The sequence below is a fragment of the Thermobia domestica genome, chromosome 14 (assembly GCF_964235325.1).
Source record: "Thermobia domestica chromosome 14, izTheDome1.hap1.1, whole genome shotgun sequence".
Taxonomy (NCBI): Eukaryota; Metazoa; Arthropoda; class Insecta; order Zygentoma; family Lepismatidae; genus Thermobia; species Thermobia domestica.
The window spans coordinates 172,952,377-174,023,714 of NC_137467.1; the positions used below are offsets into that span (position 1 = coordinate 172,952,377).

General features: G+C 36.6%; 6 protein-coding genes, 2 long non-coding RNA genes, 19 other non-coding genes and 1 pseudogene across 30 annotated transcripts; 12 read left to right on the forward strand and 16 right to left on the reverse strand.

Moving 5' to 3' along the window:
- The first annotated feature begins 8,889 nt into the window (after positions 1 to 8,889).
- On the forward strand, positions 8,890 to 9,369 carry LOC145670112 (zinc finger MYM-type protein 1-like). Its single transcript, XM_081738481.1, has one exon. It carries the CDS (start codon positions 8,890 to 8,892, stop codon positions 9,367 to 9,369), a length of 480 nt encoding a protein of 159 aa, XP_081594607.1.
- A 31,761-nt stretch (positions 9,370 to 41,130) lies between these two features.
- Positions 41,131 to 91,876, forward strand: Top3beta (DNA topoisomerase 3-beta). The gene is made up of 15 exons (XM_081739198.1): positions 41,131 to 41,484; positions 46,417 to 46,559; positions 48,490 to 48,687; positions 50,738 to 50,905; positions 52,582 to 52,710; positions 58,092 to 58,210; positions 61,913 to 62,113; positions 69,930 to 70,134; positions 71,012 to 71,194; positions 77,434 to 77,643; positions 79,153 to 79,370; positions 82,045 to 82,269; positions 86,456 to 86,611; positions 88,283 to 88,385; positions 91,427 to 91,876. The coding sequence occupies exons 1-15, from the start codon at positions 41,394 to 41,396 to the stop codon at positions 91,649 to 91,651; spliced, it is 2,574 nt and encodes an 857-aa protein (XP_081595324.1). The 5' UTR covers positions 41,131 to 41,393; the 3' UTR covers positions 91,652 to 91,876.
- A 143,162-nt stretch (positions 91,877 to 235,038) lies between these two features.
- rk (G-protein coupled receptor rickets) lies at positions 235,039 to 839,097 on the forward strand. Its single transcript, XM_081739199.1, has 17 exons — positions 235,039 to 235,278; positions 708,238 to 708,309; positions 721,063 to 721,131; positions 742,790 to 742,861; positions 773,662 to 773,805; positions 779,588 to 779,659; positions 784,311 to 784,382; positions 786,320 to 786,388; positions 791,873 to 792,016; positions 794,764 to 794,904; positions 799,361 to 799,426; positions 804,732 to 804,875; positions 805,350 to 805,421; positions 808,635 to 808,933; positions 819,519 to 819,695; positions 830,069 to 830,263; positions 834,018 to 839,097. The coding sequence occupies exons 1-17, from the start codon at positions 235,106 to 235,108 to the stop codon at positions 835,559 to 835,561; spliced, it is 3,525 nt and encodes a 1,174-aa protein (XP_081595325.1). The 5' UTR covers positions 235,039 to 235,105; the 3' UTR covers positions 835,562 to 839,097.
- On the forward strand, positions 319,305 to 321,705 carry LOC145670744 (uncharacterized). The gene is made up of 2 exons (XM_081739515.1): positions 319,305 to 321,510; positions 321,612 to 321,705. The coding sequence occupies exon 1, from the start codon at positions 319,371 to 319,373 to the stop codon at positions 321,219 to 321,221; it is 1,851 nt and encodes a 616-aa protein (XP_081595641.1). The 5' UTR covers positions 319,305 to 319,370; the 3' UTR covers positions 321,222 to 321,510; positions 321,612 to 321,705.
- Positions 360,090 to 383,066, reverse strand: LOC145670745 (uncharacterized). The gene is made up of 3 exons (XR_014128408.1): positions 382,731 to 383,066; positions 367,496 to 367,631; positions 360,090 to 360,195 (listed from the first exon to the last, which is right to left on the reverse strand). It is a non-coding gene; the product is annotated as an uncharacterized LOC145670745 (long non-coding RNA).
- TRNAT-AGU (transfer RNA threonine (anticodon AGU)) lies at positions 447,107 to 447,180 on the reverse strand. Its single transcript has one exon. It is a non-coding gene; the product is annotated as a tRNA-Thr (tRNA).
- Positions 447,760 to 447,841, forward strand: TRNAS-GCU (transfer RNA serine (anticodon GCU)). The gene has a single exon. It is a non-coding gene; the product is annotated as a tRNA-Ser (tRNA).
- On the forward strand, positions 447,922 to 448,003 carry TRNAS-GCU (transfer RNA serine (anticodon GCU)). Its single transcript has one exon. It is a non-coding gene; the product is annotated as a tRNA-Ser (tRNA).
- On the forward strand, positions 448,084 to 448,165 carry TRNAS-GCU (transfer RNA serine (anticodon GCU)). The gene has a single exon. It is a non-coding gene; the product is annotated as a tRNA-Ser (tRNA).
- On the forward strand, positions 448,246 to 448,327 carry TRNAS-GCU (transfer RNA serine (anticodon GCU)). The gene has a single exon. It is a non-coding gene; the product is annotated as a tRNA-Ser (tRNA).
- TRNAS-GCU (transfer RNA serine (anticodon GCU)) lies at positions 448,408 to 448,489 on the forward strand. The gene has a single exon. It is a non-coding gene; the product is annotated as a tRNA-Ser (tRNA).
- Positions 448,570 to 448,651, forward strand: TRNAS-GCU (transfer RNA serine (anticodon GCU)). Its single transcript has one exon. It is a non-coding gene; the product is annotated as a tRNA-Ser (tRNA).
- TRNAS-GCU (transfer RNA serine (anticodon GCU)) lies at positions 555,972 to 556,053 on the forward strand. The gene has a single exon. It is a non-coding gene; the product is annotated as a tRNA-Ser (tRNA).
- Positions 558,845 to 558,926, reverse strand: TRNAS-GCU (transfer RNA serine (anticodon GCU)). Its single transcript has one exon. It is a non-coding gene; the product is annotated as a tRNA-Ser (tRNA).
- Positions 559,007 to 559,088, reverse strand: TRNAS-GCU (transfer RNA serine (anticodon GCU)). The gene has a single exon. It is a non-coding gene; the product is annotated as a tRNA-Ser (tRNA).
- TRNAS-GCU (transfer RNA serine (anticodon GCU)) lies at positions 559,169 to 559,250 on the reverse strand. The gene has a single exon. It is a non-coding gene; the product is annotated as a tRNA-Ser (tRNA).
- On the reverse strand, positions 595,554 to 595,635 carry TRNAS-GCU (transfer RNA serine (anticodon GCU)). The gene has a single exon. It is a non-coding gene; the product is annotated as a tRNA-Ser (tRNA).
- Positions 595,717 to 595,798, reverse strand: TRNAS-GCU (transfer RNA serine (anticodon GCU)). Its single transcript has one exon. It is a non-coding gene; the product is annotated as a tRNA-Ser (tRNA).
- Positions 689,280 to 689,361, reverse strand: TRNAS-GCU (transfer RNA serine (anticodon GCU)). Its single transcript has one exon. It is a non-coding gene; the product is annotated as a tRNA-Ser (tRNA).
- On the reverse strand, positions 689,443 to 689,524 carry TRNAR-CCU (transfer RNA arginine (anticodon CCU)). The gene has a single exon. It is a non-coding gene; the product is annotated as a tRNA-Arg (tRNA).
- TRNAS-GCU (transfer RNA serine (anticodon GCU)) lies at positions 689,609 to 689,690 on the reverse strand. Its single transcript has one exon. It is a non-coding gene; the product is annotated as a tRNA-Ser (tRNA).
- TRNAS-GCU (transfer RNA serine (anticodon GCU)) lies at positions 690,736 to 690,812 on the reverse strand. The gene has a single exon. It is a non-coding gene; the product is annotated as a tRNA-Ser (tRNA).
- LOC145670482 (cytosolic non-specific dipeptidase pseudogene) lies at positions 823,960 to 825,814 on the reverse strand (annotated as a pseudogene).
- An 8,329-nt stretch (positions 839,098 to 847,426) lies between the features above and the next one.
- LOC145670483 (uncharacterized) lies at positions 847,427 to 946,754 on the reverse strand. Of its 2 annotated transcripts, none has more exons than XM_081739202.1 (3): positions 945,885 to 946,101; positions 876,286 to 876,452; positions 847,427 to 848,127 (listed from the first exon to the last, which is right to left on the reverse strand). In XM_081739202.1, the coding sequence occupies exons 2-3, from the start codon at positions 876,433 to 876,435 to the stop codon at positions 847,891 to 847,893; spliced, it is 387 nt and encodes a 128-aa protein (XP_081595328.1). In that variant the 5' UTR covers positions 876,436 to 876,452; positions 945,885 to 946,101; the 3' UTR covers positions 847,427 to 847,890. The 2 variants fall into 2 exon arrangements, with proteins under 2 accessions (XP_081595328.1, XP_081595326.1); XM_081739200.1 differs by lacking the exon at positions 945,885 to 946,101 and adding an exon at positions 946,600 to 946,754 and having other exon boundaries at positions 847,429 to 848,127.
- On the reverse strand, positions 928,944 to 929,025 carry TRNAS-GCU (transfer RNA serine (anticodon GCU)). The gene has a single exon. It is a non-coding gene; the product is annotated as a tRNA-Ser (tRNA).
- Positions 929,105 to 929,187, reverse strand: TRNAS-GCU (transfer RNA serine (anticodon GCU)). The gene has a single exon. It is a non-coding gene; the product is annotated as a tRNA-Ser (tRNA).
- Positions 946,755 to 957,807: 11,053 nt separating the features above from the next.
- LOC145670747 (uncharacterized) lies at positions 957,808 to 968,407 on the reverse strand. Its single transcript, XR_014128409.1, has 3 exons — positions 968,090 to 968,407; positions 962,044 to 962,182; positions 957,808 to 957,902 (listed from the first exon to the last, which is right to left on the reverse strand). It is a non-coding gene; the product is annotated as an uncharacterized LOC145670747 (long non-coding RNA).
- A 36,732-nt stretch (positions 968,408 to 1,005,139) lies between these two features.
- Positions 1,005,140 to 1,068,710, forward strand: LOC145670484 (nucleosome assembly protein 1-like 1; the record flags this gene model as incomplete). 3 transcript variants are annotated; one of them, XM_081739205.1, is given in 7 exon segments in its annotated part: positions 1,005,140 to 1,005,292; positions 1,048,172 to 1,048,346; positions 1,053,247 to 1,053,390; positions 1,057,370 to 1,057,521; positions 1,061,728 to 1,061,884; positions 1,064,534 to 1,064,671; positions 1,068,563 to 1,068,710. In XM_081739205.1, coding segments are annotated over 6 exon segments (904 nt in total), but the record flags the coding sequence as incomplete, so codon positions are not given.
- Positions 1,068,711 to 1,071,338: the final 2,628 nt, after the last annotated feature.

Genomic DNA, 1,071,338 nt, shown 5'->3' on the forward strand with positions numbered 1-1,071,338 from the left:
GAATCTGAGTAGTAGTAACTAAGTTTGTAGGTTGACTGTATACTCACAGTGAGAACAGAGGTACTGTCCAGTTGAGCACTTAAGGTTGAATTAGCGATAACACACACTGCTCGTCTCCAATGATGAATCTTTATGAAATATCCGTGGTGGAAGGAATACCGTCCTTACGCCGTATGATGGAATTTCACAGTCACTGCCGACACAATAGCACAAGTCGGTGAGGGATGTAACAAAGTTTCTCCCGACCGAAGAACGGGCTATAACAAGAGTGTCAACGTTCCGGCGTAGTTCCAAGTTAGACTGTGGACGATAAGTCCATGTCTTGGAGTTTGATGGAACTTTACCCGAAGGAAGCAACAAGCTGGAGCTTGTGCCACTCCTAAAGGTGATCGGAATTCCCCCGAAGGGGGCCACAGGCGTGAGCCCGTGCCTCTTCGAAAAACTATGGAATAATCCCCCAATTGACGAATTGAATAATTATTATATCTAGAGAGATGTTCTCACTTTTTGTTCGACCTTATCATTTTCACACGGCACTAGGGTAGGGACGTGTGAAGGCAGGGGTAAGTCAGGGTTTTACCTGATTGGATTTCAAATTATTTATGAAACGAATTTAAGTTTCTGCGACTGCGTAAGCAGGCGGAGGGCGTATCCTAAAAGCTTCCTGTACATGGAAAAATTTATTGATACAAAAACCCTGATAACCTGAGAAGGTTAACATTTGACCTCATGTGTACAAAGAGTCAATTTTGGTTACAGATAGTACAATTTACTAAGACAATTTTAAGTACACCGTGACTCTCCAGACACATTATATTTTCAATAAAATTTCAAGAGTTCAAAAGTTCAAACTTTGCAAGTGTGCTTTAAAAATTAACGGCTTAGGTCTGTGACAATTTATATTACTAAAACGTCCAAAAACATAGTGAATAATCAAATTTATAATCGAACACTTGTGGTCGTATTACGGGAAGATGAGACTCTGTGTCATAGTTATTGAATATATGGTTGACTAACAAAATAACCTTTTTAACCTTTAAGTTAACTAAACGAATTTCAGATTAATTCTGTCGTTTCTATTTATTTAAGATTTTGATAACCAAAAAGTAGGAATCTATTACTTTCCTGTAGGAGAAAATATTATCTTCTCTAGACGAGAAAGGTTATAGTTTAACTGATTCTTGAGCAGACAGTCAGCTGGCTGGGAGGGATGAAGCAGACATAATATTTCATCCAACAAAAAAAATAAAGACAGCTGGAAGGAACTTGAATGCGCGAAGAGAATGACTAACATTTCCCTGTTCTCTCGTTCTTCCTTGTTTTAAGATTTAAGAAAAAAAATAAACTTGTCTACGCAATTAGAAAAATAATTGTCGTTAATTGTTTGAGTAATTGTGGAGTGTGGCAAAAATTTTGGCGCCAATTGAGATGGCGCGTGTGGCACACTACATATTATTATTATTATTATTATTATTAGTAGTAGTAGTAGTAGTAGTAGTAGTAGTAGTAGTAGTAGTAGTAGTAGTAGTGGTAGTAGTAGTAGTGTCAAACAAGTATGTCACGGAATGTCCTGGATGTTCACTAAAGTGTGTCGCCAGTCAAAAAAGATTGAGAACAACTGGACTAGAGAAACCGAGAAGAAACGAGAGAGTCTTTGCACAGACATTCGTAAGCCAGAAATAAGTTTGCTTATTCTTCTTGCTGGTCTAATGATTAAAGCGCGTACCTTTGATACACAATGTCCCAGCGATTACAGAGCATCAAAAATATTGCTACAGCCGGACCAACAGAATCTTTCATCCTATGCCAGGCAGGTGTAACACGGGGAAACGGCGTCCTGCCACCTCCAAAAAAATATGCAAGGCGTCCCGTCAGTTCCTAAAAAATTACAATGGGCAAAGATAGGCAGGGGGCGGTATGATGTTATGCCGCTACATACCATCCCCCTATCTTTTAAGATCCACTTTTACCCCTGATGCCAGGGTTTCTCAACCTATTTCATATTACGAACTCCTTTTACCAGTTCCTCTTGCCACACTTGATCCAGATTGGACGAATCGCCTTCTGGACGATAAATACGGAAATAATAATAATAATAAAAACATATTTAATAATAAACATGGAAATCAAAACATGTTTACCAAAACAAGAAATTCAAAATACATTTTTCCGCTCCTACATCCTAATTAAATTTATCTTTTCGACCTCCATTCCCAACCTCATATATTCTTCTTGCGACTACCCGAGCAGTCCCGACCTCCAAATTGAAAACTGTCACCAATGGCCTGCATATTACAAGGGTTGTAACAGTGGCGGATCAAGAAGATAAAAACTGGGGAGGCCAGCTAGAACCCATACTATGATAGGTATATCATGAATTTACTATAAACTTTCAAAAATGTTTAATTAATAATAGCTAAAATTATTTTTGGCGCTCAAAAAACTGAGGGGGGCTTAGGCCTCCCCAGCCCTGAGCTAGATCCGCCACTAGATTGTTCTGGTTTTATGCTTTAGATATCGGCCTATACAGTCTTGTTGTTCACAATTGGAGTAAACACGAATCAATCAAACAAAAAGAAGGAAGTTTATATTGGACTTTGATGAGAGACGGAAAGTTATGAGTGATTTTTTTTTTTCTTTTCTTTCGGGCAGTTTGCGAGATAATCTACTATTAAGCTAATACAATTTTTGTACTTATGCCTCTCTCTCACCAAAGTAAATAAATAAATAAAATAAACTTTCTTTTTGTTTGATATAAGCAACATGTATGCAAAGTTTGTGGTTTCCTCCAGGAACACGGAAAATCCTGTCTCATAATAAGATTATTTTTTGCGAAAGTGCATATGAAAGTGGGCTACAATACCTTGTTAATCAAAATAGTTGTCGTCTGCAACCACATATTTTTGTCATTGCTCACCTGATGATTTTATTCGATGGCGAACGTCTGCAGTCTGCAATGCATTGAAGTCTTCAACCAACCCTTTGCATCGCCCAATCATCAGAGAAGGACTCCCCGCCAAAAAAGAAGTGATCGAGATGCTGGAAGACATGGTAGTTAGTGAGAAATATATCAGGGAAATACGATAGGTGAGGAAGGATTCCGAGCTGAAACTGCATTGTCGTTTGCGCGTTATATGGGCGAGCATTGTCATCTAACCTGAAGACACCATTGACGATTGCTGGATACTTGAGGACACGTTTGGCGTACATTTCATGGAACCTACAACGATGATTTTATATATATATATATATATATATATATATATATATATATATATATATATATATATATATATATATATATATATATATATATATATATATATATATATATATATATATATATATATATATATATATATATATATATATATAAGAAGCGAATAAAATCAACACTAATCTGATAAGGAAAAGAGAAACTAAACATTGTTGAAAATATATGCATTCATCTTCAATTAAGAAAGTGTTGATAATGGTGAAATACTCTACAATAAAATATTTTAACCCTTAGTCGGTAATATCCGTCTCCCAGGCGGATGTACGATATTTTCTTCTTCACAGTTGGTACTCGTATTCGAGGTATGATCTGATACTTCACCTATGCTTCAATTGTGGGTTGACTGTGCTGTTTTCAGCAGGTGGTCGCGTGTCTAGCTCATTGTTGCAAACTTCGAAGTGTTTAAAGTTATTCCAACCCGTCTCGCAAGCGGATATTACTGTAAAGGAAGTATATGTTATCCGTCTAAGGGACGGATATTACTTTTTACTGACAACTATTAATTTTTGGTTTTCTTTCGTTTCAAAAATCTGAATATTTTAAGATGTCAAATAGCAAACGTATGCCACAAAGGAGTAGGGCTATACTACAAATGGCTATAGAACAGTTAGAGATGGCTATAGATCAGAAACTGATTATGATTACGGATACGATGACTCGTATGTTCCTGAACAAGATCATTTATCCAAAAGTTCATGAAAGCAATCCAGACATAGATTTTAATGATGCCAATAACACATCTGATAAGGGATACAGCAATCATCAGAAAAGTGATCAGAATAATACGAAAGTACAACAGAAACTGATAGTGTTTATTGCAAAAAAAAAAAAAAAAAAAAAAAAAACAGTAGTTCAATCAGATAGAGTTGCAAGAAGCCAAATTTGGGTACTAAAATATCTAAGAAAGACGTGATAAAAATTAAATTGTCATCATGGTTAGGACCCGCGAATTAGTTATAGGATTTTCCAAATACAGAGGACATCTGGAATTTATTCCGTACTGATGACACTTTGAATGAAACTGTGAGCTGCATTAGTGTACAATGGAAGTGATGAGAAGAAAGTTACATAACTCCTTCTCAAGTTATAAGAATACTGATTAAGACTAAAATCGGAGTGCTTATTGGTTTAATGACATTGTGATCCATTTTCAAGTCGGGGCGTGAGAGCTTAGTGTCACTTTTATCAATTGACTGCACTGGACTTCATGTTTTTCATGCAACCATGTCTCTCAAACGGTGTGAAGTTTTGCTGGCTGGTGTTAGGTTTAATTATTCATCTATTCGTCAACGAAGGAAAAGAAAGAATCCCACAGCAGCAGTGTTCAATGTTTTCAGTAAGTTCATTTCAAATTGCCAAACGGCATATTCTATTGAGGTGCATATATGTGTTGATAAAACTCTATAAGGTATATGTTTAGAAATTAATTTTTAGCGGTGAAGCATGTTGCATTGAACTCATGGGTACATTTACAAGTGAACTATGACGTGCTTCTTATTCAATTTATTAATTTCGTTACGTAGAATCAATTCTCTGGGTGTAACTAAACCTTATTGAAAACTGACTTACACCACTTTGGCTTCAAGCGTCTCAATTGTGCGTGCCCGTCTCTCAGGCGGATGTTACTGTTATAGCTTATTTTTTGGATGTTACCAACTAAGGGTTAAGGAAACCATCGCGAGTATTTGTTTACATACAGGTAATTATTATTACGAAACAATATCACTTAAGGGGATCTGATACCTCTTCGCTTAAGTTTCTAACTCTCCATTTGATAACATGCAAAGTTTAATATGGTAATTTCTAACAAAGTATTACAGGTAATGACTTGAAATTTTTAATACAAATACACAAGACCCATATAAATCCAACCACGGTCTCCAATTTACGTTATATACGTTAGATTAATTGCAATATATTCTGAGAGCCCTCTGAACCTCTAGCCCTACTAGTCTTCGCGACACGTGGTAGTGATTTATGAGCGCTTCAGGATAAAAACCAATGTCGCCTCTGTTCCTTTCCTTCTAATTTTCTTTCTTTTTTCCTTTTTTTTAAAAACTTGTTTTGGGCAGCTTTGCCCTTTTGTCGGCTGTCTATAGAAATAGCAGTCATACTCCCAAGAATTGTTGATTCTCGGTTGAAACAGTCACTTCCTCTCCGTCGTGAATCTCAATGTTAGATTCGACAAACGAAAATAAACTCGAAGACAGTAAATGTAAAAAGACAACAGCAGCAGTAGTTTGTATTAACAAATTGGAACGAACAAAAATATTGTATATAAATAACGTATTTGTGTTAAATGTACTTTATCATGATAAGAAGTTCTATATTCTTCTCGTATAAGATGCTATAAATACTCTACTTTGTAATAAAACTAAAAATAATGTATTTGAAAGATGGTATTAGACTTGGCAAAAATTGGTTTTGTGGGGTCAATGTAATATTTCATACATACAATATTTTTATTCAATTTTCAGAAATTAGTGTATTGGTAATATACAAAGTGTACAGTACATGTAATCAGTGTACAATATTAAGATATTTTATTGATAATTGTTTTTTGGATGAGTTAACTTCAGGCATATAATCATTCTATTCTTTTCTATAATGTAATTAATATAAACGTGTACACAGAGTATGAATGTTGTTTGACAATAGTAAGGTATTTAGTTGGAAAGAAATGCTTTTTGTTGGATCATTTTAATTTTAGATATATAGTCATTCTACCTGCTTTCATAAAGTAATTAATATAAATGTATCAACAGTATAAATGTCGTTAGTGTTAGAAATGTAGTGAAGTATTTCGTTGATAATTGTTTTTTGTAGAATCATTTGAATTTTAACCTTATAGTGATTCAATGGGGTTCCATAGTCTAGTGGTTAGAGCGTTCGACTCCTGATCGCCTGGTTCTAGGTTCGATTCCCTGCTAGAATACTCAAATTATTGGCGTCTGCCCATCGTCGTGAGGCAAGCTAGGTAGCCATGCGATTAAAAGACACGAAGTCTATATAATTAATATAAATATATACACAGTACAAATGTTGTTTGATAGTAGTGAGGTATTTCGTTGATAATTTCTCTTTGTAAGATGTATGTTATTTTTATAAGATAAAATGTGTGTATATACTATTTATAGGATGTAGACCTATACATTTCTTTGTATAGAACTTTATAATGTATAATGTATTTTTATAATCAAGAGCGAAAGTTTAAAAAACCTTAGAATGGGCGAATCTTGCCACTAAATGTACCCGTGGAAAGATTAATAATAATAATAATAATAATAATAATAATAATAATAATAATAATAATAATAATAATAATAATAATAATAATAATAATAATAATAATAATAATAATAATAAAGGAAGGAATGAAGACGTACTAAAGGAAGCTAGTGAAGGACGACAGATCATGAAGATAATAGGAAAGAGAAGAAACAGCATGCTTGCCTATCTTATTCGACACTCCGATCGGACCACCGCGGTGGTTGATAGAGGAAAAGGCAGAAGAAAAACCAGGAAGTGGAAGACCAAGGATAGAAAAATCTATAAGTTTTACGTCCCACAGTTATGCCTGGTAGGTTAAAGGAGCTAGTGATGTTGAGAAATGAAGGAAATGGTGGAATGCAGAAAGTGGAAGGAAACGGGAGAACCCCGAGAAAACCCACACACATGGTATTTGTCCTCCACTAAGTTCACTTGGTGCAAGCTGAGATTGAATTAAGGACGCCATGCATTAGAGGTGAACGCTCTACCACTGAGCCACCGCGGTCCGACCAAGGATAGATGCAGTTACGAAGAAGAGACCTTATCAAATTATAAAACAGCTCTCCCAGGGAAGAGAAAAGTTTTAAAATTTCCTTCTTGCGCATCAACCTATGATTGAAGTGAGGAAAATTATTATTATTATTATTATTATTATTATTATTATTATTATTATTATTATTATTATTATTATTATGATTATTATTATTATTATTATTATTATTATTTTATCGAGAATGTACTTCTGGGTTTCCTCCTAAAAAATACACACACTATTTCCAACTATAGTTATCCTATTTTTTACAAATTTGTCTAATTCAATATTGGTTTAAATAGTAGTAGTTTTCAAGCTACATATATGAGTTTTTTTGACTAACTGAATATTGCACGCCCCTTCTGGCTCACTCGCCACTATTTAACATTAAATTTCAGATGCCTCGATATATTTGCACAAGTTTATTATTTCTAAAATAAACACTACGTAAAAGGTCTATTCAAATTGATATCAAGGTTTTCTGACATTTGTATACAGGCCCGTAGCCAGGGAGGGGCTAGAGCGGGCAATGCCCGCTCTAAAATATTTTTTGCCCGCTGTAAAAGATTTTTCCGCTCTAAAATGGACGTTGTTCAAAAGTTTCAAATTGTTTCAGCAAATCCCAAATAGGAAAATCTTGTGATTTTATTTACTAAATAGAATTGAACTTAGCGCGCATTTACTACTACTAACAAATGAAATTGAACGTATCGTATAATTCTACGAAAAACAACAGTTATCTTATTGCTAGATATACTCAATAATCCCCCAATAATCTCCCATTCTGAGTGGCCCCGAACCATTTGTTTCACGATTTGTTTACAAATATACGGAATGAAGAGAACGTTAATTCCTTATATGCAAATAAAGACGGCAGCAGAACACCGAACCTATTATTTTAAAAAGATTTCGTCATACACCATTATAATTGCGCGCAATAATAAGTAGCAGAGTGCTTAGTGAATTTCCAGAAGGAAACAAAAACAGTAGAAAATGAACTACAGGCAAATGTACCTCGTCAGACGCTTCCAATTACTCTACTGACTATTATAACGCCATAAATAGGCGGCATCCAAATAAAGCAGGCATCCATCAAGTCATTTTTTGGTGCAAAAGTTATCGAAAATGAGACTAATTCAGAAGCAGGGTCATCTGTATCGCCAAGGTCAAGAAGAAACTAAACGTCAAACATCTGATTTCCACCATGTTGGTGTTGATTTCCACAATGTATCAAACCTTGGCGATACAAAACCGCATCTTGCAAATTTTCCAGATTCCGACATTTCTGGTTCAATTCGACAATTTCGTTCAATATGGTGCAAAACGTGGGATTGGCTCGAGCATTCTGTTATGTTAGATGCTGCCTTTTGCTTCCCATGCCGGAAATATCCGTCAAGAAACAGTGATCCCTTATTTGTGCAGAATGGTTTCAGAGACTGGAAGCATGCAACCGAGAAAAATAAGGGATTTTCTCGTCACGCCGAATCTGAAACTCATAGGCACGCTGTGGCTTGCTACTTGGAGCAACGGAAACGTGAGGACTCGGGCGAAACGGTCGTGAAGAAAGTGTGTAGTGATGTAATTATGAATAATAGGTACTATGTGAAAAGTGTGATGGAAGTTATTCAATTCTTGGCTGTGAATCAGTTGTCCTTTAGGGGAGATTCTGGGTGTGAGTAACTCGGAAAACAATCAAGTGGTTTGTTCTTAAATTTGTTTGAAAGATCCGAAATTAGCAGAAATTGCCAAAACTATCCCATCCAATGCAACATACATTAGTCCGGATATTCAGAATGAGATCATTCATTTCATGGCAGAATCTGTTAAAAGGAAAATAGTAAATAAAGCAAACAAAAGTACATTTTGTTCATTACTTGCAGATGAAACCAGATACAAGCAACGAATCGAAGATTTGTCTATCGCAATTAGATTTCTTGTGAATTTTAAAGTGCAAGAAAGCTGCGTAGCTATACTGAAGTTGGACAAACAAGGCGCTGCCAGCATTAAGAACGCCATTTTAGATTGTTTAAGAAAAGTAAAATTCAAAACCGACACGATAATAGCACAGTGCTACGATGGAGCACCTGTCATGAGTGGACAGAAAAATGGAGTGCAAGCTCTTTTGTCTGAGGATTTGAAGAGGAACATTTTGTTTGTTCACTGTTTCAATCACAAATTACATTTAGTTATTTGTAGAGCCATTGACACAATTCCTGAACTGAAAGAGTTCTTTGATATTTGTCAACAACTATATTCCTTTTTCAGCAAAGGACGCGTTGCAACAGATTAAGCAGGATGGAGTTTAAAGCGATTGTTGGAACAACGTTGGACTGGACATCTTGACACAGTGACTGTAATTCGTGACGACAGATTTCACATATTGAGTGTACTGATGGCAATTCAAACTTCCCGTGAAGAACACGCGTCAATGAAAGTTGAAGCAACCGGTTTACTATATCAGATCTCCACTAAGACTTTTTGTTTCCTTACTGAGCTCATGTTCAGAGTTCTTGGATATCTAAAACCGACAAACGCACTGCTACCAAGAAGAGATTTGGACATTGATGCCGCTGTGAAGTTAATAGGATCGGTAACGGACCAGTTTAGGTCTTGCCAGCAAGACGAAGGAATATTTGAAAATATCCTTCACGATGCAATGAAGGCATATGCCTTAATCACTTCGATTCAGCAACCATTGAAACGCAAACGCACACTCCCCAGTGGCTTAGCTGATTCGGTTGTTGATTTGGAAGGCATAAATTTGGAGAAGGGAAAGGAAGACGAGAAGGAGCTGAAAATATTATTCTGCGAAGTTCTCGATATCTCCGTCGAAGAAATTCGGAGCAGATTCAGTGAGACAGGGACAGCCGTGATTGGTGGCATTCACCACTTATTGAGCGAGAAAAGAAGTGAAGAAAATTTAAAACCTCTGTGTAATGTTGTAAAGTACAAAGACCTGCATTGGAAAGCGCTTCAGAATTTGAAGCAGGAAATAGATCTGGCAAATCGACTGATCAACAAGACATCATCTCTGGAAGACCTCACAAAACAAATTGGAAAATTTGGCGAGGCTTTCCCGGGCCTAAAGATGCTTACAGAAGCTGCTCTAATTATTCCGTCTTCTATGTCCACGGTCGAAAACTGCTTCTCACATCTGACAGCTCTCCTTCGACATCAACATCTGTCTATAGGACATGAAAGAAAATCGAACCTCGTTCTCCTGGCTTATAACAAAGATATTCTGCGTGCACTAGATCTAGACCAGTTTATAATTGAATTTGCGAAGTGCTCACGTAAACTCCTTTTGATGTAATTACTTACATAAGGACTGTAAAAAGTATTTATTTTACTTATGTCAGGGTTGTTTCTTAATTTTTATATATTCCATAAAATATTCCATAATCTACTTGTAATAAAAGTATTGTAGTTCCAAAATACTATAATTTAGATGACAGTTAATAAATGTTCCTAAAATAAATTATTATTTTTTTACTTTTAGTACTACTTAGTGTATTAAAATATATATTGAATTATACACCATCATTTTAATAAAAAATGTTAATGATGATATTTGATAGTCGTGGATTTGGATAGTTGTAATATTTAACAGCATAATAAAGTGTTTCAACTTTCTTATAGATTCCATAAATAATAAATAAATATATAAATGAACATAGACATTGACAACGACAAGAGCCTCAATTAACAAAAACTAACTAACTAACTAACTAACTAACTATATATATATATATTAGAGAGAAAGAGTTTTGTGTTCCTTGAAGTCGCTGCCATTGCCCCCTCAGTATCCATCATTGCCCGCCCTAAGCAATCAGGCTGGCTACGGGCCTGTTTGTATATTACACATATCTTTCTTAATTTGCATTACTCACATTACCCCAGAGAACGAACAAATTTTAGAGTTCTGGTTTGAACTTCTCTTACAATAATAAGCAAATATACGAGGAACAAATTTACCATTATTGACGATGCGGAGGGGAGATTTTCTGGACTAGGAAGGAATGTGTGCGGGTGCAGAGCAGAGGTCTGCACGGGTCGGAATTTTCAGCCCGGGCCCGGCCCGTTAATTTACAATGTGAGGCCCGACTCGAGTCCGAAATATGTCTTAGCATTTAGGCCCGAGCCCGGACTGAGCTGTGATAATCAAATGAACCCGAAATAAGCTCGAATTACAGAAACTTAATTATTAATGCAAAATTGTATTTTTATTTACAGCAATTCGAGGTTTGATTTTGCAGTTGTTTTTTAAAAGTCCTCCAGAAAGAACGGTGTAATTTGTATCGTTTTACACTATATTTACAAAGTTAGGCCCGAAAAAGTCCGAGAAATATGGTTGTATATTTTAAAATTCACAGCCCGAACCCAGGGGCGTCATTTAGGGGGCAGGGAGGGGCATTCGCCCCCCCTGAGTTTGAGATTTATATAGATTTTATCAATAGAATAGTAGTAAGTCAGTGAAAACGCGAAATTTTACATATATCAAGGGGTCTTGCCCCCCCAAGCCAAATCTGAAATGACGCTACTGCCCGAACCCCTCCCGGGCCCGAAGTGATACATGCTTTGTAGGCCCAAGGACGTGCAGACCTCTAGTGCAGAGGCGTTTCAAGTGGTGGGTGACTGCCCACAGCCTTGCATCTTTAGGGACCTCGCAAAGACCAACGAGCCTAAATCGATTCGGCACTCACTTTTGTCGATGCAACAATAGGAACAAGTATGAATTCGGACTTACAGAAAAACAATACATAAGGCTTCAAACTATTTTTTCATCTATTCGTATATATTAGATCGCTAGCATACGCGACAGACGGCGAGTTTATTTTAAGATTGCAATAATGAATGTGTATAAGTCTTTATCGTTGGGATGAATTGTTTTCGATAAATTTTATTATAATTACCAATTTATAAAAAGGGGGGGCAGAAAAAGGGGCAGGAAGGACTTGTAAACCTTACTCGCCTTACTGTGCAGATGGTAAGGTCAAAATCAATACTGGATAGTGAAAGTGTAAGTGTAAAGGCTAATATGGAACAGAGAAACAAAAGAGAACTTCTTCAGAAGGGAATTGGGAGGGGAGGGGAGGAGAGTACAATGCTGTGACACTTGAAATGCGTCTTGATCTGTATACTTCAACAAACTTTTCTTTGAGTTGAGTTGATTTTAGTTTAGCGTCCCTTTCAGCAGCGAGGCTATATGAGACGTGGACCTACTGATTAACGTGGAATCCGAACCACATGTGCTCCCGCCGGAACAAACTTTTCTTATAAGATTACGCAATTTCTAGTTTCTTACTCCGATTATTCAAAGTATTCAAATGTTCTCGGAGGGAGTGACCGCCCCTTCCTTTAATCCGTCCGTGGTGTCATTCAGTTTTGCTTTTTGCTACTTCCGAAACAAGTTGTCTTCTTGTGACTGCAGGGGGTGGAAGAAACAAACAAACCGTGAAAGGAAGAAAGAAGTGGTTTTGGGCTCTTCCAGTCTAGACCATTCTAACCACTGAGAAGTGAGAATCACATTAAAAGCAGCTAGAACAGATGGTCAGCCCTCTCCCCTCTGAAGCATACTTTTTATTCTCTGTTGCCAAACTTACTGAAAAATATATTGCAATTAATCTAACGCACGCAACGTAAATTGGAGACCGTGGTTGGATTTATATGGGTCTTGTGTATTTGTATTAAAAATTTCAAGTCATTACCTGTAATACTTTGTTAGAAATTACCATATTAAAATTTGCATGTTTTCAAATGGAGAGTTAGAAACCTAAGCGAAGAGGTATCAGATCCCCTTAATAGACTAACGTTCCATTTGTTGCGATGCTTTCCTTATAAGATTTTATTGTGGGTTATTTCACTATTACCAATATTTCCTTAATTGAAGATTAATTATATCCAAGGGTTGTTTCAAAACAACACCGACAACGTTTGGGAGATGATTCCTGACACCAAGGTAAGACAAAAAGTATAGACCAACCTGGGAAATGCTTCCTTTCGCTGCTATGACCATCCGAAAATTTGTCGGAAAAATGCAAAAACAGCACATAACTTTAGATAAAATGTCGGATCGAAGTTGGGCGAAGTGAAATGGCCGTTATTTTTAACCGTAGATTACATTGATGCACAATTAGATGTGGTGCTGGGGCGGCGCAAGGGTAACCCCAAATAAACTGAACAATTTCTGGGGTATTTTATTAAAAGTTAACTGAGGAAAAATAACTACAATAAAATGCAATATTTTAACAAACAAAGATTGTAGCACGTCGTCCAAGTTAGAAGAACATCGTTAGAATTCGAAAAAGGAGATATGCCTACACTTATTTGATTGATCTAGTTTGTCTCATCGTCAGTACAGAATTGGCTATCGGAGGAAGAATGAAATGATATGAAGTCCATCATGTTGAACATTTATGCCTTCTAGGCTAATGAAGATAGAGAAGGTCACTCATGAGTGTGTGGATAGCGTACGCGACTTTGACATAGGACTCTACGAAAACTATCAATACAACAACTGACATAGTTTTGAGCGTTTTAATTTTTTTTAAACTATTTTCTCGAAAATTACGTATGAGAATTTACCCTCAAACATGCATTTTGTTCAGTTTGATGTGATTTATTGATTGATGTATCGATTTTATTGGTTATTCTATAACAATAATGTAAAATTTACCGTACAAACTCTGTGTATTAAATGTTATATTTATAATATAACTAGCTTAACCTGTGCTTTCTACACAGCGCATCATTCACATACGAGCATGAATCTTGTTATTCCTCGCAACATCTGTACATGTCCCTTTACAGACACAAGTGAAAGACATCTTGATAAATTCGGCAAAGGATGCCACAAAGAGGAGATTTTTTCAATATCTCGCACCATTTGCAAGATTTGAGGCTGCTTCCTATTGGAGTTTCTAATTCATGTAAGATCAGTGTTTCCTTTCTTCTTGTATGCAGTATGTAATAAGCAAATACATTACACACACACAATTAACTATAATGTCAGTGATATATGGTGTTCATTGGGCAAAACACCCTAAACAATAAATATTGATCTTAGACTGGAGAAATGGATATCCTTCATTTTTATTATTTGCTATGAAATAAACGCCTGAGAAATATGCAACCCCTATATACAACCGTGTGGTGTTGAAATGTATAATGCGTAGGATATGATGCTTTAGTTTTTTTTTTTTAAATTTCAACGCTTCCAGTGTACCCTTAAAATGTAATAAAGAAATAACGGCCATGTTTTTATAAATATTCAATTACAGCTGGACAATCTACACAAAATTTCCAATCGATCAGTGAAAACTTCATCTTTCTAGAGCCTGTAGTTTCCGATGTCTCATTGTCGAAAGGATTGACCACAAAGATATAAACGTCCACAACATATAGTTTAAAAGAACTCGGAAGATGAAAGCACAATTTAAGTGCATTGATTTTAGAGAAGGCTTATTAAAATACAAAGGTTTTGAACAATAATTTTAAAACATAAACTTTATGAAAAAGATCTAGTTAACTAATTTATTTAAAGTACACATACTCAAAATGTTTGTTAAATGTGAAATCAACCGTAAATGAAAGATTTGAAAGCCAAAGTTATAGGTTGGAGCTCAGTCGCTTTTACTTGGTATTATAGCATTTTAAGAGTCTTCATCCCGGCAAAATTAAAATACCGCTAATTTTACAGTAATTATATGATATCTTCAAATAGATAAAATATAATTGAAATGTGGAACAAGAGCGCCCTAGACAATATTATTTTGCGTGAGGTACCGTTATCACAAGTCACCTAGTGACTTTATGTTTTCAGCCGTTTAGAAACGCGAAAATAAATGCCGATTTTCAAAATGGCTCGAAATCGAAAGCAGATAAGTGAGTCATGATAACGGTTTCTCATGTAAAATGATATTGTCTAGGGTGCTCTTGTTCCACATTTCGATTATCTTTTATCTATTTGAAGATATCACATAATTAATGTAAAATTAGCTGTATTTTAATTTCGCGGGGTGAAGACTCTTAATAGATAGATACTATAAATACCGTACATTATAAATATTTCATACATACAAGTACTATTTTGTACATAACGTTTCTGAATGTCAGAAAAGTTGTACTAAAGCCTCTAAATAGTAGAGGAAACTAATCTTGGAAACATTCAGAAAATCCGCCTTCAACACTGTATTGCTTTCTTTTTAATAGTAAACAACTATAGTTCGTACAGGAGAAATCTACAGCAGTTTTACATGTGCCACTGAATGAACAGAGACAAAACACGGTTAACGAAGTGAAACGAAGAATTCACGAAGCGCCTGACTTCCTGGGTTTTATGGAGAAATATGTACAGGAACCACGGATATCTTGTGATTTACCGTCGTGTTGAAAGTTTAATATCATAATTGGTGATGAAGGAGAATCTCCTACGAAAAATTGAATACATACAGGACAGTATGTAGATACTGCTTGCAAAGTATTAATTGTCTTATTACACCATATTTTTAAACAATATTGATTTCTTATCAAAGTGTATTAAAAATGGAGATAAAGATTCTCAAATAATATTTCACATTTTGTTAAAGTTGAATACATTTATTTTTGTAAAGGGAACATTAACCCTTAAACTACGGAGGTACAGACGTAATTTACCTTTAACCTTTATACTACATTTAAAGCGTTTTCGTAAGGGTTTACAAAGAAGTCCATTCATTTCTTCACTCCTATTTATCGAAGACACATGAAACAAAACATGTTACAAAAGTTATTGTACTACCATTTCGAAATCGAAATATACGAAGTTCTGATGATGTAAATTTAATAGGAGATGATAGGAGAACAATAGAAAGAAATGCAGAGATCTTATTAAACGATTGCAGGGACATGGGTTTAGAAGTAAATGCAAAGAAAACTAAATACATGGAAGTGCGTCGGGACCGGAATACAGCAAATTATGGATGCGTTAAAATACTAAATAATACTTTTGATAAAGTGGATACTTTCAAACATCTAGGATCAATATTAACAGAGGAAAATCATATTCACGGAGAAATTAAATGTCGACTAAAAGCAGGGAATTCGTGTTACTATTCGGTTCAAAATCTCTTTTCGTCGCGAATTCTGTCGAGGAATTTGAAACTTAAAATATACAAAACGATAATCATGCCTGTAGTTCTGTATGGCTGCGAAACATGGTCACTTACTCTGAGGGAAGAACATAGACTGAAAGTATTTGAAAACAAGATCCTGAGACGAATATTCGGACCCAAGAGGAATGGGAATGGGGAAGGCGGAAACTTCATAACGAGGAACTACATAATTTATATGGTTTACCCAACATTGTTAGGGTCGTCAAGTCTAGGAGGCTTAGATGGGCGGGTCATGTAGCTAGAATGGAAGAAAGTAGAGACGCTTTCAAAGTCTTGACTGAAAGACCAATCGGAAAACGACCATTAGGAAGACCTAGGCGTAGATGGGCGGACAATATTAAGATGGATCTCGCAGAGATTGGAATACAGAGTAGAAACTGGATGCAGTTAGCTAAGAATAGAAGTCAGTGGAGAGCTTTTGTGAACGCGGCATTGAACCTCCGGGTTCCATAGGCCATAGAGTTAGTTAGTAGTTAGTAATATACGAAGTTAAAACAAGAAACAGGATATTTTGAAAACAAAATATCCCGTAGTTTATAGGTTAAACCTACGATATCATGGGACTTAAATATACGAAAACCATTAATTTAATTTCCGGGTGGGGAAACTTGGGAATATAAACTTCAAAATAATTCTCATATCTTTTCAAGGTGTTCATTTTCATAGGAGTGGTTTTCTTCGGGCATATTTGCAATAGTCTTGTCAGTATGGTACCAGCAAGGTAACTTGTGGGGGGCAGGGGACACGGTGGTTCAGTAGTAGAGCATTTACCTCTGGTGCGTGGGGTCCTTGTTTCGACCCCCGGCCAAGTACAACATAATGTCTGTGGGTTTTCTCGGGGTACCCCCTTTCCTTTCACATTATCATTCCGTTGCCTTAATCTCCGTACCCCTTAGCCTAAAAAGTATAATCGTGGGACGTTAAACTCAAGGATTTTTGTGGGGGCAGAAAGCAATTCCCCTCCCATTTAAGCTCTGGAGGCTAACCGTTCGAGGAGGACTCACTTCAAAGTAAAACTTCCTTACTCCATTTTATACGTTACGAATTTGAATGTGTAAATGAAGCATGAAATAGGTTTAGGACATCCCAAAAACAACTTAAATAAAGCAAAAACGTGATCTGGGCCCATTTCATTAACATGTCTACTATTAGCTGCCCAAAAAGTAAGCTATATATTTCTTCAGGTTTTAAGTTGTATCAAATAATGCACCCTCAATTTAGGTCGTGAAGTATGGATTGGGCCAATCATACAATTTTGAAGAACTGAAAATAATTTAAAATGCCTCTGTTGGCCTGTCATCTGAGAAAAAACATTTTTCCCTAAGATGTAGCTATCTGGGACCTAGTGCAGTAGAACTCCATCTGGAAGCCTTAGAAGAAATAATAATGTTGATTACAGTGTAAAAAACAGGAGGAAGAGTTCATATTTCGTATTTTAATAGTGGTCCCAACTTCCGTGAAACTCCAACTGGGGCCTCTAGGAAGTAATAAAATTATTGATAACGGTTTTGAGTTCTAGGGGGAAGCTAAATTTCATATTTTAATAGAGAGCCTATATATTGATGATTGCTCTCTCAGGAAAATTTCTCCAAGTTATGGTGCTCATCAATAGTCTCTTCTGTGCTTAATTTCCCGAGGAGTGAACTAGGGGTTACATTATGCCGCCCCTTGCCCCCTTCTAGCGTAGTCATTGGTAACAAGTATGAATGTCTTGAAATAGACATATGAAATACAATAGTACAAGAAAATGTGTCCCCCAAACATGTATCTGTCCCTTCTCTTGCTCCAAACAAGAAATTGAAGCTGTCGTCGTCTCTGCTTCTCATTCCCCAATCAATTTGCGTACTCAACAAAGTAATTTGATTTGTACTTGTTGTAAGGCATAAAATGACGTACACACACTAGTCATTTTTTTTTTTTTTTTACTTTAAGAAGATATCTAATGGTCTGTACCAGTTATAGCGTACGCAGAATTCATCATGAGAGGGGGAAGTAGGGGTTCATATCGTTTCAGGATTTTTGTATATACATATGTTTAGAAATTACGTGATTAAACTCCAGGAGAGGATTTCTTACATCAGATGAAAGAAAAAAGTTCTAATAGAACATATGTTTCAAGAGTTGCCAAAGTTTTAAAAATCTGTAAATTCCCTTAAGTAAAGATAATTAGATAAGCATACAAGTAGCACGTGGGGCATCTTCGTCGTACCAGATTATTAATTACCCATATATGAACACACAACCAATTAGTAGCCCATGTTAGTTTGAAAAGCGTTCATACTTCTAGTACGGCTATATACAATTAGGTTTCTGCATGTAATTTTTTATTTCAGATTGTTTTCGTACATAGACGTCTTTTCTGGTTTCCTCTTTTGTATATTATTTTCATTTTTTGTTTTGAAGTGTTTAACTATTTTTTACTTAAGTAGTATATTCTTTTTTATGTGGTTCAACACTTTTCTTTTGTAATTGGTAATATATTTTTTTTTTTTTAAAGAATGTATGCACGTGGTTATGTGCTCGGACAAGGCTGCAGGGCCTTAACTTCTGCAGCCACGTAAAAGAAGTCATGAATAAATAAATAAATAGGTCGGAAGATGTTTCCTTTCATTTATAAATTTCGAAAGGAAGCATTTTTCGATCAATGTTAAATAAAACACTTTTCTTTAATTTATTATAAGAGTCATCTCTCGGAGTTTGGTAATCGAATTTCTAAAAAGTACTGTATATCTTAATATGGTAAGGGATTGCAATCTGCAACTTCTTTCCTTTTTGCGTGCGCTATTGATCTGTAGACGTGCTGGGAGCACGGTCCGGGGTGGCTCAGTGGTAGAGTGCTTACCCTCGGAGCGTGGAGTCCCCGGTTCGATCTCTGGCCAAACAAGTTTGTGGTGGACAACATCTTGTCCGTGGGTTTTCTCTAGGTACTTCCGTTTCCTCCCACATTCTCATTCTACTAATTATTTTATCATCATTCACTTGCCTTAATCATCCGTTTCCTCTAGCCTAAAGGCAGGGATGTAATGGGGCGTATACGGCGTATACCCACCTAAAACTTTTATGGTCCAGCGTATACTCACCTTAAATTTACGAAAGAATGAGCGTATATTAGGTGCGTATACGGCAAGTAGTCTTACGTATACGCTATACTTTTGAAAGCGATCAAGCGTATACCTACAAAAAATTCCAGCATTACACCACTGCATAAAGGGCAGAATAATGGGACGTTAAATTGAAAGATTTCACTTCTAGACGCGCTGACAATATTTTCCTGCATGTTCAGCGCAATAAAAAGCCTTACACCACTATAAAACAGTTTCACCAGCTTTGAGTTTTACAGTGTTTGGAAAATTTGGCAAAGGAATCCCTGACCCAATGTAAGTTTTCTTTTCTTTTCTTTTTTTCTTCTTCTTCTTCTTCGGTAAATGAGGTTTTATTTCAGCCAACTGGAAAACCTGAGCGAACGCAAAAAGTGATGTAAGACAAACTACGTGACTTTATACGCCTACTCTGAGCTCAGATGACGTAATGATTTGATTTTCATGATATACTATGTCATGCCACAAACACCGTCATTAGACATGAAAAAAGAAGAAGAAGAAGACTGATTTTCCAACAAGGGATTTGAAGGACATTGATGTTTACATGTTAAAAAAAAAGATTTAATAAGAATAAAGACCAATGAGTAAAATAATAATAATAATAATAATAATAATAATAATAATAATAATAATAATAATAATAATAATAATAATAAAGAAATGTCCAAAAGTGAAATATAGCTAATGGATAGATCCTATTAAGCTAAATAAAATGACATGCGGGAGATATCATGTGTAGTTATCGAGGGAATAGAATGTAATCTATATATATAAAAGAGAACGCACAAATCCTTTGTTACCTCATCACGCTAATACGGCTGAACCAATTTCTTTTATTTTTGGGGGGTTATTAGGATTTGGACCCTAGATGGTTTTTATCATATCACTTTAATTTTTAATTACCAGTGTCTTGAGATAATTGACCATTCAAGTGTCCATAACGTACAAATCCTTTGTTAGTTCATCATAGGTAAAAATAAACGTATTTATATGCAACCCGCATGACCGTGTAACTCGGCGGGTTAACATAAATGACAGGCGATATAATGTTAACATTTACTGCAATCTACTATGGTTTTTATCATATCACTTGAAAGCGAAAACTTCCGGGGTGACCGCAGCGAAGCGGGGCGGGTTAACATAAATGACAGGCGATATAATGTTAACATTTACTGCAATCTTCTATGGTTTTTATCATATCACTTGAAAGCGAAAAAGTAAAAATTATCTAAGTAACAAAGTTTATTGCGTTCCGGGGTGACCGCAGCGAAGCGGGGTGAACGCTGCTAGTTTGTTTATAAACATAAAAATTTATACTGTACGAGAAGTATGCCATTTCTTGAGATAAAACTGACACCGTCAACAAGCTTTCAGTTATGATACTAGCAGAGATGGAGTGGCTCAGTAGGTCGTGGGTCAAGAATCAAGATTTGTGAATGGGTCATGGGTCAACAGCATGTGACCAACTGACACCCACCACCAAGGGAGCCCATGTTGTGGTTTTCAGGGAGGGGCAAGTATAGAATATATAAGCGACATTTCAAATGTAGTCTCAAATTTTGCGGTAACTATTCTAAAAAAATCTATTGGGTTTTCTATCTTCCGAAGTACAATTTCCTCTAGAGGGGGGCGAATGCCCCACCTTGCCCCCTGATGGGCGCTCTTTCCCACCACCCACGATGATTCACCCTGACTGACCCACCCGCTCTGTTCAGTGCATTATAGACATCATCTTCTGAACACTGGTGAATTTGTCTACGTTTTACTTTCAACACCTCCATTTTTCTTCCTTTTTCATTTTTTTAAATTTACTTTCTGAGGACTATATCTAACAATTAACACTTCCCAAGTGTAGCACTCCGATTTTGATAAAATTTGGCGGGTAGATACTACACATGAAAGAAATGAATACGTGTTTCTTTTTATTTTCTGCGGAAAAACGGGTTTAGGGGGCAAAAGACCCCACTCAAAATTTTGAAAGTTGACGCCCGAAAGACAAAAACAAGTGAACCAAAGTCAACGAAATTGTACACACATATTTTAGACGTAAAATGAGGGAATACGTGTTTCGTATTTTCCGAAAAATAAAAAAAAAAAACGGTTAGGTGGGGCACGGACACCTAGAAAACTTTGATCACGAAGTATCAAAAGTGCTAAATATAGTATGTCAGATGTGTGTAAAGCACATGAAGAATTCGAGTTTTTTATTTTCTGCGGAAAAACGGTTTTAGAGGGCAAAAGCCCCCCACCCAAAATTTTGAAATTTGACGTCCGAAAAGAAAAAAAAAAAAAAACAAGTGGACAGAAGTGAACGAAATTGTTCACAGATATTGTAGATATAAAATGAAGGAATATGGGTTTTGTATTTTCCTAAAAAAAAAAAAAAAAAAAAAAAAAAAAAAAAAAAGTGAGGCACGGACCCCTCCAAACCTTTGATCATAAAATATCAAAAGTGCAAATAACAGTATGCCAGATGTGTATAAAGAACATGAAGAATTGCAACGAAACTTTGTGTAGGGACAGTACGCAAAAAATAAACGAATACGTTTTTTTTTTTTAATTTTCTGCGGAAAAACGGTTTTTGGGGGCAAAAGCAAAAGACATCCAAAATGTTGAAAGTTGAGTCCCGAAAGGCCAGAAGAAGCGAACCGAAGTGAATGAAATTGTGGACAGATATTGTAAACATAAAATGAGGGAATACAGGTTTCGTATTTTCCTGGGAAAAGCAGTTAGGTGGGACACGGACCCTTCCAAACCTTTGATCACGAAATACCAAAAGTCTTAATAACTTTGTCAGATGTGTGTAAAGGACAAGAAGAATTGCAACGAAACTTTATGCAGGGACAATACGCAAAAAATAAACGAATACGTTTTTTTTTTAATTTTCTGCGGAAAAACGGTTTTTGGGGGCAAAAGCAAAAGACATCCAAAATGTTGAAAGTTGAGTCCCGAAAGGCCAGAAGAAGCGAACCGAAGTGAATGAAATTGTGGACAGATATTGTAAACATAAAATGAGGGAATACAGGTTTCGTATTTTCCTGAAAAAAAGAAAACAACGTTTGGGTGGGACACAGACCCCTCCAAAACTTTGATCGTGAAATATCAAAAGTGCTAATAACAATGTCATAAGTGCTTAAATGACATGATGAGTTGGAACGACACATTGTGTAGGAACAATACGCAAAAAATAAAGGAATACGGTTTTTTTTTTTTATTTTCTGCCTAAAAACGGTTTTAGGGGGCAAAGCGTTTTGAAATTTGAGCCCCAAAAGGCAAGAAGAAGTGCACCGAATTGAATGAAATTATGCACAGATATTGTAGACGTAAAATAAGGTAATTGGGTTTGTAAAATAAGGTAAGGTAATAAGATAACCTGTTAAAAAGCGGTTAAGTGGGACACAGAGATTCTAAACCGTTGATTACGAAATATCAAAAGTGCAAATAAGTATACGTCAGAAGTTTCTAAAGAATATGGAGAATTGCAACGAAACTTCTTATAGGAACAATGTGAAAAACAATAAATGAAACATGCTTTTATTTGTGCGGAAAAAGTGTGTTGGGACCTAGGCCCCCTCCGAAAAAAAAAGTAAATATTACCGTAATAACGCAGGTAGGAGTGGACCCAAGCAAATGAAATTGTGTGTAGGTATTGTATAAACCCTATGTAAAATAAAGCCTTTCGTGTTTCTCAAGTGTCCCTATCCGTTTTGCTTCAAATTTGGCACATCAACAGCAAACAGGAAATTAATCGACACGTGTTTTTGTTTATGTGGAAAAACATTGTAAGGGTTAAAGGTGCCTCCAGAAATACTATAAAATACGCCACACTGCTTGTGCTTGTTGTTGCTCTGCCAAATTTGATGAAATCGGACGGAGACACTTGTGAAACAGGAAAGGCCTTATTTTACATATCCAATATCTATATACAATTTCATTCTCTTCTGTCCACTCCTTCCGCCACTCAACGCCTCAGTCCACTCAACGTTTTTTTTTTTCTTCAGGAAAATACGAAACACGTATTCCCTCACCTTACCTCTACAATATGTGCACAACTTCATTCACTTCGGTCCACTTCTTCTTGGCTTCGGGCGTCAACTTTCAAAATTTTGGCTCGAGTCTTTTGCCCCTAAAACCGTTTTTCCGCAGAAAATTAAAAAAAAAAGTATTCCTTTATTTTTTAACGCATTGTCCATACACAAAGCTTCGTTACAATTCTTCATGTCCTTTACACACATCTGACATACTGTTACTATTTTGCTGCCAAAATGTCTTGAGCCGTGGCAAAAATGCGAACTAAAGCTCACACCCCGACACACCCACGCACTGAGCCAATAAGGGTTCAGCAGCTGCTAAGCGAGAGACCATTAGCGAAAGGAAGTTGAATTCATTCAGCCGATAGCAGCGCCTGAAACGGAAGACTAGGTGTCAAGTCAATGTGGTATATTTATAGCACTTTTTTGATATTTCGTGATCAAAGGTTTGGAGAGGGCCGTGCCCCACCTAACCGTCTTTTCCAGGAAAATACGAAACATGTATTCCCTCATTTTACGTCTGCAATGTCTGTGCACAATTTCGTTCACTTTGGTCCACTTGCCTTTTGCCTTTCGGACGTCAACTTTCAAAATTTTGGGTGGGGGCTTTTACCCCCTAGAACCGTTTTTCCGCAGAAAAAAAATACGTGTTCGTTTATTTTATGTGTAGTATCTACCTGCCAAATTTTATCAAAATCGGAGTGTTACACTTGGGAAGTGAAAAAAGAACTTCAGGCACTTTTGGATATTGATATTTCTAATTGTAATAATAGCAATAGGACTTACTACTTGGCTTTCGAGACACAGTCGAATTTTACATATTTTCCCCCTTTACGTTGGCCTACTTTATCCTGATTTGAGACTTTCAGATTTCATCCTATTTTCCACTGAAAAGCATCTGTAATTCAACAAGGAATTAATTACGTATATATGATAATTACATTAAAATTAATCGTAATATGACCCATGACAAACTACCATTTTATATCGTAAAGGTTAGATCCACCTATATTGTAACAGCAGTGCTTGAGCGATATACCGTAGAAATTCAAACTCGTAGCGATATACCGTAGAAATTCAAACTCACAGCCTTGTTTTACTATAAGCGTAGAATCTTTAGTCAGTGGAGAGGAAAACATGGACCATGGGCCAGAGTTGATGACGATCGGCTTTGGTGGGTGGGTAAGTAGTGTATCACGGTGAGTCGAAGGTCATAATGGGTCACAATGAGTTGTGGATCATGGTGAATGGTGGGTCAATGACCCACGCCATCTCTGGAAACTAGCAGTACAACGGTACATAATACGACAATGAAAAATAACCCAAAATCATCGTTGTTTTAAATTTTAAATTTAAATTCTTGTTTAACTAAAATATTCTCCAAAGATAAGATATATTTCAGTCGTTAAATTGCATAAAAAAAAAAAAAAAAAAAAAAACACCTGCTCGAACATAAATTATCACGTAGTTTTCAAGAAAATCGAGAAACAACTTTTGTGGAGTGTTCAAATGAAAAGATACAAAATGATACTATGGGCATAATCGAAGTCTTCGTTCAAAAGTAATCACCAGAGAAGAGAACAAAACTATCCTACTGTTTCACTAGGCAAAGGATTTCCTGTTCCCGGAATTCCTATAGCTGTGACAGCAGCCAGCCCTCCACTGTGTCCTTCAATTCGCCGTTCAAATTGGATTCTTAGCTTTGAGACTTTTTTTAGTGGGCCAAACAGATGGAAGTTGCAGGGTGACATTTCCGGGGTGTAGGATGGATGTTCAAGCTGCTCCCACTTGAACTTGTCCAGTACACATTGTGTGACCTGGGAGACGTGTGGACGAGCGTTATCATAGAGCAGAGTCACTCCCTCCGTGAGTAGCCGAGGCCGTTTGCTCTCGGTGGACTTGTGTAGGGTACGTAGTGTCTCACAGTATACATCACTGTTAATGGGTTTTCCGTCCTCGAGGAATTCGATGAGTATCGGACCTCGGACGTCGAAAAAAAAAAAACAGTGAGTATTAATTGCTGAGGGCACAGCTGTCTCGTTTTGTCTCTGGCTCGAAGATATGGCACCAGCTCTTGTCGATGATCCTTTCCAGAAATACAAGGTATTCAAGATACCGGGGCAAGTGGCCCCATACGCAGTTCATTTTGCCGTTCGCTGAGCATCTTCGGAACCCACTGCGCGCACACCTTCCGGTAACCTAATCTGCCTTCTTAAGGGGTCCCGTTGCTAACTGACGAAATGATCAATTAATCTACTCGTTAATCAATGGTGATTTGTGATGCTTGTTTGATCACTTAGTTGTGTGCATGGCTGTACTTACTGACTTTCCACAATCTCAATAGTCATGTATGATTCAACTCCTGATTGCTCTTAAGTGTAACAGTTGTCGCAAATTATTCGACTAGCGGAGATACAGTAAAACTCAGTTCAAATGTTCAAATTCGGAATAGTATTATTGATCTCATTGCTATGAGGAAAAGACTGTTTATAGCATTTCTGGTGACATGAACAAACTTCAGCATCATGGATTTGGCATTCAAGATTGCAAACGACAAGTGTATGACAAGTACGCTACAATGGCAATCAATATTCTTGAGCTCATACTTTAATACGGAATGCAAATCCTATTGCCACATTCATTCACTGCAATAATCATTCCTTGAATATTGTTAGCATAGACGCTTCGCACGTTAATATTCTCATAATCACTTACTTTTAAACGACGACGGAATGTTTATGTTCTTCACTAGACCTACTCATCAGTGGAGTGTTCTTCAAAAGTATGAGAAGACTGATCTAAAACGCGAAAGTGATACTCGATGGAGTTCAAAAGGAGAAGCTGTATAGATGCTTTCTAATTACCTGTATCACGTTATTGAAACATTAGAACTACTGAGAACTCGACTCAAACATTTGATATCCCAGGAAGTGCAGGTCTTCATCTTACCAACTTTCATATATTTAATTTGATTGTCTTGCTTTGTTTCTGATCTGCAGTACTCCAGGTGTGGATCCAGGACGGATTCCTGTGGGAGGGGGGTGGTGGGTTGTAATATTGCTACTTACAGCTACTTTTAAGAGCTCCAAACTCTGGGCTAGGTTTTATTTATACATAAAATAAGAAAGGTTCTCACTCCCCTGTATCCGCCCCTGCAGTACTCTAATATATTGATTGGATCCAAAAATGTGTGCGATCTAAGGATATGAGACGCTTTTATTCAGAGAGACTCAGAGAGACAACCTGCTGAAGCATGTCATATATGCAGGAGAAGAAAACGGAGCATGGAAGTGACAGTGTGCTGTAGATGATGATATATGCCTGGAGAAAAAGCAAGTGTGTACCTTTCATTGCACAAGCCGAAATGAAGCACTCTATCAGTGAAGTTCTAGATGAAATTTGACAATAAATGTGTGGCCGTTTTTCTTAGATGCTAGAGCTAAGTGATATATTTGGATTCCTTTGTTTCGTTGCTGACTTAGTCCAAGAGCAATTAGATGTAAGTCAAGAAAGACTGAAAGCACGTTATCAGGGGCGGCGTAAGGGCGGGGCGAGCGGTGCCCCCGCCCCGGGCCCCACTTTGTGGGGGCCCCTGGACGGTAGATATAAAAATAATTACTAAAGAACCTTGTTAGCATGAGCCGTACAAGAACCGTCAAGGTTTATGATCCACACCTTCCCTAAAAGCAAATGAAATTGATTGTCAATCGATATTACACCAAATAAGAGATGAAATAACAGAAATATCCGTCTAAAAAATAAAATAAAATAATCAGTGCCGGATTTCCGAATAAGTTAAACAAGCTATAGCTTAGTGCCTCACTCTCTTGGGGACCCGCAAAGAGATTTAAAGAAAAAAACTGAATATAGATTAAAAATAAATAAAATGAAAGTTTCTTTATCTTGAGGGGGCCCAAAGAAATTTAAAAGAAATATGTATAGGGATTAAAATATGAATAAAATAAAAGTTTCACTTTGTTCAATAATCTCAGAGAAATTTAAAGGAAAAATCTGAGTGTAGATTAAAATATAATAAAAGGAAAATCAAAGTATATAGTGTTATTTACATTTTAAAGTCTTATGATGCAAGTAATGGGGCCTCGTCTGCTAGCCTGCTTGCTAAAAATGTTTATTTATTTATTTATTTATTTATCAGTTCAAGCGAAGGGCACAAAGAAGGAATCAAGGTACATAATGCTTCATTAGGGTACTAGAATTCTGGTGCTAAGTAGAAGCTCTTTGGTGCAGACGCTATAGTTCTCTGATTCCTTGTTTCCCTTCTCTTTTTTTTTTCTTTTGTCTTTTACAAGTCGAATTTTCAGAAAGCAAAGCCATTTTCCCTTTTTTGATCTTGCTTTTCGGCGTATAAATTTACACTTCAGCCCACTAATTTAGAAAATGTTCAATAAGAAAACAAGTATTCAAATATTTAAAGGAAAAAAAGTAATTTGCGTGAATTATATGTCATATTGATTCCTTCCATATTTAGATGGAAACAAAACGGAACTATTTTTTACGGGGCGTAATTTGTGTGGTGTGTCCCATAGTTTCTCGATAAGCTGGGTATACTATTGGGCAACTACATCATATGGATAGCTGATTACAATCGTGTCGCATGACCATTCTTGTGATTGTATACATGCAATATAGTAAACTCAATAATAAAAAAAACTGAATATCAGTGCTTTGTAATTACCAGCCTAGTAAACAGAACCTAGACGGTATTTTGTAAGGAGTCCATGTTAATGTCTTGACTAGTGTTGTAAAGGCCCGGAAAAAACCGGAAATTTTGGGTAAAAAAACAGTTTTTTACCGTTTTTCCCCGAGCGTGGAAAAAAACGGAAATATTGGGAAAAATTGAAATTTTCGAATATTTTACTACATTATGCTTTTAAAATGAAAACTATTTTGTATTTACTAGTTTACAGTTTAGATCATTGAGTAATTATGTTTCTTCTATTAGAATAGGCAAATTTTGTGGCAACAAATATATTTGTATTACTCCTTTAACGTTAGCATCGTGATAGTATGGAGTTATGACTACAAAAGATCCTAAACTATAATCCTAGCTAGATTAATTAATATAGACGCATTTAAATTATGTTAAGTAATGTTATAAAGTTACCGTTTTATGGCAGGAAAGTGTTAAATAACAGGACCAGAATCATTTTAGTTAATACCAATATGTTAAAATCAAATATAGTATATATTTTATGGAGATACGTATTGTCCTTGTGCTGTGTAAAATTTCCGGAAATTTTGAACCCATTAGAAAAAATCATTTGTTCGGAAATATTGAAAAAAAAAAAAAACGGAAAATATAATTTAAGAACTATTTCTTCGCCTGATACTAATCAATTGTGCTTTAACGTGTCTCCAGCACATATACAACGTATTTCGCAAGCAGAAAAAATACTTAAAGCAACAGGTTTTAATTTTACTTTTTAGTTTTCTGATTTCGGGCAAAAATCCCTCTTTATTATTTGTATATTTTTCGAACAACTCAAAAAGAGAGATATTATTTACATATACACACATACACCGCACAAGTGCGTAAGTTTGAGCAGCGACAAATATATTAAAAGATTTAACATGTGAAATTTCCGTTCGTTATTATTAAAGACTAACAGAATATCCGTTCTTCGTACGGGGAGAATACGTTTCATTCTGGGTATAAAAGGCACCAAAACTGTCACCAATGAACTTACGGACCCCAAAAACTATGAATTTGACACTAGTATCAGTCAGTTTTATTTACTTTTACATGTCACTTTCCCCTTTTAGGAGTAACTAATGGGGGCTGAATTTAGATTTAAACGGCATCGGAAAGTCACTGTTCATCTCAGCCACCCCAAAGACCATGGGTTCGACACTAATATCGGTCATTTTCGATCATATTTATATATCTCCTCGCCCCCAAAGTTGCGTGGATGAATTTGGATTTAAACAGAATAGGAAATGTTACTGTTCATCTCAGCGACACCGGAAACTATGGATTTGACACTAATATCGGCCATTTTCAGTCATTTCTATATATCTCTTCCTATCCAAGTTGCGGGCTTGCATTTGGATTTAAGGGGCATCAGAAGTGTCACTGTTCATCACAGCAACCCCAAAAGCTGTGAATTCGACCTACTATTGGTCATTTTCGATCATTCGTATATCTCCACTCCCCCCGCCCCTAGGTAACGGCTCTGAATTTGGACTTAAATGGCATTAGAAGTGTCACTGTTTTCTCAGCGACCCCGAAAATTTTGGATTCGACACTAATATCAGTCATTTTCGATCTTTTTTTTTCCCTATACATCAGCCCTTTCCCCGTTCCTAAAGTTTCGGCGTTGAATTTTGATTTAAACGGCATCGAAAGTGTCACTGTTCACCTCAGCAACCACGAAAACTATGAATTTGACACTAATATCGGTCATTTTTGATCATTTTATCTATCTCTCTCCTCTTCCTCCAAGTTGCTGTGCTGAATTTGAATTTAAGCTTCATCGGAAATAACACTGTTCATCTCAGCAACTCCGAAAACCATGAGTTTGACACTAAGATCAGTAATTTTCAATATATATCTACACTTCCTTCCTCCAAGTTGCACTTTCAGAGTGAAATGGTAAAATCTATCTCAGGCCCGACGCCCGAACCTCATGGTCTATGTTGAAAATTTTTATCGAGATCGGTCTGGTTGCTCAAGAGTTGTTAAGTTACAAATATAGTCACTTTCATTTTATATATGTAGATAGATTGTCGCATTAGGAAACAGGTATTTGTTTACATATAAAATTTTGTACATAAAGTTTATATTAAAGTCTGTATTTGAATATTAAATAATAGTAATTATTTGTCTTAATGGATGAGTATTAGTGAAATTTGCCTACTGCTCTTTCTTTTAAGAAGTAATTTGGTTGATATTAACAAAATTTAACTAGATCAAAGAGCACATTTAGAACTCAGTTTCATTCAAGAGCCCTATTTATTGCAACAGAAACGCTTCATGATAGTAGATGTGTATGCAATTGTAAAATTTCTGTAATTAATGTACAACCAGGAGTAAACGACTAAAAGGCACATAAAGGAAATGAGCGCAGACTATTAATTTTTGAAGAATAATGACAACTGTTTTATTTTTGAATGCTTCTTTTTTAAATATTCACAATATTGAAATTTCTCAATTTACATTTTTCACGCCTTCGAAAAAAAAAACGGTTCCATTACTAGTAAAACTAAGCTAATACAAAGATTTTTGTTTTTTCCCAATTTTTCCGTAAAGAAACCGGAAAAAAACTTTTTTACCAGCCGTTTCAAAATTTCTGGAAATTTTACACTAGTCTTGATTTCGACCTTACAGACAGCACTGGTACTTAAGTATAGTGAAACCTGTTTGTTTGTTTATTGTTTCTATTGTGATCATCATTCTGAAGAAGCTTGGGAGCGTGTAAGGATCCATGGATTTGAACCCACAACAACAACACCGCACGTTCGAGTAACAATACCCGTATCTGTCGCATCATGTGAAAGGTCTTTCATAAAAATAAAGCTGATAAAATCACACTTGCGCTCCACAATGAGTCAAGAAAGACTCACGAATCTGAACATTCTTTCTATCAAAAACGAAATAGCATCTACTTTGGATATAGTTGAGACTTTCGCACCTACCAAAGCAAGGAAAGAGAGCAATTTCTGAATGTTGCTGGAACACAGGCTAATAAGGTAGCGGAACTATAGTCGAAAGTAGTTTCATGTTTCAACTTAACTAACTAACTAACTCTATGGCCTATGGAACCCGGAGGTTCAGTGCCGCGTTCACAAAAGCTCTCCACTGACTTCTATCCTTAGCTAATTGCATCCAGTTTCTACTTTGTATTCCTATCTCTGCGAGATCCATCTTAATATTATCCTCCCATCTGCGCCTAGGTCTTCCTAATGGTCGTTTTCCTATGGGTCTACCAGTCAAGACTTTGAAAGCGTTTCTACTTTCTTCCATTCTAGCTACATGACCTGCCCACCTAAGCCTCCTAGACTTGACGACCCTAACAATGTTGGGTAAACCGTATAAACTATGTAGTTCCTCGTTATGAAGCTTCCGCCATTCCCCATTTTCGTTCCTCTTGGGTCCGAATATTCTTCTCAGGATCCTGTTCTCAAATACTTTCAGTCTATGTTCTTACCTCAGAGTAAGCGACCATGTTTCACAACCATACAGAACAATAGGCATGATTATCGTTTTATATATTTTAAGCTTCAAATTCCTCGACAGAATTCGCGACGACAAGAGATTTTGAACCGAATAGTAACACGAATTCCCTGCTTTTAGTCGACATTTAATTTCTTCGTGAATATGATTTTCGTCTGTTAATATTGATCCTAAATATTTGAAAGTATCTACTTTATCAAAAGCATTATTTAATATTTTAACGCCTCCACAATTTGCCGTATTACGGTCCCGACGCACTTCCATGTATTTAGTTTTCTCTGCATTTACTTCTAAATCCATGTCCCTGCAAGCGTTTAATAAGATCTCTGCATTTATTTCTACTGTTCTCCTATCATCCCCTATTAAATTTACATCATCAGCATATGCCATAACCTGGTGAATGCCGTTCAACTCTAGGCCCTGGTTGCTATCTTTGATTTTCCTTATGGCGTATTCCAGCACAAAGTTAAATAATAATGGCGACAACGCATCTCCTTGTTTCAGGCCATTTTCGACGTGGAAGCTCGTGGACAAAAATTTTCCTACCCGGACTTTACATGTTTCAACTTAAGACACTAAAAATACAAAAGTACCGAAAGAATAATTTAAAAAAAAAAATCAAGATCTCAATTGACTGGTGATTGGTAATGGAAAGTAGGATGGTAAAACCCGTAGTAAAATTCTGTGCTCATATATTTAATCTACGATATTGACCCAATTATTCAATATATTCAGGATTTTTTTTTGTTATAATTAGACTTCGGATTTTAAGGCAAATGCCTATTTTGTTCCCTTTATAGGAAGTAAAAAATACTTCGGATCTTTACGAATCATGAGGAATTAAGCCTATTAAAACACTTTATAAGTGCCCTAAAAATGCCTAAAATGGAGTTTAGCGCCTATTTTGGCCGTTTTGGCCTAAAAATGCCTAAAACTGCAAAAAATACAAAATTCCTGTATTTTTTAAATAAACTTTTTTTTTAGTGTTGAGTGAAATTTAATTGACAAATCTGAAGGCAGAGTGAGTGTGTTTGTCGAGGCTAATTTTAGTCTAACTCGTATGAAGAAGTGAAACGCAGAGGGTGGTTGTATGTAAAAAATTGTTTCTAAAAGTTGAGCTATTTCTGCTCAAGGTCAAGCCCATTTGTGAAAGACAAAGACAAACCATCCCTTTGCATCCTGCAGACACTGTACTGAAAGATCTCTATCTCTTTCTGTCTGTCTCTCTTTCCCCAGGGGCAAAACCAAAGCTATTGCTAAGTGCATATCGCAGTAACCAATATTCCCCTCCCTGCCGTTCTGCATTCTTGGAACTATTCCACCTTTTCTCTTCTGTAGCGGCTCACTTCAGCTCTTCTGTGATCCGTTCAGCTCTCTGGAATTTGGACAATAGTTTACACACACACATTCACAAATCAACACACAGCTCTATTGAAGCAAGAATCTCTTCGGGTCTTCGCTTTCAATATTTGGGAAAAACCAAAGTCCACGAACAGAAACGATTCATGAAGTGACGCGGTTCAGTTGACTGGAGTATCCATCCATGTATCATTTTCGGGTCAGTGCAGTGATTTATCTTAAACACGTAGTTCAAGAACGATACATCGTCTCTACAACGCATGAACAATTGGACTCAACGGCTTACAGCCCAGTCACAGATCTTGAGGATTCTTAAAAAGAAGTTTTGTATCATACGCAACAATGCCAAAGGAGAAGTCTTCAAAAAGTACCTTGATTCGCCAGTGGTTGCAAGAATTTCCAGATCTAACATACGATGGAAGAATAATCTTTTGTCCATTGTGCAGCAAGCAGGTAAGAAAAGCTATTTTTATTTACAGAATTTATAAATTTAATTAAATCAATTGTACACCCCCCCCCCTCCTTGTTTCTGTATAGCTAGCTAAAGTAAAACCTTTATCAATGGGAGGTTAACTATTTTAAGAGACAACGTTACTGAGCTGCTGAACTCGTGAAAATCTAATTTACATGGAATTTAGATCAGTTAAGAAAAAACATAAAAATAATCCTGTAACACAGGAAAATCTTTAAAATGTAAAGACTTCTAGCAGCCTGCTTAAATGAAATATATGAACGATGGTTTTGAAAGTGCTAATGGAAGAAAGTGTCTAGACTTACACATTCAACAGTTTTAGGGATTCTCGGGGATCTTGAGAAAAGCGGACATGGCATTCTCGGTTCTTTCCGAAGGACTCCCCCCCCCCCCGAAAAAAAGCGGTAAAGGTTAAAAACAATGTAAGTTAAAGTTGACATATTGTGTCAGTAACTCCAAAAGGGGTCCTCTTTTCGGAGAAAAATGTTTAATGCCAGCAATTACTCGACAGTTTCAGGAGCTTAAGAAAACATATTTTTGCTATCTCGTTTTTCAAAAGAAAAAAAAAAATACGAAAGAAGTTAAGAAAGGCGGGATTCAATTTTTTTTAAATGCCAACAGTTCCAAAAGTTTGAAAGAAGAAATGTGCAATGCCAATATTGATTATCTTTAAAAAGTTAAGGAAACTGGATATATCCTTTCATCCCGAAAATATCTAAAAACGAGGATTTCAGTTTGAAAGAAAAACTAGAAATGTCAATATCTTGAAAAGCATAAAAGATAGGAAAAATGTTTAAAGGCCATTTTTTTTTTTTTGTTATTTTTCTCGAAAAAGAAAGAAAAGATCTGTTAATAGTTAAATAACGGCGTTTGAGGTTCATAGATTGTCTCAGAACTTGTTTTACGAAGCAGAAACTTGTTTGTCTCTTTGTTTTTTTATTTATCAATTTTGCTCGAGGTGCTACTGTCTATTGTCTTAAGATGCTATTGATTTCCATCCATAGTTACAGACAAATAAATTCCACACAGGGGCAAGAAAAGAACAGTCTGACACTCGTCTAACAAGAATTACAATTGCGGATAATTTTATTTTAGGACAGATCTTAAGAAAGGAAGAATTTGTCTCTGATGTTCTCTCCCCAAAGCCAAAAAAAAAAAAAAAAGGAATTCTAATCGATTGCTCTCTCTCTCTCTCTCTCCTGATGAAGAATATCCATACACCTTTTGTCGCAGGGCCACAAGAGACAACTAATTTCCAAAAAAAAAAAAAAATTAAAAAACGCCAATTTTATTTATTGTATCATGCTGATGTTCACGCTCAACTAAGGCATTGCTAATACTTTATTTTCGTTCTAACTTTGGTTTCTGTCAGTTGATAGTTGCAAAAATTTTGAATTTTTGAAATTTTAAAACGGCCCTTATTTTAAATTTTTGACGTCACTGATTTTCACACTGAAACATTTTAATCATATTTTGGGGAAAATTTGGTTCAAATCAGTTAAAAATTTTGTAAATTACAGTTTTAAAGAAAATTTTAAAGGGACGATATTTTGAAATTTTTCATGCAATTATTTTGGCATCCAAATCTCAAACAAAATATTGCCAAATTATGTTTTAATTTTTGCCAAGTTGGAGTGTGTCAGCATTCGAAATTAAATAAAATATAGTGCTTAAAATTAAATTAGTTACAGTGCTTAAAATTAAATATTATTTCTCAGATATTGATATACAATTTTATTGCTTCTGTCTGTAAATTGGGGATTATTCTGAAGTAAAATGCTCATCGATTAGTCTTTTATTTGATCTGTTCTGATTCGAAATGGGACTGGGGTATATTGGTCTTTAACGAGGTAGACCAACAAGTTTGCCTTTTTGTCAACTTTAAATCAATAATGTAACGTTCACCGATTAAAAAAAAAAAAAAAAGCACATTACGACCAGAAAGGCAAGCAAACAGTGATGGTAGTTGTCGCAATTAGTGCTCTCAATCGGGTCAGTTCGGGTCGACTTTTGGTTGGACACCCTCGAGTAACGGGTCGGGTCAGGTCAGCCTAACTCGGGTCACGGGTCGGGTAGCGTTAGACCAACTCAGTTCACCGGTCGAGTCGGGTCACCCGAGATAGTTTGACCCGACCCGACTGGTGAACTGAGTTGGTCTAACGATACCAGACTCGTGACCCGAGTTAGGCTGACCTGACCCGACCCGTTACTGAGGGTGTCCAACAATAAGCTGACCCGAACTGACCCGTTTGAAAATACTAGTCGCAATGTACACGAAGAAAATTAGAGAATTTGAAACCGAAATTAAAGTTAAAACGCCCACCATCTTCACTAGTTTTGTAAGAAGCATTTGAAAATATATTTCTAAGCGTTTTTTTTTTTTTTTTTTAAGGTTTCTCAGGAAAAGAAGTGCCACTTAAAGCAACACATTGATGGTGCTGGACATCTTGCCAAATCTAAAGCGAAGAAACAACAGAAACAGACACAGTTAACTCAGCCTTCTGGATCTGGATCTGAATCTGGAACTGCGAACACATTTAATGCGGATCTTGCTAGAGCCCTTGTCGCTGCCAACATCCCATGGAACACACTTCAAAATGAAACATTCCGACAGTTTTTACAGAAGTGGTGCCAGCAATCGATACCGTGTGAGTCAACACTCAGGAAAACGTGTTTGGATTCTGAATACAACAATACACTTGATACAATCAGAAAGGATATTGGCGATTCCAGCATTTGGGTAGGCGTCGATGAGACTACTGATGCATGCAATAGATACATAGTGAATGTTGTTGTAGGAAAACTTGATGAAGATGGACCTTCAACTCCTCACTTGTTAAGTAGCAAGGAAATTAAGAAAGTGAGTGCCCAGACAATTGCTTACACCGTGAACAAAAGTTTGCAACTTCTGTATCCTAGTGGTGTGGATGATTCTAAAATTCTTCTTCTTTGCACAGATGCAGCTTCTTACATGATTGCTGCGTTTAAGAACCTAAAACCTTTCTACCCCAACCTCATCCATGTTACCTGTGTAGCACATGCTTTTCATAGAATTTCTGAAACAATCAGGAACGAATTTCCTCAAGTCAATGCCCTCATTTCTAACATGAAAAAAACTTTTTGCAAAGCCCCATCGAGAATCGCTGTCTTTAAAGAAAAACTGCCTGGCATTTCTCTTCCTCCACAACCTGTCCTAACGCGCTGGGGAACATGGCTTGAAGCAGCTTTGTATTACGCAGAGAACTTGGACGCTATTGCTGGTGTTGTTGGCGAACTTCCTGGTGTGGAAAACATTGCAAGTGTTTCAGTTTTGAAGGAACTTTTCAAAGATCCCATTCTCAAAAGAGATCTTGTATATATCAAGTCAAATTTTTCATTCTTACCTACGACGATCACTAAGTTGGAAGCTACGGGAAAGCCACTTAGTGAACAGGTGTCAGTAGTTAACGAAGCCGAAAAGAAAATCCAAAGTGCTACGGGGAAAGTTGGGGAAAAAGTGCAGTGTAAGTGGGAAAGTGTAGTGAAGAAGAATGAGGGATTTCTTGTGTTGGCTCGTATAGGGAAAGTTTTGATGGGAGAGGATGAAACCATCCCCGACGAAGTGGAAATGAAAAATGTATCGAAATTTAAGTATGCTCCTGTAACATCTGTCTCAGTGGAAAGATCGTTTTCGGCAGCAAAGATGATCCTTACAGACAAAAGAGAGAGATTGACAGTCGAAAACTTTGAGAAACTGTTGGTAATTTACTGTTTCCAAAATTACGAATGAGCAAGTTGTGTACTGAATGAATCACCTGATTCACTGAAAACAAAAGATGTTAATAAAAAGGGGTATGTAATAATTTATACTATTATTTTTAGAGCCTATTTTTAATTTTTAGCGCCTATTTTCCTATTTTTAGTACCTATTTTAGGCGCCTAAAATTAAACTTTTTGGTGCCTAAAATTCCGAAGTCTAGTTATAATATATTCTAATACTAAGTGTGTTAGTAAGTGGTAATGTAAACGGTCATAATGACAGAATATGAACATGACTGAATAATTATATATATATATATATATATATATATATATATATATATATATATATATATATATATATATATATATATATATATATATATAATCATAAAACATGTGAAATCTGGCAACAATAGAAAAAAATCAGGAAAGAAACATTTTAGTGCTTAACTATTCATTGATATTTCGGCAAAAACAGTGGGACTAAATAGATCGTATATTATCACTGGAAAGAATCCTAGTAAAAAAAATAAATATATGAAGAAGACACGCAGGAGAGAAATCTATTGTAGCCATTGTTTGGCAAAAAAAAAAGTTTAAGTATCGTGTATGATGACTGGAGAGAAACCGAATGTTAAAGTGAATGGGATTAATTGTAGGAAAAAAATATTGTCTAATAAATGTAACGTAAACTCAGACAGGTGAGAAATCATGAATAAACTTAACCATATGAGAAATTGCACAGGAGAAACACCAAAGGCGAGAACCGAACACGAAAATTCTACAGAACATGGAGCTTACATTTAGAAATTGCATCGAGTCTATTATTATTTACAGTTTTTTTCAATATCAGCTCATTGGTACATTTTGTACGTAAATGTATCTCTAAATATACTATTAGGAGCATTATTTCCACTATTCCATCTAATTACAGGTCGCGTTTAAACTAGGATAGTATAGGTGTAGGATAAATTCTGGACTCGTTATTACGTTTGGTTCGTTCTTAAGATTATGTTATTTCTGTCGTGGGTTGTAGTTTCCCTAATCCCTAATTCGTTTTCCATCGTGTCCTCTGTTTAAAAATGATTTTTTTAAAAAAGCAAATACGCAATGATAGCCCTGGTGCGGTTTTGTTTTTAGATACCAACCTGAAGGCAGTTCTGAGCATTAAAAAACATAGACAAGGATGCTGAATGTCACCCCCATTTATTTAATATATCCCAGATTAAGATGGTTTAATCACACACACCAACGGGAAAGGGGGGAGGAGTAAACAGGAACAATAATTATGCAAATGAATATCGAAAATAGCAGCGTTGTTCGAGAAGGGGCCCCGATCTACTTCACTGGCCCCGGGCCCCAGTTTGCCTTACGCCGCCACTGCACGTTATAATGATTTGGCATTGTTGAATCCCAATGACCTTGATGATGTGAAACTATACCAAAATTATAAAGATATCATTCGTTCACTGAGATGCGTAAAAGAAGCTAAAGAACAGCTGGATTTTCCCCACATGATGTACATATTTCTTCACATCTCGTATAGCCTAGCTGTTTAATAGGACTCTAAACTCTAAACCAAAACGAATCAAACCCTCATAGTATTCTGAAATATATATTTTCCATGGAACTTGAAGTTTATAAGAGCTTGGCAACTGCACTTAAAATTTTCATTACCTGCCTACATCTGTTTTATTTGTTAAGTTCCTTCAGTAAGGCGAAGCTGACAAAATCGTACTTGCGTTCCACTATGAACCAGGAGATTTGTAAATCTTTCTCTTCGTTCCCTCGAGCATAAAAGCCAACAACTTTAGATTTTGATGACATAATTTGAAACTTTCTCGGTAACTAAAACACGAAATGTTTCGTTTGAAATGTTAACGCACATCAGGCTTGTGAGACAGAAGTATAGTAGTTAGATATTTCATCTCATGTAACATTATTGAGATATATTTACTGCTAAACTATATCAAATATAAAAAGCTTAAAAATACACATAAAAAGAATTTCACACGCAAATCTGGCTACAACTCCTACATGCTAGTGAGTGGTACTAGACAATAGGGTTTCGGAAAATAATATTAGCGGTCTCTCAAATTGTTTTTGCAAGTTCATCTCGATCAAATTCACTTCTCCGAGTCCCAGTTGGGCTCACACCCACCTCTATACTAGAGTATATTTTTCTACAGCATGTAGAAAAGGCAATTAAAGCCCGATAATCACCTTCGTGTACGCCAGTAATTGTAGTAGCTAATAAATTCAACAATATCAAAAACCTTGAAAAATTCTTTTTAAGAAGGAAGAATGAAGAGAAAAAGAAACTGCTACACGTCATATAAACGTAACCCACTTTTACTCGGGTGCTATTTTCATCTGTCTTAATGCATTATTTTTCCCCTTTTTATTCCTTTGATGTATTTAAGAGTAATCATACATTTAATTTTACTGCTGTAGAGTACATGTTCTTATACAATTAAATTCAACATTTGAATGGAATTGCTGTCAACTGTTTTTACAAATCTGTTCAAGAATGTAGGAATTCTTGTTACTATTACTATTACTAACAATAATATCCTGTTATATCCTGACCAGCGAACGAGTGCGGGCGGCCGGTTTTGGAACTAAAATGCAAGCAGCAGTGTTTCTCACCGAGCTACTTGTAATGAATCTATCACAGTTATTTTTGTCCTGTTCGTAATAAACCACTTCACGCATATGCTCAAGTTAGGGGCAGATCCAGGGGGCGATCGGGGCGATTGCCCCCCCCAGAATAGGATATCTTTTATTTTAAAAATAAAACCTAAGAATTTTCACCTTTGTATTATAAATGTAAAATAAACCTAAAATAGCTAGGTCTTATTATTATTATTATTATTTTACGTTGCAGAAGTCAAATAATAAATTGCAAGAAATTACTTACATTGGCGTTCTTGCTTAAAAAAAATCCACCTTCGAAATCGCACGTGGCTATTTCTCTTCTAGAAATTGCAGACAATAGTTACTGCTTCTTTTCTAAAGTTGTTTTACTTTTTTTTTTTTTTTTTTGCAATACTTCTTACCTTGATTTGACTTTTAACGACCACCTCCCAAACATTCAGCCTGTATCCGCCCTTGGCTCAAGTTAAGACAGTTTCAAAAGTTATTGAAGTTATTTGCAGAATATCTTAAGTAACAAGCAAAAAACATCAAGAACAAAAAATATAACTCTATATTAACTTGCGAACAAACTAACGAGAGCAGCGTTTTACAGGTTTCTCCTGTTTTATAATGACATCGGATAAAACGTAATCAATTTTTATGCAATCTTTTTAATACACGGTAGAAGCTCACTGAATTGTCAATTGTGCTATGTTGTTCTTAAATTGGTAATTTCCATTCATATATCACTATTCACAATACATCTGCATTATTGCAGGAATGGTTCACTACAATCACATAACTTACGGCGTTCTTTATTACGCGGAAAGAGATTAGGCTATGCATAACATCTAAACTGCAACTTTTAAAAACCGTTGGATACACTGCAGAGTGGAACTCTCCGCTCCCCTGTCTTACCGCGCTTGCCAAGAAAATGATGTAAACACAACAGCAGCGCCATCCTCCCGAAACCGCACTGCTATCCTGGTCAGGTAATACTAAATAGTCTTCCTTCCTTGATTTGCTGGAGACCTGAAAGAATGCATAACGGCCTTACCAGTCTTCGCAAAATTTACGAAACGTAACGCAGGCAGAAACATGAAAAATTCAATTATACTTATTATCGCAAACTAAACGTGGAGTTTTCGTTTCATTCACGCAAACTGCTACAGAAAGTGGCCCACGTTGGCCTTTCCGTGAAAGATTTTAGCAGTAATTGTTAATATCTTCTGCCTGTTGAAATGTAATTAACTAACCTGAAAATTCAACTCCTCGGAACGGATCTAATGGATCATATTAAGTCCAATCAGAATTTGTTATTACTCGCAAGAGCATTTCATGCAGAAAAAGTTTCTTGTTGAATTGACTCATTGGCTTCAGTTGCTTTCCTTTGAGTCAAGAGTCAACTCTTACGACTTGAGACTTGATTCGTCGTCTTGAGATTTATTTATGTTCCGGCGGTCATATACCCGTGATGTGATTGAGAACATCTTATGTAGTACCGAAATTCAGACTAAAGAATTCTTTTCTAGCATTACAGTGGTTTTATAATAGAAACCAGCACGGTGCAGCGGTGTTCTAGTTTATTTTGTGAACTGTATTCGTATGTTGCATCGTTATTTTAATAATGAAAACGGCTCTTCTGGTGGCGGAAAAGCCTTCTCTTGCCGCATCGTTAGCAAGTATATTAAGCAACGGGAGAAATACAACAAGAAAAGGTGAGGAATTACACCAAAATATGAGATGGTACAATTAAAGTAAGAAAAATTAATTTGATTTCACATCTAAGTATAAATCATGTTGCTTGGTTGTCAAAGAGCAGACCGCTTGACAGCGGTAGTGGTAGATTTTTTTTTCTATGCACTAGACAGTAAGATGCAAATACTGTACACCTCCTCTGTTTAGATTAAGAATATTGAGGCCATTAATCAAATATATTTACATCGCGTTCCTTGGTGTGTAATTATATCCTAATGCTTTGAGATTTATTCAAGAAAGAAGGTCCTTTTGGTTATGGTTCCGTTGATGGCGGCCCATGATCGGAGAAGCATAAAATTGTTTTAAACGTTGTTTACATATCGTCGTGTTACTATATCTCACAATTGGGTATTATTTAGTTTCAGGTAACTTTCAAAACGTCTGCTTCAACTGGTATACTCACTCAGAAACAAGAAATTACACCCTATTAATTTTATGAAAATGGGTCAAAATTTCCCTAACCTTAAGCTAACCCGGGCTAAACTGCCACAGATATTGGCCCGGCTAAAACCCATATGAATCTGTTTTCAACGTTGTATTCCAACTAACTCGTTCCTACTTTCATATATTTTACCCATAATTACCCCTGTTGCATTTCTGGCGTTCACTGTTCACTATTAATCACAAATATTTTTTATTTCCATGCTTCTTTTGCTCCTTCCTACACCCGTATACATCAGTATAGTATTACTGCGCAAAATTAGTACCTTGGAACTGTTAAGCAGTGCGCAAAATTTCCAAGTCAGCCGCACTCGCCAATCCAAAACGATGGTCGCCAATATCTCACACATACAAATTATGATAGGCCCCTTCCCCTCGGCTTTTGGTTTGACAAAGAAAGAGATTACGTCAGGACATAAAATTCTAAAACCAGACAATTTGATTCAGGATAATGATTTTGAATTGGACAATTCACATACATGTTAAAAAAATATTACCTTAAGACTTCACATTCAATGTGTGTGGTGGACAAACACCGTGTGCGTGGTTTTTCTAGGGGTTCTCCCGTTTCCTCCCACTTTCTTCATTCCACCATTTCATTCGTTACTCATCATCATCTCCTTTAGCCTAGCCGGCATAAACTTGGGACGTAAAACTCAGATTTCATTTTTTTCACATTCAGTGACATTTATTTTCGTGCGAAACAGAACCGCGCAACCCTGTGAGTTTAGACAAAAACCATTCTTACTGAATACTGGTCGCCAGCTCTAAATTTGCAGTCGCCAATGGCAACCTGGCGACCGGAAATTTTGTGGCCTGTGTGAAGTGTTGCAAACTACACACTACTCATTAATGACTAAAACAATGCGCCCGATTAAATATCATGTCTTCCCAAAGGGCGAGGTTAAATTTATATGGAAGTCGCATAATCCGAGCGTTTTCCGTGGTCACTTTGTAGACTGCGTTCACATAGCACTTTATTATTTCTTCCATATGAAGTATTACGTTGTAAGGAGAACACTTTTAATTTCGTATTCTGTGAAACCTTCCGAAGATGGTGGTCCCGGATTAGACCCACATAAACCTATTTCAACACTGTATTATTATTTATTCGTTGTTATTTTAATATACCTCATTTAAAATTACTGCTTTTTCGTTTCCGTTGTTTACTCGTAACTTTTAGTCACAAATATTTCTTATTTTCATGCTTTCTTTGTTCTTCACTAGATACCTAGTCACCTGTATTGTATTACTGCGCAAAATTAGACCTCCTAACTGTTAAGTGTTACAAACTACGCACAAGTCTTTAGCTTCCCATATTTCCAACCAGCACTATAGACAACACACATCTTATTCGTATTCGATAGGGTTCTATAACAACGTTCCCCAATTCCATTGAGTTATAATAAAGAAAACAATCAACCTTGCTACTAACCCGTCTTCACTCCTAACGCTTACTTGGCATTATTATGTGCATCGAGTTGATAAAGAAAGAAAATCAACATAGCTACTAATCCATTTTCACCTGTGTGTGCGGACCAGCATTCGAGAGCCTTCCTACAGTATTATGTGAAAGAAACTTCGAAAGAGGGATTAGGGGCAGAACGCCGTATTAAATACATGTCCTGAGACATCAAAACTTACAAAACGCATTCAAAAAAAATTATAGGTTGCTACACAAGGACATACATACATTCATGAAATATGAATTTCTCTTAGCAGGAAATTCACACTTACTGCCTTGAAAAGTGTTTCGCAAGAAAAGAGTTGTATTAATGGGTGCAGACTAACCTAGTAGGGCTGAGTATAACTACAGCATCTGTATATATGGCATAATAACTGCTGTGCATAGAATACAAATTAACTTTAAAACACAAACCAACTTGTGCCATGTAGTCACTAAAAAGCATGAGTGCTGTCTAACCGACTCAGGGTAGAATGCAGTAGGGGGCCAGACGGTAGCATGTGATTGCACCTTTAGGGACCAGGCGCATCAGCGATGGTGAGTATATAAATAAACAAGGAAAAGTACTTTATATGACATAAAATACATACCTTGTGTGTGGCACAGCATTGCGACATATCTAACAGCATTTGTACATTGACTTCAGATAATACTACATTTTTTTTCGCATGGAGTACTACATGGTAAAAAGCACACTTTCCATTCATATTTCTACCTTACTATACATGTAGAAGGTGAGATACTGATTTTGAGTACGTAAAATTCTATTGTAAAGTCAAGCAATATATTTCTTTTGTTTATTTTACAAATTTGTGTGCTCATAAAATTGGATTGCACCCGGAATTTTGCCCCATTTCACCACATTTGGCTGAGATACAAATCCCCTCTTACCATTTTCCACACAGCATTCTGTGTGTTTCCCTCCATTAGTTCAGCCTACACATCCTAGGTTAGTTAATGAGGTATGGGTTTGAAACACAGCTCTATTGCCTGTTTACCTAATATCGGATTAATACCCGAATTCATATAGACCTAGTCCAGAATTTAACTTCATTTTTCTCCCTGAATAATCACCCTACACTGATGACCTTTATCACTTTTGTTTGTTCCACTCTCATGCTAACATTGTCTGATTCTGTTCATTTCACCGTAAATTTTGTATTTCGGGGTCACCATCTGCGGCGGTTTACCCCTTATTTCTACATAATTATACATGTGAGAGGAAAGATCCGGATATATTGTAGTTACCTATGCAATCCCATTGTGAAATCAATACCTATATTTCTTCCGCAGATTTTACAAATTCATACCCACTTAAAATAAGGTAGCGCCGCCCCCCTCCCCTCCCAAAGGGGCGATACGTTGTGGGACACTAGAGTGTTATAATCAATTGCCATTTTTGTCTCCTCTATTATATCATGCACTTTCTAGGTTAATTACTAAGACAGTCGGTTTGAAACTCTGAAACATTATGCTGTATTGTCAGTTTTCTTAATATGGCCTCACTACGTATCTTCATGTGGTTCAAGAGTATATCGATGACCTATATTATCTTTTTCGATTGTTTGTTGGTAGAATTTCGTATAATTCACTCTATTTACCCATGATTTTTTTTTTTTTTTTTTTTTGTTAGTTTTGTGGGAAACACCTGCAATCCTTTGTCGCAGAATAGGTCGAACATTTCAGCCTTAAGGGCGTTAAAATTGTGTCATATATAAAGAAATTCACTGTCAGTGTCTTAGAAAGTGTTTCTCAAAAAGGGATTTTCATTCCTTCGTGCAGATTCACTTTGGGAAAGTTTACCGTTTTGCATATAAATACTGCGTCGAGACCCATGCCATAAAATCTAGTTTAGAAAACTAACCAACCTGTGGCTGATGGTCCCACACGGAGGTGTGTCCGTAGGGAGCAGGCAAGATGGGAGACGGTGGTTGTCACAGGGTGCTTACCTCTGGTGTGTGGGGTTCCTGGTTCGATCCCCTGCCAAGTAAGTTTGTGGTGGGTGTTCTCAGGGTACTCCTATTTCCTCCCACTTTCTCATTCCACCAATTCCATTATCGTTCACTTGCATTAATCATCGTGCCCCTTAACCTAACAGGCAAAATAGTGGGACGTGAAACTGTAAGATTGTATATCATTTGAATTATCTGTAGGAGTAGGCGCATTAGTGACGGTGGGTGTCATAAATGAGACTGTCGCTTAAGAAGACTAGGTTAGGTTCGGCTAGTTGCTTTCACAATACATTCGCTGCAATTACCTAAACGATTTGTACAATTCCGACACTGCCTTAAAAAAAAAACTATGGAAGAATGAAAAATGAACCCTTGGCAGGAAAATAGAAATTTTAATTGTAAAGTGTGGTGTCAGAAGTTTGTTTATAAAGACAGCTGCAATGTAATTACTCTTAGCATTAATTCCCGGAATACATCTTAAGATGGTTTGTATGTGTGTTATAGTAGAATATAATGTATTCACGCAAAGACTAGTTGCTTGCATATTTTCAACAGTTTTTACTGACTTAGAATAGGACCTGTAGCACTCTAATCCTCTGCTATTTGCTTGCCTTCGCTTACGTCGGCTTCAGAATCCATTCCTTCAGAGAAGCTAAAGCCTAATGCAAGTTTTAGTAGTGAAAATATGAAGTTGCTAATAGAGTATGGGGCAGTCGGTGCCAAGAATAGAGTATTTATGCCAGGATACTTAACAGCTTTTTGTTTCATGGGCCAGCGACTCAGTGGCTGATAGCTCATCTGTGGTGCATTGGGTCTTTGGTTTGATTCCAGCTCGCACCAATTGTGTTGTGTGAATAAACACCATGTACGTGGGTTTACTCGGGGTTCTGTTTCATGCTACTTTCTTCATTCGGCCATTATTGTTGTCATCAACACCGCCTTCTTTAGCCTCCCTGCGGTATCGTCGGTCGTTAAACTTAAAAATATATAAATAATAAAACGGAAGTAATAATTTAATTGTTCTTTGTTTTAAGGGTTTAATGGAGCGTGCTCTGTCCACGAGTGGCCTGGTTCATTCAGAAATGAAAATATCCATTTTAAGATGACGTCAGTATGTGGTCATGTAATGACCTTGGATTTCACTGGAAAATACAACAACTGGGATCGAGTGGATCCCGTAAGTACCATCATATGTATAAACCTTTAAGTAACGATTTATAGTAAACTGAGTTAACTATAAACGAAGACAATCACAATAATAATAATAATAATAACAAATAAAAGTTAATCCAATCACAATGTGTCTCATCGTCGTTTTGGAATATTAAGACTTAATATGAAAATTTTCTTGAGTTTCTAGGATTAATAATCAAATTTCTAAGTTTTAATTTTTCAAAACAACGATAAAATACAGTGTGAATGGTTTAACGGGTTTTTCCTAGTGTTAGTGATTATCTTCGTTCATAGTGAGCGTACTCAGTTTACTATAAATCGTTACTTAAAGTTTTTTTTTTTTTTTAAGTTAATTTAATTTTATTTTTGACAGAAGATGTGTACGAGTGCTTCACAACTCCTGTTATTTCGTAATTTGTTTTCTAAGTAATGAAGTTGTCCTCTTCTCTCTTCTGGGGTAACCCTAAGTGAGAAATGCCACAATAGTTTTAGCGCAGCAGTTTAAGGGGTTACTGAAACTAGTGAAATAATTTAAAGAACGTTAAATTCTTACGGATACAGGGCTAGGAATATTTCATTAACAATTTCTGTTGTTTGTATATTAAATTGTTGTCGTTAAACTTATATATCTATATCTATCTATCTATATATATATATATATTTAGTGTTTAGTAATAATAAAAGTCTTTACACTAATCTCAACTGCTCAAAGTAAAATCCAATCGCAAACAGTTTCAGCGATAAATTTTCGCCATCATCAGTGTGTTTCATATTTTCAAGAATTGCATTGCTCGAAGGACTAGGTTAGGTTTTAGCTGAATCTACTTGTAGAGTTAACATTGGTTGGGTTTTTTGGATTTGCAGTTTTGCGTCTTTTTCAGCATCGAAGCTATATGAGACGTGGACCTACAGCTTAACGGGAGATTCGAACCATGTAGCCATAAGGGATGTTGATAAAGAATTTGACTGAGGTCTTCTTGTGGCTCCGGGTTCGATTCCCGTTGGAAAAACACAAAAAAATAATTTTACATTAATTCATTAATCATCCGTTTCTTTTAGACTAAAGGGTGGCTTAGTAGTAGAGCATTCGCCTCTGATGCATGAAGTCCTTGGTTCGTTCCCATCTCCCGACAAATGGATTTTATGGTGGACAAACAACGTGGGCGTTGGTTTTTTAGGGGTTTTCCCGTTTCCTCCCACTTTCTTCATTTCACCATTTCTTTCATTTCTCATCATCACCGTCTCATTTAGCCTAATCGGTATAAACGTGGGACTAAAATTTAAAGATTTTATTTGCTTTTTATTTCAATCATTCACCTCTATTAACTATCCGTTTCCATTAGATTAAAGACTATAATCATGGGACGTTAAACGAAAAAAAAAATCTTGTATTATAACCAGGATAGTGGGGCCGCGGTGGCTCAGTGGTAGAGCGTTCACCTCTGGTGCTTGGGGTCCCGGGTTCGATCCCAGCCCCCGCCAAGTGATGGACAAACACCGTGTGCGTGGGTTTTCTCAGGGTTCTCCCGTTTCCTCCCACTTTCTTCATTCCACCATTTCATTCATTACTCATTATCACCGTCTCCTTTAGCCTAACCGGCATAACCGTGGGACGTAAAACTCAAAGATTTCATTTCATTTCATTTTTTTTATAACCAGGATTGTCTTCCCATTACCAGTATCTAGACTTGAAGCAAATCAACATCTGAAGATCATAAAAAATCGCACTCATGATAGCAAATATTTATTGCTGGAACCGTTTACGATTGTAATTTACTTTGGATGCTTCAGGTGACCATCAGATTTTTGTTATTAGTATTTGGTGTGCATCCTGTTGTTTCATTAAGTAACTAATGCCTATAGTATTTCTTAAATGTGTGTAATGAAAATTGAATGTAGTTCCTTTCTGTATGTGTTACGATTCTTTTTTCCAGGCGGAGCTTTTCTACTGTACAACCGAGAAGAAGGAGGCAATGCCAAAGCTAAAGATGCCTCAGTTTTTAGCTCAAGAAGCCAAAGGTTGCGAATACTTGATCCTCTGGTTGGATTGTGACAAGGAAGGAGAGAACATCTGCTATGAAGTGATCAATGCTGTACAGAACAGCATGAGAAGAAATGTATATAGTAATGATGTAAGTTTAGTTCTATGAAGTACCGAGTAACCGAATTGTTATCGCGCGTATTTCCAGATTTATTATTCGTAGCTGGAGCACAAGGATCCATATGAGATAATTTGGGGGCTAGTTGAATTAAATAGAGGAATGGGTTAAGCAGGCTTGTATTTATGCATGGGGCATAGGAGCGGGGAAGGGGGGGGGGTCCAGAGCGGTATATGGAAAATTGAGATTGAAGTATGGTATGCGAAAAAGAAGAATCTGTCCACGAGAGAGAAATTTAGGGGAGATTATACTAAAAACAATGTTAGTGCTACAGCACGAACTAATTTTCTCGTTAAGGGGCCGTGGTGGCTCAGTGATGGAGCATTTACTTTCTGGTGTTTAGGGTCCCTGGTTCAATCCCAGCTCGCTTCAGGTGAACTTTCTGATGGACAAACACCGTGTGGGTGGATTTTCTCGGGGTTCTTCCGTTTTCTCCCATATTTTCATTCCACCATTTCATTCATTTCTAATCATCACCGTCTCCTTTAGAGTAGCCGGCATAACCGTGGAACGTAAAACTGAAAGATTTTCGTTCTCTTGTTACGATACTGTTAGCGCTAGAAGGAGTTGATATTGTTTATTGGTTGCCATCGTATTACGTGCATTTGGTTCTGTACGCCTCGCCCCGTTGTTAGTGACTCAATGTAAGCGGATTTGGAGCGGCCCCGTCTTCGATTCCCAATGGGACATCGGTCGAAAAAATATCAAAGCTTTCTCAGTTATCCTCAGTGAGGATTTCCTGAGTTTCCTTCATTCGCACCAAGCAAATGCCGGGATGGTACCTAACATACAGGCCACTTCTTTCCCTTTCCTCGGATAGTGTGATCGCCGACAGACGTCATCCCTCATACATGACGGGCTTACGTGGCCATAGATACCGAAAGCCCAGAAATCTAATTCCTAATCTCTTCTTAATCCTAGTAAGCGGATGTGGCGATATTGTCTAAGCCCACACAGAATATGAACAATTAAGTTGGAATGGGTGAGAGTTTTCTTGGGTTCAAGGGTATATAATACCTGAATACGGACCTATTTAAGAATGCCACAGCCAATAGTGATGGGAGTGGATCATCTGCTGACTGGAGCACATCATGGATGGAAAGAGTCGGTTGGTTTAGAAGTTTGTGTTTTCATTCCTTCTGTTACACCTTTATGAAGGACGCGGAGCCTCTATTAACATGGACTCTGAACCATGACTAATTGTTAAATCTGGTGCGGCTGGCGGGTACACAGACCATCATGCAAAAACTAGCCTTCATAATATAGGCCGTTTTCCCACTGCACTATATTGTCCCAAGTTGCTGGATTACAGGACCACACCATTGGCTCCGGTGTAAGTATACATAACATTTGGATCATTGATTTTGGAGTTCAACATCCTTTTTCAGCATCGAACGTATATAAGACAGGGAGCTCCCACCGAGAATCAAAACAGGATCTTCCGCGTCGAGGAGCTCTATCACTACTTTTCATTGAGAACTAATACGAATCAGGTAAATTCCAACCATTCTTCATCTGACTAATCTTGCCTTTCATGTCGAATGTGACTAGTTATTCCTTGGACCCCTACTTTTGTGGGTATGGGCTCTGAATGAAATATTTTCCTGAAATAAATACATTACCACTGTAAGGTTTAGTTACATGGTATGTTCTGAATCTTTATTTTATTCTCCATATAACGGATTTTATTACGTATGTCTTCAGAGGTATTTTCACCTGATCTACAATGACAGGAAAATACTATATAATTTTCTTAAAATGAGCGTGCTCTGCTGTGGACAACATTGTGTCGATAAATATGCTTGAAATTCTCACATTTCGTTCCACATTCTTAATTCTGCTATTTCCGTAATCGTTCGTGTACGTAAGTACATAAACGTAAGGGGGAAAAAAAGTAAAGATTTAGTTTTGTTTCATTTTGGAAACGAAAATAGGAATTCCAAAATCAAGAAATTAAACAAACCAACCAGTCATATGTGTAAGTTCTGTTCGTTGTCTTAATCCTGTTCTACTTCTTTCTCAGGTTGTGTATCGAGCTCATTTCTCGGCTATCACGGAGAAAGATGTGAAAGCAGCAATGGCCAATCTAGGAGTTCCAAATGAAAACGAGGCCAGAAGCGTAGATGCCCGTCAAGAGCTTGATCTAAGGATCGGTTGTGCATTTACTCGTTTCCAGACCAAGTATTTCCAGGTATGTGATTTTTGTGATGAGGAGATCGTGTCCTATATTCCTTTAGACATAATTTTTGTATGCAGAGCAATAAGATTAATGTACTTGACACATTTTAGAAGCACATTGTTAATATTTTGGCTATCGATGAAGTTTTAAAAGAATTTGGCTTACCAAACCTTCCGTATATATTTACCCAGTCTGTCCATCCGGGAGATACAGACGCATATTGTTAATATTGTTGCTATCCATGAAGATTTAAAGGAATTTGGCTTATTTTTATTTTCTTATATGTAACCAATTATTATCACCAGCCTCATAAGCTATCACAAACTAAATTGAGTGAAGTCTATCAGCCAATTGCGTAAAGACATATAATGAATCCATGTGACGAATGGAATAGCGGAGTGCAAAAGGCAAGATGTGATAAATAAATAAATAGTAAACTAACATTCTTCTAGCATGGCTTTAAATTTGATACTGTTAATCATTACCAACACACAACTACTAATGAAAAACAAAAAGCACAACTCGCGTGGAAATCAGATCAAGCGAAACATAGGGCAAAATTGTATTGCGGGCCAGCGATTACCCATCTTGCTCCAATTGATGATAAGGTATACGAATAACAAAAATTATAAACCAAGCCAGTAGAACATATAATATTAAGAATAATAATGTAAGCAATTTCTGAGTATATTACTAGATAATGAAGACATAAATTTAGAGATTTCTTTTCATTTTGTAAGACGACATATATTGAAATCTAGTGTTTTAGCCTTAAAAAAAGAAGTCAGGAATTTCATAGAATCTTAAATCTCCTGCTGAAAAAGTGAGAGAATACACAATCGGTCTTTTGATGTAGCAGAGCTAATGCTGAGTACATCATTATCATGCGAGCTTCGACAGCAATAAACTCGACAGACTTGGGCTTCGACAACTCGACAGATTGTTGAGTTTCGTTTCCGCTAGTTCAGGAGTAATTGTTGTTTTTGTGATGTTTAATGGAGTGGTGGTAAAACGTATTCAGGAGTTGAATGTTAGAAAATAAATTGTATAAAGTTTGATTATCACACTAGACATTAATCCTGTAACCAGTAATTAAATATAAAGCTGCTACAAAATGTCAATCAGTAACCGCCGCGATTTATATATAATTAAATCTACATCTAAGTCTCATGTAAAGATTACCGGTATGTTGATGATTGTCTTTGATTGGGATGACGACATCTACGAAAAATTTATTCTGAAAAGACAAATAAATAGATTCTAAAGACATAACGAAAAGACACCTGTATTTGACATGTTAGACCAGAAGCGATTGATTCTGACAACTGGTTATTTTTGTTCGACAGTGCACCGCATTACAGCGCGATCATCGTTAGAGAGTTTTTAACAAAGGAAAGTGTGATTGGTTTATCACCCTCCTTATTTGTCAGTCTTGGCACACACTAATTACGTTTTGTTTCCTACCCTTCAGGTTATTCTCGTGATCACATATATGTGTTATTCTTTCAGATACTTTAAAGAGCATTTCGGATATATGGAAGTAATGACTATGTAATTCGTATTAAATTGTAGTGTAGAATGAATGCATATGATTGGGAATTTATTTACTATGCATTTCAGTTAAGTAGAGATCCCTTTGATAAATCATGCCCTGCTTAATAATTGAAGAAATGATTGTTTCGTTACAGGGAAAATATGGTGATTTGGATGCGTCACTTATCTCTTACGGTCCATGTCAGACCCCAACTCTTGGTTTCTGTGTGCAAAGGCATGATGAAATCCAGACGTTTAAACCCGAGACCTATTGGGTGCTACAGGTACGTAATTAACCTTTAACTCTGAGTGGTGTAAAATGAATTACAGCAGTGGTAGATGATGCTACCAATTTATATGTCTGGATATATTTAGACAAATTATTACTTACTAGTGTCAGGTAGTTTAAAAAATGTTGAGCATTTTGCACAAAAGATTGTGTTAATGTTCCAAATATTAGGGTATATGAGTCGCAGCGGGTCAAGCGTAACGTCATTTGACAGCTGACAGTTGAAACTAGTACACAAAATGGAGAAAAGTGTTGAAATTCTTATAATTAGGGGTAAGGTATTGCGCCTTAAAGATGAGTGAATTTTCCGCAAAACTGTGTTACATTTTACAATTTTATTTCGATAAAGGCGAAAATGTTACGCAGGCCCATGAAGATATTTGTGCTGTTTATAGGGAAGATAGGTTAGCAACAGCCAAAAGATAGTTCAGTCGCTTTCCTTCTGGAAATTTCGATGTTCCTTGCAGTAGATGAAGTCAAGTACAGTCAAGTAAGCAGTGATGATATCACAATGACGTAAACATCCATCACCGAATAGTGTTAAACCATTTAGAGAAAGCAGGCTACAAAAGGAAGCTCGACGTTTGGGTGCTACACGATCTAACTAAAAAAAAGGTTAATTTCTATCTGCGAATTTCTACTGAAACGTAAAGAACTCGAGTCATTGCTAAAGTGGTTGATCACGAGTGATGAAAAGTGGATGGCCCACGACAACAGTGTGCGAAAACAATCGTGGTCGAAGCGAAGAGAAGCTCCACAGTAGATTGCAATGCCCAGTAAGGTTATGTTGTGCGTTTGGTGGGATTGGAAGGGTATCGTGCATCACCAGCTACTGCTGCTAGGCAGAACAATATACTTGTACTTATACTGTTGACAATTAGTACAAGTCAAATCAAGAGAAATAACCGGAGTTCGTCAGAAAAAGGGTGTCATATACCACCACACTGACAACGCGAGACAGCATACAACTTTAACGATCCGTCAAAAGTTCAGAAAACTTAACTGGGAGGTTTTAATGCATCCACCGTATAGTCCAGACCTGGCACCGTCACTGTCATTTGTCTCGATCTCTGCAGTACTCCGTGAATGGTGTTAAGCCTATTTCAAAATAGGCCTGTGGAAGCCGCTTATCACGATTTTTTGATCAAAAACCTCACAAGTTCTATAGCGACGGGATTGTAGTGGTGTCGGAAAAATGTCACAAGGTCATCGAACAAACTTAATTTTGACTTCCAAATGCTGCTCAATACTTTTTAGACAACCTGATTTTTAAATAGTAAAATTGTAGTTTATACCAGCCGGTATGGAATGGTTACACTACAAATAGATCTGATAGCTTGACTTTTTCCAACATTGTTCTGGTATTTGTTGATAATGGTAAATAGACAAAAATTAAATATTGATTATTCCATAATTACAGGACTAGAACTTGGAGTGGTGCTGTAATACTATAGATCTTTTGAAAGTTTGGTAGTTTGGTGATAAAGAAGCTGTTCTATGACATGTAATTTCTCCTACGATCTGTGGACTAGCGAACCTTGCCAGCTTCAACTCCTAGCTTCAGAGGTTACAAAACAAAATCAATCATTAATTCTAAGCATTTCCAATCAGAATGTCCACCTTTTGTATTGTCTTTACAAAACTACCAGCAGATAGCGGATCAATCGGGACTTTAGATATATATCATCAAAAACACAGAAAAGTGGCCGTGTTTCTCGTATCTCCACTTGAAAAGAGATGAAAATGAAAATGAAGTGAATTTTCTAGTTTCGCGTCCCATTCTTATGGCTTTTAGGCCAGGGGAGAGGCGTAATTAATGCAGAGGCAGATCCAGGAAGGACTTCGAGAGGTGTGGGGGATTGTAATACTGCTACTTACAGCTACTTTTAAGAGCTCCAAACTTTGGGATGGGTTTTATTTATATATAAAATAAGAAAGTTTCCTCTTGTGGGGCGGGATCCGCCCCTGAATTAATAAAATGGTTATTATGAAGGAATCGTTGGAATGAGAATGTAGGAGCAAAGAGGAGAACACCGAGAAAACCTGCTCACAATATTGTCGACCAAACACATGGATCGGACCAAGCAAGAACGCCTCGCACCAGAGGTTATCATTCAATCATTGAGCCTTCGTGCTCCCCTACTTTGGAATTTATGTTCCGATGAGCCAACCGAAACCGTGATTTTTTTTTGTTTTTTTTTTTACTCCAAGATATTATAGGAATGTTCTAAAAATGGCGCCCACGGACTACAAAACATTATTCTACAAGTGAAAATAAAGCGAAAAATGTATATAATTATATACCTTTCGGGTCCTCATCTGAAGACGCAAATTGCACTATGTGGCAACGTTGCAGATAAAGAACCTCAGAGAAGATCTACCAATCCATCAAATAGTTACATCGATTCTTTCCAGATGGCAGTTAAAGTCGATAGACATTGACGCTAGCATCATTTATTAGCGTAACAATCGGCGTAACTGCTTAATGGATTCGAGTAGCAATGCTAATGGTTCCAAGTTAATTTGCGACGTTGCCACATAGTGAAATTTTAATTCCCTATGCTGGCTGAAGGAGGCCCCGGAGGGTATATCATTATATAGCATTTTCGCTTTATTTTGACATGAATAGCAGTCTGTTGTCCGTGGGTGCCATTTTTAGAACACCTGATATATAGATATAGATATATACAGTAAAACCTGTCAACTTGGCCACCTCTCTAAGTTTGCTACCTGCTCATCTTGACCTGATTCGTCTTGAAGCTGCATTCTCCCATAAGACATTCGTTACTTATTACTCTGTAAGTTGGCCATCTATCTATCTTGGAAGTTGACCGCATTGAAGCAATGTTTACTCTATGATGATAAGGATAAATTTACCTGCCTAACCCGAGTTGGACTAGCGTTCTTTTGGCACACTGTGTCAGATTCGTTTTCCAGTGCTAGCACAGAATTTTATGCGTTGACCAATCATCGCGAGGCAAATGTACTGAAAAGTGGCTTAACAGTAGGGGCTACTTGAATTTATAAATGAAAGAAGTAAGTTGTCAACGTAGCAAAGAGCACAATTTCAGGGTGTCTACCAATCAGACAATGTCAGGGAATTTGCAGGGTCAGGGAAAGTCAGGGAATTTCATTGTGTGTCAGGAAAAAATCTTTCCCAGGCTGTGAGGGGTGAAGGAGTGCCACTAAAATAGTCATAAATTACAGGTAAATGAATTGGTTAGTTTGTACGTTTGTAGATATTGTATAAGCATATAAACAATGATGAAAACTTACAGTTCACTTTAAATATAAGTTATTTTTCATGAGCTATACTAAGAAAAAAAGAATGACAGAGTCAGGGAGAATTATAATTTTGTCAGGGAAAGTCAGGGAATTTGATTATGTTTGCTTGGTAGCAGGGTTGGCAAAAACCATGGTTTTTATTAAAAAAACCAAAAAACCGGTTTTTTTGGTTTAAACCAGGTTTTTTTGGTTTAAACCAGGTTTTTATGGTTTAAATGATTTGCTCTATATATTCATATCATATATGGACAGAAATAAGTTTGTTTCGCCTTAATGTTATTATGCAACAACCGAGTTATGCTGGAAGGGGTCACATAAGCTTAAAGCGGAATAAAAACCGCTTCTCGAGTTACATCCGAGAGAAATTGTCCTCCATTTGAACTCGGAATCAGGACTAATTGGCCACAAATGCGATACGTCTGCCGACTCACTCATGAATGAATCCTGATAAAAAACGTTGTACTGATCTTTACATGCTTCTTAATATAACTGTCAAGAGTCATTTCAGAAGGACAAAAAGATAAACAGTTGCACAAGTGAAACCATTACACAGAATTACATATGGACAATTTCAAAGGACTACGGAGTACAGAAGAACTAATTTAGTTCAAGTTAGTTAACAACGACTTTTATTGGTCCAAATTAAAGAAATACAACGACTTAATTTGCATATCAGTAAGGAAATTGAATAAAGATACGAATTATTTGAGTCCACTTTAGCTCAGACTCAGTTATACATAAATAGATACCAAAGATACTTATTTCACTAAATGCCTCTAGTGGGGTCTGTATGACCCCCCCCACACACACACAAAGTACGGCATTTTCGATGTATTTTATCAATAGTAAACATTGAAACGAAACAATATTTAGAATTTTTCTTCGATTGCAATTACATAACAATAATAACAACTACAAAAAAATCAAAATAAACATTTATAAACTTGTAAAAAAAAAAGTTGCTTTTGTAGTATAATCTTTTTGAGTAATGAATGGGGAATTTAGGTCTGAATATAATACGAATAATATACGGGAGTGAAACGTGATAACCCACATATGTGTGTTTATCAAGATTTTACAAACACTTACACTTTTACGAACATTTTTTTTGTTTTTTGGTTTAAACCAGTTGGTTTTTTTGAAAAAACCAGCTGGTTTAAACCTTGGTTTAAACCATGGTTTAAACCACCTTGGTTTAAACCAGCCAACCCTGCTTGGTAGACACCCTGAATTTAGCAACTATCAGAAATAAAGGACTGTGTAGAAAGAAAATTAGGAATAATAGTGTTGAGAATCGATGAGCTGATCAATTTTAGTGAATCGAACAGGCGTCACCTGACTGACCATAGTTATTCATGGGCGTAATGCCCCTTTTTATTTATTTATTTATTTATTTATTAGGTAACTAAGTATCTAGTCAACTACCTAACAGAGTTCAACTTCGTTGTGACGACTTGCATGGGCGTAATTATGGAATGAGTTTGGGTCGAAATATTCAGCTTTTAAGTATCCCATGAGTTGGTTAGAGTGATTCTGGGATCGATTCCTGTCCGGTTTTTTCGGTGTCCACCGAGCGTCGTGAGGCTAACTGGGGAGCCACGTGAATAAAAGATGTGACGACCACTAGGTCTAGAAAACTCCCGGTGCACCTGTTAGAAACAGGGCGACGCAGCACGCTGACCACGTATTCGACGCTAATATGGACTTAGCGCAGCCGGTCACTAACAGATGGCATTGGAGCGGCTAAGGCCCATAAGGGCTGTTATGCCAGTGGTTAGTTAGTTAGTTTTTATGAGTTTCATTGAGGAAATAGTTTTGATTTTTTGTTCTGCGTCCTTATACAACATCCGAGGTTATGAAGGACGGGACTCATTATTAACATGGCTTCGAACCGCTTGGAACCAAAACTGCCACTTGAACCCGGATCAATTGACCCTTTTCCACCATTCTATCTCGTCTTCAAGACAGTTGGATCACAAGATCACGCCATCGGCCCCGGGATTTAGAATAATTAATAGGCATTTCTGTTTTCGACAGGTAGAAAATCATCCAAGTGGAGGTATAAAATGTTTATATTATTCTTTTCCATAGGTGGTGGTTCAGACAACTGAAGGCCGTGAGGTGACCTTAGACTGGGATCGCGTCAGATGTTTTGATAAGGACATTGCCACCATGTTTCTACAACAAGTAAAAGAATGCAAAGAAGGCAGGTAATTAAAAAAAAAAAAAAAAAAAGATTCATGATCTTAAACTTGGAAGATATTGTAAGTTGTGTTTAGAAGAAAGTACAGGGTGTCCAATATACAACGCAACCCGGAGTATGGGATAGTAGAGCTTTTGAATCTGAAGTGATACACAAATAATGGTTATACCGAAATGAAGCCTTGTTCATGCATATATTTTTAAATTAGGAAGCAACGATTGAAGTACACTAGGAACCACACAGTGTTGCCAGATGTAACCGAAGGTGTAAATCTTTTTTTTTTTTCCAAAACATGTAAATTAACTCATACGTATGGATGTTCTGTCTTTAATTTTCAGTTTGTTTAATTGGAGTAGCTTGAAAACTATAGAGCAGAAAAAAGAATTTTTCATTTCCACCGATAACTAATCGGATGCTGGGAGTATCCTCTGTTTTGATTCAAACACTGGTTCACATGTTTCATCAGGTTGGCAGCAACTTTACGAAGATTAGAAGTGTTAATGTTCTAAATGGCACTGCGTTTGTTTTCTTTTTTTAAGCTTAACGTTCCCCGATTATGTACCGAGGCTAAGGGACACGAAAAAGTCTGTTATGGGTAATGTTGCTACTTGTAAGTTTTGTACTTGTAATTACTAAATGTTCCATTTTCAGTACTGAGCTCCCTCGTGGCTAAGCGGTTAGCGTACGCGCCTTTCACCTGAGAGACCTATGTTAGATTTCCAGCGGGAACTTATGTGGGTCGGATCGCGCGTTAAACTGTAGGTCCGCGTCTCATATAGCCTCGCTGCTGAAAGGGACCCTAAACTCAAAATCAAGTGAAGCCATTTTCAGTACTGAGGCCATGTGAACCTTTCTTATTGTTTAATGCATAACATTCGATCTCGCATCAGAGATTGCACCTGAAACCGTCATGTTAATCATACTAAGATTTAGGAGGCTGAAAGATAGCTTCAGATTGATTGATTTTTGAGTTTTACGTCCCGTTCAGCAGCGAGGTTATATGAGACGTGGAACTACTGATTAACGTGGAATCCAAACCACATGAGCTCCCGCCGGGAATCGAACCCGGGTCTCCCGCGCCAAAGGCGCGCATGGTAACCGCCTAGCCACGAAGGAGTTCAAGATAGCTTCAGATCTAGGTGTGGATGATAATTGTGAAAGAAAAGTCTTGATTAGTTCGTAATCACAACAAAGACATGTCAAATAGTACATTAAGGAGAAACAAGAGTTTTCCTTCTGATAGAGACAAAAATTTTCCGTATACTATAGAGTTTTGCAGAAGCCGAAACTTAAAAATCAACATATATATATATATATATATATATATATATATATATATATATATATATATATATATATATACACACATTCGAAGCTTTCTACATAAGGACTACAAATCGAAAGTCGAATATGGATAAAGGAAATTTTCTTCGTAGGTAGTTGAAAACTTCGACCAATGAAATATTTAGGTGTTATGAAAGACTCTTTGTTCTTTTAAGAAAGAATTATTGTGTGATTATGAGTTTACGAATTTATTAATACAACTTTTACCACTCAAAATAAGAAAGAACACGATTTTTGCCGTGAATTCGGGTAAATTAAAAGTTCTGTCAAACTGTTTCGATGTTCGTTAACATCTTTGGTCAATGACTTTTATTAGCTGCTAAATTGGAACATCTGAGTGTGTTCCTACTTTCCTGAGAATCTTTCTGAAAGAAGTAGTAAATGAAATAGTCGCTTCTGAAACTGTGATGAACTTGTAAAATAAATAATAATAATAAAGACACATTCCTTAACTTATTTGATTTTAGTGTCTATAATTCCAGTCTTTTATCTAATCTTTTTTTTTTTTTTTTTTTTTTTTTTTTTTTGTCTTCGCGAATTCTATCGAGGAATTTAAAACTTAAAATATATATAAAACGGTAATCATGCCTGTTGTGTTGTATGGTTGCGAAACATGGTCGCTTATTCTGAGGGAAGAATGCAGACTGAAAATATTTGAAAATAAAATCCTGAGGCGAATATTCAGACCGAAGGGGAATAGAAATGGGGAATGACGGTAATTTTATAACGAGAAACTGAATAATTTATACGGTTTACAATACATTGTTAGGGTCACCAAGTCTAGGAAGCGCAGATGGGCAAGTCATGTAGCCAGAATGGAAGAAAGTAGGAACGCTTTCAAAATTTTAACTGAATGCAATTGGAAAACGTCCATTAGGAAGACCTAGGCGCAGATGTGAGAATAATATTAAGCTGGATCTCGCAGAAATAGGAATACAAAGTAGAAACTGGATCCAGTTGGCTAAGGATAAAAGTCATTTGAGAGCTTTTGTGAACGCGGCATTGAACTGCGGGGTTCCATGGACCACAGTGTTAGTTAGTCTATAATTCCAACTTTCCACTGATATCTTGTTCGAAACGAATAAATCTTAAATTATTTATAGAGCTTCCGTCAATTTACATGTTAATATTGTGATTTCATCATCTAGGTGTAAAGTTAAACTTTTGTAAACACATCGTAAATGTTCTTGACTCTCACTAATGTATATTCATAGTTATGTACTTTCCTTCGAAGTCTACGTCGCCACGAATGTATAAATAGGGCAGTTGAATGTGTAAATAAATAAGCTAAGGTTCATGTTTTTTTCTTTCTTTCTTTTTTTTCGAAACAGCATAAAATATATAAAATAAAAACATTAACTTGTGTTGAACTTTGCTTCTTGAAGAAAGTACGTTGCTAACTTGATAGGCTTAACACTTCCTAAAGTTTATTTTCTTCTTGTTGGTTAAAAAAAGCTGGAACAAATTTTCTCATAACATAATTCACTATTCTTTCTAATTGAAAAGAAAACAATGAATTTAAAAACTCAAAAGCTTTGAAGAGTTTGCAGCTGACATGAATTTGTCTTTTCAATTACCATCAGTACGCTGGCGCAAAGTAAGTCTTCCCTTTCCTCCTGTTGTTTTATGATTACTTACATACCATCCATATTATTCATGGGACGTCAAACTAAAACTTGTTTTATTCCTGGTTATTGTATAAAATGTTTATTGAATTTTATTTTTTATTTCTAATAACATCTCAGAGAAACACATTTTCAACTCTGTATAGCGTTCTTTAAAACCTGAAATCGATCCGCAGATTGGGTTAATTCTATGTCCTTGAACTTTACTTGGTCTCATGCAAACTTTACCATGAAGTGTGAGCACACTAAAAGAAATCATCCTTCCAACGTGACATTTTAGGATTTAGATTTCTGGGCGTTCGGCATCTAAGGCCATTTAGCCGTCACGTTTGAGGGATGACGTCCCTTGGGGAGCACACTATCCGGGGAAAGGGAAGGAAGCGGCCTGGGACCTATAAATCAGGTACCGCCCCGGCATTTGCCTGGTGTGAATGAGGAAAACCTCATTTAAGGTGACTGACCTGAAAAAGCGTTTAAACTTTTTCGACCTAGTGCCTCCACCGGGAATCGAACACGGGACCGCTTGCATCGTCTACCATGACATTATTTGAGTCCTTCGAACCATAAACTAGTATTGGTGGTGGTGGTTGTAAACAATGGCATTGAACAGTGCGAGGAGGAAAAATGAAAAAAATAAAAGAATGTTGTTTATAATAAAATAATAAATGCACATTTGTTTATTGTCCTTTTCTCCTTCTGTGTGTGATCATGTAAGTAATTCATAAACTGTTTCTTTCTAGAGTGATAAGCGTGACAACTAAAGAGAAAGCGAAGTCTCGTCCGCTTGCATTGAACACAGTGGAATTGATGCGAGTAGCGAGCTCTGGCCTTGGAATGGGACCTCATCATGCAATGCAGATAGCAGAGAAACTCTATACCCAAGGATACATCAGTTACCCTCGAACGGAAACCACGCACTACCCGGAGAATTTTGATTTATTGTAAGTACATACTTCTCATAGTTGTGTTCTTTCTATTAATGCAACAGCGATTCGTGGCTGTATATTGTAATTGAAGTAAAACATATTTGGTGGCTGCATCGTAATTTTACTTTTCTTGGTCTCCACCTTTTTTCATGTTTGAACAGATATTTTTCATTTGCAAGTTATCATGGTGAATTGACGATCCCGAATAGTTCATAAATCGCTTACAAACAGAAGATCTCCTCTAATTCTTTTCTGATTGGTAAAGTTCCCAAAATAGCTGATGTATTTCCTTGTTGAAGCTATACTAATGCGCTGTATGAGAAATATTCTAGTTCGGGTATCTTCCGATTTTAGCGATATACGTTTTCCAACTTCATTGATAAAATTAAACTCCTCTTAGCCCCATGAACCACTTTACTATAGTAACAAACAAATATTTGTCCAATAGATTGATATATTTGTTCCTTTTTTCGACCTCTTTTCGAGCTGCTACGAGTCCTGCTCGAGTCGGCATGTCTGGTACATATGTTTGATTGATTGAGTTTGAGTTCAGCAGCGAGGCTATATGAGACGTGGACCTACTGATTAACGTGGAATCCGAGCCACATGAGCTCCCGCCGGGAATCGAACCCGGGTCTTCCACTGGTGCATTTGATGGAGCATAGGTATCTGCACGGTGAAGTCTCAAAGAAACGCCTTCCCTTTTTTCCATGGGACTATCGTCATTCCGTCAGGCCTTTTTTCGCCATTGCGGCTGCATCCACATTTGGTTCTCTCACTGATGGAACGCCTGCTGAAATGAGAGCTCTCGGAAATATAATTCCCACTGGCATGTCATGAAAGACTGCCAGTACTGTTTTTACACGATAAACCATGCAGTGCTTTCCTATCATCACATGTGGAGCAATGGTGTGGCTTGCAGATATCTTCCTAAACGTAAACGTTATTGAAAATTTGTAAATGATCGTTTATAGTTGGTTAGTCAGGCTGTGTTAATATCTCCTACGTTGGGAGTCGAAATTTCTCCTAGCTCTGAAATTTTCAGGTCCAATTCTTAAACATTTCGTGTTTAAACATTTAGAAATGCTCGGTTGTCAGTTAGTTTTCTAGTAATAACTCTCTTGATGAAAATGCCTTGGTCTCTATGTACATAACAATAATTAAAATAATCTTCCGTTGTGTATCCAAAAACAGAGGACTGTTTGTTTATAATTTCAACGTGCACTGGCATCTTCTTCAGAACCAGTTAATCATCGCTACAATAGTTGCATTGTTGGATCTGTCTTCCTGTTGAACCATCGCAGAAGGGTTATTAAAACATAAATAATCAGAAAATAGTTTTCACCGACATTGCATGAAAACTGATCGTCCCTTTCAATACAAGTCGCGAATTGAAGAAAAAAACATTAGGAATTTGTGTTAAATCTTAATTATGCCATTTAAGTGAAAGTATTGGGGTTGAGTTTTAAATTAATCCTCAATCGTTAACCTATTTCAATCCCAAACAATGTTTCTTAAGCAATGAGGAAAAAGTACATCAACTTTTATCAACATGACACTTTTCTCCACAAAAGTTGCTGATACTTGGCAGGGACATATTTTTAAAAAATTCGGAACTAGCTTGCGGCATGAAATACATATAAAATACATAAATTTCGCCTGTTATAAAATCTTAAAAAAAAAAAAAAAAAAAAAAAAAGTTTCGGAGGGGGAATCGAACCCCTCTAAATATGCTACTTTATCTGGGAATAAAGAAATGCGCTCACAAAAGAATTTTCGTTTTAAATGCCCATGGTGATTTTTTCGGAGGAGTAGTTTATGATTTAAAAGCCTTATGTTACGAAGAGAAGAAAGCAAGATTCCTCCGTTACCCGTTGAAAACGGGATTTTCCGTGATCATCCTCTGCATGACAGTCGTTTTCATATTGGCTGTACATACATTTGAATCTCAATATATTTGTAAATTATTCATTGTAGCTTTGGAAAATTCAAGATTACTAATAAGATTCCAACTGACCAAAGCAGTATATATATATATATATATATATATATATATATATATATATATATATATATATATATATAATCTAATATAAACAGAATAGAGAGCTTATTTGTTTGTTTCTCTGTCTGTCTGTCTGTGTGCGGCCTTTGGACCAGACGAGTGGACCGAGAGTTACTAAATTTTGGTCACGGGTACCTTGGCCCAGGCCCCAGATCAAGACGAAGCCCTTTTTTTTTTTCAAATTTCGAACCAGAGAGTCTCAATGGGGGCGTTTACCGGAACCGGCTTGGGAACCGGACAGATTGACCGAGAGTTACCAAATTTTAGTCACAAATACCTTGGTCCAGGCTCCAGACCAGAGTTAAACGTTTTTGTCAAAATTCGAACCAGGGGGTCTTAGGGGGGCGTTTACCGGGACATGTAAAAGTAGTAGAAAATGACCGATATTAGTGTCGAATTCAGTTTTCGCGGTCGCTGAAATCAGTGGTGAAACTCCGATCGCATTAACTTCCAAATTCACGCTATTCGGCTCCGAGCTGTGGGTCACCGGGGGGTGGGTCGATGGTGGTGGGGGGGTGAGATACCGAGACATATAAAAATAATCCAAAATGACCGATATTAATGTCAAATCCTGTCTATGGTCACCAGGGTTGGGTAATTACGCGCAAAAAAAGGTTTTCTACGTGACGCGTAATTTACGTAAAATACGTAAAGTACGTAAAAAATTAGAAACAGGTCTACAAATTAAAAGAAAACGTTCTACGCGCTGAGCTTTTAAAAAATCTTCCTAAAATTGTATGGAATGTAGCTGGATTTTGCAGAACTTAATCCGTAAGCATAAACTGGGAATTTTGTATCGGCTTTGTAAAGTAGCATTGTATAATACGGTTTGCACGCGTGACTGTTCAAAACCCATTTCATCATGTTTCATGTTTTAAATCTCTGTAATCGAGAAAAGTTTTATGTCAGATAAGCCGTGGAAGAAACTATTGTGCGATACAACAACAATGGTAAGCCTTCGTGGTCTCCATTTGTGACGACTTTCTGCAATGTCTGAGAAAAGCATCACGAACAAGTAGAGGAGTTTCTGTTGGAAAACCTCGGCCCTACAGGAATAACTAGCTACCAGCAATATCGGGGAAAATGTGGAAAATTTGAAGAACTTATGAAGAAGAGAATTACAACACCACGCACATTCTGGTATTTCGCTACTCGGCAACATAAGTTGTCGGAATTTGCTATGAAGTTACTGAACATCCTAGCATCTTCAGCGCAAATTGAAAGACTTTTCTCAAATTGGTCCTTTGTTAAGGAACCGGCTCAGCTTCGAACGTTCGAAGAAACTACTTCAAATATACTACACTCTCAAATTACAAGACCACTCAAGTTATGAATATTAGTGTGATTAAGAGTATTGTGTTCGAATTGTACTAAACTATAATGGAAATGGCTAAGTTTTAAATGAAATGACGTACTCATTGTTATTGGAACCAAGTAAAATATATTCAGTATTCGAACTAGGAAGAAAGACAAATTGTTTCTTTCCAAAAACAACGAAGAAACAAGTAATTCAATATTCTGTTGAGTATTTCCTTCAGTTTTGTCTACTTATTATGAGCATAAAAATTTCTACATTAAAAGTTCGAATGATAGTCAAGTGCTAAGGGAAGTAATATATTTAGTGTTGTTGTTAGACTTGGAAGAAAGGAGCAAAATAAATGAGTTCATTCCGAAAAATTTAGTATAATGTTCTGTTGGGTGTTTTTATATTTTTTCAGTTGTGTGTGTTTAAAATGAGAATCTAATAACTTTTACATCGAAAATTCATTATGTCCTAGTGCTAAGTGAAGTGGTATATATAGTATCGTTGGGACGTGGAAGAAAAACAAATAAGTTTATTCTATAATTACATTGTGCTCCTCCGTGGCTAAGCGGTTAGCGTACGCGCCTTTGGCGTGGGAGACCCGGGTTCGATTCCCGGCGGGAGCTCATGTGGTTCCGATTCCACGTTAATCAGTAGGTCCACGTCTCATATAGCCTCGCTGCTGAACGGGACGTTAAACTCAAAATCAACTCAACTCAACTCTATAATTTCATTATTTCAATATTCTGTTCAGTATTTTTCGTATCAGTTATGTGTGTGTTAGTGTGTAATATGAAGGTAAAATGAGCCCAACAGTCAATCTCTTTTTCTTTTCTAATAGAAGTTTCAAAGTATACTTCTATTAGAGAAGAAAAAGTGATTCCACCTATTAGCACAAAGTTTCTTGTGCTTGTGTGTGCGCTTATAGGTGGAAAGTAGTAGTGGGCCGGCGAGGGGCTATCCAAAATTATCTTTTATTACTATGATTTGGCATGAAATCATTACTTTTAAATATAATGTTTAGAAGATAATAATGTTTTAATACTTAAATAAGAAAACTAAGCTTACAATATAACCGACTATTCAAAATGATCTTAGTTTTAATGAAAGAAATATAGTTTTCTACGTCTGCGTAAAAATCTGTTTTTCTACATGACGTATATTACTAGTAAATTACGCGTAATTTATGTAAAATACGTAACAAATAAATTACCTTGCCAACCCTGATGGTGACACTTCCATTAGCGATGACTTGTAAATTTAGTTACAATTGCATGCGGGCCGGGAGTCAGGGGGGGTATACCGAGACATGTAAAAATAGCCCAAAATGACCGATATTAGTATCAAATCCATAGTTTTCGTGGTCGCTGAGATCAATGGTGATACTCCCGCAGGCATTGACTTCCAAATACAGCCCCCGTGCGAAGCATGGGTATATTCAACTAGTCTTAAAATATAAATATACTGCTTTGGACAGTTGGAGTTTTATTAGTAAACTCATTATATTATAATTATTATCTTCCATAATCGAAATAACAGAACATAAACTGGACTTTACTTATTTTCACTTTAAATTAATTTATTGCGGAATTTGATTTAAATCAACGATTTTTATTTAAAAAATCAAGTGATTTAAATCGTGATTTAAAACAGACTGATTTAATTCAATCCACCGTGATATTCACATAACCGTTGTTATTTCCCACACATGAAGAGAACATTTCCTTGAAAAAGTATCTGGAAACTAACGAACTTACACTGAGTTCGTACATTTTGCCTGGTAATATTACAGAATGCTCTTGAGATAATATAGAACTAAATTATATAAATGAAATGCGTAAACGAAATATTTTACTTAAATGTTACAATAAATATTAAGAAACATCAATGTTTTATTGTGCAAATGTTTTTCCTGTGTTATACAGTTGACAAGCGAGTACCGTACCAAACAATCTTTTATGATGCCGTAGTACATGCAAGGAAATATGAATAAAATTTTTAAAATATTTCGAAAGTCTGTATACAGCTTGTAGATAATATTTTAGTACTATTACTCGCGTACCTTTGATTCGCTTTTTCTTTTTCTTGATTTGATTCTCAGTTACGGTTCCAAAATTTTGAGTTTTCACAACGCCTTTAGGAAATTATCTGCCTGAATTAAAAGATAGCGGACTTTGGTCTAGAAAGCCAGAAACATACATTAGGTATCGAAGCGCTGAGCACTCAGTTGAAGTGCGTCATTTGACCGGCCATAACCCGTTGTAGGAGTGTAGTTCACTAATAAAGTTTAGCAGAGCTAACACTGCGTGGTTGGATTTCGACTATGCCTTTCAGTTTCGTTTCTGATTTATTAACCTTTATAGAAGGGCAGAAATTTGAACGAAATCGTAGATTCGCACGTTAGGGGCCCTGGTGACTTCTCCTAATTATTACAGGGTAATGATTGATACCTCGTTGGAAAGCTTGTGGACCCTGATTCCAATGAGGTAACACCTGTGCAAATTCCGCAATTCGTAGAAGAAGAAACAAAAATCCTTAAAAATACGAAAAAATAGAACTTGGGGAGCTCTTGCAACGTTTACAGTCACTCTACGCTGACAAAATGAAGCCAATGTGTAGGCAATACTCTTGTGACATTAATATAGAAAATGGTAGCCATTGCTGCAGTACAAAGCGAGATAAAAATTCAGAACAAAATTCCTATAAAAACGCTCTGTATATCATTTTCGAAGGGCTGTTGCGGACCTTCACAAACAATTCATTGAATTTGACATTTGCCCCGCCCTCCTCACCATAGTACCACGTTATATGCACACTATTTTTTCATTATTGCCCGTAGAAAATACAGAAAAAAGAATTATGCTTCTAGACCAATTCAGTGAAAAGATATCTTGCCTTATATGAAACCGTCCAGCAAATAAATGTAATTAATGTCAAGAAACTGAGACTCAAAAAACTTTGTCCGTCACCTACTCCCCCTATATAACCAACAAGTACTTTTGCAGGGTATTGGCGTGTAGTGAACTACTTCCTTGCGTGACATACCAATTTTTATGACTGTACCTCCAAGGGGAAAATAGGTTCCCAACAAAACCTGATGAAAAAAACTTTACCCTTTCCCTCAACGCCATGGTACCCTACATACATAAAATGCATATCGGCGGCAAGCTTCCTCCTCCAGGAACACATTGATATTAAAATTTATCTTCCTAGTTTAATTAGAAGCTGAGCTATTGATGTTTAAAGCCTTGACGCAACAGTTGCGTCCTTTGGCGTTTAAAAGTTAATGTTAATTTCTCATGTTTTCAAATCTCATAAATACCCCTGAGATTTCATCAGCAAATACCAACTCTCGACTATCCGGTCTAATATAGCAGAATGCCAGGCTGGATAACTAAAGGCTAAAAGGTATTTTAAAAAAATCTTTATAATACGTAGTAATTTTTTTTCTCAAAATTGAATATAGAAAATGATGTGCATCCTATACGATGGCAAATATAGTATATGAAATATTCAGGATATTAGTGAAAGCCATGAGTAGGGGTACGAGTTTTTCGCAATGCGCGATAAATCGAAATGCGTCAGAATTAAGTAATTTTCAATTTCTTGACGTTTTATGATATTCTATGTGTATTTTCATTGATTTCGGTTGCGCGATAAAACGCGAAATTGGCAGTTTTGCGCGAAATTTCTAACACGCGATATAACGAGAAATTTTAAAAATACGTTTTCATTACTTTAAAAACGCCAGTTTTCCGCCGATGGAACAGTAGAGATGGGCAGTTCCGAAGTGATAATTGTTTAAAGTTTGTTGTAAATGCACTTACATATGTGTGGCTTCCAACAAGCAATGCCAATTGTGAGAGAGATTTTTCTCCAAGTGCGAACTGATGATAAATGACAAATGTACAACAGTGAAGGAGGAAAATATGGAAACATGTAACATACTTATGTTTAATGCTAAAATGTAACTTGTGTCTATGTGTTTTCAGAAGACGGCAAAACTTTCCTACTCATAGTAAGTTTAGTTACTGATTTTCCTCAGTTTGATTTAAATAATAATAATAATAATAATAATTTTCTATAAGTGAAATTGACATTCTCAAGTGAAATATTCAGTATATTTTGTTTTTAGGTAATTAATGGTTTATTTTTGTAGTGATCTATGAATAAAAGGAACAATTGTAAAAATGTCAGGGAATTCTTTTCCACAAGAGCTACAAAATGCGAAACTTTATTTGGAAAATGCGACAAAACGCGAAATATGAAAAACTAAACGCGAAATTTTCAAATTCTTAGTGCAAAAAACTCGTGCCCTTAGCCATGAGTTATATGACCAAGTAATCACGTATTTCTATATTACGCTCTTCAAATTATCGAATGTTACAAAGGTGTTGCTAAACATTTTTGACAAACCTTGTGTATGTATTGTCTGTGTGTGTGACGAAGTGTAATGCTTTCAGGGGAGCATTGAAACTGCAGCAGCATAGCAGTGAATGGGGAGCTGAGGTGAGAGAGATCGTATCTCGTGGCATTAACCGACCGAGGAAAGGACACGACGCAGGCGACCATCCACCCATCACTCCTATGAAGCTGGCTAATAAGAATGATCTGGAAGGAGATGCTTGGAGGCTATACGATTATATCACTCGACATTTCATTGCTACGGTAAGTTTTGTAACAGCACTTCATTCTACGAATTTTATGTAATCAAGATTTTTGATAGAATAGTGTGCGTGCAAATTTTTTGAATGATTGATTATACAATAGACTGTCAGAATGTGGATTATTCAGGTTGCGAGTTATTCGCGCAGGGTATTTTTCTATTTCTGCGAGATCCATCTTAATATTGTCGTCCCATCTGGCCTAGGTCTTCCTAATGGCCGTCTTCCGATTGGATTTCCAGTGAAAACTTTGAAAGCATTCCTACTTTCTTCTATGGTAGCTACGTGACCTGCCCACCTGAGCCTCCTAGATTTGGTGACCCTAACAATGGTTGGTAAACGATACAAACTATGCACTTCCCCGTTAGGAATGAAGTTTCCGCTATTTCCCATTCTGGTTCCTCTTGTAAAAGTGTGTAAAAGACATTTTGTCTAAAACTAACTTCTGTATTAAGGGTCTTCACTATAGTGAAATTAAACTACCACTAATTTTAGAGTTCTGTAATATCTTCAAAACAAATAGAAATATTCAAAAAAGCAGAAACGTAGTGAACTAGACAATACGGTTTTGCATGTGATATCTTTCACGACAATTTACCTATCTCCTTTTAGGATGCCGCTATTTAAAGAACCCGTAAAAAATGCTAAATCTTCCCTACAGTTGCAAATCGAAAGCAGATAAATGAGTTGTGATACCGGTATCACATGCAAAATCATATTGTCTAGTTTACTACGTTTCTGTTTACGAATATTTTTATTTGTTTTGAAGATATTAGAGAAAAAACTCTAAAATTAGAGGTAGTTTAATGTCGCTATAGTGAAAACCCTTAATTGTTTGCTGCTGGCGCTTGTAGTGACGTTAATACTTGAAATTGTTTCAGGTGTCTCAAGACTGTAAATATTTGAGTACAACTGTAGTCATTCATTTTGGGAATGAGTCTTTCTCGTGCTCGGGAAAGAGTCTGTTGGATCCAGGCTATACAAATGTTATGCATTGGCAGGCTCTAAGCAAAAACGAAACTGTACCCAAATTTTCTACCGATGAGTACGTCACTCTGCAAGAGGTAAGTGGTAAAAATTCTATAGACATTTTAAATCCATTTGTTTTTAAATAAATTACTCTGTATGTATTATTAACATCCTCAAAACCAGTGGCTTTCATAAAATAAGTAAATAAAAATGTATGCACTTTAATTGTTAGAAAAGACAATTATAAAATTTATAAACGACATATTTTTACGTTTCTTACGAATACCTAGTAAAATGTCGGGTGCATATATATGAAAGTGACTATGTTTGTTATTTAATAACTGTTGAACCACCCGACCGATCTCGATCAAATTTTCAACATAGATAAGATTTGGGCCTGGGAAGGTTTTTATCATTTCACTTTGACAGTGCAATTTAGGGGAGGGGGAGGTATATAAACATGATCGAAAATGCCCATTATTAGTGTCGAGTCCATAGTTTTCGGGGTCGCTGAGACGACAGTGACACTTCCGATGCCGTTTAAATCAAAATTCAGTCTTTTTATGTCCAAAATGAAACGTATTCTCTTCGTGCGAAGAACGGACAATCTGCTAGTGTATTATTCCTGTTTTGTACACTGTGAGATATTTCAAGAGCTCCTGTTCTCTTTTCCTGATACAATATATGTTGAAGAAATTCGAGCTAAGATCTCATATCCATTTGTCCATATTAAGTTTACAGAGAATAATTATATCATCCCTGACACTTACAAGAAAACTCTTACATAACTGATTTGCTCAAATACTATATCACAAATACAGGACTATTAAAGTGATCTTCCCGATTACAAATTTTAATAACTCACGTTTCTAAACACGTACATTCATGAAAGTGATATCAAATGAAAGAGAAACTCAAAAAATTTTAGTATCTGGCAAAGCTGACGTATTAATTGCGCAGATTGCCGCTAGGACAACAGTAGTAACACAAGATGGTGGCAAATGAAGACAGGAAGGCTTTTTATGTGCTTAATTTTTATAGTAACTAGTTGGTTATTATTGTCGAAAGAAGTTTTAGAACAGGGTGTCTATCAGTCACGAAAGTCACGAATGTTACGAAAAAGTCACGAAATCAGAAAACGGTCATGAAAGCCACGAAATTTAGCTTTTGGGTCACGATTTTTTTTTTTTTTTTTTTTAACTGTGCAAATGTAAGTACAGATTGGAAAATTTTGTTTTATAAAACATCAAAATTCACCACCAAAAATGTCTATGGTCGGCTTTAGACGCTATCAAATCGCAAGCAAAGTACGTTTGTATCGCATGGATGAAAATTCGACCTAATTCGCACCCAAATTTGCTTCTGAAAATGTTAGGAAATTTTATGATTTGGTAAAGAAAAGGTCACGAAAAAGTCACGAAATTTCATTTTGGAATTTTAGTAGACACGCTGTAGAACTAAGTTTGGAGAAGAACTCCCTAGTGATTTTAAAGCAAGAGGATGCATCTGGAAGAAGAATTTGCCCGGCCTCCGATTGGCAAGTACGGAAATAGTGGAGCATGTTCTGGCTAGTTTCACTAAATGTCCATAGAAATCCACGGTGAAAGCACGCAGAGAATTGCAGATATCATCAGCCTACTGTGTGGAGGATCCGTACACGACTGAAATTTTATCCACGCTGGTTGACATTGTTGCAATCCTTGAGATTGGCTACTATGAAAATTTAGCACACAAATAGCTTTGCCATCTTGTGTCACTGTCATCCTAGCGACGAGCTGCGCAACTAATACATCAGATTTGCCAGATACTAAAACTTTCTGAGTTTCTCCTTCATTTGATATTACTTTCATGTATGTGCGTAGTAATAAACGTGAGTTATTAAAGATTATAATCAGGAAGATCATTTTGAATAGTCTGTATTTACTAGTTTATATACGTATGAAAAAACAAGCAATGATGAACAGTCATTGTCTGTTAATCAAAAGATGAAACTGAAGGCTTTCAGTTTTACGTCCCACAATTATGACCTGTAGGTTAAAGGAGACAGGATTAGTGAAAATGATTGGTGATTAAATTAATTGGTGGAATGAAAATATAGAAGGAAACGGGAGAACCCTCGGACAAGATGCGCATCACAAAGTCACATGATCTGAGATCGCACTAGGGACCACTTGCACTAGGGGTGAGCGCTGTACAACTGAGCCACCATGCATAGTATGAGTCCCGGTGCAGATAAAAAAAAGTTAGTTGTGGTTAATCGTAACTGTAATGTGGTATAATTTAACGTATGTTACAGTTTATTATTATTATTATTATTTTCAGTTGAAACTTTCAAGGGAAATTTCACTATAAATTTAGTTAGGATTCAGAGGATAGGCTTTAATGTTTGGGAACACATACTTACACAACGTATGGAACATTACTGGTAAATTCGTACCTGTCAACTGTTTCATCTTACCTCTAAACGAAGATGAATCAAAATATTCGTACACTTTCACTACTTAAAGTTGTGATTGGCTACTGATTTATCACTCTCATTCTTATATAGAGAGGAGAAAACTGTACACTTGTTATTTCACAATTCTGTGTCGTCGGAGAACTTGCAGGAATAAAAAAAAAATAAATAAATAAATAAAATAAAAAATAAAAAAATAAAAAAAAGTACCTCGAAAGGTTATTAAAAAAATAATATCTGTAGCAAGCAAGTTTTGCTCCTTGTAGCTGTAAATGTTTGGAAAATATAAGGTTAAAGGTCCATTTAAGGTAGGATGCAGACTATGTAAAAATGAATTTGACGTTTCAAATATTGCAGTTATCTCGTTGAAGTCTCATGAGAAAAGAAAAAGCACAAAATAACTGTTAATGTACAGTGTTTAAGTTCCATTATTTCACAATTTTCTTGTAGTGCTAGTACCAAATACTCTTCTACTACGAAACAGGTGGCTGGCACATTATCATTTGAACCTCTTGTTATGGAACAGAATGACAGTGTTACTAGCCTAACGAAACTAGTGGTGTGTTAAACAAGTACATAATTAAAGATCAAGTGATGAAAGCTGAAATAATTTGAACCTCAAATAATGTTACAACTCGTTCGTCTGCCAGAAGCCAAGGTAGTGCTATCGAAACGTTTCATTTAATATTTCCTAATTGTGAAATTGCTTTCTGCAGATTATGTTACCACTTTTGAATTGTGATCCGTATTTCCAGCAGACATTACTTCATGATGTACGCAAGAGGGACTATTCCGCAGTGTTTCTTGACGAAAGCCTGAACAGGATCTCTCAGATGGACATAGTATTTCATTTCTGAGACACTTAAATAAAACGTGAGATTTAACGTCAATATTCCTTGGCCATTCTGCTGCCGAAGATTTGCTGTATGCATTTTTAAACACTTTCAGCGAAAAAGGTCGTGATTATAACTTGCTACAAATTACTCTTGATGGCGCCAATGTTAATTTTAAATTTCTCAACAACTTGAAGACCTTTCTCAGTAGTGAGTGTGGTGATGGTTCACAACTTGAAAACATGTTCATTACGTACTATTAATGGGACTTGCAAGACTGTGCACACCAGAACTGGTTGAAGGTTTTTTGAGATCATCGTTCTACCATTTCAGCCTTAGGAACAAACGTTTCTTCTTAAGGGGGGCAGACTACTAAATATTTTTCAAAAGGTAACAATTTTTCTTTTACCAGTTTTTCGTACGTGAAAAGAGATAATGAAATGTAACTTACCTCAGTAATAGATAATGTTATTCTACACCCGAAAATACAAATCGGAAGAATTTTTAGTGTTGCCATCCATAGAAATAACAGTGTGACCAGAATTTAATTACCCAAAAATCTAGGTTATGGCAGCGACTGGAAAAATGAACTCAACGGCAATTGATGACTTATCATGCTGTCTGTGTTCCTTGTTAATTACTTTTTAAATAATATTTGTATTTTAATTTTACTGTTTATTAAGAATTATTTATTTTGTACTCTTTATTACAAAATAAATACAAATATTATTTAAAAAGTAGTTAACAAGGAACACAGACAGCACGATAAGTCATCAGTCGCCGTTGAGTTCATTTTTCTAGTCGCTACCATAACCTAGATTTTTGGGTAATTGAAATTGTGGTCACACTGCAATTTCTATGGATGGCAACACTGAAAATTCTTCCGATTTGTATTTTCGGGTGTAGAATTATCTATTATTGAGGTAAGTTACATTTCATTATCTCTTTTTCGTTTACGAAAATCTGGCAAAAGGAAAAGTGTTAGCTTTTGAAAAATATTTAGTAGTCTGCCCCCTTAAGTTTTACTCCATTAGGTGGTTGGAATATTCAAGAGTAATCAGTTGTACAATTCTTATGATTCATGCGTTAATTATTTATGTAAAAACAAAGCCACCTGAAACATCAAACTTAAGTACTGGCGTTAGTGACCTACTTTTACCTCCATTACTGGGATTTCTTTTATCTCAATGTATAAAGTTAGAAAAATTCCTATTAAAGTAGCATACAGACAGTCCATTGCTTCCGTTACGTCTACTGCCATTTCTCATTCAAGAAGAATATGCAATAACATGTACTCATATGAATAAACATATGCTTGGAATTTAAATTAAAATTTTAGAACTTTCTCATATAAAAAATGAAAAAAAAAAAAAGTTACAACTACCGATAGATATGAATCACATCACAGTCAATAGTGAGAGCACTGCTTCGCCTTGTTGGTTACCGTACATTTTTCTCAACTGGCTTTCTAGTAGGACTTATTAACAATAACTACTTTTTTTCGTTTTAAAAAGGTATAAAACCTGGAAAATGATATAAATAGACCTAAAAAACATGGAATTTAAAAACAAACATGTAGTAGACATCCTAATGTAATATTGCTGTTATTTTCTTAAAGTAAGTGTAAATCCTTTTCTCACTAATAGATGACAGCTTGTGCCTCCTATATTTCGAATATATTTTGTACTGAGCGACAATATTGCAAGGATTCGTGCACCCACATGTACCCATATGTTGTCACTATAAACACGTGTTTTTACGACTTATAAACAAACCGTGGCACACGACAGAAGGAAACTACACTTTTAGGAAGAAACGAAAAGAGGACACAGAGAACCAAGAAGTAATCCATCAACCCTTCCACAGGTTCTCCCTTCAAAGGGACGGTTATAAAAGTGAACGATGGGACCAAGAAATCATCAGTGCCAGTGCTGATCATTCACCTACAACACCTTCTCCCGAGGTTGCCATAGGCTATGGAGACTTATCCTTCAATGCCTATTCCCGAGGCCACCATGAGCTACGGAATATAACCCATCCTATCTGAGGCCACTGTGGGCTTAGACAGACTTCCTTTCTACCTCAGGAAACATCGTATGGGTGGCAAAGGGATTATTTATAACTTACATTTACTTAGAGTATTTAAAGACTTCGAGAAAGACTTATAGAAACTTTGTACAAAAATTACTTAAGACATTTTTATAATAAAAAGGGTGAAGGGTTAAAAGATTCCCATGTATACTCATGTCCAAAATTATTGTCGCATGTCTATAAATATATTATTGTAGGAATATAATTTGATAACGAATTCGTCCGATATTTCTTATAATGTTAACATGTGCATAATCGGCAAAGACACGTATGTGGCAAATTTCATGTCAAAAGAGCAGTAAATAAGAACAGTAAAACGAAAATAAAACTTTCTTGTTCATTTAGCAACATTTTGTTTTTCTCATTCCAATTTTCGTATATATAATTCTTTTCCTATAAAATTTACCACAGATATTCATTTCCCGATTATACACATAGTACCAGTGTTAAAAGTACCTCACAAAATGATAATCAAATTATATTCTTACAAGAAGACAGTTATAGATATGCGACAGTCATTTTGGACATGGCTGTACGTCATTTTCACTCTACCTACAGAATATTACAGTATTCAAAATAATTCAATGAAATCCAATAGACGAATATTCAGACTGTCCAAAGACAAGTTGAATAAATAATCAGAACGTTCCGTATATTTTTCTGATACTTTATTTCTTCCTTTGTTGAGAGTTTCATTATTAGGAGCATATTTTTGAAGAATAAAATTAAGTAGTTTCAACAAAGGAAGAAACAGTATCGAAAAACTACCCAATTTATTCTCTGATAATTTACCCAATGTTTCTTTGGATAAAGATAGTTTGAAAGAAAGGATTACGGTTATTGAAAATCGCGTCATGTCAGATTTAAAAAAAACAGAGAATATAGATTTCATTATTTCATTCTTCCTCAAAAACAATTACAGTTAATAGCGAAGGTAATTTTTGTTTGATTTCAGTCGAAGCTTGTTGAGTGTCAAACCTGTCCTCCAGACTACCTGACCGAAGCAGAATTGATCACGTTGATGGAGAAACATGGCATTGGGACGGATGCATCGATTCCTGTACACATTAACAACATTTGTCAAAGAAACTATGTAACGGTTGGTTCTGGACGAAGACTTATTCCAACCACGTTGGGGATTGTTTTAGTCCATGGATACCAAAAGGTAATTCGTTTTTTCCTTAGCAAATCATCTTAGTATCCACCTTTCATTTTTAGTACTCGTAGCTGTAAGTTATTTATGATATAAGAACCTATCGCTTGGGTTGCATCCAACTTCTTACTGCAAACGCAGTATCGAAATATTTCTTCTGTAGTAGATATTTATACAGACTTTCACTTCTTGCGTGAGATGAATCTAAATCTGGTCTTTGATTCCTTATATTTGCTTGTATGTACGACAATATCTATAACATGTAAATCAAAAGGGATCGTTTTTGAACCTTAAAGGGGAGCTTCTGGGCTTCCGCTCTTTTCAACCATTTGCATTGATGTAAATATTTCAAACTTAGGCTGATCTATAATATCCGTTTAGGTATGTTGCGTGTTAGATAAACTATTCTCGAGAAGTGTCTTAACAGAGTCGATCAGACAAGGCGTTATTATTGGCTATCGCAAGGTCTGTCTGTCGCAGGTTCAAAATTCGCTTAGGGTATGAGTATTACATATTTCTGTTTACCATCTACAGAGTGATCAAAAAGTCACGCAAATATTTAACCTTTGAATTGATCTGAGAAACATATAATGATTTTAGTGAAAGAGATATATCAGGCTTCGTACTGGTTAGGTAAAACTCAGGGAAAATGGCGCATTTCAGGGAAGCTCAGGGAAAAAGACTGGAAATCCGGGAAAGGCAGGGAAATTTTATAAAATTTATTTTTTCTAACATTAATTGTACACCAGTTTCAGCTTAAGATCACAGTATGGGACGCTGGGATTTTTATGGGAGGTAAGTGGAATGTACGTGTGAGCAATTGATTACTATTTGTCACTATAGAGTAAATATTCTAATATATAAATTTTCACCGTTATTTATTACTTATATGTCAACGTCATTCGACACCTGTCACGAAAGTCAGGGAATTCCCTGCCAAAGGTCAGGAAGAAGTCAGGGAAATAAATTTTTCCAAATCAGTAGAAACCCTGTATATAATTTCTTTGGTGTTTCATTACAACATTTACAAATCATTGTTGTAAATGTGCAAACAGATAAACATGAAATTGAATCTCATGCTTTCAGCTATTTCAGTTATGTACATATAGTGTATCAGTAATTTGTAGTATCATTGAAGGTAAATATACAAATAAGAACTAGACAGATTATATTTAAAGGTAATTTCATTTTATTACGAAGTGTGAAATCTAGCCTCGCTCCATTATATATCGTGTTCCGAACAACATGTGCTCCTGCTAAGATCAAACTTGAATCTTCCTTAAATAGCGAAAGAGCGAGAACACCAAAAGAAAGATTAATGAATAGGTCGTTGTTACGAAAGACAAATTCGACGATCAGGATTTAAGTATTGGAACATAATTTTATTTGCTTTATTTTCTATATAGAATTCATTGTTTAGTTAGAGAGGATAATTTACAAAAATGTATAGGAACTATGATATAAACTTGTGTTTGTTCTTGATATAAACTGTGATATGAACAACGATATAAACTATTACAGATAGACCAAGAACTAGTTCTTCCTACAATGAGATCTGCGGTGGAGGAGCAACTAAACCTGATCGCTCATGGCAAGGCCAATTTTAATGCTGTTCTCCAGCACACGCTGGAGATTTTCAAACAAAAGTTCCATTATTTTGTTAAAAATATTGATGGTATGGACCAGTTATTTGAAGTATCATTTTCGCCTCTTGCAACGTCGGGGAAAGCACTTTCCAGGTAAGTTTAACTGCTCATTGAAATACATAGTACTGTTTGTAATTAGGTAACACAAGAAATTCCTTAGCTGTAAGTAATTCAAGATGCCCACCCAACTGTGAAAACCATGCATAAGCCATGAATTTCGTTATTAAACCTTGAAAATCTACTAAATTTTGAAATTTCTAGAACATTGGACACCTTGGAATAACAAACACCTTGACAAGATATACTTCATTAAAAATAACTATAAAAGAAGAAAAAAATGAAAATGAAATCTCAGTTTAACGTCCCACGTTTATGTCTTGTAGGTTAAAGGGGGACGATAATTAAGGGAAGTGAATGATGATGGAAGAATTGGTGGAATGAGAAAGTGGAAGGAAACTGAAGTACCCCGAGAAAACCCACGCACACGATGTTGTCACCACAAACTTACTTGGTCGAGATCGAACCAGGGACCCCCATGCACAGTGGTTAGCACTGTACCATTGAGCCACCTTGCCCTCAATTATAAAAGAAGAGAAGACTTTAGAAAGTAATTCTAATGGATATGTTAAACATGAAGTATATCAGCCACTACTCGATGTTCATTTGTTTGCGGCGATATCCAAAGACGTGAGGTACAATATGGAGCTTACAAGTCATGTTTTTTTTTATTGACTTATAAGTATTATAATGAAAAGGAGAATTGTATTTTTTTTTTTAAGTTTCTGAAAGTTGCAACATGAAGGAGCAAATAGATATAAGATAAGTGAGGGAAGAAAGCTTATTTCCATGAAAATATAGTGAAACATACACCGGCCTATGCTTTCTTTAATTAGCGGGCGAATTTTAGTTAGTATTGTCCGTTTCAAAACAAAAGAGCCTTGTCTCAGACCACTACCAAAGAGCAACCTAACCTTTGTTAGAACGGCAGTTGCTGGTTGCTGCCAGATGTTCGATGTCATTATATGTAGAAGACAAAAGAAAGGAAAAACAAATAAGAAATAAAGACATAATGTTATTACTTTTCCTGATTGAGCTCCTTCGTGGCTAAGCGGTTAGCGTACGCGCCTGTGGCGTGGGAGACCCGGGTTCGTTTTCCGGAGGGAGCTCATGTAGTTCGGATTCCACGTTAATCAGTAGGTCCACGTCTCTTATAGCCTCGCTGCTGAACGGGACGTTAAACTCAAAATCAACTCAACTCAACTTTTCCTGATTAATTAAATAAAAGAAATCTGGAGAAAGGGGACGTTTGGCAACTTCTTGTGCTTTTTCTAACCGAGGGTCTCCTATTGTGTTCTTAGATTTATGGCCTGTTGACAAAGGACAGAGGCGTGTGGGTGTTCCGTCCATTTCCAAAAATTGAGATTCTCTTGCTCTGAAATTGCCTGTATCTTAGAAGACAATGAATAGTATCGAAAATTTAGGAAGTGAACCAAATAGTATCTTCAAAACGCTATTATATAAACTAACAATTAATTTCATGACATGTATAGTGTGTGAATTTTGGTGCCTAGTCACTATGACGTCATAAACTGCACACACAAATTTCTGGTTTCTAAGAAAAAAAGTTTGAAAACGTTTATTAACTTGACACATAGATTTTGAACAGAAAGGCGTTTCGATTTTAATGTATTTTGTTACTTAATTAAAATAATCATATATACTAATGAAAGGTGGAAACAACCGATTTTTTTATTTTATTTTACTCATTAAATTTTTTATAGGTGCCAATTCTAACGCAAAGGGTGAAAAAGTGACCGTCTGGACCGGGTCTTCCGGCATTCCATGCCGATGCGTTGACCATTACGATACCCAAATCCTGTATCCTTATACCGAGTCTAATCACATCAGGGGTCTGTGGTACAACCCACGTGTTCCGAAATAAGAGCTGCGACCTCGAGAGTGAAAGAGTTAGTGGCTGTTCTGGGAAGCGGACTGGGTATCGTAGTGGTTAACGCATCGGCACGGTATGCTGGAGGTGCCAGGTTCGAGTCTCAATCCAGTTGGTCATTTTTTCATTCTTTGCGTTGAAATAATTATTTAAGAACATTACAAGTGGTGATAATAATGTTGATGTTAACAACTCAACAATGAGATGCATGAACTCTTAAAGTAAAATCCTGAGAATATACTCGTACTGTTAAAGGAACCAATGTAACCTCTGAAACTTGTGAAAATAAGCTAGAAAATGTATTTAAATTATCAAAATAAACACAAAAAATGATAGAAATACGGTCAAGAAACACGAAGAAAACGGAGGCACCAGAATTTGCTTTATCACATCCATTGCTGCAGACGAAAACAAACCGGAATCCTGAATGGAAGAGATTACAGTGACATCTGCCGGAAATAAACAACTTCAACAGCACTATCTGGTGGAAGTATACAGAAATATAGGAAAGAGAGTATAATCGTTGTTTTAAAACATGTACAGGTAAACAGAAGTTAACACGAGTATACTCGGGATTTTATATTCTCGATAAAATTAAACATCCGAGTATTCTCACTCCTAGCTCACTTTCTGAACTTTTTATTATTCATTGTCTTTTAAGATATTAACTAAATCTATAAAAAGTGGAAGTAAATTTAGCGAAGAGTCTTGGTAATATGAGAAAATGATACTTGTCATTCATCTTGCGTCTTCAGAACCTATATTCGTTATACGTCGGGCTGTCTGTATGTATTTATATCAAATATTCTTCCTTTCCAGATGTGGGAAGTGTAGACGCTATATGAAGTATATTCAAGCAAAGCCCTGTCGACTGCATTGCTCTCATTGTGATGAAACGTATAATCTACCTCAGAACGGAAATATAAGAATTTATCGAGAGTTAAAATGTCCGTTGGATGACTTCGAACTGCTTTCTTTTTCTGCTGGCACTAAAGGCAAAAGCTATCCATTTTGCCCCTATTGTTATAACAGACCTCCTTTCAGGTAAGAAACATCATTTTTAACACATACTACTGACCTGTACGTGTTCCTGTGGTGACAATGATTAACGATTTTTAACTAATTACCTATGTTTCTGGCATGTTACTGGAAAGCCTTAATTGTATTTTTACTAAATGAGTGAACATTTAGGTCATACTGGTTGAAATGGTGGAATCCATTGATTCTTATAATTAAATTTTGTTACTAAAGCGCTATATCCTATAAAGTAAACAGCCAACACCTTCATAATTTACCTTAATTAAACATTTTGAGGAAAGGCATTCGAATAACATGTCAGAAATATAGATGAAAAGTTTAAAAAAATGTAGATCACCAATACCATAAAGGCCAATATCGTGTTAAATTTGAAATGTGTTCTGTATGTTCAATTAGTTTTTAAGAAGCATCATAATTAGTACATAAGTCTTCGTGTTAAATTTTTAGAAGGAATTAACCATTGTGTGCGGCAGCTGAATTGACGTTTTGCCACGAAAGCTTCGTTTACGTCCACCAATCCGCTTACAACAATATTGCGAGCAGAGAGATGTGGGAATTTGATTCTTCTGATGTGTCGTATGTTCCTTGTGATACGAGTCTTTTTAGGATGTTGCGATATCTACACACTGAAAAGCAACTTTTTCATCGCAGGTTTGGCAACATTGAGTCCTGAATTCATTGACTCATACCAAACGTCAGGTCGGCTGCCGTGTAATGGAATTTCGAAGTTCATTTAATGGTTTTTGGATTTCTCAGTTATCAGATGTATTCCGTAAATTTGATGTGTACGCTATTTGGTGAAAGAAATGAAATTTGCAGTTCAAAGCGTACGGGTTACAGATGGTTATCAAAATAATAGAAATACCTGAGAAAAGTACAACTTTCCAGATTAATATGGGGTTGGGATCACCTTTCACCTTGGGAACAGCTCTGATGAGACGTAAAATGGAGTTACAGAGGTCGTGAATGGTAGCAAGTGGGATATTACACCATTCCGCATGCTGTGCATCACTCAGTTCCGTAATAGAGAATGGAGGCGGAAATCTACCGGATTCATGGGTGGTGTTCCACTTAATTTCAGTGTTCCTCAAACCACCCTACAACAGCTCCAACTGTGTGAATGAGCGCATTATCATGCTGTAGTACAGTGTCCTTGTCCGGAAACATCTGGACCACAGGATGATTTCATGAAATAGCGAAATAATCACTGTCAGTGACGCGACCGAAAAGCGTCAGCACAGGACTCACAGCATTACAGAACCGCCGCCATGTTTCATAGTTGGACACATCGCAGATCATATCCATCTTTGAGCATCCGCCACAAATAATCACAGCCTGCGGTCTGAAATAAGGTAAATGATGATTCACTCGATCATATATGTTTGAGTCACCAGCGGTCCATGTTGCATGTTCGCGGCGCCGTGGTTGTCGTTTTAATGCATGATCATCCCTTACCAGCGGTTTCGCCTATGTAACCCAACTCGCTGCGAACTGTTAATTGTCGACACAGGCTTAGGAGGTGCTGGTTAAGTTCCTCCGTCACTTTTACCGCAGTTCGGTTGTAATAGACAATCTTCTTTTTAATGCTCGGTGAGACCTGTCCCTGAGGCTTTCTTCCGACCACTATTCCTCTTCGCCGATGTGGTTTTGCCATAAATTTTGTAGGCCCCCCTTCACCTTGGACACTGTCCCTCGCGACACATGCAACACTCTTGCAGTATTCACCCCTTTTCGCCACATAACAGAGCATCAACCTTTTCCCTCTTTGGAAATCAGAGGTCGCCCGTTTTACACGATCACCGTCTGCTCAGTTCAGTGCACAATGCCGTTCTACTGCTCGTCACGTAGTACAAAGTTCGCCCTAACACAACATTACCAATATCCCGGCGCTGCAGTCACTGCCTGACGGGTTTCCAATCCAGACATCTGACGTGTTCCCAACTCCACGCCTCCTATTATTTTGATAAACATATGTATATTCCTCACCCTCAAGGAGATAAATGCTGAATCCAATCAAATGATAAAGAATTAGCGAAATAAACAGAATATTTGATGAATCACCATCAATTTTGCTCATAGAGGACCAAAAGTTAAAAATCGAGTTCGGTGATGGAGGTGATGATCAAACCGGAAGTTGTAAAAACCTACCTTTCCGGTTTTTACGTTGATCACTAAAAAGCAAAAAGGGAGACAGCGAGAAGCAGTTTTCTGGAATAGATTTCGCATGCCAAAAGTACATATTTTTATCATCCTTAATTCTCTACTAAAACAGGAAGTGATAGCAGTCCACCACAACTTCCGGTTTCAGAATCTATCGGCCAAAAACGATGAGAGATAGCGAGAAGCGTTTTCTTTTCTGGAGTTGATTTAGCGTTCTAACAATAAGCACAACTTTCCTTAACTTTCCATTCGAACCGGAGATACACAAATCAACCACTTCCGCTTTAACGTTGATCGCTATAGAGTAGAAACGGGAATTGATAGCTAGAAGCTGTTTTCTGCAATCAATTAAGCGTCTCATAAATATATATTCTACTATTAATTAAACGTCCCAAGAATATATTTAATCTCGACTCTAATTTCTTTATTAAAACTTGAAGCAGTGGAAATCTAGTGGTCTACCGAAAGTGGTAAGATGATATTCTTCTACACTCACATGACTGATTTTAACCCTGATTCAAAGCCTCGAATCCAAGTGTCATCAGTAGCGATATTTAAAACTAATATGCTTCACTTTGAAGGTCAAATCATTTCAGTAACATTGCAATGTCTAGGTGCTTCCATTTCTGTTCAAGCGTCAAGCAGTGAAGGATCTAGTAGTGTAAGGGACCGTTTCAGCCGATCCGTTTACAGAATAATGTTTCAGAATAATTTTGTAATGTGCACTTTTATTTCAACTTTCAAATGTCGACTGATTTATGTTTATTTTATTGTTTGTTATTTGCCGACATTATGTCAATCTGTACTTGTTTATTTTCATTTATTATTTGTTAATTAACTTATGTTATGTGCAGTCAAGTTCATATTTCATTCCTATTAATGTCTCTGGTAATAGGATATGATATTCTTTATCTGCACCTAGGATACTGCACAATGGACTTTCTAGCAGATATAAATTACCTTTGAAAGTTTTGTAACCAGAAAAAAAAAATGTAGCATAATATACATTGTGTCGTCGTCGTAAAAGAAAAAGTAACAACAAATTACTTTGAAATTAAATTTGTTTGATTTGGCATAAGAGGTCTGTGAAAATGATGTATCTATAAAATAACATCCTTCTGGAATCCTAAAGATAACATTTGTTGTACAAAAATATATCGGATGTACTTCTTAAATTCATCATATATAGTTCAAGAAATGATTTCTGAAGACATGTGCGTTTGACCATCTAATATTTTGTCACCAGTCCATTATATCTTATCAATGTACTTATTCACTTATGTTGTAATTCAGATTTCTCCGTTGGCTAATATAAATGTTTCTGAAAAGAAGATTGAATATATTAATTAAGTATACGTGTGATTATTTAGTGGTATATTACTATAGTATTGCAACAATAAACAGAAGTAATTGTATTAGTATATATATATGTGAGGTTAAGTGGAGAGGATTAAGATTATATGAATTGCAACTGCGATGATATGTAAATATGTTTGTAATGCTCACATTGATATTATGGATGGTCCGTTCGTGCTACATATCTATAACAGTCTGTCAGTTGTTTACTATACTTACTTTAAATATTGTTATATATAACTTAACTTGTGTACAGTATACAACCGATTTATCGACTACATCCGATTATATCCATCTTCTTCCGAGGGCCACACCGTCGTGTTTCCGAACCTGTAACCTAGAAGGAGGGAGTACCACAGTAGCTACAAATTTTTCTTTTGTGCGTTAGGTTTAGTTGGTCAGGCAAGGAGGGGGCGCTAAGGTAAGTTCTTGCCCCGGACGACAACTAGCCTACTTGCGTCGTTGGACAAATCTCTCCCGAAAACGACTAGTCCACAGTCCACAGTCCACAGTCTGAACACAAACTTCATATTACGATGTAGTCACATGGCCCGAAATCGTACTGTGCACTCTTGTCATATTTTAAATACAAAGTTGAGTATAATTTTTCAGGTTTTTATTAGGATTTCATTGTTGTAACCATTTTAAAGATTACTATTATTTTTTCATATTACAGGGACATGAAGAAAGGAGATGGTTGTAATGCATGTACTCATCCTAGTTGTCCCCATGGACTAAATAGCAACGGAATTTCGTCTTGCGTAGAGTGTGATAATGGAGTTCTAGTTTTGGATCCAGCATCTGGTCCCAAATGGAAGCTTTGTTGTAATAGGTATGTACGTTGACGTGCATTTATAAATACCAACAAACCTGCTTTTCTGCCCTGTGTACTAAGACTGTACCACTATCATCAGTATCAAGATAAGGATTAGAAGTTATATTTCTTGACATTACTGGCGTCTATGAAATGAGTGGACTGTCATGTATGAAGGATGAGGCCCCTCGACGATCACACTACCCGAAGAAATGGGGAGGGTAAGGGAGAGAAATGGGGAAGGAAAAGAGCGGCGTGGAGCTTTTATGTTAAGTACTTCCCAGCATTTGGTTGCTGTAAATGAGGGAAGCCTAAGAAAAATCTCTCACAATGGCTGACCTGAAAGATTTTTATACCTCTTCAACCGAGTGACTCCACCGGAAATCGAACCCGAGACACTCGCACCAAAGGCAAGAGCGTTGACGACTACGCTCGAGCAATAGATAAGAATTGAGGGCTAATGAGTAGGGTGACCATAAAAATTTTTAGCTGAGAACGGGACAGGTTCCGACTCATCAAAAATTATAAGAAATAGGCCACTGCGTAAATTAGTTCCTGTTTACCCTAGCAATACCTAATACATTTATACTGTAATATAACATAATATGTATAAGCTATAAAATATAAACAGTATTTAACTTACAATCGAGTAACACATGATGCTGCCTGCATTTGCTCCTTTGCCCTAGCTGGAATCTATGATATTGTATGGAGTGAGAAGTTCACTCTTGAACTAAAGAATGCCAGAAGTAACTTATTTCCCAGAAGAACCCATCTTCCTGAGAATAGCTGTATTCTTTACTAGTCTTTTTGAAGTGTGTTAACAAACAGGCAACTGGTAAAATCTCTGCTGCCTTTCGAGCAGTACTACGAACTATAGATCATGTTTAATATAGGGAATTTTAGTTCAGTTCCTACCTCTTTGTTATTATTAATTACTTTTACAAGGAGTAAAGATACTGGGTTTGTTATTTACTTCTTTCGCTTGCATAAAACAGGGCAAATACTATTTTTCTCCATCTACTGACGGGACGGCTGGGACTGTCCTGGTCAAAATGGGACGTATAGTCGCTACAGAGAAATATTTATGAACATACGGGTTTCGTGTAGTGTTTTTATTTATTTATTTATTTATTATTATTAGTTTCATAGTATAAAGGGTAAACCTGATTTTTCTTCTGTTACTGATGTAAGTATTTGCGTGGTACTTACGTAATAAAGTTTCGAGGACAGGATTGATATCAAAAAGATTTCGAGAACCAAATAATTTCCTCTTCTAGAGTGGCTTGGTTCTGTTGGAACCATTTTAGTTAGGTTGTGCATTTTTCCATGGTAAGATGCTTTAAAATCCATTTCCTTGCACTTTCAGCAGCTTACTGCTCTAAATGATGCGTTATTTTACTCACGTCATTCGAACTTTTTGCTGACATTCATGAGATCCATCTTTAGTTTCCTTTTGCACAACCATATTAAAAGGGAAGAGAAAACACTCACTCATTTTCCGGAATTTCGATGTATACCCGTAGTTCTTTTTGACTCCTTTGTTTAAGTATCAAAACATACTACTCACGGATGAGAGTAGAATCTGTCTGAAGGTATTAGTTTTTCAACACGACTGTTCGTGTCCTTTTAAAACAGATCCTGTATATTTAATTTTTTTTGAGTGATTTCTTTTTTTCTTGTTAACAGGTGTGATGTGATTATCCATTTGTTTGAAGACGCCCAGAAGGTGACGGTAGATGAAAATGTGTGTGACTGTGGCTCACAGCTTGTGTGTGTGGAATATAAACAGGTATATATGTATATCTTGTATACATATTCTTTTATTTACTAATTAGTAATGTTTAATGTACTATTAACAGTGCTGTTTCGATGTTCGATGGCACCTTCCTCAGCAGATCAAGAAACCTACTTGCAGCCTATCTCTTCTCAGAAGTTAAACTTGCACTATTTTGTTTATATGAAAATGTAAACTTCCATATACTAGAATCCTTTTCTTAATTGATTATTGCAGTAAAAAATTTGCAGAATACTTTTTTTGAACACTTGTCTAATTTTGTGGTGATTTGTAGAAACTTTGTTTAGTTCCATCAAGTACTTCCTGAAGGTGCTATTATAATCTTAAATTTATATTCATCAGTGAATACCCTTCTTTAACCTGCTGTAATATTTAAAACATTGAAACGTTTACATTGTATAGTAAGTACTTGAACATGGACAGGAACATGGACATTTGTTATCCTTGACCGCCAGATTGCGCTCTCCGCGTTTTTAGTTTAATCAGTGTTTATCTTGACTCTCAGTTTTCATTTCAGTACAATCTTGCGTGTTTTCTAGTAAGTTATATATCACGTCTGCACAATATTACAACTGTATACACACAGTGTATTACACTGTTAAAATGTTCTCGAAATCTAGCATGAGGTCTTCAAGCGCTAATAAACTCAGAATGTGCGTGAATATGTAAAATACATCTGTCGGATTAAAGAGCACCTACTGTACTATCTGCTGCTTAACAGGATACATTCTCCATATACACAAGGCTTGAAAAATCTTGCAAGTACTAGCCAGTCAAAAAATCTACTAGGCAGAGCATTTTGTAGTCACAATGTTTATACGAGGCGTATCCGAAAAGTAAGTACCGTTTTGGAAAAAGAAAATATAGTAAGCATTTTTTTTTTAAAGTTATTGTCACAAGAAAGAGCATATCTTACACTACTTTTCCACGTCGTTTCGACCGTTGTTGAGGCACTTGTCGTAGCGGTGGATCACTTATCTAGTCCTTCCTCATAGAACGATGCCGTCAGTGATGAGAAACAATTTCGTGCAAAACTGTTCTAGAAATTTGCGGGAATTCGCCTGAAAGCGTTGTTATAGTGAAACGTCTGTTCTCACAGATTTTTTTCATTGATTTTCCTCACCAAGTCATCGTTGACAACAGAAGACCGACCACTCCGGGGCTCATCGTGGACATTAGTTCGACCCTCATTAAAAATTCTTACCCACTTTCTCACCATTCCATCAGTCATTGCGTTTTCACCATAAACATCCTTAATTTGACGATGAATTTCTGCCGGTTTCACATTCTTTGCGTTTAAAAATCGAATTAACCGAACGAATCTCACAGTCGGCGGGCTCGTCAATTGTCGTAGACATTTTAAACTTGCACTGTAAACAGACAACACTACGCAGAGCAACCAAAATGGCGTCAGTTGCGAGCAGATGAACAAGGACGACTAACGTGCATGCGCGGAACGCCGATCGCAGCGCAGCAGCGGCGGCAATGCGAAACGGTACTTTCTTTTCGGATACGCCTCGTACAAATAAACAAAAATCACTGTGACAAAGTAAACATACCAATACACTTTTTATTTTGTTCATTAGTATGTCTCTTGGAATAAGAAAAAGAATGACATCTGCTATTTATTCCTGAATTTCTTGCGGATATGTCAAGCTCTATGGCGGCCAGTACTTTTGAAATACCAGTGATCGATAGATTACTTTGGGTCAAATAGTTCAAGGGGAGGTCCATTTTTAATAAAATATATATTGTGGATCACAATTTTTGTGTTTCACGATGTATATGTCTATTTATTTATTTATTTATTTATTTATTTATTTCGTTTCATTCAAACGGGACAGCATAGACACTTAAAAGGGCAATGGCGTACGGGCGAGTATTCACCTGCGTGTAAGATTTTCATTCCAAATATGAAACACAGGTGGAACCACTTTTGCGTCGAAATCAAACTGCTGCAGCACTAACTCTACTCTTTGGCGGGAAATAATAACAAAATTGACAAAAGTACTTATCGATGTACAGAAATTGAGAGTCGAATGAAAGAGATCTTTCACGATGGTGGTGCATTGCAATATTACATTTTTTATTTGTTGTGTGGAATAAAACACGTTTTTGATTGATCGGTCTTTACTCGTCAAATGAAAAAAAAAAAAAAAAAAAAAGTACTCGCCACTGGCAAGCAGGCGAGTGGATTTTTCAAGTCCTGCATACACAGTAGATAAATAAACTAAAACTAAATAACTCTATGGCCTATGGAACCCGGGGGTTCAATGCCGCGTTCACAAAAGCTCTCCACTGACTTCTATCCTTACCCAATTGGATCCAGTTTCTACTTTCTATTCCTATTTCTGCGAGATCCATCTTAATATTGTTCTCCCATCTGTGCCTTGGTCTTCCTATTGGTCGTTTTCCGATTGGTCTTCCAGTCAAGACTTTGAAAGCGTTTCTACTTTCTTCCATTCTAGCTACATGGCCTGCCCACCTAAGCCTTCTAGACTTGACGACCCTAACAATGTTGGGTAAACCGTATAAATTATGTAGTTCCTCCGCCATTCCCCATTCCCGTTCCTCTTGGGTCCGAATATTCGTCTCAGGATCTTGTTCTCAAATACTTTTACTACGATAAATAAATCCAAATCCAGAAGAAAAAAAAAAATCAGATTGGAATTTACTCCCTGCCCCCTTCCCCCAAGCATGCCATTTTGTTCAGGCCGAGGTGGTCTATAGATTGATATGTCTTGTGTTTGGACAATATCGTAGTAAAACGAGAACTAAAATTTAAGAAATAATCATAATTGTTCATTGCATCATATTAACCATACTGTGAACTTTCGTTTTGCCGGTATTAGAATGGAAAGCTTAAGGAGGTTATAGTTCAGTACCAGTTTCATCTCACTAGATGGCGTGGTTATAATAGAGCACTAATTTTGTCTTTATACAGAATTCCATTTTTTCGAAAACGACGCATGAGGATTTCCTCACCCATTTAACCTCAATGATGTTATTGACTTGTATTTTGTCATTGTTTCTAGGACAAGAGTAAACTTCCGAAGGAAGCGACAGAGATGGTGGGTTGCATGTTTTGTTCGCCAGAGTTCACTGCGCTGGTGGAGAAACATAGAGCAGTTGCTCGACCCAACCGAATGGTGCCAGGAAGCAGAGCGCCTAGAGGACGCGGACGTGGGCGCAGCAATCGCGGACGAAGTAAACCCAAACCCAAGGACAAAATGGCACAGCTGGCCGCCTATTTTGTGTGAATATTTAATATATCTATAATAATAATAATGAGACAGTTTTCTACTGTAGAATTCAATTTGTGTTAATTGGTGTTGTGAATACGTGGCAATAAGTGGACATATGTAGAGAAAGAAAACTTCGTTATGTGTTTGTGAGAAAAATATAAATTATTTAAGAAAGAAAAAAATAAACTATTTATAGTTTTCATGAAAATAAAGCTAGATCCTTTTTTTTATGAACCTGTATGAACAGTGTTTTCTTTCTTTAGTATATAGTTTTATTGGCAGCTATAGTTTTATTAAAAAGACAGGATTTTGAACAAACTATTCTTGTGGTATAGTTTTTACATATATTTCTTTATCTCGAACTTCCTTCAGGGAACCTTAGATTGATTTGATTTTAGTTTAGCGTCTCTTTCAGCAGCGAGGCTGTATGAGACGTGGATCTACAGCTTAACGTGGAATCCGAACCACATGAGCTCCCGCCGGGAATCGAACCCAGGTCTCCTACGCCAAAGGCGCATACGTTAATCGCTTAGGCAGAAGGGAGCTCGAAGCTTAGATTGAATTCATGATACTAATCTTTACATATTTTGTGTGTTTCAAGCAGGGGCGGGTCCAGGGGGGCGATCGCCCCCCAGAAGAGGAAGCTTTCTTATTTTATATATATAAATAAAACCCATCCCAAAGTTTGGAGCCCTTAAAAGTAGCAATATGACAACTCACTGCTTCTCCCCCCCCCCCGGAAGTCGGTTCTGGATCCGCCCCTGGTTTCAAGTTACATGTTTCCGCAGAAACAAACCAACCTTTTCCCCTCAAGGTTGTAATAAACTTAGTTATGCATTATTTTTGGTATGCTCAGCTCAGACAATTTAATCCCTTTTATTTTAAAAGACTGCTACCTTTAAACAAATAGTGTAACTAATCGTTGTACGTTCTCGCAACGGATATCAGCAACCAGCAGAAGATAGCAGCCGACGGTCTTCACAGTCCTACCTGTGCTTACGTCACTTTGGTAGATGGGACTCACGTGAGCAGCGGGGACAAAGAGGAAACTGCGTGACGTAGCTGGCATTGGGCACCAGGACAATTTCTACGATAGGAAGCATTTCACACTCGCTGCGATAAAAGTTCATAAAGAAATGTAAAATTTAATATATCCGTTTATAATTTAGTAATCAAAGAACATCCACATATTCTGTTGTCCGAATATTACCTATCACTTGTAAAGATATGTAAGTATCATAATCAGTATCAAATATAAACTTTATTTATGCATATCATTAGCGTTATTCTGACCCAGACATTATCGCCTCGTGTTTACCATTTTGTTGTGCATGGTACAGAATATATATTAATGCTAGCAAATTATTGTTGTAAGTTGTTTTTCAGATTAAATGATGCTGAAGTTTTGTCCTACTCGTAAGTTTAAGGTTGTTAATTGAATTTTTGCCTGTGTATGGTTAGCGGTGAAAGAAGCTATTACTTTTGTGATAACTTGTTTCGTCGTTAACGCTCGGGTGAAAGATTCGATTAATGACTATCTAATGTAATGTTTGTTCCACTTGGATTAGCATCTTATCAAGTAAACATCACAAGGTCAAGATGTACAAATGACATTTATTTAAGGTCATAGGACGCCTTTCTTTTTGTGCCTCCTCTTGATAATGACAAATGGCTAAACCTTCATAACGGTGGCAAAATTTGACCCACTGACTCTCTACGCGTGCCCCTAATGCCCTTTGCGCAGTTTTAGTGCTGACAGGAAAAATTGGTTTAATTTGTAGTTCTACTATACAAACGTATTTATATCAATCTTTTAATGTTACCGTTCAAGTTACTTGTATATTCCCACTAAACATTTAAGTCAATCTTCAGTGTCATTCAACTTACATTTATAATAATCTGGTATAGTTATAATTTTGATATTCTAATACAAATACAAGGTCACCCAGAAAGACAGGAAGATTTTTATTTGACGTAAAATGCATTAATCATCAGAGGATAGAGTGCAGCTAATCATCGGCGCAAATCTGTCTTTAACATTGGGAGGAATGGGTAAGACCGTTCCCATTTTTTAAAGCGATATCCTTTACCATTGGGAGCCGGGAAGATTTGAGGCTTATTCTTGGGAGGCGGGAGGACATGAGACTCATATTACGGTAGATGAATCTGATTTCTGAGGTGAACCTGTTGTATATTATGTATCAGGCGATGTGCATGAAGTGGCAATCGGACACAAATCATCACATTCCTACCCCCCCAAAAAACACACTTCAAATCGGATTATTATTGGAGGGGGGACAACCCCCCGTTCCAAGATTGGGGGCATATAATCTCCTCCGGGATTTGCGGCAGTGCATCTGATGATTGAGATGCATGTAGAGAGTATGCCACGTCGAGTTGTCCTCATAGATTTGCTACAGAGAGAAATCGCACTGAATTCAGTGGATCTCGGAGACCATGGATTGTCACCGTTGTTATCAAATACTTTCACAGCGAACACACGTTCCGCACAACCTCAATGCTTCAATATTAATAAATGGCAAAGTCTTCTCAATGTTATCGGTCCCAAAGAAATGTCAGCCATGCAGTGTTGCTAATTCTAGATTCAAAACTTCCTTGTTTCCCTGCGCACTAGGGTGCATCGAATTTCCACTTTTTTTTAAATCATCTTACCCTTAGTGATTTTTTTTTTTGCGAAATGGTCTCTATATGTCATATAGAAAATCGCACGCCGATTAGTTAATTTCTTTAGGTGCCACTAACGGCCTAAAGTTTAAAAAAATTGTTAAAAAAAAAACATTTTTTAAAAACAAATTATACATATTTACTTTTACGAAAACATTTTATTCTTAGTAGTTATTTTTGGCAGAAATGTACATATTTTACGTGAAAAAAATTTCAGCCCGTTCCAGTAGACTGGGAACTCAACTTCACTGAGGATTCATTAAGCACGGATCAAAAATATTTGCTGAATATCTGCCAAGCGGTTTCTTCCGGAGAATGACCCGTTGGGTTAGCTCACATGATGCCTGGTAAAATTCATCAAGCCAGATGGCTAACTACAGCAAATAGAGTCTTACGTTTGTACGTAGGAACAAAAGAACGCACTAATGAACTTAAAACCATCGTCCCGTACATCATGATGGTCTACGCGCCACTCTGGTTTGCTGTGATCCGTAATCCATCGTGTGCAGAAGCAGCTCGTCGTTTGTGGCAACTTATCACGATTTCTCGACACATGAAAGCGAAATACAGGAAAATTCATTCAGTAATCCGTAGAAATGTGTGGTACGGCCATCCTGAGAACCTACTTCTATTAATGTTGACTGACCAAGATGCTAAAGTACGAAAGCTTGGCTGGAGGCGAGTCCTAAAAGCAAGACAAACGACCCAACCTGGTGATCGCGTACCGGTACGAGAATTCGTCGTCCCTGAAATCAACTTAGAAGCGACAAACTATGTTGATATGATTAATTGGTCAACATGCGCTGATGGAGCCACCACTGACAAAACACTTGAGCCTGCAGAAGCTAAGAGAAAATGTAAAGACGGCTCCAATGGCTGATGAATCTATTACATCCTTACCCTGTCACACTCGCGCTGTAGAAAGAATGGTGAAGTTGGTGACAGAAGCGGCATTAGCGGTATGTGGGCAAGAAGCACGACATAGATTTGTCATAGCAACACTACAATCAAGAAAAAACATACCAGAATTTAATACAAAAAAAATAATAATTTGAGGTAAAAGAGTAACGATAGCAGCACCATATGCAACATTAGTATATAAAGGTGGGCGAAACTCGAACTGCAGCCACCTCCTCATGGTTAGTTCTGGGTTATTTCCATCATTTATGTTTGGAAATAAGCAAAGAGCTGAAGATATAAAACAAAATCTTTCTTACCTAATTAACGATCCAGATGAATCACAAACAACGCAACTTAATTTTAATATATGAAAAACGTAGGGACACATTTGTCCATATTTTAAGCCACTGGTGGCACCTAAATGACTTGACTCATCAAGCTTAAATTTTTTACACGTAAAATATAGTCATTTTACAGAAACAAAACCACATAGGATAACCATTTTTCATAAAAGTACATGTTTTACATTTTTTAAATATTATAACATTTATTGTTTAACAAAATTTAAAAATTTTCGGTCGTTGGTGGCACCTAAAGATATTGACCAATAGACTTGCAATTTTTTACACGTTATATGGATCCCATTTCGCAAAAAAAATCACTAAGGGTAAGTTGATTTTAAAAAAAGTGAAAATTCGATGCACCCTACTGCGCACCCTGTACTTTGGATACACAATCAATGAAATTTCATTCTACTAACATGTACGATGGTAAGTCATTAAGTATGTGTACCTTTGTTATAGTCGTCTGTAGGTTGGGGCTACAGCTGTCTGCGTTCGTAAGGCAGTAAACGGCACCATTGTCTTTGTTTGTGGCAGGTTTCAGCATTATCACTTCAGTTCGTTTTCCACTGTAGTGAATAAAGATGGCTGCGCAACTAGAAAGGAAGATGGTAAATAAAATCGCATCCTAAGGTTGTAGCAGTTAACTGTTTTTCCTTCTGTTTCTTGGAACTGAAGAAAAACTTTTTAGATGTAATGAGCAAAAGGTTTTTCTCATTTCTCAAATGCTCCTTCGGTGAGTTCCTCGTGGCTAAGCGGTTAGCGTACGCGCCTTTGGCGTAGGAGACCCGGGATCGATTCCTGACGGGAGCTCATGTGGTTCGCATTCCACGTTAATCAGTAGGTCTACGTCTCATATAGCCTCGGGTCAATGTTCCCTTAAGGGGATCCAGTGTCTTTGACACCGCTTTTTTCTATTGATTTTCGTTTGATTTCATAATATAACGTTATATTAGGTTCTATTAGCTTAGGTTAGGTTAGCTTAAGGGGGTCCAGTGTAGTTTTGGACCCCCTTAACGGAACATGGACCTAGCGTCGTTGCTGAAAGGGACACTAATTTCAAAACCTAATCCAATTTTAAGGTGTTTGGTTTACCATGGGCTGTCTGTCCGGGAGACAAAAAATCAGAATTACCTGATGGATAATTATCAGTTTTTCCAGGATGAAGAGGGTCGAAAATTGGGAATCAGCTTCATTGATGAAAGTAATATTCAAACCGGAAGTGATGCACAGAAACCATTTCCGGTATAATGTTGATCATATGGGGCAAAAAACTGTCATAGATAGAGAGAAGCGGCTTTCTGCAATTGTTTAAGAATACATGTTTATTTTCCGTTATTTACTTTCTAAAACTGGAAGTGATTCATGCCAACTCCCGGTTTCAGTATTGATCTAGTAGAGCAAAAACGATAAGAAATAGCGAGAAGCGATTTTTTGGAAGGGATTTACCGTTCTAAGAATAGGCACCATCTTGAACTGTCGTGGCAGCACGCAACCACTTCCGGCTTTAACGTTAATTTCTGTAGAGTAAAAACGATAATAGATGAGGAGAGGCGATTTTAAATTTCAATTTATTAATGGCTTGTGGGTTGTCTTCCACTTGGTCTATTGCCAGTGTTTCTTCCAGACATGTTTTTCGGGGCTTTCTGGCCTCCTGGAGCTCTGAGAATGGTCCCCCCCCCCAGGAGACCAAAGTGATAAATCTATAAAATAATAATAAATCATACCAAAACCGTGTGAAAATATGTGCCCTTCCGAATATTAAGTGTGCCCCAGGATTTTTTCTGAAAGAAACACTGTTTATTGCATAGTTACATTGTCAACAACAACGAATAAAATAGAAAAGAAAAAAATACCAAGTATGGAAAGAACACATTTAAAAATACAAAATAAAAATATAATAATAGTAATGACCATAGGGTAGAATACACTATACCGAAATAAGTATTGATTCAGATGTGAATGCTGTCAGGAATACAACGTACATCCTACTCACAGTTGCACCAATCAAATCAAATGTAGATTTTGTACTGGGTCTCATCCTACGAAAAGCTGTCCGAATCTGCAACAAGCTCCAACTTGCAACACCCGTCATGAACACACATCCGACGTACAGCTACAAGTGTAAATCTCGACCTGCTACAGAAGAAGACAAGCCAGAACTTGTGGTACCGCTGCGAACTCATGATGCTCAAAATCAAACCGTCGAGACATCATCAGAGCCCGATCATTCTGTTTCCATTCGTCAATTATTAGCCTTTGTCACCCTCACTCTTCAAAACGTTCATCCCTTTGCACGCCCATTAATGTTACAACACGTACAGCACGCAGCTCGCAACATCTTTCACCTCGATTTTCACGCAATCTACAATGGCCCGTACGTGCACTTTCATCCCCACTCGCAACAACTGTTTAACTTCATCTTGCTATGGCACTTGCGTTTCTATTTCTCAATATCCGTCCACCCTTAACTCATAAACTTATCTTTGAACAACTCCTACATGAGGAACAGGTTAACACATTCCTTCTTAATGAAATCCATCTCACTCCCAAACTCAGTTGCAAACTTCCTGGCCATCAACTAATTAACACGATAACAATCTTCCTGCAAGACGAGCCAATGCTGGCATAGCAATACCTCTCACACACCGTACCGTCTCCATTCTCCATCCCTTGCTAACATACCAGAACATCTAATCATAACCCTTTATTACAAATCTTTGTGTCACAGTCGCAACCATCTATGTACGACCAGGTCATCCAATTCCTCTCTCATTCTTCCAATATATCTCTAATCATTTCCGACATTATCTGATCTTAGCTGATAGCCGCTCAGACCGAGATAAGGCAAGTTTTCACAATTTCATTACTACTTCCACTACAGGCTTCATCCACCCACTTCCAAAACCAACCCGTCCCAAATCTAATATTACCCCTGACATAGCGATCACATCTTCATCACTCTCCCACCGTATCATCATCGACATCCTAGATCCTCTTCGTGGTGACCATGTGCCCATTAAACACACTCTAAAAGTTTCCACTCCTATCTCTGACCCGCCCCCTCCACGACTGATACCTTTCTATGTTAAAGCGGACTGGTCCAACTACCGAACCTACTTAATCAATGACCTGTCAGTAATCACTCCCCCTTCTACTGAAGATGAATTATACTCCACACTGGCCTCTATCACCACTCATATACAACTTGCATCCGAGCAGTTCATCCCTCATACCACATATTCAGCCCATCGTTCTAAACTCCCTCTTCACTACCTTTCTCTGATTAAACGTTCCCATCAGTTTTATAAAGAATGCGTTCGCACTGGCAACTGCAAAGCTCTTCAGCATCATAGAGCCCTCCATCGCACAGTATGCAATTACCTTCGAGCATACAAATCACGACAGTGGTTCAAGGCTTGCAATTCACTCTCTGATACATCGCATCCTACAAAATATTGGAAGCGTTTCAACGCACTCACCGGAAAATACACCAGAACTTCCTATCCACTCATTCATCATGATCAAGCACTCCACTCAGACCAAGATAAAGCTAATGCCTTCGCTAACTTTTCACAAGATATCTTCACGCCTGTATCAGATATAAGCCATTTTCGTCATCATCCCACAGAGCACTCTAACTTCTGGTCTCCACATCTGCAACCTGATGGAAATCACACACTCTTCTCACAAAGCACTCACTGTCCCCATCACTCCTACCGAGATTACGAATGTAGTTACCCGCAAACGCAACACCGCTCCAGGCATCAATAACATCTCATATCGCCATGTGAAAGAAAGCCCAAACGTTCTTATACATATTCTTGCCCTGATCTATACTTTTATTCTTCGTACTGGCTATATACCCACTGCATGGAAAACATCTAAAATTCTTATGTTTCTTAAACCAGAGAAACCTCCCGACCAAGTATCCTTTTACCGTCCGATTCAGCTCACCCCGGTTTTCACTAAAATTCTGAAAAAAAAATCATAGTACAACGTCTTCATCTCCATCTTTCATGGTACAATCTTTTGCCACTACACCAAGCAGGATTTCGCCCACAATTCAGTATTAATGATAAGCTCATGCGTCTTCTAAACTACATCACTAATTAATACAATTCGGCTAAACCATCTTGCCTGATCCTTTTTGATCTGGAAAAGGCATTTGATAAAGTTTGGCATCAAGGACTTGTCTCTAAGTTACTCAATTTTCGCCTTCCCCTCGCATACCTACGATTCATTTATAATTTCTTATCTGAACACCTCGCACACGTTTTCATCAATCAGCAATCATCTCATCCTATCTTCCTACATTCCGGTGTACCACAGGGTTCTTCTCTCTCTCCTATATTCTACCTGCTGTATATCGCCGATATGCCTCCACTTCCTACCAACGTTCATCTATTTCAATACGCTGACGATACAGCCTTTCTTGCCGTAGGCCGCACTATTCACCAACTTAACACAGCATTACAAGAGGCGATAGACACATTTGTACTCTGGTGTGACAAATGGAGACTCAAGATCAATGCCACTACAGCATTCCTACCACCCAATAAACGCTCCAAAGTACACCGCAATCCATCTCTATTGAATCTCATCGTTAACGACACCCGTCTTCAACTTTCTAAAACAGTTAAATACCTTGGCCTTACCGTACCTGAAAAGCACACCTACAAGATGTGACAGCAAAAGCTTATCGACGACTTAACCTACTTAAACGACTAACGGGCACAACTTGGGGTCTTCATTCAGACCATCTTTTAAACACATATAAAGTATTCCTTCGCCCGGTGCTGACTTATGGCCCATCCTGCCCGGATTGCAGCTCCTCCTTCCTATCATCACAAAGTAAAAGTCCTAGAACAACATACCCTTCGTATCGCCTACCGCATCAAACTTCCCAGTCCAACTCAGATTCTGTACGATCGAATGTTTTTTCCCCACATCTTATTCCATCTTGGAAAGCTTCGCCTTAAATACTTTCAGACACGTCTCCATTTTCATCGCCCGTTCCTCCGAGATACTATTAACGCTCATACCAACTTCGATCTTCCACATCCCATTACACATTCTCCTTTTTCCCTCGTTTTCACATTGTATCATTACTCTCTACCACTCGACCACCCCGATCTTCCACTCACTCGTACTTTTCTCATCGACCATCCTCCACCTCATATTATACCGTCATATTCCGCACAGTAGACCTCTGTTACTAACAGGGCTTCCCATTGTCTCTCATCAATGCTTGGAGTAGCCCCCAAGCGAGAAGATTAACCTGCATCTGTCCTTTAACTCTCACCCTCATGTTGTGATGTCAAGAGCACCTCTCTCATCATTACCCCGCATATCTCTTTGTCTCCATAAAGAAAATAATGTCCAGTATTATAATGTACTAAAACAGAATTCACTGTACAATAATTAACCTTTCCCTATTTTTATGTTTGCTATCGCAAAGCTATACTGCGTCCAGTAAGAGAACGTCTCTGACAGCTCGCAGTGACATTTCACTACTCGCGTGTCAAGGCTTTTTTCGGTGCAACTGTAGTGGCAATTTAATTAATGGTATAAGACAGAGTGATCGTGGTTGGTAACACTGGCAGGGGTGGACTGGCCATAATCAAGTACCGGCCCGATGGCCGCTGCGCCCTCCTCATATCAGTGCCTTTTCGCCCTCCTCGGGAGGGTGTAAGACCCGTCTTAGCGTCGGGAAGGCGCACAGTTTCCTCTCTGAACACATTTAAAAAAGAAAAGCTAAATAATTATTTTATAAATTCGCTAGCCTTTGGCCAGCTCGGGCTCCACCCCAGACCCCGGCATTTGCTCGGCCTGCGGCCTCGCTCTTCCTGTTTTCGGCGTGGGAATGCTATTATAATGATCTTAGGGACGGTGAAATTTATAGATTTGACTCTAATATCGGTCATTTTGGATGATTTTTATATATATCAACCCTTCCACCTCCACTTCTCCGCCCCCAGATCCGGTCTTACTCCCTACGGCCTTCCCCTTTCTGTTTTAGGCTTTGGTGGTACCATTAATGATTTCAGCGACTTCGAAATATGTTGATTTGACTCTGATCTCGGTCATTTTGGATCATTTTTACGTCTCTCCCTCCCACTCCTGCCGTTAGAGGCGCTAGTGGCGTTACATAAAAACAAGACTCCGTTCAAGACTTACAGATGAACATCTGGAATCGTTGTTATTGATGAACTCAGAAAGAGACATTCTGACCAAAATAGACAACAATCTTATTATTGACAAAATGTGTGAAAAAAGCAAAGAGATGCGAAGGCTCCTTCAAGCATAAAGCAGTGACTTTACTTTCATTTTCCAGTTTTGTTTTTGAATTTCTTTTTTCGCTAGGTAGGTATATAATTCTAAATTTACTTTTGTTAATTTGTAGTAAATGTTTCAAGTATACTTTTTATTAACGGTTTTAAAAATAGATGAAAAATAATCAGGAGTTCACTGCCGTTTTCACATCGTCGTCATCATTGTAACGGTTGCCATTGAGGTGGAAAAACAGATGGTAATCGCTCGGCGCAAGATCAGGACTGTAGGGTGGGTGTTCTAAAACTTCCCAGCCAAAACTGTCCAACAAATCGCGGGTCTGACCTGCAGTGTGAGGTCTTGCATGGAGAAGAACAATGCCCTTTGTCAGCATGCCGTGTCGTTTGTTTTCAATCGCTCTGCGTAGCTTTCACAAGGTTTGGCAGTATGCTTCTGCATTGATAGTGGTTCCTCGTTGCATGAAGTCGACCAACAAAATACCATGCCTATCCCAAAACACTGACGCAATGATTTTGCGCTGGGACAAAGTCTGTTTGGCCTTCACCTTTACAGGCGAGTGTGTGTGTCTCCATTCCATGATCTGTTGCTTCGATTCGGGCGTGATATGCGAAACCCATGTTTTGTCTCCAGTTACGATCTGACTCAAGAAGCCGTCACCTTCTTCGTGATAACGAGTCAAAAACTTCATGGCACACTCAAATCTTTGGTTTTTGTGGTCCTCTTTAGGAGCTTCGGGACCCAACGGGAGCAGAGTTTCCTAAACTTTAGGTGTTCAGAAACAATTTTGTAAAGCACTGATCTCGACACGTCAAGAAATTCGTTTGAGAGACCTGTTATTGTGAAGCGCCTGTTCTGACGAACCCTCGCTTCAACTGAAGCCACCAAATCGTCTGTAATCGAAGAAGGGTGACCGGAGCGGTCCTCATCATGGACATTGTCACGGCCATTTTTGAATTCTCGTACCCACTTACGCACTTTGCTTGCACTCATAACCGTATCACCGTACACTTCGCAAATCTGTCGATGAATTTCTGCAACAGACAGGTTACTTGCTGACAAAAACAGTATCACTGAGCGAACCTCACACGCGGCTGGCGACTTCATAGTCTTAAACGTTGTGAAAGCACAGAACACTACCGTACAGGTCAGCTACAGAGCTGAAACTGAGCACAGTTGTTCCCGAGGCATGGCGGTACACGACGCACACGCTCGTTGCGGTATGCGCGCGAACTACTAATGTCCACAACAAAATGGACCTTACTTTAAAAACACGCCTCGTATTTAGTACTCAAAGTCTCTTTGTTTGTTTATGAAAATATTGAATTTGTATAATTCTATCGTGATTAACTGCCTTAGCTACTTAATCTTTTGTTGTTTTTTGTGTACTAATTTTCCGTGGGAAGCCCCCCGGCACTTTCTTTTATTAGGAGGGGGTATTCCATACCAGCGAAAGTTTCGGATGGACGGCGCCCTCCCAGAGTATGTGACCGCGCCCTTTTTACATAGCCAGTCCACCCCTGAACACTGGTATCAAAGTAGGGGCTGCAATGTCCCACCGCATGTGGTAAGAAACGTCAGAGACCATCTCTTGTTGGCCGTGCTATAGCAATATCCACATCTTGTCTACTACAGTATTAAAAACAAAGTTTTTAAATAAATAATGAAACATTCCTTTGACCCCCTCCCAGTTCTTTCCCTCTCAACACCCAAACTTCTCTTTCCCCATGGAGGGCGTAACCCTCGAGCGGGTAGCTAGCCTTGGCTAGCAAAAAAAAAAAAAAAAAAAAAAAAGCAAAAGAAAAAAAGCAAAAGCAAAAAGGATAATTTGTGCCTTTGCTTCAACGTTTCATTGTTTACGCAAAATAGTTACTGTACTGTATCATTTTGGGACTTGAGGTGTATATGATCGAACGATCAGTCGACTATTTGTCATATCGTTCCAACGAATCATTCATTTTGAGAGTGCGATATGCATGGAAAGTAAGGGTGCATAAATAAGGGCTGTAGGGCTACTGAAGCTTGAAGTTACCCACTGGAGATATGGGTTACTCCGTAACGTCACAGGCTCCTCAAATTCGATTTTTTTTTGTTAAATTAGATTTTTTTTTTTTAAAAAAAAAGAAAACCCTTGTAGGAATTATGTGTGGGCTTAAATGTGAGAGAGACAGAGTTACTGAAAAAATATTGTCGAGTTGCGGGTATTCTTTCTACTTGTAGCATTTTCTTTTTATTTTGATTCCGCGTATACTTTGATAGAAACAGCGTTTGAAATGAAATGAAATCTTGGTGACGCTAGTACCACAAAACGAGACACAATTTTCGACGCGTGATAGGATTTTCAAGAGGCGAGTCGAGACAACCTAAAATGTCATCTCGTGGCAACACTATTTTAAAATTCGTTTGCAGAAACGTTTAAGTAATTTATGTAAAATCGTATTGATAGATTGTAATAATCGTATTATGTCTGCCACCCGTACCAAAATTGCTATCCATCTTTCCTCTTCGATCTTGATTTGGTGCTCAACAGAGGCGGATCGAAAGTTAAGTTACACAACTAAAAATATGTTATCTTTGGAATGTAATGAAATAAAGGTTATCAAATGTTTTGATTGTTGTATATAATAATTACAGTATAATATTAGGAAAGTATTCTTCTTTTAGTTTCAAGCGAAAAATACTTCAATTTTTTACCGTGTGATTTCCCTCACGAGCCGACTCTGCGACGATCTTTATCTACCGTTCCGGATATCTGTCAAAGTTTCCCCTGCACCATTGACGTCATGTGAATACGTGACATTTCATGGCTGTATATTCGATCCAACAGATGTTTCCAATCGGGAACAAAAGGCTGATTCGTCACCCGTTTCATCTCTTCTTGTCAATAACATAAATTTTTTAAATATTTCTTTACATGTCACCCCTTGCCCCTCACCCCCTATCACCCTTCAGGCCGATAATGTGACCGTAGGCCAGTTATGTGTCAAAAGACATCAAATTTTGGCAGTTGTTTAGGGAGAGTTGGACATCAAAAATTCTTACATTTCATTTTTATTTTTACATGCTAGAAAATGACCACCTCTTTTCCCTTAAAATGGAGATTAAAAAAAGCACACATACTGGATACGTGGCCACGTATTTCTAATGAAAAGTTTATAGCTATATCGAGTTCCATCTTCCTAACTTGAAGAGCTCGTGTGATACACAATTTCTGGTATAAATTTAGTCTTTCTCCCTAGGATATAATTTTAATCAAAGTAACACGATAAAAATCTAGTTTGAGGTAGTTGATAAACATATCCAAATATTCATTTGAAACAGTTCAGCCATTTTCCCGTGATTCAATTACAAATCATTTTCTCTTTTGTACATTAGATATACTAGGCCTTATGCAGAGTCGTTCTGACTGTGATTAGTGCTATACTAGAGAGTTCCACCATCATATGTTTCTTGCAGTAATCACGCCTTTAATATGACGCTAATCATACATCAAAACGATTCTGCATAAGGCCTACTATGTTTTGCCAAAATCGAAATTTTTACGTATTATCTTATCTTGCAAAATTGTTTTGTACGTATATGTTTAAATATGAAACATGAGATGGTTTTGATCTCCCTTATTCTTCATGGACTGCAACATCAAACAATAAACATACAGTGATCGCGAGAAGTCGTGAAGCTTCACCTAGATCTACCAATTTGACCATCCAATAGAACGCGAGAATGTGTTTCGGTTGCCAATTCTCATGCATAAAATTTTACCAGTCTCGTGTCTCGCTCTTTACGAAGAACATCTCCTGAGGGTATATTGTTGTCGGATTGCCGCTAAGTTTCATTTTGTTTTTATTACTATTGTTGTTTTATATTTTTGCTATTATTATTATTGTTACCATTTAATTCTAGTAATTGTTAGCGTTCGTGTTATAGTTCTTTAAGTGCTATTTTCTTATCACTTGTTCGCCATGTCTTCTAAGTCAGGCAACATTGTTGGTGTACTTCTGTTGCTCATCTTTTCTCAAGTGTGCGTTCGGAAGGCAGCTCCACGAATCGTACTGAATTCTTCCGATGCATCATACGTGAGGTAAAGCAGTTTTATGATTCGTGTAAAACCCAGGCTTCATGAATCGTCGCGGTTACTACAGCTCGGAAGACTGAAGGAAAGTCGGCATATACCCAATTTCATTAAAATCGAATAAATCTTGCGAGAGTTATCATAGAACAGATAGATGGACAGATAGACACACATGTTCCGATCGATTTGAGTGGTGGAAGCTAGCTATGGTTGCTTCAATTATTATTAGTAGTTGTTTGTCCAGCCTTCGGCTCGTCTGCAAATTGCTTACACGCTAGCGACATCTAGCGACAACTATTAGTCTCATTGTTAACAATTAGGAGCGTGACTGTCAGTGTGACCACCGCTAGTACTTTCGTACTAGATTTAAACGGCGTAACAAACATCTTGGCATTTGAAGGCGGCGCTTCATGTTACCTTTAAATGCTGCTAGCAAATGAGAGGCCAGCGATGTTGCCACGTTTATTTTGTACACATCCACGGCTATCCACTGCCAGCTGATCGTGCTGTAGTTTGTCTGCTTAGCCATAGCCACACCCTTTACCACTTGGCAACGCCGCGCCAGAGCTTGCGTTTTATTCGTTTAGCTGAAATGCCAAGATGTTTGTCACAGGCTTTAGTATCTTCTATAATATTTTAGTGTTTTAGTACGAATCTAGTACTTTTCTCCCTCTCTTCTTTTCTCATAAATACATTTGGGAGAGAAAAGGAAATCCCCTGAAAATTTGGCAATGTACGAAAAATTCTGTTCTCTGGTACTTTTTTTGAATGTTTTTTTTTTCCAACAGTATTATTTACAAGAGCGGAATTAAAACTATTTTCTCAATAAGCACATTTTATGACATTTCTTGTTTTCTCCCGACACCCTCTATATTTGTCCCACTTGTGCTAGTGGTTTTACAGTGAGTTCTAATACTACAATTAAGCAGAGATTCCGCCAGGAGTTTTAGTTTGAAACTGAAAAGTCAAAATTGGGAGGATGTAAGCAAGGGCGCCGATTTCTCTGTAAATTTTGCGGGGTGAGGCTCATTCAGATGCAGAAAGTATATATATGATTATTTTAAGACAAATTGAATTCAAATTATGCCAAATATTGTATATTCATAAATACAATAGGAGGCCGTTGGGGGCCCGTGCCCCCGCTCCCCCCAAGATCGGCGACCTTGGCTGTAAGTGGTTTGCACAGTGTGTATTGAATTTTGATTGTAAAAAAATTAAAGTTGGGAGTTCCTTCAAGAATGTGGGGGTCATTCTCCCCACAGGGGAGGGGAAGCTGCCGTAAACCTTCTAATAAGATATTAATATCGTAAAATGTCATAAATAGAGTGAAAGGGTGCAGATAAAATTTTAGTACTTTTTCCCCAGATCTAGTACTTTTTTTTTCTGCATAAGTTAGTGCGAAATATTTTTGCTGGGTGGTCACACTGGTGACTGATGGTATCGCTAGAAACAAATCTGACCGCCTTTTCTAGATCCATATATTTTGTTCTTTCTCAAATTGAGCAAATCCAGTTCCAACGGCAAGCAGAAAGGGGGGCCATTTTATATCCGAAAGTCCTACCAATCACATGTCAAGCATTTTACCTTACAAGCAGAGTGGGATCGCCAAAAATTTGAGTGGCCTCATACCATCATCAGAATGTAATAAAACGATGCAATAAAATAATTCAACTCTACGATTGTTTGTTTGTTGGCTTGAGTTTTGTATATATATATATATATATATATATATATATATATATATATATATATATATAGGGGAAACCGGGGTATTCGCAAACACTGAGGTGATGCCGAACACCCAAGTTTACGCCCAAGGAAGCTTGTTAGAAAACAGACGATTTTGCTTCACGCTAACGGAGAGACCTGCAAGTGTAGCATAAATTTGGTGACAGTCAGTTGAGTGGATTGCTAGAAATAAGACGTTTTGTTGTTTTTGTCGATTCACTTAGAATATTGATTCAACAATCTGGACAAGGTACGTTGGCTCTTATCATATCTATTTTGTTGCAGATAAGGCTATATATTCCCCTATATTTGAATATTAGTTCTTTGTAATCTTACTACCCTGCATGCAGTCAACAATTAGTTTCAAGTTTAACAATAAAATGGTGTCTCATGGGGAAATGCCGGACAGAATGTTTGCCATTATCCCGGAGTGTTCTGAAGTACCCCATGGTGTGAAATAAATTATTTTAAAAAAATTAAATAGTTTCTTTTATTGAAAATTAAGAAAAATTAATGAAATTGGTTTCGGAAATAGATCATGTCTTGGTTATAAGCGTTATTAGATTTATTAATTTGAATACCAAGGTAGTTTGGTATATTTATTATTTTAGGCCATTAGTAGCTTACTTCATTATTCTTCTATCAGTAACCCTATTTTAGATATCTGATATTTCATCATAGGCTGCAATTTTTTCTCTATGATTCACAGAGTGTTTTACAAATTTATTTAGCCTACTAGTGTCCATTAGCAGTTAGCCAATTTTGTTCAGCCTATTAACAGCATTTGAACATTTAACTAATAAAGAACACTGTCCTTTGAAGGAAAACATTAATGTGTATATCTGTAATTTCTACAATTCCAAATAATGTTTTAATTTTAACGAATATTTTACTTAATACACTGTTATTTCTGAATTTATTTCATAAGAGTACATTTTGTTTAGCCTATTACCTATTAGCTTATATTTGTAATAGTTTCAAAGAACGAATTGTGGTCATGTTTCTCATTAACTTGAGTTATGTGTGTAATTATAATTCTTATTAAAGATTTAAAAACTAAATTACGGTATAATTTTAATGTACTTTAATGCATTTCCCTTCTTTTGTAAAAGAAAGTTTAAAGCAAACTGTATGTTCGGGATTTCCCCGACCACTGGGGCAATCCCGAATATGGGTATAGTTTTAAAACATCTCACTGATTTGTTGAAAAATGTTACTTTTGACTTTCCTCTGCACTTTAGTAAACAGGAAAAACTACAAGCTTTCTGTACACAAGAAATCTTAATTTTATCTCTAAAACCAAAAGAGTTATTTATAATCAAAGCCTAAGTGTTCGTGAATACCCCAGTGAATACCCCGTGAATACCCCAGGACTCTTTTTAATTCGAAGTGCAAGGGGAAACGAAAAAACTTCGAATTATCCAACAACATTCATTTTCACATATATAACAACAAACAAACCAAAGTACTGTGCATCAAAAACATATTCATATGGTGTAGACTTTATCTTTAAAGTAACTTACTATTTGCGTGATCGAATACCGCAAACTATCAAACGACATTGACTCCACATAATTCAAACTGCGTGTACAATGGAAAATATATTTACGTACAACACTACAACATACACTGAATAGCCCAAACAATTAAACACCAGTAATAATTTGAATATGCTGTTCTCACTTTTAAGAAATCGTGAACCTCATTTGCTTAAATTTGATTGTTTTTGTACGGTCAATAAATCTCGAATTTCATGTATTGCGTGGAATACGATATTAATAATATTTGGTTGACTTTATCAATAATTCATCTTAAATTTTCAACCAATTCTGAAACAAGATGAGATTCGCACACGTTCTCTATCTTTACTTCTTCCCCAACTCACATTCATCTTTATCATTACATAGATTTTCTATTTATCTTTTGTATTACTCTTCCCTATGGCTGCATCTGGATAACTGAAAACACGTTAAAACTGTATTTCTCTGTTTACATCTGTCCAACATTAAAAATTTTCAACTGTATTTACTTCGAATTATCCAAAACATAGATTCAAAGGTTCGATTTATTCACGATTTTTTACTATTGTTTTCAATACAGTTTTCAAGGGGAATGGACTTCTGTTCGAATTATCCAATATTTCGAATTATCCAAGTTCGAATTTACGAGACTCCACTGTAAATATATTACACTGTTTTTGTTTCTAACACCAATTTTCTCGATTCTCTCTCAATGATATGTGAAGGTGATGAAAGCAGGTGGCCCGGGACGGTGGAAAGACGAAAGAACGAAGACTCCGTGTGAGGTTGTTAAGTTGAAAATAGTTCTATTCTTGTGCAATAGATGGCATAAGCTGTTCTGCTCGAATTCTACTTGTACCGTACACAAGCATTTTTATTATTTTTTTTTTTAAAAAGTGCTTCACATTTTATACTTCGTGAGCGACTATTTGGAGAAAAAGGGATGGTAATAATAATTGTCAATTTTTCGTATGTTGCAGTGAAGAAGAAAAGAAGTAAAAAGAAACAAAAAATCTTGCGAAACTGTGTAATTTCTTTGTTTTATTTTCTTCTTCAGATACGAAATTATTGCTGGTTATGGTTGGCAGTGGCAGTTTTAGCGGGTAGGCGGGATAGGCACGGGTCTACTCAAAAATTTTGAAAAAATATATAAACGCTAAAAGATACAATAAAGAGTAAATATATTTTCCACTATTTATATTAATGGTAGATAATTATTTAACAAATAGCATCAACCGCTACTGTAAAAGTAAGGGGCAAGAACTCGCCTTAGCGTCCCCTTGACCAACCAAATCAAAACGTTCCCTCAAATATTTATCCAATGTTACGCCCTCCCAAATCGGTGACCGGGGCACAAGCCCCATTTGCCCGCCCCTCTAGTTACGTAACTGCTAGCTGTAAGCAACTTCGTTGCCTTGTCTTAATTCAGAATCTGGATAAAACGAGACGAAGAATAAATGTCCTTCAAGATTTTTTCCACAACAATTTCATTGCCCGGGTAGTCATCCTTTAGTGCTATGTGATTCCGCAAAACACAGAACTAATATGGATTACATACAGACGAGGCGTTCTAGAAATAACCCAGGAAGAAAGAATTTCCATAGCGTTTCACCCCACTCCTATCTTACCCGAGGATTTTTTTTTTTTTTTTTTTTTTTTAAGAAAAAGGCTTAGATTAGATCTTTCTAAGATTACATCTACGATACGATCATGAATGATTAGATCTTTCTAAGATTATATCAACGATACAGTTATTATAGGTGAAGCCGAAAAAAGATTACAGGAGATGACTGACAAAATATTTGACACTGGGGAACTACAGTGAAACCTCTCTAAAGCGGACAGCCGTGGGGAATCAAAAATTGTCCGCTGTAGAGAGGTGTTCGCCTTAAAGAGGTTCAATATTTGCTTACGTAAGTTAGTAAGGTAATGTGCAATTACTATATATATAATATCTTTGCATGAATCGTCCATTTACGAATATTACCAAAATATTACTGTACCTGCATTTTTCTCTGCCATTCAATACTCTATGTCTGAAGCACAACATGGAAATATGATGTTATACTTCTCTGCACTTTACACGTATCATTACTTACTACGTTTTCAGTATATCGTTTTAATTTGTGGGTTAATTGCAGTTTAGTAGTATCGTTTTTTGAGACAATATGCGTATCCGCGGGCAAAAGATACCAAACTTGTCTTCTGCTTGCTTAGAGCTTCCAACGGAACAGTAGCATAACATGTCATCCCAAACGGTGGGCAACTGTCAAATCACTTTTGTGTCTAAAACAGCTTGGGTGGCAGTGGGATGCAAGCAAAGGACATGAGTGTTGTTCAACAGAGACGCTTAGTCTGGGTTGCTGAGCAGAGAGTTGAGGAGGCAAAATGTTCTCACATTGCTTCCTTGGTGATACATAAATGAATTACTAGAAGTGTATTTTTACTATACTTTTCAACTTGTTTCTAGAGAAAGTGTCCGTAATATGGAGTAAATTATACCTATAAGCAGTGGCGTATTTACGATTTTGTTTCGGGAGGGGCTTTGCTAACTTTCGGGGGGGCTTTGCCTGAAAATATGAAAATTCTGCAAGATATTTCATATACTTTACTATAGTAAGTAAGATTTCGGGGGGGGGCTTAAGCCCGGAAGCCCCCCCCTAAATACGCCACTGCCTATAAGAGACAGAAAAGATTGTCCGTGTCCGTACTCGAGAGGGTCCGCTTTGGAGAGGTTTGCCAGTATGTTTTTTTTTTTTTTTTTTTAACAATAACGGCGTTTGGAGATTACAAAATGTGTCCGTTACGGGAGGTGTCAGCTTTATAGAGGTGTCCGTTAGTAGAGGTTTCACTGTATATGGAATTGAAATCAACATCGAAAAATCGAAAGTCATGAGAATATCCCTTGGAAATGCGCCCTTACGGGTCAGAGTAGAAAAACAAAACGAAATGTAATTTTTCAGTTTTTAACATTCTACAATTATGCCCTTTACGCTAAGGGAGATGAATGATTAAGGCAAGTGGATGATGGTAGATAAATTGGTGGAATGAGAAAGTGGGAGGAAACGGGAAAACCCCGTTAAAATCCACGGACATGATATTACCCACCAGAAAATTACTTGACCGGGGATCAAACCAGGGGCTCAACCCATCAAAGGTGACCGCTCTAACGCTGAGCCATTATGCCCCCCACGGGTCACAGTAGAACAAAGAGAACGTGAGGAGGTCAATCATTTCAAGTATGAGAAATATTTTGACGAGAAACGCTTATTGCACCAAAGAGATCAGGTCAAGAATTGCCATAGTCAAAGAAGCATTCAACAAGAAAACATAACTCTTAATTAGCAGGCTCAATATTGGACTTAAGAAGAAGTTGGTCAAGTGCTATATGTGGAGCATTGGAGTGTATGATTCAGAGGCTTGGACATTATGGAAGTTAGAGAAGAAATATTTAGAGAGTTTCGAAATGTGGTGTTGGAGGAAGATAGAAATGAAATGAAATCTTTGAGGTTTACGTCTCACGGTTATGTCGGTTAGGCTAAAGGAGACGGTGATAATGAGAAATGAATGAAATGGTGGAAGGAAGAAAGTGGGAGAAAACGGAAGAACCCCGAGAAAATCCACGCACACGGTGTTTGTCCACCACAAAGTTCACTCGGCGCGAGCTGGGATCGAACCAGGGACCTCATACACGAGAGGTGGAGGAAGATAGGGAAGATAAAATGGACAGAGAGAGAGAGAGAGAGAGAGTAAAAACGAATATGTTTTAAAACGAATAGAAGAGAAGAGCACGGTTTAAGCCAGCATTCTTCGTAGGAATAGGGTTGCCAACTCTGGAAAATAAAAAAAAACCGGCATCCCCTCAAAATTCCCTATGGTATAGGTCTGAGTGTGTGTGTGTACCTATGTTAGGACCAATCCATGGTAAGGAAATGTACTATCATGAACAAAAGTGCAATAGCATCTGTATTCTGCATATCCTTAGTGCAATCACTAATAAGCTTAATAGATACATTGTGCTATACGTAAATGAAAAACTGAAATCCGTATTGATCATTTTATTGTATTTACCAGTAACTACCACTTATTTATTCATCGAAACAGATGAACAAAAGTATATTAATCTTTAGTGACAATTTTGGATTTAGAAATTGAAATTTATTCTTTAAACATACTTCAACTACAGGAAATTGCTGTAAAAAACCCTTTTTCACTCTCAATAAACGCACAAACTTCAAATTCAAGCAAATTTCAAAATTTCCCAATACAGTCCCTGTCTTCTCTTTAAAATTATCTAAACAGATGAAAAAAATATATTAATTATTTATACATAGTGAAAGGTGGCAGTTTTGAATTTACATAATGAAAGTTACTTTTTAAATCTATACTTCGAACTAGAGGGCCTGCTTCGAACAAATTTGAAAAAAAAAAAACGGTCATAAGGGGGCTGGTAAGAAGTTTATACCGATCACCGGCTTTAATCAAAATAACAGCAATATTTTCGACCAGACCGGTCAAAAACCATCCAGTTGGCAACCCTACGTAGGAAGGCCAATTGGATTGGACGCATCTTGCGAAGAAATTGTCTTCTTCATACCGCTATGAAAGGAAAGATGGAAGGAAAACGTGGAATAGGAAGAAGAACAACTGATCGATGATTTGAGAGAAACAGAAGAAAATATTGGGAGTGAAAAGGGAAGCTGAATATCGGGAAACGTGGAAGAAACATTTCCAGGCCCAAATCTAAAATTAAAAAAAAGAAAAGAGAGAAAAAGAAAAGAAAAGAAACTCAATAGTTTCAGGACCTACAAACGGTCAGAATACTTATAATAATAATAATAATAATAATAATAATAATAATAATAATAATAATAATAATAATAATAATAATAATAATAATAATAAAATTTATCTGTATACCAAATTTCGTTCCTCTAAGTGACTTGATTCTATGCGAAAAGCTGTATTATTATTATTATTATTATTATTATTATTATTATTATTATTATTATTATTATTATTATTATTATTATTATTATTATTATTATTATTATTATTATTTGTAGTTAGTCTTTAGCACGTCCCTTATGAGTTGAACGTGTTTGTACCTTTTACTGTAAAGTACTCACAAGCTTCCTGCACCAGAGGCAAAATGATAAGTATTTGATTACAAATGTGCTCTAGAAATTTCTGCATAAAAGGTCAGCATAGTCAGTGAAGCAAATTATAATAGAAATTTTCCATTGCAGCTCTATATGCAATATTAATCCTAATAGAAATACGGAAACAGTTATATTAAGTTACGCAGCAACTAACGCATTAATCAGTTTAATGAGGAAGAGATATAGCAATGCAATTGTGGGTTCACTGGGTCCTCTGAAAGTACATTTCATTTAATCATAACATTATACCAAGCCAATGATGTTCTTTCAAAGGTAGGTTCAGATTACAATTCTTTCTTTAACAACAAGTCGTACCCAGGCGGCTTCTAGTTGGCTTCTTTTTTAAATAAATCGATGAGAATTCCACGTAGCAAGGGATTATGGTTTCGAAAACTTTATTTCTTCCTTTATTCGTATCTTTGTCAAATGGGTTTATGGCTCCATCCTCTGGAGATTAATCCTTAATTAGGTTGTGACGACGATACGATATGACGGATCTCTTTTATAATGAAATTCTCGTTTTCCGATAAACGAATGACAATAGTCTATTTCAAAAATGCGAGTCCATCTGTGCAAGATAAATTACATTATTTTCCTTCGGTAAACTCATGTTTCATTTTATGTTTTTATCGGTTAAATTAATAAAACCACTACCATGGCAGACCATAGGTTAAAAACACGTCCATTTAGACAGCCCCCCCACCTTGTCAAAATTAGACGAAAATGGTGTCAATCGTTTGTGCATCGTTTGTGCAGAAATGTGCAACACAAATTTTCGTTTGTGCAACAATGAACAATGAGCTAGAGCGAAAACAAAGTGGGGGGGCTGTCTAAACGGTAGCCCCCCCACCTTGTCAAAATTGGTCGAAAATGGTGTCAATCGTTTGTGCATCGTTTGTGCAGAAATGTGGAACACAAATTTTCGTTTGTGCAACAATGAACAATGAGCTAGAGCGAAAACAAAGTGGGGGGGCTGTCTAAATGGTAGCCCCCCACCTTGTCAGAATAAGTCGAAAATGGTGTCAATCGTTTGTGCATCGTTTGTGCAGAAATGTGCAACACAAATTTCCGTTTGTGCAACAATGAACAATGAGCTAGAGCGAAAACAAAGTGGCGCCTGTCTAAACAGTAGCCCCCCCACCTTGTCAAAATTGGTCGAAAATGGTGTCACACGTTTGTGCATCGTTTGTGCAGAAATGTGCAACACAAATTTTCGTTTGTGCAACAACGAACAATGAGCTAGAGCGAAAACAAAGTGGGGGCTGTCTAAACGGTAGCCCCCCACCTTGTCAGAATTAGTCGAAAATGGTGTCAATCCTTTGTGCAGAAATGTGCAACACAAATTTTCGTTTGTGCAACAATGAACAATGAGCTAAAGCGAAAACAAAGTGGGGGGCTGTCAAAACGGTAGCCCCCCCACCTTGTCAAAATTGGTCGAAAATGGTGTCAATCGTTTGTGCAGAAATGTGCAACAAAAGTTTCGTTTGTGCAACAATGAACAATGGGCAAGAGCAAAAACAAAATGGGGGGCTATCTAAACGGCAGCTTCTCCACATTCTCAAAATTGGTCGAAAATGGTGTCAATCGTTTGTGAAGAAATGTGCAACACAAATTTTCCTTTGTGCAACAATGAACAATGAGCTACAGCGAAAACAAAGTGGGGGTCTGTCTAAACGGTAGTCCCCCCACCTTGTCAAAATATGTCGAAAATGGTGTCAATCGTTTGTGCATCGTTTGTGCAGAAATGTGCAACACAAATTTTCGTTTGTGCAACAATGAACAATGAGCTAGAGCGAAAACAAAGTGGGGCTGTCTAAACGGTAGCCCACCACCTTGTCAGAATTAGTCGAAAATGGTGTCAATCGTTTGTGCATCGTTTGTGCAAAAATGTGGAACACAAATTTTCGTTTGGCAACAATGAACAATGAGCTAGAGCGAAAAAAAAGTGAGGCTGTCTAAACGGTAGCCCCCCCAACCTTGCCAAAATTGGTCGAAAATGGTGTCACACGTTTGTGCATCGTTTCTGCAGAAATGTGCAACACAAATTTTCGTTTCTGCAACAATGAACAATGAGCTAGAGCGAAAACAAAGTGGGGCTGTCTAAACGGTAGCCACCACCTTGTCAGAATTAGTCGAAAATGGTGTCAATCCTTTGTGCAGAAATGTACAACACAAATTTTCGTTTGTGCAACAATGAACAATGAGCTAGAGCGAAAACAAAGTGGGGTGCTGTCTAAACGGTAGCCCCCCCACCTTGTCAAAATTTGTCGAAAATGGTGTCAATCGTTTGTGCATCGTTTGTGCAGAAATGTGCAACACAAATTTCGTTTGTGCAACAATGAACAATGAGCTAGGGCGAAAAACAAGTGGGGGGCTGTCTAAACGGTAGCCCCCACCTTGTCAGAATAAGTCGAAAATGGTGTCAATCGTTTGTGCATCGTTTGTGCAGAAATGTGGAACACAAATTTTCGTTTGTGCAACAATGAACAATGAGCTAGAGCGAAAACAAAGTGGCGCCTGTCTAAACAGTAGCCCCCGCACCTTCTCAAAATTGGTCGAAAATGGTGTCAAACGTTTGTGCATCGTTTGTGCAGAAATGTGCAACACAAATTTTCGTTTGCGCAACAATGAAGAATGAGCTAGAGCAAAAAGAAAGTGGGGGCTGTCTAAACGGTATCCCCCCCACCTTGTCAAAATTGGTCGAAAATGGTGTCACACGTTTGTGCAGAAATGTGCAACACAAATTTTCGTTTGTGCAACAATAAACAATGAGCTAGAGCGAAAACAAAGTAAGGGCTGTCAAAACTGTAGCCCCAACCTTCTAAAAGTTGGTCGAAAATGGTGTCAATTGTTTGTGCAGAAATGTGCAACACAAATTTTCGTTTGTGCAACAATGAACAATGAGCTAGAGCGAAAACAAAATGGAAGCTGTCTAAACGGTAGCTCCTCCACCTTCTCAAAATTGGTCGAAAATGGTGTCAATCGTTTGTGAAGAAATGTGCAACACAAATTTTCGTTTGTACAACACTAAACAACGAGCTAGAGCGAAAAATAAGTGGGGGCGGACTAACGGGAGTCCCCCAACCTTGTCAAAATATGTCGAAAGTGGTGTCTATCCTTTGTGCAGAAATGTGCAACACAAATTTTCGTTTGTGCAACAATGAACAATGAGCTAGCGCGAAAACAAAGTGAGGGCTGTCTAATAGGTAGCCTCCAACCTTTTAAAAATTGATCGAAAATGGTGTAAATTGTTTGTGCATCTTTTGTGCAGAAATGTGGAACACAAATTTTCGTTTGTGCAACAATGAACAATCAGCTAGAGAGAAAACAAAGTGGGGGCTGTCTAAACGGTAGCCCCCTACCTTGTCAAAATTGGTCAAAAAGGTATCAATTGTTTGTGCATCGTTTGTGCAGACATGTGGAACACAAATTTTCATTTGTGCAACCATGAACAATGAGCTAGAGCGAAAACAAAGTGGGGGCCTGTATAAACGGTAGCCCCCCACCTTGTCAAAATTGGTCGAAAAAGGTGTCAATCGTTTGTGCATCGTTTGTGCAAAAATGTGCAACACAAATTTTCGTTTGTGCAACAATGAACAATGAGCTAGAGCGAAAACAATGAGGGGCTGTCTAAATGGTAGACCTTCCTTGTCAAAATTGGTCGAAAATGGTGTCAATCGTTTGTGCATCGTTTGTGCAGAAATGTGCAACAAAAGTTTCGTTTGTGCAACAATGAATAATGAGCTAGAGCGAAAACAAAATGCGGGGCTGTCTAAACGGTGGCTCCTCCACCTTCTCAAAATTGGTCGAAAATGGTGTCTATCGTTTGTGAAGAAATGTGCAACACAAATTTTCGTTTGTACAACACTAAACAAAGATCTAGAGCAAAAAATAATTGGGGGCGGTCTAAACGGTAGTCCCCCCACCTTGTCAAAATATGTCGAAAGTGGTGTCAATCCTTGGTGCAGAAATGTGCAACACAAATTTTCGTTTGTGCAACAATGAACAATGAGCTAAAGAGAAAACAAAGTGGGGGGCTGTCAAAACGGTAGCCCTCCCCACCTTGTCAAAAATGGTCGAAAATGGTGCCAATTGTTTGTGCATCGTTTGTGCAGAAATGTGCAACAAAAGTTTCGTTTGTGCAACAATGAACAATGGGCTAGAGCGAAAACAAAATGGGGGTCTGTCTAAACGGTAGCTCCTCCACATTCTCAAACTTGGTCGAAAATGGTGTCAATCGTTTGTGAAGAAATGTGCAACACAAATTTTCGTTTGTACAACATTAAACAAAGATCTAGAGCGAAAAATAATTGGGTGCGGTCTAAACGGTAGTACCCCCACCTTGTCAAAATATGTCGAAAGTGGTGTCAATCCTTGGTGCAGAAATGTGCAACACAAATTTTCGTTTGTGCAACAATGAACAATGAGCTAAAGAGAAAACAAAGTGGGGGGCTGTCAAAGCGGTAGCCCCCCACCTTGTCAAAATTGGTCGAAAATGGTGTCAATCGTTTGTGCATCGTTTGTGCAGAAATGTGCAACAAAAGTTTCGTGTGTGCAACAATGAACAATGGGCTAGAGCGAAAACAAAATGGGGGGCTGTCTAAACGGTAGCTCCTCCACATTCTCAAAATTGGTTGAAAATGGTGTCAATCGTTTTTGAAGAAATGTGCAACACAAATTTTCCTTTGTACAACACTAAACAATGAGCTAGGGCGAAAAATAAGTGGGGGCGGTCTAAACGGTAGTCCCCCCATCTTGTCAAAGTATGTCGAAAGTGGTGTCAATCGTTTGTGCAGAAATGTGCAACACAAATTTTCGTTTGTCTAACAATGAACAATGAGGTAGAGTGAAAACAAAGTAAGGGGCTGTCTAAACGGTAAACCCCCCCACCTTGTCAAAAATGGTCGAAAATGATGTCAATCGTTTGTGCATCGTTTGTGCAGAAATGTGCAACACAAATTTTCGTTTGTGCAACAATGAACAATGAGCTAGAGCGAAAAAAAGTGGGGGGATGTCTAAACGGTAGCTCCCCACCTTGTCAGAATTAGTCGAAAATGGTGTCAATGGTTTGTGCAGAAATGTGCAACACAAATTTTCATTTGTGCAACAATGAACAATGAGGTAGAACGAAAACAAAGTGGGGGCTGTCTAAACGGTATCCCCCACCTTGTCAAAATTTGTCGAAAATGGTGTCAAAAGTTTGTGCATCGTTTGTGCAGAAATGTGCAACACAAATTTTTGTTTGTGCAACAATGAACAATGAGCTAGAGCGAAAACAATGAGGGGATGTCTAAACGGTAGACCTCCCTTGTCAGAATTAGTCGAAAATGGTGTCAGTCGTTTGTGCATCGTTTGTGCAGAAATGTGCAACAAAAGTTTCGTTTGTGCAACAATGAATAATGAGCTAGAGCGAAAACAAAATGCGGGGCTGTCTAAACGGTAGCTCCTCCATCTTCTCAAAATTCGTCGAAAATGGTGTCTATCGTTTGTGCAGAAATGTGCAACACAAATCTTCGTTTGTACAACACTAAACAAAGATCTAGAGCGAAAAATAATTGGGGGCGGTCTAAACGGTAGTCCCCCCACCTTGTCAAAATTGGTCGAAAATCGTTTGAATTGTTTGTGAATTTTCTGTTCCTAAATGTGGAAGACAAATTTTCGTTTTTGCGACTATGTATAATGAGCTTGAGGAGAAATAAAGTGGGAGTTGTCTATGCGGTACCCCCCACCTTGTCAAAATCAATCCAAAATGATGTCGATCGTTTGTGCAGCAATATGCATTAGAAATTTTCGTTTGTGCAAGAATGAACAAAGAGAAAATGGGGCTGTCTAAACGGTAGGTTGCGCCTTTTCAAAATTGGTCGGAAATTATTTTAATCGTTTGTTCATCGTTTATGCAAAAATTTGCAACACAATTTTTTTGCAACATTGAACGATTACAAAAATAAACTTGTTGCTGTCTTATCTGGCTTTCCAATTTGCCCTAACCAGTTACGATGATTTCAGTTGTTTGAGCATTGTTGCGTTAATAATTATTGTCAAATTGTACAATAATAAGAATAATCTTGATTATAATTTTTTGTTTCATTGTTTAGTTAATTATTTATTTTAATTGAGCTTTGTTTGGAAATTAAATTTATTTTACGATGTTCTAATATTCTGAAATTATTTCTTGACTTCCCATCAACATTGGTAAAATGTGATACAACTGAAGTCTAGAATTGAACTTAGTAAACATAGAAATTAGAATTAAGAATAAATAATATTTATCGTAGTGTGTGATTGTGGGTTAAAATCTAACCCTGTCGTTCGTCAACTATCAAGAATATGTTATCGTATCAGAAAGTGTTTTAGTAATCTAAAAAAATGTTGTTCCAAGAAAGTTAACATATTCAAAGAAAATTATTTGCACAGAGGAAATTCTCTCTTTACACTATCGTAATATCTTCTTTACAAACGATTGACACGATTTTCGACGAATCTTGAGAAGGTGGGGGTCTACCGTTTAGACAGGCCCCTCACTGGGTTTTTGCTATAGCTGAGTGTTCATTGTTGCAGAAATGAACATTTGTGTTACACCTTTCTGCACAAACGATGCACAAGCGACTGGCACCATTTTCGACCAATTTTCACAAAGTGGGGGCTACGGTTTAGATAGGCATCACTTTGTTTTCGCCCTAGCTATTTGTTCATTGTTGAACAAACGAAAATTTGTGTTGCACATTTCTGCACAAATGATGCACATACGATTGACACCATTTTTGACAAATTTTGACAAGGTGGGGGGCTACCGTATAGACAGCCCCCCACTTTGTTTTCGCTCTAGCTCATTGTTCATCGTTGCACAAACGAAAATTTGTGTTGCACATTTCTGCACAAATGATGCACATACGATTGACACCATTTTTGACAAATTTTGACAAGGTGGGGGGCTACCGTTTAGACAGCACCCCACTTTGTTTTCGCTCTAGCTCATTGTTCATTGTTGCACAAAGGAAAATTTGTGTTGCACATTTCTGCACAAACGATGCACAAACGATTGACACCATTTTCGACCGATTTTGACAAGGTGGGGGGGCTACCGTTTAGACAGCCCCCCACTTTGTTTTCGCTCTAGCTCATTGTTCATTGTTGCACAAACGAAAATTTGTGTTGCACATTTCTGCACAAACGAAGCACAAACGATTGACACCATTTCGACCAATTTTGACAAGGTGGGGGGCTACCGTTTAGACAGCCCCCACTTTGTTTTCGCTCTAGCTCGTTGTTCATTGTTGCACAAACGAAAATTTGTGTTGCACATTTCTGCACAAAGCATTGACACCATTTTCGACCAATTTTGGCAAGGTTGGGGGGGCTACCGTTTAGACAGCCCCACTTTTTTTTCGCTCTAGCTCATTGTTCATTGTTGCCAAACGAAAATTTGTGTTCCACATTTTTGCACAAACGATGCACAAACGATTGACACCATTTTCGACTTATTCTGACAAGGTGGGGGGCTACCGTTTAGACAGCCCCCACTTTGTTTTCGCTCTAGCTCATTGTTCATCGTTGCACAAACGAAAATTTGTGTTGCACATTTCTGCACAAACGATGCACATACGATTGACACCATTTTTGACAAATTTTGACAAGGTGGGGGGGCTACCGTTTAGACAGCACCCCACTTTGTTTTCGCTCTAGCTCATTGTTCATTGTTGCACAAACGAAAATTTGTGTTGCACATTTCTTCACAAACGATTGACACCATTTTCGACCAATTTTGAGAATGTGGAGGAGCTACCGTTTAGACAGCCCCCCTTTTGTTTTCGCTCTAGCCCATTGTTCATTGTTGCACAAACGAACCTTTGTTGCACATTTCTGCACAAACGATGCAGACAGCGATTGACACCATTTTCGAACAATTTTGACAAGGTAAAGGGCTACCGTTTTGACAGCCCCCCACTTTGTTTTCGCTTTAGCTCATTGTTCATTGTTGCACAAACGAAAATTTGTGTTGCACATTTCTGCACCAAGGATTGACACCATTTTCGACTAATTCTGACAAGGTGGGGGGCTACCGTTTAGACAGCCCCCACTTTGTTTTCGCTCTAGCTCATTGTGCGTTGTTGCACAAACGAAAATTTGTGTTGCACATTTCTGCACAAACGATGCAAAAACGTGTGACACCATTTTCGACCAATTTTGGCAAGGTTGGGGGGGCTACCGTTTAGAGAGCCCCTAACTTGTTTTTCGCTCTAGCTCATTGTTCATTGTTGCACAAACGAAAATTTTTGTTGTACATTTCTGCACAAAGGATTGACACCATTTTCGACTAATTCTGACAAGTTGGGGGGGGGGGCTACCGTTTAGACAGCCCCACTTTGTTTTCGCTCTAGCTCATTGTTCATTGTTGCACAAACGAAAATTTGTGTTGCACATTTCTGCACAAACGATGTACAAACGATTGACACCATTTTCGACATATTTTGACAAGTTGGGGGCTACCGTTTAGACAGACCCCACTTTGTTTTCGCTCTAGTTCATTGTTCATTGTTGCACAAAGGAAAATTTGTGTTGCACATTTCTTCACAAACGATTGACACAATTTTCGACCAATTTTGAGAATGTGGAGGAGCTGCCGTTTAGATAGCCCCCATTTTGTTTTCGCTCTAGCCCATTGTTCATTGTTGCACAATCGAAACTTTTGTTGCACATTTCTGCACAAACGATGCACAAACGATTGACACCATTTTCGACTAATTCTGACAAGGTGGGGGGGCTACCGTTTAGACAGCCCCCACTTTGTTTTCGTTCTAGCTCATTGTTCGTTGTTGCACAAACGAAAATTTGTGTTGCACATTTCTGCACAAACAATGCAAAAACGTGTGACACCATTTTCGACCAATTTTGGCAAGGTTGGGGGGGCTACCGTTTAGAGAGCCCCTCACTTGTTTTTCGCTCTAGCTCATTGTTCATTGTTGCACAAACGAAAATTTCTGTTGTACATTTCTGCACAAAGGATTGACACCATTTTCGACTAATTCTGACAAGGTGGGGGGGCTACCGTTTAGACAGCCCCACTTTGTTTTCGCTCTAGCTCTTTGTCCATTGTTGCACAAACGAAAATTTGTGTTGCATATTTCTGCACAAACGATGCACAAACGTGTGACACCATTTTCGACCAATTTTGGCAAGGTTGGGGGGGGCTACCGTTTAGACAGCCCCAGTTCTTTTTCGCTCTAGCTCATTGTTCATTGTTGCCAAACGAAAATTTGTGTTCCACATTTTTGCACAAACGATGCACAAACGATTGACACCATTTTCGACTTATTCTAACAAGGTGGGGGCTACCGTTTAGACAGCCCCCCACTTTGTTTTCGCTCTAGCTCATTGTTCATTGTTGCACAAACGAAAATTTGTGTTGCACATTTCTGCACAAACGATGCAGAAACGATTGACACCATTTTTGACAAATTTTGACAAGGTGGGGGGGCTACCGTTTAGACAGCACCCCACTTTGTTTTCGCTCTAGCTCATTGTTCATTGTTGCACAAACGAAAATTTGTGTTGCACATTTCTTCACAAACGATTGACACCATTTTCGACCAATTTTGAGAATGTGGAGGAGCTACCGTTTAGACAGCCCCCCCTTTTGTTTTCGCTCTAGCCCATTGTTCATTGTTGCACAAACGAACCTTTGTTGCACATTTCTGCACAAACGATGCAGAAAACGATTGACACCATTTTCGAACAATTTTGAAAAGGTGGGGGGATACCGTTTTGACAGCCCCCCACTTTGTTTTCGCTTTAGCTCATTGTTCATTGTTGCACAAACGAAAATTTGTGTTGCACATTTCTGCACCAAGGATTGACACCATTTTCGACTAATTCTGACAAGGTGGGAGGCTACCGTTTAGACAGCCCCCACTTTGTTTTCGCTATAGCTCATTAGTCGTTGTTGCACAAAAGAAAATTTGTGTTGCACATTTCTGCACAAACGATGCACAAACGTGTGACATCATTTTCGACCAATTTTGACAAGGTGGGGGCTACCGTTTAGACAGCCCTCCACTTTGTTTTCGCTCTAGCTCATTGTTCATTGTTGCACAAATGAAAATTTTTGTTGCACATTTCTGCACAAACGATGCACAAACGATTGATACCATTTCCGACTAATTTTGACAAGGTGTGGGGGCTACCGTTTAGAGAGGCCCTCGCTTCTTTTTCGCTCTAGCTTATTGTTCATTGTTGCACAAACGAAAATTTGTGTTGCACATTTCTGCACAAACGATGCACAAACGTGTGACACCATTTTCGACCAATTTTGACAAGGTGGGGGGCTACTGTTTAGACAGGCGCCATTTTGTTTTCGCTCTAGCTCATTGTTCATTGTTGCACAAACGAATATTTGTGTTGCACATTTCTGCACAAACGATGCACAAACGATTGACACCATTTTCGACTTATTCTGACAAGGTGAGGGGGCTACCATTTAGACAGCCCCCCCACATTGTTTTCGCTCTAGCTCATTGTTCATTGTTGCACAAACGAAAATTTGTGTTGCACATTTCTGCATAAACGATGCACAAACGTGTGACACCATTTTCGACATATTTTGACAAGGTGGGGGCTACTGTTTAGACCGCCCCCACTTATTTTTCTCTCTAGCCCATTGTTTAGTGTTGTACAAACGAAAATTTGTGTTGCACATTTCTGCACAAACGATAGACACCATTTTCGACGAATTTTGAGAAGGTGGAGGAGCTACCGTTTAGACAGCCCCCCCTTTTGTTTTCGCTCTAACTCATTATTCATTGTTGCACAAACGAAACTTTTGTTGCACATTTCTGCACAAACGATGCACAAACGATTGACACCATTTTCGACTAATTCTGACAAGGGAGGTCTACCGTTTAGACCGCCCCCAATTATTTTTCGCTCTAGATCATTGTTTAGTGTTGTACAAACGAAGATTTGTGTTGCACATTTCTGCACAAACGATAGACACCATTTTCGACGAATTTTGACAAGGTGGGGGGTACCGCATAGACAGCTCCCACTTTATTTCTCCTCAAGCTCATTATACATAGTCGCAAAAACGAAAATTTGTCTTCCACATTTAGGAACAGAAAATTCACAAACAATTCAAACGATTTTCGACCAATTTTGACAAGGTTCGGGGGGCTACCGTTTAGAGAGCCCCTCACTTGTTTTTCGCTCTAACTCATCGTTCATTGTTGCACAAACGAAAATTTGTGTTGTACATTTCTGCACAAAGGATTGATACCATTTTCGACTAATTCTGACAAGGTGGGGGCTACCGTTTAGACAGCCCCACTTTGTCTTCGCTCTAGCTCATTGTTCATTGTTGCACAAACGAAAATTTGTGTTGCACATTTCTGCAGAAACGATGCAGAAAACGATTGACACCACTTTCGAACAATTTTGACAAGGTGGGGGGCTACCGTTTTGACAGCCCCCACTTTGTTTTCGCTTTAGCTCATTGTTCATTGTTGCACAAACGAAAATTTGTGTTGCACATTTCTGCACCAAGGATTGACACCATTTTCGACTAATTCTGACAAGGTGGGGGGCTACCGTTTAGACAGCCCCACTTTGTTTTCGCTCTAGCTCATTGTTCGTTGTTGCACAAACGAAAATTTGTGTTGCACATTTCTGCACAAACGATGCAAAAACGTGTGACACCATTTTCGACCAATTTTGGCAAGGTTGGGGGGGCTACCGTTTAGAGAGCCCCTCACTTGTTTTTCGCTCTAGCTCATTGTTCATTGTTGCACAAACGAAAATTTGTGTTGTACATTTCTGCACAAAGGATTGACACCATTTTCGACTAATTGTGACAAGGTGGGGGGGCTACCGTTTAGACAGACCCACTTTGTTTTCGCTCTAGCTCATTGTTCATTGTTGCACAAACGAAAATTTGTGTTGCATATTTCTGCACAAACGATGCAGAAACGTGTGACACCATTTTCGACTTATTCTGACAAGGTGAAGGGGCTATCATTTAGACAGCCCCCCCACATTGTTTTCGCTCTAGCTCATTGTTCATTGTTGCACAAACGAAAATTTGTGTTGCACATTTCTGCATAAACGATGCACAAACGTTTGACACCATTTTCGACATATTTTGACAAGGTGGGGGGCTACTGTTTAGACCGCCCCCACTTATTTTTCTCTCTAGCTCATTGTTTAGTGTTGTACAAACGAAAATTTGTGTTGCACATTTCTGCACAAACGATAGACACCATTTTCGACGAATTTTGAGAAGGTGGAGGAGCTACCGTTTTGACAGCCTCCCCACTTTGTTTTCGCTTTAGCTCATTGTTCATTGTTTCACAAACGAAAATTTGTGTTGCACATTTCTGCACAAAGGATTGACACCATTTTCGACTAATTCTGACAAGGTGGGGGGATACCGTTTAGACAGCCCCCACTTTGTTTTCGCTGTAGCTCAGTGTTCGTTGATGCACAAACGAAAATTTGTGTTGCACATTTCTGCACAAACGATGCACAAACGTGTGACACCATTTTCGACCAATTTTGACAAGGTGGGGGGGCTACCGTTTAGACAGCCCCCCACTTTGTTTTCGCTCTAGCTCATTGTTCATTGTTGCACAAATGAAAAATTTTGTTGCACATTTCTGCGCAAACGATGCACAAACGATTGATACCATTTTCGACTAATTTTGACAAGGGGTGGGGTCTACTGTTTAGAGAGGCCCTCGCTTGTTTTTCGCTCTAGCTTATTGTTCATTGTTGCACAAACGAAAATTTGTGTTGCACATTTCTGCACAAACGATGCAAAAACGTGTGACACCATTTTCGACCAATTTTGACAAGGTGGGGGGGCTACTGTTTAGACAGGCGCCACTTTGTTTTCGCTCTAGCTCATTGTTCATTGTTGCACAAACGAAAATTTGTGTTGCACATTTCTGCACAAACGATGCACAAACGATTGACACCATTTTCGACTAATTCTGACAAGGTGGGGGGGCTACCGTTTAGACAGCCCCACTTTGTTTTCGCTCTACCTCATTGTTCATTGTTGCACAAACGAAAATTTGTGTTGCACATTTGTGCACAAACGATGCAAAAACGTGTGACACCATTTTCGACCAATTTTGGCAAGGTTGGTGGGGCTACCGTTTAGACAGCCCCACTTTTTTTTCGCTCTAGCTCATTGTTCATTGTTGCCAAACGAAAATTTGTGTTCCACATTTTTGCACAAACGATGCACAAACGATTGACACCATTTTCGACTTATTCTGACAAGGTGGAGGGCTACCGTTTAGACAGCCCCCCCACTTTGTTTTCGCTCTAGCTCATTGTTCATTGTTGCACAAACGAAAATTTGTATTGCACATTTCTGCACAAACGATGCACAAACGATTGACACCATTTTTGACAAATTTTGACAAGGTGGGGGGCTACCGTTTAGACATCACCCCACTTTGTTTTCGCTCTAGCTCATTGTTCATTGTTGCACAAACGAAAATTTGTGTTGTACATTTCTGCATAAAGGATTGACACCATTTTCGACTAATTCTGACAAGGTGGGGGGATACCGTTTAGACAGCCCCGCTTTGTTTTCGCTCTAGCTCTTTGTTCATTGTTGCACAAACGAAAATATGTGTTGCATATTTCTGCACAAACGATGCACAAACGTGTGACACCATTTTCGACCAATTTTGGCAAGGTTCGAGGGGCTACCGTTTAGAGAGCCCCTCACTTGTTTTTCGCTCTAGCTCATTGTTCATTGTTGCACAAACGAAAATTTGTGTTGTACATTTCTGCACAAAGGATTGACACCATTTTCGACTAATTGTGACAAGGTGGGGGGGCTACCGTTTAGGCAGCCCCACTTTGTTTTCGCTCTAGCTCATTGTTCATTGTTGCACAAACGAAAATTTGTGTTGCATATTTCTGCACAAACGATGCAGAAACGTGTGACACCATTTTCGACTTATTCTGACAAGGTGAAGGGGCTATCATTTAGACAGCCCCCCCACATTATTTTTCGCTCTAGCTCATTGTTCATTGTTGCACAAACGAAAATTTGTGTTGCACATTTCTGCATAAACGATGCACAAACGTTTGACACCATTTTCGACATATTTTGACAAGGTGGGGGGCTACTGTTTAGACCGCCCCCACTTATTTTTCTCTCTAGCTCATTGTTTAGTGTTGTACAAACGAAAATTTGTGTTGCACATTTCTGCACAAACGATAGACACCATTTTCGACGAATTTTGAGAAGGTGGAGGAGCTACCGTTTTGACAGCCTCCCCACTTTGTTTTCGCTTTAGCTCATTGTTCATTGTTTCACAAACGAAAATTTTTGTTGCACATTTCTGCACAAAGGATTGACACCATTTTCGACTAATTCTGACAAGGTGGGGGGATACCGTTTAGACAGCCCCCACTTTGTTTTCGCTGTAGCTCAGTGTTCGTTGATGCACAAACGAAAATTTGTGTTGCACATTTCTGCACAAACGATGCACAAACGTGTGACACCATTTTCGACCAATTTTGACAAGGTGGGGGGGCTACCGTTTAGACAGCCCCCCACTTTGTTTTCGCTCTAGCTCATTGTTCATTGTTGCACAAATGAAAAATTTTGTTGCACATTTCTGCGCAAACGATGCACAAACGATTGATACCATTTTCGACTAATTTTGACAAGGGGTGGGGTCTACCGTTTAGAGAGGCCCTCGCTTGTTTTTCGCTCTAGCTTATTGTTCATTGTTGCACAAACGAAAATTTGTGTTGCACATTTCTGCACAAACGATGCACAAACGTGTGACACCATTTTCGACCAATTTTGACAAGGTGGGGGGGCTACTGTTTAGACAGGCGCCACTTTGTTTTCGCTCTAGCTCATTGTTCATTGTTGCACAAACGAAAATTTGTGTTGCACATTTCTGCACAAACGATGCACAAACGATTGACACCATTTTCGACTTATTCTGACAAGGTGGGGGGGCTACCATTTAGACAGCCCCCCACATTGTTTTCGCTCTAGCTCATTGTTCATTGTTGCACAAACGAAAATTTGTGTTGCACATTTCTGCAGAAACGATGCACAAACGTGTGACACCATTTTCGACCAATTTTGGCAAGGTTGGGGGGCTACCGTTTAGACAGCCCCACTTTTTTTTCGTTCTAGCTCATTGTTCATTGTTGCCAAACGAAAATTTGTGTTCCACATTTTTGCACAAACGATGCACAAACGATTGACACGATTTTCGACTAATTCTGACAAGGTGGGGGGGCTACCGTTTAGACAGCCCCACTTTGTTTTCGCTCTACCTCATTGTTCATTGTTGCACAAACGAAAATTTGTGTTGCACATTTGTGCACAAACGATGCAAAAACGTGTGACACCATTTTCGACCAATTTTGGCAAGGTTGGGGGGGCTACCGTTTAGACAGCCCCACTTTTTTTCGCTCTAGCTCATTGTTCATTGTTGCCAAACGAAAATTTGTGTTCCACATTTTTGCACAAACGATGCACAAACGATTGACACCATTTTCGACTTATTCTGACAAGGTGGGGGGCTACCGTTTAGACAGCCCGCCACTTTGTTTTCGCTCTAGCTCATTGTTCATTGTTGCACAAACGAAAATTTGTATTGCACATTTCTGCACAAACGATGTACAAACGATTGACACCATTTTTGACAAATTTTGACAAGGTGGGGGGGGCTACCGTTTAGACTGCACCCCACTTTGTTTTCGCTCTAGCTCATTGTTCATTGTTGCACAAACGAAAATTTGTGTTGTACATTTCTGCATAAAGGATTGACACCATTTTCGACTAATTCTGACAAGGTGGGAGGCTACCGTTTAGACAGCCACCACTTTGTTTTCGCTCTAGCTCATTGTGCGTTGTTGCACAAACGAAAATTTGTGTTGCACATTTCTGCACAAACGATGCAAAAACGTGTGACACCATTTTCGACCAATTTTGGCAAGGTTGGGGGGGCTACCGTTTAGAGAGCCCCTAACTTGTTTTTCGCTCTAGCTCATTGTTAATTGTTGCACAAACGAAAATTTGTGTTGTACATTTCTGCACAAAGGATTGACACCATTTTCGACTAATTCTGACAAGTTGGGGGGGCTACCGTTTAGACAGCCCCACTTTGTTTTCGCTCTAGCTCATTGTTCATTGTTGCACAAACGAAAATTTGTGTTGCACATTTCTGCACAAACGATGTACAAACGATTGACACCATTTTCGACATATTTTGACAAGTTGGGGGCTACCGTTTAGACAGACCCCACTTTGTTTTCGCTCTAGCTCATTGTTCATTGTTGCACAAAGGAAAATTTGTGTTGCACTTTTCTTCACAAACGACTGACACAATTTTCGACCAATTTTGAGAATGTGGAGGAGCTGCCGTTTAGATAGCCCCCATTTTGTTTTCGCTCTAGCGCATTGTTCATTGTTGCACAAACGAAACTTTTGTTGCACATTTCTGTACAAACGATGCACAAACGATTGACACCATTTTCGACTAATTCTGACAAGGTGGGGGGGCTACCGTTTAGACAGCCCCCACTTTGTTTTCGTTCTAGCTCATTGTTCGTTGTTGCACAAACGAAAATTTGTGTTGCACATTTCTGCACATACAATGCAAAAACGTGTGACACCATTTTCGACCAATTTTGGCAAGGTTGAGGGGGCTACCGTTTAGAGAGCCCCTCACTTGTTTTTCGCTCTAGCTCATTGTTCATTGTTGCACAAACGAAAATTTGTGTTGTACATTTCTGCACAAAGGATTGACACCATTTTCGACTAATTGTGACAAGGTGGGGGGGCTACCGTTTAGACAGCCCCACTTTGTTTTCGCTCTAGCTCATTGTCCATTGTTGCACAAACGAAAATTTGTGTTGCATATTTCTGCACAAACGATGCACAAACGTGTGACACCATTTTCGACCAATTTTGGCAAGGTTGGGGGGGGGCTACCGTTTAGACAGCCCCAGTTCTTTTTCGCTCTAGCTCATTGTTCATTGTTGCCAAACGAAAATTTGTGTTCCACATCTTTGCACAAACGATGCACAAACGATTGACACCATTTTCGACTTATTCTGACAAGGTGGGGGCTACCTTTTAGACAGCCCCCCACTTTGTTTTCGCTCTAGCTCATTGTTCATTGTTGCACAAACGAAAATTTGTGTTGCACATTTCTGCACAAACGATGCAGAAACGATTGACACCATTTTTGACAAATTTTGACAAGGTGGGGGGGCTACCGTTTAGACAGCACCCCACTTTGTTTTCGCTCTAGCTCATTGTTCATTGTTGCACAAACGAAAATTTGTGTTGCACATTTCTTCACAAACGATTGACACCATTTTCGACCAATTTTGAGAATGTGGAGGAGCTACCGTTTAGACAGCCCCCCTTTTGTTTTCGCTCTAGCCCATTGTTCATTGTTGCACAAACGAACCTTTGTTGCACATTTCTGCACAAACGATGCAGAAAACGATTGACACCATTTTCGAACAATTTTGAAAAGGTGGGGGGCTACCGTTTTGACAGCCCCCCACTTTGTTTTCGCTTTAGCTCATTGTTCATTGTTGCACAAACGAAAATTTGTGTTGCACATTTCTGCACCAAGGATTGACACCATTTTCGACTAATTCTGACAAGGTGGGAGGCTACCGTTTAGACAGCCCCCACTTTGTTTTCGCTGTAGCTCATTGTTCGTTGTTGCACAAACGAAAATTTGTGTTGCACATTTCTGCACAAACGATGCACAAACGTGTGACATCATTTTCGACCAATTTTGACAAGGTGGAAGGCTACCGTTTAGACAGCCCCCCACTTTGTTTTCGCTCTAGCTCATTGTTCATTGTTGCACAAACGAAAATTTGTGTTGCATATTTCTGCACAAACGATGCACAAACGTGTGACACCATTTTCGACCAATTTTGGCAAGGTTGGGGGGGCTACCGTTTAGACAGCCCCACTTTTTTTTCGCTCTAGCTCATTGTTCATTGTTGCCAAACGAAAATTTGTGTACCACATTTTTGCACAAACGATGCACAAACGATTGACACCATTTTTGACTTATTCTGACAAGGTGGGGGCTACCGTTTAGACAGCCCCCACTTTGTTTTCGCTCTAGCTCATTGTTCATTGTTGCACAAACGAAAATTTGTATTGCACATTTCTGCACAAACGATGCACAAACGATTGACACCATTTTTGACAAATTTTGACAAAGTGGGGGGGCTACCGTTTAGACAGCACCCCACTTTGTTTTCGCTCTAGCTCATTGTTCATTGTTGCACAAACGAAAATTTGTGTTGCACATTTCTTCACAAACGATTGACACCATTTTCGACCAATTTTGAGAATGTGGAGGAACTACCGTTTAGACAGCCCCCCCTTTTGTTTTCGCTCTAGCCCATTGTTCATTGTTGCACAAACGAACCTTTGTTGCACATTTCTGCACAAACGATGCAGAAAACAATTGACACCATTTTCGAACAATTTTGACAAGGTGGGGGGCTACCGTTTTGACAGCCCCCACTTTGTTTTCGCTTTAGCTCATTGTTCATTGTTGCACAAACGAAAATTTGTGTTGCACATTTCTGCACCAAGGATTGACACCATTTTCGACTAATTCTGACAAGGTGGGGGGCTACCGTCTAGACAGCCCCCACTTTGTTTTCGCTCTAGCTCATTGTTCGTTGTTGCACAAACGAAAATTTGTGTTGCACATTTCTGCACAAACGATGCAAAAACGTGTGACACCATTTTCGACCAATTTTGGCAAGGTTGGGGGGGCTACCGTTTAGAGAGCCCCTCACTTGTTTTTCGCTCTAGCTCATTGTTCATTGTTGCACAAACGAAAATTTGTGTTGTACATTTCTGCACAAAGGATTGATACCATTTTCGACTAATTGTGACAAGGTGGGGGGGCTACCGTTTAGACAGCCCCACTTTTGTTTTCGCTCTAGCTCATTGTTCATTGTTGCACAAACAAAAATTTGTGTTGCATATTTCTGCACAAACGATGCAGAAACGTGTGACACCATTTTCGACTTATTCTGACAAGGTGAAGGGGCTATCATTTAGACAGCCCCCCCACATTGTTTTCGCTCTAGCTCATTGTTCATTGTTGCACAAACGAAAATTTGTGTTGCACATTTCTGCATAAACGATGCACAAACGTTTGACACCATTTTCGACATATTTTGACAAGGTGGGGGGGATACCATTTAGACAGCCCCCCACATTGTTTTCGCTCTAGCTCATTGTTCATTGTTGCACAAACGAAAATTTGTGTTGCACATTGTTGCAGAAACGATGCACAAACGTGTGACACCATTTTCGACCAATTTTGGCAAGGTTGGGGGGCTACCGTTTAGACAGACCCCACTTTGTTTTCGCTCTAGCTCATTGTTCATTGTTGCACAAAGGAAAATTTGTGTTGCACATTTCTTCACAAACGATTGACACAATTTTCGACCAATTTTGAGAATGTGGAGGAGCTGCCGTTTAGATAGCCCCCATTTTGTTTTCGCTCTAGCCCATTGTTCATTGTTGCACAATCGAAACTTTTGTTGCACATTTCTGCACAAACGATGCACAAACGATTGACACCATTTTCGACTAATTCTGACAAGGTGGGGGGGCTACCGTTTAGACAGCCCCCACTTTGTTTTCGTTCTAGCTCATTGTTCGTTGTTGCACAAACGAAAATTTGTGTTGCACATTTCTGCACAAACAATGCAAAAACGTGTGACACCATTTTCGACCAATTTTGGCAAGGTTGGGGGGGCTACCGTTTAGAGAGCCCCTCACTTGTTTTTCGCTCTAGCTCATTGTTCATTGTTGCACAAACGAAAATTTCTGTTGTACATTTCTGCACAAAGGATTGACACCATTTTCGACTAATTCTGACAAGGTGGGGGGGCTACCGTTTAGACAGCCCCACTTTGTTTTCGCTCTAGCTCTTTGTCCATTGTTGCACAAACGAAAATTTGTGTTGCATATTTCTGCACAAACGATGCACAAACGTGTGACACCATTTTCGACCAATTTTGGCAAGGTTGGGGGGGGCTACCGTTTAGACAGCCCCAGTTCTTTTTCGCTCTAGCTCATTGTTCATTGTTGCCAAACGAAAATTTGTGTTCCACATTTTTGCACAAACGATGCACAAACGATTGACACCATTTTCGACTTATTCTAACAAGGTGGGGGCTACCGTTTAGACAGCCCCCCACTTTGTTTTCGCTCTAGCTCATTGTTCATTGTTGCACAAACGAAAATTTGTGTTGCACATTTCTGCACAAACGATGCAGAAACGATTGACACCATTTTTGACAAATTTTGACAAGGTGGGGGGGCTACCGTTTAGACAGCACCCCACTTTGTTTTCGCTCTAGCTCATTGTTCATTGTTGCACAAACGAAAATTTGTGTTGCACATTTCTTCACAAACGATTGACACCATTTTCGACCAATTTTGAGAATGTGGAGGAGCTACCGTTTAGACAGCCCCCCCTTTTGTTTTCGCTCTAGCCCATTGTTCATTGTTGCACAAACGAAAATTTGTGTTGCACATTTGTGCACAAACGATGCAAAAACGTGTGACACCATTTTCGACCAATTTTGGCAAGGTTGGGGGGGCTACCGTTTAGACAGCCCCACTTTTTTTCGCTCTAGCTCATTGTTCATTGTTGCCAAACGAAAATTTGTGTTCCACATTTTTGCACAAACGATGCACAAACGATTGACACCATTTTCGACTTATTCTGACAAGGTGGGGGGGCTACCATTTAGACAGCCCCCCACATTGTTTTCGCTGTAGCTCAGTGTTCGTTGATGCACAAACGAAAATTTGTGTTGCACATTTCTGCACAAACGATGCACAAACGTGTGACACCATTTTCGACCAATTTTGACAAGGTGGGGGGGCTACCGTTTAGACAGCCCCCCACTTTGTTTTCGCTCTAGCTCATTGTTCATTGTTGCACAAATGAAAAATTTTGTTGCACATTTCTGCGCAAACGATGCACAAACGATTGATACCATTTTCGACTAATTTTGACAAGGGGTGGGGTCTACCGTTTAGAGAGGCCCTCGCTTGTTTTTCGCTCTAGCTTATTGTTCATTGTTGCACAAACGAAAATTTGTGTTGCACATTTCTGCACAAACGATGCACAAACGTGTGACACCATTTTCGACCAATTTTGACAAGGTGGGGGGGCTACTGTTTAGACAGGCGCCACTTTGTTTTCGCTCTAGCTCATTGTTCATTGTTGCACAAACGAAAATTTGTGTTGCACATTTCTGCACAAACGATGCACAAACGATTGACACCATTTTCGACTTATTCTGACAAGGTGGGGGGGCTACCATTTAGACAGCCCCCCACATTGTTTTCGCTCTAGCTCATTGTTCATTGTTGCACAAACGAAAATTTGTGTTGCACATTTCTGCAGAAACGATGCACAAACGTGTGACACCATTTTCGACCAATTTTGGCAAGGTTGGGGGGCTACCGTTTAGACAGCCCCACTTTTTTTTCGTTCTAGCTCATTGTTCATTGTTGCCAAACGAAAATTTGTGTTCCACATTTTTGCACAAACGATGCACAAACGATTGACACGATTTTCGACTAATTCTGACAAGGTGGGGGGGCTACCGTTTAGACAGCCCCACTTTGTTTTCGCTCTACCTCATTGTTCATTGTTGCACAAACGAAAATTTGTGTTGCACATTTGTGCACAAACGATGCAAAAACGTGTGACACCATTTTCGACCAATTTTGGCAAGGTTGGGGGGGCTACCGTTTAGACAGCCCCACTTTTTTTCGCTCTAGCTCATTGTTCATTGTTGCCAAACGAAAATTTGTGTTCCACATTTTTGCACAAACGATGCACAAACGATTGACACCATTTTCGACTTATTCTGAGAAGGTGGGGGGCTACCGTTTAGACAGCCCCCCACTTTGTTTTCGCTCTAGCTCATTGTTCATTGTTGCACAAACGAAAATTTGTATTGCACATTTCTGCACAAACGATGTACAAACGATTGACACCATTTTTGACAAATTTTGACAAGGTGGGGGGGGCTACCGTTTAGACTGCACCCCACTTTGTTTTCGCTCTAGCTCATTGTTCATTGTTGCACAAACGAAAATTTGTGTTGTACATTTCTGCATAAAGGATTGACACCATTTTCGACTAATTCTGACAAGGTGGGAGGCTACCGTTTAGACAGCCACCACTTTGTTTTCGCTCTAGCTCATTGTGCGTTGTTGCACAAACGAAAATTTGTGTTGCACATTTCTGCACAAACGATGCAAAAACGTGTGACACCATTTTCGACCAATTTTGGCAAGGTTGGGGGGGCTACCGTTTAGAGAGCCCCTAACTTGTTTTTCGCTCTAGCTCATTGTTAATTGTTGCACAAACGAAAATTTGTGTTGTACATTTCTGCACAAAGGATTGACACCATTTTCGACTAATTCTGACAAGTTGGGGGGGCTACCGTTTAGACAGCCCCACTTTGTTTTCGCTCTAGCTCATTGTTCATTGTTGCACAAACGAAAATTTGTGTTGCACATTTCTGCACAAACGATGTACAAACGATTGACACCATTTTCGACATATTTTGACAAGTTGGGGGCTACCGTTTAGACAGACCCCACTTTGTTTTCGCTCTAGCTCATTGTTCATTGTTGCACAAAGGAAAATTTGTGTTGCACATTTCTTCACAAACGACTGACACAATTTTCGACCAATTTTGAGAATGTGGAGGAGCTGCCGTTTAGATAGCCCCCATTTTGTTTTCGCTCTAGCCCATTGTTCATTGTTGCACAAACGAAACTTTTGTTGCACATTTCTGTACAAACGATGCACAAACGATTGACACCATTTTCGACTAATTCTGACAAGGTGGGGGGGCTACCGTTTAGACAGCCCCCACTTTGTTTTCGTTCTAGCTCATTGTTCGTTGTTGCACAAACGAAAATTTGTGTTGCACATTTCTGCACATACAATGCAAAAACGTGTGACACCATTTTCGACCAATTTTGGCAAGGTTGAGGGGGCTACCGTTTAGAGAGCCCCTCACTTGTTTTTCGCTCTAGCTCATTGTTCATTGTTGCACAAACGAAAATTTGTGTTGTACATTTCTGCACAAAGGATTGACACCATTTTCGACTAATTGTGACAAGGTGGGGGGGCTACCGTTTAGACAGCCCCACTTTGTTTTCGCTCTAGCTCATTGTCCATTGTTGCACAAACGAAAATTTGTGTTGCATATTTCTGCACAAACGATGCACAAACGTGTGACACCATTTTCGACCAATTTTGGCAAGGTTGGGGGGGGGGCTACCGTTTAGACAGCCCCAGTTCTTTTTCGCTCTAGCTCATTGTTCATTGTTGCCAAACGAAAATTTGTGTTCCACATCTTTGCACAAACGATGCACAAACGATTGACACCATTTTCGACTTATTCTGACAAGGTGGGGGCTACCTTTTAGACAGCCCCCCACTTTGTTTTCGCTCTAGCTCATTGTTCATTGTTGCACAAACGAAAATTTGTGTTGCACATTTCTGCACAAACGATGCAGAAACGATTGACACCATTTTTGACAAATTTTGACAAGGTGGGGGGGCTACCGTTTAGACAGCACCCCACTTTGTTTTCGCTCTAGCTCATTGTTCATTGTTGCACAAACGAAAATTTGTGTTGCACATTTCTTCACAAACGATTGACACCATTTTCGACCAATTTTGAGAATGTGGAGGAGCTACCGTTTAGACAGCCCCCCTTTTGTTTTCGCTCTAGCCCATTGTTCATTGTTGCACAAACGAACCTTTGTTGCACATTTCTGCACAAACGATGCAGAAAACGATTGACACCATTTTCGAACAATTTTGAAAAGGTGGGGGGCTACCGTTTTGACAGCCCCCCACTTTGTTTTCGCTTTAGCTCATTGTTCATTGTTGCACAAACGAAAATTTGTGTTGCACATTTCTGCACCAAGGATTGACACCATTTTCGACTAATTCTGACAAGGTGGGAGGCTACCGTTTAGACAGCCCCCACTTTGTTTTCGCTGTAGCTCATTGTTCGTTGTTGCACAAACGAAAATTTGTGTTGCACATTTCTGCACAAACGATGCACAAACGTGTGACATCATTTTCGACCAATTTTGACAAGGTGGAAGGCTACCGTTTAGACAGCCCCCCACTTTGTTTTCGCTCTAGCTCATTGTTCATTGTTGCACAAACGAAAATTTGTGTTGCATATTTCTGCACAAACGATGCACAAACGTGTGACACCATTTTCGACCAATTTTGGCAAGGTTGGGGGGGCTACCGTTTAGACAGCCCCACTTTTTTTTCGCTCTAGCTCATTGTTCATTGTTGCCAAACGAAAATTTGTGTACCACATTTTTGCACAAACGATGCACAAACGATTGACACCATTTTTGACTTATTCTGACAAGGTGGGGGCTACCGTTTAGACAGCCCCCACTTTGTTTTCGCTCTAGCTCATTGTTCATTGTTGCACAAACGAAAATTTGTATTGCACATTTCTGCACAAACGATGCACAAACGATTGACACCATTTTTGACAAATTTTGACAAAGTGGGGGGCTACCGTTTAGACAGCACCCCACTTTGTTTTCGCTCTAGCTCATTGTTCAATGTTGCACAAACGAAAATTTGTGTTGCACATTTCTTCACAAACGATTGACACCATTTTCGACCAATTTTGAGAATGTGGAGGAACTACCGTTTAGACAGCCCCCCCTTTTGTTTTCGCTCTAGCCCATTGTTCATTGTTGCACAAACGAACCTTTGTTGCACATTTCTGCACAAACGATGCAGAAAACAATTGACACCATTTTCGAACAATTTTGACAAGGTGGGGGGCTACCGTTTTGACAGCCCCCACTTTGTTTTCGCTTTAGCTCATTGTTCATTGTTGCACAAACGAAAATTTGTGTTGCACATTTCTGCACCAAGGATTGACACCATTTTCGACTAATTCTGACAAGGTGGGGGGCTACCGTCTAGACAGCCCCCACTTTGTTTTCGCTCTAGCTCATTGTTCGTTGTTGCACAAACGAAAATTTGTGTTGCACATTTCTGCACAAACGATGCAAAAACGTGTGACACCATTTTCGACCAATTTTGGCAAGGTTGGGGGGGCTACCGTTTAGAGAGCCCCTCACTTGTTTTTCGCTCTAGCTCATTGTTCATTGTTGCACAAACGAAAATTTGTGTTGTACATTTCTGCACAAAGGATTGATACCATTTTCGACTAATTGTGACAAGGTGGGGGGGCTACCGTTTAGACAGCCCCACTTTTGTTTTCGCTCTAGCTCATTGTTCATTGTTGCACAAACAAAAATTTGTGTTGCATATTTCTGCACAAACGATGCAGAAACGTGTGACACCATTTTCGACTTATTCTGACAAGGTGAAGGGGCTATCATTTAGACAGCCCCCCCACATTGTTTTCGCTCTAGCTCATTGTTCATTGTTGCACAAACGAAAATTTGTGTTGCACATTTCTGCATAAACGATGCACAAACGTTTGACACCATTTTCGACATATTTTGACAAGGTGGGGGGGATACCATTTAGACAGCCCCCCACATTGTTTTCGCTCTAGCTCATTGTTCATTGTTGCACAAACGAAAATTTGTGTTGCACATTTCTGCAGAAACGATGCACAAACGTGTGACACCATTTTCGACCAATTTTGGCAAGGTTGGGGGGCTACCGTTTAGACAGACCCCACTTTGTTTTCGCTCTAGCTCATTGTTCATTGTTGCACAAAGGAAAATTTGTGTTGCACATTTCTTCACAAACGATTGACACAATTTTCGACCAATTTTGAGAATGTGGAGGAGCTGCCGTTTAGATAGCCCCCATTTTGTTTTCGCTCTAGCCCATTGTTCATTGTTGCACAATCGAAACTTTTGTTGCACATTTCTGCACAAACGATGCACAAACGATTGACACCATTTTCGACTAATTCTGACAAGGTGGGGGGGCTACCGTTTAGACAGCCCCCACTTTGTTTTCGTTCTAGCTCATTGTTCGTTGTTGCACAAACGAAAATTTGTGTTGCACATTTCTGCACAAACAATGCATAAACGTGTGACACCATTTTCGACCAATTTTGGCAAGGTTGGGGGGGCTACCGTTTAGAGAGCCCCTCACTTGTTTTTCGCTCTAGCTCATTGTTCATTGTTGCACAAACGAAAATTTCTGTTGTACATTTCTGCACAAAGGATTGACACCATTTTCGACTAATTCTGACAAGGTGGGGGGGCTACCGTTTAGACAGCCCCACTTTGTTTTCGCTCTAGCTCTTTGTCCATTGTTGCACAAACGAAAATTTGTGTTGCATATTTCTGCACAAACGATGCACAAACGTGTGACACCATTTTCGACCAATTTTGGCAAGGTTGGGGGGGGCTACCGTTTAGACAGCCCCAGTTCTTTTTCGCTCTAGCTCATTGTTCATTGTTGCCAAACGAAAATTTGTGTTCCACATTTTTGCACAAACGATGCACAAACGATTGACACCATTTTCGACTTATTCTAACAAGGTGGGGGCTACCGTTTAGACAGCCCCCCACTTTGTTTTCGCTCTAGCTCATTGTTCATTGTTGCACAAACGAAATTTGTGTTGCACATTTCTGCACAAACGATGCAGAAACGATTGACACCATTTTTGACAATCTTTGACAAGGTGGGGGGGCTACCGTTTAGACAGCACCCCACTTTGTTTTCGCTCTAGCTCATTGTTCATTGTTGCACAAACGAAAATTTGTGTTGCACATTTCTTCACAAACGATTGACACCATTTTCGACCAATTTTGAGAATGTGGAGGAGCTACCGTTTAGACAGCCCCCCCTTTTGTTTTCGCTCTAGCCCATTGTTCATTGTTGCACAAACGAACCTTTGTTGCACATTTCTGCACAAACGATGCAGAAAACGATTGACACCATTTTCGAACAATTTTGAAAAGGTGGGGGGTTACCGTTTTGACAGCCCCCCACTTTGTTTTCGCTTTAGCTCATTGTTCATTGTTGCACAAACGAAAATTTGTGTTGCACATTTCTGCACCAAGGATTGACACCATTTTCGACTAATTCTGACAAGGTGGGAGGCTACCGTTTAGACAGCCCCCACTTTGTTTTCGCTATAGCTCATTAGTCGTTGTTGCACAAAAGAAAATTTGTGTTGCACATTTCTGCACAAACGATGCACAAACGTGTGACATCATTTTCGACCAATTTTGACAAGGTGGGGGCTACCGTTTAGACAGCCCTCCACTTTGTTTTCGCTCTAGCTCATTGTTCATTGTTGCACAAATGAAAATTTTTGTTGCACATTTCTGCACAAACGATGCACAAACGATTGATACCATTTCCGACTAATTTTGACAAGGTGTGGGGGCTACCGTTTAGAGAGGCCCTCGCTTCTTTTTCGCTCTAGCTTATTGTTCATTGTTGCACAAACGAAAATTTGTGTTGCACATTTCTGCACAAGCGATGCACAAACGTGTGACACCATTTTCGACCAATTTTGACAAGGTGGGGGGCTACTGTTTAGACAGGCGCCATTTTGTTTTCGCTCTAGCTCATTGTTCATTGTTGCACAAACGAATATTTGTGTTGCACATTTCTGCACAAACGATGCACAAACGATTGACACCATTTTCGACTTATTCTGACAAGGTGAGGGGGCTACCATTTAGACAGCCCCCCCACATTGTTTTCGCTCTAGCTCATTGTTCATTGTTGCACAAACGAAAATTTGTGTTGCACATTTCTGCATAAACGATGCACAAACGTGTGACACCATTTTCGACATATTTTGACAAGGTGGGGGCTACTGTTTAGACCGCCCCCACTTATTTTTCTCTCTAGCCCATTGTTTAGTGTTGTACAAACGAAAATTTGTGTTGCACATTTCTGCACAAACGATAGACACCATTTTCGACGAATTTTGAGAAGGTGGAGGAGCTACCGTTTAGACAGCCCCCCCTTTTGTTTTCGCTCTAACTCATTATTCATTGTTGCACAAACGAAACTTTTGTTGCACATTTCTGCACAAACGATGCACAAACGATTGACACCATTTTCGACTAATTCTGACAAGGGAGGTCTACCGTTTAGACCGCCCCCAATTATTTTTCGCTCTAGATCTTTGTTTAGTGTTGTACAAACGAAGATTTGTGTTGCACATTTCTGCACAAACGATAGACACCATTTTCGACGAATTTTGACAAGGTGGGGGGTACCGCATAGACAGCTCCCACTTTATTTCTCCTCAAGCTCATTATACATAGTCGCAAAAACGAAAATTTGTCTTCCACATTTAGGAACAGAAAATTCACAAACAATTCAAACGATTTTCGACCAATTTTGACAAGGTTCGGGGGGCTACCGTTTAGAGAGCCCCTCACTTGTTTTTCGCTCTAACTCATCGTTCATTGTTGCACAAACGAAAATTTGTGTTGTACATTTCTGCACAAAGGATTGATACCATTTTCGACTAATTCTGACAAGGTGGGGGCTACCGTTTAGACAGCCCCACTTTGTCTTCGCTCTAGCTCATTGTTCATTGTTGCACAAACGAAAATTTGTGTTGCACATTTCTGCAGAAACGATGCAGAAAACGATTGACACCACTTTCGAACAATTTTGACAAGGTGGGGGGCTACCGTTTTGACAGCCCCCACTTTGTTTTCGCTTTAGCTCATTGTTCATTGTTGCACAAACGAAAATTTGTGTTGCACATTTCTGCACCAAGGATTGACACCATTTTCGACTAATTCTGACAAGGTGGGGGGCTACCGTTTAGACAGCCCCACTTTGTTTTCGCTCTAGCTCATTGTTCGTTGTTGCACAAACGAAAATTTGTGTTGCACATTTCTGCACAAACGATGCAAAAACGTGTGACACCATTTTCGACCAATTTTGGCAAGGTTGGGGGGGCTACCGTTTAGAGAGCCCCTCACTTGTTTTTCGCTCTAGCTCATTGTTCATTGTTGCACAAACGAAAATTTGTGTTGTACATTTCTGCACAAAGGATTGACACCATTTTCGACTAATTGTGACAAGGTGGGGGGGCTACCGTTTAGACAGCCCCACTTTGTTTTCGCTCTAGCTCATTGTTCATTGTTGCACAAACGAAAATTTGTGTTGCATATTTCTGCACAAACGATGCAGAAACGTGTGACACCATTTTCGACTTATTCTGACAAGGTGAAGGGGCTATCATTTAGACAGCCCCCCCACATTGTTTTCGCTCTAGCTCATTGTTCATTGTTGCACAAACGAAAATTTGTGTTGCACATTTCTGCATAAACGATGCACAAACGTTTGACACCATTTTCGACATATTTTGACAAGGTGGGGGGCTACTGTTTAGACCGCCCCCACTTATTTTTCTCTCTAGCTCATTGTTTAGTGTTGTACAAACGAAAATTTGTGTTGCACATTTCTGCACAAACGATAGACACCATTTTCGACGAATTTTGAGAAGGTGGAGGAGCTACCGTTTTGACAGCCTCCCCACTTTGTTTTCGCTTTAGCTCATTGTTCATTGTTTCACAAACGAAAATTTGTGTTGCACATTTCTGCACAAAGGATTGACACCATTTTCGACTAATTCTGACAAGGTGGGGGGATACCGTTTAGACAGCCCCCACTTTGTTTTCGCTGTAGCTCAGTGTTCGTTGATGCACAAACGAAAATTTGTGTTGCACATTTCTGCACAAACGATGCACAAACGTGTGACACCATTTTCGACCAATTTTGACAAGGTGGGGGGGCTACCGTTTAGACAGCCCCCCACTTTGTTTTCGCTCTAGCTCATTGTTCATTGTTGCACAAATGAAAAATTTTGTTGCACATTTCTGCGCAAACGATGCACAAACGATTGATACCATTTTCGACTAATTTTGACAAGGGGTGGGGTCTACTGTTTAGAGAGGCCCTCGCTTGTTTTTCGCTCTAGCTTATTGTTCATTGTTGCACAAACGAAAATTTGTGTTGCACATTTCTGCACAAACGATGCAAAAACGTGTGACACCATTTTCGACCAATTTTGACAAGGTGGGGGGGCTACTGTTTAGACAGGCGCCACTTTGTTTTCGCTCTAGCTCATTGTTCATTGTTGCACAAACGAAAATTTGTGTTGCACATTTCTGCACAAACGATGCACAAACGATTGACACCATTTTCGACTAATTCTGACAAGGTGGGGGGGCTACCGTTTAGACAGCCCCACTTTGTTTTCGCTCTACCTCATTGTTCATTGTTGCACAAACGAAAATTTGTGTTGCACATTTGTGCACAAACGATGCAAAAACGTGTGACACCATTTTCGACCAATTTTGGCAAGGTTGGTGGGGCTACCGTTTAGACAGCCCCACTTTTTTTTCGCTCTAGCTCATTGTTCATTGTTGCCAAACGAAAATTTGTGTTCCACATTTTTGCACAAACGATGCACAAACGATTGACACCATTTTCGACTTATTCTGACAAGGTGGAGGGCTACCGTTTAGACAGCCCCCCCACTTTGTTTTCGCTCTAGCTCATTGTTCATTGTTGCACAAACGAAAATTTGTATTGCACATTTCTGCACAAACGATGCACAAACGATTGACACCATTTTTGACAAATTTTGACAAGGTGGGGGGCTACCGTTTAGACATCACCCCACTTTGTTTTCGCTCTAGCTCATTGTTCATTGTTGCACAAACGAAAATTTGTGTTGTACATTTCTGCATAAAGGATTGACACCATTTTCGACTAATTCTGACAAGGTGGGGGGATACCGTTTAGACAGCCCCGCTTTGTTTTCGCTCTAGCTCTTTGTTCATTGTTGCACAAACGAAAATATGTGTTGCATATTTCTGCACAAACGATGCACAAACGTGTGACACCATTTTCGACCAATTTTGGCAAGGTTCGAGGGGCTACCGTTTAGAGAGCCCCTCACTTGTTTTTCGCTCTAGCTCATTGTTCATTGTTGCACAAACGAAAATTTGTGTTGTACATTTCTGCACAAAGGATTGACACCATTTTCGACTAATTGTGACAAGGTGGGGGGGCTACCGTTTAGGCAGCCCCACTTTGTTTTCGCTCTAGCTCATTGTTCATTGTTGCACAAACGAAAATTTGTGTTGCATATTTCTGCACAAACGATGCAGAAACGTGTGACACCATTTTCGACTTATTCTGACAAGGTGAGGGGGCTACCATTTAGACAGCCCCCTTACATTGTTTTCGCTCTAGCTCATTGTTCATTGTTGCACAAACGAAAATTTGTGTTGCACATTTCTGCATAAACGATGCACAAACGTTTGACACCATTTTCGACATATTTTGACAAGGTGGGGGGCTACTGTTTAGACCGCCCCCACTTATTTTTCTCTCTAGCTCATTGTTTAGTGTTGTACAAACGAAAATTTGTGTTGCACATTTCTGCACAAACGATAGACACCATTTTCGACGAATTTTGAGAAGGTGGAGGAGCTACCGTTTTGACAGCCTCCCCACTTTGTTTTCGCTTTAGCTCATTGTTCATTGTTTCACAAACGAAAATTTTTGTTGCACATTTCTGCACAAAGGATTGACACCATTTTCGACTAATTCTGACAAGGTGGGGGGATACCGTTTAGACAGCCCCCACTTTGTTTTCGCTGTAGCTCAGTGTTCGTTGATGCACAAACGAAAATTTGTGTTGCACATTTCTGCACAAACGATGCACAAACGTGTGACACCATTTTCGACCAATTTTGACAAGGTGGGGGGCTACCGTTTAGACAGCCCCCCACTTTGTTTTCGCTCTAGCTCATTGTTCATTGTTGCACAAATGAAAAATTTTGTTGCACATTTCTGCGCAAACGATGCACAAACGATTGATACCATTTTCGACTAATTTTGACAAGGGGTGGGGTCTACCGTTTAGAGAGGCCCTCGCTTGTTTTTCGCTCTAGCTTATTGTTCATTGTTGCACAAACGAAAATTTGTGTTGCACATTTCTGCACAAACGATGCACAAACGTGTGACACCATTTTCGACCAATTTTGACAAGGTGGGGGGGCTACTGTTTAGACAGGCGCCACTTTGTTTTCGCTCTAGCTCATTGTTCATTGTTGCACAAACGAAAATTTGTGTTGCACATTTCTGCACAAACGATGCACAAACGATTGACACCATTTTCGACTTATTCTGACAAGGTGGGGGGGCTACCATTTAGACAGCCCCCCACATTGTTTTCGCTCTAGCTCATTGTTCATTGTTGCACAAACGAAAATTTGTGTTGCACATTTCTGCAGAAACGATGCACAAACGTGTGACACCATTTTCGACCAATTTTGGCAAGGTTGGGGGGCTACCGTTTAGACAGCCCCACTTTTTTTTCGTTCTAGCTCATTGTTCATTGTTGCCAAACGAAAATTTGTGTTCCACATTTTTGCACAAACGATGCACAAACGATTGACACGATTTTCGACTAATTCTGACAAGGTGGGGGGGCTACCGTTTAGACAGCCCCACTTTGTTTTCGCTCTACCTCATTGTTCATTGTTGCACAAACGAAAATTTGTGTTGCACATTTGTGCACAAACGATGCAAAAACGTGTGACACCATTTTCGACCAATTTTGGCAAGGTTGGGGGGGCTACCGTTTAGACAGCCCCACTTTTTTTCGCTCTAGCTCATTGTTCATTGTTGCCAAACGAAAATTTGTGTTCCACATTTTTGCACAAACGATGCACAAACGATTGACACCATTTTCGACTTATTCTGACAAGGTGGGGGGCTACCGTTTAGACAGCCCCCCACTTTGTTTTCGCTCTAGCTCATTGTTCATTGTTGCACAAACGAAAATTTGTATTGCACATTTCTGCACAAACGATGTACAAACGATTGACACCATTTTTGACAAATTTTGACAAGGTGGGGGGGGCTACCGTTTAGACTGCACCCCACTTTGTTTTCGCTCTAGCTCATTGTTCATTGTTGCACAAACGAAAATTTGTGTTGTACATTTCTGCATAAAGGATTGACACCATTTTCGACTAATTCTGACAAGGTGGGAGGCTACCGTTTAGACAGCCACCACTTTGTTTTCGCTCTAGCTCATTGTGCGTTGTTGCACAAACGAAAATTTGTGTTGCACATTTCTGCACAAACGATGCAAAAACGTGTGACACCATTTTCGACCAATTTTGGCAAGGTTGGGGGGCTACCGTTTAGAGAGCCCCTAACTTGTTTTTCGCTCTAGCTCATTGTTAATTGTTGCACAAACGAAAATTTGTGTTGTACATTTCTGCACAAAGGATTGACACCATTTTCGACTAATTCTGACAAGTTGGGGGGGCTACCGTTTAGACAGCCCCACTTTGTTTTCGCTCTAGCTCATTGTTCATTGTTGCACAAACGAAAATTTGTGTTGCACATTTCTGCACAAACGATGTACAAACGATTGACACCATTTTCGACATATTTTGACAAGTTGGGGGCTACCGTTTAGACAGACCCCACTTTGTTTTCGCTCTAGCTCATTGTTCATTGTTGCACAAAGGAAAATTTGTGTTGCACATTTCTTCACAAACGACTGACACAATTTTCGACCAATTTTGAGAATGTGGAGGAGCTGCCGTTTAGATAGCCCCCATTTTGTTTTCGCTCTAGCCCATTGTTCATTGTTGCACAAACGAAACTTTTGTTGCACATTTCTGTACAAACGATGCACAAACGATTGACACCATTTTCGACTAATTCTGACAAGGTGGGGGGGCTACCGTTTAGACAGCCCCCACTTTGTTTTCGTTCTAGCTCATTGTTCGTTGTTGCACAAACGAAAATTTGTGTTGCACATTTCTGCACATACAATGCAAAAACGTGTGACACCATTTTCGACCAATTTTGGCAAGGTTGAGGGGGCTACCGTTTAGAGAGCCCCTCACTTGTTTTTCGCTCTAGCTCATTGTTCATTGTTGCACAAACGAAAATTTGTGTTGTACATTTCTGCACAAAGGATTGACACCATTTTCGACTAATTGTGACAAGGTGGGGGGGCTACCGTTTAGACAGCCCCACTTTGTTTTCGCTCTAGCTCATTGTCCATTGTTGCACAAACGAAAATTTGTGTTGCATATTTCTGCACAAACGATGCACAAACGTGTGACACCATTTTCGACCAATTTTGGCAAGGTTGGGGGGGGGGCTACCGTTTAGACAGCCCCAGTTCTTTTTCGCTCTAGCTCATTGTTCATTGTTGCCAAACGAAAATTTGTGTTCCACATCTTTGCACAAACGATGCACAAACGATTGACACCATTTTCGACTTATTCTGACAAGGTGGGGGCTACCTTTTAGACAGCCCCCCACTTTGTTTTCGCTCTAGCTCATTGTTCATTGTTGCACAAACGAAAATTTGTGTTGCACATTTCTGCACAAACGATGCAGAAACGATTGACACCATTTTTGACAAATTTTGACAAGGTGGGGGGGCTACCGTTTAGACAGCACCCCACTTTGTTTTCGCTCTAGCTCATTGTTCATTGTTGCACAAACGAAAATTTGTGTTGCACATTTCTTCACAAACGATTGACACCATTTTCGACCAATTTTGAGAATGTGGAGGAGCTACCGTTTAGACAGCCCCCCTTTTGTTTTCGCTCTAGCCCATTGTTCATTGTTGCACAAACGAACCTTTGTTGCACATTTCTGCACAAACGATGCAGAAAACGATTGACACCATTTTCGAACAATTTTGAAAAGGTGGGGGGCTACCGTTTTGACAGCCCCCCACTTTGTTTTCGCTTTAGCTCATTGTTCATTGTTGCACAAACGAAAATTTGTGTTGCACATTTCTGCACCAAGGATTGACACCATTTTCGACTAATTCTGACAAGGTGGGAGGCTACCGTTTAGACAGCCCCCACTTTGTTTTCGCTGTAGCTCATTGTTCGTTGTTGCACAAACGAAAATTTGTGTTGCACATTTCTGCACAAACGATGCACAAACGTGTGACATCATTTTCGACCAATTTTGACAAGGTGGAAGGCTACCGTTTAGACAGCCCCCCACTTTGTTTTCGCTCTAGCTCATTGTTCATTGTTGCACAAACGAAAATTTGTGTTGCATATTTCTGCACAAACGATGCACAAACGTGTGACACCATTTTCGACCAATTTTGGCAAGGTTGGGGGGGCTACCGTTTAGACAGCCCCACTTTTTTTTCGCTCTAGCTCATTGTTCATTGTTGCCAAACGAAAATTTGTGTACCACATTTTTGCACAAACGATGCACAAACGATTGACACCATTTTTGACTTATTCTGACAAGGTGGGGGCTACCGTTTAGACAGCCCCCACTTTGTTTTCGCTCTAGCTCATTGTTCATTGTTGCACAAACGAAAATTTGTATTGCACATTTCTGCACAAACGATGCACAAACGATTGACACCATTTTTGACAAATTTTGACAAAGTGGGGGGGCTACCGTTTAGACAGCACCCCACTTTGTTTTCGCTCTAGCTCATTGTTCATTGTTGCACAAACGAAAATTTGTGTTGCACATTTCTTCACAAACGATTGACACCATTTTCGACCAATTTTGAGAATGTGGAGGAACTACCGTTTAGACAGCCCCCCCTTTTGTTTTCGCTCTAGCCCATTGTTCATTGTTGCACAAACGAACCTTTGTTGCACATTTCTGCACAAACGATGCAGAAAACAATTGACACCATTTTCGAACAATTTTGACAAGGTGGGGGGCTACCGTTTTGACAGCCCCCACTTTGTTTTCGCTTTAGCTCATTGTTCATTGTTGCACAAACGAAAATTTGTGTTGCACATTTCTGCACCAAGGATTGACACCATTTTCGACTAATTCTGACAAGGTGGGGGGCTACCGTCTAGACAGCCCCCACTTTGTTTTCGCTCTAGCTCATTGTTCGTTGTTGCACAAACGAAAATTTGTGTTGCACATTTCTGCACAAACGATGCAAAAACGTGTGACACCATTTTCGACCAATTTTGGCAAGGTTGGGGGGGCTACCGTTTAGAGAGCCCCTCACTTGTTTTTCGCTCTAGCTCATTGTTCATTGTTGCACAAACGAAAATTTGTGTTGTACATTTCTGCACAAAGGATTGATACCATTTTCGACTAATTGTGACAAGGTGGGGGGGCTACCGTTTAGACAGCCCCACTTTTGTTTTCGCTCTAGCTCATTGTTCATTGTTGCACAAACAAAAATTTGTGTTGCATATTTCTGCACAAACGATGCAGAAACGTGTGACACCATTTTCGACTTATTCTGACAAGGTGAAGGGGCTATCATTTAGACAGCCCCCCCACATTGTTTTCGCTCTAGCTCATTGTTCATTGTTGCACAAACGAAAATTTGTGTTGCACATTTCTGCATAAACGATGCACAAACGTTTGACACCATTTTCGACATATTTTGACAAGGTGGGGGGCTACTGTTTAGACCGCCCCCACTTATTTTTCTCTCTAGCTCATTGTTTAGTGTTGTACAAACGAAAATTTGTGTTGCACATTTCTGCACAAACGATAGACACCATTTTCGACGAATTTTGAGAAGGTGGAGGAGCTACCGTTTTGGCAGCCTCCCCACTTTGTTTTCGCTTTAGCTCATTGTTCATTGTTTCACAAACGAAAATTTGTGTTTCACATTTCTGCACAAAGGATTGACACCATTTTCGACTAATTCTGACAAGGTGGGGGGATACCGTTTAGACAGCCCCCACTTTGTTTTCGCTGTAGCTCAGTGTTCGTTGATGCACAAACGAAAATTTGTGTTGCACATTTCTGCACAAACGATGCACAAACGTGTGACACCATTTTCGACCAATTTTGACAAGGTGGGGGGGCTACCGTTTAGACAGCCCCCCACTTTGTTTTCGCTCTAGCTCATTGTTCATTGTTGCACAAATGAAAAATTTTGTTGCACATTTCTGCGCAAACGATGCACAAACGATTGATACCATTTTCGACTAATTTTGACAAGGGGTGGGGTCAACCGTTTAGAGAGGCCCTCGCTTGTTTTTCGCTCTAGCTTATTGTTCATTGTTGCACAAACGAAAATTTGTGTTGCACATTTCTGCACAAACGATGCACAAACGTGTGACACCATTTTCGACCAATTTTGACAAGGTGGGGGGGCTACTGTTTAGACAGGCGCCACTTTGTTTTCGCTCTAGCTCATTGTTCATTGTTGCACAAACGAAAATTTGTGTTGCACATTTCTGCACAAACGATGCACAAACGATTGACACCATTTTCGACTTATTCTGACAAGGTGGGGGGGATACCATTTAGACAGCCCCCCACATTGTTTTCGCTCTAGCTCATTGTTCATTGTTGCACAAACGAAAATTTGTGTTGCACATTTCTGCAGAAACGATGCACAAACGTGTGACACCATTTTCGACCAATTTTGGCAAGGTTGGGGGGCTACCGTTTAGACAGACCCCACTTTGTTTTCGCTCTAGCTCATTGTTCATTGTTGCACAAAGGAAAATTTGTGTTGCACATTTCTTCACAAACGATTGACACAATTTTCGACCAATTTTGAGAATGTGGAGGAGCTGCCGTTTAGATAGCCCCCATTTTGTTTTCGCTCTAGCCCATTGTTCATTGTTGCACACACGAAACTTTTGTTGCACATTTCTGCACAAACGATTGACACCATTTTCGACTAATTCTGACAAGGTGGGGGCGCTACCGTTTAGACAGCCCCCACTTTGTTTTCGTTCTAGCTCATTGTTCGTTGTTGCACAAACGAAAATTTGTGTTTCACATTTCTGCACATACAATGCAAAAACGTGTGACACCATTTTCGACCAATTTTGGCAAGGTTGAGGGGGCTACCGTTTAGAGAGCCCCTCACTTGTTTTTCGCTCTAGCTCATTGTTCATTGTTGCACAAACGAAAATTTCTGTTGTACATTTCAGCACAAAGGATTGACACCATTTTCGACTAATTCTGACAAGGTGGGGGGGCTACCGTTTAGACAGCCCCACTTTGTTTTCGCTCTAGCTCATTGTCCATTGTTGCACAAACGAAAATTTGTGTTGCATATTTCTGCACAAACGATGCACAAACGTGTGACACCATTTTCGACCAATTTTGGCAAGGTTGGGGGGGGGCTACCGTTTAGACAGCCCCAGTTCTTTTTCGCTCTAGCTCATTGTTCATTGTTGCCAAACGAAAATTTGTGTTCCACATCTTTGCACAAACGATGCACAAACGATTGACACCATTTTCGACTTATTCTGACAAGGTGGGGGCTACCGTTTAGACAGCCCCCCACTTTGTTTTCGCTCTAGCTCATTGTTCATTGTTGCACAAACGAAAATTTGTGTTGCACATTTCTGCACAAACGATGCAGAAACGATTGACACCATTTTTGACAAATTTTGACAAGGTGGGGGGGCTACCGTTTAGACAGCACCCCACTTTGTTTTCGCTCTAGCTCATTGTTCATTGTTGCACAAACGAAAATTTGTGTTGCACATTTCTTCACAAACGATTGACACCATTTTCGACCAATTTTGAGAATGTGGAGGAGCTACCGTTTAGACAGCCCCCCTTTTGTTTTCGCTCTAGCCCATTGTTCATTGTTGCACAAACGAACCTTTGTTGCACATTTCTGCACAAACGATACAGAAAACGATTGACACCATTTTCGAACAATTTTGAAAAGGTGGGGGCTACCGTTTTGACAGCCCCCCACTTTGTTTTCGCTTTAGCTCATTGTTCATTGTTGCACAAACGAAAATTTGTGTTGCACATTTCTGCACCAAGGATTGACACCATTTTCGACTAATTCTGACAAGGTGGGAGGCTACCGTTTAGACAGCCCCCACTTTGTTTTCGCTGTAGCTCATTGTTCGTTGTTGCACAAACGAAAATTTGTGTTGCACATTTCTGCACAAACGATGCACAAACGTGTGACATCATTTTCGACCAATTTTGACAAGGTGGGGGGCTACCGTTTAGACAGCCCCCCACTTTGTTTTCGCTCTAGCTCATTGTTCATTGTTGCACAAATGAAAATTTTTGTTGCACATTTCTGCACAAACGATGCACAAACGATTGATACCATTTTCGACTAATTTTGACAAGGTGTGGGGGCTACCGTTTAGAGAGGCCCTCGCTTGTTTTTCGCTCTAGCTTATTGTTCATTGTTGCACAAACGAAAATTTGTGTTGCACATTTCTGCACAAACGATGCACAAACGTGTGACACCATTTTCGACCAATTTTGACAAGGTGGGGGGCTACTGTTTAGACAGGCGCCACTTTGTTTTCGATCTAGCTCATTGTTCATTGTTGCACAAACGAATATTTGTGTTGCACATTTCTGCACAAACGATGCACAAACGATTGACACCATTTTCGACTTATTCTGACAAGGTGAGGGGGCTACCATTTAGACAGCCCCCCCACATTGTTTTCGCTCTAGCTCATTGTTCATTGTTGCACAAACGAAAATTTGTGTTGCACATTTCTGCATAAACGATGCACAATCGTTTGACACCATTTTCGACATATTTTGACAAGGTGGGGGGCTACTGTTTAGACCGCCCCCACTTATTTTTCTCTCTAGCTCATTGTTTAGTGTTGTACAAACGAAAATTTGTGTTGCACATTTCTGCACAAACGATAGACACCATTTTCGACGAATTTTGACAAGGTGGGGGGTACCGCATAGACAGCTCCCACTTTATTTCTCCTCAAGCTCATTATACATAGTCGCAAAAACGAATATTTGTCTTCCACATTTAGGAACAGAAAATTCACAAACAATTCAAACGATTTTCGACCAATTTTGACAAGGTTCGGGGGGCTACCGTTTAGAGAGCCCCTCACTTGTTTTTCGCTCTAACTCATCGTTCATTGTTGCACAAACGAAAATTTGTGTTGTACATTTCTGCACAAAGGATTGATACCATTTTCGACTAATTCTGACAAGGTGGGGGCTACCGTTTAGACAGCCCCACTTTGTCTTCGCTCTAGCTCATTGTTCATTGTTGCACAAACGAAAATTTGTGTTGCACATTTCTGCAGAAACGATGCACAAACGTGTGACACCATTTTCGACCAATTTTGGCAAGGTTGGGGGGCTACCGTTTAGACAGCCCCACTTTTTTTTCGCTCTAGCTCATTGTTCATTGTTGCCAAACGAAAATTTGTGTTCCACATTTTTGCACAAACGATGCACAAACGATTGACACTATTTTCGACTAATTCTGACAAGGTGGGGGGGCTACCGTTTAGACAGCCCCACTTTGTTTTCGCTCTAGCTCATTGTTCATTGTTGCACAAACGAAAATTTGTGTTGCACATTTGTGCACAAACGATGCAAAAACGTGTGACACCATTTTCGACCAATTTTGGCAAGGTTGGGGGGGCTACCGTTTAGAGAGCCCCTCACTTGTTTTTCGCTCTAGCTCATTGTTCATTGTTGCACAAACGAAAATTTGTGTTGTACATTTCTGCATAAAGGATTGACACCATTTTCGACTAATTCTGACAAGGTGGGGGGCTACCGTTTAGACAGCCCCACTTTGTTTTCGCTCTAGCTCATTGTTCATTGTTGCACAAACGAAAATTTGTGTTGCATATTTCTGCACAAACGATGCACAAACGTGTGACACCATTTTCGACCAATTTTGGCAAGGTTGGGGGGGCTACCGTTTAGACAGCCCCACTTTTTTTTCGCTCTAGCTCATTGTTCATTGTTGAAAACGAAAATTTGTGTTCCACATTTTTGCACAAACGATTGACACCATTTTCGACCAATTTTGAGAATGTGGAGGAACTACCGTTTAGACAGCCCCCCCTTTTGTTTTCGCTCTAGCCCATTGTTCATTGTTGCACAAACGAACCTTTGTTGCACATTTCTGCACAAACGATGCAGAAAACGATTGACACCATTTTCGAACAATTTTTACAAGGTGGGGGGCTACCGTTTTGACAGCCCCCACTTTGTTTTCGCTTTAGCTCATTGTTCATTGTTGCACAAACGAAAATTTGTGTTGCACATTTCTGCACCAAGGATTGACACCATTTTCGACTAATTCTGACAAGGTGGGGGGCTACCGTTTAGAGAGCCCCTCACTTGTTTTTCGCTCTAGCTCATTGTTCATTGTTGCACAAACGAAAATTTGTGTTGTACATTTCTGCATAAAGGATTGACACCATTTTCGACTAATTCTGACAAGGTGGGGGGCTACCGTTTAGACAGCCCCACTTTGCTTTCGCTCTAGCTCATTGTTCATTGTTGCACAAACGAAAATTTGTGTTGCATATTTCTGCACAAACGATGCACAAACGTGTGACACCATTTTCGACCAATTTTGGCAAGGTTGGGGGGGCTACCGTTTAGACAGCCCCACTTTTTTTTCGCTCTAGCTCATTGTTCATTGTTGCCAAACGAAAATTTGTGTTCCACATTTTTGCACAAACGATGCACAAACGATTGACACCATTTTCGACCAATTTTGAGAATGTGGAGGAACTACCGTTTAGACAGCCCCCCCTTTTGTTTTCGCTCTAGCCCATTGTTCATTGTTGCACAAACGAACCTTTGTTGCACATTTCTGCACAAACTATGCAGAAAACGATTGACACCATTTTCGAACAATTTTTACAAGGTGGGGGGCTACCGTTTTGACAGCCCCCACTTTGTTTTCGCTTTAGCTCATTGTTCATTGTTGCACAAACGAAAATTTGTGTTGCACATTTCTGCACCAAGGATTGACACCATTTTCGACTAATTCTGACAAGGTGGGGGGCTACCGTTTAGAGAGCCCCTCACTTGTTTTTCGCTCTAGCTCATTGTTCATTGTTGCCAAACGAAAATTTGTGTTCCACATTTTTGCACAAACGATGCACAAACGATTGACACCATTTTCGACCAATTTTGAGAATGTGGAGGAACTACCGTTTAGACAGCCCCCTTTTGTTTTCGCTCTAGCCCATTGTTCATTGTTGCACAAACGAACCTTTGTTGCACATTTCTGCACAAACGATGCAGAAAACGATTGACACCATTTTCGAACAATTTTTACAAGGTGGGGGGCTACCGTTTTGACAGCCCCCACTTTGTTTTCGCTCTAGCTCATTGTTCGTTGTTGCACAAACGAAAATTTGTGTTGCACATTTCTGCACAAACGATGCAAAAACGTGTGACACCATTTTCGACCAATTTTGGCAAGGTTGGGGGGGCTACCGTTTAGAGAGCCCCTCACTTGTTTTTCGCTCTAGCTCATTGTTCATTGTTGCACAAACGAAAATTTGTGTTGTACATTTATGCACAAAGGATTGACACCATTTTCGACTAATTGTGACAAGGTGGGGGGGCTACCGTTTAGACAGCCCCACTTTTTTTTCGCTCTAGCTCATTGTTCATTGTTGCCAAACGAAAATTTGTGTTCCACATTTTTGCACAAACGATGCACAAACGATTGACACCATTTTCGACTTATTCTGACAAGGTGGGAGGCTACCGTTTAGACAGCCCCCCACTTTGTTTTCGCTCTAGCTCATTGTTCATTGTTGCACAAACGAAAATTTGTATTGCACATTTCTGCACAAACGATGTACAAACGATTGACACCATTTTTGACAAATTTTGACAAGGTGGGCGGGCTACCGTTTAGACAGCACCCCACTTTGTTTTCGCTCTAGCTCATTGTTCATTGTTGCACAAACGAAAATTTGTGTTGTACATTTCTGCATAAAGGATTGACACCATTTTCGACTAATTCTGACAAGGTGGGGGGCTACCGTTTAGACAGCCCCCACTTTGTTTTCGCTCTAGCTCATTGTGCGTTGTTGCACAAACGAAAATTTGTGTTGCACATTTCTGCACAAACGATGCAAAAACGTGTGACACCATTTTCGACCAATTTTGGCAAGGTTGGGGGGGGGCTACCGTTTAGACAGCCCCAGTTCTTTTTCGCTCTAGCTCATTGTTCATTGTTGCCAAACGAAAATTTGTGTTCCACATCTTTGCACAAACGATGCACAAACGATTGACACCATTTTCGACTTATTCTGACAAGGTGGGGGCTACCGTTTAGACAGCCCCCCACTTTGTTTTCGCTCTAGCTCATTGTTCATTGTTGCACAAACGAAAATTTGTGTTGCACATTTCTGCACAAACGATGCAGAAACGATTGACACCATTTTTGACAAATTTTGACAAGGTGGGGGGGCTACCGTTTAGACAGCACCCCACTTTGTTTTCGCTCTAGCTCATTGTTCATTGTTGCACAAACGAAAATTTGTGTTGCACATTTCTTCACAAACGATTGACACCATTTTCGACCAATTTTGAGAATGTGGAGGAGCTACCGTTTAGACAGCCCCCCTTTTGTTTTCGCTCTAGCCCATTGTTCATTGTTGCACAAACGAACCTTTGTTGCACATTTCTGCACAAACGATGCAGAAAACGATTGACACCATTTTCGAACAATTTTGAAAAGGTGGGGGCTACCGTTTTGACAGCCCCCCACTTTGTTTTCGCTTTAGCTCATTGTTCATTGTTGCACAAACGAAAATTTGTGTTGCACATTTCTGCACCAAGGATTGACACCATTTTCGACTAATTCTGACAAGGTGGGAGGCTACCGTTTAGACAGCCCCCACTTTGTTTTCGCTGTAGCTCATTGTTCGTTGTTGCACAAACGAAAATTTGTGTTGCACATTTCTGCACAAACGATGCACAAACGTGTGACATCATTTTCGACCAATTTTGACAAGGTGGGGGGCTACCGTTTAGACAGCCCCCCACTTTGTTTTCGCTCTAGCTCATTGTTCATTGTTACACAAATGAAAATTTTTGTTGCACATTTCTGCACAAACGATGCACAAACGATTGATACCATTTTCGACTAATTTTGACAAGGTGTGGGGGCTACCGTTTAGAGAGGCCCTCGCTTGTTTTTCGCTCTAGCTTATTGTTCATTGTTGCACAAACGAAAATTTGTGTTGCACATTTCTGCACAAACGATGCACAAACGTGTGACACCATTTTCGACCAATTTTGACAAGGTGGGGGGCTACTGTTTAGACAGGCGCCACTTTGTTTTCGATCTAGCTCATTGTTCATTGTTGCACAAACGAATATTTGTGTTGCACATTTCTGCACAAACGATGCACAAACGATTGACACCATTTTCGACTTATTCTGACAAGGTGAGGGGGCTACCATTTAGACAGCCCCCCCACATTGTTTTCGCTCTAGCTCATTGTTCATTGTTGCACAAACGAAAATTTGTGTTGCACATTTCTGCATAAACGATGCACAAACGTTTGACACCATTTTCGATATATTTTGACAAGGTGGGGGGCTACTGTTTAGACCGCCCCCACTTATTTTTCTCTCTAGCTCATTGTTTAGTGTTGTACAAACGAAAATTTGTGTTGCACATTTCTGCACAAACGATAGACACCATTTTCGACGAATTTTGACAAGGTGGGGGGTACCGCATAGACAGCTCCCACTTTATTTCTCCTCAAGCTCATTATACATAGTCGCAAAAACGAAAATTTGTCTTCCACATTTAGGAACAGAAAATTCACAAACAATTCAAACGATTTTCGACCAATTTTGACAAGGTTCGGGGGGCTACCGTTTAGAGAGCCCCTCACTTGTTTTTCGCTCTAACTCATCGTTCATTGTTGCACAAACGAAAATTTGTGTTGTACATTTCTGCACAAAGGATTGATACCATTTTCGACTAATTCTGACAAGGTGGGGGCTACCGTTTAGACAGCCCCACTTTGTCTTCGCTCTAGCTCATTGTTCATTGTTGCACAAACGAAAATTTGTGTTGCACATTTCTGCAGAAACGATGCACAAACGTGTGACACCATTTTCGACCAATTTTGGCAAGGTTGGGGGGCTACCGTTTAGACAGCCCCACTTTTTTTTCGCTCTAGCTCATTGTTCATTGTTGCCAAACGAAAATTTGTGTTCCACATTTTTGCACAAACGATGCACAAACGATTGACACTATTTTCGACTAATTCTGACAAGGTGGGGGGGCTACCGTTTAGACAGCCCCACTTTGTTTTCGCTCTAGCTCATTGTTCATTGTTGCACAAACGAAAATTTGTGTTGCACATTTGTGCACAAACGATGCAAAAACGTGTGACACCATTTTCGACCAATTTTGGCAAGGTTGGGGGGGCTACCGTTTAGAGAGCCCCTCACTTGTTTTTCGCTCTAGCTCATTGTTCATTGTTGCACAAACGAAAATTTGTGTTGTACATTTCTGCATAAAGGATTGACACCATTTTCGACTAATTCTGACAAGGTGGGGGGCTACCGTTTAGACAGCCCCACTTTGTTTTCGCTCTAGCTCATTGTTCATTGTTGCACAAACGAAAATTTGTGTTGCATATTTCTGCACAAACGATGCACAAACGTGTGACACCATTTTCGACCAATTTTGGCAAGGTTGGGGGGGCTACCGTTTAGACAGCCCCACTTTTTTTTCGCTCTAGCTCATTGTTCATTGTTGCCAAACGAAAATTTGTGTTCCACATTTTTGCACAAACGATGCACAAACGATTGACACCATTTTCGACCAATTTTGAGAATGTGGAGGAACTACCGTTTAGACAGCCCCCCCTTTTGTTTTCGCTCTAGCCCATTGTTCATTGTTGCACAAACGAACCTTTGTTGCACATTTCTGCACAAACGATGCAGAAAACGATTGACACCATTTTCGAACAATTTTTACAAGGTGGGGGGCTACCGTTTTGACAGCCCCCACTTTGTTTTCGCTTTAGCTCATTGTTCATTGTTGCACAAACGAAAATTTGTGTTGCACATTTCTGCACCAAGGTTTGACACCATTTTCGAATAATTCTGACAAGGTGGGGGGCTACCGTTTAGAGAGCCCCTCACTTGTTTTTCGCTCTAGCTCATTGTTCATTGTTGCACAAACGAAAATTTGTGTTGTACATTTCTGCATAAAGGATTGACACCATTTTCGACTAATTCTGACAAGGTGGGGGGCTACCGTTTACACAGCCCCACTTTGTTTTCGCTCTAGCTCATTGTTCATTGTTGCACAAACGAAAATTTGTGTTGCATATTTCTGCACAAACGATGCACAAACGTGTGACACCATTTTCGACCAATTTTGGCAAGGTTGGGGGGGCTACCGTTTAGACAGCCCCACTTTTTTTTCGCTCTAGCTCATTGTTCATTGTTGCCAAACGAAAATTTGTGTTCCACATTTTTGCACAAACGATGCACAAACGATTGACACCATTTTCGACCAATTTTGAGAATGTGGAGGAACTACCGTTTAGACAGCCCCCCCTTTTGTTTTCGCTCTAGCCCATTGTTCATTGTTGCACAAACGAACCTTTGTTGCACATTTCTGCACAAACGATGCAGAAAACGATTGACACCATTTTCGAACAATTTTTACAAGGTGGGGGGCTACCGTTTTGACAGCCCCCACTTTGTTTTCGCTTTAGCTCATTGTTCATTGTTGCACAAACGAAAATTTGTGTTGCACATTTCTGCACCAAGGATTGACACCATTTTCGACTAATTCTGACAAGGTGGGGGGCTACCGTTTAGAGAGCCCCTCACTTGTTTTTCGCTCTAGCTCATTGTTCATTGTTGCCAAACGAAAATTTGTGTTCCACATTTTTGCACAAACGATGCACAAACGATTGACACCATTTTCGACCAATTTTGAGAATGTGGAGGAACTACCGTTTAGACAGCCTCCCCTTTTGTTTTCGCTCTAGCCCATTGTTCATTGTTGCACAAACGAACCTTTGTTGCACATTTCTGCACAAACGATGCAGAAAACGATTGACACCATTTTCGAACAATTTTTACAAGGTGGGGGGCTACCGTTTTGACAGCCCCCACTTTGTTTTCGCTCTAGCTCATTGTTCGTTGTTGCACAAACGAAAATTTGTGTTGCACATTTCTGCACAAACGATGCAAAAACGTGTGACACCATTTTCGACCAATTTTGGCAAGGTTGGGGGGGCTACCGTTTAGAGAGCCCCTCACTTGTTTTTCGCTCTAGCTCATTGTTCATTGTTGCACAAACGAAAATTTGTGTTGTACATTTATGCACAAAGGATTGACACCATTTTCGACTAATTGTGACAAGGTGGGGGGGCTACCGTTTAGACAGACCCACTTTGTTTTCGCTCTAGCTCATTGTTCATTGTTGCACAAACGAAAATTTGTGTTGCATATTTCTGCACAAACGATGCAGAAACGTGTGACACCATTTTCGACTTATTCTGACAAGGTGAAGGGGCTATCATTTAGACAGCCCCCCCACATTGTTTTCGCTCTAGCTCATTGTTCGTTGTTGCACAAACGAAAATTTGTGTTGCACATTTCTGCATAAACGATGCACAAACGTTTGACACCATTTTCGACATATTTTGACAAGGTGGGGGGCTACTGTTTAGACCGCCCCCACTTATTTTTCTCTCTAGCTCATTGTTTAGTGTTGTACAAACGAAAATTTGTGTTGCACATTTCTGCACAAACGATAGACACCATTTTCGACGAATTTTGAGAAGGTGGAGGAGCTACCGTTTTGACAGCCTCCCCACTTTGTTTTCGCTTTAGCTCATTGTTCATTGTTTCACAAACGAAAATTTGTGTTGCACATTTCTGCACAAAGGATTGACACCATTTTCGACTAATTCTGACAAGGTGGGGGGATACCGTTTAGACAGCACCCACTTTGTTTTCGCTGTAGCTCAGTGTTCGTTGATGCACAAACGAAAATTTGTGTTGCACATTTCTGCACAAACGATGCACAAACGTGTGACACCATTTTCGACCAATTTTGACAAGGTGGGGGGGCTACCGTTTAGACAGCCCCCCACTTTGTTTTCGCTCTAGCTCATTGTTCATTGTTGCACAAATGAAAAATTTTGTTGCACATTTCTGCGCAAACGATGCACAAACGATTGATACCATTTTCGACTAATTTTGACAAGGGGTGGGGTCTACCGTTTAGAGAGGCCCTCGCTTGTTTTTCGCTCTAGCTTATTGTTCATTGTTGCACAAACGAAAATTTGTGTTGCACATTTCTGCACAAACGATGCAAAAACGTGTGACACCATTTTCGACCAATTTTGACAAGGTGGGGGGGCTACTGTTCAGACAGGCGCCACTTTGTTTTCGCTCTAGCTCATTGTTCATTGTTGCACAAACGAAAATTTGTGTTGCACATTTCTGCACAAACGATGCACAAACGATTGACACCATTTTCGACTTATTCTGACAAGGTGGGGGGGCTACCATTTAGACAGCCCCCCTACATTGTTTTCGCTCTAGCTCATTGTTCATTGTTGCACAAACGAAAATTTGTGTTGCACATTTCTGCAGAAACGATGCACAAACGTGTGACACCATTTTCGACCAATTTTGGCAAGGTTGGGGGGCTACCGTTTAGACAGCCCCACTTTTTTTCGCTCTAGCTCATTGTTCATTGTTGCCAAACGAAAATTTGTGTTCCACATTTTTGCACAAACGATGCACAAACGATTGACACCATTTTCGACTAATTCTGACAAGGTGGAAGGGCTACCGTTTAGACAGCCCCATTTTGTTTTCGCTCTAGCTCATTGTTCATTGTTGCACAAACGAAAATTTGTGTTGCACATTTGTGCACAAACGATGCAAAAACGTGTGACACCATTTTCGACCAATTTTGGCAAGGTTGGGGGGGCTACCGTTTAGAGAGCCCCTCACTTGTTTTTCGCTCTAGCTCATTGTTCATTGTTGCACAAACGAAAATTTCTGTTGTACATTTCTGCATAAAGGATTGACACCATTTTCGACTAATTCTGACAAGGTGGGGGGCTACCGTTTAGACAGCCCCACTTTGTTTTCGCTCTAGCTCATTGTTCATTGTTGCACAAACGAAAATTTGTGTTGCATATTTCTGCACAAACGAAACACAAACGTGTGACACCATTTTCGACCAATTTTGGCAAGGTTGGGGGGGCTACCGTTTAGACAGCCCCACTTTTTTTTCGCTGTAGCTCATTGTTCATTGTTGCCAAACGAAAATTTGTGTACCACATTTTTGCACAAACGATGCACAAACGATTGACACCATTTTCGACTTATTCTGACAAGGTGGGGGGCTACCGTTTAGACAGCCCCCACTTTGTTTTCGCTCTAGCTCATTGTTCATTGTTGCACAAACGAAAATTTGTATTGCACATTTCTGCACAAACGATGCACAAACGATTGACACCATTTTTGACAAATTTTGACAAAGTGGGGGGGCTACCGTTTAGACAGCACCCCACTTTGTTTTCGCTCTAGCTCATTGTTCATTGTTGCACAAACGAAAATTTGTTGCACATTTCTGCACAAACGATGCAGAAAACGATTGACACCATTTTCGAACAATTTTGAAAAGGTGGGGGGCTACCGTTTTGACAGCCCCCCACTTTGTTTTCGCTTTAGCTCATTGTTCATTGTTGCACAAACGAAAATTTGTGTTGCACATTTCTGCACCAAGGATTGACACCATTTTCGACTAATTCTGACAAGGTGGGAGGCTACCGTTTAGACAGCCCCCACTTTGTTTTCGGTGTAGCTCATTGTTCGTTGTTGCACAAACGAAAATTTGTGTTGCACATTTCTGCACAAACGATGCACAAACGTGTGACATCATTTTCGACCAATTTTGACAAGGTGGGGGGCTACCGTTTAGACAGCCCCCACTTTGTTTTCGCTCTAGCTCATTGTTCATTGTTGCACAAATGAAAATTTTTGTTGCACATTTCTGCACAAACGATGCACAAACGATTGATACCATTTTCGACTAATTTTGACAAGGTGTGGGGGCTACCGTTTAGAGAGGCCCTCGCTTGTTTTTCGCTCTAGCTTATTGTTCATTGTTGCACAAACGAAAATTTGTGTTGCACATTTCTGCACAAACGATGCACAAACGTGTGACACCATTTTCGACCAATTTTGACAAGGTGGGGGGCTACTGTTTAGACAGGCGCCACTTTGTTTTCGCTCTAGCTCATTGTTCATTGTTGCACAAACGAATATTTGTGTTGCACATTTCTGCACAAACGATGCACAAACGATTGACACCATTTTCGACTTATTCTGACAAGGTGAGGGGGCTACCATTTAGACAGCCCCCCCACATTGTTTTCGCTCTAGCTCATTGTTCATTGTTGCACAAACGAAAATTTGTGTTGCACATTTCTGCATAAACGATGCACAAACGTTTGACACCATTTTCGACATATTTTGACAAGGTGGGGGGCTACTGTTTAGACCGCTCCCACTTATTTTTCTCTCTAGCTCATTGTTTAGTGTTGTACAAACGAAAATTTGTGTTGCACATTTCTGCACAAACGATAGACACCATTTTCGACGAATTTTGACAAGGTGGGGGGTACCGCATAGACAGCTCCCACTTTATTTCTCCTCAAGCTCATTATACATAGTCGCAAAAACGAAAATTTGTCTTCCACATTTAGGAACAGAAAATTCACAAACAATTCAAACGATTTTCGACCAATTTTGACAAGGTTCGGGGGGCTACCGTTTAGAGAGCCCCTCACTTGTTTTTCGCTCTAACTCATCGTTCATTGTTGCACAAACGAAAATTTGTGTTGTACATTTCTGCACAAAGGATTGATACCATTTTCGACTAATTCTGACAAGGTGGGGGCTACCGTTTAGACAGCCCCACTTTGTCTTCGCTCTAGCTCATTGTTCATTGTTGCACAAACGAAAATTTGTGTTGCACATTTCTGCAGAAACGATGCACAAACGTGTGACACCATTTTCGACCAATTTTGGCAAGGTTGGGTTGCTACCGTTTAGACAGCCCCACTTTTTTTTCGCTCTAGCTCATTGTTCATTGTTGCCAAACGAAAATTTGTGTTCCACATTTTTGCACAAACGATGCACAAACGATTGACACCATTTTCGACTAATTCTGACAAGGTGGGGGGGCTACCGTTTAGACAGCCCCACTTTGTTTTCGCTCTAGCTCATTGTTCATTGTTGCACAAACGAAAATTTGTGTTGCACATTTGTGCACAAACGATGCAAAAACGTGTGACACCATTTTCGACCAATTTTGGCAAGGTTGGGGGGGGGCTACCGTTTCGAGAGCTCCTCACTTGTTTTTCGCTCTAGCTCATTGTTCATTGTTGCACAAACGAAAATTTGTGTTGTACATTTCTGCATAAAGGATTGACACCATTTTCGACTAATTCTGACAAGGTGGGGGGCTACCGTTTAGACAGCCCCACTTTGTTTTCGCTCTAGCTCATTGTTCATTGTTGCACAAACGAAAATTTGTGTTGCATATTTCTGCACAAACGATGCCAAACGTGTGACACCATTTTGGACCAATTTTGGCAAGGTTGGGGGGGCTACCGTTTAGACAGCCCCACTTTTTTTTCGCTCTAGCTCATTGTTCATTGTTGCCAAACGAAAATTTGTGTACCACATTTTTGCACAAACGATGCACAAACGATTGACACCATTTTCGACTTATTCTGAAAAGGTGGGGGGCTACCGTTTAGACAGCCCCCACTTTGTTTTCGCTCTAGCTCATTGTTCATTGTTGCACAAACGAAAATTTGTATTGCACATTTCTGCACAAACGATGCACAAACGATTGACACCATTTTTGACAAATTTTGAGAAAGTGGGGGGGCTACCGTTTAGACAGCACCCCACTTTGTTTTCGCTCTAGCTCATTGTTCATTGTTGCACAAACGAAAATTTGTGTTGCACATTTCTTCACAAACGATTGACACCATTTTCGACCAATTTTGAGAATGTGGAGGAACTACCGTTTAGACAGCCCCCCCTTTTGTTTTCGCTCTAGCCCATTGTTCATTGTTGCACAAACGAACCTTTGTTGCACATTTCTGCACAAACGATGCAGAAAACGATTGACACCATTTTCGACTAATTCTGACAAGGTGGGGGGGCTACCGTTTAGACAGCCCCACTTTGTTTTCGCTCTAGCTCATTGTTCATTGTTGCACAAACGAAAATTTGTGTTGCACATTTGTGCACAAACGATGCAAAAACGTGTGACACCATTTTCGACCAATTTTGGCAAGGTTGGGGGGGGCTACCGTTTCGAGAGCTCCTCACTTGTTTTTCGCTCTAGCTCATTGTTCATTGTTGCACAAACGAAAATTTGTGTTGTACATTTCTGCATAAAGGATTGACACCATTTTCGACTAATTCTGACAAGGTGGGGGGCTACCGTTTAGACAGCCCCACTTTGTTTTCGCTCTAGCTCATTGTTCATTGTTGCACAAACGAAAATTTGTGTTGCATATTTCTGCACAAACGATGCCAAACGTGTGACACCATTTTGGACTAATTTTGGCAAGGTTGGGGGGGCTACCGTTTAGACAGCCCCACTTTTTTTTCGCTCTAGCTCATTGTTCATTGTTGCCAAACGAAAATTTGTGTACCACATTTTTGCACAAACGATGCACAAACGATTGACACCATTTTCGACTTATTCTGAAAAGGTGGGGGGCTACCGTTTAGACAGCCCCCACTTTGTTTTCGCTCTAGCTCATTGTTCATTGTTGCACAAACGAAAATTTGTATTGCACATTTCTGCACAAACGATGCACAAACGATTGACACCATTTTTGACAAATTTTGAGAAAGTGGGGGGGCTACAGTTTAGACAGCACCCCACTTTGTTTTCGCTCTAGCTCATTGTTCATTGTTGCACAAACGAAAATTTGTGTTGCACATTTCTGCACCAAGGATTGACACCATTTTCGACTAATTCTGACAAGGTGGGGGGCTACCGTTTTGACAGCCCCCACTTTGTTTTCGTACTAGCTCATTGTTCGTTGTTGCACAAACGAAAATTTGTGTTGCACATTTCTGCACAAACGATGCAAAAACGTGTGACACCATTTTCGACCAATTTTGGCAAGGTTGGGGGGGCTACCGTTTAGAGAGCCCCTCACTTGTTTTTCGTTCTAGCTCATTGTTCATTGTTGCACAAACGAAAATTTGTGTTGTACATTTCTGCACAAAGGATTGACACCATTTTCGACTAATTGTGACAAGGTGGGGGGGCTACCGTTTAGACAGCCCCACTTTGTTTTCGCTCTAGCTCATTGTTCATTGTTGCACAAACGAAAATTTGTGTTGCATATTTCTGCACAAACGATGCAGAAACGTGTGACACCATTTTCGCCTTATTCTGACAAGGTGAAGGGGCTATCATTTAGACAGCCCCCCCACATTGTTTTCGCTCTAGCTCATTGTTCATTGTTGCACAAACGAAAATTTGTGTTGCACATTTCTGCATAAACGATGCACAAACGTTTGACACCATTTTCGACATATTTTGACAAGGTGGGGGGCTACTGTTTAGACAGGCGCCACTTTGTTTTCGCTCTAGCTCATTGTTCATTGTTGCACAAACGAATATATGTGTTGCACATTTCTGCACAAACGATGCACAAACGATTGACACCATTTTCGACTTATTCTGACAAGGTGAGGGGGCTACCATTTAGACAGCCCCCCCACATTGTTTTCGCTCTAGCTCATTGTTCATTGTTGCACAAACGAAAATTTGTGTTGCACATTTCTGCATAAACGATGCACAAACGTTTGACACCATTTTCGACATATTTTGACAAGGTGGGGGGCTACCGTTTAGAGAGGCCCTCGCTTGTTTTTCACTCTAGCTTATTGTTCATTGTTGCACAAACGAAAATTTGTGTTGCACATTTCTGCACAAACGATGCACAAACGTGTGACACCATTTTCGACCAATTTTGACAAGGTGGGGGGCTACTGTTTAGACAGGCGCCACTTTGTTTTCGCTCTAGCTCATTGTTCATTGTTGCACAAACGAATATTTGTGTTGCACATTTCTGCACAAACGATGCACAAACGATTGACACCATTTTCGACTTATTCTGACAAGGTGAGGGGGCTACCATTTAGACAGCCCCCCCACATTGTTTTCGCTCTAGCTCATTGTTCATTGTTGCACAAACGAAAATTTGTGTTGCACATTTCTGCATAAACGATGCACAAACGTTTGACACCATTTTCGACATATTTTGACAAGGTGGGGGGCTACTGTTTAGACCGCCCCCACTTATTTTTCTCTCTAGCTCATTGTTTAGTGTTGTACAAACGAAAATTTGTGTTGCACATTTCTGCACAAACGATAGACACCATTTTCGACGAATTTTGACAAGGTGGGGGGTACCGCATAGACAGCTCCCACTTTATTTCTCCTCAAGCTCATTATACATAGTCGCAAAAACGAAAATTTGTCTTCCACATTTAGGAACAGAAAATTCACAAACAATTCAAACGATTTTCGACCAATTTTTACAAGGTTCGGGGGGCTACCGTTTAGAGAGCCCCTCACTTGTTTTTCGCTCTAACTCATCGTTCATTGTTGCACAAACGAAAATTTGTGTTGTACATTTCTGCACAAAGGATTGATACCATTTTCGACTAATTCTGACAAGGTGGGGGCTACCGTTTAGACAGCCCAACTTTGTCTTCGCTCTAGCTCATTGTTCATTGTTGCACAAACGAAAATTTGTGTTGCACATTTCTGCAGAAACGATGCACAAACGTGTGACACCATTTTCGACCAATTTTGGCAAGGTTGGGTTGCTACCGTTTAGACAGCCCCACTTTTTTTTCGCTCTAGCTCATTGTTCATTGTTGCCAAACGAAAATTTGTGTTCCACATTTTTGCACAAACGATGCACAAACGATTGACACCATTTTCGACTAATTCTGACAAGGTGGGGGGGCTACCGTTTAGACAGCCCCACTTTGTTTTCGCTCTAGCTCATTGTTCATTGTTGCACAAACGAAAATTTGTGTTGCACATTTGTGCACAAACGATGCAAAAACGTGTGACACCATTTTCGACCAATTTTGGCAAGGTTGGGGGGGGGCTACCGTTTCGAGAGCTCCTCACTTGTTTTTCGCTCTAGCTCATTGTTCATTGTTGCACAAACGAAAATTTGTGTTGTACATTTCTGCATAAAGGATTGACACCATTTTCGACTAATTCTGACAAGGTGGGGGGCTACCGTTTAGACAGCCCCACTTTGTTTTCGCTCTAGCTCATTGTTCATTGTTGCACAAACGAAAATTTGTGTTGCATATTTCTGCACAAACGATGCCAAACGTGTGACACCATTTTGGACCAATTTTGGCAAGGTTGGGGGGGCTACCGTTTAGACAGCCCCACTTTTTTTTCGCTCTAGCTCATTGTTCATTGTTGCCAAACGAAAATTTGTGTACCACATTTTTGCACAAACGATACACAAACGATTGACACCATTTTCGACTTATTCTGAAAAGGTGGGGGGCTACCGTTTAGACAGCCCCCACTTTGTTTTCGCTCTAGCTCATTGTTCATTGTTGCACAAACGAAAATTTGTATTGCACATTTCTGCACAAACGATGCACAAACGATTGAGACCATTTTTGACAAATTTTGAGAAAGTGGGGGGGCTACCGTTTAGACAGCACCCCACTTTGTTTTCGCTCTAGCTCATTGTTCATTGTTGCACAAACGAAAATTTGTGTTGCACATTTCTTCACAAACGATTGACACCATTTTCGACCAATTTTGAGAATGTGGAGGAACTACCGTTTAGACAGCCCCACCTTTTGTTTTCGCTCTAGCCCATTGTTCATTGTTGCACAAACGAACCTTTGTTGCACATTTCTGCACAAACGATGCAGAAAACGATTGACACCATTTTCGAACAATTTTGACAAGGTGGGGGGCTACCGTTTTGACAGCCCCCACTTTGTTTTCGCTTTAGCTCATTGTTCATTGTTGCACAAACGAAAATTTGTGTTGCACATTTCTGCACCAAGGATTGACACCATTTTCGACTAATTCTGACAAGGTGGGGGGCTACCGTTTTGACAGCCCCCACTTTGTTTTCGCTCTAGCTCATTGTTCGTTGTTGCACAAACGAAAATTTGTGTCGCACATTTCTGCACAAACGATGCAAAAACGTGTGACACCATTTTCGACCAATTTTGGCAAGGTTGGGGGGGCTACCGTTTAGAGAGCCCCTCACTTGTTTTTCGTTCTAGCTCATTGTTCATTGTTGCACAAACGAAAATTTGTGTTGTACATTTCTGCACAAAGGATTGACACCATTTTCGACTAATTGTGACAAGGTGGGGGGGCTACCGTTTAGACAGCCCCACTTTGTTTTCGCTCTAGCTCATTGTTCATTGTTGCACAAACGAAAATTTGTGTTGCATATTTCTGCACAAACGATGCAGAAACGTGTGACACCATTTTCGACTTATTCTGACAAGGTGAAGGGGCTATCATTTAGACAGCCCCCCCACATTGTTTTCGCTCTAGCTCATTGTTCATTGTTGCACAAACGAAAATTTGTGTTGCACATTTCTGCATAAACGATGCACAAACGTTTGACACCATTTTCGACATATTTTGACAAGGTGGGGGGCTACTGTTTAGACCGCCCCCACTTATTTTTCTCTCTAGCTCATTGTTTAGTGTTGTACAAACGAAAATTTGTGTTGCACATTTCTGCACAAACGATAGACACCATTTTCGACGAATTTTGAGAAGGTGGAGGAGCTACCGTTTTGACAGCCTCCCCACTTTGTTTTCGCTTTAGCTCATTGTTCATTGTTTCACAAACGAAAATTTGTGTTGCACATTTCTGCACAAAGGATTGACACCATTTTCGACTAATTCTGACAAGGTGGGGGGATACCGTTTAGACAGCCCCCACTTTGTTTTCGCTGTAGCTCAGTGTTCGTTGATGCACAAACGAAAATTTGTGTTGCACATTTCTGCACAAACGATGCACAAACGTGTGACACCATTTTCGACCAATTTTGACAAGGTGGGGGGGGCTACCGTTTAGACAGCCCCCCACTTTGTTTTCGCTCTAGCTCATTGTTCATTGTTGCACAAATGAAAAATTTTGTTGCACATTTCTGCGCAAACGATGCACAAACGATTGATACCATTTTCGACTAATTTTGACAAGGGGTGGGGTCTACCGTTTAGAGAGGCCCTCGCTTGTTTTTCGCTCTAGCTTATTGTTCATTGTTGCACAAACGAAAATTTGTGTTGCACATTTCTGCACAAACGATGCAAAAACGTGTGACACCATTTTCGACCAATTTTGACAAGGTGGGGGGGCTACTGTTTAGACAGGCGCCACTTTGTTTTCGCTCTAGCTCATTGTTCATTGTTGCACAAACGAAAATTTGTGTTGCACATTTCTGCACAAACGATGCACAAACGATTGACACCATTTTCGACTTATTCTGACAAGGTGGGGGGCTACCATTTAGACAGCCCCCCCACATTGTTTTCGCTCTAGCTCATTGTTCATTGTTGCACAAACGAAAATTTGTGTTGCACATTTCTGCAGAAACGATGCACAAACGTGTGACACCATTTTCGACCAATTTTGGCAAGGTTGGGGGGCTACCGTTTAGACAGCCCCACTTTTTTTTCGCTCTAGCTCATTGTTCATTGTTGCCAAACGAAAATTTGTGTACCACATTTTTGCACAAACGATGCACAAACGATTGACACCATTTTCGACTTATTCTGAAAAGGTGGGGGGCTACCGTTTAGACAGCCCCCACTTTGTTTTCGCTCTAGCTCATTGTTCATTGTTGCACAAACGAAAATTTGTATTGCACATTTCTGCACAAACGATGCACAAACGATTGACACCATTTTTGACAAATTTTGAGAAAGTGGGGGGGCTACCGTTTAGACAGCACCCCACTTTGTTTTCGCTCTAGCTCATTGTTCATTGTTGCACAAACGAAAATTTGTGTTGCACATTTCTGCACCAAGGATTGACACCATTTTCGACTAATTCTGACAAGGTGGGGGGCTACCGTTTTGACAGTCCCCACTTTGTTTTCGCTCTAGCTCATTGTTCGTTGTTGCACAAACGAAAATTTCTGTTGCACATTTCTGCACAAACGATGCACAAACGTGTGACACCATTTTCGACCAATTTTGGCAAGGTTGGGGGGGCTACCGTTTAGAGAGCCCCTCACTTGTTTTTCGTTCTAGCTCATTGTTCATTGTTGCACAAACGAAAATTTGTGTTGTACATTTCTGCACAAAGGATTGACACCATTTTCGACTAATTGTGACAAGGTGGGGGGGCTACCGTTTAGACAGCCCCACTTTGTTTTCGCTCTAGCTCATTGTTCATTGTTGCACAAACGAAAATTTGTGTTGCATATTTCTGCACAAACGATGCAGAAACGTGTGACACCATTTTCGACTTATTCTGACAAGGTGAAGGGGCTATCATTTAGACAGCCCCCCCACATTGTTTTCGCTCTAGCTCATTGTTCATTGTTGCACAAACGAAAATTTGTGTTGCACATTTCTGCATAAACGATGCACAAACGTTTGACACCATTTTCGACATATTTTGACAAGGTGGGGGGCTACTGTTTAGACAGGCGCCACTTTGTTTTCGCTCTAGCTCATTGTTCATTGTTGCACAAACGAATATTTGTGTTGCACATTTCTGCACAAACGATGCACAAACGATTGACACCATTTTCGACTTATTCTGACAAGGTGAGGGGGCTACCATTTAGACAGCCCCCCCACATTGTTTTCTCTCTAGCTCATTGTTCATTGTTGCACAAACGAAAATTTGTGTTGCACATTTCTGCATAAACGATGCACAAACGTTTGACACCATTTTCGACATATTTTGACAAGGTGGGGGGCTACCGTTTAGAGAGGCCCTCGCTTGTTTTTCGCTCTAGCTTATTGTTCATTGTTGCACAAACGAAAATTTGTGTTGCACATTTCTGCACAAACGATGCACAAACGTGTGACACCATTTTCGACCAATTTTGACAAGGTGGGGGGCTACTGTTTAGACAGGCGCCACTTTGTTTTCGCTCTAGCTCATTGTTCATTGTTGCACAAACGAATATTTGTGTTGCACATTTCTGCACAAACGATGCACAAACGATTGACACCATTTTCGACTTATTCTGACAAGGTGAGGGGGCTACCATTTAGACAGCCCCCCCACATTGTTTTCGCTCTAGCTCATTGTTCATTGTTGCACAAACGAAAATTTGTGTTGCACATTTCTGCATAAACGATGCACAAACGTTTGACACCATTTTCGACATATTTTGACAAGGTGGGGGGCTACTGTTTAGACCGCCCCCACTTATTTTTCTCTCTAGCTCATTGTTTAGTGTTGTACAAACGAAAATTTGTGTTGCACATTTCTGCACAAACGATAGACACCATTTTCGACGAATTTTGACAAGGTGGGGGGTACCGCATAGACAGCTCCCACTTTATTTCTCCTCAAGCTCATTATACATAGTCGCAAAAACGAAAATTTGTCTTCCACATTTAGGAACAGAAAATTCACAAACAATTCAAACGATTTTCGACCAATTTTTACAAGGTTCGGGGGGCTACCGTTTAGAGAGCCCCTCACTTGTTTTTCGCTCTAACTCATCGTTCATTGTTGCACAAACGAAAATTTGTGTTGTACATTTCTGCACAAAGGATTGATACCATTTTCGACTAATTCTGACAAGGTGGGGGCTACCGTTTAGACAGCCCCACTTTGTCTTCGCTCTAGCTCATTGTTCATTGTTGCACAAACGAAAATTTGTGTTGCACATTTCTGCAGAAACGATGCACAAACGTGTGACACCATTTTCGAGCAATTTTGGCAAGGTTGGGTTGCTACCGTTTAGACAGCCCCACTTTTTTTTCGCTCTAGCTCATTGTTCATTGTTGCCAAACGAAAATTTGTGTTCCACATTTTTGCACAAACGATGCACAAACGATTGACACCATTTTCGACTAATTCTGACAAGGTGGGGGGGCTACCGTTTAGACAGCCCCACTTTGTTTTCGCTCTAGCTCATTGTTCATTGTTGCACAAACGAAAATTTGTGTTGCACATTTGTGCACAAACGATGCAAAAACGTGTGACACCATTTTCGACCAATTTTGGCAAGGTTGGGGGGGGCTACCGTTTCGAGAGCTCCTCACTTGTTTTTCGCTCTAGCTCATTGTTCATTGTTGCACAAACGAAAATTTGTGTTGTACATTTCTGCATAAAGGATTGACACCATTTTCGACTAATTCTGACAAGGTGGGGGGCTACCGTTTAGACAGCCCCACTTTGTTTTCGCTCTAGCTCATTGTTCATTGTTGCACAAACGAAAATTTGTGTTGCATATTTCTGCACAAACGATGCCAAACGTGTGACACCATTTTGGACCAATTTTGGCAAGGTTGGGGGGGCTACCGTTTAGACAGCCCCACTTTTTTTTCGCTCTAGCTCATTGTTCATTGTTGCCAAACGAAAATTTGTGTACCACATTTTTGCACAAACGATGCACAAACGATTGACACCATTTTCGACTTATTCTGAAAAGGTGGGGGGCTACCGTTTAGACAGCCCCCACTTTGTTTTCGCTCTAGCTCATTGTTCATTGTTGCACAAACGAAAATTTGTATTGCACATTTCTGCACAAACGATGCACAAACGATTGACACCATTTTTGACAAATTTTGAGAAAGTGGGGGGGCTACCGTTTAGACAGCACCCCACTTTGTTTTCGCTCTAGCTCATTGTTCATTGTTGCACAAACGAAAATTTGTGTTGCACATTTCTTCACAAACGATTGACACCATTTTCGACCAATTTTGAGAATGTGGAGGAACTACCGTTTAGACAGCCCCCCCTTTTGTTTTCGCTCTAGCCCATTGTTCATTGTTGCACAAACGAACCTTTGTTGCACATTTCTGCACAAACGATGCAGAAAACGATTGACACCATTTTCGAACAATTTTGACAAGGTGGGGGGCTACCGTTTTGACAGCCCCCACTTTGTTTTCGCTTTAGCTCATTGTTCATTGTTGCACAAACGAAAATTTGTGTTGCACATTTCTGCACCAAGGATTGACACCATTTTCGACTAATTCTGACAAGGTGGGGGGCTACCGTTTTGACAGCCCCCACTTTGTTTTCGCTCTAGCTCATTGTTCGTTGTTGCACAAACGAAAATTTGTGTTGCACATTTCTGCACAAACGATGCAAAAACGTGTGACACCATTTTCGACCAATTTTGGCAAGGTTGGGGGGGCTACCGTTTAGAGAGCCCCTCACTTGTTTTTCGTTCTAGCTCATTGTTCATTGTTGCACAAACGAAAATTTGTGTTGTACATTTCTGCACAAAGGATTGACACCATTTTCGACTAATTGTGACAAGGTGGGGGGGCTACCGTTTAGACAGCCCCACTTTGTTTTCGCTCTAGCTCATTGTTCATTGTTGCACAAACGAAAATTTGTGTTGCATATTTCTGCACAAACGATGCAGAAACGTGTGACACCATTTTCGACTTATTCTGACAAGGTGAAGGGGCTATCATTTAGACAGCCCCCCCACATTATTTTTCGCTCTAGCTCATTGTTCATTGTTGCACAAACGAAAATTTGTGTTGCACATTTCTGCATAAACGATGCACAAACGTTTGACACCATTTTCGACATATTTTGACAAGGTGGGGGGCTACTGTTTAGACCGCCCCCACTTATTTTTCTCTCTAGCTCATTGTTTAGTGTTGTACAAACGAAAATTTGTGTTGCACATTTCTGCACAAACGATAGACACCATTTTCGACGAATTTTGAGAAGGTGGAGGAGCTACCGTTTTGACAGCCTCCCCACTTTGTTTTCGCTTTAGCTCATTGTTCATTGTTTCACAAACGAAAATTTGTGTTGCACATTTCTGCACAAAGGATTGACACCATTTTCGACTAATTCTGACAAGGTGGGGGGATACCGTTTAGACAGCCCCCACTTTGTTTTCGCTGTAGCTCAGTGTTCGTTGATGCACAAACGAAAATTTGTGTTGCACATTTCTGCACAAACGATGCACAAACGTGTGACACCATTTTCGACCAATTTTGACAAGGTGGGGGGGCTACCGTTTAGACAGCCCCCCACTTTGTTTTCGCTCTAGCTCATTGTTCATTGTTGCACAAATGAAAAATTTTGTTGCACATTTCTGCGCAAACGATGCACAAACGATTGATACCATTTTCGACTAATTTTGACAAGGGGTGGGGTCTACCGTTTAGAGAGGCCCTCGCTTGTTTTTCGCTCTAGCTTATTGTTCATTGTTGCACAAACGAAAATTTGTGTTGCACATTTCTGCACAAACGATGCAAAAACGTGTGACACCATTTTCGACCAATTTTGACAAGGTGGGGGGGCTACTGTTTAGACAGGCGCCACTTTGTTTTCGCTCTAGCTCATTGTTCATTGTTGCACAAACGAAAATTTGTGTTGCACATTTCTGCACAAACGATGCACAAACGATTGACACCATTTTCGACTTATTCTGACAAGGTGGGGGGCTACCATTTAGACAGCCCCCCCACATTGTTTTCGCTCTAGCTCATTGTTCCTTGTTGCACAAACGAAAATTTGTGTTGCACATTTCTGCAGAAACGATGCACAAACGTGTGACACCATTTTCGACCAATTTTGGCAAGGTTGGGGGGCTACCGTTTAGACAGCCCCACTTTTTTTTCGCTCTAGCTCATTGTTCATTGCTGCCAAACGAAAATTTGTGTTCCACATTTTTGCACAAACGATGCACAAACGATTGACACCATTTTCGACTAATTCTGACAAGGTGGAAGGGCTACCGTTTAGACAGCCCCACTTTGTTTTCGCTCTAGCTCATTGTTCATTGTTGCACAAACGAAAATTTGTGTTGCACATTTGTGCACAAACGATGCACAAACGATTGACACCATTTTCGACTAATTCTGACAAGGTGGAAGGGCTACCGTTTAGACAGCCCCACTTTGTTTTCGCTCTAGCTCATTGTTCATTGTTGCACAAACGAAAATTTGTGTTGCACATTTGTGCACAAACGATGCAAAAACGTGTGACACCATTTTCGACCAATTTTGGCAAGGTTGGGGGGGCTACCGTTTAGACAGCCCCACTTTTTTTTCGCTCTAGCTCATTGTTCATTGTTGCCAAACGAAAATTTGTGTTCCACATTTTTGCACAAACGATGCACAAATGATTGACACCATTTTCGACTTATTCTGACAAGGTGGGGGGCTACCGTTTAGACAGCCCCCCCACTTTGTTTTCGCTCTAGCTCATTGTTCATTGTTGCACAAACGAAAATTTGTATTGCACATTTCTGCACAAACGATGCACAAACGATTGACACCATTTTTGACAAATTTTGACAAGGTGGGGGGCTACCGTTTAGACAGCACCCCACTTTGTTTTCGCTCTAGCTCATTGTTCATTGTTGCACAAACGAAAATTTGTGTTGCATATTTCTGCACAAACGATGCACAAACGTGTGACACCATTTTCGACCAATTTTGGCAAGGTTGGAGGGGCTACCGTTTAGAGAGCCCCTCAGTTGTTTTTCGCTCTAGCTCATTGTTCATTGTTGCACAAACGAAAATTTGTGTTGTACATTTCTGCACAAAGGATTGACACCATTTTCGACTAATTGTGACAAGGTGGGGGGGCTACCGTTTAGGCAGCCCCACTTTGTTTTCGCTCTAGCTCATTGTTCATTGTTGCACAAACGAAAATTTGTGTTGCATATTTCTGCACAAACGATGCAGAAACGTGTGACACCATTTTCGACTTATTCTGACAAGGTGAGGGGGCTACCATTTAGACAGCCCCCCCACATTGTTTTCTCTCTAGCTCATTGTTCATTGTTGCACAAACGAAAATTTGTGTTGCACATTTCTGCATAAACGATGCACAAACGTTTGACACCATTTTCGACATATTTTGACAAGGTGGGGGGCTACTGTTTAGACCGCCCCCACTTATTTTTCTCTCTAGCTCATTGTTTAGTGTTGTACAAACGAAAATTTGTGTTGCACATTTCTGCACAAACGATAGACATCATTTTCGACGAATTTTGAGAAGGTGGAGGAGCTACCGTTTTGACAGCCTCCCCACTTTGTTTTCGCTTTAGCTCATTGTTCATTGTGTCACAAACGAAAATTTTTGTTGCACATTTCTGCACAAAGGATTGACACCATTTTCGACTAATTCTGACAAGGTGGGGGGATACCGTTTAGACAGCCCCCACTTTGTTTTCGCTGTAGCTCAGTGTTCGTTGATGCACAAACGAAAATTTGTGTTGCACATTTCTGCACAAACGATGCACAAACGTGTGACACCATTTTCGACCAATTTTGACAAGGTGGGGGGGCTACCGTTTAGACAGCCCCCCACTTTGTTTTCGCTCTAGCTCATTGTTCATTGTTGCACAAATGAAAAATTTTGTTGCACATTTCTGCGCAAACGATGCACAAACGATTGATACCATTTTCGACTAATTTTGACAAGGGGTGGGGTCTACCGTTTAGAGAGGCCCTCGCTTGTTTTTCGCTCTAGCTTATTGTTCATTGTTGCACAAACGAAAATTTGTGTTGCACATTTCTGCACAAACGATGCACAAACGTGTGACACCATTTTCGACCAATTTTGACAAGGTGGGGGGCTACTGTTTAGACAGGCGCCACTTTGTTTTCGCTCTAGCTCATTGTTCATTGTTGCACAAACGAAAATTTGTGTTGCACATTTCTGCACAAACGATGCAAAAACGTGTGACACCATTTTCGACCAATTTTGGCAAGGTTGGGGGGCTACCGTTTAGACAGCCCCACTTTTTTTTCGCTCTAGCTCATTGTTCATTGTTGCCAAACGAAAATTTGTGTTCCACATTTTTGCACAAACGATGCACAAACGATTGACACCATTTTCGACTTATTCTGACAAGGTGGGGGGCTACCGTTTAGACAGCCCCCCACTTTGTTTTCGCTCTAGCTCATTGTTCATTGTTGCACAAACGAAAATTTGTATTGCACATTTCTGCACAAACGATGTACAAACGATTGACACCATTTTTGACAAATTTTGACAAGGTGGGGGGCTACCGTTTAGACAGCACCCCACTTTGTTTTCGCTCTAGCTCATTGTTCATTGTTGCACAAACGAAAATTTGTGTTGTACATTTCTGCATAAAGGATTGACACCATTTTCGACTAATTCTGACAAGGTGGGGGGGCTACCGTTTAGACAGCCCCACTTTGTTTTCGCTCTAGCTCATTGTTCATTGTTGCACAAACGAAAATTTGTGTTGCATATTTCTGCACAAACGATGCACAAACGTGTGACACCATTTTCGACCAATTTTGGCAAGGTTGGGGGGGGCTACCGTTTAGACAGCCCCACTTTTTTTCGCTCTAGCTCATTGTTCATTGTTGCCAAACGAAAATTTGTGTTCCACATTTTTGCACAAACGATGCACAAACGATTGACACGATTTTCGATTTATTCTGACAAGGTGGGGGGCTACCGTTTAGACAGCCCCCCACTTTGTTTTCGCTCTAGCTCATTTTTCATTGTTGCACAAACGAAAATTTGTATTGCACATTTCTGCACAAACGATGCACAAACGATTGACATCATTTTTGACAAATTTTGACAAGGTGGGGGGGCTACCGTTTAGACAGCACCCCACTTTGTTTTCGCTCTAGCTCATTGTTCATTGTTGCACAAACGAAAATTTGTGTTGCACATTTCTTCACAAACGATTGACACCATTTTCGACCAATTTTGAGAATGTGGAGGAACTACCGTTTAGACAGCCCCCCCTTTTGTTTTCGCTCTAGCCCATTGTTCATTGTTGCACAAACGAACCTTTGTTGCACATTTCTGCACAAACGATGCAGAAAACGATTGACACCATTTTCGAACAATTTTGACAAGGTGGGGGGCTACCGTTTTGAGAGCCCCCACTTTGTTTTCGCTTTAGCTCATTGTTCATTGTTGCACAAACGAAAATTTGTGTTGCACATTTCTGCACCAAGGATTGACACCATTTTCGACTAATTCTGACAAGGTGGGGGGCTACCGTTTAGACAGCCCCCACTTTGTTTTCGCTCTAGCTCATTGTTCGTTGTTGCACAAACGAAAATTTGTGTTGCACATTTCTGCACAAACGATGCAAAAACGTGTGACACCATTTTCAACCAATTTTGGCAAGGTTGGGGGGGCTACCGTTTAGAGAGCCCCTCACTTGTTTTTCGCTCTAGCTCATTGTTCATTGTTGCACAAACGAAAATTTGTGTTGTACATTTCTGCACAAAGGATTGACACCATTTTCGACTAATTGTGACAAGGTGGGGGGGCTACCGTTTAGACAGCCCCACTTAGTTTTCGCTCTAGCTCATTGTTCATTGTTGCACAAACGAAAATTTGTGTTGCATATTTCTGCACAAACGATGCACAAACGTGTGACACCATTTTCGACCAATTTTGGCAAGGTTGGGGGGGCTACCGTTTAGACAGCCCCACTTTTTTTTCGCTCTAGCTCATTGTTCATTGTTGCCAAACGAAAATTTGTGTTCCACATTTTTGCACAAACGATGCACAAACGATTGACACCATTTTCGACTAATTCTGACAAGGTGGGGGGGCTACCGTTTAGACAGCCCCACTTTGTTTTCGCTCTAGCTCATTGTTCATTGTTGCACAAACGAAAATTTGTGTTGCACATTTCTGCACAAACGATGCGCAAACGATTGACACCATTTTCGACCAATTTTGACAAGGTGGGGGGGCTACCGTTTTGACAGCCTCCCCACTTTGTTTTCGCTTTAGCTCATTGTTCATTGTTGCACAAACGAAAATTTGTGTTGCACATTTCTGCACAAAGGATTGACACCATTTTCGACTAATTCTGACAAGGTGGGGGGCTACCGTTTAGACAGCCCCCACTTTGTTTTCGCTGTAGCTCATTGTTCGTTGTTGCACAAACGAAAATTTGTGTTGCACATTTCTGCACAAACGATGCACAAACGTGTGACACCATTTTCGACCAATTTTGACAAGGTGGGGGGGGGCTACCGTTTAGACAGCCCCCCACTTTGTTTTCGCTCTAGCTCATTGTTCATTGTTGCACAAATGAAAAATTTTGTTGCACATTTCTGCGCAAACGATGCACAAACGATTGATACCATTTTCGACTAATTTTGACAAGGGGTGGGGTCTACCGTTTAGAGAGGCCCTCGCTTGTTTTTCGCTCTAGCTTATTGTTCATTGTTGCACAAACGAAAATTTGTGTTGCACATTTCTGCACAAACGATGCACAAACGTGTGACACCATTTTCGACCAATTTTGACAAGGTGGGGGGGCTACTGTTTAGACAGGCGCCACTTTGTTTTCGCTCTAGCTCATTGTTCATTGTTGCACAAACGAAAATTTGTGTTGCACATTTCTGCACAAACGATGCACAAACGATTGACACGATTTTCGACTAATTCTGACAAGGTGGGGGGGCTACCGTTTAGACAGCCCCACTTTGTTTTCGCTCTAGCTCATTGTTCATTGTTGCACAAACGAAAATTTGTGTTGCACATTTCTGCACAAACGATGCGCAAACGATTGACACCATTTTCGACCAATTTTGACAAGGTGGGGGGGCTACCGTTTTGACAGCCTCCCCACTTTGTTTTCGCTTTAGCTCATTGTTCATTGTTGCACAAACGAAAATTTGTGTTGCACATTTCTGCACAAAGGATTGACACCATTTTCGACTTATTCTGACAAGGTGGGGGGGCTACCATTTAGACAGCCTCCCCACTTTGTTTTCGCTCTAGCTCATTGTTCATTGTTGCACAAACGAAAATTTGTGTTGCACATGTCTGCACAAACGATGCACAAACGATTGACACCATTTTCGACCAATTTTGACAAGGTGGGGGGCTGCCGTTTAGACAGCCCCCCCACTTTGTTTTCGGTCTAGCTCATTGTTCATTGTTGCACAAACGAAAATTTTTGTTGCACATTTCTGCACAAACGATTGACACCATTTTCGTCTAATTTTGACAAGGTGGGGGGCTGTCTAAATGGACGTGTTAAAAACTTATAGTTTTTCATTCCCAAAGTTGATTCTCACAAGGAGACTTACGGAAGTATCACTCAGCAATTTGAATGAAACTTTCCACACTTGGAGAACATCGAAAATTAATCGACACATATTTTCTTATTTTGGCAATGGTGCGGGTTTAAGAGCAGAAACCACCCTTCGAACGTTAGGGGTGGTCTCGAAGTATATAGGGGCCGCGGTGGCTCAGCGGTAGAGCGTTCACCTCTGTTGCTTGGGGTCCCGGGTTCGATCCCAGGCCCCGCCAAGTGAACTTTGTGGTGGACAAACACCACGTGCGTGAGTTTCCTCGGGGTTCTCCCGTTTCCTCCCACTTTCTTCTTTCCACCATTTCATTCATTGCTCATCATCACCGTCTCCTTTAGCCTAACCACCATAATCGTGGGACATAAAACTCAAATATTTCATTTCATTTTTTTCGAAGTATATACAGAAAATAATCGTTTAATGTAGATGAAAACATAATGCCAGAGTTTTTTTTAGAACAACTGATTCAAAATCTGACGTAAAATTTACAAAATACAAAATGGCGGATCCAATATGGCGATTACAATTGCAAAAAGTCTTTCTAGTTTGAAATGCTGTTCAGTTAGCCAAGAACAATTATAGTTGGCAGGGATTACTGCGACAAGGTTGCAGACTGATTTGAAACCCCTTTCTGTACTTATTTTAACATATTTGATTAAAGTGAGTCTCTGCACCTCTCACTATTCGGAGTGCTTATGTATAGTGAGTCCCCTTGCCTCTCACTATGTCAGCATTTTATAGTCTATCCTCAATTGTTATAATTATGAATTTATCGGGGAAAAGTTTTGCAGTAATGATATTCCGTTAAAAATAATAATAATAATTAAATAAAAACGTGTGATGCATAAACATTGTTTACACCACTCACACACACACTAACACACACACATACACATACACACACACACATACACACACACACACACACACACACACCTTATTACGGCAATAACTGTGCCCTAATCGCAAAATGCTGCACCGCTTTGAAACAAAATGTTGTGATTTTCAAAGTCAGGTGATTTTTCTTCCAAATAACCGCTTTTGTGCCACGCATCCCTAATGAGATTTGCAAATCTGGGAGAAGAATACTGATTATCAATCAGTGATTGCATCTTAGTTATATCATCACAGAGATTTAAATTAATCAAATAGAATAGATAACCAAATAATCAGTGTCTTGTGTTGTAGATGGAACATAACTCTACAATATTTAAAATATGTAACTTTTTATTGTGTAGTAGTTGAGGGAACGAGCTAAAATACGTACTGACTTCCGGGTGGTAATCCAGCTTAAGCACCCGGATAGTAAGATGAGAGGGGACTAACTTTAAATAAGCACCGCGAATTGTGAAAGGGGACTCACTTTAAATATGCACCCCAACTAGTGACTGAGGAGGGGAGTCATTTCCAATAAAAACCCCGAATAGTGGTAGGCAAGGGGACTCACTCTAAATACGCATCCCAAATAGTGAAGGTGCAGAGACGCACTTTAATCAAGTATCTCGTTAAAATAAGTACAGAAAGGCGTTTCAAATTGGGCTGCAACCTCCTCGCAATAATCTCTGCCAAGTAGGATTGTTCTTGGTTAAATGTACAGCATTTCAAACTAGAAGACTTTTTGTAATTGTAATCGCCATATTGGATCCACCATTTTGAACTTTGTAATTTTGACGTCAGATTCTGAATCAGCTGTCCTAAAACCCCCATGGTAATATATTTTCTTCTACATTAAATTATTGTTTTCTGTCTATGCTTCGATACCACCCCTAACGTTCAAAGGGTGGTTTCTACCCTTAAACCCGCACCATTGCCGAAATAAATAAAAAATACGTGTTGATTAATTTTCGATGTTCTACAAGTATGCAAAGTTTCATTCTAATTGATGAGTGACACTTCCGTAAGTCTTCTTGTCAGTGGGAGCTCTTGTAGATCGGATTCCACGTTAAGTTGTAGGTCCACACATCTCTGTTGGAAAGGACGCTACACTTCAACCCAATCATCAATCAATCAGAATGCACTATATATTCATCACCATAGGTATTCTGCGATTATTGGCAGGTCGCTTGCCGCAACTAAGAAGTTACACGTTCCACGAACTTCAGCTAACCTCTTCGTCTTCGCGTACGATTTATCTGTTCTAATATCGTACATTAATTGTAGTTTCCTTCGCCCCCTCCCTCTCTTTCCTGCCACCATATCCTCTAGCATAGCACGTCCCTCATGATAGTTCCCTCTTAGCCAATGTCCCAACCAGTTTCTCTTCTCCTTCTTAATATCTAAAATTATTCTTTTCTTCCCCACCATTTCTAACACCCTCTCGTTCGTTTTCCGCTCGATCTAGCTAATTTTCTTCATTCTTTTCTACATCCACATTTCGAATATTTCCATTCGCTTTTTGTCACACGCGTAACTGTTTTTTTTTTAAGAGTTCTTCACAAGAAGGGGTAGAGAGTTATGATAGATTTTACTAAAATACGAGCGGCAAATTAATTCGAGCAGACGGTCCTGTTCTTAGGCCAGCGTTTCTCAACCTTTTTGCTTTGCAGCACACCTAAGTACGTTCTAACTTTCGCGATATCCCTGCGAAAGTTTGGAAAAGAAAAAAGAACATAAAAATACATACATTTTAAAAATTAGTTGGAACGAATATGAGATACAAATGTCACAAGCCAATTACGTAAGACCCCTGAATAGAAACATATTAACATTAAAAAAAAAATAAAAATATATATATATAAAAAAAACATGACTCTTAAGCAGGAATATGAGAAAGAAATATTATCATCAGAAATATAAGAAGACATCAAACTTAAAACTAGCCCTTTGATCCTTCGGTAGAGCCGTGATCAAACTTCTTAAATATGAGCAATATTTAAATGAAGAACGATCGTGTTAATTGTAACTTATTCCATTTAACTTGTATGCATAAATTAAAGAATTATGCAGGATCGTAGTCGGTGTGAACGTGTTGATTGTTTAAAATTGTATAATTCTTGTGACTTTAATCGGGAAGAAAACATCAAGGGCCTTATGCAGAGTCGTGACTAGTGCCATACTAAAGAGTTCGACTAACATTTTTCTTGCAGTAGTCGTCGTCAAGTCTTTAGTATGACCTTAATCATACGTCAAAACGACTCTGTATAACACTACAAGAATCGTGTTATTGAAATTACTTTTCTGTGCTCTTTCTTTCAAAAAAAAAAAAAAAGCATTAAAACCAAACATTCCAGCTTTAAACTTGAAAGACTAGTGTGAAATAAATTCGATTGGCGATATATTTTTATTTTAAATTTTCTCCTTGAGATAATTTCTTTGCGGAAGATCTTAGAAGATATTAAAAATCTCGCGACACACCTGACATGTATTCGGACACACCACTGTGTCGCGACACAGCGGTTGAGAAACGTCTTAGGCAATACTTTGGCTCTGAAAACATTTTTCTCTCATGCAATAAAAACTCGGTATACACTATATCACGTACCACCCTTCTTTTCTTAAAGATTGAAGTTCTGCGGTGGGGAAAATGCGTATCTCAAACAAGAGAAATGTAGGGAACCGCTTGGGTAAACGAAAGGCCTGAGAGGCTGTTCTTTTTCTTCTATGTAAATAAATGAAACGCGTGCTCTGCCTCAACTCATCCACTCTTCGAAAGCAATCTTCCTTCTGCATATATGCGTTCGCGTGCCCACCCTCTTGACTCGGCTATGGCATAAAAAAAAAAAAAAAAACTCTTAGTATTTACTTACGGCTGATGTACTTCCAGTTATCGACGAGGTCTTGTATAGAAACTATGTTTGCTTTAAAGCTATCATTTCTAAATTCTATGGCACAAAAGTAAACACATATTGATACTGACACACGTACATACAGTTGCATTTCGCAACCTGTGGTCCGTAGCTGAATTCAATTACACTAAACCAGCGTTCTCAACTTCGAACCGCGAACCAAAACTGTTTTTCTAAGTTTGTTATTGTGGTCCTCTTCGATCGACCCAGTCAAGAAAAGTAAATTGCGTATTAGACACTCTAAATGAGAATCTGAAACAGCTATACATTACGTAAATAAAAGATTATACAAGTTATAAAATATATAATAACAAATGATGTTGTCTTATTATAAAGTATTCTTAATAGCCTTTATATATTATTTTGTAATTAATAATTTTAAATTAATATACATACATTACTTTAATATACATATACATATACTAATATACATATATGGTAAGTTGGTCTTAATTTCCCTTGATATCCCTAACCTTAGACCTCTATTACATTAGGCCACTGGTTGCGCCATCGTTGGTGACCGGTGGATGGAGGACTTGGTGGGACATTGAAGTATATAGAGCCTATTACACTAGGGCAACAGGTGGCTCCACCAAGATATCGGTGGATGGCAGGTGAACGAGCTGAGCAACTGCCCGGGCAACCATTGGTGGCGCGGGACACTCTTGGGCCATTGTTCTCAACGTAGGGTATTACACAAGGCCACTGGTGGCGTTACCACTAGTAGGTTCAAGAATTGTTTGATCATTGGCGCTCGCTCTGTGACTCATCTTATAGCAATATATTGCCGCTCTGTTTTGTGTTGGTTGTTTCTTTTGATTCGCGAGAAAATGACAAGTGACAATGAATGTAGTGGCGGAAATGCAGTGAAGAAAACCAGAGGAGAAGATAAAATGCAGGAATTAGGCAAACTCATAGACAAGAAATTGAACACTGATGATTTTATTTGTGCAATTGAAAAATATCGAAAAACACAGCTTTCTTACAAGGCTGGCTAGAATATTTATTATAAAAAATAAACTAGAAAAGTAACGGTTTCGGAAGTATAGCACTTCCTTCCTCAGACTACACTCTACAACTGACAGTTTTGCAAAATCGGAAAAGAACTCATCGAGAGCAGACACTTAGCATTTCCAAAGCAATTCCTCATTCACATCATATATGTCTAAAGACATTTTAAAAAACTCTATTTCAAATGTACTGGTATTTATTGGTGCACCCCCTCAGAGAATCCTGGATCCGGCCTGTATATATATATATATATATATATATATATATATATATATATATATATATATATATATATATTGCTCTCTCCCTGCTGGTCTAGTGGTTAGCGCATGCACCTGTGGTATACAGAGGTTGTTCAGTCTACATTTGGCCAATTTCGACTTATCTAAAAATTTAGAAGAATCCATGGCGCCAGGTCCGTAATGCTCGATGTGTTTCCCTTGGTTCTTAATAATAGCCCGACAGCGTAATTTCCACTGTAATAGGCTTCTCTGAAGAACTGGGAGGGGAATCTTGTCCCATTCCCTTTGCACAGCTTTCCAAAGTTCTTTCACAGCTGTCAAAAGCCGTTTTCCCAAAGCAAGCTTCAGCAATCCAAATCCACAATAGTCCGTAGAATTTGCATCTGGAGATTTAACAGGTACCTCATTGAAAGGTATCAACTATATAACACTTGCGGACGATCGTGAGGTATGTGATAAAGCTTTGTCCATGTGAATGCGCACCAGATTGGCGTCATTTCCGTACATTGTTGGAATCTGATTCTCGTAGATCGGCCGCATGATCTGCTCCTGAAAATACTGCGAATTTATTTTGCAGTTCTTCGCCAACCTACGAATCTTCAGTTTACCTCGGTAACAGTAGCCAGTAACGACCATGAATCCTTTTGGGAAGGATTCTTTACAGACACGGACCCACCTTCTAAAGTTCTTGGCGCCTTTCTCACGGCACATGATGGCTCTCGGTTTGCCGCAGTCGGAAAGGTAAATCCATGCTTCATCGAGCGTTACGACGTACATCCACCTTTGTTTTGCCACATGCCGTTCGTACAGCTTCCGGGCGTTACACTTTCGTTCCTTTTGGTGGGCATCCGTCCGAAGATGGCCGCGAGCTTCCATGACTTTTTCCAGCTTGAGTTGATGGTGTAACGTCCGGCTCACAGTCCCCAAAGACACGTCAAGACGATTAGCCATACACCTTTGTGTTGGCGGATTTTCTTGTATTGCCATTTTGCGAAGTTTCCTCTGCATGGAGGTGGCCTTGGTGCATTCCCGCTTCCTAGACAACTTCGTTGGTGATCAAAATGGTGGAGCTTCGTTGCCCTTGTACTTTTTAATAACATTTTATTATTCCACTTAAACTGATGTTGCAACCATTCTTCTTGCACTGTTTTCTAATGACAGAAACATTAAAGTGGGCGTCATAATGAACCGCAACATAGCCTTTCCAAAACCGGCTCAGTTTGGGCGGTATTTTGGTCACAGAGCGGAAACCCACACACTTGGAAACAAATTTAACACAATACTCAGAACAATGGTCCTGTTTTTTGCGTTATTATCGTCCGCACGGAAAAACAACTCTGTTCCCAGGAAGCCACTGCACAACACTGCAGGACGCCACGAGCCAGGTCGGGTGAGTCCATTCTGCCCGGGAGGGGGAAGGAACGAAATCGGCCAAACGTAGGCTGAACAACCTCTGTATATATTCTCAAGCTTGATTCCCAGTGGGAGAGCACACAAAATTTAATTTCATTATCATTCCCTTTCGTTAATCATCCATCTCCTAAGAACAAATCCTGGGATGTCAAATAATAATAATAAAAAAATAATAATTTTCATTTCATTTCAAAAGTTTAATATCGATTTTGCAGACAGAATGGATGGCAATCAAAATGTGCGCTTAAATAATACGTGGATGTTATTATACATATATATATATATATATATATATATATATATATATATATATATATATATATATATATATATATATATATATATATATATATAAGTACATTTCAAGTGACTGTGAAATGATTTATTTAAACAATTGATTTAGTTTAGTTAAGAAAAGACAAGACAAGACAAGAAGTGTTGATTCGTCCCCGCGAAATGATACCAGAACGTCTTGCCCTCAGGCTACTTTGTCCAGAGAGAAAATTGTTGAATGGTTTTGTTTTTGTCGATGAAGAAGACGTTTTTCCATCTGCAAACTGTTCGGATGAAAATGCTCACCCTGTTCATTGCTTACAGCAGCTAATTTTTCAGAGAAATAATTCAAATGAAAATGAAAAAAAAATCTTTGAGTTTTACGTCCCACGAGTATGCCGGTTAGGCTAAGGGAGACGGTGATGATGAAAATGAAATGAAATGAAATCTTTGAGTTTTACGTCCAACGTTTATGCCGGTTAGGCTAAGGGAGACGGTGATGATGAAAATGAAATGAAATGAAATCTTTGAGTTTTACGTCCAACGTTTATGCCGGTTAGGCTAAGGGAGACGGTGATGATGAAAATGAAATGAAATGAAATCTTTGAGTTTTACGTCCAACGTTTATGTCCGGTTAGGCTAAGGGAGACGGTGATGATGAAAATGAAATGAAATGAAATCTTTGAGTTTTACGTCCAACGTTTATGTCCGGTTAGGCTAAGGGAGACGGTGATGATGAAAATGAAATGAAATGAAATCTTTGAGTTTTACGTCCAACGTTTATGTCCGGTTAGGCTAAGGGAGACGGTGATGATGAAAATGAAATGAAATGAAATCTTTGAGTTTTACGTCCAACGTTTATGTCCGGTTAGGCTAAGGGAGACGGTGATGATGAAAATGAAATGAAATGAAATCTTTGAGTTTTACGTCCAACGTTTATGTCCGGTTAGGCTAAGGGAGACGGTGATGATGAAAATGAAATGAAATGAAATCTTTGAGTTTTACGTCCAACGTTTATGTCCGGTTAGGCTAAGGGAGACGGTGATGATGAAAATGAAATGAAATGAAATCTTTGAGTTTTACGTCCAACGTTTATGCCGGTTAGGCTAAGGGAGACGGTGATGATGAAAATGAAATGAAATGAAATCTTTGAGTTTTACGTCCAACGTTTATGTCCGGTTAGGCTAAGGGAGACGGTGATGATGAAAATGAAATGAAATGAAATCTTTGAGTTTTACGTCCAACGTTTATGTCCGGTTAGGCTAAGGGAGACGGTGATGATGAAAATGAAATGAAATGAAATCTTTGAGTTTTACGTCCAACGTTTATGTCCGGTTAGGCTAAGGGAGACGGTGATGATGAAAATGAAATGAAATGAAATCTTTGAGTTTTACGTCCAACGTTTATGCCGGTTAGGCTAAGGGAGACGGTGATGATGAAAATGAAATGAAATGAAATCTTTGAGTTTTACGTCCAACGTTTATGTCCGGTTAGGCTAAGGGAGACGGTGATGATGAAAATGAAATGAAATGAAATCTTTGAGTTTTACGTCCAACGTTTATGCCGGTTAGGCTAAGGGAGACGGTGATGATGAAAATGAAATGAAATGAAATCTTTGAGTTTTACGTCCAACGTTTATGCCGGTTAGGCTAAGGGAGACGGTGATGATGAAAATGAAATGAAATGAAATCTTTGAGTTTTACGTCCAACGTTTATGCCGGTTAGGCTAAGGGAGACGGTGATGATAAGTGATGAACGAAATGGTGGAATTAAGAAAGTGGGAGCAAAGGGAGAACCCCGAGAAAACCCATGCACACGGTATTTGTCCACCACAAAGTTCACTTGGCGGGGGCTGGGATCGAACCCGGGACCCCAAGCGGCAGAGGTGAACGCTCTACCACTGAGCCACCGCGGCCCAATTGGAAATGCAGACAGTGAATGAATTATAAAATTCATATTTCACCCTTGTGCCTCGCAAGTTCTCAAGAAAGTTCTGTATCAGTATTTCGTAGTTTTCTTCTCTTACAAGTAAACCTATACGATGTTGAAATCTAGTTTCTTGACCAAACTTGGCAGAGAAGTGTGCAATGTCAAGATAGGAGCGTTATCAAAAATTAGAGTGAATCCATCCATAAAGACGGCCGCAGTTGCCGGAAACCTGGTTGATCAGAGTAAGTCATAACAATGTGTTTCAAGATTGAAAATTTCATTTTATTTGTAAAACGAGTAAAGGAATGAAAAACAAAAACGCATTAACCGACACCAGGAGGAAGTATACTATTGGAGGTTACGCTTATCATGACCGCCATCTTGAAGTCGGCCATCTTGTATCTCGCTCGATTTGTTTTTAATAGGAAGGAGGTCATGTAATACGATCGAATTGGGTTAGAATTTTACGAGAAATACAATGGTGAAGTATATGTTTCCGTAAGTTTATATTTGTAAGACATAATGAAATGCACATTGATATGAATTCGTTGGTTCAAAGATTTCTTAACAGCTGTATCTTTTTGAAAAAAAAAAAAAAATCAAGTCAGCTAATGCACGCTGGTGAGTAGTGATGCATTGCTACAATTTTTGGTAGGTATACGCTGGACTGTTTTCGAAAATATAGCATGTACTTACCCCGTATATGCTTCTTCTCTTATAAATTTGAGGTGAGTATACACTGGACTATAAGATTATTAGGTGGGTATACTCCGTATACTCCCGTATACGCTCCATTACATCCCTGCTAGTGAGAAGTTCGTAGGTAGCTACTTATAAAAGGTATAATAAGTTTGAAATTGATATCGACTGCAGAGAAAATCAAATGGTAATGAGACGGTCGCAAACTTAAAGGAACTGGTGGAAGATAGCATATTTTCCATTGGATTATTTGAGTTATTGGATTCATAAGCAGCCACCTATTCAATACGCATTAGTAGCTATACATTCGATTTCCTGACGTGATTTTTAAAAAAAGAAAGGAAAAAAACGAGATTTTTCCACGAGATTTCGAGAGGCAGAGTTTGTCCTCTGGTTTTGTATTTTTAATATACCTATAATAAGAGAAAGGATATACTTGGAAGTCGCACTGAGGCTGATTTATTTGATACCATCTCGGTATCCACGGTACTATCACATGACATAATCAGTGAGAACACCAGGAACTTTTACTTAGTGCGGTGTTAAGGCGTGCACCCAGAATAATGATATAAATTTTTACACAAACTCAAAGGAAACAATATGTTTACGCCCAGAGGTGTGTATAAAGAAATTTGGGGAAGTGTTAGGTGTATTATGGTGTGCAGAATATTCCCTGGACATAATACAATATTTATTTTAACAACAGAAGTTGTAAACGTAAAAATAATAATAATAATAATAATAATAATAATAATAATAATAATAATAATAATAATAATAATAATAATAATAATAATAAAGAAACTACTGCAGCAATTAATTCAGAAAATATTTGCTTAAGCCTTAAACAAACTATTAATTTACAATACAAACTATTCATTTAGTTTTAGGGAGAGGTACTGCTCATATCCTTCCTTTGGACTCCATGGGTGCACCTGTATTGCAATATGTTCTTGTGTGTACTTGACAACCGAGAGTAGCAGAGCCATCTTAATGGAGCCATAGCTGCTTGGCCGGGGGTCCCGCAAGCATTGGGGGTCCCGCGAGCAAAATGGCATGTATTAGTTAGATATATTAGGAGCAAAATTTAGTCATAGGGAACACAACACACTTGTATGTTCTGGGTCTAATATGCTGTTAAAACGGCACTGGAGAGTAGAGTAAACTGGAGAGTAGTGTAGACTGCACTAGCGCGGGCGCCCTTAGGCGCGGTGCCCGAGGAGCAATCGGTCCAATCGGCTTTGCCGGGCCGGCCCTGCATGCTGTACCTGTTAAAAGAAGGATACATTCCCTACGTAGGAGATTTCATTAATACATTCGTCCTAGCTTTCTGACAGAAAAAAATCTGTGTTTGCTAGCCTTGTTCTTAAGATAGGAACCTGAAGTTTAATCTTATTCGTTAGTTCCGAACAACCTATCTCATTGTTAATGATTTTGAATAAAAATAATACATCAAGAATGTTTCTTCTTGAATGTTCGAAATGAAAATTTGCTGCTAGGGTGGCAGCTGAATCAAATTTAGGGTAGTGACCTGTCTGTTTGTAATCTGTGAATTTAGTCTAATTTTAGGGATATCATAAATTTTAATATAGTTTATCGTCATATTGAATTTTGAACTCCCTAAAAAGTTAGGACCCCTCCCGGAATAAATTCCTGTGTACATGCCTGGCACCGAGAATATGAAAAGTGGACCACTGATTATTCTAAAGGCGTCATATTCAACGAGTCCTCTACTACGTTATTTCCAACAACGGGTCGTGTTTATACATGGAGGATACTCAAACGCTTATGCTCTGAATTGTCTCCCATAAAACACCTTGGCCTGCCATGAAACATAGTGAGTCACCATTTTCTGGTATTCCATTTATTCTATTATTGCGCCGATAAGACGCATTACTGCCTGTGGCTATGCAGGCAATTTAGGTGGCGAGTTGTCCAGATCAAACACCTGGCCTCGGTTCTGCATCTCAGACTCCGGAGTAGATTTATTATCCTCCGTCCTACCTCACGGACCTGAGGGGCTGCACTGCATGAAGAAGTTAGATGTTCATGTTATGTAACTCACTCAGACTGTCACTGTTGCAATACCCTGTTCCCACTTTCACCAACTAATCGAGCATCGCACAATTTTGACACAGACGTTCCCATTTTGCATCAGGGCCGTCTATCCGCTTCAACACATGTCTCCGTACTATCCTACTGGACGTACTACAAACTATTACCTGACAGCACTAACGAGGAAACGGTCTTAAGTGTAAACAACCGATTTGGCTGGGGTCGGGATATGTGTTAGGGGAGACCAAAGTAGATGACACGTATTTTGGCGTTTGGGCCCATACGCAGAAATTTCCTAAATATGGGGCCCCAAAGTGGCCCTACATGCTATAACTAGGAACCGAATGACGTTACTTGTACACAACCGATTTGGCTGGGGTCCGGATATGTGCTACGGAAGATTAAAGTAGGAGACACGTATTTTGGCGTTTGGGCCCATACGCAGAAATTTCCGAAATACGGGGCCCCAAGGTAGCCCTACATGCTATAACTAGGAAGCGAATGACGTTACTTGTACACAACCGATTTGGCTGGGGTCCGGATATAGCTATTATAAGCCCAAGTCGAAGATAAACCTTATGTAGTTTTTCTTCCGACCAAACCTGACAGGGCGGCAAATTTACTTCCGCCACTGTGCCCGGTTTCCTGACAACACACGCCGTATCGATTAAATATTAATGTTTACGCTCTTGCACAAAAGTGTACCGCCCAGTTTCCCCACATCCTAGCCAGAGAAATTCAAGCGAAAAACGCAAGAATTCTTTCGCTCCGTTGACATCCTCGTGGTCAGCAGATCCTCCTCGACAACTCGTGCCAGCTGAACATCTGTTCAGAATTACATGGGTACCACATACGCCAACTTCATGGCCTCATTGAAAATCTAGCAATATCGGACCCTGTACATTCGACATTCTATTTTGTGGGACCTAACAACAAACCCAAGTCTCATACTTTTGGATATATTATAACATATTCCAACCCAAGCCAACCTTCTGTACCAGTAACGTCATTCGCTTCCTAGTTATGCCATGCAGGGCCACTTTGCGGCCCCGTATTTCGGAAATTTCTGCGTATGGTCCCAAACGCCAAATTACGTGTCTCCTACCTTGGTCTCCCTTAACACACATCCGGACCCCAGCCAAATCGGTTGGGTACAAGTAATGTCATTCGTTTCCTAGTTATGGCATGTAGAGCCCCTTTGGGGCCCCGTACTTCGGAAATTTCTGCGTATGGGCCCAAACGCCAAAATACGTGTCTCCTACCTTGGTCTCCCTTAACACACATCCGGACCTCAGCCAAATCGGTTGTGTACAAGTAACGTCATTCGCTTAACAGCTATAGCATGTTGGGCCACTTTGGGGCCCCGTATTTCGGTTATTTCTGCGTATGGTCCCAAACGCCAAATTACGTGTCTCCTACCTTGGTGTCCCGTAACACTCATCTGAACTCCAGCCAAATCGGCTGTGTACAAGTAACGTCATTCGCTTCCTAGTTATAGCATGTAGGGCCACATTGGGGCCCCGTATTTCGGAAATTTCTGCGTACGGGCCCAAACGCCAAAATACGTGTCTCCTACTTTCGTCTCCCGTATCACATATCCGGACCCCAGCCAAATCGGTTGTGTACAAGTAACGTCATTCGCTTCCTCATTATAGCATGTTGGGCCACTTTGGGGTCCCGTATTTCGTAAATTTCTGCGTATGGGCCCAAACGCCAAAATACGTGTCTTCTACTTTGGTCTCCCGTAACACATATCCGGACTCCAGCCAAATCGGTTGTTTACACTTAAGACCGTTTCCTCGTAAGAAGTAGGCGCTGCACACACCTCCTCATTGCTAGCGCATCGTCCACATTACACATTGCAAATTAAGAATGGTTTCATTATTGTGACAATTATAAGTGTACATGTGGGGAACATGCTCATTCTTAACTTTTAAGATATTGCGTTCTGGCTTATTTATGGGAGCTATCGGGTTCAAGTCCCCGAAATAAATTTGTCAGCTTTTCGCATTCCACGTACAACAATAATCTTTCTTACCATTTTTAAGAATTTCATTGACTTTCCATTGAATTGACTTCTTTGTTCAGAAATAATACTGTTTTTGTCAAATTTCATTCTATGTAAGAATTGCGTTTTTTTTCTTTCGTCTATTCTATTATTCTGTTTCTTTTTCTTAGTTGTTACTTTCTTTCGTTTCTCCTATCATACTCTCGACTGTTGTTAGTTGTGATTCAAGTCGGCTGTCGTCAGTAACACCAAAACTAAGAGAAGCTGATAAGCGAAACTGCTGTTCCACACCAACTTGCACCGATATCAACATAACGGGACTTTAGTTATTATAGCAAAGGAATATTTACATCGTTTAGTTATAAAGAAAGGTAAATGTTTGATTAAAGAAAATCAAGAGGGGGAATAACTAGCCCGGGAAATTAGGTAAGTCAAGAGAATGCTTTCTTTTTCTATGAATAGAATAAAAGGTTAGATTCACTGCTAAATTTTTGTATCATATCAAATAAGATTCACCAGTCTGCAATTCTTGCCGTTAAAACTGCAACATTTTCTTTCAGTAAAATCGTCCACAGATAAAACTGAATATTTCAATTATTTTTTTCTAAAATGAAATCAGTTCATTGTCCCTTCTTCCCACTGTTGTACATAGCCCCCTCCCGAAACAAAATCTTAAATACGCCACTGTTTGTTACTAATACATAATTTCGATTTTTATCAATATAACACATTTCAACGTTTGAGGGACGTTTAAAGTGCAATATGTATTCACAAAACAGGGATAATGGATAATTCCATTTTGATTTTCCTGGAAGTCATTATAGAATTGCGTTCTAGTGGATGGCAGCTGCATTATGTTGATACTATATGCAGTGTATAAATTTCCCCATTCTATGTGAAATTTTTCTCTTTCTCTCCCCTTCTGTTTTATGGCTCTAACCACGCTACACCCTTCTACTACTACCGTTCACCCTCTGCAGCGAGAAACCATTTCCAACCCGTTATTTTTGGAAAATGTAAGCTTATTTCCAAGAGCTCACATGAACAGGCGCCAAGGGTGGGCGAGGAGGGCGGCTAGTTGTCGCAAGAAAAATAAGATGTAGATATTATATCTAGTAAGAGTTTTCTCTATTATTAAGTACATTATAATCGTTCATTCAAGGAGTAATTAGAACTTATTTCATCTCAAACATTCTGTAGAGTAACGATATTTGACAGCAATTCCGAAAGCAAAAAATGATACGGCAACGGGCAGCATTTTCACCGATCCCAAACGTTTCAGTATTCGCACGTTACTCTAGCCAGCTGTTTTAAGTTGGTCTTGTAAAGTGTACAAAAAAGTTTGGGCAAGTCTTTAATTTGCCTATTTGATGTCGAGAACAGAACCCAACCAACCCCTGCAGGGCTTCTAACCCGTTTCTACTCCTTCTCCTCCTCCTATTACTACTACTACTTCTTTTACTATGGATCTGTATAGTAAAATTGCAACCTTATTTTTACAAAAAAAAGTATTATGAAAATTTAAAAAATAATCATTAAATCACTTTTTTGAGTATTATTTTCAATCTTATTTTAACGAAAGAAGTGTTATAAAAATTTTTTAAAAAATAAAAAAACTTCCCTTGGACCGGGTTTGAACCCGCACCAAAAACGACTTTCATTAATAGCATGTTGTGGTAGCACGCTCGGCTATTAGGGCCGACAGCATTTAGCGTTTGCTTTGTGCTATATGTATGTCATGACTCGTGATCTCCTATCTGTATCGGCCAATAAGATCAGATGATATCTGAAACGTTTGGGATCCGCAAAAAATGCCAACGGACATAGAGCTCTGTAGATCTTATACAACTCTTCTTTATTTGTAGCAGTGACGTCTGGTGCTGTTGCCGATCGGAGAATAGGTCATGACTAGTAATACACCCTTCGATTTTACCAACATAAGTAATACAATGGGACCTCTATAACTCGAAGCTGAAGGGAATACATACAATTCGAGTTTATCGAGTTTTCAAGTTATCAAGGTGACCACAGCAAATATCGAGATATTGAAGTTCTGCGTTCCTCATGAAAATTGTCTATACAACTTCTATAACTGGAAGTTTTATCCATTCAACCTCTATAACTCGAAGTTTTATCCATTCAACCTCTATATCTCGAAGTTTTAATCATTCAACCTCTATAACTCAAAGTTTTATCCATTCAACCTCTATAATTCGAAGTTTTATCCATTCAGCCTCTATAACTCAAAGTTTTATCCATTCAACCTCTATAATTCGAAGTTTTATCCATTCAACATCTATAACTCCAAGTTTTATCCATTCAACCTCTATAACTCGAAGTTTTATCCATTCAACCTCTATAACTCGAAGTTTTATCCATTCAACCCCTATAACTCGAAGTTGTGAAGCTTCCTTAAATTAAATAAGATGATTAATAAAAATGAAATACTAGACATGTCTAAAATACAATTACCGAACACATAAGCAACAATGACAATTACGTAAAAGCATAGAGCTATATCTTCGAATAATCGAGGTCACATCAAGAGAAATTCGACTTATAAAGGTAAACTTTGTGTCTAGCACCCTTGCCAATTTCAGATTCAGTGGTCAAAATTCCCTAAATTCTATTCAAACATTCTTCTGAATTGTTGATCTAAAATAAGTTTTGATGCTACATTCACTGAAATTCTGAAAAAAAGATCGAAAATCTGTGTCCAGTCTCCTTACTCCTAAAAAAGTAACTTGCATTGTGTTATTGCAGTAATTTATTTATTTATTTATTTATTGGGCATCTATTACAGGAAAAGAATATTCCCATTTACAATAGGCTTACATAATTACAAGCTTTATAAATATTGAAACACACAACAAAAAGAAAAAAAATAAAATAAACATGCAATTAACATCACGAACATGAGAAAACACAAGTAAGACATATATTTGTATTAATTCCTTCAATAAGAAATGCAAATATACAAATATAACCTAGTAAAGACTATCAAATCAGCCCTTCGTGACAAAAAAATGAAAGAAAAACAAACAGAACATAACAAAAATATAAATATCCAAAATATATCCATGTTGAAATAAGATTTCTGTCAAGAAGCAGAAATGTTTTCATTTAATAGAAACACTCTTTTAATTTCAAAATACCATAATCAATGTCAGGTTCGAATAGAAAGTCTCTCTTAATCAAAAATTATATTTAAGAGTTTTTACATAGACTGAATAAGGCATAGCAAAATCTAAGTCGACATTCTCCTGTATCAGCTTGTTGTATAATCGACAAACTCTCGTAATAGGTGAGTTTAAATGTGCCATAGTTTGAGGTCTGTTGCAGATAAAAGGTAATCGAGTTTTTAATTTTTTTGATTTTATATTAAAATTCAATAACTTTAGACGCTCTGAACTATCGACAATTCCGTTCACTAATTTGTAGAGGAAAATTAGCTGAGAGCGCTCATGTCTAGTCGCCAATGAACTACAACCAAAAATACTCAGAAGAGTTTTGTACGATACCTTTGCTTCATAAGAATTAATATTAAAAACCTTATAATACAGATATCTCAAAATTTATTTTGGATACGTTCAACCTTGTTAATATAGTTTTTGTAATAAGGATCCCAGATTATAGAAGCATAATCAAGTCTACCTTTAACAAGGGTATTAAATATAGTTATTAAAGCATGCACATTGTGAAAGTCTCTGGTGTTCTTCATTACAAATCCCAAAAGCTTAAAAGCCTCATTACATACTTTCTCAATATGTACATTAAAACACATCCTATTATTGGTAATAATTCCCAAATCATTTACCTCTTGGCATCTTTTGATATTTAAGTTATTAATCTTATAATCAAAATAACTTGGATTATTGTTTCTTTTAAAAGGTTATTGCAGTACATTTATTGATATTGAAATGCAGTTTGTTTTTAAGACTCCAGTTATAACAGCTATTTAAATCATCTTGAAGCTTCCAAACATCATTAGGTTCTCTTATTTGTCTATACAGTTTCATATCATCGGCGTACAATAAGCAATTTGAATTTTTGAGAACAGACGGCAAATCATTGATAAACAATACAAAAAATAAAGGTCCTAAGTTAGATCCTTGTGGTACACCTGAGTAAACATCAAATAAAGTAGATCTTTGATTATTGAACACCACATATTGTTTTCTGTCTTTTAGGTAAGATGAAATCAATAGAAGCAATTGTTCTGAAAATCCAAAACTAGACAACTTCATGATTAGTATATCGTGATACAATTTGTCGAAAGCTTTTGAAAAATCTGTATAAATTGTATCAACTGAATGATTATTATTGAGGGAATCTGATATATACTGAACGAAAGTAACAAAATTTGTAACTGTTGATCTCTTGGGATAAAAACCATGTTGATGAATTGATATATATGGTTTAACATGATTAAAAATTTTATTATAAAGGATGTGTTCAAAAACTTTAGCTGTTGTAGAAATTAATGAGATTGGTCTATAATTTTATATTGCTGTAGGATTTCCCTTCTTTAATATAGGACGGACTTTGCTAATTTTCCAAACATCAGGATAGAGAGAAGTTTTTAATATGAGATTATAGATGTGGTATCTTCAGAACTTTCCCACATTCTTTAACAATGTACGAAGGAATTAAGTCAGGACCAGAGGATTTAGACGATTTTAACTTTTTAATGGCATTCACATAATCTTGTTCAGTAATGGAATTGATCACAAGAGAGTTATTAACATTTAGGATGGGAGAATAATACCCATTATAATTTGGACGACATGAAGAGTAAACGCTTTTGAAATATTGAGCAAAATTATTGGCAATGGCAGAATCAGAAGTAAGTATTTGATTGTTATATACCATATGACTGGCTTCTAAATTATTACTCTTTTTGCTCTTAAGGTAATTCCAAAAGCATTTAGGGGTTTTCCTTAAGTCATTTTCTGATTTTCTTATATAAAGTTCGTAAGCCCTATTAATAAGAGTTTTAGCTTGTTTTCGTAGCTCCTTAAATTTATTCAAATTATAAACTGAAACATGCATATGTTTTCTGTAGTAATTTTTTTCTTTAAGTATACTAACAATTTCCTGTGTAAACCAGCAGGTGTGACGGTGTCTTTTGAATATTTTCTTCTTGGGCACATTACTATCTATAATAACATTTAAAATATAAAAGTAATTCATTGCTAAATTAACATCTTTTATAGCAAGTAATTCTGACCAGTTTTATTGCCTTAAAGAACTATATAAATTAAGGAAATTAGCTTTACTAAAATTATATACAATACTATTAATATGTTTGACACGCGAAATAGTGTTATTAAGGTACAGTTGACAATGTAATGAGGGATGATATTTATCTTCTTCTAATAAGGGATACATATTTCTAGATACGTTAACTTTCAATTCAACACTAGAGAGAACTAAGTCAAGAGTTTTACCATACGCATTCTTTACTGAGTTCATTGATCTTAACTTATGAAATGAGATAAAGTTTGCAAAGGACTTACAGATAACGTCACCATCTAACAAATCAAACGAGCAGTCTATAATTGAAGGAATATTAAAATCACCAACTACAACAATATTATGAAATCATATATATCATCTATTTGTTCAATTTTTTCAAAGAATTCAAGGTATTTTTCCACTTTAGTATTCGGTGGAAAGTATACAATGACATAAATATATTTAGTTGCTATTTTAACTTATACATAATGCTTCAACATAATTTATAGCAATTGGAACTTCAGTAACACTATAGTTCTTTAAAAATTGCTATAAGTGCACCTCCTCATCTTTGTGAATTCTATCATATCTAAATACATTATACCTTTCATCAATACATTCATTATTATTATTATGAATGTGTTATATTGATAAAACACATTCTTGTAATCATTGATGTTCTCTGTGAAACAAGAATTTTGGTGTTACATAAATATCGCAATGTGTTGCGGGCACTTAACAGACCTTGAATAGGTTATTCTCTAGCGCAGGACCCAATTGGGAGCAATCCATCCAATTGGCTTAAGACCATCTTTTGTCATTTAGAGGAAAGAACTATCCCATCAGAGATGTCATTTTACGTGTGATTGGGAGCTCTATCGTGAACATTAATGAAAACACGATTGCTACTGGTGTCCAGCCTTCCAATAGTGTAGCAGTGCGTCATAAATATGGGTGGGGATCAAGTGTACCCATTCCCCCCAAAAGTGTGAACACAACTCCCAAATGCACCATTATTCCCTCACAATTTACCATTCTGTCCCCCAAATTTATCATTTTTCCCCACAAATTTACCATTCTGTCCCCACAAATATACCATTCTGCTCCCCAGATATATCATTCTTATCCACAAATGTACCATTCTGTCTCCTCCCCCCCGCAAATTTTCTTCGCCCAATTTACCATTCTATAGTTCAATGAAAAATTGTCCCCTGAAGTAATATAAGGGACGGAATCTACGCTCTAAAACCGGCCTGTGGGCACTCCTACTGGAGATTACACTGAAATTACGTAAACTTTTATACATTCTACAATAAAATGGTTGTAGTTTATGCATCTGACATGAATTTCTTTCCAACTTTTGTATTTATGATTTTACATGTTACCACTCTACTAGAATGCTCTGCAACCATCTCTCACCAACTCCCAAATATTAAACAACAATCTGATTCATATTCATATAACGTATGCTACTTCACATGATAGGTTAATTAAATTGTTTATGGAATGTTACCTGACTGTGCATGTACAACTACAATTAAAAGAAGTAATAAATTTGTTTGTTTTTATTCATTTCTTTTCTCTCTTTTTTTTCTTTTAAATTGCCAATCAATTTTGCAAATCTTCAACATTTACGAACTGCTTTTAGTAATGCCAAGTCGGTTGGAAAAATTTACAACTTGCTGGAATGTCACAATGCTTTTTATTATTATTTTTATGTCTTTTTTTTTTTTTAAAAAAAAAGCTTTTTCTTCTTTTGAAACGAATGACAGAATGTTGTCACTGGAAGTTTGCCATGTCACCTAATTGACAGACGAAAGTGCTTTGAAGCGAAGACCACCAGCGACTGACATGGGAGGCCTTGAATTATGTCTCTCATTTTGGGAAAGGGGAGGGGTGGAGTCAACAGCATTGGGATGGGTCGTAGGCGGAGATCGAAAAGCAAAATAAACTCTTACATATATGCTCATGTAATAACTTTTAAACCTCCATGTTATTTTATTTTATTTTATTATATATATATATATATATATATATATATATATATATATATATATATATATATATATATATATATATTATTATACCTTCCTCCACAATTAAAAAGCATAGACCTATAGCATACTTTCAGAATAGTGGCATATCTGTAAAACGAACTAATTTTCTGTTTTTTCTTCTTCCTAGCCAGTGATAATTTTGGGGGTTGACAACCCACCCCGGGAACATATCCCCGATCGTGCTCAATGTGGATTCCCAGTATTTTTACAGTATAACTTCAATCCCAGTGTATTAAAGTGAAAATGATTCGGAACATATGCTGCATGTTTTCGTTCAGTTCCAGTGTAATAAAGTGGGATTGATTCGAAACACATGCTACATGTTCTCATTCAACCTCAGTGTATTAAAGTAGGAATGATTCGGAACACATGCTATATGTTCTTGTTCAACCCCAGTGTATCAAAGTGGGAATGATTCGTCACACATGCTACATGTTCTCTTTCAACCAAAGTGTGTTAAAGTAGGAATGATTCAGAACACATGCTATATATTCTTGTTCAACCCCAGTGTATTAAAGTAGGAATGATTCGGAACACATGCAACATGTTCTCTTTCAACCAAAGTGTATTAAACTAGGAATGATTCGGAACACATGCTAAATGTTTTCTCATTCAACCCCAGTGTATTAAAGTGGGAATGATTAATCCGAGACAGATGGAGAGGTTGCGGCGAGAGCACCCTGAGTGCATTGAGCATATGTCTCAATCAGAACATTGGAGACGCCTTCGTCTAGCGTCTGTTCGAGTGAATACGCAGTTCGAGGCTCCATATATTGGCATTGGTTATAGTACTGTACATCGGCTCGGCTGTCCTCTGGCCAATGTGTGCCCAGCTTTGTTTACGAACATAGAGAAAGAGAATCAGGGACATAGCCTTTTTTCAAAGAGCAAATTAGTATAGGTAGATATTAACAGTAGAAAAACACTTCAACTATAATATAATTGTTTGATTCCACATCAAAACTTAAACGAAATGTTGTATCTATCCGATTGTAACAATAAAACATAGTGCAGCAATTAGGAAACGAGAATGACCTTTTTGGTAATATGTCAGTTTTGGCACGGAAGATTTTTTTTTTTCATAGTGGTGAAGTTTGCATGTGTCTTTGGGAACATGCAGAAATTTCCAGCTCAGCCTGTCGCCGATGTGGGTGTTTGACGCGACTAGACTAGTGCTGGATACTTCGTCACCGTTTCAACAGTGGAACAAAGAGTTCTACTCAGTTCTGTGAGAGCTCAAGAAAAAATCCAACGAAACATTTAAAGCTGTTGAAAAAAGTTAATGGACACAATATTTCTCTCGTTGATGTATTTCTCAATAGCATAAGAGACTCAGTGTTGGCAAGGAGTCTGCAGAAGGTGATATGTACCCAAGTCCAAACAGATCTGTCAGAACAACTGAAATGATCGACAAAGTTTTGAATAACTGAAATACAAGTTTGAGGGTAATATTAGACCTCGCGGGAATGGATAAGGAGACTCTTCGCCAAATAATAACAGAGACTTCAAAGAAATGGAAGCTAACTGGACGTCTCATGCATAATTCCTTAACGGAGAAATGACAGTAATTATGCATGAAAAGTGTTTGTGTATTGGCCTAAAGTATTGGCCTAAAAAGTGTTTGTGTTACCACGCACTGCATACTTTTCAGATCTGTGCCCCTGCTGTTACTTTGATTTCTCCAAATTAAGAGCACCACTGAAGGGTTGCTTTTTGACAATGTCTCCATCACCTACAAAACAGTAACGACAATCTTCAAAATCATCACACTCCAGAACTTCCAGGAGTCACATCTTGACTTTCTGGATCGTGCAAAGATGTATGTGGATAGTATTTCGAATAAACCGAGATACGTTGATTCAAATTGTTTTCAATTTACTTTGTTGGATCAAAAGATCCAATATATTTGAATCAAAAATTTTCTTGTAGGCCTTGTATCTGGAAAACTACATACAGTGTAGCCAAACGCACACCATCACTTAACTCAGTATGATGTGCTTATTCCGTAGAAAGTACAAACACTCGATTTAGGAATCGTACAAATATTTTGTGGCCCCTAATTCAAACCCTAATTATTGGCCAAGATCGCAATCTTTTGATCCATTTTTTTATCATTCCCAAAATTCCTGTTATAAAGACTCAACCTTGTTTCTTATGCTGCAGTAGAGGTCTGCACGGGCCGGAATTTTTAGCCCGAGCACGGCCCGACCCCTTGAATTTACAATGTGGGGCCCGACCCGAGTCCGAAATATGTTTTAGCATTTAGACCCGAGCTCATGTGATAATCAAATGAGCCCGAGAAATAAGCCCGAATTACAGAAAATTAATAATTAACGCAAAATTGTATTTTTATTTACAGCAATTAGAGGTTTAATTATGCAGTTGTGCTTTAAAAGTTCTTCAGGAAGAGCGGCGCAATTTACAGTATACCGTTGTACAGTATATTTACAAAGTTAGGCCAGAAAAGGCCCGAGAAATATGGCTGTATATTTAAAAATTTACGGTCCGAACCCGGTCCAGGCCCGAAGTTATATATACTTTGTAGGTCCTAGGCTGGTCCGCGGGCTCGACCCGAGCCCGTGCAGACCTCTATGCCGCAGTATGAAAAGAATATAGTAACAACTAGCAATCCGTGTTTGAATTAAATAAAAAGATAAAATTTAGGGAAACTAATTAAAACGTATTCTCCAACATTAATCAAATCAATTCTTAGTTGACGATGATGCCTTAGTCTTAATATAACTTCTGATTTCTTTAGTTAATTAGCTTCTCAAAGACTTTATAAATAGCATTAAAAAAAAAGTTGCTTAGCGAGCTAATCAGGTACTCACAATGAATAAAGCATTAAGAATGTTGTTTACAAACTTTAAAATGGCTACGCATGCTGAAACTCAATTTGTAGTTGTTACTTTTTAATTGTTCATGTGATTGCTTATCTAGGTTAATAGACTTTTTTTTAATCTGGCAAATTATATTTCGTTGCATATCCGGTCTTTGTAAACTTGAAATTTGTGCGACATCGTTACGGTTCGGTGTCTTCATGTGTCAGTTAACTTGTCCCAAGGTTGATTTCTCTTTGCTGCTGAAAGAATAGTTCTGTTTTTCTTATAACACATATTACGTCCCAAGATAAGCTATGTTCATGAAAAGAAGAAAATGTTTAGTGTTAGTGTGAATATAATAAGGGTTTAGTTAAACCCTTTATTCTAAAAGAGCTTAATGAAAGTAAATGCTAGTTAACGTAAAAATTTAGTGATCTCCTTACGGGAATCGAACCCAGCACTACATACACCAAAGCCACTAGACCAGCAGGAAGGATCAGAACTATATTAACAGTGTTATACAAAGTCCCCATGTGTATGACGATGATTCGTCGTCTTTAGGTCTGTTCGGGATAATACTGGACCACGAGTCTGATAGTGGTTTCAGGTCAGAAATTCGTAACCAGTTTCATCACTGCTTCCCAATACCAAGTATAATACAACGCTTATTCCAATTTCAACGGTTGTCATCAGATACTTTTTTTTTTCTATAAATGAGTTCAATTCCCGGCGGGAGCTCATGTGGTTTTGATCCCACGTTAAGCTGTAGGTTCACGTTTCATATAGTCTCGCTGCTGAACGGGATGCTAAACTCAAATCAACTACAACAACTAATCACTATTCTAGAAAGGGCTCTGGAGACCATTTTCTAGAATAAGTGACTGTGTGAAGTCGTTCATACTGGTATAAACTGCTATAGTATTGGAGTGAATTAGCGTTTAACGTCCCTTTCAGCACCTAGGCTATATGGGACGTTGAACTACAATTTATCATAGGATACGAACTACATGAACTCCTGCCGGGAATCGAACCCACGTCTCCCACGTACGCTAACCAAGGAAGTCACGAAGGAGCCTAGCTTTTTAATAGTTTAACTTGACACTTTATTTCAGGATCTCTATTAGTAGTAAAATCAAGTAACTATCTGTCGCGGAGCTAACTTGGGACCGGAGAGGCCTAGAATCCCCAGTTTATTGAGTGACAAAAATAACTGAAGCTATTATATATATATATATATATATATATATATATATATATATATATATATATATATATATATATATATATATATATATATATATATATATATATATATATATATATTTGAGAATTTATAGTAAACTCATGATATGTTTATCATAATCTGGGTTCTGGCTGGGCCTCCAGTTTTCATCCGCCACTAGTAACGATGAATATTTTGTACTACAAAGTGTGTCTACTTCATTCACTCGTGGTAGATATTATACCCTGAAGCGAGACCAGCTCTTTTAGAGGAAAAGTCATTATTATTGCGAGGAAAAGCCACGAAATTTACGAAGCGGGAATCACTACGAGGTGAACGCTCTACCACTGAGCCACTGCACCCCCACTTTCATAAAATAGAAAGATTACAGGTGAAGCGTAAAATAAAATATTTAGCCTACATCAAACATTTCTCTTGAAGGGTCCGGAACCGGTGGAATACCGGAATACGCTCCTGATTTTGACTAATAATAGTTGTCCCCACTTGATAAAGTTGAGAAACTCTATACTAGATAAAATTAATAGATTTTGCACAATCATATTCCGTTTTATGTAAAAAGAAACATTTTGACGTCAAAAATTTAACTGTATTCCATCTTTAAAATTAAGTATTACTGAAGCTACTAGTTTCTAACTCCGTTCTAATTTTACATTTCTTAAACAAAAGAGAATCTAAACGATCTAAGTATATATATACTTAATCACAGCAAATTCCAAGTTACTTTGAGTAGCTAGGCAATAAACGTCTCTATGTCTCTTGAATTCTCCGTTTCTTGTGGCCACAACATGGGGGATATCAGCAAGACTTTCATTTGAAATTCACAGCATGATCTTCTCCATAAGCGTCCCCTTCCTTGGAAACCAGGCAAAACAGTTCCGAACGAAAGATGGCGTTAGTGTGAGGGAACAGTGACGCCCTCTCGCGCTTTGATATGAAAGAGAAAAGTTGCATCCTGTTGCTGTACTAAATCATCTCCACTTGGATTGCTTCCACCAGCATATTTCTTTTTATTTTTTTTATTTTTATCTTTCATTTACTTACTTGGCTGAAATCATTTACATAAATAATACAGTGTTTATGTAAACGACGGCATTTTTAAGATGAAAACACTAGATTCAGTTAGTTAAGTTCCTTGTAATTAAAGTGATTCGAGTGAAGTTTACACGCTAATCTAGGTAAAAATATAGACCTTTCACCTTAACCGTGTGTAAATATTGATAAATATTTATAAAAATCGTCATTCCACGTCACCGTTTGTTCCACGCCCAGGGCCGGATTTCCCAATAGGCCCGGTACGCCCGGGCCTATGGGCGCAAGCTCCCAGGGGGCGCACGGCCGAGAGAAAAAACATTAAAAAATATCTAGAAATAAAAATAAATAGCCATAACTTAATAAATTTTTTGAATTGATTTAAAAAAATCAAACTAATAAAGCATTCTTATTTTGAAGTTCATTGGAACAAATAATTGTTGGTAAATTTAAACTATTTTTCAACATTATACATCAACTTTGTTACAACATTGATTGTCCAACATTGATATGTATTTGCCCAAATGGCTAAATTGAACAAAACCAAAGTTATTCAACAATCTTTTGTTAATACATTAACGGTATTTTGTTAAGCCCAGAACCAAGTAAATTCCTCAAAAAAACTTGCAATGATAAAATTGCATCGTGGAGTGGTGCTTAAGCAATTAACATATAGGCCTGATATAATTTTTTATTAAAGGTTTTTAGGAAAGTAACTTTAACCAGACTAGGGGGGGGGGAGGAAAAATTATTGGGCCTAGGGGCACCAAAATGCTAAATTCGGCCCTGTCCACGCCATCTCTGGTTGTCTCTTACATTCAGTATAGTACTTTCGGTGTCCAACATTGAGAAGGGAATTTAACATGAGCAGCACTGGAATAGTCGCTCTGGCTCCTTGACACTATAGGTTAGTCCAGGGATTCAAATAACCACTAGTCCATTTGCCTGGGGAGAGTAGCTCATTGGTGAGGGCGAGTACTTAATATCATACCGAAGGTAAGTAAATGATTTCATTGGAGGAAGTGAGCTAGTAGCTTTTTTCTTGGGCTAGTAAAATGTTATTGCTTATTTGCATCCTTGGGTTAGGTCACTTACAACTGGGTGATGTGATGTATAAGGTTTTGTGATCGGAGAAAAAGATAGTGTGAAATAATTTGAGCAAAGGAAGGGAGGGGACGAAATACCTGTCACCACTGTCTTTTATCAACATTAGATTTCATGTCTACCTCTCGTTATCTCCGTGTTGTTTACTCAGAATACGGACAGGAAATTGTGACGTCTCAGGGCACTCAATTGGAAATGACTGCTATAATGGGACAAAATTCCAAGATAGTTACCTTTTCGTGGGCCAATTTTTTCTACAAGTGATGGAACGAAACCTTCTCCATGTTATCCAAAAGAAATGATTTCTGTACTGCAATTCTAATTTCTATGGTGAAAACGACTCATAACCAATGACAATATTGTTTCCCACTGGAGCAAATAAGAGCATACTACTTAGGTTCCCTTACGGGAACTCTTCTTCCCATTGTCCACGAAAGGGTTAAGTAATTAAGTCAAGAAGTAATATGCAGCGTCGTACTTTAATGCATGCAATTACGACTTGTTAGATTTTGTAGCTTTAATTGATTAAAAACAAAACTTAAGAGTTTTGGATTTGGAGCTGACAAGCATTTTAGGAATTTGTAAATTAAAATTGGTAGAGAGAAAGTAATGGAATTGGACCTCGGAGTGCTTTATGAATAAAACAGTACACATTAAAACAGAAAGCAGATTGTGATGTTACAGGGTATGAAATAGGTGATTGAAAGGAAGGATATGTTTAGGACGTTATTAATTTATTTGGGATTTGCCTGACGTTTTTAGTGTTCTTTTAGCGATGACCTTTTGATGGCTTGATGTTGTTTCATTGGTCCGTTATTTTTAGATAGTGATTAGAGAGCTTGAATCGAAGTTTGACATGGTATGTTTAGGTAGACTGGAGTTTTAGCGACGATAAATTTTATTGAAATATAAACGTTCTTTCAAGAGTTGAAACATTTTTTTGTTAAGATGTTCCACTAGGTGTTCCCAGTGCTATGCTAAATGCTGATTAAATAGTGTGGTATTGCCAGATAGTGTCAAGTGTTTACTGATGCCAGATAATACAAGAAGTAATATACTTGGATACTTACTAGATAAATTAGTTTTCTACCCTTACCGCAATTCCGCTTCTCGAACTGCAACACTAGAATCCTGGATTTTTTTTATTGTGACTACTACAGTAAACGTACAAATTTGGCAACAACGCACTATGACGTTCTGTGCAAGTTTCGTCTCAAAATCTATTTCCTTAAATATAAATTAATATTTAAATAAAATATGAAACATAACACGAAAAACGGTCAAACAATATATCTATTTCGTAATAAGATCGTTACTTTAAAATACTTTACACATACAAATAAACATTTCGTAAAACTAAGCACTTCTAGTAAGATCTTACAGCAAGTGTCATCTTGTGTGCACATTGTAAAATGAATCAAACATTTTCTTTTATTTGTTACATTTTTCGATTTCAGGAGACACAACCAAATGAATCAGTGTCTTGTGCTGCAGCTGAAACATTACTCTATCTTATAGTGTAGGCCTAATATTTATAATTATGTAACGTTTCATTGCGCAGTAGCAATGAGCTAAAATATGTACTGACTTCCGGATGGTGATCCACCTTAAATATTCAGTAATGTGTTTAATAAATAATATTTACTTTAGACGTAGATAAGATTTGGACTTTCAAACTTAACATCGTGAGCTGCGAGTACCGGTATTCATTGTTGTTGTGTTTATTTTTGGCTTTAACTTTTCTGTTTTAAAATTATTTTAATGGTTTTGTCAGGCGTTCCTGATTATTTATTTTAAGGTTTAATGGAATACTATGTGAATGATGAAAATGCAAGCTACATAGATTAATTTTTAAATAAGGTGATGTTGTAAAGTGAACAAAATGTTCTTATTAGTTGAGAAATATATACATAACAAGTCAACAGCAAAATAGAAATACTTTTGAGTCTGTAATGTAATTGAACTGTTAATGGACTAAAAAAAAAAAAAAATGGAATTTATAACATGACTTTGATATTAATCTGATAGTAAGTTTTCTGTTTATAATTTTAAATAAACAATGTTTATCATTTTTACAAAATTAAATATATGTTATATTTACAATTTGTAATTATTACTGTTATTATTATGCACAATTTGTATTAAAAACACAATACCTGCACGATAATGAAATTCATACACTTTGTATGGAAACATGCTAACTCTACAAAAGCTAGCCTAAAGGATACATGTTTCAGTGTATTTTCAGCCAACGAAAGAGAAGTCCACCTCTTATGTCACTTCTGTGGTTATAGCTATTACCGCAAAATCTCACCCTGAAGTTACAAATAATACTAAATATTCCGTGGAAAGAAAGAACCTATCGTTGGCGGTCGTTCACCCTAGAATAGGTTTCATTGAATGGCCAATTCACCAGTAGAGCGTTTAAATCCCCTCCTCCGAGAAGAATGAATCTCTTTCAGTTGGCTGTCAGCAGATGGCGGCGTGTTGTAATTGGGTTCGGTGGATGATTAATTCAGCCGCAGCGGGGATTTCGACCTGGAATTTGAGGAACAGTGTGCTAAGACCATGCCGAGAGTTCTTCCGTCTAATGGGATTAGGATTAACAGAGAGAAGGAAGAGAACGAGACCCAATGAAATAGAAAATACACACAGAGAACGAAAAAAGCTTATACGAGGTCAGGGCAGACTAGACACACTGCAGCCGGAGCAAATAAAAAGAAACTAACCATCGCGGTCGCAGACTTCGTTTTCGAGGAGATTACTGCTTATTTAAATAGTACCGGAGAGACAAATTCCGTATTTTTTAAATTCAAATAATTGAAGTCCAAGTTTATTTTGAGCTGAAGTAACAAACTATGATTTGAACATTTCATTTATTATTGCAGCTAAGTGTATTAAGAGTCTTTATCTCGCTCTCCGCCATGTTTTGTAATTCTAGTGAAAACTTAAAAGACGATAAAAAATTAGAAACTGTTAGTAAATTAAATAAGTAGCAGTGCCACGTGTACAGCACGTAAAGAAGTTCGGTTTGTATGGCGTTATATTTTCTCAATTTATATTCGAACCAGAAATGATAGTAGATTTCTACAACCTCCTGTTTTAATAGACAGATTAGAGTGAAGATGGGCCTATTTTCTTGGAATTGATTGTGGAAAACAGCTTGTGGATATCTATTACCGATTTCACTCTATAGTGATCAACGTTCCCTATTTCACCCTTCCCTTTATCCTTCATAGACCAATATGTTTATGCCGAGTTTAGAAATAATTTTTTCTCACTCAGAGGCAAACCAGGGTTGGCAGCATTCCAGCATTCCAAGATTTCTCTGCAGTCAAGCAGGAACAGCACATTTGCAGCAAGGAGAATACGTACAACCCTGTTTTCCATTAAAAACAATGTGTTTGTTTACTCCGTCTCGTTCAAGGAGGAAAAGGAAAAGATTTAATAGGAACATTTCGGTGTAATCGTACCCTAACAGAGAAGAAAAATAATAAGGTATTACAGTAATTTTGAACTGGTCGATGTGTGATTGACGTAGGAACGGACTTTTACGATCAGAGCCAAGACAGGTTGAGCAGAGGGTGCGAATGGAATGAAGCAAGTGCTGGCAGAGAATGTTTATTCATGAATCCACGAGCGAATCTGCAAAACCAATCAACCAACGGAATCTGCAAAATCAGTCAACTAGTCTGCAAAACCAATCAATCAACTACGCCTTGTGTACCTGTCTCCATTGTTTTCTGTCAACGCCAGGTTTTCTGCCATCTCCTTGTTCTCTCTTAGTGATTTACCGAGAATCTGATCAGCATAACGTGACGTCACAGAGCATTCATTTACAAATGGCTGTTCTATTGATTCTGATCCCATTTGAAGCCGTAGGATCACGTCTCATCCAATAAACCACCCAACCGATCTAGATGATATATTTTTACCCCTAAAGATTTATGCAACCCTTCAAATTTCTCATTAGAATGGGTTGCCTACCCTACAGAAGTTGAAAAGGGTAAAAGAGAAAAAACAAGACTACCGGATTCATCCTATTTGTTTGGTTCTTTCCGCTCACTGGCGTCACTAGGGAGTGCACCGTGGGCAAGTGCCCTCTGAGTTTCATACCTAAGACCTGAAATAGTAAGCAAGACCTAAAATCACGCTATTATCAGCGAATCAAAACATATAATATAGTTCTCGATGTTGACATATTGTAGTAAGTATTCTTATAAATTTGCGAACGAGAGAAACTCTCACAATCTTCACGTGGTGAATTGTATTTGTTCACGAAGTGTGTGCGCCTTACCTTTTTAAGAGAATAGTTTGTACTTTGTTTTGCTTCGTGTATTTTACGTCATTGTTTTTTTTTCAGAGTATGGTATGAGTTTTCCTCCCTTAAATAAGATTAGGATTAGGAATTAGATTTTTTGGCTTTCGACGCCTATGGCTATGTTAGCCACTCAGGTATAAGGGATGACGTCCCTCGGCAATTACACTATCGGAGGAAAGGGAAGGAAGGAAACTGTCTTGGACCTAATGTTCGGTACCATTCCGGCATTTGTCCGGTGGGGATGGGGAAAACTGAGAAAAACTTCTCTCAGGATGGCTGACCTGAAAAAGCTTTGAACACTTCTTCGACCAAATGCCGCCACCGGGAATCGAACACGGGACCACTCGCACCAAAGCCGAGAGCATTAGTAACTACGTTTTCCCCCCTTTTTCCTCCACTACCCTGCCTTTGCCAAATATTTTGGTTTTATCGGCAGACGCAACTGTCCATTCTGAATAATCTTTCTCCTATTTTTGCAGATCTTTCTCTCTTCCTGTTATTCTTCTCTATATAGATAGGGGTGGGCTTTTTGGACCTGAGTTCTGGCTAACTATCTCAGGTCTATTTTCTTCCTTTTTCTTTATTAATGATAACTGAAAGAAATAGAAATTATTAGTACATGACTACGCCTTCCGTAAATACCTGACTACTGTGTGTTTACTGTGCTAAAGAAGAGGCAATTATAGGATTATTTTCTTCTAAAAGATTATTTTAAAAAATGACTATGTATATAACACATTTCTACATACGAGCATCGGTAGTAGTTACTTCTAATTTAACCAGTGTCTACGGGATTGATGATAGTTTTAAAATGCCCACGTGTTATACGTACTCCAATTTTTCAGCGCACAAAATAAGTAGTTTGGCCGGCTAGACAAACGTTCTTACATTAAAGAGAAAATAAGAAAAAAGTAGAATCTCAACAGGATTGGTTTGATTTACAACCTCTGTTGACTCTTAAATGAAAGAATCGTAAAGATTAATTTTATAAACAACGACTGGATTCCTATTTCTAAAAATTGAATTTAAGAAATACAACTAAAGTTATAACTTTAGTATGAATAATTGCTCTCTCTATAAAAGAACACTCCTGAGTGGGTGACTGGTTGGTTCATTGACTGATCAATCCCTAAGTCAAACCGCTTAAGCGAGTTACCAGTACTTCTTTTAAGAACAAAAAATAAATAAACAAATAAATAAATAAAATAAAAAATAAAATTGTCATTGTTGCTAGCAGATCGTAGTAGCTTAAAGAAGGAACAATAACAGAAGTGAATTGAGATTTAAAGGAAATTAGATTTTACACAAAAGATATATATTTTTTAAAAAATATCTCTCCCTGTCAATATTAGCGACTTGTTTTCTCTTCAATGGCAAAGAGGTGAGGGTCAAGCAAGAGCGCCGATTCTGGGGGCCGGGGGCCCCCCAAAGCTCATGTGGCCCCCTAGTGTATTTATGAATATACAATATTTGGCATACTTTGAATGCAATTTGTCTTAACATTCTCATATATATACCTTTTGCGTCTGAGTGGGCCCCCCAAATTTATAGAGAAATCGGCGCCCTTGGGATCAAGTAAAATTTGTTTTGATTGCTTATCAGCTTACCTAGAAATAATAATGGTATGGATTAAGAACTTCGATTTACGAGGTGTGATCAGAAAGTAAGGTTACCAATCCTGCAGTGAAATGTCTATACAGTATATTATTTCATACAACCAATACAGCCAACAGATAATACATACATTAGGATACTTTTCGAGATAGTTCCACATAGGTTGAGGCACTTGTCGCATCGGGAGATGAGTTTCAAGATTCCCTACTGGAAAAGATCCTGTCCTTGCGTGTTCAGTTACGTTGCCACGAAGTGTTTCACCTCCTCGTCTGAAGCCAAGCAAAGGCTTCCGAGGTGCTCCCTCAAGTGCGGCAACAGACGAAAGTTGCTTGGAGCGAGATCCGGGCTGTAGGCAGGGTGGTCGATGAGTCATAAAAACTTTCAATCGTATCTGAAATCTTTTTTTTTTAAATAGCTCTATAGTTTCTTACAGATACATTAATATAGATTGATGATTCCTGCAATGGAGTTTTATGGAGAATTCTTATGGAGTTTTGCATTGAAGTTACAATTGATTACATTGTTAATTTATTTTGATTATTACTATAATAAATTGCAACTTTAATATGTCCCCATGATTCTTCCATTGGTACAATTACATTAACGTATCTGTCATTTACCTTAAACTATTGCGTCATTGTTTCCCAAAGAGCTTCAAAGACCCAATATATAAAGGATGTATCAGAATTGTAGAGTAATTCTGTTAAAAAAACGGAAAAAAAGAAAAGCTGTTGCAATTATGTGGTTTCCAATCTATGGGCTTCATACAGGTAAGACGTCCTATGTTAAACGAAATAGTAATGTTGGTTGTCAGGGGGTAATTCTGTGAACCCTCACAATACCAACAATACAATATGTTAGGAAATGAATTCGAGATGTTCTAGATTCTTTCACCGAACAGTATACCAGAGATTCATCGGTTAATGAAAAGTTGACCCACGACCCATCTGACCCACAGTCCATCATGACACACCACTCACCAAAACCAGTCGTCATTAACTCTAACCCATGATCCACGCCCTCCTCGGCACTGACTAAAGAATTTACACTTGTAATAAAACAGGACTGTGAAATTCTCACTAATCGGAGTTTGAATTTCAACGGTCAATCGCTCAAGCACCGCTCTGTTACAATACCGATGGACCTGACCTCTACGATATAAAATGGCAAAGTGTTTGTCGTACGATGAATTTCAATTTAATTATCATATATAATTTATTTTCTTGTGAATTACAGATACTTTTCAGTGGAAAATAGGATGAAATATGAGTCTCAATTGAAAGTGTAAATTTTTCCATATAATTAAGCATGCTCAACAAACCAGTCCAGCTTATAGGCTAGTACAAATTTTGTCTATTTTTCTCAGAATTTTATGGTTTAATTGCCTTATGCTCTGAAAGCTCCATATAATAAACACAAGCTTCAGAAATTATTATAATTGAAAGCAACGGATATAAAATACGAAGCACTGTAGTTTTTGTTTCTCAATGAATAATTGTTTCTCAATTTATTTCTTAACTAATGTCGATTGTTTTCGATTATTTTTTACATATCAACCCACTATCAACTCCCCATACATAGAAATATTCACCCCATTAAAAGGGAATTTTAAAAAAATTGTAAAGGACACTTTCTGTTGATTTTTAAGAGTTACTATACTAAATTTCAGCTCCCTAAGTTGAGAGCTCCTGAGATACTAAATTTTTCGCAAAATTTCGAACCCCCAGTCACCGCTTAGAATATGCATTATAATGAAAGCTATATGATAACATCCCAGTTGGGATTGGGACCTAAGTATATACCAAAAGTCATTTGATTTGACTTCGCCATTTCACCGTGATGATTATGCACACATAGTTGCATTCAATTTATTATATAATAATTGGTATATTACAGGTGATTCAAAAATATATTTATTTCAATAGTCAGCTCCTCTAAAAACGCCAGGTTGTGTCTCGAATACCAAGCAGTAAGCCCTACTGCTATTATTACAAGTACAAATATCAATATCCGAAGGTACCTGTAGTTTTTTTTTTTTTTTTACTTAGACATACTCAACTCGGATAAGTAAATAGAAACAAATGAAAAAGAAAAAATGGAGGTCATGAAAGCGAAACGTAGACAAATTTACCAGTGTTCAGCAGATGCTGTCTACAATGCACTAAGCAGAGTGGGTCGGTGGTAGGTCAGAGTGGGCGACGGTGTTTGTTGGATCGCAGTGGGTTACGTCCTACTGACCCACGACCCACTGCATCTCTGCATTATAAATTGCCCATGGCATTTTTGTGTCCTTACATTTTGTTTTGAACAATCTTCTAAATTTAAAACGTGGCAGTTTCATTTAATATAGGGCGCCTTTCCAGAATGGAGCCCAAACGGCTTGTGCGATTGGAAACATTCCACCATCTTAGATTGAAAACTATCTATTTCCAACAACTTTCCTTCCTTCCATTTTCTTTTGTACCGTTACGCACATTGGAGTCGACCTATGTGTGGCCCCGGACTTTTCACGATCTGTATAATAAAGCTGTTTATGGGCCACGTCAAATCAACGCTCTTAATTCGTACTAGTCCAATGTATCTTACAATATACTTCTCAGGAGGTTTCAGCTTTTGTCACTGGAGGATAGGTTTATTCAATGTGTATTGTACTTGAAAAACTTATTGATAACCAAGAGGATAATATGTCTTTCTTAGGTAAATTACCATTCTGTTGCCCACGTCAAAACCTGAGATTCAGACAAATGTTTTATATGCCCGACAACAAAACAAATTTAGCTAAAAACTCTCCGTTGTATAGGATATGTGATAGAGGCAATAAAATACATTCTATGGGTCTGGACATATTTCAATTAAAATGCTCAATATTTAAACAAAAATGTGTCCAAATGTTACTTAATAAAGTGTAAAGATTGTTATTATATCTGGTACTTATTGACTGTATGTGAACAAAACATGAGTAATGGTTAGTTGTTAGAATTACTTTACATGTAGCACATTCTGCACCATTATAAAATTAACAATTTGTACTTTGTATTTGCCTTCGGGTGTTAAGTACAAATAAATTATTATTATTATTATTATTATTATTATTATTATTATTATTATTATTATTATTATTATTATTATTATTATTATTATTATTATTATTATTATTATTATTATTATTATTATTATTATTAGCTCCCTCGTAAGGACTTAATTAACTTTTAGGGATTCATTTAACTAACATAAACACGTAGTTGAACAAGAAATTTAGTGTGATAGACCTATATCATCATGTTTTAACTTGTCATCATATTCAACTAGTGAAGAATGACTACATGTCCAATGTGTAGTAATGTTTCTGTATCAGTTTTAAAGATGTCTTGTTTTGAGAAGTGAAAGAAGTATTGACCAAAACTTTTCCCCTTGGTTGCGTGATGCTGCCAAGAAAAAAAAAAAAAAAACTCTGCTTATTCTAGGAATTTGCAGATATTGGCTCAAGTACGTGGAATCCTGTTCTTCTTCTTCGCTTACAATTTATAGGATTTCTTCCCTCTTGGTCGTAGTACGCTGTTTAAGTGTTAAGTTGCTCTGCCATAAGAACGCTCGAATGGCTTTTGTTTAGCATTTTGACGCCGTTTCTCTTCAAGCTTCTTCGTTCTTTTCTTTTCCTAATGGAAACTGTTGCTTTCCATTATCCACGCTCCTTCTTTTAATTTTATCATTCTTTCTCGAGTTCCTCTCGAGTTTTTCTTCAGCGAAAGGTCGTAGTTCTCAGTCGAGCACCCTTTATAAACATTTTCAGAATTACTTCCTTAGAATAGAATGTTACAATCAATGCTTACGGCAAGCTTCATTTGTTCCGTTTGTTTTTTAATCATATTACGAATGAAAACAAATATGTATATATACATATATAATAACATTTTCTAGTGAAAACTTAGAAAATGTGGACAATAACTTTTCCTAACAAACTAGGGATTGTATGCATATTAGTGGTGGGCACAAAAACCGGTTTTTCGGTTTTTAGAAAAACCGAAACCGGTTTTTGAAAATTAAAAAAAGTTTCGGTTTTCTTCAAAATCGATTCGGTTTTCTCCGAAACCGGTTATAGGTTTTCTCCAAAACCGATTCGGTTTTCACCTGATCCGGTTTAGGTTTTCTTCAAACCGATTTCGTTTTTTTACCAAAATTTGTTCTATTTCTGACCAGAATGGTGTTTCGTTGTTCTAGGAAACCGAATCCATTTCCACAGAAATAGTTTTATGTGTTTTCGAAAAGCTTTCATCGAAACCGGTTTCGGTGAAAAACCGAACCGGTTTTGGAGAAAACCGAAATGTCGGTTTTTCGGGTTTCGGTTTTATAGAAACCGGTTTTCGGTTTTTATAAAAACCGGTTTTGCCCATCCCTAATGCATATATGTATTATTACCATTGTCACTACTAATGTTGGGTGCTGTAGAAGTGAGTGATATTTTTCTCTTTGGTTAGGGGATTTTTGCTGAAACTACCACGACTGATTTTAAGTCAAGCTAAAGGAGCAATTCCTAAGGTCCAAAGGAAACGTACACCGCGTTTCACGAAAATATATCGTAAGATTATAACTAGTGATGCTACACGCATTGCAGCAGCGTAGGATGGTTTATTATTATTATTATTATTATTATTATTATTATTATTATTATTATTATTATTATTATTATTATTATTATTATTATTATTTAAAAAATTCAGCCCCATACCTTGGACCAATTTTAATCCAAGTAACATCAGTAATTCTCACTCATCCCTAGTGTAGTGACTATCGTCAGCGCCTTTGGAGCACATGGTCCCATGTTTTTAGTGATCGCACTGAGTAGTGAAGCTTCACCTAAATTTACCAACATCAGCATCCAATAGGACGCGACTGTGTATTTCGGTCGTCGACCCGCATCCATGAAATTTTGTCAGTGCCACTTCTCGCGCTATACGGAGAACACCTCTTGAGGGGCACAGTGTTGTCAGATTGCCACCAAGTTTCATTTTGTTTATTTTTGTTGTTGTTATATATTTTTGTTATTGTTATTGTTACTGTTTAATTCGAATAATTGCTAGTGTTGGCAACACTGTTTTTTTCACGTTTTCTCACGTGTGCGTTCGAAAGGCAGCTCCACAAATCGTGCCGAACTCTTCCGATGCAAAACACTTTTATGATTGGTGTAAAGCCCAGGCTTCACGAATCGTCGCGGTCACTATAATTCCTTATAGTAATTTATTGAAATTTGAATGCATTAGAGTGGTTACGATTCCAATTTAAACTGCAGACCTATGTCTCATATAGCCTCGGTGCTCAAAACAGATGCCTAACTTCAATATATAAACTAAACAAAACAACCATGTAATTGTTAATCTTGAAAATCATATTTTTATCATATATATAAGTCGGAAAGGATAAATTCAATTTCGCACGATTTGATTAATTTGAAACCCCAAACGCTGAGGGTTGTGCGAAAGCCTCAAGAAGTATGTGCAATTATTGTGTGCAAAGGAAATTATTTTTATGACTTGTCGTTTTTAAATTGTTGGGGTGGGTAAGGACGAGAAGAAGAAGAGTATGTAACGATCCCTGACGATTCATTACTTCATTATTTATGACTCAAGTATTATATAACAATCTTTGGTAATTTATTATCTCACTATATATAAGTCAAGTATCATATAACAATCTTTGGTATTTCACTATTTATGAATCAATTATCATATAACAATCTTTGGTAATTCATTGTTTATGAATAAATTATTATACAATAATAAATTAATCTCTGTAATTTATTATTTCAATATTTCTTAACCAATTATAATAGAACAATCTTTGGACAATCTTTGGTATTTCATTATTTATGACTCAAGTATCATATACCAATCTTTGGTAATTTATTATCTCACTATATATAAGTCAATTATCATAAAACAATATTTGTTATTTCATTATTTATGAAGTAATTATCATAGAACGATATTCGGTAATTAATTATTTATGAATCAAATATTATACAGTAATATTTGTAATTTATTATTTCATTATTTATGAACTAATCATAATAGAATAATTGTGGCAATTCATTATCTTATTTATAAGTGAATTATCATACAATCTTTACTGATTCATTGTTTCATTATTTATAAGTTAATCATTATATAACAATCTTTGATAATTATTTAATGAATCAATTATCCTACAACAATCTTTGTAATTTATTTCATTATTTATGAATCGATTGTCATACAACAATGTTTGTAATCATTTGTCCTTATTTATAAATCAATGAATAGAACAAACTTTAATAACTCGTAATCTCATATTTATGAATCAATTTATTATGTAAGAACTCTTGGTAATTAGTTACTTCATTATTTATGAATCAAATATTATACAACAATCTTTGGTAATTCATTGTTTCATTATTTATAAGTTAATTATTATATAACACTCTTTGATAATTCATTATTTATGAATCAATTATCCATTAACAATCGTTTTAATCTATTATTTCATTATTTATGAGTCAATTATCTTACAACAATCTTTGTAGTTTATTATTACATTATTTATGCATTAATTATTATAAAACAATCTTGTAATTAATATGTTCTTATTTATAAATCAATTACAGTAGAACAATCTTTAATAATTCGAAAGAAGTCAATTTTCATATTTTAAGTCAGTTGTCAGTCTTTGGCAATTCATTGTTTATAAAATAATTATCATATAATATTCTTTGGTAATTCATTATTTATAAGTTAATTATCAAATAACAATAGTTGGTAATGTATTATTTATGAATTAATTATCATATAACATTCTTTCGTAATTTATTGTTTATAAATCAATTATCATACAGCAATCTTTGGCAATTCATTATTTACGAACCAATTACCAGGCATGAATGGTTGTAAATTATTCTCTTCTTATTTATGTATTAATTATCTCAGAACAATTTTTGTTAATTCATTATCTTATTGTTTATAAATCAAATATCATGTAATATTTTTTGGTAATTTATTACCTCATTATTTATAAGTTAATTATCATATAACAGTCCTTGGTAATTCATTATTTATGAACCAATTATTATACAACAATGTTTGTAATTTATTATTTCATTATTATGAATCAATTATCATACAACAATATGTGTAATTCATTGTCCTTATTTATAAATGAATTATAAGAAACCAATCTCTAATAATTCGTAATTTCATTATTTATGAATCAAGTATCATATAAGAATACAGTGAAATCTGTCTATGTTGGCCACAATCGGTTCCGTTGAAAAGTGGTCAACTTAGACAGGTGGCCAACTTACAGAAAATAAGTGTGATTGGTATATTTTTAGAGTAGGATTTCTAGTATTACTTGATTGTATAATTTTAATAAGCAATGGCACAATGGCTACTTTTAAATAATGTATAGAGTAATCATAATACACAGTACTAGAAAATAATACTACAGTATATTTAATATATGTACCTTTCTCTTCCAGGAAACTAGTCTGGTACACTGAATTATTCAGATGAAAAACACAATAACACAAACAACCATAAAATCGAAACATAAGTACGGAGTTTATTGAAATTGATATTGTAGCACACTGAGTTATTCAGATTGAAAACAAGAAAAGCAAAATTATAAATTGAATAATTTATATCCAGTTTATATGATTTTTTCGGCAGTGACAAATCTTTTCTGTAGATACCTTTCGAAAAGTAGAAAATCAGTTATTAATAACAAAATTATTCATGGTGGTTCATTCTAGACATGTCTTTTATTCTTTTTGGCACATATGTACATTCTAATTTTGTAGTTAACTGCCTCTTGTTAATGAGCTACAAGTGTTTCCCTTGGAGCGAAAGATGTTTTGAGAAAATCTTAAGGGAATTCATATCTCAAAACCTCCGCTACCTTTCGACAAGCAGTCAGATGCCAATAGGTGCCAATTGAGATGGTTAGCTTTAACCTTGAGGATTTTCTGCAATTACTAAAGCTCCGCACTGATGAAAGGAATAGCTAATAGTTTTACCAAAACAGACAGGGTAAACAAATACGTACAACCATTTCCTGAATTCCTGTACGTGCTTTTTCTTATTAACATCTTCCTTCACCACCTCTTTTTTAGGGTAGTGTTCTGGTCATTGACCTCCGAGAACAAATCGTGGGAATCAATGCTTCTCTGTCTCCAGTAACAAATACAGAACATTTGGCTCTCATATGGGAATACGAAAGAGTTAAGAAAAATAAAACGTATTTCTTGTGGCCAAGATACGTAGGTAAATTTATCATTATCATCATAGGATAAGCATTGCTTCAATGCGGCCAACTTCCAAGATAGACAGGTGGCCAAGTTACACAGTAATAAGTAACGAATGTCTTATGGGAAAACGCAGTTTCAAGACGAACCAGGCCAAGATAAGCAGGTGGCCAACTTAGAGAGGTGGACAAGTTGACAGGTTTTACTGTATTTGGTAATTCATTTCTTATGAATCAATTATCATACAATAATCTTTGTAACTTAGTATTATACACATTATTTATGGATCAATAAGGAAAATCTTATATAATTAATTATCATCAATTATCATCCAATAATCGTCGATAATTCATCATGCCATTTTTAATGCATAATTCTCAACAAAATTCAACTTTGAAAAATGTTTTAGCATGAAAGTAGGAGTTTCTTATACGTTACTGAAAACCAACCTGAGATTAATTTTGCTTCTGCAGTCTACAGATAAGTAATAATACCATAATTAATATTAAGTTTAATTTTATGAATATATTATTATAAAAATTATCTTTAGTAATTCATTGTTTCATTATTTATGAATCAATTGTGGGAAAGCAATTTTTGATAATTTCATCGAGTTCTTATTTATGTATCAATTATCATAAAACAATCTTTAGTAATAAACTACGTTATGAATCAATTATCGTAAAATAACCTTTAGTAATTTATTATGTATTTATTCTATGTCATTGAATCATTATGTGTTTTAAATGTGTTTTCGTCGTTTCTAAATGTTTTCAGTTTTGATCCAGGATCGTGCAACAATGCGAAATCTACCTGAATTAAGATATAGAGTAATCAAGTCTAAAATAAAAAAAAAGTATAGTCTTTAATGAGCTAAGACAACCACACATTACGGAAGTGAGGATGCAGTTTCAAACCATCCATAATTCCTCGAAGGTTGATAACGTCAGGAAATGTATTACTTCTTCTTCTTCTTCTACTACTACTACTACTACCACAACAACAATTACTACTGCTAGTTCTACTAATAGTAGTACAGTAATAATAATAATAATAATAATAATAATAATAATAATAATAATAATAATAATAATAATAATAATAATAATAATAATAATAATAATAATAGTCTTAGTACAGTTGAATTTCCTATTGAACATAAACCTTATATGTATACTTTGGGAAATTCATCAGAACTACACTAAATACTGAACGAGGTAGTTCCATCTATCGAGTCCAATATATAATGAAAGGAAACCAACTGAATGAGCATTTGGCTTTCCCCACGCTAGGTCAAATGTGGGTTGTAGCAGAACTCAATTTTTAAAAGTTTTTTTTTTCTCTTTTTATTTTCCACTTTTTTTAAAAAAAAAGAGAGAGGAAAAAGAACCGTAGTGAAGGGAAATCTCTTGTCAACATAGATATCCTGTGAAATTCACGCGTTGTACCAAAGGGTATGGTTGTGCTCCCAAAAGATCTGGAAGCTGCCAACCCGGAAGTTTCAACTGTTGATATATATGCATTTAAAACCAACTTTTCTCAACGTAGAAATATTTGTGGAGCAACTCGATAATTCTTGATAAATTATATATGTGCGGCGTCTAATACTAGGTTATAATTAAGTGGTCAGATTTGCGCTTATTTAAATTTATAAGGGAAGATCTCCGGTACATATCTTCGTAGGCAAAACAAAACTCTGAGTCTTCAGATTCTATTGAAAACTTTTTTTTTAACTTTCAAACTATGGTATTAGTAAGTATGAATACATCGTGTCCGTGATTTTTTCAGGGTACTCCCGTTTCCTCCATCATTTTCATTCCACAGATTCTTCCATTATCATACATTTGCCTTAATAATCCGTCTCCCTTAGCCTAAAGGATATAATCGTAGGGCGTTAAACTGAAAGATTTCATTTTATAAAACTGAGAAATGTTATAGAACTGCTTTCTTCATCTGTCAACGGTTAACAGAGCAATGAAAGATACAAAATAACGAGAAGTTATATTTTGGGATCACGTGAGCGTCTCTAGAATCGCTTTTGATTCCATCCATATTACTCTATTCAAACTCTTTCACAAGTGATACAATGTTGTTCATCACAAACTTACATACGTTGAGACTGAAGTAGTGAGCAATGAAGTCAGATGTGGGAGCTCAGTCATTAAGGTCACTATTTCCCCCAAAAATTTTAAAATAAAGATTTTCAAACTCTATACTATTGTATGAAAATGCAAAAAATGATCCATCATCAATCCACTGGTCATGCTACTCTAGTCATCATTATTATCATCGTAGGTATTCTGCCATTATTGTAGAGGTCTGCACGGGCTCGGGTTGAGCCCGCGGCTCTAAGCTTGACCCGGCCCACAGGCCGGACTCGGGCCTACAAAATATATATCACTTCGAACGCGGGCTGGGTTCAGGCCGTAAATTTTCAAATATACAACCATAATTCTAGGGCTTTTTCGGGCCTAACTTTGTAAATATACTGAACAACGATAAATATTGGACCGTTCTTTCTGGAGAACTTTTAAAGCACAGCTGCAAAATTAAACCTCTAATTGCTGTAAATAAAAATACAATGTTGCATTAATTATTAAGTTTCTGTAATTCGGGCTTATTTCGGGCTCATTTGATTATCACACGAGCTCTGGTCGGACTCGGGTCCAAATGCTAAAACATATTTCGGACACGGGTCGGGCCTCACATTATAAATTCACGGGCCGGGCCGGGCTCGGGCTAAAAATTCCGGCCCGTGCAGACCTCTACATTATTGGCAGGTCACTTGCTGCAACTGAAAAGCTTCCATGCTCCTCGGTCTTACGTTAACCTCTTAGTCTTCACATACGATTTTCTGTTTCGATATCATCCATCCACTAGGGCCCCTGCTATTTGTCCTGTATATGGACGATCTCTACTCCCACCTATCAGTTAATCCTAGTAGCCTTTTGCTTTTTGCTGACGATTGCAAATTATATAGAGAAATATCATGTTTCCATGACACAATTGCCCTACAGGAAGACATAAATTATCTTGTAGACTGGTGTGCAATGTGGCAATTGAAACCTAACAGTAAGAAATGTGACGGTATTACAATTACTCTGAAAAAGTTTCCTGTTCCCTCCAAATACTATATTAACGATTCCCCCATAACATATTCTGCCAGTCATAATGATCTTGGTGTCATCTCTGATTCGAAACTCTCGTTCTCTGACCACATTTCCTCAATAGTTAAGAAATCAATGCGTATGCTGGGGCTTCTTTACCGATTCACTGAACTACGTACTGTGGCATCATTAACAACATTCTATAAAACTCTAATAGCATCCAAGATCGAATACTGCTCTCCCATATGGGCCATGGCTGCACCTACACATCTCTTTAGACTTGAGTCTGTTCTCAATTTCTTTATTGCATTAGTACGTTTTCGTGTTCCCGCACTTCGAATATTACCTACGGAGGAAGTTTTGCGATATCTTAATATCCAGACGCCGGAAGTACGCAGAAATAACTCTGATTTGAAGTTTCTTCATAAGATTGTAAATGGGAACCTAAGATCAGAAACCCTAATTCAACAACCATCCTTACACACTGTAAAAAATTTCGCCTTAAATTTACTGACCGATTACCGTCAACTCTCGCTACCATCCGATTACCCTAAATTTTACGGGTCACTGTTTTTTCATAAAAACGGCAGACCATATATTTAGAAGCAAAATAATATTGACCGTGTTTAGAAACAAATTTGGCACCGTATATTTTACGGTAATTTACCGTAATATTTAGGAGTCGTTTTTTTTTTAAAAAAAAAAGCACAGGCGAGTTATTACCGTAGAAGATTTACGGTAATTATCACACCGATCTAAAGGTCATTGCCGGTCCAGCATACCCTCTTGCTAGATCCAGTAAGAATTCTTGCTGGGCAATATAGGCATATATTGGCCCAATTTTCATCAAATTGCTGGAAACTGTATCAGTACACACACTGGCTAGCAATAATTTTTGCTGGATGGATGCAACTAGAGTGCACACTGGTCCACTGGTGTTAAAGACTACTTAACTAAAGAAAACACAAAAGTGAACGAAAGAAGCGTCGCACCTACGACGTGCATAATATCCATAAGAATAAAAGTTGAAATTAATTCTTAGTTTCTAATATCGAACCATTGTTCTGATATAATCTTGAACATACATTGCTTTTTTTTCTTTTTTTCAAAATTACCAATTTTCTCATGTATTGAACAGAATACCAGAAGAGGATTCGATATTACATACAAAAAAATGTATTTCTTAAATTTTATAGCTGTGCTTTCGCACGCTTTGAAGATGTAGTTGGAACAAACATCCATGTCCTTTTAAGATATTCATAAATTGATATTCTGTTGCAGTGTTAAGACTAGCTTTATTGCATGTATTTTCGCTATGAGCACCAGTAGACTAATAGACCTCAAATATTCTAATCAGCGATTCATTCGATTAGTCGCATTATTACGGTTTCAGGTGACCAAGCAGGCACCCGACAACATAGCTTAGAATGACCAGAAGTACGACTAAACAAGTGTAAAACCATATGACTTCTCACAACACTGCCTACAATATCCAGTATCCGCTATTCCAAATTAATAAAAAGGGATTTGCATAATTATGTAACAAAAGTGGCATCAATGCTTGAAAAAAAAAAGTCACCAAACTTCCAGAGTATCGAACTTTTGCATATTTATTAAAGGCTCAAATGTATTAACAAGATACCAGAACAGATTATAGGTACTCAGAACAAAATTAAAGATAAAAACAACATTTACAGGAATATTTTTCAAATCTAACAATTTATTTGTCCAGAAAAAATAGTGACAGCATGGGCGCCCGATGAAAATTTTCTAAGGGACTCATCTCCCTGGTTACTATATACCCTATTACATTTGGTATTTTTTTTATTTGTATTAAGAAATTTAATACATTTTCATTAGCTAGGGGAGCGAACCCCTGCCCCTCCTTCGGGCACACATGACTGACAGTATACTTTTATTTCTATAACATGAAAAATTCCAGTTGATGCAACACAATTTATGTAATGTTGTACTAAGTACGGTAAACTATGGAGCACTTTTCCTAAAAGTTTTTTTTTTTTTTTTTTTTTTTTACTATTTCAACATTGTGATTCTAATTCTAGCTTCACCACCACTGTACCACTGTAGTAGTTGGTTACATTATCATAAGAATTTTAGTTTATACATCCAGCAGCTTCTTGGTTTCGCATCGTTGCACTTTGGAGCGATCTGCTTGTCACGATAGACAGCTAAAGTTTTGTTTGTCACCGAACAAAGTTCAAATATTAACAAGGTGCTTTCCACACATTACCTTGCTTAATGTTGAATTTCCAGGATATCTTCAACACTAATACTGTATATATCACATCAGTAAACCACACACTAAACAAACAAACAAACAAACAAACAAAAGAAAGAACCAAACAAACAAAGCACAACACATCCGAATCTACGCGCCATCAATCCTTGCTTCGAGTTCGAACATGTGCTTTTTCTCTCCGATGCGCATGCCCGACACAAGTATCTGACAGGAAAACGGTCTCCTACCATTATTTAAGAAAAACGGTAAACCGTATATTTTTCATGGTAGGAGGTAGTTATTTTCAAGGTTATTGGTTACAGTGCATGTCCCTTCTCGCAAAACCCGGAATACCCACCTATTCCATCTTGCACGCCCTAGGTTGACAATTCTACAGAGGTCTCTTTTTCACTGAGTACCCAACTATTATAATAATCTAACAAGTGAGGTGGACATTTTTTTCGAGCTACCCAGTGTTTGAAAGAGCAATAAAACGCGTGCTGGCCAAATAATATTACTTGTGCACTCTTTGTTAATACTATTGATGTTACTGTTGTTGTTTATTTTTTTAATTCTTTTTCTTTTTTTCCCGCTTGTTGACATTTTTCTGTGTAAAATGGCACAATTATGCTGTATCTGGGAATTTGTTCAATAAATAAATAAATAAATAAATAAATTGTAGTCTCCTTCGCACTCTTCCTGTCTTTCCTGCAACCATACCTTCCAGCGCGTCCCTCATGACACAACTCTTTCTTCGCCAATGTCCCAGCCAGTTTCTCTTCTTCTTTTTAATAATATGCAAAATTGTTCTTTTCTCACCCACCATTTCTAACACTCTCTCATTCATTTTCCGCTTGACCCATCTAATTCTCTCCATTCTTCTCCACACATACATTTCCAAAGATTCCATTCGTTTTTCATCATTCTTGCCTAATGTCTATGTTTCTAACCCATACAGCACAATACTCCACACGAAGCATTTTATAAGTCTTTTTCTTAACTCTTTCTTCAAGGTCCCACAAAATAGCATTTTCTTTCTCCTAAAGGCTTCGTTCGCCATCCCTATTCTTGCTTTTATTTCACGTTCACACTTCATATCATCACTAATAATATTACCCAGGTATCGAAAACTAGTCACCTATTCTACTTTCCCCCCTTCTTATTTCTATATTTGACACCGACCGCTCATATTCCTCTCAGCGACAGACAGCATTCCACTCGAACTCCCCTTCCACTTGTACTCTCCTCTGTCATTTTCTCCCTTATTCTAACACTTACTTGTTGTTCATATGCAAGTTTCTTATGAGTCTTTGATCTTTCCATTCCAACCCAACCATCTTTAGAACTTCCAACAATTCCAAATTCACGCTGTCAAAAGCCTTTTCTAGATCAACAAATACCACATACAATAGTAGAAATGTAAAATTTGAACAGAACCCTCATTTCGTTAAAAAAAAAAGTCAGGGATATGAAGGGACTTTTTTAAATGTATATCCTAAAGGTGGTAAACGGGGTTCAAATGTTTTATTAAGAATAGAGTATCTTATAAATTCCTGAATTTCGTGAGATCTCTGTATAAATTTCATATCAAGAATAACTTAACGTGTGTTTCAATGTTCTCGAAAATTTCGTTCCCACATGGAGAAAACTATAATATTCACACTTTGTTACTGTATTTATTCAGGAAAACCTCAATGTGAGAATTTACTTATTCACTTAAGTTGGAGGTATAAAAAATTCGGAACATCAACTGTTAATCATTAAAAGTAAGGGACTACGTGCTGCAACATTTTCAAAAATTTCCCAGCCAAAGATGAAAATGGGGCAATTTCTACAATATTTAAGTTTTATGCTCATTAATTCTTATTCTTCCTCTGCAAAGAACTGGCACTTCTCTAAGCATTTATACAGTTTCTATATTCAACTAAGCAAAGAAACAAGTTTGTTACACTTTACGAGACCACGTGGTTTGCTTGTTTTATGTTGAGAGACAACGAGAGAGAGAAAGAAGGAAAGAAAGAAAGAAGGAAAGAAAGAAAGAAGGAAAGGAAGAAAGAGAGAGAAAAAAGAAAGAAGAAAGGAAAGGAAGAAAGAAGAAAAGAAAGACAGAGAGCGAAAGAAATAGAGAAAGAAACAAAGAGAGGAAGAGAAATAAAGAAAAAGAGAAAGAAAAGATAAAGAGAAAAAAATAGAGAAAGAAAGAAAGAAAGTGAGAAAGAGAAAGAAATAGACAGGCAGAAACAGAGATAAAGAAAGAAAGAAAAAGAACGAGAGAAAGAAAAAATAGAGAAAAAAGAAAGAAAGAGAAAAAATAGACAAAGACAGAAAGAGAGCTAAGAAGAGAGAGAGGAAGAAAGAAAGAGAAAGAAAGAAGGAAAGAAAGAAAGAAAGAAAGAAAGGAAGAAAGAAAGAAAGAAAGAAAGAAAGAAAGAAAGAAAGAAAGAAAGAAAGTACAGAGAGAAAGAGAACTAAATAGACAAACAGCAAGAGAAAGAAAGAATGAATGAGAGAAAGAAAGAATGTGAGAAAAAATAAAGAATGAGAAAAAGAAAGAGAGATAGAGAGAAAATTCTACGGAACAAAGTTTTGCCTGTCATAGGTTTCGAATCAGATCTAGATTTAAAACGGATAATTGCTCTAAAATAAATCCGTGTAAAAAAAATACCAGTAGTCCCTGTGTAAGCTATTGGTGTATGCTATTTGACATTTTCTATTTTTAATTTTTTAAATTTTTTTACTAGTTTCTGATAACCAATATTCGTTTGTGTAAGCGCATAAAAGTATATTGAATGTTGTTAAGACGGTGAGTAATTCTTGAAATTGAAACCGTTAAATTACCAGTACTTATAAGTTAGAGAATATGTTGCTAGTAATTGCGAGGTAAAATATATGAGTTCTGCAACGTTGTGTAATATATCACCTTCAAATTGGGAAATGGGTTAAGTATTATAGAGGAGACCGGTCCAACATTAAAAAAAAAGGAAAGAAACAGAACTGCTTATATCTACAGATTCTTTTCTCAAATTAGCTGTGATTAATCATAAAAAGCTAACTTCTAATCAAGTAACATTAGTAGTAAATATACAGTTTACGACCTCCAATCATTTTTAACGGATTTGATCGTGGTGTTTGCTTTTTATAATGTGTTTCTTTTTCTTTTCGTTTGTGATTTTTAATATTTCCTTCTTGTGAAGTAATTTACGTGGGCAAAAGCACGAATTGTGACCTTACTTCTGATCTTCTCTTCCCCTCCAGCAGGTCACGACTTCACGAATCTCACAGCACAAATGTAAGTTAATTTAATCAGTAATTTTGCTACAAGTTTATACACATTCCTTCAGTTACTTATACTAGCATCTTCCTTCCCGCTCACTCTGATCGGTATGTACTCTTGTATTTTACAGCATAGAATCTGGCCTCCAGTACCATAGGCGAATATATTAACCACTGAAACACTAGAAAGCCGATTATCATGTTATCACTTCTTATGGAGTGAGTTGACACTCTATAAACATTATTATTATTATTATTATTATTATTATTATTATTATTATTATTATTATTATTATTATTATTATTATTATTATTATTATTATTATTATATTTGTTATTATTATTATTTATATATTAAAATGCTAGGTTTATATATTTATGGTCGAGAAAAGTTTTTATCTGGTTCGGATTCCACGTTAATCAGTAGGTCCCGTGTCATATAGTCTCGCTGCTGAAAGGGACGTTAAATTCAAAATAAACTCAACTCAAGAAAAGTTTATATGTTTGTGGCCAATCCTTTCGACAGTGAGTTCTCGGGAAGACTCTAAAAAGATGCTGTTTTCACTGATCGAATGCAAATTTTGTGTAGATTGTTCAGTTTCAATTGAATATTTAAAAAAAAATGTCCGTTATTTCTTTATTACATTTTTAGGGGGCATACGGGAAGTCTTGAAATTTTAAAAAGTAAAGCATCATATTCTACTAGTTCCGCGGTAGCTCAGCGGTAGAGACTTCACCTCTGGTACATGATGTCCTTGGTTCGATCGCAGTTGCGCCAAGTGAACTTTGTGGTGGCTAAACATCGTGTGCGTGGGTTTTCTCGGGATTCTCCCGTTTCCTTCCACTTTCTTCATTCCAAAATTTCACTCATTTCGCATCATCACTGTCTCTTTTAGCCTAGGCGGCGTAATCGTGGGACGTAAAGAAACATATATACGGTGTATATATTCTACGAGTTATACATTCCAACAACACACAGTTGTATATGAGGGTAGTATATCTCTCAGACGTTTATTTCATAGCAAATGATGATGAAAAACGAAAGATAACCATTTTTCCAGTCTGAGATGAAGCTTTATTGTTAGGAGTGTTAAGTCCAATGAACACCATATATCACTGACCTTATAATTATTTGTGTGTGTAATGTATTAACACTGATCTTACATTAATTAGAAACTCTGAACAAAAGTAAGCTCAAATCCTGCAAGCGGTGCGAGATATTGAAAAAAATAATCGAAAAAATCTCCCCTCTATGGTACCCCTTGGCGATTTTTATCAAGACGTCTTTCACTTGTGTGTGTAAAGGGACATGTACAGATATTGTGAGGAGTGACAAGGAGATTCATGCTCATATGTGAATGATGCACTGTGTAGAGAGCGCAGGTTCAGCTAGTTTCATTCTATTTTCAAAGATTTTCGTACAAACAGGCCTAGTTTGCACCTGTAATTTGATCTCCCGTCTTTCACGGCCTATTTGGTGTTGTGACATAAGCCGAATGTTCCCAATAGTTTTTACTTTTGTGTTAGTAGCTTAAACCGTCAGAAATTCAAAACCGACGGTAGAGTTTAACCTACCGTAAAATTAAAGTTAATTTAAATTTACGATCGGATTTGGATTTTACTATTGTACTTCTGATACTTAATAATGGACACATAAATTCGTGTTGATATTAGTGTGAGTATGTCGGTGCGCGCGCGTGTGTGTATGTGTGTGTGTCGACAATGTGCTCCGACAACCAAATTAATGCATTTAGTAGGTATCATTCGTACAGGACCTACACGAAACCTAGGAAATTGTGGATGTGATTTGTTCACCACTTCCTGAATAGAAGTTCCTCCTGGTTAGAATATACTATATGGTTAATCAAACTTTCGAATACGATCCAATTTAAGAATTTTCCATTTGAAATTTTTATTTGACCTTTGCTCCCAGGATTCAGGCACTGATCCCGCACACTTCAAACAATGGGTCCTCACATGCAATACGTGTTAGCAGAAATCTTCAACTCCGAACTATTTTTGAGAAAATGGCCAGGGATCAGACTTTGTGGACACCCTGTATATATTAATTCTGCTTGTGCTAAGAGAATATTAGATTTAATGCTTGAACCTTACTCACATGAAATTCTGCATACGGCACTGATGAGAACGTATTCTTTAAAAGAAATTTCTGATCAAAATGCAATTTTTAATGACATTTACGCTGTTGTATCTTAATCCTCCAAAATATCGTATGCGCTTTGACAGTTTCAGGGAAGGAGGCATCACAAAGGTTGTAAGAAGCATAGATTAGATTTCTCCTTTGGACAAAACTTTAAAGAAATCAAGCGTATTACGTTCACATCTTTGATTAATTTCTATTGCCTTTCTTAGCTGCAGGTAAGACATTTTAGTAGGTTCGTATAGTCTTAAATTAATTAAACGAGGTCTATAAAATGAACAACATTGAATTTCTTAGAATCGGTCGAATCAAATGAACATTTACCATTCAAGTGTGAAAGATTCTTTTTGAAACTTGATGAAATTCGTATTTCAAAGAACACTTCAGATTTCTTAGAATTCGAAATAATATTTCTGGTTCACTTCTCCCTTTGAAATACGAAGAAAAAGACGTGAAAATGTCGTTTTCATTCTCGATTGATGCTTCCTGACAAAAAGCCGCCTTGACCAGCATGAAGATATTTATTGGTCTTTGGCAACTCTGTTGTTGACGAATCTATCCGAGCGTTACCGAATCAGTACGAGATCTGCGGGCGTGTTTTCTTCTCACTAGTGTCGAGTGAGTCGGTGCTACGAATGGGGACGACGAGTATCGTGTGCAAAATGGAGTGACATAAAGACGCGCGGCCAGTATGAGCCCGCAGCTCCTAATCCCAGCCGTGATGTTCATGTGCGTATGGCTCCGTGACACCTGGGCCTGCCCCCTCTCATGTAACTGTGAACAGGGCATTGGGGAAATTAACTGTAGGGCTGCTGGTCTCACCAGGGTTCCCATCTTCAACACAGATTTTCCAGTCTCCAAAATGTAAGTACCTTTCTTTTGAAAAAGTTTTTTTTTGTACCCATACAAAATTAACGAAATCCTGTTTTTTTCATTTATTTAATCGCGTTCGAAATTATCATATTGTCTACAGTGTACGTTCAATGGACTGTCACATTGAAATTAATCCGAGAAGAATGAATGAAAACACGTTATTAATTTTTTTTCTTTTTTATAACATGCTTATCTACTGTCATGGATTAAAAGCCTGAATAGTTGATACGTTAAATGTTCAGTGGGAGTCAGGTCTGGTTTTGGAGGCAAACACTTGCACAGACTATCGCCGTATGACGCAACTTGTAGAACTGGCAAAGCGGTCAGACTTTTTAAGAAGAGGTCAATGCTATTTGATCAGCATTCCGATTTACAGTGCCAGCGGCTGAAGTAGGCGGTATTATTGTATGCTACTTGCTGTAGTGTTGTCAATGACAGAATATTAGCAAATGGACTACTATATTAGTGGGCTTGTGTGAAATGAAAGTGTAAAGAAAAGGAGGGGGAAGGGGGGAACAAGTGTTGGTCGAGGAACACTTGAAGTGTTAGTTCTGCACCCTCAAGCAGATACACAAACAGCTCTCTTGCCCCTCGCACCCCGCACACAGCTGGAGCCGCTGTTACTTTCATCTGGAGCAGCCCGGATAAACGGGGCCTACGTCATCATGACGTCACGGATATCGACCCAGAGAGGGTGGCCGTCATCACAATAACATCTCCAGAGGGACAACAATCACAGCAACAATCCACGCCTTTTCAAAAATGAAAAATCAGTTATTCTCCTCATTGTTGACACATTAACAATTGAAACATGGTCCTTTCACGGAGGTATTTTGATATGCCAGGTCAACCTTCATACAGCTGGTGTTGGTGTGAATCTTAAAAAGATAATTACAGTACACAGACTGCTCTTCTTGCATTCCAGCGAAGAAGGCGAGACATTCTTTGCGGTTAGCGGTACCTTAGAGGCATCGTACATAAAATATGTTTACTATGCCACTCAGACAACCCATAAACTGTTTACAGTTGTTGCTGGTTGTTTTTAAACATTCTTTTCATCCAAAATAACATTTTCTTTTTGTGGGTTGCTTATTAATAGTGTTATTTCTTTTTCTTTCTTTTTTTTTAAATATCTATTTGTATTTTTTACGTTTATATTCGCGAATTAGCTTAATTTTAAAGTTTAGGGGTTATTGTTTATCTGTTATCTACACGGATAATACTAGTTGTGTTTTCTATCGCAGCGGCAACGTGTACAATTTTGTCCTGCTTCCTCCCAAACAAGGGAGTTGAGTCCCAGTGGCGACTCTATGGTTGGAAAAGTAGGTCTCGTCAATGTTCCACCATTGGAGGTAGATACAGAGATTGGGCGTTAGCAAGAATTAAATTCATAAATAAATGTTATTTTCAAAATAAATTTACGCACTGCTTCGTTTTGTTGGCACTCAGGCAAAGTTCCAGAATTACCAAATGTACTTTTCTGGATCAAAGGATCCAATATATTTCAATTAAAAATTTTCTTGTACGCATTATATCTGAAGAACTACATATAGTGTAGCTAAACCCAAACTATCACTTCACCCAGTATGATCTGCTTATTCAGCAGAAAATACGGAAACTCGGTTTAGGGGCCGTACAAAAATTTTGTGGCCCCTGATCCAAAAACTAATTATTGGCCCAGATCGCAATCTTTTGATCCATTTTGGATCATTTTTCTAAAATTCTTGTTACCTGGACATTTCTTCCTTTTTGGGCCTAAAATATTTTGTGCGGGGAGGATTTTTTTCTTTTCTTTTCTTTCTTTTAGGAAAATAAGGAAATTTCTTATATTTTGCGGTACAAATAACTACTTTAAGTTGAAAGTTCATAATATAGGCCTATAAGTTTCGCAATATATTTAATAATCAGTATTGTAAACGTTTAGTTGTGTAAATCATATTTTCTCGTCAGTGGTGTCATTGGGGGAGGACAGAGGGGCAATCGCCCGACTTTCAGATATATATTTCTTTATAATCAATAATATAGTGAGGAGAAATGTAATGACTTGTATCGGATTACCACAAAGGAAAGTATAATGAAATTGATGTCCCCCCCTGAATAAGCCTCAAATCTGCCTGCCTCCCAACGTTGAAGACAACTCTGCTCCCTTGATCCTCCACAACATTGTTTTTCAACTTCATAAATATTTTGAACGTCACTTAAAAAAAAAAAAAAAAAGATTATAGGAACGATTTTACCCCCCGCCCCCCAATGTTGAAAACAAATTTGCGCGGTTGTGTTTCGTTTACTTAGTTATCACAGTTTTGATACGAAAACTAGTCTTGTCTTTGTAAAAAGTAAGTTCCTTATCATTGAAGGTAGAAACAAGTCTTTAAAAAAAAAATAACAGGTTTACAAGGAAAATCAAGAAATAAAGATGGAATTACAAACTGATATATTGAGATTGAAGCTAGATATTGAATTCTATAAAAACGATTGCCATTTTTCCTCTGCAGGTGTGTTTGCTTTATCTTTCACTAACATAATAGATTATTAAAAAAAAAAAAAAAAAAAAAGTTAATTTATTTCTAGTGTTTAGGCCTTTCGGAGTGTGAGTGTATTTTCCCTGCGTATCAGCTGATTGTGGTTTCCAGATCAAGACATCTGAATTGAGATCTATGCTATAGATTACATTTATGGCTCTCCATTGTCTGTTTCTCAACTAAATATACACACAAAACGCAACTTTGCCTCCAAAGACGCGTTATTTGAGTAAAATGAATAAAATTACACTTCAAAAGATACATGAAAATCCACTGAAATAACCGTAAGACTGACAAATGCCAAATTGTCTCTCTCTACAGTATAAAATTCACTTAGCACAAATTAAAGCCGCGGGGTGCTTCAGGACTCACAAAAATCAATCTTACGTAATAGAAGGTTTCTCGGAGATTCTCAAATATACATTAACCTTAAATATGCACTCATATTGTCAGAATAAAAGGCACAGCTCTCCCGCACTAAACTTTCTTGATGTAATATCTTAGTGTGCTGCAGTTATTAATGCAACATTTTCTTCTGAAATACGAAGAAAATTTTAAGAGATTTTCGGAAAATTTCGCCCAAAAGAAAACATCCCTGAAAGTAGATTACCTTTTGTAGATTTTTCCATGCGAAAATGACTGATACAATGTGTTAGGGATATTGATAAAATATTTGTATACAGCAGTGGTGCTCCCCCCCCCTTATGTCCATGACGCACCCCCCAATTGTCTATCCATAGGTGTTCTTCCATGTAAAAAAAACTTTTCGATTAATTTTTACACCCTCTCAAATATATTTATATAGATTTTTACTCCCCCAAATATTTCAATGACACAGTTTGCGTCATAGTCCCCCTTGTGGGCACCCCTGGTATACAGGGTATTTCAAAACAACACCGACAACGTTTGGGAGGTGATTCCTGACACCAAGATAAGACAAAAAGTATAAACCAACCTGGATGCACAAGTGCTTCCATTGAGAGTTATAGGCTGCCGAAAACTTGAAAATGAATTTTAAAGGTCCATAGCTCAAATTATGGAGGGGACGCGGTGGCTCAGTGGTATGGAGGGGGCGCGGTGCATAACATCGTGTTCGTGGATTTGTTCGTGATTTTTCCGTTTCGTTCTGCATTCTCGTTCCACCAATTTCTTAAAACCTTTTATTTTCATTAACAATCCGTATCCTTTGTCCAAAAATTATGACCATGGGACTTTTTTTTTAAAAAAATAACTTTCGGAGTGCCACAGGGTTCTAATATTGACCCATCTTTATTTTACTATGTATTGTATAAACAATTTATCAAATGTTATAGAGAGATTTTTATAGAGAAATTTAAGGTTTATGTGATGCTTAAGTAGGAGCAGAAGAACTTCAGTAACTTTTTAAGAAATCAAAATTGTACATCTTTTTTTATTAGAATCTCGTGATCTACTCTATCAAATGCTTTTGCAATATCCATATATATACATCCACACCTCTATTTTCATCTAACTGATCGTAAATACATTTTACAAAACTTAATAAATTTGTTATTGTTGATCTTCCAGATACAAAACCATGTTGTAGCTGAGATATTCCCAATTTAATATGTTCATAAATTCTGCCATACAGTATATACTCAAATACTTTAGCTAATGAATTAATAATAGAAACCCGTCTGTAATTCGAAATTACGGATGAATTTCCTGATTTTAAAATAGGAGTAACAGTAGATACCTTCCATCTACTTGGGAACTCACGTGTTCTCAAAGCCAGATTAAAAATAAACGTTAATTGTGGAGTTATTACTTCAGCACAACCCTTAATAATATATGGCGAAATACCATCTGGATCAGCCGATCTTTTAGGCTTCAACTTTTTCTTAACAATACTTAGAACTTCTGCACTAGTTATTGACCCAATATTCAGAATATCAAAGTTCGAATCTTTATTTGTTTCAGAAAATTTAATTCCTTCGGCATTATATTTAAAATTAGATTTCACAAGAACTTAGGAAAAATAGTGAGCAAAACCACTAGTAGCTTCTGCATTTGAATATGAGAGATCTTCTGAAGTATAAAATGTTTGTAAGTTACGAGAAGTTTTCAAACTTTGAACACAATCCCAAAATTCCTTGATATCTTGTTTTATTCCATTTCTAAATTATTACGATAGGCGCAAAACGCTATTTGAGTACATCTTTTAATGTCTGACCGCAACTCTCTAAACCTCTTATCATGATATTCAGAATATTTACGCTTTCTCGCACATTTATCCTTTATTCTTATGTCTTTAATTAAATCTTTGGTAAACCATGCCGGATATTTTGACTTTGATACATATTTGCATTTTGGAATACATTGGTCGAAATAATTATACAGAGATCTATATAAATAATCCACAGCTTTATCTACATTATTGAACTTATATAGATGTTCCCAATCATAGTCTCGCATCAGTGTATAAAGTAAAAGGAAATCGGCTCTTTTATAATTGTAATATTCTTTTTTGAATTCTTCTTGTACTCTACATTCAGTGTTTAAGGATAACACAAGATTCAGACAAGGGTGGTGAATATCCTCAATAACCAAAGGAAAGCTATCTCTTTTAATTACCATCCTAATATTACTAAGTACTAAGTCTAATGTTCTATTGTTATCATTTGTCACATTATTGTATGATGTTAAATTTAGCAAACTTGCAAGATTAGTATTGAGCGACATGAAGTAGAGCCATTCATGAAATTATAATTTGTTCCATTTATTTCACTTAAATTAAAGTCACCTAAGATAATACGATATCTATATCACTTTCTAAATAATTGATATAATCTGTATAAATGGTTAAGGGACTGGAAGGAGTAATATAAACAACATTTTTAAATATAGCTCATGTTTGAGTGAACAATTTAATAATCAAAGTTTCACAATTTGATGAATTATAAATAGAGTGAAGTTGAACTCTATAACAAGTTTTTACAGCTATCAGTGTACCACCTCCTCTAACCTTATTTGTTAAAGAAAAATTCTATCGTTTCGGAATACTTTATATCGCTCATCAAATAATTCACCATCTTTATTTATGTCTTGCGACAATGATGTTTCTGTTAGTACTATGAGATCATGTGAACAACCCAGCAAATTCTGAAGAAAATCTGCGGTTTTGGTTCTAAGTCCATTTACATTTTAATAATATACACTTAATTCATTATTACATATGTTTGTCATTAATATTCTTACAATTTGTCAATATCTTGTTCACAGCTCAAAACAATTACAGGTGAATTTTCATTCTTCCTAAATTTTATGCGGCCCATTTTGTCAACCCATAGAAATTTATAATTCTTGTCACGTTGAATGACTTTAGCTTTGGCGAATATAATCCGTCTTGCTGCGGTCAGTGATTGGTTTGTGTATATTGGGTTATTTGCAGTCAAACCTAAATGAATGGTATAAAGATTTCTTTTAACACGCCTTCTTTGTAATGAAGACACTTTATCAGGACTGCGCACAAATTTGACTATTATACCCTGAGTTAGTCTATTAATTACTTTCGGTAATCTATGACATGCGTCAATCATACTCTCATTAATTTCAAAATCCAAAGCTTTGCCTACATCAATTACTTTTGTACCACATTCTCGTTTGGTGTTACTGGAACACCGTATATTTCTAACATATTAGACCTAGAATACTGTTCAATTTCGTCATTTTTCAAACTAAGTACACTAATTTCTTTCTTAAGTCGAGCATTTTCATTTATTAGGTAATCATTTTGAATTTGTTGGTTTTGCATGATCTGTTGTTGATTCAAAATCAATTTGTTATTGTCCGCGAGCTTTCCATGACAGTTTTCAAGAGATTTACCCAAATCATCTTCTATTTTCTTTAAACTTTTTACTATATCTTCCTTAAAATGATCAAGCAAGATTGTTAAGTCTTCTTTTGATAATTTATCCATCTTAGTCTTTTCAGTATTCACCTAGTTATCAGACGTTTCACGACTTGATCTACATTTTGACATACAAACATTGCACAACCACGGTTTTCCACTTTTATGCAACTTCACACAGCCAGTATGAAAGGATGTATGGCACTCTTTACAATTTATTTTATTTTTAGCAGTTCTTGAGATGGGGGAGGAACACTTTCCGAGAAGAGAAGGAAGATAAGATTTTATTCTCTTGGCTCAACTTTGGAGGTATCATATCGTTTCGATTCTGGAATAATTCTTTCAAATCTCGTCTCAGTTATTGCAAATCATGTTGTTCTCGTCTCGGAAATTTGTGCACATACTAGTTCCTAAGTGAAGTCTTGACTACGGTAGGTCCCATAGTTTTGGAGCTATGGGCTTTTAAAGTTCATTTTTTCATGTTTTCGGCAGCCTATAACTCCGAAAGGAAGCATTTGTGCAACCAGGTCTACATTTTTAGTCTTATTTTGGTGTCAGGAGTCATCTTCCAAGCGCTGTCGGTGTTGTTTTGAAACACCCTATATATATCGAGAGAGAAAGAGTAGATGGATAGATATAACTCTCTCAGGAAACAAACCGTACAAGGTAAGCAAAAGTAAATTTTTACTGGATAGCACAAGTGACAAATAGGGACCTGCACAGCCATCCTAATATAAAGTGGGGCGAAATTTGATAGCACTGCAAATATCTTGGAAACGAATTATCCAAGATAGATGGTTGTCAAAAGGTACTGGAAAGACCTTAATCCATAAATGGATCGACAATTGTTAATTCTGGTATGTATGCATTTCAAGTAGAAACCAGTTGAGAATGCTCCAAGAGCAATGCTAGAACGAACTTAGAAAGAATTAATTTTTCTTATTAACTTCTAGAGTCTTTATACCAATTGTTCTATGTAGGTATACTTTATTATTATACTCATTAAACGATTCTTCTAATATTTCTATTCATTTATATTTTACTTGAGTACTAAATTTTTTCCGCATGTTTTGTATAAGAGTTATGTTAAAACGTTCTATGATATGATGTTTTACGAAGACAACAAACATTACAAATGGATATAGCAGATATGCAAGATAATGCAAAATATAATAATAATTACAAATATATATTATGTTGTATTGATATTTTTCGCGATATGCATATTATGTTCCGTTAGAAGCAAAGAAGGTTCTGAAATTGTAAAAGCAATAACATTTTTTTTTTTAAATATTAAGTTGCCCACAGAGTTAGGTGGTGAATTTTATAATCAACATGTAAAACGACTGTTTAAAAAAATATGAAATTAATCTTTATAGTGCTCAAAATGGAAGGCTCAAAATTGAGAAATTCGCAAAATGTCATCTCTCTATGACTTACGGTTCCCTAGATATGGCTCCTTAAATCTAAAAAAATCCGAACTTTTTTGGCCAATATCTAGGGCACGGAAAGTCATAGAGAGTGTCATCAATACCTAAGAGGATGGTAAACATTTTGGTACCAATAACAACCGATGGCCACTGACCAAATCATTGGCCAGTTGGACAGTGCCATCGGTTACTACTTAGTACCAAAATTTTCACCATTCTGTTAGGTATTGATTAACACCAATATGATCTCTCTACGACTTACGGTTCCAGAGATGTGGCTCCTTAAATCTTCCAAAATCGGAACTTTTTTCGCCAATATCTCGGGAATGGTAAGAGTGATGCGAAAAATTCCATAACTTTCTCAGATATTTTTTGATGCTCTGTCGAATGGAGGGCTCAAAATAATCGCAAATAACAGACAGACAGACACACAGACACAAAGTATTCAGTAACAAACTTTTTAAGTTCGTTGTTAACCATCACCACTACACTCATGCTATTGCAGTTCTCCTTCTTTTCTATCTGAGGATTTGAGATTAAGAAATAAACGCTTATACCTTATTCTGTGAAATCATATGTTTAACCCCCGTACCAATAAGAATTAAAAACAAAAACAAAATCAGATAATTATACTAAAATTTACTGTTCCTTGGTATAACAGGGTAAAATTTACTGTTATGTCTGGGTATAACAAACGGTTCTGCGAACTCGAAATATTTTAACTACCGGTTCTCGCGAACCGATTCAAACCGACTGAATAGCACCACTGGACATACAATGGACTCTTTCTTTTAACTGCCTATCTTCCAAGAAATAAGTTATTTTCGTTCTCAGCTGTGCTCGGTGCTCCATAACAATTTCCCATACAACTTACTAACTAAACTAACTCTATGGCCTATGAAACCCGAAGGTTCAATGCCGCGTTCACAAAAGCTCTCCATGACTTTTATCCTTAGCCAACTGGATCCAGTTTCTACTTTGTATTCTTATTTCTGCGAGATCCATCTAAATATTATCCTCCCATCTGCGCCTAGCTCTTCCTAATGGTTGTTTTCTGATTGGTCTTCCAGTTAAAACTGAAAGCGTTCCTACTTTCTTTCATTCTGGCTACGTGACCTGCCTACCCAAGCCTCCTAGATTTGATGACCTCAACAATGTTTAGTAAACCGTACAAGTTAATTAGTTCCTCGTTATGAAGTTTCCGCCATTCCCCATTCCCGTTCCTCTTGAGCCCGAATATTCTTCTCAGGATCTTGTTCTCAAATACTTTCAGTCTACGTTCTTCCCTCAGAGTAAGCGACTATCTTTCTCGACCATACACAAGAACGCCCATGATTATCGTATCATATTTTAGGTTTCAAATTCCTCGACACAATTCGCGACGACAAGAGATTCTGAACTGAATAATAATACAAATTCCCTGCTTTTAGTCGACATGTAATTTCTTCGTGGATATGATTTTCCTCTGTTAATATTGATCCTAGTTATTTGAAACTATCCACTTTATCAAAAGTATTATTTAATATTTTAACGCATCTATAGTTTGCTGTATTACGATCCCGACGCACTTCCATATATTTAGTTTTCTCTGCATTTATTTCTAAACCCATGTCCCTGTGAGCGTTTAATAAGAGCTCTGTATTTCTTCGTATTGTTCTCGTATCATCCCCTATTAAATTTACATCATCAACATACGCCTTAACCTCGTTAATACCATTCAACTCCAGGCCCTGGTTGCTATCTTTGATTTCCCTTATAGCGGACTCCAGGACAAAGTTGAATAATAATGGCGACAACGCATCTCCTTGTTTCAGGCCATTCTTGACGTGAAAGCTCGTGGTCTCATTTCATCATCGCATACGTAAGATCGAATTCAGGAGATTTTAGAGGATAATTGGATGGATAATTTATCTTGAAATTGTCGTTCTATTGTGTTTATTGATAATTCCACTTTAAATTAGGTTCGTAGCCCGCATATGAAAGTTCGGGTGAAACAAACTTATTATCTGAACATACGCCTACACACATACATAAATAAATTATAATACACGTAACTAAATCATATTACTTATTTTCCAAAAAAGGTGTAATAACTAGCTCCTCTGCCCACACGGCTATTGAATACATGTCTGGTCTGCCGTCTCTCTCGCCAGCTAAGATCAAATAACTTGGATAAAAGCTACATACAATAAGAATATTAAAATGATCCCAAAAATGGATCAAAAGATTGTGATCTTGCCAAGAATTAGTTTTTGGATCAGGGGCCACAAAATTTTTGAACGGCTCCTAAATTGAGTTTTCATATCTTTTATGGAATAAGTACATCACACTGAGTTAAGAGTCTTCATCCCGGTGAAATTAAAATACCGCTAATTGTACAGTAATTATGTGATATCTTCAAATAGATAAAAGATAATCGAAATGTGGAACAAGAGCGCCCTAGACAATATCATTTTACATGAGATACCGTTATCATGACTCACTTATCTGCTTTCGATTTCGAGCCATTTTGAAAATCGGCATTTATTTTCGCGTTTCTAAACAGCTGAAAACGGAAAGCCACTAGGTGACTTGAGATAACGGTACCTCACGCAAAATAATATTGTCTAGGGCGCTCTTGTTCCATATTTCAATTATCTTTTATCTATTTGAAGATACCACATAATTACTATAAAATTAGCGGTATTTTAATTTCGCCGGGATGAAGACTCTTAAGTGATAGTTTGGGTTTGGCTACACTAGATGTAATTCTCCAGATATAAGGCCTACAAGAAAATTTTTGACTGAAATATAATGGATCTTTTGATTGAAAAAGAAAAGAAAGAAAGAAAAAGAATAAGAGTTCATAATTCAAGGATAAACAATAGTTAGGTTTATAATTAATCCTCTTTAATATCATCTTTCTATCTTCCCATAATGTTCATTAACTAATAAACTTTTAAAAATATATACTGTTGCTTTCATTGGCACCAAGACGTAGAAGATTAATTATGTTTAGATATTGTATTGAGGTCAAACTGCAAATTTCTTGTTTGCATGTGGAATAGCAACATAAAGAAAACAAAAATCACTTCAGATTCATTTTTTTCAGTAAAGACTAGAAAGAATAATTAATTCTTCCGCTTTTATAATGAATTAGAACACATTTAGTGTTGCCAGGTGCATAAATTCAACATATTTTAGACACAAATTTACATAAGTAAATCATGCTGTAGAAGTTCTTTTTATTTCTTTCCTGTTTGTCAGTTAACGTGTTCCTTGTATAACAACGAAAAGGTGTTATGTGCATGTCAGAAAAGTGTTTTTCGACTAAAATGAACGAACACTCTTTCGTGTTCGCCAGGACATTCATAAATAATGTGCATGAAAATTGCCACCTGACTCATCGCAGAAGAAATCATCAACAGAAGGAAACATGAATACAGAGATGCATAGATATACTTAATAGACACAAACTAGAGGATGTGTTCCGTTTGAAGTACGACCATTTAAAGCCCGTCTCTCTTGTTCACATCGACCATAGGTTGGTGGTCAAGATGGAAATTTTAAAACTTTTCTCGCCCTTGGAAGAGTTCTTTTATACTTGGATAGTGTCTCTTCTTCGTAACTGCATCTAGATATTCTATCCTCGGTCTTCCTCTTCCTGATTTTCCTTCTGCCTTTCCCTGTATCAACACGGTGATCCAATCAGAGTGCCGAATAAGATGGCCAAGCATGCTGTTTTTCTTTTCTTTTTTTCCTATTATCTTCATGATCTGTCGTCCTACATTTAGCTTCCTTTAGTACGTCTTCATTCCTTTTCCTTTCGGTCCATGATATGCGCAGCTTTCTGTGCCAACACCACATTTCAAATGCTTCCAGCTTCGATATTTCAGCTTTTCTCAATTTCCACGTCTTTGATCGGTAAAGCGCCACGCTCATACCAATATTCGAATACATATTGGACAACAATGTATTCGAATTCATATGTCTAACCTTTGGAGATACTGGACAACAATGTATTCGAATTCACATGTGTAACCTTTGGACATATTGGACAACAATGTATTCGAATTAACATTGTAACATTTGGACATATTGGACAACAATATATTCGAACTCACATGTGTAACCTTTGGACATATTGGACAACAATATATTTGAATTCATATTTCTAACCTTTGGACATATTGGAAAATAATATATTCGAATTCATATGTCTAAACTTTGGACATATTGGACAACAATATATTCTAATTCACATATCTAACCTTTGGAGATATTGGACAACAATATATTCGAATTCACATGTCTAACCTTTGGACATATTGGACAACAATATATTCGAATTCATATGTCTAACCTTTGGAGATATTGGACAAGAATATATTAGAATTCACATGTCTAATCTTTGGACATATTGGACAATGTATTCGAAAATTAAGGGTTAATCATAATATTAGTCTATATCTTGTTAACCAGGTTGTGGACTGTGGTATTCCTAGTCTCATAATAAAAAAAATTAAGGGGTATACATCATTATAAGTTTTATGTTAATAAATGGCATGGTTGTCGTACAGGATCATGTATTAGGTTTAAGTAACGAGTTTTTTTCCTCAATTTTCTCGAAAACGGCGCATGATAGTGTACGCTCATCGATATCGGCACACTATATGTGAATCAGCTTATGTGTTGACTTTTTATTTTGTTATATGCTAAGAATATAGTAGAACTTGTTTTGAAGTAAAAATAATACACTCTAAATATAAAAAGGAAGACAATTAAAACAGGTGTAACTTACGCTGAAATACCTGTCAATTAAGAAAGCCAGATTGCCTCCGTACATGACCAAGGAAAATGAAATGAAATCTTTCAGTTTTACGTCGCACGATTATGCCAGCTAGGCTAAAGGAGACGGTGATTATGAGAAATGAATGCAAGGGTGGAGTGAAAAAAGTGGAAGAAAACGGAGAACCTCGAGAAAACCCACGCACCCAGTGTTTGTCCACCACCACAAATTTAACTTGGCTTGAGCGGGAATCGATTTAGGATTTAGGTTTCTGGGCTCTCGGTATCTTATGGCCATTTAGATGGGATGACGTTTGAGGGATGACGTCTCTCGGCGAGCACACAATCTGGGAAAAGGGAGGGAATAAAGGATTGGGGAAGGAAGGAAGCGGCCTGGGATCTATAAGTTAGGTACTACCCCGGCATTTGCCTAGTGTGAATGAGGAAAACGCAGGAAAACCTCATTCAAGGTGGCTGGCCTGAAAAAGCTGTTACACTTTTTCGACCAAGTGCCCCCACCGGGAATCGAACCCGGAACCTCTCGCATGGAAGGCGAGAACGTTAGGACTAGGCTACGCGGGGCCACTGAGCGGGAAGCGAACCAGAGACCACACACACCACAGGTGAAGGCTTTAGTACTGAGCCACCGTGGTCCCATATGTTTCAAAGGGTTTTCTTCTCAAATTATATATTTTTTGAATGACGAGGATTTCAAATAATAATAATAATAATAATAATAATAATAATAATAATAATAATAATAATAATAATAATAATAATAATAATAATAATAATAATAATGTAGATGTTTGGGATCAGAAAACACTTTACACATGACTAATTTTGTTCCAATTAATGGAGTAATTGCTATAGAAGTATGATACTTCCGTACTCTAGTGGTTAGAGCATTGCACTCACGTCCGTGCGGTTCCGGATTCGATTCCCGGCCGGTGCTTCCAGCCGGTATGTTCACCAAGCGTCGTGAGGCAAACTGGGGAATCACGTGAATAATGTTAGAGACGGAGTGATCGTATGTTCGTAGCTAGGCTGGATGTAGTTCAGCTGGTTGCTAATAGATGGCGCTGGAGCGACTCAGGCGCACAAAGAGCTTTCACGTTAAGTGGTGGTGGATCTTAAAACAATAGCGATTTTTATGGTATGTGCTAACGGCGTAATAATTAATTTTACACAGTGTGCTTGTATAAAAGGTAGAAACTATGTAATACGTAGAAAGAACGTAAATTTCGGAAACGGACGCTATGATTCTTGAAAATCAGATACTTAGATCGATCTTAGGATACACCCTTCTTTCCTATTGGTTGGTGAAATAGCTGTTTTCAAGGTCATGTTTCAAGTTAACCCACAATAAGTATAGTAGACATGTTAAAAAGCTTTGCGCCTTGTTGTCTCCACCCGTCATGAACTTTAATTAATATTCAGTGTAAGTTTTGCTCAGAACTTGAGGTAAGGAATAGCCTGAATGCTATACGATTTGTTTTCTTATTTTAAACGCACTTCAGACTCCTTGGGCTCCCGTTTCAAATGTAGGTTGCAAGTTTCTTTTCTTTTTTTTAGGTTTTCTTCTGTTGTGATGAGCTGACAGATAGAAGGACCAATCTGTCCGTGAGAAGTATATATCAACTAGTGGTGGGCACAAAAACCGGTTTTTCGGTTATTTTAAAAAAACGAAACCGGTTTTTGAAAATTTTCGAAAAACCGGTTTCGGTTTTCTTCAAAACCGGTTTCGGTTTTTCACCGAAACCGGTTATCGGTTTTTTCCAAAACCGGTTCGGTTTTTACCTGGTCCGGTTTCGGTTTTCTTCAAAACCGATTCCATTTTTTCCCAAAATTTGTTCTATTTCTGACCAGAATGGTGTTTCGTTGTTCTCCGGAAACCGAATCCATTTCCACAGAAATAGTTTTATGTGTTTTCGAAAAGTTTTCACCGAAACCAGTTTCGGTGAAAACCGAACCGGTTTTGGAGAAAACCGAAATGTCGGTTTTTCGGGTTTCGGTTTTTATAAAAACCGGTTTTGCCCATCCCTAATATCAACACAGCACTTATATTTTATTGGGTCAAGATATTAGTTCCAATTCATAAACTTATGTGCTCACTAGAAGCACAAAATTGAATAATTCAGTTTCGTTCTTTGTTTTGATCCTAGAAGTTACCGAACAATACATTATTTTTATGTCAGGAAAGAATTTGCTGAATTGAAAACAGTTTTGCCCACGATAGACGAGACGGGAAATAAGGCTTTCTAGTCTCACCGCGTAAATTTTGCAGAAGTTTCGTCTCGTCTCGATTCTAAGATACCTTTTCCCAGTTCGTCTCAGCTTGTAAATTTATGTGCAAGATTTATGCCCTGATTATTTCTTAATTTCATCTAAAAGTCATCAGAGTCCTTCAGCATGACAAAAGGTCCACGAAGGAGATGGAGTGAGTCAGATGGGTCAAGATTTGTGAGTGGGTCAGTGGGTCAGCAGGACATGAGTCAATGCGATCCACTACCCATCATGACCCACTCTGACCCACCGACTCACTCTGCTTAGTGCATTGTAGACAGCATCTTCTGAATAATGATGAATTTGTCTACGTTTTACTTTCAAGTCTTTCATTTTTCTTCGTTTTTCATTTGTTTCTATTTACTTACCTGAGATGAGTATATCTAAGTGAAAAAAGTGCTTAAGGTACTTTTGAATATTAATATTTGTTATTGTAATAATAGCAATAGGATTTACTACTTGGCTTTCGAGACACAGTCGAATTATATCGTTTTTTTTCTTTTTTCCCTTATGTTGGCCTACTCTACTTTGATTTGAGACTTTCAAATTTCATCCCATTTTCCACTGAAAAGTATCTGTAACTCAACAAGGAAATAATTACATATGATAATTACGGTAAATTGAAATTTATCGTAATATGGATTATGACAGACACTTTACCCTTTCATATCGTAAAGATCAAATCCACCGGTATTGTAACAGAGCGATGCTTGAGCGGTTGACCATAGAAATCCAAACTCCGATTAGTGATAATTTCACAGCCTTGATTTTATTATAAGTGTAAACTCAATAAAGTCAGTGGAGAGAAGGGCGTGGGGTCAGAGTGGGTCTCGATGGATCGTGGGTTATGATGGTTGGTGGATCATGGGTTGAGTTGACCCCCGTCATTGACCCACGCCATCTCTGCTCGATTCCTCTCATTTCCGAAACGAGAAACTTATTGTCTCGTGAGCAGCATTAGAAACATTGTATGAGGAAGACTAAAATTGCTGGATAATGCTAGAATTGATGAGCAGAAACGTATAGGCTTACAGTTTAAACTGAGATCTCAATCAGTGTAGTACGTTCAATGTTCTCCTACTGGGATTCGAAATCGAAACCTTGTGCATTAGGGAAAGCACCCAAGCCATTAGACCAGCGAGGAAAGATGAGTAAATTATTCGAATAATGTTGAATCTCCAGCTTACAATTTTGTTCTGTATTTAAGCTAACTTTGAGTAAAAATAATATACAGTGGCTATCAGGGCTGGATTATCCCATCTGGAGACCCTAGGCCGGAAATAAAAATGTGGCCTCTGCTGACTTCGCCTAATGTATTTCTGTTAAAATTAGGGATGGGCAAAACCGGTCTTTATAAAAACCGAAACCCGAAAAACCGACATTTCGGTTTTCTACAAAACCGGTTCGGCTTTTCACCGAAACCAGTTTCTGTTTTCTCAAAAACCGGTTCGGTTTTCTCCAAAACGGGTTCGGTTTTCACCGAAACTGGTTTCGGTGAAAACTTTTCGAAAACACATAAAACTATTTCTGTGGAAATGGATTCGGTTTCCGGAGAACAACGAAACACCATTCTGGTCAGAAATAGAACAGATTTTGGTAAAAAACCGGAATCGGTTTTGAAGAAAACCGAAACCGAATTAGGTGAAAACCGAACCGATTTTGAAGAAAACCAATAACCGGTTTCGGAGAAAACCAAACCGGTTTTTAAGAAAACTGAAACCGGTTTTGGTGGAAAAAACGAAAATCGTTTTTTTGAAAATTTCAAAAACCGGTTTCGGTTTTTCTAAAAACCGAAAACCCCAAAACCGGTTTTTGTGCCCACCACTAGTGAAAATACAGTAGGAAAGTTAAGGGAATATGTTTCATATTTTTGGTCATATTCTATGATTATGATTGTATTTTTCATGATTTTTTTTAGATAGTCAGTTGACATTTTAATCAGAGTAGGAGGCCCGGGGCTATAGCACCCCCTTAATCCGGCCCTGATGGATATACTTTATGTAAACCTTTATTAAATTTATTATAATTTTAGTGCCAAAACAGTAATAATAATAATAATTTAATTTAATAATATTTAAAATGCTAAGAACAGCGTTAGTCAAGTATAGTACTGTACAAGGTAATTCAATATTTTGTGCATAATACAATTTAAAGACTTAAAATTCAATGTTAGTGTCATCTTAAAGTACAATTCTAATATTTCATAGTTTAAAACTGAGTCATATAAAGCAAAATACAACAAAGTAAAACCACAAAAATAGCCCTAATCTTATTGATTAGATTGTCTAGTAATGATATAAAAAAAATCATGTAAGAATTATTATTATAACAGGACATTACAAAAGTACTAAAAAAATTAATACAAGCCTGCTGTCCAAGATCCCTGTCTTCTGTTATTAAACATAGTAAATAAGGTACTTAAGGTACACAATAAGAGTTCTTTGTACCGATCTTACACAATAAATTTGTTCCCCTTACTCTGTGAATTACTCTGTATGAGATGTTATTTACAAAGTACTAACTGTATAATTTTTCTAGAATGGACCCTAAAAATCTTCACTTGTCCTCTTCTTTGTGATAAAAGGTCTAACTTAAAAACCTTCTATAATAATAATAATAATAATAATAATAATAATAATAATAATAATAATAATAATAATAATAATAATAATAATAATAATAATAATAATAATAATAATAATAATAATAAATACCTAATATATTATACGGTTAGTGTAAATTCCATGCTAAACAAGAGCGAACATGTATTTTTAAAGTAGCAAGTATTATTATTATTATTATTATTTAAAAATATAAACACACAAACGAACTAGTGTCAATGATACGTGAATGGTCCCAGAGAGAATTAGTACTTGTTCAGCTGGAAGCTGGAAACCGTGTTATTCATAAACGACCAGCAATAAATGCAATAAAAGGTAAAAAGTATGGGCCATAAATACTTTTAATATATGGTGGTCTCGTGCAGCGCAAAGTTGTTCTTAATTTAAATGGCAACAAGAACTAGTAGCTTCGTAATTGAAGGCTTTTTATTTTATTTTATTTCTTTTATGTTTTTATTGCATGTTTACGCGCATTGGGTCGTGTGCTTTTAAATGGCCAATAATTGTAATTGGTTTTTATATCTTATGGAGCAAGCAGGAAGTCTATTTTCTCATTTTCCTATTACCAATACAATATAAGTGAGGAAAATGGCCTCCTTAAATATCTGGAACTTGGTAGTTCGGGTTCAGTTACTGACCAGGATTTCGTCAAGAAAATTTTGTTTTGGGAGTGGGTCTTCACTGAAACACACTTGTTAAAGAACATGTCATGCATAGTAGTATGTAATAATCACAACTTTTTTTTTTCAATTGTTTTGGACGAACTAACAAAAAATATCCAAGAGTTAGCACCTTGGAATATGCTATTTGCGGATGACAACGTGTTGGGGAGGAGACCAAGCCAGCAAGAGAAAAGTAGATGTCTGGAGAGGAGCACTGAAGAGCAAAGAGCTTATAATTAGTAGAACTAAGACATAATATTTTCATTGTTCTCTCAGGAAAAATGTAATCGAGAATACAAGAATACAAGTGGACGAAAAAGAGGTGTTAATGACAAAGAAATTCAAGCACATACAGTACACGATTCGAACTAGTTAAAACCAAGATATGAAACCACAAACAAGAATATAATCACTGAAGTACGAAAATAAGGGACAAAGCACAGTGTCGAAGCAGTTTTGCCCAAGTGAAAACTCAGACAATGTTAAACACAAGACACAAAATTGAAATGATGCATGCGCTTGGATTGACAATTGATTAGCAGACTCACTTTTCTGATGCACGTAATATTGTATCACCTCACACATTATTGGTAGTCAGTTTCATAGGTCTATAGGAATTCATATAGACCTATGTTCAAATGTTGGCAACACTGTATATCAAGACTTCCCAGATATGGCTCTACTCATAATTAGCTTTGCTAGATGTTATAATTTGTGTTCCGTGCCATTTAACAAAACTTCATTTTGTGTTCCGTCGGCAACACTGCATTGTATATGATGTTATTGAGCGTGTCTGTAGGTACAATGTTTGTTTACTATACTGTTGTGTGTCATTTTGATTACTTTGATCATTTTGAAGTTCTTTCTGTGACAGTGTATCTTTTGCATTGCTATCTTTACATGATTCTAGATCCTTCTTTCCTCTGTATCTCCTGTGTTTCTGAGTGTCGGCGCGTAAAACTTTGGATTTCTCATTTTCCTTCACTCCTCTATCGATTGCACATTGTTTGATTTAGCAATGCTACTATCAATATAGGATGTTCCCTTGTTAGTTAGGTGCAGTGCAAGAGTATCAAATTAGCAATTAATCGTACTAAAGAACTATTATAAATTTGTATTTTTATTAGTACATTCATTGGTAACTTTCATAAAAGCATCTTGTTGTATTGTACCCGGATTCCTTGTTGACATCTGTCTACGTTGTTATCGAACATTAGGCTAAAATCATTTCTACAAATTAGCGGTCAAACACAAAACAAATGGAAAATTACACGATGGCAATGGATACACCACGCTTTCATTTACCACGTGCCATTAGATACGGTTATTTAAAAAAAAGTTCCACGTTGCTGACGTCGGTTTGACTAATTAGTTCCGTCGTGATATATTACTAATTGCCGAGTTTCCAGTTTCTCACGGAGTTTGCGGTCTGTATATATTTTTGTCCTGTGATTTCAGGTGTGTGGTTACAAATTTGCTCACTAGGTAGCAGGACGCGTGAACATGTCCGAGAAGTTAACGCGGGCTCTTCGAAAGAGTTTTGCGTTCACTAGCAGAGAGGATGGCTATTGTATGCGAGAGTAGTCACGCCCTTTAAAAGCACTACATTGGTTATAGCCAGATCCGAATCGTCCGTAGGGCTATAGGCAAAATAGGCAGCAGCCTAGGCAATTTTAAGAGTTGCGGAGTTTTGACATTAAGAATCTTCACTACAGCGAAATTAAGCTACCGCTAATTTTAGATTTTTTCTGTAATATCGTCAAAACAAATAAAAATATTAGAAAAGCAGAAACGTAGTGAACTAGACAATACGATTTTGCATGTGATATCGTTATCACAACTGATCTATCTGCTTTCGATTTGGAACTGTAGATATATTTAGCATTTTTGGCAGGTTCTGTAAATAGCGGCATACCAAAAGCAGATAGGTGAATTGCGATAAAGGTATCACATGCTAAATTATATTATCTAGTTCACTACCTTTTTGCTTTTCGAATATTTTTATTTGTTTTGAAGATATTACAGAAAAACTCTAAAATTAGCGGTAGTTTAATTTCGCTGTAATGAAGATCCTTAGGAGAGTAAACTGGGTAAAAGTACTAACGCAAGCTATCATATATGGTAGCATGCTTCACCGCATACTTGATCGAAATTGAAATGATATTATTAACTTATGTTCCAATCAGAAGGGCAATGGAGAGTATTGTTTGTTTAAGTAAAGGGGTGTCGGAATATTTTTCGCCTAGTGTGTCAAAATACCTGGAATTGTCACTGGTTATAGTTACAGCTAAATAAGTATACAGTGTAAGACAGGGGCGGATCCAGGGGGGAGATCGCCCCGCAAAGGAAACTTTCTTATTTTATCCATCCCAGAGTTTGGAGCTCTTAAAAGTAGCTCTAAGTAGCACTATTACAACCCACCGCTCACCCCAGAAGTTCATCTTGGATCCGCCCCTGGTGTAAGACAAAAGCTTTCTGTGTGTTAAAGAAAAGCATCAAGGCTGTGTTGAATCGCAACAAAACATTTAAAGGTTGGATTTTTAGTTCGTGAAAATGAAACGATTTTTTTAACATCCCACGTTATGCCCTTTAGGCTAAGGGGACGATCATTAAAGCAAATGAAGATGATAAAAGAATTGTGGAATGACAAAGTGGGAGGAAACAGAAGTACCCTTAGAAACCACGGACACGATCTTGTCTATCACAAACTTACTTAGCCGGGGATGGAACCAAAGACCCCACACACCAGTAAATAGTAATCTATCATTGAGCCTCCGTGACCCCGGCGTATTTCAAGTTGTTCGACTTCTGGGGCTTAGATTTCAGCGGGGGAAACACTATATTTTAATATACAAGTACATATATAAAGAGAACTATACAGAGTGTCTCAAAAATCCTGGCATAGGGTAACTGCTATTATTAGAAAAAATGAAATGAGTTTTACGTCCCACGGTTATTCCAGTTAGGCTAAAGGAGACGGTGATGATGAGTAATGAATGAATTGGTGGAATGAAGAAAGTGGGAGGAAACGGTAGAACCCCGAGTAAACCCACGCACACGGTGTTTATCCACCATAAAGTTCACTTGGCGGGGGCTGGAATCGAACTCGGGGCCCCAAGAACCAGAGGTGAACGCTCTACCACTGAGCCACCGCGGCCCCTTGTTATTATCAGAATTACAACAAAACATAAGAGGGGAAACCGTCTCCAAATATGATGTTTTCAATCTAAAGTGAAGGAACTTTTTAAATCGGACGAGCCGTTTGGGCTGTACACTCTTTAGGCGCCCAATGTTAAATGAAAATGCAACGATGCAATTTACCTGGGCCCACAACATAGGTGAATGAAGTTACTGTCTTTTACGCTAACGTGCTGATGGCCAGCCCCCCTTTCAAACATGCCCCCATTCACTTTGTGCTGTGGGTCCAGGTAAATGGCAACGTTGCATTTTCATTTAACATTAGGCACATAAAGAGTGTACAGCCCAAATGGTTCGTCCGATTTAAAAAAATCCTTAATTTTAGATTGAAAACATCATATTTGAAGACGGCTTCCCCCTCTTACATTTTCTTGTAACTCGAATGATAACAGTTACCCTATGTCAGGGGACTTTTGAGACATCCTGTATATTTCGCCAGTATTACAATGAGTTTCATTTTCATTTAACGTTATACTAGTGTGTGTGGAAATATACTCTACATATACGATGATTTTTAGATTAATTTGCTTCATTCATAACTCCCTGTAAACAAAAAAGACAGCCGTAGGGCACTGTAGCGTTGTTTTTATACCACGCGAAACATATGTATATTAGTACATGTGTCGGTTTGTGTGATAGCGTATAGCAGTTGGTTTACCTCAAGCAGTAATTTTAATCGCGTTTTAATTGAAATTGGATTACCCGTCAGCAAACAAAGTTGACGTAATTGCCTTTGAGACTCATAGAATTTTGTTTAGCACACTCTGTTTCTTTTTTCTTTAAAATATTTTTTTCCTGTGTTTTAACTTCTATCATTTTATCTCGACGCTTTATCAATGTATTTTTGAGTAAACATGTTCAACGAAAATCTGTTTCTCTTTTTCTTTCTTTCTTTTTTTTTCTTTTACGCTTTTACACTTTCAGTAGTTTTATTTTTGTCAATAAACGAAGTTAGAGGATGAGGTACACATTTGGAACTCATAACTAAAACCGTATAATTTAGGATTCTCAAAGGTTTATCAGTGAAGAAACAGACGCCATGTTAAGCCAATATCATCTAAATTATTTATTCCGAAATTATGTTTTATATAATCTTATCCTTCCACTTTCTTGGACTGCCCAAAGATTTTTCTTTTAATCAAAAGATCCAATATATCTCAATCAAAGAGAACTACATATAGTCTATAGCCAGTGGCGTAGCAGCTGCCCCCGCAACCCCCGCAGTGCAGGGGGCCCCGAGATATAGGGGGCCCCGAAGTCTTGCGATGAATAAAGATTTAAAGAAGTAGAGCTTCAATCCTACTTCTATGAATTTACACGTTTCATAGACCATGCATACCGAAAAAAGTCTTTAGACGCCTATCCTTCTGTCGTCTTGATGTACACTCATGTCCAAAATTATTGTCGCATGTCTATAAATATGTTGTTCTAAGAATGCAATTTGATAACGAATTCGCCCGGTATTTCTTGTAATGTTAGTATGTGTATAATTGACAAAGACATGTATGTGGCAAATATCATGTCAAAAGAGCAGTAAATAAGAACAGTAAAACGAAAATAAAATTTTCCTGTTCATTTAGCAACAATTAATTTTACTCATTATAATTTTCGTATTTATAATTCTTTTCCTATGAAATTTACCACAAATATACATATCCCGATTATACACATAGTATCAGTATTAAAAGTACTCTGCAAAATCATTATCAAATTATATTCTTAGAAGAAGACAGTTATAGATATGCGACAATAATTTTGGACATGAGTGTTCATGAAATTCTTTAGTTTCAACGAAAATTCAATCTTATTTTCTAAGTTAGTGCTATTCAGTCTGAGATAACGTGCCCCATAGGGTACGCGATGACTTCTTAAGAGGTATGTAAATAATGTAAGTAGCACATTATACGTTCGTACTAGAGTATAATATGTACTATGCTTACTGTCAGATAGTTTATTCAATTTATAACAAATTTATACTGGTTATAGTGAAACTGGGTTATTAATTAAAAGTAAAATTCTATAATTTATGTTTGACTGAAATACGCGTTCTTCGCGCTGAAAATCTGAATAGATTCTTATTTAATAGTTACTATGTGTTTGCTTTGTACTTAATTTAATGGTTATTTGTAACATCATTCGTAATAATTGTAATTCCGAATGTAGGCCCCTAGTTAATTTATGTCAGTAGCTTGAACTCCCTTTGATCGCTCTTCATGTTCCCCCAAGCTCAGAACCATTACTTGTAACCGGAAGTTGTAAATATACTATCGGTTTCTGTATTGCATTCACATAACTTGGAAGCATACTGTAGTTTCACACAGTGAAATGAAACTCACTTGTTAAAATCGCTTTACTACTTAAACTTTTTTTTTTAAAGAACGTTTTGGTCGTGTAAAATACAAATGGGCCCTTTGAACCCCGTTTATGCCTGCTTCTTCTAAAATGAAGCATCACGCCTTTGTGTAACCCCGCATCTTCGCCCCGCATGCTTCCATTTCTCTGTAGCTCGCCAAGAAACACAGCCCTCTCCTGTGTGGTTCCTTCTGTGAAAACTTCACAGGTTATGGTCACAGATATTTGACTAAGTGCCAAATTCTTACTTTCAAGAACTCTTTTTGCCGCGTGATATGTATATGTGTGCAAATGAGTTAAGGCCAGACCTGCCTTGCTTCACCTTAACGTACACAACATTACCAAGAATGTATCCATTCCCTGCTTTTAAGCCCATAATCATATTTCGAGTTAATAAAAATTCTTTTTTTCTTTTCTTTACTGTCACTTGGTGCAATGACATTTCCTATTGATTTTTATTTTTACATTTATGTACCACTGACTTGCATGCCAGTGACCTTTTTGCTTCGTTATATATATATATATATATATATATATATATATATATATATATATATATATATATATATAGCCTGGGATGGTTTTTATCATTTCACTTTGACGGTGCAACTTAGGGGAAGGGGAGATAAATAAGAATACTTAAAAATGAAAGTGACTACGTTTTTGAGTAATAACTTTTGAACCACAAGACCGATCTCGATCAAATTTTCAACATAGACGAGGTTCGGGCCTGGAAAGTTTTTCTTATTACTTCACTTGGACGGCATAAGTACACTTTACGGGAAGATACTTGACAATGACCGATATTAATGTCGAATCTATAGTTATCCGGGTCGCTGAGACGAACAGTTATACTTCTGATGGCGTTTAAATCCAAATTCATTCCTTTGTGTCCAAAAAGGAGGAATATATATTTGCGGAAATATATTCCAAATTTCTTAAAAGTTTTATGAACGGTCTAGAAAGCTAAGCACTGGCACAAGGGATAACCAGCTGCCTTGTGGCACTCATACCTTGTGGGTAATGTGTGGTCAGCATATTGGCTCTTCTCGCTTTCGGCGCGTTGTGAGTACTAACCATAAAGACTACAAATGAAAATAGTGTAACGTTCAGTGTTGCCAACTTACTAGAATAGAAATGTTGTGTATTTTAAAAGTCTAGTTCTTTATGGAACACCCTTTATAAGAGCAATGTATATAGGCCTAAGTTTGTATTTAGGTTGATTTAGCTTTAACAATGTACTATCCCACTTTCACTACTCTGTAGAAGGATATTACGATTTCTAGGTTTTATATATATGAGGTTTGTTGTATGGATGGAGACTCCCACAGTACAGAATACTACAATCTCTTCTTTCCATATCAGACATACATAGCAGGGATTGAGTATATAGCCCGCTCCCCCAGTGATTTTTAACGAATCATAGTGATTGTAACGATTCATATTAGTTCATAATGAATCGGAATTGTATGTTATAAAGATTTAAGATGTAAATCTTGTAGTAAGGAAGCTTTAGTATAAGTAGTAGTAGTAGTAGTTTTAGTAGTAGTAGTAGTAGTAGTAGCAGTAGTAGTAGTAGCAGCAGTAGTAGTATCAGTTGGAGTAATGGTAGTTAGTAGCAATAGTAGTAGTAGTGCGAGTAGTAGGAACGGGTTAGAAGCCCTGCAGGGGTTGGTTGGGTTCTGTTCTCGATATAAGTAGTAGTAGTAGTAGTAGTAGTAGTAGTAGTAGTAGTAGTAGTAGCAGTAGTAGTAGTAGTATTAGTAGCAGTAGTAGTAGTAGTACTACTACTACTACTACTAGTAGTAGTAGTAGTACTACTACTACTACTACTAGTAGTAGTAGTAGTACTACTACTACTAGTAGTAGTAGTACTAGTAGTAGTAGTAGTAGTAGTAGTAGTAGTAGTAGTAGTAGTAACTTCCAGTTCCGGTGACAAAGAACTGGGGGAGCGGGCTATACACAAGCCTATAGCAGTTTAACTTGGTGATGCATTTCCATTAGAAATAACGTATAAATATACATACATAGTTTAATTGAAGATTAATTCAATTATTCTTTTAACAGTCTCGTCATAAATTTATACATTATAATTAACATATACACATCACATATTCTTATATTACCGTATTTATGTCTGTATTACTAAAACCATATTTATTCCATTATACTTCGTAAAGGGCTGTTTAAAAAAAGAAAAAAAGAAAGGAACACTAGAATTATCTCCTCAATATACAGGGTGGTAGGTAACTCCACCGACAAACTTTGGGAGGTGATTCCTTATATGAAATGAAAGAAAAAAGTTCTAATAAACAAGGGACGAAAAACGTCTCCTTTCAGAGTTATGAGCCGCCGAAAATTCGAAAATTCACGTTTCGAAACGCTCTGCCTTAGAAACTACAGGACCTATCCCAAGCGGTTTAAGGGATTACAAATGAACTAGTATGAGCTCTATCTAAATATCTATGTTTTACCGTGGTCCGTTATCGGCGAAACGAACTGTAAAAAGGAAGTTGAGGTATAGAGATACTCCTTTAAGTACTAATGGCGCATTCGTTTCGCCGATAACGGAGGATGTTAAAACATGGATATTTAGATAGATCACATACTAGATCCTGTGTAATTCCTTAAACCGCTTGGGATAGGTCCTGTAGTTTCTAAGGCAGGGAGTTTCGAAACATGATTTTTCGAATTTTCGGCAGTTCATAACTCTGAAAGGAGACGTTTTTCGACCTATGTTTATCAGAACTTTTTTCTTTGATTTCACATAAAGAATCACCTCCCAAAGTTTGTCGGTGGAGTTACCTCCACCCTGTATATACATATAGACATCATCCAAAAATTTATGGATTACTCTTTTTCATGGAACTCCACTATATAATGCAAACTACGGTGTAGCTTCGATGTTCGATCCGAGGCTCACAAATTTTAAAGACACATATTTCCACAATCCATATTAACTAATTCACGAAATGTCTTCACTATAGAAATTATAACAGTTTGTTTATCCAATAACGATTCGAAAAATCTAATTTTGTTTAGATTGACAATTTTTTTAAATAATTTGGTACGGACCACTATCTCTTAAAACATTCTCAGGAACATTTTGTAATGCGTCGCTCAGCTATATAATAGTGGCGCATTACAACAAGATTAACTAATGAAGAATTATCTTATTTATAGCTTCACTTACGATGAGAACCTGCTACAACACTAAAAGAATTTTAACAGAACGTGGCAGAAACAGTCCTATCAGCAGTGGAGGCAGACAAAGTAGAGCGATCGGAATTTCCTGTTCTTGTTTCTAAAATTTCTAAGAACTGGGACTGCAACTATGAGGAACATCAAAGATCAAAGAAGAAATATACTCTACAGCATAAAATTGTCCTAATAAAATGAAATCTTTGAGTTTTACGTCCCACGATTATGCCGGTTAGGCTAAAGGAGACGGTGATGATGAGTGAAGAAAGTGGGAGGAAACGGGAGAATCCCAAGAAAACCCACGCACACGGTGTTTGTCCACCACAAAGTTCACTTGGCGGGGGCTGGGATCGAACGCGGGACCCCAAGCAGCAGAGGTGAACTCTCTACTACTGAGCCACCCCAATTATCCTAATAGAAGTACAGAGAAAAACGTAGAAGAGTCTTTAAATTATGTAAGAAGTGAGGAAGAGAAACAAACAAACAAACAAACAACAACAACAACAACAACAAAAACATATAAGAATGGTGGAAAAGTTACAATTGACAAGCCTAACTGAGAGTCAAGAAGGGAAAATTGAATAGCATGTGTTTGTTTGTTTGTTTGTTAATTAAAGATTAACATCTCTTCTCAGCACTAAGGCTATATGAGACTGACCTAAAGTTAAAGGTGAAATCCGAACTACTGTAAAACATTCAGTGCTCTTCTATCAGGAATCGAACCCGAAACTTTGAACACTAAAGACATGCGCCCTAACTACTCCATTTTTCTTTTATTTTCTTCTTTTTTCAATTTTACCTCAACGGTAGGGCGACCATACGTCCCGTTTTGATCGGGACAATCCCGTTTTCGGTGCGTATCCGGTCGTCCCGTCAGTAGTTGGGAAAATGTAGGATTTGTCCCGTTTTATGCAAGTGAAAGTAAATGACAAACTCAGTACCTCTAGTGCACGGCTATTCGATGCGTTCGCAACGCGTTTGTCTGGTTCATGCATACGCTTGAAATACCTGACCATGTATTTAAATGTGGATGGATAATCACAATGCAAACGCAAAAGCAATAAAAACTCTCAAAATACGTCAGCTCGAGCGTATTTGGTGCGTTTCGGAACAATAGACCTCGTGCTGTTTCGGAATCAGTAAAAGATGTCTAAAGGAAGGGAAAAAGAAAAGACGTGTTGCCAGGCAAGAGAATTTTAGGAAGAAACAGCTGCTTGGAAGATGCTTTGTGCAGAGTATAGGAACTCTGCTATTATAAAGTATGTGCGTGAATAGTAAAAGAAAATTCACAAAAATTCAAGGAAATTCCGAAAAATTAGCTAATCACAGAAAAATCTATGTAACACAATATGGTTGCATAGGAAAAAGACCTGAAAACCCTGACTGGCTCACGTATGATTTGTAACTCTGGCGAAAGTAAAATTACCGAGTAGCCACCTAGATCGCTTTCGCTGTAGGGGGTAACGCATCAGACGCGCAACTTGGAGTAGCCATAATCTTCGCAATATTGCTTGAATGGTAGAAATTTTAGCAGTTGCTTGTTAGTTGAACAGACTTCAATGTATCTTATCTTTTACATAAGTATCGAAATATCCGACCCCGCCCAGGGATTCATCCGCAGGAAATCAGTTCTTTCTACAATTCAATATTGATTTTCTTCATTTTGTACATTTTTTATTTTACAATTTCGATACTTTCTTTCGTTACTACACAAAAAAGATTAAAAATTCCAACACCAGTCATGATCTCGAAAATATCTACATAGAACAGGCTTAAATTTGTTTCAAGTAGCCTATCAGGTCTTTATCCTTCTTGGTTTAAAAGATATAGACAATCAAACTTTGGCGTGCGCAACTTTACGGACACACTGTATATTTTAAGTTAAATACTGTTTATATTTCCTAACTATTATATATATATATATATATATATATATATATATATATATATATATATATATATATATATCATGGGCGGCGATTAGGGGGGCAAAGGGGGGGCAGTTGCCCCCCACTTTTTTGAAGTAACCCATTAAGGTATATAGTTTCATTTGGGAATGTGAAGTTTTTGTATGTATTACTGGTTCATGGAAAAAATGGCGCCATATAATATTTACTGTATCATGAGTACGTATTAGTTGTCTTCCAATGGAGTTGAGAAAGCTATACAGGAATTGGATTTTAATTGCCACCGAAAATAACCCCAAAATTAAGCTATTGGAGCACAACAATTCCAGCATACTTTCACTTCTTCTTACAAGGGTTCGATATGTTAGTCAGCCTCTTTGAAACTAATTGAGAGAACATTTTGCAAAAGATATATTTTGCAAGTTATTCTTTAATTACACGAAAATTGACAGTTCGTAAAATGTCTTTTCTTCTTTCTAATAGTAAGGAATATTGATTAAAAAGGGAGAAATGTGAAACAACTTCTACTTTTTCCATTGCTTTGCAGTGCAATATACGAGTGAAGTGGTGTGTTTAGGAATGTACTAGTGTACGTATATATACAATTAATTTAGTGAATTCAACATAATTCTAGGTTTTAGGATTATTTTGTATAACTGGAGTGTGGAATGATTCTAAGTATTGTGCTTTGATGTGGTCCAAAAAAAGTGAAAACTGCTACGAACATGTTTCGGGAATCTGCAAAAGTAAATATTTCTTTAAATGTAGCATATATGCTTGTAGTATTCACTGTCTTTCATTTTCTAAGAGTAATAACACACATTTAATAGCATGTGTGGAATTAAAAATTAAGTTGTTCATTAACCCCAGTTTCAATGTAACTTCTACAAAACAAGCCTCATTATTCATTACTATGATTAATATTATCATTTCTATTTATTTGTTTTGCAAATTTGTTATTAAATAATCTGATCACACAATTTTCCAGACAGAGTTTTAAGATGTTCATGAGCAAGGAATCAAATTTCTTCTTACACTTCGTTGTTTGAGAGTACAAAGAACTAATACCTACTTCTGTTGCTCTCCCTTAAAATGATAAGGCGAGTCCATTGGACTCATCTCGGAAAATAAATCAATTTCAGTAGTTTACTATAAAGCATTATAGATGCCGCCTTCAATATATGATCCCTTTGTTTACTATCATCGACGAATAAACAAACAGCCCTGATGCACGTGGAAGATTTATTAGGTAAAAATATGCCTAAATTTCAAAATAGTGAAGAAAAACAAGTTGAGTCCAATGGACTCATCACATCTTTTTGTGTTACAAGAAAGGCTTATCATTTTAAGGGTTAATAAAATATGAAATACAATATACAGTATTTCAACTGAAAAATATAGTGTCCTATTAGTTATACAACCTTTCGTCAAACAAAGTGTTAGGAACAACCAGGGAAACTAAGATTTATACACAAATATTCAGATCATGTTTTGCCCCTCACTTTTAACGTCCAATCGCCGCCACTGATATATATATATATATATATATATATATATATATATATATATATATATATATATATATATATATATATATATATATATATATATATATATATTGTTAAGGTACCAACAGATACTCCAGCTTCTAGGAAAACAAGTTGCAAATCTATTGGATATTAAAGAGATGACGAGATAAACTATTGTTTTGGCGGGAAACAAAAAGCTTAATGTGAAAAATAATCACAGTGTATTAATTTCTTTTGACTTTTTTGCTTCTTCCATTCTGTCTCCAGTTTAGCTAAATTAAGACCCTTTTTCTTCTTTTTCTTTTTGTAAATAAAAATAAAAACATGCGGTGATCTATTTGAATACTTCTTGAGAAATGATATAAAAAATAATTTCTGAGAAGAGAAAAGAAACAAATAGCGCGAAGGAAGGAAAATAAGTGGTAGAAAACAAACCATGATATTAGCGTTAAGTTAAGTCTAACGACCAAATTATGTAGATTTGCAGGAAAAACTGGTATTGTTTGCTGGCGTAAGTGGTGTGAGAAAAAGAGCTTCTTACGGTTTCCTCCTTGAAAAGGGTTTGACGGGGAGGGGGTTAGAGATAGCTTATGACAGTTCGTTGCGCTCCTGATTCCTTCAGTCGTTTTCGTGTGTTGTTGATTCCCTCTCCCCTCCGCTGCCCACTTCTGCAGCCGAAAACCCTTGACAAGCTGCTCACCCGAAAGCCAAGTGGCATTTAAATTAAGTGTTGCAAACTGTAAATATTAAGATTACACTAAAAATCAATAAATTATTTCTGCAATGCGTATTTGAATACGCCTTTCCTTACTCCCCCCGATTCCTTCACCTTTCTGTTCTTAATAATACCCAGAAGCTAATGTGTTTGTAAAGTTAAGTTGGACAAACCTGAACCAGTTCTGTATATTTCAAGAATAATAAAATTGTTGCGTTATATTACTCTCATGATTGCATTCAGGTCATATGATGATCTCATCTGGCTATTTTGGCGAAAGCTTCTATCAACAGAGGCTATGCTTATGTTTATTTTAATGTTTTTTTTTTTTTAATTTAACTTCGTGAGTACGGTGATTTGCTTAGTTACTTTTGGATGGAGATTTGATTCTGAGCAAAGGTCCTTACCTCCTTCCTCCTCACCTCGTGATCCATAACACACATCTCGAAGGTCCTCTGATCTGTTCTTCCCCCATCCCCCGAAAAGATACTATATTTGTTTTTTTCTTAATTTGGTTAATGGTTTGAGTTTAAATACACTCCTGGATATGGTCGCGGGGTAAAACATGTTTTCTTGCATAATATCTACAATTGCAGTGTTTAGTGAGTATTCACTGAGATCGTTACACGGAACGATCACAGAACGTTATATGGAAGAACAAATGAAAAAAGTCGCGAAGGAATAATTCCAGTTCAGGAGAGGTAAGGGCACAAGGGATGCAATTAGATTATTAAGGATCAGTGAAAGCTTTATAGAAAAATGAGAAGAGGTGTATGCTGTATTTATTGATTTAGAAAAGGCTTTTGACCGTGTGAATTGGGAATTGTTGAGATTTGTAAAGAAGGTTCGGTTGGAATAAAATGATTGAAGACTCATAAGAAACTTTGATATGAACCAACAAGTAAGTGTTAGAATAGGAGAGGAAATGACACAGGAGAGTGCAATGGAAGGAGAATTCTACAAGGATGTTGTCTCTTGCCAACATTATTTAATATCTATCTAGAAGAGATAGCGAGAAAGAACCTACATAATCAAGAGTGTATTACGTTAGGATGTAGAATGATTAGGTGTATACGGTTTGCAGATGATGTGGCGCTTGTCGCAGAACCTGAAGAGAAAATCAATAAAATGATACAAAAATTGAGGAAGGACTGTGAAGAATATGAAAAGAAAATAAATGTTCGAAAGACAAAAGTCGTAGTGACTGGAACGAGGCGGTCGGTGTCAAATACAGAAGTAAGAGAAGGAAAATAGAGCAGGTGACTACCTTTCGATACGTAGATAGTATTATTAGTAATGATATGAAGTGTGAATGGGAAATAAAAGCAATAATAGGAATGGCGAAAGAAGCTTTTAGGAGAAAGAAAAGTCTGTTTTTGTGGGAATTTGAATAAAGAGTTGAGAAAAAGACTCATAAAATAATTCGTGTGGAGTATCGTACTGTATAGGGCAGAAACATGGCCATAACGTAAAAATAATGAAAAACGATTTGAAGCTTTCGAAATGTGAGTGTGGAGAAGGATAAAAAGAATTAATTGGATCGAGCGGAAAACTAATCAGAGGGTCTTAGAAATGGTGGGGGAGAAAAGAACAGTTTCAGATATTATTGAGAAGAGGAACACAAACTGGTTGGCTAAGAAGGAACTGTATAATGAGGTACGTGCTAGAGGGTATGGTGGCAGGAAAGAGAGGGAGGGAGCGAATGATGGCTACAATTGATGGGTGATATCAAAACAGAAAAAAATACGTGAAAACGAAGAAGTTAGCAGAAGATCGTGCAGTATGGAAGCTTGTCAGTTGCGGCAAGTGACATGGAAAAATTGCAGAATACAAATGATGATGATGATGATTCATCTTTCAATAATTAAAATAAGTTGAGAAAAAAAAAATAAAAGATATTGAAACTCTCTTCTCAGTACAGTAATGGATTTTACTTCTAAAGATTTCTAGTATACCGAACAATTTTTGGAGAGGAATTTGTCCTCTCTTTGGCCTCTACTATGACAATAATTGCCTTTGAGAATCTGAACGTAATTACTGTAATTAGTCAGAACTTCCTTTCCTTACTTTCAACTTGACATTGTATTCTGTGCTTAGGAAGACAGGTAGATTGGGGAGAAGGAAGGGAAGGGGGAGGAATGAAAATTGATGAAGGAACGTGTGGAAGGAGAGTTAAGCTAAGCATCGAGTGACGAGAGGAGCTAGGTTGGAAATGGTTGAATCATTTAGAGGAGATTCAGTTCGGAATCGTGACAGAGACACGGCTATATATATGTGAACTATAAATGAATACAAAAGAAAAGAGAAAAAGCGTAACAAGTTCGGAGTAAATTGTGCGTAGAAAAAGCGAAAGATAAAAAAAATATATAGAAAACCGTATGATTGAAGGAAAACGCGGTTGGAAAAAGAAGATTCAACTGGGTGTAAATTTTCGGCTAGATTTATCCAGCTTTATGATTTGAGGAAAAATCCAGTAGTTTCAGAAAAGAACAAAATTACCCGTTTCCTAACGATCTCTTTGTGCGTAACCATAGTAAATTGTTGTAGCTGTATTATCCTTGTCTTTAAGATGGCTTAAAGGGGAGAGTACTGTATAAATTTATAACGGTAACTGTTACACTTTTATTCTTTTTTAAACGGTTAGCGTGCGCACCTTTGGCGTGGGAGACCCGAGCTCGATTCCCGGCGGGAGTTCATGTGGTTTGGATTCCACGTTAAGCTCTAGGTCCCGTTTCATATAGCCTCGCGGCTGAAAGGGACGTTAAACTCAAAACGAACTCAAATTGATTATTTTTTCCTAATTTTCTAAAAAGGAAAATTCTACTATATATTTTGGATCAAAAGATTCTACAAAAGATTAAGATTGGATTTCAATCAAAAATTTTCTTGTACGACTTATATCTGGAGAACTACATACTAAAACTCAATTTAGGGACCGTTCAAAAATTTTGTGGTTTCTGATCCAAAAACTAATTATTGGCCAAGATCACAATCTTTTGATGCATTTTTTGGATCATTCCTAAAATTCTTTTTATAAAAGTATATCGTAATAGAAATAATAGTGGCACATGCATTCCACATAAAAAAAAAGTTTGGTTTGTATAACGTGATAGTTTCTTATTTAATTTTTGAAACCGGAAGTTGTTAATTTCTACCGCTTCTGAGTTTAGTAGAAAGGTTACAGTGGATATTAAATATATTCTTGGAATGCTTAAGTGGTTGCAGAAATGGGCTTCTCGCTAACTATTAGCGTTTTTACTCTGTAATGATGAACATTAAAACCGGAAGTGGTTGTTTCATGCCACTTCCGGGTTGAACAGAGGGTGAAGAGAGAAGATAGTGACTATTGTAATATTCGATAGAGCAACGTTACACGGGTATTCCCTCACCTTTTCTATTATGAAAGATGTTTATACAGTGTCTACTCAAGATTACACATTAATAAGTTTCTAAAAGTCTTTCCTCTACAATATGGACTTCCTGCCCGTTGCATTACGGAGGTTTTGTGGTTTGGTGGTTGAGAATGACCTTGTCTGTTGCAGCTTGGTGTAAAGGGAACCTTTGGCAATGTTATTATCTCCTGCTCGTTGTAGCTCGGAGATGGGTGAGGATACATCTTGCTCGTCGCAGCTCAGAGGTCGGGTTAGAGGAGTCTTTCTTGCCCGTTACAGCTCGGAGAGATAAGTTGGGTATGACCATTTAACAACTGATGTCTTCTGCCTCGAAGTGCCCGTTTTTATAGCCAGCTTTTAGATGCGGACCCTATGGAGGGATTGAAGGGGTCCTCTTCGTGTATCTTCGTGTTCTGTCGGCGACGGTATCCGTCGGCTGCTTGCAGGTGCTTGTGCCGAAGCATGTGGTTTTATTTATAATACTAATACGTGATGCGGGTGCACGGTGGCTCAGTGGTAGAGTGCTTACCACAGATGCGTGGGGTCCATGGTTCGATCCGAGCCAAGTAAGTTTGTGGTGAACAACATCGTGTTTGTAGGTTTTCTCGGAGTATTCCCGTTTCCTCCCACATAATCATACCACTAATTCTTCCATCATCATTGACTTGCTTTAATCATCGTCTCCCTTAGCCTTAAAAACTCAATTATGGAACGTTAAAGTGAAACATTATATTTCATTTTCATTCTACTAATAAGGGATGCTTTCAATATAAGGGGAGATTGCACTATTCTTAGAACACTAAAACGATTTTTTTTTTAAAAAAAGCTATTTTCACTATGTGTTAGCATTTGTCTTCTACGTAGACCAATATTGAAACCGGAAGTTGAAGTGGATTTCTATCACTTCCGGTTTTAGTAGAGTTAAGGGTGGAGAATAAATGTATTTTTAGGACGCTCGCTATCTATTACCGTTTCTATCATACTCTATAGTAGAGATGCGAAAAACCCGGCTTTTTTGAATCGATGGTTTTTTTCACATGAAAAGCCGGCTTTTTTGGGAAAAAACGAGAATTTTGGAAATTTTGGCTTTTTTCATTTTCATGATTTTTCTATCTAAATAGCTTTGTTATAGTATATTCTATAGTTAGATAAGAATTCCATGATCTAAATGCGATATTTCGCTCTGAAATTCACCATCAAGATGGATGGAGCACATGTTTTACGAATTAAAGCTAACATGAAGAATGTAGTATTTGAGGGCAATTTTAGAGGCTATTTAACTTTATTTTAACTTTTGAGTTATCGACATCTTTTTTCTTCTCTAGATCATTTTAGTTTGTCATCCGTGTTTCATTTCTAAGAGCTTTTAGTACTCTAGTTTCTAGCGCAAAAGTTAAACTTGCCCGTTTTTCTATTTATCCGTCAAAGCGTACGTTTTTCAATATATCCGTCAAACTGTACATCCACATTTCTGTTATCCTGTAGCTGTGAAGTGATTTAGCAATAATTTTCCGGACACAACCTTGAATACCAATTTATACAAATAATCAGTAGCGGATTTAGAAAAGTACTTTAGGAGGGTTTTTTCTGATTTTTTCGTTTCCTAAAATGTCCTAATTTTATTTGGGAGGTGCTTGAAGTTTATGAGTACAGGCATAACTAATATTTCGTTTCGTTTATATGTTTAGCAATAATCTTCCAGATACAACCTTGAAAATCATTTTATACTGAGAATCAGTGGCGGATTTAGAAAAGTATTTTGGGAAGGGTTTTTCTTACTAATGTTTAGTTTTTCTAAACATTCGTAATTTTTATTTGAGGGAGCTTAAAATTTATGAGTAAAGGCATAACTAATAGGTATTTCGTTTGTTGCAGACATTCCGTAACTTTGGGGAACGGGCTTCAGTCCGAAAGACCGCCCCCCTAACCTTCGCAAAACCGTCACTGCTGGTAATTAGTAATGATAACAATTTAAAAACAATAAGAAAGGAAGTCGGCCAACTCACAGTACACGCACTATTTCTACATTCGCAGATGGAATGAAGAAAAGCTTTGTCAGAATGGTCGAATGCTGGTTGAATCCCGGACTTACCGATAGAAGCGCAAAAGCTAATCACTCAGTCATGCTTATTGTGCAGTTGTATTTAGCTTAACTTAAATATATTCCGTAGTCCTTTTTTGGGGGGGGGGGGAGTTCCGTAATGATATGTTGAATCCCTCTTGTTAAAAATTCAGAAAACTTGAGGATTGGGTAAACCGTGATGGTGGTTATATAAAACTTAACTGTAGAATTTCAAGAATATACAGAACCAAAAGCTCTAGATGTGCAGCCTTTAAGTGTATCCATATAAATCTAAGTATTTCTCTTATGTTTAATTTTAATTTTATTTTGTTTCAAAAAGAGGGTATGGAATATTTTGAAGTAAAAATACTACATACTATTTTGCTAGTTATTTGTGTATTTTTTTAAAAAGAAGTGTTTACTTTTAGGGTTGGCTGGTTTACACCAACTTTTTTTTTTAATAACTGGTTTAAACCCCCCCCCAAAAAAATAATGAAAAATGCGAATCGTGTGAACTTCATGGTGACGTTTCCAGATATCAAACCACCTGCAATAGTTTTATTTCCCTTTCACCTTTTAATCAAGGTGTCCCATGTTCAATTCTCGGTCGAACCACAACCCTTCTTTCATGCGTAAACCAAGTAGCGGTTCGGATGTCAGTTTAAGCGAAAGTCTTCTCCTTGATAACCCCGGTATTTCGTAAGGATGTTAAGCCTAAACATACGAAACAAACCAAATTGTATATTTCTGCATGCCTAAATACCTGTTGTTTTATAAAGAAGCCAAGATTGCTTAAATATATTGATAGAATTGGCAAAATTTATCGATTGCCTACGTAGCTTCCAACATTAGCTTGGATTGGACTTTCAATGATATCTACGTACTAAATTTGTAATTTAATACCTCAGTTTTAGCGTACTGATTATGATACGTTGACCTTTAAATTTTACATGCAAAACAATAACAGGATTTTCCCGTTATTGTCTTATATTTCAAGTAATGATGGGATTTTCCCGATGGCTAGGGCGGGAGATTCTCAATTTAAAAAATTTACTGACCGGACTTCTTTAAGCTTATGAGAGTTCTTCCGGCATAACCTCGCTGTTGCATAATAACACCAAGGCGAAACAAACTTATTTCTGTGAATATGTAATATAAATACATAAACCAAAAAATCTAAATCAAGAAAGCCTGGTTTAAACCAAAAAAGCCTGGTTTAAACATCCCCAAAAAACGTGTTTTGGGCATTTTCAAAAACAAACAATGTTTCTTGCCAACTCTGCTTACTTTTGTATATAGGAGGTTAAAAAATTCTTATTATATACATTGCTTAATCCTGTTGAATTCATAATGTAAATATGTTGAAGAAAAATTGTTTGAAATATCTTTTCGAAATTCATAGTTTATTTTCGAGGTTTTATATTATTATCAGCATCAACCACTAATTAAATGTTTTTTTGTGTTATAGAGAAGCGAAACAAAGTCTGCTTTATCAATTTAAAGCAGAATTTTGAAAAAAGCCCAAAATTTCCCAAGCAAAAAAGCGAAGCAGAAAAAACCGAGTTTTTTTTTCAAAAAAGCCGTTTTTTTTCCGAGCCCTTGCATCTCTACTCTATAGTGATCAACGTTAAAATTGGAAATATTTTATTTCTACTACTTCCGGTGGATGGATCAGCTTCATCAAGAAACTAAATTCGTAAATTTTACCCTCTGTATACTGGTCAAAATGGATTGTAATTCGTCATTTAGTTCTTGAGATTTTTTTGTCTCCTGGACAAGCGGATGCACGTAGAGACATGGTTTTGTCTCTCGGACAGACGGATACACGGTGTAAAAAAATCTATATAAAAGAATTTTGGTTGTGCTAAACCAAATTCCTTAAAATGGATCCTATACGACAAGCACTCCGCGCTTTATCGTGAAACAGATGTTGAAATATCTCCTTATCATACATCATATTATGACACTACCAAGATGACACTAGACAGTAGGCTATGGTTAATTAATGAGATATGACACAAATTAAAAGATAAAATGAAGTATTTTAGTTTAACGTCCCACGATATGCTCTGTTAGGTTGATTGATTGAGTTGATTTTTGAGTTTAACGTCCCTTTTCAGCAGCGAGGCTATATGACATGTGGACCTACTGATTAACGTGGAATCCGAACCACATGAGCTCACGCCGGGAATCCAAACGGGGTCTCCCACGCCAAAGACGTGTACGCTAACCGCTTAGCCACGAAGGAGCTCGATATGCTCTTTTAGAGTAAGGGAGACGATGATTAAAGCAAGTAAATGATTATGGAAAAAATTATAAAATGATAATTTGGGAGGAAACGGGAGTATCCTTAGAAAAACCCGCGGACACGATATTTTCCACCACAAACTTGCCTGTCAGGGGATCGAACCAAAGATCCCACGCACCAGAGGTACGCGCTCTACTACTACCACTAAGCGCTCCACCACTGTCCCCTATGACACAAATTAAAACTTAATTTTTGATTTGACTGTAATATTGATCAAAGATAAGGCATAATATCAGTCAACAGAAGACAACATCGTGGAAAAATTTAAACACTTGAGAATAAATCCTCATGTGTAGTTTCCGAGAAAAACGAACTATTATGCCGCTCAAAAATAATTCTTCGTTGCCAGTTATAACTGAGTTCTTATTCTGCTGGTTTATTAGGATCACGTTAGTGGATCTTATAAGATTCGAATGTTATTAGGATCACACTAGTGGGTCTCATAAGATTGTAACGTTATTAGGATCACGCTAATGGACCTAATTAGATTCTGATGTTATCAGGGTCACGCTAGTGGGTCTTATAAGATTGTAATGTTATTAGGACTACGCTAGTGACCCTTACAAGATTATAATGTTATAAGGTCTTGCTACTATGCCTTATAAGACTGCTGTGTCTAAAAGGTTAAGATGGAAATTATAACTTTATTCCATGCGTATGAACAAAAGCGTTGCACGCGTAAATATATTGAATATATGTCATAAACGTTCTGTATTTCCGACAGAATAGTGATAAATGGGGACAAACTGATAAAATTAACTACAAGGAAAAAAAAGAAGAAGAATGATATAAAACAGGAAATGCAATTTTATTGCATATTTCCTTCTCTAAAAAGAAGGATACCTGTGACATAGTAGCTGTAATTCTTTCCATTTATTTTTTTTTAAATGCCAAGGAAAGACTTCGTAAATTGCAGGTGCATAAAAAAATCATTACTATTATTATTAAATATTCTGCCTTTCGGCAGGTCCTGGGACTAATGAGTTCTTTTTTTCAATTTTAGAGTTAGGCTTGGAAATGTTTCTTCCACATTTCTCATCTTCTGCTTTCTCTTTTAATTCCCAATATTTTCTTCTATTTTTCAAATTATCAATCAATTGTGTTCTTCCTATTCCTCGCTTCCCTTTCATCTTTCCTTCTATGACGGTATGAATAAGACAATTTCTTCGCAAGATGTGTCCAATCAAATTGACCTTTCTACGAAGGATGCTGGCTAGAAGTGCCCTCTTCTCTCCTATCCGTTTTAAAACATCTTCGTTTTTTGCTCTCTTTGTTCATTTTATCTTCTCCATCTTCCTCCAACACCACGTTTCGAAGCTCTCTAAATATTTCTCCTCTAGCTTCCGTAATGTCCAAGTCTGAACCATACAGTCCAATGCTCCATATACAGGGTGTAACAGAAAGGTACGGCAAAACTTCAGGAGTCGATTCCTTATGGGTAGACAAGCAAGAAAGTTTATATGACCATACGTCGGGAAAACAATCGTTACAGAATTACAGCCATTGAGCCGCCTGACTGTGTGAAAGAAATAGTCACATTCTGGTCGCTCCTTTATATGACTCAATTTAAACCTCAATAACTCAGATCCTAATTAACCTAGGAAGATTATTTTGGTATCAATGTGTTCTTAAAGGATGAAGTATATATAGCACCTGAACAACTTCTTCCTTAGATCAATATTAAGCCTGCTAGTTAAGAGTAATTTTTTGTTGTTGAATGCTTCTTTGGCTATGGCAATTCTTGACCTGATCTCTTTGGTGCAGTAAGCATCTTTTGTCAAAATACTTCCCAGATACATGAAATATCGATCTCTTCAAGTTCTTTTTGTTCTGATCTGACTCGTAAAATAATTTCCCCGAAACATATAATCAACATATGCTTATTCATTAAATTTTCCACATACAGAAACGTTTGATCTCAGGTGTAATAACTAGATAATAATGCTATTTGAAATGTTACGATAGGCTGAAAAAGTATGTCATCAATGCGCTTGGAAGGTACGCAAGCGATCCTCGCTGGCCTAATAGCTAACGCATGGACTTTCTTTGCTGCACGTGGTCTCGGATTTGGTTCCCGGTAAAATACCACTCAACGCATTATGGTATATTGGATTCACTTTAAACTGTAGGTCCACCTCTCATAGCCGTGGCGCTGAAAGGAATGCTAAAATCAAATCCAACAAACCAACAACACTGGTTTGCAATTTAACAACGATCATGATATCATAATTGGCAGTGGTGCTCCCTCATGGCTATAGAATATGCGCCTTCCGCGCGGGAGACCCAGATTCGGTTTCCTTTAAAGCTCAAGCGGTTGGACAGGCCCGCAACTAGGATTTGTGTCACAAGGGGCAAACACGAAATTTGACAAACCCCTCAATGTATACATATTGTCTTTTAAGACTATCCATCAACCATGCATCCAGGGCACGTGCTCCCACTTACTCCCCTTCAGCTACAGTTCTTTGTCGGATCTCATAAAGTTCAAGGTTCAAGTCTCATAATAGGCCCCATCACGGCGAAATTTAAAAAACCGCTAATTTTTACAGTAATTATGTGATATATTCAAATAGATAGAAGAGTATCGAAAAGTATAACAAGAGCTCACTAGACAATATTATTTTACATGAGATACCGTTATCAAGACTCACTTATCTGCTTTCGATTTCCAGCCATTTAGAAAATTGGCATTTATTTTCGCGTTTCTAAATTGCTGCAAACGAAAAGCTACTAAATGACTCGTGATAACGGTACCACATGCAAAATAATATTGTCTAGTTCACTCTTATTGCACATTTCGATTATCTTTTATCTGTTTTAAGATATCACATAATTGCTGTAAAATTAGCGATATTTTAATTTCGCAGTGATTAGGCCTCAATGGTTGAACGGAACTCAAAACCAGTTAACCATTCACAGTTACAAATTGTTAGTTCCCTGTAGTATAGCTGAACATTCGTAGAGCAAACTAAATTAAATATGTTGTGGAAAAGTAGCAAATCCAGTTATTACTTTAGCTTAGTTTAGCTCTTGACAAACACTTAATGCTATGTACTTCGTTAATTCACGTAAACAAAATAGATTTAGAAGGTAAACTTCGGCTGCTTATGTGTGACTCGCCAGCAGATGGAATCGAACGCGGGACCACACACATAAAATAAACGTATGTTAACTACTTACTGATATTTGTTTTCTGAATATAATGAATACTTTATCTCGAGACATTTTAATTTAAGATATATGTATTCATATATTTGTGTTGCGTAGGGGAGTCGTTGAATGGTGTGAAATATATCATGGAACTTGCTGGATTCGAAGTCGCGCAGTCAGAGAGGTAGTTTACGAGAGAAGATGTTTTTGATACAGACGAGTGATCACACCACCTGCTCGGGAAGCTCTCGAGATTTTGTCAGCTGGCTCATGTTTATGGAAGCGGCGGCGGATTTCCCTCCCCCAACCTTTCGTTTCAACCCGACTACTATCATCTCTCCAACTCTTAAAATAACCCGCAACAAAGCAACACAGAACAGTGGGGCAAACTGTAAAGAATAACCACTGTTATATATATATATTACGGTAACCAGACGTTCCCTTTTAAATGGGATTGTTCCCTTTTTGACAAGCCCATCCGGTGTCTTGAGGAAAATGTAAGCGGAGTGCAAAATGTCCCTTTTAAGAAAAGCGTCCCTTTTTGACTCGTACTTACGTTAAGCCACATTGCCACGTTAAATGAATCTTGTACCTGTCATAAAAAAAAAATCTTGCAACCCGATCTTTCTAATTACTCTTTACATGTTACTACTTCTTGAAAGCAAGAAAGGTTTCTCGACACATGCAGCATTGCACTCTAGTGGACAAACAGTGAATCTCCTCATTAAAAACGTGTATTTTGGCGCACTTCCCCTTCCTGTCCAAAAGATTCCGTTGTTTCGGAAGCGGCGAAACTAGTTTTTCTTTTATGTCAGCGGGAGGGCGATAGCAGGTACCAAGCAAGGCGTCCCAGAAACTTGCACACTGTTCAACTCCTTGCAAGATGAAAAAAAAAAATGTTTTATGACCCTTTCAAGACTATGTGTACATAGTGAAATATGGTAGGGTTTCAAGATTTTTTTAATGACAGTTCTTCTAACGTGACAGTGTGGCTTTATACTCAGTATAATCAAGAAGCGCCATTAAAATATACAGTGTAAGTCAAAATGATGGACCCGATTTCAGAAATTTATTGTGATTCATATGGTAAGAAAGTTAAATTGTCAAAATTTTTCTTCAAACATATCTCAGGTGTTCTGTTAGTATCTCGCGTAACATGGCACACATCAAGGCGATAGTCTGTCTTCTGCCAAACAGAAAGATCTCTGCGTTTCAGTCAACGACATTTTCCGTTAACTGCACGCTGCTGACTTTTAGTGGTAGAGAATGGAGTCACTGCGTGGAAAACTAAACTTTGAAAGTTCATCTTTCAAAGCGTGTGTGTCACAATAGCATATGTTTATTAGACTTCACAAAATAAAATTCTGAAATTGGGTCCACCATTTTGAATTACTCTGTATATAGGAGAGAGAGAGAGAGAGAGAGAGAGAGAGAGAGAGACGGATCCAAGGGGGGCTTATAGGGGCTATAGCCTCCTCTTGACGCTCAGGTATACGCTGGATAAAATGAGCATCAATCCTGCTTTGCACTGGATAAAACGGCAAACTATAGTATAGACCCTCCCATTATCATATCCTGGATCCGCCACTGTAGAACTCCGAAAGGAAGCATTTGTGCACCCAGGTTGGTCTATACTTTTTGTCTTATCTTGGTATCAGGAATCACCTCCCAAACGTTGTCGGTGTTGTTTTGAAACACCCTATATATATATATAAACTGCAATGCGATGCCGTTTTTTTTTTTTTTTTTTTTAATAACGGTATTGCATTGCAGTTTGCGACACAAAATCAGAGAAATGTGATACAAACGAATATTGCATTGCAAAACGCGATCTTTAATAATCATAATTTATTATCAAAGTGGGCTACTTTTGTTACAAGAGATACGAAAATAAAATAAAATGAAATATTTCAGGTTAACGTCCCTCGATTATGCCTTTTAGGCTAAGGCAGGATGATGAGTAAGGGAAACGAATGATGATGGAAGAATTGGTGGAATGAGAATGCGGGAGAAAAAGGAGTACTCCGAAAAAAAACACGGACACGATGTTGTCCACCACAAACTTAATTGGCCGGAGACCGAACCAGGAACCCCACGCAAGCGAGGGAAGCACTCTACCACTGAGATACCATGCCCCCTACAACAGATACAATAAGAATTAAAGTGTATCATTGTGCTTCCTTCCAGACAGAACGGTTCTCTTACGACGTAACATATCATATACTAGTATGCCACATTCACTGATAAATATTCCCCCGTTCGAAAAAAAAAAACCAGTGTATTTCTCAGTAATACAAACCAATTTCCTATGGACTACACACACACTACAGGAGACGGGTCTATAGAATTGACGACAGATACTAGGGATGGGCAAAACAGTTTTTTTTTTATATAAAAACCGGAAACCGGTTTCTAGAAAAACCGAAACCCGAAAAACCGACATTTCGGTTTTCTCCAAAATCGGTTCGGTTTTTCACCGAAACCGGTTTCAGTTTTCTCCAAAAGAGATAAATCTATTTGTGCGGAAACAAATTCGGTTTCCGGAGAACGAAACACTATTCTGCTCAGAAATAGAACAAATTGGAAAAAAACGGAACCGGTTTTGAAGAAAACCGAAACCGGTTACGGTGAAAAACCGAACTAATAATTGTTATAACTAATAATATGATTTTTTAAGTTCCATTTCCATTTGAACTAAAATGTAGCGAAGTACTAATTTACAAATGATGAAAAGGAATCACTTTGTAAATTAATGGAGAAATTATGTAGAAATAAAGATGAAGTACTATTAATACACCCCGAAGCACCTTTAGTAATATACGTCGGTCTACCTTCTGTCTCTGACTCGAATTTCTGAAGAGGTACTCGGACTTCTCTTACCTGTGAATTAACGCACGAAATTTCGAGAAATAGGTAGGAAGAAAGGTCGTGTGGCAATGTTACGTGCAAAATTATAAAGATAAGTCATTATCTTGCAAATATTGTGAACATAAATATGTATGCGCAAATGTTGATTAAATGGTGAGACATGTGTCTTCTGGCAGTTACCCAAACTAATTTGTTTATAAATTTAAAAATGTAGGGTAAAGTAAGGGTATCGTGATAAATCACTATAAAGTCGATATTTCTACTAAAAGTTAAAATCTAAGCAAAAAGTAAGGCTGCATATAGATAGTGCGTACATTGCTTTATACTGTTTCGCTGTATTGTTTATTCTGCATACAATCTGTAGTGTGTATCAAGTTAGTTTATAAAATGAATATATACATAGGTAATTTCGTGAGAGGTAAGGAAAGTTCGTGATAGTGGGTAGGTATATTCGTGATAACACTGTAATATATACAATATAATAATGCTGATTGAACATAGGAATGAAATATCAGCAAGAAAGAAGCGCCTTCCAGTTATAAAGCATTTACACAAAATACGCTAACTCTAATCGACAGGACTACCTAGAGCCTATCCACTATGATGTGGGTATATAAATATGCCTCATCAATTTTTAATAGCAAAATCACACATAGAAACAAGCACATAGATTAGATCCATCACAAACAAAAAACGAAGTTCGTGTAACAGTCAGTCCTCATCAGAACTTGAAGGAGTTGTGGCGCAAGAATCACACATAAACACATGAACACACCCGACCTGTCGTCCTGCTTTTGACAACGCACATGGTGTGGCACTAAACAGAAAGAACATTGGATCCACTTATCCTCTGTCTTATCATGCGCATTGTCTTCATAGCTTTCACCATACACATCACATTCCCAATCATCATCACGAATTTCCTGTTTCTGACGGATAGGATTAGCTTTATTGTCATAGGAAGATCGTGAACTCTAAGGTTGATCAGCAGAATTAATATTTTGCACGTTAGTAGGGTAAGAGACCGAGAGCTTTCTCAGTCGTCCAACTTGCTTTCTGTCAGTAGTAGTAGGACTAAGTTCGTTCAGATATTTTGCCTATGAATGTCTCTGCTTTTGTCTTTTGAACGGAACTCTCAGATTTAGTCCGTACCTTTTCTTGAACTCACCCCACCACCATTTATTTGCACATTCATTTTCAGTGTTAGTGAATTTTTTTTCTTCCTGCTGATTTAGCAATCTTGTATGCGAGACTCCTGATTTACTTTACCGTAGGGCTATAGCCGTATCCAAGCTTTATGCAATTATTTATCGTTGATGGAGTTTTCAATTGCGTGCGCGGTTAATTTAATATGTGAATACTGTGGACGAGGTATTTTTATTGTCATGAAGAACAGGTAATTTCTTTACACTAAGGTAATTTCGTGATAGCCTCTACACAAGAATCAGACTGATAATTACACGTGATATTTATTAGACTACTATCCTGTAACACGATAACTACGAAAATTTGACCTTCTTAGCAGAAATGAAGCTCTGATTTCAAGCTACTTGGCAAACTGTCCATAAATGCATATATACATTAAGAATTTTACGTGTGTTCTTAAGAGTCTAAAATGTTTAAAAAGCGACACACAGACACACTATTACCGCAGAAAATTAAATTAATATATCAGTTATGACACCAAACACCAATATTTACGTGCCTCATTTTGCTTTCGTTGTTATCTCATGAAAATAACAGACGTGACACAATCTTCCGCACAATGTAAACAATACTCCTTCCTCTGTCTTGTTTGTTTCCCTTCAAACCTATTTGTGCACATGGCCCAGCGGCGCCGGCCTACACATGAAACTGGATCCATGCTCGATCTTGTGGCAAGAAATGGAAATCTTACTGGGATAAGTTTCTTTGCTACAGTTGCTTAAAAAACTATCACGAAATTACTTATATCACGAACATACCTTACTTTACCCTATTATGTTTATAATATCAGTAGTAAAGTCAAGTTTAGAAAATCCACTTGCATATAAATTTAAACTGTTTAGCGGTGTAAAAGTATGTAAACTTACTATACCATCTTTTCCACGTATTTATTTGCATAGAACATATTGTAAGTAAATATACTTTTATGCGTACTCTCTAATTATAATAAAATATTAATAAAATAACATAATACCGTTCAGAATATACATTTTAAAGAATCCTCTGGAGACAACAGTAATAATATAGTGTGATAAAAACCGAATTTAACTTTGAAATAATAATATAGTAATAGAATGCAGTTTTCTTTGTGATTATACATAAACTTCCGGAAAACTCCCATTTTTGAGAATCTTCCCGGGAATTTGCCCATCACTACTCCAGCGGTAGCAATAATGCTCGGTACTACATACAGTCATTGTAAAAACTAATAGGTTTACTATTCTAATATATTATTATTATTATTATTATTATTATTATTATTATTATTATTATTATTATTATTATTATTATTATTATTATTATTATTATTAGGGTCTAGAAAGATGACGTTTTCACTGATTGATTGCAAATTTTGCGAAGATTGCCCAGTTCTAACTCAATATTTAAAAATCGTGGCCATTATTTCTTTATTACATTTTTACGGGTACACTGGAAGGGATTATGTTTAAAAAAGAAAGAAAACTAAGACATCATATCCTACACATTATACATTCCAACACCACATAATTGTATGCAGGGGTTGCATACCTCTCAGGCGTTTGTTTCATGACCAATAAAAAACGAAGGATAACCATTTCTCCACTCAAAGTTGAATCTTTATTGTTTGGAGTGGTTTGCCCAATGAACACCATATATCACTGACATAATTAATTGTGTGTGTAATGTATTTGCTTATTACATACTGCATGTAAAAAGAAGGAAAACACTGATCATACATGAATTAAAAACTCCAACCGGAAGTAGGCTCAAGTCTTGCAAACAGTGCGAGATTTGAAAAAGGAATCGAAAAAATCTCCCCTTTATGGTACTGCTTGCCGATTTTTATTAAGACGTATTTCACTTGTGTCTGTAAAGGGACATGTACAGATGTTGTAAGGAATAACAAGGAGATTCATGCTCATATGTGAATGATGCGCTGTGTAAAGATCGCAGGTACAGCTAGATTATATTAAAAATATCAAACAAGTGTTTCCTGACGTTCAGTTAAAGTGTGTCGTCAGTTGAAAAAGGTTGAGAACCACTGCAAAGCAACTGTTGGGATAGAATAATTGAAACAATTACACGAAAATGAAGTAGGTATTAAAAGATAAATAAATAAATAAATAGATAAAAGTATTTATGAGAGAAAAAAGTTTCTTTTGTGCTTGGGTGAAACTATGCATACGCGTAATGCTGCTTGTTTCTTTTTTTTTTTTTTTAATTCTAATTATCTGTTCTCTGTACGTGCCAAGCGTTTTGTGTAGAGCGCTTTACAAACGCGTTCATCGCAAGCTAAGGCAACGAACCATGGAGCATGTGAATTAGTTAACAACACTCCACTCTACACACTACAGACACACACGAGACGTCTTTTTCTCGTATTTCGTTTGTCATTTGTTTCTCTTTCATTCATGTAGTGCAACATTATACGAAATTTAGTGGTTTTTTTGTTTTTTTTTGTATATTTTTCAGTGGTTGTACTAGTAGCACAGTTCAAACTCCATACAAGACGTTCTTTGCAATCTACAATAAAAGGAACGCTGTGTTTAGAGTTTACGAGAAGAAACATTTATAATCTGATTTTTTTCTACAGGGTGTTACAAAAAATGTTTCACAATATTTTGGGTACAGATTCCTCAGATCAAAATAAGAAAAAATTTCTTAGTTGAGCAACTATGGAACCTATCGTAGTAGGTTCAAGACATCACTGAGGAACTGGTGTGTGAACTATTCAGATATCCATGTTTAAGAATGCTCGACAGTATTTGCTAGGGATGGCCAGAACCGGTTCCTGGTGGAACCGGTTTTCGGGTCTGAACGGATCTGGTTCTACAAGATCCGGTTCCGGAACCGGTTTTTCGGATCCAGTACTGGAACCGGTTCTTCGGATACAGGTCTGGAACCGGTTCCCGTTTTTTGATCCAGGTCTGGAACCGATTCTGAAAACCGGATCTTCAAGAACCGGTTTCTCGCGGAACCGGTTCCGCTGGAACCGAAACTTTGTGACTATCCCTACGCTAAACCCGAGCTGCTGGCAGGTTCTGGACAGTGTACTAGATGAAATGGAAGCGACAGGCAGGCGCCCGGGCGGCGGCCGCTTGTCTCATTTGGCTAAGTAAACTGGGTAACTGGCAAACTCATTGGCTAAACAGGCAAACTGACCAACTCATTTGGGTAAACACCCACTGGTGGATCAATTTTTTTTTCTGGGGGCACAAGCGTGTCTGGGCGGGGAGGGCACAAGCGCATGGTTCTCTTTGCAGTGTTTTGAAGGTGAACTTTGTGCCTCCTTTACGGATCTTTGGGGGCTTTCGGATCCAGATCTGGAATCGGTTCTTAAGATCCGCTTCTGGAACCGGGTTTTCGGATCCAGGTCTGTAACCGGTTCCTACGATCCGGTTCTGGAACCGGATTTTCGGATCCAGATCTGGAACCGGTTCTGAAAACCGGATCACCGAAAACCGGTTCCGCCGGAACCGGAACTTTGTGGCCATCCCTAGTAGATATTTGCACGCCAATTTTTAGAGAGGTAGGTAGAGACTGATCAAGTACTCCCATCAAATAATCTCTCTAAAAATGATTGTGCAAGTACCGGAGGTTCTGAAAGATGGATATTTGGATAGTTTACATTGTAGTTCCTCAGTGATGCCTTGACCCGACTACAATCTATCCTTAGTAGTGGAACTATGGACTTTTAAAGTCCATCCCGTTTTTTTACTTTTTCGGCACCCTGTAACTACGCAATTATGTCCCGACCATAGGTCCACGTGGACTTTCTTCTTATTTTGATGTAAGAAATCTATTCCCCAAAATATTGAGAGAAATTTTTGTGACACCCTGTACACAGAAATTCTGTAATAATTTTAACGTCTAACGAATAACAATCATCCAAAGATATTTGATTTTAAGTTTAGCGTCTTTGAGCAGCGAGACTACATACGACGTGGATCTATAGCTTAATGTGTGATCCGAACCACATGAACTCCCTCCTGGAATCGAACCAGGAACTTCGACGCGTCCACTAACTGGTTAGCCACGAGCAAAGATCAACTCCAAAAGACGAGAAATACCCGATAGGGAATCGGTAGATCACATTGACCTGGGCAAAATGATACGAGCGGCTGTAAATTCTCATGAGCAGTTCTTGAGAAATTTGAGAAAAATCATTTTTTAAATTAAAAATTGATATTGTATGATAGTTTTTGAGATGAAACTCATACTAAACCATGCCCTCTTCAAGCATTTAATTGTGACATTAGCAAGACGATGGTATACATCATTTATAATAATAATAAAAAAAAAAGCTTTTCTTTTATAAAAGTACTTCCCGATGCACAATGCCACGAGCAGTACACCAATAACACAATAAAACCTTTCTTTGGTGCAGTGCTGGTTTCAGCTGTTTTGAACCAATAGCGGCGCTAGGCTCGTGATAGGAGTGGGGCAAGAGGGGAGGCGAGACAACCACACTTGTTTTGCTTTAAATCTTATTATTACCGGTTGTACATATTATTATTATTTCCTAGATATTATTATTATTATTATTATTATTATTATTATTATAATTATTCACCGGTTGTATATAGAAAATGAGAGGGGCGAATGGGGCACGAGAAAAACTATTGGGGCGGCGGTCGCCCCTCCTAGCTCCCTTGTATCGCTGCCACTGTTTGTAACCGGTTCATGGGATGCCAATCAATGGTGACGGCGCTGTGGAGCTTCGTACAGGACCCACTTCTGATCACATGTCAACACCGTTTCCAGAAATGACTCCTTCCTCAGACGAGACAGCAAAGATACAGAGGTGTCTGCTCGCATTTCTTTCTGGGCCGGAGTCAAATCATGTGGGACCCATCGACCCAACTTGTAGTGCTTCCCAAGTTGAGGAAGGTGCTGCCGAATAAGTTCTCCACTCACACTGAATTCCCGTAGTCCCGTTTCCTCACATGTCTGGCCACTGTTCGCCTCAATTGCTGCCTGAACATCTTCATTTTATACGTGTGTTGGTCTCCCAACACGTAGTGCGTTTTCGAGTGTTTCGTTACTGTCCTTAAACTTGTTAAACCACCGCTGCACTGTCCGCGCAGTCACGACACCCGCATTAAAGGCATGGCATATCTTCCGCCCCGTTGTAGCGGCTTTTGACAACAGTTTCAACTCGTACAGCATACAGGCCCTTATGACGCTCTGTGGAGGTTCCATGTTCACTCCGTTCTAATGCAAGTTCACGGTGTAACTGAACTGCCACAACCAGACACGAAAAACTGATTTTCGCCTTATCCCCATTCGCATTCAACTCACGGTATGAGGGCCAATTTAACACAGACCTCCACAAAAAGCGACAAAACTTTCTTGGTTACTTTTATATATCACCGATGTTACTTGTCTCAAGACCCTCCAGGGCTGCATTTATCACCGGCCCCACTACGCCTAGGTCCAGGAACGCATTGTTCTTGAAAGCCCACGTTGGACGAAAATTTAATAAGCAAGACGAAAAAATTTGCAAACATTGAATAATAATAATAATAATAATAATAATAATAATAATAATAATAATAATAATAATAATAATAATAATAATAATAATAAGAAGAAGAAGAAGAAGAAGAAGAAGAAACATGATTAAAGTCAGTAAACGCTCTCCAAAATAATTAGTATGATGATGTGAAAGACGCCTTCGCTCGGGAAGAAAGCAAGGAGAAAAGCGTTTTACATTAATGCGAAATTGTTATGCGAACTAGTTTTTGGACAGTGAGAACAAATTATCTTATACTGCTTCATAATACCCTTTTCTCATGTTTCATTTAATATTATGATTCTAGTGTGAATAAAATAAGATAATATTTTTTTAAAAAAAGTGGTTTTATTTCTTGTAAACAAAATAATCATTTTGTATTATAGTAGAAACAAATTTTAAAGATCAAAACGAAACCAAAATAATAATTTTGTGTAGGGTTATTCAAAAAGCAACGTTTTTCAAATTTTTGTTTCTCGGTTACCAACATTGTTTTGTATTGTTCGTCTACGAACAAATATTCCGTTTGTCTCCTTAGTCTGAATTTCTCGTATTTTTTTTTTTTCAGCCTGTGTCTAGCCATGGAACAGTTTACTATAGCGCAACGTTTGCTAATTGTGAACTTTTTATCAGAACGGAGAAAGTTATGCAGCATCTGTCAGGCGACTTCGCGCAGTCCTAGGGCGAAATGAGGCACCGAATGAATCAACAATTCGCAGACTTATGAAAAAGTTCATTGAAACGGGTTCAACAATGAACATTAAAAGTCCTGGGCACCGTCGTAGTGGTCGTCCTGAGCAAAACATTGCGGTGGTTCGTGACAGTGTAGCTGTTAGTCCAATGAAATCGGTTCCTCGCCGTTCCCAAGAATTGGGCATAGGATGTTCTTCAGTAAAGATAATTAGCCAGTATGATCTCCATTACCTGATCGGAATATGTGATGAACACGTTTATGAATTTTGTTAGTGCGTTTTGAAAAAGTAAAGTATATAATTTGATTTAACAAAACTGGCGCGCTTTTTGAATAAGCCTATATTATAGTACAAACAAATTTCAACGATGAGAACGAAATTAAAATAATTATTTTGCACTACAATAGAAACAAATTTCAAGGGTCGAAACAAAATCAAAATAATCATTTTGTATTACAGTAAAAACAAATTTCAACTATCAAAATAAAATAAAAATCATTTTGTATTACAATAGAAACAAATTTCAACGATTTAAAGAAAATCAAAATAATCACTTTGTATGACAGTAGAAACATAAATTTCAACAATCAAAACAAAATAAAAATCACCACTTTGTATTATAGTAGAAACATAAATTTCAAACATCAAAACAAAATCAAAATAATCACTTTGTATTGCAGTAGAAACATAAATTTCAACGGTTAAAACAAAATCAAAACAAACATTTCGTATTACAGTAGAAACAAATTTCAACGATCAAAACGAAATAAAAAATAATCACTTTGTATTGCAATAGAAACATAAATTTCAACGGTTAAAACAAAATCGAAATGATCATTTCGTATTACAGTAGAAACATAAATTTCAACGATCAAAACGAAATCAAAATACTTTGTATTACAGTAGAAACATAAATTTCAACGGTTAAAACAAAACCAAAATAATCACTTTGTATTACAGTAGAAACATAAATTTCAACGATAAAAACGAAATCAAAATACTTTGTATTACAGTAGAAACATAAATTTCAACGGTTAAAACAAAACCAAAATAATCACTTTGTATTACAGTAGAAACATAAATTTCAACGATCACAACGAAATAAAAAAACTGTGTATTGCAATATAGAAGCATAAATTTCAACGGTTAAAACAAAATCAAAATGATCATTTCGTATTACAGTAGAAACATAAATTTCAACGATCAAAACGAAATCAAAATAATAATTTTGTATTACAGTAGAAACATAAATTACAGCGATCAAAACAATGATTCTGTTCGTTTTAGTGACACTTTTCTGTGAATATTCGCACTATTGGAGACGAAAATTTAAAATGAACCTCTTTTATTATTGCACTAGTGCATATTGTAAAAATAAAACATAATTTTCTCTCTCTTTATTTTTAAAAAAAGGGCAAAAAATAAGTTGGTAACAAGCCAAATCTTCATTTACAACACATTCAAAGTTAAAAATTCATTAAAATTTATGTAAAAATGTTGGAACAAAGGTGTATATAGCCCTATATTACAGGTGCAGGTGTAGTTTTGGCGGACCACATTTTGGAAGATTTACAGGGAAAATCCAGTACTTTGCATGGAAAGACATCTTTCTGAGGAACAAATTTCTGCAGACGACATAATTAAATCCAGCTGTATTTTAGGTTCCCAAATGTAGGGTTACTAGTCTAAAATGATTACAAATACTTTACGACAGATATAATAAGTGAGTGCATGTGAAAGGTGACTCTATTAGATCCTATTTTACACCGGCCGCATATTTCTGCACTTTGTATAGAACCTGTATTTTATGTTTACAAGTGGAGCGGTACTAGTATGAAGCCATGACAAATGCTATTGAAACTCGTATCATTGCCAAATACCACTTCTTTCCACTACCCTCGCTTGCGCATACCCACCATCGCTGACGCTCCTTTTCCCTTCGGACACACCCACATTACCAAGGGGGGCCACCAGGTTCGCCCTGCCCTGACTTGATTAGATAGAATTCTTGCTTTTTAGTGGCCACCTAGCACAGGTTGCGTTTTATTTTTGCATTGTAGTATCTATAGTACACCCGAAAACTGTATTTATACACAAATCATAAAAGAATTGTAAATTTTCAACAATTACCCCTTGAATTTTATCTGTGCCAAGTGAGATATTTTCATGTCGCCCAGCGGAAACCTTTTAGGGGACAGTAAGAAGGAAATTAGTGGAATAATTATAACTTTTCAACAATTGTTTCTAGTGGTGCACCAAAAGTAAACCTGTACGAAAATAAGTTTATTATTATTATTACTGCCAGTATTATTATTATTATTTAAAATTTTCTATTCTGCTAAAATTTGTACGTGCGAGTGAAGGGCGGTCTATCGGTCTAGGAGCGGCAGAAACATTAAATCCGGTCCTTCTAATCTTCCTTAGAAGACTACGTTTAATGAAATGATATGGATTGCAAGCAATGAAGAAAACATTGCATCATTTACTAAGTCTTCGTAGTTTTGTTTGCATCCTATTTGTGAGGCGATACGCAATGCAATTCATTGTTCTTCGGATCGTGTGTGTGTTTTTTTTCTTTTTCTTTTCGCTTGCTCTTGTTTTTTTTTTTGGTTCAACTTTCACTCCTATTCATCATTGCAATAGTCACCGCTAGGTGTGGACACCTAACATCAACGCTTGCGCAATTTATCGAACTGTATATATACTTTAAAATGTCTGCGTTTCTACTCCGTAATTTTGATCACAGCTCTGAAAATATATTACTAATCACAACGCAATAAAATTCCTTTTTATATCTCTTAGATTCATCAGATTTACCAGTCTTTTATTTTTACTATTATTGTTGTTATTTTTCTGTGTTTTGCAGCGAAGTAAATACAACCAATTATTTTGCAATAAAAAATATATTAAAAGGGTGAAAGTTGGTGAATGAAGGTCAGTATAGCCCTGGATAAATACATTTTTCGTTCTAAAGACATTATCTCGTTGCGTCTGTAGAAAATTATATTACATTTACAACCTATAAGGATCCCTTGATTAACAACCCGTTATTCAGCATTGTGCATTTAATTAACTATTTGTGCCGTTATTGTGAAACAAATTTACTTCGACGGCGAATTGAAGGACACGAAGCGAAAAAGGGTAATAGCTATAAAGATGTATAGAGTACATACCGTCGTGTGCATCCGCGAAGGTAATTTTTGACAGTAGTTTTTTTTACTGCTTTAAAATATAAATAGCAAACTACCAAGGGGACACGACGGCTGAATGAAAGAGCGTTCAACTCTGGTGCGAGGGATCTTTAGTTCGATTCCGGGCCATGCGAGTTTGTGGTGGACAGCATCGCAGCTGTAGGTTTCCTCGGGAATTTTTCTTTCCTCTCACGAACTCCTTCGTGGCTAAGCGGTTAGCGTGCGCGCCTTTGAATTCGATTTCCGGCAGGAGTTCATGTGCTTCGGATTCCACGTTAATCAGTACCCTAACACCACAAGATGTGCTAGGCATGTGCCATTTAGGTATCTCAGCTACTCTTTAGGTACCTGACACTTGGGACATACGATATTCATGTGCTAAGTATGTACTTCAGCTACCTACAGTTCTAGGTACTTGTTACACCTAATTTATATTTGCAACTGTAACACAAATATAGTATCTATATACCTGGCTCAGTTTCGCACTCTGACAGTAATTTGTTTATATGCCGTCACTTCGGATATATATCTGTCATGTTCTAGGTACGTCCCTTAGGTACATACTGTTTCAGATACCCTAACAACACAAGATGTGCTAGGCATGCGCCATTTAGGTGTTCTAAATTCATCTGCCACATTTGATGCACTTGTTGCTTCTTTTTCTAAGCGATTGTGTACTAGAAGCAACAAACGCATCAACTTTATTACATGGCGACTGTCGCCGATCATTTAAAAGTGAATTTGTGATAACCATGAAATAAAGTAAACAGATACTCGTCATTTTGTTATAAAATTACATTTTATAACAAGCAGATTTTTTCTGATTCCAAACGGTTATCGTCGAATATACGCGGTTAAAGGAGCACTCTGATCAGCCAAATTCAAAAGACCTCAACAATTTATCCTTCTACAAGCGACGTTTTCTTCATCGCCTCAGTGCCCAAGTTGGAAGAGCACACGGCTAGTAATCCAACGGTTGGTGGTTCGCGCCCACCCTGGGTTACATTTTTTTTCACTTCTTTAAAGTGTTTTTTTAGACTCACCTTAATGTAAACACATTACGTTTATAGGTGATTTAACATATTTTGGGGGAGTAATTTTTTGTTCATTGACGTTTACGGCACGGGGAACATACCTAGAACATACTAGACACATTCCCCAGGTACATGTCAGGCATGTGCCTAGGGGCGGACATAGACTGTGACTATCACTTGCCATCCATGTGATTTCTCTCTCAGAGGTACATAAGGCACATACTGGACACATTCCCATGTACCTGAGGGAACATGATAGGCATATGCCTGCTACGTAATTGTGTTGTTAGGGTAGGTTCCGTCTCATATAGCCTCACTGCTACGAGGAACTTTAAACTCAAAATCAACTCAACTCCTTTCCTCCCACATTATAATTTCAACATTTTTCATTCATTTAACATTCACATCTTTTAGCCTACAAGATATAGTCATGGGACTTAAAACTAAAAATATAATTATCGTTCATTTGTAAATGTTTTTACTTTTAAAAAAATGATACAATGACTTAACAATTTACAGTTTGTATACACTGTAAAAAATGAGATGTTGAAACAACAGAAAATTACTACCACTTAGCGTGTTACTTGTATGTTAATTCAGTATCAAGCACATCGCCTTCTGAGCATATCAGAAATAACTCGTTACTACCTGGGAGAATTTGCATTGATATTTATCGTTTAATATGAGCAAAGCTGTGCGAAATATATTTGGCACTTATGCCAAGTAACGCATAATATTCTATATTTTCTGTAATCGGTCACAATAATATTGTAAACCTGTGAATCGTCTGACAACAGTTACATAGGTAACAGTTCTGCCATCTTCTGTTCATACGAGCTAAGATACAAGAATAACAGATAAACAGAACAGGTGAAAGCACTGTTATCCGTGTAACTCAAGGATGTTATAAAATAGAGGATCTGCCCATATGTATTTTCACCCTATTAAGTCGGTGAAGCCAAAAAGCAACCTGCATCGGCACGTCTGATTGGCTACTCTCGTTTCTACCATCGTCTGATTGGCTACTTTCGTTTCCGCCATGATTGTTGGCTCAAAACATTGCGATCCTATTAGCCAGAGTGGGCAGAGTAGGGGTGGCGAAACTGTGACGTATGGCTTCAAGATTTTGTTGTAAGGGCAGATCCTCTATTTTATAAGATGCTTGGTGTAACTGTTGTTAGAGGATTCACAGGTTTACAAGAATATTATTATGCAGGGATGCCCACAGAGGGGGTGCTATGACGCAAACTGCGTCATTGAAATATTTGGGGGGGGGTTAAAATCTATATAAATATGTTTGAGGGAGTGTAAAAATTAATCGAAAAGATTTTTTCATGGAAGAACACCTACGGATAGACAATAGGGGGGTGCGTCATGGACATACGGGGGTGGTGGGCACCACTGTATTATGAGCGATTACAGAAAACATAAAATGTTATTAGTTACTTGCCATAAATGCGAAATATATTTCGCAAAGCTTTGTTCATACCAAACAATAATAATAATAATAAAAACAACGCAAATACTCATAGCCAGTAACGAGGTATTTCTGATATGCTCTGAAGGCGATGTGCTTGGTTTTGATTTGGCACACAAGTAACACGCCAAAGTGGTAGTCATTTTGGGTTGTTTCAACACCTCATTTTTTTGCTGTGTACTATGAATTATATAAGACTATAACAATCTTTGAAATCTAAGTCTTGAGTGAACCTGTCTACGATACTCATGGAATTTATCGAGTCGTCTCGTCCCAAGTTTAAAATGTACTTCTTGTTTCGTTTTCGAGACAAAACGAGAAATTTTCTGTCTCGTTGGCAACTCTTACTTAACAACACCAACAAAAATTTGTATGATAAAACTCGCAAGTTCAAATAACTTGTCTCTCAGTTACATATTGCTACCAGAAGAATATCCGTTCTTCGCACAAGAAGAATACTTTTTATCTTGGACGAAAAGGGCTGAATTTGGATTTAAACGGCATCGGAAGTGTCACTGTTCATCTCAGCGACCCCGGAAACTATGGATTCGACACTAATACTGGTCATTTTCGATCATTTATATAGATATATACAGGGTGTCTAATACGCAATGCAACCCGGAGTTTGGGATAGTAGACTTTTGATCCTGAAGCGATACACCAATAATAATTATAATTTTAAAAAATCGAAACCTTCTTAATGCATATGTTTTTAAACTAGGAAGCAATGATTGAAGTACACTAGGAACCACACAGTGTTGCTGGATGTAACCAAAGGTGTAAATCAATTTTTTGGCAAAACATGTAAATTGACTCATAACTCATACGTATGGATGCTTTGTTGTTAATTTTAAGTTTGCATAGTTGGAGTAGCTTGGAAACTATGAAGCGGGAAAAAGATATTTTTATTTCTACCGATAACCAATCGGATGAGGCCTCTGTAAGGGGTAACTAGGGAAATCGTAGTTTTCATGAATTAACATTCTGTATTGGCAACACTGCTGTTTCAGTGCATCAAAAGCTGTGTTAAGAATCTGTCTACATTATGCAATTCCTGAAAACAATGAAAAAGGAACTTTGAAATGACCATGATAAAATTCTTACTTATATGCATCCGGCAGAGTTGGCGAGGGTCAATGAAAACTTGACCCACGACCCACTGACTCACAACCCACCGTGGCATACTCTGACCCATGACCCACCATGACCCACTACCCACCGTGACCCACTCTGACCCACCACCCACCATGACCCCTCTGACCCACCGTGACCCACCACCCACCATGAACCACTCATCCACTGTGACCTACTCTGACTCACCAAAATCCATTGTCATCAACTCTGAACACGATCCACGGCCTCTTCTATACTGACTAAAGAGTTTACACTTGTAATAAAACAAGACTGTGAAATTGTCACTAATCGGAGTTTGAATTTCTAGTCAATCGCTCAAGCACCACTCTGTTACAATAACGGTGGATCTGACCTTTACGATATAAAATGGTAAAGTGTTTGTCAGTGAGGAAATTGAAACAAAGATAATTTCAAAGTTTCTTTTTTATTGTTTTCAAGAATTGCATAATGTAGACAGATTCTTAACACACCTTTTGATGCACTGAAACATCAGCAGTTTTACCAATTCAGAATGTTAATTTATGAAAATTACGATTTTCCTAGTTACCCTTACGGAGGCCTCATCCGATTGGTTATCGGTTGAAATTAAAAAAAAAAAAAAACTTTTTTTCGCTTTATAGTTCCCAAGCTACTCAAACTAAACAAACTGAAAATTAAAGACGAAACATCCATGAGTCAATTTATGTGATTTGCAGGGTTCATATGTTTAAAACAAAATGTTTAAAACAAGTGTTTAAAACATGTTTAAAACGGGGGCTGTTGTTTTATTCAGTTTGTTTTAAACGTTTTAAACAAATTGTTTTAAACGTGTTTTTTTTTTTCGATGCTGGTTGGACATGTTTAAAACAACTAAAATATCATATTTAAGAAGCTAATTTAATTTTCTAACAAACAACCCATCCTCCGCAGGATTTGTGCATGGAGTAAATTACAAGCAGAGTTATATTCTTATTATAACAGCAATTACTGAACGAAATTCTACACATCAGTGTGCGTATAACTAAACCAACAGAAATTCAAGTGAAGTATTTGAACATTTCTTAATTTCCAAGAATAACGGAGGTTAAACACACTATACACTATTCTAAGATCCAAATTCACAAATTCAAAACTTGGGTATTTTTTGATCACTATCATTTCCATAATAATAACAGTTCTCACGTCATAAGCCAGAAGAAATGCTCTGACAAATACAATACAACTCATAGGAAAGAGCAGTGACTAGCCTACAAGGAGCAAATGACATTTTAACTAAACAGTTTTCAAGATACATCTCTATCTGCAACATGGGTAGCTAATAATGATTAGTGTCTACGGCATAACAACACAATTAACTCTAGACACCCGCCAGGAATTTTAACAAAATGGTAGACTCTCACGTTCGGGGCTCTGGTGACCCCCCCCCCTAATTATCACAGAGTCATGAGTTATACACCATTGGAAAGCTTATAGACCACAAATTCCAACGAAGTAATATTCGTGAAATTCCCGCCGTATTCGTAGAAAAAGAACAGACATAAAAAAATCATTAAAAATATGAAAACATTGACTTTGCAGGGCCCTGGCAACCCTTGCAGCCACCCTACCTGACAAAATGATGCTAATGTGTAGGCCACATACTTGTGACAATAATATAAGAAATGGTAGCCATCGCTGCCATTGCGTAATGAATTCGTTTTATGTAGGAAATATTTTAAATATATATATATATATATATATATATATATATATATATATATATATATATATATATATATATATATATATATATATATATATATATATATATATATATATATATATATATGCGCAGAAAAACATTCATTGAATTAGACATTCTCTCTCCTCCCCCACTATAGTACCATGTCCATATGCAAATCATTTTTGCTGCACACATCACGTATACGAACAATAATTATGCTTCTAGACCACTTCAGTGAAATATATCTTGTGTTATATGGGACCGTCCCGAAAATAAATATAAATTAACCAAATTTGACCCTCTCTTCCTCTATAAACAAGTACACATACAGGTTACTATCATGTAGGGGACTACTTCATTGCTTCACATACCAATTTTTATGCATGTACCACAAAGGGGGGAGGAATACCCGCCAAAACCTGATGAAAAAAATTGATGAAAAAAAACTTCATCCTCCCTCTCTCGGCCGTACATACGTACCCCCTATATACATAAAATGCAACTGACAGAAAGCTTTATCCCTCGAAAATACTTTGGTACCAAATTATCTTTCTAGCTTAATTAAGGACTGAGCTATTGATGTTTGTTGTAAAAATAAATGTAATTTACGTCAAAAAACTTAAACTCCAAAAATTGGCTAACTTTGGCCCCTCCCTGCTCCCCCATATAAGCAAGAAGTACAAATACACGATATTACCATGTAGTGACCTACTCCATAGCTTCACGTAACATTTTTTATGAATCTATCCCCAAGAGGGGGAATGGCCCCCCAAAAACTGTTAAAAAAACAAAACAAAAAAGCACGATATTTACCCTCCGACCACATACATAAAATGCACACCAGCAAAGCTGCATCTTTCAGGAATAAATTGCTACCAAAACCATCTTCCAGGCTTAATTTGAGGTTTAAGACTCAGCCATTGAGGTTTAAAGCCCTGACACAGCAGTTGCGTCAATGGGAGTTTAAAGATTAAGAATGCAGACGACCAGTAGAACGTAACACAAAGAAACTAAACTACATATTCTGTGAACGGAGATCGGGAAAACCCCGATTTCTTTCTCCGGAATTGAAAATTTGGGCGGATCGAGATTAGGGAAGTTCCCGAAATTTGATCTAGCGGTTGAATATAGATGGCAAGCAGTACCTAAGAGTGTAAAAATGTGATATATATACCTATTTAGATTATTGTTTTAAACAAAATAAACATTTTAAACATGTTTTTTTAAACAAAGTACTTTGTTTTAAACGTTTAAAACGTTTTAAAAAAACATGTTTTAAACATAAAAAACGTTTTTTTGTTCTTTTTTAAAAGAACGTGTTTTTTTTCAACCCTGGTGATTTGCAAAAAGGTTGATTTATACCTTTGATTACATTCGGCAACACTGTGTGGTTCCTAGTGTACTTCCATCGTTGCTTCCTAGTCTGAAATTATATGCATGAACAAGGCTTAATTTTGGTATAACCATTATTTATGTACCGCTTCCGGTTCAAAAGTTCTATATCCCCAAACTCCGGATTGCATTGTATATTGGACACCCTATACACACACACACACACACACATATACATACATATATATATATATATATATATATATATATATATATATATATATATATATATATATATATATAACTTGCACTGTCAAAGCAAAATGGTAAAAACTATCCCAGGTTCGAACCTCATCTATGTTGAAAATTTAATGGAGATCAGTTGGGTTATTCAAGAGTTATGAAATCACAAACATAGTCATTTTCAATTTTATACGTATATTAAATAAATCCGTTTATGATTCCTGGTGGTATGTATTTTTTTGAAACATCCTGTACAGAGAGATCTTAGTACTTCTGAGATTTGAAATAGAAGTTTAGAATATTTCTTTTCTGCAGTCACTTCACTCCTATCTATAAATGGATATCTGTATATATGAAAATGCAAACACATTATTCTTGTGTGTTATTCAGATTTTCTTCTGCATATATAGTTATCTATCTCCAACTTCCAAAAGTCGTTGCAATATCAGTGTTGAAATATGAGGTGGATACAGAACATTTTAGTTTGGTTTCTAACTGGATACATGCACACATTTTTGACCACTATCTTTCGTCTTGTGGTGTCTGTAGGAAAAAGAAAAAAAAAAGAATTGAAGAGAGATATAGAAGTATTTTGTTTTATTGATCCTGTGGTGAACACAATTTGGGCGTATACATTAAAATCAAAAGCCATTGAATTGTATCCATTTTGCGGGGCCAACCATTGTCGTGTCAGCATTTGTGAATGGAACACTTTTCTTTTTCTTTTTGTTTTAAAAAGGATTGCTTGAAGCCAAGATAATTTCTTTTTCACCAAGTGTTTTGTCTTCCATCCGTTCGGAAGGATAAAAAAAAAGTGAGACGTTATTTCCCGTCGTAGTAGTGGTTTTGATAACCAACGCCAAGTTATGACCAAAGGAACTCGTTGCCAAAAATTCTCTGACGAAAACCACAGCGATTAAACAGACAGTGGCACTGAGCCATAACTATCGGCGTCTCCGCTTTCTATCTTATATATTCTTTCGTAGCTTTCAAATTCAAATTTTACGCTTTTCACTCATGCCACATAATCACTAACAAATGTTTCTTCGCGGTGATTTCGAAGGATGAGTATTCTTGTAAGGCCCAGTTCATACACAAGAGAAATTAACTAAGTATAGTTTTTAAGGCCCAGTTCATACATAAGAAAAATAACAAAGTGTCTCTTCTAAGGCCCAATTCATACAGAAGAAAAAAATAACTAAGTGCTTCTTCTAAGACCCATTTCATACATAATAGAAATTAACTGAGTTCCTCTTCTAAGGCCCAGTTCATACATAAGATAAATGAATTGTCTCTTCTAAGGCCCAGTTCATACACAAGAGAAATGAATTGTCTCTTCTAAGGCCCAGTTCATACAGAGTAGAGATTAATAGTGCCTTTTCTAAGGCTCAAATCATACACAAGGAGAAATCAACAAAATGCCGTAAAGAGATTTCGTAACCTTACTGATACTACTAAATTAAATGCTGATACTGGGAGAACGATATCTCGTACCCACTAAGAAAGCTGTTTCTGCTGTAACAGAAATTTTTGTTTTGAGGAAAAACAAAGTAAGTTTGAAACGAAAAAAAGCAACTTTTTCTCCCTGTCCTATTTCTTTCACATTTTCAACATATTGCTATCATCATCATCATCGTCATCATCATCATCATGGTATCTATTCTGCAGTTAATGACAGGTCACTTGGTGCAACTGAGAAACTTCCATGTTCCCCGCTCTTCCTCTCACGTACGATTTCTCTGTTTCGATATCGTCCATTAACTGTAGTCTCCTTCACCTCTCCCTCTCTTTCCTGCTAGTGTACCCTCTATACAGTTCCTACTACTATAAGTTCCTCTTTAGTCAATGTCTCAACCAGTTTCTCTTCCTCTTCTTAATAATATCTAAAATTGTTTTTTCTCCATTTCTAACACCCTCATTCGATTTTCGCTCGACCCAGCCAATTCTCTCCATTCTTCTCCAAACCCACATTTCGAAATAGTATCAGTCGTTACAAGAATATGTGCCACCGTTAGGAGAATGTGTGTCACCGTTAGAAGAATGTGCCACCGTTAAGAGAATGTGTGCCACCGTTAGAATATGTGCTACCGATAGGAGAATGTGTGCTACCGTTAGGAGAATGTATGCTACCGTTAGGAGAGTGTGTGCTACCGTTAGGAGAATGTATGCTACCGTTAGGAGAGTGTGTGCTACCGTTAGGAGAATGTGTGCTACCGTTAGGAGAGTGTCCCACGGTGAGAAAAATATGTGGCATCGTTAGGAGAATATGTGGCACCGACCGTTAGAAGACTATATGTTACTGTTAGGAGAATGTGTGCCACTATGTTCCACCGTGAGAAGAATATATGCTACCGTTAGGAGACTGTGTTCTACTGTGAGAATACGTGCCACCGTTAGAAGAACATGTGCTTCCGTTAGGTGAATGTGTGCCATTATTAGAAGACTGTTCCACCGTTAGAGGAATATGTGCTACCGTTAAGAGATGTGTGCCACAGTATAATGTGTGCCACCGTTAGAAGAATATATGCTACCGTTAGGAGACTCTTCTTCTGTGAGAATACGTGCCACCGTTAGAAGAATATGCGCTTCCGTTAGGGGAATGTGTGCCATCATTAGAAGACTGTTCCACCGGTAGAAAAATATATGCTACCGTTAGAGCCACTGTTAGGAGAATATGTGCGATTATAGAGGAATACGTGCCACTGTTAGAAGTATCTGCCACAATAGAACAATAAGTGCTACCGTTAGAAGAATATATGCCACCATTATGAGAATGTCGTCACCATTAGGAGAATGTGTCCCATGGCAATGATCGATATATATTCAATGCGCCATTAAAAAATTCCAAGATTTTCTCGAAAACTACAGCTGAGAATTTAACTTATCCAATGATTTTGATCAGCTCAATGAAAGCTATAGATTGCTGTAGAAAAAATACAATATTTAGAACAACAGCACCATGAAGAATCTATACTGGAAAATATTTCAATACGTTTTTTGTAATTAGTGCCTTCAAATCTTGAAGATTTGTACATTAAGTGTTTGATACCGTATGTGGAATATACATTACTTCTGTTGTAACTCTTTATTTTATTTATTAAACTTACAAACAGTTAAATACATGAGATAGTTTCTAGTTTGTAGCTCAGTAGAACTTAAAGTCTGAAGTACAAAATATTTACCATTAATGATATAGAATGTAACGGATGATATATTTTCCATTTTTGCACTTATTTTGAGTCATACACCAATAATGTTGAATAATATTATCTTTTCATTTCTCTAATATCTTGAAAGAAAGCGGGGCAAAATTTATAAGCACTTTTATTATATATATTTTATGAAAATAATCAATTAAGTATTTTCTTCTTAATCTTCTGTTGTTTACTTTGATAATACAGTATTTGTGTATTTGGTGTTTTATTTCGTTGTGCTTGTGACAGTCTTGTAGGGAGGACTAAGCACAAGAGAAAGTGCTTGGGCGGTTAACCAGATACATCCCACTCGTCACCCGTGTTGGTCGACCACCGGACGTAACTTATTGTCCATAAATTTACCTTCGTGTAGTCAGATCTTCGTATCTGAGGGTCATTTCTGCTATATTCTATACTGTATATTTAAGAAAAAAGTCTTTGTAGAAAATTTGCGTTTCTGTCACCATGTGCGAAATCTTCGTACTACCGTTATGCTATTTACATTTTATTTTCTTTCATTGGTTGGTCTCACAGAGCGAAGAACAATATTGTAAAAATCAAGAATGTTATAAAATAGAAAATCTGCCTATATGTATCTTCATCCTATTAAATTAATGAAGCCAAAAAACAACTGAGCATCGGCAAGTCTGATTGGCTACTCTCGCTTTTGCCATCGTCTGATTGGCTACTTTCGTTTCCGCCATGATTGTTGGCTCAAAACATTGCGATCTCTTTGGGCAGAGTGGGCAGAGTAGGGGTGGCAAAACTGTGACGTATGGTTTCAAGATTTTGTTGTAAGGGCAGATCCTCGGTAAAAATCATTATTACTAGCTGTGATATTTCATTTTCTTCTTTTTATTGTTGGAGCGGAGCTCTACTTTACTCAAGTTAGGCGTTCGTTTGTCCTGAACAATTCTTAACGATATTTGAAATGGTGACATGGGAGCGCACGCAGAGTATCGTAAGGGTTTGCACGTCTCGATGGAATATACCATTGAGGAATAGTCACCAAAAAACGGAATGCCCATACACATAACCTCAGATCCATAGGCAGCCCCAAAATGTAGGGGGACTGTTTGAAATAAGGGGTGGCGATCCAACTATATTATAGTTCATTTGCAAGCCTGCTGAAGAAACTTTTAGGGGGGACAGTAAAAATTTAGGTAGATTCGGGCCTGCTTAACCTTGACAAAGCATTTGGCGCGTAAATTCTCTTTGCAAACAATGGAAAATAGAATTTTCAGCATTAGAAATAGGACGAAAGACTTTTCGTTTTGGTCTGCGAACACAATTTTTCAAAGCCATTATGCTTCCCGTTGATATGTCAAATTCAACTATTTGCATGACGTGTTCGATTGCGAAAACAATCGACGCACTAAGAAAATCCATGAATAATAAATAAAGGTCGATCGCTTCGATCCAAATTTGCAATTATTTTGTACCTAGTTATAGTTTTCATACTACTTTTATAACAAGTAATATAAGCATAGGCGGAGTTAGAAATTGGTTGCTGGGGGGCAGACCTTTTGTCTGTTGGGGGGGGGGGGCACGGTTAATACAAATCAGAATTAAAGGATCTTATAAGTAGTATTTTTGTCTTTTTGTCAAAAAGTTGGGCGGCAATGCTCCGCCCATGAATATAAGCCCCCCATAGCTCCGCCCATGAATATAAGCCCACATATTCAGAAGATAGGCCTACATTGAGTGTAGCAGTGGTAAGTGGCAGTCCCTACGTTCTATCCCGATAACCCCGGAAAACATTAGACCCGTCATACAGCTGACCCGCAGGCTAAATGAGTTGGATAGGTCCAGTGCTTCACATGAAAGAAGAAGAACGTTTTAGAAGCAATAATAAAGTACTTTTGCTTTTTTATTTAAAAAAAAATTAAATATCAACTATGTAAGTGTATGTAAAGGGTACAATTTAACTACACTGTACAATAAAAGAAGATAAACTGATTTGACCTTCCTCGGCACATCCGGTTTCAATATTGATCTACATAGACGAAAACGAGAAAAGATAGCGACAGACGGTTTTCTGAATCGATTTAACGTTGTAAGAATGGGTAACATCTCCTCGCTTAACCCTCTATTAAAACAGGATATTGACAGAAATCAGCCACTTCCGGTTTTAACGTTCATCAGTATAGAGTGAGACGCTAAAAAATACAGAGAAGCGTTTTGTGCAGTTAATTAGATGTCCCAAGAATTGACTAAAACCATAAGTGATAGAGCTTTACTGTTCCGATTTCAATATTAATTGACAGAATAGCACACGGTACGGTCCAAATTCCTTTTACATTTTTATTTATAGTGCTTTCCTCATATCTAATCATGTTACTTGTTCCTGCATAGTCAGGTTAGTAGCGTAGTTCTCTAATCTAGTTCTCTTGAAAGCGAAGTAGTGTGCTAGGGAACGACTTTCAATCTGTGACACCCGTCAACTGTACTGCATTCAAGCTGCTGTTATGGATCGGAGTCCACATTAATACTAGGACCTGTCCTTCATAACCTAGCTGTTGCATGAAAACATAAACAAAATTAAAATTCAACCATTCTGCCTCAATTGATACTGCAAGTGTATCAAGTGATGCTAACTCCTTGTATTCTAGCATTGTTCAGAAGGATCGACTAATTCTGCCTGATGGTGCATGGGGTCCCGGGTTCAAACCCTGCTCCCGCCAAGTTAACTTTGTGGTGGACAAACACCGTGTCCGTGGGTTTTCTCGCGGTTCTCCCGTTTCCTCCCACTTTCTTCATTCCACCTTTTCATTCATTTCTCATAATCACCGTCTCCTTTAGCCTAACCTGCATAACCGTGGGACGTAAAACTCAAAGATTTAATTTCATTTATTTTGTTTAACTCTGCTTGAAGTTTTAGAATACACGGAGAATCTTTGATTATCATTTATCATTTTTGATGGATTTATTTTCCGGATCCATACCTAAATTCATTGCACATATACTTCTTTTTATGTAATCAACTCTGTGCAGATCCATTTTAGGAGGGCTTCGGTGTACGTATATGATAAAAACTCAGGAAAAACACTAACCAACTTGTGTTGCATGCCCAGTACAAAACACGAATGCTATCTAACCGAGTCAGGACAGGAGCACAGCAGGGAAGCCCAAACGGGGGCGAAGGGGTGCATCCGTAGGGAACAGATGCGTCAGCGACGGTCGGTATACACACAGCGCAAAACACTGTATGCAATAAAAACACATTACTTGTTGGACTATGTATTTCTACGTTACTAAAGACGTTAAAAGTAATATCCTGATATGTTCTTAATTGCTTGCACATTTGTGCTTCAAAGTAACGTAATATTACTAATGTAAATTTCACAAGTATGTGGATCCATTAACTAACGGATACTTCTATTTTTGCGCGTTATGAGTTAGCACACCTTCAGATATTTCATTTTAGTTTGTATACTGTGGCTAGTGGGTAGGTTATGAGCGAATCTGTGCTTAACAGTTGGAATTAATGTATTTCTACGTAGATACGCTTCGCACAGATAAGAACACAACACGTTTAGATTATTACACACTGATCTATAAAAATATTATTACAAAAATTTGTTCTGTAAATTTTGCAAATATTTGGATCCGTAAATCTGCACCTCAGTTTCATCAATTTTTACATTAATATTAATTTATTAAAGAACAGTAATTTGTAACAAAACTCAGTGATATAGGTGACTAGAACCTAGGTCTGTACCTGAAGATAAAAACTTCAAATGACGTTAAGAAAGAAAAATATTTGGATTCAAAATTGCATATAATTATTTTAATCACGCTCAACTGATAGGAGCTGAATGCATGGTTCTGATTGGTTGGAGTTATCTGTTTCTCGCCACGTAGCATACATATAGCAGATGCTCTCGCCTCTCGTAGCGGAGCGCATTTGCGCCGATCCCAAGAGTTTCAGCATTCGTGCGCTACCCTGTTTGAAATTGGTCATGTAAAATGCAGAAAAATTTGGGCAAGAGAACAGAACCCAACCAAGCCCTGCTGGGCTTCTAACCCGTTCCTACTATTACTACTACTAGTGCTATTATTATCATTACTACTACTACTAGTAGTACTTTTACTACTTTTACTATGGATCCGTACACAGTAAAAAATAGTTGTGTTAATTCAACTCAAGTTTAACACAGGGCAGTGGTTCCAGCTTGACTACCACGATGTTAGTTCAACACATACCCACGGTGTTGGCGTTTAACACAGGGTGTGTGTTACGTCTTTAACACACAACCAGTGTTGAGCCATGCCGTAAGCGTTAATAAACCACAAAATTACTCCCTCAAAATATGTTAAATCGCCTATATGCGTAATGTGTTTACATTATACTAAGACTAAAAAAGCACTTTAAACAAGTAAAAAAAAATTACTGCAGTGGCAGGGAGAGCACGAACCACCAACCTTTCAATTACTAGCCGCGTGCTCTTCCGACTTGGCCATGGAGCCGATGAAGGAAACGTCGCTTGTAGAGTAATATATTGTTGAGGTCTTTTGAATTTGGCTAATCAGAGTGCTCCTTTAAGCCGCGTATATTCGACGATAACCGTTCGGGATAAGATAAAATCTGCTCGCCTTGTAGGCCTAATTTTATAACAAAATGACGACTGTCTATTTACTTTATTTTATAGTTCTTCCATATTCACTTTCGAATGATCGGCGACAGTTGCCATCTAATAAAGGTGATGCGTTTGTTGACAATCGCTTAGAAAAGAAGCAATAAATGCATCAAATGTGGGAGATGAATTTAGAACACCTAAATGGCACATGCCTAACACACCTTGTGCTGTTAGGGTTTCTTCAGAAACATTATGTAAAACAATTGAAAACACATCGCGTGGTTTGCATTTTGAAATTTTGCGTATACCTGGATTTGTTTAAGTATTTCTTTCTACAGCGTTTGTCTGTAGCTTCAATTCATAAGCCTTTATAATTAGATGCCCAACATATTTGGCAATCACGCAGAAAACAACACCGAAGATTCTACACTTGTGTTAATTTAACACACAGGCTGTGTGTCATTTCAACTACCGGCATTTGACAAACAACTCCAAATGGAGAGTGAGTTGTTCTAACCACTTGTTTGTGTTATATTTCAACACAATCGTGTTAACACATAGGCATGTCGTTGAAATAACACAACGATTTTTTTTATAGTGTATAGTAAAAGTGTAAGCTTGTTTTAATGAAAAATGAGTTATGAAATTTTAAAAAAAATCAGTAAATAACTTTTGGAGTATTATTTTCAATCTCATTTTAATGTAAAAAGTGTTATGAAAATTTAAAAAATAAAAAAAAAACTTTCTGTGGGCCGGGTTTGAACCCACGTCAAAAGTGACTTTGATTACTAGCCCGCTAGGCTAAGAGGGCCGACAGCGTCTGGCGTGTACTTTATGCTATATGTATGTCATGACTCTTGATGTTCTATCTGTATCGGCCAATAAGATCAGAAGATACTTTAAACTCTTGGGATCTGCGAATATGCTAGCGAAGCGTGCTAGTGATGAAAGTCGCTTTTGGCCTGGGTTCAAACCCGGAACAAGATTTTTGTTTTAAATTTTCGTAACACTTTTATTATTAAAATAAGATGAAAATAACACTCATTTGCCCTTCTACGTAATATATAATGCATAAATTTTCTTTTTTCCAATATTTAACTTGAGATTTCTGATAGCCCTTATAAATAATGACGTTATAAACCAACAGGAGAGTAAGAGGAGCTCTCGCGAAGCGAGGGGTTATAGTGGTAGTGGGGAGTTATAGAAGGGGAGGTGCCGAAGGCAAGGGCGCCCATGTTGTAGTTTCCAAGGGCGGCAAGTATAAGCGACGTTTCAAAAATAGTTTCAAATTTTGCTGTAACTAATGTAAAAATTCTATTGGATTTTCGATATTCTGAAGTACAATTTCCTCTAGGGGGGCAAGCGCCCCACCTTGTCCCCCTGATGGGCGCCCTTGGCCGGAGGCACTAGGAAGTGGAAAATTAGACATACGCTTCTTGCCTTTCGCACACACAACTTTATTGATAAAAAGGTGATTAGTGATTTACTTACGTTACGAAATATAGCTGAGCAAACAAAGAGTGTTGGAAGCTCCACAGGGCTCGTTTTATTTCATCTATTCCCCATGATAATGCAATGTGACATTAAGTCACAGTCGGTTGGTGCAACTTTGGTGTAAATCTAACCTCACTCGCTTCCTTCTGACCAATTTAAAAACAGTTGGCTGGGGTCGGGTGTGAAAAAATATACGCTTCACAATTCCGTGTTCTATGTGTATCTGAGCCTGTGATTGAAACATAGCACACAGCACCGCTTTTACAAATCCAAATGTTCTAAATGAGTATCTAATAAACTAGTCCAATTTAGATTAAATCAGAAGAGCTAACTTTATGTGTTTGTCTTCCATCCGGAAAGGAATCAGAAATATATAACATTTTAACGGTCCTTTGTAGAGTGAAACCATCTGTAATAACCCTTTACGCCCATTTCTTTCTTTATCATTCATTCATTTTAAGGACAATTTAACTTTTGAAACATTTACGCAAATATATATATGAGACGAGTTTTTGCCACTTCGTTTCGTTATGCGCGGTGATTAGCTTTGGCTACATTCTGGTAGTGTTTCATCTCTTACCATGGCCAAAACTCTGTTGCCAGCTTGTGTTGAATTAAAAAAAAAAGCGCCCTCTGGTTTGTTTCCTCTTGCCATGTCTTTCGCTCCCGTTCTGTGTTGACAGGAAGTCGTAATTTGTCGCAGAGGCTATGCCGCAATCGAAATAATCATTATGTATCTTTACTCCATAGCATGAGTACTCATGTGAAACTGTATATAAGAAAGAAAAACATTTTTTTTTAAAAAAAAGAAAACTGTTTTGTACTCACTATATTACAACTTAACAATCAGGCAAAAATGCACATGAAACATTAAACAGTGTGTTTATCGAGACTGCTCTCAGTAGGGAAGATCGTTGAGTTCTAGCATGATTATTATTATTGTTGTTATTATCAAGTATTGTGCCTTTCGGCAAGTCATGGGACTAATGAGTTTTTTTTTTTTTTTTTTCAATTTTAGATTTGGTCCTGGAAATGTTTCTTCCACGCTTGTCGATCTTCAACTTCCACTTTTAACTCCCAATATTTTCTATTTTTCAAATCATCGATTAGTTGTGCTCTTGTTCTTCCTATTCGTCGTTTTACTTCCATCTTTCCTTCTATGACGGTATGAAGAAGACAATTTCTTTGCAAGATGTGTCCAATCAAATTGACCTTTCTACGAAGGATGCTAGCTAGAAGTGTCCTCTTCTTTCGTATTAGTTTTAAAACATTTTCATTTGTTGCTCTCTCTGTCCATTTTCTCTTCTCCACTTACCTCCAACACTACATTTCGAAACTCTCTAAATATTTCTTCTCTAACTTCCGTGATGTTCAAGTCTCTGAACTATACAGTCTAATGCTCCTCCATATATAGCACTTGACCAAGTTCTTCCTAAGTCCAATATTGAGCCTGATAGTTAAGAGTGATCTTTTCTTGTTGAATACTTCTTTCGCTATGGCTATTCTCGACCTAATCTCTTTGGTGCAGTAAGCCAGATACTTGAAATTATTGATCTCTTCAAGTTCACTGTGTTCTATTCTGACCCGTAAGGGCGCGTTTTCACGGGATATTCACACAGATTCTAAAGTTAAATTTTTGGGATTTGAACTTGATTCAAAATTAAACTGGTACAATCACATTGAAATCATGGCAGCTAATGTTAGCAAAGGGTATATACATGTTGAGAAAATTAAGAAGTTGCGTTAGTTTGAAAATCTTAAGAATTGTTTACTTTGCCCAAATCTAAAGCTTCGTAAAATATGGTACTATTCTTTGGGGTGGATCTAGTAACACTCATAAGCTTTTAGAGCTGCAAAAGAAAGCTGTCAGATTGTTATGTAGTCTTCCTTCTCGCAGTCACTGCAAACCTAGCTTTAAGCTACTCAAAATAATGACTCTTCCTGCTATTTTTGTTTTTTCAATGTTTAATGTATGTAAAAGAGAACAGAGATAACTACCCTGAACATTCCAGGTATCATTCATATAACAAGATACAAAGATAATATTATGACAAGTATTACAAGTATACCGAAACGCAAAAGAGTTTCATTGGCACGTCTAAAAAACTCTCTTCCTAAAGCACTGAGAGATGCCGAAGTGGGTACTTTTAAAAATAAACTCAAATCACTCTTATTAGATAATCCAATATATGATATAGAAGAGTTTTACGAAATTACAAAGCAGTTAAAGTGAAAAATAACATAGCATTGAAGAACTATGAGAAAAATCAATTGACATGTTTAGCAGTCATCTATTGTATTGTGTTGAAATCGTTATTCTTTGTATTGTATTGGAATTACAATCGAGAATTTATATATATATATATTAGGTTATGTATTGCAGTTATATCTTTATATATATATATTCTTTCTGTATTCATATCTCTAAATATTTCATATCCATTTTTTTTTTTTTTTTTTACCTTTTTGTAAACATTCTGTATGCATTTTAATCTGTAACTTTAAGATCTGACGATTGTGATGCTTTGGATGTGCTCTGAAGTTTCTGCAATAAAGACGATATGAATATGAATATGAAAATATGAATATTCTCATGACTTTCGACTTTTGGAGGTTGATTTCCATTCCATGTAGTTTTCCAGTGTCAACTATTTTGTCAATAATCTCCTGTAGATCTTGTTCGATTTTAGCTATAATAACCGTATTGTCTGCATACTTGATCTTGTTAATGATCTGTCCTCCAATCTTAGCAGGATTAGTGTGTATTGAAAGAACTTCGTTGTCTGTTGGGAGTTGAATATCTTCCCCTATATGAGATATGCTGCGCGCATGTTTTTTATCGAGAATCGAAACAGAGTCTCCTTCTACGCCAAAGAAATAATTTAGTCGACCTACAGTTAAATTTGCATACATAATAACAACCAAGTGAATTTCACTTCACATTCTATGTTACGATAGACAAATAAAAGGAATCCAGTATTGAAAGGTATTGGCGGTGTAAGGTAATGGTTACACAAATTGGTATTAAAAACTTTATGCAAACAAAATGTATTTTGTTGATTCATTTTGCCCTGCAATATTTCGAAACATGTCCTAATGTTTGAACCAATATCACATTAAATATTTGATTTAATATTATTTATTAGCAATGTGTAATAACATGATATATTAATTTGTCTTTAACACAATGATATTAATGTTAAATTTTTTGTTTTGTTTTCTAGGTAAGTAATGCTTCAAACGAAATAATGTAAAAGTGCACCTAATGAAGATGGACAACTATTTCTTTGACAGTAAATGATATGTACAGCGTAGATTGTAAGTATTGCAAGACTCCAAGTCTTAAATTGGGCTTTTTCCTATTTTTTTTTTTAAATGGCTTGGATTGAGTTTGGTGTGCCATCAGCGGCGAGGCTATATGAGACGTGGACCTACAGCTTAATGTGAGATCCGAACCTGTCAGGAATAGAACCTAGGTCTTCCACATCAAAGGCGCGTACGTTTTCGACATAGGCACCAGAGGATCTCTGTTGTTTTATTTACGTATTTTAATTTAAAACAAAAGCGTGCGGATCAAATAAATTCAAAAGACTACAAATACTATTTGGACTTACAAATACGAGAGATATATCCGTACAAAAATAACCGCAAACTTACTAAGATTTCTGCTTTGTTTACATAGGGGTTCTTTTCCTAGCTCACTTCTTGCATATTTTAACACACAAAACTCTTTTTTGCTTTATCTCCACTTTGTAGAGATACTAAACTTGTGTTGCCACCTGGAATATCCAATACAAATTTTGGCGAGTTTGCAGTTTTTCGTATATCTTTCATATTTGTATGTATAATTCTTTTGAAGATACATGCTTAGTATCTGGCCCGTATCCAGGGGGGTATAGGGGGGCCGGGCCCCCCTAAAATTTGGCTGGCCCCCTCTAAAATTTTCACGATAGGCTTGCAAATGAACTTTAATATGGCGAAGAACTATAATATGGTTGGATCGGGACCGCCCTAACTTTATCCACCACCAACCTACAATTTTGGGCTGGCTATCGGCCTGCCTAGTATTTTGAAAACGAATGTATCATTTATAGAAACCCTGCATTTGAAATTAGCACAGTTTTTGGGACTCTCTTGACTCTATTGAGAGATCTAATTCAGTGAACACTTTTGTTTAAAACTTAGCTACTGCCTACCTGTCTATACAAATCTCTGTAAAGCGGAAGTAAATCACAATCTTGTATCTTCATCGGCTGTTAAAAATTTTTCGTTCAAACCAAAAGATTTAGACCATTGAAGTTTTAGGTTTAGAAAATCGAACTATTGTCCTTGCTCGGTTACGTAATGTCATTAGCCTAATGGAGCTGATTTGTTTGTGCTGTTTGGAATAGAATTTCTTCCTCTTTTGACTTGAACTAAAAGTAGAAGATAAACTTTTCTGCAGAATTCAACAAGAATACAGAAACAAAGTTGTGCAGTGGACATCTCTCTCTGGATATCTACCGTCTACATCGAACAAACACAGGCACCACCGTACTTCATTGGTCACTGACATAAAATAAATTCATTGACCTGTGTGTCTTTGAAGTAAAAGAACTTTTCTCGAGCTTCTCGGAGTTCTGCTACAAAACTGCGGAAAAAGGAGAAAAGTAATATCTATGGATTTCGAACATTTTCGTGTTCTGTGTATGACACCAGGTTCATTTTTCATCGTGATCAATACAGAAAAGGAAAACCATCCCGTGCTGGTAGACTTTGCGAAGATTTTTTTTTTTTTTTTTATCGAAAGTTGATTTGAGAAGTTTTTAGTCACAGCAGCTAGGGAGCGTTGTGGTAGTAGTAGCTAGTGCACTGTCTACTATAAAGTGCCTTTGGGAGATTTTTCTCCCGCTTCCCCCTTGTCTGGCGAGTTTTTGAACAGCCACGCCTTCTGTGAAGAGATTCATAAATCATGCAAACTGAAAGTGGAAAGAAGAGGAGGAGGATTTTTTATAATGTAAAAAACAAAAGATGTGTACGAAAAGTTATCTGTTTTAAGTGGCAGGACATCATGCTTAAAGAAAGAAAGAAAGATATAAATAAATTTAAGATACAAAACAAAAATAGAAGGTACTGTTTCCGGTTATTAGGGAGAAAAAATGTGAAGAAAATAATATTACTTTGAAAGATTGAAATCACTGCCAGCTTCATTTTAGTGAATATTGAAATTAAGTTATTATTAGGTTAGATTAGGAAAGGGCAACTCAGTTTATGTTGTGCATGCTGTCTGTCCGGCAGAAAATGGAAGGTCGCGGGTAGTGATGGGCAGTTTGGTTCTTTTTTGCGGAATCGATTTCTTTCAATTCATTCCAAACAAGGTATTCGTTCCACCGGATCCAATTTCTTCGTTCCGGTAAGTTGTATTATTCCACCTTTTTCGGTTTTCCCGTTTGATACCTCCAAACAAGGATTTAATCCTTCCTTTGAATTGAATCATTTGGTTCCAATGAATTGAATGATTCCGTTTTTTCTTGATTTCTTGCTCTTGTTATGCAAACAAAGGATACAAAAACGAAGACGAAAGGTTTGGTTGTTTTAGGAAATCGCAGTAAATTCGTTATACGATTTTTCGTCATGCAATGTCTCCCTGTTCAGAAGTATTCCTGTTGTCCGTCTCCATCCATATTAATCCATCAACTGACTCCTCTCTTTTGTTGTTTCGTTCCGTGAATCGAATCCATTGACTCAATCTGTCAGCTACACTGAGTGAATCCATTTTTTCATTGCTCTAAGTGAAACCATCTTTTGATTCCGCTAAGTCAATCTGGTACCTTTCAGAGATTTGATTTCGTCATTCCACTGAAGAATTCGTTCTTTTTGAACGAACCGTTCCAAAATTACTTAACTTCCAGAATCGAGGAGCTTCAACTTTTCACAGCACTTAGTACCGGCACTTGTCTTCGGAAGTTTTCAAAAAATTGCCGTTTCTCTAGCAATTTTAAAAATATTTATTTATTATTTTTGTCATGGAAGTCTGGAAAAAGTTGTTCGGAAAGTATCTGCTGGAAGGAAACAATACTATTTTGGCTCCATATTAGTAGTAGGGGTCCCCGTTGGCGCGAATGACTCATCCTCACTCTCTTTTATGACCAGGATTTTTGAAATTCGTTCCCTTTTACGGCTAAGATGAATGCTTTGGTACCTCGATTCTGATTGGCTGAGAGAGGTCACGTGACGTTAGGTCCCGCCCACGCGGGAAATTCAAACTTTCCAGGTCACGTGGTATGACGTCATGAGTCACCTGCGGGGAAAATCCCTCACCCGGGATTTTTAATGTTCGTTTCCTTTTACGGGTAAGATGTGTGTTTCTGATTGGTTGATAGCTGTCACGTGATTTTAGACCCTACGATATTTGAAATTCGTTCCCTTTTACGGGTAAGATGAGTGTTTATGATTGGCTGATAGAGGTCACGTGATCTTAGACCATGCGATATTTGAAATTCGTTCCCTTTTTATGGGTAAGATGAATCCTTTGGTACCACGATGATAGAGGTCACGTGATCTTAAGCCCTGTGACTTTTGAAATTCGTTTCCTTTTTTACGAGTAAGATGAGTGCTTTGGTACCTCGATTCTGATTGGCCGACAGAGGTCACATGATCTTAGACCCACCACACACCCCATGAGTGAAATATAGAGCGATATGTCGGTGATCACCCTAGACCTGTATTTTAGAATTTTGTTCCCTTTTATGGTTATCCTTAAAGTTCCCATGAAGGGTTCAACCTCCTCCTTAAATAACCCTTTTTGGTATCATGATATTGTACTGAAGTTTACATTAAATATTATCGTTCTCTTTGACAGATAAGATGATTACCAGCTTTCTTACCTTGATGGAGATCATGTCCTTGAATTAGTTGCCTATGTCTCTGGAAGTAACAATGGTGAAAGAGGGGTGTCGCTTGTAGATTTCTTATAACACATTGTTGTGAGTTTAAGCGATTTATTGCTCAGTAAGCGCTTCATTAATGGAAACAGTGTTGCCAGATTTTTCTTACCGAAACTGCTCCGATTCTTTTCGAAACGGTTCCGCAGAGTACAAGAAATTTTAAACTAAAAAATTTTTCGAACTAAAAAAATTTCAAAACTAAAAAAATTTAAACAAAAATTTTCGAACTAAAAAATTTTGAAACAAAAAAGTTTCAAACAAAAAATTTTCGAACCCAAAAAAAATTTTCGAACTAAAAAAATTGAAACAAAATTTTGTCGAACTAAAACATTTTTAAAAACAAAAGTTTCGAACTAAAGATGTAAATCACATCTAAAAATTTTCAAATCAAACTTTTTATCGAACTAAACTTTTAAAATTTTCGAACTAGAAATTTAAACCAAGTTTAAGAAAAAATCCTAAGAAATGTTTTTTTCAGGAATCGAACTCAGGTCTTTCAAACCAAAGATGTGTATGCTAACCGCTTAAATGAATTCGGTTTTAATCGATCTTGGTGGGTTTCGAACCATGGTCCTTGAAAAGGATACACATATACTTTAAGAAAATAAATCTGACAGTGTAACGCTTCTCAAATCAAACTTTTTATCGAACTAAACTTTTAAAATTTTCGAACTAGAAATTGAAACCAAGTTTTAGAAAAATCCTAAGAAATGTTTCTCCAGGAATCAAACTCAGGTCTTTCAAACCAAAGATGTGTATCCTAACCGCTTAGCTATGAATGAATTCGGATTTAATCATGCTTGGTGGGTTTCGAACCATGGTCCTTGAAAAGGATACACTTATACTTTAAGAAAATAAATCTGACAGTGTAACGCTTCCGTTCGTGGATTAAAATAAAATGCTGATAGACTTCTTTGTGTGACGACATAGAAGCACATATGATTGAAAAAATGCAAACGTCAGCGGATCGCATTACTTTAGTTTTACTACGAACGTGTCAGCATGATTCATGAAAAAAGCAAACATTGACATTCTCGTATGGAATATGATGAAAATGAAATGTCGTCACAGTTACGACAGGTAGTGACATGATCCTGACAGAAAGCATTTGGGATCAGAACTGTGATACTAGATGTTGTAACTATTGAGAAACTTGAATGACGTCACGATCGATTGTTACACATCGTTTTCGTTCGTGATTCATGACAAAAGCAGCGAGCGTTTTGATTGGTTCGTTGTGATGTCATTTTATAAATTTCCTCGTTTCTGATTGGTTGATGATGACATCGTTTTCACAACGACCTAAATAAAAATCTAAATTTCATTTTTCAAATCCTACATCGCTCTCAACTGTGAAGTGAAGAAGATCTGCTTTTTTAGAAGTGTCTTCATTTAAGCTTTACTGCACCGACTTTTTGTTCATTGAATTTGAGGTAAGTTCAGTGAGATTTTATTTGTCACCCAAGATTCGAAAATCATTTTTATTTTATATTTGTGGGGGTGGATCACTCATACACTGTTTTACTTTTAGTACGAAATATTTAGACTATGAAGGAATTAGTGGAATGGGAAAGTGGGAGTACGAATCAGGAACCCCCACACATTAGAAGTAAGCACGATAAATGATATGGTTTAGCGTCCCTTCAGCTTAATGTTGAATGTGAACTCCCGTCGGGAATTGAGCCATGGCCAGAAAATGTGTGCGCTTAGTTTTGAAAAGAATGCATTACAGAATATTAAAAACTATGTCTGAGAATAATATGGTTCGATACCCTTTGAAACCATTATTTTATTTTAGTGTCCCCTTCAGCTTAACGTGATATTCGAGCAACCGCCCCGGGATTGAACCTGGGCCAGAGGTGTGTACGTCAACCATTTAACTTAGTTTTGAAAAGAATGTATGATAACGCATGAGAATATTAAATTTCAGAAAAGGCTTGACAGCGATCCGATGTGAAAAGCAAACCCACCGAGGATTGAACCAGGACCTTCCACATCCGAAGCATGTACGCTAACCACTTAGCCACGAGTGCATGAATATGTGGTTAAAAGATTTACGCTATACAGATTTTGTTTTGACAATTACGTATGTGTTACGTTAATGGTTGGTGAATCTCTTCAACTTGCAAACGCATCATTTAAAGGTCGTTGTGAGTGGAAAAAAATGCTTACGCGTACTTTCTAACATCTCAGTACTGTTGAAACATTCATTCATTCATGCATTCTTTTTTTATCACTATAGAATGGTAGGTCAGTTACATGCTGATGTAACGGTCTCGAGTTTGACAGCAATAAAATACACATTTCAGTAACATAATTATTTAAAAAAAAAAAAAAACTTTGATTTCTAGTACATGTGCTTTCATAATGAGATTCTGAACGCCCCGCCAGGGAATCAAACTCAGGACCTTTACATGAATTGCTTAGTTAAGAATTTATCATGAATGTTATGATTTCCTGGGCTAAGCGGTTAGCATACGTTCCTTTGGCGTGGGAGACCCGGGTTCGATTCCCGGCGGGAGCTCATGTGGTTCGGATTCCACGTTAATCAGTAGGTCCACGTCTCATATAGCCTCGCTGCTGAAAGGGACGCTAAACTAAAAATAAAAAAATCAACTCAAATTCACGCTGCTCAATTCCTTTTTTCCCATTACATATTTGTTTTACCGTACCTGTTTGTTTGTTTTCATTTTTTAATCATGGCCCAATCGGGTTTTACTGTTCGCAATGAAATCACTCGTCATTATAGACGATTTATGTACGTTTATGTATTATGAGGTGTACGTCAACCATTTAGCTTAGTTTTGAAAAGAATGTATGATAACGCGTGAGAATATTAAATTACAGAAAAGGCTTGACATGCCCCGACGTGGAAAGCAAACCCACCGAGGCTTGAACCAGGACCTTCCACGTCCGAACCATGTACGCTAACCGCTTAGTCACAATAATAATAAAAAAAATACGCTATACAGATTTTGTTTCGACAATTACGTATGTGTATCGTTAATGTTTGATGAATCTCTTCAACTTGCAAACGCATCATTTAAAGGTCGTTGTGAGTGGGGAAAAAAAATGCTGACGCGTACTTTCTAACATCTCAGTACTGATGAAACATTCATTCATTTCATGCATTCTTTTTATCACTATAGAATGATAGGTCAGTTACATGCTGATGTAATGGTCTCGAGTTTGACAACAATAAAACACTCATTTCAGTAACATAATTATTTTTTTAAAAAAAACTTTGATTTCTAGTACGTGTGCTTTCATAATGAGATTCTGAACGCCCCGCCAGGGAATCAAACTCAGGACCTTTACATGAATTGCTTAGTTAAGAATTTATCATGAATGTTATGATTTCCTGTTTATCAGGTGATTAAGATTTTTCTTTCTTCTTTTCTTTTGTAGTAAATTCACGCTGCATAATTCCTTTTTTCCCATTACATATTTGTTTTACCGTACCTGTTTGTTTGTTTTCTCCTTTTATTAACATGGCCGAATCGGGTTTTACTGTGCGCAATGAAATCACTCGTCATTATAGACGATTTAACATTGAGGGCAGAATGCTCGAAATTCAATTCAACGCACCGCCCGCAGGAACCGATATCATACAGTATGTACATAATAGTTTCCAAGCAATGCTAGACCATTTGTTAGCCAATGTCGACGATGAGGCGATGGTTGGTTTATCAGTAATATCACCACGGAATACCAATAAACCATTTTGGGTGAGTTTTCGCCAAGCACGAAACTTGACACTGGAAACGATGTGGGCCTCATTCGAAAGAGTGTTACAAAGTAACAATGCATTTCTCCTGCACGAGCCATTCACCGTTCATTTTCATCGTGTGGATATTCCACGTGGCTATGGCGGTTTGCGGCAAGGAGTACTTCAAAACGAAGAATTGTTACGTAGCAAGCGAGGGATTGTACGTGTAAAAAATCAAGATTCAAGGTGCCTGGCGTACGCCCTTGTTATTGCTATTGGCCTGAAGGCATACAAGAATGTAGATATGCAACGATATTGGCAATATCAACGTCAATCGAAATGTATTGTGGACGATGAAGTGAATGCGTTATGTGCAAATGCAGGAGTGAATTTGGATCATGGTGCCAGTGTAAATGAAATTCGACAATTCCAGGCATACCTCAAAGAATATAAAATTACAGTGTATACCAGTTTCACAGGTCATGACATCATGTACGAGGGGCCCAACGACGAAAATCGCACTCCCATAAATTTGATTTGTTTGGCTGGCCATTTTGACATCATCCAATCTTTAACTGCTTGTTTTGCAACCAAGTTCTACTGTGAAGCGTGCCATAAAAAGTATAGTGAACGTAACAGACATGTGAAAAATTGTCCTGTAACATGCTCCAAATGTCTACAGAGAGCTCTATGCGACAAGAACCAAACGCTGATATTATGCAACGACTGCAATCGTCAATTTTACGGCGAACAATGTTTTAACAATCATCGTAATATTGTATATCATCAAGGGGAACCTGTATGCAAAATGGTGAAGCAATGTACTAAATGCTACAGAGTATATTCTTTTGTACGAAGTGGACAACGACTTCATGATTGTAATGAGATCTTTTGCAATGTTTGTAAGAAGATTGTTCCAGGATCCCATCAATGTTTTATGCTTCCTGATCGACAATGCTTGAAACCTGGTGTTCCTTCACTCATGCACGCAAAGAAAGCCTTGTTGATATTCTATGATATAGAATCTATGCAGGACACGAATATTGGCGATAATACGTATGTACACATTCCAAATTTATTGGTTGCACAACAAGTATGTTATGCATGTGTTGAAAACGATAATATCCAGCAGTCTTGCAGTACGTGTGGTCAGCGCCAGCATATTTTCCAAGGAGACGATCCAGTTTATAATTTTCTCCAGTACTTGCGGGAACGTCGTCCCAATATAAATAGGATTTTTTGTGTTGCGCACAACGCTAAGGGATACGATGGACATTTCATCCTAAAGACCATGGTAGAACAATGCCAATGGAGACCTGACGTCATATTAAATGGGACCAAGATACTGAGTTTAACGTTGAATAATCTGACGTTCATTGACTCGTTGAACTTCCTACCTATGGCATTAAGTAAATTGTCAAAAGCGTTCAATTTACCCGCAACCAAAGGCTACTTCCCGCATTTCTTCAACACCAAGGAGAATCAATCGTATATTGGACCACTTCCAGAAACGAAGTATTATGGTGCAGATGAAATGGCCGTCGAAGACAGAAACAAGTTCATGCAGTGGTACAACGATCATCGTAATGACACGTTTGATTTTCAGAAAGAAATTCTCAAGTATTGTATTCAAGATGTCAATGTACTGCGACAAGCATGCGTTTCGTTTATGACGTCATTTGAAACAGAAACCAAAGTGAATCCCTTCTTGGAGACGATCACGATTGCCAGTGCTTCCAATTTAGTATTCCGCCGGAATTTCCTTAAACCCAACACCATAGGAATTCTACCGGCACATGGCTATCGATGGAGAAGTACCCAATCGATCGCTGCAATGCAATGGCTGGCCTACATTGAAAAAACCGAAGAAAAACAAATCTTACATGCGGCCCGACAAAAAGAAGTGTTTATTGCGGGATTCCATGTTGATGGTTACTACCAAGATCCTGAGACGTTAGAGGAGCACGTCTACGAGCATGCCGGCTGCTTTTACCACGGGTGTAAAGTATGTTTTACTACAGGCCGTAATCAGCCCATCTACAGCAATCCAGAAGACACTATGGAATTCCGTTATGAACGAACGCAACGCAAAAATGCAAGACTGCGTGAATTGGGGTACATTGTACATGAAATGTGGGAGTGCGAATTTAATCAGTTCTTAAAACAAAATCCTGCAATGGCGACGTATCTGAAGAATCACCCGTACATGAACCGCAGACCATTAAATCCAAGAGATAGCTTTTTTGGAGGAAGGACCAATTGCGTGAAATTGTACCACCAAGTCGACGAAAAAGCGGGGGAAGTAATAAAATATTTCGATATTGTCTCACTTTATCCTTACATCAATAAGTGTGCTAAATACCCTGTAGGCCATCCTAGAATTTATCTACAGGGTGATGAAAATATACCACCAATAAATAAAGTCAATGGTTTAATCAAAATGTCGATATTACCAAGTCGCCATCTTTATCATGGTCTCCTGCCTTACCGATGTAACAAGAAACTACTCTTTCCACTGTGTGCTGCGTGTGCCGAAGAAATGAACCCAGACCCTACAGCAACGTGTACACACAACGATCAGGAGCGATGCCTCACTGGAACATGGGTATCATATGAAATCCAGAAAGCAGTAGAATTAGGATATCAACCGGTGGAAATTTTTGAAATTTGGGATTATGACATTGAACAATATGATCCCATCACGAAAACAGGTGGCTTGTTCACGGAATATATCAATACATTTTTAAAATCAAAAATGGAAGCGTCTGGCTGGCCTAGTTCCTGTGTGACCGAAGAAGACAAATCAAAATTCATACAAACCGTCCTGGAGCGTGAAGGTATTGCATTGGATCCGTCCAAAATTGAAAATAATCCTGCACGAAGAAGTTTATCTAAGCTTTGTGGGAACTCTCTATGGGGAAAGCTTTGCCAAAGATCAAACTTTAGCCAGACCACAATTATTGATCGGCCGGAAGAATTTTATGAAAAACTCACTTCCCCCGACATTAAACTCCATCAAATTGTACCCATCAATGATACGATGTTGTATGCGTTCTGGGAGTACAATGAACATGTGCCTGTTCAAAACCGAAACACCAATGTCGTGTTAAGTGCATTTACAACATGTCAGGCACGTCTGGAACTGTACAAGTACCTGGAAATGTTGCAGGAACGTGTTTTATATTTCGACACGGATTCTGTAATATTTACGGAGAAGCCCGGGGAGCCAACCATTGAACCTTCAACGTACTTGGGATGCTTATCGAATGAGATGGAGTCTTACGGACCACGAGCATACATCAAGACATTTGTCAGTGGAGGACCAAAAAATTACAGCCTAGAAATATACAATCCGGATACCAACGTCACCAGTTACATATGCAAAATTAGAGGATTTACATTAAATTACAATGCAGGACAACAATTAAATTTCAACACGCTAAAAGAAATGATTACAAATCAATGCCGTGGACAAGTCACCATCACTATCCCCCATAAGATATGCAGGACCAAAGACCATACCATCGTCACACGCAAAGAAGAAAAAATGTACAGTATCCAGTACACAAAACGTCGATTTAAAGAATTCAATTCCTATGATACGGTTCCGTACGGGTACGTTAAAAAACAGAAGATGGAACTGGAAAAAGAAGAAGATGAAGAAAAAACTGTAAATACCCAATAAGGCCGCCATTTCTTTTTTCCTTTTCCTTTTCTTCTTTCCCTTCCTTAACCACAAAGCAGCAACACCAAGAAGAAAATGAAGTACCCACAAGAGTTCATAAATCACCACCAACACCATCAGTGGAAGAAATGCAGTCATCTCGTACCGAAGGAGGAACCTTGACCATAAAGGAGCAACACCAAGAAAAATGCAGTACCCAGAAGAGTTCATAAACATCCATCGGTGAAAAAAATGCAGTGATCCTGTACCCGAGGAGGAAGATGAACCTAAACAGATCCATCATTTACGAGTAAGTTTTATTTCTCTCTTATCAATATTGACTCATTTTTATTGTTTCAGAAAAAAAAGAAATTCTTAAAGTAATCCGTCGTTTCTTCTTTTTCTTTACAGGATACGGCTACAAGATTCGAAGATGATGACGCGTCCAACATATTCATTAACTAGATCCTGTATTTATTATGTTAATAAACATGTATGAGAAGACCACATACCTTTCGTTAAATACAACAAGTTGAAAAAAAATATGTTTTATTATTTCTTGAAACCCTGAACACTTGTTTTCAAATCATGGTAATCTTGAAAATTTAAGGTGAAAAATATATTCAAGATTTGGTTTACACGATTTTGTTCGAAAAATAATTAAAGAATTTTTAGTGTCCAAAATTTGATTTTTAATTTAGTTCGAAAAATTTTTAATTTGAAAATTTTCAAATGTGGTTTACATCTTTAGTTCGAAACTTGTTTTTAAAATTGGTTCGAAATTTTTTTAAAATTTTTAGTTCGAAAAATTTTGATTTGAAAATTTAGTTCGAAAGTTTTTAGTTTAAAAATGTTTTAGTTCGACAAAATTTTGTTTCAATTTTTTTAGTTCGAAAATTTTTTTGGGTTCGAAAATTTTTTGTTTGAAACTTTTTTGTTTCAAAATTTTTTAGTTCGAAAATTTTTGTTTAAATTTTTTTAGTTTTGAAATTTTTTCAGTTCGAAAAATTTTTTAGTTTAAAATTTCTTGTACTCTGCGGAACCGTTTCGAAAAGAATCGGAGCAGTTTCGGTAAGAAAAATCTGGCAACACTGTTTCCATTAATGAAGCGCTTACTGAGCAATAAATCGCTTAAACTCACAACAATGTGTTATAAGAAATCTACAAGCGACACCCCTCTTTCACCATTGTTACTTCCAGAGACATAGGCAACTAATTCAAGGACATGATCTCCATCAAGGTAAGAAAGCTGGTAATCATCTTATCTGTCAAAGAGAACGATAATATTTAATGTAAACTTCAGTACAATATCATGATACCAAAAAGGGTTATTTAAGGAGGAGGTTGAACCCTTCATGGGAACTTTAAGGATAACCATAAAAGGGAACAAAATTCTAAAATACAGGTCTAGGGTGATCACCGACATATCGCTCTATATTTCACTCATGGGGTGTGTGGTGGGTCTAAGATCATGTGACCTCTGTCGGCCAATCAGAATCGAGGTACCAAAGCACTCATCTTACTCGTAAAAAAGGAAACGAATTTCAAAAGTCACAGGGCTTAAGATCACGTGACCTCTATCATCGTGGTACCAAAGGATTCATCTTACCCATAAAAAGGGAACGAATTTCAAATATCGCATGGTCTAAGATCACGTGACCTCTATCAGCCAATCATAAACACTCATCTTACCCGTAAAAGGGAACGAATTTCAAATATCGTAGGGTCTAAAATCACGTGACAGCTATCAACCAATCAGAAACACACATCTTACCCGTAAAAGGAAACGAACATTAAAAATCCCGGGTGAGGGATTTTCCCCGCAGGTGACTCATGACGTCATACCACGTGACCTGGAAAGTTTGAATTTCCCGCGTGGGCGGGGCCTAACGTCACGTGACCTCTCTCAGCCAATCAGAATCGAGGTACCAAAGCATTCATCTTAGCCGTAAAAGGGAACGAATTTCAAAAATCCTGGTCATAAAAGAGAGTGAGGATGAGTCATTCGCGCCAACGGGGACCCCTACTACTATATTGTAAGACTTGAAGTATTGACGAAAAAAATCGTGGACTGAAATTTGACGAAATCGAAATTAAAAGTTTATTGCCCTTAAATGAAATAGAAGTAGTTGGTCGTTTCTATATTATCAAGGAAATAAAGCCCTGGACATGCTGTATCCTCTCAATGACAATTTGGGGTCAATTGCAATGAACTTAGGTAATTTCGTCACCGTAAATTTCGCCACCGGAATTTTCGTCACATTTAATTTTGTCACCAAAATATTAGCATGTAGGTTATTTCATCACCAGAGATTTTGACAAGAGTAATTTCGTCACCTGTAATTTTGTTACCAAAATATAAGGATGTTGAAAATTTTTTTCATGGACATTTTTTCACCTTTGTTGAACTAAGTAGACACAAAGTAAACGACTAAAACAGCTAACCTTGTCTTAATCAGACTTGGGAAACAATTCAATTGGTGTTCGACTCTGAAAATCGAAGTTTCGGATACTCGACGCAAGAACAAACAGCAGTAAAAGAACATAATGTCAGCTTCAGCAAATGTTAAAAGCACAGGTAAAATGGGCCGCTAATGGATTTATACAGGGTGTCCGAGAATTATACAACTTTACGACGTTATATTGAAAGACGTTAATGTGATATTTACATGCGGTTTTTTGCATTCAATACAGAAAGTCTTAAAGTTTTTTACCTGTTCAGTACACCTTTATGTGGGCACCATGTGTGATACGAAGCACATCCAGACGAAAATCAATTTCAGCCCACGTGCGCTGCAGCAAATCATCAGTTACTGTCTGAAAAGCAGCAAGGATACGCTGCTTTAGCTGTTCAAGGTTTGCTACCTTCGTAGCGAAGACGATGTCCTTAAGGTACCCCCACAGGAAGAAGTCCAGTGGGGTGAGATCCGGCGACCGCGGAGGCCATGATATCGGACCGTCGCGACCAATGCACCTATTGGGAAAAACCTCATCCAGGTATTCTCGAACTTCTAAAGACCAGTGTGGCCGAGCTCCATCGTGTTGAAACAGAATGTTTGGTTGCAGATCCTCCAACTGAGGAATCACATAAAGCTGGAGCAAATCCAGATAGACCTGACCTGTCATTGAATTTTCAGCGAAAAAGAAGGGTCCAATAATGCGATTATGCATTAACCCACACCAGACATTTACCTTAGGGCTATCGCGCTCCATCTCACGTGTTACATGAGGGTTCTCGGATCCCCATATGCGAACATTGTGCCTGTTCAATTCCCAGACACATGGAATGTTGCCCCGTCACTGAAACAAATCTTTTGCAAGAACTGGTTATCGTGCTTAATGCGGTTCAGCATGTAACAAGCAAAGTCAGTACGTCTGGGTTTGTCGGTTGGCAATAAGGCCTGAAGGAGTTGCACCTTGTAGGCGTGCAGCTTCAGCCGTTTATGAAGAACATCATGAAGCGTAGCCCTGGTCATATTCAATTCTCTCGCCGCTTTGCGAACAGATTTTGTTGAACTACGCACAAAGGCCTGTTTCACTCTTTCCACATCTTCCTGACTGGTACTTGGTCTTCCAGCTCCTTTCTGGTGCAGAACACTTCCCGTTTCCATGAATTGTTTATACCAAGCTTTAATTGTAGCTCTGGTTGGAGGATCAGATGCATACTTGGTCCTTACATTCCGCTGCACCTGAGTCTCCGACTTCGTTTCTATGTACCAGGCAACACACTGTGCTTTTTCTTGTGGTGTCCACATCTTCATTTATTGTTTGTTAACCTGTAAAAGACAAAAGAAGAAGCTGTAAGACTTTCTGCATTGAATGCACAAAACCGCCTGTAAAAGAAAAAAACTTTAAGACTTTCTGCATTGAATGCAACAAACCGCATGTAAATATCACCTTAACTTCTTTAAATATAACGTCGTAAAGTTGTATGGGTAATTCTCGGACACGGTGTATATCACCATTTACAAATATTAAGTTTTGCCAATATCAAAATTTCAGAACAGAAAATAGAAAACAAAATACAACTTGTTATAATGCAATAAGTGTTTTACATGTTAATTTTCTACCATTCATAACATTATAGGAAACAACAAGCAATTTTTTTTCAAACATTTAGTTCCAGTGTTATACGTTATGCACAAAGACTGGAGCCGTTTCTACAAAATCTGAAACACTCTTCTAGTTTTCTTTTATGGTGACTGACCCACAGCATCCTGATGTAGCACAGTTGAAACCGTGGCGTCAACTTGTTGAATTAAGTACTATCAAAATAATCCAGAAGTTCCAGCTCTTCCTCCGAAGCCTCTGGAATTCCTGATACACATCTTCTACGGGAAAAAAATGCCAATCAATTCATTTTCTCGCAAAATAGACGAAAATTTTCATTGCTCTTGTACCATTTAGTGCATCCAAGCTCTTTACCTTCCTCCACGTTGAGTGAGTCAAGTGAAAAAAAGCAACGCTGTACACGAGATGAGTTTTCAACAGTTGCTTTTACAGCCTGCATTTCCGCTATCTTGAAATCCATAACCACACTTACAGGGTCTGGATATTCACTAAATTCACTGCACTGATGCACTACCGCACGAAACAGTTCTCCATATGAACTTTGTGTCTTGCTCTGCATTAGGGCGTACACCTAGTAAAGGAAGTCTCACCTCAAATAACATATACGTGATTTTTTTTAGGAGCCATTGAAAATTTCCGTCCACCATTCATGTTTCACTTCTCAATAGCTCCATAAGGCTATATTTAAAGGAAATTTCCAGAAATATTTATATGTTTTTCTTCCTTTATATAAATTTGTTTTCTTCACATATATCCAATAACAATTTGCCAATGTTTACTCAGAGTTGAAATATAACATTCTTCTTTCAATAGCTCCTAAGAAAGATCACTCTTTTCACATGACTCAGTTAACGTGGAGGAAGGTCCAAGAGTTTCGGCTCACAGAACGGTACAAGAACGATGAAAATTTTCGTCTAGTTTGCGGGAAAATGAACGGATTGGCATATCTTCCCATATTTGTTTGCTATTTTCTGTTCTGAAATTTTGATATTGGTGAAACCTAATATTTGTAAATAGTGATAAAAAATTATATAAACCCATTAGTTCCTCATGTTGCCTATTGCTTTTAACATTTGGTGAAGCTGGCACTATTTTCTTCTACTGGTGCTTGCTCCTGCGTCGAGTACCCGAAACTTCAATTTTGCAGAGTTCAACACCAACCGAACTGTTTTCCAAGTTTGATTAAAATAACGTAAACTGTTTTGATCATTTGCTTTGCCTCTATTTAGTTCAAGAAAGGTGAAAAAATAACCGTGACAAAATTTCCTATATGTTAATATTTCTGTGATAGAATTACTGGAAACTTTTATCTCTTATCTCAAATACAATATCTAAAATATGCAACTCGTTATTTAATAATAATAATAATAATAATAATAATAATAATAATAATAATAATAATAATAATAATAATAATAATAATAATAATAATAATATATTTTGATTATGTCGCATAGTTTTGCTTTAGTTGAAGATTAAAGAAAGCAATTTCAACTTTTTCGAGTCCATTCATTGTACTTATATTGTGTTCTAAAATATACTTGTGATGAAATTATTGTGACAAAATTTTTGGTGATGAAATTACGTATATGGTAATATTTTGGTGACAAAATTACCGGTGAGGAAATTACCGTGACGAAGTTTCCGGTGGCAAAATTACCGCCGCACAATTGCAATATCTTTCAGCGAAAAAAGTTCCCGCATATGAATCATACAGTAGTTTCATGTAGACAGTGGCGTATTTAGGGGGGGCTTCCGGGCTTAAGCCCCCCCGAAATCTTACTTACTATAGTAAAGTATATGAAATATCTTGCAGAATTTTCACATTTTCAGGCAAAGCCCCCCCCCCCCCGAAACTTGGCAAAGCCCCTCCCGAAACAAAATCCTAAATACGCCACTGCATGTAGATCATCTCTATTGGTATACACAACCTGTGCTTCTCACACAGTTTTACCCGTGGAATCATAGTTGCTAGGAGGTTGTAATTTTGCAGTTGATACCAAAATGGTAAGAGATACCGACAAGTGGTTTTTTACTTCACAAAATTTCCATGAAAGTTAAGCCTTCCTTCAGCCGCCAAATTACAAATCCTATTGTTGCATCTTTAATCTAGAATAATGCTATACATGCGAAGTGTGATATGCATGCTATATTTGGCATGCAAATGTTTGTTGAACGATAGCTTTCATCAGAGAACTCATAAATAGTGCATTTTACTGAGGCTAAGCAATTAACATTGTAAATATGTCAAAGAACTATCTAACCTTATTTCAACGTGGCTTTACTAAGTAGTTTAACAATTGGCTGTTTATCTCGTATCTGTGCATGTACAGTATAGTATGTTGTTATTATCATTACGTTTAAGAAAAATTCAGCAGACAACACGTAATGTCTTATCGCACGTATAAAAGCTTGAATTTCACTGAATATATTTAGTGGTTGCTGATTTAGTCTAAACATGTGAAAATCATTCTGGCATTGGTTGTAGTTATTTTTTTCTAAGAAATCAGGGAAATCTCACTCATGTGAATTTACTTATGTGATAGTATCTTTATATACCATTAACTACTCAGATAACATTGTGCAAGAAGATGGTTGATTCTAATGTGAAGTTGAACTTCATATTACGTTTTCCAGTGTTCATAATTTACCTATATAAACTAAAAATTATGTATATTTCGTCTGCATACGACAAGCATCCAGAAACCAGCTTCTGGTGAACCAAACGTTAGAAGAAAATTCCTTTATTACTGTGGAGTTTGTAACACATAACCTTCTTTTCAAGATATGCGCCATCCTTATTGACGAATTTGTCGTAACGTTAAGACCAGCTTTGGTACGTTTGTGTCAAAGAATTCCGTCGAAAATAACTTGAACCAGGATGTCACAACCGTCTGCAACTCAGATGCGTTGTCGAAATGTTGGCCGGACAGAAATCGCTTCATTTGGAACTCGCTGGGCGCGAGGTCAGAGCTATAGGAGGGATAGTCAAAAAATCTGGAATCACCTCTTACATTAACCTTTTAAAACCAAGTTTTGTTTTTTTAGAAAAAAAGGAAACAAGAGAATTGTAGACTCTCACTCCGGGAATTCCTGCTTTCACACTAATTACCTTAGATTTATAATTCGTACCTCATTGTCTTCAGAACGAAGTGGGCTTTGAGTGATACAATACGCTCATGTGTCACGATCCATAAATTCAAGAAATTTTCCTGAAAAGGTTATTTTTAAAGAGTATGGTTTATGAAAAATCATTTATATATTTATCCCACCCGTCCGTCCAGGAGTCAAAAAATCTCAAAAATTGCTTTGATGGACCACCATTTAATTTGGCGAGGATGTGGATGTCTAAAACTTAGGAATCGCTCGTTCATTAAGGCAGAAGAAATAAACTATTTCCAGTTTTAGCGTTAATTACCATAGAGCAAGAATGATAATAGATATAGATAGAAAATCTTTGAGTTTTACGTCCCACGGTTATGCTGGCTAGGCTAAAGAAGACGGTGATGAAGAACAATGAATGAAATGGTGAAATAAAGAAAGTGGGAGGAAACGGAAGAACGTCGAGGAAACCCACGCATACGGTGTTAGTCCACGACAAAAATCACTTGGCGCGAGCTGGAACCGAACCAGGGACCCCATGCACCAGAGGTGAACGCTCTACCACTGAGCCACCGCGGCCCCACTGATAATAGATAGAGACAAGCGGTTTCTATTAATTGGTTAAGCGTCCCAAGAATACGTTTCATTTCCATCCTTAACTCTATACTAAAACCAGAAGTGATAGAAATCCAGTGTAGTTTCCGGTTTCAGTACTAATCTACATAGACCAAAACCAATAAATGAGAGCGAAAAGCATTTTTTAAATCGATTAACCGTTGTAAGAATATGTACCATCAACTACATCCGGTTTTTAACGTTGATCGCTATAAAGTAACATCTTAAATAGTTTTATGCAATCAATCATGCCATTTGAACGAAACATAAGGACAATGAAAACGACATGATGAATGTGTACATTGTTGTTTGAGGGAACTTAGAATACTTCAAATATGTTTTCCAATAATTCTATATTGTTGGTACGGTGAAGGCCCAAGCGAACAGCCCTGCTGAATTGGCAATGTTTACTTTTCCATTTAACATAGAGCGGAGTATCAGCGTGTAGCCCATACAGCTGGTGCGATTGGAAAAATTGCAATATTTTAGATTCAACGCCTTCTATTTTCTACAACTTCTGTCTATTTCCATGTTTTCGTATCTACTCATAATGGAGTCGACCAATGGCCCCGAACTTGTTTTATATCCGGTATACAAAGAGGACAGATGCGCTCATAGTCCCAAGTTCTTGTGCGCAGGCCTGGCATATAGAGGACAGAGATGCCCATCGTCCCAAGTCGTGCGCAGATCCGGTATATAAAGAGATCAGAGATGTCCATCGTCTCAACTCCTTGTGCGCAGATATCGTCCCAAGGAGGGAGAGGCACATATCGTCCCAAGTCATGCGCAGACCGGGCATATAAAGAGAGCAAAGGTGCCCACCATCCCAAGCCCTTGTATGCAGATCGGATATATAAAGAGTGCAGGGGTGCCCATTCTACCTAGTCCCCCGTCTCCTTTAGCCTAACCGGCATAAAAGTGGGACGTAAAACTCAAAACTTTCATTTTTCTACCTAGTCCCTATATAAAAAAGATGAAGTTCTGAGTAAGAGTAAGTGTCTGACGTCAGTGATGAACTGATCAACGACCAGACAGTGGAAAGGATTGACAGTGAGGTAATCAAATTTTATTTTTATTATTTCCTGTTTTGAACAAAATATTCATTCAAAAACTAATCATTCCTATAATCTAGTTGCAAAAGAATCATTCAAACACTATTTCAAGCAAAATAAAATTGAATTATTAGTGTATACATTTTATACATCTTCCGGATGTGACTGAAAAATTGTAATATTTCTTACCGTCCACGCGGAACCACGTTGTGGATCACTGGTTGTCCACGGACTACTTTTTTATTATTATTATTATTTAGAAATCAATACTGCTTAACCAACTGTCAGGAGAAGTTTTAAAACAATAGTTACGATTTACCACTACTACAACAATAATAATAATAATTACATTTGTTAACATCCTCTTTTTATTTCTACACCAATCTGGGCTCCCTTCTCTCCTTGAAATGAGCTTCCTCGTGGCAAAGCTGCTAGGATACCCGTCTTTGGCGTGGGAGACGCGGATTCTCCTCCCGACAGGAAGTCATGTAGTTCGGATCCCACGTTAAGCTGTAGGTCTACCTCTCATATAGTCTCAACTGCTGAAAAGGGATGCTAAACTTAAAACACAATCAACCAATCATCTCCTCCAAACATATCAATACTCACTGGAATCAAGGGTAAAAGTGGATCTGAAAATGTAGGGGGACGCGTGACGTCACTCCGTTCCCCTTGCCTATCTTTGCTCATTGCAATTTTTTAGGAAGTGAGGGACGCCATAGATATTTTGTTAAAAGGGGTAACGACGTCCTCCCGAGTTTCCCTCACTTTTACCCCTGACTGGAATGGTAAATTCAATAATGTCGGTTGACGTTAAATTTCTCAGAGCAACCTGTTAATGTTTCTCGACACATTAAACATCTAGGGCCTTCTGCCACGTGATTAGTGCCATACTAAAGAGTTCGACTACAGTACTCAGACTTTTAGTATGACGCTAATCATACGTCGAAACAACACTGCATAAGGCCCCTAATAATAACTAAATAAATATCTAACAAAAGGAAATCCTCCCAAGAGGAGGTTAATGAATTTGGGGGTGATTTGCGTTTTACATAAGCTGTCATTTCCACTCAAACAATTCGATATAGTGTCACACAGTGGCGGATCCAAGGGGGGCTATAGGGACTATAGTTCCCCCTTCACGCTCAGGTATACACTGGATAAAATGGGCTTCAATCCTGCTTTAAACTGGATAAAGTGGTAAACTATTGTTTAGCCCCTCCCTTTATCATATCCTGAATCCGCCACTGCTGTCACAAATATCGAAATGGGCTAGTTTGCTGTCCTTTTACTCATAACAACTTCTGACTGCTTGCATCAGGAAATCTACTCATCGGTTTTTGCGGCCGAACAAAATTCTAAAGGAGCATGCCTTATACACTTCACTCGCATCCAGAAATCGTTATTATTGGAACTAAAGTCTTCGAATGGGAGAAAAAAAATCAAGAAGAACCTGCATGTAGTTATGTAAAAAAAAAAAAAAAAAGCTTTGAAAGTAGATTAAGTAGAGAAATGCGACGTTTGTTTTCCGTGAGTAATATTGTATAATTTCTCCCCTATTTTACAATTGACGTTGAAGAATTACTCATTTGCGTGCGCGAAAGAAGCAAGTCGATTGTCTGCAATATCAGTTGTAAATTATTCTACAACAGAAAGGGAAAGGAGTATATCTTATAGTTCAGTGGGAAGCAGAGATGAAAGTAGGGCAAGAAAATACCTCAACTATTAATGCAGTATTCTTGTATATGTATATCAAATATGTAGACCGCCTATAACCTGATATCAGTATTTTTGAACAGTTTGAGGTCTCAAGGCGGCCCGAAGTGTCATTGATCTCTGTTTTAGCAGTGCAGAAATATGGTACGGTAGACGTCAATTCGTTCCATAGCGGTGTTTGCAAACCGAAATGTTCGTAAATCGAAACCGTTTTCACTTATTGAAATAAATAATTATATATATAGACCCCCTACATTGAAATATATATCGTAAATACAAGTAATCCGTTCTAGCCATAGGAACATGGTACTGCAGGTCAGTGGCGGCGATTGGAGGTTAAAAGTGGAGGGCAAGACACGAATATTTGTATATCAATGTTAGTTTTCCTGGTTGTTTCTAACACTTTATTTGACGAAAGGTTGTATAACAAATAGGATACTATCTTTTTCAGTTAAAATACCCTATAGTATATCGTATTTTATATTTTAGTAAGTAAATTAGAAAGAGCAACGCAAGTAGATACTAGCCCTTTGTACTCTTAAACAACGAAGGTGTAAGAAGAGATTTGATTCCTTGCTCATGAACATCTTAAAATTCTATCTGGAAAATTGTGTGATCAGATTAATAGGTCTAACAATTTGCAAAAGAAATAAATAGAAAAGATAATATTAATCATAGTAATGCATAATGAGGCCGGTTTTGTAAAATTATATTTAAACCAGGGATTAATGAACAACTTAAATCTTTAATTCCATACATTCTATTAAATGTATGTTATTTCTCTTGGAAAGACAGTAAATGATACAAGCATACGCTACGACATTTAAAGAAATATTTTTGCAGCTTCCCGAAACATGTTCGTTGCGATTAGGTGCAGTTTTCACTTTCTTGAAACACATCAAAACTTACCAAAACTTAGAAACACTCCACACTCCAGTTTTACAAAATAATCCTAAAACTTAGAATTATGTCGAATTCACTAAATTTAATTGTATACACACTTGTACACTTCTAAACGTGCCACTTCACTCGTATATTACACTGCAAAACAATGGAAAAGGTAGAAGTTGTTTCTTATTACTCTTTTTTTTTAATCATTTGGCCTGGGTTCGATTCCCGGTGGGAGCTCATGTGGTTTGGAGGTCCCGTTTCATAAAGCTTCGCTGCTGAAAGGGACCTTAAACTCAAAATCAACTCTCTTTGTAATGAATATTCCATATTCCATTCTATTAGAAAGAAGAAAAGACATTTTAGGAACTATCAATTTTTGTATAATTGAAGAATAACTTGTGAAAACTTTTTTTTTTTTTTTTTTTTTTTTTTTTGCGAAATGTTCTCTAAATTAGTTTAGAAGAACCTGCTTAACATATCGAACTTTTGTAAGAAGAAATGAAAGTACACTGGAATTGTTGGGCTCCAATAAGTTAATTTTTGGACCGTTTTCTGTGACAATTGAAACGCAATTCCTGTAGCTTTCTTAACTCCACGGGAAGACAACCAATACGAACTTACGCAACGGCAAATATTATATGGAGCTATTTTTTTCTATGAACCAGTAATACATACAAAAATTTTACATTTCCAAATGAAACTATATTCATTAGTAGGTCACTTCAAAAAAGTGGGGGGGCAACTGCCCCCCTTTGCCCCCCCTAATCGCCGCCCATGCTGCAGGTATTTATTTTCATTTTCTTTTTTCATCTTTGAGCTCCTTCGTGGCTAAGCGGTTAGCGTACTAGCCTTTGGCGTGGGGAACCGGAGTTCGATTCCCGGCGGAAGTTCATGTGGTTTGGATTCCACTTTTCAGTAGCGTCATTTCAGATTTTGCTTGGAGGGAGGCAAGACCCCTTGATATAAGTAAAAATTTTCACTGATTTACTACTATTTTATTGATAAACTCTATATATAAATCTCAAACTCAGGAGGGGCAATTACCCCTCCCTACCCCCCTAAATGACGCCCCTGATTCCACATTAATCTATAGGTCAAAGTCTCATATACATTTGCTGCAAAAAGGAACGCTGAGCTGAACTGAACAAAACTCAAAATTGTTTTTTAAAAACATTTTTAGTTATTTTCTGTTACGAAGAATATAGAATAAAACCAACACTTTCATTTTAACCCTTTTAGGTTTTTTGGTAACTTTTGTTACCATGGTGTAGTATCGTCTTTGGCCGCTTATTTAGGTTCTGTAACAAGTATTTAAGCTGAGTATTTTTTATTAGTCAAGTCAAGGATAGACCAAAGAACACCCCAGATGCGTTTTGGAACCGGATGGTCACCTTGGCGGCGCCAAGTGGAGGCGGAGAGGCGTGACTATTTTTATTTTTTCTTAAAGCAAATTTTTAAAAAAATCTTCACGCCTTTAGTTTCCACGATATCAGATTGGAATTTTGCACACCGATTGTGTGTATCTTTGGGTATTTCTTAAATTTTTCTGAGATCCCTACGTGAAACCGGGGCTGGGCGTGAGGGGCGCAAGTATTCCGATAGAGTGATTTTTTTTTAGAAAAAATTCCGTTTTTTCCCTATTTTTCGGTTCAAGTAGACCGTTGGAAAGGGCTTGCTATACTAACGAATACTGCGTTTGAACCATGACTCTAGGCCAAATGGCAATGACGCAGTGAATTCTTATATATATATATATATATATATATATATATATATATATATATATATATATATATATATATATATATATATATATATATATATATATATATATATATATATATATATATGTGTGTGTGTGTGTGTGTGTGTGTGTGTATACAGGGTGTTTCAAAACAACACCGACAAGGTTTGGGAGGTAATTCCTGACACATAGACCAACCTAGGTGCACAAATGCTTCCTTTCGAAAATATAGGCTGCCGAAAACATGAAGAAAATAAACTTTAATGGTCAACAGCTCCAAAACTATGGGAACTTCCATAGTCGGGTCAAGGCTTCACTTAGGAACTAGTATGTGTTCTATCCAAATATCCATGTTTCAGAATCATGCAATACTTCCGCCAGTGTCCAGTGTCCTTCATTCATACATACACTCATGCCACATTCATAGTTTAGAGAGAAATTAATCTCGAGCCAGTGACCTTCACTCATACATACACTCATGCCACATTCATGGCTTTCAAATTAATCTCGAGCTAGTGTCCTTCACTCACACATACCCTCATGCCACATTCATGGCTTACAAATTAATCTCAAGCCAGGGACCTTCATTCATACATACGCTCATCCCACATTCATGGTTTAGAGAGGAATTAATCTCGAGCCAGTGACCTTCACTCATACATACTCATGGCACATTCATGGCTTAGAGAGAAATTAATCTCGAGCCAGTGACCTTCAATCATACATACACTCATCCGACATTCATGGCTTAGAGAGAAATTAATCTCGAGCCAGTGACCTTCACTCATACATACTCATGGCACATTCATGGCTTAAAGAGAAATTAATCTCGAGCCAGTGACCTTCAACCATACATACACTCATCCCACATTCATGGCTTAGAGAGAAATTAATCTCGAGCTAGTGTCCTTCACTCACACATACACTCATGCCACATTCATGGCTTACAAATTAATCTCAAGCCAGTGACCTTCATTCATACATACGCTCATCCCACATTCATGGTTTAGAGAGAAATTAATCTCGAGCCAGTGACCTTCAACCATACATACACTCATCCCACATTCATGGTTTAGAGAGGAATTAATCTCGAGCCAGTGACTTTCACTCATACATACTCATGACACATTCATGGCTTAAAGAGAAATTAATCTCGAGCCAGTGACCTTCAATCATACATACACTCATCCGACATTCATGGCTTAGAGAGAAATTAATCTCGAGCCAGTGACCTTCACTCATACATACTCATGGCACATTCATGGCTTAAAGAGAAATTAATCTCGAGCCAGTGACCTTCAACCATACATACACTCATCCCACATTCATGGCTTAGAGAGAAATTAATCTCGAGCTAGTGTCCTTCACTCACACATACACTCATGCCACATTCATGGCTTACAAATTAATCTCAAGCCAGTGACCTTCATTCATACATACGCTCATCCCACATTCATGGTTTAGAGAGAAATTAATCTCGAGCCAGTGACCTTCATTCATACATACGCTCATCCCACATTCATGGTTTAGAGAGGAATTAATCTCGAGCCAGTGACCTTCACTCATACATACTCATGGCACATTCATGGCTTAGAGAGAAATTAATCTCGAGCCAGTGACCTTCAATCATACATACACTCATCCGACATTCATGGCTTAGAGAGAAATTAATCTCGAGCCAGTGACCTTCACTCATACATACTCATGGCACATTCATGGCTTAAAGAGAAATTAATCTCGAGCCAGTGACCTTCAACCATACATACACTCATCCCACATTCATGGTTTAGAGAGAAATTAATCTCGAGCCAGTGACCTTCACTCATACATACACTCATGCCACATTCATGGCTTTCAAATTAATCTCGAGCTAGTGTCCTTCACTCACACATACCCTCATGCCACATTCATGGCTTACAAATTAATCTCAAGCCAGGGACCTTCATTCATACATACGCTCATCCCACATTCATGGTTTAGAGAGGAATTAATCTCGAGCCAGTGACCTTCACTCATACATACTCATGGCACATTCATGGCTTAGAGAGAAATTAATCTCGAGCCAGTGACCTTCAATCATACATACACTCATCCGACATTCATGGCTTAGAGAGAAATTAATCTCGAGCCAGTGACCTTCAACCATACATACACTCATCCCACATTCATGGCTTAGAGAGAAATTAATCTCGAGCTAGTGTCCTTCACTCACACATACACTCATGCCACATTCATGGCTTACAAATTAATCTCAAGCCAGTGACCTTCATTCATACATACGCTCATCCCACATTCATGGTTTAGAGAGAAATTAATCTCGAGCCAGTGACCTTCAACCATACATACACTCATCCCACATTCATGGTTTAGAGAGGAATTAATCTCGAGCCAGTGACTTTCACTCATACATACTCATGACACATTCATGGCTTAAAGAGAAATTAATCTCGAGCCAGTGACCTTCAATCATACATACACTCATCCGACATTCATGGCTTAGAGAGAAATTAATCTCGAGCCAGTGACCTTCACTCATACATACTCATGGCACATTCATGGCTTAAAGAGAAATTAATCTCGAGCCAGTGACCTTCAACCATACATACACTCATCCCACATTCATGGCTTAGAGAGAAATTAATCTCGAGCTAGTGTCCTTCACTCACACATACACTCATGCCACATTCATGGCTTACAAATTAATCTCAAGCCAGTGACCTTCATTCATACATACGCTCATCCCACATTCATGGTTTAGAGAGAAATTAATCTCGAGCCAGTGACCTTCATTCATACATACGCTCATCCCACATTCATGGTTTAGAGAGGAATTAATCTCGAGCCAGTGACCTTCACTCATACATACTCATGGCACATTCATGGCTTAGAGAGAAATTAATCTCGAGCCAGTGACCTTCAATCATACATACACTCATCCGACATTCATGGCTTAGAGAGAAATTAATCTCGAGCCAGTGACCTTCACTCATACATACTCATGGCACATTCATGGCTTAAAGAGAAATTAATCTCGAGCCAGTGACCTTCAACCATACATACACTCATCCCACATTCATGGTTTAGAGAGGAATTAATCTCGAGCCAGTGACTTTCACTCATGCATACTCATGACACATTCATGGCTTAAAGAGAAATTAATCTCGAGCCAGTGACCTTCAACCATACATACACTCATCCCACATTCATGGCTTAGAGAGAAATTAATCTCGAGCTAGTGTCCTTCACTCACACATACACTCATGCCACATTCATGGCTTACAAATTAATCTCAAGCCAGTGACCTTCATTCATACATACGCTCATCCCACATTCATGGTTTAGAGAGAAATTAATCTCGAGCCAGTGACCTTCATTCATACATACGCTCATCCCACATTCATGGTTTAGAGAGGAATTAATCTCGAGCCAGTGACCTTCACTCATACATACTCATGGCACATTCATGGCTTAGAGAGAAATTAATCTCGAGCCAGTGACCTTCAATCATACATACACTCATCCGACATTCATGGCTTAGAGAGAAATTAATCTCGAGCCAGTGACCTTCACTCATACATACTCATGGCACATTCATGGCTTAAAGAGAAATTAATCTCGAGCCAGTGACCTTCAACCATACATACACTCATCCCACATTCATGGTTTAGAGAGGAATTAATCTCGAGCCAGTGACTTTCACTCATACATACTCATGACACATTCATGGCTTAAAGAGAAATTAATCTCAAGCCAGTGACCTTCAACCATACATACACTCATCCCACATTCATGGCTTAGAGAGAAATTAATCTCAAGCCAGTAACCTTCACTCATACATACACTCATTCCACATTCATGGTTTACAGAGAAATTAATCTCAAGCCAGTGGCCTTCACTCAAACATACACTCATGGCTTACAAATTAATCTCGAGCCAGTATCCTTCATTCATACATACACTCATGGCACATCCATGGCTTAGAAATTAATCTCGAGCCAGTGACCTCGAGTTATTTTTAAAGAACGAGAAAGCGGCAAGTACGGTAGAAAATGTGGACAAGTACGAATGCAATTTTGAATTGTTTAACATAGATATGTGTTAATCTTAGACATCAAGTCCTTGAAAACGGCCTATAGTTGATATCTTTGGCGTATATAGAATTTTATCAAAGAAGGGTTCAAGTTCCCAAGTGTATTATACAATAATGCTAAGGGAGACGGCGATAAAGGGAATGATCTTACTGGTAAATAAAGCAAGTGGAAAGAAACGGGAGAACCCAGTGAAAACTCACGGGGACACGTTGTTTGGCCACCACAAAGCTAACTTAACGGGAGATGGGATCGAATCAAGGATCCCACGGTTCAGAGGTGAGTACACTACCACAGATCCATCGTAGGTTCCTACGTTCATTTCGTTTCAGGAATTTTATACATATTTTAACATGGCAGATGTGTATTTTTTCGTAATAATTGTTAAAGGAGAAGGTTAAAACCTGGAAACCCTTCCTTTGCATACGCCATTGATTAGTGGGTCTATATATTATACAATGAGAACAATCATTACTAGGTATACAATTTGTATTGACTTGTAACATATGGTAGAAGTTTCAACTTTAGACGTTTCGTGATCTGAAGGGAAACTGCCCTGGGAAGATTTTCTTCTTCTTCTTCTTTGAAAAAGAAAAGAAAGAAAAATAGAAAATGAAGAAATTTGATCTATAACCACTCAATTTGTAGCTTAAACGGAAACTGCAAACGGCAGATAAGGCGGTAAAAGAGAGAAAAACAGAAAAGACAGTTGTTATGAAAAAGAATTCAGTTTCTTGTTAAAAACGGAAGGAATTTCATGACAAAAGTCATTTACACAAGTTTCTCCTCCTCGCCACTAGAGGGATACAAAAATGAATAAAATGTTACGGTTTTTTGGATGGATGGATCGACAGAATTGATGTGCGTAAAGCGAAGATTCGTGTGTAGGAAGATTTGCTAGAAATATAAGGGGAGGGCAACGGAGCAGGAGAGGTATCATTTGCAGCATGCAACATTTCATATACTCTATCATTATGTCTGATATTTTTCTCTCCCTTTCTTTTAGTTATTTTGCTGTCCACTTTTTTTTTTCATTACAGTTTTCCGTTGTGACGAATTTCAAAGAGAAATTTCCCTCAGGGCATAATACAAAACATTATATTGCAAAATTCTTTTTTGAGAGTACATTATATTTATATATAAATTTTATATATATAAAGAGTATATTAATATCATAGAAATGGTCGCACAAATGTGTTAGTCATTTACAGTCACGTAAAATGATCATTTTTGTAATTTTTTTTTTTTAAAAAAAGTAAGAAATTAACTTTGATGTGGTGGTCACATTAAGATGGGCGGATGTTATGTAATTGTTGCATTAGTGGGCAACTAGAAGGGATGAAGAAGCATTGTACTGTGGACCTGTTTCATCATCAGCGAATACCGAGGGGGGAAAACATAATGACAATCTCATTATTTGGAGAATGAACATTATATAGATCCAGGTTAGGATACTACATAATGAGTATGCTCAGACGAAAAGGGATGTTGTTTCTTTTGCAACAGTTTTGGAAGTGCGCTGAAAATTTCCCAGAGGGAGAAAATTGTAAGAATCTGTAATACATTAAGAGTAGCATGTTCTCTTCGTAAGGTTGGAATTATTAGGCATTATTAGGTTGGAATTTCAACTTAAATCCGTTCGAGTCCCGTTCGTGTTCAAAATCACTCGAATCTCAAGACAATCTCGAACCCCTTTAAAATGATAGAAACATGTTTAATACGTTCCTGGATCTCACGAACTCGAAATTTAAAAATAAATAAATAAATAAATAAAAATAAATTCAATGGATTTTAAGACAAAATGCTGTATTAACAAATAATAATAATAATTAGCCTAAATAAAAATATAAGGGTCTGGAGCCCACATAGTTACTAACACTAAGTCCCACCTGAATGATCCAAATGTATTTTCAACTTGTAGTAAATGCGTTTTTGGATCAAAAGGTCCAATACATTTCAGGCAAACATTTTCTTGTAGGTCTTATGTCTGCAGAACTACGTATAGTGTAGCCAAACTCAAACTATCACTTAATTCAGTATGATGTGCTTATTCTGTAACAAATATGAAAACTTGGATTTAGGGGACGTTCAAAACTTTTGTTGCCCCTAATCCCAAAATGCATCAAAAGATCCAATATACTTCAATCAAAAATGTTCTTGTACGCCTTATATCTGGAGAACTATGTATACTATAGCCAAACCCAAACTATCACTTAACTCATTATGATGTGCTTACTCTTAAAAAATACGAGAACTCGGTTTAGGGCTCATTCAAAAATTTTGTGGCCCCTGATCCAAAAACTAATTATAGGCGGAGATCGCAATCTTTTGATCCAGTTTTGAATCACTGCTAAAATTCTTGTTTTTTTAAAAAAATATATCAAGAATCGTTCCACTACTGTTAAAAAATCTTCCACTAATTGGGACCTCTTTTCCAGCTTATTTATCCCTAAAAAGCACAATTTTTTGCTAGAAGTAGCGAGAAATTTTACTCCAGTTGAGTTGAGAACGTACCTCAGTGATAGTAATATATCAGTAAGCATGACATATTCAATTGAAGCGTATTGCTACAGTATATCTGTAATTTACAGATTATCAGCAACTATTTATATGTTATTTGCAAAACAAATATTGAAAAATGCTGTAAAACTATAGAAAGAATTCAGTGTAAATTTTTAAAAATTATAAATCTATGGGAAAATAGATCTATATCCTTCATGTGTATCGTTCTATCTTTCAGTTTAATGTTCGACGATTATGCCCTTAAGGCTAAGAGACACGGAAGATTATGACAAGTGAATCCTAATGACAAGTGAATGATTATGACAAGAATGATAATGGAAGAATTGGTGCCATGAGCATGTGGGAGGAAATGGAAGTACTGCGAGACAACCCACGGACCCGATGTTGAGTACCACAAACGTACCTGGCCGGGAATCGAACCTGTATATGTATCATATAAAGAAGTAATAGATAATTTGAGTATGTTAACATTGAAGCAAAGAAGAAACCCCCATACCAGTATTTATTCATAAATAGTGAATAAGAATATCTGCTCCAATGAATTAAGTTCTAATATACTATTGCACAGTTACGTACGCATTTCCACCCGACTTAAACTATATATTATGTAAACATAAGCATTTACCATAATACAATATGTATTCAAACATCTCAAATTATATGAAGTTCCTATAACCAGCTTAATTGTAGAAATAAAAGTGAAAGAAATTAGCAAAACTGAATTCGAACCCCTCTGAATTACATATCCGGCGGTTAAACCGCTATGTTATGAGACATTTATTGAACCATTGCCAGAGATGGCGTGGGGTCAATGAAAATTTGATCCGTGACCACTAACCCACCATCCACTGAATCCAAGACCCATCACCCACCAAAACCCATCATCATCCACTCTGACTCATGATCCACGTCCTTCACTCCACTGACTAAAGAATTTATACTTGTAATAAAATAAAGGCTGTGAAATTATCACTAATATAAATGGAGTTGGGATTTCTACGGTCAATCGCTCAAACACTGCTCTGTTACAATTCCGGTGGATCTGACCTTTACGATTTAAAATAGTAAAGTATTTGCCATGGGCCATATTGCGATGAATTTTAATTTAATTATCATATGTAATTGTTGAATTACAGATGCTTTTCAGTGGAAAATAGGAGGAAATCTTAAAGTCTCAAATCAAAGTAAAGTAGGCCAACGTAAAAAGAAAAAAAAATAAATAAAATTCGACTGTCACTCGAAAGCCAAGTAGGAAGTTCTATTATTACAATTACAAATATCACTATCCAAAAGTGCCTGGAGTTGTTTTTTTACTTACGAGGAAACCTATCCAAGTGTAACTCTGACTTCGAGTCAAGACTATGGCCGTTGGATACCTTGTCCCAAAAGAACATAATACGAAAAGGGATACATCCTCGATCGCAACGGTTGTGGAGATATAAGCGTGAGAACTTAGAAATTGAGCTCCATACTATATATCACAAAGTCAGATTCCGGGTCAGATTTTTCGGAAACGGTCGAGTAAGGAAACTCAGCGAATACACATCAAATTAGTGTGGGAAGCACAGCACCTTTCGGATGAAAAAATTGTGTCCCCGGGGCACTCGCAGGGTCCCAGGCGGGGTCTAACTCAAAATTTGCAAATGGAACCGGCGGTCAAGTAGCATAATGTATGAAAGCTATTGTTAAATAAAAGAAGATAGAACAAATCTCAACTCTCTACAATAACCCTGTGCAAACGGGCAACTGGTCAAAATGTCAATGCAACCTACATCAGAAAATCTATGACCACGCTTCTAAATCCGTTAGGTTGCAACAGTAACAAAACAGAAAAAAACGTTTGAAAGTGCAAGGTATTGAAGTAAAGTAAATTGCTGCAAAGTCTCTCACAGAGTCGCACAACGGACCTTATCCAAGTATAAGTGTGACTTCGAATGACGAATGGACCATAGAATAACCATGATAATTGGATTTCGTGTCCTAGAAGAGAAAACATACATTGTCAATCACAATCGTCGTGGAGGGTGAAAAGGTCAAAAGGCAACGGTATATGCTTCGCGCATCGGGACCCCAAGATCACAGATTGCACTGTGAAATTTCTACCAGGGAATTTGCTGAATGAGAAACATGATGGTAAAGACGAAAAGGAGTAACCTTGAAACTGTGAGGCAACTTGGAGAGGAGTGGGGTTGGAGAAAACTGGAATACTGGTGCAGAAATAAAATATATCGGAAGGTGCTTTTGAGAGACAGACTCTGCAGCAATTTGCTTTACTTCAATACCTTGGACTTTTAAACATGTTTTTCTATTTTATTGTCGCAACTTAATGGATTTAGAAGCGTGGCCATAGATTTTCTGATGTAGATTGTATTGACATTTTGATCAGTTGCCCGTTTGCACAGGGTTATCGTAGAGAGTTGTGATTTGTTCTATCTTCTTTTATTTAACAATAGCTTTCATACAGTATGCTACTTGACCGCCGGTTCCATTTGCAAATTTTGAGTTAGACCCCGCCTGGGACCCTGCGAGTGCCCGGGGACACATTTTTTTCATCCGAAAGGTGCTGTGCTTCCCACACTAATTTGATGTGTATTCGCTGAGTTTCCTTACTTGACCGTTTCCGAAAAATCTGACCCGGAATCTGACTTTGTAATGTATAGTATGGAGCTCAATCTCTAACTTTTCACGCTTATATCTCCACAACGATTGCGATCCAGGATGTATCCCTTTTCGTGTTATGTTCTTTTGAGACAAGGTATCCAACGGCTATAGTCTCGACTCTAAGTCAGAGTTATACTTGGATAGGTTCCCTCGTTAGATATACTCATCTCAGATAAGTAAATAGAAACAAATGAAAAATAAAGAGATATGGAGACCTCGAAAGTAAAACGTAGACACATTCTCCAGTGTTTACGAAGATGTTGTCTATAAGGCACTGACCGTGAGCAGAGTGGGTCAGAGTGGGTCACGTTCTGTTGACTCACGGCCCATTGATCTACTCACAAATCTCGAGTCACTTGACCCACGACCCACTCCATCTCTGGCCATTGCAGGCTCACAAGTAAAGTAGTGCCAACTTCAATTTTATACTTTTTGATAGAATTTCTACCTCAATTTTCTTCACCTTTTGAGATCGAGGATTTGTCACTTCATAAGTGAATTTATCAATACAATAAAGATCATATTACTTTAATATGTTCAGTAATCAATCCAAATGAAACCTGCATATCCTTCGTTACATGCATTAGTTATATCAGGACCTGCTACGCTGTTTCCAGATTTTGTAGATACATTGTTGCCATCTCATCAAGGTGCTCATTAAGGGGAGTAAACCAATTAATTCCGTGAGTGTACATTATCATTTGTTACTTTCTAGTTTCTTGCATAGCGCCGCGACTAATATTTCAAGCATGTCTGAGCAATTAATTATCTATACAAGGGATTGAAGTTGCTTTTTATGTCAAAACACAAAAAGAGATATTTTATCTTGTTGCCATTTGATTCATGTATTATTTTTAACATCGAAAAATACGACTGTGCAATATTAAAATAAAATTACCTACTTGTTAGATTGTCTTCTTGTGGTCAGAGCAACAGTGAAACAACGAGAAAAGACGTAGCATTATTTTTTATTGTTCACATAGCCACAGGCTGCTGGAAGTCAGTCATATTTCATTGGTATCGGTGTTTCTACCCCATTTCACACCGACTCAAGATTGATTGGCTGCGAGGTACGCAGAGACAAGTTGAGCAGCAGGAAAGCACCCTGGAATCGTGCTCCACAGAATAATAACAAACTACAGACAGGATAGAGACAAAGAAACTGCAGTGGTACCAGATAGAGGAATATTTCCTAATGCGGGAGAAATCTGATTGAAATTATTGTGGAATTCCACGACGAGAAAATTAACAGAATTATTTCTGTAGCTTATTCCGCAGTTAAATGTTTGATTAGAATTGAACTGCTATGCTGATCAATTCTCTTACGATATTGTAACCATGGTCTAATCCAGTGGTTCTCAACCTGATTCCTATCACGACCCCCATTTTATCACATCCTCTTGCCAGCGACCCCCTTATAATTTCTGGTTTGTAATAAGGATTTTTAATATATCTATTGCAGAGATCTCACGATATCCATCTATTTCAATAATAGTAGAATCCATTTCTTGTATATAGTGGATACAGTAACTTCCCTAAAAGCGAATGGATTAAAACCAAATTTGGTCAGTTCATTCATATTACAAATATCGAATCCGATCCATCATACTGTTTCAAAATGGAGGCCGTTTGAAAATTTTAAAACTTCAGAAGTCAATTAACTTTGGATCATACATATGATAAAAAGTGATTTGTAATTTTGGTAAAAAGAAATTGGCCAGTTGTTAAAAAGGTTATTGAGTGTTTTAAATGACTTGAATGTCACGAAGATTGAACCGGACATTGCCGCACTAGTAAAATCACATCATGCTCAGGTATTTCATTAGCTCTAAATTTTAATTGTATTTCAATATGTAGATTTTATGCATTTGTATTTTTCTGGTATTTCAATATGCAGTTCTCATTAGTTTCATATCGTACCTCTTTCATTTAAATGGATTTTTAAACAACTCTGCACCTGTTCAATATGTTTCGTAGACCTATTTTTTGCTGTTCTTAACAATATGTATAAAAATAAAAATATGCCTATCAGAACAAAATTAAAAATAATATTTAAGAATATTTTCCGGTATTAGATTCTAATTATATTTATCTCCTCTGCTTATCTTCGCGACCCTCATGAAACCCTCTTGCGGCCCTCAGGTTGAAAAACGCTGGTCCAATCTAACATTGCATCTAGTAAACCAGTAGCATAAGAAATTTTGAACTTTACACCATTTCAAATTAAGAGAACATAATTTTCGTATTTTGTACTTATTGATACTCAATATGTATACGTTTCATCAGCGTTCGAAGATAAAAAAAGGAGACTCGGTACGCCTTATGCTGAGTCGTTCTGATGCGTGATTAGTGCCATACTAAAGAGGTGGACTAAAATATGTTGGCTACAGTAGTCAGGTCTTTAGTACGACGCTAATCATACGTCAAAACGGCTTGGTATGTTTTATTACGATTTTGTTTCGACATAAAGGCTATCTAAATGTTGAAATGCAGTGAGGGTGTGTTGCCTAAAACTTGCATTTCTATTTACATAATGACTGAAAACCATTGGAGAGCTTTGTAGTAACAAGGCGGGAGCAGACCCGTATCCAGGGGGGTCTAGGGGGCCGGGCCCTCCCTAAATTTTTGCGGGCCCCAATAAAATTTTCACGATAGGCTTGCAAATGAACTATAATATGGTTATGAACTATAATATGGTGATGAACTATAATATTTTTGGATCGCCCCTCCTCTAACTTCAGCCGGGCCCGCCTACATTTTTGGGCTGGCTACCGGCCTGGGCGGGAGGCATATGGAGAGACTGATCCCTCACTAACTTTCTGAAGAAAAAAATATCTCCTTGTGTTGCATTACAGAGAATTATACACGAAAATGCTCAAAACCCGAATGAGGATATTAACAATTTTCTGCGCGAAAACTTTAGGTCCCTCAGTCGACTGTGGGGCATTCCAAACCCCCGGACGTTCCGCCCCCACAGCAGACAACCTTAAATCCGCCCATACTCAAAACGTGTCATTTATGTGCATTAAGGTAAGAAGACACACACACACACACACACATACATGCATACATAACAAAGAAACAATTCAATATGGCACATCAAAATATAAACTAGATAAACTCCTTTGAAGACACCTCATTTTAAAAACTAAATGTAGGAAAAAAGTAACAAAAATGTCGGTGTTGCCAACCTAGAAATTATTTCTACATACGAAGTTTTTTTTTTTTTTTTTTTTTTTTACGGGCAAAGCTATTCGTCAATTTCTGTATATAAATTGAATTTATTAAAGGTAATTAGCATCTACTTTCCAGTGACGGTATGTTTTAATCATTGAAAAACCAGAGACGGTATGTCTTCATCACTGAAAAGCCAGAGCCGGTATGGCATACCACCGCATACCGTCTCACATCGACCACTGCATCTCATCATAAATTGTTGAAAAAAGTGTCATAACACAGGCTTGGTTAATATCATAATGGTATATCAAATTTATAAATAATTTCGTTTTTGAAAATGGGAAGAGGACGGTCATATCTCCGTCAAACAACCTGTAGAGAGGCTTGTCTTAATTCAGTTGAAAGGAATCAATGGAATTCATTCTGGCTACATGATCTGCTCATCTGAGCTTTCCACATTTGATAACCATAACAATGTTTGGTAAACCGTATAAATTATGTAGTTCCTCGTTATGAAGTTTCTCCTATTCCCGTTCCTCTTGGGTCCGAATATTCGTATCAGGATTTTATTCTCAAATACTTTCACTGTGCGTTCTTCCTTCAGAGTAAGCGATCATGTTTCGCAACCATACAGCACAACAGGCGTAATTATCGTTTTATATATTTTAAGCTTCAAATTCCTGGACAGCATTCGCGACGACAAAAGGTTTCGAACTGAATAATAACACGAATTCCCTGGTTTCAGTCGACATTTAATTTCTTCGTCGATATGATTGTAGCGTACGAAAAGGGTTTTCCGGCGAAAATAAACGTTTGTCATATTAAGGTATGTACCCAAACACTTGAAATTATAACTTCGGCGTTCGAAACCTTATGATGAAACTTTACACAAGCTATTGCGTAGCACAATGGTATCATTTAAATCTTGTATACCTACATTTTATTCTTTTTTCTGGAAATTCATATAAATTTCATGTAATATGATTAAGCAAGAGGAAGAAACTTCGTCACGTACTGCAGCAGGAATTATTTAAACTGTGTAGATACTAGTAATTGCTGCAAATCTACCACAATATAAGTTCGGCTTTGATTAATCGTAATATCAGACTATGAAAACATTGGTAAGCGTAAAATCAAAGACGAGAGATTTCACACTTTCTGTTTCTTTATTATTTTAAATAGAAATTGAAGTTACATGTATCTGCGTGTATTTGTGGGAATTATATGATGTGATATATTCAAACAGTTGATGCTAAATGGCCTGTCTAAACTGTCGTATAAAAAATTAGCATCAACTTAAAAAATAGCCAATTTCTGAGATTGCATTTTTAATTATGAACATTATAAATGATTCCTAAAAGAGAGTTTCATATAATTTACAGAAGCATAGCAAGCAGCAAGATAGAAAGGGTGTACATTTTTAACTCTCTTCAAATCTACTCAAGATATTTATAGGCTATATCAAGAATTGCCAGAATAAATTTTTATACTGGTTTAATTTAGAATCATGATGATGTAATCAATAAGGCTAGAGCCGGTTCTACTATATGTGCAACACGTACATTTGCACGGGATGGCAAAATCATTCACAACTGTATTTTTTAAAAATATTTCTTGTTGAAAACAGACTTCATGATGATGGTAGTTAAATTTACTAAGCTGACCTATTTGAATACTACATTCATAAATCATGTTAGGTTGCACTGTTTAAGGTCACATGGACAGTGCTAAAGCAAATTGTCAAACAAATCCCAGCATGAATTGCTTGATTGTTGTCAAATACTAGAACTCAATTCTTGAACAATAGCGAACACCTGTTCAATTTAGTTAGTTATCACAGTTTTGATATGAAAACTGGTCTGTCTTTTTCAAAACAAGTTCCTTATCATTGAAGGTGAAAACAAGTTCTTTTTTTAAAAAAAAAATAACAGATGTGGAAGGAAAATCGAGAAATAAAAATAAAAGAGCTAGTTGCGCTGGAATTGTAAACTAATATATTGAGATAGAAGTTCGATATTGAATTCTACAAAAAAAAAAAAAAAAAAAAAATTCTTTCCTATGCAGGTGTGTTTGCTTTATCTGTTACTAACATAATAGACTATTATTTGAAGAGAAAACGAACCCAACGAAATAGTATTTGTAGTGTTTATGTCATTCTGAGTGCGAGTGTTCTTTCCTCTTCATGATGGGGTGGCGTACGTAAAATCGTGAATTTTAAGATATTGTTCTCTCTGAAGAGAGGGAGGCGTCAAATGTTGTCATTCCACGGGGCGGCAAATTGTCTAGGGTCAGTCCGGGGTAAGGCACTCTACTAGAATATCAAATGATCATCCTGGGTTCGATTTATTGTTGAGTGAATTTTTTCTTGTACTCTTACTCCAATGAGGGTCGTATATATACACGTGGAAATACCTAAAATAAATTCAATTTTCTGGATTAATATGACGGATTAGCCTTTTAATTACGGAGCCTTTTTAAAAAATAAAGCCTGGGATACGGCGCCAATTTCTGCAGTTGCCTAGTATGTCTCCTGAATAAAACACATGCAAGTGCATATATGTGATACCCAGAAAGTTAAAAAACAATTAGGTTTAGTGGCAAGCTGCAAGGTATCTATAAATAGTTACATCGTATCCCAAGCCTTATTTTTAGGTAACTAAATATAGTTACTTTCGTGCCCTAAAGGTTAGTTTTCATCCTCAGAACGCCACTGATGCAACGTGAAATTGCGTCATAGAATTCGTGGAGGATAGCAAATGGAATATGTGTGCAGTGCATCACTGAGTTCCGGAAGAGAGGACGGATGAGTAAATCTGCGCGGGGTTCGTGTCTCCAAGACAGACCACAGATGTTCAATTATGTTCAGGTCCGGAGATTGCACGGGCGAGAGAAAGTGTTAAACTTTAACTCGATGTTCTTCAAACCATGCCACAATACTTCCAGCTGTGTGATTGATCGCATTATCATCCTGTAGTATGGCGTTTTTGTACAAATACAACATCTGAACCATAGCATGCATATGGCCCTCTAAAATGGCGACGTAATCACGCACAATGACGTGATCTAAAAGCATTAGCACAGGACCCATTCAAAACTAGGATGTTGCGGCCTACAGCATCACAGTCCCACTGTCACATTGCACAGTGTTATATGCTTAACTCTACCATCATACGGTACGTTGATAATATGTCGTTCCTCGAAGCCCTGTCACACCGCTATGCATCTGCAGCTACGTTACAGTTGGGCAAGGCATCGGATGGAAGACACAGGCAAGTAGATTGCATTGAGGTGATAAGAGTTTATATATGAGAAGAGATGAAGCAACGACTGGCAGTAATCGATGTTACTTGTTCAATATTGGAATATTTGAAGAAAGTCATATTTCAAAACCTTTAGGTATTTTTTACGCTGCAGGTTTACTTTTGACACACCACTCGAAATAATTGTTGCAAAAATTATAATTCTTTTACTAATTTCCTTCCTATTATTCTGCAAAAGATTTGCGCTGGTCGACATGACATTACCCCGTTTACCATAGAAAAAGCAAGGGGGCCACCAGAAGTAGTTTTTGAAAAATTACAAATCTTTTGCGATTTCTGTATAAATATGGTGTACGGATGTATTGCATAAAAACTACAGTTCAAAAATACAAACCAACCTGTGCTAGCGGCTACTAGAAAGCACGAATGGTATCTAATCGAGTAAGGACAGGACGAAGTTGATGTGTCTGTTAGCAGCAGGCACGTCAACGAAGGTGAGTATACGTATAAGCAAGGGTAGTGAAAACAACTGAGTTTTGACAATGGTACAGTTTCAATAGGGCTTGTTATTGCTTCACACTAGTAACGCTCCACATGTAAGCATAAAATACAGGTACCGTATACTGTACAGCTACTGTATGGAAATTGTATCTGATGCGGTTATCTTTCACATGCACTCACTTATTTTATCCGTAGTAAAGCACTTGTAATGATTTTAGTGGAGCATGTTTAGCAAAAGAGGTCCAGAAGTGCGTAAAACACAGCATTGGGTCTCACATCGCCTAAGCCGAATGGAGACGCCTTTGCATTTTACTAATTTAAGTTAATCATTTATCCCTTAGTGACGCATTGGCTTAAATCGTCAGTTGACCGTACTGTCAGGAGGACATTTAAAGTTTGTATCCTTAATTTCCATTTCCAAAGCATCCTATTTAAGATGAAAAAGAATCCGGTGCAAATATATTAAATAAGTAAGAAGTTATGCCATATCAAACATTGTACTTCAAAAGTGATAACATTGTAATGATATCGGAAGCATGTAAAGAAGAGAACACAAGTTGGAAGCATGTGAAGAAGTAGATGCCACTACCACACAGGCCAGTAGTTAAGCACAGCCCACAGTTTGAGAAATTTTTAGGAACGGGACATTAATAAAATCGGGATTGAGGTATGGTATATAGAAAAGTCTGTGCAGTAGAGAGAAGTTCAACAAAGATCTACGACCCGGTGGACCACCCCCGTCGGCACGCCCCTGAATGTTGCTACCACATCAGCGCGAATGAGTTACGACACTACTGGTGCTAGAAGGTGCTGAGCATATTCCGTACGTTTATTAGCGTACAACTAATATTTTTTTCCTTTGGTCAGTTTTATGATTGTTTTTGCTGACACATAACTGAATAAAAGAAGTACGAGGGGATTTTCTTCGGCTCAGGGTGATAAGTGGTGTCATTTTTTACTGACTCGAGACGGCAAAAATATAAATTGCGGGTCTGCATATGTCTAATATAACAATTTGTAGAAATTATTCTTCGTTTTAGTGAGATACTAAAAACAAATATTTGTAAGTTGATTGGAATTGAATACGTACTAACGTGCTAGGTATACTGAATGGTACAGCTAAAAGTGCCGTCAGCTTAAAAATCTATTCCTGAAAAGAAATCACTTTAGCAGAATGAAAAAAGAAGGTTAAGGGCTTTGTCTGGTACTTAACGATGTCCCCGACCTCTATTGGAAAAGAATAGTCTTGTTATGTCGAATATTTGCACAGGAGATGTTGCATAATGAAAGAGATCACATGGACAGTACGGAAAAGGACAAAAGCATGTCAACATTATTTCAGGTGAAGAGCTCACTTTCGTCTTTTACCCAACGCAAGATACAGAAGGTACTTTCTTTTCGGTTGTCTTGGCAATGCTGTCACTACCTATTTAGTACTAGATTTTATTGAACTCCTTAATGGCTATATACGGTACTTAGCTTAGTTGCCTTTACCCGGGTTCAATTCCCGGTGGAAGCTCGACCCACAAACATGGTATTTGTCCACCACAAAGCTCACTAGGCGGGAGCAGGGTTTGAATCCAGGACCCCATGCAGCGGAGGTGAACGCCCTACCACTGGGCATCCGCGCGTGTCCTTTTGGCTTTTGAATAACAATTGTGTATAAAATTACTTTTCGAAATCAAGTATGTAATTGTTCTATTCTATCTTCAATGGGTATTGTTTCTCTGATTCAGAACGATGTTTGTGCGTTGGAAAGACCTTATTAGTTTATTATTCTGTCTCTTTAAATGCAATAGATAAAGAAGTACTGGAATTTTAGAACACGTGTTTTTAATGTATATTGTGATTACCAAAGTCATGTGTGCATTTTAAGGGACAAATAACAAACTTATTAATAAAAAGGAATAGTTTTCTTATATATATATACATACTTAAATTAATAACGTTATCTATTCTTATACATAGAAATGAACAATACACATCTCATTTAAAGTATAAAATAATTTCGTACGCAATGTTAGCATTTTAGTTTATTGTTCTTTTTGAATAACATAATTTTCTTTAAATACAATAGATAAAAGAAGTACCTCAATTTTAGAATACATTTTTTCAATGTGTATTGTTCTTGTGATTACCAATATCATTTGTGCGTTTTTAAGGTGCAATAACAAACTTATTAATATAAAAAGGTATAGATGTCTTAAATATGTAAACGTTATTTAATCTTATACATAAATATGGACAATACATATCTGATGTAAAGTATAATAATTTCGTACACAATAGTAACATTTTGTTAATTATTCTGCCCGAATACTATGATTTTCTTTAAATACGCAGAAAGGAGCGGCACTAGTTGGGACACCACTCTTCCTCAACTGTTGCAGAGCATGGGCACCAATAAAGAGAATATCAAGAATATGGTTACAGTATTTGTTGCAGCTGGTATCTCTCTTTACGTTTTTACGAATGAATTGTTCAAAAATTGGATTCAATTAGTGTACTAATTCTATAACAATCCTTGTGAAAGTATATTGAGAAATTATGTATATAGTTGTGCTAGTGATGATCGGAATGAAAGAAAATCGAAGTGAGAAGAAATGGATGTTTCTGTGGTCGTTGACGAAACTATTGATAGTAAAAACCGTAAAGTTGTAAATGTTCTTGTTCATCCAATTAGTGAATCTACTGGATGTTTTCGTGTGGTCAGAACAAAAAAGTGCAACGGTGCAATAGATGTGATGGTAGACACTGTACTTGACCCATTAAGTGATATTGGTGGTAATAGAAGGCAGTTTGTAGTTCTAATATCTAATAATGTCCCATACATGAAAAGCACTGCTATGTGCTTAGCTGCAGTTGCGCCTAGATTAATGTATTCTACTTGCTGGGCAAATGCCCTCCACTTATGTGTGGAAAAGATTAGAAATAGTTTGAAAGTAACTGATTCTTTTATCGCATGAGTTAAATCAGCTTTGACTAAAATATCAACCAGACGGGAATAGGCTGTTGAGCTAGTTGTGGGAAGCAGAAAAGTTCACCAGTTTGGCTCCAGTGCCAGTGATTACCCGTTGGGGGACTTGGCTCGAGGCAGGAGAATTTCACAATGCTTATTACAGCACATTGCAGAAGTGGATAGAAGAGGAAGATAAAGGAAGTTGTGCTATGACAAATCTCAAGTAACTAATTGGAAATGTAAAAGAATGTCTTAAGTTCTAGCTTAATACCATAAGTAAAGTTACAGATGCGTCTGTAAGTAAATAAAAGTTTTAGAAGCTCATAGTGTGCATGCAAGTCAAGTGTGGCTTATTCTTTCATCAGTTCAAGTTGTTCTTGAAACTTATGGCGTGCAGTGCAAATAGCTTGCAAGTTATATGAGTGAATATCACGTTGTTAGCAAATTTTAGGAACATGGTCAGTGTCTGGATCCCACCCGAACAAATTCAAATACGTTTGTAGAAGGTCTATCGACAGAATTGAAGCTATTTTCTCAGGCAGATATACCTTTGGAAGAATTGGGCGTGTATCGCCCGTTTCTTCCTTTTCCTTTTGGAGGAAACGCCTGGACAAGATGCCAAATTTGAGTACCCTGGACATGAAAGCATTAACTGTTCCTCCTTCTAGTGCATCAGTTGCAGGAAGTTTCTCCAATCTAAACTGTTACAGAAGTTATTGCAAAATAAATAAGTTATTACAAAATAAATAAAAATATTATTTAAAAAGTAGTAAACAAGGAACCAAGACAACATTATTATTAATCAACCACCATTGAGTTCATTTTTATAGTCGCTGCCTTAACCTAGATTTTTGGGTAATTCAAATTTTGGACACTGTAATTTCTGTGGATGGCAACACTGATAATTCTTCCGATTCGTATTTTCGGATGTAGAATACCATTATCTATTATTGTGGTAAGTTACATTTCATTATCTCTTTTCACTTACGAAAAACGGGCAAAACAAAAATTTGTTAGTTTTCAAAAATATTTAGTAGTTTGCCCCCTTAAGTAATGACTAATCTTGAATTTATAACTTCAATATGTGATCTTAGCATAAATGTAATTTGTTCTCCTTGACAAAGTAGAAATTCCCAGGAAAATTATTTATTATTACCTGTGGCGCAATAAATTGAAGAATTTAATTGCTCTGTAGTTATGAAAAATATGTTCTAATCTGCAGAAAGAACTTTTGCTTGTGGCAATATTAAAATAAATATTACCGTATTTACTTTGATTTAGGAGAAACTTTTTAAACTCAAGACTGGAACTTTATATGACTTCTCACTTATCTGTTAATATAAACACTCTCAGTTCTTCACTCCATTGACTTCTGTTCATAGTCATTTTATAATTTCACTTGTGTCAAGAGGTTTTCTATTGACCAATATGATTCTATGTGGTCATTAGATTTTCTCTATTGCTTACGAATGGAAGATCTTAGGAAGGCATTATAGTAATTGTACGATTATGGTTCTCCACTACTTTGCTATTTTAAAACATTCTTTTCTACTAGATGATTGAGAGGTTCGAGTTAATGAGATCAATATTGTTATAATTGCTTTGTAAATAGAAAAAAATAATATATATTTTCAATTGTAACCATGTTGATAGCAGCAAATGCTGGAAAATGATTGTTGTATGTAGTCCCGAGTTGTTGCAATAAATTAAAATAATAATAATAATAATAACAGTAAATATATATTTTTAGATTAGATTCCCATATTCGAGACCAATGTTTCTTTCAGAAAGAATGGTTCGGGGGGGGGGGGAGCACACTTAGTATTTCGGGGTTGCACTGCTGACATTATTCTATTTATTATTATATTATAGACGTATTATTTTGGTCTCCTCCGGGGATAGTGCCCCCCCCAAAAAAAAAATCTGAAAGTAACATTGTTCGAGACTAAATTCTATTTATTATTATATAGATGTATTATTTTGATCTTTTCCGGGAGACATTTTCAGTGCTCCTTGGGCATTGCCCCCCCCCCAAAAAAAAACATGTCTGGAAGAAGCACACAGAGAAAACTCGGTACTCCGGACAGCGGTATATTTTACAAATATACGGTATCCTCTTGCTTACTATAGAAATCAGTACGAAGCATGTTATCCGTATACTACATAGGCCGTTGCAGGATGTCTGACATCTAATAGTTTTCCGTATATCACATGCATATGCTTATTTTACCTTCGTCAGCTATATGTTATATACGTCCATTTGTATGTGAGATCCTCATCCCTTATATTCTTTCATTCGGAAAGTACGTATAGATGGAACACTTATACAGAAAGTATTGTAAAACATGCGTTTTCAGTTATACAGCTGTTGTACGTTAAGTCCAAAAACTACAGGAATTACGCATGTAACCTATCTTTTTAAATACGCCACCTACATTTTTTCCTGAGTGCACTGCTTATACAAATCACAGTTTTTTAAAAATTATATTAAATCTTAATGAATTATGATTCTAAGTTTACAATTACAGTTACAATTTTATTTGCATTTAACAAAAAAGAAAAAAAGCAACATATATTAGTCGACGGATCTAATCAAGCTAAACAAAATTTAATGAACGTGAGTCCTCATGCGTATTTTTTGAGAAACGAATTTTATTGTAGCCTACACCTAAAATTGGATGGAATACGATCACCACGCCATCTGTTAAGATTAAGTTGGCGTTGGAGCATACTCACATTAACCCTACAATGCATATTGTATCATATTTGATACAAAATAAATTATGGCTAGTATTAGTGTTCAGGTCGTGAGCTGTATCACAAATACATATTGTATCATATCTGATATTTCTCCTAAGCACATAGTTCACCATATATCCGCTAGATGTCAGGAAAATGTTGCTTCAGTACAGAGAGAAAGAAGTCGTGCGCGTGCTTAGCGAAGGTGAGAATAGAAGAGTTTATGGGTCGTCTACTCTGAAGGACAAAGAATAGTTTCGAAGTTGCAAAAATTTCAAGTTCATGAAGTAAGTTTCCTAATTGTTTTTACGTATGCTATAATTTGATTTTGTACGAGAGAGGAACATGAAATGTTGATGCATAATGTATCATAAGTGATACAAAGTATTTTTATATTTTAGCACGAAAAATTACTTTAGGACATTTTTCTATTTGGATATTAATTAAAAGTGTCTTATCATATGCCTGTATATTATTTCACTTAAATACAAAATAATCATGCACTGTAGGTTTAAGCTTTTCATTAAACAGTATGCGCGAAACGCGGATTCCATGCTTGGTGGGATCTCATGTAGTTCGGACCCCACGTTATAGGCTATAGGCCCAAGTCTCATATAGCCTTGATGCTGAAAGGGACTCTAAAACTACAAATGAACCAACCAGTCTGGAGGGTCAGGGGCGAACCCATGCGGGAAGTCCACTGGTTCGTACCCCTAAAAAAATTCTTAACTCAATATACATTTGTACACTTTCGTAATAAAATTTTACTTGTTTAACAGGGAAATAATTGATGCAATATAAAGATCAGGGGCGGATCCAGGACGGACTTCTGGGGGGGTTGTAATACTGCTGCTTAGAGCTACTTTTAAGGGCTCCAAACTCTTGGATGGGTTTTATTTATATACGTATAAAATAAGAAAGTTTCCTCTTCTGGGAGGGAGGCGATCATTCTCCTGGATCCGCCCCTGATGAAAATATGATCTTATACTTCATCAGTAGGCCTACTCTTTCTCTTTTTATAAAAACAATCTTAGTTCTAGCCAAGGGCGCCGATTTCTCTGTAAATTTGAGGAGGGGGGCATTCAGATGCAGAAGGTATATATATCAGGATTTTAAGACAAATTACACTCAAATTATGCCAAATATTGTATATTCATAAACACAATAGGGCCCCACATGAGCTTTGAGGGGGCTGGGCCTTCTAGGATCGGCGCCCTTGGTTCTAGCATATTTCTTAGATTATAGGTGTAAATACTTTACAATTATTTATCCTCTTTTCTTATGCAAAATAATACCCATCCAATACTACTTAGTAGTGATGGGAAGTGGGAATATTCCCGGTAGGAAGGGAAATTTAAAAAATGGGAATATTCCCGGGTATTTCCCTGGCACATAAATTCCCGGGAAGGAATTTATTTCCATTTCTTTACTTTATCTTCCAAATTATAAGAACCTTATGACTAATTACTTTATTTTCATTTACTTCTAGGTTTTAAATAACTCGGAGATTAAAAAAGTTAAAATTCGTTGACTTTACTTTATATAACTAATAATATGACTTTTTAAGGTGGATCACTACCCGGCAGTCAGTACATATTATAGCTCATTTCCTTAACTACTGCTAATGAAATGTCACCTATTATAAATATTGTACTATAAGACAAAGCTACGTTTCACCTCCAATACAAGACACTGATTCATTTGGTTGTGTCTTCTGACATCGAAAAAGGTAACAAATAAAAGAAAATATTTAATTCGTTTCATAATGAGCACACAAGATGGCACTTGCTGTTAGATCTTACTAGAAGTGCTCTTTTATGAAATGTTTATTTGTATGTGTAAAGTATTTTAAAGTAATGATCTTATATATTGTTTGATCGTTTTTCGTGTTATGTTTCACATTTTATTTAAATATTAATTTAAATTTAAGGAAATAGATTTTGAGAAGAAACTTGTGTAGAACGACATTATGCATTTTTGCCAAATTTGTACGTTTACTGTGGTAGTCACAATAAGAAAATTCCTGTATTCTAGCGTTGCAGTTCGAGAAGTGGAACTTAACTGCCAATTGCGATAAGGTCGAAAACTAATTTCTCCAGTAAGTATCCAAGCAGAATTACATGATTACTTCATTTATTACCTGGCATCACTAAACACTCGACACTATCTGGCAACGCCGCACTATTCAAGCAGCGTTTAGCATAGCACCGTGAACATCTAGTGATCCACCTTAAGTTCCATTTCAATTTGCACTAAAAAGTAGCAAACAACTAATTTACAAATGATGAAAAGGAATCAGTTTGTAAAGTATTGTAGAAATTATGTAGAAATAGAGATGCAGTAATTACTACTAATACACCCTGAACCACCGTTAGTAACAGACGTCGGTCTGTCTCCTGTCTCTGACTCGAATTTCTCAAGAGGAACTCGGACTTCTCTTATATATGAACTAACGCATGATATTTCGAGAAATAGATAGGAAGAAAGGTCGTAAGGTCGTGTGGCAATGTTACATGCAAAATTATAAAGATAAGTCAGTATCTTTGCAAATATTGTGAACATGAAAATGTTGATAAAATGGTGAGACATGTGTCTTCTGGTAGTTACCCAAACTAATTTATTTATATCATTTAAAAATTTAATATGTTTATAATATCAGTAGTAGAATCAAGTTTAGAAAATCCACTTACATAGAAATTTAAACTGTTTAGCGGTGTAAAAATATGTGGACTTACTATACCATTATTCCCACATATTTACTTGCATAGAACATATTATAACTAAATATACATTTATGCGTGCTCTCTAAATATAATAAAATATTAATAAAATAACATAATATCGTTCAGAATATACATTTTAAAGAATCCTCTGGAGACAACAGTAATAATACACTGTGATAAAGAAACAAATTTAACTTTGAAATCATAATATAGTAATAAAATGCACTTTTTTGTGATTGCAAATAAATTCCCGGAATATTCCCATTTTGGAGAATTTTTACGAGAATGTTCCCGGGGATTTACCCATCACTATTACTTAGTCGCAGTGACTTGTAGTATTGGACATCCCGAAAGCTTGGACCCCCCCCCCGAACAAAAAAAATTGGGTACACGCTTGTGCCTACCCCACAGTATACCAACTATCATGGGGCCCTGTTGGTGCATTCGACAATTTTGGATGGGAAGGGATTCTATATAATACATCAATAAAAAGATCATATGGCACAGTGGCTTAGTAGTAGGAAGCTTACCTCTGGTACATGGGGTCCCTGGTTCGATACACGGAAAAGTAGGTTTGTGGTGAACAACTGCGTCTGTAGGTTTTCTTGGCGTATTCCCGTTTCCTCCCACTTTCTCATACGACCGATTCTTCCATCACCGTTTACTTGCTTTAATCATCTTCTCTCTTAACCTAAAGGCCATAATCGTTGGACGTTAAACTCACGGATTTCATTCCCCCCCCTTTTTTTTCAAACTGATTCGGGAAGGTTAGCTGCAGGTATCTTCCTGTAATATCGATAACTTTATTCGCACACTGCTCCTAATAGAGGTTCGCATACTATTCATAAAATAAACACGAAACACAATTTGCAGAATTGGATGTAATGCAGAATTATTTATTCCTTTATTTAGAAAATAATACAATACAATAAACAAAATATAGTTACAACATTTTCCCGGAAAGTGATTTAATAACACACAACACGCAACGTAACGTGAATAAGATGTTCTGTACAATACACTGTTCCCTCTGTTTGTTGTTATCTGTTTTATTTCCGTATCCATTATCCAGCTGTGAGAAATAACAGTACGTGTGTGTTCATCTCACTTTACACGGCGCAACAGGTGTTCATACAATTCATCTAACAATCAGCCATTCTTTGTGAGTTGTCACTGAAAAAAAATAGTAATTCTGTCTATTTGACACATGCAAATGAAGTTAATGTGAGTATTTCTCCATCCACCACCCGCCACCTCCCCCAATTGTCACTGTGTGTATCGGGGAACCAACCAGTGTGTAACAAATTATATTAGTCATCTCTCTCACTTTCACATGTAACACCTTTTAAACCTATTATAATGATTAGGGTCAAATACATATTACATGTGTTGTGTATTGTGGATAATAAAGTTATATTCCAATCCAGGTGTGTTCAGTGTATTGTGATGGGATTAGAGAGAGAGAGAGAGAGAGAGAGAGAGAGAGAAAGATATTTATTTATTCATTTATTATGAATTCTATCGATGAAAATCAACCTGCAAAACATCTTTTCATTTGTGATGTGTTAATCCGCGTAAAAATCTAACCAGAAACATACAATAAACACGTGATAATTCAATACACAGATAGTTATCAAAATAATGGAAACTCTCCAATAACAACAACAACAATAACAAAAGATACTTAGAAGATAAATCCAGCGTTGGATTACCTTTAGACCGTAGCACAGCTCAGGCGCCCACCCAGAAATGTTTGCTGGGAGGGGTCGAAACCTAACACACGGATAGTCCTTGATATACTTGCTTCAACTAACTACCGGTATGCATTCGCAACTTATCCTCTTTGAAAGTTGCAGACGTCTCCCATTTTATGCTACAAATATCTGGCCGATTGCATTTACAAATATGTTCTACACTGCTTCGCGTACTGTTCATTATAACCCAGCTCAGTACTAATAAAACCTGTATCAGTGCACGATTGTTCAGTGCAGGTGCACTCTCAGAAATTCTTGATGGGTGGATCCTAAGTTTGGGGGATGGGGGTCAAATATCACAAGCCACTTTGTAGTATTGACCGGTGTTATACTCCACCTGAAAATACTATAAGTAGTTGTTAAGTACTGTCACACTGTCACCTATACTCTCAGAAATAAGCAATAAAATTAGATAGATTGCTTTTATTTAAAAAAAAAAAGAAGTATAGAGGTGAAGTAAAAGATCAAAGTTTTAGGCTACAGCAATCATTTCTCTGTTAATCAAGTATATTTTTATTTTTTTTTTTAAATAGTAAATGTATATCGATTACAAATTTTGGGGGGCGGGCCCGGTGGATCCCCCACGTGGGTGCGGCGCCTGGTTCAGTATTATAAAGTCAAAAATAGTTTTGGGCTGGAGTGTTTCTTTTATTTTTATAAGTATTTATATCTTCAGAACCATGCTTTGTCGTTTCGGGATCCTGGCTCAGCACCGTTGTAGGACCTTACAGCTAATATTGAGAAACTTAACCCTTTGGGGATCCATGGTACAATTTTTGTACCATACGGGTGTTTCATGGTACATTGCGTTATAACTCTTCTATTTGAGCTTTTTCGTCCGGGTTTTTTTGTTTTTCAAGTCCAGAGGCATTGTAGAAGACATTACGTATGGTTTCAGACCGTCCTGCGTCCAGACATAGGAGGTGATGACGTCATAATTTTGAAATATATATTTTCCCTTATGAAGCCTATGTTCATTATTTTTTGGCGGGCTTATTTTTTCACGTAGAAGATTGAAATTTTGCACAAACATTCAGTCCACCGAGTAGTATTTGCCAGATTCCCCCCCTGATTTCTGTGTTAAAACATGGGGGAACGAGCGCGGCAAAGGGTTGAAAAAAGAGATATTTTACCCCAAAAATCCCGTTTTTCAAGATTTTCCCGCCTCACAGACATGATGGGGACACGTGAGTCATACCGCCTGAAAGGCAGTTCCATTCTGAAGAGAATGACGGTCGAATTATTATCCTAGGGTAATTAGGGATGTCTCAGGGAATTTTTAAAAAAATATACTTCTATATAGGGAAAAATGGGACATGGTCGGTATATTTTTTTTTTTTGGCGGGCTTACTTTTGCACCTAGAAGATTGAAATTGTGCATAAACATTCAGCCCACCTAGTAGTATTTATCAGATTTTTTCAGATCTCTGCATTAAAACAGGGGGGTCCAGAGGGGAAAACGTTGAAAAAAGGGAATTTTAGACCCAAAAATCCCGTTTTTCAGGATTGTCCCGCCTCACATACATGATGGAGACACGTGAGTCATACCGTCTGAAAGGCAGTTCCATTCTGAAGAGAATGACGATCGAATTATTATTCTAGGGTAATTAGGGACGTGTCAGTGAATTTTTATCAAAATATACTTCTGTATAGGGAAAAATGGGGCATGGTCAGTACATTTTTTTGGCGGGCTTATTTTTTCACGTAGAAGATTGAAATTTTGCACAAACATTCAGTCCACCGAGTAGTATTTACCAGATTTTTTCCGATTTCTGCGTAAAAACAGGGGGTCCAGAGGGGCAAAAGGTGAAAAAAGGGATTTTTAGACCAAAAAAATCCCTTTCTTCTGGACTGTCCCGCCTTACATACATGATGGAGACACGTGAGTCATACCGTCTGAAAGGCAGTTCTATTCTCAAGAGAATGATGGGCGAAACATGACCCTAGGGTAATTAGGGATGTCTCAGGAAATTTTTTCCCTGAGATCATGGTGTTTTGCGGTAATTTGGGGCATTGTGGGGATTCTTGATAAAATTTCTCCCGCCCTTACAATTCAAGATAGAAACTTGAAATTTGGTACACACATTTAGTTTACAAATTACTGTTTATCAGATTTTTTAGAGATCTCTACGTTCACACAGGAGGGAGGCAGAGGGGCCCACAATTTGACAAAAAAAAAATCCCCTCAAAATTTTCCCTTTGACATCAATTTTTCCTCTCCTGGTATATGGTATGGGCATCAAGTGATGGGCTTGATTTGAAAGCCAGCTCTATTCTGAAGAGAATGAGGTATGAACCATGATCCTAGGATAAATAGTGACGATGCAGTAGCTGCTTGACTGAAAGTCTAAAAAATAGCCCAAAAAGCCAGGATCCGGAAAGGGTTAATTACAACAAGTAGTTTATCTTATTTAAACCTTTTTATAATTTTTCGTATCATATTAATTCAAGTACGAATTCGAGTTAATTTGAATATCATAAGCAGTTTATGTTTTAATCTGACTTTACACAAAGTTTGGAAATTTTTTTACAGGTAAAGCACTGCATAGGCAGAGTACATAAAATGCCCGCAGGGAGGGCAGAAATGTAGCGGAAGGTATACGGATTTATATGACGTATATCTACCTAATAATTGTAGCGTTCAGCATATACTTACCTGAGAGATATAATATAGGGTATAAAGTATTTTTCCTAAACGATCGAGCGTATACGTACCAAAACTTCTAGCGTTACGTCATTGAGACAGGTAGAGGTAAATGGAAAGCATAATAGAAGATGAAGAAGATGCTAGATGGTAAACAACACGGCACCATCGCTGTCTTCATTCCCCAAGTTTCTTTCTGTAGGAGTATTTCCATTATTTTGTTAACTATCTGTGTATTGGGTCACGGCGAGTTTACTATATATGTTTTGATAGATTTTACGCAGATTAATACATCACAAATGAAAGGTGTTTTGTATCTTGATTTTCCCTGATAACTCAGGAAAGATATGAAATAAAGGAGCTAAGCCAGGAGTGAAAACCACAGAGAAAACATGCCACGTAAAAACCTAGACTTAGGCCGGCTATATATTGACCAGAGGACAGACTAGCTGAGCCGAGGTTCAGTACTGTGAGTAATGCTACGAACCCTTGTACTGCATATTCACTTGAACATTCACGAGACAAAGGCCTCTCTGACGTTGTGAGCGGTCCCGGGTTCGATTCTCGGTGGGGGCACTAGGTCGAAAAAGTCTACAAAGCTTTTTCCGGCCAGCCATCCTGAATGAGGTTTTCTTTATTCACACCAGATACCACGCTGCTTCTTCCCTTTCCCCGGATAGTGTGCTCGCCGAGGGAAATCATCCCTCAAACGTGACGGGCTAAATGACCATAGATACCGAAAGCCCAGGAATCTAAATCCTAAATCCTAATTCCTAATCCTAATCCAACGTTGTGACTGAGACAGTCAATGCACTCAGGTATCTCCACAACCTCTCCTCATTCTTTCTGCCTCGCTTTGGCTGGTCTGCCTCTGATCAATATGCACTCGACTTTAAACTAGGGATGGGCAAAACCGGTTTTTATAAAAACCGAAACCCGAAAAACCGACATTTCGGTTTTCTCCGAAACCGGTTCAGTTTTTCACCGAAACCGGTTTCGGTTTTCTCCAAAACCGGTTCGCTTTTCACCGAAACTGGTTTCGGTGAAAACTTTTCGAAAACACATAAAACTATTTCTGTGGAAATGGATTCGGTTTGCGGAGAACAACGAAACATCATTCTAGTCAGAAATAGAACAAATTTTGGGGAAAAACCGGAATCGGTTTTGAAGAAAACCGAAACCGGATCAGGTGAAAAACCGAACCGGTTTTGAAGAAAACCGAAGAACGGTTTTTTGGGCCCACCACTACTTTAAACAGAAACCATATGATGACGATGGTGTTAGGAATCATCTTCACAAGTTTACGCAGACAATTTTGCAACACCGTATATAAAAAAAAAACTTAATTTTACAAACTACTCTTAATTAATAGAAATAACATTAATATTATTAACAATTAGTGTTCATATAATGCAGAGATCTATTTTTAATAATTAACATTAATAATGCCTTGCAGTTAGTTGGCAATGATGTTCAGAGTCTCTGGCCAGGAACCAAGAAGTCTGTTTGTTAAGTCGAAAACGCTAAATGTGTGAAGCAACTCATGGGAAAGTTTATCTTCCGTTCCAATGCAAGAAGCACATGGGTTTTTGGATGGAGGGAATGCAAGGGGGTGGGTGTATAATCTTGGATCGCAAAGCAGCGAAAACTTGCTTGCAGTGTGCAGCTGTCAAAGAACGTGACAGTTATATCACTTCCAGAAGAGGAGAGTCTTTCAAAATTTTACTTGGCATCACTGCCGATTCTCTTAACTCGCACATCACAAACACCAGGCCTCAAAGAATTAAAACGTTTCTCTCGTCTTCTCAAAGCTCAACGAAAACCAATTAACTGTTTCCTGTTTTATCTAATAGGTACCACAAGGTTTCTTTGTACAATCTGTGACAAAAATGGTTTTCCCGACGAGCATTAAATGAAAGATTAAGGTGGCTGTGAAGGAATGAAATCGACAACAGATGGTAGCACATACACTTTATTTTTTTACACTTTTTTTTTCCAGAGTTTCAATATTCACAGTAACTTAGTTAAATTCAAGAAATGGAAGTTGAAACTTACCGTATTTATTTCCAAAGATAAGAAGAAAAATCATTAAATTTGGATTTTTTTTTTTTTTAATGTTCGAGAAAAGATGATAGATCGTCTCTACCAGTTATAACTAACTAACTCTAGGCCCGTGGCATATGGAACACGGAGGTTCAATGCCGCGTTCACAAAAGCAATCCACTGACATCTATCCTTAGCCAGCAGAATCCAGTTTCTACTTTGTATTCCTATTTCTGCGAGATTCATCTTAATATTGCCCTCCTATCTGCGCCTTGGTCTTCCTAATGATCGTTTATCGATTGGACTTTCAGTTAAGGCTTTGAAAGCGTTCCTACTTTCTTTCATTCTGGCTACATGACCTGCCCATCTGACTAGACTTAATGACCCTAACAATGTTTGATAAACGTTTTAAATTATGCAGTTATAATGTTTCCGCCATTCCCAATTCGCGTTCCTCTTGGCTCCATATATTGGTCTCAAAATCTTGTTTTCAAATACTTTCAGTCTACGTTCTCCCTTCAGAGTAAGCGACCATATTTCGCAACTGGCATGATTATCGTTTAAGGTTCAAACTCCTCGACAGAATTCGCGACGACAAAAGAGTTTGAACTGAATAATAGTAACACGAATTCCCTGCTTTTAGTCGGCATTTAATTTCTTCGTGAATATGGTTTTGGTCTGTTAATACTGATCCTAGAATTTGAAAGAGTTTTACGCTCCCATAATTTGCCGTATTACGATCCTGACGAACTTCCATTTATTTACGTAGTTTTATCTGCATTTACTTCTAAACCCATGTTGCTGCAAGTGTTTAATTAGACCTCTGGATTTCTTTCTATTGTTCTTCTGTCATTCCCTATTAGATTTACACCATCAGCATACGGCATACTTTGGTGAATGCCATTCAACTCTAGCATGGTGTCTGCTGACAATTTTTGATAATGCGTTTAAGTGTAATGTGTCAATTTTATAAATTGCTGTAGGGCTAGACCCAATAGTAGAAGACAGTGACGATGCTACAGGGAAGCAAGGGGCCACTCGTGTTGGCCATCGTCCGCCCCCTCCCCCGACTGATCCGCTCAGATAAGTTGTATTGTAGTGTAGGCCCAGCAATATAAAAGTAGGCCTATTATTTTTGGTATACAAAAACTAGTTGCCCCCCAAAAATGTGTTTGCCCCTCTGCTTGCCCCCAAGAAATTAAAACTGGCGTCGTCACTATTAGAAGATTTTCGAATTTAGTAATTGTCTCAACCTTGACAAATATTGGTATTTTCTTTACTGGTAGTGCAGCACAACCAGCGTTGGATTACCAATTTGGCATACAAGACACGCAGACTAGGGTCGAGAGAACTGAGATGAGCCACAAAAGAAAGAAAAAAAAACTCAACATTTAGAACAATTCATTTTTCTAAGTTATTATTGTTATAAAGTCAACGGTACGCTGTCAGTACAACTGTCAATGATATACTTGGACGATTTCATCAGTGAACAGCTTATTACTTGGTGGTTGTAGTGGTGCTGAGGGATCTTCGACCCATAAATTGTTTAGGACTGGAAGATGCCTAAATCCGCCACTAACTATAATATAAGATTGATCATACTTCATTGCTTGTAGGATCTCTACGCGAAAACACTTAGGCTACGCGAAAACACTTAGGCTGGCGGAACCGGTTTTTCGGATCCAAGTCTGGAACCGGTTCTTCGGATCCAGGTTTGGAACCGGTTCCAAAGATCCGGTTCTGGAACCGTGTTTTCAGATCCAGGTCTGGAACCGGTTCCTAAGATCCGGTTCTGGAACCGGGTTTTCGTATCCAGGTCTGGAACCTGTTCTGAAAACCGGATCTCCAAAAAGCGGTTCGTCGCGGAACATGTTCCTCAGGAACCGAAACTTCGTGGCTATCTTTACTCGAGATGACATGAAAATGATGTCTAGTTTTCAAAAGTGTTATCCCTGGCTGTTTTTGGTCTTCCAGATCTATTGTGCACTGCACCTGTTTCTTTAAACCGCTTAAGCACATTAGCAACACTAACTTGAGATACTGGCGACCTATGGGCGATGTATTTAATCGAAGTCACTGGTAATATCCCGTGAACTCCTTTTGGCGGAAATGAGGAAGATCTCAATTCGTTCCTTAGGGTATACCATCCTTTTCTTCGTCATTATCACCTGCAACAAAAGAAATATGATATCAGATATCACAATTTCCATACATTGTCATAAATCATCATCACTTATTAAACATTGCATCAATAACTTAGTAGAGACTAAATATGTGAACAATTGACATCATATTCGTGCTTCTGCTGACATTCTAGCCTTAAATTATGTGCCACACATATACCTCTCGATTAAAAATTAACCTTAATCCAATATGGTGGATACCAAGATGGCCGTCGCCGTGGTCATCTACAGCAATCAAGTTCCCCCTACCATAGAGTATTACTATATCGTCAAATCATGCCAATCTCTGAACTGCACGTCTCTAGCACGACTGCTAAGGGACTTTCGGAACACCCTATATTGATCTTGCTAACGTTAAGGTACGTGTAAACGCTTGACTATTGCCAGTAGATGGTAGCACATTTGCACTATTTTTCCAGTCTATTTTGTAGGGAGTGAAAATATTAAAAATAATTCGCCTTACCTAAATCTAATGTAAGGTATGAATATTCAGACTTTCATTTTTGGGAGCATGTCTCTCAAGACTAAAATTATTTGGAGCATGTTTCTGAAGAGTAAAATTATTGGGAATATGCCAATGTTTTTGAAGAGTAAAATTATTGAGAGCATGTTTCTGAAAAATAAAATTAAGTACTCTCGACAATAAAAGAAACAAAATATCAGAAAATATAAACAAATTCTTTTGACGCCATTTAGTTCAGGTCTTTATCGTCTTCCTTCTACGGCTATCTACCCATCTACTACTAGGGCCCATAGATATATATTATACAACTGAAAATATTGTACGATACAAATTTATCATATTTGTTGGCAACACTGATGGGCATCTAACGACAGATACGACGTTTTCTTAATGAGAGAGACGTGGTTGTCTCTCAACTGACTGTCAAACTACGTTACATTTTGGTTTCTCCCTTGTTACTTTTCTTTTAAAAGTTTTTTTCTTTTTTTTCATCCATAAAAAATGTGGTTTCGTCAGATGTTTCCATAAGCCTGTTGCATCAAAACTATTTCTCCATCCATTATTAGTGTTTCTTTCTTTCTTTCTTTCTTTTTTTCTCTTTCTTCGTTTTGATTGGTGGAGACTTCCCACACAAACAGTCCACACGTGTGATCTATAAATTTTTACTTCAATATATTTAGCTATATTTTGCTAGTTCATATGTTTGTTATTTACGTCTCAAGCCAAAGTAGGTCTGGTCTGTATTCAATCATAGAGTATATGCTTAAGAGGCCTTAGGTTTGATTTGCGGTGCTACTACAAGATTTTTTTTCGATGTTCACTTAGCGTTGTGAGGCAATTAGAAATGAAAATGAAATATTTTAGTTTAACTTTCCATGATTATGCCTTTTAGGCTATGGAACACGATAATTAAAGCAAGTGAATGATTATGAAAGAATTGGTGGTATGAAAAACTGGGAGGAAAGGGAGAACCCCGAGAAAATCCACGGACACGTTGTTGTCCACCACAAACTTACTTGGTCGAGAATCGAACCGGGACACCGCGTACCAGAGGTAAGCATCCTACCACTGATCCACCAGGAATATTTTTATATGAAAGTATTTTTTTTAATATTAAAAAATGTGCCTTCTTTGCTAAAACAACATATTCATTTTTTTAAAAAAAATAAGTAAACCTAGTGACGTACATAAGAGGAAATTTCGGGTTTTAATCCCTGTTTGAACAAGATATTTTGGAAAATAAATATGCAGTATATTATATTGAGATACAGAACGTATACTAAAATCACACTTGTCTTAAAAGGAAATCGAGTGCTTATATCCCCATAACGAAATTCTGCATACGCCACTGAGTAACTGACATGGCAATCTGTATTTGAAATTTACCGATATATGAAGTGAGTCGCAAGGCTAACCCCTTACCGCATGCCGTGCCATATATGGCACATATCCTTTTTTCACTTATTTTTTTGATTTATCAAAGGCATCAAATGACTGTTTTGTCTGCTGTGTGAGATATTGACGTATATGAATTAGATATTTTGGTGTCATCTGGCATGTTCTTTGTAAGTTGTAAGGGTGTCATATATGACACTTACTTATTTCTCGTCGGAATTAAGTGTAAAATCTAAAATTCAAGTTTTAATTTATTTTTCAAGTTCCCATATCAGGATTTTCAATACTGATTTTTTTTTTCGCTAAAAGAAAAAAATCATGCAGAAAGGGGTTAAAAAGAGTCTAAAAGTACTGAGTAACATCGCGAATGTACTGTAAATAAATCATAAGATATCTATTCGAAAAGAAGCTTAGAATTTATAGTCTGGTCAAAATAGAGTCTAACTTAGATATTCAAAATTGTCAAACGAAATCATCTTCAAAATGTAGTAAAAATTTATCGTGGGTAAATGCACAAGAAATTCGCTCCACACTCAAAAGAAAGTCCTGTCAGATTTGGGAGGAATCAATACTTCTGTGATCTCTGAACGCATAAAGCATTTTAGAAATTAGACTTAAATGGGGGTATGTATTCAGAGACAATTCGTTAATCAAACGCTAGTCTTGTGATTAGTATCGTATTAATTCTGTACTAAGGAGGATCTCAGCTCACACTAAGTGGGCTTTGTGATCAATAAGCACAGTATGCGTGGATTTTGTCTGCTTTCTTCCGTTTCGTCCGAGTTTCTGCATTCCACCATTCCGTTCGTTATCACCATCTCCCTTAACCTCGAAGAATAACCGTAGGACTTTAACTCCTTCAGTGTGGGTGGCGAGTTAACTTGTATCTTCAAAACGCACCTGCTGTGCGGATGGCGTATATATACGCTTTCCTTTTGCTTTGGCTATTTTGTATTGCGTATGGCGAATATACTTGCCCATAGTATGAGTAATGTTATCCTGACAATATTTAGCGAGTTTGCGCTCAGCTGGTTTCAATTGTTGCTTAATTAAAAGAAGAAGGGGAAAATGAAAAGAATTAAAATAGAGTTTGGGCTTCGTCAAATACAGTTTTCATTCTTTATTTTGTTTGAGAGCAGACAGCACAGTAATGGGTTCAAAACTAGGGATGCGCACGAGACGAGTCGAGACAGGATTTTCCTGACAAAATTCGAGTCGAGACACGGCTCGTCCAATAGAAAAATATACATTTTTCGAGTCGAGACATCACTTTTACAGCACATTTTCGAGACGAGACAGCCACAAATCTTGTCTCGTGCGCATTCCTATTCAAAACGATATTTCAACGATGCTGACATCGAGGAAGAGTTATTAAGTAGTGTTTCTGATGTAAGTGATTTTGAAACAGATTTAGAATCAACATCCAAAGTTCTCAAAAAAACTAGACTTTTTACAGCGGTTCGCATCTGAAAATTACGCACTGAAGGGGCTAAATACAAGAAAAGAGACCAGAAGAGAGTCGTATTTAAATGCCTTTATATACGAATATTCATTCTTCATGTTAAACTGTATGCTATGTGGACAACCATGGGCGTTACTTGTATAATCAGATGTATCAGGATATCTCATGATAATATTGTGACTGATTGCATGCAATATGGACATCCATTGACACTACTCAAATAGCTTTCAAAATTTAACCCTAGAAACACCAAGATATTTTATATACAGAAATAACCAAGGTGTGTCCATTGGACCCATACTTATCAATACATGGTATTAACTTATTTTTAAAGGATTTTGTTATAGAATATTAGTGCTTTACAATGTTTAGGTTAGGTTAGTTTCGGTTAGGTTAATTTTAGCTTACACTAAAAAAACCTGGGTTAATGTATAAGAGTCCAATGGATCCACCTTGGTGTTTTTAAGGGTTAAGTGAATCGCGAGAGCATAGGACAAAATTGGGGCAAATTGTATGCAATTTATCACATAGTTTATAAATTCTTTAATTACGTTCAATTTAACTTAAATCGTTGTGTAACTCCGAAGCCTTTGTTCAAATTTTATTGAATCGTGCAAAGAACTCATAACATACAATGAGTGCCAGTGTTGGCAATTTTAGGTAAAAGTCGCTACCGTATATCTAGGGATTCGACTTCCAGAATAGCAACAAAAAATATTTCCGATTACCGACTTTTTTGGGCGATTTTTAAATGCCGATTTAGCGATTTATTTACAAATCTATCGACTTTTGTATTGTGAACAAGTCAAGCACTATTAGTTAGGAGCACTTTTTATATGTTCGTTTTCCTTTGAATCAGCCCAAACGTCAATAAGTTCGGCAAATATATAGCCTATATTCCGTGTGAAATCTCCGGATATATCTATATATCTATATATCTATATCTATATCTATATCTATATCTATCTATCTATCTATCTATCTATCTATCTATCTATCTATCTATCTATCTATCTATATATATATATATATATATATATATATATATATATATATAGAGAGAGAGAGAGAGAGAGAGAGAGAGAGAGAGAGAGAAAGAGAGAGAGAGAGAGAAACGGAATATCAGGAATAACTTTTTTTTGCGACTTTTTACCTCCCATTTAGTGACTTTTTGTGTCAACATATGGCAACACTGATGAGTATAAAATGAAAGGTTTTAGTAGGGAGAAGTTATCATGAACAATTTTGCACACGCTTTGCATGGAAAGTTTAAATTAAACACATTTAATCAACAGAATGGACCATTCAAATACATCAAGCAGAGATATTGTACTATGATACAACCATTGGTAAATAAACGATTTTAATGTACAATATTAAACTGTAATAAACGTAACGTGACGCCAAAATTAGAACTAGAAGTAATTGTAAAATTTCTGTAATGTGTAATAAATATGATATATACAAAAAGTAGAACGATTATGATCACAAATCATTGGAATCTGTAGCAGTAATTACGCATATAATTACCGAATTAATCAAATTTGCAGTAATATATACAGTATAAAGTCTTAATTTTAAGGGATATTGTTCTCGTTTAAGACGTCTGAGAAGAATGAGACGAAGAAATCTAAATCGAAATTAAGATTGGGAAATAGGTCGCATTTTAATTAAAAAGAAAGCGAATTAAAAAAAAAAGTATTCTTATTTTCACGGTTGCCCATTGAGCTTAGCGAAATCTAAGGGAGTAGTTGGTTGATTCCTTGATTCTATTTCTGCTATAGGGAGAGAAAGAGATCGGTTAATTAGGCCAGAAATTGCCAACGGTTAATTAGGCCTGGAATTGCCAATTAAGGAATTATTGCGTAAGGTTCAACGGGTGCGGCTTAGCGTATATCTGTGAAATGCCAGTTTCTAAGAATGAATTAAACAAACACGTCTTTCTCTAATTGTTGTTTGTTGAATAGGTTCTTTTCGTAGACGCATGCTTGAAAGAATACCACCATCTGCTTGCCTTTACGAGTTTTGGTGAAAGAAGGCAGAAATCATTTGGAGTTGAAAAGGAGAGAGAACCAGTTAAAATAATCAAAGTTTTATTTTTTTTAAATAAAAAGAAAAAACAAAGATTATTTCTTGAAAGGATTTTTTAAATAACAAGAAAAATTTTAACTTTCACTATTCGAATTTTTATACATTCTTTTCTACAAGTAAAGATAAAACCTTTTTCATTCTAACGTAAGTTTAGAAGTTCACTTTTATACGAAAGAAGCTCAGAATAAAACTTGAAAGATACTGAAAAGAACTTGGAAAGAGCTTTTGAAGGGATATACAAGAACCACTTAAGAACAACCTGCAGTTTCCCGCAACCACTTTCATTTTATTTTATTTTTTTTTTTCTCTCTCTCTTCTTGAATCATAAGTTTTAGTTTGGAAAGAGGACTATGAGAAAACATCACAATAGAACTTTGGTGATTTCTATCCTAATAAAAGTAAAATAATGTCTGTCTAGGCTTAATAAAGGGTGTCCCATTAAGCCTAGACTTTTGAAATGCCTGCCATTTGTGTTCTAGTAAGTTAGCAGCACTGAATATTACATGATTTTCAGACGTTGTCTTAGTCAATCCAAGGATCTTATAAAATACAGGATCTGCCCTTACAACATAATCTTGAAGTCATACGTCACAGTTTCGCCACCCCTACTAAGCCCACTCCGCCCAATAAAATCACAACGTTTTGAGCCAACAATCGTGGCGGAAACGAAAGTAGCCAATTAGATGATGGCGAAAACGAGAGTAGTCAATCGGACTTGCCGATGCTCTGTTGGTTTTCGACCTCATTAATTTAATAGGATGAAGATACATATAGGCATATCCTCTATTTTATAACATCCTTGGTTCAATCCTTGTAGTGGTTAGTAGTCATGTAGCGCCGAATAGCGTATGATTGTTATCTATTTTCTGTACGGGTAGGAATGGAGCGTTTCATGACAGAACAGTGTGTTGTCATAGTGAAGGCATATTACAAATATGGTGAATATTGTACAGAGACCGTTTCCAAACTCCGAGGAATGTTTGCGACAACGTAATGCACCGAATAAGTCAACTGTAATTAGATTGATTGCTAAATTTAAAAAAAAAAACAAAAAAAAAACGGTTTGGTTGTGGCCATTTAACCCTCGGTGCGTCCTCATGTTAGTCGTTCTGCGGAAAATATCACCATCGTAAGTGATAATGTTGCTGTTCCGTTGTGAAGCGCTGCATTCCTACCCGTACAGAAAACAGAAGACGATCATACACTATTCAGCGCTCTGTGACTACTAATCACAAAGGCAACAGATGAAAATAGCGTAACGTTCAGTGCTGCCAACTTACTAGAACAGAAATGGTTGGCAATTCAATAGTTGTATTCTTTTTGGGACACTCGGTATAACTAGCAAATGCGATAACACTTATCTTATGTGTTTCTGCGGACAACATTTTTGCATAGTTTCTTCTGCATCTTTCATTTAGAATTCGTCTAACTTGTAAGTTTCGCACGAAATCGAATGCTTTGTAGTGCCTCTTAGTGGGACCATTTCCACCAATTTTTCTTCCATTCTAGGTCAAACATCTAAAAGCACTGAATTACGTCTTTAGTTATTTTAAATGAAAACAGTTTAAATACCGAATTTCATGTCCCTAAACTTCAGGGATTTCGATGTATCGACAACCCCTGTTCCCCGTTCCTTCCAAGTCGAATTAAAAAAAAAAATCCTTCCTTAGTGGTACCTTAGGTCAGAAATTCTATTGCTGGTCAAGATTCTAGCAGTTTGACCTAAGCGTGATGACCAAACTATAGATAGGGTGGGCGGACCGCCATTAGCCCTCTAGAAACTTTTGGTTATTTCGTAAGGTAAATATATGTTTACAATATGAGAAGTGAAGAAATGTTTATACGTATGTACAGACGTGTTCATATTTTTAGACTCACGCTCGAAAAATGCAAAATTGATGTAGGAGTCCTAATTTCAGTTCTAGGACATTTAATTTAATGGTAAACCACCAAGATAGGATCCTTTATTTGTTTACTGTACAGTTGAAGTGGTGATATCACCGGTGAACAGCAGATGGTATTAGTGAGGGAGGGAAATTCTGAAAGTGGTGTTTCTGTTGTAGATAGCTATTGTGGTTCCTATCAACAAGTTTCAGTCTGAAGTGTTGTAGTTGCTGTCGTAAGAAGTTAACGGCATTCAAAGCGTTCAACAGTTCGAATGGGCCAGTTTAAAATGATCGTGACGTGTTTCGTGTATCAATCTTTTATTCTGTGTAGTCGTGTATTTGTAGCATAATGGGAAAAGCAAAAGACCTTTCTCCGCGTAAAATGGAAGTTAACAAAATACTTCTGGTGGAAATAAGATATACACAGCAATACATTGCTAGTAGAGTTGGGATAGAACGAAAATCTGAGAGTGGAATCTCTGTTGAAATGAACAAGATCCAAAATAGGGTTGGGAAGTGTGGGCAAAAACCAAAGCTATCGCTAAGAGGTATCAGAAAACTAAAAAGATTGGCTCTGGGAAACAGAAGTGCAACTTCTAATAGACTCAAGCATAAAAATGGCTGAGTATGAAGCAGACATTTGGCCTGAAAGTGTTCGAAGGACGAGGGAATAAAAGCAGACGGTCAAGAAAGAAAACAAAAATTGGAGTCTATTCCAATCATGGCAAAGAAGTGCCTCGAATGGGCACGTTGGTCTAGAATATTGGACTGCTGACGATTGAAGAATACTGTACTTCAGTGATGAATCATGTATGTTTGTGTCTGATTGAATGTTCACAATATGTGCGACGTTGACCTAGGAGGAATTCAAGTTGGCATGTCTTTAATAAACCGTGAAGCATCCTACTTCAGTCATGGTCTGGGGATGTGATATCTGTCTTCGGGCCTGGAAGACTGTATATAGTAGAGAGGACAATGAAGCACGACCATACCTACAAGTTCTTCAAGAAGAACTGCATTCCCAGAGTGCACCCTGGTTTGATGACGTACAATTCATCTTTATGCATGATGGAGCCCCATGCCATCGGGCCAAAGCTGTGACAAAATTCTTCGAAGACAACGAAATTAGTGTTCTTCCGTGGGCAGGCACTAGTCCTGATATGAATCCGATTGAAAACTTTTGGAGCTTCATGAAAGAAAAGCTAGAGAAGAAGCACATTAGAACCAAACTTCAATTGATCAAGGAGATCAACAATTTGTGGTATCACGATGCTGAATTGAAGGCAAAATGTGCTAAACTCGTACATAGGATGCCAGAAAGGATAAAAGACTTAATAAAGAATACGGAATTTCATAAGAAATATTAATCTTTGTGTGAGAGATTAATTTTCTTATAAGTATTCCATTTCATTTTTTTTTTTTTCAATTTGGATATACACATTTTACAGTAATTATATTTGAATGTTAAGTACGCATTTGTTTTATTGATATTGAAAAGCATATGCCACACCCACTAGAAATTAGGACAAAGTTACAAAGTAGTAATTTGAACAAAGTTCGAACATATTTTCTCACGCAATATTGTAAGAACAGTAAAATATTCAGAAACTGAATGTTGAGTCTAATAATTTGAACTCGTCTGCATTAATCAATAAATTAAATCAAACTGAAGAAAATAACACACTTTTTCGTAATATTCGTGAAAATCGTAGAAAAAATCTAAGTTTTACTGCGCTAAAAGTATGTTATTCTTGGCGATAATAACTGACAGTTATATTTGTTGGAATCAATTATTTATTTATTTATTTATTTATTTATCGATTATTTATTTATGAATCAATGATTTATTTACTTATTTATTTCTGAATCGATGTTTATTAGTTATGCATCAATGGTTATTTATTTACGAATCCATTATTTATTTATTTATCGATGATTTATTTATTTATTTATGAATCAATGATTTATTTATTTACTTATGATCGATTTATTTTTATGTATCGATGATTTATTTATTTATGAATCAATGATTTACTTATTTATTTATTAATAAATTATTTATTTGTTTATTTATGAATCAATGATTTATTTATTTATATGGTGCACATATATAAAAAGGTACAAAGTTAACCAACAGATTACATCTAATTATTGTTGTTTTTCTTCATCTCATGGTGATATCGTACTTCTAATCAGGCCCGTATCCACGGGGGATCTAGGTGGGCCGGGACTCCTAAAATTTTCAGAGTAGGCTTGCAAATGAACTATAATATGGTTGGATCGGGCCCTCCTAACTTCTAGCGCACCCCTACATTTTTGGGCTGGCTGCCGGCCTTCTTCTAAGAGTAGTGTTGTCAACGAAACAATATGAGACGAGACGACAAGAAAACCTTTCTCTTCTCGTTAAATCTCGTCTCATTCTCGTTTTGTAGATTTATGTTCAATATTTAGGCGCTGTTTTTTTTCTTTCTTTTTTCTTGATCTCATCTAGAAGTTATCTGAATCTTTCCGCGTTACGAAACATGCGCGAATGACGTGATATACATGAGTGTATTGTTTAAAAGACTTGCGTGTCTGTGAAATTTGTCGGCGTCGAGACGAGAGTTCCTTGGTAACAGAGACAACTTGAAAATCGGTTGCTGTACACTTGCATTGGAAGTCAGTAAGCTTGCATACGGCTTGATTGGAAAGCGTGCAGCAAACTGGATTTCAGTAACGAAATTGCATGGGGGCATCCTTGCATTCAGTGTTCCATTCAAGCTTGACGCAAGCTTTTTACGCTGGCGGCTAGTCAATAGCCAATGAACGGCCAATGATGTTATGACGCTCTGCGAAAGATCTAAAGTATTGTTTGCAAGTACAACGAAAGGCAGATATATATATGAAAGCACGTGTTGAAATGGCAAGCGTAGAAAGCCAAAAGCCAAGCACATACCAACTGGCCGAAAGCTTTCTTACTATTTATTTATTTATTTATTTATTACTTCTTTTACGTGGCGAAGTTAAGGCTCTGCAGCGTTCTCCGAGCACTTGTTGGGGTCTTTCGTCTCGACTCGTATTTAAAAGATTAGTTCTCGTCTCGGTTTCGGTTTTAGTAACTACTACTGTTGCTGGATCGATACCTGTATTTTGTGAAATATCATCGAAATATCGAATCCGGTTTATGGCCGCGAAAATACAGACTTAAGGTCGTTGTTGAAGAACTCTGAAACATTAAGCGCACTGGCTAATAATACTTGTTAAAAAAAAAAGAAAAAAAAAAAACTCCAGATGGACGATTCACAATGCACCTGCTAAGATTTAGAATCCTGCTTAGCATTGGTAAAAAAAAAGCGATTGTATTCATTCTTTTTAGACTTGCATATTACAGAAACAAAACAAATGTTTCTTTTGTACTCAACCAAGAATGCGTCAATCTGATTGCACTTCGTTTGTATTAAAGTAATGGGTGGTCCGGTTCAGCGAATAAGATAGCGGCTTTATTACGATTCTAGTCACAAAGAGTGGGCTTTCTTTGAATCCATCTTAAGACCTCAGAAGAAGAGGTTAGAAGTAGGTAGATCTTTCAGAGATTTCTCAGAGAGAGAGAGAGAGAGAGCGCGTAAAGACCTTTAGTAGTAGTAACAATAATAGTAACTGATTGTCAGCTATATGTAAGTGGTTGTAGACTGGTTTAAGGTTAGAAGGGAGAAAAAAAAAATCATGGAGGTTACGTTGCATTATGCTTGACTGAAACTCAGGGTGGCCTTCACTCAGACAGATGGAAAATAACCTTATGTTCTTTCTCGAGATTCAAATGTGAGTATTAACTTATACTGTTCTCAGTTTCTTAATCTCGTTCTTTTTTGTTTCATAACTGTTTCACTACAGTGGGTGGAGTCTTGTATTTCTTTTTACTATTATTATTATTACTATTTTAATTTAAACCATTATGGTGAACGGTTCCTGTGCATAAAATATGGCAAAATATTAACGTCACATTTTAAACTTTTACTACTGTCATTTCTTGCTCTGTTATGTTTATAACTGACGTGTACGAACTGGCTAGCTATGTTTCCATCTTTACCTTTGTTTACGATAAAGCTGCAGCTATTAGTGGTGTTAAAATGTGAAGTATTCTAAACTTCTTCAATTCAGCATTCGATCAAAACACTGCAAAAATAGTTCAAATAAACTAACATTTAATTAGCAACTTGTAAGGGCGCTTTTTTATTATTATTATTATTATTTGCTTGAACATTTGTGTTTGGTTTGGTTATTTTCTGAATCTGGGTTACTGATTCTAGGTATTATTGTTCAAGGTGGAATCTGTACCACTCTATAATATTAATGGTCCCTCTTGTATTACCGTGGGCAATATTTTGAGTTCTTCCTTGTACACCTTTCGTATAGAATGCATCTAAATTCAAAGTCTTTCACAAAATTCGAACGTCTCATGTGAATATCATCCAAAAACAGTTAATTACTCGGATTTGCATATAAGACAAGCATCCCTACCAGACGTCGAATCCAAGGGACCACACGTGTTAGTAACTTCACACGAAGAGGCATATCACTTATTTGGAAGTTTATAGCATCATTGGATTGATTACATCGAATTCAACTCTACTAGTGGGGGGCGCGGTGGCTCAGTGGTAGAGCGTTCACCTCCGGTGTTTGGGGTCCCTGGTTCGATCCCAGCTCGCGCCGTCTGGACTTTGTGGTGGACAAACACCGTGCTCGTGGCTTTCCTCGGGGTTCTCATTTAGGCTAACCGATATAACCGTGGGACGTCAAACTTAAAGATTTCATTTCATTTTTTTCGACTCTACTAGTAAGAATCCCTTTTGGGAGGAAACATTGTTCTTCATTGATTTCTTGGAAGAAAAGTTTTGCAGAACTGATTTCACAACATAGCGAATCAACCAGCTTATCATTCACCTTCTTATCACTTAACCGTCTATCATTCACCTTCTTATCATTCAACTATCTTGTAATTCATCTTCTTATCATTCAATCGTCTTATCATTCACCTTTTCATTCAACTGTTTTATCATTCACCTATCGTTTACCTTCTTACCATTCACCTTTTTATCATGCAATCATCTTATCATTCACCTCGTTATTTAATTGTTTTATCATTCAAACATCTATGATTCACCATCTAATCATTTAACCGTTTCATCATTCAAGCGTTTTTCATTCACCGTCTTGTTATTCACCTTCTTTTCACTTAGCTGTCTTATCATTCACCGTCTTGTCATTCACCTTCTTTTTTTTCATTCAGTTGTCTTATCATTCACCTTGTTATGTCGATTTAACGTTTAATAATTCGTTTACTCCATGTATTTTTGTTCTTGTTCTAAAGCGCAATTAGCGATTTATTATTATTATTATTATTATTATTATTATTATTATTATTATTATTATTATTATTATTATTATTATTATTATTATCCTAACAAATCCCAAGTTATTTTAGGTTACAGATATCACAAGGGGGGATTCCTCGAACCCAGTCTCTATTTTTTTTTATATAATTAAAAGATAAACGAGTTATAGTAGTATATTTTAGCCCAATAAGCATCCATGTGCTCTCGTACATAAAACACATAAGACAGGGAGCTACAATATTCTGTGTTGATGTCGAACTGACAAAAGAGTATATAAAGATAGACACATCGGCCGTCAATAGTACAAAACTGTTGCCTGGTTGGACAGTGTTGTCAGATACATACTTTATTTAATTCGGAGACAAGAGAGATAAAATTACCTTTGATATTCTCGCCAGATAATAGCCTGGTACTTAGGTTCAATTTATTATGATGTTCAAATGAAATGGTTCCAAGCAGTCCCAAGGGGAAGGAGGGGGATCCTCGGATCCACTGCCTTATTTTCTAAGCAATTTCTTAATTATTTTTTAATTACATTACTACTTTGGCAAATTTTCTAAGTAATTGTAACAAACAAATAACTAAAAAAATAACAAGTGCCTGATAACATTTTATAGGAGATTTTAAAAACAAAAATTACCGTATGGGTTCAAGGAGCCCCTTCTCCTCTTGGGTTGTTAGGGTTATTATTTTGAGAATTTGACCCAACTTTGATGATTCATAACTCGTATACAAAAGACCTACACACTATAATAATTCAGGTGCGTAATAATTTCGTCAATTTTTACCATAGTTCGAACTTGGACCCAGATGGGATGACTTCGGCTGAAGTTGCTCGATATGTCGTTCCCTTGTGATTTTTTTAAAAGAAAAGGATTATATAAAGATGAAAAATTAAACAAAGTATTCTGTAGATTAGAGATCGCCAACGTTCTTAAGTTTGAGGGCTACTGTTATATTTAGAAATCACTGGTTCTGCTGATCCGTTCACTAGTCCGCTAGAAGGAATCATAATAACAACGCTGATTGATACCAATCATATCACACAAACCACGAACGGCTACCTCTTACAATTTACCGTCGACGCTTTGGCCACCTCTACCATAGATTTTTATTGATCAAGGTAGAAGGGAACAGGTGCTAACTTAAAGGCAATTGCATGTAATTTTAGAACTCAGCACCTCTGTCACTTTTACGACCCACGACTATGCCACGTAGGATAAAGGAGACTCTGATTATGAGACTGAATGAAATGGTGGATTGAAGAAAGTTGAAGGAAACTCAAGAACACCGAGGAAACCACGCACATGGTGCCTGTCCACCACAAGGCCCATTTGATGCAAACTAGGATCTAACAGTAAGGAGGAACCGCACGCAACAGAGGATATTCAGCGCCTCTATTGATTATCGTAAAGAATATTCTACAAGATTCGTAAGTAATTCAAATGAGTTATGATATATAAAATACATATTTGAGTTGGACACATTTAACATTAATTAATTCCTTTGTAGGCGTTCGCCCCCACCAGTTTATAATTTTATTTTATTTTCTCAAACACGTTGAGTGCCTGATCCATCTTTGCTCTTTTAGCCCAATGATTTATAGCGTACTATGAAACTGGGATTTCAGTGGTTACATTGTTTTTCTCATTTTTTCTTCAGATGTGATTCAATTTTCCTTTTTTTCGAAATGATCTACAAGGTAAACACTGGGGGCAGCCAAAACTCAAATTATATACAGGGTGTTTCAAGAAAAACACTGACAAAGTTTGGGAGGTGATTCCTGACACCAAGATAAGACAAAAAGTATAGACCAACCTGGGTGCACAAATCATATACAAATTTATATATATATATATATATATATATATATATATACAAGTTTAATTTTCAAGAAGGAGGAACGGGCTCTTGTAGACTTGAACAAGAGACCAGTAGAATCATTAGTTCATTTTAAATCAGGGATGCAAATAACAACTTGCCCACTCGCCCGAGGCGAGTGGTTCATCAGTACGGGCGAGCATTTAATATCATACCGAAGATAGGTAAATTATTTCTACTGTGGAATGTGGGCTAGTAAAATTTTGTTGGTTATTATCATCCCTGTTTTAAATTAAACGGAATGATACATAACAACCAATGGGTTTTTACAAGACGTACGTACTCAATAACCGTTAAATAAGATCCTGTAAATATGTTAGTTATTTTCCATTTCGAAATCCCTGCAAATAAATTTATAAATAACCTACATATTCTTTATTGTAATTCAGAAACCTAAATATTACAATACACAGGAGGATATGAAGTTCAGTGATATATGTGGACATACGAAGATATATTAAGGACAAGTTTATCTTATCAGCCATGTTCGATGTTTTGTACAAAAGTGATTTACGAAATGTATTCAACAATTACCTGTTACATTGCATTTTATATCCATAATGTCAACCAAATGAGTCAAATAAATACTTGTAACCAACCTTGGTCATGATGTGAACAATGGTAAACAAAGTTTCTTCATCGAGGAGGCGAAGAAGAAGAAGAAGAAGAAAACGACAACGATAATACTTAACCAGTGATTTACATCGACTGTCGTGTAGCTGAAACAATGTGACATCGCAAAATACTTTCCTGACATTTTCGAACCATTAATGTGTTTGTCTCTGTCTCAAAGAATAAAACTTCTCCATTTGTTTTACGGATTGCTAAATGTTGTGGTAGATTCCGTGAATTTTGCAGTGTCAGAGAGAGGATTTCTTTTTCGTTTTTCTTCTCTGAAGGGTGTTGTGCTGTGACAATTTTTTTCTCTTATTCCTTCCGTTCGGAATTTCTTCGTAGTTAAGACAAATGTCGAGATTTTGCCAAGAAAGACACTAAAAGACTTCTCGAATGTAATTCTTATCGACAAACTGACTTTTTATTTTATATTTAGAAATATTTTTGTTACCGAGACACCGGGATAAGAAGGAAAAGAAATCTAAAGACGATAGGGAACTGTGGGAACGGAGACAAAAGTAGGTTTTCTTCTACATTGATTTACTTTTAAAGGAATTTTTTTCTAAAGAAGCACTTTCATTGGATTTTGTTCTTTACTGAGTCCTCGACAGAAGTTTATGTCAAACAAACTGAAATTGTTGACTTTTGATTTCGTACGTGAAATAACGTATATACTTCCGTACAGGTCAAATTTAGGCACATCACTCTAAATAATTCTTGAATAATTATAATTCTTTCAGTAATTTCTTCCTTATTGTCCTCCAAAAGATTTGCGCTTTGCAACATGACAATACCCTCTTAGCATAGATGAAATTTAAGAAAGTTACCAGAAGCAAATATTGAAAAATTGCAATCTTTTGCGCATAAATCGCCTGTTTATTTGAAGAGTGACATAAAATTCCTAACTTTTCAGGAAAAACGTTTGAAACTTTCAAAACGCAATGAAAACAAATGGGCGCAAGAACGACACAAAGTGCTCTCTAGCGTCCAGTTTTGAAAGCACATATGTGAAATTTTTACCAGAGATAGACATCAGGATTAGCTTTCATTTTCTGTCCGTAAGTCAAAAGAGCGATTTTTGAGTTATGTCACTCTTGAGGTAAACAGGCAAAATATAAAGTCTGGAGGTGCACGGTAAACATTACTGTATAAAAGACAAAGCAACCTGTGCTAGGTGACCACTAAAATCAGAAATGTTAATTAACCGAGTCAGGGCAGGGCGAAGCTGGTCGAACCGCGCTGTAAGTGAGTAGAGACTTAGGAATAAGGCTCTATAATGGTGATTAGCATGTAGAACTCTGCCAAGATGTAAACTACTATCACGAAAGTCGAATAAAATGAGATGAATGGCATGAGTGTCAGTGAAACCGAATAATCCCGATTACCCTTTGTTAGTACCTTTTAAGGGCTTTAATATTTTTTCTCTGTCTGTCTGCGAGTCCATCGAGAGATACCAAATCTTAGGAACTACTTAATGGATTACCATCAATTTTGGCCAGGATGTACAAAGTTCAAAAGTTAAGAATCTAGTTCGCCGATGGAGGTGATCCATCCAACGGAAGTGGTAAAATCAACTATTTCCGGTTTTAACGTTTATTAAACGTTCCAAGAATGCATTTTGTCTCCATCTTTAACTACTAAAACCGGAAGTGATAGAAATCACTACAACTTCTAGTTTTCATACTCATCTACATAGAGCAAAAACGATAACAGATAGTGAGAAACAGGCACGTACGCAAAACTATTTCGGGGAGAGTATCCAAAGCTTTCCAGGGAATCCAAAGTCAATGTGAGGATGATTTATATTAAAATTTGTAAAATCACCCTAAAATTAGACTAAATTTATAAAAACTCGGGGAGGAAGGGGCCAGACCACCAGAATCCACCTCCTGCATATTTATCTTTTCTCCAATCAATTAAGTGTCCCAGGAATATATTCCATAACCACTCTAATCTCTCTCTTCTAGAGCCGGAAGTGGTACAAATCGGCTGCAACTTCCGGCTTCAATATTAATTTAGACAATATTACGCCACAGTTTACCATGGCAACACAAACGAAACCAAACTTCTTCCCGTGGCATACACTGTGATAGCGCTAGTTGAGAAAGACAATGGTGATAGGATTAGAAGAGAATCCTCTAATTCTCTTCTGTATGAGGAGATTAACACACTCGGAAAAATAGTCTTCCTACATTCAGAAACAGTTAAACAATGAGGAAGATTCGTTTGTTTAATCTCCATCTCAACACAAATATTTTCTCAACGAGGAAAAAGGGGCACAGGACTATGGTGTAAACAGTTCTAGCAGTGCGGATTGTGTCAAAGAGCTATTTGTGCAATAATGCCAAAATACTTTCCTGAAACATGCCATGATTTTCTGCTGTATTCGACAGTATATACTTTGAAAGATCACTAGAGCTTTATCCCGTTGGAACTACAATGTTATTTAAAAAGAATGTTGCAAAAGTGAAACTTATTTATTTTGTACTTACAAAAGCAAAATTGGATGGAAAGAAGGAAGATTGTTTTATGATCTGTGTTTGTAATTTACGTTAAAGCCGTTAGAGGTGTTAAGTATCGTTACACAGTGTTGCCAACTGTAGCGACATGTCCCTAAATGTAGGAAGTACTAGACATTACTGCCAACCAATGGGACGGATTTCGTAATTTGGTAGGAATTGATAGGATCAACTCCTTCTCAATTATTTACTTTCGACAGAAGCAACGCTGAGTCCCAAACAGAATTGGAATAATGTAGTCTACGAAATGAACCTTCATTTTGACGATAAGGATACAATAAGTTAATTGCACGCAAATGTTGATTTTCTAATATTGTATTCAAATGCTACTCACAAGGGAACCTTCCGAAAATGATAGTTGCAGTGAAAGATGTGGCCTATGCCAATTGAAAGAGCTGTAGCAGAGATGAGCATTCTCAAAAAATTAGCTGCCCATAGGAATAGATTCAAGAAATATAAGGGGTGGAAGTTCGGGAAACAGCAAGGTTGGACAAGGGGGGAAAGTGCAAATTCCGCAAAAAAGGGGGGCACAGCAAAATACAATGCTGACAAGTGATGTATAGAAAGAGACTTGCCACAATAGGGAACAAATGAAATCCACCAGTGGGGTTAACAGTGTTGCCAACTGCAATGAAAAGTACATGTTTTGCAAAGAGCACTACATGAAGTGAGTGCAATATTCAGTGTCATGTAGAACATAAGATATGGCGTGTATAATCAGTGGTACAATCTAACGAAAGAAGTTCGAAAAATACGGAAAAGACGAAGTTGGCCATAATGCGCCACATTTGATCACGAGCTGTGCATATTAGAATGAACAAAACAAGAAGCACCAACTATGCAGGAAACCGACGTACCTAGAGTCGAAAAGAAAAACGAGTTCCAAAGTTAGCAGCACTGGCCATGAACATCCAGACAAGTCTAATATAGTTAGGCCACTCGCTTCAGAAAAAGAAAATTCCGGCAACAGGCATCACTCGGAATGCATCAATGCTGGAGTGATTGAGGCAATGCCAAGTCGGGGAACATGAAATGGTTGGGTTAAGCCAACAACCTATAATAGAAGTAAACATTATGTCATGGTTGGGTCGTATGTGGGAATATACAGGGTGTCCCATCAAACTTTATGACCTGAAAGATTTGAGAAACGAACAAAAATGTGACGGATCCAGTTGTGCAGGAATGAACCAATGTCAGGGGATGATAAAAGTCTGTGAGAAGCAAGTGCCCCCAGGATCCCCATCATAGGGCCCCAGGAGCCAACTTCAAACTTTCAAATGGCAACAGGGACCGAGTGGTAACTCTCTCGATAGATCATGGAATGTGCAACAACACATATAGGAAACATTTGCTATATGAAGCATGTTTTTCAAAATGGCCGCCACAAATATATGTTGTGTCTTAACATGGCATCGAACATTGTGATCTCAAATTGCTGCGAAGCGAAAAGAGATGTTGCAAATCCAATTGCACAGGAATGTACTCATGTCGAGGGCCAAGAAAACTTTGTAAGAAGCAAGTCCCCAGGGTCCCCATGATAAGGCTCGAGAGGTCAACCGCAACATTTCAAATGGGAACAGGGTGCGGATGATATTTCTCTGGATAGATACAACACCGCCTATAAGAAACATTTGTCATATGAAACACTGGTTTCAAAATGGCCGCCAAAAATGCACGTTGTTCTTGTCACCGAGCAGATATTTTTGGCGGCCATTCTGAAATCCCATATAGTAAATATTTCTGATATGCGTTGTTGCATATTCCATGATTTATCGAATGAAATATAACTCGACTGATGGTGCTATTTGAAAGTTTGAAGTTGGCCCCTGGGACCCTATAATGGGGGACTTGGGGGCACTTGCGTCTCACAGAAGTTTCTCGCCCGCTGACATGGGTACATTCCTGCACAACTGGATGTGTCACATTTTTTTCGCTTTGAAACTATTTCAGTCGCAGAGTTAGGTGGGACACTCTGGATACATCATATAGGCATAGTACTGCGGTGATAGTACTGCAGACAGCAACACACAGCAGATCAAGCCTTTGATTATGTTTGCTTTCTACTGGTGTGGATATGTGATAAAAAGACCACCAAAGGTTCCGACACCTCTAGAGTACTGTTTCGAGACATTCACAGGCGATCATTGAACCATGTATGACGGATTGGCAGTATTCGCTGTGCTCTCTGCAAATGTATCTTCTGTTTGGACCATTGTCTCATCGAACAATTGCACGTACAATGTGGACGAGCATGTACAAATGATGCGAAGGTTAATGCCTCTTGCTGGAATTTTCTTTTTGTGAAGCGAGTGGCCTAACTATATTAGAATTGTCTGGATTTTCATGGCCATTGCTGCTAACTTTGGAACTCGTTTTTCTTTTCGACTCTAGGTACGTCGGTTTCCTGCATAGTTGGTGCTTCTTGTTTTGTTCATTCTAATATGCACAGCTCGTGATCAAATGTGGCGCATTATGGCCAACTTCGTCTTTTCCGTATTTTTCGAACTTCTTTCGTTAGATTGTACCACTGATTATACACGCCATATCTTATGTTCTACATGACACTGAATATTGCACTCACTTCATGTAGTGCTCTTTGCAAAACATGAACTTTTCATTGCAGTTGGCAACACTGTTAACCCCACTGGTGGATTTCATTTGTTCCCTATTGTGGCAAGTCTCTTTCTATACATCACTTGTCAGCATTGTATTTTGCCGTGCCTCCCTTTTTTGCGGAATTTGCACTTTTCCCCCTTGTCCAACCTTGCTGTTTCCCGAACTTCCACCCCTTATATTTCTTGAACCTATTCCTATGGGCAGCTAAATTTTTGAGAATGCTCATCTCTGTTACAGCTCTTTCAATTGGCATAGGCCACATCTTTCACTGCAACTATCATTTTCGGAAGGTTCCCTTGTCAGATTAAGTTTATTTCCCCACTTTCCTTAAGGTCCTAAACCAAACATTATTTTTCTTTATCTATTTTGAATTGAAAACAAGATCACTTTGCAAAAAATAATATTTCTGAACCAATGTTCTAACAACTATATGCGTTCCTTATGAACTTGTTACCAGAGCTCGAAACAACTATGAAAAGATAGAAGGGCAGAAAAGAGGCTAGAAATACTACTAGAGTCCCTTGTTCTTCCTGACGATGTGTTTTCAGAAACGTAAGATTGATTTCTGCACGTATATTTGCGGATCCCAAACGTCTCAAGTATCCTCTGATCTCATTGGCCGGTACAGATAGGACATCAAGTGTCATGGCATATATATAGCAGAAAGCAAACGCCAGCTGCTGTCGGTCCTCTTAGCCGTGCGGGCTAGCGAGCGGATTAGTAATAGTATTCACTTTTACCGTGGGTTCAAACCCTTTCCAAGGAAAGTTCTTTTTTAAAAAAAAAATCATAACACTTCTTTCATTAAAAAAAGATTGAAAATAATACTCAAAAAAGTGATTTGCCGAACCGGCTACTAATGAAAGTTTTGGCGTGGGTTCAAACCCAACTCAAGGAAAGTTTTATTTTCTTAAATTTTCATAACTTTTTTTTTCATTAAAATATGCGTGCAGTTTTACTATACGGATCAATAGAGTAAATAGTAGACGTAGTAGCAGTAAAAGTAGTAATAGTGGTAGTAGTAGGAACGGGTTAGAAGCCCCGCAGGAGTTGGTTGTGTTGTTCTCGACATCAAATGTGCAAATTAAAGACTTGAACAAATTTTTCTGTACATTTTACATGGTCAACTTAAAACAGCTGACTAGGGTAGCGCGCGAATACTGAAACGTTTGGGGTAGGCAAAAATGCATCCTGCATCTCGAAATCTGATTAAGGCGCTTTATTTCCTCACGCAATATAATGCCAAAGAACACAAGGTATCTTTGCCGTCATTCCTATGATCAGTCTTTAGTAATATGGCGTGTGGTCCATGGTGAATTGGTTTGTCAACCTAAAATACACGCAAAGGTGGAAGTTTGAACTTTCGTGCAGGGGTATATTTATCACTGAACGTTTACTAGTAGACGTGGATAGAAAACTGATCTGTCTTGAAGAAAAGACAATGATATACTGCTTTTCTTTTATTCCAAAAGTAGGTAACTTATGTAATAAATTACGATCAAAATTGTATTGCAATTTATGATACAGTAGTTCATTTGCATTGCATTTCTATGATTTAGCCTATCCCTTCATCATATCCTGGATCCGCCAATATATATATATATATATATATATAAAATTTAGCTTTATTTTTCCATAATATTTCCTCAAAGAGGCTCAGTCATGTTGGGTAAGTCATGTGGCCACAATGGAAGAAAGTAGGAACGTTTTCAATGTCTTAACTGAAAATCCAATCAGAAAGCGACCATTACGAAGACCTACTGCAGATAGGAGGACAATATTAAGATGAATCTCGCAGAAATAGGAATACAAAGTAGAAACTGGATCCAGTTGGCTAACGACAGAAGTCAATGGAGAGCTTTTGTGAATGCGGCATTGAACCTCCCGGTTCCATAGGCCATAGAGTTAGTCAGCGGAATATAGACCCGAAGCCCCCCTTGTATACGCTACTGAAGTTGCTATAAGAAATGGGACAATAAAAGTTTAGTGAGCTGATCCCCACCTTTTATTTGTTATGTACCAGTGTGCACCTAGTTTTCACCTCGAAAAGTTGGCAACGCTAGTATGCGGATCAAATAAACCTTTAAAAGATAAGTGCTCGTGTTCTATATCCTGCAGATCACAAGATTCCTTTTTCTTTTTTACTCCTGCAGATTGATAATAGAGTTTTTCATTTTTTTTAAATGAGGTTTTGCTGGTAAGCCTTTGTCTTAAACTGAGACATGACTGAACTTGTCTAATAGTTTTAAAACTTGTGGCTGAGTGAAACAGGCTATTGAGAAGGCGCCTTTCAGCTGCAGGCAACAAACTTCTCTCTCAACAAGGCAATATTCCACCCTTCTACTTGTTCTTTTCTTTCTTCAAGATTCGGGATTAGAAAATACTCTAAGAAAGAGAAAAAGAAGGAAAAGAAATAATATGTGTGAACTGTATGAAAAAAAAAAAAACATTTCTCCTGGTATTTTCGTCTCGACGGTCTGTTTGTGCTTTGATTGACGTATCCGAAATGGCGTGGTTTTCAGCCTTTTCCCCGTTCCATCGTCTTCCAATACGAGCTGTTCCAGTTTTCTCCAGTTCTAGCGTTCTGGAGATAAAGGAAATAGCAGACGAAAAATGTCTTCCAGTGTCTGATTCCAGTGATGAATGCTGACGTTTGCATTTGGTGCGGGTTCTTCTTTAAGCCTTGGTCAGATTGGATAATGTGTCTCCTTTTCTTTCCAATATAAACATCTGTATTTATGCTATTATAGGAACCTGAAACGAAAATTAACAGAAAATTTGAGGAAAAACTAAAGAATCTGGAATGAAAAATAAATTAGTAACAAATATTAGCATGATTAGAACTAAGAGAAAGTCAACTTAAGGAAGAAAGTATTGCAGAACTTGTAACTGTTACACAATCCGCCTTACCTTTAAACTTCAATAAACAAAGCAAGTGACTTATGTGTTCCGCCTTACCTCTAAACTGCAATAAACAAAACAAGTTACTATTTTGTGTTTTGCCTTAGTCTAAATTGCGATAAACAAACCGAGTGACTATTATGCAATACCTCTAAACTGCGATAAAAAAAGTAATTGTCTATTATGTGTTCCACCTTACCTCTAAACTATGATAAACAAAGCAAATGGCTATTGTGTGTTCCGTCTTACCTCTAAACTGCGATAAACAAAGCAAGTAACTATTATGTGTTTCGCCTTACCTCTAACCTGCGATAAACAAAACAAGTGACTATTATGTGTTTCGCCTTAGTCTAAATTGCGATAAACAAACAAAGTGACTATTATGCATTCCTTCATATCTCTAAACTGTGATAAACAAACCAAGTGACTATTATGCAATACTTCTAAACTGCGATAAAAAAAGTAATTGTCTATTATGTGTTCCACCTTACCTCTAAACTACAATAAACAAAGCAAATGAGTATTGTGTGTTCCGTCTTACCTCCAAACTTCAATAAACAAAGCAAGTAACTATTATGTGTTTCGCCTTACCTCTAAACTGCGATAAACAAAACAAGTGACTATTATGTGTTTCGCCTTAGTCTAAATTGCGATAAACAAACAAAGTGACTATTATGCATTCCTTCATATCTCTAAACTGTGATAAACAAACCAAGTGACTATTATGCAATACTTCTAAACTGCGATAAAAAAAGTAATTGTCTATTATGTGTTCCACCTTACCTCTAAACTACAATAAACAAAGCAAATGAGTATTGTGTGTTCCGTCTTACCTCTAAACTTCAATAAACAAAGCAAGTAACTATTATGTGTTTCGCCTTACCTCTAAACTGCGATAAACAAAACAAGTGACTATTATGTGTTTTGCCTTAGTCTAAATTGCGATAAACTATCCAAGTGACTATTATGCATTTCTTCATACCTCTAAACTGTGATAAACAAACCAAGTGACTATTATGCAATACTTCTAAACTGTGATAAAAAAGTAATTGTCTATTATGTGTTCCACCTTACCTCTAAACTCCAATAAACAAAGCAAATGACTATTGTGTGTTTCGTCTTACCTTCAAACTTCAATAAACAAAGCAAGTGACTATTATGTGTTCCGCCTTACCTCCAAACTGCGATAAACAAAGCAAGTGACTATTTTGTGTTTCGCCTTACCTCTAAACTGCGATAAACAAAGTAATTGTCTATTATATGTTCCGCTTTGCCTCTAAACTGCGATAAACAAAGAAAGTGGCTATTATATGTTCTACCTTACCTCTAAATTGCGATAAACAAAGCGAGTGACTATTCCGTGTTCCGCCTTAAATCTATGCTGCGATAAACAAAGCAAATGTAACTAAAGCATGCTGACTTGCTGGTGACCTACCGAAGTTTATACTCCTTAACAAAATAGCTCACCGATTTTCATTTACTATGAAGCAACCATTTTGTAAGTTATAACAATGAAATACAGATTACCTAATAATACTGAATAGAAATATTACATTTAACTATATCCAATTGATTGTGGCACCAAATTAACTGTGTAGGTGTGTTCTGCTTCTAACTCGGAAAGATGGCTGACGTAAATCCTGGCTGTGAGGGAATTCCCTCCTACTTAATACTTTGGAAGAAATTTCGCCCGTCACTAAAAACTTAATGGGGATGAATAAAATACAATTGTCAGAACCTTTCAAATTAATTATAGTAATTCATATATGGCTAATATACACATATTTCACAAGTAGGCCTAATTAATGGATGAAACAGTGTTTAGTATCCCTAAGCTTACATAGTTTAATAATTATGGATGTTCAAATATGTGAAACCTCCACGTCGAAATATTCTGGTGTGAAATTATTTTTATTTATTTATTTATTTATTTATTCCATTTCTACTCCCACTCCGACGATTGATTTCTCACCCTTGTTGTACGTAACGATGAAAAGCAAGTATTACAGTTTTTTGAGGAGTTAACTCTTTTAAAACTGAAAATCGTTAAAGAATTATTCATTTTGTAAAGCCATGTGAAATGGTTATTTTTCACGAACTTTTTGTGTGCATATATAAATATATTCTTTAAAATCTTTGCTTGTTGTAGAACTAAGGCATGCACAAAAATTATGTAAAAAATGCATAATATTCATTATATTCCTCAATTTTATGACGTATTTTATTATATTTTTAATTAATTATCAACTTAGTTTAAAAACAATAATCTTTCGTAATAATCGTAATAATTTTTTTTAAAATTCTCATTCCGTAACAGTGTAAACTGTCACATTTAATTTTAATAGGTTAATTGTGAAGTTTCTTTAGATTTAATGAATTATTTTACTTTATCTTAATTTTTATTCGTTCCAGTTGTGATTATTACTGTTTTCTTCTTATACAGTATAATAAGAAGTAATCCAATTACTTTTAGACAAATGAAAAAAAAAAGTTGAGCTAAACAATATGATTCTTATAATTACGTTAAGACATTTGTAAAGAAAGAAAAGAGAACTCCTGTAACTCAGCAAATGCTACCCAAGTTAATGTTGCATTATAAATAATATTTATATAGTATTTGAATTGAAAGAAGATATTCACAATTAGATGAGATAACGTAGTATCCAAAAATGCTGTATCACATAATGTCTTTGTTTGTTCACTTGAGTTTACAGGAAAAAATCTTACTGCATAAACTAAATCGCAATGGAAAATGTTTCTAAAATGTTTAAAGTGGAACAAATGCTTTTAAAAAGAAAACTTAATCCTATCTTCTGCTGCAGCGGAGTTCCCTGAGCTATTAACGAGGTTCTCAGTACTCTTTTAATGTATTTGATGTTTCTGAAAGAAGTAGAACAGAGCGAAATTACCGTACCATTTTTGTTCCAGATCTGAGGCGCAGCAAGTGACTACATACGGAAGAACCTCTGGAACCCCAGCTCTATGACGTCAATAGTTTCTTTTTCCTTTCTTTACTTACTAGTTTCTGCGCCATGGCGGTATTATACGTAAACCTACAGATAAAGATGAAATGCAGAACACAGAAGCCTCTACTGGGAATCGATCTCGCGTCTATTGCATCAAATATCAGTAACGTTCACCATCTGACCATTTTTAGGATTTTCCTATGATTGTTATCACTCACAGAATTGTAAACATTATTTGAATCATTGCAACTCAAATTGTGTTCGAATATTTTTCTATCATTGTTCAATCGAGTTATTTTTCCAACTGTTGTTCGATATTCGAATGTTCTTTATTCGAACAACTATTGATCTTACTGAAATAATTGTTTGTTTCATTGGAAGAATCATTTTTATTTTAGTTTAAGAATTGTGGAACAGTTTCATTGGAACAATTAGTTTTTGCTTTGATCAAACAATTATTTTTTTAATTTTGATAAATATTTTTGACCAATTGGAACAATTATTTATATTATTCGAACAAATGTTATTATTTCATTGAGACAATTATTTCATTCGAACAAATATTTATGTTTCATTGGAACAGTTATTTATTTCATTCGAAGAAAATTTTAGTTTCATTGAATCAATTTGTTAGCTATTGGAACAGTTATTTATTTCACTTGAACAATTTCCCGTTATTCGAACAAGTATTCGGATATTTGATTAATGAATATTGGAAAATTATACTGTTCGAAAATTGAAATATCGGGTTATTCAGGTATTAATATCACCAGTCACTGAATCTGGTGACTTAAGCTTTTACTTCCAGCACTTGTGCGAGAGATAGCGGTGTGGAGATGGGTTAGCTTATACTATGAGGATTGGTCTTGAATGGTGGTCTGGGCACCCACGAACTCCACTGAATTCAAGCCGCAATTTCGTTCGGAGCCTATGTTTATAGTAAGTCCCGTTCTTCATAACTTCGTTGCCGCATTAAGGACTCGAAACTCAGAAACTCATGCTTTCGCCGTACATACCTACCTATCTATATGTCCCCTTCGCGAACACATGCATGGATATCCTCACCTAATCACAGTGGACAGCGAAAGTGCTTTTTCCCTGTCTGGTTTTCTTTCGATAATAACTTCAAAATAAATTGGATAGCGTACCGGTAAGTACAATTTTCGGTAACGTACAGGTTGATTGACATAGGTGTAGCTACGCGGTAAGCTGTACATACCCTAACAAGATGGTTTGATTTTTTTTTTAATTATTCAATTGTCATAATCTCTAAATTTTCTTATCCGTAAATCTTCAGTTCATTGAAATAACGGTTTACCTGATTTTTAATGCACTTTAAACCCTAATAACCTGAGCACGTAAGAATGCCATAGCTTTAATTATCTTGCGCACATCCATATCCATAACATCCATGATAAGTGCCTTAATATTGTTGGAAACTATGAAGAAAAGTAGACTGAGGTACAGGCTTTCATCTAACAATAAATTTTTTTTTACGAGAAGTATCCTTTGTGAAAAACAAATTACAAAATGATATTTACTTAAAAAACACTCCTCGTACTAGTAAGAAAGGATGACAAGCTTAGTCTATGTGCTCAATTTTGCGTCTCCAATACCATTGAGTTGTAAGATTGGAGATTCCTTTTGGAAAAGACAATAACCAACCCTCTTAATCTAAATAAAAAATATTTTCGTGCATGTTAAAAGAAATGTAGAATACTGTCCAATATTTGCTGATTCTCAGTACAGTATTTTTCGGCTGGGCGTTTATGAATGAATTACCTTATCTTTTGCATAAATGTACATATCTGTTTGTAAGCAATAATATTTCAAATCTGGTCACGCATTTTAACTGAATTTAATTGTATTTTTCATCTTCATTTTTTTTCAGGTAAGTAACCATCTAGTTCCTTGATCATTTCAACGGATTTGGCCTAATGAGCAACAGAAAGAAGTAGACCTATCACGGCCATCCTGAATAATCTGGTAAGACACGTGCTTCTAATTAATTATCCATACAATATAATGGAGTATGTCTTATTGGCTATCATCGTTTTCATTAAAAACTGTTCGACTTCAAACGTTTCCTATATAAAGATTATAATATATTCTCTCGTTGTATTTCGTCAAAAGCATAATCTTAACAATACACGGCAAGCATCGTAGTATAATGTGCTAATCCTTATAGTAAACAATTGTGCTGATCGATGTTGCTGCCTCCGCCATCGGCAGGCAATTTGCCGATTAAAATTACTAGTTGCTGCCCACCTGCCTTCGGCTCCCTAAACGCTGTTAAAATTGCGCTTAATTATACGTTGTAATAGTTTTTTAGTAATTAACTTTTAAATATTAGCTAGCTGGATCTGCGCTCTCTACACAGCACAACATTCATATATGAGCATGAATCTCCTTGTCATTCCTCACAACATCTGTACATGTCCCTTTACAGACACAAGTAAAAGACGTCTTGATAAAAATCGGCAAGGGGCACCATAAAGGGGGGATTTTTTTCAATATCTCGCACCGTTTGTAAGATTGAACCTACTTCCGGTTGGAGTTTCTAATTCATGTATGATCAGTGTTTTCTTTCTTCTTGCATGCAGTATGTAATAAGCAAATACATTACATACACAGTTAATTATAATGCCAGGATATATGGTGTTCATTGGGCAAAACACTTCTAACAATAAATACTCATCTTAGACTGGAGAAATGATTATCCTTCGTTTTTCATTATAATTTGGGCATGAAACCAACGCCTGAGAGATATGCAACCCCAATATACAACTACGTTGTGTTGAAATAGATAACTCGTAGGCTATGTATAACTTAAAAAAAAAATCAACACTTTCAGTGTACCCCTAAAATATGTAATGAAGAAATAACGCCCATGTTCTTTAAATATTCAATTAGAACTGGACAATCTACACAAAATTTGGAATGGGCCAGTGAAAACGGCACGTTTCTAGCACTTGTGGTTTTCGAGATCTCATTCTCGAAAGGATTGGAGACAAACATATAAACTTTTCTTTGGAGACAAACATAAACCTAGCATTTTTATACGTATATAGATTAGCTGGTCTTATTCGATCTCGAAAAAGCTTTCGATGTAGTGTGGCATCTCGGTCTTATTCATAATCATAAACTTATCAGGCTCCAACTTCCTATAGCATATATACGGCTTATCTTTAACTTTCTCTCAGGTCGTCTCACTTATGTTGTCATAAACGAACATCTGTCTCACCCGATTTTCTTACTCTCAGGAGTTCCACAAGGGTCCGCACTTTCACCTCTATTATACATTCTGTTTCTTGCTGACATGCCTCGCCTTTCAGATAAAGTCTATTGTTTCCAGTATGCAGATGACACCGCCTTTCTTGTACTAGGAACATCTATCCAGCATATCAACAACGTCTTACAAACAGCCATCACTTACTTCAGCCTCTGGTGTCGACAACCATCAATGCTACAAAAACTCAGGCCAATCTCTTTATTCCGCCAAAGAAAACTACACAAGTCCGCCGAAATCCCCGTTGCCTATCTCTCCATGTGGACGACGTTCCCTTGCGAGCTACTAAAACAGTTACCTACTTAGGCATTACATACGACAAACATCTTACCTGGACGCACCATCTTAAAGCAATCCAAACTAAGGCTTATAATTGCCTGAATTTGCTCAAACGTCTCGCAGGAACGACATGGGGTCTACAATCACCCATAATCTTAAACGCTTATAAAGTCTTTCTCCGTCCTACATTAACATTTCACAGCTTGGATTGCCGCATCAGAAAAATTCTATAACAAACTTCTTATTCTTGAACGCCACGCCTTCCGCATAGCTTATCGCATCAAATTACCTAGCTAAACACAGGAACTCTATCAGCGCATTACTTTCCCCGCCTTGCAGTACTACCTTGAAACTCTTCGACTGTCGTCGCCGTTTTCAAACCCAACATCCATTACTTTTTGAGACTATGCACTACAATGCACTACATCCCACACCTACCCTGTATTTTCACAGTTCATTATCTCTTCTGTTTACATTATATCATTACACGCTTCCTCCCGATGATCCCTCCCTCTTCTTGCTTGACGATTACTTCTCTCATGCTCATTTGCCACTCATTTTCCCATCATTTCCTGCACAGTAAATTCCTCATACTAACCTGGGTCCATTACGTCTCTTATCATAGCCTAGAGTCCCCCTAGGCAAGAAGATAACTGCATCTGTCTGCTAATATTTTCCTATGTGTTGTCCTGTGTTTCGCAGCTCATCTCATCACTCACTTCCATAACACTATACTCCTACGAACAATCAGTTAGCTTTTGCTTTCCTCAGATTTATATTTATGATATATGTTTATAATGATTCTAGTTTATTATTGTTATTATTTTTCATTTCTATTTTATGATAATCATAACACCTATATATGTGTTATTATATTGTACCGACATATTTATGCCCACCTTTGCACCTAATGTTAAGGAGAGCAAAGTTCCTTAAGTCTGTTATTTATGAATAAAGTATCCTAAATCTCTTAAAACCGATTTCCTAAAAGAGGGCGTAACCCTCTCAGAGGTAGCTAGCCTTTCCCTAGCAATGTAACAAGAATCGTTTTTATTGCTATTGTAGCATTTTAATAGATAGATTGTCAAATCTACGTATGGTTAGGAGCCTCTTAATGGTAGTAATTTTAATGTGGGTTGGTGATGAAGCTTATTAGACATTTTAGTTTTTATACTATGTTTATGTTGCGTATCCCTTTGGGGATCACATGGTACAATTTTGTACCATACGGGTGTTTCATGGTACATTGCGTTTATAACTCTCCTATTTGAGCTTTTTCGTTCGTTTTTTTTTTGTTTTGTTTTGTTTTGTTTTTCAAGTCCAGAGGCATTGTAGAACACGCTACGTATGGTTTCACACCTTCCTGCGTCCAGACATAGGAGGTGATGACGTCATAATTCTAAAATATATATTTTCATTTATTAAGTCTATGTTCATTATTTTTTGGCGGACTAATTTTTGCACGTAGAAGATTGAAATTTTGCACAAACATTCAGTCCACCGAGTAGTATTTACCAGATTTTTTCAGATTTCTGAGTTAAACAGGGGAGATCCAGAGGGGCAAAGCGTTGAAAAAGGGATATTTTACCCCAAAAATCCCTTTTTCGGGATTTTCCCGCCTTAGATACATGATGAAGACACATGAGTCATACCGTCAGTTTTATTCTGAAGAGAATGATGGGCGAAACATGACCCTAGGGTAATTAGGGATGTCTCAGAGAATTTTTATCAAAATATACTTCTCTATACGGGAATATGGTACATTGTCGGTATATATATATATATATATATATATATATATATATATATATATATATATATATATATATATATATATTTTTTTTTTTTTTTTTTTGGCGGGCTTACTTTTGTACCTAGAAGATTGGAATTCTGCATAAACATTCAGCCTACCTAGTAGTATTTATCAGATTTTTTTTCAGATCTCTGCGCTTAAACAGGGGGGTCCAGAGGGGTAAAATTTGAAAAAGGGATCCCTTTTTTCGGGAATTTCCCGTCTTAGATACATGATGGAGACACATGAATTGTACCGCCTGAAAGGCAGTTCTATTCTGAAGAGAATGATTGGCGGATTATAGTCCTAGGGTAAATAGAGATGTCTCAGGAAATTTTTTACCTGAGATCGTGGTGTTTTGCGGTAATTTGGGGCATTGTGGGAATTCTTGATAAAATTTCTCCCGCCCTTCGTATTCAAGATAGAAACTTGAAATTTGGCACACACATTCAGTATACCAAGTACTATTCATCAGATTTTTTTAAATCTCTACGTTCACACAGGGCCGTTCCAGAGGGGCCCAAAGTGTGAAAAAAATTCCCTCCAAAATTTCCCTTTGACATCATTTTCCTCTCTCCTGGTATATGGTATGAGCATGCAAGTGGTACCATTTGAAAGCCAGTTCCATTCTGAAGAGAATGAGGTATGAACCACGATCTTAGGATAAATAGTGACGATGCAGTAGCTACTTGACTGAAAGTCTAAAAAATACCCCAAAAAGCCGTGATCCCCAAAGGGGTATAGTTACTAAATTATATTATGCTTGACATGGAATAAATACTTATGGATCTTACAACTTAAAAAAAGTAATTACAACCTTATTTACATTTAATACGGCCGTTGTCTTAATAATGAACAGCAACGCACGTTCCTGTTCAGCATCATCAATATTCATTTTGAAATAAAGACAGAGAGGTAGCGAACGTAGCGGAACGATGACTGTTAACTATTAGGAACTAAAGTTACTCACAGGCTGACACATTTCCTTTTTATATTAAGGATCAATACAAATAAAGCAAATTTAACATTATCCTCTAGTCATTACCAAAATTGAAGCATTCTCAATTGGGAGTTCATGCGAGAAGCCATAATGCTCTGTCTATATCGAAATCATTCTCAGCGTTTTACGATACGATTAAGTGAATTTCAAGAGAGCAACATGGCGAAATGTGCACTTCGATAATCCTTTTCAAGGGAGCAACATGGCGAAATGCGCACTTGGATAATCCTTTTCAACGGAGCAAGCAATATGGCGAAATACGCACTTGGGTAATCCTTTTCAAGGAAATAACATGGCGAAATACACACTTGGATAATCCTTTTTAAGGGAGCAACATGGCGAAATACGCACTTGGGTAATCCTTTTCAAGGAAAAAAACATGGTGAAATGTGCTTTTAGGTAATTCTTTTCAATGAAGCAACATGGCGAATTGTTCAACTGCAATCAAACGCAACAATATTCGTACAACGTACCAAAAGTTATGCCAATACAGAAAAACTGAAAATTACAAATAAGTAGCTAGAATTACTTAATGAAACAACATAGTATATATCTCTTAATATTAATGAAAGAATAGCAAATATTATGCTGAATGGTGAGAACACTTCCATGATTTACGTAAAATACTGAAAAGGCAATTTTACAAGTATTCATACAGGAAAGAAGAACGACTGATTTGCCAACGCACAGAGATAAAATGGTTCACGAGGTTCATGACTTGTGAAACGGAAGACCCTGAGACCACAACCCACTGGACGGAGTAACCCGCAGATCCATTTGTCTCCTTGGATTGATCCAATCTGACCCAGAGTCAACAAAAAACGAAGTATGTGTGAGAAGTATGTATGAGATTGCTAATGTGTGAGTATGGGAAGTTTGGGTGAGATTGCTAATGTGATTCTAACAATTCTAACGATTCTAATCTATATATATATATATTATCACTAAATTTATAATTTTCTTTGTTGCTTGTTGTTTGTATCAGTGTCTGTAAAAGCATTACATTGAAAGATAACTGCAAGGTTTATCAAAGTATAAGCGCGTGAGAAACACAGAAGAAAAAGTTACATGCTTTTGTTATGAGGAATCGTCAAGGTTTAATGAAGCAAACCTCTAAAACTTGTTGTTTATAATGCAAACTATGCTGCTGAACTCAAACAGTGTTTTGTTAGATATTTTTGTAAAAGTTTACGTTCAAAAATCGCTGAATTACTTTTCAGTATGGGAAGACGTATAAACGGAAATTATATTTTAAATATTCGAGATATGGTATCTTGATTTTAAAATGTTACACAATAAATGAGACAAATGAGTATTCAAGCTGGACTAATGTTCATCATTAATCCAATATGAACTTCTGCAGTAAAGCTGGGATTTCGGCTACTTCCGGATCGCCGGGATTATCTGAGTCTTCGGGCTTATCCGTGTGACTGAGTCTGAGAAGCGAGTCCCAGCCCTGGATGATCCAGACAGAAGCCATGATCCGGTGATTTATGATCGTTTCCATGATTGCAACTTGAGAAATTAGCTTTATACGCTGTACAGAAAGAAAGTAATGTATAAAATGTTCCATAAAAAAGGCAACTTTTGAAATGTCCGCCATTTCTGTTCTAGTAAGTTGGCAGCACTGAACGTTACATGATTTTTTATCTTCTGTCTGTGGTTAGTAGTCACGGAACGCCGAATAACGCGTGATCGTCATCTGCGTTCTGTACAGATAGGAATGGAGCGCTTCACAACGGAACAGCGTCTTCTCATAGTGAATACGTATTTCGTTGTGAAGCGCTCCATTCCTACCAGTACACATTGATGCTATAAATATGCCACATTGACTTGATCCCTAGTCTTCCGTTGCAAGCGCTGCTATCGGCTAAAGGAATTCCACTCGCTTTCTCTCGCTTAGCAACAGCTGAACCCTTATTGGCTCAACGCGTGGGTGTGAGCGTTAGTTCGCATTTTTGCCACGGCTCAAGACATTTTGGCAGCACAATAGGGGTCTACTACTTACTTCCACGCTTAATTGCATGCATGGAGAGCATGCCCGCGACTGTTCAGTCTCTTTCATGGGCGCCCGAAAGTGGGGGCAGGGTGATGCCCGAGCCCCCTCTGGCTCACGAAAATGTATACTAATATAGCAAATCACGCATATTAAATACCAGACGTAATATAGCAACCATGAAGATGAGTCCCCCTCTAGAAAATCTTCTTCGGGCGCCCCTTGTCTATTTAATGGACGGGTTCCGCCAAACGTGGTTGCTCGTGCTGGACCTTAGTCCTCGTGCACGAAGTGCACCGTCAGGATTTTCCCCCTAATCCTGAGTCACCTAAGCGATGTAACCCCCATTCTCTGAGAGAGTGGGATACGCACACTGCGCGGTCACTGCTCTCCCCCCGGTAGGGCCGTTCGAAGGAGTACCTCACTTTTTACCGTATTGAGGCACCACGTATACTACCAGACCCAATGGGACGCGTTAGTCACCATTTGGGAGTCAGCGGCAGTCCCGCAGGATTCCTTCGTTCCCTGGCAGGGTTATCCTAACAGCACAAACAGATTACAATCATTCGTTATTCGGTGCTCCTTGACTACGAACAAGCAAGACAGATGAAAATCGTGCAACACTAAGTGTTGCCAACTTAGTAGAACAGGAATGACGGGTATTTCTAAAGTTGTGTTCTTTACGGGATGTCCTTTAGTTTGAATTGAGGTTTTTATGCAAAGATTTACAATTCGTCTTTGTTCTTTTACTTTAAGTATTGTCCCTAACGGTGGAAATACTTCATACGTTCAGAATAGAGATTTTTTAAAATTATTCCTATAGAAAATAAGTTACATAAAAAAGACTTCAGTGACGCATAATTCTATAATCAAAGACAGGTTGAATCTAGCCCTGAAACGATTGCCGTAAGTGTTTGACACCGATGTTTCTTGAGTTACATGTTCTTCTTTCATTAGAAAGTAACTTCCTTATTTTACAAAGAAAATGTCATTATTTATTTTATCATTAAATTGTAATTTAGGTTTTCCTTAACAGTTATTCCACATTATTTAAATGGAGATCTTTTGCAAAACAATTTCATTACGAGACAAGATCCTAGCAAGTACGTAACTTGAAATTTATGACAAGTATGTGATATGTTACAAACATGTAGTTTAAAAGTATAAAATGTAGATATAATTTCCATTACAGATGAGATTCCGGTGTGTTCTCAGTGTGTGTGTGTATGCTACATCCGGTAACCATAAAATAGCCCATTGAACAAGTTAGAGATACACTGAGTACAACCAATATAAAATACTTAGAAGCGAACGTGAATGGAATTTATTTGATAGCAGCGCCAAGCTGATACATGATGCTAGTTATTGAATGCGTTACGTACTGTACAAGCCTGTCCTAAATACAACAATATTGTGACGCATTTATCAACATTCTTTGGTGGTTGGTGACGCGCTATGAATTTGTTTAAATACGTCATTGCACTTGAGCGAATATGTCATAACATCGTATACTAGGAACTGCCACTGACAGGCGGTTATGTATATATGTGTTTATATATATATGTTTGTGTTTGTCACTCACGGCTGTTAGCGTGTTCAATCGGATGACAACTTTCTAGATAGAAAACTAACCCCATCTCTATTTTGCTTGCATTGCAGTCTGTTATAGGGGCGGGGGTGATAAGAAACCGCTCTCGGAGTGAATGTAAATAGAATGAACAAGTCGAGACGGCATGCATATTATAATCAATTTTCTATTTATAGAAATATTGATTATAATCTATTTTCTATAATCAATTTTCTATTTCAAAACCATCTCCTTCTGTAAATGAAATCTTTTAGTTTAACGTCCCACGTTTATACCCTTTAGACTACGAGGACGATGATAAAAGCATGTGAATGATGATGGAAGAATTGGTGGAATGAGCAAGTGGGAGGAAACGGGAGTACTCCGAGAAAACCCACGGACACAAAGTTATCCACCACAAACTTACTTAATCGGGGATCGAACCCAGGAACTCTATGCAGAGACACGGTGCCCCCATCTCCGTCTGTGTAACGTTCGCACTATGTAGTGTTGTCCACGAGACGAGATGAGAAATAATATTATATGGTCTCGTCTCATAAATGTTATAAAAATCTCGTCTCTTCTCGATTTTCGGGAAGCTTTTCGAGTTTATTCTCGTTTTGTAAGTTTATGCCCTGATTTTTCTTAAAATTATCTGAAAGTTATCAGTGTCCTTCTGCATCATAAGAGGTCCATGAAGGGTGTGATACTACAACACTTGAACTATATTTTGTATTGACGCGCATTTTTAAACGTTGATTTATTCTCTTCATTATAGTTGTACAATCACATTGTCAATTTTTAGTTTTCATACTTTGAACTATGTAACACTGTTTCAGTGTTTATTTATTTATTTATTTATTTATTTGCCAAAGTTCCAGATACAGCAAGGCAGCCATTTTACACTGAAACTATATAACATAGAATATAAAATTAACAATAACAAGTGTAAACAAAAAGCTATATAAAAGTCCATAAGTGTAGCAATAACAAATTGAAATAAAACTAAGGTTCCATAAGTGTAGCAATAATTTCCTGTCGGAATACATTCTCAGATTTAAAAATATCCACGTCAGAAGCAATGGAGGTAAATCCAGAAGCCAGTCTATAGAACAAAGAACCCTGAATAATTGATAATCGAGGCGTGTTGCAATGTAGTTGTTCACTATTTCTAGTTCTTCTTGCAGGTACCCGAATATTAAATTTAGAGATTAGTTCTTCAGTTCTAAGTTTCCCATTTGAGATCTAAAAGTTGGGAGGGAACTAGTGTTGCTCACGAAACTCTAGAAATGTCTTGTTTCCTGGGCAAGAGCGCCGATTTCTCTGTAACTTTTTTTTTGGGGGGGGGGGGGGGGGAAGCATTCAGATGTGTTTGGTTGCAGGCAAGGTTCTAAGAAATATATGAGGATTTTTAAGACAAACTGAATTCAAATTATGTCAAATTTTGTAATACATATAAAAATACATGGGGACGCACTTGAGCATTGGAGGGCCCGGACCCCTCCAGGATCGACGCCCTTGCTCTTGGATAACATTAACACCAGAGGTGAGTGCTCCACCACACAACCACAATGCCCCGAAATGGGAGATATAATAATAATAATAATAATAATAATAATAATAATAATAATAATAATAATAATAATAATAATTATTATTATTATTATTATTATTATTATTATTATTATTATTATTATTATTATTATTATTATTTCTGTGCCATGAACAACCTAATGGCAAAAGTACAGCACCTTATCAGACGAAAATAAGCTCATTTTGCATACAATTATAACCCACCTACTGAAACAAGAAAAATATTATGATAAAATAAAATAAAATAATATCGGATTAAGCAATAATTCCTTGTCAAATTCATACCAAATATTTTCAGTCTCAAAATAGATACATCGTTAAAAATATTACAAACATTTGGTCTAGGAATTAATTCGTGCGGTTGGTACGCACACATTGAAGCTGTAGTACAAACACAAAATACATAAATACCTTAAGAAAAATATTGTCCATCGCTAGCCACCACTTTCGCCCATCTGTCAGGCAATGTACGGATTCCGTGGCGAAAGAAGTCCTCATCCTTGGAAGCGATCCAGTCAGAGACCCATGTTTCGATATCTTCTGAAGAAGTAAACCGCTGCCCAATCAAATCGTTGTTCATGCAATCGAACAAGTAGTAGTCCGAAGGAGCAACGTCTGGTGAATACGGCGGGTGGGGTAAAACTTCCCATCCGACATTTTCTAAATAGGTTTTGACCGGTTTTGCGACATGTGGGCGAGCGTTATCATGTTGAACAATAAGTTTATCATGTCTGTTCTCCCATTCTGGTCGTGTTCTGGCCAGAGCTTGCTTCAAACGCATTAATTGTCGTCGATAACGTTCTCCATTCATAGTTTCACCCGGTTGCAGCAGCTCATAGTACACCACACCTTTCATATCCCACCATATGCACAGCATAACCTTTGCACAGTGAATATCTCGTTTTGGTTGTGATGAACCTGGTTCACCTGGTTTCACCCAGGCCTTTTTTCGTTTAGGGTTCTCGTAATGGATCCACTTCTCATCACCCGTAATAATTCGATGCAGAAACCCCTTTCTGCTCTGTCGTTGAAGCAGCAATTCGCAAATGGTTTTTCGTCTTTCAACGTCTCTGTCTTTCAATTCATGTGGAACCCAATGTGACATCTTTTGAATTATTCCCATGGCTTTCAAGCGTTTGGAGACTGTTGTTTGATCAACGCCTAATTCTGCTGCAAGCTGTTCCTGCGTTTGTCACGAATCCTGGTCGAGCAATGCTGTCAATTCTTCGTCTTGAAATTTTTTTGGCTGTCCAGCTCGCTCTTGGTCTGCCAAGCCGAAATCACCACTTCTAAACCGTGCAAACCACTTCTGACACGTTCGCTCAGCTAGAGCATGGTCACCATACACTTCCACCAAAATACGATGACTTTCAGTCGCACTTTTCTGCATGTTAAAGTAATGCAGCAGGACACCCCGCAAAAACACTTTATCAGGCACAAATTGCGCCATGTTCACTTAGCTACAAACTGGTGTTGTTGACGCTTTAATCCACTGCCCTATACTACGAACGATACGCGATGACAGGGGTTTGCAACACATGTGTGGATACACGGAACTGTGGGACGCTCCGTTCGTTGCGCCATCTCTTGTCCAACCGCACGAATTAATTCCTAGACCAAATAATATTTGTTGAACTTTAAAATTTATGTTTCTGTACTCATAAGAATAAATTAAACTAAATTAAAACAATTGATCATTCTTCTTAAAATTACAGATTTGAATTCACGAAAACTAATGTTGGTACTCTTATACCTATCTTATGTAAACAATATTCACTATGATATCTATTCTCTAGTATTTTCTGAATAAAATCTATTTCAATAAGTTTTCGCCTGTTACTTAATGTCTGTAATCCCCAAAATTAATTCCAGTATTCATTTTAATAAAACATTTTTGGACTGACTCAATTTTGTTTGCCAGCAATGTTATACATATACTATTTCAGATAATTACACCAAACTTTAGTCTTGAACTTGCAATTATCGTGTATAAATATGCATTTGAGCTGGCGTTTTTAAACGCAGGCCATTGTTTGAAAATGAACCCTATTGTTCGTCTAGTCCCTTGGACGATGTCTTTAATTTCTATCAAACACTATAACCAAATCTTTAATCTGTTCGGCCTTATATAATGTTACTCTACTAACTACATATTTGCTCACATATAGCAAGAATTTCAGCAATGAACCCAAAACATGATTCAAAAGACTGCGATCTTGACCAATAACTAGTTTTTGAGTCAGGTCACAAAATTTTTGAACGGCTCCTAAATCGATTTTTTTTTCTTTTTTACGGAATAAGCACATCATACTGAGTTAAGTGATAGTATGGGTTTGGCTACACTATGTAGTTCTCCAGATATAAGGCCTACAAGAAAATTTTTCATTAAAATATATAGGACTAGCTCAGGAGAGTAATGCTCCCGGAAGTAGGAACGCTATCGCTATGTGCTAGTAACGAAAATCTCTTTTTGCGTGCCCGAGGAAAGTTTTTTAAACATTTTTTTAAATTTTTATAACACTTTTTAAATTAAAATAATACGGAAATAATACTCAAAACTGTGATTTACTTACTTTTGTGCAGATAAGTGGTAGTAGTAGTAGGAACGGGTTAGAAGCCCCGCAGGGCTCGTTTTGTTGCCCTTGTACTCCATGATATAAGGCTCGTTTTGTTCCCCTTGTACTAAATGATATAGATTTTGTGACCAACTTAAAACAACTGACTAGGATAGCGCGTAAAACAGCTGGCAAGAGTAGCGCGCGAAAAACGTACTTCCGGGAGTATTACTCTCCCGAGCGGGTCGTAAATATATTGGATCTTTTGATCCAATAATAATAATAATAATAATAATAATAATAATAATAATAATAATAATAATAATAATAATAATAATAATAATATAGAAAAATCTTTACTTAAAGGTATATAGAGAGTTAAATTTCTATATAGTTCAAATATATGTAGTTCCCAATTTGAGAGAATCTCTGCTTTATAATCTGGCTTTCATGCGGTATATAATCTCTGCCTATTTTGCATCTTTTGGTTGAGTTCTGCCGGAATAGCTTGTTGGCCAGCAAACCTTTTGAAGTGAACTGACTCCTCTGTCAGCCAGGGACAGGGTTGCTCTGTTGGAGAATGGAGCATTCCGTTATAGTATGAGTGAGGTACTTCAAAGCGTAAAAGGTTGCGTGGGAGGGAGAAAAGGGGTTTGAGGGATAAAGCTGCTTTTTGGAACAGGTGATGTGGAGAGAATTCTAGCCGCGCTATGTAATTACAGTTAATTGCTAACAATACAGTGGACGGATGCAAGTTAAATGTTTCTCCCAGTAAAAGCAGAATTCACAAGTGTGTGTAAAGGGCATAGACTAAGCTATCTTGCGGAAGGTTATGGGTAACAAAATAACCACAGACAAAACTAAAATGCACACGGATAAATTCACGGCTTAATCGCATTTGTTTACAAGCACGTATATTCTTAGGCAGAAGCGTATCCTGAATTTTATTTAGATGTAGTTTCCCTTACGCTATATGGCTGAAGGAACTCAGAAAATTCAACACAGCAGAAACAAAATCCATCGGTGCTTATCACAAACAGTTGAAATTGTCGTAACCCGATTTTCGCAGATTTTGTCTTGTAACGCCCATTTGTTCTATTACGAGCAGTGGCGATTCTTAAGGGTACTGCTCCTAACATCAGCAGAATTAAGCTGTCATGCTTCAAAATAATAATAATAATAATAATAATAATAATAATAATAATAAAAATAATAATAATAATAACTTACCTAAATAGTAATTCTTATTTACTTCAATCAGGACAGGTAAGTTTTCTTTCCTTAGTATGCAACAATAAAGGTCAATTTTTATGGATGTGAACTTCCTCCATCCATACTGCAGACGTGACTAAACCGCAGTGTCGAACCTATCATGGGGCCAGCGGGCCTACCCCCTCCCCCAGTTTTTTGAGCGACAAGAATAATTAAAGCTATTATATATTTTTTGAACGTTTATAATAAACGTTGACTTTTATTCTTTACTGGAAATTTTTTGAAACGTTAGACATAGTTCCAGGTGCAGTTTTTCTATTATGCAATGTATAAAACAATACTTGAGGCCCACAATGTGAACTTCTGACCTAGCCATAATATCCATTGACAGAGAGTTAAGGTAGAAAGTTCTGCAGGACCCATGAAATATTGTAAAATTATGATAGTCTGGGTTCTAGCTGACCGTCCCAGTTTTTACTTTCTCGGTCCACCACTGATCACGCGAAGGAGTGGAAAGGCTTATGGAGTTCGCATACGATATATACTGTAAGTCAAAACTCCAACTTTGACAACAAGCTCCATAATAGCTGTATGGTTAGCATACGCGCTTTTGACATGGGAGATCCAAGTTCGATTCCCGATTGAAGTTCAGATGTTGTGATGCCACGTTAAATTGAAGGTTCACATCTCATATATAGCTTCGGTGCTGTAAGGAATGCCAAAGTCCAATCCAACCAACCACTTTTAATGGCCCATGATTCTGAAACGAAAGTTCTGAATAGAAAATAATCATATGCGTACCAAAAGCAAGCTATCACCTACTTCTCAATGGACATCCGATCTTCCGGATCTGAGTCTCGGTTCTAAAATCCCAATGTGTCGATCCATAGAGTGACACTTCTTAATAATAATAATAATAATAATAATAATAATAATAATAATAATAATAATAATAATAATAATAATAATAATAATAATAATAATAATAAAAGTACCATACGTTGAATATTTCCAACATAATTTCATGTTTATTCGTCTTCTCATACTAAAAACTAATAAAGTGGTTTTTGAACATAGACTACACAAAAACATTTAACAAAACACTGTTGGGCTCAGTAGCATATTTTATATTCTACACTACAAGTTTTACGGGTTTGCTAGATTAAACTTTGACAATCCGTCATAAGAAACGCATTTATGAGAAAAATCGTATCTTATATTTTGTGCGATTCAGACACGTTTATCCTCTGTAAAACCTTGTAGTTATCTTTCAGTATAATGCTTTGACACACATACAGACGCCCACAACGAGCGAGAAAGAAAATTTAAGATCTAGAGAGAAGGCAGAGAGATGTAAGAGGGAATCTTGTTTGTTAGAATTACATTAACAGCCTTACAGTTCTCCTTGTGCCTATGACGATATTTTGTTGTTTCTGGGTCACATCGGGCGTATTCGGGTGAGATCGGGTTACTTCGTTTCATGGATTTGTTCCGGTCATCAGCTCAGACTGGACCCATCAGTGTCATAGGTCTGCTCGAGTCGCCATGTCTGGTGAATCATGGACCTCACTGTCTTCGGGTCATACAATCTACGTGACTCATTCCATTACTGCTACATCCATGCTAAGCGTAGACATCATTGGATAAGTTCTGTAGATAGCATATGATCAGTGGCGTATTTAGGGGGCTTCCGGGCTTAAGCCCCCCGAAATCTTACTTACTATAGTAAAGTATATGAAATATCTTGCAGAATTTTCACATTTTCAGGCAAAGCTCCCCCCCCCCCAAAAAAAAACAAAATCGTAAATACGACACTGCATATGATATACAGGGTGGATCTGAAAGATGTGCACATACTTTGGGAGGTGATTCTTGACACCAGAAATATACGAAATTTCTCTTGGATGTGTATCGACTTCCGCGTCGTGTACGAGTGACAAGAGTGCCAACGGAATCGAAAATCGAATCCTGACAAGTGGACAATCCAGACAATCCTAATTCCAAGTTGGCACCCTTGTCACTCGTACGCGACGCGGAATTCGACAACATGTAAGAGGACTTTTTGTCTTGTTTTGATGTCATGAATACCTCCCGGAGTTTGTGAACATCTTTCAGATTCACCCTATATACTGTTGTTGGGATCAATAATGATGTCAGGGTTAGCCCGAGGAAACTTCCCTCCGGAGCTGGTAGTTTTTTTAAAAGCTAATTAATTTTTATTTTTCAGTACGATTTCTTTGATTTTGTGTTTTTGAGGATGTTTTTTTAACTTTTTTTAAAAAAAAAAAGAGAAGGAAGAACTCATGTTATAATTGATAATTTACTTCAAAGTGAAATTACAGGAACCTTATAGAGTGTATTGTTTATTAAAACACAATTATTGAATCATGAACCTCTGAAGGCTATGAGTGACCATGTGTCCAAGGCAAAGATAGTGTTTGTGATGCATATTTTCTTCTCTTGTTCATTTCGTTGCCTCGTGAAGTGCGGAGGATGCATAGTAATTTGGTCGTTGACAGTCGCTTCAATGTTAAAGCTGTCCATTTTCATTTACGTCCTCGCTTTGATCTGCCACTTTGGGTGACTTCAATCATAGTTGCCAACTTCATGTATAATATCTATAAATTTTAGATGCAAATTAAAAAAAAAAATGAGAATGAAATTTAATCTTTCAGTTTAACATTCCACGATGAGGCTAAGTAAGACGGATGATTAAGAGTCTTCATCCCGGCGAAATTAAAATACCGCTAATTTTACAGTAATTATGTGATATCTTCAAATAGATAAGAGATAATTGAAATATGGAACAAGAGCGCCCTAGACAATATTATTTTGCGTGAGGTACCGTTATCACAAGTCACCTAGTGGATTTCCGTTTTCAGCTGTTTAGAAACGCGAAAATAAATGCCGATTTTCAAAATGGCTCGAAATCGAAAGCAGATAAGTGAGTCGTGATAACGGTATCTCATGTAAAATAATATTGTCTAGGGCGCTCTTGTTCCACATTTCGATTATCTTTTATCTGTTTGAAGATATCACATAATTACTGTAAAATTAGCGGTATTTTAATTTCGCCGGGATGAAGACTCTTAAGGCAAGTGAATGATAATCACAGAAGTGGTGGAATGAAAACATGGGAGGAAACGGGACTATTTCGACAAAGCTCACGGCAAGGGCGGATCCAGGGGGGGAGGCGATCGGGGCAATCGCCCCCCAGGAGAGGAAACTTCCTTATTTATATATGTAATTAAACCCCATCCCAAAGTTTGGAGCCCTTAAAAGTAGCGGTATGACAATTCACCGCCCCCAAAGAAGTCGGTCCTGGATCCGCCTCTGGCTCACGGACACGATGTTCATTACAAGTTTACATGACCGGGGATCGAACCAGGTACCCCATGCACCAAAGATAAGCGTTCTACCACGGAAAAACTGTGCCCCCCCCCATAGATGCGAATTAAGTTATTCCAGGAATATTTATTTAGTTCAAGAATATCTGAACTTGATTTTGATGAGACACGTGAGGCGTCCTAAATTTTGATGTTTTAATACTGCAGCATACACAATAGGTTGTAACAATAAATAATAAATGTGGTATTGTTTATCCATATATAATGATCCAACAAAGTACTATTTGAAAAATACAACTTCGTGTTGAGGTGACAAAATTGTTAATCTGGTGGTTTTGCAGAGTAGGTTAAACGTAATTTCAATACTTTTTATCAATTAGTTTACAAGTTATAATGGTGTATGAAGTTAAGTGGTCCTCCCTGTATATGCGGGAATCCAGGACTTGATCAACAGGGTACACACTTCTATGTTTCATTTTTGGATCAAAAGATCCAATATATTTCAATCAAAAATTTTGTTGTAGGCATTATATCTGGAGAACTGCATATAGTGTAGCTGACGCCAAACTATCACTTAACTCAGTATGATGTGCTTATTCTGTAGAGAATACGAAAACTCGATTTAGAGGCGTTCAAAAAAAAAAAAAAAAAAAAAAAATTGTGGCCCCTGATCCAAAAAGTAACTATTGGCCAAGATCGCGAACTTTTGATCCATTTTTTGTTTTTTCTAAAATTCTTATTTCTTCGTTCTACCTAGGTACTATAAAATCCATTGCTTTCTGCAATGTAAATCTTGAACCCAAGGAAACCCATGGATCAGTCTCTCACTATAGGCCTATAGAATAGTTTATTTATAAAGTTACTGAATGATTCATACCTCGAAAACCTCTGGGATACTTCAATTATTAAAACGTGATATTTTCTATCAGTTGTATAGAATTTTTACATAATTGCTAAGTGATTTTGCATGTATCAACTGATATTTTCTTGATTCTTTTAACCTTCCTTCCGTACGGACACATCTAAATATAACAGGTGTTTCAGTTAAAACGTTCACTGCTTATAAATCACAAACAGTTGGTGATAAAAAAAATATAAAGGTAATGACATAAAGTACTTCCACATATATTTTTAGGAAAGAAAATGATAGAAATACATTGTTTTTATAAGAGAAAGAGTACAGATGAAGTATAAGATCAAATTGTCATGCTACATCAAACGTTTTCTTGTTAAACGAATATAGTTTTATTTTAAAAAGTGTGCAAATGTATGTTGAATTAGGAAGTTTTGAGGGGTGCATACCTCATGTGCCCTCGTGTGTGTGCCCAGGCAGAATAGTCTAGTTCAGTGTTTCTCAAAGTGTGGGTCGCGACCCATTGGTGGGTCTCAAGTCGTTTTTTGATGAGTCGCAAAAAGTTTATTCTTTTAAAAAAAATTTATTTTGATGCAGAACCATATGTTGTGAAGTATTATTCAGAAAACGAAAATTGGAAATATTTGTTAATGAGGTGAAGAGTAAGTGGTTACTCAGAGTCCTGCCCTGTTGCACAATCACTAGAAATGCTGGGTTAGGATGGAAAGAAAGTGAGTGAGTCACAATCTGTCACAAGGTAGGCCATTGCGTCGGCAGTAGTATTAGTTTGTCTTACCTTTCTATGGAAACACTTTAACTCTCTTTGCACATGCGTATAGTTTCATACGATGTAGTTATTGAGAAAAAAATTATATTACACTTGCTCCACCGTCACTTACTGATATTCTGGTACAAACAAGGCCACTATATTCATAAATTTACATTACAATTTAGTTTTAAAAGTGAGATATTTAGGAGAGACATATAATAAACCAACTAAATTTTGATTATTAAAATATAAGCATTGAGCTCTACTTTGTAACATTTGTGGTCGCTTGAGGTGTGCACAACATCCCCAAATAAATTTCATGTTAATCACTCATACGGACTGTTATTGAACGAAATGAAATTATACATATGATTTACAAAATTTAAGCGCTTTTAAATACACCACCATTACGTAGAATGTCAATGTGTATTTGAATAAAAGTAGCTCGGCCACAAAATACTTTTTATTTTAATGTGGGTCGCAGTAACAACAAGTGTGAGAACCACTGCTCTTGTCGATGTGTCCTCTAATATGTTTCCATCTCACTTATTGTTTCATCCTTTTTATCTCTATCCGTTTGTCCTTTGGACGTTCAATCTCAATCACTTGATAGAGCTAAATATATTAGGTATATTTTGATGTTAAGTATTGGCAACACTGCTTCATCCGCTCGTCAATTGCAGCAGGCAAGTACTTTTTAAGCCAGCAGATCCTGGCTGTGAAATGTTCCTTTGGCTATGAACTCGTATTACAACAGAACTATTACAGCACCACAGAGAAAACCTAGTATATCGTCTTTAATAGAGATATGACTATAATTTATCTTCATTTGTTCCGTGCATACAGTATTTTTGGAATTACTTTATATTTTAGGAAAAAAAAAAGTTCAATGTCGCTTTTCCGGATAAAAGTCATAGGAGACTCACAATTTAAATGTAAAAATCCGAACCATATGTAATTCAATCGAGAATCGAATACTGGTTCGTCTGCACCCAAAGGCGAGAATGCTACTCATTTACCACAAAGAAACTGATCCATTTACAGCACTTGTAAGACATTTGGTGTACAAAAACTCCTTCAGCCTACTTGTCCGTGTGTCTGTCCGAAGACAAAACCAATGCCGGATCTAGAAATTAAAAGCTGAGGGCCAGCCAGAACCCAGATAGTGCTTATCAACCTAACTCCTATCACGATCCCCATTTTATCACATCCACTTACCAGCGATTCTCTTATAATATCTGGTTTGCAATAAGCTTGTGAGGGATTTTTTAATATACCTATTGCGGAGATCTCACGATATCCGTTTCTATAATAATACATAGAATCGATTTCTTGTACGATAGTGGATACAGTAACTTCTTTAAAAACGAATGGATTAAAACCAAATTTGGTCAGTTCATTCATATTACAAATATCAAATCCGATCCGTCATACTGTTTCAAAATGGAGGCCGTTTGAAAATTTTAAAACTTAATAACTGCTTTATTTTGCGATCATGTGATAAAAAATAAAGTGATTTCTAATTTTGGTGTAAAAAACTTGAACAGTTTAAAACAGTTAATGAGTATTTTAAATAACGACAATGTGTGTCACAAAGATTGAATCGGACTAGTGAAATCACACCATGCTCAGGTATGTCATTAGCTTTCAATTTTAATAGTATTTTAACATGCAGGTTTTGTTGCATTTGTATTTTTCTGGTATTTCAATATGCAGTTCTCATTAGTTTGATATCGTACCTCTTTCATTTAATTTATTTTTAAACAACTCTGCATCTGTTGAAAATATTTAGTAGACCTATTTTTTTGTTGTTCTAAACAGTATGTATACAAATAAAAATATGCCTATCAGAACAAAATTTAAAATAATATTTAAAAATATTTTCCGGTATTAGATTCTAATTATACAAGGTGTTTCAAAACAGCATCGACAGCGTTTGGGAGGTGATTCCTGATACCAAGATAAGACGAAATGTATTGACCAACCTGAGTAGGCCTACCTAAATGCTTCCTTTCGGAGCTATAACGTTAGGCTGCCGAAAACATGAAAAAATGAACTTTAAATATCCATAGCTCCAAAACTATGGGACCTACCGTAGTCGGGTCAAGACTTCACTTAGGAACTAATATGTGCTCTATCCAAAAATACATGTTGCAGAATCTTAAGATACTCACGCAACAATTTTTATAGAGAGAGTTTGGCTACGGACATGTAATTTGAAGTACTCACCAAGTACCTCTATAAAAATTATTGCGAAAATACCGCAGGATTCTGAAACATGGATATTTGGATAGAACACATACTAGTTCCTAAGTGAAGTCTTGACTTGACTGCGGTAGGTCCCATAGTTTCGGAGCTATGGACCTTTAAAGTTCATTTTATCATGTTTTTGGCAGCCTATAGCTCCGAAAGGAAGCATTTGTGCACCCAGGTTGGTCTATACTTTTTGTCTTATCTTGGTGTCAGAAATCACCTCCCAAACGTTGTCGGTGTTGTTTTGAAATATCTCTTCCACTTATCTTCGCAACCCCCCACGCAACCCTCTCGCGACCCCCAGGTTGAGAAACCCTGACTTAGACGATGGTAGGTATATCATGATCTTACCATAAACTTTCAGAAATGTATATATAATAGCATAAATTATTTTTGTCACTCAAAAACTTGGGGCCTAATCCCCAGTCTATATCCGCCACTTAGTTAACACCTCAACAACAATTTGGTGGATCAACATCAATTTTGGCCAGGGTCAAAAGTTAGCAGTCAAGTTCATGAAGCTATTAGCACATAAGTTTGGACAAAAGAATAGAAAACGCATTAACTGAATACGTACTTTCAAGACATAACCTCAATAGTTAAGAATTCTTTGACAAAAATGTCACAATCAAAAGTTTGACTATCTTTTGTTTATTCTGGTGCTAAATCCACTCTTAGCTATTGTTTTAATTACTTGTAATTACAGTATTAAGACTGACACAAAGCTGCTAACCTCAGAGAACAAAATTATCGATTTTTGTCTTTACAATTATCATATATTACACAAAATACCGTATATTCGTTATACACGTCATAATTGTAGAAATAAGTATAAATACTATTAATACTAGCAATAATATATAATAAATTTATCTACTAATATTCAGTTTCGAACTGCAAATCGGCGTCAATGTCCTCATCTGATCAACAAGAATAATTTCACCTCCTCGTAAACGTAATTGAATTTAAAGAATTGATGCATTGTTTCATTTGCCAATTCTCAAATCATTACTGACTTATTATTTTATTTTTTTTTTAGCGAGAATGACCGTTAATAACATCGGTGTATGTGTTTTATAACTATTTAATGCACATCTACAATTAGGGATGCGCACGAGACAAGATTTGTGGCTGTCTCGTCTCGAAAATGTGCTGTAAAAGTGATGTCTCGACTCGAAAAATGTATATTTCTCTATTGGAAGAGCCGTGTCTCGACTCGAATTTTGTCAGGAAAATTCTGTCTCGACTCGTCTCGTGCGCATCCCTATCTACAATTGATTTGCACATTCAAAAGCTGCATAAAAGTGTGCATTCTAAAATTATCGTATTTTAACCTTTTATCGCAAGGGCATTATCATAAAATTATATAGCATCAATTATTGTATATCACGATAAATTATCTCATATGGGAAACCCTGCACTGACGCGCTCTGTACTAATTATTATTAGTTATTTCTATTACTGTAGATTTTTTTCTTACAAAGATTCAGATGAAATACTATTATATATCTAGCACATAAAATGCAATTGAATATTTGTAAACTAAAACATCCGTAAAATTAAAACGCTTATACGATCCTATTTGATTGTTATCCAGAGGCGGAAGAAGACAGAGATATGATTTTATTTATGCAATGCATCCATCGCTGGCGGTGTATTTATAGAGTTAAATTGTTGAACGAAGCGGGTAAAGAGGGGAGTATACACTGTAGTAACTAAAACCCATTTACGAGAACTGAGCTCGGGGGCGCTTTCGATCAACGCTTAAACAGAGAGTTGGCATGGTTTTAGCAAAACGTTAGAACTTTTTTTAAAAATCTTTTTAAAGCTTCTTGCTAATAGTTTCCCATTGTTAACTTAATGTTCAGGAAATTGTATTTGAATACGTTTGCCTGGCGGTTAACTTTTGACAAATCCGCGTTTCAACTATGATAAATGGTTATATTAAAATTTTACAAATTGGATGTTTTGTTTAATACTAGGCAGCACGTGTTTTGTCGTTTTATTACTTTTTTTTTTTTTTTTTTTAATTGATGTCCAAGAAGCTCATAAACTTTCTTTGAACTGAAAATGAAGTTATATTTAGCGCTTTTATAGTTTCGCGACCTTCTAAAACAGGACTCAATGCACATAGAATTCAAGCCATTAAAATTAATTTCATGAACTGATCTGTATTAAAATGTTATCTTTGTGTGGAAAATCTTTTCTAAAGATGAAACATGTGGCGTGTTCAAAGTAGAAAGGAATCAATTCCAATCAGGGGCGCCTGAGTTTCTAAGGGGACATCTCCATGGTTGCTACTGGTATTTCTGGTATTTAATATATGTGGTTTGCTATATTACGTACACATTTTCGTGAGCCAGGGGGGCGGGCCACACCCTGCCCCCACGAGTCCAATTACAAAAATTGTAAGGAAAAAGATCATCAAGTACTGGAAAAGTTAAGACTGTTTTTACATTAGGATATACTAGCTGAAATACCCATTCTTCGCATGGGTCAGATAAAATATCTATGTATACAAATCAATCAATCAAAGAAAAAAATATCGGTTATTTTGGATTATTTTTACATGTCTCAGTAAATCCCCCTCCCGCAGGTGATTAGTAGCTGAATTTGAAAGTTATCGCTAATGAAAGTGTCACCATTGATATCAGCGACCGCGAAAAATATGGATTTGACACTAATATCGGTTGTTTTGGACTATTTTTACATCTCTCGGTATCTCCCCCCTCCCGAGACCCCCAGCCCGCAGCCGAATGAGGTGAATTTGGAAGTTAATGCGATCGCAGTTTCACCATTGATCTCAGCGACCGCGAAAACTATGAATTCGACACTAATATCGGTCATTTTCTACTACTTTTACATGTCCGGATAAACGCCCCCTGAAACCCCCTGGTTCGAATTTTAAAAAGAAAAAAAAACGCTTCGTCTTGGTCTGGGGCCTAGACCAAGGTACCCGTGTACAAAATTTGGTAGCTCCCGGTCTACTCGTCTGGTCCCTAGACCTCACACAGACAGACAGACACACAAACTCTTTATTTTATTTATATTAGACGAGTTATTTACAATATTTGGCGTGCTCTGAAAGGAGATTCAGAAAGAGATATTAAAAGATCAAATATATTCAATATGGTCATAAAAGTAGACTTGATACCTTTATGAACTGAACACGCCTCATACCAGTTGATATATCCCATTGTGCTGATCAAAATGATATGAAGTGCCCACTTGTGGTTTTATGATTAGCGTACTTCGTCTTTGTCGCGAGAGACGGGTTTGATTCCCGGTGGGAGCTCCGGGAATAAAAAAAATATAATAACGTGTAATAGTTTCGCCAGCTATCCACATGAGAAAATTACTTTTTTTTTAAATAAATGGATATAAATTCAAAATTAGGAGAAATTTTATCCATCGAATCTATTTTAGTAAAATTAGCCTATTTGGTCAGAGTGAACTACAAATGCCACTGGAAGTTTAAAATTAATGCTAAAAATCTATTTATATCACGAATCCCAGAAGTTACGAAGATGAAACTCTGCATATAAATTTCTTATTAAAAATAAGTGGAAACATTTCCCAGCATATTCGAAAATTCAGGGTTTTTTAAAGGGAAAAGGGTGCAGTTTCTATACTTTTTTCTCTCCACATTTAAATCGACATTGTCTGCGTCATTAATACTTTGAAAACCTTCGAACCACTTGAAATGAATTTTCTGAGTGCTGTATTGTACTAGGATTTATTTTTAAAATGCAGAAAGGCGACGTTTTCCGTGTTATTTACCTGTGAGTTGAGAATAGTTCCTGTCCGTTATGAAGAGATAAAATAGGCTATATTCCTACTAAGATGTTGTTCGGGGTAGGGTAGGGGAGAAAACTTTCCATGTCCATATCTGAAAGTGTACGTAAAAGGAGGGATATTTCCCATAATAATAAATTACATATATTCTTCCCGCGACTAAAAATATGCTCGTTAATAGAGGTTTAACTGTATAAGCTATTTTAAGTGTATATACATACAACGATATTTTGAACACACTGAAGAAATCGTTATGGTGAAATTTTTTCTCGCGAGATTTTAGACGGCGAGGTTTTGTCGTAGGAGAGATTTCGTCCCGCGAGGTTCTGATAATTTGGTCCGCGAAACTTTACTCAGAAAGTTTAGACTTCGTATCACTTGATGCTAGTAACTTTTTCGTTCTACTTTTGACTGCGTTCTGCTTTTAAATGGCTTTAGTTTTCTAAAAATGAAAAAGTTTTTTTTTTTTTTAGATCTGCTTAAAAATCTATTTCTCTATGAAATGTAAATTACTAGTAAATTACCTTGCCAACTCTGATGACAACCTTGAACATGCATGTAGTGAAAATTTAGATAATTCTTGATTCACTCTCGTATTATTTAGTAGAATGCAGATAAATTGAAGAATCAATTTGACACTTGGATCATAAATAATAATAATAAAAAAATAAGTAAGTTAAGGATTTATGTATAAGTGCTGTAGCATCTATTTTAGAGTCAAGGGAAAACCGTGGAAAAATGTCAGGATGGCTGATTACCCGATGGAACTTACTTGGGACTTCCAACTGAAGAGTAATAAACCTGAACCAGTAGTTTACGCTTGTTTTATGTGGTGTATTTGACATTATTTATTTATTTATAATAGGTTTCAGATACAGCACTAGGCCATTTTACACTGAAACATTTTAACAATTATGTAACAACAATAGAATAACAATTTGAAATCAAGATAGTACAGTACAATGGCAACATTACAAAGATAGTTTATTTATAGATGATCTGAAGGTAAGCTCATTTGGAAAAACGTCTACAGTTTCTGGTAACTTATTATACGTGCTAACAATTCTGTTTAGAATGATCTTTGGGCAATATTAACTATCAAAGCTCGAGTGTAAAAGAGATCACTAGATCGCGTTGTTCTAGCAGGTACGCGAAAATTGATCTGACTTAATAACTGTTCACATGATATATGGCCATTTACAATTTTATGCAAAAATATTAGGTCAGAAATTTTGTTTCTCACTAGGGGAGGTTTGATATTGAGAAATGTTAAAACATCATTTTTTGGAAGTGTTCGAAGGTGAGGTACTCGGTAGGATACAATGGCTAAAAATTTATTACGGAATTTATTTTTTTCAGATGAGTAGGGCAGGCCATAGACCAGATAGGAGAACAGTACTCAATAGTGGGAGCAACATATGACTTATAGAACAAGGAACTAGGATTTTTTATGTTAGTGAAGCGATAAAGGAGTCCTAGTTTTCTCATAGCAGTACAAGATATTGTGCTTATATGATCCACAAAAGTAAGCTTACTGTCAATGATAACACGAAGATCCTGAAAGAGGTGATAGGATTTATGTTCTGATGACCAATTTTGTAGATGTGGCTTATAGGGTCCTTTTTTAGAGAAATCGTAAGAGAAGCACATTTTTCGATGTTTAAATTAAGTTTCCAAGAGTTACACCAGTTGAGAAGAATAGAAGCATCATGCTGAAGAGCAAGAGCATCGTACTCTGATCTAACTTGTCTGTAAAGTTTGCAATCATCAGCAAATAGAAGAATTTTGGTAGAGCTGTTTGTGAACATAGAAGGCAAATCGTCCATGTATAATAAAAATAGAAGTGGACCCAGAACAATGCTTTGAGGAACTCCAGAAGTTACGGGAATAAAGTCAGAAAAGTAACCTGAAACTGAAACTAGTGTCCTGTTTCTCTCAGTAATAGCATTCAAATATAGTAACATTGTTTCATAGTATTCAATTTGCTGTAGAAATAAATTTGGATAGTTTCAAAGAAGTAACGAAGCAGAATTTATGAGTTCAAATCAACCTAATGTAACCAAACCAACCGCTGAAAATCTCTTTTGTATTTCCCTACGAAAATCGCTTTTTGCCTGCAGCTACAGATGTTCACGAGTTCATGATAGATATCCTTTCTTTCTCCCTTAAAATATATTCTTCAAAGAGATATTTAGACTGAAGATGTTGGGAAGTGTTTTAATCGAAATGGCGACAAAACCGAAAGACACAACCGACTAGTGATTCTAGCGCCGCGCTTTGTCGACGCGAAGAAACTCCACTTCGCCGCTGTTCTGCCAGTCAGATGAGAGCAGGAAAATGGGGCGAGGAAGCGGAAGAGAGAATCCCTGACCCACACCACGCCACCAGGCGGAGCGCAGAGCAGGTTCTAATCCAATTTTCAGAGAGTCGTCGTCGTGTGGTTTATACTTAAAGCGACTCCCTGAGTCCCAAAAGAGCTGGAACTCGCTCTTTCTTACTCTTCAGTGCTTCTGTGAAAAGTTTATGACTTCCCATTTCTTATTATTTTCATGCTATTTCCTGTTTAACAGGCTTAAAACTTAAGTAAGCGTTTGTCAATACGAGGATTTAGTGTTTTAAGAGTAACTGTTCATTCATTCATTGAGTTCTAAACTTAAATGGAAGTGCTAGACCTAAAGTACATTTAAGGTATGAGAAAGACACCACTAGATACCAGCAAGTTTTCCCTTTTTTAAATGATTTTCTTATGATGCGGAGTAAAAGTCACAATTATTAAGTTAAAGTCAAAATGTTGGTATTTAACGGCGTTCAGTGGTATACGAGGTGTGTTCAAAAAATGTCGAACCTTTGGTTGGCAAAACTACACTTATTGATTTGAAAATCCGAAACACTAATCCCCTTCAAAGTAGTGCCCTTGGTAATGCACACTTCTCCCAGCGCTGCTGCCAATATTGGAAACACTTCTGGAAAGTAATTTTTGAAATGGTGAGCAACCGTGCAGTCGAATTCCGCATGATGTCTTCTCTTGACTGAAATCCGGTCCATTTTAGTGGCAATTCAGCTAGGGAAATAACCAAAAGTCACACGGAGCCATGCCGGGTGAGTAGGGGATTCCAGCATGTCATGTACGATATCCAGACGCAATTACTTCTGCTCCAATGTTAGCAGCTTCGGTACAAATTTCGCGGACAGTCTTCTCATGCTCAAATTCTTGTTCAAAATTGCATGTCCCTATCAAAAAATATGCAATGTGAGTAATCTTTATTCAGAAAATATGTAATGTGAATATTCACGTAAGTTGTAGGTGTGAACCCTAACAGCACAAGATGTGCTAGGCAAGTGCCATTTAGGTGTCCCATTTACTTTTTTAGGTACCCGACACTTGGCACATGTGATATTCATGTGCTAAGTATGTACTTCAGCTACTTGCAGTTTTAGGTACTTGTTACACCTAATTGATATTTGCAACTATGTACCACGAATATAGCATTTATATACCTGGCTCAGTTTCGCACTCTAATAGTCACTTGTTTTTATGTCGTTACTTGGGACATATATCTGTCATGTTCTAGGTACGTCCTTTAGGAACATATTGTTTCAGATACCCTAACAACACAAGATGTGCTAGGCATTCGCCATTTACGTGTTCTAAATTCATCTCCCACATTTGATGCATTTGTTGCTTATTTTTCTAAGCGATTGTGTACTAGAAGCAACAGACGCATTAACTTTATTAGATGGCAACTGTCGCCGATCATTTGAAAGCGAATATGGAAGAACCATGAAATAAAGTAAATAGACTCTCGTCAATTTGTTATAAAATTACATGGCGAGCATATTTTATCTGATCTCAAACGGTTATAATCGAATATATGAGGTTAAAGGAGCACTCTGCTTAGCAGAATGCAAAAGACCTCACTAATTTATACCTCTATAAACGACTTTCTCTTTATCGCTTTTGTGGCCAAGTCGGAAAACCACGCGGCTAGTAATTGGTGGTTCGTGCCCACCCTAGGCTAGCCCTACATTTTTTTTACTTGTTTAAAGTGTTGTTTAGACTCACATTAATGTAAACACATTACGCATATAGGCAATTTAACATATTTTGGGGAGTAATTTTGTGGTCCATTGGCGCTTCCGGCATGGGGAACATACCTAGAACATACTAGGCACGTTTCCCAGCTACATGTCAGGCATGTGCCTAGGTGCGGACATAGACTGTGACTACCAATTGCTATCCATGTGATTTCTCTCTCACAAGTACATAAGACACATACTGGACACATTCCCATGTACCTGAGGGAACATGATAGGCATATGCCTGCTATGTAATTGTGCTGTTAGAGAAATAAGATGTATAAGCCCATAATCAATAATGAATGTACGTGTGTTTCAGCGTTTTCGAAAATTTCGCTTCTAAAAGTTAAAAAAAAGCTAATTTTTATAATTTTCAAATTTCTGATTTTATATTCATTAAATCTAATTCTTTCCGTTCTAAGAACGCACACTTTTACATTTACTTGTTTTATCATAAACATTCTTAATTTACTACAGTAAGCATGTTTATCATTCCCTGTGTAGTAATATTGAGCAGAACTGCACAATTTTCTTGTATTATTTTATGAAGCTTTTTCAATACAAGTGTCTGCTAGACGATATTTAAACTTATTATGTGTGATTTTGTTTCTTATTATGTGTGATATATATATAACACATTTCCCAAACATAAATTTCATCTAATATATTTTTGAAACAGAAAAATGTAGATTTGTAAAGTTTAACACTACAAAAGTAAAACCATTAGTAAGCGGCTGATTTTGGATGTTGTGTATTTATGTAGGTATTCTTTGATGTTTAGGGCGCTTTTCAGTCGACAGTTGGCAACTCAATCGAACTGTCTTTCACAAGTTCTATGGGCTAGCTCGCGGCTGAGTTCTCTTTGAAGTTAACAGTGCTTGAAGCGGGAAATGCTCAAATCCGATTAACTTGGTGTAGGTTGTGTGTAGGTATTTTATGTTAACTTCGGTGAGATGAGACAATTGGTAAATAGACAAACAGTGAATTAACATGTAAAATTACATAAATTATATATAAATTTATAGAGAAACATGAGAATATTGAAACCTCAGTGTAAAGAGTGTGAAAATTTACGTATATATATGTTGTGTGAATCTCGAAGACGACATTCAGAAATAACCACCGTTCAATAATTCACATATTCATGGATTTATACCATCATTTTCAAGCAGTGGCTAATTGTAGTCTTCTATCTTTTTGCGCCTTTAAGGCAGATTACAAATATTGTCATTTGTGAAATTCAGTCATATTCAGTTTCAGTACAACGTAAAGAAGAAAGAAAAATAAATTATTACTATTACGATTATGATGCTTTGGATACAAGAGACAGAAATTAAATTTAAATGGATAATGAAGAAATAATTGGTGAAATAAAGATGTTAGAAGGAAAAGAGAACTTCGAGGAAATTCATGAAAGAATTTGTGAAATAAAGGCATGAGAAGGAGAAGAAAACTTCGAGGAAATTCATAAAAGAATTAATGAAATAAAGATATTAGAAAGAAAAGAGAACTAAGAGGAAATTCATGGAGGAATTGGTGAAATAGACATTAGTAGGAAAAGAGAACTTCGAGGAAATTCATGAAAGAATTGGTGAAACAAAGATATTAGAAGGAGAAGAAAACTTCGAGGAAATTCATAAAAGAATTAATGAAATAAAGATATTAGAAGGAAGAGAACGAGGAAATTCATGGAAGAATTGGTGAAATAAAGATACTAGAAGGAAAAGAGAACTTCGAGGAAATTTATGAAAGAATTGATAAAATAAAGATACTAGAAGGAAAAAGGAACTGCGTGAAAATTGATTAAAGAATTGGCGAAAGGAGGATATTAGAAGGAAAAGAGAACTTCGAAGAAATTCATGAAAGAATTGATGAAATAAATATATCAGAAGAAAAAGGGAACTTCGTGGATTTTCATCAAGGAATTGGTGAATTAAAGATATTAGAAGTAAAAGAGAACTTTGAGGAAATTCATGAACATGATGTCTAGCATAAACTCGTATTATGGAATTGAACTATAGATTTTTTGTATTATACACGAACAAGACGAACATTTTTTTCTCTCAAAGGTCAAGATCTGAAAAGGGGAGGATGATTTAAGGAAACAACCGATCATACTTCCTTGTGCCTTCTAGTAATAATAGTAAAGTGTAAATTCTTTGTACTGTTGGTAAGATTCGAGTCATTGACCGGCCGCGCGTGACTTTTAACGCCATTTTAACTATTTTACCGCTAATAAAAAAGATTCATTTAATTTGTTACTCTACTATATATCTAATCCATCCTATAAACCCCTCCGTTCAACACAATGAAATAGATATTATTTAGCAATGCTGCCAGTGTATAGCGTAATTCATGATATATGTATCAGAGATACAAACTGGTCTGAAAAAACTGCTACGGAAGTGTGCTTTTGTTTTTTGTTCTACTTTTTTCTCCCAGCTGATTAACTTCGTTTTCGAATCACCGCTTTATTTTTATCTGCTAATTCTTTCCTGTTTCAACTGATCAATTTGCTTCCATATTACACACATTTTTTAAAAAATTGAGTTATAAAACAATAACTGTAAGCGACAACATAAACAGAAGCTCAATATACAAGACCGGTTTAATCTCTCTGCTAATGTTATGATTGCGATTTAGTTCTTTTGAAATTCTTATCAATTCTACTAATTATAATTGTTATGTTTTGCTATATGGAAAAACATTTTCCTGTTTTTCTTGTTGTTTTTTTTTTATCTAGGCTGTTATAAGCTTATCTATATTTTGTGTAAATAAAGAACATATTTATTTGCTGCTTGTGAAAAGTGCATCAACAAAGACACGTATGAGTCGAATGAAATTTATAATGCTGATATACAGAAAACTGTTTCGGAACCGTTTAATACTGCTAAACTAGGTGCCCATTCTTTCTACATAAGGTATGAGCACAAGACCTTAAATGCATCATTCTAATCACAAATTTACTATTCTGCCTCGAAAAATTTATCATTTTACTCCCAATTTTACCATTTTCCTCAAATATAACATCCTACCTCGAAATTTACTAATCTTTTTCGCAAATTTACCATTTTGCCCCATAAATTTACCATTCTGTCCCCCATATTTACCATTCTTCCCCCAAATTTACAATTCTTCCATCGAAATTTAACATTCTGTTCCCCAAATGTAGTATTCTTCCCCACAATTAACTGTTTTGTCCCACATTTGCCATTCTTCCTTCCAAATCTGCCATTTTGTTCCTCAAATTTACCAGTATGTTCCAAATTTACGATTCTTCCATCGAAGTTTACCAATCTATCCTCCAAATTTACCATGCTTCCACCAAATTTACAATTGTTTCATCGAAATTTACCATTCTGTCCCCGAAATTTACAATTCTTCCATCAAAATTTATCATTATGACCCCCAAATTTAACACTCTTCCCCAAAATTAACTATTTTGTCCCTAATTTACAATTCTTCCTTCCAATTCTACTATTCTGTTCCCCAAATTTACCATTCTCTCCTAAAATTAACTATTTTGTTCCCAATTTACCATTCTTCCATCGAAAATTACCATTCTTCCAACAAATTAACTTTTCAACTCAAATGTACTATTCTTCCATTCAAATTTACCATTCTTCCCCTAAATTAACTATTTTGGCCCAAATTTACCATTTTTCCATCCAATTTACCATTCTGTCCCCAAAATTTACCATACTTGCCCCGTAGTAACCATTCTACCCCCAAATTTACAATTCGTTTCCCCATACTTATTATTCTTTCCTCAAAATAACTATTCTGTACCCCTAAATTTACAATTTTATCTCCGAAATTCAGCCTTCTCTAGTTTGGTTTCTCATTTTCAACGAAAAATTAGGCCCCCAAATAGTTTCATAAGTGCAACGTGTGCCCCAGAACCCATCTGTGGGCTCCTTTGCAAACTTGATAAATCAGAAGTATGTAACGTCTTCACATGCTGCAATCAGAGCCTCTATAACACCATGGGGTAAAACAAGTGTTGAAATGTGTGTTCGTGGGAAATCGCCAGTTACGTTGCTTGTATACGAGTTCACAAGATATTGACACTGTCTGCTGAAGGACCATGACGAGTAAGATGCCGACAACCCTTATCTCGCACATATTGGATGGGTGGTATGTCAGGGGACTGCGCAGGCCAGGAAGACAGTCTATCCGAAGGAGGTTATATATATATATATATATATATATATATATATATATATATATATATATATATATATATATATATATATATATATATATATATATATATATATATATATGTGTGTGTGTGTGTGTGTGTGTGTGTGTGAATGTGCATTCTCCTGCTGAAATATATCATCCAAAGTTGTCTGAAGCAAGAGTATGACCATGGCCTTCAGAACTTCTGATGCGTCAGTCACTGGTAACGTTGCCGTAAGTGCGAGGCAACCAAGATTACACGTACCCAATGACTTCCAACCTCATTACACCTATTGTTCGGTCGTTATGACGTTCGGCATTCGAGTGAGTGGTCTACTCTCGTATTTGCCTCTCCTTAGAGAAGTGAAATCTGTGCTGCCTCCCTGCTTAGGGACAGTTCCGTTAGACCATCCGGCCTGTGTTTTCTCATGGTTGGGAAGTAGTTGCTGTGCGGGAGACGCACTTTCGAGATCAACCCCTCAAACCTTTGTTCCATAAGGTTGTAATTTTTGTAGGGAAATGTGATATGCCTATTGCGCGGCCAGACAGAAGTCCTGAAATCCTACCAGTTACACCTACTGGTAGAGAAAACCCTACAAGCGAGTCAGGGCCTACCATCTGAGCGTTAAGGCTATCTCCTATCCTGCCAGTACAAGTACAAACTACCAAATCCCACGGTATGACCAAAGCCCGGCAGAGTCCAACTCAAATCCGGAGTCCCACGAGTTTATGACGTTCGACAATGCACACTAGTAGGTTGTGATCTCCATGATAGGATATGTGCATCCATAACTGAGAACAGGTTAATAAGCATTAAGAAAATACCTAAAAGCTGCATTCGTATTATCATATAGTAACGAGAGGACGGAGCTTAATTGACATTATGTCGTAAGTAGAAAGATGAATTTAAAAATAGACATGTAAAACAATTGAATTAGAAATTATCGATATGCGTAAAAATAATTTGGGTATAAAAGAATTAACTTTCATCCCTCTTGTTTTTATCAGCCAGGAGGTACACATTGTTTTGATATTTTCCTAATACTAATTAGATTCAAGCAAGACTCACCCGAAAGGATGACCATCTACTAGTCAGCACGCCAGCGAAAATGAACACGTAAACATTGTAACGTGTCTTTTGTTATTTGTGAGTCAAATGCAAAGCCAGTCCAGTGTTCAGCAAACACCGTCCAATTGTCAACTTAGACTAATGCATATCCGTCCATACCAGTCAAATTAATACTTTGGACAACGTTGTGCAGTCTGTCAAACTCATGTGGACAAGATATTTCATGGTGTGATCATATTCTGCGATCGACCCTCTGCCAGATCGTCGCTGCGGTTCTCTTGTCTTTTGTATCAATGCGCGTATCAATGTCGTAGTTGCATGTTCTGTAAGTGGTTTAAAAAGACACCTTTCCATAGGACGCTACCATTTTCGAACTCATTTGTCTGTTTATAAAGAGCCTTGTAATGTTGTGATGCTCAGTGCGCCTATTGGCACTTGCCTACAGTTTGCTTTTCCAATGTGCACGTGAAATAACCTAAGTACCGAGGAAATTGCCCTCTTGCGATACTATTTCAAGCCCTGAATCGAGGGCTCTACTGAACTACCGTTTGAGCCATTCCACTAAAAATATAATTGTTAAGCCATATCCTGTCGTAGAAATCTTGAGTTTGAACATATTTCCGTCGGTGTTGCAATTTTCACGAATACCAATGTAATAATAGTAATATATTAAAACTATATTCTTCTATACACCCTGTCTTTGTGAAAATAGCTCTATTCATGAATTAGTCCCAGAAGCGACAGTCCTATTAGCGACAGGAACTGATATATGTCCTATGAGCGACCGATTCATTTACATTGTGATGATGGAAGATGATATGATTCCATCTCGTAAAGTATGTTTATCTCTGGCTTTATTAGCGCCCGAACAACTTTGGTATGAAATATGTACGTGCCAGTGATACTGTTCATCAACTATATTTTTCCTCTACTGTGAGTGCAAATAAAACTAATTTTAATTTTGAGTTAGATTTGACATAAAACATATCAAATAACTTAACGAGACAACAGGGATATTTCCATGAAAAGTATATTCCTATCTAATTATTGAAAATCCAGTTGTAATATCCCCTTTCTTCAAAAGCTGTTTTCTGTACTTAATTTGATTCAAATCTAATTACTCACTAAGCCAAATTTTATTTTAAAAAAATTAAACGTGTAACAGTTTCGCCATGAATAAAATAAAAAAAATGTCTATGACAAAAGACAGCTTTTGAGATCCCTTACATCTGATTGACTATTCTCAACCAATCCCACCAATTCCAATGCAGTTCACTCTAAACAATGCAAAAGGTAAACAAACTCTTTAAACTACCTTCTTCCCTATTGTAAGCTACTAAAACTAATTGCTTAATTTGCCTTCCTCCCTTGTTTTGACTTATACATAAAAGCTTGTCGTGTAGCAATCTGAAATAGTACCTTATAACTAGACGAACTTTTAAGCCCTCCTGCGAGAGATTTGTAACTTGTGTAATAATTTCTTCGAATAAACCGTGTTTTTAGATTTCTTTGATACCCTCAAGTGGTGAACACCCTCTTTCCATGGGCGCCCGATGGGAAGGCAGGGGTTGCCCCCCTGGCTCACAAAAATGTATACGTAATATAGCAAACCACATATATTAAATATCAGATATACCAGACGTGATATAGCAACCATGGAGATGCCCTTCCCTAGAAAATTTTCTTCGGGCGCCTCTACCTCTTTCTGATTTTTTTCTTATGCCATAAACATATTTCATCTAAACTTATGCTCCGTATAATTTTAACATGGAATTTTTAATTATATTAGAATTATAGAAAAAGGAGGAGCTACTCTAACTAAGTATTTAGTTCGTTTTCCCCTTGATATAGTCAATGTATTCATAGAAATTAATTCAAAAACATAATATTAGGAAAAAAGTATAAAAGATTGTTAATGTAATGAGAGCATTCTCACGTATTAAATTCAGGTAGAGCGAAATTTTTCATAGTACATTTTGTTAGGTTCTAAATCACATTAGCATGAAAGAAGTTAAAGAAGAGAGAACCTTATCTTTTTCCATTATCTCAGTATGAACGAATCGGTGACTCATAGAACAGGTAACAGATCGAATCGGTCGCTCATAGGACAGTTAACAGTTCCTGTCGCTAATAGGACTGTCGCATGTGGGAAGACACCCTATTCATTGCCTCCATTTTTTATAACTTCAGGTAACATCGTCTTATGAATGATTGCAAAGGTGACAGATCTTAACAAGTCTTCATTACGTCACAGGAGGAAGCTATAAAAGGAAGGTGAATAATAAAGAATTACCTTTTTTGTGCAACTGTGAATGGCTGCAGAAATGGGCGGAACACATACGTTCTAATGATTTTTCCCTTTTCTTTTAATTATTTTTCCTCTCAGGCAAAAGACTTCGCGGCTGATGTTTTCTGATTCCTCCGCAATGTATTCTAATATCGTCTTTTTTTGCACGAATCAATACAACAGCTGAAAAACAAAAGAGAAGTGAAACAAAAAGAGAGAGAAGAGATATTCTATTGAGTCTGTGATTAATTACTTTGAGAGTCAAAGAAGAGGAAACAGACTCCTGTTTGTCGACAGACTGTGTAATCTCTTTTCACTCCATGTCCTTTTATTTTTTTCTTCAATTATCTTTAACTGAAGTTATACCGGCGTTAGTGAACTTTCCAACAAGAGGCTATTATTATTATTATTATTATTATTATTATTATTATTATTATTATTATTATTATTATTATTATTATTATTATTATTATTATTATTATTATTATTACTCAACTTGTTTCATTTGCATGTTATTTTTAATGAACGAAGCAAAAGGGAAGTTAAAGTTTATATTTTTCAAACACTGTCAACAGTATACTCGAAAGAAACATGCTAATAAGAAACAGGGAAAACAGAATTTTATGATTGTGACACTGATAAGATTAACAATCAACCTGACAAACTTTAGGAATTTTAAAGGTAAAATATGTTGCATCCTCAAGAAATAGCGTTACCTAAGAATGTATTTTGTGCATACGACGTCGACATAACTGTAAGAGAACGAAAATAAACGCAGAGGACGATAGAGTACTCCATAAAGAAAACAATGTGCAGATTGCCTAGATGATTTTCTTCCTTCTTTTCGGAAGTGTTATTTATCTTAGAAGTATATATTCGGAAGTAAGCCAGTACTGAACACTAAAAGAACTCGTAAAAAAGTGATTATAAACATATGACCGTACAGATCGATTATGCAGATCCATACATAAATTCATGAAATATATACTTATTTCCTTCTGCATTTACTTTCTGTGCCTTTAATAACCATTTTTGAGTGTGCACTTGCATTCTTCGGTGAAGTGTGCATTCGATTCATTTTAAGAGGTCTTGAGCAAAAATGCCAATCAATCTGGGCTAGGTGGCCACTAAAAAGCGCGAATGCTAACTAACCAAGTCTAGACAGGAGCGCAGCAGGGTGAACCGAGCGGTAGCGGTAGGGAGCAGGCGCGTCAGCAATGGTGAGTGTACGTGTAAACGAGGATTATGAAAAACAACTGCTTTCACTGTACAAATATATGTTATTAATCCCTTCATTTACTCTTTCACTTACAAACCTGAAAAAAAAAACACCTTTTACTATTTTCCTCATTTCCACATCTTACCACTCTTTCGTGCTGATAATTTGTAACAACTTTAGAAATTTGTAAGAACTTCACCAACACTTCAAAAGTTCTGCTTCTTAACTCTTCATTTTCGTATGCCCTGAATCACCCTCCTTCACTTTATACACTATGCTCAATGGCTACATAAAGAAGAATATGTGCAACATGTTACATTCCTATTTCTATTTTTCTACGTACAAATCTGTCGGACGTCCCCCGATTATTCAAATATTGGTTTATTACAATATTATAACTAATTTATTCTGTAATTTTAGAAATTGTCCATCCGTCACTACTTACATTATTGGCGATTTCGTGCATACCACGTTCAACTTTAATTTATTTTCACGTACATACGCACCTCACAGGTAAGAACACACCATATTTTTACTATTTACACATTAGTCTATTAAAATCAAATTTATTCGCTAAATTTTACAAATCTGTGGGTCCGTATAATCAATCTGCACCGCGTAGTATGCATATTAAATGTTATGATGGAAGCGTTTGGTCTAAGTTGGTGTTTGAACGTAATCAATCTTTTGCAATATTGACCTATATCTATTTATCTGTAGGTTTTTCTGTGGGGGAAGAGTGCACATCATAATTCTCTAACGATAAAAGTAAAGTTTCTGTTTTCCCATTAGTATGTTACTATACTGTTGATTAACCTACAATGCATAGTGGGAAAGGTATGGGTTATAGTGGTAAATAATCTGTGCTTTCCTATATAACGGTATGTAGTTGCTAATGCATGTTTAATCAGATTGGGAACGTTTGAAGCTACTTGTAGTTCCACAGTTTCCGCATAGATGGCACTATTAAGCGTATTTACGTTCCTCATTTTTGTTTTCACTTGCAAAACTATTTTTTTTTTCACAGAAAATTTTTTAAAAAATCATGCGTTGTAGGGTTAAGAAAGCATACATCTAAAACTCAAGCCAAATCGTAAAATCCCGGTAAATTTCTGGGTTCAATATGAGCGTAGAAAAAAGTGTGTGTGTGTGTGTGTGTGTGTGTATGTGTGTGTGTGTGTGTACTTACCTCATTATTGTTCTATCTTTTGCATATTTGTGATTATAGAAAATATAAACGCAGTCATTTTCATAATATCTTCTTCGGTTTATAAGTTATCATTAAACTGTTATGACGTGCAGTTTGTTTTTATTCAAAATATTCAGTTTGACTGAAAACATTTTTGATGATGATTTGAGTGATAACAAATCCAAGCTTTGAAAAGAAAGAAGAAGATAAAGAAAATAAACTGGCGGGAATGCAAATCGTATTTGGAACATGTTTGGAATAAAGGGAAATTCGATTTTCTTTGTTTACTTTAGTCAGGAACCAAACGAACACATGAATATATATTTAGTCAGTGTTTGTGCGTGTATTTGTTTGAATTTGTATTATTCACACATGTACTCTCACTAACTAAACCAGAATAATCTAATATGATAAAAGAGAAAATAGGATCAGATACGGTTTAGGTTTGGCGGTATATTGATAAAAAAAATTAGATTATTTCCAGATTGGTGTGTGATGTCTGTTAAATGAAATAAAATAGTAAAAGCTTTTAATACGTATTTACGTATTTATTCAGCCAATACATTTTATCTCTAAAATTCATTCTCTGAATTTTCAATAGAATACTAATATTTTTGATTGTAGAATCAGTATCTAAACAAGAGTGTTTCATTTCACAGTGTCAACAGACCTCCAAGAGGATGGGACAAGGGGAATATATTTTAATCACGCTGGACCCTAGCCATAGGAGCTAAATACACGGTCCTGATTGGTTGGAGTTATCCGTTTCTCGCCACCAGAAACCTAATACATAAATTGCGCTTTTTCCACCATTTACCTAGAGATCTCTGATACCCCTTATAAATAATGACGATATAAACCAACAGGAGGGTAGTTAAATTTATATTGAAGTTGTACCATCCGGTCGTGACATAATGCCACGTGGTAATTTGTCCACATAGCTCCAACCAATCATAAACGTATATAGTTCCTAGTTTAGGGTCGAGCACAAAAAAAATATACTACCAGGGGCTCGAGACAATATGTTGACAGGATTTGGTGGACTGTCTCGAACTCCCAGAATAATTTTTATTTAATACAAGTGTTATTTTAGATTCATTTTCTTTCGTACTCAATGATTATGGTGTATTGACATCTAGCGTCAACATTTTTATTATCTTCAATGATTTACTTTGCACCAACATATCATTTACTGCAGGTGGATTCGGGTTTATACCAGCGTCATTTTGGTTACAAGTGTGCCGTGACTAAAGTTATTTATTGCAAATAATTTAAGACAATGTTGATCTTTAGAACCATAATAGTGCAATAGTCGACTTGGCCAAAGTGCTGAGACTTTAATCTTTAAACCACACATCTTGTATGACTGACTGACTGAGTGACTGCATGAATGAATGAATGGAGACCTAATATCGAAACTAAAAGTCGTACAAGTACCATTTTCGGTTCCAGTAAAAGGTTAAGCCAGAAGTTGGAATCGACTTTTAGAACGATAAATTCAAATGGACCTATAAAGAAAGTTTCTCGCTTTTTCCTACTGCTGTTACTCTATGTTAATCCAGTATTAAAACCGGAAGTGGTGACATCTACTACTGATGGTCTCAGTAGCCAGACAAAAGCGATCGAAATTTCTCGTTATCTCTTACTGTTGTCAAGGAGTTTCGTTAAACAAAACTCCTTCATATATTTACTCTGCCTGTCCATCTGTCCGTCCAGGAGACATGAAACCTCACAACTACTTGACGGATCACCATTAATTTTGTCCAGGATGTTGAAGGTCAAAACAGGGGCGACATTTCCAACTTCGCTTAAGGGAGGGGGGCGGCAAGAGCACCACTGACGTAAGACTCTCACGTTTTGTATTAGTATATTAGTAGACAATCTATTAAAGTATATGCATTCCTCAAACCGTTGGGAGGACGCAATTGTCCCCTCCTGCCCTCCCTAAATGACGCCCCTGGGTCGAAACTTAGAAATCGACTTCGTTGATGGAGTACATCCACTGCTTTGTTTGTCGTGTACAGATCCAGAAACTTCACATTTCTGCAAAATACGCGACACTATGTTATGTGTAATGTTGTCCCCCTCAGGATGCCAGGCATTGAAGATATCAGCGATGGTTCTTGCTGCGTTCTCCACCGATGACAGATGAGAACAATTTGAATCCTTTCTTGGCGGGTGAGAGCCATGTTATATCATCTGAAAAGGCAAATCAAAACCCATTACATAATACAATATGCAATGTTTACTTCAAACAAATTAATTGCTGATTAAAATTACGTGTAAAGTAACTTTAGATTCATATTTCTAATGATATTTTAAGCCTAAAATCAAGTATGACATGCTCCCATTGCTTGAAATATTGGACCTCCAAAATGGCGGATTTCAAGATGATCGTCATGATGCCAAACGGCATCATCTGGTACTAACTACCACAATTACCCACATACAAAGTTTTGTCATCTTTCCTCAAGCTGTTTCAAAAATAAAACGGTGCTGCTGGACTTGTGTGTCACCCTGTAGACTAAAAACGGTAATAAATAGTGTGAAATTGTTTGCCGCATTCCAAGGATACATTTAATATCCACCCTTAACTCTATACTAAAACCGGAAATGATACAAATCTAGGACAACTTCTGATTTTAACATTGATCTACATACAGCAAACACGATAACAGGCAACACGAAGCGTTTTCTTTTGGGATCAGTTTAGCATTCTAAAAATAGGTTCCATATTATTTGTTATTCTTCTAATCAACCACTTCAGGTTTCAACATTGATCGCTATTAAGCAGAAACGGTAAATAGATAACAAAAAGCAGTATTTTGTAATCAATCAAGCGTTCCAAGAACCAGTTAAGGTTCCAATAATCAAGCGTTCCAGTAATCAGTTAAGCGTTCCAATAATCAGTTAATCGTTCTAATAATCAATTAAGCGCTCCAATAATCACTTAAGCGTTTCAATAATCAATTAAGCATTCCAATAGTCATTTAAACGTTCCAATAATCAAGTAGGCGTCCCAGGAATCAGTTAAGCGTTTCATCTCTGCTCTAATGTATCTACTAAAACCGGAAGTGGTATGAATCTACTGCCACTTCCGGTTTCGATATTTATTCCAAATATATCACGTAATATAAGCCAAACTCCTTCGTGTGGTGAACACGTGACACTTCTGCTTTTTGACAGAGAAAAAATACATTAAGGATGAAAATAAGTTAAGACATTTTCACGTGTCTTAGAGGAACCGCTTGCATAAATTAGTAAAAGAACTCGTGTAGATTAGTGCTGAAAAAAAAAGAAGTTAGAAGATACCAAACTGCATTTAGTTGTTAATTGAGATATTTAGTTCAATGAGTCTGGTCAATTCCTAAAGGTTAAAAAACTGTCTGATGAAGTTCTTTGGTGCTTCATACAACACTCGCCAGCCCTTAAGCGCTGCAGTTGGGTGAAACGATTTTGTAATTAGTGCGGCAACCGCTACACTGCTTGCATATTAATGTACGTAGGTAGAACAGCTGCTTTCAGGCTCATTTGATTCATAATTGCAACCATTATGATATGACATTCTATAATATGTCTCTCTCCTACGCAAATGAGATTCCCAACATATGTCAGGACGATGTATCTCCTGACGTCAAGTATCTCCACAGGAGTGGCGGGGGGGGGGGGGGGGGTAAAGAAGTGAAGTGCCTCATTGAAAATAAAGGGTGGTTCATACTCATAAAAATAATGAAACATTTGAAACAATTAGTTATTAAATATTTGTGTTAGGACATTGAAAGTTTAATAGAAGCACAACATTTTTTAAAATGAACATCTTATCTAAGATAAAGGGAACGGATATCTTGTAAAATCTAAACTACCAGCACAATTCGCTCGTATTTGATGTGCTGAGAAAGCATTAGTGTTCCTTGTAGCCACTATCAACTGTAACCAGCAATAATTAAATCTAATTTTTGTCTTTAAATGAAGCATTGATTAACTAATTAATTAATCTATATATTAAAATGTTCGGTTTATATGTTTGTCTCCAAAGAAAAGTTTATATGTTTGTCCCCAATCCTTTCGACAATAAGCTCTCGAAAACAACAAGTGCTAGAACGTGCCGTTTTCACTAGTCGATTCCAAATTTTGTGTAGATTGTCCAGTTCTATAATTGAATATTTAAACAAAACATGGCAATTATTTCTTCATTACATTTTTTTAGGAGTACACTGGAAGTGTTGAAATTTTATAAAAGCAAAGCTTCATATCCTACGAGTTATACACACCAACACCACATTGTTGTATATAGGAGTTGTGTACCCTTCAGGAGTTTGTTTAATGGCCAAATGATAATGAAAAGTGAAGGATAACCATTTCTCCAGTCTAAGATGAATTTTTATTGTTTGGAGTGTTTTGCCCAATGAACACCATATATCACTGACATTTTAATTAATTGTGTGTGTAATGTATTTGCTTGTTACATACTGCATGCAAGAACAAAGAAAACACTGGTCATACATGAATTAGAAACTCCAACAGGAAGTAGGCTCAATCTTGCAAATGGTGTGAGATATTGAAAAAAATAATTGAAAAATCTCCCCTTTATGGTACCCCTTGCCGATTTTTATCAAGACGTCTTTCACTTGTGTCTGTAAAGGGACATGTTGTGAGGAATGACAAGGAGATTTATGCTCATATGCGAATTATGCGCTGTGTAGAGAGCGCAAGTTCAGCTAGTCTATATATTAAAGCTAGGTTTGTATGTTTATCTCCAAAGAAAAGTTTATATGTTTGTCTCCAATCCTTTCAACAATGAGATCTCGAAAAGGACAAGCCCTAGAAACGAGCCGTATTCGCTATTCGGTTTCAAATTTTGTGTAGAATGTCCAGTTCTACTCGAAATTTTTTTTAGAAAATGTGGCCGTTATTTATTTATTACATTTTTTAGGGGTACATTGAAAGTGTTGAAATTTAAAAAAAAGTAAAACTGCGTATGCTATGAGTTATACATTCCAACACAACACAATTGTATACAGGTGTTGCATATCCTTCAGACGTTTGTTTCATGGCCAAAATGATAATGAAAACGAAGGATAAACATTTCTCCAGCTTAAGATGAATCTTTATTATTTGGAGTGTTTTGCCCAATGAACAACATATATCGCTGACATTACAATTAATTCTGTATGTAATGCGTATTTGCTTATTACATACTGCATCCAAGAAGAAAGAAAACATTGATCATACATGTATTAGAAACTCCAACTGGAAGTAGGCTTAATCTTGCAAACGGTACGAGATATTGAAAAATAATCAAAAAAAAAATCCCTTTTATGGTACCCCTTGCCGATTTTTGTCAAGATGTCTTTCACTTGTGTCTGTTAAGGGACATGTATAGATGTTGTGAGGAGTGACAAGGAGATTCAGGTTCATATGAGGATAATGCGCTCTGTAGAGAGCGCAGGTTCAGCTAGTCTATACATTAAAATACTAGGTTTATATGTTTGTCCCCAATCCTTTGGACAATGAGATCTCGAAAACCACAAGTGCTAGAAACGTGCCGTTTTCACTGATCGATTCCAAATTTTGTATAGATTGTTCAGCTCGCATTCAAATTTTCAAAAACCGTTTCGTTATTGTTCTATTCAACATTTTATGGGTCGTTTTTAGTCCATAAGATTAACATTGTTGCAGGCCGAAACTACGGTGTTAGGCAACCAGTAGAGAAGTTGCGTATAGCGGGTTGACGGTCATTGCAGGCGTTTTGCTTAAATCTGAATGGCAAAAGCTATTGCATGCTGGCAACTTGAAAGGATTCAAGAGATGCAATGAGGCGTACTTGGACGGATATGGATCTATTAATAAAAAAAAATATTTCCACTTGATATCATGTTACTTCTACAAATTTGCTACAAACTCACTCCAACATCTAGGCATAGCAATTAACTTCCTTTGTGAGTCTCCTATCCTTTACTTGTTTAAGGGTACATGCACAGTGGAAACGAGGCGCTAAGTAGACAGCGCAGGTTCAGCTATTTAATTATTAAAAAAATAATTTAGTCGTATTTCTGGATCGCATTACTACAAATTAGATTGCTATTAGTGGCCCCGCGTCACGTAGTTGCACAGCTTTCTCCTTTAGTGCGAGTCGTCCCGGGTTTGATACCCGGTGGGGACCCTCAGTCGGAAAGGTGTAACAGCTTTTTCACGACAGGCACCCTGAGTGAGGTTTTTGGGTTTTGGGTTTTCCTCATTCACATCAGGGTTGGTATTTAATATACAGATCATAGGCCGCCTTCTTCCTTTCCTTTTCCTTACTTACTCTCCTTCTTCCCGGGCAAAATAGTGTGCTCACCAAGAGGCATAATTTGTCATACGTAACGGGCTTAAGAACATAGTTGCTGGTAACATAGTATAAATAAATAAATAAATCATCCGTTATTAGCATTCTCCTTGACACGAAAAATTAAGGTTGTCTTTTCCGGTCCGTAACTTTTTCTCGAATTCTCGTCTTGTCTCGATTCTCGAAAAGTTTTTCTCATTTCGACTCGATTTTTTTTCTCGTTTCGTTTTGTAAATTTATGTAAACAAAATTATGAACTAATTTTTTCTTAACATTATCTATATCAGATCCACGAAGATTTGATTTGAGTTTAATGTACCGTTTAGTAGTGAGGCTATATGAGACATGGACCTACTGATTAACGTGGAATCCGAACCACATGAGCTCCCCCGCTGGGAATCGAACCCGGCTTTTCCACGCAAAAGGCGCGTACACTGACCGCTTAGGCATGGGGGAGCTCCAACCACGAAGAGTGTTATACAGGGTGGCCCAAAAGTAGGTATACACCCCTGCATTGATCAAATATAACATTCTAGCTTATAGATTTATTTGCCATGGCTGTTCCGAACTTAAGATATAAGTAAAAAGGCTTTAAGAACAAATAATAAAGAAACTAAGTCTATCTGATGGATAACAATAAGAAATTATATATATATATAAAAACAATGAGTTGATCAGTGCCAGGCTGTATACTTACTTTTGGGCCACCCTGTACAAGAACATTTAAACCATATTTATTATTGGATTATATTATGTAACGATTTGTGTATCTTTAAACGTTAAAAAATGTCCTTCATTATGTTCGTACAGACAGTTTATCAAATTTATAGATCTTGTTAAAATTATGAATCATGTAACGTTAAACAGTGTTTGAGATCTAAACCTTGGATTAGCTAATGTTGCTCACGAGGCTCGAAAAATTCCTCTTCTCGTCTCGAAAGCAATACAAGAAAGAATTAAGATGTTTCACGTCTCGTTGCGAATTCAAGAATATACTTCTCCACTCGACCCTTGTCTCGTTTCGATACGTTAATCGAGAAAGTCGATTTCAATAACTCTTTCGCTTAAGAGTCTTCATCCCGGCGAAATTAAAATATCGCTAATTTTACAGTAATTATGTGATATCTCCAAATAGATAAAAGATAATTGACATATGCAACAAGAGCGCCCTAGACAATATTATTTTGCGTGAGGTACCGTTATCACAAGTCACCTAGCGGCTTTCCGTTTTCAGCTGTGTAGAAACGCGAAAATAAATGCCGATAATTAAAATGGCTCGAAATCGAAAGCAGATAAGTGAGTCGTGATAACGGTTTCTCATGTAAAATAATATTGTTTAGGGCGCTCTTGTTCCACATTTCGATTATCTTTTATCTATTTGAAGATATCACATAATTACTGTAAAATTAGCGGTATTTTAATTTAGCCGGGATGAAGACTCTTAAGGGTCAGAGTATGAATTTCCTTAGAGATTTTTCCTTTTGGTTTTCAAATTTCTAAGAAGGCTGTCTTGTGTTTGATAAATAATATATAAATTGTAGCAGTGGTGTGGGCGAAGCGAGGTTTTCGAGTTTTATTCCTTCCCTCTTTAACAAAGTGTTATAAAAAATAATTATTTTATCATTCTAGGATATATATGTATACAAAAATTCTGAAACAATATGGTCTTGGAACCTTTAACCCTCCTTGATGAATTTTTGTCTACACCACTGTTTAGGAAAGATTGTCTATTTGGTTCTTGGTAAAGCGAAAATTCACGATTTCCAGTTGTCCAGTCTTGCAAGTAAAATAAATAAATAATTTATAAATTTTAGAAATTGATTTATTACAAGGTCCGACTAGGCAGGTTTATTTATTTTAATAATTTGAAATTCCGCCGCAATACAGGGTGGCGCGGAGCCGACTGACACATTTCGAAGTTGAGCTCCCTCGTGGCTAAGCCGTTAGCGTACGCGCCTTTGGCGTGGGAGATCTGGGTTCGATTCCCGGCTGGAGCTCATGTGGTTCGGATTCCACGTTAATCAGTAGGTCCACGTCTCATATAGCCTAGTTGCTGAAAGGGACGCTAAACTAAAAATCAACTCAACTCAACAACAACATTTCGAAGTTGAATGTTGCGCATGCGCAATAGCTTGAAGTGAGTTGCGCTGGGGGATGGAAAGTGGATAGGATGCCATTTCAGAAGAACACTACAATGGACCATTAGCGTAATGACAGGTAACAATGAAATGTCTGAACCGTCGCTGCACTTTAATGACTGACGTGTTTTCATAATCAGTACCAACACAGAAAGTACATCGTTCAACGCTCCAACGATGTCTGTGGTAACTATTATGATATTCGTATAAAATGGCTTCCTATTCTCTTCCAATCTCCCACCTGTAATCCACTCCAACCTATCTCGCCTGCGCAATATTTGACTTTGAAATGTTTCAGTCGCCTCCCCGCCAGTTTGTATTCGCACATTGGTTCCCTACCGCATACAGATTGTATTTGCTTTTACATGATCGAACTGTAAGGATACTTTGTTTTCCCTATCTCTGTAATCGTTTCCTTATTAAAACATCATTTCACAACCTCCGGTAAATGACAAAATGTTGCATTAAATTTTACATTTCTACTTTTTTTTTAATGTGTTACTTATCTCACTCATACAGATAAACGTTTTAAAATTATAAACGTATTCTATTATGAAAATTATAATTAATCCTTTATACCAGTTCTTCCGTACCGGTGTATCACGCAGTCTCATATGGTATGTCACGAAATTTTAGAATTTAAATTTATGAAACGTTATTAATTTAGTTACATTCGATTGTGTGACAGACTGTACGAAGTCAACGACTCCCGTGGCAGGAACTACGCCTAGCACTACATAGAGTCTCTACTTTATAAAAATGTGTTGTTTTATATTATTATAAACTAGCAGCGTTCACCCCGCTTCGCTGCGGTCACCCCGGAACGCAATAAACTTTGTTACTTAGATAATTTTTACTTTTTCGCTTTCAAGTGATATGATAAAAACCATAGAAGATTGCAGTAAATGTTAACATTATATCGCCTGTCATTTATGTTAACCCGCCCCGCTTCGCTGCGGTCACCCCGGAACGCAATAAACTTTGTTACTTAGATAATTTTTACTTTTTCGCTTTCAAGTGATATGATAAAAACCATAGTAGATTGCAGTAAATGTTAACATTATAGCGCCTGTCATTTATGTTAACCGCCGAGTGACACGGTCATGCGGGTTGCATATAAATACGTTTATTTTTATACCTATGATGAACTAACAAAGGATTTGTACGGTCACTTGAATGGTCAATTATCTCAAGACACTGGTAATTAAAAATTAAAGTGATATGATAAAAACCATCTAGGGTCCAAATCCTAATAACCCCCCAAAAATAAAAGAAATTGGTTCAGCCGTATTAGCGTGATGAGGTAACAAAGGATTTGTACGTTCTCTTTTATATATAAGATTGTTAAATAAAAGGCCAATTAAGTGTGTCACGAAGTCATGTGTCTTAAAGTCAAAAAAGGTTGGGAACCATTGCTTTAAGAGGAACACCAATCCTTAAGTTTGTCAGACTCCGAGCAAGAGCGTGTCGGGGAATATATTTTTTCATAGCCTATCACGTTAGGTTAATGAACAGTAGATTTTTTTAGTTCATTTGTTTTACCTAGGACGATCAAAAATACTAGAAGATGTCTGCATAAAAGCAGATATTGCTGCCTAAGATTGAATCCTCTTTTTTGTTTTATTTAATTGGAACAGATACATGGCAACACTGTAAAGCTCTTTTTTCCTTGTCTATTCTAAAATAATAACTGACGATCAACGCCCACATTTTCTATTGAGCAACTCAATTAGAGACATCTAGTGACGAGTTAAAGGCAATACGAAAACAGGCTTCTAAAGAGGAAGAAAATAAAACTGAAGCTTAAAATTACTCGTACGTAGGTTTGATGAGAAAATAGTCCTTGTTTTTAGGAGATCTCAAATTAGATATTCCATTTGTCTCTCTCTTTTTTTTTGGGGGGGGGAGGTGGAGGAGGGATGAGATTATTAATATTCATTATTCCTCCCGGAAACGTATTTATAGATGCCTAATATGGTTTGGAACTGCTTCTCAGAGTGGATTATAATATTCAACTGTCTTCTTTCTGTTTATTGTTTATACCCTGCAACCGAAAAAGAAGACGAAAAAGATAGTTTATGATTAAGAGATTATGAATTATTTGGTTGATTCTTGGCCACGAAAATATAGGTTAGCCTTTATGTTGTAATGCTATATTTAATAGGGGCAAGAGTGGATTATAGCTACTATGGATTAAAAGTTTCGATTTAACATAGAACATACAAACATTTTTTATTATATATTTTGAGTCTATGAAGATTTTTCATTTTTTTAATGGGACACTTGTTCACTGTAAACAGTAGATCCGTTAATGTCACTGAATCGAAATCTTAATGAATATGCGAGGCGCGTTCGGAAAGTAACCTTCGATTGGTCACTGTGCGTAAAGTACTGAGGGTAGCGCTACCGTCTTTGCACAGACGTGCGCGGTAGATCAGTCTGAATTAGTGGTGGGCACAAAAACCGGTTTTTCGGTTTTCGGTTTCTAGAAAAACCGAAACCGGTTTTTGAAACTTTTCAAAAAACCGGTTCTCGGTTTTCTCCAAAACCGGTTCGGTTTTTTACCTGGTCCGGTTTCGGTTTTCTTCAAAACCGATTCCGGTTTTTTTCCAAAATTTGTTCTATTTCTGACCAGAATGGTGTTTCGTTGTTCTCCGGAAACCGAATCCATTTCCACAGAAATAGTTTTGTGTGTTTTCAAAAAGTTTTCACCGGTTTCGGTGAAAAACCGAACCGGTTTTGGAAAAAAACCGAAACCGGTTCCGGAAAAAAACGAACCGGTTTTGGAGAAAACCGAACCGGTTTTGGAGAAAACCGAACCGGTTTTGGAGAAAACCGAAACCGGTTTCGGTAAAAACCGAAATGTCGGTTTTTCGGGTTTCGGTTTTTATAGAAACCGGTTTTCGGTTTTTGTAAAAACCGGTTTTGCCCATCCCTAGTCTGAATCCAGCTGTGGTAGAGTGAAGGTTGTCTGATCACTAGCTCCATTTTCGTAATGTCTCAAAGCATGTTCTGCAATAGAAAACGCCGCCAAGTGCGAGGTGCGAGCTGTTATGTCTTCTTACGGCGAAACAATATTCGGTAGCAGATATTTATCGTGAACCTTGTGCTGAGTATGGACCAAGTGTAATGAGTGAAGTTGTTCGTGCATTTAAAAATGGACGAGCAAACATTCATGACAAAGAGAGGAGTGGCAGGCCATCAGTGGTCTCGGATGAAATTCGTTCAGAAAATTGATGGAAAAAATTCCTGAAAACCGTGATTGTTATCTCTTTATGCACATGAAGAAGTAGTTTGGATCTCAGCGCTTTGGTAATGATGAGAAGCAGAAATATGAGTTCACAGGCTGAATAAAGACATAGGCTGGAGATTTTTATTAAGGAATTTCTAAGCTAGTGGAAAGATATGATAGGTGCTTGAATTTTTATGGAAGCTATGTAGAGCAAAGAAGTAGTTTTCAGATGCATATAATAAATTCTTCTCATTTACTCTAGTGTTTCCTTTTTAACCAATCGGGTTACTTTCCGAATGGCCCTCGTATTAAAGTTATAATTTATAATAATAATCTATTTCCTTCTGCAGCTTTCGATTATTAATATAACAAAATACAACTTTAATATGTTGATGAAGCTTTCATTGAAACTGTTGCATTAAAAGTACTAATTGACTTTGGTCAGATTGAACTAATGTGCCATTTCTTTTCTTCAAACTCGCGCCAGGTGAACCCTGTGGTGGACAAAAACCGTGTGCGTGGGTTGTATCGGGGTCCCACTTTCTTCATCACCGTCTCCTTTAGCCTATCCGGCATAATCGTGGGACGTAAAACTTAAATATTTTTTAGTCTTGTCTTTCTTTTTGTAATCAGAAAATCATTGACGGAGTTGGACTGGATTTGAATTTAGCGTCCTGTTCAACAGCTAGACTGTATAAGCTTAACTACAGCTACAGCTACAGCTACGTCTTAGAGCTACAGCTTAATGTGGGACCCGAACCACATGACCTTCTGCTGGAAATCTAGCCCAGGTCTCTGACGAAAAATGCGCGCATGATATCCACTTTTTTTTTTTTTTAAGAGATCAACTATCGTTCCTCAGATTTCCTGAGCACCCGAATGTCCTTGTACAGGGTTTTAAAACCCTTAACAAAGGGCACAGGGACACAAACACAAATATATCGAGGACAGTTAAAATTCCAACCATGTTCTTCACAGAGACTCATAATGAATTCTTTGAGTTTAACGTCACATGATTATGCCCTTAAGTCTAACGGAGACGTAATTAAGACAAGTAAATGATGATGGAAAATTGGTGGCATGAGAAAGTAGGAGGAAACGGGAGTAGGGTGTACCCCTGATACAACCTACGAGCAAAATGTTGTCCATTACCGGGCCAGGGATCGAAATATGGACTTTAGTAGAACTCGAACCTCCAATGAATTGCGCGTCATGGCCCAAAGCTGAACGCCAAAGACCACTCGGCTATTGCCACCAGGAAAATATTTGAGGCACCGGAGGGATTCGAACCCTCGATCTCCTGTTTACTAGACAGGCGCTTTAACCAACTAAGCCACGGCGCCTCCTTACATAGGCATCAGGGAACGCTCGTAATCTGACCCATATACACACAGTTATCAGCACATACACATGTTAGATCGAAGTTTTCACTCCATGCTAGCTCGTCAATTCCTACTCCATAAGATTGTTTTACTTAGGGACCTTTGGTTTTTTACTGCACTTGCCTTAGTTTCTTATATTTGGCAAAGAAATGTGATAATTGTTAAAAGTTGGTCGTTTGATACTCCTTGATAACCCACGATAAGTTGATTCCACAATACTTTGTTACGCATTTATTCTTTATAGACTGACACCCAATCTCATTTCTTAACTGCCCTACTGTTAGTCTCTCTCCAGATGGGTTGGATTCGCATGCTCATCATTCTTTTCTTATACATGTATTACACTGTTTCACTGTAAATACTTCATATGCCATGAATTGCAATTATAATTAAAATTACACACACACACAAATCAGAAAATACTGCTTTGCACTCTTTATCAACAATTTTTTACCAATGCACTATCCACAAAAATATAGTTTGAATGCTTTAACTGTGATGGTTTTTGAAAGACGCAGAACTCTAGATAAATGTATGGAGGACGAGGTGGCCGAGTGGTTAAGGCGTTGGACTGCTAATCCAATGGGCTTTGCCCGCGTGAGTTCGAATCCCATCCTCGTCGATTCTCTTTTATACTTTCTCCTTTCCGTTATACTATTCCTAATTTCTATATCAATAAGAACAAAGTATTTTTTATAAACAGACGAGGTGGCCGAGTGTTTAAGGCGTTGGACTGCTAATCCAATGGGCTCTGCCCGCGTGGGTTCGAATCCCATCCTCGTCGTATAGTTTTATACTTTTCTCCTTTCCGTTAGATTACTTATACTTCCCATATAACTAAAAGTAGGAAATATTTGTTCATTGGACGAGGTGGCCGAGTGGTTAAGGCGTTGGACTGCTAATCCAATGGGCTTTGCCCGCGTGGGTTCGAATCCCATCCTCGTCGATTCTCTTTTATACTTTCTCCTTTCCGTTATACTATTCCTAATTTCTATATCAATAAGAACAAAGTATTTTTTATAAACAGACGAGGTGGCCGAGTGGTTAAGGCGTTGGACTGCTAATCCAATGGGCTCTGCCCGCGTGGGTTCGAATCCCATCCTCGTCGTATAGTTTTATACTTTTCTCCTTTCCGTTAGATTACTTATACTTCCCATATAACTAAAAGTAGAAAACATTTATTCATTGGACGAGGTGGCCGAGTGGTTAAGGCGTTGAACTGCTAATCCAATGGGCTCTGCCCGCGTGGGTTCGAATCCCATCCTCGTCGTATAGTTTTATACTTTTCTCCTTTCCGTTAGATTACTTATACTTCCCGTATAACTAAAAGTAGGAAGTATTTCTTCAACGGACTAGGTGGCCGAGTGGTTAAGGCGTTGGACTGCTAATTCAATGGGCTCTGTCCGCGTGGGTTCGAATCCCATCCTCGTCTATTTCATTAATTTTATTCTTACATATATCGCCAATACAGTTTGGTGTGGGAGATCCGGATTTAATTCCTGGTGAGAGCTCATGTGGTTTGGATTCTATGTTATTCATTAGGTTCACGTCTCATATAACTTCGCTGCTGAAAAGGACACTAAAACCAACACAACTTGTAAGAAACCCTGTCTCAATAGAAGCGGTCAGAAGCTGACGCTTCCGAGATGGAACCGTCGTGGTTGTGTCAGTTTAGGAATTGCGCATCAAACGTTCCTAATCATCCTGGACATCCAAGGGTCCGTATCTTTGTCAAATGGTGATTTCAGTAAATGAGATAACACACTGTAAAATAGGTAAACTAAATAATTACATTGCGTCGAGGTATTCCACTTCTTTTTAATTAGAGCTAGTTTGTGGCTAAACAGTTATACATAAAAAAAATCAGAAAGAATACTGCTTTGCACTATTTATCAACAATTTTTTACCAATACACTATCTACAAAAAGATAGTTTCAATGCTTTAACTGTGATGTTTTTTGAAAGACGCTGAACTCTAGGTAGGACAATGTGGCCGAGTGGTTAGGGCGTTGGACTACTAAGGGTTCAGCTGTTGCTAAGCGAGAGAGCTTTAGCGAAAGGGAGTGAAATTCCTTCAGCCGATAGCAGCGCTTGGAACAGAAGACTAAGTGTCAAGTAAGTGTGGTACACCTTGTCTCAAAAAGGTTGAGCGCATTCTTTATTGGTGTTTTGAGGCAAAAATTTTCTAAGTCCAGCTTCGGGTATCTTCGGGAAAAAGTAAGTCAGGTTCGAACCTCCACGCCAGCCTTTGCAATCGGGAAAAAGTTTGCAGATGTGTTTTTCTTCTTTTCAATATAATAAGACTTGTTACCAAGTGTTTAAAAAAGCAACATTGATTGAAATACTTAATGATACAATATTTCGAAACCTTTTTTTTTTTAATGTCAGCACATGCTTGTTTGTCATTTAGCTCTCCATACGTAATGGAACATTTAAATACGTTAAAGAATCTTTCCATATGTAAAAGAATGCTCAAAGTTAAGAAATAGAATATAATTATCGCCTGAGTACTAAAATAAAAGTCAAAGTAGAATAGAAACAGCGTTTGTAATGGATATGAATGTCATAATTATCTTGAGATCCGTTATACATCGCTAGAAGCATAGCTCTAGAAGTCCTTCTGTTAGTTCATTGGTAAGCTGTCGGATTTCAAATCATAAGGTTAAGAGTTCGAATCCCGTCTAGGTTAATCCTTTTTTTTAAATTATATTTTCCGCAATGCATGAAAAATTATATAAAATAATTACATTAGAATACATATTTATAACTTGTGTATATATAACATAATCATTGCAGAACATAGTAATTATTATGTTTAAAATATAACACCTGAGATAATTTTCACAGTAGGTCGGTATTATATATGAGGATGTAAATACAAGTTAGGAAAATCATTTAATAGCAATAAATAAGTTATGTAGTGTATTTATTTGCATCTATTTGTCATACAGATGTAACTTCTCAATATTCTCATTACAGCATGTCATTTACATTCGTGAAATACAATATATTCCTACGGATATAGAAAGTGTATAAACAGAGTATCCAAAGTCGTATCCTGCTTCAAGACACATAACTTTTCCCGATCCCCTTAACGTCACGGGAAGAAACACAAATTCTCTTTAGAACGGAATGTCGTTACTTAGAGTCTCATTCCAATACATTGAATATGCTTTTGTATATTCATCTCTCTCTCTCTCTCTCTTTCGCTTTGTTTATGTGTGTGTGTGTGTGTGTGTTGCGGAATATCCCAAGTTGAATACAACATTTGCCAAGTATATGAGCATCATTGTCATCGAATACCAGAAATTGAAAGTCGTGTTTCTTCAGGTTGGGTTTGCGTGTTCATGTTAGCTCACTGGTAGAGTACTGACTTGCCAATAAAGAGGTCTTGAGTTCAAAGCCTACAGCTAATTATCATTCTTTTGTTAGTAGGATTGCACAGAAATCGGATACAAGGAGTGGTTTACTTCTAGAAATATTTTCAGAAGCGTTTAGGTAGCCCTGAAAAGGGCTGTTTTCGGGAGTTAAGGCGGGGACATTAATATTGTGTCCAAGACCCTTCTGAATTTATTACACGCTCCATTCTTCTGGGCATGGAATCTATTACATGGGTGACAAATCTATCTCCTTCCCCTACCTCCAGCCATGCTTCGGAAAGAAGATGCTACGGGTCATCCTGAGTTCTTGGTGGATCTGCCTCAGGCCAACTTTCCCTTAGAGTACGCTTTACTTCTGCCCACATATTTTTCATGAGATTGAGGTCTGCTCCACGAGCGGCCAGTCGATTAAATCAATCTCAGGGTGCCCTGCGAACCATTCCTGAATCACACGGGAAGTATGTATTGGCGACTGGTATTGCTGGATCTGAATTACACCATCAGGCTGAAATACCCGTACAGATAGCACCATGATATTACTGATAATGTCTAAGTACTGAGCATTGTCCAGATGTCCTTCAATTCTATGAAGCTGTCCTGCTCCGCGACTGGAAATCCAACCCCAACATAAAATAGATACATGGCCACTGCGATTGCAAGCAGCCACATATCCATGGTCATATCGGGTGCCTCTCGGACGATACACAAAACGGCGTCCCTCCTTTGATGTTGTGAATATGGATTCATCTGAGAAAACTACGTTTTCCCAATTGAGACCCACATTCGCCTGTGCAAACGCGAGACGGTAAATTTTGTGGTCGTCTGAGAGTTTTCCCTTCACGGCAGCAACACGGCCACGTAACCCAGCATGATGAAGTCTTCGCAGAGCTGTATGCTTACTACCAGGAAAGAGAGAAACTTCCCTTAGCTGTCTAGACGTCCTTAGTGGGTCTAACCGGGCTTCGTTTACTAATCTCGCATCTTGGGCTTCGGTTGACACATGCGGACGACCAGGAGATCGTAAATTATCAGTCTGATCTGTAGCGCCATATTTCCGAATCCATCGCCTTCCTGTAGAGGCCGGGACACCTACTCGCCTGCTAGCTGCAGTTGCAGAATAACCTTCCAACTCCCATAAAGTAATTACTGCTGTACATCTATCCATAGTTACCAATGTTCTGAGCTGTGAGAAGGAAGCAATAGGTAAAAGCTAGTACCTGACGTGTGATTGGTTACTTGCACGACACGCCTATTGTGGGGAACAGCGTTGCCAGATCTAGCATAATGATGCTAGATCTAGCATAATTTGCATGTCTCTAGCATCTAGCATCTTGCTTTTAGCATCCTGCCCAAATCTAGCACAATTTCAGCAAGTTTATCAAAAAGCCGTAAAACCTGGAGATGAGAAAGAAGTTGGTCGTGGGAAGAAAAAGAACGGCAGAAATGTATCCTCTTCCATTGATTCATACAGTCGGTAAACCATACAGGCAGTCTTATTTTCCGAAGTAAGTTCGAAACGTCTTTGGGCTATTTTGTGGCTCCACCCAGGGTTTTCTAATCCTTTAACTCCGAGGCATGGGCGGAGCTATGGGGGCCATTCTCCCCCCAACTTTTTGACAACTTCACCATCTTTATTTCTGACTTCATGATCATATTTATTCCTGAAATGACAGCTCCGAGACCGACCAAAAGTCTGCCCCCCCCCCACCAGCAGACGATTCCCAACTCCGCTTATGCTGCGAAGTAATTTTCTTTCAAAATATGTAAACAAAAACTTTGCATTCATTTATACGATATATACGCCATTGAGTCTGGCAACGACTGCATTAATTTAGTTGAGTTAAAATTTTGGTGTGTGAAGTATTGAGTTCTATCCATGCATTCTTCTCTCTGTGTATTTTAAGTTACGTTATCGTATCTCAACTTCGTTTTTTTTAAACTCCTGAATTAGTAATTATGAGGATCTAGCATAATTTGACCGAATCTAGCATAAGTTCGATCAGGTTTTGGAATAATTCCGAGCTGTGAGTCTGGCAACGCTAGTGGGGAACGACTTGGTCAACGACTCGCGAAAGAAATCTGAAAATGGTGCGCCGTAATAATAATAATAAATCAGTTTTTATAAAGGAATATTAATACATACGAAAAGCTGTTTAAAGAATGAATTGTTATACTGACTTTACACGTATAAAAACATATACCATATACCAAACAGATTGAGCGATATGATGATAGCTGTTTTGAGACAAACTCTTTCGAAGTCCAACTTCGGGTATCTTCGGAAAACAGTAAACTAAAGCTGCTGGTTCGAACCTCCAAAGCCAACCTTAGTAATCGGGAAACGATGTACAGATATGTTTTTCCTTCTGTTAAATACAATAAGACATGTTGAAATGGTATTAAGTGTAGAAAAAAGTAACATTGAAATACTTAATGATACAATATTTCGAGACTATGTATTCCCACTCTCGTTTCGTCATTGTGATTTCCATACGGAAAAGAGCATTTACGTATGAGCTCAGTTATATTTCAGAAGCAGCTTCCGAAAAGCGGTCATGTTAGCTCAGTGGTACACCACCGAGCGTTTAAATCGTGAGTTCGATACCCGTTCAGCTGAGATTCCTTTATGATATTCTACTTTCCTCAATGCATGAAAATTATGTAAAATAGTTACATTACAATTCATCAGTTGTATATATCAGTTGAATATATATATTCATATCATCAGTTGTATATATCAGTTGAATATATATATTCATATCATTTCACGACATAAGTAATTCTTATCTTTAAAATATAACATCTGAGGTATTGACAGAACGTCGGTGTGTTATGTGTGAATATTGAATACAAATTTAAAAAATCGTGTAATAGCAATAAATAAGTTATGTAATGTATTTATTTGCAGCTACTTTCATCGCAGATAACTTCTCAATATTCGCATTACAGCATTTAGGTAGAGCATATCGAAAATCGGATCGTGGTCCAAGACAAAAAACTAGCTAGCCCCAAACTGTCACGTAAGAAATTCGCGAATCGCAAAAGTAAAGTGAAGAGATTGAGAGCGGTAATTCCTTAATCGCTCTCTCTCAACTCTCTCTTATCTGCATTTATACGGGACCGGAATACAGCAAATTATGGATGCGTTAAAATATTAAATAATACTTTTGATAAAGTGGATACTTTCAAATATCTAGGATCAATATTAACAGAGGAAAATCGTACTCACGGAGAAATTAAATGTCGACTAAAAGCAGGGAATTCGTGTTACTATTCGGTTCAAAATCTCTTGTCGTCGCGAATTCTGTCGAGGAATTTGAAACTTAAAATATACAAAACGATAATCATGTCTGTTGTTCTGTATGGCTGCGAAACATGGTCACTTACTCTGAGGGAAGAACATAGACTGAAAGTATTTGAAAACAAGATCCTTAGACGAATATTCGGACCCAAGAGGAACGGGAATGGGGAACGGAAACTTCATAACGAGGAACTACATAATTTATACGGTTTACTCAACATTGTTAGGGTCGTCAAGTCTAGAAGGCTTAGGTGGGCAGGTCATGTAGCTAGAATGGAAGAAAGTAGAAACGCTTTCAAAATCTTGACTGGAAGATCAATCGGAAAACGACCATTAGGAAGACCTAGGCGCAGATGGGAGGACAATATTAAGATGGATCTCGCTGAGATATGAATACAAAGTAGAAACTGGATCCAATTGGCTAAGGATAGAAGTCAGTGTAGAGCTTTTGTGAACGCGGCATTGAACCTCCGGGTTCCAGAGGCCATAGAGTTAGTTAGTTAGTAGAGTTGTTTAAAAATGAATTTAAATCAAAGAGGTATGATATAAAACTAATAAGAACTGTATATAGAAATACTAGAAAAATACACATGCAACAAAACCTGCACATTGAAATACAATTAAAATTAAAACCTAATGAAACACCTAAGCATGGTGTAATTTCACTAGTGCAGCAATGTCCGGTTCAATCTTCATGACGAACATTATCAAGCCATTTTCAACTGATAAGCGATTTCTTATCTTTGTTTTAATGTTTACCATAAAAAAAACACTTTCGCACAAGTACGATATAGCAAATGGAATTATTACTTTTAAAGCAGCAATGCCCAGACCAGGATATTCTTTTCTCCTCATCAGGCAGAACTTGTTTAAGTTTTCGTTACAAAAAACCAGTTGCAAAGACTTGTTGCATGATCATTCTATTATTTGGTCGAGAAGTTGTGGGCTTAGATCGGATACGTTAATGGCCTCTTCAATGAAGGAGTTTAACATCCATCTTGAACCAGCACCTTAGTCGTTGGGAATATAGATATTACAGTTACTGTATCCACTGTCAGTGCCGGGCGCCGAAAAAAGGGGCCACACATTTCGGAGGAAGTGTGTTACTCATGTTAGGAAAGTGCATGTGCACATGTGTAAAATAGAAGGAAAAACGTAATAAAATGTGCTCAAAATTAAGGAAAGGTAGGGTTTATTTTGAAAATGTTATTGAGCTTCGTGCCAACCATGGTGGCGCTCCGTAGCTAGTCTGTCGACGTCACTCATATATACGGTGACATCGTACCAGGGATTTATTTGTAGCCAGGGAAGCCTGGGAATTTCCCCCCTTCTGAGTTTTGGTTTCCCTGTCTCTAGGTTTAATTCTGTCTTCCCAGCCTGGGAAGATATTTTCCATCCTTTGTAGGCTATACAATCGGTTTTAAAGTACAATAACTCAACTCCATATTTTAGTAACAATTCTTTACTTTTTTAAGTATGTTTATTGTTGCGAGCTATGCTGGTCTTGTTTATAGAATTGTTTCCCGAAGAAAAATCTTGCAGCTGATACCACTGATTATCATACTTCATCTGAGTAGCACAATAATAATAATAATAATAATAATAATAATAATAATAATAATAATAATAATAATAATAATAATAATAATAATAATAATAATAATAATAATAATAAACATTTTTAGTTATTAGTGAGCAGTCACTGCAGTTATAAATTGATAGTTTCTTCGTTGACAAACATCTTAAAACGAACATAAGGAAATGGATATTAAACTATATTTTAATAAAGGAAAAGCTCTTGACGATTAAAAGGCAAGTAATTCCGGTACACAAAGTAAGAAAGTAAGAGGCTTTCGTGTTAATTGTGAATGAATTTCGTGTTGAAAAAACAACTGTGATATTTAGAACTGCTTATGTTATTGCGCAAAATCGTCTGTCGTTTACCTTGCATCTTATTAAATAGTAAGAAATAAATGGAATGAACCTCGAACAAGTTCTCTACTCTAATGTTACGTATTCAAATATTTTTGACTTTGTAGCTACAGAAATGAACGAAAAATGACCCAGTATCTTGCGAATTCCGATCAACCCTTCACGCTAATGATGAACGAATCCTCCACTGTGTCTCATAAATCTGTTCTCATTGTGTATATCCGTCTGTAGTTAATCAGGTGTGTAGCAATATATTTTTAGGTTTATTTGAGATATAGGTAACAAGAAGCAGAGAGGTTTGTGATTCCATAGTTAAAAGATGTGAAAGTATGAATATTTCCAAAATGATATTACGGGAAAGACATAGTAGTTTGTATAGATGGCCCAAATAACATGCAAGGCGAAATAATGGTGCTGTTTCTTTACTCCAGCGAGAATTAGACACCAATTTATTCGTGTTTCACTGCATGAGTCATAAGCTGGAACTGGCTGTTCAGAACGTTGTAAATACGATTTCAGATATGGTTCATTTCCAAAGCCTAGAGCGATTGCACGGTGTTTACTCAATGTCCCCGAATAACAGGAGAGAAATCGAATTAATATCACGAGAACTAAGTATTCGCTTCTATAATATTATTAAAGTTTTTTATGTACGGTGGTTAGGCTCTTCATACCGTTCAGTAGAAGCATTGCGGAAGCCCTATCTGCGCTAGTGGAACACTTTTGAGGAGCTTCTACAAATTTCCGGAGAAGCTTTCAGCAGCGTGCAATATTTTCAGATCTGTACGTAAAAGTCACTAAGTGGAACTTCGTTTATGAAATGTCCATGATTCGAGATGCGCTGGAACCTCTACATATCCTTAGCCTGTTTTTACAATAAAGGTCTGCATCCCTTGTACAGGTAACAAGCAAAATTGAAAAACTGTAAATGTTCTGATAGCGTTGAAAGAAAAAGGGGCATGTCCATGGAACAATTACGTCAGTTTGAAGAAACTGGTCAGTTTTGTGGAGTCTCACTGGCAAAACCCTTAGACAATTATCTTGAGAAGTGACACAAAATAAGATTGCAAGGGTCTAGCAGATAACATACGCTCGAAACTTTCAGTGGGGCAGAGGTTTTGCTACAGTCCAAGTGGCGAGAATTGTCTGCAAGAAAGTTAAACGGCGACAAAGAAGTAATGCAAATTTCAAAAATAAAATAAAATAAAATAAAAAAGAAAAATAAAAAATAAAAGAATTAAAATTTTCCTCTGATGATTCAGCCAAAATTCTTCAGGAATTTCGAGAACATAAGATGAAATCTAATATTGGCCCAAATCTACAAAATCTTAACATGGAAATCAGTGTTCTTCCAGTTTCTTCTGCAGAGTGTGAGAGAGGCTTTTCCAGCTTAAACTTCCAGCATACTGATACTAGAAACCATTTATCTGTAAAAATCCTCGAATTTATTCTTTTCATAAACGTTAATGGACCAGATATTACCTCGTTCAATGCGAAAAGTATGTCATCAGCTGGATAAGAAATGGACATCATGACATCATGCTACTACCAACCAACCAACTGGGAAAAAGATGGTATCCGATGTAAAACAACCTCGTATTGCTACACTATTCTACGTATTCGTAAAGTGAGGTACGGTGAGAAAGTATTGTTAATTTCTAAAGACAGTGTTAGATAACATGCCGTAAATCATGCTTCAGCTTAACCCTGTCTTTGTTCAATTCTGGATTCATTTTAATGCCAGTATGTTTCGTTGGCCAAAAGTTTACTTTTAGCAGAACATTGATAGGTTCACACACCCCTGAATCTAATTTTATTAAGTACCTACAAGGAGCAAAATGGTACGAAAACTTACTTATAATGAGGAATGACATTTAGTAACGTCTTTCCCCTTCTATTTAATAAAATTAGGCTCAAGTATATGTGCACCTATCACTTTTCTGCCCAAAGTAAACTCTTACCTTTTGTTGTATTTATTGTTCGGGCGGGGAATTTGATCTTTAAGGACCAAATTAGAACAGATTAAAGAATTACTTGTCATAGCAAAACCGTTTTACGTAGGAGTGTGACACTTGTTATGACAAAGTGTGCAGATTGCAAGGCAACTATAGGGCTTTTACTGGATGCTCTACACTTGTCCTCAGCAATAGGACAAAAAGTAGTAAGGTAACTAACGCATGCAATTTAATCTACCTAACCAAATCTTATCTAACGTACCTATCCGTGTTTATCATAAAATTGTTTTTAAAATAGTTTAAAAAATGATGAACCTGGGGGTCTCCTATCAAACTAGTACCATAATTTCAAAGTAGATAGGTTTAAAAATAACGTTGTCCCAACCCCACTTTAAAGTTATTCTGTTATACGGAACACAATCTTGTATAAATATTCCCCCCTTCTACAAAATCCACAAATAAATCACTGCATCGTACTATACTCTCGCCCCGGGCGCTGATTTTCCATGGCACTGTTCACTATAAACAAAAAAATGGATTCTACTATTATAGAAATAGGTATGTTAAAAATCCCACACAAGCTTATTATAAAACAAATTATAAAAGGGTCGCTGGCAAGAGCGTGTGATAAAAGGGGATCGTGATAGGAATTAGATTGAGAACCACTGGCCTAGAGTAATTTTAACCACATTTCTTATAGTTTCAAAAAGAGTGCTGTTGGGTTACCTATGGTGAATGGGAGGGGGATACATATAAAAGATTGCTAGAAAATGATCGATATTAGATTCATAGTTTTCGGGGTCGCTTAGATAAATAGTGAGACTTTCAATTTCGCTTAACTCCGATTAAGCTCTCATTAGTAGGGATGGGCACGAACGACTTTTCTTTGATACTCGACTCGACTCGAAACAGACATCTTTGAGGTCTACTCTTGGACTCGGCGCGAAAAATATCTTCCAACTCGACTCGGATTAGAGTCAAGTCGAACCAAAACGAGCCAAATCCTGTGTGTAGTCCTACCTAGACAATACATAGACAATAATTATTCTATCATCAATTATACTACTATTACTACAAATAATAATAATAATAATAATAATAATAATAATAATAATAATAATAATAATAATAATAATAATAATAATAATAATAATAATAATAATAATAATTATTATTATTATTATTATTATTATTATTATTATTATTATTATTATTATTATTATTATTATTATGACAACACCGTGTACAAACATGAACAATAGATGGTTAGTAAAGGAATACTAAAAGCTAGTTGACTGCCGACGTCGGTAGTCATGAACTCTACAAGGCAAAGATATCGTTCATTACTCTAAGCTGTAAGCGTCGGTGGACTACAGATGATCAACTATTGACCTCTCGCCAGAAATTGGTGGCCCCGCAGCGATGATCCGTGGTGGCCCAAGTTCCATTTTGAAAACTTTACTACCAGCAGCAGAGACGCGATGAAACGCCAACGAACCACAAAATTACTCTCCCAAAATATGTCAAAATGCCTATATGTGTGATTTGTTTATATTTAGGTGAATCAAAAAAACACAAAACAAATACCCGGGGTGGGCGCAAACTATCAATATTACGATTACTAGTCACGTGTTCTTCTGACTTCCCCACGGAAACGATCATAAAAAGCTTGGTTGTTGGATAAATAATTGACGTCTTAATTTAGCCAATCAGACAAACCCCTACATCTCGAGTTCTAGAAGGTGATACCGTGAACCATTTCAGATTTATTGCTTCCTGGTGGAGTACTATCCATGAGCAAAATTTGAGCATAATAGCCGACATGCATCTTCGGTGCCTCTTATCTTTAGTACAATTTTAACCAGAGATGGTGTGGGTCAATGAAAATTTGATCCACGACCCATCATGACCCACTATCACCCACCACCCAAATGCCCCATTGGCCCACTCTGATCCATCAACCATCGTGATCCACTCTGACCCACCACCAACTATGAACCACTCTGAACCATAGTGACCAACTCCGACCCACCAAAACCCATCGACATCAACTCTGACCGATGGCCCACGTCCTCCTCTCCATTGACTAAAGAGGTTACACTTGTAATAAAACAAGACTGTGAAATTATCACTTATCGGAGTTTGAATTTCTACCGTTAATGGCTCAAGCACCTCTCTGTTACAATACTGGTGGGTCTGAGACCTTTACGATATTGTATAATGGCAAAGTGTTTCTCATCTTCCAAATTAAAATGAATTTAAATTTATCATATATAATTATTTCTTTGTTGCCTTACAGACACATTTCAGTAGAAAATAGGGTGAAATTTGAAAGTTTCAAATCAAGGAAAAGTAGACCAACGTAAAAAAAAAAAAAAAAAAAAAAAAAAAAAAGAGAGAGAGAGAAACTAATTTTCTATATAATTAAGCACGCAGTACTAATTGAAAATGCCCTTGTAATTAAGTTTAGACTACAAATTTTATGGCCATTTTTCTCTAACTTTATGGCTTGATTACCTTATGCTCGGAACGCTCCATATATTAAACACCAGCTTCAGCAATTATAAATAGAAAGCAGTGGGTATAAGATTCAAAAAGAACTTTAGTTTGCATTACTCAATCTGTTTCTCAACTAATATCAATCGTTTTCGATTATTTTTACAAATCAACCCACTACCAATTTCCAATATATAGAAAATGCACCCCCGTCCCCCCGCTCATAAAAGATAATTTTAAAAAATGCCAGGACATATTCTCTTTATTTTTAATAAAGAGTTATATGCTGAATTTCAGCTCTCAGTTGAACGGCTTGTGAGATACTAAATTTTTCGCAAAAATTCGGACTTCTACTCCCCCTAAGGATATGTATTATAATGAAAGTGACACGCGTATGATAACTTCCCAGTTGGGATTGGAGCCTGATTATATACCAAACGTCAATTCATTTGACTTTGCAATTTGACCGTGATGATTACGCAGACATAGTTACTGTCAATTTTTTATGATACATATCCTTATTTCATATGTTACAGATGATTCAAAAATATTTTTTCAAGCAGTTAGCTCCTCTAGAATCTCACAGGCTGCATCCCAAAATCCAACTCCTACTATCCTATGACAATCCAAAAGTGACTGAACTTTTTTTTATTAAGAACAAATGACAAAAGAAAAATGGAGATCTTGAAAGTAAAATGTAGAAAAGCTCGGTGCCCCCAATAATTACATATTTCTCCGACCCCTCATCCCGAACTTAAAAATAAAACTTAATTCGAATATGGTTAATTAGTGAATTTATTACAGTTAAATTCCACTCACTACATGCTACAGCTACAACTATGTAACAAAAAATAACAACTGTGAAACATGTTCTGAATTACTATTATATTTCTTACGCTATTATTAAACATATTAGAATAGTAAAAGAGGATTGTTCGTGAAATAGTATATTTGCTCTTGATTTATAACTTTTTCATACGGAAAAAATTAAAATATTATTCAAGTTTTAAACTTTGCTCTCTGCAAATATGTTGCCCTCTAGGCAATGGGACCAATGTGAAATGTGGACTAATGTGGACTAATGGGAAATGCTGCACTGTTAGCGGCGCTGAAAACTTACGATTCGATTCTAATATCGAATGATTTCGATATCTTTATGTCGCTACGTAACCACCCTGGGTACTAATGGGAGCTTAATTGGACTTGAATTGAAAGTAGAACTATTCACCTAAGCGACCACGAAACTATGGATTCGATATTAATATCGACCCGTTTCTAGCATTTTTGATATGTATCCCGACAGTACTCTTTTTCCAGACTGTAAGAAATATAGTTAAAATTGCCCTAGATATATCAGAATTATGTTGAAATACACACATAAATCCACTTTTATATTCTGTATAAATAGAGAGTGAGCGAGCGAGCGAGCGAGAGAGGGCGACTCAAGGCATCACCACTTCCACATTGCAAAAGCATATATCAGGAATTGAATTGAAAATCTATGTAAAGACTTTCTGCTGTGGCATGCTTCATAAGGACAATTCCAGTCTGCTCACGTGACCTTTGGGGTTCATGAATTTTTTTGCGAGCGTTCCGACTTTGGATTCTCTGTTTATACCTTCTGTTTATGCATCGAATACCTTTTCAAGAACATAAATGGCATTCTGTATTATGAATGTTGAGAATTACCCTCTATATGACAAATAGCTGCAAATAAATACACTACATGATTTATTTATTGCTATTGAACGAGTTTCTTAACTTGTATTTACATCCTCATATATAATACCGACCTACTGTGAAAATTATCTCAGATGTTATATTTTAAACATAATAATTACTATGTTCTGCAATGATTATGTTATATATACACAACTTATGTATTCTAATGTAATTATTTTATATAATTTTTCATGCATTGCGGAAAATATAATTTAAAAGAAAGGATTAACCTAGACGGGATTCGAACTCACAACCTTATGATTTGAAATCCGACAGCTTACCAATGAGCTAGCACAAGGACTTCTAGAACTATGCTTCTAGCGATGTATAACGGATCTCAAGATAATTATGACATTCATATCCATTACAAACGCTGTTTCTGTTCTACTTTGACTTTTATTTTAGTACTCAGGCGATAATTGTGTTATATTTCTTAACTTTGAGCATTCTTTTACATATGGAAAGATTCTTTAACGTATTTAAATGTTCCATTACGTATGGAGAGTTAAATGACAAACAAGCATGTGCTGACATTAAAAAAAAAAAAAAGGTTTCGAAATATTGTATCATTAAGTATTTCAATCAATGTTGCTGTTTTAAACACTTGGTAACAAGTCTTATTATATTGAAAAGAAGAAAAACACATCTGCAAACTTTTTCCCGATTGCAAAGGCTGGCTTGGAGGTTCGAACCTGGCTTACTTTTTCCCGAAGATACCCGAAGCTGGACTTAGAAAATTATTGCCTCAAAACACCAGTAAAGAATGCGCTCAACCTTTTTGAGACAAGGTGTACATCTTTAACACATTGGGCACTGACCACGTTGAGTTTGAATCCCACCGTCATTCACCATATTTCTTTTATTAAATTATGCTCGCTGTCTGTTATGTGAGTTTTAAGTGAAATGAAATCTTTCAGTTTAACGTCCCACGATTCTTGCCTTTTAGTGTAAGGGAGACGGATTATTAAGGCAAGTAAATGATGATGAAAGAATTGGTGGAATGAGGTTGTTGGAGGAAACTAGAGTATCCCGAGAAAACACACGGACACGAAGTTGTCCACCACAACCTTACTTGACCAGGGTTCGATCCAGAGACCCCGCACATCAGAGGTAAATGCTGTACCACTCAGCCACCGTCTTTATGCTACATGAATAATTTCTGTTAAACAAGTACAATTCTGGCAAGAAAGTCTACAAATGACAGTCGAATTACGAAAATTTTTTTTTGGGGGGGTTGGACCCGGTGGACCTCTTCCCCGTGTGTGCGTCCCTGCTTTCTTCTGTCGTATAGTCGCTCGCGAGCAAAAATAGGACAACGCGTCTTTAAAAGACAGTTCTTTTGTTCTTACCGTAAATTGATATTATATTCTTAAATATCCAGAACACGATTTGTCTGCCTGCCTTCCCATTCCACGTCTCAGTCTCTTTTTCTTTTCTTTTTCTTTTTTTTCAGAAAAAAAGAAAATAGTTTTTTCTTGTTCGCTGTCGGCCACACTGTTTTCTCAACAAACTGTCTTCTTGTGTGCCGCATTTCCGAAAAAGAAACAACAAAATGACACAGCTACAAAAGTGGAAGTGACATGACCTATTTCTGCTTTGAGGTCCTGCGATTTTCTTTTCAACAGATAAGACTATAGACTGCTTAGATGGTTTAGTATTTAATGTATCTAATATGGATATAATAGATGAAATGGTTGAAATTAAAAATTATATATATATATATATATATATATATATATATATATATATATATATATATATATATATATATATATATATATATATATATATATATATATATATGACGTATTTCTTCGACATATTGGACAATGAAAAGAAAAATCTATTACCGTTTTATTAAGAAGCACATCATTTTACTTGTTTCAAAATGCAAAAACTAAAGAAACAAACTAGCTGAATACCCGTTCTTCACACGGGGAGAATATGTTTCATTTTGGACATAAAGAGGTGAATTTGAATTTAAATAGCATCAGAAGTGTTACTGTTCGTCTCAGCGACCCGAAAACTATGGATTCGACACTAATACTGGTCATTTCCGATCATTTTTATATCTCTCCCCCCCCCCCCGCGCGCTACTTTCCGCAAGTTGTGGCGCAGAATTTGGATTTAAAAGGCATGGAAATGTCATTGTTCATCTCAGCGACCCCGAAATCTATGGATTCGACACTAATATCGGTCATTTGCGATCATTTAAGTATCTCCCTTCTCCCCCTCCCCTAAGTTGCACCGTCGAAATGATATTATATAAACCATCCCGGGGTCGAACGTCATATACAGGGTTTTCAAATCTTAAAGTATGGACGGATTTAATTCGCTTATAATTTACATAAAAATGCTCATATTGAAATCAAATAAAGTGCAAACGGTAGCGGAAGGATTAAATTTTTACATGTAATCTGCACCAGCTCAGTTCATTCACCGCCATACCTCCAACTGGGCGCCATTTACGTCCACACATTCGCTGTTGATGATGCTTTCCCTTACCCTGCTCACTGTTGCAGGCGATGTTGGCGGCCTCCCACTTCGAGGACGGTCCAGGACGCTTCCTGTCTCCAAGAACTTAGCATGCCACTTTCGGATTGCACTCTCAGTCGGTGCCGGCTTTTTGAACTCTTTGGTGAACTTTCGACACACCAGAATTGGTGATTTTAGCTCTGCGTACCACAGAACACATTGCGCTTTCTCTTTCACCGACGCCATCTTTGATAAGGTAAAAAAATAGTCTTCTCAGAGTAGTTTTTCATTTATTTATTTCTTTAAAAGACACACACACCAATACAGCTTACAACTTACTTTTAACAGTCAGCATTGAAACAACAATGAAAACAACAATGGATGGAATTTGGTAAGAAACTGACCCTTGCCCTCCCTCTCCCTCTCTCAACGTGTTCAGAGTTGCCGCTTATCTAACAGTGTTGCCAACTAAAAATTTAATCCTTCCGCTACCGTTTGCACTTTATTTGATTTCATTATGAGCATTTTTATGAAAATTATAAGCAAATTAAATCCGTCCAGACTTTATGAAAACCCTGTATGTGGCAAATTTGATTGAGATCGTTCTCTTGGTTCAAGAGTTTATATATATATATATATATATATATATATATATATATATATATATATATATATATATCTTCGATTCCCGGCGGGAGTTCATGTGGTTCGGATTCCACGTTAATCAGTAGGTCCACGTCTCATATAGCCTCGCTGCTGAACGGGACGTTAAACTCAAAATCAACTCAACTCAACTATATCTATATCTATCTATCTATCTATCTATCTATATATATATATATATATATATATATATATATATATATATATATATATATGTGTGTGTGTGTGTGTGTGTGTGTGTGTGTCCCCTCTCCCCCTTCCCTACGTTGTACATTCAAAGTGAAATGATAGAAACCAACCCAGGCCCGAACCTCATATATGTTGAAAATATGATCGAGATCGGGCGGGTGGTTCACGAGATATGAAATCAGAAACAGTCACTTTCATTTATACAGTACTCATATATAGATTTTATGGGATTTAATTTTAAGGAATTTGCAAGTTAAACGGCGCAGAAACAAAAACCTACTCCTGGATTCTGTCATCTGCCAAGCAAATTTAGTCAGGATTTTGCATTACCCAGCATCTGCGAAATACATTCCATCAAATCAGCCCCTCCTCTACTTGCCTACCGAAAGGTCTTTCTCCTAAATGATTTGTAATGAGCAACATCGTCTTCGTGGGGTTTCCCCGTTTTCTGCTGTATTCCACCAAGTCTTTCATACTTATTCGCTTTTTTTAAAAGTCCCATCTCCTTTGGTGTAAAACGCATGACTGTAGGGCGTAAAACTGGAAATTTAATTTCTTTTTCCATATGCATTTATATAAAGTAGTAATTAATCATTACCTGAATGTTGGGCATTTTTCCTTAAAATCTAGCAATGAGATTGTAAGAAGAGTTTTTTTCTTTCTTTCTTTTCTTTTCTTTTCTTTTCTTTTTTCTTTTTTTTTTAAAGACAAGGCTTAAGATGAAAAATTAACAGGGAATATTGTAGGGAGAGGAGACGGACGGGGTATAGGCAGAAAATCTTGTTGGGATGAGTCCAAGCATTGGAGATGGCTTCAGTACTACAAGCCACTACATCTATGCAGTATTGAATGAATATTATTCTGCACCCTAAAAGACTATAAGTTGAGTTGAGTTGATTTTGAGTTTAACGTCCCGTTCAGCAGCGAGGCTATATGAAACATGCACCTACTGATTAACGTGGAATCCGAACCACATGAGCTCCCGCCGGGAATCGAACCCGGGACTTCCACGCCAAAGGCGCGAACGCTAACTGCTTAGCGACGAAGCAGCTCAAAGACCATAGGTAATTGTAAAATTCTTCCACCTATATTTTCAGAAAAAAAAGATGGAAAGATCAAATTTTCGTGCTACATCAATCATTTCTCTGTTATTGACAAAGTATCCAAATGAATTATGAGTTATTTTTTTTCGGGGGGGGGGGGGGCTCGGACCCGGTAGACCATTCCGTAGTTGCACTCGTGATAGCCACTAAAATGTAAGCCAAAAAATTAAAAATATATGTTGTATTCAACGACATATGGAAACTGATTACTTAAGTAATCCAGGGATAAACTTTGCCCATTGTAATTTTTTTTTTTTAGAAAGTGAGGGGACGCCACACACATATTTCTTGGAAGTGAGGGGATGGCGTCCCCCACATTCCCCTCACTTTTAGCCCTGAAGTAATCTGGAAATATAGGGAGGTTGTTTTCAGAGGGTATAGTATTTCAAACACAGAGAAAAGTTTTTTGGTATCTAAATAGATAAATTATGATTTACAGCAGCTTATTGCAACAGTGCAAATGTTTTCAGCAGTTTACAGTACATATATCAGAAAGTATTGGTTATTTTTAATGAGTGGATAAATTAAATTATATCTCTCTATATAGAAGTAGTTTTGGCTGACTGACTCACTGATAGTGACGTCCAGTTCTCGTCTCATTATCGAGACGAGATATTTCCCGAGTCTCATTCACCCAAGTGTATGCTCTTAAACATTGTTTTTCTAGCTCCCTAATGGCTAAACGGTTAGCGTACGCACCTTTGACGTGGAAAATCCGGCTTTGATTCCCGACGGCAGCTCATGTGGTTCGGATTCCACGTTAAGCTGTACTTCCACATCTCATATAGCCTGGCCGCTGAAAGGGACTCTTAAAATCAGATCAAACAGTTTTTCTGTTACATAATTCATAATATAAAAACTATAAATTGATAAAGTAATTGTGCGAACACAATGAAGAGGATTTATCAACGTTTAAAGATACGGAAGTTATTAAACAATATATCTCAATAATAAATATATTTTATATGACATCTTTGCTGATCCTTCCGTGATTCAGAACTTCAAATTCGTGGGAAATGTGGAAAAAAAAATCAAACTTGGAACGGAAATCCAACTTCGAAAGATGTTTACTAAAGGTCAGTATTCATAATTATATTGGCTGCTATCTTGAGAAAAGTATTCGAAAATCTATTACTACTTCCGGTTTCAGTATTAACAGAAAATTATCACGCTATACAAACCAAATTTCTTCACGTGGTGTAGACACTGCTACTTGCGGTTATACCTTTAGCAGTGAGAAATTAGCATTGTGCTTATCATGTGATCTCTGAGCCATGCTACTTTCATGATGGTGCATCCTTTTTACTCTGTACTCTCTTGATTAGTAATGCCATCTGTTAGCAAATGTATAACTCAAATGTTTACAGTTTATTACAATATTTAAGAGCCTGACATAATAAAAGTGATACAAAATTTACAATTTTTCTTTTGCTTGTTTTTCATAAGCGAAGAAAGGTAATGAAATACAACTTACCACAATTATTGATATTATTTTACAACAGAAAATATGAACGTAAAGAATTTTCACTGTTGCCATCCATAGAAATTACAGTGTTGCCATCCACAGAAATTACTATGGTTTGCAGAATAACAATTTCCCCAAAAATCTAAGTTAGGGCAGCGACTAGAGGAATGAACTCAACTGCATTTCATTACGTATCATGTTGTCTTGGAATTCTGTGAACTACTTTTTAAATAATATATGTATTTAGTTTGTAATAAACAAAATAGTTTATTACAATAAAATTATTAAAATTAAATAGTAATATTATTTAAAAAGTAGTTCAAAAGATACCAAAATAACTTGATATGTAATCAAACGCAGTTGAGTTCGTTCCTCTAGTCGCTGCCTTAACTTAGATTTTGGAGAAATTGTTACTCTGGCAACACTGTAATTTTATGGATGGCAACACTGAAAATTCTTCATCTGACATTACTTATGACTGGTAAGTTGCATTTCATTATCGCCTTTCACTTATGAAAAAAAAAAAGAAATATGGCAAATTTTGTATTATTTTTCTTAAGTGAAAAATTTGACTTGAATGTTCTATATCCTCATTTTACAAGTAAATTAAATTGAAAGTTTAATAATAGTTTGATCTATTATTAAAGTTATGAGTTTGATCTACGTTGTATTACTTAACGGAATAAATTGGTGCTTCAGTGAGCTTTCTAACAAGTCAAATGACAAATTACCACCTTTCAAGAGAGAATAAAATAGATCTGCTTTGAATTACAAAATGGATGTTGACGATAAGTACAGTGAATGAAAGAATGAAAATGAAACATGATTTAAAAAAAGAAAAAAAAGGAGGGGAATGCAAGTAAGCAAATAATTCGTCTATTAGTTCCAACACGCAATGTTGTTGTTATCGGTAATCACGAAAAAAACATTGTTGCATGGAAAATTGTGTGTGTTTGTGCATTGTGTTGTTGGTATTTGTTCGTGTTAACAAAAAATGCAAGAGTTGCCAGATAAATGTATCTAACTTTCCCATCTAGTTAGTATATACGCTGTATATTGCTTTTGCAAAATGAATTCACCTGCGTATCAAGGGAGGAGCTGTAGTATGTGTATATATATTTATCTTTCACTTGAGGTATAGACAGCTTTTATAATTGTTAGTTGGTCATGATGTATTGGGTTGAAGAGATAGGTTTACCTCCTTTTTTTCTTTCTTTAATATTTGTCTGAGTTTTGTTATTGGTTATTTCGTAGCCACAACAGAAATTATTGTTAATGTTTCTAACTGTACAAGAAATAAATCATAGCTTGCCACATGATTGGATATGTTTCCTTTGTGTAGTACTTACAACAAAATTGTGTTGTTTGACATGTTGTAAGGAAGCACGTCACTCAACTTCTCGTTTACGTTTCTGAGACTTTGATGCTCAAAAAGTCACTTATTGTTTCGCGTGCAATCTAATGTACATTTTACGAGGTTATTTCTGAAATTTCCCGAAATATCATCCCACCCGTAATAAGTTATTTATGGCATATAGTCCAATCTAAGGGGAAAACAGTGTATTAGTTTCAACTGTCTAGATGCGTTAGTTCGTTAAAGGCAATCATTTGAATTAGTGGGAGTACGTTGAGTTTGCGTACTGCATGACAACGCTCCAGCCCATACGTCTGTTGTTGCCAAGGCTACATGAAAGACTATGGCTTCGAGGAGATTCAGCACCTACCCTAAGCCCAGTAAAAGGCTAAGCTTCCAGGAGATTCAGCACCTACTCTAAGCCCAGTGAGGCGATGGAGCACCTACCTAAACCCAGTAAAAGACTGTGGCTTCGAGGAGATCCAGCACCTACCCTAAGCCCAGTGATAGGTTGTGGTTTCGAGGAGATTCAGCACCTACATTAAGCCCAATGAGGAGATGGAGCACCTACCCTAAGCCCAGTAAAAGCCTGTGGCTTCGAGGAGATCCAGCACCTACCCTAAGCCCAGTGATAGGTTGTGGTTTCGAGGAGATTCAGTACCTACATTAAGCCCAATGAGGAGATGGAGCACCTACCCTAAGCCCAGTAAATGCCTGTGGCTTCGAGGAGACCCAGCACCTACCCTAAGCCCAGTGATAGGTTGTGGTTTCGAGGAGATTCAGCACCTACATTAAGCCCAGTGAGGAGATGGAACATCTACCCTAAGCCCAGTAAAAGCCTGTGGCTTCGAGGAGATCCAGCACCTACCCTAAGCCCAGTGATAGGTTGTGGTTTCGAGGAGATTCAGCACCTACACTAAGTTCAGTGAAAGACTGTGGCTTCGGGGAGATTCAGCACCTACCCTAAGCCGAGTAAAAGACTATGGCTTCGAGGAGATTCAGCACCTACCCTAAGCCCAGATTTAGCTCTACAACCTTAGAACAATAGCCGTGTGGACTGGAGCATTGCCATCTATTCTCTTTTTCGTGGGACTAGATTACGCAATTTTCTGGTTGTGCTGCATGAAGTTGCAGCATAATAGGTCTACTTCCGAAATTCTTTCCATTTTTGTACGTATATTGCTGCAGCAAAGAAGAAAATTAAATCAATCAGAATAACTAAATAAAATACTTATATAGTATAAAACTTCTCAAGTACTGAGTCGGCCCTTCTTCCCTCTATTCTGGGAACTCATATATAAGGCTAGGCAGTATTTTAATTTATCGTTCGGCCCATACTTTCAATATCGAAAAAAATTACGGTTCGATATGTTGGTATTTCACTGGTTTTCGATATTGTTGATTTTTAAAATATTTCGATACTGTCATTTTTTTTAAACATTAAAAGTTAGTTATATTTGATGATGCCCTATACGAAATCAAATAATTCAATTATAATTGATGATGCACTGTACGAAATCAAATGCCTTATAGCGTATAACAAACAGTCTGAAATACCAAAAAGTCCATTCGCACGTATGTTAGCATATAACAGCAGTAGAACCAATGTAATAAAAAAAAGAAATTTATTTGTTTGTTAAAGCCTTCCGTTTTCGAATGTGTTGCCCTTAGATTATGTTCATGCAACATGATTAATGGCAAGCGGTGCTAAAAATTGATTTTCTTCTGTTTGTTCTTGCAAAAGTACAAAAAAGAAATGAATATTTTGTTAAGTCACGAACTCGACGGTTAAGTTTGCTCTTAGTTTGGGCTTGAGGCGACAGATTGTTGGCACAGAGAAACTGCAATGAGTGACACTGTAATCACACAAGGTAATTTCAGAACATGCACTGCACATCGTTAAGTAAAAATGTCTACTACAATACAATTTGAGAGTCATAAAATGGGAAGTTAAAGATAGAATTTTTAATTGTTTATTAGGATAACCAGTGATGGTGTAAGGGCTAACCCGTTTGTAAGGGAGGGAATTTTTTCCCTTTGGGGATCATGTCTCCGATTATTCTGAATGTGAATACCAGTATTTTTGCAGAGCTACTTTCAAACTCTAATGTATCGAAAACTTCCTTCCCCCCGTTACTTCTTCAGAAATTATCACTAAGAGTAACTAATCCTTTAATATATATTCTTTCTAGGATTTATGCTAACTTTTGTTACTATAGCGTAGTGTTACTTACGATCTCTTATTTAGGCCCTATAACATCCATTTAAGAATCTTCATCCCGGCGAAATTAGAATACCGCTAATTTTACAGTAAATGAAGTCTTTGAGTTTTACGTCCAACGGTTATGCCGGTTAGGCTAAAGGAGACGGTGATTATGAGAAATGAATGAAATGGTGGAATGAAGAAAGTGGGAGGAAACGGGAGAACCCCGAGAAAACCCACGCACACGGTGTTTGTCCACCACAAAGTTCACTTGGCGGGAGCAGGGTTTGAACGCGGGACCCCATGTACCAGAGGTGAACGCTCTACCACTGAGCCACGCTCTACCACTTTGGCTCCTGTCTCTAGTAGTAAGTTTAGAAAAAGCGGTATATCTCGGCTTACGCACAACACTATTAGTCTGTTTGAAGCGCTGAATGATGGACAACACCATGATTTTGCTTCTGTTGACTGTACTATCAATTTCGAAGATGAGTTTGTGTTGTTTGTACAGATTAATTACAACATTTCTCTCTTCGACTGTTGTCTCCTTACCTTTACACCCCATGTGAATGTTTAGCTCTACACTACAACTGCGAGCTACTGTTGCGAGATACAGTATGAATACAACGACTGTGTGGTGGGGGCATAAAATATGCATCCAGTCATGTGTCTACTCGTTTGGAGACGTTATGTCATCCTATAAGTGAGACCGCAGGAGAAATATAGTAGACTCTATATATTGTGTGCTAAATACATGCATTATGATATTTTAAATATAGTTTCGGAGACACACAATGGTAAGGTTTATATGTTTACAAACTCAACGCTACTAAATAAATATGACGTATTTTGTTTATAATACATACAATGTAAATAAAGTATCAATTATATTATTCCAATACTTCTGTCGGTCTCTGTATCTGTTTTTTTTTTCTTATTTTCAAAGGTACGGTAAATTTAAGCTATTAAGAAGGGCATAGTTACCAGTGTCATTATCACTGCATAGATCTATTGTTATTATGTTATTTGTATAACATTTCCTTATGTTTCATCATGATAAGTACTTTTTATTTTAATTTGTAGTTAATGTACATTTCCATTCTGCCTTTTATATATGTCCTAGTAAAACTAACCAGACTGAAAACGCTATGAAAGGATAAAAGAATTTTCAAAAGTAAACTTCTGTAGTAGAAATAATTTACACATACAATCAGGTTTAATGGCATCCATCAAATATATAGGATATTATTTCTAATTTTTAAAACATTTATTCTTTTGAAAATTGTCGCGAACATAACTATCCTCTCACGAGTCGGGATCGAAGAACTAATTTTATACATCAGAGTCCGACGATATAAAGGTTGTTCTATAACCGCGAGTACCGTGTTCAGAAAAGTATTAAAATGTACAATGATAGTATTGGATTTTTTGTTTGTTTATTTTATTGATCTTATGAACAGGTAGCCTAACTTATAAAGAGTAAGAATCCGCTATTATGTAAAGCTCTGATAGAAAAAATTACGGTAGAAACTAAAATTATAGGTTTCCTTTAAATTAAATAAATTTGAGAGGATTAACATTCTATTGATATGGCATTTCATTATTACTTTATGTTGAAATCTAGATTGATTGTGTATTTTCTACATTTTTTACAAATATTAAATACAGTTATTATAAATATATTACATTGTATTTCCAATTTTCCGCAGTTCAGATCTATCATATTTTTATTTCTAACGCAAAATACATTTGACATTAAGGAAAGTTTTCATTTTGTGTATTAAAAAAGATATCATGGTATAATTGAATTAATTTTTGTGCCATGCTATCTACAAAAATTACATAATTATGGTACAGCATTATGTAAAACCTACGTTATGAAAAACTATTTGCTATCAGCTAGTTACGGGACCAACTACGTATGTGAGCTCCGAACCACATGTTTTCGTTGAAAAGTTGTTTTCTTAATACAAAAAATTAAAAACTAAGAAAATTATGAGGGAGAAGAGCTAGATGCTTTGTCTTATAAAAATGGATGTATGTATGTCCCAGCATAATTCTGGAACACCTGAAGCAATTTCAACCAAACTTGGTACACATATGACTACAACTTGGAAACAAATTGTGACTGTAAGACCCCCTAGCTCCACAAGGAGGTAGATTGAAAGAGGGTGACATGCAAAAATAGTTAGAAATGACTGATATTAATTCGGAATTCATAGTTTTTTCTGCCGCTGAGATGAACACTGACACTCTCGATTTCATTTAAGTTGAAGTTTAGCTCTCAAGACCCCCTAGCACCGATGGTTGGAGAGAGAAGAGGTGGCATGTAACAATAATTGGAAACTATCGATATTAGTGTCGAATCCATAGTTTTCGAGATAAACCGTGAAATCAATCGTTGAAATGTGTATCTTAAGGGGAGTTGGGGGTTCAAATATTTTTGATAAACTTAATCTCTTCGTGCGCAGAACGAGCATTTCAGCTACGTGTCCAGAAACTGACTTCTAAACATTAAAGAGTACAAGGGTAATATAATAGCAGAGGAATATCGGCTCAAGTGTGTAAGTAAATATATAGGTAATGAATACGAAACTCGCAATCTATGGCTTCGCCCTGTTTCTAAGTTTTTCATTTTCTATATGCCATTTTGAAGCCACGCAGGGAAGAAACTGGTCGATACTCTATCCGTATTGCACTAGTGACCCAGCTAGCAACGATGTATAAACATGTTAGAGCCTGCCCTTGGGTAGAACATTAGAACAAGAAGAACCAGTAAATGAAGTCTTTACACTTTGTTCAATGAGTCCTTCTGCTCAGCACTTTTCGTTCTGCAGAAAGACGGAGTATTGCCGCCACTGACAATGAGAAAAAGGGAGCAAGTTTCATCATTACATTGTCTGAGTGTTGATGTCTATCTCATAATCATGTTAGACCTACCTGAAGATTTCAGATTCTGACATTTCAGCATTCCGAGATTCCGATATGCTGGATCGACGTACCGTTATTGGGAATTTCGAATTTCAAAGATTCAGAAGTGCTGAACCGAAGTCCTCATATTCTGGAATTCGGAAATTTTTAGCTGAAGTTTTGGGTTTTCGAAATTCCGAAATTTTTAGCTGAAGTTCCGAGATTCCGGAATTCCGAGTTTTAGAAATTCCGAAATTTCTGACTGAAGTTCCGGAATTCCGAGATTCCTGAATTCCGATATTTCGAGGTGAACTTTCGGAATTCCGAAATTCCGGAATTTAGAGATTTCGAAATTTCGGAATGAACATCCGGGATTCCGAAATTCCGAGATTCCGGAATTCTGAGATTCCGAAATTACGGAATTCCGAGATTTCGGAATTCCGGAATAACTAAATTTTTAATTCCGATTCCGGAATTAAGATTTTCATTCCGAAGTATTCCGGAATCCGGAACACTCCTACTCTCGAGGTATATAGTACGACAAGCGTCTACGAAGTTACATCTATTTTTGGAGACACATCACATTTATATTAAACGCAAAAAACGTACGGTAACAAGTTTCTGCAACTTACGTCAGGTCTTATGACTATTTTGTACTGTGGTCACCAATGTTAACTTTCCATATACACCCCTTTGTGCACCCAACACTATAGCTGCGTGCGCACATAGACACTAAGTATTTTCCCTTTTCGTTCACATTATTTGTTATATTTAAAAAATGACACATTGATATAGTGCTTACGTCCTCATCACGTGTAAGGCCTAGTGACCATTTTCTAACAAACATCTCCAATAATCTCTTTCATATCCTTCTGAATTACCCAAGGGCACCGATCCTGGGGGGCTGGGGGGCCCGGGTACCTCCAAAGCTTCTGTGGGCCCCGTATTGTATTTATAAATACAGTATATCATATTTAGAATAATTTGAACGCAATTTATCTTAAAATCCTCATATATATACTTCTGAATCTGAATGCCCCTCCCCCAAATTTACAGAGAAATCGGCGCCCTTGGAATTACCCTTTTGACTTTGTCTTACCCTTGAAGTCTCTTCCACGTTATTCAATGTTAATAAGAGTTGTCCATTGAGAATATTCTATCATTAAGATTTAACAAAATACAAAACACACATATTAAGCAGACGAAATAAACGAAACTTACAATATAAACAATTGCTAACTTCTCAAATAAGAAGGAGAGATCGGCCGTTCTTTTAACATCTCATAGCATATGATTAACCAACAACAAATGCCACATAATATTCACAAAGAAAAATACAATAATAAGATTTACGGCTGTTACAGTTTTCAAGATATCAGATTAAAATTTTGCATACGGATTGTCTGTACCTTTGAGTATTTCCCGGTTTTTTTTAGTCCCTACGTGAACCCAGGCCCAGGCCAGAGGGGCGCGAAAATTTGATCTTTCTTTCGAAAAAACTCCCGGTTTTCCCCAACTTTCCCGTTTCAAAATAATACGGACAAGCGAATGGTACCGTTGCAAAGGATGCTCTATTCTAAACAAAACGAGGTATGATCCATGATCCTACGATAAATAGTAAGCAAGCAGTAGCTGTTTGACTGAAAGTAAAATATTTGCCTCAGAAAGTGGAAAATCCTAAAAGGGGTGTTAGAAACTATTGTTAAGCATGCAATAGTTAAATATAGCTTCTTCTCTGCGAAAAAGGTTGGAAACTGTACGTTGGTACCATTTGCATTTACAATTGATAATAGCAGGATTCTTAATAATAATAATAATAATAATAATAATAATAATAATAATAATAATAATAATAATAATAATAATAATAATAATAATAATAATAATAATAATAATGCGACTTTGACTCGATATACCTGCCATTCAAATGTCGAAATACAGTGAGGGTATGTTGCCTAAAAGATCGCATTTCTATTCACATAATGACTGAAATTCACTTGGAAAGATTCTATTTAGTTCCGAGGGAAACATGGCGAGACTTTGATCCATCACCAACAACTTTCTGATAAAAATAAAATATATTCTTATGTGGTACACGAAAATGCTCAAAAACCGAGTTTTTATATTAACAATTTTCTGTGGGAAAACTCCCGGACCCCAACTCGAATGAGGGATAATACTTCAAACCCCCGTAAGCTCCGCTCCCATAGCACACAACCACTCAATCCGCCCATGATCAAAACACGACATTTATATGAATTAAGACAAGAAGACGCACACATAGATACGAAAGAAACAATTCAATATGACACATAAAAATATACACTAGATGAACTTCTTTGAAGCAAGACACCTCATTTTAAAAACAAAACATAGAGAAAAGATGAAAATGTCGGTGTTGTCAACGTAGAAATTACTTCTAAATAAGAAATAAAGTCTTTTTACGTGCAAAGATATTCGTCAATTACTTTGTATAAAAATGGATTTATTAAAGGCATATTATCATTCACTTTCCAGTGACGGTATGTCTTGATCACTGAAAAACCAGAGGCGGTATAACATACCACCGCATATCGTCTCACTTCGACCACTGGTCCTGGTGTTTCGAAATTTGGATTCGGCGCAGCAAAATACATCGAATGCATACTGGAGTCCGGTGCACAGAACATTTTTGTGTGTGTGGCTCTGTAATCATATAACACATGAACCTCATTTGGGTGGCCAGGAGGTCGTTTCAGGGGTCCAGACTCCATTTTCTTATCCATTGTTATGCCCATGAAATTGAATTGACAAATTTTGACGACGAAGCGAAGCAAAAATGTTTTAAATTTAGAAATGGCCCGTGAGATTGTTTCTTTAGCTCTTAATTAAAAAAAAGGAAAGAAAGAAAGAAAAAAAAATAGTGGAATGACTTAATCTTTTTGTTACAACCTGCTTGTATTGACTAAGGTCATAAGCCGGATGCAGTGGAAGAGCGTGATCTATAAATATACGATAATTACAGAGTATGAGTGCAGTGGCAAACAAGGATAATAATAATAATAATAATAGGTAAGCGTTAGGCACAAGATGGAAGCATCAGTTGTTAGAAGTTGTGCCTGATCAGTGGAGAGAACCAGTTCTTGTTTGATAAATGTAGAAAGGTCTAGTCATGACTATTTCAAGTATAACTGTGTATGGAATGGAATGGATATGCAAAAATCTTTTTATCCACCTCGTTGTTGGCTGTCCGGCCAGTGTCCCGTGTTTTCCACGCCTCCTTCTTTGCAGAAGACTTTTAAAAGATCAGTTGACCTTTTGCCTTGGTTCTGCCTTCTTTGCAAACCAGTTCATGTTCGCCGCTTTCATCTTTGGATTAAAGGACCGCTTTCACCGTGACTTTAGATCCCAGATAAAATGTAATAATAATAATAATAATAAGAGAGAGCCCATAAAGAGCACAGGGTGGCCCATATTTATCAAGAGATAGAATGCTCACGATAGAATAGAATGAAAGAAGAAATGTACACAATGAGCTTTATAGCTTTATTCCACAAAGGAAAAAGGCTTCTGCGTTGTGAGGAGGATAAGTACTCACATCCTGACAGTAACATTTTTCTTAAGAACAATCACTGCCAGAAACTTGTTTCATGTTTCTTTTGTTGTAAGAATAAAAATAATTTTCAGTATATTTTAAGAGCAATGGTTGCTCTAGTTCAAAAGTCAACCAACTTCAAAACTAAAAAATGTTTCATTACAGCCTACAATAGTGCTATTCAAGCTTTATTTTTTTCGCGTACCCCTAGACACAATTCACCATCCAATTCTGTACCGCTGAAGCTGTTTAAAAGAAACTAAATCGAAATTAACTTATTAAACTTAATACATAGGTTATGTTCTGTTGATTAAAAAGGAAGCAAATAGATACCTAATAAAAAGACAATGAGTGTGCCAATCGAAAGACTGTTTACAGGGAGATAAAGTGCACATCCAAAAAAATTAACATGGGAAATTTCAAAACATATGGGAGACATCCACTTCTACTGAGGAGGATTTTCCCCTCATCCTCCCTGATCGCTTTCTGTTAAAAGGGCGTATGTACCATTTTTCACAATTTTAACGTTTTTAAAGAAATGAATACTTTAGAGGTAGATGTAACAATTTGTGCTAAAAGTACGTCTGTTTCTTGAAACGTGTTATAAATATAAGGCATTTTTCTTTTTCTCATAAATCAAACTTTCGTAAAAAAAAAAAAAAATTTCATTTCTCGACAACTTTTTATATTACACATACTTTATTTTTATTGCACATCGTTTAACAAAAAACTATTCAATTCGTACACTGAAAGCAATGTTAAAAATTCAAAAACTAAAAGTAAGTTAAAACTAACCTGTTAATGAGATGACTGAGCTTGTTCCCGGGACGCCAATTCCTCGATTCCTGGTCGAATCTTCGAGAGTGTGAGAATCAGAGCTGATTCTGGATTCAAGCAATTTCTGTCCTTCGTTTTTATTGATGTTAATGCTGAGAAACCCTGTTCACACAAGTATGTTGATGGAAATGGAAAAAGTTGTGAAATAGCACTGTCACTAATTCCATTGTACTTTTTTAGAACTTAAATACAAAAGTCAGAAATTGACAAGTTATCGAATTTCATTTGCAGTAAACATCGTTTAGTTATAAAGAAAGGTTTGAATTAAAGAAAATCAAGAGGGGGGAATAAGTAGCCCGGGAAATTAGGTAGGGCAAGAGGATGCTTCCTTTTTCTTCTCTGAATAGAAGGTTAGATTTACTGCTAAATTTTTGTGTGTATTATATCACGTAAGATTCACCAGTCTGCAATTCTTACCATTAAAGCTTCAATTTATAAATTAAAACATATTTAATTCTCAAACTCAAATTGCCCTCTGTTTCAAGTGTCATGCATATCCACCGAAACAAAATCTTAAATACGCCACTGGTTGGAATTAATACCAATATGGAGTGGCGAGATATTTCGGTGTCAGGTCAGGAACCTTTGAGAATATCCTCGTATATACAATAGCCTAAAACTACCATTTATTGTTAAATTTTAATTTTAAATATGGTTCAAATAATGTTTTGAGAGTTCTAGATATTCATGTTCATATTTCATCTAAGAAAAGATAGAGGAAAGGGTAATAACGAAAACGCTTAAAATAAGATTTAACTTCATTTCCTCTGCTGGTAATCTTAAATTCTGACTTTATTTCTTGTGTCGTTAATGTTAAATTCTGATATTTTTGACTCTATGTATATGTTTTATTAATTTTGTGATTTTTTCTTTCTTTTTGTAGGTAAGTATCTGCATTGTTTTGACAGGAAATGACAAATTAGTAACCAAGTGAATCTCTTCCCTGAAAGGTGGTGAGTATTGACCTACTTAAGAATTGATATAATTATAGAATTCTGATCTGAGGTTAATATCACTCCTCTCTTATTTTATTTCAGTGTGGCCATATACTTGGTACAATTGTACCAAATTCAGCCCTTTTTGTCACTCATCGGCCCGTTGGTACCACGCTGGCATTTTCAGCCCCTTTTGTGAAAAAGTTGGTACAATTCTACCCAATTGAGCACCATTTAACAAATACTTGTCATATTTTCAAAAATGTCAGTAAGACTTTTCCTACATCTCACGTTATTCATACTGTATGTTGGACTCTTAAAAAAATGCTGTTCAACATTCATTTTGTGACGTTGCACCGCATAACGCTACGAACTTTATGTGGCAAATTCTTAATTCGAACTATACCGGGAAACAAATGACGCTAGATAGGCGCATCCGTGCCGCACATGAAGGAGACGAGAATGAAGTAGTGTGCTGGAAATTTTAGATTGAAATCTTAAAAAAAAAAAAAGTGTTGAATTAAGTGTTGAATATTCTGAAGAAGACCCGCGTGTGCTCAAGTAAGTTTATTTCCTACAAGGATTTCCTACGTGCGAGAAAAAGTTTCATCTACTTCCACGGTTGTTCGGGATTCTCCTATTTGGATGTTTTTTGAAAAGTAATTTTTAAAAATAGCACTTTCTTGATTTGGATTATTGGAAGAGGGGTGAGTGTTCTAGTGCTTCACCTATATTAGTTTTATGTTATAGAACCATGTATTACACTGGTAAAAAAAATAATGAATTCAGTCTTTTTGTTTCAATTTGGTACTATTTTTCAGCCCTCTCCAGAACTAGGACTATGGCAACACTGTTTTGTTTAATAATACTAAAAAATCTTATTTGCTCTATGTCGGTCGGTTAAAAAGTACACAATTTTACATGTAAGGTGAAGGGAAAGCAACACATAGAGTGACAGTTATTCCCACATGCTACATCGAGTTCCATATTCATGCTTTCATCAAAAGAGAGGGGAAGTTCAAGCATCAATCTCATATCCTTTCAGGACAAGTGTGCTTTTTGTATATAGGGTGACCGAGAAGCCAATAACCATTTCTTGTAAGGAGCACCTGAATTCAAGTGAAGTGTTTATAACATCAAAGAAGATACTCGTAAGTCAACGAAATCACAGCAGTTCGACATGACCGCCCTTCATATCGAAGCAGAGTTGCCACTTCTCCGCGGTGCACGGGAACACATGCTGCAATATTGCTGGGGTAATTGTGTTCACCGATGTCGAAATACGACTTCTTTGTATGGGGTCATATCATGAGTCAGGTGTGCAAGGTGAAGATTAGGAATTTGGCGCACTTGCGTGAATGCATTTCAGCATCAGCACTGTTGCAGCTTGTTTTCAGGTGTATCGGGAAGAGATGGCAACTCTGGATATGGAGGGCAGTAATGTTGAAATGCTGTGATTTCGTTGTCTTGTGGTGTCTTCTTTGATATTATAAACACTTCAGTTGAATTCAAATGGTCCTTCCCAGAAATGGTTAAGGACTTTTCGGGTACCCTGTATAACGTTAATAGTAAATGTTAATTTTTTCCATTATATCTTGCTCAAGAGGAAAATTACAACCCCGAAACCCTCCTTGTGTATACTGCTGTGAACCTTTAAGGTACACGAGATTGCTTAGTGTTCTTCTCTAGTCAGAAACACTGGTTAACAACAAGTGCCTACCTACCTCAGTCATTTTCAAAAGGTGCACTGAGAGAAAAAACAAGTGCCATAGGTAAAAGCGTAGGTTACATGTGTAAATCCTGTAGTTTTTGGACTTAACGTGCAGCAAACGTATAACTGAGAAAGTATATTTTATAGATAGTTTCTGTGTAAGTGTTCCTGATAAACGTACTTTCCATACCAACGAAAAAAACTGTACCTATATAGACGGTCAGAATCTCACATACAGATAGACGTATGTAACATAGCTGATGTAACATACGTATAGCGTACGTATGTAATATACGGAAGACTGTTAGATGTCAAACATCCTGCTACGGCATGATTTAACATCTAAGCGAGAAAAAAGTATATGGATAACGTATGCTGTGTACAGATTTCCGTAGTAAATATAAGGATTCCGTGTATTTGTACAATATACTGCTGTCCGGATAACGGGGTATTCTCAGTATGCCTCACGACGGAACTACAAATGTACCAGGAGAAAGATGACGTTGAAATTAACTCCCCCACCCCTCACGGAATAATTATTTTTCACTTTCTGAAATAATATTTTCTGTTATTTAATTGCATTTCTTTTGTAGACAGTAATTACTGGTTGGTTCTTTATGATCAAAAATTAAGAGTAACTTGTTATTAGGTACGGAAAAGAATAAGGAATGAGAAAAAAGTTCATTAAATGAAGTTACAGTACATGAAACTTGTATATCTGTAACGTAGTATTTTAAATTACATTTTTGTTAATGTAAAATACCAAACACTGAAAAATATTTAAAAACATGCTGGAGTACCTTATTTTTCTTTAACTCCAGTATCATTGTATTTGAAATTACGTGCAAATAAAGGGCGTAACTATTTCTGATCTTCAAAGGGGCGGGCCCTGACGACGTCTACTATTGTGTAAATTAAGATAAAAAATAACCTAGAAATAAAGAAAAGAAAGACATCACACCATCACTTCAAATTCGATATGTCTTGATAGTTGAGACTAGTTTAAAAAAACTTAAAACATAATAATACACGACATAACACTGGTGTCGCGTGACTAGCAAAAAAAGAATTCTTTGAAGATATGGTTTCGTGATAGAAGGCGTGCTAAAATATCATTTGAAATTCGCTAATAAAGAACATAACGGCTTTAGATAATTCTGCGTGCATAACAGCAATAAAGAGATCTTTTGCCTTCATTTCGGGTATTATTAACACCAGACTTACTCTTGCACTAAATATACTTTTTTCTTTCATTTAGCAATACGAATTGCTTTAGATTTAGCTCATTGATGTTGTATATTCTTGTTTCGCTTACACGTGTCAAAGATCATGTACTGTTTGTTGTTTCTACTGTTTTAAGATGATTGTATACACTCATTTTATGTGAAACAAAATTTCTGCTAGAAATGAACAACTGGGAGAAGTGATGGCAATCTGAAACAATATGAAATCCCATGTCGGGAGGCAAAAAATCCCATTTTACGTGTGAATTTCCCACGTTATACTAAGTAAAAGTATACTGGAATATTAAAAATTAAATTGCTTTGTGTTAGTCACTTTTTACAATATCTGAAATGAATAAGCCGTAAATTTCGATCTTCTCGAAAAAAATCCCATATATGCTGCTTATTATCCCTTTCCGAGAAAATAAGGTCAAAAAACTCCCACGATATGGGATTTTCCCCACAGGTTGGCATCACTGACTGGGAGCAGTGATGATATCCAAGTGGATTCGGTGAGAATCTCTCTCTGCAGTTACGAAATCTCTCCCTCCTTCTGGTACATTTTCCCGATCGTCTTCAACCTGATCAACCGATATTTTCTAGAGATGTGCACGAGACAAGATTTGTGGCTGTCTCGTCTCTAAAATGTGTTGTAAAAGTGATGTCTCGTCTCGAAAAATGTAAATTCCTCTATTGGAAGAGCCGTGTCTCGAGTCGAATTTTGTCAGAAAAATCCTGTCTCGACTCGTCTCGTGCGCATCCCTAATATTTTCGCAGTACTACTATCATCCATTTCCAGTATCTGGAAAGTATTTTGACGAGAAGCGCTTACTGCAGCTAAGAGATCAGGTCAAGAATTGCCATAGCTAAAGAAGCATTCAACAAGAAAAGATCGCTCTTAACTAGCAGGCTCAATATTGGACTTACGAAGAAGTTGGTCAAGTGTTATAGCTGTATGAAGCATTGGACTATGGTTCAGAGACTTGGACGTTACGAAAGTTAGAGAAGAAATATTTAGAGAGTTTCGAAATGTGGTGTTGGAGGAAGATGGAGAAGATAAAATGGACAGAAAGAGTAACAAACGAAGACGTTTAAAACGGATAGGAGAGAGGAGGGTGCTTTTAGCCAACATCCTTCGTAGGAAGGGCAATTGCATTGGACACATCTTGCGAAGAAATTGTTTTCTTGATACTGCCATAGAAGGAAAAATGGAAGGTAAAAGAGAAATAGAAAGAAGAAGAATACAACCGATCTTTGATTTGAAAAATAGAAAAAAAATATTTTGCGAAACGTGTTTTGTATTTAATCGAAGATGACCAACTTTAGAGAATAGAAACAAAAATGAGACACTCGGCAATGTGACGTAATTTGACAACATAGTGGTGGACATTGGTAGTGGACATTGAAACTGAAACACCTGCACAAATAGCAAGAGATGTTCGCGGGGCTCACCAGAGTGATCTGGTAGTTTATATCGTACTTGTGGGCAATGAACCGTGGGTACACGTACTTGGTAATCATTCCAATGGAAGAGATTTGTCAGTGAACGTCAAATCGTGCGTGGAAGGGACATTGGTATAATGGGGGACATATAAGAGTGCGTCTAGCAGGTGTATCTGTATCCAAAACTGCAACACTTTGTCACGTCTCACAAAATATAGTATCCAGGGTGATGTGCGCACATGAACAGGAAGGACGAACCACATCCAGCATGAGCAACTGGAGAGGAAAACGGAAATTGTCTCAAAGGGACGTTGGCATATTGACTAGGATTGGTGCACGAAAACGGAACATCATCACATCGGCAATCAGCGCAGAAATGAATGCACACCTCAGAGAACCTGTACACACGTAAGCAATCCATAGATACCTGCATAAGGCCAGCGTCCATAGAAGGTTGCGAGACCGAAACCTTTTATCAGTAGACAAATGCCTCAAAGTGAGTTCAGTGGTGCCAGAAGCATAAAAACTGGACGTTGGATGACCTAAAGCTGTTATATTCTCGGATGAGTTTAGCTACACTGTTTTCCAAACAATAGAGAGAGCGTTCGTCTGGAGAAGTCCCTTTGATGCATACAGCCAAGACTGCTTTGTATCCACATTCAAACATTGAAGCGTATCCATGATGGTTTGTGGTGCAATATCGAGGCACACTTTGGGGCCCCTCTATCGATTCTCCTCAAGCAATGTTGCTGCTGTACTAAACGCCAAAGGCGCCTCAAAACCATATTTAAATACAAATTATTGCTTTGTACCAGCCGTTTCAGTTTCAATGTCCGTCAGTAAGGAAGAAGTTTCTAGCTTTTCCAAATTAATTTTATTTTATTTATTTAACTTATTCAATTGTAATTTTTCACATTATCTTTCAACCTTTAACAGGAAGTAGAATTGGGTGTATGAATGTTGTCTCCTGAAATGTCATTTTTAAATTGAACTTCTTGTTGAACAGTTGGTTTGTTCTTTTGAAAAAAAAAAATGTAGAAGTCCATACAAGAAATTATCAGCAGATGCTACGAGTCAAGAACGGGACGCTATTTTTCTCGGGACACTGGACGAACGGGACAATGACGTTAAAAATGGGACGTCTTTTTACCTTAGGTTTGTCAACCATTCATTCTTCCCATTCCTTTCTCATTTGCTCATAAGAGATTTATTTTTAATCATTAAACGCTGCAAAGTAGAGAGATTCATAACTACGTGGAGTTATATTACTGATGGTTATCACACTATTGTAACCCCCTTCTCGTCAAAGGTGAACATAGGAGTGACACAGGTATAATGACTTTTTCAATGATAAGAAGTTGAAACTCACTCTCATATTCTTAATATTATCGGGTGTAGTTGCAGCGCTCATGCAACTATATACAGGGTGCGGCACGTAAAACCGGCCCGTAAAGTGAACACATAAAATGAAATGTAATGTATTGAATATGATTAACTACAACACATAAATGAAATGTAATGTATTGAATATGACTACTCACCTTCACAGCAGCCTTCACAACAGGTGCTGAAAGTGTCCTCCGCCCACTTCAACACACATGTAAGCACGATTGAGGAGATTCATATATACCCTTGTCAGTTCTTGTGTTGTAATGCTATTGGTGACATCCTGGATCCTGGTCTTGAGTTCTTCAATTGTGTGTGGATTTCTCAATTTATCCCGAAACAAATTCTTTGTTTTCACAAAAGATCCAGTGAGAATGAACCCTTCAACAATGGCAACACGCTCGGGTATCGAATACGGCATTATCACACACTGACACTCACCCGGCTTAACACAACGAGGCCTTTTTCTCAACTGGTTTCGACAAGTTTCACTGGTTGCGGCTGCACGTGACTGCTGCAGGTCACGTAAGTCGACCCGACCTCGACACGCCATCTCTTGGTAGGAAGGTAGATTATTTAAGTGTTGCCAAAAACACAATATACCAGAATATTACGACGGGCCGGTTTTACGTGCCGCACCCTGTATAAACGCAAACTACTGTTTTTCAGCTATATATCTATTAAAATGCTAGAATAGCAATTAAGAGCGACTGAGCTCCAACCTATAACTTTAGCTTTCAAACCTTTGAGTTACGGTTATTTGTGATTTCACGTTTATAACAAAGACAAATGTTTTTAAAAAGGTGCGTGTACTTTAAATAAATTACTTAAAGAGATCTTTTCCACAAAGTTTATCCTTTTAAATTATTGTTCAAAGGCCTTGCATTTTAATAAGCCTTCTCCGAAATAAATGAAAATGAATTGTGCTGCTATCTCTCGAGTTTTTTAAACTATACGTTTGTGGACGTTTATATGTTTGTGGCAAATCCTTTCGACAGTGAGCTCTCGGAAACTACAGGCTCTAGAAAGATGACGTTTTCACTGATCGATTGCAAATTTTACGTAATTGTCCAGTTCTAACTCAATATTAAAAAAAAAAACATGGCCATTATTTATTTATTACATTTTTACGGGTACACTGGAAGTGTTGAAATTAAAAAAAAAAAACTAAAGCATCATATCCTACCTATTATACATTCCAACACCATATAATTGTATATAGGGGCTGCATATCTCTCAGGTGTTTGTTTCATGGTCAAATTATAATGAAAAACGAAGGAAAACCATTTCTCCAGTCTGTTGAATCTTTATTGTTTGGATTGTTTTGCCCAGTGAACACTATATATCACTGACATTATAATTGATTGTATGTGTAATGTATTAGCTTATTTTAAAATGTATAAAACGATAATCATACCTGTTGTTCTGTATGGTTACGAAATATGGTCTCTTACTCGGAACGAAGAACATAGATTGAAAGTATTTGAGAGCAAGACCCTGAGACGAATATTCGGACCCAAGAAACGGGAATAGGGAATGGCGGAATCTTCATAACGAGAAACTACATAATTTATACGGTTTATCCAACATTGTTAGGGGTCATCAAATCTAGGAGGCTCAGGTGGGCAGGTCGTGTAGCCAGGATGGAAGAAAAAACAAACGCTTTCAAAATATTAACTGGAAGACCAGCCGGAAAACGACCATTAGGAAGACCTAGGTGCAGATGGGAGAGCAATATTAAAATAAATTTCGCAGAAATAGAAATACAAAGTAGAAACTGGATCCAATTGGCTAAGGATAGAAGTCAGTGGAGAGCTTTCGTGAACGCGGCATTGAACGTCCGGGTTCCATAGGCGATAGGGTTACTTAGTTTATGTATTTGCTTATTACATACTACATACAAGAAGAAAGAAAACACAGAGCATACATGAATTAAAAACTGCAACCGGAAGTAGGCTCAAATCTTGCTAACGGTGGGAGATATTAAAAAAGTAATCGGAAAAAATCTCTCCTTTATTATATCTCTTGCCGATTTTTACCAAGATTTCTTTCACTTGTGTCTGCAAAGGGACATGTACAGATATGAGGAATAACAAGGAGATTTATGCTCATATGTGAATGATGCACTGTGTAGAGAGCGCAGGTTCAGCTAGTTTTATATAATTTTTTGGAAGATACACCAATATTGCCATATGCCGAATAGCGAAGTTTAATTTTTACTGAAACTCTCAAAAATTTTGGAGTTAAAAAAATGTTACACAATCATTCAATTCAAGACACCTGCGACATCTGATTGCCGCTGTTCACAAGTATATACTATTACATAAAACTTCCTACTATAGGCTACAAAAAGCTTCACTTGCAAAAAAACTACAAACTACAAAAAAGTATATGTGTATTATTGTATTTGGAGTCTCCACTACTGAGATAATCTTTAGATAATCTTGATTTATATGCTTATACTGTATGTATGAAGTAAATTAGCTCTTTTAATGTTTGGTTATATCTGGAGTGAAGGCACCGTTGTGAACTTCCTATGCATGAATAAGACAAGAAAAAAGCCTGCAAGTCCTCATTGCGTGACTTAAAGCACGTTTACTCTGTTGTTTTGTGTCTCGAAGCGCATATTTCAGCCGACCACGTCATTCCCTTTGGCTTGTATGGAGCTTTCAATAATCAAATGAGGAACAAGTTCTTATTTGTTTTTCTTTTGTTTTAATGTAAGATAATAGATTGTGATCTTGACCAAGTAGGGCCCTGCACACGAACTTAACTGTATGCCACGCTGTATATTTAAATTAAAAATGTAACATAATTTCACAGTGTAATCAGTAGGGGACAGAAGTTGATGAAATGTCATTTTTTTTTTTTGGCATCGTGGACACAATGTCCATCAAATAAACATAATATTACACTTTGCTTTGCAACAAAAATGGTAATTTTAAAGTGCACTTTTTGTGCATATTTTGCCAATTTTCAGCTTTCAAGTCATTTTTTTTTTTCGATTTTAGATTATTGGATCAAAAAATTCAATATACCTAGAATTTCAATCAAAACTTTTCTTGTAGTTCTTATATCTGAAGAACTACATAGCCCTATAATGTAGCCAAACCCAAACTATGATTTAATTCAGTATGATGTGCTTATTCCATAGAAAATACAGAATCTAGATTTAGGGGCCGTCCAAAAATTTTGTGGACCCTGATCCCAAGATCCAATATATTGCAATCAAAATTTTGCTGTACGCCTTATATCTGAAGAACTACATACAGTGTAGCCAAAAACAAACTATCACTTAACTCAGTATTTTGTGTTTGTTCCGTAGAAAATACGAAAATTCGGTTTAGAGGCCGTTCAAAAATGTAGTGGCCCCTGATCCAAAAACTAATTATTGACCAAGATCGTAATCTTTTGATACATTTTTTGATCATTCCTTAAGGTGGATCACTACCCGGAAGTCAGTATAAGCATTAGTTTATTGCCTTAACCAACGCGTAAAGAAATGGCACATATTATAAGTATTAGACTATAAAATAGAGTTATGCGTCAGCTAGAACATGAGATACTATTTTCTGTGCTTATGTATTCTATTAGCTAAAAAAGTAAAATATAAGAGGAAAACTTGACCAGTTTTAAGATGAGTACGCAAGATGGCGCTTGCTGTTAGATTTTGCTACTCCTGTGCTCAGTTTTACGAAATTTTTACTTATAAGCATAAATTATTTTACAAGTAGTTGTCTCATTACGGAACATGAATATTATATTACCGTTTTTCGTGTTATGTTTTACATTTTATCCAAGTATTATTTTGTGTTTACGGAAATAGTTTTAGCGGCTGAATCTCATGCTTACGCAGGACGCCATAATGCTTCGTTGCCAAACTTACATGTGTACTGTTGCAGTCACAGTAGTAGGGCAATTCCTTGTTAGCGTTTGAAGTCCAGAGGCGGAACCTGTGAACTGAGACAAAACTATTACAAATAATAAAAGTGGAAAATGGGGAAACGGAAGGAATCATACACAAAAAAGAAGAATCCAACTCAAAGTAAAAGATCGAAGAGCCAAGGGAAGCGAAGAGAAAGGGAGAATAATTCGAAGGAACAGCTAAGCGCTTTTCAATTTTTAACTGTTTGTTTCCACGTAAATATTATACACACGTGTAATACGAAGATAGTTTATTTTGACGATCATTTTGAACATTAAATATGTAATATGTGTTATTTCTTTTCTTCTTTTCTTTCTTTCTTTCTTTCTTTATTTATTTTTTCTGAAACTCATTTTGGTTAGGTAAAATATTATCTCTTCTTGAAAATAATTTATATATTTTTTGAGCTTTCATACATACCCGTTAGTGTCTGAACCCGTTAGTGGAAAATAGTAATTAATTCCACTTACAAAGGAAGGTCGTGGAGTGTTACTCTGACTTCATTTTGATACTATGCTCAGTCGACTCCTTTTTACATATGAAACAATTAGGCAACACGAGAAATCCTCGATCGTAAGCTTGTTCGAATTATGGGCGTTAAAATTTCAAAATTGAACAGATTTTGAAAAAAGTTTGAAGAAACCATTTTTTGAGATACACGCTTCATTTTTGGTACTGGGTTGTTTTCTTGGGTACTCGACGGAATGGTGAGGTCAAAACGTACGCATTTTGCAAGATAAGGGAACTTATTGGGAAAGGGATGAAGGCGTCTTACAACTTGCAAATTGCATCCTATTTGGCACACTGGATAAATAGGCTAATAAAATTTATTTGAAACCAACTGTATTGTCATTCAAATGTCACTTTCTGTGTGGCCATCTAAACATTAAACAATGACATGTGTCTCCGAAACGCTTTGCCGCGGGACTAACTTCAACGCGACACTCAACCCAGCCGGCCTCTGTGCATTGTGGAAAAAATGAAATATTTCAGTTTAAATCCGATGATTATACCCTTTAAGCTAAGGAAGACGATAATTAAGGCAAGTGAATGATTATGGAAGAATTAATGGAATGAGAAGAAGGAAGGAAACAGGAGTACCCCGAGAAAACCCATGGACATGATAGTATTCATTGTGGAAGACGGTGTTTCAATATTTCATCCCTAGCCATTTTTTTAAAATTTTCAACGGATTTCAATGGCGATTGTTTGAAAATAGTGGCCAAACTTCAGACAATATTTTACGGTATTTCGCAAGAAATGTGACCAAAAAACAAACAATCGGCTAGAGGTGATGTATTGAAACAGTGGTTTTCTCGAGAATAAAAGTCACCTAGTTCACAACTTAGAGCGCACATTCCCGCTAACCATTTTTTTCTTCTTTAAATTTTTTGGTCTATTTTCTCGTTGAATATCTTAAAATATTTTCTTTAGTTTGACCAATATTTCCCCATAATCGACATTCCAATTGCTGAAAACTAAGCACATGGCTAGCGATGATGTATTAGAACACCGTATTCTGCGATGCATAAGCAGAGGCCGACAGGATTCGGAGTACCGCGACAGGGTAAGCCTGTCTGGCGCTGCTCGAGCTGTTTGGACCTAGATACAGAAGGGGAAGAACTAGGCCAGTAGTCAGTCCAAAAATGCGGGGGAGCGGTAGAAGTTAGGGGGGCCGATCCAACCATATTATAGTTCATCACCATATTATTGTTCATTTGCAAGCTTATCGTGAAAATTTTAGGGAGCAGTAAGAATGTAGGGGAAGCCCGGCCCCCTAGACCCCCAGGGATACGGGCCTGGGAAGAACAACAATATAGATCATCACAAGTTTAATTATGAATATCACGTCGTTCTTCATTGAATTTTCCACGCCTGGCAAACCGTTCCCAAGACAAATGTGATTGTTCAATTTGAAGGTGGCCACACAGGAAAGTGATATTTGAATAACAATATAGTCGAATAAAAGTATCAAATACATTTTATTAGCCTATTGGCCCCAGGGGTAAAAGTGAAGACGAATGCACGGACGCCGTACCTCCACCTCGAAAAAAGTTAAGGTGTCCCCCAGTTCCGAAAAAAACTATAATGGGTATAGATAGGCAGGGGAACGGCGTGGCGTCATGCGGCTGCTACCTACCGTCCTCCCATCCTTTCAGATCCACTTTTACCACTGGTTGGCCCAGTATGTCAAATGGGAGGCAATTTGCATGGTGTAAGACGCCATTACCCTTCACACCATTCCAAATAATTGCCCTTACCTTGCAAAATACATACGTTTTGAACTTACTACTGTGTTGGGTATCCAGGAGAACTCCCTGATATCAAAACTGAAGAGTCTATCTCAAGAAATGGTTCTTCAAACTTTCTGCAAAATCTGTTCAATTTTGAACTTTTAACGCTCATAATTCGAACACGCTTGCGATCGAGGATTTCTCCGGTTGCCTAACTGTTTCATATGTAAAAAGGCGTCGACTGAGCATAATATCGAAACGAAGTCAGAGTAATATCCCGCGACCTTCTCTACTTAGTACTTAAAAATTCATAAAACCGTAAAGCTTGAATTGTTTTTTTTTTTTTTCTATAATGAAAAGAAATTATTCAGACCCTATAGCTTCACTTGAGAAACGCAACCACTCATGCAGAAATCCTTTTTCTACTCCGGAGCTGCAGTGACTCCGTGGTAGAGCATTGACATGTATGCGGGGTCACTGGTTCGATCCCAGCTTATCCAGGTGAGCTTTTTGGTGGACACACACCATGCGTGTGTGTGGATTTTCTCAGAGTTTCTCTTTGTGCTCCTACTTTCTCATTCTACCATTTAATTCATTCTTATCATCACCGTCTCGTTTAACTTATATGGCATAATCGAGAGACATGAATTTTTTTCTGTAACGTCCTATTATTGTGCTTCAAAGGAAAGATAGAAGGTGATGATGACAACGAATGAAATGGTTGAATGGAAGAAAGGGAGGGACCCGGAAGAAACTCCACTCATGGTTTGTTCACCACAAAGCTCACTTGGCGCGAGCTGGGATCCAGCCAAAAACCTGTCCCACCAGAAGTGAGTGATCTATGTCTAGCTCTTATTGATCAATATTCTGACGAATATTGTCCGTGAATTCCGATTTGTAAGTGATACGTTTACCGCTTGCGGTTTCAACATAAGAATAAGGAGCGGAGATGGAACTAATGCTTGGGACGCTGAATCTATATCAACAAGTAATTTCTTGTTATCGCTTACCGTTTTGCTCTATGTAAATTGGAAGTGTGAGAAGGAGCAATGCAGAATGACTGGATGAAGTAGCTACAATCATTGGCATAAGTCACTGTTCAATCTCTAATATTATCCACGCTGTACTCAGATTTCGGAATGTGTGTGCCAGGATGGTATCACGCCAGTTGATAGACGAACTGAAGCAGCGATGTGTTGATGTGTCACGAGACTTTGCTACGCCGTAAACGAGAAGGTAGTGACTTTCAAAGAGATTCGTTACTGAGTATGAAACATGGGTGCACTACTACATTCCGGAAGTAAGAAAGCGAGCATGCAATGGCAGTATCCATTATCGAACACAACCATCTACAGGAAAGTTAGTACTTCCTTCTGGGACCAAAAGGGTGACATTTTGGAGTGTTACAGCATAGGGAACGCATAGTCAATAATATCTTGTATTCCGATCTCCAAAAAGGTCCTAAACTCACTATACGAAGTAATACGGACTTCTGAAAACAAATTTCCTCTACAACATAACAATACTCGCCCTCATACTACTGCCTGTGCAATGGCTGCGATCATTGAAAATCTTCATTTCATCCTCCTTTCGTACCGAATCTCGCCTCAGTGGTGAAAGGCACTAAAGATAAAGAAGTTGCAATCTGATGAAGAGGTGCAGCGAATGGTGTATGACTGATTGCGTATCCAATCAAAAAAAAATCTTTAGAGGCATTGGGACACTTTGGAAGTAAAGGGAAGCTTATATTGAGCGTAGAGTGGATTATGTAGAAAAATGAAATTCATTTGTTCCATGCTCTCTCAATATTTTCCTACTTATATGGGAGTGGAGATACGATTTTAACAACCGGTTCCAAGAACCTGAGAAATTTTACTAACCGGTTCGGGCGAACTAGGTGAATGACACCATTGGGTAAAACAATAGACCCGTATGCTCTGTCAACGATCAAGCCATGAGCGTCCGCAGCGGAGGCAAGCGGACAATCGCTTTACCCTGTATTTTCGAAAGGTGTTTGGTTGTTTCAAAACGCTTTTACCCAGAAATACACATGAAGGAACATTATATTTGGTTACACCTACTAGAATATTTAATATAGACCTATTTAATGTAGTCCACAAAGATATGCAATATGCCTGAATAATAACTGTTTGGCATCATGCGTTATGCGCATCAATGTACGTCGGGCTTTTGCCCCTTCCCCGGCCTTGGGAAAATCCTGCGGGTGTTTCTGGATAAAAGTGTTCTTATTCGGAACTGTTATTATCTTCAGGTGTGCATAGTATCAAGTATGAACCAGTACTAAAAGATAGCGTGAAATTATTTTGAATATATGCCACTATAAACAAGAATCACAGAATTCATAATTGAGCTTATTATTGTTGAAGATCATGTGATATATGAAGTACAGCAATCAAGGTTCAAAAGCAAATACTTGCAAAACACATGGAGAAATGAAGTAGGTTATATATACTAGTAGATTTTAATAAAATTAGCTGTAAATAGCTTGGTAGGTAGATCACCTTTGGCGCACGAGATAGCTGGTTCGATCCCACTTTTCGCCAGGAAGACTTTCTGTAGGATCCATAGTGTGCGTGGATTTTCTCGGTGTTTTCCCATTTCCTTCAGTCCACCATTTCGATAATCATCATCACTGCTCCTTTTAGATTCAGACTATAATCGTGGAATATTAAACTAGAAAATTTTAAATAGCGCCTTCGGCACCCTAACACCCGTGCTAATAATGTAGTTTTACTGGCTCTGGGAACTTATGCAGAGTCATTCTGACGCGTGATTACTAAAGAGTTCGACTAACATATGTTTCCTGCAGTAGTCAGGCCTTTAGTATTACTGTAATCATACGTCAAAACGACTCTGCATAAAGCCCTATCTCAGTTTCCTCATTCCACCTGAATTGTGGAACAAATCTGTATGTAAGGAAGCAACCTAGTAAAAGTTGGTGATAGTTTTCATTTAACGTAGCCATGTTTGGTCCAGAAAACTGGAATTTTAGCCATAATGATTATCATCCCGGTAGCCACTCCAAAATTGTACGGGGGGCTCGGCTGAAGTTAGAGGGGGCTCGATCCAACAATATTATAGTTCATTTGCAAGCCTACGGTGAAAATTTTAGGGGGCCCGGCCCGCCTATACCCCTCTGGATACGGGCCTGATGATTATGCCATCTAAAGTAAAGTTACACTAAGGCATTCAAGTTACAAAATATATGCACTGGGGAACACAACTCACAAAATATCTGCACGGGAATACAACTGACAAAATACCACGCTGGAAGGAACTTAGTCTGTTTTGTTGAAAAGATCGGATTTGTTTACTGGTTTTGTATTTGGATACTTATTATTGTATTTGGACATCTAGTTATAGATAAACGTATATCTTTGTAATTTGCAAAGAAAATTTTACCATGCAAGTAGTTTTCGTTACCCCTAAATGCAGTTTGAGTCGAATTTTGCCCCAAAAAACGCTGGAAAGCCCCTAAAGTAAAGCTGCTCCAAGGATTGCAACTTCACCTATAAAATAGCATTTTTGAACCTCCTAAGAATATGTTTTGTCCTATCTACCTAAGTAATGATTTTGTATTTGTACACGTATCCTTAATCTGCACCGTAGAGGCATCTAATTATAAATAAATGTATAACGTTTAACTGCCGTTTTCTAAGAAACTATTACCATAGAAATGATATGATTTCCCCCTAAATGCAAATTGAGTTGCTCTTTGACCAAAAAACAAGGGGATTCTTGTTTTTTTTAGTTATTTTCCCCCTAAGTTCTGCTGATTTTCGTCATATTTGGTATGTTTCATGATTTTTAATTTTTCGTCATTTTTTTTTCTAATTTTGGCATTAGCGTTGAGAGTTTGCACCGAAGTAAACACATTTTCTCATAAGATGATAATTTACAAGCAAAACAAAAAGGATTTGAACTATATGCTCTAATGTTCCTATGTTATCAAGACAATTCTGATGTACTACAACCATTTGTCAGATAAGTGGAAAGACTTGGACTTATTATTTTCATTAAATATTTCTAAAATTAATTTGCGTGCGTGTAATGTTTTTTTCTTTTAATTTCTGACGTTTAAATTTATTACTTTTTTGAACTCTATATCTAGGAGAAAGAGGCATCGTTTCTAGGAAGTCCACTACCTCGAATGTGTCCCTAATTTTCAATTTCCAATTTTTCGTATACCATTTGCTAATTTCAAAACAATAATTATACAATTTACGTGGAGGCATTTTTCTTTACGTTTATAGTAACGTGTAGGACATGGAAACACACCATGCTATATAGTAGGCTGAGATACGGGAAGTAAATGCATTTTACGCTTAATAATTTGCTGTATTTGTCTACGTTTTACGTACGAAAGGCTTTATCACGCTTATTTCAGTATAATTGTTATCTTTTTAATTCCAATAGGTTAATGATACTAACAAAATGTTGTAAATGTTTGAAAAAGTTGCTTAATTACAACTGAAACGAAATGTCATTTTGCCCCCTTGGGGTGCTCGTACACTCAGAGTTCCAGCTGCTTCAGTAAATTTCAGTGCGATAATAGAAAGCAGCCGTCGTTTAAGGGTTAATCATTAAATTGCTTAAATTTGTATTTTATTTGGCTGTTTTGATTTATCAGAAATATATTTCAGCTGAATAAGTTACCGGTACTTTTTTTTTTTGTATCGCGGACAAGATACCCATTATTGATATGTATGTTGTACTCTTTTTAAGTTAGAGTTACAAAATTTAATCGCCATTTTCACAATTTTAAGGTCATTACTGTATTTCGTGTTTTTAAGGGGATTTTGTCATAAGGTCATATATCTAAATTTTTTAGGCCATGAAGTTCCGCCCCCTCTAGTTATTAGTGTACTACGAATAAAAATATGAATCCACGGAGCGGGGCCACCGCTAAAACTTCGTAACTTAACATATACGTTGTCCACTGATTGATGTAGTATGAAAATTTTATCTTATACTTCATCCGTACTCTTTTATCTATTAAGAACAATGTAGTTGTATCTTTTTTTTTTTTCTGAAAATATACATAGATGAAAGCATTTTACAATTACTTATCGTCCTTTTGAGTGCAGAACAGGGGCGGATCCAGGACCGACTTCTGGGGGGGCGATGGGTTGTCATACTGCTACTTTTAAGGGCTCCAAACTTCGGGATGAGTTTTATTTATATATATAAAATAAGAAAGTTTCCTCTTCTGGGGGGGGGGGGGCGATCGCCCCGATCGCCCTCTCCCTGGATCCGCCCCTGGTGCAGAATGATACTCGTTCAATACGACATAGACGTAATGTCTTGTAGTTTTGAACCCCATCTCTCAAAAACTTGGACTTCTTCCAACAAGAATTTCTGTGTGTTTGCCTTCTAACGGTGACACATATTCAGTGTTGCCAATTTGGGGGGAAAGTCACTAAATCTAGAGGATTCGACTTTTCAGTATACCGACAAAATATAATTTTTCTGATTAGTGACTTTTTTTTGTAATTTTTCAATGACAATTTGGCGACTTAATTACAAATTTAGCGCCTTTTGTACTGCAAATAACTTGTCATGTAATCAATTATTATTAGCTCGAATCAGTTTGTTTATTTTCCTTTTGCTTATTTGAATCAACGCACGTATTAACAATCTAGAAAAGCACATAGCATTTATTTCCACATTCCCACTTTAATTGCTGTTATCTCTTGCCCTCTAACGGGGACTAACCTTTAATGCCCTGTAATTTTCAGAGCTACCGTTTGGAGGCACAAATAATACATTACCGATAGCAAGTTGATTATCTATAGAAGCGTGAGTAGAAGTGAAGTGTTTAGGAGCTTTTCCTTGTACACTTTTAGTTTTGTTTGTTTTCCCAAACTCATTTTTGATTTCGTTGAAGTGATATTGGTAATAAAGTTAAAAGAAATTTATTTTATTAAAGGTGAAGTTATTGTTAGTTATATATGATTCTTTCATTTACATCATTTTTGGAGCGTAGACAGCACTATATCTTGAATTGATCATGTATTATATACATCAGATTGCATATGTAAGAGAGAAAGACGAAATTCCACGAAGTTTTTAGCGACTTTTTACCCTAAATTGGAGTCATTTCGTCTCCTATTTAGCGACTTTTTGTATCAACTTTTTGGCAACACTGCACATATTCTCCTACCAATGATATAAATATTGTTTGCAAAAAATTCTATAAATGAAAGTCTACGAAGTATGTTGAGGCATTGAGTTCTCAATCCAAATCCAAGGCGGCCTTTGAATAGGAATTTGCATTTAACACATTTATTGTTATAAAACGGAAATTTTTACTCAAAATATCTCTCTTTACCAGTGGGCTATTCTAAGGCTAGTTTTAGACGAAAGCATTTATCGTAGCATTTCTCGAAGCAAAAATCGTATCATCGATATCATACCGTGTAAAGCAGCAAATGCTAGAGCATTTCCCATGCCATGGCATATCCTATGGCATTTCTTGTCGATAGAACCTGCTCTATTTCGTAGCATTTTCCCCAGCATTTGTGCTCCGATTGCAGCGCCGTGGTGTGTTAAAAGAAAGCAAAAGTTTTTGTGCCAAATATCCATGCTCTTGTTTTGTGTGGGAAATTGAATTGTATTAAAGAAAAATGATTTGGAGTAGGGATGCTATTATTATACTGATTGAAAAATATGAGGAACATCTTTGTTTGCACGAAGTTAAAAGTCCTTTTTATCATAATAAGCATATGCGACAAAGGGCTTTAGAAGAAATAGCGACTGAAATCTCTGTTTTTAGTTTGGGAGCCATAATTGCGCTCTTCTCCAGTGATGTTTGCTACGTCACAAGATGCTTATCAAAATGCTACTATGTAAAAGCACAGTGTACTTTTGATGCCATAGCCATAGAATATTATACGAGATTTTTGGCAGCACATCTGCTACGAGAAATGCTACAATAAATGCTTCCGTCTGAAACTAGTCTAACACTTTTTATAGTCATAAAATCAGAGTTGCCAACCTTAGAAAACAAAATTATCAATTTTCGTCTTTAAACTTATCGTATATTACAATAGATATATATTCGTTATGCATATTATCGTATATTATATGCGATGCGTTATGCATATTATATGCGTTCTTATCGTATATTAGAGACAAGAATAATACTACTAATAATACCAACAGACCTAATATATAATAAACTTATCTAGGAATCTTCAAACTCCAAATCGGTGTCACTGTCCTCACCATTTTCTTTATTTAAACAATCTTTATGAGCACTACTCTGAATAACATTTCCACCCCCTCGTAAACGTAATTGAAATTTAAAGAATGAATGCAGAGTTGCCATTTGCCAATTATGAAATCGTTATTGATATATTTTGGCAGGAATGACTGTTAAAATATCCAGTGTGTGTGTTTTATGATTATTTAAAATACATCTACAATCTATTTGCATATTCAAAAGCTACAAAAAAAAAAGTTGTAGAATTATTGTATATTTACCTATTATCGCAAGGACAGTTTCGTATTTAGCATTAAGGCTCTAAACAGCCGATCAACACTGCTGTCGATACCTCGTCATAATACGAATCAAATGGCTAATTCATTCACAATCTCTGGTATTAGAGAATGGAACAGACTTCCACCAGATGTAAGGAATTCACCCTCAATTGCAACATTCAAAAGAAATTTGAAGCAATATCTGATAGCCTTAGCCAATGTACACCAATCTCGGGAATTATGTTTTTTTTTCACAAAGCTGAGCAGTAGCAACCAAATGTAAACAGAAACTTGAGGTATGTATCTATAATACATGGTTTGTGTGGAGGTATGGGGGAGGGGGGGAATGTAAGGTAGTATACCTTAAGAATACATATATCGTTCTGTGTATGCTGTATGTATAGTTTTCTTGTTTTTTTTATGATAAATAGTATGAGGGTATGGCGGGGGAGAGGGTATGTAAGGGAGCATATTTGTGTGTAGGGGTATATATGTGTGTATGTACATATGCATTAATGTAGCAATTGTAATTTTTATGGATTCGACGTCAATGGTAGTACGTATATCTTGTATACATTTGAGTTGGTTGAATGTAAGAAAAGGCAAACATAGCCTTAACTCTGCCATTAAATAAATAAATAAATAAATAAAAATAAATAAATAAATAAATTATTTAATTTCACTCGTATGGTTGGCAAGCCTGCCTAAGATTGTTACAAGATAAGGTGTATAAACCGTTCTTTTGTCTTCCAAGTAGAACAGACTACTAGCTAGTGCGAATCACAGCGCTATCTAATGTAGCGCTGAACATAGCTTGTAACTCTTGTAGAAAGTATAGCTTTGTGTAAATTGTTTAACGCTCCCGGTGTTAAAAGATGAATTGATGAGAACCATATAAAGGTGTGTATAGCAATCGATGAAGGTGTGGTCTATCAACAGCTGAAGACGATATTCTTCATTCTTTGCTGAATTTGGTAGGGTCGGGTCGTGAAAGTACTTATAAAAAAAAGAGAAAAACAAAAGAGCAACACGATAATATAGCAAGTAGAATGAACTGGATACCTTAAGGCAGTCCACCAAAATTTTTTTCTTCTTTAACCTTTGCCAAACACCATGAAGAGGCGTGTCTGTTGTTAACACCCACAATCATAACTTAAGTTATTTATTATTATGCCTATATATATTTTTTCCTTGTCTTTTTTTTACTCTTGCGTTAACTAAACACAAATCTTGTTTGTCGGCACTTTTTTCTTTTCTCGGAGTTGACTCCTTGCTTGGGAGAATCCTTTTCAATTTATTATTATCCACAACTTTCTTTCTAGAATGTCGTGCCATTTCGCCTTGTCGGATGTCTCTCACTAACCAGGAGTGAAGACAATAGGCCTATGTTTGACAAAATATGCTTTTATTATCATATAAATCTAAACTGAACTGAGTTGTGCGTTGTAATTTGTGTATTATTAATTTTGCTGGTGGTAATCTTAGTTTCTCTCTTATCTTGGATTTGTTCTTTTGTCGTCGCGAATTCTGTCGAGGAATGTGAAGCTTAAAATACGTATATAAAACGATAATCTTGCCCGTTGTGCTGTATGGTTGCGAAACATGATCACTTACTCTGAGGGAAGAACGCTGACTGAAAGTATTTGAGAATAATAATCTTCAAACGAATATTCGGACTCAAGAGGAGCGCAAACGGGGAATGGCAAAAACTTCAAAACGAGAAACTATATAATTTGTACCGTTTACCAAACATTATTACGGTTATCAAAGTTTAGGAGATTCATTTGAGCAGGTTATGTAGCCAGAATGAAAGAAAGTTGAAACACTTTGAAAGTTTTAATTGGAAATCCAATAGGAAAACGACCATTAGGAAGACCTATGCGCAGATGGGAGGACAGTATTAGGATGGATCTGTCAGAAACAGGAATACAAAGTAGAAACTGGATCCTGTTGTCTAAAGGACAGAAGTGAATGAAGAGCTTTCCTGAACGCGACATTGAACCTCTGAGTTCCATAGGCCATAGAGGTAGTTTGAAGGACGATGGGGCTTTGAAATTAAAAAAAGAAAGAAAGAGAAAAAGAAAATAAAAAAAGAAATCTGCCAACTTGTGTCTGGTGATAAACTAGGCTTATTTCTTTCCTAGACTTAAAATTACGTCGTATCGTATTATCCCGCCATTCACTTTCAACATCAGAGCAAAGTAGCCAAAATTTGGGGCGTTTACTATCAAAGAATTTTTTAACGCCTTCGAGCCGGGATCACCCACTTTCAACTTACTCCCCTGTAAAATTGATGATTTTGAGTATTCAGTTTCCTATTAAAGCTGGAAATGATGTAGTTTCTCTTTCAGCTCTCTGGAGCGTGGGTCCCTGGTTCCATCCTGGCCAAGTAAGTTTGTGGTGGACAATATCGTGCCTGTGGGTTGTCTCGGGGTTTTCCTGTTTCCTCCCTCATTCTCATTTTACCATTTCTTCATCATCGTTCACTTGTCTTAATCATTGTCTCCGTTAGCCTAACGGGGATAATATGGGACGTTAAACCGAAAAAAAAATAATTTTCAATTTGCCATCTGACGGTTTATCATCCTTTGAAATACATATATTTTTTAAACGATTAAAATACAGTAATTATTAAAGATTTTTTTAAAATGAACTGCTCTCAAAGAAATGGCCACGGTGGCTCAGTGGTAGAGCGTTCATCTCTGGTGCATGGGGTCCTTGGTTTGATACTAGCTCGCGCCAAGTGAACTTTGTGGTAGACATGGAATGGTGTGGCGTGTGCATAGGTTTTCTCGGGATTCTCCCGTTTCTTACCACTTTCTTCATTCCACCATTCCATTCATTTCTCATGATCATCGTCTCCTTTAGCCTAACAGGTATAAGCGAGAGATGTAAAACTTAAAGATTTCATTTTTTTTTTTTTGACTTCAAAGAGCTATCCCGGGTTGAGTTGATTTTGAGTTTAACGTCCCGTTCAGCAGCGAGGCTATATGAGACGTGGAATCCGAATTATATAAACTCCCGCCGGGAATAGAACTGGGGTCTCCCACGCCAAAGGCAGAGTCATCTCTGGTGTTCTTTTTTTTTCAATAATAAAATGGTTTAGTTGGTTTCGGTACTAAAATCCTGAGTTTTCTATTAGTGTAAATGAACAAACAAAATGTAAATTTGAAAAAAATTTAAAATAACCCTAATATTTGTTTCTAGTTTTTTTTTCTGTGCAGAGAAGATTTGGAAGATACCAAAACAACAGTTCTTAAAGATTCTCAAAACTACTGAATTAAAAGTAATATATTTAATATACGGTTTTCTCTGTCTTCTTCTTCTTATTATTATAGATCCCTGTTGTGGTTGAAAGCAAGATATAAAGAATCGTTTGGAACGTAAAATGAGAAACAATATATATATGAGTTGGACCACTGACTGTGTCTTGACAAGTCAAAATATTCGTTTCTGGACATTAATCAACTCGCGGGAACTGGTTGTAGTTATACAGAACGAAAACTTAGGTTATTCTTTCCAAACTTGCTTCTGAATGGAAAGAAATCAGTATGAAACTACGATATGTAGGCGGTAGTTATCAACAAACTCTAAACTGAAAAAGAAGAAAGAAAAACATGTAGCTTGTTTTTGTTCAGATTCTTTTCCCTCCACATATTACTCCAAAAGCAATCTTGTTCAACATATTTCTTCCGAAGGATGTAATAAAGTCCAAAGAAAGACGTATATTTTCATTTTAATTATGGGAAATAAATTTGTAACATGGTCAAGCTAGCTCGCAGCAAGTATATTGTATCAGACTGGATAATTACGCTGAGATTACTAAATCATTTCTGTTTTTCTCTGTATCATTGGGAAAGCTGCACCAACGCCGCGTAGTGTTAATTTTCTTAACGAAATGGTAGTATATTATCGTCAAGAAGAATTCTTTTCCAAATAGTAGGGGAGCTTAAGGCAAAAAAATGGCCAAACCCTGCACTTTGTGTTAAAAAGGTGCCACTTGGATATGTTGTTTCCCTGATCCAACTAAGCAGGAATCGAAGTGGCCCCACTCCGATAGGTGGCCAGAATCCAATATGGCGGCTATCAAAGATGGCCGCCTCTGCGAATTCATAGTGTTGGTTTTAGAGGCCTATATCTCCTTAACTAATAGTCCAATCTTCACGATTCAAAAACTAAATGATGTAGAAGATAATAGGATCTAATTAATGAGCAAACGGTTTTACCTAACACTGAAATTAACACCCACAGAAATTATTTAATTTGGAACTTTACATTTTTTATGATGGAGTTTACTCATATTTTTTAAAATAACGAGTAAATGGCTGGGATTATCGAAAAAGATGTCGTATAACTTTTTAAAGAGTGTTAAATTATCTTTCGTTTGGTGTATATTGCATTCAGATTGGTTAATAAACAACGAAGTTATGACAATTTGAAGCTTCACGTTGAGCTGATTGATTTTCCCAAATTTTGTACGAGAGTTCATTTACCGTAATAAAACATCACTGATGGATGCTGCATTGTACGAAACGGATCATTCTCTTATGATGTGTTCTTCATAAGTCCCATTTTCGCCAGAGCACAAGACAGCCTGACCGAGCCCGGTTATCTGAATCCAATATGGTGGCCATCAATTACCATAAATAAAGATAAGTCTTTTTCGAAATATTTATTGCAGTATCTAGATTTATAAACAAGTACGACAAAGTAATAACAAACATTTTTCTCTCCCCCATTCTCCTGCCCCATAGAGTAAGTATGGGAAGGAATGAACTCCAAATCATATATCGAAATACGTCAACTGAGTGGTTAAAAGACTTGGAGTAATAACAACTGCACTATTCTCGAAGTATTTCCATTGAAAGTAACAGTGGCGTAAATCCCGTGTAATGTTGTTCGGATCACACAAAAAGACAAAGTTTGAGGCCGCTACGCAATTGTTGTGTTACCAAGAAGTCGTTGATTCAAAATGATCGATCTTGATGAATTGCATTCACTAGGCAATTCGTCTACACGTGTACAGGAAATATCTTCAAGTCTTTCTCAGTGCTTGATAAATTCAAAGTGACGAAATGGGTGTGTCCTTCCACTCTTCGTCGAGGTATTTTAACCGTTGCAGAATTAGATAATATTGACTACAATTCTTCTAGCACAACATCAAAGGATTCTTTTCATGGTACGAGCATTTCTATTTTCCAGCATCCTTCTAAGGATAACCCTAGTATTCGACATGACCATGTCTCACTGGATAAGTGAATATAAAAATGAGAACTGCTCCTACTTTCCCCGATAATTATGCTATAGTACCTCCTGCTTATATCACTAATAAGGAACCAGTTTTACCTCAACAGAATCCGCAGTTTGTAGCGAAAGGTCTTCCACGAAGTGGATTTTTCGCAGAAGAAAAAAAACTAGGAGTGTTGGCTTGAAGCATGCTTAAAAAATGACACTACTTGCACTTGGTCTGTACACCGTGCCTCGAAAACTGAAACTCTGCAAATGCCAAGTATATGCTGCCTGCTTTCGTTGTTGAAGGAAGACTCTAAATCTGTTGCTATGATACGGCACGAAATGAATGTTGTACGAGAACTTACAGACAAACTCAACAAAGGACAAGTTCCGGTTCTTGTAACGGATCAACCACTATTTGCCTTGGGGAAACGAATTCAATGGAATTGGCCAGAGTTATATGGCGAAGATCATCAAATTCTGCTGCTGGGAGGATTACACATCGAACAAGCCTTCCTGCATCTTATAGGCAAATGGTTAGATGGAAGTGGTTGGGTAGAAATTTTATACATACCAGATGTAGCAACACCAGGAACCGCTACAGTATATTGAAAGTAACTCACATTACAAAAGCTCGCTTTGCTCATCAGATTACTTTGACAGTTTTACATCATTTGCCGCGTGATGCATATCAGAATTCTTCATCAGGGCAATTTTTCAATGACTGGTGCACTGAAAAGAAATCTTCGTGTCCAACGCTTAAGTTTTGGATAATATATTACCGTCTCATGATTTTACTCTTAATTTACATGAGAGCCATACGTCAAGGAAATTTTAAGCTCTACGTTGAAACACCAAAACTAATGGCAGAATTGTTTTTCGCAATGGACCACCTTAGCTATGCTCGTTGGCTTCCCGTTCGCATTTTAGATTTGAAAAAGTTGGAAGAAACATATCCTGAGATTATGAATGCTTTCGAAATGGGTTACTTTGTGATAAGAAGACATCAAAACCTTTCTTTGCAATAGCTATAGATCAAGCTCACGAACAGAATAACAAAATTATAAAAGGGAATGGCGGGGTGATTGGTTTCTTACACGACGACAATGCTCTTGTCAAATGGATGACAGCGGGACCAGAAATTAGTAGACTAATTAATGAATTCAAAATGTCATATAAAGAATATGATCCTGATAATAAGCACCATGAAGATTACTCGTCGATGCAAGAAAGATTTAAATCGTCTGTTGAAAAGATGAAAGAAGTTTTCGTCGAATTGGGGAATCCGTTTGCAGAAAATAATGGACTTGTTAATGTTGCTTCCAGAATCATCTATAGCGGTGATATAATTGATTCCCTATATTTAGCAGAAGAAAAAGGGTCTAATATGTACAAGGAATTTGTGCAAGAAAGATTAGTAGAATGTACCAAGCCATTCTTTTCGCCCATGAAAAAATCTTCTCTAGTGCTTCATTCTTTCCTTCAAAAGAATAAAACAAACAGAAATGAAATAAAATTACTTAAGATGGACGTTGAGCTATTCTCTCACTTACTACGAGTCAGTCAAACAAGACGACTTGACTTGGATGAATTCTTTCAGCACGAGAGTCAACCAATTTCACTGTCTCTCTGCCATAATTCACAATCCTCAAAAAAGTCCGACTTAGTTATGCTTCTTGAGAGTGAAGCCAACATCAAAGAAGAACACTTTCCTAATTCTTGTGATGTTCTATTATTTGATGAAGCAGTTTTGGTTCACATTTTGCAACCAGCATCAGTAGAAACATTTTGTGATTATTTCCAGTGTAATTTCTTCGAATATGTTCAAAGAGAAGCAGACATATTCCATGTAAAGCGAGTGGATCTGATATGGGATACTCTTCAAAGAGCATAAAATCTTCTACAAGAAAAAGTAGGGATGTAGGAATAAGGACGAAAGTAACACCAACTACACCAATTAGTAGGAAGTGGAACGATTTCCTTCGTAATGACGAAAATAAAGAAGAACCGTTCCTTTTTCTTGGAAAGTCTATGTGTGAAAAGGAAGGAAGTAACTTTGAGGTAGCAACGAGCAATGGATATCACATAGAAACTTCAAGAAATCTTTCAACATTTTCAAACAAATCATCAGAAAATCATTTAGAAGAAGCTGATAGTAGGATCATGTTACATTGCTTTGATGCAGTTAAATGGACACAAGAAGATAGTTATCCGCACAATAGACACAGATGTAATACTTGCTGTATCGTTTTTCTACGACTTTGAGCGACACAGTTTAGAAGAATTATGGATATCTTTCGGCACCAAGAAACATCATTGATTTCTACCAGTTCATCATATTTCAATAGCATTAGGAAAAGAAAAATCAACTGCGTTACGAGGCCACCACGCGTTTACAGGATGTGATACAGTGTCATACTTTCTCGGACATGGAAAATTATAAGCATGGAAAACATGGCTTTTGTATCCAGAGGTGACCACAGCTTTTCTAACAATTTCACACCCTGTAATCAACATAGGCGAAGATTGTTTTAATTCACTGCAACGATATATTGTCCTATTATATTCAAAAACAAATTAAAAATTTAAAGTTAATGAAGCCCGGTGAGAATTCTTTTTGGAAAAGGGCAGATCTCTTACTGCGCTTCCTCCAGCTTGTGATGTCTTGCTTCTTCACACCAAGTTTGCAGCATACCAAGCTGGACAAATCTGGGGCCAGGCAGAAAGAAGACAGCACATATTCCTTCATCAGTAAACTGGGGATGGACTGACAATGGAAGTGAACTTTCTCTAACATAGACTTCCATTCCAGTTGTATACGAAGCATGTAGAAAACTCTTTTTGAAATGTGCGTGCAAGACATGCACCACAAGATATCGTTGTAGAAGTGCAAGCGTCCCGTGCAGCTTTTTTGTTCTATGTGTAGGGGGACATGTGAAAACGTGATGGAAACTGAAAACGAAGATTTAGACCAATAAAACTTTCATGTAAGTAGCACTCATTATTTTTGAAAATTCAGTTGATCCACAGTAAATTTACACCACGTTGGAAACGTACCAATAAATAGATAAACTTAAATGTATGGTTCTTTATAGAATAGCTTGTACACAAAGTAATATTAACTGTTCGTCGAAATCATAAAACTATTTGTACACATAGAAAATCCAAAAGATATATTGTGAATTTCAAATTATCGAACCAAGTGTTTGCGTTGTCTTTCTGTTCTTACAATACGAAAGAAATTATTTACATTCTAATTTATAACAATATATTGCTTTATGTAATTTCCTTATAATATTGTAAAGGATATAAAGCCAATGTTTATGGTTTAAAGACAGAACTTACTTCTTAATCTTCCTGTGCAGTTCCTCTTTCAATTCAGAAGAAACCATATAACTTTTCTATCGTGACGCTCCGCACGTAATTTCTTAAGATATTCTTAAACTTCATGTGTAAAAGTGAATAGTAATAGAATAGGTGATATTACTTTGTCCGTATTCGTTTACAAATCTAGATACTCGGGTCAATATTTCGAAAGAATATAATTTTTATGAATCATAATTAATGGCCGCCATATTGGATTCATAACCGGGCTTGGTCAGCAGGCCCGCAGCCAGCCCAAAAATTTAGAGGGGGCAGGCTGAAGTTAGGGGGGCGATCCAACCATATTATATTTCATTTGCAAGCCTACCGTGAAAATTTTAGGAGGCCAGCAAAAATTTAGGGGGAGCCGGACCCCTACACCCCCTGGATACGGGTCTGTTGGTCAGGTTACTTTGTGCTTCTGGTGAAAGTGGGACTTATGAAGAATACATAACAAAAGAATGATTTGTTTCGTACAATGCAGCATCCATCAGTGATGTTTTATTACTGTAAATGAACTCTCGTACGAAATTTGGGAAAATCAATCGACTCAACGCGAATCTTTAAATTGTCATAACTTAGTTGTTTATTAACCAATTTGAATGAGCTATAGACCAAACGAAAGATATTTTAACACTCTTTAAAAAGTTATACGACATCTTTTTCGATAATCCCAGCCGTTTACTTGTTATTTTAAAAAATATGAGTAAACTCCATCATAAGAAATGTAAAGTTTCAAACAAAATAATTTCTGTAGGTGTTAATTTCAGTGTTAGGTAAAACCGTTTGCTCATTTATTAGACCCTGTTGTCTTCTACGTCGTTTAGTTTTTGAATCGTAAAGATTGGACTATTAGTTAAGGAGATATAGGCCTCTAAAACCAACACTATGAATTCGCAGAGGCGGCCATCTTTGATAGCCGCCATATTGGATTCTGGCCACCTATCGGAGTGGGGCCACTTCGATTCCTGCTTAGTTGGATCAGGGAAACAACATATCCAAGTGGCACCTTTTTAACACAAAGTGCAGGATACTTCCCGTAAGCTCCCCTACTAAAATAGCTTCAAAGCATGTATGAAGTACGACCAAGGATCTTATAAAATAGGGATCTGCCCAGCCATACGTTACAGTTTCGCCACCCTTACTTTGCCCACTCCGCCCAATAGGATCGCAATGTTTTGAGCCAACAATCATGGCGGAAACGAAAGTAGCCAATCAGACGATGGTAGAAACGAGAGTAGCCAATCAGACGTGCTGATGCTCGGTTGCTTTTTGGCTTCACCGATTTAATAGGATGAAGATACATATGGGCATATTCTCTATTTATAACATCCTTGAGTACGACATACAGTGGTTTGTACAATTGCGCAGGTTTACTTTAGATGCACCACTCGAAATAATTCTGGAAAAAAATTCTTTCACTATTTTCCTTCTTATTGTTCCCTAAAAGATTTGTGGTGAGCGATATGAAAATATCTTATTTGGCATAGATAAAATTCAAGGAGGCCACAAGAAGTATTTGTTGAAAAATTACAATCTTTTACGGTTTGCGTATAAGTACGTCTTCCGAATGTATGCCATAAAAACTACATTGCTTAAAACACAAACCAACCTGTGCTATGTAACCACTAAAAAGTACGAATGCTATCCAACTGAGTTAGGGCATGGCGAAGCTGGTGGGCCCGTGCGGCGGTGCGTTCGATGGGAGTAGGCGCATTGGTGATGTTGTGAAAAGTAGTATATTTGGCGATGATACGAGTTTCAATGTCACTTGTCATGGTTTCATACTAGTAACACTCATGTTGCAAACACAAAACATAGTGCAGAAATACACTGCCGGTTGAAAATGGTATCAAATACCCATCTTTCATACGCACTCACTTATTTTATACGTCATAAAGCACTTGTAATGTTTTACATTAGTAAACCTAAAATGCAGCTGTATTACTTTATATTTATATCCTGTCGCCTGCAGAAAATTGTTTCTTATAAATATGTCTTATCATGCAAAGTATTCAATTGTACCTGTAAATCTTCCAAAATGTGGTGCGCCAAAATTACGCCTGCACGTAGACAATTGTTACATATGTATGCATAAGATAGTGATATTGAAATGTAGGTAACGATTGAGAATAGCATTTAGAACATTTACAGGTAGATCAAGTTGGGTTTTTACAGTGCTACATCAATACTGACACCGATATACAGGGTTACTATAAATGATTGGAGCGATTTCACAGCTCTATAGTAGCTGTATTACTGTATACAGGGTGTCTCAAAAGTTCCCTGACATAGGGTAACTCTGTTATAATCAGAGTTACAACAAATTACAAGAGGAGAAACCGTCTGCAAATATGGTGTAATCAATTTAGCTTGAAGGATTTTTTTTTTTTTAATGTACAGCCCAAATGGCTCGTCCGACTGTTAAATGCGCCCAGTGTTAAATGAAAATGCAACCACCTTTCCTGCCATTTACCTGAACCCACAACACAACTGAATGAAGTTACTGTCTTTTACACTAACATGTCGATGGCCAGCCCCCATTTTAAACTGTAACTTCATTAACTTATGTTGTGGGCCCAGGTAAATGGCAACTTCGCATTTTCATTTAATATTGTGCGCATAAAGAGTGTACAGCCCAAACGGCTCGTCTGATTTTTTTAAAAAAAAAATCCTTCACATTAGATTGAGAACATCACATTTGGAGACGATTTCCCCTCTTTCATTTTATTGCAACTCTTATAATAACAGAGTTACCCTATGTCAGGGGACTTTTGAGACACCCTGTATATTACGATAATTTTTCACACACATAGAAAAACAAAAGGTTTTTGTTAACAATTACAAATGTTCGATATGTGCCCCCCTTAGTGATTCGACAGACATCAAGCCGAAAATCAAGTTCTTCCCACACTCGGCGCAGCATGTCCCTATCAATGAGTTCAAAAACATTGTTGATGCGGGCTCGCAGTTCTGGCAGGTTTGCTGATAGAAGAGGTGTGAACACTGAATATTTCACATAACTCCACACAAAAAAATCGCGTAGGGTTAGGTCAGGAGAGCGTGGAGGCCATGATATGAAATACTTTTTTCTCGGCGCCTGTCGCCATTTCGCCTCACTGCTCACTTCTGTGCTCTCGTGGGAGAAATCTGAAGTACACCTGCAACAAACAAAACTTTTTGAGTTTTTCTACGTTACTGTTGATTTTTGTTACAATATCTCAATTACTACAGCTACAGTGAATTTATGAAATTGTTTCAATCATTTATAATAACCCTGTACCTATACCGCAAGAATTGACTACAAAGAAAACCTTTCAATGAGCGCATAATTCTTGTCAATGATGAAAACAAAAAGTGCTTTAAATATCTTAACTGAGAACTAGGGCTGAAAGTATATTGTTTCAGAATGAAAGAAAGAACGTTACAGTAAAACTGTGAGGAATTTTGGTTATTTTACTATTCCCGATTCTATACTACTCATTCCAGATACTATACTACTCATTCCAGATACTGTACTACTCATTCCAGATACTATACTACTCATTCCAGATTCTATACTACTCATTACAGATACTATACTACTCATTCCAGATTCTATACTACTCATTCCAGATACTATACTACTCATTCCAGATTCTATACTACTCATTCCAGATTCTATACTACTCATTCCAGATACTATACTATGCTACACTGTTCCAGATTCTATACGTCATTTAGTTACTTTCTAAAGTCGCCTGATAGCAACACTAAGTGAAAAACTGCCTAGTATGGTCAAGACGCGCTCGTAGTATTAGAATTACTACACTATGCATCAGGGGCGTCATTTAGGGAAGGCAAGGGGCCCAATTGTCCCCTTTTTGACATCCATACTAAATGGATTGTATTCTAATAAAAATAAAACATGAAACTCTTATGTCAGTGAAGAATCTCCCCCTCCACCGCCAAATCTAAAATGTTGCCACTGGAATACAATACATACGTGCTGAATACATATAATCTCTCTCATTTCCTAACAAGGGAAACATCCCTGTAATTTTATTGAATACTGTAGTCTTCTTTTTCAACACTGTATAATATTTCTTTTAAAACGTCCAGTCCCACATTGTAGCTCTATCATATGGATATATATGGAAGCCAGCCTAACACTCCAAATTATTCGGATGGGCACGGGAACACTAGATGCGCGCACGGTGTATCTGCTTGTATGCCGAAGACAAATTAACAATATTATTGTAGCCCTATAAAGTCTGCCAGATGTTTCTGTTTATATTGTTGCATTGTCCAGCTGCGGCAGAAATAAAAAAGTTTTATTTATAAAGTACACAACCATTTTTCGTTTATAAATTGCGTTGAGTGCCATAAACGCTTTAATATTGACTCCCACGCGCTACGCATGCACTGTTCGGGTGTGGGTTCTAATATTAACAACTGCAGCAGACAAATTGAGTTTTTATTTTGTTTTGTGAAGAAGGAAATAAAGGGAAGAAACGAAATGGGGTTATATAAACGTTGCAGAATAACAGGCAATACATATTTTATGAAGCATTTGTCTTTTTCTGCCTTCATAAATTTCCCTTCTACACCGATAAACAAACAATACTGGCCACTTTCCAGTAATTACAATTAAAAAGAAACACTTGACAGAAGTATTCCTGACCTAGTGCAGTAAAATTCAAACAACACATTGACCATCAAAAATATTCGGTTGCTCGTCAATACCGGAACTTATAATTTCACTCCAGGTGTAATATAAAGGTAACCAAGTAAATTCTGTCGCTTTTTCGCCCTTCACCTTCGAACAACGATATGTCACCTAAGACGTGCGTGGAAGATCAAAAATAGTCACCATCAGCATTGACGACAACCTTCTGCCAACATTCTGGAAGGTCATGGATACCATCGCGGTAGAACTTGGTGGGCCGTGAAGCCAAGAAGATATCAAGTGCTCTACTAGGGATTAGAATTGGCGTCCTCTAAGGTGATAGTCCAAGCAAAGGAACAGGTGCAATGTTCAGGGAGTATGGCGGATGTAACAGTATTTTCCATCGAAGTAGAATAGTGTCCCGGGTCGTCCTAGCTACTTGAGACGTAGCGTTGTCCTGTAACAGGAAGACCTCTTTGCGATTCACAAGTGCTGGCTCCAGAATTTTGAGTTTTTCTTGAACACGGCTCAACTGCTGACAGGACAGAGTTGCGTTGATACTCTGACCAGCTGGTAGCAGTTCCCGATGCACGATGCCGCGAGCAGTCCACCAAACACATAGGAGGAGCTTCTTCTCATGCAGTGCTTGTTTCCGTTGTTTTAGAACCGGTTCATGGGATGTTAACCAATGATGATGGCGCCGTGGAGCTTCGTACAGAACTCACGTCTCATCTCATTTCAACACCCTGTCCAGAAATGGCTCCTTCCTCAGACGAGACAGCAAAGAAACATAGGTGTCTTCTCGCGTTGCCTTGTGACCCGGAGTCAAATCATGTGGGATCCATCGACCCAACTTGTAGTGCTTCCCAAGTTGATGGAGTGCTGCTGAATGGTTTCTCCACTCACACTGAATTGTAGTCTTGTTCCTCATATTTCTAGCCACTGTTCGCCTCAATTGCTTCCTGAAGAACTTCATTTTGTACATATGTTGGTCTTCCGGCACGTGGTTCGTCTTCGAGTGTTTCGTCATCGTCCTTAAACTTGTTAAATCACCCCTGTACTGTCCGCGTAGCCACGACACCCTCACCAAATTCTTCACATATCTTCCGCCCCGCTGCAGCGGCGTTTGACCCCAGTTTGAACTCGTACAGCATACATGCCCTTATGACGCTCTGTGAAGGTCCCATGTTCACTCTGTCCTTACACAAGTTCTAGGTGTAACTAAACTACAACAACCAGGTAGTATAGTGAATATACCCACACCAACTGACCTTCGCCTTATCTCCTCCATTCACATTCATCTCACGGTGTGAGGGCCAATTGAACACAGACCTCCACAAAAGAGACAGAACTTTCTTGGTTACCTTTATAGCTTCGTGCTGTATGTACAAGTTTGTACCTCAGCATATCCACACTCTTTAGAAGGCGATCTATTCCCTACAGTCATGGATACGTACTTGTCTCACAAATAACTCTATGTCCGATGCAGGATACTTTCTCCTGTCGTCCTCTTGGTCTGGGAGTTAATAGATTAACGCAGCGTGTCACCAGATTGAAGATGTCTTTCTCTCCGCGTATAGTTTGATGATAGGTGATCAGCAGATTTATAAGTATTTTTGGATCAAAAGTTATGATGTCCTTATTCCGTAAAAAATAAATAAATAAATAAATAAAATAGAGGCTATTCAAAACTTTTGTGGCACTTGATCCAAAAACTAATTTTTGGCTAAGATCGCAATCTTTTGATCCTTTTTTTTTGGGGGGGGGGATCATTCCTAAAATTCTTGTTTTTCTTTTTGTCACTTCAATATTGGCATAAGCCATAACAAATTGTGATAGGTAATCCCCAGCAGTAATCAGAAAATAATGCGGGTTTTGGATCCAAGCTTACTAGCTTTCCTGTGTTTCTACTGAGACAATCTTAAACGACACACCCAGAACTTTCGTGAAGACAAATCATATGTCATCGCCGATTCGTACTGCTACAAACAGATGACAGAGTTTCTTATTAATCTGTTCGAAGAATATAAAATGTATCTTAATAAAGGAAAGACAAGGAAAGGGCGAAATACATATGTATATAAGACATATTTTATTCGTGATTAATGTTGATATCAATGCTTTTGAGATTGGCCATAAAGAATTCTTCATTATGACTGTGTCGGCAATTTGTCAATAAATTTATTATAGCACCGTCGACTGTTGAATATGGAAGAGTGTGTGACGCCCATGTGTTACGTGAGAGGTTGACAGAACAATAGATCCTTCCCTCCCCCGGAGTTCTCCTTTGATGGTAATCTGAAGTTGACCCTACACCCAACGACTGTCTACATCATACAACACAGTAGAACTAAGTTAACAAGAAAATGTCCTGCTGTACTCACCTTCATCAGCGTTACAACCGATATACTTATGGAAGAGTATCGTAAAGGGGCCGTTCACATATTACGTAACCCTATTTTTGACCAATTTTTACCACCTCCATTTCCTGTGTCACATTTCGTAACGCTAGGCCGAACCCCTTCCCCTTTGTCACGTAACGCTTTTTAATTTTTGTTTTCTTTTTACCAATTTTGTTTATTTTGGGGGCTATTTCCATTCAAAAAACTAATTTTAATGGCAGAGCCTTATATTAGAAGGTGCTTGTATTCTGAATAAATTTGTAGTGTATTTTTCGCCAAAAAATCAAAGTATTAAAAAATGGTAGTATTGTTCTAATATTCTAACACCGTAAAGTTGTTTAATTAATTAATCTTTGGGAGACCCGGGTTCGATTCCCGGCGGGAGCTGATGTGGTTCGGATTCCACGTTAATCAGTAGGTCCACGTCTCATATAGCCTCGCTCCTGAAAGGGACGCTAAACTAAAATCAATTCAACTCAATTAATTAATCTTAATTTTTCAATGTTATATATTGTCGTTTTCCTAAGGAGATATCGCACCCATTCTTTTAGGTCACCGATGATTGGTAAGGATGAAGTACTGCCGGGAGCTGCAGGTGAAACAGAATCCCAGAGAAAAAAAATCTGACATTGACCTCTTCTTCCAGTATTTGCTTCCTGTATTTGAAGTTTGTATGTGTCGACAATGCAAAGATCTCGTCGACCGAAGATTCGATGTGGCTACTCACGTGGAGAAGCAAGGGCATCTCTTTTGTGAACAAGCTTACGAACATCTTTTCGGACATTGGAATTCAGTTTATCTTTGTTCAAATTCTTCCTGTCCTAAATCAGTGTCAGAATGCGAATAAACTTTATTTATTCAGGAAAATTGAAATGTTCAGTATGAATTCTATTTTTAATACTTTATTTTGCTTTGTAAATCGTGAATCGTTCCGTCGCGGAAAATATTATTTCACGAAAAAGAGTTCCTTCTGTTTGACATGCTTTAGCGTGGATAATAATTCGAATCAAATGTTTTGAATCATATTCTTAGAAATAGCGGTACGAGTGGGAACACAAGGGCATTTTTAAGCGGTAGTTACGATCGCTAACAACTAACTCCAGAAAAGCTTCGTGTGCCGTAAATGCAATGCGGCGATAGCCACAAAACGGAGTTTCATTGTATTGTAATACATGTAGGACTCATAGCATCTTAAAATCCCTTCTGCACGATTAATTTTGTAGGCTATATGTTCTCAATTTTCGAAAACAAAAGAAAAAGAAAATAACCGAATAAAATTATTTGTTTAAAAAATTGCAAATAAACCTGAGAATAAAAATGAAAATTATAGCAAAAAATGCGTTGCGTAGCGAAAGCGCAAATTTCCTCTTTCCCCCTTGTCCTATTTCTTAACTGAAGGCCGAACCCCTCCCTCCCCCTTGCCGCGTTATGTGATATGTGAATGACCCCTAATGGTCTATGGAAATAGTTAATTATTTAATTTAATTTATTTATTTATTTAACACTTCCGATTTGGTTAATTGATTAGTTTGGAGTATAGCATTCCTTTTCAGTACTCAAGCTGTAATTATGAAACGTAAGTATATGCTAACGTAGAATTAGAACTACACGAACTTCAAGCAGGAAGTAAACCAGTGTCTACCCCGCTGTGTACGTTAACCGACTAACCATGAGGAAGCTTCACTTCCCGTTTAGATGTAAGCCTGTCAACCAGAACCTTTCCAGAATTTTCCTAATTAGGCTGAAAAAGTATGTCGTCCGAAAATATTGTTAACAGCAGTGGCGGTGATAACAACCTGGCAGACCCTGTGATGTGGTGGGTCCACTTAAGGGACTACGTCGAGTTATAAAACGCGATTTGCACAGGGCTTGTTTTTTTTTTATTATTCGGCGGTGGAGGGGAGCAAGGCCAGTTTCGCCGTCACTAGGGGCTCATTCATCAAATTCACTTAAAACTTAATCAGCTGCCATTCACAGATAAAAATCATATCCGCCATTTTACACGAAATGGGAATTCGCATTTGGCGTTATTCTCATTCCGCGTAATGATCTTAGTAAAGAGAAGATAGTAAACTGTAGTTCCATACTGTTATAATGATTATGTTGCTTAAAGGCAGTACGCTTAGTACAAACATTAATAATGTTAATTACATATACATTTTGAGGTTCAATTTAATAATAATAATAATAATAATAATAATAATAATAATAATAATAATAATAATAATAATAATGCTATATAAATTTGCCGCGGGATATGAACAAAATTTCGCAGCCGAAACCTCGCCGCCCAAAATCAAGCAGTCTAAAACCTCGCATGGCCAAAATCTCTCCGCCCAAAACCTCGCCGCCCAAAACTTCGTGGGCCAAAATTTTGCCTTGTCAAAACCTCGCCGTCCAAAAACCTCGCGGACCAAAATCTCGCTTGGCCAAAACCTTGCAGAATGAAACCTTTCCTTAGAATTTACCCAATGAGTTTCTTAATATTCAATACCATATTACCAATAATAATAATAATAATAATAATAATAATAATAATAATAATAATAATAATAATAATAATAATAATAATAATAATAATAATAAAGAGAAGAATAAGAAGATACAAAATATCGTGAGCGTGGGCTTTCTCGTGGTATTCCCGTTTCCTCCCACTTTCTTTATTCCATCATTTCCTTCATCCTGATCATCTACGTCTCCTTTAACCTACAGGACATAATCGTGGGACGTAAAAACTCAGATATCATTTCATACTTTCATAAATATTATTATACTTTGTTAAACTTTCCTAAGGTCACCGTCAAAGTGAAATGATAAAGATCGTCTCAGGCCTGAGCCCCATCTATGTTGAAAATTTGATCGAGACCAGTCAAGTGGTTCAAGAGTTGTTAAGTCCCAAACGCTGCCACATTCATTTTTATGTATTTCTACATATCTCCCCCTTCCCGTCAAAGTGAAATGATAAAAACCATCCCAGGCTCTAACCTGATCTGTGTGGCAAATTAGATTGAGATTGGTCTCGTGGTTCAAGAGTTATTAAGATTTATTTATTTTTTATATATCTCCCCCTCCACTTCATTTCGCCGTGAAAGTGAAATTACAAAAGACTTCCCAGGCCCGAACCTCCGAGATCGGTCGTGTGGCTCAAGAGGTATGATGTCACAAACATAGTAATTTTCATTTTTATATATACAGATTCTCAAAGCACTTTTAGAATATTTTCTTGTCATTATTTTAATGCAATTATGTGTTATTACAAAATATCTACATATAGCAATATATAGAGCATTCTACCTACATAGAAGAAATCGTCATGACGTCGTTTTATACTGACGACATTTCTTCCGAGGCGAAATTACGTCCCGCATAGGTTTAGACAGGCGAGATTCTGCGTCCCGAGATCAGGACCGCGAGGTTTTGGCCAGGCGAGATTTTGGGTATGACGACATTTTGAGACGCGAGGTTTTGCACAGACGAGCTTTTGGGCCGCGAGGTTTTGGCTCGACGAGATTTTGGACCACGAGGTTTTGGTCCGCGAGATTGTCGCCGCGAGATTCTGCCCGCGAGGTTTTGTACCCAAACCATTTGCCGGGTAGTAATTGTACTGTAGGAGTAAAAGTAATGGTATATTTTAATATTGAAACCACTGGTTTTGCTCTATCGGTTCCAAGACGGGGGTTTGGGGTGAACGGTTACAGGGTTTGCCTCTGATGTGTGGGGTCCGTGTTTCGATACCCGGCCAGGTAAGCTTGTAGTGGACAACATCGTGGGTTTCCTCGGGGTACTCCCATTTTCACCAATTCTTCCATCATCATTCACTTGCCTTAATTATCGTCTCCCTTAGCCTAAAGGGCATAATCGTGGGACGTTAAACTGGAGTAATTCATTTCATTTCATTTCGGTTCCAATGCGAAACAAAAATTTTAGTTTTGTTTTGAGTATTCCACCTTCTAATGGTTACAGAACATATTTATCCTTACACCAATAATACGATAACTGGTCTGATGATAAAAGCGCGTGTAATTTAGATTTAATGAAAGCTTAGTAAAAAAAAAAAAAATCTTTTTTAAATTTTGACTACATTCAAAGCTGAACCCAATATTCTGGCAGCAACATTCACGAACATGCAGCGCCATGTTGAATTGTGTATACAGGTGGGGGGGGGGGCGGTTATTTCCAGCACCTCTTGTAATGTAGTTTCAATTCTCAACCATGAAGGTATGCCATGTACAAATTTGGTTTTATATGCTCTTTTATCTTTGATCTTTGTAACACTTTCCTCGGGGCCCCTTACGAGTGGGACTTCCAGGATATATTGTATGTGTTCCTAATAGTGACACAACACATTTTCAACAGTGACACATGTTAAACATATATTTACTCTAATAGTGACGCTTGTTACTTGGAAGTATTTCTGTACTCTGCATTCATATTATAGCTGTTTTGTATAATAAAATGTTCAAAGTTTAAAGTCTTTGTATTCATTTATAACACCCGTAAACTCGTAACAAAAGACTCCCTTATTTTCACACACACACAAAAGTTGGTAACCATGAATAGAACTGTTAACAAGTTCGTTTTGTTATGGTGTTTGAGGGCAATGCAATTATTTCCTAACCAGTTACAGCGTAACATTACAATTGTGATTGATTAAAATGGGATGGTTTCCTTTTTCGTAAGAGCCATGAATATTGAAGTAGATAAACGAAACAACGCCACACATAAACAGTTTGTGTAATAACTGATGATAGAAAGTTGGAAATTCCAGACCAGATGTCCAAGAATGGAAACAAAGACCTTTCTATTAGAATTCTCGTTGGAAAGTTAAATGGGGGTCTTTACCTACATTTTATACAGAAAACGGGGATGTAAATGTTAAGTTCAATACAGACATAGTTGCCAACCGATCATTAGTAATCATTAAAAAGAATTACGAAATATTAATGATCGTATTAATGACAGCATTTCAATTTATTAAGATCCATCATATATTTCTTCATGATTCCATCTATGGTTAATAGATAACCGTAGAAGGAAACGAAAAGTAGATGTTCGTAAAAAAAATAATCATAAAGAAACTCGAATAAAAGTCCATGAAAGGCAACAAGGATAACTTAATGCGTGTTTTTTCTTCCACATAAAATTGTGTTCTTACATCGTTCGTTATTAATTATTATTCCGTAGTTTCTAATATGATTTATCTCTTTTTTTTTTCACTTTGGTCACAATAAGATAGAAGAAAATACGATTATCGGGACAAAAATAGAATTCAATTCAAAAATAGATTTCAACAGATTTACACGTTTCATTGCACTTCATACCGAAATGTTAATTTTCCGATGCATGTTCACTGTTTCATTTATTGACATTCGTAATACCATATTTGTTGTGCGTGTATGTTCAAGAGTAATTACGTACCGCATAGACTGATTTGAAAATAAATATTTGTTCACACATGGTTCGTAGGTCGATGCATTTTATATGAAGTTAGTGTGCTACCTTTATTTTAGGTACCACTACTGCGTTCAGGAAACAGAGGGAAAACTTTTTGAAAAAAAAATGTTAAGAACTTGAAAAAATGCTTTAAAAACAGAAAATAATCAATACATTTCAATAAGTAATTTAATTTATTATTAAGGAATAGCTACAATTCTGCGTACTTAAATATTCATTAATTCTATCTGTATAGGATTGACTGTGTTGAAGGAACTTTAAAAGTTATTTACTGAATTCTCTCTCTCTCTCTCTCTCTCTGTGTGTGTGTGTGTGTGTCTGTTATTTGCAATTTTTTTCAATTTTGAGCCATCAATTTTGAGGGCATCAGAAAATATTCAGGTGATGGAATTTTTCGCGTCACTCTTACCGTTCCCGAGATATTGGCCAAAAAAAAAATCCGATTTCCCGAGATTTAAGGGGCCATATCTCGCAATCGTGTCATAAAAACATTATATTTTGCGATTTTTTTCAATTTTGAGCCTGTGTCTTCGTAAAACAACGTATCGTAGAACGTTTTAACAGAACTTTTAATCAAAGCATGTGGAAAAAATCGAGTACTCAAGGAAATTATAAATGGATATAGTCCATATATATATATATATATATATATATATATATATATATATATATATATATATATATATATATATATATATATATATTACAAGAATTGTTTAATGAGTATAATAATAAAGTAGATAGAACAATTGATATAAAGTCTGCAGAAATTAATAAGAAAAATTAATTCTTTTAAAGTTGGTTCTGGCAATGCTCGTGGAACATTCTCAACTGGTTTATTGTTGTTATCTATTTACAAAATTGAAATCTTTGCATTAATCAATCTTATTTATAAATATCAGTATTTAAGTAGATAGCTTTATAAAGTCATTGCTTTATAACAAATACTTATCGTATTAGGATAGATGAAATATTTTCTGCATCTTTAAGCACTTGGTTAAACTCGGTTAATATCTTTTAAGTAGGTATTTGATCTGTTCTCAGTCCTACTTAAATTCATAAACTACAAACAGACGCTAAACACCATGTCATGAATCCGTAGTAAAAAAAGAGAAAAAAAAATACAGTAGTTAAGTGGAAAATCCTGTAAACAAAACACAAGCATGCTCCCGTGAGTTTTAACTTGAAATGCTCAATCAGGTGAATAGTCACAAAAAAAAAAAAAAAGTTTAGAAGAAGAATAAAAAAAGTTCCTCTTGAGCGGAAGCGTGTTGAGGACTCACCTTTTGACCCTGAACGAAAGCGAAGTGTTTGTAGAAGCTGTTAAAACTAACGAAGTGGCAATTACACAAGAGAACCAGTCGCCGTAGTGGCGTTCGTAATTGGAGAATAATGACCAAAAAAATTGTTGACTGAGCTAACAATTAACCCTTTTCTTTTTTAAATGTAGATACTCTTAGACTATCATATACAAACTTTTCAACATGTACTAAAGCTATTCAGAGTACCTTTATTTGTATAAACGAAATATTTAACGTTTTCTGGTTTTCTTTTTCTTTTTGCGGACTGCGGAAACAAACAGAAGAGATTTTTCCCTTCTATGTATCCTGTATGTACGTTAATAATCTTTTTTTCCCACGTAGTTTATAAATAACTTCATGGCGTTCATAGTTACTAAATTAATCACTAGAGCGGCAATTCGCACGGCAAAGTCTTTCAACCACACTGGTGTATGGCAAACGCGCCCCAGTGTTCGTAGTTTCAGGGAAGTTTCCCTAATCTAAGGAAATTTCGTAGGTAAATTTAGCAAAAAGGGAAAAAGGGATTTTTAAAAAATAAAATGTGAAAATCCAGAGAAATTCTACCGCTGACTGGTTGACCAATATAAGTGCTTAAAATTTTCTTGGTTCTTCAGAAATAAACGAATACAATAGGAATAGTTTGTATGTGTTTGTGTCTATGTTCAAAGTAGCATAGTGTGCACCCATTGTTGACTGGGGTATTTGTGTGTATTTTTTGTTTTAAAAAAAGTGAAAGAAAAGTGAAAAATAGAAGTAAGTGAATAAAACAACCCTGCACATGCACCCCTCTTCGTTGTAAATGTACAGTACCTAAAGTGAAAATAGCAACACTTTCCAAAAATTTATGGTGTCATGTTTCCGTTTCTGCTTAACCCTGCAACCCTCGCGCGGGGTAAATATGACCCCAGAGGGATATTTTTTGTTTGGCTCTCCTAGACAGTTGGCAATTCTGACCCGGCCACCCTAGTAGCTGTCTGTTGTATTGTCTACTTCAAGGCCAACAATTAGTTAGTTGTTTACTGCAACATTTTTCGTACACAAAAAAGTACGTTTAATATAAATTGGGGTCACAGTGACCCCACGCGAGGGTTGTTGATACCCAACACCATGCGAGTCGCACAGGGTTAAAATAAAGAAAGTTTTGCAAAGTCGATAGTTTAAGTCAATTTTCAAAAAGCTCAAAGAAAATGATTCATCGAGAACAGACACTTAGCATTTCCAGGCCATTCCCTCATTCACACCAGAGATGTTTAAAGACATTTTAAAAAATCCAATTCAATTCAAATGTACTGCTAAGGCCTGTGACAAACATCTTGGCATTTCAGCTAAACGAATAAAACGCAAGCTCTGGCGTGACGTTGCCAAGTGGTAAAGGGGTATGGCTATGGGTAAGCAGACAAACTACAGCGCGATCAGGTGACAGGAAATAGACGTGGATGTGCGCAAAATAAACATGGCAATACCGCTGGCCTCTCATTTGCTAGCAGCATTTAAAGGGAACTTGGAGCGCCGCCTTCAAATGCCAAGATGTTTGTCACGCCGTTTAGTTATTGGTGCACCCTCCTCAGAAAATCCTGGATCTGATCCTGTATATATATATCAGTAGCGTATACTGCTTTGATGGCTTGAGCTACCACTAACTTTTATAGCACCTGTACATTATTATTATTATTATTATTATTATTATTATTATTATTATTATTATTATTATTATTATTATTATTATTATTATTATTATTGGAATTTAGTTTCTACGTTATTATACAGTCTTTAAAATAAAAAGACTTACAACACACTTTCTTTTTATCAAGTAGATAAATATGATTTGCTCTTCACTAGAAAGACTTGTAAGACTTCACTAGAAAGACTCGTATTATTTTAATAGCTAGTACAGGAAAACTATTGTACATTTCTATCTTCATTTGCTGCACAAAGTATCAAGGGCGCCTATTTCTCTGTAAATTTGGGGGGCCCATTAAGATACAGAAGGTATATATGGAGGATTTTAAGAGAAATTGCATTCATTCAAATTATGCCAAATATTGTATATTCATAAATACAATTGCGGGGCCCACTCGAGCTTTGGGGGGGCCCGGGTCCCCCGGCCCCCCAGGATCGGCGCCCTTGGTTGTAACCCTACTCACAACCAGAAGTTTCTGTTAGAAGGGGTCGAAGGTTTAATACTACAAGCTACTACACACATGTATTATTGAAAGGATATTTATTATTCTTCACGCGAGAAGACGATAAGTAATTGTAAAATACTTCCACCTACATTTTCAGAAAAAAAAGTTAAAGGACTAGATTGTTTTTATAAAAGAAAGAAAAATATGAAATGAAATACTTCAGTTTTACGTCCCATGGTTATGCCGGTTAGGCTAAAAAAAAAAAAAGTGATGAGAAATAAATGAAATGGTGGAATGAAGTAAGTAATAGGAAACGGAAGAAACCCAATAAAATTCACTTACACGGTGTTTGTCCACCACAAAATTCATTTGACGTGAGCGGAGATCGAACCAGGGACCCCATGCACCAGAAGTGAAAGCTCTGCCCCTGAACCACTGCGGTCTCTTATAAGAGATAGAGTACAGCTGAAGTGTAAGATCAAATTTTCATGCTACATCAACCATTCCCATGTTGAACAAATATAGTTTTATTGAGAAAGTATACAAATATCTGTAGAGTTAGGATGTTTTGAGGGGGGTCCAGACCTTTTGGATCACCGTAGGTGCGTCACTGAATGCGAGTTATAAAGAACGCTGAAATAGGCAATTAGCCACAAAGGAGCTTCAGTTTGTAAGAGCCTTCGCAACGTAACGCAAATAACACTAGTTAACAAATTTAAACTTTTTGTTTGTTACATGGGAAAAATCACCTGATCTTAAAGGAACTTTTTGCGCTGAATTCGAATATGCACTCGGTTTCTCTCCATCACGTACAGTTTTCCCGTAACAGAGGGATTTTCGGGAAATTCCCTCAAAAATTTCCCTTTTTCAGATATTTTATTCCCCTAGCTCCTGTTCCCTTACATATAGTAACATAGAAATTATACCTAAGTATACCTTGATTTATATTTAATAAACCCTAAAAGTTTCGTAAAAATCGCTTTGTTCTTTCTAGAGAAATAAATATATTTGTATGTATACTGTGTGCACTGTTTATTGCACCTGATAGTAATGCTTTCAGATCTCCTGAGTTGGGGTAAAAACAATTTGCTTTATTATTACAAACACAGACATAAAAATGAATATTTACAATAGTCAACAACACACTTGTATTGTTCTCTGTAAATTAGAAACGTGTATAAAAATAGAATGTACTTCCAACGTATATTTTTTTTAAACGTACAGTATATGTATATCTTAATACATATATATACAATGCTCCAAGTTTTTTCGTTTTGCTCATGAAATGGTTATCAATATTTGCTATCAAATGTAACAGAATGCAAAAGAAAGAAAGAATGGAATACAGACTCATTGTTGACAACAATGAACTAATGCAGTCTGAATTTTCCACTACGGTATCGTTTCCCCCCTCCCCCCGCGCATTTCTTTCTTTCTTGTGTTCTTGACACCTGGTGAGGGAGTTTTGTACATTTTTATATTGACGTGTGGTTTAACACTACTTCACTTTCAAAGTTGTCTTTGCTGCTAAGAGTGCTTTCATGTTTGATCTTAACGGCATTATACCCAACTAAGACCAGAAGTTTAGTTTGTGATCAGTACAATGGCGTCAAGAGGACGGCGTTCGTGTGTTAACTCACCAAATAGTTTTTGTTATGTGTGTGGCCAGTTTGTAGTTAAAGGGCAGTGTAGATCCATTACGCCATCGGTGAAACTAGCATATTATATATATTTCGGATGTCGTGTGGGAGATCAGGACAAAACTTGGGCACCCAACATAATTTGTGCGTCGTGCTACGTCACTTTACTTGCATGGGCCAAAAAGAAACGGAGGTTCATGAAATTTGCTGTACCAATGGTGTGAAGAGAACCCACCAACCATCTGGATGATTGTTATTTTTGTCTCACAGTAGTTAAGGGACATTCTAAAAAAAGCAAATACACAATAAGTTATCCCAACGTTAAATCCGCAATTAGACCTATTCCGCACGGGGATGAACTTCCACTTCCCGAGCCCCCTACCAACTGGGAAGAGTTATGGCCAAAAGACTCTGATGATGATCATGACCTTGATGAACCATCGACATCAACATGTACATCCAAGGATCCAACGTTCATCCCTGACTGTGTTCGCGAGCCACATTTCATCCGGCAATGTGAACTTAATGACCTAGTCCGTGATTTGCACCTGACAAAACAAGAGGCGGAACTTCTGGGATCAAGGCTCCAGCAGTGGAACTTATTGGATGCAGAAACGAACATATCAGTGTGCAGGAAAAGGCATGTGTGCGTATGTACGGATATAAATGGGTTGATGGCGGAGCTAGGAATTCCTTACGTTCCAGAAGAATGGAGGTTATTTATCGACGCGTCAAAGGTCAGCCTTGAAGCTGTCCTTTTACATAATGGAAATAAAAAACCTTCTATACCACTTGCGCACTCAGTGAATATTAAGGAATCCTATGACACCATGTCAACTTTGCTAAATCTTATAAATTACAAGGACCATTGTTGGCAAATATGTTGTGATCTCAAGGTAGTTGGTATTTTATTAGGACTGCAGTGCGGTTACACGAAGTACCAATGTTTTTTATGTTTATGGGATAGCCGAGCTGATGACAAACATTATGAAGTGAAGGAATGGGAACCTAGAGTGAATTACGTACCTGGAGAATGCAACGTAAATACGCTCCTTTGGTAGATCCTAATAAGATATTACTACCGCCACTTCATATCAAGTTAGGACTTATGAAAAACTTTGTCAAAGCCATGGACACATCTGGTGAAGGTTTCAAGTATTTGCGAGATAAGTTCCCTAACCTGAGTGATGCTAAGATTTCAGCGGGAGTGTTTATTGGTCCCCAAATTAGGAAATTAATGCTTGATGATAGTTTTGACAGCAAGTTAAACAGTGCTGAGCTAGCTGCCTGGACAGCACTTAAGTGTGTTGTGCGCAACTTTCTGGGCAATAACAAAGCTGAGAGTTACACAGAAATCGTACAGGACATGATACAGAAATACAAAGAGTTGGGTTGTAGGATGTCTTTAAAAATCCACTTTTTGCACTCCCACCTCAGCTTCTTTCCTGCTAACCTAGGTGCTCTCAGCGACGAACAGGGGGAAAGATTCCACCAAGATATAATGGCAATGGAGAAAAGGTACCAGGGACGATGGGATCCTTCAATGATGGGGGACTATTGATGGGGTCTTGTTAGAGAATGCAACATTTCTTACAAAAGAAGGAAGTAGTGTACGTTTTTGTAACCCAATGGAAGTTTCATATATTGTGATAGTTTTGATTGTCTTTTCATGACCTTTTGGTACATTTGTATTATTGTTTATTGTAAATTGTCACACTTGTAAATTATATTGTATTATATTTTATATATGTGTTTGTGGTAATAAAGCAAAACGTTTTACCTCAACTTAAGAGATCTGAAAGCATTACTATAAGGTGCAATAAACAGTACACACAGTATACATACAAACATATTTATTTCTCTAGAAAGAATAAAGCGATTATTACGAAACTTGGAGGGCTTGTTAAATATGAATCAAAGTATACTTAGGTATAATTTCTATGTTAGTATATGCATGGGGACAAGATCTTGGGGTGTAAAATAAACGAAAAGGAAAATTTTTGAGGGATTTTCCCGAAAATCCCTCTGTTACGGGAAAATCGTACGTGATGGAGGAAAACCGAGTGCATATTCGAATTCAGCGCAGAAAGTTCCTTTAAGAACAGGTATTTCCTTTTATGTAACAAAACCTTTGTTAACTAGTGTAATCAAACAAGTAATTATAATTACGCCAACTATTGCAAAATACTGTAAAACACAAAATTTGCATTGCGTTGATGCAAACTGCTATGGAACGACGCTCAAGATGTCCGGGACAATTCTGGAGAACCCAAAATGCGTTGTCATTTACGTATAACTTGCCATTACCTTTGCTCATGCCGAAGAAACCGATTACTCTAGAGGAAACTGGTGTAACCTGCTAGCCCGTTCGTACGCTGGGAACGAAGGTGGAGGGAAGGGGAGTGCGCTCATAACTACACGATTCTCCTTGCAGTTGAGTAACTACAAGAGGTTGCCAGATTCAAAACCTAAGAAAGCGAGACTGAGTGCTTGAGAAAAAGTTAGTTGATTTTTCTAAATTCACACTTTTCGCAAAAACTTTTAACATTGAAAGAAGGTACTAAAGCATAAAATTATCAATTTAAATTAGTTTATATTATATTATATTATATTATATTATATTATATTATATTATATTATATTAACTTTATTTTTGTAAAATTCTAGGGCTACCGGCGATAGGACCGGTAGCCCACGAAATACGCCACTACCAAAGACAAAATTTATTATCATTACTTGTATAATTTCCCTTTATTCTTCGCTCACGCCCAAGAAACCGATTTCTCTAGAGGCAACTTCTGTTACCTGGCAGCCCGTTCGTATGCTGTGGGCGGAGGTGGAGCGAAGGGGAATGCGCTGACACGATTCTTGCTGTAGTAGCTAGGGAGTGATTACTGCTGTGTTGTCTGTCGAAGTCTTTTAAGTTAGCAGGATAGACTGCGTGCAAATTTTTAGTGGATCTTTTTAAATACATACAGTTCTCAGACTTTTCTATCATTGAAAGAAGATACTAAAGTATGAAATTATTAATATAATTTAGTTTATATTATAACTTTAATTTGTAATATTCTAGCGCTACCGCCGGTAGGCCCGGTAGCCCACAAAATACGCCACTAATATATATATAGGGTGGGTCAAAATAAGTGTTCCAAGCCAATATCTCGCGAATCATAAATCAAATAAGAAAAATAATAAGAGTTAATAAATAATAACAGAGAGAAGACCGCTCTCATACAGAATGAATTTATAATATATCAAAGCTCACCCTATACTTGTCTTTTTAAACATACATAAATAGATTTTTAAAAAAGTAATTTTTAAAGCGGGTTTTTCTTAACGTTTTAGTTAGATTTATTTAATTGTTTTAAAGGATTGAACGTTTTTTAAAAATATTTTATTTTATTTTATTTCGTTACAAGATGTTTTCATATTCAACCATTAATTGCAGCTGATCGTACTTTCTCAATTTGAAATGTAATTTACGCAGATATCCTGGAAGTTACACTGTACAAACCAACTCCAGAGAATTATTGGTTGCATAACCCAATAGGATATTTAGTTAGTAGAGAACCGATATTAACAAATCAAGGTGAACGAAAGTCACAAGCTCCCGGCATGTAAAGCTGTGGAACACAGCCTCTGTTGTCGAGCCGAGCCTGTTCTTGGCCTGACCACCAAAATACAGCAATCTTTAGTTTGCCCATCGAATTTCGTTCAGATTCTGCCAGTAGCTGCCGAGAAATAAAGTACCACATACAAGCTGAACCGAATCAAGCCTATCCCTGGCCGAGCTTGGCCACAAAATTTAGTTAAATGTAAACAATTAGAACGCTTAATTAAGCACGATTTTTAACCTATAGCGAGCGAGCCGAAGGCTTGGAGAGAACAACTAATGCGAAGAATATGAATAACTAATCTTTCTTGTTAATCAAACAACAAAATTCTAATCTTTCTTTGAAGTTTCATATTTTCAGGTGCAGACCTAGATCCTAGTAACCTATAAGTTATTTATACTTATCACAAATTAATGTTACTAATAATTATTTTGTATCATAGTAAATTCAGTGTAAGAATTGGTGAAAATGACTAGTGATGAGAGATGGTAGTAGAATGAAATAACTAATTCTAACTCAATTATTTCATATTACATATACAAAGAATCAAGAACTTCCCTTGTCTCTTTTTCGTACATATTACTAATTTCCGCCCTTTTATCTAATTAGTCTATCTTCCTAATTGGATAGCAGAAGTTTAAATTCCCACGTGAACCTAAATGTAATGAATTTGATGAACGAACTGTCAATAGATTGTCCATAATATCTGAAGATACACTACATATATGATGTCACATAAATTCAATATGGTGGACACTACTAACAATGTTAAAACGCTTGATTTTTTTTTAAATTAACGTCGCATGGTTATGCCATTTAGGTTAAAGGAAATGAATATTATGAAATTGAATTTTTTGTTCTTCCACGGGTAATCGAACCTGCGATCACGTTAATCAAATTCACACATGCTAACCACTAGACCAGTGGGAAAGGTCCTAAAACGCATAACAAATTTAGTTGGTTATTTGAAGTTTAGCTAGCGTCTCTCTTAGCAATGAGGATACACGTGGAAATGAGACGTGGACCTACGGCTTATAAATATGGAATCCGAGCCACATAAGCTCACACTGGGAATTGAATTCAGATCTTCCGGGCCGAAGATATAGGCACGAGGAAATGCAAACACTTGATAGAATTTGGTGAATGACGCCAGTGGCGTAACTAAAGGCTTGGGGGCGCAGTAGGAAAGGAGAGAATATATCAGGATTTTAATGAACTTTTTCCTAATTAAGGACTAATTAAGCCGTATTTACTGGCCCGTATGGCCATATTTTGGTACTAACGAAACGGTTAACCCGGAATATGAGGATATTTTTGCATATTAATTAGATAAAACTAGGACATTTTAATATTTTTGCATATTAATTAGGTAAAACTAGATCATTTTTAATGATATGCATGAAAACTAGAGCATTTTAAGTGGGCGTGGCATTTTGATATCATTTTAATTGGAGCATATTTTTTTTAATTATTCATAGCATGCTAATGTATGCAAATTTACCTGAATCGCGATTAATATTAATTTTGATAACCCTTTAATTATTTTTTATTGACCGGGGTATTATATACTATAATACATGTATAAATAAATAAATATAATATTTACTTACCGATGTCGTCACCCACATCCTTTGGAGAATCACATTGAACGAACTGCTCCGATTCTTTACGAAGAACGGTGATACCGAAACCGGATTTACGATTCCCAAATATTTATTGTAGAGAAATTTATAAGACTGCCACATTAAGTATTATTAAATTATGTAAAAGTATATGTACTATTGTCAAATATTTGATATGATATAGTATATGTATTCTTCCTTTATCTTACATTGAATACACATACTTATTTGATGTTTAATGAATATATATGCATAATACTTAATTAAAATGAAAGAGCGTCACATAAAGTATTATTAAAGCATGTAAAAAGTATATGTATGATCATTGAATACTTGATATGACGCAGTATATGTATTCTTCCTTTATCTTATATAGAATACACATACTTCTTAGTATGATATCTGTTATTGGATGTATGGGAATAAAACACAATATTAAAATTGATACTATTTATTGTGTTGTTCATTGTTTAAATACAATATTGAAATTTTCAACAAAAAAAAATCAATAATTTTAGTTTTTCATTGGTATATTTTTTACATTATTTATATTTTCAAACATATATTTACATGAATTACTTTTCATTAATTGTAGTTTTTTTCATGCATTTGCAACGGTGATACTTTCAATTGTATATTCCCTATAAGTGTTGTTTTACTTGTGTATTTACAATATTGATATTTTCTATTGTACATTTTCAATATTAATGTTTTCATTTACATATTTATAATTTACATATTTACAATTTACATATTTACAATATTTACATTATTTACAATAACAATATACAATTTAATATCAGAATAATACGTGAAAATCTATTTGCAATATATAACAACTAAGTGAAAATCTTATTTACAAAATACTATATTGTTTACAAAAGAGGGTGCGGTACAGCGTAGGTGATAAAGGGATGATCAGTACTTGCGAACGTAAAAGGAATCTTATAGTTTAGAATATTTATATGCTATATCCAGGTGGGGATAACGAAAATGTATGATTACCCTAGATGTTTTCATACCATTCACACTAATATTTACATGTGAAAATAAATAATTATATACATACGCACATACACTCACACATCGCATTACAGGACAGGACTTTGGCTTCGATAACCATAAGGGATAGTACGGTAGTCGGTAATACTGTCAGGGTTTAAACGCTGTCTCTTGTTATTTACTTTACGATGAGTTTTTGTCTCAGGTCGTGATACAATGCTAAACCCAGTTTTACGCACAATCCTCCCTGGGAAGTTTAACTCTTTTTTCTCAATTTCATCGCGAACTAAATCGTAAAAATGTTCAAAATTAATTTCTTCCCGCGTTCTACTGTCCAAAGTGATTCCCCTAATTTTATATACATAATCAAAATTCCCCGTCCCAATTTCTTTTAAACGGTACGCGTAATTTTTAGCCCCTAAGCCAATGAACATGTCAATTTCCCACCCTTCTGGAACTTCATTAGTTAGCTCCCCCAGGTAAGATCCGGTTGTAAGCTTGGGCTTAGCATCACGTCTTTGGACATACATAATGCTGTCCGTGTCACAATATAAAACATTATTTGGTCCTGCTGCCGTCAATAGGTCATGAAGCCGAAGTCTTGCCCATGATGTAATAAACGCGGCAAGTACAACATTCGAGAACTTCCACGGTTTGTTTTCGTTCTCGATGTCCTTGTATGTGACAATCAAGTGTTCGTCACCAAGGGGCGTTACAGTTTGCACTTCATATTGTGGCGCCAATAGGTATGTAAAAAATGTTTCTGGATTGTCAACAATTTTTGTCTGCGGTAAGTCTGTTCTCTGACCCCATTTTCCATATAGTGAATTGAGGAATATCTTAGCGATATACCTCAATCCCGGGTTCGATTCAATGTTTTCTTCTGTTAACTGTATGCCTTCATGGGCATAATAGTCTGCAATATATTTTTGTTGGTCTCCTTTGCTTTGACACTTAGCAGGAAAACCTGAGGCTTCCTGCTTCATTTTTAGGAAGGAATTCACGTAGTCTTTAAAAAGACTATTTGAATTATCCTCCTCGCCGCCAACCAGGTTAAATTCCCAGATTTCAATTACTTGCAGAATTTTGTATCCGGCTTGTATTGCTTTGTGAAGTTCTGGGGTGCAGAATGTACCAGTAATACTCCTGTCCTTATCGCAGTGCGTACAATTGTTGACATTTTCCTCCTCCATACATGTCTGGCACAGTCCGAAAAGTAATCGTCCGCCACCCACATATGGAAGAATCGGAAAATATAAGTGCTTTGGGGGCATGATGGTGCATTTGACTAATCCATGGATACTTTCCACGTCTGGAAAGTCTGGCCCCCTATGTATTTTTGGCATACCTACTGGCAGCGGCTTACGAGCCATTACCCACGGGTAGAGACTTGTAACATCCAGATATTGAATGCTTTCGTCATCAGTGCATTCATACAACGCATTGAAACATTCTGTGCGACCACCATTAAATGGATGCTTGGGGATCAAATGATTGACAATATCTCTACATTGAGTTCGAATGAACTCTTGAATGGACTTGTCCTTTTTCACTTGATCATCCCATTGGCATTCCCACATTTCAATGACATTAAGTCCTCGGCTACGTAGGTAATTTAATTTAATGATGGTTGCCTCATAACGTTGCTGCATAATTGCACGATGAGACGAGGATTCGTCAAGTTGTTCGTGACGTAATTCAGGATAACATGATTTACACGAGTGCCAGTAACATCCCATGAACTCAAAGACAGTCTTACTAGATGGTTCATATCCATCGACCTTATATTTCCCAAATCTTCTTTCGGTGCCATTTTCCGCAAATTGAATTTCAGTACCTCTTGTTTTCTTTAAATACCGCAACCATTGAAGTGCTTTCACACTTTGCTGATCGCGATAATCAAATCCAAGAGGTGGAATCACACCAATTGAATCTTTAGGTAAATATAGGGTGCAATAGACATGCATAGCAAGACTGGCTATTGTGCTTGAAGAAATGAAACACTGGATACCGCCAGTTTTCTCTTCGATCAGGTCTGAGAATTTTATGACACCCTCAGCTAAAATTCTTACGTCATTACGACAGTACGCGAGCATCTCCTTTTGGAGATCATACTCCTCGCCACTTGCAGCACGTTCTTGGTGCCAGGCGATTAACTGTCTTTTTTCTTCGGGGGACAAACTGTCGGGATCAAAATACCGAAGATCCGGAATTTTGCCTATGTAATTTTGATTAGCGGGTGTATTAAATAAATATGGAAAAGATCCCTTCCTTAAATTACCGCGCAAGCCTAAAGTTGTAGGGAGTTTTGATAATCTAACTCCCATGTAAAGATAACTATCTCGAAACACAATATGACCGTTCCCGACTTTCAACTCAGTAATCTTTTGCCCCGTCATTGTTAGATTTACAGGAACATGCTCGGTCTCTATAAGATATTTAGCTACAAAATGGATGTCATAACGACTCCCATTATGTGATAACACAATGACCTTCTCAAACCCTCGACGAGGAGTTAGCACAAACTTAACAAACCCATCAAGAGTTTTAAAAGAAAACTCACGGTTTCCATTTTCATCCCCGCATGTTTGACATAAATCATCCAATGTGTTATCCTTGCACGAGTGACAAATTACCTGTGCACACACAAGATTTACTTCATGCTCTTGTTCCCCATTAGCATTCATATCCAGTAGCATAGTCTCTACGTCGAATATTATATACAAATACTTTTCAACTCGGGTAAGGCTTTGATTCTGAACATAACAAGTATGGTTTCGATCTACATGCATATTGCATGGTTTACACAACCGCTCACCACACTTGTGCTCAGATTTGCGACGCCTTAAATCAAACATTACGCCACAATCGTTACAAACCTTGACTAGGTCGCATACACTCTTGCCACGTTTTGATACATCTTTATGATTGCTGAAACACTCATTCGATGAAAACAATCTATTGCAATCACTACATTCGCGTTTAATGTCAGAGGTAGATAATTCATGATACTTATCACAAAAAGTGCACTTGGATTCACATTTGTGATAAATACCAGACTTATTATACCCCTGCAAACAATGTTCGCAAAAACCATCTGTTCCCAAAAGTTTACGGACGCTTCCAATTAATTGATAATGTGCATCTTCAAACAATAAATATATTTGCTTTCCACCCTTTATACCCGGATATAGCACATAAAATTCCCGACTATTAAGCTTCCTTTCAAAGACAATAATTTGGTACTTAGATGTGAGGTGGTTCTGAATTTTCTTTACGTCTTCGAGAGTACATCCGTTTTGGGCACTAGCTTCAATTTCTAATTTTATGCATAATTTTATTGCTTTCCTTAATAAGCGTTCAGGATTTTTTTTCAATTCATATACTTGTTGATGATTTTGATCAGCTCTTGCCATCCCAAGAATTACACTTTTTGGGAGACAATATACATCCTTCTCCATAGTAACCAATTTATCTTCTAAAAATTCACCCAATGGTGCATATTTTACAATGGTTCGATTCCGTCTTTTACCTCTTCCCTTTCGGAGATGCACACTATGCACCTTAAACGTAACATCACCTCCAATTAGGAACTCCTCATTACTGTTGAGGGTGTTTTCTACTACGGAGAGGAGAGCCTCCGGGTTCAATTGCGATTTTCTGCGCCAAGGCAAATAGATAGGCTTATTTAACTTCGAGGCAGTGCTCTCGATAGTCATTCCTACAAAGGTGTTCTGATCAACATCCTTTAAAGTATGGGCGAATACGAAATCAAACAGATCTCGTACATGCTTTTCCGGGTCTTCGATTCCACTATTACCCATACACTTAATGGTTACTTCCTTTCCCTTAATTCCAAAGTACGCATAATTACGGAATGCACTCTTCACAACTTGAAACTTTGACACACCCGTACCATCCATTGTCATAGGTGATTCTTCAGAACTCGGGCCAGCCAAGTTTACAGGTTCACCTAATAGCTCGCCAGCGATTTCCGCAGACAACCCGCTAGTTTTACCTGATGAAATCAACTGTTTGAGCTTTCCGCAAGCCTGATTTTTTATATCACCCACGCGAAAGAAGCCTGTACAATAAAGATCGGTAATATCAGCACCGGTTTCACACCCCGCCAAAATAAGTTGCTGAGCAATCCCATAGTGTTTAAATAATGCTTGCAACAGCCGATCATATTGCACACTACGTACACGCACCCCCATAGAATGATATTTTTCAACTACACGTTTCCATGTATAATATGTAGCATCTGGAGCGTCATATCCACAACGATCCTGAATGGCCAACAGGTCATTGAGTTCCTTAAGATTTTGTATGCGCGCCATCTGTAATCACAATATTATATTCCTCTATAAGAATATATATAAAATGCTATCTTCGTAAGTTACACCAATATATTGATAAAATAATATTAGTTTAACACTATATATTGATATTCAGTACACTGTACTCCAAAGATAAAGTTAATAATTCCTCTTGTAAATTATATTATTTCGTAACTTTTCAATTTCCGACACTCCAGCTGAAAGTTTATCGGCAATTGCACTAATACTTCCCGATAACTATAATGATAAAGCTCATGTAACTTTTGCACTTTACCGTAGAAATTCTTCTAAGTTTATCAGCAAATCCTCCACCACTTTCCGGTAATTGTAATTTATAATCTAGTGTAATAAAATTTTCTGCAAGCTAAATGTAACACGCAAGGTATAATCAGAAACGTCTTCACCATACAACTTCTTCTTTTATACTGAGTGCCTGCACAATTCTGCCTCTCTTATATACATGCAGACTATTGCAAATTCCAAGAATTCTATTCCACGAAGTTTGTCGAAAATTACCGGTTTCTCGAAGATTACCGAAATTTCCCGAACTTTGTCGAAATTTCCAGAACTTTGTTGAACTTTCCCGAAAATGGTAGTCTTGTAACTTTTCAGTACACCGATGATCCACTTGAAAGTTTATCGGCAAATCATCCACTACTTTCCGCCAAAACAATTTACAATATCCCGTAATAAACTGTTGATCACAACACGGAGACTGCAATCAGGGACGTCTTTACCGTACAAATTCTTCTGCTATACTGACCGCCGCGCAATTTTCCCGCCGTTATATAGACTTAGTTATTACAAATTCCAAGAATTCTACCCAATTCCAAGAATTCAACACGAAGTTTGCCGAAGATTGCCGAAGATTCCCGATATTTTCTAAAATAGCAATTCTATACTAACACTGCTTATTGATGATTAAATGTTTATCCACTCACAGTTTCCGATAACACTAAATGACAAAATCCTGTAATATTTATCTGTTTTGGAATTGCAGCACACAACGTACAAACAGGAACGTCTTTACCTAGCAGTGCTTCTTTTAAAGTGAGGCCGCGCCGATTTTGCACGCATTATATAGGCGCAAAAACATAATTTCGCACCCAGACGCTTTTACTTTATAATCTCGTACGCAATTGCGTTAAAGAAAAAATCTCGTACCCAGACGCGTTAGAATCTTGTGTCTATCGCATGTTGAATTAATAATTATTATAACTTGTAACTTAAACGGTAATCAGATATTAATTTCATGAAATAAAAGTTTTTAAAGCGTATAACTATCAACAAAAAATAACAAAGAAAAATATCATCAAATTATTTAACAGTTCACACTCAAAGAATGTTCTTAATTTTCAAAGCAAGCGAGACAATGAAAGAAATACAAAAAAGGTTAGTTTAGCGCGTTAGTTTTAGAATAATTTAGTATGCTCACACGAAGTGTTCAAATCATTTAACAATGAGTGTTATAATAAATAACACGAAAGAATAAATAATTAATATTTCGAAACATTTTAACAACGAGTGTTATAATAAATAACACGAAAGAATAAATAATTAATATTCTTCCAACTCTGTTGTTCGTAAAGCTAAAGAAGCATACCAATTAAAATTACGTAGCAAACACAAAGAACAGAGCAAAAGATAAAAAGAAAAGGAAATCGAATCAAGATAGTTAAAATATAAAGAGCATGGAAAAGAATTACTACCAAGCACAAACAAAAGAAGAAAGAGAAAATAAAATTAGGTTAGTTATCTAGTTAAAATATAAAAGAAAATAGCATAGCATAGCATAGTAAGGAAATATAAAAAAGGAAGAAAACATTTTAATAAAGGAAAAGTTTAGTAGCATACACAAAGAACAGAAGAAAGAAAGAAAATAGAATTAGGTTAGTTATCTAGTTAAAATATAAAAGAAAATAGCATAGCATAGCATAGTAAGGAAATATAAAAAAGGAAGAAAACATTTTAATAAAGGAAAAGTTTAGTAGCATACACAAAGAACAGAAGAAAGAAAGAAAATAGAATTAGGTTAGTTATCTAGTTAGTTAAAATATAAATAGCATAGAAAAGATTTAGTAGCAATCAGAAACAACAGAAGAAAAGAACGAAAAATAAAAGAAAAGAAAATAGAACCAAGATCGTCAATTATTACAAATCACTTCAAGAAAATAACAAACAACAGAAAAAGTATAACAAAAAGAATTAATAGGAATTATATAGAAAAAATGGCAGAGATTAAATGAAGTTCAAACCAAAATAAAAAAAGCTTAGAAAAATATAATTCCTTTAAAAAATTATTTGTCAGTTCACACTCAAAGAATGTTCCGAATTTGCAAAGCAAGTGAAATATTTATTGGATCACGCTGTATAATTTTATCGGATCCCAACATTTTAACAAGTTTGTGTAACAAACGATAGAATACAAAAACAGAGTTTCTGAAAAAATATATTCACAATCATAGATTGTTCAGAGCTTCCATAGGAATCGTACCAATTAAAATTGTAAAAAGTAAGATGAAATGTATAAGCAAACAAAGGTAACACACATTAAATATTTTTAGGATAATGTAGTTTTTATGATACAGTTTCTGTTTTAATATATTTTGTAATGCATGATTTATTTATTACTAAAAAGTTAATCACTTGTAATGCTAGTCTTCATTAAGTAACTGTTAATGATATTTTTTTATCTTCTAGTTTGATAGCCAGTTATATTCTAACTGATAAAATTAAGAATGTCTTGTATTAAACTTTACAAATTTCTAATTTACTTGTGGCGATACTTTGAAATTGTTATACGTATAAGGAATGTATTTACATTATACTAAATTAAAAAATACAAGTTTAAAAAACGAAGATGCAATTTTTAAAATCAAAATGCAAAAACATAAAATTAAAAATGCAGAAATGTAAACTAAAAATGTGAGTTGATAAAATGAAAATCTAATTTTCGAAATTAAAAATAAAAGTTAAAAGGGAAAATGCATTTTCAAAACAAAATGTAGAATGGAAAGTTAAAAAATCAAATTTGCGAAATTAAAAGTGTATCTTTGAAAAATAAAAAAATGTTTTGAAAAAAATTTCTGCACACGTTCATCAAACTATGTTAATTGTAAAATTCAATTCTTCATAATTATGTTATTTTGTGTACTTAAACCTTTTATATATTCTTTATATTTGTTTTTTCATTAGGTTAAAATCTTGATGTTTTTTATTAATTCATCTATGTAACAAAATATTTTCTGTTTATTAACAACTTTTAAAGTTTGACAAAAAATGTGTATGCACACTTACCGCCGCTGGGCAGACAGGAGAAACCTTATCTAAATGTTCTTAGATGGTGTTACCCGAGTGTGGTAAATTCACAGTTGATGAAACACGTGAATGCTGTAATAATAAAGAAACAATATTACTTTGCATGAAAATTATATTTCAGTATAAAAATTTTGAAAATCTGTATTACTAAACTATATGTTTGGAAGATAATTTGTATGTAATGAAAGTATTTCAAATATTAAATGCATGCTGTCGAAATTTTTGGTATGCGTTTAACTTACACGTAACATGTAATGAAAATATTTTTCTTGTAATTGTATATTTAAAATTAATTTGCATGTAATGAAAGTATATGATGCGAACATTTAACTATGTTGCATGCTACAATTTTTAAAGGAATGCATGTTGAAAAATACTTAAGCATGACAAAATTCAAATCAGAAAAAATCAAACTGTTGTTAACAACTGCATGCTAAAAATTAAACATAACAAAACTTCAAATCAGAAATAAAAATTTAAACTGATGTTAACAACTGCATGCTGAAAGTTATTGATGACAAAATTTCAAAGCAGAACAAAAAATTAAACTGCTGTTAACAACTGTATGCTGATTAAACTTAAATGTATATTGTGAACAAAAAAAATAAATTTAAAGAAACGTATTCAAGAAAAAATACAAGCACGAAACAAATTTCATGACAAAGACTGTATGCTGTAATTGTATCATGTTACAAAATTTGTTGCGCAAAACAAATTCATGATCTTAAAAATAACTGACGCTAATAAAAATAATTTGAAAGTAATCTGCATGCTACAAACTTTGTTACAAAAATATTGCATGTGAAAAAATTTCTTAAGCAGAAACTATTAAGTCGTCAATGATACTTACTTTACTTCTGTGAACTTTGATACTTTGGAATTCTGAATTCCGTTCCAACTTCTACTTGGCAGTTGTTTTCAATCTCCTAATTAGTTGCCCTGAAACAAAGGAAACATTTTTAAGTAATACTTGTAATTTATTTTCCTAATGTTTTTATTAATTATTTCTTATTTTTATTCTCTCGTTTTCATTAAAGAAAATTCGTCTTATTTTCTTGCGTGTTATTTCAAAAAACACATACTCCGTAGAGCAGCTATGCTGTGAATATTAGAATGTTTAATCAAAGTAACTTAAACTAACCTTTCTTTCTTTCTATTTCTACTTGGTCTTTCAATGTTCTTTCCTAGATGTTTGATTATTTCTACTTGGTCTTTCAATGTTCTTTCCTAGATGTTTGATTATTTCTATTTGGTCTTTCAATGTTCTTTTCTTAGATGTTTGACTATTTCTACTTGGTCTTTCAATGTTCCTTTCATAACTTTGATGGATCGTTTTCAGTGAAATCTCCTTACTTATTGGATCGTTTTCAAAGAAAACTCCTTATTTATTTAACCTCTCGTAATAAATTACTCGAACACTTCGTGTGAGCATACTAAAGATGTTCGAAAGCACTAATTATTTATTCTCTCGTCTGTTACACAAACTCGTTTTTTAAAATTTTAAAGAGCAAATTTCATTTGAGAACTTGTAAATAAATCGCTTCCATAGGAATTTTAGATAGTTCGTTTTACTACGTAAACTCTATTTATTTATTTATTTATTTATTGGGTCGTATCTTTTATTCTTTCGTCTGTTACACAAACTCGTTTTTTTAAATTTTAAAGATCAAATTTCATTTGAGAACTTGTAAATAAATCGCTTCCATAGGAAGCTCAGATGATAAGAAACATACCTTTGGTAGCAGAAAGATATCCTGTTCCTCTGGTACTTCTGATGCTCAGTTATACTAGTTTTCAAAGGGTAACATAAAATATAACATAACATGTGTTAGAACATATGTAGTACTAAGAATATCTATGTAGTATACATTATAGTATATAATCTTATACCTTACTACGTACGTATATAATATCTATATTTATACTATACACTATCTTATATACTAGTATACAATATGCTGTCATGTGGATATTGTTGAAATATAGAATATGTTTAATGCATATATATAAGTTAGAGGCACTAAGATTATATTAGCTAATTCATGACATGCAGTTATCTAAAGATATATTTCGGAGGTGACTATAGTTACATTTGGTTTTTATATAAGATGAGATTAGAATGAGCTAGTTTTTTCAGTAGTTTTATATCAATGATAGTTTCAAATAGGAGTATTACAGAATACGAAGCTAACAGAAAACAGTAGGGGAGGAGCCAAGCAATCGGAGTATATGTAAGTAGGCACAGATGATGTCAATGGAATATTTTGTAAGTTCCGAGTGTTCTAATGAGAGACCTAAATGAAACCATTATAAAAATTTTACGAATACTTAGTTAGAGTACAAAGAATACTAAGAGAAAGTTAGAAAAGAATACTAAGAGAAAATTAGAAAAGAAGACATAAGAAGGAAACTTGATTTATACACAGAAACAAAAGCATGCATAAAGACAGATGACAAAACCTAAGAAAGAAACTTGAGTTAGACACAAAAACAGAAAAAAATAACAATAAAAGTTACAATCACAGATAGAAACATAGAAGACATAGGATAGCCTGACAAAGAAAATAGGCGATAAGAAATAGCATGGGTTAGGTTAAAGAACAGAATAAAATAGCATTCATGCATGTTAAGAAATACCAGTAGTAAATTGGTTAGAGATTCAGCCAAGTAATAGTAGTAGTAGTAGTAGTAGTAGTAGTTAATATGGGATAAAGGTATCTAATAATAGGATTGATAACAGACATAGAATAGCAAATAAGGGGCAAAAAGCTTTTCAAATAGATTAAGACTAGTTCAGGATAAGAACATTCCAAAAAAATCAAGTATGAGGTTCATATTGGCTAATTAACAAATAACAAAGCCTAGAAACTTTACTTAGTTGCATTTATAAGAAAAAAGCAAGCAGAAAAAGGCACAAAGAATATATTGGGTAGCAAGCGCAACTAAAAAGTAATAAGTTGCATTAAGAAGAATAAAACGTACAATCAAGGACACTATTATCAAAACCTTAAATTAATTCAAAATAAATTATTCAGGTCATCTAGGTTAGATCATACCAAAAGCATCAAATACGAATCAAAGAATTCAACATGAGATCACTAAGGAAAACAAGCAAAAAAATTACCAAGAACTACGAATGACGAGAGACTAATAATACCAAGCACAGAAATAAGTTAGAGCATCTTGAAAACCAATGTAAAGGCATACTACTAACAAAAAAAAAAGAGAATCAGGAAAAGTTAACTGAAAATGTAGATAAAAATTATTTAGAAGGCCAAGTGTCAAAATTAGGGTAGATTAAATTGTAGTAGCTTAAGGTTCAATAAAGTTGTGAAACTCAACTTCTGTGAAACTCTTCATTCTATAGAAAGAAATACATACATAAAAGTGAAAACAAATAGCGGATACGTAAAGAGAGAAACATACAGATACTCAAAACAAGGAGAGAGAGAGACTCAAAACAAGTAGAAAAGGAAGATAACATACAAACTACAGCTATATATATGTGTAAAGAGAGAGAGAGAGAGAGAGAGAGAAAAAAAGAGGAAGAGAGAGATAGAGAGAGATACCCAAAACAAGTAGAAAAGGAAGTCAAAATACAAACTACAGATATATGTAAAGAGGGAAAAAAATGAAATGAAATCTTTGAGTTTTACGTCCCACGGTTATGCCGGTTAGGCTAAAGGAGACGGTGATGATGAGTAATGAATGAAATGGTGGAATAAAAAAGTGGGAGGAAACGGGAGAACCCCGAAAAACCCACGCACACGGTGTTTGTCCACCACAAAGTTCACTTGGCGGGGGCGGGGATCGAACCCGGAACCCCCAAGCACCAGAGGTGAACGCTCTACAACTGAACCACCGTGGCCCCCATATGTAAAGAGGGAGAAAGAGAAAAAAGGAAGAGAGGGAGAGAGATAGATACTCAAACAATCAGATACTCAAACAATCAGATACTCAAATACGTAGAATTACATAGAGAAAGTACAAACAGGCAAAGAGGGGGCAAATTTTGTTTAGGCATGCAAGCAAAGCTGTGCACTGAGACAACTACAGATACTCAAAAGAAGTAGAGCGATAGTCAATAGACATGCATACAGAGAGTAAAACAAGCATGGGAGAAATTTTGCTTAGGCATGCAAGCAAAAGGTGCGCATTACAAAGGAAGAAAGTAGGTCATTCGCCGTATGTTAAGTCAATTACATTAGGAAAGCCTAAATCTTAGAAAATGTAAATTATTTTATTTTTATTACCGTCAAGCAGTATTGGATACCAACCAATAACTAACAAATCAAAGTGGAAATTCGTTAAATTAAGTTTTCGTTCAGAGTTGGAAGTGAGAAAAATAAGTGTTTATAGCAGCGTCAAGTGATGTTTCAGTTGAGGATCAATTACTATGAAAAGCAAACCGGGAATAATATAAATTAAATTTAGTTCGTGATAGGAAATAAAATCAGGAACAGTAGTGGATAACAGAAAATGAAGATTTATAGGCATGAAATCATATAAGGAAAATATTTATCATCATGTGCGACAATGAAGGAGAATTATATTACTCAACAAGTAAAGATAAGCTGATTAGGTTATGTTAAATTAGGAAATAAGTTAAAAATTAGTTAAACATGCACTACTAATTTAAACAAAAGGAAAAATAAACTATCTAAAAGCCTAGTTGAAAGGACAGCAATTACGTACATCAAATGAGGACATAAGTTAGGTAAAATTTAGTTAGAAGTCAAAAAATAGTAATGTCAAAATAAGACAAAGGCTACATGTAATACCAAGAGGAAAAATTCAAATTCATAGAAAACGACAGTTGGATACCATGTCGTACCAGCCATATGCTTATTCCAACATATTCAATAATTAGTGTAAGTCACCGTCACCTCTTTACGTTTATCGATATTACAAAAATATTTCCCTTGTTATGCTTCTTCATTTATGTCCTAATTTTATGTGTCCTTATCATCAAATTCTCATTTGGTTGCTATACTAAAACAAGAATCCAACATTTCGTAACATTTCCTTATATTCAAACTAATCTATTTTCTCCATACTCACATTTCGTAAAAGTCGTTGCAACACAAACTGAATCATTGACACATCTGTTATACCATTCTATGTACTATACAAACATGGATATCATTTGTTAACTCCCTCCCCATAGTATTTTCGTCCCTAAATTTAGTATTCTTTCTTTGTACTAAGAATACCTATTGCGATTAGGCTGGTTACCATTACAAACCAAAAGCAGTCAAAATAAGTATAAAGCGCGTCACACTTTTAACTCGGTATATAGTGAAAAAATATTTAAAAAGATTCATAGTACTGATAGCATCCTACTTTTTAATCATAAACAACCAGTCACAGAAACTTCTGAAAAAGCCAAGCAAACGTTTGACTGGTGCTAATTAGAAATTTCTCGGCCGTAAGTCAATAAAGTGTGTTATTCATAAACAATTTCTTAAGATTTTTAGCAATCAATAAAAGCTTCATGGGCGCCCGGAAAATAAAATAATATGTACTACCATGCTAAAAGAGGATAAGGTAGAAGGTAAATCAGTAAAAAGAAGACCAATAAATAATATCTAGATGCAGTCAGCAAAAAGAGCAAAGCTCGTGAAAAATATATTTGTTATTCTCCATACCCACATTTTGCAATATGTATGCTGCATCAATTAATATACGTTTCCCGTCGCGGCGCTAGGTCAATAGTTAAATTAAAAATAAAAATCTCTTCGTTTTGATCTCTACATCCATTTGTCCCATACCATACACCTATATTCTCCACATCCACATTTGAAAGATTTGTCTTATATCCAGTAATTACCATGTATCTCCCCCCTAGAAAAAAGCATAAATCTGACAATTACTAAATTAGATCTTGCTATCTTTAATTTGGGATTTCTACATTTTTAAAAGCAATCCTTATTTCATGTTCAATACATCTCTTTATCAAAGAAATGAATTACTTTCCAATATACAGCCCCCCCGTCAAAATACCGCTAGCACGTATTTCCATCTCATATGTGTAAAAACTCTGTTGATTCCCTGCTCTAACTATTACTTAATAATTCAATGCAAACTATCTCAAGTCTCTGAGGAATTATCAAACCTCTTACGTGCAGTGAAATAGGGAAGGAGGGCTGAGGGGCCCCGACTGCCTCCTCCAAAGAGGTTCAACAGCATAGTTTGGTACTTTGACGATTGTAATTTTTTATATATTTTTATGTTTATATATATTTTTTTGTTTGTAATGTTACTATATGTAACTATAACAGCTCTTGGGCCCCCCAAACACACACATCCTGGCTACGCTACTGCTTACGTGTACCGCAAAGAAATAATAGCTTCCAAAATGCAATATTAAATTATTTCCATTGCAAGCAAGTGTCCGTTTTTTCTTTTCGTGAATTTTTTCCCTCCTTAGCATTGCTTAAAGGAGTATATACATACACTATTTTCCAAAAATGACTTGCACACAATAATTTAATTGATTTTTACTTTATAAAATCCGTCTCTTCTCCTCCGCCCTCCTGCCTTTGATATACTCAAAAGTGTAAATACCTTTCAAGTCAAACTTACTATGTTTCTTTCGCAATATACCAACGTAGGTATAATAGTATTAATACTTATTCTAATTAGTTCAGCTTAGTTACTATACAGAATAAAAAAAACTTATCTAAATTCCATTCGTTCTCCTTCCGATCTTGCAAAGAAAAATGTACAGAAATTCAATTTTAGTTAGCTTGACTAATCTATCATCGTCTCAATAGAAATACATTTATTATTCAGGATTTAATGAAGGAGGTGTAATATCCAAATAACACAATATTCTTCTTGGCAATCAAGTAAGATAATCCTACAATTCCTGCTCCTGTTATACATTACCTTTGCTCTCCATACAATAAACAAAGAAGGACCCCGCTCCCAACAAAAATTTGTAAGTAAACAAAGTACTACAGTTGCTATTATTCAAATTTTCATCCCAACCTCAATATCTCTTCTAAATCATGTAGCCAAGCTATACAAAATGTTTCACATCTAATTAATTTAGTCAGTAATAATAAAAAACAATAGTATTTTTAAAAAACCCCAAAAATATAACATTAAAAACTATCTTTTGTGTCTGTAATGCAGCGTTGTGCTGATACAGTACGTAGTCTAAAATATATTTTCACGGCATATTACTTTAAAAAATATTTCACATCCTACCAAATCAAATTAAAATGGAAAATAATACTATAGATATTAGCAATAAGTTTCTGTCTTCCTCTTTTATCTCTTTGTCTCATTCATTGTAAACAAGTAGGCGGATTAAAATTTTGAGCCCCCCCCCCCAATCTTACGAATAATTCCATCGCGTAAATTTTCTTTGTTGTTTCATAGGCTTATCAAAACTATACTATAATATTTTAATGTGCTCCGAGATTACAATAATTACATTCATTATTAACAGTTCAGTGCATGTATATAGTGTAACACGCAAATGTCAAATACAAACACCCCACCGCAAACAAAAGTATCGCTAGTAAAAAGGACTTAGCTATAGTAATACCACAAGCGGAAAAAATACCATCTGTCTAAAACCTATAATACTTGATTAGTTAATATTAAAAAATATCTGGGGGTCCCTGGAGTCTTGGAGTCCGGAGCCTGGCTCTGTTCCTAATTGTAGGATCACACTTTTTAAGCATATCATTTTCATTGATTTTCAAATGACACGCAATAATGTCTACTACGCTTTTCTCTTTCCAATTATTCTTCCCATATAAAGCAGGCCACAATTCAATTTCTCTATTACGCTTAACGATTTTCTACATCGCTACAATAAGCAGCATTTACTACAGATGACACGAGTAAAATATACTATGTGTATCCGTTATAATAGTGTTCTTACAGTGTGATTCTCCAAAAAAAAAAAAAAAAAAAAAAAAAAAAAAGTATCTGACAGTTCCAAACAATGCCATACTCTATCTAAAATACGTTCTATAGCATGTTCTCGCTTTCAACAATATAAGTAAGGGCAAGAAACTGTACAAACATAAATAAACTCCTCCCCCTCAGATTTTGAAAAATCAATTACAAATATAAGAAATCTAAAATTTTCACTTCTGTTTCCTCTCGTAAATCGTATATTATTGCTAAAAAAGAGGCATTACTCCTGTCTCCAATTAGTTTCAAGAGTAAGCACTAAAAAATTTTAGACCTATGTATAACAAGCAGAAAGTTTCCAGCAGTGGCGGCTCTTGAGGGAACAATTCTAAAAAGCTGGTGTTTCTTTAAGTAACACAACATCAGCTAAATACTATGTGCTATGATCCTCATATATAAATACAATTTAGGTTCCACGTCTCATATAGCTTAGCTGCTGAACGGGAGGGTGAACTGAAATTAAATCAGGTAACACTTATTGTACACAAACATAGCTACCATTCCCAACAATAGTTCAAATTTCAAGATATGTAATATAAGTTTGTAAATATAGGTCCACGTTTCATATAGGCCTATCTTACGTATTGCGCAACTCTTAACGCCCGTCTATTTGATGTCAAAAATTAATTCTTACTGATACAAATAATCGGTATGCTAAATATATATTTTCCAACATTATATCTATTGTAGTTCTCAGTGTAAGCAGTCACAAATTCCAATCGCAAAATCAACCAAAACTATAAAAAATATTTCAGCCTTCTTGTATTTACACTACGCAAATGTTGGGATGGCTCTAGGTCAGTTCCATAATCATTTCTTCCCTCCTCAAATACTATATTCAACAAACCGCCTTTCTCCATATACATAAAGACTGTATCTAAATCGTAGTATATTTAAGTTAATGTGGAATCTTAATTCTGCAATATCCTAACATTGAAACTTAACTAAATTAATAAAAATAATAACTTACCTTACTGGTTCAAATATGGACCTGCCAATAAAGGCAGAATACCTATGATGATGATGATGACTGGTTCAAACTTCAGTCCTGAGACACAAGTATTTACAAACAGCAAAAACACAACTTCACACGCACACATAAACAAAAATAATCTTCTGACTTTCACAATCCAGTCTTATATAAGGAAACGGAAAGAAAGAAAAAAAAATCCTATACCGTTCTTCAAAGAAACAAAGGGAGTATACAACTTGTTCCAGTCTCAACTTCAAAACATCAATTTAACACAACCCCCTGTCTTTCCTGACAAACAAGACATAGTAAGTTAATAATGCAATACAAAAAAAAAAAAAAAAAAAATGAAAGTCCCACTAAAAAAGAAAAAAGTGGGCGCGCAAAAGGTAAAAAATCCTGTTCTTCCTTAAAGTGAGCAAGAATAAAACATGCTTCCAACTAAAAAAGCTGAGAAAAAATAGGGACAACAAAACAATACTTAAAATATAACTTTTCTCCTTCTTATCCTCCCTTAATGATCCAAAGGTTTACAACAGGGTCCAACAGCTACCTTAATTCCCACCAGTCATTTTTCCGAAAGTGATTCACAATGCGTTATTTCGTTTCCAAGGTAACTTGAGATGAGTTATTACCCAACATTTTTTTATTCCCACCTCTTCTCTCTTTCTTCTTTCAGAGAACGTTTCCCAAAACAAAAAAGGGACGAGTAAAATTTCTTTATGACTCTCATATGCATACAAAAAAAAAAAAAAAAAAAAAAAAAAATCGTAAAAAGAGGCAATGTGTAACCCTAGTTTATCTTTCAATTACTTCAAAGAAGGCGTATTTTTTTCATGGTAGGGTCTCATATCAGTAAAAAAAAAAATGCAGCGTCCCTAAGCTGCCTTTTCTCACAGTACACAAAAAACAGGAATCCTAAATGTTGGAATTCCCGTTAAACTTTACTTAAAAATATATTGCCTACCAATAATACCTAAGATAATACACACTTTCTCCAGATGAGCAAAATAACTTCAAATTGCTGTGTCCATTCAAACTAAAAATAACATATTACGAGATTTACGTCAAACGGTACTCTCAATTATTTCTTCAAGGACTCGGTAAAAAGGAAAAGAAATTCTTTGCATTTTCTAAAATGTTTCTCAAACAATATAACCGATTGCCATTCTCCAATCAAAACTCTAGTGAGTCTTAAAAAATAAAAATAAAAATAAAAAAAATGTAACTGTGTTCCTCGCGCCTCATTGTAAAACAATCAAATTCTTCAAAATTCTTTCGCAGCTACACGGTTCCAAATCATAAAACCAACAATATATTTTCATCAAATACATGTCACATATGTTCCAATACTTTGGAATTTCATCTGTGTACTCTCTCTCACGGACTTGTCAAAACAAGCAAAAATAAGCTTTCTATTCTTCAGCGGTCAAGTATACCTGATCTACCTGACTTTATGAAGCTACATTAAGTTCTAAGAACACCATTCCCCCTCTAAAGGTCTCCCTATATCCGCACAGGTGTCAATCAATAACATGGTTCCATTATTTTCCAAGGTTGTCGGCACACCCTTTATCCTCTCGTCCACACACACAAAAAAGTGTTCCCATTCATGTTTCCATGTAATTCAAAAAAATGCCGAAAGAGGGCCTATCATCCTCAACCTTTTTACTCTCCGACGGCAAAAATCTTTGGATTCGGTAAGTTTTACGTAACATAAACGAAAGCATCTAGTTTTAACAAGCAAATCTTTCCTTCTTTTAAAAATAGATGGTAGTACTGTTCTTTTCAGCCTTTTTTATAATATATTTCAATCAAGTAAAGAATAATTACGGAATAATTTATTTTCTACTTTATTATATAATATTAAAATCCGTAGAAAAATTCAGTGATTAAATAAAATGTCAAATGTACTCAAACAAAAATAAGAAAATAAAGTAAGCACAGGAATAGGATCCAACATCAGAAATAAATTTGCAACAGGCATAGTGTGAGCTATTGCGAACACATGCATTTTATCCGAAAAAAAAAAAAACTCCGCGATCGCGAGTCCGGTTCCGGTATCACCGTTCTTCGTAAAGAATCGGAGCAGTTCGTTCAATGTGATTCTCCAAAGGATGTGGTGACGTCATCGGTAAGTAAATATTATATTTATTTATTTATACATGTATTATAGTATATAATACCCCGGTCAATAAAAAATAATTAAAGGGTTATCAAAATTAATATTAATCGCGATTCAGGTAAATTTGCATACATTAGCATGCTATGAATAATTAAAAAAATATGCTCCAATTAAAATGATATCAAAATGCCACGCCCACTTAAAATGCTCTAGTTTTCATGCAAATCATTAAAAATGATCTAGTTTTACCTAATTAATATGCAAAAATATTAAAATGACCTAGTTTTATCTAATTAATATGCAAAAATATCCTCATATTCCGGGTTAACCGTTTCGTTAGTACCAAAATATGGCCATACGGGCCAGTAAATACGGCTTAATTAGTCCTTAATTAGGAAAAAGTTCATTAAAATCCTGATATATTCTCTCCTTTCCTACTGGGCGCTCCCGCAGACAGCGCGGAGCGGGGTCCCGTCTCTACGTCTCACTTCACGAGTTGGGGGCCCCTGATGGCTTGAGCCTCCCCCCCGCAATGCGGGTCTGCGAGGCCCTTATTTACGCCCCTGAATGACGTATTAATTGATTTACATTTGGACGTATTACAGGCGAATATTATGCTATCTAAGCAAACTTTATACCCAGTTAAGGTTGTAAAGCATGCTGAACTTGAGACACCCTATATAATTCTTTCCACGGAATCAAATTTTATATTAGGTGTCGCGGTGGCTCAGTGGTACAGCCTTCACCTCTGGTGCTTGGGGTCCTGGGTTCGATCCAGCCTCCGCCAAGTGAACTTTGTGATGGACAAACACCGTGTGCGTGGGTTTTCTCGAGGTTCTCCCGTTTCCTCCCACTTTCTTCATTCCACCATTTCATTCATTACTCATCGTCACCGTCTCCTTTAGCGTAACCGGTATAACCGTGGGACGTGAAACTCAAAGATTTCATTTCATTTTTTTTTTCAAATTTTATACTGCAGTCATTCAGAAAATGACATTTCCAATGATAAATTTATGATGGTGTTCTTACATTATCGCCTAGTTTGTTACATCTTTATTTAAAAAGAAAATTAAAAAAAAAAGGTTGAGAATGTTTTGTTATACTTCATCAAAATGGCATCTGAATGAAAAATTAAAAGGCGCCACGACGCTACGTCGCCTTGACGGGGATAGAACATAGCCACCTTTGTCTCAGATGTGCATGTAGTTAAGACGGAAACTGCATGCAGTGTTATTTCAAGTAAGGAACGCACGCGCAATATCCAAAACGCAGTAAGTAGAAAGCTTTAATAATCCTGGAAGTTATTCACCAGACTATTTCGACTCAATGCGCTCAGTCACCAGAGAAGTGCAATTACTTCTCTTCCACTTCCCCCTCTCCCTTCCTAGGAGTCTCCTGAAGAGAGAAAAGTTGTCCTGCATCTCTTCAGTTGCTACACGACAACCGCCCTTCCTCTAGCAGCTCTCTGCCTTCTTTATCGCTATGGAGAAAAGCTAGGGAGCTACACCTCTCCTTCTCTGCGTACAAAAACCTTGTTTCAGCGAAAGTTGTTAATAAAGTACGCTATCACGATAAGGTTCCTGCTTACACCGCGTCTAGCAGTAAAAGGAGATGTACTGCAGTGATAACTTGATAAAGTGTGTTTTGTCACACAAATATAATACGCACACAACTACAAAATCAGATATTAATATATATCTAATAGATATCTCAATTAAACGTATTAATATATATACAACACTAATAGAGATATATGTAATAGCTCAGACCAGGGTTTTTCAACCTGGGGGTCGCGAAGATACGCGAAAGAGATAAAAATAATTAAAATCTGATATTTTGAAAATATTTTTAAATGTTATTTTGAAATTTGTTCTAAATAGGCATATTTTTATTTTTATTCCTACTGATAAGAACAACAAAAAAATAGGTCTACTAAACATTTTCAACAGGTGCAGGATTGTTTAAAAATCAATTTAAATGAAAAGGGTGCGGTATGAAACTAATGAGAGCTGCATAATGAAATACCAGAAAAATACAAATGTAACAAAACTGCACATTAAAATACGATTAAAATTGAAAGCTAATGAGATACCTCAGCACGGTGTGATTTCACTAGTGCGGCAATGCCCGGTTCAATCCTAATGACGCACATTATCAAGTCACTTAAAATATTCAATAACTTTTCTTTAACATCTAAGTTTTTTAAAAAAAGTGAAATCACTTTATTTTTTTAATATATGACCCAAAATTAAGGGAATTATAAAATTTTAAAATGATCAAACTGCCTCCATTTGGAAACAGTATGATGGATCGGATTCGATATTTGTAATTTGAATGAACTAGCCAAATTGCTTTTAATCCATTTCTTTTAGGGAAGTTACTGTACCCACTATATACAATAAATAATTCTACTGTTATAGATATAGATGGATATCATGAGATCTCCGCAATAGATATATTAATAATCCCACACAAGCTTATTACAAACCAGAAATTATAAGAGATTTGCTGGAAAGAGGATGTGGTAAAATGGGGTCGTTATAGGATTTAGGTTGACAACCACTGCCTCTACAACTACGAGCTAAATAGATGTAGATCACGTGTGAATTGCATGATAGATGATAAAGAAATAGGCCTTACGTAATCATTCCTTGTCAGATGGCAGATCACCATCAGAGACCTCATAGCTGAATGGTTTACATTCTAGTGTTTAAAGAGTAGAGCTGGGTTCGATTCCCAGTGGGAGTTTATATGATTCAAGTCCCACGTAGTAGTTCCTCACGTTATACTGACGTTTACAAAAGTAGAAATATCTTCCAAGCAATTGCCTTGTCACATTGCGGTAGAATCTCATGCGAAGTACACTGGACAGAGTTTATTGGATTTCCAAAGTAAAACTAAAATTAAACCTAGTAACAAGAAAGGTTTCGGCGCGTGCATGGCTTTTAGCTTTATAGGTTTGCACTTGAAACGCATGCTTTCATACAATTTGCCTTTTGTTATACCTGCAAACGATGCTTTAGTCCCTTCGCAGTGTGTCATAGCATCACTGGCCGTTCATTGGCTATTGACTTGAGCTGACTTGTAAGACGCTTGCGTCAAGCTTGAATGGAAAACTGAATACAAGGTTCCCCTCATGTAACTTCGTTACTGGAATCCACCTTGCGACATGCTTCCAATCAAGCTGGATGCAAGTTTGGCCGACTTGCAATTCAAGCTTACAGCAAGCGGTTTGCAAGTTGTCTCTGTTACTACGGATACACCAATGTCTAATACGTGAGCTCAGTTTGCTGCTATTATAGAATTTCTGAGCTGGAAAGGAGAAAACTTTAAAAGATTTATCGGTTCAATGATTTTTAAAAATATAATTATAAAATAGAAGAAAATTAACGGTAAAAACTTCAACATTACACTTATACGTTTATTTATTAACATTGTGAAAGAGTGGTGGCGCGCGGATCGTTAAATGTGCAAATTAATTCAAGAAAGTCTCATTTTACGCTCTTATACTCTATCGTGTTGTATTCTCTATGGAATATGTTTCCATTTTGCCCATCGAGTGAACGATGATGTATTGTTTCTTGCAGCTTAGAGAGAGATGAGAACCAAGCATAAGACCCTCTATATGTAATCCTCCATTTCACCTCTTTTCCACTCTAGCGTCGCCATTTATAAGAGCAACGCCGTTAACGAAGTAACGATAGACTGCAGAAACTTTCCTTTTTGGAGGCATCAAATATCAGGGAAGCGGCTAATTGCCTCTTTTCGCTTCCAACTTTTTAATGAAACCTTCTTCTACCGAGAAAAGAAGTGAGACGTCTTCCAAGTAACTTCTGTTCATAATTGCCAGCCAAAGATATAATTAAAGATGGTTGGTTCATTCAGTTGGCGCTGCTACACTAGCGCCACAACACTCTCTTCATGTTATTTATACCTCTTTGCCATTTCACCTTATTTTCCATCTTCAGTTTTTTATCTCAACGATAATTTCCATTTTTCATGGTGTTCGGACTTGGTTATCAAGAACAAGCGACGAAGAAATCTGTAACGTAAAGATTACCTGTCATTTTTTCAGAGCTAAAAATAAAAATCGATTAGTTTTCTGCACGGCTAACTTTACATAACTTTTTTGTTAATGATTGATGATGCGAGATATGAAGAAATACAAGTATAATTATCATTAGTATTTGATGAACTTTTTAGTGATCAAATTTATAACCAAAAAAAAGTTTTTATCATTAATGAGATTTGTAAACTGATGCAACATTAGGCCTAAAGTTTAATGAAAACGAAAATTAACCCAACGTGCTTCACAGAGCGTAAATATAAATTTGAAATTAAATGTATCACGTCATCGTGTTACTATAGTAACTTGAACTTTATTAACTTTTGATTAATACCGGTATTTATATTTAAAAAAAAAAATAGATAATGAAACACCATTTGCTTACAAACTAATTACAGTTTGTTCAGTGGCGTATTTACGATTTTGTTTCGGGTGGGGCTTTGCTAACTTTCGGGGAAGGGGGGGGCTTCGCCTGGAAATGTGAAAATTGTGCAAGATATTTCATTTACTTTACTATACGCGTAAGATTTCGGGGGAGGGCTTAAGCCCGGAAGCCACCCCCCTAAATACGCTACTGAGTTTGTTTAATAATAGGCACCCACGTATACACAAGATTCCCAGGCCCGGATTAGCCGCTAAGCTGAATAAACAACATTTATTATTTATAAATAGTGAAGCACTATCTTTATGAATATGATCTTACCTGCATTACTGCAAAAGTTCAAGCAAGGAAATTTACTATTGAGTTTCCATTAATGCACATTTCACCACCTTGGTCTATTTGAAATGAAAATGAAATGAAATTAACGTTCATTCCACCGTTAGGACCAAGGATCTTATAAAATAGAGGATCTGCCTATATGTATCTTCATCCTATTAAATTAATGAAGCCAAAAAACAATCGAGCATCGGCAAGTCTGATTGGCTACTCTCGTTTTCGCCATCGTCTGATTGGCTACATTAGTCTCCGCCATGATTGTTGGCTCAAAACATTGCGATCTTATTGGACGGAGTGGGCAGAGTAGGGGTGGTGAAACTGTGACGTATGGCTTCAAGTTTTTGTTGTAAGGGCAGATCCTCTATTTTATAAGATCATTGGTTAGGACGTTAATTTCAGTTTAACGCCCGAAGAAAATTTTCCAAGGGGGGAGGGCACGTGTCGTTGGTTGCTATATTATTGTTGGTATTTTTTATTTGTATTAACAAAATCTTAAGAAATTTAATACATTATCGTGAGCCAGAGGGGGGCCCGAGCCCACCCTGCCCTCCCCTTCGGGTGCCCATGTGTTCTACGGTTATGCCCGTTACGCTAAGGAGACGGATGATATAGGCAAGTGAATGATGATGGAAGAATTGACGGAATGGTAATGTAGGAGGAAATGGCAGTACCTGAGAATACCCACGAACACGATGTTGTCCTCCACAAACATTTGGCCGGGATTGATCCAGGGACCCCACGCACCTGAGATAAGCGCTCTACCGCCTTTGTTTTATTATCATTATTTTTACTTTTCCAAGGAATGTGGACACAGATACATCGAGGATAATTAAAATTCCCACTATTCAAGCTGGATGAGGTAGAAATTAGTCGCTTTCTGTTTCAGCGGTTACCAGAGAACAGAAACGGCAGCGATAACCGTTCTACTATAAGTACAAAAATAAAGTTTGTATACCTGACGAGGTGGCCGAGTGGTTAAGGCGTTGGACTGCTAATCCAATGGGCTCTGCCCGCGTGGGTTCGAATCCCATCCTCGTCGGTTATTATTTTACTTTTCTTCTTTCTCTTATACTATCTATATATTATCTACACATTCAACTGCTAGAAAAGTTCACGGGCCTTATGCAGAGACATTCTGACGCGTGACTAGTGCCATACTAAAAAGTTCGACTTACACAAGTTTCCTGCAGTAGTTAGGCCTTTAGTATGACGCTAATCATACGTGAAAAGGACTCTGTATAAGGTCCCATATGTTTCTGGACATTTATATGTTTGTCGTCATATTTTTCGACAATGAGTTATCGGGAACTATAGGCTCTAGAAATATGCTGTTTTCAATGATCGATTGCAAATTTTCTGTAGATTGTTCAGTTCTAATTGAATATTTAAAAAACATGACCGTTATTTCTTTATTACATTTCGTAGAGGTACACTGGAAGTGTTGAAATTTTAAAAAGTAAAGTATCATATCATATCATCACACCACATATTTATATCTCTCAGGCGTTTGTTTCATGGCCAAATGATAATGAAAAATGAAGGATAACCATTTCTCCAATCTGAAATGAATCTCTATTGTTTGGGGTGTTTTGCCCAATGAACACCATATATCACTGACATTATAATTAATTGTATATTTAATGTATTTGCTTATTGCATACTGCATGCAAGAAGAAAGAAAATACTGATCATACATGAATTAGAAACTCCAACTTGAACTAGGTTCAAATCTTGCAAACGGTGTAATATATTGAAAAAAAAATAATAGAAAAAATCTCCCCTTTGTGGTATCCCTTGTCGATTTCTATCAAGACGTCCTTCACTTGCGTCTGTAAAGGGACATGTACAGATGTTGTGAGGAATGACAAGGAGATTCATGTTCATATGTGCATGATGCGCTGTGTAGAAAGTACAGGTTCAACTAGTTCCTACTTTAAATACTTAAAGGAAAAATGTGTTTATGTAACAGACGAGATTCTAACTTATATTTGATCAAAAATAAGGAACGCATTAAAAAAAAAAAAAAAAAAAAAAGAGAGAGAGAGAGAGAGAGAAAAGATAGCCGAGTAACTGAAACGTTGGACTGCCAACCAAATGGGCTCTGCCCACATGGGTTCCATCCTCTTCTATTTATTATTATTAAACTTTTCTACTTTCCGTTATACTATACCTACTTCAAGTGCAACTTAAAGGAAAATGTTTTTTTAATGGACGAAGAAACCCTCCCCGCTGGTCTACTGGCTAGCAGTCGTTCTTTCGGAAAAAAATGTTCTGGGGACACACTTAGTATTCCGGGGGGGGGCACTGCTGGTACTATTCTATTTACTATTATATTATAGACGTATTATTTTTGTCTCCTCCGGGGGGCACTCTCAGAGCTCCGGGGGGGGGGTTAGTGCCCCCCAAAAACATGTCTGGAAGAAACATTGGTGGCTAGCACGTGCGCCTTTGGTGTATGGGCTCCCGGATTCGATTCCCGGTGGGAGAGCCTTTGGAATTTTAACTGTCCTGGATATGTATGTGTTGGTGTCACTGTCAAATTTAGTAAAAGGTCAGAGATGCCTTGTATTTAAGGAAACTCGGGTGCTCAGGAAACTGAGGTATAATTAGTTAATTTCCTTTAAAAAAAAAAAAGTAGCCGAATGGATAAGGCGATGGCTTCTGTCGGCGTCGGTTCGAACCCATCATCGTCAGGTATTATTTTACTTTTCTTCTTTCCAATTATACTATAACTAACTAACTCTATGGCCTATGGAACCCGGAGGTTCAGTGCCGCGTTCACAAAAGCTCTCCACTGACTTCTATCCTTACCTAATTGGATCCAGTTTCTACTTTGTATTCCTATTTCTGCGAGATCCATCTTAATATTGTCCTCCCATCTGCGCCTTTGACTTCCTAATGGTCGTTTTCCTATGGGTCTTCCAGTCAAGACTTTGAAAGCGTTTTTACTTTCTTCCATTCTAGCTACATGACCTGCCCACCTAAGCCTCCTAGACTTGACGACCCTAACAATGTTGGGTAAACCGTACCGATTATACTATTCGTACATCAAGTACAACTTAAGAATATGACTAACGTATTTCATTTTTTTGACATGTACAGTTTAAAATTTCTCCAGATGTTAACATATCTCAGCACTAAATATTTTTTTTAAAACATTCATAGTTCATTAATATTATTTTTAATAAAGAAATATGACAGCAAAGAATATTAAATATACACACAAATGCAGTATTTATATTAAAAATAAACCGTATTTTCTTAGATTGTTGGTCCACCAGAAAACCACGTTGGGATCAAAGAGTTTTTTTTTTTTTTTTTTGTTTTTTTTTAACCTGAGCTGGCGCAATCTCTCTTCTTGTTTTTCGTTTCGTTACACTCAAAATCGTAATATTCTTCGACCTGAGCATGCTTATTTGAAATCGAATCAATTAACTGCCCCACTGGAGAAAATAAAGCAAACAGATTGCCATTCAATGCAAAAGCAGGTAAATTCATTTTGAAATGAGTTGTAAACGCTTTGGTGATACGATCAAAATCAGATCGTTCTTTAGTATCTGACATGAAAACTCCGCAAATGATTTGAAATAACATGTCAACTACCACATATCATAATGCAAACTGGAATGAACTCAAATTCGGTTCGCAGATTGTCAAAGAGCGCGTTGTATATTGACTAGGTCTTTTCATTGACACAAGACAAACTACCTTTCTTAACTATAATTGCATGCGCTTGAAATAATTCTATTGTTCTGTATTTTAAAAAAAAAATCAATGGGCTTATTTGTCGTTTTATATTATATTACGAGAGAAAAATAAATAAGTAAGTACGACGAGGATGGGATTCGAACCCACGCGGGCAGAGCCCATTGGATTAGCAGTCCAACGCCTTAACCACTCGGCCACCTCGTCCGTTGAACAAATATTTTCTACTTTTAGTTATAAGGGAAGTATAAATAATCTTACGGAAAGAAGAAAAGTATAAAACTACACGACGAAGATGGAATTCGAACCCACGCGGGCAGAGCCCATTGGATTAGCAGTCCAACGCCTTAAACCCTCGGCCACCTCGTCCGTTGAACAAATATTTTCTACTTTTAGTTATATGGGAAGTATAAGTAATCTAACGGAAAGGAGAAAAATATAAAACTCTACGACGAGGATGGGATTCAAACCCACGCGGGCAGAGCCCATTGGATTAGCAGTCCAACGCCTTAACCCCTCGGCCACCTCGTCCGTTAGCTTCTTGAAAGATGTACTATTTAGCTATGTATAAGATGTGAAGGATGAAGCTCCTTGGTGTATGATATTTGCCGATGATTTTGTACTATGCTATACAAACAAGGAAGAAGTTGAAAGGAAAGTATCGTACAAATTTGAAGAAACGAAAGTTAAGGGAGACCGTTTAAAGCTAGTGAATGATGATGGATTAATTGGTGGAATGAGAATAGGGAAGGAAACAAAAACACTGAAGAAAACCCTCGGAGGCGATGTTGTCCACCGCAATAGGAAGGTAAGGCTACAAGAAGAAAGATGGAATAAGATTAGAGACGTCGATGGTAGAAGGACACAGCTCCAACTTTACATTTGGTTCAGGATTGAAACAAAATATCGTTAGAAATCTATTTACGCTACTTTCGGCTCCAAACATTTTGTAAAAAAAAAAAAAAAAAAAAAAAAAAAAAAAAAAAAAAAAAAAAAACTTCCTATAATACATTTCTTTACAAAATGTTTGGAGACTAAATGAAAATAAATTGCGTTTTAAAAGTTTTTTTTTTCAATTATAAATCAAATCCGCAATTGGAGTTATCGTCTTCTTGCACCGAGGTCTTCAATTAAGAATTTTAAATATTTGGGTTTTATCTGTTGCACAGAATGGTGTTTGGACTTGAACATAACACACAGAATGTAAGTGGGATGGCAAACTTAAAAAAAAAAAAAAAAAAAAAAAAAAAAAAAAAAAAAAAAGTATGTGGTGTTCTGTGAGATCCCAGAACCACGGTAAAGAATAAATGGATGTTTTACAAAACTGTGGTTAGGCCAGCAGAAACAAGGCTAATAAAGAAAATATCAGAAGAATGATTGAGTGTTACCGAAACGAGAATGCTATGCTGGATGTGTGGAATAACAAGAAGAGACAGTGGGGAATGAGGAAGTCAGAGAACAACCAACCGTGTAGACAGTACCGGGCGAATTTAGGTTTGATGGGGTCCTAAACTATTGAAAGGGGGCCTTTATACGTGAAGCTTTCTTTTTCAGCTGAAAAATGTCGCCGTTTCTTAGGTTTGAATATGTGCTATATGCTAATTTATGGACCTAATGAATATCTAAATGAAAACAAGGGTCCATTACAAACAGGGCTGGGAAACGGGAACTTCATTATATGCGGGGCTGGATAACAGGGGACTTATTACAAGTGGAGCCGAGATATAGAAGCCTGAAATAAATACTCACATCTATACTTGCCTCATAAAAGCCTAGTACATAACAATACAAAACACCATTGTTGTATGTGCATTTTATCTTATTTAATTTTTCTTGTTATTTGGAAATTCCATTACAATCACGTTTTGGGGCCCCCCAAGTGAATGGGGCAATAAGCTATAGCTTGTTTAGCTTATACGTAAATCCGGCACTGGTGTAGAGATATCTAAGAAGGTACAAGAAACAATACTGTAGTGCTATGATCATTTAATGAGAAGAAAAGATGACTATGTGGTCAGAAGAGTGATAGCAATAAAGGTGGATGGGAAGAGAGGTAGAGGGAGACCAAGGAGAAAATTGGTGTAACATGGTTAGGAGTGACTTCAAGGAGAAAAGTCTAACAGGAAAAGAATTGTGGGACAGATTTTTGTTGAGCAGACTAGTCACAATCGTCGACTTCACAAACGTGGGAAAAGACGAAGAGAAAGAAATGGATATTGGAAGTTACTTTAATCACTTATTTTCGAATTTATTACTAAGAGTCCAAACTTGTCCAGCCCATCATTCCTCGCCCTTCCTGCTGGTTTAGTGACTATCGTGTGTACTGTTGGTGGCTGTGGTCTCCAGTTCGATTCCCGGTGAGGAATACAAAAAATAATTTCATTATCATTCTTTTATGTTAATAATTATTATATATTATTATTATTATTGTATTACTAATCATGATCATTGCATGGTAAGTGGGAGACAAGGCATGATTAGCCTTAACTTCGCCATGTAAAATAAGACTAAATAAATAAATAAATAATAAATAAATAAATAAATAATCCTTCTCCCTTAGCCTAAAATGTACAATCCTAGGACATTAGACTAAAAAGTTCCATTTCATTTCCCACCATTCATTTTTGTACACCCTGTAGTTAATGGTAGAAAAAATATTAATAATTCCTCTATATGAAACAACAAATAAAGGAGTTTTTAAGTTGACTAGAAAATTCTAGAAGATACGTATATTTAGTAGAATCTTTCGGTAACTTTGTTTATTAATACGCTCCTCATTTATGTAGCTATGAATCTTGCTAATAAGTAGTGTTTTCTTTTTCTTTTTCTTATACGATGAGCTGTTTTTTATCTACGTCGTAAGCGATGCGTTTCTTAGCGACGCGTTGCGATGCGATGCGAGGATCGATATAATCTTGGTAGGCGGCAAGAGTTACTTTACAGTGCGAGAAAGAGACAGTCTTCGTATATCAACACGGGTTATCGTGTAATCTAATTTCTTCTTTCACATCTTTCGCGCGATGAAGACGATGTACACGGCAGAAGAAAATAAAACGCAATACTATTTTATCTCTCTCTCCCTCTCTTGTAGTTTTCTTTCCGGTAAATTTAGAAAGGAAACATGTTGACTTTTTAGCATTAAGACACAACTCAATCACATTAGTAAGTGAATTAATTTTCTTCGTTTACGTGTATTAGACTTCACGTTAGATAACATATATTAAACAGTGTTCCATAGCTCTTGGAACACTTTTAAAGTTTTATATTATTGATCCCCATTCCCAGTGGCGGATCCGGGGGGGTATAGGGACCATAGCCCTCCCTTGACGCTCAGCTATACACTGGATAAAATGGGCTTCAATCCTGCTTTACACTGGATGAAACGGCAAACTATGGTGTTTAGACCCTCCCTTGGTCATATCCTGGATCCGACATTGCCCATTGCTTATGGTTAGTTTATGTAGATGGAGTAAGCTACTTCTCAAATTAGAAAAAAGAAATTTCGAAAACAATTTCATAAAAATTCCCCTATTTTTATGAAGCAGAGTGAAATAGGTAAAGGATAAAGTGTTGAAAATCTCCAAATAAATTTCCCCCTATTTCCTACAATGTACACCATTACTGATAATAACACTAGCCGGAAAAAAAAAAACTTTTTCTCTGGCACACGGAAGAAAATACCTGATTCTAATAAAACTTTTCAAGTAGAATTCCAATCTTCAATCAGTTTTTCTCTATCGCCCTCAGTTTCCCCGTGATAGAGGGATTTTCGGGAAATTTCCTCTCAAATTCCCCCCCCCTTTAACCATTTTCATACCTGTAGCTCGGGTACCCTTAGGTATATAAACACACAAATTACATTGTATGTTAGATTGATTTATACTTAGTAAGCCATCTAAGTTTCATAAGAATCGCATTATTCTTTCTAGAGAAATAAACATATTTATATAAAAATATGCTATGTGTATTGCTCATTTTCCCATATTCTTTAGTACAGATAAAATCACATATAACTTCCACGAAAATTACAATATAAGGACGGTTTATACCTCATTGGATTTGAAATAAAACATATTTTCAATGATGTATACACCGTGTCACCATTTTTTGTGTGACGGAATTTCTAGAGGGATTTTGTTGGAAATTCCCTCCAAAAAGTTGTTTATAAGATTTTTTTGTCTTAATTTGCTATTTGTATATAATGATACAGAAACAGGAACTGTACTAAAACAATTTTATGTATACTTAATAAATAATACAAAAGAAGTGAGTGGTATCTTCTTAATAAATGAACACTTAATTACCTTAACTAAAATGTTTTAGCTGTCGACTTTCTTTTGTTTGGCTTCTGGAACATCTCTTTTGAATGTCCAACAGTAATCAGCTATTATTTTTTAACTCCACTGTCCCTGGTATCTCTTCTCCATGGAGAAAATGTCCTGATGAAAACGTTCCCCATACTCATCACTAACAGCACCAAGGTTTTCAGGAAAGAAATCCAGGTGGGAGTCTAGAAAGTGAACTTTAAGGAACATGTTGCAACCCATTTCTTTGAATGATTTCTGGAAATCACTCACAATTTCACGGTAATTTGGGCTTTCTGGTTTCCTAAAAAATTCTCTGTTAAACATTTAAATGAACACCAAGCTGCTTTCTGAACCAGAGTTAAGAGATTCTCAAATTTTTGGTCACGAATCAAATCTTATTTGGGGGCCTACAAAAATCCCTTCCTTGATTTTAGCGTCACTAACCCGAGGAAATTTTTCCTTGAGGTAACAAAATCCTGCATTACTTTTGTCCATTGCCTTAACAAAGTTTTTGAAGAGCCCAACTTTATGTGAAGAGGAGGTAGAATTATCTTATCAGGGCTCACCAGTGAGGAATAAACAACATTCTTTTGTCCAGGAGTTAATACAGCCTTGGTCATTCCTTCTTGATGTAATGTTCCGCTTTGTTCCTGCTGTCCCATTCGCAGAGGAAACAACAATATTTCGTATAACCAAGCTGCAAACCCATTAACAAAGAAATAACTTTTAAATCACAGCAAACGGTCCACTTGTATTTCTCATACTGAATTCTTCCTAACACTATTTTGATGTTTTCATAGGTTTCCTTCATATTAGTTGCATAAGCCAAAGGCACTGAAGGAAATTTGTTGCTATTGTGCAAAAGGACAGCCTTCAAACTAGTTTTCGAACAGTCAATAAACAATCTCCACGCTGTACTTATATGTGCATGTCCGAGTGTATCCATCACAGCACACACATTATTACAATACACTAAATAATTTTCTTGAGAATAGTAGTTTTGAAACTCTGTATGACGGTTTCGAAAAATATACACTTTAGTGTCACGATGGAGCAGATTCCAGCCTTTAAGTCTAGAAGCAAGAAGTTCTGTTTGTATCTTGGAGAGTTTTAAATCCCGTACGAAGTCATTTAGTTCACCCTGAGTTATCAGATGGGGATCCAATGTAGATGTGCTTCCTACGTAAGTAGGATCATCTTCTTCATTTGCAACTTCAGTAGTTGCCTCAAGTACGTAATTATCATTTACCGTAAGATGAGCAGGAGGTAATTCTGCACTGTGTGGAACTGGCCTAATTGCTGATGGCAAATTAGGGTACTGTACTGTGTGCCTAGATTTACTTGTTATTTCTTTTATCTGTGTCATACAAAAAAAGCAGTCTGAAGAATGATCTTTTGTTCCCTCCAGATCATCGGTGCTGCGAAGTTCATGTTTCATTCACCATTTGCCCACCCAGTCAGACGTTTCACGCAAGTACAACAAATGTAGTGAGGAGCCCAATTCTTATCTTGGTCTCCTACACAGCAACCAAAATATAACTGATAACACTTCTTCACGAGTTAAGTGGAGTAAAACATCGACGTTACGATTTAAATGCCAGCTCCCCACATAGATAACATAAATTGTCCGGGTGATTTACACACTTCCTCGGCATCTTGTATCCTGTAAGGTATCACATACACATACACACACGAATCTACACTCCCTCAATCATGAAGCAACATTAACGTAATCTAACTCAGTGCATCACCAAACAACACAATCTATTCGAACTCAACAATGCACAAACACTTCAACTTGCACGCGGCCACATCTAAAACACGTCCAGCTTGAACCGTCACTCAACGCTACTAACAGTCATCAGACTACGCAGTGATGCCAATTCCTTCAGAGCCGTTTTCCCTTCATAAGCTTCAGAATTTCCCTTTTCCGGACAAAATTTCCCTTCATCCAAAACGTTCAATTACTGTATTTAGTAAACGTATTTTTAATCGTTTTCGCTTCCACCCCTCACCGCAATCTTATAATCACATACAAGCAGATACCTGACAGCCTTCCTTTGAGCTTACGCAGAATTTGAACTTGATTTGTTGTTTAGGTATCTAAGGCGTCACTATAGAGGAGGGGAAAGGATATGGAAAGGTGTAGGCCAGGACCTATGTTAAAGGTGCAATCTCTGCATTTGCCTGGTGTGATTGAGGAAAAACCCTATAAATACCTCGGTCAGGACGGACAACCTAAATAAATCATAAAAAATATAAAATAAATATTACGTAACTAATTTTTATTATAGATATCATGATAGATTTTAATATTAATGTAACCTAAGGTACAAAGAAATTATTAAGTATATATTTTGTATGTACTTACTTAAGAATAGAACTCCCATATTTACTGAAAAGAATATCAACAGTTACAAAGAAAACTCTAGCTGTTACTGTCTTTGGCTTTACACGAGGAATGTTCGTAAGCACAATACAAAGTTTAGAGATGCGGAATTCTTAAGAATTTATAATTCTGTGCTCACAGTCACCAGAAAATCTGTAAACTTACACAAACACACATACACTAATGACCCAGTATTCGCCCATATATACATATTTACATTCACGACACGCAGATTTTCTTCTCTTACATTGATTAATCCTCTTCAGAATCAATTTTTTGGTTGGGAAAAACATCTTCTGATTGGGAAAACCAAACTGTTATAATAGTTGGAGTGAAAATTTAATTGAGAAATATTTAATCTTATTGCATTGCATTTAATTCAACAATGGGAAGATTAATTTTGATAAAATATTTTAAATAAGCATTGTTCTAATGTTTCGAATTTAACTGAATATGTTGATCGATGTGTAATGTTGATAAATATTAACGAATGCAAAGCAAGATAACTTGTGAGAATTTATGTGAAATATGTGCAACGGATTGTGTTTGGAACAAATAGGATGTTGAATTTATACTGAATTTTAATGAGATTAATTAGATACGTAAATACATTCAATCCATAAATGATTGAAGAGAGGTTCAAATTTCCCTGCAATATTGAGATATTACAAGCAATTTCCCTTTTTCCCTTTTCTTTAAAATTTACTCAAAATTTCCCTGCGCGAAGGGAAATTTCCCTTCAATTGGCATCACTGAGACTACGTGAGTCATCATTTTTTTATGCATTGTTGCCAGATCAAAATATTAAAAAGTGACTTATTTTCCACACAAAGCATGCGTGTATTTGTGCTTGTATTTGAGTGTCCATCTATGTGCCGACAATAATACGTCAACGTTAGGTTTTTGTGTTTGGTAAAAGTCTTGCATAGTATATTCTTTATTACCTATAAATAGACACAATAGTTCATATCTCTAGACAGAATAATGCGATTCACATGAAATTAACCTTATTTATTAAGTAGACATAAAACTATGTTTTAGTGCAGTTCCTGTTTCTGTATCACTACATACAAATAGCAAGTTGAGACAAAAAATCTTATAAACTACTTTTGGGGGGGAATTTCCAACAAAATCCCTCTAGAAATTCCCTCATACAAAAATGGCGACATGATGTATACATCATTGAAAATATGTTTTATTTCAAATCCAATGAGGTATAAACCGTGCTTATATTGTAATTTTCGTGGAAGTTATATGTGATTTTATCTGCACTAATGAATATGGTAAAATGAACAGTACACATAGCATATTTTTATATAAATATGTTTATTTCTCTAGAAAGAATAATGCGATTCTCATGAAACTTAGAGGGCTTACTAAGTATAAATCAAGCTATCATGCAATACAATTTAATACAATTTATGTGTTTATATACCTAAGGGTACCCGAGCTACAGGTACAAAAATTGTAAAAAAAAAAAAAAAAAAAAAAACAGAAAAAGAAAAAGAAAAAGAAAAAGAAAAGAAAGAAAGAAAGAAAGAAATTTGTGGGGAAATTTCCCGAAAATCCTTCTGTCACGGGGAAACTGGGTGATGGAGAAAAACTGATTGAAGATTCGAATTCTACGTGAAAAGTTCTATTAGAATCAGGTATTTTCATTTCTGTGCCAGTCATCATCATGTACAGTGTGTTTCAAAGCAACACCGACAACGTTCGGGAGGTGATTCCTGGCACCTAGGTAAGGCAAAAAGTATACACCAACCTGGGTGCACAAATGCTTCCTTAGGGAGCTATAGGCTGCCCAAAACATGAAAATATGAACTTTAAAAGGTCCATAGCTCCAAATATATGGGACCTACCGTAGTCGGGTCAAGCCCACTTTGGAACTAATATGTGCGCTATCCAAAAATATATGTTTCAGAATCCTAAATTACCCACAAAACAAATTTTATAGAGGCAATTTGGCTACGGGCACACAATTTGAAGTACTCCCCAACTACCTATATAAAAGTTGTTCCGGAAATACTGCAGGATTCTGAAACTTGGATATTTGGATAGGGTACATACTAGTTCCTAAGTGAAGTCTTGACCCAACTACGTTAGGTCCCATAGAATTGGAGCTATGGACCTTTGAAGTTCATTTTTTCATGTTTTCGGCAGCGTATAACTCCAAAATTACGGATTTCTGCACCCTGGTCTATACTTTTTTGTATTATCTTGGTGTCAGGAATCACCTCCCAAAAGTTGTCGATGTTATTTTGAAACATCCTATATATATATATATATATATATATATATATATATATATATATATATATATATATATATATATACAGTGGCGGATCCAGGATATGGTCAAGGGAGGGGCTAAACCATAATTTGCCGTTTTATCCAGTGTAAAGCTGAATTGAACCCCATTTTATCCAGTGTAAACCTGAGCGTCAAGGGGGGGGCTATAGCCCCGTAGCCCCCCTTAGATCCGCCCTTGTATATATATATATATATATATATATATATATATATATATATATGATTGATGTGCCAAGAGTCTCAGATTCGTATTTGTGCACCTAACACAAATTAATCCTTTACCAGGTAATTTTTTTAAGAAGTTGTGGAATAATGAGCATTTGAAGCTAGGATGAGTGTACGAAATGGAACGTATTGAAATATTTTAGAACAGATAATCTTGATACTTGGGGGAAAAAGTAATTGGAATTATACTTTCCACCGCGAATAGTATGTCACTTTAAAATATTCACCCATTTGTATTTTTTTTAAATTCTCAAATAAATTACGAATAAAGTATTACTGTAATGCATACATTTTGTCATTGTAGCATTTTGATAAGGTTTACTATACTGAAAAACACATCGAATGCTACGACGCTTTCTGAACGTTTTAAATCTCTTGGTACGCCAAAACACCACTCTATCTTCAAGTGTAATCACCCTGCATTGATTGATGAACTTCTTCCAGTGTATATCTCCTATGTTTGGCTCACATTTCTGCTGCAAATAGCGTAAATTTATCTAAGAGGCGGTAACAATACTTCCCAAGAACATTTAAAAATAAGGGAAATATTTTTTCTATCCATAGCCTACGGAAAGGTTAATAGGCGTACAGATATGGCAAATGACACAGATCTGGATGGATATTGAAAAAAGACAAATTTATATGATGTGGCAAAGACACAGATTTATTTAGAACACAGAAAATTTAAATAAATAAGGAAAGGATACAGCTCTATATGGATATGGCAAAAAACACAGATTCACATATGGCAAAAGTTACATATTCACATGATATGGCAAAAAAAGACAGCTTCACGGGAATATTGCAAGAGGGTGTAAAGATTTCGTGGGGTTCAATATGAGGATAAATTATATTAAAATTTGTAAAATTATCCCAAAAATTAGACTAAATTTGCAAAAAAAAAAAAAAGTCGGGATTTGGAGGGTTCGGATTCTCAGGATCTACCCCCTCCGTACATCTCTGGCAATAGATACAACTTTATATTGTTACGGGAAAATACACAGATTCATGTGTTATGGCAGAAGGCACAAATTAATTTGGATAAGGCAAGATACAAGGATTCATACCACAGACGGATTTACAGGGGCGGACCAAGGGCCGAGCACCTGCCCGGGGCGCTACAGTCAGGGGGCGTCAAAACAAGCCTCTAAAAGTAAATTTTATAAAGTGTTTTCTACTGACTTTTTTGGTTTATATTCTTGTAAAGTAGAAACAATTACATTATCTTTTCCCATTTCACCATGGAAGAAGAGTTTCATAGTTTCATCGCTGTTTATGTTAGTGTGCGTAAAACACTTTCAACCTATGCGAAATGTATTTATTGATATTTCACATTATTAGAATAGATTGTTACATAGTGGGATATATGGTAGAATGACTCCTGATGTTGATAAAATAAAACCATTTACAATATAGCAGTAATCATGTCACCATTAGTAGTATTCAATAAATGCTGTTAGATATTGTTTTTGTTTATCAAACAATACTGTATATATCAGTACATAAATCAGTATAGAATATATATCAGTATACAATATATCAGTACATAAATAATAATAATAAAAAAATAGAATGTAAGTGATCCCATATGTATATTTTTAAGTACTAAATATACCTACATCATGTATTTGAGTATTAATTTTTCTTTTTGACTAGGATTAGGGGGGCAAAAAGTCACTTTGCCCGGGTGAAAATTTTGCCTTCGTCCGCCTCTGCGGATTTAAGTTTGATGAGGTTCTAAGCTATTGAAGGTAATGGGCCATTTGTATGTCCTGCTGTGCAACCAGCCCATGCAGAATATAGGAGCCATTTATACAGAAATGAGCAAACGAGTGATATTTTAGGGAACAGGCTAGCAGATGGGCATCATAGGAGCCTACACAGCACAAATTACTGTTGCTGCTTGTAGGTATTATCTTTTTTTCTTTTATCTTACAGTATATTTTGGAATTTTACATCCAGTTTTCTTTTCCTTTAAATTCTTGGGGCCCCCAAGAGAGTGCGGCCCTAAGCTATAGCTTGTTTTAGCGTATACATAAATCCGGCACTGAATCATACGGATATAGCACAAGACTTGAACAAAGTAAAACATACCGGTACCTTACAACAATATCACAAAATGACAAAGTACTCTTCACTTTGGTGTTGGCTTAGTGCTACTTGTGCTACATCTAGCGACCATTAGAAGCACTAAAATCTGTGACAGAGGTAAAATTACTATTATAATACAGTGATTGTTTGTTTCTTATTTCCGTTCGGATCAGATCGCAGGCAAAAACTGCTGTTGCAACAACAAAGTCAACTCAATTTGCTGAAGCAATTTGCAGAGCAATGAATAATGAACTTCTAATGACACTTACAGCACTTAACTTACCCACACTAACACAGCTTACAAGCAGACACACGAGACAATCTCTATAATAATGAAGCTTAGTAAATCAACGCTGGTGTTGTATAATGTACTGCAATCACGCTATAATAATAAGTTGCTTAGTTGGAGATTTATCTAGAAGTGAAACAGCCTGACATTAGTGTAACGGTTATTGTTCTGCGAAATGAGGTTGCACGATGGCGTTGCAACCAAAGAGATTATTTTTAACTTTTAATTTTCATTATGCGTTGCTTCGATCAAGAATTGTTTCCTTCCTTATTTCTGTTTTATGTGCCGACAAAGAATTTGGTCTTTCAATGAATTTAAGATCCTTACTCATTTTCATTATCTATAGTTACAATAACTTTTGCTATATGATAAGATTTTGTATTCTATTTTACAACCGTCCAGCTTTTATTGTGTTAAATGAATAAATAAAAACCATTCTCGACAAGCTACATGTACCGGAACTTCCCTACGTTCCCTTTAATCCCGAGTAAAGGGCGTAACCCTTTGGGCGAGCGCTAGCCTCGGCTAGCAAAAAAAAAAAAAAAAAAAAAAAAAAAACTTGTGTCAAGCAAAACATGCAGTGTCAAAACAAATAGTGTTAAACTAGGCGGACGTGGAACGAGGATGGCGAGGTCTCTATGATAGATTCAAATCCCATTAAAATCATAGCAGGAGGTAGTTTTTAAGAAATTACATTTTCAAAAATGAAACACGTAAAAATGAAAGACAGTCAAGCAACTAGTTCACAAGTTGTATTACATAGCAAGACCTGTAGTATCTGTTCCTTAACTCAGTGAGCTCTTACATAAACATATGACAATATAACGCCATAGATTGTGGAATATATTGTGTCCTTTTCGCAGCTTTTTTAGGTATACTGGTCGCGAAATATCTTTCTCACTAAATGATAACCGGATTTATCAATATCGTCTTCGAGTGGGTTATTTACGATTTTGTTTCGGGGGGGGGGACTTTGCCTGAAAATGTGAAAATTCTGCAAGATATTTTGTATACTTTACTATAGTAAGTAAGATTTCGGGAGGGCTTAAGCCCGCAAGCCCCCCCTCTAAATACGCCACTGTCGTCTCCAAATAATGACACAAATTTGTAGTGGTACGATACAACTGTTAGTGTGATGCTTTTACATTTCTTAGAGAACGTATATAATATTTGTTAACTTGAAAACCATCCGTTGTATTTGTTATTGTAAACCGCTAATAATATTTGGTAGTAAGTAAAAAACTTTTCAAGCAGAAATAATGATGTCCTTGAAAAAATAATATTCTTACTCTTCAATGTGACCAATGGGTGTTTGTATTTTGTGCAGGTAAGTGTGTGTCATCTGCTTACACATATCCTTTTTAAGGTCACTGTAACGTATAGGTGTCTTTCTATAGATTTTAGAAAATTTTCAATAATTTGACTTTTTGACCTTGAGAGTGACCCTAGATGATTGGTTCGGTTATTGGATTTCGGTATTTGTCTAAGATACCTATATACCAAATTTGAGCCCCCTAGCTGTTATAGGTAAAAAGTTATCTTGTTTACAGAGAAACGTATTTCACCCCATTTGCGAATTTGTATAGCTCGTACTTCGCCATATAATGTTAACCAAATAAGTTTTATTCACCTGTTCAAAATCATGGCGCACATAAATACAGGCGCATTTAGTCAAATTTAAATTTTTTTAATGAACTAAAATTTGTAAGGAACTCTCATAATCGGATAATACATCTTTTCTTGGGGAGGAAACGTGGTAGACATCGTTAGATGATTTTTATTGTTCTTTTTCTTAACTTCTTGTTTACGATTCAGAAAGTAATGTCTCCAAGCTCACCACGTGGCCAATAGTACAGCTCACAGATGAGGAGAAGAACCCTAAAACAGTGGTTGCGGGGAAAGGTCAACGACACGGTCAAATCCATTTTCGGTTTTTGAGGTGTGGTCTATACTTAAATGTCGTCTGCTACTCCCTGTAGTAATCTGTGTGCTATTCCGTGGTGTTATTTGAAACCCCCGTGCGAAAAGTGGGCGAACCCATACCTACGTCACACTACTTCTGCTAAGGTTCTTCTCATCATCTGTGAGCTGTACTGCAAACATTCTGAACTGTTTTGTCCTTAATGGACTGATGTTTAAGCTATAGAATGTCACTTGTTTCACCTTCCTATCTCTTCTCGTTCCAGAGTAATGAAGCAATCAATGGCATCCAGTGCTGACATTCGGTTGAAACAGCAGGCTGTCATTGAATTTCTTACTGCCGAAGGTTGTGCGCCCAGAAACATTCATCGCCGGCGGCGAGTAGTGGATACACCATTACGACACGGGAACGAAGCGTCAGTAGATGAAGTACTGCCATATGCTCAAAAAAAAAAAAAAAAAAAAAATCCCATCTGCTGGCAACGCATTATTGACATCATACCTATAGTCTGGATCTTGCGCTCTGCGACTTTGGGCTCTTCCCCAAACTTAAGAATCAGTAAGGAAAGCTGTGAGAATGAGAGAATCGTGTGTCCATCTCACTGCTGGTGGTCACATTCGGCGGATCACATACCGTGACATTGACAGCAAGGAGCGCAGCAACTTTGTTCGTCAGTGCAGGGAAAGTTTCCCTCATGGCTTTGTGGTTGTTGTGGGGTTCGGGTCGACAAAAAATGTGAGGGTGAATGCAAGGTACTTCCAAGAATCTATTCTGAAACCTATCTATCAGAGAGATGTCCCACAATTATATGGAATGGACGCCAACCAGGTGATGACCCATATGGCAAGGCTTTGAGTCATATCGCCAGAATATCAGGAAGTGGCATCGGAAGTAGGAATTCGTGTCATTCCGTTGGAAGGCATTCCTGTAAAAAAGAAGAAGAAGAAGAAAGAAAGAAAGAAAGAAAAAAAAGAAAAAAAAACAGATGCCAATCCAATTGATATCTTCACATTTGGACTGTTGAGGCAACGTTTTCAACATCGCTGCCCGCGCACCTTAGATGGTCTGTAGAATGCCTGCAGGGAGGAGTGGGACAGAATTCCTATGCCTGTCTTGCGCGGAGCTTGCTGCAATGGAAACTGCGATGCCGTGCGATGCTCCACAATGCTGGGGGATCAATAGAACACGATCGGTGGCGGCGGCGTAGTATTTGTTAAGGTGAGTACCAATTAAAAATGGTCGGATATAAAGCGAACAACCTTCTGTAATATTGTGTAATGACTTGCGTATCTTTTAACGTTGATTAATGCTCTTCATTGTGTTTTGCACAATCACTTTATCAATTTTTTCAGGTTTTTATTAAGAATTATATGTAACTAAAATAGTATTTGGTGTAGGCCTATAAGATTTGGATAAACAAGTGTTATCACGAGACTGGAGAAATATCTCGTCCCGTCTCATCTCGAATTTGAAAATGTACAATTCATCTCTTCTCGTCTTGAAAGCAATACTATCTTATAATGACAATAACTCCCTCCTTTCAATACAAATAGCTCTACAAGCACCTGCCCTTCTGTCCTTGTGTGTGACCACTAAAATTCGATTCATGTAACTTTTATATCACCGATACCCACTTTTTTTTTAATTTTAATGAAACAGGGATACATAAAAGACACGCGTAGTCTACTTTTTACATGTGCGAGACAAATAGTCGCTTATTCTCGTCCTCTCTATGGTTTCCACTTCCGGACAGAAAGAAGGAAAAAAAAATGTTTCGCAATGTTCTTCGCAGTGAATGATGGGAGAAGTAGGTCCCCGTGCTTCTGACTTTTATGGGTTTCATCGCTTCAGTAAGTTCGCATTACAATCAGTATGACGACATACGAGATATGAAATAGAAGAAAGAAGAAGTTATATATATATATATATATATATATATATATATATATATAAACCTGTAAAAATATTTGAAGTTCTACCGTCAACGTAGGAACCATAATAATAAGATTTATTGCTCTCTGTTCCCAGGGGTTGTCCTACTTTCTATATCAAGAAGAAAGAAAATTTCGTTAACTTTTTCTTCTTCCAGAGATATTCAACCTTCAAAGACATACTCACCCCCAATACTAAGGAGACATGTTGATAAAGAGACGCCCGTTGTCTGGGACCCCTGTGCTGAGCGTAGTTTCTCATCTGATGCCGCGCTGCAAACTTTTTAAGTTATTAGTTTCTGACGAATTCGTGCGTTTATTTTACGGAGTCACTGTTGTGTTTAAATGTTGTTATTGATTAAAGAAGTTATCAGGAGGGGAAGTATGAATGATTTTCTACGTTATTTTACAGGATAACGAGAACATATGGGTACCGTACTTAAGGTCAATACACAGTCCATTTCTTGGTTTGTTATAGTAAAAGACTGGCTTCAAGAAGGGTCAGCACCCACCATGTAACCCGTATTTATCACTGCAGCCTTAGCAACAACAGCCGTATGGGCTGGAGCATTGTCATGCAGTAAGCGAGCTCAATGCTTCCAATGACTTCCCACTGATTCCAATGACTATCTCGAACAAACTGACGCGACGCAGCTAGACAGTTGAAACGGATACATTATTTCTTTTATAGATGGCAGCACTAGATGTCATGAACGGCTTATCATTATTGGCGCAATACTTCAGCGTCGGACCAGAAACATTTGGAAATAACCTTTTAACGTTTTCTCTTTTGTTTTTTTAGGGGGGGGGCAATATGGGCTTCTGAACATTCTCCTTTTTAATTTAAGGTAGATGTTTTATCCATTGGTATGGTTCCGTTCTAATTCCTCCTCTTCCTTCTCCTCCTCCTCATCATCACAGTTACTCTGCCTTTATTGGCAAGGTACTTGCCCCAAACTGAGAAGATTCCACGCCCTACGGCCCTTAGCTAACTTATTCGTCTTCATATAGGAATTGTCTGTTTGAATATTGCCTGTCAACTGTTAGGGCCTTTCACACCTATTTTTCCATCCACCATACCTTGTAATATGTCTCGCATTATGTGGTATAGTTTGTGCTGTATGCATGTGAATGGGAAGGGGAAGAAAAGATACAAGAAGATAATGAGTGGCACAGGGAAACGGGAAATTTTGAATGTTAGAGTTGGCAACACTGCAGTGTCGGCAGTTGTTCGAAACCGATGCGTAGTTGTGAACGCGTTGCCATTTAGTAATAATGCAGCATTTGAGTAGTGCGCAACGTGCTATTGTTGTGAGAGCGTTTTACGAGCAGACTGATAGTGTGTGTTGTGTAAAGAGTATTTCGACCAAGGATGTTATAAAATAGAGGATCAGCCCATACAACAAAATCGTGAAGCCATACGTCACAGCTTCGCTACACCTACTCTGCGCACTCCGCACCACTAAGATCGCAATGTTTCGAGCCAACAATCATGGCGGAAACGAGAATAGCCAATCAGGCATGCCGGCTCAGACGATGCTCTGTTGTTTTTCGGCTTCAATGAGTTTCTATGACGAAGATACGTATGGGCAGATCCTCTATTTTTATAACATCCTTGATTTTGACAGTATTACTAGCTAGGACGTCAAGGACACGTCCCATTTGCTCATGCGATTACAACGTGGGTGGGAAAGGTGTACCGCACACGTCCTGCAACTATGATCTGAAACATAAGATTGAAAAGAAAATTATTCCCATTCCCCGAGATGTGCTACATTCCGGAGTGTCCATGACAGGCTATTAGAATGTGAACGCCGAAAGGGAATCCATCAATCCGATGTAATCTTTAAGATACAAAGAGATTGTTTGTGACATTTTGTAATGAAAACATAAATGGCATATTGTATACATGCACTTTCATCAATAAAAGTATTTTCTGTGTTTGTGAAAATTTTGTTACTTCAAAAGTTCCCTTCTCGCTGCACCATCCTGTATAAAAACTACTAGTTTGAATTGTGTAGGCCTATCTGAATCAGTAAAATAACTCAAGCAAGTAAATGGTAGCATAAGTATTACCGTAAGCAGTATATAAAGAGTGTCTACTTTATAAATTTACTTGACTTTTTTTTTTTTTTTTTTTTTTTTTAAAGAAACAGATACTAGTAAAGATTTCATTTTCTTGAATTCATGCTAACCATGGCTAAGAAAGATAATCTGACTTGCAAGGAAAGCAGTTTTCGTTTTAATATTCGAGAGCATTCTGTTCCAACTGGTCCATTTCGCTCTGTTTAAGAGTCTTCGTAAAGTCTTTGAAGCCATTATGGAAGACTGTTATCGTTCTGCTTTACACGGAATAAAAAAAAATAAAAAAAATCACCAAGCATACACTATGTATATAAATGGAAAGGAAATAATTTTGTACAAGAAATGTTTATTTACAAACACATGCACATACGAAGGGAATGTTTAATGAACAGGCAACATTGTTACAGAGAAAAAACAAGAGAACATTATTAAGACTGTTTAAGTACAATATGTGTTGCATGTATGCGATAGTTTTAAGCACTCTCAACCGCTTGCTTTTAAGCATTTTGTCAGCACTTGGTTTATCTAACACAGTGTTGGCAAATGAGTTGAATAGGACAGAAATTTACATCTAAATGGGGGAGTCATGAAGTACCAACTTAGATTGCATTTCTCTCTTGGTCATCTTGGCTTGTTTTACTTTCTTTCTTTTTTTCTTTTTTTAAAAAAGCTACATAAAGTGTCCCTTAAATGTCGCATAGAATGCAACTTCATTTTCCGCAATAGTGCAATAAAATGAGTAGCGAAACAAATTGTTATTTTCTCTGTTAAGAGATTTTACACCGTAATAGGCAAATCAAGATTATCTGTATGCTTCAAATAAAACAAGTTATTTACTTTATCAGCTTTATGTGAATAATTAAGTTAAACGTTTATGACACAATGCAGATGTTTGGATTTCAAATGAATCTGCAGTACTCTTTTTTTTTTTAATGCTTTTATGCATGATGTCTCAAAAGTCCCCTGGCATAGAGTAACTTTGTTATTATCAAAGTTACAGCAAAATGTAAGAGGGGAAACCGTCTCCAAATATGATGTTTTCAATCTAAAATGATTTTTTTTTTTTTTTAATCGGACGAGCCGCTGGAGCTGTACACTGTTTGTGTGCACAATGTTAAATGAAAATGCAAGGTTGCCATTTACCGAAAGTGAACGAAGTTACTGTCTTTTACGCTAACGTGTCAATGGCCAGCCAAAATTTCAAATATGCCGCCATTCACCATACTCTTACAGAATTTATCCACCTCCCAGTAAATGGCAACGTTGCACTTTCATTTAACATTGGTCGCATAAAGAGTGTACAGCCCAAATGCCTCGTTTGGTTTTTTAATCCTTCATTTGGATTGATAACATCATATTTGGAGACGGTTTCCCCTTTCTTACATGTTGTTGTAATTCTGATAATAACAGAGTTACCCTATGTCAGGGGACTTTTGAGACACCCTGTATGTTGGTTTTCTATTTGTTTATTTATTACAGTCAACTCTAGCACATGCATACACTCCCATAATTCACCATTTTAATACCGACTGACAGTAGCACCACAAATCAGTGCACTATGCTTCTTTCTATTCTTGATAGATACTAAACATGACAAAGATTCAAAATCACGTTCAAAAACTTATATTCTACGTCCTAGAAGTCAGCTTTCAAGCCTAAAGCTGCTCGTCGTCAATGCGACGGCGGCCGCAATGACGGCACTGAATTTATGGCCATAGGAGTGAAAGGGTTAACCTGAGCTCTGAAATTTTGAACATACATAAACCCGATGACAATGCAATATTTTCATGTAAGTTTCGCTCTAGCTAATCGTACCACAATCAGAATTAATGTAAAATGAATTTAGAGTGCGTATATTTGTAGTGAACGTCAGTTAAGTTAGCATTACTTCAACAGATGACAAAGCAGGGTTCGTAAGTTTCCTTAGGAAAATTTCCCTCCACTAATACAAAATTTTCCCTTTTCTTATCAAATGTTCCCTTTTCTTATCAAATTTTCTCTTTTCTTATCAAATTTTCCCTTTTCTTATCAAATTTTCTCATCAAATTTCCCTTTTCTTATCAAATTTTCTCTTTTCTTATCAAATTTTCCCTTTTCTTATCAAATGTTCTCTTTTCTTATCAATTTTCCCTTTTCTTATCAAATTTTCCCTTTTCTTATCCAATTTTCTCTAGTTTGTTGAGAACTCAATTCCTGAGGTAGAACTTATGTGATAAGATTAATTTAACTATATTACAGGAAGTGCCAACCACATTTGTTTTATTCGTTTCCTTTTTGCTTCTATTTTTTTTTTTTTAACCTTTTCCTTCGTAATACACCCAGCCAGCAACGGGAGCAAATTATGCTACTTTAAATAGACACTTTCATACACAAGCAAGGGCGCCCATGTTGTGGTTTCTAAGGGGGGGCAAATATAAGCGAGGTTTCAAATATAGTTTCAAATTTTGCTATAACTAATGTAAAAATTCTATTGGGCTTTCGATATCCCCAAGTACGATTTCCTCTTAGGGCGGGAAGGCGAGCGCCCCACCTTCCCCCCCCTGATGGGCGCCCTTGTACACAAACTATTGCTATTGTATTGGTTTACTTTTGAAGAACAAATAAAAAATTTAAGCATTTATATTTGTCAATCAACGCGAGAATTTGCCTGGATTTTCAAGTTTTATCCAAAAAATCCATTTTTTCCTAAATTTACTTAGGGAAATTTCTCTCAAACTACGATCACTGTGGCAGAGTGGTTCAGTGTTTTTTCGAGACAGAGTTGCCAACCTCACACAACAAAATTATCAATTTTTGTCTAAAATTATCGTATATTACAAAATACATTTTTATATTCATTGTGTACGTGATAATTTTAGAAACAAGTATAATACTACTACTAATAATAATATATAATTAACCTATCTAGTTATTTTCAGTTTTGGTCTGCAAATCAACGCCACTGTACTCATCATTTAAAAAAAAAACTCTTATTAATACTACCATGAACAATAACAACATTTTCACTCCCTCGTACACATAATTCAATTTAAAGAGCGGATGCAGGGTTGCCATTTGCCAATTTTCAAATCGTTATTGATTTATTTTAGCCCGTTATTAAGAAGCCCAGTGTGTGTGTGTGTGTGTTTTATAATTATTTCATGCACATCTACAATTTATTTGCACATTCAAAAAGTGCAAAAAATAAAAGTGTTTGGTCTAATTGTCTCACGATAAATTATCATATGGTTGGCAAGCCTGGTTAAGACCTTTATGTGGCGCCTCTAACACAAAAGTTAGTAACTATTGCCTTCCACAAGAAATCGTGTATTATTTTCAAGTTAAGGAAGTTTAGAATTAAGAATTGATTGCATGCTACTGTATAAACACTCAAAAGTAGTAACTGTAAAAATACTTATAAAAATAAAATGCACTAAAATAGAAAGTATTTTTGGGAACATACGTGGGGAAGTCCGAAAAAAAGATTCCCCTCTTGTTTTCCCAAGGAAAGCGAACAGTCTTGCCCATCTCCCATACAGTCCCGATCTATCACCCAGTGACGCATCTGCTTTTGGCTTTGAAGAGGACTCACGGCGGCAGCCACTTTGGGAACAATGCTGAAGTCACAGAAACTGTACGACGTTTCTTCCATATGCAGAACCCTGAATTTCCGTGGAAGGGTTTTTGAAGCTTATAGACCGGTATGACAAATGTCTCAATGTACGTGGTACTTATGTGAAGAAATAAAGCTACGTCTGATTTTTAATGTTACATGTTATTTACGGTCTTGCATCCCCACCTCTGGGAAAAATTATTTTCGGACTCCCCCCTCGTAAAATAAGAAAAAAAATGTGACTTGCATTGCATTAAAAGCATTGGCCACAATTTAACGTTCTCTCATATGATCGCATCAAATATGGGATTCATTTCTATATCTATAAAAAGCTCTAGTACTTCCAATGCTTTTCGTTTTCATCCCATTCCTTAACCCCTTGGAATACCATGGCGTCAGAATAATGTGATGCAGGTAATTCCCTAATTGATAGCTTTCTGATCAGGAACGGCTGATGTAAGAATCCTTATCGAGTGTGACGTTGTATGGATTTGCAACATGAAGTATAGGCGAAAAAAAACGGAGAATGGGAGCCTTCGAAAGGTGATGTTAGGGAAGAATGTAGAAAATTAGATAGGGTATAAGGTACGGAATGAAAGGATGTTGAAAATTAAATAGATATATAAGGTATGAAATGAAAGGGCGTTGAATATTAAATAGGTGTATAAGATACGAAATGAAAGGATGTAGAAAATTAGATAGGTGTATAAGGTACGAAATGAAAAGATGTAGAAGATTAGATAGGTGTATAAGATACGAAATGAAGGGATGTAGAAAATTAGATAGGTGTATAAAGTACGAAATGAAAGGATGTAGAAAATTAGATAGGTGTATAAGGTACAAAATGAAAAGGTGTTAGAAATTAGATAGTTGTATAAGGTACGAAATGAAAGGATGTTGAATATTAGATAGGTGTATAAGGTACAAAATGAAAAGGTGTTAGAAATTAGGTAGTTGTATAAGGTACGAAATGAAAGGATGTTGAATATTAGATAGGTGTATAAGGTACAAAATGAAAAGGTGTTAGAAATTAGATAGTTGTATAAGGTACGAAATGAAAGGATGTAGAAAATTAGATAGGTGTATAAGGTACAAAATGAAAAGGTGTTAGAAATTAGATAGTTGTATAAGGTACGAAATGAAAGGATGTTGAATATTAGATAGGTGTATAAGGTACGAAATGAAGGGATGTAGAAAATTAAATAGCTGTATAAGGTACGAAATGAAGGGATGAAGAAAACTAGATAGATGTATAAGGTACGAAATGAAAGGATGTTGAAAATTAAATAGGTGTATAAGGTACGAAATGAAAGGATATTGAAAATTAGATGCGTGTATAAGGTAGGAAATGAAAGGATGTTGAAAATTAGATAGGCGTATAAGGTGCGAAATGAAAGGATGTTAAATATTAGATAGGTGTATAAGGTACGAAATGAAGGGATGTAGAAAATTAAATAGCTGTATAAGATACGAAATGAAGGGATGAAGAAAACTAGATAGATGTATAAGGTACGAAATGAAAGGATGTTGAAAATTAAATAGGTGTATAAGGTACGAAATGAAAGGATATTGAAAATTAGATGCGTGTATAAGGTAGGAAATGAAAGGATGTTGAAAATTAGATAGGCGTATAAGGTGCGAAATGAAAGGATGTTGGAAATAGTAGTGCAGAAAAGGGGTTGGCTGAAGATTATGTCAGAAAGGAGATATAGGATATTTGGATATGACAGGAGACATGAATGAATCATGTTATTAGCTGTGGAGGAAATGTAAGAAGAAAAATACCCAGAGGAAGAGATAGAGAGCAAATAAGAAGATAAAGTACATGAAAAATCTGGCGCAGAATAGAGAGGGATAGAAAGATGCGTCAAACCTATCGTAAGATTGCTGACCCAAGAGGTTATTCACTAAGGATGAAGGCGGAGAATGTAGGAAGAACTTATTGAATATTTGAAAAAAATTATGAAAACTGAAGGACTTGGGAAAAGAGTTTATAAGTTGCGTGTGTGTCGTGATGAAAAATAATTTAATAAAGAGATCGTGCTATTCTTTCGCATGGCAAAATGTGGTGCCCGAACATTTACTGGTTCACGGAGATCATAAATATTCAGATTGACAACTCACTCTCTTCTTTTGGCTTAGTGTTCTGATTGTTTTTATATTTTGTCCTGCTGATATTACTACATAGAACACTGCAGTAATATTTTTAGTTAAGAAGAAAACATTTTTTAAAAAATAAACATTTCTTAAAGGTTTTAACATCATACCAAAGTTCAACATATCAATAAGATAACATATGAGCAGGAAATTATTTCCTCTATCCAGAATCTATTAATACACTACCGAATCTTATAAATACGACATCAACAAGGATCCTTTGGGCTTTATAGTGGACAAACGCCGTGTACATGGGTTTTCTCAAAATACTGCCGCATTCTCCCACTTTCTTCATTCCATTATTATAATTCATCACATCATTACCATTTTCCTTAGCCTCCGTGCTTAATAGTGGTGTATTAAACTATAAAAGAAAAAAAAAACAAGAAGGAAACATAAGATTGATTCCACATTTACTGAATGTTTAAAGGGTGGAAGAAGTAAACCTGTGACTAGTATAGCTTCACGACGCATCACGTGTATAAGCCATTAATTCTAACAATTCTAACCAGACGTGGAAACGGTAACCGGCGACAGGTGCAAGAGTTACAGTTTAGTACTAGTTGAGTGGTAGCGTGACATGAGTGTGTTTGGAGCAGAGAAGTCCGAACTTCCGAGTCTGGCTCTCGATTTCAATAATCATCGAGCACAGTCGTGGCGAGCCAGAGTCCAGGAAAGCACGAGCCTAATTGAGGGTAGTGAGCTGGAGGCCTTAGCGAGCGGATACGCAGTGAGGTAAATAAGCAAAAAATCGAGCTGACCCGAGCGTCAATGAAGATTGCGAGCCCGAGCTCGAGTGGATGCAAGTCTGAGGTAGTTTAGGTTTTATTGACACTGAGGTAGTTTAGGTATTTACTCGAGAGTCCCTTTGAGGACAATCAAATGGTTTTTCTCTTGTCTGGACAGTAAGGCAATGCTGCCTTGCCTTGTCGAATGCAGCAGCAAATCCAGCATGTTTACGCCGTGAATACTACTGCGTACTATTCTTACGCGACATTGGTGCCCGTGTTCAATAAAATAGTTAGTGATGCATATATGGAATTAGTTGCTCCAAGAATGTAATACACAGCAAGATACATGATCTCAATGGCTGCGTCAGACCACAGATCGAGAGGACACAGTTATTGTGCGGATCGGACAGCCACATTTTGAACACTGGCGCACGGATTTGTATTTGTTGCGCAGCAAGCGAATGCCCCTACGAAGTTATACGTTTTCTGGCGATGCAAGGCATATTTGCGCAGCTCTGATTCTTGTGGTTCTCCTTGTCTGCACAGTATAATTATGTGGGGCTGCAATCATAGTGCGATCGTCACTCATGGAGAATCAAATGACACATCCTCTTAGACGAATACTGCTTCTGTTAGCAGCATTCTGACGGCCATATCCGTGTCTTGACAGTACTCAAGCAATACGGTAAGCAAAGCCATATCGGTTTGTCACCGAATGTTATGGTATAGGGCACAATTGATTCCTGGCCCGCTTTTGTTCATTACATATCTTATCCTAGGCAAAACAGCCGCGAAAAAACTTGGTCTATTTAAAAAAAAGAGAGAGAGGGAAAAAAGCACATTATTTTATTTTTCTATCCCTTGCAGTTCTGGTCATGAAAGCTGAGGGACAAAAGTGCATGTGTCACTACCCGGGTGATATAATGACAATGGCATAAATATTGTATAAAATGCGGCTTTGTAGATGGGAAGAGGGAAAGAGTAGAGAGCTCAATTGAAATCTTTGAAGTTGCCTTTTAGAAGTTTTCTTGCATTATGAGGTTGATGTAGAAGAAGCGTTTGACAGTATATAGAAGGGACATTGACATCTTACACAATCCTAATACGTATCAACGACGCTGTTGATCCATTTTCTTTTGGTCTTAGACAGTTCAGATGGAAACACTTACTTTAAAAGAAAGTTTTCTATAAGGAAGCCTTTTACAAGTGTTGTCAAAAACTTTTCAGTTGTCTTTTGCGGCGGGATTGTGGAGTAAAAATCTAGGAGAATGAAAATGGATGTCAACATTTCCTTTACCGTGGCAGTTTACTTTTGTGTTTGTGTGCGTCTTGATCCGCAAGAGATTGCGTTCCGTCTGTGAGGAGCAAGGGGGGAGGCTATTCAGGGAAGAAAAAGAAGAATATTTTCTTTTCCTCCCGTAGGGCATTGGACGACAACGCTAAAAGGGGACCTTATACCGCCTGAGCGACTACACGTCCGTCCACCCACACAAACAAACTCAAGGATATAATTTCACCCATCGTATTCCGGGGGTGATGACCCTTCTGAATTCTTTTCTATGAAACACAGATAAAAGTGTCAGAATTGGGTTCTTTCCGGAAGTAGAAAAAAAAAGAAAAAAAGATTCAAATGTGAGATACCTTTGGAAAGACGTAGATATTGTACTTGATTCAACTTCGTCACTTAACTGACTACATATAAAGGATTTATAGTTCTGTTTCACAACAATGCCTTTCTTTTCATTGTTGTGAATGATTCAACTGATTAATAAACCTCTTTTTATTGACAGTTTTCCTAACATCAATGCATAAACATTGAATACAGAACTGAGTTCCAATAGTTTGTGATTTAGTATGTCAATTACGCATAGCTGCTGTCTTTTGTTTGACAACTTTTAGGCGTGTCTTGAAACAAATTGGCGCCTTTATTTTATATTTAGGTCAACAAAGCAGTAAAAGAGTTTTCATCCGAACTTCTTTATTGACTTTTAATAATAGTTGTAATAATATCAACGTGATAATAAAGTAAGCTACAATTCTGATGTTTTATACTTTACATTTTCTTTGTAAATGCTATGAAAATATACGAGATTATTTCCAGCAAATAACATTTCGGTGTGTAAAACGTGAAGTGGTAAGTGACGTACATTTTATTGGACACATTATTCAGATTTTAACCTATTTTCTTCAGAGTAAATTCAAGTACATATCATATCAGTGTTCGTAGATTTCCGTAAGAAAATTTCCCGCAACTGACACAAAATTTTTCCCTCATCAAATTTTCCTTAGTTTGTTGAGTGTTTTGAGTGATATGCAAGCTCTTGAAAGGTTCGATAATAGACAGTGGTAAAAGTGAGGGGGAACGCGGGGGACGTCGTCACCCCACTTCCAGAAAATATATGTAGTGTCCCCAGGCCCGTATTCATGGCAGGGCTAGGGTGGGCCGGGCCCCACTAAAATTTTCACGGTAGGCTTGCAAATGAACTAGAGGAGGGTTACCAAAGAGCACGCACGCCCTAAGAGCGCGCATTGCCAATTACGCTGAAGTGGTAACACAGAGAATTGTTATTGCTACGCTGTTTGATGCGTCTTTGTGTGAGAGTTGATACGAAGAAAAGGGAAGTTAACGGATCGCTGCAAACAGAAAATACAGCTAAAAATAACTTTTTTGAATTTTTGATGTAATATTTTAATACTCTTAGTTAAGAAATTATTCTGATATAGTAGCTAACTACAGTACTCTTGTTGCATGGTAGGAAACATGAATGCAGATAGAATTGTTTACCATGGCTTTGTTTCGGGGGTCTTGGATATGCAGCCACATATGAATTTTACTCGAGTTGACTGCTGTTTCCCAAAGAGTGCGCGTTAGTGAGTTACCAAAGAACGCGCACGTACTCTTTGGGAGAATTTCTTTGATAGCGTGTGTGGGTAGCGGCATTCATATTACAGACTATGGTTATTCTCATCAGTTAATTTCGGATGTTTGAATGGATTGTAGAATTATTTGTAATTGTTTGTCTTCGATTCAAGCACCAACTGTAAATCATACATAAGAAGTATTTTAAATTCACAAAATTTCTTAAATTACAATGATGATGTCGTGTTCTGCCCGAAGGTAGGCCTTTGGTCCATGGTAGTTTGCCATTGCCTTTCATGGTATGATGATGTAGTCCTAAGAAGTGAGGAAATGATCAAAATAAAGATTCTGGAAGTATTCTGGAGGAAGATGCTGAGTGAAATATGGCTTCGATTACGATTGTAATGAAACCACAAACTAAGAATTAAAAAAGACATACACTAAAGGTGTTGTTCAGGATTTTTTTCCAGTTGGTGGAATAATGTAATGAAACCACGAACTAAGAATTTAAAAAATCATCATTAATTTTACTCATAAAAATCATAATTTGTGGGTGAAACTAAACGAAGATTTTCTCTAATGTTTTAAATTTCGTGTACGTTCATAATAAATTCTTTAAAACCACATGGACGTGTAATGAAGAAATTGTTGGAAGCAAAATAGTTTAGAATTGCCTGTATACGAACAATTGGAAGCAAACCTTAGGGTAAATTAAAGTTTATGAAGGGGTTTAGGTTTCAAGTATGATAGGTGTTGAGTGCGCCCTCTTAGGGACCGCAAAACGCACTCTTTGGGACACTGGTCCTTAAGAGTACGCATTTGAGTTTTTTAACTTTTTAACGTATATCTTCATTTCTACATCTAGTAGTAAACTTTTCTATTTCTTACAATGTAGCCTAAACTTCAATTAAAATTTTGTACAATTTATATAATTTTTCCTTCATTACTTTCGGAGCTATTTGAAAATAAATATTAAGTGCGTGCTCTTTGGTAACCTTCCTCTATAATATGGTTGGGTCGCCCCTCTAACTTCTACCGGGCTCCCTATATTTTTGGGCTGGCTACGGGCCTGGGTGCCCCCCCCCCCCCGCTTTCTAAAAAAGTACAATGGGCAAAGATAGGCACGGAGGACGGCTTGATCCACTACCTTTTCAGATCCACTTTACCCCTGATACTAGACATACTTTCTCTTTCCTCTACCTTTGTTTTCTTTCGAGATTCCTATTTTTGAAAAAATCTTGAACCCATCACCAATATCGATATCTCAGCTAAACGCTACCCTCTATGGATGCTTCTTACATATCGTCGGTCCAATACCAAAACCGCGAATGTCCTTATCTTTGCTACCCCTTTTTGAACACATTCCTGAAGCTTTAGGGCCAAAATAACAGTACCTCTAGATAGCGCTTGATGAGTACGTCCTATTACGCGTTGGTCAACGTCTACTTTCTTGGCCCTTGGCAATGTAACTGTGAATAAAGCCCTCTGGTGGTGATCCGTCAATCAGCTCTTGAGATTTGTGTCTCCCGAACGGAGGGTCGGGCACACGGACAGTGACCCAAAAGTAGGTAGAATATACAGTCGACCACCTAACAGTAATGGTACAATGTATACCTACATTTGGGCTACTCTGTATAAAAGAGTTTTGGTACACCGACTTCCTTAAAAATTAAAACAACAACGTTCCCCCATTTTTCGATGCACCAGTGGTGTAGGCACGAAGGAAGGGTGGAGTAACCAGGGTCAAATTCCCCTTTGGCCTAGTACAATGATGTCGAAAATCGATCCTTCTTACATGCAGTGTTCTATTTGTGGGCCTCTATGTTACGTCGTTTTCGTATAATTTATATATCACACAGAAATATGCAATTATGTTCAAAATTTTGTTCCCAGGAACATTACCTCCAACCCTACATAACATTTCAGCAAATTAACTCGTTCGCTGCCACTTGACGTAATATGGCGTCATTCGTACCTATTGCTGTGTGCTACTTGACGCCATATGGCGTCATTCATACTTATTGCTGTATGTCATTTGACGCCATTTGGCGTCAAGAGGTAGTTCTCATTGTAGACATTGTCTGTAAAGTGGGACGAAGGTATAGAGCTTTTTTATACTCTGGTTCAGAGGTCTGCACAAGCTCGGACCGGGACCGGGCCGTAAATTTTTAAATATATAATCATATTTCACGGACTTTATCGGGCCCAACTTCGTAAACATACTGAACAACGATATTTATTGGACCACTCTTCCTTAAGAACTTTTAAAGCACATCTAAATTTTTAACTTGAGACGCCCACATTAAAAATCTGATTATCATTTTGTGATTGAGAGTAAAGCTCAGTGTGTAGTAGTGGAGAGGAAAAACTAAAAGTAACAGAAATAAACATATTTAGTTTATCTGTGAGTGAAAGTTTGAGCAGCCAGATTGTGGATTGTATTCTTTTTCTTCACAGCAATCGACAATGACTGCTTTGAGGAGTATCAGAGTGAGTTCAATACACATCCATTTGCATAAGAATTTGCACGCATTGACACTTTGTTTTAAATATTTGGAGTATCCATTTCAAGTTGGGCATTTCATGAGAATTTATATAAATGAAATGAAATATTTAGTTTGACGTCCCACGTTAATGCACCGAGGCTAAAGGAGACAGAATTTATGTAAATGACTATCTTCTTTAGAGAATAGTTAGCAAGTGCAAATGATAAACTATATTTACGTATGGCAATATAGCCCCCCCCCCCCCACACACACACCCACTTTAGAAAATTGAAACAATGACTAGGTCATTCGTTTCTACTACGTTTGTACCGTTTGTACCGAAAATATTTTCGTTTGTACCATTTTCCTTATAGGGTTCCTTGAGAGGTCAACTGGAGGGACTATCTTGGCTGGCGCCAAGATACATCCCCGTATCACAGTACAAAAAATTGAAATACACAATTCTAAAGCAAATCATTTGTATCGTTTGTACCGAAAAAAAAAATTGTTTGTACCCTGATAGTTTACGACAAAGAGGGGATGACATTTGGGGAACTATCTTTCGAATGATGAATTTCAATTTTTTGTGCTGTGATACGGGGGGCTATCTTGGATGACACAGATAACCCCCCAAATGTCATCCCCTCTTTCTCGAAAACTATAAGGGTACAAACAAAACATTTTTCGGTACAAACGGTACAAACGATTTGCTTTAGAATGGTGTATTTCAATTTTTTGTGCTGTGATACAGGGGGCTATCTTGGCGCCAAGATACCCCCCCCCAAATGTCATCCCCTCTTTCTCGAAAACTATCAGGGTACAAACAAAACTTTTTACGGTACAAACAGTACAAACGATTTGCTTTCGAATGGTGTATTTCGATTTTTTGTGCTGTGATAGGGGGGGGCTATCTTGGCGCCAAGATAGCCCCACAAATGTCATCCCCTCTTTCTCGAAAACTATCAGGGTACAAATAAAACTTTTTTCGGTACAAACAGTACAAACGATTTGCTTTCGAATGGTGTATTTCGATTTTTTGTGCTGTGATAGGGGGGGGGGCTATCTTGGCGCCAAGATAGCCCCACAAATGTCATCCCCTCTTTCTCGAAAACTATCAGGGTACAAATAAAACTTTTTTCGGTACAAACAGTACAAACAATTTGCTTTCGAATGGTGTATTTCGATTTTTGTGCTGTGATAGGGGGGGCTATCTTGGCGCCAAGATAGTCCCCCAAATGTCATCTTCTCTTTCTCGAAAACTATCAGGGTACAAATAAAACTTTTTTCGGTACAAACGATTTGCTTTCGAATAGTGTATTTCAATTTTTTGTGCTGTGATACGAGGGGGCTATCTTGGCGCCAAGATAGCACCCCAGTTGATCTCTCAAGTAACCCTATAAGGAAAATGGTAGAAACGAAAATATTTTCGGTATAAACGGTACAAACGTAACACAAAGGAATGACCTAATCATTGTTTCAATTTTCTAAACTGGGGGGGGGGGCTATCTTGCCATACGTCTATATTTCGCTATTCTCTCTGCATTATGTAAGCTTTTAGACTGCAAAATTAAACTTCTAAATCTTGTAAACAAAAATACAATTTTGCGTTAATTATTAAGTTTCTGTAATTCGGGCTTATTTCGGGCTCATTTGATTATCACACGAGCTCGGACCGGGCTCGGGCTTAAAAGATAAAAAAAATATTTCGGACTCGTGTCGAGCATCACATTATAAATTAACGGACCAGGCCGGGCCCGGGCTAAAAATTCCGGCCCGTGCAGATCTCTACTCTGGCCTGTCATTTTCTGTAGTGTGGTTTCTGCTAGATGTAGCTAGTTCGTTGCAAAAGGCTGAATGTTGCAAAAGTGTAGGTGCCACATTGGGTTGGGGTACTGAAATCAAGATGGCAACGAAAGAGTTAATTATACCGTATACTGTATTCATAATTTTTTTGATCTCTTTCTCGTTAGCATATGTATCAAAATTAACCATTTTGAGTGCGAATAGAGATAATTAAAAAAGAAAATGGATGTTCAATTTTTTATTAAAAGATATTACTGAGCACCTGTTTAACTGAATTGTTAGCGCACTGCACTTCGGTGTGCTTGGTTCAGATTTTAGTAAAATTCTCCCGTAAAAAGTATCATGAAGCAAAAGATCTACCTGAATTAAGAGCAAACTCACAGCGCGTGTGTGTGTTCACCCTTCTTCAACATAGCAATTATATTACACGCCTCCATAATGATTTTCTGACTACGCCACTGTTTAGCTGATGAAAGTAATAACAACTATCTATAATAGTGTACTTGAATGTTACAGATACATGTCAATACGGGCTTACAATGACGTGATCGTCTGCACCATTTGTAGGTTACCTTATTAAATTATATTAGTTATAAGGGTGGTATGTAGCTATGTATCGCAAAACCAACTGAGCTTAGAAGCAAATTGATAGCAACCCCCCTGCCTTCGCCACTTCTTTGTGTATTCATTATAGTTGTGATGCATGTTTCTGGCTATCCGACCTTAAAAAGGAAAAAAAAAAAAAAATAAGGCTTTTACTATTTTGATGTTACCGTGAAGTTGTCTGTTGTAAGATTTGAGAAGCTTTCTCCTTCCGCCTTGCGACATTTTAGTACGCCGTGGAACCGTACTCTACAGCCATTGAGGTCGTTGTCACCGGCGGTCGTCGAAAGAAAGACGTCTGTTGCTCAATTTACGGAAGTCTTTCGGATCCATCAAAGAACGCTACTACTCCTTTGGAAGGAGCTGGGAGTCGATCGTTTGCGGAGAAGAGCGGAGGGGGTCGATTTCTTCCCCTTTGGCTTTATAGTAGCTGCCAACCCTTTTGTGTTCACAAATGGAGGCAGATGTTCCACAGGAAATCGAAAATCGAAACCTATCGAAGAATTGGTAACAACGATTCTCTTCTGAGTTACTATGACGTCATCAGTCACTGTCTTTTAAAACTATATATCACCAATGCCCACTAAAGGAGAGATATTTAATAAGGTTAACACCATAACTTCTTTTATAATTTTTAATGTATGAATAGAATGTAATAAAACAGAGAATTTGGAGCACGGTAGCTTAGTGGTAGAGCGCTAACATCTGGTTCGAGGGTTCTCTGGTTTGATCTGATAGAAAACTGAAGCAGTTTAAGAGCAGAAAGCAGTTTTTGATAGAAAACTGAACCGGTTTTAAAACCAAAACCAGTTTTCAACTGAACCGGTGATGATAGAAACCCGAATCGTTTTTTAAAATACATATTTTAAAAAAAAGTTTTCAAAAACTGGTTTCAGTTTTTCTAAAAACCGAAAACTAGTTTGCCCTCTATTTAAAAATCTATCACAAGCATGTAATGCCTGTGATCCAAAGAACACATCCCCTCTTGACTAAACTTGGCATCAAAATGGACATTGAGCTCCTTAGTACGAATGTAAAATATTTTCGTGGGCACATTTTTGGTTTCCTAGTTGTCGGGCATCAAAGTTGGGTTTGAATGTAGTCACTTTTTTTGTCTTCAAAATGAGATTAATTTTCTAATACAACAATTAGAGAAAATACTTACAACTAACCTAACTAACTAACTCTTTGGCCTCTGGAACCCGAAAGTTCAGTGTCTCATTCACGAAAGCTCCCAATTGACTTCTGTCCTTAACTAGATCCAGTTTCTACTATGTATTCCTATTTTTGCGAGATCCGTCTTAATATTGTCCTCTCATTTGGGGCTAGGACTTCCTAATGGACGTTTCGCGTTTGGATTTTCAGTCAATACTTCGAAAGCCTTCCTACTTTCTTCCATTCTCGCTACATGACTTGCCCATCTGAACCTCCTACAATTGGCGACCCTGACAGTGTTTGGTTAACGGTACAAATTATGCAGTTCCTTGGTAAGAAGTTCCCGCTATTCCCTAATCCCGTTCCCCTTGAATGCAAATATTGGTGTCAGGATCTTATTCTGGAATACTTTCAGTCTGCATTCTTTCTTCAGAGTAAGCGACCATGTTTCGCAACCATATAGTACAACATATATAATTATTATTTTACATATTTTAAGCTTCAAATTCCCCGACAGAATTCGCGACGACAAAAGATTATTAACTGAATAATAACACGAATTCCATGCTTGCAGTTTACATTTAATTTCCTTGTGGATATGGTTTTTCACTAAAATCTGCTAAACAATAAACAAAAACCAATGAAGGATGGTTAAACATTAAGTAAATGCAATTTGTTCTTATAATAAACATTTGCTAAGTAACAATGAAGAACAATTTTCCGCTATAGGGTAATTCATACGCGTTAACCACTTTTTTTTTTTATTTAAACATTTATTGAACATAAGAATCAATAAAAACATGTTTCTTAAGGGTCATTTAGAACAGGATAAGAGTACTCACTGTTAGATGCAACAAGCGTCCTAGAATCTCACATAAACATTGGTGGGATTTAACAAAACAAAGATTTTGCTACAAAGATTTGCATACTTCTTGTTACATTCACTCATCCAGGCCGGTAGCCAGCCCAAAAATGTAGAGGGGGCAAGCTGAAGTTAGGGGGGGGGCGATCCAACCATATTATAGCTCTTTTGCAAGCCTACCGTGAAAATGTTAGGGGGGACAGCCCCCCTAGACCCCCCTGGATACAGGCCTGCATCCATCCATCCATAAATTTAAATATTGATGTCGTAAATAATGTAGAGTACATACAAGGCTCCCCCATGCTTCTAAGACGGTAGTAAAATTATATCTAATGAGCCCTTGTATATACTAATGCACGTTGGCTCATTGGTAGAGCGTCTACTTCTGGTGCGTGGGGTCCCTGGTTCGATACCTAACGAAATAAGTTTGTGGTGGTCAACAGCGTGCCCGTGGGTTTTATCGTGGTGTTCCTTTTCCCCCCACATTCTCATTCCATCATAATTTACTTACCTTAATAAACGTTTATCTTAGCCTAAAGGGTGGAACGTTAAACTGGAAGATTTAATTTAATTCAATTTTAATTTATAATAGCTACTTAGACAAGCTATTTTGTCATTCACAGCATATAACAGGGAATGGAGGATAATACTAACAGCAAAATTCAGCATCGAAAGTGGATTGCCTTGTGTTATTTGCTCAGTTAATAGGTATGCATTTTGAAAGGCGGCCATTAATATTTAATTTTGAGGTGTCTGAAGATGAGACCATTTTCTGATTGTCCCAGTCTTCCTGTGCATGGGATATTTCAGAAAGCACTCCTGAACCTATTTGATTAGAAATGCTACTAGCTGGTAAGCACTGTCTAAGGAGTGTCAACAGGAAGGCTTTGTATCTAGGGATGCGCACGAGGCGAGTCGAGACAGGATTTTCCTGACAAATTTCGAGTCGAGACACGGCTCTTCCAATAGAAAAATATACATTTTTCGAGTCGAGACATCACTTTTACAACACATTTTCGAGACGAGACAGTTACAAATCTTGTCTTATGCGCATCCCTAGTTGTATAATAGGGGCAACAAGAGCGGTCAGTAACTGCAAAATTCTACGTCTAAAGTCAAAATAGGCAAATTACCGGGTTTATCTACAAAAACAACTCGTTTTCGTGAATCGTTTCTTAGCACTTTCAGTTCTTCCTGGAGTTGAGTCTTTGACGCTGAGAACATCGGTGTTATAAATGGTCACGTGGTTGACAGTAATAACAAGTACGATCCTGATCTCCTACGTTACGAGTTGATTACGAACATCAATAAATTTAGATACCTATAGGTTGTAACTAATACGTAGATTCAATCTTTCGTCCGCATGTAACTTTATAAATATGGGTATTGCCATAGATTTCGACTTTTTATACTTTTACACTCCCCGCAGACAGACAAGATACTTAGGCTATCATTACCACTATGTTCCGTAGGGATAGCATGCATTTGTACATAGATTAAAGGCTTATCAGCTAATTCTAATGTCTCTGGGTATATTCCACTATCGTCAGGAAAATTTGCAATGTCGTAATAGTTTTTCATTTAACAAGTCACAAAAATGAATGTGACTGTGTTTGTGACTTAATAACTCTTGAACCACTCGACCGAACTCGATCAAATTTTCAACATAGATGGGGTTCAGGCCTGAGACGATCTTTATCATTTCACTTTGATGGTGCAACTTAAGGGAGGAGGTAGATATATATAAAACTGATCGAAAATGACCAATATTAGTATTGAATCTATAGTTTTGGGAGTCACTGGGATGAACAGTGGCACTTCCGATGCCGTTTATATCCAAATTCAGCCTGGTAACTTGGGAAGGATGGAGATAGATAAAAATTATCAAAAATGGTCAATATTAGCGCCGAATCCATAGTTTTCGGAGTCGCTGAGATGAACAGTGAGACACTTCCGATGCCGTCCCTCGTAACAAGGTTGGTTAGCCCACCGTTGAGGATTGAGTGGGATTTGGTAAAAGTAGTGGGTGATAGTCGGTGCGAGCCTATAGCGGAAAAACTTACGTTGGCCCAACGTTGGTTAAATGTTTGGTTGGCCAACCAACTATTCTCCTGATGTTCACCCAACGATACTAGAATTGACTGCTTTTTCAACTAAGACTTACGTTACTTTAGCACTGGCTAAATGTTGGGGAACCGTTCTTTTGGTTGGGAAATGGGTGGGAAATGATTGCCAAAGTGGCCAAACCTAACGTTGTAAGTCGCATTGCTACCATTTTCCCAACTTTGGGCAAACCGATTTTGCTACTAGGGGTTTAAATCCGAATTCAGCTCCGTAACTTGGGGAGGTGAGAGATATAGAAAAATGATTTTTTTTAAAAAATGACCGATATTAGTGTTGAATTCATAGTTTTTGGGGTCGCTGAGATGAACAGTGACACTTCCGATGTCGTTTAAATCTAAATTCAACCTACAATAGTAACATTTAATTTTTATTTATATACATTACTTATTATTTTGTGAATTTTCATTAATATTTTCTTTGTTTCTATTTATTTAAATTTTTATTTTAACCCCGCGAATCGAGTAATTGACGCTTAACTTAATATAAACACATTTACGGTACAAATCCATCTGAAGATTCAGTATTTGTTCTTCCTTCAACTTGTGTTTGGAATGAACTCATGCATTTTGATTGTTGATGGACGGCTATGAATCGCACGGAATCCTCATTGTAATGTATTAACATGTTTAATATACATGATTTAATTCAGATGCAAAGTTGACTATTCACTGTCGTTTAATGGTATTATAACCAATGAAAGCGTAAATGTCAATCAAAAACTAATTACACTAAGCGTATTCAATGCCATTTGCACAGTAAAGACACTGGACAGAGCACCAGCGAAATGAGCTGTCTCATGGGTAGCAAACGCAGACATCTTGTCTATTAGATATAGTGTATAAATATTTTTTTTCCGTTCAAGTTGTATTTGAAGTAGGAATAATATAAGAGAAATGTAAAATAAAATTGTAAGCGACGAGGATGGGATTCGAACCCACGCGGGCAGAGCCCATTGGATTAGCAGTCCAACGCCTTAACCACTCGGCCACCTCGTCCGTTGCACAAATATTTTCTACTTTTAGTTATATTGGAAGTATAAGTGATATAACCGAAAGGAGAAAACTATAAAAACTAAGCGACGAGGATGGGATTCGAACCCACGCGGGCAGAGCCCATTGGATTAGCAGTCCAACGCCTTAACCACTCGGCCACCTCGTCTGTTACAGAGACATCCTTTGTTCTTATTGATGTTGGAGGTAGGAAGAGTATAACGGAACGGGAGAAAACTATAAAAAATAATCGACGTTTCCTCCCACTTTCTTTATTCTACCACTTCATTCATTTCTCATCATCACTGTCTCCTTTAGTCTAGCCTGCGTATAGTGGGACATAAAAGTCAAAGATTTCATATCATTTTTCAGTCTGAAAGTGGTTCCGTATTCAGCCTTTATATTCATAGAATAAAAAGAGTAAGGGATAGCGAAAATAGCTTTCTGATATGGATTGAGCGCCCGAGGAACAGGTTCTATCTTTAATCTTGGAGCCAGTAGTTATAGAAATACTTCTTAAAGTTTGAGTATTATATTCCCATAATTTGGAAGTCTACTGTAGTTTCAAACTGTGAAAGGAAACTCATTTCTTAATATTTCTTAATATTTATTTTCCTGTTGTACGTGGAAATGAAATAACAAAAGTATTTTTGCACATAATATATATATATATTTTTTTGGCAACACTTCGTGTCAGATTGCCTCTGCTTCCATAAGGGCTAATTTCTCTCAGGACGAAAATGTAGTTAGTTCAGTCTGGTTTCAGACAGCTCAATTGTTCTCGTAAATGTATATCCTACTATGTTATACAATCAAAATCGCTATGGAGTTGTCATGTACAGTATAATATCCAGGAGACCGTTGCGATTTTTTTCAGAACATGAAACTCCCTTAGACTTCAAGAAAGCATTGAATTTGAGAATATCTTATTTTAAAAAAAACTAAATAAAACATGCTTGTATAAAAGGTGCTGAAACGAAGATTATATTGTGTAAGGTAAAGTAAAGAAATGGGAGTGAGATTATAGCATCGGGAGCCATTTAATGTTTAAGCGACGATGCACAAATTTTTTTTACGAAGAGCATCCAATGCTTTGAGTTGAGTTGAGTTGATTTTAAGTTTAATGTCCCTTTCAGCAGCGAGGCTATATAAGACGTGGACCTACTGATTAACGTAAAATCTGAATTACAAGTGCTCCCGTCAGGAATGGAACCCAGGTCTCGTACGCCAAAGCCAATGTTTTGAGTCTTATTCTGTTTCGTTATTTGTGTTGCAACTGTAGTTCAGATACGTGGATTCTTACCAGGAGTGCTTAAAATGCGTTTCCACCAGCGTATTTTCATTTTATTATGTTTATAAAGATATAGTTACAAGTATCTGTAATTGTTTCCCCATATTTTTTAAAGAAAATCGATTTACCTAATTCTTAATTGCAAAATTAATTTTCCTGTAGATTAGCGCATTTAAAATAAACTGCAATACTTTTTTCGAAACCAACTTTTTATAAGTCTGAGTTTTTTTAAGGCTTTGTTTCTAAATATGATTATTATTTGGAAGTGTAAGCTATATTTATTTATTTTGTAATCTAACATTATGATATTCTTTATTTGTTTTTTCTGATGGAATTCAAGGACTGCATATATATATATACACAGTAGCGGATCCAGGATATGATCAAGGGAGGGGCTAAACCATAGTTTGCCGCTTTATCCAGTGTAAAGCAGTATTCAAGCCCATTTTATCCAGCCTATCCTTGAGCGTCAAGGGGGGCTATAGCATTTGTGCACCCAGGAAGCATTTGTGTACCCAGGTTGGTCTATACTTTTCGTCTTATTTTGGTGTGAGAAATCACCTCCCAAACGTTGTCGGTGTTGTTTTCAAATACCCTGTATATATGCAGGATGACCTATAATTATGTACATGATGTTTCAAAGACTGAGGTTATTGCTATGTCATTCTCACTGCCGTGTAGATAGGCTCCTACCCTTTCCAGCAAGCCCAATCACGCGTCAGTACGAGCACAACTGTGGTCACAGTAATGTCTTCCGTGAAAGATGTCGATAAAATCTGTCCCAAGTGCGAGATTCGCAGCGTTATCCGTTATCTCGTTGTGAACGGAAAATCTTCGTCTCAAGTTTTTAACGAGATCAAAACAATTGAGAAGGGCAATTCAGAAGTAGAGGTGGTGATTACTGAAGAAGGGAGGCTGCTTTCTGGACGACAATGCCAGACCGCATACGGCCAATGTAACGAAGCAACTTTTGGAGTCTTTCGGACGGGATGTTTTGAACCGCCTCGCGCATTCCGCTGATCTGGCACCTTCAGACTATTTGTTCACCTCCCTGAAGATGCACATGGCTGACAAAAAAAAAAAAAAAAAAAAAAAAATCAACTGCTGATGAAGTGAAGGTAAAGGTGAAGAATTTTACAAAGAAGGTCGTGGCAGACTTGTTTGATCAAGAAAAAAAAATCGTCTCACTAAGGGCATCGAGAAGGATCGCGAATACCTGGAAAAATAGTTCAGATATGTATTGATGTAACCATGTAAAAGTTTTATTTATTTATTTATTTATTTATTTATTTATTTATTTATTTATTTATTTATTTATTTATTGAAACCTACAAAAATCTAGTACACTTATTTTCTGGACGTGTTTCGTATTACGGAAATGTTTGTTTCACCTGTTTCATTTTATTTATTTATTTATTTATTGTTCCTACTAAGCAGATTTCAGGTTCTGTTTTCTGGAAGAAAGAAAAAAAAGCAATGAAAAACAAAAAAAAAAAAATACTTGTAATTATTTTTTTGTGTATAAGCTTTGAAAGTACTATAAATAAACTGCATTGTGTTTATATGACCTCAAGTTTTTGTATACAGAGATTATAATGCTCTTATTTTTGAAAATGAATGAAACATGTCAATATAATTAATGTTAGTATTTCTTTTTTAATTTGTTATAAAATGTGAGTTTTTTTGACTAATTATTTTATCTTTTCCTTTTCTTGTTTTCTAGGTAAGTACACATCTAGTCGAATTCAGTATTTTGCAACCAACACGAAACAAAGATGTCAGGCGAGAAATTCTTGGATGATGAGCCACTGGCCAAACAGTATCTGTACTGGCTTGAAATGTGACGTTGTCTTTTTTTAAACATGCTAAGGTATTTATATTTTGTTTTAAATAATTTGTATTTAACGTTTTAAGTTCCTATGAGCTTGTAAATAATCAAGAACTATAGTAGCATACTATAGAACAAACAGATCAGTATTTCGGTCATGCTACTATCTTCTATCAGATTTGTGGTTCAAGATTTACTATCAAGTATTCGGGAAAAATGCTTAACTTTCCTTTTCAGCCGACTTAAAATAAGAGGAGCTTTCCAATTTGATCTATAGGTTGAAGGGCACGGTGGCTCAGTGGTAGAGCCCTTACCTCTGGTCCTCTAGTCCCTGATTCGATCCCCGGTGAAATAAATTTCTGATGGGCAACACAGTGCCCGTAGGTTTTCTCGGAGTACTCCTGTTTTCCCCACACTATCATTCCACTAATCCATCCATCATTACTTACTAGGTTTAATCATCGTCTCCCTAAGTCAAACGGCATAATCATGGGACATTATAAACTACAAAAAAAAAAAAAAAAAAAAAAAATCATTTCATTTCATTTCATTTCAATTAGGAAGTTCTACAGTATGTTAGGGTCTTTGGCGTCTTTGACCTTTTAAGTCCGTCACGTATGATAAATGACCTCTCTCAGCGATCATACTATTCAAGGAAGTCGGTAAAGAAGGAAGCGGCCTGGAACTTGTGTGTTAGGTACCATCCCTGAATTTGCTTGGCGTGAAGGAGGCAAAAGCCAGGAGAAAACTCACTCAGAATGGCTGGCTTGAAAAATGACATTTACACCTTCCTGAGCAAGTGCCCGCATGGTGAACCGAATCCGGAACCGCTTCTTCGATCGAAACTGCTTGCGAGTCGTGGATTCATTGGAATCAATTGAAATTTTATTTTCAAATTGTGACAAGTATTGCCTCTGCTAAGTATATGTGAAAATAATTCCTATCTGATTTGAAAATGTTACTGAAACGTTGGGACTAAACGAACAGAAAGTCCATAAAAAGGAGACTCTTCTCCCATAATAGTACATGTACTTTTGCCAGGGCAAAAGAAATTTCCGTGTTAGAGAAGTGTCCGCGCTATTGAGAGGTATCCGTTAACGGGGTTTCCACTGTATTTATCAAATATGTTTCGTACGGCGACCTGTAGGAAGTCACTTCGTACTATATAAACTATTTTATTAATAAAAAAGTTTAAAAATAAAACGAACTTCTATATATATTAAACGACTTGAAAAAAAGTGTTAAGAAGAATAATAGTAAAAGCCCTAAAAGACTGAAAATAATTCAAAGTCCCTAAAAAGCAGAGCATAATAGAAAAACGATTAAAAGTCACGAAATGGCACAGGTATTCTGCAACAAGGGCCGTCGTGTGGGTTGTGAGTGCCCGGGGCGATAATTCACAAGGGCCCCCTTCCCCAGTGTGTTATGAAAAACAACCAGAGTTTATTCTGCACTAACTTCTAACTCTGTGGCCTATGGAACCCGGAGGTTCAATGTCGCGTTCACAAAAGCTCTCCACCGACTTCTATCCTTAGCCAACTGGATCCAGTTTCTACTTTGTATTCCAATCTCTGTGAGATCCATCTTAATATTGTCCTCCCATCTGCGCCTAAGTCTTCCTAATGGTCGTTTTCCGATTGGTCTTCCAGTCAAGACTTTGAAAGCGTTTTTACTTTCTTCCATTCTAGCTACATGACCTGCCCACCTAAGCCTTCTAGACTTGACGACCCTAACAATGTTGGGTAAACCGTATAAATTATGTAGTTCCTCGTTATGAAGTTTCCGCCATTCCCCATTCCCGTTCCTCTTGGGTCCGAATATTCTTCTCAGGATCTTGTTCTCAAATACTTCTATTTTCTGTGTTTATTCTGCATTCCTAGATTTAAATAAGGAATGTAAGATCATAATGTAAGACAAAAAAAGTTGATATTATGTCATTTTTTAAAAGTGAAAACATAAAATTTAATGAAAACATGGTTTTGAATTATTCAAATTAACTGTTATTCTTGTTTATTTTGAACTCGATACACACCGACATAGTAATAGCATAACATATACAAATAACAATACAAATATTAAATTCTGAGATTTGAAAATAAAACTCTTCCCACAGAGGGCTGGAGAGAGTTCCAGATGAATAACCCTAGGCCTAGACGATGTTTTACATTACCGGTAATTTTCAAGTTCAATACTCTATTGGGAGTCCCTCAAAGATTTAATCTAGGTCCCCTGTTGTTTCTTCTTGTTATTAATGATATTTATATGTGCATTAAGACTTCTCAAGTTTTTCGTTTTGCCGACAATCTCAAATTATGTACTCCAAAGTAAAGTTCAATTCATGATTGCGTGAAACTTCAACAGGATCTTAAAATTGAAATATGACGTGATAATAATAAATTAGTCCTGAATGTGTCCAAATTTAAACCTGTATGTTTAACGAGGAAATAAAATCCAATTAACTTTACCTATACAATAAGTGGCACTTCCTTGTCTACCCCAAGTACTATAAAAAAAATCAAGGAGTTATATTTGATAGCAAATTAACCTTTGCCCAACACGTTGACGCAATAATGAGTAATGCATATAGAAACCTAGGTTTAATTTATAGGATAGGACAGGATTTCAACACAGAATCAACATTTATAAGGTTATGTGAGGTCAAAATTAAAATACTGTTGTACTGTTTGGACACCAAATGTCACTAAATACTCTAATGCAATAGAAAATATATAGTTTAAATTTATAAAAATACTTGCATACAAGAAAACCGGTTTCTACCCTAAGTATGTCCACTATGAAGACTTAGTAACGAATTTTAGCTTTCAAACATTAGAAAAAAGGATATGGATGTGTGACGTGTTGTTCTTACATAAATTATTAAACGATAAAATTGACTGTCGAGAATTAGGTTCAGAACTAATACTACGTGTCCCAATAGGTAAGACTAGAACAGCAAACACTGGGACATTCTATTGTAGAAAAGCAAGAACTAACATATTATATGTATCCTCTGAGGAGAATATGTGCTTCATATAACGAAATGATTAGATTTCATACTGTAGGTGTATTTAATATGTCAGAAAACAAGTTCAAAGGAATTGTCAGGCAATAACTTCTGTATAATTAGACGATGTATATTTCCGTATGTATAATAGTGTATGTTGGATAATTATGTACACGATGCTATATCTTGACCATTAAGCCTGGAAATTGTGTTGTCCTTATGAAGTAAATAAATAAATTTTACTTAGCCGTGGCCTGATCATTATTGAAATATCGAAATTAACATTATTTGGGGGGGGGGAGAATTTCATTTATCAACATAATCTGAATTCCTTGAATTTTGTAAATTTGCCGTCCCGGCGCCCCTCTTAGTCGCGGCGTCCAGGGCGACGGCCCTGTCTACAACTTTAATATTTTAAAGGAATTCCATAGAATGCGAGCATCAGAATTGTTGCTGGAAGTCCAAAGGTAAACATGCCAACGGGGGAAACTAACGGTAGTTTAGGTGTCAGAAACACGTAATGATATGATGACCAGACCACGTGGAATAGATGGATTGCATAACAGGTGAAGAAAGCTTCTGAAGTCTCCGCTTTCGCGATCCAAGCGCCACGTACCGCGTGAATGCAGAGTTAGTTCATCGATCCGTGGCCACTGACCTCGGTTTTTGGTTTCAAAAGAGGGGGGCGCAAAGATCTATCGTTTGGCTCTCAACGTATCTTTGTAAACTGTACGCTTAGTCAATTATTCCCGGAACGATTTTATACGGGCTCTTGGTTTATTTAATAAAATTAAGCTCTTTCAGCATTATTATGATATGCAGGCACTTCATAAGAAATAATAAGTAAAACTAAAATTTATATATTTTTTTAAAAAAAAGTGAAAATAAGCGAAGAAAAATGCACTCAGAAATGTATAGTTCCTTTTGTATTTATTCACAATATACCTATTTACCATTATAATTTGAAATACATTAAGTCAGGGGTTGGATTACCAGATTTAGAGAATTAAAAATAAAAATGAAACACTGCAATATGACATAATTTGACAAGTCACCTAGATATAATCTTTGTTATGTTATTATTCATGCCATTGAGGAAGAAATCTGTAGTTTTACAAAATAGCAATATTTTTTTTATTTATTTTAACGTTCTTCCAATATTAATTTTTACTTTATCTTTTAAAATTTAACAGAGATGTTGGTTGTCATTTGAATGTCATATACTTTTTTTTTTATGACAATCACTTATAGAAGGATTGATCTTTCCTTTTTTTTTAAAAAAAAAAAAAAAAGCTGTAGAAGTCCTTACAAGAAACATTTAAGATAGCACTTTGTTGTCATACTAGATAACTACAAGTCAAAATGAGACGTTTCTTTTTTTAAGAAGATGAGGGAGGTTTTTGCGTCCCGGTCGCATTTTTCACGTGACACTAGACAACTTCCTGAGGAACTTAATAATCCCGTTAAAAACTGTACATCTGGTCAATCCAGACTTGACAACCATATGATAATTTAAGTCTTAATTCTATTTTCGAGAATCCTTTCCGTTAATAGATGAATATACGATAATTTTACAACGCACACTTTCATTTTGTGGTTTTTGAATGTACAAATAAATTGTTGATGTATACTAAATAATTATAAAATATATATACACCTCTCTCTATATATATATATATACACCATGTTTTTAATAGTTATTCCCGCTAAAATAAATCAATAACGATTTGAGAATTGGCAAATGTCAACCTTGCATTCAATCCTTAAATTCGATTATGTTTACGAGGGTTTGGAAATATTGTTGTTCAAAGCAATGGCGGATCCAGGGGGGCCGATCGGGGCAATTGCCCCCCCCCCCCGAAGAAGAAACTTTTATTTTATATATAAATAAAACCTATCCCAAAGTTAGAAGCTCTTAAGAGTAGCTCAAAGTAGCAGTATTAGCAGTAGTAGCAGTAGTAGCAAAGTAGCAGCCCCCCAGAAGTCCATCCTGGATCCGCCCCTGGTTCAAAGTAGTGTTAATAAGGATTTTTAAAAATGATGAGGACAGTGACGCTGATTTAAAATTCAAAACTAAAGATTACTGGATAGGTTTGCTATATATTGTTATTATAAATATACTACATTGACTTGATCCCTGGTCTTCCGTTGCAAGCGCTGCTATCGGCTGAAGGAATTCCACTCGCTTTCTCTCGCTTATGGGGCGTTTACACTTGGTCGATTTAGTCGCACGGCTAAATCGACTCGCTGAATTTGCCACTAAATCGAAGCAACTAGGCCGAATCAAATCGATGGATGTGTTCAATTGTTTCAACCACAGAAAATAGAACGTCTTTCAATTCAGCTGCCAGTCGATTAGTCGCCTTCGATCAACAAGCGATTAAGTTGAAGTCCCGTTTACACGGTCGATTAAGTTGAAAGTGACGTCAATTCAACTGAATCGAACGCAAATCGACTAAGTGTAAACGCCCCATTAGCAACAGCTGAACCCTTATTGGCTCAACGCATGGGTGTGTGAGGGTGTGAGCTTTAGTTCGCATTTCTGCCACGGCTCAAGACATTTTGGCAGCGCAATAATAGTAGCAGTATTATACGTGTTTCTACAATTATCAAGTGCATAACGAATATACACTTTTTTTTTTGTAACATACGTTAATTTTAAAGACGAAAATCCATAATTTTGTGCTCTGAGATTGACAACTCAGGGTCATCCTCTCATAGTACCATCTGACAAACTATAAAAAAGTATATTTTATTTTTTTTAAAAAAATGTTAGCAATGCTCGACAAATCTCGGAATGGCATAGCGAGAAAAGTTGTAATTTCTACTAGTAAACTTTTATAATACCGGTTACGGAAATATTAAGTTTCTTTCCTCACACTAGTTGTATTTTCTTAGAAATTAAACATTGCAACATTATGAACACTGACAATTATTTTACAAGTGTGTTAACATTAGTATTTAACAGGTTGACTGCCATGAGCATTATATGTGGTGCTCACCTTATTTTTCTTTTGGGCCATGAGCACCATATATGATGCTCATCCTAGATATCACAAATTACTAACCTATTCAGGTTCTTGAGCATCATATATGATGCTCATTGTCACAAATTATTGTGAGACCATGAGCATGACATATGGTGCTCGGATCCCATTGGTACATTTTCGGGAGAAGCAAAATATCGCGACAAAAATGTGACATGACTATCCATAATTGAGCCAAAGGTATGAAGAAATTTATGGCCTCCTGGGAGCAGTACCCTCAAATCACCTTGGCAGTCAACCTGTTAATAATTATTTATAAATAGATAAATAACATTAGCTGTTAATGAAATGAAAATCTTCCAATTTAACGTCCCATCTTCCATGATTATGTCCGTTAGGCTATGGGAGACGGGTAATTAAGGCAGGTGAATGAGATTGGCAGAATTCGTAGAATGAGAATGTGGGAGCAAACAGGTGTACACCGAGAAAACTCACGAAGCACGATGTTGTTCACCACAAACTTACTTGACCGGGGATTGAACCCAGGGGCTAGAGGTAAGCGCACTGCTACTGAGCGTATAAAATACTCATATATACACTAACCTTAAAGGTATGTATAAACAACAAAGAATCTTTCTCATAAACATTTCTATCTCAACATGTTACACATTAACAGCATCCATTGTTCTTAAGCTTCATCCCAACAATACTATACATAATCCCATTGTTAATAGGTGTCGATTTGGTCAGATAGATTTCCAAGAGTAGGGAGAAGTTTTGTAGTGCTCAAGTGCAATATATGAAGACAAAAGCGATAATTTGGCCAATCAGCTTTTGTGAAAGTGTCCTGATAATCGATAATAGCTGTAAATAAGGGATACCATTATGATATCACGAGTTTTATTGGAGTATGATTGCTATGAGTTCAATCGAAATCTATTAGAGAACAACTAGTGACTAACGTATATATATATGCATTTGATGTGACCCATATCTGGATTAGTTCTGGAAATAAAGGGTTTAGATATAACAAAGTCAGAGCTTTAAAATGACAAGTGGTAATGAAATAATTTATTATTATTATTATTATATTGTGAAAAGCAAATAAAATTTAAAATAAGAAATAAAATGAAAGAAATCTTCCAGCTTAACGTCCCACAGTTATGCCCATTAGGCTAAGGGAAACTATGTTTAAGACAAATGTATGATAATGGAAGAATTGGTGGAGTGAGAAAGTGGAAGTAAACGACAGTACCCCGAGAAAACCCACATACACGGTGTTTGTCCACCACAAAGCTAACTTGGTGCGAGGTGGAATCCAACCAGGAACCCCACACTCCAATGGTCAACGCTCTACCACTGCTCCATGCCGTAAAGTCGCCAACACCTAGTCGCCCTTTTGCCGGTAAATGTCGATTGTCGATATAGCGACGCGTCGAAGGATTGCCGCTAGTGTGCCCAATCGTTTGTCTCGACTCGTCTCGAATTTTACAAAATGTGTCTCGACTCAAAATAGAGTCGAGTAGAGATTCAAGATATGTCTCGACTCGTGCGCATCCCTACTCGTATTAGTCAAATTAAAAAGTCTTAGACGATTTATTCCTCTAAAAGCCAGGTGTTCTGCGTCGGCTTCATGGCGAAGTCGGAGAAATACATGTCTGGTGATCATAAGGTTGATGGTTTGCGCTCATCCGGGGTACCTTTTTTCTTTTTTTATAGTGCTTTTTTCTTTCTTTTTTTAGACTCGCTTTAATGTAAACAAACCACGCATATTTTGGGGGAATATTTTTTTGATTGATTAACGTTTCGTCGAGTCTTTGCCGCTGGGGTCCGCTGGCGGTATAATTTTCAAAACGGAAGTGGGGCCACCGCCGATCGTCGCTGCGGGGCCATAAATGTTTGGCGAGGTGTTGCTAGATGCCCATCGGTGGTTCACCGACGCTTACGGCATGGGGTGAGTCACCGCGGCCCCCAGCCTAGGATCGAACCAGAGACATCTAGCACCAGAGATAAACGCTCTGTACTGCTAAGGTACTGTGCCGTCTGCATTTATTCTTAAATTTCAACAGGATTGTTCCATGTACTTTCTGTTAATTCTTCCAATTTGTGAACCTTTGACTGCCCAAAACCGAAGCTTTAATAGTCAATAACTCAGGAACTAAAAGGTCTGTACAGGATAATATTTCACATACATACTGAGCAAATTAACATTAGCTGCCAGGGGTGAATTTTGTTGTTTACCGGTAGAGTGCCAAGCGTACGTACTTACATTATATTTGTTTTGTTCATATTTTTTAAACATAATGGTAATGCTGAAACATAACCTAAGGCAATGTATTGAATCTGCGCGCGGGAAACTTGGGGGTCCGATCGGATCTACTTGTGTATTTTTTGTTTATCAGCTAGGGAATAAATTACAGTTGAACTGGCAACTCTGTTTGATAGTCATTTGATCATTATTATATAAGAAGTTGATGAGTTCCTGCTACTTTTAGTGCTAATAAGTAGTTTCTTTGTGCAATGAAAAACGAAGAAATATGAGCAGAACCTAATGTCATTTGAAGTAACAATATAGTGATCTAGACCTTTCTGAAAATTCAACAAATTGATGGGGACTTCACAATACTGGCATCTTGTTAAAATAAATTAGAGTAAGTCATTCAAAAAGCAACACGTAGGTCCGATCGGCCCTACAGAAACAACAAATGCTTGTTAATTGATATTCAGCTCCTCTAGCGGCGTTAATCAGCAACATTAACAAAAAAACTTACAGTATAAATATCTCCTATATTGTATGTGATAGAAACACTACAGATCATTAACACTAGAGGCAGCACTTTAAAATTCAAGTCCTGTAAGGACACCTCGACAAATTAAAAATCGTGGGTCCGATCGGACCGACGAGGACATTTTTTTTAGACCACTCCAGTAGGTCCGATGGGACCCACATGGCAGCTAACGTGTTAAGGCGTTGTTAAGGTGTTATTTTATTGATTTTTCCTTCCAGTCTATTTAAATATCAGTTTTTTATTTATTTTTTTAATAAATTTGCTTTATACAATACTAGCAGCGTTCACCCCGCTTCGCTGCGGTCACCCCGGAACGCAATAAACTTTGTTACTTAGATAATTTTTACTTTTTCGCTTTCAAATTGCAGTAAATGTTAACATTATAGCGCCTGTCATTTATGTTAACCCGCCGAGTGACACGGTCATGCGGGTTGCATATAAATATGTTTATTTTTACCTATGATGAACTAATAACAAAGGATTTGTACGTATGGACACTTGAATGGTCAATTATCTCAAGACACTGGTAATTGAAAATTAAAGTGATATGATAAAAACCATCTAGGGTCCAAATCCTAATAACCCCCCAAAAATAAAAGAAATTGGTTCAGCCGTATTAGCGTGATGAGCTAACAAAGGATTTGTGCGTTCTCTTTTATATAATAGATTACTCAAACTTGACTGAGAAATATTTAAATTGTATTTATTTTACAAAATGTAATTTTGACGAAGTAACGAACATTTAAGTACAAAAAACGAAGAAATCAACAAAATCAGACCATTAGAGTTCCAGTTTAATTTTAAAGAAAATCAATTGCCGATTTAGCAATTTTTTGACCGTCAAAAATAATTAAACCTATTACTTATATATTTTTGAAAGTTTACAGTAAGCGTTGGTTTTTATTCTTTATTGGATTTTTTTTTTTTTTTTGAAACATCAGATATAGTTTCAGTTACAGTTTTTTTTTTCTGTTATGTAATGTGGAAAACAATACTTGAGGTTCACAATGTCAACGTCCAATCCAGCCATAATATCCATCAGAAGAGAGGTAAGTTGGGAACTTCTGCAGGACTCATGAAAAATTATTGGTTTGGGTTCTGGTTGCCCCCGGGTTTTTATCTTCTAGTTCCGCCACTGAAAAGAGCCAGAAAAAAAAATCCGATCTAAATAAATATGTTATAAAACAAAGTTGGCGTATTCAACACCGTTGAAACACAAACTATCAATTGATATGCAAAAGAAAATTAGGTGAGCTCGCAGATCTTTCAACTAGTACGAACCTTTAAAATGTGCCTGAAAGATGGTTCTAGTAACCGCTAACCGGTTTTACCCGAATTATTACGTTCAAGGGTAATATGTAAATTTTGATTTTCCCGAGTTGTTACGTTGAAACTATATATTTCCGTTCGAATCTGTATTTAAGCGAAATGTTTCGTTGTGAGAAGAAAAGGTGCAGGCAGCAAATCTTAACAAGCAAATTAACCGTCTTTTGTTTTGGTTTATTGACTTTTACACTAGGCGGCAATGTATTACTCCTGCAGTGCCCGAAATATTTCGGAATAATCCCGATTGAATGTTTTCACGTTTTAAATAGCCTCAACTTATAAGACGATAGAAATTTTGCCATGATTCTGTTCAGGACTTAGCAGATAAAGCTTTTGTTTAAACATATTTTTTCAGCACGCAAATTCATTTAATCTTACAATTATTTTATTTTCAATTGTGCCCGAAAAAACTCTGGATAATCCAGAAGTAGTATTTTGAGGGGTTATAACTTTCGAAATTTGGTTCTGAATGACAATTAAAATAGATCGTGTTAGCACGCATTTATGATAGATTTAAAATATGAAATAAAATAATATGACCTTTTTGGGACGTTTCCCTAAAATAAATTCGACCGTTAAGCGGTTAAGAAGAATACATAGTGTTATCCTCTTATTTCATCCGTTAGAAAAGAAAAAAAAAAAAGAAAAATCTCTCTCTGTGAATTGTGAAATATTTAAGCAGATGTCGTGAATGAGATAAAGGAAGGATTAAATGTTGAAACGTCCGACAGGCGGCTCTGCTTGGAAGCTCTTTACACTACCCGCACCACAGAGTTACAATTTCCATTTTATTTTCTTCTTTTTGAACAATTTTATTCAAATTTTACATTCGTATGCTAGAGTATGCGTCTTTAATTATCTCGTTCATATGACTAACATACAATTTCGTTAAAGAAACGTTTCTTTATTACGATTATAGAGGTCATACATTCCATTTCCTTTATAACACTATCTTCTTTAACACCAGCAAAGCTCTTCAAAGCAGACAACCATATTCCAACATATATATTTTAATTTTTTTTTCTTTTTCTAATATTATTATTCAATGCGTAAAACGAAGCGACTGGTTTAGTACCAAGTTAATGAGCGGGAAAGATGAAAATCTCTTACGAGTCATTAAAACCACGTTGTTAGATATAATGTTCTTGTAATAACATGAATTTTTAACTGGGCTTCTGGTTTTAGTTGGACCAAATGAATAAGAAATATATATACATGGACAAGCCGCATTCTTTACCACAATTTATGAAAGGTAAAAACAAAAGTTATTAAATTAAAATCTTGTGTTTGATTATTAAATATTTTGAGCGGCGGCGCTCCCAAATATGTTTGTTCGGTGAGGTCCAATAGTACAAAACGCTAGGTCTATGTAATATTGAATCGGAGTTACTCTACATCCCAAAGGATGATAAGCAATTGTTAAGTATTCCCGAGCTATATATTCTCAGAAATAATTATAGCTACATTGTTTGTATATAAAAACAGTACTGTACAAACGATAAGAACTGTAGGCCTACAGACGAAGTCGAAGATCAAATCTTTAGGCCATATCAATAATTTCTGTGCTAAACAAGTGTAATTTTATTAACAAAATGTACAAATGTATACTGAGTTACATTTTTTGGGGGGCCGGATTCCCGCGTTGGTGTGCCCCTGATCTTGAGTTATTTTTCGATAGTCATCCAACTCTTGTTATACTTACATATATTTTGTTTATAGCAGATGGAACGTTTTGAAATTTGTTTGATATATAGAGTGGAGCATTTACCTTGAAATGGTATTATAACTTTTTTAAACTAATAAGTATTAGTTTAGTTGGACCGAAATGCCGTTCCGGAAAACATTTCTTTTAGATATGTAGTAGTTGAGTAACAAATTGGCTCTTTTGCTGCCATTATAGCCGTTCGGGTCTTGTCTTGATTCTCATATCGAAAACGAGACGAGAAATAGGGTCTCGTCTCGTCTCCTGGATCAACACTAGCAGAGGTACACTTCTTACTTTCTTGACCTCGCCATTCATGAAGTCATGTTGTAAGCTCCACGCCTGTGCTTTTACGTCTCCAGGTTGCGCCAGGTAAACATTATAAAGATGCTAAGGACTTTCTATTTCAGGTATACCCCTTTCTGGCGCTGCTGTCGGTGTGTGCTTTCCCGTACCTCTCTCGAAAGAGGAGAACCAGTGGCTGTGGCCGAGATCCTTCAATTGTTGGATACGGACAGGATTGTCACATTGAATTATTTCACACACTTCGTTGTGCACTCACCTGTTAACTATTCTAAGTAGCCTACGATCCTCACTCGCCAAGACCCACGATTGAATGACAAATTGTCAACACAGCCGAGATCATTCAATTCTTTCCCCAAAGTAAAGGGAAGGTTTTCTCCGTAACAGGGCGGCGAGGATGGGTCCGAAGTATGTTTCACATATTTTCCGAGGCCACACTTGAAATAAAAAGGCTAGAGCCGCACGGGAACGAGGAGGAAATGTGAAAAAAATATTTGATTTGCTCCGGGATCGAATCCAGGCGCTGAGTTGGAAGATTGACACCTTATACAGTTAGATCTAGTACAACTACTTTTAGGTAGGTAAGTAACTCCGATAGAAAAATCTAAAAGAAACAGGGAATGTAATCACTGATACGAATGACGTAAGAGCTACTTAGGAAACCCCAAAACGTATTTTGTGATTCAGATTGAAAGTTACTTGGAGCACTCAACAAACGTATCGAGGGGTTGCGATGGCTCAGTGGTAGAGCGCTCACCTCTGCTGCGAGGAGTCCTTGGTTTGATCGCAGCTCATGTGGGTTTGTAATGAACAGCATCGCGTCTCTGAGTTTTCTCGAGTCCACATTCTCATCCTACTAAATCTCTCGTATTGATTCGCTTTCATTAATTTATTCATCTCTTCTAGTCCAAAGCGCATAAATCGTGGGGTCGTTAAACATAAAATGTCATTCCATTTTACCAACATGCTTATGTAACCACGTGAAGTATGTGTTCTTCATTTTTAACATACGAAGACAGATTTCTAACCTGAAATATCACTACAGACGAAATTGAGGGAGAAAATACCGCCCTTCTGGACGCGACGCCCTTGACCGATATGCCAGAAACTTAGATTATTGGAACAATTCCTGTACGTAACAACTTTCCTTTTTTCGTCTTATAGATTCACTCCTTAACCAACACTAAAGATTTTGATACTTCGTATAAAATAGCTGTTTTAACCTTAACGACAAAAAATTTAACCTTCACAAGGACTTTAGTAGACTCGTCACATTCGTTTCCGTTTGTTTTTGCGACTCATTTGACATTTATTTGTTTGCTTGTTGACAAGCGTTGCATGCCATGTACTTTATGGGACAGATATTCTTCGGAAATTGTTAACGATGAGCCTTGTCCTAGTTTGTGACATACTATAAAACTGCTACCCGATCGTATGTTTGTTCCCTCTCTATTGCTATTAAGTACAGCAGTTCATCAACAAAACTTTGATTTCCACGTTAAGGTTTACGTCAAGTGTAAGAAGATTATTGCGTTCTGTCTTTTTAAGAAACTATCTACCAACGAAACATTATTTTGTTGTGCTGAAAGAAAATTTTTAGTTTCTCCTTTCCTGGACAGAAGGAAACTTCACGTGATTTCGTTTTTACAGCTTAGTTCTCCTGCGGGTGTAGTAGTGCACACGTGGAACATAAGATCACATGAGTTTAAATCCAAGTTAGTTTTATATTGCTGTGTTTTAGTGAAGTGTTTTATTGCACCTCATTATGAGTAACATTGCTAGGTAAGATACAATTGTCACGCAACAACCAACTCCACCTGGGGGCTAAACGGAGAAAAATCGAGAAACAACGAAGTTTTCTCGGTTTTGTTCGGTAAAAGACAAAGCAGAAAAACAAGAAGTAATTGGTTAACCAACAAATATTTATAACAACTTTTTATTCTATATAATAATTGAACAAAATGGCGTTTCCTTGAATGGAGAAAATTAAATAATTATACATTAACTGAATCAAATTTATTGCACAAAATGCAATACTAAGAAGATACTGATGGGTAATCCTGGAACGAACGATTCGTGCCTAAAGAACGAATCTATCACTGATGTGAAAAGGTGAAATCTCTGAAAGGAACCGGATTAACTCCGACGGAATCAAAAGACGGTTTCACTGAGTGTAACTGATGAATCAATTCAGTGGATTCGGTTAACGGAACCAAACAGGATACAGGTGGACTCAATTCACAGATTGAAATGGATCGAATGAGACAAATGCATTATTTCAGAGCAGGTGAGCTCTGCAGGACAAGGAAGAAAAATTCATCCTTCCTGTCCCATTTTCCAATAATTTTTGTGATGTAATAAGACTACTTTGCATGAAGAAAGGTATCATATTAGAGACCATATGGAAACTCGGAATTATTCAATATAGCAGAACCGCAGGATTGAATCCTTTTTTGGAATAGATTCAAAGAAATCGGTTCCAGAAAATGAATCAAACTTCCCATCCACAAAACAAGTTGGGGGCTGTTCACATATTACGTAAGGCTATTTTTGACCAATTTTTATCCCCTCCCTCCCGCTTGTCATACTTTGTAATGAAAGGTCGAACTCCTTCCTCCCATTGTCACATAACGCTTTTGATTTTTTGTTCTTTCACCATTTTTTTTTGAAGGTTATTATAATTAAAAAATCTAATTTTAATAGCAGAACTTTCTATTACAAAATGCTTGTACTCTGAGTAAATTTGTATTTTTTTTTCCACCAACAAATCAAAGTATTAGAAAATGGTAGCAAGGGCGCCCATGTTGTGGTTTCCAAGGGGGGACAAGTATTAGCGACGTTTCAAAAATAGTTTCAAATTTTGCTGTAACTAATGTAAAAATTATATTAGATTTTCGATATTCTGAAGTACAATTTCCTCTACAGGGGGGGGGGGGGGCGAGCACCCCACCTTGCCCCCCTGATGGGCGCCCTTGAATGGTAGTACTTTAATAATCTTTTAACCGCATAAGGTTGTTTAAATAATCAGTCTTATTTCTTCGAAATTGCATACTGTCGTTTTCTCAAGGAGATCGTACCCATTCTTTTATGTCACCGATGATTGGCAAGGAGGAAGTACTGTCGGAAGATGCAGGTGAAACAGGATCTAAAGAAGTGACATCGACTTCTTCTTCCGGGATCTAATATGCTTCCTGTATTTGAAGTTTGCCAGTGTCGACGATGCAAAGAAGTTCTCTTCCTCGCCGACTTCAGATTAGAAGTGGCTGCACTTAATGGAGAAGCAGGGGGAAATCTCGTTTGTGAACAAGCTTTCGAGCATCTTCTTTGGACTTCAGTTCATCCCTTTTCAAATTCTTTTTATCCTAAATCAGTATCAGAATGTGACTAAATTCAATTTGAAATCCAGGAAATTTGAAATCCAAAGATCAAAAAATTCAATACCGACAAATTTTGTTTCTAAGATCTTATTTTGCTCTGCAAATCGTGGATCGTTCTGTCGCGGAAAATATTTTACGAAAAAGAGTTTCTTCTGTTTCATATGCGAAACTCCTTAGAAGAATAGATTGGACAAAGATTCAAATCAAAAGTTTTGAATCATAGTTTTGGAAATAGCTATACGAGTGGGAACACGAGGGATTTTTAAAGAGGTGTTTACGATCGCTAACAACTAACTCCAGAAAAGCTTTGTGTGGCGTAAATGCAATGCGACAATAGCCACAAAAGGGAGTTTTATTGTATTGTACTAGGTACACGGATAGTTCGTCACCAGTCATGCTAGTGTCTAGTAACGCCTTGGAATCCCCTCTGTATGATTTATTTTATATCAGGCTATATATCAGGGGCGTCATTTAAGGGGGCATTTGACCCCCCAAGAGTTTGAGGAATAGATATACTTTAATCGATTGTCTACTAATATACTAGCACAAAACGTAAAAATCTCATGTCAGTAGTGTTCTTGCCTCCCTTCAAGCGAAGACTGAAATGACGCCCCTGCTATATATTCATAATCCTCCAAAACAATGTAAATATTTATTTATTTATAGAAAAGAAAAGAATAGTATTATAAACCTGAGAATAGAAATTACAATTACATCGAAAAAGCGTGCGTTACGTAACGAGGACATGAAACCCCTTTTATCCTCTTGTCACACTTCGCAACGCAAGGTCGAATCCCTCCCCCTGCTTTGCTGTGTTACATAATATGTGGACGACACCTTGCTCAAATTAAAAACATTGTTGCTTTGAACACTTTTAATGGAAAAAACTAAGGTAGTTTACAAATCGATACTTGACTTCGTTACGTACATCATTAGTGTCATATGTACTTACATTTATGTTGTGCAACATTATTGCAGCTTAATGGAAACAGTTTTGTCTAAAGATAAGTAGCAGTAATAATAATAATAATAATAATAATAATAATAATAATAATAATAATAATAATAATAATAATAATAATAGCAGTAGTAGTAGTAATAGTAATAGTAGTAGTTGTAGTAGTAGTAATAATAATAATAATAATAATAATAATAATAGTAGTAGTAGTAGTAGTAGTAGTGGTAGTAGCAGCAGCAGCAGCAGTAGTAGTAGTAGTAGTACATTTTTTTTTTGAAAATGAAAATGAAGTTAAATCTTTGAGTTTAACATCTAACGATTATCCTCTGTAGGACACGGAAGACAATGATTAAAGCAAATGATACTGGATGAATTGATGGAATGAGAAAGTGAGAGTAAACGGGAATATCCCGGAAAAATCCACGGACTAGATGTTATCCACGAACAAATTTACTTGGCTGGGGATTAACCACGGACCCACGCATGAAAGGTATGCGATTTACCACTGAGCCAACGTGTCTCACACGTCTTTTGAATCGTTAGACATAAATAGATTAAAGAGCTATACTAAAAGTGTTCACTCTTGAATAAGTTTCTAATTGCGTTTATTATACTAATTTCAATACTATAGAATTGTTTTTAAATATCCGTCTATGAGGTTGTAACGCAATCTGAGACTGAAAACACCCAATTTGTAACGTGACTTATTTTTGTATATTTTGTAGCGTTACATTATAGCCCACAGTTCGAATATGTCTAAAATCTAGTTTACTATTTTACCAAAATCCACTTAAACACTGCATCTTGATATTACCTTTTTATTTATAATACGTACTGAAGGAAACATTTACACCATTTAAATAACATACATGTAGATTATACAAGATGGATCCTTTGTTATATCTTAAATCTCTCGTTGCTATGACAACCAATAACACATTTCGTCAAATTACTATATTAACAGAACATCAATCATAACATCAAAAAGAAATTAAATCCAGTTCTTTTTATATTTTCTTCTTCTTCTTTTTGCTAGCTTGTGCATATTTTAATAGCACATATTGCCCGTAAATACAAGTAAAGATGTTAAAAATACAAGTAATGATATTAAAAATACACAATATCGTTATAAGGTCACGAGAAAAATTACTTCAATATCCGGATAGCTATTTGCATCCCAATTGTGATGTACAGTGGTAGAGCGTTCACCTCTGGTGCTTGGGGTCCCAGGTTCAAACCCTGCTCCCGCCAAGTGAACTTTGTGGTGGACAAACACCGTGTGCGTGGGTTTTCTCGGGATTCTCCCGTTTCCTCCCACTTTCTTCATTCCACCATTTCATTCATTTCTCATAATCACCGTCTCCTTTAGCCTAACCGGCATAACCATGGAACGGAAAACTCAAAGATTTCAAAGATTTCCAATTGTGATGTAATTTTCCTGCTATTGTATAGTAATTATAATTTAGTCATCTAAAATAGTATTGGACGATGGCTCAGTGGTAGAGCTCTTACCGCTATAGAGTGCATGGTTTGACCCCAGCCAAGTAAGTTTTGGTGGACAACATCGTGTTCGTGGTTTGTTTTTCGGGGTTATTCCGTTTCCTCCCACATTCTCATCCTATCCATCCTCCCCTCATCATTCACTTGCCTTTATCATCCGTCTCCCTTAGCCTAAATGGAATAATCGTGGAACATTAACATAAAAAAAACATCATTTTTGTCTTAAAAAAGTAGTCTAATTTTGTAAGTATATGCTCACAACAAGGAAGTAAACAATCAAGAATGGTATTCGTTGGATCAAAAGGATGATGGATCTTCATTGATGAGACCCGGCTTCGTTTCAAGGCGAGAGCTCTTGTCGTGTAGAAGCCACATTAAACTGAAGGATCACGTCTTATATATCCTCGCTGCTGAATGGGATGCTAAACAAAATTGAGATAGCTTCCAATTATCTTGCTGAATCACTGATTTTAAACTCACAATAGTCAGGTTAGGTAAAAACACCATGTCAAACAGAACATTTGGAAGTCTTTAAGCTCTAGCTGTCACGAACTTTGCTCGAAGTGCATCTATGTTAAGTTCAAATAAGCAACAAACAAATTGGTGTAAACATTCGGACTTACTTGTCTATCAAATTATTTTTTGTTTTTGGTTTTTAAAAGAAAATCTGATTTAAAAGGATTTGCCAAAATGTAATTTACCAATCTGTTTTAAATTGCTTTGGTTTGCTTGTCTTAGTTTCTTCCTTAAAAAAAGGGGAAAAAAAAGTTTTAGTTTTCAAATACTTGGCGAGCTTCTTCGTTCTCTTTGAAGTGTATTGGAGGGATTCAATGAACGGCTTACGAACGGAGCTGTCTGTGAAGGAAGATAAAGATGCAGTTGTCTAGGAGACCAGAAAAGCTGCTTATATTTAACTACGGTTCGCTTCTTCGTCTGAAGTGTAGCCAGCTCGAGAATAGCTTTATTTTTTGTAAATTGTTTGAATTTAAAAATTCTTTCACTGTATACTTGAATACATACTTCGGCAAGTTCTTTTTCATATTTTCTTTTCAATCAAAAGATAATTCGTGTCAAGTATTTTGCTGTCCATAATTTATCCTACTTTCCAGTTTCAAAAGTATCTTTTTTTGGAAAGGGGGGCGCGGTGGCTCAGTGGTAGAGCGTTCACCTCTGGTGCTTGGGGTCCCAGGTTCGACCCAGCCCCCGCCAAGTGAACCTTGTGGTGGACAAACGCCGTGTTCGTGGGTTTTCTCGGGGTTCTCCCGTTTCCTCCCACTTTCTTCATTCCACCGTATCATTCATTACTCATCATCACCGTCTCCTTTAGCCTAATTGGCATAACCGTGGGACGTAAAACTCAAAGATTTCATTTCCTTTTTCTCTTTTTTTTCTTTAAGTACTATTTTTCGATTAAAAGAGTTGAGTTGAGTTGATTTTGAGTTTAACGTCCCTTTCCAGCAGCGAGGCTATATGAGACGTGGACCTACTGATTAACGTGGAATCCGAACCACATGAGCTCCCGCCGGGTTCGATTAAAAGATCCAATATATTTCAATCAAAAAAAAATTCTTGTAGGCCTTATATCTAGAAAACTACATGTAGAGTAGCCAAACTCAAACTATCACTTAATTCAGTATGATGTGCTTATTCCGTAGAAAATACGTAAACTCGATTTAGGGGCCGTTCAAAAATGTTGTGGCCCCTGTACCAAAAACTAATTATTGGCCAAGATCGCAATTTTTTGATCCATTTTTTGGATCATTCCTAAAATTCTTGTTTTTTAAAATAGTTTTTAAATAAATTTCATAAAAAAATGTAATGAAAAGAAATCCCGGTTATACCAGCTAGCCTAAAGGAGACGGTGATGATGAGAAATGAATGAAATGGTGGAATGAAGAAAGTGGGAGGGCACGGGAGAACCCCGAGGAGGAAACCCACATACACGCTGTTTTAAATAGTCATGAGTCATTTTTTAAAGCCCAGCATCACACTTTAGGAATATAGGTATTATTTAATAGATTACGCCAGTTCCCTTATAAGATTGCAATTTTAGTACGTCCGTCTGTTACTATACAAACTATAAATTTTAGACGGAAGTGATTTTCTATTTTTTTTTCTGCAAAAGATAGCTAGAATAATTGTCTCGGTTGAGTTAATCACCAGTGTCAATACAATACATTAACATCTTAACGGGTAATGGCGGTTTGCTATAGCTCATACCCCATAGATGTTAATGAATATTTTTATGTATTTATTTATTTTGCAATAGCTAGATAAAGTGATCATCTCTGCGAAGATTTTAACCCTTTTAGGATTTCCACTTTTTCAGGTAAATTTTAGACTTTCACTCAAACAGCTACTGCTTCTAGGATTATAGCTCATACCTCGTTTTTTTCAGGGTAGAACATACTTTCCAACGGTACCACTCACTTGTCCGCATTGTACACCAGAAATGGAAAAATCGAAGAAAAAGAAAAAAAGGAGATTTTTCGGAAAAAAAATCCAAATTTTTGCACCCCTCTGGCCCGGGCCTGGGTACACGTAGAGATTTGTTTTTTTTTTTCAAATAAAAAAATACGTTGTTATGTACATAATACGTATGAAGAACTTCAATCTTGTATCTTGAAAACAAAGGGCGGAATAAATTGTTGAAAGTCTGAATATAGGCCCTTATTTTACGTCCAAGAATTTAATTTTCACATACGAGGGGAAAGTTAAACTTATTTGAAGAACTGAACTTACTAAAATCAAAACATTAACATTCTATTTTTTTTTTTTTTTTTTTTTTAATAGGAAAGATGAATTAGTGATATCCACAACACGAGGTGAGAGAAGAAATTAGGTTTTATCGTCTCGAATAAATGAACTAAACAAAGAAAATGCAGGTACAACTCAAAGTTCGCGCAAGTGACTTAGCGGGGGGCAGAGAATGAAGGAAAACTACCTGGGTAGCCTGCTATCTGCTGTTCTGCGTTGTTGCAAAATGTACGGCCGTATACATATTAAACAGCTTTTAAATGGAAAAAATGATTTTTAATTAGCGCCCTCTAATATTACCTTAGCAAGAAAAACTAAAAGTGAACATGCATTATTGATACTAGCAAACATTTCGACGAATTTTGAAATTTATAAAATAAATAGTTTTCATAATATTTTGGAAAGAAATATGCCATGCTATTATATAGGGAAATCCCAACGCATTCCAAGTGTTGGACACAGCCTTAACACGTAACGCTTGATGTGCTGCATCGTTGGTTACTATTAAAAAAAAATACTTCTTTAAGCTAGGTCTGGTTAAGTTTTAATATCTGTCGAACACTTTACCATATGTTATGATTAGTAGTACATAAACATCTTGATTGAATCTATTCTTAACTTACATATTCAGCATATTACAACAATTTACATACGGTTCCGTATTAATAAAAAGAAAATGAGGTCAATTCTGGAATATTACCCAACCAAAATGGAAAGGATCAATGTTCAATTTCGGAAAGAAGATATTTTATTTTAAGTTCGTAGATGGCACAGACATTTTGAACATTTCTTTGTTAAAAGAAGATAAGAATGAACATCATTGTCCGAGAAGATGAGAGAAAAACTGATAAGAAATTTGTAAAAGCTATCGAAGAAATTTCTTTCACTTCAAATATCGCCCTTTTCTAAATAAAAATGATAGAAGTGTTATCGCCTCTAATATAATCTGCAAATTTGTTCTTTATAGTGTTAGTAATGTGTTGTGGTGTACAAAGTTACTCAAAATCCATTAGTGTGTGTATGAATCCTAATCTAGTACGTGTTCATTATAACATATAAAGCTCATTATACGAAGTTGTATGAATCATACATTTACCTGTCTTTTTAAACCTGTTTTCGTTCAGTTTTCATCTTGAAAAATACATTCCTCAATGATATTGAATTATTGTTTACGTATGGTCAAACTGAGAAATAGTTCTGACGTATTATCTCTCTATATATACCGTCCGTCCAAAACGTCCCGATACTGGATTAAGAGTCTTCATCCCAGCGAAATTAAAATACCGCTAATTTTACAGTAATTATGTGATATCTTCAAATAGATAAAAGATAATAGAAATGTGGAACAAGAGCGCCCTTGACATTATTATTTTACATGAGAAACCGTTATCACGACTCACTTATCTGCTTTCGATTTCGAGCCATTTTGAAAATCGGCATTTATTTTCGCGTTTCTAAACAGCTGAAAACGGAAAGCCGGTAGGTGACTTGTGATAACGGTACCTCACGCAAAATAGTATTGTCTAGGGCGCTCTTGTTCCATATTTCAATTATATTTTATCTATTTGAAGATATCACATAATTACTGTAAAATTAGCGGTATTTTAATTTCGCTGGGATGAAGACTCTTAATGAAAATGAGAGAAAACTTAAGATGAAGGTATTAATGCTTCAGGACGTCTATACAATCTCCCACTTGAATACAATGAGATAACGTTCATACAATTATATGAAACTGCCAAAAAATAAAAGGCCTTCTTTAGGTTATTATTCAATTCACGTATCACTGTGGCTTGAATGTCGGATACGTTATTGTAACGTCGACTCTTCATGAGAAATTAGATTTTCTGAAATTAAAAAAAAAAGGTTGTTCGTTGCCGAATTTGGATGAATATGGAGGGTGATTAAGAATTGGTACTTGCTTTTGGTTTTAATTTCGCTAGAAACTGAACAACCGCTGTTTTCTCTTCATCAAAACATTCCGGACAGTGTCATGAGTACTTGATTTAGAGATGTTTAGCTCTTTTGTAATAGCTCTGCATGAGAGATGGTCGATTTTCAGAAGATCACGAATTTTTCAATGTTTCCATCGGCCGAACTTGTAGTAAGACGCCTCCGAAGGTCGCTCATCCTTCTCTAAAATGTTTAATCCATTGAAACACTCGTGCACGACTTAAACGATTATCGCCGTAAGCCTTTTTCATAGACTCAAATTTCTCCGTAGCCGTTTTTCCGAGTAAAACGTGAAATTGAATCATTTCAATTTTGTAACACAACAACCACGATCGCACGACTTCTATTTAACATTGACTACTATGCTCATAACTAACTGACCGAATGTAAATACGTTGTTTACATTTGTTAGTTTAAGCTGCCACTATAGTTACAGCGCTGACATCGCATATATACCAGAAGGAAAATCAGAACTTTTTGGCCAAACTGTGTATATAAGATATACGAGGTCGTTCTAATTTTCAAGACCAAGGAAATACAGGGAACTAACCTGTCTCTGTTTCTCAACAAACTCGTCCTCTTTATCGAGTTGCCATCGCTCCTTCCGCTTTGAGTAGCATGTGGAATACTCATCGTTGGGGATATGTTTCAGATATTCGGAAATAACACTTCCCAGGGATGATCTACTGGCAAAATGGCGTCCACGAAGAGAATCCTTGAGGTTTGGGAACAATCGTAAGTCACTTGGAGCTAAACCTGGTGAGAAGAGTAAGTGTGACTAAAGGTGGGTAGAGTAGGTGTGACAAAAATCCAATACCGTGATCAACCAAGAATGAGGTCATAAATTACCACGGCGTGGCGCTGCATTGTCCATATGGAGGATGAAATTGTCATTTGCTATTTGTGGTCCTTTCTCAGTCAATTTTGGCAAACATTCTGTGTACAAAAGTGTACGATCGTGTGACAGTATGTTCACCCGCAATTACATGACTTCTCGGAACAGAATGGGACAGTATCACTCCCTGGGAACTCCAGAAGATAGCTTACGGCACCTTCTCATTGGATGCCACCTGACGAAATGATTGCGGAAATAGTGAATCTGTGTATTTTCACTGCCCCCGATTGCCTTTTTGTTTCTGTGTTGAAAAATGGCTTCTGTGATTCATCCAGTCTCACAACACTTTCCAAGAAATTGCGTTCCTTTCTTCTTGTGCGTGTCGAATTTGATCGAATCTTTGCCTCTTTTTGATCGTCATTAAGCATTCGTGGAACCCAGCAACAAGAAACTTTTCTTAGGCCCAGTTCGTTTGTAATTATTCGTTATGCTGTTCCCATTTTTAGCCCCAGTGTATCACAAATCTCCTGCATAGTGACACGCCTATCTTCCGTGACGAAATTTTCAACGCGGGCAAGGTTAGATTCAGTTGATGGTGTTTTTTGGACGTCCAAACGTCTGCTCATCTTTCATATTCCCTGCTTTGAACTGACGCATTCACTTCCTAACAGTATTTTCTGCAAGAGTACTATCACTATATATACCCTCCAATTGGCAATGAATATCGGCTGCACAACGCCCAGCTGCGGTGAGGAATTTTACAATTATGCGTTACTCTTCAACGGAAAATTCCATGTTCGCATGCAGTATCAGAGACACGTCTTACTCGTTCAGACACCATGACTCAACTGCTACCACCTAATAAACAAAGTCTCCATAGAAACGAAGGGTAGAGATCACCGACGCTGGAGTTGCTTTCCTGAAATGAAAAAAAAAAAAAAAAAAACGGCGTGTATTTCTGGTGTGCATCTTGTATATACAATATATGGAAAACATAGAGTTGGAAACAGAGTCTACGTTGGCAATGAGCAGGCCACTACTGCAACGTCGGGCTGTGAGTGGTGATATATAATGGACAAATGCCGTACCTGCCAAGGAACACTAGAATGGCAATGAGCAGTGAACTGAGCAGACGATAATAGTGTAAAATGAGTAACTAATCTCTCTGATTTTCAAATAGAGAAAGTTGTTGACGCTCGGTTATCTGATGTACGCGGGATGAAGGTGTTTCGAGGGACAGTGTGTAAGGAGGTAACGCCCTACAAAACTCACGGCAGAATCACATCGGCGAATGACAGGTCCTGGTGAGCATTAAAGTGGATTGTCACTCACAACTGTCATGCGATTGTGATAGAAATGACGGAGAAACTCTAGCAGCAGCTCCCATAGCCTATGTTCCTGCGAGCTACACGACATAGGCATACAAGTTCAGATTGCACGGACAAAGCTGCTGATAATGAATGGCAACTGTTCAATACGACGCCAATAGTGCCACGAACATACAACTATGGACTGCTGATAACTGCAAACGTGTGATATGGTCGGATGAGACAGCGTTTACCTTATTTCAATCCACGGGCTGTGCTGTGAGGCAGATTCCCAAAGAACCGGCATCACTGCCCGTAATTATATGTCATTTTAGGGGAACGTACGCGTCCTATGGTGCTGTTGTTTCCGGGCTATAACGCAATATTCTAGTATGATAATGTTCCCATTCACATAGCAATTGCGGCATTATTTTGAGGATTAAGTTGAATAACTCCACTGGCCCTCCAAATCTCCGGACCTGAACAGTCATTGAACATCTATGGTCCATTTGGGAAAGCTAAATCCGGTACAAATTTCCGTCTCCATTCTCTTTCACGGAACTGTGTGATGTACTGCATGCGAAATGATGCAATACTCAACTTGCTACTATTCAGGACCTATATAGCTTTATTCCATGTGCCGTAAGACGGGATTACTTTGCACATCAGGAGTTACTTTGCACAAAATATGAAAAGATTTTCACAGTTCTCTGTCGGAAAACCATGAACTATAAAGAGAAAGTTTCATCTGTCACCCTAAGATAAAACATTTAACTTCATTTTGGCTGTAATGTTGGCGGTTAACTTAAGTTCTAGTTCACTAGCCAACAGTGAACATATAACTGGAATGAAATAGATGTTTGTTAACTATATCAACCACGCTGATAACGAAAACGACAATGAAAAACTCGAATTAGCTCTCGTTTCCAAGTTAAAGGGGGGGGGGTGCATTTAATTATAAGTATTATATTTTATTAGCATTCATTGTCAATCCCTTCCCATTAGGCTTCGAAATCTCGATGATGGTAGACAGACTGGCTAAGTTTCCTACAGGCAGCAATAGCTATGTGTATTTTGTTGCTATTTTTTGCCCGGGCTCATAGCAACTAGGGGAGGGGAAGGGGAAGAAGAACGGAGGAGCGGAGCATGTTTCCTTTAAGCGTAGTTTCAGTTTGTTACAAATTGTGTTCTGTTCGTGTTCTGGAAAAAGGTATTACTGAAGTGTAGTTAGTGTGTGTGGTCACTAATTGCTGTGATTCATTATGCCTCGCAAATATGTAAACAGTGCTGACAATTTTTGCTACAAAATACATTGAGATCGCAAAGGAGACTAATAACGCCATATATTAGGAACGCATACAGACCGTACTTTGGCTGTGAAATCAGAGACCACGACAAGCTCTGGGCTCCTCGCGTATGTTGCAATTTTGTGTCTCGAGTCTTCATTCGTGGTTGAATCGTAAAGGATCTTCCATGGGCTTTGCTATTCCCATGATCTGGGGAGAATCACCGAACCATGTGAATGATGGTTACTCTTGTATGACAACTCCATTAACATGGTATTTCCAAGAAGAGAAATATTTCTTCATATATGCTAACATACCGTCGGCCATGCGACCAGTGCCTCACGCAGACGGACTGCCTTTTCCTGTCCCACCTGCCTTTGTTTAAATGTCAACAAACTTTCTAGGAAATAAGAGGGCAGGAAACTGTAAGGATCTGGTGGCAAATCTTCTGCACTGCTGCGGTAGACTGGGGTGCAATGTGTCCTCGCAGTTACATTTCTTAGATTCCCAAAAGGACATCTTTCCTAACGTCTATGGTGCTGTAAGTGACGAGCACGAGGAACTCTTCCACCAGCAAATTTCGGACGTGGAAATGAGATACCAGAAATAGTGGAGTGCATCAATGTTAGCTGATTACTGCTGGACACTAATCAGGGAATCACCAGCAGAAAACTACAAACGACAGGCAAAGCGGTTGCGCTTTCAGTGACTTTTCTCCGAGGGATAATAACAAGGAAAATACATGCATAAGCTTATATAGGCATTAACGTAAAGTTATCATAGCTTCAAAACAAGAGCTAATCTTGCATTTTCATTAACATTTTCGTTATCAGCATACCCGAAAACATAAAGATTAGCTGCTTTCATGCCAGTTACAGAAAAAAAAGTGCAATTTTGTTGGCTAGTGTTACCGGGAGGGTTTGTTGTTGTAGAGATATGGAAAGCAATCACTATAAAGGCCGACAAAATTTGAAATATATCACATATAAGAATTTCCGTCAAAGTTAAGTCAGTTTCGTAGAATACTACTATGTATAATGGGACTTTAAAGCAATAGTTGAAATTAAAGTATCATAAAATCATAATAAATAAATAAATAAATAAAACTGAGAGGAGGCAGTTTCAGCCTCTAATCGAAGTTACTTTCTACCGGTCCAGAGTAATCCCTTAGATAGGAAATTACTACTGCTGGTAACTCCTGTCTTCTAATTTTAGGTAAATTTTCTATTTAGCTAGATTCCGGAATGGATTTCTTGTTGGAAAATAAATTACGAACAGTGGTGGATCTAGAGAATTAGTTTGAGAGAGGCTTCATTCAGAAAAGCTTAGTTTTTTAGAAATCACTAGACTTTTTGGGAGGGGGGGGGGCAAGCTTGAAGCTTATATGAATAGGAATGACTAACATTAGATTTTTTTAAAAGAAAGAAATCATGCAATTTGGGTGGGCTTCAGCCTGAAAGCACCAAACCCCGTAAATATTCCACTGATTACGTTTTGGATTATATTCTCGGACATAAAGAGCAACCAAGACAAATCAGTTCACAGGGATTTTTTTTTCTGTTCCTGAGTTGACATTTTTGTGTGACATATGCTAAACTATCAGAATGCGGTTCCTGTGCCGGTACCAGAAAATACACAATTTTCCTTACAAATATCGATAATTCATACTAAGTACTGGTACCAGACCATCATTAGAATTCTAATATCAATATTTGTAGACTGCATGCAGTTTTATATAGGAAGTGAAATGTATAAATACTGAAGGGGAAACATTACACAGAAACGTATTTCGAACATACTTTTTTGTATATTGTGCAAAGTATCCCCACCTATGGGTTACTTTGCACTAAAGTTTATATTTCAATAACTATGGTCATACTAAATATTTACTAATGCACTTGCCCAAATGTTTTCCTTATATATCTAGTAGCTATTATATGTTTAAAATACAGCGTTCTAAATCATTACGTTTGTAAATTACATGCGATTTCATTTAAAAATCCTTAATTCTGGTCATGGGCGGAGCTAGGGGGCCATTGCCCCCCAACTGTTGGTAAAAAAAATAAGAATACCACCTCTAAGATTGTCACCTACCAAGACCTGTCAAAATTTGAGAGACTGTATGGTAGGTCTGCCCTCCCAGCAGACAAGTCCTAAGTCCTAACTCAGAATGAAAGATAATCCAGCACCATATTAGTCTGGTATATTCTACTTTTCGAAGTGTTTCCATTAAATTGATAACAGTTTGTACATTTGCCTAAGTTAAAAAAGACATCTTTCGTCTTTCACTTTGTAAGAAGAGAAAGTTCTAAGTTTCTCTGAAACTTCCATGAAATTAGCAACACTGCTGCGTGTTTAACTTTAGAGTGGTGTGTCGTGGGTCGCGTTTTAATACCATAAAGCTTTGCGCTGCTTGCTGGTTGACTTTCTGAAGAATTAAACAGCATTTGGGAGACCTATTATCTCAGGCACGTCCAAGTGTTTTATTTCCTTCAACTTTTATTTTTAATTTACGAAGAGGAAGAAGAAGAGAAGCTTTTGTATCATCCTTGTTGTTCGCCCATCTGTGCACTTGTCGATGTAATAACGCTTGGCTTTTTTTTCACCGCAAATCGTCTCTGGCGCTGCTGTGTTCCTTAGAGGAAAATGTGTTTTATTGCATTATTTTGCATATAACTACTTTGCATTTCAGTTTACTTCACTTCACTTCACTATCTTATGAAACTGAATATGTATTGCGTGGCGTGTCTGCGTTGACATACGTACTTGGTGATGGTTAATACATATTATGATTATTATTTTTTTATTTTCCCAGCTTTTTCACAACTGTGTTGTCAAAGGAAGTAATTTGTTACGTCGCAGGAAACACTTGGGTAGACTATATTCGTTAACTAGCGAGGGAAAAAAAGGAATGAAATAAACGAACTGCTTCTAAAAATAGCTAAGACTATATTAAAATTCGTTTACTGTTGTGTTCTAGGGACTAGTTAGATTAATTCTATCCGGAAATTTAAAATTTCAAGTAATCAAATGTAGGTTGATGGCTATCTAATTAGTTACTAAATTTATAGGAAAAGGGTGACCTAGGAAAGTAAAGAGGCCGACGACACTACTGACTACAGGGTGAGTCAAAAGTTTTGTTACTCCGTATGTGTATTACGAATACAGACGTTTTACGTTTTTGAGACTAAAGTGGACAGAATATAAGAACAAAAGTTATATGCTATGTGAGGAGGTTATAGACAACATTTTATGGTGCAATTTTATTGTACGTATCCATACATAAATTCAATACATATATAATTCTTTTTCAGTAAATCGACTCTCTGTATCTTAAACAATTATTAGAGCAACCCACATTATGCTTTATTTTTTTCCCAAATTATGCTTTATTGTTAATTTCAATCGTTGTTTCATATTAATCGTGTATAATGTATAATATTTACTATCATTAAATATTCTAAATATTTTGATCTATTTATTAATATTTTATGCAACCAGTTTCTTTCATATTTAATGAACTTTCTACTTAATGCACTGTAAAGAGATGTTTCTTACTCGAGTCAGCTTTTTCTATCACTTGTGTGCGCCTTAGAGGTGCATATACAGGAGTTGGACAAAAAAATCTAAAACGTTTGCAAAAGTGTGAAATCATACCTAGTATGGTGTGGGGCCTCCTTTTGCGTCCAAAACAGCTTGGATCCGACGTGGAATGAACTTATACAGCTCCTGAATCGTGATGTGTGGAATTTTGTACCATTGTTCCTTCAAAACATGCTACAGTTCCTTAAGGGATGCTGGTGGAGGGTAATGAGATCGAACACGCCTTTCTAACTCAAACCACAATGGCTCAATGAAGTTCAGATCTGGTGATTGTTGGACCCAGGGGAGGTATGATAATTCCTGGTCATGCTCCTCAAACCATGATTTCACCGTTTTTGCAGCGTGACAGGGTGCCAAATCATCTTGGTAGATGCCATCACCATCAGGGAACAATATTTGGGCCATGGGTAGAACCTGGTCCCCCAAAATGGCCTCATACGCCTTAGCATTCATCATTTCATGCAGGGCTATGATGGGACCTGCGGAAGACCACGATATCACTGCCCATGCTGTAACAGAACCACCTCCATGCTTTACAGTTGAGAGCAGACAGTCTGTATCTTAGGCCTGAGAAGGTGTTCTCCATACGTAAACACGACCGGTTGTTGGAAACAAGTTGAAGGTCGATTCATCGGACCACATTACGTGTTTCCACTGCTCATGAGTCCACGCCTTGTGGTCCTTGCACCACTGGATACGCCTCTTCGCATTTACTGCTGTGACCAGGAGTTTGGCGATAGCGGCCTGCCATGAATTTTCATTTTATGAAGTTCCCGTAGCACTGTTTTCGATGAAACCGGGTTCTGTAGGCCGGAATAGAGTTCAGACGTAATTTTCATTGCACTGGTCTGCTTTTTAGCTGCTGCAAATCCGATCCCTCCGGTCTCTATCTGACAAGATTGTCTTTCGACCACTATTGTGCTTTGCAGACGTCGTTTGCCCATGAATTGTGTATGTCCTCGTGACATTGGACACAGTGCCTTTCGATACCCCCACAATATTCGCCACTGATGCCACTGAAGCTCCAACCAGACGGGCACCAACGATCATGCCTCTTTGGAAGTCTGTCAGGTAGCCCATTTTACCGCACCACTTTCACACCACGACACTCACAGGAGAACAGGTTAAGAGGTTACTGCTGACGGAAGGTGAAGGTCCACATGACACATTAAAAACAAAAACGATTCACAACCGCAACACGCGTTGTACAGTGGAGGGACAAACTTAGGTGTCCTGTATAGTGGTGTATCGCTCGCGAGTGAGCCGACTCTTCTGACTAACTCTTTTGGATGAGTGAGTGAGTCGTTGTTCACTAGAAATGAGCAACGATTCTTCGAGAGTCGTTACTTTTCGAGAGTCGTTACTCTTCGAGAGTCGTTGTTCTTCGGGAATCGTTGTTATTTGGGAGTCGTTCTTCGGGAATCATGATTCTTCGGGAGTCGTGGTTCTTCAGGAGTCATGGTTCTTTTTGAACCACTGTTCTCTGGAAGGGACGATTCTTTAAGAGTGACAATGTTTGGAGAACGTGAATCTTGTACGTCGCTTACTCGCGAACCTCTCTCTTGCATTTTAATCTTGTTGGTTGGTTCAGTCACTTGCTGTTTTGGAGGGGTAGTTTCGCTGGTTCTTACTATGGCGAGCGCCTCTTCGGCAAATGTGCGTTACCATAGTATATTTGTACCTCTGGCATAAATAAATTAAAAAGAGTACCAACAACGTAAATGTTTAGGACTTTGATGTGGCAGTTGGACTTACATTGATATTTTACATATAAAGCGTAAACTTTTAACTATCAATTAAAATCGAATATGTAGAATGGGGGAGTAGGTCAAGTATATAAAAGCCCGAAAGAGCCAGTTCTTTCCTGTTCCCTGGATCCGTTCTTGCAATCGCACATAGACAATTGAATATTCAGTTGAGAAATTAATGAAAACGAGAGTGCACAGCGCACCAGCAGTAGAGATAAGAACTGATTAGTCACTCTGCGTTTGTTCGTACATCAATATTGTGCAACTGTTAGTTTTAAACAGAAGTATGTGTTATACAATTCTTAATTGAAATGGTATGTTAAAATGAGCATATGTAATTCAAGTAAGTTCGTAATAATTACAGTAAATTTTAAATACATTTTGTGGTATGAGAGAATTGATCCTGATTGTCTACAAAAGATAATTTCAACTTAAATAACGAAGATCTGCTTATGGATATTTTAAGATACTTTTATAATATAGGCCTATATGGAAATTCTTAAGACTGTGATGTACAAAATTCAAAACGTATCTCCCGTAAGTTGTACCTACAACATAACTGAATTTTATGGAAGCACACACGGTTGGGATGGGTGGGACCGATGCCCCTGTTAAGGTTTTCTGTACTTAAAACATTTCTTAAACCGCAATGTTATGTTATTGACACAATACGTCTATTATATAAAAATGACAAGAATTTTGTAATCACGCCAAGAGAAAACAGTTGAACCGTTTAAAATTAATTTTTTGATATAGTTATTAACACCTACTTCGAATTCAGTATTTATCATATTACTTTGATTTGATTCAGATCCGTATCCACGGGGGGCACGGGGGCCGGGCTACTTCTAAATTTTTACTATCTCTCCTAATTTTCACGGTAGGCTTGCAAATGACTTATAATATGGTGATGAATTATAATATGGTTGGATCGCCCTCCTTAACATCCACCGAGTCCCCGTACATTTTTGGACTGGCTACGGGCCTGGTTTGATTTGGTTTAGAGTTTAGTGTCGTTTTCAGTAGCGAGGCACTGTAGCTCAGTGGTAAAGCGCTTACATCTGGTGCGTGGGGCCCCTGGTTCGCTTCCCGGCGAAGTAAATTCGTGGTGTACATCATGTCCGTAGGTTTTCTCAAGTACTCCATTTCCTCCCACTTTCTCATTCCACCAATTATTCCATCATCATTCAGTTGCTTTAATCATCGTCTTCCTTAGCCTACAGGGCTTAATCGTTTGCCATTAAATTATTTCATTTTATTTCAGCAACGAGGCTATATAAGACGTGGACTTACTGATTAACGTGGAACCCAAACCACATGAGCTTCCACCGGGAATCGAACGCCGGATCTCCCACGCCAAAGGCGCGTACGCTAACCGCTTAGCCACGGGGGTACTCGTTACTTTGATTAAAATGTGTGTTCTAAGAAGGATGTGATGGCCAACATTTTTAGGAAAAATTTAGTTTCTCACGATGTTGTAATAAAATTATAATATTTTTGGCATTGAATTTAAAGTTGTAACACTTTTGCAGTAATTCTAAAATTGTATTGCTATAACATTGAGTCTAGAGTTGTAATATTTTGCATTGTGTATTTTGATTCGTTTAGGCTGTAATTTGCATATAGCTTTTTTGCATTTGCGATGTATTTTCACACTTATTAATAGTAATTTTATTTAATCTAATTTGTATGTGTATTTTGTATCTGAATTGCATTTTTGTGTGTTACATCTGTTAGTTGTAATTTGCATTAGTCTAAAAGTGTAACTTTCTGTGATTTTTTAAAGTTAAATTTGTTAATAGCAGTATGCTTGTAAACTCAAATTGGAGTTATACCTTTTAAATTCATTTTATGTAATGCATTTAGTCTGATAATACAATTTTAGTTTAACTCCCCCCTCTCCCCGTTGTAAAATATACGTGAGTCACTGAGTCGTTCAAATGAATCGATTCATGTTAGTGAGCGAACTATTGAGCGGCGATCTCAGAGGTGAATCGGTTTGCCCATCACTAGTCTTGTATGAAGTGTTTTGAAATTTTTTTGTCTCTCCCCTGTATATAGAGAAAGGGAAAGTAAAAAGATGCCACCAAAAATACAGAAAGTGCTCAAGTTCAAGAGGTACACATAACAATACAGTGTGGAGTTCTTGTGTACTATTCATTGTTGGCGGAAAGTTTTCTTCTTTGCCCCACATCAAAGGATTACACCGAAAAGTTAACAGAAATGAAAATTAGCTTTTCATTGTTGCGTTGTTATGTTCTCAATGATTTTGCTTTGTAAATATTGGTTTTAAAAAATATTAATACAGTGTATGTTAAACTTGCAGTTAAACAGAATTTTCCAAGAATTGTGCTATATATTTTAAATTATGCTTTATGCTTTATTTTCTAAAATTATGCTTTATTATGCTTTTAAAATTAGTTTCTTCTGGACCCTTAAACAACCACAACCATGTTCAATGTACCAACCATACTGTATGTCTAAATTGCTATTATGCTTTTGGGTTGCTCGAACAATGTTGGAGTGTGGACTTGCATTCCTTTGTGCAGAGTCACTTTAGGAGAGCTTCAATGTACGTATACGATAAAAGCTATTGTGCAAAACACACTAATTAACTTGTGCTAAGTGGCTACTAAAAAGATGAATGCTATTTAACAGAGGGAGCCACTAGCAGTAGCGAGGGAATGCGCCCATAGTAAAGAGGTGCGCCAGCGACGGTGGCTATACAAATGAGTGAGGATAGCGCACTGTATAGGCATAAAAACGCTTACCTGGAGTGTTGATGTATTTGTACGTTACTAAAGACGTTATAGGTAATATCCCGGTATATTTTCATTGCCTGCGTAATTGTATTCTAAAATAACATAACACATTACTAACGTAAATTTTACAAGTATGTGGATCCCTTAACTCTCGGACACTTCTTTGGTTGCGCGTTATGAGTTAGCAGATTGACTTGCGATATTTCACTTTACTTCACTTTGTTTACTGTGGTTAATGGCTACCTTATTGGCGAATCCATGCTTAACAGGTTAAACTTCATTAACGTATTTCTATGTAGATACGCACCTCACAGGTAAGAACACAATGTATTTATATTATAACTAAAGACTAGCCGCGTATTGACCAGAGGATATTACAGATAAGTCGAGGATGCGAAGAGAAAGGCCTGACTGCATTGATCGTGTGTTTTAATCACAACGTTGGAGACGATTTTGGCTACCACGTAGTCGGGTAAATATGCAGTATGAGGCTTTATACCCGTATTTACAGTGTCCTACTTGTATTGCACCTTGGCTTGATTGTTCTGTCCTCTGCTCAATATATCGCTAGGCAACACGTTTCGGAGGTCTTCATGAGTTTGGAGGGCGGCCGTCCAAGAAGTGTTATTAGCCAAGAGGACGGTTTAAAGGTTATTCACATACAGTGCACCGTTCCCATGACGTGCCCCGACAGGCTGTCTTGAAGAGAAACCAGCCCGGTCGTGGCTCGTCGGCCGCGATCCTTCGGGTTTCTTCGGAACGCACGAAGTTTTCCACCTAGCAATCCATCTTTGGAAATGGTGTAGAAAGCAGCAGCAGCATGACATTATATGTGCGAATAGTCGTGGCCTTGTTACGTACGGAACATAGCAGGAGAATGACATAGGCACCCTATATGTGAATCAGCCTTTATCACGTCCAACAACCAGGGGGAATGGATACGCACCACTTACGAGCTTGCAGCTGTTACAGGAACCACCGTATTAAGGGTTTCAGTGCACAGACCTGTATATCATACGCGCAGCAAAAAGTGTTCTATTGACTGCACTGCAAGAACACGTTTCAGTTTATGTAGAGACCATCATGCATGAACCAGGAGCTGTGGAGTCATGAGCTGTGCGGATGAATCCTGCCTTAATCTTATCAGATATTCTAGAAGTGTATTCATCTGGAGAGAGTCTGGAAACATTTGCTTCCAGCTTACATCCTGGTCAAAATTTGTGGTGATCCATCAAATAGTTCTTGAGATGTGTCTCCAGAACAGACGTACGGATACATGGAAATAAGGGTAGAAATATAAAGTAATTTTGTTAAATATAACTTTTTTTTTACAAAATACTTTTTACACACACGTTGTAAATACGGTGCAGTGTAAGTGCTTCAAGCAACGTATAAACAATATTAGTTCTTTAAATCTTTTCCTTGTCGACAGCGACTAGACAACATTCGATCAGAAAACAGAATGTTAATTTCCAATTTTCTCTGCTGGTAACACGGATTTATATATACTTACATACAGGGCCGTGCCGTGGAAAATCAGCGCCCGGGGCGAGAGTATACGACAGCGCCTCCATACATATATTATTCCAAGCAATTTTTCCTATCTTTTTTCCTTTTCTCTCCCGAATTTTTCGTCCCCTTAGTTCGGCGCCCGGGGCCGTGCCCCCCCCCCCCACGGTACGACCCTGCTTACATAAAAGAAAGAGAAGTGCCAATTCGCTTTTGGCCTATCCTTTATAATACGGTGTCACGTCAGAAGGGCCCGGACAAAAGGGCGAGGACAAAAAGGCCCGAGTCAAAACGGCCCCGCGTCAAAAGGGCCCCGGTCATAAGGGCCCGAGTCAAAAGGGCCCGGGTCAAAAGGGCCCCGGTCATAAGGGCCCCACGTCAAAAGGGCCCCGCGTCAAAAGGGCCCGGGTCAAAAGGGCCCCGCGACAAAAGGGCCCGAGTCAAAAGGGCCCCGCGTCAAAAGGGCCCGGGTCAAAAGGGCCCCGCGTCAAAAGGGCCCCGGTCATAAGGGCCCGAGTCAAAAGGGCCCCGCGTCAGAAGGGCCCGAGTCAAAACGGCACCGCGTCAAAAGGGCCCCGGTTATAAGGGCCCGAGTCAAAAGGGCCCCGGGTCAAAAGGGCCCCGGTCATAGGGGCCCGAGTCAAAAGGGCCCTGCGTCCAAAGATGCCGGGTCAAAAGGGTCCCCGTCAAAAGGGCGCGAGTCAAAAAGGCCCTGAGCCAAAAGGGGCCCCGAGTCAAAACGAACCCCGCGATCAAAGGGCCTCACATCAAAAAAGCCTGAGATATAGCGTTTTAATAGATTAAAAGTATTCAGTGGACACCACCTGCTTTGTGTTGAATGAACGTACATGTATATCTGTATACAGTGTTAGTCAAAGTTATTACAACAGCCCAGTTACGATTCATGTGAACAGAGAAAAGTGTTGGAGGTAGGTATTGATCAGTGCCGTGTCATGGTGCGGGTGAGCGGGGCAACGACCCTGGCTGCCGAAGTAAGGTGGCGCAAAATTCGGGAGTAAGAAATAAAAGGAAAGAAGGAAAGAAAGAGAAAGAGGAAAAAATACTTGGAATATTTTAGATCAATAGCAGATTGTGTTACTCGTGTTAGGAAAATCTATGTACACCCAACAACAAAAGTCTCTCCACCCTAAGTGCTCTAATTCCATAACTTGGGGTCCAGGTAATTTGCAGTTGATAGAACGCCTGGACAGATGCAACCCAATTTACACGTAACTTTTCTCGGCACTGACAACAGTTGGTAGCTCTGAATCCAGTCTTTATGCAAGTAAAATTGTGAGTAGATGACGCACGAAACATTTCTCCATTCTGAGATGAACCTCTCTGGTTTAGAGCGTGTTGTCCAATGAACATCATATGTTAATCTCAATATTGTTGTGTATGTAATGTATTATTTCACTATATACTGTATAGTCAAAGAAATAAAAACACTGATCACACATAAATCAGAAAATGCTTGAAAGTAGACGAAAATATCAAATCTACAACAACTGCTGGAAATAAGTTAGTAAATGATTGCCTTCATTGAGAGACCTTCTCCAATTCTCCTCATTCCAATATTTTTTTCTTTCTGGAGGAGAGAAAATCTTGGTTGTCACACTGAGTAAGTATTGAAATTGAAATTGAAACATTTGAAAAAGTTAGAAAATGACCGGGATTTGAACGCGGGTCCGCCGAATATAAGTTCAATGCGTTAAAAACTTACCCACCTCGTCACTTCATCTTCCGCCTAAACTATTAACTAGTTAAAAGCATTGCATGTAAGACTATACACAAAATACCCGTACTAATACTCGTATAAGGAGGTGTTCCTTATGAATGTCACAATGACTTACTCGAGGTTTCCTTCTTTAACTCAAAAACAAGTGATATAGACCTTCATCAATGAGGAAAATATCGCGAAGCGTTCTTCAAGATGAGGCTACCTCATTGTTTTTAACTGGTCCCGATTTATATTACTGCAATTCTTCCTCACCGTGACCTCTAATTTCTAAAGAAGAAAAGCCAGCAGACATTATTTTCGCATTCTTTGAATTGCATCAACACGTGTAGAAATAGTGTGTGCTATGTTTATGTAACATAGCTACTAGTTTACTTTATTATCTTTGTATCAAGTGCGAAAGCAGAGAACTGCCATTTCAGTGACTCGGGTTCGAATCCCAGCGTGACAGTTATTTTTTTCTTTATTCGAAGGTATTGTTTATGTAATTGATATTGTAATTCTGTTATTATTATTATTATTATTTATTATTTATTATATTATTATTATTATTATTATTATTATTTTGCGTATAACTGTATGAATTTCGATGGCAACTATCGCCGAATATTAAAAAGTGAATATGATAGAACTATGAAATAAAGTAAAGAGATGCGCGTAATTTTATCATAAAATTATATGGCGCAACGAATTTTATCTTATCGTAAACGGTTATCGTCGAATATACACGGTTAAAGGAGCACTCTGTTGATCAAATTAATAAAAGTTGCTAGACAAGTATTGACCACCGGCAGAAAAAAATACAGAGTAACTGCAAGTCGAGTACGTACTATTGTACAGGAGTATACTCAAAGACTTTTAGAGAAATATCTTCGTGGCTTGGTTCACAATTTTAATTTGCAATCCACGCAAGCAGTTTGAGACAAATGTCAATCGTATTTGGCATTTGGAAAGTTAAGCAAAAATGATAATAAACTTATGTCCAATATGAGTTGGAAGAATTTCAAAACATTAAAGTAGCCAGAATTTTTCAATGTAAGTTCACATACTTTATATATCTGCGACTTGGGACTAAAAGGGCTAATGTCAACACGAAGTAGTTTGGAGTATATATACTATTCATATTAACATTTGCTTTTCTTGCAAAAGAAAATATCCATTTATAGGCGTTAAAATTTGACGAACATCTCATTTTTTTTTTGCCAACAAGTGACACTGGCCCTTTTAGACCCAATTTAATCGACAAGATATGAAGATTTTTTTTCTAAGGATTCATGTTAAGTAAGTACTTTTCAAATATAATAAATGTAATATGTTTATCTCAAAAATACTTTTTGTTAGTAATATCTTTTTTCACTCTTTTTATCTTACTGTAAGGCTTTATGCAAGATTGGTACTTCTAAAATATAATGATCATAGTGTAATGTTAATCAAAGTCAAGTTGTTCAAAAAATATACTGTAATGTAAAATAATTATATACGTATAAAATCTGATCAGGTGCAACAGAAAATACAAACAAATGCTATTTGTTTGTAATGTTTGTCATTTGTCTTTCAGCTGTTTTTAAATCCTTATTATAAGGTTTCGTGTTAGGTTAGCACCGTTAATATATAATAAGAATAATGTAATGTTCACCGAAGTCAAGTTGTTAATATTATATATATCTATATATATAATTTGATGAGATTTAGTGGAGAAAATATATATAATAGTTTTTTGTTTATAATATACTTCTTGTTTCATTATTTTTTATTTGATTCCATGTCAGTAAGGCCTAGACAAAGAACGACGTGTACAGAAGGGGTCGTCCTCAATGCAATATCGTATATCAGTGGCTCCCAATCATGTTTACCTGGCACCCTCAATGCAAGCCCTTAATACTTCACACATTTCTTACCGCTTGTTGGCTACCCGTACTTTTTCTGATCTTTTACCTGATTTTAGATACACCATTGAATTTTCAATTCGATAATAATAATAATAATAATAATAATAATAATAATAATAATAATCTCAATGTATTTATATTTCCTCTAGCAAGACTTCTGAATACCTTTGTAGTCCAATATTATTATTTACCAGCTGTATTCCTAATTAAACCACAGTTCGTATTCAAAAAATATTTTGCATTCCTACTTTTAATTTAACATATCTCTTATATCATTCGTAATATTTCTAATTAAGAATGTAGTTTATTTCTGTCAGTAGCTTCTGCACTTCTGTTCTTCGAAATAACATCCCATCAATGTGGGTTTTCATCGCTCCAATAGTGATAATTTTTTCGGTTCACCAGACCATATAAGGTAAATATCACTTCATCAAAGAATACCGGAGGGAGGGGCACGATGGTTCAGTGGTAGAACGCTTAGCTCTGGTGTGTAGGACTACTGGTTCGATTCCCGACCAAGTAAGGTTGTGGTGGACAATATTGTATAGGTGAGTTTTCCCGGGGTACCCTCGTTTCCTTTTGATTTCACCCGTTCTTTCATCATTCACTTGCTTTAATCATCGTCATCCTAAAGGGCATAATGTGGGACGTTAAACTGACAGTCTGAAAATTACCAGAGAATACCATGTCATTTACGACAATATTGCTGTCATCGATATTTCATATCATTACTTCGCAAAACTCAATGCGGTGATCAAAGTCGTCTTCCGTTATTTCATGCACTAAACGCATTCTCCTAGGGTTTCAATTTATACCGCCTTATGCAGAGTCGTTTTGACGTATGATTAGCGTCATACTAAAGGTTTGACTACTGCAATTAACATATGTTAATCGAACTCTTTAGTATGGTACTAATCATACTTCAGAATGACTTTACATAAAGAGCATAGTGTACAAAAATTCATTGCGCTGAACTCTGGGAAACACCTAGCTTGTTAGCAGCTCTGGTTATCAATGAATGCGGAATTTCCACAAAAGATTGTAAATTAAAAGAAACTGCCAAATTGCTACATTGTTTCGGCCTTCCTGATCGCATGCGGTACCTTTCTGCAAAACATTTAATGGTCTCTTATGCAGTTGACTTCGAAATTGGGTTATGGTCGGAAAATGTAGCATTAAATAACTGTTGTACCTCTGTATATGATCTCTTCTTATCCTATAACCGGTGTCACGTCAGAAGGGCCCGAACAAAAGGGCGAGGACAGAAAGGCCTTAGTCAAAAGGGCTCCAGTCATAAGGGCCTGAGTCAAAAGGACCCTGGTCAAAAGGTTCCCCTAACAAAAAGGCCCCATGTCAAGAAATCTGAGATATAGCCTGCAAAACTTCAGAAGTATAAAAATACTTATTAGATGAAAAATATTACGTGGACATACCTGTTTATTTGTGTTGAAAGAACATACATGTGGAAAAAATATAGGGTTAGTAAAACTGTTACGACAGACCAGTAATAACGATACGCGTGGACGGAGGTAAAATAAATATTGCAGATGGTGGATTCTGCGATATTTGATATCACACAATATCTTTTGAATGGAAAGAGGTGGGTTTGACACATCAATTTAGGCTAGAATGTTCCCACAGATGAGAAGAAGAACTCATTTTTTAAAATCTATCTTCATTCGTTTGCGAGATAGGGTGCTACGTTTGACATTTGTATCTAGTAGACCAAAGTATCTGGACAGGCAAAGAGACACGTAGATGTAGAAAAGTAAAAGGTTGCAGGTTGATGCGAAAACTACACTGAGTGAGGGCGTGGACATAATGACAGCCATCCTAGATTCGCCATATTGGATATCACATAATATTTTTAAATGGAAAGGAGTATGTTTAGCACATCAATTTAGGATTGAATTTTCCTACAAACGAGAATATGATTCATTCTTTACCAATCCTCATTCTTTTACGAGGAAAGTGTGCTATGTTTGACATTAGTGTGTAGTAGACAAAAGTATCAGGACAATAAAATAATAATGTGGCGGAGGAAAAGCAAATGTTGCAAGTGTGTGTTGTTGCAAAAACTACATTGAATGGGGATGTGGACACTGTTGATCACATAAATATTCAGATATTATTAAAAAACTACTATAAAATGTCCTCTAAAATTATTTTATTCCTCCAAGTTAATACAGTTAGTATTTAATAGCAAACACACAATGATTTATAACTTTCCTTAAGCATTTCTGCATCGTTGTTACAATTTTCTTGGTGTAGTGTGGGGAAATATTGTTCCAATCTGTATGTAATGCTTTTCTCAAACGTTCTTTCACCGTAACTCGTATATATTGACCTTACGTTGCAATTCGCTCCAAAGATTCTCAATGGGATTAAAGCCGGTACTGTGTGGTGGGGTTTAGCGAACTTTTGGGCAGTTTTAAAGCAATCTTTTCTTTACAACATATACTTTGTTTGGGATCAATATCTTGATAAAATTAGAAGTCCTTCTAAGAACGTTAAGATATATATTTCTTCTGTATTTTAAAGCAGGCTGGAAGTTCTTGACATTTATTTCTGTATTTACTTGTCGAAACACTATTATTCTACCATCATATTCATGCAGGTTTAACTTAAATTCGCCGAAAAAAACATTCCCACCAGTTTTTGAGTTTATTTTCAAAAGCTCTGGAAAATTTAAGTATCTTATATTTCTTAATTTGGGTATACATGGTTTCTTTCTAGCAATTCTACCATTATATCCTTCCCGTATTAACTCTGCATGGTACAACACACTGACCAGAAGAAACATCGTTATCACCCACTACTATTTGAACGACGTTGTTGAGCTCTACCAAATATTCGAAACTGCACATTAAAGCATTCTATTGATTTATAGTCGTAAAGTAACAATTAATAACAAATATACTTACTATTAAAATATGTTATACATACGTGGTAACTTCTCAATATTTTACAAACGTAAGCAAACGAACAGAAACGTTAAGAACACAATGAAGTACTATTTATTAGTTACCTGTCTAAATACTTTCTTCTACTAGAAACAAATGTCAAACTTAGCACACACTATCGCGTAAATGAATAGAGATCGGTCAAAAGTCGACTCAGTAAGGAATGCGCAAGAGACGAGTCGAGACAGAATTTTCCTGAGAATATCCGAGTCGAGACAGCTCTTCCAATAGAAAAATGCACATTTTTCGAGTCGAGACATCACATTTACAGTACATTTTTGAGACGAGACAGCCTCAAATCTTGTCTCGTGCGCATCCCTAATTCAGATTATCGTTTGTAGCCAGATTCTAGCCTAAATTTATGTGACACAAGTACCTTTGTCTATTTGAAAATATTTTATGGTATATAATATGCGGAATTCAAGTTGGGTGCCATGATCATTTAACGCAGTTTTAACACCAATACCAACCTGTAACATTTACTTTTCCTTTGTCCATTTGTCTCTTTGTTACTGCCCTGTCATGATACTTTTTTTTTCTATTAGATACATATGTCACCCTGTCTCATAAACAAATGGTAATGTGTCAAAAATGAGTTCACCTTCACATTTGTGGAAATATAAAGCCTAAACTGAAGTGTAAGATCATAGCCTTTTCCATTAAAAAATTGACGATCCGCAATATAGTGTAATTCAAAATGGCTTCCACGGTGAACACACTCCAAGCCAATGCAGTTTTTGCAATAACACCAATTGCAACATTTGATTTTCCCCCGTCCACGCGTGTCGTTATTATTGTTCTGTCCCAATACTTTTGACTAACCCTGTATGGAGATCCACATGTATGTTCTTACACCAAAATTAAAGAAACGTTTTCTAGATAATATTATTCATATAATACGTATTTTTCTACTTTGATTCAGGAGCAGAAATTGAATTTTAGAACTAAGGAAACAGTCATTAATAGATAGTCTGATTGGGCTAGGTCTCGAGAATACAAACTTAGAGATATGATATGATATGATTTTCACTTTAGCATCCCTTTCAGCAGCGAGGCTGTATGAGATGTGGACCTACTGATTAACGTGGAATTCGAACCACATGAGATCCCGCCGGGAATCGAACCCGGGTCTTCCACGTCTACAAACTCAGAGAGACGCGGTTGAAAGCAAACTTTCATCGAGAAACGACTTAAGCGATAGGTATTGTTGCAGAACAAACAGCAACCAAACAAAATTAAGATCACCATTCAAGTTTCCTTTCTGTCTCTAATAACCACTGATATTCTCCCTTCTATTAGACAATCACTTCTACTTACTAAGGTGGCACTATCCACTCGTGCATCTTTGATTTCCACTTCTGTTTTGATTTCAGGCTTTCTGGCCGTGGAACTATTTCTACCCGGGCTCTTTCCACTCAAGCCCTTTTTCGCGGGACCCTTTTGACATGAGGCTCTTTTGACTCGGGCCCTTTTCTCGCGGGGCCATTTTGAGGGAGAGGCCATTTAGACTCAGGCCCTTTTGTTGCGGTGCCCTTTTGACCCGGGCCCTTTTGTCGCAGGGCTCTTTGACCCGGGCAGTTTTGACGCAAGGCCCTTTTGACGCGGGGCCCTTTTGACACGGGCCCTTTTGACGCGGGGCCCTTTTGACCCGGGCTCTTTTGACGCGGGGCCCTTTTGACCCGGGCCCTTTTGACGTGGGGCCCTTATGACCGGGGCCCTTTTGACCCGGGCCCTTTTGACGCGGGGCCCTTTTGTCCCGGGCCCTTTTGACGCGGGGCCCTTTTGTCCCGGGCCCTTTTGACGCGGGGCCCTTTTGACCGGGGCCCTTTTGACGCGGGGCCGTTTTGACTCGGGCCTTTCTGTCCTCGCCCTTTTGTCCGGGCCCTTGTGACATGGAATCTATAATACAGAGTTAACAGACTTTAAATGGATGAAATTTATCATTTGAGAGTAAAGCAAACAGTTCTTCATATTATTATTTTTTTTAAGAAGAAAAAGAAAAATAAATTTTTAACCTTGCACAACTCATTCTATTACGACAAGAGACGAAAAGGTATCTCTCCCAAACGACAAGAGCTTTAAGCTAGTACTCGTACGCTATATCGCAAAGAAAGAAAATAACTAAAGACATAAAATTATCTTCGTATTTGTCGACGTATAGAAATGTAGGCAGAGTTTTTGGAAAATTAATAAAATGATATTTTATGTGTAACTTTCCATGTTACTCTCTAGGCTAATAGAAACAGATGGTTAACTCTTTGCAGATAGTTACAAAAAATATATTTTTTTCCAAAATAAGATTTTTTTTTGTTTTTTTTTTTTAGAAATGCGCATAAAATAATTAGTTTAATTTCTTTTTATAGTTTGAAATCATTTCTATTATTTATTCGGGTCACCCGGGAAGGGGCCTTGTTTCTCAGACCCGATGACCCGAAAATTCGTGCTCTACAACAGCATTATTGCAGAATTTCATGGGGGTCTTCACGTTTGAATGTTCACGTATTTGATTTTCAGTGTGACATTTCTTAATTAAGGCACCATGTTTTGTTGACTATTACAAAACATTTAAGTTCATGTTTCTTTGTCTTCCCGTACTTAATATAATGTAGTGGTTTAGAAGAAAGATTGTACAAAGATATTTAATAAAATACTGTTTGTGCTCAGCGGAATTTCTTATATTCCATATCAGGGATGGCGACCTACAGGCCCGCGGGCCGCCGCCTTCGAGATGTGTTAGTATTTTTACATATTTTATTGGGTACATAAAAATTTTAAAAATAGTTAAAATGTATCGACTTGGACTAATACACAAAGTGGATGTATGCTTTAGGCGCGGAAACCAAAATTAAATTTAAGGTTGATTAGTTAGGTTAGTGTTTTATTTCATTTATTTAGGTACGTTAGGTACCTAAATTTTAAGCATATCATTTCTGTTCACGCTGCAGACTGAAAAATGAGTGGTTTGAATATTTTTAAACGTCAGTACTATTGAGGACAGGTATATGTTTTTACTTCTTGAGATTTTTAAAAATTTTTTGCGTATGTTCCAATGTTTCAGAAATTATCCAGGATATTTTCACCCAACCTTAAGAGTGTAAAGACATTTTTGTACCAAAAGGGGTTTTTAATACTCGTCGGAAGGAATTTCGTCGTTGAGAACCTGGCAACTCAGTCCGTGTCGGAGGCTGGTGCATTATATCAACATACTTCAGAACTGCGAAGTATTTCCTCAAGAATTGAATTATTTTTAGTAGTCTTTTGAGTCAGTGTCACTGCAGTATACGTAGAAAAATGTCGGAGTGTCGTTGTCTGTATTTTGATTGTTGATGTCTTAATAGACATCCACAAATTTGACGATTTCTGAACTAAGGTGCAATAAGTGTATATTATAAACGTAAAATATCATGTGAAATTGTGGCCCTCGTCACGTAGAAATTTCTATTATGTTTAAAGTAGTTGACGATCACTGTTCTATATGATAAATTTTACAGGTTCGCTTTATTAAATCTTCTCTTTCTTTTCATCATCCATTGTTTTTCTTAAATGCAGCTTATTTTGTATGTGATTCTGACGTCCTCTGTCTCTGATAAAGCTTGTTGTTATCTGTCAGTGCAATACTTTGATACACACAGATGCTTATAACAATAGAGAAACACAATTATAGATTGAGAGAGAAAGAGAGGAAAGAATCTATTAGAATTACTTTAGCAACTCATACATACTTGTCCATGTATTTAACAATGTTTCGTCGCTCCAAGTGGCACTGGATCTATCCGGATCAGCAAATCTCTCTTGGTTAAGGGTCTGTGTGGATCACCGGATTTGGTAAATCACGAATCACGAATTCGTAACAAGTTCCATCATTAGTGAGCGCACCATTCAGGCATTATTCACCACCATTCAGTGACCGCAGACACGAACACTAATCGCTTATCTACGCCAGGACTAGGGGCGTACCCACAGGAAGTCCACCGGGTTTGGACCTCTCCCGGAAAGCTTCCTAACTCAAAATATATTTGTACACTTTCTAAAAAAAAAAAAAAAAAAAAAAAAAAAAAAAACCTACACTTGTTTAACAGAGAAATTTGATCATCTGCACTTTTTCTCTTATAAAAACAATCTAGTTCTATAATCTTTTCTGAAATATAGATAGAAGTATTTTACAATTTCTTTTCATCTTTTCAAGTGCAGAATAATACCTTTTTAATACTACATAGAGACATAGTAACTTGTAGCATTGAACTCCTCCCAACAAAAAATTGTGGGTACGCATCTGCCCAAGACGCGTCTAAATTTCTAATTTTCTAGCAACGCACTGTTTAGAATTAAAATGATTATATTTATACCAGTATATACTAAAGAATTTTTACTAGAAAGATATATGTATCCATGTCGCATCAGAATGAACTTAATATTCAATTGTTCTAACACTTGGGTATTGTATCATCAAAAGTGACCGCAGTGTATTAGATATATGGAAACTTTTAGCGTGAGATCATATCGTGTTGGGTGAAAATAGTGCGTGATTTTCTGCGCGTGGTGTTACCTAATTTGGAGCCGCCAACTGTGCAAAAAGCACGTCAGTCAATAGATTTGTGTGTTGTGTGCGGAGCCGGCTGGGTCTGGTCTGGTTTTAACTAAAGCAGAATGAATGGGAAACACATTTACTGATGGATAGGTAGATAGACAAATACTGGTTTCACTTTTCGTTCTACTAATTCGTGTAATAATACTCTGTAAGAGTTTGTTAAAATATATTATTTTAGTGAGTTAGCAATTCAATACGTGAGTCTCTAATATGCATTATTAGGATAGCACAGACAAATGTTTCGCAGCTCAATATAAGCAGACGGGGACATATTGTTTAGGTCTATACTAAAATTTTCAGTTTAATGTGCAATAATTATGCCCTTTAAGAGTCTTCATCCCAGCGAAATTAAAATACCGCTAATTTTACAGTAATTATGTGATATCTTCAAATAGATAAAAGATAATCGAAATGTGGAATAAGAGCGCCCTAGAAAATATTATTTTACATGAGAAACCGTTATTACGACTCACTTATCTGCTTTCGATTTCGAGCCATTTTGAAAATCGGCATTTATTTTCGCGCTTCTAAACAGCTGAAAACGGAAAGCCACTAGGTGACTTGTGATAACGGTACCTCACGCAAAATAATATTGTCTAGGGCGCTCTTGTTCTATATTTCAATTATCTTCTATCTATTTGAAGATATCACATAATTACTGTAAAATTAGCGGTATTTTAATTTCGCCGGGATGAAGACTCTTAACATGATTAAATCAAGTGAAGATGATAGAAGGATTGGTGATATGAGAATGTGGGAGGAAACGGGAGTGCCCCAAGAAAACTTAAGTTCACGAAGTTGTCCACTACAAACTTACTTGATCGGGGGACCGAACCAGAGACCCCAACACCAGCGGTAAGCACTCTACTATCTATACCCTATTAAATACGAATAAATAAGTGGGAAAGGTGCGCAAAATTGCCTTGGGTCCAGGGATGTAAAAGACCTAAATATGGACCTGTCAGAAGATCACTTGCCGCAAATTAGAAGATTTCGTGGACTACGGTCTTCCTCTAATTCTATCATTTTGACAGAACTAGCATCTTCTATCACATCGCGAATTATATAAATCAAATAATCCTCTAACCAATTATTTCCATCTTTTAAGTTCTTTACAACCTTACTCTGCTATCGATACTTATTTACAATGTTCCCATTAGAGCTTTATTCCATTCCATCCAGCTCTAGCTAACTAACTAACTCTATGGCTTATGTGACCCTGAGTTTCAGTGCCGCATTCTCCACTAACTTCTATCCTTAGCCAACTGGATCCAGTTTCTACTTTGTATTCCAATCTCTGCGAGATCCATCTTAATATTGTCCTCTTATCTGCGCCTAGGTCTTCCTAATGGTCGTCTTCCGATTAGTCTTCCAGTTGAGACTTTGAAAGCGTTTCTACTTTCTTCCACCCTAGCTACATGCCCTGCTCACCTAAGTCTCCTAGACCTGATGATCCTAACAATGTTCGCAAACCGTATAAATTATGCAGTTCCTTCATTATGAAGTTTCCGTCATTCCCCATTCCAGTTCCTCTTGGGTCCGAATATTCGCCGCAGGATCTTGTTCTCAAATACTAGTCTATGTTCTTTCCCTAGAGTAAGTTTCGCAACCATACAGAACAATAGGTATGTTTATCGTTTTTTCAGCTTCAAATTCCTCGGCAGAATTCGCGACGACAAGAGATTTTGAACTGAATAATAATAGGAATTCCCTATTTTTAGTCGGCATTTAATTTCTTCGTGAATATTTTTTTCGCCTGTTAATATTGATCCTAGATATTTGAAAGTACCCACTTTATCAAAAGTATTATTTAATATTTTAAAGCATCCATAATTCGCCGTATTACGGTTCCGACACACTTCAATGTACGTATTAGTTTTTTCTGCATTTACTTCTAAACCCATGTCCCTGCAATCGTTTAATAAGACCTTTGCATTTCTTTCTATTGTTCTCCTATCATCCCCTATTAAATTTACATGATCAGCATACACCATAACTTGGTGAACACCGTTCAACTCTAGGCCTTGGTTGCTATCTTTGATTTTCCTTATAGCGTATTCCAGGACAAAGTTGAATAATAATGGCGACAACGCATCTCCTTGTTTCAGACCATTCTCGACGTGAAAGCTCGTGAACAAAAATGTTCTTATCCAAACTTTTCTTTGGGATTCATTTAAACATGTCTTAATTAATCTAATTAGCTTTTTCGGTATTCCAAATTCTGTAAGAATATTTAGAATGTTTCTCTCCTAACCGAGATGTAAGCCTTTCTAAAATCAATAAATAGTTGATGTACCGGAGTATTGTATTCCCACTTCTATCCAGCTCATTTTTCTCCATATATTTGCCTTTCGATTCCTGACAGAAGCTCATGTGATTCGGATACCACGTTAAGCTGTAGGTCTAAGTCCCAATATAGCTTCGCTACTGAACGGGATGCTAAACTCAAAAATAAATCCAATCCAATCTTCATAGATTCGAAGCGCGGGAGACCCGTGTTCGATTTCCGGTGAGATCATATGGTGGGGCTCTCACTTTAATCTATAGATCCACGTCCCGCGAGGTCACTATAGCACTGTTGTCGTTTTTAACATAGAAGTACGACATGATATAGTAATACTGTACTATAAAGTTATCAAGTCGTATTTTTCATTTGTACAATACTCTATATGTATGTTTCATAGAACTCCCATGCTGCGAATTTTATGGGAAATAACTCTTAAATAAGCCGAAACTATTCCTTCGAAAATTTTCATACTAATCAATAGTCGAAATCAAAATATTAAATATACGCTGTGGAAAGAGCTTCTCGGGGAGTGGATTTTCACACTTCTCCTTCACAATGTCACAGTTCAACAAATTACGACCAATTTGTTTGTCATCTATGCAATTTAATGTTAAAATGTGGCGTGCACAATATTATCTTAGCCAGTGTCAGTTATTGGCTCGTAAATATTTCGTAATGGCTTCATTTCACAAAGCACTGTGAAAGAAAACAACAGCGATTATGGCTCTGTTGTCATTTGAATTTGCATAGCCTAATCATGGGCGTCCTTTTGTGTATCATTTACCGAATCATTCATGAGACATTAATGCACTATAAATGGGTGACATAAATTCTTACTCCAGAAAGAAAGACGGTAACCATTTTGGTGTTAATATTTTAAAACTGATTTAATTCGTGATGAAGTTCATTTGAAAATTGTCGATTACGAGAATTTCTTCTGCTCAAACAAAAACTTTTGGTTTGAGGCACGGAAGAAGAAGAAAAAGAAGACATGCAGAGACATCTGTTGACAAGAACACGCTTCATGAATGCATATACGCTAAAATAGAGAGGATCAGAAAACCGTGATGCTACATACATTTCATGCATTAATGCAGGCCTGTAGCCAGATGTTGGTAGACTGGTCTAATGCCAGCCGAACCCTTTAAAGCTGAACCCATACCTCAAAGTGAAAAATACCGCCTCCCACAAAGCGAAAACACATTCATTGTCTTTGTCTATTATACGACAGAGGAAACGTTTATAGGACTTGCTATATCTGGCAATCCTGAAGAATTATTTGGCACAGACTCTTTTTCTGATAATGTAGTCAATACTAATATTAATAAGAAATATAAAGAAGCAATTAGAAAATGTCTATCAAATTTCTTTGGTGGTCCCCTAGCAAATAAGTTTGATACACATCTAGAAAACCTATTAACATCAATATACTCATCTCTTCAATTGACTTAAAATGGAATATAGTAAATTTAGCAGATTTACAATAATCCAGTGGAATTGTCAAAGTGCAAGGGGCAAAATTCATCATTTACATCACTTAATTCAAACTTTTCAACCTGACATACTTTTACTTCAGGAAACTTGGTGCAATCCCAAATTCCATCTTCAAATTAAACATTACACGGTTATCAACCAATATAGATCAGACAATTATGGAGGCATTGCTATTTGCATAAAAAATAATTACTCATATACCACATTCACCTTACCAAATATTACTAATTTCCCTAACATACAAATTCTAGGTGTTACAGTAAATAATATAAAATTCCTAAATATATATATTCCTCCTAAGACTCATGTAAGTGATAATTTTTGGGATTATTTATTAAATAATAAATTAAGTATAGATTATATAGGGGGCGACCTGAACATTCATCACAAAATATGGGGTTCAAATCGAACCGATAAAGCGGGAAAATCATTCTTATCAAAATTAGTGGAATCTCAGTATCTCTATTTAAATAATGGAGCTCCTACCAGAATTTCTTCCACAGACTTAAGTGTCCCAGATTTAACGTTATCAAAACTTAATTATTATATTGATACAGAATGGTGGACATACTTCACACCATGTGATAGTGATCATCTACCCATTATATTCACAACTCATTTTTTTCAAACTGAAGACATCAATAATTATGAACAAAAAATAGGATTTAAGTCGAAACTACAAAAAATTCACTCAAAAATAAATTGGACTGAATATCATCGTATTCTGGATGGGAAAATTTCCAATTCATCATCTGAATATTTAGGTCAACATCCTTCACAAATATTTAAATTCATTAAATCAACTGTTTCTATCATTAAGAAAAACACAGCAATCACCCCTGCTCCTTCATATAAACAAAAAGAAAAAAATAAACATAAACCTATATGGTGGAATCAAATTTGCCAACAAAATATAAATATGGTACAAAAAGCTTATCATACTTTCATTAATAATAAAAGTAGAGATAATTTTCTACATTATTGTGCACAAAAAGCTAAATCCAAAAAAATAATACAAAGTATAAGAAGACAAAGTTGGCAAAATTTTTGTAACCAACTTTCTGATAGGTCTTCGTTGCATCATATCTGGAATTTCTGGAGAAAATATACAAAAAATATGTCAAATACGAATACTCCTCTATACCTAAGTCAATTAAATTGGATAGATGATTTCCATCAAAACCTATCACCACCTTTTGTTAACAATTCAAGGCTTTTATTACAGAAACAATTACTATGTAACAAAAATCCTGTTTTAGATAAAAACTTTACAATAAGAGAATTAGAACTTGTACTCAAAAATATCACAAAAAATACTTCACCTGGGTTAGATGGTCTTACATACCCTCACTTTAAAAATTTAACAGAAAAAGGTCTCAAATTATTATTAGAATATTATAACAATATTTGGAATACCAGCGTCATACCTCTAGAATGGAAAAAAGTATTAATTATCCCGATTCCAAAGGCAAAACAATCAATTGGTAAAGTAGATAATTATCGTCCAATTTCACTCCTCTCTTGTGCATATAAGATTTTCGAGGGACTTATACTTAATCGCATGAATTGGTATTTAGAATATAATCAAATTCTGCATAATAATATAACAGGGTTTCGCAAAAATACTTCAACCTATGATGCATTGGCCCCAGTAATTTTAGACATTCATCAGGCATTTTATTCCAGAAACTACCTTCTAGCAGTTAGCATAGATTTACAGAAAGCTTATGATTCTGTAATTTTAGATATACTTATTAATAAGCTATATGAGTTAAATATACCGAGTAAAATTATAAGGATAATACATAATACTTTAATTGACAGAAAAATATATATCAAAATTGGTAATACTTATAATGAGGCACGTACTACATCGATAGGGCTACTACAAGGTAGTAAATTAAGTCCTATACTTTTCAATATATACATTAATGATCTAATTAAATTAAACAAGGGAGCAATACAACTAGTATCATTTGCGGATGACATCCTAATCACAACAACGACTTCAAACCTGGAAATTGGTAAAGAAAGAATAGAAAACTTTCTTAATTCATTAATTTCTTGGACACAGCTTAATGGTTTTGAAGTAAATTGGGAAAAATCCAAATTCATAATTTTTACTAGACGAAAATTGGTATTGACAATAACAATTAATATTGAAAATCACAAATTATCGAACGAATCTTATATTAAATATTTAGGATTATTTTTAGATAAAAAATTAAATTGGAACCAACATTTAAGATATCGTACACAGCAAGCAGAGAAATTTACAAAATTATTTCAATGTATAACAGCTAAGAAATATGGTATCAATCCTTTCAGTTTATCAAATGTTTTAAAACATACAGTAATGGCTAAGTTTACTTATGGAGGAATATTTTATTCTAATAATCTCAAACAATTCTATAATCGAGTAGAAAGTATACTTTATGATCTACAAAAAATAATTTTTTCACAACCAAGATTTTGCCCTAAACAAGCACTTTTAGCAGAAACCAATACAATTCCATTAACAATATTAGTACAACGAGCGGCAGAAAGGTTTATTTTAACAAGATTTGGTCGATCCTCTTCATTAATAATTAATAAGTTACAACTAATAGAAGAGTTATTTAATAGGAATAAAAAGATACCATACATCAATAATAGACCATGGATTTATATAGCATATAATGGACTTAAATACATACAACCATTTATCCATAAGGTACCCCTTCTTCCTTGCTTCACATGGCAATATACTATCAATTTAGTAAACATAAATGTCACGATTCCGAATTTTATAAAAATTGAAAATTCGGAATTACGTAATAAAGTATATAAAAATATTTGGGAAGAAGAAATTCAAAAATTACGCACCGACACTGTTTTAATTTATACAGATGCATCAAAATATCCAGATTCTTCAGTGGGCGCTGCAATATTCATATCATCCAATAATCTTACTCTTAAATATAAATTACCATCATCATTATCAATTTTTGAAGCAGAAGCTTTTGCTATTCGTCAGGCATTATTATATATTTTAAAACATAAAATATATATATCATGTATATGTACTGATTCACTTAGTGTCCTTCAAACACTGCAAAATACATACTGGAATGCAAAAGTTACTTGGACAATTTTAAATATAAAACATCTTTACAAAACACTTCAAAACAAGAATTACACTGTACAATTTTACTTTATGCCTTCCCACATTGGTCTAAAATATGGAGATCTTATTGACAGTGCAGCTAAGTCTGCAACTAGAATTGGAAAACCATATTATATAAAAATTCCTTATAGAAGTTACCTTTATATTATAGATACACATTTTACAACATTAGTAAAACAATGGCAACAAAATAATAAATTATTACCTGGAAATACTTATTGGGAAACCATCGAACATCATTCTCATAAACCCAGGGAATTTATAAAACATTGGGCAAGAAAGGAAATCATTGCATATTATAGAATACTTTTAGGTACAGCACTCACTCCAATTAAATTATTCCAAATTAGAAAAAAGGAGACTTATCACTGTTGGTGTGATAAGGGTATAGGTACCCTAGATCATTTATTATTCGAATGTACTTACTTACAAAATCAAAGATCTACATTTATTCAAAAATTAAATTATCATATCGGAATGGGACCATATAATTACAAATATATTATAGCAACATATAATTGGAAAGCAATTCGAAGCATGATACAATTTATTCTCCTTAATGGTATAAATATTTAAAAAAAAAAAAAATGGAAAACAATAAATTAGTTAAATATAAGAAGGAATATTAAAAAAAAAAAATCTTGAAAAAATCAAAATAAATATATACATATATATATAAACACAAAAAAAGGTATAGAACAAGTTTGAAAAAAAAAAATTGCTTGAAATATTCCTTCCATTGAAGAAGATAATAACTTAAGTCGAAATGTTCAATAGAGATCACCTAACGAATTTAGCATTTGGAGCCTACTGAGACTACATTTAAGTCGGAGGCGAGGAAAAAACACTGTTAATAGTGATGAAGAAAGAAAGAAAGACTCTTTTTCAACATATAAATGGTGCAGTGCTAATGCAACATTCTGGTCTTTGATGTAAGTATTCACCTGTGCTTGTGTAAAGCAAATTGAGTTTGTAAGCTATGAATAGAATTTGAAATAGTTTTGAAGACAGCAAAACAACGCGAATAAACCTTGTAAATAGCATGGTTCTTTCACAGTGTAATTCAATTATTCCAGGCATATATTTGCTTTAAAATTTATGTGTTTATTTACGAATTAGAAGAGTCTTCTTTACATTTACATTTGGGAGGCATATAAATTATTGCATACTAAATAATGACCTAAATCAGGGCTTGATTTAGAATGGTACAGGAACAGAAGTTAGGGGCACATTAAGGAGAGCGAAAATAATCGCATGTTTCTCTTCTAGGAATTTTTGTTTTCAGCACTGTTCAGATCCTACTTTTCAAAATCGAAACGAATCATTAAAATTTCGGGATATAGTATACGTAAAGCCGCGTCAGTTCCCGAAGGAGCTGGACGCTCATACTTTTAGGGATTATTCATTGAGTATCTACGAACTTACCAAGGGGGTAACAAAGCGACTTTGATTTACTTATCGACTGATACGAAAATAGAAAAGAACGTACCTCTACTTTATATCTGCATGTGTAGTGCCCTTGTACTTTATCTATGACTGTGTGTGTGTGGGGGGGGGGGGTATTTAACGCATATCGCATGTCTTGTGCACATGGATACTTCTTACTATTGCACTACATAGAAAATTTATGGTATTTCATGTAGAAGTGGTAATAGAACACAGAAGAAACTCAGATCATGACGTTCTCATGTATACTATTACCAAATTTCGAATTGAAAGGAGAAACAAAGTATCAACTAACTTGATTTGGTATTACTCGAGCAGACAGTTCTACCAAATTTTGACAATTCGTACATTTCAGGTTAGGTTAGAGCTTTGTATTTCTTTTAGCAGAGTTTGCACTAAATGAATAACTCCATTACTACTTGCAGATTGACTTCAGGAGGGCTCTGTATAAATACAGTGCTGATGTATGGCATAAAAACTACATTTATAAAACACTAAACAGCTTGGTCTAGGTGGCCATACAAAGCACAAATGGTATCCAACCGAGTCAGGGCAGGAGTACACCAGGGAGCCCGAGCGGAAGCGAGGGGACATACGCATAAACGAGGATAGTGCAGGAGCACACTTACACATACAATACTTTCACTAAGGCTCAAAATTTATTCCAATATGCTGTGCACTGACAGTAATTAGTTATATTCACACTCTCGTTCCTTCACAAAAAAAAAAAAAAAAAAAAAAAAGTTTCGCATCTTATTTTACCTATGAATTTTGTATTTGGTAGAACCGTCTGAACGAGTGAACTCCTTGATTTCTTTTTAACTCGTTTATTCCTGTACACAACCTGATAATATGTAAGGTAAGTTTGGGTGAATCCGGACAGTTCCGATGTTTCTTTCTTTTACTGTTACCCCGCTAAACGAAAATATCCAATACTTCGTCATATTATTTAATGATATGTTGATATGCATGTACAACTGAAATAAAAAATAATTTTCTGAAAGTTGAAAAAATCTTTCATTTGCAAATTTGGAAGGGTGAATCCGGACAGTAGGTTGGCGATTCCGGACACTGAACTTTAAAGGAAGATATATGATAGGTATATTGCTACACTAACATTCCAACATGATAAGTACAGAATATAAATACAAATACATGATAAATACATACAAATTACTCACATAGCAATTTCTATACTAATTATTGTTGAAACTGTAAACTAAATGCATACTAAACTATAGTGTTTAATCATTAAACATAGTAATCACATTTGTTTCTATTAGAACTACATTGTACTACTATGTTTTGCTAGTAACAACTAGATTATTAATAAAATGTATAATATGTGTGCACTGACTAGAAATTTTTATTTTTTAAAATTTTATTTTTATTTATTTATTTATTTATATTTATTTATTTTTATTTATTTATTTATTTATTTTTGTTAATGACGTCTGTCAGTTTCGTGAAGCACTAGTCATAATTCAGACACATCGTCCACAGATAAAATACAGTTCCTTGTCATTTCCCACACATCTTTCATGAAACAAGATCTTACACATAGTAGCCTACATTACACTCAGGAACCGTATTTGATTGATGATGGTACATAATAATTCTTTCACAAAATACACAGTTGTTTTCATCCATACCTTCGATTATGTTCGAGGAGACAGTTTGAAACAAATTGCAATTCGTGACACTTAATTTTTTAGCAACACCTGGCCTTTGGGATGTGGGTTTGGAAGAAGCAACAGCAGGAAAAGATATGAACTGTTTAACTGAGGACTCTGAAGGCGATTGAGACGTTTTGAGGATGAGTGATGACACAGGAGAGGAATTGTTTTCAGCTACTGACGGATCATGTTTATTCGACAAAAGAAATTCATGTTACCGAACTTGTTGCGGATTAAATGAGAATATACCAGATGATGTAGCCATTCAGTAGTGTAGAATTTCTGAGCACCTTATGATTAGCATTTTGTAATTTAGTTGTGTTTGTAGATCCTAAAATAATTTTATACCTTTTTCTGGTGATTCCTCAGAGTCCATTTTTGGCAAAAATGAATAGACGCTAGATATAAGCAATAAACCTCACGTAGGGCCTCAGTGGGCCTCTATTTCACACACATAAGCGTGAAAAACGAGAGAGGAGAGAGTGTTCTGAATCCTCTTAGTTCATTAATAAAATTATCCGGATTCAGCTTAACGTAATAAAAATGTCCGAATTCACCCTTCCCTAAACGGATTCCCCCTTTTTGAGCACTGTAAACTTATGCACGCGTTGAACAGACACTCGCAAAGTAATAGAATTCTTCCAATATGCAACGAGTAAAGTAGGGTCTTTGCTTCGATATACAGTATGTCTTACTTAACCATTTGCTGACAACCGCTTCTGTGTAAAACCTTAACATATTCCACTAAAAGGTTACATCAGATCAAAAAACGTGCAGGAAATTTCCTGTTTCTTCTTCTTTCCCCTACCATCGAAACTACGTATAACACTCTTTGCACTTCCTACTAAGCACCGAACTGTAGGAAGGTACGGTGCTTCAAATAGGCATCACAAGTCTCCACATTACACATGCAAAGAACAGTATTATCGCAAGCTTAGGATGTCCGGATTCAGCGACTGTCCGGAATCACCCAAACTTACTATATGTGAGAGAGGCAAAATCAAATTTAAACTTTCACAGTGAAAATTTACAACAACGATGAGCTTGATTTCATAACTGACTGGCAGATGGCAGTACCAAGGACAGAGTAAATGAAAGATTTACAAGTAATGACAGCCCATTCTCCAATCGATAATGGAATACCCAATGAAGAACGCTAAAACAGATTGTTAGCCAATCAATTAGTCCGAAACGTTTCTCAGATATTCCCAAAGCAGTCATTATTCATATAACTTCCATTTACAACTGCGATGGCGGAGCAATAGTGAGAAATACATATATAGTATAATGTAGCGTTTAGAGTAATACAACCAAATTTATTCGAAGTATAAATTTTTGAGAACATGATAATATCTTTCCAGGTTCAAATCTGGCTATCAGTCACCAGTACTGGAGTGTACATCTTAAGAGACATCATATTGAGAACTTACCTGATGTCTAATATGCAACAAAGAACTGCTTTCAAGTGAAGCCAAAGGAACTTTCTTTGCAAGCGTTACAAATCTGTAACTTCGCCGTATAAGGAGCATTAGTCTCTTGGAAAATACAGGATGTCTCAAAAGTCCCCTGACATAGGGTAACTCTGTTATTATCAGAGTTACAACAAAATGTAAGAGGGGAAATTGTTTCCAAATATGATGTTTTCAATCTAAAGTAAAGATTTTTTTTTTTAATTGGATGAGCCATTTGGGCTGTATACTCTTTATGCGCCCAGTGTTAAATGAAAATGCAATGTTGCTATTTACTTGAATACACAACATAAAGTGAATGAGGGTATGTTTGAAATGGGAACTAGCCACCGACACGTTAGCGTGAAAGACAGTAACTTCATTTACTTATGTTCTGGGTCTAGGTAAATTACAACGGTACATTTTCATTTAACATTGCGCGCTTAAAGACTGTACACTCCAAACGGCTCGTCCGATTTTTAAAAAAAATCCTTCTCTTTAGATTGAAAACGTCATATTTGGAGACGGTTTCCCCTCCTACATTTTATTGTAACTGATAATAACAGAGTTATCGTATGTCAGGGGACTTTTGAGACACAATGTATGTCAGGGGTGCCCATCCCCCCCAAAGCTGATGGCGCACTCCCCCGAAAACTAATAATCTCTTCCCTCCTCAAAACTCAAGTCCTCGAAAAACAATTGCCCAGTGTAGCAGTAGTTTTTATAGTACTAGTAATTGTTGTTTTTTATTTCCTGTAATAGTATTATAGAATGCTTGTAGTAGTAGTAGGGGCAGTAGTAATTATAAAAATGGCATTACTTTTATTAGTAGTCTTGGTAGTGAACAATACTAAATATGTTCTATAAGGGTATTGAAGGTTATAAAAACTTCTATACACTGTGTATGGCACAGGTATTCTTTTTTTACAATTAGTAGTATTATTTTTTTCTTTACAAAATATTGATATAATTCCCTTGTACATGAAAAGTAAGACGCAAGTTACAAGTTATTGAGTTTAATACCAAAAGAAAATGTTATCCTCGAAATTAGCCTACAAAAAGAAGTGATATCCAACAAAAAACATTCCTGTAAAAGAGCGCAATTTTATTATTCCCCCCAATTTTTTTCTCGATGGCACAACTTGCGCCATTCATCCCTCCTGTGGGCGGCCCTCCTCTCTTAAAACGAACCAACCTTTCCTTTCATACGGCTACTTGCACGGTACTTCATTCATCGAGTATCGAAGCAGAGGGTACGGGGGTTCAGCCTGGAAAATTTTTGAAAATTAGCTTCTCAAAATCGTGTTTTAATGCTATTCCGACAGTAAAATTGCTAGTTCGAAAGTAGAGTAAAATCCCCCCCCCCCAAAAAAATTTTTCTCAATGGCGCAGCTTGCGCCATACATCCCCCTGTGGGCGGCCCTAATGTATGTTAGATAACTTATAATTTCATCCTAACTACACTCTTTCCTGATAAAGCCGAAAACTTTTCACTATCCTCTCGTACATTAAGCGAGATTCATAGTTTAAACAAAAAATCATTACTCATACATACAGTATATTTAATGAAAAGGAAAATTCCTTTCTTAGAAAAACAATCTTTGTTCAATGGGATGCAATGTCTTTATTTTGTAGAAACTTCATTCTAAAAACAGAGCAAGTTTCCTACAAGAAAACTCAGACACATTAACGAGTGAATCGATCTTCTGTATCTTGCCGAGGGAGTATTCTCAAAATAGTACGCAACCACACTTCGATTATGGTAATGGAGCCGATTTTCTTCTTCTTTCTTTTTAAGAAGAACTTTCTTAGTCTGAAGAACAAAACATTCTTATAGACTTCCTCTTTGAAAAGAACTCCGGTTTGAAACACACACAGACATTAGTATATACAAGAGTTTGTTTTTAATGAAAAAAAAAAGAAAGAAAAAGAATGCTCCGTTGCACAATTGTAAATGATCCATTTGCACGAAATTGTCTTCTCTTGGGGAAAATTATGATGGGGATTTATGTGTGAATTATACAAAACTTTCATGATTATGTGTAAATTATTTCGACTGCAATGGAGCATAACAGAAATCCCACGCATGTGGAACTGAAAACGACCTAATGTCGTACTTTCATCGACAAGATATTGACATGAGTAAACAAAGCTATTTCTCTTCCACTTTTTAAACTTTTAAACTAACCTATGTGTAAGGGTAGGAAGTTTTATAGAACGGCTTTGTCCGTCCGTCTGTCTGCCGACAGGTATATCGGGGCAAAAATGGTAAGAGATATTGAGATGCGACTTCTTTGTAATCAATTCAGCGTCCGAAGGATAGGTTCCATCTACTTCGTGAACTCTCTATTCAAACCGGAAGTGGTTCAAATTAGACATTCCGGATTTCAAGGTTTATCGCCATAGAACGTAAAGTAACAGATAAGGACAATAGTTTTTGTTGCAAACGATTGAACGTCCCAAGGCAACGGACCAGGACTATTCCGAACACTATATCCAAACCGGAAGTGGTCCTACTTTACCATTATTTCCGGTTTCAATACCGATTTCCACGAAACAAAAACGGTAAGAGCTGTCGAGATGAGCTTTTCGGCAATCGATTCATTGTTCCAAAAATAGGTTCCATCTTTTTTCATTAATCATTTATTCAAATCGGAAATGGTTCAAATTAACCATTTCCGGTTTTAAAACTTATCGCCACAGAATAAAAATGGTAATATATAGCGACAAGCAGTTTTCTACAATCTATTCAGGGTCTGGAGAGTACATATTATCACAACTCTCAACCAAAACCGAAAGTGGTTGAAATTTACTATTACTTTAGGTTTTAATACTGATTTCCGTAGAGCAAAAATGGTAAGAGATATCCAGATGCACTTTTTTGCAATCGATTCAGCTTCCCATAAATAGGTTTTGTCTGCTGTTTTAACCATCTATTCAATCCATAAATCATTGAGATTAACGATTTCCAGTTTCAACCTTTATCACCATAGAACAAAAACAGTGCAAAATAGTGAGTAATGGGTTTTTGATATTGATTCAGCGTCCGAGGTTGTATCTTTGATCTTGAGTTTCACACTGTAGGAAGAAGAAAAAAAACTTTTTTAAAATTTAACTTTTGTACCGTTTAAGCTACAGGAGATGATTAGTGAAAGTGAATCTTTATGGAGAGTAGGGATGCGCACGAGACGAGTCGAGACAGGATTTCCCTGACAAAATTCGAGTCGAGACACGGCTCTTCCAGTAGAGAAATATACATTTTTCGAGTCGAGACATCACTTTTACAGTACATTTTCGAGACGAGACAGCCACAAGTCTTGTCTCGTGCGCATGCCTAATGGAGAGGAAACGGGAAATTTCGAGAAAACACACCACAAAATCGCATTGCGTGGGATCAAACCAGGTATCCTTCGCACTAGATGTGCTGTTGAGCCGCCATGCTCCCCACCAGTTAATTCAGCGTATAATTATGAAATACTCCAATGTAGTGTACAACACTGTTTCTCAATACTGAAAATAAAAGGGACGGATCATCGTGCTTTAAAATTTCTCGCTCCGATTTCGTATATTAACTTATGTCATGCTGCAATTATTAATGAAAGATTTATTTATGAAATATATGAAGGGTTTAGTATCAAAACCTACCATGTCCATTTTTCATTTCCAATATGTTGTCCTGCGTGTAATGACTTTAAAAGCGTTATTATTGTTCAGTGCTCGATTTTGTGTGTGTGAACATGTTTGTAGACAACAATGAATACATTTCATTGTTGAAAGAACAAAATTAAAGTCACTTGTTAGAGCAGAACCACGTGTTTTTCTCATTGTTTCAAAAAGTGAAAAAATGGATATGATAGGTTTTGATACTATAGTACTCGCGCCGAGTTGTGAAGCTTTGGGCTCTAAACCAAACACAGAAATGTTTTGCTTGACCTCCGACATATCGGAAAACTTCGGTACAGTTCGTGGAGCCGCTTCCCGAGCGCACCCTTGGGGAAACGTCAAACAGTTGAAATTAACCAACAATGTTGCCAAACTTTGAAAACAGTAAATGAGTATTTTAAAAAAAGCATTTAAAAATTACTAATAATAACACTGCACAACAGTAACCACTGTAAGTCATTCTAAAACAGTAACAATAGCACGAATAGTAACAACGATAATATAACGCAATAATAATAATAATAATAAAACGGAACTTGGCGCCAATCTGACAACACTGTACTCTCGGGAGATGTCTTCCGTGTAGCGCGGGAGACGACACTGACAAAATTTGATGGGTGGGAGTTGACGATCGGAACACACCCTTGCATTCTATTGGGTGGTGAAATCGGTAGATCTAGGTCAAGCTTCACGACTCGGTGCGGATACTATAAACCCCTCATAGGTTCGTTGTATAACCATAATACGAATTACACATTTTGTAAGTTTTCTTAACTTAAACTTTTGTAAATAATATTTGTTTCATGTAGTAATGAGTTCGAGATGAATCTTTATACATTTCTGTTCTTTCGTGATCTCTTGGAAGCGTTAGATATTTTTCCGCGGCATGTCTTACACAATTTATTAGTGGACCAAAAGTTCAGTTTCTCGTTTCTCTTTCAGGATACGTTGGGAAACTGGATCTGTAACATTACTTAACATTGCACATACGTGCAAAGTCTGTCATCGGTTGTTATTTGTCTCGCATTGTGTACGAAGAGAAGGAATTCCGAAAGAACATCTTTAACATGTCGAGAGCTACTAAGTGAGATGAGAGCAACTGGCGATGGAGTACTGCAGAGAGGGACAGTTCACTATGTCTCAGAACTCATTTCAAATTGTTCAGCTGTTTTCCCGAGATGCAATCACAAACGGACAATTCAGTTTGGCAAAAAAATGTAGGAAATGCACCCTCATCCCTTAAAAAATGAATTTTGAATAATGTTGAGTTACGTGTTTGTTTATTTGTTATAAGAAGTATATTGACAATCTCGTGAGATATTGAATTTCTCTCATAAACTAGGGCTGCCCCTCATAGGATGAGCATTTTAATCAAAGCCATATGATAAAAATCCAGTTCAAGGCAGTTAATAAATATATCCAAAAATTCATCTCAGACGCTGTTTGTTCGCACGTAAGGTGATTTTTTTTTAAATCTAAGGTGCCATCAAATAAAAAGGTCAATTTCAAAATATTATGGCATTCGTGTTACATGAGACGGTTGCTTTGTGTGTTCTGAATACTTACTTGCAAGTACAGTATATGTGACATGCTTGTAGTGGCGCATCAGCACCTTCACTGTTCAGTCACACAACGTTGTGTTGCATCCGGATGAATGAAGCGAAAGTCCTTAGTCAACAATTCCTCGCCATTTGGTAGATAATGCGGATACACTGATACCCTGCCACGGGATGTCACATACACCTGTGAGTATGCACAGTACATAAAGTAAATATGTACTGTATATCATGTAACACGGATGTTGGGGTAGTGTGAAAGAGACCAATTGATTTGCTGGTAACTCTGTTGGTATAAGTTGCCTTCCCACTGTAAAATATGACGACTGATTAGGATTGAGTGACAAAATGCAAATGAAACATGTATTGTGCAGTTCTCCATATTGCGAATACAAATTATTTTGTCGTAACAAAATGTACTCGTTTCTTATTGTTGAGTGCATTGCTTTCATTATTGAGAGTCTACTTCGCGGTTGGTGTTTCATTAACTGTAGACGTAAGTTTATTGTTGAATTTGCCCAATCAGGCGAAGAAAAAAGGTGGAGTTGTGCGTACACATACGGAAGAATTATTATGAAGGGAATACAAAGTGATATACAAAAGAAAGGATTTTGTTTATTTTAAACACAATAAGTATTTCTTACTTCAAGAAGAGACTTAACAGTTAGAAATAATACAATTTACTTTATTAACGACCACAGCAATGGTCTTTACTTGTTAGTACGCGTAGTTATTTATGCCTACGTAATGGACAGAGAAAGTGACAATTGGAACCTGCCTGGCTCATCAGGGATGGTTCAACGGACCAAAAGGCGTCCTAGGCGTCGTCTAGTGAGCATAGCACGACCAAGCCATTCCACATATTCAGTGGAAGTTCGAATTGAGGAAGAAGTACTAAGGGAAGTTGACTACACGTCATTTTCTTAGTCTATCCTTTGTAGTGTGCAAAACATTCAGAACATTCCAGTAACTCCTGAAGTTATTGTCGATGTGCTGGGAACTGTTGCGACTCTGACAGGATAAGAGGCAACAAGAGCCGTAGCTAACATCCAGGATGGATTAGCTGGCCCTTCTGCCGTCATATCTACAGTTGGAAAGCTTATTTTATCCAGTATAATGAACTTAGTAGAAGCGAGGACACGAACTTCGATTAACAATACCGATACTGATTAACAATAACCCATTTATCTTGGAATCAATATTGAATTGAGCCCTTCTGATCAACTAGATGTATTATATTGACCAGTTGCTCGAGAGGTAGTTGAACGTAGGAGACGTAGTTTGTACATCAATCCTCAAATGCCTATAAATATTTTGTTAGAGATCATTTTAAATGGAGATAGATACCACTAGACTTCCATAGCTCTTGGACTCAGTTCTTTGATGTCATATACAATAGCCAGTGAGAGAAGTCTGTGTTTAGGTGTTTGTAGTCTTCTGACATCTGTAGCCTGCAATAATAACTTCAGGAACACCTGTAAAGCACTAGTGGATTACTCTGTGACTGACATTTCAACTTGACACAGAAGCTGAAGTCTTTGTGAATAATTATACTGTTGTAGTAAGGATCAAAAATAATATTTCAAGATTAGTTGTAGCAGACAGTGCAGTGCTGCTGCGATCTTTTTTTCTTTGTGAAAGGACAGTGACTATAGTCATTTGTGAAGTTGGAACTGGTTAGGAAAGGACTAACATTTCATAGTGAAGTGATTATAATCAAACGTCTTGCATAGTGAAGTTTTAGTGAAGCATTCCTCTTGCGGCGTGCATTAAATACAATTATGTGAAGCACATATTAGGAAGAGACAACACAAACAAGATGTTTGTTTACAAGCTTGTAAAGCAATCCATTCGGTCTAAACTGCAATTACACACACACACAAACTCACACACACACACACATATATGTATATATATATATATATATATATATATATATATATATATATATATATATATATATATATATATATATATATATTTGTTGTAAAACAATAAAGCAGAATAAAGAATATGCAACACTTTTTTTTTTTTTTTTTTTTTTTACCTAATCAATATTTCTTACATATTACTGTCCAAAGCTTATTAAACGGCGTGACAAACATCTTGGCATTTGAAAGCGGCGCTCCAAGTTCCCTTTAAATGCTGCTAGCAAATGAGAGTGCTGCGGTATTGCCACGTTTATTTTGTACCCATTCACCCTCTGAAACCTGATCGCGCGGAGTTGGTCTGCTTAGCCAAACCATAGCTACACCCCTTTCTCACTCGGCAACGTCGCGTCAGAGCTTGTGTTTTATTCGTTTAGCTGAAATGCCAAGATGTTTGTCACAGGCTTTAATTTCTTGTTAAACCTATCTAAAAGCATAGAAGTACAAGTAATTCCAAATTATTGCAATGTGAATTAACATTGTGTATACTTTGTTCTACCTTGCAGTGTAGCAATAAACCATTACCTAAACTGTACTTATTGCGAACAGCAGACTAATCAAACACGTTGAAGAGAAAAGGTGCAATGCAAACTTAGGTTTCTCTTAAGTTCTTATTGTTTACTATACAGTAACGGCAAAATAACTTATTTATTTTGAAAAAAATGGCACAATAGTTCAAAGTAGACTACAAAATAGATTCCAACGGTAGCTTCATGGTGCATATTAAAGTCGTAATCTGTTATATCAATAATCGAAACCTCAATGAAAAGAAAATATTAATTTAATAAATTACAGCTGTAATATGCCCGTGAAACTTATATTGCTAACAGCTACGTTAACGCAACTATTGTTCACATTCAATTAGTAACAAGAACTTTATAGACTCGAGAAACATACTAAAAAGTGTTTATGGTCCATGTTCGAAGCTCTTATCCATACTAAATGTGGATTAAATTCCAAAGTTGGTCGTCAGTTTCTAGTAAAATTTTGAAGATTAACCGAGAAGAAATGGATAATTTGCTCGTTTGTATGCTTGATAATACATAAGGAGAGCGGAAGTAGTGTTTATTTTATTATTTTTTTTTCATATAAGCACTTATAAACATGGAACTATTTGGAAAACGGAAGGAAGTACTTGGTGCGCAACATTACTGCATTATTGGATTGTGGGGAAAGTAACGTACACTTGTATTCTGAATATTGCTTTGTTGAACAGAGATGTTGCCATGAATGTGAGTTAATTATAGCGGATATATGTAGATGTTGCCCTAACCTAACCCCTATGCCATACCTTTACCCCACGAGGTAACGAAGCGAAACAGAAATCAGTGAACTTAGAGTAAAAATTGATGATTTTCAAATTTTCGTAGCTTTTATTACGCTTTTTGTCGCAAACCAGGTGGACGACCAACTTCGGAATAAATGCTCTAGATGTGTCCACTCCTGTTTAATCCTAAGGAGTAAAATGAAATCTTTGAGTTTTACGTCCCATGGTTATGCCGCTTAGGCTAAAGGAGACGGTGATGATGAGTAATGAATGAAATGGTGGAATGAAGAAAGTGGAAGGAAACAGGAGAACCCCGAAAAAACCCACGCACACGGTGTTTGTCCACCATAAGGTTCACTTGGCGGGGGCTGGGATCGAACCCGGGACCCCAAGCACCAGAGGTGGACGCTCTATCACTGAGCCACCGCGGCCCTACTGAAATCTTTGAATTTTACGTCCCTCTTAAGGAGTAAAGTTAATAATAATAATAATAATAATAATAATAATAATAATAATAATAATAATCTTTCTTAACATGCTGAGAACAGCTGAAAGCAAAAATATAGCACCTAATCTTACAGTTCAATGTTATTATTGTAGTAGAATTGATTGTGTATGAAATCTTTTATTAAGGCCACAGGTAAGTGAGGGGAACGCGGGAATGTCGTTCCCCCACTTACAAAGATTTCTGTGGCGTCCTCCCACTTCCTAAAATTTTACAATAGACAAAGATGGACACTGAAGACTTGTGACATGCGTTCAGATCCAATTTTAACCCTGGTTGAGGCTATTCAACAATCCAGTTCAATGATAATCGTATACTATTTAACGTGTTTAAAACTCTTACTGAAGTTTCATTGGACCATGTATGGAGAATATTAACCGTTTTTATCCCATTTAAAAAAAAAAAGTGAGTAAAGACGGAAAAATATACACATTCTCTTGTGAACAGAAGTGTATTTACGTTCGGAAAAAGAATGGAAAACATTCCTGAAATTGTAAAAATGTGAATACCAATGAATACGTTTATCCTCTAATTTGTGTTTCCTAAAGTGGATACATTTCCAAAACAAACATCACCCATTTTAACAGGCGTTTGTCACTGACTTTTTTTTACAACTCGCAGGAACATAAATCTTCTTCTAGTTGTTTCGCTGTCCATTCTGCAGGAGGAAAAAAAAAGGGGGGAGAATCGTTATGGCGCCGTAAAGCCTAGTTTGAACTGATTGCGTAGGATTTGGTGTGAGGGTGGAGACGAATTGCGTTCTGTCGCCAGAATATCATTTCTTCCTATTCAACGTATTCAACGGGAGTTTTTTTTTTTTTTGCTGGAAATAGGAGGAACGAATTCTCGTCAACAAAACAACTGTATGATAAACAAAAACAGACTATTTAATGATGTTTGTTTGAACGTTTAAAAAAAAAAAAACAGTAAATAAAATATTTGTGGTGAAATATTAATTTTATACTAGTTCAAAGCACACGTGTAACAAAATAAATAAACAAATAAATAAAAATAAAAATGGTACTCGACGACAAAATGCTCTGTCTTTTTTGCTAAAAAGACTGTATTTTTCAGGTTATAATTAAGGCAGAAGTGATTATTATTAGCAGTAGAAACACAGGTGATGGGGATTAGTGGGAAATAAGGATCACCCGTGTTTCTCACAAACTATATGCACAGCAGTGGCGGATCTATCTCGGGGTCGGAGGAGCCCAGCCCCCCCCCCTGATTTTTTGAGTAACAAAAATAATTGAAGCTATTATATATATATATTTCAAAGTGTAGTAAATTCATGACATACTTATCATAGTCTGGGTTCTGGTTGCCCCTAGTCTTTATCTTCTAGATCCGTCTCTGATGCACAGACTGGTTTCTAATATTTGCTTCTCGCTGGTCATACACTGTAGCCAACGATGCTATTCCAGTATTGTCGGATCGGGCTACAAATAGCCGATTGGGCGATTTTTAAAGTCCCTTCGCTACCAAAATTTCGAATTATGCGACACGCAACTTTTTTTGCGCTGCTTTTAATTATCTGCAAACTGTAACTCTTGAATGTGCTACTTTTGTATTTTCATATATGAAATCAGAAATTATTAATTTTACATAATGCAATGAAAGTTTTGTTTGTTGAGTATTCTGTTCACAATGAACAATAGTTTTTTCTAAAACAAACATGTTAAATACTAGTTCAATTCTTGTATTAGTGCTTTTTTTTTTTAATTTCCAGATCTGACAACACTAGACATTTGTTGACTGTTGAGTATTACAGTGCTGTTACCTCAATTAATTCTTAGGTTTAATATTTGTGCGGAGCTGTATGAACGTGAACGTAGCAAATTTTATTGTGTTACTGTATTATCCACATGAACCTAGTAAGTAAGCAGAGTTACATTGAAAACTTTCCAAATTCATGACTTCCAGAAAAAGAAGTTAGCAAATGAATTTTAAAAATGAATAACCAAGGATGTTATAAAATAGAGGATCTGCCCATACAAGAAAATCGTGAAGCCATACGTCACAGCTTCGTCATACCTACTCTGCCCACTCCGTGCCACTAAGATCGCAATGTTTCGAGCCAACAATCATGGCGGAAAGGAGAGTAGCCAATCAGACGTGCCGGCTCAGACGATGCTCGGTTGTTTTTCGGCTTCATTGAGTTGATATGATGAACATACGTATGGGCAGATCCTCTATTTTATAACATCCTTGGGAATAAAAGTGGAAAAACATACTGCAAACGTTGTAAAGTATTGTAGAACCCACAAAACTGACTTAAGTAAACATATCTCCTTGGAAATTCGTTTATTTTATGCTATGACAGTCTGCCCTAAGATACCGTCGCCAACAGTCCGAAACTGCGGTCACCGTTTTACCGTTGCCAACCCAGACATCTGACGTATTTCCAACTCCAATTGTTTCCATTAAATCGAAAGTGTATTGCTGCAAAATAATTCATTGTTATATTTGGGCTACAAATAGTTCAAATATGCTACTTTTGGAGTACAACCTCGCTACTTTCTAATCTTCAGATCTGGCAACGGTCTGGACTGACTGGAATATTCTGTCAGTCAATGGAAGGAAGTTATTGAAGACAAGTTATTTTTTTACAGCTGCGTACAACGAATTTATTATGGTTTCTTAATCAAGAAATATCTTCATCGTTTCGCATTTCAGCTCTAGTTTTTGATGCTGTGCTTCATTTGCTATCTATTAAGTGTTATGCCATTCCAAATCGGTCTTCGCAAAATTTGTGTATTGTAACGCAACACAAATAATACAATAAACAATTGCAACTGGTCCGTTCTGATTATCGCAAACTAAACAGTAAATACACATTCCGTTGAGGCAAGCCATCCTGGAGTGAGAGACACTAACGTAAATTTAATGTTTTCTGTAACTTTGACTAGCTTATCTTCCGTTAGCTTACTTAGGATTAACTTAGATTTAGTTACCTTTTCTTTCTAAGTTCAGCTTAATCAAGGTAATTTTGACTTGGATTAGCTAAGATAAGGTTAACTTTAGTTACATCGCGTTGCATGGTGGTTCAGTTGTCTGAAGTCTTCGTGGCTGGATTAAGTAGAGTGGTGGTTTAGTAACATGCAAAGGATTTTGAAAACGTTCGACTTTGGATCGCAAGACCCAATTGTGTTGGGTTCGAGTTTCACTGAGGCACATGGGTGTTTCTAACTGATCATGTTCCTGACGGATCGAATTACAGAGATTGTAAAATAACATGAAAACACAATGATAAAGGTGCTGGCTGCTGTATATACTAGCTGTAAGCACCAGTTGTTGTCGAGTCTTAATTCAAAATCTGGATAAAAATAGTAAACACCAGCGTTTTCGAACTTTAATTCAGAACATCAATTAAAAGATAACAAAAAAAGGTTCTTATTCCAATCTCTGGTATTTATCCTCTGCTGTTATATGAACCCGCAACAACCATGAAGTAATAAGGGTTGCATACACATAAGGCGCTATTTGAAACTGCTAGAAACGTGCACGCGTTTTCACATACATTTTTATCCTTCCCAGTCCGATCCTCTCGAGCCCAAAATCGAAAAAGGAGCTTCCTACTAGGAATGGCCAAAAATGTTCGGATCTGGATATCCCGGACCCAATGAGATCCGGATCTCGGACCTGGGTCCGGATCTCCGATCTGGATTCAAAATTCGGATCTCGGATCTGGATCCGAAATTCGAATCTCAGATCTTGATTCGTATCCAAACCTACATCTGAAATTGTGATAATAAAATTGAATATCTAAAATTCGTCAAAACTTTTTTCGGATTCACTAATATAGTAGGTTGCTGTGCTTTTAAGTGTTTCCATAACACTTTTGTATTACCTTTGTTCTTTATTATATTTTAACCTTGCAATATTTGTATGTTGCACTTTCTGTCGAAGGCCCTTCTAATCTCAGGAAGGCTAGACAAAACAAACTCTTTATTAATTGTAGTTTCAGACTCACTTGAGCAAGATGAATTGTGGCAATCCGATACCCACAGGAGGAAATCTTCCTGTTCAATGTGAAAGCTTCAATAAGAGTCAGCACCCTAATCAGTGGAATGTGCCTTGCTAATTTTTCCCCAATGTGAGAGTACCTAACTTTATTGTTAAAAAAAGAAAAGGCCTTTATTTCAAACAAGTCACCATTACAGTTTTCGTATTTGAACACAACACTCATGAAAAGTCATGTTAAAGAGCGACTTACCCCTGAAAAAGAATATTTATCTTTTTTTAGTTTCGCGTGATCCCCAAAGTACATGCGGAATTAGTGTAGTGCCTTCCGCTTGCATTACAACTGCTACGATCTTGGTACTGGCACATGTTTCGGTTTCCAGATCTCAAATATTTATTTTTCAGCCTGATCCTACGTCTGAATCCGAAATTTCAAATCTAGATAAGGGGCACCAAATTCATAGTTTATTCTCGTTGCTCATATTGTGATTTACTAAATAATTATTAAATCTAATTGTAAGATATACATTTGATATTTTGAGCAGACTGAGCAAGATAAATATACGTAAAAACTAGTCAATACTTGTCTTAACTGTTTCTATTTTCTTAACTATCAATGAAATAGCTCTCTTGAGGAATTTTAAATATTCGAGTTTTATATTACGGTTTTAAATGTATACTAGTTCCAGATATTCCAAATCCCAGGTGTCCAACTCGGTCCTGGAACCGGGCGGACTTAGATTCGACATTCGAACCCTCATCCAGATCCGAACTTGTCAGTATTGGTGTTTCTGTTTTCTTCTTCACTGTCAGGACATCGTGAAATTACTTTCCGCGAACTTTAGATATTCAAGTTCATCACAATTTAGGATATGGGTTTGGATAAGAATCAAGATCTGAGATCCGGATTTCGGATCCAGATCCGAATTTAGACCCAAATATGAGATTAGAATTTCGGATCCAGATCTGAAATCCGAGATCCGGATCTTCGGATCCGGTCAGATCCGGAACCGGCCATCTCTACTTCGTACAGGGTTAGGTCTGGTGAAGATGAGTACGTGTATCAAATTTGGTAGTTTCAGGTCACTTCTACCTATGTGAGAAGTAGCAGACAGACACACATACACATTATTTTATTATTAGTAGTATTATTAGAGAATATTTAGAGAATACTATATATATTGAAAGAATACTCATCTCTGGTGCGATGGTTCCTGATTTAAAGATAAAATATTGGCGTTTTTGTGATTTCCCCAGTTCCTTCCACCTTCTATTCTATTACAGGGGCCGCAGTGGCTCAGTGGTAGAGCGTTCATCTCTGGTGCTTGGGATCCCGGGTTCGATCCCAGCCCCCGCCAAGTGAACTTTGTGGTGGACAAACACCGTGTGCATGAGTTTTCTCGGGATTCTCCCGTTTCCCCACTTTCTTCATTCCACCATTTCATTCATTACTTATCATCACCGTCTCCTTTAGCCTAACCGGCATAACCGTGGGACGTAAAACTCAAAGATTTCATTTCATTTTTTTCTATTACAATTATTCTTTCCTTAATCATGCGTTTCCGTTAGCCTAAAGGACATAATCGTGGAATTAGTGTATCGAGACGAGAGAGACCTCCTCCAATAAAAAACATCTAATTTTCGAGACTAGCTACAACTTTCTCATCATATTTTCAAGATGAGCTATTTCCAAAATTAATTTTGTGTGGGTACTCTGATGTTGGTCATGAAACAAGATGTGAAGTTATGAGGAGTGGAGCCTGCTATTAACATGGGCTCCGAAGCAATGATGGAGACTGAACGGTGGCTCAGTGGTACAGTGCTTGCCTCTGGTGCATGCGGTACCTGGTTCGATTCTCGACCAAGTAAGTTTGTGGTGGACAACATCGTGTCCTTAGGTTCTCTCATTTCTCCCACATTCTCATTCCACCAATTATTTCATCATCATTCACTTGCCTTTATTATCTTCCGAGTTAAGTAGCTCAAGTGGTAGAGCGTTGGCTTCGCATTCGGAAGGTCGTGGGTTCGAATCCCGCTGCCGACCATCCTGACTGAGGTTTTCCAGGATTTCCCTCAGTCCTACCAGGCAAATGGTGGGATGGTACCTACTAAACAGGCCCTGGCCGATACCTTCCCAAATCCTTTCCATTGTTATTGTTGTTGTTGGATATCCAGTGTAAAATGGTCTCTGAGCTGTATCTGGTGATTGTTAAATAAAATAAAAATAAATAAAATGTTCTCCCTTAGCTAAACAGGCGTAATCGTGGGGCGTAGAACTAAAAGATTTGATTTGATTTCAGTTTCAGTTTCCAATTAGAAATTTCCTCAATTCCAAAACAAGAAATTCGACAGCTCATTGTCACCTGTTCTATCGTAGTGTTCATTAAGAAAACGATACAAGTCCTTGGATTCCATGAATTTTCTGTTTAGAAGTGGAAATGGTCAAATGAATCCCTTTCTTTCGTACCTAAGTGACCTCTTCCTACAATGGAATCCCCTTTTGTACTGATTCGACCGGAATACACGATGAGAGAGAGAGATTCGTTTCCACGTGACGTGAAGTTGAATTGTAAGTGATCTTCACGTTCCTTCTCTCTTTCGTTTCTTCTGCTTCATGTGTCAGCGAGCATTTTCGTCTCCTTTTGCTACGCTATATCTCAAATGGACGTATCTTTTGATGATAATGGCACTCCATACGAAACTTCTTTAACGCTCAATATAGCATTCTGTTATCTTCTGCATAGAAAGAAAATGCGATCAAAGATAGTAAATGGCGCTGAGTGTTCAAATCTTTAAGTCTCATTTCTAAAAACAAGTAGTGTGACGTGTACACCACGTAAAGGAGTTTGGTTTATATGACATACTTTCTATATTGAAACTTGAAGTACTAGTAGATTTATACAACTCCCGGTTGTAGTATAGAGATTAGAGATGGAATACATTCTTCGGACGCTAAATTAATTGCAGAAAACAACTTTCATTATCTGTGAATTTTCTTTTGAAAAAAGTGTGTTTTTATTTCCTGGACGTATGATATGATTTCTAGAATCAAAATGTGAATTTTCTTTTGAATACAGAGTCTTAATTCCCTGGATGTGATATTCTAAAATCAGAATGTGAATTTTCTTTTGAAGAAACAAAGAATATTAATTTCCTGGACGTATGATATGATTCTAAAATCAGAATGTGAATTTTATTTTGAGAAAAGTCTTAATTTCCCGGACGTATGACATGATTCTAAAATCAGAATGTGAATTTTCTTTTGAAGAAAGAAAGTCTTAATTTCCTGGACGTATGACATGATTCTAAAATCAAAATGTGAATTTTGTTTTGAAGAAAGAAAGTCTTAATTTCCCGGACGTATGATATGATTTCTAGAATCAGAATGTGAATTTTCTTCTGGATAAAGAAAGAATCTTAATTTCCTGGACGTATGATATGATTCTAAAATCAGAATGTGAATTTTCTTTTGAAGAAACAAATAGTCTTAATTTCCCGGACGTATGACATGATTCTAAAATCAGAATGTGAATTTTCTTTTGAAGAAAGAATCCTAATTTCCTGGACGTATAATATGGCTTGTAGAATCAGAATGTGAATTTTATTTTGAAAAAAGAAATGTAGTTTCTATTTCCTGGATAAATACGAAAAGATATCTAGGTAAGGTAGCACTTTAAAACGATGTTCTTTCTGCAGCTTGTAAGTTAAAAGATGATTAATGTAATGGTACTGGCACTACTGCAAGTAATGCTTTTATCTTTATTACAAATTCTTCCGCTAGCTTTGAGCTCGAATTCTTCATTACGTTACAGCGTGAGTCATTCCCCCAGATCTGCATATATATACATACACAAACACAGGTTGATAAAGAACTATTTTTCAAATAATTTTGTTAATATATTTCCGTAATTTTGCGATAACCTTTTTTCGTTTGTTTGTTTACAAATTTGTAACTACCCGAAATAAAAGAAATTACACAAAAAGGGGATACAAAAATAATAATATTCAGGTCAAGTTGTAATAGTACATACCATATTGGCTAAAAAAGCTTTGCGTGTCGTTAAATGCATTTGACCCACTAAAATTCTGGCGCGGGGTAATATGGCGCACTAATAGGTGACTGCATAAAAAGAATCATGCGATATATCAAAAAGGTAAAGTGGATAGGATCCAAGTTACATCCACATGCCCTTTGCAGTGGTTTTTAAATCTTTTCCGCGTACTGATTATTTTCTCTTTTTTTAGCTGATGAAGTAAGCAGCGCCTCTATCGGCAACACAAAAAAGCTTTCACTAACCACTGACTATTATTTAGGTCTTTCACCCCCATCTGGTGGTTGGAGGAAGTACTAAAGTGCAATAGCATGTTATTTCAAAGAGGAATCGATTGTATATAATCCTATGTAGCCTACGTATGTGTGCAGATCCATGAGGATAGCATTTTATTCTTTTCCTTTGTTTACTTCCGGGATCTTTTTTTTCTTTACTTCGTACTAAAGAATAAAGGCGATTATCTTGGTTTTATTCTTTTTTTTAAACTTTTTATTAGACTAACAAAATAGATTTCTTTATTATTCCCTTTCGTCTAAAAAATTTGAATGTCAATAATCTATTCGTTACAGTTTATTGAATAAAAGATGAAGTTTATCTGACAGAAATATCGCAAAAATGCATTTAAGAACACACGAAACGAACTGTTGAATGAAGAACTACTTTTTATGATTGGCGTCGTCAACTGGCGGAAATAAGAACTCTTAAAAATTAAAAGAATCTTTTAACGTTCTACAATCATGCTATTGTTTTTGACTGCAAGAAAATGTGTGTGATGAATAATGACGAACTAACTGATACAAGGGGGGGGGGATTAGGATTTAGGAGTTAGGAGTTATGGTCATGTTAGCTCGTGACGTATGAAGGATGAACGTCCCTCGGCGCGATCACACTATCCAAGGAACGGGAAGGAAAGGAAGCGACCTGGGACCTGTATGTTAGATACTATCCCGACATTCGCCTAATGTAAATGAAGAAAACCTTAATCAAGATAACTGGCCTAAAGAAAGCCTTTACACTTTTCGACCGAGTGCCCGCATGGGAATTAAACCCGGGACCGCTCGCACCGAAAACGACAGTGTTAAAGATATACGACATTGACTTGATCCCTAGTTTTCTGTTGCAAGCGCTACTATCAGCTGACATAACTCTACTTGCTTTCTTTCGCTTAGCATCAGCTGAACCCTTATTGGCTCAAGGCGTGGGTGTGTGAGGGTGTGAGCTTTGCTTGTTCGCATTTTTGCCACGGCTCAAGACATTTTGGCAGCTAGGGATGGTACCGAGACCGAGACGGCCTTTTATCTACCGAGACGAGACCGAGACCGAGACGGAGCTCTATAAATCGAGACGAGACTTAGATCAGTCTCGAAAGTCTCGGTCTCGTCCCGAATATTGATATAGACAACTATTAAGATTGACTTTTACTCAAAATTTCTTTTGTTGCTGTATTAGGTAATATGGAAACAGTTGACTAATGTTCAGTGGCGTATTTAGGGGATGACTATCGGACTGAAGCCCCTCCCGAAATAGATTTATGATCATTTTTTCGCATTGCACGTACAACACAAATATTTCTTACTTGTTCTCAAGCCTCTCCCGAAACAAAATCCACTGCTGATGTGTATAGTCATCTCTGTCTCCCTCTCTCAACATATATATATATATATATATATATATATATATATATATATATATATATATATATATATATATATATATATATATATATATATATGTGTGTGTGTGTGTGTGTGTGTGTGTGTGTGTACAGCGGAGGACACTTCTAAATGGTACAGCCATATGGAGATTTACGGCTATGGTGTACCATTTAGAAGTGTCCCCCGCTGTACCAGCGGATCTAGGATATGATCGAGGGAGGGGCTAAACCATAGTTTGACATTTTATCCAGTGAAAAGAAAGAAGTAGGATTGAAGCCCATTTTATACAGTGTATAGCTGAGCGTCAAGGGGAGGTTTAACCCCTTTAACACTCCCCTTGGATCCTCGCCTGTATATCATATCTAATATAAGTAAATGGAAGAGTTTGTTTGTCTGTGTGTCTGCGTGCCTGTCTTTCTGATTGCCTGTGTGCGGCCTGGGGACCAGACGAGTGTCCAAGAGTTACGAAATTTGGGTAATGTCCCAGGCCTCAGACCAAGAAGAAGCGTTTTTTTTTTTTAAATTTTGAATCAGGAGGGGCGTTTACCGGGACTTGTAAAAGTAGTAGAAAAGGACCGATATTAGTGTCAAATGTATAGTTTTTGCGGTCGTTGAGATCAATGGTGTCACTTCCATTAGCGATGACTTTCAAATTCAGCTACCAGTGCATGCGGGCCGGGGTTCACCTGCTGGGGAGGGAGTACCGAGACATGTAAAAATAATACAAAATGACCGATATTAGTGTCAAATACATAGTTTTCGCGGTTGCTGAGATAGTGATACTCCCACAGGCCTTGACTTCCAAATACTGGTCCCATGCGAAAAATGGGTATTTCATCTAGTTATATGTAATAGTCATATATATTAAAAATTCTGAATTTTTTAACATGCTGTGTGAAATATGGAAGGGGAAATTCTTCTAGATACTCTGCAATACCACTAGATAAACAAACAATGTTGCCAACGCAACATAAAATTCTAATTTCTGAAATTGCACTACGTTTGATGTTACATATTTCTGTTCAGTTAATTTAGTTTAGTGCGTGGGTTTTCTCGGGGTTGTCCCGTTTCCTCCCACTTTCTTCATTCCACCATTTCATTCATCTCTCATCATCACAGTCTCCTTTAGCTTAACCGGCATAACCGTGGGACGTAAAACTCAAAAATTTCATTTCATTTTCTAATCGAGTTTAACGCCTCTTTCTGCAGCGAGGTTATATGAGACTGAACCTACTGATTAACGTTGAATCTAAACCACATGAGCTCCTGCCGGGAATCTAACCCGGGTCTCTCACGCCATAGGCTAAATGCTTAGCCACGAAAGAGCTCTACATATTTCTAATTTAGATATTAAATTAAACCACAAAAGCACATATATTATTCAGTGTAACAAAGGGCAATACATATAACTAACATCAACATTTTGGAGATCTCTAATAACTCAAATGGCAGGAACATTATAACATTAGTGTTCAGTAGTTTTAATTACAACAAGTCGCAGTTACATTATTTTAATCAGTGTTGGGAACTTAAATAAATTGCTAAATATTATTATAAATATAGTGCAAATAACGTAGCTAAAGTGCAAAATATTTTAAAATTACTCGTAATTTGTTTCATGGTGCAAGAATGTTTTCAAAACACGATGTTTTTCATAGTCTTTGGGCTACTTATAATGTTAATGCCAAAGTTTTCGTTCCAGCAATACATGTAAAAGCAAATTGTAACTGAAATTAAACGTAACTGGCAACTTTTCAGTAGCACTAGTTGTTCTCCCTAAGCCTTAGGCCTGGTGTATTTTTTAGATGCTGCTTTATTAAAATTTTAATTACACCCTAACTGCATTTCATTTGTTATAGTTTGACCACCGACCACCTCAAACTCGATCCATACCATATAGCTATATGCAATTATTCAGACTTACAGTTAGTAATACACATTGTGTTGATTTTTGGTTTGTTTTGTTTTAGTTTAACGTCTCGCGTTTATGCTAGGGCGGATAAAGGAGACGTGGAGTTACTGATCATAGTGGAATCCGAAAAACTTTAGTCGTTGAACATTACCGCAACCAGGAATCGAACTCGGAACCATGCGAACCAAAATCAAGCGTACTAGCCACTACAGCAAATGGGGGTCTTACATTGTGTTGATTTAAATAATTGAGTCAGTGTTGCCAGGGATCAAAAAGTAGCGTGTCTGCACTCCAAAAGTAGAGGATATGAACTATTTGCAGCCCAAATATATAGAAATGAATTATTTGTTAACTAATAACTGGTACTAATGAAATAATGTTTAAAATAGACCGGAAAATGTGATGGACATATTGCAAGACGAAATTATGATCGATAGCCGAAAACAATTTTAGATTGGATACCAGTAGCGTAGCGTGATATTCCGAAAAGGGGATGCCAAAGTTAGTCATTTGTGCGATATAGTACTACTGCAAGCAGCAATATATAGATATTCCGAATGGAAATATAGGGTTATACAAAATTTAGGAGGAAGCTCCCCTAATTGGAGGTATAGTGGGGCATAGAGAAGCGAATGCGTGGATTACGTTAGAATTTAATAACCAATTGTCTCAGCTCCTTCTTGCCACTACCGTTGTGACGAGAAAACTAGGCCCCATTTTGTATGAACATTGTTTCCAGTATCGTTCCCTTCATTTCTTTCTCGTGGGCGGCTTTTTTCTCCACATACCACACGTCAATCTCGTTCTTTCAATATATATATATATATATATATATATATATATATATATATATATATATATATATATATATATATATATATCGCCCCTAAAAATTTGTCATCTTGGGTCCGGAACTCAGACGCCCGTTCGTGAATATGGGCCTGAGTGTATATATCATTTGAAGATGTAAATACAAAGCACTTAAACCAACTCTGGGGGCCTGGGGTCCAGATACTGAAGTCAAGGCCGCAAATCTGTCTTCAACGTTCGTGGGATGGGTAAGACTGTTCCCATAATCCTTTCCTTTTTTAACGATGTTCAAAATATTTATGAAGTTGAAAAAAGTGCTGTGGAGGATTAGGGGAGCAGAGTTGTCTATAACATCGGCAGGAGGGCACATTTTAAGGCTTATTGTGGGAGGAGGGGAGAAAAGAGACTCATATTACAGTAGATGAATCAGATTTCTGAGGTAAACCTGTTGTATTCGTATATTATATACCAAGTGATGTAGATTAAATAGTGGTAAATATCGTATTACAACTCAGTGCCGTGAGCACATTCTGAAATTTGAATATAATGCATAATAATAATTAACATGTTTCTACTTACGCATCCACAATGATCCACATTAAAATTTTAGGACATTTGTTTTATAACAATACAAATAATGACTTCCCCAAAACTATGAAAGAAAATCAATCAAGCCTATATTTGGCGCAACAATACTCTTATCTGAGCAAAATTATGATTACCACAATAGCATTATAGGAATTGTTACAGGAATTAAACAAATAGTTGAAAATAGACTACTAATAATTAATGACAATGAAATATTAAAGAATACGATCCTTTTTTAAAAATAAAACAAGTCAAAGGACATCAGTTTCCTTTGTGGCAGTCGGATAGAAATCATCATCATCACAATCTCAAATCGGATTATTGGGGGGGACAAGATTGTAGGGAACATGTTCCCCTTGTCCCCGAGATTTGTGCCAGTGACTGAAGGGCCCTGGCACAATCTTTGCGAGTGACGGGGAGTGGTGTCTCTCTTGTCCTACCAGATCGGTGACCGTAATTCTACAGAATGCTTTAAATTTATGCCTGTGTCTGTGAGCTCCTTTACGATGAAGATTATAATTACGATGCATTTAGTTACGATTAAGGCATAACTATTTTAATACTATTATTTACATAACCGGCATGCTTCAAAAATGCGTTGAACTAACCATTTCCATTTTGTTCTATTTCCTTTATATTAGGGCTCGTACGTTCTGTTCAGAAACTATAGCTTAGTGAAAAATATATACAGTTGGAAATACTTGAATATGCCAGCGTATATCTAAAGCGAATGTAGGGTTCAAAGGGATGAGGAGGAGTGAGAAGGGAAGTATTGCACATGCGCATTCAACAGAAAGCAGACGAAAACCCCCGATGCTTTCAGTAGGCCTGGAAGCCCGAGGAAAATAGCATACGACAGGAGGAAAAACAGAAAATGTGCATCTGAGCGACGCGCATGCGTAGGTTCCTCCTGTCAAAGTAAGTCGAGAGAGCGCGCCAGAAGATTGCAGTGGAAATAATTGTGATAATTACAAGCAGACAATTTATATATAATGAAATACGTACTTTTTCTTATTAACAGGGGATGCCGGGCATACCGGCGTTCCCTTACGCTACGCCGCTGTTGGATACCACGTGACAAAAACAGCCTAGGAAATGTCCACATACAAGAAATTGTGACAAAATCAGGAACCACTGGGGAGTAACCTGGAAAGGAATTACCCAAGATAGATAGTTGTAGAGAAAACTTGGGAAGACTTCATCCAGCAGTGGATTGATAATGCTTGATTATGATGATGGTGATGATTTTATATCGAGACCTCAAGAGGTAAACTAAACCAAGTCATAATTTCGTAATTTTACAGGAGAAGCGAAAAACCGGTTCCTTAACTAAGATCTATAATATTGTTTTTCAAACTATACTAAGTAGTTACAAAGTAATAAGATGGCATTAGACTCACATTATTACACCACTACATAGTCTATTTTAAAAAGTATTCTAACTCATTTTGACCAAAAAGTAACATAGTCTACTACTATGTTCAGATATATATATATATATATATATATATATATATATATATATACTGTATAAATTTACTAGGTAAGGTAGGATGAAATTGGATCCAAAATTTAACGAAAGTCATACAGCGAAAAAAAAAATATTTTTGAATATTTAATGTATGTTCAAGTTTTGCAAGTAATTTTCAATCAATATAAAATTTCAACGTAATGAACGCACGATTGGTTTTCTCGAATAAAGATCACATGCGCCGCTAAGAGCTCAGGAATAAGCTTAATCTATGTTACGGCAGTGGATATACGTATGCGTATGTATTGCATTACAACTTTAGGAACTTATATAAGAAACAGAATGTACTTAAATTTAGACGCGAACTATGCGAAACATCTGACTTTGAATCTAACTTGTTTCGTGATGCAACCCGAGGCCACACATAGCAAAGATGAGTGTCGTAGCTCCCACCACAAAGTTCAGGAATTTCTTGTTATAAGCTGTAAATTAAACACGTAGATGTGAAACGGTAATAAAACATTTGAACAATTTTAAACAAAATATATTGTAGTAATAATTTACCCTATTTGTTCATATAATGAACGTTATATTATGTTTTTAAAATGACAGTCAAAACAGAACATATTGGATAATAAATGAGAAATTGTAAAATTTCAATTTCGGTACGATTAAATACATTCATGCTGCTATGTTTTGCATTATCTGTTAGAATGTATTGAACAATTCTTATTCTAAGGAAGGAAATAAACTACTGTATAGTACTGAAGTTAATTTAATAGAGTTTAATTGTATAGGCAGTACTGAGGCCATATGAGAAAGTCTTTTGCTGAAAGTGAAATATGGGTTACTATTAGAATTTTATCCTAGATATGATATACCCACTGATGATTGAAACTGGAACACACGCATGGAAGGCATCAGCGCTAGCAAATTAGCTCTGAAGAAGTACACCATACTATAATTCTAAGTCTAGAATAAGGCCAAAAATAAGAAGCAGAAACGAAAGACTTTACAATAATAATATTTTTACAATTTTAATTTCACCTATTTATTTCGAGACTTTCGAGACGAGACCGAGACGAGACCGAGATTTGGCCTTCGAGACCGAGACCGAAATCGAGACAAGCATTTGTTGACCGAGACGAGACCGAGACGGCGATTTTTGACTCGAGACGAGACCGAGACCGAGACAGCTATTTTTAAACCGAGACGAGACCGAGACTGTACAAAGTCTCGTCTCGTCTCGTCTCGATACCATCCCTATTGGCAGCACAATAGCAACTACGCTACGCGGGGCCACAACTGATAACATGGAAATCAATATGACTACCTCGAAATAATCTGTAGGATTAGGATTTAGATTTCTGGACTTTCGGCATTTACGGCTATGTTAGGCCGTCACGTATGAAGAATGAATTCCTCGGCTATCACACTATCGAGGAAAGGGAAGGAAGAAAGGTTTGAGGAAGGAAGGAAGGAAGTAGCCTGGAACCTTTATGCTAGATACCATCCCGGCATTTGCCTGGTGTGAATGAGGAAAACCCAGGAAAACCTCACTCAAAATGGCTGGTCTGAAAAAGCTTTTACACTTTCTCGAACGAGTGACTCCACTTGGAATCGAACCCGGGACTGTTCGCACCAAAGACAACAACTATACTATGCGGATAAGACAACTGATAAACTGGAAATCAATACGACTACGCCGAAAAGAGTTGTACAGACCTAGTACACTCATGACGAATTCCGTAAAGCAGAACTCGGTCTCGTGATCTTTAGGTCTTGTAGTGAATACTAATACTAATAATACTAATAATAATAATAATAATAATAATAATAATAATAATAATAATAATAATAATAATAATAATAATAATAATAATAATAATAATAATAAAGTCTGGTAAACAGTAAAAAGGATCACGCACTTGAAGTTTCAATTTTGTCCGGTAGATGACCACTGGTGAATGCTGCCAACCAACAGCGAGATATATAACTTCTATTACCTTTGTTATTGTTTCAATATTAGAAAAATGAGATATAGTAAATAACTAGCTTTAAACTTTCCTTGTTGTCCGTGAAGATGTGAACAGATGTAAATTTTTACCTCATTAACGAACTCAGTACTGATAATCGTTCTAGCTACATATTGCAAAAAAAAAAAAAAAATCATTTTCATTCAAGAGTTATCATGTGGAGTAACGGATGAATGTAAGTCACCGTTACCCGCTTTGATATTAACGGATGAATTTCATAAACGAACTGAACTTGTGATAATCACTCTAGCTATCTATTACAAGAAACTGAATTCAAAAAATTAGCTTTTGTTCAAGAGTTTGCTATCATGCTGGCTAACGAGACGGACTTAACCTCTTCATGGATATGGCATCATTTGATGCCACAAAGTTATCGGGAAAATAACCCGAATTTTTTCACGAAGAAAAGTGCGAACTGATGGTAAGTAAAAACAAGTGCTTCAGAATATTATTTTTACTTACCTTCAGTTAGCATTGTTCTTCGTGAAAAAAATTCGGATTATTTTCCCGATAACTAAGTGGCATGATTTGATGCCATATCCGTGAAGAGGCTAAATCACCGTTACTCTATGTTAACGGATTGATTCAACCGGTCAAGAGACCGTGAGGATAAGGAGTAACATATATACGTACAGACGGACTAACATTTACAATGTAATAAGTTCTATTTGCGCGATCATAATAGTAATAATGTTATTTGTGGTTTTTAACATTTCATTAAGATTTGTATTATCTCAGAATGAAAGAGGAAAAAATCTGGTAATCTTACCGTATCACTTCAACAGAGATCACGTTTCACTCATTGTCCAACATGTATTTTATATATCACTCAGCGTTAAAATGCTACTATCCGTGCAGTTACTAATTATTACTTAATCCATCACGCATGCATTGTCGGAAACAAATGACAAAAACGTAACTGAGTTATTACTGATGTCCAAACTCTTGTTTCCGAGAACGCTTTCATCTGAACAATATAATTGAGAAACACAATTTATTTTGTCCTTCTAACATTTCAACCAGTAATTAATCTTCTTCGTGGAGTTAAAGAGACAGCGGCTCGCGACAACAGCAAACGGAAAAAAGGAAATCAGTTATGTAAAGCTGATGGCGTGCTTTGCAGTGCCATATCTTAAATAGTCTTATAGATTGTTTACTTTTCTCGCCACCAGAGAACACTCATGTCTTTTAATGTGTTTGAGACCCTGCTAATGTGTTTGAGACCCTTTTTATTTGTTCAAAAAAAGTACTAAACAAGTTTCCTTTTCTTTTAGTCAAGAGATTCTTTTAATGATTATTAGATATTGATTTGGCCATTTGTCCTTCGGCCGGGCCATTTTGTAAAACCAATTTTACATTATACAAATTATTAGCGACATAGTCGACTTGGCTTCCTTAAGTCGCGACTTTTAATAATTATATTTACACGCTAGGGGACGAAAACAGTTAGATATTGAATTTATAGACGACCTGCTCGGGGGAGAATGCTCCCGGGAAATACGTTTTATTTTTTTCGTTACTCAGCCAGCTGTTTTACACGCTATGCTAGCCAGCTGTTTTAAGTTGGTCACAAAATTTATATCATGGGGGCGAGGTGGAACAAAATGAGCCCTGCGGGGCTTCTAACCCGTTCCTACTATTATTATTATTATTATTATTATTATTATTATTATTATTATTATTATTATTATTATTATTATTATTATTATTATTATTATTATTATTATTATTATTATTACTTATCTGCACAAACGTAAGTAAATCACTTTTTGAGTATTATTTTCAACTTATCGTAATTTAAAATGTGTTATGAAAATTTACAAAAAAATTATATATATAAAAATCTCCTTGGGCAGGGTTTGAACCCATGCCAAAAGCAATTACTGCTACTAGCACGCTTGGCCACGAGGGTCGATAGCACCAAGGGTTTCGTTTCATCTATATGAATGTTACGTGGCAAAATTCGTTCATACTTCCCGTGTATTCCGTTCATACTTCCGGGAGCATTACCCTCCCCAGCTAGTCCTATTGATAGGAATAAATTCAGTATAAATTAATCAGTTATTTTCAGAGATGTAGCCCTGGTGGGTAGGGAGCGAATAAGTGCCGTGACATTTTTTTCTCCCTCTAAAATGTTAATGTTGTGTATTTATCAGCTGCGCAAATCTGTCTTCAACATTAGGGGAGACGGATAAGACTGTCTCCATATATATATATATATTTGGTCTAGGAATTAATTCGTGCGGTTGGTACGCACACATTGAAGCTGTAGTACAAACACAAAATACATAAATACCTTAAGAAAAATATTGTCCATCGCTAGCCACCACTTTCGCCCATCTGTCAGGCAATGTACGGATTCCGTGGCGAAAGAGGTCCTCATCCTTGGAAGTGATCCAGTCAGAGACCCATGTTTCGATATCTTCTGAAGAAGTAAACCGCTGTCCAATCAAATCGTTGTTCATGCAATCGAACAAGTAGTAGTCCGAAGGAGCAACGTCTGGTGAATACGGCGGGTGGGGTAAAACTTCCCATCCGACATTTTCTAAATAGGTTTTTACCGGTTTTGCGACATGTGGGCGAGCGTTATCATGTTGAACAATAAGTTTATCATGTCTGTTCTCCCATTCTGGTCGTGTTCTGGCCAGAGCTTGCTTCAAACGCATTAATTGTCGTCTATAACGTTCTCCATTCATAGTTTCACCCGGTTGCAGCAGCTCATAGTACACCACACCTTTCATATCCCACCATATGCACAGCATAACCTTTGCACAGTGAATATCTCGTTTTGGTTGTGATGGACCTGGTTCACCTGGTTTCACCCAGGCCTTTTTTCGTTTAGGGTTCTCGTAATGGATCCACTTCTCATCACCCGTAATAATTCGATGCAGAAACCCCTTTCTGCTCTGTCGTTGAAGCAGCAATTCGCAAATGGTTTTTCGTCTTTCAACGTCTCTGTCTTTCAATTCATGTGGAACCCAATGTGACATCTTTTGAATCATTCCCATGGCTTTCAAGCGTTTGGAGACTGTTGTTTGATCAACGCCTAATGCTGCTGCAAGTTGTTCCTGCGTTTGACACGAATCGTGCTCGAGCAATGCTGTCAATTCTTCGTCTTGAAATTTTTTTGGCTGTCCAGCTCGCTCTTGGTCTGCCAAGCCGAAATCACCACTTCTAAACCGTGCAAACCACTTCTGACACGTTCGCTCAGCTAGAGCATGGTCACCATACACTTCCACCAAAATACGATGACTTTCAGTCGCACTTTTCTGCATGTTAAAGTAATGCAGCAGGACACCCCGCAAAAACACTTTATCAGGCACAAATTGCGCCATGTTCACTTAACTACAAACTGGTGTTGTTGACGCTTTAATCCACTGCCCTATACTACGAACGATACGTGATGACAGGGGTTTGCAACACATGTGTGGATACACGGAACTGTGGGACGCTCCGTTCGTTGCGCCATCTCTTGTCCACCCGCACGAATTAATTCCTAGACCAAATATATATATATATATATATATATATATATATATATATATATATATATATATATATATATATATATATATATATATATATATATATATATATATATATATATAACGATGATCAAAATATTTATGAAGTTGAAAAACAATGCTGTGGAGAATCAGAGGAACAGAGTTGTCTTTAACATTGGAAGGTGGGCATATTTGAGGCTTATTCTGGGGGAACATCAATTTCATCTCACTTTCTTTTGTGGCAATCGAACACAAATCATGACATTTCTCTCCCAAAAGCACATTTCAAATCGGATTATGGGGGGACAGCCCCCCAGTTCCAAGATTGGAGGGGACATGTCGTCCTCATCCCCCTGGATTTGCGCTAATGATATTTATCAAACGTGTTTAAGATTTACAGCATAATGTTCATGATAGAATATGAAAGGAAAATGTTTTCAAAATTGAAAACTATGCCAATACGTTAAAATAAGGAGCAGATTTACTGTACGGATCCACCTATTATAAAGTTTATAGAACAAATTTGTAATATTATTTTAATATCCCAGTGTTTAAATAATTTAAATATTTTGTGTTCCTACCTGTGCGATGTGAATCTATGTAGAAATACATTAATGGAAGTCTACTTACATTAATGTATTAGATTTACCTGTTAAGCACAGATTGACCCATAAAGTAGTCATTCGCCATAGTATACGAAGTGAAATGAAATAAAATATCTGAAGTTAGTGTGTTAACTCATGAGGTGCAACCATAGCAGTGTTCGAGAGTTAAGATATCCACATATTTGGAACAGAGATGTGCAAGCAACGAAAAGATATCGGGATATTTCCTATAACGTCTTTAGTAATACAAATGCATAATCCAAACGTAATGTGAGTATTTTTATGCCATATTCAGTGTCTTACGCTATCTTCGTTTATGTGTATACCCACTGTTGCAGACGCCTCCCTACGGAAGCCCCCCTCGTCGCTAACGCTCGGGCCCCTCTACAGTGCTTCTGCTTTGACTTGGATAGATAGCATTCGCGCATTTTAGTGGCCACTTAGCAGAAGTTGATTAGTGTTTATTTTCACAATACTTCTTATTGTATACGTACATTAAAGCCCTCTTAAGGTGAATTTGCACAGAGGAAAGCAAGTCCATACTCGTCTCATATACCATCAAGAAAATCGTGTCTCGTCTTGTCCCGTAGGCAAATATATATATGTAGGGTGAGTTATAAATATTTTCATATTCTGATATAAGGTTTATTAGAAAGCTATGGCCCGTAGAAAAAATTGCTGGCTACACCACAAGACGTTGGAAATTTTGATTTCATTGTCTACTTGTTCCGAAGTTGTTTTTTTGGCATTTACTCAGCATCGTGATAGAATTCTGGCTAAACTTGGATGAAGGGACATAAACTCTGTTCTATTGAACCAGAAAAATAATAGAATTGGGAACCAATATTATGACAACAGATAATAATACATATAGACAAGCATCTTCCTGCGCTGTTCAAATCCATTTTGATCGTATGCACAGCGAAAGAGTCAACCAAAGATTCGGTTTCGTCACAAGGAGTTGGTGCTGCCATCAGTTTCCCCACGGCGAGAAGAATCAACGTTCGATTTCGTCGCAAGGAGTTGGAACTGCCACCAGTTTACCCATGCCGAAAGAATTCAATCAATGTTCGATTTCGTTGCAAGAAGTTAGATCTACCACAGATTCTCTATGTGAGGTCATGAGTTGTAACAGTTATTAGAATGCTTTCATCTGCTTCATCGCTCACAGTGAATTTACTTTCCTTATCTGTGACTTGTAAATTCAATGCGGACAGATCAGCTAGAAAATTAACCCTCCTCCATATTTTTCTGCTACCCATTTGTTTCTGCTATTGTAGGCATTAGTAAATTACATGAAAACAATTTCAACTCAACCTCTTGCACCATTTAATACAGGTTTGAATATTAATATTCTCAGTTCACGTCTCCTTCACCACAGCCAGTCGATGGGCAGTTTCAAAATTTCAATACATCTGACCTCAAATCGACAGGTAGTTTCTTCGTCACAAGTAAGAGGCGCTACTGTGTACAAGTCACGTGAGATTTCAAGTTTTTCGTCGAGGTTACCGTCTCTACGTATTCTTGTCTGTGGTTCTGATCATGCGTCACTTAATTGATTTTGAACGATCTGGCTTGTCATAGCCCTTCCTGAGCTTTAACATCAGGAATTTAAAGTGCAAATACTGCAACAAATTGGAGTAAACATTGTCGTTATACTGTATAAATATTTGGTTGAGTACAATTTGCAATCGACGCATATGAGATTTTGGGTCATTACATTTTCTTGTATTTTACTGTTGACATACTACACACGCACACATACCTATAGAACCTTTATTTAAAATTAATGACCACAGTGACAATGAGTATGAATAACATGATCACGTGACTTTTCTGCTGCTCTGTCTGGCGTTGCTCTCTACCACGTGATCGTGATTAATTGATTCCCAATATTTGGTTGGTGGCGGGTTCTCTCGGAAGCTATATAGACAGACTCCGTTGGTTTGGTAACGGGGGTAGAGAAATTAGATTATTGGAACATTGTCAATAGCTGAGAGAGAACTCGAACTAACGCTCGTGTATAGTGAAACAGATAAATCTTCGTCAAATGTAGCACCATCTGCACTGCATTAAAAGCTTTTCTTCTTTTATTTTGATTACCATTTGCATCCGATATAGAATATCCACTCTTTTCTCCCCCTCTTTACCATATGAGATCTTTCAAACATTTCCGCAAATATTTAGCTAGCATTAGGCGTTGTAAATGACAGCAATTCGCGATAGTTATCCGATGAAATGAAATTGGTAAAATTGATCTCAAATACGTCATACTCGTAACAGCAATATTTGTCCATCAACTTTTGTTTTATCGTTTAATTATATATTGGAATATTGGATTGATTGTTCAATGCTTATTTTGAAATTCATTAATTAATGAATTAACTATAGGAAATGAACTATAGTTTTAAATCCCATCCCACAGTTGTTTTGTGAACTAAAGGAGATGGATGATCATAAAATAAGCAGTAGAATGAGAATGTGGGAGAAAATACCGATAAAACTCGTGAGGCTTCATTCTGTAGCAGCATTACCAGGAAATATGCGGACCTACTTTTAGTTATATTAGAAGTATAAGTAATCTAACGGAAAGGAGAAAAGTATAAAACTATACGACAAGGATGGGATTCGAACCCACGCGGCCAGAGCCCATTGGATTAGCAGTCCAACGCCTTAACCACTCGGCCACCTTGTCTGTTACATAAACATCCTTTGTTCCTATTGATATTGGAGGTAGGAATAGTATAACGGAAAGGAGAAAACTATAAAAATTAGTGGACTAGAATGGGACTCGAACCCACAAGGGCAGAACCCATTGGATTAGGAGTCCAACGCCTTAACCACTCGGCCAGCTCGTCTGTTATATAAACATCCTTTGTTCCTATTGATATTGGAGGTAAGAATAGTATAACGGAAAGGAGAAAACTATAAAAAAAAATAATCGACGAAGATGGGATTCGAACCCACGCGGGCAGTGCCCATTGGATTAGCAGTCCAACGCCTTAACCACTCGGCCACCTCGTCTGTTACATAAGCATTCTTTGTTCCTATTTATATTGGAGGTAGGAATAGTATAACGGAAAGGAGAAAACTATAAAAAAAAATAATCGACGAAGATGGGATTCGAACCCACGCGGGCAGAGCCCATTGGATTAGCAGTCCAACGTCTTAACCACTTCACATGACGGAGGTTTGAGAACAGGAAAGGCATTAAGATCGGCAATTGCAGGCAGGATACTATGAGAGTCATGATTGTTAGATGTATAGGAAGGAAAATGGTTAGAAGACTGCCCTAAAGCATGCGTTCCTATTTTTCGTTTGTCGGTAATCCGGCAGTGGATAAATCAGTCATTTGTAAAGCAGTCGGTCGAGAATCTGGTCGAGGTGAAGCACGGGGGGTACTTTACACTGAGAGAGTACATGATCAGTCCCCAGACATCGGAAACACGTTTTAGGTTGATGAGAGTAAGCAACGTATGCAGAGTATGATATCACTTTAAGTTTTGAAGGAATTGTTTTTTTGAGAATCATATATACAGAGCGAATCCCATTCAAAATGGCATATTTATAAGTAGCACTCCACTTTTCGTTAACACCATATTCACTCAACACATCATGAAGAAAACTATTGTCTACTTCAAGAGGCAAATCAAATATCCGAACTTTGATGTAATTGATTTCAGCATTCGAAATACGAACAGTGCTGCGTACCCCATTTGAATGAACATAGGGAACAGTTTTAGGTAACTGATTCAAAACTTCATTAAACACAATATCATTTTCAAATTTCACATACAAAGCAAAGTCCTCATTATGCAGTTGTAAAGTGACTGCTTGGTTCATAACGTCACTGAAGTTTTCAGATAACCAAATATGTATGTCACTCGGACTAGGTATAGAGCGGTCGAATTCAAATTTCACAGTATTTTTACGAATTGAAAGTATGTCTTTTCCCAATAATCACAATCCAAAAAAAAAAAAAAAGCACTTCCACACCTTTCGACTTCCACCGGTGAACTGGACTACCTCGTCTGTTACATAAACATCCTTTGTTCGTATTGATATTAACCGACGATGATGGGATTCGAACCCACCCGGGCAGTGCCCATTGGATTAGCAGTCCAACGCCTTAACCACTCGGCCACCTTTTTTTTTAAACTTCCTGACTTATTTTCTACTGCAACCACTTTTCAGGACTACTAGACACGACAGGGATACGAACACAGAAACATCCAGAACAGTTAAAATTCGTTGCTACTACAGAGGAACTCGAGCCCCCAATGGACTTCACCTCACAATCATCAGCCTAACGCCTCAGACCGCTCGGCTACACCCACCGGCTACCACCTCGTCTGTTGGATAAACATACTTTGTTCGTATTGATATTGGAGGTAGAAATTAGGGATGGCCAATTCCGGAATTTTTACTTTGCGGAATCCGGAAAGTAAAATCGGAAAATTCCGGAAAGTAAAATCGGAAAATTCCGGATTTCGGAAAAATTCCGGAATTCAGAAAAATTCCGGATTTCGGAAAAATTCCGGAATTCAGAAAAATTCCGGAATTCGGAAAAATTCCGGATTTCGGAAAAATTCCGAAATTCAGAAAAATTCCGGATTTCGGAAAAATTCCGGAATTCAGAAAAATTCCGGATTTTAGAAAAAATCCGGAATGCGGAAAAATTCCGGAATTCGGAAAAATTCCGGATTTCGGAAAAATTCCGGAATTCAGAAAAATTCCGGAATTCGGAAAAAATATTTTTTCTTTTTGTAATCCTAAGAATTTTGTTCAAATGCAAACGAACAAATTTCCTTTTTGTAATCCTAAGAATGTATGATGCAAGTTAAGCTGAAACTTACATCCTAAAGTATACACTACTCAATCTTCCCATGGTTAATGAGATGTAGTCCAAAAGTACGATGCACTCCTAATATTTAATTTTTGTTTTACTGTGATATTGTCCAGAGGTAATACATATATCACACTGAGATAAACAACTTGACAGAATGAAGATATCATACGTAGTTTTCCAGAAAATCGTGAGAAACGAATTTTTATGAAGTTAAAATATGCGTCGCTTGTTGCCAGTGTGATGCAATTGATAACTTTTATGCTGGAATAGTCTTATTATTATTATTATTATTATTATTATTATTATTATTATTATTATTATTATTATTATTATTATTATTATTATTATTATTATTATTATTATTATTATTATTAATCGTTTGTGTACTGTAAAAGAAAAATATGAACCGTTAAGTAGTAGATTTTATCTGTTGTTTTTTGATATCTTCTAACAGTAATAACAAACTGCTTGTAAATACGCAATGATTATCAAGGACAATGGCATATTAATGTAAGGACTACTCTGCAGACTAGCAATAAACAATAAACAATAACAGATAAACAATAGTTCCAAAAAAAAAGTAACTAACTTGGGCACGTCAGAATGTTCGCGAGAATATAGGGACCCATTGAGACTATACGTGGTGTAATTATTACTCAAAGGGCCGTACAATGGAGGCATTAACGTTAATGTTAATGGTACTAATGAGCAGTTACTTGCTCTAACGGTTAACCTCATTTTTGAGATGATTCTTAGAAGTGGGCGTGTTGGCATGCAGTTAGAAGACATATCCATTATTTAAAAAGCACACGTTATCTGTGGAGTGCTAACGATTTGCGTCACTATCGAACACTAACATAGCACTAGCGACGTTTAAAGTCGAAATTGGAGTCTGACATAAGTGGCTTGTCAACTTCACGGACATTATATTTCCCTTGAATGCGAGAATTTTGCGCCCAGGAAATTTGCGCCCTACCACAAAAATAGGAAAAAATGCGCTCGCAATATATTTGCACTGGGATGTTTGCGCCCTACCGCAAAAAGAGGGGAAAATGCGCCGGCTATATATTTGCACTGGGATGTTAGCGCCCTACAATTCAACTTATTTTTGTACTGTGTAAAGTAACTTCCACTCACACTTGAACTAGGCTTGCCTCTCATCGTCTCAGTGAGTTACTCCATCCGTTATAATATTCCGAACAAATGAAAAAAAATACAATTTTAGTTCACTGAAGGGCAATCCATACAAATACAATTTTTCATTATACTACAAAATTTACAATAAAAGTATAAATGACTGATATATAATTATTTATTAATATGATCAAAGAGTATAATTTAATCTACAAAAGGCTGTTTGGCTCTACCCAGGTATCTCTGTTCACAATCCTTGCGAGTTGTTTGGCTTTTTAGGACACAAAATATAGAAAAGAAAATGTAAAGTGAATGTAAAATCAGTTCAGTAATATTATCAAGAAAACTATGTACAGTGTGTTTACTTGCTGGAATTACACTTTAAACACACAATTGCGTTCAGTCGTTCTTTCAGAAAAAATGTTCCGGGGGGCACACTTAGTATTCCGGAGGGGATCACTGCTGGTACTATTCTATTTATTATTATATTATAAACGTATTATTTTGGTCTCCTCCGAGGGGGCACTTTGAGAGCTCTGGGGAGGCCAGTGTTCCCCCAAAATCATCTCTGGAAGAAGCAGTGATTGCGTTGATCCGTTGTGTTCTTTTGGCTTATATTGAAGTTTATTCTCCCCTTATATAGCCACAATGAAAATAAATCACAAATGGCATGGTTGTGGGGGGAGGATTGTTTATGCTGTAATGTCAGCCCTTCCGAGCAAATGCGTAAGCTCGAATATGTTCTTTTATTTCGCAGGGCTCAAACTTCCCGGTGGAGGTACATTGCAGGCGCAATTTTCCTTGTTCTTGAGGTAGGGCGCAAATTTCCCAGACGCAAAATTCTCGACACCGTTCGAATGACCTCGGAAGACTATATCTTTTTCAATACTTTTTTATAATTTTTTACTCGAGATATCTTCATAGCTTCTTATTAAAATACTTACTAATATATCCTCATTTTATTGTCCTAACCAATCAATATGGGTATGTTGTCAGTAAAATATTTAGATTGATCGAGCTTCTGGTGTGTAACCACAGTATTTCATATCATCCCTCCATTAGAAATCTTGGCTAAACGAACCAATATATGTTGCCAATAAAATAATTTAGAATGATTGAGCCCCTGGTAAATAACCACAGTATTTCGTGACAGACCCGCCCTTCCTATTACCATATTCTAGCTACGTGCCTGACTCAGCTAATTCTCTACATTCTTTACCAAGCACACATTTTCTAAAGCGGAAAATGCTCTCTAAATACCTAAGCTCATTATTTTCAGCAGATGCACAAATTGGGTAACATTCTATCTACATGAATGTTATATATGTCGATTACTGGAAACCGTTTCTCGCTATCTATTACCATATTTACTATATAATGATTAACGTTAAAACCGGAAATGGTTGATTTGTACCGCTTCCGGTTTGAATATTACATTCATCAGGGAACTCGATTCTTAACTATTGACTCTGTACATCGTGGCCAAAATTGATGGTAATCCATCAGATAGTACTTGAGACTGTTTGTTTCACTGACGGACAGAATGAATATATGGCTATAGAGTTTTGATAAACTAAATTCGTTAATGAGTGATGATGGAACAAATATAAGAAAGGGAACCAAGAGTAGGCCTACCACCGGAAAAATTTTCGAACACAAAATTAGCCATCGAAAACCCACATGTCCTGGGTTAGAATACCATAGATGAAAACTCTACCACTGAGTCATCAATCACCCGCTTATTAGTTTTATTAATTATTATATTAATATAAATTAATGAATGCCTGCTTATGTTAATTATTGAACAATTACATTATATACTTCGTAAAGTCAAAAATTATAAATTTGTATTTACTGTACATACAGTGAGCGCAGAAAGTGTTCGTACACCTATGCTATTGAAACGAGAATGCTTGCGAAAAAGATCAGAAAATTTAAGAAGTGTAATAACACACACAATATGAATAATGAAAATTAAGCTTTATGAATATACCAATAAAGAACAAAAAGACAAGTTTAATGGTCAGAAAGTAAATAAATTCCGTAGAAAGTGTATAGAGTAGACGCAAAAAGAGATCGTACACCTGACGTACGAATACGAAACAAAGATACCACAACTGGGATTCACTAGTATTCACCTGATTATACACCTGTGTTTATAGCATGAATAACAGAATGAGTTTAGTTGTGAATAGGAGTGAAAAAACTGCACGGTGGGCAGTAAAACTGGGAAGCAACCGAACAGAAACAAATGAGGAGACAAGAAAAGTAATTATTAAATTGCATAAGAAGGGTAAATCTTTGAGAAAGATAGCAAACCTTGCAGACAGGCCTCGTTCAACACTACAAACAATAATTGCGATGTATAATGTTTCTATCACTGTGCGAAAAAAAAAGAAAAAAACTAGAAGACCAAGAGTGTTGAGTGAACAAGATAAACGTTACATTATTAGGGAAAAGAAAAAAGGTTCCGAAAAGTAGTGCTGTGCAATTGGCAACGGATCTGGAAACACGCGGTGTTAAAGTATCAGCCAGTACAGTGCGGAATATTTGTAGGGTATCATGCTCGGATAGCCAGGAAAATGTTATGGGTGAACAAGACAAATCGTATAAAGAGACTAAAGTTTGAAAAAGAGTATAAAGATAAGGGATCAGGCTTCTTTCTGGAATAGGGTCATATTTTCGGACGAAAGTACATTTAATCTTATCGAATCCAATGGGAGGCGTATGGTATGACGCAAGGTGAATACAGAGATGAATCCTCAAAATCTCGTCCCTAAAGTAAGACACGGAGGAGGGTCCGTGCTCGTCTGGGGTTATATGAGTGCCTCAGGAGTGGGTCGTCTCCACTTTATCGATGGAGTGATGATCCACAAAGTGTATATTAACATATTAAAGGAAAATCTCCATACTAGTGCGCAGAAAACAATTTATTGTTCAGCAAGGCAACAACTCCAAACATACAGTGGAAAATACTCGATTGTGGCTACTCTATAATACCTTGAAACAGCTTCGCACACCTCCTCAATCCCCAGACATGAACTCCATAGAACATCTATGGTCTGTTCTGGTGACAAGAATCAGAAGGCACAGCTTCTCTACTAAAGAAGGCCTGAGAAAAGCTATTCAAGAACAATGGGACATATTCAGTCCCGAAGCTACTAACTAACTAACTAACTCTATGGCCTATGGAACCCGGAGGTTCAATGCCGCGTTCACAAAAGCTCTCCACTGACTTCTATAGTCCCGAAGCTACAGAACTACGAACTACTACAGGTGAAATCAATGCCACGAAGACTACACACAATCACTAACGCACAGGGTAATCCCACAAAATAATAAATAACGTAATATACTTTATAAGCATTAATTCAATCATAAGTGTACGGTGACTTTTTGCGTTTACAAAAAAGGAATTCTCTCTTTTCTTCTGAGCAAAACAGTGATTGTCTTTGTTTGGCCTTTCTCTTGTATATAGAAATAAAATGTATGAATGTGTAGTCTTAATTCTGGTTATATATATATTTTCCACCTCCCGTTCTCATGCTAGCTGTTTTCAATATAAAGTATGCACGGTGTACGAACACTTTCTGCGCTCACTGTAGGTATGTTGACAATAAGCGAATGTTATTAGAATATTTGTTGAGATTTCTTTTCCTTCACTGCCTTTCGCCTGATTAAAAAGTAGTTTGCAGTGCTTTGGAGCAGCTGCAGGTGGGAACGCGATAATGTTTGAGACATACTGGCGACTTTTTTGTGTGTGAAAATAAGACCTTCTCATAAAGCAGTAAATAACTGCAGTACCAATTGTCTACGTAAGTGATAAAGACATATCCAACTACAAGAAACTAATACAGTATATATATTCATTATTGTGTTTCTCTTTTAACAGCTACTAGCTAGGGATGGCCAATTCCAGAATTTTTACTTTCCGGAATCCGTAAAGTAAAATCGGAAAAATTCCGGATCTCGGAAAAATTCCAATTTTTTCTAAATTCCGGATTTTTTCCGAATGTCGGAATTTTTCTGAATTCCGGAATTTTTCCGAAATCCGGATTTTTTCTGAATTCCGGAATTTTTCTGAATTCCGGAATTTTTCCGAAATCCGGAATTTTTCCGAAATCCGGAATATTTCTGAATTCCGGAATTTTTCCGAAATCCGGAATTTTTCTGAATTCCGGATTTTTTCCGAATTCCGGATTTTTTCCGAATTCCGGAATTTTTCCGAATTCCGGAATTTTTCTGAATTCCGGAATTTTTCCGAATTCCGGAATTTTTCCGAAATCCGGAATTTTTCCGAATTCCGGAAAGTAAATTTTCCGATTCCGGAAAACAAAATTTCCGGAATCCGGATTCCGGAAAATTTTGGCCATCCCTAGTAGAAATAGTGTAACGGAAAGGAAAAAAGATAATCGACGTTTAATCACTACATTGTTTCATGTTGAATCTAAAATGAAATTAGAGATTTTCTTTCGATAGTTTGAATTAGTCTAAGCACTGAATTTGATAGCCCGTAACTCAGGAATTAAACGTCTGCACGCTAAAGTGCACTCAATTTGGCAAAGCCTACTGCCCTACAAATTTTTGGACAACATAGACTTATTTACATTGGTCGCGTATTGTGTATAAGTATCCTTGCGATTGGCTTTCGTACTTCCAAACTATGTTATGCATAAGTTTCAAAAGTTTTATAGAGCGTCTGTGTCTGTCCGCCTGTCCGTCCATCTTGTCTGTCTATCGATGGGTATCAGAATAAAAAACGGAAAGAGATATCGATAAACGGTTTCCTGCAGTCAGCGGCTCAAATCTGTCTTCAACATTAGGAAGGAAGGGTAAGACTGTTTCCATAACTTTTTTTTTCTTTTTCTTGCGATGTCCAAAATATTTATGAAGTTGAAAAACAATGCTATGGAGGATCAAGAGCAGAGTTGTCTTCAACATTGGGAGGTGGGCAAGTTTGAGGCTTATTCTGGGGGACAACAACTTCATCTCATGTTCCTTTGTGGCAATCGGACAAAAATAATCACTGCCCAAAAGCACATTTCAAATCAGATTATTGAGAAAAAAGTCCCCTCAGTTTCAAGATTGGAGGGGCATGTTCCCCTTATCCCCCGGGATTTGCGTCAGTGGCTGTAATCTATTCAATGTCTCAAGAGATCATATCATCACTATCTGCAACATTACTGAAACCGAAAGTAATTCAAATTTACTAGTATTTTCGGCTACAATACTGATTTCGATAGAGCAAAAATTATACAAAAAGATATCACCAAGCAGTTTCTTTCAATCGAGTCAGCGTCCCGTAAAACGGTTCCTTCTTCTCCGCTGGCCCTCTACTCAAACCGGAAGTGGTAGAAATCAACTAATTTCGATTTCAGCACTAACCATCGTAGGAGATAACGATAAAAGATGGCGACGTGCCTATTTTTTTAAAAATTGATTTTGCGTCACAAGATAGCGTACCGGTACATCACCACCGTCAATAAAAACCGGATGTAGGTGAGATTCATTAATACTTCCGGTTTCAATATTAATCATAGGGTAAAAAAGGTAAGGTGTATCGAGAGGCTGCTTTCTGAAATCGATTAAGTGTTGCAGGATGTGTATTCTTCTCCATTAACCCTCTAGTCAAACCGGAAGTGGTACAAATAAACTATTTCCGGTTTCAACGTTGATTGTCATAAAACAAAAACGGTAATAGTGTATAGCGTTAAATGGTTTTCTGCTGTCAACTCAGCATCTCAAAACAATATACCATCACCATCTTTTAACAGTCTACCCATGCCGGAAGTGCTTAGAATTAACTATTACTTCCGGTTTCAATACTTATTTCCACACAACAAAAACTGTGAGCAATATCAAAGAGCGGTTTAACATTTTGAAAATGAACTTTCTTTCGACTTCTATCTGTTCAAACTGGAAGTTATGAAAACCATTTCTGAGTTTTCACCACTTCCGGTAAAACATCTTCTGTTTTATCCAGTATCGTATAATGGGTAAAACGGAAATAGATACAACCAGTTTTTTTTTTTTTAATACGGTGTAATCTAAAAGTGTGGGAACACCCTAATAAATCGTAAACCTGCAGAATATGACCACCCCCACTTACATTCTTACTTTGATTACATTTTGCAACGTTTTCCACTTATTAGGGTGTTTTCACACTTTCAGTAGATTCAGTACCGCGAGTTGTGTTTCACCTCTGATTTTAATCCTCTGTCGCAATCGGAAGTGATAGAAATCAATCAGCACTTCGGTTTCAAGAAGCAGAGACAGAAACAGATAGTGAGTAACTACTTTTTGATATGGATTAAGTGTCCGAGGGTCCCAGTGAAGGATGAAAAAACATCAAGAAAAGTTTAACACGATCATTATCATAGGTATTCTGCCAGTATTTGCAAGTCACTTGCCGCAACTGAGAAGCTTCCATGTTCTACTATCTTCAGCTAACCTCTTCGTCTTAACGTATGATTTTTCTGTTTTGACATCGTCCATTATTTGTAGTCTCTTTCGCACCCTCCCTCTCTTTCCTGCTACCGTATCCTCTGCTGCCATGCGTCCCTTATGATACAGTTCCTTCTTATCCGATGTCTCAACCAGTTTCTCTTCCTCTTCTTAATATCTAATTTTCCTCTTCTATCATTTTAACACTCTCTCATTCGTTTTTCTCTCGACCCAGCTAATTCTTTCCATTCTTCTCCACACCCACATTTCGAATACTTCTAGTCGTTTCTCATCATTTTTGCGTAATGTCCATGTTTCTGACCCATACAGCACAATACTTCACACGAAGCATTTTATAAGTCTTTTTCTCAACTCTTTATTCAAGGTTCTCCAAAAAGGGTTCTTTCTCCATTCCTATTCTTTCTTTTGTTTCACGTTTACACTTCATATCTTTAGAAAAAAAAAATAAGGATCATATGATACGAATGCGGGCGGAGCTCGTAGAATTATTAGTCCAACACCAAAATCACTTCTGTTTTCTTTGTTCAGAAAGTAAAACTGAGCCATCAAAAACATCATTTTCTTCTTTACATAATGTTTGTCTGGAATTTGATTTATTTTATTCATTTTTTTCCTCTTACTCAAACCAATAGGCTACGATAAGAACGTAAACAGAGAAACTTCGAAGATAAATTAAAAATAAAACACTTATACCCTGAGCAGAGCTCGAACCTACGGCGATTCATCATCGACTGAAGGTCAATTGACCACTCTACCATTCGTAAACTACTAAACAACCCTCGCTTTCTATAAGGATTTTTTCAAAATGTATTTTTGTAGGATGAACTCAGTCATGGCCATGCCAAAGTCGAATGTATCACGGATTCGTACTTATTATTATCGTGCAGGTCAAGCTGTGGAACACCACTCTTAGTAATTGTTGTAAAACTATAATTCTTTCACTGATTTCCTTCTTATTGTTCTGAAAAAAAAAATTGAGCTGGGCGACGTGACATTACACCATTTTGCATACATAAAGTTTACGGGTGCCACCAGAAGTAATTATCGAAAAATTACAAGTCTTTTACGATATGCTTATAAATATAGCGTCCGGATGTATGGCATAAAGACTACAGTGCAAAGAACACAAACCAACCTATGCTCGGTGACAAATAAAAATTACGAATGCTATCTAACCGAGTCGGTGCAGGGCGAAGCTGGTGAGCCCTCGCCGTAGCGCGGTGGTGCGTCTGAATAGAGCAGGTGCGTCAGCGACGGTGAGTATACGTGTAAGCAAAGATAGTAGATACAAGTGGGTTTTGACAATGATACGAGTTTCAATAGCACTTGTTATGATTTCATATTAATAACGCTCCACTTGTAAACATAAAATACACCTTTTGTACACTGTGCAGATTTGCATTGCCTGTAGTAAAAATAATATCTAATACAGTCATCTTTCATATGCACTCACTTATTTTATCCGTTGTAAAGAACTTGTAATGATTTTATACTAGTAACCCTACATTTGTATGGGGACACTCGGTCGAAAAAGTGTAAAAAGCTTTTTCAGGCCAGTCATCCTGAATAAGGTTTTCCTCTGTTTTCCTCATTCACACCAGGCAAATGCCGGGATAGTATCTATCTTATAGGTCCCAGACCGCTTCCTTCCGTCCCTTTCCCCCGATAGTGTATTTAAATGCTGTCACCTGCAGAAATGTGTTCCTTATAAGTGTTTTTGCATGCAGAGTATTAAGTTTTACCTGTTAATTTTCCAAAATGTGGTGTGCCAAAACTTGATCATTATTATTATTATTATTATTATTATTATTATTATTATTATTATTATTATTATTATTATTATTATTATTATTATTATTGCATGACTTCCCATACTGATGCATTATAACTTAGTTTAAAAGTCTAATAAAATTGAGGAAATCGTTTGAAAGAAAAAGTATTCGCCAGATGGCAGTAATAGGTTGAATGTGTAAGGAAATGATGTTTCGAAAAATGTCAGGAGGATGGAGAATAAAAAAAGTAAGGAATTAAGAAGGAGATAAAGAAAAAACAAGGAAGAGAGAGAGAGAATCGCGCAAAGAACATCCCGAAACTAGGCCAAACCTTTAAAATCCATCCTTTCGGCTCCCGTTGGCGCGCGCGCAATGAAAGTTAGATCGATGTCAGTTGCCGGGGAGAGGGAGGATTGGAGTATTTCCTTGTCGCATCCCGCCCGATGTTTATTTTCACAGTCTTGGGCGACGCTGTTATGATAACAGTGGAAACTGCCTTCTTCTGTCTGTGCTAATGTGATTGTTTTAAACCTCATTGGTAATTGCTGTCGCTTCTTACAATCGATTTTGTCAGTCATCCTTGCGGTTACTGCTGCCATCTGTTGAGGAAGATCTGATTAAACTTCCTGTCTTACTTGAAGTTGAAAACGAGATCAAATCAAAAGTGTCTCCATCTCGCGGTGGAATTGAGGAATTAAATTGAGAATATATATACTTCTTTTGATGCTGCCTGTAACATTTTCTTTTTCTCTATATGAACAAGAGTAGGCCTATATCAGTCCCGAAGCCAGAGCTGTTAAGACAGAGGGAAGCGAGTTTATTTGTTTATTTCATATTATTTCAGGGGGGAGAGCAGTGGCGGATCTAGAAGGTAAAAACTGGGGGGAGGTCAGCCAGAACCCACACTATGAAAGGTACACAATCAGTTTACTATAAACTTTCAAAAATATATAAATAATAGCTTAAAATATTTTTGTCGCTCAAAAAACTGGGAGGGGGCTACTCCCCCAGCTCCGGATTAGATCCGCCACTGGGGGAGGGCTAACTTGAGTTCATCTTACATTCAGTTTCTCAGTACATAAATGCTTAGTACATGTTGTTTTGTATGGCTGCGAAACATGGTCACTTACTCTGAGGGAAGAACATAGACTGAAAGTATTTGAGAACAAGATCCTGAGACGAATATTCGGACCCAAGAAGAACGGGAATGGGGAATGGCGGAAACTTCATAACGAGGAACTACATAATTTATACGGTTTACCCAACATTGTTAGGGTCGTCAAGTCCAGGAGGCTTAGGTGGGTGGATCATGTAGCTAGAATGGAAGAAAGTAAAAACGCTTTGAAAGTCTTGACTGGAAGACCAATCGGAAAACGACCATTAGGAAGACCTAGGCGCAGATGGGAGGACAATATTAAGATGGATCTCGCAGAGATTGGAATACAAAGTAGAAACTGGATCCAATTAGCTAAGGATAGAAGTCAGTGGAGAGCTTTTGTGAACGCGGCATTGAACCTCCGGGTTCCATAGGCCATAGAGTTAGTTAGTTAGTTAGTACATAAATGCTATGACTTATTCTAATCAAAAATTATATTACTAGCAGAGCCAAAAATCATATTTATAATGACATCACCCACTCCGCCCTTTCATATAGTCATCAAATATTATCAAAACTAAGCGGAATTGGATCGCTATCCATCACGACTCTGGAACTTACTAAAGTAATAATTAAAACTTCTGACCAGAGCATATACACTTATTTATTAAAACAAAAATACAATGTAACGGTTTCGACAACTTAACGTTGTTTTCATCAGACACTAACTCGTTTACAACACAACTTTTCAAGTGCCCACCATTTCTGTTCTAGTAAGTTGGCAGCACTGAACATTGCACGGTGTTCATCTGTTTCACGGGGCGCGAAATATCAGGAGAGTAATGCTCCCGGAAGTGGGAACGAAAAACACAGTTCTGATTGGTTGGAGTTATCCATTTCTTGCCACATTGCATTCAAATAGCAGTAATCAAACGGCTGCTGCTGTCGGTCTTCGTGGCCGAGTGGGCTACCGCTATATGCTAATAACGAATATTGCTTTTGGTGTGAGTTCAAACCCGGCCCAAGGATTTTGTTTTTACATTTTTATAACCTTTTTTTTAAATTAAAACAAGATGAAAATAATACTGAAAAGGGTGATTTACTTACTTTTGTGCAGATGAGTAGTAGTATTAGTAGTAGTAGTAGGAGGAGGAAGAGGAGGAACGCGTTAAAAGTCCCTCAGAGCTCGTTTTGTTCCACCTTGACCCCCATGATATAAATTTTGTGAGCAACTTAAAACAACTGGCTAGGATAACGCGTAAAACAGCTGGCTAGAGTAGCGCGCGAAAAAAACGTACTTCCGGGGTCCTACCAGAGACACTACGCAGCAGAAGTAAGCTCTCTACCACTGAACCAACAACCTCCCCTCTGAAGGTTTACTAAATAATCTCTTCAAGTTGTTCATTAACATCAAAGAATGTTAATTGGTAAATACATTAATGTGGGCTTATATTTTTAAATACGGTTCGGAGAAATAAAATCACTATCAAATAAAACATGTAATTTAATTTATCCTTCAACCGAAAGTAACTCTTCTGGAGATCGAATTATGATTTTGCTAATTTTGTGAACATATTCTAAAATCAAGTTGCGACAAAAGTGGATGTAAAATTGAATAATGCTAAATAGACGACTGCAGAGTCCAGCATATTAACAAGTTAAAATCATTTACTAAGAATCTATCGTCCAAACGCTATACCCATTATTTTATTCTATGCGTTTGCATTATGTATTCTATTGTGTAAAGTACCATATGTTGTTTCCTTGTACGATTATATTTCACGTTCGTTACCAGATGAGAAAATATGGCCCTATCCTCCGGTGCTGAACTTTTATTCTATTAATAACAATAATTCCCTGAAGATGCTCTTAGGTTGTGTAATAAAAATGCAGTGATGCAGCAAAAACGATGCTCAAATGTCAACTGCATTGTAACTCTACGGCAGAGAGCGTTAAAAGGAAAACAGTACCAGGATCGAAGTGGTTCTGTGATGAGTTCATTAGCCGAACATTAAATAAAGGTTAATTGTTATTAATTTCGATTCTTCTGCTATTAACAATCTCAGTTTCTTTCCTTTCCTCTTTTACTTTCGCTTGTGACGCCTATTCAGTGTTCAGTTAATGCTTTGTTCCAGTAATGTGCTGGAGAGGCGAGCGGGGTGACGACCCCGGGCACCGAAGTAAAGGGGCGAAAAATTTGTGAGGAAAAATTAAAAGAAGGAGGAAAATTTTCTTGGAATATTACTAGTATGTATTTAAATTCTCTTCCAGCTTTAGGAAGTGGTCCTATAATGTTACTCATGTTAGGAAAATGCATGTGCAAATATATAAAATGGAAGGTTAAAAGAGATCAAAATCAAGGAATAGCAGGGTTTATTTTTTGAAAATTTTCTTACGCTTCACGGATGCCCTGTTGATCTCATTCATATGTACAGGGGGCGCAGCCGTATACTCTCGCCCAGGGGGGCTGATTTACCACGGCACGGCACCGCTGTGTTCCAAAATCAAAGTTGGCGAGAGCTCATATGATTTGGATTCCATGTTAATCAGGAGGTCCCGTCTCGTATAGCCTCGCTGCTGAAAAGAACGTTAAACTCAAAATCAAGTCAATTCAACTCAAAAATCAAAGCGTAGTGTACGTCGTGGCTAATGTAGTAAATTGCATGTTATGTTGTTTTGAAATGAAATATTTCAGTTTAACGTCCTATAATTACGGCATTTTAGGCTAAGGGGGACAATGATTAAGGAAAGTGAATAATAATGGAAGAATTGGTGAAATGAGAACGTGGAAGGAAACGGGAGCATCCCGAGAAAACCCACGGACACTATATTGACCACTACAAACTTACTTAGCCGGTGATCGAACCAGATCCCCCATGCACCAGAGATAAGCACTCTACCACTAAGCCCCCGTGCCATATTATTTTATTTTATTTTATTTATATGTATAATTGCAAATAATATTCACTTTTGCATTAACTAGAATATTTTGCTCGGAGAGGCATTATGAAAATTCTAAGAATTTTTTTTAGCCTCTTATAATAACTTTTTAACTTGTTTTAACTTGTTTGTATTCTCTTTTGAACCCTTCTAACCCCATCCTCATTGTTATCTCTCCAAATTCTTTATTTCTTTTTTCTTTCTCTTCACATGGGATTCCTTGTAGATTAGTCTCTTTCAATAATTCTTTTATTTTCCAGTTTTCTCTCTTTATTTTCAAATACAAAAGTTTTATGTGATTTGACCAACACTGCCATGTAGAAATGCATTTTAAATTATATATTTCCTATGTTCTATTGCTACTAAATAACTACCAACAAATCTTTTGTAACAATGAAAACTCTTTATTTTTCTATTACAGTTTTACAACCAATTTACTCGTGCAACTCTGAGCAAAAGTGAATATATTGATAAGTGTAACTAGCTCGTTCTCAGTGTACTGTTATACGAACACAAATAAATTAACATGAAGTACATTGTTATAATCTAATGTTCTAACATGTTAAAAATCAGTCATGGGTTAATATTTATTCATTTTATTATTATTATTAAGTAAGTATTCTACCTCTTGGTAGGTTCATTTTTTAATTTTTTATTTTAGATTTGGGCCTAGAAATATTTCTTCCAAGTTTCTCGATTTTCAGCTTCCTCTTTTAACTTCCAATATTTTCTTCTATTTCTCAAGTAATTGATCAGTTGTGTTCTTCCTCTTCCTACTCCTCGCCTTCCTTCCATTTTTCCTTCTTTGCCATATGAAGAAGACAATTTCTTTGAAAGATATTTGGTCTAGGAATTAATTCGTGCGGTTGGTACGCACACATTGAAGCTGTAGTACAAACACAAAATACATAAATACCTTAAGAAAAATATTGTCCATCGCTAGCCACCACTTTCGCCCATCTGTCAGGCAATGTACGGATTCCGTGGCGAAAGAGGTCCTCATCCTTGGAAGTGATCCAGTCAGAGACCCATGTTTCGATATCTTCTGAAGAAGTAAACCGCTGTCCAATCAAATCGTTGTTCATGCAATCGAACAAGTAGTAGTCCGAAGGAGCAACGTCTGGTGAATACGGCGGGTGGGGTAAAACTTCCCATCCGACATTTTCTAAATAGGTTTTTACCGGTTTTGCGACATGTGGGCGAGCGTTATCATGTTGAACAATAAGTTTATCATGTCTGTTCTCCCATTCTGGTCGTGTTCTGGCCAGAGCTTGCTTCAAACGCATTAATTGTCGTCGATAACGTTCTCCATTCATAGTTTCACCCGGTTGCAGCAGCTCATAGTACACCACACCTTTCATATCCCACCATATGCACAGCATAACCTTTGCACAGTGAATATCTCGTTTTGGTTGTGATGGACCTGGTTCACCTGGTTTCACCCAGGCCTTTTTTCGTTTAGGGTTCTCGTAATGGATCCACTTCTCATCACCCGTAATAATTCGATGCAGAAACCCCTTTCTGCTCTGTCGTTGAAGCAGCAATTCGCAAATGGTTTTTCGTCTTTCAACGTCTCTGTCTTTCAATTCATGTGGAACCCAATGTGACATCTTTTGAATCATTCCCATGGCTTTCAAGCGTTTGGAGACTGTTGTTTGATCAACGCCTAATGCTGCTGCAAGTTGTTCCTGCGTTTGACACGAATCCTGTTCGAGCAATGCTGTCAATTCTTCGTCTTGAAATTTTTTTGGCTGTCCAGCTCGCTCTTGGTCTCCCAAGCCGAAATCACCACTTCTAAACCGTGCAAACCACTTCTGACACGTTCGCTCAGCTAGAGCATGGTCACCATACACTTCCACCAAAATACGATGACTTTCAGTCGCACTTTTCTTCATGTTAAAGTAATGCAGCAGGACACCCCGCAAAAACACTTTATCAGGCACAAATTGCGCCATGTTCACTTAACTACAAACTGGTGTTGTTGACGCTTTAATCCACTGCCCTATACTACGAACGATACGCGATGACAGGGGTTTGCAACACATGTGTGGATACACGGAACTGTGGGACGCTCCGTTCGTTGCGCCATCTCTTGTCCACCCGCACGAATTAATTCCTAGACCAAATACGTCCAATACAATTGGCCTTTCTACGAACGATGCTGCCTAGAAGCGTCCTCCTCTCTCCTATCCGTTTTAAAACATCTTCGTTTGTTATTCTCTCCGTCCATTTTGTCTTCTTCATTTTTCTCCAACACCACATTTCGAAGCTCTCGAAATATTTCTTCTCTAACTTCCATAATGTCCAAGTCTCTGAGCTATACAGTCCAATACTCTATATATAGCACTTGACCAACTTCTTCTTAAGTCCAATATTGAGCCTGCTAGTTAAGAGTGATCTTTTCTTGTTGAATGCTTATTGTAAAAATCTTTTAATTTTACATTTTGTAATAAATCAATGTTGTTTACTGATGTTGTAGCTTAATTACAGAAACCTGTTCTATGAAAGAAACCCAGACACGCATATTTTTTATACACAAGATATTTTTTAACTTAAAGTATATGTAAACATGGTCGAGTCGCAGAACTATAACTGTCTTACCGTAAGAGTGAAAACTGAAAACCTGCAAGTAGACAGGGGGAAAAAAAAGCAGCTCAATGATAAGGAAAAATAAGGCTCGTAGGACAATTTGAAGAAAGGCAATAACAGCCAACTTAATTTTGAAGTGAAAACATAAAAACACCGTGTTTATCAAGTACAACATCTCTAAGATTAGAAGTAAATACTAATTTCTATCCCCTAAGTTATAATGCACTAAAAAGTCAAATCTAAATCTCTTCTATAAGTAAGGTAAAAATGTATATTAATTCTGTAAGTGATCTTGGCCTACAGCTCACATAATGTAAAAAATGAGATAGAAAAATGTCAAAAGACGCATCGAATAGAGTGCTTTGTTTGTACTACAAAGATCAATCATGTCGGGGGCATCCAAAATAATAATAATAATAGATTCATTAGAATGTAGTGGAGCTGTGAACTTGTTTTATGTTTTCGCCACCCTATAACTCGGAAACTATCGACTTTTGACCACAGGTCCATATAATCTTTTTTTTTTTATTATTTTGATGAGAAATCTGTTCTCAAAATATTGAGCCACATGTTTGCAACACTCTGTATAATCACTTGATTTACATGAGAATTGAAGATTAAATTGATGTAATTTCATTTTAGCGTATGTTTTTTTTTTAAATACTAAGGTAAATTATAAGATGAACTATAAGATTAATAATGTTTTTTTTTTTCTTTTCGTTACAGAGATCTCAGCGTAAACAATATCACAGAGCTGGAAGAGACAGACTTCAGTTACCTCACAGAGTTGCAAGATCTGTAAGTATATCCTTCACTATGTAATACTCAATTACAGTGTATTGTCTAGAGCAGTGTTTCTCAACCTAATTCCTATCACGATCCCCATTTTATCACATCCTCTTGCCACCGACACCCGTATAATTTCTGGTTTCTAATAAGCTTGTGTGCGATGTTTAATATACCTATTGCGGAGATCTCACGATAGCCATCTATTTATATAAGAGTAGAATACTTTTCTGTATATAGTGGATAGAGTAACTTCCCTAAAAGCGGATGGATTAAAACCAGATTTGGTCAGTTTACAAATATATTACAAATATTGAATCCGATCCATCATAGCCTACTGTTTCACAATGGAGGCCGTTTGAAAATTTTAAAACTTCATAACTCTCTTAATTTTGGGTCATATGATTCAAAAAATAAAGCTATTTCTAATTTTGGTTTAGAAAAAACTTAAACAGTCGTTAAAAAAGTTATTGAGTATTTTAGATGACTCAGGTATCTCATCACACCATGCTCAGATATCTCATTAGCTTTCAATTTTAATTGTATTTCAATATTGCAGGTTTTGTTGCATTTGTATTTTTCTGAAATTTGAATATGTAATTCTCATTAGTTTGATATCGTACCTCTTTTATTTAAATTGATTTTTAAACAACTCTGCACATGTTGAAAATGTTTAGTAGACCTATTTTTTGTTGTTCTTAACAGTATGCATAAAAATAAAAATATGCCTATCAGAACAAAATTCAAAATAACATTGAAAAATATTTTCCAGTATTACATTCTAATTATATTTATCTCTTCCGCTTATCTTCGCGTCCCCCGTTGAGGTCGCCCCCCCCAGATTGAGAAACCCTGGTATAGGGTATATCAGAAAACATGCAATACTTTACTATATTTTTAAACGTTCATTTTTATGTTCCCTTACTCTGAACTAAATAAGATTGGCAATCAGAACTTAATTCGATATAGCTTAACTTTCGTCTCCAGCACCTAGACCATATGAGACGCGCACCTACATTTCAAGGCTTTCTCTCACGGGGGATCAAACACAAGACCCTGCGCACCAAAGAACCGCAAGCCAAATGTTCACTTCCTCGTCAGTTGAAATTTTTCCCACCTACATGCATCTTCAGGAAGGTGAATAAATTATAGTCCAAGGCGCCAGGTGAGGGGAATGCAAGGGATGATTAAAAACATCTCATCCGAAGGACTCCAAAAGTTGCTTCGTTACATTGTCCGTATGCGTCTGGCATTGTCATGCAGAAAACAGACTCCCTTCGCCAGCAGTCCCCTCCTCTTGTTCTGAATTGCCCTTCTCAATTGTTTTGATCTTAAAAACTTCAGACAAAGGTTTTCCCTTCAAACGAGATAACGCTGTGAATCTTGAACTTCGCTGCAAATTTTATCAACATCTGTAACTGGAGACGTTACTGTGGCCACAGTTTTGGTCGTACTGACGCGTGATTAGGCTCGCTGGAAAGGATATAAGCTAACCTACACAACGGTGTAACCAGCATAGCGACTACAAATTCCCTTCTGCTCGCGAGGACCCTAGTACACTTATTTTGTGGACGTGCCTCGTATTATTTTAAAAAACGCATTTTTTTTATCTGAAAATGATCTAAAATCCATAATACACATTTCAATGTGTTTTAAAGGATAGCCCTTTACCAATTAACTCAAAGCTAGTAGCGTCATAGATACAATACAGAGCAAGCATAAATTATCCATTCATTTTGTAATGCTATATTTTCAAAAGCATTACACGTACTTTGTGTATTGTGTAGAGTTTGGCAACCCCTCATTGGCACATCCCAGTTACTACCTAGACGATTAACTTCCGCATCGCTGGATTGGTGAGAATGTCCTATCTTTGTTCCGCTGGTCTCCCAGATCTCCTGATTTAAGGCCCTGCGACTTATTCCTGTGGGGGTACGTTAAGGACCTCGTTTACGTGTACCCACTACCGCAATCCTTAGTCGAGCTCAAAGAACGCATCAGTGCTGCAGTGCAGACAATTGACAGGACTATGCTACAAAATGTATGGAATGAGTTTGAGTATCGTCTGCACGTGTGTCGTCACAAAAGGATCACATATGGAACATTTGTAGAGGGTGTATAAACTTGGTGAGTGTGTGGTTCTTTCTATATATCTTTCATGTGTGTACATGTAATACTTTTGAAAATATAGCCATTTCAAAACGAATAAATCATTCATGCTAACGCTGTATAGTAAATCATTCGTGCCATATAGGACTGGGGGAAAAAATAATAATTTATACAATGTTGATAGTGAGCATATTAAGAACATAATAAAATTTAAACTTACGTTAAATCTTTTTAGTCTTCCGTTATGTGTGTGTTTTATTCTTAAACAATTGTTGTAAATCTTCTTACGTGTGTACTTTATGTCCTGGATTGTATCAAAGGCTTTGACAATGTCAAAACATTACGTAAAGGTCAGCATATCATTGGCACACGGCAAGCGGAGCTTTCTGAAAGAGAAATTAAGTAGTAAATTTAGAGTGTTTACTTACCGTAAGTGACTTGCGTTTGCTTAAAGAGATAAAACTCTATGTGAGTACATAGAATTAAATACTGTTCTGTCTACTTGCTATGTAAACGAAAAAAGAAACTTGTTCCAAAGGGACATTTTTTTCTTTATTTTAAATACAAGAGAAACAAAAACGTATGTTTAAAAACTCTTTGTTAAATTTGCCGTGCGGCAAAACAAATCTCTCGGAAGTTGCGTGACTTCTGAGTTCTTTTTATAGAACAAAAAAAAAAAAAAGCTAGCGAAAGTACTTTTACAGAATGCACTTCAGTTAAGTGTCCTTATCAAGGTGTGTTAAATGTCAGCTGAAGCTTGATAGTAGATGTCGCCACGAGTTATTTACTTTCACAGTAAAATCTCACTCTTGCCTTTTGAATTTCATGCATAACATAAAAAGTGTAAGAAAAAAAATAATGGGGAATATTTTATTAAGAAAGAATTTTAAAAAAAAACTTTAGGAAAGATCGGACCAAGTGATAGAGTTTAGTGTATTTTGAGTTTAACGTCCCTTTGAACAGCGAGGGTATATGAGACGAGACAACGTGAAATCCGAACCACGAGCTCCAGCCCGGGTATCGAACCTGGGTCTTTTAGACCAAAGGAGCATACGCTAACCGCTTACCGACGAAGGAGGTGATAGAAATGTGAGCAGTTTTTATAGAATAATCTCTCTCCTCCTTTTTTCTTAATTTACGGAAAATTTCAGGACACACTGAAACTAGAAAACATAAATGCAGTCAGTGATGGTTTCAGAATATTTTCTCCGGAAAGGAACTTCAGTACAGTGGGAGGAGGGGGGGGAATAATATTACGAAAATACTGAGAATTTGTAGTACATTGAGCACAGTAGGTTATATGGCCCCGGGGCAGGGCCGTACTCATGGGGGTCAACCGGTACCGGACCCCCAAATTTCGTAACTAGACCAACATTTTGTAGACTTTCTTAACAGAGCTATAATTGTTTAACAGAGAAATGATTGATGTAGGATAAATATTTGAGTTTGCTCCTCATCTGTACTCTTTCTTTTGTTATAAAAATAATCCCCAATTACTTATCGTCTTTTCGGGTGCAGAATAAAACAGTATGTAGACGTATTGGATCCGCTTCGGTTCACCCCTGAAATCATCACTGAATACAGTAACCCCTTGTCTTATGTTAATTAGCAAATACGTAATAGATCTTAACTACTACTACCGTGTATGAACATACTTGCACCTTTGGCGCCTTTGATCTCAATTACAGTATGTAACCAGATGAATAACAATCTCTGTGTAAAAGAAGTCGTCCTGACTGACTGATCAACGCCCAGACGAAACCACTTCAGCTACAAACTTGAAATTTTAACAGTGCATTCGATTTGTGATGTAAGGAACCACTAAGGAGGATTTTTTTGAAATTCGACGGGGAATGAGAGGAAATAGGATTGACAATCATTATAGTAAACGGTTCAGATCTGAAACATTTCTGAAAGGTAGAAATACTAAATTTGGTATAAGTTCTCTCTATTTAAAATACTTAGAAACGTGTTTCACCGTTTTATCATACTTACCCTATAGAAGGGAAAAAAAAACAGGTGGGAAGAAAAAGAGTGGGGGGTAGCAAATGTTAAAATAAATTGACCATATCTCGAAATCCGTGAAGGTTAAAGGCATTAAAGTTGGTATTTAGGCTGTTCATTTAAAATAATTAAAGATGTGTTTCAGCATCTTGTCATGTTTCCCTTAGAAGGGAAGAAAAATAACGGGAGTTGCATGACCATATCTCGAGTAGAGGCATATTAGAAATAAGAGAGGTATAAGGCCATGGGCGCAGCAAATATTGCTCTGGGGAGCGAAGTCTCTATCTATCTGAAGGCTGGTATACGTATTCTGTATAACATAATTTATATAAATAAAGAACATGTATATAGTGGGTGGTGTAATAATACACTGACAAAGTGAAGGAGGTGATAGTATATACAGGGTGAGTCAAAATGATGTTCTCGATTTTAATGGTCATTGTTTTGCTTTTAATAATATATCTGTAAACAGAGATTACACACACACTGACTGATCAACTCAAAAATTTTCCTTCTAACGCATTATAAATGTTCAATATGCGATCCACGAGTTACACGACACATATGCAGTCTATAATCAAGATTCTGTCAAACTGTTCCTAGCATGTCAGGGTCGATATCTGCCACAGCAGCAGTGACGCGCTCACGCAATTCAACCATAGTTGTAGCAAGTGGCGGCATAAATACACTTAATTTTCCACAGAAATGCCGTTGAAACTTCCACAATGGACTCAATCAGTCGTATGAATATGAAGCACACACAACGCTCTGTGGCCTGTAGAAGCTATATTGCTCACTTCGACTAAAGTGCCTCCTGGTGAACGTCTACCTAACTGCTCCTCTCCAACTGAAAGACAAAAAGTTTCTTTATAAATTATATTCTAGAAAATATATATATATATATATATATATATATAGTGGCGGATCCAGGATATGATCAAGGGAGGGGCTAAACCGTAATTTGCAGCTTTATTCAGTGTAAAGCAGGATTGAAGCCCATTTTATCCAATGTATACCTGTATACCATACTAACGAGTTTGATTAACATACATTTCTTGCAGTAGTCAGTCCTTTAGTATGATGCAAATCATTCGTCAAAACGACTCTGCATAAAGTGGAAAATGTCTAAAGAACATGGATCGAAAGTGACATCGTTTTACTGTGCGAAGCATTCAAAAAGCGGTATAGGCGTTAATATAATGCCGAATATTTATTTATTTATTATCTGTCACCTATAACCTGTCTATTCCCCCTGCCTTATCCTCCTGTTGAAATCAACACTGATTAATTTTTCACTCCTGGTTAGAGTATTGGGTCTCAATAGTTTGGTAGTGTAACATACGTAGTAGTTCATAATAAACATCTTGTGTGGTTTAATGGTGGTTGGGAGCCGCAGTGGCAAAGTGGTAAAGCGCTTACCTCTCATGCCTGGAGTCCGCAGTTTGATCTGAGTTCCCACAAAATCGGCTGTATGGTAAACAACGTGCGTGAATTTCCTCGAAGTTCTTCCGTTTCCTCTCACTTTCTTCATTTCGCTATTTCGTTCATTACCATTGTCACTGTCTTCCTTAGCGTCAGAGCATAATCGTACGACAAACTCAAAACCAAACAGAAATAAATAAATAAATAAATAAATAAATAAATAAATAAATAAAAGGAAATCAAAGAGCATTGATTTCGGTCAACGAACCAACCTTACTGTTTCAGTGAAAGCTTTCTGTGTTAATTTCCCAGTTAATCAATAATTTCAGCTATTTGAAAATCTTTGGATGCTATTCCATGTATTCTATCGTGGACAAATACCAACATTAATTACAGTTGGGCAACCACACAATGAATTATTAGTTTCGTTCTCACACGCTGACACTCCCCAATGAACCAATTATCGAAATGAACAAGCTAAAATGCTTTGAAAGGACCGTCAAACTCATTAAGTGAGGATGAACCTTTGTAGCTGATGCACTTTACAGAATTGACTTCTGCTTTGTTATAAAAAGTAAACGAGAAACTCTTCATATATAGAACCCTATTAGGTAAATGACAACATATTACTTCTTTCACGAGACAATTTAAAAAAACTTCGTAAGAATATTGGAAAAGTTTTGAGAGCCTCTCGTCTATTTTTTTTTTTTTTTATAATACAGGGTGGCCTATAAATATGTACCTGTATATGATGTTTCAGAGACTGCGGTAAAGAAATTAGCAACATAACTTGAACATAAACACATTACTCCCATATCTTTCCTTCAGGAGCGGATCCAGGACGGACTTCCGGGGGGGACGGGGGGTTGTAATACTACTAGTTAGAACTACTTTTAAGAGCTCCAAACTCTGAAGTGGGTTTTATTTATATATAAAATAAGAAAATTTCCTCTTCTGGGGTTGGGGGGGCAATTGCCCCGATCCCACCCCCTGGATCCGCCCCTGCTTTCCTTACAGGAATTTTAATCTCTGTTCCCCATGGCATGGGCCACCAATGCACCATTCAAATCGATACATGCCTGGCATCATTGTCACAAGCAGCTTGATAGACCCGTACTGATATCCTGTGGAACTCTTCTGTAATCGCTTCCTGTAGTTCGACCAAATTGCGTGTGTGATTTTGAAACACTTTGTGCTTTAATACACCCCATAAGAAAAAGCCAGGTGGTTCAAATCAAGAGATTGAGATGGCCACTCCATCGACCCACGTTGACCAATCCAGCGGTTCAGATATCTTTCGTTCAGCTACTTTCGCACTGGATGGCATAGTATGGCGGTGCTCCATCTTCTAAGTCCAGTGACGGTTATCCTCATTCTCCGACTACACAGTGTTGCCATATCCAAACTTTTTGTCCAGAATTACAAAAACTACAGTCAGTCAAACATCACATACGTAATTATGGGCCGCCCTGTATGTAAAATATTACAACTTCAAAATATGTCGACCTATCCTCAGCAGTTTTCTCTTTCTTTTCTATTTGTTTGGGTTTAGGAAGGACAGTTGTAAATTAATTCGTCTGTATGTTTCATTCTCTTTATATTCAATAATAATAATAATAATAATAATAATAATAATAATAATAATAATAATAATAATAATAATAATAATAATAATAATAATAATAATAATAATAATGTTTGATACGCTGGGCTGGACTTCAGCGTCAGTTCAACATCGAGAGTGTAATCTACAGACTAACGTGGCATTCAAACCACGTAAGTTTCCACCGGAAATCGGAGCCGATTGTTCCACGCCTGAGGTGCGTACGTTAACTACATAGTTACGAGAGAGCTCTAATACTTAATTTGAGGACATTATATTTATATTCCTTTCTATGACCTAACTGCCTGCAACATTCACACTACGTAACTTCGAAGTAGAAGCAGCCAATGGGCTTTTCTACTTTAAGACTATGAAACTTCTGAATGAATTACTAATTTATATATTGTTTTCGGGATCAAGCCCAAAAGATTAATTAATTTCAAATGAGGCGGCTCTTTTTAGCACCAAAGCTACATAAAACGTAGGCCTACAACTTATACTGACATTTTCATTATTTCGTCGATTAGGCTCAAGTGATATTTAAGCATTGCCACAAATAAAATTTATTTTGGGTACAACGGTGGTGTGTCTGGAACTTAGCACAGAAAATTACATTCTTTTTAATAGGCTGAAAATTGTAATCAAATTTCCCTTCTATTCTAAAGTTATTTACGAAACTAATTTTATCAAACGGAAATGTTTATGTTATGTCGCTGACTGTACAAATTTACAAGAAATACAGAACAATATTTGTAAATAACTTATACAGGGTGTCCAATATACAAAGCAACCCGGAGTTTGGGATAGTAGAACTTTTGAACCTGAAGCGGTACACAAACAATAGCTATACCAAAATGAAGTTTTGTTCATGCATGCATTTTTAAACTTGGAAGCAACGATTGAAGTACACCAGGAACTACACAGTGTTGCTAGATGTAACCTTTTTTTTTTTTTTTTTGCGAAACACGTAAATTGACTCATAACTCATACGTATGGATGTTATGTCGTTAATTTTAAGTTTGTTTAGTTGGAATAGCTTGGAAACTATGGAGCTGAAAAATGAATCTTTCATTTCGACCAATAACTAATCGGATGAGGCCTCTGTAAGGGGAAACTAGGGAAATCGTAGTTTTCATAAATTAACATTCTGAGTTAACAACATTGCTGATGTTTCAGTGCATCAAAATGTGTGTTAAGGATCGGTATAAATATACAATTCCTGAAAACAACGAAAAAGAAACTTTGAAATTATCATGATAAAACTTTTACTTACGTCCACCCGGCTACTACAACTAAACAAACTGAAATTGAACGAGAGAACGTCCATTCGTGTGAGTTATGAGTCAATTTACGTGTTTTGAATATATATATATATATATATATATATATATATATATATATATATATATATATATATATATATATATATATATATATTTACACCTTCGGTTACCTGGCAACACTGTGTGGTTCCTAGCGTACTTCAATCGTTGCTTCCTAGTTTAAAAATATATGCATGAACAAGGTTTCATTTTGGTATTGCCATTATTTGTATATCGCCTCAGGTTCAAAAGTTCTACTATCCCAAACTCCGGGTTGCTTTGTATATTGGACACCCTGTTGAATATCCGTGTTTCCTTAAATATGTTCTTTTGCATTGTCTTTTTTATTTACTCTTGATAAATAACCGATGTTCATTCAATTAAAATCTAGTACTATCCTTTACTAATTATAAATGAATAAACAACTGGAAATAAATAACCTATTTAGTTAAAATATTAATAATTTAACGAATTAAATAATAATGATTATTTTTAGTTCTATTTTGTTGCCTTCAGTTCAGCCGTAGATACAGGCAAGATCTAATTAAGTTATTTGATTTGTCCTGGATCACTATCTTACGAAACAGTTTAAAGAGCTGTTATTACCACATTTTCATCACGAGCTGTCTTAACAAATTTCGTAGAGATTCATGATAGAAATAAACCTTCTGTTTGCTCTTATCTGTAGATTTCCCAGTGTTTGGAAGTCTTATTGACTCTGTGTGACTAGCCAGAGAGAATATAATGTGTAATCTTCATTTAAAGCAATTTAACTTTGCCACAGGCAGCTCTTGCGGAAATTAAAGTACCTGTGTTGTCCTTTATTAATGCAAATGAGGATGAATTTTAGACTTGAATTAAGTCATCCGTTTCATTTTGTCTCTTGTAAGTTACAATTAACAACGAAAGTAGGTGTTAAAAGCATTTGTTTACATCCTTAGAACGCAACATATATTTTGCGTAATGCGACACATGCATGGTGTATTCATTAAAACGTTACATGTTCGTGTTAATGTTTTGTTTAATAATTTTCTGGCGTTGTAAAAGGCGGAAGATATCAGTCTGAATGCTCTACTTCTGAAATGGGATTCCACGCATTCCTGGGAGTACTCGACCCCTATCGATTGGTCCATACCACATTTTCCATTTATTTAACTTTGCAAACACGATGTAAAATCCAGAATAGCTCAGACAAAAAAAGGGCATTAAATATACTTCCAACTGGAGGTGCTGGTGTAGTTTTGGAAGATTTACAGATAAAATTCAATACTTTGCATGAAAAGACATGTTTATACGGGACAAATTTCTGCAGGTGACAGAATTACATACAAAATAATACAGCTGCTTGTATTTTAGGTTTACAAGTGTAATGTTTATAGTGTAAAACCATTACAAGTGCTTTACGAGAGATAAAATAAATGAGTGTATATGAAAGATGACTTTTATTACATGGTATTTTCCGCCGGCTGTATATTTCTGGACAGTGTACAGAAGCTGTATTTTTGTTTAGAAGCGGAGCGTTACTAGTATGTAACAATGACAAGTGCTATTGAAACTCGTATCATTGTCAAACCCACTTCCTTTCTACCCTCGCTTATGCGCATTCCCTCCTTCGCTGACATGATTGGTCTCTTTGGACGCACCCCCGTGTGGGCTCACCACCATCGCCCTGACCTGACTCGGTTAAATGGCATTCGTGCTTTTTCAGGTTGGTTTGTGATTTTTGCACATTAGTTTTCATGCCATACGTCAGGAAGCCGTATATATACGCAAATCGTAAAAGAACTGTAATGTTCAACAATTACTTCTGGTGGCCTCCTTAAATTTTATCTATGCCAAGTGAGTTATTTCCATATGCTCCGTGCTTATTTTCATTTTCGTATGGACAACTATGCTCCGTACTGATTTTCGTAGTAAACATAAGGATTCCGTATATTTTCACAATATACCGCTGTCAGGATAACGGATTTTTCTCAGTACAATGGCGCACGCAGTTTCTCCTAGGGTAGATTCAAACACTCAATCTCCTGTAATTCCAAAACGCAGATGATTTTCTGCGTATATCTTAATATAGTAAATGCTTATTTTCCCATAATATCTTGCTCAAAGGGGTTAAAATCCCGAAAATTTCCTTGCTTACACCACTGAGAATAGTGTAAGAATCTAACATTGTGTAGTACGGACATTGTTGTTACCACTAGACATTGACTCCCATAGGCTGTATCAAAATTTATGCTAACTAATTAATTCATTGAATTCTATTGGGTCGATGCATAAGTTCGTGCGGTTTTCTTTTGGGTTGGCAACAATGCGGCGTGAAGCGGTTGTTTACAGTATCGTTATTCCGTTGTTTTACCGTAGTTTGGAGTTTGTGTATTGTGAAAAACAGGTTTTCTTGATTGTCAACGTATTATTGTATATACAGTATTTCAAACTAATATGGAATGTCAAGTTGAGAAAAGTGATCATTTCCATCACATTTGACTCTTCCAGTTTAACCGAGGATCCAATGCAGTAGAAGCTCCGAGAAAAATTTATGCAGTATACGGGAATGAAGCAACTGCTGACGGAACAGCACAGAAAAGCTTCTCTCGACCAATGGCTAACAGATTTCTTCCAGTCAAAACCAAAACAGTTCCAAAAGTGAGGCATTCAACTGCTACCTGAACGTTGGCAGAAGGTCATAGATAGTGGAGGTGAATACATTACTGAGTGATTATGAGTTAATGTGAGTTACAGTAAAATGTATGCAATGTATTGTTACACTCGTAGAATATGTTAATGTTATGTCTATGTTGTATTTGTATTTGAATTAACAGAACAACAGAATAAAAATAAAATATAAAATATAAGAACCGCACCCAATAAAACTTCGCGACCCAATAAACTTATGCATCGACCCAATAATATTTCGCGACACACCCTATGGGACAGCACACCATACCAACGTATCGCGACACACTGGTTGAGAAGCACTGGACTAGATAATTGCCATTCGTCAAATACTCGAAAATAAATTTATTGATTTCACAAAAATCTACGACTCGTTAGGAGGGAAACGTATTGAATTACATTTTACTGAATTTGGTATATCGTAAAAGCTACGTAGTTAGATTAAGCAAATGTGCTTAAATGAATCCCAAAGCATAATCCAAGTAGGAAAATACTTGTCCATGAGCTTTATATCGAGAATGGCCTGAAACAAGGAGATACGTTGTCCCCATTATTATTTAATTTTGTTCTAGAATATCTATAAGAAAAATCAAAGGTAGAAACCAGGGTCTAGAGTTGAATGATATCCACCAGGTTATGGCGTATGCTGATGATGTAAATTTAATAGAGGATGATAGGAGAACAATAGAAAGAAATGCAGAGGACTTATTAAGCGCCTGCAGAGACATGGGTTTTGAAGTAAATGCAGAGAAAACTAAATACATGGAAGTCCATCGAGATCGTAATGATGCAAGTTATGGACACGTTAAAATATCAAATAATATTTTCGTCAAAGTGCATACTTTCAGATATCTAGGATTAATATTAACAGGCCAAAACTATATCCACAAAGAAGTTAAATGCCGTCTGAAAGAGGAAATATATGTTATTATTCAGTCTCTCGAATTCTGTCGAAGAAGTAGAAGCAGAAAATATCAGGTTGTCTAAAAATTATTGGGACTTTGGAGATCAAAATGAAGAATACATTTATTATTTGAAAATAATATTAGCAAAATCATATATGCATATTTTTATTTTCAATGACCTTCTGCTATTTGTCCGGCTACACTATAGTCCCGTCGCTAGAACTTCAGTTTCTTATAAAAAAAAAAAAAAAAAAAAAAAAAGTGACATGTGATTTTTATAGGCCTTTGTCGAAACTAACTTAACAGCATTCAGGGAGTTCTCCAGAAACCGAAACAAATAATAGTTCACGGTTCCAGCTACAGGCTGTGCGGTGGAAAGATTAAAAGCTCCCAGCCAAGCTCTTGCAATTTCTGATGGGTCGTTAAACGTGCATGCGGTATGGCTTTATCAGCATCGTTTACGACAACATCTTTTCAGTTGACCAGCTTCGTTTCTTCTGAATTACTAGGTGTAGACAGTACAGGTCTGAATCTATCGTTGTACCTATCGTATTTGGAATTCGATTATCATTAATCTGACGTGGAACTATATTTGGTTGATCTCTGTTTCTAGGACCACAAACAAACAATTATTATTAGTCTATTATTATTATTATTATTATTATTATTATTATTATTATTATTATTATTATTATTATTATTAATTGTATTATTTTCTCTGTTTCAGGAGTGTAGCAGACAATAAATTGGACCGCATTCATCCCTTGACCTTCAACAGTCTTAACCTTACCCGACTGTAAGTACATAATTCATTATATTTGAGACGCCTAAGTATCAAAAGCCGCCAAATCCATTTTTTGCCGAAATTGAGTTATAGGCTATATCACTTATATGTTTGATCTAAAAGAATCCATGGAAACAGATTTTAGTTTAAAAGCTTAATATTTCATACTAAAAAACTAGTTCAAATATGGGACTTTGTACACATGTATATGAAGCAGGGGCGTCATTTCAGACTTCGCTTGAGGGGGGCAAGAGCACCACCAACAAAAGACTTTCATATTTCGTACTAGTATATTAGTGGACAATCGATTAAAGTATATGCATTCCTCAAACTCTTGGAGGGGGCAATTGCCCCCTCCTGCCCCCCTAAATGACGCCCCTGATATGAAGCTTCACTGCACGTTTTACAAGATCACTCGAAACTAAACGAAATGGATGTGGCGGGTTTTGATACTAGGCGCCTCATTTCTTTCAATATATAATTAATACGTAATTCATTTTTGAAAATGCGATGTGGAAACTCTACTTTTTTATTAATTACAAATGCGTTTATAATTCAGGGACGCATCTAGGGGGGATTATCAACCAGGTCCGGTCCCCAAAATCTCCTAACTCATTATACATTTTTACATTTTCTCAATAAATCTATACTCGTTTAACAGAGGAAATGATTGATGGAGAGTGATAATTTGATCTTACACTTCATCTGTACTTTTTCTCTTATAAAAACAATCTAATTCTCTCTCTTTTTTTTTTAAAAAAAAAATATATAGCTGGAAGTATTTTACAGTTACTTATCGGGTGCAGCACAATACCCGTTCAATACTACATACGTAATCTCTTTCCAGCCTTAGAAAAAAGTGGATGTAAACAAACCCACCTGACTACCAGTGGATCGATGATCAGTGATTGGTTGTTCGTCTCACTGCACTAATATCATACTCCAATATGATCCCTACTAAAATAATAATTTCAAATGAAAATATCCAAATTTATCCTGTATTTTGTGATAGTAAACGCAATATATATAATATTTAACAACAGATGTAGCATTATTTCGACCTCACCCGTCCTTGGACATATAGTACTTACTGCGCATGCGTATGCGTTCGCGCGCCGACCCCACTCATTTGAAATTGCAGAATGCAGAAAGTTCCATGGCGAAAAAGTGTTACAATAATCCATCTTCCCCTCGTGTTATAAAACACAAAAGAGAACACTAGAACAGAGGCAATCTCGCTTATATAACGATTTAAGAAAATATATATTTCCAACATAAGAGTATTCAGTGTCAGTGCGTTAGTTATATACGAACCAACAGAGCCTCATACTTTGGAAATTATGCGACGACAATAAGCTAGCAGAAGATCTTGTTCACGTCTCTCGTGTGAGCCGTGGACTAATACATTTCGCTTTGTTTATATCTACTTTGTTCTAAGGCTGGAAAGACTTTAGTGGCTTATATAGTATTGGACCCCGCTTCCCGAAGCTTGGACTCCTCGCAACAAAAATTTCTAGGTGCGCGTCTGTACAACACACAATTTATAAATGTGATTGAAACAATGTCGTGCAGTGTTGTTTTCACACACACACACACACACACACACACATATATATATATATATATATATATATATATATATATATATATATATATATATATATATATATATATATATATATATATATATATATATATATATTTATGAATCAACTCATCGATTCATTATGAATAACGTTAACACATTTTGAACGTGTAAGAATGTGTGTTGGAGCAGAACAAGAACACGGATGTAAAAATGGCGGTAGTCAAAGCTTGACTCCGATGCTGCAGACTTCACGTGACTTGCGTTCAAAATTCAAAAAAAGAACCAACAGATTTCAACATTCATTTCACGTTGTAGCTTCTCCCATTATCCCGACTTCCGTTTTCCAGAGCTAAAGGATGGCATTAAATAACACAAAAATCATACACTGCTTTTCTTTTCTTCTTAAAATTAAAGGGAAAAAATATAACGAGACAAAAATAAACTAAGATTTCTTTTGTTTTGTATTCAAAGATTGTATGAACTGGAGCAATCAGTGTATTCTAAATATAGAACTCCTTTAAATTCAAAGAAATACATCGAGTTCTTTATTTAATAAACTGTATGGTTTCCGAACGTGTCTGTAGACTATAACAAGTAAGAAGTATAAAATAGTGATAGAATAAAGCTTTTCTAAGAAAACGAAATTTGTACTTTTACGTCCCAGGATTATTGCCCACGGTTAAGAGTCTTCATCCCAGCGAAATTAAAATACCGCTAATTTTACAGTAATTATGTGATATCTTGAAATAGATAAAAGATAATCGAAATGTGGAACAAGAGCGCCCTAGACAATATTATTTTACATGAGAAACCGTTATCACGAGTCACTTATCTGCTTTCGATTTCGATCCATTTTGAAAATCGGCATTTATTTTTGCGTTTCTAAACAGCTGAAAACGGAAAGCCACTAGGTGACTTGTGATAATGGCACCTCACGCAAAATAATATTGTCTAGGGCGCTCTTGTTCCATATTTCAATTATCTTTTATCTATTTGAAGATATCACATAATTACTGTAAAATTAGCGGTATTTTAATTTCGCCAAGATGAAGACTCTTAAACAGACTGATGGCAAATAAAAGGAAAAATGGAGTGTACTTTTACGTCCCACGATTGTGCCCGTTAGGCTAACTGAGACGGATCATTAAAGCAAATGAATGATGATGGAAGAATTGGTGGAATGAGAAAGCGGGAGAAAACGGAAAATGAAATGAAATGAAATCTTTGAGTTTTACGTCCCACGGTTATGCCGGTTAGGCTAAAGTAGACGGTGATGATGAGAAATGAATGAAATGATGGAATGACAAAGTGGGAGGAAACGGGAGAACCCCGAGGAAACCCACGCACACGGTGTTTCTCCACCACAAACTTCACTTGGTGGGAGCAGGGTTTGAACCTGGGACCCCAAACACCAGTGGTGAACGCTCTACCACTGAGCCACCGCGGCCCTGATCATGGAAGAATTAAGGGAATGACAATGTGGGAGGAAGCAGGAATATCCAAAAAAACTCGCTGATATGATGTTGTCCAACACAAACTTACTTAGTCGGCATCGAACCAGGGACCCTACGCACAAAGATAAGCGCTCCGGCACTAAGCCACCGTACCGCCTCACAGTGGGGCCAAAGCACAAAATTCTTGACAAAAATAGGAATGCTCAATTTGAAGCGTAAAATTTTAAGAAAACCAATTAGTTCAATGTGTGCAGTGGCTTCAATAATGTATTCAATATTTACAGAAGAAAGATTTGGACATAAAATAAATCTACAAGCAAACGACCAAAAAAAAAAAAAAAAAAAAAAAAAAAAGTTTTAGGTGGTACGCACCAAGATGCACTATTTCATCAAAATTATAGTTTTACATCACAAAAGGGGATATTCCTTATATTCGCGCTTATATTATATAAGAGATTATATGATTGACATAAACACACGCGTGGGCAATATGCTTTGATTTCGCAATTTACTATTTGCTTACATTCTTGCGCGTGAAGGGAAAAAGGTGTAATTATACAATTGACAACTGAAGAATAATAAAATTAAAGAAAATTTCTTGCTTCTCAAAATTATTTCAAAGTTGTGGAGGATTTGTTATGGCAATGATGATGCAAGTTCGCTTCAATACATAAAAAAATATCTCAACAGAAGTTCTCGATATGATTATATTATCAGATATATTAAACATATTATGATTTACATGCATCGGTAACCTGTTCAGACTGTTTTATATATTGCATCGTGCAATACGTGGGCTCATTTCAGGGCTTTGATTGGAACACTGAGCTGGAGCGAGCGAGGTTCATTACAGTTGATTCCAATGTCACTTCTGTGCTCATATCACAAAAAAACAAAACACTGAATTTATAACATCATTTTTAATATGGTGCTACCTTATAGTCCATAGATTGTTTAGCAAACATTGGCGTTTCAAAATGTCGCCACCATTAATCAAATATGGTTGACTAGAGTTTAGTTCTGTTGATGAATGTCAGAAAAGTATGACTAGGTTTTAGGAACAAGATGGGGCCTGGGGGCGAAGTCACCAACGAGATCTGGGGACAAAATTCCCAGAATCGACTTATATTCAATTTTGTCAGTGCGTGAATGGGGATCACACGTCTAATTACCTAACACTTGCTCTCATACTCATCCCAGCTCAATTCAAAAACAGCATTTCATCCAGAATGCGGTTTTCCTATAACATTTTCATACGCTATATTTCCCAAAAGTGCAAATTTGTGCAGGTTTTCTTTTTGCATACAGCAGGAGCAATATTTCCGATACGACATATCAAAAAATCACAGACATATTATGGCACATTTTCTACTAAAATGCCATTCTATCGTTTGAACATAGTTTATATGCTTTCAGTACCACAGCATTGTCCAAATATGATATTAAGTGGTACTGCTACACATCACATCAACATGCTAACTATACAAAACGATACAAACATGTAGGTCATGTCACCATATTTACCAGCCACTGAATATCTAGTGCTAGTATAGTAGGGATAGTCGCATTCAGAATCCTGTCTTCTGTCACAAGCAGCGCCTCTCCGGCTTCGGCGGATAACCAAGTTTACACGCTCCATGAGCTCATTGTAAGCTGCTGTCACTTCGTTTCCTGCGTAGTCTTACGTGTATACTATTAAGGTTTAATTATAACAAATTGTTTCGAGTAAATCTTTTACTTTATTTTTTTCAGTTTTTCCCAAGAATTGCCTGGTTTGGCCCTACCGTGCCCCGTGGTGATTGAATGAATCATACGTAGGGGCACGAGTTTTTCGCAATGCGCGATAGAACGAAATGCGTCAGAATTAAGTAATTTTCAGTTTCTTGACATTTTTATGATAGTTTCAGTGTATTTTCATTGGTTTCCGTTGCGTGATAAAACGCGAAAATGGCAGTTCTGCGCGAAATTTCTAATAATACGCGATATAACGCGAAATTTTTAAAAATACTGTACATTTCCAATAGTTTAAAAACGCCAGTTTTCCGCTAACGGAACGGTAGAACGTGGCATAAACGGTGCATTTTGGGTGATTCGGACACGGCTATAGAGAAGATGTTGCGCGGTAGCTATCACCATCGCAGCTGATTGGGAGTTCCGAAGTGATGATTGTTTGAACGAAGTTTGTTGTAAATGCACTTACATATATGTGACTTCGAACAAGCAATGCCAATTGTGAGAGTTTTTTTTTTTTTTTCAAGTATGGAGTGGTAATAAGTGACAAACGTAAAATGATGAAGGAAAATGTGGAAACTTATAACATGTGTATGTTTAATGCTTAAACTTGTGCCTATGTGTTTTCAGAAGACAGCAAAACTTTCCTAGTCATAGTAAGTTTAGTTACTGTGTTTCCTTCGGTTTGATTTATTTAAAAATATATTCTTTATAAGTGAAATTTACAATGTCAAGTGAAATATTCAGTGTATTTGGTTTCTAGGTAATTAATAGTTTATTTTTGTAGGGATCTATGAATAAAAGGAACAGTTTTAAAAATCTCAGGTAATGTTTTTTCCACAAGAGCTACAAAACGCGAAATATGAAAAACGAAACGCGAAATTTTCACATACTTAGTGCGAAAAACTCGTGCCCCTAATCATACGTAACTAACAATAATAGGCCATTAAGATTATAGTGCCTTAACAATAATTTTCTTTTCAGTACTGTATATGTTTTGCTTTATGATTACAGTTCAATGAAACCAAAAATGAGTTGAAAAAAAAAAAAAACGCTTAAAAATTCAGTCTAGAACGAAAAAATCTTACACTCACTTTTTTATTTTCGTATAATCCATAATGCTGTATTATTTGTGCCTCTCAACGACAGCTCCGCAAACTAAATGATAATGAAGATTGGAATTGCTCTCCGCTTGAGAGTACGGGATATTAGAGAACAAAGTGGGATCCTGGAGACCTGTCACACGAAGTATATTTGCCGAACTTGTCGACGCTTGAACCGATTCAAATAAACAAAAAGAAAACAAACACACTACATTGTATCAAAATTGCTTCCAACTAATGCTGGTTGACTAAAGAAGTAAAAATGAAATGAAATCTTTGAGTTTTACGTCCCACGCTTATGCCGGTTAGGCTAAAGGAGACGGTGATGATGAGTGATGAATGAAATGGGGGAATGAAGAAAGTGGAAGGAAACGGGAGAACCCCGAGAAAACCCACGCACACAGTGTTTGTCCACCACAAAGTTCACTTGGCGGGGGCTGGGATCGAACCCGGGACCCCAAAGCACCAGAGGTGAACGCTCTACCACTGAGCCACTGCGGCCCTCTTGACTAAAGAAGAATAAGTTGTTGGCAGCACAGAAGTCGCTAGATTTGTAAGTCGCCAAATAGTCATTTAAAAATCGCCAAAAAAAAAAAGTCGTTAATTGGAAAAATCCTCGAAGTCAAATCTTCTAGATTTAGCGATTTCTCCCTCAAATTGGCAACACTGCTGAGATTCCAGAAAATTGCTATAAACTAATACATCACCGCATTGACATCTAATTACAGCAGCTATTTCGAAATTACTAATGTCTAAAACCTTCCCGCATTAATTGTGATGATTTTTTTGTGACTTTATATTTAGCAATAATTCCAAATCTTCCAGTGACCAAGTCACTATAATTGGATTCAGTTCGGTGCGTAGAATTTCGTCAAGAGCAGAAATTCAAAATGATCGCCGGACCACCTCGGAAGTTTACTTGGGCTTAAGTATTTGTATTAAAATTCTCATTGGAGTCTTGTTAGATGATATCTTCGCAAACGTGAATGCCTCCCCTCTTCCAATAGTTATACGGAAATAGGCGCTACTTGAGTTCAGGCTCGCAAGGTGTTTCATTTCAGGTTTACCTTCTGTGTTGTCCTATATACATTCCTTAGGATCTCGTAGTAATCTGTGAAGCTAGACTGTGAAATACCTTAATGGATGCAGGGTTAATTACGGCAAAGTAACGTGCTTATATGCAACCATACGTTCTTTAGCACAATTAGAGTTGCATAACAACACAGGGGTTGTACTGCAAAGTTTTGGTACACTTTCATAATATTATATAGTTTCTGTTGTTGTGACATTTTAAACAAGTGGGTTGCATGTGTGAAGTCGGTTAAGATTTTTTTTTTTTAAAGTTTTATAATTATTGCATAACATTTTGCTCTAAGCGTGAGTTAAAACGTGAAACACTCTTTTGCGTAGTTCGGTCTATAACTATAGGAGATCGGTGTCGAAATAGTAACAAAACAGAATAGTTCTACAGTTAACGATCTTTCAAAAATCCAGTACATAATTTACAAAAAACTAAAAAGTTACACGGTAAAAAAATAATATAAATATTGTATGTAAATTTTAAATAATAAGTCAGTTTTATAATGAATATTCTACAGGTTACTTATACTAACTGTACAATATTTTTAGCTCCTTCGTGGCTAAACAGTTAGCGTACGCGCCTTTGGCATGGGAGACCCGGGCTGGATTCCCGGCGGGAGCTCTTGTGGTTCGAATTCCACGTTAATCAGTAGATCTCGTCTCATATAACCTCGCTGCTAAAAGAGACGTTAAACTTAAATTAAACTCAACTCAATTGTACAGGTTTCTTTTATGTGAAATCAAAAATTGCCCTTTTCGTATAATTCTTTTTTCGGTCATCTAGGTAGCTTCGCTGCTATCAAACTGTTGCATAATGTTAAAGCAGATTGTATTCCTTATTGCAAGATTGATCCTCATGAAGTTGAGAAACCATAAAGAAAGCATCGTCGTGAAGCTCAAAGACGAGTGGTGTAAGCAAAGGGGAAGGTTGTGGGTTTTAAGCACTCTCCGCCCTCCTTCAACAATTTCAAAAGACCGCAAAAAGTTTGGTTGAAATCTTAGCCACGACACAATATATATATATATATATATATATATATATATATATATATATATATATATATATATATATATATATATATATATATATATATATATATATATATATATATATAATTGAAAATTACTATGTTTGTGACTCTAAATCTCGTGAACCACCCGACCAAATTCGATCAAATGTGGAACATGGATGAGGTTCGAGGCTGGGCTGGTTTTAGGCTATTCACTTTATTGGTAGAAGTGAGGGGGAGGGGGTATTAAAAATAAATAAAACTTAATAACTCCTGAACCACTTGACCGACCTTGATCAAATTTTCAACATAGATGAGGTTCACGCCCGGGATCGTTTTTATGATTTAAATTTGACAGAGCAACGTAGTGGAGGAGAAGGAAGGGAGAGATATATAAAAATCAATTTATACAAGACTGAAAGTGACTATTTTGTAACTTAATAACTTTTGAACTATATGGCCGATCCCAATCAAATTTTCAAGATATATGAGGTTCGGATCTGGAAACATTTTTGTAATTTCATTTTAACGGTAGGTCCTAGGGAAGGTGGAGGGGAGGGGGACGTATAAATAAATACTAATAAAACCTGAACCACCCAACCAATTTCGATCAAATTTTCAACATATATGAGGGTCGGGCCTTGGGTGTTTTTTTATCGTTTCACTTTGACGAGTCAACCTAGGGAAGGTGGAGTGGGAGATTTATATGTTAAAAAAATGAAATTAAAATGACTGCCTTTATGACTTCATCACTCTTTAACCACTCAACAGATCTCAATGAAATTTTCAACATACATAAGTTTAGGGACAGGAATTACTTTAGGTTATTCACTTTGACGATGCAACGTAGAGGAGGGGGAGGGGGAGAGAAATTTTAAAATGATCAAAAATGACTGATATTAGTGTTGAAGTCATAGTGTTTGGGGTCGATGAGAGAAACAGTGACACTTCTGACGCTGTTTCAATCTAAGTTTAGCCCTGATAGTTGGGGAGGGGGAGGGTACAACAAAGGCAAGGGGGATAAACATTTAAAAATGATCGAAAATGACTAATATTAGTGTCGAATCCATAGTGTTAGGAGTAGCTGAGATTAACAGTGACAATTCTGATGCCGTGTACCGCAGCACTGAGGAGGGGGAGGGAGAATTCTATATATAATAATAATCTAAAATGACCAATATTAGTATCTAATCGATAGTTTTCGGGATCGTTCAGATAAACAGCAACATTTCCGATCCGGTTTAAATCCAAAATCAGTTCCGCCACTTGGGAGAGGGGAGGAAGATATATATATATATATATATATATATATGATCGAAAATGGCCACTATCACTATCGAATTTATAGTTTTCTGGAGGGAGAGGAAGAGATATTTAAAAATGATTGACTATGACCGATATTAGTGCGGAATCCACATTTTTGGGAGTCGCTGAGATAAACGGTGACACTTTTGATGCCATAGCCCTCAACAAAGGGGGGGGAGGAAATATATCTATAAATGATCGAAAATGACCAATATTAGTATCGAATCCATGGTTTTCGGAGTCGCCGAGATGATCAATGATCTTTCCGATGCTGTTTAAATCGATGCCCTTAAAAACGAAAACAGCATTATTTCACGGGTAATCAACACATGAGATACGGAGTTGTGCATTTAAATTTTCATTTCAACCCAACAAAGCGGGTAATATATGCTAGTATATTACTAAAAAGCAAAGATTAATCATATTCAGATATCTGGGGGGGGGGGGGCACGGTAGCTCAGTAGTAGATCGCTTATCTCTGGTGTGTGAGGTCCCTGGTTCAATCCCGGCTAAGTAAGTTTGTGGTGTACAACATCGTGCTCGTGGGTTTTCTCGAGGGTACATCGTTTTCTCCCACTTTCTCAATTTACCAATTCTTCCATCATCATTCACTTGATTTAATCATCGTCTCTCTTAGCCTAACGGGCATAATCGTGAGACGTTAAACTCAAAAAATTTCATATCATTTTTTCAATAAGATATTTGTACAAAAATTGATTGTGTTGAAACAGTATGAACTCGGGTACACGAACTTACCCCTTTGATGAAAGTCTGTGTACGCCACTCTGAACAACACTTGGAGAAAATGACCATCACTTACTGGATTTCTGTGCATGGTATCCTTATATATTGCATTGAATGTCCTCGTAAATCACGTCGCGTATACTATACCATACAAGCTATTGCAGTAACATTGGAAAACTATTGAGAAATTGAAAAAAGAAAAGAAAAAAGGAAATTGTATAGCTATGTGAAGAGATTTAAAGAAAGAAAACTGGGCCAGCTGTTGGTCATAATAGTAGAAGTTGGGAGAAGAAGTCTTTCTTGAGTTCTATAGGAATATGTGTTTTGAGCTGTTGATGGTCCCCACGAGGACTGTGAAACTCCCTTTGTGACACTTTCGCAGGCAACCGATTTCTAACAACAACCCAAAACGGGAAGATTTTTGTCTCTGCTGATAAACTAAAGTACTTCTCTCAAACTTTTGATAACATTTTCAACAGAACAACACGAAAAGTATTTCCCAATGATTTTAAAAGAAAAAAAAAATCTAGTTGTTGCTTTTGAACAGTTTTAATGTGCATACCGAAAATATACATATACAATCATGGATGTCCATACGGATGAAGGGATAAGCCGAGCACCCAAGTGTTATTTCTAATGTTAGTATGTATATTCGTTCATCCGTATTTTATGGTGCTCAACATGTTAACTCTTCAACTAAAGCGAATTTTTTACTTCTGTTTTTAACCATAGCTACAAGGATTACCTTGCCCGAGTTTCTTAATGAAGTTAATTCGTTAACATCTTAACGAGTAACGATGACCTACGTCCGTCCGTTATCCCACACGATAACGCTTGAACGGAAGTAAATATTTGAATTATATTTTTTACAATAGATAATTAGAGCAATTATTTCGGCCAAGTTCGTTAATAGATTCAATCCGCTAACATCTTAACGAGTAACGGTGACTTACTTCCATTCGTTATTCCATACGATAACTCTTGAATGAATGCCAATTTTTGAATTCTGTTTTTGATAATAGATAACTAGAGCAATACTTTCGGCCGAGTTCATCAATAAATTCAAACCGTTAACACCTTAAGGAGTAACGGTGACTTACGTCCGTCCGTTATCCCACACGATAACGTTTGAACGGGAGTGAATACTTGAATCTTATTTTTACAATAGATAATTAGAGCAATTATTTCGGCCAAGTTCATCAATAAATTCAATCTGTTAATATCTTAACGAGTAACGGTGGCTTACGTCCGTCTGTTATTCCATACGATAACTCTTGAATGAACATCAATTTTTTTTGTTAGCTAGAGCGATTACCTTGCCCGAGCTCGTTAATTAAATTAATCCATTAATACCTTAGCAATAACATTTCCCTTAAAATCTAAATTAAGGCGGCGACTAGAGGGACAAACTCAACTGCATTTGGTTTCGTATCTTGTTGTCTTGGAATCTTGTGAACTACTTTTTAAATATTAGTTGTATTTAGTTTGTAATAAACAAAATAGTTTTAACATACATTTATTAAAATCAATAATAATGTTATTTAAAAAATAGTTTGCAGGATACCATACATAATAGTTCGCAGGATACATAGTAGTTCGCAGATAACATAATACGTAATCAATTGCAGTTGAGTTCGTTACTCTAGTGGCTGTCTTAACTTAGATTTTGGAGTAATTGTTATTCTGGCAACAATGTAATTTGTATGGATGGAAACACTGAAAATTCTCAAGGTTCATATTTTCTGTTGTAGAATAACATTATGATTGTGGTAAATTGCACTTCATTATCTCCTTTCACTTAGGAATAAACAAACAAAAGAAAAACAGTAAATTTTGTATTATTTTTAGTAATTCGGGTTCTTAACACCATTTAGGAAGTTCTTTCGAAATAAAATTAAAAAAAAGAAAAGACAGTCGAATTGTGGCAGGTCTGTGCTATAGGGCGGATGCGTTAAAACCTCTCACCCATGTTCTCTTATCGTCTAACGGGTCGTTTAAAGATGTATGTGATCTGGCGTTGTCAGCGTTGTATACGATACCCTTTCTATTGATTAGTTCAGCCGTTTCTTTTGAATTGCTAGATACACTTACTCTAGCTGTCGACAGTACAAGTCCGAGTCTATCGTTCTACCAGGTGATAGCAGCTCGTGAACCATGATAGTCTTCCAATACCACCGAACGCACAGTATAACTAATCTTCCTGGACGTTAACGTGGGGTTTGCCACAGAATGTCGAGCTTCTTGCTTCAACCACGATATTTTTTCGCACATTGTTCTCGTAGGTTATCTACTTTTCATCACACGTGATTAGAGGGGAAAATGCGGGGGAACCAAGGATGTTATAAAATAGAGAATCCGCCCATATGTATCTTCATCATGTGAACTCAATGAAGCCAAAAAAACAACCGAGCATCGTCTGAGCCCGAACGTGTGATTGGCTACTCTCGTTTCCGCCATGATTGTTGGCTCGAAACATTGCGATTTTAGTAGCGCGGAGTGAGCAGAGTAGGTGTGGCGAAGCTGTGACGTATGGCTTCACGATTTTGTTGTATGGGCAGACCCTCTATTTTATAACACCCTTGGGGGGAACGGATGGAGACAGCGTTCCACTTCTTCCATAAAATATCTATGGTGTCCCTCCACTTCTTAAAAACTACAGTGGGCACAGATACGCACGAGGGACAGCGTGACGTCATGCATACCTTTTTAGATCCATTTTTAGCCCTGCACGTGATCAATCGCATTAGAAATGGCTCGAGATAGTTACGTTTCAGTAAAGATTCGCAGACGGAAATTGTATTGAGTAAATATTTTTGAGTCAGATCATGTGGTACCCAAACGTCGAGCTTCTGTCTGTGGCCGGTTTTGTCCAAAATAGTTTAACAATATTTGGTTTTGGATGTTACGATTATTGACGATGTCAGGACTGCTTGCATCCCGATCTAGCTCGACTTTTACCAGAATATCACCCATTTTTCCTGTGGTTGGTCGACCAATACGAGAAGTATCCAGAGCGAAAGCGATTGAACTAGTTTTTTGTCTGTTGCTCTTGGCACTGGCGCAAATCCCGGGGAGATGAGATGGAATGTCCCCTTTAATCTTGGAACTAAGGATGACTGTCCCCCCAATAATCCGATTTGAAATGTGTTTTGGGGGAGAAATATGATGATTTTTGTCCGATTGCCACAAAGGAACGTGACATGAAATTGATGCCCCCTCCCCTCAGAATACCTCAAATATGCCCGCCTCTCAACGTTGAAGACAACTCTGATCCTCCACAACATTGTTTTTCAACTTCATAAAAAATTTGGACATCGCAAAAGAAAGAAAGAAAAAAAAAAGATTATGGGAACGGTCTTACCCGTCCCCCCAATGTTAAAGGCAGATTTGCGCCTCTGGCTCTTGGTAACGTATACTGCCTATAAATACTACAAATCAGTGTTGGGCAAAATCAATTGAAATCAATTGCAATTGATCAATCAATTGAAAGTAATTGCTCTGAAAATCAATTGCAATTGATTTCAATTGCAATTGATTTCAATTTGTAATTGACAATTAATTTCAATTGCAATTGAATTCAATCATAAAATTTGCAATTAAATTTTCGTCAATTGTTAATTGTTAATTGCTCACCAGGCAATTGAAACTTTTAATTGTTAATTGTCAATTGCAAAGGGTGCAATTGAAACATTCAATTGTTAATTGCAATTGACAATTGAAACTTGTAATTGTTAATTGTAATTGTTAATTGCAATTGAAATCAGCAATTAAAACTGAAGATAAGACGATGTGTGTATATTGTATTGTCCACTTGTTACTGTTTTACATATTTCAAATAAGGTACTTATAAGAAATGCTGGATACTTACCATCCCTTTCTCCCCCTGGGAAGAAAGCCGTGAAACTAAGTATTTTTTAAATATATTATGTTTATGGTTCTATCCCCCTCCAAAGAACTCTATATGCCCGTCATGCATACAATAGGAATGAGCACGAGCGAGTTCGAGTGAGTTTTCCTTAAAACTCGACTCGACTCGAAGCAGACATCTTTGAGTTCGACTCGAGATCTCGGCTCGAAAAATTTCCCCCAACTCGACTCGATTCGGATCGAGTTTCCAGTCGAGTCGAGCCAATTCGAGCTAAATCCTTTGTGTAGTACCAAGTACTACTATCTTCAAGTATCCTACATAGACAATATAATTATCAATGATACTACTACTACTACTATAACTAATTATTATTATAACACCGTGTACCTGTATAAACATGGAATATAGGCGGTTTGTATCGGAATACTAAAAATTAGTTAACTGTCGATCTTGGTAGTCAAGAAATCTTCAGGAGGCAAGGACATCGGTCACGAGGTTCTTGGTTTGAGTTCAGGAGGAGCAAGTATTCGGGCTCGAGCCAAAAATTGTTAGAAGTTATGGGTCTCCAGCCAAACATGTTTAAAACTGCTCGACCCGGGTTTAGGGTTGTCAACGACTCAAGCGGCTCGCTCACAGCTCATTCACTTATCGAGCCGAACCGAGAAGTGAGCCGAGCCAACAGCTCATCCAACCGAGCCAGCTCGAGCCGAAGGCTCACACGAGCCGAACCGAACCGAGCTGATTGCTTACCCCAACCGAACCGGTTCGAGCCATTGGCTCAGTTAAGCTAACTCGAACCCAGCCTATGGACTCGTTTCAACGGAGCTGGTTCGAGCCATTGGCTCCAATCGAGCCGAGTCGATAACTCGTGTTCACCGAACCGGTTCAAACCATTGGCTCAATTGAGCCCAGTCGATGGGTAATCCCAACCAAGCCAGCTCAAGCTGTACGCTCAGTTGAATTGAGCCGGGCCGGTTAACATAACTATTCCGGTTGGGCTTCTACTTTGGCTAAAAAATTGGACCGTGCAGTTCTGAGCCTTGATGGTAAGAACTACAAAAAATGATATGAAATCTTTAGTTTTACGTCCCACGCTTACGCCGGTTAGGCTAAAGGAGACGGTGATGATGGGAAATGAATGAAATGAAGAAAGTGGGAGGAAACGGGAGAACCCCGAGAAAATCCACGAGCACGATGTTTGTCCACCACAAAGTCCAAACTGCGCGAGTTGGGATCGAACCAGGGACCTCAAGCTTCGGAGGTGAACGCTCTACCACTGACCCACCGCGCCTCCTGGTAAGAACTACAGTATATACTTATATTGGTGCTCACGGCGTCATTAACTTGTTCCACCACCAACGAATTTCGAGGTACTTTGTTTTGCATCTTTTGTGCGTGTTTTGTGTCGCTTTGTGCGCCTATTCCCACATTTTGTGCATCACCGGAAGTGGGTCAAAATGGGCCTACAAATATGGCGGAACAAATTATTGCTCTTCCGCCACCAATGAATTTCGAGGTCGGTTCCTTCACATCGTTTTGTGCCGTTTTGTGCGTCTACTTCCGTTTTGTTCGTCATGGGAAGTGGGTTAAAATGAGTCCCCAAGGTGGGACGAAAATGACCAAGAGTTCCGCCACTATTAAATCTCGAGGTCGTTAATTTCACATCGCGTACCCTTTTGTGCGTAGGGGCCGCGGTGGCTCAGTGGTAGAGCGTTCACCTCTGGTGCTAGGGGTCTCGGGTTCAAACCCTGCTCCCGCCAAGTGAACTTTGTGGTGGACAAACACCGTGTGCGTGGGTTTTCTCGGGGTTCACCCGTTTCCTCCCACTTTCTTCATTCCACCACTTCATTCATTACTCATTATCACCGTCTCCTTTAGCCTAACCGGCATAACTGTGGGACGTAAAACTCAAAATTTCATTTCATTTCCTTTCCTTTTGTGCGTCTATTTCGACGTTTTGTGCGTCACTGGAAGACGGTCAAAATGGGCCTCAAAGGTGGGACGAAATTGACCCACTGCTCCGCCACTACCGAATTTTCAGGTTCTTTCTTTCGCATCGACTAGTGAATGTTTCGTGCCGTTTCTTGCCCTTATTTCCACGTTTTGTGCGTCACCGGAAGTGGGTCAAAATGGGCTTCCAAGATGGGACGAAAATGACCAAGAGTTCCGCTACTATCGAATTTCGAGGTCGTTAATTTCTCACCGCGTACCCTTTTGTGCGCCTATTTCGACGTTTTGTGCGTCACTGGAAGACGGTCAAAATGGGCCTCGAAGGTGGGACGAAAATAACCCACTTCTCCGCCACTACCGAATTTCGAGGTCCTTCCTTTTGCATCGACTACTGAATTTTCGTGCCGTTTCGTGCCCCCATTTCCACGTTTTGTGCGCCACCAGAAGTGGGTCAAAATGGGCTTCCAAGATGGGACGAAAATGACCAAGAGTTCCGCTACTATCGAATTTCGAGGTCGTTAATTTCTCACCGCGTACCCTTTTGTGCGCCTATTTCGACGTTTTGTGCGTCACTGGAAGACGGTCAAAATGGGCCTCGAAGGTGGGACGAAAATGACCCAGTGCTCCGCCACTACCAAATTTCGTGGTCCTTCCTTTCGCATTGACTAGTGAATGTTTCGTGCCGTTTCGTGCCCTTATTTCCACGTTTTGCGCGTCACCAGAAGTGTGTCAAAATGGGCCTCCAAAGTGTGACCAAAATGACCCACTGTTCCGACACTATCGAATTTCTAGATCGTTACTTTCGCATCGTTTAGTGCTCTTTTTTTTAAGTTTTCTGCGCCTATTTCTCGTCTTGTGCATCACCCGAGGTGAGTTAAACGGGGCTTTAAAGTGGGAGTTAAATGGCTCACTGTTCCACCACTATCGAATTTCGGGGTTGGTTCTTTCGCATCGTTTAGTGTGTATTTTGTACCGTTCTGTTCGCCTACTTCCACGTTTTGAGCATCACCAGAAATGCGTCAAAATGGTCCATCAATGTGTGAGGAAATAGAGCCATTGTTCCGTCACTATCGAATTTGGAGGTCGTTTCTTTCGCATCGTATAGTACCTGCTTTGTACTGTTTTGTGCTCCTATTTCCACTTTAGTGCGACAACGAAAATAGGTCAAAATGGCCTACAAGTATAGCGGAATAACTTAATGCTGTTCCGTCACCATCGAATGTCGAGGTCGTTTTCTTCACATTTTTTATGCATGATTTGTGTCGCTTTGTGCATCAGTGGGAGAGGGTCAAAATGGACCTTGAAAGTGGAATAGATATGTCTTTTCTGTCATATTTGTAGGTCGTCTTTGACACACTTTCGTTGGCATACAAAACGTGAAAATATGCGCAGAAACGGCAAAAACATGCACTAAACAATGCGAAAAAGCGACCTTGAAATTCGATACTGGTGGAAGAGTGGATCATTTGTCTTCCCACATTGAATGCCCATTTTGACCCACTACCATTGATTCACAAAACGTGGAAATAGGCTTACAAAACGGCAGAAAACGCACAAGGTGATGTGAAGGAAAAGACCTCGAAATCGTTCCTGACGGAAGAGCATTAACTTGTTCCGCCATATTTGTAGGATAACATTGACCCGTTTCCGGTGACGCAGAAAACGAGGAAATAGGCGCACAAAACGACACAAAAAATTTCCATGTAATTAACCTAAATTTCCATTTAAGTTTGTAAGCTTAATTATATGGAAAATTTTATACATTTTTCCTTTACGTTGGTCTACTTTACGTTGATTTGGGACTTTTAAATTTTATTCAGTTTTCCACTGAAAAGTATCTATAATTCAACAAGGAAATAATTATTAATTATAATTATTATCTATATAATTGAATTCATTGTAATTTGTTCCATAACAAACACTTTACCATTTCGTACTAGCTGTTATGCCCGTTCTTCGCATGGATCAGATAAAATATCAATGTAAACGAACTGAACAACGGGAGAACAATTAAGAAACATTTCTAAAATTGGATATATTTTGTGTGAATGTATATCCAACAACGTACATGTGTTTTCAATGGGTAGGCCGATGGGGGCTGAATTTGAACGTATACACTATCGGGGGTGTCACTATACGTCTGAGCAACCCCAATAAATATGGATTCGACACAAATTCTACTACTTTTACATGTCCCGGTGAACCACCCCTCAGACCCCCTTGGTTCGTATTGTGCAAAAATCTCCTCTGGCCCCCACCAATCCCCAACAATTACCGCGAAAACTATAAATGTGACACTAACATTTGCCATTTTCTACTACTTTTTACATATGCCGGTAAAAGTCCCTATAATCCTCTGGTTCCAGTTTTGAAAAAAACAATGCCTGTGGCCCACAGCCGATGGGGGCTGTATTGGAAGTCAACGCCTGTGGAAGTATCACCATTCATCTCAGCGACAGCGAAAACTATGGATTTGACACTAATATCGGTCACTTTCCATTATTTTTACATGTCTCGCAATTCCCCACCCCCGGTGACTCCCGGCCCGCATACAATGGTGGCTAAATTTGAAAATCATCGCTAATGAAAGTATCACCATTGATCTCAGCCACTGCGAAAACTACGGATTTGACATCGGTCTTTGTGGATTATTTTTACATGTCTCGTGATCCCCTTTATAATGCCCCCCTTTCTTAGCTGATGGGGGCTAAATATGAAAGTAAACGCGGTCTTGAGTTTCACCATTGAGCTCAGCTATCTTGAAAACTATGGATTTCACATTAATATCGGTCATTTTCGATTATTTTTACATGTCTCGGAATTCCTCCCTCTGGTGACCCAAGGCCCACATACAACGGTGGATGAATTTGAAAGTCATCGCTAATAGTAGCTAGTGTCGCCATTGATATTAGCAACCACGAAAACTTTGGATTTGACACTAATATCGGTCATTTTGGATTACTTTTACGTTTCGGTATCCCCCCCCCCGTTGACCCACGGCCCGCAGCCGAATACGGTGAATTTGGAAGTTAATGCGATCGGAGTTTCACCATTGATCTCAGCGACCGCGAAAACTATGAAATCGACACTGATATAATTCTACTTTTACATGTCCGGGTAAACGCCCCCCTGAGACCCCCTGGTTCGAATTTTGTTGAAAACGCTTTGCCTTGGTGTGGGACCTGGACCAAGGTATCTTTGATCAAAATTTGGTAATTCTCGGTCAACTTTTCTGGTCCCCAGCCCGGTCCAGGTAAACGTCCAATGGAGACCCCCTAGTAAGGAATTAAAAAAAAACTCTTCGTCTTGGTCTAGGGTCTAGACCAAGCTACCCGTGACCAAATTTTGAAAAGTTTCGGTCCACTCGTCTCGTCCACAGGCCGCACAAAGATAGACAGACAGACACACGAACACACTCTATTTTATTTATATTAGAAAGGTCAGATCCGCCGTTATTGTATTAGTGCGGTGCTTGAGCGACTGATCGTAGAAATTCAAACTCCGATGAGTGATAATTTTATAGGCTTGTTTTATTACAAGTTTAAACTCTTTAGTCAGTAGAGAAGAGGGCGTGAATCATGGGCCAGAGTTGATGACAATGGGTTTTGGTGGGTCTGTGGGTCACAGTGGGTAAGAGTGGTTTATGGTGGGTGGTGGGTCAGAGTGGGTCACGGTGGGTCGTGGGTCACGACGGGTGGTGAGTCAATTGGTCGTGGCTAAAGTTTTCATTGCCCACGCCCTCTCTGAACTACAGTGTTGAAAATTAATCAGTGAAAATCAATTGCAATTGATCAATCAATTGAAAGTAATTGCTGTGGAAATCAATTGCAATTGAATCAATTACCAATTAATTTCAATTGCAATTGAATTACAGAATTCAATTGCAATTACTTTCCACTGCAATTACTTTCAATCAATTGATCAATTGCAATTGATTCTCCTTTTTCAATGGCCAACTGCAATTAACAATTAACCATTACTTATTTCAATTGTTAATTGCAATTAACAATTAAATTTACAGATTAATTGTTAATTGTTAATTCAATTGAAATTTGCCCAACACTGCTACAAATTTCTTCTGAGGCCTGCACAGCATTTGTGTCTGTATCGAAATGAAATTGAAAAATATAGTACAGTTTATTTCATTCATCTTCATGTCACAATTCCTTACGTCTGGCTGTACGAATTTCAATACCTTTTGCACATTATTAGCTTCAACTCCCAGCTGTCAAACGACTTTAGGGTCTTCACTACATCAAAATTAAACTACTGCTAATTTTAAAGTTTTTTTTCTGAAAGATCTTCAAAACAAACAAAAATGTTCGAAAAGCAAAAACGTAGTGCACTAGACAATATTATTTTGCATGTGATACCGTCATCACAACTCATCTATCTGCTTTCGATTTGGAACTGAAGATGGATTTAGCATTTTTTTTTGTTGGTTTTCTAAATAGCGGCATACCAAAAGCAGATAGGTGAATTGTGGTAAAGGTTTCACATGCAAAATCGTATTGTCTAGTTCACTACGTTTCTGCTTTTCGAATATTTTTATTTGTTTTGAAGATATTATAGAAAAAACTCTAAAATTAGTGGTAGTTTAATTTTGCTGTAGTGAAGACCCTGCAGTGAAGTCTGACCAGCTGCGACTCATATACACTTAGATTTAGGATAGTAACGCCATTTTGTGCGCAAACGGTTCAATACTTTTTATACTACTTGATGTTTAAATAATATTTAGTACTTTCGACCGCAATTTCTACATTTAGTAACTGTTTTTTTTTTTTTTTTTTTTTGTAAATTTATAGTGTTCAATAGTGTCTATAATTGTATTTACTTTTTTGTCATTAATAATAATTAATTGTTAGTAACATTATAATTAATGAAAAGAGATAAGGTTACAAAATTAAGATTGATCTTTAAAAGTTATTTAAAAGGTCCATCTTGAACATAAAAACATAAAATGGCGTAGGTAAGCGTATTGGAAGACGCCAATTTCATTTCTCATACGCTGCGTAACGGCGTATTCTGCACAGAGAAAAATCCGCTCTCCGGACAGCGGTATATTGTACAAATATACGGTATCATCTTGCTTACTATAGAAATCAGTACGGAGCATACGTTATCCGTATGCTATATAGCCACTGCCCCTAGATGTTACGTCATGCCGTTGCAGGATGTCTGACTTCTAACAGTTTTCCGTATACCACATGCATATACTTATGTTACCTTCGTCAGCTATATGTTATATACCTCCATTTGTATGTGAGATCCTGACCACCTACATTGTTTCATACTGAAAGTACGCATAGATGGAACACTTATACAGAAAGTATTATAAAACATGCGTTTTCAGTTATACGTCTGCTGTACGTTAAGTGTAAAAACTACAGGAATTACGCATGTAACCTACAATTTTTTTCTCAGTGTGCTACGGCCTGCAGCGAAACTAGTTTTCCCCACGTGGTCAGTAAGTACCTCGCTAACTATGTAAGCGAAAATATTTACATCTTAATTTTTAAGTTTCTTGTGTCAGTGAGCATTGTAAACTCAAACTGTATATCGAGACCTCCTGTATGTCATAAATATTTATCTGTAGGCCAAGAATTTAGAATGTAAAATAGGTGTCATTTCTTTATCCAAAAAAATAGAACAGTCAATTTCCATTTTTCTAACGGTTCCAAAATTTACATTTTATTCATACATTATTGACTCCGTCTGCCTTGAATAAATGAATATGTAATATTTGTACATTCATTTAGCTTTTAGTTTTTCATCTTTTCTTAATAATAATGTGGAATGTACATCGTAATAAAATTCTGGTTTTTCTTTATTTACAGATCTCTCCAAAACTGTGGATTACTCGAAGGCCCCTGGAGAGCTTTAGAACGATTAAAAGAACTCACATCATTGTAAGTATATCATTACTACTATTACCTACAAACTTGGAGAATGTGCATGAATTCGTAAAATTAAAGTTATCAAAAGTATTACCCAAAGTCTGGAATAGATGTTGCAAGAAGGTGTTGAATGCATAAGTCGACTGAAGAAACACCAAAATGGTTATATAGAAAAAGCCGCCCTCCAACAACCACCGAATCGCTCAATTAAAACTAAATGCCCTCAATCTTTCTAAAAAGTACGAGGGATAATGAGGAAGTAAGGTTACAAAGCGTAAAATGAAACGTGTATGCATTATTTCATACAACCAATATACCGTAGCCTACAGACAGTACCCTAACAGCACAATTACATACCAGGCATATGCCTATCATGTTCCTTCAGGTACATGGGAATGTGTCCAGTATGTGCCTTATATACTTCTGAGAAAGAAATCACATGGATGGCAAGTGATAGTCACAGTCTATGTCCGCCCCTAGGCACATGCCTGACATGTACCTGGGGAACATGCCTAGTATATTCTAGGTATGTTCCCCATGTCGTAAGCGTCAATGAACCACAAAATTACTCCCCCAAAATATGTTAAAAAGCCTATATGCGTAATGTGTTTACATTAAGGTGATTCTAAACAACACTTTAAACAAGTAAAAAAAACTTTAGGGGCTAGTCTAGGGTGGACGCGAACCACTAACCTTTGGATTACTAACCGCACGCTCTTCCGACTTGGCCACAGAAGCAATCAAGGGAACTTCGCTTGTAGAGGGATAAATTATTGAGGTCTTTTGCATTCGGCTAATCAGAATGCTCCTTTAACCGCATATATTCGACTATAACCGTTTGGGATCAGATAAAATCTGCTCGCCATGTAATTTTATAACAAATTGGCGATTGATAAAGTTCTTCTCGAGCAATCAGCCAGGTGAAAACTGGTGGATAGGCCAACGTTTCGAGAGCTTCATCGTTCTCATCATCAGGGCAATTATGTAGACATCAGCGGATATAAGTAATATATACTCTGGACTGGCGAAAATGCTGATTCCTGATTGGCTGAAAATGCTGGTTCCTGATTGGCTGATTCAATCTGAAAAGTGGAGCTGTGATTGGCTGGCTGTCTTCCGTAATCCGTGGTACTGATTGGCTGAGGGTTATCTGGATGTTTGTGTGTCGTTTTCTTTGCTGTGGTACTGATGACCGGGTTCCACAGGGGGCTGAGTTGAAATCCAGTGTCTCTATTAACGTTGTTCGGTTCATGAACTATGGCAAGAGATTCGGCTACTATCCTGGTCCAGTAATTGGTGCTCTTGGTAATGATGGATGTGTCCTTAAATAAAACGTTATGGCCCTCTGTTAAACTGTGTTCAGCTAAACCTGATTTTCTGGATGGAATAATCTAATGTAATTTTCATGTTCTCTGCAACGTTGTTCAATGGTGCGTCCTGTTTGTCCTATATAAGCCTTTCCGCATTCACAGGGTATACGATACACGCCTGGTGTCTTTAAGCCCAAGTCATCTTTGATCGGGCGAAGTAAGTTTCTGATTTTTGGTGGCGGCTTGTGTATGGTCTTAATGTTGTTTTTTCAGAATCCAAGAGATCTTTCCAGAAAGTTGTCCAGTGTATGGTAAAACTGCTATACTCAATGGTTCTTCAGTTTCTCCTTTGGATTTCCTCTGTTCAGAAAAGGTCCTTTTCAGGGCCAAACTGATATCATGCTTCTTGTAATTATTCTGGAGTAGCGTCTTCTTGAGATGATCCAGTTCTCGAGGGAGGGATTCTTCGTCTGAGATGTCTTTCGCTCTATGTGCTAGTGTGCTGATGACGGTGTTTCGCTGTGACTTATGATGGAAATTGTTGCCATTGAGATAGAGGTCAGTGTGAGTAGGTTTCCTGTAGACGCTATGGCCGAGACTACCATCGGGCTTCCGGCGGATGAGAATGTCCAGGAATGGCAAGCATCCGTCCTTTTCAATCTCCATTGTGAACTTGATGTTACTATGTTGTTTATTAAGAAATTCTAGGAACAAATGCAGTGTCTTCTCCCCGTGAGGCCAGATGACAAACGTATCATCTACGAATCTATAAAAACATGACGGCTTGAAAGGTGTCAGTTCTAATGCTTTTTGCTCAAAATCTTCCATAAAGAAATTCGCAACTGCTGGTGATAGTGGTGATCCCATGGCGACTCCATCCGTCTGTTCATAGTACTGTCCATCATATAGAAAGTATGTTGAAGTTAGGGTGATTCTGAATAATTCCACAATTTCCGGTGTGAAGTGTTAACTGGTATTAACTGGTGTTAACTGGTATACGCTCTATTTAAATATCCATGTTTCAGAATTCACCGGTACCAGCGAAACGAACGTACCACTATGTCTTAAATGAGTATCCCTATACTTCAACTTCCTTTTTACAGTTCTTTTTATAAATAACGGAGGATGGTAAAACATGGATATTTAAATAGAATACATACTAGTTCCTGTGTAATTCCTTAAACCGCTTGGGATAGGTTCTATAGTTTCTAAGTCAGGGAGTTTTGAAAAGTGATTTTTTGAATTTTCAATGGATCATAACTCTGAAAGGACACGTTTTTCGGTCCATGTTTATTAGAACTTTTTTCTTTCATTTCGTATAAGGAATCGCCTCCCAAAGTTTTTCGGATGATTTACCTACCACCCTATATATATATACAGGGGTGTAGCCAAGGGGGGCCCATCGGGGCCAGGCCCCCCAAATGGTTTCCTGGCCCCTCCAAATGACCAGCTTTTAAAACATTATAGTAAAATTATCTCGCTTCATTCATTTAAAAGTAACAAAGTTTATTGACAATTAATAATTTACGGTAAAATAATATGGAGAAATATTGTTTTTCCATACCGATTGAAAAATAGTATAGTATCTCTTCCTTATACCGATAGAAAAATAGGAATACTTTTTTTGTGAGAGCAGATTACACAATTTACTGCGATTTATATTTTGACAGTTTGAAGACAAACATTTTAACAAGGTATTACAAATACAGCCATAAAACAAAGATACTAAACTGATTTGTAAGTACAGTATATTTTATATGCTTTAACAAGTGTTTTAAAAGACATAGAGGACGGAAAATTTGGTGAGAAACAATGCTTTTATTCAATTTGGATTTCATTCGCTCTCTTTTATTTCTACTCAGTGTAATAAAATAATTATGTTTTTTAGTCATGAATAATAAATAAATATTTTTGTCAGGAAACCATAAAGAAATTTCAAAGAAAATCAATCTTGTGTAGCAGGGGTGCCCACAAGGGGGGGGCTATGACGCAAACTGCGTCATTGAAATATTTGGGGGGGGGTTAAAAATCTATATAAATATGTTTGACGGGGGGGGGGGTAAAATTAATCGAAAAGTTTTTTTTCATGGAAGAATACCTATGGATAGACAATTGCGGGGGGGTGCGTCATGGACATAAGGGGGGGTGGGCACCACTGTTGTGTAGATAGGTTCTGTATACAAAGTCTTAAATTTAAATATAAAGGTAACCCAGAAAAGTTTTCACCCACCACCTTCGAACATCGATATGTCACCTAACCTTGAAGATCAAAAATAGTCCCCATCAGCATCGACGACCTTCTGAAAACGTTCTGGAAGGCCATGCAATCCATCGCGGTGGAACTTGGTGGGCCGTGAAACGAAGAAAGTATCAGGTGCATTTTGGACTTTTACTGGGGATTTGAACTGGCATTTTCTAAGGTGATTGTCCAAAGAATGGAACAGGTGATAATCGGACGGTGCGATACCCGTGGTTGCAATATTGTTTCCCATCCAAGGCGGAAAATGGTGTCCTGAGTCATCCTATCCACGTGGGACTTAGCGTTGCCCCGTAAACGAGGACCCATTTGCAATTCAGAAGTGATGGCTCCAGAGTTTTGAGTTTTTGTTGAGCACAGCTCAACTGCTGACGCTACACAGTTGCATTGCTACTCTTACCAGCTGGTAGCAGTTCCCGATGCACGATGCACCAAACACACAGAAGGGCCTTCTTCTGGTACAGTGCTGATTTCTGCTGTTTTGAAATCGGTTCATGGGATGCTAACCAATGATGATAGTGCCGTGGAGCTTCGTATAGGACACACTTTTTATCACATGTCAAGCCCTATCCAGAAATGTCTCCGAAACACAGGCGACTGGCGCGTTGCCTTCTGGCCCGGAGTCAAAATATGAGAGACCCATCGACCCAACTTGTAGTGCTTCACAAGTTGATGGATGTGCTGCCGAATGGTTTCACCACATACTGAATTGTAGTCCCAGTTCCTCTTTGTACATGTGTTGGTCTTCTGGCACGTGGTGTTTTCGGGTGTTTCGTTGTCGTTCTTAAACTTGTTAAACCATCGCTGCATTGTTCGTGTCGTCACGACACCCTCACGACACCAACTTCTGTCCCGCTACAGCGGCGTTTGACCTCCATTTGAACTCGTTCAGCATACATGCTCTTATGATGCTCTGTGGATGTCCCATGTTCCCTCTGTCTTTACGCAAGTTCACGGTGTGTCTGAATTGCCACAACCAGGTAGTATGTTGGATATACCCACACCAACAACTGACGTTCGCCTTATCTCCACTCGCATTCAACTTACCGTCTGAGGTCCAATTGAACACAGACCTCCACAAAAAGGGACAGAACTTTCTTGGTTACCTTTATAATTATGCACAAAAGTATAGTGTTTGGTCCCGGGCAGTATCTCTTGATTAAGCGTAATAAAAACTAAGTTATATTGAATATAATTTATGAATAATAATAATAATAATAATAATAATAATAATAATAATAATAATAATAATAATAATAATAATAATAATAATAATAATAATAATAATAATAAACACGAAGAAGAAGCTAAAATAGGAAACGAAAATTTTCCTTTCTTTCAGGCCTCAAAAACACTAGCAGCAAAACATTGTTTTGGCTTTGTACATTGTAGCTGGCCCCCCCTCAAAAACGACGGGCCCCCCTACACAAACCTCCTGGCTACACCCCTGTATATATAACCGGTTGTTAAAAATATTAGAATAATATCACGAGTAAAAGCCTACTATTTTGCCAGAAGGGGAAAATCTTATAAGGGACGGGAGCATTAAATACATTTTTCTGCCAACCAATGGCGGTCAAATTGCCAAGTACTTTGCATGAGCACTTATTCTGATGTGTTGAATACAATCAAAGAAGAAAGAAATATTTTCTGCTTTATCAAAATGTTTGTTTGTAAGTTTAAAAGCAGGTGATTTTTGAGGGGGAAAAGTTTATGTCAGATGAAATTCGAATACATGCATCATAGACCAAGGGAAATGGGTATTCGTGCTATTATCGCGTCTTTAAAAATCGTATCAAGTAATGGAGTAACGTAGGTTCGTGTCCAACCAAATCCATCTTTCATATTTCATTACACAAGATATGCTTATGTAGGTCGTGAAATCTCCTTTTGTTGAAATGTTGCTAATTGTTGCATGTATTTAATAAACCATACTTTTTTTTTTTTTTTTTTTTTTAAGCTGGAGAATAAAAGAACTCTCAGCACGTGAAGACAAATTGAGAACTTTTCTGTTATTGACCTCTTTCTAATACTCCACTAACACTGTACAACTTCTTGTGGTACGCGACTAGTACGTAGTAGTAGTGTATTCTAACCTCACACGCCCCGATCTTGCATGTTGATTAGATCGGAATATTTCATGTTCATTGAATAGCCGTGACATTTTTTTTTTTTTTTTTTTTGTTGGTAAAAGGAGGAACAATGTTACTATGTTGCATAAATTGCAATTTTTTTTGTTTTACTTTCGGGCAACAAAGGATTTTGGTTTGATTTAATTTAACGTCCCACAGTTATGCCTGCTGGGCTAAAGGAGACGTGAACCTACTGATTATGAGAAGAGAGTATGGCGATGGTGAAAAAAAAATCAAATTCGAGAGTTCAACAGATTTGCATGTATCGTACTGTAACTACATGCTTAAAAAGATATCAGTGACGACGCCACATTTAATTCCTTGGGGGTAGGCAAACGGAGGAACAGAAAGGTAATTGTTCTTTTGTAAAAATGAAATATGTTAAGTTTTACGTCTCACGTATATGCCGGCTAGGCTAAAGGAGATGGTGATGATGAGAAAAGAATGAAATGGTGTAATGAAGAAAGTGGGTGGAAACGGGAGAACCCCGAGAAAACCCACGCACACGGTATTTGTCCACCACAAAGTTCACTTGGCGCGAGCTGGGATAGAACCAAGGAATCATACGCCACAGGTGAACGCTCTACCACTTTTTTTTAAAAGTTAACTGACTCACCGAACATGTCTCAGTAACTTACTTGAACTACTTACTACTTAATTTTACTTGCTTTACTCGTTTACTTGACTTCTTTCCAATCACCTAGAATGACAGGGACACGAACACAGAAACATCGAGGACAGTTAAAATCACAAAGGCTCTTCCACCGGGAATCGAACCCGGGACCCTATACACTAGAGGCGCACATGCTAGCCACTAGACCAGCAAGGAGGGCACTGAGTCACCGCTGCCCACTGGTCTTTTGTGTACTAAAGGGTAGTTTAAGGTGGATCACTAGGTGTTCTCGGTGCTATGCTAAACGCTGCTTGAATAGTGCCGCGTTGCCAAATAGTGTCGAGTGTTACTGACGCCAGATAATAAATTAAGTAATGATGGAATTCTGCTTGGATAATTACTGGAGAAATTAGTTTTCGACCTTTCCCGCAGTTTACAGCTAAGTTCCGCTTCTCAAACTGCAACGCTAGAATCCAAGAATTTTCTTATTATGACTACCATAGTAAACGTTCAAATTTGGCAACAACGCATTATGGCGTTCAGCGCAAGTTTCTTATCAAAATGTGTTTCCTTAAATGTAAATTAATATTTAAATAAAATGTGAAACATAACACGAAAAACGATCAAACAATATATCTATTTCGTAATAAGATCGTTACTTTAAAATGCTTTACGCATAGAAATAAACATTTCATAAAACTGAGCACTTCTAGTAAGATCTAAAAGCGAGTGCCATCTTGTGTGCTCATTGAAAAACTAATAAAATATGCATCTTTTATTTGTTATCTTTTTCGATATCAAAAGACACAACCAAATAAATGAGTATCTTGTGTTGTAGCTGAAACATAACTCTATCTTACAGTACAATATTTATAATATGTAACGTTTCATTGTGCAGTAGTTAAGTGAATGATCTAAAATATGTATTGACTTCCGGGTGGTGATCCGCCTTAATATTATTTAACCTACATCAGTGGCGGATATAGCTTGGAGTCTAGAGCCCCCCGTCTGCCCCAGTTTCGGAGCGACAAAAATAATTGAAGATATTATATATTTATATATTATGACTAAGTTGGTCGTTGATATTGTGGACCTGAAATATTGTTTTCTACATTGCATAACAGAAAAACAATAACTGAAACTATATCTAATGTTTCAAAACTTTTCCAATAAAGAATAAAAGGCTTACTATAAACTTTCAAAGATATATGCAATGCAGTGTGTAAAACAATATTTGAGGTCCACAATATCAACGACCAACTTAGTCATAACATTCCTCGGGAGAGAGTTAAGAGTCCTCATCCCGGCGAAATTAAAATACCGCTAATTTTACAGTAATTATGTGATATCTTCAAATAGATAAAAGATAATTGAAATATGGAACAAGAGCGCCCTAGACAATATTATTTTGCGTGAGGTACCGTTATCACAAGTCACCTAGTGGCTTTCCGTTTTCAGCTGTTTAGAAACGCGTAAATAAATGCCGATTTTCAAAATGGCTCGAAATCGAAAGCAGATAAGTGAGTCGTGATAACGGTATCTCATGTAAAATAATATTGTCTAGGACGCCCTTGTTCCACATTTCGATTATCTTTTATCTATTTGAAGATATCACAGTGTAAAATTAGCGGTATTTTAATTTCGCCGGGATGAAGACTCTTAAGTTGTATACTTCTGCAGGACCCATGAAAAATTGTAAACTCATGATATATCTATCATGGATGTGTTTTGGCTGGACCCCCAGCTTTTACCTTCTAAATCTACCACTGACTTCCACTACAATACATATGTAGGGGGTGCAGACGTATCTACACTCTGTAAAGAAAAAATAGCGACACCTCAATTCTCAAGCTAACTTACACAGAAAAAAATAGTTGAAGCCCGTTAGAAGAGAAATAGAAGGAAATGAAGAGTGGGATAGTTCATTTGCGTTATCTGTGACACCTGTGATGTACGACATCGCTTGCCAATTGTTTGTGTATCAGTAATATTTTCGCTAGATGGCACTGAGTGCGTCTCGTAAATTATTGTAGTGAGCATTTTGCATTGCATTTGTGATGTATAGGCTGAGGTAAATAGCATGTTATGATTGTTCTTTGCTTTCTCATTGTTTAAACAGTGTCAAGTGGCAAAATTGTTGTTGTGCAGCGTTGTTTGTGTGTGATATTGTTGCTACATGTGGACTGTAAACAAATAAGATGAGTAAGAAATGTGACTTATTGCCATGTGAACAAGACATAATTATTGCTTTGCGCAGCTAAGGCAAATCTCTAAGGGAATAGATGGAATACTGAAAATCCATGATTCTACGGCAGGAAGAGTAATCCACAAGTGGAAACAGCATATCAAATCGTCCCTTCGTCAACAGTGTGTAAGAAGAAAGAAAGCATCACCCAGAGCAGATTGCTAAATGAAATCAATAGCACTGCCGATTTCCCCAAAAATCAATTCTGTAGTTTGACATGATCTTGGAACTGCAGTTACTCGTACAACTGTATTGTCTTGACTGTATGACGAGGATATTACAAAGAAGAAACCGCGTAGAAAGTCCAAACTGACAAAACACAGAGGACTTCAACATGTAGTTTTGTGAGTTGATATGCAACTTGGACTTATGACAACTGGAAGCACGTCGTTTTCTTCGTTGAAAAGAAGTTTAGAATAGAGGGAAACGATGGTGGTGTGAAGTTGTGGATACGAACAAGCAAGGAACTTGACAAGGATTTTGTTTAAGAGATGAAATATTCAGTTACTGAGTGATGGTATGGGCTTGGTTCACCGTTAAAGACATCAGACCAACGGATATATGTGAAGGATCGTTTGATGCACGAAAATATCTTCAAATTCTAGTACGTAAAGTTCTTACAACAGCTAAAGACGACTTTTCTGAAGAAAATTTGGACTACTTCCTTTTCCAGGACGATAATACTTCATGTTACCGAGCGAAAATCGTTAATACGTGATTCAAGAATATGACTATTTAGAGACTCTGTGGCCTACAAACTCACCTGACATGAATTTAGTTGAAAATTTGTGGATCAATATGAGTAGAAGATTCAATAGACAACTATCTCAAACAGAATGGAATTCAAGGAACAGATAATCCGGGTGTTATTCCGTCAAATCGAGGTTGCATTGGCAATAGCCTTGTTACCAAAGGGCTCCGATGATTCGCTGCACTGCAGAAAGCCAATGGTGCACATACAAAATACTAGTTTGGTGTATGGTACTTCCCGATGTTTGCACATAATATGTCTTACCCTTAAGAAATTCCATTTCTTGTTTTCTGCTATTGTTGTTGATCTTTTTCAGTTTTATGTATAACTCTTCCTATAAACGATTTTGCTCAAAACACACATAGCTACTTATATATGCATATAAATTCATTAAATTCATGTCAAAAGCCTGAAACTCTGGCGCAAGTATTAAGAATTAACTGCTCATTAAGAATATGCATTGTAATATTATCAGGAATTCATGTGAAAAATCATATTGATTAAAGTATGTTGCGAAAACCATATTCGAGCAAGTGTCGCTATTTTTTCTTTACAGAGTGTACCAGAAGCCGGAGCTTTGAATATTTATCCACCTTCTCATCCCAAAACAAGTGCGCTCACTTGCCTAGAGACCGAACCGTTTAACATAACCAGACCAAACTTAAGATTTTTTTATAAGACTCTCTAAACAGCAGGAACAGGGGTTTTGAATTTTCTTCCTATCCTCAAAAATAGGGATATTTTACTAGAAGGTGAAAACATATGTGATTTTCTCATAAAGGACTCGAACAATTTTGTATAAATTTCAGAAATCAAGATATCATTAACAGGAAACAGTCTCCCTGCAGGAAAAGAAACGTGCATTGTAAAAAATGAGGTGTTGAAACAACACAAAATGACTACCACTTTAGCGTGTTATTTCTGTGTTAATTCAGCACCAAGCACATCGCTTTCCGAGCATATCAGAAAGAACTCGTTACTACCTGGGAGAATTTGCATTGATATTTATCGTTTAATATGAGCAAAGCTTTGCGAAATATATTTGGCACTTATGCCAAGTAACAAATAATGTTCTATGTTTTCTATAATCAGTCACAATAATATTGTTGTAAACCTGTGAATCGTCTGACAACAGTTACATAGGCAACAGTTCTGCCATCTTCTATTCATACGTGCTAAGACACAAGAATAGCAGATAAAGAAAGTAGATGGAAGCACTGCTATCTGTGTAACTGTTATCAGATGATTCACAAGTTTACAACAATATTATTGTGATCGATTACAGAAAACATAGAATGTTATTAGTTACTTACCATAAATACGAAATATATTTCGCAAAGCTTTGCGTATACCAAACAATAAAAAAACAATGCAAATACTCACAGCCAGTGATGATGTATTTCTGATATACTCTGAAGGAGATGTGCTTGGTGTTGAATTGACACACAAGTAACACGCTGAAGTGGCAGTCATTATGTGTTGTTTTAACACCTCACTTTTTGCTGTGTGATAGTGGGACGAGGAAGTACAAGAAGCTATTAACTCGAACAGTGAAGCAAAGAAAAAGTGGGATCCTTCCAAGAAAGAAGAAGATAAGTGTTGCTCCGAGGCGGCTAATAAGGAAGAAATGAGGACAATGAGTAGAGCAAAAATGTAAGCTTGGGATGGAATGTATGACGAACTCGAAACACCAGGTGGAGTAAAGAAGCTATACAAGTTGCAAAAACTAGAGACAAGGCAAAAAAAAAAGGATATTACTCATGTTAGGCAAATTAAAAATGACCAAGGATTGATGCATAAAGATGAAGAGAGAATTGAAGAAAGACGGACCAGTTATTTCGGAAAATTTTTAACTTAAGAAAATCCGAGAAAAGTTTTCAGCGATGGAATTCCAAATCTTGGAGCAACATCATGGGTAAGTCGCGAAGAAATAGAGAAAGCGTTAAAGAAAATGGAGACGGGAAAGTGATTGATCCGGAGGCATACCTGTAGAAGCATGGAAGAATTTTTGATCAGAACATGTAGTTACAGTATGGGATCTGACGCAGGGGCGGATTTAGGATTTTAATTTTGGGTAAGCCCGCTCCCTCCCTTACGGATATATATACATTTGATTGATTAATGATAGTAGGAAATTACTTTCACTGTACTAGTTGATGCTATTTGTTAAATAATTATCTACCATTAATATAAATAGTGGAAAATTTATTTACTCTTTGTTGTATATTTTAGCGTTTATATATTTTTCAAATATTTGGGTAGGCCTGTGCCTACCCGGCCTACCCGCTAAAGCCGCCACTGATCTGATACAAAATTTATGAAAAGTAAAAGTGAATGGAGGGATAGTGTTACCTTCTTTCAAGAGAAGGAAGATGTATAGGACTGTGAAAACTACAAAAGAATCAGACTAATGTCACATACCGTGAAGATTTGGCAGAAAATTGTAACCTGGGAGACTAAGGGAAGAAACGTCAGTTAGGAGAACAATTTGGATTTACGCCAGGAATGAGTGAGTACAACGGACCCAATCGAGACGAAACGACTTCTACAAAATTGTTGACAATCTACAACTTGAAAATCTATTTCTTTTCTCGTTGGTACAGCCCCATAACTTAGATTTTTCCTGGGGAGGGGGCAAACATTAATCCGCGTATTTGGACCCCCTAGAAAAAGTTGTTTTTCTAATTCTTGGGCACCTCTTTCCATCTTTCTCTTACTCTTTATTGGTCCCCTGGAACCTGTGAAACCCTCCTGCACTTCAGGTCTGTGGGGCCATTTGTTACGCCCCTAGACCCGTTCTATATATGACAAATTAATTAAGGTGACAATATTGACAAACCTCAAAACCATACCAATATATATTATTTGGAAAACCCCTAATAGTAGACATTTTTTTTTTTTTACTGAAATGGGCCAACGACTCATTTTTGTTTTATTTATCTTTAGTGTGCTATTCTGTTTATGTAATAGGGGGCGTGGTAGCTCAGTGGTAGAGCGTTCACCTCCGGTGCTTGGGGTCCCTGGTTCGATCCTGGATCGCCGTGTGAACTTTGTGGTGGACAAACACCGTGCTCGTGGGTTTTCTCGGAGTTCCTCCTTTTCCTCCCACTTTCTTCATTCTACCATTTCACACATCTCTCATCATCACCGTCTCCTTTAGCCTAACCGTCATAATCGTGGGACGTAAAACAAAGATTTCATTTCATTTCATTTTCTGTTTATGTAATGTAGTGAACCTGTTTGATGCTTCATTCATAATTTCATGTTCGTATTGCATATGGAGTAAGAAAATTGTGTCTTAAAATGCCCCTCCCCCTTGAACAGCGGGGAGCTTCCCTGGGGAGGGCAATTGCCTCCCACAAATTGGCCCTGCGTAGGTGCCACCATCAGCTAGTATATCTACATTTCGGTATGAGTAATATCGAAATTTTGGCATTCAAACTTAGGTACTGATACCGATTTCGGTATGTTTTAGTTCTACTCTAAAGTCTTATTATATTTTTAACTTTTTATAAGATCTCCACGTTTATAAGTAATGATAATAGTAATTGTATAATGAAAATAATGGTTTTAAACTTTTCTGTTCTAATAGACACTTGCCAGCCTTATTAGAGCTAATTTTCGCCTTACGATGATTTAATTATTTGTCCCAAAAACAATTGTGTAATTCATGACCTGGCAACCTGTTTCTTTAGATTCGTAAAACGTAACTCTGTATGTACTAGTTCATATAAATGTACGTATTATTCATTTCTTCTGGTTGATAAGAATCGATTATTCTCTGCTTGGCCTACTATCCCTCATCCTGCTCTACAGAGAAAAACAGTTTTATGTCTTTTGGAGTTCGCTTCCCGACTCCGTGATATGTCTTCCCTCTGTTAGATCACGTGAGATAATTGTATTCACGAAAGCTACAGTCTTTCTCTTCTTCTTCTTCTTCGTTTGTTCATAATGGATAGCGTAAAACAAAGAAAAAGAAGAAGATCGCCTAGCGCCTTTTCTACAATTTACGACCGAATTAAGTAAAATGCTTTTGAAAAATCAGGGCTGTTTTCAAGTTCAGCATGCGACAGAAAGAACTTCTCTAGTTGCGAAGCTAATAAATTAAAAACTAATAATTAAAGAATTTGGAAAGTTGAGTACGTATTTGGAAAATCGGGTAGGGTAGAAAGTACTCGCCGACTTGGGAGGGGCGTAGCTTCGGGTGTGGAGCTTATACAGTGGTGTCGTCAGGACCGAATCTAAAGGGATATGCGGTGTAACACCTCCACTCAAAATTCATTCGGCAAGTTCTAGTTTCTGAGGGATTTCACATTGAAGGTTTGGAAAATGGAACGCAAATGAACACATGTGTTTACGTTTAATCAGAATCAGAATAAAATGGCGCGACCATATTTACTTGGCAACAGTGCAAATAACACTGCAACCTACCACAGGCGAAGCCAAGGATGAAATCTAGCGTTTGGTGTAAAGCCAACCTGAGAAAAAATACAAAAATATTGCAGTTACTTATTGACTTATCCTCGTATGCAATCCATAGTTTTCTGGGCAACTGAGATGAATAGTGCCGCTCCAGATGCCGTCTTAAGTACGAGTTCAGCCCCATAGGCATGGGGGGAGGGGAAGCTAGGAAAGAGGTACCATTTAGGGATGGACAGAACCGGTTTTTATTTTTAAAAAACGGAAACCGGTTTCTAGAAAAACCGAAATCCGAAAACCGACATTTTGGTTTTCTCGAAAACCTGTTCCGTTTTTCCTAAAAAAACGATTCGATTTTTCACCGAAACCGGTTTTGGTTTTCTCCAAAACCAGTTCGGTTTTTTCACCGAAACTGGTTTCGGTTTTCCCTGAAACTGGTTTCGGTGAAAACTTTTGGAAAACATATAAACGATTTCTGTGGAAACGGAATTGGTTTTCAAAGAACAACTAAACACTATTCTGATCTCAAATAGAACTAATTTTGAAAAAAAATCTAAGCGGTTTTGAAGAAAACTGAAACCAGATCCGGTGAAAACGGAACCGGTTTCGGTAGATAAAACCGAATCAGGTTTGCAGAAAACCGAAAGCGGTTTCAGTGAAAACCGGTTTTTGAAAATTTTCAAAAAACGCTTTCGGTTCTCCTAAAAACCGAAAAATCGGTTTTAGTGCCCACCACTGATACCATTACGAATTTTTGTCATTACACTAGTATTGAAATGCGATTCTAAGGGGGAAACGGTTTAAATGCTTTGCATAAACTTATTCTCCCCGTGCAAAGAAGGGACACTTCTGCTAGTAAATACATAAATTAGAATTTCCCCTCTAGTCCTCCTACAACCTGATACAGTCCCAAATTTTGCAAATCCTGGCGAACTTCCTGGAAGTAGTTATGCAAAAGATGTCATGCTCTGTTATATTCGCAACATAACTTGGTGAGGGAGTTTACAAAAATATTCCTCAAACCGTTTTTCTAGCGTGATATTACGCTATCAACTTAATGAAAACATTCCTTAAATATATATATATGCACACTACACATTTTGATCAGCTTCTCGTACGGGCTTTTTGTTTCTCATTATTTTAGGTTAGTTTTGCACGCGAATCCATTTTCTTCTTCTTCTTCTAAATCTTTTGTGTCAAAAGTTTCCGTGTTTTCGCTTCATTATTTTGTGGTCCGGAGGCTCGCCTGTCACGTTCACGGCAATATCTAACAAAAGAACATCAAACAACTTCCGATTTTTTCTTTTCTTTCTTGTAATTTGTAAAAAACGTAGTGGTTTGGAACTAACGAAGAAAATTCTATTTTTTTTTTCCTAAATAGAAATAGTTCTTTGTTGTTGCCTGGGCAATTTCTTGGTATTTGGTAGTTATTGTTGTTTATATTTTGTGTCGATGGCGGAAACTGAAACAAAATTCCATCTCTTGAGGCAGAAATTCTCTTGACACACTAATTACAAAAGTTAAAAACTTACAAAATATAAAAAATTAAGCTACTCTGTAATACTAATTTTCCGCAATATACAAATTACTTATCCGTAAGCATCGATCTTCTACATTTAGGAATAGTTTAGGAATAAGAATTTCCCCATAGAGTTCTCTGGTAGGGCTGGGTTAGGGTGACCAAATCGTCAACTAGAAAAAACGGGACACCTTTTATTTCTGTATAGGTTGCTCCCCTAAATATTTTTTTACCCTCTCTGTTCTCCCTCTTTTTGTATCTCTCACAAAAAGGGCAAATTTTCACTTTTTCGTTTTAAAACCTATTGAATAGGTTGTGGAATTAATTAGATAATAAGTAACTATCAGCAGCTAACAAAAAATGAAATATTTGAAAACATTACTAAAAATATATGAGCGCTCAAATCTATCACCGACAGGATTTATAATTACGCTCAGTATCGGATTCTAACTCCTTTTATTTGCATTTTCTTACTTTTAAACATTATTTCATTTACAACTAGTTTTCTTATTACTTTCACTTTTATAGTTCTATACTTCTGGTCACCTTTCGTAAATGAAAGTATGTTACATCTTAGTCAAATCACGAAAACACTGTACTGTACCGATGACAGCGCCTCTTCCACCGCCCGATACAGAGAGTAAAAAACAGTGCAGCCACCACATCCAATATTGCAAACGTAATGAAGTTGCTCAGTAATTAGACACATTCCAATATAATCACATAGCTTAGAAAATAATAATATAAATGAGGAAATTTTAGCGATTCGAAAGGTTTTTTGTACCCAATGTACGTAAATACGGGACATTTTGGCGTCCCGGGAGAAGTTTTCGGGACACCGGGAATGGCAGTGAAAAAACGGGACAATCCCGTTTTTACGGGACGGTTGGTCACCCTAGGCTGGGTAGCTGAACGTTGTGGGCTATGCAGAAAGCATTCCGTTCGAGGATTCCTAGCTTTTCGTAAAAGGAATCAGGTGCAGAAATCCAGGCAGGAAACCTCGTATGTGAGAACTGGACGAATGAATGCTTTGTATGGTCGGGTGAAGTTCCCAGGTCGTACCTGTCCAGTGCTTCAGAAGGTTTATTCGCTGCTAGATTTGGCAGCTGTAAATTAGCTTTCCACGTTAAGTGAGTATAATAAATTATGCCTAGATAACTGACGGTTGGAATGATTGGCGTATCGTGAACCTGAAGTGAGAGCAACGACGGGTTTTGATGGACCTTAGAACGTTTGCGAGGTGGAATGAATCGCTTGGTGCACCAACAAGTGAAGCGATTAATGGCCTCTAGTAAACTCTGATTAACACGTTCAGCCTGACATCTGATAGTAATGAATAAGCTTTGCCTTTCAAAAAGCCCGACGTGAGCCACCGGTGGTGCATGCCATTCTTTCTTCAGCGTATTCAAAATATCGTATTCAATATTTACACTTAACACAGTGCAATAACATAGAAAGTCCATATCACTGTTCTACTTTTCTAATTAAAAACCCAAAAGCAACTTATAGCGATGAATAAAGATCGTGTACCACCGGTGGCGCACGTCGAGATGAACGTGTTAATTTGACGAATAGTGTTTCCCAAGGCTAGAAAAGCAGTATCGCCTGCATATTGAAATAAATAAATGCCAGGGGTGAAGCGAAGGAAAATCGGCCAAAATATTATGTACAATAGAGGTGATAAAGCAGAACCTTGAGGTACTCCTGACAGGAGGAATATAGGAAGAGAGCAGTGGCGGCGATTGGACGTTAAAAGTGAGGGGGAATACAACATCTGCATATTTGTATGCCAATGTTAGTTTCCCAGGTTGATGCTAACATTTTGTTTGACGAAAGGTTCAATAACTAATAGGATACTGTCTTTTTTCAGTTAAAATATTTCATATTTCATATTTTATTAAGTAAATTGACAAGAGCAACGCAAGTAGGCACTAGCTCTTAAACAACGAAGGTGTAAGAAGAGATTTGATTCCTTGCTCATGAACATTTTCAACACTTTAACCGAAACATGAGTTTCAGAAACGTTATGAAAAACACAAGGTCTCAGAGACCCATAAGTCAATTTTGTATTATATTTTCTTTGAAATGTATTAAAGGAAAATCGGTCAAAATATTATGTACAATAGAGGTGATAAAGCAGAACCTTGAGGTACTCCTGACAGGACGAATATAGGAAGAGAGCAGTGGTGGCGATTGGACGTTAAAAGTGAGGGGAAATACAACATCTGCATATTTGTATGCCAATGTTAGTTTCCCAGGTTGATGCTAACATTTTGTTTGACGAAAGGTTCAATAACTAATAGGATACTAATAGGATACTATAATAAAAGGGTCAATTAAATTTAAACACCATTGTGTTTTAAAATTTATCACTGGGTCTCAGAGATCCATGTTTCGATTAAAGTGTTAAAATTCTGTCTGGAAAATTGTGTTATCAGAATATTTAATAACAAATTTGCAAACCAAATAAATAGAAAGGATAATATTAATCATAGTAATGAATAACAAGTCTTGTTTTGTAGATGTTATACTGAAACTGGGGGTAATTGAACAACTTAATTTTTAATTCCACACATGCTATTAAATGTGTTATTACTGTTAGAAAATGAAAGACAGTAAATACTACAAGCATATGTTACTACATTTAAAGCAATATTTGCTTTTGCAGCTTCCCGAAACATGTTCGTTGCCATTAGGTGCAGTTTTCACTTTCTTGGAACACATCAAAACACAACAATACTTACAAGGAAGGGTCACGCAGTGGCTCCGCTGAGATCCAAACGAGACAATTGTGTTTGCGTTTGATATGTTATAAGTAGATGAATCCCAAAGTTATACGTGCCACGGGGCGGAATATTGTGAGTTACAACATATTTTGTAATATAAGAACTACAAAAAAAATACCTGACAGAGTGGTTTAAATCGAGTCATTTGTTCGGAAACGGTTGGATAAGTGGAAAACTCGACCAACACGTATCTTATCATTTTCAACGACAAACTTTTCGGGGTGAAAAACTTTGTCCCAGGATCCCCCGCAGGGTCCCAGACGGGATCCAACTCAAAATTTTCAAATAGCAAGGGGGATTAAGTAGCACATCATTTGAAAGCTGTTTGAAAATGAAAGAAAATGCAGCAAGTCTCAACTCTCTACAACAACCATGTACAAAATGGCGGAGGGTCAAAATGTAAACAAAAACTTAATTGAAAAGTACATGGTCACCCCTATGAATCGGAAACGGTTAGACAAATGTGAAAACAGGAAAGGAAGTGTGGCATTATTTACAAAGTACAACGATTTAAGTGAAAACGTCTTGTCCCAGGGTCCCAGGTGGGGTCCAACTAAAAAGTTTCAAATGGCAAGAGAGGTAGGACATCGTTTGAAAGCTCTTGTTAAGTGAAAGAAGATGGAGCACATTACGACTTTCTACGACAACCCTGTCCAAAATTGCGGTGGGTCAAAATGTAAACTAAAGCTTAATTAAAAATCTATGGCCACCTTGAATCCAACATGGCCGCTTAAAACCTATAACGAAAGGATAAGCATATCAAACTACTGAAGTTAGGAAAACAAACTTGGCATTAATCTTGATTAGTAAGTGACTAAAATATGCAAAATGTTCAAAAACGCGACATCTTGACTTCAAAATGCCTCACTATGTATCGAACGCATATCCAGCTCACACCACTGGAGTTGGAGAAGCCAACGTTTATGGTTAATAATAGATATCCACAAAATATCAAAGAGTATAATCTCCAATCCAATATGGCTGCCAGCGTGAAAAATGAGTTTGTATATAAATATGTTATTTCTTGGAATACCGTGACCAAACCAACAAAGTTTGACGCAGCTCGATGTACTGAAATGACTTACACATGTTTTTTACTACTCGCTAATCTTGCAAATGATTTTTTTTTTTTTGTATATTTGGTATTGCTTGAAGTATTGCGATCAAACCAACAAATGATATACAAATGTAACCATCACGAATACGTTACAATAGAGCCCCAACCTACTGGTGCAGCAAGTTCTTTCTGTGTGAACTACGTATGACAAAATTAGAAAAATACCCGAAGGTATTCAACTTTTGTTTAGCAGTATGAGAAGGAAGTCCGATTTGAGAGAACTGTGACGAACGTGCATGAAGAACAAAACATATATGTGTTGTTACCGAATGAAATAATAGTCGAAGTTAATCGAAATTCAATTGTTCTTTAGTCTTCCTATTATTTCTAAATACGAAATAGAGAAAAATAGAGATTTAGATTTGTACTGTTATGAATGACATAGGTTTTAAGCCATTACGTACTTTTAATACGTACAATAACATTTCCAAATGAGACTATAGAGCGTTCAAAAAGTCTCTATACACGCGAATCGTGGGGGTGGGGGACATTTGGAGGCTCATGGGGGACATTTCCAACATTTGCTGTGAAAATGTGTGTGTATATGCTATGCCCTGTACATAGTGCTTTTATGCCATAAAATATAATAAATTTTGAGTAAAATAATTTTCTCGTTGCTTTGAATATGTGACAATGCAGGTGTATAGAGACTTTTTGAACGCTCTATATATACGTTAATTGATTATTTCAAAAAAGTGGGGGCAACTGCTTTCTTTTGCCCCTTCCTAATCGCCGCCCATTGATGAGAAAGTTAGTGTTTCAATAGTAACTGCAGCATAACATGATTTAATTTAAGAAATTACAGCGAGAAAATCCAGTACGGTGGTCCGTACCTTTCATTCCCACACATAAAGACGATATTAAACAAATGGGGTTCTTAAAATTAATTTCTCTTTTCGTATGAATAATTTATTGGCACATTTCTTACAACCTGTGATTGTAACCTTGTTCAGTGTCAAAACTCATGTTTCAACTGCAAAAATAAATAAAATAAAATAAATAATAATAGTAATAATGTGAAATGTATATGTGTAGTCTATCTATAGTGAATTAATAATTATTTTTACATATCTCAATTTCACTCCCCCTCCCAGAGTGCTAATGACGGCTGAACTTGAACTTAAATGGCATTTAGAGTGTCATTCTTTACTTAAGGAACCCAGAAAACTATAGATTCGATATTAAGATCGGTTGTTTTTAAATCATTTTTATGTCTGCCACTATTACTTCACTCGGAGTGTTCAATGGGGTCTTGTCCCCATTTGGTGCTGGACTTGGATTGAAACGACATCAGGACTGCCATCAATCAGGTTAGTGAAGTTTAAAACTAATTATTCGACATTAATATCAGTCTTTTCGGTTTTTTTTTTTACATTTCAACATTTCACCCCCCCCCCCCCCCAATCGATGCCAATCAGGCTTATATAGGACTTGGGAAGCATCGGGAACGTCACTTTATCTGAGCGACCCTGGAAACAATGGATTCAATACTAATATCGGTCGTTTTCGATCAATTTATATGACTTCCCCTTCCCTTCCCTACGAGCGCTAGGGATCTTACCCCAACTGGGAGCTGACCTTAAAATTAAAGGGCGCCAAAACTGTCCCCAACCAACTTAGAGGTCCCGAAAACTACGGATTCGACATTCACATCGGTCGTTTTCGATTATTTTTATATCACCCTTCCTACTCCTCTTAGGTGTGCTGGGGAATCTTACCCTCACTCGTATTCCGAAATTGAACTAAAAGGAAATAGGTACTGTCACCAATCATCTCATGGACCCGAAAAATATGGATTAGACACTAGTATGGGTCATTTTCGATCATTTTTATGCCTTCCCCTTCTCCTCTCTCTTAGGTGTGCTAGGCGGGGCTTATCCTGACAGTACTCTTTTCCAGATTTTTCTTTTCTAGGATATTAAAATTGCTCCAGGAATCCCAGAGATATGCTGGAACACACACATACGCACATACCTTTTTATTTATATGCAGATTAACTATGTCCGCTACTCGAGTCGCATAATTAATACATTTCATTACCAGTTGACATTTTTTAAATAAAGCTTGCATTTCTCTATTTCAATTGTAATTTCATGTTTGTTCGTCTTCCCATGAAAAATAATGCAGTAGTTATGAATAGAGATTACAAAACACTATTTGGCCTTACCTTCCACACGATACGTTTTACAGATTCGTTGGATTTCTTTTTTCGAATCCTCATAAAGAAAATAAGTCCCTTTACTTTTCTGTAATTTCACACACGTTTATACTGTGCTAGATCTTGTAGTTATATTTCAATGTTATTCTTTGACACACAAAGACCCACACAAGAGAGAAAGAAAATTCTAGACTTAATTTAAAAAGAGAAAGAGAGAGACGGAGAGAGAAGGAGGAAAGAAAGGATGGTGTTTGTTAGAATTACATTAACAACTTCATACATACACTCCGTGAGAATGAAGAATTACATTAACAACTTCATACATACACTACATGAGAATGAAGAATTACATTAACAACTTTATACATGCACTCCATGAGAACGAAGAATTACATTAGCAATACACTCCGTGAGAATGAAGAATTACATTAGCAACTTCATACATATACTCCATGAGAATGAGGAATTACATTAGCAACTTCATACATACAATCCGTGAGAATAAAGAATTACATTAGCGACTTCATACATACACTCAGTGAGAATGAAGAATTACATTAGCAACTTCATACACGTGCTCCATGAGAACGAAGAATTACATTAACAACTTTATACATACACTTCATGAGAATGAAGAATTACATTAACAACTTTATACATACACTCCATGAGAATGAAAAATTGCATTAACAACTTCATACATACACTACATGAGAATGAAGAATTACATTAACAACTTCATACATGCACTCCATGAGAACGAAGAATTACATTAGCAATACACTCCATGAGAATGAGGAATTACATTAGCAACTTCACACGTACACTCCATTAAAATGAAGAATTATATTAGCAAGTTCAAACATACACTCAATGAAAATGAAGAATTACGTTTGCAATTTCATACATACACTCCATGTGAATGAAGAATTACGTTATCAACTTCATACCAGTGTTGGGTAAGTTACTTGTAAAAATGTAACGCGTTACAAGTTACTTTACTTTCTCTTAAAATGTAACGCTTTAGTAACGCGTTACTTGCCACAAAAAAGTAAGTGTTACTCTACTTCGAAAGTAACGCGTTACTAACGCGCTAGTCTTAGGTCCGAAACTTTGAATATGTAAAAAAAAAAAAAAAAAATCTTATTACTACAATTTTCCGTATTATTATTATTATTATTATTATTATTATTATTATTATTATTATTATTATTATTATTATTATTGCACATTCCGATTTCTCCAATCATCGTAAATGTTTAGAACTGTAGGTTGATAATAGTAGCGTTGCTATATCCTTTCATGTGGACAGTTACTTTTTTGGAAATTTAATGTGCTTCGCTGACTTCATAAACGCAATATTGCACGTTCTGAATCGCTTTATGTAGATGCAAGAACAAATTCTTACTTGACAGCTATACGAACATTTTCATATAATGTAATACTGAATAAAATGCTATACTGCGTTAGAAAATATGATTGCTTATTATTATTCTGCTAAATTAATTATAACATTCTTATGCAAAAATTAAAAATACAGAATATAGAGCAGAATTGCAGTATAACTAATAAAATAACACATTAACTGGGGGTGAATCAAAACTTGCCAGTAGCTCTAAAATCGATACCGGTACATGCTTTTTAAAGTTAGCTGTTCTAAACTCTATAATTAACTGGACTAGGATACGCAAACTGATCTGAAAAAACTCCAATATTACATACAATCAGCAAACTATTTTCTAGTAATCAGAACACAATTCATTCATATTAACTCTTACTGTATGTCGTTAATTATGGCACCCAACGTGTTGATAAATATTTCTCGCTTCACTTCAGACCAGGGATAAAAGTGAGAGGGAACGCGGGTGGACGACGTCCCCCTACTTTCAGAAAATATATCTGGCGTCTCCCTACTTTCTAAAGAAATATCAATCGGCAAAGGTTTGCACGGGGACGGCATGACGTCATGCGTCCCCTTCCTTTACATATCTACTTTTACCCTTGCTTCAGACACTACTTTTAAATTCTGTCCACCATCATCCTCAGCTTTTAAGAAAAACTATTCTTTCAAATGTTCGAACTGTAAAATATTTTCGTTCTAGATCTTTATAAAAACAACACCAATCAAAGTATAATGGACCACCATTGCACTTGTAGGTCACTCGCTGAATGTATTGATTTGGAGCTGTCAAAATCTATGACAAAATCTTACAGGTGCTTGCAATCAGTACATGTGGTTTTCCTGAGGTTGTACTCATCTTCCAAAAACAGCAAGTGGCACTAAGATCTTATCTGTTTCTCTGTATGTCGGTGACTGACTGTCGGTCACTGATATAGTTCATGCTCCATTTTACCATTCTGAGAAATTCACTTACAAGAAAGAAAAATTTGTTTCCTAATATATATATTGTAATTACTTATTCTAAATGTAACGCAAAAAATGTAACGCAAACTAAGTACGTTACTTAAGAATCTGTAACGCGTTACCGTTACAGTTACTTTGGGAAAAATGTAACGCGTTACTAGGAAACGTTACTTAAAAAGTAACGCGTTAGTAGCGTTACGTTACTTCCCAAGATTGCTTCATACATACACTGCATGAAAACGAAGAATTACATTAGCAAGTTCAAACATACACTCAATAAGAATGAAGAATTACGTTTACAATTTCATACATACACTTCATGTGAATGAAGAATTGCATTAGCAACTTCATACATGCACTCCGTAAGAATGACGATGTTTCGACTCTCCGTGTCATACCGGTTCTTGTTCTATCACTGTTTATAGCATATATATATATATATATATATATATATATATATATATATATATATATATATATATATATATATATATATACGCGTGTGTGTGTTTGTGTGTTTGTGTGTGTGTATTCGACTGTTCAAAATCTTTTTCTTGCGAATTCTGTCCAGGAATTTGAAGCTTATAATACATAAAACGATAATCATGCCTGTTCTGTATGGTTATTAAACATAATCGTTTACTCTGAGGGAAGAATATAGACTGAAAGTATTTGAAAACAAGATCCTGAGACGAATATTCGGACCCAAGAGGAACGGGATGGGGAATGGTGGAAACTTCATAACGAGGAACTACATAATTTATACCGTTAAGGAAACATTATTAGGGTTAGCAAGTCTAGGAGGGCCAGGTGGGTAGATAACGTAGCTAGAATGGAAGAAAATGGAAACACTTTCCAATTTCCATCCAACTGAAATTCCAATTGGAAAACGAGCATTAGGAAGACCTAGCCGCAGATGGGAGGACAATATTAACATGGATCTCGCAGAAATAGGAATACAAAGTAGAAACTGGATCCAGTTGGCTAAGGACAAAAGTCGATGGAGAGCTTTTGTAAATGTGGCATTGAAACTCCGGATTTAATAGGCTATAGAGTTAGTTGTTATATCACACCCTTCGTAAACCTGTTGTGGATTCTGATTCGAAAGGATTCTGATAACTTTTAGATGAAATTAAAAGAAAACAAACAAACAGGGCATATATTTTGTATATGCATACATTTACGAACCAAAACGAGACGAGACGTGTACCAAATTTACGACATGAGACGAGACGAGCGAATTTTATTTCTCGCCTCGTCTCGCGGGAAACACTACTTTGTAATGAATTTCGAAACAATTACTGTCAGTGTAACGCAGCGGAAAAACTCTCAAGTATAGGCAGTGTTGCTGAAACGTGCATTAATTTTCCTCATATAATTAATCGTACATCACTGACACAAGATATCCAATTAATTACGCCACAGAAATATGATAACAGCCTTCTTAGCAATAGAATATTAACATAACTACTTGTATTAATCATATTTTAGAAAGACAACGAATACAGCTTTTCATCTGAACTAATAAATTATACAGATCATTTTGTGTGTGTCTTGTTTAAAAGAAAAAAATCATATATATTTATAATGAAAATTCTAAGACAACGTTGACATATGAGGCTTCATATATTAAAGCCTGACTTGTCAGCGTGGTGTCTGCAATTTTCGCGTGTTTATTAATAACGCTAATAACCCGTAATAAGGCGAAGATAGCAAGTAATGAAAGTAGAGTTGCCCTATTAATCATCCCTTTCGTTATCGCTCGCTTACCATCAAGAATTTTAAGAGTATTTTTTTGTTGATTTTTTTCCCTACCTTTCTATCTTTTGCATGAAGCAGAATCGCTGTTTGAGTTGCGTGTTTAAACGAAAACTGTCTTCGTTATCTTCTTTGTCTATCGTCTGTGAAATAACGTCCGGTTTGCATGACATTACAAGATTTTTTTGTGGCGAAGAGGATGAGGAGAGTTTAGGCCATTCCTGATAAAAAAAAAAGAACTATTTAAATCAATCTACGTATACTAGGAAATTCCTACAAATATATATATAACTATTGTTTTGACTACTTTATCAGTTTCGCCATCAAGGGCCATCAGTGGTACAGTAGATTTGACCCAAATCCAGAAAATTCATTTTTTGGGACCTTAAGGAAACTGCATTGCCTCACTTTTCTCAAAATAATTGAAAATAAAAAATATGTGATTGAATATTATTTAACTAAAATAGAAACCTTGTACCCGATCCCTCATTAAGAGGCTCCATCACAGCAAAATTAAAATGCCGCTAATTTTACAGTATTTATGTGATATCTTCAAATAGATAAAATGATAATCGAAAAGTGGAACAAGAGTTCGCTAGACAATATTATTTTTCATGAGATACCGTTATTATGACTCACTTATCTACTTTCGATTTCCAGCCATGTAGAAAATCGGCATTTATTTTCGCGTTTCTAAATGGTTGCAAACGGACAGCTACTAGGTGACTAGTAATAACGGTACCTCGTGCAAATAAATATTGTCTAGGGCGCTTTTGTTGCACATTTCGATTATCTTTTATCTATTTGAAGATATCATGTAATTACTGTAAAATTAGTGGTATTTTAATTTCGCAATGATTAGTCCTCAAGTTGGCCACATACCAGATTTAATAATTTCCGTAGGTTCGCATTCGATTTCATGTTCAGTGAAATATGTTTGTGATTTCATTAAAAAGTGGCTAACTTACAGAAAATAAATGTACACTCATGTCCAAAATTATTGTCGCATGTCTATAAATATGTTATTCTAGTAATATAATTTGATAACGAATTCGCCCGGTATTTCTTATAATGTTAGTAACTGTATAATCGGCAAAGACATGTATGTGGAAAATTTCATGTCAAAAGAGCAGTAAATAAGAACAATAAAACGAAAATAAAACTTTCTTGTCCATTTAGCAACATTTTGTTTTACTCATTCTAATTTTTGTATTTATATATTTTTTTCCTATGAAATTTACCACAAGTATACATTTCGGGATTATACATATAGTATCAGTATTAAAAGTATGCCTACTCTGCAAAATCATTATCAAATTATATTCTTACAGAAAGATAATTATAGATATGCGACAACAATTTTGGACATGAGAGTACAACGGTGAGTCATAAGTCTTTAAATATATTCTGGTACACAACATAGCTATATTTATTATAGTGTAATGAAAGCAGGTTAAAATTCAAAGTATATCCCCTCGTGTTGGACTGTCTACAGAAACCTTTCTGCCAGTTCCTCGGTTCCATCTCGATACTACATCTTGTCCTTAGAGGCAAAGAAGTCAGTCATTGTTGTTTGCACGTCCTGCTGGTTGATGAAACATCGTGATGAAAGGAAGTATGCTATGGACCGAAACAGCAAGGAAATCCGAAGGAGCAAGGTCAGCACTATATGCCGGGTGTGACATAAGTTTGATGCAAACAAGTTGCTGTTTTTGAGCTCATTCGTGGCTAAGCGTTTAGCGCACGCGCCTTTGGCGTGGGAAACCCGTGTTCGATTCCCGGCGGGAGCTCATGTGGTTCGGATTCCACGTTAATCAGTAAGTTCCGTCTTATATAGCCTCGATGCTGAAAGGGACGTTAAACTCAAAATCAACTCAACTGAAGTTGCTGTTTATGTTGCATTTTTCGAGCCGAGTATGGTTTTGCGCTCTTCCTGTTGCAGCAGGGTGCGTTTACGGCTCACCAACGCGGTTGTTTTTTTGGCGTAGTGCAGCATAAATCTGCTGCAATTGTTCGCTATAAAGGTCGGTATTAATGGTACGACCATTAGGAATGAACACAAAGTGATTTACCCTCTTTTTGGTTCCACGACTCACAGAGCAGGACTTTATGCTTCAAACAGCTCTGTTTGACGAACGGTTCTGGAAATTGACCCTTGCTCAACCACTGTTTTTGCATATTCTGATTTCGGAGATATCTACTTTTCGTCCCATGTGACAATTCACTTCAGGAAACGCATATCACACGGATTTTGCAGCAGTTGTGGGCACACATATCTCCTCTTCTCTGGGCCTTATCTGGGATCAACTCATGTCTCTCTATCCAGCAGCTCCTGATAATTTTCCCGAGATCGTGAAGGTGACACAGTACAATGGACGGGGACCTGCCGAATTGGTTGTGTGCTGGTGAATGAATTTTTCTCAATGACCTCACAATGTGTTATCCTGGAGCGGCCGTACCTTGACTGGTGTTCGACATTTTTAGAACCTGCGCGAAATTTCCGGAACCAACTAATTGCTGTGCTACAGTTCATTGCACCTTCCCTTTCGAATGACAAATATTTTGGGTTGTTGCCGCAAAGTTGTGCTCTAATTCGAACACATAAAGTAACCGTTCACGTATCAGGCATTGTTGAGCACTCGTCGTCACTGCCACTAGAAACTAACTGAATACACTCACAGAGTGGTGACTTCCATGTTAAATAGGCCAGTTGCCACTGGTCGATCGCGGTGTGTACACGCGCCTGCTATTTTGGATTGTGCAACAATTGCAAGATTTATGACTTATTTTTGTGTTTAGAAGCAACATTTCTAATGCATTAACTATTTATTAACTGGGTATCAGTTTGTATCGTACGAGTAAATTATGAGTTCATGTGGTTCTGGTGCCCGTTAAACGGTAGAACCACGTCTCATATAGCCTTGGAATTGACAGGAACTTTGTCTTCAAACCATCCAACCAAATAAGTATTTTAGGATATTTGGTCTAGGAATTAATTCGTGCGGGTGGACAAGAGATGGCGCAACGAACGGAGCGTCCCACAGTTCCGTGTATCCACACATGTGTTGCAAACCCCTGTCATCGCGTATCGTTCCTAGTATAGGGCAGTGGATTAAAGCGTCAACAACACCAGTTTGTAGTTAAGTGAACATGGCGCAATTTGTGCCTGATAAAGTGTTTTTGCGGGGTGTCCTGCTGCATTACTTTAACATGCAGAAAAGTGCGACTGAAAGTCATCGTATTTTGGTGGAAGTGTATGGTGACCATGCTCTAGCTGAGCGAACGTGTCAGAAGTGGTTTGCACGGTTTAGAAGTGGTGATTTCGGCTTGGCAGACCAAGAGCGAGCTGGACAGCCAAAACAATTTCAAGACGAAGAATTGACAGCATTACTCGAGCAGGATTCGTGTCAAACGCAGGAACAACTTGCAGCAGCATTAGGCGTTGATCAAACAACAGTCTCCAAACGCTTGAAAGCCATGGGAATGATTCAAAAGATGTCACATTGGGTTCCACATGAATTGAAAGACAGAGACGTTGAAAGACGAAAAACCATTTGCGAATTGCTGCTTCAACGACAGAGCAGAAAGGGGTTTCTGCATCGAATTATTACGGGTGATGAGAAGTGGATCCATTACGAGAACCCTAAACGAAAAAAGGCCTGGGTGAAACCAGGTGAACCAGGTCCATCACAACCAAAACGAGATATTCACTGTGCAAAGGTTATGCTGTGCATATGGTGGGATATGAAAGGTGTGGTGTACTATGAGCTGCTGCAACCGGGTGAAACTATGAATGGAGAACGTTATCGACGACAATTAATGCGTTTGAAGCAAGCTCTGGCCAGAACACGACCAGAATGGGAGAACAGACATGATAAACTTATTGTTCAACATGATAACGCTCGCCCACATGTCGCAAAACCGGTCAAAACCTATTTAGAAAATGTCGGATGGGAAGTTTTACCCCACCCGCCGTATTCACCAGACGTTGCTCCTTCGGACTACTACTTGTTCGATTGCATGAACAACGATTTGATTGGACAGCGGTTTACTTCTTCAGAAGATATCGAAACATGGGTCTCTGACTGGATCGCTTCCAAGGATGAGGACTTCTTTCGCCACGGAATCCGTACATTGCCTGACAGATGGGCGAAAGTGGTGGCTAGCGATGGACAATATTTTTCTTAAGGTATTTATGTATTTTGTGTTTGTACTACAGCTTCAATGTGTGCGTACCAACCGCACGAATTAATTCCTAGACCAAAAAATACTATTTTCTCTCTTCGACTGCAACAGTGAATACAGGTAAGATATCAGTTCCAGAAAATACCCGAGTATCCATGATGTCCCACCCTGTGCCCCTAGTAGCAAGAAAGCTTTTGACCAGTTGGCGTATGCTTGGCTTTTGTTTTTCTACGCTTGCACTTCAAACGCATGTTTTCATATAATCTGCTTTTTGTTGTCCTTGTAGGCGATGCTTTACTCTTGCAAGCGTCATAGCTTCACTGGCCGTTCATTGGCTATTGACTTGACTTGCAAAACGCTTGCATCAAGCTTGAATGGAACACTGAACGCAAGGTTGCCCCCATGTAACTTTGTTACTGGAATCAAGCTTGCTGCATGCTTGCACGTTTTTCAATCAAGCTGGTTGCAAGCTTGGCCGACTTGCTATTTAAGCGTACAGCAAGCAGTTTAACTCTAAATTGACTCTGCTGCTAGGGGCAAGTCGTAAGTTTTGAATTCACAAACTGATTTCATTGGATTTTGAGGACCACTAAGAAGTGGAAACGAGTTATGGTTAGTTTTTCTTTCTTTCTTTATACTTTGTAACACGAATCTGATTGTAATAATTCTCTTTCAAGTTTCACAGGAGGAAAAGGCTTCGAATACGTAACGAAATGAAAAGACACGTGTAGCTCAATAAATCTGTGTGAGTTGGACTAATATAAAATATGAACGGGACCTTTGTGTTCATGCATGCGCCAACATCATGTGTAAGAAACAATAGTCAGTACAAGTATCGTCTTCTGTATTTTTGGAAAAGTTACTTTCAATGATAAGATTTCTCCCTTAGATTCATCTAGCTTCCAAAGCTTACAACAACAATAACAATAAAATGTTTGGAAATATTTGTAAGAAATGGAGATGATTGCGTGTACTGCCAATGTTCAGGTGTCCAATATATATAGGTTAATTTAGCATTAGCAAAATAGGAAAAGCATTGCTTTAATACGACCAAGGTGACCAACTTAAACTTACAAAGTAATAAGTAAAGACAGATGTACAACTTACAGAGTAATAAGTAAAGACAGATTTCTTATCAAATTTAAAGGTATATCATTGTTGGAACTAATGGAGAATTTTGTGATTTCTTTCTTCCAGACTTCTTAATCAAAATGCAATCAGCGTGATACCTCCGTACGCATTTCAAGATATGCTGTCTCTTCGCATTCTACGATTAGATGGAAATCTGTTGAACGAAATCCCCACGGAATCCCTCAGCCCTCTTGTCAACTTAGAAGACCTGTAAGTATAACAAAACTACTTATTTCAATGAAATATTGCAAACTTTGGTTATAATTCTCCATAGAAAAAAATAAAATGCATGAAAATTTCGGGTGGAGAAAATGTCAAGTTCATCTTTCGAGTTTTAAAATACACAATTTAAAATTAGAGCTTAACGTGTTCTTCCTTTGTACATATTAATTTTCTTTCTGGGATGGTGTTAGTGTTATCAGCATTCTTTTCTCGTACTATAAAAACAAAATCATATTATCACGTACATAAGCTTCACTTCTTTAAAAACGTCAAAAACAACGGAGCCATCTCCACTGGATCCGAATGTGAATTTCCCAACATGTTTAAATGAATTATATTGCCTCCACCAGTTCCATCCTGCGAATTTGCGAAGACTGACGACAAGGCGCGAATGCAAATGATTCAACATCGTAGGAACGTTCTTCTGAACTCTTGCAAATAGTGCGTCGTCTGCAGTCAAAGAAATGCAACTTTTAGCGCAGGAATCGCCTATAGAAGCAGTGGTTAGGGAAAAATACGAATACATCAAATGCAGTCATATATTCTTAAAAAGAAGAGAACAATACAAAGGAAATTTTATATTTTATTATGACTATTTAATCAAAATATTGATTCGAGTCAAATATTGACTGATTTGAGTCTAAATACAGCACTGTTCATACTAACAAAGAAAGACCTGAAGACACATTTCAACTCAATCAACTATTGTGGAAAAGAATCTTTATGGAAGTGCAGAAATCCTCATCTGGAGAGAGAATCATGTTAAGAGCAATAATATCTCTTTCCATTCAATAATATCTCTTTTTATTCAATAATATCTCTTTTTATGGAATAATATCTCTTTTCCTCCAATAATATCTCTTTTTATTCAATAATCTCTCTTTTATTCAATTAATATCTCCTTTTTATTCAATAATATCTCTTTTCCTCCAATAATATCTCTTTTCCTCCAATCTCTTTTTATTTAACAATATCTTTTTCCTCCAATAATATCTCTTTTTATTCAATAATATCTCTTTTTATGGAATAATATCTCTTTTCCTCCAATAATATCTCTTTTTATTCAATAATATCTCTTTTTATGGAATAATATCCCTTTTCCTACTTTTCTTCTCAAACACAGGCGCATATGTTTGAGAAGATTATAAAATGCGGTTTGCGGCTTCGTGCACATGAATATAATCTTGTAACAGTATGTGGAACCTTCTTAGGTATTGAATCTGAGTCTCGTCTGATGGAAGATAATGCGCTATCTCACAGTGTCCACTGTTTCAGTAGATTAGAGACAATGAAAACCATTACGTCTCCCTTGAGTTTTTACCCCAAGTTTTAATACAGTAGATACCTTCGCCACCCAGCAGAGAACCACCATTACGTGTACATAATGAATTTCTTTACATTGAAATCCAGGTACTGGGCAGAATCCATTAATAAAATTGGTAATCAAGATACGTCTGATACGCGGAGAACAGTTCTTAGCTCTGAATTCATCAGTACCAACCTTCTCCCATAAGCACTGGCTTTACCCGTGATTGTCTTGAATTCCTCTACGCAAATCTATAATTGTACTGGCAGGTGATCTGTCCTCGACACTGGCCGTGCATTCTTAGAATTTTTCACTCGGATCATTCCGGACCAAAAGACTAAATACCTTAACATTAAGCACTCGGCAGAAACCTACCTTCACCTTTATACATAATTGCCTTTAATTTCTTCACATTATCATAGCACTGGTCATAAACCTACCTCTACGCAAGCGATCAATTTCTTCACAGTGATTTTCGAGCGCTCGGCAAATGTTCATGCAAGAGTACATGATAAGAAAAAGTACATGAATGTCTGAAACATGAGGATATCACGCTTCTCATCACAAATAGTTGTCATCTTCTAAATTGTGTGTGTCCAAGAATACGATGCGTCATGCTAGTTGGTTTGGTGCTGTGCTTTGCAACTTGTATATAGATGCTCTGACTAACCACATCCGTATTGAACGTCCCTGTCACTACCAACCATAGCATGCCTGACACCAACGGAAAGAGACCACACAAGATGAGGATATTCCAGTGTCCTTATCTAATGTTATTGTGTCATATTAGTATCAGAGAATTTAGTACCAGAGCAGGTGCTCAGATGCCGCAGGCCGTTACATGTAACTTGTTTTCACATGTTTTTCCATTTTCAGAGCTTATAGGCATGAATGTACGGATGAATGCGTCAAGACATTTCGTCCTCAACCAAAATGCAAGGTTTTAAAACTCACATTTGCGGTTCCAAACGTTACTCCTGCTACATAAATAAAGCATGTGTTTTACTTTATTTTCATGTAAGTACGTTTTCTTTGATCAGATTGCTCTTGAACATCCCATCTTCCTGAAATTTCACAAAAACTGCAATCGTCTCTTCCATTGTAATATTTATGAGTCAACGCAAATTACAACTCCATTGTATGTTCAATTTGGGGCATCCTGAGCACAATGGAATCAAGTCTAATTGCTAAACTGGAGGAAAAGAGATATTTTGAAAAAAGAGATGTTATTTCACAAAAGATATATTATTGAATAAAAATATATTATTGGAGGAAAAGAGATATTATTGAATAAAAAGAGAGATTATTGAATAAAAAAAGATATTATTGGAGGAAAAGAGATATTAGCCCATAAAAAGAGATATTATTGAACAAAAAGAGGTATTATTGAATAAAAAGAGATATTATTAGAGGAAAAGAGATGTTATTGAATAAAAAAGACATTATTGAATAAAAAGAGATATTATTGGAGGAAAAAGATATTATTAAATAAAAAGAGATATTATTGGAGGAAAAGAGATATTATTGAATAAAAGGAGATATTAATTTAATAAAAAGAGAGATTATTGAATAAAAAGAGATATTATTGGAGGAAAAGAGATATTAGCCCATAAAAAGAGATATTATTGAACAAAAAGAGGTATTATTGAATAAAAAGAGATATTATTAGAGGAAAAGAGATGTTATTGAATAAAAAAGACATTATTGAATAAAAAGAGATATTATTGGAGGAAAAAGATATTATTAAATAAAAAGAGATTGGAGAAAAAGAGATATTATTGAATAAAAGGAGATATTAATTGAATAAAAAGAGATATTATTGAATAAAAAGAGATATTATTAAATAAAAGGAGATATTAATTGAATAAAAAGATATATTATTGGAGGAAAAGAGATATTATTGGAGGAAAAGAGATATTATTGAATAAAAGATATATTATTGGAGGAAAAGAGATATTATTGAATAAAAAGAGAGATTATTGAATAAAAAAAGATATTATTGGAGGAAAAGAGATATTAGCCCATAAAAAGAGATATTATTGAACAAAAAGAGGTATTATTGAATAAAAAGAGATATTATTAGAGGAAAAGAGATGTTATTGAATAAAAAAGACATTATTGAATAAAAAGAGATATTATTGGAGGAAAAAGATATTATTAAATAAAAAGAGATATTATTGGAGGAAAAGAGATATTATTGAATAAAAGGAGATATTAATTTAATAAAAAGAGAGATTATTGAATAAAAAGAGATATTATTGGAGGAAAAGAGATATTAGCCCATAAAAAGAGATATTATTGAACAAAAAGAGGTATTATTGAATAAAAAGAGATATTATTAGAGGAAAAGAGATGTTATTGAATAAAAAAGACATTATTGAATAAAAAGAGATATTATTGGAGGAAAAAGATATTATTAAATAAAAAGAGATTGGAGAAAAAGAGATATTATTGAATAAAAGGAGATATTAATTTAATAAAAAGAGATATTATTGAATAAAAAGAGATATTATTAAATAAAAGGAGATATTAATTGAATAAAAAGATATATTATTGGAGGAAAAGAGATATTATTAAATAAAAGGAGATATTAATTGAATAAAAAGAGAGATTATTGAATAAAAAGATATATTATTGGAGGAAAAGAGATATTAATCCATAAAAAGAGATATTCAATAAAAAGAGATATTAATGGAGGAAAAGAGATATTATTGAATAAAAAAGACATTATTGAATAAAAACAGATATTATTGGAGAAAAAAGATATTAAATAAAAAGAGATTGGAGGAAGAGATATTATTGAATAAAAGGAGATATTAATTGAATAAAAAGAGATATTATTGAATAAAAAGAGATATTATTAAATAAAAGGAGATATTAATTGAATAAAAAGATATATTATTGGAGGAAAAGAGATATTATTGGAGGAAAAGAGATATTATTGAATAAAAGATATATTATTGGAGGAAAAGAGATATTATTGAATAAAAGGAGATATTAATTGAATAAAAAGAGAGATTATTGGAGGAGTTGAGTTGATTTTAGTCTAGCGTCCCTTTCAGCAGCAAGGCTATATGAGACGTGGACCTACTGATTAACGTGAAATCCGAACCACATGAGCTCCCGCCGGGAATCGAACCCGGGTCTCCCACGTCAAAGGCGCGTACGTTAACCGCTTTGCCACGAGGAAGCTCATATTATTGGAGGAAAAGAGATATTATTCCATAAAAAGAGATATTGAGTAAAAAGAGATATTATTGGAGGAAAAGAGATATTATTGAATAAAAGGAGATATTAATTAAATAAAAAGAGATATTGTCGGAGGAAAAGATATATTTTTCCATAAAAAGAGATATTATTGAATAAAAGGAGATATTATTGAATAAAAGGGGATATTATTGAATAAAAAGAGATTGGAGGAAAAGAGATATTGTTGGAGGAAAAGAGATATTATTGAATAAAAGGAGATATTAATTAAATAAAAAGAGAGATTATTGAATAAAAAGAGATATTATTGGAGGAAAAGAGATATTATTGAATAAAAAGATATATTATTGGAGGGAAAGATATATTATTGAAGAAAAAGGGATATTATTGAATAAAAGAAGATATTAATTGAATAAAAAGAGATATTATTGGAGGAAAAGAGATATTATTCCATAAAAAGAGATATTATTGAAAAAAAGAGATATTATTGGAGGAAAAGAGATATTATTGAATAAAAGTAGATGGGAGTTATTATTGGAGGAAAAGAGATATTATTGAATAAAAGGAAACAGTTTTTGTATGGTACGCTTAAGTTCATGGAAAAATTATTATTATTATTATTATTATTATTATTATTATTATTATTATTATTATTATTATTATTATTATTATTATTATTATTATTATTATTATTATTATTATTACTTGAGATTTATTTACAATATCTGAACGTGAATCTTTTAAGCTGTGAACGTGATTTAAAAGATGAAATATGTCTAAAATAATAAAAAAATGGACTTGATTCTCCTGTGCATTGAACATGCCATCGTGGTTCATGTCTTTGGAACCCAACGGAAACAGAAGATGTCAGAAGTATCTACTGGCAGAAATACGTCATACTTGACTCATCCATTAACGAACATGTACGATAGTAAGTTATTTATTTTTATAGCTAAAATGGAAAGTTGACTTAGTTCTTTTGAGACATTGAATTCGGAATCAATTTTCAATTTAATTAATTTTGATTTAAACATGAAAGTAACTAGATTTTCAAAGACAAAGGAACCAACTTATTCGTTCGACCATTCTTACCGACCCTCGTAATTAAAATAATTCCTTTTTTTACAAACAATATTCTTGGTAATTTTGTGTATAATAATAATAATTATAGTTTGAATGTAATAAATAAAATGTAGTTTTTAATTATGTAGACATTCAATTGGTTAAGTATCTAATTGACTTTGTTTTATGTTTCAGAAACCTTGGAGCAAATAAATTAACGCACGTTCCAGCTTATGCATTTTCCTCCCTCAGTAATCTACTGGTATTGTAAGTACTTGTTTATTATTATGTAACAATAATAACCACAGATGGTTATCAAAATAATGGAGGTATCTAAAAGAAATACAACTTATCTCATTAATACGGTGTGAGATCACCGTTAACCTGCACAACACCTCTGATTTGTTATGAAATGGAGGCCTGTAAGTCATGAATACTTTCCAGGCGAATATTATGCAATTCCTCATGCAGTGTAGTACAAAGGCCGGCTCTACCATATGTACAACACGTGCATCTGCACGGAATGGTAAGTTTCGAAGGGCGGCAAAATCTGTCATAATTATATTTAAAATAAATATCTCTTGTTGGAAACAGAGACTTCATGATGATGGTATTTAAATTTACTACGCTGACCTTCTATTTGAATACTACATTCATAAATCATGTTTAGGTCGCATTAGTTTAAAGTCACATGGACAGTGCTAAAGCAAATGGCCAAACAAATCCCAGCGTGAATTGCTTTATTGTTGTCAAATACAAGAACTCAATTCTTGAACAGTAGCAAATACCTGTTCCATTTAGTTAGTTATCACAGTTAGTTATTACAGTTTTAATGTGTAAACTAGTCTAGTCCTGTCACAAATAAGTGTCTTATCATTGAAAATGGAAACAAGCTTTTCTTTTTAAACAAAAATAACAAATGTAGAAGGAAAATCAAGAAATAAAAATAAAAGAGCTAATTGTTCTGAAATTGCAAACTGATATATTGCGATTGAAGCTCGATATTGAATTCTATAAAAAGGATTACAATCTTTCCTCTGCAAATGTGTTTGTTTTGTCTTTCACAAACATAATAGATTATTATTTAAAGAAAAAACAGACATAGCGAGATTGTATTTGTACAGTTTTGGCCTTTCTGAGTGCGAGTACACTTTCTTTCCGCTTTGTTGTTTATGATATGGTAGCATACTTAAAATCGTGATTTTTAAGATTTGTTCTTTCTGGAGAAAAGGGGGGAGGCAAATTATGCCATTGCACGGGGAAGCAAATTGCCTTGGGCTGGCCCTGTGCCAATTTCATCAGCGAGAACGGAGGTGAGGAAGGAGGAGCATGTCTACTCCAATATCTTGAGCCCCAGAACTGACCATAAGTATTCAATAATATTGAGGTATAAAGATTGAACGGGCCAGGAGAGATGTTGTAGTTCATCTCGTTATTCATGAAATATCGCCCTAACAACTCCAGTAGTGTCAATTGGCACATTATCATGTTGAAAATTTGCTTCGTTATTGTCCGGAAACAACCAACATGCTCACCTAATTGTCCGCATAATGATTGGCGGAAACGTATCCTGTGAGCGTAATCACAAAACCCACAGAATGCCACAAAATTGTGATCTATAGAATCACAGAACCTCCGGCGCAAAGGGAGGAGACAGTTCGTAATATAATCTTCTTTTGGCGTCTGCCACATGTAAACACGACTGTTGGAAAAAGGTGAAAGAAAACCTGTCGGACCATGTTACGCGTTTCCAATCAACGGCGGGACTTTTTTCTTTCTCGATACCATTTTCTTCTCGCAAAAGTGTTGTGCAGGGGGTGATTAGCGGTTTGAAAATTGGAATCTGAACTGACTGCCGACACACAGGTTACACAACTCACATCGTTCTGCGATTATCGCAATAGGCTATTTCATATGCTGATTAATTTTTCCATTATTTTGATAACTATCAGTAAATATATAAAGTGGTTTTAAGTCTTAATGAAACAAACCGAAACATTGCTGAACAAAAGCAAACATAATCTGCACGTAAAGTTGTAACATAAACTAATAAGATTATATGTTTTACATGGATAAATTTTGGACCAACTCGTAACCCCATGCCGTAAACGTCGCCAACACCTAGTAGCCCACTAGCCGATAAATGTCGATCGTCGCTATAGCGATGCATCGAAGGTCTGCCGCTAGTGTGCCACTGGCGGCAGGTTTCGTCGAATCGAAAGAAATATCTAGCGTCGAGGTATTGAAGTTACCACCGCGTAGCAAGGAGGACTTCATTTTGGTCCGCGCTTCTTCGATTCGTCGCGGAGAATCGCGAAGGGACCAACACGAACTATCGCCAGACATATGCATGCGGTTATTATTATATGTTATTTTTCCTGACGAATTGTTCCTAAGTGACCTACGGGGGTCAAGAGTAACCCCTGCCTCTACATCATAAAATGAAAAATTTTGAGATGAGTGCGTATAATTGTATGAATTTAGATGACAACTGTAGCCCATCATTAGAAATTGAATATGGGAGAACCATGAAATAAAGTAAATAGACGCGCGTCATTTTGTTATAAAATTACATGGCGAAAGGATTTTATCTAATCTCAAACGGTTATCATCGAATATACACGGTTACACGAGCACTGATTATATAAATTAAAAATACCTCACTATTTATGCCTGTACAAGCGACATTTTATGCATCGCGTCCGTGGCCAAGTCGGAAGAGCACGCGCCTAGTAATCCAAAGGTTGGTGGTTCGCGTCCACTCTGGGGTACGTATTTTTTTTAAACTTTTTAAAAAGTAGTTTTTAGACTCTTCTTAATGTAACAAATTACGTATATATACGATTTAACATATTTTGGGGAGTAATTTTGTTGCTCATTGGCGTTTCGTCGCGTCTCTGAAGCTTGTGGGTCGCTGGTGGTATAATTTTCAAAACGGAAGTGGGGCCACTGTGGATCGTCGCTGCGGGGCCGCCAATTTTTGGCGAGATATCTGTAGTTGCCCTCTGTAGATATCTGTAGGTCCACCAGCGCTTACGGCATGGGGAAGTCTCCTGTATCAAATAACTAAGTAGCAAATATTATTCTATGCCAAAGACCAAAATATATGTTAACCGAGATAGCAGTAAGCTCATTGCTCTAACACCATTATTAACATAATAAACTGAAATAAAAATAAAGATATAATTACGGATCACCCGAACTGAGAGAGAGAGAGGGGGGGGAAAGTATGACGCCATAAGAAAAAATAAATTAGAAAGAAAAGTTTTAACATGGTTAAGAGCATCAAGGATAGGAAGAAAAATTGAAAAGGAAAGACTTTATATGGTAAATAACATGAAGAATAAAAAAGGAGATTGGAAAATAAAGTTTTAACTTGATTAAGAACAGGTAAGGTGGAAAGAGAAACCGGAAAGGAAAGGTTTAACATCATTGAGAGAATAAAAAATAAAAATAGATATTGGAAAGTAAATATTTAACTTAGTTAAGATCATGAAGAAAAAAATAAATACTGGAGAGAAAGATTTATCATGGTTAATAGGATGAAAAATGAAAAAGAAAAAAGATAACATCATGCTTTTAACTAAGAAAAGATTTAATATAGTTTAAAGCATGAAGAATAAAAAGAGATATTGGAAAGGAAAAATTTAATATGGTTAAGAGGATGAAAAAAAAAATAAAAAATAAAATAAATTGAAAGGGAAAGATTTAACGGGATTAAGATCATAAAAGATAAAACATGAAATTGGAAAGAAAAGATTTACCATGGTTAAGAGCATGAAGGATATAAAGAGAAATTAGAAATGGAAATTTTAACATGGTCGAGAGCATGAGGGATAAAATGAGAGATTGAAATGGAAAGATTTAACATGGTTAAGAGTACAAAGGATCAGAAACCAGATTGGAAAGGAAAGTTTTAACATGGTTAAGAGCATGAAGAATGAAGAGAGAGATTGAAAAGGAAATATTTAACATGGGTAAGAGCTTAGAGAAATTGAAAGCGAAAATTTCAACGTGGTTAAAAGCATAATCAGTGCATTTTTATATGATCTGTTCCTGTTCCAATTAATTTGCAAAGCGATTTCTCCAATAAACATTTTACATAATTTATATTTGAAACCAAATTATTAAATATATGTAGTTTTAATTGTAAGATAATTCTCAAACCGTAAATTAAAAATCCTTTAGGCCACGGTGGGTCAGTGGTAGAGCTCTCACGTTTGATGTGTGGCGTACCTGACTCGATCACAGCTCGCTGGACCACAGTGGGTATTGTGGTGGACAAATACCGTTGGAATTCTCCCATTGTTTTCATTACACCATCTCATTCATAATTATCATTACCGTTCTCCCTTATTTTCGGTAAAAATAAATAAATAAATATAATAAAAATCCTTGCTGTGAAGTTCGGAAGAACGAGGCATTCTATTATTCCAACTACTACTTTGGTTTATCTAAAGTGTATTTCCAATAAGATCTAAGTTTGACAAATGCACATTGCAAGCAAGCACTTTAGCCATAGAACCATATTTACGATTTTGTTTCGGGGAGGGCTTTGCTAACTTTCGGGGGGTGGGGGGCTTTGCCTGAAAACGCGAAAATTCTGCAAGATATTTAATATATTTTACTATAGTAGGTAAGATTTCGGGGGGGAAGGGGGTTAAGCCCAGAAGCCCTCCCCCTAAATACGCCATTGCATAGGACTATTAAAATTCCGACGATTAACTGAGGATTCTTGAAATCGATTCATGAAACAGATTCAAGGGAATATGGCAAATATTAAATATGTTAAAATATTCATTCCTGATGTTAATTCTATTGAAAACTTATTGCTGTTATTGTTAATACTGTCGGTGAAAGTTTATACAAGTATATACATAATAAAATACTATTGATGTCTTTTTTATTTTATTTTCAGAGTCCTGAAAAGAAACCAAATCGAAAGCATTCATGATGATGCATTTGTGAACCTTACCTCATTACGAGTATTGTAAGTACTACTTATATCTACTTCAGTATTATTGTATTTAATATATCATAATTAAACCATATATGTTAGCATGTACGTATTGTTATAACAATTTAAGACAAGGTAAATAAAACTGAAAACAAAGGACTAAAAATTAATAAATGTTGAAAATTTCAGCAATATCACAACAGTTTCATCAAACGTATCTGTTATCTGATAAAGTATGTAACGAAAGTATTGTCACAATGCCGAAAGTTTAACACAGTCTAGTTCTACAATATTATCAAACTAACGAATAAAAGATACCCAAAGATGAGATATTTACGAGTCGATACGTTTCATTCAGCTGAACAAAGTTAAATAGTGAGTGTCAATGTTTGAGAGTTTTCGAAGACATCAACACAAACGATTTTTTAAACCTAAAGATTGATGATATACGATAAGCACGCCATCTATTAAGATGAGACTGATACTGAAATATACGAGGTGTATTGAAAAAGTATTGAACCTTTGGTTGGATTTCTAAATTTATTGATTTATTGATTTATTATTGATTTAGATTTATTTATTGATTCAGAAATCCGAAACACTAATCCCCTTCAAAGTAGCCTCCTTGGTTATGCATACACTTCTCCCAGCGCTTCCGCCATGTTGGGTGAGTAGGGAGCCTGACGATACACAGGAATGTTGTTAGGATTAGGATTTTATATTTCAGGGCTCTCGGCATCTAAGGCCATTTAGCCCGTCACGTTTTGAGGGATGACGTCCCTCGGCGAGCACACTACCCGGGGAAAGGGAAGGAAGGAAGGAAGCAACCTGGGACCTATAAGTTAGGTACCACCCCGCATTTACCTGGTGTGAATGAAGAAAACCCAGGAAAACCTCATTCAGGGTGGCTGACCTGAGAAAGCGTTCTTACATCTTTTCGACCTAGTGCCCCCACCGGGAATCGAACCTGGGACCCACAGGAATGTTGTGTTTGGCGATGAAAGCCTGAATCAAATTTCGCGACACTCTTCTCATGCCCAAATTCTCGTTCAAAAATGAATGTACTCATCCGATTGAATGGTTTCTGCTTGGGTATTGCCAAGCTTTTGGTAAAATTTGATGCAATATCGATGCTCAGGTTTTTCTGTCATTTTACAAAAGACTGAAATCCGACGACCGCTTACTACACGTCTTCACTCTTGGTCAACTACCAGTCACTGACGCTTTGTGCGGGCGGGAAAAAAATTCACGACTGCGCACGAGCGTCCCTTCTAGATCTACACTGAAGAAAGTCTCCGGCGCTTCATTAGTTTACGAGGAAAAAAAAATAAAATTCAATAATTTTTGAACATACCTTGTATTCTCATGAAACATTTCAGTACGACACTAGCGAGAACAAAATACATGCTGTAGCTAATGATATATAGCTCAAAATTATGATTAACTCTTACAATTTATTTTTATTTGTTTATTGTTTAACTGTACTGTACTATTGTACAAAATTATATATATATATATATATATATATATATATATATATATATGGTTAAGGTAGATTCTGATGCGCAGTTTTTGAGAAAATTTTACAAGTTAATTTTTAAGGCGTTAAAATGTATGTTATTCGTTGCCAATAATAATTTAAAATTTTGTTTAGCTGGAACAAATTATTTGTTTATACAATATGTATTTTTTAAAAAAAACATAAACTGCTAACCAGCAGACTGTATCTACTACTGTTTGGACCTTCTTAATGGGAACACTCATAATCGTCACAGTGACGCATATACGACCTACATTTCCACCAATTCGTTCATTTTTCATCATCATCGTCTCCTTTAGCCTACACGACATAAATGTGGGATGTAAAGTTGAAAGATGTTCACAAAGAGTACAGTAGAGAGATTTTTTCATTGTATGAAATATTTAATACAAGGAGTAATTTAATTTAACGTCTTCTTATTTTTTTTCAGAGAGTTGGGTGACAATATGTTAATGTACATTCCTGCAGCCATTACTCAGCTTCCGGCACTACAAGAACTGTAAGTATTATTCAGTTCTTAAAAAACTGTATTTCCCGGTGTATATAAAATTTATTTTTTTCCTTTGAGAACAAGTTCAAAAGTGGAATGCGTTTTATATGCCGATATAGAAATTTTGATTATTTTAATTTCAATACTTTTCCCGATTCTGTGTTGTTTGATATTTTCCTCGTTTCCGTATGGTGTGCAACAGCATTTCAGCTACAAACAGTTCAGTGACACAATAAATGTAGTTTGAATACAATCACTTTATTTACCGTTTCAAAATATTTGTGCTTCTGTCTGGGCAACACATGCGCTGTAGACAAAGCTTGGGAGGAACAGGTACCCATAAGGAGTAGTGTACAGGTATTTCATACTGTGCACCGATAAAGAGTAATATTCTGAAGCTATATTCTATACCTATAAAGGATAATTTTTTGAGGTTACATCTACATGCGGGCTTTTTGATGGACAAACGCCATGCGCGTGAGTTTTCTCGGGGTTCTCCAGTTTCCTCCCACTTTCTTCGTTCCACTATTATTCGTTCATTATTATCATCACCGTCTCCCTTAACTTTGGTGCATAATCGTCAGACGTTAAACAAAACAAAACAAAAAAAACTTCTCAATGTGACTAAGCGTAGTAAGAATTTTCACGAAAATCCATTTGATAAACAAAATAAAAATCTGTTTACACTTTCTATTGATTGTCGTGAAACAAGCAGATAAAAGTTACCGAACCTTCGTCCAAAAATAGGAGAAAAAAAAGAAAGAAAAGAAAAATTGTTGAAATATGAAAATTTGTAATAGACAATTAATTTGGTAAGTCAGCGAATTTAATAAGAGTACAATATATGCGTGAAGATACATTTGTTTAAAATTAAAATACAGTAAAATAAAGTACAATTTTCTAATGTTTTCAATCGAACGTCGTCAGGTGACCAGATAAAGGTAGATAAGAGAAACAGGATAACAAATGTGCATAGTGGAAATAGAATTCATTCAAGTTGGATTTCATGTGGTTGCAACGATTAAGTTTAAGCTTTGAAGTCTTCCGCAGTATTGCGTAGTATAGAATTGAGTTTTGAAAAAGAAAAAATAAATAAACTTTTTCTTCTTGTGCAATAGGAAACAAAAGAAACTCCCTCGTACTCATCGCAGTAATCATGAAAACCAGTGGCGACCGGTGAATTGTAATGTCAGGTGTTGTAATAAGAAAAATCGAAGACAGAACGTAGAAATTGGACTACTTAACTAACCGACATAACTGTGACTCAAACATTAACTGACATTTGAGAATAAATAAAATTAAACACTATATACACGGTTTGTCTAGGAAAATTTGACTCATACTAGGCAAGCAACTTTCCATGCCATGAGTTGCTCTGTGAACTTAAACCAACACTTATCCTTCGCAATTTATAACATCACATATTTCTCTTGCTTCTCTATTTCGCGTTTTCATTTTTCCTCTTTTATGATTCTTTCCTTGTAGACTACTTCCTTTGTCCTGTCATCATAAATGTAATATCTATTACATTAATGTTCCTTTCAAAGTTCGAAATGGTCTGATGTGCAGAAGAAAAACTCTCTTGAAACTGCTGAAAATAAATTTCTCCAAACGGCACTACTTTGTTGGAGAAAGATTTGTAATTAAGGAAGGATTATTTCCGTAAAAATGATTTTAAATGCCGGCTTATTGATATTCAGCTTTCAAATGACTGTAAAATAAGCTACACTATCTATATAAGTAAATAATTAACTCGTAAATGCGTGTTTATTTTTATTTGTTTCCTAGTCTGCTACATATTTTTCTTCTTATTTTGAAACTCTGAGATCACTTTAAAAAATGTAATTATATTACTTAGGCTTCACCACAGTCGCGTGACTATAATTCTTCTCTTTTAAAAATATGAATACCTTATTTTCTTTCGTTGGTTTCTAGTATTATATATTTCAGAAATTTTATCTAGTGAGAAAACATTTCATTCCCTGGAAACTCTGCCGCGTTGCACAGGCACTGCAACGATCAAAGTTTTTAACTTCTGAGATAGGAGAAAGTAGACTTAACATTCACTCCAATAGTCGGCGCTGTAGAATCAGGTGTTGTAAGCTCGTTACAACGCAATACAAATTAGTAACTCTATAATGGATTGCTTTCTCATTTCACATCATTTTTGAACAGTTTAATAGATTTTAAAGTTACAGAAGTGTGAAAATATATGAAAGTGAAAGAAAGCATCGTTCTTTATTTCGTTGTTACCACTGCTAATAATTTTGCCTGGGTTCGTTGCGCAACGTTGCAACACTGACAAAAACTAAGGAATGCTTTTGAAGGATCACGGTCCTCATCATCAGCTTACATATATCTGAAAAAGGTTTAAAAAACAGTAATAAAACAGATAGTATTCTGTCACTTGAAGTTGTGTAGTTATTTCGAATTACTTTTTTATCCTTTCACCTTTCCCACCTTTTTTTTTTTTTTTTTTTTTTTTTTTTAACGTTTGTTTTAAATCTATCTCAGACCTTATATGAGGTGATGATAAGGACCATGACCCTCGAAATCTTTCTGTAGTTTTGATAATTATTGCGTGAGTATGAAGCAATTTGTTTTGTTTACTATTATTGTGACTATTGTCATTACTTGCAATCTATACTCTTACAATTGTCTTCTTGCTTTATCACTAAACTAACTCAGCTCATGTATAACTGAATATTTTAGCATTCCTTGCAATAATACATTTTTAAAAATTTTAATTATAACTGTATTTCTGTTCTTACTTTTCTTGATATATATATATATATATATATATATATATATATATATATATATGAATGAAGACCTCGGGGGAAAATAATGATATACCACATTGGCATGATTTTGAGATACACGACTTTGAATATTTGAGTACGTAGTGAACACTATTGAGAAACCTGTAAGGAATTGGCTATATCTCTGTCATCTGTTGATCAGACTCGGTGATTCTTCTAGGGATAGATCCACTGGCGTGAAGCAACATAAGGTTTTTCACTCATTTCTCACGATTTTCAGGGTTATCATTATTTTCCACCGAGGGCTTCATATATAAAACTGATGCAGTTAAACTATCTTTAGTTGTCAGAATTTCAAGTTAAAAGTGAAGGATGTTTAGAGAAAGATTACCGAAAACTTCTAACGATAACATTTATTTATTTATTTATTTATTTATTTTTAATTTTTTACTCGTATAATGTGTTTCTTAGGTTACTCTTCTGTTTGTTAACTTAAATTTTACTCACTTCCATACTAACTAAAGCTCTGAAATTTTGTACAGATTTGTAAACTCTATAACTATAACATGTTCATATAATTTTATCTGTTTACTGTAATAATAATCATTTACAAATAATAATCAAGCTCCTGTAGCTTACACAACCAAATTCTTCACAGAAGTTTGTTTGGTTTCGGACACTTCCACATTCTGAAGACTTTTCATACCAAGTTTGAACATTAACAAGACATTTATCAAATACGTTTGTTCCATTTTTTCTTATAGGAAAAAAGAGGCTTGTGTTCCATAAAATGTATTAAAGAAAGGTTCTTTCTTCGAATTACAAGATCTTAATGTAGAAAACCAGGTTTTTATAATTAATGTAATGATATTAGGTTTTCTAAAAAGTGTTCAGTCTTTGGAGGTCAAAATTAACAACACATTTATCGTGATTTGAAATGAACATTATCAAGCCACATATACACCATTTTGTTCAATCATCCTTTGCCATTTTTCAGGCAACACCACAATCCAGTCGCTGTTCAACTTCTGTCGTTTCTGGTCAAAAAATGTCACATGTGACTTTCACAAGCCTCGTCGTTTCTGATCAAAAAATTGTGACATGTGGCTTTCACAAGTTTCTGTCGTTTCTGGCCAAAAATTTGTGATACGTAATTTTCACAAGATTCTTTTGAAACTAAGTAATACTATTCAGGGAGTTCTGCAGAGACCGAAACAAATGATAGTCTGATGGTGCCAGATTTGGGTCACACACTGAATGCATTAAAATTTCCCAACCAAATTCTCGCAGTTTTTGACAGGTTATAGATGCATGCGGTGACTAGATCTGGACATTACTTTTGACTTACTAAGTCTACTCGCGCTAATTGTTGATAGTGCAGGTCCGAGTCTATCGTTCTGCCCGGCGGTAGCAACTCGTGATGCACCATGCCCTTCCAAATAGACAGTGTAATCTTCCTGGGCGTTAGTGTGGGCTTTACCACAAATTGTGGAGCGTCTCCTCCCCTCGACCATGGTCTTATTCGCACATTACTGTCGTAGATTATCCACTTTTCATCATTCGTAATCAACCGCTTCAGAAATGGCTGGAATCCGTTACGTTTCAGTACAGATTCGCAGATAGTAATTCGATCGAGTAAATGCTTTTAAATCAGGTCATGTGGCACCCAAGCATCGAGCTTGCTTTTGTAGCCAATTTTCTTCAAATGATTTAACACTATTTGGTGGTAGACGTTTACGTCATTGGTCTTGTCTTGATTGCTTACATGCCGGTCTTGCTGGTCTTTCGCCAGAATATCATCCACCTTTTCTCTGATTGATTGCTCATTGCGAGTAACATCGAAATTCCCTGAACGAAAGCGACTGAACAATATTTTGGCTGTTGCTTTTGATAACGTAACTTGTCCACAAACATCACAAATTTCTTCACGTGCCTGGACAACATTTACACATTTATCGAAATTAAAATTGTAAAATGTGGCAAAGTTTTGCGGAGGAAAGTTCACTCATTTTCACGGCGCAATAATTTATATCTTATTATAAGAATTACAACACTGTTTGCATATCTACCAGTCTCAACTGTCAAATGACGTTAGACCTGACCCGTTGCGACACATAAACCCTGAGATTGAGAACACTAACGTCATCTCGTGTTCAAAAAGCTCAATACTTTTTTAGACTACCTTACAGCATGATACCTACTACATCTCCTAAAATTCAATAAAGAACTGTCGATAGTTGAATCTGAAAACACCTTATAAAACGTAGTGTATTAAATAAATAAATTAATTAATAACTGTAACTTTAAAAGAATGCTTTTATAAAGTATACTGAAAAGGAGTTTAGTTTTTATTTTATTTTGTTTTATTTATTTGGAGAAGGGGGATTAAATGAAGAAATTGTACTAAGAGTAAAAGCATTGGGGGTTGTTCCAAAGGTTGATGGTTAAAGTTTTTCTGGATATCATGGAAACGGTTTACTACAATCCTTTATAGGTAGTCAATCGTACCCAATGCTTTGTCCAATTCCTTCATTTAATCCCCTTTCCCCAATAAATGAAATAAAATAAAAACTAAACTCCTTTTTAATACACTTCATAAAAGCGTTCTTTTTTAAAAGTTTCTTTTATAGTTATTATTTTATTTTAGATGGAAGTATATGTAATATAAAGGATTTAAGACGATATTAAAATTTCCATTTCTTGCTATTGGTAATCCTTATTTTCTTTGTAGGTCAGTTTCAGGGAACAAAATCAAGTTCATTCCTGGTGGCGTGCTTCAACAATCCCCTGGACTCGCTCTTCTGGAACTGAAAGGCAACCCTTTGGTAGCTGTAGACCCTCACGCTTTCTCATCACTACCCCACCTCAAAGAACTGTAAGTATTTAGAGGAGACTCAATTTTTGTTTCAATGATATAACTGTTGTATAAAGTTACAGACTTTCATTCTCTTCTGAAAGCATCCAATAGAACAATCTTGCTGCTACACAAGATAAGAAATACTAATTAACTGTATCCATACCTAATATTAAAGGTGTAATAGAAATAAGTACTTTCACTAAAGTTTTTTTTTAAATAAAAAATAAAAGAAAATACTTACTTATCGGACGTACAGAACACATTGCACTATGTTTTCCAATATTATATAGGGGCAAAAATTCCAATACTAAACACCGATAAAGGAAATCAAGATAGGGACTGGGTCGGGATTTTTTTCTACCGATTATATCAAGCAAACTAGGGCCGGATTAAGGGGAAGCTTAGGGGGCTGTAGCCTCGGGCCTCTACTTACAACGATATTGTATATATATATTTTGTAATTTCTTCTATTTTTGTATCTTGTTTTTGGGCAACGGCGCTTAAAAGTACACAATCTGTCGTGTAGAAGAAGAAGAAAAAAAGAGAATTGATATGTTGTTGATTCTAAATATAAAGAAATAAGATTTAATCTTAGTAGCTGGAAATATATGTTGATTTTATATGTATAATTGGTACTCATAGTTACCATAACAGCAAATAGTTGTTTATTAAAAACGTTGCTATGACAACCGAAAGGGAAAAGTATAATTAATGGAGTCTTGACAATAAAAAGGTAATAGTGATACAATGTGGTGTGTCTGATTTTATATAATTCAATCGTGTTGACATATTTTGAAAATTACGCGAACTGTGGGCTGAATGTAACGTAAAATATAAGAATAATAAGCTATAATCGTTACACATTCTGATCAAAATCTCAGCTGGCTGTCTAAGAAAAATCATACAAGATACAAATCTTCATCATAAGATAAAATATGACCAAAAATATGAAACATATTCCCTTAACTTTCCTATTGTACTATCACAGAAATGTATTAGGCGAAGTCAGCAGGGACCACATATTTTTTTCTAGCCCCGGGCCTCCAGGTGGGTTAATCCAGCCCTAAAGAAAACAAAACAATAACGCACAAAACTTTTTATACATTTATATACATACATGTTGTTTAGATATACATAATAAAACACATTCTGAAATACATGAATTAAAATTTAAAAAATTATAAATAAAAAAATACCTGGTTACAGTGAATAGTTTGACCTTGCTACAGTGTGCACTCTGTGTTTTGAAGTAATTGTCTGTTGAGGATTAGAACTACATGATGATTAAAAAAAAAACATCAGATGGAAAATCTAAAACTCAAATAAAGAAGAGTGAAGTAAATAGATAGTTCAAGAATATCTTAGGACATACATATATTTGTTATGTATATAGTAAAACAGTAATAGCAGCCTATAACATATTGAGAAAGGTATATAACACCCTTAACACCCTTAACACTCTTTAACATATAGGGTATTATAAATAATACCCTTGGTAATTTAGTTGCCACAACTTCATATATATATATAAAGTTAGGGAAAATGTCTTTTGAGCGTTTTTATAAATGATAAATTATAGATATTTTCGTATACCCACAAAGGGATAGTAATAAACTACTGTCGCGACCACTAAAGCTTTGTCGACCATATCACTTAAATTATCGTGTGCACTAATTGTTTATATATGTTGCAGTTCTGGAGTTTTCCACCATAAATAATGTTTAAACTCCACTGTTGCGGCTCTGGATGCACTGTTTATAAAGCACATATAAAATAAATTCACTTCTAAGACAAATTTAATGTTAATGTGGCTATTGTAGGATTGTAATCCTGTATGCCTTTTACAAATAAATAAATAAATAAATAAATTTGTCACAAAATAAAATAATTTTCATGTAAAAATACATTTTAAATCGAAGTTGGCTCTGAGTTGGTTATCCTAGCGCCATGTTGATTAATTGAACATATTTCTGAATAAATGTATCTATAACAACAAAATGAATATCATCAATTGCGTAATACAAAACGTAACAGTGTATTTTTACGGGAAATATATTTAGCAGAATTTATTTGTTTTGGGCGGAAAGATACTATCCGGTTTACCATAAGGACCACACTGTGTCACGTGATTAGGTCAAAAGTCACGTTGCGTGCTAAATCGGGTCTAGAGATTCCAAATCCAGATATTTCAAGCACGTAACGTCTCTTGGACCGCCCTGGGTAATTCACAGAAGATGCATATACTTTGTCATTATTATTGATTCTACTCAAACAATGACTTGTGACAATGTTTTATCCATATGTACTTTACGTACTATACATCACTTTTTAAGTTCTTCATTATGTCTTTGCAATAAACTTTTAATTAGCCATCTCTTTATTATAATTTTTGAGATATGTGGCCGACTTCATTTTTTTCTTTGATTTTCCATTGACTTTAATGTTCATGTTTCGTGATTTTTGACTATGTTCCATCTATTTTAGGACAATTTGCTTTTGGAATATAAAATCTACATAGTCTCTCCGACATTTGAGCTGAATTTCAGCCATCTCCCCCAAAGTCTATTCACAGCATTGCAACCGGATAAGCGTTCTGATGGAGTTTATTATTATTATTTATTTATTTATTTATTTAGATGTCTAATAGCAGGTAATAGTATTTTACACTGAAACATTTACTAATGAATATGATACAATTTAACACTTGACGTACTCACTAATTGAAAATGACCAACTATAGTCTAAGTTTCCTTCTTCTATTTCAGCATCTTGTCAGAAGCCCGTGAATTGACAGAATTTCCAAATCTCAATGGAACATCCGCGTTGGAAATTTTACGAATAGATCGATCAAACCTTCACCATGTACCTGGGAAAATTTGTCATATCTGCAGGAAACTTAAAAGTCTGTAAGTATTTTCGCTTTTTTTTTTTTTTTTTTTTTTTTTTTTTTGCTTGCTTGCTTGCGACATATACTTTTCCATGGAATTACAACGTAGATTAAGAAACTTCTTTTTTTTTTCTTTTCTTTTTCATTCAACGAGTAGTGTAAGCACACTCAATGTATACAAAGTTCTATTAAAATGAAATTCATTATTAACTAATAACATATATCTATATATCTGTTCAAAGTAAGCTTTATGAAAAGGATACTGACATACTTCTTCACATTTGTGTTTTGAAATGCTTTAATAAATTTGTCTCTTTCAAGAATGGTTTTAAATAGTAGTAGTAGTAGTAGTAGTAGTAGTAGTAGTAGTAGTAGTAGTAGTACTACTACTACTACCACTACTACTACTACTACTACTACTACTACTACTACTACTACTACTACTACTACTACTACTACTACTACTAATAATAATAATAATAATAATAATAATAATAATAATAATAATAATAATAATAAACATCTTTATAAACGTGTTTAAAACATGTAAAAGTAGAAATACAGCACTTGGTCATATAATTTAGTAATACTATTATATGGTACATTCAAGTCAGAACATAAGAAAATAAGGGGCCGCAGTGGCTCAGTGGTAGAGCGTTCACGTATTGTGCATGGGGTCCCTGGTTCGATCTCAGCTCCCGCCAAGTGGACTTTGTGGTAGATAAACGCCGTGTACGTGGGTTTTCTCAGGATTCTCCCACTTTATTCATTCCACCATTTCATTCATTTCTCATCATCACCGTCTCCTTTAGCCTAACCGGCATAAGCGTGGGACGTAAAACGTAAAGATTTCATTTCATTTCATGAGAAAATACAGTGCTAATTAGATAAGAAATGAATGAATGAAAAATACTTAGCCAACAAAGTCAGTGTCAATTAAAACCATTGATAAGACGAGTCAAATAAAATATTTAAATAAAATATACTTCTAAGATACACAGTAATTATATATATATATATATATTTTTTTTTTTTTTACAATACTTGAGATTAAAACATATGTTCTGTTGTTGAAACAATATTGTACCCCTTGCACCATATATTGAAACTTTTAATTCCACGTTTATATATATGTATAAGCTTGCATAACAGTAGTTGACAAGTATTTTATTCTTTTTCACAAGATTTGCTTAAATCTACTTTTTTTCTATTATTTAGTGATTCAAGTTTAAAATATCTTCTCCAGTAGTCTGAAATCTTACAATAATAATCTGTCTAACTTAAAACAAGCATTCTAATAAAACATTTTTGAAACTTTTCAGTTCAATTTACAAGTGTCTGTGTTAAGTTGTTCCAAATAATTGATGATTATTCTAATTTAGATTTAACCAATAGTTTGTAGTAAAATAGAGCGTGTCCATTAAGTCACGCAACCCGAACTTTCGAGCAACAGAACTTTTGAACTATAAGCCGAATAAAATGAAATTCACACCCAGGGAAGGCCTGTTTTAGTAAGATAGCTTTAAGATGTAAACTAATGGATGGAGGTTCGACATTCCTCCTCACAAGTACCAGGAGCAAACGAAGATGAAGAGAAATGGAAAATGGTGGTAAAAAACGTGAAAAATCAGGAATTTAGAGGCAGTTGTGACTAGGAGCGGATTAAGGGCGGAGCCAATGAAGCCCAGGCTCAGGAGGCCCCAAAATCCCTCTCTTTAACACTAAAATATAGCAATCAACTTACTATATTATAGGCTTCAGACCCATGCTATTTTTTCTCCGCTCGCGGTATCCCTAGAATTAGGTCTTTTTTCGCCAGCGTCTTCATGATACTTATTTTGTGAGCTTTTGGGCCTCTATTACAAACCAAATTATTAGTTTCTGGTGACAATTCCTTTGATATATTATCTGTCATTACTTAGAGCAAATCTAGAAGGTTTTCCAAATCTCCTTTACTCTATTAGTGTTTTTAGAGACTGTTGACCATTTGGCTTGTATTTGGCATTTGTGTATTACAGTGCAGTATATGAGTATTTAACTGTTAATAATGAATGTAACTAAACTAATTATTGTAAACTTGAAGCACATTAAAATATTACAGCATAGTTCTCGGTGATTCCATAAGCCTACGAGGCTGTAAAAGGCAGCAAAGAAAATTTATGCACTGGAATTATTCGTAACATAGGTCCCCCTTGAAATAGTCGGCTCCAGGGTCCCAAAAGCCTCACTTTGCTCCTGTTTGTGACTATTTTTTGTGTGGTAAAATGGAAATGTTAATAGGTAGGGTGAGTAGACACCTATCGTTCTAAAACAAGAACAACACATTGATACCAAGTGTAGACATGGCGTGATAATGGCGTGTCGCAAAAACACCTGTTTCTGGTATTTATGGCGTAATATGGCAACACTGGCGGTATCAGACGATGTCAGCACATGTAGCTGGTCACCAATTACCTCACAGATAAACAATTACACACACTATCCTACAAATAGACAGTTACAAGCAAACAAGAAACTTGCAAATCATTCAGTAAGTCATGGCGAAATGTAGATAGATTATTATGTTTCCCATTTGTTCACAGAAAAGTCATAAGAGTCTTTAATTCCTGATTTTTCATATTTTATGCAAACATTTTCATTTCTCTGCGTAAGACTTCAATTTTATTCAAACTAATAGTTTCGAAGGTTCTGATGCTACGAAGTTCGGGTTGCGCGACTTTACAGATACCCTGTATATGTACAGACCATTGATTAAACAGATAGCCAATTATTTTCTTTACTTCGTTATACATATTCTGTGTGTGTTCGTTGAAACCTGAAGAGCTGTCAAACGTTACTCCTAGTTTACTTATAGTATCAACGTTTTGAATATTTTACCTTCTCATATTGACTAATGGAGTGTTGAAATTTGTTGTTGTGTGTCATACACATAGTTTTTAAACAATTATTGTTCTTTGCATTATCTTTACACCACACAATAATTCTACTCAAGTTACCTTGTAGCATAATATTAAAACTAACTAACTCTATAGCTTATGAAACCCGGAGGTTCAATGCTGCGTTCACAAAAGCTCTCCACTGACTTCTATCCTTAGCCAACTGGATCTAGTTTCTACTTTGTATTCCTATGTTGAATTCATGGTTTTCGAGGTCGCTGAGCTTAACAGTATCAGTTTTCATGATGTTCAAGTTCATCCTCATCCCTCGGAGTGGGGGTGGGAGACAATGACTTTTTAAACAATAATCAGATAAGCTAGTTAATTAGTAACTACTGTAATTAGAACAAATTAGCATATTTTCTCGCGCTTGAGTGGGACTCTGCGGGTTGCTAGTTTTAAATAGTACTTTATTGTAAATCTTAAGAAAAACTTCCAAAATTTTGTCACCCCCTAAATTCTGCCACCCCGTGATCGAGCACAAAATAGCACTTACCTCACTCAGCCTAAATACGGGCCTGACTATATGTCTTCGTCACCACCCTTACTTGAAGGATGACATTCATCGGAAGTATACACATCACAGAACAATGATTTATTTTCACTATTGTCTTCTTCATCGGATAACATTTCCTGCCAGAGTTCACGTATCCGTTTTTCCTTATTTTTCAAAAGCCTTTCGAAGAAAAGTAAATATTGTAGCACATTAGCTTATTTGCACTATTATTTTACAAAACAAAGGTCTAATGTATTATTGAAGTCATTCAAAACTGAAGCGAGATAATAATTACGTGGAGTAAAAATACAACAAAGCTTGCAGAAGTTGCTGCTATACTAAACTCGTTAGTAACTTATGCGTTCGCATTTTCTCAGGAAAATCTGGACACAATCTGCTAAAATTTGTGTAGTAACATGTTGGTTTTATCGCGACCACTAAAGCTATTCTGGGTGACGATCTATTTGGAGTCGCGTGAGACCAACGTGTCACCACAAGAAAGTATAAATACTACATAGTACCGATACTACAGAATTACCTAAAATGAGTAAATTATTACATTTAAGAACACATAGATACCAAAACTGAAGAAAACTCATTTTGGCTATAGGGGGATATAGGTGTCATTTAAGCTGCTAAAAGCAGTTTATGATGTATTGAGTCAAAGGCTTCACTAATGTCAGTGTATATAACATCTATTTCCCGCCTTTGTTTCCATGCGTAGCAGATATAATCAATTATTTCACAGAGGTTAATTAAATGGATTTACTTTTATACAACAAGTCATGCTGTAATCTAATAATAATAATAATAATAATAATAATAATAATAATAATAATAATAATAATAATAATAATAATAATAATAATAATAATAATTCCTAAATGTCAGTTTAGTAACACAAGTTGTAGCATGTAAAATATGTTTCTTTATCACAATATAGATTCAAATTATTAAGGAGTTAACTGTATTTCTGTTTTTCGTTATTTCAGAATAAACGCTATGGAAATAATAAATGTATCTTTTCTCCCTTTTTTCTTCAGGGACATGAAATCCAATAAACTAACAATGATTCCAGATTTAGAAGGATGCACTGAGCTCAAGTTACTGTAAGTATTCAAAATAATTAAAACATTTGTGACTGAATTTCCTCAAATCAATTTAACATTTATATAAAATATGAGTAACGAATGAAATAAACAACAGTTTATAACTAATGACATTTTATATACGTAAAATTATGACATTTATGACATTATATATATACGTAAAATAATCTCACGTCTTGAATAACATAGACAAATGAAGAATACAGTATTTTTTTATTGAATTTACTATATTTGTTGAGTTCGTTCAATCTGTGAAGATCCCTTTAACAATAAATTATTTTATGAACATTTATTACATCATCCTGTCCTTTAACAATAAAAAAATCTTATTTTCATTCAATAAATAAAATCCTTGCTTTACTTTATTAGAACTTACATTTGAAAGCAATCTGATTGGCTTTGTCATCAGAGTTGTATTAACAACTTATACAAAATAACAGGTAGCCTCAGTTCGCGTTCAGCGTTCTGATTGGCTCCTTGTCCATGACGACATATGGAGAGACTTTTGCCCATCTTGAAACAGTATACCAGCTATCGTAATTCCGTGTGTAGTATTTCGCTTGTTCTCTCGAACGATCCTCGCGATACCCAAGGATGTTATGAAATAGAGAATCTGCCCATATGTATTTCATCCTATTAGGTAACTGAATGGCCGCCATATATGTTGGCTCAAAACATTACGATCTCCATACGTAAACATGTAGTGTGTCTGTCGTTTATTTTTATTTTTATTTTTATTTTTATTCGTTTCTTCAGATTTATATTCTAAAATGGTTACATGCTTCACGTATGGGTGTACAAATAGGAGTGAGAAGAAATTACCTAAAATAACCTTTCACAAGTAAGAAAATCACCAATCATAGGATACGTGTGGCTGTGACGTATCGCTTCACGATTTTGTAGTATGAGCAGATCCTCTATTTTATAACATCCTTGGCGATATCTCCACGTGACGTCACCGACCGCAAAGTATCCTGGGAAAAGTAAGAGTAGAAAGGCTGAATCGAGAGCCCCCTGTTGTACTAATTTGTTTGTTATAATTTTATTACATTGTAATAATTTGATTTTTTTTAATTTGTTACAATGAAATATTGTTTATAGCTTAATTTCAAAATTCTAAATTTATAATTTTGACCTTTTAAAAATATTATTGACCGATTTTATTGTTGTTATTGATGGGAAAAGGACAATTCTCGTGCCATCTTTAAAGATCAGACCATTGCTAAGCTCTGTAAAAGACCGAGAAATATTAGACATTCCAAGTATTTATTCAATCCAATATAATATATGTTACTTAATATATTATATTAGACAAGAGGTCATACAATTAAGACCAGATATGAGGAACGTAAAAGATATACATGGTGATTGAAAACAACACCGACAACGTTTGGGAGGTGATTCCTGACACCAAGATAAGATAAAAAGTATAGACCAACCTGGGTGCACAAATGCTTCCTTTCGGAGTCATAGGCTGCCGAAAACATGAATAAATGAACTTTAAAGGTTCATAGCTCGAAAACTAAGGGACCTATCGCAGTCGGGTCAAGACTTCACTTATGAACTAATATGTGTGCTATCGAAAAATGCATGTTTCAGAACTATAAAATTCTAAGCAACAGTTTTTATAGAGGGAGTTTGCCTACGGGCATATAATTTGAAGTACTCACCAACTATATGTATAGAAATTGTTGCGGAAGCACCGCAGGATTCTGAAACTTGGATATTTGGATAGGGCACATACTAGTTCCTAAGTGAAGTCTTGACCCGACTACGGTAAGTCCCTTAGTTTTGGAGCTATAGACCTTTAAAGTTCATATTTTCATGTTTTCGGCAGCCTATAACTTCGAAAGGAAGCATTTGTGCACCCAGGTTGGTCTATACTTTTTGTCTTATCTTGGTGTCAGGAATGACCTCACAAGCGTTGTCGGTGTTGTTTTGAAACACCCTGTGTATGGTTAAAGCAATCAGAAAAATCAGCGTTGAACACACACACACTAGAAGGAAACCATAAAATTTTGTTTGTAAATACGTCAGTTATTAGCAAAACCAAGGATGGATATCAAGATTAAGTGAAGCAATGGAAATAAAACTAAAAGAGAACATTCCGATTTGGTGAATTCAATTGCTGAAAATGATTGCTAGCACTGGATTCAGCACCAAAAGAAACAGAGAAGTAAAGGGTGTTTAGTAGCAGACCGTATACAGGGTGGGAGATAAATGAGGGCAAAATTCGAAGATAGAACGTAGAAAATGTCTAGAAATGTCATGTTAATTTTGAAACGAGTAGAGGGCTCTATTTCTTTTGTGCTGAATCCAGTTTTAGCAGTCATTTTCAGCAATTGAATTCACCAAATCGGAATGGTCCTTTGTAAGGAATAGCACCATGAATAGAGAGGAAAGTTTGAAAATAACTGAAATTTGGAACATTTATTAAAATAGAAATAATAGTAATAATAGGGAAAAGCGGTCAAAATTATAAATTTTAAGATTAAACTAAAAATTGTGACTAATATTTTAGTTTTTATATAAGTTATGTAACTTATAGATTGTTTTAAACCAGGTTATGACTTTAACACTTTAGATTGATTGTCAATTGTTGTTTTTCACTTCATGTACTTTAATGTAAAAATAGTATATTTTTTGTGCAATTCACTATTTCAGTCATTTTCCAGCCTCTCAGATATAGTATTATTCCAAATAGATAATTCAAGAACTACAAAACTCTCGTAAATCGTCAAACAACTTTCAGTCTGCAAATTCACTCGGTGTTACCAACTGCCATCTGTTGCCCATTCAAAGTATCAGATTATACTCCATCGTTAGTAATGGTTTAGAATTTTTTTTTTCATTTCTATCAAAACAATAGTTTTACGACGAATAAACTAATACAGCCTTAATTTTGGTGTTAAAAATAACTAACTTTGATATTAAATATATTATTCGCAGTTATTGTTTTCTTTGAGGCATTCGTTCCTATTCTATAACATCTCTCGTACCAATCTATTGCTGTGACTATTCGGTAGCCACAAACTATACAGGGCTTATGATGCGCTCGGGTTAGACTCATGAGCTTCGTTCCTTCACGAAGCGGTTCGAAAAATAATTTTATTGAAAAATAAGCCAGTTTCACAAAGCGTTCTTAACTTACCAACACGTTAACTTTGCTGTTATCTAATAAAAATAAATTTAATTAAGTTATCTTCATAAAAATTGTCTTGGTTACTGTCTGCTGTGTTTGATAAATGTTTTCAGCCAGAAGGCTGTTAGCAACCAAGCCAATTTCAGCACCATATACGATATCTTAATTAGAAATAAATAGCTCTCTTCGAATTGGGAAACTGTGATTTAATTCTATTAATCATTGAAAATCAGAAAAAAAGTATTGAAAAGCAGGCATTTCTTTTTATTGTTACTTATTGTCACGGAATAATCCTGCATATTACTATATAAAAAATATATTATATCGAGATACACAGTACGGCAATTTGAACTGGAGACTGATTTTTTCTCAACATATGGCGGAGCTGTGCAAATGAACTGTGGTGCAAACAAAAGAGGAATGTTTCGTGTGTAACTGATACCAAATACATGAATATTGAGTGACATTTACGTGTGTGGGCGTGGTGACTGTAGACAGGTATTGCTAAGTTGCATTGTGAGTTCAACATAGAACAAAGAGTGGACATCAAGCTTTGTGCGCGTCTGTGTTAGACTCGTACAAAAACTTATCAAATGTTGCAACAAGTGTATGGGGCCACTTGCTTACCTTGTATGCTTGTATTTGCGTGGCATAGGCGTTTCAGGGAGGGATAGGAGTCAGTTGAAGACAACGAACATCCGGGTGCAGCAAAGACAGTGAGAACACATGAATTGGTAGAGAAAGTGAGGACATTGATCATGGAAGACCGAAATACGATAATGCGAATTCTTGCTGAAGAATTGCGCATGAATAAAGAAACTGTGCGGTAAATCTTAACAAATCTTACAGGATCTTAACAAATGATAATTTAAAATAATCAAAGCTAAATACACTTATTGCGAGGAATTTCTTTTTATTGTCAGTCTTCAATTACCTTCTCTGCTATTATTGAACAAAATTTTAGATGTCAAGAAACCATTATGTGTATTCTATTCAGTTTTATTTTCAATGGATGTATTAACATATGACAAATGAAGTTGGGCTTTATTAGTTACTATGCTCCGATAATTTACCATTTTGTTACTCCAAAATGGGGCAAATAAAAGTGACCCGGACGAATGGGTACGATTGGACGTGAATGTATGCATGGAATCATACCACATGAGGCGGACACCACGTGTACGCATACCACCGGTACAGATCTTAGTGCGGGCTGTGTCAGTGTAAGTTGTGAAGATGGTACTCACAGTGCAACAGAGGGTGTTAGTTGTGGAAAGTCACGTAAAAACAAATCCATGGAAAGAGTATGGCTAGTTGTTTGCTCATGAATTTCATGGTGTCAAAGTACCAACAAAGAGTGCAATGCAATGATTAGTCAGAAAATGGCGTCAGACAGGATCTGTTTTGAACAAGGCAAAAAACATTCCTAAACGTGTCCAGACACTTAAAATTGTGGATGCAGTTAACCAGAAAATGCTCTAAAGTCCTATCAAATCAACCCGACGCCTAGTTGGCCACCTCGGTCACCTGATCTTCAGTGTGCCATTACTTTTTGTGGACAGACCTCAAGTCTAAGGTGTATTGCAATAGCCCTCATAGTCTTCAAGAACTGCAGCAGAACATTTCTCATGAGATTGCAGTAATTCCAGCAGCCCAGCTTCGATCTGCCTTCTACAACTTCTGACTAAGTCCCAAAAATGCCAAGAGATGAATGGTTATCATTTTCAACATCTTCTGTAAGCAGGTTAGCGAACTACTTCCTTTTCTTTGCTGTGTTTGTTTGTGCTCTGGAGCTCCGTTCTCTAGGCCACTTTTATTTGCCCCACTCTGTACTTTGTTATGAAAACCAGCGTCAAAAACATGAATAAGATGAGGCATTTCCGAACGAACTCCAAGTTACGCAAATCATAGTTGTCAATTTCAATAAAATACGCCAAGATATTTTTGTATTACTTTGAAAAAAAAATACAAATTGATGCGAAAGAGTACAAATAATTTATGGCCAATCATTTTGATATTGCACCTTCTTTGCCACCCAATGTGATCTAAGCCCATTTCATACCTTAGTACCCTACTGTAACTGGCTTGTAGTTTCCAACAGCCTAATACAAAATAAATACAGTTAAAGATAAAAAATAATGTTAATATTTGTTTGTATTTCAGCGACCTCTCAAGTAACCGAATCAGCTCGTTATCAGGAGAGCCTTTTAGAGATCTAAGGCAGCTGCATGACCTTCTTTTGGCTCATAACCTTATCCCCAGTTTACCAGAGAACGCCTTCGTTGGTCTTTCACGGTTACAAGTACTGTAAGTATTCCACATCCTTTAATAAAAAAAAAAATTGTAGCCAACCAAATATGTACTGAGAAGCTATACAAATTTCAAAGGAGAATTAAAAAGTAGGAAAAATGTTTCTCTATATTCACTCAGGTATTAGAAATTGCCAACCGTGCTGCACATAAGTTTCAGAAGTCTTACAGAACGGTTTTGTCCGTCTGTCGACATGTAACAGAGAAAAAATGGTAAAATGTATCAAAATGACTTTTTTTATATATATATAATCGATTCAATGTCCAAGAATAGATTCTTTTCCTCCGTTAATTCTCTATTCAAACCGAAAGTAGTTCAGATTAACAATGCATTGATCTGTTACCTTGATCTCGTTTTAATTTTATAAATTGTTATTATACTTTTAATGACATTCTGTTCATTCTAAATTATTATGTTGGACATGGACTTATACCTATCCGTAGATTATACTTGTTACTTTTTTTTTTTCAGAGATTTGGAGAGTAACATCATAGAAGAAATTCACCCAGAAGCATTTGCACCTTTTACTCAACTACAAGATTTGTAAGTAGCTTCTTCTGTTTCTTATTTCTTTTCTTCTGTCTTTCTTTTAGTCAATACATTAAGTTGGGTCATTATATAGGAACAAACGTAACATATATGAAAATACACAGTTATCATATACATGAAACCTCCCTTAACCGAACACTTCTCAATAGCAGACACCTTCATAATACTGCAAACAACAACACTACGTGCTTCTCCATAAGGATCAGAAGCAAATGACAGATGCCGCCTCCGAAGAAATACGAGGAGTACACGAAGAGACCCCTACAACCCCTTCCCAGGCTCCGCCTCCAAAATTGGCTATAAAAGAGCATGCCAAGAGGGAGAAGACATCAGTTTCAGCTGATCACTTCGTACCTTTCTCTCCAAGCTGCTCTGGGCGGAAGAGACTCCCAAACCTTTCCAATCTCTGTGCTGCACTGGGCAGGAGACACCAACCCACCTCTGTGTTGCTACAGGAAAGAAATTCCTTTCAATCTCCGCGCTGCAGTAGGTAGGAGACAACAATCTACCTCTGCGCTGCTACAGGCAAGAGTTTCCTTTCCAATCTCCGTGCTACACTGGGCAGAAGGTCCAAATTCATAGAGAAACGATTATTATTAGAAACATCTAATCATTTGTAGTACAGAATACCTGAACTTGTAGAAAACTTTTTATAGCTAAAGGTGAAGAAAAACCCGTGTACCGCTTCTCTATCATGCATTACAATACGGACAGATTCTTTTCTCTCGGCAAAAAGTATATGTATTATTAGGAGACAAAATTCTCCCTTTAACGGACACTCTCAGATACGGACACTGACAGTGTTCTTTTTACCCAACATTTTAGTAACCTCTTAGGATTTAGGATTTAGATTTCTGAGCTTTTGGCATCTATGGCCTTTTAGCCCGTCACGTTTGAGGGATGACGTCCCTCGACGAGCACACTATCCGGGAAAAGGGAAGGAAGAAAGGATTGGGGAAGGAAAGAAGCGGCCTGGAACCTATAAGTTAGGTACCAACCCGGCATTTGCCTAGCGTGAACGAGAAAAATCCAAGAAAACCTCCTTCAGGATGGCTGGCCTGAAAAAGCATTGTATACTTTTTCGACCGAGTGCCCCCACCGGGAATCGAAGCCGGGACCACTCACACCAAAGATGAGAGCGTTAGCAACTACGGTACGCTGGGCCACTTAGTAACTTCTTCATGACGGACAAAGCTTATTCTTAGTTCACACGAATTTAGCACAGAGAAAATATTCTGTACAATGTAAACACTAATTCTCGATATTGTTCAGTAGAAAGTATATTAAATTTTGAACAAAACTAGTATTCGCAAGATGTATACTGTAGATACTGTTGCAATTTTTTTCAAAGAAATTCACAAATCGTCATTATTGGTGAGTTCTAATTACATTTTTTGGTATATAATAATAAAAATAATAATAAGTAATAGTGTTGTGTGTTCTTATTGTGCTACTTCTGCTTTTCGTAAAGTCAGGGAACAACATACATTTGAGGAGAAAATTACCATACATGAAGTATATTTTACACTATTCGGTCATATAAACACATAGCCTATATTTACTAATTTATTTACTGTTTATATTAAAATACAGTTAGCACATAAGCTGTGAGTAATCTATATTTGTGTAACTCTCTGTAACGGAACACCTCTCTTTCTTTATTCGAACAGATAATGTCCCGTCGGTGTCCGTTATTCAGAAGTTTCACTGTATATTGCAGTATGCTCCAACGCTATCCCAGATAGAGCTTGGAATAACTCCTATTTCAATTTTTTTCTTTACAATTGCACAAAATACATACGAAGTAAAGAAAAGTATAATAGTATATTACATTAAAGAAAAACTTTTTGTCTTTTCTTTCCAGACATTACTGTAATACTAAGATGAGAAATAAATAACTATAGAAAAAAAGTAATTGATCAACATGCTACAAAATTACCCTTCGAGAATATTGTTTAGACAACGCCTAACTTCTACCTAGAGTATAATATAAATATATACATGTATTTAGATTTATTGTACAATTATTTTAAATTCTAGAAATTTTCTTGTATATGAGAACTTCTAATGTAAGACGTGAAGTAATATTAAAAACTATAATCCACGAAAAAATACATTCTTTATTTTTTATTTATTTATTTATTTATTTTCCCTGGCGGGAGCTCATGTGGTTCGGATTCCACGTTAATCAGTAGGTCCACGTCTCATATAGCCTCGCTGCTGAACGGGACTTAAAGTCAAACTTCAACTTGAATTTATTTATTTATTTATTTTTTTAAGGGAGAAACATTTCATACGATAATATCCATATTTATTAATCTGTTTAAAAATAGCGTTACACAAATAAAAGTCGAAAGAGTTTGCACAGTTTTCTTCTACATTAGGTTAGGGAATAAGATAATCAATAAAATTATTTTAAAGAGGTCCTTAAATTGCCTTTTACCAACATTGCTGTTTTTCAATAGTAAGCATGTAAAAATAAAACAATCAATTGAACCTGGAAAGGAACTGGATGAGGTGTTTGTACTCTAACAAGAATACTTTATATATATATTACTCCCTGGACAATAGTTTTTCTTTTAGATCATTTCCAGATAATCTAAAATCCGTTTTGGTGATTTCTTCTTGTGTAGGTAGGGAAATGAATTATATATTTGATATTTTAAACTTTTGTACATTTGTTTAAATTTTATATATTTTAATGTTTTGTTCAGTTGGATTTTAGATTAACAATTGTTGAGAAGCTTTGTTAGATGCATAATAATTGTTTTTGTCGCAAATTGATCAATAATCACAACTTTTTTCTAGGTTTCGATTAACGAAGAAATTATTTGTTGTTTCCAAAAAAAAAATTCACTTGTAATTCTATTGTAATTCAAGTCAATAAATGCAAACTAAAAAAAATAAATTGATAAATAACATTTTACATTGTTATGTTTATCTTTCGTGAAAGAATTATTCTTATATTTTAGTTTACGTACAGATTATACTTGTATTAATGTAATACCAGATAATAACTAACATGTGTGTATTTTTTTATTTCGATTTCAATACTTATTTACAGTAATGTTAAAATACAGTCTACGATAGAAAGGAATTAATAAAATACAAATAAATATTAAATTTCTCACTTTGTAATTAATTTTCTAACGTCTGGACAATGCATTTTATTTACGATCTAATTTTATATATTAATTTTTTTTTCAGGAATTTGGGCAACAATTATTTCCCCAACTTACCACCAAAAGGCTTGAGTCGCTTGTTACATTTGAAAACATTCAACAACCCGAATCTTCGAGAGTTACCAGAACCCGATCTCTTCCCTAGAATTCAGAGCCTGGTCGTCTCCTATGCTTACCATTGCTGTGCTTTTCTCCCTTTGGCAACAATGGACACTGATGAGACTCCTGTGCACCCTTTCAAGGAGTCTGTTCTCTTCCCTGTGGATGGGGAGTTTGACGCTGACCTCTGGAATACCAGTCTCACAGACTATTGGCCTCTACATCGTAAGTGGATCTCTTCTGTATCTTATGAAGAAAGGTACTACAAAAATGTATTACATTCGGAAACAGAAAAATGCATATGGATCTGTGCTCAAAAGTGGATAGTTTCGGAGTTATAGGATACCGAAAACGTAAAACAAGTGAACTTGAAAAGTTCATAGCTCCACTACTATGGGACCTATCGTAGTCGGATCAAGACATCACTGAGGAACTGGTATGTGAACTATCCAAATATTCATGTTTTAAGAATGCTCCAGTACTTGCACACCAATTTTTAGAGAGGTAGGTGGAGAGTGGTCAAGTACTCCCAAACAACGTCTCTAAAAATGATTGTTCAAGTACCGGAGGTTCTGAAAGATGGATATTTGGATAGCTCACATACTAGTTTATCAGTGATGTTTTGATCCGACTATGATCGGTCCTATAGTTGTGGAACTATGGACCTTTAAAGTTCATTTTTTCACATTTTCGGCACCCTGTAACTACAAAACTATGCCCTTCTGACCACAGGTCCATATGAACTTTGTTTGCTTATTTTGATGTGGGAGGAATCTACACCCAAAATATTGTTATAAATTTTTGTATCACCTTATATATATATATATATATATATATGAAGAAATACTGTACTTTTTTACTTAATTATACAGTAGGATTCATATTAAATAATGACAATGAATGTCTAATATTTAATTGAAGCATGCAATTAGAAAACCATTGCAAACAGTTTCAGCCATAAATTTTCGCCATCTTCAGTACGCCTTTTCAAAAATGTATGTTGCTTGCAAGACCACGGCAACGTACGACCGTAACGACGAAGACCGTATTTACGCACGAGCCATAGGGCAGGTCCAGAACAGCAAATTTTCACGGGTGGCATGTTAAAAGTAGAGATTGAAGTATATGGAAGTACGAAATTGTATACGGAAGTACGAGATTGAAGTATGCGGAAGTACGAGATTGAAATATGCGGAAGTACGAGATTGAAGTATACGGAAGTACGAGATTGAAGTATACGGAAGTATGAGATTGAAGTATACAGAAGTATGAGATTGAAGTATACGGAAGTACGAGATTGAAATATACGGAAGTATGAGATTGAAGTATACGGAAGTACGGAAGTACGAGATTGAAATATACGGAAGTATGAGATTGAAGTATACGGAAGTATGAGATTGAAGTATACGGAAGTATGAGATTGAAGTATACGGAAGTATGAGATTGAAGTATACGGAAGTATGAGATTGAAGTATACGGAAGTATGAGATTGAAGTATACGGAAGTATGAGATTGAAGTATACGGAAGTATGAGATTGAAGTATACGGAAGTACGAGATTGAAATATACGGAAGTATGAGATTGAAGTATACGGAAGTATGAGATTGAAGTATACGGAAGTACGAAATTGAAATATACGGAAGTATGAGATTGAAGTATACGGAAGTATGAGATTAAAATATACGGAAGTGCGAGATTGAAATATATGGAAGTACGAGATTGAAGTATACGGAAGTGCGAGATTAAAGTATAGTGTGTGAGAAAAAGAAGATGTCTACGAGACAGAAATTTAAGGGAAATCTACCCTAAAAGCGAAGTTAGTACCACAATTTGACCAAGATTCCTGGTTTTGCTTACATAACTAACTATGAATAAATAAGAAAGGAGGCGCAGAATTTTCTTGAGTGCAGGGAAAGAAACATATTTTGGCAACTCTTCCTCGTTGTAAGAATTGTGATTGTGAGTTGATGAAGATTTTTTCTTACGTTACCTAGCTATATAACCAAAGTTTGTCTTTTCGTTTTTCAGTATCTAGATTTGAAGTCAATACACATCGATAGAATATTCATCTGTGCACTAAAAAGCTAAATTGTTCCATATCACTTTTGTCCTGAACAGCGTATATAAAACCAATTATCACTGCTTGTGAAAATAATCTAAAGGTTCTAATTGTTATTGGTTTCAGAGAAGGTGGTAATTGATTTCATATACGCTATTCAGGGCAAAAGTGATATGGAACAATTTAGAATTTTTGTGCATAACTGAATAATTTGTTGACTTTTGTTTACTTCAAGTTGAGACAGGGCCGTTTTTAACCTCCTCAGCGCCCTAGCCACTTCAAATTGTTACGCCCCTTCACTATTTCCAGAGCAAGATAATGTCGTCTGATGTGACTTTGACTGGGCACAGCCATGATGGTTACAAACAAACGTTGATAATTGCTGCTAAGTAAACAAATAACAAGATAATCCCATGCATGTACAGGAGATTGAAATTTATTGGGCGCGCTTTTAATAATTCATCAAAAGTATATTATAATTGTTATTTTCTTTTTTTTATTCTTTCATCATGTTGATGTTCAGTTTATTATATTGACTGACAAGCTAGTAGTTTTAAAAGGACGGAGGTTGCATTTATAGGTTTCTCGTAAATTGTTATAATTGAAAAGTGCACAAGGAATCATTTCCACAGTCTCGGCTTTTGTCTGCTACTAGCAGAAAACACGTGTTTTTCCTAAAATTAGTACAGTTAATAGTTTGTTTTCACCCCTCAGTTATCCTCAGACAACTGTCCTTAAGTATTCTTATTTACCAAGTAACATAAATCTACTTTCAATCAACTAAAGTAAAATTATAAGTATCACATTTACATTAGCTGCCAAGATCTAGTTTGTTTGTAACCAGATAGCTTAACCGGAACAGAAATGACGTTTTCTGCACCAACGTATTTTAATATTTCTCTTTTTTCGCCCTCCAATTTTTTGCTCGCCCAAATCTTTTGCGCCCTAGGCACGTGCCTAAGCGGAAAGGCGACCCTGAATTGAGATAGTGGTAATAGAGAGATAACTCAGACTACACAGAAAGGTAATCAAAGAAAACATTCTTTATCTACTCACAACCATAATTCCTACAATGAGGAAGAGTTGAAAAAAATGTGGTTCCTCAAGCAACGCAGATTTTTTATTATTATACGATAGTTCTGTTATTTTTAAACAATAGCTTCTGTTCCTCTAGCTCGTGTCAACTTTTAGCTTAAGAATTTTTAGTATGTAAAACTTACTTCCTACCTCATATTAAAGAAGTGAAGACTACATAATACAACAAAGATATATCTATCAGAGTCTGCTACAAGTGTCAAGGAGTTACAATGTGCAAAGAACAAAATATTAAACATATAGACTTACCTAAGTGTGCTCTATTTTCAGTTTCTATTTCTGATAATATCGATAGTTAGCTCTGCTTCCTTCGTCGCAAAAATTTATAAGGATGAATGAGCTAATTTGACTTGAGGAGTTGATTTTGAGTTTAACATCCCTTGCAGCAGCGATTCTATATGAGACGGGACCTACTGATTAATGGAATCCGAATCAAATGAGTTCTCGCTGAGCTAATTTGGGGTACTACAAAAAGGTAAAAATACCTGAAAGTAATGCTCTTATCTTCTGAATCAAATTCACCTATCAGAAATGTAAGTTCAAGGAACGACACAGTCGTTAAAATAATATAGCACTAGGCACATAATCACATTTCATTTTTCAAGGTAAGATAATTCCTTCCGTCTACTTTCATCTTTAATAAGGCCAAATCTAAGACCTATAAACCCAGTAATGTCCAGCAAGCGATAATATTCTGACTGATAATAACCTTTTAAAAAAAATCTGTTAGTTGGTACTTTTATCGGAGGTTCACATACTCATGTGAAACCTGACATAAAAACCCAATCACTCAGTTGGCGAAACACAATACCAAGCATTCAGTATTACGTAGTTTACTTCCCTCATGTTTCTTCCTCCGGTAAATAGGAAAAGGGGACTTGTAACCTATGTGCAAAAACTCTACTCTTCCGCTCTCTGCATATTGATGTCACCATTGAGAAACTTGAGCTTGTTGTCTGCTTCGCGTGTGCCAAGATATAGTAATAATAAAGCAAAAATCCTTTATTCAGTTAGACTTTTTGTTATTGTGTTTGAATCATATTGCTTTTCATTCTAGCACAAATTTTTGTGATGATATCTTTCTATGGCATATTTAGGACTACGTGGACGAATATCATTGAATTGTGAGAACGTTAATATTTCGAAAGGTAATTGGATTTTTTTTCTTGGACTTTCCTGCACGAACCAAATGAAGAAGGCAAAAATTATCAAGAGGTGGTTTTAGACCAATGGAAATCAAGAGGTGAATTAATTGTTTCAACAGAGACTTGGCTGTTTACTGTTTGGGAGTTTGAAGTACTTTTCGCTGGTTTTCATTGGCACAAAATGAGTTAGAAAACAGGAGTAAGAATTTGTGTAAATGTTATTAAAGAAATACTATCATTTGCATTAGACCATTCGCAGAAGAACACTTATTCGCATAAGACACTTGAATGTGCAAGTCAAAGCCCAGAGAAAATGCAATATCGCCAAAAGAAGATGCGAATCTGGGTAGCATATTCGATTTCAAAGTAAAATAAAGTATGTGAATTTTTATTCTTTATTCTCACGTATTTATATATGTGCGCGAAGTACATACTTTAAAATATTTTTCGAGATATTTTCTGATTATTGATCATATGTAGTTATTTATTTGAGTTGGAAATGAGAGTAACGCTTTGGGGAGTCTCGTGAGTGGGACAAGTGGAGCGGTTGCTCCAAGCCTTGCCCATACGAAGGAAGAGTTGGCCTTTCACGAAAAGTAACAGTTTTACTATTTGTAATTCATTGTTGAGATTCAACCTATTTGAATATGGACTAAAGATACTTTTATGATTGTGTACTATTAATGTCGCAAAGTGCACTAATAACGTCAATAATGGGTATATTAAATATAACTTTGTGGTAGATTTTCAGCGTAACGTTTAACAGGGAGGAACTTTGTTATAAAATTCACGTGACGCAGAGACGAATTTGTAGATATTAAACTTGAAACCTGGGTGTCCTACATTCAACGAAACGTTCGATATCGAAAAGCTTGCGCAACTAAATGCTCCGATAATTCTTAATGCAGGCACGCACCCAGAAATTTTCATTGGGAGGTCCAAAGTCGAAAGTTAGGATCGGATGGACCTTCCGTGAGCACGCCTCTCGTGTAGACAAAACACGAGATGATTTTGAAGTTTTTTCTTTTTCTTTTTTTTTAAGATCCAGATCCAATCGACTCTCGTAAGTCCGCCACCTTGTTACGTTATGTTAGCATTATTGTTAATATTATTATTATTTTGTTACAAGGCTTGATCCTACTGTTACATGTAAAGAATTATTGCATTTTATTAAAGATAGTGCTGAATAGATGTATACAAATGTATAAAACTCAAAACAGAATAGCTATTCGTCTTTTTATGTTTCTATATCGTTAAAAACTTCAATCATGTCTGCAATACTAATGTATGGTCGAAAGAAGTACCTTTTACTGAATGCTATGGTAGACTGAGGAATGATATTGTGTGTGAGAACACCGAATAAACTATTTACAGAAACATAGTAAGCAGCCAATTGGATAAGTCAATTATATTATTTTATCAAAATGTAAATGGTTTAAATATTATTTACGAAGTTAATTGCACTGATTATGTTTTAATATGCATATCTGAGGGTTTTCCTTAAACATGACAAAGTTCATTTTGAACAACTTATTGAGCAATATAACGTTATATCTAAAGATAGAAATCTCCAACTCACAAATAAAAGTATGTTGTATTATGTTGATAAATAAAAGATTAATGTATGACATAGTACAGTTACATTTCTCGAGCCTAGATAGATTATTGTCAGATTATGTATACCTAATCCCCCAATGTTATTAGTAGAGCAACCCACATTATGCTTTATTTTTTGTTTAATTATGCTTTATTTTTTTTTCCAAATTATGCTTTATTCTTAATTTAAATCATTGTTTTACATTAATCGTGTATAATGTATAATATTTACTATACATTAAATATTCTAAATATCTTGATCTATTTATTATTATTTTATACAACCAGTTTCTTTCATATTTAATGGACTTTCTACTTAATGCACTGTAAAGAGATATGCTTTACTTGAGTCAGTTTTTTCTATCATTTGTGTGCGCCTTAAAGGTGCATATATACAGAAAGGGAAAGTAAAAGATGCCACTAAAATGTACAGAAAGTGCTCAAGTTCAAGAGTTATACATAACAATATAGTGTGGAGTTCTTGTGTACTATTCATTGTTGGCAGAATGTTTTCTTCATCTTTTCCTTTTTCCTTTTCTCCACATCAAAGAATTACACCGAAAAGATTACATAAATAAAAATAAGCTTTTCATTGTTGCATTTTTATGTTCTCAATGATAAGGTGCATTGTAAATATTAGTTTTAAAAAATATTAATACAGTATGTTAAATTTGCAGCTAAAGAGAATTTTTCAAGAATTATGCTATATATTTTAAAGTATGCTTTATTATGCTTTTAAAATTAGTTTCTTCTGAACCCTTAGACAGCCACAACCATGTTCAAGGTACCAATCATATGTGTAAAATACTATTATGCTTTTTATGCTTTTGGTTGCCCTAGTTATTAGGTTTACATTATCTTCCACCTAACTTGCCACTCAAAAAAAATTATAAATTATTGTGATTGGCTGAATAAGTTACTAATTAAGAAAATTTGAAAATGTTGCTTCTTGGGGATTTCAATTCTGTAGGTATTGCTTACCGTATTGTAATTGTAAAAACTAAGAATTTCATCTAAAAACAAAACCTGAGGAGACGCTGGAGTTAGTGGTATACGAGTATTCAGCTTCAAGCAGTATAATTAACCGTATGACTCTTAGTTATCGTTTAATACTTTGGATCTTGTTCTAACTAACATTACTGAATTCTCAATACTGTTTAATGTCAAGCCATTAGTTAAACTTGATAGGTTTCATCCATACTTCGTCTTCGAATGACAGGTTGACAAAAACGTAAATTTTTTAAGTGTAGATAATACTCAAGCTCAAGATGAAGTATATGACTATGTAAGAGCCAACTTCTACCAATTATGCAAGGACATCAAAAATCAGATGGAAGTCGATAGGTTTTTAGGAAATGTAAATAGCAGTACGGTATTAATGCATGAATGTTTGGAAAATATAGTAAAAGCAAATGTAGCGAAAAAGCCTATTGTACAAAAGAGGAAATATAAAACTCCTTGGATTATTAAAGAGTTAGAAGCATTAATTAATTTGAAAAAGTATTTTGTGAAGTTTAAGAAAACTGGTAATTTTGTCATGTTGAAATATTTTGTGAGAAATTCTCTGCTTTAAGAAAAAAATTAAAAGAATTTTATTTTGACGAGCTGGAAAATATTATTTGTACCCACAAATTGTACTTTTGGAATACAGTAATTTTAAAAAGTCAGAAAACAAGAGTGTACCAAAGAGAATTTTGTTCAAAGATACCATTGTTACAGGAGTAAGACAATTTGTTGAAGTTTTTAAAGATCTATTTCATAATAATTTTAATTAAAAAGTTAATACAGTGATATGTGCTGTAGTTAGTAATCTGAACAGCAACAATATAACAATTCCGGTAATACGTAAAAATGATATTGCTGAAGTAATAGGTAAACTTCGACCATTAGCATCTTCAGGACCTGACAGTATTTCTAATTGTATCATTGAAGCATGTTCAAAAAAATAACTTCAATTTTATGAAAAATATACAGTACTTCAGTAAAAATTTGATCATTTTTCATCTAAATGGAAATATATACATGTGGTACCAGTTTACAAGAACGGCGAATTAAATCAGAACAACTACAGGCCAATAACCTTATTGAACATATTCTCTAAAATGTTTTGAAATTATCATTCACGAACAGTGGTTTTTTAATTTTAAAAAAAATATTGGAAAAATCACAACATGGCTTTTACAAAGTTAAATCAATTGTAATCAGCCTCTGTGAAATAACAGATTATATTTACTATGCAATGATAAACAGATCACAAACTGATGTTATATACATTGATATGAGTAAAGCTTTTGATTCAATTCATTACAGATTACTGATAAAAAGTGTCAAACATAGGGGTAAATCACTTCTATCTAAATTTTTTTTGAAAGCTATTTGACTGGCACAACAACCAAATCAAAATTGGAAACGTCTTGTCAGATTCATCCACTATCAGCAATGGAGTTCCTCAAGGTTCTCCTCTGGGACCATTATTTTTCTCAATTTTTATTAATGACTTGTCAACAATTTTAAACCATACAATATTTTACTTTATGCTGATGACGTTAAGCTTTTTTAGAGTAGTAAACAATACTGAGGACAATATTAAGCTACAAGGAGGACAATGTTATATGACGTAATAATAATGGTATGAACACCAATTGTTAGAACCCAGTGCATGACCTACAGTAACAAATCCCAATACTAGGTGAGTCAATACGAAATACATGGTAACACAATACAAAAGACTGACACAATAAAGGATTTAGGTAAACATTTGACAGGTCATTATGCTATAGTGATCATATACAGAACGTATGTAACGAAGCTAATTGGGTACCTGTTTAATCAACGGCCTGCTTTTGTCACTCAGTTACGTACTCTATATAAACTTTTGATAAGATCAAAACTAGAATATGCATCGGTGATTTGGAACAGCCTAACAGAGACTGTTGTGAAAAAAAATGAAATCATCTAAAATTATTTTATTAGAAATGTTAAATTAGGACTTGATTATTATTTTAACACGTCCGAATACTAGAAAATATGTTAAAATTGAAACCACTGGCTGATAGGAGAAGATTGATTGACTTTGCATTTCCAGAAAAGATACTTAACAACCGATGTAACTCAGACCTACTTTTCTTTTATGTGAGTTTTAATGTTCAAATATATGGTACTAGGGCCAGAATTTTATTGCAACCAAATAAGAAGAAACGTATTTTAATATCTAGGCTTTTAACAACCTATAATAATTGTATATGTTGCATGGGCGGAGTTATGAGGGGATGGGGAGTCATTGCAACATTTTGACAAAAAATAAAAATGCCACCCATAAGATGGCTACCTAACAAGACCTCCGAGACCCACTAAAAGGTCTGCTCCCCACTGCCCCCCCAGCAGAGAATTCCTAGCTCCGCCTATGATATGTTGGAATGTGACTTTATTTTAGAATTTATAACTTAGTAGTTGTTTTTATCATTACTTTTTATTTTTTTGACCTATCAATATTTTAGGAAAGACACAGACTATACTGTCAGAGTTGACCTTTCTATTCATTCACATTCAAGCTAATTATTATTTATAATTTTTCTACATTACAGTGTTACAATAATATTGAAGTATATGACAAAGTACTAAATTGCTACTCGCAGCTATTTCCAGCAAGTGAAAATGAAATGAAATGAAATTTTGAGTTTTACGTCCCACGGTTATGCCGGTTAGGCTAAAGGAGACGGTGATAATGAGTAATGAATGAAATGGTGGAATGAAGAAAGTGGGAGGAAACGGGAGAACCCCGAGAAAACCCACGCACACGGTGTTTGTCCACCACAAAGTTCACTTGGCGGGAGCAGGGTTTGAACCCGAGACCCCTAGCACCAGAGGTGAACGCTCTACCACTGAGCCACCGCGTCCCCCTATTTCCAGCAAGTAAATAAAGCATTATTATTATTATTATTATTATTATTATTATTATTATTATTATTATTATTATTATTATTATTATTATTATTATCTCCTTGTTTTAAATATTTAGTGGAATATCACTATAAATGATATAAAAAAGTCAAAACGGGTACAAAACAATTTATTCCTTCTGGATGCCCAACATTATGGTCTTGTTATTTACTTTAGCTCCAGGTTCCACAAACTGTCGGGATTACCCTGGTAACACATATAGTTGTCTGTGACTTTGCATGCATGCATTCAAGTAACATTTCAGAAATAAATCAATTCACAAATTATCTATATCATTACAAAAGAAATAAATGATCATGTATTATATATTGTTAATTTCCGATAATGTAAACTTCATTTTTTTTATTATTGATTCATTTATCTGTTCATATTTTGGGTATAGGAGAGAGTTATGATAGCAAAAATATTATGAAAAGAAAGTAGCTATATATGTTCTACTTGCTTCTTACGCTTGAATATCTCACTTGCTTCTCGATGGTGACGTCACATAAAGCGAGGAGTGATGCATCTGCGCCTATGGTTCAACCTTTCTCTCTAGTACTCTTGGTAAATAGGATCAGGAGTGCCCATTCTCGCAAGGATTTGGACGCAACCTCCCAAATTTATCATTCTCCAGCATGATTGTCCATTTCCAATCAAAAATTTATGCCCCCTGTCAAATATTCTCATGGATTCAATCTACGCACTAAAACTCGCATAAAACTTATAAAACCTCAACTCTGTCTAACAAGGTTACCGGTCTTAAACCATTATATTTCTCAGGAAAGAGCAGCCCGATGGTGTGGCCCGGGGCATGGAGAAATAAGAACATAGAAATTAATTAATAATATCGATCCTCAATACGGAATTATTTTTCATTTTCTGAAATAATGTTTTCTATTATTAAATTGCACTTCTATACACTGCAATGTTTTTTTTTTTTCATTATTAAATTCTTAATTTCTTTACTTTGCAGAAAATGTAACCCATAAATTTGGACCAAAATTTACTCAACTCATCGAAACATATGGTGCTGATGTTTCTTATCCTGGCAATTTCCTTCAATACATGGAGGAGTATTCCGAAGATCAGGATGGGAGACCAACAGGAAGTGAAATCCCACCAGGGAAAATTCAGTGTGTCCCTCTACCAGGTAATCGAAGACTGTCAGAATTCTATGTTTTTATTTTTGTATTTGGTTTTGAATATGAAAAAATATGAAGAAAAAACTACTTTAAAATACATACATACACACACACACAATCAACACATGCCGTGCGTCCTACTACAAACTACTACAGTGGCAGACGACACGAACACCAGCAACACTATAGTCATATGATGAAGAAGGACGTCCAGCGCCACCACTATACTATAAAACCAGGAGGAACTTTACATTTGGTATCAGTCTTTAGCTGGTCAAACTCTACTCTTTGAGAAGTACCTTACCTAACCCAAGCCTTGTAGTTTGCTTGGAGCTTTGAAAAGTACCTAACCCAAGCCTTGTAGCTTGCTTGGAGCTTTAAGAAGTACCTAACCCAAGCCTTCTAGCTTGCTTGGAGCTTTAAGAAGTACCTAACCCAAGCCTTGTAACTTGCCTGGAGCTTTGAGAAGTATCTAATCCAAGCCTTGTAGCTTGCTTGGAGCTTTGAGAAGTACCTAACGCAAGCCTTGTAGCTTGCCTGGAGCTTTAAGAAGTACCTAACGCAAGCCTTGTAGTTTGCCTGGAGCTTTGAAAAGTACCTAACGCAAGCCTTGTAGTTTGCCTGGAGCTTTGAAAAGTACCTAACCCAAGCCTTGTAGCTTGCTTGGAGCTTTGAGAAGTACCTAACCCAAGCCTTGTAGCTTGCCTGGAGCTTTGAGAAGTATCTAACCCAAGCCTTGTAGGTTGCTTGGAGCTTTGAGAAGTACCTAACCCAAGCCTTGTAGCTTGCTTGGAGCTTTAAGAAGTACCTAACCCAAGCCTTGTAGCTTGCTTGGAGCTTTGAGAAGTACCTAACCCAAGCCTTGTAGCTTGCTTGGAGCTTTGAGAAGTACCTAACCCAAGCCTTGTAGCTTGCTTGGAGCTTTGAGAAGTACCTAACCCAAGCCTTGTAGCTTGCCTGGAGCTTTGAGAAGTACCTAACGCAAGCCTTGTAGTTTGCCTGGAGCTTTGAAAAGTACCTAATGCAAGCCTTGTAGTTTGCCTGGAGCTTTGAAAAGTACCTAACCCAAGCCTTGTAGCTTGCTTGGAGCTTTGAGAAGTACCTAACCCAAGCCTTGTAGCTTGCTTGGAGCTTTAAGAAGTACCTAACCCAAGCCTTGTAGCTTGCTTGGAGCTTTAAGAAGTACCTAACCCAAGCCTTCTAGCTTGCTTGGAGCTTTAAGAAGTACCTAACCCAAACCTTGTAACTTGCTTGGAGCTTTGAGAAGTACCTAACCCAAGCCTTGTAGCTTGCCTGGAGCTTTGAAAAGTACCTAACGCAAGCCTTGTAGTTTGCCTGGAGCTTTGAAAAGTACCTAACCCAAGCCTTGTAGCTTGCTTGGAGCTTTGAGAAGTACCTAACCCAAGCCTTGTAGCTTGCTTGGAGCTTTAAGAAGTACCTAACCCAAGCCTTGTAACTTGCCTGGAGCTTTGAGAAGTATCTAACCCAAGCCTTGTAGCTTGCTTGGAGCTTTAAGAAGTACCTAACCCAAGCCTTGTAACTTGCTTGGAGCTTTGAGAAGTACCTAACCCAAGCCTTGTAGCTTGCCTGGAGCTTTGAAAAGTACCTAACGCAAGCCTTGTAGTTTGCCTGGAGCTTTGAAAAGTACCTAACCCAAGCCTCCTAATCTACCTCACTCTGCTTGCCTGGAGCATTGTGGGATTCCTAACCTCAGCCACTCAACTTGCGTGGAGTTTTGTGGCTTTGTAATCTCTTTCTCCTTGCGTGGAGCAGCGAAAATGTTAAGTCTATTCCAATTAATTTGCGTGGAACTCTGTAGGGATCCTTCCCTAGGCTGCCTGAGCCTTATGACACCTATTCATCCTAGTTATTAGATAATTTTATACTTTTTATAATGATATTGTATCGTACTGCTTATAACACGAAATTTTATAATAAAATTGGTAGAGGGAAAAAACAATTCCCATGTGTAATTTGCTCTACCTACCACCTGCATTAAACAAAACTTTGCAATGTAAATATGAAGTCCCTAAACATTGATGTAAAGGAGTTTTGGTGAACAAATTGGTTGGTTACGATTATTGAGAACGGTAAAGGAATGTCTTGTTATATATAATTAACCCTACAATAAGCTCTGCTAAAGACAGTAAAGAAGATCACGCGATTTATGAATGAAAGGATTTGCATTTATAATAAAGATTAGGAATATCTAAAAAAAAATTTGCCTGGGTGTGTACGTAACCTGCAACTCTTCAATGTTTTGACAGTTTCATATTTACCATTACGCAAAACGTACATTTATAAATGAATGGGTTATGGATAGCCACCGTTAAAGTCATCGTTATCCGTAAAGATGTTAATGAATTGGCTCTATTAATAAACTCGACCAAGATCATAGCTTTCCCTTTCGTTCTATAAGGTCCACCAGCATGATTCTAATAACATTACGATCTTATAAGATCCACTATGTGATCCTAATAACAAAGTCCCACTGCGTGACCTTAATAACAATGTAATTTTATAGGACCCACTAGCGTACTCTTTTAAGTCCCACTGCGTGTTCCTAATAACATTACAATTTTTAAGTCCCATTGCGTGACCCTAATAATGTTATAATATTTTTTAAGTTCCATTACGTAATCATAATAACATTATAATTTTATAAGACCCACTAGCGTAATCTTGTAAGTCCCACTGCGTAATCATAATAATATTACAATCTTATAAGGTTCATTAGCATGATCCCAATAACGTTATGGTCTTTTAAGTCTCATTGTGTGATCCTAATAATATTACGATCTTATAAGACCCACTAGCGTAATCCTAACATTACAAAGCATCAAGTCCCACTGCATAATCCTAATAACGTTACAATCTTTTAAGTCTCACTGTGTGATCCTATTAACATTACAATATTTTAAGTCCCACTGTGTGATTCTAATAATATTACAATCTTTTAAGTTCCACTGTGTGATCCTAATAATATTACATTTTAAGTCCCACTGTGTGATCCTATTAACATTACAATATTTTAAGTCTCACTGTGTGATCCTATTAACATTACAATATTTTAAGTCCCACTGTGTGATCCTATTAACATTACAATATTTTAAGTCCCACTGTGTGATCCTATTAACATTACAATATTTTAAGTCCCACTGTGTGATTCTTATAACATTACAATCTTTTAAGTTCCACTGCATTGCCGTAGTAAGTAACGGAGGAAGCGATAGTCATATTTTTATATTGCTAGTGCTAAGTGCTACATGGAAACGAGTTTTCTTTGGATATTGTGTAACTACGGTAGGTCCCCGACAAAGGGGACCGATTTCTCTGTAAATTTGGGAGGGGGGAGCATACAGATGCAGAAGGTGTATATATATATGAGGATTTTAAGACAAATTGCATTCAAATTGTGCCAAATATTGTATATTCATAAATACAATAGGGGCCCGCATGAGTTTCGGAGGGCCCGGGCCCCCCAGGATCGGCGCCCTTGTCCCCGACCTATGGATGATTCAATATTGAGACCAAAAAAAAAAAAAAAAAAACTAATTCCGGTTTCCACAAAAGTATTAATCTGAAGATGGAAATTAATCTTGGGGCGCTGGTAATCAATATATCTTACCGTTTTTACTCTGATAGAGGTGGACAGACAAAAGAATAGACTGAGTTATAAGACTACAAGTAGAATACCCATTCTTCGCACGGGGAGAATCGGGAATACTTTCATTTTGGACATAAAGTACTAATGGGGGCTGAATTTGGATTTAAACGGCATTGGAAGTATTTCTGTTCATCTCAGCGACCCCGAAAACTATACATTCAACACCAATTTAGGTCATTTTCGATTATTTTATATATCTCTTCTCCCCGCCCCAAATCTGCACCTTCGAAGTGAAATGATAAAAACCATCCCAAGCTCGAACCTCATCTATGACATCTTTTGTGGCAAATTTGATTGAGATCGGTCTTGTGGTTCAAGAGTTGTCTTTATTTTTATATATCATCTACTTCCACCTCCCCTACGTTGTATCATCAAAGTGAAATGATAGAAACCATCCCAGGCTTAAACCTCATTTATGTTGAATTTGATTGAGATTCGTCGGGTGGTTCAAGAGTTATTAAGTCACAAAACTAGTGACTTTCATTTAGATTTATATATAGAATAAGATATCAGAGATTTTCCGTGCTTATGCATAGCACTGTTTCCAACTCTAGGGAAGCGAACTAGAAATTATTAATAAAACCACGTAACTCTGTAGCAATCAGACATAGATTGTAATTCAAGTTCTATTTACATCAATCTTCATATCTTCACATATATTGCTCCAGATTCGTTCTTACGGCTTTCGTCCAGTCGTTCCATGCGACTTCACAGTTGAGCAACTTCGTACAAATAAGCTGCCAGCAGTTTTGAGCCTTTAATGTAATTCTTTACATCAATTTTCTCGTTTTGAGAATGTGCTCCATCATCTGCAGCACCCAGTGGTAGCAACATTATATTCTTGTCGGTAATTTTCTGCAATGTGGGAACAATAGGAATAGTTGCTCCCTCGCGAGTCAAATCAGGTTCTACTCCATAAACACACTTGATAGCCCTTCGCCCAGCTAAATAATTGGGGTGGTTTGTATCTGATATCCAAGGGGCACCACCGTGCACCATACAAGCCTTCATGCTATTGTAACTACCTCTTTCTGTCCATTTTTTATTTAAATATGACAGGACGCATTTTTTCACTTTATCAGGTGTCTGATTAGGAACAATCCGTATTGAAAACTTTCCTGTAACTTTAGATGGAATGACAGTCTTAAATCCAGGCTCGCTAAAAGCTCCTTGAATACCATGAATAGACAAGCTAGGGTAACGCCATCTAGACATCAAAATTTGCATCTTGTCTTCGTTATGGCATAGTCTCCAAGCTCCTATATCAGCCTTATATTCTTCCACATCAAAATCAATGTCTGTATAGCGTTTTGTTTCACCCGTTTTCATTGGTACGACATCATCCATAATATTTGTGATCAGAATTCTGCCTTCATTGTCAACCAAGGTATTCAACATATAAATTAGGTCGGCCATTGCTTCATAAACACTTCCACCGTGTACTCCACTATCAAGATCCTTGCAAGAACAACAAATTTCAATCATAAATCCACATACGCCTCGTAAACCGTAAGTTATGCATGGTTTCTCTTTTCCCAGCCAGTAATTATCTGAAATGCATATGTAATCTATGTCACGAAGAAACATTTGCTGTTTGGAAACAAGTAACTCTTCTAAACCTTCGCTGTCTGACTCCTCCATTGCTTCTAAAATAAACTTCACGTTAACAGGGATCTCCATACCCGTTACAATAAAAGCATTCAGCGCATTTAACCAGGCGACTACAGGCCCTTTATCGTCCGTAGCCCCTCGACCAAATAACTTCCCGTGTTTTTCCACTAACTCAAATGGATCCGTGAGCCACCCATCCTGTTTCAAAGCCGGCTGTACATCCAAATGACCGTACACACATACTGTCTTTTTCTTTGTATCATGTCCAATCGTAGCTAACAGCACGGGAGGTAAATTTAATTGTTTCCCATCAGAGAATATTTGAGAACCCACATCACATACTTGAGTTTCAGCTCCAAGATCTCTGAGACGGTCCTCTGTCCAGTCAATCATTTTTAAGACTTCTTGCCTTGTATCAGGCCACGTTGAGACCGATTGAATTGCAACAGCTTCTCTGAGTAATTCAATGTATCTTGATTTGTTTGCGTCTATGTGGTTGAATACTTTTAGCAAAACCTCTGGAACTGACATATTTATGTTAATTAGTTAATATGTATCACACTACCTGTTGTGCTAGAAACCTTTCGGATATTGTTCCAATGAATAAAAGCACTTTGTATCAAAGGGTACGCTTTTTGTAATAAGATAAAATTGAAGATAATTCAGAATTGACTAGCACAGGGTTCAAAATAGTTATTTTACTGTGTTTTAAATCTCAATTTACAGCATCATTTAATATGTATCCAATTGGTCGGTTGTCTTATCTTTAAATATGTAACTATTCATAGTATTCAATCGTGTCAAAGTAAATTTATATTTCGTGGATCTTTCTTCTTCTTTCATAGCCTCAATTGATATTTTATATCTCCAGGTGCAGACCGAGATCCCAGTTACCTGTACCACTAAGTTTTGTTGTTAGTAATTATTTTGTAACATAATAAGCTCCATTTAAAACTGTTGAAAGTGATTAATGATGATGATAAAAGGTGACGAATGAATCCCGATACCACCCAAACTTTGATGTACATAAAATTTAAGGCACAGACAGTATAGCTTAGTCGTATCTGTCACTAAAAATTAATAACAATCGTATAATTGAAATCGAAACCCTATCTCGGTTTTTTCTTTACTTATTTTAAGTAAAATTGTTATATAATTGCACATTGTCATCAAACATAATATTGCACTTAGGTTTGTAATTATTATATTTTGATCATTCTCAAGAGACCAACATTAAGTATTCTATATTTTAAATAGATATTTTTCCTTATATCCACATTAATTTATCTCAATTATAATTGATTAATTAGTCAATAGGTGATTTTCCTATGAGTAAAGGTGAAAGTTCTAGAAAGTTCTTTCACAAGCTACTTCTTGTATAATTTAATTGTATTAAATATGTTATATTTGTATAGCTGATAGTGTTTGGTTAGTAGGATTGAATTATTTTATGTCGTATTTTTATAACTGATAGTATTTTGTTAGTATGATTGGATTATTTTATGTCGTATTTGTATAACTGATAGTGTTTGGTTAGTAGGATTGGATTTTATATTATATTTGTATAACTGATAGTGTTTGGTTAGTAAGCTTGGATTATTTTATGTCATATTTGAATAACTGATAGTGTTTGGCTAGTAGAATTGGATTATTTTATGTCATATTTGTTTAAATGATAGTGTTTGGTTAGTAGGATTAGATTTTGTGTTATATTTGTATAACTGATAGTGTTTGGTTAGTAGGATTGGATTATTTTATGTCATATTTGTTTAAATGATAGTGTTTGGTTGTAGGATTGGATTTTGTGTTATATTTGTATAACTGATAGTGTTTGGTTAGTAGGATTGGATTTTAACTTCACTTTCACCACCAAGGAAGGCTATATGAGACGTACAGCTGTAGTTTCAGATGAAATTCGAATCTTTGTAATGAGATTATATGTCAAGGATCTCAAATGAGTAAACGAACTCGGAACCCGGTGCACCAAAGGCGTGTGCGTTATCCACTAGACCATCGGGGAGGGCCAATTCATTGTATTGCTAGTAACATTATTTAGATAATAATTAGAATTGTAATATTAATACTTAAAAGATTACCAAAGGTCCTGTGAAAACTCTTTTGAAAACATGTACACTTCACACGATTAGGTTATGCGATTCGATAATCGAAGGTTATGCGTAAATTTGATACTTCCGGCTCTCAATTCGTTAGTGTTAATAACCATATACGAGTAACAATGCTTATACCTAGACAGGATGTCAAGTTACCAAGATGGCCGCTGGATGTTCCACTAAGTTCTTCAGTTATATTTAAAACAAATTTCTACTTGAAAACATTTTATATTTTTGACAAATTTTATGTTGCTATGAAGTTTTAACTTTATACGGTTTAAGTTCTAATCATCAAGGCCTAAAATCAACATTATATTTTATCTCAATTTTGTCTGGTCACCTGCTAAAAGCAGACATTTCAGCCATTGTGGTTGTAGGAATATTCCAATTAGTGAAATCATTTTATTACTTAAAAAACAATTTCTACGGAAAACAATTTCAGTGACATAATCGAGAACACTCTACGACAGTGATGGCCAACCCGTCGATTGCGAGCTACTAGTAGCTCGTGGGACATTTTCGGTAGATCACGTTAAGAGGCCTCATCTCGGCGAAATTAAAATACCGCTAATTTTGCAGTAATTATGTGATATCTTCAAATAGATAAAAGATAATTGAAATGTGGAACAAAAGCGCCCTAGACAATATTGTTTTGCGTGAGGTACGGTTATCAAAAGTTACCTAGTGACTTTTCGTTTTCAAGTGTTTAGAAACGCGAAAATAAATGCCGATTTTCTAAATGACTCGAAACAGAAAGCAGATAAGTGAGTCGTGATAACGGTATCTCATGTAAAATTATATTGTCTAGGGCGCTCTTGTTCCACATTTCGATTATCTTTCATCTATTTGAAGATATCACATAATTACTGTAAAATTAACGGTATTTTAATTTCGCCGGGATGAGGCTTCTTAACGCTCCGCGTAACTAACCTTGATTCCTGTAAGGTCAATTCCTTGATTAATGTGAGATTTTTTTTAAAAGAAAAAGTTGGCAATTCTTTTGTTTGGTAGCTCACAGTAGAATTTAAAAACAGAACGATAGCTCAGAAGCTTCTTAAGTTTAGCGATCACTGCTATATGCCAACGGCTTAAAACTAAAAAACCCGTATAAGGGTATTAAAAATATATCTATATATATATAGGCAAATTTGCTTTGAGTTATCACACATAAAAGTCTACGTGTCTCTGAGCCGCAATTGCGAAGCAAACATGTAAAACGATTTACTTGTTCCAAAATAGTGAAAAGAAACACAAAATACATACCGTGTAAAAGCTTTCGCTAAATACTTCATCAAATGTATAGAGAAAACGCTTTCGCTAATACTTCATCAGATAGGAAGAGAAAAAGAAATCAATAAAGAAAGAAAAATTAAAGAATTGAAAAATACGTAACTGTGAAGTATTCAAGTGAGAGTTGTCCTAGAAGACAGTCCAACATCTTATCATATGTGAAATAAAATAAAAATAAGGCATAATTATAGTTAAAGGGGAATACACACTGGGAAACTTAATACGTAGTTTCTACGATCTCAAGACTATCGTTGTCAAAACAATGGAAAAATTACAGAAGAAAGGAAAAAAGAGGAAATATCCGATGAAGAGGAATAGTTGGTTATGTTTGAAGTAGTCCAACATAGGCCACTTTTTCCCATAGGGCCACTCTGCCCCATAGCTTACAAACTGGCATGAAATTCTTCGAGAACACCATAGTCTACTGATTACAGTGTCAAACTCACGGACGTGTAGTCCCAGGTTCGATTCCCGGCCGGTGCTTCCCAATTTCCGGCGTTCACTCAGCATCGTGAGCAGGGGCGGATCCAGGACCGACTTCTGGGGGGGGGGGGCGGTGAGTTGTCATACTGTTACTTAGAGCTTCTTTTAAGAGCTTCAAACTCTGGGATGGGTTTTATTTATATATAAAAAATAAGAAAGTTTTCCTCTTCTGGGGGGGGGGGTCGATCGGCCCGATCGCCGCCTCCCCCGTAGATCCGCCCCTGATCGTGAGGCAAACGCGGGAGTCACGTGAATAAAAGACGTGACGAAAACTAGGTCTAGAAAGCTTCTGAGATGTTTGTCACAGACAGGGCAATGCAGCGCTTTGACCACGTGCTCGTCGATAAGCTAGACGTAGTTCAACCAGTCGCTAACAGATGGCGTTGGAGCGGCTCATGCCCACAAAAAGGGCTGTTATACCAAGTGGTTTGAAAGAAATTCTTCAATGAGATTTTGTCATTATCTTCCAATATATGTCTACAGTGTATACGTATTCTAGTCAAGAACGATAATAAACTATATATATTGTCAATTATTATAAATATTCTATACTACAAATAAAGAGTGTCCCAAAAGAAATGCAACCCAAACTTTTGATCGAGTATACTTTTGTTGGATCGCTGAAACGTTGTTGCCAGAATGCTCTATTTTATTTTGTTCTATTTATTTATTTATTTATTTAATTTTTTGAATGTGTAAAATATACCTTTTACAATTGTTCAACGCTGCAAAACAACATCCAGTTTCTGTCCCATCGATGTGTACTAAACATTTATGTACATTAAGAATTACCGCGATTAATTCTTTTTTTCTGTTCCTTGCAATTGACTATAAACAATTTGCAAACGTTTTTAATTACATTTCTGGTCATTTAAATAATTACTAAAATTCAACGGTACGATGTGTGTCATTGGTTTTATTCTCAAAATATCTTCATGGACAACTTTTGTCACAAAAATCATGCCTCTATCATTTTTTTCTTATATATATATATACTCGATCAGAGCTCGGGACATTTTGTATTACAAGTTTTTTTTCTTCTTCTTCAATGAAGTGTATAACACTTAAATATTTTAATAAGTAATCATAAAAGATTAAAAGTTTATCAACTGAAAATAAAATATCATGTGTGAAACATAAGAGCCGCTACTTTATAGATAATCTTGTCTTTATGTTCTCAATTAATAAGTCTCTAATAGATAATACGGTTCTATTTCAGGTCCCTTCCTTCCGTGCCAGGACTTGTTCGACTGGTGGACGCTGCGCTGTGGAGTGTGGATTGTGTTTCTGTTGGCGATGTTGGGAAACGGAACGGTGGTCTTTGTTCTCATCTTCTCCCGCAGCAAGATGGACGTCCCGCGATTTCTTGTTTGTAACCTTGCCATGGCCGATTTCTTTATGGGCATTTATTTGGGTAATTTAGTATATAAATCCAGTTTACACTTATCTGCTTCTTCTAATAGACTGTGCTTTTTTCTTATTACTCTTTATTAAATGTGCACATCACAGAATTATTATTTGATCATATAAAAAACGGTGTTAGATCCCTCTGGGTAATTTCCTATACTTAACGCATCACCCAATAAGTTCGTAGGATGACTAATAAAACATCTTTTATGAAAAATTCCACTTTATTCGTCAATATAGTCTCCTTGAAGAGTGATGAAATACATTCATTCCAACGCTTCTCTAACATTTCGATGCCTTGTTTGTAGAATGATTTATCTTTGGCCTCAAAATAGTCTTCAGTTTCGTCAGTCACTTTATTGGAGCCAAGTCTCTCTCCCTGAAGCATTCTTTTTAGGTCTGCAAACAGGTAGTAGTCGCTCGGAGCCAAATCCTGAGAGTACGGTGGATGGGGACAGCAATTCAAAGTGCAGTTCGTGCAATTTTGCCACTGTTGCGATCAACTTGTGACACAGTGCATTAGCTTGCTGAATGAGTACTCTTTTTCTTCTACATTTGAGGTTGTTTTTTCACATTTTCTTCCTTCGAACGCACCAATAACGTCATGAAATATTCGTTATTGATGGTTCTTCCTTTCGCGGAATAATACAATACCGTGCGCATCCCAAAATAAGGAAGCTAAAACCTTATCAGCTGACATTTGCTATTTTGGTCGCTTTGGGTGGCTTTCGCCGGTTGCTGTTCACTCAGCTGACTATCGATTTGACTTTGAAGTGTAGATGAATCCATGTTTTATTCACTGTTACATACCGCAAGAAAAATCCTTTTTGTTGCGCTGAAACAGCTCCAAAGAACGCTCTGAATCGTCTACGTGTTGTTGGTTTTGGTCGACTGTGAGCAAACACCAGTGCCGTGCCATGGAAAATCAGCGCCCGGGGCGAGGGTATACGATGGCGCTCCCGTACATAGGAGTATGGTCGACAGACTAGCTGCGAAGTACTACCATCGTTGACACGAAGCGTAAGAAAATTTTCAAAAATAAACCCTGCTTTTCCTTGATTTTCAACACTTTTTGTTACCTTTTCCTTCCATTTTTTATATATATATATATCTTCTTTTTTCCTCCCAAATTTTGCGCCTCCTTACTTCGACACCCGGGGCCATCTTCCCCCCACCACCACCACCACAACGGCACGGTACTGGCAAACACGGATTCAGTTCGAACAAAGCCTTCTCATGGACAAATGTTCATGCAAAATAGTGAAAACACCCTTCTGATATCATAAAAGGTGTCAACTATATCACGCAACTTCAATTTACGAGCGGCCAAAACTATTTTTTTTTATTATGTTTTCTAGAAAAAACTTTTGAATTTGGACAACCAGAGCGTTCAGCATCATCGGTGTTTATACGACCGCATTTAAACTCAACAAATCCTTCTTAAACATTTGCTTTATCGGGCAGAGTCATAATAATACTTGTGAAGCCATTGCTTTCCTTAAACCTTATTTTTTTCTTATTAAAAAGCAATGCTTTATGAACACACAAAATTCAGATTTTTTTTTTTCATTATTTTGAAAATGACACAAGTAGCATTACTAGAACCACTGTCACTTGTGAATTGAATGTCAGATTGTTATAAAATTTTTAACATGTATCATCTGACGGTTAGCACTTCCTCAAAATCATATGGATTTGTGAATAGTGGCGACATCTATATGTCATCCTACGAACTTATTGAATGATGTGTTACGATGTTCCTTTCTTTCTATCTTTTTTGAGGTACTTTGTTTATGTGTTCGCCTATTTCCTGTAGATGCTATATTTTTTCTTGTTATGTTTTCTTTCCGCTTTTTTTATATATTCTTAATAGTTATGTAATTATTTTCATGTTGCGGTTTATTTATTTCTTTAAAGAAAGGTTGAAACACATTCTCTTATGCATGTATAAGTACTAGCACTTTTTTTTTTTTTTTTGCAATGTTTCAGTTGTTTACTGATAATATCTGCTTGATAGTATATGATTTGCTAAACATTTGACTAATTCAGTTCTTTTATATATCTAGTAAAATACTTACTGTTATGGGAATGTTCCTATTATCAAAATTTTCTTAAATAAATTTTATGACGTCACACTTTGCGAACATACTTTTCGACAATAAATAGCACTTTTGATATGCTCACTATGTTACTAAATATTATGTTGTTGATACTTCGTAAACATTGATAATTTTATGGATGGTATATTGTTGGGCTTTGCAATCGCAGGTTTGCGTAAATAATTGAACTTTTTCACTAAATACTATGCTGATAGTAGCATTCTCCAATAAACAGTAAAGAGTACTTGGCAATTATTATTTTTACTAAATAGCATAAATGCTAGAGATGTGGGCATATTAACGGTGACTACTTAGGGGCTGAGCTATGAATGGGGCTTGTGTTTGGCTGAGGGAAATGCTGGTTTCTGACTGGCTGAAGGATGCTGGCTCCCAATTGACTGTTGTTGTGGCTACGAGAGATGGCCTTGTTGAATAACTGTTTATTGTTCCTGAAAAGGGCCGGCCAGATAGCGCTGAGTTGAAAACCATTGTAACGATTAGCCCTCGTAATTTAACGCTTATATGTTGAGCTATCACGCCATTAACTACGCAGGGTTATCCTTTTAGCTTACCTTAAACTTTAGCTATTAAGTCCGATAATCCTATTCGACTAATACGACATATAAACGCCTTTTCTAGTTTTCTCCTTTGCTCTCTTCGTTGGTCAAGTGGTTAGTTTGTATGTCTATGATATGGAGATCAGCTGGGAGAGCAGTAGTTCATATCTCACTTTAAATTGTAAACCGTCTCATTTAGCCTCTCTGCTAACAAAGAGCATAAGTAAAAATCAATCAATCAGTATAACTTCATCCTGTTCCTTGTTTCCCTAAATTTTTGGGCTGCTTCCGGGCGTAGGAAAATGTATAAGCGTACTGGTGTACGAGGGAAAATCAAAAAGTAAAGGGACTTTTGAGAAAAAGTACATTTATTCTAACGATACAAAACTGAAACATATTATTTTGCTACATAATCTCCCTGTTCTTAACGCAATTTTCCCCGTGCTTCACAATTTTTTTGATTGCGTCGGAAAAAAAGTTTCTCTATTGGTCCTGTAACCAATTTTGTATCGCATCAATGACTAGCTGATGGTTGACGTTTAAATTTCTTAACGTCTGGCGATGATGGGTGTTTCCAAACCATGCTCGTAGCCTTACTTTCTGATTCGTGATGAGGTACCCAAATTTCATCTACATTAACGATTTGCTTTAAATATCCATCTCCCTCACGACGATAACGGGCCAAATGTTGACGAAAGATGTCCAACTTCTGTGCCTCATGCTGCGCGATAAATGGCTGTCACAATACTGCGCTTGCATTCAACGAATAATTTCCGCAGGTTTAACACCTTCCGCAAACAAAAAGCGAATCACTGCCCTCTATTCCTCCTTAGTGCAGATCGACAATGGAGCTGCCATATTTAACGGTCTTCTACGCTCCAACGACCAACGCAGGAATAAAAGTGACACGTTGCATAGAAGTGTTGTAGACGACACTAATTCAGCTCTGTATACTAGCAGTGTTACCAAGTCCTAGTGCAAGAAATTGCAAGTTCTTTTACTTTTTGACTTCTCCTCGCACTATTATTTTTTAATTTGTTCGTCTGTTTAAGTTGTACAAATGTAAATGTACTGTTTATTAATTATTATTATTTAATATTTCCAGGTTTTCTTGCGGTTGTGGATGCTTCAACACTGGGTGAATTCCGAATGTACGCCATTCCCTGGCAGATGTCTGCAGGCTGTCAATTAGCAGGATTTCTAGGAGTTCTAAGTTCGGAGCTGTCCGTTTACACATTGGCTGTGATTACCTTGGAACGAAATTACGCCATCACTCATGCCATGCACTTGAATAAAAGACTCTCCCTGAAGCACGCAGGCTACATAATGGCTTGTGGATGGACGTTTGCTCTGATCATGGCGCTGCTTCCGCTGTTCGGTATCTCCGATTACAGGAAGTTCGCTGTTTGTTTGCCTTTTGAGATTGGTGATCCATTTAGCTTGACATACGTTGTGTTTCTAATGTTCATCAACGGCGTTGCATTCCTTATTCTTATGGGTTGCTACTTGAAGATGTATTGTGCCATCCGAGGCTCACAAGCCTGGAATTCTAACGATTCCCGAATCGCCAAACGCATGGCGTTATTGGTGTTCACAGACTTTTTGTGTTGGTCTCCTATTGCATTCTTCTCATTAACAGCTGCGTTTGGTTTACATTTAATCTCTTTAGAACAGGCTAAGGTGTTTACAGTGTTTGTTTTACCTCTGAATTCATGCTGCAATCCCTTTCTCTACGCCATTTTGACGAAACAATTCAAGAAGGATTGTGTACTCATCTGTAAAGCTATTGAAGAATCCCGAGTGACTCGAGGAATCGGCAGATGTCGCCATAGTTCCAATTTTAGTAACAGACAAACCCCAGCCAATACCAATAGTCTTGTTGGAAGATCGTCTCAAGATGGCCAACCCTGTAGCTGTCAAGCAAAACTCTTGGATGGAGGCGCTGCTCCGCGGCGGTTTTGGCTCCTGGGTAAAATGTCTTGGCTACTTTGTTATAGAGATGGGTCCAGTAGATCACGGTCTGATCAATACGCCTATCAAATCGCAGAGATCCAACAAAAACAACAGAAACACAAGAGGACTTCATCAGTTTCCAGTGAAAATTTTAGTTCTTCGAGATCTGATTCATGGAGGCAAAACCATTGTGGAATTCCCTTACGACTTCTCGACCCGAAACACCGTTCCTCATGGTTAATCACCAGAAAAACTTCCCAAGACTCGAACCTGTCCAGCTCGAGAAACGATTCGTCCGGAACAACTGCAAGTACAAGTACCTGGCGCATGTCGCGGTCCAGCGCTTCCAGTGATGCAGCTTATCGTCCAGCAAGAACTGCTGCAGCTGTAGCTGCAGATCCAACAACAGCGGCAGCAGCCGTGGCCGTGGCCGCTGCTTCTAGTGTGGTCTCCTCGCCACCGTTACCAGTATCACCACCGTCGGCAGAAATTGAACCTGTGACAGGTCGTGTGGTTCCTAAGTCGAAACCGCGACTTACGAGGCAAGTCGCTGTGATGGATGATTCCGATTTCGAATCTCCGCGTCATGGACCTCCAGACACTGAAATAGATAAGAAAGGACTAACCGTCCGTTTTCTGACCACCATCCCTTCGGATGACCCCAGTCAACTTGATCCTGATCCCCCGCCCTCCTGAATAATGGAGCAACGTACACCCAAAACGAAGCATGTAATAGTGAAACTCTGCAGTGCCAATGTTGGTGATGCAGTGTAAATGCCAAGCAGATCGAGCACAGTTACATTTTACAGTGTTCGATGGTGGTATACTTGAGGCCTACAGCAAGGACGTGTCTTTTTTGCATTATTTTTTTAATTACATGAAAGATAGAGACTTTCTATGAACAAATACTGAACACTAATTGTTGCCATAAAACTCAAAGACGTTTTAAATATTTATTTACAAATACACAGTAGAGTAATACTTCTAATATGGAAAGGAAGCAAGAAACACCTGTGTGCGTGAATATGTCTATTTAGTGTCTTATCTAAGAAAATAATTTCGACCTTTCAGATAGCAATCAGGTTATCATCAAGCAAGATTCTTAAGTTTTACTTAATATTAGAATTTCTTTGGTAGATACAATTGTGATTCTTTTTGTTTTAAGTTCTAAACTTTGCATATACATTAATATTTCATCTGTCTTTTAATGTAAAATACTCATTTTGTTTCATTTAGCTATCTTTCAAACTGTTTTGAAAATTTAATATTGGATGACCCTGTGTTGTGCTCAAGTTACAGATTGGAATATAGTTTAATTTACAGATCATATTACCCAACAATAATAAAAAAAGAAAGATGAATCGTGGTTTAATATGGTGTATCATCTTACATTGCGACCTTTTAAGTTATTTGTTTCATTAAAAAAAAAAAAAAATCATAATGGAAGTAGATATCCCATGCCGTAAGCGTCGGTGGACCACCCATGGGCAACTAGCGACATCTCGCCAAAAATTGGCGGCTCCGCAGCGATGGAAATAAAATTCTCGCTTGTAGAGGGATAAATCGTTGAGGTCTTCTTAATTTGGCTAATCAAAGTGGTCTTCTAACCGTGTATATTCGACGATAACCGTTTGGGATCAGATAAAATGAGTTCACCATGTAATTTTATAACAAAATGACGTACGCCTATTTACTTTATTTCATAGTTGTCCCATATTCAATTTCCAATGATCAGCGACAGTTGCCATCTAAATTCATACAATTGTAGGCACTCATCTCAATTTTTTTTTACTTCATGATGTAGAAGCTCTTGACCCCCGGAGCTCACTTTAGGAACAATTCGTCAGAAAAAAATAATGTATAATAATAACCGCATGCACATGACTGACGATAGTTTCTGTAGGTCCCTTCGCGATTTTCTGCAACGAATCGAAGGAGCGCCGGGACCAAAATGAAGCCCTTCCTGCTACGCGGTGGTAACTTCAACATCCCGACTCTAGATATCTGTTTCGACTTGACGAAGTCCTGCCGCCAGTGGCACACTAGCGGCAATGTTTCGACGCGTAGCTATATCGACGATCGACATTTACCGGCAAGTGGGCCACTAGGTGTTGGCGACGTTTACGGCATGGGGTAACGTAATGTACGTAAAATATCAAAATTGATTAGAGACAAAACTCTGCAGTTATATCAACTTTGAACCGATACCTGAAAGGACATACAAATTCGATTACATTTTCTTAGTATCCTTACAAAGAACTTTTCATTACTAAAAGGAGAAAAGGTATTATAGAACAAGGGAATATACCAAAGCAGATTGCTTCAGATTCGAACCCAAAGTTATAAAAGAACACAACACGATTCTATTGCCTCAACTCAGTTGGTCATATTTTTTTCTTCCGTATGTGATAGGTGACATATTTTTACAAACTTTTGCTTTTTCTTTCTTCTTGATGAGGCACATTAAACTATAGTTTCCCGTGCACGTTTCTCTTCAGAGCAGTATAAGATTAACAACGGAATTGTGTTTGAATATGCTTCATATTTCTAGTCTGCGAGCTAATCATGTTTGTGTAGAGTAACCACGTTGGAAAACTGCTCAGATTTTAAGGTAAAACCAATTCTACTATCTGTCTCTCTCTATATAATATACACAGTATATTTGGTCATCTGTTTCTATTGGTGTGGCACAATTTGAAAGATCCACAATTGGATCGGTGGCATACCGTTGTTATTTATGTGACAATACACAGTAATGCTTTGACTTTTAGGTCACTAGGAACTGTTATAAATTGACTTGCAATATGATCCTTGTACCTCACGCATTTAGTATTGTTGACAATAGGTGAAGAACATTAGTGATCATTGTATCAATTATATTTTTGACTGTAAATGAAATTAAACGAATATAATTTTTCCTGCTTCTTTCCATATTGACCAAAGTGAGAACTTACAAGAAGAAATAAACTGGAACTATTTATGAATGGTCTGTTGTTTTTAAAACGTTTATTCCTATTAAGACAAGGAATATGGATACTTTTTTTATTATTTCGAATGTTATGTACACGAGGAGTATAGAACACTCTCAACCCTCCCGGGACTATTAATGCTAACTACTGACGCGTTCTAACACTTTATCTTTGCTTCTAAACAGTGCCGTGCCGTGGAAAATCTGCACCTGGGGTGAGAGTATACAACGGTGGCCTCGTATATATGAGTTAGGGCGACAGATCAGCTGCGAAGTGCCACCATGGTTGGCAAAAAACATTTTTAAAAAATCCCTGCTTTTCCTTGATTTCGAACACTTATTACTTTCTCCTTCCATTTTATATATGTGCACATGCAAATTAAATATTAGATTGAAAAATACTGCTGTTGATCTAAATTATTTAAAGTAATTTTTCCTCTCTCTTTTTTCTTCTCTTTTCTTTTTCCTTCCGAAATTTTGCGCCCCTTATTTCGGTGCCCGAGGCCGTCGCTCCGTTCGCCCCCCTCAAGGCACGGCACTGCTTCTAAACATGGATACAAAAAGTTATCTTTGGTATACTAAACGAAAATATAGAACCTTCTAACATTGCGCTGTGGTCATTAGTATGATCAAATTATTTAACACCTCGTGTAAGTCGATTCTATCAACATGTCGATTTTATATGGACTTGAGATTGGGCCGATTTTCTGTTGGTGGAGCGGTGTTATGCCTACAAAAGTTTCGTGGCCAAAATGCTGCGGTCCTGAGAGGGTTAACCGGTACAACCTATGCAACAAGGTAGATCTCGAAAGTAGATAATGTGTCAAGAAGAAAATGTAAATTACAAGATATTTTATTGTGTAGTTGTGTTTTATATTTACATGACAAAATGAAATAAATAACTGGTTAAATATTATATATATTATATATAAATAAATATATAATTATATACATTAATAATAAATGTGTATGTTTAACAAAGTGTCTTCGTGCTGCCTGTTTTGTATGAATGAAAATTTTAGTATAAGAATACAAAGCAAAAAAAGAAAATATTTAAATAAGTTAATAAATGAATACTTGTACAGTTACAGCTGAACGAAATACTTCAGCTTTCGGAGGACTTTTAGGGGTTCTTCATAAAAGATGCAATATTGTTAGTGATAACAGTGATACATTTTCGCATTGTGTAATATAATACGTGCATTTATGCAAATTATGTCCACGGTTGCATTTCAGAAATAAAAGAGAATTTAAATTTCGTTCACTATGACTGGTTTTCTTTACCCTCATATAACCCAAGGGAAAAAAAGCATGTGTACTGCCACAGTGCCAGAAGGTAGTAAAAAAAAGTCTAGTGTGAGCAGGGCCAGCTCTACCATATGTGCAACACGTAAATTTGCACGGAACGGCAAGTTTCGAGAGGCACCAAAATCTGTCATAATTATATTATTTAAAATAAATATTCTTTGTTGAAAACTGAGTTCATGATATCGATGGTCAGAACGGGTTCCTGGTGGAACCGGTTTTCGGGTCTGAACGGATCCGGTTCCGGAACCAGGTCTGGAACCGATTCTTCAGATTCAGGTCTGGAACCGGGTTTTCGGATCCAGGTCTGGAACCGGTTCCTAAGATCCGGTTCTGGAACCAGGTTTTCGAATCCAGGTCCAGAACCGGTTCTGAAAACTGGATCTCTGAGAACCGGTTCCTGGTGGAACCGGTTCCGCCGGAACCGGAACTTTGTGGCCATCTCTAGTTCATGATGCTGGTAGTTAAATTTACTAAGCCGACCTTCTATTTCAATACTACATTCATAATTCATGTTTAGGTTACATTAGTTTAAGATCACATGGACAGTGCTAAAGCAAATGGTCAAACAAATCTAAGCATGAATTGCTTGATTGTTGTCAAATAGAAGAACTCAGTTCTCAAAACATTCATTCATTCATTTATCTTCTATTCTGTACAAACTTAGAAATAATTTTCCAATAGTATATGGGGCTCTTCATGCTTAAACAGTAGCAAACAAACACCTGTTCTATTTAGTTAGTTATCACAGTTTTGATATGTGTTTGTTATTGTTGCAAACAAGTTCCTTATCATGAAAGGTGGTAACAAGTTTTTCTTAATATTTTAACAAATGTAGAAGGAAAATCAAGAAATAAAGATAGAACCAGTTGCACTGGAATTGCAAACGTGTATATTGAGATAGAAGCTCGATATTGAATTCTATAAACAAAGATTACCGTCTTTCCTCTGCAGGTGTCTTTGCTTTATCTTTCACTACCATAATAAGAAACAAAAAAGACACAACAAGATTGTATTCATAGTGTTTACGCTTTTCTGAGTGCGAGTGCTCTTTCCCTCCCCTCCGTTGTTCATGACGGGGTAGCATACTTAAATCGTGGCTTTTAAGATTTGTTCTTTCTGGAGAAAGAGGAGCTGATGCCATTGCACGGAGCGGCAAATTGCCCAGGAACGGTCCTGAGTGTTAGCTGTCAGCTTTTGGAAGCGAAAGGTAATTTCTTCTGGTTTCTAGGTAGGCCTTGTCATACAGACCATCCACACTCTTCTAACAATATATGGGGCAAGCATAACGTAAAGCTACTTCTGAAATCATTTGTTTCTGGATGTTCTAAAGAATATTATGATACAAGGAATCCAAGTAATTAAAATGAGCAGCCCAAAGTTGGTTTGCAGTTCAGTTGATTTTTCGTGCTTAAGTAATTTTGAGACACAAACATTCTATGGTAGACAAAACTCTTTACTTCAACCAACAAATTTTCACTCGTAATTCAATTACAATTTGCTTTTGCTCATTTCGTTCAATTCAAACAATATTCACCGTATGACTTTACTTTTAGTAGTTAAATTAAAAATTGATTGTCCATTTGGTTGCTTTTCCATTGAAAATTGGTTCGTTGAAACGGCAAAGTGGACATCATGAACATATGAGTGAATCCCATGAGTTTCTAATTAATGAATGATCAATCCTTTCTTTCTTCTTGCATGCAGTATGTAATAAGCAAATACGTTACACACACAATTAATTATGTCAGCGATATATGGTGTTCGTTGGACAAAACACTCCAAACAATAAAGATTCATCTTTAGACTGGTTATCCCTCGTTTTTCATTATCATTTGGTTATGAAACAAACGCCTGATATATATATATACAACCCCTGTATACAAAATCGTCGTGTTGGAATGTATAACTCGTAGGATATGACGTTTCTTTTTAGAATTTCAACAACTCCAGTGTACCTCTCAAAAAATGTAAGAAAGAAATAACAGATTTTTAAAAAAAATATTCAATTAGAACTGGAGAATCTACACAAAATTTGCAATCGATCAGTGAAAACGACATATTTCTAGAGCTTGTAGTTTCCAAAGATACCATTGTCAAAAGGATTGGACACACACATATAAACATCCACAAACATATGAACTTTCCTTGAGCACAAAGACATAAATCTAGAATTTTAATATATAGATCATTAAATGAAAAGTGTTGCTGCCACGCGACAATATACGAGCAACAATAAAACGAATTTAAACTTAACATTTGATTACAATATATTGTAGGCCTATAAATCTATGTAAATAACTATCAACATTTAAGTACAACATGTGCAAAGAGCGTTGAATAAGGTTTGCACAGATGAGTATAATAATGTTATTACTTGCAATATCATGATGAAATTTTAGGTGAACAGGACCGGATTTAGCATGTTGGCGCCCCTAGGCCCAATAATTTTTCCGCCTCCTAGCCTGGTTAAAGTTACTTTCCTAAAAACCTTTATTAAAAAAATATATCAGGCCTATATGTTAATTGCTTAAACACCACTCCACGATGCAATTTTATCATTGCAAGTTTTTTGAGGAATTGACTTGGTTCTGGACTTAACAAAATACCGTTAATGTATTAACAAAAGATTGGTGTATAACTTTGGTTTTGTTCAATTTAGCCATTTGGGCAAATAAATAAAAAAAACTCTGTAATACATTATAAAATAGTTTTAATCTCAGAAACACAGCTTAAATTAAGTATTTTGATAACGTGACACAAACACTCTGTTTTAAAGTAAAACTAGATATTTTGTATGTACAAATAGTAAATTGTACTAGTATAAAAATTATTTGTTCCAATGAACTTCAAAATCAGAATGCTTTATTAGCCTGATTTTTTAAAATCAATTCAAAAATATGTTAAGTTATGGCTATTTATTTTTATTTCTAGATATTTTTTTTATTTTTTTTTCTCTCTGCCGTGCGTCCCCTGGGAGCTTGCGCCCATAGGCCCAGGCCTACCGGGCCTATTGGGAAATCCGGCCCTGTAAGTGAACATACTTTAATCTTTTGGCTACAAGGCAATGTCACTCAATGTTGACTCTATCTGCTGTGATACATCTCGTCCAACATTCTTTCCATGTTTTGAATGTACTTTGCTAAAATTCAAGTGGCTGATTTTTACACCATTATTTCACACAAGAAATAAGGTCCTTGTCACTGTCAAGTGCTTTCCCTCGCAAGTGGGCCTTCAGGCGACCAATCAGGAAGAAATCCGAAGAAGCCAAGTCCAGACTATACAGAGGTGTAGAGACGACTTCTCATCCTATTTTCACGATTTGCTGCTCTGTTGTCATAGCTGTGTGAGGCCTGACATTATAATGCTGGAGTTTGATGAGCTTACTTTGTGGCTCCGGTCTCTTGGTCTGGGAAGCACGTGGTAGCTTATCCAGTGACAACAATAACGCTCCTTGTTAATTGTGGAGCCATGTTCCAAGAACTCTATGAAAATGATACTGCACAGATTTTAAAAAAATCATAATTTTTTCTCCTGATCTGGAAACTTCAGGTTTTTTAAACCACTGCAACCAACGTTGGATATTGGCGCGGTCCAATCTAAACCGAAAGCAACTTCTTATCAATTGATGCGGCCAATTCATCACCAGTTTTGAACAACAATTCCATTCCTGACCACGTAAACATTTCATTCCTACTTCCATCCCATTTCTTCAGCTGGGATCATTCCATTCCTACTTCAGTGTTCATTGTGGTTTACCTGTAAACAGTAATTATTACCATTCTGAGATCAAAGTAATGTTCACTTAAAATTTCATCATCATATTGCGACTAATAAAAATATTGTTTCCATCTGTGCAAAACGTATTGAACGCTCTTTGTATTATAAGACAAATTAGCGTAGATAATTAGTTATTCGTAATTTAATATTTAAGCCCATAAATTTAGTTCATTGCACCGTACAGTCATAGAATGTATTTCAAACCCAAACATTTCGGGCATCGCTTCGTCCAGAGATCTGACAACCCGAGAAGGAAAAAAGGCTTTAATGAAATGTTTGTTTTTCGAGGTCAAACATATACCGATATAGACCTGCTTTGTTTAGCTATCAGCTAGCCTATATTGTTTGTATGTGTAAACATAGCTTTTGGTACTGCTCTTTTGTTGACAAGTAGTATATGGTTCGAAAGTTACATTTTTGGTTACAAACAAATAACAATATGGTTGATTGTAAAGAAATTATAGAGTAATAAATATTTCAAGTTGATTTTCACGCGTATTGAAAAAAAAAAAAAATACAATTCTCACGTTCAATATAATCTTTATAGGTCAGTGAGAAACATACCCGTTATATATCATTTTTCTGTGGAAGCCATTGGAAGAAAATGACAGTGGAAGTAAATACACTATGCCTCATCTGTCCATTGTAGAAAAATGTAATGTATTGAAATGTGAAAAGTGTCAAAGTATTTTGGCTTCTCAGTTTTCTGCTGTCTGCTTCAGGCAATAATTGAAGTAGTCATGTGATCTACTGGAATTTCTCAGAAAACAAGGTTTTCTTGAGACACCTTCCTTTCCATTTCGAGTAATGTCCATATGCAATTTCTTTGCATATTCGATCTACAGTATTTATTTGTTGGAAAATATGAGATAGTGTAAGTTAGAATTTCTGGTAGATATACTATTGACAATTCTCAAGAATCCGCTAGCTTATATTCCTTTTTAAAAAAGAAAAATACTTGGTCTTGTCCTACCTTTCCCTCATTCAATTATTATTTCCCCTTCGTAGTTTTATCAGTGCGTGTTTATGTCCGAAGCATCACATTTCAAGGACTAAGACAACGTGATTCCTGAATAATACAAGTGATTATAAATGATTCATCATACTTGTAATGCGCCGCTAATCTATACCTACACCTCAACGCATTACTTAATATTTGGACAAGGGGAAATTTGGACGCTGGTCTGTACCCTCAGATACTAAAATTAAAATATACATAAAATTAATAATTTTATCGAATCGATAATAGTAAATGAGATAAAATAGTTGACGAATTTAATAAGATTGAAGATTAATTAAAATATCTCCTTTAAGAATTGCTGTCCAGAGTTAAATATATCTGTTAAAGGTAAAAATATGTTTAATGTTAATTATTTATTTGTGGCAGTAGATATGAAAGAAATGAAAATGTGTTAATTTTAAAGTTTAGGTCGAAGAAACTTTTCTCTCCCTGAACCGTTTCTTCCACCGACCAATAACAATGATAATCTAAATTTTAGAATATAAAGTAAATGTTATGTTACAAAATTTTATGTCTGCGAATATATCTATGAAATCCAATACTACAGAAATCCAATATATTTAATAACGAAGTGAAATGGATCTGATTTTATAGAATGTACATCGTGGCGAGAAATATTGTTTTGATATTATTTCTGGAACAAGTTTATTTTAATGGTTCCGAACTAAATACATTGGTATGATCTTGAATATGACAGATGAAGACTCGCGTCTCCGTATAAGTTATTTTCTTATAATTAATTATAGTAATATCGTGTTTGGAATCAACGAACCTGCAGATAAAGAAAAGAATTTTAATAGTATATTTAAAAAATAAGGAAGGAAGGAAGGAAGAAAGGAGAATAGAATGAAGAAATAATAATGATAATATATATATATATATATATATATATATATATATATATATATATATATATATATATATATATATATATATATATATATATATATATATATATATATATATATATATATATATATATATATATATATTGATAATAATGATAATATATATATATTGAATGAATAATGTATTAATTAATATGAAGAAAAATATATAAATGATGAATAAAATAATGTATTAATTAATTGTAGAAAGAACGCGGTGTGCAGAATCCTGTCAAAATCAGAAGACGCAAGGATCATTAAAATATATGTATATATATAATGAAAACCAAATGTACTCGAAATTATTTTACTTAGCTGTCTTTCTAACGCTTCATGTGATATGTATTGAACTTTTATGAAGTATTTATAAATCAGTTTACAATAATCATAGTGCAAGTTTTATTTCAAATATTAAGAAAATTTATTGTAACATATCTATTTTCTATTTCGCCGAGCTACGCTGTGTTTTCATTCCAGATGTTATTTCACATGTTATCCATGAACTTGTTTAATCTTTTGTATCCTCCAGGTATTTTCCCGCAACACAAACTAAATGGGATGGCAACCGCTGCGTGATGGGCCAACGCTTCAGACGTTTCCAACGTTTTGTCAACATTTAAATATTTTTCAACACAAGCTATTGTAGTATAATAATAAAGGAATTCTGCATAACAACAAATTACATCGATGGAAATATAATATATATACCACAACAAGTAGCGAAGTAATAACCAAGTATAGAAAAGATCTAACTCAAGAGAGAGTTGATATATTTGTCCTGTACATACTTAAAAGGGCTGTATTAAAAAAGAGTGTATAATATACAATAACGAATGATACATGAAAATATACAGAAACTGTTCGTTTCATACTTTTACAAATGTTCAATGTGGCATCCTTTCGTCACACAAGATTTAACGGAACGCGTTTCTTTCGAAATACAGGACGGGGCCAAAAAAAAAAGTGGCCTGGAGAACAGAGTTCCAGGATGACCACATGAATGAAAATAACCACAATTTCAGGTGTTCGGACACGTTTCTGAATGTTTTTTTTTTTTCCTTGTTCAAAACAGATCCTTTTGACGTCATTTCCTGACTAATCGTTGCATTGCACTCTTTGCTGGCAGTTTCATAAGTAAACGACTGACCACAGTCTTTCCACGAATTTGTTTTCATGTAACTTTCCACAACGAACACCCTCTGCTGCATTGTGAGTACCATCTTCACCTGTGCACTGCTCAACTCACACTGACACAGCCCGCACTAAGATCTGAACCGGCGGTGTGCGCGTCACGTGATGTGATTTCATGGATACATTCATGTCCAATCGTATCCACTCGTCCGGGACACTTTTATTTGCCTCACCCTGTATTTCGTCAGAAACGATTGGACACCTATGTCCTAATTGTCGATACCACCTCAGAATGCTTTGTTATCCTGGCGACGCAGTTGCAAACCCGTTGTACGAAAAAAAAAAAAAAAAAAACTCCATATTCCGAATTACATAATGCTCTCAGCCACAGAGTCGCCACTTTGGAAACTAGGGTTGTGCTGCTATCTGTCGCCACGATCACGAATATGATAAATTAAACTTTCAAATTCATTCTTTTGTTTCATACAAACGTATTATATCAATAGTTTTCGACATACTTCACTTTGAAACCCGATGAATCATTTATAATCACTCAGCGTAAGATTTCACAGTAGCTATGGTCTGCTGTTTATACATTACAATTTCGAAAGTAAAATTGGTGTTAACAGTGTAGCAATGCTGATTATTAGAATTTTGCAATTGAGGTAAGTAAAATTTTGGAATTTAACGCAAATGATTGTGATTATTAAAATATGTGAACTTACTTAAATTATTGAAGGCAGCGATAGGGTTGTGCATCGTAATGCACCAGGGAGCTTGCCCATGGTATTATTTCAACTTTCATTCATCAAAAGAAATGTTTTTTTTTTTTAAGACGTAGATCTAGATCAAAGTATATAAAATAACAGTTGGCCCCAGTTCGTGTCTAGCATTCTGATTGGCTCCCTGTCCGTGACGTCATGTGGAGGGACTTTTGCCTACCTTGAAACAGTATATCAACTGGCGTAATTGCGTATGGAGTATTTCACTTGTTCTCTTGAACGATACCTCGTGATACCCAAGGATGAGGATCTGCCCACATATATCTTCATCCTATTAACTGAATGAAGCCAAAAGACAGCCTAGCATTGGCACGTCTGATTGGCTACCCACTTTTCCACCATGTATGTTGGCACAAAACATTACGATCTTCATAAGTAAACATGTAGTGTGTCTGTTGTTTATTTTTATTTAAGTCGTTGCTTCAGATTGGAGTGAGAAAAAAATACCCAAAATAACCGTTCACAGGTAGGAAAATCACCAATCACAGGATACGTATGGCTGTGACGTATGGCTTCGCGATTGTGTGATATGGGCAGATCCTCTATTTTATAACATCCTTGGCAATACCTCCAGGTGACGTCACCGACCACAAAGTATTCTGGGAAAAATAAGAGCAGAAAGGTTGAATCGAGAGTCCTCTGGATCTTGCTACCATCATACTTTGAAAAAAAAATCAATAATTTTTTTTCATGTTTCTTTTTAAGAACAAAAAGTTTTATTGAAAAAATTTTCTACAAATACAATACGTTTCGATTTTACACAATAGTAATTACAGTTCAAAGCAGAAAAAAAGTATTCGAACACATATTACCTTTCGTTCGTTTATCTTTCGCAGCAGACTACGATAATAGTAATCTCTCTCTCTCTCAGAGACCCCGATCACTGATTGGCCAGTTAAACCAAGTCGCTTTCGCAAGAGAGATACAGAAAAGGAAAAAAAAAGAACATACAGAAACAGTAAATACTTTACAAATGCAGTTTCTTTTCATTCTTTGTTTGCGGAAGGTTTCAGTGTTATTGTTTCATTAAAAACATCACATTATTATTTTTTAAAAAATATTTTTTTTTGTTTTATTATTAATATTTAACACTTAATATGTTTTGCAGGAGGTGAAGCAAAAGGGTTTATCACAAGCGATCACTTTGTTTGTCAAATGGAGGGCCGCGGTTGTGATTTGTAGCCGCGGGGGAACAATTGATTGGGATTCGCAGTGCTTGGGCTGGTAACATTGCTTGCAGCGGGGCTTTCTACAGGAGATTTGCTCTCTTTGCCTGGAGCAATGGATCGGTAAAATTCGTCGAATTGCAACTTCAGATCCTGCTCGGATTTGCTGGCTGCACCTGCAGTTGGCTCTCCGCTTTCTTCTAGATTCTCTTCGTCCACCTCCTGAAAGAAAACAAACGTATCAAGCTCAAAAACAGAAGCCGGACTTAGACTAATATGCTTATACAGTATTAAAAAATAATAATAATAATAAATAATGGGCATTAAAATCTACGTCGAATATATTCAGTGACATAAAAACTGAAATAAAGTCATAAAAAGTGCTTTTTATGTTTAACGTCTTAAGATCATGTACCGAGGCTAAGAGAGACGGTGATGCTGATGAGATTTATAATAATGGTGGAATGACGAAAGTAGGAGGAAACTCAAGAACCTCAAGAAAACCCACGTGCACAGTGTTTACCCATCCCAAAATCCACATGGCGGAAGGTGGGATGGAACCCGGGGTCTTACGCGCCAGATATAAGCTTTCTGGCACTGAGCCACCGCAGTCCTTAGTGTTTAAATAATCTAGAAACACGCTTAATGGTTGACTGCAGAAGGTGCAGTACTTTTTTTTTTTTTAAAAAAAAGCATGAGGTTTTTTTTTTTCCATGTATATCAAATAAGTACAGTGTATCCGTAAAGTCGCGATATCATTTTATCAATTATGTGCAAATTCTCATTGCTTATCATTAATTAACCTAAAACACCCCTGTTGCAATAATTTTACGACAACAGTGTTGCCAGGGGCCGCGTTTCTGTCAAAAAAAAAAACAATCATTTTACGGACTTGCATTAAATAGTCTTCTTATATGGCAACACTACATCATTCTTGTCACATTTTCGCACCAATGGATAAATGTTGATGTATACTGTACATATACAGAGGAGTTTACCCAGAGGAAATCAGTTTTCTGTAACTGAATATTGATTCTCTTTATTTTTTATTACTTTTTTTTTTTAATTTTACACTTACGGTAATTTCTTTCGTTACTACACAAAAACGTCACAAGTCCCAGCATTGGTCATAATCTGGAAAATACTACATGGAACATGCTTACATTTGCTTTAAGTCTCAAGTCTTTATCATTTTTAGATCAAAAGATATACGCAATCAAACTTTGGGTTGCGCGACTTTACGGACACACTATATTAGTAGTGTTTGCATTAATTTCAAGGAGAAAAATAATTTCGGTTCACAAACAATGTTACAGATCGGATTAAGTCCATAATTCCGGGATCCACTGTATTAACAAAGTCCTGATTTTGAAGTAAATACCAAGAATACGCAATATCTTGGTAGCTCAAGTTCCAACCCGAGCCATCCCGAGCGAAGTAGCTCAAGTGGTAGAGCGTTGGCTTCGCATTCGGGAGGTCGTGGGTTCGAATCCCGCTGCCGACCATCCTGACTGAGGTTTTCCAGGGTTTCCCTCAGTCCTACCAGGCAAATGCCGGGATGGTACCTACTAAACAGGCCCTGGCCGATACCTTCCCAAATCCTTTCCATTGTTATTGTTGTTGTTGGATATCCAGTGTAAAATGGCCTCTGAGCTGTATCTGGTGATTGTTAAATAAATAAATAAATAAATATTTATAATTTAAGCTGTAATATAGACAACGTAGAATAGAAAATGAAAGTAAGGCAAACAAATTGCTTAAAACTAATTGTATTGTTTATTTTCATGCTTTTTTAATACATTTTGCACTGTATTAAATGCATCTATAGTGGGTACGTTATTTATAGATAAATACAAAAATAAAATAAATAATAATTACGTAAGTTACATAGATTAGACTAATAATTATACTTTGCAGTTTAGGAAGATATCATTATTAGAAATACAATCATTACTCGCAGTATATTTAGAAGTCTTTGCACGTTTCTCCAATGTTAAAACAGGTAATGACACTGACAGGGGGACCAGTCAGGATTCTCTGAGGGGGGTGCACCGATAACTACCAGTACATTTGAATTAAATTTGACATTTTAAAAATGCCTTTAGGCATCTGTGATGTGAATGAGGAATTCCTTTGGAAATGCTAAGTGTCTGGTCTCGATGAATTCTTTTCCTTGAACCTTCAGAGAATTGACTTAAAGTATTGAGTTCTGCAAAACTCACTGCTAACTTCTCACTTTAGGTACTGTATATTTACAACGAAGGAGAGGGGTGCACGTGCACCTTTGCACCCCCCCATAAATCCGGCCCTGGACACTGATCAAGTTGCATATGTAAATTTGAACATAGTTCGCAATTCATGTTATTCCCATATCTAGTAAAAGCAGTGTTGTGTTAAATAGATATTTCTGGAGCTTTGTTTTTGACTTTAGCAACACTGTCCTGAGTCTTTACCTCTTTGGGAAACTTGTAGGTTTCTTCCAGGTATTCTAATTTCCTCCCACTTTCTCATTCCACCAAATCTTCCACCATTATACACTTGCTTTAACCATCACTTACCTTAGCATAAAGAAGACATAATCATAGGACGTTAAATTGAAAGATTTTTATTTCGGAAGTTTATTGTAAAGAATAATATACCCGTAGTTACGTAATTTCTCATATAATGTAGTACTATGTTTTATAATAGAAAAAGTTTTGTTTGTTTCTTGTAGCATAATTATGCTGTTCTCCAACTTGGTTCGGACACCCTCTAGGTGTCTCTTTACAAATATAAGTCAATTTAAGAGATACAAGCAGGGTACTGGAAGTATACGAATTTTTTTTTTTTTTAATATTAGTTTATAATGATCTTTTGGCTTATCAATTCCGGTCATTCTTATTATTAGTTTCTATATTGTAAAAATTAATTTGGTTTTCCATGTATTTTCCCAAAAATAAAATGTCATATATTAAATTAGACTTGAATAATCCAAAGTAAATTTTCCTCAGAGTAAATCTTTTAACATGTTTTTAAAAAAATTAAATGCGAAATAAACGTGATTTAACTTTCTCCTAAGCTCATATATATGTTCATCCCAGGAGAGACTTTCATTCACCTAAATTCCTAATAACTTGGATCATTTCTAATCAGTTGGCTAGTCCTTATTTTTCGATCAAAAGATTGAATATATTTTAATCAAAAATTTTCTTGTACGCCTTATATCTGGAGAACTACATATAGTGTAGCTAAGCCCAAACTATCACTTCACTCAGTATGATCTGCTTATTCAGCAGAAAATACGGAAACTCGGTTTAGGGGCCGTTCAAAAATTTTGTGGCCCCTGATCCAAAAACTAATTGTTGCTCAAGATCGCAATATTTTAATCCATTTTTTGGATCATTCCTAAAATTCTTGTTACTTAAGATATTGATAGGCTCTGTATATTTGTTGCGCAAGTAATGAAAGTTGATTACTAGTGATTTTAATGCTTAATTTGAGTTTATTTTCTTGAATCCAGTGAGATAAGCTTAGAAAAGATCTCATTTTGATTAGATTTCGTTTTTGCTATAATATATACATATACATATTTCGCATTGAGGGAATGAGTATAATTATTTACTTTAATAGTATTAGAAAGGTTACATAGTTTTATTTGGACAGGCAATAACAAAATCAATTAACGGTGTAGAAACAATCAATACAACATTGAATCATGGCAGAAATACAATCGCAAGTATATTCGTGGACAATACAAATTTTCATATTTTTTGTACAAATTAATACAAATTGATGTATTGGCGAATAGAACTTAATTCTGCACCATAAAATTTTAACAGTGAAAAAATATAATATACATGTCAAAAGTAAATTTCCAGATTAGTGTTTAGTGTATTGTGATATGTATAATGAAATGTTAGAGAATAGAGATAATGGTGTTCAACTGTATCTGCAATCACATTTGTAAATAAATAAAATAAAATATAAAAAATATATATATACATGTATATAATATACATATATAAAATAACGGTCCTTCTACGAACCTTTGTGGTACTCCACATGACACTGTTTGTTTTCCTGATATGTGGTGTGTAGTTTGGTTTCTTTCTCTGTTAGTGTATATATTTTCTACTTCCTGTCGATTTTCAAGATACAATTTAAACTATTTGAATATAATGATTCTTATTCCATGGTCTTGTAATTTTAAAAGATTTTCGTGTGAGACTAAGTCAAATGCTTTTGAAACATCAATAAAACTACCTATACATTTCTATTTTATGTCTAAACTTTGACGTACAATTTCTAAAAAAAGTATGAAGGATATGTAGGTATGAAGAATAATGAAAAATCAGCTGGAAGGAACGTAAGACTAATTAAAATGTGTCGACAGAACATGGAGAGAAAAGCAATGCCGAAGAGTCTTTAAAAACTGAAGTAAACAGAAAGGAAAAGAAGGGCATTAGATGAGAAGAAAAGGTATCGTTAATGTTGTAATAGAAGGTAGATGGAAAATAAAAGAGAGGGGAAAGTTTTTGATCTAAGTGCACGGCTATTCGATGCGTTAGCAACGCGTTTTTTTATGGTTCATGCCTACGCTTGGAATACGCTGACCATATATTTAAATGTGGTTGGCTAATCACAATGCGCTACAAACGCGAAAGCAATAAAAGCTAGCAGAATATGTCGGGTCGAGCGTATTTGATGCGTTTCGGAACAGTAGACCGCCTCTTGTTTCGGAATCAGTAAAAGCTGTCTAAAGGGAGGGAAAAAGGAAAGACGTGTTACTAGGCAAGTTTTTTTTTTTTTTTTTTGCAAGAAACAGCTGCAAGAAGGATGCTTTATTCAGAGTATTATAAAGTATGTGTGTGTGTGTATAACAACAAAAAAAAATCCACAAAAATACAAGGAAATTCCGAAAAATTAGCTAATCACAGAAAAATCTATGTAACACAATAGAGTTATTTCTCATGATTCGCATGGAAACCTTGACTGGCTCACAGTAAGATTTGTAACTCTGGCGAAAGTAAAATTACCGAGTAGCCACGTAGATCACGTTCGCTTGGGGGAGGTTAACGCATAGAGTAGCCATAGTCTAAGTAATTCGTACATCAGAAACGAGGGTATTAACAGAAAACCATTAAACATGAAACCTTTTAAATGTATTTATTTATTTAACAAACGTCCAGTTACACACTGCGATAACTTTTACTCGCGGAATCTTCAACAACAAACAGCGACAACAATCTGAAAATACGTCGCCAGTCTACATTCGCCGGATAGAACTGAGGAAAAATTTCGGGAAACCTCGAGCGTGGGTTTGAACTCGAAACCGATTGCGAAGAAAAACTCCAACCTTTAACTTACGCTTGCTCTATCAAATTTGCAGGAAAGTGACCTGTCAATTACGAAAGAATATCTAAGATGACGATAATGATCTATTGGTAATTTTTTTCTCTAATGCCTGTGTAGCGCATTACAAAAAGGAGAAGAAGAAGAAGAAATACGTAACGCTGAAAATACTTAATGGCAAATTTTATGTTTTCCTCAGCCTACTTTGTTCATGTTTTGCAGACTTTTCAGACTATTTTTAAAATTACGTTATTATTACAAACATCAAATCGTTTTTCCTCTTTGTAACGTAGAGCTATAAGTACCAAACGTATAAATTTAGCTCTTTCAACAGGGGTTATGAGCTTAAGTTGGTTTCAAATATTTGTTTATGTAGAAGCCATGGGCTCTTGCTCAGCAGAACTTCTTCTTTTCCAGCATCTGTGTGTAAATGCTTTGAAAATCAATAGAGAAAATGAGTGAGTTACGGAAGTAGGTTAAATATTCTTTGCCTTGTATACATATTTATTTCCCCTTTTGACAATAAATTTGTCTAATGGACTCAGAGAGATTCTCAGTACATACCTTTTCTCCTATCCATACTAGTCCCACCACTTCTTCTAGTAGATGTTATAGAACGACTTTCATTTAAGAATCACAAAAAACGTCGGACAGAGGTTCTACCAAGAATAATCGTTTGCCTTAATGTCGTCTGGATTTTATTTAGAAGTCACTTCTTAGGTTCAATTCAGTAGTTTTCTTCATTGAACCCGGCAGTACACTAAAGAATGCGGAATCCAGACAGGGTGGCATGATCAGGACAGAGCAATGTACTCATAGAAAATTCAATGGATCGTTTTTCCCAAGTATGATACTGTTATGCCGGTTAGGCTAAAGGAGACGGTGATGATGAGAGATGAGTGAAATGGTGGAATGAATAAAGTGGGAGGAAACGGGAGAACCCCGAGAAAACCCACGAGTACGGTGTTTGTCCACCACAAAGTCCACACGGCGCGAGCTGGGATCGAACCAGGGACCCCAAGACCCGAAGGTGAACGCTCTACCACTGAGCCACTGCATCCCCAGTATTGTGTTATATTACAATGTATCTGAAGTGGACACGTCATTTATATACAGACTGTCCCAAAAGTAAAGGTGAAAAATGAAACCACAGATTCCTGGCACCAAAACAAACAAACAAAAAAAAAAAAAGTTTATATGACATATAGTCCGGAAGTGGACAGGGGTGGAGCTAGACAGCTTCGAGTGTGGGGTGAAAGGACTTTCCACTTAGGGAAAGGAACTCAACTTACAGAACCGCAATGAAGATGCGTGTGAACAGTTACGAAACACAGCGAGAGTGATGGAATGCATTCGAAACTCACGATTAGTACGTTGCATAGATATGGGAGAACAGCACTTTGAATATCTTCCGTGGGTACGTTTATTGTTAGCACGTATGACCTAGTACTTTGTAGTGCTACTCTGTGTAAGATACTATGTTTGTTACAAACACGTACGTCGTTGTGTATTCTTCCTGTTATTTCATTACACTATACGACTAGTTAGACTTGAGATTATGCAACCATGCTAAGTGATCTGTTTAAATAAATAAGAAACCGTCTGATTTGTTTCAAATGGGTGAGAAAACGTCTGATCAGTTTAAATGAATAAAACTGTAGCTGAATAAAAGTGAATAAATAAAGTTGTTCATATTTGTTGAGCAGGTGATGAAAATTGATTGCTTGTATCTTTTCAATGTTTAATTTAAGCGTATTTTCTTGAATCCAATGAGATAATGTAGAAAGGACCTCTTTTGCACAAACTTCAACATTCTGATTAGTTTTCCCTTTTACTATAGTATTAATGTAATCTGCATAAACGGATAGTTCTGCTTGGTAGGTTGTTAATGTATATAAAAATAATAACGGTCCTAACAAGGATCCTTATGGCATTCCACATGATATTTCTTGTTTTCCCGATATGTGATAGTGGGTAGTTTGCTTTGTTTCTCTGTTACTGTATGTAATTTCTACTACTTGTTGTCGATTTTCCAGATACAATTTAGATGCAATACCTCTTATTCAATAATCTTGAGTAGCTCTGAAAGAAGATTTCTATGTGACACTAAATCAAATGCTTTGGAAAGATCAAGGAAAACACATATATATTTCTCTTTATCTAAATTTTTATGTACGATTTCTAGGAAATTATATATATTGCAGTTTCCGTTGATTTCCGTTTTAAGAAGTTACGTTGCTCATGTGTTATCAGATCATGTTTAAGTAAAACGGATGCTATCCGGACATTCATTGTGGTTTCTAGAATTTTTGAGAAAGTTGAGACGAATGAAATACACTTACAATTTTCAAGCGCTGATTTGTCGCCATTTTTATATATTGGTTTTACTTTTACAATTTTTAATATACTAAGGAATTCTCCACTTGAGAACGACATATTTATGAGGAAACACAGGGGTCAGCAATATATTCAATGCTTTTCTTTACAATACTTAGCGATATGCCATCTACGCCACCGTGCTCGTGGGTTTTCTCGGGGTTCTCCCGTTTCCTCCCACTTTCTTCATTCCACCATTTTCACTCATCTCTCATAATTACCGTCTCCTTTAGCCTAACCGGCATAACCGTGGGACGTAAAACTCAGAGATTTCATTTCATTTTTCATCTACGCCAGCTGATCATTTACTTTTTATTCTCTTTACCACTTTTATTATTTCTGTATTAGTAACTGGATGTAGATACATTGTATTGTTATAAATTTGTGAGAATATTTTCTAAGTGGCAAATGCTGGCACATTATTGTGCATTTATAAGTTGCTGTAATCATTAAATAGGTCAGCTATTGTACGAGGGTCTCTTACTATGTTGCCATTTTTAATTATCTCTAAATCACCGTCAAAATTATGAGTGTTTACATTTAACTCACTCTGCACTAGTTCCCACAACGCCTTTGATGTATTAACTGATTTTTTAATGATTGTGTCATTCTGTAACGTTTTTGATGCTTTCAGAATTCCTTTATATATGTTCTTGTATCTTTTGTAATGTCTCTGTACATAGAGATAGATTTCCTTGTGTTTTAGCCAGAAAATGGGAATGGGAGGAAGCAGTATTATTCTAATGTTTAAACAAACTGTTCAGTGTTTATATATATATATATATATATATATATATATATATATATATATATATATATATATATATATATATACAGGCGCGGATCCTAGGGGGCTATAGGGGCTATAGTCCCTCCCTTGACGCTCAGTACACACTGGATAAAATGGGCTTCAATTCTGCTTTACACTGGATAAAGCTACACACTATAGTTGAACCCCTCCCTTGATCATATCCTGGATCCGCCACTATATATATATATATATATATATATATATATATATAGAGAGAGAGAGAGAGAGAGAGTAGGTGGAGAGATATAACTCTCTTAGGAAACAAATCATACAAGGTAGATGAAAGTAAATTTTTCACTGGATACCACACGTGATCAGCTGAGACATACACAGTATCTTAATACAAGGTGGTATGACGCAATTAGGTAGCAATGTAAATATCTTGGAAATGAGTTATCCAAGATAGATGGCTGCCAAAAAGTATTGGAATTGTTTTAATCCAGCAATGGATCGACAATTGTTGAAAATTGTATATATGCGTTTCTAATATAAATAACCCTTCACCACTACACTCATGTGATTAAGTTCTCATTCTTGATATCTGAGCATTTGAGGAAAGAAATAAACGCTTATATCTTGGTTTTAAGAGATCATGGGCCTTATGCAGAGTCGTTTTGACCTATGATTAGCGTCATACTAAAGACCTGACTACTGTAGGAAATATATGTTAGTCGAACATTTTAGTATGGCATTATTACGCGTCTAAACGACTTTGCACAAGGCCCTATATGTTTAACTTTGTAGCTGTAAGAATTTGTAAAAGCAAAGACAGTTAAACTAAAATTTGCTGTTATGTCTGGATATAACAAGCGGTTCTGCGATCACGAAATATTTTAACAACCAGTTCACAGGTTCTAGCGAACCGGTTAAATATTATCACTCGTTTTCGCCTTATTAAGGTGGATCATTACCCGGAAGTTAGTACATATTTTAGCTCATTCCCTTAACTATTGCGCAATTAAACGTTACACATTATAAATATTGTACTATAAGATAGAGTATTGTTTCAGCTACAGCACAAGACACTGATTCATTTGGTTGTGTCTCCTGATATCGAAAAATGTAACAAATAAAAGAAAATATTTGATTCGTTTTACAATGAGCACACAAGATGGCACTTGCTGTTAGATCTTACTAAAAGTTCTCAATTTTATGAAATGTTTATTTGTATATGTTAAGTATTTTAAAGTAACAATCTTATCACGAAATAGATATATTGTTTGACCGTTTCTCGTGTTGTGTTTCATATTTTATTTAAATATTAATTTACATTTAAGGAAATAGATTTTGAGACGTAACTTGCGCAGAACGTCATAATGTGCTGTTGCCAAATTTGTAAGTTTACTGTAGTAGTCACAATAAGAAAATTCCTTGATTCTAGTGTTGCAGTTCGAGAAGAGGAATCGCTGTAAGGGTCGAAAAATAATTTCTCCAGTAAGTATCTAAGCAGAATTCCATGATTACTCCCTTTGTTATCTTTCATCAGTAAACACTCGACACTATCTGGCAATGCCGCACTATTCAAGCAGCGTTTAGCATAGCACCGAGAACACCTAGTGATCCACCTTAAGAAGTTTTTTTTTTTTTTTTACTTGCTATTCTGATCCCTTGTGTTACCCAGGGTTTTGATTGTTTTGGTGAAGTTACACATTTTACAACAGGGAATGCTAGATTGAAATAGAATGTTATGGTATCAATGAAGCAACTGAATTATTATTATTATTATTATTATTATTATTATTATTATTATTATTATTATTATTATTATTTATATCGTTGTATTCAGCTGCTATATGAACCAGGGTAACATTGAAGTTTTATTTAATAGACAAAAATAAAAACATGATAAATTTTAGTCTTACTACAACGATAAAAATCCGTTCTCCGGACAGCGGTATATTGTACAAATATACGGAATCCTCTTGCTTACTACAGAAATCAGTATGGAGCATACGTTATCCATTTCCTACATACTCACTGCCCTTAGATGTTACATCATGCCGTTGCAGGATGTTTGACATCTAACAGTTTTCCGTATATCACATGCATATACTTATGTTACATTCCTCAACTATGTGTTATATACGTACATTTGTATGTGATATCCTGACTGCCTATATTGTTTCATACAGAAAGTACGCCTAGATGGAACACTTATACGGAGAGAATTATAAAACATGCGTTTTCAATATACGTCTGCTGTACGTTAAGTCCAAAAACTACAGGAATTACGCATGTAATCTACCTTTTTAAGTACGCAACTTACAATTCTTTTTCTCAATGTAACTATGCTGCACGTATAAAGTGTAGGAAATCTTAAAGAACAGTTATGTACCTTTATTTATCGACAGATATCAAATCTAAAACGGTAAGATATAACGAGAAGTGTTTTTTTTTTAATCGATTCAGGGTCCCAAGAATAGATTCAAACTTTTGTCTTAATCCTCTGTTCAAATCTGGAGTAATAGAAGTTTACATTTTCTGTTTTAACAATATAGAACAGAAAGGTGATAGACAGCGAGAGCCAGTATTTTGAAATCGATTGAGAATGAAAAAAAAAATCTACCAGTGGCGTAACTACGGAGCAAAACGGGGCTTGTGCCCCGGGCGCCAGAGTGTGAGGGCGCAAAATTGGTCAAACGTTTGGGGGAGCGTTTTGGTTTGGTTGGTCAGAGGGCGCTAAGTTGAGTTCTTGCCCCGGGCGAGAACTAGCGTATTTACGTCGATGGATTCTACGTCCCTTACCTCTACTACTAAAACCGGAAGTGATAAAAATCTACTACCACTTCCAGTTTCAATATGAATTAAAAAAAACATTACGCCATATAAAACCAAACTTCCTCACGTGGTGTACATGTTACACTATTACTTCTTACTTCCGAGGATGTTTATAAGTAAAAGTTCAATATAACTACCTACGTAGATACAACTTTGTTTATCTACTTTTTCCTTATTTAATTAAGATAATGACGCTCCATTATTCTATGTACTTCATGATACAATATCCGGATGTAATGTTGAGTCTGCTGTTTGAATCAGATAAAATTAGAAAAGAGAGGAAACTCAGGCAGGTGCTTAAAAGATGCTTGAGATGTTTTTTGCTGTCAGGATATGCACACACAAAAGATTTATGGAGCATATTTTTAGGTATCCTCAATATAGGCTCTCTTGAAATAACTTTATTGTTTGGCAATTTCTACCGTATGCCACATTTGATCTTATCGATACAATCCAAGTCGATCATAGTCTTTCATTGCAATAGAGTATGGTTCCATAATAATAATAATAATAATAATAATAATAATAATAATAATAAATAAGCATATTTTCTTATATTTAATTTTTATATAGTGTGTTTCAAAACAATACCGACAACGTTTGGCAAGTTATTCCTGACACCAAGATAATACAAAAAAGTATAGACCAACCTGGGTGCACAAATTTTTCCTTTTGGAGTTATAGGCACCCGAAAACATGAAAAAATGAAATTTAAAGGTAAATAGCTTCAAAATTGTAGGACCTACCGCAGTCGGGTCAAGACTTCACTTAGGAACTAATATGTACGCTATCCAAAAAATACATGTTTCAGAATTCTAAGGTACTCACGCAACAATTGTCATAGAGCGAGTTTGGCTACGGGCATATAATTTGAAGTACCAACCACGAACCACCTCTATCAAAATAGTTTCGGAAGTACCGCGGGTTCTGAAACTTCGATATTTGGATAGAACACATACTAGTTTTTAAGTAAACTCTTGACCCGACTACGGTAGGTCCCATAGTTTTGGAGCTATGGACCTTTAAAGTTCATTTTTTCGGCAGCCTATAACTCCGAAAGGAAGCATTTGTGCACACAGGTTGGTCTATACTTTTCGTCTTATCTTGGTGTCAGGAATCACCTCCCAAACGTTGCCGGTGTTGTTTTGAAACACTCTGTATAACAATAGTTAGAAGACAAAAAATAATTCACCTCTCGTACAAAGATAAGTATTTATTTAATGTATTAGAAGGCTATGACTTCACAAACCCTTCTATTTAAACGCTTATAACGGAAGCACGTTGGCTCACTGATTGAGTGCTTGTCTGTGGTGCTTCAGGTCGCTATTTCCATCCCTGGCTAAGTAAGTTTATGATGAACAACAATGTGTCCGTGAGTTTTCTCTGAGTACTCCAATTTCCTCCCTTATTCTAATTTTACCAATTCTTCTACATTAGCCTAAGGGCATAAACATGGGACGTTAAACTGAAACATTTCTAACTGGTTCATACTACAGGGTGCGGCACGTAAAACCGGCACGTCGTAATATTCTGGTATATTGTGTTTTTGGCAACACTTAAATAATCTACCTTCCTACCAAGAGATGGCGGGCGTGTCGAGGTCGGGTCGACTTACGTGACCTGCAGCAGTCACGTGCAGCCGCAGCCAGTGAAACTTGTCGAAACCAGTTGAGAAAAAGGCCTCGTTGGGTTAAGCCGGGTGAGTGTCAGTGTGTGATAATGCCGTATTCGATACCCGAGCGTGTTGCCATTGTTGAAGGGTTCATTCTCACTGGATCTTTTGTGAAAACAAAGAATTTGTTTCGGGAGAAATTTCCAGGACGTTCTGTGCCAGCAAAAAGCACCATTCAGGAATTGATTGAAAAATGGCGGCGTACAGGATCGGTTCAAAATGCTCCCAGGAACAGACGACCATCTGTCTGCACACCTGAATTAAAGATGCAGGTGGAGGAGATAATGACAAGAAGTCCTCGAAAGTCAACCAGGAGATTGAGTCAACAGGTTCATGCGAGTGAGAGAAGTTGCAGACCTGTTTTAAGGGGACTGAAGTTAAAACCGTACCGGATAAGTGTTGTGCAAGAACTGAAGGAGCCTGACCTGCAGAAGAGGGTGCATTTCTGTTCATGGCTGTTGAGCAATGTTGCCAGTGGTTTCTTGGATCCACGTGTGACTTTTACTTATGGGGACTTAAAGGGAAGAGTATACGAAACAAATCCACACACAATTGAAGAACTCAAGACCAGGATCCAGGATGTCACCAATAGCATTACAACACAAGAACTGACAAGGGTATATATGAATCTCCTCAATCGTGCTCACATGTGTGTTGAAGTGGGCGGAGTACACTTTCAGCACCTGCTGTGAAGGTGAGTAGTCATATTCAATACATTACATTTCATTTATGTGTTGTAGTTAATCATATTCAATACATTACATTTCATTTTATGTGTTCACTTTACGGGCCGGTTTTACGTGCCGCACCCTGTAGCTTTGCTATGTTAAATAACGTAAACTAGAAGTATAAATGGTTGAGCAAAACAACGTTTATTTCAAAATAATAAAAGTGACAGTTTCGCCAACTAACTAAACACATTGGCTTCATCTGTGTCTAATAAAGCCAATATGTTTAGTTAGTTGGCGAAACTGTCACATTTATTATTTTGAAATAAACGTTGTTTTGCTCAACCATTTATATTTATAATTTATGAATCATTTCATATAATTTTAAATGCTTATAATGTACAGTGTTATATTATATCTACCTATATAATATTGATTACGGTTTATTACTATTTATTATCTATAACAAGTTTTGAAGTCTGTGCCAAGCCAAAAAATAATGCAAACATATTTCAATAGTATTTGCCATACGTAGAAGCTTTGCTTTGTATATATTTAAACACAAACTATTCGCTGAGCGAAACAATATATTCACATTTAAAAACCACATACGTGTTACAGTTTTGCCAACTAACACTTTTGCTTCATCAGACACTATCTTGATATCTTGAAAGTGCCTGATGAAGCCAAAGTGTTAGTTGGCAAAACTGTAACACGTATGTGGTTTTTATTGTTTTGCTCAGCGAGTAGTTTGTTTGTGTTTAAATAGTATTTAGTTTGCAGAAACGGAGGAGACTCCCTCCGCTTAGAATGCGCCTTTCAATGAATTATTTAAAGATAAAAATCTGTAAGATATTTTTAGCATAAATGTTAGAAACCCACCCACTTAGTATACGCCCCTCAATCAAAGTTACTCGTATATGAATTCAGCTTGAGGTAGGTACTAATTTTGATCCAAAATTAATTTTAAACAGATCAGACGTTTTTTAATTCATTTTAAGCATTTATAGATCAGACGGTTTCTTATTCATTTTAAACAGACCAGACGTTTTCTTATTCATTTTAAACTGATCAGATGTTTTATTATTCATTTTAAACTGATCAGACCGTTTTCTTACTCATTTGAAATAAATCAGACGTTTTCTTGTTCATTTTAAACTGATCAGACCGTTTTCTTTGTCATTTGAAACAAATCAGACGTTTTCTTATTTATTTTAAACAAATCAGACTTTTTCTTATTCATTTTAAACTGATCAAACGTTTTCTTATTAATTTAAACAGATCAGACGTTTTCTTACGCATTTGAAACAAATCAGACGTTTTCATGTTTATTTAAACAGATCACAAGCTTTCTTACTTATTTGAAATAAATCAGACGTTTTCTTATTCATTTTAAACTGATCAGAACGTTTTCTTATCCATTTTAAACTGATCAGAACGTTTTCTTATCCATTTAAAACAGATCAGACGTTTTCTTATCCATTTTAAACAGATCAGACGTTTTCTTATTAAACAGATCAGACGTTTTTTTATTCATTTAAACAGATCAGACGTTTTCTTATTAATTTAAACAGATAAGTCATTGTCTTATGACGCAATCATGGACATTAGATAATGTTTTTGTACATTAAATGCCTCACCTTTCTCACTTCCTATGCCGATGGGTGATGAATTTAGACTTAAATGGCAACGGGAGTTTCATTATTCATTTCAGTGACATAACTAGGATTGCACACTAACATCGGTCATTTTCGATTATTTTTTATCCCCATACGGGAAATAGGACTGTTTCGGGAACACTAATATGATAATTGTCTAAGTTAGACCATGGCTCACTCATTTACCAAAATTATGAAAATCGATCAAGCAATCTAGGAGGAATGGGGATCAAACATTTATTTTACTTGTATAGATTAGAAATAGTTCTAATCCTTATATTCCAACTTATTTAAACCTCGATTGATTCGATTAGTAGATTTCTATCTTTATTACTCACTATTATTATCATCATCATAGGTATTCTGCCATTACTTGAAGGTCACTTGCTGCCAAAGGAGAGACTTGCATGCACCACGATCTTCAGCTAATCTCTTTGTCTTCACGTAAGAGTTTTCTGTTTTAATACCATTCCGTGTATTTGACAATAAAATTCTGAGGCGAATATTCGTATCCAAGAGAAACGGAAATGGGGAATAGCGGAAGTGCATAATTTATACCGGTTGCCAAACATTGTTAGGGTCATGGAGAATAGGAGGCTCAGGTAGGAGGTCATGTAGCAAGAACAGAAGAAAGTAGAATCGCTTTCAAAGTTTTAACTGGAAATCCAATCAGTAAATGACCATTAGGAAGACCTAGGCACAGATGGGAGGACAATATTAAGATGGATCTCGCAGAAATTAGAATGCAAAGTAGAAACTGTTTCCAGTTGGCTAAGGATAGTAGTCAATGGAGAGTTTTTGTCAACGCGGTATTGAAACTCCGAGTTCTATAGGCCACAGAGTTATTTATTTGAGTACTTAATACCATTTTGTTTCAAAATGAAGGTTCTTTAGTTTCTCCTCCCACATGACACAGTCCCTTATCAGGCAATGTTCAAATTAGTTTCTGTTGCTCTATCTAATTCTACCTAAATATATCCTCTTCTCTCCTACTAGTTTTTCGTTCGACCCAGCTATTTCCTCCATTATTCCTCACAGCCACATCCAGATTATAACCAGAGGCTACGGATGCACACGAGACAACGGTCTCAAGCTCTCGAAAATGTGTCGTGAGCGTGATTGATCTTGTGTTGAATATCATCACGGAAAATTGTCTCATCTCGTGTTGTGCACGTATTCTTGCACGACATTGCATCGTCTTGTGCAAGACATTTCTCAAGTATCGTGGAAGAAACTAGTTCATCCAAGTCTTAGAGTCAAGCATTGTTAGGAGGCACGGTGGTTCAGTGGTAGACGGGTTACCTCTGATGCATGGATCCCAGGTTCGATCCACGGTTAAGTACGTTTGTGGTGGATGACACGTTTCCGTGGGTCGGGGTACTCCCGTTTCTTCCCTTATTCTCGTCCCACCACTTCTTCCATTATTTTTTCACTTTGCCTTAATCATTCGTCTCCTTTAGCCTAAAGGGTATATGTGTGGGAAGTTAAAGTGAAACATTTCAGTTTGTTTCATTTCAAACACGGTTTTAATATTCTTGCATTAAAACCATAAATTGTTAAAATGATTGTTCGGACACAATAAAGAGCATTTATCAATGTTCAAAGATAAGGAAGTAAGTTCATGATGACACCTTTCGTGGACCTTTCGTGACGCGGAAAGATTATGATAACTTCTTGATGAAATTAACAAAAAAAGAAGAAGAAGAAGAAAAGAAAGAAAGAAAGAGAAATAAATATTGTGCATAAATTTACCAAATGAGACGAGAAATGTTTTTGGAGAATCAAGTTGACACGAGACTTCTATAAATTTTACAAGACATAATGACAAAACCTTACTTCTCCGTTTCCTCTCGTAAGCAACATTGTGCGCAACCCTGCCAGCGCTAATGGCGTGGTTCTGTAACTTAACTGAACTGGATACAAAACATTGTGGTGGGGAACAACCTAAATTTTGAGAATTGATTTTTCATGATGGTCAATTCATGCGTCACTTGTACCGTCTTGAAACCCCAGTCATGTTGTGCCAAGCCAAAGTCAATAATATGAAGGTAACCAAGAAAGTTCTATCGCTTTTTCACCAACCACCTTCGAACATCGATACGCCTGGAAGATCGAAAATAGTCTCCATCAGCATCGACGACCTTCTGCCAACGTTCTGGAAGGCCATGGATTCCATCCCGATAGAAATTTGTGGGTCGTGAAGCGGACAAAGTATCTAGTGCATTATGCACCTCTACTAGGAATTTGAACTAGCGTCCTCTAACGTGATTGTCCAGGGAATGAAAAAGATGATAATCGGAAAGTGCAATGTCCGAGAAGTATGGTGGATCCAATTGTTTCACATCCAAGGAGTATAATGGTGTCTCGGGTCATCCTACCCACATGGGTCTTAGCATTGTCCTGTAACAAGAGGACCCTTTTGCGATTCAGAAGTGCTGACTCCAGAGTTTTGAGTTTTTCTTGAACACGGATCAACTGCTGACATTACACAGTTGCATTGATGCTCTGACCAGGTGGTAGCAGTTCCCAATGCACAATACCGCGAGCAATCCACCAGACACAGGAGGATCTTCTTCTGCTGCAGTGCTGGTTTCGGTTGTTTTGGAACCGGTTCATGGGATGCTAACCAATGATGACGGCGCTGTGGAGCTTCGTACAAGACCCACTTCTCATCACATGTCAACAGTCTGACCATAAATGACTCCTTCCTCAGACGAGACAGCAAAGAAACACAGGCGTGTGCTCGCTTTGCCCTCTGGCCGGAGTCAAATCATATGGGACCCATCGACCCAACTTGCAGTGCTTTCCAAGTTGATGAAGGTACTGCCGAATGGTTTCTCCATTCACACTGAATTGCTGTTCCTGTTCCTCACATGTCTAGCCACTGTTCGCCTCAATTGTGCCTAAAAATCTTCATTTTGTACATGTATTGGTCTTTCGACACGTGGTGCGTCTTCGAGTGTTTCGTCACTGTCTTTAAACTTGTTAAACCACCGCTGCACTGTCCGCGTAGTCACGACACCCTTATCAAAGGCCTGGCATATATTCCACCCCGCTGCACCGGCGTTTGACCCTAGTTTGAACTCGTACAGCATACACGCCCTTATGACGCTCTGCGGAGGTCCCATGTTCATTCTGTCCTTACACAAGTTCACGGTGTAACTGAACTGCCACAACCAGGTAGTATGTTGGATATAAACACACACTAACAACTGACTTTCGGCTTATCCCCATTCGCATTCAACTCACGATGTGAGGGCCAATTGAACACAGACCTACACAAAAAGCGACGGAACTTTCTTCGTTGCCTTTATTGATTCCGCTCTACATTATGTCGGTGTTATATAAGGACAAAAAATACAAAATCTCAAAAATCTATGACAAGAAAATAACTCAAATTTTTTTATCTCAGAAAATTCATTTAATTAAAAAATGCCATATGCCATGAATGACCAGTGACACAATAAAATGCACGACAGTGATGACACAGAGAGTAACACAACGGCTGAAAATAACTAGTTTTCTTCTTATTATACTATAAAAAGTAGATAACACCTGAAAATAACTACTTTGCTTCTCATTATACCACAAAAAGTAGATAACACTTGAAAATAACTAGTTTTCTTCTCATTATTTATTTATTTATTTATTTATTTATTGTCCTTCAACGGAGAATTGAATCTCCAATTACAGAAGGTACATAATATAGATAATTCATATAATAAATACCACACATTATACCACAAAAGTAGATAACACTTGAAAATAACTAGTTTTCTTCCCCCCATTATACCACAAAAAGTAGATAACATTTGAATATAACTAGTTGTCTTCTCGTTATACCACAAAAAGTAGATAACACTTGAAAATAACTAGTTGTCTTCTCATTATACCACAAAAGTAGATAATACCTGAAAATAACTAGTTTTCTTCTCATTATACCAGAAAGAGAAGATATAATCAGTGCTGTCATTCAGATAGTTCGCCGCCGGAAACGGTTCCTACAAGTGTCTCTTCACTTCTTGATCCAGTATTGATGGAAATATATATTGTATAGTATAATACCATTTTTGAGAGTCAATATACAAAAAATAATATCAAGATTATCCTAGCGTCTTCGAAATAATAATAATAATAATAATAATAATAATAATAATAATAATAATAGCAATATGCAAATACATAATAATAATAAAACATATAGTAATAATATTAAAGAGATCGAAGTGAATAGTAATGTGGGTATGACAAAAGTCTTGCTATGAAAGTTGGTCTACATCAGAGATCATCTCTCAGCTCATATTTGTTCAATTTGGTAATGAATATGTTGGCGACAGAAATAAGGAGTGCACCATGGAGTGTGCTAGTCGTGAATGATGATGTATGTGAAATTTCCGAAGATATACGATAGTACGAGGATCAGTCAAAATGTTAGTTGCACTGCTTAAGAAAATAAAACAGGTTAGAAATTTTACAAGAACTTTATTTGTATCGTAAAGTTTCATTCATATACATGAAAGTCACACGGTAAAGGTCTGGGCTATATAAGGAAGATGATAGTCTTCCCTCGCGCTCAGCATCATCAATGTCTGTAGGTCCGTTCTCAAACATGTTGCTCCACTTCGCGATGTGACATTGCACTTTCGCCATACACTTCATGGAACTGTCGATAAATTTCAGTGCAATTACATCTTTTCGTCCACAAAAAACGAATTACTGCGCGCATTTCCAATTTGGACGCCACTTACAGGTGTCGAGACATCAGAACACCTTCACTTGCTTCGTGAAAGCCGCCACGTTACATGATATATCTACATGTCTGCAGTATTGCCAAACAGTTCCATCAAAATAGCCTTTGACCGAAAATATTTATAGAGTTCAATTAACTTTCTGACTGACCCACGTAGAAACTGGAGGAATGGAGAAGGATGGTGGAAGATAGGAGCGTCAGAATAAATAGAACGAAGACAGAGTATATGATACTCAAGAAAGAAGGCGGAAACTTTTTTAACGCTACAAAGACAGAGGTTACTACCTACTTCGAAATTTAAGTATCTTGGATCGTATCTCGACTGGGTTGAAGGATTACACACAGAATACAAATCTGGCTGGATAAACCGGTAAAGGATGGGTAGTGTGATAAATAAAACAAACTAAGTTGCTGGTTAAAAGACCGTATATGTAAGACCGGCAGTGATGTACAGTAGTGAAAAGTGGAAAACCACGAGGCAGAGGAAGAGAAGATGGAAGTGACGCATATGAGATTGTTAAGATGGATTTGTGGTGTGGCCGAGAAAGAACAGGATAAGGGATGATTATGTAAGAGGCACTGTCAAAGTGGGACCCTTGAATAAAAAGTTTCAAGAACAGATGCGGGGTGATTGGGACACATAGATCAAAGAAACGAGATTTACAAAAGAGAATTGAAAGGCTGGAATTACGAGGCAGGGCCGGCTCTACCATATGTGCAACACGTGCATTTGGATGGGGCGGCAGGTGTGGAAGGCCGGCAAAATATGTCATAACTAGATTATTTAATTTTTTTTTTTTTTTTTTTTTTTTTTTTGAAAACAGACTTCAGGATGACGGTAGTTAAATTTACTAAGCTGATCTATTTGAATACTACATTCATAAATCATATTTAGGTCGCATTAGTTTAAAGTCACATGGACAGTGATAAAGCAAATGGCCAAACAAACCCCAACATGAATTACTCGATTGTCGTCAAATACAAGAACTCAATTCGCGAATAGTAGTGAATATCTGTTCCATTTAGTAAGTTATCACAGTTTTGATTTGACAACTAGTCTTTTTTTTTTTTTTTTTTTTTTTGTCAGAAACAAGTTCCTTATCATTGAAGATAGAAACAAGTTTTTAATAAAATGTTAACAGATGTAGAAGAATAATCAAGAAATAAAGATGAAAGAGCTAGTTGCACTGGAATTGCAAACTGATACATTGAGATTGAAGCTCGACATAGAATTCTATAAAAAGGATTATCATCTTTCCTCTGCAGATGTCTTTGCTTTATCTTTCACTAACGTAATAGATTATTATTTAAAGAAAGAAAAAAAAGAAACACAAAGAGATTGTATTTGTAGGGTTTAGGCCTTTCTGAGTGTGAGTGCTCTGTCCTTCCCTTCGTTGTTCATCATAGGGTAGTATAATTAAAATCGTGGCTTTTAAGATTTGTTCTTTCTGGGGAAATGGGCGGCGGAAGAACAAGATATAAGATGATTTGAGGGAGATGGGATGGCAAATATAGAACTACAAAGATAGGAGAAAATGGGCTAAAATTTTAAGGACGCGAACGTCTGCCCCACATAAGAATGGGAAAAGACAATGACGAAGATTAATACTTATGTCAATTTATTATACTAATCATAGGACCGGATGTTAAATGATTTGAGTGACAATGATTAAAAAGTTTTGATCTACCCTCGTATTTGTAATCTAGTTCAAAGCTGTATAAAGAAAATCATTTTGTTAAAAAATCTAAGTAAAAATACGAGAGAAAAAGTAAAGTATGAACAGTGTTTGTATGATCAAACAGTTGACAAGTGAAAAATAATGATAATTTATAGTGCAAGAGGCTTAGCCAATCCAATTGCAAGCTGCAACATGTTGAAAGATGTTGAGTTGAGTCCTCGGTGCTAGGAAAATAAGTTCTTTTGGTTTTTCCCTTCTCTTTCTGTTCTGGAACCGTTTCAACTTGGGAAGGTTTGTGTCTGGACGAGTGCTCAGGTGTTTTAAAAACTTCGTTTCGGGGAAACACGATTATGAGAAAACCTAACATCTTATTTAAAGCCAAGCGGAATTTTTTTTTTTTTTTTTTTTTTTTTTTTTTTGTCAACATCTACAACCCTTTAGTTGATCTCACGGTTTGACCAGGTAGACACGAAATAAAAACACGGTTCAAGTTCTTTTGATCAGTGGAAAAAAAAAGAATGGCTAAGGCAGCAAATTAAGATATCCAGTTTGCTAAAAGCTCCTCTATACATTTCAGGGCCGATCTTAAGCTAGTTGCCATTGCGTGCAATAGCGTCATTTGATTCCCCCATTTCTCCAGAAAGAACAAATCTTAAAATCCATGATATTAACTATGCTACACCATCATGAACAACGAAAGGGAGAGAAAGTGCACTCGCACTCAGAAATGCCTAAACACTACAACTATAATCTCTTTGTGTGTGTCTTTTTTCCTTTAAATAATAATAATCTTTTATGTTGCTGAAAGATAAAGCAAACACACCTGTAGAAGAAATGTGGTACCGTAAACTGGGTACACTTTAGCCCATTTTTTTAAAGTTTTCCAAATTCCCATTCTAATATTTCCTAAGATTAGAGGGTAAATTTAATGACATTTCTCCTTGTTAAAATACAATTCTTTGGCTTTCTTTTGAAAGCAGTAAATAATCAGTGTTACCAAGAGTGATGATTATAGTTCCAATTTTTTGATGCCACGCAAGATTTTTCATGAAAATGAAATGAAATGAAATTTTTGAGTTTTACGTCCCACGGTTATGCCGGTTAGGCTGAAGGAGACGGTGATGATGAGAGATGAATAAAATGGTGGAATGAAGAAAGTGGGAGGAAACGGTAGAACTCCGAGAAAACCCACGCACACGGTGTTTGTCCACCACAAAGTTCACTTGGCGGGAGCAGGGTTTGAACCCAGGACCCCAAACACCAGAGGTGAACGCTCTACCACTGAGCCACCGAGGCCCAAGATTTTTCATGATTGGGGTAACTTTAGCCCATTTGTCAAAATGACTAATTAATACACGAAAGTATTACTGTAGTACTGTATTTAAGAAGCAGAAGAGAAGAACATGGTATTATAAACACACTGGTGAAATTATCAATGTTTTTACTCAATTTCAATCGAACGAGAAATATCGTTCAATGAAGATATTTGTATTCTATATTTGTATTGTACTTGGGTGAATACGAAACATCTATAAAAGAAGCAAGAAATTTGTGAATACGTAACTTAATATGCATGTATTACAAACATAGGTGTGAAATCACTTTACTCAATTTAGAGGTAAACAAAGATATCGTTCAATGAAAATCTCTCTAAGTGGATGAATATTTAACATCCAAAAATAAGAGCATCATATCCTTCATTGCGGTAGAGTACTTTACCGGTACCATACTGCTCAGTTTTAGGAAGAAAATTCTTGCAATTCAGGCGCTGTATAATGTCTTCTTTTAGAAGCTAGTGGGGGTTAATCTTCTTTATTACATCTCACCATTTGTACACCATTTCATGTTTAACATTGGGCCATTTGCAACACTTAAAGAATATGGACGAATGTTACCCCACGCAATTAAACGCTTAATAATTTGTGCGTAATTGAACAAACATTTAAGGCGTTATCTTATTAATATTCGATAATGAACATGTTTTTTTATATTCTACTTACTTGTGGATTCAGGATACGTCATTTTCATGCAATGAACAAAAGTTATGGAACTTGAAATATAATAAATGTTTACCTGCCAACAATTGCTAGCAGTTGGCTTCCCACGTTCTGGAAACAAATCACTAGCGCCAATATTCATGTATTCTCAAAGTTGTAATACTTCAATCCACAACTTTTCTTACTGGTAGAAAAAATTATAACCATGTAGGAAAAAATCAAATCTTTCTTTTCATTTGGGCCAAAGTAGCCTTTAAAGGGCCAAAGTATACCCAATTTAAGGTAATCATTTTTACTCAATATCGAGCTTCAATCTCAATATATCAGTTTGCATTTCCAGTGCAACTATCTCTTTTAACTTTATTTCTTGATTTTCCTTCTACATCTGTTAATTTTTTTTTTTTTAAAAAGAACTTATTTCCACCTTCAATGTTAAGGAACTTGTTTGTGACGAAGACAAGATTAGTTTTCATATCAAAATAGTGATAACTAACTAAATGGAACAGGTGTTCGCTACTGTTCAAGAATTTATAACAATCAAACAATTCACACTGGGATTTGTTTGACCATTTGCTTTAGCACCATCCATGTGACCTTAAACTAATGCGACGTAAACATTATTTATGAATGTAGTATTTAAATAGAAGGCCAGCATGGTAAATTTAACTACTATCATCATGAAGTATGTTTCCAACAGGACATTCATTTTAAACAACATAGTTGTAATATAATTTCCCGTCATTCGAGACTTGCCGTACCGTCCAAATGCACGTGTTGCACATAAGGTAGAGCCGGCCCTGTATATTTACTCTATCTGTCCGTATGTTCGTCTGGGACCCAGAAAAATCTTTTAAAACAATACTTACTAGACCACCATTAATACTGGTGAAGAGGAAAGTTACAAAACGATGTTGTTGATGGAAGTGATCCATCAAGTTGATACAAAGATATGGTCAATCAAAAAACATGTCCCCCATTCCAATATCTTCCCCTATGGGAGTAATTCTGGATTTTATCCTTGCTTGATAGACTTCCCGCAGTACTGTGTAGATTAGCGTACTAGTATAGTGCATCATCATCATAGGTATTTCATCATTATTGGCAGGTCACTTGCCCAACTGCGAAGTTTCCATGCTCCACGGTCTTCCGATAACCTCCTCGTCTTCACGTACGATTTTTCTGTTTTGATATCGTACATTAATTGTAGTCTTCTTCGCCCTCTCCCTCTTTTCTGCCATCATACCTTGTAGCACGTCCCTCATGATACAGTTCCTTCTTAGTCAATGTCCCAACCACTTTCTCTTCCTCTTCTTAATAATATTTAAAATTGTTCCTTCCTCTCCGTCCATTTCTAACACCCTCTCCATTCGTTTTTCGCTGGACCTTGCTAATTCTCTCCATTTTCCTTCCCCCCACATTTCAAAAGCTTCCAGTTGTTATTCATCATTTTTGCGTAACATTTACGTTTCTGCCTCTACAGTACCATTCTCCACACGAAGCATTTTATAAGTTTATTTCCTCAATTCCTTTTCCAATGTTCGCTAAAATAGACTTTTCTTCCTCGTAAAGCCTTCTTTCGCCTGTCCTATCCTTGCTCTTATTTCACGTTCACACTTCATATTATTATTACTGATAATATTATTCAGGTATCGGAAACGAGCAACCTATTTTCTCCCCACCTATTTCTGTAAATGACACTGACCGCTTCGTTCCCATTACCATGACTTTTGTCTTTCTAACATTTATTTCATCCCATATTCTTCACAGCCCTTCCTCAAGTTTCTTAACATTTCATTGATGTTCCCTTGAAATTCTGCATCATCTGCAAAACATATACAATCTTTCTACCTCTTACTGAAATGTCGTCTTCATTTTGTAGACGCCTTTTCCCCTTATCTTCTAGATAGATATTAAAAAATGTTGACGAGAGACAGCAGCCCTCTCGAACTCCCCTTATAATTACACTTTCCTCTGTCATTTCCTTTTCTATTCTAACACTTACTTGTTGGTTCATATGTAAGTTCCTTATGAATCTTCGATCTTTCCATTCAAACCCACTTGAGATCTTCCAACAGCAATTCCCAATTCACGCGGTCAAAAGCCTTTTTTAGACCAATAAATACCACATATATCTATTTCCCTTTTTCAGTAGGTCACCCCGACAAATACCACCTTTACGAGGACATTTACGTGTCGGTTGGGCAGGATTGCGTGCTACAGTGAAATTTAGAGCTATGTCGGTGGCAGTTATCTACCACAAGGGACACTCCTACCGAATTGGTCTAAATGGAGTAAACAGACGAAGAATATGGTGGGAGAAGGCAGCAGTTCTCAAGTACCAAAGCTGGCGGAAATCATGGTGATTGGTACGGCAACTTGGATACTAGTCCCAGGCGTGGAAGGCAATGGCAAGCCATCTCTCTGTTTTTCCCTAGTTTGCTGACAGCAGAATGAATGAGTAGTGAAAGGTTTATATAAAGAGGGAAAGAGGACCAAAATATAGACAATGAGAAATCAGTTCCTCATGTTTCTATTGGAGTAATTATGTGTATCATCCTTAGTTGATAGACTACCCGCAGCGCTGTTTAAACTAGCGGGTTAGTATAGTGTTCAGGGTGCAAACTACTAGTCTGTGAAATACAACGATAAAGTAAAACAATGATTTTCTAATCGACAAGTCTAAGGTCTATTTTTTTTCTATTTAAAAATATTTGTTTGTCTTAAAGCGTATTTTATTTATAATAATAATTACTATTTATAATATTAATTTATTTATAATAATATAATATAAAATTTTATATTTAAATCTAGATTCGGTAAAATTAAACTTGTTAAGAGATGTTGTTTACCAAAAATAGAGCATACTTTTTTATGAATAATAGCTGCAATGTGGCAGTGCTAGTAGTTTTTATCAGGACAACTAACTCTAACAGAGGTCCTTCGGGTCTAAGCAGTTAGCGTACATGCTCTTGGCATGGGAGACTCGGGTTCAAATCCCGGTGAGAGCTTATGTGGATGCGATTCCACGTTAATCAGTAGGTCCACGTCTCATATAGCTTCGCTGCTGAAAGGGACGTTAAAAATTAAACTCAACTCAACGAGGGGCTCAGCAGTAGAGCGTTCACCTATTGTCCTTGGTTCGATCTCAGCTCGCGTCAAGTGAGCTTTGCGGTGGACAAACACCACGTGCGTGGGTTTTCTCGGGGTTCTTCCGTTTCCTCCCACTTTCTTCATTCCACCATTTCATTAATATTTCATCACCGTCTCTTTTATCCTAGCCGGCATGACCGTAGGGCGTAAAACTTAAAGATTTAATTTCATTTTTTTTCAACTCAACGAACTTTAATGGCGAATAATTCTCCAGATATATACTTGATATCCAAATATGATATGTTGTGAGAGAATGTTTGGTATCTACTTCCAGGAGACTGGATGATTTTCAGAGCCGTGCAATTAGGACGAAAAAAAAGTCCCACAAACATTGGGATCAAACCTGCGCCACAGGTTGGTAGACAGAAATCTTACTGACTACGCTACAGCAGCTCAAGACCATCTGAGAAATTAACATGAAAACAACTACCGGTGTCACGTGTACACCGTGTGAAGGAGTTTGTTTTGCATGACATGATGATGCTTTCTCAATTAATATTGAAACCGGAAGTGATTGATTTCTACCACTTCTGGTTTTAATAGAGATTAGAGAGATGGAGGAATATATTCTTGAAATACTTCATTGATTGCAGAAAAAAGCTTCTTGCGTTCTATTACTATTTTTACCCTACGGCGATTAATGTCAACGCCGGAAGTGATTTTGTTATAGCCGTACTGTTAAATTCTAGCAATATCAACCTAAAGTCTGTGAAGGAAATAGATCAGAATCGTAGCTTCATCGTATCATTCTGCGGGTACTGTTCGTTACTTGGGAGCCAACTGACAAGGGGAACTGATTGCGTTTCCAGAAGCATCCTGGACTTTATTTTAAATTTTAAATAACGAAACCGTCTTGTTCTTATCGGGCTGTACCCTATGTTGTTGTTGAGGTTTAAATGCAGAGAAAGGGCGGCGATAGTGTATAGAAAATGGCGACCCTGCCAGGATGTCACGATGCCGTCATAGTCCTAGTTGGCATCCTGGTTGTGGTTATTAAATTTTCATTACAAAAATGTCTATCTTGGAACATTACTTTAATAACTATACAAACAATTCGTTCTAACTAGAAAATCTGTTGCGTCCAACGATTTGCCCATTTTCTTTCTTATCAAGTGATCGATTATCTCTGATAATTATTAAACTTCTAACATTTTTTTCTTCAGATTGAGATTTTTAATTGCTTTTTCGTTTTTAATAGGAAAAGAAGTATGAAGCATACTGTTATTTCTTCAATAAAGTTTAAATATTTAAAAAAAATCATAGGCAAAAACCCGTGGAAAATCGTTTTAAAAGAATAATTTTTCTTTTTTTTTACCCCTTGCATCTTTCATCTAAAGGCATTTCGTTTCCAAAACTCCTTGTAAATTCTTACAAGTCTATAATGACACGTGAACTGTAATAATAATAATAATAATAATAATAATAATAATAATAATAATAATAATAATAATAATAATAATAATAATAATAATAATAATAATAATAACAAAGTACTACTATTAATACCCACCTTGATTTCGGCGAACGTAACAGGTTGTGTCCTGTATCGTCCGGCACCACCTCTGTGCATATTCTTTCTCACCGCTCGGCGATACACCTGGGCATGAAGCCGGGACAGCGGCTCGGGATACACCGCGTCCATGTGGAACTCTTTGGCCATCCGTCACCACCATAAAGCTACCAACAAAGAAATACGAATGCGTAAACAGGGCTTTCAATAAATTAAGTTATATTAATATACTATAGTTACTTTAGTTACGACTATAGTTACGACCACATAAGATTAGTGTCCTATAATAAAAATATTGGGTTGATGCAATTGAAGTGTTGAATTTTACGTCTCACGGAAAGCCACCCTCTTTAATGCAACCAATGGATGTACCGAAGCCACTCGTACTACATCAGAAACTCCGTAAATGTTCAATAAAACCAGGCTGGAATGCCCAGTCAGGGTAGTATAATGTGAAAGTGTATCATGGGGAATATACAATATACAAGTTCAAACAGGAAAATACACACCTAGCCGTTGAAACTATCAACAGTTCATTCAGGCCGAGTGAGATGAATGAACGCACAATACTCCGTTTGTGAAATTTCATCTTTGTGACATAACGCTGAAAAATGAGCCCACGACATACGACCAACAATAAGTTCTGATTAGTTCCTCACGAATATCACGGAAAGTGGGCCCTCGGAGAGACAAGTTACACATACATACACCGCTGTTGTTCACCAGCTCCGTGCAATCAGTAAGGAGAAAAGGCTGGATTTATGGGTGCGACATACGGTCAATAGAATCACTGGGTGGAGGTGCACATTTTCTATGTGTATGGAATATTAGGGAGGGTTTCCGGTGGGATTCTCACAAGGAACGGACATGAATGTGTCATCCGGAGATCTAAATAAAACCTACTCCATTCGATAAACGTAACATAGATATGTTCATACACAAAATATTAGGTCCTGTGGACAACGGAGTTAGTCCCAGGGACCCATTAACACTGTTAGCATAAAGAAAATCGTAGACTCGCAGTGAAATAGCTATTGCATCAACACTGTTCATTGGAAAGTCATGGTTTATAATTCATTCTCCTCAAAATGAAACAAGCTTTCCAGAGGTGCTATGTATTGGGACCTATAACGTACCGTAACAGGAAAAATTAAGAGAATGTCGGGAAAATTCCCTCCCATCAACTTTCGACTCCTCTGGAGTGGCCCCGGGTAAAAGCACACAATCCAAATGTATCTCGGAAAATAGTACTAGGGATAAAAAAATGTGTGTACCAAGTTTTGTATTGATAGACGAAACAGATATGTGGGAAAAGCTTGTATACCGATACACGCTTTCCCCTTATACCTATTCTCATACAATATCCGGGGACACTCCAGAGGGGTCCAAAGTTAATGGGACGGAATTTTCCAGACATTCTCCTAATTTTCCCTGTTCATGTACGTTGTAGGTCCCATACATAGAACCTCTGGAAAGCTTGTTTCATGCTGAATAGAATGAACAACTATAAACCATAACTTTTCAATCAACTGTGCTAATGCAATAGCTATTTCACTTTGAGTCTACGATTTTCTTTATACTAATAGGGTCAATGGGAACCAGAGACTTACTCCGTTGTCCACACACTGATTTTTTTGTGCGTGAACATACCTTTGTTATGTTTATCGAATAGACATGGTTTGATTCAGATGTCCGGATGACACATTCATATCCGTTTCTTATCAGTTTTGACGAAAAATGAATCATTTATGACAATCTAAAAATGCCAGGACAGTGGTTGGATCGTCCAAAATGATTTCCAAAACCTACAAGACGAGTTGTTGCTGGTATGGTAGTCTATGGTGGGCTAATCCATCAGGCCTTAAAGTATCGAGGCGAAACCATTACTGTGGATCATTATAGTATTAACTCCGTGAAATGCATCGCAAACCTGTTTGCAAGCATCCCAACACTGGTCAACGAACATGATGTGTTATTTCTGCACAATAATTGTCTTCCACGTGTAGCTCAAAGGATGTACAGACATTGTATGAACTACAGTACGAAATCCTTCCTCACCCACTGGACTTTCCACTTGCCTGATATTCTTTTTAGCTCTTGCGGTATTTCATTCTTTTCTTGACAGGAAAAAACTACCTTGATGATCAAGTGATGCAAGTCTGCGAATAGACTCAAGACTTTTTCCCCTCATAGAGCCCAATCATAGGCTAAGTGACCGAAAACATGTATAACTGCTGCCGGAGATTACTTTGACTAACCATGTATTTTATTTTTTTTTTTTTTCATTTGAAAATGAAATACGTCAAAGGACACTTCAATTGTTCCCACCCAATTAACAAACTCCAATGCGCTCTGAATCTGAACCAGCACAATGATAAACCTTACTATTAATAGTGTAAATGTGCCATACTAATCCTTAATATATGTTAAACACCTTGATTATCGAGAAGGCTAGTAAACCGGTCAATAACACTTGTTTCAAATTTTAACTAATTAATATCACCCAAGAAAACGAGTTCGGGTAAGTCTATTATAAATTTAATCAGTAAAAAGGAAAGTGAATAAAGATGTTCATTGTTCGTTAGTGTGGTTTCTCATGTTAAGTTATTCAGTGCAGACCACTCGCATTTTTTTTATTTTTATTTTATTTATTATTATTATTATTATTATTATTATTATTTTTTTTTTTTTTTTTTTGTCGATCGCAATCGTTTCAGTATTCGCGCGCTACCCTTGCCAGCTGTTTTAAGTGGTCATGTAAAGTGTACAGAAAAATTTGGGTAAGTCTTTAATTTGCCTTTTTGATGTCGAAAACAGAACCGAACCAACCCCTCCGAGACTTCTAACTCGTTCCTACTACTACTACTACTACTACTACTACTACTACTACTATGCGGTGACTCAGTGGTAGAGCGTTCACCTCTGATGCTTTGGGTTCTGGCTTTGATCCCGGCCCCTGCTAAGTGAACTCTGTGGTAGACAAACACCGTGTGCGTGTTTCCTCGGAGTCCTCCCGTTTCCTCCCACTTTCTTCATTCCACCATTTCATTCATTTTTCATCATCACCGTCTCCTTTAGCCTAACCGGCATAAACATGGGACGTAAAACTCATACATTTCATTTTTCACTACTACTACTACTTCTTTTATTACTACTACTACTACTTATACTATGGATCCGTATAGTAAAACTGCACGCTTATTTTAATGGAAAAAGTATTATGAAAATTTTTAAAAAAATCCCCTTGGGCCGAGTTTGAACCCACGCCAAAAGCGACTTTCATTATTAGCCCGCTCGGTAAATCACTTTTCTGAGTATTATTTTCAATCATATTGTAATGAAAATTTAAAAAAAATAAAAAATCCTTGAACCGGGTTTGAACCCACGTCAAAAATAACTTCCTTCACAAGACCGCTTACTAGCACGCTCGGCTACGTTTTTTTTTAAAAAAAAAAAAAAGATCAACCGATCATACCTCAGTTTCCTGATCAACCGAGTTTCCTCGTATACAAGGCCTCCTTGACCTATACTAAATTCGACAGGGAGACAAACACATACATATTCAGGACAATTAAAATTCCAAAGGATGTCCTACAGGGAATCGAACCCGGGACCCCGTACACCAAAGGCGCAAGTGCTAGCCACTTTTTAAAATAAGTTAACTGACTACTGAACGTGTCTCAGTAACTTACTTGAATTATTTATTACTAATTTTAGTTGCTTTACTCGTTTAACTTGCTTTTCCAATCACCTAGAACGACAGGGACACGAACACAGAAACATCGAAGACAGTTAAAATCACAAAGGCTCTCCCACCGGGAATCGAACCCGGGATCCCGTACACCGAAGGCGCACGTGCTAGCCATTAGACCAGCGGGGAGGGCCGCATGCTCGGCTACGAGGGAAGACTGCGTCCGTCGTGAACTTTATGCTATATATATATATATATATATATATATATATATATATATATATATATATATATATATATATATATATATATATATATATATATATATATATCATGACTCTTGATCTCCTATCTGTATCGGACAATAAGATCAGAGGATACGTGAAACGTTTGACATCCTCAAATATGCAGACCGCTCCGAAACGTTGAATCAGCTGCACTCAAGCAGGCACGTAGCCAGAATTTCGTGAAGGGGGGGGGTCCGTGTCATGAAATACTGTGGTCATCACGAAGGGGGCTCGATCACTCTAAACTATTTTACTGGAACATATATTGGTTCGTTTAGCCAGGATTTCGTAACGGGGGGGGGGGGGGGGAGTGACATGAAATTCTAAAGGCCCAGGGGCTCGATCAATCTAAACTACTTTACTATCAACATATATTGGTTTCTTAGGACAATAAAATGATATATTGGCAAGTATGTTAATAACAAACTATGAAGAAATTTCGAGCAAAATAATAATAAAAAAAAGTATTGAAAAAGATTTTGCAATATTTATGTCCTTCTCATGTTTATTCAAATACAACAATTTTCCTTTCGTTATGACCTCAATTATTATAAAAAGTACATACTGAATTCTGTCTTGTAAACTATCTTCTAATATAAATAAAATAAAGAGCTTCTTTCTGTGTTTGTCTGTCTGTCTGTCTTTATGCGGCCTGGGGACCAGACGTGTGGACCGAGAGTTACCAAATTTTGGTCGGGGGTACCTTGGCCCAGGCCCCAGATCAAGATGAAGCGTTTTTTTTAAATTTCGAAACAGTGCGGTCTCAGGGGGGCGTTTACCGGAACCGGCTTGGGAACCAGACAAATTGACCGAGAGTTACCAAATTTTAGTCACGAATACCTTGGTCCAGGCTCCAGACCAAAGTTAGACGTTTTTGTCGAAATTCGAACCAGGGGGGTCTCAGGGGGCGTTTACCGGGACATGTAAAAGTAGTAGAAAATGACCGATATTTATTTATTTATTTAACAATCACCAGATACAGCTCAGAGGCCATTTTACATTCGATATCCAACAACATTAACAATGGAAAGGATTTGGGAAGGTATCGGCCAGGGCCTGTTTAGTAGATGCCATTCCGACATTTGCCTGGTAGGACTGAGGGAAATCCTGGAAAACCTCAGTCAGGATGGTAGGCAGCGGGATTCGAAGCCACGACCTCCCGAATGCGAAGCCAACGCTCTACCACTTGAGCTATTAGTGTCGAAATCATATTTTCGCGGTCGCTAAAATCAATGGTGAAACTCCAGTCGCATTAACTTCCAAATTCACGCTATTCGGCTCCTGGCCGGGGGTCACCTTGGGGAGATACCAAAATACAAAGAAGTAATCCAAAATGACCGATATTAGTGTCAAATCCATAGTTTTCGCGGTCGCTGAGATCAATGGTGATACTCCCACAGTCGTTGACTTCGAAATACAGACCCTGTGTGAAGCATGTGTATATTCAACTAGTTTAACAATGTATGCGTTCCTTTCTCTGTTGAATCAAATGCTAACAGAACTTTATTTCAACATAATTTTTTGTTTTTTATTATTCCGTCAACTGCTGTCGGTTCCAAATGACAGGTTAGAGGAGCAACAGAAAATTGTCCTTGAAATAACATGTTTGATACTGCAAGGATCCGATGACGAAAAGTTATTAATAAAAATGTTCACGCTGTTACACAACGGCACTTATGCTTTCGAAAGCTTGAAATCTCCCTGACTAGTAGCAGGAATTCTGAGAATTCCATAACTTTTCTTGAAATTTCAAATTCCCTGACTCTTCCAGAATACCTCGTTTACCTCGTCACCTTATTGCAAGTAATACAAATCTCCTCATAAGAAAGAGTAAGCAAAAGCTTCCTATAGTTTTCTTTTTAATTTTTAACGCTGATCCTTCTTCTTGTCATTTCATTTTGTTTTATCCTTCATTATTTTTTTCATTTCTGGTCTCAAAGGGGGAGGGGGTCCGGACCCCCCCTTGCCTACGTGCCTGACTCAAGGATGTTATAAAATAGAGGATCTGCGTATTTGCGGACAAAATCGTGAAGCCATACGTCACAGTTTCGCCACACCCACTCTGCCTGCTCCGCGCCAGTAAGATCGCAATGTTTCGAGCCAATAATCATGGCGGAAACGAGAGTAACCAATCAGACGCGTCAGCTTAGGAGATGCTTTTTTTTTTTGCTTCATTGAGTTCATAGGATGAAGATACGTATGGGCAGATCCTCTATTTTATAACATCCTTGGTTGCACTGATGTCTTGTTCACTGTTGCCAACAGGTGCCTTCAAAAAGTAGCTATTTGATGCACAAAATCTACCTAAAATGGTTACTCTTGACTAAAAAATATAGATAAATTTATCGCTCTGAAAATTTAATAATGAAGTAAGGAAAAGATTTCTAAACTCTAAATATACTCTTCGTCCTTTCTGTTAACTTGAAATCAACACTTATTAATCACACTTAAAATATCTAAAGTGGCTTTGATTCCTCATTGCTGAGAAGTACTAAACTCCCTTGAACTCTTCTTTATTTTCAATTCTTGCTGTATTACCGCTTTTATTTCGATCGCATTATTCATTTACTGTACTATTTAATGTACAGAGCCAAAGCGAAAGCATACTCGAACTAATTCATATTACATTAGTTAACAACCTATCTCTGGTAAAAACAAGCTTCTAGAACCATGACCTGCCGTGAAAGCAACGCATACACAAGAATGGATGGTGCTGGAATGGAATGAATACAAATGCTGCTGCAAGAATTACAGAAAATAGCACGATATATATATCTTGCATCAATTCATATTTGGTGCTGGTCAAGTGTAGGCACACAACATTTTTCAAAATACAGGCGGTAGAATTAAATACTAAGTAACAAAGCTCTATTCTATTTTAGGTTTACAAGTATAGCGTTACTAGTGAAAAATAATTACAAGCGCTTTACGATGCTTAAAATTGGTGAGTGTATATGAAAGATGAATGTATTAAATAATATTTTCCACAGGTAGAATATTTCTGTACACTCTAGAAAAGTTGTATTTTATGTTTACAATTGTAACGTTACTAAAGTGAAACCATTACAAGTGCTATTGGAAGCCGTATCATTGCGAAAAACAAGGTGTTTTCACTACTTTCGCTTACACGTACCCCCACCGTCGTTGATGCGCCTGCTTTCTTTGAAAGCATCTTCGCACTACCATTTCCGGTTTTAGTAGAGACAGAGAGAGAGAGAGAGAGAGAGAGATTCAAATGGAGATCGAATATATTCTTGTAATGTTTAAATTATTGCAGAATTATTAAGGATGGAGATTAAATGTCCCATGGAGCGCAGGAAAGCAATACTCGCTAGTTATTACAGTTTGTACTCTATAGCTGGATATGCTTGCTTCCTACCAGCTCCAGTGAGTGGATTACGTCTATACATGAACTCCATTTCTAACTTTGACCCTTAACATTCTGACCAAAATTGATGCTCTGTCAAGTAATTCTTAAGATTTTTGTATTCCGGACGGGCGGACAGACCAACAGTGGTTAAAAAACCGAACTTCTTCAATAATTGGTGATACTGTATTTTTATATATTTTAAAGGTGAAGCTACTAGAGGAAAATTGAATATGTCATATCCTATCCCAGTAAGAAAGCACGTCTACGGTAAGATTAAGTGTGTCCTTAATTTTCCTGATACACTTAACCTGAGAGATAATTCCTGTGTATGACTTTACCAAGTGAATTTTAAGTCATCCTTGACAGATGTGTCAATTTAAAGGAATTTTAAGAGTATCCTTATATTACGTATTTTAGCAAGTCTGAAGCAAGCTTGCAATCGAAGAACTATTTATTTATTTATTTATTTATTTACTAGCAAGTTTACTACAATGTATATCCTTGGTTAGATCTGCAACCGTGTAAATGTAAGCTTGCAACCAGTGATCGAAGTCAGACGGTATGTTGTGGTATGCCATACCGCCTCTGGTTTTTCAGTGATGAAAGCATACCGTCTCTGGTATTTAAATAATTAACACATACCGTCACTGGAAAGTAGATGCTAAATACCTTGGTAAATCCATTTTTATACACACTAATTGACGAATAGCTTTGCACGTAAAAGGTTTTATTTTTTATGTAGAAATAATTTCTAAGTTGACAACAACCGACATTTTTCTTACCTTTTCCTACCCTTTAAAATGAGGTGTCCGCAAAGAAGTTCACCTAGTTTATATTTTGATGTGCCATATTGAATTGTTTCTTCGTTGTGTATGTGTGTATCTTCTTGCCTTAATACATATAAATGCCATATTTTGAGCATGGGCGGGTTCACGGGTTATCTGCTGTGGGAGCGGACATTCCGGGTGTTTGGAATACTCCACAGTCGAGTGGGAGACCCTGAGTTTTCCCACAGGAAATTATTAATATCCTCATTCGGTTTTTGAGCATTTTCATGAATATTCTCTATAATACAATATAAGGATATATTTTTATCAGAAAGTTGGAGGGGATCAAAGTCTCTCCATGTCCCCCCCCCCCGTTACTACAGAGATGTTCTCCAATAGTTTTCAGTCATTATGTAAACAGCTCGACATTAGGTAGCCGGTATGTCGAATCAAAATTGTAATAAAATATACCGCCTTTGTTTTTTCTTCCTTTTTTTCCCACTTCGAACACTGCTCAGACTTAACATTGAAGGCAGGAGTAAATCTATTCAAAGTCTGGCATGCTATTAGGAACATGAGTTGATACAGATTGGTCCTAACTGTTGAGTTTAGCCATGATGTTTTTATTGAATTTTGGGTTATTAAGTTTTACTACAAGTTCAAATACTTGGAATGTCTACAGTAATAGCAAAGTGTTACATTATCATTACACATAAAAATATGAACTTTCGTTCATGTGAATACGAATGTATCATTTACCTGCACGAATCCAGCACGGAAGACTCAAACTATTGGCAACAGGCTTGAGTATTTGTATGTCCAACTTATTTTATTGTTGACGTCATGGCATATTCTTGGAATACGCTGTAACTCCTGTTTTAAACGAAGATTTGTTGTCAGACAGTTTGCTGAAGTACAAACATACCAAGACCCTGGCTGTTGTCAAAGACACGTGTCACTTCTTAGAATTGTTCTCTTTATTTTTGTTAAGGTAATACAGCTGACTGGGGGTGGCTTACACTTGAAAGTATCTCCGCTAGCTATTTCTAACTTTTATAATACAAAACTTCCCATGATTTGTATGTTAAAATTAAAACTAACTGCGTTAAACGCCTGCAGGAGATTTATCTATAACACGCGAAAATGTGAGCATATACTGCCCTTACTAAATCAAAACAATATTCTAACAATGTTGCATCTGTAGTACCAGATACATAAGATCATCCACAATAATGGCTCCCTTTATCTTAAAAGTAAACTGACGTTCCGAAATGAAATCCATCCATACGAAACGAAACGTTCACATATACTTGATATCCCGCGGTACATACTAACAAAAGCAGCGAAATCTTTCTCTATTTCAGCTGTGAGAGCCTGGAATTCATTACATCCCGATATAACCGAGTGCAAAGTATTCTTGATCTTCAAACGTAGGGTAAAGGATCATCTTTTATATCAACAGAAACTTAAGTCGCGTACTTACACCTTGGACTGCAGCAGTGTTTTATCCAGTCTCCTCGGCTTTGGGGGGTAATCTGAAGTTCTGGGGGGGGAAGCCCATGAAAAATGTGGAAAGTAACCATGTACCTTATGCAACCCATACGTTTATATACTGTGTACAAAGAAACCGCCCATATACTTTCAGAGAACTATATATTTGTTCTTCACTGCTACACAGTAATTTTTAACTATTGAAATATAAAGCTTCTCCATATACAAGAATTATTACTAATAAAATTTTGATCAGATAAAGATTCATATTTATTCAATTATTAAAATATTAAGACTAATCTAGAAGGTTCTTACCTTTTCATGAACTAAATATTTAAAGATATGTCTAATAAACCAACATATTATACATTTTATGTTTTAAAAGAAGGCAGTGCAATTCTTCTTGGGGATGCATTATACCACATTTTTATAGTATTTCTTATATGGAAAAGTTCCAATTCACGAGAACTTTCCATGAAGATTAACACAAGTGAACTTAAGTGATGTGGTGTAAGTTGTTATCTTAATTTAGTACAAATTCGTGCCATATTTGAGAATGATCTTTTAACTTTGCAGGTACGCTCATGTCCGAAATATGTCGCATGTCTATAAATATGTTGTTGTAGGAATTTAATTTGATAACAAATTCGCCCGACATTTCCTATAATGTTAGTATGTGTATAATCGGCAAAGACATGTATGTGGAAAATTTCATGTCAAAAGAGCAGTAAATAAGAACAATAAAACGAAAATAAAAATTTCTTGTCCGTTTAGCAACATTTTGTTTTACTCATTCTAATTTTCGTGTTTATAATTCTTTCCCTATGAAATTTACCACAAATATACATTTCCCGATTATACACATAGTATCAATATTAAAAGTACCCTGCGAAAATCATTATCAAATTATATTCTTACAAGAAGTCAGTTATAGATATGCGACAATCATTTTGGACATGAGTGTACCTATAAGACACACACTTAATATGGCAGGTAGATGTTGTAGTGAAGGAAAACCGTCCCCAACATCATCCACTTGAAGTGTACATATCACTCAACTTCATATTTTCTTCTGCATACTTCTTTAAAATTGAATGAAAACACTTACATTTAATTACGCACTGTTCAAAATTAAAAATAAATAAATTTCACAAAGATTTGAGTTTTGTATTGCATTATCGATAGGCATAATGTCACCACAATTTAATACTTGGCACGATAGAGAAATTTTACGAACGGTATCCCCAAATCTTCTATCAAAGTTTTCTAGCAATGCTATCATATATGGCCTCAAAACTTCATAATGGAGCTTATCATAGTCTTCATAGACTTTCTTCCATCATTTTCTTGTGATATCTATGAAATGCTTCCAAATAAGTTGATGAATCACTCATAATATCTTTCGAACGAGAGGTTGCTACTGAAAATTTTCTTCTTTCTATTTTTTCAGATTGTGTAACATTGAATATACATAAGTACATTGTTCCTTCATTCTTTTTGTCTCGCTATCAATACTTTTTCTATGAGATTCGCTTTGTTCATGTTTTAAAAGCTGATTATCTTTTGGATTTTTACCACTGGATATAGTATACATGAAGCTGCATCAGTTCCCGAAGGAGCAGGACGCTCATACTTTTAGGGATTATTCATTGAGTATGTACGAGCTTACTAAGGGGGTAACAAAGCGACTTTTATTTACATATCGACTGATACGAAAATAAAAAAGAACGTACCTGTACTTTATATCTGCATGCGTAGTGCCCTTGTACTTCATCTATGACTATGTGTGTGTGTGAAGGGGGGGGGGGGGCTAATGCATATCGCATGTCTTGTGCACATGGATACTTCTTACTATTGCACTACGTAGAAAATTTATGGTATTTCATGTAGAAGTGGTAATAGAACACAGAAGAAACGCAGATCAGGGGGTTCTCATGTATACTATTACCCCCGTACTTTTATTCCAGTTTGTGAAACCTTTCGTTATGAAAATACCATAAGAATCTCTTGGAAGTGGTCTATCCTTATAAAGAGCACTACCATTGTCTAGTGACAAAAGCCACGTGTAAGGTTTTCTGTTTTTTTACCTCTTTAAACACTACATATTATCATCAACATTCTAGTTGATTAATAATTCTATAATAAAGAAATATAACACTCAGAGCAATACACCACATTAAAGCCCGATCAACACACTGATTTTTTTCAGTCGTTACTTTGTGCTGATACATATTAATTAGTGTCCGTCTTCTTAGATAAAAGCGAATTTTGCAGGGAATTTTAGCAAGCGTTTTCTCGAAATGACAAGGAAAGTGGGAAATATAAAAATGGTTACATGAAAAAAATGTGACTTTTTGCGGAGTATGACAAAGGACATCGACTGAAAACTCGCAAATTGTAAAAACGTAAACTTCACGTTAAATTTCAAACCAGAAATATATATATATTCAAAAATTTGGGGGAGATTCTGCAACTTTGAGGGGGAAATTTTCCTCTCCTAAGATGCCTGGGTAAAACACTTGACTGCAGCAAGTAAACCAATTTTGTATGCATATTGTAGTATAGAGAACAAGTATTACTATGTCTGAACAACTATTATATTCTTACTTTATATTGGTTTTATCTCATATATGTATATACACTGAGGGAAAAAATGTAGGTGTCGTACTTAAAAAGATAGGTTACATACGTAATTCCTGTAGTTTTTAAACTTAACGCACAGCAGACGTATAGCTGAAAACGTATGTTTTATAATACTTTCTGTATAAGTGTTCCACCTATACGTACTTTCGGTACGAAACAATGTAGGCGGTCAGGATCTCACATACAAATGCACGTATATAACATATAGCTGACGAAGGTAACACAAGTATATGTATGTGATATACGGAAAACTGTTAGATGTCAGACATCCTGCAATGGCATGACGTAATATCTAAGGGCAGTGCCTATGTAGCATACGAATAACGTATGCTCCGTACTGATTTCTGTAGTAAGCAAGAGGATTCCGTATATTTGTACAATATATCGCTGTCCGGAGAACGGATTTTTCTCTGTGTATCTATATTGTAGACAACTAAACGCTATGTGCTTATTTTGTCTTTATATATGTATGTGTAAGATCTCTTTACATATTCCTAATTCATTTCTGTACCATTCTATATAACATTTGTGTATTATTTCTGATTGTACTTTTGTTAGGTTAGGTGGTGTCTTACGGCTAAACCTCGCCTCATGAATAAAGGCATTTTCAATTCAATTCACTTCAATTTTGTTCTTGTTTCCTGGTTATGTCCTTTTATTCAGCAGCTCCTCTTATCTTAAATATTTTGGTAAGAGGAGAGTTAGTGTGAGTAAGCTTTTTAAAGTTAGTGAGTTTCTTTGTGAGTTAGATAGCTCGCCTTTAAACTTGTAGCAATACTGTGAAGGTGTTCGGTTTGTATGGCGTGACATTGTCTAAATTATTATTGAAACCGAAAATGGTAATTGATTTTTAGTACTTCCGACTTCAGTAGAAATGGAATATTTTCTTCGGTCCCCGAATGTCAAAATTAATAAACTCTTGCATTATTAAATTTTTAAACGGCAACTTGTATCTAAGCTGGCTCAAACATCAGCTAGAATTAGTGATAGCACTAATAACGTTTTCTCGAATTTTCCGCATTTGAGTTAAACAGAAGAAATCCAGGCTCAGGGATGAGACGATTGTTTGATACACTTCAAAGAAGACCAATATACAACAATTTATAACAAGTTTAATTGTAATTTGTGACTTATTTTATAGCCTATACAGGGTGTCCCAGCAGGAAGGGACAATAGTTTGAGAAATTGTAGTATGGGTGATTCTAAGCAAAAAAAAAAAAAAAAAATCATACTAACATAAGTCATAATCTCAACTGCTTGAGAGCTACAGGTTGTGAATTATGTTTAACTTTATGTTGCCATTGTTCATCTTGTAATTATTCTACAGATGTGAGACATAGCAGATTTTAAAGATAATTGACTGACCTTTCCAAAGTATGCAACATGTGGCAGTGGTGTCTTTGGAAGGGAAGTTATTAAGGGAAAATTAAGGAAAGTTAAAACTATTTCAAGATTGTTTAAGGGAATTGGATGGCAACACTGATTCCCAAATTTCACTTCCAAAGACACCACTGTCACATGTTGCATGCCATCGGAAAGGTCATTCAATCACATTGCAAACGCGCTATGTCTTGCCTCTGTAGAGTAACTACAGGGTGAGTAACATGAAATATAAAGTCAACGATGGTCCACAACCTGCAGTTCTCAAACCGTTGAGATTATGACCCATATTCATATTAACGTTTTTGCTTAGAATCACCCATAATACCACTTTCCGAAGTATTGCCCCTTCCTCTTGGGACACTCTGTATATAAAGCTGAATCTTCGATTATATATATTTTTGTTTGTCCTTTTACGCAAATCCAGACTATTAACTTGCCACACCACTTACTTTGAAATGGGTTTAGGGAATTGTAGGGGAAGCACAATAGACTATTTAAAATTTTTAAAGTGCATTTCCTAACGGGCTTCAAAATGTGTCACCAATAACATATATAAAGTTTCATGATAGATATTAACTTGGGATATAAACTCCTATTTAAAAATAATTGGACACTTGTTGCGGCGTTTGCGAGAACTCCGATTCTAAAAGAACAGAGGAGGGAAATTTAAATAATATTTTAAGATGTTTGTCCATTATACAAATCTAACCGTTTGAAATAAATTTTAGAACATGGTTAGTACCACCTTGAATTGGATTGAATGACCTATATATCTATATCTATATCTATATCTATATCTATATCTATCTATCTATCTATCTATATATATATATATATATATATATATATATATATATATATATATATATATATATATATATATATATATATATATATATATATATATATATATATATATATATATATATATATATGTGTGTGTGTGTGTGTGTGTGTGTGTGTGTGGAGAGAGTTGGAGAAATGATTACTTGGTATATTAACTCCTTATTAACCCTTTGGGGATCTTATGGTAACTTTTGTACCATACGGGGTGTTTCATGGTACATTGCGTTATAACTCTCCTATTTGAGCTTTTTCGCCTTGGTTTTTTTTTTTTTTTTTTTTTTTTTTTGTTTGTTTGTTTTTCAAGTCCAGAGGCATTGAAGAAGACATTACGTATGGTTTCACACCTTCCTGCGTCGAGACATAGGAGGTGATGACGTCATAAGTCTAAAATTTATATTTTCGTGTAATACTTTTTTGGGGGGGGTTATGTAAAGTATTTTTGGCGGGCTTATTTTTGCACATAGAAGATTGAAATTTTGCACAAACATGCAGTCCACCGAGTAGTATTTACCAGATTTTTTCAGATTTCTGCGTTAAAACAGGGGGGGGATCCAGAGGGTCAAAAAGTTGAAAAAAGGGATATTTTTACCCAAAAATCCCGGTTTTCCTCATTTTCCCGCCTTAGATACATGATGGAGACAAGTGAATGGTACCGCCTGAAAGGCAGTTCTATTCTGAAGAGAATGATGTGCGAAACATGACCGTAGGTTAATTAGGGATGTCTCAGGAAATTTTTTACCTGAGATCATGGTGTTTTACGGTAATTTGGGGCATGGTGGGAATTCCTGATAAAATTTCTCTTGTCCTTGGTATTCAAGATAGAAACTTGAAATTTGGCACACACATTCAGTATACCAAGTACTATTTCTCAGAGTTTTTTTTAGATGGCTACGTTCACACAGGGGGGTCCAAAGTTCGAGAAAAAAAAATTCCCTCCGAAATTTTCACTTTGAAATTTTGTCCCGCTTCTGGTATATGGTATGAGCATGCAAGTGGTACCATTTGAAAGCCAGCTCCATTCTGAAGAGAATGAGGTATGAACCATGATCCTAGCATAAATAGAGACGATGCAGTAGCTGCTTGACTGAAAGTCTAAAAAATAGGCCAAAAACACAAGATCCCTAAAGGGTTAAAAAGTAAGTTGATGCATGACTCAGTAATTTCGAAAATTCCGCTTGAAAGTTGGGAGGGGAAACCATATTCAGTGGCGCCGATTCATGTATTTAAGGAGTCACGGTCACGGTCGTGTGCATTTTGTTGTCCAAGAGCAAATATATACAGACCCTGGGGAGCAATGTTTCTTTCAGAAACACTAGTTCCGGGGGGCACTCTCAGAGTTCTGGGGCAGTGCCCCCCAAAAATCATGTCTGTAAGAAACACTGCTGGGGGAGTCCAAGGGAACTTTGATTTACCTGGTGCACCCTCACGTGCAGGATCTACGCTAATGGAACATTCTATAATATGTTAATATCCCATTTTGCATTCATAAAATGAAAAAAACAAAAAAAAGTTAAATTGTTTAAACTGAATTTTTGATATAATTAGAATTTGAGTCCATTGAGGTTTTTATAATTATACATTGATTGAGATGTTTGTCCTAAGTGGGAGATTTGAAATTTATCATAGTCTAGACCTAAAGATTATTAGCTCCTAAAGGAATTTGTATGGGATCACCGGAAACCTTTTCATCACCTTTTTAAACAAGATTTAGGACTAAATACAATTTTAAAATGTCAGATCTTTCAGTGAATTTTGGAAACTTTTTAGATAGAGTATTATCTAGGTTCAAGATCCTTGCTGAGTTAGCATCACTGATTAAATTCTGATTTTGACTGTACAAATTGACAAGCATATTTTTAATCACGGTCGACCCTAGGCATATGAGCTAAATACGCTGTTCTGATTGGTTGAAGTTATCCGTTTCTCGCCACGTAGCAAACATATAGCTTAAATCAAAGCCTAGCTGCCGTTTGTTCTTGTAGTCGAGCATGCTAAAGATATGCCACATTGACTTGATCCCTAGTCTTCCGTTGCAAGCGCTGCTATCGGCTGAAGGAATTCCACTCGTTTTCTCTCGCTTAGCAACAGCTGAACCCTTATTGGTTCAACGCGTGGGTGTATGAGGGTGTGAGCTTTAGTTCGCATTTTTGCCACGGCTCAAGACATTTTGGCAGCACAATAGCGCAACAGGTTAGTAATCACAGTCGCTTTCGGCATGGATTCAAACCCAGCCAAAAGAAAGATTTTATCTTTTATTTTTTTAAATATTTATTACACTTTTTCCATTAAAATAAGAAGAAAAAATAATACACAAAAAAGTGATTTACTTAAGTTACGCGTGCAGTTTTACTATACGAATCCATAGTATAATTAGTAGAAATAGTAGTAGTAGTAGTAGTAGCAGTAGTAGTAGTAGTAATAATAGTAGTAGTAGTAGTAGTAGTAGTAGTAGTAATAGTAATAGTAGTAGAGTAGTAGTAGTAGTAGTAGTAGTAGTAGAAGAAGTAGTAGTAATAATAGTAATAGTAATAATAATAATAGTAGTAGTAGTAGCAGTAGTAGTAGTAGTAGTAGTAGAAGTAGTAGTAGTAGTAGTAATAGTAGGAACGGGTTAGAAGCTCGTTTTGTCCACCTTGACACCATGTAACCAATCAGAAAAGTGTATTTAGTTCCTATGGCTAGGTTCGAGCCTGAAAAAATATGCAATTGACATTGCTCCAGTGGTTTTCCACTTGTCCTATGATTTGTTTCAATGGCTAAAATTGTTTCCATAATTAAGATATTTGTTTTCATCACAAAATATTATAAGTCAGATTGAAAACAGAAAAACAGAACACTGCTGAAAAGTAATACCATTCCTTTATTTCAATCAATTATAAATTAAATAAACATAATGGTTAATGTTTATTAACATGTTAAAAGAAAGAGAGCTACACGTGGCGCCATCGAACGGTTAGAGGTGATGTTCCTTTATGAGCATTACTTCCAAACTGCAATCATCGATTTGTTTTTCCTGTTAATGTTTATTTTTTTTAATTATTTTTTTCACATCATTCAATCACATCCGCTCCAATCTCTTTTGTACTATACAACATTCCTTAACAAACAAGCCAATTGGAAATCTCTTATCAAATGTAAATATAAAATTCTACGAAGCCATGCTTAACTGACTGACGTTTATCAATACTTTCTTTATCTTACATCTGTCAAACAACTCACAGAATAGCTTCTACAATAACAAAAAAAAAAAAAAAAAAAAAAAAAAAAAAAATCCACAACAGAAAGTGAAAAGTCTGTGCACTTCGCGTGCTCTGCCGATCTCAGGCCAACGGCCCCTCCAGTTCGTTACGCAATCGGTTTTAAACTAGCAAACATAGAGCAGCTTCAGGATTGCCAGGATATCGAACTGAAATGTTTGTAACAAATTAGTAAGAAAAATAAGAGTTTTCCCAATTAAACAAAACACACTCTGCATTTTACCTACCATCGCTTTTTTTCTATTTTTATATTTTCATATATTTTTATTATTTTATCTTTTTGGTTTTCTGTATTTCTCCTCATAATAATAAAAAAATATGTTATTGGAAATTAATCGAAGAAAGTCTTTCTAATTTGTTCACAACCAGTAGCGTATGCAGGGATTTATTTCGGAGGAGTCCAAACTCAATACGAGGGTATTTTATATTAAAATTCCTAAAATTGTCCCTAAAATTATGCTAAATTTACACAAAAGTCGAAATTTCAGGGGGTGGGTTCGGATCCCCAGGACCCATCCCCTGCGTACGTCCTTGTTCACGACATAAACAGATTAACAGATTTTAAAAATTGAAAATTCTAGGCACTTAATATCATCAATGTATATTACAATATTGATTTTAGTATATCATTGATGGTTTAGCATCTTCGTGCATTAAGTTTCCGATTCGATTACCGGTGAGAAACATCTAACTCACTTCAATGGTTCAAGTTCAACTTTAGGCTGTAGGTATGGTTTTATATAGTTATCGTCGCTACTAATAAAGAATTTACCCATCATTTCATATAAAATTCGTGGTTCTATCACAATTAACAATGTCTGGAATAAGAAAAATGGACTGAATAGATCCCAAAATCGCATCTACTTTATTTTAAGTCAGGATATACAACTACATATATTTTACGCACTTCAAAACGCTCTATTCATCCCATATTATGTAATTATCTAGTCTGCATAAATAAGTTTTCTTGAAGTCGCCCCTTAATAACTTCTCCTAAGATTCAGAACTAATTAATTAATTATCTTTTTCACATCTGGAAACAACAAATTCTATCTAGTATATAAAAGTCAGTAATTCTCCCATAAAATCTAGCTCTCTCTTAAGGCGGATTTTCATGCAAATGTCCGTAGCGTTCTTTGTTTGCGATGTAGCTGAATAGCCAATTGAAGAAAGTTGCTAAAGTACGGTTCTACGTGTAACACAACTTTCTGTTGGCTACACATATAAATAGCAATCAATGAACGCAACGGACAATTGCATAAAAATCCGCCCTTATTCGAAAAAAATAAACGCATTCCATTTAAGAAAATCGTTAGACTCGTTCCTAACCTAAAACTCACAATCGAAATCTTCCCACAAAAAATATTAGCCCCATTAGACAAGATGCAATTATTATATTTAATCTGTCCCAATATTCTGTACTGTCCCGATTCATCTGATTTTGCAAGTTAATTGTGTGGAGTAATGTCCGTGGATGATATCTAAATTGCATACAGTGTATGATGGAAAATATAATAATGTTTAATTGAACTTTAGATAGGCAAAAATAAGTGAAGGAACCCTGAAATTACTTAGGAAATTCGATAAATTGAAAGGGCATATAAAAAAAGTCCGGTGACATTGTGATAATAAAATATAAAACACGGAATCTTCTCAAGAAAAAAAAAAAAAAGGAACGTAGGGGCCTATGGAGCCATACAAATCGGTTTGCATCAACGCGAGACGCAAAATTTGGTTTTAAATTTGCGTTTGTTGCGATATGTATCAGTAACACAAGTTTTGCGTCTTGTGAGCATCTACCCTTTGCAACTATATTCACAGGCTTGCCCCAAAATTATATTTTTTAAAAATATTTTATGTTTTATTGCTACCGGAAATTTTGCGTACACAGCGTCCTGAACAGTTATTAAATGTCCATCATCAGAAAATTTGCAATCTCATCAAAAAGTGAATAATCTTCTTTTAAGAAATGTGGTAGTGAGTGTCAACATAGTTGGAGAGGTAAATTACATGAAATAAACTCAAAATTATGTTATATCACGCTATATCACAAATTCACAAAATCACTGTCTAATACCAATTATCTTAAATTGAATCACAATTTTCGCTTGTTTTGTCGCATGTAATGGGGCTCCTGATATCCTTACTATAACCCCTGTTACCTTGTATGAAAACCCTAAACTCTTCCATGTGAAAGACAATTCTCTTAACCTGGCAACGCTGGCTAGCTTCCAAAAAGTTACCAACAGACGCTTTTCTTACTCGTTAGTAATGAAAAAAGGAAGAAAAATATTATAGCGAAGAGAAAGAATCTAAATCAAAGCAGAGAAGACGAATTTTGACTTTTATCCAAATTGCTTTTCTGGTGGTAGTTAGGAGCTGTTTCCACAAGGTGCAGATAATGGTAATGTCATCATGCCATGCGGCTGATTGGTCCATTGCCGAATTGTAGTAAGTTTTTTTTTTTTTTCAAGTCTCTCGAAGAAGCTGTTTAGCGAGTCAGCTTGTCTGCGAGTACTCTCAGAAGCCGCTAAGAACTTCAAAAGCATATATCAGCAATTACTACTTCGGCTCCCTTTTAACCTATCTGCTCATAACTCTTTCAGAAAGTGTGAGATACTGCCTCTTTGCTCTGTCATGAGCAGAGAATGTGTCATCGTTCAGAACATAGGAAACTCGGTATAATTGGCTAAAGGTTCATTCGTGGAAACTGGACGGTAATTGCTATATCCTTACGATAATTTCGTTATAGTTAGAGTTTCGAGTTTTTCGCAATGCTCGATAAAACGAAATGCGTCAGAATTAAATAATTTTCAGTTTCTTGACGTTTTATGATATTCTATGTGCATTTTCATTGGTTTCTGTTGCCCGAAATTGGCTGCTTTGCGCGAAATTTCTAACAGTACGCGAAATAACGCGAAATTTAAAAAATACGTTTTCATTAATTTAAAAACGTAAGTTTCCCGTTGATGGAACGATAGAACGTGGCATGAACGGTGCATTTTGGGTGTTTCGGACACGGCTATAGAGAACGTGTTGCACGTTAGCTTTCACCATCGCAGCTGGATGGGGAGGAGCCGTTTTAATTAGCTAGCGAATGGAATAGACTGGAGATAAGTGACAAACGTACAAGAATGAAGGAGAAAAATGTGGAAACATGTAACATGCTTATATTTAATGCTTAATGAAACTTGTGCCTATGTGTTTTCAGAAGGCAACAAAACTTTCTTACTTATAGTAAGTTTAGTTATTGATTTTTCCTTCAGTTTGATTTTTAAAAAAATATGTAATTTTCTATAAATGAAATTTACAATGTGAAGTGAAATATTCATAGGTAGTTAATGGTTTATTTCTGTAATGATCTATGAATAAAAGGAACAATTTTAAAAATGTCAGGGAATATCTTTCCCATAAGAACTACAAAATGCGAAACTTTATTTGAAAAATGCGACAAAACGCGAAATATGAAAAACGAAACGCGAAATTTTCAAATTCTTAGTGAGAAAAACGCGTGTCCCTAGTTGTAGTTGATAACTTAAAGCTTTACGTTATGGACCTTAGGAAGAAGTACAGTAATGTTGGAAGTTTAATTCTGTTTCTGTGAGTCATTCTCCTTCTTCTTTCTTTTCCTACTTACACCTAGTTACGTTTCTGATAAGTCTTCTCCATAAAGGTCTGTTCCAGAATTCTTCCTCTGTTAGACCTTTCTCCTTGAAGTCATTCCAACCATTTACTTCTTAATCTTCCTCTACTCTCTTCCTATCCACTTCCATTGCCATCAGCCTTGTGACCAGATAGTTGTTTGTTCTTCTCACTAGATGGCCTTAGTACTGCAGTCTTCTTTCTAGGATCCTCTTTATAATCTGTAAAACCTTGTTTTCTACGAACTCTCTCATTCATCACACTGTCTCTTCTTGTTATCCCACACATCCAGCGTATCCAGGAATGGATTAAGAACGGAGCAAATGGAGTCCAGTCTCCGGGGCCCCCACACTCAGAGGGCCCCCAAAAATCCCTCTCTTTAATACTAAGATATAGGAATCAACTTATAGGCTTCAGACCTAAGCTAATTTTTTCCCGCTCTCTACGCTCGCGGTATCGATAAAGTTAAGTCTTCCACCAGTGTCTTCACGATATTTATTTTGTGAGGTTGATCATATGGCTTGTATTTGGCATTTGTGTGTTACACTGCAGTATATGAGTATGTAATCTACGAAAGACTGTTACGAACTGCAGCGGCTTGACGTAACATCTAAACGGGAAAAGGCACTAATACGTATGTAGCATATGGATAACGTATGCTCCGTACTGATTTCTATAGTAAGCAAGACAATTCCGTATACACCGTATTTGTGCAATATACCACTGTCCGGAGAACGGATTTTTCTCAGTGTATCTTCAATTTCAATTTTAAATAATCCATTCTTCTCCTTGTTACCCCTGGATAAGTAAGCCATATAGGGTCTCTACACATTAACTTCTAGAACATTTGGAAATGATGTAATGCCATAAATTTAAATTAACCTTCCTATCGCAGAGAGATTATAGCAGTTCCAAGGTTTAAGAAAACTTTTTTTTTTTTTTTTTTTTTTTTTTTTTTACATTTTAATAGTATATGAAAGATTCATTGGGAGGAGTTACAGCCGCACCAATTCCCCTCTGATACGCCAGTGAATGTTCATGTATTGAGGGAGACTTCCCTAATAAAGGGAAATTTTATTTTTAAAAAAATTAGCAAATAGGTAAAACGAGTATGTATAAGGCAAAATGCTGATATCTTGGCAAATAGTTGTATTGAGAGTACTAGTATTACCCACAAGACAAAAAAAAAAAAAAAAAAAAAAGTTTTTCTCGTCTCTATACTCAGGACTTTTTTCGTCTTATCTCGAAAATTTTCTAGTTTCATTTTATAAAAATATGTACAAAATTTATGGGATATTTTTTAAAAAAAATCATCTAGAAGTTTCAGAATCCCTTCTTCCACATCAGAAGATATCCAAGAAGAGTTTGATATAGCAACATCTAAACCGTATTTATTATTGCGGTAGCCTATATTGTATAATGAATTACCTACCTTTAAGGTGGATCACCACCCGGAAGTCAGTACATATTTTAGCTCATTGCCTTAACTACCGCGTAATGAAACGTTACATATTATAATATGTGCATATTATAAGATTGAGTAATGTTTCAGCTACAGCACAAGACACTGTCTCATTTGGTTGTGTCTCCTGATATCGAAAAATGTAACAAATAAAAGAAAATATTTGATTCGTTTTACAATGTGCGCACAAGATGGCACTTGCTGTAAGATCTTACAAGAAGTGCTCAGTTTTACAAAATTTCAGTTTATTTGTATGTGTAAAGTATTTTAAAGTAACGATCTTATTACGAAATAGATATATTGTTTGTCCGTTTTTCGTGTTATGTTTCATATTTTATTTAAATATTAATTTACATTTAAGGAAATAGATTTTGAGACGAAACTTGCGCAGAACGCCATAATGCGTTGTTGCCAAATTTGTACGTTTACTGTAGTAGTCACAATAAGAAAATTTCTGGATTGTAGCGTTGCAGTTTGAGAAGCAAAATTGCGGTAACGGTCGAAAACTAATTTCTCTAGTAAGTATATCTATCCAAGCAGAATTCCATGATTACTTCCTTTATTATCTGGCATCAGTAAACACTCGACATCATCTGAAAACGCCACACTATTTAAGCAGCGTTTATCATAGCACTGAGAACACTTAGTGATCCACCTTAAACGTTGATAAATGATGTTTATTATGTACGTACAATCACTTAATCAATTTATAGTTTTTTTATACTATGAATTATATAACGCTAAAACAGCGTTTGAGGTCTGAGACTTAAATGAGCTAGGGTTGCTCACTAGGCTCGTGAAATTTTTCTTCTCGTGGAAGTTACTGACTGAATTTTATGAAATTCGTTTCCTTAAATTCGCAGTGACCCATGGAATAATGAGATAGATTACATTGCTTACTTAGATCTCATAAACCACTTTCTGGCTTAATTGAATGCTTTCTTCCAATTAAGGAAAATTCAAGTAACCAGGGGTGCCCATAAAGGGGGGATATGACGCAAACTGCGTCATTGAAATATTTGGGGGGTTAAAATCTATATAAATATGTTTGAGGGGGTGTAAAAATTAATCGAAAAGATTTTTTTTCATGGAAGAACACCTACGGATAGACAATTGAGGGGGGCAGCGTCATGGACATGAGGGGTGTGGGCACCACTGAAGTAACTAATGTATTAACTCATAAGCCAGGATTAGGAATTAGATTTTTAAAGGGCTTTAGGCATCTATGATCATGGTAGCCCGTCAGGTATGAAAGATACCGTCCCTCAACGATTACACTATCCGAGGAAAGGAAAGGAAAGGAAGGAAACGGCCTGGGACCATTATCTTAAGTACAGTTCCGGTATTTGTTTGGTGTGAATGACGAAAGCCTCATACAAGATGGTTGGCCTGAATAAACTTTTAATGTTTTTCGACTGAGCGACCCTACCAGGAATCGATCCCGAGGCCGTTAACTCTATTAACTCCTAAGTGCAAGAACTAGAAGAAAAACTAGCGTTACTCAGGAGACGAGAAATTCATTTTCTACTTCGAAATGAGACGAGATGTCAACACTAGCTCATCCAAGTCTGAGATTTTAAACACTGCTTTGTGCTACATGATTTATATATAAAAAAAAAAATACTATAAATTGATAAAGTCATTATAGGAACATAATGAAGAGCACGTATCAAGTTTAAAAAATGAAAATTAAAAGAAATCTTCCAGTTTAACGTCCAACGTTATATCCTTTAGACTAAGGGAGACGGAGAGGGCACGGTGGCTCAGTGGTAGAGCGTTCACCCCCGGTGCTTGGGGTACCTGGTTCGATCCCAGCTTGCTCCGTGTGGACTTTATAGTAGACAAACACCGTGCTCGTGGGTTTTCTCCGGGTTGTCCCCATTTCTCCCACTTTCTTCTCATTATCACCGTCTCCTTTAGCCTAACCGGCATAACCGTGAGACGTTAAACTTAAAGCAAACAAAACCAAATAAGGGAGACGGATGAATAAAGCAAGTGGATGATGATAAAAGAATTGGTGGAATGCTAATGTACGAGAAAACGATACTACCCTAGAAAACCCATAGACACGATGTTGTCCACCACAAACTTACCTGGCTAGGGATCGAACCACGGACTTCACACATCAGAGGTAAGCACTATACGAGGGTCACTACGAAAGTTTTGAGATACGCATTGTTGTGGCACAGTATTTGAATTCCAACAATTGCTTTTGGTAGTGGTATCCGGAGCGAAGAAGCGAAGCAAGTTTCAACTCTCCTCGCTTATCGGCGTGGCCGTATCGCCTTCACTTGTTTGTTGATGTGAGCAGTATTCGGCTGTCTAGAATGGAACTCGAAAGGGAACACTTTCAAGCAATGATCCTTTACGATTTAAAACGAGACGGAAAGCCTTGACCGTTTGCAGGGGGCATTTGGGGACCTTGCTCCTTCCCATGCTACAATTTTTCGGTGGTTTGGTAAATTCAGGAGAGGCCGGACATCGCTTAAAGATGAAGAGAGAGCTGGACGTCCGGCAACAGCTGTGTCAGATGAAAGTATTGCCGCTGTGGAACAAATGATTGGAGAAAATCCTCGAACAACTTTCAAGGACATTGAATATACAGGGAACATTGGATCGCCAGCAGTAACAAAAAATCTTCATGATCATCTTCGGCTCAGGAAGGTTTTATCTCTTTGGGTGCCTCACACTTTGACTGAACAGCAGAAGCGCATGCGTGTGGAATGGTGTGAACAAATGCTTGCAAGATTTGATGGAGGTAATTCTCGACGCGTCTCAGACATTATTACTGGTGATGAGACTTGGATCTATCAATTTGACCCTGAAAATAAACGCCAGTCTACAGTTTGAATCTTTCCAGACGAAAATCCACCTACGAAAATGAAGCGACCGCGAAGTGTGGGGAAGAAGATGGTCGCAACTTTCTTACCCAAATCTGGCTATGTTGCAACTGTTCCACTTGAAGAACAAAGGACTGTTACTGCTCAGTGGTACACCACTGTTTGCCTAATAAAAGTGTTCCAGAAGCTTCGGGAACGGCGTCCAAGAACTGGATTGCGTGGGATCCTGCTTCATCATGACAACGTGTCCGCAGACACGGCTAACATCACAATTCAATTTTCAGAATCTACGGAGATCAAACTTATGACACATCCGCCGTATAGCTCTGACCTGGCCCCGTGTGATTTTTTCTGTTCCGCAGGATCAAAGAACGCATGCGTGGGAAGAGATTTTGCAGCCCTGAAGAAGCTGTAGTGGCTTACGAGAATGAACTTTCAACACTTAAAGAAAAAGACTGGCAACACTGCTTCCAAAAGTGGTTTTCGAAGATGCAAAAGTGTGTACAGTATAATGGCGAATACTTTGAGAAAATGTAAGTGTTAAATTGATTTTAATATGTAAGTTACTTCACATCTCAAAACTTTCGTAGTGACCCTCGTACCTCTGAACCACCGCCACCCGTATCAAGTTTAAAGATACGGAAATCATTATACAACTTACTTCAAATAAATATTGTTTAAATGTTATTATATCACACCTTTCGTGTACCTCTCGTGAAGTGCAAGGTTTATCCGGACAAAACGAAACGAAGTGAGAAAAGCTTCCCCAGAATCAAGAAGACAAGGTGAGAAAAGAATTCTTCAAGAATCGAGACGAGACAAGAATTTTATTTTCTTTAAAAAAAATATTCGAGATACGAGACGAGAAACCTTATTTGTTGTCTCGTCTCGTTTTGTTGGCAATACTAGGGAAAACTTAAGTAACAAAAGTATTTTTTGTTGTTGGTGGTGGAAAATTAATATAAAAAGACCTACAAACACTGTTGTCAACTTAAAATTAGCTGTTTAAAGAGGAGCGTGGTATAGAAACACAAAGCTGATCGTTCCGTTGACGACATCTGTAATATATAAACACAAAATCTGGACGGAGCGGATTTATTTTTGTTTAAGTTGCCAAATAAGTGCTTCAATAACCAACCAAGTGGTTGAATGTTTTTTTAAGACGCCGACAGCGCCCCCCTTTGTTGTAATTAGCCGGTTTGCCGACCATTCGCCAACCAACTCCCTACACTTTAAAATACTATGGGCCAACGTGCATTTCCACTTAATTTTCGAAACGGTCAGCTCCCACCCATGCTGACCGTTGGTCTATCAATTATGCTGCTGACATTGCTGTCACTGGACACACACATACACACACACACACAAAAAAAAAAAATAAACCGTTATTCGGTTTTTCGAGTTTGAAACAAAACCGAAATTCACAATAAATTCAGGATTTAGGATTTAGATTTATGGGTTTTCGGCATCTATGGCCATTTAGCCCGTTACGTATGAGGGGTGACGTCCCTCGGAGAGCACACTATCCCGGGAAAGGGAAAGAAGAAAGGATTGGGGAAGGAAGCGGCCTGGGATTTATAAATTAGGTACAATCCTGCCATTTGATTGGTGTAAGTAAGGAAAACCCAGGTAAACCTAATTCAGGATGGCTGGCCTGAAAAATCTTTTTACACTTTTTCGACCGAGTAATCCCGCCGGGAATTGAACCCATACCACTCGCACCGAAAACGAGTGTGTTAGCGATCATAATAAATTCATTTTGTATTGTGAACAAAATTATGGAACTATATTCCAGAAGCTGAGTAGCTATAAAATGGTTTTGTGCTCATCGTATAGATAAGCTTCTACAACACTAAATAATTAGGAGTGCCAAGTGTACACCACGTGAAGAAGTCTGGTTAATAAGGCGTGTTCATTTCTCAATTCTTATTCAAACCGGAAGTAGTAGTAAGTTTATAATAGTGTAGACATTAGACCAATGACAGAACATATTTTTGGAACACTTAGTTCACTGTAGAAAACTGCTTATCGCTACGTATTACCGTTTTTTACTATATAGCGATCAGCGTTAAAAGCGGAAGTGGTTAATACTTCCGCTTTGAATATAGGGTTAAGAGAAAATATGGTAAATATTCTTCGAATGCTGAATCGATTCCAAAAACCGCTTCATGCTATTCCTTATCGTTTTTGCTCTTTCTAGATGAATATTACAACCGGAAGTTATATTAAATTTCTATCACTTCCGGGAATCCACTTTCGCTATCTATTTTCGTTTTTACTCTACAGCGATCAGCATTAAAAAATGAAAATGATTTATTTAAACCACTTCCGGTTTAAATATCATTTCCATCAACAAACATAATTCATAATTTTTGACTCTCTACATCTTGGCCAAAATTGATGGGCATTCATCAAAGGGTTGCCAGGTTTCTGGATATAAAAACACGGATGTTTTTGATTTTACTGAATTGGTCAAATCGTATAATTTAAGGAAAAACCATCTACTTCAGTACACAGGGTCACGGTAGTCAGTGGCGTAGTGCCTCACATCTGGTGTCCTTGGTTCGATCCCCGAGCAAGTATGTTTGTGGTGGACAACATCGTGCCCGTCTGTTGTCTCGGAGTTGAATTACTCCCATTTTCTCACCTTATCATTCCACCAATTCTTCTATCATCAATGATTTGATTTAATTATCGTCTACCTTATTATAATCGTCGGACGTTAAATTCAAAAATTTTATTTGATTCTTTACTACAGTATATCAATACATAATTGAAATTAAAAGACTATTGGCATAAAATTAGTATCCTAAAAGCTAAAAAAGAAAAAATAGACTAATCCAGTGGTTCTCAAACTTGTTGTTACCGCGACCCAGATTAAATATTAAAAAGTACTTTGTGGCCAACCTACTTTTATTCAAATACACATTTCATTCTACGAAATGGTGGTATTTCAAATCAATTAAATTTTGTAAATCATATCTCTATTTTTTCCATATGAAGGTAACACAGAGCTAACACTACCCATTTAACTTGCCCATTCTCTTCCATCCTAACCCAGCATCCCTACTGACTGTGCAGCAGGGCAGGGCTCTAAGAAACTACTTACTCTTCACCTAATTAACAAACGCTTTCAATTCTCATTTTCTGATTGGTACTTACTTTACAACATATGTTTCTGCATCAAAATAACATTTCACAATTCAAAGGAAAAACTTCTCGCGGCCCACTAATGAGTCGCGAACCACACTTTGAGAAACACTGGACTAATCTGTTTATGTTAATTAAACACAGATGACGCTGAAAAATGTCTTTTCTTTTTCGTTCTTTGTAAACTTTAAATGATATTTGGTTCATTATGTTATGTTCTCAAATGTGTTAAGCTCTGGAACATTCAGGGGAGCCAAAAGGTCTATATGTATGATTGGAATTTCTAGACAAAATTTCTTGCCTAGGAATCGAAATAATATATTTCCAGTTTCATTACGAAGACTTATTCTCCTCACTCAGAATAATTCGCAGTACCGTTCGTCCATGATCTTCTCTCAGAGATCACAGTGTTTCTCGTGACCTTTCACGTATCTTGAAAACGAAAGAACACAAGACTCCCGGTATTTTATTCGGAGAGTATGTAATCAGTGCAGTCGTAAGGAAATAGTAACTAATCTATGTTCCGAGATTTAAGAAAACGAACTTTTTGTCACTTTTCTAAAAGTAGCCTACGATACGGACGCGGACACAAATCTTAAAACACAAACTATTCGTACGCAATATGAATGGAACATTCGTACGTTTCCTTAAGAAAATTTCCCTCGACTGACACAAAATTTTCCTTCTTTGTTGAGAGCCCAATTCCTATGATGGAAGTTACACGTGATAAGATTAATTTAGTTACACAGTATTAAAGGCAGTGCCAACCACATTTGTTTTATTCATTTGGTTTTTACTTCTATTTTTTTTTTTTACCTTTTTCTTAACTTTTTAACAAAAAATACACACAAATACACCCACCCGGCAATGGGTGCAAATTATGCTGCTTTGAACACACACAGATATTGATATTGTATTGATTTATTTCTGATGAATAAAGAAAAAATGAGCATTTATATTGGCCAATCAGCCAGCATTAGAATTTCCCTGGATTTTCACGTTTTATCGAAAAATTCCCTTTTTTGCTAAATTTATCTATGATTTTTTTCTAGATTAGGGAAATTTCTCTCAAACTACAAACACTGTATAAATGTCTGGCAAAGAACTATTAGAACTGGAAGGCATAGTGACCGTAGCGCACCTAACGCTGCTTTTACCAATATTTAATACACCAGCGCCATCACTGTGCAATTTGAGTAACTATTTGATAAAGTAACTGAACTAAACATTTAGCGTAAAAACCTTTGAGATCTCTAAAGACTCTTTAAGTCACCGCTAGTGTGTCAACTGTCTTTTGCTCTTTTTTTCAATAAAACGAAAGCACGACGTTTCTTAGCAAAGCATTTTATGAGACAGTCAAGTGACATTCTGTCTTTAATGTTAAAACACACAAAAACACACACACGTTATTACACGTTTAAAAATAGATGGTGGCGCACACCGTTTTGTCATCTACGTAATAGAGTGTTGAGTGCGCATGCGTGGTAGATGCTGAAATAGCCTTTAATTGTCACACACGTCTTTGTGGCGAAACATATTAAACGCGTGTGGCTTCAAAACCACAAATCTTCTGATTTCAGTCACTAGAAGTGACCTCAATGTCAATTATACGTTTTTGTTGCTTTAAAAGAAGTTTCTTTATTCTTGAATCAATAATTTCAGTTTTTTTTAAAGCATATTTACTAGTTGAAATGTTTGCGTTCCGTACGGAAAGAGAGGTTTATGAAATAAACGAAATCAAATCTTTGAGTTTCACGTCTCATGGTTATGCCGTGTGGGGTAAAGGAGAGGATGATGAGAAATGAATGAAATGGTGGAATGAAGAAAGCGGGAGGAAACGAGAGAACCCGGAGAAAATTGCGCACATGGTGTTTGTCCGCCACAAAGTCCACCTGATGCAAGCTGGTATCGAAACCAAGGTCCCCACGTACTAGAGGTGAACGCTCTTCTATTGAGACACCACGGGGCTTATTAAAGAAACAGCATTATTTGTACATTCCTACATTTGAAAAAAGTAGCATGAAGGGCGTACCAATGGGGGCAGCACCGGGTCCGGAGTCCTCAAAACTTCCTAACTCAACATACATTTGTACACTTTCTCGATAAAACTATATTGGTTTGACAGGAAAGTGATTGGTGTAGCATTAAAATTTGATTTTATACTTCGTCTGTACTTTTTCTCTCATAAAAACAATATAGTTCTACCATTTCTTTTCTGAAAATATAGGTGAAAGTATTTTACAATTACTTATTCTCTTTTCGGGTTTGAATAACACCCGTTCAATACTATATAGACGTAGTGGCATGTATAGTATTGGACCTGCCTCCCGAAGCTTGGACCTCTCCTCACAAATATTTCTGTGTGTACATCTGAATATGTCATTTCAGATTTTGCTTAGGGAGAGGAGTTTGTCCACGGTCATAAAGGTTTCACTTTTTGTTAGGATAATATTATAAAATCGGGGTGTGGAGAAGAATGGAAAGAATTAGTTGGGTCGAGCGGAAAACGAATGAGAGAGTGTTAGAAATTGTGGGAGACAAAAGAACGAGTTCTAGATATTATTAAGAAGAGGAAGAGAAACTGGCTGGGACATTGGATGAGAAGAAACTGTATTATGAGGGACGTGTTAGAGAGTATGGTGGCAGGAAAGAGAGAGAGAGGGCGAAGAAGACTACAATTAATGGACGATATTAAAACAGAAAAATCGTACGTGTAAACGAAGAGGTTAGCCGAAGACCGTAGAACATAGAAGCTTCTCAGCTGCGGTAAGTGACCTGCCAACAATTGCGGAATACCTATGATGATGATATTATTATTATTAGAATATATATATTTCTCAAACTCAAGTGGAGTAATTGTTTTCCCCAAATAACGTCCCTGATTGAAAGTCATATTTGAATCTCCTTCCTCGTTAGGGTAAGTATTTTAATAAAATAGTATGGTCAAAGCCCGGCTTCGACTAATTGCTAATTATGTTTTTAAATTAATTTGTAACGCTCAGCTCGTATTTGTAAAGATAATAAGACATACAACTGGAAAAATTATGGAAACTACTACCTACTCTTCACTTAGAATCGGAAATTTTGAAAATGCTGGCGCACGTGCTTACTTACTTTTAATAAGCAGATTATATACCGAGTTTCATCTCCGTAACATGAATATCTCCTAAGACAGGGTTACTCAATTTTTGCCGTTTATATTACATCTCACCTCCCCCATCAACGTTAGTATTTGCGTTTTAATAAAAGTGAGTGGTACTTGCACGCGCTCATCTTAACTTATTGCGTTCCAGTGTCATTTTTCTATACAAGGTTCTCATTTATTGTTAAAAAACAGTCTAGACCGTTATATAGGGCATAGTTATTGTGCACGCGCAAGGAGCGCATTCACATTACTAAAAAAAATATTGATAAAAAATCATTTGTATTGCGGAACTTTTGGACTGAAAAAGGGAAACTTTGATGTTCTAAAGGGATTTTATCCTTCTTCAGGTTGGCAACACTGACCGGAGATCAAAGACAAGGTGTTTTTTTTTTTTCGATCTTGAAATACGATCTCGAATTTGCTAATTGTTTATCGTCAAAATAAACATATTGTCTGTCGTAGTTGAACGCTGTCTTAGGCTTGTCGTCTACTGAGAAAAAAAAAAACTTTTCTTTTCTTTCAGTAAAGTGCTGTCACCTAAGGAGAAATAGTAGAACTAAATCGTGCCTTGGATCTACTAAAAAAAATTAATCGTTTTCACGATTAATACGACTCTTAATAAAGGGTATGTTTTCATAGCATCCACATGGGTGTCACTGGTATTTTGCAACGGAGTATTTTGTGACATCCACATGAATATCACTGCTATTTTGCAACAGAGTATTTTATGACATCTACATGGATGTCACTGGTATTTTGCAACAGAGTATTTTATGACATCCACATGGATATCGCTGGTATTTTGCAATGGAGTATTTTATGATATCAATATGGAAGTCATTGGTATTTTGCAACAGAATATTTTATGACATCCACATGGATGTCACTGGTATTTTGCAACAGTATTTCGGGACATCCCCATAGATGGCACTGGTATTTTGCAATGGAATATTTTATGATATCAATATGGATGTCACTTGCGTTTTGCAATAGAGTATTTTATGACATCCACATGGATGTCACTGGTATTTTGCAACGGAGTATTTATTTTATGACATCCACATGGATGTCACTGGTATTTTGCAACAAAGTATTTTATGATATCCACATGGATGTCACTGGTACCCAAGAGGTTAATGAGTCAACAAAAATATTAGGGTGCCTTGGCCTGGAGTCAATTACCTAGGAGTACATAGGATCATCATTCTAAATTTTGGCTTAGCTATATTCGCCCACTCTGTAAAGGGGCGTACATAGGACAACCCCATTAAATTTTGGAAATTCCCAAATTTAAAAATAGTATACGATCGGGAACTGTACCTCTCTAATTTTGATTAGCCCATCTCGTGCCTTTTCATGGGTATTTTTAAAGGTAAATTTTGAAGATTTTTGACTTATCATCTTTGATGAGGGCTTAGCACGTTAGTAGAAACGGAGCTGGAAGTGGTCAAGATGAGGGGAAGTTTCGTTAATCGTCCTTAGGGCATGTTTGTATACCAGTATTCTTAAAATTATAGAAGGTCTAACCTCCTCATGTAGGTCAAATGAAACCAGTATAGAATGTTCTAGAAGGTTGTAAAGGCATATGACGTAGAGATAAAAATGGTAATAGAGTGTAGGTCTTGTTAATTTCAAAATTGCGTGAACTATTTGTATCTCAAGTGACCATGTTAATTTTAAATTTTGCTCTGTCATATTTTTTAAAATTTTTTACATGTATGAACGTTTTAAAATTTTGACTAGTTGTTATTTTCGAAGTTTGTTTTCTTACATAAAAATAATATTAGTTTAAAAAGAAGTATTGGTAATGTAAGTGCTCCAAATTTACGCTTAATCGTCCTTAGGGCATGTTTGTATACCAGTATTCTTAAAATTATAGAAGGTCTAACCTCCTCATGTAGGTCAAATGAAACCAGTATAGAATGTTCTAGAAGGTTGTAAAGGCATATGACGTAGAGATAAAAATGGTAATAGAGTGTAGGTCTTGTTAATTTCAAAATTGCGTGAACTATTTGTATCTCAAGTGACCATGTTAATTTTAAATTTTGCTCTGTCATATTTTTTAAAATTTTTTACATGTATGAACGTTTTAAAATTTTGACTAGTTGTTATTTTCGAAGTTTGTTTTCTTACATAAAAATAATATTAGTTTAAAAAGAAGTATTGGTAATGTAAGTGCTCCAAATTTACGCATAATTTTATTCCTTCACTCAAATTCAAATTTTGAGTTTCGTACTTAATAGTTGTGATAATCCAAGTACATTTAGTTCACCATGTGTATTTTGCTCTTCGATTATGCTGCCACCTGGTGATACCAGAGGAACTCTAAGAGAAGAAAAGGAAAAAGAGATGCTTAAGTACTTCTGGGTAATGGAAATTATGGAACGTATGTCTGCATGTATGAATGAATCAGCAAAATTGAAAGAGGCATGAGTTTGTCATCTTAATCTTCCCTCCAAAATTTCTATAATTGAAACTGTATACAAATATCAAAGTGTAATTGCTTACATATAATTTATGAATATTAATAACAAACATTTTGGTGTATTTTAATAATTCGTGATAGTCTGTTGCTAAAGTTCAGAATAACACACCCTGTCTCGTGATCAAAACAGTGGGTGGTAGAGATAAACTTTGGCGCGGACAAGAAGCAGGGACTCCAGTTCCAGTTCCAGTTACCCCCCTTACGGGAGATTTATATAAAGTCCCGGCCTTAGAGCCCTATGAACTGTTTCACTAATTTTGTTTTAAATGAAATTGTTTGAAATAAGATGACGTATTAAGATAGTTCGTGCCAAAATGGCCGAATTAGCCTGTTTTAATTATAATTGATTTCGCACTGCTAATGTAATAAGGAAGGATAAGCGGCGCATGAACATATTGAAATTGAATCACAGTATATTAAAAATTGTAACAAATAACAAAATTGTCAAAAATATTGAAATGTAAATAGTAAAAATTGAATAAAAACTGAAAGCAAAGCTCCCCAATACTTAGTGTTTATAGCGTCATCTCTTATACTTGCAGGGACTCTCAATTCAGCCTTTCTGCTCTTATTTTTCCCAGAATACTTTGCGGTCAGTGGTGTCACGTGGAGGTATCGCCAAGGATGTTATAAAATAGAGGATCTGACCATATCACAAAATCGTGAAGCCAAACGTCAGAGCCATACGTATCCCATTATTGGTGATTTTCTTACCTGTGAACGGTTATTTCGGGTAATTTCTTCTCACTCCTATTTGTACACCAATATGTGCAACATGCAACTATTGTATAATATAAATTTGAAGCAACGACTTAAATAAAAATAAACAACAGATACACTACATGTCTATGACGATCGCAATGTTTTGAGTCAACAAATATGGCGGTCATTCAGTTGCCCAATAGGATGAAGATACATATGGGCAGATCCTCTATTTTATAACGTCCTTGGGTATCACGAGGTATCGTTCAAGAGAACAAGGGAAATACTGCATACGCAAAATTTCGTCCACAAAACGTCTCGGACAGGGAGCCAAATAGAACGTTAACTCGAACTGGGACTACCTGTTATTTTATATACCTTGGAGAAGAAGTGTGCAATTAGTGATGGGAGGAAGCGGTCCTAAATTATTACCAGTCTCTAAATACTAACATTTCTTCAAGTCATCGTATACAACTGTTAATTAAGTATTCTCATCTTGGTGTTCAGCGGTAATATTTATATTTAGAGAAAATATAGTGATTTGAACATTTTAAGTAAGAGGACGCAGCGGATGTATTTTAAACAAACGAACTTGTGCTACGACAAAAGATCCCGTTACATGTGAATCAGTCCTGAAACAACGAAAGTTTATGAACATTTTGAACGATTATTCTACGTTTCTACGAAAGCGGCAAAAGAAGTGAGGTACCATATTTACAAGTTTTGCATTTTGTGTAACCAGGTTTGTTTTAATCTTTATAATAAAAGGCACAACGTGTATATGTACTTTTATATTTTAAGAAAAGCACGTTAAATGTAGAACTTGTGCATGACATTCATTGTGTAACTAGTAAGCGAGAGTAGATGATCAATTCATCTGTTCTCGATATTTACGCTTTGGATCGTTTTCTAGATGCTAACGCCCGAATCTGGACCGTAGACAGTCTGGTCGAGTGCAAAGGGCAGTATCATTGGATTACAACCAGAGGGAACTAGCGTACGTTCCATACTCTTAGGCATTACAGGGCAAGGCTGTGTTGTCCGCAGTAAAGAACTGGCCAGGTCCTTCTGAAATCACATGATGATGGAAGCGATTTGCCTGAAATGCGTGAACCCAGAGTTGTTATAAAATGTGGTTCCCTCACAGGGACCAAAACGTATAATAGTATAAGCATTCTTTATTTATTTATTTAAAAATATATGGATGGGTCATTAAATTATATGGACATCTTTTTGTAAATATGTTGAAATTGTAGATGCATAGACATTGTATCTCGTATAAGTTTTAAGAAGAAACTCAAGTTAGAATTTTTAGAGAAGTACTATTAGTGAAAGCGGACCGTTAATTGACGTAGGAGAAAGTTTCTAACTTACGTATGTAGATCATCACGTGATTGTGTTAGTTTTGTTTTATTTAATATAAATATCAGTCAAAAATAGTCATGGATACGGTTAAGAATGAAAATGCCGAGAAAGAAATATATTACATCATCTAAAGATGGAGTTAATGCTATTCAAACAGATACCGCGTCACTTCATGCATCATCGGAAGCAGTTAGTAAAATGTTATTACAAACCATAAGCTCCAAGTGTGCATCAAATTATGTGAATGCAGACTGTGTAAAGGAAACAATTCATAGATGAAAAGTTGATAGTTCATTAATATATTAAGGATGTACGCTTGTAGTTTATCATGATTGGGCACATCATTGTATGTTTGTAAATACCAAAGCATATGAAACCTATGGAAGGTGTATCTTACTGAGTTCTAGTGTACACTACGGTTTATTTTATGTTTGTGCACAAGCACATATTTTTGGACCCTTAATAAGAGATTAATGTTAAGAAGCATATCGGGTTTTAATAAGAGATGAATAGTATTTACCGGAATTAGTGGAAGTATTATTGAAAAAGATAGAATGAAGTTGAAAGAAACTAAGAAAAAGCAATAGCTTTGTTCGCTCTGGTGGTTGACTATGCGTTTTATGTACTGAAGACAACATTAGTATAAATTTTGTGCTAAAAACTATCATTGTATACTTATAATTCCGTGTGTTATAGTAAGTGTAAATTAAATACTCTTCATGTATGTATTAATGTTCATAATAGTAAAACATTTGCCGTAAATCAATTATCTAATTATAAAACTCTTAACTTTTTTAAATATTTGAACAAAAACATAGTGAAATCTCAATCAAATTTTATTGAAAAAGCTTGTGAATGTTTGAATAATACGGAATTTGTTGGACAAATAATTCCATTTTTATACAACGTTCATGTTAAATTTCACGATGTGTTAATCAATATATTATTTGAATACAAGAATTTTAAATGTCTCATGCATATTTTATAATTCACGAATTATGTTTGAGGAATACGAATATACAGTAAGTATCCACAATTTCGTAAAATCATCAATACAATACAATTTATTATCGTCAAGTTGCCAAAATATGAATTTATTATTTAACTTTGATATACAAGGTCTAAGTTGTAATAATAAGAACTGATATATTGTATCACACATACGTAACCTTGTATATCAATCATGTGGTCAGGTTGCAACCGTTTATTGTAAAGAATTTAGAAAAAATCATTTGGATTAAGCATTAAGATAACATTTGCATTAGATAATGTTATTGGTCTTAAAGGTAAATATTTTCCACCATTCAATGAATTATGCGGAAATGCATTTAATGAATATTGCTCTTTTCATATAAATATTGCGATAAAATCAGGACGTACATAATCGTAATGCAAACAATTAAATTATATGTGGAAGTATGAACGATCAACTGCACTAACTATTGCGTTATAAAACCTTATAAATTATTTGTTTTATGAACATAAGAATTTAAATTGTAAAGGAAAGAAAAATTAAAGATAAACCATTATTAAAACTAGTTGCTCTTTTCCTTTTAAACATTTTCCTTACATGATTAAATACAAAACCATTATTTTTTAAATTTTTCTCTCGAATTATTTACAAGTTTTTTAAATGGATTATTTCTTAATGTTATAAAGGAAAAGTAGAAGAAAATGTACACATAAAATTGAATTATCATCTTGGAAAGCGTCTAAATTAATAACATATTATCCTATTTCCTGATAAAAGTATTTTCTTTCTTTCGGTATAGGCAAACAATAAAACATCAAGATAAAAGGCAAGTTTATCTTCATTAATATAAACACAAACCCAATGGGATCTCAAAGAATCTGATTTATTTAAACTAATCATTAATTCTTCTGGTTTTTACACAATGACAAGAAGTCTATCATTAGAAAATATTCCAATTCCAGTCACAAGTGCACCTGTTCTTTTATCTTGACGTAACACTTTTAATAATTCATCACTAAACATTTTTAATCGGTGTAGGTACTTAAGTATCACTATTGTTTACATACAGTAAACAATATTATATGCTTTCAAATATTCTGTATACAACAGTCTTTCAAGTGCACTGCACGTATATTGTCCGAAACAAAGTTAACTATGAGCGGACTTGTACACGTGAAAACCTAACGATGAATATTTTGGATACTCAATTTGATCCAAACTATTAACATTCCGCTCTAAACATTTTTCCAGAAACGTTTTTCTAGTTTCACCATAAAGTAAATGGTAGGAACATTAGCACAGTAGTTTTGCAGAACATCATTCAGATGAGTACTCTATCTTCCCTTCATACCAACTAATATTATATGATTTATCTGTTAGATATTTCTTTACTTCTATGAGTGCCTTACAGTTATGTAACGAATACGGTAATTTAATGAAAGATATGTCCGGATTAACAGTTGCTAATTTTTACAATAAAATTATTATCGCGATGTTCTGGTTAAATTTCATCTTGTTTTTATTTAGGAGCAAAGCGTTTAAAATGAATTGTTACGCTCAATGTCCCAGAACGAAATTGCAAATCTCCTTATACGTAATCTTTTAATAGTATTTCAATACTGTTAAAACAAAAGTTTGCAAGAGTATATTATGGATATCTAGAAATATTATCACTTCAACGTTATCATAGGAAATATCAGATACTGTTGCTGCACGTAATAATGGTGCTTTGAATAATCTAAAAATTAATATATAATATCTGTATAAATAGAAATGTGATGTGGATGTGCAATATCTAAATATAACTGTTTAATTCTGAGGCTGTATAACAATATTTATATTTTCAGAAAATTCTAATTGTAATGCTAAAGTTGGTGATATATAACTGATTCAACGCGTTTATAACATTTAACATATATAATATTTGTAACACTACAGTTTCTAAATCTTAATATTTTATTTAATTCTTCAACTAAGTGCTCAATAGATGGATAACTACTTAATTTTTTATATTTAAGAAATTATGTATCTTTTATCTTATACTAAGTTTATTTTCTTTTTCTATGGCATTATAACTTTTTAGTGGTGCATGTACTTCACTTAAACCTACACACCAATCAGATTCAGCTAAACGAATATAATATTTTCACTGATTAACAAAATGTAATGGATAATTTTTACGGTAAACATCTAAACTAGCATTAGAAACTTATGTAATATTAAAAACTTCAGCAATACTTTCTAAAATCATTTTCGTTTAAAGTGTCAAGTTTGAAGATTCAAAACGAAATGATAATTTTAAACCGTGCTCATCTTTTACGTTTACTTGTATTGTATCAAAGTATTTCTTTCCAACTTTAAGAAAATGCGGTCTGTGAAATACAAAACATTTACTTGTCCGTGTTCTACATCATATACACCAAGTTTTCATATTACTGGTCCAATATTTTCTTGATATTTTGTAATATCAACGAAGATATTAATAATTACACGGAAATTTTTCACAAGTAAATATTAATTGTTCAATATTTCTAAATTTTGAATGTACCTCATTCTTAATTCCTGATGTATTTTCGTTAATATAAGATTACTCTAAAATGCGTCGTAATCCAGGTGTAATTCTAATCATACATTGCTCATCTCAATCATAATTTGATTTTTATTATATGGTAACAAACAAACATTTTCTTACGGTAAGTAACATATTGGTTACTTACGCTTTTAATTACTTACTTATATTATTTATATGATTGTTAATGTATGGCAATTCTGTTTTATAAAATTATTTTGTTTCGGGAATTGATTTCATATTGAAATAATACTATTCAAAAATTATTTGTTAAATTGGATATTGAAATATAACTAAGTACATACTCCTTGTTTAATTTCTCGCGTAGATACAATGTTCAAAGCAATCTTCATCTACTACGTCATGGTAATACGTAATTAATTGATTGAACGTTGTAAATATATGGTTTCGTACGTGCCAAGCTATCATTCAACGAACTTGGAATGCGTTATTTGTTTTGAGGTTATACCTCAATGGCAACCAGGGTCAACAGTTCCACGGCGTATTCCCAGTTACCCGTCGCAGGACAGTATAAATTAATATTACCTTTTAGGGATGTACACATACGTCTACCCCCAGAGGAGGGGCATTACAACGAGTAGGGTCTATCTTCTCCTTATTCCCTTAATGGAACTAGGAGTGATAAAGCTATTTATCACTTCAGTTAAAAGTGTTGAACCTCTATAGACTGAAGTCTCCTCAAAATAGCCACTGAACTATTTATACAACAGAAAGTATAGCATAAGTTTGAAGCTGACACTTTCAGTTTGGTTTCTTGGGTGTGAAAATTCCTATAGTAGGCCTAACATAATTATCTTTGATCACAAATACCTAGGAAATATTACATTTCCCGAGAAAGTAATAATGATAAAAGTTACTATTTTCATTTGTAGACATCTATCTGAAGATAATACGTGCTGTTATTGCTGATGATAACATTTGTCGATAAAATTCCATTCTGTACTTTTTTAGGTAAGGAAAAAAAGTATAGGATTTTTTCAATCAATTCCTTTCAAACGAATACGCTTCAAGAGATTTAAATTAATTCTTTTAATTTACCATGACACTTAGCAAGATAGATGGAGAACTACTTAGAGATACTGGAATTAATCTCCTTTCACCACGTTTCTATCCTTGACAATTTTATATAGGCTGGAAACAAAGTAGTGGCAATACTGTTGTCATGTGAGAGCAGTCAGATAATTCGGTAGGGGCTAACAGAAAATTGAATTAAGCAAATGTAACCACTGGGAATAGTTGAATCTCGCTCAGAAGAATATTCCACGGTCGTGAAGTAGAAGCGGAAAATTCATGAAAGTGTCTTAACGAAAATTTAACAGTAATGCTGTCCATGGGATGAAACATTTCTCGTCTCTTATATACAGTTAATTTTTTTTTAACTGAACTTTTGCCACATGGAATTCTTGGAAGTGTAGCTAGGAGCTTCAAATGCGTATACATATAGTTGGGAAAACGGCTAGAGATCTCAACTGAGTATACATATATGTGTTGCGAGAGTTCCTTATAACGAAAAAAGAAAATGAAGTCTTAATTCGTTTAACTTCGTTGGCTATATTATAGCTCGCTAATTATAACTATTACGTCAGTTATTGTTTACCGAAGCTTGTAGAAGGCAAAAACGGGAATTTACCGATGTTAATTTCGTTAATCAGTGAATATAATTGAATAGTAATTGTGTTGTGATGCATGGTGATAAGTGTTGAATCTCCCATGGTATTGCCGTTTTCCTCTTTTGAGGGAAAACGAAGAATAAAAAAATTCTTCTCCTCCTTCCTTCATCCACCTTCCCGCTTCATGATTGAAGGAAGAAGCTAAAACTTGTCGATGGCCAAGAAGCAGCTGGACGGAGGGAATGAGGCCGTGAGCAAATGTAAATTGCCGTAACTAGGCACCCAATTTTTTTTATCTTTCATCACTTACAAAATCTGGTGTTTCGAATGGGATACTGACAATGGAGTGATCCCTCAGTGACAGAATAGTGAGAAATATGCAACTGTGGAATTCTTCAGAGTCTGTAGAATCATCGGGAAATTGTGAAATAACTTCTATCTAATAAGCGTTAATTTTTCAGTCATAGGGCATAAATAAAAAATAAAATAAAATTTATAATTGTAGTGTTGATAATCCAATAATTACATTATGTATTTTTGTGCTAGTGATTTATATGTTGGTACTTTATTGTGCAGGTAATCTTTTTAATAAATTTATTACAATGTATCGTTCGTCTTACCAATGTTCTCAATCTATAATAACGAATATTTCGAGTACTTAATTCTGTTTGCAATGTTTTACTAATATAATATTTACTACAGTAATATTAATTTTCTTTTGCTGTTACAATTTCTGAAATGAAGGTAAAAACAATAATTCACGGCTATCGTACAAGTTGCTAACTAACAAAATTCAATGTAGTTTGTCTCACAATTAGGTTCGTCTAATCGAAACTGGATTAACCACGTGTCCTTATTTTTCCTAATTTTTCGCTTGTGAGGGCTTTGTCCATTTACCGTTAATCAATTCAAAGAATCGAACCATTACTATCTTATAAATTCGTGTCTTCTCACAGAGAGATATATCAGTTGTAGGTGATTATTGATAAATTGGCTCCCGAACAGGGACAAATAGGGATCAAACATGACTTATTATAAGCTGTAGCATAAAAATGTGGCTACACGTAGAACACTACATTAGTACGGAAGAAGCAGCGTGCGATATTCAAAGTTCTCACAGCAGAACATGTGTTTCTTATGACAGGTATTGGAGAGTGGGGATTGTTTACGAAGAGGACTGTCTAGACATCAGTATGTTAAGATATTGGTCTGTTCGTGCCCGTACAGAAAGCTCCACGGGAGCGATCCCTGATTTGGTTGACAAATGATAAAGTAGAAGGCTACGCATTGTAACGGATGAACCTCATCGTAGTCATGTTAATGAATTGATTCGAAAGAACTAGCGCATTAGACAGACAAAAGCTTATTGTGAACTGTGATATATCACCGGAGCGAATGAGGTGATAATCGCAGAACTAGATACCGGAAAGTTTAAGCACGGCGGGTTCCTTATATGAAACTCAGAAGAATGAGCACACGCCAACAGTTGCTTCAATACCATGAACATAAAGTGGCTTTGGTCTTGGATTCAATGACCGGTGCGGGAGTACAAAAATCTAATTTCACAACCATTAAGTTTCATTAATTATCCGTCTCCTTTAGCCTAAAGAGAATAACCGCGGGACATAAAACTCAAATACAAGGTGTCCGGAATTGGACTGACGGTTTTTAAAAGTGTATAGTTTTAATGTGGTCAGAGATACAGAAGGAGAAAAAAACATTCATATTGAAGGAAAACTCAAAAAGTTTCGTTCAGCAAATTTTCATGCTTGAACAACTACCGGTGACGGCGCTAGTATCGCCGATAAACGGAAATGGCGTCGGTAGTCGAAAAGGCGCAATGAGTGTGGTGGTGTGCAGATACAAAAAGTGAGCCCCTGGACTTCTTCCTGTGGGGGGTATGTGAAAGACCTTGTATATTCTGGTTAAAAGGTGTGTAATCTTGATGAACTGAAGAATCGTATTAGAGATGCGGTTGTTTCAGTAACATCACAGATGTTACAGAATACGTGGAAAGAGATTGAGTTCAGGCTAGATATTGTAAGAGTTACAAATGGAGTTCACGTGGAGTTATACTGAGTTAGAATGACTTGTAAAACCAAATAAACTTTTTGAGTTCTTTAAAATACATGTTTCTTTTTCTTCTGTATCTCTGACCATATTAAAACAATACTTTTAAAAACCGTCAGTCCCATTCCGGACACCCTGTAATAATTTCATTTTTCAGTGCCTTTCTTTCCCTGTCATACCTCACCCTGCATACAGTTTGAAGCTGGCTGAATCAGATTTTGTTAATGTTTTTCCAAACGTTAAGGAACAGCAGAGTGGTTTCCCGTTCGGCTCTGACGCCACAGTAATGCTGGAAGTCAGACTCTGGTTCCATTTTCAAGATGAGAAATCTTACAATGACGTAACTATGAAACAGGACACACGTTGGGAGAAATGTGTTGATCACCGGGGTGATCATGCAATATATATCTATATCTATATCTATGTATATCTATGTATATCTATATCTATCTATCTATCTATCTATCTATCTATCTATCTATCTATCTATCTATATATATATATATATATATATATATATATATATATATATATATATATATATATAATCTTTAAATTAAAATACTCAATCCCAATCCCGATCCCGAGTAGACACAGTAGCTTGTTAATGCAAACAAATCGAATCTGCGTCTAGCTCGGTAATATAGTAGCCGAACAATCGCAAAAAATATTGTACTTGTCTTATGTTAGATTTATTTCCCATGTATTCCATATGCCTGCCTTTTCTTACTACCTGATACACATCTAAATATGCACAAACACATAGGAAGCTGAATAAGCTTTATAAGCCCAGCAGTAAAAGGGTTAAAGTACTAGTAATGTACACTCAGCGACAAAAGTTCTTTCCGTTCGGTGTAACTTATTTTGAGAATAACGGTGGCATAGCTGGAACGTACAGAATACAACATTCTTTTTAATTTATTGAAAACTCTACTTAAATTATCCTTTTATTCTGAAATTTACGAAACTAATTTTATCAAACAGAAAGAACTTTTTTCGTTTACTGTACAAGGTTTGTTTTATACCGATAACTTAATCCGCTTTCTTATATAAAATAGTCATTATTTTCCAGCATGCCGTCGTCTTTTCATCTTTCAGTTGAACGTCCCACGATATGCCCTATAGGCTAAGGGAGACGACGATGATGGAAAAATTGGTGGAATGGGAAAGTGGGAGGAAAGGGAGCCCCGAGAAAAATCACCGACCAAATGTTGGCTAACACAGAATGTCCTCGTCAAAATAACAGTTTAAACATATTACCGTTTTGGCTTTTTGTGTGTGAAAGTACGGTAGTTGAAGGGAGAGATTCTTATTCGAAAATCAAATGAAATTTGTCTGTGTTAGCATGGTTTTTCGTTCTTATCATGACGATTTACGTAAAAAGAAAGAAAAAGTTTTATAAAAAAAAAACAAATCTTTAAATGTTTTAGCAGATTATTTAAAAATAATTTTACATACGTACACTACAAAAGATTTAAAAACGTCTTGCTCCAAATTCGTGAAGCAATGCGGATGTAGCAAAGACTTGTGAGTATAAACACTTTGACATTTCCCAACCCTTCTCGATGACAGGGAGCAACTACTTCTTTCTTTGGGGCTCGTGTGAACGCTTGTGGAGAGAAGATGCTACTTGTGCGGTACACCAGGAAAAACATACGAAAAGTAATCAGGAAAAAGAAAGAAAGAAAGAAACAGAAAGAGAGAGAGAGAGAGAGAGAGGAATTAAACATTCGTTCCTGATGCAATTGAGAGAAAGTAACAAATGAATAGCATTACACTGGATTAAGAAAGAAAGAAAGAAAATAATATTTTTTCAGAAGAATACATTAAGACTTCATAGAGAAAAAGGCAGTATCTATAAAATGGCAGAAGGTTGTAATAGCAAAATCTCTTTCTTTCTTTCTTTTCTTTTTCAACGAAATTAAAAAGTTCGTTACTGAATTCTGTGTATATACAGAGTGTTTCAAAACAACACCGGCGCCGTTGGGAGGTGATTTCTGACACCAAGATAAGGCAAAAATTATAGACCAACCTAGGTGCACAAATGCTTCCTTTAGGAGTTATGGGCTCCCGAAAACATGAAAAAATGAGTTTTAAAGGTCTTTAGCTCCAAAACTATGGAACCTACCATACTCGGGTCAAAACTTCACTTAGGAACTAGTATATGCCCTATCCAAATATCCATGTTTCATAGTCCTGCGGTATTTCCACAACAATTTTTATAGAGGTAGCTAGTGAGTACTTGAAATTATATTCCCGCAGTCAAACCCCCTCTGGTAGAAAAATGTTGCGTGAGTATTTTAAGATTCTGAAACATAGATTTTTGGATAGCGCACATATTAGTTCCTAAGTCAAATCTTGACCTGACTACGATATGTTTCATAGTATTTGAGCTATGGACTTTTAAAGTTAATTTTTTCGGCAGCCTGTAACTCCGAAAGGAAGCATTTGTGCACCCAGGTTAGTCTATATTTTTTGTCTTATCTTGGTGAAAGGAATCGCCTCCCAAATGTTGTCGGTGTTGTTTTGAAACACCCTATATCTATCTATCTATCTATCTATCTATCTATCTATCTATATATATATATATATATATATATATATATATATTTGTTTGTTTGTTTGTTTGTTATTTACTAATATTTCAATTTTGAGCCCTCTATTCAATAAAGCATGAGAAAATAAAAGAAGTTATGGAATTTTTCGAGTCACTCTTACCGTTCCCGAGATATTGGCCAAAAATGTTCCGATTTCGGGGGATCTAAGAGACCATATCTCGGAACCCGTACGTCATACAAAGATCATATTGGTGTTGATCAATACCTAAGAGGAGGATGAACATTTTGGTGCCAAATAGTAATCGGTGGCCAGTGGCCAACTGGCGACCGTTTCCCAGGTATTGGCCAAAAAAAAAAAGTTCGGATTTCGGAAGATTTAAGGAACCATATCTCGGGAATCTTAAGTCATAGACTGAGATGATATTTTGCTAATTTTTTTTTTTTAATTTTGAGTCCTCAATTTTGAACATATGTCTTCGTAAAACAATATATTGTAGAACGTTTTCACACGTTTCCTCCTTCGTATAAACTAAACACTTTCTTATTACTCCCTATTACATGCTTCCAGGAGTCTTGGGGCGTGTTGATGTGCGCCCTAGCGAACTCTAAGCGAGCATGTATATATGCATCTGTTAATTTGGCCTGCAAAGCAGAACAAATAATATGAGTTCAGTTACATGTCTCTGCACTGAATTCCAGTCCTAAAGTTGTTTTCAGATTTGTTTGCAGCAGCAATGGGTTTGCTGCGTCAGCTACAATAATCGAAACATTTTCGTTTTTCCTTGTCACTTACAGTTTATTAAATTTCGTTTTAGTTTGTAATTCCTATTTCCCTTCTGCTTCGAATCGTTCAATTCAATATTTTACTGTTTTAATATCCAGACTATTATGACTCAAGCAACTTGCTTCTTAGGCATTTCAGCTTCCTATATCCAATTATTCTCTATCTCTCGGCAAGTGAACTTTGTGGAGGACAAACATCGTGGGCGTGGCTTTTCTCGGGGTTCTCCTGTTTCCTCCCATTTTCTACATTCCACTATTACACTCATTTCTCATCATCACCGTTTCCTTTAGCCTAACCGGCATAACCGTAGGGCATGAAACTTAAAAGATATTTTATTCTTTCTCTAGTTATAAGAGACAAATAGCCTACCACCATCTTTGTTTTTTTCTTTTTACAAATGAGTGCTACTTCGTGGCTAAGCGGTTAGCGTACGCGCCTTTGGCATGGGAGACCCGGGTTCAATTCCCGGCGAGAGCTCATGCGGTTCGGATTCCACATTAATCAGTAGGTCCACGTCTCATATAGCCTCGCTGCTAAAAGGGACGTTAAACTAAAATCAATCAATCTTTTTACAAAAGCAATTTGCCGTAGACAACAAGCAGTTCTTTTTATGTTTATTCTTGCAATGCTCTTAAAGCATTCTCAACTGGTTTTCTTTTCTTTTCTTTTTTCTAAAGAAGCATTGTTCCAATCAGAAAACAAACATTGGTACGAAATGATAAGATAATAATTATTGAAATCGTATTACAAAGCACAATGTTGACTTTAATATATATATATATATATATATATATATATATATATATATATATATATATATATATATATATATATATATATATATATATATATATATATATATATATATATATATTTTAGGTGTGCAGGAGAGGGGAGGCAAAGGAAGGAAAGTTCGTAGAGTACAGATTTTGTGTTTGTGCATTTTATCGTGTAATAACATGGGTAAAAAATGATATTTTTATTCAATACTGGTACGCAGTTACATATCAGGGCGCATTTTTCGTGATATAGGAAAATTCATAACATGTTTATTCTTGTGATGATTTCAGATTTTCTCAAGGGGGAGGGGGCTTTCAATACACTGTTGGTGAAAAGTAGTTTTACGGAAATACAGGGTGTTTGAAAAAGAAATCTCTAGTTTTAAGTATAAATTTAATTGGGAAATGAATGAAAACTTACATCAATGAGTACATATCATGAAAGAAAATTCCTTGAAGTTTTGTGTAATGTTGCTATACTTCGACGTGGGATCCATTTATGGCCCTGCACACGTCGAGACGATATTCCACTTCTCGCCACGTATTCACCAACATTTCAGGTGTAACTGTCCCAACCCTAGCGACGATTCTTTCCCGTAAATGACGATTAACTGTTCTACTGACATGAAATTTAGCCTCATCAGAAAAGAAAATATCTTTTAAAAAATTGACATCATCATGAATTCTGTGTAGAAAGTGAATAGCAAATTGCTACCTTTCGATTTTATCAGTAGGTTTAATTTCGTGTAACAGTTGCAATTTGTAGGCGCGCATCTTGTCTTTTACGCACAACATCATACACAGTACCTTTAGGCACTTCTAATTGTAGACTACGTCTGGCCAATGACTTTTCGGGCTCCGAACACAAGAAACACGGATCTGTTCAACAATATCTTGAGAAGTTCTCGGTCTACCTGGTGATTTTGCTTTTAAGACATTACCGGTTTCCTTGAAAGACTTTAGCCAATGACAGATAGTTTTTGCTGTAGGTAGTTCACACCATACTGACGTCTAAAATTACGTTGCACTGTTATAACTGACTCAATTTTTACAAGCCAAATAACACACTGCGCTTCCTGTTGTGGAGTACACATTGTTGCTGAGTTGCTCTGCACTGCACGCCTGCCTGGACTGAACTGAGGAAACAGAGGAAAAAAATAGCACTGGTGCCGTCTCAAGGTCAAGCAGACCTGCCAACTGCAGGGAAGCCAAACTTGGAGAGTTGATGAATCAAACACCACAAACTAGAATAGTGTATGTCACTTTGTACAGATTCTAGGACACATTAAAACTAGGGAGTTCTTTTTCAAACACACTGTACAGTAAAACAATATTGAGCACGTAGGGAGGGGACGGCAGCTCACTGGTAGAGTGCTTACCTCTGATGTGTGGGGTCGCTGGTTTAATCCCCAGCCAAGTAAGTTTGTGGTGCACAACAACGTGACCGTGGGTTTTCTCTAGGTACTTCCGTGTCCTCCCACTTTCTCATTCCACCAGTTATTCCACCATCATTCATTTGCTTTAATCATCATCTCCCTTAGCCTAACAGATATAATCATGGGACATTAAAGTTAAATATTTCATTTTTCAATATTGAGCAGGACAGAATATCCCGGTGGAAATTTCGTGGCTTCGGGAGGGATTCCTCCTGGATCACCTCCGAAAATCATCATTCCAAGGAACTATAGGCATGGTCTTGTAGCAATTTAGCTCTCTTAGGGATGAGATATTTTGACTTGACTTGACTTGATTTTAACGTCCCGTTCAGCAGCGAGGCTATATAAGACGTGGACCTACCGATTAACGTGGAATCCGAACCACATGAGCTCCCACCGGGAATCGAACCCGGACCTCCCACGCCAATGGATGAGATATTTTGATTGAGAACTGCTTATACAGTGGGTTAGTCTTACATGATGGTGTATTTCCTGTGGATCCGTCAACTGCATCGGTCACAATTCCCACCCGACTTTAATATGACCCTATCTTTCATAACCTTGGCAGCGTATAAAGAGCTGAAAGTTAAAATCTCCAGGTAATAAATATATGGATGGCAAAATAAAGACGCCGCCCTTACAAATTGTGAACTTCACATGAGGTGTGGTATTTTAAATTATTTTCACATCTTTCAATAAGATTCTTGCTCTCCCTTTTGAGACAAAAAGCCTAACTCCTTCTACGGCTTCAAGAATAATCCGGAGGACCATCGCCACACAAACCGAAGAACGTGATCAGATTAGGGCCGGCTCTACCATATGTCACTGGGAGATCCAGGGGGGGCGATCGGTGCAATTGCCTCCCCCAGAAGATGAAACTTTCTTATTATATATATATATATATATATATATATATATATATATATATATATATATATATATATATATATATATATATAACCCATCCCAGAGTTTGAAGCTCTTAAAAGTAGCTCTAAGTAGCAATATGACAACCCACCGGCGCCCGATCCCCAGAAGTTGGTCCTATATCCGCTCCTGCCATATGTGCAACACGTGCATTTACACAGCGCGGCAAGATTCGAGAGGCAGCAAAATCTGTCATAACTATATTATTTATAATAAATATTTCTTGTTAGAAACAGATTTCATGATGATGGTAGTTAAATTTACGAAGCTGACCTTCTATTTGAGTACTACATTCATAAATCATGTTTAGGTTGCATTAGTTTGCATGCACACATGGACAGTGCTAAAGTAAATGATCAAAGAAATCCCAGTATAAATTGCTTGATTGTTGTCAAATACAAGAACTCAATTCTCAGATACTAGGGAAAATCTGTTCCATTTAATTAGTTATCACAGTTTTGACATGGAAACTAGTCTTGTCTTTGTCACATACAAGTTCCTTATCATTGAAGGTGGAAACAAGTTTTTTTTTTTTTTTTTTTAATTTTTAGCAGATGTAGAAAGCAAATAAAGAAATATAGATAAAAGAGCAAGTTGCATTGGAATTGCAAACTGATATATTGAGATTGAAGCTTAATATTGAATTCTATAAAAGATTACCATCTTTCCTCTGCAAGTGTATTTGTTTTATCTTTCACTATCATAATAGATTATTATTATTTTTTAAAAAAAGCAGACACAACGAGACTGTATTTGTAACATTTAAGCCTTTCTGAGTGCGAGTGCACTTTCCTTCCCCTTCGTTCTTCATGATGAGATAACATACTTAAAATGGTGGCTTTTAAGATTTGTTCTTTCTGGAGAAAAGTGTGGCAAATGAGGCCATTGCATGTTGCAGAAAATTGCCTAGGGCTGGCCCTGGGTCAGATATCCTGAACCAAACTAAGTCACTTGGAATTAGTACACCCTACTCCCTGGAAATGTTATTTTATATTGCCTTTAAATTTTCTTCTATTAAACTAAATGTCAAATTTTAGTAATCATTTTTCGAAAACTAAACAGAAGCGCAGTAAATTTGGGAAATGTCTGTAGCTACTCGTTAGGATTAGGAATTAGACTTTTGGGCTTTCGGCATCTATGGCCATGTTATACCGTCATTAGGATTAGTATTAGGAATTAGATTTCTGGGCTTTCGGCATCTATGGCCATGTTATACCGTCATTAGGATTAGTATTAGGAGTTAGATTTCTGGGCTTTCGGCATCTATGGCCATGTTAGCCCGTCACTAGGATTAGGATTAGGAATTAGATTTCTGGGCTTTCGGCATCTTTGGCCATGTTAGCCCGTCACTAGGATTAGGATTAGGAATTAGATTTCTGGGCTTTCGGCATCTTTGGCCATGTTAGCCCATCACTATGATTAGGATTAGGAATTAGATTTCTGGGCTTTCGGCATCTATGGCCATGTTAGCCCGTCACTAGGATTAGGATTAGGAATTAGATTTCTGGGCTTTCGGCATCTATGGCCATGTTAGCCCGTCACTAGGATTAGAATTAGGAATTAGACTTCTGGGCTTTCGGCATCTGTGGCCATGTTAGACCGTCATTAGGATTAGTATTAGGAGTTAGATTTCTGGGCTTTCGGCATCTATGGCCATGTTAGCCCGTCACTAAGATTAGGATTAGGAATTAGATTTCTGGGCTTTCGGCATCTATGGCCATGTTAGCCCGTCACTAAGATTAAGATTAGAAATTAGATTTCTGGGCTTTCGGCATCTATGGCCATGTTAGCCCGTCACGTATGAAGAATGACATATCTTGGCGATCACATTAACCAAGGAAAGGGAAAGAAGAAAGGATTGGAGAGGGAAGAAAGCGGTCTGAGACCTATATGTTAGGTATCATACAGGCATTTGAATGGTGTGAATGAGGAAAATCCAGAAAAACCCCACTCAAGATGTTTGGCCTGAAAAAACTGGCGTGGAGTGTTTCTACCGGGAATCGAACCCAGGGCCGTTCGCACTAAAGGTAGGTACACGTATGTACTACACAGTTATGTTCAAGGGAATTATGGAAAAACAATTATACGAATTTAAATTATTTATAAAATAATAATAATAAGATTGAATAAAAATGTAATAGAAACAGACTGAGAAAGCACTGTACCTTGTTCCCAAAAATAAAATGTGAAGGAATCCGCTACTTCTTCCTCCCGATCTAACGTCACTTATTAAATTTCGTACTCATCATGGGAGAACATTAGAAGAACAAAAAATTTGTAATTAACAGAAAAAAAAAACAATCATAATTAATTTTCTAGTTTTCAAAATATTTAATTTTTAAAATTACCAATATGATTGATATGTAATTTTGAGTATATTTAGACTGTAAGAAAAACGTAATATCCGACGAGGATGGGATTTGAACCCACGCGGGCAGAGCCCATTGGATTAGCAGTCCAACGCCTTAACCACTCGGCCACCTCGTCCATTGAGCGAACATCTTTTGCTTTTCATTATAATGAAAGTAGGAATAATATAACGGAGAGAAGAAAAGTATAATAACATTCGACGAGGATGGGATTCGAACCCACGCGGGCTGAGCCCATTGGATTAGCAGTCCAACGCCTTAACCACTCGACCACTCGTCCGTTAAACAAATATCTTTTGCTTTTCGTTACAGTGAAAGTAGGAATAATATAACGGAAAAGAGAAAAATATAAAAATGGTTTGGAACCCATGTGGGTAGAGCCCATTGGATTAGCAGTCCAACGCTGCTAATAACCACTCGGCCACCTCGTCCTCCACTCCACTGCAAAACCAGCAGGAAGTGAAGGCAGGCGAGTTACACTGAAGGGAGCGGTACTTACAGTGTATGCAACTTGAAAATATTTTGGAAAGTATATATAATGTCAGAGAATTTGTGTATAATTTCTTCTTCTTAAGATTGATTTAAATGTGCATTAATAGTGTTATTTCTACCTTAATATATATATAGTATGGGGGGTTCTCAGGGCTCTCCGGTTTCCTCCCACTTTCTTCTATTCATTTCTCGTAATTACCATCTCGTTTAGCCTATACGGTATAACTGCGGGACTAAAACGTGAAGATTTTTTCACCTTATTATAGTCTTCCCTTCTGGTCTAGTGGCTAGCGCCTTTGAACATGGTCACAGGTTCGATTCCCAGTGGGAGAGCACAAAAAGTTTCACTTTCATTAATTAAGCGTCTTCTTTAGCTTAAAAGGCATAACCATGGGACGTTAAACTATTTTTTTCTCCTTATTACTTTATTTAGAGATGTTGCGTCTGCATAAGCAAGTTCCTTTTACTTTCCAACGAACTTAGAAAGTTCGTTACTGAATTCTCTATGTCTGTGTGTCTGTTAATTTCGATTTTTTCAATTTTGAGCCCTCCATTCGGTAGAGCACCAAAAACTATCACAAAGAAGTGATGGAGTTTTTTGCAACACTCTTACCGTTTTCAAGATATTGGCCATCTAGTGTAATTCTAAAGCACTACAATGTTATAAGGTCCACTACCGTGATTCTAATAGCATAATGTTAATAGGATCATGTTAGTAAGCCTTATAAGACTAATAACATTACAATCTTCTACAGCCCACTAGCATGATCCTATTGGCCCACCAATGTCATGCTAATAACATTACAATTCAGTGATGTGAGGTGGAAAATTTTCTGCGGAAATTTGTCCCCTATATTTTCCCAGAAAATTTTCCGTTCTAAAAATATCAGTGATCAAGTATCAATTCCTCATTAACCACAAAATTGATTGACTTCATGCATAGAAGCATTGCAAAGTGCAAGATCGTTTAAAGAATCTGAAAATTTCCATGGATCAGAAAATTTCCGGTACTATGTAGAACAACTGAAACAATTTTTCATGAATTGAAAAATTTTCTGTCGTGTATGGAAAAAATGAAAAAACTTTTTATAACTAGGAAAATTTTCATTTTGAAGCAAGAAGTAAAACAACTTTTTATGAATCGGAAAGTTTTATTCTTTGTAGAAACAAGTGAAAGGAATTTTCATGAATCGGAAAATTTTCATTATGATGTAGTAGTACGATATGCACTGGTTCTTTTATCGTAATCTAATTTTTTATTAAAATAATACACACTTCATTCGGCCGCTTTTACTTTCCTTTATTTTTTATCTATCTTGTTATTTAGTCGTTCCTGACGAAGTTACGTTTGCCATCATTCTATTTATTTATATCATATATTGTTACCTGGTTGTCCTGCCTACCACGTATTGACAATCTTATTAATTTTTTTTGACATCTGAATATCTTTATATATTGACAATCATATTATTTTTAACTAACTTCTTCTTCTTCAAAATAACCTGGGTTGGTACACATAAAAACTACTTATTGCCCAAAAATATAAAAATATACAACGTACCGTTGTATATAATGACGCCCGAACGGACTTTTCTTTTTATTCATTAACTTTCATAAAAAGAAAAAGAATTCTGAACTGTTTACATATACATGTTAATTATTCGAGTTTTCGAATGCACCTCGTATATTTAAAAGTTACAATTCATTTAACTATACATATATTTCATATTTAATTCTATAATAGTATTATTATCATATTTATTTATTTTAATTTTATCATCATCTTCATATATTTATACATTTCATCGACGATAAGGCGCATTCGAAATTGCATTTACAAGTTCTTTGATTTTTAAGCCCTTTTTCAGGTCCATTAAAAGCTTTTACAATTTGTTTGATTCCTCTTCGGGGCCATTACATGCTTTGTTACAATCTAATAATTATTTACTTGGGCATCATGAAGAAGGTTTTGAAAAAGATGTATGTGATATTCATATAGTTGTTCTTTGAACATAAGATGATCGGATATAAGATATAGTTAAACAATATATAAATTGAGATTGAAATATCGATAATAATCAGGACATAGCATAATAATTAATGTCTTTTTAGCATAATAGAACTCGAATAAGATACGAATAACAAACGAAATCATAATGAAAGCAAAATCAATTGAAAACGATCTTCTCTGACATCGAAAATCAAATTCCTCATAGAAAACAAACTTATTAACTTCAATATATACCCTAGCATTACAAAGATGCTTTTAAACATAGTTCAGTAACATGGAACACGAATAATGAGATTGATAATACAAATATCAAAGAAAACACATAACATTAAGGCATTTGGTCAAATTAAGAATCAATTTGATATGTCTTTTCGGACGCCTCTACTTTAGGTTGTTACATGACCAACAAGTTCATTCAAATCACATTGAAAGTCGCAAATCAGAATACGGTTTTCCGCTTTCTTTATTTCTACAGTTTTTAGTTTCTTACGTGTATTACCATGATACCTGCCATCTAGGCAGCGTTTCAAACAAATCGCCTTATTTCGGCTGTGTTTAGATGTATTATCGGCCAAATCAGGTTCAATTCTTCTTCGTTTCACAGGTGGTGAAATATTGTGTCTTCTAATAGATCTGTATTTATCCTTTACATGATATCCAGAATAGTCTGTCCTGCAAGGTTTTCCGTTTCTTCCGTAATTAGATTCATTCGGCCGCTTTTACTTTCCTTTATTTCTATCTATCTTCTTATTTAGTCGTCCTTGACGAAACTACCTTTTGTCATCATTCTATTTATTTGTATCATATATAGTTACCTGGTTGTGTGATCCTAATAACATTACAAACTTATAAAGCCCACTAGAGTGACTCTAATAATATACAGTCCCTATGAGGCTCATTAGTGTGGTTCTAACAGAAGATAATGTGAGTTATTTTAATCATAAATTTCGAAGAAATGAAGCGAACCTACCAGTTTAACTCTATTCTGATCATTTCTGACAACACCCATGACATGAACATAATATTTAGTCATTCAGAAAAACCTTTGTTCAACTCACTATCATTTTTGCGCTTATCAGCGATTTCTCTATCCGATATATATATTTTTTTTTTCTATAAGGGAAACATTGATAACTTTAAAATATTATTTATATAATGTTTGGAATTCATTATCTTTGATCTGATTTTCAGCTGTATAATGATTTGAAAAGAAATAAACAATTGATTGTGTGTTACCTTCAACCGAGAACTTTTTTTTTTTCTGGTTTTCAAACGCATTGAATATTCAACTTGTGTCATGGATAGGCCAAATGGGAAAGTGTGTGTTGCTTTATACGATTGTGACGCAAAGATTCGGAACGGTTTAAGTTTTCGCAAAGGAGAACGCTTAGAAATTGTAGATGAAGGTTATGGATATTGGTGGCTGGCAAGAAGCAAGAGAACAAAGCACGTGGGATTTATTTCACCAAAATACGTCGCAGATTTGAAATCAATTAAAAAGTAAGTACTAGTGTCCTATCAGCTATTTCATTTATTGTTATTTATTATGAATTTACGTGCTAATCAAGCGTCTTTGTTACTACTACAGTATTTTATTTTGTATTGACTTGGTGTCAACACAAAAACCAATTTATTATCTCTAGTCCCCTTTGTATCATTTACACTGTATAATAATATCTTTTTTTCACAAAATTCGGGGACACTTTCAGTCATACGACTAGTGATGGGCAAACCGATTCACTTCTGAGATCGCCGCTCAATAGTTCGCTCACTAAAATGAATCGATTCATTTGAACGACTCAGTGACTCACTTAAATTTTTACAACGGGGAGAGGGGTAGTTGAAAACTGAAATTGTATTGTCCACGAAATGCATTATATAAAATAAATTTAAAAGGTATAACTCCAATTTTAGATTACAAGCATAGTGCTATTAACAAATTTAACTTTAAATAATTAGAGGAAGTTACACTTAAACTAGTGCAAATTACAATTAACAGATGTAACACACAAAGTGCAATTCAGATACAAAATGCACATACAAATTAGACTAAATAAAATTGCTATTAATAAGTGTGAAAATACATCACAAATGCAAAAAAAAAAAAAAAAATAAATAAATAAATAAAAGCTATATGCAAATTAGAGCCTAAATGAATCAAAATACGGAATGCAAAATATTACAACTTTAGACTCAATGCTATAGCAATACAATTTTAGAATTACTGCAAAAGTGTTACAACTTTAAATTCAATGCCAAAAATAATATAATTTTATTACAACATCGTGAGAAACTAAATATTTCCTAAAAATGTTGGCGACCACATCCCCCTTAGACCACACATTTTAATCAAAGTAACGAGTTCCCCATGGCTAAGCAGTTAGCGTACGCGCCTTTGGCATGGAAGATCCGGCGTTCGATTCCCGGTGAGAGCTCATGTGGTTCGGGTTCCATGTTTTCAGTAGGTCCACGTCTCATATAGCCTCGCCGCTGAAATAAAATGAAATGTTTTCGTTTAATGGCAAACGATTAAGTCTTGTAGGCTAAGGAAGATGATGATTAAAGCAACTAAATGATGATGGAAGAATTAGTGGAATGAGAAAGTGGGAGGAAATGGAGTACTTGAGAAAACCCACGGACATGATGTCCACCACGAACTTACTTCGCCGGGGAGCGAACAAGGGACCCCACGCACCAGAGGTAAGCTACTTACCACTGAGCTACAGTGCCTCGCTACTGAAAAGGACGCAAAACTCAAAACCAAAGCAAATCTGGCCCGTAGCCAACCCAAAAATGTAGGGGTGCTCGGTGGATGTTAGGGAGGGCGATCCAACCATATTTTAGTTCATCACCATAGGTCACTGCAAGCCTACCGTGAAAATTTTAGGGGAGACAGTAAACATTTAGAAATGGCCCGGCCCCCGTGGATACGGACCTGAATCAAATCAAAGTAATATGATAAATACTGAATTCGAAGTAGGCGTTAATAACTATATCAAAAAATTAATTTTAAACGGTTCAACTGTTTTCTCTTGGAGTGATTACAAAATTCTTGTCATTTTTATATAATAGACGTATTGTGTCAATAACATAACATTGCGGTTTAAGAACTGTTTTAAGTACAGAAAACCTTAACAGGAGCATCGGTCCCACCCATCTCAACCGTGTGTGCTTCCATAAAATTCAGTTATGTTGTAGGTACAACTTAGGGGAAATACGTTTTGAATTTTGTACATCACAGTCTTAAGAATTTCCATATAGGTCTATATTATAAAAGTATCTTAAAATACCCTTAAACATACCTTCGTTATTTAAGCTGAAATTATCTTTTGCAACGTAAATAATGAACTAAGACAGTCAGGATCAATTCTCTCCTATTATAAAATATATTTAAAATTTACTGTAACTATTACGAATTTAACCTATTTGAATTACATATGCTCATTTTAACATACCATTTCCTTTAAGAGTTGTATAACACATAGTTTTGTTTAAAACTAACAGTTGCACAATATTGATGTACGAACAAATGCAGTGACTAATCTCTACTGCTGGTGCGATCTCGTTTTCATTAATTTCTCAACTGAATAGTCAATTGTCTATGTGCGATTGCAAGAGCGGATCAAGGGAACAGGAAAAAACCGGCTCTTTCGGGCTTTTACGTACTTGACCTACTCCCCCATTTTGCATATTAGATTTTAATTGATAGTTAAAAGTTTAAGCTTTTATATGTAAAATATCAATGTGAGTCCATCTGCCACATCAAAGTGCTAAACGTTTACATTGTTGGTACTCTTTTTAATTTATTCATGACAGAGGTGCAAATACACTAAGGTAACGCACATTTGCCGAACTCCACTGAAGAGGCGCTCGCCATAGTGAGAATCAGCGAAACTACCCCTCCAAAACAGCAAGTGACTGAATCAACCAACAAGATTAAAAAGCAAGAGGGCGGTTCGCGAATGAGCGACATACAAGAGTCACGTTCTCCAAACATTGTCACTCCTAAAGAATCGTCCCTTCCAGAGAACAGTGGTTCAAAAAGAACCATGACTCCTGAAGAACCACGACTCCCGAAGAATCATGATTCCCGAAGAACCATGGCGACTTCCAAAGAACAACGACTCTCGAAGAGTAACGACGACTCTCGAAGAATCGTTGCTCATTTCTAGTGAACAACGACTCACTCACTCATCCAAAAGAGTGAGTCAGAAGAGTCGGCTCACTCGCGAGCGATACATCACTACATACGACACTGGTGAATCCACGGAGAACCTCCTCTGTCTAGATGTGATATGTTTTACAAGTATGATCAGAGTGAATAATATTTAATTTGTTTTGGATTTAATGTTCCTTTCCAGAAGCGCGCGTACGTAACCAGCCGTTTATGTGATCATATTAATTCATTGACATGATACAGTGAGACGAAACCATAGACTAACATCTAACTATTGTGTTCAGTGTTCGATCTGGTGAGACATGTGGGGGGAAATATACTTTGTAAAGAAACAATTACACGGAATGTATTTATCTGTGTACGTACTGCGAAAAGATGATGCATGTGTTGCAGTTTTTTTTCCCTCAAATTCATGCCATTTCCTACTAATAAAAAGATACCTTAATTCGTATGGTGATTTACTTAAAAAAAAAAAAAAAAAAAACGCAATAAGAACTTGTAATATTATCATTAAATACTAATAATATAGACATATCTGATTATTGAGGTTTGTGAAAATGTCTGCAATAGTTGTTTTTGTTTACAATGTACGGTACATTCTATCGAGTCTTGAGAACGAAAATGTCATATGTCCAATTTTTCTCAATATTGACTTTGTCAGCTATTTCGGTAGCTTGATAACCTAAAAATGAAATGAAATCTTTGAGCTTTACGTCCCACGGTTATGCCGGCTAGGCTAAAGGAGACGGTGATGATGAGTAATGAGTGAAATGAAGAAAGTGGGAGGAAATGGGAGAACCCTGAGGAAATCCACGCACACGGTGCTTGTCCACCACAAAGTTCACTTGGACCCGCAGGGTTTGAACCCGAGACCCCATGCACCAGAGGTGAACGCTCTAACACTGAGCCACCGCGGCCCCTAGCTTGATAACCTAGCATGCATCAAAAAGCCAATAGCATGTTTCATTTAACCCCAATGCTCAACTATTTCAGTCACGATCCTGATTTTTGTCAATATTTTGAAACTTCGAAACAGTCTCTTGAAAGATTTAGACAACTGGACATATGACATTTTGTGCTCTCAAGACTCGCTATGACCATTACTTTCTGTTGGAAGTTTGTTCTACTGCATTGAGGAGGAATTATTTTCAATTGCAAGAGGTATCCTCTGTGCAAAGTACTAAGAACAGAATAATTTCTGCCGGTTATGAAGAAATTTCTAAAACATTGAAGACACTTTGTGTCCATAAAAGGTGTGGGGGGAGAGGATCTGTCCCATAAATAGGGCTATACATATATTTTGGTCGAGAACAAAAGAGAAGTCCGTTATTGGGAGGTGTACGTTCAAGGAAGCTTTTATTGTACTCGCTTTCGTCTGAAATTAATAAAATCATGCACTGATTTTAAATTATTGTTATTATAGCTGGCAATTTTAAATTATATATATATATATATATATATATATATATATATATATATATATATATATATATATAGGGTTGATTACTTCGTGTGTCAATTTCATTTATTTACTGTGCAAAAGTGCTAGGAGGTAAAGCCGTGCAATTTGGGGTAACTTTAGATGAACGACATAAGTTTTGTTTCGTCATAGAAGCATGTCATTTGTACTAAAGATTGAAGAGATATAGGGTCAAAGGTCAAATCTCGATTTTTTTCCTTATGGGATTGCAATGGTAAATTCTGAAAGAGCCTGGAAAAACTTAAATCGAAGTGATAAAAAATAAGCTGTATGGTATGATTTTATATCGCAAGCCGACCAAATGTGCGTCAATCAAGTGGGCACGGTCATAGGTCACTGCCAGATCAAGGTCACAGGTCACCTTGAGAACCCATTTGACATGATGAGGTACGGACATTGCGTTGTTTTCAGAGTATTCAAATGAGTTCTCAAAATGACCTGTGACCTTGATCTGACCGTGACCTCTGACCTTGATACTTGGTTGACGCATATTTGATCGGCTTGTGAAATAGAATCATACCATACAGCTTTTTCTTTGTTATAACTTCGATTTACGTTTTTCCAGGCTCTTTCAGAATTTACCATTGCAGTCCCATAAGGAAAAAAAAAAATCGAAATTTGTCCTTTGACCCTATATCTCTTCAATCTTTAGTACAAGTGACATGCTTCTATGAAGGAACAAAACTTATGTCCTTCGTCTAAAGTTACACCAAATTGCACGGCTTTACCTCCTAGCACTTTTGCACAGTGAACACATGAAATTGACACGGGAATTAATCAACCCTCTGTATATATATATTAGCTTGTTCTCATTGGTAGACCCAGGGAGGATGAAGGACCATTTGCCTCATCCCAGTGACAAAGGCACCAGTGTTGAATAAGTTGACTGCTCCCCGCAGAAGTCCATCCTGGATTCGCCTCTGCTTGTCTTGCAAAGAAAGCATTAAATAAACGCCAGTAAATGTGTTTCAGTTGCACCTTTTGGCACTTAAAAAAAAATGTGAAAGCATCTTTTCTCAACGTCAACATCTTTTTATACGTTTAAGACTTTTTTTTTTTTTACTTTTCTGCCGGAGTTTATTCCTATCTTGTATATAATTCAGGAACATTTCCATCTATCCATAATGTTAAACGGAATGTTAAATCTTTGTTTTAGCTGTTCTCTGGACTTATGATTTTAAAAGTGTATTCCGGGATTTGTTTTTAAGCAACCTTTTTAATACATGAAAATTTTGAATCCTATAGCCTAATTAGTTTTGGTACTCTTTTTTTTTTTATGAACATTATATTTAAAATCTGCACCTTTTTTTTTCTTCAAAATTTTGTACAAGGAAACCCCTCAACTTTGATACACCTTTATCTTTAACTTGAACATTTTTTTTTCAAACCAGAAGAAACACGATTGATTTCTACTTATTGAAACACCTGTAACCTGGACACTCTTCTATCTTCCATCTTGGAGACACAAATCTGAAACAAAGTTGTAACACCTAAAACTACAAATATACAGAAGAATGAATCAAGCGTTGACGCAAATGATGATTTCATAATTTGCGAGACAAGGTTGTTGGAATTCCGAGAAGAAATGTTGGATTATGGAGCAAAACAGATTACCTATTTTCATGAGAAAACAATGATAACATTCCGAGAACAGGTGGAGGATGGACTGGCAGAGTGACCAGCTAGGTTTGATGTGAGTAGCGATGCGCACGAAACGAGTCGAGACAGAATTTTCCTGCCAAAATTCGAGTCGAGACATAGTTCTTCCAATAGACAAGAATACATTTTTCGAGTCGAGACCACTTTTACAGCACATTTTCGAGACAAGACAGCCTCAAATCTTGTCTCGTGCGCATCCCTAGATGTGAGAAAATTGGTTTAAAATATGTGAATGAAGAACAAGTTACAGAAGAGAAAGCAAATCCTCCTGATTTCTTCACGAAAAATTAAAATTCTGAGAAACAGCCATATACTGTGGAGCAAAATTTATCCTCTGAACGTTGTTTTCGTGTTTGTGTCGCTTTGCTACTGTATGTGTTACTGATCAAGCATAAGTATTCAACAAACCGCTAAGGTATCTCACTACATTGTACAGTATGTACCCTGTATTGTATTTGCACAGTTCAGTTCAAGATGACATGTTCGTGACCAAACGCCCCGTTTTAGCTAGGGCAGCCCCTTTTTTCAAATGTTGTCCTGTTTATTATTATTATTATTATTATTATTATTATTATTATTATTATTATTATTATTATTATTATTATTATTATTATTATTATTATTATTATTATTATTATTATTAAGCGGGATCCTTAAATGTCCTGTTTTTAAGGTTAGTGTAAAGGGACAAGTTTTGCTGATAGATGTCACTACAATCTTCATATCTCTCCCATGTTTTTTTTTTTTTTTTTTTTTTTTTTTAACCTTTCACGAAAATTTACAATTTCTCTTACAAATTTCAACCTAGAGACTTCACATTTTTAGAGAAGCAACTTCATAACCTATCAAAGGGAACAATCCGTGCCGATTTTTTTTTTATTTAGAATTTTCTTTATTGTTGAAACAGATCCATTGTTAAAGATTTAGATAACCATTTCAACAATCAAGCCATTTCAACAATGAAGAAAATTCTAAATAAAAAATCGGCACGGATTATTGCCTTCGATAGATGGTGTTCCTTTTCTTAAAAAAATTGAAATCTCTAGGTTGAAATTTGTAACAGAAATCGTGAATTTTCGTGAAAGGTAAAAAATACATAGGAGAGATACGAAGACTGTAGTGCCATCTATCAGCAAAACTTGTCCTTTTAAACCAACCTTAAAGCAAAAATGAATAAAGTGTCCCATAAATGTTATTTAAAATATAGACAAAGGGTCAGAGCAAATTCTATACTCTTTCGTTAAAATGATTTTGTGTAATTTTTAGTACTGTACACTAATTGGGGGGGGGGGGAGTTCAGTGCGTGCCTGAAACTTTTGTGTGTTTTTGAGTGTGTGGAACTTTTGAACATCTTTGAATGCGTTACTTGTGTATTTTGTAACTTGAAAACATCGCTAGCGCCCAAAATGCAATCTGGAAATCAGAGGTTTACTTCCTCCTTCCGATTCATATGCGTTCCGCTTTTGTAAGTAAAATCCGGGTCATCTTATTTCTACATGAAGGTACTGTAAAAGTATTCAACAACAGTAAGGGGCCGTCCACATTTACATAGTGCTATTTTTTACCAATTTTTGATTCCTGCTCCCTCTTGTCACATTTCGTAATGCAAAGCCGAACCTTCCCGCCTTTTGATACGTAACACTTTTTGATTTTTCTTTTCGAGTTGAGTTGTGTTGATTTTGAGTTTAACGTCCCCTTCAACAGCGAGGGTATATGAGACGTGGTCCTACTGATTAACATGGAATCCGAACCACATGAGCTCCCACCGAGAATCGAACCCGGGTATCCCACGCCAAAGGCACATACACTAACCGCTTAGCCACGGAGGAGCTTAATTTTTTAATATTTTTCCCCAACTCATATAGCCTCGCTGCTCAACGGGACATAACACTCAAACTCAAATTCTTTTTTCAAAAGTTTTCCTTATTTACGGGGGGGGGGGGGTTATTACAATAAAAAAAACATTTTAATGGTAGTACTTTTTATTAGGCAATGCTTGTATTCTGAATATATTTGTAGTGTTTTTCGCCAACAATCGACTGGAAGCCTTCGAAATGTGGGCGTAGAGAAGAATGGAAAGAATTAGTTGGGTCGAGCGGAAAACGAATGAGAGAGTGTTAGAAATGGTGGGTGAGAAAAGAACACTTTTAGATATTATTAGGAAGAGGAAGAGAAACTGTTTGGGACATTGCCTAAGAAGAGACTGTATCATGAGGGACGTCCTAGAGGGTATGGTGGCGGGAAAGAGAGGGAGGGGGCGAAGGAGACTACAATTAATGGATGATATTAAAACAGAAAGATCATACGCGAAGACGAAAAGGTTAGCGGAGGACCGTGGAGCATGGAAGCTTCTCAGCTGCGGCAAGTGACCTGCCAATAAAGGCAGAATACCTATGATGATGATGATGATTCGCCAACAAATCAAAGTATTAGCAAATAGTAGCATCGTAATAATATATAATTAACCAGTTTTAATTCTTCGAAACTGCAAACTGTCGATTTCTCTAGGAGATCGCATCTATCCTTTTAGGTCTTCGAATCCCTTCTACATGATTCAATTTATATAGAATATATGTACGCAATTTCTTGAAACAATAGAAGTATTTATTTATTTATAAAAAAAAAAGAAAACTGAATAAAATTATTTGTTTAATAGATTGCATATAAATTTGAGAATAAAAATAAACATAACAGCAAAAAACATGCGTTACGTAACGAAGACGTAAACCCCCTTCTCGCCGTTGTCACTTCGTAACGCAAGGCCGAATCCCCACCCCCCGTTGGCGCGTTACGTACACTAAAAAAAAGCCAAGTCCAGATTTAAGGAGAAAACGAGGATAATATGCTTTCTGTTGGGAACATCATGACAAGACGGTGGTGTCAATCGTAATACTGGGTGAAACACCCTCATTTCCTATGGCAATGTACGTCAGTAAGTGAGAGCGGTGATTACTGTTTCCACAGGAGTAATTGGTGCTCTCACTTATTTCTACTGACGTACGTCACCGCATGATATAAGGGTGTTTCACCCAGTATTACGATTGACACCACCGTCTTGTCATGATGTTCCCAACAGAAAGCATATTATCCTCGTTTTCTCCTTAAATCTGGAGTTGGCTTTTTTCAGTGTAATATGTGGACGACCGACGACCCCTAAAATGATATATAAATATTGCTCTGCACACAAATGCGTACCCAGAAATTTGTGTTAGGGGGGTGTCCACCACTAGTAGTCACTATGCCTAGATAAAACAATAAGTAATTTTAAAGTACTACCATGCTATTTTCTCAGCAAAAATAATAAAACTAAATTGCTTTTATAAGAAAAGAAAGAGTACAGATGTAGTGTAATCAAATTTTTAAGGTACCATTTTTTCCCTAGCTAATCGTAGTTTTCTTTAAAAAGTGTACAAATATTTGTCGAGATACGAAGTCTGGGGAGATCCGGACCCAGTGGACCCCCTTCCCCCGTGAATACGCTCCTGTCTGCACATAAAGTAGTAAATTGATGCATGTAGTTCAGTGGCGGATCCAGGATATGATCAAGGGAGGGGCTAAACCATAATTTGCCGTTTTATCCAGTGTAAAGTTGAATTGAAGCCCATTTTATCCAGTGTAAATCTGAGCGTCAAGGGGGAGGGGGGCTATAGCCCCTTAGCCCCCCGCCTTGGATCCGCCTTTGAATGTAGTATTATTTATTACGTAACATGGCTATGATACAAACTTCTACCTCTTTCTTGGGTACCCCTCTAACTTAGACAGTTTTCGAAGATTTCACAGGTGTCCGTCCAACTTAGTGTGTTTCACTGTACCTTTTTCGCATTTTTTTTTAAATGCATCTAAAATCCCTGCATTTAATTATTACTGTGGATACTAAAAAGTAACCCTGCCATATGTCCCGTAAAAAAACGGGACAGTCCCGTTTTTGGATCAGAGTGTCCCACATCACTGTAAATTTAGTCGGGACAGGCAAATATCTCGTATTTTAGTCCCGTTCCATTTCTGCTCTCAATATAAGTGTTTCAATGATGAATAGAGGCGTATTTAAGAGGGGCTTCCGGGCTTAACCTCCCCCAAAATTTTATTTACTATAGGCTTATTAAAGTAAATGAAATATCTTGCAGTATTGTCACATTTCCAGGACTAAAGTTAGCAAAGCTCCCCCAAAACAAAATCGTAAATACGCCACTGATGATAAATTTTGGTTGTGGTTTGTGCATAATCAGCTGAATATTTTTGATACAAGTATACGAGAAACTGAAAAAGAAAAGCGTTTATGTAGGCTATTGCTTTAGCCTTAACTATTTATGAACTCACAATGAAGATGAAAAATTGGAAAAATAATTTCTTGAGTCTAAGAGAGAAATAGGCCTATGTGTTGAAGGACGTGCATGAGTCTGACAAACCACCTAAGGATAGATTTTATTATTTTGTTCACACATTCTACACTGTATCATATCATTATCTAATTTCATGGGGAAAGCAATTTTCGGATCTTAGCACATTAACTTGATGTACTTTGAAATCAGAGGCTGAATGGTCAAATATTGAACAAAATATATCATTAATAGAAAATGTAGGTAATATGCAAATTGACTCTTCGACACTGATAAGTTTTCTATTATTAAAGGTGTTGTAGCAGAAGAGTTAAATAACTGGATTAGCTCAAATGTCAAAGCACACGATCGATAGGTGACTATGTTCAGTATCTTAAAGAAAAGATTTATAAATGTAACAGCCCTCCTTAAAGATGTCGAGTTTTGTCTCTGCATTCCAGGGTGAAAATGAATCACTATTGGTCAAGCGAGAAAACAAATATTTCAGAACCCACGATTCCATAAATGTTTTAATTCTGAAGCAAAACTTGCTCTTTTCACGTACTGAAATGTACGATCAATCGCTCAGCGATAAAAATCTAGCCCTATGTGAAAAAATACATTCCAGTGACAAACACCACACATGTCAGTTTAAGGATTCTTTGTGTGTCTTTAATACAAACAGTGTGCTAAATATCATTGTATACTCAATTGAGACTTGTATGCTACTTTCTTCTCGTTAGTAAATCAAATTGAGATAGGCCTATGGCACAACCGTATCAAGATTGCTATTGTTATATTTCTTGAGTATTGTCATGAATATTTGGTGCTACAAGATGTAATGTTCAGTGTTTAAGACAAGAAAATCATATTTCGTACAATAGGGCCTATATGAATAAAATTTCTTGTTCTAATTTTCTTTTTCGTGAAAACAATATTATTATTATTATTATTATTATTATTATTATTATTATTATTATTATTATTATTATTATTATTATTATTATTATTATTATTATTAAATTTTCTTTAGGCACTGTAGAATTCGCACTATTATGTCTATATAGGACATTGTAGATGGATGATTTTCTTTCGCTTGCTAGATTCTTAAATAACATATTATTTGGGTAGGATATTCAGATGACAAAATCACATGTTAATGCAAAACACTCCTAGTAATTTTCCAGAAGCATCAAGTTTCCTGAGAACAGATTGTCGTTACTTCTTGGTATCAATTCCAAATAATACAGTGAAAATGTTTCCAAAAAATGTAATGTGTTGGAAAGTTTGGAGGGGGCAGATCGAAGGGTCCTTATTCTTATGAAAAAAATGTTAGGTTTATAAAAAAGTAAACAGCCCAGTTGATAAATATAACAAGTTTCGCTCGATTGAGAAAAATGTTAAGTGCAAATTCACCGTACAACACTCAAATCAAAAATTTTGATCTAGAAAATACGAAACCAAAAGTATGATTAAAAATATAAACCCTCCATTCTGTACATATTACCATTGTTTAGTTCACTAAACTGACACATTATCTTGTTGTCTCAGTTAATTGCTCTTATGAAGTCATATTTGATGGACAGAAAACAATATGTGGTTTATAAATCCTGTAGATCATTTGAATATATTCAATTTTCTGGAGTCCCACAAGGATCTAATTTAGGGCCGTTACTTTTTATAATATTCATTAATGACCTTCCTAATTGTATTAAAACATCACATAAACTACTCTATGCAGACGATCTAAAATTATATAGGAGAATTACAACAGCACAGGACTGTGTCAGTTTGCAGGAGGATCTAGACAGAGTAAAAGAATGGTGCAAGAGCAACTTGTTAAACATAAATTCAGATAAATGCCAAAACCGTGTCCTTCACTAAGAAACGGAATGTTGTTAAATTGATGGTAAAGAGTTAAAAGGGGGAACAAACTATCAAAGATTTGGGTGTAATGTATGATAACAAACTATCGTTTGAGCATCATATAAATCAAATTGTAAATGACGCAAACAAAAATCTTGGATTCATTTTGAGAATGGGAAGGGAATTTAATAAATCGAATGTTTTACTGAAATTATATTTTTCATTTGTTAGATCAAAATTAGAATATGCGTCTATTATATGGAACCCCCACACGAAGAAAGACTCTATTAGAATAGAAAGAGTTCAAAATAAATTTCTGCGGTTTCTGGTGTACAAGAGAACAGGCATCTTCCCCACATATGAAAATAGTACTTCTCTTAATGAAAATTTTAACACAATGTCTCTCAATCACAGAAGAGTGTTAAATGACATGATATTCTTGTACAAAATATTAAATAACAAATTAAATAGTAAGGATTTGGTCTCTGCCTTTCATCTCAGGGTACCCAATGGAAACATACGTGTGGGCAATGGAAATTTCTTTTATTGTAAGAAATCTCGAACAAATGCAACAAAACAGTCACCAACGTGGAGGATGGGTGCAGTCTACAACAAACTGAGTAAATGTAAAAATGTTCTGGATATACATAGTATGGGTCAGAATAGATTTCGCAAATATATTATAGATATTCTATGTAACACTGGTATGAACACTGTAATTGGGTAGAATAACCTGTTGTGTTCTTCTTCTTAAATAAATAAATAAATAAATAAATAAATAATGCCCTCTCCAGAGGAATGTTTCCACTCAATACTGCAAATAATAATATTTTCGCAAATTTAACCGATTTAGTAAAACTTCGTATATCCATGAGTTACATTGTGTTTCATACACCATTTTATATACAAAAAATATCAACGAATCCAAATAAACTTAAATAGGAACATCTTTACAATCTCATAACGCAATACTTACTGCGAACAACAAAGCGTGGGTTATTATCAAGAAAACGATGTAAACTTATATCAAATTTCAAAAGTTTTTTGCCCCGCATCGTTTCGACACACTCTTCCATTATTCTATACGGTGCTGGCGAAACTGTACTTGACACCGAGTGCCAACTTTGCTATATGCTGATGATCTTTCATTCTACTATAAAGAATTTGCAGCTGTTTGCGTTACCAAAAAAGAAGAAGAAGAAACAACAAAAAGCAAATTCGAGTTAAGGAATGATCCCTGCACATTTTATTTTTTCACTCACTGCCAGTATGGGTCATAATTCATCAACACTAAAACAGTAACAGCTTTTGGTGAAAATACTTGATGAAATCTGAAACACACAACATAATCACTAAACGAAAACGTATACATAATTCGTATTTGTTTTAAAAATCTGTTAAGATGTTAAAGCATCGTAACTACGTTGAGATTTTCGCTGTGTTATCATTTTAAAAGCACAAAAATTAGTACAAAATAACTTGCGTTTTGCGGAGATCTTTCTTCGTAAATATAAAATCTACGCCGTGATGTATCTTTTGTAACCAGCACGTTAACCTACAAACAACCTTTTGGGCTTTCACACAATAAAAATCCACGAACACTTCTGACCACGATTGGTGTTAGGATAAGGCGACCACGATAGCAGTTCACCTGTAATATACTGAAGTAGGGGGTTGTGTTTTTTACTCACCTGAGAGGCAAGCAGGGGTCAGTCAGTCCTTATGCGGGGTTCTCACTCGTTTCAACAAACGCATGGCGATCGACGGCGCAAACTAGGCACCACCAGAGCAACTCAACTAAAAATAGCCCAACTGCGTTATTCACGTTGACTCCCACGTTTAGTTCAGTTTCAGTGCATGAAGAAAATTTCTTTTCTTTTTGCTTGAAATATATAGTTTTTTTTTAAAATATTTCTTTTTAATGCCGCGAACGAAAGTTAGAAGAAAGAACACGCATGGCGACTAAAAACTTGAGGTGCAATGGCCGTAACGAAAAGTGTTTTTGTGTGTGCTTAATGTGTGCTTTTAATGTTTCCTTGCAATAAACATCCACTTCTCGTACACTGAAGCAAATCTCAATGGGGTTTTCTTAACTCCAAGTAGCTCATAATGCATTCTATCGGTGTTTGAAATATGAGTTGTAGATTTGTTGGAAATTGAACACAGAATGAACAATTCATAGGTCTACGTTTATTCTGTTAACAACATATATGAGAAAGGATGAAAATAAACATTTAACACAATACAGTGATGTACATAAGAGGAAGATTAAACCCCCTTTAGCAGGTTATTATGGAAAAATAAACATCTATTGCATTAATCCTTTACTGCCTGAATTATTTTACACTTATTTTACACAAAATATCGATGATTATTTTTCGATCATCTTTTAGTTTCTTGACAAACCTGTTTGTATGTACTATAAACCCTAATAATTTCACAGAAAAGATAAAAATGAGTAGAGACATAATACCTTTTCTGTATTGGTACTTATAAGCTGGGATAAAAATTAGGGCAAACGCGGGATACGCCGTTCCTTCACTTCCAAAAATATTTATAGCGTTCCTCCACTTTCTAAAAAATACAATGGCAAAGATAAGTGCAGGAGATGGCTTGACGTCACCCGTCACCCTACCTTTTCAGATACACTTTTACCCCTGCTTACCAAGTACCGTCAGGATTCTTGGTAAGAAAAGAAAAAAAAATATTCATTCCGAAACACTTCCCTCTGTTCGATCAAATTAAGTTCTCTTATTTCCTTTCTGTGTATGATATTCATAAAAGCATCACACATAAAATTACCACAAGAACGTATTGCGAGAATGTGCACAATCAATATCTCAAGACAGTCTCGGACTGGGGGGTATAGGGACCCGGCAGGAACTTCAGTTGTAGGGCCCCATCTTCCCTTCCCATGTAACATGTAGGAGTCTCACAAAGTATACTAAGTTTCTGTTTCTTTATGGTTTTGCAATAATTTGTCAAATGACTAATAGAGGGCCCCAGCAGGACTTTATAAAAGTCAGTCTCATTTCGGCAGTCATGGGGCCCCAATACACATTTAGACAATATAATTCTGGGCCTCATTTTTTATATTGTTGAAACATATTCTTACTAGGCCACAAACAAAGGGCTCCAAACAAGACTATGCCATTCCAATAATGGGACCCCAAGATTACCTACTTTCAATGCTGGGGCACCGACTTCTGGGAACGGAACAAACTACAACGAGTAACTATGCTTCAACACAGCAGACATCTTACTTTCTTACTTTCCATGTTATTCAATATTCATTATATATCTTTAGAAAAGGCCCCCGTAGGGATCCCTGCCCTGGACAGTCCGAGCCTGTCTGAAGATGAACTGCAACAGCAAAGGAGCTGAGAAACCCAGCATGTGTACACGGTAGTCCCATTTACTGGTTGTTCTATGAGCTGTGAACTACGTATGCCCTTTATAGTCCTGTCACGAATGAGAGCGACAAGGTCAAGATATAAGCGTTAATCCAAGGCGGCACTTGTAAGTATCGCCAATATATAAAGGGTTAACATAATGGTCTATACATGTATACATGCAAAAATCACGCTTGTCCTAAAAGGAAGGAGAATTGAATGCTTAAATCCACTTTACTAAATTCTGCGTACACCATTAATACAATACTAATTAACAGCAAAATACTTTTGATTAACACTAAAATCCCTGACACGAAGGTAAGTCTCTACGATTACTATTACATGGCAGCACGTGTTCCCTATTTTTAACACACACACACACATATCTATCTATCTATCTATCTATCTATCTATCTATCTATATATATATATATATATATATATATATATATATATATATATATATATATATATATATATATATATATATATATACAGGGTGTTAATGAACTATACCAACAAACTGTAAATCCAAAACTGTACAAAATCGCGAAAAAGCTAAATTTCAATAGGCCCTATTTCGAATTCCAGAAACCGTGGATTGTGGCTCTTATCACCGTCAAGGAGGCCACATATACACAATCCAAAAGTGCATATTTCATCAATTGTCAATAGATGTAGAGGGTATTCCCTACAGGGTGTAATTCTCAGGTATGTTTTCAATAGAGTTTTCAGATATACCGTGATTTCAAGGAGGGTCCAAAGTAGGACTTGACAACAACGGACATCCAACGCTTCGGAGGGAAGGTGGAAGTGTTAGGAACAGGCAGCTCCATGTTTCTTTGTGTTCGGAATAACGTGCGATGATATTATTTCGTTACGATATATTTCACATTTTCTTCACTCATAAGCATGAAAGGAAACATTGAACCATTCGTTTTCACGAGTACAAGAGACCGTGCTGCTGACGATAACTTAACACTTCCAACATCGCGCCAAAGAATTCTGTGTTCACTGCTATCATGGCTTATCGTTTGCCTACTTTGGACTAGAGATGCAAGGGCTCGGAAAAAAACCGGCTTTTTTGGAAAAAACTCGGTTTTTTCTGCTTCGCTTTTTTGCTTGGGAAATTTTGGGCTTTTTTGAAAATTTTGCTTTAAACTGATAAAGAAGACTTTGTTTCGCTTCTCTACAACAACAACAACAAAAAAAAAACTCATTTAATTAATGTTTGATGCAGATAATAATATGAAACCTCGAAAATAAGCCCTTCGGGCTCGAAAATAAACCATGAATTTCAGAAAGATTTTTTAAAATTCTTAACATGTTTTCATTATGAATTCATTCCAAAGGATTAACCAATATATGTAATAATATTTTAACCTCTTATATACAATAAGTACTTTAAAAAATGATACACAAATAGCTAGCGAAATTGTATGTCGTATTTTTACTTAAAATATCACACACCCTCTTTTTGAAGCAAAATAAAGAAAAATATGGGGGAAATCTGCACATCAAGAGCTTCGTTTCGGGTGGTTCTGTACATTCTTGAAATGTTTCAGTTAAGATTTAACTTTCATATACATTGTATGAATATTTCGAACAAATTTTTCATTCATTGATCACATACGTAATAATCTGTTACTTCCTATCAGGTGCTTCGGATCTGCAAAATCGGTAAAGCTCCAAATTCTGTAATGCACTGACTGTTCCTTAAGCTTGTTCAGAATCGGGAAACTATCGAATTTTCTTTTCATGGATCATATACGTAATAGACGGTTCACCTGAGCGTATGGTTTCCTAGGCTGTGAAATATATAACCACCATCACGGTTTACCCAGTCCTAAAGGTTTCTGAATTTTTAACAAGAAAATTCAACATATCGTTACGAAACTTTTCTTTTTTTTAATACAGAAAAGAAAAACTATGGAATACATTTAAAAAGAGTGGAAGAATCAATCGCTATTCCAATTAACAAGAAAGACGACAAAATTAATTGTAATAATTATCGAGGCATTTCTCTTAACATTCTATTAATAAGACTGACCCCATACAGATTAAATTATTGGAGATTATCGGTGTGGATTTAGTCGAAATCGACCAGATATTTACTATTTGACAAATACTCGAAAAGAAATGAGAATATATTACCCAGTACATCAACTGTTTATTGATTTTAGAAAGGCTTACAACTCGGTTAAGAGGGAAATGTTGTACAACATTCTTACAGAATTTGGAATAACGAAAAAGCTAGATTTATTAAGTGTTTAAATGAATCCCAGAGTAAAGTCCGAGTAGAAAAATGCGAGCTTCCACGTCGAGATTGGCCTGAAACAAGGAGATGTGTTATCGCCGTTATTATTCAGCTTTGTTCTGGAGTACGCTATAAGAAAAATCAAAGATAGGAACCAGGGCCTAGAGTTGAATGGTATTCACCAGGTTATGGTGTACGCTGATGATGTAAATCTGATAGCACGATCGAAAGAAATGCAGAGGCCTTATTAAACGCTTGCAGGGACATGAGTAAATTCAGAGAAATCTAAATACAAGGAAGTTACGGCAAATAATGAATGCGTTAAAATATCAATAATTACTTTCGACTCAGTGGATACTTTCAAATATCTTGGATCAGTATTACCAGACCAAAATCATACTCACAAAGAAATTAAATGTCGACTGAAATCAGGAAATTCTTGTTATTATTCAGTTCAAAATATTTTGTCGTCGCGAATTCTGTCAAGGAATTTAAAGCTTAAATATATATAAAATGATAGTCATGCCTGTTATGCTTTATGGTTGTGAAACATGGTCGCTTACGCTGAGGGAAGAACGCAGACTGAAATTATTTGAGAATAAAATACTGAAACAAATATTTGGACTCAAGAGGAACGGGAATGGGGAATGGCGGAAACTTCATAAGGAGGAACTACATAATTTATACAGTTTACCAAACATTGTTAGAGTCATCAAGTCTAGGAGGCGCAGATGGGCAGGTCATGTAGCCAGAATGAAAGAAAGTAGGAACGCTTTCAAAGTTTTAAGTGGAAATTCAATCAGGAAACGTCCATTAGGAAAACCTAGGCGCAGATGGGAGGACAATATTAAGGTGGATCTAGCAGAAATAGGAATACAGAGTAGAAACTGGATTGAATTGGATAAGGACAGACAGAAGTCAATGGAGAGCTTTTGTGGCCATAGAGAAAGAGAGAGAGAGGGAATACATTTAAGTTAAGCACAATTGCACAACAAACATGAGTGAATGGTTAGCTTTTACGCTTCTATCGTGAAGTCCGAGATTCAATCCCGCATTCGACCATTTTGACAAAAGTTTTTCTTAATTCCATCTGTGAGTGTAGAGATAGTGCGTGTACTGTGAGTCCTCGCCGACTTCCTTTCTAATCGTTTTTAAATCTTTGTTATTACTAGTTACCAGCAGTGATGGGTTTGCGAAGAGGGTTAGCGTGGGGATGTCTTTCGGATTGAAGCCTCTACACCGAAATTACGGAATTTCTAAAACAAACTAAATATTAGTTTTGCTTTTACTCATAAACTTCAAGCTGTCCTCAAATAAAAAAAAAAAAAAAAAGAATTTTTAGAAAAACTAAGCATTAATAAGAAAAGCCCTTCCTTTTCTAATCCGCCACTGATTATCAGTATAAAATGGTCTTCAAGGTTGTATCTGGAAGAGTACAGCTAAATATACAAACGAAACGAAATACTTGTTATGCCTGTACTCATAAACTTAAGCTCCTTTTAAATAAAAGTTAGGAATTTTTAGAAAAAACACACATTATTCAGAAAAAACCCTCCCAAATACAAAACCCGATACTGATTTCTATCAAATGGTATTCAAGATTGTGTCCGGAAGATTGTTAAATCATTGCACAGCTATAGTATAACGGAAATGTGGAAGTACGCTCTGATAGATATATTGAAAAACGTACGCTTTGATGGATATATTGAAAAACATAAGTTTAATTATGTGCTAGAAGCTAGAGTACTAAGCTCTAAGAAGTGCAACACGGATGACTAAAAAGAAATGATCTAGAGAAGATAAAAATGTCGATAATTCAGAAGTTAAAATAAATAGCTTCTACAATTGTCTTCAAATACTACGTACTTTATGTTTACTTTAATTCATAAACCATGCTCCAGCCATCATGATGGTGAATTCCAGAGCGAAATATGGTATTTAGGTCATGGAATCTTATTTAACTTTAGAGTATACTATAAGAAAGCTATTTAAACAGAAAATCATGAAAATGAAAAAAGCCAAAATTTCCAAAATTCTCGTTTTTCCCCCCCAAAAGCCGGCTTTTTATGTGCAAAAAACCATCGATTCAAAAAAGCCGTCTTTTTTGCATCTCTACTTTGGACCAATCATGAAGTCAGAGCATATCTCAAAATTCGGTTGATAGCATATCTGGGAATTTCACCGTGCAGGAAATAATATGTACACACATTGAACATTAATGAAATACGCATTTTTGAATTGCGTATGCGTGACTTCCTTCACGCTGGTAAGAACCACCATCCACAGTCTCTCGAAATCGAAATAGGGCCTCTTGAAAGTGGGCTTTTTCGCAACTTTGGACAGCTCTAGCTCAAACTATGCACTTTTCGCCACAGGTCCATATGAACTTTTCCACTTATTTTGATGTGAGGAATCACCTCTTAAAGTTTGTCGGTATAGTTCATTAACACCCTGTATTTGAGCAAATGCAAGACCAAAATCCGGGTGGTCTTGGTCTTGATCTTGCTTGCAAGAGTCTTGCAAAGCTTGCTTTTAAGAAATCTTATGCTTTTCATAGGTAAATTTTACTCTGGATATAAGGGATAATCAATTCTACAATGCGCCAATAGTAACGGAAATGCAATGTAGGTTTCTAAATGTAATACACTGAGAAAAAAAATTGTAGGTGGCATACTTAAAAACGTAGGTTACATTCGTAATTCCTGTAGTTTCTGGACTTAACGTACAACCGTATATAACATCCTGCAGCAAACGTATAGCTGAAAAAGTATGTATTATACGTACTGTCTGCATAAGTGCAATGACGTCATTCGTGTGACGTCATCTGCAGTAACAAGTATATACGGAGGTGATATCTAGCTTTGTGACGTCAGGGTCTTATGTAGCATGTGGGTTAATAATGACGACATACACTGACTATCAGGACGGAGCATGATTTCAAGAAGTATGCAATATACGTTCTGTACGTATGTTTCTTGCGTTCAACCCCGAGACAGCATCTATATTGTACTTGTGCCCCATACGTACGACTAGATACAGTATACGTATTGTACGTATGTATTATACAAATTTTCCTTATGTCGCACACAGCTTGTCCAGATACAGCATACAGAATATCCGTATGCACCATACAGAGTGCATATATGTAGCTTACAGACTGTCTGCATGCAGCATATAGATTATACGTATGTCGCGTACAGGTTGGCCATATGTAATGTATAGATTGGATGTATATAGCTAATAGGTTGTCCATATGAAATATACAGATTTTACCTGTATCGAATACGTATTGCCTTCTTGTAATGTATGGATCGGACATATGCAGGATCTAGAGTGTACGTATAGTGCACCATTATTAAAGTGCTGCAACATACTGCAAAGTGCATGATACATTCTTACTGTAATGTTGTCAAATATTGTTTTACTCTGTATGAAAACAAAAATAGCTTAAAATATGGTTGATCTCCTTTGTGCCAATAATAATAAAATTAACAATACTACACTTTTCAAATCTTAGTTTGGAGCAGTGAAACTGTCCAAAGAAATGTATTTACCTGCAGGGTGTCCTATAAGTTTGGGCTTCCTGCTAATTCGTTGGAAAGCTACTGCAAAGTCAAGTGTTGAAAAGTGACAAACGTTAATTTTAAAATTATGGGCACAAAGCAGGGGCGGATCCAGGACGGACTTCTGGGGGGGGGGCGGTCGGCGGTAATACTGCTACTTTTAAGAGCTCCAAACTTGTTATGGATGGGTTTATTTATATATAAAATAAGAAAGTTTCCTCTTGTGGGGGGGGGGCGATAGCCCCGATCGCCCCCCTCTGGATCCGCCCCTGGCACAAAGGAGGTTAACCATATATTAAACTATTTTCGTTTCCATACAGAGTAAATCAATATTACTGTAAGAATTTATCATATGGTTTGCAGTTAGTTAGTTGCAGCACCTCAATAATAATGCAAAATGCACAGCCTTATACAATCCTATATTCAAACTCAAACAAGATTTACGTACAATCATTTATTAAGCTGTTATCATCCATTGCTTGTACGATATAAAGATTATTTTACCTCATTCTTTTCCTTAATAGTATCTTCTACTAAAGTGCAGTTGTTACCACAAGAGGCCTGAATAGAATTTTCCAGAAATAACTTCTCTGTACATTTTAATTAACAGGTATTTTTTTTTAAATGTCGCAATAATTAAAAGTGTGGTGTCAGCCGGAAACGCATTCGCTTACAATATTATTCCTACTCAGTACTCGCCATTAAAAATGAAACACCAAGAAGGAGACTGGGTAGATGCGCCAAAGTTCCCAGGCCGATACCTAATAGTAAGTGCAGAATACTCTTAAACGTTCGCTGTATTCGCTGTGTGACAACGTGGTGACAGCGGAGGCGTTGTGCAGCCATCGACTAAACATATTTATTCTTCCCTGCTATAGACATTCTGCAAATTTGGACTTTCCTGGATGCATCCTTCTTAGTGCAACATTTTAAGGAAAGAGCAATTTAACAGTCTCATACATTGCTTAAAGAAAGAGCAATGATTCTCAGAATTACTCGGAAGATATATATACACAATAATTTAAAACGGTTATTTCAAACTTTGCAATTCAAAGCACGAAAAGAACTATAGATAAAGGAACACTGATTTTAGCCAAATAGTAATTAGTAAACTCAATCACACTCAGTACCATTAGTTGCTTGGTGTTATCCGTAAGTCAGAGATCACGGTATCTCATTTCGTGTAGATTTTTGCATTTGTTTAACGCTAAAAATGTATTTTATCGCTAATTGAACCCAGTACCATATATATACCAACAGGACGTACCTTAGTCACAAGGTGACATGAGTGAAACACTAAACTATTCGATTGACACCTGCGGCCTTGTCAACACTAGAGAAAGTTACAAAGTGATTAAGTAAATACGGAACATAGTTCATACAAAGTATAGCGATGTATGAAGTCTCCGTTTCATACGACTTGGATAAAGGATACATCTGAAATAGCAACAAAGAAATATATAATGATTTCTCTGGATAATTTGGATTAGTCCAGAATTCGAACACACACACGCTGGTAAGTCCAACATTTTTTTTTTTTTTTTTTTTTTTTTAACTTCGTTCTTCGGATTCCCAATAAAGTTGACTACTGAAAAGCTGAGTTATAGATTCTGTATTAAAACAACACCTTCGCTAGACATGTTCAGTATACACATTGTCTTACATACAGAACAATACATTAGTTATTAATGCATGTCTGAAATAATAGTGCTTCGTATAGAATTTTACTTCATCCAACCGCAATAGCACAAAGATAAAAAATATTCCTAGGGATAATGTTCTTATTACAGAGAAAAATAATTAAAATGACTTAACATTAACAATCATTTTCTTTAAACAGAGATAATATTTTATTATAATTTATGGAAGAAAGAAATAATTTGTAGTACAGTATCTTTATTAGGGTTATATATTCGTACAAAATAATGTAAGTACAACTGAGCAGTAGCGGTTTCTGACGTAGGGCTACCGGGCTACAGCACGCTTCCTATGTTTGTGTATTTGTGTTAGAGTAATTTTAGTTCAAAAAATTTCCATCTATTCATTTGTTTAAAGTGTTAATCAATTAACAAAATACAGAACTTTCCCATGACGATCTCCTTTTTCGAGCGTGGAGCGCGATTATCAGCGCCTTCAGCAGTGTGGAAGTTGTACTAACGAACCGAGCGGGCTGTACTGAATGGAGCCCGCTTGAACTATACAAGCCTATATCTCTAGCATGGAGCAAAGATCTCAATATGTCTTGTCCACTTTCCTTTTTTTTACACCCAGAATAGCTTCCACCGTGCTGTGTTAGGTTGAGCCCGAAGACATTCTGCGCAAGCGCCAAGTATTCCTCTTTCTCGCTTTCTTTTGCTTACTGGCGGCGCTCGCCGCTCGGTTCTGTCTTTTCTACTCTTTTTTATTTTCTTTAATCCTAAAGGTCCGGGAGCCCAGAATTGTCAGGAGTGTATATTAAATGAATTGAACATTGACACAGATTCAGATCGTAGCAGAATTATAGCGCACACATTTAATGGGGCATCGGTAATAAGGGATCAATTAATGGCGTACAATCTAAAATTAAAGAACACTTTCCTTTGGCACACTACGTCTATTGTTAACCAATAAAATTTGATAATGGGAAGAACTGCACCTCAAAATCAATCGACAAGAGCTTTTTTCCTGTAGTCTTTCAGGATTTTCCACATTTTTCCTCCTGCTCCCCACAGCGTGTATCTGTTTTGAAAAAAGTAGCTGTACGACGTATTCCGAGTGGGTCAGCTACTCGATGGAATTTCAAGTCACGAATCGTCAATTCTATCTATGAAAATTAAAATGTTTCGAAAGAGTGCTTTTCAGAACTAGAGAAATCCAACACAGGGAATTCATGTTTTGGTTAGAATTCTTTCACAAAATAATGCCGCATGTGAATATTTCTATAATCACATTTACTGCAGGCCTACCATTAAAGTACAAACAGCACTTAAATATTTCATTGAAGCCATTGAGAAAATTCGGAATGATACAGACAATATTAGGACAAGTGATATTTTTCTTCCAACAGTTGGTAAAACAAATATGGGCGGATTATATCTTGCAGAGTACCCAATGCCAAAGAAGTATGTGATCACATTTCTGCGGATGCGCGAAATAGATGTGAGAAAACAAGCCATTTGGATGCCGCCAAACTTCTGGATTCTGCAAATTTTAGTGATTTTTCCGGAACATTTCTGGACACTGCGGTTGAAAGCTACCCAATGTTAGGTAATCAGTGACTTCGCACTAAGCTTTTGGTTCTGTCAGCTTATCTTTAAAAACAATTTACAGAACAATTTTAGCGAAATAACAACCCTTTTGCAAATAATAGTGACCATACCAATGTCCACAGCAGAACCTGAGAGATGCTTTTCGTCTCTAAAGAGAATTAAGACATTCGTAAGGAATTTCCATAGGTCAGGAAGGTTAACTGCCCTTGCCATGCTCTCGATAGAAAAAAGTTTGATCAACAACATGCTAGATTTCAACTCCAGGGTGATAGAAAAGTTTGCCAGCATTACGAATCGAAGGATGGATATTAACTTCCGCCTTCAGTATGTAAATACACGTATATATATATATATATATATATATATATATATATATATATATATATATATATATTGTAGCACGCTTTGTTAATGACAGTACGAGCCGCCACTGCAACTGAGTCTGTCTTCAGAAAGGGCGTACTTTTAGCCACAACCTACACTGCTTCTTTTGACTGTCTTTCAAGCAGAATTCTGGTTTGATGCACGAAATACCTGCAACAAAAATCAGAAAATATTTAAAATGTTATATTCAGTGTGCTTAATTTGGTTGTACTTAACAATACAAAGTATCTTAACATTTTTGAGATTAAATGGACAAAATATGTTCGGTCAGGTATGGACTTTTGGGTTGCACGTAGAAAAACTATGAAGTGTTTATTGATGCTGAACAACAACTCAAAATGTATTACCATTCAAAAGTAAGTGGGTACCTCAATGGTGTTCGGGCTACCATGGGGTACCTAATGTCTGTATTTTTTAGATATATGAAAATATATGTCTCTAAAATGTAAGGAACTGACATCTGTTTACCGAAAACCTCAACTCGGTAAGCCTTATGGATATCGAGATATGGGAAAATAAAGAGCGACACTACAGAACTGTGGAGTTTGCGTACTAGATGGTGCAGTTTCGGAAACGTAATTACGAGGGCTTACAACAACCTCAAAAGTAGTTTCAATTAAATACACTACACACACGCCCTGATGGGGGTTTTCGGGTACCATGATATTCCCAGAACTCTCATTTCTAAATATTCTAAAATATGTCTTAATAACGTTTTAAAGAACGTTAGAGGTGTGTGTTTACCGAAACCGCAAGTCGGTACGCCTAACAGTTACCGAAAAAAATCGTAACTGTTATAAAAAGCGACACCATAGGTACGTGGAGCTTGCATATTAGACAGTACAATTTAGAAAATTAATTAAAATATGACTATCAAGATATTGTCAAATAAAGGGAGGATCCATATAGTTATGGGGTTTTCGTGTTAGGTGGTAAAATTTCCGAAACCGGTCATGTAAAGTTAATAAGCATCAGTAGCAATTTCATCTTAAAATAATTAGGTATTTCCATGGAGTTTAAGAACATCATGGGGTCTACCAAGATTAAATTTTAAAAGTTTTGTAAAATATATTTTGACATTTGTAAAGAGTATTAGAAATATGTATTTACCTAAAAGTTCCAGCTAGTACATCTAGCAGCTAGAGAGACACCATACAATAAAAGCGTATTAGATCTTGAAATTTCAGAAAACAATTATTGATCCTAACAAAAGTTAAATAAGATGGTACTTATATGGGTTAAGTGAGAACCTCAGACTCGTCAGTAAAATTTCGATCGAAAGATTAATTCAGCTCTAAATTTTCTTTGGACAATTCCAAGCGTTCATCGGGCTCTGAAATAAAGTGAACATTTTTTGTCAATATCTAATATAGCAAGCGAGATATAAGGAATTATGTATTTTATGACGTCGTAAAAATAGAGACCCACATGGATTTGTACTTTTGAGTATTTGCTGTAAGAAGAAGAAATTTCAGAAAACAACCGTATATACCTTAATAGACAATTAAATGGGCGGGGGCACAGTGGCTTAGTGGTAGAGTGCTTACCTCTGGTGTATTGGGTTCTTGGTTCGATCCACGGCCAAGTCAGTTTGTAGTGGACATCGTATTCGTGGGTTTTCTCGGGGTACTCTCCTCCCACCTTTGCATTCCATCAATTCTGTCAACAACATTCACTTGCTTTAATCATAATCTCCCTGAGACTAAAATGCATAATCGTGGGTCGCTACACTGAAATATTTCCTTTTATTTAATTTTAAAATTAAATAGGGAGTTAAGTATGATCGTATCTCTACGGGTTAAGTGAATACTCCAATAGTTTCTGCAAAAAAAAAAAAAAAAGATTAGTTAAACACCCTACCACTAAGCTACTGTGTCCCCGCCCATTGAATTGTCTATTAAGATATATACAGTAGTTTTCTGATTTTTTTTCTTATAGGAAAGACCCAAAAGTACAAATATATAAAGATCTCTATTTTTACGCCATAAAATATATAATTCCTTTTATCTTGGTTACTATCTTAGATATTGACAGCGAATTTTCATTCTTTTGTACAGCTCGATGAACCATTGGAATTGCCTGAAGAAAACCTAGGACTGAACTAATCTTTCGATCGAAATTGTACTGAGGTACTGATTTAACCCATAGAAGTACCATCTTATTTAATTTTGTTGCGACCAATAATTGTTTCCGAAATTTCAAGCTTTTATTTCACAGTGTTTCTCCAGATGTTAGATGTACTAGCTGGAAGTTTTGGGTAAATACATATTTCAAATACTGTTTACAAATGTCAGATTATATTTTCAAAAGCTTTTAAAATTTAATTTTGGTAGACTCCATGATGTTCTAACACCCCATGAAGATATCTAATTACTTTAAGATGAAATTGCTACTGGTGTTTATTAACTTTCCATGACCGATTTCGGAAATTTTAGCATCTAACACGAAAACCCCTTAACTGTGTTGGTCCTCCCTTTGTTTGACAACATCTTGATAGCCGTTAGTCATATTTTAATTCAATTTCCGAATTGTAGCGTCAAGTATGCAAGCCCCACATACCTATAGTTTATTCCCCCCCCCTAAAAACATCAGTTCTTTACATTTTAGAGACATGTATTTCCATATATCTAAAATGCAGAAATTAGGTACCGCATTGGAACCCCATTGGAGTACTCACTTACTTTTGCATAGCAAGGTAAAAACGCCAGTGGTTCTCACTTTAAGTTTGAAAACATACTATTTTGTCTCTTCTCTGAGCATCGTGAATCTGTCGGAGCTGTACCATAGTTGGAAAGACTCACTGATCCTTCCTATAGTGACCATGTAGTCAGAATTCAAAAAGGAGTAGCCCTTGAAGGAAAAACAATATTTTAAAATCCTTGCACCAGTAGTCGTCACCTTAAAATCAAAATGTTCCAGTAGTAGTCAGGATTTTCTACCAGTGTTCATCACTCAAATAACTTGACAATTTATTCAAAAACGCACTGTGTATCAGTTTAGGGTTGAGAATACAATATAAAGTAGTAAGCTTAATAACTTTGCATCACTTTTAGCACTCAAGAAAGAAAATAAAAACGTTTTTACATACTTTTTAAAGCAATTTCAGAAAGAAAAATGTTAACTGAATTCAAAAGTTAACTGTATATCACTTCCACGTTAAGAGTACAATATTAAATACTATGTTTAATAACTATACGTCACTTTAAACTCTCGAGAATGAACATAAACAATTGTACATACATTTTAAAAACAATCTGAGAAACAAAATAAGTTAACTGAATTCAAAATTTAATTATACATCACCTTAAGCTTAAGAATACACTATAAAATGCTGAGATTAATAAAAAATGAAATCTTTAAGTTTAACGTCCCACGGTTATGCCGGTTAGGATAAGGAGACGGTGATAATGAGAAATGAGTGAAATGGTGGAATGAACAAAGTGGGAGGAAACGGGAGAACCCCGAGAAAACCCACGAGCAAGGTGTTTGTCCACCACAAAGTCCACACGGCGCGAGTTGGGATCGAACCAGGGACCCCAAGCACCGGAGGTGAACGCTCTACCACTGAGCCACCGCCCCCCCTGAGATTAATAACAATGCATTACTGAAGAATGAAAACAAAAATGTTTTAGCTACCTATATTGTATTTACATGTTATTTCTCATTAACATTTTTTTTTTTTTGATAACTCATGATCAAGTCTAGGGATGCGCAAGAGAAAAGATTTGAGGTTGTATCCTCTCGAAAAGGTGCCGCGAAAGTTGTCTCGTCTCGAAAACTGGATCCGTTTCTATTGGAAAAGCTCTATCTTGTCTCGAATTTCGTAACAAAAATTTTCTCGTCTTGTCTCGTGCGCATCCCTAATCAGGTCCATAGCCAAAAACTTCATTTCGGAGGGTGCTCGATAGGGCTTTGGGATATCCGAATTTAGATATAGATAATCGATGTCGACAAACTATCGAAACTTGTTCGAAATATCGAAAAATACAGCAATATCGAAATATAAACAATATCAAAAATCGAAAATATAGAAATATGAAAGAGATCAAAATTATGGATATATCGAACAAAAATGGATATATGATCTTGGAATACGATTTGGTGGAATAATGAGGGAGAAAAATAATCATTGATTAAATATTAAATTGAAAAGAAATAAGAGCCTGACGCTCAAATACTTATCTATCCGGCACCCATCTTGATCCCCATAAAATATCATGAAGTGCTTCATTGATTCTAAACCCAATAATAGTAATTTAACAATAAACACAATATATAATTTACTACGCACCTTGAAATGTAGAAATTAATGATTGTAATCCCCAGCTTTCCAATAGACCTTTGATTTCTCCAAATGAAGATTCGGATATCTTGTTTCTTCTCAAGCAATAATGGGTTACAATAATCAGTTGCAGTCCAAAGCCAAGTCACTAAGTTAAGCATAAAAATAAAAGAATTCATTAGTTAGATGCATACAAAATCCTACGCATGTAAATCCGAATCTACTTGTATTAAATTGTAAATTTAAACAAACTAAATTATACTACAGTTATAGTGACATCAAACATACATTAAATAAGGTATACAGGGTGTCTCAAAAGTCCCCTGACATAGGGTAACTCTGTTATTATCAGAGTTACAACAGAATGTAGGAGGGAAAAGCATATCCAATTATGATGTTTTCAATCTAAAGTGAAGGAATTTTTAAAATCGGATGACCCGTTTGCGCTGTACACTCTCTATGCGCCCAATGTGAAATGAAAATGCAACGTTGCCATTTACCTGGACCCACAACAGAAGTGAGTGAAGTTACTGTCTTTTACGCTAACATGTCGATGGCCAGCCCCCGTTTCAAACAGTAACTTCATTCACTTATGTCGTGGGTCCAGGTAAATGACAACGTTGCATTTTCATTTAAAATTGGGTGCATAAAGAGTATACAGCACATTCATCTTGTCCGATTTTTTAAAAAAGTGTTCACTTTAGATTGAAAACGTCATATTTCGAGATGTTTTTCCTCTTACATTTTGTCGTAACTCTGATAATAACAGAGTTACCCTATGTCAGGGAACGTTTGAGACATCCTGTATACATCATAAGAGGTTCCTTTCTTAATTCTACACGGATGTGGTTTCATTGAATGTGAGGTGGGTGATACACATTAGGCCTTTTGGGAGTACGTCACACGGACGACCGTAATTTTGTGTTCAAAATTTTTATGAACTGGTGGGATATGTGATACATATGGCCACGGGCTAGAATTTTTTCAGTATGTCAAATATGCAATCAGATTTCATGCAGCTTAATTTGGTGAAAAGCTATTGCCAATTGAACGTTACATTTACCTCTTTCTTGCAGATGTTGAACCATGCCGTTAGCACGTGAGGAATGGATCGAAATAATCAAACTGTGGGGCGGGAGGAGTATATGTGCAGTGGTTGCCGATTGCAGAGTCATCCACAATGTGACTCTGTGTCACATGTTTCAGTGTCACAGTAATTAACTAAATTTGAGAAGACGGGCACATTCGTAAACATACATCGTAGCGGTTCAAACTCGCGGGACCTTGTTCCTTCCCCATTTTGAACCGGTACATGAAAATGCCATTTACTCCATGTTTGCCTGCGCCGATTTTGAAAATTCCTTCACTAATCGATTTCTCCCGTTGAGTACTACAAGAACCAGTTAAAATCTCGCGGGCCCTTTATTCTTCCCCATTTTGAACCGGTACATGAAAGTGCGATTTTTTTTCATGCTTGCCTGCGCCGATTTTGAAAATTCCTTCACTAGTCGATTTCTCTCGACGAGTACTACAAGAATCAGTTAAAATCTCGCGGTCCTTTTTTCTTCCCATTTTGAACCGGTACCTGAAAATGCGATTTTCTTCATGTTTGCCTGTGCCGATTTTGAAAATTCTTTCAGTAATCTATTTCTGTCTTCGAGTACTACAAGAATCAGTTAAAATCTCGCGGGCCCTTTTTTCTTCCCCATTTTGAACCGGTACATGAAAATGCGATTTTCTTCATGCTTGCCTGCGCCGATTTTGAACATTTCTTCACTAATCGATTTCTCTCGTCGAGTACTACAAGAATCAGTTAAAATCTCGCGGTCCTTTTTTCTTCCCATTTTGAACCGGTACATGAAAATGCAATTTTCTTCATGCTTGCCTGCGCCGATTTTGAAAATTCCTTCACTAGTCGATTTCTCTCGACGAGTACTACAAGAATCAGTTAAAATCTCGCGGGCCCTTTTTTCTTCCCATTTTGAACCGGTACCTGAAAATGCGATTTTCTTCATGTTTGCCTGTGCCGATTTTGAAAATTCTTTCAGTAATCTATTTCTGTCGTCGAGTACTACAAGAATCAGTTAAAATCTCGCGGGCCCTTTTTTCTTCCCCATTTTGAACCGGTACATGAAAGTGGGATTTTTTTTCATGCTTGCCTGCGCCGATTTTGAACATTCCTTCACTAATCGATTTCTCTCGTCGAGTACTACAAGAATCAGTTAAAATCTCGCGGTCCTTTTTTCTTCTCATTTTGAACCGGTACCTGAAAATGCGATTTTCTTCATGTTTGCCTGTGCCGATTTTGAAAATTCTTTCAGTAATCTATTTCTGTCGTCGAGTACTACAAGAATCAGTTAAAATCTCGCGGGCCCTTTTTTCTTCCCCAAGCCAATATTTTTTTGTATATTTTGAATGTATTCAAGTATGGAACAAAAGTATTATATAATTCCCTTAGTAGGCTTCTCAACTTAATATTTTTCAACTTAAATTTTATTTATTTTAATTATTTATTTTCTTGTGACTCAATATTTAATTGCAATCGTTCATTGGGGAGAAGGGTGGCCATTCTCAAATATATAAATATAGTATTCTTAAAATTTATGTGTTCTCGTACTATTAGTTTCTTCCACTAGACCTGGAAATTGCAAAATTAATACCTGGAAAACCTGCAAAATTCAGGGAAATTGAGTTCCATATTTATGTATGAACACTGCTATTTACATTTTTTTTTTTTTTTTTTCGAATAGGGAGAACTGTACGAAAGGGTGGTTTGAGAATAGTATAACAGTAGGTTTCTGGGAGTGTTGTTCGAAATGAAATCTTTAAGTTTTACGTCCCACTATTATGCTGGCTAGGCTCAAGATGACGGGGTGTTGTTCGGTGGGGGTCAATGTTGCCAATTTTGGGTAAAGTCGCTAAATAAGGGGAATTCGACCTCAACGATAGCGCAGGGTGACCATAAAATTTTCAGTTAAAAACGGGACAGGTTCTTGCAACACTAGACTTTTAGATCTACCTTTGTTCTTATCAGTGCCTTGATATCAGAGTTCCCCCTCTCTCTCTTCGTTACAGAGCGGGTACTTATGAAAAAGGAAAGACACGTTGAAGTTTGTTTAACACACAACCAACTGCTAAAACCTCTGCTGCCTTTCGAGCAGTACTGCGAACTATAGAGTATTTTTAATATAGGGATTTTCAGTTCAATTTTTGCCGCTTTGTTATTATTAATACTTTTAAAAGGAGTAAAGGTACTGGGTTTGTTATTTACTTCTTTCATTTACATAAAACGGGACGGATACTACTTTTTTCCATCTACTGACGGGACGGCCGCGACACGCCCCTAAAACGGGACTGTCCCGGTCAAAACGGGACGTATGGTCGCCCTACGATAACGACAAAAAAAAAAAAAAAAAATTCCGATTGGAGACTTTTTTGGGTGATTCTTAAATAACGATTTACCTACTTACACATTTAGCGACTTTTTGCTGCAAACAAAATGTTCATCTGTAGAGAAGCATTATTAGTTCAAAACAGTTTTTACGTTATTTTTTTCTGTTTGTTTGTTTTAATCAGCGCAAGTGATGAAGAGTTTGGAAATACAGCGTACTCACTACTCCACAATCCTGCATTGTTATGTTACCCTTGCCCTCTAACGAAGAATAACTACAAACTTGATGTCCTTTAGTTCGCAGAGTTTCCGTTGAGAGACACACGTAATACATCATTACCGATAGCAACAAGATTAGCTATAGATGCGTGAAAAAAGGCGAAGAAGGTGTTTGTTATATTTGTCCTCTGGGGTCTTTTAATTATTCTGCACTTTTTCTTTTACAAAAAATTGCTTAACGTAAGTACTGTAGTGTTAATTATTTCGGAACTATTTTGACCACAACATGAACAAAAGTACCCGAAACAACCTGAAATGATCCCTGAATTAAAGGATTGGTTGCGCCCTGTTTACAAAGATGTGAATAGAACCAGCGACGCAAATCTGTCTTCAACATTGGGGGGGGGGGGGGAGGGTAAGACCGTTACCATACTTTTTTTGGCGATGTCCAAAATACTTATGAAGTTGAAAAACAATGTTGTGGAGGATCAGAGTTGTCTTTAGCGTTAGGAGGCTGCAGATTTGAGGCTTATTCTGGGGGACATCTCACGTTCCTTTGTAGCAATCGGACAAAAATCATCAAATTTCTCCCAAAAAACACATTTCAAATCGGATTATTTGGGAGAAGTCCCCCTCAGTTCCAAGATTGGAGGGGACATGTATCCGTCATCCCCCCCCCCCCCCGGGATTTGCGCCAGTGAGTAGAACATATTGTTTAGTTTACATCTACAACTTTTACAATGCTTATAGACAATGAATTTCTCGATTATTTCTTATAGCGACTTTTCACCCAAAATTGGAGTCGTCACCTCTCGTTTCGCAAACTTATTGCCAACATTTTAGAAACTGGTTGCGGGGAGAGCTACAATGGATGATTCAAGTTATTTCGTCGCTTCCGCTGTGAACCTAAGTACAAGATTCCAAAAGTCACATTTTTTTGGTTCCAAACAATATGTCTGCTGGGTGAAAGCATAGACTGGAATGTGTTGCCTTTCCTACCTTAACTTTAATCCCATAGTAGCTCCTTTCCCAAAGTTAAAAAAATGCAATTCTTCCTTTCTTAATAGTACTTATGACCCAAAGTATTACGTAAGCATTGTATGTTACTTATGTAGCTCACAGAGCCGCAGCTATGGGCAAGCAAGCAAAGCACGTGTCCCGGGCGCGTGGTTGGAGGGGCGCCTAAAAGAGAGGTTATATATTAGTACTTTTCCTGGCGGTATTTAATACTTTTCATCAGAGTGCGAAATCATGAAATCAAAGTGAGAGGAAAAAATGAAATGAAATCTTTGAGTTTTACGTCCCACGGTTATGCCGGTTAGGCTAAAGGAGACGGTGATTATGAGAAATGAATGAAATGGTGGAATGAAGTAAGTGGGAGGAAATGGGAGAACCCCGAGAAAACCCACGCACACGGTGTTTGTCCACCACAAGGTTCACTTGGCGGGGCTAGGATCGAATCCGTGACCCCAAGCACCAGAGGTGAACGCTCTACCACTGAGCCACCGCGGCCCTAAAAGTGAGAGGAGACTGGAGGAGTGAAGAGAGAGAGAGAGAGACAGAGAGAGAGAGACAGAGAGAGAGAGAGAGAGAGAGAAGAAAACGCTCGCACTTTTACACTTCAAAGTAAATTAAGTCATTTATTTTTTCTGTCCCCCTCCTCCCCCTCCCCTAAGTTCTACTGTCAAAGTAAATAGCTAAAAACACTCCCAGGCCAGAAGCGCATCTACGTTGGAAATTTGATCGAGATCGGTCGGTCGGTGCAAGAGATTAAGAAAAAATGAAATGAAACCTTTGAGTTTTACGTCCCACAGTTATGCCAGTTAGGCTAAGGGAGACGCTGATGATGAGCAATGAATTAAATGGTGGAATGAAGTAAGTGGGAGGAAATGGGAGAACCCGAGAAAACCCACGCACACGGTGTTTGTCCACCACAAGGTTCACTTGGCGGGGCTAGGATCGAATCCGGGACCCCAAGCACCAGAGGTGAACGCTCTACCACTGAGCCACCGCGGCCCCCGGCCGGGAATCGAACCCGGGTGTCCCACGCCAAAGGCGTGTTCATTAACCACTTAGCCACGAGGGAGCTCATCTGTGAGGCAGTGTAAACCCCCCAAAAAAGAAAGAAAATAAACGCACACTGGATGTTTGCGCAACTGAGGATCAAAACATTCTCAATGGAGTATGAGAAATAGTAAACGTCAATCAATGTGTGCTTTTGCTTATTCATTACTTCGTTAATACTTAATTCCTTCTAGAAATAGTGAAACAATACTATGAAGAAACACTAATTAAACTAATAACAATTACGTTGTATTTCTTACCATACCGTTTTTACCACCCATAGAATTTCAATCTAGCACTATACTGCATTATCACGCCGTAACGAAAGCTGAAATTCAAAGACATGGCACTCGTTAACTGTTGAAGCTGTGTTGTAGCTACCTGTATATCACGCGGCCTTCGTTGGTACTCCTCAACATAAATACGTCACAGCCCAAAGCCAGGAAACATCACAAACAGAAGACAGGGGCACAAGCAGTGCCTGACACTTCACGAACTCAAACCCACCAAGACTCAACTCAACATGACCTTCAATTACGTTCTAGAAACCAAACCAGTGCTAAGGCACAAACTCACCAACTTCCTATATGAAAACACAAGAAAAAATCTAACGTTTTGGTTCCAAAGTGATGACATAACAATAATACTAAAAAGGTTTTAATTTTCAGTAACCCAAACATTAATTAACTAGGGAACATAACAAAGCAAAAATAAATAAATAAAAATAAATTAAATTAAAAAATAAAAACCTGACAAGTAAGCTCTCCCTGACTACTTTTTTTTTTAAATTTCAGTGAGGCTGTAAAATATGTCAATATCTTCGTTATATATATATATATATATATATATATATATATATATATATCATTGTAAACAAGTTCTTTAAACAAAAGAAAGCTCTGAGAGCGCTTACCTCTGACGCGGTAGGTCCCTGGTTCGATTCCTGCTCCCGACAAATAGGCTTTTGGTGAACACTGTAGTTGTGGTTATTCTTAAGACTTTCCAGTTTCCTTACATTTTCTTGATTCCACCATTATCATGTATCTCATCGTCACCTTCTCTCTTACATTGATGTACAATCATGGGGCGTTAAACTAAAAGAAAAAAAAAATCTTGCAAATATCCTAGTAAAAATGAGTTTTCTAAACTACACTAGTGGCCCCGCGTAGCGTATTCGCTAACGCTCTCGCCTTCGGTGCGAACGGTCCCGGGTTCGATCCCGGTGGGGGAACTCGGTCGAAAAAGTATCAAAAGATTTTAAGTCCAGCCATCCTGAATGAGGTTTCCTTGGCTTTTCCTCATTCACAGCAGGCAAATGCCGGAGTGGTACCTAACATATAGGTCCCAAGCCGTTTTCTCCCTTCCGAAATCCAAAAATGAAAATGAAATCTTTGAGTTTTACGTCCCACGGTTATGCCGGTTAGGCTAAAGGAGACGGTGATGATGAGTAATGTATGAAATGGTGGAATGAAGAAAGTGGGAGGAAACGGGAGAACCCCGAGAAAACCCACGCACACGGTGTTTGTCCACCACAAAGTTCACTTGGCGGGAGCTGGGATCGAACCCGGGACCCCAAGCACCAGAAGTGAACGCTCTACTACTGAGCCACCGCGGCCCCATTTTTCCCCAATCCATTCTTCCCTTCCTTTCCCCGGATAGTGTGATCACCGAGGGAAGTCATCCCTCATATGCGACGGGCTAACAAGGCCATTGATGCCGAAAGCCCAGAAATCTAAATCCTAAATCTTCACTACACAAGGGAATTTTCGCGCTGAAAACGGTTTATTAGCAATTATGTTAAGCAGCCCTGTAGTAAATCTGCACCAAGTAATAAATCGTCACATATAAAACGGAATGAATAAACACATAACATTCATTTTGCTACCTTGAAATGTAAAATGTTTCAAAACATTAATTTTCAAAGATTTCTCAAAATTCAGATTCACCCATTCCATTGTCCTCAATCATTAACGAGTTTTACAATAGTAAGAATTGTATTCGTAAACTACATTACTTACTTAGTACTATATTAAAGCAAGTTACACTAAAGGAATATATAATTAATGGAATATTTAACTAAAGTAATAGTTAACTAGTGTACTTACCCAAGCATTTTTCCTTCCTCTCTTCTTTTCCGTTTGTAAACAACCTCGTTTCGCAAGCAAAAGACGGTAGTTCAATGACGTCAGCCATGGCGAAAGAAAGAGGTGTCTATAGGCGGCCTGGATCTCACACACAGATGGACGTATATAACATATAGCTGAAGTATTTAACATACGTATATGTATGTAAAATACAGAAGATTGTTAGAAGTCAGACATCCTGCAGCGACATGATGTAATATCTAAGCGGGTAAAAGGCAGTACCTGTGTAGCATATGGATAAAGTACGCTCCGTACAGATTTCCTTAGTAAACATAACGAATCCTTGTATTTGTACAATATACCGCTGTCCGGATAATGGATTTTTCTCAGTGTATAGTTTACCTTCGTGTACAACATTTTAATTATTTTTTTAATGGGTGCCCACGTTTCACTACTTATAAGATTGATTGATTGATTGATTTTTGAGTTTTACGTCCCGTTCAGCAGCGAGGCTATATGAGACGTGGACCTACTGATTAACGTGGAATCCGAACCACATAAGCTCCCGCCGGGAATCGAACCCGGGTCTCCCGCGCCAAAGGCGCGCATGCTAACCGCTACTTGTAAGATAAATCACAATGTTACGAAATCTATTTTTTTTTAACAGATCCAACACTCCATTGGTACCCAAACTGGGGAGGCTATCCCTGAGACGCATGAAAGAAAATCAACACGGCACAGATTATTGAAATACCATGAATTGCAAAATTATTTTTACACTCTTAAAGCGTCAGATCTCTCTTTTCAACCACGATTAGCTAATCATTGTATTAAACAAACTTCCAATTAAATATTGAGATTTTGTTTTACTGATTCCAATATGTACGCTATGGGGCATAAACATGGACATTACGCAAAAGCGATGAAAAAAAAATGCAGGCTTTCGAAATGTGGGCATTGAGAAAAAAGGAGAGAATTAGCTGTATTGAACGGAAAACGAATGAGAAGGTGTTAGAAATAGTAAGCAGTAGGGGGAAAAGAAGAATTTTAGATATTGTCAACAGGAGAAAGAGAAACTGGTTGGGATATTGGCTGAGGAGAAACGGTATCATGAGGGACGTGCCAGAGGGTATGGTGAAATGAAAGAGAGGGAGGGAGTGAAGGAGACTGTACTTGAAGGAAGGTATTAAAACAGAAACTTGTTACGTCTAGACGAAGAGACTAGCAGAGGACCATTGTACATCAAAGCTTCTCAGTTGCAACAAGTAACCTGCCAACAATGACAGAATAGCTAATATGCAGCTGCTATTGATAATATGTTTAGTAATATTGACCAAAAAAAGAGAGATAAAATAAAAATAATAATTATTGTAACCAAACCTCTTAATATTTTAGCATAATTCGAAACTGAAAACGACTCAATTGTCTATGTCTTTTGAGTAAACTCAGTTGATATAAATAATTTTGTTCTATATTAGAAATACAAAATAACGGCATCGAACTCCAAGTTATTTGAAATAACTGTACAAAATCCTCTCACTTGTGAATATGGATTACAAGCATGAATTACTCACTTCATTAGGTTAAATTAAAAATATAATAATATGTTTGGTTAGTCAGTCACTTTTTACTATTACTAAAGCATTCTCTGATATTGGTCATTTTCGATTATTTTTATATTTCTCTTCCCTCCTGCTCCCCAAGTTGCGGGGCTGAATTTGGGTTTAAAAGGCATACGAAGTAGAGATGGGCACGAGTCAAACTAAAACTCGACTCGACTCAAAACTCGAAGCGAATTCGAGTCGAGTCAAAGGTAATTTTCTCGAGTCGAGTTCCGAGCCGAGTCACTGTTTTGAGGTCGAGTTTTGAGTCCAGTCGAGTTAGATAAATGTCTCCCTCGTCTAACTCCTTTTAATTCGTTTTGAAATCATTGCCTGATTAGACCGAATTCTCCCACGGGGAATCGCACCCGATGTTAGCAACTACTCTACTCGGGGCCACAGAGAGAGAGAAAGAGAAAAAAAAAAAAACATTTACGTTGCCTCTCCCCATCACCGGCTGAGCATTTCAAGTGAACAGCACTTGCGTTGACATAGTTCTCTTTATATTCTTACATTTTGATTTGAATGCGTATTCTAAGAGAGGGGTATGTGATATTTTTCGCGAAGAATATCGACTGTACACTTCGAAATGAATTTTAAACATAGTTGGCACTTGAGTCGGGCTGTATTTTTATAATTAATTTCAATTCAAATATACATCCTGTGTGGGAAAGAATTTCTAATATTTCCCATAAACCTGCTCTTCCCGCGTGAAAAACGAGCACTTCAATTAGTATAAATACAAAGTTTGGTTGAAAAATTGTAGTTTCTTTTCTTTTTCTACCCAATTTCAGTTTTCTCCGAATGAAATAGCACCTTTGGAGAAATTTTAGTTTGAAATCTTTCAGTTTAACGTCCCACGATTATGCCCTTTGGGCCAAGGGAAACGGATGATTAAGGAAAGTAAAAGATAATGGAATAAAATTGGTGGAATGAAATTGTGGGAGGAATCGGAGCATCTTTTCGGCACCTCAACTGACTCAAAATTTTCCCTTTTCTTATCAAATTTCCTTTGGTTTCTTGAGGGACCAAGTCCTGTGACGGAAGATATGTGTAGCCTATGTTGTTCTTCCAACTCAATGCCATATTCCTCTTCTCCTTTCAGACTTTCCATATAATTCTCAATTAAGGCATCTATATTTGTAGTGTCTATTTTGGTTTGCACATCACTGTTTTTCTGACTGCGTCGTTTATTGCATATATATATATATATATACATATATATATATATATATATATATACATATATATATATATATATATATATATATATATATATATATATATATATATATATATATATATATATATATATATATATATATATATATATATATATATATAACCTCTCCTAGGACCTTTAAAAACTTTCTAAACGCACTATTCCAGAAATTAAAATTTTCCGTTTAAAGACTCACTTTAATTCCCGTTGGCCACGTAACAAAGTTTACGTTTAATGAAGGAAATTTAGCGCGTTTTTCACCCCTAAGTTCATGGGACCGTGAAATATTTCCGTTTAATAAAAGGTCCGTTAAAGGCAGTTTTACAGTATAACATCTATACGAGCAGAAGCACCAGCAGGAGTTTTCAAAGGCGAATGAAAAACCGATACAAAAAAGAAGTTGCAAAAATTCGCACCGTGATACACATAATACTATATAACTATTCTTTCAGGCTTTGTTTCCATGTTGTCAAACTAAACACAACATACAGGGTGCGGCAGAACCGACTAAGCAGTTTCTATCGATTACCGCGAAAGCTGTGGTGGGGGTAGGCAGTTGCACGTGGTCTCCCTTTGTTCAGTCGTTGACAACATTTCAGTAGCTAATATGGTTTGGACCGGTGCACATCGTGGTTTTGCCGTTCGCGCTTATTATGAAAACAACAGATCTGTGATGTTTCGAGAGAAATGTTTCCGGCACGCCTCGTCCCTTTGATAATATGTTCCTGCGCGGTCACCAGATTTGAGTATTTGTGACTAGTGATGGGATTTTTACCGGTAAATATTTTTTGGGTATTTACCTTGGGTAAATACCCAGGTATTTACCCAAATTGGGTAAATATAAGGTTTTTTTTTCCCTTTTCAATCATATATGTGATAGAGACGTTCTTGAGCAGTACATAAAAATAATGAAAAAGTAACAGTAGATCCAGTAGAAGCTACAACAAATGTCAGAAGGCATTAAATTTATTATTTTCATTAATAGAAATGAGTTATGTGGTCATTTCTGTTTTGATATTTGTCTAGAGAACATATTTTTAAGAACTGATGACTCTGAAACAGACTACATATATTTTTTCTACAAGTAAAGAAACTAAACAAGTACATGGAACGCGGCTACAGGCTTTTCTTTTAATTTACATTCTGTAAGTGACTATTGGCGACAAATCATTATGACTGACACGACTTGAAATATACTTTCTGTTACATCATACATGCTTTAATAGCTACAAATGGAACACAGTAGGAGTAGGAGTATATGGGAGGATTTTCACACTTCACTACACTTGCTAGCTAGGTATCAAAATATAATAAAAAAGTGAGCTGTCTGAAGCCAGAATGAAGGAACTGCATTTTCATGTTTTGCGAAAAATTAGCATTCTTGGAAACAAAATGGATAAAATGCCATTGGATAATGGGCTTCACATGTCGGTTACGACAGTTTCTTTAATTAGTCTCTGGTTGGGTGGTATCAGAGTCATACGCCTAATTCAAATGATTTCATGCTTTAATTTAGAATTGGTCAAACTTCAGTTCAGTTTTCTCTGATTTCAAACACCTCAATTGGCAGCATCAAGCTAATAAAAGTACAAAAGAATTACAGAACATTCAGGACTTAGTAACGTTCTTGAAATATTCTATACACATAACGGCAAAACATTATCTCATTATGAGATGGCATTTCTATCAAGATTACTCATTAGATTCATCGGATACATGAAATAAATGTATGGAATCATCGCTAGTAATGTCTCCATCTATCTCTCACACGGAAGAAGTGTCACTGTCACTGTCTTCTTCAAGTGTTCCCTTGTTTCTTGCTACCATGGTTCATTTCAACTGTGATGAACTTGTATCTCCCGATAACTTATACTCTAAGTTTTTCTGCTGTTCTGACTCAACAGTCTTTTCTGTCTCTTTACGCTGTGTTGATACTTTTGGCTTCTCTTTCCGGTGATGCAACTTCCAGTTATAAGCTATATACGTATTTTTTTCCGGCTCTGGTAGCAGTCAGTCTATTCCTTGACTTAGTGTGAATTTTTGAGAAGGTACTAAAGGATCTTTCTGTGGCGGCTGATGACATCGATGTTGTTAATATCCGTTGTGCGACTTTATATAATGGGTACTTCCACACAAAACTTGGCACCAAATTACTTGGTTCATTTCACCAGAACTTGTTCAAATGAACTTCTTGCCTCACAAACTTTACTTTATCTTTTAATGTGCGAAACCCTTTATAACATTTACAAGATCTGCTTTCATGTTCTCTGCAACCTTGTATATGAACTCCAATTCATCGACATATTGTTCTGTTGTCAAGTCAAACCCCTGGGATGATGGATCAAGCAATGCTTCGGCATAGTGAATCGTTTGCAGTGCTGGAGCTTTTCCGCTATCGAGATTATTAAGAATATTTGTTTCTTCTACTTTGAACAACCGGCATTGGGGAAGAGCGTTTCTTAGTTGCTCTTCGATTCCTTTGAAGCAGAAAAAACTTGATGTATATTACATTCATCAGATTGTAATATATTTATGCAGGACACTATTGGCTTAAGAACATATGATAGATTTTCGATTGTCACCCAGAAAACCTCATCATCAAGCTGCTTTGCTTTGTGGTCTTTGATAAATGCTGTATATCTTGCAGCGGTATCATGAACAGCTAGGTTCTGTAGAGTGACTTTTGAAGCTTTCAGACTTTCAGGAGATTGTAAATAGCTTCCCCAGCGGGTTTTACACGGAAGAGTAAGAGAAATGTGAATGTTTTTCTCATTGTTAATTACATGAAAAGTGCATTCAGTACCTGAGTATTTGTAACCATTTTAATGACGTCTACAACATTTGCCATAAATGATGAAATTGAAGAACACTTCAAAGTATCACTGTAGACAATGTTCAAAGTCCGTGTTGTACACGACATTGGTTGCAAATGGAGATACTCTTGTTTTGGTCAAGAGCAAAAGCGTTCTGCATATTTGCTGCATTATCACCAGAAGAAAGAACTTTCTGGGGTCGTATTTTTAATACCCTCAAATTCTTGATCTCTAATGCACTCAGCAGTGTGACGGTTATTTTTGGTGTTGATAAAATGAATAAATATTAGTTGGGGGTTTGTAATATTGAAGTTGATTATTCCTTCATTACGAAGATTACTCCAACCGTCACATTGAAGATTTAGATACTTCGAATCTTGTAACTCTACACACAGCTGTGTTTGCATTTCACTACACTGGGCATCAAGTTGTCCCTAAAATTTTTAACTGATTTGACCATGTGGCCATTATTTTGCAAAATATAAGCTATTTGAAAATACTTGTAAATTGTTTTACCAATCCCTTATCAAACATTGTTTTTTGACTCGATTTACAAGGTCATAGGGCAAGTCCTTGAATTATATGAAATAAAATTACTTGTACATGAATAGGAAACACTTGCACTGGGCTAGGGTAAATGCAATGTAATATATATGAAACCAATTGTTGAATTTATTACATAAGTAGTTAACTGTCCTTTCCCATTTGAAATTTTTATCTGAACTTTGAGACAACTTATAGACACTGTAAGCCAGCAAACTAGTCCCTTATTGCTCAACCCAAAACGTAACTTGATATGTAATGTGTGTGAGAGCTCATTAACTCATTAATTTACACGTGTTACGGTATGCATATATAGGCTACTATCGTTTTCATCAGCTGTCATTGTATCCGTAAAAGTGGTAATGCTACTAGATGAACTTTTTACATAGATGGAGGAATCTTCATATATGAAACTGCATCAAAGTTTTATCAGCCACCCTCGTCACTAAAGAGTCATCAATGCTTTTATTGTTACTATAACTTGATGTAGGTTGTTCACTTTCATTCACTTCTTCTGTCCCTGTATTTTGCCAACAATCAAACAAACTTCTCCCTTGTAAATCTTTTACAATTGTTTTCTTTAGACTTTCAGGACACCTAAAACATTTAATCACTGATCTGACATTTCATTTACATTTGCGTGTTTATAGTTTTTACCACAGTACTTGCAGTTTACTGATTTATCATTTCCTACATTATATGCACTCAAAACAATACTTTCCTTTCTATCCATTTTCAGTTTTTTTGCTCCCTCAATAAAAGAAAACAAAAAATTCAACTAAATAAGAGGCACGTCTACTCTCAGGAACTCTGAAATCAGTACCAGTACTGAACTTAATTAGAAAAGGAATTCTTCGAAGCAATGTTACCAGCAGTGATGAAAATTTTCTAATTCATAAAAACATACACCACTTATTCCTACATCGTTGTTTAGCCGTGATATAAGGTGGAAAATTTTCTTTTATATTTTCCGGAAAATTTTCCGTTCTTAACAAATATCAGTGATGAAGTAACAGTTCCTCAGTATTCATAAAATTGATTGAAATCATGTATAAAAATGTTAAAAAGTGAAAGATCGTTTAAAGAATCTGAAAATTTTCATGGCTCAGACAATTTTCAGTACTATGTAGGAACAAGTGAAACAATGGTTCATAAATCGAAATATTTTCTGTCTTGTATGGAAAAATTGAAGAACGTTTTATGAGTCGAAAAATTTTCATCATTTTGAAGCAAAAAGTAAAACAACATTTTGTGAATCGGGAAGTTTTATTGCTCTGTAGAAACAAATGTAAGAAATTTTCATGCATCGGAAAATTTTCATCACGATAAACAAGTGAAAACACTTTTCATAATCCAGACAGTTTTGGATATTATGTATAGTGATGTCAGGTGGAAAATTTTCCACTATATTTAACTGCACATTGAGATATACAATTTCTGTAGAGGAAAATTAGACAACAAAAAATCATAATTTTCCAATTAGATTTCCGGAACTAGAAAATTTTCTAATATATCAAGTTGGAAAATAAAAATTTACATAGCGTTTCTCTCTCCCTCTCTCTCTCTCTCTCTCTCTCTCTCTTTCTCTTTCTCTCTCTATTATATCTACTTATTTATAAATGTTGCAGAATGTAAATCTATAAAAGTACTAAAGCTATGAGAAAACCGTCTTATGCGTATTAAACTGACGAAATTTAATATTGTAAGATGAAAGGTGGATTCTGAGGGAAGAACGCATTGAAGTTTTTGAAACATTCTTGAAATGAAGAATCGTTAGATTTTCACTTCATTAAACTTTTTAAGACAATATTTATTACCAATAAATTTTACGACTAAACAACGATGTAGGAATAAATGGAGTATGTTTTTATGAATCGGAAAATATTCATGACTTTAATAAATTGAAATTTTAAAGAATAGTATCCAGTGCCTGAAAGGTAATTGGAAAATTATAATTTGTTGCTGACAAACGTTCCTCCACAGAAATTCAATTTTGTAGATCTATGTGCAGTTAAATATAGTGGAAAGGTTTCCACCTAACATCACTATACACAATATCCAAAATTGTTCAGCTTATGAAAAGTTTTTTCCACTTGTTTCTACATCGTGATGAAAATTTTCCGATCTATGAAAATCCCCTTCACTTGTTTCTACAGAGTAATAAAACTTTCCGATTCACAAAAAGTTGCTTTACTCTTTGCTTCAAAATGATGAAAATTTTACGACTCATAAAAAGTTATTCAATTTTTCCATATAAGACAGAAAATATTTCGATTCATGAAAAATTGTTTTACTTGTTCCTACATAGTACTGAAAATTGTGTGAGCCATGACAATTTTCAGATTCTTTAAACGATCTTTCCCTTTTTACATTTCTGTACATGAATTCAATCAATTTTATGATTAGTGATGAATTGTTACTCGATTACTGATATTTTTTAGAACGGAAAATTTTCCGGAAAAATATAGCGGAAAATTTTCCAGAAAATTTTCCACCTCACATCACTAGTTACCAGATATAAATCATGTTTGCATCTTTCTTTAACCACATTTGTATCTGGAAGATTTTATTCTGCTATTTTAGAACCCACTGTGTCTTCTTATTATGTAATCTTGCAGTTTGTAATAAATACCCATTTTTTGAGTAGGTAAATAAAATTTTGGTATTTACCGGGTATTTACCCAATTTTTATTTACCTACCCTGTGGGTAAATACCCAAATCCCATCCCTATTTGTGACTACTTTCTTTGGGGATATCTGAAGGAAAAGGTTTTCAAAAGCCGCCCTCATATCCTACCAGAGTTAAAACAGCGGATTGTTGACGAAGTGAATGCCATACCCCGCGATATTTGTGCAAGACCTGCTCGAAACTTCAGGGATCGTCTACAACAATGTATTGATGCTAACGACCGCCATCTTGAGGACATTATTTTCAAAACTAAATGAATGTAAAATGGTATATTGTACTAATTTAGAAAATAAAAATAAAAAAAATCTCTATATATCCAGATTTATTTATTGCTCCTTAAAACTGCTTAGTTGGTTCTGCCGCACCCTGTACTAAGCACGGTTGAGTTGATTTTTAGTGTAGCGTCCCTTTCAGCAGCGAGGCTATATGAGAAGTGCACCTACTGATTAACGTGGAATCCGAACCACATGAGCTCGGAATATGTGGTACAAATATATAGAAACACAATCACGTAACAGTTTCAACACAGTAACTGTGTCTTCATCAGAAGAAAGATGGAGACACAGTTACTATGTTTGTGGATGGAGACACAGTGGAAGTATGATGAAGACACAGTTAGTACGTGATTGTTTATTTATATATATATTTGCACCACATAGCCTTGTTTAATGTGTTATTGCGCTTAGTTTGACATAATACTAGCATTACTTCAGATTTTGCCAAGGGGACAAGATGCTCAAACGAAATAAGAGAAGAAATAAGAACGCCCTCCCTCAATGACGCCCCTAATAATACTTCATATAACACAATTACTCATGACGCTCATTATATATTAATAACTTTATTAACTACAGCAAATATATTAAATACTGTAGTGACTGAGCTTATGTTTTGAGTGTATTTCAAAGATCCAAACAAACCCCTTTCGAAAACATATGGAGATGTAATTGTCCCCTTTGTCCCGCTCTGGGTTTCCGTGTATACGAATATATGAGTTTGTGTAAAAGAAGAATGACGTTTCGCCCCTTATGTATAAACAAAATATTCTTTGTAGCCGTCCTCACTAGTCTAGTGGCTAACGCATGTGTCTTTGATGCACGTGATCCTGGGTTCGATTCTCGGTGGAAGAGCATTGGACACACCATTTTAATCTGTACGTCCATGTGTCATAATGGTTCACTGCTGAAAAGCGACATATAACTTCAAGAATCAATCAAGCAAACAAAATACTTTTTTTGTATTTGTCTTAAAATACTATAACCATACCTAAAATCAATTATAGATACTGTACAAGTTCAGAGAGACTTACAATATTGCGTTAAATGTTGAATGGACAATCTACAAACGTAGCTTGAATATTAAATGCTTTTTTTTTTTTTATCTGCAATAACCCCAAAGTACGCTTCTTAGGATAAAGCAAACGGATGATTAATGAAACTGAATGATTATGAAGAAATTTGTGGTATGAGAATGTAGGAGAAAAGGAGAAAACCTCGAAAAAGTCCACAGGCACGATGTTGTGACCGCAAGCTCACAGGATGTCCCAAGATCACCACCCGCTAGAGTATCTCGCTCCCGGGACATAGAGGAAGGGGAGGCAAAGTGAATATATGAGGCAAAGCGAATAACGTAATTTACAGTCAATTTAATATAGATGGCAGAAAATGATTGACCAAGTTTGTGATGTCACTAGTGGAAGAAGAGAAGGACGTTAATGCCTAATATCTACGTGTTGTTGTTTCCACGAGAGAGAAGAACAAAATAAATTACACATTTTGCTTTTAAAAAATCACAAGATAAGGTTTTCAGAATGTTTTCCTACTATTCTGTGGAATGTTTGCAAACATAGTGTGCATGAATAGTGTGGGGTCTTGCCTTTATTATCAAACTACGTAGTCCATATGCTGTAGATATTCTTTTGTTTCGTGTGGCAGTGTGGTGCAAAGAGAATAATTTTAGAAGGGGCAAAAGGAATAGGAATTCCTGTCAAAAATCTCTACAAAAGAAAAGTGCGAAGAAGTATAGCAAGTCCAATAAGTCTACTGAAGCAGGTACTAGTGCACCTTCCTTGAAGGAACTACCAGAAAAAAAGAAGGAAATGCCCCGATCAAGATGTTTCTGTAAGCAGAAATATATTTTTGCTGCTGCTATAAATATATCAAATACATATGGAATTGCGAAGAAAAAAATCACTTCCAATATCTTCAGAAGACGGTAGTTACCAGTGCAAGTTTTGTCATGAATATTATTCACACCCACCTACCGAAGACTGGATCCAATGTTCTATTTGTCTATCATGGCTTCACGAAAATTGCACTGATTATGAGGGTCAAGACATTTACGTTTGTTATCTCTGCAAACCAAGCATGTGATGTGATATTCTAAGCTCTAATTTGTTTTCTTCAATTTGATTGCTGTTACGCAGATTGTTGTCATTAAGGTTACTTTAGATTAAAAGAAACTAGACACATAGAACACTGCCTATTTGATAAGAAATTAAAGCTATATGGACTTGAGCTCTTTAAATATGTTTAGGTCTAGTGTGTATCCAAGCCTAGTGTAGATTCAATTTCACATTTAATTGTATTAGACCAGGGGCGGATCCAGGGGGCGATCGCCCCCAGAAGAGGAAACTTTCTTATTTTATACATAGAAATAAAACCCATCCCAAAGTTTGGAGCCCTTAAAAGTAGCAGTATGACAACCCACCGCCCCCTTCCCTCAGAAGTCGGTCCTGGATCCGCCCCTGTATTAGACTAACATTCACAAGCACTTCAATATTCTTGTATGTCAAGCAGTTCGTTTAGGTGGAAGTTATCACTTATATTTTGCATATTTGTACTAAACTCTAGCCTTTAATATGTGAGTTTTCGCTTATTCACTTTGCTCTACTATCATGATCCGCTTCGCCCGACCATTGGGGCAAAGCGAATAAATTGTAATAGTTCAGTTATTACGTAATATCACTTACGTATATGAGATTATCATTATTCTTATATTATCATTTGGAAGTTTAATAATCATAAAATATTTCCTCAAAGTTTTAGTTTCCTTGTCCTAATTTTAGTTGTTACTTGAGGCTGGTGAAGTTAACTGGTTCGCTTTGCCCTCCTTTCCCTTATAACCTCGAAGTAAGACCTTTAAAGATAACGGAAATATCCGTGGGAATTCCCTTGGATTTCATTAGAGTGTGCTTTAAGGATAATAATAATATCCAAGGAACTTTCTCTTGGACTTCAATGGGATGTGCCTATTTGGATGTCCAAAAACAGCTCTATGATTATCCCGCAAACAGTCCAGAAATGTTTCACAGGAAGTCCTGTTTCCGTGGCATAAGCTGACACATGGTTTTCTAAAGGATGTCTACGGGATAGCCCACGTACTAAAATTAGACGTCTTATAGACATTTTATGTCTGATATTTCTGTGTTCTGTTACTACATTGTCTGGAATTGAACCAGGGATTCTTCTGAACGCTTTGCTACTGAGCTACCATCAATTTCCTTCTGGGATCTTTTGTGTGATGCACTACTATTAGAAAGAATATGTATCTGTTTTCTTGTCGTGTGTACATGTGTACACGATTATTACATTTTATCTACCCTTGGAATATGAAATGAATGGAATTGGAATTTCTGGTTTTAACGCCCCACAGTTACGAGGGATATCCAAAAGTTTTAATTATCATAAAGAAGTTATACAGATATTTACATGAAACGTTTTGTGGATAATCAGTGTCATTTCTATGCATACTTGTGCAAATATCAATTATGTGTCTAAAGTATTTTTCTTTACACATCCTGTAGAAGACATCAATCTGTATGACGAACAAACTTGAAGCCCGAAGTGTTATAAAGTTCCTCCATTTCAGAGGCAACAACGGACGCCAAATCCACAACGAAATTAAAGCTCTCTATGGGGATGAAAGCTCATCATATGACACGGTTGTAAGGTGGAAGTGGAACTTTCAAAGTGGTCACATGTCCCTCAGAGAGAGCCATGAGCGGGGAGACCCTCAATCGAGGATGATCTTGCCATGTTGAAGACAGTAGAAGCCGTTATCCTCGATGACAGAAGATTGGTAATGGAAATAGTGATGCCGGAGACTGGACTAAGTTATGGAAGTACGTGGAGGATTATTCATGAGGAACTGCACATGAAAAAGGCGTCTGCATGATGAGTTCCTCGCTTATTGACACCTCTTCAGAAGAAAAAATTCGTCACGACTTCGCCACGATCGAACGGTTAGGCTATGGAACTTTTGCCGCATTAACCTTATTCGCCTGATCTTGCACCAAGTGACTTCTTCCTCTTTCCCGAGATGAAGAAATCACTTCATGGTCGGCGATTTGACGACAGAGAGAATGTCATTTTCGAAGTGGAACAGTGGTTTTCGAACAAATCGGAGGACTTCTACAGAGAGGGCTTGAAAAAGGTGAAGAAACGCTGGGGAAAATATGTGACTCTGCAGGGAGACTACATAGAGAACATTGACCAATTACAGTGAGTACTGTATGTTTTTTTTCTTTCATGGTGGTAATTAAAAATTTTGGATACCCCCTCGTATATCCTGCAGAATAAAGGAGACGGATGACTATTGAAAGAGAATGTTACTTCAAAGAATCAGTGGAATGGGAATAAGGGAGGAAACACAATAACTTCGATTAAACAAATGGAACACGATACCATCTAACACAAACTTACATGAACTGGAAGCGAACCAGAGACCTTGTTAACGGGAGATAATCGCTCTACCATTGATACACCATGCCCTCGACTCTTCAAATATATTGTAGAAGCACATTATAAACATGACCCGTTGTGGAAGCTTCCCCGCCCCCTTTGTTCTTCTTAATTTTGGCTGCTCAGTAGACAATATATGGATTCTGCGAAAAGGTAACGAATTCTCTGATAGTGCGTAGTATTTGACTCAATGTGATGTTTATAGAATTTACGTAATGTCTTAATCTGCAGACAGTTCACAGAACATAGCATGCAGTCGTCGCGTGAGTCACTGACTGACGACACAACATTTATCTCGTTGAGAAGAGAAGAAATGAAGGAAAGAAAAAACATGTGTCCATCATCACCTTAGGGGAAGTGAATGTCCTTTTGGTCTTTTGCACGCAATCAGAAGATTTCTGTAGACATGTCGCAAAATTTTGTCTGTTTGATAGCCACGAAATATGCGTTGATTGCAAGAAAATTCACATAGAGAGCGGGGTAAGTATGAAACAAAAAGTACCCTGTATTAAATTGGACCCTGTATCAGTCTTTCAAAGATATTAAAACGGCTACAGTAGCGTAACTAGAAATTTTTAAGGGGGAAGGAGCATAGGCGGCACCACAGTGGATGCAGCTGCACCCACATGAACTTCGATTTTCAGATTTCCTACAATAATCCTTTCTATTTTGTATATTTCTTGTTTCCTATGTTTCGATATATTTGAGTGACTTCTTAAATCTCTCATAGGTTACTTACTATCATACAGTGTTTTTCTACTTTTTTAAAGTGTAACTTAGGGATTATTTTTGAGACCTTAAGGCTCAATAGTGCAGAGAGTTCTGGCAACAATGTTAGGATGTGTTGTCCCACCCTAGCCTGCACCCATATTTCCAAAATCCTGGCGCCACCTATGGGAGGGAGGACAGTGAGTCCTAGTCATGTTTAATATGCTTTGAGAAAAATTGAAAAATAATTTGACGATATCAATAAAACGGCCAACTATTACTATAAAACTGAAACAAGTCTCTATGAACTATGTGCATGGTGTTGAAGTTCTTTGTTGGCTAACAAGATCCCTCGATCTGTCTCCGATAGAATATGTGTGGGACCAGCCTGGAATTGAGATCCGTCCCAGTGCGAGTACCCAGTATAACAAGAGCCAGTTACAACAGTTATGGGCCAACTTGTCTCAGGAGAGGATAAAACAGTCATGTAAGACCCTTCCCGACTGAATCTGTGACACATCGAAGCCACACGGGCTGCTGAAATAAAATCAAATAATCACGTGGTAACAGGATTATGCACTCTGAACATTTTAGCGGCATAATAATAATAATAATAATAATAATAATAATAATAATAATAATAATAATAATAATAATAATAATAATAATAATAATAATTCTCACCAATTTAGAATGTCTTTTAAGCAAGACTTCTGCATTGCATTGTATCATATGGTTATTTTTATGAGTCCTGCTCTTAATGAAACCACAGTTTATGGCATTTACAATAATTTAACGCCTCTGCTCCAGCATTAGTAATATTTGTTAAATAACCATAAGAAACAGCGTAATTACGTATGCATTTTTGGATCCTTGTAAACCAGTTGTAAATTGATTAAATGTTGGTTATATACAGCGGCGTATTTAAGGGGGGCTTCCGGGCTTAAGCCCCCTCCCGATATGTTATATACTATATTAACTGAAATATCTTGCAGAATTTTCACATTTCCAGGAATAAAGTTAGCAAAGCCTTCCCCCGAAACAAAATCGTAATCGTATATATATCGCTTTCGACAGAGGAAAAAAGTCAAGGAATGCTATTGTTAAGGAAAAGCTTAACAAGGGAAATGCTACGGATAATGTAGAGCAGTATTTATTAGTTAGCAGTTAAACACGTAGCGTCTGTAAAGTTTGCTAAACTTCCATTGCAAATGATCATTACAAATGATCATTATATTTTATTGATAGTATCACGGTTCATTTCTGTCAGCAGCTCGCCTCCCCTCCCCCTTTGATCGCTCTTCATGCCTCCCAGGGGCGCACTCCTCAGTTTAGAAAACACTCAGGCACGCATCTAGAATTTTTGTTGGGAGGGGTTCAAAGTTTTTTTTTTTTATTTAGGAGGGAGGTCCAATACGACTATGTTCTTCTGCACCTGAAAAGACTATGTAATTAATTGTTAATTACTGACACCTGTATTCTCAGAAAATCTGATAGAACGAGATTATTTTTATAGGAAAAGGAAAGTTTAAAACCAAACCTTTAGGCTATATCAATCGTTTCTTGGTTAAACTAGTATAGTTATGTTAAGAAAGTATACAATGTTAGTCGAGTTAAGTTTTTTTTTTTTTTTGGAGGGGAGTCCGAACCTGGTGGACCTCTCTCGTGGATGCGCCCGTAGGAACCATTACTCTACAACGTGAGTTCTCCTCCACATTCTGTGTAAAACGTAAAGTGAGTAGATGTTGATCTTTTTTTCTTTTTTTTTTTAACTTCGTGGATTTTTCATTTTCGTGATATTTAGAATTTATATGTACAGTATATAAAAATGAAAGTCACTATGTTTGTGATTTAATAACCTTTGAACCACGAGACCGATCTCGATCAAATTTTCAACATAGATGAGATTCGTGTTTGGGATGATTTTTTATAATTTCACTTTGACGATGCAACTTAGGGGAGGGGGAGGAGGGGAAATATTTAAAAATAATCGAAAATGACCGGTTTTAGTGACGAATCCATACTTTTCGGGGCGCTGACATGAACAGTGACACTTCTTGTGCCGTTTAAATCAATATTCAGTCCCATTAGTACTTTATGTCCAAAATGAAATGTATTCTGCCCGTGTGGAGAACGGGTATTCTGCTAGTCTTAAATAAATTTGAGTGTTAATATTTGTAACCGCAAGTTTAACCACCTTCTGCCTAATGAACCTTATATATTTTGTACAGTATTTCAACTACTCGTTTTGTTATTGGATGACGACAAAAATAACATTTAATGCATTTTTTTGGACTCGTAACTATCTTGATGAGTCGCTTTTTGATAATGCAGCGGGCCAAAGGTTCCAACGGAACAACTTACTTACGTTTAGAAGTATCTATTAAAATGTTAATACGTATTGTTGTGCAAGAATGAAAAGACGAATAAAATGAAAGAAGAAAACACGAAAACATTTCACGTGTGAGAATTTTCAAGGTCGTTTGCTGTTATTTACGACAATTACACGTACCATCCTACTTAACTGTATGCTAAACAAAAATAGAATAAATACAGTAAATAAATACGCAACTATTTAGTGGGTATTTTCAGGTCGAGAATACGACGAAACACGGAATATGTAGTGACTCGAAAAAGTACTTCATATATGTTCAGTTACTATTTTTTAAGAATGGATGCCTGTTCACGATTGTTTGGAAATAAAACACTGAACCGCTGAACAAGACTGTACTATTCATAAAAATAAATATTTTACACGTTACGTTTCAATCTTCTAAGCAAGATCTTCATCAGACATACACTCGATCCTCAGATGCTGTACGCTTTAGAACCGATTTTCACAATTTGTCTATGGCTCCCTCCCCTTATACTTTGATCTTGAATATCTCGGCAACTACTCATCAGCAAGTGATAAGACCAACTTTAAAACACTCCTTAGGCTCCACTGACTCTATTGAGACCTTAATTGTCCCTTTCAGACAATTTCCGACAAAACCACCCTTACACTTTGATCTTTAAAAATATGTCGGCAACTACTCATCAGCAAGTAATGAGACCAGCTTTAAAATACTCCTTTTGCTCTACTGAATCGATTGACGCCTTAATTTTCAATCTCAAACAATTTCCGAAAAAACCCGTCTGCTACCTATCGGCAGTTTCATTTCTTTAATGTGGCCCTTTTAGTCAAGGGGACCCTTTTTTAAGGGGGTCTTTACCCTCCTTAACCTATTTTCCGAAAGAAACAAAAAAAAATCTGTCCATTTATTTTCGGTCTAGTATATATGTGCTACGTTTGAAGAAAATCGGATGACGAGAAACCCTTGTGAAGCTACGTCCTTTACACTTTCACTTTGTGGACTTTATGGATTTTTGTCCCAAAAGTCTTCAATTCTGGTTTGTTTTTAATATTAAGCATGTTGAAGTCAGGCCCCCTGAAAAAGTATTTGGATCCCTCTTTTTTTTTAAAAAAAAAAAAAATGCTAGTTTCACAACTGTTTTTCAAGTATAAAAATGCTTACAAAGAGTACAATCCGAATTATTACTCGGGATTGCATCCGAGACAAGCATTCCCACTCACCCGCCCGGATTCGAACTCGGACTAAGGAAACAGAAAGCACGCGCATTATCCATGTAACCACGAAAGAAGACAAAGAGAAAAGTAATAAGTATTTTTTGTTTACTTGTAATAAACATATTTCATTTGTTGACAAGTTTTGATGCTGTGATATTTGCCGTTGTTGATACTGGCGCAAGATGGTGTTGAATATTCGTGACAAATTGTCCTTAGATTAGGTCTAATGGAAGTGCTGGGAACCTAACGCGTGTTTTAACGTGTAACTCATACTATTTCGTGACAAAATGTAATCAAAGTTTTTTCCACAACTGACTACACTATCTATATACATGTATAAACGTGTGGCAATAATAACGACATTTGTCCACTTTCATACTAAGATCGATTTTTGTGAGTCAAAGCAAGAAGAAATCAACATGTTATGACTGTAGATGTCTTGAACTTTTGCTTTAGCGAATATAGATTCATGTGACTTGACTCACGTGATGTGATTCAGGGTCAGATAGTCTATCGAACATTTTTTTCTTCCTTCCGTTTTACATATTCCACTGCTCTTCCAACAATTCTGAAGTCGGTTCATTTTTTGTTCTTTTCTTCTTTCTCAGAACAATCTGTTAGCATACGTTATGGACTATACATGGCTGCCAGTTTTGCGTTGAAACTTTACTTTATAATGGAAATTCGAGTAGTACTTTTAAGTAGTGTTTTTGTATTTTACCTTTCACGGATCTGGGGTCTTTTTTTCTCAACGATAGTAGACAAATAATACTTCTTACACTTGTGATGTTAGTCTAGATATGCGAATGTGTTGCGGTATTGAATTCGACTCCAGGTGGGGACACTCGATCGGAAAAGTGTAAGAGCTATTTTAGACCAGCCATCCTGAGTGAGGATTTCCTGGGTTTTTATCATTCACTCGAGGTATATGCCGGGATAGTTCATAATATATAGTTCCAAGGATGCTTCATTTCTTCCACAATTCTTTGTTCCTTCCTTTTACTCGGATAGTGTGCTCGCCGAGTGACGTCATCCCTCATACATAATGTACTAACATGACCATAGATGCCGAAAGAACAGAAATCTAAAATCAGGTTTGTTTTCCACCAAACCGGTTTGGTTTTCTATCAAAACCGGTTTCGGTTTTCTACCAAATCGGGTTTGTTTTGCACCAAACCGGTTTGGTTTTTCTATCAAAAATTCGCTTCTTTGTTCGCAAATGAGTACTAAAAGCAAGCTTCGGTAAAAATCACATTGATTTCACTAAAAACTCAAAACTCTTTAAAAAAAAAAAAAAAACGATTTCGGTAATGAGTCCGTTTTTGAAAAAAGAATAATTTTTAGAGAAAAACAGAATGTTGTTTTCTTTTTTATATATATATAAACCGGTTTCACCAACCCCTGATACATACATGAGCCGGAATACTTTAGGATTTAGGATTTAGATTTCTGGGCTTTCGGCATCTAAGGCCATTGAGCCCGTCACGTTTTAGAGGGATTGACGTCCCTTGGCGAGCACACTATTCTGGGAAAGGGAAGGAAGGAAGCGGCCTGGGACCTATAAGTTAGGTATCTCGCCAGCATTTGCCTGGTGTGAATGAGGAAAACCCAGGAAAACCTCATTCAGGGTGGCTGACCTGAAAAAGCGTTTTACACTTTTTAGACTGAATGCCCCCACCGGGAGAGCCCACAATACTTCATTATTTTTATCCTTCATTTGTTATTTTCACCCACATAATTCAATCACAAGGGCACTATATAAAGGTATCGTTCTACTTGCGACAGTCTTATGTGCGACAGGAACTGTTAACTGTACCATGAGCGGCCGATTCGATCTGTTTACTGGTCTATGAGTCACCGATTCGTTCATACTAAGATAATGGAAGATGATACGGTTCCCTCTTTAATTTCTTTCACGCTAGTGTGATTTAGAACTTAACAAAATGTACCGGTACTATAAAAATTTACGTTCCTATAGTTCTCATTTCAAAAACACGGTGTATGCAAAGAAATTATTACACAAGTTACAAATCTCTCACAGGACTTAACAGTTCATCTTGCTATAAGGGATTATGTCAGATTGTTATACGACAAGGTTTTATGTATAAGTCAAAACAAGGGGGAATGCGAATTAAGCAATTAAGTTTACGCTTTTGTAGCTTACGTTTTGGTTAAGGGGAAAGTTAATTTAAGGCTTTGTTTTTGCCTTTTAGATTGTTTAGAGTGCACTACATTGTAATTGGTGAGATTGATTGGGAATAGCCAATCAGATGTAAGGATCTCAAAAGCTGTATTTTATTATTGAAATATTTTTCTCATTTTATTCATAGAGTCTTAGGAAGTTTAAAAAGTGGACAGTTGGCGAAACTGTTACACGTTTAAGTTTTCCAAAATAAAATATATTGCTTTGCTTACTGAGTAATTAGAGACAATTAAATTAAGTACAGAAAGCAGTGCTTTTGAAGAAAGGGGATATTACAATTGGATTTTCAACAATTAATTACATAGAAATATACTTTTCATGGAAATATCCCTGTTATCTCGTTATTTGATATATTTTATCTCAAAACTAACTCAAAATGAAGATAAGTTTTATTTTCACTTACAGTAGAGGCGAACAGTAGACCCCCTATCACTGGCACGTAGGCTACATTTTTCATAGCGAGGTTGTTCGGACGCCAATAACGCCTGAGGGAAACATATTTTACGAGATGGAATCATATCATCTTCCATTATCTCAATGTAAATGAGAGCTCCTGCGTGGCTAAGCGGTTAGCGTACGCGTCTTTGGCGTGGGAGACTCGGATTCGATTCCCGGCGGGAGCTCAGGTGGTTCGGATTCCTCATTAATCAGTAGGTCCACGTCTCATATAGCCTCGCTGATGAAAGGGACGTTAAACTCAAAATCAACTCAACTCAATTTAAATGAGCAGGTCGCTCATAGGACAAATAACAGTTCCTGTCGCTAATAGGTCTGTCACTTCTAGGATTAATTCCTATATAAATTATCTGGAAAGATTTCAACCGAACGCATACGATTTGGGTGAAATTTAACGTCGTGGTAAACCCTGAGTTGCTAAACAAGTGTGTAAAATATACAGTATATTAAGGTAATCAGGGTTTTGAACCTGAGTTATGTGACATCGAATTTGGGGTTTAGATTCCACGAAATTTTTGTAAAACATTCTTAATAACATCTTTAAAAAATCAATGAAGAACGAACTTACAGTTGTCATTCAATTGCTCCATCTTTGACAAATGACTAGCGAAAGCGCAGAACCAAGTACCTTTTGAGCCTTTTTTTATCACGTTCAAAATATTTAATTTAGGAAGGAGGGGAAAAAGTCTACTTTGCAGATCCTTCAATAAAGAATTAAGGAAAGATTCATAAAGTATTTTGTGCGGGACAAAGACATTAACCCTATAGTGTATGATTTTTTTGTATTTAAGTGAAATAATATAGAGGCATATGATAAGACACTTCTGATTAATATTCGAATAGAAAAATGTCCTAAAGTAATTTTTCGTGCTAAAATATAAAAATACTTTGTATCACTTATGATACATTATGCATCAACAGTTCATGTTCCTCTCTCGTACAAAATCAAATTATAGCATACGTAAAAATAATTAGAAAACTTACTTCATAAACTTGGAATTTTTGCAACTTCGAAAGTATTCTTTGTCCTTCAGAGTAGACGACCCATAAACTCTTCGCTAAGCACGCACACGACTTCTTTCTCTCTGTACTGAAGCAACATTTCCCTGACATCTACCGGATATATGGTGAACTATGTGCTCAGGAAAAATATCAGATATGATACAATATATATTTGTGATACAGCTCACGACCTGAACACTAATACTAGCCATAATTTATTTTGTATCAAATATGATACAAAATGCATTATAGGGTTAACCCGTTTTTTCCCGGTGTTCCAATATTGGAACAATTTTAAAGATGACGTAAATACCTGCTCAGCTGGCTACATTGTATCGCAATTGGTTGGGAACGTGCTAACTGCATTCACAAGGGATGGAATGAAGAGGTGATGTACTTGTTTCCTGCTCTATTAGCTTTTGCACCTCGCGGTGGTGACGTCATTGTCAAAGAAATTTTTACATACACCATGGAGGAAAGAAAGAAAGAAAATATTCTCTTATTTTTATAATTTTGTCCGTTTATTGCCTCAGATACCTTGATTAATAGTTGTTTCAAGTCATATTAAAGATTTATAAAGAAAGTAATAATTATAACTTGTACAGTGTAATCTAAAGTACGATGTTCCAATAATGGAACACCAGGAACGAATGGGTCCATTATTTTCATTATTGTAAAATTTCATTTCTGTCTCACAACTTGGAATTATATTACTCTTTTATTAAAATATAAATGATTTTTGCTTTCCGTACGATTTCTCTGCTTATATTTACTTTGTTTCCAGCTGCGGCGCAAGCACTCATATCATTCTAAAAGTATCGAAAATAGCTCATAATATTATTTGGTTGTAATTTTATACTATTTGCACTATATATATATCTTATAAATTATTTTCTGAAAAGGTATAGAGCATTGATGTATGCTGGATGTATAATTCTTCACTGAACTAGTTAGTATTTGGTGCACTGAGTTCGAGGTTCAATTCCCTTTGTAGTAGGATTGTGCATTCTACAGTGATACCTGATGGTTTTATGATTTTTTAATTTAACAAAAAAAAAAAAAAAAAAAAAAAAACACTTCCCTTCAACACTAGACTTAGAGCTTAACGTGGGATTTGAATCATATATGCTCTTGTCGGAATCGAATTTGGGTCTCTTGCACCAAATGCGAGAACGTTAACCATGTAGTCATAAGATATTATTATTATTATTATTATTATTATTATTATTATTATTATTATTATTATTATTATTATTATTATTATTATTATTATTATTATTGTGTAACAATTCATTTTTTATTTGTTTGGTGTATGTATGAACTTCGAGGATACCTCGTACAGTTTCAGCCATACGTTGGACGAGATACAAATACACCTAAAGACACTGGTTTGGAAGAACACGTTGTAATACAGCTGACAAATTGAATTCCAAAAGATATGCATTTCAAGATATACCCGGATGGACTATTTTCATCACTTTCATTAGCAAGTGAGTTGGGAATTGATTTCACTGGAACTATTATGAAGAACCGAATAGAGAATTGCCCACTAAAAGATCTACAGGAACAAAAGTAAGAAGGTGGGGGCATTTGTTTCAAACCCGACGCAGCTAGCAATTGCATGGTGGTGGAATGGAATGACAATCGCGTAGTTCATTTGGTAACTACATGCAATGCTGTGAAGCCTGCAAAGAGATGGATTGCTAGGAAGAAGAAATTACCAGTTGCACAACCTAATACTGTTTCAAAGTATAACAAATTCATTGGAAGAGTGGATAGGATGAATGAAAACATTGAAAGTTACAGAGTTTCAAGCAGATCCAAAAAATGGTGGTGGCCTGCTTTTGCGTTCTGTATTGATACCCCTTTCCACAATGCTTGGCAACTCTACAGGAAAACAGAAACAAACCCATCATTAGATTATCTCGGCTTCACAAGAAGTATAGTCGAAATATATTTGCAGAAATATAGTTCTCTACCATTTTCAAGCGGAAGGACGAAAACAAGCAAGGAATTTCTGTCACGCATCCGTAGAGGTCTAAGACATGACATTTCTGATCACTGGATAGCTCCGGCTTCACACCTTACCACAATCAAATGTAATTTTAGTTTTTGAATTGGTCAGATCTGTCGGGAAGAAAATCAAATGTTATTTCCTAAATATCAATCTATATTGATTTTGTATATATCGGAAATTTAACGTGTTAATATTTTATTCCTATACCTCCCTATAAGAACTATAGGATACATACTTTAGAATCATGAAAGAATATTTATATTCGTATTCTGCAGTAAAAATTTATATTTTATACTGTTCGTCCTGTATTTCATACTATAATATTCGTACGAAGTATATTTGGAAAATAAAAATATGAAAATTGATCGGTTGTTTTATAACGATATTTCTTTCTAGAAAAAGTAGAAGTATAGAGGGGTGTTCTATTTGTAGGATATATAACAAACATTACTGTCACGTTCGTTCGTAATGTCAGAGTTTAGGAAAAAATCTTACTGGTCCCGTTCGTTCCTGGTGTTCCAATATTGGAACATGCCCAAACAGCCGAATTAATTACGAAAAGTGCCAGAATTTAATATTAATCGAACAAATAGAAGCCTCCCATTCAGAAAAACAACTTTTCAAAAAAACTCGAAACTAAAAAAAATTCGGGCAAAAACAGGTTAAAATTACGCAAAAGCGATGGAAAAAAGACTGGAGGCTTTTGAAATGTGGGCATGGAGAAGGACATGATTTAACTGGGTCGGAGGGAAAATGAACGAAAAAAATTCAGAAATAGTGAGGGAGAAAAGAAATATTTTAGAAGTAACTAGCAGCGTTCACCCCGCTTCGCTGCGGTCACCCCGGAACGCAATAAACTTTGTTACTTAGATAATTTTTACTTTTTCGCTTTCAAGTGATATGATAAAAACCATAGAAGATTGCAGTAAATCTTAACATTATATCGCCTGTCATTTATGTTAACCCGCCCCGCTTCGCTGCGGTCATCCCGGTGCTGGCATATTGTAAAAGTGTCTGTAAAAATAAGCAAATCAATTAAAAAATTTTAAACAGAAGATTCAAGCTATTTTCCGCTGTATATCGCCTGTCATTTATGTTAACCCGCCGAGTGACACGGTCATGCGGGTTGCATATAAATACGTTTATTTTTACCTATGATGAACTAACAAAGGATTTGTGGACACCTGAATGGTCAATTATCTCAAGACACTGGTAATTGAAAATTAAAGTGATATGATAAAAACCATCTAGGGTCCAAATCCTAATAACCCCCCAAAAATGAAAGAAATTGGTTCAGCCGTATTAGCGTGATGAGCGGACAAAGGATTTGTACGTTCTCTTTTATATATATAGATTAAAAAGAAAAAAAGGGGAAATTGATTGAAACATCGGCTGAGAATTAACTATATCATGAAAGACGTGCTAGATACTAAGGTGGAAGTAAAAAGAGTGAGGGAGCGAAAGACGATACAGTTAATGGACGATATTAATAATAATAATAATAATAATAATAATAATAATAATAATAATAATAATAATAATAATAATAATAATAATAATAATAATAATAATAATAATAATAATAATAATAATAAAATTATCCTGGTTCGATCCCCAACAGACTAAGTTTGTGCTAGACACCGTCGTGTCCGTGCGTTCTCTTAGAGTACTTCCATTTCCTCCTACGTTCTCATTCCACTATTTCTTTCAACATCATTCACTTGCCTAAATCGTGGACATTAAACTGAAAGATTACGTAATATATAGGGCCTTTTAGACTTCCAAAATATTAAGAAATGTGTTTACCAAGATTTTGAGGTACTTCTAAAGGTTGTAAAACTTATTTATATCCATACTGAAGTGACCATTGTGATCTTACCTTGTCTTTTACAGTAGATGCTGAAAATGACCGTCTTGTGTTTCAATGCATTTTTGTGCGCACACTAACATGTTATTATACACTCTGCCGCATCAATTGCCAAAATCTCATTACGAATATTGTCCTTCAAATCTTCTAATGTTTTTGGATTATTTGCGTACACTTTTCCCTTTTGATTACCCCACAGATACGAGTCACAAGTGGCCAGGTCCGGCGAACGCGGCGGCCACAATCTTTTGCTGACAGGTCAGTCCTTTCTTCTGTAAATCTATCATGAGTTCATCATAGTGACTCGCGTGATGGCATAGGAGCGTTCATGGGGCATCCACTGTGCGTAAAATTCCACAAATATTCGCATATACACATCACTGTTTTCTGTTGTTTCAAAAAAATATGGGACCCACAATCCGACTTGCTGACACAGCACACCAGACTCCTATTTTCTGATCGTTAAGAGGTTCCTCATGAATCCTATGGGGATTAGTTTGTGACCAGTATCTGCTGTTTTGGGTGTTGACATATCCTGTTGGATGGAACCTGGCTTCATCACTTATGAAATACAGCATTGGGTCCAACATTCCATCATGAACCATTTCAAGTAACCATATGCAATAGTGCACATATTTTTGCTTATCTCCCTCCTTCATTCTTGGACACATGTTACTCTTAACTGGTTTCGTCCGTAGATCTTTTAAGACACGTTGACAAGACCTAAGCGAAATGTTCACTTGTTGCGACAATTTCCGTGTCGACTTCTTTGGACTATGGATCATTCGTGCTTGAATATCCGCGATCACAGCAGGTGTACGAACAGACGATGCTCGATTTTTTTTTGTTCCACACTGCGTCTGCAGTGCGCTACTTCTTCACCGAATCCTGTATACTGCTCTTTGCCGGTGCGAAAACGCCAGGAAACTTCCTTTCAAAAATGTTCTGCTTTTCCTTAAATGAACCGTAGACACGTACGCCTCTACTATTGCGATTCTTTCTTGTAGAGAATACATCTCGCTGAGATTTACTTCATACGTCTTAGCAACGTCTTCACGGCTTTCGTACTGAAAACTGACAACACACTACACAAACGTTATCGCAACAATAGATGATAATGCGCAGTCTGTGACGGGGGCCGGTTTTTCATGCGCCACCCGGTATATACGTATATATATATTCCCATTGTGGAAAATAATTTGAAGAAAAGAATTTTGTATGATATGCTTGTCTGACGATAATCACAATAGGTTAGATATTTTATGATCGAAAAATATGAGGAATATGTTCCTGGAATACATAATGTGTTCCACGTAGTTCCCTTCGACACGGATACATTTTTGTATCCGACGGAAAAGGATTGCACGAACGCATGATAATTTTTTTAGGGCACAGAGGAACATATCTCAACAATCCAATTCTCATGGTGATTCACATTACGAATTTTAACAGAATATATAATATACGTCATATATCTCCATAGGAAAAGTTCAGATGACCGTGGTGGCTACTCCACCAGCCAAGCCGCCTAATCCAATGCCCTGGAAATTGTTGATTGAGCCATTCATCTAATGCAGGGTTCATAATGAGGAGGGGCTTCGTCGTGCTGAAGGAACTGAGGAAAGCTCTCCCGCTCAGTTGGCAACATACGCAAGATCACATCCTTTACCATTTACAAATAGTTTATCGAGGATGAAAATAAGGCCAATTAGACGTATATCCCAGATGCCATGCTAAACCATCAGTTGGTGCTTGGGGTCCCGGGTTCGATCCCAGCCCCCGCCAAGTGAACTTTGTGGTGAACAAACACCGTCTGCGTGGGTTTTCTCGGGGTTCTCCTGTTTCCTCCCACTTTCTTCATTCCACCATTTCATTCATTACTCATCATCACAGTCTCCTTTAGCCTAATCGGCATAACCGTGGGACGCAAAACTTAAAGATTTCATTTCATTTTTCATTTAAACCATCAGTTTTATAGAAACTTGAAGCTAACAGAGACCTCTTCAACAGGGTTCTGATCTGACCAATAGTGTACATTCTGTTCGGCATGCATGCCATATAAAATTTAATGTTGTGCATTCTTTTTAAATTTATTTTCTACAACGTAAGTGATAATACAATTCTTGCTGCTGCGAATTTCAAACTACTAACTCTTACCATTGTGTTTCTGAGATCATTCTAACCTTCTTTTATCTATCACACACGTATATTTTCATTTAAGGAATTTAAGCTAAGCCAAATATGGCGGATACAAAGATGATGGCCGTGGTTAATAACTACCTTGATAAGTGTCCCCCACCCTCATTGTACATGTACACTCAGCGACAAAAGTTCTTTCTGTTTTATGACATTAGTTCCGTAAATACCTTCTGAATAGAAGGACAATTTGAGCACAATTTCTAATAAATTAAAAAGATTGTAATTTTCTGTACGTTACAGCGTTGAAAGTCGGTGAAACGATGCTCTTTCCACCGTTATTCCCAAAATAAATTTTTACCAAACGGAAATAACTTTTGTTGCTGACTGTACATTCTCAAACTAATGCTACCTGCTGCACTTTTCTCAATAAACAGCCCGGTCCTGACATTTGGGACACCCTGCATCTCTACGTAGCACAACCACTCTATTCATACGTAAACCCGACGCTGATATTTTTGGCAATTCTTTTGTTTTCTATTTAAAAGCTTTTTTTTTTAATCTTTCACTTCCGTTCAGATGTCCATTCCCATGGAGTTGAATAAAAAGGTTGAAGTTTTAAAAAATCGTTAACAAAGTCCAAGTAGTACCAATCGCTCGTTGTATGGAATAAAACGAAGAATATGAAACAGCAGTAAAAAAAATAAATACAAAAGAACATTGAATGTTTTTTTTAAGTACTCAAGTTCTTTACACGTTTTGTAATGTAACTACTAATTTTTCCTTAAAGAAAGCAAGACACAGATTACTCAATCGTACTCTAGATCAGGGTTTCTCAATCTGGGGGTCTCGGAGAGAGTTTCATGGGGGTCGCGAAGATAAGCGAAAGAGATAAATATACTTAGAATCTAATAACAGAAAATATTTTTCAATATTATTTTCAATTTTGTTCTGATATACATATTTTCATTTTTATACATACTGTTAAGACCGACAAAAATAGGTCTACTATAACATTTTCAACAGGTGCAGAGTCTTTAAAAATCAATTTAAATGAAAGAGGTACGATATGAAACTAACTAGAACTGCATATAGAAATACAAGAAAAATACAAATGCAATAAAACCTGCATATTGAAATACAATTAAAATTGAGAGCTAAAGAGATACCTGAGCATGGTGTGATTTCACTAGTGCGCCAATGTCCAGTTTAATCTTCATGACGCACATTATCAAGTCATTTAAAATACTCAAATACTTTTTAAATAACTATCCAAGTTAAAAAAAAAAAAACAAAATTAGAAATCACTTTATTTTTTTTAATATATGATCCAAAATTAAGAAAGTTATAAAATTTTAAAATTATCAAATGGTCTCCATTTTGAAACAGTATGACGGATCGGATTCGATATTTGTAATATGAATGAACTGACCAAATTTGGTTTTAATCCATTCGCTTTTAGGGAAGTTACTGTATCCACTATATACAAGAAATAAATTCTACTGTTATAGAAATATATGGATATCATGAGATCTCTGCAATAGGTATATTAAAAATCCCACACAAGCTTATTACAAAGCAGAAATTATAAGGGATCCCTGGCCAGAGGATGTGATAAAATGGCGGTCGTGATAGGAATTAGGTTGAGGACCACTGCTCTTGACTAATAGAATTAACCTTAATACCACTCATTGTAGCTTTGGAACTTCTTGTATAAATTAAAACACAAATTCTGATCAAAGCATATATTCACTAACAAAAAATAGCGTTACAGTTTCGGCAAATTAACTTTGCCTTCATCAGACACATTATCAGGGACGACGTTCGATTGAAGAGAGATAGTAACGCTATATATAAACATGTAAGGGAGACAGGACATGAAATAGACTGGGAAGGCGTAGAGGGGCTGGAAAAGGAGAAAAGAAGCATTATAAGAAAATGGAAAGAGGCAGAATGGATAAGAAAGGTAGGAAGCGAGAAACTTATGAATTGGAATAGCGGACTAAATATACATGATGTATGGAGAAAGATATTGGATAAAACAGAGAAGAAAAAAAAGAGGTAAAAACAGGGTATTGAACAGCGGATAGACAATTAAAAGTTTATGTTTTCAAAAGTGAAAGTTATTCATACACAGGTGTGCCAATTAAAAGTTTAGCTCTTAAGTGAAAGTTGATCATTAAAAGTTGCATATGTAATAATTAAAAATTGTTAAAGGAAAGGACGAATATGATTGGTTCATGGAATGACCTCCTTTCATTTTAAGAAGTATATAAGCTGTAATCTTAGAAATTGTATTTCATAATGTGTCTGATGAAGGCAAAGTTAATTTGCCGAAACTGTAACGCTATTATTTATTAGTTAATATATGCTTTGGTCAGAATTTGTATGTTAATTTATACAAGAAGTTCCAAAGCTAGAAATGAGTGGTACACCTCTTTCGGATAATGGACATGCAGGAGAGTAAGAGCTTGCTTTAAAAAAAAAAAAAAAAAAAAAAACACTTCAGAACATTTCTCGAGTATTTGGAAAGGGCAATACAACTATCGTAAATTAGCCCATCAGAATAGAGTTGAATTTAGACAGTTTCATCGGGATTGGAGGATTTATAGTTCTTGAATGGGAATTATTATTATTTTTTTTAATGTTTTAAAAATATTTAAGCCATTCAACATATAGTATAACTACGAATTATTGATTTTTGTTCGTTTCTATTAAATAACCCGAATCAAATTTTATGCAGGAAAAATGTAATGCTATCGTAGTTTTATCATTGCCTTTATGACAGTAATTCCAACCTGAAACGCTATAAAATGTCATCTTGAGAGGCAAAAACTCCTAATTTGCATCTTAATTTCCTACTTCGTACTATAAGAAATATAATAATAATAATAATAATAATAATAATAATAATAATAATAGAGCTGAGCGAAGCGAAGCTCTTATACTCGGGTTAGCCGTTTGGTTGTCCGCGAACTCCTCCTAGACCGTTTGGCCGATCTCAACCAAACTTAGCACGCTGATAGAGTATGTCGTGCTGAGTGACAACATAGGTCGAAATCAAAAATCCGATGTACCATCGAGGAATAATCACCGAAAAACGCTTCCTCCTAGACCGTTTGGCCGATCTCAAGAAAACTTAGCACGCTGATAGAGTATGTAGTGCTGAGTGACAACATAGGTCGAAATCAAAAATCCGATGTACCATCGAGGAATAATCAGCGAAAAACACTTGCATAGACTTAACATGGGGAAAAAGTTTTCATGCGATTTTTTTGTCAACAATTAAAAAGGGCATTTACTATTGCATAATAGCCAGGAATGATTACGTAGTTTAAGCTCGCTCAGCTCATTTCATTGCAATCGGGTACATCCATTGCATTCCTAGTAATAATAATAATAATAATAATAATAATAATAGAATATGTAAATGAAACTTATGTATGTAGTGTGTTACTTTTTTCAATTTCTTGCTGAATTATCAACTGGTGTAGTTTGTAAATAACTACTTTTATTAATCGAAATCAAATATATTTCGTTATGCTGTCAGGAATGCAGTGACTCCATTACTTCTTTGTGTCATCTTATACTACAAAAATTTTGTTCTCTACACATTTCCTGTGTAATGTTTGGAAATTGTTTCTCGTGTTATATTTTTTCTTTCTTTCTTTCATTCGTTCATTGTTTTGTTTTATTCTTTCTTCAAATAGGCTAACAGAGCACAAATTACTTTCCTTGGTACTTGAGTTTTAAGAATCACATATGATTAAGCCACTCCTCATTAGCATGGACTTTGCCAATAACAAAGAAAAGACTTTAGACCAAAAGCTGACGTTTACACGTTTACTAATGGCACATTGGGCGGTATTCAGAGAGAATTCGTTAATCGAGGGTTAGTCACAGACTGGTAAGTAGCATACTAGCTCTTTACTAAGGAAGGTGCACTGTTGGTATTCAGTCTACTTTGAGTACAACTAAAAAGTTGATTTGGGTATGATTAACTTATATAACCCCAATGTATCGGATGAGCAAAGTAAATGTGGCAACTACGGAAAAGTAGATGAGCGCATGCGTAGTCTGTAAAAATGAAAATACATGAAATACAAAATGTTGTGTCGCACGCTAAACCGTGGGTAAAAGATTAGCCTCTGCTCTAGATTAATTAGTCACATCACATGTGATTAACTTCGTCAAATACTACGTCCTAATCAGAGACTCTGAATACGATTTTGATAATCATCCGCTAGTCGACCGCGTAGTATGGTGTTAATCAGACGTCAAAACGACTATGCATAAGGCCAATTATGTTTATATCGCGCTCGTAGAGAATTCTGTTGGAATGGATTATACACATACTGAAAAATCCCAGACATGTTGCCAATTTCGACGAAAATTCCCTTTATCCTACTGTGATTAATTAGTGTCAAAAAATCTCACAAAGTGGAATTTTCACACGGGTTGGCATTACTGCTTTATCATATAAAGGTAACCAAGAAAGTTATATCGCTTTTGTGAAGGTCTGTGTTTAATTGGCCCTCACACCGTGAGTTGAATGCGAATGGAGATAAGGTGGAGGTCAGTTGTTGGTGTGAGTATATCCAACATATTACCTGGTTCTGGTAGTTCAGTACACGTGAACTTGTATAAGGACAGAGTGAATATGGGATCTGCACAGAGTGTCATAAGGGCGTGTATACTGTACGATTTCAAACTGGGATCAAACACCGCTGCAGCGGGGCGGAAAATATACCAGGGTTTTGGTGAGGGTGTCATGACTACACGGACAATGCAGCGGTGGTTTAACAAGTTTAAGGACGGTGACGAAACACTCGAAGACGCATCACGTGCCGGAACACCAACACATGTACAAAATGAATATCTTCAGGCAGCGATTGAGGTGAACAGTGGCCAGACATGTGAGGAATTGGGACTACAATTCATTGCGAGTGGAGAAACCATTCGGCAGCACCTCCATCAACTTGGGAAGAAGTCGCTGGGTCCCACATGATTTTACTCCGGCCAGAAGGCAAAGCGAGCGGACACCTGTGTTTCATTGTTTTCTCGTCTGAGGAAGAAGTCATTTCTGGACAGGGTGTTGACAACTGGTGAAAAGTGTGTCTTGTACGAAGCTCCACATCGCTGTCATCATTGATTAGATTCCCATGAACCGGTTCTAAAACAGCCAAAACCAGCACTTCACCAGAAGAAGAAGGTCTTCGTATGTGTTTAATGGACTGCTCGCGGGGCATCATGCATCGGGAACTGCTACCAGCTTGTCAGAGCATCAATGCAACTGTGTACTGTCAGCAGTTGATCCGTGTTCAAGAAAAACTCAAAACTCTGGAGCCAGTACTTCTGAATCGCAAAGGGAGCCCTCCTGTTACAAAACAACGGTAAGCCCCACGTGGCTAGGATGACCCGGGACACCATTCTACGCCTTGGATGTGAAACACTATTGCATCCACCATACTCCCCAGACATTGCACCGTCCGATTATCACCTGTTCCATTCCTTGGACAATCACCTTAGAGGACTCCAGTTCAAATCCCTAGTAGAGTGGCAAAATGCACTTGATACCTTCTTCGCTTCACGGTCCAGCAAGTTCTACCGCGATGAAACCCATGGTCTTTCAGATGCTAATGGGGACTATTTTTGACCTTCCAGGTACGTCTTAAGTGAGACATCGATGTTCGAATGTGATGGGTGAAAAGCGACAGAACTTTCTTTGTTATCTTTATAATTGAATGCCTTGCAGAGCATTTGCCAACCAATTCAATTGTCAAGGAAGCCCCTACGGATGAAGTAAAATGGTCGTTTCATTGAGAGTAGAAATTAAAAGCTGTTTCATAAATGACGGAAAAATTATTGGTTGGCTAATACACTTCAATCTACGTTGGGCCAATGTATTCATTAACTTTATTTTTGCAATTACTAACTCCCAACCACGCCGATCATTAGCCGACGTTGGACCAACATATTCTTTATTTTGCAATTAACTCCCAACCATGTCCTTCAGTAACTTATGTTGGGCAACCATGGCAATCATTAACCGACGTTGAGCCAACGTATTTTTAATTTTATATTTGTAATTAACTTCCAACTACGTCGAACATGAGCCTATGTTGGACATCCGTGCCAATCATTAACCGACGTTGAACCAATGTAATTTTTAACTTTATATTTGCAATTACTAATTTCCAGTAGTGCTGATCATTAATCGAAGTTGGCCCAGCCTATTCTTTAACTTCATTTTTGCAATTCACTCCCAACCACTTCGATCATTAGCCTACGTTCGAGCAACGCATTCTTTAACTTTATTTCAACAATTAGCAACTCCCAAACAGGCCGATCATTAGCCTACGTTAGTCCAACGTCGAATGCAACTTCATTTTTGCTATTACCATTTCCCAACCATCCTGCACCACTAGCTTAGAGCCTACCGATTATGTTACTTGTTGTTAGTACTGTACAAATGAATATACGTGTGTTTTATTTGTTGCAAATTGGGCACGGCGAATTGGAAAATATGAAAGAAGACTTATTAGATACTACTATCCGGTGGGAGAGAATTTCTGCACATTGTAGTACAACTATATTTTATGTTTACAAGTGTTGCGTTACTAGAATGAAAAAAAAAAACATTACAAGTGTTATAGGATCTCATATCACTGAAATATATAATTAAATATATAATTAAAGTACTTGTAAATGTAACGCACATGCACTAATGTAACCTATTCTAATTCACTAATATAATCGAATCTACACTATTCTACTGACCTAACCTACTCTATTCTACTAACCAAACTCACTCTGACCAAACTTACTCTACTAACCTAATCTAAGCTACTCTACTAACCTAATCTAAGCCACTTTACTAACCAAACTTACTCTACTAACCTAATCTAAGCTACTCTAGTAACCAAACTTTCTATACTAACCCAACCTAACCAAATATCCTAATTCTTTTTATAGTGACCACCTAGCACATACTGGTATGTGTTTTCCGCATGATTGCATTATGCAATCTTAGTTTGCACTTATCAATCTGCACGTAACTATTTAGACATCCCCAGAAAAATAACAGTCTAGCTCTAGAGTATAAAGGGGTACCATGTAGAGCGATAACAATTAAATAAATTCTTCAAAAATGGTGAACGTATTATCAATCTGCACTTTGCATTTTAATGTAGTGATATACTAGTCTTACTCCAATCAATAATTCATATATTATAATTGAATTTAAAGTTCAGTTATATTTGTATATTTTCGTGATCAAACACTAGCCATAATTAAAAAAAAATAAGGGACCTTATGCAGAGTCATCCTGAAGCATGATTAATGCCATACTAGAAAGTTTGAGCCTTATGCAGAGTAGTTTTGACGCATGATTAGCGTCATACTAAAGGTGTGAGTACTAAAGGAAATACATGTTAGTCGATCTTATTAGTATAGCTCTAATCACACTTCAAAACGACCCTGCTTGAGGCCTTTTATGTATCCTGCAGTAATACGGATTTTAATATGACGCTAATCATACGTCAAAACGACTCTGCATAAGGCCTTGGATAGTTAGTGATCTCTTTTTATATTCTGAATGAAAAATTGCAATTCTACGTTGATTGTTTATCTCTTAAAAAAGCATTAGAGGTAGTACACGTTTTCAACTCCTTGTAAACCAGCTTCGTGGTTTTCAGACAAATGAACATCTTTTTCTTTATCTTGTTTAAAACTGCACTAGCAACGGTTACTAAGTGAGTTGTTTAATTTCTGCATGTGTAATAGAAATGCTTGTAGGGAAAGAATGCATTTGAATTCCGTTCATGTTGAAGCTCAACCGTTAATTGGGCAGCAAAATTACTACAAAGTGAAGAGATCTTGGTAAAACTATTAGCTGACCAAAAAACACAGGAAACCTTACTTCTTGTTGGTGAGTTTGTAACACATTGCAGTTTTCTTGCTATGGATTAATAATGATCTTTTGGTAATGATCTTCAATAGTATATACATTTTGAGTAAACTATACAATACACGCTCCAGCTTTTCAGTTTAACGTCCCACGATAGTGTCATTTGGCTAAAGGAGAAGGGTGAATAAGGCAACTTAAGGCATTTATTCCGAAGTTGGGCGTCCGTTTTCGACACGTTTTTTCGCTATTATCTCCTTTCCACATTCTTTGCAATTTGTTATTGGGTTCATTAATTCGTGTTCTTCACAAACTTTTAAAAGATTTTGCTCATTATCAACGTATTGCTTCACAAATGTTAAAACTGTTAGTTCTTTGCCCTTGTACATTCGCCATGTTGATAACATAAATGCTCGTTTCATTCCCACAATGCAACTGTTCGGTTACATTGCGCCAAGTAGTTCCCTCCGCTCGCCGTATAGTCCCATGTTTATAACTGCTTATATATAACAAATAAACAGATTTTTCGAGACTCTTGTATATTATCAAGCATACAAACGATCAAATTATCCATATCTTTCCTGTAAATTTTAAAAAAATTTGCTGGAAACAGACGCCCAACTTTGGAACTTAACCCCAACTTAATGATGATGAAAGAATTAGTGGAATGTTAATGTAGGAGGGGATATAGTATACATGAAGCTGCATCAGTTCCCGAAGGAGCAGGACGCTCATACTTTTAGGGATTATTCATTGAGTATGTACGAACTTACAAAGGGGGTAACAAAGCGACTTTTATTTACTTATCGGCTGATACGAAAATAAAAAAGAACGTACCTGTACTTTATATCTGCATGTAAAGTGCCCTTGTACTTTATCTATGACTATGTGTGTGTGTGGGAAGGGGGGGGGAATTTAACGCATATCGCATGTCTTGTCCACATGGATACTTCTTACTATTGCACTACGTAGAAAATTTACGGTATTTCATGTAGAAGTGGTAATAGAACACAAGAAACGCAGATCAGGGGGTTCTCATGTATACTATTACCGTGGGAGGAAACGGGAATACCCTGAGAATATCCAAGGACATGATGTTTTCATCATAAACTTTAAGATAGGGTAGGAATAATTAGGGCTTAAGTTTAGAGCTGCCCCTCCAGTTTCAAACCTACAAAAAAGCAGTAGAAACATTAAAACGTGCAGTTTTATTATAGAGATCCATAGTATAAGTAGGAGTAGGGGTAGTAGTAGTAGGAGGAGGAACGGGTTAGAAGCCCCGTAGGGGTTCCTTGGGTTCTGTTCTCGACATAAAATGGGCATGCTACTGAATCATGAAATCTTCTGCGTCTTGCAAATATTACCAACTTCCACACATCTTTCCTCGTATTAAACATAACTTCACTACCAAATTCACACATCTAAACATAACATAAGAACTCCAAATCATAATTTCTTACCTCATTTCTCCCGTAAATTTTCCTAATTTTTATGAAAAACGGAGGGGCAACTCTAAACTTAACCCATAATTAGGGTACAGTAGGGTCGAGCTATGTCATGATTAGGGAAGTTTGGTCTTATTTTGCTAAAATAAATGGAGTGTAATTTCACGTTTTTCGGTAATGGTACCAACAGGTAATATTTACCCTATATTTTTGTACATAGATTTTTAAGATTTTTTTTTTTTTTTTTTTTTTTTTGCATGAAATAGCATAATGTTTGACTTTTCTGTAGTTTGGGAAAAGGTGTTGGAGTATATAGAAAATGGAGTATGTTCTATGTTTGTTTTGATGTTTATTATGGTCTTACTGCTGTATCGCCGGACCAATTTGAAAATCAAAAAAGTACCATAATGTACTGCTTGCGGTAGGAGTAAATATAGTAGTAGTAGTAGGAACGGGTAAGAAGCCCCGCAGAGGTTGGTTGAATTTTGTTCTCGACATGAAATGGGCAAATTAAAACTTGCCCAAATTTTTCTGTACATTTTTCAATCTATGGATTCGTATAGTAAGACAAGTGTACCTCTCCGCGAAATAGTCCATCCGCCTCCACATACAGTGCCGCTTACAATATCAAAAACAACAAACAAATACAACCACTTTTTCGATGACCCAAACTTTATTTTACTTCCAATCAGGCCCGAAAACTTCCACAGTGGTTTGGGGAGGCATAAATATGTTAGCGGGGGTGGGGGGCAAGTCATCAAAAATTCTCTTACAAATAACTAATTTGTGTTTTTGTATTGAGGTTTGGAGGGGCCACGAAAGGTTTAGGGGGCAGGTCCCCTAGTCCCCCTCTAGTTGCGGCCTGCTTCCAATAATGTATTTTTGGTTACAACAAATGTATGCCGTAGCGTTTATTAGTAATTATTTCCGAACTTGTCTTAATATGAGATTGATAAAATCTTACATTGTATATGGATACATCCACAAGAGAAAGTCTTATCTAAAAATAAAAAAAAGCACAGACATATCATTCAGGAATCAGGAAATGAAATGAAATCTTTGAGTTTTACGTCCTACGGTTAGGCTAAAGGAGACGGTGATGATGAGTAATGAATGAAATGGTGGAATGAAGGAAGTGGGAGAACCCCGAGAAAACCCACGCACACGGTGTTTGTCCACCACAAAGTTCACTTGGAGGGGCTGGGATCGAACTCGGGACCTCAAGCACCAGAGGTGAACGCTCTACCACTGAGCCACCGCGGCCCCATTCAGGAATCAGGATTGCCTGAACAAGATGATTGTGATATACGGGTACATTCCATATCAGTATCTGTAAAATTTTTTGTATCAATAGGCAACGCAAAAATTGCGGATAGACATTATAATTACTATGCAATTACAACAAACTAAATGCAACTTTCGAGTCGCGTAGACGGAAACACTAGGGAATAAAGACTATGCACTGACAAAGAATACACTGGAATATGAAATATAACAAAAATTAAAAGATGATAATCGATACAAATGTAGAGGATAAATCTGACATGTCCGACTTTCGCAAAGTATGGTGGAAGAAACTATTTTGTTTACTGCCTTTGGCCAATCGCTAAGAGCATTTATAAATCCATATGTGACTTTGTTATGCGCAATTAGTACATTCAAATTCACGAATACGAACTGAAGGGTACGATACTGTTACAAGTGACAACTGTAGTCATAATAATATAGTTCAACTAAATAATGGTTACAATAGTGGGGAATTTTGAAATGACCAAACTGAATAGTTTACATCGTTCATTTCGAAATACGGCTAACAGATTAAATTTGCAAGAAATGACAAAAATCAGTGACATTTGGCGTTATACTAAGCATAATTGGGGGGGGAGAACGAGCATCCCCGGTGGTATACTTCTGTTGATTTCCTTTGGGGGAACAAAATGTGATTGGCGGGGAAAATCCTCCCAAGCCCGCGGTAATTCGCATCCTAATTTTCATGGAGAAGGACTAACATAATTCCGTATTTTCGAGTAAAGATAAAAATACTTTTTTTTTTTTTTAAAGATTTAACAACCAGGGCCGTCGCGTGGTCATTTACCCTGGGCGGCGTAGCCAATGGGGGCGCCGGGACGACAAAACAACAAAACTCAAGAAATTTAGATTATACCCTATGTTGGTAAATGATTTTTTTTTTTTAAATAATGTTAATTCAGATATTTTAATAATGATCAGACCATGGCTAAGTAAAATTTATTTATTTATTTCATAAGGACAACACAACAGGTTTAATGCCCAGTTGTAGTGTGTGTAGACACTTATCTAACCTACACTATTATACGTACACTCATGTCCAAAATTATTGTCGCATGTCTATAAATATGTTGTTGTAGGAATATAATTTGATAATGAATTCGCCCAGTATTTCTTATAATGTTAGTATGTGTAGACCCTATAATCGGCAAAGACATAATGTTGCAAATTTCATGTCAAAAGAGTAATAAATAAGAACAATAAAACGAAAATAAAACTTTCTTGCCCATTTAGCAACATTTTGTTTTACTCATTCTAATTTTCGTATTTATAATTCGTTTCCTATGAAATTTACCACAAATATACATTTCCCGATTATACACGTAATATCAGTATTAAAAGTACCCTGCAAAATCATTATCAAATTATATTCTTACAAGAAGACAGTTATAGATATACGACAATCATTTTGGACATGAGTGTACATACACAAATAGAATATACGTCGTTTAATTATGCAGAAGTTATTGCCTGACAATTGTTTTGAACTTGTTTTCGGACATTACTAGATACATGTACTCTACTACCTGAAATCTAATCATTTCGTTGTATGAAGCACACATTCTTCACAGAGGAGTCTTATGTAATATGTTAGTTCTAGCTTTTCTACAAGAGAATATCCCAGTGTTTGCTGAACTAGTCTTACTGTTGGTATAAGTAATAATACTTCTGAAACTAATTCTGGACAGACAATTTTACCGTTTAACAATTTATATAAGAATAACAGATCAAATACCTATCTCCTTTTTTCTAATGTGTTAAACTAAAATTCGTTATTAAGTCTTCATAGGGATAGAAACTTGTTTTCTTGTATGAAAACATAAAAAAATAAATAAATAAAATGAACTGTATATTTTGTATTGCATCAGTGTATTTAGTGACATTTGGTGTCCAAACAGTTCAACAGTATTCTAATTTTGACCTAACATATGAAAAATATAACCTTGTAGAAATCCTATTCTATTCTATAAATTAAACTTAGGTTTATATATCCACTACTCGTTATTGCGTTTACGTGTCAAGCAAAAGTTAGTTTGTTATAAAATATAACTCCTAGATTTTTGCTAATATTTGGGGTAGACAAGGAAGTGCTTATTCTATAGATAAAATTAACTGGATTTTCTTTTCTCGTGAAAGATGCAGATTTATATTTGGACACATTCAGCAGTAATTAATTCTTATCACACCACATTTAAACTCTCTGTAGATTCTGTTGAAGTTTCACGCAGCCATCAATTGAACTTAGTTTGGAGTATAATTTGAGATCGTCGGCAAAAAGAAGAACTTGAGACGTTTTCATGCACAGACGAATATTATTAATAATAAGAAGAAACAACGAGAGATATAGATTAGATCCTTGAGGGATTCAAGATAGAATATTGAACGTTAAAATTACCGGTATAGTAAAACACCGTGTAGGATTATTCAACTGAAACTCTCTCCAGCACTCTGTGAGAAGAGTTTTTTCTTTAATCTTGGAATTTAATATTTGTATCGTTATTTCTATTTTCTATGCTATTACTATGTTGATGGGTATCAAGTTCCAAATAAGCAAGAATAGCACTCGATTTCAATAATTCAAAAAAGCCATGTTTTCATTCTCTTTTATGTTCTAAATACAAAATGGCTCAGTGGTAGAGCGTTCACCTCCGGTGCTCGGAGTCCCTGGTTCAATCCCAGCTCGCGCCGTGTGGACTTTGTAGTGGACAAACACCGTGCTCATGGGTTTTCTCGGGGTTCTCCCGTTTCCTCCCACTTTCTTCATTTCACTCATTATCACCGTCTCCTTTAACCTAACCGGGATAAGCGTGGGACGTTAAACTTAAAGATTTCATTTTAATTTTTAAACGACATAATACCAACTTCTTTTATTTTACATTATAATCTTACATTCCATATTTAAACATAGGAGTACAGAATACACTCTGGTTCTTTCTCATAACACGCTGAGGGGGAAGGGGGCGCCTTGGAATTCTCGCCCCGGGCGCTTACAACCCACGCGAGTCCCTGTTAACGGGATGATCTACCTTTTCTCGGCACAAAAATTTTTATATTGGACCTTATGGGGAGAACATGGCTACCGAATTTCCTCAGTTTCTAAGGAACTAGGTATCTCTAATGGGAAAGAAAAATTTTGCAGCATTCTACAGAAGTTTATTAACAGGTTGAAATACTTAAATTGTATATTTGTCTGCTAGTTTAGCAGAAATAAATTATTAAAAAATAAATAAATTAGTTTCTTTTTATACAAATTATAATATGTCTAACTTTGGAACCAATTATGGTAGAAAGATCAACTTTTTTTGTTTTATTCCTTGAGAAGAAACGACTCTAATAGTTTTAATCACAACCATATCTGATACGCCAATTAAAAAATAGTATTTTAATATAAGTATTAAAGTCCACCTGTCAAAGTTTGACGAGGGTAAGTCACGCCCCACTCTAAGCTTGGCCGCGGAAAGGACGGGGGTTGGTGAAATGGAGGGGGAAGGGGGTGGATATCTGAATGAAACAGGTTCTCGACCAGTTTCTGAGATTACCTGTCAGCTGCCAAATACTGTTAGCTTTATAGAGTTTGTCTGAGTCAATGGTTCCATACTAAGAGACTGGACGATGTGGTGTGAAGTATCCACTTTTCCCCGTTACCTCTGGAAGTTCATCAAGATGCATTCTAGAGTGCGGGCCGCGGTGGCTCAGTGGTAGAGCGTTCACCTCTGGTGCATAATGTCCCTGGTTCAAACCCTGCTCCCACCAAGTGAACTTTGTGGTGGACAAATACTGTGTGCGTGGGTTTTCTCGGGGTTCTCCCGTTTCCTCCCACTTTCTTCATTCCACCATTTCATTCATTTCTCATAATCACCGTCTCCTTTAGCATAATCGTGGGACGTAAAACTCAAAGCATTTCATTTCATTTCATTGCACTGCATTCTAGAGTGCGCGGGAAGAACAGTATATATCAGAAAACGCTGTTATTTTGGGATTTTTTCCCTTCGCTGTTATTTTGGGACAAATATTATAGCATACAGTAGTGGCGAAGGGAAGGGGGCAGAGGGGTGCCCCCACAGGATTCCGACGATGTAAAGTCCTGGCCCTCATATATAGGTGTCCGTAAAAAATGTCCCCTAAGTTCTTTTTAAAATAATGTCTTGGGAATATATTTCAAATGGTGAGGTGCTGACTGTTACGGGTGCTGACTGCCACAGCCAATTATTGGTGCTGATTGCCACGACTGGCGCTGATTGCCAATATCAAGGTGCTGACTGCCACGAACCTGAGAGAAAGTTGCTAGACGTAACATTACCGGACGCCAAGAAGCATGAAAGAAACTAGATGAACCTTAGGATCGTGTTGTTCACACCAACACCTAACAAAGATAAACAGGTCTCTGTATGTATACTCATGTCCAAAATTATTGTCGCATGACTATAAATATGTTGTTCTAGTAATATAATTTGATAACAACTCGCCCGGTATTTCTTATAATGTTAGTATGTGTATAATCGGCAAAGACAAGTATGTGGTAAGTTTCATGTCAAAAGAGCAGTAAATAAGAACAATAAAACGAAAATAAAATTTTCTTGTCCATTTAGATCCATTTTATTTTACTCATTGTGATTTTCGTACTTATAATTCTTTTCCTATGAAATTTACCACAAATATACATTTCCTGATTATACACATATCAGTATTAAAAGTACTCTGCAAAATTATCAAATTATATTCTTACAAGAAGACAGTTATAGATATGCGACAATAATTTTGGACATGAGTGTACTTTCAGTTTTGTCAGGGAGCGGTGCGTACAAAATTGGTATGATTCTCACTTGAACTCCCTTTGTCAGCATGAACTGTGTACAACTGCGCAAATTATTTCGAGCAGCTCTTGAAAGTTCCATCAAAAAAGCACTGCTGGCTGTCCCTCACAAGGGAAGTTCAGGAGAAAGCACTCGGCTGCAGAGAAACTAAGCATGCCATTTGAAGCCCTAATTCATGCTGATTACAACAAGCTAATAAAATTCCTGTACGGTTGAGAACGGTTCGAGATATTCAACTTGGAAGTTTATATGAGAAAATGAGGATATACGCATTTATACGCGTTAAGTACAACATAATTAGTAACGAATATTGACATACGAATTGAAAGCTATCGGAAGTAACAGAAAAAAAGTTTTTTGCAATAACTAACGGTTTCGATAGATACAATTAGTCATTACATTGTTCACAATAATCATAGGTTAGAGATGAAAATTGATCACTGTTGTTTTTCTGGTTTATGAAGAAATGACGCAGGCAAAATACTCCCTTGCACCATGAACATTTTATATGTGCAATTGCGTTGCATCCGTCAAGGGAACAGTTCGCAGAACCAAAGCAAAAAGCAAATTCGGCTTGTTCGTAACCTGCCTTGTAGAACGCAAACTGAAACAATCCAATGTATCGCGGTGATCAGAAGTGATTCGTATGGACACGAACTGTATTTGGTTATTTCGTTGGTACATCATAACATCCAGATGAAGAAGTTTCATCTCCTGCCATAATCTTTGATTGATCGGAATCAAAACACATCAAGTGGTTGCACAAATCGTGTGCAATTCTTTGGTTTCTTCTCAACCATTAGGTCTTTGCCATCCGTAATGCTACTTGTAATGGACAATTTGTCTGTGAATGGACCCTAGTGATCAAGCAATACCAAGTTCAAACCATCAGGCTTCGCCAAGGGAGAGAATACTTAATGCATTGAAACGTCAATCCACTCATTTTCTCATATAAACTTCCAAACTGAGTATCTCGAACAGTTCTCAACGTACAGGGATTTTATTACCTGTTGTAATCAGCATGAATTGGTCCTTCAAATGACATGCTTATTTCTCTGAAGGCGTGTGCTTTCTCCCAAACTTCCCTTGTCAGTTGGCTTCAGACCATCATATCCATTAAATAATACAATAAAACAATTAATATAAACAATGAAATGTGCAAAATGTACATATAACAGAAAAGACAATTCCTTTATAAACATCCAAATGTATGTTGTTCCACTTAGTGAGCAACTTTGTAACTTATAGGATGCCACAAAGATTTGCTGCGATGCTTACTAAATTAATCCCTACTAAATTAATTAATAATCATAAATTTAGTATGAGAGATTAATTTTTCTCTTTCCAATACAGTTTCTCCTAGGCTCGTGGCAGTCAGCACCTTCATATATGCAATCAGCGACAGTCATGGCAATCAGCACCAATAATTGTCTGTGGCAGTCAGCACCCGTGGCAATCAACACCTATCTTTTCAAATTTGAGGTGCTTTCCTGGTAGCCGTCATTTTCCAATATGGCAGCCGCCCTACGTAAATCTCTCTCTCTCTCTCTCTCTCTCTCTCTATATATATATATATATATATATATATATATATATATATATATATATATATATATAATGAGAGAGATCGTGAACCAAGGCACTTAGAAAGATAATTTTGGTGTCAAACTATAGGTTTCTGAGGCCCATGAATTTAAATATAGCATTGTTTATTGCCACTTAGAAACCTTACAACCTGGCAACACTATTGTCTAACGATTAACTGTACAAAGTTACAAATGCGTATATGCACGCATTACTCTAGGATGTAGCGTACTTCCTTAGGACTAAACGAAACCTACTTTTTCTGGTAGCTTTCATCACGACAAGACATATTTTACATGGTAACATGAGAGAACATTTGTCTAAATCCAATATGGCAGCCAATATGATGGCTAATTACTAGGCAACCAAGTAATGGACTTATTCAAATGCCTGTCAGTACTAATTGGACTAGAGCCTAGAGAATGGGAGAAAGAGGCAGGATACGGTCTCATTGAAGAAGCGTCTCCTGAGGGGACGAGGGAAATTTAAAATACTCCATTTTTTAATGAAAAGCACGGTTTTGCCTCCTTGTCCGCAGACAACACTGCACACCAAATGCTCTATAAGGCGTTCTCTAAATAGCCCTGTTAAATCCAACCTGTATTGTATGTAAGCCGTGCATTTTCACGGGGGAACAGCGGAGCAAAAGCCCTGTTTTTTGTGATATTTCTGGTTTCTCGTGCTTACTTCGCTAAGACTAAGCACTGTAAGCCAATCTCCAACTATCCTATAGCAGTGTTAATTTCAGATCATTTCCTCCGGAGGCACCACGCATAGGGGGGAAAGCGACTAAAAATTGCGTGCTCCACAGAAATTTCTGCGAAGATCTCAAGCACCCGAGGGTGAATTTCGTAACTCTTGGGAGAATTTCCCCCCAGAATCACCCGTGAAATCATCACTGTCCTAGGGAGTTGAAACAAGAAGCAGGATACGCAAAAAAGAACAAACTTTCAAAGCATTTAAAGTTTAGGCTTGTTGCGCTAAGCGCCTTCTTAGGACGAGGATATGGTAATTAAAAAATGCACGTTTTCCTTTATTTATTTATTTATTTATTTATTTATTTATTTATTTATTTATTGAAAAACATGTTAGCCCTTTTTTGTCCCCAGACAACCATGCAGACGACACACACCAATTGTCTTATACAAAAATTTTGCCATGATTTCTCCTGTAAGATCCATTTGGAACGGTGTCCATACTGTGCATTGTTATATGGGGACAAGGGAGCAAAGCCCTGTTTTCTTTGACTTTTTCGTTTTCCGCGCTTACCCCGCTAAGACTACGCACTGTCAGTTAGTCTCGATTTATCCTAAAAAGTTGAAACAAGAAGGAGGATACGCAGAAAAGAACATACTTTCAGAATGATGACGTCCTATAGGTGGGACCTACAGCTTAACGTAGGATCCGAACCACTTGTGTCCCCATCGAGAATCAAACAAGGGACTCCTTGATTATAAGGGATGAGCGTAACTATTCATCCACGACACACACATACATACATACAAACACATATATATATATGCAGAAAACACTGGATAGATTTCCTGTATTCTCCGATCCTGGTACTGGAATAGCCTTTCTAAGCATCCACGATTTCTTATTTGCCTTCGATTGTTTATTGCTTCTGGTGGTCAGAACTTGACATTCAAATTCCTTACTATTGTTTGGACATTTCTTGGAACTAGCCTCCTCTTCAATACAAAGAAGCGTCCTACGGGGGAAATATTTTTGTTGAATGTTTACGCAGGCATATCCAAACGTCGGTTCGCGGGCCGGATCTGACACGCCGAGTTCTTTTATACAGCCCGCGAAATTGTCCGTTATTAAATTATCCGATAATTATTTCTTGTGAAAATGTAATATATTACCTTTTACAGCCCGTGACGACAGTAAGATTTCTGTGATTCGGCCAATCCCTGTTCCTACTTGCAAATGCCTGATTTATACATTTACGCTATTAGTAAGCGCTACTGAGGTCAATAAGAGTTGAATTAGATTTTTGCGAGGGGCGCATTGTTATAGCATGTTTTCTAACGCACAAAGGGATGTTCTGAATGGGGGCAGCTATGTGTATGTTTAGCCAATAGAGCCATTTGTATCTTCGTGGCTTTGCACTCTAACTCCAAATAGTAATAATAATAATAATAATAATAATAATAATAATAATAATAATAATAATAATAATAATAATAATAATAATAATAATAAAACTTTTGCCTCCTGAAAATAACCAGATGGTAAAGTTATGGTCGATACATTTTTGGAATTCGAAGGCAGTTTAGAATGCTTGTCTATCATCTGGCTATCAGAAATAATTGATCACCTATTCCATGCCATGGGATTGTGTTCATCTTACAGTGAAACGATTAAGTATGAATCTTCAGTAACGGAACATGCCCCGACATTAATAGACGACAGAGCTTTCGAGCTTTCGTTCAGTATGTGTTCGATAACATAGATCACAACGTTAGCAGTGTTGACGGATATGGTAATTTTCATGTAATGGGTGGAATCGTCTGTGCAACGCCAGCTTCTTTCGTGAAAGTTGAAAATGAGGTTCTTCGTCCAGCGTCAGTGCCTTCTTCCAACAATATCGGGAGGTTTGGTTACACAAAGATCAGGACGTATAACAAGCACTACAAAAGTGGACTCAAGCATTTTTCTATGGAGGATGTTAGCATACTTAACATTAAGCCACAAATGCTGAATTCGCTAGAAATATCGACTTGGATGTCTGGACCAAGTTGTAAAGTGTCAAATTTTGTAGGATAGAGCGGATTTATGGAAACAATAATGCAATCCGAGGAGTGTGTGGAAATATCTGATGTACTACCACTTCCAATAGTGAACCTCGAACCCAGTAACATGTCGACTATATACTCTTGTTTGGAGTTTGGATCGGAATAGTGCAAGAAACAAAATCAGTCATCGTGTATCGTAACATTTGACCAGCCACTTTACGTTAAAGCTATGGACGTCGTTTTAGCAGCAAATGTTGACAGCCCGCTCTCAAAAGTGATTGTACGTCTTGGAGGATTCCATTTGTTAATGTCGTTCATGGGTACCGTTGGAAAAATTATGGAAGGCAGTGGCTTACAAGAGCTTTGGCAGCAACTATTTGCAAAAAACTCTGTAGTACATATGTTGACAGGACATTCTTACGCTAGAGCACTACGAGCTCACTTCTTAACTCAAAATGCTCTCTGCTTATTGCTTATGACCAAAATCATTAACGATGAAGTGCTGTGTGAAGAAAGACTGAAAGAAGTTAAAGAAGATTATGAACTTTTATTCCAGGGGAAGAAAAAGTAGATGATGTTCTACGCACCGATGCAGTGAGAAAGCTTATTTCATCGATTAAAACAGCTTTAGAAGTAGAAGCTCTGCAAAGCAGGACAGGCAAACTATGGGTCCAGTACTTTGAGCAGGTAGAAATCATGCGTAATTTTGTTAGAGCAGAACGCACAGGGGATTGGGCACTGCACTTATTCAGCGTACAAAAAATGCTTCCCTATTTGCATGCCGGTGGCCATATTAATTATGCGAAATCTGCTCACATGTATTTGCAGCAGATGACAAAGCTGAAATCATATTTGTCATCTTCCGACTATGAAGAATTCGTGAAGAAGGGATTTTTCACTGTACGACGGAAATCGAAATTCTGGAGCGGAGTTTGGTCAGACTTGACCATTGAGCAGGTTTTGATGAAGAATATAAAGACGACCGGAGGTTTAACTCGTGGTCGTGATATATCCGACTCTGTTCTCGCACGCTGGATACATTCTATGCCGGTATCAATGAAGGTACTGGATGCTTTGGAAGATTTCACAGATGTAGCTATCGCAATATCACAACAGCATGTAGAACTTGGACAAACCTGCCAAAAAAAGGGACTTAAGGCACATAGAAATATTCGCAACGTGGTTACGAACGCATTCTCCTTTTGAGAAACCTCCCGATCTTCTAGTTTCTTTTCACAGTGGTTAGCAGACGAAACAGTGAAGAGTGATTCAGCTTACGAGCAGGGAATTAAGACCTTAAAGAAGCTTGATGGGAAATCTTTTGCGGACATCAAGCTTCAACGGAAGGACAAGGTAGTCACTCTTGCAGCAATGACGAATGCCATGGTTGTTCGGGGTGAATTGATTCCTGTGAATCCTAACCAGCTGTTCCATCGAATGGCATGCGTTGTTCGAAGTGAAGAGGAACTGGAAGGTTGTATGAACTACGAACTGGCATCGATGCCACCAGCACTCTTCGACGCAACTATGCTTAGGAAAGGCACAAAGTCAACTTTAAGAGATGTTATAGAGAAAATATGCCCCCAATCTGAAACCTTTCCTGAAACTTCCAGCTTTGTTCTAGACGGAGGAGATTTACTGCATCGAGTTCACTGGCCAAGACCAGTGATGTATGTCAGAGCTATGTTTCATTCATCAAAGCAAATTATAAAGGACAGGTTACGATAGTTTGTGATGGTTATACGGAATGTACAACAAAAGCCACAGAGCGCATGCGACGAAGATCACAACTTTCGTCTTCAGAAGTGCTGGTAGAGCTGCAAACTGAAGCAAGTACTTCACAGCATCAATTTTTAGGAAATGAGGCGAACAAGGCAAGCTTCATAGCGCTTCTAGGATCACAATTAAAAGAAAATGGAATTACTGTGATCAACGCTTCGGGTGATGCTGACCGTCTCATAGTAGTTACTGCTATCGAACTGGGAAAAAGTGAGGAAAACCCTGTCATTGTGGGCACAGACACCGACTTGCTAGTACTTCTTACGGCACTTGCATTAACAAATAATAACATTCGGTTGCTTATACCGGGCTGGAAGTCGCACCCCCCAAAATTGTTCGAATCTACGAAATTGCAGCTGGCCCTGGGTGACATGTATAATCATATGCTTTTCCTTCACGCAATATCTGGCTGTGACACCACATCGGCACCTTTCAAAAGAGGAAAAATACTCGCCTTTAAGACACTGGAAACATCTCCAAACGTTCGCAAGAAAGTGGACATTTTTAATAAGGAGAATGCAGCAGTTACGGCTGGTGAAGGAGTTCTTGTCGCTATGTACGGTGGAAAAATTTCCGATGGGCTTAACAAAACTCGATATAAGTGCTACGTCAGGACTGTTGCTAAACAGAAAATAGGTGCAACATTCGATTTAGCAACCCTTCCTCCAACATCAGCAGCAGCGAAGCAACATTGCTTAAGAGTGTATCATCAGGTTCAGGAATGGCGTGGTGTGTCCCTTCCTCCAGTCGAATGGGGCTGGAAGAAAAACAGTAATGGTGAGTTAATACCTGTCCCTAGCACTCAACCTCCAGCTCCAGACATGCTGATGAACCTTGTAAGCTGCAATTGCCACGTAGGGTGTGAAAAATATTGTGGTTGTCGGAAAGATGGACTTCGATGCTCACCATTTTGCAGCAACTGTGCAATTGAGGGATGTACAAATCAAGAGGATACTGCAGATTCAATGATCTATGAAGAAGAACATGAAGACCTGACCGATAACGAAATGCCGAACCTGATATCAACCGCAAGCAAGCGACGTGGATGCTCTAAATCCGTAGGTTCCTTCAAAAGAAAATGCTCGAAGTAAAATATTTGGAAGTATTGCCCATCTGGAAGTTGTTTTGTTACATTCTTGTGCAGCAACTAACTAAGGCTAAGCAAGTGACACTGCGTTTACTGCGCGCTCTATTAAACCATTCAGACTTGAGTTTTTGGACAAAACTAGGATATATTCTTGTGTATTTTTGTGTGCTCTACAGCATTTGCTTCATTACTTTTTTGATAACACGGACGGAAAAGAGCGAAAATCGAGTTGTATTTGAAAATATGTATCGAAAAATTTTCGCAGTTGTAATTTTTATATACTTTGTTTACATAGATTTCCAATTAAAGGTTTAAATGTTGTTTTCAGTGAATAGTCTGGAGAGTCTGCAATAACCTCGCGCAAACCGCACATCAATATCTCCCTTGTGTCCGATGTTATGGCTTTCAAAAGGAATCTAAGTAAAAAAAAAATTCAATGGCGGCCATTTCCCAAGATGGCGGCATGTTGCCCAGGTGGGATTTTTTGGGATTTTGAGTATGTTAATCAGGGGTATCCAAAGAACACATCCACCAATTTTCAGCTTGTTATACTATTTTTCTGCACTTCGAACTAATTTTCCTATACTAATATTCTTTATTATAAATTAACGAGAAATGTTACAGATTCAGAAGTATATCACTTCCTTCTTCAGACTACTACTCCAAGTGAAATCATAGATAACATAACATCATTTGTTATCTCTACCAATCAGGAATCATTTTTCCTTTTATCTATGATTTCACTTGGAATAGTAGTCTGAAGAAGGAAGTGATATACTTCCGAAACTGTAACAATTCTCGTTAATTTATAATAAAGAATATAGACAGCCTTGTAAGAAAGGTATGTTTAATATATATACCGTTATATATGATATGTATGTGTGTGTGTGTGTATGTAAACTTAACATGTCAGTTGCAAAACATGACAAGTGACAAAATCATATTTTGTGTATTGAATAAATATGTAGTACAAAACAGATTGCAGAAAAAGTTACAATAATACTGAGATAATTAAACGTAATCGTGAAGTTGCTTCAGTTACTTCAACAGTTTTTTAGGCAGTTCTTCAGTTGATGAAGCAACCAAATCAATTACTTTTTCTACATTCTGGAATAAATCTTCTTTTGTAAACATAAAAAAGTAGAGACAAATGGTGTTGTCTTATCGTAGATCTTAGTCTAGTTTTAACAATTTTCAATTTAGAAAATGACCATTCACATTTGACTTGAGTACATGAGAGGGGTAAGAACAAATTTGAAAGCAGTGTACAAATTACTAATAGAAGAGGGGGCCCAATGGGGGCTCGAGGGGACTTGTTTTGCAAAGATGGACTCTTATTGGTAGGAATACCCAAGAAAGCATTTGTTATCCCTAAAATTCGACCAAGGCCTACAGGTCCTGGGCCTCGTGATCCCTGCTGGGCTCCACGGGCCTCGGGCCCTTCGCGATCGCCAACGTGGCCAGCCCGGCACTGAGAATAACAGTGTATATCATAGGCGATCAATGAATCCGATTTAGACCTCCGATTTGTTGTTTGGTAAAAATGGTTTAACGACTTTAGTGAGAGATATTTGGCAGAAATTGGTGTATTCTATGTCAAACAGTGGTAGAACTCATCAAAGGCAAAGACGGTCACATTTCATGCTAAACTTAGTTTTAGTAGTAAATATAATAATGTAATAAATATAAAAGCATGTCTTCAAACCTGTATTCACATTAATTTGCGCACTAACGTTATTATTCATGCCATATCTATATCTTCAAAATTTGGGGAAGAAAGAATCTTTGAAAATCTTTGAGTTTAACGTCCTACGAGTATGCCTGTTAAGCTAAGGTAGACGATGATTAAGGCAGGTAAATGATTGAAGAAGTGGTGGAATGAGAAAGTGGGAGGAAACAGGTGTAAACGAGAAAACCCACTGACACGATGTTGCCCACCACAAATCGAACCAGGGCTCCACGCACCAAAGGTGAAGTAAGCACCCTACCACTGGGCCACCGTGCTCCCTACTTTGGGAAGCAATTGTAAGGAATTTTCATTCCCTAATGTGTAAGGATAACACACACACACATAAAATATATATATATATATATATATATATATATATATATATATATATATATATATATATATATATATATATATATATATATATATAGGGAGATATCTAATTATTAGCTTCTCATTATAATTTTCTTGTTACATCCTTATCCTGCCGTATTTCCATCCAACAGATATATTGTACTATTTTACATGTATATGCGTTTTGACCTTATTCAAAGTTCTATTTATATGTAAATGCTGAAATTTTCTCAAACACCAAAGAAGAAAAAGACATCTCTTCTGATAAAAAAAATATTAAAAGAATTTACAACTCTGTACAAATCTGACACTACAGAGTGGGCCAAATGTCACGAAAGGGTTTATAATTGTGAATATTTTTTTTTTTAAATTATCGTTAGTTCCATTGATATTTCACAGACTTAAAGACCAAGGATGGGATATTATTTACAATTAAGTGCATGGGCGCCGAAGAAAATTATCTAGAGGGGGGATGTCCTTGGTTCTTATATTACGTTTGGTATTTTTTTTATTTGTATTAAGAAAATCTTAAGAAATCTATGTTGTTTTCGTGAGCCAGGAGCAGGAATAACGAATGATTATTCAATCCATAATTCGGATAACAAATTATTATTCAAGCGATAATTCGAATAATGCATAAGCAGTGATGCCCAGCCCCCTCATGTCCATGACGCACTCCCCCTAAATTGTCTATCCGTAGGTGTTCTTCCATGAAAAAAATATCTTTCCGATTAATTTTTACACCCCCTCAAACATATTTATATAGATTTTTAACTCCCCCAAATATTTCAATGACGCAGTTTGCGTCATAGCCCCCCCCCCTTGTGGGCACCCCTGGCATAAGTATTGAAGCAATAATTCGTATAACGAATGATTATTCATATATCGGTAACCAGGGCAAGAGTGAAAATGCTAGACGAAGAAATGGCAACGACAATAAACAAGCGAATGTTGAAAACTGGTTCGGTATGACACATGTCAGAATGAAAAAGCAGGAGAGCCGTATGCGTGCAGTGTGAAGATCCTCAGAGTGGAAAGTTTGTTGCAGAAGGAAAGAAGTAAAAGATTCGTTGATAAGTGTCACAGTATGCAATGTAGTTCCAGTTGAAATGAAATCTTTAAGTTTTACGTCCCACGGTTATGCCGGTTAGGCTAAAGGAGACGGTGAGGATGAGAGATGAGTGAAATGGTGGAATGAAGAAAGTGGGAGGAAACGGGAGAACCCCGAGAAAACCCACGAGCACGGTGTTTGTCCACCACAAAGTTCACTTGGCGGGGGCTGGGATAGAACCCGGGACCCCAAGCACCAGAGGTGAACGCTCTACCACTGAGCCACCGCGCCCCCCATAGTAGTTCCAGTTGAGAATACAGCACTGGAAATATTTCGCGGAAAAGCTGTATCGGTTCGGGTTTCTTGTCAGTGGTATGCAAAAGAAAAAAGTGCTCAAACAGGAGATGCCGGGCAATGATTGGAAAATATCTGAGGCGGAGCAAGTGTGAACGTTCACTCTTGCCCCTTGTAGTAAAGTTGGGTAACGGAAATATAGGAGCCAACATATAACATTAAGTAAAAGACATTTGTAGAGGCAGGACAGAAGTTGGCAGCTACAGACTACTAACAAACGTTTGAGTTATCGTTTAGAATTTCGCAGCCTGAGTTTTTGAGCACACGCTATGTCACACGGGAATGTGGACAGGAAATGTCGCACCGGAACACAAAAGAAGCTAGAAATAGCAAATAAGCTGTTCGCATCAAAGTCATCTACACAACCATAACGCACCACTCATCAGTCAAATATACTTGTACCGGACGACATGGATACGCCTTGACAATTCTGTGGAGAATTCTTTTCAGGTACCCCAAACGGTGAAATGTGGATTTCTTGTATCATATGCAACGAATGGTCTCAAGAACAATGCTCCAATTTCAATCAAAGGAAGTCTTTGTACGTGTGTGACCACTGTGTACACCACAAGCAGGCCCGTATCCAGGGGGCCTGGGGGGCCGGCCTCCTAAATTTTTGCTGGCCCCTAAAATTTTCACGGTAGGCTTGCAAATGAACTCTATAATATGGTTGGATCGGGCCCCCCTAACTTCAGCCAGCCACCCTTTATTTTTGGGCTGGCTACCGGCTTGACCACAAGTATCATTTTTGAGCTTCGTGACGGCTGTTGACGAACTGATTTCTTTTATTTTCATATTTTGTAATTAAAACATGTATGATATCCAGTACTGTAACATTTGTTGACAATTCCGTTTGACACTAATCTGTTTAGTATTTTATAACTTCCTTAGTTCCATGTAACCAGTACATATATATGATTTTTTTTTTTTGTCTTTTTATCTACGCTTCTGTTTTCATTCGACTGTACACTGTTGCCCCAACCGTTGTTTACTCTTATCCCAAACACATGAGGCAAGATTATAAAATTTTTTCTTCGTCAAAACTATGTTATTCGTCTGTATCCTCTGTTTGTTTTGTGGCAATTAAACTGTATATGTTATTAGAAATAACAGGCTTTCACATCAAAGACTTATTGCGTTTGTCACCATTGCATCGCAATTCTTTGATTTACAAATAAAGTGTTCACTCTTGCTCTTGTCGCCCATAATTCGATTGATTGATTGATTGATTTTGAGTTTTACGTCTCGTTCAGCAGCGAGGCTATATGAGACGTGGACCTACTGATTAACGTGGAATCCGAACCACATGAGCTCCCGCCGGGAGTCCATAATTCGAATTAACGAATTATTATTCAAACAATAATTTGACTAACAAATAATTATTGAAACTGATTCGAATAAGAAGTACCGTAATTATTCAATTTGAATAGCAAATAGTTCTTCAAATAATAATTTAAATGACTAATAATTACTCAAACAATAATTCCATAACGAATAACCATTCAAGCAATAATTCGGATAACGAACTATTTTTCAAACAATAATTCGATAACAAATAATGATTCAAACGATAATTTGAATAACGAATAATGATTCAAACACTAATTCGAAAAAAAAAATCAAAAGATAAGTCGAATAAGCTATAAATAATTCAAACATTAATTCGAATGAGGAATATGGTTGCCAACTGCGAGACATAAAATTACCGCCAACGGTTCAGATAATCCTTAAAATAGATTAGGAATAACTTTTTTAAACCTTGAAATATATACAGTAGTACAGCCTTAAAAACATTTCGGTCTGTCGGTAAAATACCGGCCAGTTGGCAACCTTCATGAGAAATAATTATTCGAATAACAGCAGATAAATTATCCGATAGTATAATTTAAACACGAAGCAGAACAGGCTGAATTAAACAGTATACTGTGTGCAATAATATTGCAATTTGTGTCAAAGTTCCTCGAAAAATTCATAGCCTAGTTGCTGACTTATACAGCAAAGAACTGTGATACAGCTCCCCCTCGCTTTTTTTTTTTTTTTTTTATTTATTTATTTATCTTGGCCTATGCTAAAATTTGTCGAAACTTAATCTCGACACATTCTACTTCTGATTTTATAATCAAATTACCACATCGAAATTTCAAAATATTCATTGTTTGTGCTATTTATTCATTACGTGCCAAAAACGAGAGCAATGCGCACCATGTTTCTCCTATTGTTTTGTTATGACAAATAGTATGCGCTTTTGGATTTGGTTTGTTAGTCCGCCACTACGCGCCACCCTCTACCGCCATCTTTACGAAGCTGCTAAGCGGACAAGGCGGTTCAGGACACAAAGAGAAGAATTGTTGCCTTTTTTACATAGTACGTTTGTAGCAACTTTATTTCAAAAAGGTACGGATAAAAGAAGTACTACACTAAAACATAAGTAATATATTATATGTAGTATGTGTTTTATAGATTCATGTGTTGAATTTAACGAGAAGGTACGGGTACCAGTTACATGTGCTTATTGTAGTCCGCAAATGACGTTACAATTATCGAGGTAGAATATTGGTCTCGAAATAGAATGAATTGGACTTATATTGACCGATTATTGTGTAAAAAGTGCAGAAGTCTTATTTTTTGGTTTTATGCATAATGTGAAGCAATAATTTAGTGGAAGTAATAAGTGAAGTTACATATATAATGATTGTTGCGTGACCAATTGTCTTTGGCGCAAAAAATCGTGCTTCACTGTTATTTCAGAAGTTCGTGGAATGTAACTCGAATGCAAATGGACGAAAATTTGGCAATTATTTCCAGGTACTATTTCTGATGCTCACATTTCTGTTGTAGACCGATTTTGAGAGAAATGTCTGAAAGCCGGTATATGTGGCGCATTCTAATGCGTGGTGTGGATAGATTATTGAGCATGAATCATGCATAGGAAGAAATTTGATGTGATAATACATTGAAGAGTTGTATATAATTTTGCATGTAGGATCAGTTAGGCTAATTATGCAATTTCCACCTACGCTTTTGGGGCCGGGATAAAATCGCAATATGGACTTACGAACTGTTTCACAAATTTGCCAAATATATGTGGTACACGTTGCAAAGAATGGGTTTGGATTGAAGGAAAATATTTGATTATGTATGAGGCTCTTGAACTTAAAGTTGCTGATGATATTTCATTTTCTCGGAGAAATGACAGTAATGAATTCGCCTTTGTACTTTCTTTGTCTATAATGGTATGATATCGTTAATGCCCGGTTGTTTAAGAAAGTCCGAAATGGTTTTATTACATTATATTTCGAATTGATCCTAGGTGAAATCCAATTGTAACACTAAAAGTCTCAGATTGAAAAATAGATTGATCCCTTATCTGGTCAAATTTAGCGACTGCGACTTTGAAGCCGTCGTTTGTTAATGAGTGTATGGAATATGTTTAGTACAAGGGGTCCAGAAGCACATAAAATACAAAATTTACAGGAGAAATGAATGATGCAAGTACGTAGATGTATCATAACGTAACCAAATCTAACATAAACTAACCTAAGCTAACCTGAACTAACGTAATATTAGTAGAAATAAGCGAAATTTATCTTTTTTTGGAAAATTATGCGGAACCCCTAAACTAATATAACATTAACTAAACTAACCAAATGTGAACAGAAATTACCAAAATTGTAACATTTTACAGAGAAAAGAGCTAGACCCCTTCTGCTAAACATAGGCCGAGTGTATTACCTATGGTATGCAGAAAATTGATTAGTCTTTGGAAGAAAACTTCGTTCACACGGTCTTTGTTGTTTGAAAGATAACTATGAGTAAGCTTTCCAGTACCCGCTCAAGCTAATATGCAGACACGAGAAATTACATTCCGTTAGTTTCAACAAAATGCATCCAAACTTTCACTAACCTTGAGATAAACAGATCCTACATATCCCTACCTTATCCTACAAAACTGTCCTTTTAAAGCGGCCCTACGTATGAATATGGAGTTGAAGCGTGTATTGTAAAGATTTCCCGTGCTTTCTCAATAGAATATGTCCTTGCACTTATGGGTATCAGACTAGATCTTCTTGTGATTGGTTGTCGTCTTCGGAGCATAACCCTGTTCTGTACTTCAGGAAGAATGACTTCATCATTATTTGTAGAAATAATGTCCTCCCGCTGGTCGAGAGATTAGTGCGTGTATGTTGCAAGTAGTCCCGAATTCGATTTCCGGTGGGGGAGCACATAAAACTTTCACAATTATTTGTTTGCATTAACCCTTAAAAAACGGTCGTTTTAAATGTAGACAACAAAACGTGGAATGATTTCCACTTGGTTTGGAGGCTTTATATAGGCCTAACGTAGTTCAAATCGGGAGGGTTCTAGAACACAGTACCCCCCAGATAGGTGGTAACAGGTTGGTTCTTTTCTGCCCCAAAGTGAGATATTTAATTCAAATAGTATTGCCGAGCGAGCGTCAGGGAGTGAAGGCGGGTTAGAGTTCCGCAGGACACGTTGTTTTCTGTCTTTATTACAGCTAAATGAGAAGAAGAACCTGTGTTTCAGAACCTTGCAGTTCAAATCTAAAATCTCATGAATCCTTAGTGAATGAACCCTTGAAACAAACAATTAGGCTGTGCTTGGTTAATATTCTAAGATTAGCCTAGGAAAAATGTAACAAAAATGGTTTTACCACTTTATTTTTGACTGCTTGGATTTAGAACGAAGACAAAAGTAGGCCCATTATTTCTTTCAAAGCTCACTGCAATCTAGTATTGTACGTAATACGAGTTAGGGCAGAACGCAGAGCAGGCACGTTAGCGGAGTTGCGTATACACTGAAAGGGAGGTTTCTGGTGCCGTTGTTTCAGTCTGCGTAATGATAAGCAACTGGAAAGAGGAAAACTTAGGCAATTTTCGTGTTTAAGAGTTTCTCCATAGATTTATCTTCGTATGAACTTAAGAAAGTATGCATCATCTTGAGTTTTTTCAAAATTAAGCCGCGGTGGTTGTGGTCAAGCGTTCATCTGTGTAGTGCATGGGGTCCTTGGTTCGATTCCAGCTCGCGCCAAGTGAATTTTGTGGTGAACAAACGCCGTGTGCATGGGTTTTCTAGGGGTTCTGCCGTTTCCTCCCACTCTTTATTCATATCACCACTCTCCGTTAGCCTAGCAAGCATGAACGTGGGACGTATTAGTTTTCATTTTTTTGTTTTCAGTTAAAGAAACTACTTGTCATTTGACTAGCACTGTAAGAAAATAACTTGAAAAATGTTTTAGCTATAGTGATACCTAGTGTAGGGCAGGGTTGGCAAAAACCATGGTTTTTATTAAAACAAACTTTTTTTTTTTTTTTTTTTGTTTAAACCAGGTTTTTATGGTTTAAATAATTTCCTTTATATATTCATATCATATATGGACAGAAATAAGTTTGTTTCGCCTTGATGTTATTATGCAACAACCGGGTTATGCTGGAAGGGGTCACATAAACTTAAAACGGAATAAAAACCGCTTCTCGAGTTACATCCGAGAGAAATTGTCCTCCATTTGAACTCGGAACCAAGACTAATTGGCCACAAATGCGATACGTCTGCCGACTCACTCACGAAGGAATCCTGATTAAAAAAAGACGTTGTACTGATCTTTACATGCTTCTTAATGTAACTGTCAAGAGTCATTTCAGAAGGACAAAAAGATAAACAGTTGCACAAGTGAAACCATTACACAGAATTACATATGAACAATTTCAAAGTACTACGTAGTACAGAAGAACTAATTTAGTTCAAGTTAGTTAACAACGACTTTTATTGGTCCAAATTAAAGAAATACACAGACTTAATCTGCATATCAATAAGAAAAGTGAATAAAAATACGAATTATTTGAGTCCACTTTGACTCACTCATTTATACATAAATAAATACCAAAGATACTTATTTCACTAAATGCCTCTCGTAGGGTCTGTATGACCCCCCCCCACACACACACACACTCAAAAAGTACGGCATTTTCGATGTATTTTATCAATAGTAAACACTGAAACGAAACAATGTTTAGAATTTTTCTTCGATTACAATTACATAACAATAACAACAGCTACAAAAAATCACAAAATAAACATTTATAAACTTTTTTTAAAAAAAGTTGCTTTTGTAGTATAATCTTTTTGAGTAATGAATGGGGAATTTAGGTCTGAATATAATACGAATAATATACGGGAGTGAAACGTGATAACCCACAAATATGTGTTCATCAAGATTTTACAAACACACTTTTACGAACATTTTTTTGTTTTTTGGTTTAAACCCGTTGGTTTTTTTGAAAAACCAGCTGGTTTAAACCACCTTGGTTTAAACCAGCCAACCCTGGTGTAGGGTACGTCTTAATATATATTTTGCATAGCTTTGCACCGTTGGTCGTTTTAGTTTGCATTAAGAAAACTGAGGACCATAAGTGCAAAAGTCGGCACATTGTTTTAATTCATTACTGTTAGCTCGTGTAAATGTTTGAAATACAAATCTTGAAAATAGCATGCCTAATTAAAGAACTCATTCTATGTTATATGGATATACATTCTAGGGAATCTACAAGTTATTAAATAATCAGATTACTTTTATCCCTCTCGAGTCTTAGAGCTCCTTTAAGTTCGAGAAAAAAAAAAAAAAAAAGTATGCTTGTGTTAAGATGCGACTTCTACGTGAAATTAACTGAAGTGTTGGTTAATAACTTAAATTGTAGTAGTACTATTTTGTGGGATTTAACGTTTATCTTGGAAGAATTACCGTTAATAGTTCAGCAAGTCATTCGTTAGAACTTGGAGCATTCAAAGCGTCGTCCACGATTTCCTGTTTACTTATGTAAAGACTTATTTTTGTTGATCCTTTTAAGTTTTGAAACATGCTTCTCAAGAGTAGTGGAACAGTGTCGTTCCTTTTGAATTAAAAATTGTGGTTGGGGAAGGGGGAGTCAGATTTCTAGATAAAGAGGCTGTTATAATGCAATTTTTTAAGGTTGATTTGATGTTCGTGTATCTAAACTGTTTATGGTATTTTGAAGTGCTTTCAAAACTAGAAACAAATTGTTACCTCAAAAACACGTGTAGATTTGTTTTGAAGAGGGAAATTACGTCACAGTTATTGCGGTCACTCAGCGAGAGTCGAATCATAAACGTTATTTTAGCAGCAGTGGGTGGAGGGCTTTGGTAACAGACCTTAACATTTTAATGTTGCTGCTAGTAAACACCTGTTTTCAGAAGGAAAGAGACTATTTTAGTCTTTCGTTTTTTGTGCGTGGAAGTGGTTAAAAAACAGTCGTCCTCCCCCCTTTCCCAACATGCACAAACATATCTTTTCATCCATCCAAACAAACGAATATTTAGAGTTCCAGCTGGTGACTCACCGGGATGCGCATGAAGTGGCAGCAGCGTACCACGTGCTTCTCCAAACGTCAATTTGTTTCTAGTTTTGAAAACACTGTAGTAGCCGCTGAATCTGAATTCTTTAAGATCCCCTGTTGATGACTCGCAGGTTTACTACATATACTTGCACGGTGTAATTTCCGCTGGAGCGTACTGGACGGTTTGGGGCAGGGAAGGGGGTGGAGTATAAGTGAGAGGCTTGTAGCACAGGCTCTTACGGAAGGCGAGAGGCAGGTAATCTTTGAAGTATTTGCTACTAGACTGCCCTGAGGAAGTGCATGAAAGGTGCTTGAGTTAGTATGCTGTGAAGTTCTCTTATTGTGATGAAGCGTATGTTACTTCAGTTTTATAATTAATGGTATATGGTTTGCAGGTACTTTACGAATCTTGGTCCACGTTTTCATAATCTACGCCGTTATTTGTAAGAGTTCGTAGCTTGTTTTGGTGAAGAGATAGTGGATATATTGAGTGCGCTTTGTTTCACAGAAGTGTGACAGTGTGGTTCCCAACCTTTTTTGACTGACGACAATTTTCTGGTTTTTATTAATATAAATGTAATAATCAGGGCCCGGATAATTATGTACTAAAAACAAAGAAAATATGTACATATATATGCACATAAAATCTCAAAAATATGTAATAAAACCCTTCCAAAAGAGCAAAATATGTAAAATGAAAATACCAGCATTTCCTATTACGTTTTCTACACTTAATGTGGTAAATACAATATTTATTCAATTACAGTGTTTACTATCTGTTACTTTTCCAACATGATCTCCGCAACACTAAGAAACAGAATAAGTTTCAAATTTTCAGCCAGAAAACTTATCTTGTTATCGCGTATAAAAGTGTTTCTATGCACTTTCAGAAATCATCCAAAGATCTTTCAACTGTACATTACGGGAGAATTCTAGAACACTGGCCCGCCTACCTGTACAACGGATACTAACCTAATCTAACATAGCCTAACCTCTCAAATCTCTAATTAATCTTAATTAAACTTATTTAGAAAGGAATTTTTACGAAAACTTTGTTTATGCTATTGTACTTCTAATGGGCGTCCAGCGTTATAGAACCTTTCCGTTCATTACACACTCAAAACATTTTAGTAAAAAATATCGTGAAGAACAAAACATTCTCAATTAGTCTTTTCACTATTTCAACATACTTAAACTTGCACAAATCAGAAGGTGTGTATTCAATAGCCACGACATCGGATTTAGCTTCACTTAACACTCCACTAATAGCACAGATTGTCTTATAGCCTGGATTTTTCTCCAAAACGAAAGCCATCTTCTTATTCACTGCATCCCCAACCGATCCTTTCACACCTACTAGAGAAGCAACTGTTGAGCGAAGAACAATTTCAAGATTGTCTGAAAGGCTAGATGATGATTTCTCCAAGGATTCAATAGTACTACTGAGACACGAAACCTTGCTCTGAATGTAGGCAATATCATGCTTCAACTTCCCGTCATCAAACATTTGTTTCGCTATTTCTATGGAAGATGCATCTTCAAAATCAAAATGTTGTAACACTTGTTTCGCTGCATCATAGTTCGTAGCATAGTAACACACAGCATCAATCCAGCTTCCCCACCTCGTTAGTACCGGCTGAGAGGAGAAAGAGGTAGTTCAGGGAACAGTTCTTTAAATTTCTCAACTCTATTGAAAGCCTTCAAAAATACCTTCTTTGTATTTGAAATTAATGCATCTACATGTGAAAATCTAGAACGAACACATTCTGCAACACGATTAAATGCGTGGGCAAGACAAGTTAGATGTAACAGCTTCGGATACAATACTTGCAAAGCTTCTGCAGCTTTGCACATGTACGGTGCTGCATCAGTCACTAGAAGGAAGACATTATTATGCTTGATATCATCAGACCACAAAAGTCCCATAGCATCATTAAAGAGTTTTGCAATGGCTTGATGGTTGCATCGCGGCAACAAATCACTAGTTAACAGGATAGGCTTGCTGACTTCATTATCTTTCAGCAAACCTATTACAACATTACCAACATGTCGCCCCTCTACATCAGTTGTTTCTTCAATTGACATCCAAATAGGACCATCACCGATTTCCCCACGAATAGAGTTCATTGTTTCCACATATAAATCAGGCACGCAATGCTTTCTAATTGTAGATTTATCTGGAACTGTTTCGTGTGTGTATTGTTGCAGAAATTCACGAAGTACTGTATTGTTTAGTTTCCAAATAGGGATATCAGCACATACCATAGCACGGCACAGATCACTTGAAAATCGAGACTTCCGTGGCCCTGGACTACTTTGAGCTTGAGATTCAGTTACTAGCATCTGTTTTTGTGGTTTAGGTTTTGAAGCTCGGGTCTGATGGCGTGATGTAGATATGTGTTGCACAACTTGGGAACGTTGAGCGCATGAGACGCCCTTCTCACAAACCTGGCAATAAAGCACTTTTCCATCGGTGGAAAAAATGCTCAAACTCTTCCGTAAAATGCTTTGGTCTTATTGGCAACGGGGTTTTGTCCTTTGGTATCTTGGAAACCGGATTTGCTGACAGTACAGGAGATTAAATATTCGATAAAATAGCGCACACTTTCCCTACGGCATGCGTTGTGGCGGCAAGCGCTTCGCTTTTGCCAATCAAGAGTTCAGTGTTACCAATTGCGTGAATTCAAACTTCCCCATCTGATTTCATATTTTTCGCCGAAGGAAAATATTAATGGGGCGAGCTTGCGACAACAACACGATAGGCAGTCGTAAAACAGCGTCGCGATAGTAATTCGATTGAATTATTAATCTCACGTAAGGATGTGAGCGCTACTATTGCGACCGAGAGTGTACGATTGCTAATCAAATCAGGTTGTGTCCAACTCTTCCTACCAATCCTCCAAACTACGCTTCAATACTATTTTAAAAGGGTGTAACGCAGTGAAACAATAAATGAATAAAAATTAAAAATTTAAAAATAAAGCAAGCACTTTAAATTCAAAGAGAGGTGAGTGTCTTCTTTTCAAAGTCTATTGTTGAACAGTTTTTGTATGAAAAATCTCTATAAAACATGAAAATATAAAGAAATATGTAAAATTATGTGCTCATGAGTAAAATATGTAATTATATGTACATAAGTGTAAAATATGTAAATATATGTACTTTCAAATGGGTGTGTTTAGGCACTATGGGTCACAAATGGCATTATTACACTGATTTGGTATAAAAATATAACCCCTACAAAAATATGTAATTAAATAATTATCCGGGCCCTAGTAATAATAATAAATTTTATTGCAGAAACATCTGAACATCAGATGTATTACAATCGTCAGAAATAGAAGTTGAAATTTTTACGGGTAACATACCATAATATAAACTAAGATTACTGTATAACAGATGAAAATATTAAGTAATTTCTGTATTTGCTTTTTACAGGCCAGAAATGGAAGTTTTCTCAAAGATAAGGCAGTAATTTATAATGTTTAACTGACATATTAAAACGTCTTTTGTCTTACTATATTTACATCTAAATAATTCAAAGTGTTTCCTGTTTCTAGTTTGATAAGAATGAGGGTACCCTAATTCATTGTAAATATGATTGTTTCCCTTGATATAAAGCGAAGATTGATACATGAAAATTACAGGTACTGTCATAATTCCTAATTTAACGAAGCTTGACCTACAATGTGCACGACTAGGAAGACCTAGCATCAATCTTACACACATCTTTTGTATTTTCAATAGGCTTTTGATGGAGGACTGATGACCCCAAAGTATCGTGCCATAACTTAAATGACCATGAATTTGCGCATAATAAACAGTTTTTAAGTACCTTTAATGTTGGAGTATGTTTCTATCAAGTGGTGACTGCTTGTAGTACAGTAGGTGGGAGGTTTTACTTTTGATTTTTTCCCGCTTCTGGGTGAAATTTATGTATTCCAAAATATCATAGTCAAAGTTAACATCCTTCATAATTACCTATTTTTAATAGCATTGAATTAGAGGCTTATATTTGGGATTATGGACATTGACAAATTCGGATCATTGCACCATTGATGAACTCTCTTCCCATTTGAGGGGCCGCTGTTGCTCAGTAGTAGAGCGTTCACTTCTACTGAATGGGGTCTTTGGTTCGATCCCAGCTCGCGCCAAGTTGACCTTGTGATTCACAAATACCGTGTGCGTAGGTTCTCTCAAGGTTCTTCCGTTTCCTCCTCTTACTCATTCTACAATTTCATTCATTTCTGTTTATCCAAACAACGGTTTGTTGTTTTCACATACATAAAAACAGTATAAAAACGTGTGTTGATAATTATTTAATACCAACATGCACACACACACACAAAAATACAAAATATGTAAATTTTGCCATCTAACACGATCGCGGTAGCGCGTTACACGCAAAAAGCTCTCACTCCCACACTGGCAAAAAAAAAAAAAAAAAAAAAAAAAAAGCTTGGACGCGGTCCAACTAAATTTTATCAAAGAGACGGAAGGAACCGGAATGCGAAACTCCGGGGTACAGGAAAGTCACCCCAAGAGCCATCTGTTCACAAAAATTGGCACTATATAGAGAATGTCGGCCAAAAATTGAATATAAGGCTGTCGGACAAAATTAATAATAATTGGCAGAGGACAGAGTGGCCCAAACAATTTCTAATAGTCTCCCTTAGCCTAGACGGCATGACCATGGGACGTAAAACTCAGATTTCATTTTTTTTTTCCTTTTCTCATTTGAGTGATAATGAATGAAACTTCCATAGAAATCTATTTTACAATTTACTTACGTTGAATAGTAATAATGTATGAACAACAAAAGAATAAAAACCATACCATTGTAGTTACACTGAAAGCTACTTTGACTCAGTAGAACACATATTCGCTCGGAAAGGGTATATTTAAAAAAAAAAAAAAAATCAAGATAAATAAGAACAAAAATAGTTACTAGAACCAATCTTGAAACATCACATGTTTCTTGTCTCATAGAATCATACACGTTTGAAAATATTTTATAGCAATATTTAGATTTAAGACTTACATAAAAGCAGGGTTAGCAAAAACCATGGATTTTATTGAAAAAAAAAAGTTTTTTTTTTGTTTAAACCAGGTTTTTTTGGTTTAAATAATTTGTTCTATGTATTTATATTACATATGGACAGAAAAGTTTCTTTCGCCTTGCTGTTATTATGCAACGACAGGATTATGCTGGAAGGGATCTTTATAAGCTTAAAGCGGGATCCAAACAGCTTCCCGGCTTACATCCGAGAGAAATTGTCCTCCATTTGGACTCCAAACTGGGACTAATTGGCCACAAATGCAATGAGTCTGCCGACTCACTCACGAAGGACTCCTGATAAAAATACGTTGTGCTGATCTTTACATACTTGTTAATTTAATTGTCAAGAGTCATTTCAGGACAAAAAGATAAATAGTTGCACAAGTGAAACCATTATGCAGAATTACATATAAATCGGGAAACTCCCGCGGTAGCCATTGGGAAAATCCTGTTATTACTTTAAATGCAAAGCAAATTCTGTTACTGCTTTGCATGTAAAATGTAAGGTCAACATATCATAATCAGTACGCTAAAATTGAGGTATTAAATTCCAAATTTAGTATGTGGATATCATTCAATAAAATTAAAACTAAGTCCAATCCAAGCTAATGTTGGAAGCTACGTAGGCAGTCGATAAATTTTGCCAATGTCTATTAATACATTAAGGCACCTTTGCTTCTTTATAAAGCAACAAGCATTCAGGCAAGCACAAACATACAATTTGGCTTCGTTTCGTATGTTTAGGTTTAACATCTTTATGTAATACCGAGGTTATAAAGATGATTTTCGCTTTAAAGTGACATCCAAACCGCTACTTGGTTTACACATGAAAGAAGGGTTATGGTTCGACCGAGAATTGAACGTGGGACACCTTGATTAAAAGGTGAAAAGGAGATAAAACTAATGCAGATGGTTTGATATGTAAAAACGTCACCGTGAAGTTCACACGATTTAAACCACCTTGGTTTAAACCAGCCAACCCTGCATAAAAGTAATTTTTAAATTCTGTATGGAATTTTGCAATCATGGTAAGCACTTCACGAAAGTTCAGTCGAAAAGTCAATTGAAATAAGAACAAATAACTGAAGTGAATCTGAACATGTTTGTGTTGGTTTGTGGAATGGTATGTGAACAACATGACTATAGAAAATATTTTTGAACAGAAACATTGTTTAAAAAAAAAAAAAATCAATTTTACTGACAAGTAAACCTTACGTTTGGGTGAATCGAGTTGCTGACTGAGACAAATATGAGAAAGTAGTACTAAATGTGGTCAGTATTTTAGTGAAGTTATAGGTGCGAAGCTCCAGGGGTTTAGGAGATACAGCTACCAGAACATCACATGGAAGTACAGAATAGTCTTCATACAGTTGGACGTAAAAACACTGTAAGACCTCTTGTAACGATTAAAGGTGAATAACAAATATATGGGTACATATTAGGACTAGGGGGAAGTCATATAGTAAGGGTATACCTGACGGCGGCCATCTTGAAATCCGCCATTTTGAATTAAGGTTAAGTTTTTAAAATAGGAATAGGGTCATGTGATACATGATTTAAGACGCAAATTTAATCAGAAGAGCAATGGTGACGTTAATTTTGATTTACGCGCAATTGGTAAAAAGTTACAGGGAAATTAAATATTGTTGCAGCATATGTATTAGTCCTTTACCCCACCTTGTAAAGTTTGTGTTAATGATAATAAATAAATAAAAAGGAGGGGGATAAATATTAGGTCTATGGTAAGAGTTGCCTTGATGGCGGCCATGTTCAGATCCGCCATTTTGAATCACAAAAAAGTTTTTACCAAAACGCATAACAGTGACACCTTATTAATAGCAAATTTTACCATAAATCCCACGGTATAACCATTTTTGCTTTATCATTAACCAGCACAAAATTAAATGGGAATAGAGTAATGCAATAGATGACTTCGGGCTAGAAGTTAATCAGAAATACAATGGTGGCGTTACAATGTTAGTTGTTTGATGAGCAAAAATGGTTATACCGTTGGATTTATGGTAAAATTTGCAATTAATAAGGTGTCAATATTATGCGTTTTGTTTAAAACTTTTGTCTGATTCAAAATGGCGGATTTGAACATGGCCGCCATCAAGGCAACTCTTACCATAGACCTAATATTTATCCCCCTCCTTTTTATTTATTTATTATCATTAACACAAACTTTACAAGGTGGGGTAAAGGACTAATACATATGCTGCAACAATATTTAATTTCTTTGTAACTTTTTACCAATTGCGCGTAAATCAAAATTAACGTCACCATTGTTCTTCTGATTAAATTTGCGTCTTAAATCATGTATCACATGACCCTATTCCTATTTTAAAAACTTAACCTTAATTCAAAATGGCGGATTTCAAGATGGCCGCCGTCAGGTATACCCTTACTATATGACTTCCCCCTAGTCCTAATATGTATCTATATATTTGTTATTTACCTTTTGTCCTTACAAGAGGTCTTACAGTGTTTTTACGTCCAACTGTATGAAGACTATTCTGTACTTCCATGTGATGTTCTGGTAGCTGTATCTCCTAAACCCCTGGAGCTTCGCACCTATAACTTCACTGAAATACTGACCACATTTAGTACTACTTTCTCATATGTGTCTCAGTCAGCAACTCGATTCACCCAAACGTAAGGTTTACTTGTGAGCACTTAAATCTGTTTCTAAATCAGTTACAATAAAAACAAATCCCTCAGATCAGTCTTAAAACTAACCTTTTTTTTTTGTGTGTGTGTGTGTGTGTGTGTGTGTGTGTGTGTGTGTGTGTCGAGTAAAGTTGCTTTGAATATGGTTAAATAACTTTCCCTGCAATATCCGCTTTACCGAAGAATGATACTTAAGTTTCATAGAATCGCATAGTCTGTATAGAAAACTCCAATAGAGGGATTAGTTTGTTTCTGTAATCCGAGCTACGTACTGACCAGGGTTGGCAAAAAACCATGGTTTTTATTGAAAAATCCAAAAAACCAGGTTTTTTTTGGTTTAAACCCGGTTTTTTTGGTTTAAATAATTTGCTCTGTATTTATAACACATATGGGCAGAAGTAAGTTTGCTTCGCCTTAGTGTTATTATGCAACAACCAGGTTATGCTGGGGAATCCAAACGGCTTTTCGGCTTACATCCGAGAGAAATTGTCCTCCATTTGAACTCGAAACCGGGACTAATTGGGCATAAATGCGATACGTCTTCCGACTAACTCATGAAGGACTCCTGATGAAAATACGGTGTACTGATCATTATATACTTGTGCACTATACAGAATTACAAATGGACAATTTCAAAATACTGCAGAGTACAGAAGACCTAATTTAGTCCAAGTAAGTTCACTACGACTTTTATTAGTCGAAATTAAAGAAATACGACGACTTAATTTTCAAATCAGGAAGAAAAATGAATAAAGATACGAATTATTTGAGTCCACTTCGGCTCTCACCAATTTATATATAAATAGATGCCAAAGATACTTCTGATTTCAACAATTGCCTCTCGTGAGGTTTGTATGACCCCCCTCCCAAACAAATACGGCATTTCAATGTATTTTATCAATAGTAAAAATTACTAAAACGAATCAATATTTAGAATTTTCTTCGATTGCAATTGCATAACAATAATAATTATTAAAAAATCACAAAAGAATAATTCATATATAAATATAAACTTGCTTTTATAGTTTAATCTTTTTGAGTAATGAATAGGGTATTTAGGTCTGAATATAATACTATAATATACGGAAGTGAAACGTGATAACCCACAAATGTGTGTGCAAGATTTTACGAACATTTTTAGTTTTTTGGTTTAAACCAGTTTTTAAACCAGCTGGTTCAGCCAACCCTGGTACTGACGGAATTAAGTTTTCGTTTTCTCGGATTACGATAAAATTATTTGTAGTAGTTCAGATGGAATGTTCTTTCCTGATTTCACTTCCAGATATAATAAACCTGCAGTCATCAGTGCTTTTATGAAGAAAAAATAGAGAACCAGACTCGTATGAGGATTCATATTTTTTGAAAGTTTATTTTTATTTATTTATTTATTTAATTTTTTTTTTTTAGCTGGAAAACTAGCTCCTTTTTAATTTTCGTATCGTTGATTTTCTTCGTCTTTCCCTTCTCCAGTGTGTCTAGTTATTATTGGGCGTTGAAGTGAGAGTTGTAGAGTTAATACTTCATCGTAAGTTTATATTTAATGTTTGACAATGGATTTTGTAGGAATGTGATGGTCCAGAATAATTTTCCAGGTCAATTCTGTGGTTTGTCGCATCACAATTCTGTGGAAGAGAACTAAAGAACAACGGAATAGAATTGTTAACGTTAGATGATGTATCCGACAATCATGTTACCCAAGCTTCGGAGTAATGTACTTAACTCTCCATCTTTTTATTTGTGCCTTAAATTTATTTTAATCCGACAGTTCGAAAGTGAGCTTACTTTCTAACAAGGGCACCCATTTTATTGTAGTGTAACCTTTCACTACAGGTCATAAACTAGTTAGATCCGAAATATCGATCAAAATCCTATGCCTACAGTATTGTCTTAAGACTCCTATCTCTGCTTTTCTTCGAATTTTAATGGATAACTTAGGCAATGAAGAATATCATTAAATATAGAAAACTAACCAGATGATATGCAAAAAATGTAATTAATAGACTAATAATGGTTCTTAAATGTCTTATAGACCAGAAATCTGAGTGCAAAGTTGGGTACGTCATTATTGGCCACGGAAATTTGTACACAGCGAATGGTCTAGTTCTAATAAAGTAAAGAAACAGTAATATGCGGAATTAAAGTAGGCTACTGGGCATGTCTTTCATTACCACGGTCATTTAGTTATCAAAGCATAATAGCAATTGTGGTACAGTAGATATAGTGTGAAGAGATTACTCACGGACTCAAGGATTAAAGATATTGGTGTGTGGACAGACTGAGGAGTGTAGTGGTTTTAACTTAACGGCATAGTAAGTCTGAGTCTAGGTTTCATTTCCTGGTCCAGTTGTGTTTTTATATATATATATATATATATATATATATATATATATATATATATATATATATATATATATATATATATATATATATAACCGTTCCATTGTGTAATTGTAGGAAAGAATGGCTGCTTACTTATTTAGAAAGTTGGAATTAAATCAAACATACGTAATTTTCTTTATCCGATGGACACTATTATTTAGAACCAAACTATTAGACTTTCTTATAAATACGTACAGTTGTCAAAATATGCCTTCTAAAGCGAGTTGAGGGCGAAGATTTTTTTGAACAAGATTGCATTGCTTTTTTCATTTTGTGTAGTAATTGTGTGACTTAATTTCGTATACGTACACTATTGATGGTTCTAAGCGTTTAACCTTTTTGTTGCTTCGATAATCTGTATTTATCATTTAAAGCATGACTAATTTCCTTTAAATTTGTGTAAAATGTTTACATTGGCAAAATTATGTAATGTGCTGTATGATACGTTGAGGAAGTTGGAACCATATTAAACTGTCTTGTTTATTTTGTTATAAAAACTCTATACTGTTAGAAGTACTATCAAATTCAATTGAGATTCAAGCTTTTTTTTTCTGTTTTCCTTGGAACTAGAATTCAGTGGGATTGATTTATTTTGTTGGTCGATTGCTGCAGCTGAAGGAATAATATTCCGTTGAGTACATACTTCAATCTTTTTCAGTTGTTTCTAGTTAGTACTTTGCCTTCACTGTTGCCAAGTCTCAGTATAAAACCAAATATCATAAAAATACCGTATTTTAGTATACATTTCGAAGTGAGTCAATTATGGTTTAGAATAGAACGAAGTTGATAGTTACATAGACCACTAACAAGCACAAAATAGTTTGTTACAAGCCAACATTTTACAATTCAGTCACATGCAGAAATTTCAAGTGACTATCTAAAATATTCGTAAAATTTTGTACATACGTATTTACAGAAGCATATCTGAACTTACTTCTAAATTACAAGAGTGCACAGTGGTACTATGTAGTAAACGGTTAATCGCGATTTTATTATTATACTGAAAACTTCGAATTTCAGGACTTGTTTTTCTGTACCATGTTCTGTATACTGTGTTTAATTTAAAGGAAGAAATAAGCTATGGGTTAATCCAGTTGCCCTGTTGGTATATTTTGGGTTATTAGATAATCCCGGAGCATATTTTTGGTTTATGGATTATACACCGAGAGTTGAGAAGATTGTAAAATGGCTTTTACGAAATAGCGTTAGGAGGTTATGGTAGTTTAGATTTGGTAACTTGAAAATACATATAGATTTTATTTCAGTTAAAATGTCCATCAGGCCGTGTGCATTGCTGTAATGATTCTGTATTTATTGTTAATTGAAGACAATAGCAGATTTAAACAAACAAAAAAGTGACCAAGTTACCTTCGTGGTAGGAAGTGATACATTTCAACAAAACAAAGGTTAAATACCCAATAGTCTAGTTTTCGCAGCATTTTAAGACGGGACAAAAGAATTTGGTTTACATGCTAATTGTACAAGCGACTTGGATTAACATATATCGACCCATTTTAGTCTGTTTCGGTGGCGATCAGGAATTTCACACGGCTTCGTTCTTTGGATGATTAAAACAGTAAAATATGAAAATCTTTGTAATAAATTTGTAATTATAACATTATGAAGAATGAATGTGACAGTTTGATTTTTACTGGGGCGTTAGAGGTATTCTGCAATATAGACATTAGGTTATCCAAGCATAACAGGAGTTGTGGTATAGCCCATGTATCTGAGTGGCTGTTCAAGGAGCGAACTGGGTAGCATGGTGGTTAAACAGAGCGCGATAAGCCTCGGTCCGGTCGTGCACTCTTTGTATATCATTGATTTCGCGCCTATGGAAGAATTGGTGATATGAAATCCCTTATTTCCTCAATTTGTCAAATATAATAACGAGAATCAATATGACATTTGATTGTGGTTGAGAATTTTTTACAGATTGTGCATTTAGTATTTCGTGGGGGTTTGTATCATTAGAGCTGTGATGATAATACTTTATTCTTGACGAAACATGACATTTACTACCGTTTCAAGTAAATATTATTGCTTTAAGGTTTTTGTATTCAAGATAGATGCAGATCATATGGTTGATAAATCCACATTCAAATCATGGGTAGTTGTCATATATTCTAAAGAGTGACTATAGTCAGATTCGAAAAATTTTCTTGTGAATTAGGCGCTTACTCTGAAAATCAGGAGTCAAATCAGAACTGCTGGGAGGTAAAAATTGGGAATATTAATGGCAAAATAACGTAAGTGCCAGATGCGTCGCCGTGGCGAACTGTTATCCAGGAGTTTTCGTGCTCTGTCTTTAGTGTAACTTTAAAGAAAGTACGCCTATATCAGGGCTCATAGCGAGTCACTTTTTTTTAACTAAGTTATTTTTTTCAAGTTGGTCACTAAAAGTTACTTTTTTCCATATTCGTCACTAAGTCACTTTTTTGGAAGGTAAAGTGACTTTTTCGTGTAATTTGTTTTGCAGTCAATGCAGGGGTGCTACTTTTGGGCCACCCTGAATGTCTGGGATGAAGACATTCGGAAATAGGCCAGAACTGGTTCCGCTTACTCAGGAGCTTCTTACATTTGCGAAGTCTGCTTACCGTAACTACAAAGCATACTTAGAAAACCTAAGAAAGGAGGAAGTTAAGATGAAATAAAACAACAGAGAGGTGATGGAGAAATTGACATGAAAAAAAGGGGCATGATGAGATTTTGGTCACTTTTTCGTGTGGTTTCGGTCACTTTTCAACTATTTTCAAGAGACCAGATCACTATGAGCCCTGCTATTTCTTTGTTTATATTCCTTCATGTATTGCTATAGAAAAAGTAAAATTATCTTTGCACGAAACATTCGTTTTTGTTCGTCAGCAAAATGCCGTAAAATAATAACTGACAACAGCTTTTAAAGCATACAAGATTTTGAGAATTTCGCCACGGTGCTAAGCAAATAATGTTTTCTTGTAGATGCGAGTCCGAATGAATTTTCCATACCGAGAAACGATCACCACCCGTGGAAGGGATGTGAGAGACTCACGCGTAATAACTCGAGTTACATTGGAGCTTAGGATTGAAAATATTAAAAGAATTAGACTTCTTACGTACAAAATGTTGCATGACTTGCTTACAGGTAGTAAGGCAGTTCGAATGGGTTGAAGAATATTTGACCTGTGGTAAGTGATGGGTCAACATGGTATGTGCAAGCCTCAGCTACACTGGTTTTCAGTTCCGGTTTGATCCATGTAAAAAGGGGAATGTTTTGTCACCAAACTTTAGAATTGGCTGAACTAATGTACTTGTGACTGACCTATAAATTCAACAAACATCAGTAGTAGTACCAAATCGTGCTCAAATAACGTCTAATTGTTTAAATCTAGGGCAGATTGAGAGCCGAATGAAAGCAGACAATTCTTGTACAAAAACCTCCGTCGATTTGCCCTGACTTCGATTCCAAATTGGGACACCATCATATTATATAGGCTCGATAGTTAATAGGGATGTTTTCTTTACCTTTCAAATAATTAAGCCAATGTTTGGTCGACTTTGGCTTACTGAGAAATATTAGGTATACCAGAAGGTTCTATCATTTCGGAGCTTCTATAAAAGCAACGCTGTTTTGTGGTTGAGAATAGGCATTTAACCCCCCCCCCCTTAGAATTTTTTCTTTTATACCTTAGAAACTGTAGAAACATTTTTCAATTTCTTTTTCACTTAAATTCGGAAGAGATGAGATGTAGTCGGTGCGAACAATATAAGGTAAATACCGTGGGTGACTTAAAACTTCCCAGATTCGCAGATTACTATTTCCTTCGTAGTTTTGTTTTCAGCCCGTGCAGCTGCTAGGCAGTTTTAATCAACGTTCAGTTAGCAAGGTGTTTGGTATATGGTTCAGGATGACCGCCAGCCAGCTCGCGGTTTGAATGATCGTCTATTTCCAATTGCTGAATCAGACACTCATACTCTTCCACGACTAGTTTTATTTCTTTCTTTTCAATATTGCTTAACTTTTATTGTGGGAACATTACAAAGTTTCCAGGTCAATACAAGTCGTGAGGTGTAATGTCACAGTTGAAATACGCTAACTTTCTGATGTAGCCTCACATATTGTATGGAATTGAATTTAGTCATTTTAGGCAGTTTAGAGTGATTCAGAAGAATGAAACAAATGAACAATCACTTGTTTCCTCTATATTTATTTATTTGTGTACAACACAACGCAAAGCCCAATTATAGTGTTGGTGCATTACAAAATAAATTTAAAATAATTTTCTTGAACATATTGTAGGTCATATTACATATATCAATTTCGTTGTGTTCGATACATAATTTGTTAGAAGAGCATATTCTCCAGATTACTATACATACCTAGTTATATCATAAATACTGTCACAAAATCTGGAGTGGCGCTGTAGGCATCCGGAGTGGCACAGTGCTGCCATCTGTGTATAAAGCGGAAGATGCATGTAGTGTGTGTGTTCATGGCATACGTTGATATTGTACTGAGTTCTGATGGAGTGTGGTGATTACGAAAATCGTGTAGCAGTAATTGCACTACACAAGACCGGGAAGACAGAAGGTGGGATTTTTAACCTCCTGAAATCCCTACAAATCAGCAAGAGATTCGTGTGTCGCGCCATACAGCGATACACCGAGACTGAAACGGCAACTGATCGCACAAGGAGTGGCAGACCACAAACGGTACGAACCCCGCAGGTCCAGAAAGCAGTCGCAGTAAGAATTCGAAGAAATCCTGTTCGAACACAGTGTGATGGCTGCTGAGATGAACATCAGCAGAAATTCCATGTCTCGTGTGCTCAGTAGTGACCTACATCTACGGGCATATAAGAGACGGACTGGTCACTTTCTGACCCAAACATTAATGTCGCAGAGGATCCTTAAATCAAAGAGACTGTTGCGGCGTTACGCCGACAATCTGCACCGAAAGATTCTGTTCACTGACGAAAAAGTGTTCACAATTGAGCAGGCCTACAATGCCCAAAATGACCGCGTGTATGCCATGTCATCTACTGCAGCTGCTGAGGCAGCTCCAAGGATTCAGAGGGCACATCATCCTGCCTCAAGTGATGGTTTGGTGCGGAGTGAGCTACTCAGGCACAACCCAGCTGCATTTTTGCGAACAAGGTGTTAAAACATCTGCCAAGTTGTACCAGGATATAGTACTTTACTTAACACCTATAGTGAAATCACTGTCTGCTACCATGTTCCTTGGAGAAAGGTGGACCTTCCAGCAGGATTCCGCTCCATACCACAAAGCGAAAACAACCCAGGACTGGCTGGCACGAAACGTCTCTGACTTCATTTCTACTGCTGATTGGCCTTGAGTGGCCGGACAGACTTCGCGCCTGCATTAAGGCCAAAGGGGGATATTTCGAAAAATGATTCGTGCGTCAGGTGTAAAACATGACCAAAATAAATTGCCTTGGTGTGAATACTCTTGTGTTATTCACATTCAAACTTGTGACAGTATTTATGATATAAAAGGGTGTCTATCGGTCACGAGAAAGTAACGAAATCAGAAAACTCATGAAAGTCAAGAAATTTAGTTTTTGGGGTCACTTTTTTTTTTTTTTTTAATCTGTACTAATATAATTACAGACTGGAAAATTTTGTTCAATAAAACATCAAAATTTACCACCAAAATTGTCTATATTCTGCTTTGGACGCTACCAAATCGCTAGCAAAGCATGTTTCTATCGCATGCATGAAAATTCACTCTAATTCGTACCCAAATTCCCTCTTGAGAATGTTACGAAATTTTATGGTTTGGTAAAGAAAAAGTCACGAAATCTCATTTTGGAATTTTAGTAGACACCCTGTATAACTAGGTATTAGTATTTAGCATACGAAGTGTGTTAGAAAAGTAATGAGACTTGCAACAGTGCATATACCGGCAACGCTGCCGCCACAACTGTAAGTAGTTGCCGTTGATTCAGTACAAGTTGGAAATTGCCCCAGTTGTTACACAATTATTGAGCGTCTGAAGTGGTATTCGATGGGTGCGTTACGAAAATTAACAGCGAAAGTTTGAGCAACTATGTACCATCAAATTTTGTGTAAAAATTGACGAATCCGCTACTTTGACTTGTAAAAATTTTCTTTGGAAAAAATTTCCTATCCAGGGCACAATTGTTCAGATGGCACAAGTACTTTTTAAAAGGCCGAGAATAAGTCCAAGCAAGAATGTGTAAATCCAAAATGAAATTGATTTATTTATTTTTAGTCGGTCATCCACAAGGAATTTGTACCACCAGTACATATTGTCGAACGTTTTTATCGGGAATTTCTTGAGACTCACGTAAAGGATGAGATGTGAGACCAGTCATTGCACACACTTGGATGCTGCATCATGACAACACACGTACCATGTCACACGACAATCTTTATCAATGAACTGTTGGCAAGAAAAAAATCATTCCTGTGGTTCCTCAGCCCGCTTCGTTGAATCTCTCTGTATTTCTCTTACTCAAACCACTTGAAAGGGCGCCATTTTGATACTTCGGATAATATCGAGAAGACGTAATCAAGAACTGAAAAAGATTCCAGCAGAGGCGGTTCCAGCTTGAAGACTGGAAACTACTACTCCATACCTGTATAGCTGCCCAAGGGGATAACAATGATTTGTAAAAATAGTAAAAAGTTCATAATTAACAGAAAATGTCACACGTCATACTTATTCATAAGAGCTGAATAATTGAACTTGCATATTCTGGAGTTTTACGTCTCACCATTTCATCCTCTGACGATAAGGAGACCAGGAAAAATAATGAAATCAATGGGAAAAGAATACATAACATCAGGGAAGGTACTTGCAACTACTTTTTATGATTGAATTCAAACCACCGTAAATGCATTCAATTCTCTCCCACCGAGAATCAAACCCGATACCACATACACCAAAGGTGCCCGCGCTAGCTGCTAGGCTAGCGAAAAGACATGTATGTATGTATAAATCAATCTTCCTTTAGGTAAGACTGTATGCGGTTTATGGAAATTATACTGATTGTCCTTCGTTTTGTTTTCGAGGTTGCAATTTTTAAGTTTTTGACACTATGACTCACAGAAATAGTGGGCAATCAATTGAATTTAGCTGTTATTGGTAGTCTCAGCCCCCCATTAGTGTTTATATTACATATATAGTAATGGGTATCATATTATTTGTTTTAGAGTTCCGAAGATGGCTGATCCTGAGCGAGCAGCAGCTGATCCTTCCGAGGAGTTGGAAGATATGGAGGAGGAAGAGGAGGAGCGAGGAGCCAACACAGAACTTTCATCACAGCTTCTACGAAGACCTGAGGTTCTAGCTGCATTACAGGGTCGCATTCATGCTGAAATGTTACTGGTGAGGGGTGTTGGGGGGGTTGCAAACCCGTCCTTTTCTTCGTTATATTGGAGGCTGTAAGGCTTTCCATACGTTATATCTAGATATTTCATTATGTTTTTTGATTTATGAGAGGAGGGTTCCGTTATGGTAGATCACTTTTGTGGTACGAAATGATTTCTAAAAGCCGTACCCTTGTAATTACACTATTAAAACATTTTTTATATCAAATAAAGTTCGATAGTAAAATAATGGAAGAGGTACTGACATAATCGGATAGTTGACCGTATAGTCATGTTCAGTGCATTTCCAGTTATTTATGATATTGAGAAAAAATGCCGCATTGCATACAACGTAACTTTCTTAGGACTTGTTAGTTCAAGCGAAGTACGAAAAGTAATATAATGTTCTCCAATTTTAAAACTTTTGCTCTACTGTAGAATTTGCAGAAATATATTTCAGGCTTAGGAGTGACATGGCCTCAGATTATTTTGTTCTTTAAAGCAAGTAACCGATTATTAGTTAGCTGTGGACAACCATGTTCAAAAAGCCTGGTCACCAGTAATTTTCATCATAAGTACTGTGGTGTCAATAACAAATCATTTATCACAATGTTAAAAGATTTCATAAGTATTTTGTTCTAATCTTTTTGGATGACTGTTTTTAACAATCCATTAACCGAATTCTTCCTTTCATGCCGTTGTGAATAGCAAACTAGTCAGCATGCATATTTTGCACCCGTGATTTCGGAGAGTACATGTAATTTGGGTCCTACGTCTCCCTAATGGTGTTGAATACGCAGTCTCGTTGACTTATGTGAAATTTAGTTTCGTTTTCTGTACAGTGTGTCTACAAAATTCTTATCATACTTTAAAGTGGTATTTAAATGGATAATCGTATTTAAATGAAAAGGGTCACACTTGTAAGAAAAACTCTTAATATTTTTTTACTATACCTCATTGACATTGAGTGTGGTCCCCACGAGTGGCGATGCAGACATCAGGACGATATTCCCATTCACGCCACACACACGCTTCAACTTATCTGATGAAATGGAATGGATGGCAGCACTAATACTAACTTCCACTTCTTGCAGGTTTTGGGTCAATGGGGATACATAGCCACAATCTTTTACGTAACCTCTTAAAAAAAGTCACAGACCGCAAGTCAGGCGGCTACATATAGAAGACATCATAATTTCCGACACGTTCATAATGGGGCGTTTACACTTAGTCGATTTGCGTTCGATTCAGTTGAATTGACGTCACTTTCAACTTAATCGACCGTGTAAACAGGACTTCAACTTAATCGCTTGTTGTTCGAAAGCTACTAATCGACTAGCAGCTGAATTGAAAGACGTTCTATTTTCTGTGGTCGAATCTATTTTCTTCTGCTATAACATCGCAAATTGTACCAATTACTTTTTGCTTGGACATCTTTAAAATTGCCAGTCGATTTCGAATCGACCAGAGGAGAGCGAGTCGACAAGGAGCATTCAATTTCGGTTGAAACAATTGAACACATCCATCGATCTCATTCGGTCTAGTTGCTTCGATTTAGTCGCAAATGCAGCGAGTCGATTTAGCCGTGCGACTAAATCGACCAAGTGTAAACGCCCCATAACTCTTTAAAACTTATTCTTTAATAACACAGCACATTACAACCTAGCAGTACAGAAACATAAAAGCTTCCCAAGTGATCTCCATCAGAAACAGCAACTGCCTGCTAAATATCCAACAATGAAGCCATATCGGCCAATCAGAAAAAGTAAACATGAGTGAATTTATTTTTTCTGTGTTTGATTCCGTCCGTTATTGTTTTTGTTGTCCATTGTTGACATGCACAAAAAATTTGAGTTTTTTTAAATGACCAATTTCATTTAAGAGTCTTTATCCCCGCGAAATTAAAATACCGCTAATTTTACAGTAATTATGTGATATCTTCAAATAGATAAAAGATAACTGAAATGTGGAACAAGAGCGCCCTAGACAATATTATTTTACGTGAGGTACCGTTATCACAAGTTACCTAGTGGCTTTCCGTTTTCAGCTGTTTAGAAACGCGAAAATAAATGGCGATTTTCAAAATAGCTCGAAATCAAAAGCAGATAAGTGAGTCGTGATAACGGTTTCTCATCTAAAGTAATATTGTCTAGGGCGCTCTTGTTCCACATTTCAGTTATCTTTTATCTATTTGAAGATATCACATAATTACTGTAAAATTAGCGGTATTTTAATTTCGCCGGGATAAACACTCTTAAATACGATTATCCTAAGTGACGTAATACCAGATTAAAGTATGATAGTATTTTTATGGGCACGCTGTATTTTCAGTAATCTGATTTTTTTTTTTTTTAGTTAAATGTGCGTTACTTTTCCAAAACAACTTTGCGTTTTGCAGGGTGTCCAGACTATATATATATATATATATATATATATATATATATATAATCTCAAGTGTTCTAAAAAAAAAATGGCGCCCACAAATAGGGCGCTACTCTAGAGGTCAAAATAAAACTAAAATGCTATATCGTGATATATACCCTCTGTGGTCTCCTTCAGCCGCTGTATTGAATAAAAAAATTCACTGTGGCAGCGTCGTATAGGGTAATTACTTGGAACCATTAGCATTGCTCTACGAGTTCATCAGGCAATTAACATCAATTGTTAACACTAATAGGTGCTAGTATCAACGTCTATGGACGTTAACTGTCTGGGAAGAATCGATGTAATTGTTTGATGGATTGGAAGATATACTCGTTGGGTCTTTACCTGCGATGTTGCCACAGACTTAAACTCGCGGCATCCGACGAGGACCCGAAAGGTACAGAATTATGTACTGTATATTTTTTGCTTTATATTGACCTGTATCCGTGGATGCCATTTTTAGAACACCCGATATATATATATATATATATATATATAAAGCCAACAACCATGTTACTAAATAGCTTTGAATGTCGGGAATTCCACATTCTTTACACATTGCACTTTCCGTTGTGGGACCCACATGAATACCAAGGCAACTTCTGTATACCAATTTAATTTTCACGTGGTGGGCTAAGGGATATTTAAATAAATTTGAAGTAGTGGAAATTCCAGTCTATTTCAAAGAAAATAAAAATACCTCATATAAATCAAAGATGGTGCGGCTATTCAACGCTGTTAAGTCTTTCATGAAGGCGGAATAGGCTTAATCTCGTGTGTCATACCTTAGAATTGTTCTTGATGAATGATACTCTAAGCAATTCCTTTCTAATCTTATTGATTGTTTCATGTGTGATTGTTCTTTATTGTAAGCCTGGCATGAGAACAGAGTAAAATAGTGAAAGGAATGTAAAAAAAAAAAAAAAAGCTTTAAGGAATGCTGAGATACAATAAAGAGAAATATTTTCGTAAGAAGTAATGTCTGGAAGACGAACGAGGGAAAAGAAACTAGGAAGAAGAGAAACTTTACTTTTTTTTTTAAAAAAAGGGAACTGACTGTTGTGTTGCAGATACTCTCTCACTAGAGATGTAATTCTCAGCCACATTGGCTCTATAATTTAAAGTTTTCAGTTTTCTTCTAAAATCATGTTCCCGTAATGGGGTAGTGCTTTCACGTGCTATATGAGGATAATTAGGCGAGCATCTGTTCTACCAGAAAATTGACAGTGTGATAAATGGTATAAAAGGGTAGGCTCACTACAAAATAGAACAACAATTAGGTAATTCGTACTGTACGTCAAAATGGATATTTGGGAGGAGAGTATTTTTTTGGAAGCTTCTCAGTTTTAAGAGTACTAACATTACTAGTAGAGCTAGGATTTTTGACGTCTGCCTAAAACAAGTTCCAGAACATTGTCACAAGTCCAGAAACTGTTAGATAACATTTCAATGAATTTCACAAATCTGAAAATCTGTTCAAAGAGGTAACAATCAGCATTTTTTTTTCTTTTCCCTAGCGAGGCTTCATCCCTGTTCAGTAGGTAAATATTTGTATGTAGAAAAGCAGTTTATAATGCCAATTAATGATAGTCATCATCGTTTCAATTTTGTTGCCACCCCTCAATACTCAATACTTTTTGCCTAATAGGACTGTGATTAATGTGATGCTCCGCACGTTGTGTTCTGTATGTAATTATAGGAGTAAAATGTAACAAAGCAGAGAAAAAATGTAAAAAGATGCAATCAAGACACAGTTAGGAGAGTTTATTTAATGTTTTCTTTGCAAGATAAGTTAGTTTAGACATTTTAATAATTAAAAAAAATGGTGTAGTATCTTAAACTTTCTAGTAATTACATCTTTCCCCACTTTTCGAGTATTTACATTATTGCTTTTTCTTTTGACCGAGCTTAATTTATATTATAGTCTATCATTTGTAAGTCTTAGTTTGTTAAATGTTATTCACATTACTTCACTGGCTTGTGGAGTACAATACTACATACGAAGTACCGATTATTCTTTTTAATTAACTTTTTATTTAAGGATCCGTAAAATATGCTTTTTCTCCTAATTCCTTTCTCGATATCTGCTGTTTCGGTTTGGTGTTCCCTTCACACACTTACGTGAAATTTCTAAATATTTATTTTATGATAAGTGTGTAAAGAGGCCCACTGTAATATTTGGGCCCATGGACACATTGTTGAAGAGGAATTCAGTTTTCCAAGAAAGATGTGTTGTCGGGTTTTTAACTTCGCATACTAACTGAAATAAAGAATGAAATGTCCTTTTAAATTTTTCTACCATGTAAACTAAACAATATTTATAGCAACTCTCTTGTACAAGAATGACAGGATTGTTACTTTTAAAATACGTTAAACTTTTTAAAGTAGTTGTCTGTGTTCTTAACTTGCAAGTTCTTGAAATTTTTATTGTGCAAATAGAATAATTATAAGTTTCATGAAATGTATTGCTTACGACACAATGTTTCTGTTTCTAGTTGTTACCAGATTCAGTTAAACGAAGAATAAAAGCTTTGAAACGAATACAGTTAGAAGCAACTAAAATAGAGGCCAGATTCTATGAAGAAGTTCACGCTTTAGAATGCAAATATCACAAATTGTATCAACCTCTTCATGACAAGGTAAGTCGCAGGAAGTTAAGTGTTGTAACCGTGGAATGTAGTAGGGTAATTTTCAAACTACTTTCTTTTTCTTTTCCATTTTCTTCCCGAAAATGTCTTCCCAAACTATGGCTTCCGTACTAGTTGTGTAGATCAGTATCGATGTCTTTTCCGGTGGAGGAACACTTCATTGTATCCCGGTCAACGAACGAGTGCAGATCGGTTTTATAACTAATATGTAAACAGCAATGGTACCAACGGGTGAACTTGTAATAGTTTATCAGTTCTTATTGTCCTGTTCGCAGCAAATCACTTCAAATCATATGTTCAGTCTGAGACACACACAAAGGTTTTGGAAGTTATTTCCAGAACATTCTAAATCACCTTTTTTAAAAGAAGTATACCCTCCATATTAAATTCCTCGGGAAAAAAAATATAATGAAATTTTATAATTTAACGTGCCATGGTTGTCCTTTGGGTTAAAGTAAAATAATGAGAGTGAATGATTGTGAAATTAATTTTTTTGTGGTCTCCCATCTGGAGTCGAACTCGAAACCACGTGCACGAAAGGCATACATGCTAGCTACTGGATCAACGGAGAGGACTTCCATATTTCTCAAGTGAAAACGTATTTGAATTCTCTCCTGGCTAAAACTTGAGAAAATAATGTCAGCCGGTAAACCTACATTACATAAACCTAGTCATTGTAAAGTTTGTTTAGCCATAATCTTGAGTTGATTTGAACTTTTAAGATATCGCGCAATTCTCTAAACTATCACCGTAAATTAATCTATTAAATCGTTGACATTATTATTCCTGGCTTTTACATGTTCGTTTTATAATGAAATCGAATAAGAAGTAACCAACTTTTATATAGTCTATTTAATGTGTAGAATCTCAAATTACCAGTTCTACTGTTCTTGCATTGGTAATTTCCATTCGCATGTTGCTATCCACATTACTTGATTATTGTAGGAATGACTCACTATTTCTATATTCAATAACCAACCATGTTGGTTATTGAATATAGAAATAGTGAGTCATAATTAGTCATATAGTGAGTCATAGTGAGTTATTGAATAACCAACCAAGAATGGTTGGTTATTCAATAACCAACCATTCTTCATTCAACCATGTAAGGGGCCGCGGTGGCTCAGTGGTAGAGCGTTCACCTCTGGTACATGGGGTCCCTGGTTCGATTCCAGCTCGCAGCAAGTGAACTTTGTGGTAAACAAAGACCGTGTGCGTAAGTTTCCACAGGGTCCTACCATTTTCTTCATTCCGCCATTTCATTTATTTTTCATCACCGTCTCGTTTAGCCTAGCCAGCATAACCGTCGGACGTAAAACAAAGATGTCATTTCATTTTCAATAACTATGCAATTTATGGCGTTCTTTATTAAGTGCAAATAGATCAGGCTACTTATAACCTCTAAATAGCAACTTTGAAAAACTGATAAATACACGTAGCAGTGAAAATTACCACTCCCCTGTCCCATCGCGATTGCCCCAATAACAGGTAAACAAAACATTGGCGCCCTCAGCCAAAATCGACACTGGTCAAGTAATGTTCGTTCAAAACTTCTATGTACATTATTTACACTTGAAAAAATTATGATAATGAAATAAAAGCATTTGAAGGGTACAAGGGAAAAGTACACCCTCCATTCCAAAAGAAACCGAACTTTTGAAAACAAATAGTACCACTAGCGCCATCTGTTGTAATATTTTACCGGTAGATGGCGTAGTCCCTCATTGACAACTGGTATAAATGTCATGACATTTGGATGCACGGCAACAAAGTTATTGCGTTTCAACTGTCAGTGTGTTGTGTACATCGGTCGGAAAATGAGTTTCAAACAACGAGCTGCAATTGAGTTTTGTGTTAAACTGGGTAAAACTTTTAGTGAAACGCACCAAATGCTACAAAATGCATATGGTGATGAGTGTCTATCCCGTACGCAAGTTTACGAGTGGTTCAGGCGATTCAAATCGGGTAGAGAGACGCTGGATGATGACGAAAGATCAGGCCGTCCCAGAACCGGATTATCGGAAGAAAACATCGAAAAAGTGCGTGAATTCATCAAACATAACAAAAAATCGTCAGTGAAAGTTATTGAAATGGAATTAGGCATTCCTCAAACAACCGCATACCGCATTTTGACCGAAGTTTTGGGCCTTAAGAAGGTTAATTCGCGGTTTGTACCACACAAACTCACCGAAGACCAAAAAGTTGATCGAATTGCGCATTGCAAAGACATCGTTAAAAGTGCTCGGCAGGATCGAAACTTCTTGAAATCGATTGTAACTGGTGACGAGACGTGGTGTTTTGAATATGAGCCCGAAACAAAGCGGCAGTGCTGAATGGAGAGCGCTGGATGAAGGAACACCCAAAAAAAAGTCGCTTGGTGAAGTCAAAAGTTAAGGTGATGCTGATTTGTTTTTATGATTCAAAAGGAATTATCCACAAAGAATTTGTTCAGCCAGGCAGACAGTCACTGGAGAGTTTTACTTGGGTGTCATGAAGCGTTTGCTGGCGAGAATTCGTCGTATTCGGCCCGAATATCGCGAAATCGGCAGTTGGACTCTTTTGGACGATAATGCACCATCACATCGTTAGCGACTTGTAACTGAATTTTTGGTCAAAAATCACATTATTCGGTTGCATCATCCGCCCTATTCACCAGATCTCGCTCCGTGCGATTTCTATCTGTTCCCGAAACTGCATTTGGCGATGAAAGGAAAGTGGCACGCATCGATTGATGCCATTGAGAAGGCGACGACCGCCGTCCTAAAGACCATTCCAATAAAGGACATGGAAAAGTCGTTTGACAACTTGTTGGAGCGTGCAAATGTGTATATCGATGCAGAAGGGGAATACATTGATTGATAAAAATGATTTGTTCCAAAATGTACATTGCTTTTTTGTTTTTTTAAAACGTTCGGTTTCTTTTGGAATGGAGGGTGTACACTAAGTCCAAATTACATGATTTTGAGATTTATCCCTTCAGAGAGCTAAAGATGTTATCTTACCAATAGTATAACAACACTGCGAAAGTAACAGCTTGATCCCATTTTCTAAACGATTAAAGAAATCCCATATAAGGAAAAACCAACTTTGTCCATGCTTTAAAACCGCCTTTCTGAAAAATTTATGAAATGTGGCTTAGTGTGCTTTTCCCCTGTACCCTTCCTTTATGTTCAGTTTTAGGTATAACTAGTACACCGTTCCACCGATGATTCAGATTCTCGCTATTCAGTTTAATTCAGATCATCTTGTTCTAATGAAGAAAAATTGGAACACATTCCTATCAGTGTTGTTTGAGCAGGAGTGTAAGACTTCGATTCTTTCTACTTCGTGGTCTGTTATTTGAAGATGTCTGGACAGTGCTGATATGGGGGCACTTCACGTCTCGCATCCCTTATGTATTCACTATTCCTAGTCTTGATATTCTTTCTGGTCATTCTTATGACGTGTTTCATTTTCGTAAACAGAAAAAGATTTTCAAAACTGGTCCCAGATTTGACTACAAATCTAATACTAAGTTATTGCGTATTTTCCTCATCCTTTCAGAAATTCCCGGCCAAAGGGTAAGGAGACTTACCTATAGTCCCTTTTACTCTTGTTTTCCGATCTTTTATGTTGTTCCAAGCCACTTCATTTCATTTATTGAGAGTAAATATCGAATTCGGTTTTCATTTCCAGGTGAATTAATTGCTGTAAATAATTTTCTCATCAGTTTCATTTGTGGAATATCTAAAAGCTTGTAGAATGAAATTCTTGCATACTTAATGTAGGTTTCTGTGGAACCAAGGGTACCCATTTTACACTAGTTTGATTATAAACGTATTGTATTTAACACTTTTGGCATAATATATGGCTTTAACAGTTGTGTAAGGGACCCTTACTGTGTTTCAATGACTTCTTCACAGAGTATAGTATAATAACGAAGTCTGGTTACCTTATGTGAGAGTATTGTATGAAGTTGTGTTAATTTCAGCGCCGACTAATAACGTCCGGAGAGTATGAACCAACCGAAGAAGAGTGCGAATGGGCCTCAGACGACGAAGATAAAGAGGAGGAGTTGAGTGCAGAAATGAAGAACAAAGCCAAAATACAAGAAGATTCTACTGAAAAGAAACCAGAGAATGAGTACGTAAATCACTTCTTAGATTCATAGGATGCATAATTAGTTTAAACGAAGCTTCTTAGTCATGTAAACATCCACAGATAACACCTTTCTTGACCGTAGACTTTTCATTGGTGGTTTATAACCAGTAGAAACCCCCAAAGAATACATTGCTGATGAATTTCTTTGTGTATACACAGTAAAACTGAAGTATTGGCCTCTCTTTATGTAAGTTCTTTCTTTACTATTGAAATAAAACCTTAACAGTTCTAGGTATCGTTTTTCCAGCGTTTTTGCTGCTTCCACTCTGAATGTGTTGAAGCTCGCAGAAGAAGAAGAAGAAAAATACTGCCTACATTATATAGCTGTAAATTCTCAAGGTTTACCAGAATATTGATTCCAAGATAATGAATACTCAGTTTCGTTGTCAAGAATTTCTTCGGTTCCAATGTTGAAAAACTATGTAATGGGTTTATTTTCATACAGAGCACGAAATATATCTTTTTGCATTAATCATAAAAGAATGTCGTATTGTACTTGTTTTATGTGATGAATGTAATACACCAAGGTTAAAGGGAATCTTCAAAGAGGCGTTGTTTCCTGAAGGAATTTGTACTGATGAAGATGACAGTCATTAAAACATCTACGATCAAGAATAAAATTATCTGTGGAGGCTTACGTGAAAAAAAAAGTTAAGAGTACATACGTTCAAAAGAATTAAGTCCTCTTGAAACTTTGAGAAACCAGTTTTGAGACAATATAAATCTATATGATTTTGTCTTTGGTAGGATTAATTGGGAAACTACCTAAGTTAAAATGTTGCGATCTTGAAATACTGCTAATACGCTGAGGAATTTTAACAATTATTTTACTTATTTGTAATTGAGATTCTTGAAAATATTTTGGACGTCTTAGCTTTCGGCTCTTCCCCAGAGCCTTGTTCACGAACAATAAAAAATTATTCTCAGAAATCACAGTTACATATAAGTACAGTGATTGTTTCGACCTTTGTCTAGATATAACGTTGAGCTTATAAGATTGAAGGGAATGGGATTATAGAGACCCATTAAGGGTTCCAGTACAACTCAAGACTTCTATTCCTATTGGTAGAGGCACGAGTTTTTCACAATGCGCGATAAAACGAAATGCGTCAGAATTACGTAATTTTCAGTTTATTGACGTTTTATGATATTCTGTGTTTTTATTGGTTTTCGTTGCGCGATATAATGTGAAATTTTAAAGATAAGTTTTCATTACTTTAAAAATCCTAGTTTTCTGCTGACGGAATGGGTAGAACGTGGCATGAACGGTGATTCGGACACGGCTATAGGGAATATGTTGACGCGTTAGTTATCACCATTGTAGCTGGATAGGGAGTTCTGAAGCGATGATTGATTGAGATGTGTTATAAATGCATTTACATAGGCGTTACTTCCAACAAGGAGTGCCAATTGCGAGAGGTTTTTTATTTTTTTCAAGTATGGACTGGTGATAAGTGACAAACGTACAACAATGAAGGAATAAAATGTGGAAACATGTAGCATGCTTTTGTTTAATGTTTAAATGCAACTTGTGCCTATATGTTTTCAGGAGACAGCAAAACTTTCCTACTCATAGTAAGTTTAGTAACTGATTTTCCTTCAGTTTATTTTATTTTATTTATTTATTTTTTTTTCTTTTTTTGAAAAAAATACTAATTTTCCATAAGTAAAATTGGCAATGTCAAGTGAAATATTCAGTGTATTTTGTTTATAGGTAATTAGTGGTTTATTTTTATAGCGATCTATGGATAAAAGAAACAGTTGTAAAAATTCAGGGAATTCTTTTCGATAAGAGCTACAAAATGCGAAACTTTATTTGGAAAATGCGACAAAACGCAAAATATGAAAACCGAAACGCGAAATTTTCGAATTTTCACAGTGGTTGCGACGATTCGTGAAGCCTAGGCTCTACACCAATCATAGAACAGCTTTGTCTGGCGTGTCATGAATCGGAAGAATTCGGTACGATTCGTGGAGATACCTTCCGAACGCACGCTTGAAAAAAAGTGAAACAATAGGAGTGCACCAACAACGTTGTCCAACTTAGAGGACAAGGCAAACAAGCGAAAGAAACAGCACTTTAAAAACCATAAAACGAACATTAACAGTTATTCGAATTAAACGGTAACAATAGCAAAAATTTAAAATCATAATAAGAATAACAACAAAACGAAACGTAGCAGCAGTTCGACAACACTGCACCCTCAGGAGATGCTCTCCGTACAATACGAGAGATGACACTGACATAATTTCAGGGGTGGGGTTGATGACCGGGACACACCCTCGCGTTCTGTTGCGTGGTGAAATTGGTAAATTAGGTCAAGCATCACGAGTCCTCGCGACTACTATAGTGCGAGAAACTCATGCTCCCACCTATTGGGATGTAGTCGCTGCTGTAAAGTAGGCACTGAGCACACCAATGAATTGTAGGGTGACCATATTTCTGCTGTTAGATGGGAGGTTTATTCTCACTTTTTCCATTGGTACAAAATACCTAACCACCAGAAGAGATTTTTATTTAATCCATGTTTGATGTATCAGTAAAGATGATTAGAGCTTTTCTATTTCAAGTGTAGCGTTGCTGTCGATTTGTTTTTCCCGTACTTCCCTCAAAAGCGGAGAGAGAAGTTGCTGTGACCGAGATCCTTTAATAGTTGGATACGGAGACAATTGCCACATTTGAATTATTTCACGGGCTTCGTCTTGTTAGCCATTCTAAGTAGCCTCCGATCTTCACTCGCCAAGACCAAACGACTGAATGACAAATTGGCAACAGAGCTGAGGTCATTCACTTCTTTTCCCCAAGCAAAGGGAAAGTTTCATCCGTCAGAGTGTAGGTGGGGATGGGGCCGAAGTATGTTTCACATATTTTCCGAGGGCACACTTGAAATGGGAACGCTCTAATAAAGTAAGCGCATCAGATCCAGAAATTGTGTTTGCTGCGTAAAAGATAGCAATTCCAAAAGTTGTAAATGGTAGTAATAGTTTGGGAAAAATGAGACTGAAAAATTTAGCTTTTTGTAAAGTCGGTTTTAAAAGTTAATTTAGAATGTTTTAAATTATGCATCAGGTATTCCCTATAAAGTGTTATGAAGGTTTTCCAACGTCCAACTGTTTAAACCATTTTGGAGTTAATATCCTTTACGCAGCAATGTACTGTATGTGGTAATCTGGAGGCTGTGCCAACATTCAAACGTACTGTTAAGGTCACATTTGCATCTTGGTTGATTGGATGGAATTTAGCATCCCTTTTAGCCCCAAGGCAATGAAACATGGACGTACAGTTTAAATTGAAATTCGAACCCAGAATGCTTTGATTTCAATGTTTTTCCACCGAGAATCGAAACTGGGACTAAAGTTGAGTTCCTACCAATCTCATAAACCTGGAGAAGTCAAGGAATTTTAAGTACAGATTTTTACTTCTCAGAGTTCACTTCTTTTTGCGTTCTATTTGGTAAAGGATATACTATAAAATTATTTTCGTAGAATTTCTCTACATACAGTAGTAAATGAGAAACTTCGTGGTCGGGGAAAAATGTTTTTTACAGCTTGCCAAATAAAGGGGATCCTGCAAACACATGTTAGCCACTAAAGCAGCGGAAAGGATATAAAATATAGCTATTAATGTGAAAGTATGTAATATCAAAAATATTTTATAATACTACAATGAGGATAGGACATAGAAATTTTTTTTAATTTTTTTTTTTTTGCTTTCGACAAGAGATTGGGGGGGGGTTATTTTTTCCTCTATTATTAAAATTATACCGAGGTTGCCAGTCTTCTCATGGAAAATCGGAGGACACATTTGAATTGAATTTATGGACATATTTACGTGTAGCACTTGGTCAGACTTGGAATTTTGTCATATCACTTTGATTGACATTAGTTTCCTAAGCGGTTTGAAGCTACTCGTGACCAAATTTTGGTAACTCTCGGTCCACTCGTCTGGTTCCCAGACAGTACACATATAAACAAACAAACTCAAACTCTTCATATTAGAAGATTTACATGCTATGTGAATGTATTCTTTTAGAAAACAAAACATGAGCAAGTAAATCCCTATAGGGCACTAATTTCATGTTGAGACCAACCAGAAAAGTTGTTCTTTGTTAGCTTATATGTTTTTTTCCCCTTTTTTTAAATATAAGATGCTGCTATTTTGCTGATAAAAAATGTTACTTTCTCTAGGAATGAAAAGAACGAGAATGTAAAAGGCATTCCCAACTTCTGGTTGACTATTTTCAAGAATGTAGCTATGTTAGCTGAAATGGTGCAAGAACATGACGAACCTATATTAAAACATCTTCAGGACATTAAAGTTATATTTTCGGAGTCCAATCCAATGGTGAGTTTTATGTAATTTGTATTTGGTTGATGTACTTTGCAAGAAGATTGGTGTTAAATCTCTAAGTATTTTATATTAGTCGCTTTATATTTATTGATGTGTCATTTTTTTTCGATTCATCGAATTAATCATAATTTTGGATAGGGGCTAGTGGCAGAACTGTTGTTCCCGCAGTTGTGAGGTCAATAGTGCACGACATGGATGTCGAATCATTTGTTGTAGTTTTTCAAGAAAATCTAATTCACATTTAGAGAATTATGGTTTTACAACAATAAGTCAGATCGGGTAGAAGTTACTTTATGTTTTATAAATATATGTTACGCCTAAAATATGTAAATTAGTAACGCACGTATTTAGCAAATATCTCGATATTGCCTACAAGGAGTTTATACTAAAATACGAGGATAAGTCCAAAAGTATCCGCAATTTTGACAATTCTTCTTAGTGTTCATAATGATCTTCGTCTTTGTTTATTTTGTTATGCTGTTGTGGTTATTGATCTTAATTTCTCCATTTGTCTTCCTTTTACTGCAGATAAGATCATGGCCATTCCATTAGAAGTTTGCATCAAAGAGGATCAAAGAGCAGTGATCCGGTTTTCGGGGTGAAAAGGTGTATTTGAAACTGACTAATTTCCAGACGGTGTCCCATTTCATCAATAGTCACTCGTTTGTCCAACAGAACCATGCAGGGTGTCTATCGGTCACGTAATCAGAAAACGGTCATGAAAATCAAGAAAAAGTCACGAAATTTAGCTTTTGGGTCACGATTTTTTTCATCTGTATAGACTGGAATGTCAAAATTCACCACCAAAAATGATCGGCTTTAAACGCTACCGAATCGTAAGCAAAGCACGCTTCTATCGCATGCATGAAAATTCGGCTCAGTTCACACCTAAATTTGCTCTTGAAAATGTTACTAAATTTTATGGTTCGGGAAAGAAAATGTCACGAAATTTCATTTTGTTTTTTTAGTAGACACCCTGCCATGTCACGTGCACACTCAATGTTATCATTTGTGGCCGTAGATGGTCCTCCGGCTTCTTCCTCGTTCGTAACACTTGTGCGAGTATTTTTATATTTTTCAGTCCATTCGCAGGCATTCCGTTGCGGTACTTCCCGTATTGTGCCTAAACTCTTTGATGGTTTCCAACTCCTGATACACCTTCCAACCACAAAAACCAGGTTACTGGTCGTTCTGTTGGTGCAAACTTCTAATGGAGCGGCCGTGATCTATCTACATCAAAAGGAAGACAAATGGACGAATGAGGATCAAATTTTCATTGCATGACCATAACATCATAACAATAAAATAAATGAGGCCAAAAGTCAGTATAAACAATGTAAAAAGAGTTACGTCAAAGTTGCGGATAATTTTTGACTTATCCTCGTGCTTAACAAATCAATAATGGGAAAAAAAATACGGTGAAAATGTGGCAGGACTTGTAAAGTTGACGCGTTCAAATCTGTGTCAGACGGCTTCCAAGGAAGCGAAACACAATTGAAATAACCTACTTGAAGGAAAAAAAAAAAAAAAAAAAAAAAAAAAGGCCGCGGTGGCTCATTGGTAGAGCGTTCACCTCTGGTGCATGGGGTCCCGGGTTCAAACCCTGCTCCCGCCAAGTGAATTTTGTGGTGGACAAACACCGTGTGCGTGGGTTTTCTCGGGGTTCTCCCGTTTCCTCCCACTTTCTTCATTTCATTCATTTCTCATAATCACCGTCTCCTTTAGCCTAACCGGCATAACCGTGGGACGTAAAACTCAGATTTCATTTTGAAAAAAAAAGTTTTTTCCCTCGTATAGAAAGAGATGTAAAAAGTTATTTTATTTTCCGTTTTTTAATGCATTTTTGAATAAATAAAAAATCGAATGCTACAAAAAAAATAAGTTTGTTCGTTATAGGTAACGAGATAGGTTGGCTAAATTATGGTATGTATGTTTACGTTTCAGTGTATTCATAATGCGTAGATATTAAGATAACGTGTATAGCTACTGTTTGGTTCTGTGGTGTTATTGTATTCCTAATACAGGAAATTTGACTCATAATAAATATTTATATTAAGAAAATAAACTTATACTGTATTAGAAAATAGTTTTGGACGGCTATAGGGATGGTGAAGGCTGATCGGGGAAAAAAAAATCTGAATGTAACAATAGCGGTTCTGATGTTGCGGGTAAAGGAAACTTAGTCATGGAAATTCAGGGAAATCAATATCACAATTTTAGTGTGAACCCTGTTTAGGTAGGAACGGAGGTGAATTATGTTCCATATATGACCCTGGTGTTAAGACTTTTATGTGTATTTCAATTCGAAACTTAATCCTTGATTCTAACTAGTTCATTATAATACATTCACCATCACTGAACGGTCACTTGTCTCAAGTTAGCTTCTATATATGCCATCAACTAACTTCCGACCTAATACAAGAGACATGGACTTAAGGTTATACACAAGGATAAATAAGTGGAATGAAATGCTTCAAATAGTTTTTAATGGCCATTGTACGTTTCAATGGTTACAAATACCGATTTTTTTTTCTTTCTTTTGTCAATTCCATTAAATCTGTTCACTCCTTTCCCCACAATGCATAATAGTGTAACATAAAACTATGATTAATTTCATTTATGACCCTATCTTTGTTCTTCCAGGGTTTCAAATTAGAATTCCATTTTTCGCCTAACGAGTACTTCACAAACACAGTGTTGACCAAGGAATACGAGATGAAATGTGTCCCTGACGAATCAGATCCGTTTAGCTTTGAAGGCCCTGAAATATACAAATGCAAGGTAAGTTCATACACTAAGAACTGGATCTGTTTGGAAAATAAAAATCCACGGAACATGCAATTGTATTGTGGTTTGAGATGTATTAAGTTCACTTGAAGTGAAAGTTTATGAATGTTCCGTCATATATATTAGGATATTAGTCTTTATACTCAAGCCACAGGATCAGATGACTCTAGAAATCTAGCATTGAGGCAACGGTCTAGTTCGTGGCGAAGGATCGAGTCGGTTGTTACTGATATCGTTGTTCCAGATCGAATTTGAAGCTCGATTTTTTAAATACAGTTTTTCGTCCAGCTATAAATATAAAACACATTAATGCCGTGTAAGCGTATTGTGGAACCATGCGTGTGCTATATATTAAGAACGAATTTTATTAGTACAATGGATTTGAGCATATTCGAGGCAATCACCCTTAAAGGCTAGTACTGGAATTCACATACTGCCGAACCATCCTTATAAGTATTCTGCTATTATTGGCAGGTCATTTGCCGCAGATGAAAAGCTTCCATTCTTCACTATTTTCAGGTAATCTCTCCGTTCTTACGGATGATTTTTGTGTTTTCATATCCATCAGCTGTAGCCTTCTTCGCCCCCTTCGTCTCTTTCCTGTTACCATACTCTGTAGCACGTCCTTCAAGATAAGTTTGGGTTTCATGAGCAGCTGTTTCTTTTCCTCTTTTTTTTTTTTTTTTTTTTTTTTCCTATACCCACATTTCGAAAGCTTTGAGTCTTTAATCGCTTTTGCCTACTGCTTGTGTCTGTCCCATATACGGTGATACAGCGTAACATAAAACCATATGATGCATTTTATGAGTCTTTTTCTAAGCTTTTTTATTAAAGGCCCCACAAAATGTTTCTTCCTTATAAATGCTCCTTTCGCCATTCCTATGCTTTTATTTCATGTTGGTACTTCATATCATCATTAATAATAGTATCCAGGAATTGCAAATAGTTGTTTAATTTCTCTTATTTCTATGTGATAGACCGCTTCGTTCCAATCACCATGGCTCTTGTCTTTCTAATCTGTTTTCGTCCCATATTCTTCAGTCCTTCCTCGAGTTTTCTAACATCTTACTGATTTTCTTTCCAGATTCAGAATGACCATATATGCAAACCATATACACTTGATCATTCTAGCTTCTACAGAAACATAATCTTCATTGCGTAGGTACTTTTTTTATTATCTCTTCTAAATAGACATTAAGTAACGTCGGCGAGAGAAAACTTCCCTGTCTTTTTCCAATTGCACTGTCCTGTCATTTCTTCCCCTATTCTAAGATTTACTTGTTGACTCATATAAATTGGAGCCTTCGATCTTTGTTCCAGTCCACAAAATCCATAAATTCATCGAAAACGTTTGATTTTTTTTTTTTTTTTTTTTTTCAATTGTGAAACTTCTTCTACATCAACTGGAGCTGTGGCACAATCCTATAATGCAGCTGTCGTGGAGGTGAGGTAGTATGGTGGGGAAGGGCTATACATGATAGTTGATCTTGCATGATGGTCTGTGCACCCTCCCACTGCATTAGATTCATGCCCCTCTGTTGTGGTTCGTTTTTTTTTTTTTTTTTTTTTTTTTTTTTTTTTTTTTTTTTTTTTTTTTAAGCAATCGTGGCTGAAAAATGTAAAATAAAGATAGGAACTGGCAAAATTAGTGCTCGTAGATCCATAGTGCCAATTATTTCCACTAACTGAGAGAACGCTGATTATGATGTCTGGAAATTTGTATTTGTAGTAATTGTAAAAATGTATTAGTGGAGCCATAAAATAATGTTGGACACCCAGCAGTGTCCATTCTTGTAAGAAACTTTGAAACCTAGAACACTCGAATGAGTTTCGCAACAGTGCTCTATTGTTGCTATAATAAGGGCCCAAGAGAACAGCCTGTTGAACTGGCGCAACAGAGTGCCTTACCAGTGTGGATTCTAAACGACTAATGTGTAATTGGAAAATTCTACTATTGTAGATTGATAAGTAGAGTAAACCCACAATTATCCGAGCCCCGGTTAACCGACGCAGTCTAAAAGAAGAAAAATGTGAGATGGCTCGCGTGCTGGCTGTTGCCGAACTGCTTTTAGTATTTTTTTATATAAGTTCTAGTATATTGTAATAAACTAAACAATTTCCATAATTCTATATATATATATATATATATATATATATATATATAATATATATGTGTGTGTGTGTGTGTGTGTTAATGAACTATACCGACAAAATGAGGTGGTTCCTCACATCTAAATAAGAGAAAAAGTTCATATGGACCTGCGGCGAAAAGTGCATATTTTCAGAGCTAGGGCTGTCCAAAATCGCGAAAAACCCTTTAAATTAGCTCGCAAACCAGTGCAGGGCTCATAGCGAGTCCCTTTTTTTGTTTTTTTAATAACTAAGTTACTTTTTTCAAGTTGGTCACTAAAAGTTACTTTTTTGGAAGGTTGTGACTTTTTCTTGAGATATATGTTTTGCATTGGCAGTTTTCTAAGAAAAATATAAAAATGAATGGAAAAAGGCGGAAACTTGTTTCTCATTACTCTTCTGAAAGCTTCAGTACTTGCTGTCATATGTGAAACAGTCAGCTTTACTCGAACATCAGCTTTTATTCTTTCTAAAGCACAGTGGATGGTTGGTGGATGCTTAAGCTCTCAAGGTTGGGTTGAGAACCCTTCTGTGTGTATTCTTTCGTCTATTATAATAGTCTTTTAGTTTTCTCTCGTAATAGTTAACGCTCTGCTCAATGTTGTGTTTGTGTGGTTCAAGGTGATGAATTCGAATATTTCATGGCTTTGAGAACTCTCAGTGCTAAGTTAAATATAATGTCTGGGATGAAGAAATTTGGAAATAGGCCAGAACTGGTTCCACTTACTTAGAAGCTTTTTACATCTGCTAAGTCTGCTTACCGTACCTACAAAGCATACTTAGAAAACCTAAGAAAGGAAGCTCATAAACAAGAAAAGATGAAGCAAAACAACAAAGAGAGGATGATGGAGAAATTGACAAAGGGAAAAAGGGGCAAGATGAGATTTTGGTCACTTTTTCGTGTGCTTTTGGTCATTTTTCAACTATTTACAAGAGACCAGACCACTATGACCCCTGCAGGGGCAAATGAGGAATGAATCATTGTGAATTTACAACAGATGATTGGTATAATATAATAATATGATACCAATAATGGACTGTTATAAATCTGAAGTGAGCAAGTGTTGTACCGTAATTACATTACGAAAAAAAGTACCAGCAGATGCACATGAATATACCGTAAATTCCAGCAGTAAGTTCAATGTTTCTTTATTTTTTCATAACATTATTTGTTTTCCCATCTTATTTTCATTCTTTAAAATCAGTGCAGTATAGGTTTTTTGATTATTATTTTCGCCAAGGATGCATCTTACATTCGAGGTTTTTTTTTTCTTTCTTCAAAAATTGGGAGTGCGTCTTACATTTGAAGGCGTCTCAGATTCTCGTAAATATGGTGTTTCGAACAACTTTCCTTTCTCCATTTCTTCATATTTTCACTCATAGTGAAGTTCGCTTATTGTCCCAGACGTGATGCACTCTGATGCTAAGATTTCAGCGTCTTATGCTGATACAAAGACCTTGTGCCCGATTGTACGCCCCTTCAGGCTCACCAAGATAGTGATTGATTGATACGCTAGAAATCTATGCTTTGTACAAAGCATTTCACAGTTTTTAATGATTGCGCACGGTTCACTATAGATGGCCTTTCGCAATGAGAGCTCATAGGCTCCGGCTCCTTACATTGAAGGGTGCTTGAACCCATGTTCATGATTTTGCATACATCCTGGTGTATAGTCGTGTGTTCATTGTCAATGGTTTGTATAATGCTTATGTCTGTTCTAATCATAATGCAAAGAATTTGTTCTCCATTTACAGGGTTGTGCAGTTGACTGGAAGAAAGGAAAGAACGTAACTGTAAAAACAATAAAGAAAAAGCAGAAGCACAAGTCTCGTGGCTCTGTTAGAACTGTAACGAAGACCATTCAGAATGATTCTTTTTTCAACTTCTTCAGTCCTCCGTACGGTAAGTATTTAGCAGGAATACGAATTAGGAAACCATTGCAAAATAATTTTCGTTCGAAAATACCTTTAAATATACTGCAGAAAATTTTGATGTATCTAGTTTTGCTTAAGGTTACAATCTTTTATACGAAAATAGCAAAACATACATATATTTGTACAGGTAAGCAAATTACAACTTCGTGAATTAAATTTCAAACAGTGGCTCCGCGAAGCGTAGTCGCCAACGCCGTCGCCTTTGGTGCGAGCGGGTCCGGGTTCAATTCTCGGTGGGGACACTTGGTCGACAAGATATAACAACTTTCAGACCAGCCATCCTGCATGAGGTTTTTACTGGGTTTCTCTTACACCAGGCAAATGCTGGGTTGATAACGTACAAGTCCCAGGCCGCTTCCTTCCACCTTCCCCGGAAAGAGTGCTCGCCAAGGAATATCATCCTTCATACATGCTGGTAATGCTCAGAAATATGTATAAATAAATTTAAAACATTTTGTGTACAGATGAAAACTATATAGCCGTATATAAAGGTTCGACTTGGAAAACCCGAAAAGTCAGGGAATTTCATGGAAAGCTGAAGACCTGGAAAAGTAAGGTAATTCTAAATACAGATTTTTACCTCTCAAAACTAATTTCTCTTTGTCCTACCTATCTATTTGGTAGGAATATTTTATCAAATTATTTTTTTTTTTTAATTAAGCCATTGTCGACTTTTTTCCAGCGTGTAATCTCAATGTGATAACTACGTGAGCGAAAAATCAGGAAATGGCAAAAAGTGACACATTAGATCTTGTTATTCACATATAATTTAATTCACAAAGTTGTAATTTGCTTGGCTGTAAAAAAATATACACATTATGTTTTGCCATCCGTGTATGGATATAGGTTTTAATTGCATGTAATGTACAAAATTTGTATGTATGTGTATTTCGAAGATTTAAAACTGGAAAATTTATAATTCGAAAAGCGACGACTGAGTTAATACTTGTATAACAGTGATGCAATCACTGTTAAATCAAGAAAATAGTAACAGCTCTAAAAGTAGTTGATTCTGGTAATCGTGTTTTCTTATTTGCCGTAGCTGCTTTGTTTTCGCATTTGCCACAATGCTTTCTATAATATATTTCCAAAGGTATGTTGAATTAATAGAAAAAAATGTTCGAGAAAGAAGGCAGCAACAGATTTTCATCCGAGAGAAGTAAATGTTTTCTCCATAATTATCTGTTGGGAGCACGGTGGCTCCATGGTAGAGCGCTTACCTCTGGCGCAAGAGGTCCCTGGTTTGATCCCTGGCGAGGTAAGCTTATGGTTAACAATATCGTATCCGTGGGTTTTCTCGAGATATTTCCGTATCCTCCCACTTTCTCGTTCCATCATTCAGTCGCCTTACTCGTCTCCTTTAGCCTAAAGGGCATAATCATGGGACGTTAAACCGAAAGCTCTTGGAATGTTTTGTAGGCAGCATTTATGAGGTGGTGGTAGTTCGTTTTACTCGTCGACAAAGGATAGAATATGCAGGTGGCCTTGCACTTTCGAAATGTTAAGCCAATAAGTATTTAGAAAAAAATAAATAAAAATTGAGTATGCATACTTCTATATTCTAAGAAAGATTTATATGTTGTAAATTATATTTTTATATTTTTTTAAAAACATAGGTGTGTGTGGACTTTTATAAGCGACTATATTTAAAAACTTAAAAAAAAATCCAAATATGAGACACATCAATCTATAGGTCATATTGAGCTGAGGAAACTGATACCTCATGCGTAGTTTTCGAGAAAATGGAGAAAAATTAAAACGTAAAGAATGAAAAATTGCCTGATTGGATCAGGATTTGAACCAGGGACTTGCGGCGTATCGTGCTCCAGTTCACTTCCCAGAACAGTCTCTCCATATACCGAACACTTATGACGGAGGTGATTCCATATAATGAAAGGAGAAAAAAAACCGAGATAAGAGCAATGACTTTGAGAGTAAGTGGATGTTCTGATAAGCGGACTGGGTGGCGCAGTGGTTAAGGCATCGACAAGATATGCCGGATGTCCCGGGTCCAGTCAGTCACTTTTTCACTCCTTGCGTTAGAATTGGCACCTATAGGGGATTTGGTGTATAAAGTAAAAAATCTGTTGTTTCCTCCTATCATTAGTATGTGGGAGAAAAATTAATTTTACTGTAAACCTGAAACTCGATGCTGTGCCGGAACTTGATCACTTATTGATGTGACTGATACTAAAATACATCTTCATTAAGCTCTTCATAATGACATTAGCAGGACGATAATACCTATGGTTAATATGATATAACTAACTCACTCTATGGCCTATGGAACCCGGAGGTTCAGTGCCGCGTTAACAAAAGCTCTCCACTGACTTCTATCCTTAGCTAATTGGATCCAGTTTCTACTTTGTATTCCTATCTCTGCGAGATCCATCTTAATATTATCCTCCCATCTGCGCCTAGGTCTTCCTAATGGTCGTTTTCCTATGGGTCTACCAGTCAAGACTTTGAAAGCGTTTCTACTCTTCCATTCTAGCTACATGACCTGCCCACCTAAGCCTCCTAGACTTGACGACCCTAACAATGTTGGGTAAACCGTATAAACTATGTAGTTCCTCGTTATGAAGCTTCCGCCATT

Coding starts and splice junctions, on each gene's coding strand:
- LOC145670112 (XM_081738481.1), top strand. CDS start 8,890: ATGGCAGAATCTGTTAAAAGGAAAATAGTAAATAAAGCAAACAAAAGT.
- LOC145670483 (XM_081739202.1), bottom strand. CDS start 876,435: ATGGCCAAAGAGTTCCACATGGACGCGGTGTATCCCGAGCCGCTGTCC. Junction 848,128..876,285: donor TTACGTTCGCCGAAATCAAG/GTGGGTATTAAT, acceptor GTTTTCTTTCAG/GAGGTGGACGAAGAGAATCT.
- LOC145670744 (XM_081739515.1), top strand. CDS start 319,371: ATGCAATGGCTGGCCTACATTGAAAAAACCGAAGAAAAACAAATCTTA.
- rk (XM_081739199.1), top strand. CDS start 235,106: ATGAGCCCGCAGCTCCTAATCCCAGCCGTGATGTTCATGTGCGTATGG. Junction 792,017..794,763: donor CTACCCCACCTCAAAGAACT/GTAAGTATTTAG, acceptor CTTCTATTTCAG/CATCTTGTCAGAAGCCCGTG. Junction 794,905..799,360: donor TGCAGGAAACTTAAAAGTCT/GTAAGTATTTTC, acceptor TTTTTTCTTCAG/GGACATGAAATCCAATAAAC.
- Top3beta (XM_081739198.1), top strand. CDS start 41,394: ATGAAAACGGCTCTTCTGGTGGCGGAAAAGCCTTCTCTTGCCGCATCG. Junction 46,560..48,489: donor ACTGGGATCGAGTGGATCCC/GTAAGTACCATC, acceptor TCTTTTTTCCAG/GCGGAGCTTTTCTACTGTAC. Junction 62,114..69,929: donor CCGGAGAATTTTGATTTATT/GTAAGTACATAC, acceptor TAATGCTTTCAG/GGGAGCATTGAAACTGCAGC.